General features: G+C 42.3%; 2 protein-coding genes across 12 annotated transcripts; one reads left to right on the top strand and one right to left on the bottom strand.

Annotated features, from left to right (window-relative positions):
• The first annotated feature begins 211,768 nt into the window (after positions 1-211,768).
• On the top strand, positions 211,769-710,029 carry hdac4 (histone deacetylase 4). Of its 11 annotated transcripts, none has more exons than XM_072261453.1 (27): positions 211,769-211,995; positions 250,400-250,621; positions 428,186-428,257; positions 503,930-504,168; positions 510,537-510,687; positions 522,919-523,039; positions 535,685-535,806; positions 553,399-553,530; positions 564,782-564,894; positions 575,566-575,682; positions 577,424-577,619; positions 586,720-586,958; positions 604,872-605,138; positions 628,998-629,184; positions 633,623-633,756; positions 664,568-664,688; positions 675,094-675,140; positions 680,478-680,585; positions 682,433-682,488; positions 682,745-682,832; positions 683,790-683,909; positions 684,503-684,600; positions 695,283-695,401; positions 696,057-696,190; positions 702,541-702,625; positions 708,151-708,301; positions 708,500-710,029. In XM_072261453.1, the coding sequence occupies exons 2-27, from the start codon at positions 250,597-250,599 to the stop codon at positions 708,537-708,539; spliced, it is 3,282 nt and encodes a 1,093-aa protein (XP_072117554.1). In that variant the 5' UTR covers positions 211,769-211,995; positions 250,400-250,596; the 3' UTR covers positions 708,540-710,029. The 11 variants fall into 11 exon arrangements, with proteins under 11 accessions (XP_072117554.1, XP_072117555.1, XP_072117560.1 ...); XM_072261454.1 differs by having other exon boundaries at positions 250,397-250,621; XM_072261457.1 differs by having other exon boundaries at positions 211,770-211,995; positions 586,735-586,958.
• A 151,578-nt stretch (positions 710,030-861,607) lies between these two features.
• LOC140199902 (twist-related protein 2-like) lies at positions 861,608-863,987 on the bottom strand. Its single transcript, XM_072262405.1, has 2 exons — positions 863,318-863,987; positions 861,608-862,206 (listed from the first exon to the last, which is right to left on the bottom strand). Exon 1 carries the CDS (start codon positions 863,827-863,829, stop codon positions 863,329-863,331), a length of 501 nt encoding a protein of 166 aa, XP_072118506.1. The 5' UTR covers positions 863,830-863,987; the 3' UTR covers positions 861,608-862,206; positions 863,318-863,328.
• Positions 863,988-1,153,433: the final 289,446 nt, after the last annotated feature.

Raw genomic sequence — 1,153,433 nt, 5'->3', positions numbered from 1 at the left:
GTCAAAGACCATGGTTGCCCACATCATATGGGCACAGCACATAATGAAGATGATGATGATGATGACTGCATCCCAGATGTTCCACTTGTTCCACTCATCACCCTATCCCCATCTCCTCTGCCACATTGACAGGCTTCCTTTTCTCTTTCTTAGGTCTAATGAAAGGTCCTTGACATGAAACATGATCAATTTCTCTTTCCACAGATGTCTAAGCTGCTGAAATTTTTTTTAGCATTTTCTGTTTTTTTTTAGTTTTAGGCTCCCATGGTTTTTGGCTTGGAAGACTGAAATGAATCCAGTTTAAATGGATCAGAAATGGTTTGAATTTATGCCAATGACAGCATTTCTGGAGATATGTTCATTAAATTAAGGAAAAGAGGAGCCACAAAAAGAGTCTTAAATCTACCTCCTACCATTCAAATCATGAAATGTTCTGCAGCTGAATAGATTTATTTAAAGTTTGCAAGTGTGTAGGTCAGTCAACCTTTAAGCAGGTTTAGTAATGATGGCATGAAGAAGAAACTGTTTTAATTTGATATATTGTATTCCAAGTTACCTTAAGGCCACCATTGGCAATAATAATACATTTATGGTTTCATTATCACTCACACAGTTATACTGAAAGCTTTCCCTCATTACTGTGATTGTAACATTTGTACAAAACCTGTCCACAGAGACTCATTTATTTATGATTTCTTTTAATCTAAAATGGACAGAAGCTGATACTATGTGGCCTGGTAATAATGTTCATTATTTTCTAGGATAATTTTATCCCCAGTAAAGGCACTGTGACCTCAAGAGTCACTCAATGCATCTTCCAAGCTGTTCTTTTCTTTTAAAAAATGGTCTGTGAAATTACATAAAAATCCAATCCTAGTAGTAAAGGACTCAAGATATGAAAGAAATCCCAGTTAGTGGACTGGAAAACAAAATATTTACTTAACTTTATCAACACGAGCAGGATGTCACTGTGCCTACGCTGCCCATTTATTGTCTTGCTGCTGGGACAGCTTACAGATGTCTGGAAAGCAGAAGGTCGCAGTGAAAAGGTAGATATGTCATTAGATAATTGGATTATTGCCACATGTACCAAAATAAGGTGAAAAACTTTGTTGCATGCCATACAGACAGCTCAATCCATGCATAAGTACATTGAGATTATACAAAAGGAAAAAAAACAACAGAATGTAGAATATAATGCAAAGAAAATGCAGTGCAGATCATCAAATTAGGTGCAAGGGCGATAAAACTGGGGAATTTGATTGATGATACAAACAAAGGCAATGTGTAATGAGTACAGGCTGCTGATAGGGCAAAATTGCAGTCAACAGAATGAGCTGAAATGTAAAATGAGGACAAAATCGGAAAGGGTGAATACAGGACTGAATGCGTGCAGTATACAGGATAAGGTAGATGAGCTTGTAGCACAGTTGCAGATTAGCAGGTATAATGTTGCTGGCATTACTAAATCATGGCTGAAAGAAGATTACAGCTGGGAGCTTAATGTCCAAGGATACACATTGTATCGAAAGGACAGGCAGTAAGGCAGAAAGGTGGTGTTGCTCAGCTGGTAAAAAAGTGAAATCAAATCATGAGAAAGATGTAGTATAGAGTTGTGGATAGAGCCAAGACTACAAGGGTAAAAAGACCCTGATGGGAGCTGTACACAGACCCACAAACAGTAGTATAGATGTGGTCTAAAAATTATAACGGGAGATATAAAATGCATGCCAAAAGAGCAATGTCACAATGGTCATGGGGGATTTCAATATGCAGCGACTATAGATTGGGAAAATCAGGTTGGTGCTAGAGTTCAGGAGGGGGAATTTCTAGAGTGCCGACAAAATGGCTTTTCAGAACAGCTTGTGGGTGAGCCCACTAGGGGATCAGTTATTCTGGATTGGGTGTTGTGCAATGAACCAGAATTGATTAGAGAGCTTAAGTTAAAGGAACCCTTAGGGGCCAGTGATCATAATATGATTGAATTCACCCTGAAATTTTTTTAGATTATGAGGACACTCAGTCCTCGTTTATTGTCATTTAGAAATGCATGCATGCATTAAGAAATGATACAATGTTCCTCCGGAGTGATATCACAAAAAAAACAGGACAAACCAAAGACTAATACTGACAAGACCACATAATTATAACATATAGTTACAGCAGTGCAAAACAATACCATAATTTGATAAAGAACAGACCATGGGAATGGTAAAAAGAGCCTCAAACTTCCAATCGACTCCTGATAGTCCCGATAGCAGGCAGCAGAAGGGAGAAACTCTCCCTGCCATAAATCTCCAGGCACCGACAACTGTCGATGCATTGGAAGCACCCGACCACAGTCGACTCTGAGTCCATCCATCCGAAAACTTCAAGCCTCCAACCAGCCCTTCGACACCAAGCACCGAGCACCATCTCTGCTGAGCGCTTCGACTCTGTCCCAGCCGCCGAGCAACAAGCAAAGCCGAGGATTCGGGGCCTTCTCCTCCGGAGATTCAGGATCACACAGTAGCAGCGGCAGCGAAGAAGGCATTTCAGTAGTTTCTCCAGATGTTTCTCTGTTCTCTCACATCTGTCTCCATCAAATCAGGATTGTGCACGGCACCCTACTTGACAGATTATAGATATCATTCACCAAAGTGGCCGCGCAAGCTGCGTTGCGTCGCCATCTTCTCCTCCTCCTTGAGAAGGAGAAGTTAAAGTCAGATGTATCAGTGTAACCCTCAGGCTTGCCGAGCTCGTGTTCATCTAGGGGAAAACAGCCTTTGGCCCCGCCAAACTGGGAAATAACATTTGTGTAGCTGCTGTGTAATATACTGCCCAGTTACAAACCCACAATGCAAAATATCAGACAGTACACCATATGCAATTAAATGATTGAACTTTATGAATCTTAATCTGAATATAGGGTTAGTAATGAAAATAAAAAAAAGACTCAGTTCAAGGAAAAGTCAAAAGTGTACATTGGAGCTCACTCAGTCGTCATCCACCATTGTCTCCTCCGAGCGTCGCTGACCTTTGGACCCTCAGATCCCAGCTCATTCCGTCCGGTGGTCAACCAGCTCTCTCCACACGCATCTTCCCACTTCATCTCTCCTCGACAAAAGACCGCGAGAAACCTCCTTCCAGATTCACAAAGCAGAGAAACAATCTCTGATTAGCTAACATGCATAACCACAGTCCTGTTATCTCCAGCCATAACCCAAACATTGCTGCTACAGAGAAACTATTACTTCAGCAGTGAACATTACAGAGATGCCATTACATTAGCCTTAACAGTGAAACATTACAAAGAAGCCATTACATTAGCAGTGAATCCTTACAGCGCATTACATCAGTATTACAGTGGAGTAAAGGGAACTACAGAGGCATGAGAGAGGAGTTGGCCAGAATTGATTGGAAAAGAACACTTGCAGGGATGATGGCAGAGCAGCAATAGCTGGAATTTCTGGAAGCAATTCAGAATGCATAGGATATATACATCCCAAAGAGATAGAAGTATTCTAAAGGAAAGATGACACAACCTTGGCTAACATGAGAAATCAAAGCCAACATAAAAGCCAAAGAGAGGGCATATAATAGAGCAAAGATTAGTGGGAAGTTAGAGTTTTGAAAAGCTTTTAAAAACATACAGAAGACAACTAAAAAGTCATTAGGAAAATAAAGATGGGGGCTGGCCGGTAGCACAATGACATCAGCGCCGGACCCGGGAGCAGAGGTTCCCGGGTTTGAAACTAGTCGGGTCCGCTCCCAAGTAAGCTTTCCATCTGTGCCGGGTTGAGTGTCGAGGTCGCAACTCGACCTGATAAAATAAAGGGAAAATACTGCGAAAATGTCTGTGTGAGGACTGGCGCACCACACAGTCTCTCTCTCTCGCTCCGCGCCTTGTAAAAGCCATGAAAAAGGCATCATCACGGATGCACGCACGGACATGCAGATGCACACGCACAGGCGCGCACGCATGCACATGTAGGCGTACACGCTTGGACTCACACGCACGCAGGCACACACCAAAGAAAGAAAGTAAAGATGGAATATGAAAGTAAGCTAGACAAAAATATTAATGAGAGAACCAAAAGTTTCTTCAGATACGTAAAGGGTATAAGAGTGGCCGGAGAGTATATCAGACTATTGGAAAACAATGCTGGAGAAGTAGTAACGGGTAACAAGGAAATGGCAGATGAAATGATTAAGTATTTTGCATCAGCCTTCACTGTGGGAGACACTAGCACTATGCTGGAAGTTCCAGGTGTCGGGGGGCAGAAGTATGTGAAGTTGCCATTACTTGGGAGAAGGTTCTTGGGAAACTGAAAGGTCTGAATGTAGATAAGTCACCCGGACCAGATGGTATACACCCCAGGGTTCTGAACGAGGTAGCTGAAGAGATTATGCAGGCATTAGTAATGATATTTCAAGAATTACGAAGTTCTGGAATGGTTCCGGAAGACTGGAAAATTGCAAATGTCACTGTACTCTTCAAGAAGGGAGAGTGGCAGCAGAAAGCAAACAATAGGCCAGATGATCTGACCTCAGTGGCTGGAGAGATGTTGGAGTCGATTATTAAAGATGAGGTCTCAGGGTATATAGAGGCACATGATAAAATAGTCCATAGTCAGCATGGTTTCCTCAAGGAAAATCTTGCCTCACAAATTTGTTGGAATTCTTTGAAGAAATAACAGGCATGATAGACAAAGGAGAATTAGCTGATGTTGTATATTTGGATTTTCAGAAGGCCTTTGACATGGTGCCACACATGAGGCTGCTTAATAAGCTATGAGCCCATTATATTATAGGAAAGATTCTAGCATGGATAAAGCTATGGCTGATTGTCAGAAGGCATGGAGTGGGAATAAAGGGAGCCTTTTCTGGTTGGCTGCCGGTAATTAGTAGTGACCCACTGAGGTCTGTGTTGGGACCGATTCTTTTTACGTTATATGTCCATGATTTGGATGATGGAATTGTTGGCTTTGTTGCAAAGTTTGCAGATGATATGAAGACAGGTGGAGGGGCAGATAGTTTTGAGGAAGTAGAGAGGGTACAGAAGGCCTGAGATGGATTAGGAAAATGGGCAAAGAAGTAACAGATGGAATGCAGTGTTGGGTAGAGTATATTCATGCACTTTGGAAGTAGAAATGAAAGGGTTGACTATTTTCTAAATGAAGAGAAATACAAAAAAGGCTGAGGCTCGAAGGGTTTGGGAGTCATTGTGCAGCATTCCCTAAGGGTTAATTTGCAGGTTGAGTCTGTGGTGAGCAAGGCAAATGCAATGTTAGCATTCATTTCTAGAGGACTAGTATATAAAAGCAAGGATGTAATGTTGAGCCTTTAAAAAGCGCTAATGACGCCTCACTTAGAGTATTGTGAACACTTTTGGGACTCTTACCTTAGAAAGGATATGCTCAAACTGGAGAGGGTTCATTGGAGGTTCACAAAAATGATTCCAGGATAGAATGGCTTGTCATATGAAGAGTGTTTGATGGCTCTGGGCATGTATTCACTAGAAGTAAGAAGAAAGAGGGGTGACCTTTTTGAAAGCTATCAAATGGTGAAAAGCCTTGATAGAGTAAATGTAGAGTGGATGTTTTCTATGGTGAGAGTTTAAGACCAGGGAACACAGCCTCAGAATAGAGAGGTGTCCTTTTTAGAATGGAGATGAGGAGGAATTTCTTTAGCCAGAGAGTAATGAATCTGTGGAATTCTTTGTCAGAGACAGCTGTGGAGACCAAATCTTTATGTATATTTAAGGCAGAAGTTGTTAGATTCTTGACTGGTCAGGGGACGAAGGGATACGGGGGGAAGGCAGGAGATTGGGACTGAGAGGAAAATTGGATCAGACAAATGTTCTAATTCTGCTCCTATATTTTATGCTCTTATGTTCTTGGTGGATTAGGTTTCAATGCAGAATTTCCTCTCAAATTAGTAAACTACTATATAGAATCTTTGGGTAGATTGCAATGGAGTTTGATGGATTCTTGTTCCCTTTTACCTTGCTTTTAGCATTCTGATATGACGGTGTCTGAAAAGCCACTTCTCCTTTCCTTTGTTTTCCAGAAACATCATGGTACATCGAAGCCAGTGCATTAGAGGACTGTATGCCTGCCTGAACCCAGCTCTTCCAAATTGGAAGCATTCTCATGTCATGTTCCTTCATGTTAAGACAGGAAATTACTTGCTGTATTGTGTTTAGAACTGTCACTGGAGAGCAGCACTTTGTCTGTGCACGTTGGCTTTGAAGAAGCAAGTCTCACCCACCGGCTGTTGATAAGTCACTGTCATCTCTAATCTCAGGGTGACGTGCAAACATGGCCTTGCATTTCCACCAGTAATCTTTGTCTCAAGACGGGAAGAATTGAATGTTATTCAAAATAACAGCATCCTTAACCTTGATGAAGATAATATTTTCCCCTTCCTCCATCATCATATGAAATGAAACACTGTTTCATTGCATTTAGAAGATTTTTTTCAATGGAAAGATTATTGCTGTTCTCTCTGTGTTGAGAATTTCCAAGATCCTGCTAAACAGTAATAGTTTTGAGCTACCTATTCACAATTCACTAGGAACCAGATTATTATTGTTCCAACTGATTCCACGTTTTCCAGCAAACCTTCAGCAGAGTCCTGAATGGTTTCAAATCCTGGTTTCAGGGACCAGATCCCCTATCCAATTCATTATTAAATCTGGACTCTGTCCACTGGAATTATTATTATTAACAGGTTCCCTTTCACTTTCATACACAGCATTTTCTATTTCTAACGCAGTTGGACTTGAAGTGGAAAATCATCTGGCTTAGATGGGATGCATTGGGGTTGAATAGTGGAGCCAAGAAGGAAACTCTGGCTGTAATCTTCCAAACATCTACGGATTCAAGAGTGGTGCTTGAAGACTCAGGCACTGCAAATGTTGCACTCTTGATCAAGAAAAGGGCATTGGGGTATATCTGGTGCTTACGGACCAGTCAGTCAGTTTAATCTCATGGTGGGAAACACTGCAAAAACAACAATTGGTGGAGAATTAGGGGTCACTTCACACAGTTGTTGACTGATGAGGAAAACCAGCATGGAAATTCCAAAAGCAAATTATGCCTGGCTAACTTTGTAGAGTTTTTGGATGAGGCAGGAAAGAGAGTCAATAAGAAAACGGGATTGATATAATACAGATGGACTTCTAAATATGTTTGAAAATATGTTATTCAATAGATTAGTCACTAGGACTGAAGGCCATGGAATAATAGGGACTTGAGCACTGTGGATAGAAAAATTGGCTAAGTTTCAAGAGTAGCAACAAAAGTTTGTCTCTTGAATTAGAGTGAAGCACATAGTGGAATTCCCCTGGAATTTCAATCTATTTGAAACTTGGTATGCAGATGAAAAAAATGCAGAGTACACAAAACTTGGAGACTGACTGAACTTCAAGGAGAAAGTGAGAGAGACAGGCAGGTGGGTGTCTGAAAGTTAGTGCTGAGAAAGGTGAAATGTTAGGGTTAGTGGAGGCAGGTTAGAGTCATAGAGCAATGGTGTCATACAAAACAGAAACAGGCCCTTTGGCCTACCATATCCATGCTGACCTCTGTGCTTATCTAAACAAGCCTGATCTACCTACATTCAGCTGCACATTCAAAAGCAAGCAGTATAAGCATTTAAGAGGAAAGAAAATTGCACAGCCAAAGAATGGGGGAGGGGTGGTAGTGAGACTGACTTGATTGTTCTTGCTTCTTTTGGTGCTATTATGTGACTATGCCTCTTTATTTGTTATTTACTCCATTATATTTCATTAACACTATTTTACAATCCAATTTGCAGTTAATTGATGACAGGAGCATGATATTCAGCCCTTCGGGCCTGCTCTGTATTCAGATCATAGTCAATCATATACCTCAACTTCACGTTCCCAAAGTTACTCCATTTCCTTAGTGTCTAGAATTCTATCATGCCAACCTTAACTCTGTGCAATGATGATTTTTTTTACTTTGGTAGAGAATTCCAAAGATTCATAATTCTCCATCCATGTCCATCTCTCTAGGCCTTTCAATATTCCGTAAGTTTGAATGAGATCCCCCCCTCATTCTTCTAAACTCGAGTGAGTACAGGCCCAGAAACTCTCCTCCTACATTACCATTTCATTCCCAGGATCAATCTCTTGAACCTCCTCTGGTCTGTCTCCAGTGCCAATACACCTTTTCTTAGATAAGGGATCCAAAACCTAGATACCTTCTTCGTCTAAGGTCTAAGATAAAGTATAAAGTATAAAACTGCTCACAATACTACAAGTGCAGTCTGACCAATGCCTTATAAAATCTCTGTATCACATCCTTGCTTTTATATTCTAGTCCTCATGAAATGAATGCTAACATTGCATTTGCCTTCCCTGCCACCAACTCAGCCTGCAAGTTATCTTTTAGGGAATCCTGCACAAGGACTACCAAGTCCCTTTGCACCACTGATTTCTGAATTTGCTCCCTGTTTAGAAAATAGTCTACGTCTATATTCTTGCTACCAAAGTGCCTGACCACACACTGCCCTACACTATATTCCATCTGTCACTTCTTTGTCCATTCTCCTAATCTGTCCAAGTCCTTCTGCAGACACCCTGCTTCCTCAACACCACCTACCCTTCCACCTGTCTTCATATCATCTGCAAACTTGGCCACCAAGCCATCAATCCATCATTCAAATCATTGACATATACCATAAAAGCAGCAGATCCAACACAGATACTTGAGGAACACTGACAGCCAATCTGAAAAGGTCCCCTTTATTCCCATGCTTTGCCTCCTGCCAGTCAGCTGATCATCTCACAAAAGGCTCGAGGAACTCAGCAGGCCAGGCAACATCTATGGGAAAAAGTACAGTCGACATTCAGGCTGAAACCCTTTGGCAGGACCCTGGGCCCGAAACGTTGACTGTACTTTTTTCCATAGATACTGCTTGGCCTGCTGAGTACCTCCAGCATTTTATGTGTGTTGCTCGGATTTCCAGCATCTGCTGTTTTTCTCTTGTTTGTCTGCCAATCATCAATCCATGCTAGTGTCTTTCCAGCAATACCATTGGCTCTTATCTTGCTTAGTAGCCTCATGTGTAGAATCTTGTCAAAGTCTTTCTGAAAATCCAAGTAAACAATATCTACTGACTCTCCTTTATCTATCCCGTATGTTAATTTCTCAAAGAATTCTAGAAGATTTGCTGGGCAAGGTTTCCTCATAAGGAAACCATGCTGACTTTGGCCTTTTTTAATATGTGCCTCCAAGTACCCCAACATCATATCCTTAATAATGACCTCCACCATCTTCCCAACTGCTGAAGTCAGGCTAACTAGCTAATAAGTTTCTGTTTTTTGTCTCCCACCCTTCTTAAAGAGTGAAGTAACACTTACAATTTTCCAGTCGCCTGGAACCATTCCAGAATCTAGGGATTCTTGAAAGATCAGTACTAATACCTTGACAATCTCTTCAGCCACCTCTTTCAGAACCCTGGGTATAGTCCTTCTGATCCAAGTGATTTATCTACCTTCAGACCTTTCAGCTTCCCAAGTACCTTATTCTTAGAAATAGCAGCCACACACCTGACATTCTTGAATTTTGGGCATACTTCTGGTGTCTTCCACAGTAAAGACTGATGCGAAATACTTACTGAGTTCGTCCCCCAGCATTATTTTCCAGTGGTTCAATATCTACTCTCGCCTCTCTTTTACTCTTTACATATCTGAAAAACTTTTGGTATCCTCTTTCATATTTCATCTTTTCTCTCCTTGTTGCTTTTGCAGTTGCCTTCCATTGGCTTTTAAAAACTTCCTAATCTTCTTGATTTTGATATATTTGTGCCTTCCTTTAGAATACTTCCTTTTCTTTGGGATGTATCTATCCTTCCACCTTCTGAATTGCTCCCAGAATCTCCAGCCATTGCTGTTCTGCCGTTATCCCTGCTGGTGTCCCCTTTATTTTTCAGAGGGTAGATTAAAGTGGCTTGATGCCTTACAGATTGAAAATCACGCAGATTTTTGTATTGTAAACTGACTGTTTATTTACTGACTGTAAAAGCTTTTATAGATATGTAAAAAGGAAAAGACTGGTAAAGACAAATGTAGGTCCCCTACAGACAGAAACAGGTGAATTGATTATGGAGAGCAATGACATGGCAGACCAATTGAATAATTACTTTGGTTCTGTCTTCACTAAGGAGGACATAAATAATCTTCCAGAAATAGTAGGGGACAGAGGGTCCAGTGAGATGGAGGAACTGAGCAAAATACATGTTAGTAGGGAAGTGGTGTTAGGTAAATTGAAGGGATTAAAGGCAGATAAATCCCCAGGGCCAGATGGTCTGCATCCCAGAGTGCTTAAGGAAGTAGCCCAAGAAATAGTGGATGCATTAGTGATAATTTTTCAAAACTCGTTAGATTCTGGACTAGTTCCTGAGGATTGGAGGGTGGTTAATGTAACCCCACTTTTTAAAAAAGGAGGGAGAGAGAAACCGGGGAATTATAGACCGGTTAGCCTAATGTCGGTGGTGGGGAAACTGCTAGAGTCAGTTATCAAAGATGTGATAACAGCACATTTGGAAAGCAGTGAAATGATCGGACAAAGTCAGCATGGATTTGTGAAAGGAAAATCATGTCTGACGAATCTCATAGAATTTTTTGAGGATGTAACTAGTAGAGTGGATAGGGGAGAACCAGTGGATGTGGTATATTTGGATTTTCAGAAGGCTTTTGACAAGGTCCCACACAGGAGATTAGTGTGCAAACTTAAAGCACACGGTATTGGGGGTAAGGTATTGATGTGGATAGAGAACTGGTTAGCAGACAGGAAGCAAAGAGTGGGAATAAACAGGACCTTTTCAGAATGGCAGGCAGTGACTAGTGGGGTACCGCAAGGCTCAGTACTGGGACCCCAGTTGTTTACAATATATATTAATGACTTGGATGAGGGAATTAAATGCAGCATCTCCAAGTTTGCGGATGATACGAAGCTGGGCGGCAGTGTTAGCTGTGAGGAGGATGCTAAGAGGATGCAGGGTGACTTGGATAGGTTGGGTGAGTGGGCAAATTCATGGCAGATGCAATTTAATGTGGATAAATGTGAAGTTATCCACTTTGGTGGCAAGAATAGGAAAACAGATTATTATCTGAATGGTGGCCGATTAGGAAAAGGGGAGGTGCAACGAGACCTGGGTGTCATTATACACCAGTCATTGAAAGTGGGCATGCAGGTACAGCAGGCGGTGAAAAAGGCGAATGGTATGCTGGCATTTATAGCAAGAGGATTCGAGTACAGGAGCAGGGAGGTACTACTGCAGTTGTACAAGGCCTTAGTGAGACCACACCTGGAGTATTGTGTGCAGTTTTGGTCCCCTAATCTGAGGAAAGACATCCTTGCCATAGAGGGAGTACAGAGAAGGTTCACCAGATTGATTCCTGGGATGGCAGGACTTTCATACGAAGAAAGACTGGATGAACTAGGCTTGTACTCGTTGGAATTTAGAAGATTGAGGGGGGATCTGATTGAAACGTATAAAATCCAAAAGAGATTGGACAGGCTAGATGCAGGAAGATTGTTCCCGATGTTGGGGAAGTCCAGAACAAGGGGTCACGGTTTGAGGATAAAGGCAAAGCCTTTTAGGACTGAGATTAGGAAAAACTTCCTCACACAGAGAGTGGTGAATCTGTGGAATTCTCTGCCACCAGGAAACAGTTGAGGCCAGTTCATTGGCTATATTTAAGAGGGAGTTAGATATGGCCCTTGTGGCTAGGGGGATCAGAGGGTATGGAGGGAAGGCTGGTGCAGGGTTCTGAGTTGGATGATCAGCCATGATCATAATAAATGGCGATGCAGGCTCGAAGGGCCGAATGGCCTACTCCTGCACCTATTTTCTATATTTTCTATGTTTTCTATGTTAATATAAAACCTTAGACGAAGAAGGTATCTAGAAAGGAAATTATACTGGGAAAGTGGAGGTAACATTACAAATAATAACTTTAGTACTTGCTTATACCGTACGTATCCTGAATAACATGCAACATTATTAAAATAATCTCTGACAGCACATTTTGTACTGCTGAACTTTTAATCACACATCTTACAGATAGTTAAGCTCTATGAAACCACTGAGTTGCATATTGTACAAGGAGAACTGTATCTGTATTTAATTGAAACTTTAAGGTTTATTGCTGTAAGTCAATCATTTAAATTCAGTCAATTAATAAGGAGAACTCCCCTTGGCCAGGTACAATAACATTGTCATAATAAGATGGGAATTGCAATGCAATGAACCTGTGTTGATGCAGGCAGCTGTTGTTTCTGTTCTGTTTAATTTTAACTTACATCTCAGAGCCCATAGATTTTATCTCCCATTTTCAGAATTAACGTTCCATGTGTAGAAGCCAATGCTGTCAATATCGAGCAGATCTGAGGCAAGTGATGTTCAGATGAGCTAAACCAAGATTTCAGCTTCAGACATCTCTTACTCTGCTGTCAAAGTTTTCTGCAAAAACTGCTCCAAAAACATTAAAGAACAAAGTCTGAAAGGTGTGCAAACAACTTATGAAACATAACAATTGGGGGGATGCAATGAGCTAGGAGAACCTTGACCTCCCAACATAAACAGTGTCCTGCCTCCTTCTCCACTCCTCAAACCCTGCCAATGGCACTTGCCATGTCAGGGCCAGCTACGATTTTTGAAGGAACTTTGACGATATCCAGACAGCAGAAACAAAGTGGAAATAAATACCTCATTTATTATTCAGAAATGTGCTAATTTTGTTAAGCTTGAGTCACATTTAAGCTGGCGACATTGAGCCAGGACACCAGCTGCTTCAAAATCAGAATCAAGCTTATTACCAGGAGATTGGGGTTGAGAGGCATAATGAATCAGCCGTGATGGAATGGTGGAGAAGATTCAATGGGCCAGATGGCCTAGTTCTGCTCCTATGTCTTATGGTCTTCTTATTACTGATATATGTCATGAAATTTGTTGTTTTGTGGCAGCAGGACAGTGAAATCTATAAAAAAAAAACACACAATAAATAAATAAATATTGCCAAAAGAGAGACAAATATTGAGGTAGTGGGTCAAGAAAGGGAAAGGTATTTCCCTTTCCTGAGCCACAACCAAGCTGGAACAGTCCCATCAAATCAAAACCGGCCAACTCATGGCTTTGCTTGCTCCATCCATATGCAGCCTGGTTTGTCCCGATACGCATGTGATTCCTGTGCTGTGTGTCTGCATGGTGCTATGATTCAGACACTTCCAAACAGAAGTTTAGTCTGAGGTGACACTGCAACCTTAAACTGAGGTCATATGTTAAATTCTCAAGCGAATGTAAAAGATCCCAGGGCACTATTCTGAAGATAACTGGAAGGATTATCTGGCCTGTATTTGCCTCAACTACCATTACTAAAATGGAACATTATTAACCCAGTTATGTAGAAAGCTAGCTGTCTGTGAATTGGCTCCTCATTTGTAACAGTAACTGAACTTCAAAAGTGCTTTGGGACTCAGTAGGGATCTGAAAGATGCAAGTCTTTCCTTATGAAAAAATAGAAAACAGTAGAATGATGCTCCCGTGGAAGGATAGCACAGACAAGGGAGAGCCACTTTCAATAATGAACTATACGCTCAGTGGCTACTTTATGACGTACCTCCTGTGCCTAACAAAATGGCCACTGAGTGTATGGTCGTAGTCCTCTGCTTCTGTAGGCTCATTGTGTTGTACATTCAGAGATGTTCTTCTGCACACCAATGTTGTAATGTACGGGTGTTTGAATTACTGTTGCCTTCCTGTCAGCTTGAACCAGTCTAACTTCTCTCATTAACAAGGTATTTTCACCCACACAACTGCCATTCACTGGATATTTTTTTGTTTCTCAAATCACTCTCTGTAAACTCCAGAGACTGTTGTGCATGAAAATCCCAGGAGATCAGTAGTTTCTGAGATACTCAAACCACCCCATCTGACTTCAACAATCATTCCACAGTCAAAGCCACTTCGATCACATTTCTACCTCACTATGATGTTTGGTCTGAACAACAACTGAACCTTTTGACCACGTTTGCATCCTTCTATGCTTTGAGCTGCTGCCATGTGACTGGATGATTAGATATTTCCATTAACAAGCAGGTGTACAGGTGGCCACTGAGTGTTTATACCAAGCAAGCATTTACACCTAGAGACCTGTGTCCAAGCTCTTCTCAGCATGGGCTTTAATACCCCCTTCTAGAGTGCATTTGATATAAGAGCTCTCTATACTCCCCACCGGCACCTTACACATTGTTTAACAAACCTCAAGACAAATTTCAAGAACAATAATTGTTCTTTCACATGGACTCTCTCCAGCTCTTTGCTTTGTAAGTTAACTTCAACACTTAAATCCATTTATTTCATTAGTTATATATTTTTCACCTGTTTTTTTTAAATTGGGGCATAGAGAGCTAGTTGTTCCACCCACCTGCACTCATTTGGTCCAGGTACCATAGAGGGTAGGATTGGAGATCAAGATGGTTTGCCTCACCTTCAAGTCAACTGATAAGCACCTCCCTGGTGGCAGAGCAGATGCCCCTCTCTTAAACGTCAATAAGAGGCTTTAAAAAAAAAGGCAAGGTAACAGTGGAGCATTGGCTTCTATGAAAGCTATAGGCACTTTAGGGTTTTCAAATGCTAAAACCATGTAAATAATATTTACAAATTTCAAACTTCAAAAGAAAGTCATTAAATTCTCTAGAAGTTAAAATGATAAGAAATATTTACAAGATTGAGTAGCAGAAAAACAATGTGCATGAAATTACTCTTTGCTTCATAACTTGCAAGCTGAATTTTCAAAATCTAAACGCCGAAAGTCTGAAATAAAAACCATAAGATGCTGAGAACTCATAGCAGGTCAGCCAGCATCTGTGAGAAGAGAAGTAGTCAACCTTTCGGGTTGAAGAGGCTTTGTCAAAAGTTCCTAATCTGAAACTCTTTTTGCCTGCCATGACCTTAAGCCACCATCTTGGTAAAGGAATTGAAACCAGGGATTTAAACAAACAGCTTAGAGATGGTTAAACTGCCAATTGCTGTTTTAAGCACCTCAATTTCATCTCATGGAGTTCACCATGAGAAGGATGCAGTGTGGTTGTAGGTGTCCTGCCTGAATAGCCCTGGGTGTGGATCATGGATGGAAGGATGAAGCAAGACTAATGGCTACCCTGGCTTCACGAGAGCAGTCCAGGAGTCAGGGGAAGGTGGATTTGAATTCCTACACCCACACTGACTCTTGTGTTTGCAGGGTATCCGCCCTGCTCTGCATCATTTTCACTAGTGACATTCCCAGCACATTTGAAGATAGTTCTGGTCCTGTGTGATATAGAATGCCAGGCAAGAACTTCCACAATATCTGTGCAAGGAGGTCACGCATGAAAATTTCTGGCAATCAGTGCTACATCTGCAAGCATCTGTTTATATCTCCAGGCGAATTCAAATCATGGTAATCAGCTCACAGAAAAGAAATTGGCTTGGAAATTGGAGCATGCAGCTCTGCTTCATTTGGGGATACGGGTGCTGATTTAATCAGAACTTTGATTGTGAAATGCAATGGCAAAGCTGTAGCCTGTTTTGTGCATGCTGGGAGTTTGTGGAGTCGGCAGTTGCTGATGGCAATTCCTGTACAAAGCTGATTGTGCTTAATCAATTGAGATAGGATGCATCCATGTGGCTAATGTGCCGTGTGAGGGATCGCAGAACAAAGTGGAAGTTTTCTACTCAGTGAGCCAGGAATCCAACTCCCGGTACTGTACAGGAATCCATCTCAGGGTACAGTTTAGGAAGAGGCCCTTCAGCCTACAATGTCTGTGCTGAACACAATGCCAAATTCAATCTCTCCCTCTGGCATGTGATCCCTATCCCTCCATATTCACATGTCTTAAAACACTATCATATCTGCCCTTACCACTACCCTGGCAGCCCACTCCAGGCATCTACCTCTTCCTGTGTAAAAAAAACTTGTCCTGCACATCATCCTTCAATTTTCCTTCCTCGTCTTAAATGTATGCCCTTTGGACTTCAACTTTTCTACATGGATTTACCTTATCTATGCCTCTCAAAGTTTTATAAACTTCGATCAGGTCTTCCCTCAGCCATCACCACGCCAGAAAAACAAAATCCAAGTTTGTCAACCTCTAAATGTAAAAGTAGTTCATACTCTCTAAACCACGCAACATCTTGGAAGGCATTTTGCATATCCTTTCCAAAGCTTGCATATCCTTCATGTAATGGGGAGACCTGAATGGCACAAAATACTCCATGACTTCCTTACTCTTATACTTAGTGCCCCGTCCAATGAAGGCAAGTGTGCCAAGTGCCTTCTTTACCACTTTATCTACCTGCATAACCATTATCAGGGAGCTATAGACTTATATATAGCCTATAGCTATATATAGATTCAAGATCCCTCTGTACAGCAATCCCTTTGAGGGTCCTGCCATTAACTGTACACTTTCTCAATACGTTTGACCTCCCAAAGCGCAACACCTCACACTTGCCTGGATTAAACTGCATCTGCCATTTCTCCTCCCAGCTCTGTATATTTTGCTGTACCTTTGACAAACCTTTTTCACAATCCTCAACTCCCCAATCTTTGTGTCTTCAGCAAACCTACAAACCCACCCAGCTGCATAGTCAGTCAGAGCACAAGCAGAACATTGGTTGGATGTGAAGAGATAGCCTCAGCAGAACAGGACAGATCTTGAGTATGCCTGACAGGATTGACACAGAAAGGCCATTTCAGGCCATTTCCCCGGGTAGTGTCAGGTGGGGGAGGGGGATCAGACATGTTAGCTGGAAATGAGGAGGAATCTCTTCTCTTGGATGGTTGGGAACCTTTGGAAAGCTCCAACATTTGGAAAAGTGTTGGTAGTGGGTTATTGGGGCCATGGTGTTCTCAGCACTGAAGCAGACACATATTTTTGAACTAAAGGAGATCCTAAGGTAACTGGGCTGGGAAAGAGAGTTGATAAAAGTTCATGATTCTGGCACCTGCAGTCTCTTGTGAGAAAATAATGGCAGAACAGGTGTGAAGGGCTGAAAGGCACTCACCTGGTCCAACGTCTTCATTTTTTATTAGTGGTTTCTAATAGCAACTGGAGCACTCATTCAGAAGGTGCAAGCATTGCCATAGGTAGCATCAGTTGGTTTTGTCTGGTATCAGGCATGCCTGCAATTTGCCAGGGCATAAACACTAATGCAAATAGCTACATAAGAGGTGCTGAATGGATGTGACAGTTGTGAAGCAGGAGCATGAATTTCGTGTGTTCCCTGCACCTGGTACACCTGCCACAGATAAATCATCCATTGCAGCTCCAGTACATAATCTAGCATCAAGTGCGTCTTCAAAAGACAATGCCTTAAAAAGGCGGCATCCATCACTAAGGAGCCCCATCACCCAGGACATGCTGTCTTCTCGTTACTAGCATCACAGAGGAGGTACAGGAGCCTGAAGGCACACACTCAATGTTTTGAGGAACAGCTTCTTCCCCTCTGCAATCAGATTTCTGAACGGACAATGAACCAACCGATGGAAACTAGCTCACTATTTTTGCTCTCTCTTTCTCTCGTTTTTGATTTGTAATTTACAGTATTTTTATGTATTGCACTGTGCTGCTGCCACAAGATGACAAATCTCAAGCCACACAGTATGTCATTGATAATAAACCTCATTCTCATTCTGACCTCCACCTCACTTCCTCAAGATGGTGTTGACCCCAGCAAACAGTCCACTTCTCAGCAAGCGTCCACTAATTTGACCAGCATGAGAAGCCAAAGTGGCAAAATATCAACTGGTTTCAAATGCTTATTTGCTACAGTCTGATGCTCTTGGTAGTCAGAGCTGGAGGGGTGTAGAGCAGAGGGAAATGAGGAAAGAAAGGAAAAATTACTGTAGAATTTTAGACCACTTATCTAATTATCTGCCCAATAAATGCATTTAAATATGGCATATTTAAATGCATGAAATTAACTTTAATGTTATACCATCTAAAAGGTATACCTTCTGTGGTCGGAGCAATGATGGCACTTGCCAGCGACTTCTTTGAGCTCATTTGTGGAAATAGCTTAATTTCTACGTCTAACGTCTCTTATTTTCCTTTTCAAGGTGGATGGGGTTCTGTCAAAGATCCTGACCTCGAGCTGCACTCAAACGTTGGTTCTTTACAATGTTGATTCCCACCCTTGGGGCTAACCAACCTGCTGTTTTTCGGCATCCCAAGAACGCTGTCTAAAAGAGGAGCACAGCTTCGGGGTTCTAAGTCTCTGTACGTCTGGGGACAAGTTGATTCGATGTGGGTTCTGCCGACTGAAGCCTCACAGGAGAAAACGGTATATCGGTTAAAGTGGGTCATCTACTGGGCTCTGTACTCGATCGTGCTCTCGTTTTCTCTTGTTGGTAGGGGAGAACTAGTTGCCGATTTTCGAGTCAGAGAACTCAGGAAAAAGGCGACACAGCAGACTTTATCATGGCAAATCAGCAAGTTGTTTTGTTATGTCTCCCCTCTCGCTGGGTGATGCCTTTCTGCCCCTTTGTTAGGGAGAGGAAGAACCTGTGGGACGTCGAAATGTCAGGGTGAGTGATTAGTTTTTGTTGTACAGCAGATCACAATCATGGAGGCTTTGCTATTGCTTGCTTGGTGGGTGGAAGGGTGCTGATGCTTTTTGGTGAAGTATGGTGGAGGAGGGTCGGGTAGGTGCCTTGCTGCTGTTTGTGCATGGAGGGGAGTAGGGGTGACTTTGGGGTTCGACCATACAGTGGCACGCAAATGTTTAGGCACCCCAGTCAAAATTTGTTCATTGCAGCCAAAAAGTTCTATTTTAACTTCATCAGTCCACAGGACTTGTTTCCAAAATGCATCAGGCTTGTTTAGATGTTCCTTTGAACCTTTTGAATAGAACCTTTTGGCTGCAATGAGCAAAGGTATGTTTGGAGAAAAAAGGGTGCAGAATTTCATGAAAAGAACCCCTCTCCAACTGTTAAACACAGGGGTGGATCGATCATGCTTTGGGCTTGTGTTGCAGCCAGTAGCAGGGGGAACATTTACTGGTAGAGGGAAGAATGAATTCAATTAAATACCAGCAAATTCTGGAAGCAAACATTACACCGTCTGTAAAAAAGCCGAAGATGAAAAGAGGATGGCTTCTACAACAGGATAAGGAACCTAAACACACCTCAAAATCCACAATGGACTACCTCAAGAGGCGCAAGCTGAAGGTTTTGCCATGGCCCTCACAGTCCCCTGACCTAAACATCATCGAGAATCTGTGGATAGACCTCAAAAGAGCAGTGCATGCAAGACGGCCCAAGAATCTCACAGAGCTAGAAGCCTTTTGCAAGGAAGAATGGGCGAAAATCCCCCAAACAAGAATTGAAAGACCCATAGCTGGCTACAGAAAGCATTTACAAGCTGTGATACTTGCCAAACGGGGTGTTACTAAGTACTGCCATGCAGGGTGCCCAAACTTTTGCTTCGGGCCCTTTTCCTTTTTTGTTATTTTGAAACTGTAAAAGATGGAAATAAAGAAGTTTTCTTGCTTAAAATATTAAAGAAATGTGTCATCTTTAACTTTATGACTTTTGGACATCAATTCATCTTTTACTCGCTTAGCTATTCACAGCAACAGAAATTTTGACCAGGGGTGCCCAAACTTTTGCATGCCACTGTATTTACTGTCACTCATTCTTTGAGGCACTCTTCTGCTTTTGTGGACGTCTGCAAAGAACAAGAATTTCAGGTTGTATATTGCATACTTCTCTGGTATTAAATAGAACTATTGAACTATTAAACTATTAAAAGTCTTCTTGCAGGAAGTCAAGTAAATGCTTCAAAAAGCAAGATCCAGAGCTGTATACTTGGGCAAATGAGTCAGTTTTGGATCAGTTTAATGGCTTTTTGATCACAAAATAATGGTGTTGACCTTGGTCTGTATTTGACGGGCTGAGGCATAGCCTAAGTTTGGATAAAAACTTACTTTTGGTTTCCACAGATAACAACAGGTGGAAACTGTTTGTGTTGACATTTAGGCAAAGAATTATTAGCTGGATAAATGATTGTGGCACAAAAAATGCACACAGACTTTGAACAATATAAGGGGTCCTATTTGTCAATTTTCAGGACAGGAATCGGAATTTTGCAAGAACTAACTGTACTTAATAATGCTGGTTCAGGCTCAATTCAAGGAACATACAGCTATCCACAGAAATTTATCTTGTTATTGCACAGTATCAGTACTTTCAGTTTGCACTGATTGTTTATTTTTATTTCATGAGTGGCACTGAATGATTCTTCTTTCCAGTTTCCTCTTCCTCCACCCACCTCCTCTTCAACCCACTGATGTCACCTCTATCGCTATAGGATATAAACATGTGCCTCTAGCTCCTGGTACCTTTGCCAACGAACCAAACCTGATAATAGGACAAAGTGATCCAATCTCAGCTTACTTTTTTACTTTTAATATTTTTCAGTTCAATGTTAATCTAATTCATTCTTACAATTGATTTGGCTTCAATGGTAATGCAACCCAAATGTTTAAAACGTTTTGACTGAGAAGTTGCACATCCCCCTCTTTCTGATTTCAGTATTAAATTTAACTGCATATCCATGTGCTGTCAGTTCACCAGCAAGGAGAAACAACCTCTCATTATTCTTTTCAATGCTTTTACTAGATTTTCTTTAACCTCCTCTGCTTTCAAAAACATAATGGCTGTTTCCTTCATCACAAACCGCAAACTTTCATTGCAGTAAAAATAATTTTTTTGCCTCTAATGTGGCCACAATATTCTATCCGCAATACAGCTTGCAAACCTGTGCCCACTGCTACAATGTAGAATCCCAACTCACATTTTCTGCCCTACCTTAAAAGGCAAGCACACTCTGTGTCTTTTTCATGACTCCATCTACCTGTGTTGCCATTTGCAGGGAACTATGGACATACTCCAAGGTCTCTGATCATCACCATTTCTTTGGGTCTATATATTTATTTATTTATATCCTATTGTTATTTTACTTCCCAAACTGCATCATATCTTATTTGTTGAGATTAAATTCCATCTGCCAATGCTCTGACCATCTCTCTATCCAATAAACATCTTGCTGCAGAATTAGACAGTCTTCTTAGCTAACCATAGCAACACCAGCTTTCGTATTACCCACAAACTTATTGACCACACCTCCTACAATCACATCCAAGTGGTTGATATTTTTCATAAACAACAACATTCCCAGTACTGATCCCTGCAGTACATTGGTCACAGACTTCCAATGAAAACCATTCCTCTAATGGAAGGCCTCAAGTCCTTGGCCTTGGCAGTCAGAGCTAAGACACTTGCCAATATTCAAATTAATAAATGTTTAAGCTAATAAAAATAAAACACCCTCACGTGCTGTATTTTCATAAAAATGAAACATTTGAAAACACTTGAAAACTCTTTAAAATAATTAAATAAAGGAAAGGTGTCAATGAAGATTTAAATTACCATTCTCCCTCAAAGCCTTTCTTCCCCATTAAGTGAACATGGTTGCTGGGCAGGTCTAAGCCAGTACAGGTTCAGTACGGATTGCAGCTGGGGATCACCAACAACCAGTTCAGTGCCCCAGAATCTCAACTGACTTCACACAGCTGGAGGCAGCATAAAAATGGGTGTTCTGAATAAATGGATTACACTTGACATTAATATCAAATACAAAAAGTCTTTCACTAACATGATCAATAGATAATACCACGAGGTTTTTTCGACAGACTGCATCTTTTACAATATTGTATTGAGAGCATTCCCTTCACCAGCAAATCAAATCGTGTGCTCAGTTTCAGTTATTTCCTGCTAGAAAATGGGCTTACAACGCCCTGTGGAATGTTGCTGACCCAGATGCCTGGCACATTTTACCTTTGGCTTTTCTGTACACTTTTCTTCGAAGCAGTGCCAGCTGTGGCTCAGAGGGTAACAGCCTCAGCTCTAAGGTGAAAGATTGTGAAGTTTAAATTTCACTTCAGGGTTCACAGACATCCCCTTCTAAAGGAGTGCAGGATGAATAGAAGAGCCATCTTTCAGATAAGACTCTGAGCTGAGGCCGTACCCACTCATTCAGGTGGCTGTGAATGACCCCTTGGACCATCTTTAAGGCAGAGCAAGGGAGTGACTCTTGGTGGGTCCAAACTTTGCCCTGCGGTCACCATTGATAAAATTCATGTTTGTGCAGTATCACACTCCCAATTGTGGAACCTTGCTGTGCACAAAGCTGCTGTGTTTCCAACATTAAGATAGAGACCAAAATCGTGAAATACATTGCATTCTCTCTACTGTGAGTAGAAAAAAACCCTGGTTGAAATATAGCAAGTGCAACTGCTGGTGGTTGCTCTTAAGCACAATTAACATAATTTGATATTTACTGTTCAGTAACAGCCTTGCAATGGCAACAATGGGATTAACAGACTGCTGCATAATTGAACTCTGTATTAAAATGGTTCTCATTGTGATCTGTTCATGTAAACAGACATCAAATCATTTCAGGTAAAGCAAAATATAATTAACACATAGATTTCATTGGTTAAGGAGAATTCTCTTTGGGAAATTCAATTAGTTCAAAGATAGCTATTAATCTTTTCCCCAGCTGCATGTACAAACAGAGCATTTAGGAAACCCTGCTCAGTGAAGGATGCTATATAAAGTCTTTCCTTTTGAAAAACTTCAAGGTTAAGAACTGAGAATTGGGTATTAAAGCTGAGGCAGGTCTGCCAGGAAGGCATTGACATCTGGACTGTCACCAGAAACTGCCTGAATAACCCTGTCAATATCACTATTGATATTCAGATCAAGGCTCCAGATTTTTCAAAGATGTTCCTTTCATTTCAGCTGCATACAAATCAGCTTGCTCTGGTTTCAGACTATCTGATCATTGCTACTTCTGACAAGAGAGGCCTGAGCTTTCTCAACATTGGCCCATTTGCTTTGATTATAGTGGGCTACTGCCTTCTTATTTTTATGCTCTTTTTCCTGCCAAGATCTTTGACAACGGGACCTATCTTGCATTAAAAATAAGAGTCTATAACTTAATGCACGTGGTTAAAATGCTGCCCTAAAGTTGGATCCAAAATTGGCTCAGTAGTAGGAAAGAAAGGGTAATGCTGTTGGTTCATTTTACATCTGGGTAGTTGTCTGTCATGAGGAACCATAGGGATAACTGGCAGGTCCCTTGCTTCTCGTGATGCACCTCAATAATTTAGGGTTGACTACCGAAACCCTGATTAAGAAGCTTCCAGAGCATACAAAATTAGAAAGAAACATATGGATTGCGTAGTAGTGAGGAGGTTGGATTACAGAAAAAAAATGACACTAGAAGCTTAAACTGACACAGAAAGAGGCTGTTCAGTTCTTTGAATCTATGCTGACCCCAGTCAATTCCATGTGGTCCTGCCACGTATTCTTCCGAACACAGGCCCATCAACAGCCCATTGATTATTTTTTGGCATTAACTGACACTAAGGGATGATTTACTTTAATCAATTAAACTGCCAACATGTCTTTGGGATGTGAGAGGTGAGGGGGAGGGGAAGAAACCAGAGCACCTGAAGAAAACCCAGGTGGTCATTGAGAGAAAATGCAAACTCGTCACAGACAGCACTCAAGGTCAAGAACAAACTCGATGTCACTAGAGCCGAGGGGTAACTCCACTAACTGCCATGCCATTGTGCAGACTTCCTAACAAGTGTGAGTCAAAAAAGGCAGGCAAGATAAGAAAATACATGTAAGTGGTAGGAAAGTGTCTAACGTCAAGGACAAGAGGCTCCTTGGAGTGCATTTACACAGAACCATGGAGATAGTAGGACTGGAAAGTTGCTGTGAAATACAACAAGAAGAATTGTCAATTTGGACTATATCAGGAAGGAGGTTTTCATTAAATTATATAGCATTGGCAGTTATGTGCAGCCAGAGTATGGTGAACATTTCTGCTCATTACAGTACAGGAAGGATGTGATAACACTAGACAGCATACAGATGTTTGAGGATGTTGCCAGAGCTGGAAACTTGTAAATGAGAGAAAACATTGGCTATGAGGAATAGAGGATAGATGAGGATTTTAACAATGCCCATATCCTGAATTAATATTCCACTGAAAGGTCAAAGCTTGGACAATACTTGCCTGATCAAACTACTAATTCCACATGGAAACAAATGTAAAATTACATTTCATGAATCTTAGGTCCAGGCATGAACTCAACACACCCCTATACCAATAAAGGCACTTGATAAATCGACATTTTCATTGTTGAAGTAGTTGAAGCCCGTCACCTGAAGGGTCTCAGGGCCAACTAAATAACAAAGAGGCAAAACGAGCCTCTGGGCCAAATTAAAGGTTGAAACTATTCCTGCCATGACCAACCTGGTCTCACCTATCAGCATGTACTACTCCCCCTCACCCCAACTTCTTATTCTGACTTCTGCCCCCTTCCTTTCCGATCCTGATGAAGGGCCTTAGCCCGAAACATCAACTGTTTATTCCTGTCCATGAATGCTGCCTGAGCTGCTGAGTTCCTCCAGCATTTTGTATGTGTTACTCCTGCCAAATGTGCAGGACCTGAACTTCAATATTTTTTCTCAGAGTAGTTAACTGAATTCTTGCCACACCGTGTCAATATGGCACTGGACAAATTTCTCAAAGGAAATGTACAGTTCTTTCCTCCCACCACATTGAGAGATAATTAAGCTGCTTTGTTTCCAGATGAAATGGTAAACTCATATGTTCAGAACGATAGGGCCACTGAGCACCTTTGTAATGTCAAAGGGTCACCAAAGCTCTCTATATGTTTACACTTTCCAGGTACATTTACTCATTACATGTACTGTACAGTGAAGTGCATCATTTGCGTTAGCAACTTAAGGATGTGCTGGGGGCAAACCACAAGTGTCGTCATACATCCCAGCATTAATATAGCATGCCTACAATGTTCAGCACAACAACACAAAACACAAACAACAAAAGCACAATAACAGCAAAACACAGAACTTTACCTCCCTCCCAACCACACACACACACACACACACACACACACACACAGACAAGTCCTCTAACCACAGGGCAGGCCATCTCTGGGCCTCTAGCCTCCAGTGGACTTGGATTCACAGACAATGGACCTTTGATTTCCCCAGCGGATTCGCAGGGGTTTGCACACTCAGCTGTTTATTATGCACAGATAATGGTGAAATATCGCACGTACTGCCTCAGGATCGGGTGGTAGTGGGGGCAGGTAAGTCTCCTTCTTCTCACTGATTTTTAATGCTGCTCCCAAGAATGGGAAGACCTCCATCTTTACTTTCGAATTGGCTGTGTTGGGGATGTGTGGCTGACAGCACCTCTTTCCTTTTAGAGTAGGTACTTTTCATCCGATTTCAGAAATGATTTCAGTGTTAACTGAGCTGAAGCACCAAGGCTTAAAGTTCCCTCACATGTTGCACACTCTCGCTTCGAAAACGTTGCTGCTGCTCATCATGTTGAACTTAATCAGACAGGGCACCGATCCTCATACAGCTTTCTCAGCCTTGTCTGAATGCAGCTTTACAACACATGTCATTGAGAACAGGTTCTGTCTCGTTTTTGAAGAGGGTGTCCTTTCTTGGGGTTAGGGGACTGCGTATGGGTGTTGGTGAGAGGGACGAATAGGGCTTGTTTTGCTGCTTGTTGTTTTATGTGTTGTTCTGAGCATTGTGGACATGCTATGTGGCCACTGGAATGTGTGACGACACTTGCAGGCTACCCACAGCACACTCTTGGGTGTGTTGGTTGTTAACTGCAAATGGCACTGTATGTTTCGTTGTACATGTGACAAATAAACTTGAATCTTGAATCTTATACTGAGCTGGAGCTAAGCTTTCTATCCAACACGAGGAATTCTGCAGATGCTGGAAATTTAAGCAATACACATCAAAGTTGCTGGTGAATGCAGCAGGCCAGGCAGCATCTCTAGGAAGAGGTACAGTCGATGTTTTGGGCCGAGACCCTTCGTCAGTCCTGATGAAGGATCTCGGCCCAAAAAGTCAACTGTACCTCTTCCTAGAGATCTTTGCCATCTAAGCCTGCTTCATTGTGAGTGTCTCATAGTATTTGTGGGCTTCAGTTGTTCTAGTTGTACCCTATCTCTCTCCCTCTTCTTTCTCTCCCCCTTCCCTTCTCAAGCTCAATAGCTGCGTCCCCGTAAAGCTAGTGACAGGAGCTGGGCTCTCATGGTGCTGTGCTGATGCAGAGAGTGGTTCTCCACAAATGGTGGCTCTGCTGACTATTGTAGGGCTCTTCCAAAGCAGATTAGGCAGCAGGACCACGTCCTGTCAATCATATTTTATGTGGTAGCAAGGCTCGTGTTGTGTCATGCTGCCTAGTGCATTGGTTCCGCCTTGGACCCATGAACTGTCTGCAGTTGGCCTCTACCCAGCAGACGCCATCTTTCGTATTGCCAGTGTGAACCAAGTTCAGATGGAAAACCCGGATCACACTGGCAAAGTGAAGGAATCCCGACTGTCGGCATCCACCTTCACTATTGCTCACAGGCCAGCTAAACAATGGGGATGAACGTGCTGTCAGTTGTGGTACATCTAAGAGTTCATATTTGATGTCATCGTCTGAGAGCCTGTAATTCTTAGAAAGGTTCAAGCTTTCTTATTTGCCGCTCTGTCAAAGGAGAATGGAGTGCATTCATGTCCTATTGAAAAGAGGCTGTCAGTCACTCATGCAATGATGGAGAGAGTGGAGGGTGTGCGGAACGTACTGCCGGGGTGCTGGTAGAAGCAGATACATTAGGGACATTTAAGAAATCCTTAGATAGAAAAACAAGGGCTATGCAGAGGGGAAGGGTGAAGTTAAAAGGTTGGCACAACATTGAAGGCCAAAAGGCCTGTACTGTGCTGTTATGTGCTATATTCTTAGGGACCTTGTAGCAAGCAGCTGGTTAAAAAGCATTCAACTGTTAACCTGGCAGCAGTGGGATTATCTCTTTAATTATTTTTCATGGGGTGTGGGATGGCCATTTTACTGCTGAGATTAGGTGGTTAGTTATACGATGGGAAGATAGTGTACTTGTTTAGAGGATGGATGTGAGGGTGGCATGATTGTCTCAGTAATGGATATTGATTGATGCCAACAGTTTGCTTTCTCCTTGCTAGGCAATGCCCCAACACGTGCTGACTCCCTCAGTAATATGACTAGACATGTACCAAAAATGTATACATGAGGATCAGGTATCATCTTAGCTTAAATTCAGCACCTATATCATGCATAGGTCACATTTGCACCAGCCTGGATAACTTCACTCACTTCAACACTGAATTAATTTTTCAACCTATGAACTCACTTTCAAGGACTCTACAACTCATGTACTCAATATCATTTATTATTCTTGTTATTATTATTTGTTTTATGTATGCACAGTTTGCATTCTTTTGCACGATGGTTGCTTGTCAGTCTCTGTGCATAGTTTTCCATTGATTCTATTGTACACAGGAACATAGAAACATAGAAAACCTATAGCACAAAACAGGCCCTTCAGCCCACAAAGCTGTGCTGAACATGTCCTTACCTTAGAACTACCTAGGTTTACCCATAGCCCTCTATTTTTCTAAGCTCCATGTATCCATCCAGGAGTCTCTTGAAAGACCCTATCGTTTCCGCCTAAACCACTGCCGCCGGCCCATTCCATGCACTCACCACTCTCTGCATAAAAAACTTACCCCTGACATCTCCTCTGTACCTTCTTCCAAGCACCTTAAAACTATGCACTCTCATGTTAGCCATTTCAGCCCTGTGAAAAAGCCTCTGACTATCCATACGATCAATTCCTCTCATTATCTTGTACACCTCTATCAAGTTACCTCTCATCCTCCTTTGCTCCAAGGAGAAAAGGCTGAGTTCACTCAACCTATTCTCATAAGACATGCTCCCCAATCCAGGCAACATCCTTGTAAATCTCCTCTGCACCCTTTCTATAGTTTCCACATCCTTCCTGTAGTGAAGCGACCAGAATTGAGCACAGTACTCCAAGTGGGGTCTGACCAGGGCCCTATATAGCTGTAACATTACCTCTCGGCTCTTAAACTCAATCCCACGATTGATGAAGGCCAATGCACCGTATGCCTTCTTAACCACAGAGTCAACCTGTGTAGCAGCTTTGAGTGTCCAATGGACTTGGACCCCAAGATCCCTCTGATCCTCCACCCTGCCAAGAGTCTTGCCATTATTGCTATATTCTGCTATCATATTTGACTTACCAAAATGAACCACCCCACACTTATCTGGGTTGAACTCCATCTGCCACTTCTCAGCCCAGTTTTGCATCCTATCAATGTCCTGCTGTAACCTCTGATAGCCCTCCACACTATCCACAACACCCCCAACTTCCCCAACTTTTGCGTCATCAGCAAATTTACTAACCCATCCCTCTACTTCCTCATCCAGATCATTTATAAAAATCACAAGAGTAGGGGTCCCAGAACAGATCCCTAAGGCAAAACCACTGGTCACTGGGCTCCATGCAGAATATGACCCGTCTACAACCACTCTTTGCCTTCTGTGGGCAAGCCAGTTCTGGATCCACAAAGCAATGTCCCCTTGGATCCCATGCCTCCTTACTTTCTCAATAAGCCTTGCATGGGGTACCTTATCAAATACTTTGCTGAAATCCATAAACACTACATCTACAGCTCTACCTTCATCAATGTGTCACATATTCATTATAGCTACTGGGAATGCCTGCAAAAAATGAATTTCAGGGTAGTATATAGTTACATGTACAGTACTGTGCAAAAGTCTTAAGTACATATATATAGCTAGGGTGCCTAAGACCTTTGCACAGTACTGTAGTAATTTTATGTATTGCACTCTACTAATGCTGCAGAAAAAACAAATCTCATGACATATGTGAGTGATGATAAATCTGATTCTGATACGGGTCTCTATTGTGGACTGTGAGTTTAAAGGGGGCAGGGAGAGGGGAATCATGGTTGGGTAAAGGGGAAGGGAGAAGGAAGGGAGGAGGGAGGGAGCAGGAAGCACCAGGGGGAGATTCTATAATGATCAATAATCCAAATGTTTGGAACCAAATGACCTTGCCTGGCGATTCAGGGTTGGGTATGTTGCATCTGCGCCACCCTCCGCCCCTGGCACTCCTTCTCTGCCACCTGTCCCACACCCCTCCCACAGCACTCTACCCTTGCCATTCCCAACATCCTTTGCTCTCACCAGATTTACAAACTTGCTCTCTGCTCCACATTGACAAATACAGTACAGTGCAAAAGTCTTAGCTATACATGTGTGGGTGGGTGTGTGTGTGTGTGTGTGTGTGTGTATCTAAGCTTTTTACACAGTACTGTACAGTAATGTACTTTGATAGTAAATTTACTTAGAACTTTGAACTCCAAACATTTTGCAAGCTGATTTTTAAAATTAATTTTGTGTTTTGAGTTATTTAAGGCTTTAGAGACACTAAACCATCAGCAAGCCAAGATTCATGGTCCCGTGTGTATTCTAATAACCTAGCTCTATTCTATCCTTTCTTTTGATTTGGATGTGGGGAACACTAATGGTAATGTTTATTTTACAATAGTAGTCTTCTTCTGAGGAGCCTCGGGCCCTTCCACCGCACAGCTTGATCCAAGTAGCAATCCAGAAGTTATAGGAAAAACAGTTGCGTAGTAAGGTGTTTCATTTTCAAGTACATATCTTATTAGGAGTTCTTGGCAATGGTGTGACAGCATGCCATGTGGGATAATAATTCCTTTTACCATAACTACTTAATAATCACTCTTTATTTTCATATTACAAGCTCCTGAAAGGTAATGAATGGCTGTCAATGAAACACATAGCTGATGAGAAGAGCTGTCAAAGCAGCTGATAATGAGGGCTAGCTAATGTAGAAGCAATTCCACTTAGAACCTGACTAACCAAACCAACAAAATGTTCTAACCAAAAGCAATACTACTCGAGCCTCGCATTTCAAGAACCCAAAACTGTTCATGAAAATTTATGCAGAGTATGTGTTTCAAGCACTTTTTACCAATCTTCTAGGTGTGAATTATTTCATTACTGAGTCATTTGAAATGACTAAATTATATAATAATCACAATGTTGTAACAAACACTTAATTTTGTGTTTCCTGTGCATAATGAAAGTGTGAATTGTGTTGAATTTCCTTTTTTTCCAAATGTGTTTTATTTCCTTTGAAGTATGTTCCCACATCATCAGGGTCTCATCAGAGCACTCTGCAAGGGCAATGCAAAGCCTGAAGCCATATTATTTGTCTTTCAATTCTGGCTCTCAATCCATGGGACCTGTGGCTTCATGCATTCCTGACACCGCTATCTACTCTTCTCCCTCGATACACACGTCATCCAGTCCCACAAAATTTCTGATGACTTCAGTCCATATTTTTGGAACATATTCATTGGACCACATGATATTGATTCAAGAAGGTCATACGGGCCTGTGACACACAGTGAGTGGTCCTATGCTTGTCTTTAGCTGGTCTAATTCCAAAGGTGTTACCTTGATGGTCCAGAGAGTCCTAGGCTCCAGCAGAAACCTGAGCTGTTGCAGTGTTTCAAACAGTGCACCGCAAAAAACCCAGCCTCCACTAACCACATCACCATTGAAAATTTTGAGAGGAGGTAAAGCGTCACCCTCAGGATTGCTGGCTATGTAAACCATGAGGAATCAATGCTCTTAAAGGTCTTTAACATTCGGATACATTAAAGATTAAGTTAATAATGTAAACATTTTTAACATTCATTATTAAACAAAAACTTTACTCCAAACCTAAATAGTTGAATAAACAAACTAGGAACTTACAGCTGTTTGTGTGGAGTTCGCATGCTCTCCCTGTGATTGCACAGGTTTCTTCTGGGGGGTCCAAGTTCTGGCCACATCCTAAAGAGGTGGGTTATTGAGCATGTAAATTGCAAATGGTGTATCGATGAGTGGCAGTATCTAGAGAGAGCAGAAGAGAACAAGGGGAGAATAAAAAATGGTGTTAATGGTTGGTTAATGGTCAGTGCAGACAGTGGGCTGAAGGGCTTGTTTCGGTATTGTATCTGCCTACAGCTCTTTGCTTACCATCCACAGCCCTACATAGAGATGAAATTAATGGAACTCCATTTGGATTCCAATGACTGAGCCAGAGAGGTTCAACAAACTATTTATGATCAGAGTGTTATCCAAAGTGAGGGGAATATTTCTTTTGATACATTGACGTGCAATGCTTCTAGCAATGGAAACAAATCCTGTGTGTTGTGTATTTAATATTTCAATAGAAGTTGAGTCATCTTGTATATATACTGTTAGATCAAATGTTCTTTTTTATTTAAAGAATTAATTACAGATTACATGTAAAGATATATTAATTGCCTAACATCATCACGTTACCACATGATACGAGCACACCTTGCTTAAGGTAAAGATGAAGTTACACCCACATTGCAAACCCTGTGTCTTCTTTTGAATTAGTTTAATGTTTTGAGGTTACAAAACAAAACATTGGCGACAAGGAATTTTATAATGAACCCGAGACAGCTACCGACATGTTAAACACAGCGAGACATTTGAAATAAAATAAAACGCAGCAGGAGCATCAGTGAGCAAAAAAGGCACCTGAGCACGAGAGAGATGGTTGAGTTTAACATAGAAGCAGCCAATACATGTTCTTTGGAAGAAAAGACATGATCAAGTTTTTTTTTAAGTCAGTAAATGGAAGAGTTCAGGGTTCATAAACTGTGAGTACCGGGTGATACCAATCATTTTTAAAAAGTCAGAAACAGCTGGATACATTGGAAAGATTGACATCAAAGATTGACAAGTTTGATTACACAATAGGTAATTGACTCATGTATACTGAGCTATTGGAACAGTATTTTGAAGCAAATGAAATAGCCAGTGAGAAGTAAGTGCCATTTTTTATGAGAACATTAGGTTTAAAGTCATACAGCTTGCTTCATAGTTTGACTGCCCCAACCAAGCCATCAGAAATGAGCTTTGCTACAATTGTAAAAGTGATGCAGGAACACTTAGAACCAAAGCCATATTTGATGCAGAACACTTTAGGTTTCATAAGTGGAATCAAAAGGAAAGGGAGTCCATTTCAGCGTATGTGTCTGATTTGAAGAGATTATCTATGCATTGTCAGTTTGGTAGTGGACTTAATGATACACTAAGAGATTGTTTAGTTTGTGGAATCCTAAAAAATAAGCATCCAAAAACGGCTCCTAACTGAACCACAGCTTACATTGAAATGAGCAGTTGAAGTCGCTGTTTCAATGGAAACTGCAGACAAAGATGCAATTGAGTTCCAGTCGGGAATAAAAATCAGCATGAACAAAATTACATCGTCTAAGCAGAATCCCACCTGGCTGAAAGAATTATGTTACCATTGTGGCAGGGGCTCACATACACCAAACAACCACAAATTTAAAGGTGAAACTTGCAACAAACTAAGACACGTACAAATGGCTTGTCGGGAAGGCAAGTAAATGGGCTCCACGGAGAAGAGAAAATGCTAAAAACTCAGGTTGCAGTTTGAAAAAGAGCACTAATCTGAATGCTGTTGATGAAAAATCTGATAATGATGAAAGTGACACAGAACTGAATAGCCTTGAGATTTACAGTGTGAAAGTTAACAATAGACAAACAATATGGCTTACAACAGAAGTGAACGGCAAATTAATTAAGGTGGAATTAGACACTGGTTCAGCTGTTTCAGTCATTCCACAAAATGAGTTTGAATGGCATTTCAAAGATATGAAAATGAAGCCTGCAGATAATCCAACTAAGAACTTTTACTGGAGAAAAGTTAATTCCTGTGAAAAGGACATTCATGACAGTGAAACACAACAACCAACAAGCCACATTGGGCTTGTATATGGTAAAAACGGAAGGACTAGCATTGTGGAGGCATGATTGGCTGAGACAACTACCACTGGATTGGAGATCCATCGACCATTTGCATGCTACATCCCCTGCAATGAAACCAATTGAAGGCGAATTAAGAAAGATACTTGGATGATGCCACAATTGTACCTCTGGTTGGAAAGTATATGAGGCCATGGAATGCTCTGAGCATTCTGTATGCTCAGAGGAAGCATCAAAGTGATGAAAGCACTGGTCCAACAACAACAGGTTTTGTAGGCAATATGAATGAGAAAGCTTTTGATATGTTAATCAGGCAGTTACTTGCAAAATGTGGCTATGTTTTAAGCTTCAGGAAAGTTGCAAACATTCAGCTTTTGTGAGTATAAGGAATCAGAATCTACTCCACATGCAATAAGGTTATTACATGAGCTTCAGGTGAGAGACAAAAAACTGCTTATAAAAGTAAATGCAAAGACAAAAGTCCAGCTAGAGGAGTGGAAGGCCAAAAAGAAAGGAGTCAATGGAAATACGAAAACAGTGGATTTGTCAGATGATGTTGTAGGTGAGGAAACCAAGAGAAGAGATCAGATCAGATCATAAAGGGAGCAATGAAAGGATTAATAGGATAACACTCCAGTGAAATGAATGGACCCTCCCAAGATCAAGATGTACAAGTGAGAAGAAAAAAGAAGGAAAAGATGGAAAGAAAAAAACATGAACAAGAAGGAAAGAAGGAACATGAGAATGGAAAACAAAGGGATTGAAGTAGATCCAGAGAGAGAAAAGAAGAAAGGGTCCAGAGCCTTCAGACCCACTTCCTGCAGTCTCAGAGTCAACTCCTACAACCACCATGGAGGAGGCCCCAGAACCTGAGATTGTTTTCACAGCCACATCTCACCTGCCAAGCAGAGTGACCTCCCTTGTCAGGAAAGACATTATTGTCAGGAAAAAGTAAGAAAGCCTCAATAGTGATTAAATCTTTAAGCCTGGCAGGGACAACTTAAAATTTACTATGCTGGGGATGTCAGTATTTAGTAGTTGTGTTTTAATATACTGTGTCTATATTTGAGATGTATTCTATATAGAGTTGAGGTTTTTAGCTAAACAGGGAGGAGTGTTGTGCATTTAACATTTCAATAATATTTGAGTAATCTTGTATATACTGTATATATTGTCTGATTAAGCATTCATGTTCATTTAAATAATTAACTATTGGTTATATGTAAAAGTACATTAATTGCCTGCATCACCATACTAGCAAGTGATAAGTGTGTGCTTAACTTAAATGTTACACCCATATGTTAACCCTGTCTTCCTTTGTATTAGTTTAATGTTTTAAAGTTGCAAAACATAACGCTGTATCAATAGTTTTGACCCATTAGTATAAATAACTGAAACTGTTAAACTGCATCTTAATATGAAAAGAGAGGAAGGTAAGTTTGGGGAGGAAATTCCAGAGTTTACCACTTTGGTTGCTGTGACAAAATTGCAAAAGGTGAAGCCACTGGTGAGGCAATTACCACTGAAGATGCATAAAAACACTGAAGTTGGAGGTACCATGGGGCACCACAGTAGCACTGTGGTTAGCGCAATGCTGTTACAACTCGGCGCGTTGGGGATCAGAGTTCAATCCCGGCATCCCCTGTAAGAGTTTGTACATCCTCCAAGTGGAACGCTCTGGTCTTCTCCGGGTGCTCTGGTTTCCTTCCACAGTCCAAAAATGTACCGGTTAGTCGAATGCTCCATTTGTGAGATGTGGGATTTCAGGACACCTAACGGTTTCCCCGGTGACTACATCTGCAGGAAATGCATCCAGATTGAGCTCCTGACTGACAAGGTCAAGGAACTAGAGCTGGAACTGTTTCTAAGGATTTGATTCCATTTTTTACCAACAAAGCCACGCCACCTCTTTTGTCTGCCTGCCTGTTCTTTTGATACAATGTGTATCCTTGAATGTTAAGCTCCCAACTATGATATTCTTTCAGCCACGACTCTGCCCACAAAATCATCCTTGTCAATCTCTAACTGTGTTACAAGATCATCTACATTATTCCAAGTATCGTGTGCATTCAAATATAACACCTTTGGTCCTGTATTCATCACCTTTTCAATTTTGTCTCCCTGTAGCACTGCAACTCATTCCACTGACTGCAATTTTGCCCTGTTATTTGCCTGTCCATCCTGACAGTCTCACTAGACCCTGCCTGTGCTTGTAGACCAACTGCCCCATCCTTAGCCCTATCACTCAGTTTCCCAACCCCCTGACGAATTAGTTTAGATCCTCTCCAACAATTCCAGCAAAACTGCCCGCGAAGGTATTGGTCCCCCTCTGGTTCAGGTGTAACCCACCCCTTTTTGCACAAGTCATACCTTCGCCAGAGAGCTTCAATGATCCATAACTCTGAAGCCCTGCTCCCTGCACCAATTCCTCAGCCATGCATTCATCTGCCAAATCATCCTATTCTTACCCTCACTGGCATGTGGGACAAGCAACAATCCGGAGATTACTACCCTGGGGTTCCTGCTTTTCAGCTTTCTACCTAGCTCCCTAAATTCTCTCTTCAGGACCTCCTTCCTTTTCCTACCTATGCCATTGGTGGCAATATGTAACAAGATTTCTGGCTGCCCACTCACTCCCTTAGACTGTTGCGGATCTGATCTGAGAGATAACTGACCTGGCACTTGGGAAGCAACATACCATCTGGGTGTCTCTATCACATTCGTGTCTACTCCTCTAACTACGGAATCCTCTATCGCTACTGCAGTCCCCTATCCCCTTTCCTTCCGAGCCACGGCAGCAGAGAACCAATTGCTGTGGCTGTCCCTGGTAGTGCCCCCCAACAGTACGCAAAGTGGTATACTTATTATTGAGGGGAATGGCCACAGGGGTACTCTGCACTAACTGCCACTTTTCTTTCCTTCTCCTGACACTCATCCAGGTGTCTGCCTCCTTCACCCTAGGGGTGAGCACCTCCCTGTAGCTCCTAGGTTTTCCACATGAGCTGCAGCTCCAGTTCCTTGACATGTTCTCTGAGGAGCTGCAGCTTGGTGCACCTGGTGTAGATGTGGTTATCCAGGAGGCTGGAGGTCTCCCAGAATTCCCACATCTCACATAAAGATCAAGTTGAGAGGTGACAACACAGGCGTGGATGAAGGTTAACTAGCACATAAAATGAGGAGGTGAAAAATTCATGACGTGATGGAATTAAAGTATTTCATCTATTTTCTTCTTCCAAGACATTGCACAGAAAGACAGCAAAAATATCTAAATGGTGATGGTTCAGCTTTTTATTAGGTTCTATTCATTGTACAAATCTTTGTTGTTCTTCTTACTCGTCCTCATCATCATTATGAGCCATGTCGGATGATGTAGGCGATCATGGTGTTTGACCATGATTGTTTGGCAATTTTTTCTACACAAGTGGTTTGCCATTGCTTTCTTCTGGGCAGTGTCTTTACAAGACAGGAGATCCCAGCCATTATCAATACTCTTCAGAGATTGTCTACCTGGCGTCAGTGGTCATGTAAACAGGACATGTGATATGCACCAGCTGCTCATATCCACCACCTTTTCCCATGGCTTCATGTGACCCAGTCTGTGGGAGGAGGCTAAGCAGGTCTACACCTTGCCCAAGGGCGACCTGCAAGCTAACGGAGGGAAGGAGCGCCTTACTCCTCCTTTGGTACATAGAACATAGAAAAGTTCAGCACAGTACAGGCCCTTCGGCCCACATTGTGCTGACCCTCAAACCCTGCCTCCCATATAAGTCCCCACCTTAAATTCCTGCATATACCTGTCTAGTAGTCTCTTAAACTTCACTAGTGTATCTGCCTCCACCACTGACTCAGGCAGTGCATTCCACGCACCAACAACTCTCTGAGTAAAAAACCTTCCTCTAATATCCCCCTTGAACTTCCCACCCCTTACCTTAAAGCCATGTCCTCTTGTATTGAGCAGTGGTGCCCTGGGGAAGAGGCACTGGCTATCCACTCTATCTATTCCTCTTATTATCTTGTACACCTCTATCATGTCTCCTCTCATCCTCCTTCTCTCCAAAGAGTAAAGCACTAGCTCCCTTAATCTCTGATATCTCCATATCTCCACCCCACCACCCTCCTTATTACCTTTTCCAATTCATGAATATTTTTTGGAAGAGATCTGACCATTTCTCAGATGTCTTCAAGGTTTATTCCAGTATTTGAAAAGTTTCTTTGCTTAATCGCTATCGATCGCAGTTCATTGATTTGTCCATAATCAATAATCACTTTCATGTTCTTTCCCTTTGACGTTGAATATTCCTTCATGTATAATCTTATGCCTTTCTATTTTAACTAATCCCGGATTTTAATCTGCCCGTGAGTTCCAAGTCTGAGGGGGGCAATACCTATTAACCTCTGCTCAACATAAACCAAACTAATTCATACACTGCAATAGGCACCTTTAGCCTGCTTGTTATTTTCTGATAGTCTACAAAATAGGATGGAGTGAATTTGATTATAGCTGTATATTCAGTAGTAATCCATGAAACATCTGTTTTCCTTTAACCATCTATTAATGAGTATATATCCTTTTTTATCAGACTGTCTATGTAATTTGATTTTCCCTCTGGTTCGCAGAAAATAATTTTTCATGTAGACGAGGACCCCACTGGTTCCTGAGCCCTCTTGGTGATTCAGATAGTCATTAGGAAGCGTCTCATTTCTAGATTATTTTCCCCCTTCCACAAAGGAAGTGCACAGCTCTTTTTGACCTTTTCCCTCTGATGGTCAACCAAGATTGAGAACTGGGCCTTTGGGGAAATCACAAATATGAATCCATGTCCAAATAATCCCTCATGCAAAGCATCACTTCAGGCTTGAGAATGAGCTCTCCTGTAGAGTTCAAGGGAATAGCTGCTACCTTTGAAAAGCTAAGCTGGCTTGATTTCTTTGTGTCAAATCTTAACTGCCCTTTTTAAAATTCTTTCATTTCCCTTCTTCTCCATTCATCAATTAACCCGCCTGTTTCAAAATGTACAAAATGTCTGATCCTTCCCTGTTTAATCATAAAAATCTCTACCGAGCCTATTAGAAAATTTGCAAAACACAGAATAACCCGAGTAATGCTAAGTGTATTGTGCTTTTAAAATCCACCTGAAATATCCATCAACAATGGAATTTCTATTGTTTCATACAGAACACTAAGAAGATCGATAAACTCATGGTAAAATCATATCTATGTTTCATTCATCCAGTTAGAGCTCACTTACTTTCATTACTATATACGCAAGCAGCACATTTATCTCTTATTCCTTTTGAATTGAAACAGATTCTAGCTGAGAGTGGTTTTGCTGCTGCCTTTTACTGAGATTCTGATAGCATGAGACACCTTGCTATATTTGAATGAGTCTGCAGTTGTTGATAATATCACACTACTGATGGCATGCTCACTTTATTGTGATCCAAGGAAAAATGTTCAGAATCACAAAGTTCTGGCAGATACTGAATGGAGTTTCAACTATAGAGACTTGGCTGTCGTTAGAATGCTATGAAGATGGTACAAAAATGTGTGGTTATCGAGTCATAGAGCACCACAGCATAGAAACTGGTCCTTCCACCCGTCCAGTCTATGCTGAACTATTATTGTGTCCAGTTCCATCAACCTGCACCTAGACTGTAGCTCTCCAAGCCCCTCCTATCTAGGTGCTTATCCAAGTTTCACTTAAATTTGAAATCAACCCCGCATCAGCATTTATGGTGGCAGCTCGTTCCACAATCTCACCATCCTCTGAGCGAAAAGCTTCCCCCTTAAATATTTCACCTTACACCTTTAATCTATGACTGGTTATGTTATAATTTCACCCAACTTTGTTGGGAAAACACTGCAAGCATTTACTCTATCTATACTCCCCTCATTCTCCTATGCTCCAAGGAGTAAGGTCTTAACCTATTCAACCTTTCCCTGTTACTCAGATCTTCAAGTCCCAACAACATCCTTGAAAATTTTCTCTGTAAAATGTACAAATTAGATCAGAAAATGGAGTCTGACTGTATTATTTCAGTCAGTATTGACAACATGTGATATTTAGTTATTCATAATGTTAATCAACTAATATCACGACCTATTCTTCTCATAGATCTAATTGGATCAGAATTGGTGACTTATGACGAAACTGGCTCACCACATACTTCAGTAGCAACGGCTCAGACACTTGAACTGTATCTTCCTTTGGTTAGAGCTCGTTCTATCCTTCTTAGCATCAGTCTTGTCCAAACTGGAAGCACTAGATTTGCCTTGATTGGAGAAAAGTGCATTTGGGCATCTTGGGATCTCAGCAGTAGAAGTGACGTTGGAAAAGTACACCAGTTAAAGCAAGTTGCTGTAGAGTTTAGTTTTTTTTTGTTTCTGGATGATTTTCACTTATAGAAATTCCTTTGTCATTCCTACTGTCAGTGCTAAGTGGCTGGTGTGTTGCATCTTGTATTTGACCTTTCTTCCAAAGGAAGACAGCTCTAGAATGAAAAATACATGCCTTGGTCAGCCAATCCCTGATCTCCTCACTCCACTCAAAGACCACTTATTATTCAGACAGCCACTAAGGAGAAGTGGTAGCAATTTTACTATAAGTCAGCTGGAGGTTCTTCCCTCCCATCTGAGAGGAGAGAAGTGAGAGAAATATTGATTTCTCTAACTTCTGGTAATTTCTCCCTCCTCCCCTTTCTCTATTTTTCCATTCCCAATCCTGGATCCCCTTTTACCCCTTCTCTTCTCCTCAGCTGTCCATCATTTCCCTTTGGTGTCCCTCCTCTTTCCCTTTTTCCCACGGTCCACTGTCGTCTCCTGATAGATTCCCTCTTCTTCAGCCCTTCAGTTCTTCCAACTATCACCTCCCAGCTTTTTACCTCATTCCCGTCACCCACCCACCCACCTACCTTCCCCTTCAGCTGGTCTCACATATCATCTAGCAGCTTATACTCCTTCCTCTCCACCCACCTTCTTAATCTAGTTTATCAAAAATACAGGATTAATAGTGCCAGAGAAAGTAGGGAAATACAGAGGATTATGCCTGATCGCCCCACATTCTTGCTCCTTCTGTACCCATCTGGAGAATATGACTTGAGGCTGCCAAGAGCAAAGTTATTCTGATTCTGGAAATTTGAAGAAAAAGCACAAAATCCTGGAATCACTTAGCATTGTCAGTAAGCATGCAGAGAGAAAAACAGATTTAATAGTTTAGGGTCATGATCTTACATCAAAACTGGAAAACATTAGAAGTAAAATGAGGCTTAAGTTGCAGAGAAAGGAGGTGGTGAGGTAACAAGAATAAAAGGGAAGGTATGTGACAGGGTGGTGAGCTGAAATGACACAAGTGATCGTGGTGTCTGCCGAGAAGTAGCAAAAGAACTTGAGAAAGCATGGATTTTGGGCCAAATACGGAACAGACTGAGATAACATGAGAAGGGCAGCAGTTCCAGCTAAAAAATATATATATTTTGCACAGACTGAGACTCTTTCCTTTCCCCTTTGTTAGCTTGCATGCTGTTACCAGTATGACAAAGATTAAATTGTATCCATATTATTTGCCAAAATGGCCATCTGCCCAGTCTGTTCTAATAAAATCCAGCCCTGCAAGGAAACCACATCACACACATATATCTGCAGGATTAAAAGATCAATTTACTCTTTGTATTGCGGCTTCCTCCTCATTATTAAAAACGTATGGTGTAGTTATTGCTATTATGAAGACTGTTAAGTACAGAATAACGAGTGAAGGATTTAACTAAACTTTACGATCTAGTCCTAATGAGGGTGGCCTTGTTGGTTATATTACTCTTTATAAGCAACCTAAAGGCACTTGGAGATGACGAACTCAAGCAATGGAAAACAGCTTGACATAGAACTGGGTGTGGCATAAAACTTAACCCTGATTCAATGTGAACTTATTTTATGCCATTGGTGTTAGTCAATTCAACTAGGATTCAGTGGTCTAAATAATTAAATAAAACTCTCAAGTATTTAGCAAAACAGGAAGTCAAACTTGCTTAAAATGCTGGCCCTAAGATTGTATTTTGTTGCTAATCAGGTAGGAATGCCATAAATAGAACTCATAGCTGGTTTCCTAGCCTCTATTCTCACATTCCCTGGTGGTGTGACAAAGGGTCTGACCTAAGTACACACTCAGTGGCCACCTTATTGGGTATACCTGTACACCTGATCACTCATGCAAATATCTAAGCAGCCAATTATGTGGCAGCAACTCAATGCAGAAAAGCATACAGGCGTGGTCAAGAGGTTCAGTTGTTGTTCAGACCAAACATTAGAATGGGTATGATCTAAGGAACTTTGATTGTGGAATGATTACTGGTGCCAGATGGGGTGGTTTGAGTATCTCAGAAACTGCTGATCCCCAGAGGTTCTCACACACAGCAGTCTCTAGAGTTTTCAGAGAATGGTGTGAAAATCAAAAAACATCTCATGAGTAGCAGTCCTGTCGTTGAAAATTCCTCGTTACTGACAGAGGTAAGAGGAGATTGGCCAGACTGGTTTAAGCTGACAGGAAGGAGACAGTAATTCAAATAACCATGTGCTACAACAGTGGTGTGCAGAAGAGCATCTCTGAAACTTGAAGGGCATGGGCTACAGATGCAAAAGATCACACTGGGTTCCACTCCTGCACCTAACAAAGAGACCACTGAGTGTATGTCCCAAATTGGCAAAACTGTCTGAATGTTAGATATTTTTATTGAAACTAAATTCCTAAAATTTTACTATTTTTGTGCTATAAGTTTGTGGAGCTGTAGAAACAAAATCAGTTTTGGAAAAGCAGCAGACATTTCTGTAGGGGTTGGCCAGGATCCACTGACAGCTGTGTGGTTCAGTAAGACAGCAGATGTTTGTATCTGCTAGCATGGTATCTATCATGGAGAGCTTCACCCCTTCCACCAAGAGAGGACAGCCTGAGTGTCATAAATACGTGCCTTGGTCACCCAATTCATGATCTCCTCATTCCACTCAAAGGCCACCTATTACTCAAAACATGTCAATGCCACCAAACAGGAAATGGTAGCAATTTTAGTATAAAACAGATTCCTCCCTCCCATCTAATAGGAGAGGGCAGTGGACTGCCTGTTGATTTATTTAACATCTGATAATTCCCCCCTCCCTTTCGTTTTCCATTGTCCATTCTGGCTTGCCAATTATCCCTTCTCTTCACCTTATCTGCCCATCATCTCCCTCTCTTCCTTCCTTTCTCCAATGATCCACTCTCTTCTTTTATCAGGTTCTTTCTTCTTCTTCAGCTCTTTACCTCTTCTACCTGTCACCTCCCAGCATTTCACTTCATTCACCCTTCCCAACCCAGTCACCATCCCCCTCACTTGGTTTCACCTAACACGTGCCAGCTTGAATTACTTCCCTGATCCTACCTTCTTATTCTGGCCTCTTCCTCCTTCCTTTCCAGTCCTGATAAAGGGTTGTGACCGGAAACATCAACTGTTTATTCCTCTCCATAGACGCTCTCTGACCTGCTGAGCTCCTCCGGAGCTGGCTATTCATTTTTTTTTTTTATTTTTCAGTTTCTGTTTCATTTTCGCTTGTTCCTTTGCCATTCTTAGTGTTAAGTGATAGGTAGCTGGTGTGTTGCATCTTGGACACATTCCACCTTTCTTATGCACATCTGCCCCTTTTCCAAAACTTTCAATATCCTCTTCTGGATTCTTCTCATATTCTCAGATTATTCTCCAGATTCTTTAAGAGAACAAGCATATAATGTCTATTGATGAGGGAAAAATATTATTTCTCTTTGCTTTATATTAAGTTTTGTTACAACATTTCCAATGTCACATTCTGAAGTCATTCTAACTGATCTACAGTATTACACTAGTAAATCTGAGCACTGGCATTTTGCATTCGCTGCCTGTGACTTTATGATGTCCGTCTTAATTCACGGTTGCATAGTGGTTTGCACAATCACTTGGTGTCGCGGCAGGAACCCTGCACTTAACGTCAGTACGTCGAAAGAGCTGGTTGTGGACTTCAGGAAGGGTAAGATGAGGGAAAACACACCAATCCTTAGGGAGCATTCTGACAGGTTCTATCACTGTCTGCGGAAGGGGGGGTGTGGGTTGCTACAGCACAGGACCGAAAGGAGCTACAGGAAGTTGTAAAATTAGTCAGCTCCATCCTGGGTACTAGCCTCCATAGTATACAAGACATCCTCGAGGAGCGGTGTCTCAGAAAGGCAGCATTCATTATTAGGGACCCCCATCACCCAGGACATGCCCTCTTCTCATTGTTACCATCAGGAAAGAGATACAGAAGCCTCAAGGGATACATTCAGTGATTCAGGAGCAGCGTCTTCCCCTCTGTCATCCGATTTCTAAATGGACATTAAACCCATGAACACCAGCTCACTTTTTTTAACATTATCTCTGTTTTGCACTATTTTTAATTTGACTATTTAATATGCATATATACACTTACTGTAACTGATTTATTTATTTATTTTTCTTCCTGTATTATCATGTATCGCATTGAACTGCTGTTGCAAAGTTAAATTTAATGACATATGCTGGTGATAATAAACCTGAGTCTGATTCTGAATCACTTTACATTGCCAGTGATCACTGATTAGCGTTCGATTCCCACCACTATCTGTAAGGAGTTTGTACGTTCTCCCCGTGTTCAGAAGCCGAAGATCTCGGGGCTCTAGAGACGGGCGGATCGAGGGTCGGTGTCACAGCAGGAGACTCGTGTGTCATCGGGGAGGCTGGAAAATCTTTTGCTGTGGGCCTGAAGACCCGAGATCTTTGCAATCTTCGGACACAGAGCTCGATAAAAGTGACGAAACAGACTTTTAACATCATAAACCAGCGGATTGTTGTTACGTCTCCCGCTCGCTGTGAAAATGGGGGACACCTTCCTCTTCCTTGCCAGGGAGAGAGAGAACTTGTGGTTTGTCGAATATCAGATAAAATGTGAAGCCTTTGGGCTAACTTTGGTCTGTGTCTTTGCTACTGCTTAGCACACGCTTGAGCTCGGTGATGATACCAATGTGCTTATTTTTGCTGGTTGGAGGGGATCTTTGCTTGCTGCCACTTATGTGCGGGGGGGAAATGGGGGGACTTTGGGGTTCTCACGTTCAACTGTCATTCATTCTTTGGGGCACTTCTCTGATTTTGTGGATGTTTGTGAAGAAAAAGCATTTCAGGATGTACATTGTATACATTTCTCTGATATTAAATTCAACCTTTGAACCTTTGACTACATGAGGTTCCTCTGAGTGCTCTGATTTCCTCCTACATTCCAAAGATGGACAGTAAGGGTTAGTGAGTTGTGGGCATGCCATGTTGGCACTGGAAGCACGGTGACTCTTGTGGTCTGTCCAGTACAATCTTTGCTGAATTGTTTGACACTAACGATACAGTTCACTATATGCTTCAATGGACATGTGACAAATAAAGCTAATCTTTATCTTTAAGTTTATTTTCTTTTCCAATCTCAGCTCCATTTTTAAAAAAAATTATACCCTTAAAGATATTTTACTATTTTGCTCCTTGAGAACTTAATTTCATTGCTTTTTTTCAATTTCCCAGGTTTTTATCGTCCATTTTTTAAATCTCTTAAACTGCTCCTGTCATACTCTTTCCTGATGTGCATTTCGTGGACAGTCCAAACCTCTCACTGAGCAACTCAGTACCCGAGGTTGGAGCCTGCCTGCCTACGCCAGGTCTGAGCGCCTGAGCTCCCTCCAGGAAGCCCCCTTCCTCACTCCTTCCACCTAACTGATGAAGACATGCACCATGGAGTCCCTTCCAGTTGTAAATCCCCATGAAATGCTTTCTAAAAACAGTTAAGCCAGGCCCAAGGCTAAACTAGTTGAAAAGTTTGTTAATATTTCAAACAATCACAACCACTCAAAAACATTCAAAATCTAACAAAAGTAAAATATTCCATATTTAAAATGTAAAAAAACTGTTCAACTAATTATAATTCAACTTAACTTTCACTTAACTCTGGTTATTTCCCCCAGAGTGATTCTCCTTTTAAAAAAAAATGTTTTTGCTTTTTCTGCACCAAGTGTGGCGTGGCACAGAAACACTGGACAGATGTCCCAGCACAGGTGCTGGCATGGGCAGAAGTTCAGATTCCGCGACAGACACCAACGTCAGAACACAAGCTGGAATTCCCTGGGTGTCAGCTGAGTTGATTTTCAGGACCTCAGTATTTCTGAAAAATAAATATTAGCAGTGCTTAAAATTCCATGTGGAATTGCTGATGTTTTTGCAGAGGCTATATGCTGACACCTCAATTTTTCTTTCACGTTCTTATTCATCCATGAGATTTACGCTTCATTGGTGTAGACAATGTTCTTTTTTTCTTCAGAATCAGAATCAGAAACAGGATTATTATCACTAACAAATGTGAATTTTATTGTTTCACGGCAGTACAATGCAATACATAAAATATACTGTACAGTAAGTTACAATCAGAAACATACAGTATAAGAAAGAGTACGTAAGTAGTGCATTAACAGAGCAAAATACTGGGCTCATGGATCATTCAGAAACCTGACAGCAGAGAGGAAAAAGCTGTTCCTCAAACACTGAGTGTGTCTTCAGGCTCCTGTATCTCCTCCCTGATGGCAGCAATGAGGAGAGGTCACATCCAGGGCAGAGGGGATCTTTAACGATGCATGCCGCCTTTTTGTGATAATCACCTTTTGAACATTTCCTCAATATTGGAGAGGCTAGTGACCATGATGTAGCTGGTTGAGTTTACAACCCTCGGCAGCTTTTCCCAATCCTGTGCATTGGCACTTCCACACCAAACGTCAACGCAACCAGTGAGAAGGTCAGAATATTCTCAATGGTACTTCTGTAGAAATTTGCTTGAGTCTCTGGTGACGTACCAAATCTCCTCAAACTTCTCATGAAATATAGCCGCTGGAATGCCTCCTTTGTAATTACATCAATATGTTGCACCCAGGATTGATCTTGGTAGGAATGGTTTTTTTCAAACTGTATCGAATGCTGTAAATGTTTCTCGTTTCTGTTCCATGCTATTCTTTTTCAGTATTGTCATTCACCTTACTTATTCAAATTCAACACCACAAACCCAGATCTTCGTCTCTGTATTACCATAGCCTTCAGCTTACTTATATCCTTCTGAGTTACTTTCTTAAAGCTTATTGGTCCAGTTTTAAGGTTTTTGGACAAGATATACAGAGAGGATTTGAGGAAGCATTTTCCCATGCAGTCAACGGTAATGATCTGGAGATGATCAATGATCCTCAAAGGAAATTGGACAGATCTTTGAGGGACATTAACTTGCAGGGTTATGGAGTTACAGCAGGGCAATGGAGCTCTTTGGAGCTCTCTACAGGAAGCTGGCATGGACTCAGCGGTCTGATATAACCTTTCTGTTGCTGCAGTGATCCTTGAGCACAGATGCATACAGAGACCCCAGCATGGGCTCAGAGAATACAGCTCTGCCATGAGTCCTTGCTTGACCTCCTCTCTTGTGTAGACAAGGGAGTTTCATGAGAGGCAGTCCAAACTCGCTCCATCCAACAGTATGAAGGTAACATCCGATCATTGGGAAAATCATGTCCAGAGACTTAGCTGAAACTTCTATACTCTTAAATCTTTAGTATTCTATATTTTACCTACCTTCCTAAGTTGACTGCATACTTCTTCCTATATCAGCCTTCCATTGTAGATAGCACCTATTGGTGCAATTAATCCTTTACTTTTATATTTTATTTCATTTGTTTCTGTCACTGTTGCATCACATTTGGTTGCTGGACCATTATGTTCATTCTTTTTGCATATAAACAGACCAATGAGGAGATGTAAAAAGACGTGGGAAAGATGAGTTCTTTCCAGGTGTACAGGCTCTGGCATTGGAACAGCAGGTTCAACCTGAACCAGTGTGCTAGTGTAAAGGCTAAGTAAGGAAATGACAATGGTTTAAAACTTGAGTAACACACACAAAGTGCTGGAGAAACTCAGTAGGTGAGGCAGCATTTATGGAGAGGAATAAACAGTCAATGTTTCGCGCTGGGACCCTTCATCAGGTTAAAATTCGTAAGATAATAGAAAGGATCTACATGAATGAGCCTAAATGTGGATAAAATAGATAAGATACTAGAACAAAACTATGAATGGGATTAAATGATCAGAAAAGTAAAATAGTGATGGAAAAATGACTAATAATAAAATGAAAGGACAAGCCATTAAAATTAGAGAAACGGTCAATACAATGATGTAAATAGCATTCATTAGAAAACAAGATTCTGGGGCTATAATAGATTCTGAGGAAACAGTTGTTATCAGGATTACTGAGACAGAACTACAGAAAAAACAAGATTGAGATCTTTCAGGATACAGTATGTCTATTTATAAAAGAATGAAAAGGAAAAGGGAAGTGGTGCGAAGTGGAAGGTTGTGGTGTCACTGATAGGGTGACATTTTCAAACGTTCATCCCCAGTTGTCCTTGAGCTGATTGGGGCAAGCCTTCTTATTGAGCTGCTGCCATTCTGTGATTTAAGGATTCGTATGATGCTTTTGAGTGAGGATCTCCAGGGTTTTCAACGAGCAGTAATAAGATGAAGCCAGTTTGGTAACTTGGAATGGAACTTGAAGGCATAGTGATCCCAAACTCTTGTATGCGTTGAAGTAACAAGTGATGGACATGCAGAGTATGTTTCTAATTGCACAAATCACAGAGCACTAGACACATATCCTTTTGCAGCATAGCTCTCTGATCTCAGAAGAGCTTCTGGCACTAAAGTTGCTGACATCTAAATTACGTCTGGTCCAAGCAACAGAGAAACAAAGTGAAATTATTTATTACAATCACACGAGCAAGTCTGAGAACAGAACATTCTACACAGATTTACTTAACTTTGCAATATACTGTATCAGTAAGAAACTATTAGCAATCCTTAACATTCTCTTATGGGGAAATTTCACAATATACTTTATACTAACTGTGCCAATTCAGCCCACTGAATCTGAATTGAATTGACTTTATCTCTTACATCCTTCACATATATGAAGAGTAAAAATCTTTACGTTACGTCTCCATCTAAATGTGCAATTTATAGTAATTTGTAATAAATATTATGTATAGCAGGACAGTCAATAAAGCATAGAAATGCAATTGTATCAGTGTGAATTAATCAGTCTGGTGGCCTGGTGGAAGAAGCTGTCCCAGAGTCTGTTGGTCCTGACTTTTATGCTGAGGTACCGTTTCCCGGATGGTAGCAGCTGGAACAGTTTGTGGTTGGGGTGACTCAGGTCTCCAATGATCCTTCAGGCCCTTTTTACACACCTGTCTTTGTAAATGTCCTGAATACCCTGGGAAGTTCACATCTACAGATGCGCTGGGCTGTCCACACCACCCTCTGCAAGGTCCTGCGATTAAGGAAAGTACAGTCCCCATACCAGGCAGTGATGCAGCCAGTCACTTGTGCCCTTGTAGAAAGTCAATAGGATTTGGGGACTCGTGCCAAACTTCTTCAACCATCTGAGGTGAAAGAGGCGCTGTTGTGCTTTTTTCACCACATAGCTGGTATGTACAGACCACGTGAGATCCTCGGTGATGTTTATGCCGAGGAACTTAAAGCTGTTCACCCTGTCAACCCCAGATCCATTGATGTCAATAGGGGTTAGCCCGTCTCCATTCCTCCTGTAGCCCACAATCAGATCCTTTGTTTTTGTGATATTGAGCACCTGTGCATAGGTAAGTATTTAAGTCTGCTCAGTCCAGTATCTACATATCTATTTGGTACTTTTTGAATTCACTTTCAAGTACATGTGTACTTTCTCCTTAAAAGCTGCATTTGTGGATTTTGGTTCCAAGATCTTATTGCCTGTCTGTGAAAAGAATATACTCCTCGACCTTCACTCAGAAGCTTAAGATTTGCTCATGATGAAAACCCTCCACACTTTTTTGATCCACCAGTCAAATCTGTTGCAAACATAGCTCTCAGGATAAATTGGTTAATTGGAAGATTTTTTAAAAAGTAACTATAGGTTTCATGAATCTACTTATCATGCTGCAATGCACTATACTGGTGTCTTAGTTTCTGTTTTGGGGTTCATCAGTGATCTGGTTTCCAAAGTTCTATCACTTTGAAAACTTGGGTTGCTTTACCACCAATTAAAGACTACTGCTTCAGGTGTCCGTAGCCATAAGTATTAATACTTGTATTAAATAAAGGATATTGACTTGATGCTTTGATTCATTACATGTTCTTTGAGGTGACTAATGTCAGTAATAGAAGCAACACACACAAAATGCTGGAGGAACTCAGCAGGTCATGCAAAGTTCATGGTACTGAACAAGCAGTCGATTTTTCGGGCCAAAACTCTTCTTCAGGACTGAAAGGGAAGGGGGAAGATGCCAGAATAAAAAGGTGGGGAGAGGGGATGGAGGGTAGCTAGAAGGTGGTAGGTAAAGCCAGGTGAGTAGGAAAGGCAGAGGGCTGGAGAGGAGGGAGTCTGATTGGAGAGGAGAGTGGACTACAAGAGAAAGGGAAGCAGGAAGGAACCTAGCAGGAGGTAATAGGTAGGTGAGATGAATGGGTGAAAGGTCAGATTAGGAAATAGGAGGGGAGAGGGGGGAGGGAAAAAATTTTCAGTAATAGGAGTTGAAATGCTTTCCCTGTTTTAGCCACTTATGCCAGTGATTTCCTTTCGAATCACCTGTTGTTTACACCCAGTTCCATGATTCCTACTGAATCAGGAATCCTGTATAAAAATGCCGTACTGCTGTATTATAGCTCAGGCATTCCGTAGTTACAAATGAATTACTTAAGATCCATAGTGAATCAGACTCTCTCTGTGGGTGGAGATCGTACAATTTCAAAGGACCACATCCTACTGCACATAAAGCCGATATTGTCCATTTCTGACATGAGTCAATCTATGGCCTTTGTTGATAACTCGTAGAGGATAATTTTGTATGTGAACTGTTATGATCTGAGTATAAAGCAAACATAAACACATTTCATTTACAACGTCATCGGAAAACAAGTGGTCAACACCTTCATTCCATAACCCACTTGGGGCTAGAAGGTACAAGGTTAACCTTCTGGTTTTACCTTCAGATTTTTCCATCACAAGCACCATATGTTTGTGAGGTAGATTGGATGGCCCTTTTAGAGGGACTCTTGTTGGAATAGTGAGTTTGAGTCCTTTTTTTCAGGATTTGTCCCTTACCCAATATATCTAATTTACGTTGGAACCTCTTTCCATCCTCACAACTCATATTCCCCACTTTGGATGCGTGGACTTCCTCAAGGTACTCTGGTCTCTTTGCACAAAGGAACACATCAGAGAAGACATCCAATATTTGGGTCAAAGAACTTAATAAGAACATAGAAGGAGTTAAGTCAGGTACAGATGTAAAGTTCTGAAAGGAAATCCCAGAGCTTAGGGTCTTGAAAGCTAAAAGTATAAGCTATGATGCTTGGGCAAAAGGTGGCAATAAGCAATATTAGGGCAGGGATTAGATTAATTTGTTTTGGATGTATCCTGTGTAAATTACTACTGTGCATTAGTTTCATAAGATTACTTATGAGAGCAATAACCACTCGTCAGACCAACTTTATCATCAGTGGACAATAACTGGCTGCTCAATATTTGACGCAGTGCACCAGCTTTTTAGTTTTACTCAGAAGGGTTTCAGTTGTGTGATTGCAGCATATGGTAAAAAGCCCCACTTACATACTCAAGAGATGTGGACTGAATTCACACTGCTAACAAACTAACAAAGAAAAGTCTGTATCTCCTTGAAAAGGGAATATATGAGAAATCTTTCACTTTTGACTAAAGTGAATAGCTAACAATAATCATGGTACCATAAAAAAACATCATAAGTTATAAATAACAGTCAAAAAATCAAATGGGGGAAAGGTTTCAAAGCAATCAAGTTTCAGTAAATATAGAATTTCCAGAGTTTTTACCTGAGGTCTGCTTTTGATAAAAGAATCGAATGCTTTTACGATAATTAATTGTCATAAGTTATTGCTTCTGTTCACCCAAAGACTCAAAATAATCCATACGATGTGCAGAAAAGTTATATTTTATTGGGAACATAGGGTGCTGCTTGACTTGCTGAGTTCTTCCAGCAAATTGTTTGTTGCTTGGGGAAGACATTAGTAAACAACACTAAATTGAGGAGGGACACTCAAAAATAAGAGGAATGTAATAAATTACTCAACATAAATTAACAAGTAATTAGAAAGTAAATCTCAACAGTTTGGTAAGAGAAAAATCATAAGTATTAGACATTTAATCTAAATATATTACAAGGCAAAAGGATCTGGGATTGCACATGCACAAATCACTAAAGGCAACATTACAAGTTAAAAAGGCCATAAACTGTACATTCAAAGGCCATTTTGTTAGGTACCGGAGAAGAACCCAGAGTGCTTTTCTGCTGCAATAGACTATGCACTTTAAGGTTCGATGTGTTGAGCATTTAGAAATGCTCTTCTGCACACCACTGCTGTAATTATTTCAGAAACTGTCGCCTTCCTGTTGGCTTGAACCAGTGTGGCTATTCTCCTCTGAGCTGTCTCATTAACAAAGCGCTTTCATCCACAGAACTGACACTCACTGGATGTTTATTCTTTGTTTTTTTTCACACCATTTTCTGTTAACTCTAGAGACTGTTGTGTGTGAAAATCCCAGGAGATCAGCGGTTTCTGAGATACTCAAACCACCCATCTGGTACCAACAATCATTCCACAGTTAAAGTCACATAGATCACATTTCTTCCCTAATCTGATGTTTGGTCTGAACCACAACTGAACCTCTTGACCATGACTGCGTGCTTTTATGCACTGAGTTGCTTTTACATGTTTGGCTGATTTGGGCACCTCATGAGCAAGCACAGCAGCATTCTCATGTTCAGCAACTGGAAAAAGACAGAAGTGTCTCTCACATTCAACGGTATTCTAATGAAATACTTATGAAGTTTTGAAGACCATCCCACTCCGCAGATGTGTAAACATATGGAACACCTAACAAATCAGTTAAAATCTATCTCAGAAACAAGTTAGCAGCCTAAAACAAATAACAGTTCAAACTCCCACTGGATCAGAATCAAAAGCAGAATCAGGTTTAATATCACTGACATATGCCATGGGCCAGTAACATCATGAAGGACCCCACCCACCCTGCTCATGGACTGTTTGTCCCGCTCCTATCAGGAAGGAGGCTATGTAGCATCCATGCCAGGACCACCAGGCTCAAAAGCAGTTACTTTCACCAAAGAGTAAGGCTGACCAACATCTCCATTCCACTAACCTGCCCATTCACACCCCCCATCACCATTACTTTAGCACTTCCTGTCAGCCACTTTATGCATAGACGCTCCTGTGCCTACCATCACTTTATTGGCAGACAATCAATCTACGTTTATAAGCTATCTAGTTTATATTTATTGTGTTTTTAATACTGTGTTCTCTATCTGATTGTGTTGCTTTTTTGATGTATCAGTTCAGATCTGGAGTAACAATTATTCTGTTCTTCTTTACACCTAAGTACTGGAAATAACATTCCAGTACTTAATCTTGAAATCTTGAAATTTGTTGTTTTGCGGCAGCATTTCAATGCAATACATAAAATATACTATAAATTACAAAAGGAATATATACATGTAAGTATTCTTTAAAAATAAATTCTACTACTGTAGTGTAAAAAGAGAGCAAAAATAGTAAAGTAGTGTTCATGGGTTCATTGTCCGTTCTGAAATCTGATGGTGGAAGGGAAGAAGCTGTTCCTAAAACATTTGAGTGTGCGTCTTTAGGCTCTTGTACCTCCTCCCTGATGGTAGCACTGAAAACAGAGCATGTCCTGGGTGATGGGGTCTTTAATGACGGATGCCATGTATTTGAGGCCCCACCTTTTGAAAACGTCCTCAATGGTGGGGAGGCTTGTCCCCAAGGAGCTGGCTGAGCTTGCAACCCTCTGCACCTTTTTCCGATCCTGTACATCAGCCCACCATACCAGATGGGGATGCAACCAGTCCATTTAACATTTCAATATAGTCTATTGTTTCTTTGTTTGCCTTGTAGTATTATTCTACACTCTGTCACCAATTTTCCTCTTAGCCACCTGTTTAAAAGTGGTTCATCTATCACACTTTCCATTTCCACTGTCATATTAACAGATTAACAGTCACAGATCTTTCAAATTCTTTCATTTCAGATTTTGCACACTTGCAAATTTGTTTTGGCAAAAGATCATGATGATATTATTTAACTATCAGTATGCATGATAATAGCCAGCAAACGTAGGAGAAAAGGCCTACGAATAGAGGAACATATTGAATCGAACAGAAAGGTAAATTACATGACACCATGTCCCAAAATAGCATATACGGTATACAAAACCTTGCACAGTCTCTGAATATTCAACACACTTTACAGCCAACTGAATACTTTTGAAATGTTGTCACGATTGTAAAGTAGGTAACGCAGCAGCCACTTTGCAACTTCCCACAAGTGAAAACTTGATTATGAATATAAAACCTCAATTTATCGGCTGAGAGATAAATTTAGCTTGGATACTGGAACTAACCTTGCTGCTCTTTCTCAAAATTGTGCTGTGGGATCTTCTTATGCCCAATTGGCTCTAAAGCCTCATGAAAAGGAAGGCAGTTCTGACAGTGCAGTACTGCCTTAGCACTGAGCTGGAGTGACAACTTAGATTTTAGGTGCTTGAGATTTTGAAATAGTACTTGAACTCCACACCCTCTGACTCAGAGGCTAGAGTTGTGTCATTGAGCTAGTGCTGATCCAGTGACGTACAATACCTCATTCATAAAGGGTTGAATCAAAATGTGATGACTCCAGAATAGACACATTTAAAGAGATATGATGTAAATATGATTATGTAAGGTAATGATTCTGTCTCCAAAATTAACCCAGTCTTCACTAAATAATTTCATTCATAATGGCCCACAGCATTTGTACTATGGGCTAAAGGTCAACAAAATGTGCCAAGTGAGAGGGCTGTGTGTTAACTGCCTGACAGCTCATACTCAGAACTGCACCAAGACCAGAAACCTGGTGAAAACCTCAGGTCAAATGATCAGAAACACAAAAGATTGTTCAGGTACTGAAAGTCCAGAGCACAGGCACAAAATGCTGGAGGAACTCAACAGGTCATGCAGGACTATGGAGAGAAATAAACAGTCGTTGTTTCAGGCTGTTTCCTCAAAGGTCTCAGCCTGAAGCAATGACGTTTTATCCTCCTCCTTTTTATTCCAAGCCTGACTTGCTCAGTTCCTCCAGCATTTTGAGTGTGTTGGTCAATTGATCAGAATGTGCAGGAATTTTATGAAAATGAAATAATAGGGTTCTGATGGGGAAGACCAATAGGCAGCACCTCTCCCATTCACATATATGAGGAGAGATCCTTCAACAGGCAGTACTATGCACTTAATGTCAACTTAATTAGTGTGACAATTTAGACAAGCTGGTAATTTAGGAACTTTCTAAGGTCCTTTGGATGTAATGAAAAGGAAGACGTCAGCATAAAAATGAAGGGGAGAAAAGTAGCTTTTTTGCACATAACTCAGGGTTGTATTAACTGTACTCACGGAGCCTATAACTCCAAATCTTCATCACTAGTATAATTTTTACGGCCTGATGTAGTATATTTTATAAGTATTCTGAACTTCCGATCAAGATGACGCCAAGCTGCGGTCTCCATCAAAGTCACATCTCAGACTTGAACAGTTGTTTTCGGCTTGTATGGATGGTTTGGGGGACAGAGAGGAGAGTTATGGGTCAGGTAAGGGTTTAGGGACAGGGATGTGGTGGTGTTAGACCAGCAAGGTGGATACGTGACAAAGGATATCCATGGATGGATGTTGGGCTGATAGACCAGCAGAGGTGAGCGCTGGTACCCCCCCACCAGTGAGTCAGTGAGTCAATGGAAAGTTTTGGGATTTGGAGTTCTGCGTGGGCAGGACACAAGAGGGCCAATGTGATGCACTATCAATTACTCCAAAAGGCTGGAAGTAGAGTAAATACTGAAAGGCTTTTATTAGCAGTAAAATGTGACCTCGACCATGCTGAGTATCTGCCCTGGACTGAGAGGAGGAGCAATGGCACAATCGCCTTTATTCAGGGTTCTGTGGGAGGAGCCACAGGAGCCACTGCTCTGTGGGAGCAGTCAGCAGAGGGGTGTGTCCAGACATGTAACCCAGTTACAACATATGGTTTATCACACCATGACTCCTAGATACTTGGTTCAGTGAGACCAGAATCGAAGCATACAGCCTGAAACTTCATGAACCAAAAAACAGGGTGTGAACTCTAGTACTTTGTCAATAATATGAAATGGTGTGGCCTGGTGCTGACAGTAGTTAACTTCCTGAATAGATGTCCTGGAACCTGGACTTGCAATCCAAAGACTCAAGTTCAGGCTGCCTTTGCAGTAACTGTGGAATTTAATGTTCAACTAACAACTTGGAACAACTAGTGATAGTAATGATGACAGTCAAATATCTGCATTGCCCTAAAAACCCAGTTCTCTATTCTCCTTCAGGAAAAGCCCTAATGTTGTGGTGACTCTGAAATGGCGGAGCAGATAGTGCCCTTGCTGTTGCAGAGAAACCAGCTGATCATCACCTTCTCAAGGGTAATTAGAGATGGGTAATGAGTGCTAGCCTTGTAGTGAGACCAATTATTGAAAAAGAATAAATAAAATATAATTAAGTATGTTATGACAAGTCTAACTTGCTAGCTGATTTTCCCCAATCCAATCCTAGATATACAGTGAGTAATTAGTTATGTCATGATATTAAATGCAGAATCCACCATGGCCTCAGTTATGCTGAATCTCTTTTGATTTATAAGTGGTGAGCAAGGAGCAGAAGAATTAATACATATCTTTACCGGAATTGGTTATACCTAGTAGACAAGGTGAAGTAAGTAAGATAACTTCCCAACTAAAATTGGAGAGCGGAGAGAGAGTTTCAGTGCAGATACATGAGAGGAAAGAGAGAATAATTCCCATATTACGAATATTCAAAAAGGTAGTGCTTATATTGTGGAAAGATACAAAGGAACATAATAATCACAGAGCACACATAAAGCCCTTTGACCTAACTGGCCATTGCTGACCAAGTGTAGGGGAACACTTTGCATAAAGTGATCATAATGCCATTAGTTTCAAGATATTTATGGAGAAGGATAGGTCTGGTTTTCGGGTTGACATTCTTAATTGAAGAAAGGCCAATTTTGGTGGTATCAAAAAGGATCTGGCAAGAGCGGATTGGCACAAGTTGCTTTCTGGCAAAGGTGTGCTTGGTAAGTGGGAGAACTTTGTAAGTGAAATGAAGAGTTTGTTCCTTTCAGAATAAAAGGCAAGGATAGCAGGTTTAGAGAACCTTGGTTTTCAAGAGCTATTGAGGCCCCAGATAAGTAAACGAGGGAGATGCATAGCATGTATAGACAGGGAGGAGCAAATAAGGTACTTGAGGAGTATAAGAATGCAAGACAACACTTAAGGAGGAAATCAGGAGGGCTAAAAGAAGGCATGAGGTTGCTCCAGCAGACAGGGTGATGGAGAATCCCAAGGGCTTCTATAGAAATATTAGCAAAAGGATAGCAAGGGTCAAAGTTGGTCCTCTGCAAGATCAGAGTGCTGATCTATGCATGGAGCTGAAAGATGTCAGGTTTTAAATGAATTTACTGTGTCTGTATTTACTCAGGAGATGGATAGCAGTGAGACAGAAAGATTACTGAGGGGGAGACGTCTGCTGTCTTGAGGCAAGTTAGGATGGATAAATCCCCAGGGCTTGACAGGGTGTTCCCTCAGACCCTGTAGAAGGCTAGTGCAGAAATTGTAATGGCTCTAGCAGAGATATTTAAAGTATCCTTAGCCACAGATGAGGTGCTGGAGGATAGGAGGACAGCTAATGTTGTTAAAGCATTTATGTAAGTCCCTAAGAATAAGCCAGGAACAAGACAGGAAATTATAGACTACTGAGCCTGACATCAATAGTGGGTGAGTTATGGGAAACTATTCTAAAGGGCCAGATATATAAGTATTTGGATTAACAGTGACTGATTAGGGATCGATAACATGGCTTTGTATGTGGTAGGACATGTTTAACCACTTAGAGATCCCTGAGGAAATTACCAGGAAAGTTAATGAAGGCAAGGCGGAAGATGTTATCTACATGGACTTTAGCAAGGCTTTTGACAAGATCCTGCATGGGAGGTTGGTCAAGAAGGTTGGCGTTCAAGATGAGGTAGTAAATTGGATTAGACATTAGCTTCTCGGGAGAAGCCAGGCGAGTGGCCGCAGATGGTTGACTCTCTGACTGGAGGCCTGTGATTAGCGGTGTGCTGCAGCAGTTGGTGCTGGGTCCATTGTTAGTCATCATTTATATCAAAGATCTGGATGATAATGTGGTGAACTGGATATGCAAATTTGTGGATGACACCAAGACTGGGGTGTAGTGGATAGTGGAGAAGACTATCAAAGCTTGCAGCAGGATCTGGATCAACTGGGAAAATGGACTGAAAAGTGGCAGATGGAGTTTAATGCAGATGAGTGTGAGGCATTGGGCTTTGGGAGGACAAACCAGGGTAGGCCTTTCATGATGAGTGATAGATCAGAGAGATCTAGGAATACAGATCCAGACATCCTTGAAAGTGGTGTTATAGGCAGATAGGGTCATAAACAAAGCTTTTGGTACACTGGCTTTCATAAATCAATGCTTTGAGTACTGAAGTTGGGATATTATGCTGAAGTTGTATAATACACTGGTGAGCCTTAATTTTGAGTATTGTTTGCATTCTTGGTCACCTAACTATGGGAATGATATCAGTAAGATTGAAAGCATGCATAGAAAGTTTAGAAGGATTTTACCAGAACTTAAAGACCTGAGTTATAGTGGAAGGTTGACTAAATTAGGACTTTAATCCCTACAGCATAGGAGAATGAGGAGAGGTTCGATAGAAGTATGCAAAATTTTATAGATAGGGTAAATGTAAACAGACTTATTCCACTAAGGTTGGGTGAGACTAGAACTAGAAGTCATGGGTTAAGGGTGAAAGGTGAAATATTCAAGCGGAACATGAAAGAGAACTTCTTCGATCAGAGAGTGATGAGAGTGTGGGAAGAGCTGCCAGAGGAAGTAGAGGATGCGGGTTCCATTTGAATACTTAAGAGAAATTTCAATAGGTACATGGATGGGAGGACTATGGTCTGGGAAACTTGTCAATGGGACTAGGCAGATTAATGAACTAGATGGGCCAAAAGGCCTATTTCTGTACTGTAATGTTCTATGACTCTGTGACTGTCCAATTTGCTAGCATTTGGCCTATCACCCTCTAAACCTTTCCGATCCATGTATCTGTCCAACTGCCTTGTAGAAGTTGTTTTGGTACATCCTTCAACCACTTTCTCAGGCAGCTGACTCCATATACATATCATAACCTGCTTTAAAAAGTTGCCCCTCAAATTCCTCTTATGTCTTTCCCCACTGACCTTAAACCTATGCTCTTTAGTTCAAGATTCACCAACTCTGGGAAAAGGACTGAGTACTTTCACTCTATTTATGTCCCTTACGATCTTCTATAAGATCACTTCTCAGTCTCTTACGCCAAGGAGTAAACCTTTAGCCTGTCCAACCTCTCCTTAAAACTCCATCCCTCAAGTCCTGGCAGCATCTTTGTAAGTCTTCTCTGCATTTTTTCCAGTTTAGTAACATCTTTCCTATGGTAGGGTGACTAAACATGAACACAGTACTCCAAGTATGGCCTCATCAGCATCCTGTACAACTATACTTCCAAACCTCTATACTAAATAGCCTGACCTATAAAGGCCAGAGTGCTGAAAATCTTCATTACCATCCAGCCAACCTGTAACTCCATGGTGAAAAATACACTCCCAGGTCCCACTGTTCTAAAAAAACTCCCCAAGGCTCTGCCATTCACAGTGTAAGCCCTCCCTAGATTTGGCTTTCCAAAATGCATCTTCCTGTACATATCCAAATTAAACTCTATTTGCTATTCCTCGGTCCACTTACTCAGCTGATCAAGATCTCCCAATAATTTGATCACCTTCTTCGTTTTCTATACACCATCTATTTTAGTGTTATCTGCAAACTTACTGTCCGCGCCCTGTATATTCTTAACTGAATCACTGATATAGATGTTAAACAACAATGGGTCCAGCACTGATCCCTGATACACACCACTAGATGTGGGCCTCCAATCAAGGAAACAACTTTCCATCATCACCCTCTGCTTTCTACAACCGAGGCACTTACCAAAAAATCTTCCTAGATTCAGTGTGATCCAAACTTCCGGAGCAGCTCATCTTGTGGAACCTTATCAAAGGTCTTACTGAAATCCATATAAACCATATCTACCTCCCTGCTCTCATCAGCTTTGTTGGTCACCTCAATAAAGATCTCTATCAAGCTCATAAGGCATGATTTCCCATACACAAATTCGTGCTGACTACCTCTAATCAAACTCTGTCTTTCCAAACGTACATGTATCTTATCCCTTGGAACCCTCTCCAGTAACTTACCCACCATTATTGTTAGATTTATTGGTCTATTGTTCCCAGGTTTTACTTTGATGCCCTTCTTAAATAAATGCACGGTATTCGTTACCATTCAGGCTACCAACACATGATGCAAATATCTCAGCCAGGGCTCCCACAGTTTTTTCAAGCCTCCCATAGTATTCTTGTTATCTACTTGGCCAGATTTGTCTACCTTCATATCTTTTAAGAGATCCAGCATCTCCTTACTGTAATGAAGACTATCCCCAAGATTTCCCCATTTACTTTTTCTGGACCCAAACTCTTCGTCTTTCTCCACAGTAACAGAAGAAATATTAATTGAGAACTTTATCTATCTCCTGCAGCACGAACAAATATGCCTTCTATGGTCTTGAGGAGCCCTCCTCGCTCTCTGGTTACTCCTTTCCTCTGAATATACTTATAACATCTCACAACTAGTCTAGTTTCATATCAAAGATGCTGCTAATTGGGACTTTTATAGAGATTTCTTGACTGCCATCATTCTTTAATTATGCCACCAGCAAATGAAGGGTTAACAGATTTGAATGCAAGCCCTTAAAATGGGATTAAACTTTGGAAAAGGTTTCACTGAAATAAATTAAAGCAGTATAAATATTTGATTACACATAATGTAATCAAATATTTGGAGTTTCCGTCTATGGTTTAAGGCAAGCTTTCTGCTCATTTAATCAATAACTGATTTCAGATTTCATTATACTTAATTAATTTAAAGATGAACTATCAATTGGATGTTGCATATTCTTTCCTGACTGGGTTTATATATATTGAGCAATGAGTTCTTCTGTATCTACTGAGGACTTTTTAAAAGATTTATTACAGTACATGACTAGACTCAGCAAATGATTTAGAACGTTCACTTACAATCAATTAATACCTGAGATGTGATTGACTACATTATATAGTCCTCCATTTCATCGCATACAATGCCAAAAGATATGCATTTGTTGGATTTGTCAATGCAGTATAATAATTAATACCTTTTCAATATATTCTTTCGGGCATGAGTACAGCAGTAATCCAGTTTCATGTATCACATTCAGAGCTCATGATGTGGCATCTACAGTGGAGCAAATGAACACTGAGTAACCGCTTTGCAGAACAACTCTGTTCCATCTGCAAAGGCTTCCAGTCTGCTGTTACTTTCATTCTGTCCCACTTGCACTCTGACCTCTTCAACTTTCACCACTTACATTGTTCCAATAAAGCCCAATGTGACCTTGAGGCTCAGCACTTCATCTTCTATCTGGACCCTTTGCAGTCTTCAGTGAATTTAACCATTTCAGGTACTACCAACTTATCTTTCCACAGATACAGCTGAACCTTCTCAGTTTAGATATGTATTTTTCCCCTTTTCGGTACTTAACTGACCATGTCCTTGACTTTGACCTATCCCATATCACAGACATTCCTGCTGTTCTCTCTATGTCCCCTTTCCTCCTCTGGAACTTAAAACACATTTGCTTTCTCATTTTTCCAACTCTGATGAAGAGTCATTGACCTAAAATATTGACTCCTTTTCCCTGGATGCTGCTTGAACTTCCAGTATTTTGATTTTGTTTCTGATTTCTAGCATCTACAGGTTTATGTTCCAAGTAACAAACAGGACTAAATATCGCAGGTTCTGCATTACTCCGAATTATTTATTTTCTTTTCAGGGTTGCTGGGTCCTATTGGGATCTTTCATCAACAGCAGCCCCCCGAGACTGCGATTCTGCACAATAGCATTTTGCTGTTTTTGGAGCTCGCCAATTGGTCGTGTTTCAACATGTTCAGGTTCGGCCTGAAGTCAGGCACCTTCAGGGCCTGCACGGCCGTGTGGACACAGATTTTCATCGGAGTCACGAAATGAAGCGTAGGGGGATCTAGAACATTGAAGACCACGAGGTTGGCTCTACACTCGATAATTGATTTGTCAATTCTCGAGTCAGAGAAGTTGAAATTAAAATATAACGCTTCAGACTGACTGTAACATCGAAATAGCGACCGTTGTCTTCCCTGTCGCTGTAGAAGGAGCTATATGTGTCTCTCCCTTGTCAGTGAGGGAGAGAGAGTATGTGGGATGTTGAAATGTTGGAGGGAACAGTTTTTGATGGAATGTAGACCATGGTCTCTCTTTGGGGGATTTACCTTTGCTTGCATGGTGGGTGGTGGGGGGATGATGCTTTATGTTAGAATAAGTGGGGCAGGGGTTGATTCTACTTGCTGCTGCTTGAGCGTGGGAAGGGGCAGGGGTCTTTGGCGCGTCCTTATGTATTTTTCTGTCATTCATTCCTTGGGGGATTTTCTTCTGTTTCGAGCATGTCTGCAGAGAGTAAGAATTTTGGGTTGTATATTGTATACCTTCTCTGATATTAAATGGAACTATTGAACTAATAAGCTCTGGATGAGCTATTCTGAGCTAGAATTCAAGTTTCAATGATCAACATTATCATTTTAATGAAGGAAAGTTATTGGCTTAGAAATCTTCAAGCATGTAAAAATTTGGTCCTTGGAAAATGGCTTTTATTGTAATCTGATAGCATCCGCTGTCTAATATGTATCAATTATAAGACCATAAGACATAGGAGCAGAATTAGACCATTTGGCCCATTGAGTCTACTCCACCATTCAATCATGCCTGATCCTTTTTTACCCTCCTCAGCCCCACTCCTCAGCCATCTCCCTGTAACCAAACAAGAATCTGTCAAGCTCTGCCTTAAATCCACCCAACGACCTCTCCTCCACAACTGCCCGTTTTCTCAACACTATCTGCCCCTCCGCCAATCTTCTTAGCATCTGCAAACTTGGCAACAAAGTCATCTATTCCATTATCTAAATCATTGATATACAGCAACAAAAGAAGCAGTCCCAACACCGACCCCTGTGGAAACCACTAGTCACTGGCAGCCAACCAGAAAAGGATCCTTTTATTCCCACTCACTGACTCCTATCAATCAGCCAATGCTCTAACCACACCAGTAACTTTCCTGTAATACCATGGGCTCTTAACTTGGTAAGCAGCCTCACGTGTGGCACCTTGTCAAAGGCCTTCTGAAAGTCCAAATATACAACATCCACTACATGCTCTTTATCTATCCTTCTCATAATCTCCTCAAAGAATTCCAACAAGTTCGTCAGGTAAGATTTTTCCTCAAGGAAACCATGCTGACTTTGTACTATCTTGTCCTGTGTCACCAAATACTCCAGAACCTCATCCTTAACAATTGACTCCAACATCTTCGCAACCACTGAGGTCAGGCTAACTGGTCTATAATTTCCTTTCTGCTTCCTTCCTCCTTTCTTAAAGAGTGGAGTGACATTTGCAATTTTCCAGTCCTCTGGCACTATGCCACAGTCAAATGATTTTTTTGAAAGATTCATTACTAATGCCTCCACAATCTCCACCTCTACGTCTTTCAGAACCCTAGGGTGCAGTTCATCTGGTCCGGGTGACTTATGTACTTTAAGGTCTTGCAGCTTTTTGAGCACCTTCTCCCTTGTAATAGTAACTGCACCCACTTCTCTTACCTCACAACCTTCCACACCTGGCACACTGCTAGTGTCTTCCACAGTGAAGGCTGATGCAAAATATTCACCTAGTTCATATTCCATCTCCTTGTCTCCCATTATTATTTCTCTGGTCTCATTTTCTAGCGGCCCTATATCCACTTTCATCTCTCTTTTAATTTTTACATACCTGAAAAAGCTTTTACTATCCACTTTGATATTGTTTGCTAGCTTGATTTCATAGTTCATCTTTTCCCTCCTAATGATTCTTTTAGTTGCTCTCTGTAAGGTTTTAAAAGCTTCCCAATCCTCTGTCTTCCCACTAATTTTTATTTTGTTGCATGCCCTCTCTTTTGCTTTTACTTTAGCTTTGAGTTTCACAGCATCATACCTGGCAATCTGTAAAAGTGCAATAAGATCATCTGCCTTATTTTTTATACTCCGTGCATTGAGAAATAACATTTTGAGTACTGTATTTGTGACCCTTTTTGCTTTTGCATCACTAATGCACTGATACTAACCTTGTTGGATACAATTATGTTCTATCATCTGCCTGCCCTTCATGACAGTCTAACTACATGCTATCTAGGCTTTTTTACCATCCATCCTATCCTGAGTCCCTTCACTCCAGTTCCCACCCCCCACCCCCGCCAAATTAGTTTAAACCCTCCCCAACAGCTCTAACAAACCCACGAGAATATTGGTCCCCTTCGAGCAGGTGCAACTTGTCACTTTTGAACAGTTCATACCTAAAAGAGATCCCAGTGATCCAAGAACCTGAAGCCCTGCCTCCTCTACCAGCTTCGCACCTGTGTATTACTCTGCCAAATCATCCTGTTTCTACCCTCACTGGTGCGTGGTACAGGCAGCAATCCAGGAATCACTAAATTATGTCAGCGTCTACAGTGTTTCAATGTTTCCTTTACGATACAGGGGTCAGTTCCAAATTGAGTGCTGCACTAAATCGCTAACATTTCACCTTCCACCATTTCAAAATGAAAAGAACATGGAAAACAGCGCAATCCAAGGTAGGAGCAGATGAAACCCATACAGCTCCTCTAGTTTGCTCTGACATTCAATATATGTAACCTCAGCTCCACTTCTCTTCCCATATCCCCTCATTTGTTAAGGAATCAGAACTTGACTATCTTCAACAATAGCCCTCTGGAGTTGAGAAGCTATTAATTTGATAACATTCCTCATCATTGTCTTAATTCCACCCCCCCCCCACAATCCCCACATCTAATTCTATGCTTTCAAACAGCAAAAGAGGGGCTCCCAGTGACACTGGGAATCTCCTGGCCTGGGTTTTAGATTAGATTAGATTATGAGGACACGCAGTCCTCTTTTATTGTCATTTAGTAATGCAAGCATTAAGAAATGATACAATGTGTTCCTCCAGAATGATATCACAGAAACACAAGTCAAACCAAGACTAAAGAAAAACTGACAAAAACCACATAATTATAACATATAATTACAACAGTGCAAAACAATACCGTAATTTGATAGAAGAACAGACCATGGGCACAGTAAAAAAAATCTCAAAGTTTCTCTAAAGTCCCGTCATCTCACGCAGACAGTAGAAGGAAGAAAAACTCTCTTCCTGCCACGAGATTTCAGCGCTGCAAACTTGCCGATGCAGCATCCTGGAAGCACCTGACCACAGTCTGACTCTGAGTCCGTCCGAAAACTTTGAGCCTCTGACCAGCCCTCTGACACCGAGCACCAAGCACTATCTCTGCCGAGCGCTTCGACCCCGCCCCGGCAACAGGCAATAGGCAAAGATGAGAATTTGGGGCCTTCCCCTCCAGAGATCCTCGATTGCACAGTAGCAGCGGCAGCGAAGCAGGCGATTCAGAAGTTTCCCCAGATGTTCCTCTGTGCTTCTTACAGCCGTCTCCATCAAATCAGGATTGTGCACGGCATCCTTCTTCACAAATACGATATCATTCCGAGCGGCCGCGCGCACTGCGTCGCGCCACCATCTTCTCCTCCCTCCTCCACGATTTCCAGTATTAATGAGAGCACTATTTCCATCACTCCATGAAACTGTCAGCAACTTTGAGGTTTTCATGCACGTGAAACTTAATGCGAACATCCCAAGTCACTGACCAGAAGGGTCAACAACCCTCTTCAGGCACTGTTATTTCCATGACAGCCAAGGAAAATAACTTGATTTCAGGTGTTGGTGGATTTCTTCTTAGACAATCCCCTGGACTGAGCATGAGTTACTTCCATTCTGGTTTTGTTGGTTCTGAAGCGTTCTAATGTGGGATTTGCCATCTCTTCCATGGGTGGTGGGAGGTAGTGACCTTTGGGGTGGTGAGGTGGGTAGTTTAAGAGGTGGTTAGACAGGGTTTCTTTGTGGTCCTAATATGATACCATCCCAAATGACCTTCCCCAGTTTGACTGGTCATGGGCCAAAGATATCCCAGGGAGATAGGGATGGTGAATCTTTTCCTTTACCCACATGATAATCTCCTTCCATGATAGAGCTCAGAAAAGTATGTCTTGTTTTGAGATTCTGGTGTCAGGCTTTGAATAATGTGGACTGTCTAGTGTAGCTGACTGAGCATAAATAGAACCTCAATAGCAGTGATGTGGCCAAGAAGAAGGCAATTTCCTGCAGGCAGTGCGTGAGGTGTCCCTCTCTTTCGATGAATCTTGGTGATATCGTAGGATGGTTTCGTAGTTCTGCGTTTATGGACTGTGGACATTTTCAGACTTATGGTTTCTATATTCTGTGTTTTTATCACCCATTCCTTTTCTGTTTTGTTGTCCAAGGCGAGGGGGTTTGGGGTCTGGTGTTCTGTTAGATTATTTTGTGTGGGGGAGGGGTTGTTTTTAGGGGGTCATTTTTATTGGTCTGCTTTGTGTAAAGGGAGGGGTGGGGTTGGGATATGATGGTCATGTTACCATTCTTTCTTTTGTGGGGGGGGGGTGGTGTTGATGTTTCTCTCCAAACAACTTTCATGTTCTTTGTTTCATGACTATCTGGAGAAGACCAGTTTCAGAGTTGTATATGGATACATGCTTTGATAGTATATGAACCTTTATATTGTTCCAGTGCCTTGAGATATCTCCTGTATAAAGTCCAGGTTTCAGAAGCAAATGAGGCAGCAGGGGTTAATGTTGCCAAGTACAGTATCTGAGGTTTTGCTCAACAAATGCTCATTTCTTCAATTAACTAAAGGCTGCATGGAAAGTGGTGGTGAATTTTATCATCAATATCTATCTTTAGTGAGAGGTGGCTCCAGAGAGGTGGGAAGTGGTTCACATTTTCCAGTCTCTAGCCTAGAATTTTAATGTCAAGAGGACAGTGTGAATACGGATGTGTTTGGTAGAGAATCTTTGTCTTAGAAATTTTGAGTGTCAGGTCCATCCTCCGTGTAAACATTGACAAAGGCTTAGAACTTGGAGCTTGGCCTCTGAGCATACACAAAAGCAAGTGTTATGTACATAATACAGCTTCATGACTTATAGATTTGGGTACAAGTTAACCTCAATATAAAATCTACTGAATATCCATATTGCAAGCTAGATCTATAAATTTATGCATGCACATTGTAATTCTCTCACATGAATATTTTAAAATGGAATGGATTTTTACATTTTTAAAAAATATTAATTAATGATAATTTATGCCCTATTTTCATCACACTGCTGACCTATATTGAGCATGCTGCAGTATGTTCATGACATTAATTAGAAATTGTGCTTTTTGTTACTGGATGGCACATACACGAGAACTCTTTCATGTTATTCGTGCTGCGTGTGAACATCACAATTGTCAGATATTGGGGGCCAAACTATGGAAGTGGTGTGAGATAACACTGTAGCCTAACCAACCAGAAACACAATGGGAGAATAGATCTAAAGCTAATACAGACGTGGATGAGGATCATATCTGCAAATGAGCTGAAGCAGGAACAGAAACAGATGTTACTGAGATGGGAGAGACAGTACTGGTAACACAGATAATAAATTTGAAAGTTCAGTTCAATATCATAAAGGATACCAGCTTTGCAAGTAATCAGGTTTGGCAAGGAAAGGACACAAGATGGAAGCCAGGGACAGAGTTTGTGATAGGATTAAGATGAAGCCACTCAGTCATCCAGGCCATGCTCTCTTCTCACTGCTGTCATCAGGAAGAAGGTTATAGGAGCCATATGCACCCCACCACCAGATTCCAGAACAGTTATTACCCTTCAACCATCAGGGTCCAGAACCAGCATGGTCACTTCATTCACTTTAACACTGAACTATTCCACAAGCCTTGGAGTTCCTTTCAAGGATTCAACTCATGCTCTCATTATGTATTTGTTTGTTGTTGTTGTTATTATTATTATTATTGTTTGCTCTTTGTAATTGCGCAGTTTGTCTTCTGATGCACATTGGTTGATTGTCCATTTCTGATTAATTATGCTTCCTCATTGATTCTATAGTGTTTCTTTGTATCTACTGTGAAAATTAAATCTCAAGGTAGTATATGGTGACATATACATAGTTTGATAATAAATTCACTTTGAACTTTGAGCCACATGCTGGAAATTATAATATCACAATGGAATTGCGATTCTCCAAATGTTATTTTGTTATAAATCTGATTATAATAACTCCATCCACAGACAGGGCTTTTTAAGGAGTAGGTGAAGTTGGTAGATAATAATTTCTCTCAGTCCAGCTTATGCAGTAAGAATAGAAGTGCAAACATTTGAGCTAAATTCTAATTATGCTCATAGTCAGAGTTGTAGAACACCACAGCTCAGAAACAGCTCTTTGGCCCATCTAGTCCATGCTGAACTATTAATCTGCCTAATCCCATTGGCCTGCACCTAGCCCATAGCCCTCCAATCCCCTCCCATCCATGTGTCTATCCAAATTTTTCTTAAATGTTGAAATGAAACCCACGTCCACCACATCCAGTGAAAACACATTTCACACTCCCATCACCCTCTGAGTGAATGTTCCACTTCACGTACCCCTTAAACATTTCACCTTTCACCCTTCACTATGACTTCTAGTTCTTGTCTCATCCAACCTCAGTGAAAAAGGCCTTCTTGCATTTACCCTATCTATACCCTTCATAATTTTGTACACCTCTATCAAAATCTCCCCTCAGTCTTCTATGTTGTAGGGAATAAAGTCCTAATCTGTTCAATCTTTCCCTATAACTCAGTTCCTCAAGACCTGGCAACATCCTGGTAAATTTTCTCTGCACTCTTTCAATCTTATTGACATCTTTCCTGTAGGTAGGAGACCAAAACTGCATACAATACTCCAAATTAGGCCCCAATGTCTTATAAAACTTCAACATAACATCCCAACTTCTGTAAGCAATACTTTGATTTATGAAGGTCATTCTGTCAAAATTTTTCTTCACACCCCTGTCTACCTGTGATGCCACTTTCAAGGAATGATGGATTTGTATTCCTAGATACCCCTGATCTACAGCACTCCTCAGTGCCTTACCGCTCACTGTGTAATTCCTACCCTGGTCTCTCCACTTCAAACTTGTCTGCATTAAATTTCATCTGCCAATTTTCTGCCCATTTTTCTAGCTGGACCAAGTCCCACTACAAGCTATGGTAGTCTTCACTATCCACTACTTCCCCAGTCTTGGTGTTATCAAACCCAACACCAGTCCCCTCAGCACATCTCCAAACAGAGAAGCAGCCATCTTCTTCCCTCCATCTAAGTAGTTTACCTCTGCTATACCACCACACCATCTAACCACCCACCATCTCTCTCCATGTCCATCCTCTCCCCTTTGCAGCCATTTCCTAGGGACTCTTTCCTCTGCAACCCCCCCTTTGCAGTCTCTCCCCGCAATCTCATTCTGCTGCACATTCTCTTCCCAGATTATCTCCCTTCACTGTTACCTCTGCCTCCAATCTCTGAACCCTACAGTCTTAGCTCCACAAAATCTTCCAGGAAACTGAGTGCTCATACTTCTTTGATCTGCCCCCCTTAAACTGCCCCCATACTCATGTTTTCCTGACACACTATCCCTCAAACCACTTTCCCAGTAATGTTTGCAACCTTTCCCCGGAATTACGTCAAATAGGGGCCATGGACAATTCTGATTTGATGGAGATGGACATGAAAGCACAGAGGAACATCTGCAGAAATTTCTGAAACGCTGGATTGCTGCCGCTATTACTGCACAATCGAGAATCTTCTGGAGGGAAGGTCCCAAAATCCCCGGCTTTACCTGCTGCTGGCAACCGAAGCTGAGGTCGAATCGTTCGGACAGAGATGATGCTCAGTACTCGGTGCTGGGGGGCTGATCGGAAGCTTGAAGATTTTGGACAACTCAGAGTCGGACTGTGGTCAGGCATGGCAGGGAGAGTTTTCTTCCTTCTCCCGCCTGCGTGAGATGTGGGACATTCAAGAGACTTTGAACTTTTTTACTGTGCCATGGCCTGTTCTTCATCAAGTTATGGTATTGTTGCACTGCTGTAACTATATGTTATAATTATATGGTTTTTGTTAGTTTTTCAGTCTTGGTCTGTCCTGTGTTTTTGTGATATTACACCAGAGGAATATTGTATCATTTCTCAATGCATGCATTACTAAATGACAATAAAAGAGGACTGCGTGTCCTCATAATCTAATCTAATCTAGTAGCCACTTTTCCATGATTATTCACTCCTCTAAGCGTCTTTCTCAAAAACCCTTACGGTTCCTATCTGCCTCTTGCTAGCCCTGGTATTCTCAGTTGCTAGAAAGTATTGGCACCTGCTCTTTTGAACCACAGCTTTTCCCTCTAGCTGGCTCCTGCACAGCAAGTGGACTTAAAGCAAATCTAATGTCATTAATTTAGTATAATAACCAAGGTATGTTGTTCAAAATTTCAGATTTCACAGAAGTTGTTGAACAAAATGAAAGCAGAGAATGCTAGAAATCCTCAGCAAGCCAGGAAGCAAGTGTGGAGAGAGAAAAAGAGCTGACGTTTAAGATCAATAACCTTCAATCATAATCTATGTATTAGATTCATATTCATAGATTCTGAGCAAAGATCTTTGACCTGAAATACCAATGCTGTATCTTTTCCCACACTGCTGCACACTTCCAGCGTTTTCTGTTTTTACTTCAAATTTCTACCATCTGATGTCCCTTGCTCTGAGTCCATTTAATACTGCCTTATTTTCTCAGCCTTCTTACCAGAAATATTGTAACTGGTGTAACTGCCTTTCTTCCACCTCCTCGTTTAACCTATCACTGAATTCATACAACCTCAGGTTAATAAGATGGGTTCTTTTGGAGCATTGTCAATGTTTTGTAAAAGAGTTTTGGGTCTTTAACAGTTTAAACTATCAACAAGTCCATGAATCAGAAGTCACAAAGAAATCAGTTTGCTTTCCAACTTCCTGTGGAAAAAAATATCAATGTCCTGTCTAAAACACATTACATTTACCATTTATCTAAGAACAGGGATCTTCAAGTGGTTGACAGCAAGAACTAGGGAAATAACATGTGAAAATAAATGAATTATAACATCCTGGAATTAAAAGTAAAACTATCAGCTAAATACATTTTTTTGTTATTTAGTACAAACTTACCAAATGATAAATACCAGGAAAAGCCACACAACACGCTTTGAATAAATGCATTAATTCAAAGCTGCATTGGTTCAAGATTTTAATCACAAGTTCTCACTTAAAACCACAAGGCTAGTAAAAAACCATGAATCCAGAGGTCAGATTCCAAGATGAAATTTTACTGGCAAATCACATTAACTATAGGAATTGATGCAAAAATAATGTTATCATTTATACTTTAACTTTACTGAGAAGCAGAAATGGATGCATCAAGAGAGAGCAAAGAGCCTTCTCGTAGCTCTTGAACTTTTAAGTCCCTGCTGAATCTCCAATTATTTTGATACCACCAGGGTGTATTATTCTGCAGCTGTGTTGGATTACAGTCAAAATCTAAAAACTTTTTTTGTCCTAGATACTTCAGGAATGTGATCTAGTCTTGTGGTATTTATATGAGTTTTTTCATGTTGCCCCATTTTTAGCAATACTAGCTTAAAAATGTATTTTAAATTAATATCCCTCAATCTAAAATCAATTTCAGCTCACAATTATGCAGCACAATGGTCCAGAAATAACCTGGAGGAAAGTAATTAAAGTTCTTGTTAAAGAAATAATGTCTTTGAGGGTTTGCTACAAGATTTTATTTCAGTGAATTATTTAACAGACAGGCTCTTACTAAGTTCACAATGAGGTTCAGAGCAGAAAACAGCTGTAATTCTCTTGTGAGGCTACAAGCAACTGGTAATGTCCTTTGACCTCCTCAGGTGTCACTACAGGCAAATGCTTCCCAAACTGATTGATTCAACTTTGTTTAGGCACTTGGAAGCAGGAAATGGAACCAATCTGCATCCTGTCATTGGAATCTGTCTAATAACATTGCTGTTCAATTAAATTAGGTAACTTCATCCAGAATCTTTTGTTGGCAAGGATCAGTTTCATTCATCCTTTCAGTCTCTTGTGTTTGGGTATATCTGTTTACCCTGTGCACTGACCATGACCTGGCCACTAATCTGATTCTCTGTGTTCTCACTATTCATGCACGCAAGAGATCCTGCCTAGAGATAATGCTGCATTTGTTAATGGAATTATTTTTTCTACATACTTTGTTTTTAGCCTACATTGTATATTCTTCTCCAAAGTTTCTTGCACTTTTGTCTGTCATCTCTTAGAAATTATTAAACTGGGGGCACTTCCCTACTGAAGATGGATAGGTTTCATGAAAAAGATGATAGATTCCTTGCACTCCAATACGTTTCTAACATTCTCAGAAGGGACTACATTGCTTTCTTACTTACAAAGAGAAACAGTCTTGCACTGACATCAACTCTGTAAAAATACTGAAATTCGACTACATGTTTTGTGAGTTGATATATTTTGCTATGTACCTTGCTGAGGCAAGAACAGAAGAATTGTAAATTCCCCCCTGTCCTTAAATTCACTTGGTCCATTTCTGACAGCCCCCTCCCCTTTCTCGATTTCTCTGTCTCCATCGCTGGAGAGAGCTGTCTTTCGACATTTTTTATAAACCTACTGATTTCCACGCCTATCTCTTCCCACCACATCACCCGTAAAAGTACTGTTCACTTTTCTCAGTTCCTTTGTCTCCACTGTATCTGCTCCCAGGATAAAGCTTTCCTTTCCAGGACATCAGAGATGTCCTCTTTCTTCAAAGAACAGAGTTTCCATTCCTCCACCACTGCTGATGCCCTCAACTGCATCTCCTCCATTTCCCGAACATCCTTGCTCACCCCATCTTCCTACTGCCTTAACAGGGATAGAGTTCCCCTTGTCCTTACCTACCAACGTGATGAGCCTTCATATGCAACACATCATTCTCCACAATCTCCGCCATCTTCAGTGGGATCCTACCACCAACCACACCTTTACCTTCCTCCACTCCAACTCTTTGCTTTCTGCAGGGATCATTCTCTCCATAGTCCTTTCATCCCTCCCGACTAATCTCCCCTCCTGTGCAAGTGACCGAATGCGACTCCAGCCCATTTACCTTCTCCTTTACATCCAGGGCTCAAACAGTCCTTCCAGGTGAGGCAACACTTCACCTACAAATCTCCTGAGGTCATCTGCTGTATCTGGTACTCCTGATGTGTCCTCCTCTTCATTGGTGAAACCCAACGTAAACTGGGGGACTGTTTTGGTGAGCACATCCACTTCATACGCCAAAAGCAAAATTTCCCAGTGGCCAACCATTTTAACTCCTATCCCCATTCCCATTCCCATTCCATCATGCCTGTCCATAGCATCCTTTTTTGCCACAATTGTAGTTTGTCTCCATAGGTTCCCAGAACAGGAGAGGAGAAGATGGCAGTGTAACGCAGCACGCACAGCCGCTCCGAAATGATATCGGTATTTGTTAAGTAGGTACTGTGCACAATCCTGATTTGATGGAGACAGACGTGAGAAGCACAGAGGAACATCTGGAGAAACTTCTGAAATACCCGCTTCGCTGCCGCTGCTACTGTACGATCGAGAATCTCCGGAGGGGAAGGCCCCAAATCCTCGGCTTTGCATATTGCCTATTGCCGGGGCCGGGGTTGAAGCGCTCAGCGAAGATGGTGCTCGGTGCTCAGTGTCGGAGGGCTGGTCGGAGGCTCCAAGTTTTCGGACGGACTCAAGAGTCGGCTGTGGTCGGGTGCTTCCAGGATGCTGCACCAGCAAGTTTGCAGCGCTGGAGGTTCATGGCCGGGAGAGTTTTTCTTCCTTCTACCGTCTGCGTGAGATGATGGGATTTTCGAGAGACCTTGAGACTTTTTTTTACCATGCCCATGGTCTGTTCTTTATCAGATTACGGTATTGCTTTGCACTGTTGTAACTATATGTTATAATTATGTGGTTTTGTCAGTTTTTCAGTCTTGGTTTGTCTTGTGTTTCTGTGATATCATACTGGAGGAACATTGTATCATTTCTTAATGCATGCATTACTAAATGACAATAAAAGAGGACTGCGTGTCCTAATAATCTAATCTAATCTAACAGGTCTTCCTGTGTCCAGTTGACTTGGCACTGATTGCTACCAGATCTGGGTGGTAGTCCAATCTTGTAAATATACACAAGAGCATACAGCTTTTGGAATCAGCACACAAGTTTATTCCTCACCTTCATAACTCTCATTGAACATGTGCCCACCTCATTCCAAGTCAAAACAAAGGGCACATTATGCACAAGTTCCTCCAAACAGAGTGGGACAGGCTTAATGTATGAGATATTATTTCACCCAGTTGCATGTATGTCTATCATCTTTTAAGCAACACTAATAAATAAAGTTAACAAATCATTTTTTATTGCTGAAATAGACATTACATAAGCTGGAATTTTTCTGTTTCTATTTCTGTGCCTGCACTGAGGTGCATTCTTTGAAGTGCATTGAAAGCCAGGTAGGCATAATCTAAATGTAAATTCTTTTTGAATTTATCAATCTCAATGAGTATACGAGCAAAGAGGTCCTTCTGCAGCTGTACAGGGCCCTGGTGAGACCATACCTGGAGTACTGTGTGCAGTTTTGGTCTCCAAATTTGAGGAAGGACATTCTTGCTATTGAGGGAGTGCAGCGTAGGTTCACAAGGTTAATTCCCGGGATGGCGGGACTGTCATATGTCGAAAGATTGGAGCGACTGGGCTTGTATATTCTGGAATTTAGAAGGCTGCGAGGGGATCTTATTGAAACATATAAGATTCTTAAGGGATTGGACACGCTGGAGGCAGGAAGCATGTTCCCGCTGATGGGTGAGTTCAGAACCAGAGGCCACAGTTTAAGAATAAGGGGTAAGCCATTTAGAACAGAGTTGAGGAAAAACTTTTTCACCCAGAGAGTGGTGGATATATGGAATGCTCTGCCCCAGAAGGCTGTGGAGGCCTAATCTCTGGATGCGTTCAAGAAAGAGATGGATAGAGCTCTTAAAGATAGTGGAATCAAAGGTTATGGGGATAAAGCAGGAACTGGATACTGATTGTGGATGATCAGCCATGATCACAGTGAATGGCGGTGCTGGCTTGAAGGGCCGAATGACCTACTCCTGCACCTATTGTCTATTGTCTATAGCCAAAAAAAAGCCAAGGGGAAAATAAACAATTGAAAGCTGGCCTTATAAGCTTTGATTTAGATGGCACTCTGAGAATGGCTTGAGAGTTGAATGCTACCCAACTAGCCTCTCACTTGGGTAATAGAAGTCACTTGTGTGATATACAAAAGGCAAAATCAACAGAAGAAAGAGAATGAAAAAGCAAAAAAAAACATTTTAGACAACGGGTTTTGTTCCAAATATAATGGACAACATACAGGATTATGTATTAAGATGTCTTCTAGCACATGTTGTTAAATTGTGCTTGAGGTCAGCACACTCTGTTTCTAATCAGGAGAAGTTAACAGAAGATGATCTGAATTATTTCCCAGATAATGGGCTGCAATTCAAATCACACTGCACTGATTTCCACCTCTTGAGAACTTCATACTTGGACTCAAATCAGCGTTGGAATATTGCACTTTAACTCTCTGCATCCACCTCCATAATTTTCAAAATTTACTATATAATAGAATGTTTGAATAATCCATGCAAAATTTTACAATCTAATCCTAAGGAATACTCAGCAGCATTATCCAACAAGATATTCTGAACATACAGATGTGTTCATCACGGCCTTGCATAAATTTGGAACAAATGGACTCAAGTGGGTTTGGGTTTGGGTACTTGATCCTCCACAATATTCCGCGTGGGAATTTAAACTGGAGGTGGCAGTGTTTTTTTTTTAATGAGGTTGAGTTGCGAGCTCGACAGCAACCCGACACGGATGGAGAGCACGCTCGGGAGCAGTCTGTCACTGGATCGAACTCAGGACCCCTGTTCTCCAGCCCGGCACTGATCTCACTGCGCCACCAGTGAAAGCAAGAGGGATGAAAAGGTAAAAATTTGGAATAAAAGTGGTGAATAAAAACGGTAAATTAATGTGGATAAGTCACAAGGGCCTGATGGAAAATACCCCAGGTTATTGAGAGAGGCAAGTGAAGAGATTGCTGGGCCTTGGCCAATATCTTTCTGTTCTCTCTAGTTACAGGTGAGGTCACAGAGGATGGGCAAGCAGCTAATGCTCCATTGCTCAAGAAAGTAACCAGGGATAATCCTGAAAACTATAAACTGGCGAGTCTCACGTCAACGGTAGGGAAGTCACTGGAGAGAATTCTTAGGAATAGGATGTATGAGCATTTAGAAAACCATGACCTAATTAGAGAGAGGCAGTATGTGGGGCAAGTCATGTCTTACTAACTTGATGGAGTTTATTGACGAGGTGACGAGGGTGATTGATGAAAGTAGAGCTGTGGACGTTATCTGCATAGATTTTAGTAAGGTGTTTGACTAGGTCCCATATTGGAGGTTCATCTGGAAGAATAAGCTGCAATAGTGATTTGGCGGTTTGGATTTAGAATTGGCTTGCTCATAAAGGCAGAGGGTGATGGTGGAAGGGCCTTATTCTAGCTGGAGGAGGTTTGTGATTAGTGATGTTCCATAGGGATCTGTATTGGGACCTCTGCTATTTATAAATAACCTGGATGAAAATGTAGATGGGTGGGTTAGTGAGTTTGCAGATGATACGAAAATTGGTGGTGTGGCAGAAAGCTTGGTTAACTGGAAAAGAATGCAACAGGATTTAGATGAGTTGCAGATATGGGCAAAGAAATGGCAGATAGAGTTTAACCTGGCCAAATGTGAAGTGCTGCACCTTAGTAGGTCAAATGCAAAGAGACAGCATACTGCTAAGGGCAAGACACAACAGCATTGCTGAGCAGAGGGATCTCGGGGTCCAAGTTTATAGCTCCTTGAAAGTGGCTACATAGGTGGATAGGGTGGTTAAGAAGGTATGTAACATGCTTGGCTTTATTCATTGAGGCAGTGAGTTTAAGAGTTAGGAAGCTATATTACAGCTTTATAAAACTCTAGTTAGGCCACATCTAGAGTATTGCATACAGTCTGGTAACCCTATCATAGGAAGTATGTCGAGGCTTTGCAGAGGATGCAGAAGGGGTTTACTAGGATGCTGCCTGGATTAGAGGGCATCTGCCGAGAGGTTGGACAAACTTAGGTTGTTTTCTCTGGAGCGGTAGAGGCTGAGGGGAGACCTGATAGAGATTTATAAGATTATGAGAGACATAGATATAGTAGACAGACAGAAATATCTAAAACCAGAAGGTTGCATTTAGACCATAAGACCATAAGACAAAGGAGCAGAAGTCGGCCATTCGGTCCATCGTGTCTGCTCCGCCATTTTATCATGAGCTGATCCATTCTCCCATTTAGTTCCACTCCCCCGCCTTCTCACCATAACCTTTGATGCCCTGGCTACTCAGACACCTATCAATCTCTGCCTTAAATACACCCACTGATTTGGCCTCCACTGCTGCCCATAGCAACAAATTCCATAGATTCACCGCCCTCTGACTAAAAATATTTCTTCGCATTTCTGTTCTGAATAGGCGCCCTTCAATCCTTAAGTCATGCCCTCTCGTACTAGACTCCCCCATCATGGAAAACAACCTTGCCACATCCACTCTGTCCATGCCTTTCAACATTCGAAATGTTTCTATGAGGTCACCCCTCATTCTTCTAAACTTCAAGGAATACAGTCCAAGAGCGGACAAACGTTCCTCATATGTTAACCCTCTCATTCCCAGAATCATTCTAGTGAATCTTCTCTGTACCCTCTCCAACGTCAGCACATCCCTTCTTAAATAAGGAGACCAAAACTGCCCACAGTACTCCAAGTGAGGTCTCACCAGTGCCTTATAGAGCCTCAACATCACGTCCCTGCTCCAATACTTTATTCTTCCAGAAATGAATGCCAACATTGCATTCGTCTTCTTCACCACCGACTCAACCTGGAGGTTAACCTTAAGGGTATCCTGTACGAGGACTCCCAAGTCCCGTTGCATCTCAGAACTTTGAATTCTTTCCCCACTTAAATAATAGTCTGCCTGTTTATTTCTTCTGCCAAAGTGCATAACCACACACTTTCCAACACTGTATTTCATTTGCCACTTCTTTGCCCATTCTTCCAATCTATCCAAGTCTCTCTGCAGACTCTCCGTTTCCTCAGCACTACTGGACCCTCTACCTATCTTCATATAATCAGCAAACTTAGCCACAAAGCCATCCATTCCATAATCCAAATCCTTGATGTACAATGTAAAAAGAAGCGGCCCCAACACTGATCCCTGCGGAACACCACTGGTAACCGGCAGCCAACCAGAATAGGATCCCTTTATTCCCACTCTCTGTTTCCTGCCAATCAGCCAACACCCTATCCATGTATGTAACTTTCCCGTAATTCCATGGGCTCTTATCTTGTTAAGTAGCCTCATGTGTGGCACGTTGTCAAAGGCCTTCTGAAAATCCAAATATACAACATCCACTGCATCTCCCTTGTCCAGCCTATTGTAATTTCCTCATAAAATTGTAATAGGTTTGTCAGGCAGGATTTTCCTTTAAGGAATCCATGCTGAGTTCTGCCTATCTTGTCATATGCCTCCAGGTACTCTGTAACCTCATACTTGACAATCGACTCCAACAACTTCCCAACCACCGATGTCAAGCCAACAGGTCTATAATTTCTTTTTTGCTTCCTTGCCCCCTTCTTAAATAGCGGAGTGACATTTGCAATCTTCCAGTCCTCCGGAACCATGCCAGAATCTATCGACTTTTGGAAGATCATCGCTAATGCCTCCGCAATCTCCACAGCTACTTCCTTCAGAACACGAGGGTGCATTCCATCTGGTCCAGGAGATTTATCTACCTTTGGATTATTCAGCTTCCTGAGTACTTCCTCTGTTGTAATTGTGACTGCGCACACTTCTCTTCCCTGCCACCCTTGAGTGTCCGGTATACTGCTAATGTCTTCCTCAGTGAAGACTGATGCAAAATACTCGTTCAGTTCCTCCACCATCTCCTTATCTCCCATTACAATGTCTCCAGCATCGTTTTCTATTGGTCCTATGTCTACTCTCACCTGTCTTTTACTCTTTATATACTTGGAAAAAGTTTTAGTATCCTCTTTGTATTATTTGCTAGCTTCCTTTCATAGTTAATCTTTTCCCTCTTAATGACCTTCTTAGTTTCCTTTTGTAAGCTTTTAAAAACTTCCCAATCCTCTGTCTTCCCACTAATTTTTGCTTCCTTGTATGCCCTCTCCTTTGCTTTAACTTTGGCTTTGACTTCTCTTGTCAACCACGGTTGCATCCTTTTTCCATTTGAAAATTTCTTCTTTTTTGGAATATACCTGTCTTGCACCTTCCTCACTTCTCGCATAAACTCCAGCCACTGCTGCTCTGCCGTCTTTCCCGCCAGTGTCCCTTTCCAGTCAACTTTGGCCAGTTCCTCTCTCATGCCACCGTAATTTTCTTTACTCCACTGAAATACCGACACATCAGATTTCGGCTTCTCTTTTTCAAATTTCACAGTGAACTCAATCGTGTTATGATCACTGCCTCCTAAGGGTTCCTTCACCTCAATCTCTCTAATCACCTCCAGTTCAATACACAATACCCAATCCAGTACAGCCTATCCCCTAGTGGGCTCAACAACAAGCTGTTCTAAAAAGCCATCTCGCAGACATTCTACAGATTTTCTCTCTTGAGATCCAGTGCCGACCTGATTTTCCCAATCCACTCGCATGTTAAAATCCCCCACAATTATCATAATATTGCCCTTCTGACAAGCCTTTTCTATTTCCTGTTGTAATTTGTAGTCCACATCCCTGCAGCTGTTTGGAGGCCTATAAACAACTGCCATCAGGGTCCTTTTACCCCTGCGATTCCTTAGCTCAACCCATAAAGGTTCTGCACCTTCCGATCCTATATCACCTCTTTCTAATGATCTAATATCATTTCTTACCAATAAAGCCACGCCTCCCCCTCTGTCTACCTTCCTATCCTTCCGATACACCGTGTATCCTTGGACGTTCAGCTCCCAGAGACATGCATCCTTTAGCCAGGTCTCAGTGATGGCCACAATATCATACCTGCCAATCTGTAGCTGTACGATAAGATCATCCACCTTATTCCTTATGCTGCGTGCATTTAAGTATAACACCTTAAGACCAGTATTTGGTACTTTTTGCTTTGATTTCACTGCAACTTTATTGCACTACAACTCATCCCAATGGCTACAAATTTGCCCCATCACCTGCCTGTCTTTCCTGACATCTTTACTGCTCACTATCTTAGATTTATTCTTGTTTTCCCCTTTCTCCGCTCTATCACTCCGGTTCCCATCCCCCTGCCAAATTAGTTTAAACCCTCCACAACAGCTCTATTAAAACTTTCCACCAGGATATTGGTCCCCTTCGGGTTCAGGTGTAACCTGTCCATTTTGAATTGGTCATACTTCCCCCAGAAGAGATTCCAATTATCCAAGAATCTGAAGCCCTGCCCCCTGCACCAGTCTCTCAGCCACGCATTCATCTGCCTGATCCGACTATTCTTGCCCTGCTAGCACGTGGCACAGGTAACAATCCCAAGATTACTACCCTGGAGGTCCTGCTTCTCAGCTTCCTTCCTAACTCCCAGAAATCTCTCTTCAGGACCTCCTCCTTTGTCCTATCTATGTCATTGGTACCAACATGTACCAAGACAACTGGCTGCTCACCCTCTCCCTTCAGAATATTCTGGACCCAATCCGAGACATCCCGTACCCTGGTACCTGGGAGGCAACACACCATGCTGGTATCTCTATCAGGCTCACAGAATCTCCTATCTGTTCCCCTGACTATGGAATCCCCTATGACTACCGCATTCCTCTTCTCCCTCCTTCCCTCCTGCACAACAGCGCCAGGCTCAGTGCCAGAGACCCGGTTACCGTGGGCGTCCCCTGTCAGGTCATCCTCAACAGCATCCAGAACAAGATATTTGTTGCTGAGGGGGACAGCCACAGGTGTGCTCTCTACTATCCGGGCATTTCCCTTCCCTCTCTTGACAGTGACCCAGTTTTCTGACCCCTGTAGCCTAGGGATGACTACCTCCCTGTAGCTCCTGTCTATCACCTCTTCACTTTCCCTGATAAGCAGTAGGTCATCAAGCTGCAGCTCCAGATCCCTAACACGGTCTCTGAGGAGCTGCATCTCGGTGCATCTGGTGCAGACGTGGCCATCAGGGAGGCTGGAGGTCTCCCAGGATTCCCACATCTGACACCCTGAACAAAGCACTAACCCTGCAGGCATACTATCTAATTCTACAGGAATGAAACAGGAAAAATAAGTCTACTCACCCACTTACCTCGCCAAACAGATGAACTTTTTAAACAGTTAGCTCGTACCGTTAGCTATGAGAGCCCTGTTGTTCCTGTCTGTCTGGGCTGATTCACGAAAGGGGGGAGGGGGGGAGAATTTAAGGTGAGAGGGGATAATTTTAAAGGAGATGTGAGGGGTAAGTTTTGTACATAGAGAATGGTGGGTGACTGGAATGCGCTGCCTGGGGTGGTGATAGAGGCAGATACATAAGGGACTTCTAAGAGACTTTTAGATAGGCACATGAATGTGAGGGAAATGGAAGGATGTGTACCTTGTATAGACATAGGGATTAGTTTAGTTGGCTATTTGGTTACTAATTTATTTGATTCAGCACTACATTGTGGGACAAAGGGTCTGCCTGTGCTCTACTGTTCTATGTTCTAATGGATGAAGCAAGGAAGGGTTGTAAAGGACAAACGAGAGTTAGTGTGCAAAAAAAGCCCAGGTCATAGAATCATAGAATTAAGGAAAATTTGCAACAAAGAAAAAGGCTACTTGATCCAACATGTCTGCATGAGTTAAGAAATGAGGATTACAACCCAAACCAGTCTTCAAGCATTTGGGCCACAGCTGTTTGAGTATGCATCTAAGAACTTTTTATATGAGTGCTTCTCCTTCTGCCACCTTTTGATACAATGAGTTCCAGGCCGTCATCAAGCCTCTGGGTATAAAAGAAATCTCTGCTTTAATCCTTCCCATAATCAATGGGAAATAAGTCCTTTCTACTTCCAGAATCCTGTCACGGTCCTGATCGTTTATTCCCTAGTTTCCTCTAATTTCCTTTGATTGTGCCACGGTTCCGACCGTTAATTTCCCAATTGCTTCTAATTTTCTTTGCTGATGGCACACCTGGTTTCCATCAGGATCTGCAGTATAAGAACCCCAGCGTTAGAAACCCTAGATGCCAGATCATTGGTCCTTTTCCTGTGTGATAACTAATATTTCCCGACCACTTAGAACCATTTGTTCTAAGTTTAACTCCAGTTTCAAGGTTTATCTATAAGACTCCGTCTCTCCATGTCAAGGCTCTGTGTCAAGGCCCTGCATCAAGGCTCCATATCAGGGCTTCGTGTCAAGATCCCTCCTGTTTGCTGTTCGGCGTTTACACCCGTGTAAGCATCCTAACTCAATCTCTGTGCCTGTGTCCTGCACTTGGGTTCGCCTCATTCACCGCGTTCCATTGCAACAAATCCAGGTCCTTCACAATTTTACATACCATAATTCAGTCTCTCTTCATTGTTCCTTTGTTAACTTCTCAGAAAATTGAACTGTTGGTCCTCCAGCACCTTCTTTCTTCAGAAGAAAGAACTCAGGGCATTTTTATTTTCCTATTATTTGTCTAAATGTTATGCCATTTAGGCGCATTTATCATACAACTGAATTGAACCTATATAATTGGGTCACTTATTGAACTTATCACATTCCATAAAACATATCTGGAAACTTTCATCCAATGTTCAAGACTTTTCTCAACCTGGCTTGAGAGGACTGATTCATTACAAAAAGACCATTAAGTGGAAAAACAACAGTTTAAGCTAAATACTTTCACTTCACATGTTCCCCATATTGCTTAGAGACATTGATCGACAGGGGATCCAGATGTATGTATGTGCCAGTGGGTAATAGACTCAGCCAGCTCCATCAAAGGCACAACCCTCCCCACCATCAAGGACACCTTCAAGGGGCAGTTTTACAAGAAGACAGCGTCCATCAGTAAGGACTCTCACCATCTGAGTCTCATCTTCTTCTCAGTACTACCATCAGGAAGAAGACCCATATGCCTGGCATCAAATTTCAGAATGGTCCATGACCCCATGAACACTAGCCCATTATTCCTTTCTGTTTACACTTTATTTCTTTTTGTAAGTTTTAGTTTCATGCCTGCACTATATTGCTACTGCAAAACAACACCTTTCTCACCAGATGTCATTGATAATACATCTGATTTTGATTCTGAGTAAATGAACCAGTACCTGGTCCTATTACCAAAACTGCCTACAGACCCAGATACTGTCGGGGGCGATGACCCATCAGGGCACAGCAGCAGTGGCCAGGCTAATGGCACTGTAGCCGACTCTGAGTCTCAGCGGGGAAGGGTACAGCCAGACAGTATGGTAGTGCTAGGGGACTCAATATTTAAGTGGATGGCAGGAGGTTCCGTGGCCACAAAAGAGACACTAGGATGGGTGTTGCCTCCCAGGTGCAATGGTCCAGGATGTATCAAAGTGGCTGAAGAATATTGTCAGGGAGGGGGTGAAAAGCCAGGGGTCATGATGCATATTTGCACCAATGACATAGCTAAAAAAAGGGGAAGAGGTCATATGCAGTGAGCATATCATTAGGAAAGAGGCTGAAGAGAAGGCTCTCCATAGTAGTAATCTCCTGATTAGTCCCTATGCCATGAGCTAGTGCAGGTAGGAATGGGATGATTGCACGACTGAGGGGACAGTGCAGGAGGCAGGGTTTCAATTCTTGGGTCATTAGAACCTTTTCTGGGAAAGAAGTGACCTGTACAAAAGGGACAGGTTGCACCTGAACTGGAGGGGAACCAATATCCTGTCTGAAAGGTTTGCTAGTACTACTCAGGAGGGTTTAAACTAGTTTTGCAGAGGGCTGGGAACTGGAGCACAACGTCAGTTAGTGAAAGATTGTACAGGAAGGTAAAGTATTGAAAGGCAAAATCAAAATAACAGATATGATGGGTTGAAGAGTGTATACTTGTGTATATTTTAATGCTAGGAGCATTCTGGGTAAAGGCAATGAACTTAGAGTATAGATCATACATGATGCTGTGGCCATTACAGAAACTTAGCTGAGAGAGGGGCAGGAATAGGGGATTAATGTACCAGGTTTTTGAAGTTTTAGACAAGATAGAGAGGGAGGTAAAAGAGGTGGAGGAGTTGCACTACTAATCAGGGACAATATTGCAGCTGCACTCAGGGGAGACATAATGGAGGGTTCAGACACTGAGTCCTTTAGGGTAGAACTCAAGATTAGGAAGGGTGCAAACACACTGATGGGATTGTAATTCAGACACCCCAGTAGCCATCGGGACATTGAGGTGCAGATATGTAAACAGATTAAAGAAATGTGTGAAAATAATAGGGTTGTTGTCCTGGGGGATTTCAACTTCCCTAATATAAATTGGAACATTATCAGTGCAAGTGGTTTAGATGGGGTGGAATTTATTAAGTGTATGCAGGAGTGTTTCCTAAATCAATATGTAGCCAGTCCAATGAGAGGAGAAGCTGTACTGGAGGCCTGGTATTGAGCCTGGTCAGCTGACTGACTTTTCAGTGGGTGAGGAGTTAGGAAACAGTGACCACAACTTTCAGGACAGCAATAGATAAGGATAGGTATGGTCCTTGGGGAAGAGTCTTAGATCAGAGTTGGGCAAGTCACAAGGGCATTACACAAGGAACTAAGAATCGTTAATTGGGACCATTATTTTTCTGCCAGTCCGCATCAGATGTGGAGACTGTTTAAAGATCAATTGCACAGAGTACAGGAAATGTATGATCCGGTCAGAAGGAAGGACAAGGATGGAAAGATAAGAAAACCTTGGACGTTCAAAGAGGTGATGAATTTAGTCAAGAAGAAAAAGGAAAAGTATGTAGAGCTTTGGAAGGTAGGATCAAACAGATCCAATGAGGGCTATAAAGAAGCTAGAAAAGAACTAAAGAAGAGAATTAGGAAAGTCAGGAGGGGCTATGAAAGTCCTTGGCAAATAGGATTTGGTTGAATCCCAAGACATTCTATACATACATCAAGAGCAAGAGGATAGCTAGGGAGAGGGTAAGACCACTCAAGGAACAAGAGGGGACCACTTGCTTGGATGCAGAGAATGTGAGCGAGGAACTTAATGAGTACTTTGTGTCAGTATTTTCCAAGGAAAAGGACTTGGACCAGGGGATCAATGTTGAGCGGATAAATATGTTAGGGCACTTAGAGGTCAATGAGAAGGAATTGTTGGGTCTCCTAATGAGTATTAAGATGGAGGAGTCCCCATGGCCTGATACAATTTACCTTAGGTTATCGAGGGAGGCAAGAGATGACATTGCTGGGGCCTTGACCAGAATTTTCATGTCCTCTCTAGGCACAGGCAAGGTCCCAGAGGACTGGCAAGTGACTAATGTTGTACCTCTATTGAAGAAGGGAACAATGGAAACTATAGACCGGTGAGTCTCACGTCAGTTGTAGGGAAATATCTGGAGAACATTCTTAGGGATAGGATACATAAACATTTGGAAACCCATTAGGGACAGCCAGCATGGCTTTGTGCAGGACAGGTCAAGTCTTATCAACTTGATTAGTTTTTTGACAAGGTGATGAGAGAGATTAATGAAGGTAGAGTGGCGGATTTGTCTACATGAATTTTAGTAAGGTGTTTGACAAAGTCCCTCATGGGAAGCTAATCCAGAAGATTAGGATGCATGCCATCCACAGTGAATTGGATTCTGGATTTAGAACTGGCTTGCACATGAAGTCAGAGGGTAGCAGTTGACAGGACTTACTTAAGCTGATCTGTTTTTAGTGGTGTTCTGCAGGGATTTGTGCTGAGATCTCTTGTTTGTGATGTATATAAATAACCTGGATGAAAATGTAGATGGGTGAGTTATTAAGTTTGCAGATGACATCAAGAATGGTGGAGTTGTGGATAGTGTAGAAGACCGACAAAGAAAAAATGCAATATAGGTTAGTTGCAGATATGGGCAGAGAAATGGCAGATGATAGATAGATACTTTATTGATCCCAAAGGAAATTACCATGTCACAATAGGATTACAAGTGCAGAGATATACAACTATTAGAAGAGAAGTAAGAAAGAACAAAGATAACTTACCTTAAAAATAAGATGTACAAGATTTGTAAGATCACTTCCCCGGCTATAGGTTGACTCATTATAGAGCCTGATGGCCAAGGATAAGAATAAACCCATATCGTGCTCTTTGGAGCAGTGCAGTTGTCTTAGTCTATTACTGAAAGTGCAGCACTGTTCAGCCAAGGTGACTTACACGGGGTGAGAAACATTGTCTAGAATTTCCAGGATTTTCCAGAGGGACCTTTGTTTTACCACAGCCCCTAGTGTATCCAGTTTGCCTCTTATAACATAACCAGCCTTTCCAGTCAGTTTATTGAGTCCGTTGGCATCTCTCGTGTTGATGGCATTACCCCAGCACACCACCGCGTAGAATATTGTACTGGCAAAAACAGACTGGTAGAACATGTGAAAGAGAGGCCTGCATACCCCAAAGTACCGCAGTCTCCTCAGGAAGAAAAGGTGACTCCGGCCCTTCTTGTACACAGCCACTGTCTTGGTGCTCCACTCAAATCTGTCGTCCAGGTGTACCCCCAGGTACTTGTATGCCCTCACCACATCCATGTCCTCACCATCAATAGTAACAGGGAGCAGTGCAGGCTTAGTCTCCCTAAAGTCCATCATCATCTCCTTTGTCATACTGATGTTGAACTAAAAATGATTCAGCTTGCACCTTTCGACAAAGTGCTCCACCAGGGCTCTGTATTCACGTCCTCCCCTTATACACCCAACTATTGCTGAGTCATCAGAGAATTTTGCAGATGACATGGCTCAGTGTTGTATCTAAAGACCGAGGTATACAGGCTAAACAGGAAGGGAGCCAATACAGTCCCGTGTGGGACCCCAGTGTTGCTTATAGCCATGTCTGACACACAGCTCTGAAGCTACACAAACTGTGGTCTTAACCCAGATGGAGTTTAACCCAGATAAATGTGAGCTGTTGCACCTTGGTAGGGCAAATGCAAGGAGACAGTACACTGTTAAAGGCAAGACCCTTAACAATGTTGCTGAGCAGAGGGATCTTGGGGTCTAAGTTCATAGCTCATGAAAATGGCTACACAGGTGGATAGGGTGGTTATAAAGTCTTATGGAATGCTTGTTTTTATTAGTCGAGGCTGTTATGCTTTGTAACTTCAAAACATTAAAGTAATTTAAATAAAGATGGGAGTCCCAAAATACAAGTGTAACTTCATCTTTACTTTAAGTGAGGTGCGCATGTATCACATTGTATGGGTAACATATGCAATTTATGTATTTATGCATGTAACTTGTGATGAATTATTCAAATGAACAAGAATACTTAATCAATAAATATATATACAAGATTACTCAAATATAATTGAAATATTAAATACACAACACTCCTCCCCGTTTAGCTATTAACTCCAACTCAATACAGAATGCATTTCAACTATATACACAGTATATTATATAATACAACTACTGTATACAGACATCCACAGCATAGTAAATATAAATTTTTTCCCTTCTGGCCTAAAGATTTAACCACTGTGGAATAATGTCTTTCCTGACAAGGAGAATCCCTCTGCTTGGCCGGTGAGACTGTTGCTGTGAAACAGTCTCAGGTTCTGGAGCCTCCCCCTTGGTGGTAGTAGGAATTGACTCTGAAACTGCAGGAAGTGATTCTGACAGCAGTAGCCATCTTTCTTCTTCTAGTTTGTGCATTTAGTTGACTGGATTATTCTCATATTAATCATTCTCTTGCTCCCTTTTCAATCCAATCTCTCCTCTTGGTTTCATTATCCACAACATTATCTAATGTATCCTCTGTTTTTATACCTCCACTGATTTCTTTCTTTTTGACCTTCCATTCATTTGGCTGGGCTTTGGTCTTTGCATCTACTTTTACTTCTACAAGCAGCTTTATTGTCTCCCACTTGAAGTTCATACTATGACCTTAATGCATGCAGAGTAAATTCTGGTTCATAGTAGTCACAAAACCGAATGCTTGCAACTTTTCTGAAGCTCCTTGAACTCTCTTCCAGCTTAACGTCAAGCCACATTTCATAAGTAACTGCCTGATTAACCTACCAGAAGCTTTTTGTTGCTGACAAAACTATTGTAGTCCGACTACAGCTTCCATCTTTTTTACTATTCCTCTAAACAGCATGATTCTTCCTTGGTCCAATATGCTTTACAACCAGATGCCCAGAGGTTGGCACCAACATCTGTTTGTCCTCTTTTGGGCAAAAGTTCAAGGTGTTTGGTATGGAGACAATTGTGGCATCATCGAGTTAATCCTTCTCTAATTCACTTTTAGTTGACTTTATTGTCAGGGATATGGCATGGAAATTGTAGATGGATCTCAAACCAAGTTGCAGTTGTCTCAGTCAATCACACCCAATGATGCTGATCCTTCTGTTTTTACCACATACAAGCTCAATGTGGCTTGTCGGTTGCCTTATCTCACTGTTACAGATGTCATTCCAACAGGAATTATCTTCTCTCCAGTATAAGTTTTTAGTTGGATATCTGCAGGTTTCATTTTAGTATCTTTGAAATGCCATTCAAACTCATTTTGTGGAATAACTGAAACAGCTAAACCAATGTCCAATTCCATTTTGATTAATTTGCCGTTCACTTCTGGTGTAAGCCATATTGCTTATCTGTTATTAGTTTTCACTGTAATTCTTAGTGCTACACAATCTGATGTTGCTCTCATCATTATCAGATTTTTCATCAATAGCATGTAAATTAGTGCTCTCTTTGAAACTACAACTTGACTTTTTATCTTTTTTCTTCTCTGTCCAGACCACTTATTTTTGTCTGCCCAAAATACTTTTTGCATATGTCCTGCTTTGTTGCATTTTCTGCAATTTTCACTTTTAAATCTGCATTAATTTGGTGCATATGCATCCCTGCCACAACGGTAACAAAATTTCTTTGGCAAGGTTGGTTTCTGTTTCGATGCTGCAATTTTGTTCATGCTCGCTTTCATTCCCGACTGTAACTCTGTCTGCTGTTTCCATTGAGATGGTGGTTTCCACTGCTCTTTTGAATGCAAGTTGTGCTTCAGTTCAGAGTCATTTTTGAATGCTTTCTTTTAAGATTTCACAAACTAAACAATCACTTAGTGTATCATTAAGACCATTACCAAACTGACAACTTATAGGCAATCTCGTCAATTCAGCCAAATACACTGAAGTGGACTCCCTTTCTTTTTGATTCCGCTTATGATACCTAAAGCATTCTGCAATCAATAATAGCAACACACATCAAAGTTGCTGGTGAACGCAGCAGGCCAGGCAGCATCTCTAGGAAGAGGTACAGTCGACGTTTCAGGCCGAGACCCGCTGACGAAGGGTCTCGGCCTGAAACGTCGACTGTACCTCTTCCTAGAGATGCTGCCTGGCCTGCTGCGTTCACCAGCAACTTTGATGTGTGTTGCTTGAATTTCCAGCATCTGCAGAATTCCTGTTGTTTGTAATCAATAATAGTTTGGTTCTAAATGTTCCTGCATTACCTTGACAATATCACCAATGTCCATTTCTGCTGGGTTGGTTGGAGCAGTCAAACTTCAAAGCAAACTGTATGCCTTTAAACCTAAATTGGTAGCAAAATTGGCATTCGCTTCTCATTGGCTATTATATATTTGCTTCAAAATACTGTTCAATAGGTCAGAATACATGAGCCAATTACCTGTTGTGGAATCAAACTCATCAATCTTTCCAAAGTAGCCAGCCACTTCTGATTTTTTTAATGACTATTATCACCTGGTACTCACTGTTTATAAACCAGTGAATTCATCCATTTTAAAAATTTTTTACACTCATCAGTTTTTTTCCCTTCTGAAGAATATATGCTGCTTTGAACTCAGTCGTCTTACTGCATGTGCTGGGCTGCATCTTTTACTTGACAGTCCTCGGCATTTTTTTAGTTTGAACGTCTCACTACGTTTATCAGGTTGGTCGCTGTCTTTGGTTTGTTTTAAAAATACCTTGTTGCCAATATTATGCTTTGTAACTTCAAAACATTAAACTAATTCAACTGAAGACAGGAGCCCAAAAATATTGGAGTAACTTATCTTTACCCTAAGTGAGGCATGCACGTATTATGTGGTAGCGTGATGACGTATACAACTTACATATTTATGTATATAACCTGCAATGAATTATTTAAACAAACAGGAAAGCTTAATCAACAAATACATGTACAGATTACTCAAATATTATTGAAATATTAAATACACAACATAGGCATTGAGTTCACAAGTCAAGAAGCTATGTTGCAACCTTACAGAACTCTGGTTAGGCCACATCTGGAGTTTTGCACACAGTTCTGGTCACCCCACTGTAGGGAGGATGTTGAGGCGTTGAAGAGGGTGCAGAAGAGGTTTACCAGGAGGCTGCCTGGTTTAGAGGGCATGTGTTAGCATGAAAGGCTGGACAAATTTGAGTTGTTTTCTTTGGAGCGCCAGAGGCTGAGAGGAGATTTGATAGAAGTTTATAAGATAATGAGAGACATAGAAGGAGCAGACAGATAGAATCTATTTCCCTGGATAGAAATGGCTAATACCGGAGCGTATGCTTTGATGGGGAGATGGGTTAGGTTCAAAGGGGACGTGGGGGTAAGATTTTACTCAGAGGTGGATGCCTGGAATGGTGATTGAGGCAAATGCATAACAGGCGTTTAAGAGACGTTTAGACAGGCACGTGAATATGAGGAAGATGGAAAGATATCGAGACTGTGCAGGTAGGAAGGATTAGTTTTAGTTTTTTTTTAAATTTACTTTTTAGGTGTTTCGACACACTGTGGGCTGAAGGGTCTGTACCTGTTTTATGTATATTCTCTGAAATGACAAGCACAGTGAGTTTCCACAATTATGACTATTTGTGGCTCTTTTTCTTTGGCACACAGACACTCGTAAGCAAATTTTACAAGTTTTACACATTAAAATATTAAATTTAATTGGAAATTGAAGTCATGTATTGGGTCAGTATGATTCCTTCATTTGTTTTCAATGAAAAAAAGCCACAAGTTAATCACAGGTGGAGGATTAACCTTTGATGATAAACATACTTAGAGCTGTATTAATAAAATGCATAGGTTATCACTCTAAAATGCACTAATAAATAAGGACAATAATAAATTTAGCTGGCCTTTGAAAAATATGTTTTTAATTCTGTAGATGTATTTTAGTGGGATCTTGAACTATAATTGTACTAAAAACAGTTTAAGCACAATTTTCTTTCAACGTTCTGGCTGCACTCAAAGCTGAAATTCTATTCCATGGTATTCTGATCAAAAACCTTTGAAAATAAAAAAAAAAGGAAGGATTTCTGAAGAGTTCTGAAATGTTGCACATTAATAGTGAGGAAAAAGAGAATCCATCCAATTTTTCACATGGGAGAACCACATTTCCTATGAAGGGTTATAGGTCATTGCTAATTTAAACAGACTAACAATAGAAGATTTTGGTTGCTGTTTCTCTTTTTAATGCATAGTAACCATTTGTTTTGATTAGATTCATTTAAAGAGAATTTCCACCTTGATTTCTCAGGTTATTCTCTTTCATCAGTCCCATGCTGAGTTTAACTGTCTTCCTGGCACTTATAACCACTAGTAAGGTCTCATGCTGAATTGGCTATTAAAGCAGTATATATTAGCTAAGAAATTGAATGTTAAATCACGGTGGTGAAAAGAGGATGGGAAATGCCATTCAGCCTCTCACTCCTGCTCGACATCTTTTATCTCATTGCTTCATGCCTGCATTGACCCCAAATCTCCTGCTTCTCTTAATATTGCAGAATCACTCACTCTTCCTTGAATTAAGTCAGGTACTGAGCCGCAACACATCAAGATTTCCCATAATTCACTGCCATCTGTGTGAAGAAAGTTCTTCTCATCTCTGGTCTGAATGGTTGATCTCTTATTTTGATACTGTGATCGTTGGCTCAAGATATTCCAGCCAGAAGAAACATCAATCCTTCAGCTACTGTGTCAGGTCCCTTAAGAATTTGGTCTTATTCAATAATGTCACCTCTTGTTCATATAGAGAGTATAAGCCTAATAAGATGGAGGCATTTTTTTTAATGTGATTTAAGAATCAGGTAAATGATCATAGATTTTTTGTTTTGATGCCATTCTAAAATAGGTCAAAATCTGAAACAAAACCTCAGAAAAGTAGAATCATAGAGTCACACAGCACAGAAACAGGCCCTTCAGCCCATCTAGTCTATGCCAACCAGTTTTTATTTTTGCATTATCAGAGATACAGCAAGAGGCTTTTACAGTCAGAAGTACAGCACAGAAACAGGCCCATTGGCTCATCTAGTTCATGCCAAAACCATTTAAACTGCCTCCACCCATCGACCTGCACGAGGACCATAACCCTCCATACTTGTACCATCCATGTACATAGCCAAACTTCTCTTAAACGTTGACATCAAACTCACATACACCATTTGTGCTGGCAGCTCATTCCACACTCTCACAACCCTGAGTGAAGAAATTTCTCATGTTCCCCTTAATCGTTATAGTTCCACCCAACCTCAGTGGAAAAGCATGCTTGCATTTACCCTATCCATATCCCTCATAATTTTGTATACCTCCATCAAATCTCCTCTCAGTCTTCAATGTTCTAAGGAATACAGTCCTAACCTATTCAATCTTTCCTTATATTCAGGTCCTCCAGACCCAGCAACATTCTTGTAAATTTTTTTCTGTACTCTTACAACCTTGCTTAGATCCTTTCTGTTAGTAGGTGACCGAAACTGCACACGATACTCCAAGTTAAGCCTCACCAACATCTTATAGAACTTCAATACAACATTCCATCTCCTGTACTCCTGATTTATAAAGGCTAATGTGTCAAAAGCTCTCTTTACGACCCTATCTACATGTGACAATACTTTCAATGAGTTATGGACCTGTATTCCCAGATCCCTTTGTTCTACCACACTCCTCAGTGCCCTACCGTTCACCGTGCAAGACCTACCCTGAGTGGTCCCACCGAAATGCAAAACCTCACACTTACCAAATACACCTTTGCCAGAAAAACAGCCAGATTATTTCTGACAATATCAACATTTTTCCAGTTTAGAATCTCAACCCATGGACCAGACCTATCTTTTTGCATATTTACTTACAAACTATTGTGGTCACTAGATGCAAAGGGTTCCCCTATGCAAACTTCTGTCACCTGTCATGTCTTATTCCCTAATAGCAGATCCAGTATTGCATGCTCTCTCATTGGGACTTCTACATACTGATGAAGCAATCTTTCCTGAACACACTCTCATTGGGACTTCTACATACTGATGAAGCAATCTTTCCTGAACACATTTGACAAACTCTATCCCATCTAGTCCTTTAACAGTATGGGACTCCCAGTCAATATGTGGAAAGTTAAAAATCACCTGCTATAACATCCTTATGTTTCTTGCAACAATCTGAGATCACTTTACAAATGTGCTCCTCTAAATCTCTAGGACTGCTGGGTGGTCTATAATATAGCCCCAGTACTGTGGCCATACTTTTCTTATTTCTCAGTTCCACTATAGCACCTCATTAGATGAGTTCTCCAGTCTGTCCTGATAGGGGACTGCTGTAACATTTTCCCTGACTAGTAACACCACCCTTTCTCCTTTAATTCCTCGACTTTATCACATCTAAAACAACAGAACCCCGGAAGACTGAGCAGCCAGTCCTGCCCCTCCAAGTCTCACTGAAGGCTACAACATCATAATTCCAGATGTTGATCCATGTCCTGAGTTCATCTGCCTTTCCCACGATACTTCTTGCATTGAAATATACACAGCTCAGGACACTAGTCACACCATGCTTTAAACCCCACCATTCAGCATTAGCTTCCCTCGAGGATATTGATACCCCTCCAGTTCAGGTGAAACAACCCTTTCTGTATAGATCCCACCCCTCCCTGGAAGAGAACATATTGATTCAAAAACCTAAGCCCGCCTGTCAGGATACTGGAACAGGGATCCAATCGCAGACCCAGCACTGAGCACACAGTGATATTAATTGAGTAACAAACCAAGGTGCAAACAAAGTCGATGTCAAAGTTCAGGCAGAGATCAAAACATTCAGAGAAATCCAAAAACCAGAATCGGGAAACAGGTAGAGTCAATATTCAGACAGACAGAGTTCAGATGGAGAGGCTCAGGAAAACTCATTGGCACAATCTGGTGAAAACACAGGACTGAAATACACTGAGCAACATACAGAGAGGCAGATGATAGGTGGAACACAATGAGACAGAAGTGGCAGCAAAACAGGTAATAATGAGAAACAGGTGAGAGGCGGAGTACTCAATAATACAGGGGCCGGGGTAGAGCAGGACTGGGGACAGGAGCACATGGGGCATGAAAACAAACAAGAGCACAGGGCAGTACAAAACCACAGACTGACAGCTAGGGGGAAAACACACAAAAAGACAAAGTTCAACTGGAGGCACTGACACCTTCCTCTTACACCAACTCCTTAGCCATGTATTAAACTGTATAATCTTCCCAGTTCTGGCCTAACTAGCACGTGGCATGTGTAGCAGTCCTGAGGTCACAATCCTGGAAGCCTTGCCCTTTAACTTAGTACCTGCCTCCCTGAACTCCCTATGCAAAATCTCGTCACTCGTCCTGCTCACATCATTAGTACCTACATGGACCACGATCTCTGGCTGTTCCCCCTCCCACTTGAGAATTATGAGGACTCGATCCAAAATATCCCTGATCCTGGCGTCCAGGAGACAACGTACCATCTGGGAATCTTGTTCTCACCCACAGAACCTCCTTTCTGTTCCCCTACCTAAGGAATCCCCTTTCACCATGGCACGCCTCTTCTTTTCCCTTCTCTTCTGAGTCACAGAGCCTGACTCAGTGCTAGAGACCTGACCACTGTTGGGCCACCCCTACCCCCACCTCCTCTACTTCCAAAACAGCATCCAAAGTGATATACCTGTTGCTGAGGGGGGGGGGGTGGCCATAGGGGTACTCTGCACTGGCTCCTTAACCCCTTTCCCCTTCCTGACTGTCACCCAGTTTCCTGTGTCCTGCACCTTGGGTGTAATTCTCTCTCTATATGTCCTGTATATCACCCCTTCAGAAATATCTGGAGTTCATCCAGTTCCAGCTCCAAGCCCTTAATGCAGATCGTTAGAAGTTGCAGCTGGATGCACTTCTCACACTCCTGGTCATCAGGGACACTGGGGGTCTCCCTGCCTTCCCACATCCTGCAAGAGAAACATTCAACTATCCTGCCTGGCATTTCTACTGTCTTAAACTGAGCACATGTAAAGAAGGGAAGGAAAAGCTTTCCTATTTTGCTTTCTCTGACTCTGACTGAAGCCTTGAAGAGCTAAATCCTTGAAATCACCACTCTTAACTCTGTCCACATCTACTATGGCCACTACGCTTGCCCCTGGCTTCCTTTAATTTGTTCTTGCTAATCATTTCCCAATGCCAATTGGTCACTGGTTAGAGCTCTAAACGAACTGCCATGACTTCGTGCTCTTTTGTACTCGGTCAGCTGACCTAAGTGAAGTTCCCTCCCCTCAAGCCTCTTTTTTTTTGCGGTTTATTACAACTAACTGTAAAGGTGAAGGTCTTGCAAATTCAGTTGGTCTGCAATGAATCCCACAGCCTGATATATATATATACAAAAGCACAAAAGCTTTAGCAGACTCTGGAAATCCAGAGTAGTAACACACATATAATGCTGGGGGAACTCAGCAGTTTAGGCAGCATCTATGGAAAGGAATAAACAGTCAACATTTTGGGCTGAAACCCTTCATCAGGACTGGCAAGGAAGGAGGAAGAAACCAGATTAAGAATGTGAGGAAGAGGAAGGAGTACAAGCTCTCAAGTGATAGGTGAGACCAGGTGAGGGTAAGGATGGGTGGGTGTGAAAGGGAGAATGAAGTGAGAAGCTGGGATGCAGTAGGCTGAAAATGGAAAGGTCTGAAGTAAAATGAATCAGATAGGAGAGGAGAGTGGACTTGGTAGAAAGGGAAGGAAGAAGGGCAACAGAGAGAGGTGATAAGCAGGTGAGAAGAGATATGGTGAGAGGAGAATGAAAAAGGAGAGAAGGGGGAAGAGGTGAGAAATTACTGGCAGATAGAGAAATCAATTTTCATACCATCAGTTTGGAGACTACCCAGACAGAAAAGAAGGTGTTGCTACCCCAACCGGAGAGTGGTCTCATTATGGCAGTAGAGGTGGCCATGGACTGACATGTTGGAATGGGTGGTCAATGGGAAATCCCACCTGTTGTGACAAATGGAGTGGAAGTGCTTGATAATCTACGTTGGATCTCTTCAATGTAGAGAAGGCCACACCAGGAAAACTGGATATAGTCGATGACTCCAATAGACTTGCAGGTGAAGTGTTGGCTCATCTGGAAGGATTGTTGGAGCCCTGGATGATGGTGAAGGAGGAGGTGAAGGAGCAGATGCATACTTGTCCCACTTGCAGAAAGGACGTCAATGGGAAATCAGCTTTTCAAAGCAACCTGTACATATGGTCAAGCAACTGTCATCTTTAAAGGATTATGGAGCATTCAACTTTAATTTGTTCTAGCACTATCCTGATGTTGAAAATATTAATAAACACATCACTGGATATTTGCAAAAGAAAAAGAAAATGCTGTTCAGGGAGTATCTGTATAAAGATACTCTTTTTTGTGAACTAGGAAAGAGACTAAAATAAGCTAGTCATAAATTGCATCGAATGCAAGGTTGGATAGGACAAAGGGAATATATCTGATAGGGTGTGGCCAGATTATGGGTTAATGGGGTAGTCTGGTGGTGATTGTTTCTTTGTCTATGTAATACATTTGCTAGAAGCAGTACTGTGTGACTTCCAAGCAGATCTGATTTTCAATGGGGAGAGAAAAATAAAGGCAATATGTCACAGATAGATGACTTTGTTCTGATACAGTTAGAAAAAGCAATAGACATAGTTGGAGAATTAATCTTGAATTTGGAAGGCTGCAACATACCTAGATGAGAGTTTGTGTTGAGCCTTGCTGTATGTAGAATTGCTATGAACTGTGGAGAGGTTGGAGTGAACAGAAGAGCAGACCACAGTGTTGTAAAAGTAATGAAGGTAGTCCTCTAGGGAGAGATTTTGCATTTAGAAGAGGTGGCAGGGAAGATTTTGTTGTTAGTATTCTCTATATCTAAGTTGGGCTGCTAGAATAAAAGTTGACTGCATTTATGCTCCTGCTATATACTATAGATGAGGTCTGGCTCAGATTATCCAGTACTTCCAGCCCAGTCATGATGCTGGCAGCACAAACACCCTTCTCCAACATTACGAACTCTGGAGTAGATCACTCACAGCGAGTTTATTGATCTTTGTGGATTTAAAAGAACTGAGTCCAAGAAGGGAGGTAGAGTCAGTCTGGAATCCTCCAAATTAGTTTCAATATTCCAGAAGCAGGTAAGCAAGAGTACCGCAGAATTCTCGACAATGCCAAAAATGCCATCCCTAACCCTAACCTCTTGTGAAGGATCAATCAATTGATTTTTTTTTCCTTTTAATTTCATGCTTGTAAGTGATCATTTCAGGTTAGTCTGAGATTCTAAATTCTTCCATTCTCCTATAGCTGAAAATTCCTTTAAGTGTTTGGTGTTCTTATCACACTCTACTGAAATGAATTCTATTCTGTTTTATTCATTTCCAACAATAATATCATAAATTTACTTTCAATTTGAGATTGGTTTCTCACAGATTCCTCAAGTATACATGGAGAACAAATTACACATAACATAACAGGTACAGCATTTAATCAACACATGGTGACTTACACAGTTGTTTGTTCTTCTAGCTTTGCTGAGGAGGGACTGAGATGCACTGATTGAAATGCAGATATCTATTTAGGATTAACTACATAAATTGAAAGAAAAATAAGGAGTGGCAACAATGAAAATGATTGCATGTATTTGATCTTCCAGAGATGGACATTTCAGTTTGAACAGCAGGTGAAGAGCCATGATTAATTGCCTTTTATGCCTGGGTATTGAAATTTATATGGGTAAAAAACATTTAGAATAATTATGAGGAGTGTACACCATGCTCATACTGCATTCTATCATATTCCTTTTCTCAGTAAATAGAAAGATTAGGTAGCTTGTATCAGAGGTAAGCTCCTGGCACTTATCCATCCCTATAACTAGTATTGCAGTTGCAGTTCAATCCTGAAATCTATTTACTGTCGTGGTAAAGTTGCCCAAGATACTTAATAGCTTAAGTGGTGCCATTGTGGATTTCCAACCATGAACATTTCAGGAATAAATCATAAACTTGGCTAAAACTCAAACACACCAGCACTTGAGTACCCATTAGACAACTGATCATTGTTTCAGTTTTCCTACTTTTGCCAGCTCTGTATGCCTCCTGGCCACAACTGATAGCCCAATTTTCTACATGCTGTTGACTGACCTATGATGCAGTGTTGTTCTCTATTCCTTTGCCTGTTCTCCTGCAAAGGTAAGAAAGGGAAAGTATGTTGGAGCACCATTTCAGTAAGACAAGCAAAAGAGTTCCACTATGGATAAAACTTTAGAACTGCAAGTTAAGTCCATTCATTTCTTTTCTCCTGGCTATTCCATGGAAAACTCCTTACTTGTCATCAGCAAAAATGAAATCATGGAATCGTATCAGTGGGTATTTCTTTGCCCAGAAGCAATCCTAAGGGGCACTTCCAATCAGGAAATCAATTGGAATTCCTGAATGAGTCCATTTCAAAAAGTTAAGTGGTATCAATGATAAACTGAACCAAACTTATTTTCTAACCGCTGGTTAGAACCCTGCTTGACAATAATATGGGTGAAAATCATGTTTTCCTAGCATAAAGTAGAAATATAATGTGTTGTATTGAGTGGTGGAGCTCATTGCAGATGTATGAAAGATGAAACTGTAGAAAGGTTTTTACTCAACCGAAAGTGGATGACAAGACTATTTACTTAATGCCCATTATGCCTTTGGGGTTTAGAGCAGCAATGAAGGTCCTCCATTTCTGGTGATGTTTAGGGCTTCCTTCAACATACTGTATCAGTAATTCCCTCTCGGTTTTCACTACTGTTAGCCATGCAAGTCCTGGGTGGAGACTCAGGAATACCATTGCACTCAGATGTAGAAGGATTCTTCATTGCTGTTTCTGTAACAGTTTTGATTTACTGGTCAAGGTTGAGCTGAACCCCCAAACCTGAAGGACCAGTGGACCACTTTTAGTCTGGTCACTACCCTTTGACTTGTTTGGCATGGATGACCCTACCAAAAGCCAAAGCATGAAGCCCTGACTCTAGCCAACATAGCTCTCTGGGTCATTGAGGCATGCAAGCCCTCAAAACATGACAGGGCTGTGGTCCTCTTGGAGGAAGACTAGTTTGAAAATTGTAAAATTTCAAAGAATTAGATTGTTATGAAATAAATGCAAAAGACAAAATTAACATGAAATTAAACAAAATGTTTGTCAATTATCGTGGCCAATTTGGGAAATGAAACATGGTTGGATTATAAAGGCAGTGGGTAAGATACAACTGTACTAATTGTGGACAAATTATTATCACTGGGTGAAAAAGGCCTTGAAGGTAACATCTACTTCTTTTGCTAGCACAAATATAATTCTAAAAGCAGGCGCACCAAAAAAATAATTAATCTGTTGGAGGTGTTGAAAAGCAATTGTTGTTTGAATTTGGTGGGATGGACCCAACCTTGTAAAACAAACATAAGTAAGTCAACGCAATATTGTCAGGTCTTCCAGCAGGCTTATATTCATAATCAATCATGTTAAAGTTGCACACAAAGTCAAGATTTAATACAATGAAAGTGGCATCAAGGGCTTTGTGAACCTAGCCAGTCAGTCAACCAGAGGGTGCAGCCTCAGAACACAAGGATGTCACTTTAGAATTGAGGAGTGATTTCTTTAGCCAGAGAGTATTGAATCTACAGAATTCACTGTCAGAGTGGCTGTGGAGGCCAAGTCAATGAAAATGTTTAAAGATGAGGTTGTTAGGTTCTTGATTAGTAAGGGCATCAAAGGTTATGGGGGGAAGGCAGGACAATAGAGTTAAGAGAGATAATAAATCAGTCATGATATAATGACAGAACAGACTCAATGGGCCAAATGGCCTTTTCTGCTCCTATGTCTTATAGTCTTATGATTTCTGCTGATCTTATACTGCATGACTTTCCAGTCAGTACTGAGTTGTACCAGACTATTCAATAAGATTTGGAAATTCATGGTAAATTCCATGACAAACAGACAAAAACTGCAAATTTTACGAAGTGGAATTGTAAATAAGCAGATTTGCATGTACAGATACCTTGTAAATCATATCCAATAGTTCAGCTGATTATTCCATTTCTGTTTTAATCACTTCTGTGGAAGACTGAACTTTATCAATCATTCATATTTTCCTTGTGGATGTATTGGTGAGTTGGTTTTAAAAATCATACGGTTCTTGCAGTGCAAGTGCTTTCAAATTCCTGTTGGGTAGGGACTTCCAGGCTTAAGACCAGTGATTATAAGCAACTAGACATATATTTTCAACTGAGGATAATGTGGTTATGAACAGAGACACTGACATTCCATGTATCCACAGCCCACAGTTCCACAGTTTAAGTGGTAGAGGCTACAAATCTGTGCCATGTCATTAAAAAATCCTTGTAGCGCCTATCTAGATGATACATGCAATAATCACTGTGTGCTCATTATGCAGGGAATGTATGTTCAAGGTATTGGATTATTGAGCAATACAAATCATGAACTCTCAGGAGACATAAGAGATTGTAGATGCTGGAAGAACTCAACAAGTCAAGCAGCATCTGTGTGGAAAGGAATGTTTGTCACCAATGAACTTATAGGTTTGTTCTCCATTCTGTGCTGGCTTGCTAATTTTGATGAGTACAGCCAAGCAACTGAAAGTAGTGTGAGTATAATATGAAGCAGCAAATTGATTGGGATTGAATTTAGCCTGCCAATAGGAATAAGTATGATGGTTGACCAATAGATAATATTCCAAAAAGAAACAAATCCACCAAAGAGTGGGAATGAAAAGAATTAAAGTGATGAAAAATAAGGAAAAACATAATCATTTCCAAAATGCACTATAAATTTTTCATTCTCTTGTGACTGATTTACTGTAATGATTACTTGGATACAAAAATTACTTCACATAAAACAGAAAGACCTTAATCACATCAGAGTGCAGCAATACCAGTAGTTTATTGTCATGCAGCACTACGAAATTTATATTCTGTACATTTCAAATCCTAGAGGTTGCAAAGTAAAATGAGTGGGTGGGACACACAACACATCTAATGTCATTAAATATTAAGGTATAAATTTCTCCAAACATTTGCAATTTAGATTTAGTCCTGAATGATATTGCTGTCATGAAAAATTGATAATGTTTTATGAATGCAGTGTTTAAAAATATAGGGATGGGGAATACTTACTGGCTCAATAATGCCTGAAGAAGGGTGGTGAGACGAAATTTGAGCTCCCCATTCTTGTGGCCACTGATCAAGATTATGTTGTTCTGTGGAAATAGCGATTGGAGGCCAAGTGCTTTTCCACAAGAAATATGGGATAGGTTTGGGGATTGTTCCCTGCTGCCCTGCCTTCTTCCCTGCACAGGCTGAGCTTCTCATCTTGATGCCAAATGGTGTGTGATAATTGGAACACACAGGAGTTTTCTGAGAAGAATAATTTCCCCTACAAAATAACATTTAATTACTAGAATTCAATAGAGTTGTTTGATATATGGATGTGTGGCCAGCGTGTGAGTATATTAAAACTCCCAAAGGTGGGTAGATCTATGAGGAAGGGATGTTAAAATGTTATAAATATAAATCTTGCCTGTTAACATCCTCTTTCTAAAGAGTCAGAAAATACAGGAAGATAACTGGCAACTCGAACCTGATCTCCCTTTCACACTTCAAATGACCCTCCTTCCCATTGATTCTTCCTGTCTCCCTCCCCAGCTCCTACAACCTTCTGCTGAAAGGTCCAATCATTCTCATCTCTCCATTCCCTGGCCTGAAACCAGTCTAGCAGCTAACTCATAGCTTGGAAATAGAGTCAAAAGATGTTAATCAGGTCCAACCACTGAATTTAGTAGGACCTGAGAAAAACTGTTTTTTCTTTGTTTTCACTATCAAAGCTATCTCACTAATTCCACTGACAGGATTCCAACTCCACCACCCCACCCCATTTCTGCGACTCCCTTACATCACCAAATTAATTTCCAGTCCACAATATTATAGCAATGAGACGATTCCTTTTAAGGTACTCATCAAAGTTCTTTTTCACAGTCAAATCCTATTCTCACTTCACTTTCCTTTATTACCGGGTGAAAGATTTGCTTTGAATTAATGAATGCAATCACAGTCAAATAATAACGAAGTGCTGAGTAGGTGACACACTGTCAGAGGTAGGAGATGTCAAACCAAAGCCCTCTCCGCCCTCCAAGTGAGGTAGAAAGGATTCCAAACCATTACACTTGTCCCAATAGTAATCCCTCAATCAATATCATAAAGATTAGTTATATGCTTATTATCACACTGCTGACTGCAACATTTGCTGTGAACAAACTGGCTACAATTTTTCCTACAGTATATTACAGCAATGACTCATTTTCAAAGGCTCTCCATTGGCTGACAAGCATTTTGATATGCTCTAAAAGAAATATGTGAAGAGAGATGTATCTGTTGGTATGCAGTCTCTTTGGCGCCCTACCATCAGGCAGGAAGTATCATAGCATTTGGACAAGACTGTTAGGATATGAAACAGCTTCTTCCCCCAGACTGCGAAACTACTGAACTCCCTGCCACCACCGAAGTCCCATCACATATGAAGCACTGGTAGTGTTATATTGTTTACATTTTAACTTGTGTTGTGGAGGCACATTATTTGTTAATTTATTTGCAGTAATGTTACTTCATGTGTTGTGTCCGAGTTATATGTGCTGTGTGGTGCACCTTGGTCTGGAGGAACATTTCGTTTGGTGATATATATGTGTATGGTGAATGACAATAAACTTGAACTTGAGCTTGAAAATCAATCTTGTTTTGTTCTCTCTAGGTGCTCTACATTACTTGGCTGAGTTATTTCTTGAGGCACCCGCAACCACTAAATCTACAGGAGGCTAACTATATGAAAATAAATGAATTGTTGCAGTCAAAGCAGAAGTTACCAAACTAATAATGCAGAATCTCCTCCTGTCTTTGTTACTTCATCATTAGTGAGTAGCTTCAATAACCTACATCAACAGATCACCTTTCTGCAGCTCCAAGATCAATTATTTCCATAACAGTAATTGGCACTTGAAGGATATTGTCTTTTATAAATTATCAACCTGAAATGTTGATTCTGTTTTTTTAAAATTTATTTATTCTCCATGATTGGGTGTCGCCATGAGCTATTCTTTATTGCCTTTGAGAAGATGGTGGTTAGCATCAGACCGGAAGTCCCTACAAAGGAATGTGAGAAAGGCTGAGAGGATCGTAGGGGTCTCCCCACCATCCATTGGGAATATTTATCAGGAGTGCTGTGTACATAGGGCCCTTAGCATTTTAAAGGATTCCACCCATCCATCCAGCATCCTCTTTGACTTTCTACCATCAGACAGGAGAGTTTGATGCAAAAGAACGACAATGGTCAGGATTGGAAAAAGTTTCTTCTCTCAGGCTGGTAGGCTTCTGAACTCCCTGCTGCATTGCTTTTCAAGTGTCATTGGTTAACTTGTTCCATACCTTACAATATTTAATTTATACGCTTTAGTTTGTTATTTATTGGTGATTCATCTGTAGACATCGGATGCACAGCAACTCTGGCAGAGTTTGCAAGACATTACTTCCTACAAAACAAAACCCAATAGCATGAATGGCAGCGATGCTTCAGTACCAGATGAACTCAACACCTTCAATGCCCACTTTGAAAGGGAGAATACAACTACGGCTGTGAAGATCCCTGCTGCACCTGATGACCCTGTGATCTCTGTCTCAGAGGCCAGTGTTAAGCTGTCTTTAAAGAGAGTGAACCCTCACAAGGCGGAAGGTCCAGATGGGGTATCTCGTAAGGCTCTGTAAACCTGTGCCGACCAACTAGCAGAAGTACTCAAGGACATTTTCACCTCTCACTGCCAAGGGAGATAGTTCCCATGTGCTTCAAAAAGGCAACAATTATACCAATGCCTAAGAAGAGTAATGCGAGCTGCCTTAATGATTATTGCCCGGTAGCACTCACATCAACAGTGATGAAACGCTTTGAGAGGTTGGTCATGACTAGACTGAACTCCTGCCTCATTAAGGACCTGGACCCATTGCAATTTGCCTATCGCCACAATAGGTCAACAGCAGACGCAATCACAATGGTTCTCCACATGGCTCCACCTGAACAACACAAACACCTATGTCAAGATGCTGTTCATCGACTATAGCTCAGCATTTAATACCATCATTCCCACAATCAATATTGAGAAGTTGCAGAACCTGGGCCTCTGTACCCCCCTCTGCAATTGGATCCTTGACTTCCTAAATGGAAGACCATAATCTGTGTGGATTGGTGATAACATAGCCTCCTCGCTGACGATCAACACTGTTGCACCTCAGGGGTGTGTGCTTAGCCCACTGCTCTACGCTCTATATACACATGACAGTGTGGTTATGCATAGCCCAAATACCATAGATAAATTTGCTGACAATACAGCCATTGTTGGTAGAATCTCAGGTGGTGATGAGAGGGCATACAGGAGATATGCCAACTAGTGGAGTGGTGCCACAGCAATAACCTGGCAATCAACGTCAGTAAGATCAAAGAGCTGATTGTGGACTTCAGGAAGGATAAGATGAAGGAACACATATCAATCCTCATAGAAGGATCAGAAGTGGAGAGAGTGACCAGTTTCAAGTTCCTGGGTGTCAAGACCTCTAAGGATCTATCCTGGTCCCAACATATCGATGTAGTTATCAAGAAGGCAAGACAGCAGCTCTACTTCATTAGGAGTTTGAAGCAATTTGGCAACAAATACAGTCAAAAACTTCTATAGTTGTACCGTGGAGAGCATTCTGACGGGTTGCATCACTGTCTGGTATGGAGGGGCTACTGCACAGGACCGAAAGAAGCTGCAGAAGGTTGTAAATCTATCCAGCTCCATCTTGGGTACTAGCCTACAAAGTACCCAGGACATCTTCAGGGAGTGGTGTCTCAGAAAGGCAGCATCCATTATTAAAGGCCTCCAGCACCCAGGACATGCCCTTTTCTCACTGTTACCATCAGGTAGGAGGTACAGAAGCCTGAAGGCACACACTCAGTGATTCAGGAACAGCTTCTTCCCCTCTGCCATCTGATTCCTAAATGGACATTGAACCCTTGGACACTACCTCACTTTTTTTTAATATACAGTATTTCTGTTTTTTGCATTTTTTAAAATCTATTCAATATACGTATACTGTAATTGATTTATTTATTTATTTATTATTATTACTTTTAGATTAATTTTTTTTTCTTCTATATTATGTATTGCATTATACTGCTACTACTAAGTTAACAAATTTGACGTCACATGCCAGTGATAATAAACCTGATTCTGATTCTAATTCTGATTTTACTTCATAAGTTACTGTGTGCTATGTGTGTTATGTGTACTACTGTGCTTTACGAGAAACTTTGTCTTGTTTCTATATACATTATATGGTTATAAATGTTATATCCATGTATATAGGTAAATGACAATAAACTTGACTTGACGCTGACATAGCTGCGTTCTTGAACTGCTGCCCAGTTTTCTGGTGAAGATATTCCCTCAGTGCTGCAGGGTGGGAGCTCCAAGATTTAGATGTAGAGATGATGGAGTATCAGCAATATATTTTTAGATCAGTTTGTTTGTGACTAAGAAGGCCTGCAGCTGATGGTATTCCAAAATGCCTGTTGATTTATCTTTCTATGTGATGCAGGCTGCAAACATGGGAGGCTTTGGAGTTGCCTGGGAAAGTAATAGAGTGCACTTTATAAATGGACAGCAGTGAAAATATTGCAAACCAAGCAAGTTACTTTGTTTTAGATGGTGCAGAGGTTATTTAGAGTTTCTGGAGCTGCACACATCAGCCGAGCACAGAGCATCCCATTGCACTCCTGACTTTTGCCTTTCAGGTGGAGTATCGGGGGTGGTACCTCCCCCTGCCTCTCATCTGTTCTTATGACCATAGCATTCAGAGGAGTATCTGGTCAGTGAGAATCCCATGATGTTGACATTGGGAGACTTTGCAATGGTAAAGCATTGAATGCCAAAGGTAAATAGTTAGATCCTTCTTATGGAAATGTTCATTGAAAAACACATTCATTACATCAACATTATCTGCCACTTTGCAGTCTATAATGTGGTCTAGGTCTTGCCTCATACCTCACAGATTGCTCGATTGATTGACCTCCAACAACAACAAATATCCTTCTCTGTGCAATGTATAATTTCAACCACTGGGCTGTTTTGCTTTTGATACCCATTGACATCAGTGATACTAGGGCGCATTGATGCCTATTCACAAAGGGCCATCACTCTCATCTTGCCTCTGGAATTCAGTTCCTTGATCCAGGTTTAGACGAAGACTGGAAGGGAATCTGGAGCAGAGTAATAAGAATCTTAGTGAAACAGAAATTGATGAGGAAATGGCACTTGATAGTTTAGTTGATAGCTTCCATCACTTTGTTGATGATTAAGAAAATACTGACTGAGCAGCAATTAGCCAAATTGGATTTGAGCTGCTTTTTGTGAACAGGACACACTTGGCTAATTTTCCACATTGTCAGGTGTGTTGAAAAGACAAGATGTTCCCAATAACTGTGATGAAAAAAATCTGGCACATTGTTTGTGAGGTATGATGTTGCGAGTATGAGTAGGTCACACTCTTTCTTGATTTGTCTGTGGGACTGCTCTCCTAATTTACATTATAATTGCCAAATAAGGTGGATGTGTGTGATGATTTATCCCCTTTTCTGCTCTGCCTCCATGTTTCAATGGTTCCATGGTGGCTGTTGGAGCATGGATGTTACCATAGTTCTGCGATTTATGGATTGGGCTGAACTCTTTTTGGTTTTATGTCTATTATATTCTGTGTTTTCACCAGTTCTTTCTGAGTGATTTAATTTGGCATGATCTGCAAGTTTTTTTTGTCGGGGGGGGTGGTTGATATCTTAGCTAGGGGTTCGAAAGACATGAATATGTTGGATACCCACCCAGAAACATTCGGAGTATTCATGATTACAAAAACTATCAGATAAAAACACGCCTAGTTAACTGATGACCTTCAGATGAGCAAACCTTACCTCATCTTACCTCAGCTAGCCTACATGTAACTCCAGATACGTCCATGTGGTTGATTCTTAAATGCTCTCTGAAATTGCTGAACAAGTCACTTAGCTGAATTTTTGTAACCTGGTGGAGAGAGGGATCTACACTAATTGAAGCAATCCATGAACCTATTCCAATCCACTTCTCCTGGCCTAACACTTCTTGTAGATTGAGAAAGATATAATGTTTGCTCGGCTTATCCCAGTTGTACTCCAAAGTGTTCAGCTCTCATCAGTGGTGCACAGTTTCTGCTTGCTGCAACACTGTTTCAGATCCAAAATACTTCCTAGTTAACACTGTTTTGTGGACCCAGTTGCACTGCAAGGGATATGAACAAGAATGTACACATGCATGCCACTGTAAATGTGCAGATAGGCAGATCATTTGTTACTCTGTGTGCAATATTGATTTGATGCCGGCTTGGCCACTTTCAGACAATGTTTAAGCCTATTGGAGGGAGGAGAAGATGGCGGCGCAACGCAGCACACGCGGCCGTTTCGAATGACTATCGTATGTGTTAACTAAGTGTCATGGTCCAGATCAGGGTCCCTTTAAATTTAGCTTGTTCACGTTACGATCCGGACCGTTGATTCCCTGTTTTCCCGTGTCCCTCAACTTTGGAGATTAGAGGCAATTAACACTCGGCTGAACTGGTAGTTTATAGTCTCCGGCTTTCAGCCATTCGGTGCGGGAGCGTCTGCAAAGTCACGGCGTGCTACTATCATCTGGCCGGAGCAAGCCTAGTCTCTGCTGAAGCGAGTGCCGGTAATTCGCCCTTCCTCACTGGAGCAACCTTGTCAAGTTACCTTGCCAAAGCGAGCCTGCAAAGTTTCCTTAACGAGGTGGGTCCATCATTTAACTCGCCGGAGGGGATCAAGAACCGCTGTCTACTGTTCCCGGGCCGAGTCAAGAGCTCGCCACTACCCGGAGGCTCCAAGTCAAGTCCTGGCTCCAGGCGGCATTCAAGTACCATGTCAAGTCCTGTCCCTGGCAGCGTTCAAGTACCATGTCAAGTCCTGTCCCTGGCAGCGTTCAAGTACCATGTCAAGTCCTGGACCTGGCGGCATTCAAGTACCATGTCAAATCCTGGCCCTGGCGGCGTTCAAGTACCATGTCAAGTCCTTGCCCTGGTGGCTTCCCAGTTCTGAGTCAAGTCCTGGCCCTGGTGGTCTGTGATTCCTGTCGTACACCCTTGTCTGAATCCCTTCTCTGCCCCTCTCGTCTGCAGCCCCAGCCTGCACTTCGGTCTAGTTCCATCACCGGAGCTAGACAGGTACTGTCTGGTGTTCATTCATGTTGGTCTTGTCTTGTCTTGTCCTCGCCTCTGTGGAATAAGTCAGGCCGTCTTGCCATTGCCCCGTGGGGGGATCATGTCTTGTCTTGTCTGGTCCTCGCCTCCATGGGGGTAAGTCTGGCCATCTTGCCGTTGCCCCACGGGGAGTCATGTCTTGTCTTGTCTTGTCCTCGCCTCCGTGGGGTAAGTCAGGCCGTCTTGCCATTGACCCGCGGGGGGTCATGTCTTGTTGTGTCTTTTCCTCGCCTCTGTGGGGTAGGTCAGGCCGTCTTGCCATTGCCCCGCGGGGGGTCATGTTCTGTCTTGTCTTGTCCTCGCCTCCGTGGGGTAAGTCAGGCTGTCTTGCCGTTGCCCTGCGGAGGGTCATGAGTCCCGGCCCTATGTCCTGTTCCCAAGGAGGGGTCCCAGCTCTCTGTTCTGTGTGTGAGTCACAGCCCTATGTCCTGTACCCAAGGAGGGATCCCGACTCTGTGTTCTGTGTATGTGTCCATGGTTCCATGTACCTGCTCTCCCGAGACCGAGGCTCTGTGTTCCAATGTTCCTCCTCTCCCTAGACCATGTCATGTCCATGCCTGGTTCTGGGGTCCGAGCCCGAGGCAAGACCCAGGTACTGGGTCCTTGCCCATTCTCGGACTCGGAGTCCATACCCTAGCCTCTTCATGTCTCTTCTAGTTCTGGGAGCCAATTCCGAATCCAAGCCCAGACCCTTGGTCCCAGCCTAGTCGTAGTCCTGAGTCTTTGTCCAGTTCGCTATTTCCTGCTCCTGCCTTGCTCTCCTGGTATTGAACAATAAACTAAATCTAAGTAACCTCACAAGATGTGTCTTGCATTTGGGTCCACCCTTGCTCTCTATGCCCCCATCATTGTGACACCAGGGGGCCGTGCACAGTCCGGATTTGATGGAGACAGCCATGAGAAGCACGGAGGAGCACCTGGAGTAACTTCTGAAATGCCTGCTTCGCTGCCGCTGCTACTGTGCGATCGAGAATCTCCGGAGGGGAAGGCCCCAAATCCTTGGCTTTACCTATTGCCTGTTGCCGGGGCCAGGGTCGAAGCGCTCGGCAGAGATGACGCTTGGTGCTGGGTGTTGGAGAGCTGGTCGAAGGCTTGGAGTTTTCAGACGGACTCGGAGTCGGACTGTGGTCGGATGCTTCCAGTATGCCGCATCGGCAAGTTGGCGGCGCTGGAGGTTTACCGTCTGCGTGAGATGATGGGACTTTCGAGAGACTTTGAGACTTTTACCGTGCCATGGTCTATTCTTACCAAATTACGGTATTGCTTTGCACTGTTGTAACTATATGTTATAATTATGTGGTTTTTGTTAGTTTTTAAGTCAGTTTGTCATGTGTTTCTGTGATATCATTCTGGAAAAACATTGTATCATTTCTTAATGCATGCATTACTAAATGACAATAAAAGAGGACTACGTGTCCTCATAATCTAATCTAATCTAATCTATCCTAAATTAATTTTAACTGAATATATGATCCTTTCACTCCACCCCAACCCCCATGACCTCAGCTCTGGTAATTGCTCAGCTGTACTACTTAAAAGCTTCGTTAAAGGTTAAGTTTACAATGATCAAGTTTTCCATGTTGTTGCTACAATTCTACAATGCTTGATGTTTTTTTAAAAGATTTAGAGTTACCAAAGTCTATAGCAAGAGCTATGAAGGACTGAAAGGTTCTCTCCTACTCCAAACCTTCTCCACAATAAAAAAATCTCAAGAGATTCTGCAGATGTTAGAAACCCAGAGTAATGCACAAAAAGCTGCAGGAACTCCAAATCAGGCTGACTTCTGATGAAGGGTCTTGACTCGAAATGTTGGCTGTTTATTCCTCTCTAGTATTATGTATGTGTTACTCAACAATACAATTTTCCCAAGATATGGAAAGCAGTGTAGCTGGGAGAACGCACAGATGCACACAGAGAATGATCAGCTTTCAGAAAAGGAGTCTGACTTGACTGTCCTGGATACTGAGGAGGTAGTTCTCCATTCTAATCCCCAGCAAAAAAAAAGTTAGCAAGATGCCGGCGTACAGTGAAGGCATCCATGTTGAAATCTTTCCTTGAAGACCTTTCCTTAAAGAAAGAAAGCACTTTCCTTAAATAGTGTTAAGCAGTTAGCCCCTCATAAATTTGGGCCTCTTTGCTGAGGTATATAGACATTCAATAACACAGCTCATGCTAGTTATATGCGGCAATCCTGTTCAAGGGAAATTTGGCAGGAGAAATTGGTGCAGAATAATCCCATATAATGACCTTTGTGCCTGTTCATGGGTTCTATCAAATTTAGACCCAGCCCAATCCCCGCAGTATCTACAGGTAACTGGTGCTGTCATTATAATTGTTCAGTGCAGCATCAGTGACAGACCATCAGTTCAGACCTCATATAGACAGTCTCATCACTCATCACATCCGAGGCAATGAGGTGTTGTTATAAACTACAGTGAGCTAATATTGTGGGAATTCCAATATCCAGGGAGAATTCTCACTGAACTGTGCATGGGGACCTTTGGCCTTTGTGCGTGATCGTGTTGGAACTCATTTCCTTTATTTTGCTGTTTATAATTAAGAGAAAGACTACATGCAGCTTCAAATTATCGTGAGAAGATTTCAGTTTAATAAAATACAGCATGTGGCTTTGTAGAAGACAAAACTACCCTTTGTTGACAAAATAGTTTAATTCTCAGAAGGCACATATGTGAATATGCTTCCAACAAAAAAAAATAGCCTTTAAAGCTTATATAAAGCAGTAAGTCTTTGCAAGCGCTCTTTTTCATATCTAGGCCATCAACTGAAACAGGGGGTGTCTAACGTTTATTAAATTATACAACTTTTTAATATTCATTTAATTGCTTTGCTTAATCTGTCTTCTTGCAAGCACCATTGTTCAATGCATCTAAGAATATCTGTGTGGTGCACTGCAGATTATGTTTCAAAACTGGGGCAAAATGTTACCTAAACTTGATGCAGTAGCTGAGGCAGTTCAGATGTTTGCTTCTATTTTTATATTGGCATCAAATGTCATGGGAGACCCAGCAATGGTATCCCAGCTGTATCACTTTAGCCCATTTTACTAAGAACCAACAAAGCACTGATTACCAGGCATTTAATTTTTTTCATACACTAGGAGCTGGATGTTCAGTGCTTAATAATCCCTGTCTACTGTTACTTTCTTGGATGACTGAGGCACCCAATGATTCAGATGCTATAAATAAAATCAAAATAGGGTCCTCAATGCTTTCTAAAGTAGTATCTACCACTGAAACTCCAATTATTAAACCTGGTAAGTAATCCCTACAACCCAAACTGGGTGTAGACTTTTAGAAGTTATGTTATCGGATGTCATTTACCAAAAGTTCCCACTGTTGCTATTCCTCTCCCATTATAGGCACCACTGTAGTAAACGCAAGAGATTCTGCAGATGCTGGAAATCTAGAGTAAAATGCAAAATATGCAGGAGGAACTCAGCAGGTCAGGCAGGCTCTGTGGAGAGGAATAAACAGTACACATTTCAGGCCATTGCCCTTCATCATAGTAGGGTATTGTATCAGGGTGTGGTATCCTAGATGTCTTAGAAAACTAACAGGGCTTTAGTGACAGGAAAAGAGAGATTTTGAAGGGTTGTTTTGGTCACCAAATATTAGTATATTCTGTTGGAAAATGGCACAACAAACCACATTAAACAAAACTAGATCTTTTTGATTTTAAAAAATAGGAAACTACCTCTATTGTCATGGAGTCATAGGACACAGCACAGAAATGGGCTCTTTGGCCCATCTAGTCATGCCGGACCATCAACCTAGTCCAACCTAGTCTAATCTGCCTAGTCCCATCAACCTGCACCCGGACCACAGCCCTCCGTACCCCACCCATCCACGTACCTATCCAGATTTCTCTTCAATTTTCAAACCGAACCCACATCCACCACTTCCTCTGGCACTCATTCCACACTTTCATTACCCTCTGATTAAAGAAGATCCCCCTCATGATCTGCTTAAACATTTCACCTTTCATCCTTAACACAAGACTTCTAGCTCGAGCCTCAGCCAACCTCAGTGGAAAAAAGCCTGCTTACATTTATGCTATCCATACAATTTTGTATACCTCTATCAAATCTCTCCTCATTCTCCTATGCTCTAGGGAATAAAGTACTAATCTATTCAACCTTTTGCTGTAACCCACATCCTCAAGTCTTGGCAACATCCTTGTAAAGTTTCTCTTAAAAGTTGAGGTTGAACCCACAACCACCTCTTTCACAGGCAGCACATTCCACACTCTCACCACTCTAAGTGAAGAAGTACCCTTCTAAACAGTTCACCTTTCACAATTAAACTATGACCTCTAGTTCTAGTCTCACCCAACCGCAATCGAAAAAGCCTACTTGCATTTACCCTATCTAGGAGCTAGGGCTTTACTCTTTGGACAGAAGGAGGATGAGAGGAGACATGATAGAGGTGTACAAGATAATAAGAGGAATAGATAGAGTGGATAACCAGCGCCTCTTCCCCAGGGCACCACTGCTCAATACAGGAGGACATGGCTTTAAGGTAAGGGGTGGGAAGTTCAAGGGGGATATTAGAGGAAGGTTTTTTACTCAGAGAGTGGTTGGTGCGTGGAATGCACTGCCTGAGTCAGTGGTGGAGGCAGATACACTAGTGAAGTTTAAGAGACTACTGGACAGGTATATGGAGGAATTTAAGGTGGGGGCTTATATGGGAGGCAGGGTTTGAGGGTCGGCACAACATTGTGGGCCGAAGGGCCTGTACTGTGCTGTACTATTCTATGTGCTATGTTCTATACCCCTCATAATTTTATGTACCTCTATCAAATCACCCCTCATTCTTCTATGCTCAAGGAAATAAAGTACTAAATTATTCAATCTTTCCACATAACTCAGGTCCTCAAGTCCTGGCAACATGCCTGTATATTTTCCTGCACTCCTTTAATCTTATTGACGTCTTTCCTATATGTAGGTCATGGGTCCCCAACCTTTTTTGCACCGCGGACCAGTTTAATATTGACAATATTCTTGCGGACCGGCCAACCGGTGGGGGGGGGGGGGGGGGGCAGGTGTTCAAGTAGGGTTAAACTCACCTCAACATGTCTTTTACAATTAGGGTTCCCAACTTCCTCACTCCCAAATAAGGGACTAAAGTAGCAGTCAAATCCCGGGACATTTTACCCCGGGAAAGACTACCATGACCATGAAGCCCTGCATGGGCACCTGTGTGCGCATGCGTGACATGCGCATGAGATGTGCACATGCGTGTATGTGCCGATTTTTTCCCCACAAATCGGTTTTGCCTTCATCTTCCCGACTATACTGTACGTACATTATTTCTACTTTATATAGGCTGTGTATTTATCATATCATTCCTGCTTTTACTCGATGTTAGTGTTATTTATTTTCACTTTTATGTGTTATTTGTTATGATTTGTTAGGTTATTTTTTGGGTCTGGGAACGCTCAAAAATTTTTCCCATATAAATTAGTGGTAATTGCTTCTTTGCTTTACGCCATTTCAGCACGAAAGGTTTCATAGGAAAGCTCTACCTTAGCGGGGGAAATACAGGACAAACCAATTTAGCCCAATATACGGGATGTCCCAGCAAATACGGGACAGTTGGCAACCCGATGTTCAAGTTCAACAGAGCATGACAGGGAATGAGGAGGGGTGCAGCTGACTCATATCGTTTCCTCATGGCCCGGTAGCACATGCTTTGCGGCCCGGTACCGTTCTGTGGCCCGGTGGTTGGGGACCGCTGATGTAGGTGACTAGAACTAAACTGAATACCCCCATTTAAGTATCCCAATGTCTTATACACCTTCAATATAACATCCTAACTCCTGTATTCAATACCTTGATTTATGAGAGCCAATATTCCGAAAGCTCTCTTTACAACCATATCTACCTGTGAAGCTACTTTCAAGGAATTCCTAGATCCCTCTGTTCTACCACACTCCTCAGTGACGTACTGCTCAACGTGTCCTACCGTGGCTTGTCCTCCCAAAGTGCAAGACCTCACACTTGTCTGCATTAAATTCCATCTGCCCTTTTTCAGCCCATTTTTCCAGCTGGTCCAGATCCCTCTGCAAGCTTTGATTGCCTTCCTCGCTGTCCACTATGCCTTCAAACTTGGTGTCATCTGCAAATTTGCTGATCCAGTTTTAAATATTCTCATTCAGATTATTAGTATAGATGACAAAACAACAATGGACCCAGCTCACATCCTTGAGGCACACCACTAATCACAGAGAAACAATAATCTAATACCACTCTTTGGCTTCTCCTGCAAAGCCAATGCTTAATCCAATTTACTACCTCATCCTGAATGTCAAGTAACTGAATGTTCTTGATTAGCCTCCTATAGAAGACCTTGTCAAAGACCTTGCTAAAGTCCATGTAGACAACATCCACTGCCTTGCCTTCATCAACTTTCCTGGTAACTTCCCTGAAAAACAATGTAAGATTGGTTAGACACAACTTATCACGCACAGAGCCATGTTGACTGTCCCTAATCAGTTCCTGTCTATCCAAATACTTAGATATCTTGTCCTTTAGAATACCTTCCAATAACTTACCGACTAACTTTTGAATTTGAAAGGTTTTTTAATGCTGCTTCCATCATTAAGGACCCCCATCATCCAGGACATGTCCTCTTCTCATTTCTACCATCGAGGAAGAGGTACAGGAGCCTTAAAACATACATTCAACATTTCAGGAACAGCTTCTTCCCCTCTGCCACCAGATTTCTGAATGAACAATGAACCCATGAACACTATCCCACTATACTTTTTTCTATCATTTTGGTTCCTTTTTGCACCACTTAATTTAATATATATATATATATATATATATATATATATATATATATATTCTTATTGTAATTTATAGTTTTTTATTATTAAGTATTGCAATGTACTGCTGCTACAAAGCAACATATGCCAGTGATATTAAAACTGAGTCAGATTCTGAACAGAAAAACTCAAGCAGAAACTGATGAGGCCTCTTCTGTGTAACACCCTCTAATATCAAAAACTCCTCCATGCTTACCTGCATCTCTATCACATCTGTAGCATCTGTATCATGGAATATTCAGTTGCCAGATCTGTACTTCTCTCAACCATATTTCGGTTATGGGTATAACATTCCAGTCTTCAGAATCAATCCACACTCAGTGTTTGTCCATCTGACCTGTTAAACATTATGCATTTAAGGTAGTGCATTTTAACAGAATATTTCTCTTCCTGCCTTTACTGTGTCCCTGGCTATCCTGATTACTAAACTTGCTCTGACTAGCCACTGCTTTATACCATGATTTGCTCCTGCTCAGAGTCCTATCACCCTGCCAATCTAATTTAAACCTTCCCATGTGGCATCAGTAAATTTCTCAGCAAAGATCTTGGTCCCTTTCTCATTCAAGTGCAACTCATCACACATGCACGGGTTGCCTCTATCCCAGAAGAGATCCCAATGATACAAGAACCTGAATCCCCGGCTCCTGAACCAGCACTTTATCCTCATATTCACCTGACTTACCTTTCCGTTTCTGAACTCACTATCGTGTGGCACTGGGAGTATTCAGATCACTGCCCTCGAGGTCCTGCTTTTTAATTTCTTACCTAACACCCTACACTCATTCTGCAGCATCTTTTCCTTGTCCTACATATGTCATTCGTACTAACGTGTACATTACTGACGATCTCACTTGCTCCTTCAACACCACCTCTTTAGCCAAGAGAACACTGCAGAGCCTCCACTTCCTGAGGAGACTGAGCCTAGCAAAGCTCCACACCCCCAACCGATTCTCATCACATTCGACCAGAACACCATTGAGAGTGTTCTGACCAGCTGTGTCACCGTCTGGGATGGGAATTGCAATGCATCAGGTTGCAAGACCTGCAACGGATAGCAAGGACTGCTCAAGTTTCGAAGTTCAAAGTAAATTTAATAGCAATGTAAATATATGTCACTACGTACAATCCTGAGGTTCGTTTTCTTGAGGACATAGTCAATAAATTCAGTAAATATTACAGAATCATTGAAAGACTGCACCAACTGGGCGGACAACCAGTGCACAAAAGACAACAAACTGTGCAAATACAAAAAGAAAGCGAAAAAAATCATAATAATAATAGTAATAAATAAACAAACAATAAATATCGAGATCATGAGATGAAGAGCCCTTAAAAGTGAGTCCATAGGTTGTGGGAACATTTCAGTGTTGGGGCAAGCAAAGTTGAGTGAAGTTATCCCCACTGATGGTTGAGGGGTAATTACTGATCCTGAACCTGGTGGTGTGAGTCCTGAGGCTCCTGAGGCTCCTGTACCTTCTTCCTGAAGGAAGCAATGAGAAGAGAGCATGACCTGGGTGGTGGGGATCTCTGATGATGGATGCTGCTTTTCTGTGTCAATACTCCATGTGGATGTGCTCAGTGGTGGGAAGGGCTTTACCTATGATGAACTCAGCCAGATCCACTACTTGTTGTCGGATTTCTGTTCAAGGGCATTAGTGTTTCCATACCAGCCTGTGATGCAGCCAGTCAATACACTTTCCACCAAACATCTATAGACATTTGTCAAAGCTTTAGATGTCATGCCATCGTATCTTCGCAAATTTCTAAGGAAGCAGAGGCACTGCTGTGCTTTCTTTGGAATTGCACTTATGTTGTTGGGCCCAGGCTATGTCCTCTGAAATAACAACACTTCAGGCATCTAAGGTGCTGACCCTCTCCACCGCCGATCCCCAGTGAGGACTGGCTCATGGACCCCTGGAGTCAATAATCAGCTCCTTGGTCTTGCTGACATTGAGTGCAAGGTTGAGGTTGTTGTTTTTCAATCTCCCTTCTATATGCTGATTCGCCACCACCTTTAATTTGGCCACTGAGAGTGGTATTGTCAGCAAATGGCATTGGAGTTGTGCTTAGCCACAAGTGTAAAGCCAGTAGAGCAGGAGGTTAAGCACACACCCTTGATGATGGAGTTTGTGGAGATGCTATCGCCAATCCAAACTGACCGGAGTCTACAAGTGAGGAAATCGAAAATCCAATTGCATAAGGAGCTATTGAGGCCAAAGTCTTGAAGTTTATTTATTAGTTCTGAGGGAGTGGTAGCTGTAGTCAATAAGGAGCATCCTGATAAATGCACCTTTGCTGTCCAAATGTTCCAGGGTTGAGTGAAGAGCTAATTAAGAGTCAATGGTACCTACTGTGGACCTGGTGGTTCAGTAGGCAAACTGGAGCAGATCCAAGTCATTTCTCAGGCAGGAGTTGATATTTTATCACCAACCTATCAAAGCATCACTGTGGATGTAAGTGCTCACTGGCAATAGTCATTGAGGCAGTTTACCATAATATAATTGAAGCCTGCTTGAAGCAGGTGGGTAACTCTGACTGGCGAAGTGACAGGTTAAAGATCTCAATGAACACTCCAGCCATCTAATCAGCATAGTCCTTAGTACTCGGACAGGTAACCCATCTGGGCTGAATGCTTTTCATGGGTTCACCCCAGATGTTTTTATTCGGGGTCAGGGAGAGAAACCCCAGATGGAAACATCATGGGGTCTCTCTCCCCTTGCCCCCACTCAGGATACATATCAAAAGTCTGCATATGCAGCACCTCCAGCATTGTCAAAAAAGCTCCCATCCTTCCCACAACTGTCTGACCTCCTGCCCAATGGCAGGAGATACTATAGCATTAGAACCAGAACTGTCAGGCTGTGTAAAAGCTTCTTCCCCCAGCCTGTTAAGAGTTCTTAACATCTTGCTGCCACCCAGCACACATGTACATTCTGACCTGGCCATTAATCAACAGGTCACTGTTTCATCTTTTATTGCTGCTGCTTCACATATTTATACAGACTTTTGCTTGTTTTATTATATTATTATAATAGTGCCAGTAATATTATACTGTCTTACATAAACAGGCCCATTGCACTTTATGTCACCCTGTCAGACTTCAGGCCATGTCATGCAGGGACTTGTGCCAGTATTATTTAGTGGCTATATGTGCTACGTTATAACTCTACATGCTGTGTGCGACTATATGTAATGTGTTTCCCACCTTGACCCCGGAGGAATAATGTTTCATTAAGTTGTATACATGTGTATGGTTGAATAATAATAAATTTGAACTTGAATGACCTCTGGCTGTTTGTTTGTTCATTTATTTATTTTTATTTTTTGCATCCAAGTGAGTAAAAAACTTGATGTTGCTTCTCCGTCACAATGTACAAGCAATAAAGAGGGGAAATGTAGGAGGAAATTGCCCAAACACTGAAATTGTATACATAATTGTTTTGTATGCATAGATTTACAGTCAGATACACAATCAGATCAATGTACAATCCAATATGCAATCAGATGAATGTGTATTGATAAATCTGGTGGCCTGGTGAAAGAAGCTGTCCTGGAGCCTGATGGTCCTGGCCTTAATGCTGGGGTACCATTTGCCATACGGTAGCAGCTGAAACAGTTTGTGGTTGGGGTGGCTGGAGTCCCTGATGCTCCTTCAGGCCCTTTTTATGCTCTTCCTGCTGTAAATGTCCTGAACAGTGGGAAGTTCACATCTACAGATGTGTTGAGCTGTCCCCACCACTCTCTGCAATGCCCTGCGATTGAGGGAGGTATAGTTCCCGTACCAGCAATGACACAGCCAGTCAGGATGCTCTTGATGGTTCCTCTGTAGAAAGTTCTGAGGATTTGGGGACTCATGCCAAACCTCTTCAGCCACCTGAGATGAAAGAGGCACTGCTGTTTTTTTTCACCACACAGCCAGTATGTACAGTCCAGGTGGGATCCTCAGTGATGTGTATACCGAGGAACTTGAAACTACTCACCCTCTCAACTACAGTCCCATTGATATCAATAGGGGCTAGCCTGTCTCCATTCTTTCTGTAATTCACGATCAACTCCTTCGTTTTTTGACATTGAGGGAAGGGTTGTTTTCTTGGCACCACTGTGTCAGGGTGTTGACTTCTCTTCCGTAAGGTGTCTCATCATTGTTGGAAATAAGGCCTATCAACGTAGTGTCACCTGTAAATTTGATCAGCAGATTGGATGGCAAGACAGTTGTGAGTGTATAGGGAGTACAGGAGGGGCTCGGGACACAACACTGGGGAGCTATTGTGTTGAGGATCAGAGAGGCAGAGGTGAGGGAGCCCACCCTTACCACCAGCTGGCAATCCGACAGGAAGTCCAAGATCTAGCTGCACAAGATGGGGTGCAGGCCGAGGTCTCTGAGCTTCTTGTCAAGCCTGAGGGCAATATGGTGTTCAATGCTGAACTGTAGTCAAAGAAAAGTGTTCTCACATAAGCATCCCTCTTCTACAGGTGAGTGAGGATGGTATGTTGCGCTGTGTAGTTTTTCCTCTCCGAAAGAATTTTTCTTGACACTGGAGGCAACACACCATTCTGGCATCTCTTCTGTGGCCCCAGAATCTACCATCTATTTTCCTCACTAACAAGTCTCCCGTCACAATCACCCTGGCTGAGGCAATCCCTATGTGCCTCAGAGCTAGTCCCAGTGCCAGAGACCTGACTATCTGGTGTAAGAACATTCCCCTCTGTCATGATCCAGTCCGTGAAGTCCGCATTCCAGTTCATGGTCCGGTCCATTGTACTTTATTCCAGGTTTTCTGGTTTTCTCTTGTTCTGTTGGGTGCTCTAATTGAGGCATCTGATTCACATTTTGGGCTGGCTACATAAATAATTCCTTGGTTCAGCTTCATTTGCTGGACTGTTCCCTTCCCTTCACCTTCCTCCTGAAGCCTTGCCTGTATTGCTGTCAGGCTCTACTGCTGGAGCAAGACTGGAGCCTTGCTGTCTCTAGATAAGGAACTGTCTTTTGTTGTTTGGAACTGTCTCTGTGTCCATGCCCTTGTTAGGTAGGTCTGGCCGTTTGCTGCTACCTAGTGTTGGGAAATGTCTCTCTGTGTTCTGTGTATGAGTCCTGGCCCTATGTCCTACTCCCTAGGAGGAGTCCTAACTCTGTGTAGAGCCCCGGCTCCAAGTCCTGTTCGCAAGGAGGGGTCCTGGCTCTGAGTTCCAATTTCCTGTTCTCCTTCAACCTAGGCTCTGTGTTCCTGTCCCTCCCTCAACCTAGACTCGGCTTTGTCCTGTCCAAGTCAAGGCTTTGTGTTCTTATCCAGTCCATGTGCCTCGTCCTGTGCAGGAGTTCCATGTCCTGTTCTATAGCCACATCCTGTCCTTGCCAAGATCCTAGTCCTGAGTCCTAGCCTAGACCCAGGTTCCGGTTCTGAGTCCCAACAAAGACCCAGGTTCTGGGTCCTTGTCCAGGCTCTAGTTCCAGAGTTTAGTGTCACTAGTCCAGGCTCTCTGTTCCTAGTTCCTTGTCTGGGTTCCGTGTTTCTTGTCCATGTCCTAGCCAGGCCCTGCATCCTAGTCTTGTCCAGGGCCTATGTCAATGTCCAGTGTCCTTTCTTCCTCACTTCCCTTGCTTGCTTAACACTCCAAGTCTCATTTGCTTTCACCAACACCTTTCAGTTTCTACTCCTTCCTCTTATTGTCTTCCTTTCCACATCTGATGAAGGGTTTTGGTCAGAAACGTCAATTGTTAATTCCTCTTCTGAGATACTACCTGGCCTGCTGAATTCCTCCATTATTTTGTGTGTTACTTTTGATTTTGCTTTGGATTTCCAGCAATTATTTTTTTTTCCCTTCTTCTGTTCCTTAGTGGAAGCAAGATTCACAAAATTACTGAATAGGAGAAATTCAGAAGCGATATGGAAAAATTTCTCCAATAAGGAGAAATAACTATATAACATATAACAATTACAGCACAGAAACAGGCCATCTCGGCCTTTCTAGTCCGTGCCGAACTCTTACTCTCACCTAGTCCCACTGACCTGCACTCAGCGCATAACCCTCCATTCCTTTCCTGTCCATATAGCTATCCAATTTAACTTTAAATAACAACATCGAACCTGCCTCAACCACTTCTGCTGGAAGCTCATTCCACACAGCTACCACTCACTGAGTAAAGAAGTCCCCCCCTCATGTTACCCCTAAACGTTTGCGCTTTAACTCTCAACTCATGTCCTCTTGTTTGAATCTCCCCCACTCTCAATGGAAAAAGCCTATCCATGTCAGCTCTGTCTATCCCCCTCATAATTTTAAATACCTCTATTAAGTGTCTCCCCCCCCCCCAACCTTCTATGCTCCAAGGAATAAAGACCCAACTTGTTCAACCTTTCTCTGTAACTTAGGTGAATAAACCCAGGTAACATTCTAGTAAATCTTCCCTGTACTCTCTGTATTTTGTTGACACCTTTCCTATAATTTGGTGACCAGAAATGTACACAATACTCCAAATTTGGCCTTACCAATGCCTTGTAAAATTTCAACATTACATCCCAACTCCTATACTCAATGCTCTGATTTATAAAGGCCAGCATATAAAGGCTTTCTTCACCACCCTATCCACATGAGATTCCACCTTCAGGGAACTATGTGCCATTATTCCTAGATCCCTCTGTTCTACTGCATTCTTCAATGCCCCACCATTTACCATGTATGTCCTATTTTGATTAGTCCTACCAAAATGTAGCACCTCACATCTATCAGCATTAAACTCCACCTGCCATCTTTCAGCCCACTCTTCTAACTGGCCTAAATCTCTCTGCAAGCTTTGAAAACCTATTTCATTATCCACAACTCCACCTATTTTGGTATCATCTGCATACTTACTAATCCAATTTACCACCCCATCATCCAGATCATTAATGTATATGACAAGCATTGGACCCAGCAGAGATTCCTGAGGCACACCACTAGTCACCGGCCTCCAATCTGACAAACAGTTATCCACCACAACTCTCTGGCATCTCCCATCCAGCCACTGCTGAATCCATTTTACTACTTCAATATTACTACCTAACGGCAGAACCTTCCTAACTAACCTTCCGTATGAAACCTTGTCAAAGGCCTTACTGAAGTCCATATAGACAGCATCCACCGCTTTAGCCTCGTCAACTTCAAAAAATTCAATAAGATTTGTCAAACATGACTTTCCATGCATAAATCCATGTTGACTGTTCCTAATCAGACCCTGTCTACCCAGATAATTATATATACCATCTCTAAGAATACTTTCCATCAATTTACCCACCACTGACGTCAAACTCACAGGCCGATAATTGCTAGGTTTACTCTTAGAACCCTTTTTAAACAATGGAACAACATGAGCAATATGCCAATCCTCCAGCACCATCCCTGTTTCTAATGACATTTGAAATATTTCTGTCACAGCCCCTGCTATTTCCACACTAACTTCCCTCAAGGTCCTAGGGAATATCCTGTCAGGACCTGGAGATTTATCCACTTTTATATTCCTTAAAAGCGCCAGTACTTCCCCTTTAATCATCATAGTTTCCATAACTTCCCTACCTGTTTCCCTTATCTTACACAATTCAATATCCTTCTCCTTAGTGAATATTGCAGAAAATAAATTGTTCAGAATTTCTCGCATCTCTTTTGGCTCCATATATAGCTGTCCACTCTGATTCTCTAAGGGACCAATTTTATCCCTCACTATCCTTTTGCTATTAATATAACTGTAGAAACCCTTTGGATTTATTTTCACCTTACTTGCCAAAGCAACCTCATATCTTCTTTTAGCCTTTCTAATTTCTTTCTTAAGATTCTTTTTACATTCTTTATATTCCTCGAGCACCTCATTTACTCCATGCTGCCTATATTTATTGTAGATATCTCTCTTTTTCTGAACGAAGTTTCCAATATCCCTTGAAAACCACGGCTCTCTCAAACTTTTAACCTTTCCTTTTAACCTAACAGGAACATAAAGATTCTGTAGCCTCAAATTTTCACCTTTAAATGACCTCCATTTCCCTATTACATCCTTCCCATAAAACAAATTGTCCCAATCCACTCCTTCTAAATCCTTCCGCATCTCCTCAAAGTTAGCCTTTCTCCAATCAAAAATCTGGATCCAGTCCTATCCTTCTCCATAATTATATTGAAACTAATGGTATTGTGATCACTGGACCCAAAGTGCTCCCCAACACATACTTCTGTCACCTGACCGATCTCATTCCCTAATAGGAGATCCAATACTGCCCCTTCTCTAGTTGGTACCTCAATGTATTGCTGCAAAAAAAACTATCCTGCACACATTTTACAAACTCCAAACCATCCAGCCCTTTTACAGTATGGGCTTCCCAGTCTATGTGTGGAAAATTAACATCTCCCACAATCACAACGTTGTGCTTACTACAAGTATATCTGCTATCTCTTTACAAATGCCAATGCAAATACTCTAAACAGACTTGCAGTCTATCTTCAAAAGAAAATTTAAGAAATTGAGGGAGCTAGCCCTAGTATCTTGATCAATTTTATTCCTTTGTGGTGGCTCGCCCACGCGGCAAGCGAACTGGTTCCAGCAGTCCTGGGCGAGTCCACAGCCAGCAGCGACCAAGAGGGCTCTGAGTGTGGGGCAGACCTCGGCCTGGAAGCCGATGTCACTTCCACCCCACAAAGAGCGGGGGATGCTGGGAGCGGGCACTTAAGTGCGCACGAATTGAAACAGTAAACAGGTCAACCAGATCCTGCTCGACTCAGTGTGTTGCCTTCACTCGTTGCGTATCAGCGCGACCACATTGGTGACCCCGACGGTCCAACGGCATTTGGACCCAGCATGAACGACTGGGCTCTGCAGAATGCAGTTTCCCTTAAACTGCCAACCTTCTGGACTACCCAACCCCTGGTCTGGTTTGAGCAAGCAGAGGCTCAGTTCCAGGTCAGGCAAGTTGTCTCAGACGCCACCAGATATTACTACGTGGTGGGCACCCTCGACCAGGAGACAGCGGGCTGCGTTATTGACTTTCAGTATCAGCCCCTGGCAACAGACAGGTACGAGGCACTCAAGGCCCTGTTAATCCACACATTTGGCCTCTCCCGCCGTGAACGGGCTGGGTGGTTACTACATATGGACGGTCTGGGCGACCACGCACCATCAGCCCTGATGAGCGACATGCTAGCACTGGCAGACGGCCATAAGCCTTGCCTGCTTTTTGAACAGATCTTCTTGGAGCAAATGCCAGAAGACATCTGCCTCCTGCTAGCAGATGAAGACTTCAGAGACCCACGCAGGGTGGCTGCCCGCGCGGATGTGCTTTGGCGCGCCAAACAAAATGGCGGAACCACCATCGAGATTAGTGTTGCGGCATGGCCGAAAGTCCAGCCCTCCCACACCCCAGCAGCGGAGCACGCAACACCTCTCTGAGTCTTGTTTTTTTTTTATCATCAAAGGTGGGGTTCCGAGGCCTGCCGCTGCCAACCGCCATGCTCGTCCCAGGGAAACACCAGGGCCAGCCATCGCTGATGGCTATGGCGGCTGGTCACCATGATGGCCTCCCCTACGTTTGGGACAAGCACTCAGGGCGTAGATTCCTGGTAGACACGGGGGCGGAAATCAGTGTCCTACCCCCCCCCAAGCCACGATACCCGAACTAGAACAGGACCGGAACTTACAGCAGCCAACAGCAGCGCCATCTGCACCTACAGCACAAGAACCATCCCCTTGCAGTTCCGTTCCAGCCACTTTACATGGACATTTACGCTGGCTGCAGTATCACAGCCATTGCTGGGTGCCGACTTCCTCCGCGCGCACTGCCTGTTCGTGGATTTGAAGGGATGACAATTGGTCGATGCGAAGACGTTCCAGACTTTCTCCCTCAGTGAGGCCAGGTTACCGGCCCTGCACCTGGATTCAGTCACTTATTCCAACAACGAGTTTGCCAGAGTGTTATCGGAGTTCCCATCTATCATCACGCTGCAGTTTTCCTCAACAGATCCCAAGCACAGCGTGATGCACCACATCCCCACACAGGGCCCTCCCCTTCATGTCCCGGCCCGCAGGCTACCACCCAACAAGCTCCACCTCGCGAAGGAGGAATTCAAGAAGATGGAGGAGATGGGGATTGTGCGGCATTCTGACAGCCCGTGGGCCTCCCCACTCCATATGGTGCCCAAGTCCGCGGGAGGGTGGAGACCGTGCGGCGACTATAGGAGGCTGAATGACACCACCATGTCCGATCGCTCTCCGGTACCACATGTCCAGGACTTTATGGCCAACCTGCACTGGGCGCGCATCTTTTCAAAGATTGACCTGGTCCGAGGGTATCATCAGATCCCAGTCCACCCGGACGATGTACCCAAGACGGCCCTCATTACTGCCTTTGGCCTGTTCAAGTTCCTCAGGACGCCGTTTGGGTTCAAAAACGTGGCACAGACGTTCCAGCACCTGATGGAGCAGTAGGGCGAGATCTGGACTTTCTGTTCATCTATCTGGATGACATACTTATCGCCAGCTGCTCCCGCCAGGAATATCTAGCACATTTATGCCTGCTCTGCCGCCACCTAAGCGACTACGGTCTGGCTATCAACCCCGCCAAGTGCCAGTTCGGCCTACCTGCCATCAACTTCTTGGGACACCGAATTGACTGCCATGGAGCTGTGCCCCTGCCAGCAAAAGTTGAAGCCATCCGCCAATTCGCCAGACCCAGCACTGTTAAAGGCCTGCAGGATTTTGTTGGGATGGTTAACTTTTATCACCATTTCCTGCCCTCAGCGACCAGCTTATGCGGCCCGTTTTCGGCTTGATGTCCAGCTAAGGTCAAAGAGGTCACCTGGACAGAGGAGCCGACAGTGGCTTTTGAACAAGCCAAAAACATGCTAACAAACGCCACGCTCCTGGTCCACCCCCGGGTCGACGTCCTCACTGCCCTCACTGTGGATGCCTCCGACACGGCAGTTGGCGGCGTGCTCGAGCAGCTTATCGAAGGCCAGTGGAAGCCGCTCACTTTTTTTCAGCCGGCACCCACGAGCCCAGGAACTTAAGTACAGCGCTTTCAACAGGGAGCTGCTGGCCCTGTACCTTGCCATCTGGCACTTCAGGTATTTCCTGGAAGGGAGGGAGGTCACGGTCTTCACAGAACACAAGCCCCTCACTTTCGCGTTTGCCAAAGTGTTGGACCCATGGTTGGGCCGCCAGCAACACCACCTGTCATACATCTTGGAGTTTACCACCACGATCAAGCACATCTCTGAGAAGAACAACGTGGTAGCCGACGCGCTGTCACACACCTCCATCCAATCAGTGCACTCTCTGTCTCCAGGGGCAGATTATGCAGCGTTAGCTAAGGTGCAGCGACTGGACAGTGAGATGCCGGCGTACCGAACTGCAGTCTCAGGACTCTGCCTCGAAGACATACCCATTGGGTCCGAAGGTAATGAACTCCTTTGCGATGAGTCCACCAGGCAACCTTGGCCCATTGTCCCGACCGCTTGGAGGCATCGCGTTTTCGACGCCTTGCACGGTTTAGCCCACCCTTCCATCCGGGCGACCATCCGGCTGATCGCAGACAGGTTTGTGTGGCATGGCCTATGCAAGCAGGTCGGGCACTGGGCCAGGACATGCACGCACTGTCAAACCTCCAAGATCCAGAGGCACGTGAGGGCCCCACTGCAATCCTTCCAGCTGACACATAGGAGGTTTCAACAAGTCCACGTGGACATCGTCGGCCCACTGCCAGTTTTGAGAGGAGCGAGATACCTGTTTACCATGGTGGACAGGTTCACGAGGTGGTCGGAAGCTATCTCACTCACTGACACGGCCACGGAGACATGCGCCAGAGCCCTGATTACCACCTGGGTGGCACGGTTCGGACTCCCAGCCCACGTCACTTCAGACAGGGGTGCGCAGTTCACATCGGCTTTATGGTCTGCACTGGCACAACACCTCGGAACCCAGCTCCACCGAGCGACTGCTTACCACCCGCAGTCCAACGGCCTGGTGGAACGTTTCCACAGGCACTTGAAGTCAGCCTTGATGGCACGCCTCCGAGGGCCAGACTGGGTTGACAAACTCCCCTGGGTGCTGCTTGGCATCTGCACGGCACCCAAAGAGGACCTGGCCGCATCATCAGCCGAACTTGTTTACAGTGCCCCGCTCACAGTTCCCGGTGAGTTTGTGCCAGCACCCCGTGGCCAGGAGGACACACCTACGGCGGTCCTAACTAAATTCCGGGAGCGGCTTGGAACAGTTGCCCCAGTCCCGACGTCCCATCACGGAACAACACCCTCCTTCGTACCCAAGGACCTACAACAGAGCAAGTATGTTTTCATTCACCGAGGTGTGCACAGACCACCCCTGCAGCGACCATACGAAGGACCCTACAAGGTGGTGTGCCATATTGGACAACCTGCGTTCTCGACATCGGTGGTTGTGAAGAGACTTACCATAGACAGTCTCAAACTGGCGCATCTAGGCCTTGAACGCCCGGTTGCAGTGCCACCCCCACGACGACGAGGCCGGCTACCTAAAAGAACTGACAATGTGCAGGCTGTGGACTCTGCACCTTGTAGCACCAGTTCTGGGTGGGGGTGGGAGTCATGTGGCGGCTTGCCCATATGGCAAGCGAACCGGCTCCAGCAGTCGTGGGCGAGTCCGCAGCCAGCGGCAACCGAGAGGGCTCTGAGTGTGGGGCAGACCTTGGCCCGGAAGCCGCCGTCACTTCCACCCCGCAAAGAGCAGGGTATGCTGGGAGCGGGCACTTAAGTGCGCGCCGATTGAAACAGTAAACAGTTCAACCAGACCCTGCTCGACTCAGTGTGTTGTTTTCACTCGTTGCGTATCAGCGTGATCACACCTTATTCAATGTTACTAAATATCAGACTAAACATTGAGCATAGGAGAGTACAGCCCAAGAGCAGGCCTTTCAGCCCACATGTTGTGCCCAAATAATTCAGTTAATGATGTCTAATTTATCTAATTCCTTCTGCCTGCACATGGTCCGTATCCCACCACATATTTGTGTCTGTCTAAGAACCTCTTAAATGCCTTAACATATCTGCAACCACCACCACTCCTGGCTGTGCATTAATGGCATCCACTGTGATCTGTATAAAAACCAATTACCAATTTCTCTCGTAAGTTTATAAACTTTAATCTTCCATCTTGTCTCCCTTCAGTCTCTGTCTTTCCAGAGAAAATAACCTGAGTTTGTCTAACCCCGCTTTATAGCATGTCATCGGATCCAGGCAATGTCGTGATGAACAACGTCTGCACCCTCTTCAAAGCCTCCTCATCCTTCCTTTAATAGGGTGATCAGAACTAAATGCAATAACTCAGATACAGCCTAACCAGAGTGCAATAAAGATGCAATATAACTTCTTGATTCTTGAATACAATACCTTGGCCAATAAAGGTAAGCATGCCCTTGCCTTTATTACCAACTTATGAACTTGTGCAGCCACTTTCAGGGAGTTATGGCCTTGGATCTCAAGATTCTGCTGTATACTGATGCCGTTGAAGGGTACTGCTATTAACTTCATACTTTATGTTTAATCTTCCAAAATGCAACACCTCACACTTGACTGGTTTAAACTCATTTGCCATTTTTCCAACCACATCTGCAGCTGATCAATATCCTACTGCATCCTTTGCAATCTTCTATACTATCTACAAACTGATCATTTTTTTTCTTTGCTTTATTTTGTGGGAGCTTGCAGTTCTGATATTAACTGCCTTGTTTCCTAGTAATTGGCTGTAATGTGCTTCTAGATGGATGTTGATAATTAAATAAATTCGTAAGTTTTAGATATCAAAGTTATAAAGAAAGTTCCCACACGTGTATGTCTCAGATCATTCAGTGACATTAAGTGGAGTACCTGCACCTTCAATCAATGTTTCAAATTTCAGGTGATGTAGATACAAAATTATTATATTTTTCTGCATAGATATTTTTCTTTGTTTCAACTGTGGCACAACATTGACTTTCTTTATATGGCCCCACATAGTACAAGAGTGGGAATTTAAATCCCACATGGATATGGGTTGGATTTGAAACAATGTTGTACTGCTGTGTCATTCAATCTGCCAGCATAATTACTAGAATGTCAATGATGACTTTGCTAATTGGTCATTGTAATTTTTTGAGGAATGGAAACTTCATTTGCATGCTTAGCCAGGATTTCCATTGGTTACAATGGCTGCTCTGAGGGATGTCTGAATACAAGGGTTTATAAAGTCATCTGATGTCTTTGTAACCATTCTACTTTTCTTGTCAAAAAGTACTATTTTGACTCTTAACACAGTTTATGATTAGTGACTTTTAGTAAATGCGAACCATATAATCCAGCAATTTCCGTTGTGATTATCTGTTCCCTATAATGAAAACACAGATGGTAGTCCTCATTGTCTTGTGTAAATGATGCATAATTGGTAGTCTGTCATGAGGTTTATTTCTAGAGACAGGAGACACTGGGACAATTAATGCAATGTTGACTATAAATTGTATTACAATGAAGCAACCATATTTCTTTACCAATTTACACACTTAATAGGTCATCTTGATTTGACTGGGATGCACATTTTCAGAGTCATTATTAATCCATTATACATTATGTAGTGCTTTATTTGCTCAGTTTATTCAGAGAAAAGTTGTTGCTGATGCTCCCACTCACTTTGTTTCCTTTTTTTCCCTTCTGTACCACTTATGCAATATCTGTGGTCTAATATTTCGCAACTTCCTGCTCTCTTACATCATGTACAAGTCACTCTCCCTTCAAGCGCACATGAATCCAGTATTTCAACAACAGCAGGACAGTTTTCCTACAGATCCTGGCTAAAGTTAATCCCTCAACTAATCTCACAGATAATTATCTGGTTATCACATTGCTATTTGTGGAAGCTTGATGTCTGGAAACCAGCTGCCATGTTTACTACTTTCCAATAGAGAATGCATTTCATTGCTGTGAAATGTGGGACATCCAAAGATTACTATATAAATGCATGTCCTACTTTCTCAATCCCTTTCCCTTCTTTTGTTGTCCCTTTTTCATTTTTCCATTTCTAATTAGTGTGCTTTTAAATTCTAAGCCCAAATCTGAGCAATGACACCTTGCAAGATGAGAGAATGAGGAAATTAAGGTGAATCTCACAGGGGCCATTTGACCAACAAGGATAGCTGGATTGCTACCAAAATAAGTCCTTTGAAATTTCTGACCTGTTCTCAACCTGTCTTCAGTGAAACAAGTTCTAATTTTAACAGAGGCAGGTCAGAACAGGGGTGGGACAGTGAAATAAAAAGCTCCACCATGGGTAAAATGTCCACATTAACTGAATTTTTATTTATATCCCACGAGATGAAAGGGAGGAGGAGAGTTAGATCTGTAAGGTAAGTGCGTTTTCAGCACTGCAGCAGAGCAGTCCCTGATTTTTGACTCCTTCATCCCTGCCTATTTCTGATCCCTCCTTCCACCTCCTGTTTGAATCCTCCCTCCCCTGCCAGTAGCTGGCTTCCCCCTGCTGACAGAAAACCCCATGCCTGCAGCCTTCGCGCTCCTCATGATTTCTGGCTCTCCCCTGTGACTTTCCTCTCCTTCCTTCCGAGATCTATGCTTGTCTAGCATCTGCTCCCTGGCTTCTTTCCTGCTACAACTGACAGGCAGCCAGTCTATAAACCATTCTGGCTGTCGGGTAGGAAACCTGCTGAGAAAATATTAAATATGCCCTGCAGTTAATGTCTGCAGAATGACAATGAAATTGTACTTCTGGATTTCCCATCCGGAAATCCTTCATTCCACCCCCACCCTCACTCTCCACACCCCTGAGTAAATACTTGCAATTTAAAATGTAAAGTGTCAAATTGTAAATGTCAATTAAGATTCACTTATTTAGGATTTTGGTGATTTGTAATTGCAACTTTTATCATTATTGAACGAACCACTTCCTTCAAATTACAGCTGTTGAAGGCTAATTGACTTAATTGTTACCAACTGCTAGATGCAACTGTAATTGAACACCTGCTTGAGAGTCAGACATTTGAAACTATGCTCAATGATCACATGTATTTAATGTTATTGTACCACATTGTTGTATCTTAACACTATACAATGCAAAACATTTTTAAATGAAGGTAGACTGCTGGAAATAATTGTCATAATTACCATCACTGTACAAACTGACTCTACTAAACGAGCATTCTGCTGCAGAAATATAGAGCACGTTACAGCGCAGTACAGGCCTTTTGGCCCTGATGTTGTGCCAATCTTTTAACCTACTCCAACCTTTTCCTCCGACACAACATAACCTTCCATTTTTCTATCATTCGTGTGTCTGCCTAACAGTTTCTTAAATGCCCCAAATATATCTTCTTCAAGTATGTACCATGCACCCATCACTCTATATATAAAAAAAATTTAACTCTGACATCCGCTCTGTACTTTCTTCCTATCACCTTAAATTTATACTCCTTTATATTTGTTATTTTCATCTTGGAAAAAGTCTCTGGCTATCCCTTCTATCTATGCCTCTTATCACCTTGTACACCTCTACCTCACTTCCTCTTTCACTCCAAAGAGAAAGGCCCTAGCTTGACATTTGACACATGAAGTTGCACAGAACTATCATAGGCATGAGATGGTATCTGGTTACTCTGCCCTGCTTCTGAGACTCAGGCAGTAACAGAAATATTGGCACTGGACACCACCTCGCAATGCAAATAATGACATGACGCAGTTTTGCCATGGCAGCTTTAAATGCAACAGCAGGACAAACACCATCTGTGTTCTTTATGCCACATATTACTTTATACCGTAACACCTTACATAATTTTTGCTTTCCAGCGTCTTATAAATATTATTAGTTTTAACCCTCCCAATGAAGCATCATTTAATTTTTCTGCAGTCATAGAAAACTACAGGATAGAAACAGGCCCTTTGGCCCATATGGATTAAATGAACAACTCAAACTGCCTAGCCCCATCAACCTGCTCCCAGACCATCGCCCTCCAGACCCCTCCCATCCATGTACCTGTCCAAACTTCGCTGATGTTCAACTTGCACTGGCAGCTCATCCACATTCTCACCACCCTGTTAGTGAAGAGGTTGTATCATTTGCATGATGTTCCCCTTAAACATTGCACCTTCCACCCTTAACCCATGACCTCTAGCTGCAGTCTTACCCAACCTCAGTGGAAAAAGCCTGCTTGCAATTACCACACCTATACTCCTCATAATTTTGTATATCAAATCTCCCCTTGGTCTTCTACATTCCAAGGAATAAAGTCCTAACCTATTCAATCTTTCCTTGTAACTCAGGTCCTTCAGTCCTGGCAACATCCTTGTAAATTTTCTCTGGACTCTTTCAATCTTGTTTACATCTTTCCTATAGGTAAGTGACCAAAACTGCACACAATTCTCCAATTGAGATCTCACCAACATCTTCTACAATTTCAACATTAAACCAACCCCTGTATCCTGTGTACGACCCTATCTACCTGTGACACCACTTTCAATGAATTATGGACCTGTGTCCAGGTTCTGCACACCTTCCACAATGTCATTCCACTCTGCAAGAAGGCAGAGAGGCAGAAGGAAAGAAATTATAGGCTAATTAGTCTAAACTCAGTGGTTGGGACGACATTGGAATCGACTGTTAAGGATGTCATTTTGGGTACTTGGAGACACATGATAAAGTAGGCTGAAGTCAGCATGATTCGCTCAAGAGAAAATCTTGTCTGACAAATCTGTTGAAATGTTTTGAAGAAACAACAAGCAGAATAGACAAAGGTGCAGCTGTTGTGCTCTTGGATTCTCAGAAGGCCTTTGACAAGGTGCTACATGTGAGGATGCTTAATAAGGTACGAGTCCATGGTATTACAGGAAAAATACTAGCATGGATAAAGCAGTGGCTGATTTGCAGGAGGCAAAGAGTGAGAATAAAGGGAGTTTTTCTGATTGACTGTTGGTGACTAGTGGTGTTCTACAGGGGTCTGTGCCAGTACCACTTTTTTGTTGTATGACAATGATTTGGATGATGGAATTGATGGCTTTGTTGCAAAATTTGCAGACAATCAAAGATAGGTGGAGGGGCAGGTAGTTTTTGAGGAAGTAGAGAGGCTACAAAAGGACTTAGACAGATTAAGAGAATGGGCAAAGAAGTGGCAGATGGAATAGTGTTGGAAGTGTATGGTCATGCAACTTGGTAGAAGAAATAAAAGGGTACACTATTTTAAATGGAGAGAAAACTCAAAACTCTGAGGTACAAGGGGACTTGGAAATCCTCATGCAGGATTCATTGAAGGTTAATTTGCAGGTTGAGTCTTAGGTGAGGAAGGCAAATGTGATGTTAGTATTCATTTCAAGAGGACTAGAATATAAAAACAAGGATGTAATGTTCAGGCTTTATAAAGCACAGGTGATGCTTCATTTGGAGTATGTGAGCAGTTTTGAGCCCCTTATCTAAGAAAAAATGTGCTGACACTGGAGAAGGTTCATGAAGATGATTCCAGGATTGAAAGGCTTGTCATATGAAGAGCATTTGATGGCTCTGGGCCTGTACTCACTGGAATTCACAAGAATGGGTGGTGACCTGATTGAAACTTATTGAATGTTGAATGGCCTCGATAGAGTGGAGGTGGAGAGGATGTTTCTTGTGGTGGAAGAGTCTAAGGCCAGAGGACAGCCTCAGAATAGAGGGGTATCCTGTTAGAACAGAGATGAGGAGGAATTTCTTTTGCCAGAGAGTGATGAATCTGTAGAATGTGTTATCAACAGCGGTTGTGGAGGCAAGTAACTGGGTATATTCAATGCAGAGTTTAATAGATTCTTGATTGATCAGGGCATGAAGGGATATGGGGAGAAGGCACGAAACTGGGATTGAGAGTAAAATGGATCAGCCATGATGAAGTGGCAGAGCAGACTTGATGGGCCAAATGTCCTAATTCTGTTCCTATATCTTTGGATGTTATGGCCCACAGGGTCTGAGGGAACACCTTATCAGTGCCTGGGAATTTGGCCACCCTGATTCGCCTAAAGACAGCAAACACTTCCTCCTCTGTAATCTGTACGGGGCCCATGACCTTGCTGCTGCTTTGCCTCACTTCTATAGACTCTGTGTAGTTTGCCGAGTAAATACAAATGCAAAAGATCCCCCATCTTGTTGGCTCCATGCATAGATTATCATTCTAATTTTCTGGAGGAGCAATTTTGACCCTTGCAATCCTTTTGCTCTTAAAGTATCTTCTTTACCTTGTCTGCTAGGGCAACCTCATGTTGTCTTCTAGCCCTCCTAATTCTTTGTGTTCTCTTGCATTTTTTATCCTCAAGTACATCATTTGTTCCTACCTGTCTATACCTGCTATGCACCTCCGTTTTTTTCCTTAACCAAGGTTCCAATATCTCTTGAAAACCAAGGTTCCCTAAATCTGTTACTTATTGTTTATATTCCTTGCCATTTATTCTGACAGGTACATACAAGCTTTGTACTCTCAAAATTTGACTTTTGAATGCCTCCCACTTACCAAGTACACCTTTGCCAGAAAACAGTCTGTCCCAATCCACACTTGCCAGATCCTTTCTGATACCATCAAAATTGGCTTTTCTCCTATTTAGAATCTCAACCCGCGGACCAGACCAATTCTTTTCCATAATTACCTTGAAACTAATGCCATATGATCACTAAATACAAGTGGTCCCTACACAACTTCTGTCACCTGACCAGTCTCATTCACTTTTTTTAATGTTTGGCTATTACTCTTTTTTCCCTAATTTTTAAGCCCCAATTATTAAGGAATAACAATATAACATTATTAAAAATTTAATTTTTTAATGAAATTTAAATAAAGATGATGTTCTGGATATTAAAGATGCACACAGCATCCTTTGCCCCCAGTACTTGAGGAAGGCTTCATGTAAAGATGAGGTAGGCAATTGGACTGAATAATTCCCTTATGTTTATCATGGACTGGCGGATGGTTACTGTGGCCAGGCTAAAGAGTAGTCCAAACCAGAGGGCTCTGATCTTACTGCTGCCCTCTTGCAAATATTTTTACATAAAGATTACATTACAGTTTTAGAGATAAAAGAATGTACAGATTAGAGATAAAAATATTTTTCTGTCTGTCTTGATTGCCAATGGCATCTTTCCATAGTATAATGGATTTCAGGTTTTGTAAAAGATTATAATAATGTTATAAATTGAGCCCAAAAGTGTACCATCCCATAGATACTGGAAAAGGAAGAAATTTGTACTATAGCGTGATTTGACTATATGCAACTAAAGGTAATGAACTTGCCTCTAAAATGATTGATTGCATGAAATTTGATCCATTTAGAATGGTTTTGATGGATTCTCAATGAAAAATATCAAGTTTGAAAAGATATTCTGGAAGTATTCTCTGTTCTGCAACTAAATGCTGAGTGGTACTCTTTTAAAATTGTGGTTCATTCACTTTTTGCAGCTGAACAGATAGGTGTGGCCAAATATTTCTTAGGATGAATGAAACACTTCAAACTCGGCAATAACTTTGCTACTTTAAATGATAATTTTACAGGCATAAGCAATCCTACAATATCCCCCGCAATACATGTAATCCTCACTCCCAACTGTGCTGTGCTTATGCTTTTTTTAAATCATTGTTTAATGAAAGAGAGAGATTAAACCTCACAAAGAAAAGTAATCAATGCAGTTTTAAGAGTAACGTGTTAAAAATCCTCATAACTGCTCTCATTAACTGAAGCAACTTAATGGTGAATAAAATGCTTCCTCTATTTTCTTCTCTGGTAACAATAAGCCAGTCATTTTTTTCCCCTACCAGAACAGCAGGAATAATATTCACCAGGGCTTTGAACAGCTCCTACATGTTGAAACATAGGTGAGGACAGGATCTGAAGCAGCTGTCGTATTCTTCTAACATTCAACCCACAACCCCCCACGAGTCAATTGAGAACATGGAAGTAATTATGGGATCATGGTACATTATAGCACATTGGCCCACTGTGTCTGCAACAAGTCTTTTGAACAGTGATCCAGTTTAATCCCCCACTCCAGCTCCTTCCTTATATCTCCGCTGCCCTTTTCTCCTTCAAAGATTTGCGTAGTAGCTTTTGAGTGGTATGATTAAATTGCCTCCTGCCACCATGCAGGCAATGTACTTTAACTCTAACCACAGGATGGCTGTTAGGGTAGTGAAATGCTCCTCTTGCAAGATGTGGGCAGTTAGGGAAGCTCAGGGTTTCCCTGATGACTACATCCGTGGGAAGTGCACTGAGCAGCAGCTCCTGACAGATTAGGTCAAGGAACTGGAACTGGATCTGGACCATCGAGGAAGTTGAGGACTTCAAAGACGAGACTTTTACCCAGGGCATAGGCTTCAGATCGATGGGTGACCACCAGGACATTGTGTATAGTCAGTAAGGGTTCCTCTGTGGCCATTCGCCTCACTAGCAGGCATGCCTGATTGGCGGCTACTGAGGGGGATGTTCTTTCAGAGCCTAGTAAGGTCTCACTGTGACCAGCTCTGATGTTTGGAAGGGAAGGGTGCAGTCAGACAGGGCAACAGAGATGGTATGCTTGATAGTGATGGGAATAGATGGGAGATGACTGCAGGGGAGAAGCCAGGATGGTATGTTCCCTCTAAGGTGCCAGAGTTAAGGATGTCTCTGAGAAGCCAAAGAGAATGCTCAGGAATGGGACAAACATCCATAGGCGTTTGTATAGATTGGCACATATCACAAAGGTAGGACAAGGGATGAGGTCCTGTAGAATGACTATAGGGAGTTAAGTAAGAAGTTGAAATGTAGATCTCCTGATTACTCCTGGTGACACATAATAGTGAGTCCAGGAACAGAAAAATAGGCTAAATGAATGTGTGGCTAAAGAGCTGGTGCAGGGTGCAGGGATTCTGGTTCTGTTCAAAAGGGATGGGTAGCTCTTGAACTGAAAGGGGATAATATCTTAACAGATTTTCTTTTGCCTCTGAGGGGGGCTTAAACTAGAAAGGTAGTAGGGTGGGATTCAAAAAAGTGCAGTCAGTGAGAAGACATGGGTATGTGAAACAACCAAAGAGTATAAGGCTAGCAATCACAATATTTATGTATACATTAAATTAGATCAGACCATTGCTTTAAATTGCATTTATTTCAATGCACATAGCTTAAAGATAAAACCGACAAACTGAGGGTATAGATTGCATCTAAATTCTGAAATATTGTGCCACAAGAGAAATGTGGCTGAGAAAAGGGCAGGACCATCAGCTCAATGTTTCAGTGGATAACAATGCTTTAGGATAGAGAAACAGGAAAGAGTGGAAGAGGTGTTGCTTTTTGATATGGGAGAACATAACAGCAGTGCTTAGAGAAGATATTTGTGGGGGACCTAGCCATTTGGATAGAACTTAGAAATAAAAAAGGCAATAGTCACCTTGGTAAGGTAATATTATATAGAGTCAGCAGGAACTCGAGGAGCAGATGAGTCAAGAGATAGAATGGAATTTTGAGAATAGGGTAATGGTAGTAGTAGATTTCCATTTTCCTGGTATTGGTTGGGTCACCCAGAGTGCAAGGGGCCTGGATGGAGAGGAATTTTGTGGTGTGTCCAAGACAGTTTCCTCACACTACATAGAGGAAATTACTTGAGAAGGAGCAATATTAGACCTCCTCTTAGGGAATGGGGTGGGACAAGTAAATGAAGTGGCAGTTGGGGAGTACCTTGAGTCCAATGACCATAATTCTATTAATTTTAAACATGTTATAGAAAAGATAGAACAGGCCCAGAGGTAAAATTCCTGAACTGAAGCAGGGCCAAATTTGAGGGCATCAGGCAGTATCCAGTTGGAATTGACTGGGTGACTCTTTTTAAAGGCAAAGCAACAGTTGGCAAGTGGAAGGCTTTTAAAGGGTCATAACAATAGTGCAGGATTAGCACTGTTAGAGTGAAGGGTAGATGTATAAAGTTCAGTGAATCCTGGCTGATGCGAGAAGCTCTGATGAGGATAAAAAGAGGAAGCAGACATCACGTTTTGGCAACTGGGTACAAATGAATATATTTACGAATAAAAGAAGTTTGAGACCAGGCTTAATAGGAAAATGAGAAAGGAAAAGAAGAGGGTGTGAGATGGATTTGACAAGCAGGGTTAAAAATAATCCCAAGAGGTTCTTCATTTAACAGTAAAAGGCTGAATAGTGACCGATTAGATTTTCTGGAAAATGATCAGGGCCATCTATGTTGGGAGCTGCTGGAGAGGGCTGAGATTTTTAATGTCTATTTCTCCTCAGTGTTTACTAGGGAGATGCAAAAGAAATGAGGGTAATACATTGCCCTGTAAAAATATTCAGCCCCAACCCTTTGTTTGCATAAATGAGTATTACAACCAAGGATTTTCATCAATTTAAATGAGAATTTTTTATTTGTGAATCAAATGCTTATTCTTTTTCACAGTAGAGCCCCCAAAACAGGGAAAATTGTAAAGCATGAGAAACTAAAAATTCAAAAACTGAAATGTTAGCAATTCAAAAGTGTTCATCGCTCTTTGCTCGGTAATTAGTTGAAGGATGCCTTACAGCTATTACAGCCAGTAGTCCTTTTGGATAGGTCTCTGTTAGCTTTGCACAATGTGATGGAGCAACATTCACCCATTTCTCCTTGCAAGCTGTGCTAGCTTAGTTGGGGAGTGGTAGTGGACAGCAATCTTGAGGTCTTGCTAGAGATGTTCAATTGGATTAAGGTCAGGACCCTGAATGAGCCACTCAAGGACATCAATTTTCTTCATTTGAAGCCACTCCATAGTTGCTCTGGCAGTGTGCTTTGGGTCATTGTCCTGCTGAAAGACCAACTTCCTCCCCAGTTTAAGCTTTCTGGCAGACGGCAGCAGGTTTTTATCTGGGATCTTTCTGTATCTAGCATTATTCATCTTCCCTTCAATCCTCACTAGATTTCAAGTCCTTGCTGCTGAAAAGCACCCCCATAACATGATAGTACCTCCACCGTTACAGTAGGGATAGTGTTACCTGGCTGATGCGCAATATTAGATTTACACCACACATACCTTACAGAGACGGGATGTATTTATTCAGGTGGTCTTCCAATTTTCTACATCAACAACTTGGGTGAGTTGGTAAGGTAATATACAGTATTGCACCTGAGGAACGGTAATGTAGTAATTACAAAGGGGATGAATACTTTTCCAGCCTTAAAACTTTGTTTTTTCAATTTTTAGTAAACTGCTGACAGGTTTTGGAATTTTTCTTTTGATTTGACATGATGCACAATGTTCTGTAAATTAACTCAAAAGAATCCAACTTCAATGTATTTTAAATTTAGAAAATAAGACAATGTGAAAATAGTTGTGGGGCTGAATATTTTTTCAAGGCACGGTAAGCAGTGAGGTCTTGGAACATAGTAGGAAGGAGAAGGGGTTTTCAGCCTAAAATCACATTAAGATAGGCAAATCCCCATGCCCCAACCAACTGGAAGGTAATATTCCTGGGTACAGGGTACTTGGATAATATTGGAAGACAAATAAGGGAGGATGGGGATGGTAATATTGGTTGAAGAAACAATTACTTGTTTGAGAAGGGATGATATGTTAGAAAGATCATCAAATGAAGATGCATGAATCGAATGAAAGAATAACAAAAAGACAATCATAATCTTGAGAATGCACTGTAGATCTCCACAATCTGAGAGAGTTAAAAGAGCAAATTTGATCAGTACAAAAACACTACGGCAGTAATAGCTGAGGTGTCAAATATCCTAATAGTGGTTTAAGTGCAATCAGTTTAAAAGATACAGCGGTCACAGGAGGACTAATATGTAGCAAGCCCAACAAGATATACTATGGGTGGCGGGCCAAGAGGGAGGGGGTTATGGTTTGCATTTCTGGAATTCTGGATCTAGATTTGGGGAATGAAGCTGGCAAGTGAAAGAAGTATCAGTGGGAGAGCACTGTTGTGATGGTTATCATAATTTAGTTAGATTAAGCAATGTCATGAAAAAGAACAACAATAAAATAGGAGTACAGATTCTAAATTTGGGTAAGGATAATTTTTCTAGACTGAAAAGTGATATAGCAAATGTGGACTGGAAATCAGTACAAAAATAAATTAGTATCAAATTAAGTAAGAGGAGCTTAAGAAGCAGATTCAATGTTCAGGGTGAATGTTCCAAATCTAGAGTTCCCTGGATGACAAGTGCATAGAGGGAAGGATCAGGCAAGAAAGGGGAGCTAGGGTCAGACCCTAAGAACTTAACACAGCAGGAAGACTGGAAATGTGTGCCATATTTAGGAGAGGAAATTGAAAGGGAAAGTTATAAAACAGAGAAAAAAATATTGCAAAGAAAAGTCAAAGAAAATCCAAAGATGTTTCATAAAAAATTAAAAAAACAAAAGGATAACTGGGTGGGTAGGTGGGTGGGGGGGGGAAGCAGAAGGCTTCTCAAAGACTGAAAGGTAACCTATATTGAGAGTGTGCTGAGAGACCTGTACTTGCCAAGACAATGAAACAGGAAAAAAGATCACGTTCTAATTTTATAAGTAGGAGCATTTTATTGGATTTCCCTGCTCCTTCCCAGCCAACCATACTTGTCTGAGGATTCATCAGGGGGTAGTAGAAAATTTAGTGCACAAGGGACATCATTCAGCTCACTGTCTTTTCCAGTCCAAAAAAAAAAGTACCAAGTTAAATGTTATCTTCCTACACTGGATGATTTATCCATTTTCTGAGGCGCTATACCTCTTCATACATTCTGTCAGTATACTTAACCATCCAGTAGTTTCCATTTGTCTGTTCTAATTACCTTATTGGCATCATCTCTTATTCATTTGGAACTCTCCAAGTAGGTTACCTTTTTGGTCCTTGAGAGGTCCTTGGTTGTTATTCCTGGTTAGCATTTTGCTTTTTATGTCTTTCTGAAACATCTCTACATTTTCTTTGACTTAGCATTGAAAAAACATCCTGAAGCTTCAAAGAATTCTCATAATTTAGTTTCTGTCACTTTCCTGGGATATTGTTAGCTTCTTGTTATTTTAGAAGGGCAATGGAACATGCACACTAAATTTATAGATCACCTATTTAAAACTTTAAAGGCCTTCCAACGCTCATGGAATTATTTCAACTTATTACAGTTTGGAGAAGTTTGTGGTAGTAATCTAATTCAGCTATCCATATCAAGATCTGGCACTGGCATTTTAAGTATTTTTCAACAAGTAAAAGTCTGACAGAGATGGGTGTCCTGCAGTGAGGGTCTTGCCTCCTAACTTTCTATCAGAGGTGTCAGAAGCATAATAAGAGTACTTCCCAGCTTTATGAATGAGTAGAACTTCAATAGTTAAGCAGTTCAGAACTGTCCAGAGTAAAACAGATGACATCTTTCTGGCATCTTTTTTCTGCAGATAGTACACATGGTAGCAAGCAGCCTAAGTTTCATTGATAGCACCTTCCAAACTATCATCTTTCAACATCTGGAAATACCATCAGCTATGAGATTCCTTCCGTTATCCTCCTGACTCAGACATATATTTCTTATTTTTGCTGAGACTAAGTGCCAGAACTTCCTGTCAAACAGCACTGTCAGACACCTTGGCCAGAAGTAGGAAGATCACTGTTATATTCTTGACTATGGATGGACAGGAAGTGTTGGAATCGCCACATGACCACATGTTACAATCAATTAATAATGTGCCCACAAACACGAGAAAATCTGCAGATACTGGAAATCCAAAGTAACACACACAAAATGCTGGAGGAAAAGAGTAAACCATCGATGCTTCAGCCGAGAATCTTATCTAGGTCCCGCCGAAAGGTCGATTATACTCTTTTCCATAGATGCTGCCTGGTCTGCTGAGTTCCTCCAGCAGTTTGTTTGTAGCGCTTGGATTTTCAGCATCTGCAGATTTTCTCTTGTTTGCCTTCTTCCACCTTCTGCTCCCTCCCTTAGTTGAAATCCACCACTTATTCCTTTTCACTCTTTCTAACAACGCCTCGTCACTCAGTTATCCTGCCAGTAAATAGATTTGACAGCATCATGTCTCGGTCTGCTCGGATAAAATCCTTTTGCTTTCAAAAATCGCCATTATCACTTCCTCCTCAATCTATCTGTGTATTCGGCTACCAGAATACATCTTCTTACTTCCTGTCCCATTTCAGTTTAAACCACCCTGTTCACACCACAGCCTCAGATAAAGTTATAACTGGCATCTGTAGTGACTGCAACCACAGTAAATCTCACGTTCCACTTAATCATGTTGAGATATTTAATATGGTGATCATGCAGTCTTTTCCTTGCAACTTCAGTCTCCCATCCTCTAGCACCACCCTTGTTAGGTACTAGTCCTATCTGACCAAATACAGTCAGCATCTGCAACCTGCAGGTTAGTCTATGGCCATCACCTTTTCAAAAATGTGACCTGTAACCTGTATCACTTTCTTTCACAGCCATTACTATCCACTGAGATGAGCAAACAATCTTGCAAGAAATTTAACACCCAGATTTTTCTATGTAACTGCTGGATTTTGACACTCTTGTCACTGCTTGATGAATTCTACAAGACTAATTCTGCTCCTATATCTTATGGTCTTATAGCATAACTACAACAATAGAGAGGACCATTCAGGAAGTTTGAGACTTTGCTGTTCAGGTGAGTGGCCCTTAAAAATAGTTTGGATTGTTATTTTCACCCTCCTCACAAAAAATGGTTCTGCACCACAGATTCTGACTGGATTGCAATGAAGGGTGGTGAGTACTTTGGAGAGAAGCTCATGAGTGCTGGCATTCCCATTCACCAACTCTTCTTGTACATCTCACTGTGGCAGAATTAGGTAACCTAGAATGGGTGGCCCAATATATGTCACTGACAAAATGCAGTGCAGTTACTTGTGCTCTACTGTCACTGTCCATTTTGTAAATGATGCATACAGAAGTAAAGGCTTGAGGTGGTGGAGTAAATGGTTGATGCATGAGGCTGCAATGCCAGTTATGCACCTTGGATGCTATCAAACTTATTATGTGTTATAACACAGGACAGTACAGCACAGAAACAGGCCCTTTGGCTCACTATCTGTACTGATCATAATATCAAATTAAACTAATCCCTTTTGCCTGCATATCATCCATATTCTTCCATTACCTACAAATTATGTGGTTATCTACAAGCCTCTTGAATGCTGCTATTGTATCGACTTCCAACCGTCAGTGCATCCCAGGCACCTGCCACTCTCTGTCTAAAAACATGCCCCACATATTCCCTTCAAATTTTTCTCCTCTCACCTTAAAACTATGCCCTCCAGTATTATACATTTCTGGACTAGGATAAAAAGATCCTAACTGTCTATCTTACTTATGCCTCTCATAATTTTATAAAATTCTATCATGTCTCCCCTCAACCTCTGAAAGTCAACAGTAAACAACCCAAGTTTGGACAACCTCCCCTTATAGGTAAAACCCTTGAAACCAAACAGCATCTTGATAAACCTCTCCAGTTCCTCCACATCCTGTTATGGGGCAAACAGAACTGCACACCAAACTCCAAGTGCAGCCAGCTAACCAAAGCTATACACCTGCAACATGACTTCCTGACTCTTATACTCTATGCCTTCAGTGCTGTCTTCTTTACCACTCTTTCTACTTGTGTTGCCTCTTTCAGGGAGCTATGAACTTGGACCCAAGATACCTCTACACATGAATACTGTTAAGGAATCTTACATTAACTGTACATCCCCTTATAGTTGAGCTCCCATAGTGCAATAACTCACACTTGCCTGGATTAAGCTCCATCTGCCATTAACTACAGTACAGTTGATCAAGTCAAGTCACTTTTTATTGTCACTTTGACCATTAACTGCTGGTACAGTACACACTTAAAACAAGACAACGTTTTTCAGGACCATGGTGCTACATGAAACAATACAAAAACTACACTGAACTATGTGAAACAACACAAAAACCACACTAGCCTACAGACCTACCCAGGACTGCATATTAAGTGCACAAAACAGTGCAGGCATTACAATAAATAATACAAAAGACAATAGGCACAGTAGAGGGCAGTAGGTTGGTGTCAGTCCAGGCTCTGGGTATTAAGGAGTCTTCTCCGTGGATTGTCACCTTGTCGTGGTGGAGACACTTGTGTGGTCCCGTGATCCCGAGAGCAATGCTGTCTGGTAGGGTCACCCATGGTGGTAAGGTCGAGGGTGAGGTCCCTGACAAAGAACAATCCAACCAAGACGCTTGGGGGAAGAAACTGTTACATAGTCTGGTCGTGAGAGCCTGAATACTTCAGTGCCTCTTGCCAGATGGCAGGAGGGAGAAGAGTTTGTATGAGGGTGCTTGGGGTCCTTCATAATGCTGGTTGCTTTGTGGATGCAGCACGTGGTGTAAATGTCTGTAATGGTGGGAAGAGAGACCCCAATGATCGTCTCAGCTGACCTCACTATCCGCTGCAGGGTCTTGTGATCTGAGATGGTGCAATTTCCGAACCAGGCAGTGATGCAGCTGCTCAGGATGCTCTCAATACAACCTCTGTAGAATGTAGATCTATTTCCTGCTGGAGGAACTCAGCAAGTTAGGCAGCATCTAGGGAAGGGAATAAACAGTCAATATTTCAGGCCATAATCCTCCTCCTTCAGCCCTTTACATCTTTCACCTAGCAGCTTCATCTAGCAGCTTCATCACCCTTCCCCACCCACCCAACCTACCCCTCACCTGGTCTTATCTATCACCTGCCAGCTTGTATACCTTCCCTTCTCCCCACCTTCTTATCATGGCTTCTGCCCCTTTCCTTTCCAGTCAATGCATTTTAATCAACCCACCATGAGACCTTGCCAAATGCCTTAATAAACTCCATGCTAACATCATCTACTATCCTCCCCTCATCAATCAACTTGATGCTATTGGAACTGCACTAATCCCGGCAGGTGGATGGATGTTAACTATTATTCCCTCCGTATTGTCAAAATGTCTGACTGACATTTTTGTAAACGAGTTAAATATTTCTCTAAGTGAGCATCTTGAGAATTAAAACTATTATTTTTGGCCTTGCTTTGAATTCCAATCCATCGATACTGATTGCAAATTTCACCTTGGCCACTCTCTCAGATTCAATATGTTAATGGAAAACTTTGATACCCTATTTGATCTACATCAGAACTAAATTTCTATTTTCTATACATTGCTTGGGTATTTAAGCTCCACATTATCACTCACTATATATGCCCCTTACCAGCTCTTCCACTATTGCTAAAATCTTAGGTACCAATTTCCCCAAGTCCTCTTTTTAACTTAATTCCAAATATTAGAGATTTGCATATGAACATTCTGAGCTAAACTGAGCAATTGAGTTTTGCATAGCATATCATTATTTCTTCTTCTTCTTCTCTCTCTCTCTCTCCCTCCCTCCCTCTCGTATATTGGTTGTTTGCCAAATCTATAAATCCCTCACTCTTCTGCTTGGATCTCTTTGCAGTGTCACCCTGCACTAGCATTTGCAACTTTATTTCACTTTATGTCCCCTACAACACCCAACACTCCAATCACAACTGGCCCTTCACCTGGACTTTTCCATACTTATTCCCTTAGGCTTACTTTAGTAGTGTAGCATTTGACCACCTCAGCTCTGTCTCCAGAACTCTCATTTTAAAACTCTTCAACATTCTCTGCCTTTAAAGGTCCTCTCAGAACCCACCCCAAAGCCCACCTATATTACATCTTTGTCTGTTTTACTAACGTTTCTTTCTGAAAGCCTTTTGGTTGTTGAATGAAGTAAAAGGTGAAAATAGTGTTGCTTACACACTCAATGGCCATTTTATTAGGCAGACCTTTACGCCTGCTCATTAATACAAGTATCTATTCAGCCAACTATGTGGCAGCAACTCAATGCATAAAAGCAAGCAGACATGGTTAAGACACTCAGTTCTCATTCAGATCAAACATGAATGGGGAAGAAATGTGATCTAAGTGACTTTGACTGTGAAACGATTGTTGGTGGCAGATTGGGTGGTTTGAGTATCTCAGAATCTGCTGATCTCCTGGGATTTTCACATACAAGTCTCTAGCGTTTTCAGAGAATGGTGCGAGAAAACAAATACACATCCTGTGAGCAGCAGTTCTGTGGGTGAAAATGCCTTCTTAATAAGAGGGTTCAGAGGAGAATGGCCAGACTGGTTCAAGTTGACAGAAAAGCCACAGTAACTCAAATAATTATGTGTTATAACAATAGTGTACAGAAGAACATCTTTGAATGTGCAACATGTAGAACCTTCAAGTGAATGGGCTTCACCAGCAGAAGATCACAAACATACACTCAGTGGCCACTTCATTGGATATCAAATAAAGTGGTCACTGAGTGTATGTATAATGTGTTGATATAGAAATTCAGAACAGAAAGTGTCTTCTATATGCGAGAATGAAATAGAATATTATTTCTTTGCTGTGCACCATTATGCTTTTGTTGTAATGTTTAGTCAGGTTCTTATCTTGTAGCCACTAGCTTTGGCTGGTTTCACTTATTGCTGCTTGTAAACTGCCTGTTGGTTGCAGTAACAGCTGCTCTCCTTTAATGTGGGAAGTAATGATCCCAAAGCAGTTTTTTTTACACTGAGATACAAACTTGCAGGTGGGTCAAGAAGTACGCATTTCGCAGGAAGCTGTAAGGCAGCAGCTATTGCGAAGTGGTGCACATAGCCCACAGCACAGGCAGCTGTATCTTCAAGTAGTTTTATTCTCTGAAATCTTCTTCTGGTAAGCAGAATTTAGAGAAGGTATGTCAATGTAGTGTTTGTCTAACATCAAATCGGTGATAAAGCATATTTTTCCACAGATCGGTATTGATAATACCATCAAAATTCTCTTTAGCTGCTGCCAGAAATTCAGTTGTTCAGCCTTCGATTTCTTCCTGTTGAGATCCTCCAGAGATTCAGAGATTTTTGTGTTCCTCTAGATTCGAGCATCTACAACCTCTTGTGTCTTCAGTTTCATATGTTTATTATCAGTCAGCCAGCCTAATCTAATCACCAAAAATATAAGACCATAAGAAATAGGAACAAAGTTATGCCATTGGGCCCATTGAGTTGGCTCTGTTATTTGATTATGACTGATTTATTTTCCCTCTCAACCCCATTTTCCTGTCTTCTCCCTATAACCTTTTCGAGAACCTTTAAGTATACCCTGGAGTGACATTTGCAAGTTTCCAGTCTCCTGAAAACATTCCAGAATCTAGTGATTCTTAAAAGATCACTACTACTGCCTTTACAATCTATTCAGCTACATCTTTCAGAACTCTTAGGTGTGATACATCTGGTCCAGAAGACTTGTCTACCTTCAGATCTTTTAGCTTCCCAAGCACCTTCTCCTTAGTAATAGCGACTACACTCACTTCTGCCACCTGACTCCCGAATTTCTGGTGAGTTGCTGGTAGCTTTCACAGTAAAGACTGAAGTAAAATAGTTATTTAGTTCATTCACCTCTTCTTTGTTTCCTATTACCACCTCTCCAGTATCTTTTACCACTCTTGCTTCTCTTTTATTCTTTATCTACCTGAAAAAAACTTCTGGTATTCTGAATCAGAATCAGAATAAGAATCATATTTAATAACACTGTCATATCAAGTAATTTGTTGTTTTGTGGCAGGAACACATAAAAATATGATAGGTTACAATAAGAAATATATATTTAAAAATTAAATTAAATAGCACAAAAAGAGAGCAAAAATAGTGAGGTAGTATTCATGGGTTGCTCATTATCAATTCAGGTATCTAATGGCAGAGAGGGAGAAGCTGTTCCTAAAATGTTGAGTGTGTGTTTTCAGGCTTCTGTACCTCCTCTTTGATGATAGGAATAAAAACACAGCTTGTCTTAGGTGATGGGGGTCCTTAATGATGAATGCTGCCTTTTTGAGGCATTGCCTTTTGAAGATACTGGAGCAGCTAGTGCCCGATAATAAAGTCAGCTGAATTTGCAACCCTCCGCAGCTTTTTCTGATCCTGTGTAGTGGCTCCCATACCAGACAGTGAAGCAACCAGTTAGAATGCTCTCTAAGGTACATCTGTAGAAATGTGCAAGTCTTCAGTGATATACTGTACCTCTTTTTTTTATGATTAGCTAGCTTACCTAAATATTTCATCTTTTCTCTCCTTTCTTTTGTTGCCTTCTGTTGGTTTTTAAAAAGCTTCCTAATCCTCTAGCTTCCTACCTTTTTTTCTATATTGTATGCCTTTATTTTGCTCTTATGTTTTCTTTGACTTACCTTTTCATCCATGATTATCTCATCCTCCCTTAAAAATTCTGCTTCTTCTTTGGGACAAGCTGACCCTACAGCTTCAAATCTACTCCCAAAAACTCTAGCCATTACTTCCCTACCATCACCCTTGCTAGTGCCCCCTTCCAATCAACATTTGGTATAGAAATAAAATGTCATAAAAATGGAGAAAAGGAAAGCTATATTTTCTCCAGACAGATTGTCTCAGTCCCACCAGTAGATCTACTCACTTAATCAAAACAAAAATCTATAGTATTTTCTTTAAGTAAAGAGTGCATCTTATCTTTGCGTCACAAAAGTCGTTCACTATACAAATTCTGCATTCCATAGACAAATCACTCCATGGGCACTACACACTGTCCTTTAGCAGAACCCACATTTCAGTATTTTCATGTTTTGCAGAAACTTCTGTTAAACAGTTTCAATTTCTTACAGAAAATTACAAAACAAAATGTCCCCACAGAGGAGAGTTGATCAGCCAAAAGTGTTGGTATTGACAAACAGTCCAGTCTGTGCGCAAGAAATAAATTATCACTAATCTATGTATGGCCCGAATTGCAAAACCACTGGACTGAGAAAGTGCTAAAAGCGGAGAAACCAGTTGTTTGAAAAGAAGTGCCAGAAGGATAGAAATAATTTGGTCTGCATGAATACCAGGAACATTGCCATTATTGATCTGAGTAAGTGTCGGAAGCCTGGAGTCAGGATAGTGAGATGGCTGTGAAGGACAAATATACCGATTGGCCTGACTGAATACCAGGGGCTTGGACACTGTTTGGTTTGAGTGAGTATTGGAGATCAGAGACATGGACACCAACTGGTATGAGTTTTATCAGAATTCAGGACTATTCAGAAACAAACTTCTTGTATTCAATATGCTGTGAGATGCAGAACGTTACAAGCATTTCTAAATTCTTATCAATGTTTTACAGGCTACATTCTGCCACTTTATCTATTTTCCAATGATCCAAAAGTCAAGAGGATAATGACAATCCTATCCCACTTAACTTATACCGCCTTCAACCTCTGTTATCTATTGCCTCTGAGGCATTCCTATGCATGGCAGTCTAGATGGGCACAGCCGTCTGCTTATGAATAAACACATTGCCTTCAGTAATAATATTCCCTAATTATATACGAGTATTGCAATGTCAGAATATAAGTAAATCCACTATAAATCCAGTATAAACGGAGAGTGCTGCATGTATCTGATGTACAATCAATAGTGAATAAATCTTTCAGTCAAGGCTTTGTTTTTAAAAGAAAACCTCTGAAGTATGTGTTCCTATGATGTTTTCAATATCTGAGAGTAAACTGTGGGGCAATAACATGTTGAAGATATATGACTCTAGCATATTCCCCAAATGTTCTCTTGACTGAGGTTAGACTGAGAATCAAACCAGTAACTTGAACCTAATAATTTAACAGCATTTCACCCACTTTATAGATATAAAGCAGATGCCTACTGATCTAATACTGTGCAGAGACATACGGTACTGTATATGTCATTATCTACAAGAAGTGTAATGCCCATGATAACGGGAAGGCAATATTGCTGCAACCCACACCTGAAACATTCACACAATCCAATAACAGCTACAACATCAGTTTACAATCAAATCAAGGTACACAACTACTCTGAATCTCAGCTACCCACACAGTAAAATCAATGGAGCAGGAGAAGTATCTTTGTCAAAATACAACTTGTTCACAGTCAAGTTCATGAACTAAATTGACACACGTCATACAGTCTCCCAAAGGGGTTTTACCAAGACTTACCTAATATTGATATAAGGGTATTGATAATAGTAACTTGTCAAGAAGATGCACAAATGCATTTGAAAAAGTTCAACAAATGATGCAAGTTAAACATTTCCAGTCGAAGCCCAAGCATTGAGGAAAGGTCGAGGCTTTGAGCTTAAATAAACTTATTACTTTGAATAAAAGAAAGTTTACAAATATGAAAAAAAAAATTTTATCTCAAGATAGTTTTTTATTTAAAATCTTACTTGGGAGAGCTAGTTACTTAGGGAGTGAGGTTAATCAGAAAACTCAACTTGACTCAGAACAAAAGCTGTCTGGATGGCGTTTGTTTCTAAATAGTCCTGAATTCTGATAAAATTCATACCAGTTGGTGCCCATGTCTCTGATCTCCGATACTCGCTCAAACCAAAGAGTGTCCAAGCACCTGGTATTCACTCAGAATGCTTTGTCATTCTACTGATCCATTAAGATGGTAATTTTTTTTCTGTAAAAATGTTCCTTGGATTTATCAACAAACAGGCAGTGACACTAGAAACTCCCCCTTTTAAAAAGCAGTTTACATTGGAAGAGTTCCAGTTAAAATATTTATGTAGATAACATCTATGATAAATATTGATATAATAGTATGACCAAAAGTCAAAACCAATGAAGCAAGAGTTGTAGATAAGGTGATACTTCAGAAGAAACTGGTCGATCTTCCATTGTATTCCAAATGAAGAGTTAAGCTTTTAGTTTTGAGGTCAAATAGGGCTGCACAACAAGGATATTTGAAACAACGTGTGCAGACTCACTTCAATTACCACTTTATAATCAACCATTTTGCCATTATTATTGTACTGACTTTCAAAATTCCAATGCACAAATTTATAACAACCCTCTATATAATCACGGTCAGTGGCATGCTAAAGTGATTGAACCAGATGTGGGGACAGTGTTGTGTTTGAATCCTTGCAAAATAACATTGGCAGTCTTAATTGTATACAATGCTGTGTAAAAGTATTCAGCTCCTAACCCATTGTTTACATAAATGAACATTAAAACCAGGGATTTTGATCAATTTAACTGAGGATATTTATTTGTGGATCACATGCTAATTTTTTTCCCCACAATAGAGCCCCCAAAAAACAGGGGAAAGGTATGATAAGCTAAAAATAAAAAATCTGAAATGTTAGCATTTCAAAAGTATTCATTCCACTTTGCTCAGTACTTAGTTGAACCACCTCTCGGAGCTATTTGCAGCCAGTAGTCTTTTTGGATAAATCTCTATTAGCTTTGCATAAAGTGATGGAGCAAAATTTGCTCATTCCTCCTTGCAAAAATGCTCAAGCTGTGCCACGTTAGTTGGGGAACAGCAAAGGCCAACAATCTTGAGGTCTTGCCAGAGATGTTTGATAGAGTTAAGGTCAAGACTCTGACTGAGTCACTCAAGGACATAAACTTACTGCATCTGAAGCAATAGTGATCATAATTCTATCTCCTATACAATAGCTTTGGAGAGAGATAGGAACAGACAAGTTAGAAAAGCGTTTAATTGGAATAAGGGGAATTATGAGGCTATCAGGCAGGAAATTGGAAGCTTAAATTGGAAACAGATGTTCTCAGGGAAAAGTATGGAAGTAGCAAATGTTCAGGGGATATTTGTGTGGAGTTCTCCATAGGTACGTTCCAATGAGACAGGGAAGTTATGGTATGGTACAGGAACCGTGGTGTACAAAAGCTGTAATAAATCTAGTCAAGAAGAAAAGCTTACAAAAGGTTCCGAGAGCTAGGTAATGTTAGAGATCTAGAAGATTATAAGGTTAACAGGAAGGAGCTTAAGAAGGAAATTAGGAGAGCTAGAAGGGGCCACAAGAAGGCTTTGGTGGGCAGGATTAAGGAAAACCCCAAGGCATTCTACAAGTATGTGAAGAGCAAGAGGATGAGACGTGAAATAATAGGACCTATCAAGTGTGACAGTGGGAAAGTATGTATGGAACCGGAGGAAATAGCAGAGGTACTTAATGAATACTTTACTTCAGTATTCACTATGGAAAAGGATCTTGGTGATTGTAGTGATGACTTGCAACAGACTGAAAAGCTTGAGCATGTAGATATTAAGAAAGAGGATGTGCTGGAGCTTTTGGAAAGCATCAAGTTGGATAAGTCGCTGGGACCAGATGAAATGTACCCCAGGCTACTGTGGGAGGCGAGGGAGGAGATTGCTGAGCTTCTGTGATGAACTTTGCATCATCAATGGGGACGGGAGAGGTTCTGGAGGATTGGAGGGTTGTGGATGTTGTTCCTTTATTCAAGTAAGGAAGTAGAGATAGCCCAGGAAATTATAGACCAGTAAGTCTTACCTCAGTAGTTGGTAAGTTGATGGAGAAGATCCTGAGAGGCTGGGTTTATGAACATTTGGAGAGGTATAATATAATTAGGAATAGTCACCATGGCTTTGTCAAGGGCAGGTCAGGCCTTACGAGCCTGATTGAATTTTCTGAGAATGTGACTAAACACATTGATGAAGGAAGAGCAGTAGATGTAGTGTATATGGATTTCAGCAAGGCATTTGATAAGGTACCCCATGCAAGGCTTATTGATAAAGTAAGGAGGCATGGGATCCAAGGGGACATTGCTTTGTGGATCCAGAACTGGCTTTCCCACAGAAAGCAAAGAGTGGTTGTAGACGGGTCATATTCCGCATGGAGGTAGGTCACCAGTGGAGTGCCTCAGGGATCTGTTCTGGGACCCTTACTTTTTGTGATTTTTATAAGTGACCTGGATGAGGAAGTGGAGGGATGGGTTAGTAAGTTTCCTGATGACACAAAGGTTGGAGGTGTTGTGGATAGTGTGGAAGGCTGTCAGAAGTTAAAATGGGACACTGATAGGATGCAAAACTGGGCTGAGAAGTGGCAGATGGAGTTCAACCCAGATAAGTGTGGGGTGGTTCATTTTGGTAGGTCAAATATGATGTCAGAATATAGTATTAATGGTAAGACTCTCGGCAGTGTGGAGGATCAGAGGGATCTTGGGATCCAAGTCCATAGGATGCTCAAAGCAGTTGCGTAGCTTGACTCTATGGTTAAGAAGGCGTACGGTGTATCGGCCTTCATCAATCGAGGAACTGAATTTAGGAGCCAAGAGGTAATGTTGCAGCTATATAGGACCCTGGTTAGACCCCACTTGGAGTACTGTGCTCAGTTCTGGTCGCCTCACTACAGGAAAGATGTGGAAGCCATAGAAAGAGTGCAAAGGAGATTTACAAGGATGTTGCCTGGATTGGGGAGCACGCCTTATGAGAATAGGTTGAATGAACTTGGTCTTTTCTCCTTGGATCAATGGAGGATGAGAGGTGATGTGATAGAGGTGTACAAGATGATGAGAGGCATTGATCATGTGGATAGTCAGAGGCTTCTTACCAGGGCTGAAACGGTTGCTACAAGAAGACACTGGTTTAAGGTGCTGGGGAGTAGGTACAGAGGAAATGTCAGGGGTAAGTTTTTTGTGCAGAGAGTGGTGAGTGCTTGGAATGGGCTGCCAGCAACGTTGGTGGAGGTGGATACGATAGGGTCTTTTAAGAGACTTTTGGATGGGTACATGGAGCTTAAAAAATTAGAGGCTATAGGTAAGCCTAGTAATTTCTAAAGTAGGGACATGTTCGGCACAACTTTGTGGGCCGAAGGGCCTGTATTGTGCTGTAGGTTTTCTGTGTTTCTATGAAGCAACTCCAAGGTTAATCTGGCTGTGTGCTTTGGGTCGCTGTCTTGCTGAAAGATGAACTTTCTCCCGAATTTAAGCTTTCTGGCAGAGGCTAGCAGGTTTTTATCCAGAGTCTCTCTGTATTTAACAGCATTCACTTTCCCACCAACCTTGACCAAATTTCCACTGCCTGCTGCTCAAAACCATCCTATAACATGATGCTTCCTCCATCATTCTTTACAGTAGGGATGGTGTTACCTGGCTGATGCGCAGTATTAGATTTACACCACATGTACTGCTTAGTGTTGAGGCCAAAAAGTTCCACTTTATTGTCATCTGACCATAAGGCCTTCTTCCACATCTTTACAGTATCTTCTAAGTGAAGCTTTGCAAAGTCTTTATGAGGAAGGATAATTTTGTTGACTTCTCTTGAATGCTCTTTTGTCTTCATTTTGGTTTGGTCTGTTGAAAATTTACCATACTATTGAACCTTACAGGTAGGGGGTATTTATTCTTATGATTTTGTTGAAAATAATTAATCATCCAATTTTCTACATCAACAAATTGGGTGAGTTGATAAGGTAATAAATTGTCAGGAAAGTTAGCATAGTAATTACAAAGGGATGAATTTTTCAGCTTCACAATTTTGATTTTTAATTCTTAATATATTATTGACAGGTTTTGGAATTTCTCTTTTTATTTGTCATGATGCACAATGTTTTGTAGATTACCTCAAAATCCTACTTCAGTATATTGTAAGTATAGAAAATGAGACAGCAAAATGTGAAAATAGCTGTGGAGGCTGAAGACTTTTTCAAGGCACTGTACGTAGCAATATGAAATGGCAATAAAATGGTTGGCGGGAACTGGATGCACACATACATTTATATATACAGTATATGTAAATAAAGAGTTATGTAACAGAATTATATGTCACAATCTCATCAGGAATTATGTGTAATTCTTGTGAATTTTACTTTGAATAATTTAAAGAAGGTTGCATTGGAATTTATATTCCTCAGAAGGATTTTTCAGAATGATTATAGTAGCATACAGAAAATAATGTAGTACACTTTGACAGCTTTTTTCCATGTTTATTTTGCTCAGGTATGTTGCAAAACTATTCTATTGAAATGCCTTGATTTATTTCGGAAAATATCTTAATAGATCTGGTACTTTTATATAACCACTGAAACAGAAATGTCCTGCGAAACCATTAAAACAAGAACAATATGAAGAAAAATTTTGGAAGTAAGTTTTTAAAGTTCAAAGTGAATTTATTGTCAAAGTAGATATATGTCACCATATACATACAAATCTGAGATTCATTTTCTTGTGGGCATTCACAGTAAACACAAAGTAACACAATAGAATCAATGAAAAACCACACACAAGGTGGAGAAATAACCAATGTTCAAAAGACAACAACCTGCACAAATACAAAAAAAACCCGAAATAATAATAAATAAATAAGCAATAAATATCAAAAACATGCAATGAGGACTCCTTGAAAAGTGAGTCCATAGATTGTGGAAATAGTTCAGTTTTGGGTTGAGTGAAGTTATCCTCTCTTGTTCAAGAGCCAGATGGTTGAGGGGTAATAGCTGTTCTTGAACCTGGTGTTATGAGTCCTTAGGCTCCTGTATCTCCTTCCTGATGGCAACAGTGAGAAGAGAGCATGCCCTGGACGGTGGGCATCCTGATGATGGAAACTGCTTTCCTGTGATACCACTCCTTGAAGATGTGCTCAATGGTGGGGAGGGCTTTACCTGTGATGGGCTGGCTGTATCCGTTACCGTTTGTTAGCTTTTCTGTTCAAGGACCTTGTTGATGCTATATCGGGCTGTGATGCGATATATGAATACATATCAATACTGAACTGGCTTCCTAAAATTATTAAATCTGGTGTAAATTTCAAATGGTTTAATCGATTTGAGAACATCACTAGAATAGAAAAAGGAAATGCAACTAAAGTTCACAATCAGATTGCCTTACAATGAAGAAGGAATGGGTAGGCAAAATCTTCACTTGTTTGGCTGGTGTTCAAACAAACTACAGCGTGTATTAACTGTTGATAGTGACATCACTCACTGATTAATACTCACTTAAGTGCATTAACAAAGAGCATTAATTGTAAAAGGCAATAGTGCTTCAATCAATCTCTTCTTACAATCTAGTCTATTAAAGAATATAATGTTTCTTTTACTAAAGGAATTATTAATATTAGAGGCAGTGAAATCATTTACATCCATTCAGTCCTTCAACACATGTACAATGTACCCACATGACATGAAGAACATAATCTTGGGTGAATGGTCACACAAATATTGTTACACCATTGATGTTTGTGGTTAATTTGATGACTTGTGTTTTAAGCCATTGTTGAGAAAAGACTGAAAACACACCTGCTTGTTATTGATTATAACTGCGAAAGATGACATTTTTTGCAATGTTTGTCCTGCTCCTTCTCCCATGCTTCTAGCCTGTAATATCTTTGTAATTTTAATTATTCCTGTGGATCGCTGGCTTTGTGCCTGTCTTCGCTATTGAATGCTGAATTGCTGGCAGTTGCATAGTGCCTACTCTTTACTTTATCTTGACAGAAGCATGTGCCTACATTTACACAGACGTACATTTACAGGAGAAAGGAAATGACATAGCAGGGGAGCAATGGGCCGGGGTCCAAGAACAGGAATGGGGATTGCACCCGTTCATTGAGTGTTACATATAGAATTTGCAAAGCATGCTGTTCATCAGCAGGATTGGCAGTATTACAAATGTTGTTAAACGTTGCATTTGTTAATGGCAGTCGGCACCTCTTAAAGAGGTGGTGCCCTATGTGTTCACAATGCAATGGGAGTCATTTAATAAAATCAATCTCTATTCTTATGTTTTAGGCAAAGCCTAAAGATATAACAGAGAGATTGCTGAAACTTTCAGGTACTGCATTAGAGACCTAGGTGGAAGAAGAGGAAAAGAAGAGAGATGTGCTATATCCAGAGCTTGCAGAAAATCCTTCAGGATCAGGAAGTAGAGAAAAACAAAAATCATCTATGCCAAGAGTGTTGGTCCAAGAATTTGGATGCAGTGCAGGAAGAATCTTAACAATCCCATATCAGTGGTCAAAGCCAACAAGGATAGATTAACAAAGCAGATAATAAAAGGGATTTTGGGCATTACACTTAGAACCATGGGATGCAAAATCCAGGAAATGAAGTTAAACATATAAAACTATTTATGGTCTGCCTCAGCTAGAACACTGTGTTCAGAAAGATTCGCTATGATGGTTCTGGTTCATGGGTTATTACTACATGAATAAATTGGAAAAGTTGGGGTTGTCCTCATAGAAGAGAAAATTTGATAAAGATCACTAAAACTGTTCCCAGTGGCTGAAGGGTGAATAATCAGAAAATACAATTTTAATATGACTAGCAAAAGAACTAGAGGTGACATGAGAAAAAATATTCTCTGTAACAAAGTTAGGATTTGGGAATCATATCCAGTTAACTTGATAGGTAAAGAATCAATGATTCATTTATTTGGAAGAAGATAGGAAAATACTTGAATGAAAACATAATTACTTCAAAAAAAAACTTGCAGAGCAAATGGAATTAGCTGGGCAGTAAAGCAATTAGATTATCTTTTAGAAAGTGTCATTAGACAAAGTACCTTCTGTGCTGTATTCATCCATGATTCTGTATCATTTTTGACCAACTACATCATTACTTGAGTCCTAGCATTAATTCACTACACCTCCAACACCCATCTACTTCAAAATCAATCAGCCTCTGAATTCATATGCTTTACATCAGCCTCCATTTTTGATACTGTTCTAAGCCTTGTATTTACAGTGCACACAGTCTAGCAGCTTTTTGGTAATAGTGTCACAATACGTAATTATAATCAAACTCCATGCCCTTATTTTATGCCTTTATTATGAATTCTAAAGTGGAAATTAATAAAGGTGAGTGCTCTCAATATGATTGTCCCCTTTTACAAGTGGTGGCCTGTGGGGATTGAACTGGAAAATGGGACAAAGTTGTAATTACACCTGTATGCCTGCATTGGCAACCCTAAAGCTCATCCTTTCTCACTTGCTGAGGAAAGTGATGTATAACAGAGCCCTGCAAGAAAGAATGGGCAAGTGCTTGAGCACCTTTGCTTATTGTAGAAAACAATGCTGGTCATCAAGCGTTTGTAAGGCCATGGTCACTGAAAGAGTTAAAGCAAATGATGATGAGGGTATCAGCATACCAAGTTCTTCTCCTCTCATTCCTTTTTCACATCTGTCAGTCAATTCAGAATTAGAACCGGAGGAAGGCATAACCATATACTTCTTACTTTCTTCCCTCCCTTACCACATGACAATCCTTGTCCAGTTACATTTCAGATATCCAAGAACTAGAACCTTTCTGATCAGTGGAGGGGAAGAAAGAGAGGGCAAAGGAACATTATCTCATGGCCTTAAAACTACAGCTGCCACCTCAACTCCTGATATTGAATATATTTTAGAATGAAGAGAGTTTTTACAAATGAATTGACATTTGGCCGGGCACTGGGCAAAAATGTATTGGAGCCAAGTGGCAGGAAAGGATAGTGAAGGCACTGGAGACATTGGATACTAGTTTTCCTCAAAACACACACAAACAGCATACACAATACACACAAACTACACATAAAACACACACACACACACACACACACACACACACACACACACACTCACACACACTTTCTTGGAAAATGCTGTGTATTTTCCATAAAATAACTTCATTCTATGTATTCTATGATCCTGATGACGGAAGATTTCAATGGGCCAGACAAGCAAAGAAGACTCATAAACATACTGAAGTGGCTGGTGCACTGGAGATCTACCAAAAAGCTTAAGTCAAAGCCAAGAGCTGTGAAGTAGTCGAGTATCAGGATTGCAAAGGAGGATGAGCAGACCTCAGAGATCACCCTTTCCATCAGCATAACTGTGGAACACCAGCAAGGATGCAGCTTCTAGGGACAGAAGCAATATCTTCCATGACTGGATAGATACTTTCACCGCAATCTGAACGCTACAGGGAAGCCTCAGGTAGCTATTGCCATAGTTTTGACACAGATTGCTGCCATTACTGTTCAAAGGAACTGCAACAAAGTACATTAACCTGAACACCAGCAGAATACTGGGATTGCTGAAGTGCCCCCTGCAGACTTGCTCCAGGAAATACAAAATGGCTCCTTATCCTCAGGATGATAGTGTTCCTGTTCTCATTTTGTCATTCTGACAGAGCCATTGCCATTGCCTTACCTGCCAGCTAACATGGAGAGCTACAGTCCAGTCTAAAATGCTGAGGTCTGATGCAAGATCTTCTAAATGCAGTAATGCTCAAGGCTGCCTTCCAAGATCATACACATCCTTCTCAAATGGACGTTTTCCACCACTTCTGCTACACCCACTGGGAATGCAGATACCCGATAAATTGCACAGTAAAAGCACAAAAGGAATAGACAATTTGTTTCTGTTTTTCCACTGAATTTATACATTTAGATTGGCATGTGCATTTTCTGTTGGTTTTATTTCTGTGTTGCTAAAACAATGATGGTATGATGGTTAGTGAAAAGGAAAAGAAATGCTTGAGACAGGTATCAATGAATGAGTTTACAATTAATGAAAGACTTCACCACAGAGCACTTGGAATTTGCTTCTTCGTATTCTTCTCCTTTATAACTTTCGTTGTTATAACTTGCTGTCATTGCGGTTGTGTGTACGTTCTAGACTGTTTTCATAACCCGTGGATAAGCCTTATCACCCAGTGGCCACCCTATCATTAGGCACAGTGGATCAAAATTGCCTGGCCTAACTGACTTCTGCAGACTGAAGGAAGTGTAACCACTGCAAGGTTAATTATACTTACATGTATGATATACTACCTATAGTTCCATATCAACTGCAGTGTGGAAGAGAAATCCCTAAAAACTGAGGTGAGTGCAATCAATGGCATCCTGCACCATGGAAAAGCCTGTAACCCATGCAACCACTTATACTAGCCCATGAGCTTGTTTCAGGCAAGAAAGAATGCAATTACTTATAAGCATATTACAGATATAAAAACAATAAAGTTATAACAGTGATGGATTTCAACCTTCACAGTATTGGTTGGAATTACTTTAATGCAAGGGACTTAAGATAGGGTAGGATTTGTTAAGTGCATCCAAGATAATTTTTTGAGATGTTATGAAGATAGTTGTACTAACGAAGGGGCTGTACTTGACCTGACCTTAGGAAATGAAATGAGGCAAGTGGCGGCAACGTTGGTTGGGGAATATTTTGGAAATAGTTCTATAATTTGTAAGCTTCAAGGTAGTTATGGAAAGGGATAAGGCTGGTGGTCAAGGTAAAGACCGAAATTGGGGCAAGACTGATATCAACAGAGCAACAGAGGAGCTGGTGAAATTAGACTGAAAGCACCTGTGGGTAAAACATCTTCTGACAAATGAGTATCTTTTAAGAGAGGTAGAAATAATTCAGGGCCAGAATATCCATTAAAAGTAGAAAAAAAATCTATAAGCTTAAGGTACCTTGGTTGACAAAGGTTATTGAAGGTTTGATCTCATGCTATCCATTCAAAGTAGGCTGCCGTGGGTTTATTGCATTCACTCTCCAGAAGTGGCTGCGTGACCTTGGCTTCACTAGAAGGGAGATCAAGTCAACCAGCAGGGCTGTAGCTGAGGTAGCAGAGAAAGGATCAGCATGGGTGTGGACCAAGTATGTCCAGAGGGGCAGATAGTCAGACAGTGTATACATATCTTGCAAACCCTTCAGTAGTTGCATAGACACCTGAAGAGCAGACTATCTGTTGGGTGGAAGTGACTGATAGAGGCAAATGCCAAGTTTTTAAGCTCACCAGTGGGAGGTGGTGCTTCAGCACTGCTGGCCCACCACCTCGAGGGAGTCTTGATCAGAAGCGGGCCGAAACTCCTGAAGATCAACTGATGATCCCACTGGTGATAGCACAGGACAGCTAACATCTTAGTCCAAGTGTATTTTTAACTCAGAAAGTCATGGAAGCATATATCAGGTATAGGCAACTACAATGAAAAGAGTGCTGTGAGCTATAGAGGGTGTAGGGATGTACAAGAAATTTGGAGGGCAAAAAGAGGTAATGAAATATCCTTGGCAGGTAAGATTATTTATTTTTATTTTATTTAGCAATACAGTGTGCAGTAGGCCCTTCTATCACTTCAAGCCACACTGTCCCAGCAACTCCACAACCCTGATTAACCTTAACCTTAATCATGGGATAATTTACAATGACCAATTAACATCTTTGGACTGTGGGAGGAAATTGGAGCATCTGGGTCAAACCCATGCATTCCACGGGGAGGACATACAGAGACTCCCTACAGAATGGCACTGAAATTGAACTCTGAAACACCGTGAGCTGTTGTAGCGCCATGCTAACGGCTATATTACCGTGTGCCCAAATAAAAGATTAACAAGAGTCCTAACTCATTCTATATTACAACCAAGGAACAGCTAGGAATAGAGTGGACCATGTAAAGGATCAAAATATATGGAGCCAAGTGGTGTGGATGAGGTCATGAATATATTCTTTATACCTCTCATCTGTATTTACTGGAGAGAAGGATATGGAAGACAATGAGTAAAGGGAGAGATATGTTAATAATCCAGAGAATTTCAGTATTGAGAAGGTGTAACTATTAGATGCCTTGGAATGCAGAAGAGTGGATAACTTCCCAAGTCCAGGTGGTAATAAAGGATATTAATGAAGACAGGATAGTAGAGTTTGTCAATATAGACCTGAGTAAGTCAGTTGACGAGGTCCTTTATGATTGATTAGTTCAGATGGTTAAGACACAGGGAATCCAAAGCAAGCAGGCTAATTAGATCCAACATTAGTTTGGTGAAGGGAAAGTGGAGGAATGATCCTTTACCAGTTGGAGGTCTATGACTCATGGTGTACCTCAGTGTTCAAAGCTGGGAACCTTGTTGTTTGTGATAAATAATCAATGTGAATGTAGGAGGTATGATAAATAAATTTGCAGCTGATACAAAGATGGAAAGAGGATGAATATGCTGGGCTTGTTTTCCCTGATGCAAAGGAGGCTGAGAAGTAACCAAATATATCATATAGCAAGGAATTTCCAATCCTCTTCAAAAAAGGCCAACTTACCATGTCTCTCTGGAGACCAACTGTTTATCAACATATTTATAAACCTACTGATTCCCATGGCTATCTTGACTATACTTCTTCCCACTCTGTCTCCTGTAAAAAACCTATTCCCTTTACTCCTTTCCTTTGTCTTTGCCATATCTGTTTCCAGGATGAGGCTTTCTTGTCCAGGATATCAGAGATGGCCTCCTTCTTCAAAGAACATGGTTCCCCTTCTTCCACTATTGATGTTGTCCTCACCCACATTTCCTCCATTTCCTGGACATCTGCACTCACTGCACACATCATTCTCCGCAACTTCTGCCATCTTCAAAGCGATCCTATCACCAAATACATCTTTACCTCCACAACGCCCGCCCCCCACAACTCTCCACTTTCTGCCAGGATCACTCCCTCTGTGATTCTCTTGGTCTTTCGTCCCTCCCCAATAATTGCCCTCCTGGCATGTATCCCTACAAGCAACAGAAATGCTATACCTGCCCATTCACCTCTATTCAGAGCCCCAAACAGTCTTTCTCGGTGAGGCAATACTTCACCTCCGAATATGTTGGGATCATCTATTGTATCTGGTTCTTCTGATGCAGTCTCCTCTACACTAGTGAGAACCAATGTAAATTGGGGGAACACTTGTTGAACACCTCTGCTCCATCTGCCAAAAGCAGAATTTCCCAGTGGTCAACCAATTTAATTCCTATCCCCATTTCCATTCTGACATGCGGGACCATGGCCTCTGCTTCTGTCATGATGAGGACACTCTCAGGGTGGAGGAGCAACACCTCATGTTCCATCCACCTGATGGCAGGAACAATAATTTCTTCTGGTAATTGTTTTTTCTTTCTGTCTTTCCTTTTCCCTCCCCCCTTCCTTCTTCTTCTATTCCTTACTCTGGCCTCTTACTAATTATTTTCATCTGCCTATCACCTCACCCCCCTGCCCCTCCTTCTTCCCTTTCTCCCATGGTCCACTTCCCTCTCCTATCAGATTCCTTCTCTTCCAGCCCTTTACCTTTCTCTCCCACCTGGTTTCACCTGTCACATTCTAGCTTGTTCTCTGTCCCCTCCACTACCTCTTTATTCTGGCATCTTTCCCCCTCCTTTGTAATCCAGATGAAGGGTCTTGGGCCAAAACATTGACTTTTCATTGATTTCCATAGATGCTGTCTGACCTGCTGAGTTCCTCCAGCATTTGTGTGTGTTTCTCTGAATTTCCAGCATCTGCAGAATCTCTTATGTTTACAGCTTACCAAATCTTGATTGCTGTGCCTACTCTATTTAATGATTCACACACAAGGATACACAGATCCCTCTCAATAGCTTCTTCCCTATTGCAATCAGGTTCTTGAAATGACCTGAAAGACCTTAATTCTACCCTGGACTATATTTCACTGAACTTGTACTAATTCCTTTACTTTTGCTTATTATGTTGAAAAAGTCATTATAATTTATGTTCATTTAAGTTTATGGAATTTATGCTTGTCTTGTAATGCACTGTGCTGCTGCTGCAAAAAGCTAATTTTTATGGCACTTATACACGGGGTATAAGTGCCATGGAAATATATTGCCCATGACAATAAACTTGAACTTAAACAGCAAAACCTTTCAAACTCTCAAGATTTAAAAAGTACTCCACTTTACTATTTTTTTCTGTCAAAGTGGGTGACATTGATTTGCCTTTTACATCAGTGAGGTGATAGAGAGGAGCTGCAGGCAGGTGGTCACACTGGGGCCACGGGAGGCAGACAAGTGGGTCACGGTTAGGAGGGGGAAGGGGAAAGGTCAGGTAATAGGGAGTACCCTGGTGGCTGTGCCCCTTAACAACAGGTACTCCTGTTTGAGTACTGTTGGGGGGGACAGCTTTCCCGGGAGAAGCGACAGTGGCCGTGCCTCCGGCACAGAGTCTGGCCCTGTAGCTCAGAAGGGTAGGGCAAGGAAGAGGAGGGCAGTTGTGATAGGGGACTCGATAGTAAGGGGGTCAGATAGGCGATTCTGTGGACACAGTCCAGAGACCCGGATGGTAGTTTGCCTCCCTGGTGCCAGGGTCCGGGATATTTCTGATCGTGTCCAAGATATCCTGAAGTGGGAGGGTGAGGAGCCAGAGGTCGTGGTACATATAGGTACCAATGACATAGGTAGGAAAAGGGATGAGGTCCTGAAAGGAGAATATAGGGAGCTAGGAAGGGAGTTGAGAAAAAGGACCGCAAAGGTAGTAATCTCGGGATTACTGCCTGTGCCACGCGACAGTGAGGGTAGGAATGCGATGAGGTGGAGGATAAATGCGTGGCTGAGGGATTGGAGCAGGGGGCAGGGATTCAAGTTTTTGGATCATTGGGACCTCTTTTGGCGCAGGCGTGACCTGTACAAAAAGGACGGGTTGCACTTGAATCCTAGGGGGACCAATATCCTGGCAGGGAGATTAGCGGGGGCTACTGAGGTGACTTTAAACTAGAATGGTTGGGGGGTGGGAATCAAATTAAAGAGGCTAGGCGTGAGGAGGTTAGTTCACTACAGGGGGATGGGAACCAGTGCAGAGAGGCAGAGGGGTGTAAAGTGAGGGTAGAAACAAAAAGTACTATGGAGAAAAGTAAAAGTGGCAGGCCGACAAATCCAGGGCAAGCATTAAAAAGGGCCACTTTTCAGCATAATTGTATAAGGGCTAAGAGAGTTGTAAAAGAGCGCCTGAAGGCTTTGTGTGTCAATGCAAGGAGCATTCGTAATAAGGTGGATGAATTGAAAGTGCAGATTGTTATTAATGATTATGATATAGTTGGGATCACAGAGACATGGCTCCAGGGTGACCAGGGATGGGAGCTCAACGTTCAGGGATATTCAATATTCAGGAGGGATAGACATGAAGGAAGGGGAGGTGGGGTGGCGTTGCTGGTTAAAGAAGAGATTAACGCAATAGAAAATAAGGACATAAGCCGGGAAGATGTGGAATCGATATGGGTAGAGCTGCGTAACACTAAGGGGCAGAAGACGCTGGTGGGAGTTGTGTACAGGCCACCTAACAGTAGTAGTGAGGTTGGAGATGGTATTAAACAGGAAATTAGAAATGTGTGCAGTAAAGGAACAGCAGTTATAATGGGTGACTTCAATCTACATGTAGATTGGGTGAACCAAATTGGTAAAGGTGCTGAGGAAGAGGATTTCTTGGAATGTATGCGGGATGGTTTTTTGAACCAACATGTCAAAGAACCGACCAGAGAGCAGGCTATTCTGGACTGGGTTTTGAGCAATGAGGAAGGGTTAATTAGCGATCTTGTCGTGAGAGGCCCCTTGGGTAAGAGTGACCATAATATGGTGGAATTCTTCATTAAGATGGAGAGTGACATAGTTAATTCAGAAACAAAGGTTCTGAACTTAAAGAGGGGTAACTTTGAAGGTATGAGACGTGAATTAGCTTAGACTGGCAAATGACACTTAAAGGATTGACGGTGGATATGCAATGGCAAGCATTTAAAGGTTGCATGGATGAACTGCAACAAATGTTCATCCCAGTTTGGCAAAAGAATAAATCAAGGAAGGTAGTGCACCCGTGGCTGACAAGAGAAATTAGGGATGGTATCAATTCCAAAGAAGCAGTATACAAATTAGCCAGAGAAAGTGGCTCACCTGAGGATTGGGAGAAATTCAGAGTTCAGCAGAGGAGGACAAAGGGCTTAATTAGGAAGGGGAAAAAAGATTATGAGAGAAAACTGGCAGGCAACATAAAAACGGACTGTAAAAGCTTTTATAGGTATGTAAAAAGGAAAAGACTGGTAAAGACAAATGTAGGTCCCCTGCAGGCAGAAACAGGTGAGTTGATTATGGGGAGCAAGGACATGGCAGACCAATTGAATAATTACTTTGGTTCTGTCTTCACATAAATAATCTTCCAGAAATAGTAGGGGACAGAGGGTCTGGTGAGATGGAGGAACTGAGCGAAATACATGTTAGTAGGGAAGTGGTGTTAGGTAAATTGAAGGGATTGAAGGCAGATAAATCCCCAGGGCCAGATGGTCTGCATCCCAGGGTGCTTAAGGAAGTAGCCCAAGAAATAGTGGATGCATTAGTGATAATTTTTCAAAACTCGTTAGATTCTGGACTAGTTCCTGAGGATTGGAGGGTGGCTAATGTAACTCCCCTTTTTAAAAAAGGAGGGAGAGAGAAACCGGGGAATTATAGACCGGTTAGCCTAATGTCGGTGGTGGGGAAACTGCTGGAGTCAGTTATCAAGGATGTGATAACAGCACATTTGGAAAGTGGTGAAATGGTCGGACAAAGTCAGCATGGATTTGTGAAAGGAAAATCATGTCTGACGAATCTCATAGAATTTTTTGAGGATGTAACTAGTAGAGTGGATAGGGGAGAACCAGTGGATGTGGTATATTTGGATTTTCAGAAGGCTTTTGACAAGGTCCCACACAGGAGATTAGTGTGCAAGCTTAAAGCACATGGTATTGGGGGTAAGGTATTGGTGTGGGTGGAGAGTTGGTTAGCAGACAGGAAGCAAAGAGTGGGAATAAACGGGACCTTTTCAGAATGGCAGGCGGTGACTAGTGGGGTACCGCAAGGCTCAGTGCTGGGACCCCAGTTGTTTACAATATATATTAATGACTTGGATGAGGGAATTAAATGCAGCATCTCCAAGTTTGCGGATGACACGAAGCTGGGTGGCAGTGTTAGCTGTGAGGAGGATGCTAAGAGGATGCAGGGTGACTTGGATAGGTTGGGTGAGTGGGCAAATTCATGGCAGATGCAATTTAATGTGGATAAATGTGAAGTTATCCACTTTGGTGGCAAAAATAGGAAAACAGATTATTATCTGAATGGTGGCCGATTAGGAAAAGGGGAGGTGCAACGTGACCTGGGTGTCATTATACACCAGTCATTGAAAGTGGGCATGCAGGTACAGCAGGCGGTGAAAAAGGCGAATGGTATGCTGGCATTTATAGCGAGAGGATTTGAGTACAGGAGCAGGGAGGTACTACTGCAGTTGTACAAGGCCTTGGTGAGACCGCACCTGGAGTATTGTGTGCAGTTTTGGTCCCCTAATCTGAGGAAAGACATCCTTGCCATAGAGAGAGTACAGAGAAGGTTCACCAGATTGATTCCTGGGATGGCAGGACTTTCATATGAAGACAGAATGGGATGAACTGGGCTTGTATTCGTTGGAATTTAGAAGATTGAGGGGGGATCTGATTGAAACGTATAAGATCCTAAAGGGATTGGACAGGCTAGATGTAGGAAGATTGTTCCCGATGTTGGGAAAGTCCAGAACGAGGGGTCACAGTTTGAGGATAGAGGGGAAGCCTTTTAGGACCGAGATTAGGAAAAACTTCTTCACACAGAGAGTGGTGAATCTGTGGAATTCTCTGCCACAGGAAACAGTTGAGGCCAGTTCATTGGCTATATTTAAGAGGGAGTTAGATATGGCCCTTGTGGCTACGGGGGTCAGGGGGTATGGAGGGAAGGCTGGGGCGGTGTTCTGAGTTGGATGATCAGCCATGATCATAATAAATGGCGGTGCAGGCTCGAAGGGCCGAATGGCCTACTCCTGCACCTATTTTCTATGTTTCTATGTTTAATGCATGACTACATTTTTTTCTCATGCTGCCATGGCAGTCAATTTTCAAGAACAGAGCTTAAATGCATATCGACAATGCCCAATTTTATCACTATTTTTTAAGTGTCCTGTGACCACTTCTTGAATAATTTATTCATACACTTTCCTAACTAACCTATGATTTCATAGTTTTTTGTCTCTCTTCTTTCTTAAATACTGGAATTACATTTCAACCTTCTAAGCTGTGGGAACATTCCTAGAATCTATGAATCCTTGCCCGATGACAACTATTATCCCCAGCGCCACTGCTTTCAAGACCTTGCGATATAAGCCAACAGCTTTCAGGGATTTATTGGCTTTCTATCCAATTAATTTCTCCAATATTTTCTTTTATTGTTAATTTCTTTCAGCTATTTCCCTCGGAACCAGTTGTTCTTCCCTATCTGTAAGATTTTTTTTTGTCTTCTTCCATGAAGGCAGACACAAGTTTTGCTATATTTCTCTGGCACTTCTGTATTCCTGTTTATAATTTCAGCTACCCTAATCTGCAGAGCAAGAACCCACATTAGATTTTGTTAATCTGTTTCATACTTCTACAGAGGTTTTTTTTATCATACTACAAAGTTTCTTGCTAACTGCTCTCAAACTCTCCTTCCCTTAGTCCTTTGTTGCTGGATTCTGAAATGTTCTCAGTCCTCAGGTTTGTTGCTCTTTTGGTAACATTATAAGTCTTTCCTTTTAATCTACTACTACCTTTAACTTCTCTTCTTATGAATAGGTTTAAAATATGTATACTCTTGTTGGGAACTTGGAATTGTATACATGTAGTTACTTCTTACATGACAGCTGAAAAGTCTCACACCTGAAAACATTAACTGTTTCTCTTTCTATAGATGCTGCCTGACCTTCTAATCTTTTTTCCCTGACACTTTCTGTCTTTATTGTGGATTTTGAGTACCAGCAGGTTTTTTTTGATTCTCAGCCACACTGCTATTTCAGACCTCTTCTCTTGGCTACTGGTAGGAAGAGCTGCTATAGGATCTCCTTGACAACCTTCTCTGCCACTCCTAGGGTTAGCTGTACACAACAACCCCAAATCTCACTCACCCTTTTCTGAAGAACATATTGAGAATCAAACTTGTCACTTCCCCAAAGTGGAACAAAGAACTCTAGTGCAATAAGAAATGTGTTTTGAAAAAGAATAAAGTTAATAAAACAAAATCCAGAAAAATACTTTATTAGCAGAACTTAAATGTTTTAATAAGTATGAAAAGTGTCTGTGGATGTTAAATTGTTCTTCTCCAGAATGAAATACTGATTGAGTCTTGAAAATTACAGATAATTAAGGTAGGGAAGTATTTATATTTGAAATTTTGTCCATCTTGTCCATAACTTGTGTACTATATTTCAAAGTTCATCTTTCAATGTAGATAAACTTAACTAATTACGATTTAAATATAACTAGAAATAATAATTGAATGAAGAGTAATTTCATAAATAAGGCCAATTGAAGATGTGGCAGGTCTGACTAACATGTAACAGAAGTATGTAGGAGTTTGAAGATGAATACATATGTCCTAAGTACGATTTTGTTTAGAATCATTGAGATGGAATGTGACTTAAAGTTACTCTAACATATAAGGAAATGTAGAAGTTTATGGACAATTTTATCTGAAACACAGTTATATCCAGAACAAAGCATATGTTTAGGACAAGGATAAAATAATTATTTGGAAGATGGGTAGAGGGAACAACAAGAGGCTGAGAAGGAGGTCCACAGGAAATTATCCCCTCCAACACATAATATGTACTTAGTCTATGAAGTCAAGGAGAAAAACAGCAGTTGGACAACCACAACCCAGACCAAGGTATTGTGGGTCAGATGGCCATCCAAGAGGAGAAAAGTGGAACAGAAACGTAGTAGTGAAAGGAGACTCCAAAATTAGTGCAACAGGTAGTGTCCTTTCCAGCCCGCAATATGTCCAAACGATGTGTTGTTTACCCTCTGCCAAGTTAAGAGATATCACATGATGGAAAGAGAGAAACTTGGAATGAGGGAATAGATTTAGTTATCATGATCCATAGTGGAACAAATAAGGGACAATGACGAGATAGTCTTACTGAATGTATTGAGAGTCTAAAGTATAAAACAGGATCTAAATGGCAATAATTTGTGGATTATGGCCAATACACATGTACATTAGCATAAATGCAGACAATTAACACATAGCTTAAGGATCAGTGTGAGAAAGAGGGACTATTTTCTATGAGATACTGGCACCAATGCTGGGACAGGAAGGAGCTGTATTAGTACAACACATTTTACATTAATATGTCATAGCAAAAAGTGTAAATAGGGAAGAGGCAAAGGTTTAAACTAGAGAGAAGGTGAGAGGGATCAGCAAGAAATGTAAGCAGTTTAAATATGTAAAAAAGAGTGAAAATAGCAAAGAATAAAGTTAAGGACAACATTGATAGCAAGTAAATTAATTAGTTATAGAACAGAAACTTAAAAAAGACGGTTACCATAAAGTGAGAGGAAATCCAATTAAAACTGAGTTAATCTGTTTGTATGGCAGTGTGCACAGTGTCCGTAATAAAACAGAAGAGCTATAGGCAATAATACGTTGGCAAGAGCTAGGCTTAATAGGGATTACTGAGTATTAACTACAGAAATATCAGTAGTTAGAATTAAACAATGCAGTAAATGATATGCTTAGAAAGAAATATAACTGTATATGTTAAAATAAATGCAATAAAAAATGGAAGCAACTACAAAGCAAACAAATGTAGAATTCATATTAATAAGAACAAAAGATAACAAAGGATCAATCATGCTAATAAGCATAGTCTACCTACTATCCTAAATTTGAAAGAAGGTGCAGGGAGAAATATATAGTCAAATTAGGGAAGTGATTTAAAAAAAAGAATACTTCGGTGGATATCTACTATCCGATATTAATTGGACAAAGAATAAGGCAAAGGAGAAATAGGAATGGAATTCGAACAATAGACAACCCACTATGTAAAGAGCTCATAAGGCCCAGTTGGCAGTTTGATCTGGTAATGGAGAAAGAACCAAGCAGATAAGTCAAAATAAGGAAATGCTTAGTCAATATTGACCAAAACAAAATACATTTTATATTATGCAGGGAAGGTCATAATTATCATGAACATAAGATAAAAAGATTGGAGAAATGCTGATTCAGAGGGACCTAAAGTTGAACCTGGGAAGATAAAGATGGCATAGTATTTCCAGGTAGCAATGTAACAATGGGAAACATTTAAAATATTGTGCAGAAAGCAGGAAAAACCAACTATACATTCACATTACATGGTACTTAAAGATAGAAGGGTAAATTAATCATTAGGGATAAAACTATAACTATAAAACAGAAGAATGCATGATAACTAAAAAAAACAAGGAATAAGGAGAAAAGTAAAATTCATTCAGGAATACAAAGGCCACCTTTTAAATTATCAGGGAACACAAACCAAATTAATGAAATATTTATGGATTCAAGCATGGAAACATAGAAAACCTACAGCATAATACTGCCCTTCCGCCCACAATGCTGTGCCGAACACGTACTTACGTTACCTCGAGTTACCCAAAGCCTCTATTTTTCTAAGCTCCGTGTACCTATCCAGGAGTTTCTTAAAAGACCCTATTATATCTGCCTCCACTACTGGCACTGGCAGCCCATTCCACGCACTCACCACCCTCTGCGTAAAAAACTTACCCCGACATCTCCTCTGTACCTACTTCAAGCACTTAAAACTGTACCCTCTCATGTTAGCCATTTCAGCCCTGGGAAAATGCCTCTGACTATCCACACGATCAATGCCTCTCATCATCTTTACAGCTCTATCAGGTCATCTCTCATCTTCCATCGCAGGCCAAGGTCACTTAATCTATTATCATAAGGCATGCACCCCAATCCAGGCAACATCCTTTTAAATCTCCTCTGCATCCTTTCTATAGTTTCCACATCCTTCCTGCAGTGAGGTGACCAGAACTGAGCACAGTACTCCAAGTGGGGTTTGACCAGGGTCCTATATAGCTGCAACATTACCTCTCGGCTCTTGAACTCAGTCCCATGGTTGATGAAGGCCAATACACCGTATGCCTTCTTAACCACACAGTCAACCTATGCAGCAGTTTTGAGTGTCCTATGGACTCAGACCCGAAGATCCCTCTGATCCTCCACACTGCCAAGAGTCTTACCATTAATACTATATTCTGCCATCATATTTGACCTACCAAAATGAACCACCTCGCACTTATCTGGGTTGAACTCCACCCGCCAATTCTCAGCCCAGTTTTGCATCCTATCGATCTCCCGCTGTAACCTCTGACAGTCCTCCACACTATCCACAACACTCCCAACCTTTGTGTCAACAGCAAATTTACTAACTCATTCCTCCACTTCCTCATCCAGGTCATTTATGAAAATCACGAAGAGGAGGAGTCCCTGAACAGACCCCTAAGGAACACCACTGGTCACCAACTTCCATGCAGAATATGACCTGTCTACAACCACTCTTTGCCTTCTGTGTGCAAACCAGTTCTGGACCACAAAGCAAAGTCCCCTTGGATCCAATGCCTCTTACTCTCTCAATGAGCCTGGCACAGGGTACCTTATCAAATGCCTTGCTGAAATCCATATACACAACATCCACTTCTCCACCTTCATCAATGTACTTAGTCACATCCTCAAAAGATTCAATCAGGGTCATAAGGCACTTCCCTTTGATAAAGCCATGCTGATTATTGCTAATCATTGCTATTTATATTATGCCTCTCTAAATGTTCATAAATCCTGCCTCTCAGGATCTTCTTCATCAACTTACCAACCACTGAAGTAAGACTCAATGGTCTATAATTTCCTGGGCTATCTCTACTCCTTTTCTTGAAGAATCGGACAACCTCTGCAACCTTCCAATCCTCCGGAACCTCTCACATCCCCATTGATGATACAAAGATCATTTCTAGAGGCTCAGTAATCTCCTCCCTCACTTTCCACAGTAGCCTGGAGTACATCTCGTCTGGTCCCGGTGACTTATCCAACTTGATGCTTTCCAAAAGCTCCAGCACATCTTCTTTCTTAATATCTACATACTCAAGCTTTTCATTCTGCTGTAAGTCATCCCTACAATCGCTAAGATGTTTTTCCTTAGTGAATACTGAAGCAAAGTATTCATTAAGTACCTCTGTTACCTCCTCTGGTTCCATACACACTTTTCCACTGTCACACTTGATTGGTCCTATTCTCTCACATCTTATCTTCTTGCTCTTCACATACTTGTAGAATGCCTTGGGGTTTTCCTTAATCCTGCTCTCCAAGGTCTTCTCATGGCTCCTTCTGGCTCTCCTAATTTCATTCTTAAGCTCCTTCCTGCTTGCCTTATAATCTTCTAGATCTCTATCATTACCTAGTTTTTTGAAACTTTCATAAGCTTTTTTTTCTTCTTGACTAGATTTTCAACATCCTTTATACACCACGGTTCTTGTACCCTACCATCCTTTCCGTCTCATTGGAATGTACCTATGCAGAATGTCACGCAAATAACCCCTGAAAATTTGCCACATTCCTGCCATACATTTCCCTGAGAACATCTGTTCCCAATTTATGTTCCCAAGTTCCTGCCTGTTAGCTTCATATTTCCCCTTACTCCAACTAAAACTTTCCTAACTTGTCTGTTCCTCTCCCTCTTCAATGCTATGGTAAAGGAGAAAGAATTGTGATCACTATCTCCAAAATGCTCTCCCACTGACAGACCTGACACCTAACCAGGTGCATTTCCCAATACCAGATCAAGTGCAGGCTCGCCTCTTGTAGGCTTATCTACATATTGTGTCAGGAAACCTTCCTGAACACACCTAACAAACTCCACTCCATCTAAACCCCTTGCTCTAGGGCGATGCCAATCAATATTGGGGAAATTAAAATCTCCCATCACAACAATCCTATTATTACTGCACTGTTCCAGAACCTGTCTCCCTATCAGTTCCTCAATGTCCCTGTTACTATTGGGTGGTCTATAAAAAAACACCCCATAGAGTTACTGACCCCTTTCTGCTTCTAACTTTCAGCCACAGTGACTCAGTAGACAATCCCTCCATGACTTCCTCCTTTTCTGCAGCCGTGACACTATCTTTGATCAACCTGCCATGTCCCCACCTCTTTTGCCCCCCTCCCTGTCCTTTCTGAAACATCTAAAGCCTGGCACTATAAGCCGCCATTCCTGCCCTGAGCCATCCAAGTCTCCGTAATGGCTACAACATCATAACTTCAAGTACTGATCCATGCTCTAAGCTCATCTGCTTTGTTCACGATGCTCCTTGCATTAAAATAGACACATCTCAAACCACCATGATCTATCACCTGCCTATCCTCCCTCTTGCACTGCCTACAAGCTTTCTCTATTTGTGAGCCAACCACCTCTTCCTCCGTCCCTTTAGTTCGGTTCCCAACCCCCCCCAGCAATTTTAGTTTAAACTCTCCCCAATAGCCTTAGCAAACCTCCCTGCCAGGATATTGGTCCCTCTCATATTCAAGTACAACCTGTCCTTTTTTGTACAGGTCACACCTGCCCCAAGAGAGGTCCCAATGATCCAGAAATCTGAATCCCTGCCCCCTGCTCCAATCCCTCAGCCATGCATTTATCTTCCACCTCACTCTTCCTATACCCACTCTCGTGTGGCACAGGCAGTAATCCCAAGATTACTACCTTTGAGGTCCTGCTTCTGAGCTTCTTTCCTAACTCCCTGTAGTCTGTTTTCAGGACCTCCTCCCTTTTCCTACCTATATCATTGGTACCAATATGTACCACGGCCTCTGGCTGTTCACCTTCCCACTTCAGGATATCATGGACGCAAACAGAAACATCTCAGACCCTGGCACCTGGGAGACAAACTACCATCTGTGTTTCTTTCCTGCCTCCACAGAATCGGCTGTCTGCCCCCTTAACTATAGAGTCCCCTATCACTGCTGCCATCCTCTTCCTTTCCCTTCCGTTCTGAGCCACAGGGCCAGACTCTGTGCAAAAGGCACAGCCACTGTTGCTTCCCCCAGGTAGGTTGTCCCCCCTCACCAACTGTACTCAATCAGGAGTACTTATTGTTAAGGGGGAGAGCCACTGGGGTACTCTGTAGTAGCTGATTCTTGCCCTTCCCTCTCCTGACTGTTACCCACATCTGTCTCCCGAGGCCTCGGTGTGACTGCTTGCCTATAGCTCCTGTTTATCACCTCCTCACTTTCCCTGACCAAACGAAGGTCATCGAGCTGCATCTCCAGTTCCCTAACCCAGTCCCTAAGGAGCTGCAGCTCAATGCAGCTGGTGCAGATGTGACCGTCCGGGAGGCTGGGAGGCCCAGACATCGCACAACTGACACCAAGTTTAGAACATCAGCCTCAGAGACATATCTCCTATTCCTATTCTTCACAAGTAACTTACCTTGCCTCAACCTGTTATCGCCGAAGCCCCGATGAGCCAAAGCCCTCCTACTCTGACATCCGCTCTATAAAGCTGTCTTCTTTTTAAATTCTTCCCACCAGTCTAACTCAGGGATGTCCACGCGCCTGTGCAATTGTACCTCAATCAAACTGCTGAAGAGAAAACGCTATCCTTTTAAATTCTTCCCGCCGGCCTAACTCGCTGACGTCCATGTGAGGAAAAAAGGGAAAGTTAAGACTGGAATGGAGCCTATACGGCATAGGTAGGAAAACACCAGTAGAAATATGCAGAAGTGGTAGAAATTTTATATCATTATTTTGCTTCAGTATTTACCAAGGAAAGAAACATGACATTAGAAGACAGGATGCGACTCTAAAATATAAAAGGAGATTATATTAACTGAACAAATCAAACACTAAGTTGATAAAACAATATGTCCTGATGGATTCCTTTCATGTATTTTAAAAGAATCTGGGGAAGAGACAGATGTGTTAAAGTACTAAAAATGTAGTGTCAAAGGATTGCCAGACAACTAATATAATATCTATAGTTGAGAAGGGGGATTGAACATAGCCAGGGTATTACAGACTATAAGCTAGCATCAGTGGTAAGAAAGAGATGTTCCATGAAGATTACTGGTGGGTCCGCTGTGGTTTACAATTTTTATTAATAATGTCTTCAGTATCAAAGAGACATCTTCTAAATTTGTGCATGACTCCAAACTGGGGAAAGCAACTAAATGGAAAATGAAATTCAAAACAGATAAAATGAGGAGTACAGTTTGTTAGGAAGAAGAAGGTGGCCCCTTTTTCTTTAGAAAGTAGTTGTCTGGGGGATGGAAAGAGGTACAAAGGGAATTCAGAGCACATATACACCAATCACAAGCGATGTGCCATAAGTTAGCAAAACTGCAAAAGAAGGAAAACAAAGCATTAGGGTTTACTTCTAATTGCAAAATAGGGAAGATACGCTAAATCCATTTACCTTTACATGATACAGAATTCAGCATACTGCTTTGGTCACCATGTTATAAACAGGATATAGGGAAATGGAGGGGCGACAAAGAAGATTTACAGGGATAGTACAAGACATGTGAATACATACATAGCAGGAAAGGACGGGCAGGTAAAACTCTTTATTTCAAGTAAAGCTGAAGAAAGATCTAACACAGGTTTTTAAACTGATGATATTGATAGAATGGATAGAGCAAAGCATTTTCCATATAGGGAAGATCTTAACCACAGGCTGGCAATACAAGATGGTCACCAAGAAATTCAATAGATAAATTAGAAAAGCATTTGCTTACCTGAAGAATGGTGAGGATATGGAACTTGCTACCACAGGTAATGATTGAAGCAAAGATTAAGCAAAATCAAGAAAGGTAATGAGGGAGAAGGGATTCAAGGGTCATGCTGGATGATTTAAACAAGGAAAGATGGTAGATGGTTGGAGCACAGCATTAACCATGGATAGAATATTGTGCTGAATTGTCTATTTTTGTGCAATATATCCAGGCAAAAAGGAACTAGTCTAAGAAGAGAAATAATTATGGAAAAATATGAGAATTACTTGCACAAAGTACAATGTATTTCATTGGTTGTGAGATTCACTGATAATTCTTACATTTGTTACCTATTAACTCTCCCTATTCACTCCTAAATGTAGTTCTTGAATCTCAAATCTGGACAAATAGATCATCAGCAAAACACAGTCTTATCCTCTCTTAACATGTTTCAATAACGTAAACTTCCAGAGTCTTGAATTTAAGACCATAAGACATACCAATAGAATTAAGCCATTCCACTGATTGAGTCTACATCATCATTCAAATATCACTGATTATCCATCTTAATCCCATTCTCCTGCTTTCTCCCCATAACTTTTGATGCATTTACTAATCAAGAAACTATTATCCTCAGCTTTAAATATACCCATGGACTTGGCTTCTACAGATGTCCATGGCAATGAATTCATCAGAATCACCACCATCTAGCTCAAGAAATTTCTTCTCATGTATGATATTGTTCAATGAAACTTGAGGCTGGAGATTTTTGCCAGGGATAAGGCATTGGTTTGCTAATCATACTTGCAGATGTATTTTGCAGAGGCAGTACTGGTGATAGCTCTCCAGTGCTTCAAACCAACCTACTTTAGATTCATAGCACAGAAAGAAGCCCTTCACCCTCCATGTTCATGCTACCCTTGCCTAGCTACACTAGTCCCATTAGCCAGCATTATGTTCATATCTTTCTATGGCTTGCCTATGTAAATGCCTGCCTAACTGGCTCTTAAACATAGTGACTGGATCTAATTCCATCCCCTGCTCAGGCATTATGTTCTGGATATCAATCATGTTGTGCAAAAAACAAATGTACCCCCCACAGGTCCCCTTTAAACTCCTCCCTCTCACCTTAAAACTTTGCCCTTTTGTTTTAGGTACCCATATCAGGGAAAAAAAGATTCGGACTATCTACCTTATTTTTGGCTTTTATCATTTCAAATATCTCAATGCAGGAAGTCTGTAATGCAGGCAATGTGTATGATCGCTAATGTCAAAGAATCTGCCTTTGATATTACTTCACCCCAAGGAAAATAAACCCAACCTAACCAATTTCTTCCCAGAACTAAACTCCTCCAATCCAAACAAAATTCTGGTGAATCTCCTCTGCACTTTCTCCAGCACAACACACCTTTCCTATAGTATGATGACCAAAACTACATGCAATAGTTCAAGAGCAGCCTAAACATTTTTAGTAAAGTTGTAGCATTACATCTCAACCCTTATATTCCTTGTCCCATCAATGAAGGAAAGTATGTCACATGCCTTCTGCACCTCCCTATCTAATTCTAATGGCAATTTGAGGGAACTATGATCTTGAATACTAAGGTCCCTCATGTTCATCAGCATTCTGTAGTGCAGTACTATTTTACTGTATATGTACTACCCCTATTTGACCTCCCAAAATGCATCACTTGTCACTTGTCAAGATTATATTCCCTCTGCGAGCTTCTTATCTGACTTACTGTTTATCTGCTGCGGATTTAGGCAACCTTCCTCCTACCCACACCACCAGTAACTTCTCTGTCATCTGCAAACATATTGTTCAAACCTCCTACATTTGTATCCAAGTTGTAGACGTACATAACATACATAAACAGTCCCAGCATCGATTTCTGGAATCACAAACTTCCAAACAGAAAAGCATCCTTTCACCACTACCCACTGCCTCCTTTATCATTCCCCATAGAACAATCCACATCACAAGAATTGATACTGTGAATCTAATAATGTTATAATCGTGTCTGACCAATTTTCTGAATTTTTGAGCTAAATATTTCCCATAAACTGTGGTATGTTTACAACAACAAAATGCTTTTGACAATTTGCTATTAGAATGCAATATGGTACAAGATTTTAAAAACCTGGATATGGATAAAGAAAATGATTTGCATAGTTATTTACTTTTTGGGATAGGGTGGGTACAGGGCTGAATGATACATTCCATATTTTTCTATTCATTTTTAAATGCATTCATGATTTAGGTTCAAAAACACATCATAACCTGAAGGAAGATGAAGGAAACACAACAGGAATTCTGAATAGTTATTTTAAATCTATAAGGTATTACATGTTGGGAGATAAGCAAGGCAAATGTTATGAGTATGATGCAGAATTAGCTTAAGGTGAAGTGGAATAGGATTTGGGAAAGAAAGCCAATTGCTAATTTTGTAAAATATTGAGTAACGCAGGCACCAGAAAGCTTAATTATATCACTCTTTTAATTGAGTTAATTGGGTAGATATTACTCTAAAACTGCTTCACAAACTGTACAGGGCACATTGCAACACGAAGGAGCTGGTTGTGGACTACAGGAGGAATGAAGACAGGCTAACCCCTATTGACATCAATAGATCTGGGGTTGAGAGCATGAACAGCTTTATGTTCCTTGGCATACACATCACCAAGGATCTCACGTAGTCTGTACATACTGGCTGTGTGGCGAAAAAGGCACAACAGCGCCTCTTTCACCTCAGACAGTTGAATAAGTTTGGTATAGGCCCCCAAAGTCTAAGAACTTTGTACAGGGGCACAATTGAGAGCATCCTGACTTGCTGCATCACTGCTTGGTATAGGAACTATACCTCCCTTAATTGCAGGGTTCTGCAGAGAGTGGTGCGGACAGCCCAGCGCATCTGTAGATGTGAACTTAGAACCATAGAAACTACAGCACAGAAACAGGCCTTTTGGCCCTTCTTGGCTGTGCCGAACCATTTTCTGCCTAGTCCCACCGACCTGCACACGGACCATATCCCTCCCTACACCTCTTATCCATGTATCTGTCCAATTTATTCTTAAATGTTAAAAAAGAACCCGCATTTACCACCTCGTCTGGCAGCTCATTCCATACTCCCACCACTCTCTGTGTGAAGAAGCCCCCCCTAATGTTCCCTTTAAACTTTTCCCCCCTCACCCTTAACCCATGTCCTCTGGTTTTTTTCTCCCCTTGCCTCAGTGGAAAAAGCTTGCTTGCATTCACTCTATCTATACCCATCATAATTTTACATACCTCTATTAAATCTCCCCTCATTCTTCTACGCTCCAGGGAATAAAGTCCTAACCTATTCAACCTTTCTCTGTAACTGAGTTTCTCAAGTTCCGGCAACATCCTTGTAAACCTTCTCTGTACTCTTTCAACCTTATTTATACCCTTCCTGTAATTTGGTGACCAAAACTGAACACAATTCTCCAGATTCGACCTCACCAATGCCTTATACAACCTCATCATAACATTCCAGTTCTTATACTCAATACTTTGATTAATAAAGGCCAATGTACCAAAAGCTCTCTTTACGACCCTGTCTACCTGTGACGCTACTTTTAGGGAATTTTGTATCTGTATTCCCAGATCCCTCTGTTCCACTGCACTCCTCAGTGCCTTACCATTAACCCTGTATGTTCTACCTTGGTTTGTCCTTCCAATGTGCAATACCTCACACTTGTCTGTACTAAACTCCATCTGCCATCTTTCAGCCCATTTTTCCAGTTGGTCCAAGTCCCTCTGCAGGCTCTGAAAACCTTCCTCACTGTCTACTACACCTCCAATCTTTGTATCATCAGCAAATTTGCTGATCCAATTTACCACATTATCATCCAGATCATTGATATAGATGACAAATAACAATGGACCCAGCACTGATCCCTGTGGCACACCACTAGTCACAGGCCTCCACTCGGAGAAGCAATTCTCTGCTACCACTCTTTGGCTTCTTCCATTGAGCCAATGTCTAATCCAATTTACCACCTCTCCATGTGTACCTAGCGACTGAATTTTCCTAACTAACCTCCCAGGCGGGACCTTGTCAAAGGCCTTACTGAAGTCAATGTAGACAATATCCACTGCCTTCCCTTCATCCACTTTTCTGGTAACCTCGTCGAAAAACTCCAATAGATTGGTCAAACATGACCTACCACGCACAAAGCCATGTTGACTCTCCCTAATAAGTCCCTGTCTATCCAAATGCTTGTAGATTCTGTCTCTTAGTACTCCCTCCAATAAATTACCTACTACCGACGTTAAACTTACTGGCCTATAATTTCCCGGATTACTTTTCAATCCTTTTTTAAACAACGGAACAACATGAGCCACTCTCCAATCCTCCGGCACCTCACCTGTAGACAGCGACATTTTAAATATTTCAGCCAGGGCCCCTGCAATTTCAACACTAGTCTCCTTCAAGGTCCGAGGGAACACCCTGTCAGGTCCCGGGGATTTATCCACTTTAATTTTCCTCAAGACAGCAAGGACCTCCTCCTTTTCGATCTGTATAGTTTCCATGATCTCACTACTTGTTTCCCTTAATTCCATAGACTTCATACCAGTTTCCTTAGTAAATACAGATGCAAAAAATCTATTTAAGATCTCCCCCATTTCGTTTGGTTCCGCACATAGCCGACCACTCTGATCTTCAAGAGGACCAATTTTATCCCTTACAATCCTTTTGCTCTTAATTATACCTGTAAAAACTCTTTGGATTATCCTTCACTTTGACTGCCAAGGAAACCTCATGTCTTCTTTTAGCCCTCCTGATTTCTTTCTTAAGTATTTTCTTGCACTTCTTATACTCCTCAAGCACCTTATTTACTCCCTGCTTCCTATACATGTTATACAACTCCCTCTTCTTCTTTATCAGAGTTGCAATATCCCTTGAGAACCAAAGTTCCTTATTCCTATTCACTTTGCCTTTAATCCTGACAGGAACATACAAATTCTGCACTCTCAAAATTTCTCCTTTGAAGGCTTCCCACCTACCGATCACATCCTTGCCAGAGAACAACCTGTCCCAATCCACGCTTTTTAGATCCTTTCTCATTTCTTCAAATTTGGCCTTCTTCCAGTTAAGAACCTCAACCCTAGGACCAGATCTATCCTTGCCCATGATCAAGTTGAAACTAATGGTGTTATGATCACTGGAACCAAAGTGCTCCCCTACACAGACTTCTGTCACTTGTCCTAACTCGTTTCCTAACAGGAGATCCAGTATTGCATCCCCTCTAGTTGGTCCCTCTATATAATGATTTAGAAAACTTTCCTGAACACATTTTACAAACTCTAAACCATCTAGACCCCTAACAGTATGGGAGTCCCAATCAATATATGGAAAATTAAAATCCCCTACCACCATAACTTTATGTTTCCTGCAGTTGCCTGCTATCTCTCTGCAGATTTGCTCTTCCAATTCTCGTTGACTATTGGGTGGTCTGTAATACAATCCCACTAATGTGGCCATACCTTTCCTGTTTCTCAGCTCCACCCATAAGGACTCAGTAGACAAGCCCTCTAATCTGTCCTGCCTGAGCACTGCTGTAATATTTTCCCTAACAAGCAACGTTACTCCCCCACCTTTCATTCCTCTGCCTCGATCACATCTGAAACATCGGAACCCTGGAATATTAAGCTGCCAGTCCTGCCCCTCCTGTAGCCAAGTTTCACTAATTGCTATAAGGTCATAATTCCACGTGTCAATCCACGCCCTCAACTCATCCACCTTCCCCACAATACTCCTAGCATTGAAATATATACACCTCAGAAGATTTTTACCACCACTCACAACCTTTCTATTAGCGGATTTGCTTGAACTTTTAACATCATTAATTTTCACCACTTCCCACTATTCTGGATGTTTACAAAGACAGATGTGTAAAAAGGATCATTGCTAATAGTAAGAGTGTTTGAATTTCCTTCGGGATTATTGGGGACCCGAGTCTCTCCAACCACAAACTGTTTTAGCTGCTACCATCTGGGAAACAGTACCTCAGCATTACAGCCAGGAACAACAGGCTCCGGGACAGCTTCTTCCACCAGGCTATCAGACTGATTAATTCATGCTGATACAATTGTACTTCTATGTAATATTGACTGTCCTGTTGTACATACTATTTATTATAAATTACTATAAATTGCACATTGCACACTTAGACAGAGAAACTAACATAAAGATTTTTACTCCTCATGTATATGAAAGATGTAAGAAATAAAGTCAATTCAATTCAAAGCAATGCAGGAAGGATTGGCCTCCAAGAGATAGTCTGACAAATTTAGGATCTTGAAATGACGTTGCTGATTAGGACACATACAAAGTCTTGATCTCTGCAGACAAATAGAATCTAGAATACAAGCCAATATGACTTAAAGAAATGGCTTACAACAAACTAGTGAATGAATAATTCGGTACTGCTACTGGACTACTTTTCACATCACAGGAGTCACCTCTCAAGAAAGGCAGATATTGATAATGAAATTCACCACTGCATTCAAAGGTGAAGGTTTTAATCTTAGTAAAGAGCACATGGTTTACTGGGCAGCCATGGTTCCTTTCCCCTGTACATACAGAGAAGCAGACTATCTATTACAGGCAATTCAAAGCACTGAAGACATACTACCAATGTACTCTCAGCAATATTTTTCAAACCCACTGAAAGGATAAGCAAACAAAATATTGGTGGCCAATCCAAGGTTAATATGCCTCCTAATGAGACTATAATTACACTAAACCACTCTCCAAACTCAGGACAGAGGAAAGCACTTCAAGTATATTTATAAGGTTCCATTAGAAAATGTAATATTTTCATTGACTTACAGGAGCTCCCATTCTGTAACTGATTAAACGGGGGAAACAAAATCCAGAATGGCACGAAGAACATCAAATCCCTTCATTAGATGCATTTGAAAATGAGTGCACATTTCCCTTGCTACCTTCCTTCTTGATTGGTGAAGCACCTTCAGCTCCACATATGCTTCACCAATCAAGAGGGAAGGTAGTAAGGGAAATGTCAGTAGATCCCACATTGGCCTCATCTGCAACTTGGCAACTCAGAAAACTGGATTAGAACCAAGTCATCCTTGTGTCCAAGAGAATGTCCAAGAACAAGAACTGCTATTGAACCTACTTATCTCAAAACAGCCAACAGTTGGAAAAATCTTTTGGGTAGGAATTGAAAGAAAATGGAGATGGGGAAGGCCATAAGATGAATGCCTAGAAATTCAAACAGTTACTATTAGCAAATATTTGTTTTGCTCCATTATAAAAATTCAATCACATTGACATCACTCAAAATGATTAGACTGGCGTTTTATTTATAAGGACGAGTCAAGGACTTTTGGTTGAAGTTGGACAAACTTTTGAAGTTTCCAGAGAAATCAACAAGACAGTATTATTTTCATTCCCACAGCAGGGATGTTATTATCACTGTTGGTTATCTTATAATGCAGCAGAGACATGAGAAAAAGGAAACAGAAGCACAAAGAAGCTGCACTATTCGAAAGAAATTACACCAGGTGGCAAAGCTGCCATAACAGATGGAGTATCTTAAACTGGGGATGAGTGTGCATAGCACCGACTGTGGTAAAGCAAGAATCAGTAGTGTAACAGTTTATGGTTGAATTGTGATTTGAAAACATACTTCACCAAGTAATGATCTACATAAACTTTAAGAACACCAACAATGGCAAAGGAAGATGATACAGGAAATAGGGTCACAAGAAGGCTATACAGACCTTTGAATCTGATCTGCGCTTTTACCACAATGTTAACTTTCCCAGATGCATTAAGTTATGTAAGTAGTATTTGTACCGGTCTGAAACAATGAGATATAGTTATTCACCAACATACAAACTAAATGTTATCTTTGACAAAATAAATTGATAATCAAATAATCCTATAAATTGGTTTGAGCGGTACTACATTTTTTGTGCATAATTTAATTCAATTTCACTGAAAGATCATTTATAAATACTTACAATAAATTCCACAAGGTCTGTAATTTTATGTTTGGGTCCTCTGTGTGTTATCTACTAATCCACTAAGAAGCCTGAATGTGCATAGTAGCGTCCAATGACATACCATTTTCAAGATCTTCTATAATCCATAACTGCCAATGGGGTACTGCTTGTAAGACCTGTTGTAGCATTACTTAAGCAGGATAATATACCAAAATTCTCTAGGCTCTGGGCAGGCCCCGGTGGATTAGAAGACAATGAATGTCATGCCATGATTTTAAAAAGGATGTAGGCAAAAGACAGGAAAATATAGATCAGTTAACTTAGTATCTGTAGATGGGAAAATACTTGAAGCTTCATTAAGCAGGAAATAATGAAACATCTGGATAAAAGTGTTTCCATCAGATAGGCACAGCATGGATTCATGAATGGTAGATCCTGCTTGGTAACCTTACTGGACTTCTTTGAGGATGTAACATTGGATGGAAGGATAGAAGGAAGCAGGTGGATGTTCATAGTTGGATGTCCAGAAGGCCTTCAATAAGGTGCACAATGAAGACTTATCCATAATGTAAGGATGCATGGAGTTGGGGATAATGTATTAAAATGGATATTGGTTAACCAACAGAAGTCCAAGAGTTGGGACAAATGGGTATTTCTCTCATTGGCAATCAGTGGAGCGGAGTGCCACTGGGGTTGGTGCTGGTCCTACAACTGTTCACGATATACAGTACATTAATGATTTTGATGAGAGGACCAAGTGTAGCTTATCTAATTTTGCTGATAATACTAAATTGTGCAGTAGATGGGGAGAGTATACAGAGAGATATAGATAAGTTTAGTGAGATGCCAGAGTCTGGCACATGGAATACAATGCTGGTAAATGTGAGGTTATCCACATTGGAAAGCAAAACAGAAGATCAAATCATTAGTTAAATGGTGAAAAATGGTAATGTACTGTTGTACAAAGGGTTTTGGGGGTACTTCTATATGAATCACAGGAGTCTGGTTTGCAGGTGCAACAAATTATCAAAAAGGCAAATGAAATACCTTCCCATTCTGATATGTCTATCCATGGCCTCCTCTACTGTAAAGATGAAACCACTCCCAGGTTGGAGGAACAACATCTTATATTCCGTCTGGGTAGCTTCCAACCTGATGGCATGAACATTGACTTTTCAAACTTCCGCTAATGCCCCACCTCCCCCTTATATCCCATCCGTTATTTATTTATATACACACATTCTTTTTCTCCCTCTGGCCCTCTCACTATACCCCTTGCCCATCCTCTGGGCTTCACCCCCCCTCCCTTTTCTCTCTCCCTCGGCCTCCTGTCCCATGATCCTCTCATATCCCTTTTGCCAATCAACTGTCCAGCTCTTGGCTCTATCCCTCCCCCTCCTGTCTTCTCCTATCATTTCGGATCTCCCCCTCCCCCTCTCACTTTCAAATCTCTTACTAGCTCTTCTTTCAGTTAGTCCTGATGAAGGGTCTCGGCCCAAAATGTCGACTGTACCTCTTCCTAGGAATGCTGCCTGGCCTGCTGCGTTCACCAGCAACTTTTATGTGTGTTGCTTGAAATTCCAGCACCTGCAGATTTCTTTCTGTTTGCGTTTTTAAATGAAATGCTGGCCTTCACTGCTAAAAAGATTGAATTTAAGAGTTGTGTGGTTATCCTGCAACTGTACAAAGTATAGATGAGGATGCACCTGGAGTACTGTGTACTGTTCCTGTCTGAGAAAAGATATATCGGCTTTGGGGGCAGTGCAAGTTGATTTAAGAGATGATAGAGTTAGCCTATGAGGAAAGATTGATACACCTGGGACTATACTCACTGGAATTCAGAATGAGAGGTGATCTTATATAAGAATATAAAGTTGTGAAGTGAGTAGATAAGATAAAGGCAGGAAAGTTGTTTTCAGAGGTAGTTGAGACTAGAACTAGGAGTCATAGCCTCAAGTCTGAGGAGAGTAGATTTAGAACAAAGATGAGGAAGAACTACTTTTCCCATAGTGTATCTGTGGAATTCTCTTCCCATGGAATCAGTAGAGGCTACCCCATTAAACATATTTAAGACACATTTAAATAGGCTTTTGCACAGTAGGGGAATTAATGGTTATGTGGAAAAAGCAATTCAGTGGAACTGAGTCTAAGGCCAGATCAACCATGATCTTACTGAATAGCAGAGCAGGCTTTACAGGCTAGATGGCCTACAGCTGTTTCTGCTTCTTACGTGAGGTGTGCTTGTATGTCCAAGCCCATGAGGTTTAGTGCTTAGAACTTGTCTGTTACATTGTTTTTAAGCAGCCCTCTGCCCCAACTGCCAGGTCAGGGCCCCCACCATTCTATGACCCTTGTCTGAGCATAAATTTGCCATCTAACCCCATACCTTGCTCTCCCATAACCTACTCATTGGATCACTGCATCAATCCTTTAATAATCATCATTACATATCACCTATTTACTTCCAGATCCAAATTGCCCACCCAGACCTGACACTTGACCTTCAACCTGATGTCCCTATATATCTCCAATTGATTATTCCTTCTGGCCTCTTTGTCCAACCCTGTCACCTATCCCTGGCAAACTATTATTGTCCCTGCCAACCTCTCAACTTAATGCTGCACCAGCAATGTCCTTTAGATAATTATAGTCTTACCCCACCCTCTTAGACCTGATGCTACCCAACCTTCACCTTCTAACTTGACCTCAATCTCACCTCTCTTCTCTCCGACCTTCTCTCTGTCCTTGACTGGACTTGAAGTTTATTGCTTCATTCCATAGTGTACAAAGGAAACACTTCTCAAAAAATCCAATTTACCACATCTGCTGGTTCTCTCTTTTCTTTTCTACTGGTCACAGCCTCAAAGGACTCCAGCAGATTAATTAAAAAGGCACATGTTTATTTGTTCATAAATCTATGCTTACTCTACATAATGCCATTATTCTTTTCAAGGCGTCTATTATTGCATGCTACTTTATAGATTCCAGCATTTGTCCTCCTAACAGCGGTAGGTTAACAGGTCGTAGCTTTCCCTTTTCTTTTTTTCTCTTTTCTTAAATAGAATGAGAGGCAGGTCACATGCACTATACTTCAATCCACAGGAAAAATTCCAAAATCTATGGAATTTTGCAAGAAGAGTATCCATTATATCCATAGTCATTTCTTCCAAAATTCTGGGCTCCAGCTCTTCTGGCTGCCAGCATTTTTTTCACTGACTATTCCAGTACTGTTAACTAGTTAATACATATTTCTTTTATTTCTTCATTCTGCTTTTCTGTGAATACAGACACAAAGTAGATGTTTAATTCCTTGGCCATTTTCTTATTTCCTGTTATAAATTCTCCCATCTCTATCCATAAGGAATTTGCATTTACCTGTGTTAGTCTTTTCCTTTTCGTGTGCCCATAGAAGCTTTTAAAGTTGTGTTTACGTTTTTCACCAGTCTACTCTCATACTCAAATTTTCTTTATTTTAAATCAATATCAAAGTCCTCCTTTGCTAAGTTCTAAAATTCTCCCAATACTCTGGCCTACTGCTATTCCTGGCAATAGCAATAGTTTCTTCATTTGATTTAAATGCTATTTTTAGGTTCCTTTGTAGTCACAAAAGAGTTGCTTTTCCTTTTAGTACCTTAAAAGATTTTCTTGTCTATTGCAATTAAGGCATTATTTTTTTAAATGCTACACCTGCCTGTCAACTGTCAAATTTTTCTCTGCATTTCCCCAATAAAACAGCCAATACAGTTACCTTCAGTTTATCTGATTAGAATTAGATTTAGGATTGAACTGCATCACTTTCAAACTTAATGCAAGTTATTTCATATTATGGTCACCCTTCCAAAAATGATCTATTTTTTGCAATTAACCTACCTTATGGAAAGAAAAAGATATAAAAATAGCCTTCTCTCAAGTTGGTTCCTCAACATACTGGCCTTAAAATAACCATGTATAAATTCCATGAATTCCTACTTCATCTTTTATTGTTAATTAGACTTGTATAGACTACAAGTCTATAAGTTCCCTGTTATTACTGTACTCTGTTAATCACACGCACACACACATACACACACACAGAAAAAAATGTCTAACTTCATGATTTATGCCATGCCCAATATTCCAATGACTTTATCTTTATTTTTTATTTACTCCATGGTAGAACAATAATAATATTCATGTGGGCGGGGGGGGGGGGGGTGCAAAGACTTTCCATAAGACCACTGAAGCAGAATTAGGACATTTGGCCCATCAAGTCTGCTCCACCATTCCATCATAGCTGATATATTTTCCCTCTCAACCCCATTCTCCTGCCTTCTCCCTGTAGCCTTTGACGCCCTGTTTAATCAAGAACCTATCAACTACTGCCTTAAAAATACCCAATGACTTGGTCTGCACAGCCGTCCACAATGAATTCCCCAGATTCACCATCATCTGGCAAAAGAAATTTTTCCTCATCACTGTTGCAAATAGATGTCCCTCAGTTCTGAGGCTGTACCCTTTGGTCTTAGACTCCTTCACTATAGGAAACATCCTCTCCACATCCACTCTATCTAAGCCTTTGAATATTTGATGTTTCAATGAGATCCCCCTCATTCTTCTAAACTCCAGCAAGTACAGGCCCAGAGCTGTCAAATGCTCCTAATATGCTAACCCTTTCATTCCCAGAATCATTCTCGTGAACCTCCTCTTGATGTTCTTCAATGCCAGCATTTTTTTCTTAGATAAGGGACCCAGAACTGCTCATAATATTCCAAATGCAGTGACCAATGACTTATAAAGCCCCAGTAGTACAGCCTTGCTTTTGTATTCTAGTTATCTCAAAATGAATGCTAACATTGCATTTTTCTTCCTTACCACTGACTTAACCTGCAAATTAACCTTTAGGGAATCCTGGATGAGGACTCCCAAGACCCTTTGCACCTTTGATTTTTGAATTTTATCCCCATTTAGGAAATAGCCCACACCTTTATTCCTGCTGGCAAAGCACATGAATATGCATTTCCCTATATTCAATTTGCCACTTCTTTGCCCATTCCCCCAATCTGACACCTTCTGCAAACACCTTGCTTGTTCAATACTACCTGCCCCTCCACCTATTGTTGTATCATCTGCAAACTAGACCACAAAGCCATCAATTGCTTCATCCAAATCATTGACACTGACCACTGTGGCACACCACTAGTCACTGGCAGCCAACCAGAATAAGCTCCCTTTATTCTCACTCTTTGCCTCCTGCTAGTCAGCCATTCTTCTATCCATGCTGGCACATTTCTTATAATACCACGGGCTCTTATCTTGCTAAGCACCCTCATGTCAAAGGCCTATTGAAAATTGAAGTACACAACATTCACCAATTCTCCTTTGTCTATCCCGTTTGTTATTTCCTCAAAGAATTCCAACAGATTTGTCAGGAAAGATTCCCACTTTAGAAAACCATGCTGATGTAGGCCAATTTTGTCATGTACCCATGTATCCCGAATCATCATTATTAACAGTAGACTCCAACATCTTTTCAACCACTGAGGTCAAGCTAACTGGCCCATAATTTTCTTTCTTCTGCCTCCCTCCCTTCTTGATGTAACATTTGCGATTTTCCAGTCATTGCTAATACCTCCGCAATCTCTTCAGCTACCATTTTCAGAACCCTGGGGTGCAGTCCGTCTAATCCAGGTGATTTATCTTCCTCATACTTTTCATCTTCCCATGCACCTTCTCCTTAATAATAGCAATGACACTCATATCTGTCCCCTGACACACTCGCATTTCTGGTATTTTGTTAAGTGTCTTCTACAGTGAAGACTGATGCAAAATACTTACTAAGTTACTACCTTTCCAGTGTCCTTTCCCAGTGGTCCGATATCCACACTTGTCTGTCTTTTACTCTCTATACAGCTGAAAAAAAACTTTTTGTTATCTTCTTATATATTATTGACTAGCTTACCTTTATATTTCATCTTTTCTCTCTTTATGGTTTTAAAAGCTTCCCAATCCTCTAACTTTACACTAATTTTTGCTATATTCCATATCCTCTTTTGTTTTTATACTCTCTTTGACTACTCGTCAATCAGTTACCTCATCCTCTCTTCAGAATACTTCTTCATGTTGAGATGTATCTTTTCTGCCCCTTCTGAATTTCGCCCAGAAACACCAGCCATTGCTGTTCTGCTGTCAGCCCTGCTGATGTTCCCTTCCAATCAACTTTGACCAGCTCCTCTCTCATGCCACTGTAATTCCCTTGACTCCACTGTAGTACCGTTACATCTGAATTTAGCTTCTCCTTCTCAAATTACAGGGCGAATTCTATCATATTATAATCACTGCCTCCTAGTGGGTCCTTTACCTTAAACTCACTAATTAAATTTGGGTTATTACATAACACCCAATCAAGAGTTGCCATTCCCCTAGTGGGCTTAATCACAAGTGGCTCAAAAAAAGCCATCTCATTGGCATTCTACAAATCCCCTCTCTTAGGATCCAGCACCAACCTGATTTTCACTATCTACCTGCATATAGAAATCCCTCAAGATTATTGCAACATTCCCCTTTTTACATGCCTTTTCTATCACCCCATTGTAATTTGTAGCCCACATCTTGGCTATTGTTCAAAGGCCTCTATATAAACCCACCAGGGTCTTGTTACCATTGCATTTTCTTAGTTTCCCAGAGGGATTCTACATCTTCTAATCCTATGTTACCTCTTTTTGAGGATTTGACTTCATTTTTTTTTAACAACACAGCCACCCTACCCTCTCTGCTTACCTGCCTGTCCTTTTGATACAATGTGCTTCCTTGGATGTTAAGCTCCCAACTATGATCTTCGTTCAACCAGGACCCAGAGATGCCCACATCATAATACCTTCCAATCTCTAGGTGCACTACTAGATCACCTACCTTATCCATACAGTGCATGCATTCAAATATAACATCTTCAATCCTGTATTCATCACCCTTTTTGATTTTGGCCCCATTACACTTCAACTCATCCCACTGACGGCAATTCTGTCCAATCATCTCCCTGTCCTTCCTCACAGTATCACTACACACTGCATCTACTTGTATACCAACTGCCCATCCTCAGCCTTATCACTGGTTCCCAGACCCTGCCAAATTAGTTTAAACCCTCTCCAACAGCTCTAGCCAACCAACCTGCAAAGATGTTGGTCCCTGTTGGAATCAGGTGTAACTTGTCTTTTTTGTACAGGCCATACCTTCTCCAGAAGAGATCCAAATGATCTAGAAATCTGAAACTCTGCCCCTCACACCAATTATTCAGCCAAATCATCCTATTCTTACCGTAAGGCATGTGGCACAGGCAGCAATCCAGAGATTACTACTGCGGAGGTCCTGTTTTTCAACTTTCTGCCTAACTCCCTATATTCTCTCCTCCATTTTCCTGCCTATGTTGTTGGTACTAATATGTACCGTGACTTCCAGATATCCACCCTCCCCCTTTAGAATGCCGTGGACCCAATCCAAGATATCCCTGACCTGACACCTGGGAGGCAACATACCATCTGAGTGTCTCTTTCATATCCACAAGAATCTGCTTTCTGCTCCCTGAAAAGAGCCAAAAGCACCCAAGCTCTTTTTTAAAAATTGCACTGCATCACCAATGAACCAACTCTTGCACTGATTGCAGCCTGATGAAAACCATTGTTGCACTAAAGTATAGACACTCAGTGGGCCCCCTAATTAGGTACCCCCTTTACCTCATAAAGTGACTACTCAGTGTATGTCCGTCGTCTTCTACTGCTGTAGTTCAACCACTTCAAGGTTTGACGTTTTGTGCATTCAGAGAAGCTCTTCTGCACATCACTGTTTTTACACATGGTCAGCTGATTACTGTAGCCTTCCTGTCATCTTAAACTAGTCTGGCCATTCTCCTCTGATCTCTCACATTACAAGGTATTTTTGCCCACAGACTGCCACTCACCGGATGTTTTTCTTGTTTTGTGCACCATTCTCTGTAAACTCTAGAGACTGTTGTATGTGAAAATCCAGATCAGCAGCTTATGAAATTCTCAAGCCACCCTGAATGGCACCAACAGTCATTCCATGGTCAAAGTCGCTTAGATCACATATCTTCCCCATTCTGATTATTGGTCTGAACGACAACTGAACTGCTTGATCATGTCTGCATGCTTTTAGGCATTGAGTTGCTGTTGCATGATTGGCTGATTAGATATTTGAATTAAAATCAGATGCACAAGTGTACCTAATAAATTGGCTACTGAGTGTATACTGAAATATATGATATAAACTAGGTAGCAATACAGATATTAAAATAAGCCTGAATATACCTAGATTAAGGTAGCTATAAAGTAATTAATGGGTATGTATGGCCAATGCTAGTGAGTGTGTACATTTGGATGTTGAGTGAGGATAGGGTAAGATAATCTCTCACATGCTAATTTCATGGCTGCACATTTAAACATAATAGTGGAGGAATCTGATCTGTTCTGTCTATCATCAACTCAAAAGACAGATAAAGAAAACCAACTAAAGGGAGAAATATTAATTTATAGAAAGTTATTGTGGTTTTACTGAAGTCAAATGCCTTACAGTGCGGCTCTGAGGCAGAAGCCAATGCGCATTGCTATAGAACAGTAGGTAGAGCTTAAATTTGCAACTGTGTTTGAGGTGGGTATATTTGATATGAATGTTTGACATTTAGTAGTGATCATCTGGACCATATGCGGAATGAATTGAGCAAAGATATTGTTAGACAGTCAGGTTACCACACTTACCTTACTAAGTACAGCATCTCGCCACATGTTGCTATGTCACCATCACAGTCAAGACTTCTGTTGTTTACATATTAATCTGCTGAGCACCACAATTCACTCAAGTTCTCTAAATGTTAATATACTTCGATATGCACAAGGAATGCAATTGCATTTAATCAGCCAAGTATTTCTACTGAGTTAAATCAAATGATGGTATTAACCAAATGTAATATTTCCTAACTGAGATACTTCTGTTTGACGATTTTTATTAGATTAGATTTTAAAATAATTCATAGTAACTAAACCAAATTTAAAAATACCTAATTTTCACTTCAAGACCAAAATACTGTGTAGGTGTTCTTAGAAATGTTTTTGAGTGAACATCAGTGATTATTTGGGTTACCAATCTGAAGAGCTGTCTTTATATATGTAATAAAAACAGAAAATACTGGACACACTAGCAACTCAAGCAGCATATGTGGAAAGAGAAAAGGAGTTATTGGTTTATGACGAAGATCTTTCATTAGATGAGGGATCTTCTGGCAAATGGTTTTTAACCTGAAATGCTAACTATTTCCATGGAAGCTGTGTGAGCTTTTCAACGTTTCTTGCATTTTCCACATTTATTTTAGACTTTCAGCATCTGTAGTGCTAAAATATTTTTATAGGCATTAGAATTATTTTGTAGATATTAAAATTGCCTTGAATGTTTCTGGAATAAGGTGGTTAAAGAACTATTAATGGGCCCCTGAGGTTACCACAAGTGAATATGTAATATGTAAATGTTGTTAATCATTTACCTGTATTTAGTCTCCTTAATGAAAAAGGTTGTTTAATTGAGTCTTTAATTCAGTCCAGTGTGACATGTATATTTTGTTCTCCTTTTATGTTCGTCTCCTAGACGCATTTTCCATTCATGTATTTAGCTATCATGAAGGACTGGGAGACAGATGAGGTGTCATATGAAGTCATCACAAAGGAACACAGCCAATAAATTCAAGATCTAAATATCTTAATTCAGGAATCTAGAGCTCAACAAGAAATTAGCTTTGGCTCTGAGGTAACGCACTTAGCATGAGCCAGAAACTCTACCAGGCGTTAAGCATGCACAAAGAACCCAACACTTAACAGAAGGAAGAACCATTAACCCTCACCTGCCACTATGTTCAATATTTAGAGGTATCATTACATATTTGAGGCTTGTTGGTGATTAAAGTGAAATAAATAGCTGTGTACTAAACATATTTTAGACACAGTAATATATAGCTTGTTACTTGGGCAGAGTTGGGCTTGAAAGAGTACTGTGCGCAGAGTAACACAGAAGTTTTAGCTTAAACCTGTTATATACAGCTGGACATAGTGGCTTAAGCAAGCATTCTTTGGAAAAGCAGCAGTATTCACAGAACAGGGACAACCGTCAGAAGGAGTAGAAGAACTATGAGTAGGAGACTATTTAGCACTATTCCGACTTGAGTGCAAGATGTAAAGAAGCAAATGGTCACTAAGATCTGCTGGTACCAGTCACAGCCAGAGCTATACTGGCAGTAACAGTGGCTTAATGATGGAGATGAGACGTGATGGAGACGAGAGGGTGTACAAGATTGATACATATCAGTTGGTTGAGTGGTGTCGCAGCAACACCCTGCACTCAACATCAATAAGACCAAAGAGCAGATTGTGGACTTCAGAAAGAGCAAGACAAAGGAACAATTCCCAAAAAGGGATCAGAACTGGAGTGAATGAGCAATTTCAGGTTCCTGGATGTCAATATCTGTGAGGATCTAACCTGGTCCCAACATATCGATGCAGCTATAAAGAAGGCAAGACAGTGGCTATATTTCATTAGGAGATTGGGTTTGTCACGGAAGACACTTGAAAACTTCTACCGATGTACCATGGAGAGCATTCTGACAGGTTGCATCACTGTCTGGTATGGGGGGCAGAGGGCTACTGCACTCAGGATTGAAATAAGCTGTAAGAAAGTCATCTCCATCTCTGTAGTATTCAAGACTTCCTCAAAGAACAGTGCCTCAGAAGGCGACATTCGTTATTGAGGACCCCATCATCCACAACACGCCCTCTTCTCATTGTTATTGTCAGGAAAGAGGTACTCAAGGCACACACTCAGCAATTCAGGCACAGTTTCTTCTCTGCCATATGATTTCTAAATCGACATTGAACGCATGAACACTATTTCACTTTTTTATTATTTCTGTTATTGCACTATTTTTAAAGTTAACTATTTAATATATATTTACTATAATTGATTGATTTTTTTCTATATTTATTATGCATTGCATTCTACTGCTAAATTAACAAACTTCATGACATATGCGGGTGGTATTAAACCTGATTCTGATTAATATTTCTTTGGTTCCAATTTTTATTTTCCAGCTGATGTTGTGAACATCAGCAATCTATCACAAAAAGCATTACACCACTACACTTGATAGGTAATGGAAGCTCAATGATCAAAGAGAGTCAAAGCACTTTAAACTGTTGGGGCAGAGAGTAACAAGCATCAAAAGCCAATGGAATCTTAAGGCTTATGTATTCCTATTATGTAGAGGGCTCTTGACATTGCCTTGGGGTACTACATAAATAATTGGGGATGGAAAGGAATTTAAGGAATTTCACTCTACAAACTTTCAGCTGAAGAGTATGGTAGTTATGACTAAGATCTGGGAAACAGCCACAAATCATTTATTCTGTAACTAAGTTCTGCATCCTCTGTTTCTGAGCCATTGCACTGAATAAAAGGATATCTCTCTTAGGTCAAGAACTACCCTTCAAACACCTGGCACTTGATAGCAGCCACAGGGTCATTATACAAACCATCAAAACAAGGCTTCCAATGCCTGGAACATTTTGAGGATGTGTCTCAGTATAATAACAGAACTAATTTATTGTTGCCTGCTGTGTCTTTCACAACCTGGCAATAGAGCAGACTCAGTCCTTGCCAGCAGCTGGGAAGCAGAAACGATGAGGAGGAGGCAATGTTGGTAACACCTTTCTTGCCAAATTATTAGGGAATGACTAATAACATTACAATTTCAGTAAACACAATCCCAATTCCCCATTCCAATAGCTTCAGTTTTAGATTCCATCTGTCATTTAGTTTCCTTGAATTCATAATCATACCCGATCAATACTCTAAATCGGATTCATGCATCCAATCATGACAAAATAAAACAATTATAATTGTATCTCCCCTTTGTTGCCTCTTTTCTGCATGCCTTACATTCTTTCCTATTGTTCTTACTCTGTGCTCCTCCAGAGGTTGCAGTTGGTGAAAGATTATTGAACACAGTGCCTTGCAAAAGTATTCAGCACCCCCCCCCCCAACCATTTGTTCGCATAAATGAGTATTACAACCAGGGATTTTAATCAATTTAAATGAGAATTTTTATTTGTGAATCACATGCTTCTTTTCACAGTAGAGTAAAAAAATTCTCAGTTTAGTCTCATCCAACCACAAGACCTTCTTCCATATCTTTACAATATCTTCTAAGTGACGCTTTGCAAAGTTTTTACAGGGAAGGATATGGATGATGGAACTGTTGGCTATCTTTGTGAAGAGTGGTACCCAGATAGGATTGTGATGAGTGAGTTGTGTGGGTGCAGGTAGAAGGGGAGTGCTCACATTTTCTGCAGATTATGAATCAGAAGAATGTGGAATGAGGGAAATGTGATACGAGAAGATTAGATACAAGTAAACCACCATCTTCCAATTGTCTCTACTCTGCCATTGGTTACAGATTTTGTGATGGCTGCTCTAATAGTAGCCAGAACTTAGTCCTCTATGAGAGGTGCTAGAGCTGACTTGGTCTCTCAATTTGCTGCTGCTGACATCAATTATGCACTATCATCTTATGCAAAAGAGACATTAAGCCTTGTGAGTGTATAATGTCTACAACAGTTAAAAAGCTGTTACTGAGTGCAGTGGGGTGTTTGAGTGCCAAGGCCTCATCCTGATTGCTGAAGATAACTGGTAGGCATGTGATGGAGGAGTATGGAGTATGAGTGAGCCTGGAGGTATACTGATATAAAAATAAGTGTAAAAGATATTAATGAAGATCTTGACCTCTCTTGAACAACCATTAAGTTTGAAGCATTTTATTCATTTTTGTGGGGCTTTTATTAATTACCTATTGCTTTCATAGTACCACTTCTCCAGTGTGATTCAATTCTGCTTCATAATTTTTTATGGGGCATATGGACTAGATGCCAGATATTTTGGATGCCTAGGAAAGTGAGAGGAAATGTAAATGGACCTCAACTAAATATCTTTTGGAAGCTCTCTAAATACATGGTTGTTCACAAACTCTTGAGGACAGCAAATATTTGAATGAGACATGACTCAGGTATTCCAACATCAGCAGTGGACCAAGTATTCAAGCATTTTATAGAATAAAAGCAATTTTAATCAAGGAGATAGGACTCTGTTACAGTGTGAACTAAATTGCTTGATGAAAATAATCAAAGGATATGACATGAGAGTTTTAGAAACCATTTAATATTATATATAGATGACTTATAAATAAATTTGCTCTTATGAAAAGAGAAGCATTGCTTGATGCAACAGTGAAGTCTGGAATACTGTTGGTTATTTATAGATTCATAGATTATATGGAGCACAGAGTTTCTTAATCAAAAAGGGGAAAGACTAATGAACTCATTTTAATTCATCTATCTATTGCACCACCCAGATATTTCTTAAATAATTCCAAGGTTTTTCCTCTCCACTACCCAATAAGGAAGTTTTTTTCCAAATATTTGTCCATGTGAAGAATTTCCTGACAGGAAATCCAAAATTACCTTTAACTAGTATAAAACCTTTGCATATCTGACCATACCCTTTTCGTACTTCCACAATTTTGAGTAGTATTTTGAATATCTTTCAAATTCCCTTAAATATTTTATATAATCTTCAAGAGCATTTCTCAAAACATTTCTTTCTGGGTATCAAAAGTCCAAGGGAGTGAATTTGAAGGGTAAGGCAGTAAAATCCCCCTAAAATGGGCTATCATGTTCTAACAACACATCAAAGTTGCTGGTGAATGCAGCAAGCCAGGCAACATCTCTAGGAAGAGGTACAGTCGACATTTCGGGCCGAGACCCTTCATCAGGACTAACTGAAAGAAGAGCTAGTAAGAGATTTGAAAGTGGGAGGGGAAGGGGGAGATCCAAAATGATAGGAGAAGACAGGAGGGGGAGTGATGGAGCCAAGAGTTGGACAGGTGATTGGCAAAAGGGATATGAGAGGATCATGGGACAGGAGGCCCAGGGAGAAAGAAAAGGGGAAGGGGGGGGAAACCCAGAGGATGGGCAAGGGGTATAGTGTGAAAAAGGAGAGAGAGAGAGAGAGAAAGAATGTGTTTATAAATAAATAACGGATGGGGTACGAGGGGCAGGTGGAACATTAGCGATAGTTTGAGAAGTCAATGTTCATGCCATCAGGTTGGAGGCTACCCAGACGGAATATAAGGTGTTGTTCCTCCAACCTGAGAGTGGCTTCATCTTTACAGTAGAGGAGGCCGTGGATAGACATATCAGAATGGGAATGGGACGTGGAATTAAAATGTGTGGCCGCTGGGAGATCCTGCTTTCTCTGGCAGACAGAGCGTAGGTGTTCAGCAAAATGATCTCCCAGTCTGTGTCAGGTCTCGCCAATATACAGAAAGCCACATCGGGAGCACCGGACGCAGTATATCACCCCAGCCGACTAACAGGTGAAGTGTCACCTCACCTGGAAGGACTGTCTGGGGCCCTGAATGGTGGTAAGGGAGGAAGTGTAAGGGCATGTGTAGCACTTGTTCTGCTTACAAGGATAAGTGCCAGGAGGGAGATCAGTGGGGAGGGATGGGGGGGACAAATGGACAAGGGAGTCGCATAGGGAGCGATCCCTGTGGAAAGCAATGGGGGGGGGAGGGAAAGATGTGCTTAGTGGTGGGATCCCGCTGGAGGTGGCGAAGTTACGGAGAATAATATGTTGGACCCGGAGGCTGGTGGTGTGGTAGGTGAGGACAAGGGGAACCCTATTCCTAGTGGGGTGGTGGGAGGATGGAGTGAGAGCAGATGTGCGTGAAATGGGGGAGATGCGTTTGACAGCAGAGTTGATGGTGGAGGAAGGGAAGCCCCTTTCTTTAAAAAAGGAGGACATCTCCCTCGTCCTGGAATGAAAAGCCTCATCCTGAGAGCAGATGCGGCGGAGATGGAGGAATTGTGAGAAGGGGATGGCATTTTTGCAAGAGACAGGGTGAGAAGAGGAATAGTCCAGATAGCTGTGAGAGTCAGTAGGCTTATAGCAGATATTTTCACACAGAGGGTTGTGGTTCTGTGGAATGCTCTGCCTCAGAAGGCAGTGGAGGCCAATTCTCTGGATTCTTTCAAGAAAGAGTTAGACAGAGCTCTTAAAGATAGCGGAGTGAAGGGATATGGGGAGAAGGCAGGAAAAGGGTACTGATTGTGGATGATCAGTCATGATCACAGTGAATGGTGGTGCTGGCTCAAAGGGCTGAATGGCCTACTCCTGAACCTATTGTCTATTGTCTAATATACATCATTTATCCCCTGCAAAATTAACCCCTCAGAGCATGTGACCATGTAATAACTATCTGTATATAAAGAAATTCTATTCAAATGCTATTTGCCCTGGAAGCATAGCGGCAGTTGCAGGCTGCCCTCATTAATTCCTTGGACTCTTAGCCGTCGACACAAACGGTGTATTTCAGTGTATGTTTTGGTATTTTAATGTACATGTGGCAAATAAGTTTAATCTTTTTACATCTTATAAATGAATCAGGATTAAGTAACTGTTACTGATAATAAATGGTGTCAAGTGTACTATTATGGAGATTGAAATAGAAAACATAATATTGATACAATGCCTATAACCAAAGGCAGAAAATTAATCGCATTCCTTCAAATATGCAGTGATTAATGATAAAAGGAAATATATACTGATACACTCCAAGGATATCTGACTTTAAATGTTCTTCTAAATGCGTTCAATTCATTGATGAAATCTTATATGGCATATTGTACGCATGTTAATGTTTGCACATTCAAAATGTTGTAAAAAATACAAAGATGATCATGCTTGTTTTTAATCCGCTATGAGTTTAACAGTAAATGGTCCATATATTTAATTCCAGCTTTTTTTTAAAACCAACAAAAGCTTCCTCCTAAATGTCTAACACTAACAAAATGACCAGCAATTCCTTCCTGTTTAAATTAATCTATTCTACCTATTCCTTGTGGCAGTGCAGTTTTCCAGGTAAACAAATTTCCCCTATATTTCCTTAAATGACAACTTTCACAGATCTACTGTCAACATTTTTGTTCTCTTTCACAAGTGGAAACCCTTTTGAAATCTTTAAGAGCTTTAAGAAAGGCAGCACAGTGGCACAACTCATAGCGCTGCTGCCTGATTGTTTCAATGACAGATTTAGTCCTGATCTCCAATGCAGTCTGTTCTCCCGGTGATCCTCGATGTGCTGATGTGCTAGTTTCCTCCCATATTCCAAAGATATGCTAGTTGTTGGACTAATTACCAACTAAAAATTACCCCTAGTTTGTAGCTAAATGGCAGAGTCAGTGGGGAATTGGAGGATGAGTGCAGAATAGTGTGAGATCAGTGTAAATGGGGTAGCTGTTTCTGTGCCATACAATTCTGTCACTCTACAACTTGGAGCAATCTTTGTCCTTGTTGTCAATTTGCCCACTATCAGTCTTCCTTTTCAGAATCAGAATCAGGTTTATTAGCACTGAGTTATATGATGTGAAATTTGTTGTTTTACACAAGCATAAAATTACTATTAATTACAAAATAAATAAATAGTGCAAAAGTAAAGAATAATGAGATAATGTTCATGAGTCCACGGACTGCTCAGAATACTGATGACAGAAAGGAAGAGCTATTCCCAAGTCACTGTTCCTGGCTCTTCAAGCTCCTGTACCTTGAAATAAGAAGAGGGCTCTTTCCACCTGTTCACTTTGCTAGCTGGGTATAAGACATTGATTCTGTATCATCTAACAAATTATATTTTGCATATCGCTTTCAGAACTATGCACAAACTTTGGCATACTAAGGTCTGTGCAGATTAGCACAGCTTCTCTGCTTTTCTGTTTTATATATAAATAAATGAAGCAGGTTGCTTTATTTTTCTTATGGCTGTTTACTTTGCATGAGAACCTTATGTGATTTGTGTATCTGTCCTCTAGATTTCCAACTCCCTCTACCCTATTAAACTTTTATTTTTCCAGTAACACACGGCTTCTTTATGTTTCTCACCAAAATGTTCCAGCTTATATTTACCTACAATGAATGCTTAACAACAGATCCATTTGTTATTTCAGACTGAAAATTTCCAATTTTTATCATCCAAATATTTTGAAACAGCACCTCTGAATCCCTAGACTAAATAATTTCATGAGTATCACTTAACCCAGTCTTTGTCACTGATTAATTTTTAAATTCTCCTCTTGACCCAAGTAGCTACTTTGCTATGTACCCTGCCACTTGTCCTCAATTCCACATGCTCTAACTTTGACCATATCTCTACATTATCAAAGGCCTTCTGAAAATTCAGATAAGTTACATCTATGCTGTGCTGTGCTGTATGATGTGGGTGATCATGGCTTCTCCATGACCATGATTGTTTGCCATTGCCTTCTTCTGGGCACTGCCTTTACAAGACTGGTGATCCCAGCCATTATCAATACTCTTCAGAGATTGTCTGCCTGACATCAGTGGTCGCATAGCCAGGACTTGTGATACTCACCAGCTGCTCATACGACCATCCACCATCTGCTCCCCTGGCTTCACACGACGCTGATCAAGGGGGCTAAGCGGGTGCTATACTTTGCCCAAGAGTAACCTACAGGATAGTGCAAGGAGGGAATGCCTTACGCCTCCTTTGGTTGAGACACATCTCCACCCCACCACCCAAATCTATATTATTTGTGCTTAATTTTTCTTGTTATATTTTCAAAGAAATTAGTCAGGTTAGTCGTCATGACCTTTTCACTCAAAATTTGTACAGAGTTTTCAGATAATTGAATACAATGATGAGTACAGATTGCAACATTTTTCCTGAACTTGAAATTGAAATACTTCATCTCTGTATTTTATCCTTTCCTAACAGCTGGTATGAATGTCTTACAGTATCTCTGCTAATTCTTCCCTGATGTCCTTAAGAAGGCTGAATGCAATCTGTCTAAACCAAAATGTTTTATCTGCTAAATTTAAAAAAATCTGATATCATTCCCACCATATTTACCTCCCTACTAAATACTGATATAATCTTCCAACATTTCTGTCATTTCCTGCTGTTACCAGTAACTGTATCTTGTGCTTCTTCAATAACTCCATCTTAATCCTGTTTTATTCGCCTTATTTATGTGCTTGAAAAACATTTGTTTACCTTCTTTGCTGCTCTTTGCAGTCTGAACTTCTGTTTTCATCATTTTCCCTAACTTTCATATTCATTTTATCACCTCTTTTACTATTTATGAAATTGGTACCTATATTGTCTTTCATTTTAATTTACTCATACATTTCACTGTTTACTTAGACTTGGTATTTATTGGTTTCCTTGTTTTTTTTTCCAGCAGGATGTTTCTCCCAGATGAGAATGTGTAGCATTATTCGTAAGTTTGCAGATGACATTAAGATGGGCGGTATAGTAGACAATGACGAAGGTTACCTAAGATTACAAGATCTTGATTAATTGGGCCAAAGACCAAGAAATGGCATATGGAGTTTAATAAGATGGAGATAAACGCAAAGTGTTGCATTTTGGTAAGACAAAATAGAGCAGGATTTACATGGCAAATGGTAGGGCCCTGGGACTATTTGGAACAGAAATACCGAAGGATGCCGGCACATTGCACCTTAAAAGTGGCAACACTGGTAAAAGAAGGAGTCACGATTCCTTTCACTGGTCAGAATACCAAGTATCAGATTTAGGTTGCCAAGTTATAGCTGTACAGGTACATGACGTTGGTAAGGCCACAGCTAGAGGTCTGGTCATCTTATTGTAGGACGAATATCATTAAACCAGAGAAGGTGTATAAAAGATTTATGAAGATGTTATCAGAAAGTTACCTGGGTTATAAGAAGAGACTGGATAAGCTAGGATTGACCAAGAGACGGAGGGGCATAGATAAGCAAAAGTTTTTTTTCATGGGGTAAAGCAGTCCAAATCTGAGGGCATAGGTTTACAGTGAGAGGGGTTAAGATTTAAAAAGGACCTGAAGGACATCATTTTCACATTGAGGGTGGTGAGTATATGGAATGAACTTCCAGAGGAAGTGAAAGAGGCAGTCACAATTATTACCCTTAAAAGGCATTTTGACTGTTATATGGATAAGAAAGGTTTAGAGGTACAGGCCGAACACTGGCAAATGGGACTAGCCTAGTTAGGCATGAATGAATTGGGACTAAGGGCTTAGCTGTATAGCTTTATGAGTGTAGTTTAACTTTGCCCCACTTCTTTCTATTTCTAGTTTGCCTTCTCCACATTTATTCTCATTTGTTCACATAATTTTCTTCTTCAATTTATTACATTGGACTTCACCCAAGTAATGTTTACAAATTCCTCTGTGCTTAATTCTTCATATCTCCTCTGGATCATTCCACCATACTAGTTATGTGGTCATTAGTGATTCCGCTGGGAAAGGACGAATTCCTGAATACAGTAATATTGTCATTTTATTTGACTCTTTCTCTACCGTTTGCCAGTGTAATTGCAACTGGATGAAAATTTTCTTGATTAGGATTCTAGGTCTTTTAACTATTTCATATATTGACTTCCAAATTTATTCCTGCACTTCTCCTTCTGTGTGGTCATAACTTATCTTTATTTGATTAATCCTTTTATGCTTTATTTCTATCTTAATATTTACTTTGTTACCCCCACCCCAACAACCATTGTGTCTTTTTTCTAATTGCTTTAAAACCCACATTGCCTCTATTCCTATTGTTTCAAAGTACAGTATATCATATTGTTTTCTCAAACCTCAGACTTTATTTCAAGGAATTTCAAAGATGTAATATATCTGAAGAATCTGATTTGGCTGTAGCTGACAACTAGTAGATTGTATAGTCCGTCCATTTCTAGCTGAGAGAATGCCCAAAAAAACCTGCAAACAAACTTAAATTATGGTTTTGCCTGTTAAATTGTATCCACTTCCTGCTAACTTTTCAATTATTCACTACCATTTATGAGTAGATGGGCCAGAGCTAAACAGCTTTCTTCAAATCTGTTGACAGTGTGATTATACAACTTTTTTTCTAGCATATGTGTTATACATCCATTGCTTCAATTTTGCCAGAACAGGGCCTCATTTTGGGCAATGGTTGGTATAATCATCTTGAAAGTGCTGTATAAATGTAAGTTGTTGTAGCTGACATAAGACCATATGACATAGAAGAATTAGGCTATTCGACCCATAGAGTCTGTTCTGCCAATCCATCATGGTTGATTTATTATCTCTTCAACCCCATTCTACTACCATCTCCCTGCAATCTTTGATACTCTGGCTCATCAAGAATCTTTCCCTGCTTTAAATATACTCATTGACTTGGCCTCCACAGATATAGATAGCAATAAATTCCAGATTTATCACCTTCTAGCTAAAGAAATTCCCCCTCATCTCTGTTCTAAATCAGCGTCCCTCTATTCTGAGGTTGTGCTCTGTAAGCCTAGACTCACCCATTATAGAAAACACTCTGTCCACATCCACTCTATTTAGGCCTCTCAATGTTCAATGGGTTTCAATGTGATCCCCCTAATTCTTCTAAACTCCAGCAAATACAGACCCAGAGCCAGCAAATACTTCTCACGCATTAACCCTTTCATTCCCAGAATCATTCCTCCTTCTTCAATGGTAGCACATTTTATTTTGATAAGGGATCCAACATTTTTCACAATACTCCAATTGCGGGTCTGACCAATACCTTATAAAGCCTCAGCATCCTTGCTCTTGATATTCTAGTCCTCTCAATATGAATGCTAGCATTGCATTTGCCTTCCTTACCACCGACTCAACCTGCAAGTTAACCTTTAGGGAGCCTTGCACAAGGATACCCAAGTCACTTTGCACCTCTGATTTTTGAATTTCTTCCCCATTTAGAAAATACTTTATTCCTTCTACTAAAGTGCTTGACCATACACTTCCCTACACTTTATTCCATCTACCACTTTGCTCATTCTCTTAATCTAAGTCCTTCTGCAGACTCCCTGCTTCCTCAACACTACCTGCTCCTCCATCTATCTTCATATCATCCACAAATTTGGCTACAAAGCCATCAATTCCATCATCCAAATCATTGACAAATAATGTGAAAAGAAGTGGTCTCAATAACAACCCCTGCAGAACACCATTAGCTTCTGGCAGCCCACCAGAAAAAAGCACCCTTTATTCCAACTCTTTGCCTCCTGCCAATCAGCCAATGCTCTGCTGGTATTTTTCCTGCAATACATGGGTTTTTATCTTATTAAGAAGCCTCATGTTGCAGCACCTTGTTAAAGACCTTCTGAAAATCCAAGTAAACAACATCCAGTGACTCTCCTTTGTTGATCTTACCTGTTATTTCCTCAAAGACTTCCATCAGAGCTGTCAAGCAAGATTTCTCCTACTTTATTAATTGCTTCCAAGTACCCCAAAATGTCATCATTAATAATGGACTCCAACATCTTGCCAACCACTGAAATCAGGCTAACTGGCCTATAATTTCCTTTCACAAACAAGAGAAAATCTGCAAATGCTGGAAATCCAAGCAACACACACAAAATGCTGGAGGAACTGAGCAATCCAGGCAGCATCTATGAAAGAATAGTTAACATTTCGGGACGAGACCCTTCCGCAGGACTGGAGGTAAAAAAAGGAGTAGATTTAGTAGGTAGGGAATGGGAGACACACACACAAGGTGATAGGTGAAACTGGGAAGGGGAGGGATGAAATAAAGGGCTGGGAAGAGATACAGGGCTGGAGAATGGGGAGTCTGATAGGAGAGGGCAGAGGCCATTGAAAAAAGAAAAGGGGGGGGGAAGGAGCACCAGAGGGAGGCGATGGGCAGGCAAGAAGATAAAGTGAGAGAGGGAAAAGGGGATAGGAAATGGTGAAGGGGCATTACTGGAAGCTTAAGAAACTGATGTTCATGCCATCAGGTTGGAGGCTACCCAGACGGAATATAAGGTGTTGTTCCTCCAACCTGAGTGTGGCCTCATCGCAACAGCAGAGGAGGCCATGGATTGACTTAGCAGAATGGGAATGGGAAATGGAATTAAAATTTGTGGCCCCTGGGAGATCCCGCTTCTTCTGGCAGAAGTAGGTGCTCAGCGAAGCGGTCTCCCAATCTACGTCGGGTCTCATCAATATATAGGAGGCCACACTGGGAGTACTAGACATAGTATATGACCCGAACAGACTCACAGGTGAAGTGTTCCCTCGTCTGGAATACTGTTTGATCCCTGAGTGGTAGTGAGGGAGGAGGTGTAGGGGCAGGTGTAGCGCTTGTTCTGCTTGCAAGGATAAGTGCCAGGATGGAGATCAGTGGCGAGGGACGAATGGACAAGGGAGTCACGTCGGGAGTGATCCCTGTAGAAAGCAGAAAGTGGGGGTAAAGGAAAGATGTGTTTGGTGGTAGGATCCCATTGGGAGATGGTGAAAGTTCCGGAGAATTATGTACTGGATGCGGAGGCTGCTGGGGTGGTAGGTGAGGACAAGAGGAACCCTATCCCTGGTAGGGTGGCCGGAGGATGGGGTAAGTGCAGATGTGCATGAAATGGAAGAGATGCATTTGAGGGCAGTGTTGATGGTGGAGAAAGAGAAGCCCCTTTCTTTGAAAAAGGAGGACACCTCCTTCATTCTGGAATGTAAAGCTTCATCCAGAGAGCAGATGCGGTGGAGACAGAGGAATTGAGAGAAGTGGATGGTGATTTTACAAGTAACAGGATGGGAAGAGGTATAGTCCAAGTAGTTGAGACAGCCCGTGGGTTTATAATAGACATCAGTAGATAAGCAGTCTACAGAGATAGAGACAGTGAGATCAAGAAAGGGGAGGGAGGTGTTGAAAATGAACCACGTAAATTTGAGTGCAGGGTGAAAATTGGAGGCAAAGTTGATGAACTTCCCATGGGTGCAGGAAGCATCTCCTTATCTGCTTGCCTGCCCATCGTCTCAGTCTGGTGCTCCTCACCCCTTTTCTTTCTTCCATGGCCTTCTGTCCTCTCCTATCAACTTCTCCTTCTCCAGCCCTGTATCTCTCTCACCAATCAACTTCCTAGCTCTTTACTTCATCCCTCCCCCTCCTGGTTTCACCTATCACCTTGCGTTTCTCTGTCTCCTCCCCCACCTTTTAAATCTACTCATTTTTTTTCTCCAGTCCTGCTGAAGGGTCTGAAACATCAACTGTACTTTTTTCCATGGGTGCTGCCTGGCCTGCTCAGTTCCTCCAGCATTTTGTGTGTGTTGCTATAATTTCCTTTCTTCTGTCTCTCTGCTTTCTTAAAGAATGCAGTGACCTTTGTAATTTTCCCGTCCTCTGGAACCATTCCAGAACTAGTGATTCTTGCAAGATCATTACTAACGCTTCTCCAATCTCTTCAGCTACCTCTTTCAGGACCCTGGGGTATGGTCTTTGTGACTTGTGGTTTGTTAGAGCAATCCTTTACAGCTTCAGGTAGTTTCACATTCAAGACCATAATGAACATCCTTTTAGATTTGAGATGAGGAACAATTTATTTTGCCAGTGTAGTGAATCTGTGAAAAACAACTGTGGAAAATGCAGGAGAATGGTGTTGAGAGGGACAATAAATCAACTATGATGGAATGGTGGAGTAAACTTGATGGCTGAATGGTGTTATAATGGAGAGGGTCGATGATGAAGATGCAGCTGATGTGGACTGGACAGAGAAACAAAGTTTGAGAAGGTACCACATAACAACGTTGTTGTCAAGACTGAGGCCATGGAATGAAAGGGACTGGGATGCAGTAGCAAAGACAAAAGGGGCCGAATAACAGGAAGCAAAGTAGTAATGAAAGATTTATTATCAGACTAGAGGAACTCAAACACTAATTTTCTTTATATTAGTGAAATGGATGCGGGTGTATAATTTCCAAATCTGCAAATGGTACAGAACCTGATGAACTGTGTGGAGGACAGAAATCCACTTCAAGGAGATATAAATAGTGTGCATGAGATAGAAAACTTGAAGGTACAAAAGATGCACATGTAACTACCTTGTTCAAGGTGGCAGAGCAGACTCAGGAAGTGGTTGAGAAGCAAAAGGGCCCCTGACCTTATAAACAGAAATACAGAATACGAGAGCAAGAAGGTTAAGATGAAGTTTTATGAAGTACTGGTTTGGCTGGAACTGCAGCATTGGCGAATATTCTGGGTACTTTAGGAAAGATGAGAAATTGCAAACAAATGGATCAAAAGAGATTACCAAAATGACCGCAGGGAGACTAGGGAATCTGGGGACATTGTTCTTCAATAGTGGATGTTGTAACAGGATTTGATAGATACGGTACATATAAAATCGCATAAACAAGAGTAGAAAGAGTGAACTGTTGCTATTGGCAAAAGGCTCAGGAATCAGAAGGACTGAAATGGGAAAAAACACAAACAAAAGGTATAGATGCTGGAACTCTGCAATAGACACGAAGTATGGTAGAAATACTGAACAGGTCAGTGAGCACCAGCAGATAGAGAAACACAGAACATAGAACAATACAGGACTTTTGGCTCAAAATGTTGTGCTGACCTTTTATTCTACTCCAAGATCAGTCTCTCACGCATAACCTTCCATTTCTTTCATCAATGTGCCTATCTAAACATCTCTTAAATGTCCAAAATGTATTTGCCTCTATTACTACCCCTGCCAGCTTATTTCATGCATCCAATACTCTCTGTGTAAAAAAACCTACCTCTGATATTTCCTCTATACTTTCCTCCAATCACTTTAAAATTATGCCCTCTTGTATTAGCCATTTCTGTCCTGGGAAAAAGGCATTAGCTGTCCACTTTACTATATGTCTTATTACACCTTTATCAAGTCACCTCTTATACTCCGTTGCCCTATCAAGAAAAAACAGAGCTTGGTCAACTGTTGCTCATAAATATGTTCTCTAATACAAGCAGCATCCTGGTAAATCTCTAAAGCTTCCACATCCTTCCTCTTGTTAGGGACCAGAAATGAAACACAATACTCCAAGTGTGGTCTAACAGGAGTTTTATAGATCTGTAACATTACCTCACTGCTCTTGAACTCAATTCCTCTACTAATTCTTAGCAGTGTTCCTCAACACTGCTAAGAATCCAGACATTAACCTTGTACTCTGTCTTCAAGTTCAACCTTTCAAAGTGTCTCGCCGCACACTTTTCCAGACTGAACTCCATCTGCCATTTTTTTCAGCCCAGCTCTGCATTCTATCAATGTTTCACAACAACCTTCTTACACTATCCACAACACCAACCTTCCCGACATCTTCAAACTTATTAACCCACCCTCCTACTTCCTCAGCTCAGCCATTTATAAAAAGCACAAAGAGTAGGTATCCCAGAACAGATCCCTACGAAACACCACTGAACACAGACCTCCAGGCAGAATACCTACCTGCCATCTACTACCACCCTCTGCTTTCTGTGGGCAAGCCAATTCTGAATCTTTCAGGTTATTAAGCTTATCACAACCAGAAAAATTAGAAGTCAAACATATTTTATGGTGCAGAGGAAGAGGCCCGGTGGGGAAAACAAAGTGAAGTCTACCATAGAGTGAAGACCAAGAAATGACACATGCTTATTCACTATGGCTGATTTGTCTGAAGGAGATGAATGATTAGAAGAGCAAGAAAAAATGCTGGAACTGTGATACAAAACACTGCAGTTACTGGAAATCTGAAATAAAAGAGGATTTCAGAAATCACCAGCAGGTCAAAGTTGGATATAGGATGAACATGATTGTTCTACGCACTGTCTGGTTGGGATTTGAAATACATTACCATGTTTACTAGTAGAGGGCACAATCAAATGGAGCATTCAGATTTTATCTGGATAGTGTTTGATAGTTAAGTATTTGATGATGATGATTATGAAGACACGTTGTCCTCTTTTACTGTTATTTAGTAATGCATGCGTTAAGAAATGATACATTATTTCCTCCGGTGTGATATCACAAAACACAGGACAAACCAAAACTGTAGAGACAATGCAGAAAAATAGTCTCCCTCCATGCTGTAATGATTCTGTGATTCTATGATTAGTCAACAGTAAGTGGAACAATGCATTTACGTAGGCTTTTTATTCATCCAGTGCTGGTAATTAGTGCCTATACATCCTTATTCCTGAACAGAGAAGACTGTCAGGAATTAAACACATGCACATGTCTGGACTGATATGCTCTCTCTTTTCCTCATTTCTGATGAAGGACCTTCAATATAAAAAGTCAACAGTATCTCTTTGCACAGATGCTTTCAGACCTGCTGAGTTTTTCCAGCAATTTCCGTTTTTATTTCAGATTCCCAGCGTCTGTATTTGATTTGATTTTCATTCACATATATTCCAGACCGGTTAAGCACAATATATATCCATCCCGAAGTACATTTGGAAACCAGATGAATTTTACAACAATCTGGTACTTCGTGGCTATTGTTACAAATGTAATTACTTATATTTAAATTCCCTAGCTGCCTTGGCGAGAGTCCAACACCATTTTCCGAAACCATGGTGCAGAATCAGGACTGCCAGCCCAGCAACTACGTTCCCGTCCCTCGTCTCATAAACCAATGTATTCAGATATTCGACAAAATAGCTTGATATGTTTCATGTACTATTCTGATAAGTCTTAAGTTCTTAAATCGATGGTCGGATATGTACTACTTTCTCACAAGTTATTATGAATCGCAAAGCAACGACTTCCGCAGCCACATGAGGCAGTCGCCGAATAATCATAGGATGGGAGTGATGTATTAACTACAAGTAAACATAATTTATTTCATTATAGTTTAGTTAAGGGAATGCAAACGGAATTGGTAAAGGCCGAAAATTGTACAACACATACTTCGCAACTTCCCTGTAGCCCGTTTTGTATAATAGGCCAAGCAAATTCAACTCTGCATTATTTTAGCAATAATAGATACTGTCCAGCAAGCCCCGATCTTACAGTATTGCTTTGATTGTACAGTAACTATATGAAAAATAAATTTTTAAAATGCAAAAGGCCTTATTTAAGGCAAAGTAAGCTGCAGATAAAAGTCCGCGAGTGCGGGGGCAAACTGCAGGCGGAAAGTGAGTTAATAAATTGTATGCGAATTTAATACTGGATTAACCCAGTTATCCAGGGATAGTTTGCAACACCTCGTGATGAATGCACTTTTTCTAATATTTTCACATTGTTTTTCATAATTAAAAATACCAAACGATTACGATTTTTTCTTCTCGTGGGAGCGTGCAAGCCTTTATAAAGTAGCTTCGAGGTTACAGAAACGTAACAATCATTCGAGGTTGAAGAAGCGTAATATTAAAACTGAATATACGGCTTGGTGGCAAAATAACAGAAAGTCACAAACTGCAAAGCAAGTGGTATGGTAAACATCAGAAAAGATGACTCGATTTGATGTAACGTATGTGGATATCGGTACGATCTCTTGCCCCCGCCCTCCCTGCAGCCAGGGCGTCGCGCGCCCCGGGTGTGAGTCCGAGCACGCGCGACACCAGCAGCGATCGAGCTCGCGCTCCTTTCAAATCGATTCCATCCCCAGAGAGAGGAAAAAAAAGCCAGGAGCTAAAAATAGACAAGCCGTTTTGCCGACTAGCACCCGGATTGGCGGGCGGCGGTCACGTGCCCAACGGCCACCTCTCCCTCCCTCGGCTCCGTCTGTTTTAGCTTGTTTGTTCAGCGAGTGTCAGTGAAGCGAGCAAACATGGCGGAATCCCTCGGCAACCGACACTGATCGCCTCCGTGTTGCTGCGTGGCCAGACGCCTGCCGAGACCCGTGCCGATTTCAAGCCCGTTCTCTCACCTTCGCCGCCAACTGCAGTTTTTGGTAAGGCGCGCTTGTAATCTTTACCATTTAATGCTATTTCCCAGTACAATTGTCTCATTTCCTTCCCACCCTTCCTCCAAATGTACAGTGGCTGACTTCCATATGGCATTACAAGTTTAGCTTTTCAAAGCTTTCACTCATCGGTGGTTGGGTTTAAGTAGTTTTTCCTTTAACACCCCACCCTATCTCACTTACCGATTGAGGCATTTAGTGTTGACGCCAACTAAACTTTATAAACGGACATCCCCTGACGTCGGGAATTGATTGACGGCCTGCTGTCCAATTAGTGTTTCTGTCAACCGTTTGTTAGTGTATTGTTAATGGAAGTTACCCAATTGGCGCATGGCGGGGGAGGGACTTCCTGTATATTAAGTTAGGTTGAGGCGGAGCAGCTAGGCGAGCCCCTGGATCTTGTGTATACACATATTTTTTTCCCTCTCTGTTCTGTCATGTATGTGATTAAACTCTGTTGATAAATGCAATATGAATCAGCCCCTGAATCGTATTAAATAACACTTGGATCGCTATATGCATCCGAAAAAATTCTGTAATGAACCCGTCTCCCTGAGTCTTGGATGAAATTGACACGGGTTATGTTTACCCGTTGAGGAACAGCTTGCTCGAAGTGGTGAATCGGCTTTTTCAATTTGAAGTGGAACCAATAGACACAAATAAACAGTGGGAAGGAATTCCGTGTGTGAATGTTTCTGATTCCTTCGGATTTTTTCCCCTCAGAAATTAAACGTGTTTTGGGGGATGGCAGGTCGATTGCAACCTTTTGTGAGTATGGAATGTAGTTAAAGGGCTTCCGAGGTGTATTGAAGTAAAGGGAATGATGTGGGGTGGGATGAACTAGGGTAAAAGAAACACGTAAACATCGCTCAACAGAATACGGAATCATAATTCAAATTTTGAAATGTAAATTGTTCAATTAAATGAATTTAGTTTATCGCTTGCTCGTTGATCTGAAATTACCACAATTGACGTTGGTTGCCCGGTGGTGCCTTGTTCACTTGCACGTAGATGAACCTGGTTACCAAGTATGTTTTGATTTCTGAGCTGATCCTCTCTTCATTTGTATACATTCTCAAGTACATCTCTAAAAGGATTAGCTGCAAGTTTTCTTTGGGTAAACTGGCAATGGTAACACAAGATTTAGTGGTTTACTTACCAGTTCTCTGATACTTGTCTGGCTGGAGGAGATCGAATTCCCATTTGGTGCTGCACTTTGTTGTGTAGAGGTATCTCTTGGTTTGCTGAAGCAAATAAAAATGAAATGGAAAATTAAAAAAAAGGAAATGAGAAATATGAAGAGTGTCAATTTAAGATAATTGAGCCTTTAGTGTAAAGATGATGGGACAGATTTGTTATTTATATAGTATCTATCCTAACAGGCCTTGTAACAAACCCCAGCAAATTACTCTTTTGTATGTAATCGGTAGAACATCACAAAAACGGATCAGTAGAGCAATTCTTATTCCTTTTGTTACTTATAGAATCTTTAAATTGAGGGAAGGTTGAAATTATTAATGTAGATCAGTGGTTTGGTGGAGATTTTATTTTTAAACCTTGTGAAATGCAACTACTAGTGAGTTTTAATTGCTTCTGGCACTGTTGTTCATCTTAAGTGGAGTCTCGCAATCTTGGGTGGGAGAGAGACAAGAAAAGAACTCTACCATTTTGCATTAATATTTTTTTTAAGAAGTTTTGTATGAAGCTGAATGATAGTTCAAAATCATTAAATTAGTAGTATAATTAAGATGTAAACTTTGCTGTTTAAATTCCTTCTTCTTGGTATTAAATGCATTGCTATCGACCTGCTTTGAGAGCTGACGTAAACTCGATGTAGCTGCTAACCATTCTTAGCACCTTAGCATATAATTTTAATCATGGTATATGGAGAGTGAGTTTATATTTGGATTATTTTAATGAGTTTTTGCTGCAGCAATACATATTCAAGAATAAAACAGAATAAGAGTTAATTCACTTTATTGTAATGCTTTCAATCTCAATTGAAACAAATGTTGGTATGAAATATATGCAAAACTCAATAAAACCATAAGTGCACATTTGGGTGGGGTTTGTTTGAAAGCGTGAAAGGGCATTTTTCAGAAAAAGCCACTGCTGTTGGGCCGCAATATCTTTAGATTTCATGTTCTTCATGTTCCAACTCTTCATCCTTACCTTCTCCTCTTGTGCAAGGCTGAATTTAAAAAGGTTTATTGCTGTTGCAGTTTATAGGTATCAGAGGTATTATCCATCTTTGCATTTGCTCCATTCAATGAGCATTGCTAATCTTTTACCTATACTAACCTTGTATTTATTGATGTCCTTGATATTTAATCATTTATTGATCTGTCTTGAATATACTTAGCAACTGAACTTCCATAAACCACTTGGGTAGAGAAGTGCAAAGATTCATAGTCTTATGGTAGAAGAACGTCTTTACATCTCAGTCCTGATTGGCCAGCCCCTTATTTTGAAAATATGACCCATGAATCTAGACATCTCACCTAGGGGAAACATCATCCCCGCGTCAGTCCTGATAAGCTCCATGAGAATCATCCCTCATTCTTGATAGGTTTAGCCCCCATCTCCATAACCTTTACTCCATACCAGGAATTTAGTTAGTGAACTTTGTTGCACTTACTCTACTGTATTTGTAAGAGATGGACATCACAATTTTACTCCATATTCCAAGTGTAATGTCACAGTGGCTCAGATAATTTCAGTAAGATGTCTTTACTCTTACTCAAATTCTCTTGCAATAATGTCCAAAGCATCACTTGCTTAATTGCTTGCTGTTAGGCATGTTAACTTCAAGTGATTCAATTACAGAAATATTTCTCAACGTCTCACTCTCTAGGTGTAAAATAAAGTTGCTTTATGTTTTTCGAACAAAGTTGATGACTTCACACTTTTTCACAATATTATGTTTGTCACATTATCAGTCATTCTCTTGGTCTATTTCCCTTTGAATGCTGTCTACATCCATGTAATCCTCTCTGCCTTGCGGGTTTGTACTTTCGGTAGACCTGGATCCAGATCATCTAAAAGTTATCCATTTATGTTCTTTGTTTTCTTCTTCCTGTTAACCATACAAGCCAAACTATTGAAGTGCATCCCACAGCCCCTCATTTTGTTTAATCATTTCTTGTAAGGCATTTCTTGTAAATCTGACGGTTCTGTCCAAGCCTATTATTATTTTCAAAGGATCATGTTTCCATTTTCTTAATAACATATTCAAGATTTTCCTTACAGTCGGCCAACTTGTTTCTTAAACTGTGCTATCATTTTTGCCATCTTGCGTTCTGTAAAAAGTACTCACTGTACCCAAAGCCATCTATTCAAAACATTGCTGCGCAGCACATCAGTTCAGGGGATTTCTTGGCTTTTAGTCCATTTGAGTTCCTCATATTTAAAAAGAAATGCTAATTTCTTTTAGAAGCTCATTTACTGGACTTTTCCTCTTCATTGCTTTTTGGATGGTTTATTGTATCATCTTCCATGATGGCCTCTAAATACCTGTTTAATATATTTTCTATTTCTCTAATATAATTTCAATTGCATGAGTCTGTAAAGCACTTCATTAATATTTGCCAACCTTTTAGCATATCTGTAAAAGTTCTTTCAGTTTGCTTTCCTGTTTCTTGTAGATGGTTCATCAGTTTTGAGATGTTAGCTTTGTTTTAATCTCCACAGATGCTACCTGATTTTTCACTTGTTGCATTCTCTATTTCAGATTATGTTGATCTACAATTTCAAAACAGGAAAGCTTTACATATTAGATTTAAAGAAATGTGAGCAGTTGTTGATGTTATATTACACTGCTTGGCCTCATGCACAAGGGTATATTTACTTCTAAAGGAGAAAGGAAAATATAACAAATCACACAGGAACTTCACCAATTTTGCTTTCATCTTTGCACACATACATAAAGAAAGACAATTTGTCCCCACCTACCTGAACAGTAAATGGTTCTTGTTCTTTATCTAGTATAATCTGGAAATGTGAGCATTGTCTTTGGCCAGCAGAGCCTAAAAGAAAAATGCACCAATCCAAGCTGGATCTGAAAGAGGCATTACAGGCCAGTTTGAAAATGGGTCAGTTAGTATGATTAACATACTTAATAGTTTTTGTTATGCATGATTTGTTAGTTGTGGTGTTGTTTCAAATTGTAAATTAAAGCTGCTCTGTGCTTGGGGTAAACTGAACTGTTGAGTTTTTTAAAGTGAGAGGATAAGTTAAGGGATCTAATATCTTGAAGAATGGACAAGTCACCAAGTCCAGGCTTTTAAAAGACACAAGGGAGGAAATAACACAGGCTCCAAATATAGATTTTCATTGCTGTGTTTGATAATTGGTGTAGTGGGGCTCTGGAATATTAATAATATTGTACTGTTGTTTTAAAAAGAAGATGGGTATAGACAGAGTGACCAGAGAGACTGGTCAGTTTGATATTGATAATGAGGGCAAATTTATCGAAAGAATTAAGAGATGATGTGCGATATTTTGGTGAAGTGTTGGTTAATCAAGAATGATCAGTATGGACTTGCTTAGAGAAAGCTTTGAGGGTCGTATATTTGATGTAAGATGTAGGAGAGCCCTTGGGATTCAAGGGAAAGTGGTGCTTTTTAAAGCCCTGATGCAGGGCCTCAATGTGAGACTTTTGCCTCCACAGAAACTGCCTGGCTTGCTGATTTTTTCCCCAGCAGTTTTTTTACTTGAAAAAATTTAGTGGCAAAGAGTAACAGATAATGGTCAACAGAAAGTTTTACTGCATTGGGAATTGGGCCCCTTCCTTTTCATATTGTATGTATAAAGAGTTTAAATTTGAATGTAGAGACCACAATTAAGATGTGTGGTCATTTGGAAGATAGAAAGATATAATTGGAGGAGTGAGGTGGACACACAATTGGTATACAGATATTAATCAGGAAATATGAGAAAATGTTTTTAGGAAATGAAACAAAAGCAACTTATGATAAATGGTAAGGTGCCGTGAAGTATTAAGGATCTGAAGGATCTTGGAGTACATTTTCATAAATTGCCAAAACTAAAGGACAGGTAGATAGAGTAGTTAAGAAGATGTAGGAACAATGCAAATGTTAGTTAAGTCCCAGCTAGAGTACTATTTAGTTCTGGTCACCTCATTACAGAAAAGATGCGTTAGCATCAGAACATATGTATGTATGTATGTAGGTACACTATATATGATCAACACACATCAAAGTTGCTGGTGAACGCAGCAGGCCAGGCAGCATCTCTAGGAAGAGGTACAGTCGACTTTTCGGGCCGAGACCCTTCGTCAGGACTAACTTGAGGAAGAGCTAGTAAGAGATTTGAAAGGGGAGGGGGAGGGGGAGATCCAAAATGATAGGAGAAGACAGGAGGGGGAGGGATGGAGCCAAGAGCTGGACAGGTGATTGGCAAAAGGGATATGAGAGGATCATGGGACAGAAGGCCCAGGGAGAAGGGGGGGGGGAACCCAGAGGATGGGCAAGGGGTATAGTCAGAGGGAGAAAAAGGAGAGAGAAAGAATGTGTGTATATAAATAAATAACGGATGGGGTACGAGGGGGAGGTGGGGCATTAGCGGAAGTTAGAGAAGTCAATGTGCATGCCATCAGGGTGGAGGGTACCCAGACGGAATATAAGGTGTTGTTCCTCCAACCTGAGTGTGGCTTCATCTTTACAGAAGAGGAGGTAGTGGATAGACGTGTCAGAATGGGAATGGGATGTGGAATTAAAATGTGTGGCCACTGGGAGATCCTGCTTTCTCCGACGGACAGAGCATAGGTGTTCAGCAAAACGATCTCCCAGTCTGCGTCGGGTCTCGCCAATATATAGAAGGCCACATCAGGAGCACCGGACGCAGTATATCACCCCATTCAACTCACAGGTGAAGTGTCACCTCACCTGGAAGGACTGTCTGGGGCCCTGAATGGTGGTAAGAGAGGAAGTGTAAGGGCATGTATAGCACTTGTTCCACTTGAACATTGACTTCTCTAACTTCCACTAATGCCCTACCTCCCCCTCGTACCCCATACGTTATTTATTTATATACACACATTCTTTCTCTCTCTCTCTCTCTCTCTCTCTCTCTCTCCTTTTTCTCCCTCTGTCCCTCTGACTATACTCCTTGCCCATCCTCTGGGTTTCCCCCCTCCCCCTTTTCCTTCTCCCTGGGCCTCCTGTCCCATGATCCTCTCATATCCCTTTTGCCAATCACCTGTCCAGCTCTTGGCTCCATCCCTCCCCCTCCTGTCTTCTCCTATCATTTTGGATCTCCCCCTCCCCCTCTCAAATCTCTTACTAGCTGTTTCTTCAGTTAGTCCTGACGAAGGATCTCGGCCCGAAACGTCGACTGTACCTCTTCCTAGAGATGCTGCCTGGCCCTGCTCCGTTCACCAGCAACTTTGATGTGTGTTGCTTGAATTTCCAGCATCTGCAGAATTCCTGGTGTTTGTACTATATATGATGATGTAATACTGTAGTAAAATGAGAGAATAGATAGGGTAAAGTATAAGCATCTACATGCAAGAGGCCACTTCGTTAGGTACACCTGCTTGTTAATGCAAAAATCTAATCAGCCAATCATGTGGCAGCAATGCAATGCATAAAAGCATGCAGACATGGTTAAGAGATTCAGTTGTTGTTCAGACCAGACATCAGAATGGGAAAGAAATGCAATTTAAGTGACTTTGACCGCAGAGTGATTGTCGATGCCAGTTGGGGTGGTTTGAATATCTCAGAAACTGCTGGTGTCCAGGGATTTTCATGCACAACAGTCCCTAGAGTTTGCAGAGAATAGTGTGAAAAAAAATCATACGGGGAGCAGCAGATCTGTGGGTTAATGAGGGAACTCAGAGGAGAGTGGCCAGACTGGTTCAAGGCAGCAGGAAGGCAACAATAACTTGCATAGCTATGCGTTAAAGCAGTAGTGTGCAGATGAGGATCTCTGAATGCATAACATGTTGACCCTTGATGTTAATGGACTACAGCAGCAGAAGACTGTAATCATACACTCAGTGGCCACTTTATTAGGTACAGGAAGTACATAATAAAGTGGCCACTGAGTGTATTTAATCTATTTGATTGAGCAGCTATATATTTATTAAGGTTAGGAGGGAGTTGAGAAAAATCATTCAATGACTGGTGAGTGTCTAGAACTGATTTCTGGAAAGGCTGGTGGAGGCAAATACTGCTTGACAATTAAAAACAATTTGTGATGAGTTTTGGAAGAGCCATAATCTGCCATGACCAAGAGCTGGGAAGTGGGATTCACCTAAAATTCATTTTTTTTTTAGCATGATGCGAAGGCCTGAATGGTTTTCTTCTGGTAAATTTCTCCAAGTCTGTGATTGTTTTTTTATGAAAGAGCAAAACCTATTTCTTTGTGCATGATTAATACATTTGAAAGAGATATTGCTTGATTTCTGATACTAAGGAATCAGATGCTAGAAGGATAGAATGGGGAAAATGATAGAGGTAGGAGTTGAGGTGTTGTCTTTATAGATCTGCCTAGAAGTCTGCTAAGGCAACCTTTTTAGTGAGATACACCATTAAAGTTTGTTAGACAAACAATTTAAAATTCAGGGCTTTGTGTTTATATAGTATTTAGTACTTTATTCTTTTTTTGCATCTTCCCATGCCATGTGACATCTGGGTTGTATGACCTTTGTATTGTTCCTCCTCGTGCACTGCCCTCAACTTCTGCCAACTTTCCCTTTAATTTCTTTAGACTTGGAGATTGTGTGATGTTTCTCCAGTAATGTGGCTGATCAGAATCTAAACACTGAAGGCATTAAATTGTATAATTCATAATTCATTATGCATTGGAATATAACCCATTTGCTTCCCTTGTAGACTATTTAGTTAGAATAATTTTCCTTTTGGAATGAGTGGGTTACGTGGGATTGTTGTGAGTGTCACGAACATTAATAATAACAAGTAGTAATTAGATGTGAATAAATGACTGCTGCAATCAGGTTAACTGGTTCAGGTGACAGAATTAAAGCTTTCCTGTAATCTTGCAGCATTGCCATATATTTCCTAAACTAAGTAACTGCCTATTTATTCATAGTAATGGTAAAATGTTTTGAATTGTTGCTCAATTATATGATAGTATAGAGCTATTCAAGTGGAAAAAGATCTGTTTGTTAGTTTTATCGACTACACAAGAGCATTTGATAAAGTGAAGCACAATAAGTTATTTGAAATATTACAGAAAACTCCAGATCTAGATTTGGAAGACCTCTGCCTAATCAGAAATCTGTACTGGGAACAAACTGCCGCTGTAAGAATAGATGGAGAAGTGAGGCAGTTTACGAAAATCAAGAGAGGCGTTTGACAAGGCTGTGTTTTCTCCCCTGATTTATTTAATGTGTACAGTGAAACAATATTACAAAAAATAAGAGACATCTTGGGAATCAAAGTTGGCGGTGAAAACATCAATAATTTCAGATATGCAGATGACACTGTGTTAATTGCAAGTACGGAGGAAGAACTACAAAACTTAATTGATATAATTGTTGAAGAAAGTGCAAAAATGGGTCTATTTATCAATTGCAAAAAGACAATGTATGGTGATATCCACAAAGAAGGAGAATCCTATCTGCAGGCTGAGAATAAATGGGGAAGACATAAAACAAGTACAGAACTTTTGCTACTTAGGAAGCTGGGTGACATCAGATGGCAGGTATGGCAGGTGCGACTTGGACATCAAAAGAAGAAGAGGGATGGCAAAAGACACCTTTACAAGAATGAAAAGTATACTGACCAATACTGAACTAGGCATGACAACCTGCCTACTGAAATGTTATGTTTATCCAGTTATGTTATATGGCTCAGAATGTTGGACAATATCTAGTAACATGAGGAAACGAATTGTAGCAGCAGAGATGTGGTTTTCGAGGAGGATGCAAAGAATATCATGGACGAAATGAATACCTAATGAGGATGTCATGAACAGAGCAAACACAGAAAGAGAAATAATGTATGAGATCATGAAAAGGCAACGTAACTTCATTGGACATGTGATTAAGAAAGAGGAGTTAGAATGCACAGTAATTATGGGAAAGATTGAAGGGAAGAAAGCAAGAGGAAGACAAAGACAAATGGTGATGGAGACAGCAGCCAGAGAACTGGAAATGAATACCAATGAATTGATCCACTTGACCCGAAACAGGAGTGTGTGGGCCATGGCAGTCAAAGCTCAAACTGGGCATGGCACCTGATGATGATGAGAGCAGTGGTTCCCAACCTTTTTTATGCTATGGACTCCTACCATTAAACGAGAGGTCTGGACCCCAGGTTGAGAACCCCTGGTATGGAGTAAGTTGAAAGGGAAAACTAATATAGTGTGGGGTTGGATTAATTTTGAGTGGCATAAAGTTGCTTATTCTGTTTTGTAGGATGTCCAGATGACCTTGTTTGCATTTGAGCATTTGTGTGTGTGTTATTTTGCTGTGCACTGTAATTTCATCCCATGGTACAATTGTGACCATCATAGTTCTTGACCTGGATTTATTAGGAAAGATTATGAGTGACTGAATTGATTTTTGTTTTGCAAAAATAACATGGATGGTATTTGATGTAATCTGCAAGGATCTTGACAAGGTCTTACCTGTCAGGCTGGTCTAATAGGAAATAGCTGATGGGATCAAAAGGTAAATAGTAATTTTTCATTTTTAATTTACTTAGTAGCAGGCAGCAAGGAAAAATAGTTGAATAGTGTTTTTTTTGTGTGTCACTGCAAGGCTGTTACCAAAGGGACTCCAGAGAGTTTTGATATTGTAGTGACATGTAAAGATTTTTGCAGATAATACAAGCATTGGTCAAAATGATAATGGTGAGGAGAATAGCATTAGATAGCAATAAGATGTAGATGCAATTGGGAAGAAGAACAGCAAATAGAATTTAATTCAGTAAAGTGTGCGTTGTGAGGTGCAGTGATGTAAATCAAAACAATAAATTGAGAATACTGAGCGCCTTGGAGGGAGAAGGGATCTTGTAATGAATATAATGGAATCTTTAGTTGCCAAGAGAGGTTAAGGCAGTTCTTAAGCAAAAAAGCTGAGTTTTGGAATGGAGGAGCAGTGGGGTTATATATAAATTTGATGTAAGACTATTTGGGTGACAGTTTGAGCCCCAGCACCATATTACAAGAAAGAGCTGATTTCACTAGAGGGGATGTAAAGAAGATTTATAAAGATGTTGCCAAGACTGGAAAATTGTAACTATGAACAAAGATCCGTTCAGATAGAATTGTTTCCTTTAGATCAAAGGCGATAGGGAAGACTAGATCAAGATTTATAAAATTATGAGAGGCTGGGATAGATCCTTCCTGATTATTTTCTTTTGTTGGCAGGGTCAAATATTGTGGGGGAACTCATTTAAAGCAGTTAAGGATTAGACGGGACATGAGATATGTGGTGGTAGTTACCTGGAACTTAATGATGAAAATATGATTGAGGCAGAAATTATCATCACACTAAAAAAAGGGGCTCAAATAGTTGTGCTCACAGGACCACGGGTACTTTTGGTGGATTACTATGGTTCCTGTGTTACAATTTTTTGTATGACCTATGCAGAGCTGTAATTCATTGTAATGCCAATTGGTGCAATGACAGAATGCGAATGCCATATTTTTGATGCACCTTATCTAAGAAATTGGTCTTGTTTTGTTACCTACTTTCCTTTACAAAACATTCCTACCTAGCTTTTGACCAACTAGCTGGTCACTTTTGATGTCTTGCCTAGGTGCCCATTTTTGTCTAAGCTTCAAAAATAGATGTTGGTTATCCATTTTATATCTGATGGGGGAAGAGGATAAGGAAAAGTGATCACAATGTTAAATTCTCAGTATCAGTACATGGATTCTTCAGTAAAAAGTGCCCAAAAATGAGGGTTTTCCATTAGGCTTTCACACTCCCTGCTTGAGGTAGTAAAACCAATGACAGTACTTCTTTCTATGCCATATCTGAGACTTGTTAAATAAACATTGATTCTGGATTTTCTTGGGTAATTCATTTTCTCCAAAACCAGAAGAGTATTTATAATATTAAAATCCTAAACTTGTCAAGTCTGGTCCCAAGCAGAGTTTGGATAAGTTAACTTTTTGTGTCACAAAGGAAGGTATAGAAATGAAACTTTGGTTAGTTTGCTAAATGAGAGCTGTAGTATTGACTGCATTGTATTCTGTTCCATTGACGGTTGGGTAGTAGTTGAACAAAAGATGAATACCCTGGAGATTGTGAAATTAAGCAGTGAATGTATATTATGCATGAGAAGAGATTTGGGTCACATTCCCTTTCTATTTTTGCCATCTTCCCCAAAGGGAAGTGCTGGTTTCTGATGACCATTTCTTTCCTTGCAACATGGGTAGGTCACAAGGTTTGGCTGAAAAAGCATCACGCTTTGAGACAGTTTCACCCTTAATGATGAGATGGGAAGTAAATTGTTCAAAACCAAAGTATTTTTAATGTATGTTTTTGATACTTCTACTTTTTAAGCACTTTTTACTTTTAGATTTCATGCTACTATTCTTTTGTGTCATTACCATATTTTTATCTTAATAAGTTCATCACCTGTAAAAAATTTCATAATTGCTACTCTGTTACAACAGTACTTTGATTTATTGTATAGGTTTTGCATGTTGATTGACATTAAATAAACATTATCTCCAATCTTACAGACTCTTTGTTTAACAATAAGGTGAAGTAATATGTAGCTTCTCTTAATCGTACAATTGCACATCACTATCTTCAATGAGAAAAGCACTGTTGCAAGCTACTTCCAAGACAATTTGTAAAGCAAATATGGAAAAATTAACCAAGTACTTATTTGTACAGTACATCGGATGTGCTTTAAAATGTACTTTCATATATTTGGGTCTCTAGGAAACATGCTGTCTTCTTGTCTTCTCATAACTTGGGGTGAGAAAGCAATGTAAAATCACCATAAACTGGGAAATAGCAGAATCAATACCGGAGCCATTCTGGAAGGATCCTATGAAGTCATGACGGTGTGCTTGAGACTGCAGTCCTCTTCTATCTTACAGAGAAAGTTGATTTTAAAGGAGACTAATAATGTATAATTTTTTCACATGTTCTTGCACCATTCATTTCCTTGATCAGATGCACTGGTGGGAAGCCAGCGGTGAGGTCTCATTGACGTTCATGAAGTGTGTTTCAGGAAAATCATTGGTGTTAACATTTCATTTAATTTGTATGTTCTTGTGACTTACTGAATGGCCTTTAATAATGTTAGTTCTCGGAGTGATCCCATATTTCTCTGCAGCTTATTTTCTCGCACATGACCATCAATAACGCCCACCCTCCTCCCACCACCCACAGAAGCAGTTATTTAAGGTAGCTGATTAACCTAACAAACCAGCATATCGTCGGGATGTAGAGTAAACTGGAGTAACTGGAGGAAACCTGCACAGTCCCAGAAAAATGTGCAAACTCCACACAGAAGGCACCCCAGAGTAGGACTGAATTGGTTGCTGGAACTGTGAGGCAGCTGTATTACCTGAACTACCACTGTTTTTTGGAATAGCTGAAAATGTTCCATGCAGGGCTAAGGTTTGTGTGTGACAGTGCAGTGGGGGAATTATTAAATACCCTCCCATATTGTTTGTGTCAGTGAAGTAGAGTTGAAATTGCCTGTTGAATACTTTCAATTACTCTTTTAAAACTGCAAACATTTAGTGGCTTAGTTCAGGTATATAAAAAAACTTGTTTATTATCAGTTATTTGGGGTTAACATTTTGCCCGTAGTAAATTGCTAGTATTGTTTGTTTAATTGTATGGTCATTATTAATAATAGCTACTAAAAGCATTGTTCAATATTTATTGCTAGGTTACCATTAAAGATGGTAGTATCTGACATGATATGAAGTTTTTTTTCAAATAAAATCTGGATATAATTCTAAAGAATTATACAGTAGTCTACTTAGCATTTTAAACAAGATTAGTTTGGGTATAACCTTTTTCAGATTTAATTTTCAGCTTACTGACTTGACTGAATTATATTTTGGCAACAGCGACCTAGATGAAGTATGTACATATTAATATGTAGATATACCCATAATTTAAAATTTATTGTCCAAGTAATTAAAGCATTTACAAAATTGAAGCACTGATCGCAAAATATGTTGTGAAAAGTATTGTGGGTCTGAGCTTAAGGTCTGCTTTTTTAAATACTGTAGATGAAAACATCTGGCAAATGGATTTGCATCAAAGCAATGTGACTTCTTTCCTTTTGAAAAAGATTCCTCTGAAGAGAAACTCTGAAGCTGTGTTCGCCAAAGAAAGCAGGATCTCCCAGTGGCCACCCATTTTAATTCCACGTCCCATTCCCATTCTGATATGTCTATCCACGGCCTCCTCTACTGTCAAGATGAAGCCACACTCAGGTTGGAGGAACAACACCTTATACTCCATCTGGGTAGCCTCCAACCTGATGGCATGAACATTGACTTCTCTAACTTCCGTTAATGCCCCACCTCCCCTTCGTACCCCATCCGTTATTTATTTACTGTTATTATATATATATATATTTTTTTCTCTCTCTTTCTCCCTCTGTCCCTCTCACTATACTCCTTACCCATCTGCTGGGATTCTCCCCTCCCCCTTTCTTTCTCCCTAGCCCTCCCGTCCCATGATCCTCTCATATCCCTTTTGCCAATCAACCTTCCAGCTCTTAGCTTCATCCCTCCCCCTCCTGTCTTCTCCTATCATTTTGGATTCCCCCCCCCCCCCCACTTTCAAATCTCTTACTATCTCTTCTTTCGGTTAGTCCTGATGAAGGGTCTTGGCCCGATATGTCGACTGTACCTCTTCCTATAGATGCTGCCTGGCCTGCTGCGTTCACCAGCAATTTTTATGTGTGTTGCTTGAAATTCCAGCATCTGCAGATTTCCTCGTGTTTGCGTCCTCTGAAGAAGTCTTTTTTTAAAAAAAATGCTTCCTGATATATTGGCAACATGGCATCGTACCTTAACAAGGTATCTGCTGTTCACCTTCATGTCATTTAAATATAGGTTTGTCTACTGTACTGGAACTAACATGGTTAGAGGATCCATGCTATGTGGGAAATATTAGTGATTTAATATCAAATGTAACTCAATAGAACACTTGTCAGAGTTAACTTGTTTTAAATTTTACTGCAGAGATTTGAGCTCAGAATTTTAGATTGATGCTGAAGGTGTTCTACTTGGAGGTGCCATTTTCTATGAGCTGTTAAGTTAAGTTCACAGGTGTTTCTTCTATCCACATACTTTGAACTCAGGATGATCCCTGAGTTGTAGAGAATTTCCAGTTTTTTCCCCATGTTTCTGGTATTCACTGTACATGTACACCTGTTGAAAGGACAATAAATTTTTGAGAGATTGTCTGCAGCATATTAGGCAAATAGAAATTCTCCAAGCTTTTTCAATAATTTGTTTGGAAGCTCAAGCTAATATTGTGATTCCTTTGTGGTCAGACTTTCAACTGGTCAATAAGAAAATAATATAAATTAATGAGATGGTTTGGGGCGGTAGGGGTTGGTAGTGTGGGTGGCAAAGCATCCTCTTTTAGAACCTCAATGCAAATTCATCTTCTGTGATATTTTCACTAATTTGAAATGTAAATTGGTATTGATTACAATCCTTGTATTGCTGTGTAAGTTAAACATTTGTGTTAGTAAGCATTTTTTATTGATCTTAAAAATACTGTATGTTCTAATAATAAGCAATAAAAGTGATAAGTTTGTTTTTGCAAAAAAACTTCGGAAGTTTTATAGTTCCACCAGAACTTGGGATTGTCAGAATTATTTCTGCCAATTTATTATTGCAAATGTGTGGAACAGATTTCCTTGAAAGGAAGGTAATCCAATCTTGGATGTTAAACTGAATGATTATTTAATAAAATATAAACAAGGTAGTGGCTAAATACACTGTAGAAAGAAAGTGAAGAGAAAAATAAATGGAATGTTCTTATAAATGAAACACGCCAGCTTGATAGATGTACTTCAGAAGGAAGTGTTGAATTAATAAAACTAAATGTTTAAAAATCCAAGGTAAGAAATTACCTGGGTTATAGGAAAAGGTAGAATTGGTTAGGACTTTGTTCCCTGTAGTGTAAGAGAGTGAAGGGAGATTTGATAAGAGGTATACAAAATTGTGAAGGTTATAGATTGGGTAAATGTGAGTAGGCTTTTTCTGCTAAGGTTGGATGAGACTAGAATAATAGATGGTAGGTGAGGGGTGCAATACTTGAACTGAACATGAATTTCTTCACTCATAGGGTGGTGCGTGCATGGAATGAGCTGCTAGCAGAAGTGGTGGATTTGGGTTTGATAGCAACATTTAAGTGAAGCTTGGATAAATACCGGTGTCCCCTGCTTTTCGAACGCTCGCTTTACGAAACCTCACTGTTATGAAAGACCTACATTAGTACCCTGTTTTCACTTTCAGAAGGTGTTTTCACTGTTACGAAGAAAGGCAGCGCGCGATAAAAAAATCAGCGCGCGCCCCGAGCAGCCGCTCTCCCCCGGATTCAGAACGGTTTTGCTTTAACACGTGCTTGTGAGTAGCCATTTGCAAGATGAGTTCTAAGGTGTTGGAAAAGCCTGAAAGAGCTCGTAAGGGTGTTACATTTAGCGTAAAACTAGACATAATTAAGCGTTTCCATCGTAGTGAACGAAGCAAGGACAAAGTCAGTTTGGCTTGTGGAAGTTGACGAAGATGATGTTGAAGAGGTTTTGGCATCCCATGACCAAGAACTGATAAATGAAGAGCTGATGCAATTGGAAGAGGAAAGGATAACAATCGAAACCGAATGCAGTAGCGAAAGTGAAACAACTGCATGAGATTTTCGCTGCAATGATAAAGTACGACTTTAATTTTGAAAGGGTACGTAGGTTTAGGGGATATTTGCAGGATGGTTTGAGTGCTTACAAACAACTGTATGATAGAAAAATGCACGAGGCTCAGCAGTCAAGCAAGTCTTCCACATCAGCCACAGCAGACGACGAACCTCGACCTTCGACATCGAGGCAGGCCGTCATAGGAGAAGATGAGCTGCCTGCCCTGATCGACGATGAGATGACACCCCTGTGTCCCACCACCCCAACCCCCGGGCCCCGGACAGATACTGTACCGATTCGCAGAGAATGCAGCAGTAGCCGGGAGGCACACAGCACATCTTTAAGAAAAAAGCTGAAATAAACAAGCTAATTAATTAGGTGCCACCTGACACGTAATTGTCGGCCCAGATCAGTGCCGATTTCCAATTGCGTCGTCTCTGATCTGGGCCGACAATTACGTGCTAGGCGGCACCTAATTAATTAGCATGTTTATTTCGGCTTTTTTCTTAAAGATGTGCTGTGTGCCTCCCGGCTACCGTTGTATTCTCCGCGAATCGGTATCTGTCTGTGGCCTGGGGATTGGAGTGGTGGAACACTGGGGTGTCATCTCGTCGTCTGTTTCCACTAGAGCAGGCAGCTCATCTTCTTCTATCTCTGCCTGCCTCGATGTCGAAGGTCGAGGTTCGTCATCTGCTGTGGCTGATGTGGAAGGCTTGCTTGACTGCTGAGCCTCGCACATTTTTCTATCACACAGTTCTTTAATAAGGACTCAAACCATCCTGCAAATATCTCCTAAACCGATGTACCCTTTCAAAATTAAAGTCGTACTTTATCATTACTCATTCGGTTTTGATAGTTATCCTTTTTTCTTCCAATTGCATCAGCTCTTCATCTGTCAGTTCTTGGTGATGGGATGCCAAAACCTCTTCAACATCATGTTCGTCAGCTTCCGCAAGCCAAACTCACGTTGTCCTTACTTCGTTCACCATGATCAAAACGCTTAATTATGTCTAGTTTTTCTCTTTCAGGTTTTTCAGATACCTTAGAACTCATCTTGCAAACGGCTGCTCACAGGCATGTGTTAAAGCAAAGCAGTTCCGAATCTGGGGGAGAGCAGCTGCTTGGGGCGCGCGCTGATTTTTTATCGTGCGCTGCCTTTCTTCGTAACAGTGAAAACACCTTCTGAAAGCGAAAACGGTACTAATGTAGGTCTCTCGTAACAGTGAGGTTTCGTAAAGCAAACGTTCGAAAAGCGAGGGACGCCTGTACTTAAGATTTATTCAAAAGCTGTGAAGTGCTTTGTAATAGTATAGGTCTGTCAAAGTTGCAAAGTAAAGATTAATTTTAAAAAAGTTACAATTCTGACCAAGTATTCATTTTGTAATTGTTTGATTTCTTCTTTTGTCATTATATATATATTTTAAAAAAATTGGTGTTTTTTTTTTTGGGTCCAGCAGAGAACTTAATATACTGAACTTGTCGGAAATCTGTAAGGAAAATTGATATATGCTGGAAAAATTTACAGGCACCAGATCTGAATAAAAATGAAAATTTTAGATCTCACCCTTGATAGGAAATATTAAATTGTGCCACAAACTAGTCTTTGCAACTTTTTAAGTGCTCTACCACCCAAAGTCAAATAATATCAATACTCAAAATGCCTAAAATTGCAGAATTTTTACTTGTCTGTTTTCTCTTAATTCTGATGGTAGACCTGAGTGTTTCTAGTAATTGGCTTTCATCAGTGTCATGGTGATATGTACAAACAGGACTGGGAAATTCTGGACCTCAGACCTATTCCACCATGATTTAACGCAGCTTAACTTTGAAATTTTCTCCCTAAGTTCAATTTGGAACTAATACCCTTGCCTCAACTCTTATTAGTGGTATGAGTTGGGAATAGAATTCCATTTTTCCTAATAATTTTCACTTGAAGTGTATCATAATTTTGCCTTTTATTTCTTGGCTTCCTGGTCTTATCAACTGATGTACTTGCCTCCAATGCTCCACAATCTATCAATCTTGCTGCTCTGTGTGTTTTCTCTTTTAATCTGCCAACCAGATAGCTTTTCCAACAGCTTATCAACAGAACATTCCTGAATACACACTAATACACACTGATTTCCCCCCGGAAGGAGGGAGAAGATGGCGCGACGGCTACGCGCGTGGCCACTTCGGTGATGATATCTGTTATCTGTCAAGTAGGGTACTGTGCACAATTCTGATTTGATGGAGATAGACGTGAGAGCACGGAGGAACATCTGGAAAATTTCTGAAATGCTCACTTCTCTGCCGCTGCTACTGTGTGGTAACCGGAATCTCCGGAGCTGAAGGCCTCAAAATCCTCGGCTTTGCGTGTTTCAGCGGCCAGGGAGAGGTGGAAGGCACTCGGCAGAGGATGGCGCTCGGAAGGCTATATCGGAGAAGCTGGTCGGAAGCTTGGAGTTTTTCGGACAGATGGACTCAGTGTTGGCTGTGGTCGGCTGCTTCCATGGTATTGGCAAGTTGACGGTGCCTGGAGGTTTATGGCAGGGAGTTTCTCCCTTTTGCCGCCTACTATCGGGGACTCGGGAGTCGATTGACTTGGGACTTTGAGGCTTTTTTTTTACTGTGCCCATGGTCTGTTCTTCATTAAATTATGGTATTGTTTTGCACTGCTGTAACTATGTGTTATAATTATGTGGTTCTGTCAGTGTTAGTCTTTGGTTTGTCCTGTTTTCTGTGATATCACTCCGGAGAAACATTGCATCATTTCTTAATGCATGTATGCATTTCCAAATGACAATAAAAGAGGACTGAGTATTCTCATAATCTTAAAAAAACTAATGAAAATATAACATTATTTTATCCTTCCATCCTGATCTGTCTCTACCACTTGTTTTTCTCATTTCCCAGTTCTTATGAAGGAGCACTGATAGGAAACATTAATTCTTTCCTTAAATGCTGTATAATCTTGACGAATGTTTCCAGCATTTTCTCCTTTTTGTTTTTGGATCTTATAATAGAACATAGAATAGTACAGCACAGTACAGGCCCTCCGGCCCACAATGTTGTGCCGACCCTTAAACCCTACCTCCCATATAACCCCGCACCTTAAATTCCTCCATATACCTATCTAGCAGTCTCTTAAATTTCACTAGTGTATCTGCCTCCACCACTGACTCAGGCAGTGCATTCCACGCACCAACCACTCTCTGAGTAAAAAACTTTCCTCTAATATCCCCCTTGAACTTCCCACCCCTTACCTTAAAGCCGTGTCCTCTTGTACTGAGCGGTGGTGCCGTGGGGGAGAGGCGCTGGCTATCCACTCTATCTATTCCTCTTAATATCTTGTACACCTCTATCATGTCTCCTCTCATCCTCCTCCTCTCCAGAGAGTAAAGCCCTAGCTCCCTTAATCTCTGATCATAATGCATACACTTTAAACCAGGCAGCATCCTGATAAATCTGCTCTGTACCCTTTCCAGTGCTTCCACATCCTTCCTACAGTGAGGCGACCAGAAATGGACACAGTACTCAAAGTCTGGCCTACCAGAGTTTTATAGAGCTGCATCATTACCCCGCGATTCTTAAACTCTATCCCTCGACTTATGAAAGCTAATACCCCATGAGCTTTCTTAACCACCCTGTCTACCTGTGAGGCAACTTTCAGGGATCTATGGACATGTACCCCCAGATCCCTCTGCTCCTCCACACTACCAAGTATCCTGCCATTTACTTTGTACTCTGCCTTGGAGTTTGTCCTTCCAAAGTGTATCACCTCACACTTCTCCGGGTTGAACTCCATCTGCCACTTCTCAACCCACTTCTGCATCCTATCAATGTCTGTCTGCAATCTTCGACAATCCTCTACACTATCCACAACACCACCAACCTTTGTGTCGTTTGCAAACTTGCCAACCCACCCATCTAACCCCATATCCAGGTCGTTAATAAAAATCAGGAAAAACAGAGGTCCCAGAACTGACCTTTGTCGGACACCACTAGTCACATCCTTCCAATCCGACTGTACTCCCTCCACCACGACCCTCTGCTTTCTGCAGACGAGCCAATTCTGAATCCACCTGGCCAATCGTCCCTGGATCCCATGCCTTCTGACTTCCTGAATAAGCTGACCGTGTGGAATCTTGTCAAATACCTTACTAAAATCCATGTAGATCACATCCACTGCACTACCCTCATCTATATGCTTGGTCACCTCCTCAAAGAACTCTATCAGGCTTGTTAGACAGGATCTACCCTTCACAAAGCCATGCTGACTGTCCCTGATTGGACCATGATTCTCTAAATGCCCATAGATCCTATCTCTGAGAACCTTTTCCAACAGCTTTCCCACCACAAACGTAATGCTTCAACACCTCCTCTCCCTTAATATCAACATGCTCCAGAACATCAACCTCACTCATATTGTCCTCACCTTCATCAAGTTCCCTCTCATTGGTGAATACTGAAAAGAAGTATTCATTGAGGATCTCACTTACTTCCACAGCCTCCAGACACATCTTCCCACCTTTATTTCTAATAGGTCCTACCTTCACTTCTGTCATCATTTTATCCTTCACATAATTGAAGAATGCCTTGGGGTTTTCCTTTACCCTACTCGCCAGGGCCTTCTCATGCCCCCTTCTTGCTCTTCTCAGCCCCTTCTTAAGCTTCTTTCTTGCTACCCTATATTCCTTAATAGACCCATCTGATCCTTGCTTCCTAAACCTCATGTATGCTGCCTTCTTCCACCTGACTAGATTTTCCACCTCACTAGTCACCCATGGTTCCTTCAGCCTACCATTCTTTATCTTCCTCACAAGGATAAATTTATTCCTAACATCCAACAAGAGCTCCCTAAACATCGACCACATGTCCATAATACTTTCCCTGCAAAAACATCATCCCAATTCACATCCGCAAGTTCTAGCGTTATAGCCTCATAATTTGCCCTTCCCCAATTAAAAATTTTCCTGTCTTCTCTGATCCTATCCTTTTCCATGATAATGTTAAAGGCCAGGGAGCGGTGGTCACTGTCCCCCAGATGCTCACCCACTGAGAGGTCTGTGACCTGACCTGGTTTGTTACCTAATACTAGATCTAATATGGCATTCCCCCAGGCGGCCTGTCAGCATTTTGTGACAGGAATCCATCCTGGACACACTTAACAAACGCTGCCCTGTATAAACCATTGGAACTAATCAGGTGCCAATCAGTGTTAGGGAAGTTAAAGTCACCCATGATAACAACCCTGTTATTTTTGCACCCTTCCAAAAACTGCCTCCCAATCTGCTCCTTGGTATCTCTGCTACTACCAGGGGGCCTATAGAATACTCCCAGTAGTGTAACTGCTCCCTTCCTGTTCCTGAGTTCTACCCATACTGACTCAAAAGAGGATTCTGCTACATTACCCACCCTTTCTGTAGCTGTGATAGTATTCCTGACCAGTAATGCCACCCCTCCCCCTGCTTCCTATCCCTTTTAAAGCACTGAAATCCAGGAATATTGAGAATCCATTCCTGCCCTGGTGCCAGCCAAGTCTCTGTAATGGCCACTACATCATAATTCCATGTATGTATGTATCTCAGTTCATCGCCTTTGTTCCTGATGCTTCTTGCTTTGAAGTACAAGCACCTTAGCCCTTCTACCTTACTACCTTTACACCCTTTATTCTGCTTCTCTTTCCTCAAAGCCTCTTTATATGTTAGACCTGGCTTTACTCCATGCACTATACTTGCAGTTCTCGCATGACTTTTATCCTCTTCCACCTTACTATCTGCTCTAACACACTGGTTCCCCTCCCCCTACAAATCTAGTTTAAACCCTCCTGGAGCAGCACTAGTAAACCTACCCGCAAGGATGTTAGTCCCCCTCCAGTTCAGTTGCAACCTGTCCCGTCGGAAGAGGTCCCTCCTTCCCTGGAACAAGGCCTAATTGTCCAGAAACATGTAGCCCTCCCTCCTGCACCAACTCCTTAGCCATGTATTTAGCTGCATTATCTTCCTATTTCTAGCTTTACTAGCACATGACATGGGTAGCAATCCTGAGATTGCAACCCTGGAGGTCATGTCCTTCAACTTTGCACCTAACTCCCTAAACTCTCTTTGTAGGACCTCCTCCTTCCTATCCACATCATTGGTCCCTACATGGACCACGACATCTGGCTGCTCACCCTCCTTTCTGAGAATACTGAGAACTCGATCCGAGATACCGCGGACCCTGGCACCAGAGAGGCAACAGACCGTCCGGGATTCTCGATCTCTCCCACATAACCTCCTATCTGTCCCCCTAACTATCAAATCCCCTATCACTACTGCTGTCCTCTTTTCCCTCCTTCCCTTCTGAGTTGAGGGTCCAGTCTCGGTGCCAGAGACGCGACCACTGCAACTTGTCCCTGGTAGGTCATCCCCACCAACAGTATCCAAAATGGTATACTTATTGTTGATGGGAACGGCCACAGGGGTGCTCTGCTCTTTTTGTCTATTCTCCTTCCCTCTCCTGACAGTCACCCAGCTACCTGTCTTCTGACTTTTAAGAGTGGCTATCTCCCTATAACTCCTCTTTATTATTGCCTCTGCCTCACGAGTGAACCGAAGTTCATCCAGCTCGAGCTCCAGTTCCCTAACTGGGATTGTCAGGAGCTGCAGTTGGATACACCTTTTACAGGTTTAGTCATCAGGGACAATTGTGCTCGCCCTGACTTCCCACATACTGCAAACGGAGCACTCGACTGCCCTAACTGCTGCCTCCATTACCTACTCCTAAGTTCATTAGAGTTATTAAAGGAACTTACCCGGCCTTACCTCACTGGGAGTGAAGCTCGTCCTCAGCCTCTGCTCGCCGAAGCCTCTCGAGCCCAAGCCTTCCTACTCTGTCTCCCACTACTACGTCGTCTGCTCCGTTAATCTGCTTGCTTTTTAAGCTCCCCTGCTGTCTCACGGGCCGACTTTCCCGCGCTTGCGCAGTTGTGCCCCGTTCAAACTGTTGAAGAAATTACCCAATTTTCATTTTGTTTTATTTTTCCCTACTCTCTCAGGTCCTGGTATAGATGTATTTAAGCAGAGATTAAACAAGTGTGTAAGGATAAATTGGATGAAGAATATACCTGATAGATGTGGATTTATATTACACTTTTCACTATCTGTGGACATTTGAAAGCCTTTAATAGCTAATTGAGTGCTGTCAGGGTTGAAATGTAGACAACACGCATTTCAATGCACATGCTGTTAGATTCAAGTTGTAGTTTCAATAGAAGTGCTAGCAGTTTTGATGGGAGCCATTTATAATATCAGTCAGCAAACCTCTCTAGTAACACACAAAATACTAGGGGAACTCAGCAGGTCAGGCAGCATCTATGGGAAGGAATATACAGCCATTGTTTCGGGCTGACACCTTCATTAGGACCAAAAGTGAAGAGGGATGACACCACAATTAGACGTTAAGGGGAAGAGAAGAAGTATACTTGTAGGAATAACTACTAGGTGTGAGATTAGTGGGGAGGGGCGAATGGACAAGAGAATCACGGAGAGAGCAATTCCTGCGGAAAGTGGAGAGTGGGGCAGGGAATAAAGATGTATACAGTGGTAAGATGGTGAAAGTTTGGGAGAATGTGCTGGATGTGCAGGCTCATGGGGTGGTAGGTAAGGATAAGAGGTACTCTATCCCTTTTAAGGCAGTGGGAAAATGAAGTGAGGGTGGTTAACCAGGAAATGGATGAGACATGAGTGAGGGTAGCATCAAATGTGGACAAAAGAAAACCAGGTTCTCTGAAGGAGGAGGACTGCACTCAGCTCGGCTACATGCAAAAGTTCCATCTATTTGCCTTTTGTATTCGAATGTATTGTGAGAGCATGGTGTGATGAGGAGGCCAGTCTTCTGGCTTGCCATTATAGCCTTTCATCAGTCGTCAGAGAAAGGGCCTGAGGTTTTGAAAGCTATAATGCATTTTGAGGACATTTAAAATTTATTGTAATTTGGAATACAATTAACTTTTTAAAAGAAAATTAATTAAAAGCAAACATAAATAATTTAAAGCAAAGCAGTTTCAAAAAATATATAATTACCCTTGTTACCTAAACTGAAGCTGCATAATCCTTTTCCTCAGCAGTATCTTGGAGAACCCCAACAAATTTGGATTCCATCACTTAGAATCTAAGGGCAAAGTGAACTGACTAATTTGAAGCTTTGTGTTTAATAATGCCTGCAGAGAAATCTATGATGTGCTTCCATTCCAGCGGTAGCCGACTACAGTTGTCAGCAGAATTTGGCCCAGTATGAATAAACTCTTTTCCGGCTTCTAGCTGAGTAAAGGTATTGAATCTTAACTGACATTTCAATGACAGACACTGCCATCTTCATCAGGGATGATGCCTGGGCGTGCCTAGTTCGGTGGTATTTATATCCCCCATTGTCTGTCTGTCTGTCCTGGTTGGGTAGTCCTAATCCAATCAGGTTTCCGCTGTCCCACCTTGTTTGCAGTCGAATTCCAGTTCTTACTTAGAGTAAAGCTTTCGTCTTTGTTAAAATTCTTTTCCTCTAGTTTTATTTCAATGGCTTCCTTCACCAGGTGGATCCGGAACCCATTGGCGCGGTTTACTAGTTTTATGCATTCGAAGTCAATCCTACAGTTGTTGAAAATGTAGTGTTCTGCTACCTCCGATTACTCTGCGTAACCCAAACAGATACATCTCCTGGACTCCTTAATGCGGGTTTTTACTGTGAGTACTAGCTGGCTGATATATGCTGCTCCTGTAAACATCAGCTGTCCTGAGACACAGGTCATCTCCGAAAAGGCTGATGGAAAATCCAGGAAACCTAACAATGAGGAGGAACCCGTTGCTGCTGCCCGTCTTCCCTATATTTCCACGATTTCTGGAAGGATCACCATGAATCTAAATAAGCTAAGAGCCCATGGTATTACAGGAAAGACAGTAGAATGGATAGAAGTTTGGCTGATGGGCAGGAGGCAAAGAGTTGGAGTAAAGGTTACTTTTCTGGTTGGCTGTTGGTGACTAGTGGTGTTTCAACAGAGGTTGGTGTTCGGACCGCTTCTTTTCACATTATTTGGATGACGAAATTGATGGCTTTATGGTCAAGGATGATACAAAGATAGATGGAGGGGAAGATATTATTGAGGAAGCAGGGAGCCTGCAGAAGGATTTGGATAGATCAGCAGAATGGGCAAAGAAGTAGCAGATGGAATATAGTGTAGGGAGATACATGGTCATGCATTTTGGTAGAAGGAATAAAGGCATAGACTATTTTCTAAGCGGGGAGAAAATTCAGAAATCTGAGGTACAAGGGCAATTGGGAGTCATGCAGGACTCCCTAAGGTTAACTTGAAAGTTGAGTCGGTGGTAAGAAAGGCAAGTGCAACGTCAGTATTCATTTTGAGAGGACAAGAATATAAGACCCATGATGTGATACTGAGGCTTTATAAGGCATTAATCACACCACAGTTTTGGGCCCCTTAACTAAGAAAGGATGTGCTGGGATTGGAGAGGGTCCAGAAGAGGTTCACAAGATGATCCTAGGAATGAAAGAGTTAGAATATGAGGAGTGTTTGGCTGTGGACTTGTACTTGCTGGAGTTTAGAAGAATGGCGGGGGTGGGGAGTTTGCATTGAAATCTATTGAACTTTGAAAGCCCTGGATTGAGTGGGCGAGGAGACGATGTTTCCTATCGTGGGGAAGTCTTGGCTTGGAGGGCATAATCTTAGGACAGAAGAATATCCCTGTAGAATAGAGATGAGAAGGAATTTCTTTAGCCAAAAGATGGTGACTCCGTGGAATATATTGCCACAGACAGCTGTGGAGGCCAAGTCATTGGCTATATTTAAAACCAAGCTTGATAGGTTTTGATTACTAAGGGTGTCAAAGGTTATGGAGAGAAGATAGGAGAGTAGAGTTGAGAGAGATAATAAATCAGTTACGATGGAACAGTGGAGCAGACTCAATGGATGGAATGGCCCGATTCTGTTCCTTTGTCTTATGGTTTTTGCCCCTCATTATAAACCGTTGATTTATAAACTGTTGTAAGGTCACCTATGCTGCTTGTGATTTATAACCACTATAAATCACCCCTCAGTTTTGTATACTCCAGGGAAAAATGTCCTAGTCTACCCAGACTCTCCCTACGTCTCAAACCTTCTAGTCCAGTAACATCCTTTTTTTTGCACCCACTCCAGTTTAATGATCACCTTCCTCTAGCAGTGCATAGCTGCAATCTGATGTCCCAGCTCCTGATCTCAATGCTGAACACAGCCTTCACTACCTCTAAAACGTGTTGTCACTTTCAGGGAACTGTGTACCTGTACCATTAGGTATCTCTGTTCTACAATACTCCCCCAAAGCCGTCTATTTATTGTGTAAGCCCTGCTGTAGTTTGGCTTGCCAAAATATAACTCTTTGCATTTATCTGAATTAAACTGTCATTCCTTAGCCAATTCATTCAGCTGATGAAGATCCTTTTATAATCTTAGATAATACCTTCACTGTCCACTATACCATCAATTTTAGTGTATGCAAACTTACGAAGTTCTCATCCATATCATCACTATTAATTTCCCTGAGATCACTGGTATTGAATGTCTTTATACATAGTAAATACAGGCATGACTTACTTGTTCAGGATCTTATCCATCTTTTGTGGTTCTACACATAACTGATCTGAAATAGCCCTTTAGTCCATGGTATATGCCAAACTCAATGCCAAATTAAACTCTCTTCTGCCTGCACATGATCCCTATCCCACCATTCCCTGCATATTCTTGTGTCTATCTGAAAGCTTGTTAAAAATGCCATTATATATCTACTTTCACCATTTCCCTGGCATTCAGTGCCAGCCATCTACCACTTGCTGTGTTTAAAAATAATACTTGTCGCATATATTTTCTTCAAACTTTCTCTTCTCACGTTAAACACATCTTCTATCGAATTTGATATTTTTACCCTGTGATAAAGATTCTGACTGTCCCACCTATCCATACCTCTCATAATTAAAGAAAAAATTCTATTCAAATCAAATCAAAAAACTCTATTGTCATTCTAGCTGTACATCAGCTCTGCAGGGCAGAATGAGACAGCGTTTCTCAGGAGCAGTGCAATCATAACATAACAAATGCAACACTAAATAATAAACGTAACAATAAATAGTAAAACACAACAGCCACATGTCAGTTAAAATCAAGTTGTAAGTGTCCAGTGCAAGTTAAAAGTGTCCAAAGCAGAGTCAGGTAGAGCAGCTATTTAGCAGTCTGACTGCCTGTGGGAAAAAGCTGTTTAGTAGCCTTGTGGTTTTAGTTTTGATGCTCCTATAATGTTTGCCTGATGGCAGAAGAACAAACAGTTCATGGAGAGGGTGTGAGGGGTCTTTAATGATGTACCTTGTCTTCTGGATGCATCGATTCTGAAAGAGGTCTTGGACAGAAGGTAGGGAGACCCCAATAACCTTCTCTGCTCCCCTAACCACCCTCTGCAAGGCTTTTTTGTCGACAGCACTGCAGCTGGAGTACCAAGTTGTGATGCAAAAGGTCAGCACACTCTCAACCACGCCTCTGTAGAATGTAGTTAAGATGTTAGTGGGGAGTGATGCTTGTTTAAGCTTCCTCAGAAAGTGCAATCTCTGCTGGGCCTGTTTCACAATCCCAGTGGTGTTCCTGGACCAGGTGAGATTGTCCGAGATCTGCACCCCAAGGATCGATGTTTTCCACTCTCTCCGCTGTGGAGCCGCTGATGCTGAGGGGTGTGTGCTCAGGCTGAGACCATCTGAAATCGACGATCACCTCCTTGGTTTTGGTAACATTAAACATCAAGTTGTTATCCCTGCACCAGCTCTCTAGGTGTTTGACCTCCTCCCTGTACATTGTTTCATCATTTTTGCTGATGAGCCCCACCACTGTGGTATCATCTGCAAATTCAATGATCAGGTTCTCCTTGAATCTGGCTGCACAGTCATGTGTTAGCAATGTAAACAGCAATGGGCTAAGCACGCAGCCTTGTGGGGATCCAGTGCTCAGTGTGATGGAGTCAAAGATGTTCCTGCCAATACGGACTGACAGTGCTAAGGCCAAGCATCGACAGTTTCTCCACTAGTCTCTGCGGGATGATGGTATTGAACACTGAACTAAAATCAATGTGCAGGATTCTGGCATAAGTGTCTTTGTTGTGCAAGTGAGAGAGAACTGTGTGCAGTGTGGTGGATATTGCGTCCTCTGCAGGGCGATTTGGACGATAAGCAAACTGCAAACTGTAAAGGATCCAGTGATGAGGGGAGGCTGGCTGTGATATGAGGCTTGACAAGCCGTTCAAAGCGTTTCATCACTATGGGGGTCAGGGCAATGGGACGGTAATCATTCCAACAGGCTACAACTGATTTCTTTGCTACAGGGATGATTGTGGAGATTTTAAAGCATCTGGGGACAATAGCTTGACTAAGGGAGATGTTGAAAGTGTCTGTCAGGACATCTGCTAATACATCAGCACATTCCTTGAGCACTCGTCCAGGGATGTTGTCGGGACCTCCCGCTTTTCGTGGGTTGACCCTGGCAAGGGTCCTCCGTGTTTGCTCTGGATCAATGATTGGAGCCGGCTGGTCAGATGGTAAAAAGGGACTGGCTCTCCCCTTTGCTGTAGTGTTTGATGCTTCGAAGCGGGCAAAGAAGTGGGCACTTTTGGCCTTTGATGCAATGGAGAAAATAATTCAGGTTTGTTAAACCTCAGCTTGTACTTCTTTCAAGAAAAAGTGGCAAAACATCATCCATTTTCTCCCAACTGAAAGTACCCTGCCTTTCACGTTTTGTAGCTTTTCCAGGTCAGGGTGCTGTACTTTATTTCTAAGCCTATTATGGGAAGAGTTTTCTAGGAGCTCAGAAGAAGAGAATATACAACATCAATAACCTCAACAATAGAACAGAAACAGGCCCTTCGACCCATGATGTGCTGGGGCTAATGATTCTTAATTAATCCATTCGGCCTCCATGTGGTCCATAACCCTCTATTCTCTTCATATTCATATGCCTATCCATGATCTATTGTGTCTGCTTACACCACTACCCTGAAAGCATATTCTAGGCACCCAGCACTCTCGATGTGAGCTGTAAGGAGCCCTATTCTCTCCCTGGTTAGTCTTTGTTTTTTAACCCTTAATATACTTTTACAATCTCTGGATTCTCCTTTACTTTATCTGCTGAAACTGTTTGTTGTTCCCCTTTTGCCCTGCACTTTTGTTCTTGACTGCTATCCGACATCCTCTAAACTCCTCAAGGGATTCATTTGATCCGAGCTACTGATACCTGACACATGGCTCTTTTCTCCAGACCACAGCATCAATATCTCTTCTCATCCAGAATTCCCTACTTCTACAAGCCTTGTTCTTTGCTCTACCAGGAACTCTTGTTGTTTCACTTTTAAAAGCTTCTCACTTTTAAAAGCCACTCATCAGATGTCTCTTTACTACAAATAGCCTCCTCCAATCAACCTTTAAAAGCTTTTGAACAATACCATTAAAATTGGCCTTGCCAAAATTTGGGATTTTAACTACTGGGCCAGTTGTATCCTTTTCTATAACTACTTTAAAACTGAGAATTATCATCAATGCTCCCAAAAATGTTTCTCCATTAACAGTACCTTATTTCCCAAGAGACATCAGAGAGATTTCCTCCTCCTGTAGTAGAGCTGTCTGTGATTTTCCCTCGGACCCTGTGGGAGGCTAGTACAGAAATTGTGGGGGCCCTAGCAGTGATATTTAGCCTTGAGTGAGGTGCTGGAGGATTGGAGGACAGATAATGTTCAGGGGATATTTACGTGGAGTTCTACATAGTTCTCCAATGAGAAGGGGAAAGGATGGGAGGGTACAGGAATGGGAGGGTAAAGGCTGTTGTAAATCTAGTCAAGAAGAAAAAAGCTTATGAAAGGTTCAAAAAACTAGATAATGATAGAGATCTAGAAGGTTATAAGGCTAGCAGGAAGAAGCTTTAGAATGAAATTAGGAGAGCCAGAAGGGGCCATGAGACAGCCTTGGCGGACAGGATTAAGGAAAACCCCAAGGCATTCTACACGTACGTGAAGAGCAAGAGGATAAGACGTGAGAGAATAGGACCATTCAGTTGTGACAGTGGAAAAGTGTGTATGGAACTGGAGGAGATCGCAGAGGTACTTAATGAGTACTTTGCTTCAGTACTCACTACAGAAAAAGATCTTGGCGATTGTAGGGATGACTTACAGTGGACTGAAAAGCTTGACCATATAAATATTAAGAAAGAGGATCTGCTGCAGCTTTTGGAAAGCATCAAGTTGGATAAGTCACTGGGACCGGACGAGCTGTACCCCAGGCTACTGTGGAAGGCGAGGGAGGAAATTGCTGAGCCTCTGGTGATGGTCTTTGCATCATCAATTGGGGCAGGAGAGGTTCCAGAGGAATAGAGGGTTGCGGATGTTGTTCCCTTATTCAAGAAAGGGAGTAGAGATAGCCCAGGAAATTATAGACTAATGAGTCTTACTTCAGTGGTTGGTAAGTTACTGGAGAAGATCCTGAGAGGCAGGATTTATGAACATTTGGAGAGGCATAATATGATTAGCAATAGTTAGCATGGATTTGTCAAGGCAGGTTGTGCCTTACGATCCTGATTGAATTTTTTGAGGATGTGATTAAACGCAATGATGGAGGTAGAGCAGTAGATGTTGTGTATATGGATTTCAACAAGGCATTTGACAAGATACCCCATGCAAGGCTTATTGAGAAAGTAAGGAGGCATGGGATCCAAGGGGACATTGCTTTATCCACAGAATTGGCTTGCCCACAGAAGGCAAAGAGTGGTTGTAGACGGGTCGTATTCTGCATGGAGGATGGTGACCAGTGGTGTGCCTCAGGGACCAGTTTTGGGACCCTTACTCTTCGTGATTTTTATAAATGACCTAGATGAGGAAGTGGAGGGATGGGTTAGTAAATTTGCTGATGACACAAAGGTTGGGGGTGTTGTGGATAGTGTGGAGGGCTGTCAGGTGTTATAGCAGGACATTGATAGGAGGCAAAACTGGGCTGAGAAGTAGCAGATAGAGTTCAACCCAGATAAGTGTGGGGTGGTTCATTTTGGTAGGTCAAGTATGATGGTAGAATATAGTATTAATGTTGAGACTCTTGGCAATGTGGAGGATCAGAGGGATCCTGGGGTCTGAGCCCATTGGACACCCAAAGCTGCTACGCAGGTTGACTCTGGTTAAGAAGGCATAGGGTGCATTGGCCTTCATCTATCGTGGAATTGAGTTTAGGAGCCGAGAGGTAATGTTGCAGCCTGGTCAGACCCCACTTGGAGGACTGTGTTCAGTTCTGGTCTTCCTCTCTACAGGAAGGATGTGGAAACCACAGAAAGGGTGTGGTGGAGATTTACAAGGATGTTACCTGGATTGGGGGGCATGCTTTATGAGAATAGGTTGAGTGAACTCGGCCTTTTCTCCTTGGATCGATGGAGGATGAGAGGTGACCTGATAGAGGTGCATAAGATGATGAGAGGCATTGATTGTGTGGATAGTCAGAGGCTTTTTCCCAGGGCTGAAATGGCTAGCACGAGAGGGCACAGTTTTAAGGTGCTTGGAAGTAGGTACAGAAGAGATGTTAGGGGTAAGTTTTTTTTACTCAGAGAGTGGTGAGTACATGGAATGGGCTGCTGGCGACAGTGGAGGATGTGGATATGATAGGGTCTTTTAAGAGACTCCTGGATAGGTACGTGGAGCTTAGAAAAATAGAGGGCTATGGTAACCCTAGGTAATTTCTAAGGTAAGGGCATGTTCAGCACAGCTTTGTAGGCCGACGGGCCTGTATTGCTCTGTAGGTTTTCTATGTTTCTAATGTTGTTCTGTTGTTTAGGAAGGGCTCTAAGAATAAGCCAGGAAATTATTGCCCGATAAGCCTGATATCAGTAGAGGGTAAATTATTGGAAGGTACTCTAAGGGACCAGATATATAAGTATTTGGATAGACAGGGACAGATTTGGAATAATTATAGAGTTTTTCAGGGATGTGGAGGGAAGGCATTTGACAGGATCTTCCAAAGGAGGTTGATCAAGAAGGTTCAGTCACTTGACATTCAAAATGAGGTAGTAAATTGGGTTAGGCATTGGCTTCACAGTAGAAGCCAGAGAATTATAAATAAATGCTCCTCTGACAATTTAATGCTGACAAGTGTGGAGTTTTGCACTTTGGTGGGACAAACCAGGGTAGGACTTGCACAGTGAGTGGTAGGGCACTGAAGAGTGCAGAAGAAAGGGATCTGGGGATTCGTAATTCCTTGAAAGTGGCATCACTGCTACATATAGTCGTAAAGAAAGCTTTTGGAAGATTGGAGTTTGGAGATTATGTTGAAGTTGTACAAGACATTGGTGAGGCCTAATTTGGAGAATTGTCTGCAGCTTTGGTCGCCTACATACTGGAAAGGTATCAATAGGACTAAACGAGTGCATAGAAAATTTACAAGTATGTTGGCAGCACTTGAGAACTTCAGTTATAGGGAAAGGTTAGGACTTTATTCACTGGAGTGTAGGAGAATGAGGGGAGATGTGATAGAGATGTACAAAATTATGAGGGGTACATATAAAGTAAATGGGAGCAGGCTTTTTCCATTGAGTTTAAGTGAGATTAGAACTAGAGTTCATGGGTTAAGGGTGAAAGGTGAATTGTTGAAGGGGAAAATGCGGGGGGGTATTTCCTTACTCAAAGGGTGATGAGAGTATGGAATGAGCTGCCATCGGGAGTGGTGGATGTAGTTTTGATTTCATCATATGAGAGTAAATACATGGATAAGAGGGGTATTGATCTCTGTGGTCTGGGTGCAGATCAGTGGGACTGGGCAGATTAATAGCTTGGCATGACTAGATGGGCCAAAGGAGCTGTTTCTGTGCTCTAGGGTTTTATGATTCTATGACTCTTTTGGTTCTGGGAGCACTGATTTTCTTAATGTCAGTATCTGAGACACACTTCCAAATCTTCACATTTTAAATCATAGCAAACAATTAGGAGGGTAATGATACCGGTGCAGGTAACTGGTTAATTTTAGTATAGAATTGTGTGAATTGTTGTCTTTCCTCATAATTTTGATCAAATAAAGTGCAATATAAGGAATACAATTCTATAGGAGATGCAGGAAGAGAGAGACATGATGTGCATGGTGATATATGCGGACAGATTAAGAATATACTTTTAATAAGGGGAAAATATTTGTGTTCCTTGGCTTGGAAGTACTGGGTATAAAAGAAGGAGGTTCTGTTAAAACTATCTGAATTGGGATTATTTCCCTTTGAATGTTGATTTTGTTAAAAACCTGGAAACTGTAAATAAAGAGGAACTGCTTCCTTTGGTGGAAAGATTGCAATCCAGGGGATACTGTTTAAAGGTGTGTAAAAAAAAAAGGAGTGACATGAGGAAAGAAAGCCTTAATGCAGTGAGTAATCATGATCTGAAATTCAGTATCAATAAAGGGTGTTGATTGACATTCTGTCTTAGATTTCAAAAATATCAGACACTTAATGGGTTAGGGGTTCCCAACCTGTGGTCCATCGACCCTTTACTTGATGGCATTGGTCCATGGCATAAAAAAGGTTGGGAGCTGCCAGATTGAAGGAGATGTTTCAAAATTACAGGCATTTTTAGTATTTGAATTACTTTTGTTAAAGCTGATCATTTTGTCTATTCTCTGAAGTGTAGCTAGTCTCTGATCTAACAGGACAATCACTGTTAATTCAAATACATTTAAGGCATTAGAAATCGTGTTTATATTCAGGATATCTCCCCGCTTCTGTTCCCTTAAAATGAAAAGTAGGATTTGAGGCCATTTTGAGAAACATTCATGAAGAAACTCCTTTGTTTCTGATTATATTGAATGCACATTTGAGTTTGAGTATATCAGCCTTGAGCTTTAACATAGTAGGTATTGATTTGAATACAGTGAATCACACAGCCAACAGACATGAATAATGCATCTCTCTCTCTTTCTCTCTTTCTCTCTTTCTCTCTCTCTCTCTCTTTCTCTCTTTTTCTCTCTCTCTCTCTTTCTCTGAACAGCCTGAAAATCCAAATACTAATTCGACTTTCCATAGGAGCTGATGACAGTTGGCTACAATTGTCTTGTTATCTTTAGAAATAATTTTTACTAAATCGTAAATACGCTAACAGTTTGCTTTGCATGATTTGCTGGTGGAGAACAATATGAAGTTCTTTTGTCATTGCAATTTGTGTCTTTCCCTTTTGTTTAAAGATGGGATGGAATTGTATCATAATTACTTGTTAGTGTGCTTTGTATATGACAGGATTATTCCTTGTTTCATTTTAGATATCTCTTAAACTGCAATGTGCGCATTTGTTCAGTGACTTGTGGTTTTCTTGAGTTAATTTACCCAAGAACAGCAGTGAGACCTGGTGTACATGAGAATAAATCTCTGAATATGGCAGTATGGATTAAGAAAGTTCTCTGGCAGCGTATTGTCAATGAGAGGGAAGGTGAAATGCAGTTAGTTGCAAGTTTCTGAGGAAAATACAAGCTTCTGCAGAGAATTGTATAAATCTGTGTTGTTACAACCTCAGTATATCATGCAGCTCTTAACCAGTGTTGTTTCGAAAAGCAATCGCAGTTCTATATAGAAAATGCAATAGTTAATTTACACAGAGCAAGATCTGTGAAGTAACAGAAGATTCTTTGAAGTAACAGAAATTCCTCAATTTACAAAAGTTATGTTGCTGCGAAATTCTTAAATCAAAAAAAGGTTCTATTTGTCAGTTCAAATGTAAGAAAGCAGGTTGTGTTCTATAGTTCAAATTTTGGCCAAAATGACCAAAACACCAAAAAATCTCTTAAATAATAATTTCTTAATAAAATATTTAAATAAGTGCAAGAACCATCAATGTCCGGTGGTGTAGTGGCATCATGTGGACTTTGAGGTAAATGGCTGCAGGTTCAAATCTGGCTGGTTCCTTGCGCGCTTTCTATCTGTGTTGGGTTGAGCGTCAAGTTAGTACTTGGCCTTGTGGAAAAAAAAGACAAGTTCTAAAGAAATGGCAGGGTTGCTGCCAGATGCGCCACAATGTGTGGAAAGGAACAACAACAAAAGCATAAGTAATGAAGCCTCTTCAAATGAAACAGAAGGTCCTGAAGACTTCTTGACAAGGTAGATGTGTACAGGATGTTTGTCTCCCATGAGACAATCTAAAATTGGGAATCATGGTTTGAAACTAAGCGGTTTCCCCATTTAAAACAGATAAGCATTTTCTTTTCTCCTGAGGGTTGTGTCTGGAACTCTGGTTCCAGTGTGTTTTGACAGAGCCCTTAAATATTTTTTACTGTGCATTAGATACATTCTTGAAATGCAAGGGGTGAAAGGTTGGCCTAAGTAGATGGGAATGCAGAAGTATTGCAGTTAAATCGGCCATGATATTATGAAAGGCAGAGCAGGCAGGCCTACTCCTGACCGTGTAATATTTGTATATGAGTGATAGTTGTGGCTTTGTATGTTAAGTTGATGCTAAGGAAAGTGAAAGATGAGTTGTTACTGACATTCAGTGGATGGTAATGGTGAAACTGAGCTTGATGATGTGATGAAGGGCATATTTAATGCTATGCGCCATATTGAAATTGTTGTCTTTGAAGGTGACTATTGTTTTTGTTTTGGCATAAGGGAATGCTTCATGTTCTTTCTATGTGAACTGTTTTGTGCAATGGTGGTATTATATTGGTGGCTTTCTGCTCCTATGTACTCAGTCTCCAACATTTATTTGTAGGCTCTTCAGCATGAGTTTTTTCCACATCATCCTAATTTTCTTCAACATTAGCTTAATTCACTATCTTGAGGATAGTGCACACGAACACCAAAACCTCATCCCAACTGTGAAGCATGGTGGAAGGGGCATCAGGGTTTGGGGCTCCTTTGCTGCCTCAGGGCCTGGACAGCTTGCAGTTATAGAGGGAATAATGTCATTTAAAATATATCAAGACATTTTACAGGAGAATGTAAGGGTAGCAGTCTGTCACCTGAAGCTTAATAGAACCTGGATGATGCAACAAGGCAATGATCTGAAACACAAGAGTAAATCAACAATAGAATGGTTTAAGAAAAGAAGAAAATTTATATTTTGGAATGGCCAAGTCAGAGTCCAGACCTTAACCCAATTGAGATGTTGTGGCATGACCTGAAGGTGGCTGTTGAAACAGTTTTGTATGGAGGAATGGTCTAAAATTCCTCCTTGCTGTTGTGCAAGTCTGATAAGCTACAGGAAATGTTTGGTGGAAGTTATTTCTGCTAAAGCAGATTCTACCAGTTACTAAATACAAGGGTTAACATACTTTTTCCAGCCTGGACTGTGAATTGTTGAACAAGTTTCTGCAATTGTACAATTGTTTGTGCGTTATTAGTTTAGGCAGATTGTGTTTGTTTATTATTGTGACTTAGATGAAAATCAGACCGTATTTTACGAGTAATTAATGCAGAAAACCAGGTAATTCCAAAGGGTTCACAAACTTTTTCTTGCAACTGTATGTGTGGGGACTTCAAGATTCAGGGGAGTAGATTTAGGACGGAGATGAGGAGGAACTGCTTTTCCCAGAGAGTGGTGAAACTGTGAAATTCTCTGTCCAATGAAGCAGTAAATATATTTAAGACAATATTTGTATAGTAGGGGAATTGAGGGTTATGGGGAAAAGGCAGGTAGGTGGAAATGAGTCCATAGCCAGATCAGCCATGATCTTATTGAATGGCGGAGCAGGCTCGACAGGCCGAATGGTTTACTCCTGCTCCTATTTTTTATGTTTTTATGACTTTTTCAAATGAAGCTTCACCTCATCAATATTAAGCCGTTGTTTAGCAAAATAATTGCCACCTCTTTTGGTGATTTGTTTAAGCTTCTTGAGATTTTTTTTTACATATCCACACGGCACTTAAAGCTCAAACTGGTTAGAACTAGATTCATTATCCTCTTGACATTCTTTCAACTCTTGCTATAACAATCTTGCTTGCTTCTACTTCAAATCTTTTAACTAAATGCTCATCTTTTTTTACATACTTTCCTTTTATAACCACCTGCCACACAGTGCGCTTACAAGGGTAGCACTTCGGACACAATTTATTTTGTCCATGATGTTCAAGGTTGTTTGAACATTGACACTTCAAGATTTAATGAACAACTATTGTTTGCCAAGCATAGATTTTTAAAAACTTCTATTATTCAACTTAGTTTAAATGCCGTAGTTTCTTAGATAATGTGCAATCTTCAGAGTTGCCAGGAATATTTTGAAGAATGTGCAAAACAACTGGGGATAAATCATAATGACAAGTAGAGCATTCTGATTTTCACAAAGTCAAAATGGTGTCGGAGGAAGTGCGAAATGTGCATGGTGTCATTTTCGTCACAACAAAATATAGCCTCACAGATTGAAAATACATGCTCCAAAGAGACCGGGATTTTTAATGTAAATCCATAAATCTCTGAACTAGTACATGTTTTATGTTCATCTTTTTCAGCAAATGGGCATTGATTTAATATCTTATCTGAGAGGAAGCAGCATTCCAAAAGTGATGTAGCAAAAATTCTGCCAAGGAATTTGCACTTAAAAATCTAATCAGGACTAGGCAATTGAGCCTGTGGTTGGAAAACAAATTGGAATGCATTGGTGACAAGTGCCCGGGGATAGTGGGGAACTTAAGAGGTTTACACTAGATTATTGTTCTTCATTGCAGTACTTGTGGGACAGTGGTGTTTACCATCGACTCATAATGCTCCTTTGATGGGTGGCCAGTGTCTGAATGGAGGCTGGCCCAGAAGCAGTGGTGGGGATGTTGAAGAAAGTGACCATTTCTCTTATAGAGCGCAGCTAGGGGGCGGGGGGGGGGGGGCGGTGGGAGAACATAGCACCTCCGTATGTAGTATGTTCATTTTAATTGGGAGTGCGGCTGCCACGTTGACAGTTTGTTTACCAAAATGGACAAAATTTAAAAAATAGTTACGATACGTGCCCAGAAAACTATGGAACACATTGCAATAATCATATGAGGTAAATGTGGATGTGAGACTGCTATTGGAAGGATGGAGAGATTTGTAAAGTAGATATGAAAAGAGTGAGATTAGCTACTGATTTTGATAAAATGAGTTATTCAACCTGTACTTTTGAAGTTGTTTATTTTGTTATGTTTATTTTCCAAAGGGAATATTTTCACTTCTTACCATGAAACTTTGGAAATCTGGAGTATGTCCATAAGTCTGTGACATATAAGAGCAGAATTAGGCTGTTCTGCCCATTGAGCCTACTCCGCTATTTGATTGTGGTTGGTTTATTTTCTCTCTCCACCCCATTTTCCTGCTTTCTGTCCATAACCTTTGATGCCTTTACTAATCAGGAACCTATCAACCTCTGTTTTAAATATACCTAATGACTTGACCTCCACAGTGTTGAATAAAGGTTATTTGCTTTTGGGACTTGGAAGTGTTTGCTGTTCATAGTAATTGGTCTAAAATAGCCAAAATGTTTTGAACTTTCTTTTGTGGTAAGAATGCCTTGTCAAATTTAAATTAACCAAATATCTTTCTCAGCAGGTTCACAGTTGGAAGTGGAGTGAAGAAGATACCTAGTTTGGAAAGTAGTTCTTTGGCTGAAGAACAGGATGCATTACTGATCAAGAATTTAGTAATTTACCAAATTTGTATGTATTCCTGGAGCCCTTGGGGGCTGTCATTTTATTTGCTCGGAAAATTTGATCCATTGATATTTGCTGCATCTGTGGACTGTCTAAATGATGACCTCTCAAAGCCATTCAGGTAGGCCATGTTCAGTACTTTTTGTGTTGTATGCGTTGACAATATTGATTTTTTTTTTCCAAATCATGTTGTTTGCTATAGTGGTGAGGCTCTGCCAGAAAGTCCCAAGTTCATTTGAACCTTAAGCCATCTGAGCTTGTACAGAATTATTATCAATCACCACCTACTTGCTGTAGGATAACTTTATTGCTGTACTTAATGCTTACTGATACTTGATGGATGGATGTATAATGGAGAAAAAATGGGCTTGATACTTTCCATAGGTTCATAACCTGTTTATTAGCATTAATGTAAAGAATTGCCAATTGGGTAAGTTTTTGCATCCCTAACCACCTATGGTGCCGCAACTCAGCACAAATATGTTTCTGTAGAGGAGAGTGGTGGTAGAAGTTGCCAAATTAAATTCTGCATGATACAATGCCTATTCTAAATAAAACCTTTGTCTGTGGCAGAATGCAATCTCAGACAGTTTCAGTAACATTTTTTTTGGTTAAAATAGATAGATATACTTTATTAATCCCGAGGGAAATTTGGTTCCGTTAATAAAGTATATCTATCTGTCTATCTATTTTAACCAAAAAAAATGTTACTGAAACTGTCTGAAATTGCATTTTGCCACAGACATTCTTTGCCAAAGAATTGCCAGTTGGGTAAGTTTTTACATCTCTAACCACCTATGGTGCCACAACTCAGCACAAATATGTTTCTATAGAGGAGAGTGGTGGTAGAAGTTGCCAAATTAAATTCTGCATGGTACAATGCCTTTTCTAAATAAAGCCTTTGTCTGTGGCAAAATGCAATCTCAGACAGTTTCAGTAAAATTTTTTTTGGTTAAAATAGCTTTCTTCTTTTCCTAGCATGTTAGTATTCTACTTCCTAACTCTGAAACGAATACTTGGAATCCCACATGTATATTTGTTGTGGTTTATTGGATTATACCCTGCATAGAAATCTATACAAGAAATTTTACTGTGGTTGTGGCAGTGTTTTTTTTTCTGTATTGCCCGATGTTGAGGTTACCTACCTCTTAGATAACTATTTATATTTCATGTTCTGAAAATACTCTTACACTAAGGACAACACTATAAACTGAAGAATGAAATAATTTGAGCTACTTTTGAAGGGGAAAAAAGAACTTGCATTTTTGACAATATGGCTATCTATGTTTCCTTTGTCTAGCTTTATTTTAAATATATGCCTATAATTTGATGAGTTTTTAATTTCTACCATTTTCTGTTAACAAGAAAACTGTGTTAAATAAATAGCATGAAGCCAAAATATTGTTTGGGGGAAAGCAGAAAAGCAAGTTTGTTACATTTCCACACTTTGGAAGGAAAGTTTGTATTAAATATGAACCTTATTATTTGCAATGACATTTTATTTATGCCATGATTGTTCACAGGAAGCCTGGAATACTTGCATTTTGTAAATCTATACAATAAACTTTACCGTGATTCTGCCTTTTCCTTAATTTTGCCTTTTGTTATTCCTACAACACCTCACTTTAGATTATTTATTTTTCCCCTCTGATGACAGTGGTCATAATAATTAAACTGGAACTTGCTGTCAGAATAACTGTATTAATACCATATAATGTTATTAAAGAACAAATTATTCAACAAGTACAGGGGATCAAGATATGCTCAAACTGCAAATCTCCAGGACTTGAGTTACATTGCTTTGACACTTGTTTAATACAAGTGATATCTTGTTTTTATCCTTCCTGCTATTTTTGAAATATTGCTAAATTTGCACAATTGACTTGTAAACAGATTCTTAAGTGGGGAAAATACTGTACCTTTGAACAGAGTACATATTAATCTAATGCTAATTATCCTCTGTTTATAAAGGAATCATTTTAAGCTGTTCAGTTTCATTCTTGCATGCAGACAAGTGTTGCTAGATATTTTGTGAAAAGGATGTAGACTTAAATTTTTTTGCTTTTGCTTTTAATGCAGTGTTCTCTTTTTTTCACTTTAGTGTCATATTTGACTCTAAATTAGTGCTGTCAGCTCAGAGTTGGAAGCATTCCAGAAAATATCATTGCATGACATGTTATGTCTGATGTAATATGTCATATGATGAGATCATATTAATAACTGCCATCAATTCTGTAACGGAGCAGCCTGGACCAGGTGGTAAAGGCTCTCAACGTGGCCTTCAGATTAAATTAGGCATTGACTTCAAGTCATGATTTGGGAGTTAACTGGCAATAATGTGTAGTTCTTGTCCCCCATACCCGTGATGATCATCCTGGCCTAAATTGCTATTACAGTAGCTGCTATACTTCAACCTCAGGCCCAGTGCAGGGATAAGTTGCAGCTGCATTTCAGTGGCATACTCATTGAATAATAATGTGTGCCCCTCAAGTTTGTCAAGCAAATTTTTTCAGTTTTTGCGTATGAATACTGCAGGCTGCAATCTGAATATGCAGGTTCTCCTGCACAGTTACAGGTTTCTCTCCTGTGTTGCCTGGGTTGCCCTCAGTTGTTTCAAGGAAATTTCTAGACATTTTGGCATGGTTGTAACCCTTCATTAAATAAGAATATTCCCTTCTCTGTCCTTTGTTCCATTCTCATTTCTGAAATAGTATTTAATAAAGATTAAAAATCTTGTCTGACAATTCATAATTGTAATCCATTTATCAGTTAAAGCTTCCAGAAAGATTGGCTGCAAAACTATTTGAGATTAAGGATGCAGAAACAGTTCTAAATGATAGCATGCGCTGTGAGTTGTACTGCTTCAGGAAGTCTTGGTTGTTTGATATGACTGGGGAGCCATGGAAACTTAGTTAAGGAGAAGATAATAGATCTGCAGATAACAAGAATGAAATTGAACCTGGATTTCTGGTCTGAACACAGCGAACAAGTCTGAGCATTATATTTTGAATGAGTTGAACTAAATCTATAAACTGGTGAGCCTTAATTTTTTTTAAAAAATGAGCTGTTTCAAAAAACTTATAGAACAATATTGATTATAGTTTAAAATTCTTGAGCTTGTGCTCATATCCTGATTTTCTTTCTGTTTGGCATAATTATAAGTAATTATGGGCAAACACAATGGCTTCTTGTGGCTCTGTTATGTGTTCATGCATTCAGGTGCAGATGGAATAAATAGGTGGCTGAATAGCATGTATTCACCTTCAGACAGCAGTAAGGCTATTAATAATGATGGGAGGTTACATTATTGGTGGGCATTTGTAACTAGAGTTTGTTTGTATTGTCAGTGGTTTTAATTTGTAATCCAGGAGAGAAAATGACTTGATTGCCTATTGGTTTTTGTTGATCGAAAGGGTCGGACATACATTTGATTACTAGATTTTGTGGTGTATTTGTATGAAGGAATTGTTTATTATATCCCGATTACCTTGTACCATGTGCAAATACTCACCTTGGAAACAAAATTATTTTTTTCAGTTCATTCGGTGGTAGGGCTAGCATCTATTGCCCATATTGAATTGCTTGCTGAGCCTTCTATTAAGGAGACATCTATTCCATATAAGGAGTTTCCATATACCCAGACCTAATGGGAATGCAGATTTCCTTTCAGTTTGGGAAATTTGTGATGGTGACATGACTACAGCTATTCTTATTTTCCCAGATGTATTTGTGGAATCCAAACTCTTGTATCTAGCTTTAAAATGTATCTCTGGATTAATAGCCATAAACATTTTGCTAGCATATCTACATGATTTGATTGCACTAGCTATTTCAATAGAGAAATGTGTATCATGAGATCACATAATCAGCCCACAAATGCAGTTAAGGTATATTACTTTAACATAAGTTCAAACTGCGGAATAAAAGAAATTCGTGGTCCTCTCTTGTGAGCCAAGAGGGTCTGAGTTTGAATTTCATTTCCAGCATGACACATCTCCTTCCCTTTTCAGCACGTTTCTTGAAGTGGTATTGGTGGCATTTGTGGTTCTGTCCTAGATTTCCTGTTGGTTTCAATGTTTGACTGAAGGGGGCTGATAGTGCCATCTATAACATAAGGAGACAATGAAAGACAGAAATTCTAAAAATGAACGTTGAAAATGGAATGTTCTTGTGATGGCAACTTTAATTTTTTACAAACATTACCGTATCAATATGAAACTCATTTATAGCTCAAGATGAATTAATAAGTCAGTGAGTGGAAAACAGAATGAATGAGGCGATAACACGAGGAATTCTGCAGATGCTGGAAATTCAAACAACACACTCAAAGTTGCTGGTGAATGCAGCAGGCCAGGCAGCATCTCTAGGAAGAGGTACAGTTGACGTTTCAGGCCGAGACCCTTCGTCAGGACACATCAACTGTATCTCTTCCTAGAGATGCTGCCTGGCCTGCTGCGTTCACCAGCAGCTTTGATGTGTGTTGCTTGAATGAGGCGATGATTACTTGGTACTCAGCCTCTGAATTTGCTTAAACATGAATATCATTATGTACTGAAACTCAACCACTGAAGCAGGGCGATCCTGGTTACAAAGTGGAATCAGAAGTTTGAACATATTGCTGTACGTCCTGTGAATTACTTCCATACACATGGGGAGGTATCTTGGAGGTGAGGTGTAACACAGCTGCCGATAGGATTGACAAGGATGTTCAAAGTAAATTTCATTATCAATGTACCATATGCAACCCTGAAATTTCTTTTCCTGTGGGCATTCTCAGCAAATCTATAGAATAGTAACTATAACCAGATCAATGAAAGATCAATCAGAAGACAACAAACTACACAAATGGAAATATAAATAAATAGCAATAAGTAATGAGGTAACAATCTCAATGTTATCTTGATCTCCAATGAGATAACATGAAATAACAAGATAAAGAGTCCTTAAAGTGAGATCATTGGTTGTGAGAACATCTCAATGGATGGGAAATTGAGTGTATTTATCCCCTTTATTCAAGAGCCTGATGGTTGTGGGATAGTAACTGTTTTTGAACCTGGTGTGCAAGTCCTGAGGTTCTTGTACCTTCTACTCAATGGCAGCTGCAAGAAAATAGCATGGCCTAGGTGGGAGTATCTCTGATGATGGATGCTGCTTTCCTACGACAGTGTTTCATGTAGATATGCTGAGTGGTTGGGATGGCTTTACCTGTGATGTACTGGGCTGAATCCACCACCTTTTGTAGGATTTTCCATTCAAAGGCTTTGGTGTTTGCATACCAGGCCATGATGTAGCCAGTTGATGTACACTCCGGCATACGTCTATAGAAGTTTGTCAAAGCTTTAGATGTCATGCTGAATCTTTGTAGATTCCTAAGGAAGTAGAGGCGCTACCATGCTTTCTTTGCAATTGCACTTGTGTGCTGGGTCCAGGACAGGGCCTCTGAAATACAGGTATCCCCCACTTTACGAAAGTTCGCTTTACGCCACTTCGCTTTTACGAAAGACCTACATCAGTACCTGTTTTCGCTAACCAAAAGAAATCTGAAGAGGATTTTCACTTTTACGAAAAAAGGCGCCCACTTTAAACTTGTATTTACCCTGAGAAAGACTACCATGACAGTGAAGCCTTGCGCGGGCAGGTGTGTGCGCATGTGTGTACGTGCCGATTTTTTTTCTCTACAAATCGATCTTTGGCTAAATCTTCCTGATTCTGGTAAGTGAAACTACACTGTACATACATTATTTCTACTTTATATGGAAAAAAGATGCCCGCTTTAAACTTGTGCTTACCTCGAGAAAGACTGCCATGATCATGAAGTCTTGCGTGGGCAGGTGTGTGCGCATGCGTGTACATGCCGATTTTTTTTTAAGGTTTTATGTGCTATTTGGAATGATTTGGTAGGTTATTTTTTGGGTCTGGGAACGCTCAAAAATTTTTCCCATATAAGTTAATGGTAATTTCTTCCTCGCTTTACGCCATTTTGTCTTACGAAAGGTTTCATAGGAACGCTCTACTTTCAGATAGCGGGGGAAATCTGTAGTAACACCCAGGAATTTAAAGTTGCTAATCCTCTCCACCTCAAATCTTCTGATGAGGACTTGCTCTGGTTTCCCTCGCCCGAAGTCTATAATTAGTTCCTTGGTCTTGCTGACGTTAAGTGAATATTGTTATGACACTTTTCAGTCAAATTTTCAATCTCCCTCCTGTATACTGATTCATCACCACTTTTGATTCGGCCCACAATAATGGTGTCATTAGTGCACTTGAATACTGGGGCAAGAAGCACTCTTACTTGATACTGCTATGTATGATTAGGATCATGGTGTTCATGAAGTGAATAACATGGAGGTAATCTTTTGCAGGCAGCTGAGTTTGTGGACGATGCTCCGAAGTCTCTCCCAGTTTGTAAATTAATGGTTCGGTGGGTTTTTTTTAAAGCCGTGAATGGTTATTGCTGTTCACTTCATTTTCTTTGACACAGTTGCATGGTGAAGATCATGTCCACTATGATTTTCTCAGTGGATGGAATCATACTGTAGCATTTGTGGAGCAGATACTCAGTCAGGGGAAGATGTACTTGAGGAGAACTCTTGTAATAACTTCCCTGTGGTAGATAGCAGGAAGACTCTTGTATGATTGTTACAGAGGAATTTGGTTTCCTGCTTGAAGATGGTCATGGTAACAGATTTTCTGAAATCTCCTGGCATATCCTTCGCTTCCCAGATGTGGACAATGAAGTTGTGGGAAATCTTGGGGTCAAACAGGTAGCTCCTGAAGAGAGAAACATTTAAAATTTCTGGTGGATAATCTTCCATAAGAACACCATTTCAGGATTTGAGTGATAGAATTAAGTATGACTAGGGTTTTTTAAAATGAAAAGATGTTAAAAGATAAATAACAATGAGTAAGAGGTAAGGCAGTGAGATAAAGCCACCATTTGCCACTATTTACAGACAACTCATTCATAGTATCTATCCATTACAGCTCTGAATTAGTGTGCCCAATCTTTTGGGTTCAAGTACTCATTCTCAGATTGGCATAGAAAACTGTGAGCCAAATTGTTGCTGACGTTTCTGTGTGCATGAAGTGCTAATTCACATAAAAAAAACGCTGAACTGGTGGAGTAATGCCAAACAGTGTATAATTGTTGAAGTAAAAAAAACTCAATGTTGGAAATCCAAAACAAAAGTAAAAATACTGGTAGATAGCAATTATTTTAAGAGAAACCATCATGTTCCAGGTAAGCAATCCTTCTTTGGAAGTGGATGAGTGAGAAAGGAAACCTTATTTTTCTAGTTGCAGGAAGGAGGGTAAAGAGAACAGATGGTATGTCCATGATGGGGCAGAGACCTGAATTGTCAAGGTATCCGTTTCATAATACTCCTGTAGTTAGAGACAGAAAAGAAACAAGAATATTTTCAAACTGAAATGCTCACCAGTATCTCTGAATATGTCTTGGAAGGGTGGGGTTTACTTTTAACTGATTTTTAAAATTCAATATTGAGTCGTGGATCTGCAGCATGCGTAGATGAAAGATGAGATGCTGATTGATGAATTTATGTTATTATTAGAACTATATAGAAGATCAAAGGCAGGGGTTGGTATGAGAATAGAATAGACAATTAAAGTGATGTGCAAATAAAAGCTCAGGGTTGTCCTTGGAGGCAGAATGGATATGTTCAGCCAAATGATCAACTGATCTGCTTTGGGTTTCTTTAACGTAGAGGGGACCACACGAGTACCAAATGCAGTACACTGTTTTGCAGTTGTGCAATGGAACAGCTGCTTGCTAATTGCTTTTTTTATTGCCACATGTACTGGGGTACAGTGAAAAACTTAAGTTTTGCATGCCATCCATACAGATGTAGTGGAGAAGAGAATGTCCGGGGTGGGAGGGGTATTTGATTATGTGGACTGTTTGTCTGAGGCAATGAAAATGTAGACAGATTCTGTGGAAAGGACGATGGTTTTCATGATGTGCTGAGCTGCGTCTATAACTATTTTCATTTTCTTGTGGTCTAGAGCAGTGTAGTTGCCATAAAAAACCATGATACATCTGGATTGGATGCTTTCTAAGGTGCATGGATGAAAATTCGTGAGGGTCAATGAGCTCTTGCTAAGTTTTCTCAGACTACTTAAGAGGTAGAGGTACTGGTGTGCTTTCTTTGCCATGGCATCTATGTGGTTGGATCAGGACAAGTGAATGAATGGTGGTATTTGCATTGAACAACTTGAAACTCTCAGCTATCTCCACCTCAGTACTGTTGACGTAAACAAAAGCATATGCATTGCCATTTTCCTGAAGTTTATAACTAGCTATTTTGTTTTGCTGACATAGAGGGAAAGGTTGTCGTCTTGACACCATGAAATTAGGTTCTCTGTTTTCTTCCTGTACTCTGATTTGTCCTTACTTGAGATGTGGTTCACTGTAGGGGTGTCATCTGCAACCTTGTTATTGGAGTTGGGGCAGGATCTAGCCACAGGTTTGTGAGTGTATTACAAGTAAAGAGGGGGACTGAGGGCGCAGCTTTTTGGGGAACTAGTATTGAAATTAATTGTCAGAGTTATTGCTATTTATCCGTACTGATAGCGATCTGTTTGTCAGGGAGTCATGTTCCCATTGCAAAGGGAAATGTTGAGTTGGGTCTAGGAGCTTGGAAATGAGTTTGTTTCACTTGAAAAGACTGAGTCCCAAGAGAGGAAGGGATGAAAGTGCCAGTGTTGCATCTGTCAGTTACATTTGATAATGTGTGAATGGGAGTGGTTGGCATAGATGAAAGAGTGAAACAGAAAGTCAGGGAAGTATCAGTCTTTTGGAAATGTTAAAAAAGGAAGGGAAGATGTCTGGTGGTGGCATCCCATTGAAGATGATAGAAATAATGGCAGATAATTGGTTGAATGGGGGGGTTTGTAGGTTGAAGGATGGATTTATACGAGACCTTATCCTTGTTCTTGTTACACCACTCCATGGTACTATTCCAACAATGCATATTGTATGTTAAGAACAGTATTTCATCTTCCATCTGTAGCACTTTGGAGTAGATATTGAATTCAGTAATTTCAAATAATTTGTAGTTTTCTTCCTTTCCTTGGACGTGACTGCATACTTTCACTATAAATCCATTCTTTTTTTATTGACTCTTCTGTTTGTAATTGTAGGAATTTAAAGTAATAGTTGCCTTGACAACTTTGCTGTGCAGTCTGTCACAGACTTATTCTCTATTGTCTTCATTCCGCCCATTCTCTGCAACCTAAAAATAGCTTTCCTTGCTTTACCTGTTCTGAAGAAGAACCATTAACCTGACACATTGGCTTTTGTTTTCTTTCTTAGATGATGCCTGATCTGCCAATTTCTTAACAGTTTTTACAGTGTACAGTGCTTGTTTCTCATGTATGAAATTCTACTGCATGGGAGCTGAAGTACTTAACCAGAACTTCGACATAAGTTTAAAAATTATAGTATCCCATTCCAGGACAATGCGCCTCTCCTAAATGTGTTTACATTACTCCATGTTTAGCCTAGCTATGGTGTAGTATTTCCTTGCATTCTTGTCCTATAAATTTCAAAGTCAGCATACTATTGCATTATTGATTTTCTTTGTCTAGGATTTTCAAATGTGCAATGATACCATGAACCATATTGTACATCTAAACAAACAAACAAATAAATGAATAAATAAATATAAAACTAGCCATGCAACTGTGGCAATGTGGTTGCCTGAACTTCTCTTTTAACCACGCAAAATACTGGGTGAAAATTTGATAGCTTCCTTTTAACAAAGAAATTTAGTTATAGGCAAATGATCTTGGTCATGGGCATACATGATTTCTTCATGTTACTAGATATGTAATTCAGTGTGGCTAGATCCAGAATTGTTCTCTTTATTGTGGGTGTGGGGAAGGGAAATGATCACTCTTGCTGGCAGGATGTATTGGTGAGTGCGCATTGTTGTTATTTCATTCTTTTTGTGTCTTCAACACTAGCAAGTAGAATAGGGAAGACTGCATGGAATCTGCAGCTCTCCAGTGTGAATTATATAAACAAAAACAGATGTCCTCTCCACCATTCAACAACATCGTCTACCTCAACTCCATTTTCTTGCTCCATCCCTATATCCCTTGATTCCTCTAACATCTGTAAAATTTTATTTGTTTTGAATGCATTCAATGACCAGATCTCCCCAGCCTCTGGGGTAAGGAATTCTGATTCTTTGCCCCTCCATGAAGGAAGTTCTCATTTCAGTCCTGAAAGGCTACCCCTTATTTTGACACTGATCATTAGTTATACTCTTGATAATCAGTTAAAACAGCCTCCTCAGTTTTACCTCGAGTCCTCTACAAATTTTGTGTATTTCAATGAGGTCTTTCTTAATTCTTCTAAACTCCAGTGAATAAAGTCACTACCTATTTATTTTCTCTTTGTATGGCTGACTTGTCATTTCAAGAACCATACTATTAAATTTGCTGCACTCCTACATCTTCTTTGAGCTAAAAGAACCACAACTGTACATAGTACTACAGATGTGGTACAGATGTTGTAGGCAATCTTGTACTCAAATAGAGTCATAGAGCAGGACAGTACAGATTCATGTCCTTTGGCCCAATCTGTCCATGCCGTCCTCAGTGCTCACCCAAATAATCCCACTTTTTGTATTTTTACCACATACACTTACCTGCTTATCCAAGTGCTTCTAAGATGGTACTATCGTATCTACCTTAATCATTTCCTCTGGCAGCTCATTTCAATGCATTCACCACCCCATCTGAAAAGTTGCTGCTCAGGTCTCTTAAACTTTTCCCGTCTCACCCTACACCTACAACTTGTTTACACTACCCTATCCTGGGAAACATTGTTACTGTGCTCTTTATTTATACAGTAAAAAGAACTGCATGCATCAACTTAGATCATTTCATTACAATAGTACGTCAAAGTAATACAAGGGAAAACACCAGAATAAAATCTTGCAGTTACAGAGAGGGTGCAGTGCAAGCATACAATAAAATGCAACTCTTTTTATTTTCACTTTTTTTTTGTAGCTGAAGTATTTTGATCATACCCCAGTTACTAAATTGTACTCACTTATGACTTTCTGCATTGCTCTGAACATGTGCTGTAGATTGGCCCCAGAGGTCAAGCAAGTGATTAGGTCTTTGCATATTCATTAGTGCTACCATAGCCAGCTGGTGGAAGGTAGCAAAAACATCATAGTATAACTGGCAGTGAATGATGTGCAGCTTAGTCATCAGTGAATCATCGCTTCTTGCTACTGACATACTGAGGCAACGTCCACACAACGCCGGATAATTTTGAAAACGTTGGTTTTGATTAAAAACGACAGGCGTCCACACTAGGTGTTTTTCAAAATATCTCTGTCCACACTAAAACGGATATTTGGGCGAATCTCCTCCTACTGGCCAAGCGCAGCACACATCTACAGAAAACAACTGAAGAGGAGGCTATATTCTATTTCCGTTTCCGCTGCGGCGTTGTGCTTTTTCCGTTGGTTAAAAACTGGAGTATCTACAACAACACCAAAAGAAAGTTTTCAATAATGTCTGCAAGGGATACAAAGAAAACCTCCGCTGGAAAAAGCAGGCCAAACTTCTTCGTTTGGACGGACGGTGAAGTCGAGCTACTTCTGCGAGTTACAAACGACTTCAAAGTCAGCAAAGCAGTGGAGAACGTGGACTGGGAGTTGTGCCAAACCAAATACAACAACATCCTCAACTGCTATAAAGAACATTACCTCGCGGCAGAGCAGTCGGAATCTCTGGGTAAGGACTACCCGCACAAATTGGACGATATAAACAAGACAATTATTGTAACCAAACTTAAGGCGATTCGCCACAAATACCGGCAGGCAGTGGACGCAGGATGAGAAAGTGGACACAGTAGAGTAGTTCTACTGTACTTTGAGTTATGTGAACAGATCTGGGGGGGCTCACCAGCCACAATGGCAATTCAAGGCGGCATTGAAACCTGCAATTTGGAGGATAGGGTCGATGCACATCACAGCGACCGATGTACAGCCTCTTCACCCACTTCGAGTACGCCCGACTCCAACAGTTTGAACCAAGCAACAGGTGATGGCTGCGACATGTTTGGTGTCGAATCTCGCTGTGAAAGACTTGCTGTGCGCTTGTCTGGTTACAGATTGGAAAAAACTTAAAAAGAAATTGCCAAAAGACAGACAGCTGTTGGCTCTCGCGCAGGAGGACTTAAAACTAAAGAAGCAAATACTGGAGCAACTGACAGGGAGTTCACCGAATGACGAGGAACATTGGAAAACTGACTAACTGTGTTGTAGAGGCGTTTGCAACGACGAGGAATATGATGGTTCTCCCCTCCCCCCCCAGTACTTTTCACCACCACAATACCAGCCTCACAGCCACTACAATGGCTACACATGCGGGCACACAGACCCCCGGGTAGCCCCATCAACATCTTCCCCACTCCCACAGAGGGGTCACCCTGGAAACAGTTCCTACAGCCACAGTCTCTTCATGGATGAAAGGGACGAAAGCTACAATGAAATGCAATAAGGCTTGTTATTGTTCAAAAGTGAAATTTGCTGTTACTTCATTTGTTTGCCTTTACTTTTGTCATGTCTTTCTGTATTATTTTGCTCTACTTAACATGTGCAATGAAACTAGTTACTGGGCAAAAGTAATTTTATTTTTACCGGAGTAAAAGTGAAACTTACCATTTTCCTTTTGTGCCCTTAACATTTTCACGCCTATGCCAAACATAAGCTACTACTTAAATTGACATTTTGGAAGTAGCGACAATTGCAACTACTGAATGTTTGCACAAGCAATACAATAATAAAGCACCTTGTTAAATGTATAAAACATATCTGCATCAGTGTTATCTTGTATTTCCATACTATGTTACATAAGGCTGTTATACATCTATTGTCAGAGAACTACTTGCATAAATAGGTAAACCACCTTAATATAAGCAAGGACAGAAGAAGAAGTGAGTATACTTATTTATTCAGTAAGTTATGGGTCAAAGTATTTGGTGAGTACATTTCTAACTCTTCTGGCTTCAGTCTCGGTGCCGTCTGTTCTGAAATTGTTAGGTTGTGTGGGGGGCAGGTTTTGAAATTCTCTGTCATCCTGCAAAGCTGCAGTAACATTCTGCTCAGGAACAGTCTCTTTGTTTGTCTCACAGAAATTGTGCAGCACAAAGCATGCATAAATAAAAAAGGGAAGGTCCTCCATATTTATGTCCATTGCTCTGCGCAGAGCGCCAAATCTTGTTCAAACATCCAAAAGAGCATTCAATTACCATTCTTGACTTGCACAAGGACATGTCAAAGTGCTGTTCCTGTGGGGTCACACCACCGTTAGTGTACTCATGCATAATATAAGGCATCAGGTGGTATGCAGGGTCTCCCAGCAAAAAAACAGGAAGGCATCCTCACCCTCCACCACAACTCGTTTGTAAGAGGGGATCCTCTCGTTTTTCAAGTAGTCATTAATTTTTGAATTTGCAGATATACGAGCATCATGGACACTGCCTGGCCATTTCACAACAACATCCATAAAGCAGAATTTGTAATCACATGTAGCCTGTACGTTCAAAGAAAATCTGCCCTTACTGTTCAGGTAATCTGTGGAGTTTGTTGTAGGCTGTTTAACTTCGATATGTGTGCAATCAACTGCCCCCAAACACCGTAGCATGCCGTGAGTATGGTGGAAGTTGGTTACAAGGTGCTTCGCTTCAGACTCTGTGCGTGGGATCTTGATATATGCAGGGTCCAGATGTGCAGTTATAGCCTTGCATACTTCTCTAATTATCTTGGACACCACCTGCCTTGATAATCCAAACACGTTAGCCGTCTTCCTGAGCCTTCCTTCATCGCTTAGGTAGTACAAAGTGCGAGCGACCTTTTTAACCACATCCACCGGTGATCTCATTCGTGTTGTCTAGGGTTCGATGTGATGGCGTAATATTTCGCTTAGATGAAGCACAGAGCTCCTGGGCATTCTAAAGTTATCACACCATTCTTCAGGAACCACTACTTCATTTGCAAAATTGTCCCACCACACACTAGTTTGGCCAGGTCGTCTCCAAAACCGCCGGTCTTTGTACGGTTGATTACGGTGTTGACGTTGTGTAGATCCATTGCACAGTAACTGTGAGCACAAACGACGCCCTATTGTACGTAGATATGCTGTCTGTGCGTGGTAAATAGGTATGTTTAACTCCAAACAAGCTATTAACGTAGACAAGAAAGTAAACAACATACGCATGAAGCCGTCCGCCATTGTTGTTGTGGTGTTGGAAGTTGCGTTCAAGAAAACAATGAAATGCGGCACTGCCGTCACCATTTGTTCCAGCACGTCATGACAGCGGTTTTAAAAATAGCTGGCTACCCTGTACACACTACAATAGATATTAGGTGTTTTCAGATTTATTCACTCTGAAGAGCGTTTCTGAAAATCTCTGTTTTTGGGGGAGGAAAACGCTATTTTAGTGTGGACGGAGGGTCAAAACGAAGAGAAAAAGCTTGGTTTTCAAAATGATCCGGCGTAATGTGGATGTAGCCTGACTTGACATTTATTGCTCTGATTTTGTAAGCATGTTTGCAGAAGCTATCCATCACTCAGTAGTGAGCCCGTGTCCAATGACAAGGCCTTGCACAGGGCGCCATGGTAGCGTAGCGGTTAGTACGACACTATTACAGCTAGGGCAGTGGTCCCCAACCTCCAGGCCGTGGATCGATACTGGGCTGCGAAGCATGCAGGGGTGCAGTGGTAGCCGGAGCGCACCCAGCACATCTTTAAGAAAAAAGTCGAAATAAACAAGCTAATTAATTTGGTGCCACCCAGAAGCTGGTCTTCATTAGAGGAACTGAGGTGGAGAGGGTCAATAACTTTAAATTCTTCAGCATTAAGGATCGACGTTTCTCTCTCTGAAAAGCGTCAGAGGATCTGTCCTGGGACCAGTACGTAACTGTCATTACAAAGAAAGCACGGCAGAGCCTATACTTTATTAGAAGTTTGTGTAGATTCAACGTGTCACTTCGATCCTGACAGCCATGTCTTTTCAGCCTGTCTGGGCTGGCGTTTAAATTGACCAAATAATGGAACAGCTAAAGGCTCCAGCGCCCTGGAAAGAGGAGTGAACATCACATAGAGCAAGTGAAATTGGCAATCGCCCCTGATCTGGGCGGACATTTATGTGCCGGGCAGCACCTAATTAATTAGCTTATTTATTTCGGCTTTTTTCTTAAAGGTGTGCTGGGTGCATTCCGGCTACTGCTGCACCCCTGAATGCTTTGCGGCCGGGTATCGGTCCGTGGCCCGGAGGTTGGGGACCACTGAGCTAGGGGATTCAGAGTTTGGAGTTCAATTCCGGTGTGTTCTGTAAGCAAGTTTGTATGTTTCTTCCCATGTGTACATGGGTTTCCTCTGGGAACTCCAGTCTACAGTCCAAAGACCTCCAGTTGGTAGTTGTAAATTGTCTTGAGATTCTTGGGATTAAACTATGGTTAAATCAGTGGGAGAAAAAATCCTGTCCTTGAAATGCTGAAAGTAGCTGGTTGAGGCACACTCCTAGCTTAGTTAACCATCAAAAATATTAAGGATACTTGACTGCTTTTGAAGAATCCTAATATCAGTAAAATGAAACAATTAAATCTTGTTTTTCTCTTATTCCTTGGCTTCCCACCATGTTTTAGGATGCTTTTTATCAGGCCCAAGGGATTTATCACCTTTGTGTGCTTCAGGACTGCCAGCCTTCCTGCTTTTTGCAATATGGACGTGTTTTAAGGCATCGCCATTTTATTTCTTGAATTTCTTAGCTTAAATGACATTCTCAAATGATAAATACAAACAAGAAATATTTAATAAATATTCTTCTACATCTTCCTGGTCTGCTCTTCAGATCCATCTCACTGACTTATTCAACAATGACTTCTCCCAGATCTTTTAGCAAAATCCTTCACACCCTTTGCTATGATTTCTTCCAGCTTTCAAAGTGTATCCTAAGAGGCACTGAAGTAGTAATCTGATTCTATCTTGATATTGTACTTACTTCAAATTTCCTGAATGTTGAGCTTGTTCATTGCCACTTGATTCTTAAAGAATACTTTCATTCCATGTTGGAGGAACAATAACATTCTGGCGCATGGTTGCAACAATGAAGTGCTGGTGGCTTGTGGGGGGTGGGGTAATTGTCTTCTGCCAATTATATCATCTTTAGAGTTTTGTTTTTAGAATTTACTTTTTTTTTACCAAATACAGGCATCTGCAGTAAAGGTTGAAACTTTTTAGTCTGTCAACTGTGGAACCTGACTACTGCCAAATCATAGAAATTGCCTCCAGTTGTCTTCTGAACAGGATAAATGTTCTTTTTAAAGCACAGGATACTCCCTGGTTCACGTGAAGAATTCTGTTCTTGAGAACCCAAGGCTTCTGAATTGAATTTAATTGACTCTATTTCTTATATCCTTCACATACATGAGTAAAAATCTTTACGTTACATTTCCGTCTTAATGTACAATGTGCAATCTTAGTAATTTATAATAAATAGAACAGTCAATGTAACATAGAAATGCACTCAAATCAGCATAAGTAGTCTGATGGCCTGGTGGAAGAAGCTGTCCTGGAGCCTGTTGGTTCTGGCTTTTATGCTGCTGTACCGTTTCCCAGGTGGTAGCAGCTAGAATAGTTTGTGGTTGGGATGACTCGGGGTCCCCAATGATCCTTCGGGCCCTTTTTACACACCTGTCTTTGTAAATATCCTGAATCATGGGAAGCTCACAACTACAGATGCGCTGGGCTGTCCGCTCTCTGCAGAGTCCTGTGATTAAGGGAGGTATAGTTCCCATACCAGGCAGTGATGCGGCCAGTCAGGATGCTCTCAACTGTGCCCCTGTAGAAAGTTCTTAGGACTTGGGGTCCCATACCAAACTTCTTCAATCGTCTAAGGTGAAAGAGGTACTGTTGTGCCTTTTTCACCACATAACTGGTGTGTACGGACCACGTGAGGCCCTCGGTGATGTCGATGCTGAGGAACTTGAAGCTGTTTATGCTCTCAACCCCAGATCCATTGATGTTAATAGGGGTTAGCCCGTCTCCATTCCTCCTGTAATCCACAACTAGCTCCTTTGGTTTTGCAACATTGAGGGAGAGGTTGTTTTCTTGAACTACTGTGTCAGAGAGATGACTTCTTCCCTGTAGGCCACCTTGTTATTGTTTGAGATTAGGCCAGTCAATGTAGTGTCGTTGGCAAATTTAATTAGCAGATTAGAACTGTGGGTGGCGACACAGTCATGGGTATACAGGGAGAAAAGGAGGGGACTTAGTACACAGCCCTGAGGGGCTCCTGTGTTGAGAGTGAGAGGGGTGGAGGTGAGGGAGCCCACTCTTAACCGCCTGCTGGCAATCTGCCAGGAAGTCCAGGATCCAGCTGCACAAGGCAGGGTCAAGACTGAAGTCTTTGAGCTTCCTGTCAAGCCTGGAGGAAATTATGGTGTTGAATGCTGAACTGTATTTCAAGAACAGCATTCTCACATAAGCATCCTTCTTCTCCAGATGTGTAAGGATGGTATGTAGAGCAGTGGCTATTGCATCGCCTGTCAATCGGTTGTGTCGGTGGGCGAATTGTAGGGGGTCCAGTAGGTGGTAGCATGCTGCAGATGTAGCCCTTGATTGGCCTCTCAAAGCATTTGCTTATTATTGAGGTGAGTACGACAGGACACCAGTTGTTCAGACATGTTACTTTGGTCTTTTTTGGTACAGGGACAATTGTGGATGATTTGAAGCAGGAGGAAACTCTACGCTGGGAGAGGGAGTGATTAAAAATGTCTGTAATCATACCTGCATTTTGTGCTGCGCACATCCCGAGTACTCGCCTTTAGTTTAGTTTAGTTTAGTCATACTTTATTGATCCCGGGGGGAAATTGGTTTTCGTTACAGTTGCACCATAAATAATTAAATAGTAATAAAACCATCAATAGTTAAATAGTAATACGTAAATTATGCCAGGAAGTAAGTCCAGGACCAACCTATTGGCTCAGGGTGTTTGACCCTCCAAGGGAGGAGTTGTAAAGTTTGATGGCCACAGGCAGGAATGACTTCCTGTGACGCTCTGTGTTGCATCTCGGTGGAATGAGTCTGTGGCTGAATGTACTCCTGTGCCCAACCAGTACATTATGTAGTGGATGGGAGACATTGTTCAAGATGGCATGCAACTTGGACAGCATCCTCTTTTCAGCCACCACCGTCAGAGAGTCCGGTTCCATCCTCATAACATCACTGGCCTTACGAATAAGTTTGTTGATTCTGTTGGTGTCTGCTACCCTCAGCCTGCTGCCCCAGCACACAACAGCAAACATGATCGCACTGGCCACCACATCCCACCTTGGGATGCCGTCTGGTCCTGCAGCCTTGTGACTGTCCACGCATTGGAAACATCTGCGTACCTCAGCCTCAGAGATGACCAGGTTGCAGCTTGTAGTGGTGGCTTTCCTCAGAGGCTCAGAGTTAGCGACGTCAAACCAAGCCGTAAAAGCGATTGAGCTCATCTGGGAGGGAGGCCCCGATGTTGGCACCACTGTGTTTGGCTTTGAAGTCTGCGATGGTATGCAACCCTTGCCACAAGTCATGTGTGCTATTCATAGTGAATCTTGACTCAATCTTGTACTTTTATTGTTCTTTTGCAGCCTTGATAGCTTTGCACAGATCATAGCTGCATTTTTTGAGCTGATTGCCAGCAACGCAGTAAGTGCTGTTCACACGAAACTATTGATCCAGGGTTTCTGGTTCGGAAAGGCCCTGACCAACTTCTGGTGGTCATCATTGTCGATGCACTTCTGGATGAAGCACATGACTCCATCCGTGAACTCGGAAACATCCTCATCATGGGAGACATTCCAGTCGATGTCATCAAAGCAGCCCTGCAACATGGAGACCATTGGTCAGACCAGTAGTGGGCGGTTTTAACTACAGCCGCCTCTTGTTTCAGCTTCTGTCTCTACGTCGGCAAAAGCAGGATCGAAGAGTGATCTGATTTTCTAAAAGCTGGGCGAAGGAGTGCTTTGTAAGCGTTGCAGAAGGGAGTGTAGCAGTGGTTAAGTGTGCTGTCTCCACAAGTGCACGCCTGGATGTGCTGACAAAACTTCGGAGAGACTTTCATCAGCAACGCTCAATTAAAGTCATCGGCGATGATGAAGGCAGCCTCTGGGTGTGCAGTCTCCAGCATGTTGATGATCTTGTACAGCTCCTTGAGAGCTAGGTCAGTATCAGCCTGTGGCGGAATGTACACCGCTGTGATGATAACAGCTGTGAACTGCCTAGGCAGCCAGTAGGGTCTGCACAGCAGCACCGGGTATTCCCAGTCTGGGGAACCAAAGGATTTGAGGGCATGCACATTCCGGGGGTCGCACCAAGCATTGTTGACGATGAAGCATGCCCCTCCTCCTTTACTCTTCCCAGAGATGTTTTTTGACCTGTCCACCTGAAACCAGAGGGTTCGATAGCGTGGTCTGGTGTCTCCTCCGCCAGCCAGGTCTTCACGAAGCACAAAATGTTACATTCCTTTCTTTCCCGCTGGTAGGAGATTCTGGCTCTAAGTTCGCTTAGCTTGTTGTCTGAGGACTGAATGTTAGCCAGAAGTGTGATAGGGAGTGGCGGCTGATTAGCACTAAATAGTAACTAGAAAACTTTGTTGAGATTGCTGTCAGCATGGTGTAGAAGTTGCACTGGTACTTTAGCTACAGATCTTAAATAATTAAGATAGCAGTCAGATCTTACTTGATTAATAGAGATCTGTACTACAGATCAAAAACATACCTGATTCTAGGTGTTCCTGGACTATGAAATGCTAGATCAGAGAATTCCAATCTATACCATCTTTTCATAATCCTCAGAACTATAAGGCTGCTTTTTATTAAAGCTGTATGACTGTGCTGCTTTTGCACCTCGTTTGGTCATATTCTCCCAGCAGGAATTTGTTTTACTTTCCATTCTTTGCTCCTCACCTTGTTGAAGATGGCAGGCTGATATATTTTCTAGTATCTCATATACTATCCAGTAAGCACCTTATCCGAAAGTTCCTTGGGTATTAATTGTGAGAATATGCACAGCTAAATATACCATGGACGAAGAGGTTCTCTGATTACCACCAGATTGTTATGATCAGCAAGGAATTATAATAAAAACAGTTCTGAATATGTCCAGAAGGAAAGAACTACTTGCATGCCACTGGAAAAAACAAAATGTTATTTTGAAACTGCATATTTTTGTGAAGCTGTTTGGCTTTATAGATTTGGAAATTCATCCTGTAAATTCTTTGAAGATATTAATACACAAAAGTGTAACATTCCTTCTTCTGACTATCACCACTGCCATTAATCTGGGGAAGTATCTCTAGTACAACTTTAATTTTTAAAATGTTTCCTTTAATACATTTCCTTGTCTTTTGTAAGAATTTCAAATCTGAATTGCATTCACTTGCATTACCCGAGCAAATCCATTCTGTAATTAAACTGTTTATGTAATTTGAACCATGTGTAAGGTGTGCAAAAATGTTTCATTCATTCCTGTTTTGTTTGCAGGCCTTGGCTATTTTGAAGCAAATATACTTTTCCAGAATCAGAATCAGATTTAATATGACCCACGTATCAAGTGAAATTTGTTAACTTAATGGGAGCAGGACGATGAAATACATGATAGAGAAATATAGAGACAAAAAAGAGTTGCATTAAGTATATATATGTCTATTAAATAGTTAAATTCATAAATAGTGCGAAATGACAGATATTAAAAAAAGTAGTGAGGCAGGGTTCAGGGGTTCAATATCCATTTAGAAATCAGATGGCAGAGCAGAAAGCTGTTCCTGAATTCCTGAGTGTGTGCGTTCAGGTTTTTGTACCACCCTCCCAATGGTAATTGTGAAGAGGGCATGTCCTAGGTGGTGAGGATCCATAATGATGGACGCCACCATCCTAAGGCACCACTCCTTGAAGATGTCTTGGATACTACGGAGGCTAGTACCCATGATGGAGATGACTAATTTTACAAGTTTCTGCAACTTATTTTGATCTTGTGCAGTAGTCCCATACCAGATGGTGATGCAGCCAGTCAGAATGCTGTCCATGGCAAATTTGTAAAGTTTTCGAGTGTTTCAGTTGACAAACCAAATCTACTCAAACTTTTAATGGAATATAGCTGCTGTCTTGCCTTCTTTATAACTGCATCAATATGTTGCATCCAGGTTAGCTCCTCAGTGATATTGACACCCAGGAACTTGAAATTGCTTATTCTCTCCACTCCTAGTTCCTCTATGAGGATTGGTTTGTGTTCCCTCGTCTTGCCCTTCTTGAAGTATGTACCCTTCCATATTCAGTATATTTATTGACTTTACTATTGTGATCTTGTCCTGCATTCTCATATTTGAAACAAAGGTGCAAGTATCCTATGAAATTTTGTTGACTATCATTGGAGAAACAATTAAAAAAAAACACTTTTTAGGCCATTCTCATATTTTTTTGGCTGGAAATCTTTTGGTGAGGGATGGTACAGGTGGAGGCATGATCAGGTCCTGAAGACCATCGCTGAAGCTGTCAGCGCAGGAGTTGAGTGGGTGAAGTGGTCCCAACCCTCCAAGCAGACCATTGCCTTTGTCAGAGCTGGGGAGCAGCCGATACCTGCCAAAAGGACATCTGCAGGCATTCTGACCTCTGCAAGGGACTGGCAGCTGTTGGTGGACCTCGAAGGGTAGCTGAAGTTCCCCAACCATATCGCAACCACCACCCTGCGACCAGACATTGTCCTAGTGTCTGAGTCTACTAAGCAAGTGGTGCTGCTGGAGCTGACAGTCCCATGGGAAGATAGCTTGGAGGAGGCCTTTGAAAGGAAGCTCTCCAAGTACGCAGTACTGGTCAGCAACTGTCAGCAGGCTGGATGGAGAGCGAAGTGTCTCCCAGTGGAGGTTGGTTGTAGGGGATTCATAGCCCGTTCTTTAGTTACAGCCTTCAGCATTTTGGGCATCGAGGGAGAGAGGAAGAGGAAAGCCATCCGCAGTACCACTGATGCGGTAGAGAGGGCCTCAAGATGGCTGTGGCTCAAAAGAGGGGAGCCATGGAGTCATAAGTAGCTAGCCATCTGGACACAAGCTGGGGTCTGATCAGCCCCGGCTGGGTCACCTGGAGGAGGTTGTATGGTGTTGAAAGACCCGAAACACCCGATGATTCCAGGAACATCACTGAAGATGTGTCCAGAAGCCTCAATAGATGTATGTACACAGACATTGTTGAAAGTGATTTGTGCAAGCAGTCTATTGAGAAGTTGCTCTGTTAGAGTAATTAGGGACTTTTTTTGTATCTGATTTTAAGTCTGGTTTGGTAATGGTTTGAACCATGTGGTCAGTTTTTAAAGAACTCTAAAGGAAACCTTGCAAGTTGATCTTTACTTTGTGGTTCTTGACAAACCTGGCAGTATCATAAAATGCTGGAAATGCTCAACAGTTCAGGCAGAATCAGTGGAGCGAGTAACAGAATTGACACTTTAGGCCAATGAACTTTCATCAGAACATCAGTTTTTTTTATACAGTATACATGTAAAACTGGAAGATGAGCCTGTGACTTTCATCTTTAATGTTTTATTGAAGTATATTGTCCTTCAGTATGTTCAAAACTGTACATTGTACACCCCAGATATAGTCAGAATTTCCCTCAATAATTGTAAATAATTTTCCTAGCATTTAATGATAGCATTCTGCTTTCCTAATCATTTGAGTAGTTGCTCCCTAGCTCTTTGTGAATCATGTCTTTGGTGTTTCAGAACTCTGCAGCCCTTCACCATGTAGAACATGTTTTTTAATTCTTACAACTAAAACGGATAATTCCATATTTCCCACGTTGTTTCATGTGCCAAAACTTTGCTTAGTCCTCTTTATGCCCCTTTCATTTCTTACTCTGCTACCTAATTTGTATCATCAGGTTTTGCATCTATCCTATTTGGTGCCTTCATCAATCATTGTATAAATTGTAGAGTTAAGGCTGACCCCTTTGCATACCATTTGTGTCATGCCACTGGCCTGTTTATTACCTGTTCTAAAAGGTAGCCACAGCATTTTCATTCATGACTTCCCAACCCAAAAAATAATCCTTATTCTCTCTTAAAGGTTCAAAGTTCCAACTTAATGTCAGAGAAATGTATACAATGTACATCCTGAAATGCTTTTTCTTCACAACCACCCACGAAAGCAGAGGAGTGCCCCAAAGAATGAACGACAGTTAAATGTTAGAACCCCAAAGTCCCCCAGCTCCCCCCTCAGGTGCATAAGCGGCAGCGAGCAACAATGCCCTCTTTCCCCATCGGCAAAAAAAGCATCGGCATCGCCACAAGCACTTAAGCGTGAGCAAAGCAATAGCAAAGACACAGACTTACAGTTACCCCAAAAACTTCGCATTTCACCCAGTATTCGACATACCACAGGTTCTCTCTCTCCCTAATAAGGGAGAAAGAGGTGTCTCCATTTCCCAGCGAGTGGGGAGACATAACAAGCAACTCGCTGGTTTACAATGTTAAAAGTCCGCCACATCACTTTTTTCGAGCTCTGTACCCAAAAAAACTGGGCATGCAACTGCAGGTATTCTGACTCCCCGAATGACACCGGGTCTGCTGTAGTGACACCGACCCTCGATTTGCCCGTCTCCAGAGCCCGGAGATCCTAGGCTTCCAAATCCAAGCCGGACTCTTAAGCCGAGCCTTTGGCATGCCGAACAACAGCAGTTGGTTGTGAAACCCCGAGAGTGGGTCCCATTCCCGCAAAGAACCGTAGTCAGCATGTAACTCCAGGTCAGGGTCTTCAAAAGAACCCTGTAAGGGAAAAGTAAAGATATTAAAGATGGAAATAGAGCTGTTTCCGAAGATACAAGCAAAAGAGTCGCCGTTAGGTGCCATTAACCCTCCTAAGCTCCGCTTTTCTTCTGCATTTGCAGTTTTCTCTGTGATATCAAAGGGTGTAGGATCACAGCTTTTCTGTGTACCATTGATTATAATACTGCTGTATCTCTCCACAATTATTCAACAGAGCAACTGCATGTACACTGATAGACTGCTTGAGGGTCATCCATTTTGCACAATAATCCATTAATTTAAAGAAAAAGCCTCACCCTTGACCTATTATAAAGTTTCACTCCCTCTTCGCCATTTTTGAAAAAAAAACTTCAAAAGCTTTCTATTGATGGAAACATGTTGTCTTCTGGCACCTTGTTTATCTTAAGTGCATATTCAGATTCATTTATTTATCATGCATTCATTGAAACTTGTGATGAAATGTGTTGTTTATGTAGACCAACACAGTCCAAGGATATGCTGAGGGCACAAGTGTTGACAAACATTCTGGCAGCAACATAGTATGTACATAGTGTTCAGCAAAACAACTCAAGCAGCAGCAGCAGCAGCAGCAACAGCAACAACAACAACACCAGCAGCAAGACAAGTCCGCTTTCCCATCCTCACACTCACTCTGCCTCTCTCTCTACTCCTTCTCACTCCTTCCCCTCTCTCTCCTCCCCCTCCCACACCCCTCCTTCCTCCCACACCCCTCCTTCCTCCCACACCCCTCCTTCCTCCCACACCCCCCTTCTTCCTCCCACACCCCCCTTCTTCCTCTCACACCCCCACCCCACCTCTCTCCTCTCTCCAACGCCTGGATGGACTACCTCCAGGCCAATCCCAGTCCTTGGCCCTGGACTCTCAGACTCATCAGGCCTCTAACCTCCAGTCCCTAGCCCAGATTTGTATTCATCAGGCCTATGGCATCTGGACACGTTAACCCATGGGCTTCAATTTCTGGGCTTAAACTTCCGTACTTGTTGACTTTGGTCTTCAACCATTGGGATCCACCTCAGGACTCACCAATTATGGTATTTTGAACTCCAGGCCTCCACCTCCAGACTCACCTGGATCTCTGACCCCAGAACTCTCTGACCTTGTGTGTGTGGAGAAGGGTGGTGGTCACTATCCCTCATTTTTAGGGCCCATTGACCATAGGAATTGCTGGCCTTCAAACTCATAGCTCTCTAACTTGGACCTTCATGTCTAGCTCCTGTCCCTGACTCTTCATTCATTATCGCTGACCTTTAACTCATCTGTGTCCCTAAACTTGAACCTGATCCCCTAACTCCCTGCGCTGTCCCCAAGAGTCCTATAAAACTAAAAACAACTAGGTCTGAGCCACAATCTGGAGGACATCTCAGCTACGTGCCATCTTGACTGGAAGCTACTTTTGGTCCCATTTTGTATAGAAAATATTATTTAAAAGGAATTGTTACTATGAGATTTGAACAAGTACTTTGCCCTGATGAAACATCAATTTTAAAATTTGCTATGACTTTAGCAATAAATTGCAGATCTATTTGCAATAAATGTAGCCCAATTCATGAGTTTGAAAAAAAAGGTAGTTCTATATATCCATCACATAACATGCAATGAAATATAAGATAATAAACCAAAGTTGGAGGAGGCGTGTCAACCAATTTCTCACTTATCTTCCAAAGTTTTTAAAATCAGCAATGGAAACCCTTTAATATCAGAAAATAAGAATGAAAGTTACAATGAAACAATTACAGTGGAATGAATTTCATAGGAAGTATATCTAATCCAAAGCAGATAGGGGCATAAACTTATTTTCTAAAATAGTTTATTCTCATACATTTCACCTCTTCGATACTCTTCAGTTTTTGTCTGTGATCTCATTGGGTTTTATTTGCATAGAATAGATAGTGTTCAAATTTGTGTTTAAAATATTATGGGGAATAAGAGTATAATGTATGCCAATAATACTCAACTGTTGCAGGATTTTACAGAGACACGGAGTTTCTGTAGATGCTGTAAGTCTTGAGCAACGCACAAAATGCATTTTGTGTGTACTGCAAGTTTTTGCTGTATTATTAAGTTATGAGTGTTTAATAAATCTTAGTTAAATGCAATCTGATATTATTTCAGCATATCGCTAAATATTGTTGTCTGGTTTTCATCCCAGTAATAAATCGAGGATAATCAGACCAAAGAGCTGTGAAAAAAATTGAAATTTTAAAAATTATATTTCTGTAGTTCTCTGCTGTTAACAGATTTTGAGGTGGCGAACATCATAGGAAGGAACCAGGAGAAGTCAAAAGACTACAGGTCCTATCTGGTTATGAATGTCTGCCCTATTACTGTACAACCTGTACATATGAGCACATGATTGGTGGGATAGATTTGCTGCTTGCTGAGGGGATTCACTGCTATTTGGGAATTTGGTTTGCAGCAATATCTGAATGGCTGAGTTCACCAGCAAATGTGATGTGTGTTGGCTGAGTTGTTGCTTTGTTTTAACTACACATTGCCCTTGGTTGTTCAGTGATTTTATTGAAATATATTACTAGGCAGCCACATTTCTGACTTGTGAACTGTTTGGGTTATGAATGGTTGTCAGTAACTGAGAAGGAATTGTGCATTGGTGCACTTCTCATCTGTTTTATTTTAGTCTTCATGCCTGCAGTAATGCTGTTTCTGACTACTATAAAGACAGTTAAAAATATTTTAGGTTTTCATGAAGAACGTGCAGTGAATTCCAGTTAATTGGGACTCATTGGGACCAGTACATTTTGACCAATTAAGCTGCCCCAATTTGCTGAAGTTTCATGTAAATAGTTAAAAAGGTATAAAAAAAAGACAAATTACTGTTTAACTGAGTAACAAATATTTAAATTAAATGCTGAACAAATTAGAACACTGCTAATACTACTATAGTACTATAAAATGTGGTGCCTACATTTCTGTTGAGACAACCAACCATCTGTTGTTTTAAAATTTTTGTGAACCAGCTTCTTAGCTTGTTCCTCTGACTTGTTTTTTAACATTGGTCCACTGACTTGCGTACCTCATCTATTTACAATGGAAAACTATTGATTGAGGGCCTCTTCAACATCTGGATCCTTCATGTTTCATTTTTGGGATGTTCCCTGTTAACCCTTGCATAATGTCCATCTCGCAGTTTATTTTGCTGATGTATCAAGCATGCAGTTGATTTCAGTACTCCATTTATCTCTGCCAGCTGATATGATGAGTGTTGTTAGCTTTTTATTTGGTCCAGTAGGATCATTTTTTCAGCTAGTGTCAAATCTACTGATGCTATTTAAGAAGTGTTCATTCTAAGCATGGTGTAGTGTCTTAAGGACACAGAAGTGTGTGCAACTGATGCTAGTTAGAAACTGTTTGGCAACAGTCTCCTGTTCTAATTAAGCAGCATAGTGTTCTAAATAAAGAGAGAGAATCCCAGCTATTTTCTTGATTAGTTTTTGTTCTCTAAGAGTTGTCCCAAGTAAGTGGCTACCTCAATTAACCGATTGCCCAATGAATTGGAATCCACTTCATAGAAAACCTCTGTAGAAATAGTGGAGAAAGGTTCAGGAGCTCAAATTAGCATTAGTATAAATGAAATATTGGAGCAACTATTCAGGTCGGAAAGGCAGTAAATCTCCAGGACCTGATGAGCTGCATCATGTGGGTTGAAAGAGATGGTTGGGATTGCCATGTCCCAAAGTCCATGGATTCTGAAACTGTTCCAGTTCAACATTCAGCCAACATGAAGCTAGCAAATAATATCGAAGAGGATACTAAAAGCTTTTTCAAGTATATAAAGAGTAAAAGACAGGTGAGAGTAGATATAGGACCGATAGAAAATGATGCTGGAGAAATTGTAATGAGAGATAAGGAGATGGCAGAGGAACTGAATGAGTATTTTGCATCAGTCTTCACTGAGGAAAACATCAGCAGTATACCGGACACTCAAGGGTGGCAGGGAAGAGAAGTGTGCGCAGTCACAATTACGACTGAGAAAGTACTCTGGAAGCTAAGTAGTCTAAAGGTAGACAAATCTCCCGGACCAGATGGAATGCACCCGCGTGTTCTGAAGGAAGTAGCTGTGGAGATTGCGGAGGCATTAGCGATGATCTTTCAAAAGTCGATAGATTCTGGCATGGTTCCGGAGGACTGGAAGATTGCAAATGTCACTCCGCTATTTAAGAAGGGGGCAAGGAAGCACAAAGGAAATTATAGACCTGTTAGCTTGACATCGGTGGTTGGGAAGTTGTTGGAGTTGATTGTCAAGGATAAGGTTACAAGATAGGCAGAACTCAGCATAGATTCCTTAAAGGAAAATCCTGCCTGACAAACCTATTACAATTTTTTGAGTAAATTACCAGTAGGCTAGACAAGGGAGATGCAGTGGATGTTGTATATTTGAATTTTCAGAAGGCCTTTGACAAGGTGCCACACATGAGGCTACTTAACAAGATAAGAGCCCGTGGAATTACGGGAAAGTTACATATGTGGATAGAGCATTGACTGATTGGCAGGAAACAGAGAGTGGGAATAAAGGGATCCTATTCTGCTTGGCTGCCGGTTACCAGTGGTGTTCCGCAGGGATCAGTGTTGGGGCCGCTTCTTTTTACATTGTACATCAAGGATTTGGATTATGGAATGGATGGCTTTGTGGCTAAGTTTGCTGATGATACAAAGATAGGTGGAGGGGCCGGTAGTGCTGAGGAAACGGAGAGTCTGCAGAGAGACTTGTATAGATTGGAAGAATGGGCAGAGAAGTGGCAAATGAAGTACAATGTTGGTAAGTGTGTGGTTATGCACTTTGGCAGAAATAATAAACGGGCAGACTATTATTTAAATGGGGAAAGAATTCAAAGTTCGGAGATGCAACGGGACTTGGGAGTCCTCGTACAGGATACCCTTAAGGTTAACGTCCAGGTTGAGTCAGTAGTAAAGAAGGCGAATGCAATGTTGGCATTCATTTCTAGAGGAATAGAGTATAGGAGCAGGGATGTGATGTTGAGGCTCTTTAAGGCACTGGTGAGACCTCACTTGGAGTACGGTGGGCAGTTTTGGTCTCTTTATTTAAGAAAGGATGTGCTGACATTGGAGAGGGTACAGAGAAGATTCACTAGGATGGTTCCGGGAATGAGAGGTTTAACATATGAGGAATGTTTGTCCGCTCTTGGACTGTATTCCTTGGAGTTTAGAAGAATGAGGGGAGACCTCATAGAAACATTTCGAATGTTAAAAGGCATGGACAGAGTGGATGTGGCAAAGTTGTTTCCCATGATGGGGGAGTCTAGTACGAGAGGGCATGACTTAAGGATTGAAGAGCGCTCATTCAGAACAGAAATGCAAAGAAATTTTTTTAGTCAGAGGGTGGTGAATCTATGGAATTTGTTGCCACGGGCAGCAGTGGAGGCCAAGTCATTGGGTGTATTTAAGGCAGAGATTGATAGGTATCTGAGTAGCCAGGGCATCAAAGGTTATGGTGAGAAGGCGGGGGAGTGGGATTAAATGGGAGAATGGATCAGCTCATGATGGAATGGCGGAGCAGAGTCGATGGGCCGAATGGCCGACTTCTGCTCCTTTGTATTATGGTCTTATGGTCTAACATCTTGGATGATCTACCCTGGACCCAGCACATCGCTGCTATTACTGAGAAGGCACACCAGTGACTCTACTTCATTAGGAGTTCTTGGAGATTCAGTAAGTCACTAGAAACTCTTTACAAATGACTATGTAAGTGACATCTACACTCAGAAAAAGTCTACAGTGGATGTAATCCCACTGGCTCAGAACTTTGCTTTGAAGCATCTAGACAACCACAAGACATCACAGTTTGTCAAGCAACACACATAAAAGTTGCTGGTGAACGCAGCAGGCCAGGCAGCATCTCTAGGAAGAGGTGCAGTCGACGTTTCAGGCCGAGACCCTTCGTCAGGACTAACTGAAGGAAGAGTGATTTCTAATCCCTTACTCACTCTTCCTTCAGTTAGTCCTGACGAAGGGTCTCGGCCTGAAACGTCGACTGCACCTCTTCCTAGAGATGCTGCCTGGCCTGCTGCGTTCACCAGCAACTTTTATGTGTGTTGCTTGATTTTCCAGCATCTGCAGAATTCCTGTTGTTTACAGTTTGTCAAGCTACTGTTTAGCATTTACAGCTCAGTGTTCAACACCATGAAAGGGCCTGGATCCTGGCAAATGGCATAACCAGGGATATGGATAGGGCTTTAAACTAAATAGCAGGCGGGTGGGTTCAACGGATTGGAGAAGTATGGATAAAGTAAAAGAGAAAAGTGTGGATAAAGATAAAGTAAAGACAAAAGTTAAAAAAGAGAAATATAAGGGTGGAATGCAGAAAAGTCAAGTGCCTAAGAGGTAAAGCCTACTAGATTTTAAAGGCACAATGAGTGTAAGGGCAGTTTATCTGAAGGCCCGTAGTATTCGTAACAAGATCAGCGAACTTGTGGCACAAATCGCTATAAAAGGGATGATTTAGTGACCATTACAGAAACATGGTTGCGGGGGGAGAAGACTGGGAATTAAATATCCAAGGATATCGGGTAATACGGAAGGATAGGCAGAGGTAAAGGTGGTTGGGTAGTGCTCTTAATTAAGGATGAGATCAGGGTGATAGTGAGAGACGATATAAGATCTAAGGAGCAAAATGTTGAATCCACAGATTAGGAATAGTAAAGGGGGGAAAAAATCACTCGAGGGTATGGTCTATAGACCACCGAATAATAACATTACAATTAGCTTGTTCCTGGAGGCATTCTTGAGGAGGACAAGAGAATACATGTGTGATAGCTTTCTTGAACAGCATGTTACTGAATCTATAAGGGAACATGCTATCTTGGATCTGGTCCTGTGCAATGAGATAGGAAAAATAGCAATCTTGTAGTTAGGGATCCTCTTGGTAAGAGTGATCACAGTATGATTGAGTTTCTCATGCAAATGGAGAATGCAATAGTTCGATCTAAAGCCAGTGTATTATGCCCATACAAGGGAGACTACGACGGGATTAGCGAGGAGTTGAATAAGGTATACTGGGAACACGGGCTATGGTAGGATGGTTGAAGAACAGTGGAAGACGTGCAAGGAGATTTTTTATGATGTCAACAAAAGTATATTCCAGTTAAAAGCAAGTACAGCAAGGGTACGGAGAGCTGGCCATGGATAACTAAGGAAATAAAGGAAGGCATCAAACTGAAAGCTTGTGCGTACAAAGTCGCCAAGAGTAGTGGGAAACTGGAAGATTGGGAAAACTTTGAAAAGCACCAAAGAACCACTAAATGAACAATAAAGAAAGGGAAGATAAATTATGAAAATAAATAGCACAAAATATAAAAACAGATAGTGAAAGTTTTTATAAAGTGGAAAAAGGTGGCCAAAGTGAACTTGGGTCCCTTGGAGGACGAGAAGGGGGAATTGATATTGGGTAATGAGGAAATGGCCGAGGCTTTGAATTACTATTTACTGTCAGTTTTAACATTGGAGGACACTTCTAACATGCCGAAGAGAGATGATATGGATGCGATGGGAGGTGAGGACCTCAATATACTAGCTATCACTAAAGAGGTAGTGCTGAGCAAACCTGTGGGCCTAAAGAATGCATCCCAGGGTACTGAAAGAAATGGCAGAGGTTATAGTTAAGGTTGGTGATACTATACCAAAATTCTCTGGACTCTCGGCAGGTCCTGGCAGATTTGAAGAGGGTGGATGTCACGCCACTGTTTAAAAAAAGATGTAAACAAAAGGCAGGTATCTATAGGCCAGTTAGTTTAACATCTGTAGTTAGGAAAATGTTTGAAGCTATTATTAAAGGAGAAATAGCAAGGCATCTGGAAAGAAATGGATCCATCAGGCAGACACAGCATGGATTCAGCAAAGGCAGGTCCTGTTTGACAAACTTACTGGAGTTCTTTGAGGATATAACAAGCGCAGGGGATAGAGAGAAATATATGGACGTTGTTTACGTGGACTTCCAGAAGGTGTTAAGTGCCACATAAAAGACTTAATCATAAGATAAGGATGCATGGAGGTGGGGGTGAGATGTTTTCATGGATAGGGAATTGGTTAACCAAATAGAAAGCAGAGAGTTGGGATTTGTGGGTGTTTCTCTGGTGGGCAATCAGTGATGAGCAGTGTGCCGCAGGGGTTGGTGCTGGGCCTGCAACTGTTCACAATATACATTAGTGATCTGGAAGAGGGGGTTGAGTGTAGTGTATCTAAGTTAGCTGATGACACTAAATTGAGTGGAAAAATTGTGTAGAGGACACGGAGAATCTGCAGAAAGATATAGATAGGTTAAGTGAGTGGGCAAGGGTCTGCCATATGGAGTACAATGTTGGTAAATGCAAGGTCCTCCACTTTGGAAGGGAAAATGGAAGATCAGATTATTATTTAAATGGTAAAAGATAGCAGCATGTTGCTGTGCAGAAGGACTTGGGAGTGCTTGTGCATGAATAGCAAAAGGTTGGTTTGCAGGTACAGCAGGCTGTCAAGAAAGCAAATGGAATGTTGGCCTTCATTGTTAGAGGGATTGAATTTAAGAGCAGGGTGTTTATGTTGCAACTGTATAGGGTACTGGTGAAGCTGCATCTGGAGTACTACGTGCAGTTCTGGTCTCCTTACTTGAGGAAGGATATACTGGCTTGGAAGTGGCGCAGAGGAGGTTCACCAGGTTGATTCCAGAGGTGAGGGGGTTAGACTATGAGGAGAGATTGAGTCGCCTGAGACTGTACTCGATGGAATTTAGAAGGATGACAGGAGATCTTGTAAAAACATATAACATTGCGAAAGGGATAGATAGCTTAGAGGCAGGCAAGTTGTTTCCACTGGTTGGTGAGACTAAAACTAGGAGACATAGTCTCAAGATTCGGGGAGTAAATTTAGGACTGAGATGAGGAGGAACTGCTTTTCCCAAAGAGTGATGAATCTGTGAAATTCTCTGTCCAATGAAACAGTGGAGGCTACATCAGTAAATATATTTAAGACAATGTTGGATAGATTTTTGTATAGTAAGGGAATTAAGGGTTATGGGGAAAAGGCAGGTAGGTGGAAATGAGTCGTTGGTTAGATCAGCCATGATCTTATTGACTGATGGAGCAGGCTGGGCAGGCCAGATGGCCTACTCCTGCTGTTATTTCGTATATTCTTTATCTTCTTATAATTCCCTCAGTACTAATAATCAAGCTTCAAAATGTTGGTCTCTGTATTTCGCTCTGCTCCTTGATTTCCTTATTGGGAGATCCCAATGAGTGTGGATTGGTAATATCTCCTCATTGGCTATTAACATAGGCACACCTCACGTTCTACTCTCTCTACACTTATGACTGTGTGGTTAAGTACAACTCAGAATCCACCTATAAGTTCAATGCTGTTATTTGCAGAATAAAAAAAAGTCAGCTTTATTTGTCATATATACATCGAAACACAATGAAATATGCATTTTGCATCATTCAACAGCAGAGTCTGAGGGCTATGTTGGGGCAGCCCACAAGTCTCGCTACATTTCAGGCACCAACATAGCATGCCCACAACTCACTAAACTTAACCGTAGGTCTTTGGAATATGGAAGGAATCTGGAATACCTGGATGAAACCCACATGGTCGTGGGGAGAGTGTATAAACTCTTTACAGACAGTGGTAGGAATTGAACCTTAGTGATCGCTGGCGCTGTAAAGTGATCATGCTAACCGCTATGCTACTGTGTCATACATATCCTATCATATGGCAAAGAGGAGGCATACAGGAGTGAGATCAGTTGGTTGATTGGTGTCTTTAACAGCTTGCACTCAATGTCAGTAAGACCAAGGAACTGAATGTGGACTTCTGGAAGGGAAAGTTGGGAGAACTCACACCAGTTCACATTCATGAGAGGCCAGCAGTGGAAAGGTGAGTATGTCTGCCTATCAGAGGATCTATCTTGGGCTTACATTGATGCAGTCATGAATAAGGCATACCAGTTGTTTTATTTCATTAGGAGTTTGAGAAGATACGGTATGTCACCAAAGACTCTTGCAAATTTCTATAAATGTATGATGGAGATGATTCTGACTGGTTGCATCATATCCTGCTATGGAGCTTCCAATGCACAGGATTGCAAGAGACTGCAAAGGGTTATCGACGCAGCTAGCTCCATGGGCACTAACCTCATCACCATCAAGGACATGATCAGGAGAAGCTGTATAAAGAAGGTGGCATCCGTTATTAAGGACCCTCACCATTTAGGTCATGCCCTCTTCTTGTTATTACCATCAGGGAGGAGGTACAGGAGTCTGAAGACTCACACTTACTGATTTAGAAACAGCTTCTTCCCCTCTGCCATCAGATTTCTGAACTGGTCATGTCTTTCTTTTTCTGGTGCTATTTATTTGTTTTACAAGTTAGAGGTATGCATTTGCACTATACTGTGGCGAAACAACTTTCATGTCATATATCAGTGATAATAAATGTGATTTTTTTCATCTTATATTGTGATTGGTCCAAACCCTCAAAGTTGCTGTGAATAGGAATTTGATGTTCATGGAAATGTAGGCATAATTTGTATTATGTTACTTGCTGAATTTTGTACAATGCTATAACCACGTCTTTGAAGTTCTATTTGAACTATTTTGGATTCTTTTTGTTTCAGAAAATGATATAAAATGTTGCAGAAACTTGTCAGAATTCTGTTAATGAGGTGCAAAACTCTTTATTACCCCTTTAATATGAATTAGACAGTACGTGCATCAAATACCATTTCAGGTTTAAACTCTGCAGTGTTGCCTTGCTTTTGTTTAAATTCTTGGCAGCTTCTGTGTCCTTTCTTTAAACATTTCCATTACAGTATAAGCCTTTTCTTCTGTTACGTTGGCTCTTTTCGGGTTTACATAACCTTTCTTAACACATTATTGGTAGTTTTGTGGTTTGCAAGCTGAAATTCTCAGTCATGGATTAGCTCCTAGACAAGTTTCAAAAAAAAAATTCTGTGATTGATTGTTGGCATGCCACATGCAGTAGTGCTTGCGTCAATAAATCGTCATTTACAGTCAGCAATGCGTGTTTCAAGCTTAGTTGTCTGGTTTAAGTGTAAACAGTAGATTGAAGCTCATATTGAACCTGTGATAGATTTGTCCAGACATACTTTTAATTCTGCTTTCATCTCCATTTTCATTAATAGTTGGGCATTCTGCTACCAGCTTCCTATTTGTTTTGCTGCACTCTAACAGAAGTATTGTCTTTGTGGAACATGGAATACCCAATATATGCCTTTATCAAGTTTCATAATAAAAAGCATAACTTGCTTAGCTGTTAATGTCTTGCTACTTTTAGATGCTTTCAAAAATGATTCTAAGAAACACCATCTTGCAGGGATCTTTGCATTAAGTGAGGGTTTAGTATGTATTTTCCATGTTTCTCTTTTGGATTTATTTCATGCCAAAGTCTTTTGGTACCACTTACATTTGCCCTTAAAGGTTCTGAGGTTGCTGGTGCTGGTAATTGCCTTAATGGCTAGTTTATTTTTGTCACATGTACTGCAATACAGTGAAAAGCTTGTTCATACAGATCAGATCAATCCACATTGCATTGAGGCAGAACAAGGTAAAACAAAACAATGGAGAATAAAGTATAGCAGCTACAAAAAAAGTGAAGTGCTGGTAAACATTAAGGTACAAGATCATAGTGAGATAGATAGTGAGGTCAGAGTTCAAGGTATTGTGTTAGAATACTATTTGATAGTCTTATGACAGTGGGGTAGAATCTGTCCTTGAGCCTAGTGGTACATGCTTTCATGCTTTTGTAGCTCCACTTGGTGGAAGAGAAGAGAAGAGGGTGGTTGGATCTTTGTCAGTGCTTCTTACTGCATTAGTAAAGTAGCCAGCTTGATCAGGGTCCACAAAGGGGGTGGCTGGTTTCTGTGATGTGCTGAGCTATGTCTACAACTCTCTGCAGTTTCTTGTGATCATGTGCAGAGCGTATGCAATTATTAAATCTTGGAAATTCGGTTTATTGGAAGTCTTTTAAAGCATATTAAATAAATTTGAAACTACATTTCTCCAAATATCAAAAACTTCCTTGAATTGAAAGGAAACTATAGAGTTTTCTAAGTAGGATGCTGTAATAAAAAAAATCTGAGCTGGATTTGTTTGTGGCACATATGGAATGTTGTTTCTGAGAAGAGAGCTGAGAGAAAAATCTTGCAGGTGAATGGCATGGTACCATGCTTTGAATTAAGAATTACAAAATTTGTTTCAGCTATATATTTTACCCACACAAGTAGGGCAACTAATTTAGATTAACCTAGAAAGTCAGGATAAAAATTTCCAAAACAAATGATGCACACCAAGACCTGAATGTGAAGCAAAGGTGTGAAGACAATAAGGGTAATACTTTTTACTGGTGTGTAAATTATAATTGGCATTGACTGTACATATATTAATTGATGGAAATCGCTACCATAAATAGCATAAAACATTCCACACTTCTGAATTAGCAGCACCTACTGCAATATCTGCTCTTTATAAGCTGGATCTTGTAGAGATTGCAGTTGCTAGGAATAATATAAGTACTTGAGACAATGATTCTCCATAAATCTTGCCAGGCCCTCGTGGTAGGCTGGACTGGAAGGTTAGGGAAAACTAGCTAACTGGATTCATAATTAGATAAATGGTAAGAATCAGAGGGTGTTGGTGGAATGTTAATTCTTGTACTGGAAGCTCAAGACTAATGGTGTACTACAGGGATTGGCGCCTGGACATGTTGTTCGTTATTTAGATGAGAATGTTCCAGGCATCATTACTTAGTTTGAAGATGATCCTAAAGTCGGTGGCATTATAGACAGTGAAGAAGTAATCAAAAATTACAAGGGTCCTTGTTCAGTGAGATAATTTGATTGAGGATTAGTAAATTGCTTTCAATTCAGGCAAGTACAAGGTGTTGTTGCATTATTGGAAGAAAAAGTAAGAAAGGACATAGTAAAAATGTTAGGGCTCTAAGGAGTGTTGTGGAATGGAGGCACAAGTAATAGTTTTCTGAGAGTGGTTTGGCAAGCAGACAGAATGGTGAAGAAAGCATTTGGAATTTTTCTCTTCATCAGTCAGGATATATAGTGGGAGTTGGGACAAATGTTGCTGTTGTAAAAGAATCAGGCCACACATGCTGTTTGGTCACCCTGTTACAGGAAGAATGTCATTAGCTGGAAAATTGATTTACGAAAATGTTGCCAGAATTCGAGGGCTTGAGTTGTATTGGGCAAGATATTCCTTTGAGTTGAAAAGATTGAGGGGTAATCTTATAGTGGTGTATAAAATCATGAGGTGCATAGACTGGATGAATATACAGTCCTTTTCCTGAGAAAAGGGAACCAAAAACTATTGGGTATTGGTTTAATAGGAGAAGGGAAAGATTTAATAGGGATTTCAGGGACAACATCTCACAGAGGGATGCCTATATGGAATAAGGCGCCCAAGAAAGTAGTTGAGGCAAGTTCAATACCAATATTTAAATAAGTACATAATTAGGAAAGGTTTAGAGGGATATGGGCCTAATGCAGCAAATTAAGTTTTAGGTGGCACCTTGGTTTGCCTGGACAAATTGGGCTGAAGGGTCTGTCTTGTCTTGCTGTCTATGAATTATATTCCCTCATAAATCCAGTTCACGCTCTGTGTGGGGAAATAAACTACTGTCGAGATTTTTGGCATAGATTTAAAAAAAAATTTTATGGTATTAAACCAATGTGAGGTGTCACCCTATTTTGTAGAGAACCAAATAAAGATTCAGATTTTCATTCGAGAGTTTCACTAAACAGCATTGCCAAGTTTTCTTATGTAATACAGGTGGCCCCCGTTTTCCGAACATTCGCTTTATGAAACCTCGCTGTTACGAAAGACCTACATTAGTTACCTGTTTTCGATAACAGAAGGTGTTTTCACTGTTATGAAAAAAGACAGCGTGCACCCGAACAGCCAAGCTCCTCCCCCGGAACTGCATTCTAGCTGGCATTGCTTAAACACGTGCTTTATCTGGATTTATTTTGTGCATCTGTTAGCAAGATGAGTTCTAAAGTATTGGAAAAGCCTAAAAGAGCTCGTAAGGGTGTTACACTTACCATAAAACCAGACATAATTAAGCGTTTCTATCGTGGTGAATGAAGTAAGGACATTGTCCGCGCATTGAACTTGCCTGCGTCCACCATTCACACTATTTATACACAGAGAGAAAGAATTTTGAAAGCTGCCGATGTTACTGTTGGTTCTGCTCGTAGCAAAATGGTCACTCTTAGTTGGCATCCAATAATGGATAAAATGCAAAATCTGTTGCTTGAGTGGATTGATGGGTATACAGAGCGCGGTGTTCCGTTAAGTTTTCTTATACTTAAGAAGAAATCAGTCAGTCTTTTTAATAAGCTGAAACAGAGAGCACTGATGTTGATGAAAGTGGAATTTAAAGGTAGTCATGGGTAGTTTGATCAATTTCTGAGGCGAGGGCAACTTCATAGTTTAAACAGTAGTCCCCAACCTCAGGACCGCCGACCGATACATTACCGCGATGAATGCAGTGGTGCAGCGATAGTCGGCACGCACCCAGCACATCTTTAAGAAAAAAGCCGAAATAAACAAGCTAATTAATTAGGTGCCGCCCAGCACGTAAATGTCAGCCCAAATCAGAGGCGATTGCTGATTGCGTCAGGTGGTTATTCGTATAAGCAAGTGTTTAACTGTGACGAAACTGCAATTTATTGGAGCCTTCCTGATTCCGGTAAGTGAAATGACACTGTACATATATAGGCTGTGTATTTTTATGTGTTATTTGGTATAATTTGGCAGCTTCATAGCTTAAAGTTTACTGGAGAGAGTGTTTCTGCTGAGAGCATTTCCACAAGATTTTCACTGCACTAGGCAGTGCTGCAGAAAAGTATTTCTACTTTATATAGGCTGTGTGTTTATCATATCATTCCTGCTTTTACTATATGTTACTGTAATTTTAGGTTTTATGTGTTATTTGGCATGATGTTGTAGGTTATTTTTTGGGTCCGGGAACGCTCAAAATTTTTTCCCATATTAATAAATGGTAATTGGTTAATTCACTTTACGACATTCTGGCTTACGAACCGTTTCATAGGAATGCTCTACCTTCGGATGGCGGGGGAAACCTGTACTACCATTTATTGAGGACACTGTAGTGAATTTACTTAATCTATTTGAAGTGCTAAAATAGGCAGTGCTATTTTAGCATCAGAGGTTGATAGTGGATGGAGGCTGCAATGAGGGTGGAAGAGTATTTTCAGAAAGATGTCCTTTAGTGTAAGAAAGTCATGGAAGCCCTCAGGTGCTGCAGGCAGGAGTTTGCCAAGGAAGTCCTTTATAAGCAGTAGTTCTACATTAATATGTCTTACTGCCTTTTCTTTAGGAAAGTTTGCAGTGTAGTCAAGTTCCAATTCCTGCTTGCTTCCTTTTGGGCTCAAGAAAAAAGTTGATGAGGTTTTAGGCTTTTGTGTGACTTCTTTAATGCATTAGTGAGCAGCAAACTAGACGTGGCAGCAGTGAGTCACTGCCTGTAATGATCATGAGGAGGGAAAAAGATTGAGAATGATCATGATATTGTTACAGACAAGGTATGACGCCTCAACTTTTTCTGGCACTTCGTGCAAGAGGTCACGTATTAGGAAGGATGGAGAACACAGTTTGAATTTCAGCTCTTTTAAATTTCAGGCCATGTATTTATTTTGAACTTCTTCGCCCACTGTCCCATGTAAACCCAGATGAACTTCAGTGGTTGTCTAAGCTTTTTTCCAGCCTTGGGCACAGTTAAAGCACAGATGTTTTGCCTAACAGCATAACTTGAAGCAGCAAGCAGGAGATGGTCTTCTGTATTTGCTAGCTGATATTTCACCTCCTCACTGGAAGTGAGTTAAGATGAGGAACAGTATTTTCTGAACAAAAGAAGAATCAGGCAGGTAGAAAGACAACAAATTCTTCAGTGCAGGGAAACAATATTGCACACTGAAAGAAGAAGAAAAAATTAAGACATTTTTAAGATTTGCATTTAAGCACTGTAAGTCCAAAACATATGTATGGAAATTTTGTATGTGACATTTTGTTGAACTGCATTCAGATATGTTTTATTACTAATGTAAAAAAACAGTTCAGACATTCATAAATTTCATGGATGAGGTATATTGATGTAAGATAGAGGTTGTATGAAAGATTGTGGTGCAGCTGGTCTTGCTTGCTATGCTTCATTTCATCCCTTCTGATCTCCACTCTCCAATTCCAATTCACCAGCTTTAATAATAAAGATGAGAACAAGTTCATGTTTTCAGGCCTCTGGAACTAATTTAGCAATATTGGCTGTGCAAGCTCAACCCTGATGTGATATCTGCTTTTCTGTACCCAAGTAATTTTCATCAATATACAAATATCAGGGTCAAACTGAGGGTTCCCAGAAGTGGTTGGAAGAGGACATTGCAGTTGTTATGTGGTGAACTAAACAAAGCAATGCAAAATTTTGATTCTTGCCTTTCACACTGGAGTTCTCCAAATTTTTGAAACACATGTTTGAAATTGGACTTGGCATTTGTTGTCATACGTACAGAGATTTAGCTAAAAAAGCTACTTTTGCAAGCCGTCCATACAAATCATTTCAAAACATAAGTTCATCAAGGTAATTCAAGGGAAAAGCAATTGCAGAGTGCAGAATATAGTGCTATGGTTACAGAGAAACTGCAAGGCAGATAGACAGTAAGTCACGATGAGTTAGATTGTGAGATGAAGAGTTCATCTTTAACATACAAAAGGTCTGTTCAAGAGGCTTATTGTGATGGGATGAAAGTTGCCCTTAAACCTGATGGTGCTTGCTTTCAAGCTTTTATATCCTCTGTCTGATGGAAGTGGAGAGAAAAGAAAACGTCCAGAATGAAGAGACCTTTGATTTTGTTGTCTGTTTTTTGACATAGGAAGGTGAAGACAGAGCCCATGGAGAGGAGGCTAGTTTTTGTGATGGACTGAGCTGTGTCCACAACTGTCTTCAATTTCTTGCATTCTTGGGCAAAGCAGTTGCTCTTCTAAGCTGCGATGCATCCAGGAAAGATATTTTCAAAGGTGCATCTGTGAAAATTAGGTGAGAGTTGATAGGGACATGCCGAATGCCCTTGGCTTTCTGATGAATAGCACTACTGAGTTTTTTTGGCTATACTGTCTACATGGTTAAACCAGGAAAACGTGATGTTTTCACCTAGGTGTTGTAGCATGGATGAAATCACCAGAGAGACAGAGTCACTGGTAGGCACAAAGCAGCTTCTTTATTCGACACAACAAGGTACAGCAGGCATCATACGGATGGAGACGCTTTCGGTAGAAGGGTCTGCTAGCCCAATGTGGGCTCGATATTTACATGCTAAACACAAAGGGCAATCGCTGTTTAAAAAGTTATAGACAATGCTTCCTTTTGAAGCTACATACAAAACATCACACCTTCTGACTTCATCCTTTCCTTCCGATGCCAAAATGTCTGGGTTGGTATCCACAGCCTTTAGGAATGCAAGTTAAATCCACAATACATTTATTTGGCATTTTACCTGCTAACATAGAAGACAATTAATATTTATAAAGTATAGATAATAAAGTCTTCAAAACTACAGCGTCTGGTCAAACTACGGCGTCAGCAGCGTCTGGTATTCACAGCTTTTAGGAAAGCATTGTTGTGAACTCAAGCCACAGTACTTTGTCAGATAGAAGACTGGTGGCCAAAGTCATTTACGTGTAAATGAATCATCTACCCAAAAACTCACTCTAACATCGGAATGTGGAGTTCTCAAACATCTCCACTTTAGCTTCCCTGATAAATACAGAGGCATATGCACTGCCCTGAAACCAATCATCAGCTCGTTTATTTTGCTGATATTAAGGGAAATAGTGTTGTCCTGATATCATGACACTAGGTGCTTTATCACCTTCCTAGAAATATGCATCTCGTCTTGATTAAGATCTAGTCCATTATGGTGGTGCCATCTGTGAACTTGTAGATGGAGCTATAGAACGTTCAAGGACTCTTCATCTCATGTTCTTGATATTCACTCCCTATTTATTTATTTATTGATTGATTTATTATTACCTTTTTTCCTCTTTTGTATTTGTGCAGTTTGTTGCCTTTTGCAAATTGGTCATTTGTCTATTTTATTGAGAGCAATCTTTCATTGATTCTATTGTGTTTCTTGTATTTACATTGAATGCCCACAAGAAAATGAATCTCAAGGTTATGCCACATATGTATTTTGATAATACATTTACTGTGAACTTTTGAATCTGACCCCACAGTTGTGAGTATATTGGAGGTCTGAGGATACAGCTTTGACACAACTGTCCTTAATGTTGCTGCCTTGCGGATATATCCTTACAGATTGCATTCTGTTATTTAGGAAATCTAGGATCCAGTTGCAAATGGAGCTGCTGAGTCCCTGGTCTAGGAGTTTGGAGATAGGTCAGACGATTCAATGGAAGATTGTGTTTTGCAATTGAAACAAAAATAGATGCGACTTTGAGTAGTTCATTCCATGAAACTTTAAGATATAGGAGCAGAATTAGGCCATTTGCACCATTGAGTGTGCTCCACCATTTCGTCATAGCTGATCCATTTTTTCTCTTGGCCTCAGTCTCCTGCCTTCATGCCCTGACCAATGAAGAATCTATCAACCTCCTCATGAAATATACATAAACACTTGGCCTTACAGCTGCCTGTGGCAACAGATTCCTCAGATTCACGACTCTGTCTAAAGGAATTCCTCCTAGTCTCAGTTCTATAAGGATGCCTCTCTATTCTGAGGCTGTGTCTTCTGGTAGGAAACAAATCCACTTTGTCAAGGCCTTTCACCATTTGATAGGTTTCAATGAGGTCACACCTCATTCTTCTGAATTCCAGTGAATACAGGCCCAGAACTATCAAATGCTTTCATATGACAAGCCATTCAATCCTGGATCATTTTCAATTACGTCCTTTGAACCCTCTCCAGTTTCAGCACATGCTTTCTAAGATAAAGGGCTCAAAACTGTTCACAGTACACCAAGTGAGGCTTCACCAGTGCTTGATAAGGTCTCAACATTACATCCTCACTTTTATGTTTTAGTCCTCTTGAAATGAATGCTAACTTTGCATTTGCCTTCCACACCACAGACAACCTGCAAATTAACCTTTAGGGAATCCTGCACAAGGACTCTCAAGTCCCTTTGTGGCTCAGATTTTTGTATTTTCTCTCCATTTAGAAAATAGTCAACCCTCTCATTTCTTCTACCAAAGTGCATGGCCGTAAACTTCCCAACACTGCATTCTATCTGTCATTTCTTTGTCCATTCTCCTAATCTGTCCAAGTCCTTCTATAGCTTCTCTGCTTCCTCAAAACTACATGGCCCTCCACTTATCTTTGTATCATTTGCAGACTTTGCAGCAAAGCCATCAATTCCATCATCCAAATAATTGACAAATAACGTAAGCATCATTGATTCCAACACACAGCCCGGTGGAACATCACTAGTTGGCAGTCAACCAGAAGAGGCTCCCCTTATTCCCACTCTTTGCCTCGTATCAATCAGCTACTGCTCTATCCATGCTGGATTCTTTCCTGTAATACCATAATTAAGCAGTCTCATGTGTGGCACCTTGTCAAAAGCCTTCTGAAAATCCAAGTACAGATCATCAATTGATTTTCCTTTCTCTATCCTGCTTGTTATTTCTTTAAAAAATTCCAGTAGATTAGTCAGGCAATTCCCTTGAGGAAACCCTGTGACTACGGCCTATTTTATCATATGTCTCCAAGTCCCCTGAAACCACTTCCTTAAGAATTGAATCCAACACCTTCCTAACCACTGAGGTCAGACTAATTGGCCTATAATTTCCTTTCTTCTGATTTTCTCCCTTCTTGAAAGATCATTACTAATGCCTCCAGAATCTCTTCAGCCACCTGTTTCAGAATCCTTGAGTGTACACCATCTGGTCCAGGTGACTTATCTACCTTCAGACCTCTCAGTTTCCCAAGAACCTCCTCCTTAGTAATGGTAACTTCACATGCTTCATGACCCTTGAAACCTGGAACTTCCACCGTACTGCTTGTGTCTTCCACAGTGAAGACTGATGCAAAATACTTATTCAGTTCATCTGTCATTTCCTTGTCCCCCGTTACTACCTCTCCAGCATAATGTTCCAGTGGTCTGATAGCCACCCTTGTCTCTCTTTTACACTTTATGTACCTGAAGAAACTTTTGGTATCCTCTTTAATATTATTGGCTAACTTACTTTTGTATTCCATGTTTACCTTTTAATGACTTTCTTAGTTGCCTTCTGTTGGTTTTTAAAAGCTTCCCAATCCTCTAACTTCCCACTAATTTTTGCTCTATTATAAGCCCTCTCATTGGCTTTGACTTCTCTTGTCAGCCATGGTTGTGTCATCTTGTCTTTACAGTACTTCCTCCTTTTTGGGATGTATATATCCTGTGCCTTCCGAATTCCTTCCAAAAGTTCCAGCCATTGCTGCTCTGCTAGTGTTCTTTTCCAATCAATTCTAGCCGACTCCTCTCTCATACCTCTGTAATTTCCTTTGCTCCACTGTAGTTCTGATACATCTGACTTTAGGTTCTCTTTCTCAAATTTCAGGGTGAATTAGGGTGTGGAAACTATAGAAAGGGTGCAGGATGTGGAAACTATAGAAAGGGTGCACGAGAGGGCACAGTTTTAAGATGCTTGGAAGAAGGTACAGAGGAGATGTCAGGGAGTGACATTTTATGCAGAGAGTGGTGAGTGCCTGGAATGGGCTGCCTGCAACGGTGGTGGAGGCGGATACGATTGGGTCTTTTAAGCGACTCCTGGATAGGTACATGGAGCTTAGAAAAAGAGAGGGCTATGGGTAACTCTAGGTAATTTCTAAAGTAAGTACATGTTCGACACAGCATTGTGGGCCGAAGGACCTGTATGGTGCTGTAGACTTTCTGTGTTTCTAATTTGATCATATTATGATCACTGGCCCTTAAGGATTCTTTTATCTTAAGCTTCCGGTTCATTGCACAACACCACCTTCAGAATAGCTGATTCCCTAGTGGGCTCAACCATGGAGCTGCTCTAAAAAGCCATCTCATAGGTCTTCTAGAAACTACCCCTCTTGGAATCCAGCACCAACCTGATTTTCCCAATCTGCCTTCATATTGAAATCCCCGATGACCATTGTAACATTGTTCTTTTGGCATTCATTTTCTACCTCCTTTTAACTACTATTCAACTACTGTTTAATATTTCATTCAGCTCCTTCAGTGTGAACTAATTTTGAGTATTTCCAGTTCCTTTATATAATGCCATTACAGTGCATGTTACTATGTTCACAGTTTAAAGGGGTAAGAATTGAGTTGATCTAATTATCGGCTGATGTTTCAATGCACCCTATATCAAGCTTTCAAAATTGTTTCTTATACAGTACAGTACTTTAATAATGAAACTAAAGATCAGGTCAATTATTTAGCATGCATGAAGGCTTAAGGGACATTACAACACAATGGTTAAGAGCGTTGCAGAAATATGGTGGCAATTAAGTTAGCTTGGTAAACTAGATGACACATTAGGGTTTCCACAGTATTTCTTTTCAAAACTATAATGCATACCCCTTTGGTCCTTTGGTGGGAGAGAGAATTCACCTTTTTGTATTTTAAATACCCTGTAAAGGTAATGTTGACATAATGATTGTAATACTGTACTAGAGTGTTTTCTCAGGTCTAGAAACATTGAAATGGAACAATTTTTTCGACTGTTACAAGCGGGGGAAAAAAGGCGCAGTGGAAGACTAATTGTAATTATGTTTTTCTCATATATTGTTATTCCAAGGGAAGCAGATATCCTTTGTATATTTTAAGTTGTATGACCTTGTGTGTTCTGAAGACCATGCCAGTTAATATTTTGGCAGTTACAATATGTTATTTTCTCCAGTAATTGGTTGAACCTAGCACAGTTGTACAGGAATATACAGACTAGAGGGATCTCTGAGAAGAGTTCTCCTGTACAAATTTAGTTTGTGCTTCCCACTAATTTGCCATAGACTTGTTCTCCAGTTGTTTAACAGAAAGAGTTAATGCAGAATGTTGGGGAAAAATGTATACTATTGTCAGTTTTTAATGTGTTTTCACCAGAACAAGGAATTTTTTGAATATCTGCAAAAAATGTGAAGTGTGTGAGAAATTACTTTTACATACAGCATTGATAGAAACTGAAAATTGGCTTTAGAGCATAATTAAGAGAAGTAATTTGCAATTAATTTGTTTATAAGATTGCTATCTATGTAAACTCTTGATTCTTTTGATTTTGTCAGATATATTACAAGTCTGAGAGTTTCTTGTCTATTGAAGTAAATAATAAGCTGTTTTTATTGTAGAAATGCTTCTGTTAATAGTGGCTTAGTAATATTTGGTTCCCTTTTATGTCAAATCAAGCTCTTTAAAGTGCAGGGGAACCAGCAACAGTGCAGCAAAACTAGCATGTGTAATTGTTTCGGAGTCCCAAATATATCTACAAAACAACAGAGTATTTATGATGTCTGAGACCACTGTGTTAACCCATTGACTCAAACTTGAGGCTTTGTCAGACTACCAATGCTGTTTCTGTTTTTTTGTTTGGAGCGTCATTTACTTTTTGTCTGTTTACCGCATATCAACTTTCCCTTTGTTGCATATTTATTGGAAAGAATGAAAAAAGTTACAAATTTGATTATTTTTCTTTTTTTGATGTGCCCAGTGGCATTTTGAAACCTTGTCTATTATTGTGATGCACGTGACAATTTCTGAACTTGGTATTACTGGATGAATCATAAATGAGAATTTGGACTGAAATGGCAGTTGCTTTAAAGATGAATAATTATAGTATCTAACAACTTTATCAACTTTTTATCATTTTGATTTTCAAGTTTCCCATAGTTTTCAGACTTGAGTAAAATGCTTAATTAAGTATTTTTTTGGGTGAGGTTCAGGACCGAACCAACAATAGAATATGGAGGTCATAGTTTTGTGAATTTACTAAGCAATTCATTGTGCGAGTTGCTAGTATATTGAACTCTGTGTCAGATGGCAAATTCCTGGAAAAGAACATACTGTCATTCTCTCAACTCTGACAATTGTCCAGGCAACAATGAGCAATGCAGGCCAAGCTTGTTTATGGTGCCAGGATCTTTTCCCCGCCAAAGAGATTTCTGTACTTTTGTGGAGTGTGATAGCTATCCATATATAGAAATGAGAACATGCAACCAAATACATTGTTTAAGATACTGGATCTGTTTATCTTTTAAACTTGGTCAATAGATTGTCTCATCCCATTTATGCTCTTCAGTTTGTGTAGAATATATTTTTCTGTTAATGGATTTAGGGAGAGAGGAAAAAGTTCACTTAAGCATATTGAAATCAAGGCAAAATATCATAATATTTGTAGAAACTTATTCCTTGGCAGGTTAAATCCAGAGCTTGAATTAAATATAATGCAATTGATGCATTCATTCAGCATTTTGTGAATGTTGTATAAATTGGGCAGTTTTTTAAAATCTTTACAAGATTTTTTTTGAGAACATCCTGTTGAGGATTTTCCTGACCACTCAAAGATATTCCTGGTAGATTTGTGCATTTATTTTGATGGTAGTTTAATATCTTAATGAAATCTGTTACATAACTGTAAAACAATAAAAATGAAAACTTGTATTTGTATTTCTTTCTGTGTAGCAAAGCTAGCAAGGGCAATTTGTTGTGTACTTAATATATCAGTAATATTTGTGTAATATTGTAAATTTATTGTTTAATTAAGCATTCTTGTTTAAATAATCCATTATGGTTATATGTACAAAATATGTGAATGGCATATGTCATCATGCGACCGCATCATATGTGCTCGTCTCACCAAAGTAAAAATGAAGTACACACAGTTATCTCCTGGCTCCTTGTTTTGCTTTTAATTAATTTTAATGTTTTGAAGTTATAAAACATAATTGTGTTGCCAAGGAAGTTTTAAATGAACTTGAGACAGCTACATACCTGCTGAAGTGCAGCGAGGTGTTCAAGTTTTTAAAAAAAACAGCATAACACTTAAGGAACAGACAGAGACTGGCAAGTTTTTTTAAAAAGGGTAGTAAACAGAAGAATTCACAGGTTCATAAATAGTGAGTACTGGGTGATAATAATCATTAAAAAAAGAACAGAAATATCTGACTACAGCAGTAGAATTGACACTTTTGATTACACAAAAGATAACGGGCTGCCATATATGGAACAAATTGAGCAGTATCTTAAAGCAAATGAAATAGCCATTGAAAAACGAGTACCAGTTTTGCTGCGTGCATTGGATTTAAAGGCATACGGTTTGCTGAGAAGTTTAACTGCTACAACCAAACTACCTAAAATGATGTTTGCTGATATCCTGAAAGTAATGTAGAAACAATTGGAACAAAAAACATTGTTGATTTCAGAAGTGGAATTAAAAGGAAGGGAAGTCCATTTCAGTGTATGTGGTTGAATTGAAGAGATTGTCTCAGCATTTTCAATTCAGTGATGGGCTTAATGATGCACTGAGAGGCTTTAGTTTGCAGAATCTTTTAAGAAAGCATTCAGAAACTGCTTCTAACTGAAACACAACTTACAATTAAAAGAGCAGTTGAAATAGCTGTATCAATGGAAACAGCAGACAGAGATGCAATTGAGTTGCAGTCAGGAATGAAAGTGAGTGTGAACAAAATTGCAACATCTGGCCAAATCAGCTGGCCACACAAATTGTGTTACTGTTGTGCCAGGGATTCACATACCAGTGTAGATTTAAAGGTAAATCTTGAAGAAAATGCCTCAAAATAGGACAACTGGAGCATGTTGGACAGACAAAAATAAATGGCCTACACAAGTAAGAGAAAAAAATAAAAAGTCAAGTTGCAGTTTCAAAAAAAGTACTAATCTGCATGAAAAATCTGATAATGAAGAGAGCAATGCAGGACTGAGTAGCCCTGAAATTTATTATGTGAAAACTAATATGAGACAAGCAACATGGCTTACATCAGAAGTGAATGGCAAATGAATTTAAATGGAATTGGATACTGGCGTGGCAGTTTCATTGATTCCACAAATTGAATTCGAATGCCATTTCACCTGAAGCCTGCAGATATCCAACTAAGAATTTGTATTGAAGAAAAGATAACTCCTGAGGGAATGACATTTTTAATGGTGAAATACAACAATCAACAAGCCACATTGGGCTTGTATGTGGTAAAAATAGGAGGACCAGCATTGTGGGGGCGTGATTGGCTGAGATATCTATAATTGATTGACGATCCATCCACATCCCTTGTAATAGGATCAACTGAAAGCCAACTTAGAAAGGTACTGGATAATACCATAACTGTCTCCATACTGTACGCCATGAACCATTGCCCAACAAAGGGCAAACAACTGTTGGTATCATCTTCTGAGCCTTTGGTTGGAAAGCATATTAGACTAAAGAAGGACCATGCTGTTCAGAGGAATCGTGAAAGTGATGAAAGTAGTAGTCTGACTATAACAATTTTCGTAGACAATGTTTCAGAATCAGATTTAATATCACTAGGATATATCATGAAATGTCCTGAGTGATGGGTGTCCTTATTGATGGATACCACCTTTCTGAGGCATTGCTCCTTGAAGATTTCCTTGATGGTGTGGAGGCTAGTACCCAAGATGGAACTGACTGTGTTTGCAACTTTCTGCAGCTTATTCTGATCATGTGCAGTGGCCCTCACCATACCTGACCGTGATGCAGCCAGTGAGAATGCTGTCCATGGTACATTTGTAGAAATGGAGCAAATGATCGTGTCTTTGAATCTCCTCAAACTCCTAATGAAATATAGCCACTGTTGTGCCTTCTTTGTAACTACATTGATATGTTGGGTCCAGAATAGATCTTCAGAGATAATGATACCCAGGAACTTGAAATTACTCATTCTTTCCGCTTCTGATCCCTCTATGAGGACCGGTGTATGTTCCCTCACCTTATTCTTTCGGAATTCTACAATCAATTATTTGGTATTATTGACGTTGAGTGCAAGGTTGTTGCTATAGCACCACTCAACTTGCTGATCTATTCACTTATGTACACCTTCTGGTCAACATTTGAAGTTCTGGTAACAATAGTTGTGATGTCAGCAAATTTATAGATGGCATCTGATCTGTGCCTAGCCACGCAGTCATGGGTGTAGAGAGAGTAGAGCATTAGCTAAGCACTCATTCTTGAGATGTTTCAGTGTTGATTATCAGCGAGGTGGAGATGTTATTTCCAATCTGCACAGACTATGGTCTTCTGATGAGGAAGTCAAGGATCTAGTTGCAGAGGGAGGTACAGAGGCCCAGGTTTTGGAGCTTTTTGATCATATCTGTAGGAATATTGTATTATCTGAGAATGCATAATGTATGCATACATATCTCAGAAAGTTTCTGATATGTTAATCAGGCAGATACTTGCAAAATGCAGCTTGAGTTTAAGCTAGAAAACAATTCAAGGAGCTTCAGGGAAGTTCCAAGCATCCAACTTTTGTGAATATGAAGAACCAGTATCTACTCTGTGTGCATTAAGGTTATTGTATGAACTTCAAAGGGGGGATTAAAAGCTGCTTCTAAAAGTAGATGCAAAGACCAAAGCCCAGCTGGATGAATGGAAGGCCAAATAGAAAGGTGTCAGTGGAGATAGGAAAACAGAGGATTCATCAGATAATGTTGTGGATGAGGAAGCCAAGAGGAGAGATCGGACTGTAAAGGGAGCAATAGAAGGATTAGTAAGAGAATACTCCAGTGAGCAAAATGCACCTTCCCAAGATTAAGATGCACGTCCTAGAAAGAAGGAAAAGGAAGGTGAGACAAAGAGGAAGAATGTGAGAAAAAAGATCAGGACTGGGAGCATGACTGCAAAAGGAATGGAGAGCAGGATAAAGAGAGAAAGAACCAGGGACTGGAAGAGAAGCAGGAATCAAAGTAGATCCAGAAAGAAAAAGAGAAGAAGGTCCAGAGCTTTCAGGACCACTTCCTGCAGTCTCAGAGTCAACTGCTACATCCATCACAGAGGAGTCCCCAGAACCTGATATTGTTTTCAGAGCCACAAGTCTAAACTGCCAAGCAGAGTGACTTCTGTTGTCAGGAAAGATGTTACCTATAAGAGTAAGAAATCTTTAGGCTTGAGTGGGACAATTTAAAATTTACTATGCTGTGGATGTCTATATCAGCGGTCCCCAACTACCGGGCCGCAAAGCATGCACTACCGGGCCACGAGGAAGTGATATGATTTGGCGATATGAGTCAGCTGCACCTTTCCTCATTCCCTGTCACGGCCACTGTTGAGCCATTACGCATGCGAAGTCATTACCCGCGCGTCATCCATGTCAGCGCGGGAAGGAGATCAACTCCTCGAGCTTGCAGATGACGGCGGGCTGGAAAGTATGTTTGTCATAACATCTCTGCCGGCATTCTGGATCAAAGTCAAGGCTAAAAATCCTGAGATAGCCACGAAAGCACTGAAAACGTTGCTTCCATTTCCAATATATCTCTGCAATGAATGCAACGAAAACTAAATTGCGGAATAGACTGGACATAAGGAACCCCATTCGACTATCGCTGTCTCCCACCACCCTTCGATAGGACCGTGTTGTTGCAGGAAAACAAGCCCAGGGCTCCCACTGATTCAGCGATATTGGTGCATTGCAATGATTTTATATGTTCATACAGGGAAAATATGTGTTGCGTGTTTAATATCCAAACGTTACTTAAAATGTTATGTTATTGAATTATAAGTGACTTATATAACCATATAACAATTACAGCACGGAATAAGGCGATCTGCACCCTTCTAGTTCATGCCGAACGCTACTCTCACCTAGTCCCACCAACCTGCACTCAGCCCAGAACCCTACATTCCTTTCCTGTCCATATACCTATCCAATTTTTCTTTAAATGATAATATCGAACCTGCCTCTACCACTTGTACTGGAAGTTCGTTCAACACTTATTTCAAGCTCCCCTGTCCTCCCCGATAATTGACTTATCACTATATTCATGCGATGAAAATATGTGCTGTATGTTTAATATTAAATTCGTAGATAAACCCTTTTAGAAAGGAAATTGAGTGTATTAGCCACTTATCACCGATATTCCGGTCGTGATTAACACCCCCCACCCCCCCAAATAGAATCGCCAAAAACGATTTGTAGAAAAAAATCATACACGCATGCGCACTGGTGCCCGCGCAAGGCTTCATGGTCATTGTAGTCTTTCTCGGGGTAAATTCAGCGTATTTGACCGCTACTCTTGTCTGTTGGCAACTCCCCCCCCCCCCCCCCCTCCGGTCGGCCGATCTGCAAGAATATTGTCAATATGAAACCGGTTCGCAGTGTGAAAAAGGTTGGGGACCCCTGGTCTATATAGTAGCTGTAGTATATGGTATACTGTATATATAGTATATGTATGTAAGTTGAGATGCATTCTATATTGAAGTTTATAGCTAAGCAGGAAGGAGTGTTGTGTACCTAATGATTCTGTAATATTTGAGTAGTATTGTAAATACAGGTGTCCCCCGCTTTTCGAACGTTCGCTTTACGAAACCTCACTGTTACGAAAGACCTACATTAATACCCTGTTTTCACTTTCAGAAGGTGTTTTCACTGTTACGAAGAAAGGCAGCGCGCGATAAAAAATCAGTGCGTGAAAAAGGCAGCGCGCACCCCAAGCAGCCGCACTCCCCCGGATTCGGAACGGCATTGCTTAAACACGTGCCTGTGAGCAGCCATTAGCAAGATGAGTTCTGAGGTATTGGAAAAGCCTAAAAGAGCTCGTAAGGGTGTTACACTTAGCGTAAAACTAGACATAATTAAGCATTTCGATCATGGTGAACGAAACAAGGACAAAGTGAGTTTGGCTTGTAGAAGCTGACGAAGATGATGTTGAAGAGGTTTTGGCATCCCATGACCAAGAACTGATAGATGAAGAGCTGATGCAATTGGAAGAGGAAAGGATAACAATCAAAACCGAATGCAGCAGCGAACGGACCGAAAGTGACTGTGTGAGATTTTCGCTGCAATGATAAAGTACGACTTTAATTTTGAAAGGGTACGTTGGTTTAGGAGATATTTGCGGGATGGTTTGAGTCCTTACAAACAACTGTATGATAGAAAAATGCACGAGGCTCAGCAGTCAAGCAAGCCTTCCACATCAGCCACAACCTCAATCTTTGACATCGAGACGGGCAGTCATAGGAGAAGATGAGCTGCCTGCCCTGATTGATGATGAGATGACACCCCTGTGTCCCACCACCCCAACACCCGGGCCCTGGACAGATACTGTACCGATTTGCGGAGAATGCAGCAGTAGCCGGGAGGCACACAGCATATCTTTAAGAGAAAAGCTGAAATAAACAAACTAATTAATTAGGTGCCACCGACACGTAATTGTCGGCCCAGATCAGTACCGATTTCCAAGTGCATTGCCTCTGATCTGGGCCGACAATTACGTGTCGGCGGCACCTAATTGATTAGCATGCTTATTTCGGCTTTTTTCTTAAAGATGTGCTATGTGCCTCCCAGCTACTGCTGCGTTCTTCGCGGCAATGTATCGGGTCGGCAGCCCGGAGGGTGGGGGCCACTGCACCACCCAGCCTGCGATGACTCAGTCTAACACACCATCATCAGTTTGCTCGGCAAGCTGTCTTCCTGATTCCCGTAAGTGATACTACACTGTACATACATTATTTCTACTTTATATAGGCTGTGTATTTTTACGTGTTATTTGGTAGATTTGGCAGCCTCATAGCTTAAGGGTTACTGGAGAGCGCGTTTATGCCAACAGCGCTTGCGTGAGATTTTCGCTACGGAGATCTGTGCGGGCAATCATTGTAGAGAAGTATTTCTACTTTATATAGGCTGTGTATTTATCATATCATTCCTGCTTTTACTATATGTTACTGTTATTTTAGGTTTTATGTGTTATTTGGCATGATTTGGTAGGTTATTTTTGGGTCTGTGAATGCCTACAAAATTTTCCCATATAAATAAATGGTAATTGCTTCTTCGCTTTACGACATTTCGGCTTACGAACCATTTCATAGGAATGCTGTACCTTCGGATGGCGGGGGAAACCTGTATATTGCTTGATTAAACATTCTTTGTTGTTTAAATAATTCATTATGGTGAGATGTAGGAAGTATGTAAATGGCATACATCATACATATAAATCTTGCTAAAGTAAAAATGAAGTATACACGTTTATCTCCCAGCTCCTTGTTTTGCTTTCAATTAGCTTTAATGTTTTGAAGTTACAAAATGTAATTGGCATGAATGTTAGCAAATAGACTTAGGATCATTGTTCGAGAAAATAATCAAATTCTTTGACAGAGATTGGTCTTCAGGACTATACTAAATTAGAAAGAGCGATGGCCTGAAAGATGTAGAAAGAAAGTTATAGAGCTTTAGTCACCAACCACCGCCTCACCCCACCAACAATCAATACATCAAGGAAAGGGGTAAAACCTTGGAGGGAATTTAAAACAAGATAAGGATTCAAGGCATTAACTGGATGCTAAGGTAGGTCAAGGTGTAGTGTGAACAGAACTTGGAGTTCTGGTACTGACCGTTTATGATGATCCATAAACTATTTTCAACTATAGCCAATTTTGCATTAATATTTGTTCTTCTAAACTCAAATGGTAGTGGTTTTCCTTTCCAAAAAATGAGGGCTCATCCATGAAAAGACATCTTAAAACTCTGAAATGTAACAAATAATTTACAAGGCCACAAATGCAGTGAAGATTGCTGCCTGACAGCATTTTTGTGATTTCCAGCATGTGGAGTATTTATTTCATTTTTAAAGAATACTTCACCCTATTAGATTCCTAATGGAATATTCATCATGCCCTTTGGCTCTGGGAACCTCAGTTTGGAAGCCTACCAGTTTGCAATTCAGTTGAGAATTCCAGTCCCAAATTAAACTGAAGATAAACTAGTTTTATTTTCCAAAGATGTCAGCTGTTTTGTTTAAGTTGCTCAGTATTTAATTTTGGAACAGTTTACACATGAACATTGTTTGCTCAAGGAATTCCCCAGCTTAACTTTTAAGGAAACTCCGGAGGTTTAATATATATGTTTGGCTCTGGATGGATAGCTAGCTACAAGCTACTCTTTGCAAGATTTTTTCCCCCTCGGATGCCATTTCTTTTCCCAGGCTACTGACTGTTTGCTAGGGTGTGGTTCTATGAGAGCTGGCTTTTCTCTCTGGTCCTGCATCCATATCAGAGGTTTCCAAACTTAGCTGCCTTCCACACCCTTTCTCCATACTAATTAGAAACCTAGAAGAGCACCTGCTTGATTGTATGATAGTTTTAAAGGGGAAAGGGACAGGTTGTCACAGAGGAATGCATTCTGATTTAACTGCTGTCATAGTTTGAAAATCCATGTGAACGTTACTCACTGGTGATCCCTTTATATGAATAATCTTATAACATTCATCATTTGTCTTAATGGGTTATGTTAGAAAGCTATTCTTTAAAGAATATTTACTGCTAAACCCAATCTTGTGCTCATACAGAGATTGTGACTAAGAATGGGAATCCTGGCTGACACATCCATTCTTAATTTAGAAATGCTGTTGTCATTTTTATCGTGGAGATCAAACAGCCTAGAGTGGCAATCTCAGCAGCTGACTGGATCCCAGGGAAGCTAAAAGTGAAATGTATAAACAATTTCTCTTAACTTAAAAGAAGTCAGGATTTATGTGTATTGCTGGGAGCATATGCTGGTGGGTGAGAGATTTGAGTTGCTGAGTTTTTGTAATTGCTGTGAATAATTTTGAAACTTGGCTGAGTGTGTTGAGAATAGAAGGTAAAATGGATTAAGGTAAGAAAAAAACTTTCTTGGTTAATGGGAGGGTATATTCTGAGTGTTAGAACCTTTTAATGAGACATTTTCTCCCAACATTCTCAATTTAGTTACTTTTACTACATTGCACTGTTCACTGTTGGAAGATACGTGAAGACAAGTTCTGAATACTTTTTGAGATTCAGCAACCATAAATTTACTAGTGAACTACTTTGGCATTTATTCCATTCATCATCTCTGAACAAACCAAATTTTCAAAAGATTCTGGACTCTCTTGAGACCAATTATCAGTGCAATGTACCATTTACAGTCATTGTCACATCACATGGAAACAAATGCATCAACATTAAATACTGCCAATAAACAAGCACCCATTTGCTCAAATCCCATATTATTCTCCCTTGAATCTATTCAACTCTTCTCAGTTATGAACTCACCCACACCAAGAGCAATTTACTGTGCCTAATAACCTAGCAAGCTGCATGTTTTTGGAAAGAAACCGAACATCCAGAGGAAACCCGTACAGTCACTAAACGAATGTGCAAACCCCACTTAGGCAACCCGAGGTCAGGATTGAACCTGATTCTCTGGAGCTGAGACCACAGGCTCTGCTAGCTGTACCATTCATTAAGATTTTCAGCATTTAAAAGGCCAGTTTACTCCCCATTTAGGTATTCTTGTTATTTGAAAAGTTGCTGTCTTTTGTAGTAGATTGTTTTTGTCTTGGATGGTTTTTAAAGTAGGTATTCATAATGACCTGATTATTCATCTTGCACCATTCTATCCATTTCTCACCTCCTTCATTTCTTTCCCCTAGTCCAAATTTTCCTATGAAAAATTTTCAAATTTTGACTCAGAATGTTGGTCAATATCTAGTAACATGAGGGAATGAATTGAAGCAGCAGAGATGTGTTTTTTGAGGAGGATGCAAAGAATATCATGGATGAAAAAATATCTAACGAGGATGTCATGAGCAGAGCAAACACAAAAAGAGAAATAATGTATGAGATCATGCAAAGGCAATGTAACTTCATTGGGCATGATTAGGAAAGAGGAGTTAGAATGGATGGTAATTATGGGAAAGATTGAAGGGAAGAAAACAAGAAGAAGACAAAGACAAATGATGATGGAGACAGCAGCCAGAGAACTGGAAATGAATACCAATGAATTGATCCACTTGACCGGAAACAGGAGTGTGTGGGCCATGGCAGTCAAAGCTCAAACTGGGCACAGCACCTGATGATGATGATGATGATGTTTTTGTCTCAGGTTTTTGAATCGACAAAGCAAACCTTCACAGAAGTTCATTAGGAAAATGAATTTTCATTTAAAACTGGTGGATGGTCTTGTTCATAAAGATGAATGCCTATGGCCCATTAACTATAACTTTTTAGCATAAACTCTCCTTACTTTTGATTTCAATGCTGATTTTTTTTTGTGTGTGTTTAAGTTTACCACTGAAGAGAAAAGGATTTTATATCCGCAATAAGAGTGAGTCAGAAAAGCTACCAATTAAATATTAAGTTGTCAGGCATGTACTGGTTGAAATTAGCGAAGTTTATGGAGTGCAGAAAGAGGCAGATGAATTTTTTTTATGTTGAGTGCTATCATGACAGCATTTCCTTTTGGCTCTTAAGTCACAAGTTGCATATTTGACCCCAGAAACTTGAGTGTAAAAATTTGACCAATATATAAACAAAGTTCTGAGGAAATGTTAAACTGTGGGATACATTCCTTTTTGTGTGCTCTTATATGGATGTTGAAGATTCTTTGGCAATATTTGGAAAAAATAACAGATGAATTCATAACTGATATCTTTAATACTTTGCTAAGAATACCCTAAATTAAATGATCTGGTCACGGATAAGCTTGGAAGTAACAAGTAGGGTGCCATTAGTAGATGGAATAAAATGTGGAATACTGAGAGAGTATCGATTTTGGTACAAAAAAACAATGTAGATATCTTTTCAGTAGAGTGAGATTAAAATGCATTGCTGTTCCTAGGAAACAGGATGTCCCTTTGAACATGTTACTGAAAGTTAACATGAAAGTACAGTAAATGCTAGGAAGACAATGAACACTTTCCTCATTATTCCTCTTTGCACTATTTATTTAGCTTTGTACTTTATAGTAATTCTATATCCTTACACTGTATTGCTGCCACAAATTTCACAATGCATGTCGGTGATAATAAATCCAATTTTGATATAAATCTTCATAAAAAGTACAAAAGGCATCTTGCCTCAGTTATAGAGAGTTTCTGTGAGAGCACATGTGGAATATTGTGTAGAATGCTCAGACCCTCCCTGAGAAAAGCATTTATTGCAACTTGAGTGCAGAAAGGTTCACCAGATTGATTTCTAGGATCACAAACACGAGGAAATCTGCAGATGCCGGAATTTCAAGCAACACACATAAAAGTTGCTGGTGAATGCAGCAGGCTAGGCAGCATCTATTGGAAGAGGTACAGTCGACGTTTCGGGCCGAGACCCTACGTCAGGACTAACTGAAAGAAGAGCTAGTAAGAGATTTGAAAGTGGGAGGGGGAGGGGGAGATCCGAAATGATAGGAGAAGACAGGAGGGGGAGGATGGTGCCAATCAACTGTCCAGCTCTTGGCTCCATCCCTCCCCCTCCTGTCTCCTCCTATCATTTCAGATCTCCCCCTCCTCCTCCCACTTTCAAATCTCTTACTAGCTCTTCTTTCAGTTAGTCCTGACGAAGGGTCTGGGCCCAAAACGTCGACTGTACCTCTTCTAATAGATGCTGCCTGACCTGCTGCATTCACCAGCAACTTTTATGTGTGTTGCTTGATTTCTAGGATGGCAGGTTTGTTGTCTGAAGAGAGATGAAGAAGATTGGGCCTAATCACTGTGGCGTAGAAGAAAGATAGGTGATCTCATTAAGATGTTTTACATTTTTTCAGGGCTTGACAAGGTCCATGCAGAGTTGATGATTCCCTTGACTGGGGTGTCCAGAACCTTGGAATCTTAAAACATGGTGAGAAGCCTATCGGGACAGTTGAGAAGTTTCTTTACCCACATGATAATGAATCTTTGGAATTCTCTATCCAAGAAGGCTGTGGAGGATCAGTTGCTGAACCTATCAAGGACAAATATTTTTTTTTATATAAATTAATGGAACTGAGGGATGTGGAATTAGTGCAAAAAAATGGCACTAAGATGAAAGATCAGCTGTAATGTTATCGCATGGTGGAGCGGACCTGAAGGGCTGTATGCCTAATTTTGCTTGAATTTCTTAGGCTCCTAAAATTAAATGGCAATGAAGATGATCAACTATTTTGTGTAATTTTAATGGTTATATGGCAGTATCCCATGCAATATTGGGGAACGTCAGGCAGATATTTAAACCCGAGGAAGTGTACGACTACTAACAAACTATAATTAGATGCATTAATAGTACATTCTCCTAAAATAAAGAAATGAGATGTTATATGATGTTATGAGCAATTATGTATGCTTCACTATCTTGGAGCCTTTTTGCATGCAAAAATGAAAAATTAGAATTTTTTCTCCCCATTTGTACCTTGAGGTACTGTAAATTTTGATATTTTGTAACTTACTTGAAAATAAATTAAGACACAAACAATGGATATAATTTTGGTGAGAATGCGTAGTTGGTTTGGGTAGTTGAAGATTTGTTTTGGGGGAGGAGTAGTTTCTGACCAAGTGGAATCTGCTGAACAGTGCAGCAATTCTGTCTCCTTTTATCAGCACTGCATGTCAGACAGCTGCTGCCCATTAGCTGAGATATTTAAATATCTCTGCTTCTAAAAATTGTTTCTGTTTCCATCCCAAGAGTTTATTTTTAATGAACTTTTTGTAGTTGAAACCTTTTTGCCTGTGGAAGCATCTTATGCATAGGAAAAGTGCTGTGAACGATGGATATTTGAAATAAAATGAGGAAAGTTTAGAAGTCCCTTGTCAATCAAACAAATTGTAGGAATTAATGTCTAAAGTTCATGACCATCAGAATTCATAACCCTATGAAAGGCAATTGACCAAATATTAACTTAATCTCCACGGGTGTTTCTGATTTATTTCCAGAATTCCAGTTTTTATTAATTTTTGGGGGCAAAAATTAACTAAGATCTCTCTTCTATTTCAGAGAATAAGTTAGCCACCAGCATTCACTATGGATCCATAGACTCCCACAGCTATCTTGATCACGCTTCCTCCCATCTGGCCTCCAGTGAAGACTCAATTCCATTCTCATAGTCCTTCCAACTCTATTATATAGGCTTCAATGATGAGACATTCTGTACGGGTGCCTCTGAATTGTCTTCTTGAATGATTGCTTCTACTATATGATATTGGACAGAGCCCTTGACCATGTGTCATCTGTGTCCCGCATCTTTGTTTTCACGCCTTCTTCTGGACAGAGCTAGAACAGAGATCCACTAGTCATAAACTCTTCCACCAGTCTGCGCCCCAAAGCCAGATTTTGCATTCAACAAATCACCCATCAAAATTTCTATCAGCCCCAACAAGGTTCCACACCAAACTTACTCCCCTCCTCTCATCGGTGTTTTGAAGGCATCGCTACCTTTCTGACTCCCACTCTGCTCTTCTGTTCCCACCTGCCACTCTGTGTCTTACAATTTCCCATGCAACCACAGGAGGTATATTATCAGTCCTTCTGCCAGTGTTCATAATGTTGCCTCCTGTATTGGAGAAATCAAATACATGTTGGTGATAGTTATTCAGAGTACTTACAATTCAGTCTGCAGGACTGACCCTGAGTTGACGATTTTCCACCACTTTTATTTGCATCTCTCCCACTCCAATATCTGTCTGGGCGCATTGCAACTTGCAAGAGTCATTATGGAATTCTTTAGCTTTATGTAACCTACTGTTTCTGTTTGTATTGGACTGTCTGATCTGCCCGTCGTCAATATTTTGACTCTTTTCCATTTTTAAAATTTTCAGAGAAGCTTAATTTGACCTTTACACACTAACTTGCACATTAGGCTAACTATGTCAGATTCCCCTTCCCTCATCATCACCAAAACCCAAAACTAACTTTTTTGCTTTCCCAAATCTAAGGGAGGATCAGGGGGTTGAAACATTAATTGTTCCTCTTTCTACTGCTTGAGTTGCTGAGTATTTCCTGCATTTTCTTTTTGCTATTATATAAATGAGGTTAATGAGTCACTTCGATGCATTTTAGTCTGATTCCAAAGGGTGTAAATGCTTGTTGGTTGCTGAATATTCTTTAAGTTCCTCTGTCTTGATTACTATACTATTAAAGTTAAAATCACAAACTTGTAGTTGATCACTTTCTTATCTAGCTACCTTTTTAAAGTACAGGAATAATGCTTGCAAATCATCTGGTACCACCTCAAATGGATTTTTGCATACAGCAAATAGGAATTAGGGACAAGATTCTTTATTTTAAAATAGTTGATTCCCCATTGGCTGTATCTCCAATAGCATTCTTCCTGCCCTCTTATGATTTTGAAATCACATCATGTGGACCAATCTGTTATTCTGTAGAGCATAGAACATGGGTTGCTTCATTGATATAAGAAATAACGTTCCTATGTTGTTGGCTAGAAACCCTTGGTGTAGTATAGTTCATAGCTAAATTTCACGAGATTAACCTCCTGTGGACTTTTTGTCTAGAGTCCTTTTGCTTGAGCGCAATGATAGAAATTCATTAGTACCTGATATTCTAATTGGAAGTATTTCTGAATGTGATATTCTGTCAGTGTCACCTTGACAGAGTCCCTTCCCGACTTCTAGTAAGTTAGGACCAGGTCTTACTCTCCCTCTCCGCCCCCAACCGATTAATTAATTAACTCCCTCCTTTTATTCTAAATGTTGTTCCTTTTTAATTTCTTCTTGTTAGGTCCAGTATTTTCCTAGTTCCCTAGTTTTGCTGTCTTGCTGTCATTATCTGCGAACTACCTTGTGCATCCTAAAATAGCCTTACCTTTTTCTTCTTTATTATTAATCTCTATCGTATACATTATACTTGAAAAATTAAATTTCTTTAATTTAGTGCTTGCTTTCTTGTTTATTTGCTTCTTTTTCACTTCCCAGTTACCAATCTGTTTTGTATAAGCTTGCTGAAAGAGATCTCGCAAGACTGGCGAATTTGTGGATGAGTGGACAAGGGAGTCATGTAGAGAGTGAATCCTATGGAGTGGGGAGGGAAAGATGTGGTTAGTGGTAAGATCATGTTGTATGAAAGTCACAGTAGTGTAGTGGTTAGTGCGATGTCTTTGCAGCTTGGAGCCGCAAAATTTGGATTTTGATTCTGACGTCATCTGTAAGATGTCTATATGTCCTTCCTGTGAAATGTGTGGGTTTTCTCTGCGTCCTCTAGTTTCCTCCCATTCCTCCCACAGCCCAAAGAAGTATGGTTGTATATTGTTCTGTGATTAGGCTAGAGTTATTGGGTAAATCTTGAATCTAATTCATTACAAGGGTTTTCCTTGGGTTCGGTTTTAGGAACTTCACTTCCTTTTACTTCTTTTAAATTATATAAACAAATGAATAACCCAATAGTTAAGCATACTTTACGTATATGGTTTCAATTCCGAAGATTTTTTGGGTTTAATCAATTTATTCTAGCAAGTCCCATTATATCAAATTTTCTTTTTCAACCTTCCACGATGGATCAAGCTTACTTTGATTGGAAAACCAAAGGTATAATATCTTTTCGCGATTTATTTTTGGATAATTGTTTTATGTCTTTTGATCAACTCTCTAATAAATATAATTTACCCAGAGCTCACTTTTTTAGATATCTACAGATTAGAAACTTTTTAATTACTGTTTCCCCTAATTTTCCACACCCATATCCAATGGACATTTTGGAAAAAATCTTAGAGTTAAATCTCTCTCAGAAAAGTGTAGTAGCAATTATATATAATATAATTATGAATTTATGTCCTGATGCTTCTAATAAAATTAAAGCTGACTGGGAAAGAGAACTTGAGATTAATATACTGAGTGAAAAATGGGAAAAAATTCTTCAGTTGGTGAATTCATCCTCTGTATGTGCTAAGCATAGGTTGATACAGTTTAAAGTAGTGCACAAGGCTCATATGTCCAAAGATAAACTATCTCGTTATTACTCTTATATTAATCCAATATGTGACAGATGTCATTTCGAGATAGCTTCTTTAACCCACATGTTTTGGTCATGTCCCTTCTTGGAGAAATATTGGAAAGATATTTTTGATATTATTTCAACGGTCCTAAACTTAGACTTACAATCTCATCCAATTACTGCTATCGTTGGACTACCAATGATAGACTTAAATAATTTAACCTCTTCATCATGAAGGATGATTGCATTTCTTACTTTAATGGCTAGAAGGTCCATTTTGTTGAATTGGAAAGAGATTAACCCTCCTAAGGTATTTCATTGGTTTTCACAAACTATGTTGTGTTTGAATTTGGAGAAAATTAGAAGTGCAGTTTATGACCCCTCCATTAAGTTTGAAAAAACTTGGAGGCCATTCATTCAGCATTTTCACTTGATGTAATTTGATCATTTCATGGAGTCGTCAACTCTGAGGTTTTCTTCTTTTCCATTTTTAAGTTGTTAGTTTTGCCCAAGTCTTTTAGTTTAGTTGATTAATTCTGTTTTTCTTGGGGGATGGGGTTTTTTTTTTTGGTTTTGTTTTTTTCTCTTTTTCATGATTTTTTTTCCAGTTTTTTTTTGATTTGTATTATCTGTTGTCAGTTCTACATGATTGGGAGCTTTGTTAACTTACACTATTTGATTTTACAATTACTTTTCCTAAGTGTAACAATATTTCTCCTACTATTTGTATTATTGCTATGTTTTGTTTCTATACTTTGAAATTAATAAAAAGATTGAAAAAGAAAGAAAGATTAGGCTAGAGTTAAATCCGGGGTCCGGTTTGCTGGTCAGTGTGGCTTGAAGGGCTTAATCCATGCTGTATATTTAAATAAATTAATACGAGACAAGTATATGGTGAAGGTTACAGAGAATGAAGTGCTGGATACAGGGGCTGGTGAGATGGTAGGTAATAGGTAAGGACCGGGGGAACTCTAAACCTGTAATGGCAGCAGGAGGATGTTGTGATGGATAGATGTATGGGAAACAGAGCAGATAAGAATGAGGGCAGCATTGATGGAATTGAAAGGGAAATGTTGTTCTTTGAAGAGGGACATCTTAGATTTTCTAGAATGGAAAGTTTCTTTTCTGAGAACAGATGTGGCAAAGACAGAGGATTTGAGCAAAGTGAATAGCATTTTTTCAAGTGACGGTGAGGGGAGATGTAGTCAAGATAGCTATGAGTCAATATGTTTATAAAAAATATCAATAGATAGACTATCTCCAAATATGGAGACAGAGATTGAGAAAGGGGAGAGATGTGTCAGAGATGGACCAAGTAAATTTGAGGGCAGGTGGAAGTTGGAGACAAAGTTGATGAAATTGATGAGCTCAGCATAAGTGCAGGAAGTAGCACCAATGTGGTTATTAATGTAGCAGAGAAAGAGTTGGGGAGTTTTATTGGTGTAGCCTTGGAACATGTACTGTTCCATGTAGCCAACAAAAAGGCAGGCGTTGCTGGGACCCATGTGGGTGCCCATGACTACACCTTGGGTTTGGAGAAAGTGGGGGGAGCAAATGAGAAATTGCTGAGAGTGAGAACCAGTTCTGCCAAGGGAGGGAGAGTGGATGATGAGAGAAAGGAGAGAAGGGGAACCGGGGGAGATGCTAGGCCATTGAGGAGGAGAGAAAAAGTAAGAGTGGAACCAGATTGGGGAAAGGAAGAAGAGGGAAAGGGGAAAATTAGAGGAATCGATGTCCATCCCATCAGGTTGGAGGCTACTCAGACGTAATATGAAGTGTTGCTCCTCAAACCTGAGAATGACCCCATCATGACAGTCGAGGAGACCATGGCCAGACATGTGGAATGGGAATGGGGATTAGAATTAAAATGGTCGACCCCTTCTATCTCCCACTCCGGCTTCCCTTTACCTCTTTGTTTCTTCTCACCTTCCTATCACCTCCCTCTGATGTGCCCCGCCTCCTTCTCTATTTCCCATGGTCCACTCTCCTTTATCGGATTCCTCTACCTTCAGCCCTTTACCTTTTCCACTATCATCTCCCAGGTTCTCACTTCATCTCTGCCCACCCCTCCCTCACCCACCTGGCTTCACCTATCACCATAGTATTAAGGTTAGTTCAAGCAATTAAAAATTGATACTTCATCCTCAAGTCTAAAGAACTGCCTGAAATGAAGATTGTGGGCGAACTGATGGGTTTAGAGAGGAAAAGGACCATGAGTAGAAGGAAGTTTGATTTGAGAAAATCTGCTTTATTAGTTAACACTGGACAACAAATTTTTTCAAAAGTGTTGCTTCCTCAGAATTTTTTTCTTTATCATAGACTGCTTGAAGATGAGCACAAATATAATTTCAGACTACTTGCATCACGTAGGAATTTGGAGAAACAACAAATTAACTTTTATTGAATATAATGTGTTTAATTGCATAATGGTGTTGATGCTTTGCAATAGTTCAACTAAGTTAAAAATATTTTGTGAATGATTTTCATTTGTACTCAGTGTCTGAGGCTTCTCGCTTAAGTGTCCAACAATAACTCGCCAGCATTGATGGATTCCAGTTGCCCTGGTATCTTTTCTCCATGACCGCAATGTCCTGGTGAAACCTTTCACCATGCTCGTCACTAACAGCACCAAGGTTTGCAGAGAGGAAGTCTAAATGAGAATGCAGAAAATGAATCTTTAGTGACATGTTGCACTTCATGGTTTTATATGCTTGAAGCATGCTTTTAACGAGCTGCATGTAGTTTGGTACTCTGTAGATGTTGAGAAAAATTTCAACAACTTCCTTGAGTGCCTTCCATGTGATTTTCTCCGGTCCCACTAGAAATTCTTCAAATTGCCTGTCATTGATGACCTGTTTGATTTGTGGACCAACAAAAACGCTTTCCTTAATCTTGGCATCAGTGATTTTGGGAAGCATCTGTATCAAATATCAAAATGCTTCATAGCAATTTTTGTGCCTGGTGATAGCAAATTCCATCCTTACAGTCCTGAACCCAATAATTATTACTAAAACCTGTCCTGCCATGCAGCAGCCACGCCGCCCAAGCATGCCTGGACAAGATAGGAAACTTGCCAGCTTACATTGTAGGCAACATTTTAATTGACTTGAATTATGAATTGAAATAATAAACTTAAGTTTATTTAAAAAATGGCGTGTGATAGGGAAATTTCATGGTGATTTTCATGATCAGTAGCCCAAAATTCATAAGATACACCTAAAGGTATTCAGGAAGCTAAATCTTTGTTGTCCAGTGTAATTGGTACACAGTTTTCTTCAGGAATAACTCTGGGCTTTTCTCACTGATACTGAGCAACATGCATTTTAAAAACCTCCTTTTGTAACTTAAAGACAGGTTTGAAGTTGTCTATTCACTGAGTCTCTGAATGAATGCAAATGTATTCCAACATGTATTCATGCTGGAATCTGCCATCAGCTGATGCTGCTTTAAAAAAATTTGCTGTAGCAACTCTTGATAAAATGAAAGAGAGATGTTGAAATGACTGACATTTTTCATTTTCCCTTCTGCTAATAAACTAGAAAGGTGATCTGAAAATATTATTGCGAAAGGAAACCTTGTGTCATGTAAACATTAAACACTCATTGATAGGCAGTAATAGAACTTGGGGCAGGATTAAGTCCATTATGTAGTTTTGGCATTTTCAAAACATTTATTGATAATTGGCTTGGAAAATTATTATCGCAAGGAATATTGCAAGTATTGAAATTAATTTGAAGTTTCACTTTTATTCGATTTGTTGGACATTTCTATAGTCTTTTAATATAGTTTCCAGGTTTCTGGGTCAGTTCTGATTTCCATAGTTGTCGCAACATTTCTGCCTGAGAAAAAATGCAAGGCAGGAATTATGCACAATGCGCTTGATTTTATTGTAAAATGCCCATTGTAGTTGAATGATCCAATGTGTGTCAACAAGGCCTACACTGAAGCAGAAGATGTTGAGGGCCTTTTTACTTATGACTCCTCTTTGGTAAAGTTGAAGTCTGAAAAGTGCTAAAAGCCCTCCCATCTAAGGAATTTTACTCATTACTGAAGGAAGAGTGCACAGTAATTTTCTGTGAAACCTTATTTTGAATTCATATCTGGTCCTAAATGTATAAATCTACATCTGAGCGATAATGTGGTAGACTGGATCAGCAAATTTGTGGATGTCACCAAGATTGGTGTTTTAGTTGACAGCAAGGAAGACTACCAAAGATTGCAGCAGCATCTGGGTCAGCTGGGAAAATGGGCTGAAAAATGGCAGGTGAAATTTAATGTAAATAAAGGTGAGGCTTTGGGAGGACAAACTAGGTTAGGACTTGCAGGGCACTGAGGAGTGTGGTAGAACCGAACAATCTGGGAATATAGATACATAATTCCTTGGAACTGGCATAACAGGTAGATAGGGTTGTAAGGAGTGCTTTTGTCACGTTGCCTTTCATAAATCAAAGTTTTGAGTACTGAAGTTGGGATGCTGAAGATGTTCATGAGGCCTAATTTGGAGTATTGTGTGCCGTTTTGGTCACCTACGTACAGGAAAGATGTCAATAGACAGTAGATAATAGGTGCAGAAGTAGACCATTCGGCCCTTCGAGTCTGCACCGCTATTCTGAGATCATGGCTGATCATCTACTATCAATACCCGGTTCCTGCCTTTTCCCCATAACCCTTGATTCCTCTAGCCATAAGATACCTATCTAGCTCCTTCTTGAAAGCATCCAGAGAATTGGCCTCCACTGCCTTCTGAGGCAGCGCATTCCACACCTCCACAGCTCTCTGGGAGAAGAAGTTCCTCCTCAACTCTGTCCTAAATGACCCCTTATTCTTAAACCATGCCCTCTGGTACTGGACTCTTCCAGCATCCGGAACATATTTTCTGCCTCTATATTGTCCAATCCCTTAATAATCTTATATGTCTCAATCAGATCCCCCCTCAATCTCCTTAATTCCTGCGTGTACAAGCCCAGTCTCTCTAACCTCTCTGCGTAAGACAGTCCGGACATCCCAGGAATTAACCTAGTGAACCTACGCTGCACCTCCTCCACAGCCAGGATGTCCTTCCTTAACCCTGGAGACCAAAACTGCACACAATACTCCAGGTGTGGTCTCACCAGGGCCCTGTACAAATGCAAAAGGATTTCCTTGCTCTTGTACTCAATTCCCTTTATAATAAAGGTCAACATTCCATTAGCCTTCTTCACTGCCTGCTGCACTTGCTCTTTCACCTTCAGAGACTGATGAACAAGTACTCCTAGATCTCTTTGTATTTCACCCTTACCTAACTCCACACCGTTCAGATAATAATCTGCCTTCCTGTTCTTGCTCCCAGTGAATAACCTCACACTTATTCACATTAAACGCCATCTGCCAAGTTTCTGCCCACTCACCCAGCCTATCCAAGTCACCTTGAATTCTCCTAACATCCTCATCACATGTCACACTGCCACCCAGCTTAGTATCATCAGCAAACTTGCTGATGTTATTCACAATGCCTTCCTCTAAATCATTGACGTAACTCGTAAACAGCTGTGGTCCCAATACCGAGCCCTGTGGCACCCCACTAGTCACCACCTGCCATTCCGAGAAACACCCATTCACTGCTACCCTTTGCTTTCTATCTGCCAACCAGTTTTCTATCCATGTCAATACCCTCCCCCCAATGCCATGAGCTCTGATTTTACCCACCAATCTCCTATGTGGTACCTTATCAAATGCCTTCTGAAAGTCAAGGTATACCACATCCACTGGATCTCCCGCGTCTATCTTCCTGGTTACATCCTCGAAAAACTCCAATAGATTAGTCAAGCATGATTTGCCCTTGGTAAATCCATGCTGGCTCGGCCCAATCCTATCACTGCTATCAAGATATGCCGCTATTTCATCTTTAATAATGAACTCTAGCATCTTCCCTACTACTGATGTTAGGCTAACAGGGCGATAGTTCTCTGTTTTCTCCCTCCCTCCTTTCTTAAAATGTCAATAAGATTGAAACAGTGCAGAGAACATTTACAAGGATATTGCAGGTACTTGAGTACCTGAGTTATCGGGAAAAGTTGAATAGGGTGGGACTTTATTCCCTGGAGCGTAGGAAAATGAGGAGAGATTTAACAGAGGTATACAAAATTATGAGGGGTATAGATAAGGTAAATGTAAGCAGGCTTTTTCTCCTGGGGTTGGGTGGGACTAGAACTAGAGGTCATGGATTACATGTGAAAGGTGAAATGTTTAAGGGGAACATGGGGGGAACCTATTCACTCACAGGGTGGTGAGAGTGTGGAACAAACTGTCAGATGGTGGTGGATGCGGGTTTGAATTCAACACTTAAGAGAAATTTTGATAGGGATATGGAGGTCTTTGGTTTGGGTGCAGTTCAATGGGAGCAGGCAGATTAATTCAGCAAGGACTAGATGGGTCGAAGGGATTGTTGCTGTGCTGTGGTGTTCTATGACCCTAGGTGTTAGCTTTTCAGGGTTTTTTTGTTTCATCTTGAAATATAATTGAAGAATACTGAAATATTTATGAATAATAACATTTTTGTAACATTATTTGGCAAAATAGAATTTGTATGTTATCCCTCGTTTGGTTCCATGTCATTTTCAACTTGTACCTTGGAAATGGAAGACAAGAGTGCTCAATAGCTGCCTGTGAATTCAAAGATAACTTTGCTGAGTGTGATGAGTCCTGGAACTGGTTGTTGAAACACTTGATGTTAGAACCATACAATGTAACTGACACATGGGCAAACCTGAACACATTATAGAAGTGAAAATTCTCTGGCAAAGCTGTGCCTGCTTTCACAATTCTCAAGTTTCTTTTTCATTCTGCTGAATATTGTGGATATTCATAAACATTTAAAATTAAATCAACAAAAATATTTTATAATTATATAAAATTTACATTAAACACTTTAATTCCTTTAAAATACTTTACAGAAATATTAACTGCAAACATAAATTAAAAGGTAACACATTCTTCCTTTGCAATCAATGAATAGAATATGAGAATGAATTTGGCTGTCAAGTTTGAACTGCTGGCAAAACCCAGCGGAATCTGGGCCATTGTGTACATTTCAGATGGCAGGTACTGATTTTCAGCAAGTAGATTGCAGCTGAGGAAGTAAGTTACATGGTTGTCCTTCTCCATCGTCATGCTCTGTTTTAATTCCTGAAATTTTTAATTGAAATATTCAGTAATTGCAACAGCAAAACTGGATGTTTTAGGTTGGTGATCTTTCATCGGAATTCAGTTGCTCTTGAGTTATTTGCACATTGGGCCTACCCTTCAACAAAGGATACAAGCTATTACTTTCTGAGAGGAAAAAAGTACAAAAATACTTTGTACTGTTGTGGATACAGTCGGATGTCTGTATCCGCGAGTTCCGCATGCGCGAATTCAACCAACCACGAATCGAGAAAACCCGGAAGTGCTGTTTCAGCACTTGTTGCTCGAGCATGTACCGACTTTTTTTACTTGTCATTATTCCCTAAACAATGCAGTATAATAACTATTTTACTTAGCATTTACATTGTATTAGGTATTATAAGTAATCTAGAGAGGATTTAAAGTATATGGGAGGATGTGCGCAGGTTATCGTGGATCGGGATCGAAAAAAACCCGAAGTTCTCTTACTAAGTAAGTCGGAACAGGTACATCCGGTATTATTTAGCATCAGTTAGTCAAACGTTTGTCTTAGTATATAGTATATATTTTACCTTTATATGCATATAAAACACTTAAGAAACATTTGTTTCAGCACTGGGCTCGGGAACGGATGTTCCCAAGTTCGATCCGTGACAGACGCTCCCGAGTGCGCTCTCCATCCGTGCCGGGTTGACGTGAGGATCAAAAACTCAAAACCCCAAAACCCAATAATTAAACCACTGCGTTGCTTAGTAATAAATGTAGCTTTCATCGGGGCAAGGCCCTTTTCACTTTATTCTTTAAAATTGTTCCGATCGTTGACCGACTGTAGCCTAACACTTTTCCGATGACCGATGGCGTTTCACCCCTTTCTGATCGCTTTATTATTTTCAATCGTGACCGTGATTATTTTCGTGAACAGAAACACTGTGGATTCAGGGCTCCGCCACTGGGTCCTAATGTCCACCGCACTGAGACAAGTTAAATAAGGTCCGGGGTTCCGCTGGGTCTTAAGGTCCACTGCATAGGACAGGTTGAATAAGGGACTTCAGCATCTGCAAGGAGTTCCGGAACCAATCCCTCACAGATAAGGAGGGCCGACTATATTTTCCAAGGAACCAAATGATAATTCCTTATCACATACTGATATCAGAAACAATTCTGTGAACATCAAACAAAACTTAACAAAATAAAACTTTTGCTATCAATGATCATTATGAACCACCAAAAAAGTCTGAATTTTCCTCTTTTCATCTTTACTTGTAGATCCTGGTGGCTGCAGGAGCAGGCATCTTTTGAAACTTGGATAAATGTCTACTCGTATTTTTTGAACCCAGGCTATTCATAAGAACGCCCATTCCTGTTGTTAGCTGGTATTTCTGTCTGCACTCCTAACAGAGATCACCCAACTGCACCTGACCATTTAGAGGTTTAAAATACTGCTTTTTCTGAGATGAAGTATTTCAGAAAATTAATAACTGGGTATGAGGCCTCTGATTTCTGAGTGTTGAGATTATATTGAAGGGCCTTTTTCCACGTATACTAAAGTACTGATTTTTTTGATACTCCTATTTTACTTGTGAGTGTAATTTGGAGGGTGCATTTTAAAGGTAAATTTTCTCTTGTTAGAATAAAAGGCAAAGCTAACGGGTTTAAGGAATTTTGGTTTTTAAGGGATATTGAGGCCCTGGTTAAGAAAAAAGGAGGTGCACAGCAGGTATAGGCAGCAAGGAACAAATGAGCTCCTTTAGAACCATAAGAAATGTAAGAGAATGCTTAAGAGAGAAATCAGGAGGGCTAAAAGAAGGGATGAGGTTGCTCTAGCAGACAAGGTGAAGGAGTATCTCAAGGGCTTCCAGAGATATATTAAGACCAAAAAGATAGCAAACAACAAAATTGGTCCTTTTGAAGATCAGCATGGTTATATATGCATGCAGCCAGAAGAGATAGGAGAGATCTTAAATAGATTTTTTGAATCTGTTATTACTCGGGACCTGGACACAGAGTTTATAAAACAGAGGCAAAACAACAGTGAGGCCATGGACTGTATAAGGAACACAGAGGAGGAATTGCTTGCTGTCTTGAGACAAATTAAAGTGGAAAAATCCACAGGGCGTGACAAAGTGTCCCTTCGGACCTTGTGGGAGACTACTGCAGAAATTGCAGGATCCCTAGAAGAAGTATGTAAAGTGTCCTTAGCCACTGGTGAGGTGTCAGAGGATTGGAGGGTACCTAATGTTGTTCCATTGTTTAAGAAAGGCTTGAAGATTTAAGGTGGGAAATTATAGTCTACTGAGCTTGATGCCTGTATGGAGGCTGGTGACCAGTGGTGTGCCTCAGGGATGTGTTCTGAGACCCCTTCTCTTTGTGACTTTTATAAATGACTTGAATGAGGAAGTGGAGGGATGGGTTAGTAAATTTGCTGATGACACAAAGGTTGGGGGTGTTGTGGATAGTGTGGAGAGCTGTCAGAGGTTACAGCAGGACATCGATAGGATGTAAAGCTGGTCTGAGAAGAGGCAGATGGAGTTTAACCCAGATAAGTGTGAGGTGGTTCATTTTGGTAGGTCAAATATGATGGCAGAATATAGTATTAAAATCAAGACTCTTGGCAGTGTGGAGAATCAGAGGGATCTTGGGGTCCAAGTCCATAGGACACTCAAAGCTGCAACGCAGGTTGACTCTGTGGTTAAGAGGGCATACGGTGCATTGGCCTTCATCAACCGTGGGATTGAGTTCAAGAGCCGAGAGGTAATGTTGCAGCTATATAGGACTCTGGTCAGGCCCCAGTTGGAGTACTGTGCTCAGTTCTGGTCACCCCACTGCAGGAAGGATGTGGAAATTGTAGAGAGGGTGCAGAGGAGATTTACAAGGATGTTGCCAAGATTGCGGAGGATGCCTTATGAGAATAGGTTGAGTGAACTGGGCCTTTTCTCCTTGGAGCGGTGGAGGATGAGAGGTGACCTGATAGAGGTGTATAAGATGATGAGAGGCATTGATCGTGTGGATAGTCAGAGGCTTTTTCCCAGAGCTGAAATCCCTAACACGAGAGGGCACAGTTTTAAGGTGCCTGGAAGTAGGTACAGAGGAGATGTTAGGGGTAAGTTTTTTACGCAGAGAGTGGTGAGTGTGTGGAATGGGCTGCTGGCAACAGTGGTGGAGGCGGACACAATAGGCTCTTTTAAGAGACTTCTGGATAGGTACATGGAGCTTAGAAAAATAGAGGGCTATGGGTGACCCTAGGTAATTTCTAAAGTAAATTCATGTTCGGCACAGCATTGTGGGCTGAAGGCCCTGTATTGTGCTGTAGGGTTTCTATGTTTCTAATATTGGGTAAGTTATTGGAAGGCATCCAGGGGGACTGGATATATACGTATTTGGATAGATGGACAGATTAGGGATTGTCAACGCGGCTTTGTGTGTGGTAGGTCATGTCAAACCAATCTTAAACACTTTTTCGAGGAGCTTACCGAGGAAGTTAATGAAAGAAAGACTGGATGTTGTCTACATAGACTTTAGCGAAATCTTTGACAAAGTCTTGTGAGGTTGGTCAAGAAAGTTCAGTTGCTTGGCATTCAGGATGATGTAGTAAATTGGATTCGATATTGGCTTCGCAGGAGAAGCCACGGTGATGGTAGATTGTTGCTTTTCTGACCGGAGGCCTGTGACTATTGATGTGTCACAGGGATCAATCAATACTGGGTCCTTTGTTGTTTGTCATCTATTGTAACAATCTGGGTGATAATGTGGTAAGCTGGATCAGGAAATTTGCAAATAACACCAAGTCTGGGGGTGTAGTGGACAGCAAGGAAGGCTTTCAAAGCTTGCAGCGAGATCTGGACCAGCTGGAAAAAATGGCAGATAGAATTTTATGCAGCTGTGTGAGGTGCTGCACTTTGGGAGAACAAACCTGTATATTGAATGGTAGGGTAATGAGGAGTAGAACAGAGGGGTTTGGGAATATAGATCGACAGTTCTTTGAAAGTGGCATCACAAGTAGACTTGTAAAGGGAGCTTGTGGAACATTGGCCTTCATAAATCAAAGTATTGAGTACTGGAATTCAGAAGTTATGTTGAAATTGCATTAGATGTTGGTAAGACCTAATTTAGAGTATGAGTACCATTTTGGTCACCTACCAACTGGAAACATTGCAGCAAGATTGGAAGGATACAGAGAATATTTACAAGGATTTTATTGGTACTTCAGGACCTGAGTTATAGGGAAAGGTTGAATAGTTTAGGACTTTATTTCCTGGAGTGTGAAGAATGCGGAGAGATTTGATTGGAGTATACAAAATTAAGAGGGGTATAGATAGGCTAAATGCAAGCAGTTTTTCCAGTGAGGTTGGGTGAGACTAGAATTAGAGGTATAGTGTGAAAGGTGAAATGTTTAAAGGGGAATATGAGGGGGCCTTCTTTATTCAGAGGTGGTGAGAGTGTGGAATGAGATGCCAGTGAAAGTGGTGAATGTTTGATTTCAACATTTAAGATAAATTTGGATGTACATGAATGAGCGGGGGTATGGAGGAGTATGGTCCAGGTGCAGGTTGATGGAACTAGGCAGAATAATGATTTGGCACAGATTGGAATGGGTTGAAGAACCTGTTTTTATGCTGTAGTTCTCTTTAACTTATTTTTTCTGTATTTCCTGTTCTCAAAAACTTAATATCAGTGAGCTAATTTCTTTGAACTTCTGAGTTTTTCCAGACTTTTAATTCCATGTAGAGTGCTAAATCTACAGTTCTAATGTTTTAAAATAATTCTGAGTATATATATAACTGATTTAATAAAGATTTAGTGGCCAGGAGAAACCCAACTAATTGCTTGCTTTGTCAAAAATTGCTGCTTACATCCGTTACTAAACTCTGAGGTGATGATGTAAATTGTGATTAGGTTGTCTGATTAATGTGGCTTTCCTTTCACATTTTTGAGTATGTAGACCAGTATAAACTTGAATAAAATGGGGTTGGTTATCAGTTGGGTGGTTTAACAACTTGTTGATGTAATTGTGGGTTGGAGGTATGAATTTAGTGTTGTTCACAATGAACTACTATGCAGAAATATAAACCACAATGATTTATCAATTCCATTGTGATGTAAGTGCCCTCAATAACAAGTTGTCTGTCAACTTCATATCTTTCCAAACTTCTATATTTAAAAAAAATGTACCTTTAACTATTTTCAAAATAAATATACAATCTACATGAAAATAAAACGTTAATTTCATAAAATGTGACGCTTTGCTACAACTACCTCTTCATAAGATTGACAATACTGTTTATGAGGTTTATTTTGGCAAAGGATGAACTTGAACATATTGACATTTAGAATATTTCATGGAAAAGCTGAACTTCTCATTCTGCAAATATAAAAAAAACTGAAAAACCTATTTCCAGAGGTGAGGTGAGAATGATCACTGTTATCAACTAGGCAGCATTTGACTCTCCGTGACTTCAAGGAACTCTTGTAAAACTGACGTCAATGAACAGAAGTAGAAAACAATCTTTTTTTTTAGTGATTATTGTTGATGCGTCATAGGCAGTCACTTGAGGTCAAAGATGACTTGCTACCACTCCATTTCTAAGTATTGAAAGATGCCTGTGTATCTTTTTTTTCAGTGTGGGATCGCATTCCAGCCAGCACACAGATTTGATGGGCCATGAATTGATTCAAAGATGAGGGCTAAGGAGAGTGGGGTGTCCATGTGTTTGATAACAGCATGGGAGACTAGGCCGATTGACTTTTGGTGAAGGAATGAGAGATATGAAGTGATTGAACCTTATTATCATCAACAGAATTTTATTGTCAAATCCCCCAGAAATGAGAGTCTATTCCGCATGTAGTGAGACTAAGGCAACTCTTGGGCATGGGTTGACACCTGTCAAACAGGAATAACGGCACTCATGTCATTTAATGACCATCTCCAACAGGAGAGAATCTTCTCAACTACACTTGATACTCAGTGGCAAAAGTCCATTGTTGTTAACAATCTGAGGGTCCATCAGCCAAAAACTCAACTGGAACATAATTATGCTGGCTGAACAAAGCTTATCAAAAACTGGATATAGTGTAGGGAGTAAATCACTCTCCTGCTATCTCACCATCTGAAAGGCAAAAGTCAGGAAATGTGATAGAATAATGTACAGTTGTCTTGATGAATGCAACACCAACAACACTTCCTGGGCAAAGTAGTTTACCAGATAGGTGATTGCCATTCCATTGTAAATGAAGTGACCACAATACTTTTCATTGACCCTGCGCCGCATTTACTCTTCTTGACAGCAACTCGAAATCCGAAATATCCACTGCATGAGAACACCATCACCTGCAGTATTTCCTACAAATGACAAACTGTCCTTACTTAGAAATCAGTGGCTAGCCTTTCATTATTATGTGTCTGAGTCCTAGAACACCCTACCCAACAGCACTCTGGGAGTCTCATCAACAGTAGAACTGCAAACAATTCAAGAAGGTAACTCTTCAATATTTTTTCATGGACATTTAGCGAAGGGGAATATAACAGTGTGCTTTTCCATAAAATGTCAGCTTTGCTATTTCATCTTTGCCAACCACTCCCTTTCTTACTGCACTTTACTATGCAATTGCAAGAGTTGCAACACTTAACACAATTCAAGCAAAGTAGCAATTTAGTTGTATTTCTTCTAATTTAGTGTATGCAATCATTATTCATGATGTATTGGCTTTTATGTTGGAAATGGTATCCAGACTATCTTTGTTCAGTGTGCAAGAATGACCGAAGCTCACAGTTGGCTGAGATTTTAATTCCCTACCATTCTGACGTCTGCATTTTTGGACTAACATTAATTAAAGAAGGAAATGATTTAAGAACAGAAACAAATGTTGGTCAGCAATTTAGAGCTATATTTACATTTGTCTTGTACATAATTTTTAAAAATAGGAAAGCACCATAAAGTAATTTAAACTCAAAACGGTACCTTGTGTTTCGTCTGCCGCTTTGCAGTCCACAGGACTGAACACCTGAAACCAACAATTTCAGATAACCAGACATTTCTGTTTGTGTAGACTTAGTCAGTTCTGATGTAATGTCAGCCACTGAAAACATTAATTAACTGTTCCTCTTTCTAAGCCAATTTATGGGATACTCTTTTATTATAGATTCCTAGCAATTGCCGTGTTCTTCATCTCAGCTCCAGCGTTTTTCGTTGTCCTACCACTCTCATTTGTTTCCCTCTATTTACACAAATAAACAAGCAATCAACACCACCTCCAAGTCAACGCTAGTTATACTGTGTAAGTTTGGGTAAGTTTGTTCTTAAACTCTGAGAAACCTTATTTCAGTAGTACAGAAAGGTGTTTAAGCTTTGATCGTATGTTTCTTGACATGCAGTTTAATTATTTAATATATTTCTTCTGTGAATACACCCAAAGTGAGGTGCAAGGAGTTCTTCTGACATCAGATTACAGAAACAGTGCAATGCTTTGTTTGGTTTAATTATAGGGTGATTGTTTTTTAACACCATTATAATTGAAGTTTTGTAGACTAAGTTGTTATTGATTGCCATCCGGGGGATGATGACAATTATTTTTATGTACACAGCTTACACCTTCTCATGACTAAATATTTCTCTACGAATTTTCAACTCATTTGAATGAATAAAGAGCATTGGCTCCCAGCTGTTCTGGCACTTGGGCATCTGTCCCCAAGTACTAGTTTGAATCCTTTTTCCCTTTTTATAGGGCTGCCAACAAGTAAGAAATGCACTGTTGTTCCAAGAGCACAACTGATGGCATATATAGCTGAAGAAAAGCTTCACTTCACATTCACAAATATCACAGTGCTGACTAGTCACTTCTACCTTCTAATTGGTAGAAGAACAAGTATGTTGGGTGAGAACTACACTTTAAGTGCTAGAGTGAGCTGTGTTAATTGTTTTTGCACTAAAACCTTTTATTCTCTCCCCTGCCCAACCTCCTCTCACCCCTCCAAATAAAGAATTACCTCAACTCCAATTCCAGCATTTGGCTGAGGCCTAATCCCATTAGTTAAAGAAGAAAATACTTTAAGAGCAGAAACAAATGTTGGTCGGCATTTTAGGGCTCTACAGTGCTATGTAAAAGTATTCAGCCCCGGCCTTTTGTACATATAAGTGAGTATTACAATCAGGAATTTTGATCAATTTAACTGAGATTTGTTAATTATATGCTCCTTCTTTCACGAAAGAAGATTTGCCTATTCCTTCTTGCAAAATTGCTCAAGCTGTGCCAGGTTAGTTGGGGAGCAGTAGTGGACAACAATCTATAGGGCTTGCTAGAATGTTCGATTCAGCTGTCAGGGCTCTGACTGGACTACTCAAGGACATCAGTTTTCTTCATTTGAAGCCAGTTCATGGTTGTTTTAATAACTGTCCTGCTGGAAGATGAACTTCCTCCCCAGTTGAAGCTTTCTGGCAGAGGGTAGCAGGTTTTTATCCAGGATCTCTCTGTATTTAGCAACATTCATCTTCCCATCAATCTTGACCAGATTTTTGGTCCTTGCTGCTCAAAAACATCCCCATAGCAAGATGCTACCTCCACCATGCTTTATAGTAAGGATAGTGTTATCTGGCTGATGCGCAGTATTAAATTTATGCCACATGTGCTACTTAGTGTAGAGGTCAGAGAGTTCCACTTTAGTCTCATCCAGATGTTCGTCCACATCTTTAGAGTATCTTCTAAGTGAAGCTTTGCAAAGTCTTGACAGGCAAGCATAAAAGTTATTTTTTAAGCCAGGGCTTCTTCCTTGCCACTCTTCCATAAATGGCCTTCTTGTGCAAGGCCTTAGAGATTGTGGAGCCATGAACTTCATCTCCCTTTGCAGCCACTGACTTCTTTATTATCATTTCCCTGACTTGTCTTGAATGTCTTCATTTTGGTTTGGCCTGTTGAAAATCTGCTTTTCTGTTGGACCATACGGAGCGAGTGGGTATTTATTGTTATGAATTCATCGAAAAATAGTGATCCTCTAATTTTCTACATCAACAAATTGGGTGAGTTGGTAAGGTAATACCTTTATATTGCACCTGAGGAAAATTAGGATAGTAAATATAAAGGAGCTGACTACTTTTTCAGCCTCACAATTTTGGTTTATAATTTTTAGTAAGTTATTGACAAGTTTTGGAATATCTGCTTTGCTTTATTTTGTAGATAAGCTCAAAAAATCCTACTTCAGTATATTTTAAATTTAGAAAATGTGACAGTAAAATATGAACTAGTTGTGGGGGTGATTACTTTTACAAACCACTGTAATTATGTTTGTTGCATACATTATTTTTTAAAAAGAAGAGCAGAATAAAGAACTACTTTAGTGCTGCTGTGTGTTCAGATACTTTGCTGCACCAAATTGACTTTGATTTGTTTCCAGTAAATTGTCATAATGGTCATTACATATGTTTGCATAATTTTCAATTGTCTACCTGTCAGTTTTGTCACACTGAATGTAAATTGTGTTCTGGTATAGCATTTACCGTAATTTTTCCAAATTTATTTTGGGGCATACTTGGAATACATTTTAATCTGTTTTTGTTATGTTTGCTAACTGTTCTAATTTTATATGCTTTTCCACATAAATAATTTTATGTAGTCCTATTTCATTTACCATAATAACATTATACATTATTAAACCACCAATAGCACAAATGGAAACCTATTCTCCAATTACAGTATGGACATAAAGCATCAACTGTGAATGATTGCCTGTTTTCAGGCATCTGTATAAAACAACAATTGTTTTGTTGAATTGAATTGACTCTGTTACTTACTCATGTATATGAAGAATGTAAAAATCTTTATGTTATGTCTCCATCTAAATGTGCAATGTGCAATTCGTAGTAATTTATAATAAATAGTACGTACAATGGGATAGTTAATATAATATAGAAATACAGTTGTGTCAGCATGAGTTAAGCAATCTGATGGCCTGGTGGAAGATGATGTCCTGGAGCCCGTTGGTCCTGGCTTTTATGCTGCGGTACCGTTTCCTGGATGGTAGCAGCTGGAACAGTTTGTGGTTGGAGTGACTTGAGCCCTTTTTTCACACCTCTCTTTGTAAATGTCCTGAATTATGAGAAGTTCACAACTACGGATGTGCTGGGCAGTCTGCGCCACTCTTTGCAGAATCCTGCGATTAAGAGAGGTACAGTTCCTATACCAGGCAGTGATGCAGCCAGTCAGGTGCATCTCAATTGTGCCCTGATAGAAAATTCTTAGGAAAGAGGCACTGTGTATACATAGTTGGTATGTACAGACCACATGAGATCCCCGGTGATGTTTATGTTGAGGAACTTAAAGCTGTTCACCCTCTCAACCCCAGATCCATTGATGTCAACAGGGGCTAGCCTATTTTCATTCCTCCTGTAGTCCAGAACCAGCTCCTTTGTTTTTATGACGTTGAGGGAGAGGTTGTTTTCTTGACACCACTACGTCAGGGTGATGACTTCTTCTCTGTAGGCTGCCTTGTTATGATTTGAGATAAGGCCAATCAATGTAGTATTGTTAGCAAATTTAATTAGCAGATTGGAGCTCTGGGTGGCGATGCAGTCATGGGTATACGGAGAATAAATTAAGGAGGGGCCTTAGTACACAGACCTGTGGGTCACCTGTGTTGAGGGTCAGAGGGGCAGAGGTGAGAGAGCCCACTCTTACCACCTGCCGGCGACCTGACAGGGGGTCCAGATTCTAGCTACATAAGGCAGGGTGAAGGCTGAGGTCTCCGAGCTTCTTGTCGACCCTGGAGGGATTTATGATGTTGAATGCTGAACTGTAGTCCAAGAACGACATTCTCACATAAAGCATCCTTCTTCTTCAGATGTGTAAGGACGGTGTGTAGAGCTGTGGCTATTGCATCATCTGTCAATCGGTTGTGTTTTGGTAGGTGAATTGTAGGGGGTCCAGCGTGGGTGGTGGCATGCTGCAGATGTAGTCCTTGACTGGCCTCTCAAAGCATTTGGTTATTATTGAGGTGAGTGCAACAGGATGCCAGTCGCTCGGACATGTTACCTTGATCTTTTTAGGTTCCAGAACAATGCTGGATGTTTTGAAGCAGGAGGGCACTGGACAGTGGGAGAGGGAGAGATTGCAAATGTCTGCAAACACACCTGCCAGTTATGCCGTGTACATCCTGATTATCTGCCCTGGGATGCTGTCTGGTCCCGCAGCCTTACAACTGTTCACTCATAGGAAACGCCTGCATACTTTGGCCTCAGAGATGACCAAGCTACCGGTCACGTCATCTGCAGGTCTCCTCAGGGGCTCAGTATTGGCAACAACGAATTGAGCGTAAAAAAAAAAAGTTAGCTCGTCTGGGAGAGAGGCAGTGAAGTTGGAAACTCCACTGCATTTAGTTTTGAAGTCTGCGATGGTTTGCAGACCTTGCCATAAGCTGCCTGTGTTGTTGGTGGAAAGTTGTGTCTGAATCTTGCCTCTGTATTGTTGTTTCGCTGCCTTGATGACCTTGTGCAGATCATAGCTGCATTTCTTGAGCTCCTGCTGATTACCGGCAACGTGCTGCTCGCACAGAATTGTTGATCCAGGGTTTCTGGTTTGGGTAGACCCTGACCAATGTCTGGGGGACAACATCCTTGATGCACTTCCGGATGAAGTTTGTGACCCCATTTGTGAACTCGGAGACATCTTCATCATGGAAGATATTCCAGTCGACATCATCAAAGCAGTTCTGTAGCATGGAGGACCAACAGAGGACAGTTTTAACAATGGCAGCCTCTTGTTTCAGCTTCTGCCTGTTCTTTGGCAGCAACAAGTCGGAGGAATGATCTGATTTTCCAAATGAGGGGGATGAAGGAGCGATTTGTAAGCATTGCGGAAGGGCAAGTAGCAATACCAAAAATACTATTAGCTTGTATTCTGTTAAGTTGAAAATAAAAATATGCTGTGAATACAGTCCTTTCCAGTTCCATTAGTGTATTTGCTTTTTTATTGTATTGCAGTGAGACTTACAAGAATGTATTTATTGCATTTCTAATCCTGGATTTGGTAAAGATAAATTGGAATTGAGCAACCTCATTTGAGTTTCTTGATGAGGTAGCAAAGGGTGATGAATGTAATGCTGTTGATGTATGTGTGGATTTTCAAAAATTTTTTAACATAAACATGTAAGAACTAAATTAAACTACTTGGTTGCTTTTGTCTACTGTTCCATGTAGTAAGATCTGAGCCAATTTATTTTACTTGCTCCATATCCCTTGATTCCCAATATCAAAATCCCAACAATCTGTGTCTTGCATACATGCAGTTATTGAGCCTCCACAGCTTCCTTAGGTAACAAAATGATTCACTACCTTCTATGTTAAGATGTATTTTCTCATCTGAGTCCTGAATTGCAGATCTCTTTTGAGGAAGTTCCCATTCAAGGGAAACACTAACCCTGCTTCTATCCTTATAAATATTGTCATAATTGTTTGTTTCAATGAAAACACCTTTCAAATTCAAGTATAGGTTCTATCTGCTTAATCACCTTATCACCTTTCCTTTTCTGACAATTACTCCTCCTTCTCCCAAATCACAGAAATCAATTCAATGACCCTGAAATATGTTCCCTCTATGTGTACACTGAGTTCTAGTGCTCTGCTGAATTGCTATCCATGGATCTGGGTGTTTACAGGGTAGACTGTGTATTACTGGGAGTGTTGGTAAACATCATTCATTCCTCCTGCTTGCCATCATTTGGATTGTATTTGGTGTGTTGAGTTCACGAGTAGTGAAACTTCAGTAGGTACTGTGTATCTGGAGCTGGGATAAGTACTGATTTTCTTTCGGTCGTTAGCATGTTATTTTATATACACTCAGTGGCCACTTTATTAGGTATACCTGCTCGTTAATGCAAATATCTAATCAACCAGTTATTTTGTACAAACTCATGCATAAAAGCATGCAGGCATGGTCAAGAGGTTCAGTTGTTGTTCAGACTTAATATCAGAATGGGGAGCAGGTATGATCCAAGTGACTTTGACTATAGAATGATCGTTGGTTCCAGGCGGGGCGGTTTGAGTATCACAGAAACTGCTGATCTCCTGAGATTTTCATGCACAACAGTCTAGATTTTACAGAGAATGGTGCAAAAAATAAAAAAAATCTAGTAAGTGGCAGTTCTGTGAGCAAAAACAACTTGTTAATGAGAGATCAGAGGAAAATGGCCAGACTGGTTCAAGCTGCCAGGAAGGCAACACAAACTCAAATAACAAACAGCATCCCTGAACTCAGAACACATTGAACCTTGAAGTGGATGGGCTGCAAGTGCAGACCACGAACATACAACCACTTTATTAGATACAGGATGTACATAATGAAGTGACCACTGAGTGTTTTTGTTAATGAACATTTACATTGCTTGTTACTTCGATGCATGTGATTCTCTAGACCTGTAAGTTAAGCTGACAGTTATATTGATACATGACTAGTATGAACAAGATATGCAGCTTGAGCAAGCCTTCGACTCATGAATACCAAAGTCAGGGATGTGGGTGAGTAGATGTCTAGAATCAGAGTCAGGATCATGGGTAGTAGTGCTGATAGCTCTGCTGCTTCAGTGGTAGTCATAAGCTGCTAGCTACTGTGAATGGTAAATATTTGAAGTTTTCAGTCTTCTGTAAAACTGCAGTAAATTGAAATCAAATTGCACTTGCTTTCTCAAGCTAGAACTTGCAAACTGAAACTTGCCAAGAAATTTTGTATCAGTGAAGGGGTTGGCTACTATAAGCAATTGCAGTTTTAGTGCCAGTGCCGCAGGCCTTGGGAGACGTCCATGATTTTTTGTTATTCTCTGGAAGTCTGTTCTTTTCCCTAATGGATAAAGAAGACTTAATGTTTATCCAACATGGGTTACAAATATAAAACTTGTATACTATTCCAGGTGCATTTTCACTAGGGTTTTGTAAAATTGCATCAAATGCATTTACTGCTGTATTCAAATCCTCTTGAAGTAAATGTTCTTCTTAATTGATCGCCACAGTTCTTGCTTTCAGTTTCCTTCAAGCATTCATGTACAAGGACGTGCTCAGGTCTTCTGAACACCAAGTCTTCTTACTCTTTCTCCATTTATAAAATACTCCATATTTCTGCGTTTTCTACCAAATGGTATTCTTAAGTAAGCCATTTTACAGCATCTCATATAAAAGGCGAGTTATGACAATTAATGCTAATAGAATAAAAGAATCTGGAAGATAAAGTGACTTGGAGACAAAGCATGGATTGTTGTAAATGGTGCATTGTTAAAGCTAGAGGAAGACAGATAGCGATGTGTCCCAAGGGTTGGGGTCAAATTCATGGCTATTTTTGATATATTATTCATTTGGACAATAGAATGCAGAGGAAAATTTGCTGTTGTCACAGAGCTTGGAATTGTGTAAGTACTGAGGAGGATAGTATTAGATTTCAGGAGCATTAGAGATATACTTGACAGACAAGAAATTTGGAGTTTTTATGGAGAAAGAACTGCTAAGTAGTGCACTTCTGTCTGGAAGAATCCGAGGCAATGGTATTGATCAGTTCATATTTAGAAAAGGGTTGCAAGAATGACATTTTATGGCACATTGAGAATATAGTAATAGATGGGTTCATAAGAAGCTCCAAAAAGTATAAAGTGAGTTTTCTTTTGAATCTTTTAATGTACATTGTTAGGTCACAGCAAGATTCTTGTGTCCAAATCAAAAGGGCCCTAAAAGGATGCAGTAAAGAATTACTAGAAATTTGCTGGGATTGGAAAAGTTTATTAGATTATCACAAGTGTGAGGCATTTCACCTATGCAATTAGACTGGAGAATTTGGCTCATTCTTGGAACAGTTTAGAAGAATTTTGCTAGAGCAATAGACAATCATGAGAGGTTTAGCTGTGATAAATACATAGAGAACAGTACTAGATACTTCAAGGATAAGGATAATTTTGGAGTGATGATGCTTCAAGGATATGGATGGTTTTGGAATGATTGGCAAAACATTTGAGGACAAGCAAGAAAACACTTTTCCACAGTGAGTAATTATGATAATGAATGCACTGTCTGAAAATGTGGCGGCTACGAAATCAGTTATGGCTCTCAAAAGGGAATTGCATAAATAGTTGAAGATGGGGGAAATCATCAGTTTAATAATAATCAAGTTTATTATCGCTGACATATGTCATGAAATTTATTGTTTTACGTTGCAGTACAGTGCAAACAAAAACAACGATGCTAAATATTAAAAAATAATAAGTGAGCAAGGGTTTATGGTCCGTTCAGAAATCTGATGGCAGAGGAGAAGAAGCTGTTTTTAAAATGTTGAGTATGTGTCTACAGGCTCCTGATAGTAGTAATGAGAAGAGGGCATGTCCTGGATGGTTAGGTTCCTTAATGATGGATGCTGCTTTCTTGAGGTGTTGCGTATTGAAGATGTCCTCAATGGTAGAGAAGGTAGTGCCCATAATGCAGCTGACAAAGTTTACAACCCTGTGCAACCTCTTATAATCCTGTACATTGGAGGCTTTGTATCAGGCTGTGATGCAAGCCGTCAGAATCCTGTTCACCGCACATTTATAGAAATTTGCAAGAGTCTTTAGTGACATATCAAATCTCTTCAAACCCTTAATGAAATATAGCTGCTGGCGTGTCTTCTTCATAGTTAATCAATACATTGGGCCCAGGGTGGATCTTCACAAAGGGTGCTGACACAAAGTAATTTGAAGCTGCACACCTATTCTACTGTTGAGTTCGAGATCACCAATCTTAGACGTTACAGCTCTCGCCCTCAGCAGACTGTGAATCCTTGGGTTCATCCACGGCTTCTGGTTTAGACTCATCCACGCAGGTCTTGATGAAATTCGTGGCAACTGTGTTCTTGATGGATCCCTAAAGATGGTACAGTACACAGATTCAAAGCACTCCAGTAAGTGCTCTTCTGCCTCCCTTAGCCCATACCTTTGTAGTTCTATTTCTGGTGCTGTGGTCTTCAGTCTCTGCCTGTATGCTGGAAGTATGAGTACAGCCAGGTGATCAGATTTGCTAAAATGCAGGCTTATGATGGACTGAATTGCTGTACAAAATGCAGAAGTAATTTCTTTTGTTTTTAATTTTATTTTTATTTGGATTAGGTATTCATAAATATCATGTACTTTTTTCACACATATAACCTTTTCCATTTTTTTATATGTATAAAACTACAATTATTTATACATTCTTAAGTACACATTGAGATGATATAAAAGGAAAATAAACATTTAAATAGATAATTATGTACTGTGGTAAATCTAACCTATTAGGCTAAGTAATGGAATTAGTTGTTAAGAAAAATGGTAATAATAGTTTCCATATAACCCTTCTGGACCATTTCCACTGGTCCAAAATGTTGTATATAAGCCTATGTATCAACCATTGTAGGTGTTTATATCCTAACTTGTTCATGCTTGCTCCTGCCCGCAGACATAATTATCCAATCCCTATGTACTTATTTACTTAATTTTTTCATTTTTTTATCCCTTTCCCAAATCTTTCCCTTTACTTGTGTTAATTCTCTATTTTCCAAAAGAAAACAAAAAAAACAAACATTTAGACTAGGGGTGCTTACGTTAGCAATATTACGTGTTGATGAGAAGAGCAGTATAAATCATTAGGAGAGTCATCTAAAGTCTGCTCGCATTGGGGTTATATATTCAATCCATTTATTCCAGTTTTGATAAAATTTTTCTTTTTGAGTTCTCAGGGAGTAAGTCAACTTTTCCATTTTAAATATTTCCAAGATAATTTCATACCAATCTTCTAATGTAGGTGGTATTGGATTTAGCTGTTTTCTAGTGATTGATTTCTTACTCGCCGCTAAGAGGGCCTGCAGCAACTTTATATCTTCCTTCTGTTCAAGAAACAATACATGCCCCAAATACAGCGTCTCAAAGTTCAGAGGTATCTGGGACCTAAGTACCTTAACTAATGTTCTATGAATACCTTCCCAAAATAGACTTAATTTAGGGCAATCTCAAAAAATATGAAAATGATTTGCCTCCTTGGAGCTGCACCTTCTCCAACACATCACATTTGTATCTTTATATTTTTCCTGATATGGGGTCTTGAAGTATCTTATAATGTTTTTCCAACAATGTTCTCTCCAAGTCAAAGAATTAGTCGAGGACCATTGAAAGCTGCAGATTTCTCCCAAGCCTCCTCTGAAAGTACCAACCCCGCTTCTTTCTCCCACTTCTCTTTAATATACAGTGTATTTACATTTTTAGCATGGGAAAGTGCATTATATAATCGAGAAACTGATTTACTAGGTATTGAACTGCAAGCCGAATTCAGAATCTTGAAAAATTCTAATTCTACTATTGATAGGTCTGTATATCTACAACTCTGGTTAACATAGTTTCGTACTTGAAGGTACCTAAAAAAAGTCATTATGTTCTAGGCCATGTTTGTGCTGCAGGATTTGGAAACTTTGTAATACTCTTTTATCTATAACTGAGAGGTAGGTTGTAAGACCTTTCTTTATCCATAGCTCAAATCTTTTATCTCCTCTGTTGGGAAGGAATTCGGTATCATATGCACACCATCTAAAGAGTTTTAACATGTTATTAATTCCACATGAATTAACCACCTTCTGCCATACTTTTAATGTAAGATTTATCCAAGCGTTTTAAAATTTTTCCAACTGGGCCATCAATCCTTTGTCAGCTATTGAGGCCTGAAGAGGAAAACTGTCAACTAATCCAAATTCTATTTCCTTTCATCTAGCCTTATATTCCCTATTACACCAATATAACAGAGGGGTTATCTGTGAGGCATAAAAATAGTTTCTCAGGCAAGGAAGAACCATACCTCCTCCTTCCTTCCCTAACTGTAAGGTGTTATATCGAATTCTAGGTTTCTTTCCTTGCCAAATGAAGCGGGAAATCCATTTGTCCCATTCCCTGAATTGATTATCATCCACCTCCACCGGTAAAGTACGGAAAAGATACAATAACCGAGGAAGAATATTCATTTTTATAGTATTTATCCTTGAATTTAAACTTAAAAAGGGGATAAGATTCCATCTATGCATATCTGCTTTTATCTCTGAGATTAATGGCCCATAATTTACCTGTGACAGTGTTGAAAGATCCTTCGGCAGGGTTATTCCTAAATATTTTAATGATTTAGCTTCCCACTTAAGATCATATGTATCCTGCAATTTTTTGGATGGTGTATAATTTAGGGACATAACCTACGTTTTCTTTACATTTATTTTATAACCTGATATTTTCCCAAAGTCATCCAACAGTGTAAACAATCCTATAAATGATTTTTCTGGTTCACTCAGATAGACCAAAACATCATCTGCAAATAACGCCACTTTCTGTTCAATCCCTGCCACCTTGATACCTTTTACGATTTCGCTCTGTCTTATTAGTTGGGCAAGCGGTTCAATATATAGCGCAAAAAGGAGAGGAGAAATTGGGCATCCCTGTCTAGTGCCTCTCTCTAAGATGAAGGAGTCAGAGAGGTCCCCATTTATCTTAATTCGGGCTGTAGGGCTGTCATATAGAGTCTGAATTACTTTAATAAACTTTTCTTGAAAGCCGAATCTTCCTAACACTCTGTATAGGAATGCCCAACTAACCGAATCAAAAGCTTTCTCAGTGTCCAATCCTACTACCATTGTCTCTGTCTCGTTCTTATTAACCTGTTCTAATATGTGCAGAGTTCTCCTTATGTTGTCCTGTGTTTGTCTTTGTTGAATAAATCCAGTCTGGTCTAAATGGATTAGGCCAGGTAAAAGCTTTTCCAATCTGCGCGCTAATATAGATGTAAATAGTTTGTAATCTAAATTAAGAACACTAATTGGCTGATAATTGCCACATTCTAGTTTATCTTTACCCTCTTTAGGAATAACTGAGATAATCGCTTCTCTCCAGGAAGGTGGAGTTTCTCCTCTCTGCAAGATCCAATTAAAGGTGTTAAGTAGTAATGGGGCTAACTGTGTCTTCAGGGACTTGTACCACTCTGAGGTAAACCCATCAGAACCCGGGGACTTTCCAGTCTTTAACCTAGAGATGGCCACGTTCAGTTCTTTGACAGTTACTGGTTCTAATAAACTTTCATTTTGTAAATCTGTAAGTTTAGGTAGATCTAAAAAATTCAATACACTGTCTATATAGGGCTCATTGGGGGCCCAGGGTTGGGAGTACAGCTCTCGATAATATGTTTAAAAACTCTCTTGAATTTTCTCTATTGTACTCTCCACAAGCTTTGTCTTTGGATTCTTTATTTTATGAATTGTATTGTCTGCTTGTTGTTTTCGTAATTTATATGCTAATAATCTAGCTGATTTACCTTCTACTTCTTATTTTGAGTTTCCAACGTATAAATATCATCAATTTCACTTTGCAATTTCCTAATTTCCTGTTTTCGATTTGAATTACTTTTATTGCTATCTACAACTTGAAGTTGCTTTAATTTTCCTTGAAGGTCTGCTAATTTTTGTGCATTGATTTTTTTCATGTGAGTGGTAATGGAAATAATTTTCCCTCTCAGTACAGCTTTCAATGTATCCCATAAGATCACTGGTGATGTTTCTCCCGTGTCATTAAGGTCTAGATATTCTTTGATTTCTCCCCTTAATCTCTCCATTACTTTCGGGTTATTGAGTATATGTGAGTTTAGCCTCTATAGTGTTTTCCTCATTTTCCTTTCCAGAATTAGAGACATAGAGACTGGGCTATGATCCGACAGATCAATTGTTGCAATATTACAGTTTTTTATCCTGAGTCTATCTGTATTAAAGATAAAGAAATAGTCTACCCTTGAATAGGCTGAATGAGGAAAAGAGTAATATGTATAATCTTTACTAGTAGGGTGTAATTCCCTCCAGACATCTATAATTCCCAACTCCTCCATCAATGAATTCACTTTCCGAGTCAGAGGTTTATTCTGAGTAACTATTCTTGAAGAATCTAATATAGGATTTAATCTAATATTAAAATCCCCTCCACAAATTACTACCCCTTGAGAACTGACCATTAGGTCAAAAATGTGTCTATAAAATGACCATTCACAACCTGGAGGAGCATAAACATTCAGCAATGTTATTTCTGTACCTTCTATTCTTCCTGTGATTTTTACGAACTGTCCTTCTTTGTCTCTAGTCTCTGAAATATGTTCATAATTAAGAGTACTTGATATTAAAGTAGCTACCCCTCTTTTGTGACTCAATTTATATGATGAATAAAATACATGCTTAAAGCCCATTCTTTTTAATTTTCCATGTTCAGATTGGCTCATACGTGTTTCCTGGAGGAAAGCTATTTGTGCCCTCTCTTTTTTCAATTTAGACATAATCTTATTTCTTTTAATTGGATTCAAAACCCCATTAACATTATAGGAAATTATTTTTACCAATTCAGTTTGCATTTTTCTCTAGTAGAAAAAAAAACACTCTCCTTTTCTAACCAAACAGTAAGCAATCCCTTCTCAACAGTAAACCAAGACATATAACCACACCCTAGACATTTTTGAACGTGCAACATTTGAAAATTTTTCCTGACTTCCCACAGTGAGGCCTGAGCACCGACCCGCCTCAGTTCAGAGGGATAACTTCTATCTTCACCCTGTGTTAGAGGGCCCTCAGCAGTTTGAATAATCATAGAGAATTTTCTCCTATTTATGTCTCGACCATATTGCTATCATTCAAGTTATTCCGTCTAGTTTATTTTCAGTTACCAGTTTTCATTTTACCTTTGAGTCCGATTTACTCTTTTCAGTCATTTCTCTTAATTAATCTGTGTTCTCTGTACATTCGCGTCTGAATATTTGCAGCTTTTCCTTGTAGTTTGACACTCTGGTTCGTGTGGAGTGTCCTCGCCGCACTAACTGCCACGACTTCTGCCGAATCCTCTCCAGTAGCGACTCCGGTTGGGTGATAACTTTAATAGGTAGTCCCCGGTCTGCCAGGTCCAATGTTGCCTCCTCCACTGTAGCGTAAGTTTTTGTCCCTTCGTCGTAAAAGACTCTCAGCCGAGCTGGATACAGGGTCTGGAATCTGATGTTGTTTTCCTTCAGGACTCTCTGTGTTTCCGTATATTCCTTCCGTCTGGCAAGAATCCCCGGTGCGTAGTCATGGTCTAAACTGATTTTACAGTTGTTCCACATGAAACCTTTCTTTTGCCATGCCCTTTTAAGCACCTCTTCCTTCGTTCTGTAACTGAGAAATCTGACCAGAATCGATCTGGGCTGGGCACCTGCTGGGGGCTCTGGTGCCAACGCGCAGTGAGCTCTTTCTATCTGTAGGTCTTTTGCGGCCGGTATATCAAGGTTCTCTCTAAGTAGCTTCTCCATGAAGGGAATCATCAATCCAGGTTTACCTTCAGTTCCTTCGGGAACTCCGTAAATCCTCACATTTTCCCTTCTCAAGCGGCCTTCTTGATCTATTAGTTTCCACTGGAGCTGGTCTTGCAGCTTCAGCATTTCTGCTATCACCTCCTCTGCGTTTTGTAGCTTCTCTTCAATTCTAACAGTCCTCGCTTCGGCTTCATCTATCCTCGAGTTAGTTTTTACTATTTCTCCTTTAATATCTTCCAGCTGTTTGCTGTTATCTTGTCGGAACTCGCGAATCTCTCCGAGAATCAAGGACAGAGTCACCGATTCCCCCTCATTATCTCCGTCCTGGCTTGCCGTGGGGGAGCTAGGCCCGTCGCCTTGCTGCGTCTCTTTATGTTTATCAGCCTTCGGAGCGGACTTTTTAATCTTGTTCTTAGACATCATCCTTGCCCCTTTTATTAATATAGTTATGCAATATTAAGTATTTGTCTAAATTCGATTATGGGGCAGTTTACCTTCTTTTTTGTCAAGAGACCTTTTCCTTACGCCGCCATTCCCTTGATGACCGCAGAAGTAATTTCAAGAGCTGAATAGCAGCTTCCAATTCAGAAATAAAAGGAATTCCCATTACTTTTAATATATATGTACAATTCCACAGTCTTTCTTTTATTTTGTCTTATTATTTTGGCAGCATCTTCTGCTGAAGAAACAACTGATGCAACTTGACCTTTAAAGCTCAGGCATTCCTACACTTTCCAAAATCATTCAGCAATTTTAAATTCCTCTGTGTTATTTCAGAGGACCCAGTACATAAGAGCAGTTACGATAAAAGCACAGCAGCGCCTCTACTTTCTTAAGAGTTTGTGAAGATTCAGCACAGCATCTAAAACTTTGACAAACTTCTATGGGTATGTACTGGAGAATATGTTGACTGGCTGCATCAGAACCCTGGTATGGAACGCCAATGTCCTTGAACGGAAAATCCAACAGAAAGTAGTTGCTACAGCCCAGTCCATCACGGGTAAAGCCCTCCACCCCATTGAGTTTATCAATACAGAGTGTGTTGCAGGAAAGCAGCATCCATCATCAGGGACCCTCACCATTTATGTCATGCTTTCTTCTCACTGCTGCCATCATGAAGAAGGTACAGGAACGTCAGGACTCATACCACCAGGTTTAGGTACAATTATTACCCCTCAACCATCCGGCTCTTGAACCAGAGGGGATAACTTCACTTATCTTTACTTGCCCTATCAGTGAACTGTTCCCACAACCTATGGACTCACTTTCAAGGACTCTTCATCTCATGTTCTCAACATTTAATTGCTATTATCATTTTTATTTAATTTTTCTCAGCTCAAGTTGGTAAAACCTGAGGTATGGGCATAGCGAAGCACACTCATTTGTCAATTGCAGGAACTTTTGTACTATTGTATTGGTGTTTAATATTGTGGCTTACTGAAGATTTATATAGTTATTACTGTGTAGCCCTAGTTGTTTAATGCTATTATGCAGTGTCTTTAGGATGATACCAGTTATAGGTATTACTATCAGGACAATGTATACTGATCATAATGCCTGGCCTGCTGAGTTCCTCCAGCATTTTGTGTGTGTTGCAATGTATACCATGTTGATGTTCCAAACTCTTTTAATTTCCTCTTTCAATTCACCATATTTCTGGTGTTTTTCACTTAGCGATTTCTGTAAGTTGTGCGTGTTTGGAATGGCTATATCTATTCTTGCTTGCTTATCCTGTATTATTATATTCAGATCGTTATTATGGATTGTCTCTAAAACTGACTCTAAAACTGAATTAGGCTTATAAGGTGTGATTTCATTTATGAATTTCTATTTTAAGTGTGACTTTTGATGAATGATGTTTGCCACTTGATTGTGCCTGTGCAAGTAATCAGATTGTGTTAACTTATTATTATTATTATTTGTTCTTTGCTTTTGTATTTGCACAATTTGTGGTTGTCTGCCCCATAGGTGCAGTCTTTCATTGATTCTATGATGATTATTAGATTTATTGAGTATGCCTATAAAAAATTGAATCTCAGGGTTGTATATGGTGACATGTATGTGCTTTGATAATAAATTAACTTTGAACTTTGTAAATATGCTCCTCAGGTCTTTAGCTTCAATAACTTAATGGAAACAGCTGCTGATTCCATTAAGTACGTCAGCGACTTATGGGAAAAGTTTATAAGTAGACCTCAGTAACTTCAATGAGTTTTCGAAATATATTGGCCAGCATTCTTCCCACAATTAGTACCGGTAAAAGAAAATAGTTTGTTCTTTGTTGTTTATGGACACTTGCATCAAGCTGCTACCACATTAATGAGCAGAAGTGATTGCAGTAAAACGTAAGCCCTAATAAACACACAATGCTTTTAAAATATAGATTTGAACATTTTAAAATTGCTGTTCTTAAAGTATTTTCACCGGTGGAAGTAGGGTTATATCTAATTAGTAAATAAATGTAACCTCTAGCCTTCTCTGTAATATTAAATTCAAGTCATCCCCGAATTAGGTTTAGAGATTGCCAGCTCCTGTGATCCTCATTGATAAGATTCTTACACCTGTGCCAATGAAAGGCTCATTTTGTCATCCTTTGAACGTGACAGAATTTATACTCCAGCGGCTTTTAACATTTGCAATGTAGCTGTACTTTTGAATGAGTAACAGCAATGCCAACTTTTTCTATGTGGCCTGAATAAAATTATAGTTCCAATGTACTTCCATTGTTTTTAACTTGTCAATGGAAAAAGTAGTTTTTGCATGACCACTGTTGCAATGTGAATTAGTAGATTAGATTATTCAATGTGGATTAGGAGTAGTTAGATCAGATTGTTTGACTTCATTGTAGATTCTTAGCAATTGCAGACTTGAGCTGACTGGAAGTAATATCTTTAGGAAGTACGTTACGCTGCGAATTGCTAGCCACACAGTAGATGAAAGACTGCTGTGTACATACATCTATTGATGCTTCTGGACACATCTTCAGTGATGTTCCTGGAATCATCGGGTGTTTCGGGTCTTTCAACATTATACAACCTCCTTCAGGTGACCCAGCCGGGGCTGATCAGACCCCAGCTTGTGTCCAGATGGCTAGCTACTTATGACTCCATGGCTCCCCTCTTTTGAGCCACAGCCATCTTGAGGCCCTCTCTGCCGCATCGGTGGTACTGCAGATGGCTCTCCTCTTCCTCTCTCCCTCGATGCCCAAAATGCTGAAGGCTCTAACTAAGGAACGGGCTACGAATCCTCTACAACCACCCTCCACTGGGAGACACCTTGCTCTCCATCCAGCCTGCTGACAGTTGCTGACCAGTCCCGTACTTGGAGAGCTTCCTTTCAAAGGCCTCTTCCAAGCTATCTTCCCATGGGACTGTCAGCTCCAGCAGCACCACTTGCTTAGTAGACTCAGACCCTAGGACAAATCTGGTCGCAGGGTGGTGGCTGCGATATGGTTGGGGAACTTCAGCTGCCCTTCGAGGTCCACCAACAGCTGCCAGTCCCTTGCAGAAGTCAGAATGCCTGCAGATGTCCTTTTGGCAGGTATTGGCTGCTCCCCAGCTCTGACAAAGGCAATGGTCTGCTTGGAGGGTCGGGACCGCTTCGCCCACTCAACTCCTGCGCTGACGGCTTCAGCGATGGTCTTCAGGACCTGATCATGCCTCCACCTGTACTGTACCAAGTGCCCTTGTGCAGCCGCTGAGGATGTGCTCCAGGATTCCTCACTTGGAGCACAGTGGGCAGGCAGATGACTCTGCCTTGCACCATGTGCGCAGGTTTGATGGGCTTGGAAGCACATCGTACACTGCCTGGATGAGAAATTGGATGCGGTGTGGTTCAGCTTTCCAAAGATCAGCCCAGGTCACTTTCCTCTCAACCGCATTCTCCCATCTTGTCCAAGCTCCTTGTTGCAAAAAGAAAGTAATGTTGACCATTTAGTGCTCTGGACTTTGAAGTCACTGTAAAGATTGATTGATGCCTTGTTTACTTTTATTGAACCAATAAGTTCCAGAACAATTAGCTGTGTTTTGACAGCATACTCCAAATGGAGAGAATACTTAGTATACAGATTGATCAGAAAATGGCTTTGATTGAGTAGTTCCAAGGATTTGTCCAATATAAATTCAGTGATTCATTGATTCATCATATTTTTGGGTTGTATTTATTTGATGTTGAAGTTGCCACTAAATAAGTTAGATCTATCTTTTTTAAAAGTAATCTAATTAAATTCATAATTGTTAAAATGCTTTTAAGTAAAACTTTCCACATATTTGAGGTATTTGTTGGTTGTGTGTTATATAACTGAACTGCATTTGCTTGGAAAAAGTTGTCAGCACAGTCATTAAAATGAGTCATGGTCTTTTATTTATTTATTTATTTATCTATAATCTATCTATCGAGGTACGGCACAGAATAGGCCCTTCCGGCTCTTCGAGTTACACCAGCCAGCAACAATTTACAATGATCAATTAACCTATCAGCCAGTACATCTTTGGACTGTGGGAGGAATCTGGAGCACCAGGAGGAAACCCACATAGTCACGGGGAGAACATACAAACCCCTCGCGTACAGTGGCCGGAATTGAAACCAGGTCACCTGATCTGTAAAGCGTTGTGTTAAGCACTACATCCTCACGCTGTTCTTTAAGTTCTGGACATTGATCTCTGTTGTATTGCTGGATAGTTAATCAGAGGACAGTAGAAATGTGCAAAGGTCTTCAAGCTGTAAGCTGCAAAGAGAAATCCTTAAGTGTTCAGTGATCTTTACCCCAAGAGTGGTTACCTGATTCTTTTCTTAAACCTGATTATTATTTTCCAAAGGTGGGATACATCTCAGTAGTTGCTTTCAATAATTGATACTTGATTTGCAGTCTTTTCCCACTAGACTTCTGTCACATGAACTGCAGCAGTACTGTCATTTTACAGTACAGGCAGTCCCTGGATTATGAACGAGATCCGTTCCTAAGTCTATCTTTAGGTTAAATTTGTAGGTAAGTCAAAACAGGTACATACGGCTCTTATTTAGCGTCAGTCAGTTAATGTTCCAAATAGCAGGAAGAGATGCCTTAATGATACGGTGAAGTGCCCCTGGATTTAGGGAGCGATACACAAGCAAAGACTTGAGCTTGAAATCCCCGGATGCGTTACCCCTAAGCAATAACGTTAACCTATCTTTCGATGCCTTATGCCCTGGTGCACATTTTTCCTCTTTGGAAATGTGGGTCCTATCGGGCATTTTTTTTCCAAAATAAGCTAGTCTCGTCTACATTAAATACTTGGTCTGACAAATAACCTCCCTCAATAATTTTTTTCAACACTTCAGGAAAATCACTCGTAGCACTTACATCGGCACTCGCTGCTTCACCTTGCACTTTAATATTATGTAAATTTGCCCTCACTTTGAAACAATTGCACCAACCCCTACTCGCAACAAATTCTTTATCACAATCACCTTCACTTGCTGCACGTGCAGCTTTTAAATCATTGAAAAGACTTTGAGCCATTTCTTGCACAAGAGTAAAGCTAATAGGCATATTACGCTGATTTTGATCGTGCAACCAAATTATCAATAACCTTTCCATTTCAATAATTAAACCACTGCATTGCTAGTAATAATTGTAGCTTTCATTGGGGCAGGGCCTTTCACATGCTCCATTATTCTCACTTTATCCTTTAACATTCTTCCGATTGTTGACCAACTGTAGCCTCACGCTTTTCCAGTGACCAATGGCATTTCACCTCTTTCCGATCGCTTTATTATCTTCACTTTATTTTCAATCGTGATCGTTTTCTTTTTCTTTGATGCATCGGATTTAGGCTTTGGAGGCATGGTTACAAGGGTAATTAAGAGACACACACTCAACACAGTGTTAACGGCAACATAATCCGACTTAAAATGGCGGGTGGCGTTCTCCTTCCTCGAGCTGATGAACCGCTGAAGCCGCGCAGTGTTTTCAAATTTTTAATATAATAGGCTTTATGCCAGTCTGTTCATAAGTACGAGGTGTCTGTAAGTCGTATGTTCATAACCCGGGGACTGCCTGTAACTAGGAATGGGCGATAAAAGTTTCTGTTGTAATTGGCTCTAAACAGCAATGTCTGCATCCCAAGGTTGTGTTGATTGTCAGTGAGGTGGGGATGTTATTACCAATCTGCATTAACTAGTTGAGAATCCAGTTCCAGAGGGTGGTACAGAAGAAGCCCAAGTTTTGAAGCCTGTTTATTAGTAGTGAGCAGATAATAGTATTGAAAGCCAAGCTGTAATTGATGGGCAATAACCTGACATATGATTTGCTGTTGTCTAGGTGCTCCAAAGCCAATTGGAGAGCCAATGAGATTGTGTCTGTTGTAGACCAGTTGTGGTGGTCAGCAAATTGCACCAGATCCAGATCCTTGCTCAGGCACAAGTTAATTCTAGCCATGACCAACCTCTCAAAAAGTGCTTTGTCACAGTAGATATGAGTGCTACCAGAGAATATTTATTGAGGCAGTTCACCCTGCGCTTCTTGGGCTCTTGCATGATTGATGTCATTTCATGCTTGCATATGTTACAAGAATCCCTTGTAATAATGATCAATGAGGCACGGAGAATCTGTATTTACTGACAAGTAACTTTTGTTATCTCAACTAAAATGCACGTGGGTTCACAAACTAACTACCTGTGTGCACCCTACCAGATTCCCTGACTCTCCATAAATAGTCAATGAAGAGAAAGGGTATTACCCTGGAAAGGAGTCTATACTGACCAGGCATTCCCCGTGGTCCAAATCGCACGTGTCTCTGTGGTCCTCCTAATCGGCAATGGTTTGTCTCTGGTTGCTAAAGTGTTATCGCCTCTGCATATTTGGAGCCCCTGACTGCTATATTGAACGACTGGATCTCCGTCCCATTGGCTCAAGGTCACCTGACCTGCCTGGGTCCTCATTTTACTGGTCAATGTATAGGGCTACAACCAACACACATCAAAGTTGCTGGTGAACGCAGCAGGCCAGGCAGCATCTCTAGGAAGAGGTGCAGTCAACGTTTCAGGCCGAGACCCTTCGTCAGGACTAGTCTGACCTGGCCTGCTGCGTTCACCAGCAACTTTGATGTGTGTTGCTTGAATTTCCAGCATCTGCAGAATTCCTGTTGTTAGGGCTACAACCAACATTGTTTCATGGTTCTGCCTACCCCAGCCTGTGTATTTGTGTCTTTCAACACTGACTGATCCAACACATTTCCATAAGGCGACCCTGACAGAGTCTAACAAGATTACAGATTGCTTCCTTGGTAGGTCTGGCATTTTACATAGTAAGTAACTACTCATCTGAGAATGATCTCAATTTAGCAGGTCATTACCTGAAGTTCCTTCTGTCCACATTCAATTGCTCTGATTAGATTGTCCCAGAGCAAGATTCAGTTCAGAGTCCACAAAATGGTGGGGGGGGGGGGGGGGGGGGGGGGAGGAGGAAACAAAGACAAATGGTTTGTCTGCTTTCCCTGCCCTTGATTCATCAAATCCACTAATTGCATACTGTAGTTTCTTCTGGCCAACATCTCCCTCCTCTTGATCAAAAGATATTTACCTAAGGATCATTATCCTCCTCTTATTCAGTTGATTGCCTATAGGACTGCCATGGAATCCCAGTAGGTGTGCAGCATTTACATTCTGTAAATAACATTGACATTTGCTTACTAAATTCACCCACTTTATACTGACAATTGTCTCTGCTGTTTCATGAAAGCATTATCCTTGGATTTTTTTCCATTATTTCAGCCCTCCATCCTTTCAGTTGATGTGCATTGAGCAATACAATTATCAGGGTATCATTAGTATTACAATTACAATAGCATGATTTTGAACATTTGTCCCCTAATTCTAAAGCTTACTCCAAAAGCCTGGTTCACTCAATGTTTCATTTGCCTTACCAGTATGTGTTTTAATGACTTCAGTGTGTTTAGTCTATTGATAGATTATCTCCCTTGCCTCCTCCACAACACATGTCCATTCTGCAGTCGAGTGAGGAATTGGTGGCAATTCAGTAAGAACATAGTCCCACAGATATTCATCTGTACCAGTGTGTTGGATCTTGAAGTTTTCCTTCATTACTGTCTCCTGCTGGCAGAGACAAAGTTTGTCCTCCAGTGGCCAGATCTAAACTCACGTTCTCTATGGCAACATTGTGACTTTCCAAAGGGCATTTTTTCCATCCCATGGTATAATTTGTTGCCCCTGTTGCCATAAAATATGTCTGTCCCACCAATGCATATTGTAAGAATGACTGGTTATTCACAGGCAAAATAGACAGTGAACACTTTCCATAAGTACTGAAATCACAATTTGTAAGCTTCTGCTTTGTCATTTCTTCTGGACAAGGCCAGTAGTCTTCCCCCTTGACTGCATCTGGATAAATCTATCCCTTTCGCAGTACCATTCATAACAATGGCATGTGTTGGTGGGTTAGCTAAGGATATCCATGTATTCTCAAGATACTTACCAATATTGTGAACGCTCTTCAAAGGGTAGGTTGAATTATTTCCATGTCAGGGAATTTGGAATACTACTCTGACATAAAACCTTCCTTTACCATCATCGCAGGTACTCAGTACTCTGTTAGTTATTGCAAGGCTTCTAATGACACAATGACCCCCTTTCTTCGACCCATTCTTTTAGATGCTCATCTGAGACCCAATTTTGTACTTGATATGCAAATAAGTGCCAATCATGGTAAGCAACCAACTAGCATATCTCAGTTTTATGCATTTCCTCAGACATCAGGTCTATACGGACAATAATCAGATTTGTTATATGTTGAAGGGACTTCAGCAATTTAACTGCATCCTAAGTTACCTGGGATTCATCTCGACCAATTTGATTAGATTGTACCAGATCTTGATAATTTTCTCCGGTAATATCCCCTGTTTTCTGCTGAAGGGAGTGTATCTGGTCTTCTAGTTCTGCTAGATCTAGGGTGTTAACCATTGCTTCCCTGATGAATACTCAGCTCCGACTAATTCCAGTAGTCTTCTTTCACTTCTATTTTTGACTGGCTTAAACTGACTCCAGCATAGTTGTCTCCCAAGAGTTGAGTAAATAATTATTTCATTGTAGGTGAGCACCATTCATTCACTGTTATTTCAGTTAGATTAAAGATTACCTGCACCCTGGTACCTTGGTACCAAAGTGACAAATTCCCCTGTATCTTCTAACACTAATCTACCCCATTTGGGTCTCACTACATCTAGGCTCTTGTTTTTTTTGTCACTTGTGAGAATGGAGTTGTGATTTTTCTCATACTTTTGAAAACCTGGAAGTGGCCTGGGCCCTGACAAAAACTCTTCTCCATGTCCTTTAGTGCCTTCCCCATTCTACTCTCTCCATGTACTACATTCCCCTGTGGGCAGTTTTACAATGATGGAAGCAACCTTTGGGAAATGTTTGGGGTGACCACCCTAGTTGAAATACCTCGTATGTAGATCTACATAATATTTACATGAGTGTGATTCCACAGAACTGTAATCTTACCATGTTCATCATTGCCTGAAGACTGCTCGATAATTGGACCTACAGACTGGCTTATGATTATCCCCCCTGGGATACTGAGTAATGTCACCTCTGGAATTTTATTGCATAGGAATTGTACCTTTGTGCCTCCTGGAATACACAGTGTTTTGTCCATGCATGTCAAGCTATCTACCCCAGTATAATACAAATTAGAGTCCTTCATTTCTCCTTTGTTAAACTTTATTACCCGTGTCCGTTAAGAAGATTTCTTTATGTTCACTGAGTGTTTTCCAAGCAACAACATCACTGTTGACATGTGTGTGCACTGTACTTGCTCTGGATCAAGACTGACCATGGCCCCAGTCACGGTTAATTCCATTGCAACAAAACACATTATTCTTTTCATGTTGAATTAAACCTGTTACACACAATGGTAATATCTGCTCTTCCAGTTTAAATCTTAAATTATTTTAAGTTCATATTTTCTATTTGTTTTTCTAGAACATCCAATCCGGACTCCCTATTGTCTTTGGACTCAAGGCGTCCATTTTTCGTCGCCCAATTTTGTTTCGGTATAGGAGAGACAAGCACTGGCATATTTTCCTTTTCCTTTGACTTTTTTGACAAAACTTCCCTGGTTCTCAGGATGAGGGAACTGAAAATCACCCCCTTGATAGGACTTGTCCCCATCTTCTTGGAACAGTTGTTCCATCCTCAAGTCTCCCAAATCAGGGCTATTATGTACATCTATTGTTATGTGCTGATGGTGATAATATTCCTGTTTCTCCCCCACCAATTTCAGCTTGTTGATATGGTACCACCCACCTTTATCTGGAGAAGTCAGTACTTTTTACACTGAAGGACTTGTTTTGTCTATAATTTCATAGGGCCCTGCGAACCTTGGATTTAAAAATGAGGTAGGTTGATGTATTCTAATCATCACTCTTTGTCCTAGGCTTAATTCTATAAGACTGACTTTTGAGTCAAAGTAGGTTTTACTCTTCTTCCTGCTTCTTTCCTGTTTGGTGGGCTGCCACATAATTGGCCTTTTTCACTGTCTCTACCAATTGTTGTACCCACTTTTCTGACACAATCCCATTGATATTGGGTTCTGACAAATCTAATCCTAGCAACTCCTCCAATCCTCTCATGTCCCTTCTGGTCATGAGTTTATGAGCGGTGTAACCTGTAGAAGATGCCACTGTATTCCGTCAAGGCGTAAGGCAAAACTACCTGCAATGTTGTTCCATGTTGCTGCACCATATTTGCAGTCATTTTTTAGTATTCGATTTATCCTTTCTACAATTCCACTAGACTATAGGGTAAATGAAATCTCTGCTTAATCCCTAAAAGTGCCATGACATCTTGCATTATCTGAGCCGTGGAATGTGTGCCTTGATCTGATTCGATACTCCAGGGTAAAGCCCAGCAAGTGAATATCCTTAAGAATCAAATTTTTGCAGTGGCCTTTACTGTGTTTGTCTTAGCCAGGAAAGCTTCCACCCACTTCGTAATGGTATCTATTACTACCAGAATATATTTGTACCCTCCTGGGGTGGGGAAACAAAGACAACTAGTTTGTCTGCTTCCCCTGTCCTTGATTCGTCAGATCCACTAATTGCGTACTGTAGTTTCTTCTGGCCAACACATGCTTAGCTCACTGTTTACTCCTACACAACAGCTCAAGCATCATCTATAAATTTGCCAATGACAGGTTGCTGGTAGGAATTTCAATGGTGATGAAGCATTCAGGAGTGAGATAGGTTGGCTGGGTCAAGTGATGTTGCAGCAACAACCTTGAGCTCAATGTCAGCAAAAAAAGGAAATTGGGACGTCGGGAGAACACACTTGACTCCTCATTGAGGGGTCAGCAATGGAAAGGGTGCTCAGCTTCAAGTTCCTGGGCCTAAACATCTCAGAGAATAAAATTTACAAAGAAAGCATGCCACTGGCCTTGTGCAGTCTCAATTCCATAGATACATAGCCTTGTAATATCACCAGCCACAAGAACATTTTGTAACCTTAAAAAAGATTAGTCATTATTACCTGTTCATACTTCTTCCACTAATAATTTAGTGATGAGTCACCATAACTTTCCCCTAGATGTTATGATTTTTGATATAAATACTTAAATCATAAAAGTATATTAGGTCCCGGAGAACTTGACATTTAGGCTTTAAGTATGAATGAATGAGTTTATTTATCCTGTTTTAGAAAAAATGTTTTGTCTGTCATCATGTGCATCACTCTCTATGTTAGTCCATGTTTATGTTTTCATTTGTTTTCCCTCCAAGTACAGTGGATTCTGGTTAATTGGGACACATCGAGACCAGTACATTTTGGCCCATTTAGCCGAAGTTTCATGAAACTAGTTAAAAAGATACAAAAAAGACAAACTGCTGCTTAACTGAATAACAAATTATGTATGTAAATGAAATACAGTTTGTAATAGTTACCAATGGAGGAATTCGTCCAATTTGATTGACTGCAAATGAACAAAATCAGTGCAGACACCTAGTGCAAGAAATACATTCTTACAATGCTTTTGATTAGTGGTCGCCAACCTTTTTCAGTCCAAGATCCCCTACCTCAGCCTTGGTGAAAGGCAAGACCGACCTACTAAATCATTTAGACACACGCATGCGCACCGGGCAGAAGGGATGGGAAGTGGAGCCCCGCCGTCCCGGAACTAGTCTCTCTTTGCAGGCAGCTTTCTGTAGCGGGAGGGTTGCTATGTTACCATTATCTTAATTGGTATTACTTATTTTTATAATGCTCACATTATAACACCTTTAATTCTATGTTTCATTATTTAATTTTATTTCAACATGAAAAATAAATGAATAAAAATTGACTGTTGCACTCAGTGTGATGACTGGGGCTGAATACTTTCTGCTAGTTCCCTGAAATTTGGCTCATAACTACAGAGAGCCAGTGAGGTGTCTGTCTGTAAGACAGCTCCTGTGCTTAGATTTAATCATTTTCATTTGTTGCAACACAGCACCCTCGCAAACCCCCTGATAGACTGAATATTTGAATGGCCAGTTTCCTTTGTTAGGCTGAATGTTGAATCTGCCACGTTTTTCAGTGTTTTGCGTTGGTAAACTGTTACTGAGACGCTAGTATAAGTTTCAGAGGTACGCAAGCTAATGACGGCACTGTTTTTTGTTTCCCAGTTCTTTTACATTTGGGGAATGTTGAAATTTAAAAGGGGAGAAGTTGTAATATGAGCATTATAAAGATAGGTTGATGCCGATTAGGATAATGGTGATGTAGCGGTGCTCCCGCTGCAGAGGGCTGTTTGTGGGGAGAGGTTGTTTCTGGGGTTGCAGGGTTTTGCTTCCGGTCTTTTCTGCCCGGTGCGCATTTTTCAATTTTTTTTGGGATCTACTGGGAAAGTCTCAAAGATTGACCGGTTGACGACTACTACTTTTGATGATTGCATCCTCTAAATCTTCATTTTCATTGTAATATTCAAGATGATTGCCAATACCTTCAAATTCCTTGTAGTGCCTAACTTGTTGAATTGGTGAAATAGTTTCATTTTCACTCCTAGCTGTTTTAGGCATCTCCAAGCCTGAATGCTTGAAACCACAGTAAGCAAAACAGTTCTGAACTGACTTTCAGCTTATTTCTCAGTGACACAAGTCACTGCTATTTGAACATAAGCACATGCAGTGACGTTATTTAAAAACTGTTTGCTCTAAACACAGTGTAGTGTGTAATAGCCACACATAAGTGCACACGACAGACACTATTTAGAAAATGTTTGGCAACAGTTTCCTGTCCCAATTAAGTGCCATTGTGCCTCAAATAAGCTGTCCCAATTAACCAGAATCAACCTTTCCCAGAATCTACAATGGTATGTATGAGCCACCAGTGCATAATTTTTTTTTCATGTTTTGCAGTATTTGCAGGAAACATGAATAATAAGATTCTATTACTTTTAGGCATTATTTTTTTAAAGTTTATTTTTAGTATATGGGCATTATTAGCAAACTAGTATTTATTTGCCATTCTTTCGTACCCTTGAGTAGTTAGTAAATGATTAGCCATTTGCTTCCACTATTGCAGTCTTTCTGGTAAGCATGTTCCTACAATGCTGTTGGGTCAGAGATTAAATGAAGTAACAATGAAGGAATGTCAATATATTTTAAAATTAGGATGTTGTACAAATTGGAAGGGGGCATATTCAGTTAGTTACATTTCTATGCATTTACCATCATTGTCCTTGATAGTGGTGACAGGTATTGGAAATATTGTCAGAACATCTTTGACAGGTAATTGCAATATATTTTGTAAATGCTATGCATCGGCAGCCAAGTTGTTCTAATGGCGAAGGAAATGAGTGTTAACATAGTTCGGGGAGTAGGCTACTTTCTTCTGAAGGATATCATGCATCTTAAATGTTGTAGACTGTATAGTATTACAGTCTTGATTTTTCCCTGGTAGATGGTGGAAAGACCTTGGAGTGTCAGAAGGTGAATCATTTGCTGCAGTCTGTGATATCTTTGTTTAGTTTCAGTTTTTAGGTCCCTGATCAAGTTGAATTGCTAGACAGTGATATCCCCTAAAGGTTATCAATGTCAAAGATAGGTGGTTGCGGTGGTTGCACTCTCTTATTTCAACAGGTGCTAGATACTTACATGGCACATCTGTTACCTGCTACTTCTCAGCCTAGGTGTTGTTTAAATCATCTTGTGTGAAGGTACAGACTGTGATTTTTATTTTTGACAATCAGGATCAGCATTGAATGTCATTTTCTGACCTTGTGATAGAAGGAAGATCATGGACAAGTCCTCTGAAGATGGTTGCTGAGGATCTCTGGAAATGATATTCTGGGGCTGGAGTAATTGATTTCCAGTGAACACAACCATCTTCTTTTGTCTGGAATACAATTTTGAATGTGTGACGTGCTTTCCTTTCTTTATTCAATAGGCTTCAGTTTTACTTTGGCTATATGAAGCTCCTTTTGATGAATGCTGCCTTGATTTCTGCATCATCTTTGAATTTCAGCTCTTGGATCCCTGTGATATGGACCTGAGTAGTCCAGAAAAAATGCATTGATGAACAGGTGGTGCTGGATTCCAGTAGAGGTTATTTCTAGATTGCCAATGGGATGCCCTTTTAAAACAGCTCGTGGTTGAGCCCTCTATGGGATTGGCTATTCTGTATCAGGAGCTGTGCAATGAACTAGAATTGATTAGAAAGCTTAAGGTAAAAGAACCTTTAGGGGAAAGTGATCATAACATGATTGAATTCACCCTGAAATTTGATGAGGAATTAAAGTCAATGTTTCAGTATTTCAGTGGAGTAAAGGGAATTACAGAGGCATGAGAGAGGAGTTGGCCAGAATGGATTGGAAAAGAACACTGGCAAGGATAGCAGCAATGATTGGAATTTCTGGAAGAAGTTCAGAAGGTACAGAATATATGCATCCCAAAGCGGAGGAGGTATTCTAAAGGCAAAGTGACACAACCGTGGCTAACAAGAAAAATCAAAGCCAAGATAAAAGCGAAAGAGGGATATAAATGAGCAAAAATTAGTGGAAAGATAGAGAATTGAGAAGCTTTTAAAAACCAACGGAAGGCAACTAAAAAGCTATTAAGAAGGTAAAGATGGAATACAAAAGTAAGCTAGCCAATAATATTGAAGAGGATACCAACATTTTTTTTAGATAAATAAGTGTAAAAGAGAGGCAAGAGTGGATATTGGTCCCTTGGAAAATGATGCTGGAGAGTTAGTAATGGGGAACAAGGAAATGGTGGAAGAACTGGTTATGTATTTAGCATCACTGTGGGAGACACTAGCAGTATGGTGGAAGTTTCAGGTGTTACCATAACTAGAGAGGAAACCTTAGGAAAGAGGAACCTTAGGAAACTGAAAGGTCTGAAGGTAGATAAGTCACCTGGACTAGACGGTGTTTACCCCAAGGTTCTGAAAGAGGTGCTAAAGGGATTGTGGAGGCATTAGTAATGATCTTTCGTCAGGAATCACTAGATTCTGGAATGGTTCTGGGACACTGGAAAATTGCAAATCTTCAAGTAAGGAGAAAGGCAGAAGAAAGGAAATTATAGGCCAGTTAGTCTGATCTCAGTGGTTGGAAAGATGTTGCAGTTGATTTTTAAGGACCTGTTTTGGGGGTACTTAGAGGCACATGATAAAATAGTCCATAGTCAGCATGGTTTCCTCAAGGGAAAATCTTTCCCAACAAATCTGTTGGAATTCTTTGGAGAAATAACAAACAGGGTAGACAAAATAAAATTGGTTGATGTGGTGTAATTGGATTTTCAGAAGGCCTTTGACAAGGTGCTGCAAATGAATTTGCTTAACAAGCTATGCGCACAAGGTATTACAGGAAAGATTCAAGCATGGATAAAGCAGTGGCTGATCGGCAGGAGGCAAAGAGTGTGAATAAAGGGAGCCTTTTTCTGGCTGGCTGCTGGTGACTAATGATGTTCTACAAGGGTCTATGCAGGACCGATTCTTTTTATGCTATATGGCAATAATTTGGATGATGGAATTGATGGCTTTATTGCAAAGTTTGCAGACGATACGAAGATTGGTGGAGGGGCAGGTAGTTTTGAGGAAGTAGAGAGGCTACAGAAGGCCTTAGATAGATTAGGAAAGTGGGCAAAGAAGTGGCAGATGGAATACAGGCAAAAGAAAATCTACAGATACTGGAAAGCCAAGCAACACAAGAAGGAATACAGTGCTGGGGAGTGTATGGTCATGCACTTTGGTAGAAGAAATGAAAGGGTTGGCTATTTTCTAAATGGAGCAAAAATACAAAAATCTGAGCCGCAAAGGGACTGGGAGTCCTTTTTGTGGATTCCCTGAAGGTTAATTTGCAGGTTGAACCTGTGATGCGGAAGGTAAATGTGAAGTTAGCATTCATCTCAAGATTACTAGAATATAAAAGCAAGAATGTAATGTTGAGACTTTATAAAGCACTGGTGAGGGTTCACTTGGAATATTTTGAGCAGTTTTGAGCCCGTTATCTTAGAAAAAATGTGATGAAACTGGAAAGGGTTCAAATGAGGTCATTGAAAATGATTCCAGGATTGAATAGCTTGTTATATGAAGAGCGTTTGATGGCTGTGGGCCTGTATTCACTAGAATTCAGAAGAATGTGGGGTGACCTTATTGAAACCTATTGAATGCTGAAAGTCTTTGATAGAGTGGATGTGGAGAGGATGTTTCCTATGGTGTGAGAGTCTAAGTCTAGAGGACACAGCCTCAGAATAGAGGATAGTCCTTTTAGAATGGTGAGGAATTTCTATAGACAGAAAGTAGTGAATTTGTAGAATTTGTTGCCATAGGCAGCTATGGAGGCCAGGTCTTTATGTATATTTAAGGCAGATGTTGATAGATTCTTGAAGGGGGGAATGCAGGAGATTGGGCTAAGAGAGAAAATGGACAGCCATGATGAAATGGCAGAGCAGACTCGATGGGCCACATGGCCTTATTCTGCTCCTATATCTTATGGTTTTATAGTTATTCGTTAAAAAAAAAGCCACGTTATAGCATTGTTGATAACAATTTACAGATGATTGCAAAAGTTTGATTATGTTGTAATTAGTTGGACTTGATCGATCCTTTCAGTCAACTGGGCATATCATAGTGATCCTCCATGTTTATTTGGTATTTCTAGTGTTATAACTGTGCTAGAACAATGTGGTTAGAAATATCCTGATGAAGGGTCTCGGCCCATATGTTTACTGTTTATTCTCCTTCATAGAGTCTGCCTGACCTGCTTAGTTTCTCCGGCATTTTATGTGTGTTGGTTAGAAGTGTGGCCATTCTATAGCACATATCTTCAGTATTATAGTTGGGAAGTTGTTTGTTCCACAGCATTTACAGTATCCAATGATCTCAGTCTATTCTTATCATGAGGATGCAAATATTTCAGTTCTGTTGAACCCATCAAAAATGGGGAAAGCAATGTTCTTAGAGCCTCCTCCTTTTTCAGTGTTTATCTGTCTGCCACTCACAGCTAGAAGTACATAGAACATAGAACACAGAAATTTACAGCACATTACAGGCCCTTCGGCTCACAATATTGTGCCAACCGTGTAACCTACTCAAAGTAGTCAAATTGTGTGGAGCTTTGTTTTCATTTAATTATTGTAGGATTGTTTGGTCCTGTCATTTGGCATGTAGTAGAAGAATAAATGCCTGGAAATGCAACTGCTCAGTGGGTCAGCAGCCTTTATTGAGTACTGTCCTGGCACATGGAAGTTCACTGGTTACCATTTGATGGTTATAGGGCATTGCAGGTGTCTGAAAATATTCTGCCTTGTATTCTTCCCTTAAGGCTGGCGTGGGAGGTTGGCCTTGGACCTGATTAGGCTTGGTAGGGTGTGGAGGTAGTGACATTGATGGGCAGGCTTAGGATAAAGGACATTAGTAGGTTGGGATTTTGAGGGAGATACACTGACCAAGCAGCTTTGAAGGAAGTGGGATTGTCAAAATTGTCATCACAATGGTGGGCAGTGGCATTGTGGTTGGAATTGGGGAGTGGTGAGGAGAGAATGTGGTAAACATTGGCTTAGTGTGCCATTTAGATCTAGGAGAGACACCCAGTGATTTAAGAGTGCTTCTCATCTACCCTGGGGCTCAGTCTCACAGGGTTAACATAATGTCCAAGTGGAAGGCACCCAGGCGACATGGTTCAGGTTCCCTACAACACCCCAAAAGCAGCTTTGCATGAGAAATGATGTCATCGTGTATGTTATAGATTCTAACAAATCAGTAAGTGCCTGTTTGAATTCCATGATTGCCTTAATTTAAACCTGAAATGGCCACAAATATAATTTATTGTGGAGCAAATTAATTTTAATTGCAGATTACTGTAAAATTCAGTACTGATGACATTCCTTGGAAATATTTTTTGAGTTCACTGATTAGATTTTGAGTAAGACTTCTCTAGATCACCACTGCGTGCTCAAACCCAAACCACTTTATTTCAGCTTCTCAGGTTCAGTCATGCAATTGGGCAGTTTCATTATCCATGTAATGAGATGCTAATGACTTGCCCAAGACAGAAAAGTGTACCATTCTTAAGTAGGGATCTATCTCGTCCTGAACACAAAATCAATTCTTGTTTTCTTTTTAAACTCAGTATTCTAAACCTGCTGTGAGTCAAGATCCAGTCCAGACTGGTGAAATGAAAACCTCGGATGAATTGTTTACTTCAGCCTTAACTAATTTTAGATGGAGCGGTGCATAGCTTGCTTGAATTAGTATTCCACTGGCATTTCTATTTTTGAGTTGTTGAGCTGCAAGAATAAAAAATTGAAAGGCCAGAAATAGCAGAGAAATTTGTGCAATGTGACTTTGGGTGCTTGAAGTGAGAAAGTAGAATTTTTTTTAGTGCTACCATCCAGAGGTAATTAAGTAGAGAAGTATTGCATGCTGTTCTACCTTATTTAATACAGAGACTGTCAAACCTTGTATGCTGATATGAGGATTTTGGTTCTTGGGACAAATTGCATCAATATTTATCTTTAACTTAGTTTTGGATCCTAGTAATGCATGTGTTCATCTTTTGATTATTTGCTGTCAAACTTGGAAAAACTCAACATGGGAGGAAGACTGATTCCCAACTAATCAATCTAGACTTACCTACACTTCCCATTGCCTTGTAGTCAGAGATGATAAAGTCAACATCTTCTGTTCCCTTGATTTAGAAATAATTTCTCAGTCTTTTTTATTCAGCACACTTGAATCTCAGGGTTGTATATGGTGACCTATGGGAACTTCGATAATAAGTTTACTTCGGACTTTGAGTGGTTAAGAGCAAAAAAGCATTGCTCTGTACAGACAAAAGAAAATCTTTTACTGACTCCCATATAATTGACTAGAAAATGAATTCTTGGCATCTGCAGAATTGAAGGTCAAAAGTTTAAATGTTGCTTGTCAGTTAACAACAAAGACTTTTGATTTTATGCACCCAAATATAACATTTTATTCGTCAGAAACTTTGAATACTAATTGGGGGGAAAAATTCAGCCATTGGAGTTTTTGCGGCCAATTTAAACTTCTCCCTGCTTCAGTCTGAGGTTCCCACCTGATAAATAACTATCATCATGACTTGATGACTACTGCTTAGTAGCTGTAATATCCACCATGATGAAGTGCTTCAAGAGGTTGGCTATGGCACACATTAACTCTAGCCTCCCAGATAACCTCAACCCATTGCTCTTCTCACTACCTCAATAAAGCAACTAGCATATTCAAAGACCCCAACCATCCTGGACATTCTCTCATCTTCCCCCACCCCTTCCTCCAATTGGCAGAAGATACAAAAGCCTGAAAGCACATACCACCAGGCTCAAGGGCAGCCTCTATCTTACTGTTATAGGACTATTCCGTAATATAATAAGATGAGCTTTTGACATCACAGTCTACTTTGCACCTTTTTTATCCACCTGCATTGCACATTCTCTGTAACTGTTCACACTTTATACTGCAGTCTGTTAGTGTTTTACACTAAGTGCATTGTTGTAATAAATTGATTAATATGAACAGCATGCGAAACCAGTTTTTCAGTACATGTGACAATAGTAAGCCAATTTAATTTTACAAGATTTTCTTGGCATAATGACGCGATAAATAATATGGGAATAGGAAAATTATAACACGAGGAAATCTGCAGTTGCTGGAATTTCAAGCAACGCACATAAAAATTGCTGGTGAATGCTCTTACTATCTCTTCTTTCAGTTAGTTCTAATGAAGGGTCTCGGCCTGAAACGTCGACTATACCTCTTCCTATAGATGCTGTCTGGCCTGCTGCATTCACCAGCAATAGAAAAATGATGTCATTTTTAGATCACTGTCCCAAATCATGTGGCTGATTAACTAATTACTTTCCTTATTAAATGAACAAATTCAGTTAATTTTAGCACCTTGTGTTGTTACCTGACTTGAAATTGCAGTTCTGTTCTATGATATTACAAATGACCAATGTTAAGGTCATTATCCTATTCTGGTTGGCTGCCGGTTACCAGTGGTGTTCCACAGGGGTCCGTGTTGCGGCCGCTTCTTTTTACATTGTACAACAATGATTTGGATTATGGAATAGATGGCTTTGTGGCTAAGTTTGCTGACGATATGAAGATAGGTGGAGGGGCCAGTAGTGCTGAGGAAATGGAGAGTCTGCAGAGAGACTTGGATAGATTGGAAGAATGGGCAGAGAAGTGGCAAATGAAGTACAATGTTGGAAAGTGTGTGGTTATGCACTTCGGCAGAAATAATAAACGGGCAGACTATTATTTAAGTGGGGAAAGAATTCAAAGTTCGGAGATGCAACGGGACTTGGGAGTCCTCATACAGGATACCCTTAAGGTTAACCTCCAGGTTGAGTCAGTAGTGAAGAAGGCGAATGCAATGTTGGCATTCATTTCTAGAGGAATAGAGTATAGGAGCAGGGATGTGATGTTGAGGCTCTATAAGGCGCTGGTGAGACCTCACTTGGAATACTGTGGGCAGTTTTGGTCTCCTTGTTTAAGAAAGGATGTGCTGACATTGGAGAGAGTTCAGAGAAGATTCACTAGAATGATTCTGGGAATGAGAGGGTTAACATAGAGGAACGTTTGTCCGCTCTTGGACTGTATTCCTTGGAGTCTAGAAGAATGAGGGAAGACCTCATAGAAACATTTCGAATGTTGAAAGGCATGGACAGAGTGGATGTGGCAAAGTTGTTTCCCATGATGGGGGAGTCTAGTACGAGAGGGCATGACTTAAGGATTGAAGGACGCCCATTCAGAACAGAAATGCAAAGACATTTTTTTAGTCAGAGGGTGGTGAATCTATGGAATTTGTTGCCATGGGCAGCAGTGGAGGCCAAGTCATTGGCTGTATTTAAGGCAGAGATTGATAGGTATCTGAGTAGCCAGGGCATAAAAGATTATGGTGAGAAGGTGGAGGAGTGGGACTAAATGGGAGAATGGATCAGCTCATGATAAAATGGCGGAGCAGAGTCGATGGGCCGAATGGCCGACTTCTGCTCCTTTGTCTTATGGTATTTGTAGATTATACTGATCATATAGTGATGTACCACAGGTTTGTCTGTAAAATAGCAATTCACAATGTAAATTTCTAAAATTCATTAAATATTATTATGGCTTTTTTGGAAGAACTTAAACCACATTTTCTTTAGTCAGCATTCTTTGATGGCAGAACAGTTGAAATATCAGCCATATAAACTGAAAAGTGAAATATATGTTCATTACACGTACACATTCCTATCCATCTGTATTGGCTTGCTTTTCACAAGCAGCTTAGTAACAATAACACATTCAACAACTTGCCTTTCCTACAGTTAATCAGATGAAGAGCTAGAAGAGATAAAGATAGTTTGAGGAGGGATATCTTCTGAACAAAAAATCATGACTGTTGGGATGGGAGCAAAATGTGTTTAAAGCGATGAAAGCTTTGTGAGTACAACAAGGGTTCCCAAAGTAATAGAGAGAATGGAAGCACAAACAAGAGAAAATCTGCAGATGCTGGAAATCCGAGCAACACACACAAAATGCTGGAAGGACTCAGCAGGCCAGGCAGCATCTATGGAAAAAAAAGTACAGTCGATGTTCAGTCCTGCTGAAGGGTTTTGGCCTGAAATGTCGACTGTACTTTTTTCCCATAGATGCTGTCTGGCCTGCTGAGTTCCTCTAGCATTTTGTGTTTTGAGAGAATGGAAGACCCTTATCAAATTTGTTTAGTTTATCTTTATTCAAACCCCTTTTTTTGTTTTAATGTTCACCACCATTCCGGAGTTACTGAATGTTTAATAAAGCAACAACTCTCAAATCCCCTCTTCACACCAAGTCACTGGGAGTACTCATGTTTCTTAAATCAAAAGATTGACTACAAGTTGCATTTGTGTGAGTTCCTCTAGCATTTAGTGTGTGTTGCTCAAGATTTCCAGCATCTGCAGAATCCCTTGTGTCTCCATTAATTCTTAGTGTTTGTGAATCATTTTGCTGCTCCACTGTTCCTGGAGCTTGATGCTTTAAACAAGAGGGCAGATCTCACTTTCCAGAGTAAATTACATCACACTTTGATCCTCCATCTCTCACTGTTTTCCAAGCTTGCTTACTTACTATAAGCGAGATGGGTAATTTCCTGATTATACTGTATTAGAACAACTTGCTGTGTCTGTTCATTCGAAGTATCCTCTGTAGATGTAGATATACCATGATATCACTAAGTTTATGAACATTTGGAGAAAATCTGTGGCCTTAGCACAGATTTGTGGAGGTCTTCTCCTATTCCGGCATTCGCAATATTAATTTCATTTCAAGTCGGGATGTAAAAGCTAATAGTTAACAAATTCTTAAAAACTTGTGCTACAAGTAGCAAACTGATCAACCCAATAACCTAACAGAAGTGCAAGAAAAATTTGGGTGAGCAAGTTGGTCATCCATCTGCACTATAGTATATGTTCAAGAGGTATAGGAAGTTAGTGAAATAGGGCAGGTGACAGAAGTGTATGTAAGGGAATACTTTGTGATCATAGTTCCATTAGTTTCAAGGTAATTATGAAGAAGGATTGCATTGGCCTTTGGGTGAGATTCTAAATTGGAGAAAGATAAATTTTGATGACATCGGAAGGAATCCGGAAGGTGTCGATTGGTATATGTTTTTCAGCAAGGGGATGCTTGGTAAGTGAGAGGCTTTCAAAGGTGAAGTATTGAGAGTACAGAATGTGTATGTTCCTGTTATAATAAAAGGCATGGTGAGCAGGTTTAAGGAACCTTGGTTTTTGAGGGATATTTAGGCCCTGGTTAATAAGGAGGAGGTGCATATCAGGTATGTATAAGCATTTAGGATTAAATGAGGCACTTGATTATAAGTAATGCAAGAGAACACGTAAGAGAGAAATCAAGGGGGCTAAAAGAGGACAGGAGATTATTCTGACAGACTAGGTGAAAGAGAATCCCAAGGGCTTCTATATAAAGAGCAAAATGATAGCAAGAGACAAAATTGATCCTCTGTATATCAGAAAGAGATGGCAGAGATCTTCAATTAATTTTTTTGTATTTGCCTGAAAGACGGTCACAGAATCTATTGATTTGAAGCAAAAGAGTAGTGAGGTTATTGTATCCAGTTTACAGAAGAGGAGATACTTCTTATCTTGGGGAAAATCAGAGTGGATAAATCCCCTGGGACTGACAAGGTGTAACCCTCAGACTGTGTGGAAGGCTAGTATTGCATGGGATCCTGGCAGGGATATTTTAGAAGTTCTTAGCCATGAGTGAGGTGCTGGAGGACTGGAAGACAGCAAACGTTATTCCGTTGTGACCAGGTGAGAGAGAAATTTGGGTAGGTACGTAGATGTGAAGATATATGGAGGGCTTTTGTGTGGGTAGGTGGGATTAGGCAGGAAAGCAGGTCGGCATGGATTAGATTGAGCTGAAGGTCCTTATGCTGGGCTGTATGTAGTATTCTGATGCCCGCACCACACAACAAATCTCATCGAGACAGTTAAGTGTAGCAAACTTGACTAAAAGTTATTCTGTGTGTATTTTACTTGCCGCTACTAACTCCCAATAACTTTAATAATTCAACTGCTGTCTTCCAGCAGACGAATTTAATTGCAGCCTTCCTTGTACGCCATAGCCTGAAGATTCTGTGACATCTCACATTGCATTTCTTACCGAATCACTAGGAAAAGCTGAGGATAATGTGAAGTACTTTTTTATATTTCATCAGGATTTTGAGGAGATTTGGTTTGTCACCTAAAACATTCAAATTTCTACAGATGTACTATGGAGAGCATTCTGACTGGCTGCATCATCATCTGGTATGGGCGGGGGGGGCAGTGGTTACTGTACAGGATCGAAGTAAGCTGCAGAGATTTTTAAAATTACTCAGCTCCATCATGGGTAGCAGCCAAGACATTTTCCAGGAGTGGTGCCTCAGAAAAGTGGCTTCCATCATCAAGGACCCTCACCACCCAGGACATGTCTTCTTATTGTTATCATCAGGAAGGAGGTACAGAACTTTGAAGACACACAAAGTGATTCAGGAACAGCTTCTTCCCCTTTGCCATCCAATTTCTGAATGGTGATGGTGGTGGAGGCGGATACGATAGGGTTTTTTTAAGAGACTCCTGGACAGGTACATGGAGCTCAGACAATTAGAGGGCTATGGATAACCCTAGGTAATTTCTATGGTAAGGACATGTTTGGCATAGCTTTGTGGGCCGAAGGGCCTGTATTGTGCTGTAGGTTTTCTATGTTTCTATACGTATGTATTTACTGTAATTCAGGTGTTTTTCTATATTTATCATATATCGCATTGTACTGCTTCCACAAAGTCAACAAGTTTCGCGACATATGCCAGTGATACTAAACCTGATTCTGATTCTGATATGAGCGCTCTTTCACACTTGTCATTCAAATCTTCTCACTTGACTAGTTCTGGAGATATTTTTGTGTTTGCTTATGGTAAATAGTGGAAGTGATCTGTAAATGGTAAATTACCTGGAGCATAATATACTTGCCATGGTTCTCACAAATAACTGATATGTTAGTTCAAAAATAAAACTGATATGAATGCAGTGTTTCAAGGAGCAATAGCATATTTGTTATCAAATTTATTTGTGATATTTGTATAACAGAGAATAAACTAGTCTTTTCCAAAATGTGGTAAATAGTAATAATATAAACCTGGATGCTCAGACATTCAATTATTCAATGTGTGTGGTTTTGGAAAGAGTATGGTAATCACTTCTGAGTCGATAGGTATTACCAAAGTATTGTACTATTAGATTAGAACTGCAGTATTGTGGAGGTCTCAAGATTTAATGTAGGCAGACAAACGTTAGACACCCGTAGACAAACTAATTATTTTATTTAATTGTAATTAATGTTTTAATTGAATAAAGATCAGATTGTACAGAGTTCAGATTGTGAAATATTCAATGTATAGTTAAATATAAAATCAATGATGTTGCTAATTTCAGGAATGTCTTGATGTTAGGAAGGTAATGGAATATTAAATATGACATTATTGCTTCCAGTTGGTTGATTTTAATAAGCATGATGCATAGTATATCAATGATTGATACTTTGGAACAGTGGAATTGTTGATTTTGATTGGTGTTTTTAATTTGACTAGCTGTGTTGAGATTAATGAACTAAAGGATAAGAAACATAAGCAAAATGCTAAAGGACCTCAGCAAGTCGGATAGCATTTATCGAGAGGAATAAACAGTCGACGTTTCGGGCTGAGACCCTTCATCAGTCCTAATCAAGGATCTTAGCCTGAAACATTGACTATTCCCCTCCGTGGATGCTGCCTAACTTGCTGAGTTCCTCCAACATTTTGTCTGTGTTCCTCAAGATATCTAACATTTGCAGAATCTTTTGTATTAATGGATAACCTGGTTTTGGAGGGAAAATATAAAAAGATAGCACCAATAGTCAGTGGCCAGGTTTATTCTGCCCTAAAAATTTCAGAGTGTCTTATTTATTTGGCAGTAATAATTAATCAGCTTGTACTGACAGGGTATTGGGCAATTTAAAAAGCAATAAACCTCTTGTCTTGGAGTCAATGGTGCCTTTTTTTAAGCTCCCTTAACTAAACTGAATATTTTTTCCTCACAATGTGGCTGCATCTGTTCTTTCGTTCATTCTTTGTCCTAGAGAAATATTACTTGCTCTGGCAATTTTACTCATACTTATTGGGGGCTTTGATCATTCTACTGGTGTTACCTTTGGAAAGCTTGTTTCATCTCAGCACCTTGATTCTCTTTGCTCTACTCCAGTAGATATAGTCACCATCAGCTACCCGTTTACACTAAGCTTATGGTATCTTCTTGTATTTTCCTCCACGTTATCTCAACTCTTTCCCCTCCCCCCTCCACCCTACCCCCTGTGAGATTCTACTGCTCACTTACGCACTAATGCTCATTTAGTTCACCAACCTGGGTCCGCTTAAATGTTTATGTACACCAGAGGAAACTCACATGGTCATAGAAAAACTGATTGAACTTCACGCAAGTGGCATGCAAGGTTAGGGTTGAACCTGGGTCTCTGGTGTGAGGAGGTCCCATCATAAAAACAGAGTCCCCATCAACTTCCCTCTTTAGGCTCCTCATTCTAAGCACCTTCTTTGCAGCACTAGTTCAAATCGTGTTGCTATGTGAATGGGCCACATTATTCTGCAGCAGTCCTGTCAGCTGGAATCAGCAAAGGAAGTTCAGGCATACCAGCACAAAACTGGGTGGATACAGAGGACTTATCTTTCTGGCCCCCAGCACACTCAAATGGTGATGAGATCCTAATGGGTGACCCTAAGATTGTGTAGTGCAGTAATCCCCTCACCTCTAAAGCACTTTGACCAAAGGTGAAGCTAGTCAGCTGTGAAAGTTGCTATTGGAAGTTTGTAAATGTCTGACTTTTGGTGACAAAAATGCTTATCACTTTCTTTAAAATCTTAGGAAGCAAGTTTTTAAAATTCAGTATTAAGGGGCCCTATATTACTTGAAAATAATTATAAAACATTTAAAGAAAAGTAATTAATGTATGTATTTGACCCATTGATCCTTGGTCTTCAAACCTGAAATCCCTGTTGAAACCTAGGGATTTAAATTCTGTGCCAGGTCGTACCTCGTGACAGATCAAATATCAGTAGTGATGAAACCCTGAAATCCTGGATCCTAATATTGGATTCTTTATGAAGCCTGATGATGGAAAGTAGTGACATGTACAGTCTTTGAATCTCATTGTGTGTATATGTATGTGTATGTCCATAGTAAGAGCCAGCAGTTCCAAACAATTTGTAGGTACGAAAATAAAAGGCTGTTTTATTATATTTTGATTTAGATAATCACCTGAGGGGAAAATATGAATTCAATATTTATAATTGTAATGACTTGGATATGAAGTTAATAGATTCCTTAATTCATAAGCAGATTTTTACATGATTATTGTCACTGTATAAGCCAGCTTTTAGAAACAAAATCATTCCAACGTGACAGCAGTGTAAACTCCATCATATGTAATATCTGGTGCATATTATTGTTTTCCACATGAAGTAGATTATAGCTGCATCGTTAAGTCATCTCAGGTTTGCATTTGGTAGTGGATTGTTAAGATGTAACCTAAGAAGTTTATTTTTATATTGGAATTCAATCAATATAGCTGGACTTAAATTAATATACATTGACATAATGTATCATTGCGTATAAGTATTGTACAAACACATTCTTTAATCTGGAAACAAAAGCTCTTGGTTGTATAAATACAATTTTGATTGTGGTTAACAAATAATATAAATAAATCGATAGACACCAATGATATTCCCATTTTGTTTGCAAATTGTTTAAGTTGTCATCATAAAATCATTGAAACTCAATTAATATAACCGGAATATTTGGGACAGTTACATAATTTAGTGTGTCAGTAAGAAATTGCAGTAATAATTTGTAATTTTTTCCAGCCTTGGTGCTTAAACATAAGAGGAACTCTGTTCCAGCTAAAAGGTCATCAACATGAAACCTTGGTACCAAGTATTTCAAACATTTTTCTATTGCTATCTCCGATATCTGGCATATAGTTTTTGGCTTTTGTGATAGGAAAAGTCTGCATTAATTTGTAGAATTTCTCCACGTAGTCATTGAGTATTATTCAGATACTTTGCATTGATGCTTGATGGCATGAAATGCTATTGGTAATTGCAACATTGCACCAATATTCTGCCTTGGCAACTATATTTACTGTTAGCAGTGTTTGTTCCATACTCGGTAGATATTCCTGAATTAATTAAACTGCATTTAATTCATTTGCAGTTGGTATTGAAATCCCATTTCTTCATTATGAACTGGAGCACTACCAGACTGTAAAGGTTGAACTACTTTCATTCTCATAGTTTCATTCTGGACCTAATTTTGAATGACTATATATAAGTTGCAATGAGGTTTGTTACGTTATGCATTTATGTATAGAGAATAAATGTATGTACTATTTTGTATGTCACCTGCATAATTTGGAGAACACATCAAATTTGCTGGTGAACGCAGCAGGCCAGGCAGCATCTCTAGGAAGAGGTACAGTCGACGTTTTGGGCTGAGACCCTTCGTCAGGACTAACGGAAGGAAGAGATAGTAAGAGATTTGAAAGTGGGGGGGAGAGGGGAGATCGGAAATGATAGGAGAAGACAGGAGGGGGAGGGATGGAGCCAAGAGCTGGACCCCTTTTGCCTATCACCTGTCCAGCTCTTGGCTCCATCCCTCCCCCTCCTGTTTGCTGCGTTCACCAGCAAATTTGATGTGTGTTGCTTGAATTTCCAGCATCTGCAGAATTCCCCGCATAATTTGGAGAGTTAGTTTTGGGGTTTCATAGATTTGCCATATCTAAAGGCATTCTGTGGGAAAAATGAGGATATAATATTCAAATTTCATGCCATCCCATGTTGTGTCTGTGGATTCTCATGTCAATTTCAAGACAAATCCTTCCCAGACACAAAGTTCTCTGAGGAAAATTCTCATTACAGTACTTTTAGACAAAGCATTTCATGTTGAGTGAATGCTACAAGTGGAGTTGTCAACTCTTGGAACAAATGTAAAATTGAATTTAAATTATTCTAACAAATTTTAAAACTGAGTTATTTCAACTTAAAAAAAATAAATTGAAAGCAAAAACACATCCGAGCACTATTGTCTTACATTATTATTTTGTATCCATATAAACTACTTAAATCAAGTTCTGTACCTTTAATGACTCACTTTCTTGGTTTCGATCAGAACCAGCCACTTTTGTTGGATGTCATCCATCTGGGATATTGGCTCACTTTCTCCTGACCTACATTTTTTTTAAGTTCCTTAATTTGTGTTCTTTTAACTGGCCTCATTTCATAGCCTTTGCTCAGTTTGTCGCTCTTATACCTGCATCAACCTGTCAAGCAGGTGTACAACCGCCTATAACAGCCTCATCCCTGCCCCATCAAACACATGGAACTGTCCTATCCATCTTTCCCCTATACATTTCACAAATTAAACTAACTTTTCTCTATTTCTCATGACTAAATAGACATGTAAGGATTATTAATGAGTGATGTGGAAATATGCTTCTGGGGACTTAAGATTGCAATATTAAAGCAGTGTGTCAGAATCATGGTGAAATTTAGGGGAAAATGCTGGACTGAGGAGTGGGGTGTTATTCTATGTTACATATCACAATGTATTACAAGGAGGGGAAGATCAAGCAATTGTAAGTAAATGTTTGGAAAATAGTTGTGGGCTGGATGGTAAAGACAACAAAATGAAGTTATGAAATATTACCTAAAGGAAACAGTCACTTCAGTTAGTCTTTTTGATTCAAGTTAGATCTTGGAATGTTAATTGGAGAATAAATTTCATACATGGGTCCTTCACTGTTGTCATGAGCAATGCTGCAACAACAAGATAGGCTATTAACAGGATCGTAGTAACTTGTACTTAGACCATTATACCATAAGATAAGATAGGCTATTAACAAGCTATTAACAAGATGGACATAAACAATATCGTAACTGAAAATCCAAAAAACAAGGATGAGATTTTTAAATTTGGTCATGAAAGGTGTTAGAGGAGGAATCCCTCATCACATTTCATCTGTTCTTTGGATGTAAAGTTGATCTGATGGCTATAGGCTAGTGAGGGAAGATAGGATTAAGTTGGGTAGATAGTTTTCAAGCACTAGAGGCTAAACCTGTCCTCTGTGTTGTAAATTTTTTGTGGTTAACTGAATTGACTCTTACTCAGGCAGCATAAGAGTTATAAACAGAAGATTCAGCAGGTGCTGGAAATCCAGAGTAACACACACAAAATGCTGGGGGAACTCAGTAGGTCAGACAATAACTGTGGATATAGGAATAACAGTCAATGTTTTGGGCTGAGACCTTTCATCAGGACTCATGAAGAATCCCTGATGAAGGGTTTCTACCCGAAATGCCAATTGTTTATTCTTCTTCATTGATGCTGCCTTACCTGCTGAGTTCCTCCTTCCTAGTGAATAAGCTGCACATTGTCCAAGTTAATTCCATTTCCAGGATTAGTTGTAGTCTTGATTTTGATCTTGTCCTCCAAGAAATTGAGCCCATCTCTGCATTTGTGCTGCTGCTGTTAGTGGAACACTCTTCTAGTGGATTGAAAATGGGCACAGGTGGTGGATGATCACCTGTAAGCTCTCTCCCATGCAAGTACTGGTTGAAGCGTTTTACACCCCAAACTAGACTCAAGGCCTCTCTGTCAATCTGTGTATATTTTTTTTCTGCAGCAGTAAAGGAACATGATGCAAAGGCTATGGAGTGTTCATTTCCTTCACTCATAGCATGTGACAATACTGTATCTATACTATAACACGAGGCGTCACAGGCAAGCATCACTGCATAATGTAGGTCATAATGTGTGAGTAAAGTGTCTTGCACCACTATTTCCTTTACCTTCTGGAAAGTTACCCCACACTGCTTTGTCCATTACCATTTCTTCCCAATCTGTAGTAATGAGTTCAAGGGTTGGAGTACAGTAGCCAAGTTTGGCAGGACTGCAACTGTGACACGTCCTTTGGTCTTGGGGCATTCGCCACTACTTGAATTTTCTCAGTACACTTGTGCAGGTCTTGTGCATCAATGGTGTGACTGCAGTAAGTGATACTTGGTTTAAAGAATTCACACATGTGTCATCCTCTGAGCCCATAATCTTCTAATATTTTTAATATTGTCTTGAGTTTTTGGAGATGATCCTTGTCATCCTTACCAATAATACTGTGTGCCTGGACAGTCTTGCAGCACTTCATCTGTAGCTTTCTCCCAGAATGCAGGTTCAGATTCTACTCTAAAAAATAAGCTTATTATAGCGATAAAGCCTTTTCTGAGCGTTTATGGTGAGAAACACTTTGTATTCTTCTTCCATCTCCATCTGTAGGTAGGCCTCAGCTAAGTCCACTTTGCTGAGGTGTTTTCATCCAGAAAGGTTTGCAAAGATATCCTTTATCCTGGGAAAATTTCGAGCATTAACTTACTTTCAGTAGTGGGATGATGGTGACTGTAAAATCACTACAAATCCTGATAAAGCCATTCTTTTTGGTAACTGGGACAGTTGATGTTGCCCATGGGCTCCAATCAATCTTGGAAAGAATTCCTTCACCCTCCATGCGATCCAACTTTCTGGCTATTTATCATGAATGGTGCAAGGAACTGGATGGGCTTTGTATAGCTTGGGTGTGGCATTTTCATTTAACACTATTTTACCCTTGATATGTGTGAGTTTTCCGATGCAACTCTTAAGAACTAGTATCTCATCTATTATCTTTCTTAATTTGCTTTCAGTTGACTATTGCAAGAGATGTGGCATGCAAATGGTGGATAGATCTCCAATCAAGTTGTAGTTGTCTCAGCCACTCACAGCGTCACATTGCTGGCCTTCCTGTTTTTATCTTGTTGGTTGTTGGATTTCACTGTTCTGAATGTCATTCCCGCAAGAGTTTTTTTTTCCTCCAGTATGTTTTTAGTTGGCGCTACAGGCTTTATTTCAGAATCTTTAAACTGCCGTTCAAACTCATTTTGTGGATTGACTGAAACAGCTGAGCCCATGCCAATTCCATTTTAATTAATTTGCCATTCACTTCTAATGTAAGCCATATTGCTTGTCTCATTAGTTTTCATATTGTAAATCTTAAGGCTACCCAATCCTATGTCACACTCATTATTAGAATTTTCATCAACAGCATGCAGAGTTTTTAAAACTGAAGCTTGACTTCTTATCCTTTTCCTTGTGTAGTCCATTTATTTTTGTCTGCCCGGCATGCTCTTTGTATGTGTCTTACTTTGTGACATTTTCTGCAAATTTCGCCTTTAAATCTGTATTGGTGTTGTAAATGTGACCCCCTGCCACAACGATCAGGCCAGTTCCTGTTCAGATGTTGTAATTTTGTAAGGCTCACTTTCATTCCTGACTTCAACTCAATTGTGTCTCTGTCTGCTGTTTCTATTGATACAGCTATTTCAACTGCTCTTTTATTTGTAAGTTGTATTTCAGTTACAAGCTGTTTCTGAATGCTTTCTTAAAAGATTCCACAAGTTAAGTGATCTCTCAGAGCATCATTAAACCCATTACTGAACTGACAATGCTAAGACAATGTCTTCAGTTTAGCCACATACTCTAAAATGGACTTCCCTTCTTTTTGATTCTGCTTATGAAAACCAAAGTGTTCTGCAATCAACAAAGTTTGTGGTTCTAAATGTTCCTGCGTTACTTTCAAGACATCATTAAAGCTCATTTTGGATGGTTTGGTTGTAGCAGTTAAACATCTAAGCAAACTGTATGCCTTTAAACCCAATGCACTCAGCAAAATTGGCACTCGCGTTTCATTGCTACTTCATTGCTTCAAAATACTACTTAATATGCTCATTTTATGATATCCAGTTATCTCTTGTGTAATCAAACATATTTGTCTTTCTGACACCAGCAATTTCTGTTATGTTTTTTATTTATGATTATTATCACCCCACTCTAACTGTTTTATGAACCAAAGAGTTTATCCATTTGTCTGCCTTTTTTTTAAACTTGTCTGTCTCTGTCCCTTCCTGAAGAAGCACATGCTGTGCTGGTTTTTTTTAACTCATCCATTTCTTGCTGTGTTTTTTTTAAAAACTCAAACGACTTGCTGCACTTCAAGTAATTACTTGTCTTGGGTTTGTTTAAAATTTCCGTTGCCACTGTTACACTTTATTAATCCAAAACATAAAACAAATTGAAAGAATAACGTTGAGACATTCTCGTGGATGTCCTTGGTTTTGTTTTTACTTTCAGCGAAATGCACACTTATAACATAGTGACGTGATAACATATACCATTCTCGTACTTTTATGTATAACCCATAATGAATTATGTAAACAACAAAGAATGCTTAATCAAACAACGTATTTACAATATTACTCAGAATCAGAATCAGGTTCACTGGCATGTGCCATGAAATTTGTCAATTTAGCAGCAGCAGTTCAATGCAATACATAATACAGAAGAAAAAATATATAATAATAAAGTAAGATCAATTACAGTATACATATATTGAATAGATTAAAAATTGTGCAAAAACAGAAATTATATATATATATAAAAAAATGGGGTAGTGTCCAAGGGTTCAATGTCCATTTAGGAATCAGATGGCAGAGGGGAAGAAGCAGTTCCTGAATCGCTGAATGTGTGCCTTCAGGCTTCTGTACCTCCTACTTGATGGTAACACTGAGAAAAGGGCATGTCCTGGGTGCTGGAGGTCCTTAATAATGGACACTGCCCTTCTGAGACACTGCTCCTTGAAGATGTCCTGGATACTTTGCAGGCTAGTACCCAAGATGGAGCCAACTAAATTTACAACCCTCTGCAACTTCTTTCAGTCCAATGCAGTATCCTCCCCCCCCCCCCCCCCCATACCAGACAGTGATGTTCTTTGTCAGAATGCTCTCCACGGTACATCTGTAGAAGTTTTTGAGTGTATTTGTTGACACACCAAATCTCTTCAGATTCCTAAAGAAGTATAACTGCCGTCTTGCCTTCTTTTATTACTGCATCGATATGTTGGGACTAGGTTAGATCTTGACACCCAGGAACTTGAAACTGATCACTCCACTTCTGATCGCTCTATGAGGATTGGTATGTGTTCCTTCATCTTACCCTTCCTGAAGTCCGCAATCAGCTCTTTTGTCTTACTGACGTTCAGTGCAAGGTTGTTGCTGCGACGCCACTCCACTAATTGGCATATCTTGCTCCTGTACACCCTCTTGTCACTATCTGAGATTCTACTAACAGTGGTTGTATCATCAGCAAATTTATAGATGGCATTTGAGCTATGCCTAGCCATACAGTCATGCGTATAGAGAGAGTAGAGCAGTGGGCTAAGCACACACCCCTGAGGTGCACCAGTGTTGATTGTCAGCGAGGAGGAGATGATATCACTAATTCGCACAAATTATGATCTTCCGGTTAGGAAGTCGAGGATCCAGTTGCAGAGGGAGGTACAGAGGCCCAGGTTCTGCAACTTCTCAATCAGGATTGTGGGAATGATGGTATTGAATGCTGAGCTGTAGTCGATGAACTGCAACCTGACATAGGTGTTTGTGTTGTCCAGGTGGTCTAAAGCCATGTGAAGAGCCATTGAAATTGCATCTGCCGTTGATGTATTGTGACGATAGGCAAACTGCAATCGGCCCAGGTCCTTGCTGAAGCAGGAGTTCAATCTAGTCATGATCAACCTCTCAAAGCATTTTATCACTGTAGATGTGAGTGCTACCAGGCGATAGTCATTAAGGCAGCTCACATTATTGTTCTTAGGTACTGGTGTAATTGTTACCTTTTTGAAGCAAATGGGAACTTCCGCTTTTAGCAGTGAGAGGTTGAAAATGTCCTTGAATACTCCCGCCAGTTGGTTGGCACTGTTTTCCATCGGGACTTTCTGCCTTGCGAGGGTTCACTCTCTTTAAAGACAATCTATCATCGGCTTCTGAGTCAGAGATCACAGGGTCATCAGGTGCAACAGGGATCTTCACAGGTGTAATTATATTCTGGCTTTCAAAGTGGACATAGAAGGCATTGAGTTCACCTGGTGGTGAAGCATCGCTGTCATTCATGCTATTGGGTTTCACTTTGTAGGCAGTAATGTCTTGCAAACTCTGCCAGAGTTGTTGTACATCCGATGTCACCTCCAACCTCGTTCAAAATTGTCTCTTTGCCATTGAAATAGCCCTCCGCAAATCATACCTGGTTTTCTGGCACAGGCCTGGGTCGCCAACCTTGAATACCACAGGTCTAGCCTTTAGCCGACAACGTACGTCCTGGTATATCCACAGCTTTTGGTTTGGGAATGTACAGTAAGTCTTTGTGGGCACACACTCATCCATGCAGGTTTTAATGAAGTCGGTCACAACTGCTGCATACTCATCCAGGTTCGAAGATGAATCTCTGAATACAGTCCAGTCCATCAATTCAAAGCAGTCCTGTAGGCGCTGCTGTGCTTCCCTTGTCCATACCTTCTTGGTCCTCACTACTAGTGCTGCAGACTTCAGTCTGTGCCTATACTCATGGAGTAGAAGTACAGCCAGGTAATCAGACTTCTCGAAGTGAGGGCGTGGAATAGCACGCTAGGCATTCTTAATGATGGTGTAACAAAGGTCCAGTGTGTTTTTTCCTCTGTTATTGCAAGTGATCTGTTGATAGTAATTGTTTAGTGATTTTTTTTTAAGACTGGCCTGGTTAAAATCTTCCAAAATGATGGTGAAGGCGTTAGGGTGCACTGTTTCGTGCATGTTGATCCCATTACTCAGATCACCTAAATCCTGAATGACATGTCAAGCAAGCCTTCCACATCGGCCACAGCAGACGACGAACCTTGACCTTCGACATCGAGGCGGGTAGTCATAGGAGAAGATGAGCTGCCTGCCCTAATGAAAACAGACGATGATGAGATGACACCCCATTGTCCCACCACCCCAACCCCCAGGCCACGGACAGATACCGATTCGCGGAGAATGCAGTGGTAGCCGGGAGGCACACAGCACATCTTTAAGAAAAAAGGCGAAGTAAACATGCTAATTAATTAGGTGCTGCCTGGCACGTAAAAGTGCGGCCCAGATCAGAGGCAACTGCCGATTGCGTTGCCTTTGATCTGGGCCGACATTTACATACCAGGCGGCACCTAATTAATTAGCATGTTTATTTTGGCTTTTTTCTTAAAGATGTGCTGTGTGCCTCCCGGCTACCGCTGTACCCCTGCATGCTTCGCGGATCGGTATCAGTTCGCTGCCCGGAGGGTGGGGGCCACTGCACCACCCAAACTCTGACGACTCAGCCTAACACACCATCATCAGTGTGCTCGGCAAGCTATCTTCCCGATTCCCGTAAGTGATACTACACTGTACATACATTATTTCTACTTTATATAGGCTGTATATTTTTATGTGTTATTTGGTATGATTTGGCAGTTTCATAGCTTAAAGGTTACTGGAGAGAGTGTTTTTGCCGAGAGCGCTTGTGTGAGATCTTCGCTATGGAGAACAGTGCCAGCAATGATTATGGAAAAGTATTTCTACTTTATATAGGCTGTGTATTTATCATATCATTCCTGCTTTTACTATATGTTACTGTTATTTTAGGTTTTATGTGTTATTTGGCATGATTTGGTAGGTTATTTTTGGGTCTGCGAACTCTCACAAATTTTTCCCATATAAGTAAATGGTAATTGCTTCTTCGCTTTACGACATTCCGGCTTACGAATGGTTTCATAGGAACGCTCTACTTCCGGATGGCGGGGGAAACCTGTATTATTGAAATATTAAATACACAACACCTTTCACTCCTGATCCTTGATGAGGACTGGCGTGTGTTCCCTTGACTTGCCCTTCCTGAAGTCCACAGTCAATTTCTTGGTCTTACTGAAATTGAGTGCAAGGTTGTTGGTGTGACACCACTCAACCCACTGATTTATTTCACTCCAGTACGTCTCCTCGTCACCATCTGAAATTCTGCCAACAATAGTTGTGTCGTCGGCAAAATTATAGATGCTGTTTGAGCTGTGCCTAGCCACATGGTCATGGGTGTAGCCAGAGTAAAGTATTTAGCTAAGCACGCATCCTTGTGATGAGCCAGTGTTAATTGTCAGTGAGGAGGAGATGTTACTTCCGATCCACCAAGACTGTGATGTCCCGGTGAGAAAGTCAAGGATTCAGTTGCAGAGAGACCCAAAATTTGGAGCTTTTTTAATTAGAACTGAAGGTATGTTGTGTTGAACACTGAGCTGTAGTCAATATGCAGCCTGACATTAGTATCACTATTGTCCAGGCCTGCCTTTATATCTAGTCAATTCAAGTTCATGTTCATTCGTTGTCATTCAAACATTTACAACCTTCTGTTTTTTTCTGGATTTTTAAAATCAGTAGTTTAACACGTGTGAAATTATTACACCCCTCTGCACTGTTTGTGCACCAACACAAACCTTTTCAGTTTGATAAATTACCATTACCTTTTGTTTTTTTTGTGCACAAAAGTCAGTTGATGTTGTGAAATTCCTTATAAACATCAGCTATAATGAGCTTTCATCAAGACAAGGATTCAAGGCTTTAAAAAGGCAAGATGTTTGTCTTGCTGTATGTCCAGGCCTGAATTAATTTAAGAAACAATTCACCGGAAGTAATTTTAAATCATTACATTTGTTCTTGTTAACTGCACGGTTATTCTGCATATGCCCTTGTACTTTAATGGTTAAAACTGCTACATTTTCAGATTATGATTTAAAAGGATTTTTTAAACCACAGTTAAATTATTGTTAATCTATTTCTATAAAATTGTAAATCATGCTTACTGAAGGCAGTAATGTTTTAGCATATCGTTCATTTAGGAGAAACATTTGGCATGCTAGATTGTGTTTTAAAAGCAGTGGACAAGTTTACTGTACAAAATCTAGGTTTAAAAGGAAATGTGCACACTTTGCTGATATTAGCCATTTCCTTCTCATGTTTTCTAACTTCAAAGTATACATGCAAAGCATTCTAAAACACAGAACGGAACTGGTTTGCTTATCTCTTATTTTGTTATATCTGAGCTGCTTAGGGGCAAAAACAAGCTTGTCATTCTCTAATTTAATAAAATTGAATTAAATTGGCATTGAAAATACTTACATTGCATGATCATGTTGTATAGCTGTTGATCAAGTTGTTTGTAAATTGGTCTTTTAGTGTCACATGTACTGAGGTACAGTGAAAAACATCTTGCATATCATACATACAGATCAATTTGTTACAGGAATGTACTGAGGCAGTGCAAGGTAAAGCAATAAGAGGGCAGAATAAATTGTTTCAGTTACAAAGCAAGCGCAGTCCAAGTAGCTAATCAACTGCAATGCTAGTAGAAGGTAGATTGTGAGGTTAAGAGTCCATTTTACTGCCTGAGGGGATTGTTCAGTAGTCATAAATCAGCTGGATAGAAGCTGTCCTTGAGGCTGGTAGTATGTGCTTTCAGGCTTTTGTATCTTCTGCCTGATGGGAGGGAAAGAAGTGAGAATGTCTGGGGCGGGTGGGGGCTTTGATAGTGCTGGCTGAATTACCAAGGCAGCAAGAAGTGTAGAGAGAATGGATGGAGGAGAGTCTGGTTTTTGTGATGTGCAGAGCTTGTCCACAACTCTTATGCAGTTTTTTGCCATCACGCACAGAACAGTTGCTATACCTGACCACGATGACTCCGGATAGGATGGTTTCTATAGTTCATTGATAAAAACTGATGAGGGTCAAAATGGACATGCCATACTTCTTTAGTCTCCTGAGAAAGTAGAGGTAATGGTGAGCTTCCTTAGCCATGATGTCTTTGTGGTTGGACCGAGACAGGATATTCACTGCTAGGAACGTGAAGTTCTCAACCCTCTCAATCTTAACACCCCGTTGAAGTAAACAGGAGAGTGTACACTGCCCCCCTTCCTGAAGTAAATTAACAGCTCTTTTGCTGACATTGAGGGAAAGGTTGTTGTCATGGGGTTCTCAATCTCCTTCCGCTAGCTACTCTGACTTATTGTTATTTGAGAATGCAGCCTACTACAGTGGTTTCATCTGAAAACTGTGGATGGAATTACAGCAGAATGTGGCCACAAAGTTGAGTGTATAGGGTGTAAAGTAGGGGGCTAGGGATTCAACCTTGCCAAGCACCAGTGTTGAGAATAATCATGGCAAAGGTGTTGCTGGTTTTTCTTTTATTTTTGGTTGTAGTCTGTTCATCAGAAAGTCAAGGATTCCTTTGCAAAGGGAGGTGTTGAGTGCCTGGTCTTGATGTTTAGAGATGAATTTGCTTGGAATTATAATATTGCAGGCAGAGCTGTAGTCAATAAATAATGGTCTAACATTGGAGTCTGTACAGTCTATCTGCTCCAGAGGTGACATCCTCTGTGGATCTGTTTCACAGTCAACATTCTCTGGAAGGCTAGAGTCTCTTAAAACACTTGATGGTGGATGTCAGAGTCTCAGGCTACATCCACACTATGACGGATAATTTTGAAAACGCCGGTTCAAGTAAAAACGATAGGCTTCCACATTAAGCGTTTTTTGAAATATCTCTGTCCACATTAGGCGGATGTTTAGGTGAATCTCCTCCTACTGGGCACATGCAGGACACACAGAAAACAAGCGAAGAGGAAACGATATACTTGGTTCACGTTTGTCCAGTTACAGAGTAGAAAAACTTAAAAGGAATTGCTCTTGGCTCTTGCGCAGGAGGACTTAAAACTAAAGAAAAACAAATACTGGAGCGTATGGAGGCAACCGACAGGGAGTTCACGGACAGTATGACCCGGCTGACGACGAACATTGAAAAACTGACTAACTCTGTTGCATTAATAAAGCACCTTGTTAAATGTATAAAGCATGTCTGCATCAGTGTTGTCTTGTATTTCCATACAATGTTACATTAGGCTGTTACACATCTATTGTCAGAGAAGTACTTGCATAAATAATGTAAACCACCTTCATACAAGCATGGACAGAAAACAGGGCAAAGTGAGTATACTTATTTACTCAGTAAGCTATGGGTCAAAGTATTTGGTGAGTACATTTCTAACTCTTCTGGCTTCAGTCTCGTTGCCGTCTGTTCTGAAATTGTTAGGTTCTGCGAAGCGCAGAATCAAATATCGCTGTGGTGATTGTACGCTCTAGTATCAATTCTTTGGCGACAATAAAGTAGTAGTAGTAATAATAATAATAGGAAGAATAAGAATAATAAGAAGAAAACAAAGAAATGCCGTGCTGTCGCCATCTGTTCCAGCACATCATGACAGCGGTTTTAAAAAGCTTCGGTTACCCCGTACATACTGCAACAGATATTAGGCGTTTTCAGATTTATTCACTCTGGAGACCATTTCTGAAAATTTCTGTTTTCGGGGGCTGAAAACGCCATTTCAGTGTGGACAGAAGGTCAAAACGAAGAGAAAAAGCTTCGTTTTTAAAATTATCCGGCGTAGTGTGGACGTAGCCTCAGGCTATAGTCACTAAGGCATATTACCTTGCTTTTGTTGGGTACCGGTACCAGAACCCATGATAATCGTTATCTTGAACCTCCACTTCAAGCAGGGAGAAATTAAACATATCTGTTCAGAATCCAAGGACACAGTCAGGGACTCAATTTTGACTGGCATTGTCTCTTGGCATTCCTGACAGCTCTACAAGGGTTTTATTTGATATATTTCCTTTAATGTTCTGATGTGATGGTTGTAATAATGGGACAAGTTGCTTAAATAGTTAATTCTTCTAACATCGTCAATGCCTTTTCTAAAGAGTACTTGTAAACTGCACGTACTAAGTTTTATTTTGATTTGTACCTTGGCTGGGTCTCTGTTCTCGAGGATAACATTCTCCATGTAAAATAATCTTGTAGTTAGTGAAGTTATCTGATGATTATCATTGAACTTTTTACTAAACAAAACTTCCAATAGACAACTCTTCAGTCAGCAGTAATCATCCATTGCCAAGTTGTTCTTAACTTTGTTTTGGCACATGCACTTTCCTGGGCAGCAAAAACAGAATGAAGTTGCACTGTACAGGGGTAACATCATCCATCAAGAGATTTTCCTAAGAAATAAGGTCATGCAAACACATGGTTCAAGGTGCAGCATTTAATTGCAATATCTATTTGCATTCTGTGTTCCTTACTCTTCCACTGGGATGAATTCTTAGTGGAATTACCAGAGACAATATCCACTTAAGACTCATACTATTGATCTGATTTCCTTGTATGCCTATCCTGCAGTAATAAATTTCAATTTAAAGCTGGATTAGAGTTGTGAGGGAAAGGTTCTATTCAGAATCAGACCTCAGAAGGAGAAGAAACTATACATAGAAATATGTTGAATAATACGAGAGATGTTAATGCATTTATAAATTTCAGAGGGGCTTTTAGAACATTAGTATGTCTAGCTAGATATACCATTTCTGCTGTTCTTAGCCATTATGTTTGTAAGAGATCCACAAAATTCGGGAGACTACAGTAATAAATCTAACTAATCACAACTCTCCAAATTAAGTAGTTCATTGTCTCCCATCCACAAGAAGTTTCCAAATTATTCTTGAGGTTCTGTAGTCAGTAAGTGCAGAACTTCCTGGCAACGCATTCCAGAGGTGGTTGATTCAGCTTGGTAGAGATGAGGTAGGGGTAAACACAGTTTGGCATCTAACATGATGTTCTTAAAGAAAGTTTGTCATTGAAAGATTTTCCCAGAGCAGATTAATTCCCTTCATTGTATCAAAGACTGTAGTGTGTACTTTATGGGAGTCGTTATTCCTCCATTGATAGTTATATTTAGAGTTATAGAAAAGTACAGCACAGAAACAGACGCTTGGGCCCATCTAGTCCATCCAAACCATTTAAACTGCCTACTCCCGACAACCCGCACCAGGACCATAGCCTTCCATACCCCTACCATTTATGTACCTAACCAAACTTCTCTTAAACATTGAAATCAAGCTTGCATACACCATTTGCGCTAGCAACTCGTTCCACAGTGTAACAACCCTCTGAGTGAAGATGTTTCCCCTCGTTACCCTTAAACTTTTCACCTATCATCCTTAACCCATGAGCTCTAGTTGTAGTCCCACCCAACCTCAGTGGAAAAAGCCTGCTTGCATTTACCATATCAATACCCCTCATAATTTTGTATACCTCTATCAAATCTCCTCTCACTTGGAACATTGGATGCTGACTTGGGTTTCTACTTTTAATAATTTTCCTATTTTATTTCTCGTGGTCTGCAATAATCATTTATTTAGTAGATTTGACATTGAGCTAATACATGCATACCAAATATTGAAATGTAAAGTTAGGCTTCAGGGTGACAGAGTTTCTTCAGCATTTAAAGCGATGCATTACAGCTCAGGACATTACAGTGCCATCCTGTAAGGAGTCTTTATGTCCTTCCTGTGGAATGCATGGGTTTTCCTCAGGTGTTTCATCCCATGGTCCAGAGACGTATCGAGTAGGTTAATTGGGCATTGTAATTTGTCCTGTGATCAGGTTAGGTTTAATCAAGTTTCTCAGAGTATATTTTGTATCATTCACTGGCTGTTTGTTAACCTATGCATTATTTATTTATGGTCATTATTTTGTTTTCAGTTATTGTAGCCAGGGAGTTGGCAACAGCTAGCCAGATTTTAATTTCCTTTCTGAATTCCATCATGAATAGAAAATGAATGAGACCCTTTTGTGTAAAGAAGTACATTACTCCACTGGTTATTATCCCATCTCTCCTGGATCTGCCGACCATTTGATAGCTCTTGCTCCATCTCTTCCCTTCATATTTTTTATATTGGCTACCTGCCCTCTATTTCAGACCCTTTTCAGTTCAGATGAAGGGTTTTGACCCAAAACGTCGACTGTCCATTTCCCTCCACCAGTGTTACCTGATCCGCTGAGTTCCTCCAGCGTGTTGTTCATTGCAGCAGATTTTAGCATCAGGAGATTGTGCTTTGAGTTTACATTTGGTGTTTTGGATTCTGCATGGCTCAGTCAGGATTTTGGTTGATGAGCTCACTTTGTTGCTTTTTTTGTTCATACGGGTCCAATCCTCTGAAGAGAGGGCTGGGCTCTTGACTCCATTCTTTCTGACGTTTATATCTTCTGCCCGATAGTATTGGGGAGAAAAGAGGGTCTTTGATTATGCTGGGTGCTTCACCAATGTAGTGAGAAGTGTGCACTAAGTCCCTTAAGGGGAGTTTGGTTTCTGTGATGTGCTGAGAAACTTCTCAATATAAATTCAGGTGGCAACATAAGTGAATGAATCTCATATGTTATTTGGGAGTTGCAACAGGATTGATTTAAGTTATGGCAACGGATGAAGCAAATGTATCTGTATTGTATGCATTTAATTAAAACCGGTCATGATCTGATGATGAACTCCATCAATTCAGGAATAGATTTCAGTTCTAAAAGATCAGAGACAGTTTAGGGTCACTGCTTTTGCTGTGGAGCAATTGCAAATATTGAAAAGATTCTTGAACATGATTTCCTGTTCTTAAATTAGTCCTTTGTCTAACCACTGTAGCTTGCCTATTCAAGTTAAAGTTTTAACAACAATTCTGATCAACCAGTCTTGGAGAAATTTGTATAAGGGTAATTTATAAGTGTTTTCTAAATTGGATGCAAATTACCTAGTTAAAAGTTAACCTGCTTTTGCTCATGCCAATTCAATGATTTATCTCTGCAGCTTTTTAACCACATTTACAACTCTTTATAGTTGGCAACCTCTCCTGTGAAAGTATTGATGAACTTATATATTGTGAGTGCATACATTTTTTTAGCTCCATGGATGGCATAAAATCAGTGGGTGAATATAAAAAGGAAAGCTCTGTCGCATCTGGACTTACTCTGGTTAGCGGATGGTTTCCCTCCACGCCTCTGATGTAGTGGAGAATCGCGTACGAGGCAAGTTACAGCAGTGGTTTGCCATTGCCTTCTGCCGGGTGAGTTTCCAAAGAGATCACCAGCTTGTAGCCCAGCACGGATGGAAAGCGTGCCAGGGGAGCCGGCTGGATTTGAACTTGAGTCCTTTCATCCCAAAGTGCGGCACTGATGCCACTACACCACCAGCTGGGTCTAAATCCACAAAATAAAAAGTCTTGGAAACACTCAGCTGGACGGTGTGCTAGAAATACTGAACGTGTCAGGAAATGTTCTGTGCAAAAGCCTTTGTCACAATTGGACACAATTATGTTTTAAGTTACAAGCCAAAATATACACTAGAAAATTGAACCAGGAGTAGGCTGCCTGGCCCCTCAACCCATCCTTCTAGATGTTCATGGCCAATCTGCCCCAGTCCTTATCTTCTCTTCAGTGCCAGTTCCACAAAACTCTCAAATCTTTTTCAAAAGTTTACTTAGCTGGTCTTTAAATACCTCCAATGTTCCAGCCTCCACAACTCAATGGGATAAAGAATTTCAGAGATTCACCATCCTCTGAGAAGAAATTGCTATGCAGCTTAGTTTTAAATGATTGCCCCCTTGGACCTGTCCCCTTATTCAAGACTCCTCCAACTGGAAACATGTCAACATCTGCCTTGTCATGCCCCTTAGAATCTTAAATGTTCCATCAAGATCACCCACATTTCAGCTTCTATAAAATACCGGAATAATTTCATTAGGCTTTACTGAGAGGACAACCTTGTCATCCCTAGAAATGGCTCAGTAAATCTCCACTGGACTACCTTCAATGCTAGCAAATCTTTTCTTAAATAAAGTAGCCAGAACTACATACAGCACTGCTTTGTACATCCTGTGCAAAGCTAATACTCTTCTGTTTTTAAACTTTATCCCCATGTAATAACAGCAAATATATTATTCTGCCATCTTAATTACTTATTGCATCTACACTCAGTGGCCATTTTATTAAGTACCTCCTGTGCCTAATAAAATGGCCACTGAGTTATGATTGTTGTCTTCTGTTGCTGTATCCTATCCACTTCAAGGTTCGATGTTTTGTAACATGTGGTTATTTGAGTTACAATCGCCTTCCTGTTAGTTTGAATCAGCTTGTCTATTCTCCTCTGACCACTCTCATTAACAATACGTTTTCACCCAAAGGTCTGCTGCTCACTGGGTTTTTTTTTGTTTTTCACACCATGCTCTGAAAACTCTAGAGACTGGTTATCTGTAAAAATCCTAGAGAACAGTTTCTGAGATACTCAAACCACCCCATCTGGTACCAACAATTATTCCACAGTCAGAGTCACTTAGATCCCCTTTCTGATATTTGATCTGAATAGTAACTGAACTTCTTGACCATGTCGGCATGCTTTTATGCATTGAGTTGCTGGCATATGATTGGCTGATTAGATATTTACATTAAAAGCAAATGTACCTATTAAAGTGGCTACTGAATGTATTTGGTAATAACTCTTAATATGTCATGTGCAACAACACCTGTATCTCTCAATTCTCTACTTACTTGGGCTCTCTACTGATATAGTCTGCTTTTTGATTTCTTCTACTAAAGTGCATGACCTCACACTTTCCTTCATTAAACTGTATTTGCCAGGTATTTTGCTAGCTCCCTTAATATATCTATAATCCTATTCCAAAACCCAAATAATCTACTGTCATATCATCTATGGTCTCATTGAATAGTGGCTTGGGCCCAGGAGGTTGAATGATATGCACCCGCTCTAATGTTTCCCTGTCCTTGTTTTATGTGTCACTGGTAAATCGATTAGAGTTTGCCAATCATTAATCAACTTTAACAGTTCTCAGAGTAATAAGCAGTGCCCATTTTGACTAACTGATTAACGATGTATTACAAAGGAAAATGGAAGGAGGCAGAACCCAAACAGTTCATTGTAAAACTGTCATTTTAAGCCTTGTTTTATGCATAACAACATAAATAAATGGGAAATGGTCATTTATAAAATACTTGCATTATCTAAACCTATGACTACGTGCTTAGTAGGAGTAACCAAAGTCACTGCTGGAATCTGTTGCAACTGAAATAAGCTGAATGTGTGTGATACATTTAATTTCTTTTGCTGTACTTGGCCATGTGCTTGAAGCAAGTAGTTTCTGTAGTTATAATTTTTGGGGTTGTTGGCAGTGGAGAAATAGATTTGTTATTAGGTTGGGGATCTGCAAAAGCGTATAAAAGTTCATTTTGAGGAGGTCAGTTGCCATATAATGTAGCCCATAAGACATTGGTGCAGAGTTGGACAATTTAGCAAAACAATTTTAGTTTTGTAATATGAGGCTGTTCAGTCAGTTCAATCATGTTGGTTAATCTAACTTTCTTTACTGTATCAGGCCCCAACCATAGACTGAAACACATTTGATTAATTTAAATTCATAAATATGAACTTACCTTTGATTCTCAGCATTGAACCTCATTTTTAGTAATCTCTCCTGCTGGAAAACAAAAGCTCTGTCAAAATCCTTCCTGACCTCTAATGTGCCAACATTTACCAATGGCAGCAAGACCTTCAGTGATGTGGCCAATTAACTTGCTGATTCCACTGTGACACTGATCTCCATGAGTGCTCAGTGCCATGTGATGGGATCATTTGGGCAAACATTCAGGGAAGCCAGAAGGCAGGTAGTTAGCATTCAGCATACGTCTCCACTGAGATGCCAACTTCCCAATATGAAACACAGTGGTAATTGCCAGTTAAAGGAGGAATGGATATTTTGGCTAAGCTTGAGTGTGGAGCAAGATGACTATGTGTGCAGGAAATGTGTCCAGCTGCAGCTTCTGGCAGACCACATTGAGCGGCTGGAGCTGCGATTGGATTCATACTGGAACATCTGCAATGCTGAGAAAGTTGTGAGTAGCATGTTCGGTGAGTTGGCCACACCGCAGGTAAAGGCTACACAGGCAGGAAGGGAATGGATGGCCACTAAACAGCGTAGTAGTAGGCAGGTAGTGCAGGAGTCCCCTGAGGTCATCTCCCTCCTAAACAGATAGACTGCTTTGGATACTGTTGGGGGAGATGTCTCATCAGGGGGAGGCAGCAGCAGCCGAGTTCATGGCACCATGGGTGGCTCTGTGGCACAGGAGGGAAGGAAAAGGAGTGGGAGAGCTATAGTGATAGGGGATTCGATTGTAAGAGGAATAGAGAGGCATTTCTGCGGCCGCAAACGAGACTCCAAGAGGGAATGTTGCCTCCCTGGTGCAAGGGTCAAGAATGTCTCTGAGCGGCTGCAGGACATTCTGGAGTTGGAGGATGAACAACCAGTGGTTGTGGTGCACATAGGTACCAACGATATAGGTAAAAAATGGGATGAGGTCCTACAAGGTGAATTTAGGGAGTTAGGAGATAAATTAAAAAGCAGGACCACAAAGGTAATAATCTCTGGATTACTATCAGTGCCACGTGCTAGTCAGAGTAGAAATAGGAGGATATTTCAGATGAATACGTGGCTTGAAAAATGGTGCAAGGGGGAGGGATTCAAATTTCTGGGGCATTGAAACCAGTTCTGGAGGAGGTGGGACCAGTACAAACAGGACGGTCTTTACCTGGGCTGGACTGGAACCAATGTCCTAAGGGGAGCGTTTGCTACTGTTGTTCAGGAGGATTTAAACTAATGTGGCAGGGGGATGGGAACAAGTGCAGAGAGACAGAGGGGTGTAAAATGAGGGTAGAAGCAAAAAGTAGTCAGGTGAAAAGTAGAAGTGGCAAGCTGGCAAATCCAGGGCAAAAATCGAAAAGGGCCACTTTTCAACATAATTGTATAAGGGCTAAGAGTGTTGTAAAAGCAAGCCTGAAGGCTTTGTGTGTCAATGCAAGGAGCATTCGTAACAAGGTGGATGAATTGAATGTGCAGATAGTTATTAATGAATATGATATAGTTGGGATCACAGAGACATGGCTCCAGGGTGACCAAGGATGGGAGCTCAACGTTCAGGGATATTCAATATTCAGGAGGGATAGACATGAAAGAAAAGGAGGTGGGGTGGCATTGCTGGTTAGAGAGGAGATTAACGCAATAGAAAGGAAGGACATTAGCCAGGAGGATGTGGAATCGATATGGGTAGAGCTGCATAACACTAAGGGGCAGAAAACGCTGGTGGGAGTTATGTACAGGCCACCTAACAGTAGTAGTGAGGTTGGAGATGGCATTAAACAGGAAATTAGAAATGCGTGCAATAAAGGAACAGCAGTTATACATATAGATTGGGTGAACCAAATTGGTAAGGGTGCTGAGGAAGAGGATTTCTTGGAATGCATGCGGGATAGTTTTCTGAACCAACATGTTGAGAAACCAACTAGAGAGCAGGCCATTCTGGACTGGGTATTGAGCTATGAGGACGGGTCAGTTAGCAATCTTGTTGTGCGAGTCCCCTTGGGCAAGAGTGACCATAATACAGTGGAATTCTTCATTAAGATGGAGAGTGATATAGTTATTTCAGAAACAAAGGTTCTGAACTTAAAGAAGGGTAACCTTGAAGGTATGAGACGTGAATTAGCTAAGATAGACTGGCAAATGATACTTAAAGGGTTGACGGTGGATATGCAATGGCAAGCATTTAAAGATCGCATGGATGAACTGCAACAATTGTTCATCCCAGTTTGGCAAAAGAATAAACCAGGGAAGGTAGTGCACCCGTGGCTGACAAGGGAAATTAGGGATAGTATCAATTCCAAAGAAGAAACATACAAATTAGCCTGAAGAAATGGTACACCTGAGGACTGGGAGAAATTCAGAGTCCAGCAGAGGAGGACAAAGGGCTTAATTTGGAAAGGGAAAAAAGATTATGAGAGAAAGCTGGCAGGGAACATAAAAACTGACTGTAAAAGCTTTTATAGATATGTGAAAAGAAAAAGATTGGTTAAGACAAATGTAGGTCCTTTACAGTCAGAAACAGGTGAATTGATCATGGGGAACAAGGACATGGCAGACCAATTGAATAACTACTTTGGTTCTGTTTTCACTAAGGAGGACATAAATAATCTTCCGGAAATAGTAGGGGACCGAGGGTCTAGTGAGATGGAGGAACTGAGGGAAATACATGTTAGTAGGGAAGTGGTGTTAGATAAATTGAAGTGATTGAAGGCAGATGAATCCCCAGGGCCAGATGGTCTGCATCCCAGAGTGCTTAAGGAAGTAGCCCAAGTAATAGTGGATGCATTAGTGATAATTTTTCAAAACTCTTTAGATTCTGGATTAGTTCTTGAGGATTGGAGGGTTGCTAATGTAACGCCGCTTTTTGAAAAAGGAGGGAGAGAGAAACCGGGAAATTATAGACCGGTAAGCCTGACACCGGTGGTGGGGAAAATGCTAGAGTCATTTATCAAAGATGTGATAACAGCACATTTAGAAAGCGGTGAAATCATTGGACAAAGTCAGCATGGCTTTGTGAAAGGAAAATCATGTCTGACGAATCTCATAGAATTTTTTGAGGGTGTAACTAGTAGAGTGTATAGGGGAGAACCAGTGGATGTGATATATTTGGATTTTCAAAAGGCTTTTGACAAGGTCCCACACAGGAGATTAGTGTGCAAACTTAAAGCACATGGTATTGGAGGTAAGGTATTGATGTGGATAGAGAATTGGTTGGCAGACAGGAAGCAAAGAGTGGGAATAAACGGGACCTTTTCAGAATGGCAGGCAGTGACTAGTGGGGTACCGCAAGGTTCAGTGCTGGGACCCCAGTTGTTTACAATATATATTAATGACTTAGACGAGGGGATTAAATGCAGCATCTCCAAGTTTGTGGATGACACGAAGCTGGGTGGCAGTGTTAGCTGTGAGGAGGATGTTAAGAGGATGTAGGGTGACTTGGATAAGTTAGGTGAGTGGGCAAATTTATGGCAGATGCAATTTAATGTGGATAAATGTGAGGTTATCCTCTTTCGTGGCAAGAACAGGAAAACAGATTATTATCTGAATGGTGGCCGATTAGGAAAAGGGGAGGTGCAACGAGACCTGGGTGTCATTGTACACCAGTCATTGAAAGTGGGCATGCAGGTACAGCAGGCGGTGAAAAAGGCGAATGGTATGCTGGCATTTATAGCGAGAGGATTCGAGTACAGGAGCAGGGAGGTACTACTGCAGTTGTACAAGGCCTTGGTGAGACCACACCTGGAGTATTGTGTGCAGTTTTGGTCCCCTAATCTGAGGAAAGACACTCTTGCCATAGAGGGAGTACAAAGAAGGTTCACCAGATTGATTCCTGGGATGGCAGGACATTCATATGATGAAAGACTGGATCGACTAGGCTTATACTCTGGAATTTAGAAGATTGAGGGGGATCTTATTGAAACGTATAAAATTCTAAAGGGATTGGACAGGCTAGGTGCAGGAAGATTGTTCCCGATGTTGGGGAAGGCCAGAACGAGGGGTCACAGTTTGAGGATAAAGGGGAGGCCTTTTAGAACCGAGATGAGGAAAAACTACTTCACACAGAGAGTGGTGAATCTGTGGAATTCTTTGCCACAGGAAACAATTGAGGCCAGTTCATTGGCTATATTTAAGAGGGAGTTAGATAAGACCCTTGTGGCTAAAGGGATAAGGGGGTATGGAGAGAAGGCAGGTATAGGGTTCTGAGTTGGATGATTAGCCATGATCATACTGAATGGCGGTGCAGGCTCGAAGGGCCGACTGGCCTACTCCTGCACCTATTTTCTATGTTTCTAAGATGTTGCTTTTTCAACTGAGACCAGCTCTGTATTTTGCAGGAATATAGTTTTGAGGAAAGCATTCAATATTGTAATGCTATGTTTCAGTGTACTTAATAACAAGGGTTTTGTTTCTTTCTTTTTTACTTGACAATGCTTGTTACTTACAGACCTATTGTCATATGGGCACACAAAGGACAATGGTTATTCTCAGTGTTGGAGATTAGACATTTCAGTTCCAGAATACGTTGCAATAATTCATTTGAGTAGTGTCCTAGGTGCTTCATCAATAACCTTTCTATCCTAGGGTCAGAGGTGCTGATGTTTGCTGACAGTTATTCTGTAGACAGCTCCTCAGGAATGAAGCGGTTGGTGACAGCAAACAACAATTTGTGTGCAATTTTACTGAAAAGTAACATTCACGAGTTCTAGGCAATGATACATCTCCCAACAAGAAAGTCCAACTTGATGAAGGATTTTGATTTTAATTCTGATTGTGCAGATGCTACTTGAGTTGCTGAGTGTTTCCGGTATTTCCAAATTTTAAAAAAATTTCCAGTATCTGCATTTTTCTTTTGCATTTTCAAAAGAGTTATTCACCTATACTAGCCATTGTCTGGCATTGCCGGAAACTGCCATCACCATCCTAGATGAGGAGGTACCATTGTTGATTAATAGAAGCCACATTAATCTTATGGCTGCATTAGGGTGTGTATATCAACAATGAGGAATTTGCCTTCTAATTGCCCTTCTTTCCCCCATTAAGTCCTGATGAAGAGCCTAGGCCCAAGACGTAGGCTCTTTATTCCTCTCCGTATATGCTGCCTGACGTGCTGATTTCTCCAGCATTTTGTATGTGCTGTTTCTTTTCCACTTCTGTATTGTCTGTATATGTTTTTGTTGAGTGCCATCGAGTTATCGTCAACTTGTGCCATGGCATCCCAACAGATAGTGTGGTCCATTTGTGGCAAGATGCGGAAGATTCTTCCACACAGATTCTGCTGTTGTCCAAATTGGACCCAGCCTGATTCAAACTCAGGACCATCCACCTCGAAGTCCGGTACTGATGCCACCACACCACTGGCCAGTGTATACCATACTAAAAATGCATGAAAAGCCAAGGGAACATTCACAGCCACGCGGAACTGTTGAGTTTGTGGATTGGCTGAGATTATATCATATTATAAAAACAATGCTGAAAATGCTCAGTGCCTCAGATAGCATCTGTGGATGGAGAAATAGAATTACTACTTCATATTGCCTCCAGAACTGAGAAACCAACAGAGCAGATGTTCTTTAAGTTATAGTGAGTGGGAGGAGAGAACAAATGAAAAACAGTAGAACCTACAGATGCTGGAAATCTGAAACACAAATGGAAATGCTGGAAATGCTCAGCAGGAGTGACAGCAGCTGTGGAACACAGGTATTCTCATGATGCTGTTAAAAAGTGGATTTCAGTATTTCCACCCACTGATAATGATTTTATAGTTCCATGGTGGGATACCTGTATGGGAACCATGCATCTGCTGGCTTTGTTAGTAGAAGACTGTAATTTGGGAGGTGCTGTTGAATAGTCCTGGTGAGTAACTGCAGTGCATTTTGTGGCATATTGCACCAGTGACGGAGAAAATTGTACTGTCAAAGTTAATTTTTAAATTTAAAGCAAATAGTAAGACAATCAAAACATTTAACTCAATTAATTCAATAGGGAAAAAATAACTAAACATGCCCAGAAATAATTTCTCTGCACTGATAGAAATGGAGTCGTGGAACCTGCCACAGGCGTAACCTGGGGCAATATTTTTGTGTTGATTTTCATCATCCATCTGGAGAAGCTCCATGAGTACTCAGTCAGTCAGGATAATAGAAGCAAGGTCAGGTAGGGAAGTTTGTGACTTGTGCATTTGTGTCAGTTCTGCAGTCTGCGTAAAGTCTACATTTGTCTACATTCTGTGCTGTACTGGTGTACCAAGCAAATGAGGGTCTGAAGCAGTGAAAGTATAGAGGTATTCTGGATAATTTTTGAGAGGTGTGGGTATGATACAGAAGCCTACACAGGAAAGTGATGAGTTTACCAATTTTGAGATTAAACCGCAGAACAGCACCTGACTGAGTTACCTCATTTATTTTTTAAATTGGAACCTACTTGGCTTCAGTTTGTTTTATTTTACAACATTAAGCATGACTGTGTATACTTTAGTATGGCTTTTAGGATTTTGAAAGAAATATTAGGGTTAGAAAGTTTTGGAGGGAGGGTGTGCAGTGTGTTGCATGAGATTGGAAAGTAATGATCAGTAATTGTTCTTTACTGTCTCAGTAACAGACTTGGTTACTATTTTTCCAATGGTAGTAGCAAATAGTTTGTACCATTTCCTAACATAGGCAGCTGTTTGGTATTTGTGAGGGGTGATGTCAAAAATGGAGACGTGGCTATGCCACACAGCAGAAAAATGTATGCCCAACCTATTATGAGCAGCACTAACAATGGGCGAGGGTAAATAGCAGATGGAGAGTTGGGGTAAGTTTGTCATTTTAAATCATCAGCAGTAATTGCAGCTGAACACTAGCTGTTTTTATTTATTTACTCTGTTATATTTAGAAATACAGTGTGGAACAGGCCCTTCCAGCCCAATAAACAACCCATCTATTTAACCCTAGCCTAATCACAGGGCAATTTACAATGACCAATTAACCAATACATACCTCTTTGGACTGTGGGAGGAAGCCCACATGGTGGCCATGCCAGAGTATCTTCAGGAAGCTCACGTGTTCACAGGGAGAACGTACAAACTCCTTACAGATGGCACCAGAATCAAACTCTGAACTCCCAACACCTTGATCTGTAATAGTGTCATGCTCACTACTATGCTTGCCAAGAGTGGAGCAGCTGTCCCATTGTCAAATCCAACATTAGTAAAATAAACTAATTTTTGACTGAATAGTAGCAGTTATACAATGAACAAATATACATATATCGCTCTACTTGTATTGCATTCAGGGCATTTTCAAGTAAAATTTGTCATTGTATTCATGCCTACGTTGTCTGCAATTTTTGACGGAGAACACGGCATAAGGTGTTGTACAACAAAAGAATTCATAGTTTGCACAGTGTGGTTGAGCAGGTGTACATTTGGCTCCTACAAACAAGGACGCAAATGATCAGTTAATCAGAGTTGCAGGTTTTTGAAAAAAAATGTTGGGAAGACTCTGGAAAAAACCATTGCTACCTCTTTTGCTAGTATGAAAGATTTTTAAACAAATCTTCTGTTTAATAACGTGCTATAATGAGACACAGTTTCAAGACTGTGCTTTAATTCTAGATTAGTATTTGACAAATAGAGTTTCCTAACTTGTTTTTAGATTTTATCTAACCCAACGCAAAATATTTTTTTAAAAGTCTAAAGCATAGCATTTCTGTGAATGTAACCTTATAATCAATGGTATGCAGTCATTTATATTGTCTTAATTATGGTTCATCTAAATCTACCATTGTTCCTTAGTGTTTACTTAGTGACTATTGCCTTAAACAAGAATGAGGTCACTCCCTATAATATTCCCAAGGTTATTGGATCTAAAGAATTATTCCATTGCTGTTTCTGATCATGCGCTGTTGAAATTATCTATGAAGTCAGGGGATACATCTTCTAGTTCTAGACAATGGTGATTTAATACCACTTTGCTTCAAGATTTGGATTTTGTTAAGTTTATTGAGGAACAGATTAATTTTTTCTTCACAACGAATTCTACAGAGGCTATTTCCAGCAGAACACTATGGGATACTTTTAAAGCATACATTCGTGGGCAAATTATTTCATATACTGCTGGATTAAAAAAGCGAACTAATAATGAAATACTTAAACTGATTGACAAGATCAAAGAAATTGACAAGAAATATTGTATAGCCCCTAATCAGGAGCTTTACAAAGAGAGAGTTGAACTTCAGATGGAACATAATCTATTGCTATCATCTTCGATTGAAAGTCAATTAACCAAAACTAGGAGTCAATTGTATATACATGGTGATAAAACTAGAAAACTATTGGCTAATCAATTGAAATTGGCTTCGGTTAAGTGACAAATTGTTAAGATTCGTAAACATGATGGTACTTTGACAGTTGACCATGACGAGATAAATAAATCTTTTCAAGAATTTTATACCTCCCTATATCAATCAGAATCTCCTGATGACTCCACTATAATGCATGAATTCTTAAAGAAATTGAATATTCCAAAATTATCATCGAATGAATGTTTAAAACTGGATGTACCGATTACAGTAGAAGAAATAAAAAATGCTATTCTTTCGGTGAACTCAGGTAAAGCACCTGGCCCAGACGGATATACAGTAGAGTTTTTTAAAATTTTTCTCTACTGCACTGACTCCTTGGCTATGTAGAATTTTTAGGGGTGCAGTATCTATAGGTAAATTACCACAATCTTTTTATCGAGCTTCTATTTCCCTAATCCTTAAAAAAGATGAGGATCCTACTGAATGTGCATCTTATAGGCCTATATCTTTGTTGAATGTGGATTCTAAGATTTTTTTCTAAAATATTGGCAATGAGATTAGAGAATGTATTGCCTCAACTTATTTCTGCTGATCAGACTGGATTTATTAAAAATCGTTACTCCTTTTTTAATATTAGGAGATTAATGAATATTGTTTATACTCCTTCACCCAGAACTCCAGAATGTGTCGTTTCATTGGATGCTGAGAAAGCCTTTGACAGAGTCGAATGGACATATTTGTTTAATACCCTTGAGAAATTTAATTTTAGTCCGATATTTATATCTTGGATTAAATTGATATATCTTACTCCTTTGGCTTCGGTATTTACTAATAATCAAAGAGTCCCCTCTTTCATTTATTCCGTGGTATTAGGCAGGGTTGCCCTCTTGGTGGTGGTGGCATCTGTTAGTCTCGCGAGACCATGGATCTGCGCCTGCAAATTCTTGCTTCAGTCTGCGTTAGTGCAGCGTCTGTTGAGTCCCACATGGGAGTGACAGTCTCGGCTGCAGCGACTGCACTTGAAGGCACCGTCCTCCAGTGTTGTCTTGGTGCTGTTTTTCCAATAAGCGCGCTTTTCTTCAGCAGTAAGCCTCAGCTTCTCTTCTCCTCTTTTTAGACCTCTGCATAGTTCCAGCCTTCAGTGAGAGCGATCGCTTGCGATGTCCTGCCACCTCTCAACGTTCATTTTCAGTGACTTCATGTCTGTCTTGCAAACATCTTTGAAACGAAGATGGGGCGCCCTTGTGCTCTCTTGCCGGAGGCCAGTTCCCCCTACAGCAGGTCTTTCGGGATCCTCCCTTCTGACATGCGGTGTACATGGCCCAGCCAGCAGAGATGGCGTTGTTGGAGCAGGGTGAAGAGGCTGGGTATCTGGGCATGGGCCAGAACCTCTTTGTTGGTGACTCGGTCAGTCCATGTGACGTCCAGGATGCGTCTCAGGCTGCAAAGGTGGAAGGTGTTGAGACGCCACTCTTGTCTGTAGTAGAGGCTGCAGGTCTCACTGCCATAAAGCAGTGTGCTGAGGACGCAGGCCCTGTAGACTGCAACTTTGGTGTGCGTCATCAGCTTTCTGTTCTCCCAGACTCTCTTTGTCAGCCTGGCGAATGTTGAGGCTGCTCGTCCGATCCGTCTATTGATCTCGGGGTCTAGGGAGAGGCTGTCCGTGATGGTAGAGCCAAGGTGTGTAAACTTGTGAACTACCTCCGGCTCGTAGTTGTTGATGGTAATGGCAGGGGGGTGCTCAGCGCCTTGGCCCAACACGTTAGTTTCCTTCAGGCTGATGGTCAAGCTGAAGTCCCAGCAGGCTGTTGAGAAGCTGTCCATGAGGCATTGCAGTTGCTCTTCAGAGTGTGTTGCCAGTGCTGTATCGTCTGCAAACAACATGTCCCTTGATTGCCCTCTTAGTCCACTACTATTCGACATTGCCTTGGAACCACTAACTATTGCTATTTGTGACTCCCCTAATATATACCCGTGGAAATCAGACACATAAATTATCACTATATGCAGATGATTTAATATTATATATTCCTAACCCGGGGAAATCCATTCCGGCAGTAGTAACCCTGCTTGCTCAGTTTAGTAGTTTTTCTGGTTATAAATTGAATCTAGGTAAGAGTGAAATTTTTCCATTAAATATCCATTTATACATGTTCTCCATTCAGAGTGATTACTGACTATTTTACCTACTTGGGAGTTAAAATTACTAAGAGACATAAGGATTTATTCAAGTTCAACCTTTTACTGTTAATTAGTCAGGTTAAACAACTGATTACTAAGTGGTCCCCACTGTCTCTATCACTGATAGATAGATAGATAGATAGATAGATAGATAGATAGATAGACAGACATACTTTATTGATCTCGAGGGAAATTGAGTTTCATTACAGTTGCACCAATCAAGAATAGAGTATAAATATAGCAATATAAAACCATAAATAATTAAATAATACTATGTAAATTATGTCAGATGGAAATAAGTCCAGGACCGGCCTATTGGCTCAGGGTGTCTCACCCACCAGGGGAGGAGTTGTAAGGTTTGATAGCCACAGGCAGGAATGACTTCCTATGACACTCAGTGTTGCATCTCGGTGGAATGAGTCTCTGGCTGAATGTACTCCTGTGCCCAACCGGTACATTATGTAGTGGATGGGAGACATTGTCCAAGATGGTATGCAACTTGGACAGCATCCTCTTTCCAGACGCCACCGTGAGTGAGTCCAGTTCCATCCCCACAACATCACTGGCCTTACGAATGAGTTTGTTGATTCTGTTGGTGTCTGCTACCCTCAGCCTGCTGCCCCAGCACACAGCAGCAAACATGATAGCACTGACCACCACAGACTCGTAGAACATCCTCAGCATCGTCCGGCAGATGTTAAAGGACCTCAGTCTCCTCAGGAAATAGAGACGGCTCTGACCTTTCTTGTAGACAGCCTCAGTGTTCTTTGACCAGTCCAGTTTATTGTCATTTCGTATCCCCAGGTATTTGTAATCCTCCACCATGTCCATACTGACCCCCTGGATGGAAACATTGGCAGAATTACTGCTATTAAGATGATTATTTTACCTAAATTTTTATATCTATTTCAAGCGATACCAATTTTTATTCCTAAATCCTTTTTCGATACTGTCAATTCTAAAATTTCCTCTTGTATATGGCAGAACAAAAATCCCAAGTTAAGTAAAAAATATTTACAGAAGTCCAAGAAAGATGGTGGTCTAGCACTGCCTAATCTAAGGTTTTATTATTTGGCAATTAATATTCGATATTTAATATTTTGGGCACAAGATTGTAATATAATTCCGAGTCCAGATTGGGTAAACCTTGAAGGCTACTCTGTACAAGGGTTCTCTTTGGCTTCCATTTTAGGAACTTCACTTCCTTTTGTATTATCTAAATTGAAAAAACAAATGGTTAATCCAATAATTAAACATACATTACGAATATGGTTTTAATTTCGTAAATTTTTTGGTTTGAACAAATTTATATTATCAAGCCCTATTATATCTAATTTTTTTTTCAACCCTCGGTTATGGACCAAGCCTTTTTGATATGGAAAATGAAAGGTATAACATGTTTTCCTGACTTATTTCTGGACAACTGTTTCATGTCTTTTGAACAATTATCTAATAATATATTTGATTTGCCCAGATCCCATTTTTTATAGATATTTACAAATAAGAAACTTTTTAAATACCATGCTGCCTACCTTCCCAACTTCATACTCTACTGACATTATCGATAAAATTTTAGGTCTAAATCCCTTTCAGAAGAGATTAATAGCATCTATATATGATATAATTATGAAATTACAGCCAGGTATATCCAATAAAATCAGAAATGAATGGGAAAGGGAACTTCAACTTTGCCTACCTATAGAGAACTAGGATAACATTTTTCAATTAGTACTCCCTCTATATGTGCTAAACATGCATTAATATAATTTAAAGTAGTGTATGGGGCTCATATGTCTAAAGATAAATTAGCCCATTTTTATTCCCATATAAACCCTATTTGTGACAGATGTCACTCTGAGGTGGTTTCTTTAGCTCGTATGTTTTGGTCCTGTCCTCTTTTGGAAAAATTTTGGAAAGATATTTTTGATATTATCTCAACAGTTTTGCATCTTGATTTACAACCCCATCCTATTACGGCAATTTTTGGTTTGCCAATGGTAGAACATAGATTTTTATCCTCTTCAGCCTGTCGAATGATTGTATTTGTTACTTTAATGGCCAGAAGATCCATTTTATTGAACTGGAAGGAGACCAATCCTCCTACTACATTTCAGTGGCTTTTCCAAACTATATTATGTTTAAATTTAGAAAAAATCAGAAGTGATATTTTTGATCCTTCGGTTAAATTTGAAGAGACTTGGAAACCATTTATTCAACATTTTCATATGATGTAATTTGACCTTTCTGAATCCTTCTTATTAACTTAAAATATATGAATAGAGGAGCAGAGTTGACGACATTATTGAACGTGTTCGATGTAAGATAATGGTCTAGCCTTGTTTTATTTCATTTGCTTTTTTTGGGTTTAGTATTTAGTTTTTTTTTGTTTCTTTTTGGGGGTTTTCTTTGTATTTTTTTCTTTTTATTTTTTCTCTATGATTAATTATATTCAGAGTTTGGAAGTCTATTATACTTGTATTATTTGAAATTTTTTTGTCATAGTCATACTTTATTGATCCCGGGGAAATTGGTTTTCGTTACAGTTGCACCATAAATAATAAATAGTAATAGAACCATAAATAGTTAAATAGTAATATGTAAATTATGCCAATAAATTACCAGGACCAGCCTATTGGCTCAGGGTGTCTGACCCTCCAAGGGAGGAGTTGTAAAGTTTGATGGCCACAGGCAGGAATGACTTCCAATGACGCTCCGTGCTGCATCTTGGTGGAATGAGTCTCTGGCTGAATGTACTCCTGTGCCCACCCAATACATTATGTAGTGGATGAGAGACATTGACCAAGATGGCATGCCATTGAGATAGCATCTGCTGTACACCTTTTGCTTTGGTAGGCAAATTGGAGCCAATCCACGTTGCCACTCTGACAGGAGCTGATGTGCTTCAACACCAGCCTCTCAAAGCAGTTCATCACTGTGGATGTATAGCCACTGGCTGGTATATTTGTATCCAATGAAATTATCTAAAGCAATGGGACCTTTGCAGTGTGTTTTGTGTGACCTTGCAGCAGATGTAACATCTTTAATTTGCCTGAATAGCAATGTGCACTCAATTATTGAAGAAAGCATCACAATGACAGTGATAACTTGTACTATGCACCCAGTAGTAATATTAACCACAAAATATACACTGTGAAGGAGGGAACACAGAAGATGGTTTGTGAAATGAAACTGACACACCACTTAAGTGGAAATAAAGCATTTTTACGGAGTTATTTCAATGAAACTTGGGGATGGTAGGAGAGAGTGCGAGAGATGATGCACTACAAGAAGATGAAAAATTTGGTGAAAAATGAAAGGTGTAATAATGTGGCCACTGAAGCTGAAGCAATTACATCTTATAAAGGCAGACTTCTTTTCAAAATCACAAATTGGTAAAAATGCAGAAGGCCATTTGGCCCATGGACCTCTAGTCACCTCTGCATAAAATGAATCCATTTCCTATTGCTTTCTCTCCATGGTCTTGCAAGTATACTTCATTCGGATATTAAGCTGGTTCCCTTTTTGCCATATTTGAATCTGCTTCCATTACTCACCCAGTATTACATTCCAGATTACAACTGCTTTGTGTCACTTTTGATTCTTTGGACAGTGTCCTTTATTCTACATCATCTGGTTCTGATCCATTTGCCATTGAAATCTGTTTTATTTCATCAAATCTGTCTAGATCTTCCATTGCTTCAAATAAAAAAAAAATAAAACAACTGCAGGCAGAAAGCTAAAACAAAAAATGCTGAAAATACTCACAACACACATCAAAGTTGCTGGTGAACGCAGCAGGCCAGGCAGCATCTCTAGGAAGAGGTACAGTCGACGTTTCAGGCCGAGACCCTTCGAAGGGTCAGTCCTGACGAAGGGTCTCGGCCTGAAACGTCGACTGTACCTCTTCCTGGAGATGCTGCCTGGCGTGCTGCGTTCACCAGCAACTTTGATGTGTGTTGCTTGAATTTCCAGCATCTGCAGAATTCCTGTTGTTTGCGTGAAAATACTCAGCAGGTCAGGCTGCATCTGCTGGAAGAGAAACAGTTAAAGATTTATGGTGAAAAGACTTTGTCTGAACTGGCAAGGATACAAAAGCCCATTAAGCTGCAGGGAGGGTGGGAGATTTGTCCCTTATAGGGTGAAACTGGGGTGACCATGGGGATAAACTAGTCAAAGACTTAATGAGAACAGTTAGAGAGTGTGATCTTTGACAAAGAATGTAGGGATTTTAGATTTTAGCAATAAAGGAATTAAGAGAGCAGGAATAAATTTGTAGGGTATGTAAAAGCAGACCGTAAATGCTGCTATACATGTGTAAAGAAAATAGAATTGTGAAGCCGCACACATTCAGAAATGTAGACTTCATAATGGGAAGTAGGGAAATGGCAGAGAAACTACGTTTGTAAAATACCTTGGTTCTGTCTGTATAGAAGAGCATACAAGTAATTCTGCAGATAACTTGAACCAAGAGTCTTGTAAAGGCAATGATTATGGAAATTAATATTAGATACAAAATATTACTAGGGAAACTATTAGACTGAAAACTGATGACTAGCATCCGTGAGCACTAAAGGAGGTTGAAACAATGAACACATTAGTTATTACTTTGCAGAATTTGGCAGATTAAGGAATAATTCTCTCAGTTTGAAAATGAGAGGGTTACTTTATCTGGAGGGGCTATACAGTTGGGGCCTATATTCCTTTGAAGTTTAGAAGAAATGAGGGGTGACCTTGTTCAAATATATGAAATCCTAAGGAGACTTGCCAGGGTAGATGCTGATATATTCCATTTGTGAGAGAGTCATGGACAAGGGGATGATCATTTAAAACTGAGATGCAAATGGTGACTCTCAAGCATTCTCTGCCCCTGAGAGTGGTGGAGCCAGAGCACTAGTTATATTCAAGATATATATTTGAAACATTGAAGAATTGAAGGGTATGGGGCTCATGCACAGCCGAGTTAAAGAAAGCATAGACCTGTAATGATCATATTGAATGATGGGTCAGTCTCGAGGGGCCTAATGGTCTATGGCTCCTGCTTCCTTGTATTCTTGAGAGATGTTCTCAACCTAACTTTTGTATGTTTTACTTAAACAATCTGATTTTTTTTCTGTGGTTAAACATCTTTTTATGATCTGAGTTCGAGTTCTACGGCTAGATGAACACCACCTATCATGACGATTATGGTATAAAAGTGGCAAAATGATTGATTTGAACATTAAGAAATGTTTTAAACATTTTCAGAGTTTCACTTCAGGATATATTACAAACCCCATTTCCAGAAAAGTTGGGATATTTTCCAAAATGCGGTAAAAAAAATCTGTGATATGTTAATTCACGTGAACCTTTATTTAACTGACAAAGGTACAAAGAAAAGATTTTCAATAGTTTTACTGACCAACTTAATTGTATTTTGTAAATATACACAAATTTAGAATTTGATGGCTGCAACACACTCAACAAAAGTTAGGACAGAATCATTGTGTTACATCACCTTTCCTTTTAATAACACTTTTTAATCGTTTTGGAACTGAGGATACTAATTGTAGTAGATTTGCAATTGGAAATTTTGTCCATTCTTGCTTGATATAAGAATTCAGCTGCTCAACAGTCCGTGGTGTCCGTTGTCTGATTCTCCTCTTCATGATGGAGTTTCACATTTTCAATAGCAGATAGATCTGGACTGGCAGCAGGCCAGTCAAGCACACGCACTCTGTGTCTACAAAGCCACGCTGTTGTAGCCTGTGCAGAATGTGATCTGGCATTGTCCTGCTGAAATAAGCATGGACGTCCCGGGAAGAGACGCCGCCTTGATGGCAACATATGTCTCTCTAAAATCCTAATATACGCCTCAGAGTCAATGGTACCTTCACATACATGCAACTCACCCATGCCATGGGCACTGATGTACCCCCATACCATCACAGATGCTGGCTTTTGCACCTTTCGCTGATAACTATCTGGATGGTCGTTTTCATCTTTGGCACACAGAACTCGTCGCCCGTTTTTTCCGAAAACTAGCTGAAATGTAGACTCATCTGACCACAGCACATGGTTCCACAGTCTTTCGGTCCATCTGAGATGAGCTCGGGCCCAGGGAACTTGCCGGCGTTTCTGCATAGAGTTGATGTATGGCTTCCTCCTTGCGTAATACAGTCTCAAGTTGCTTTTCTGGATGCAGCGACAGACTGTGTTGAATGACAATGGTTTTCTGAAGTACTCCTGAGCCCAGGTGGCTATAATTGTCATGGTGGCATGACGGTTTCTTAGGCAGTGCCGCCTGAGGGCTCGAAGATCACGCGCATTCAACAGTGGTTTCCGACCTTGCCCTTCACGCACTGAGATGTCTCTGAATTCTCTGAATCTTTTCACAATATTATGTACTGTAGATGTTGAAAGACCTAAATTCTCTGCAATCTTGCATTGAGAAATGTTCCTTTTGAACTGACTAACAATTCTCTCACGAAATTTGGCACAAAGGGGTGAGCCACAACCCATCCTCGCGTGCAAAGACTGAGCCTTTGATGGACGCTACTTTTATACCCAGTGATGATACCTCACCTGAGACCAACTAGCCTGCATAATGTGGAGTCTTCCAAACCAGTGTTACTTTAATATTCTGTGCACTTTTCAATCTTATTTTAACTCTGTCCCTACTTTTGTTGAGTGTGTTGCAGCCATCACATTCTAAATGTGTGTATATTTACAAAATACAATTAAGTTGGTCAGTATAACTATTGAAAATCTTTACTTTGTACTGTTGTCAGTTAAATAAAGGTTTACGTGAATTAACATACCACAGATTTTTGTTTTATTGCATTTTGGAAAATATCCCAACTTTTCTGGAAATGGGGTTTGTATTTTAAAAATGAGGTATTAAATTTTCCATCAAGATTTGTGAATATTATATAATTCATTAATAAATGTAATGTAGATTCTAATCAGCTTAATTCTGTTACAAATTTTTGGTCAGTTTGTTTAAAAATCCTGTAGAAATAACAATTAATTGATTTATGGCAATAAGACTTGTATTAATTATAGATTTTTGCATTATATTAGCTGGTCTGAATGTTCTTAGTGATGCAGACATTTTAAAATCTGTATTTTCAATTGTTAAATGAACCACAGGGGGACCAATATCCTTTCAGGGAGGTTTGTTAGTGCTCTTGGGGAGGCTTTAAACTAAATTTGCAGGGGGATGGGAACCAGAGTGCCAGTGCTGACAGTGTGGCTGGGGTGAAAATAAATGATGTTGAAGGTTTAAGTAAATTCGCTGATAGAAAGGTTTGTGAGTGGTGGTAAAAATCTTCTGAGGTGTATGTATTTCAATGCTAGGAGTATTGCAGGGAAGGCGGATGAGTTGACGGCGTGGATTGACACGTGGAATTATGATGTTGTAGCAATTAGTGAAACTTGGCTACAGGAGGGGCAGGACTGGCAGCTTAATATTCCAGGGTTCTGATGTTTCAGATGTGATCGAGGCAGAGGAATGAAAGGTGGGGGGGTAGCATTGCTTGTTAGGGAAAATATTACAGCAGTGCTCAGGCAGGACAGATTAGAGGGCTTGTCTACTGAGTCCTTGTGGGTGGAGCTGAGAAACAGGGAAGGTATGGCCACATTAGTGGGATTGTATTACAGACCACCCAATAGTCAACGAGACTTGGAAGAGCAAATCTGCAGAGAGATAGCAGGCAACTGCAGGAAACATAAAGTTGTGGTGGTAGGGGATTTTAATTTTCCATACATTGATTGGGACTCCCATACTGTTAGGGGTATAGATGGTTTAGAGTTTGTAAAATGTGTTCAGGAAAGTTTTCTAAATCAATATATAGAGGGACCAACTAGAGGGGATGCAATATTGGATCTCCTGTTAGGTAACGAATTAGGGCAAGTGACGGAAGTCTGTGTAGGGGAGCACTTTGGTTCCAGTGATCATAACACCATTAGTTTCAATTTGATCATGGACAAGGATAGATCTGGTCCTAGGGTTGAGGTTCTGAACTGGAAGAAGGCCAAATTTGAAGAAATGAGAAAGGATCTAAAAAGCGTGGATTGGGACAGGTTGTTCTCTGGCAAAGATGTGATTGGTAGGTGGGAAGCCTTCAAAGGGGAAATTTTGAGAGTGCAGAGTTTGTATGTTCCTGTCAGGATTAAAGGCAAATTGAATAGGAATAAGGAACCTTGGTTCTCAAGGGATATTGCAACTCTGATAAAGAAGAAGAGGGAGTTGTATGAAATGTATAGGAAACAGGGGGTAAATCAGGTGCTTGAGGAGTATAAGAAGTGCAAGAAAATACTTAAGAAAGAAACCCGGAGGGCTAAAAGAAGACATGAGGTTGCCTTGGCAGTCAAAGTGAAGGATAATCCAAAGAGCTTTTACAAGTATATTAAGAGCAAAAGGATTGTAAGGGATAAAATTGGTCCTCTTGAAGATCAGAGTGGTCGGCTTTGTGCGGAACCAAAGGAAATGGGGGAGATCTTAAATAGGATTTTTGCGTCTGTATTTACTAAGGAAGCTGGCATGAAATCTGTGGAATTGAGGGAATCAAGTAGTGAGACATGGAGACTGTACAGATTAAAAAGGAGGAGGTGCTTGCTGTCTTGACGAAAATTAAAGTGGATAAATCCCCGGGACCTGACAGAGTGTTCCCTCGGACCTTGAAGGAGACTAGTGTTGAAATTGCGGGGGCCCTGGCAGAAATATTTAAAATGTCGCTGTTTACGGGTAAAGTGCCGGAGGATTGGAGAGTGGCTCATGTTGTTCCGTTGTTTAAAAAAGGATCCAAAAGTAATCCGGGAAATTATAGGCTGGTGAGTTTAACGTCAGTAGTAGGTAAGTTATTGGAGGGAGTACTAAGAGACAGAATCTACAAGCATTTGGATAGACAGGGGCTTATTAGGGAGAGTCAACATGGCTTTGTGCGTGGTAGATCATGTTTGACCAATCTGTTGGAGTTTTTCAAAGAGGTTACCAGGAAAGTGGATGAAGGGAAGGCAGTGGATATTGTCTACATGGACTTCAGTAAGGCCTTTGACAAGGTCCCGCATGGGAGGTTAGTTAGGAAAATTCAGTCGCTAGGTTTACATGGAGAGGTGGTAAATTGGATTAGACATTGGCTCGATGGAAGAAGCCAGAGAGTGGTGGTAGAGAATTGCTTCTCTGAGTGGAGGCCTGTGACTAGTGGTGTGCCACAGGGATCAGTGCTGGATTCATTGTTATTTGTCATCTATATCAATGATCTGGATGATAATGTGGTAAATTGGATCAGCAAATTTGCTGATGATACAAAGATTGGAGGTGTAGTAGACAGTGAGGAAGGTTTTCAGAGCCTGCAGAGGGACTTGGACCAGCTGGAAAAATGGGCTGAAAAATGGCAGATGGAGTTTAATACTGACAAGTGTGAGGTATTGCACGTTGGAAGGACAAACCAACATAGAACAAACAGGGTTAATGGTAAGGCACTGAGGAGTGCAGTGGAACAGAGGGATCTGGGAATACAGATACAAAATTCCCTAAAAGTGTCGTCACAGGTAGATAGGGTCGTAAAGAGAGCTTTTGGTACATTGGCCTTTATTAATGGAAGTATTGAGTATAAGAGCTGGAATGTTATGATGAGGTTGTATAAGGCATTGGTGAGGTCGAATCTGGAGAATTGTGTTCAGTTTTGGTCACCAAATTACAGGAAGGGTATAAATAAGGTTGAAAGAGTGCAGAGAAGGTTTACAAGGATGTTGCTGGGACTTGAGAAACTCAGTTACAGAGAAAGGTTGAATAGGTTAGCACTTTATTCCCTGGAGCGTAGAAGAATGAGGGGAGATTTGATAGAAGTATATAAAATTATGATGGGTATAGATAGAGTGAATGCAAGCAAGCTTTTTCCACTGAGGCAAGGGGAGAAAAAAACCAGAGGACATGGGTTAAGGGTGAGGGGGCAAAAGTTTAAAGGGAACATTAGGGGGGGCTTCTTCACACAGAGAGTGGTGGGAGTATGGAATGAGCTGCCAGACGAGGTGGTAAATGCGGGTTCTTTTGTAACATTTAAGAATAAATTGGACAGATACATGGATGGGAGGTGTATGGAGGGATATGGTCCGTGTGCAGGTCAGTGGGACTAGGCAGAAAATGGTTCGGCACAGCCAAGAAGGGCCAAAGGGCTTGTTTCTGTGCTGTAGTTTCTATGGTTTCTATGATGAAACATTTAATGTTAACTATCAGATACAGAGCAATATGTTAGAAATTAAACAATGCAGAATTTGTTGAAACGGTTTCATTCAGTATGGTTCTTTATACTTCCAGCACTCTTGATCTATTGCATAATGTATTGTATCTTTTCTATTTTCTTTAATGGAGATTAGTAACTAGAACATTGCAGTGGCATAAGTGTAAAAGCCATTTAACTTTCAATTAGTATTAAGATTTATTTGGAAAATTAATTGTACTTGTTATTTTTATAAACATGCCTTCCTGTATCATTCTGTATCGTCCCGGTGGAAAAAAAAGGCTTTAATGGATAACATCAGCAGAGCGTATATTTAAACTATTAAATTCTTTCGCTGTAGTGCCAGCTGGATTCAATGGCAGTATATGCAAATTGTCGCATTAATGTGGAAGTTTGATTATATTTGTGAACCGTCTATGACGAAACAAAACTTGGATTTGTTGAACTTAATAGAGCTTTAGTTGGCAAAATTTAGGAAAGCAATTAATTTTATAATAGTGCTCTTTTGTGAAAGTTTTTAAGGCACCGTTGAACAATAAATGTCTTAAAGTAATCGAATTTCTAGATAAATTTATGTATAAATTAACATCCTTGCTTATATTCAGCTCTTAAGTTTATATCAAGTAAATATTTCAATCCAAAGTATTACTTGAATTACATTTCACTTCCAAGTTTTTTGTTGGATTTTAATATAATGAGCTTTACTCAGCTTCATCCAGACAATCTTCAAAACATTTTCTTTCATCAACATAATTCTGTTTATTCAGAGAGGGCTACTAAATTTCATAGAACTAACCGTCCTGACAAAGGGTTTCGGCCCGAAACGTCGACTGTACCTCTTCCTATAGATGCTGCCTGGTCTGCTGTGCTCACCAGCAATTTTTATGTGTGTTACCTTTTATAAACTCATGCAGGCCTTTCTGAATTAAAACAAATCTTTCGGAATCATATTAAGTTTGTCTCTCTTAAATTGGGTAAAATTGAAACATTTTGCATTCAAGTCACTGGCTGCTTTGAAATAGGATATTAGATAAAAACATACTTAGCATAAACTTTCAATCATCCTTGGATACAGAAATTAGACTGCAAAAATGCAAGCACAGTACCTCAGTAGGGAAGCCCCAGTAGCTGAATTCCAATATTCTTGGATGGTGGGTAAATTTAAGAGAGACAAACTTAATATGATTCGGAAAGATTTTAATTCAGAATGGCCTGCATGAGTTTATAAAAGGTAACACACATAAAAATTTTCAAGATATCTGGATGAAGCTGAGTAAAACTCATTATATTAATAGAGTGTGAACATTAGCAAAAAAATTGGTTAAAAGCATAGATATAGTGTTTGTTCATGTTTTGGAATAGGTTTGTTAATGGTGTTGTTACGAGGAATATTGTTGTTGTTCCTTTTCATGCTTTGTGGCACATCAGGCGGCAATAGCACTTCTGTTTTTTTACGAGGCTGAGTTGTTAACTCAGTGCTCAACCCAGCATGGATGGTAAACATACAAGGGGTCGGCTGGATTAGAACCAGGGACCACTCGCCTTGAAGTCCAGTGTGGATGCCACTGCACCACCGGCCGACATTAGAAATATTACCCTTGATAAATTTTAATGATCAAAATACATCTAAAATAACTGTAAAAAATCTCCAAATAAAGTATAAATAACTGAGGACCACTCAGTGAAAATGAGCTGGTAAAGTAAGCAGGAAAATGTTGGCTGAAATTGAATGTACAGAAGTATAAGATGATATGCTTTGAGGGGAGGAATTGGACTTGAAGAATTCAGCTTAATCTTTTAAGACTTGGGATGAATTATTCATTCTTTGTTCACCTATCATTAAATTGAATCAGAATCAGGTGTATTGCCACGGAGATATGTTGTGAAACTTGTTGTTTTGCCTCAGCAGTACGAAACAATACATTTAAAAAAACTATATATTACTATAAAATTATATAAAACATAAATAAGTAGGGCAAAATGAGAGTAATATAGTGAGGTAGTGTCCACGGATTCAAGCACCATTCAGAAATATGGCGGAGTGGAAGAAGCTGTTCCTAAAATGATGAATGTCTGTCTTTAGACTTCTGTACTTCCTGATGATAGTGATGAGAGCAGGGCATGTCCTGGGAGGCAGGGGTCCTTAATGATGGATGCGGCCTTTTTAAGGCATCACCTTTTTTTAAAATTTCAAATATTTTTATTTTTTTAAATAAAGAGAACATAGTATAAAAGAAGTTTGTGCAGTTCATAACAAATGTATCAAATGTGCAATTCACATCTATAAAAGAGATGCACCCATAGTACAGTCATGCTTTGGTTGCCTCCCTGCCCTGACCCACCCCTCCCAATCCCCATCACCAAGCCATTATTGGATTAGCAAAAAGGGTTAAACAGAACCTTTGTCCCCACAGAGCTGCATTTGTATAGAGAAGGTGTATTATCCTAATACATAGGCTGTTGTATGTTTACAAGTCTGGGTCTGTAGAATTTTACTGGGAAATGCTGGAAGTCAGGGATTTATGTGCAGAGGAAAGGAAGAAAGGATGGACTTTTAGTTTGGCTGGGAATTCTGAAAATATTCAAGAAAGGGTCCCCACACCTTTTGGAACTTTATGTCTGAGTTGAGGATTGAATAATGGATCTTCTCAAGGTTTAGACTGGACATGATGTCCCTGAGCCACTGAGCGTGGGTGGGCGGGGCAGCATCCCTCCACCATAGCAAGACTGCATGCCTGGCCAAAAGAGAGGCAATAGACAGTGTGCGACATTTGGTCGGACTTAGGTGCGTGTCCCCTCTCTGAAGGTACTGAAAAGAGCAATCAAAGGGTTAAGTTCCAAATTATAATTAAGTATTTGGGATAGAGTTTGAACAACACCTGTCCAGTATTTTTCCAAGCTAGTGCATGTCCAGTAGATGTGAATAAGGGAAGCTTCGCCCCTTTTGCATTTGTCGCAGCAGGGATTATCATCTGGGTAAATGCGAAATAATTTAGTTTTAGACCTATGGGCCCTGTGTGTGACCTTGATCTGTAACAAACAGTGGTGGGCACATAAAGAGGTTGAGTTAACTAACTTAAGAACTGAATCCCACATATCGTCTGACAGTGAGAAATTTAAATCTTGCTCCCAGGCTGTTTTAATTTTGTCAAGGGGGTTTCACCTCAGGACAGCTAGCTTGTCGTAAATAGTAGATATTTAGACCTTTGTGCAATGGATTCATGCAGAGAGACAAATCAATGATGTTTGTGTCAGGTGCCTTAGGGAAGTTTGATATCAAAGCGCTGATAAAATGTATAATTTCAAAATATCTGAAGAAATTAGTGTTGGGTAGGTTAAACTTTGCCGACAGTTGTTCAAATGATGCAAAGCAGTTGTGTATAAAAAGATCTTTAAAGCGCCTGATTCTCTTTCTGCACCAGTCTTGAAATGTTGGATCATGTATATAGAAATCTGGAAGAGATGATTATATAGAATAGGACTTGAAAGAGAGAAGCCATGGAGACCACTCTGCTTTCTGAACTGAGCCCATATTCTCAGGGTGTGCCTGATAACAGGATTAACAATTGGTTTAGGAGTAAGAAAAGGGAGTGCGGATCCAAGAAGTGCGGAGATGGAGAAATTCTTAATAGAGTTCGGCTCCATTGCCACCCATATTGGGCAGTCAGATTGGTTGTAAAAATGAGACCAGAAGATGAGTCAGCATATGTTAGCTGCCCATTAATATAAGTGAAAATTGGGCAAAGCCATGCCCCCAACACTTTTAGATTTTTGAAGATGGAATTTATTCAGTCGGGGACGCTTGCCCTTCCATAAGTAGGACGATGTGACTGAGTCTAGTGAGTCAAAGAAGGTTTTAGGAGTGAAAGTTGGTATGGATTGAAAAAGGTATAAGAATTTAGGAAGGATGTTCATTTCGACAACATTAATACGGCCCATCAGGGACATGGACAGGCATGACCACTGTGCTAGGCTCTGTTTTGTATGATTTAACAAATTAATGAAATCTTCTCCAAAAAGACACTTATGTTTCCTTGTTACTGTGACTCCAAGGTAAGTAAATTGATTATTCACTACCTGAAGAGGGAGGTTATAGAATTCTGACACTTGTGCTTCTCCATTTATTGGAAAAAGTTCGCTCTTGCGTAAATTAAGTTTGTATATATCCTGAAAACTGGCTAAACTTGTGGGGGGTAAGGAGGTGATCGGGTTTGATATAAAAAGTAAAAGATCGTCAGCATAAAGGGAGACTTTGTGCTCAGCTCCCTCCCTCCAAATCCCCGTCAGATCTGCACAACTGTGGAACGCAATCGCCAGTGGCTCTATGGCCAGATCGAAAAGTAAAGAGCTTAAAGGGCACCCTTGGCGGGTTCCACATTTGAGGTTGAAAGGTTGGGATTGCTGAGAGTTGGTCAGAACAGAGGCAGTGGGACGCGAATATAACAGTTTAATCCACGTGATAAAACTTAGTCCAAAATCAAATTTTTCTAAAACAACAGAGGTAATTCCATTCTACACGGTCGAACGCTTTCTCTGCGTCTAAGGAGATGACGCATTCAGGGATCCCAACTGAAGGTGAATATAAAATATTTAATAGACAGCGTATGTTAAAAAAAGGGGAGGTGGTTTTTGACAAAACTGGTTTGGTCTTCAGAAATAATTGAGGGTAGGATGTTCTCCAGTCTGTGGGCTAAAACTTTAGCTAAGATTTTGACATCGACATTTAACAGAGAGATTGGCCTGTATGAGGAGCACTGTGTTGGATCTTTGCCTCTCTTCGCTAGAAGAATGATGCGTGCCTCATTAAATGATGCTGGCAGTTTACCTTGTTTAAATGAATCATATAGAACCAGGATTAGTTGAGGTAAGAGCAGTGATGAAAATGATTTAAAGAATTCTACAGGGAACCCATCAGGTCCTGGAGATTTACCAGTCTGCTGTATCGAGATGGCTGAGGATAGTTCCTCTAATGATATTGGTTCATTCAGTCTCATTTTGAGATCAGAAGAAAGTGTGCGGATATTTAAGCTGTTTAAAAAATTCTTGACCGAAATTTTATCACTTGGGGATTCAGAAGTGTAAAGTCAGGGGTAAAAATTCCTGAATGTGTCGTTGATTTCAGAATGATTCGAGGTGATGCTTCCATCTTCCATTCGAATTTTTGTGATGTGTTGTTTGGCTAAAAATTTACCAGATTTGTCACCATGGGTATAGAACCGGCTCTTGCTCTTCAAAAATAGGCGTTCAATTGGGTGAGTGGAAATAAGATCAAATTTAGTTCCACTAAATTCCACTCGTTTTTTGTACAGCTCTGGATCGAGCATATTGAGCATTTAGAGCAGGAGGAGAGAGAGCAGTGCACTGCGTGTGCACAGCCCTCCGGTGAAAAATGATATCATATCCGTTAAATAAGGGCCGTGGACAATTCTGATTTGATGGAGATAGACGTGAAAGCACAGAGAAACATCTGGAGAAATTTCTGATGTTGTTACTGCGTGGTCGGGAATCTTCCGGAGGGAAGGCCTCAAAATCCCCATCTTTGCCTGTTGTTGGCGACCAAGATTGAGGTCGAATCGTTTGGACAGAAATGGCGCTCAGTACTCGGTGTCGGAGAGCTGATCAGAGGCTCGAAGTTTTCAAATGACTCAGATTAGAACTGTGGTCGGGCATAGCAGAGAGAGTTTTTCTTCCTTCTCCCGTCTGCGTGAGATGTGGGACACTTGAGAGACTTTGAACTTTTTACTGTGCTCATGGACTTCTTCATCAAGTTATGGTATTGTTGCACTGTTGTAACTATATGTTATAATTATGTGGTTTTGTTAGTTTTTTCAGTCTTGGTCTGTCCTGTGTTTTGTGATATCACACTGGAGGAAATATTGTATCATTTCTTAATTCATGCATTACTAAATGACAATAAAAGAGGACTGCGTGTCTTCATAATCTAATCTAATCTAATCTATTTCTTTAATTTGATTGGCCAGATCTAGTCATTCTTTATGGGTTTTTCTTTTCTTGTTTGCAGTGTAGGAAATTATTTGACCCCTGAGGTATGCTTTCAAAGCGTCCCAAACAACCAGGCTTGAGATTTCAGGTGACGTATTGGTATTAAGGAAAAAGATTATCTGGTCCTCCATAAATTTTACAAAATCATTATCTGACAGTAAGGTCGAATTAAAACACCAATGCTTATTTATTTGAGGAAGGCCAGGAAGAATTATAGACAAGACAACTGGAGCGTGGTCTGATACCACTATACTCTGATAAACACAGAAGTGGACCGATGGAATCAGCTGGTTATCAATTAGAAAGTAGTCAATTCGAGAAAAGGTGTGATGGATATATGAGAAGAAAGAATATTCTCTCTTATTTAAGTGGAGAAAGCACCATACATCAGAGATGCCATAGTTGGAGAGGAAGGACTGAATTAATGAGGCAGATTTGCTTAGTACTCTGGGAATTGGAGATGATCGACCAGCACTGGAACTAACCAACAGTTGAAGTCTCCACCTAGTATGACAGAGTATGAACTCAGACCAGGCAGCGCAGGAAAAAATCGTTCAAAGAAGTCCACATCTTCCGAGTTAGGAGCATATATGTTAGTCAACACTACACCAATGTATTATATAATTTCCCCGAGACAGTAACAAAATGGCCGTTTGTATCTGATATTGTATTGTGGAGCTCAAAGGGAATGTTTTGATTTATGAGAATTGAGACCCCCCCCCCCCCCCCCCCGGCTTTAGCCTGAAAAGTGGAGTGAAAGTGCTGCTCCGCCCAGCGTGACATAAGACAGGAATTATCAGAACTGCAAATGTGTGTTTCTTATAGAAATGCAATTGCGGTATTAAACTGTTTTGAGATGTGAGAACAGCTTCCTTCTTTTAACAGGGTGATTCAGCCCCTTGACATTCCAGTTTACAAAATTTAACGGACTAACCATTCTTCTTTAAAAGAGATACAGGTTGGTAGGCATAAGCGATGTTAAGATTTCGGGTATCAGCTCTGAGGCAAAAATGTAAAACAAAAAGAAACAGGGCAGAAATAAATCCTGTATAACAAGGACTTCTAAGGGTTCTTAAAACAGTACCAGCATTGGAGTACCCTCCCCCCATCCCCCCCAACCCACAACAAGACAGCTGCCAGAGAGCATAGCAGCAAGCTCTTAAGAACCATACTCATCCAACAGTACAACTTCCTGTCACTTGTAGCGTCATCTTCAACTCCATTATTGATATTTAAAGGAAACAGTAAGCATTGTGCTTAGTGAGAGACAAAACAATTCCTCCGTAGTTTATTAAACATGGCTCTGAAAAATGAACCATAAAAAAGAAATATAAACTGATATTTGAAGAAAATATGATTTTCTTGGTGGTGGCTGATGGAGTAACAGCAATCTGCCGTTGCTCCAACTCTAATTATTTTACTATTTCTAACCTGTCTTGAGACTTCTTTATTAAGTGTGATATTCTTTCATTATGACTGGAAGGAGTGCCAGAGGTACTAAAAAGGATGATCTCCTTGCTTTTTCGGATTCTATTATGTATTTGCTGCAAAGTCATACACGAGAAACCTCTGAGAAGCTTCAACAATTTAGCTCTGAATTTAAACAAATGGATGGTAAATTGGATTCTATTCAACAAATTCTTAATGAACACGATAAATGTATAAAAAATAATGAAACAATTTTGTCGTCTCTGGAAACAGAAGTAGATGAATTGCAAAAGCTTTGTGAAAAGCAATCGAAGTCTAAGGAAAAGTTAAGAAGATGATCAACCTATAAAATAGAAGCAGAAGAAACAACCTATGGGTTCTGGGTCTCGAAGAATTAATGGAAAGTAATCATCCTATGGAATTTTTTGCAAACTTTTTGCAAGAATTATTTCTGGAAATTTTGACGTCTTTGCCTATGATTGATCGAGTTCACAGATCTCCTGTGTTTAGACCTCTTAAGGGAGGTAGACCAAGATCAATAATAATCTGTTTTCATGAATTTAAAACAAAGGAACTGTTAATTCGTGAATCTCGTCGAAGGTGCATGATTGACTATAATGGTCGTCAGATTAGAATTGTCGAAGATTACTCGCCTGAGGTCATGCAGGAACATGCTAAGTTCAAAAAATTATGTCTGTGTTTTTTAACAAGGGTTTCAAGCCTTCCCTTCACTACCCAGCTCGACTCAGAATCACACTTAAAGATGGATCTTTCAAATGGCTTCGTTTGACTGCTGAAGCACAAAGGTTTTTAAAATCCGAAGGCCAGCTGTTTAATTTGTCTTTACATGAAGAAACAAGATTAAATGAGAAACTTTTAATTCGCGGATCCTGTCGAAGGGGCATGATTAGTTATAAGTTGGAATATTAAGATTCTCGAAGATTATTTGTTAGAAGTTATGCAGGAACGTGCTAAGTTTAAACAAGCTTTGTTGGATTTTTTTTTAACAAGGGTTTCAAGCCGTCCCCTGGCTACCCAGTTTGACTGAGAATCTCATTAAGATGGATCCTTCGAATGGTTTCGTTTGAATGCTGAAGCACAAAGATTTTTTAAATTTGAAGGCTAACTGCTTAGTCTGCTTTTTCATGAAGATACAAGATTAATGTTTAATGTCTTCCTGTATGAATAATTGCATCCTTTACTTTTGGTAAACCTTTGTAACTAATTTCCTTTTGTATTTTTTAATACTGAATTTTTGATATACGAGAATTGAATTTCTTGTTTGGGTATTGTTTTGTCTAGGTTGGAATATAAATAACCTTGAAACTAATTGGAGCAATCACCAGGTTTTTTGGGGGGGTTGTCTGTAGTTGTAGATGCTGGCTTTCAATTGGTTGGCTTTCTTTCTTTGGGAGGTGGGCGGGGTCTGGTTTTTTTCCTCAGAAGCTGTTTCCGAATTTTTAGCCAACTTGTTGCTTGGTTACCATTACTCAAGGTTTATGGGTTGGTTTTAACTTACATTTTAACCCTTCCTTTAAATAATATTAAAAATAGACCAAACTATTAATTTACTCAGTTTTAATGTGAAAGGGTTAAATCACCCTGTTAAACGTAATAAGATTTTTGCTTATATTAGGAAATTTAAGGTCCCTATTATTTTCTGACAAGAAACTCACATACGCAAATGTGATAATTTACATTTTTTTAGCCATTGGAATGGACTTTGTCGCCAAATCTGGAGGAGTTTCGATTCTTATAGATTCTTTCCTTTGTCCAATGTAAAGTAGTGTCTGATACCAATAGATGTTTTGTTATAGTCTCGGGAAAACTAGATAATAAATTAATAGTATTTGCCAATGTGTATGCCCCAAATGTGGATTATTCAGGATTCTTTGAGCATTTTTTTTCGTTCTTACCAGATCTGAGTCCTTATTCTGTGGTGATGGAAGGAGATTTTAACTGTTGGCTAGACCCAATTTTAGATCGATCATCTTCTAAACCAGCGTCTCTTAATAAATCAGCTTTGTTTATTCAATCTTTTTTTATTGAAGTGTGGTATTGTTGATGTTTGGTGCTTTTTATATCCTTTAGATAGGGAGTACTCATTTTTTTCCCATGCCCATCATACGTATTCCAGGATTGATTTTTTTTATCGATAGTTGAATGATTTCATCAATTTGTTCCTGTGAATATAAAGAGATTGGTGTCTCGGATCATGCTTCTGTATTTCTATCTTTAAATCTCCCTGGTCTTCCTCAAACAAACAGATTTTGGCATTTTAATACAACTTTGTTATCTGATAAGGAGTTTTTAAAATTTCTAGAGAGGCATATTATTTTCTTTTTTGAAGAGAATAAAAAGGAAGAGACTTCCAATCTTATTGTATGGGATACTTTCAAGGCCTATATTAGAGGACAAACTTTTTCTTATACTGCGAGTGTTAAGAATAAAGCTAATAAAGAAAGAACTGAATTAGCCAATCAATTGAAACAATTAGATCAAAAATATGCTATAGCTCCAAATCTTGTTTTATATAAAAGACGTGTTGAAGTTAAAACTAAATATGATCTTCTGTTAACATATCCAATTGAAACTCAACTTCTTAAAGATAAAACTCAATTTTACATTCATGGAGATATAGCAGGCAAAGTATTGGCCAACCAATTAAAAACTTCTATAGTTGAACAACAAATTAAAGAAATTTGTAAAACTAATGGTGATAGGACAAATGATCACTCTGAATTAAATGATAAACTTTATAGTTCTGATTCTCCTAAAAATAGTACTGTAATGAATAATTTTCTAGATCAATTAAATATCCCTGCACTTTCTGCAGATAATTGCAAACAGATGGATCAACCCATTTCTTATGAGGAAATTGCCGAGGTTATACGTTCATTACACTCGGGGAAGGCTCCGGGTCTAGATGGATTTTCTGGAGAATTTTATAAGACTTTTTCCTCATTAATTATACCGCAGTTACACTTAGTGTTTTTGGATTCTTTCAAATTGGGTAGCTTGCCTCAGTCTTTCTATAAAGCTTCTATTTCGCTTATCCTAAAAAAGAACAAGAACCCAACTGAATGCTCTTCATATAGACCAATTTCATTACTCAATGTTGATACTAAAATCCTTTCTAAAGTTCTGGCTCATAGGATTGAAAATATTTTACCTTCTATTATTTCTGATGATCAGACTGGATTTATTAAAAACCGACATTCCCATTTTAATATATGCCGTGTATTAAGTGTTATTTACTCTCCTTCTCAGGAAATATCGGAAGGTGTGATATCCTTAGATGCTCAGAAGGCCTTTGATCGGGTTGAATGGAATTATTTATTTAAAACCTTACAAAAATTTAATTTTGGACCAGATTTTATTCAATGGATTAAATTACTTTATCTATCTCCTTCTGCTCAGGTTCTTACTAATTTTCAAAATTCCAAACCATTTAGACTTCACCGCAGACCTAGACAAGGTTGTCCGTTGAGTCCTTTGCTCTTTGATTTAGCTTTAGAACCCCTAGCTATTGCTTTTCGTGAATCTAATGCTATCTGTGGTAATTTAAGGATAGGTATTACTCACAAAATTTGGCTTTACACTGATCATATATTGCTTTTTATCTCTAATGTTGAGATCTCGTTACCTTGCGTACTTTCTTTACTCTCCCGTTTTAGCCAGTTTTCAGGATATAAATTGAACCTACATAAGAGTGCGTTATTTCCTTTAAATAATTTGGTATCAATTAATACTAATCTCCCTTTTAAAATCGTAAGGAATCAATTTACTTATTTGGGTGTAAAAGTCACTAAGAATTATACTTCATACTTTATTGTCACCAAACAATTGGTACTAGAACGTACAAACATCACAGCGATATTTGATTCTGCACTTCACACTCCCTGGATTACAAATATTAAATATTAAAGATATTAAAAATAGTTAAAATTAGTAAATATTAAAAATTTAAATTATAAATCATAAATAGAAAATAGAAAAATGGGATGTAAGGTAGTGCAAAAAAACCGAGAGACAAGTCCGGATATTTGGAGGGTACGGCCCAGATCTGGGTCAGGATCTGTTCAGCAATCTTATCACAGTTGGAAAGAAGCTGTTCCCAAATCAGGCCGTACGAGTCTTCAAGCTCCTGAACCTTCTCTCGGAGGGAAGAGGGACGAAAAGTGTGTTGGCTGGGTGGGTCGTGTCCTTGATTATCCTGGCAGCACTGCTCCAACAGCGTGCGGTGTAAAGTGAGTCCACGGACGGAAGATTGGTTTGTGTGATGTGCTGCGCCGTGTTCACGATTTTCAGCAGCTTCTTTTGGTCTTGGACAGGACAACTTCCATACCAGGTTGTGATGCACCCTCGAAGAATGCTTTCTACGGTGCATCTGTAAAAATCAGTGAGGGTTTTAGGGGATAGGCCAAATTTCTGTAGTTTTCTCAGGAAATAAAGGCGCTGGTGGGCCTTCTTGGTAGTGAACTCCACTTGGTTGGACCAAATCAGGTCATTTATGATATTGACCCCGAGGAACTTAAAGCTTTTGACCTGTTCCACTTGCACACCCCCGATGTAAGTTGGGTTGTGCGGTACACTACTCCTTTTGAAGTCAACAACCAATTCCTTTGTCTTGCTGACATTGAGGGATAGGTCATTGTCTTCGCACCATGCCACCAGGGTCTTAATTTCCTCTCTGTACTCAAACTCATCATTACATGTGATACGGCCTACAATTGTTGTGTCATCAGCAAACTTGTATATTGAGTTCGATGGAAACTTGGCTACACAATCATGGGTGTACAGTGAGTACAGCAGGGGTCTGAGTACACAGCCTTGTGGGGCACCAGTGCTCAGAGTGATTGTAGAGGAGAGCTTGTCCCCTATTTTAACAGCCTGGGTCCTGTCTGTGAGGAAGTTGAAGATCCAGCTGCAGATCTGAGTGCTAAGGCCCAGGTTCGGGAGCTTAGGAATCAGTTTATTTGGAACGATGGTATTAAAGGCAGAGCTGTAGTCAATGAAAAGGAGCCTTGCGTACACGTCTTTATTCTCCAGGTGTTCTCTGCCGTTGACCTGTTGCTCTGGTAGGCGAATTGCAAAGCGTCGAGGTTGACCGGTAGGCTGTGGTTGATGTGTGCCAAAACCAATCACTCGAAGTACTTCATAGCAATTGATGTCAGAGCCATAGGTCGATAGTCATTCAGGCATGCCACCTTGCTCTTCTTCGGCACTAGGATTATCGTTACCTTCTTAAAACACGAGGGGCTCTTAGACTGAAGCAAGGAGCAGTTGAAGATGTCAGCAAACACTCCAACTAGCTCACTTGCACAGGCCCAGAGAACCCATCCTGGGACGCTATCTGGGCCCATCGCCTTCCTTGGATTTATCTTCAGGAAGGCCTTTCTAACGTCCTCCTCGGTGACGATGAATCTCGTAGCCACCAGATCCGGTTCACCTGGAGGGAGTGGGACGCTCCTCTTCTGTTCGAATCTTGCGTAGAATATGTTAAGTTTGTCAGGAAGAGAAGCGCCACAGTTATTGATATTCCCAGCCTTTTCTTTGCGCCCAGTGATCTCATTTAGACCCTGCCATAGTCTATTGGCATCCCTTTGGTTAGCCTCGGCTTCCAACTTGGCTCAATATTGCCTCTTGGTGCCCTTAATGGTTTTCCGGAGTTCACGCCTGGATTCCGTGTAGCGACTGGTATCCCCGGACCTAAAAGCCGCAGCTCTAGCCTTTAAAAGGAACTTGACCTCAGAATTCATCCAAGGTTTCCGGTTAGGGAAGACCCGGATCGTCTTGCAAGACACACAGTCCTCCGTGCTTTTCCAAATAAAGTCCGTGACAGCTGAGGCATACTCATCAAGGTTAGCTACTGAGTCCTTGAATACTAACCAGTCCACCGATTCAAAGCAGTCATGGAAGACCTCATCCGTTTCCTCCGTCCAACGCTACACTACTTTTGACACCGTGACCTCCCGCTTTAGTTTCTGTTTGTAAGCCGGGAGGAGGAGTATGGCCTGATGGTCCGATTTTCTGAAGTGAAGTTGTGGGACAGAACGGTAGGCATCCTTGACAAGTATATTCGGGCCTCTAGTGGGGCAGCAGACATGTTGGTATAACTTTGGCAGCGCCTTTCTGAGGTTGGCCTGGTTAAAGTCCCTGGCTGTAATGAGCAAAGCCTCCGGATACCTGGTCTTAAGTTCACTGATGTTGGCATACGGTATGTTCAGAGCACACTCCACATCTGCCTAGTGGGGAATATAGACTGCTGTCAGTATGAACGAGGTGAATTCCTGTGGCAGATAGTAGAGACGACACTTCCCCGACTGGTGTTCCAGGTCCGGGCTGCAGGAGCTTGTCAGTGCAACTGTGTCTGAGCACCATCCAGTGTTGATCAGTAGGCAGACACCACCTTCCCTCGTCTTGCCCGAAGAACAAACATGTGTTTAAAGAAAACTTTCTTACTTTATTGAACCATGTAAAAAGGATATCATTAAATTGGTCACCCCTTTCAATATTGTTGATTGGATGAATTAATTCTATTAAAATGAATATTCTGCCTAAATATGTATATCTTTTTCAGGCTTTACCCGTTTTTATTCCTAAATCCTTTTTTGACTCTCTTGATTCTATTTTGTCCTCTTATTAATGGAAAAATAAACGTCCTCGATTAAATAAAGTTCATCTTCAAAAATTTTAAAATTCCGGAGGTTTAGCCTTACCTAATTTTAGGTTTTATTACTGAGCAGTTAATATATGATATCTTACGTTTTGGCTATATTAGATTAATCATGTAGACTGTCCGGTATGGGTTTCTTTAGAAGCTAACTCCGTAAATAAATTTTCTATTATTTCTCTTCTTGGATCCTCACTTCCTTTATTTGTAAGTAAACTAACTAATAATTTAAAAGTTAAACATACTCTGAGGATCTGGATACAATTTAGGAAACACTTTGGTTTATTGAGATTTTCCCTTTCAAGTCCCACTTATTCTAACTTTTTTTTTAAACCCTCCATGACTGATTTAGATTTTAAAGAATGGGACAGGTTGGGTATTAAATGTTTTTGGGATCTGTTTGTTGGGGGAAATCTTTTTTCATCTGAGCAATTGTCAGCTAAATATAGCTTACCCAAAACTCACTTTTGTAGATATTTATAAATCAGAGACTTTCTAAGATCTCAATTATGCACATTTCCTATAAGCTCAGATAAGAACTTACTAGACGTAATTTTCAATTTGACACCTTTTCATAATGTTCAATATCTAATATTTATGGCATGTTACTGGAGATGAGGAATGTTCGTTTGGACAAAATTAAGAATCTCTGGGAACAAGATTTACAGACATCAATATCTGAGGAAACTGGGAATAAAATTTTTAAACTGGTTAATACTTCATCGTTTTGTGCTTGCCATTCCCTCATACAACTTAAAGTGGTACATAGAGCTCATATGACTTAAGGATAAGCTATCTCGTTTTTATTTGGATATAACGCCCTACTGTGACAGATGTAATAATGGAGATGCTTCATCAATTCATATGTTTTGGACTTGTCCGAGTCTTGAAAAATATTGGAGGGACGTTTTTCAAACTTTTTCTTTACTTTTTAAAGTCAATTTTAAGCCTAATCCTTTGACGACCCTAATTGGTATTGTTGCAGGACAAGATATGAAGCTGAAGACATCTGATTTACATATTTTGGCCTTTAGCTCTCTTATAGCTAGGAGGGCACTTTTGTTTAAATGGAAGGATGTTTTTCCTCCTACCATCCTAACATTGGTTATGCGATGTTATGCTTAGATTTAGAAAAGATTCGTTGTTCAATTTCTGAATTTTGTCAAGACTTTCAAACATTGTGGGGACCTTTTCTGAATTATTTTCAAAACCTTCAATTTGTTGTTTAAATTCAGATGTTGGCTTTTATTATTTTTTATTATATGAGAAGATACTTACCTTTTTCTCCTTAATAAACAGCTTCGGTCTTGGTAGAGGTTAGATTCTTTTTTTTGTAATAAATTAGTGTATTTCAATATAACTATTGATTAACTTACATGAATACGTGGTAATGAGATTGTTGTTATGAATAGATGTAATGTAATTGGTAGTTTTAAAATCTTTTTTGACCTTTTATATATACTTTCTTGTACTCTGTATTCTTCTAAGTAGAAACTAATAAAAATATTGGAAAGAAGAAAATAAAAATAAACAGATTTTACCCAGTGCTCTTCCCATGAAAGGTTGTAGAGTTCACTGAATTGAAGGTAAAAGGAAATGCTCTCTCAAAAGAGCAGTCAGAGTGAATATTGTTCCACCTATCATGGTCGTCAGTACCTAACCCGGACAAGTCAGACCAGGCCTCACTATCCAAGCACTGCTAGCGTTACCTGGCAGAGGGTGTGGGAGAAATGTATTTTTTGAAGAATTCGATGTAGTGGGAAGGCTGTCGATGCACTTCCGTGTTTCGTCTTCCGAGCGTAGCCACTTCTTGTCACCGCTGGGAAGTGTGATATGGAGCCGTGCAGGCGAAAAATGACCGGGCGCGGTCTCTGTCCTGGGGCTGGTTTAGCTGCTAGTGAACGGTGGGCTCTATCAATCTCCGGCGGGGATGAGAGCGTCTCCTTCCCGAAGATCTCACAAAGCAGACTAGCAAAAAATGCAGTAGAATGCCGGCATTCAATAGATTCCGGCAGGCCCAGGATGCGTAGGTTCCGCCATCTGCTCTGGCCCTCTAGGTCAGTAACTTTAGCCATTAGCTTGATATTGTTTCCATGTAAACTGGAGCAGATGTTTTCCAGCTCACTGACGTGCTGGCTCAGGTCATCCGTAGCGAGCTTGAGAGAGGATTGGAGTTGGCTGTGGTCCTCCACTTTGCATTGGATTTGGTTGAGTTTCATTTCCAGCAGGCTGAAAGAAGATTTAAATTCAGCCACTAACGCCTCACGGTGTTGGTTTAGTAGCGTGGAGTTAGCTCTACTGTCAAGCCAGCCGCTGAATCGCCTTTTTCCCCGAATTTAGTACTCTTTGAGGTTACTGTGAAGTGAACATAGACATAGGCAGGGTGAAGAGCAAAATGTCCAACAGTTTGGTATGAGAAAAGGGGAAAGAAGGAGTGTGGAGATAAAAAGTAGGACAGAGCACCCACTGTCTGCGACTACTCCATGTGGCTGACAACCAGAAGTCTGGCATCACCTTTTAAAGATTTCCTCAATGGTGGGGAAGCTACTGGCTATAAAGGCTCTGGAAAGTGGCAACTCTTTGCATGTAGCTGTGAAGGAAATCATCAAATGTTACTGCTTAGGACTACTAAACAGATGAAAAGAATATGTTGCAGTCAGCCATGGTGTGACGGATAACTCACATTTGAACTTAAGTCTATAATTTTTGAGCTGTGAGCACTTCAGAAAATCATTTGACTAAGCTTTCAGTCATCCATCCTAACATCTATCCTCTTGCTTTTGTCTATTTGTGACCTTATATGGAAAAGAACTGTCATTTGTTAATGTACCTTTATAGTTCTGGCTGCTGATTCATGAATGGCAATATTAATCACTTCTCAGTTTTAATAATGTAATAGTATAATTAAAATACAGATGGTATGTTTTAAATGTTAATTTCTGTGTCATTTGAGCCATGGTCCCATTTTTGGAAAAATTGGATTTTAAACAGGGCAAAATACAAAACCATTTGCCACCAAGTTGCATTTACACTGACTCATCTCTTTGTACTTTATCCATCATATATGTACTTTATTACTATCTTTGGCATACAAATTAAAACTCTGTGTATGAGGAGTAAGTTAGTTTGTGAAATATTTCTTTAAACTTCAATTGTAAGGATGTCATAATGGCAATTTGGCAATGGAATTTTTGCCACCACTCCAACATTGATTTTAGTTAATTTCAGCAAGCCAAGTGTATTAAACGACTCCATATATAGGATCAGTCCTATTTTAATACTTTACCATAAAGGTGGTAATGACTGCTGACAATTTGGGTGTGATGTGAAAGTGTAAATTATTATCTGTTTGTTAATGGCACTATGGATGGCCATGCACAGCTATTTTTTGACACGAGGGAATTTATCTTAAACAGGGAGTTTGTAAGCCATTCTTTTCAGACCCTGTCAGTTCAAGCATATAAGTAGCATAACATTAATTTACTAAATGGTACATGCACACGTAAAAGGCTCTGGGAGAAACTGTGCTTCTCCTTGAACAAGGGAATTTCTGTGCCTATATGAAAAGTTGTTTATCATTTTTATTCCAAAAGTACACAAAATATGGGAATGGGTTTTCTCTTGTTTATGAAAAGTTAATTCTCCAGAGCACTTTTGGACCAGAAAAAGTTATTCAACCTAGACATTTTTTTTAAAGAATACATACACATTAATGCAGATTGCAGATAAAGTTTTATGTAAAAAATGTTGAGTGCTCTTCAAAAATCCAACATCACTACTAAACTGAATGAGTATTCAATTGTTTTCCTTCTCCGGCAGTATTTGAATGTAAATGATATGGCATCGGAGCTTGACTTTGCCAGAGCCAAACTGAGCATTGCTTCTCTGACTGTAGAATGTACAATGACTTTATTCAAAAGAATTGAATAAAATTGGGTCATTTCCTCACAGACTGCGTCATTAATGCATGAGAATTGAGGCGCTTTCTGAGGGGAGCAAAACACTGAATTAAGTACTGGAGTTGCATTTTTCTACCATGATCCCTAGAAAAGAGTTGTCAGAACAAGTGAGGCGAGCATGTGAAAGGAAATTTCAGTCAATTGAAAGATTCTGCAATTTTAAAGAAAATGTATTGCATCATTTACAGTTATTGAAGCCAAATTGCTGTAGATGTTGAGAATTTGGTGCAGTTGCAATGTATGGATACATTTGGATACATTCTCCTAGCTATCTGCTGAGTGTTTGCAGTGGACTGGAGTTACTGTAAGCGACTCCGTATGGAGATAGCAGTTGTGCAGCACTTCTCTATTCAGACCCTTTTTTAAATTTCAATTCCATTTCTACAACCCTATTGGGTGTTTAGTGTCAGCTTAAGTGATACCAAAAAGCTCCAATTACTGTGGATCCCAGCCACATATCAACAGCTAGAAGCTTTTGTTGTTTGTCAAGATAACTAAAGCCTTCCTCCCTCTCACCCAAACCCTCCCCCCTTTAATTCTCCATAGATTAAGTCTAACCGGACATCAGTAATTAGCAGCACAATTGTTTATGACTTTTCTATACTTCCTTTCAAAAAACGGCAAATCGAAAGAAGCACCGTTCCCCTTAAAAGAATGCAAAAGAGAATGTGAAACTGATCTTTCTGATCGATGGGAGGTAACTCTCAAAACAAGTAGGTGACAGTTTTGCCATTGGTCAATGTAACCAGTGTAGAGTCAGAAAAGTTTATACGAACAGATTTTTTAATTTGTAAATTTGAAACTTTGAATTCTCCCCAATAAGTAGGGAATGCAAAATGGAATATTATGCGGGTAGACATGGGAATTGTAGTGCACAACTCGTACATTAATAAAGTAACTTTCAAAACAAGATTTATTTTGGTGTATTTTGTTAGCAGACTGCTTTATTGAATGACATGGCCAGAACAGCAATGGAGCTGATTTGTACTGGTCTCAAGTCCTTGCATACTGGTGCACCTCTTGAGTTTCTGCATTTTAATCTCCTTCAGTGCTCCATTTATTTTTAGCTGCCACCTCCCAGACTATGTTTCTCTCAACAGCGGGTTCCATTGTCGATATATCATCTGAAAATTAATTTTGTGTAGCCCTTTTGTGTCCAGTAAAAGATTGACAAAGAATTTTCAGAGTTTGTCAAATAAAGGTGTTCATTGGGCATAGTTTTCAAACAAAATGTAATACTGTAAACACACTGAAATGAATACTGTATATTAACCGAATTTATGCATGTAAACTTCACTGCACCCTTGCTGGAAAAGGCCATCCTGGAACTGAGTTTATTTTTCTGCTACGGCAGATGCAGCAGACTATTTATGAGACTGAATTATTTTCACTTACAGATGGACTTTCCGGTCGAGACCAGTCAGTTGAGTTGTTGACTCCCTCAAGAGTGAATCACATGCCCAGCACTGGTAAGAGGCGATCAGATCTTTCAGAATAAGATAAAAATTTCAAATAAAATTAAATCACGAGCTGCCTTTTATGTGTTGCTAACAAAAAAAAATAAAGTAGTGCCATTTCTATTACCTAAAATTTAAAAATTCTTAAATATTACTAATGTCTTTCTTTAAATGGGCGATGCCTCTGTTTGCTGTCCTTTTAATGCAGTAATTCACAGATAATTGGTAATTTCTAGCAAGTTACTAATGTTATCATACACAGCGACAAAGGCAGCAACAAGTTTGGTGGATCTGCTCAGTTAGGAAGTTATCTTGTAACGCAAGTTATTTTTTGTGCAATTGAACTGATGGACTATCCTCAGACTAGCAAAAAGGCTTGAGTCATTTTTTAAAGCTTTGTTTCTCTTTATGCTGCATCTAGGATGTAGAGCTGCAGTTTTAAAAATAACTTTTTGGAGAGATTTTCATTGAAGTACCTCATAATTGCAACATGTTTTATGTTTCTTATTGTATGACAAAAGAATGTTGCAATTTACAAAAACAATTTAATTGTGAAAACCACAGAAAACTTAACAATTGTGTCAAAACAGAAATGTTTCTACAGTGCTGATGAAGTTTTGTGATTCTTGGAGCTTGAGGCTGAGTCAAGGCTGTGCAAAAGTTTATTTCACTATTCTCCCTCTTCCCCACCACTCCCCTCAATGTAAATCTTACATAAAATCATACTTTCAAAGTAATTTTAAATAAGTCAACTTTTTATAAAGTTTTTTTGTGTGAATGAGGCATTCAAATTTTAGTAGTCTTGGAGGATGTAACCAGTGATACAGTTAAATGGGAAATTAATAGCAGTAGAATATATAGTATATTTAAAATGTATGTCAATGACTAGGGGAGGAAAGGATAGCTTCTGTCTGTACATAACTATCTGAAGAAACTTGTGAGGAAGTCAGTAAAGATGTATGGACATATAGAATGGGAAAGATAAGCAGGGATTGGATTTTCCACAGTCTCTTTCAGAGTTGTGTAGTTTTCTGTATTGTAATTATGGCTCCATTGATAACATTCTTGGCTCCAAGTCAGAAGTTATGGATTGAAATCTCGCTGTAAGGCCATGTACACAAAAATTTAGGCCAACGCTTCAGGCTTGGGCTGAAGAATGACTATACCGCCTAAGGGTGTGTTTCTAGACAGGGATGTTAAACTTCTCAGGTTAACATAAAATATGCCATGGTGCTATTCTGCAGGCCTTTTATTACTGGAATCTTGGCCAGTGCTTATCCCTCAACTAATATGTCAAGAAGGTGGCAGTGGAGTATTGTGTGGGAAAATATGAGACTATTTCATTTAATATGAAGAGATGAAAAAATTGTTTTTTTTAGAAAAGAAGCTATCAGGTTCCCTTGCACCCCATCAGCTCTTAACCCTTCCTTTCCACACTTTCTCCCTGCCTTTCCTATTTCTCTTTGCTGCTGATGATTAAATAAAAGTATCTTGATTTCTTTTTTCAGAAGTTTCTAGAAAAAGTTAATTTCCAGGTGTATAATTAAGTAATTATTTTACTGAAAATTTACTGGCGCATAAGCATTAAATCTTAAAATTTGGCATGAAAAAGTTAATTTATTTGTTTGGCTTTAGAATTTGCTCTTCCTAATGTTTCTTTCATTGACAATCAGTTCACTTTTCTAACTGGTATCTTCATCTGCCACTAAAACAGGCCCCGCAATTTAAATCTAAAACATGCAAATATTGTGTCAGTGAACTGGAGCAATCAAAGCATGGAACATGAATAGTCTACTACTGCTTTATACTCAAATCATTTTTGTAAATTAAATAGTTTTATTCCAATATTCTAAGCTCTTTCTTGCATATGTTTGACTCTGCTGTGACTTGTTCTCCATAACATGCCTTTAAGTATTATTCTTGACAGTTAGTTGCCATAATGAGCTCTGCTGTAGAAATTATTTCCCATTTTATCAGACATTGGTGTAGCATGTTTGGGCACTCCACAGCTTAACCAGCATCTAGTTGAACGTGTTCTTTTTATCCTCAAGCTTTTGAATTCAACTTATGGTGCTGTGAAGCTTCATTTAAAAGCTCTGTTATGGAGAGGGGTTACATTCTTCCAGATCATGAAATATTTCAGTGTTAATATAATTCAGTAAGCAAGTGATTAAATTATATTTAAAACTGTATCTTAAACATTTAAAAATTTCTTTTAATTTAATGCTGTCAAATTCATAAATGGCTTTGTACCTTCTATTTACTGAACTGACCCAATAGGCTTGAGTTTGAATTTCATAATTTTCTTAAGAATGCTGACTTTTTACTATGGCAGTATTCTGTTCCATTAGTTACAGATCCTTTACAATCCAGTGACACACACAGTTACTGTCATGAAGGCAAATATGGTGGCCAATCTAGATAACAGTTAAATCCCATGAAAAGTACATGATTGGTTCTGTGGATAAATTGTTTTCCATACTGTTAAAGGGAGGAGACAAAACTTTTTCTTTCACAAATTGTTTTGAGGTAAACTTTGGACCATCTATGCAACTCATCAGTATGAATGTTCTCTTAACATTGCATGACCCAACAGTGCCGCAGTTCATTTGCTGACGCAACCATCTACTACTGGCCAAGTAAATGCACCAAGTTCTGTTTTCCCAGCATTCTTGTACTTCCCGATCTTGGTTAACAAGTGTCTGGCTTTTAAATTTATTAATCCTTTGTAACCCTTTATATTTTGTCACCTCCAGTTCAATCACCCTCAAATTTAATGACTGCATTATTGGTAATTATTTATTGCTGCTGAGGCTCTAGCTCTAAACTTCATTCTTTCCTCCATTTAGGATGCTCTTTAAATTTCCTATGCCTCAGTTTTGTGTTATAATACTCATATACAGCACCTTTTGTTGTTTTAAGGTTGCTTTTACAAATGCAAGTTGTTCTTGAATAAAGCACGGGAACTTTTGCATTAGCCTGAAGCAGAACATAGCAGCTTTAACATACCAGCACTCCTAGCTCAACCTGTGGTTGAAGAATGGTGGGATTAAAGTTTCTGATTTACATGTACAGATACTGCCAATTAAACAAAGGTAATGCTCAGTATATTTGGTTTTATTCTGTCTTTAGTTGGAAAGTAGTATCCTTTACTTCTAATTCTAGTATAATTTATGTAGGTCATGACAATGCTGCAGAGAGTGGACAGGCGATTGCTGGGAGCTGCTGGCGGCTGAACTGGGCAGGTTGTGGGGGCTGAACTATTGCAATTGCTGGGAGCTGCTGGCGGCTGAACTGGGCAGGTTGTGGTGGCTGAACTATTGAGCTTGGCTGGAGTGGCTGATTTTGGAGTGGGCGCATGCGTGAATGTGGTTTGGAACTTGTTGAGGGAAAGAGAGTGGGGAAGGAGCGGGAATTGCTGGGAGGAGGTCATGTGGGTCCGGTAATAGCGGACAAAGTTGGGGGAGGGGTGAGGGAAAGAGTGGAGAAGGAGCGGGATAGGGATTTCGGATCAGAGGTAGGTAGCTGGGGAGAGATGGATTATTGTGAAGGGAGAAATAAAGGGAATGAGGAGATAGTGAGGGGATGGATGAATGAAAACCGAGACAAAGAGAATAAAAGAATAAGAAATGACAGTGGAGAGAGCTCTGAAAGTAAGGAAGATCAACAAGTTCAGAGAGAAGGTGTTGTCATAATTAGGTTTAATGAGAAGACTCAGGGACACATGAAGGAAATTAACCCATTTGTGCTAACAACAACTGTGGCAAATAAGATAAGGGAAATAGTATTTGCAAAAGACCTTAATGATGGCAACCTATTGGTAAGATGTGCGAATGACGAACAACTTGAGAAAGTACTCATGCTAAAAGAGATAGAAAAATGCAAGGTGGAATACACAGAGAGGGTGGGAGCACGAAATGGTTGTAAAGGAGTGATCACAGGGGTACCAATGAGTATAAATTAGATTAGATTATGAGGACATGCAGTCCTCGTTTATTGTCATTTAGTAATGCATGCATTAAGAAATGATGCAATGTTCCTCCAGTATGATATCACAGAAATACAAGACAGACCAAGACTAGAAAACTGACAAAAAACACATAATTATAACGTATAGTTACAACAGTGCAAAGCAATACCATAATTTGATAAAAAACAGACCATGGGCACAGTAAAAAAAAAAAGTCTCAAAGTCTCGAAAGTCCCATCATCTCATGCAGACGATAGAAGGAAGAAAACTCTCCCTGCCATGAACCTCCAGCGCTGCAAACTTGCCAATACAGCACCCTGGAAACACCCGACCACAACCGACTCTTGAGTCCGTCCGAAAACTTCGAGCCTCCGACACCGAGCACCATCTCTGCCGAGCACTTTGACCCTGGCCCTGGCCGCCAAGCAACAGGCAAAGCCAAGGATTCAGGGCCTTCCCATCCGGAGATTCTCACTCGCACATTAGTAGCGGCCGCGAAGCGGGCATTTCAGAAGTTTCTCCAGATGTTCCTCTGTGCTTCTCACGTCTGTCTCCATCAAATCAGGATTGTGCACGGCATCCTATTTGACAAATACAGATATCATTCACTGGAGAGGCTGCGCACGCTGCGTCGTATCGCGTCTCCATCTTTTCCTCCCCCTCTATGGAGGAGTTAAAGAGGAATATCAAAGGAGGAAAAATAATGAATGTTCAGAAAACAATAAAGGAGGGAGTGAAAAAGGAATGTGAAACAGTATTGATTGAATTTGAAGAATAAAGAGTGCCAAGGAAGGTGTTCCTTGGTTTCATGAGTTACCCAGTAAGGGTGTATCTGCCAAAGCCATTGAGGTGCTATAATTGTCAAAGGTTTGGACACATAGCTAAAAACTGTAAAAGGCAGAGGAGATGTGCTAGATGTGGGGGTGATCGTGAATATGGAAAGTGCGGAACAGGAGTGCAGCCAAAATGCTGCAATTGTGGAGGAGCTCATAACGTGGCACATAGTGGGTGTGAGGTTATTAGACGGGAGAATAAAATTCAAGAAATAAGGGTGAAAAGAAAGATCACTTATGCAGAAGCTGTGAGAATGTCAAGAGAACAGAATAATGCTTCTAATGAACAGGGAGCAATAGAGATGCGATAGATGCAACAAAGAACAAATGACAGGATTTACGTAGACAAGAAGGCTCTAGTAACATTCATTGCAGGAGTGATTATTAGTACGGCTGAGGGTAAAGTCAAAAAGTGACAAAATTCAGCTGGTGGTCAAAGCAGCAGTAAACCATTTAGGGTTAGTAGGACTGACATGGGAAGAAGTGAGGAAGAACCTCACTAATCAGTCAAGCCAGGAAGTGTCATGCGTTGGTTAATACTAATTATGGTGATTCTTTTACAATGGAATGCAAGGAGCTTACTGGCCAATAGCCAGGAATTCAAGCACTTTATAAAATAAATGGTTGTAAAACCGGATGTAGTGTGTATTCAGGAAACTTGGCTGAAACCAACTTTAGACTTTGTGGTGCATGGGTATACAATGATAAGGAAAGATAGAAATCTAGGGGGAGGAGGGGGTTGTGATATGTTAATCAAGCAAGGTATACCATATAGGGTACTGGAAAAAGGAGATGATCAGGAATACATAGTGGTGGAAGTGTGGGAGAGAGTGGTTATAATTAACTACTACAACCCATGTAAAATGTTGGATTTGGACAGCCTATTAACGATACAAGGACAAAACAAACATAAAGTAGTGTGATGTGCAGATTTCAATGCTCACAGCACAATATGGGGAGATCCGATTACAGATTCAAATGGAAAGGTAATTGAAGATTTGATAGAAGAAAGTGATTTGGTGTGTATGAATGATGGTAGAGGAACAAGGATACACATAACAACAGGAACTGAGTCAGTGTTAGATATTACGTTAGTGTCTAATACCTTGGCTGACGTCAGTAACTGGGGAGTTTGGACTGCTTCAACAGTAGGCAGTGATCACTACCCAGTTTTATGTTCAGTGGGTGAAAGAGTTGAAGTAAGATCAGGTGGTGGAATCCCAAAGTGGAAGTTTGGAAAAGCAGATTGGGGTAAGTTCCAGAAGTTGAGTGAAGAGGCATTAACAAAGATTGACAATTCTGGAAATACAGATGAATTAAACAGTCAAGTGACTTCAGCAATTATTATGGCAGCAGAAGGATCTATACCCAGGAGTAAAAATAGGATGAATAGAAAATTGGTGACATGGTGGACAGAGGAATGTTGTCAGGCTATAAAAAACAGAAATAGAGCATTCAGGCTAGTTAAAAGAACCCATAATATGCAGCATTTGATTCAATATAAGAAGGCACAGGCAGTGGTGAGAAGAACTATACGTCAAGCTAAAAGGGCAAGTTGGAGGAGTTTTTGCAACAAAATAGGAAGATCAACACCTGTGGGAGAGGTATGGGGAATGATTAAGAGGATGGGGACAGATAGAAGGGAATGGGAATATCCAGTAATGATAGCTGAGGAGGAAACAGCAGTCTCCAGTAGGGATAAGGCTGAGATCATGGCCTGCTTAGCCCTCCGGTGAAAAATGATATATCTGTTAAATAGGGCCCGTGGACAATTCTGATTTGATGGAGAGGGACGTGAAAGAACAGAGGAACATCTGGAGAAATTTCTGAAACGCTCGTTCGCTGCTGTCGTTACTGTGCAGATCGGGAATCTTCCGGAGGGTAGGCCTCAAAATCCCCGGCTTTGCCTTTTGTTGGTGACCGAGATTGAGGTCGAATCATTCGGACAGAGATGGTGCTCAGTACTCGGTGTTGGAGAGCTGATTCGGAGGCTCGAAGTTTTCGGATGACTCAGAAACGGATTGTGGTCGGGTATGGCAGGGAGAGTTTTTCTTCCTTCTCCCGTCTGAGTGAGATGTGGGACATTTGGGAGACTTTGAACATTTTACTGGGCTCATGGACTTCTTCATCAAGTTATGGTATTGTTGCATTGTTGTAACTATATGTTATAATTATGTGGCTTTGTCAGTTTTTTCAGTCTTGGTCTGTCCTGTGTTTTGTGATATCACACCGGAGGAAATATTGTATCATTTCTTAATGCATGCATTACTAAATGACAATAAAAGAGGACTGTGTGTCTTCATAATCTAATCTAAGTCGTTTGTACAGATACACGTTCAGAAAATTTGTCTGAAGAAGGGAGAAGGAGAAGGGAAAGAACGAGTCAACACCCAGGTGTGTTAAACAGGAGGGAAGAAACGGATGATATAATTGATGATCCATTTACGTTGGGCAGAAATGGTGAGAGTAATAAAGAGATCGAGACCAACCTCCCCAGGGAAAGATCTGATATTTTTATATAATGCTAAAAAATCTAGGAGAAGGAGCGCTCTTGAAGTTGCTGCATTTTTATAACAGAGTGTGGGAGGAGGGAAGATTACCAAATGCATGGAAAGAAGCAGTAGTAATTCCAATAAGGAAACCTGGCAAGGATCCGTCAAAACCCACTAGCTACAGACCAATAGCATTAACATCAAATATATGTAAGATAATGGAAAGGATGATAACAGAAAAGTTATCATATGAGCTTGAGAAGAGGGGAATGCTGGCAAGTTATCAGAGTGGTTTTAGAAGGGGAAGGAATTCCATGGACTCAGTGATAAGGTTAGAGACTGAAATAAGAAAGGCCCAAGCAAATAAAGAATCAGTAGTTGCATTGTTTTTTGACATTGAAAAGCCTATAATATGATGTGGAAGGAAGGATTATTAATTAAACTGCACAAGATGGGGGTTGGTGGGAGAGTTTTTAATTGGATTAAAGATTTTTTGTTTGGTAGAAAAATTCAAGTTCGGATTGGATCAGAATTATCAAAACAGTACATAGTGGCAAATGGTACATCTCAAGGTAGTGTGATTAGCCCGTTACTTTTCATCATTATGATCAATGATGTTTTCACAAAGGTACCAGTGAATATAGGTAGGTCACTGTTTGTGCATGATGGGCCCTTGTGGAAAAGAGGCAGGAACATGGAGCATATAATCAGGAAACTACAAGGAGCAATTGATGAAGTGGTGGAGTGGGGTTATGGTTGGGCATGTAGATTTTCAGTAGAGAAAACTCAAACTGTATTTTTCACCAGGAAAGGAATTGAGGTAAGGAAGAAGTTAAGGATGTATGGGATTGAATTAGAAAAGGTTGGATCATTTAAATTTCTGGGAGTTATATTTGATTGACGATTAACATGGGCAGACCATATCAGGAAAGTTGAGGAGAAATGTAAAAAGGTAATAAATGTGTTGAGATTTTTGACTGGTAGGGAATGGGGAGCAAGTTGTTCAGTGTTGAAGAGAATGTATGTGGCTTTAGTGAGATCTGTGTTGCACTATGGAAATATAGCATATGGATCAGCAGCTAGGTCTCTTATAAGGAAACTGGATGTGATTCAGGCTCAGGCTTTGAGAGTGTGCAGTGGGGCTTTTAAAACATCACCAGTTTCAGACCTACGGGTAGAAATGGGAGTAATGCTTTTGGAACTAAGAAGGATGCAATTGATGGCAAACTACTGGGCTAATTTGCAGGGGCACAATGATTCTCACCCTGCTAAAGGAGTGTTGCAGGATTCCTGGGAAAATGAGAGTTTTCAGAGGGATAACTTTAGTCGGGTAGGGAATGATATTGCTAAAGAATGTGGAGTGTTTGATCTAAGGATAAGTCCTTCAGTAGTTTATCCGGTTGTAGCTCCATGGAAGCTTGTATGGCCTGACATAGACTGGCATTTGTGAGAGGTAACAGGAAAGGAAAATATAAAACTGGTTTGGTAAGTGCATTTAACTGTCATGTGATGGAAAAGTATAGTGATTATACTCAGATTTATACGGATGGTGCTAAGGAACCTGAAACAGGAGTGACAGGGTTTGGGGTGATTATACCAGCAAGAGAAATTGGAATCAGCAGAAGAACATCTAATAAGTTAGGGGTGTATACAGTGGAGATGCTGGCAGTGTTGGTTGTGTTGCAATGGGTGGAGAAAGCTAGACAAGTCAAAGCATTGATATGCTCAGATTCATCCTCAGTTCAAGCAAATTTAAGGTCTTTTCACTCAAATAGTCGGCAAGATGTAATTTATGAAGTCCTTGAGTTAGTCCCAAGAATTGCAAATCAGGGAGGTCAGGTAAAATTTCTGTGGGTTCCATCACATGTAGGGATGAAGGGGAATGAGAGGGTGGATGAGTTGGCAAAGAGGGTGTTAAAGAAAGAAAATATAGAAATGCACATTAGTATCAGAAAAGCAGAGGTTAAGTGCGTAATCTGGGAAAAAGTCAACCAAATGTGGCAAGAAAGATGGGACAGGGAGGGGAAAGGGAGGCATTTATATCAAATACAAAAAGGTGTTGCAGGTACTAGGGTAGGTAGTGGATACAGAAGAGGAAACTGTGTGGACTAGGTTAAGGCTGGGGCACTGTGCATTAAACAAAACATTGAAAATGATAGGGAAACACCAGGCAGGATTGTGTGAGGAATGTCAGGAAGAGGAGTCAGTAGAACATGTAGTTCTGAGTTGCAGGAAGTATGGGATACAGAGAGAGGTGATGAGAATTAAGCTAAGGGAAATGGGAGTGCAGGAATTCATATTAAAAGGGTTGCTGGGCATGGGTGAGAGAGCACAGGTTAGGTATTTTTAACTTTCTTAAGGGATAGGGTTTCTTATAGGATATGACAGATAAACAGGAATAGGGTACTAGGATGGCCAAAGGTAGGAGGATAAAGTGTAGGTTAGGGTATGTGTGGCTGTGTGATTGGGTGAAGGGATTTAGAATGTAAGTATATTGCACACTTCGGAGCAGAAGGTGGCGGTAATACACCATTAAGCTGGGTGCCAACCGCTGTAAAACAAGATGGAGAGAGAGAGAGAGAGAGACAATGCTTCAGTTGACCAATGAATATTCACTGCAGAAATAAGCTATTGTGAAACCACTATTTCTATTATTTGTGCTCTTATTGATGCACACAAATGCTCAAGGAGTAGTAGAAAACTTCAAGCCAAGCTCTCCAAAGAGCACCATGCATACCTGCATAGTTTCTGAAAGAGAAACTGAAAATGTTTCCAGGAGATTCAGGTGAAGACAATGGCTAACTGAACAAAAATGGGAGGGTATCTGAAATTCTCTTACTATGTAAGACACAAATAAAATTAATCTGTTACCATTTGCCAATCCCCAAACTTTATTTCCTGTTAGTCTTCTCTAGTTCTCAGACATTTTACCAGGTATTGATAGTTAAAGTGAGATTTTATCACTGTTATTACCCGTGTTCTTTTCTAATTAAATTGTGGATTAATCTATTTTACTAATCTTCAAGCTACTAAATGGTATGGTTATTTAACTCCTAAATAGTATAGTTATTTATGTGTGTTACTAGTTATTTAATCCACAGGTTTTTAAAGTTGCTTTTGTATTTTGGATCTCATTGTCAGGAGAGATTTATTGTTTATTTCAACATGCCAAGCTATAACATGGCTTTGATTTATGTTCATTTGCTGCATAAAGATTTGCACTAGCAGCTCCACCAGAGACTTTTATATTATGTAAGTCAGCGGTCCCCAACCACCGGGCCGCAACGCATTTGCTACCGGGCCGCGAGGAAACTATATGTTTTGGCGATAGGAGGCAGCTGCACCTTTTCTCATTCCCTGTCACCCCCACTGTTGAGCTTGAACGCATGTGCAGTCATTACGCACACGTCATCCATGTCAGCACGGGAAGGAGATCAACTCCTCGAGCTTGCAGATGAGGACGGGCAGAAAAGTATGTTTGACATAACATCTCTGTCAGCATTCTGGATCAAAGTCAAGGCTGAATATCCTGAGATAGTCACGGAAATACTGAAAACATTGCTATCTCTGCAATGAATGGAACGAAAACTAAATTGCGGAATAGACTGGGCATAAGGAACCCCGTTCGAGTATCGCTGTCTCCCGTCACCCCTCGATGGCACAGTCTTGTTGCAGGAAAACAAGCCCAGGGCTCCCACTGATTCAGTGATATTGGTGTGTTGCAATGATTTTATATGTTCACACGGGGAAAATATATGCTGTGTGTTTAATATCCAAATGTTACTTAAAATATTATGCTATTGACTTATATAACCATATAATAATTACAGCACAGAAATAGGCGATCTCGGCCCTTCTAGTTCGTACCGAACGCTACTATCACCTAGTTCCACCGACCTGTACTCAGCCCATAACCCTCCATTCCTTTCCTGTCCATATACCTATCCATTTTTTCTTTAAATGATAATATCAAACCTGCCTCTACCACTTCTATTGGAAGTTCGTGCCACACTTATTTCAAGCTCCCCTGATAATTGACTTATCTCTATATTCAAGCGAGGAAAATATGTGCTGTGTTTAATATTAAATTTGTTAGATAAACCTTTTTAGAAACGAAATTGAGTACATTAGCCACTTATCAGCTGTATTCCAGTCGTGATTAACATTCTCCCCCCCACCCCCCCGAACAGAATCGCTAAAATCAATTTGTAAGGGGGGGAATCGGCACGTACACGCATGCGCACACAGGTGCCCGCGCAAGGCTTCATGGTCATTGCAGTCTTACTCTGGGTAAACAACATACTTGACTGTTACTCTCGTCCGTTGGCAACTCTACCCCCCACCCCACCCCGCCCGGTTGGCCGGTCCACAAGAATATTGTCAATATTAAACCGGTCTGCAATGCAAAAAAGGTTGGGGACCCCTGATGTAAGTTACCATTGTTTAAATCTGGTTAATGACTTGTACTTGAACAGAAAACCTTAGCTTTCACTTCAGTCACCTGCTTGAACTTTTAAGTCATCAATAAACTACTTAGTTAGCCTTTTGCTATGTCAATATTAGACTAATCAGTGAACTTAAAAATATTTCATTAGCAATTAAAATAATACTAAAATATTTTTAAATTAGGATGGTGAACAAAAACTTACAAACGATGAAGTAAATCAAAAATCAGTGATTAATTCTTATAAAACTGATACAGGTGTCCAAGGTTGCCATTTAAGTGGAGCAGAGGACCAGAGCAGAAAGCTACACCTTCAATTTGTGTTCCAGGTGGCCTTAGCAGCTTTGAAGTTGAAAATCTAAATGGACTACTGAACTCTATTTATAGTTTCTGTATTGTTTTGTATACTTCTATCTGAGAGCAATGATGTAAAAATTATAGATAGTAGATACTATTAATTGGTGAGTAAATTCCTGATAAACGTCTTCACTATTCTTACATTTGGAATTTAGTATCAGCTGAATTAGTTATCACAGGATCTTAGTTTCTGGTTTTGTATTGACTATAGTACCATCAGCCCAACCCCCGCCCCTCCCAACTTTAGTTTTAATCCATGCATTGCAAATTAGTCCATTATTCTTTTTTGGATGTGTTAGGATAATATCTTTCAATCTTGTGGTTAGTTATGTTGCTAGACAGTTTTTCATTGGTGAACACTGTTTTACTTTGCTTCAAGCAATTCTAAAAATAATTGAGCTGAACAAGGAATGGAAACAGTTTTGAATAATGTCCTAAACAGAGACTCCCCTGCTTGTAGAGAAAGGAGTTGCTGGAATATTTTTTTCAATCTGTTGTGTCTAGTCATCAGTTCTATTTTCATAAATTCTTAGAACAACTCAGTTATTGTAAACTGAAGTATTCCTCTGGGAACAAAAGCTTATTTTTCCAGGTCAGAATTGATCTGTGTGCTTAAATGCAATAAGGTATTTGAGGCTCTTAAATTCTGTCAAAAATTGTGTTCTGTGTAGACGAATTTAATGTTTTGGAGTGTACATTGTAAGCGTACCTCACCAATATTAGCTATGTTTAGACATATATATTTAATAAAGGTGTGAGATGAAGTGTTCCATCTTTCTGAGGCAACTCATATTAACCCCTCCCATTAATCCAGTTGGGATCCATGTTGACAGTAGATCCCCTGAAGATCAAAAAAATGACGGTTCAAAGCAACTGAAATTAAAACATTTCGCAATGATAATATAACCTGGTCACTGTTGTTACCTGTAATACATTTTAGCCCATCCTCTGTCTGCGTAGACAGACTGGTGAGAAATTGCTGATTTGTAGTGGATGAGCAGCAGACATCAATGAAACTGGACGTATGTTGCATCAGAGCAAGATAACCTAAAATTGCTGTCTTTGCAGCAGTCTGGGATAACTAGGCATGGGGCATGTGAGGCAACTGCTAAAGTGTCATTGGTAAGAGGATAATAGATTCCTTCATTTTTATCTCCTAGGATTGCTCATCCAGTGGATTTATTCTAATAATTTCTGGTAAAATGGCAGTGCATTCAATCATAGCGGCTTTTATGGTGTCAACCAAGGTGTTATTGTCCTTTTTAAATATATTCTTTACAATTGAGAGATCCTGCTAGCCATTAAGGACTTAAAGTACTGTAGGTCTACCCATTCAGCAAGTTGCTTATTGGCAGAAAAGTTGAAGGAGCTGGACTTAGTGCAGATTGTGCTGCTGCCTGCGTCAGGGAGGTGTCAAAGAAGTCGGTACGCAAAGCTGGTGTGCAGTCTAACAATGAGTGATCATCCTAGTTGCTTTTCTTGTGATTGCATCCTGTTAGACATTGTTAATGTAGAAATGCAGTAATTCCGTTTCACTGATTTATTGGCAGATAGCAAGGGAGCTGCATGGCCTCGGTTGTAGCGAGGACTAGGCCTCAAGCTGCAGTGCTGTCTGGTTACAGCCACCCAGGAGAGAGGTGTTAGAGTCTGTTCTCTCCACCGAGGTGTTGTGGCGCAGTGTCCAAGCCGGAATCAGTGCTGTCCCCCTATTTGTTTGCTTGGCAGAAGACAAGCTGTATTGTGTTTGACTTCAGATTTCTGCAACATTCATGGACTCAGTGTCTTGAACCATTTTTTTTTGTGTGACCGTATTTTACTGATATCTTCTATGTGCCTTGTGCTGTGTTTGGTACTGTTGGTACTGTGCTTTGCACCTTGGCCCCAGAGTAACGCTGTTTCGTTTGGCTGTATTCATGGGTATTCATGCATGGTTAAACGACGATTGAATTTGTAAAGTGGCAAAAGTGAGATGATGCTGAGAAGAGCATACTGTTAAGGTATGCACTCAGCAGACATGTACATGGACAGAAGAGAACATAATGAGTGGAGGAAACATTTGAAAGGAAAATTTGTTAAATGTGTACCTTCACCCATTATAATCTTGAACGTTAGGCAGATTATGAGCTCAGTGGCATCAAGTCAATAACCTTGAGTACAAGGCCCTACAGTATTAGTGGATGAGACTGAATGGATCCTACTCCACTAAAATGAGCGACATTTTTGCCACTCTTACCCTGCAAGCCATTGGAAAAAGTGACTCTGCATTGGGCTGGTAACAGCACGGTAAAATAGGTATGTTGTGCATTTGTTTGAAAAAAATTGAGGTTCCTAGCAGTAATTTTGACAAAAATGCCATGCATTTTTTTTTCCCTGTACTGCTCCCAAGTTCTTGAAAGTTTGTTCCTAGTGCTGATCTCTTCAGCTCTTAATCCACTTGTATATACATGGCTTCCATCTTTCTACTTATTATCAAACAAGTTGAGGTCAAACTGTGCATCCCAGAACCTGCTTCCTTCCTAGCGACGGATCCATTCTTGTCAGCTCAATGTAGTGTCAAAAATATCGTTAGTCATTTCTTTTAAAGATCAATTGTGCTTTGGGAGCTGGAACCTAAATTTCATTTATGCCAGGTTAGTTGCACAACCACATGGTACTGTATTGTTATTTTTAAACAAGTGCTTAATGTAGATGAATGAAGAAAATAATGTGTTGCATGCTTAAAATGTATGCATGCTGTTGAATTTGCAGCACAGTAGAAAACTGGGTGTTAATGACATTGGGTGACATAGTGGATTAACTGCTAGTTTCTTTTACTTGAAGCATGGTCATAAGGGTGGTGATGAGACTGTTTGCCATAATAACTACAATTACTGTCTCTCCATAAAGTTGCTGTAAATAGTTAATACATTTGGCATTTCTTGTCTGCACTAAACAGTAAGTTAGCTAAGGAAAAAAATAATCTATGCTGCTTCTGCTTTTTTGCTATTTGTTCTAAAAATACAGAGGGAAATGGATCATGAAAAGGCCCAGCAAATCATATCTTTTCTCAAATCTTTTTTGAGGGGATCTGAAGGTTTTCACAGTTCATGCACTAAAAAGAGAAAAAGTACTGAAATTGTTTACTATCAGTAACTTTGTGATGACAATTTCTGTATCGACCCAAGAGACTAGAAAAAATGTGAAACAAGATAGCCGCTGTCTGCTTGTTTAAGGTCAGTTTGTCAAATTCTTTCATTTGACTTCAATGCTGACTTCTTCCCAAACCGCTGAATTTTGACCAATGCTGATAACATCTCTAACTGCAACCTGTGTCCTAGTGTTTCACCAGAGGAAATCAAGGAAACTTCTGGTTAGTATTGTTCTAGAATCATAGGAAATATGTTCCATGGTAGGAACTTCAATTTGAATGAATTTGGTTCATCACCATTTGTTTTCTTATGATTGGATGCTTTCTGGAAATGGCATGTCAACATGAATGAAGCTGATTTTACATGCTAAAACAGATATAGTATCACTTGTCTAGCAGCTTTTATTGTAAATCACATGTCCAAAATTTTGGAACATCTTCAGCTTAAACAAGGCAATGAAATTTTAATGGTGCAGTGCTACGAAATTTAACTGCTGAATGCAGTCTAGTGCTGAACAATGTAGCCTAGTTTCTGCTTGACTGTGCTTCTGGTATTTAGTTCCATTTTCTTGTGCCTTTCTCCTATTGATTTTGAAGTTGCTACTTTAAATGCCAAATTTCATTGGTAGTACAGGTTGAGTACACCTTATCTGAAATGTTTCAGATTGCAGATTTTTTTGGATTTTGGAATATATAATGAGATAGCTTGAAATCGCCATCATTTTCAACTCTGAATTTTTGTGCTACCAGTAAGCAATCTTTATCGAAAATTTCTTCATTACAGTAAAAGTTATTACATACCATTAATAAAATGAAAATATAATGTGTGCAGGGTAACAAAAGCAGCACAACAGCATCAGAATACCTGATCAAATTTTAGACAAAAAGCACTGGCAGATTTTCAGTCTCCACTTACGATACCATATTATAATTAAAAGATTTGTATTTTACTTTTTTTTAGACTTTATGTAAGGTATAAAAACAATCAGCATTGTAGACTTGTTCTGGTGTTAGATTTTCATAAGTGATGATCTTAGCAAACTCATCAATGAATTTCTTTGCTGCTTCGTGATCAGCAGACACTTTAAAATATAATAATAAAATATGAGAAAGTCTGCAGGTGCTCAAAATCCAAAGCAACACACACAAAATCCTGGAGAAACTGGGCAGGTCAGACAATATCTATGGAAATGAATAAACAGTCAATGTTTTGGACTGAGAAAGAACTGAAAAGGAAGGAGGAAGATGCCAGAATAAAAAGGTGTGGGTAGAGGAAAAAGGCTAGCTAGAAGGTGACAGGTGAAGACGAATGGGTGGGAATGGTAAAGGGCTGGAGAAGAAGGAATCTAAAAGAGGGAGGAGGGGACCCAGGGGGAAGTGATAGGTGGGTGAGAAGAGGTAAGAGACCAGAGTGGGGAATAGAAGAAAAGATAAAGGGGAGAGAATTTTTTTTATATAGTGGAAGAAGAAATTGATATTCATGCCATCAGGTTGGAAGCTATGCAGACAGAATATGAAGTGTTACTCCTCCACCCTGAGGGTGTCCTCATCATGGCATAAGAGACCATCGACCAACATGTCAGAATGAGAATAATGGGAAACAGAATTAAAATATTTGGCCACTAGGAACTTCTACTTTAGACAGATGGAATGGAGGTGATCAACAAAGCAGTCCCCCAATTTACAACAGGTCTCACATGTAGAGGAGGCTGCGTTGGGAGCACATGACATAATAGACAACCTCAGCAGATTTGCAGGTGAATTGTTGCCTCACCTGTTTGGGGCCCTGAATGGAGGTGTAGGAGGTGAATAGGTTGATGTAGCACTTAGCCCGCTTGCAGGGATAAGTGGCAGAAGGGAGAATAGTGGGGAAGGACGAATGGATAAGGGAATCGTAGAGTGAGTGATCCCTGCGGAAAGTAGGGAGTGGGGGTGGGGAAAAGGTAAGATACTTTTAGTGATGGGATTTCTTTAGAGATGGTAGAAGTTGCAGAGGATGATGTATTGGATGTGAAGGCTCATGGGTTGATAGGTAAGGACAAGAGGAACTCTATCACTGTTAAGGTGGCGGGAAGATGGGATGAGTGTGGATGTTTGGGAAATGGAATGTATTGTTTGCCTTTTCTTAAATTTCTGCAACCTGCCTGCTGAATATTCACAATTACCTTTAATTTTCAGTCATTGTGAGAGATCTTTGCTTGTTTCATGATCAGCATACCATTAAGCAGTATATGTTCAATCTGATGCTAATAAATCCACGCTTTCGATACATGATGGAGATCTTGTTTTGCTTTATGCCATGTTTTTATTTTTTTCATTAACTTCTGTTCACTATATATGTGAGGCCACTTGTCAAAACTATGTGGTGTGCAGAAATCTGTGCATCTCCTGGGAAACATGCAGTATCTTCTGGAATTTTCCATTTGTGACATCATGTCAGCACTCAAAAAAGTTTTGGATTTTGGAGGTTTTCGGATTTTGGATTTTCGTATGTCGTACTCAATTTGTAGCCGTTAAGTTGCTCTAAGGTTCTGCATTCTCAGAAGACGTAACCTTATTTTGCTCCCTTCTTAAAATCAACTTTCTCTTTCTAACTTTCATATGTAGCTTGTTGGGACACTGCAGAGCTATAAAATGAATTGCAACGGCTTCCACCCCTTCTTAAGCAAGTTGTATGCTGATTGTTGACTGTTAGGATTGGAATGCCCCATTCATCAAATTGTTCTCCAGGAACATATGAGATACCTTATTGAAATAAGTATATACTGTATGCAGCACATTTTAAGATCATTTCATTCATTGTTTCATGGGATAGTGTTATCAAGGAGGTAATGCCATTTATCAGCTCTAACTTGGATGTTGTCCAGATCTTGCTGCTATGGCAAGCTTCTGCTTTCCTATCAGAGGATGTACAAATGGAACTGCATTATCAACAAACAGCTCCAGTTCCAATATTGTTTGAGGTTATGCCAATAATTAGTCATGATTTTGTCAAGGGGGTGAATACTCTCCTTTTGTTCCTGTATTACTACATTTACACGAAGGCAGACCACAGCTGGTCTGGGACATTGCCCTGAAGAGCTGTTTCTCTGATAATCTGGTGTTTTGTATTTGGTCTCCAATAGTCACTGTCATCTTTGTGCTAGGTATAACTAGCTGGAGATCACCTGTAAAGGCATGTTATTACTGTTATAAAATTGTCTCTGAAGTTTCATATAAGTACTTAGTGCAAGAGAGTTAAATGGGGTAGAATTTGAAAGTTCCAAGAGAGTTAATGAAAACAGTAAGGATAGTCTTAACTAAAGGAGGGGCCATATTGAACGTATTGGGAAATGAGTCTAGCCAGGTAACTAAAATTTTAGTGGGGTAATTTTTAGGAAAAAATTATCACGTCTGCTTAAATTTTAAGATAGCTATGAATAAGTTGTTTAAACCTTGCTGAAAAGTATTAAATTGGGGTAGTGATTAGGCAGACACTAGGGAGAGCTAATTAGGAACATGATACTGCTTGGATTAGAAGGCATGCGCTATAAAGTGAGATTGGACAAATGATTTGTTTTCTCTAGAGTGGTAAAGATTGAGGGAAGACCTGATGGAACGATTAATTCATCACTGAAACTTAACCCTTTTGACCATTTCTAGGCCAAAGGTGGAGTGATTCTGGTGGAAGTCAAGCTGAGCATTAGTGATGACCAGGTTATTATGGTGAATGATATTGTTACCTGTGACTTCCATTGCTTTGCTGATGATTGAAATCAGACTGAGCGAATAAGCCTAGTGGTTGAATTGGACTTCGGGGCTTTTCGTGGAGAGGTAAAAGCTGAGAATTTTCCCACCTTATTCTAAAATCCAGGCCTTCAGGACTATAGCTAGACTCTTTCTGCGGGGCTTTTGACTCTGTAGAGAAATCTTAAGTGGATCATTCAGTCCTGGCTGGAGATGGTTGCAAAAGCTTTAGCTTTATCTTTGCACATACTTCAGTTTAGTATCATTGAGAATGGGGCATTTCAGAAAGCAATCTTCTCTCTTTTTCCTGTATACTTCCATCAGAATTTTCACCTGCATGTGGCTGGACAATGGACCTTTGTTGTGCATTATTAGTTGAGGAATTGCTTGGTTCTTAACATATCGTTTCTATAGCTTAATATGTATAGTCCATATGTTATAGCTTCAGCAAATTAATAGATAATTTTCAGGTGCAACCTTGAGTGCTCCAGTTTGCACTAACATGCTCATGAATATCATGGACGTTATTCTCAAGGAGAGGAAAGTGGTGCCTATAGAATCAAATAGTTTTCATTGATGTCTCTCAACAATAAATTGTAAATGATAGATCAGTAAGGACAAGATCAAGTAACATATTCCCCCATGCTGGTTCCCTCATAACAAGCCCAGGTTGCTGTGTCATTCAGAACATGTAAATAACGCAAGATTCCATCATAAAAGACATGGTAGAATTCTTGTAAAACCCCAAATAGTTTAATTAATCCAGGGTGTTTTTTTACAGAAAGTTACCAATGAATCCAACTGCTCGAACTGTATTTACTGTGATTTGAATTAATGTTCCTTAGTTTATTATTGGAACCTCTGGATCACTGTTCTAGTAACCAGTGGTGATAGATATCTAGAGTTCTTGTTGGCAAAATGTGCAGTGTATTTTGCAGTCTGATTTAGATAACTTGGCTCTGAAATTGCTCACTTCTATAAATTCTGTGCCTTTATTATGTCCTTCAAAATACTGTCCGCATTTGTCCCCTAATCCACTTCTAAAATATCTGAAAATATTAATTTGTCTTTATTTTTGAATTTGAATGGGTTATGTTACCTCTGTAGTTCAGTCTGCTTCCTGGTACGAGAAATTATATTATTGAAAATCTTTTTAAAAAAAAAATCATGTTTTATTTTCATAGGTAAGTAATCTTGTAAATTGCTTGGTTCATTTTTCTTTTAAATCTTTATTAACATTAGTGCACAAGTTGAAGTAGTGAGTCAACTTGATCATTTAAAGGAAATCAAATTTAGACTATTACTATGTTCTACATTAATTTTTCAATGAGCCCTGGATTAAAGTACACTTCTGGGAATAGTGTCTATTATTTTGATACAGAAGGTTTACTATTAATTTATTTTGTTCCAAATATGCAAAGCACTTTGCTGTAGCTTGATTCATTATTATCTTTAAATGATCTGTTTTTACTTTGCTACATTTAGAAGGAAAATGGAATTCTTGATCACATAATATTTGGTCATAATGTTTACATTTGTAATGCTTCTGTTGCTAAAAGAAAATATTGGGATCTATTGCATGCAATCATAATTACATTGTGATGCACACATCAGGATGCTCTTTATCAATTACAGCTCAGCATTTAGTACCTTCATCCCCTCAGAACTAATCAGTAAACTCCAAGACCTGGGCCTCAATACCCCCTTATGCAATTAGATTCTGGATTTCCTCACCTGTGGACCCCAGTCAATTCGGATTTGCAAAAACATCTCCTCCACAATGTCCTCCAGCGCAAGTGTACGATAGGGCTATATGCTTAGCCCCCTGTTCTACTCACTTTACGCCTATGGTTGTGTGACTAAATTGCCATATTCAGGTTCGCTGATGACACCACTATTGTGGGCTGTATCAAAGCTGGTGATGAATCAGCATACAGAAGGGAGATTGAAAACTTGGCTAGATGATGTGATGACAACAAACTTCCACTCAATGTCAACAAGACCAAGAAACTGATTGTAGGAGAGGGAAGCCAGAGGTCAATGAGTCAGACCTCATCGGAGGATCAGAGGTAGAGAGGGTCAGTAACTTTAAATTCCTGTGTGCAACAATCTCAGAGGACCTGCTCTGAACCCATCAAATAAATGTAATTGCAAAGAAAGCATAACAGCACCTCTACTTCCTTAGGAGTTTACGGAGATTAGGCGTGACATCAAAAACCTTGACAAACTTCTGAAGATGTATAGTGGAAAGTGTTGAGTGACTGCATTACAGCTGGGTATGGGAACACCAGTGCCTTTGAAAAAGGTACATAAGAACATAAGAAATAGGAGCAGGAGTCGACCATCTGGCCTGTCGAACCTGTTCTGCCATTCAATAAGATCATGGCTGATTTGGCCATGGACTCATCTCCACCTACCTGCCTTTTCCCCATAACCCTTAATTACCCTACTATGCAAAAATCTATCCAACCTTGTCTTAAATATATTTACTGAGGTAGATTCCACTGCTTCATTGGGCAGAGAATTCCACAGATTCACCACTCTCTGGGAAAAACAGTTCCTCTTCATCTCCATCCTAAATCTACTCTCCAGAATCTTGAGGCTATGTCCCCTAGCTCTAGTCACACCTACCAGTGGAAACAACTTTCCTGCCTCTATCTTATTGATCTCTTTCATAATTTTATGTTTCTATAAGATCCCCTTTCATTTTTCTGAATTCCAGCGATCTCAGTCCCAGGTGACTCAATTGCTCCTCATAGTTGAACCCCCCTCCTCTCTGGAATCAACCTGGTGAACCTCCTTTGCACTACCTTCAAAGCCAGTATATCCTTCCTGAAGTAAGGAGACCAGAACTGCATGCAGTACTTCATGTGTGGCCTCACCAGTACTATATACAGTTGCAGCGTAACCTCCCTGCTCTTAAATTCAATCCCTCTAGCAATGGACACCAACGTTCCATTTGCCTTCTTGATAGCCTGCTGCACCTGCAAACCAACCTTTTCTGATTCATGCACAATTACTCCCAAGCCCTCTACACAGCAGCATGCTGCAATTTTTTACCATTTAAATAATAATCTGCTCTTTTCCTGCTAAAGTGGATGACCTCGCATTTACCAACATTGTACTCCATCTGCCAGACCCTTGCCCACTCACTTAACTTATCTATATCTCTCTGCATACTCTTTGTATCTTCTGCCCAATTTGCTTTTCCACTCAATTTAATATCATCAGCAAACTTCGATACACTATACTCGGTCCCCTTTTCCAGATCTTTAATGTATACCATGAACAGTTGTGGGCCCAGCGCTGACCCCTGCAGCACACTACGGATTGCCAACCAGAGTAACACCCATCTATCCCAACTCTCTGCTTTCTATTTGTTAACCAATCCTTTGTCTATGCTAATACATTATCCTCAACTCTATGCATCCTTATCTAATGGGTAAGTCTTTTATGCGGCACCTTATTGAAAGCCTTCTGGAAATCCAAGTAAGTAACGTCCATCTGTTCCCCTCTATCCACTGCTCGATAGATCCTCAGGTAGTGGATTTGGCCCAGTACATTATGGATAAAGCCCTCCTAACCATTGAGTACATCTACATGAAGCACTGTCATAGGAAAGCAGTATCTATCATCAAAGATCTTACCACCATGCTCTTTTCTCGTACCTTCTTCCTGATGGCAGCAACAAGTCACTCAAAACTTACACCACCAGGTTCAAGAACAGTTAATATTTTAGTTATTCACAGAATTTATGGTCCAAACATTTTTTGAAACCACTTTTGTAATATGCTTACCCTCCATTAATAAAATGTTATGCTTTGAAATTGCTCTCCAATTGTTTTCTATCAGCAATAAGAATGTACATTTCTTTTAAATTAAGTTCACCTCGGTTCAGAATAATACATTTAAAATTCATGAACCTGTGGCCCATCAAGGACTAAGGAAGAGGATATCTGATTAGTCTTGAATGCACAAAAGCCATATTTTTCCCAGCTGACATTCCTGGATTTTCAATTGAAAAGTTTGGGAGATGGCTGGCATTTTATTACAGCCAAAAAACTGACATCTTCTGGAACTTTAATAGCTAGACTCGCATTTGAAATTAAAAAAACACTTCTTAACATTCTTTATTAACTAAAATTTTCAGGGAAATGTTACTGCTCACTGGCATGGTCAGAATTATTTTTCTGGCTAGAAAGCTTAGTGAATAATTTCAGCATCAGCCAGATATCCAGGATTTGCCAAAAATTGTAAGGTTGGGTTAGGTTTGGACATTCAGAGCAGATAGGTTTTCACACATTAACTTTAACTTTTATCATGTTTCACTGCAGTGCTAAGCTTGGAGTGTAAAGAACAACTAAGTAATTGGAAATAATTGAAATAGTTGGTTTATTATTATCATATGTAACTAGATACAGCAAAAGGCTTTTGCCTGTATACCATCTGGATAGATCATTCCATACATAAGTACATTGAGGTAGTACAAAAAAGTGAAAAATAACAGTGCATGCAAACCATTTTCTGAAAGCAGAAGTGAATTTGGCTTTGGAATGTCACTATACATCAGATCTCCAAATGCAAAGCCAATTTGCCATGTTTTCTGTGTACATATGGTGATGCATCTGAGAGAATCTGCTGAAAATATGTTTGACTTTTAAAGTATGAATACTTTTCCAAGGCATCTTACTGTTATGCAAAGTTCATATTTGCAAGCACCTCAAAGACAATTGTCCAATATTTGAGTGATGTTTTCTCTTCACGAGCAGCTGGGTGATGCTCATCCCCTATTTCTTGATTAGTTTTACCTCCAACTGTGTTGCTTTTAGAGGTAGGTAAACTATGCCAAAATTTTCTCTGATTTTCTTTTCAGTAATAATCACTTTTTGAAAAGCCTTGAAGCAACAAATAAGTAGACTTTAGTTAATTAGGTCATCGGTTAATCAGGGCATCTGCCTGTCTGGTCTTAAGGAACAAAAAATAATTGAGAAAATTGCCCAGATTCACTTCATTTATTTGGAACACCATGCCACTTAAACAGGGCAGGAAACTATTGCAGAACACATTCTAGCTAGTGTCAGTTGCGCTCACTTGTCTGGCTGTTAGACACCACGCCGTGCTCGGAGTGAACAGTTTTTAAATAAGGTCAGTTGCGTGTGCTTGTGTTCAAAAAGCAGTGATTTTTGATAGTTTATCACTGATAGTTGGTGATAAATAAACAGCAAGACAAATCAGAACTGTTTTGATCACTGCGTTTTAAAGCATTGAGGCAGAAACAGCCGGGAATGAAAATGAAACTATTTCACTACGTCAACTAGTTGAGTACTATTTAAGAATTTGAACATATCGACAGTCATCTTGAAGGTCACAATGAAAATGAAGGTGTGAAGGATGCAATCATCAAAAGCATTGTATAAAGGCAGTCCATTATCTGCACCAGGTGGCTGCGCTGATTTTGTTCATTTACAATCAATCGAAAGAACATGGTGGCATACACTGGATTAATTCCTCTGATAACTATTAGGAGTTAATACACAGTTTTATAGTACTGTAGTAATTTTGGTGGTTCCAATTTGTTCTAGATTTCATTTAAATACGTAGTTTCCTTCTCATTTTGTCTTTTTATACCTTTTTAACTATTTCCATGAAACTTCGGTTAATTGGGGCAGATGCTTAATTGGGCCAAAATGTACTGATCTTGATGTGTTCCAATGAACCGGAATACACTGCACTAATAAACTTTGTGACTTGTGGACTATGAATGGTCAGATTGACCTATCTTAATTAAACAAAATATTTGGATCTCCCATCCTAACACTCTCGGTAGGCATGAAAAAAATAACTCTGGCTACATATTAATTACTTTGAATCAGTGCTTTGTTTATGTTTGAAATCAATCTATTTTCTATGATTTTGTTGTTAGTGCAGTAGTGTACAATATTATTCACTAGAAGAGAGGAGAAGGTTGAGGGAAGTCACCTTGAAGTGTTTTTTTGTGTAGTTTAATGTAACCTGTGATTAATGCATAAATCAGATGGCAGATTCTTTTGCATTGTCTCCAGTATATGTGATTTCCAAAAATAACTGGGTAATGTATATTCCTTCTAGTTATTCATTCCAGGGATTTGAAAAGATTGTTTTCATCAAACAAGTATGTTAAACTGTTCTTGCAACCCTGAGCAAATTTGGGTCACAGTGATCTTCCAGTTATGTATGGGTACTCAACATTCTTTGTAAAGTGTGTCACCAGTTGATAAACCACTTATTGTCAGGCTTTCATAATTTCATAAAGTTCCAATATTTTTATTCTTTCAGAACCCAAGTAAGCTTTGATAAAATTGTTCTATTTGTATAATAGTTACTTTTTGAATTCCTCAGTAATTTTGTTTTTAAAGAAAATGAAGCTCTGAAACAACTGATTAATCCAGATTGTTATCAACATATGTTACAGTTAATTGCAAGGAACTTTACAAGACAGAATAACTCTGTTAATGTTAAGTATCCTAACCTGGAGAATAAAGACACATATGTAAGGCTCCTTTTCATTGACTACAGCTCTGCCTTTAATACCATCATTCCAAATAAACTGATTCCTAAGCTCCAGAACCTGGGCCTTAACACTCAGATCTGCAGCTGGATCTTCAACTTCCTCACAGACAGAACCCAGGCTGTTAAAATAGGGGACAAGCTCTCCTCTACAATCACTCTGAACACCGGTACCCCACAAGGCTGTGTACTCAGCCCCCTGCTATACTCACTGTACACACATGATTGTGTAGCCAGGTTTCCATCGAACTCAATATATAAGTTTGCTGATGACACCACAATTGTAGGCTCGTATCTCGAGTAATGATGAGTTTGAGTACAGAGAGGAAATTAAGAACCTGGTGGCATGGTGCGAAGATAATAATCTATCCCTCAATGTCAGCAAGATGAAGGAATTGGTTGTTGACTTCAGAAGGAGTAGCGGACTTCACGACCCCATTTACATCGGTGGTGCACAAGTGGAACAAGTCAAAAGCATTAAGTTCCTCGGGGTCAATATCACAAATGAGCTGACTTGGTCCAACCAAGCAGAGTCCACTGCCAAGAAGGCCCACCAGCGCCTTTACTTCCTGAGGAAGCTAAGGAAATTTGGCCCGTCCCCGAAAACCCTCACTAATCAAGACTGGAAGAAGCTGCAGAAGATCGTGAACACGGCCCAGCACATCACACAAACCAATCTTCCATCCTTGGACTCATTTTACACCGCACACTGCCGGAGCAGTGCTGCCAGGATAATCAAGGACACGACCCACCCAGCCAACACACTTTTCATCCCTCTTCCCTCCGGAAGAAGGCTCAGGAGTTTGAAGACTCGTTCAGCCAGATTTGGGAACAGCTTCTTTCCAACTGTGATAAGACTGCTGAACGGATCCTGACCTGGATCTGGGCCGTACCCTCCAAATATCCGGACCTGCTTCTCGGTTTTTTTGCACTACCTTACTTTCCCTTTTCTATTTTCTATTTATGATTTATAATTTAAATTTTTAATATTTACTATCAATTTGTACTCCAGGGAGCACGAAGAGCAGGATCAAATATCGCTGTGATGATTGTACGCTCTAGTATCAATTGTTTGGCGACTATAAAGTATGCTGCAAGTTCCCCTATTCAATATAGGTTTCTGTTGTTTTTCATTGTTTTTCCTGTGTGAATGTTTCATGTGGGAGAATGAGGTTGATATATGTTGGCTGACTGCTGTCTATTGGTTTTGTCTTGATAGAAGAATGAGTGACATTAGGAAAATATGTGAAAGCTGATGAGCCTTTAATAAATGATCAGGTAGTTGTTCAATATTCATGTTCTGCAGCAGTGCAAATGTACTGTCTACTCTGAGGCTAGGGTCACTGTAGGTATTTACAGTGCTATTCCTAATCTGAATTTATCTTCCAGTTTTAAATCCAAGTCTTACAGCTGAATGAAAGAATCTAGGATTTGTTCTTTTGAGAGCTGTCTCAATATTTTTTAAAGTATTTGGCAACAATTATTGGATATACGTTTGTAGTTTAAGTTTGGATTGTAGATTAGAATGAGGAAGAGAATCAGAAGAGTAAAGAGTTTTCATATGTAATAAAGCTTCACTTGTTTGAAGAACTTTGGCTTTATTGAATTGGATATGGATTTGAAATCATTTTCTGCTGTAGAGTGCCCTCTAATGGTGTTGCTTCAAAAGGCTTATTCAAATTATAACTTATATAATATATATAGTGTGCATTTTGTTTTGCTGTGCCCCACTGAGGATCCTAATTTACTGGTACACAGATTCAATTCCAAGTTATTGCAACAACCCTTTTCAGTTTTCCTTGCAGCCTTGCAATCTTGCAACCTTTTCTCCAAAAACTCCTGACTGAACTGCAGATCATCTCTTCAACAAAGATGAAACTGCAACTTCCATCATCTCCAGACCAGAACAAGATCAGTTCACCCCCATTCATCACTTTACAGAAGTATGTAACACTTGCAAATCTGAAGCTAAACTCCAAATAACCATTGATTCCTTCACTGAAGTGTATAAGAGGAATGATTGAACAAACTGAGGACAAAGGTCCTCAACCAGACTCCCTCTGGACGCAATATTGGCTCTGTATTAGTGCATCTCCAATACAGACTTCAACTGAGAGAAGATTTTCAAGATAAATATCAGTACCTTGGATTTGCATCAGGATCAGTCTACTAAGCAGTGATAATCTCTCTGCTCATGTGTGGTTTAGAGATATGACAACGCAATGCAAGTATCTCAAAACACCGAGAAGTACCACTGGTGCTATCTTTGCAAAATACCTCTAACTCATTAATAGGATAGCTCCCTCCCTCAGATCAGCATCACCAGCATTGAGTCTCTAGTTACAATCAACCAACTCTATTGAGTCATTTTGTCCCAATGCCTGATACTGGATTACTGAAGTAAATGCCATAAGCCGCATGACAACAACAGACGGCCAGAGCAGAAAAGAGTAAATCAAGAGAGTTCTTAAAGTTTCCCTGGGAAAAAGAAAGCAAGTAATGGTATTTGGGGAAGGATTATCTGTGAATGTATCTTGAATATCTACAATCAAAATACCCACCTGCCCCATCTGTAGCAGAGGTTGCACAACTTGCAAAAAACCCTCTCTCAAGCATCCAGAATCCACAGAACAAGAGTGGAAGCAAGCCATTCCTAAACAAAGGGACTGCAGAAGACAAAGGCAATGCATAGTAGAGACACAAGAAACTGCAGATGTTGGTATCTGGACCAACACAGAAGTTGCTGGAAGAACTCAGTAGGTCAGGAAGCATCTATGCAGAGGCATGGATAGTTGATGTTTTGGGTCAAAACCATCGTCTGGGCTATTCAAGTGCTTAAAACAGTTTGTTTGGATTTATATTAAATACATATTGTAAGCTATAGTGCAAATGTATTGTGTTCAAATAATTTTTTGCTGTAAGAGTGCCCTCTAATGGAGTGGCTTCAAAAGGCTTATTCAGTTTTTTGTGTGCTCCCACCTAAGAACAGTTATTCCTCACTTACTGTTTAAGAAAGTTGCATTACTTGTTTATACCCAATGATCTTTACAATGTATATAGGTCCTTTCATAGTTTGAAGTTGCGGTTCCTTACAAATGAAAACTCAAAGGTGGTAACATATATAGTAATTACATTATTATTCCTTTAGGCTAGTTCTTTTGGAAGTATTTTAGTGTTGGATTTAGTTTTGGTTTATTCCACATCTGTTCTGTTTGTATACATGTTTATATGTGTAGTTACAGTATTTAATGAACATGCTGTAGCAATTGTTTGGGGTCTGTTTTTTGTTTTATAAGCAAAACAGTGTGCATTCATGATTGTACTTAATTATACAATATCATACAGTGCAGCTGCAACTAAAATGAAGTATATTGGTACTTTTTAAGAATTAGTGCAGATACTGTTTTTATTATTTATATTGGTTAACTTTATATAATTTGGAGTCATTCAACATAAAACAGACCCTTTGGCCTGTAGAATTGAAGCTGACTATCAGTGCTGGACAATTCATGACCTTCTATAGATGCGATGTAGAGAGCATCCTAACATGCATGCATACGAAAATTGCACTTTAGTTGACAGAAAGGCTCAACAATGGGTAGTTAAACTCCCAACTCATCAAGGCAGAAGCATATACAGAAAGGTGCCAGAAAAAGGCCAGTAATGTCTTGAAGGAGCCCACCCACTCTGCTCATGGACTGTTGATTGCATACCATCTGGGAGGAGCTATGTAGCATCCATGCCAGGACCACCAGGCTCAAAACAGTTACTTCCCCAAACAGTAAAATTAACCTCCACGCAGCCCCCCCCCACCCACCACAAGTACATTTTATTTCCTGCCAGAGTCACCTTATATACAGTCACTCCCGTGCCTAGCCTGAAATTCTGAACATAGAAACAGTGTATTATATAACCTATCTTATGTATTTCTGTTAATTATGTTTTTTATTGTGTGTTCTTTATCTTGCTGTGTTTTTTTTTGTGCTGCATCAAATCTGAAGCAACAATTAGTTCATTCTCCTTTCCACTTTGTAACTCTAAAACATAAAATTAATTAAAAGAAAAACACAGAGCCGGGGAATAACTTCTGTACGCTTCATTTTTACTTTAGTGGGGCGTGCACATATGACGTGATGGTGTAATGACATATGCCATTCACATACTTTTGCATATAATCCATAGTGAATTATGTAAATAGCAAAGAATGCTTAATCAAACAATATATTTATAATATTACTCAAATATTACTGATATATATGATACTCCTTACAGCTTAGCTATAAACTCCAACTCAATATAGAATGCATCTTAACTATAGTAAATTTTAAATTGTCCCATTCAGGCCTAAGATTTAATCACTGTGGAGAATTTCTTACTCTTGTGGGATATCATCTTTCCTGACCAGGGAGGTTACTCTCCCTGCCAGGTGACACTTGTGGCTGTAAAACAATCTCAGGTTCTGGGGCCTCCTCTGTGATGCTTGTAGGAGTTGACCCTGGGACTGCAGGAAGTTGGGTTCTGACAGCTCTGGATACCTTTTTTCTGGACAGTGTGTTGCAAGCTGCTCGATCTGCTGATATAGCGCAGGCTACCAAGCAAAGCTTCAAGCCATTATTTTCATCTTGACCAAGCCTAGATGACTGGCATGTAGCTCATCCAACACTTTAGCTCTCAGCTTGGATGGTACACAACTCTCAGTCCCCATCAAGGGTATGTTCATCCCAATAAAAATGGGAGAACTGGAATGTCTGTTGCATGTTCCAGCCACTTTGGGTTGGCACGTAGACCCGAGATAGTGTAGGATTTTTTCCTGGTTTCCCTTTGGATCATCTCTGCCCTGATAGAGAGACTTTCGATTTGCATTATGGAGAATATGTCAAGAGGAGTGTCCTCTTTTGTAAATTTTTCAAGTACTTCCTTTTTCAAGGGTAAACAGGGCAATCCATCAGTGTTTCCATGATTAGTTCTCTTCTTGAATTTGATCTTCTAATTGTGTCTTCCAAGAAACAGAGCCTATCTTTGCATCTTTGCATTTGTGGTGCTGCTGTTAGTGGAAGACCTTTCTGTGGATTGAAAATGGACACTAGTGGTTGATAAGCAGTAACGAGGGTAAACTCTTTCCTGCACAAGTATTGGTTGAAATGTTTTGCACCCCACATGAGACTCAAGGCCTCTATGTCAATCTGTGTGTAATATTTCTCTGCAGCTGTAAGGGAATGTGATGCAAAGTTTGTGGGGTGTTCACTTCCATCATTCATAGCATATAATATGACTATACCATAAGGTGAAGCATCACAAGCAAGCTTCAGTGGATGTAGATGATAATGTGTGAGTACAGTGTCTGATGTCACCATTTCCTTTACTTTTTTGAAAGCCACCTCACACTGTGTTGTTCAGCACTATTTCTTCCCTATCTATAGTAATGAGTTCAAGGGGTGGAGCACGGTAGCCAGGTTTGCAAAGAACCTGTTACATTAATTGACAAATCCTAAAAAGGATTGCAAGTGTGACACATTCTTTAGCCCTGGGATATCCATCACTGGTTGGTTTAAAGAATTCACATTGGTTGTGTCATGTTCTGAACCTATAATCTTCTAATCTTTTTAAAATTGTCTTGAGATTTTCGAAATGTTCCTTGTTATCTGCATCGGTAACAATTATACCATCCAGGTAACATCAAGTGCCTGGGCAGCCTTGCAGCACCTGGTCCATAACTTTCAGCCATAGCGCAGATGCAGATGCTACTTCAAAAATAAGCCTAGTATAGTGATAAAGCCCTTTGAGTGTTTAAAGTGAGAAACTCTTCTTCCATTTCCATCTCCATCTGTAGGTATGCCTCAGCTAATTTCACTTTGCTGAAGTGTTTTCCTCCAGAAACATTTGCAAAAATGTCCTCTATCCTGGGTAGACGGTATTGGTCTTTTTTCAGTTCTGGGTTGACGTGACCTTAAAATCACCACAGATCCTGACAGAGACCCATCCCTTTTGGCTACTGGGACCACTGGTGTTGCCCATAGACTCCACTCAACCTTGGAAAGAATTCCTTCAGCCTCTATGCCATCTAGCTCACTGGCTACTTTATCACAGGTAATATAAGGAACTAGATGGCCTTTGTAAAACTTGGGTGTGGCTTTTTCATTTAACTGTATTTTTCCCTTGATATGTTTTCCAATGCCATTCTTAACCACTACTGTAGCATCATCCAGTACTTTTCTTAATTTGCTTTCAGTTGACTCTATTGCAGGAGATGTGGCCTGCGAATGGTGGATGGATCTCTAGTCAAGTTGTGATTGTCAGTCACAACTACACAATGCTGGCCCTTCTGTTTCTACCAGATACAAACCCAATGTGGTTTGTTAGTTGTTGTATTTCACTGTTATGAATGTCATTCCCACAGGAGTTATCTTTTCTGCAGAATAAGTTATTTGTTAGACATTTGCAAGCTGTAATTCATTATCTTTGAAATGCCATCCAAACTGATTTCATGGAATGACTGAAACAACCAAGTCAGTGTGTCCAATTCCATTTTAATTAGTTTGCTCTTCACTTTTGGTGTCAGCCATTTTGCTTGCCAATTGGTAGTTTTCACATGTAAATCACCTCAGTCCTGTGTCACTCTCATCATTAGATGACTGACATGTTTCCATTGATACTGAGATTTAAGCTGCCCTTTTAAATGTGAGTTGTGCTTCAGTTAGGAGCTATTTTTGAATATTTTCTTGTAAGATCCACAAAGTAAACTGTCTGTCAGTGCATCATTAAACACATCAATGAACTGACAACGTTGAGACAATTCAGCTACATATGCTGAATTCCTTTTAATTCTGCTTAAGAAAACTAAAGCATTCTGCAATCAGCAATGTTTTTGGTTTTAAATGCTCCTCCGTTACTTCTACAATATCAGCAAAGCTCATTTCAGCTTGTTTGGTTGGAGAAGTCAAACTTCTAAGCAAACTCTATGCCTTTCCACCTGTTGAACTCAGCAAAATTAGCACTCGCTTTGCTTTCACGAACAAGAGAAAATCTGCAGATGCTGGAAATCTAAGCAATAAACACAAAATGCTGGAGGAACTCAGTGGGCCAGGCAGCATCTATGGAAAGGAGTACAGTTGATGTTTTGGGCCAAGAACCTTCCTCCAGAATGGAGGAAAAAAAGATGAGGAATCAGAGTTAGAAAGTGGGGGAGGGGAGGAAGAAACACAAGGTGATAAGTGAAATGGAGTGAGAGAGGTGAAGTAAAGAGCTGGGAAATTGATTAGTGAAAGAGATACAGAGCTGGATAAGGGGGAATCTAATAGGAGAGGGCAGGAGGCTATGGAAGAAAGAAAAGGGGGAGGAGCACCACAGAGAGCGGGCAAATAGATAAGGTGAGAGAGGGAAAAGGAGATTGAGAATGGTAAAGGGCAGGGTGTCCATTACCAGAAATTCGAGAAGTCAGTGTGCATGCCATCAGGTTGGAGGCTACCCAAACAGAATATAAAGTATTGATCCTGCAACCTGACAGCGGAATGGGAAGTGGAATTAAAATGAGTGGCCACTGGGAGATCCTACTTTTTCTGGCAGACAGAGTGTAGGTGCTTGGCAAAATGGTCTCCCAATCTACGCCAGGTCTCATCGATATACAGGAAGCCACACCAGGAACACCGGACACAGTATATGACCCCAACAGGCTCATAGGTGAAGTGTCACCTCACCTGGAAGGACTGTTTGGGGCCTTGAACGGTAGTGAGGGAGGAAGTGGAGGAGCAGATGTAGCATTTGCTCTACTTGCCAGGAGGCATATCAGTGGGGAGGTACGAATGGACAAGGGGGTTGTATAGGGAGCAATCCCTGCGGAAAACAGAAACTCAGGAGGGAGGGGAAGCTGTGCTTGGTGGTGAGATCCCATTGGAGATAGCAGAATATAGTGGAAGTTACAGAGAATTATGTGCTGGACACGGAGGCTGGTGGGATGGTAGGTGATGACAAGAGCAGCCCAATCCCTGGTGGGGTGGCAGGAGGATGCGGTGAGGGAAGATGTATGTGAATTGGAATAGCTTTTGTTATTTCATTTGCTTCAAAATGCTGCTCAATTTGCTGAGTATACAATATCCAGTTATGTCTTGTGCAATCGAACGTATCTATCTTTTGATGTAGCCAGCTATTTCTGTTTTTTTTCAAGTTTATGATTATTATCACCCAATACTCGCTGTTTATGAACCTGTGAATTTCGTCCGTTTTCTGCCTTTTTTTTTTAGCTCGAACCTCTCGCTATGCTTCCAAAGAAAAAAGTCGTGCTGCACATCAACAGGTAGGTGGTCATTTTAGGTTCATTATAAATCCTGCTCCTCACCTCTATTATGTTTAGTCAGTCCAAAGCTTAAAACTACTTGAAAGAAAAACACTGAGCCGGAAGATATGTCGTGTATGCTTCGTTTTTACTGTAGTGAGGCACGCACATATGCCGTGGTAGCATAATGACGTATGCCATTTATGTACTTTTGTATATAACCTAAAATGAATTATGTAAACAACTAAGAATGCTTAATCAAAGAATGTATTTACCGTATGACTCAAATATTAAATACACAACAGTCATAAACTCGTCCTCCTCCCAGATTCTAACTCACATATATGCAAGTACAATTTGCAGTGGCCAAATAAGCTACCAACCAATATATCTTTGTAATGTTGGAGTAAACTGAAGCATCCAGGGAAAACCCATGAGATCTCCAGAAAAGTAATAAAGTCCATGCAGCTCACTGTTCCTTCTAAGCTGCGTGGGTGTGTGGCCGCGCAGTAGCTGAAATGCTGCTGTGTACATAGCCTTTGTTGCCGCGCAGCTGGAATTTTCTTTTCTATAATGTTAATATAATTTTGATATTGTCTTAATATAATTTTGAAATTATCCTCATACTGTAAAATTTCAAAATCTTAATATAATTGTAAAATACCCTGTAATTAATTGTGTTAATGAATATAAGCTATTATTTTCTAAATAATAAATGTACCACAGCCTTTACTTTGAAACATTTTAGAGTTTCAGTGTATTCTGAATACCAAATAATGTTTCAATTCAGTTGAAGCACTGCAGCATTCAAAAGCAAAAATCAACAAGTTACAGTCACAGTATCTTGCCAATACTATTTTATTGGATTGAGAAAGTGAAAGATCTGCTTGCATCCATAAGATTTGATGTCAATACCATGCCTATTATTCAATCCATTTAACGTGTGTAATCACTTGCATGATAGATTTCCTGATAATGAGTTAAGAGAATGGCAAACTTTTGCCCCCTTGCTATTGCAAATGCAACCAATTTTGACTCTGAAGAAGAGGATATTGTACAACTGACAAAAGATGCTCATTTACCATTACAAACTATGATGAAAGCATTGCGTAAAGAATATTGCAGCAATAATGTGATTTCGAATTTGTCTCTGAGAAAATTAAGACTGGTTATATTAAGATGTTCACAGATATGTTGAACTACTTTCTTAGAAATGAAGAATTTGGAGAACAATCAATTCTTGTTAACATTATTGAAACAATTCAAGTTTCTAGTGCTGACTGCGAATGTGGATTCAACCTTATGAATTCAATCAAATGTAAATCTAGAAATGGACTAGAAGTGGAACACTTTGATGGTCTACTGAGGATTAAGATGTATCTTTCATCTGGATGCAAAATTATTCTGGACAGTGTTATAGATAATGGATTTGTAATAAAGACGGACAAGAAAAAATTTACAAAGTGTGAAAGATTTTCTTGTACTGTATTTCTTTATAACCTTGGCTTGCAGGTACAGCAGGTTATTAAGAAGTCAAACGGAATGTTGGCCTTCATTGCTAGAGGGATTGAATTCAAGAGCAGGGAGGTCATGCTGCAACTATACAGGGTACTGGTGAGGCCGCACCTGGAGTACTGTGTGCAGTTCTGGTCTCCATACTTGAGGAAGGATATACTGGCTTTGGAGACAGTGCAGAGGAGGTTCACCAGGTTGATTCCAGGGATGAAGGGGTTAACCTATGAGGAGAGAATGAGTCGCCTGGGACTGTACTCTCTGGCGGTCAGAAGAATGAGAGGGGATCTTATGGAAACATACAAAATTTTGGAAGGGATAGATAAGATAGAAGTAGGAAAGTTGTTTCCATTGGTAGGTGAGACAAGAACTAGGGGACATTGCTTCAAGATTCAGGGGAGAAGATTTAGGATGGAGATGAGGAGAAACTGTTTTTCCCAGAGAGTGGTGAATCTGTGGAGTTCTCCGCCCAGGGAAGCAGTTGAGGCTTCTTCACTAAATATATTTAAGAAACAGTTAGATAGGTCTTTACATAGTAAGGGAATTAAGGGTTATGGGGAAAAGGCAGGTAGATGGAGCTGAGTTTACAGACAGATCAGCCATGATCTTATTGAATGGCTGGATGGCCTACTCCTGCTCCTGTTTCTTATGTCCTTCAGAGAGTCATAGCGAAGTACAGCAAGGAAATAGGCCCTTTGGCCCATCCAGTCCATGGCAAAGCCATTGAAACTACATACTCCTTTCAATTAATAAATAAAATCAAAAGTATTTGATTTTTCAATTTTCATTCTAAATATTCACAGCATAGATATTCCAAAAAAGATTTGAAGTGCCACACAGCTGTTTTAAAAATAATTAGGGGTAACATTGATACAGACAGCACTGGAGGTTAGGAATAATCCAGAGTCACTGGAGCTGTGAGGCAGCAGTTCAACCAGCTGCACCACTGCGCCACAAGAATGTTTCTACCACCTGTTTAAAATACCTATATCTCCTCTATTGTTTTCCTTCATGCAATCTTCAGAATCTCTTGTGTTTAGCCATTTTTATTTGGTGGCTTTGAGTTAATTTGGCTATCAATTACTTCACAAATTTAATGCACTTGTCACACAACTTTAAAAATAATGTAATTCTATCAAATGAACCAGTCAAGATACTGTACATTCTAAAATTCAGCCTCCTTCATCCCAAATACATTTGATATCCATGTGTTATAATAAAGGTAGCTAATTGAAAGAGAGTAGAGTCTTATTGTCATCATGTTTCAACTCCAGAGTGGCAGAGTCCAGTTCAGTCTTCGGATAAAAAATGGTAGCGAGAGTTTAATTTTAACGTGGTTGCAAATGTTTGTTGATGTGCTCATACAGAACACACACGTAGTGTTCAGGCCCATTCAGTGTAGCTATCATTTAGTGAAATGCTAAGATCTACTTCCATTAATGGGTAGTGGTAGCTTCAAGAATATAAAAGCTTAGAACTCCTCAACATTGCATTTCTTCTCTTTTGAGCTTGGTATATTTAGTTAATTTTGTTCATTTTACTGAACTAGAGTTGAATGGCCTTTCTTTCTGCTAACTTTAGCTTAAGTGGCTTCGGAAATCAGGAAGACGCATTTGGATTTTGTTTTCCATTCTTAGGTCCCAGAGAAGTAGGTTAAGGTATATGCAAATAAATATTTTCATAAAAGCAGTCTTAATATCCATGGAACTGTATTTCTTGGCACAGCATAAAACAATCTTTTGGTTAGTAAGATCACTTCAGTATTGCAGTAGGTGATATAGACAATTACTTAAGAAGTCTTATTTAATTTTCCTAATACTGTGTCCCAAATTCTTTCTGGCACTTATTTGCTGACTGAGATTAAGCAGACCAGTATAATTGGATGTATGCAGGAATGAAACTAGTGACAAGGTAATAATACTTCAAATGAATGGTCAGAAACTATACCAAGTAATGTGGAAGTGGGGAAAAATCTACTTGTGTTGCTAACAGTATTTCAAGGAATCTTTATGTTTTATGCAGGCATATAATCAAATTTGAAAGGTGCTATTCTGCCTCATAAATCCCTTATGATGTAGATGATAATTTTTATAAATATTATGTAAGCAATTGATGCCAAATACTTTTTGAATACTACGAGGGTACTCAGTTGCAGTCCCAGTCTCTTCATGTAATGCATGTTTCCCTTTCAAATGAATGGTTCTTTACAGCATGAACGTTTAACCTATTGTTAGTTTGCAGATAATAGTAAATCTGATTGAAGCTTTATTTACCAGTTGTATGGCTTATTCAGCATTTTAAGAAGATTATGGTAGCTGGTACAATATATTTGTTTAGTTGTACAATTCTTTCAAAATCAGTCTTAATTGATAAAGGGTCCCTGCTTGTAACTTTGTGCAATTTGTTTCTCTGTAGTTACAGCTTTTATTGGTGTATAAATTTTCCACCATGGTTTTCAGTTACTATTTCTGAGCATTTTCTACTCCCCCTGTAATGGTGTGATTTTTGAAAGCGGTAAATAATGCAACTTACTTTGTCTTTAATTGAAGGCTCAAGTCCTGTTTTTATCTTAATCAAGTCAGGGAAAGCCCTGGCTTTCAGCTAGAGTGGAAATAGAGACAACACAGTTGTTGCAGTGCCCTGAAACCACACATTTCCCCACACTGGAAATGTTGTCACGGGCTGATGAAACTGAGAAAGAATGAAACTCAATTGCCTTAACCTTTATTGTTAAGCAGCAACTGCTCACCCTGAAAATACAAATAGGCACAGATTTTTGAGCAATAATTATGGTGAAATGACTGACTATGACAATTTAATGGTTTTCATGCTATGATGGCATAATTCCACAATGGCTATGGTGATTCATTTTGACCTAATACTGTGCTGTTTTGAACTAACTGCATCATCGTCAAACTAAGGTCAGTTGAACTCTTGCATGGGTAGGCCATTTAGGAAAGAGTCAGTCCAAAATTTTCCATTTGTTCTGTTCAAATGAATTGTTTGCTTGTGTTCTCTTGTGTTCTTAACAAGCTTTATGACATTAATTTTGTATATCTTTATCATTTCAAAGTGAGAATAATACAAAATATTAGTGTTTTGTGCTTTTAAATGTCAGCTCTACTTTAACCAATCTTTATTTAGCAATCTATTTTTTTAAGTTGGATTTTAAAAAAGGAATATTTCCCAATTGTAAGAAGTCTTCAATGTGTTAAGTACCCCGTAACTGGGTTGCCAAACCAGCAGAAATGGATCACTCAGTTGGAGTCTGGATTACTAGAACTAAGAAAGTTTTATTAAAGAAACAAGCAACACAGTAATCGAAAGGATAATAAATGCAACAGTTCAGCAATGATAAACACACATGTGCACAGAATTAAGATAACAGCATCAATCAAGCTCTATTGTTGTCTAGGGGTATATGACCAATTTCAAAGTGACACAAAGTTCAGTCCAATTTAGTTCAGTTCGCAGTAATCGTTGCCATGGCGATGGACAATGTGGGGGGAGGGAGAGAGAGAACGAGAACGACTGATCATTCAAAACGGCTTCCACTCACAGACCGGCGATATTGCTCACAAGCAGCTTTCGGGTGGGTCCTTTGTGATGTCACCTGAGGTCACCGACTGTGACCCCTCCTTCAGATGCGGTCGATCCTCTGCAGTGAACCCGGCACCCAAGCGAGGGTGGACACACACCGGGTCCCCGCTGATCATACCTTTCCATCCTGTGCGTTTATGGCACCGCTTCCAGGGTCTCGTTACCTCGGGTGTCGTGTGTGTCCTGCCTTAGCGAACCTGTCCCTTTTTATCCCCCTGCTGGGGTATCGCCTGTCCATCACTTCAAACAGTTCAGGGTTCAAAGGGGGAGCCGCTCTAGACAGCTCTCTCTCCCGTCCCTTCATTACACATCTCCAGATCGCCTGTCCATCACTTTAAACAGTTCAGGGTTCAAAGGGGGAGCCGCTCTTGACAATACCCAGACTGATGGCTCCTTCATTAACACCTCCAAATGCTGCTTCATTGTGTGCCTTATCTCTCCCTCCCCTGAGGACAGGTGGCAGACCAACTGCTGATGCCACTGGTGCTAGCCCAGGCCAGCAAACATCTTAATTTATGTGTATTCTCATCACAAATGTTAGCCAACTCAATGGCACATCAGAATTACTTGGCACAAGAGCATAAAAAATAGGAGTAAAAGGACAATTTATCAGGGCTTATTTACCCAGGCCACAATATCTCTTCTGTCCACATAGCCCTCAATCCCCTGACTTGCAACAGATTTTTTTATTGAGGTAGTTTCTACATTTCTCTGGGGTAGAAAATTCTGGGAAAAATATCTATGCATCTCAGTTTCAAATGACTGGCTAGTTTTTGGGTAGCTGGATCACCTTGTTCATGACTCAGCCATTACTGAAAAATCTCAAAATCCCCCCGTCATGCATACCCTGTTAATATCTTGAATGTTTGAATAAGATTACCCCCATTCTTCTAAACTGTGAAGAATGCAGATACGATCTGTTTGGCTTCCATTAATAGGTCAATCCTCTCATCCGGAAATAAACGTGGTGAATCTGTTTTGAATTGCCTCCTATGCTACTGTATCCTTTAAGTAAGGGAGCCAAACTCTGTGCAATACTCCAACTGTGATCTCACAAACACCCAGTACAATAATAGTAACAAAATTTTCCTAATCCTCGATTCCAATCCTTTTGCAATAAAGACCAGTATACCATTTGCTTTCTTAAGTTCCTACTGCACCTGCCTGCTATGTTTTTTGTGATTGTGATTCGTGCGCGTTCCTATTCACTCTTGATCAACAGCAGATGATTGTGGATTTGTCCTTGGCCAGAAAGTCAGGACCAATAATTATAATCATTTGGTAGGGTAATTTTAACTTGGGAGTGTTATTATTTCAGAAGGAAGGATGTGTATCTCGTATGCAAAATAGCAGTTTTAGATTACTAATTATCATAAAACACAAGGGAATGTACAGTTCTTCAAATAAATGTTACTTTAAGAAATGTGAGAAAAAGAATTAATTTCCTCTTTCATTACTGTTCAGTAGATGTTTGACTCCACATACCATTTTAAGTTTATTGAGTGTCTTGACAAATTTGATTGCATTTATTTGGAGAGTGGCAGACATGATTTCTAAGGGTAGAGCAGTGAATCTTTGCATAGGCTTTAGTAAAGCACTTGACAAGGTACCTCATGGTAGGCAGGTGCAGAAGGTGAAATCCACATAGAATCTGTGGTAAAATAGATTTAAAATTGCCTTGTTCATACACTCAGTGGCCACTTTAACGGGTACCCTGTACCTAATAAAATGGCTAATCAGTATATGCTCGTGCTCTTCTGTTCCTATACCCCATCAGCTTCAAGGTTCAACATGTACATTCAGACCATTTTTGCACACCATTTTTGTAGCACATGGTTATTTGAGTTATTGTTACCTTCCTATCAGCTTGACCTAGATTGGCCATTTTCCTCTGACCTCTCTCATTAACAAGGTATTTTCATCCCAGAAATGCCACTTTCTGATGTTCTTTGTTTTTCATACCATTCTCTGTAAATTCCAGAGACTGTTGTGCATGAAAATCTCAGGTGATCAATAGTTTCTGAGATCACCCCATCTAGACCCAATAATTATTCCACAGTTAAATTCACTTAGATCACATTTCTTCCCCATTCTGATGCTTGGTCTGAACAACAACTGAACCTCTTGACCACGTCTGCAGGCTTGTATGCACTGAGTTGCTGCCACAAGATTGTCTGATTAGATATTTGCATTTACAAGAAGGTGTACCAAATAAAGTGGCCTCTGTGTGTAGAACACAGGATAGTAGTGGAGTGGTGATTTTCTGATTGGAGGTCTATGACTACTGGTGTTCTGCAAGAATCAGAGAGGGGTCTGGTTAATTGAACACATTGGGACCAGTGCATTTTGGCTCAATTAAGTGCTGCCCCAATTAGCTGTGCATTGTATTAGCTATGCATAAATTCTGCATTAGATCCTAATAGTTATTGACAGAGGAACTAATCCACTGTACGTTGTCATGTTCTTTTGATTGCCTATAAATGAACAAAATCAGCATAGTCACCTAATGCAGATAATGGATTGTCTCCAGGCAATATTTTCAACGATTGCATCCTCCAAATTTTTACTTTCGTTGTAACATTCAAGATAATTGTTGATACCTTCAGATCCTTCGTAGCTGAAGTTGTGAAATGGTTTCATTTCCACTTCTGGCTGTTTCTGGCATCTCCAAGTCTGAATGCTTTAAAACACTGTGAGCAAAACAGACGAAGGGTCTCGGCCTGAAACGTCGACTGTACCTCTTCCTAGAGATGCTGCCTAGCCTGCTGCGTTCACCAGCAACTTTGATGTGTGTTGCTTGAATTTCCAGCATCTTCAGAATTCCTCGTGTTTGCGTGAGCGAAACAGTACTGAATTGTCTTTCTGTTATTTTTCACCAACTATCACTGATTCTTGAACACAAACACACACAAGTGATGCTGTTTAAAAACTGTTCAATCTAAGCACAGTGTAATATCGAACAGCCACAGAATGTGCGCATGACTGACACTAGATAGAAGCTGTTCAGCAGCAGTCTCCTGTCCCATTTAAGTAGTATAGTATCCCAAATAAGTAGCTGCCTCAGTAACATTCTTCTGTCCCAGTTAAGTGGCATAGTTTCCTAAATAATCAATGGAAATCCCAGTTGTTTTCTCAGTTTGTTTTTGTCCTTTTAAGAGTTGTCCCAAATATATGTGTGACCCCCCCCTCCCCCCCCGGGTTCGGTAGCCCGCGTAAATCTAGGGGAAGATCTTCACCGCCCCCTGCAAAATGATGAAATCTCGTTTGAGTGGATGCTGAGTGATGTGTTCCCCTGTTACAACTCAGTACCTCGAAAGAACAGAGGGTATACCATATGCAATTAAACATTTGAGCTTTATAATTCTTAAGTTGACTACAGGCTTAGTACAAAAAACAGAAAGGGAAAAGGCCCATTTTAATGAAACAGTCTATTGTGCACGTTGGAGCTCACGGTTTCCCATCCTTGAATTCCGCATTGATTTCCTCTGAGCGTCGTTGACTCCCAGACCCTCTCTGCAAGTCCACTCCACCCTGCGGTCTACCAGTTCTCTCACGTCTTCTCTCTTCATCTTTCGCTGACAAAAGACTGTGAATATCTTCTCTCAGACACACAAGAAAGAAACAACATGCCTCTCATTGGATGGCACATATTCCAAAGCCCCCGTTATCTCTAATCATAACCCAAACACTTTGCTACAGAGAAACCATTACATTAGCCGTGAAAAATTACAGGGCGTTACATACAGCTGCCCCGATTAAACGATGGACCAATTAACAATAATCATCTGTATATATTAATGATTTGGGTGAAAGTGTATGTGCCTGATCTGTAGATTCCCAAGCAGGTCCAGGTCAGAGGTCCCCACAGATGGGAATCATGAGGGCCAGTGACCCTGTCAGTCACCTGAGTTGGAGGTTCATACGAGACTGGAAATTGAGGCCTGAAAGTCAAATCCATGGTTGATACCCAGCGGTTGGCAAGTTCCGAAGGCCAAAGTCGAAGGTTGAAGTCCAAGGGTCGTCGATTCCAGAGGTGGAGTCCTCGGAGTTGGATGGTCCGGTTGTCTGAAGCCCATTGTTTTAGAATCTGGGCCAAGGACTGCAGATTGTAGGCCCGATGTCTGAGTGTCCAGAGTCAGGAACTTGAGGCCTAGAGGTTTATTTATTTAGAAATCAATGTTTTGCACCCTTTTCGATTGGGATTTATTTATCACATGTTCTGTTGAACATTGTGGGCATGCTGTGTTGGCCCTAGAATGTCTGGTGACACTTGCACTCGGCCCCCAGCACATCCTTAGTTTTGTATTGGTTGTTAACACAAATGATACATTTCACTGTATGCTTTGATATATATGTGATAAATAAATCTGAATCTGAAAGGATGGTTCACTAGGATATTGCTGGGATTGGAGAATATTAACTATAAGGAAATGTTTCCTCTAGGGTGTCAGAGGCTGAGGCAACCTGATAGAAGTATACAAAATTATGAGAAGCACAACTGGAGTAGACAGTAAGTCTTTTCCCAAATACTAGAGGCTATAGGTTTAAAGTGAAAGGAGGAAGGTTTAAAGGAGATTAGGAAGGCAAGAATTTTTTTTAACGGTGGTAGATGCCTCAAGCATGCTGCCGGGGAAGGTGGTGGAAGAAGAAATGACCACAACTCTTAAGGGGCATTAGGCACGTACGTAAACAGGGAATGGAGGACTATAGACCATGAATGTGCAGATATGATTAGTTTGTTGGTACAGATATTGATGGCTTGAGGGGCCGGGGTCTGTTCCTGTTCTGCAAAGTTCTGGTTATTGATTCATTACAGTGTACTTTTTAAGGATTGGGGGTCATCTGGTGTTAAATTGTTGAAAATACCTACTGTAAAAAAGGGTCTGGCCACAACAACAGGATATCTCCAATAAAGTAGATGAAATTGAACACTTGTTTTAGTCTGGTGGTGCTAAGGGATGATATGGGAAAGTACAACTTCATTGCATTAAGTCTTAATAAAGCAATATTATGTACTTTTGGCAGTCTAGCACATCAACAACTTTAGTTACAATTTTTTCATCCCTCTTGTAATACCTGCATGACATTTAAGTTTAGATACCTAGGAGAAACCTTCATGACTCATATTGCAGGTAACAGTAGAGCCATTTAATACCAATTCAAAGAAATCAAACTTGACCCATACTGTCTTGACAATTTTGGATAATTTGAGGCTTCTCTTGAAATGTCTAGGTGGACCATTAAGTCTGGATACTTTTCTCACCTAGTTTGACACCACATAAAGTTTATTTACTTTGCAGTATCTGATAAATTTTTTTGCCACTTCGCTGTGCTATCCAGTTATCCAACAATCTGAAAGTGTTTTACAGTTTTGGTGGCATTGTGAAACAAAACTGGTTTCAATTAATTTAAAATGTCAGCCAGAATAATTTCATGGTTTCAAAAAAAGCGCAAGTAATAAAAATCAGATGACTTGTTGATGTTGGCCATGGTATACATGCAAATTATGTTCTCTAGATCAAATGTCAGCAATGAAAGAAACACCAACAGTTTTTTTTTATTGTGATTAACTTATTCCTATGTGTACTTCCCTATAAACCAACCTTAATGTAATTTATGTGGGACTTGAAATTGGACTGAAATGTGAAAAGCATTTAAGTTAAGAAGTATTGACGTTGGAAATCTGCTGACTGTTTACTTTTATACCCTCAAGATAAATTACTTGACTATTTGTTAGTCAGGGTTTTTAAATCCAATTAGTGTAGAGATTGCAGTCAGCAGCTGCTCTCTGTGTTATTTAATAGAAGAGCATCGAAAGTATTAACTAGTGCAGTTTTGAATTTTTGCTGAAACTGGGTCATCTAGGTGTTTGAGACGTGGTCAGAATCAATCTGCCTTAAGACTGAACTGAGCCATTGAAATAAGATCTGTGGCTGTGATATTTATAGAAGCTCTGCCATTTGCATTTCCTGTTATATGTTACAATTTGCTTTGGCATGAAGTATCTATTTTCACCCACAGCTTCTCAAGCTGTGGGTGGCAATAGCTATTTGTGAAAAAATTATGCAGTAGTTTTTTTTTGACTGATTTCATTCATTGAACCAAAGTGAGTACAATACTGTTCCAAAACAGAATTAAGAAAAAAAAATCCTTGTGTTCAATGATTGGTCCAACCAGGTACTTCTCCCAGTTAAGCCTGGTTCTTGGCCCCAGTCTGCCAGAAGATGAAGAGTTTACTGTAGTTTTCCAACTGCTGTACCAAATACAAATGAAAGGGGTGTGGGGACGGGGGGGGGGGGGGGGGGGACTGGGAAGGAGGGAGGGAGAGAGGGAGACAGAAGAGAGTTGTAGAGCTGTGGAGCTAATGTTGATCTAATCTCTTATTTCTAATTGTATAATTCCCAGATGTCCAACATTTCAAGCACTCAGTGTTAGTCAATAGATGATTGCTCAAATGTCATTAAATTTGTTTCAGTACTTAACACCTCAATCAAAGAGTGTTTGACTCTGGGGCTTTTACCTTTAAAAGGACTGGAAAGATATGGTGATCCGTTCCAGTCCTTGTAATGATGCACCATGAATCACCAGATTTATGCAATTATTTATAGAAAGAGTAGCTGTTCTAATAAAGGTTCCTGGACCTGAAATATTATCTGTTTTGCCTTCCACAGATGCTTTTTGACCTACTGGGTGTTTCCAGCATTTTCTGATTTTACTCCAGATTTCCAGCATCTTTGGTGCTTTTATTTTTATTCATGTAATTATGTCTTGTTTAATGGCACTAAGTAAAATACCCAAGTAACCATTAATGACAGAATAGTTATTTTAATTATTTTATTAAAACATAAGTATTCTAATTAAATTGAATTGATGTAATTAATTCAAAACTCCATGAAGCTTTTCAATTTCCAGTGCTAATTATAATACCTAAAATTTTAGCTGCGTAGAAAAATGTTTTTTGTACATGAATTTTTCCAATAATTCGATGAATTAAGAAGGTTTGTGTATATACATCTGATATTACCTAGTTCTCCCTTAAACTATGTGTTAGTTACTCACTAAATATAAATTGTATTTTACTCTGCACTCAGTAGCCACTTTATTAGGTACTTCCTGTGCCTAATAAAGTGGCTAATAAGTGTATGGTCATGTTCTTCTGTTGCTGTATCCTATCCACTTGATGTGTTGTGCATTCAGAGATGTTAATCTGCACACCACTGTTGTTACACATGGTTATTTGAGTTACTGTCACCTTCCTGTCAGCTTGAACCAGTCTGGTGATTCTCCTCTGACTTCTAAACTGCCACTCACTGGGTGTTTCTTTTTGTTTTTTTTGCACCATTTTCTGTAAGCTCTAGAAACATTTGTGAATGAAAGCCCTAATAGATCAACAGTTTAGGAGGTATTCAAACCCCCCCCCCCCCCCGGCACCAGCAATCATTCCATGTTCAAAGTCCCGTAGGTCACATTTCTTCCTCATTCTTTGTTTGGTCTGAACCTCTTTAAAATGTCTGCATGTTTTTATGCATTGAGTATGCACATAATTGGTTGATTAGATACTTGCATTTATGAACGGGTGTACCTAATAAAGTGGCACAGAGTATACATTTTAAAATGAATTTTGTGGAGACGTTTAGAGAGTATTTTGGCACCAAGGAAAGGAAGATGAAAACACTAGGTGCACAGGCAGTTTAGCATCTGTGGAATTGCAGCTTTAACTTTAGTTCTGTGGAATTTAACAAAATAGGCCCTTTTATTGTCAGAGGTGATGTTGTGCACTGGTGGCAGGTTGGTAGAGGACAGTTGACGAGTGTAAAGACCTTCATTTGTTTCAGTGATTGAACTGGCATAAACTCTGAACTTGGCCTCCAAATGTGCACAAGCATGTGTTATTACTGTGCTGCTGAAGTTGTTAATTTTGTAGTGGAGGTGAGATTGGTTGAACCATTTTTGTGTTCCTGAGAGGTTGTTTGAAGGTAAGGAAGCAATAATGCATTGGGAAAGGTTGGAGAAACTGAGGCATTGAAGCCATTTTGCTTGGCACCCATCCGATCTGAGATTAGGATCAAGTAATAGAATCAGAATCAGGTTTAATGTCATTGGCATATGTCGTAAAATTAGTTGTTTTATGGCAACAGTGCAGTGCAATACACACGAAAAGCTATGAATTACAGTAAGAAATTTATATATATAATTTTTAATGAAGTAAGCAAATCAAAAAGAGAGCAAAAGAAAGTGAGGTAATGTTTATGGTAGGTTCATTGTCCATTCAGAAATCTGATTGCGGAGGGGAAGAAGCTGTTCCTAAAATGTTGAGAGGGTGTCTTCAGGTTCCTGGACCTCCTCCCTCATGGTAGCAATGAGAGGAGGGCATAATTTGAGTGATGGATGGCCTTCACAATGGATGCTACATTTTTTGAGGCATTGACTTTTGAAAATGTACTCAATGCTGAGGAGGCTAGTTCCCATGGTCGAACTGGCTGAGTTTGCAAGCTTCTGCAGTTTTTTCTGATCCTATTCAGTGGCCCCTCCATATCAGATGGTGATGCAGGAAAATGCAAGAAGAGGACAAATATTTGCAGTCAGCCAAATTTGAAGAGGGTTTTCTATTGTCCTTCCTGATTATAACTGTCCCTTCTTCATTGAGGTTGAGAAAGTCCATGTTTAGTGTTGTTTTACCCACTTGCATTCTTGGAGTTATCATTGGTCCCACTGTGACTCTAACTGCACAGAATCCATGCTACCATTTAAGGTACAACTCTGAAGGCACTTAAAGATTGTTGAGGAGAAGCCTGTTGATAACTCTTCCTTTATCAAACAGCAAGGAAACCTTTCTTTAGTTACCGAGGTATGATTAGTCACCCTTCTTGAAGATGGGTACCATTATCACTAATCTGAAGTTTGTCCATATCTGAGCAGCAGAGGGAATTGCAGCAATGAGGTAGTGGTCTAAGGACCAGTGTGCTACGGGTAGTTGATGAACTTGCTCAGTGTTTTCCAGTAGCTGCAGCAGGAGTGACAACATCTCTCTTGCACAAAATAGTTCTTTGCCCTCACAGCTTATAACAAACACATTTCTCACGCTGAATCAGGTCTTAACTGGAGTTTGTGATCATAAGACAAAGGAGCAGAATTAAGCCAGTTAACCCATCAAGTCTGCTCTGCTATTTGATCATAGCTGATGTATTTTCCCTCTAAACCCTGTTCTCCTGCCTTCTTCCTGTAACCTTTGACTGGTCATCTGTTGGGAGTCCAAGTGTACTCAACTCCTTGAAAGTGGGTTCTCCTTTTTTCTCTCTTCCCTCTCCATCTTCCTTTGTTCCACAGATTGATAATCCCAAGCTCTCAGACAACCATCTCATATATTTCCTCTTCAAATCCTTTATCTCTTCCTTATTGTACCCTTCTGTTTTCTGCAGCCAACTGATTTCCTCAACATAGCCCCATAGTGACAAGAAAATACAGTCGGTAAGACCATGGGCAGGCAAGGAAAATCTTGCTGCATCACCCAGAACCCAGGGACTTGACTAACAGCAGTCTGCACATCTTTACCATTAAGTTTAGGATATACATTTCTTCACAAAATTAAAAGTATTGTATTCCTCCTTTAGCTTTGTTAACTTTGTATATCAAAGATAAGTGAAGCTTTTCATAAATTCATTATCTTGCATCTATTCACAAAAACCTGTCGGAGGTTTAATGAGCATATAGTAAATGTCAGATAGTTCTGGTGTTCATAGTATTATTTTGTTCTTCACTAAAAGGTTAATAGAAATCTCTTCCATACACATATTCAGACATGTCTAAAGAAAAAGTGCGTAACTAGGTACAGGTAACTATTATCATGCATGGAAGCAAAGCACTACTAAAAGATGTATCCTCAATGAAATTAAATTTGCATTCCTCTAGCAAAGACATGGTGCAGGCACTAGGTTTAAATGCTACACTCCACTGTTGTAAAATTTTTCCTTATCGGTTGCAAATGGAATTTGGTTTCATTAAATGCCACTATACTCCTGTCATGCAGATTTAATCAGTGTTTCAAAATAATTATCAGTTTCAGGAAATTATCATATTTTCAACAAATATAAGCTATTTTTTTTCTAATGAAACATATTAATGTAAAAACTTGCTATCAAATGTTTGTTCTCATTAATTCAACTAAATGAATTTAAATTTGTGACAGAATGGTAGATGGCTTCAGCAACTGGAAATACATTCTGCTATCTCTGGATATTTTTTTTATCTCTGCCATGTGTAATAACACAAAAAACTTAAGAATCTGCACTCTTAGTTGTGTGGTATGTCATATTGTGCACCCAGTAACGTTACATGTGGTCAATCTAGTTTTGTAAGAAAATCATGTGCTGACCTAGCAAGAGACACTTTGAAGAGACTTTGTACTTTGCTACAGTTCAGGGGACTCTTGTTTTAAGATCTTGTTAATAATAATGGAACATCTTGATGTATTTATTTGGAAATTAAAAGTTATATGTATTTCCAATGTTTAAGAAATAAGGGAAGCATGAGCTGTCCAGAGCAACTCTGTCAAAAAAGAAACTGGGTGGTTTAGCACTTCTCTCTTGTACTGTCGAAGTAATATTTTACAAATTATTGCTAGAATTTTATTACTTCACCCTAAAATGCAGGGTGATGCTTTTGTTTATTGAGTATGTTGTGGACTAGTTGTATGCATGTTGTAAGATCATTTACTAGCTAGTGGGATTTGATTGGGTGTATTGTGGAAATATTAACTCGTGTGTGACTTCATTTAATGAGACTGGTTTAGCTGTACTGGGGGTACTGCTGGTCTGGGGCTAAATACATTCATTGAGTTTCCAGGAAATGGGTGACTGTGCAGTAAGTACTCAGTATGCTTGACAGAGTGTTCTGATGTCATCATCACTAAATAAGCAAATAGCTTAGGCAAACCTGCCTTGTTCTGACGGAAACTTAATTTCTTTCTCATCAACAATTGCTTCAAGTTTGCAACTGCAGTAAATGGGGAAGGTAACCATGGGTACTGTCTGCTTCATAATGTTGAATGAGTGATTTGTCTTGGCTTTCATCAGCTGGGAGAGGATTTTTAACAATTGTATCAAAGGAACGCTGAGGAAAGCGTTTGCAGCTAATAGCCATTGGATGTTAGTAGAGAATGTCCTGGATTACTAGCTTGTTTTCTGTTCTGTGCTGCAGTGGAATGTCGCTAAATGTGGCTTCCTGATATTAACCTCTTATGGCATGAAGTTGTGGCCATTGATATTAAATGGTAAGAAAGAGCTATTCTATTAATTTTCAGTAGTAACATACTATTTCCCAACCCCCTGGACCTTTTAAGGCAGCAGGAGAAAAATAGAAAAATCTACAGATGATTCTTTTTAACTTGGAATCTGCAATCTGCTTGGCAATAGGATTTGGAGTTTTTAAAAAATCAGCTTTTTAGAAAAATCTGCTTTTTTGACATTTATATTTGAGAATAAGCACACTGTATATTTTGTACTTTATACCTTTTGTTTCGAAAAGAAACAACTGTGCAATAAAAAATTCTCCCTGCTGTGAATGTTTTTTTTTGTAGATATTTGCTGTGGTGTTTTTTCCCTCAGTTTTACCTCTGATTATTGTCTCTGTTTTGTGTGGGTGTCGCAATCAGGTGCTGCAGAAGCTGTAAGAAGAACCTGTAGCTAAAAATAACCCTGATCTCATTCTGAAGCAGTGTTGACATTTGTTGCAAGGTAGACTATTTTAATACACACTTGCTGTTTAATTATATTTTCTGTTTGCCTTTGCATTGGCAGACAAGGCAGTAAAATTGCACAAAAATGTAAATGCACCATGGTGGGTGAGGTAGAAATGATCTTTCTTTGAATAGATTCGATGGTGAAGGAATGTTCATATTGGAAGTCAACAAACAAAATACTGTGAGTAAAGCTGTTAGTTACTCTCCTTCCTCTGATCCAGGGGTTATGGGTTCAAGTTTCACTCCAGTGATCTGTCCTTAGGCATCTGAATTGATACTATGATCCAGTATGTCTGTAAGGCACTAAACTATATTCAGACTCCATCTGCTCTCTTGGGTGTGCATAAAGGATACCATAGCAGCTTGGCTAATACTTACACCGTAAACCCAAAGCTTAGAAAATAGAGTCATTGTCAAAGGGCTCTTGAGACATGACTGCTGCATTTCAAGTTTCAATCCTTCGAGAACTTCATTGGGTATAAAATGCATTATGTTGTCTTGAACATGAATGTTTCAGAGCCATATTTTATTTGTAATTTATTTCACAGGAGAAATCTCTGGATGTTCCTTATTGCTTGTCGATTAGTTCATAAAATAGTTATAACCGTCATAACACAGTTAATGGTTGAGTTGGAAACCACTGCTTAATATATTAATATACACCTTTTTACAGAGTAATATGAAATTTGAATTGTGACTTCATACTGAAAATAATATGCTAATAAATCAATATATTCAAGTGGTTTAATGATTGCATTTGTTAAACAATATGTATTTCCTAGGTTTTGCTTTATGAATTCTTTGAAGCAAATTAACTGTTTGCAAAATGTGGATTCTTTTCTTTTTGACTGTTTTTGAATGGGCTTTAGCCATTATAATAAAATGACAAAGCATTATATTGGTAATACAAGTTGACCTTCACTAATCCGGCACCATTGGGACCTGAGGAGTGCCGGATTAGTGAAAATGCCGAATTACAGAAGGATCACATTTAGTGTTATCAGTGCCAGATTATTGAAGGAACTGGATTACAGGTAGTCGGATTAGTGAAGGTTGACTGTACCTTTTATGGTTTTCTGATAAGGCAACAATGGAAGGTTACTTGGTACTAGTGGATTTTCTTTTGCTAGTACTGTATTAGGGTTGTTAAATTTTTCATATATTTTCAATGCCTTTGTGATTGTAGGATATTTACAGGGGGTGGCAGAACTTCATCCATTCTTTCTTGGTGTGTTTGAAGGAGAAGTTACTGAATATTTATTCCAGAAGCATAAAACCTAGCCATTTTTGGTTCAACCACTGTGGCAGATTCATGTGAGGTTAGTTAACTGAGAAGGGGTGAGGGGTGATGTGGCTGTCTGACACATCATTGATAGCTAAAGGTTTAAAGGCAACATTTTTTATGATAACCCTATCTACTACTGTAGGTTTAATTGGTCTATTTTTCATAGCATTTAATGTTGTTATTTTTCCTAGGTACTTTTTGTCTAAAGATTTACCTTTTTCTCTATGACAGAAAACTACAGCTGACAATAAACAATCTGCTGGAGGAAATATGTGGGCCAAGTAACACCTGTTCAGGCAAAGGAAAGGTCAACATCTCAGGTCATGATCTTACATTGGGATCCTGATTCAGAATCTCAATCTGAAACATCAACTACCCCTTTGCCTCCACAAGCTTGGCCTGCACAGTCCCTCCAGCAGTTTGTTTTCTTTACTCCAGATTGTTGAATCTACAATATCGTGTCTCTATTTTACTATATAAAATTAAAAGCACTGAACTAGCTTTGCTCTGCTTCTTATTTCAGTGTAAGAAATTAGTGTGAGTTATTTATGGAACTGCATGTAATTGTCTATTTAATTGCTCTACATAGGATGCATCTTGTGCACCTCCGGCTGTACAGTATTTGTTGCTATTGAGTGAAAGTGATCAAATGACAGTACGGGGAAAGTGAGTGAGCTTCAGTTATGTCGGCTAATGATTTTTTAGCGTGCATTTTATTTTTGGAGTGGCCCAGGGAACAGTTACTTTTATGCAGTCTGGAAAATAACCAGAATGCAAATTTATAAGATCAGCGATCAAGCAGAATTTTCAAATATGTTAATTGGAATTACAGTGCCTTCAAAAAGTATTCAGTCCCACAACTATCTTCATATTATACTGTCTATTGAAGTAGGAATTTTTGAGCTAATGTATAAAACATTGTGCATCATGTCAAATCAAAAGAAAAATTCCAAAACCTGTCATAAGTTCACTAAAAATTAAAAACCAACACTGTGAGGCTGAAAAATTATTCATTGCCTTTGTAATTACTATGCTAACTTTCCTCAGGTCCAATATGCTGTTTTACCTTACCAACTCACCCAATTTGTTGATGTAGAAAACTGGAGGATCACCTGTTTTCAATGAATTCATAAGAATGTTGTAAATACCTCACTCTCTGTGAGGTCCAACAGTATGATTGATGTTCAATAGACCAAATGAAAATGAAGATATAAGCACACTTAAGGCAAGACAGGAAAATGATAATAGTGAAGTATAAATCTTGGGAAGGGTATAAGACTTTCTCAAAGGCGCTGAACATACCTTGGATCTCAGCTCAGTTCATTGTGGAAAAAGTGGAAAAAGTATGAAACCGCAGCCACATTGCCTAGGTCAAGAAGAATGGCACTTGTAAGCAAGGCCTCAGTGATGGCAACAGTCACTCTGAGTTGCTGAAGTCACTGGCTGCAACTGGAGATGATGTTCAGGGCTCCACAATCTCTAAGGCCTTTCATGAAAAGGGTATTTATGGAAGAGTGGAAAGGAAAAGGCCTTGCCCAACAAAAAAAGCATATCCTTGTCTGTAAAGTCTTTGCAAAATGTCACAGAAGATACCGTAAAGATATGGAAGAAGGTCTTGTGGAGTGGATCGTTTTGGCCTCAACTCTAAGTGTGTGTGTGTGTGTGGCATAAATCTAATACTGCACTTCAGCCAGATAACACCATCCCTCCTGTAAAGTATGGTAGAGACAGGATTATGCTATGGGGATGCTTTTCAGCAGCAGAGACTGGAAATCTGGTCAGGGTTGATGGGAAGATGAATCCTGCTAAATACTGAGAGATCCTGGATAAAAACCTGCTGGCCTCTGCCAGAAAGCTTAAACTGGCAAGGAAGTTCATCTTTCAGCAGGACAATGACCCAAAGCACACTGCCAGAGAAACCATGGAGTAGCTTCAAATTAAGAAAACTGATGTTTCAGTCAGAGTCCTGACTTTAACCCGATCGAGGTTCTCTGGCAAGACCTCCAGATTGTTGTCCAACTAACCTGACATAGCTTAAGCAATTTTGCAAGAAAGAATAGGGCTCCATTACATTGTGTAAAGCTGATAGAGACTTGTCCAAAAAGACTACTGGTTGTAATAGCTATGAGAAATAGTTCAACTAAGTACCAAGCAAAGGGGGATGAATATTTTTGAATGGCTGTCATTTCAGTTTTTGAATTTTTAGTTTATCATGCTTTACATTTTTCCCTGCTTTGGGGGCTCTAATGTGAAAAAAAGGAGTATGTGATTCACAAATAAAACTTCTCAGTTAAATTGAGCAAAATTCCTGTTTCTAATATTCATATATGTGAGCAAAGGGTTGAGGGCTGAATACTTTTAACAAGGTATTGTAATTATAAACTGAGATTAGCCCTCATTTACCTGAATGAACGAATTTTATTTAGTTGAAAGGAATGTCAGGAAATTTGCATTGACATTTGCATGTACATCAGGTATATATCTCCCATATAGAATTTGATGAGAATAAGGTGCTACTCCTGAAGAAAGAACATGTATTATTTTTGCAAGCGGTTAGAAATGATCCTGGTGTGGATTCATATATCTTGAGTACTGTGTAATACATTTTCAGACTGTTTTCCATTTGGAAAAGTATTTATCCAAAACAGTTAAATAGAGATTTGAATTAGATGGTTTAATTATCTAGTCAGTGCTTTGTAATGACTATTGTTGAGTGCTTAGTGCTGCTGCACAGTATGGGAGGAGCATCTAAGCACAAGGTAAAGCAAAATACAAAAGCAATGCTTAATTTTAGACAACAGTTCTGACTCCAGGACACTGAGCTTGATTATGCTGAACTTATGGCCTTATCATCTGCTGTGTTAAATCCTGCAGTGTTACCAATCTTCAGCAGTTTGAAGTTCAATGCTTATTCTGTCAGTAGCAGCAAGTTATTGAAAACACTACCATCTTATCAGTGGCAGAGAGAGACAACTATGCATGTGATAACGTATATCTTATTATTAGCTGGAATGCTGTTGAAAAGTATTATATACAGTGGTCTGTTTTAATCAGGTATGTCAGACTGTATTAAAAACAGAAATTGCTGGAAAAACTCAGCAGATGCAACAGCATCTGTAGAAAGAAAAATGAAATCAATGCTTCAAGTTGAAGACCACCTTGTCAGAAGCAAATAAAAATATAGATGTAGCTAATTCTGGAAAGTGGCTGATCCCAAAGTCAGTTTTATCCTCTGTTGTCAGTTATTCCTTGATATCTAAATGTATTTAATTGTCAACCATTAGCAAGCAAGCTCTTGAGTTCTATACTTAAACATCTGCACGTCCTTTCAAGCTGTCCCTTAAACCTACAAGCAAATAAATTGGAGAGGAATATGAAACCTGACACTGAGCCTAAACCACAAACAATAAGAGCCTTGCTAATATGTGTGCAATCTCAATTCCACCTTCTTGTCTTCCCTTTGTAACCTTTCACCTCCTGTATAAGAATATATCTGGATAGAATTTTTCTTGTCCTCACCTACCACCCCACTAGCCTCCGTATCCAGCATATCATGTCTGACGAATCTCATAGAATTTTTTGAGGATGTAACTAGTAGAGTGGATAGGGGAGAACCAGTGGATGTGGTATATTTGGATTTTCAGAAGGCTTTTGACAAGGTCCCACACAGGAGATTAGTGTGCAAACTTAAAGCACACGGTATTGCGGGTAAGGTATTGGTGTGGGTGGAGAGTTGGTTAGCAGACAGGAAGCAAAGGGTGGGAATAAACGGGACCTTTTCAGAATGGCAGGCGGTGACTAGTGGGGTACCGCAAGGCTCAGTGCTGGGACCTCAGTTGTTTACAATATATATTAATGACTTGGATGAGGGAATTAAATGCAGCATCTCCAAGTTTGCGGATGACACGAAGCTGGGTGGCAGTGTTAGCTGTGAGGAGGATGCTAAGAGGATGCAGGGTGACTTGGATAGGTTGGGTGAGTGGGCAAATTCATGGCAGATGCAATTTAATGTGGATAAATGTGAAGTTATCCACTTTGGTGGCAAAAGTAGGAAAACAGATTATTATCTGAATGGTGGCCGATTAGGAAAAGGGGAGGTGCAACGAGACCTGGGTGTCATTGTACACCAGTCATTGAAAGTGGGCATGCAGGTACAGCAGGCGGTGAAAAAGGCGAATGGTATGCTGGCATTTATAGCGAGAGGATTCGAGTACAGGAGCAGGGAGGTACTACTGCAGTTGTACAAGGCCTTGGTGAGACCACATCTGGAGTATTGTGTGCAGTTTTGGTCCCCTAATCTGAGGAAAGACATCCTTGCCATAGAGGAAGTACAAAGAAGGTTCACCAGATTGATTCCTGGGATGGCAGGACTTTCATATGAAGAAAGACTGGATGAACTGGGCTTGTACTCGTTGGAATTTAGAAGATTGAGGGGGGATCTGATTGAAACGTATAAGATCCTAAAGGGATTGGACAGGCTAGATGCAGGAAGATTGTTCCCGATGTTGGGGAAGTCCAGAACGAGAGGCCACAGTTTGAGGATAGAGGGGAAGCCTTTTAGGACCGAGATTAGGAAAAACTTCTTCACACAGAGAGTGGTGAATCTGTGGAATTCTCTGCCACAGGAAACAGTTGAGGCCAGTTCATTGGCTATATTTAAGAGGGAGTTAGATATGGCCCTTGTGGCTACGGGGGTCAGGGGGTATGGAGGGAAGGCTGGGGCGGTGTTCTGAGTTGGATGATCAGCCATGATCATAATAAATGACGGTGCAGGCTCGAAGGGCCGAATGGCCTACTCCTGCACCTATTTTCTATGTATGTTTCTATGTATATAATTCTCCGTGACTTCTGCTATCTCCAACAGGATCCCACCATCATGTGCATCTTGCCCTTATCCTCCCCCCACCCCCCTACTTTCTGCTTTCTGCAGGAATTGCTCCCTACGCGACTCCCTTGTCCATTCGTCCCACCCCACTAATTTCCCTCCTGGAAAGCGGAACAAGTGCTACACCTGTCCCTTCACCTCCTCCCTCACTACCATTCAGGGCCCCAAACAGTCCTTCCACGTGAGGCAACACTTCACCTGTGAGTCTGTTGGGATCATATACTGTGTCCGATGTTCCTGGTGTGACCTGATGTATCTGAGTGAGACCAGGAGACTGCTTCACTGAGCACCTATGCTTTGTCTACCAGAAGAAGCGGGATTTCCCAGTGGCCACCCATTTTAATTCCACTTCCCATTCCCATTCTGATATGGTAACCCATGGCCTCCTCTACTGTTGTGATGAGGCCACTCTCAGGTTGGAGGAACAACACTTTGTAGTCTGTCTCGGGAGCCTCCAACCTGATGACATAAACACCAATTTCTTGAACTTCTGGTAATGCCCACTCTTCACCCCTCCCCCCAATTCCCCATCACCTATCTCACCTTATCTCCTTGCCTGCCGATCTCCTCTCTCTGGTGTTCCTCCCCCTTTTCTTTCTTCCGTGGCATTTTGTCCTCTCCTGTTAGATTCCCCCTTCTCCAGCCCAGTGTCTCTTTCACCAATCAACTTCTCAGCTCTTTACTTCACCTCTCCCACTTACGGTTTCATCTATCATCTTGTGTTTGTCTCCTCCCCCCCCCTTTTAAATCTACTACTCATCTTTTTTTCTCCAGTCCTTCTGAAGGATCGCGGCCCAAAACGTCGACTGTACACTCTTCCATAGGTGTTGCCTGGCCTGCTGAGTTCCTGTGTTGCTTGGATTTCCAGCATCTGCAGATTCTCTGTTGCTTATCCATTGTATTGTATTTATTTTATTTCTTGCATCCAAGAGAGCAAAAATCTTTAGGTTGCAACTCTGTCACAATGTACACTCAATAAAGAGGGGAAATGTGGGAGGATATTGTCCAAGCACTAAGATCACCAATACTTTCACTGCCCTTTAAGGGAGTTCAAAGAATTATGACTGCAAAGGAGTAAAGAGCTCTTCATTTCCGTCTTAAGTGGACAAACCCGTATATCTACATAAGTGATGTCTAGTTGTAGAGTCCCCTATGAGTGGAAACATTCTTTCTCCATTTCCAGGGTTGGCTATATTTAAGACCTATTTCACACTCTTATACAACAGTATCGAAGTCTAATCCCCTCCAACCTTGGATGAGAGTAATCTGTCCATTTCCGGTGATAGTATAGTAAGCCTTCACTGAACTGCCTCCAGCACATTTTGTATATCCTTTGGCCAAGCTTCTGTCGTTTGTTTTAGCATGCTCTTGTGAAGTACACTGGATCATGCTGCTATTTTGAAGCCAGTCTAAAAGCAAGTCATTGTCAAGATCTGCAGGTCAATCAGAAAATGTTTAACGAAGGAATGTGAAAAGATAGAATATGTGAATCTTGAAGAAATAATAAAATCAAATTGAAAAAACAGTGAGGGGAATTATTTAAAATTTTCAGAAACCAGATTGAATTCTAGCTATGGAATCATGATCAAGCTACGTTCTTAATAAACTGACATTTCACATTAAGGATTAAAATTAAAATATGTATAGAAATGGTCAAAGAATGATGTTAACACTGTATAATTACTAATGTATGATTTCAGTGTATACAATCCTTTTGAAGATGTTGCTTTCGCAGCAGCGGAGCCTGGGTCCCAGTATGAGGTACAATGTGCTGTTTAGACAATTTAAATGCTAGCCCAGATCAGAGATGAGGGCCAATTTTGCTCGCTCTCCATGATCTTCACTCCTCTCTCCAAGGCGTGGACTTTTTCGCTGTTCCATTATTGGGCCAATTTAAACAGTAGCCCAGACAGACTGAAAAGACAGGGTGTCGGTCAGAATGAGAGCCAATTTCACTTGTTCTCCATGATGGTCATCTCCATGGTATTGAGGCTATGAAGACTGCCGCAGCTGCTGTGCTTCGTGCCCACTAATATGATGAACTGATAAATGAGGCTTTGGGCCTACTCAGGCTGCTCCAGGGTTCAGATCTGAGGACTCATTTTTGGTTTGGAATGCTGTTGTTTGCTTCAGTTGTTTGCATGATTCGTATATATGTTCTTCTCTTGCGCATCAAGTGTTGGTCTTTTATTTTTATTTTTGTTCTTTTTTTCTTTAAATTGGGTTGTTTCAGGTTTCTTGCTTTGTGGCTACCTGTGAATAAGCAAGTCTCAAGGTTGTGTAATTTATACATTCTTTGATAATAAATGTACTTGAATCTTGAATCTTTATCCCTTTCTGCTTAAAAGTTGAGGGAACCTGATGAAAGTTATTAATTTTTTTTGAGACATAGATGGAATAGGCAGGCAGGAAATGCTAAATACAAGAGAATTTAGATTCTAAGATGAGAGAGGAAAAGTATAAAGATGTGTAAGACAAGTTTGGTAGGTGCCTGGAATGCTGTGTTGGGGGAGGGGGAGTTAGGCTGGTTGGTGCAGCTTGGTATTGTTCAACAGCAGATAATTGTTAATTTGTCCTTGGCCAGATATTTGGGGCCAATAATTGTAATCATTTGGTGAGGACAGTTTGAACTTGTGGGAATATTATTATTTCAGAAAGAAGGCTATGTATCTCAGATGCAAAATGGCAGTTTTAAATTATTAGTTATAAAACACGAGTGGTTATTAATGATCATAAACACACTGAATGTTACTTTAATAAGTGTGAGGTGAAAAAAAAGTAATTTTCCCCTTTCATCACTGATCATCAGATCTTTGACTCTATGTACCATTTGAAGTTTATTATAAAGTGTCTTGACAAATTTGATTTGAGTTTTTTCAAGAAGTGACAGATGATTGAGGTTAGAGCAGTGAATGTTAATGCGAACAATGCATTTAGATCATAATGCCATAAGACACAGGAGCAGAATTAGGCCATTTGGCCCATCAAGTCTGCTCTGCCTTTCAATCATGGCTGATCCTTGTTTCCCTTCCTCAGCCCCACTCCCTAGCCTTCTCCCCATAACCATTGATGCTGTGTCCAATCAAGAACCGATCAAGCTCTGCCTTAAATGCACCCAACGATCTGTCCTCTACAGCTGCCTGTGGTAATAAATTACACAAATTTACCACCCTCTGGCTAAAGAAATTTCTTCACATCTCTGTTTTCAATGGACACCCTTCTATCCTGAGGCTGTACCCTCTTGTCCTAGGCTCCCCCACCATGGGAAACATCCTTTCCACATCTACTCTGTCTAGGCCTTTCAACATTTGAAAGGTTTCAATGAGATTCCCCCCCCCCCCATCCTTCTAAGTTCCAGCGAGTACAGATCCAGAGCCATCAAATGTTCCTCGTATGATAACCCTTTCATTCCCAGAGTCATCCTTGTGAACTTCCTCTGAACTCTCTCCAATGCCAGTACATCTTTTTTTGGATAAGGAGCGCTACAGAAGCCTGAAGGCACACACTCAGCGATTCAGGAACAGCTTCTTCCCCTCTGCTATCCGATTCCTAAATGGACATTGAACCCTTGGACACTATCTCACTTTTTTTTTAATATGCAGAATTTGTTTTTTTGCATGTTTTTTAATCTATTCAATATACGTATACTGTAATTTATTTATTTATTTGTTATTTTATTATTTTTATTTCTCTCTTCTATGTTATGTATTGCATTGAACTGTTGCTGCTAAATTAACAAATTTCACGCCCCATGCCAGTGTTAATAAACCTGATTCTGATTCTGAAACTGTTCACAATGAGGCCTCACCAGTGCCTTATAAAACCTCAACATCACATCCCTGCTCTTGTGTTCTAGACTTCTTGAAATGAATGCTAACATTGCATTTGCCTTCCTCACCACTGACTCTACCTGCAAGTTAACTTTTTAGGGTGTTGTGCACAAGGACTCCCAAGTCTCTTTGCATCTCAGATTTTTGGATTTTCTCCCCGTTTAGAAAATAGTCTGCACATTTATTTCTACTACCAAAGTGCATGACCATGCATTTTCCAGCATTATATTTCATTTGCCACTTGCTGGCCCATTCTCTGAAACTGTCCTTAGCTGCAGCTTACTTTTTCCCTCAACACCACCTGCCCCTACAGCAATCCTTGTATCATCTGCAAACTTGAAAACAAAACCATCTATTCCGTCATCATTGATATACAACATTAAAAGAAGCAGTTCCGACACTGACCCCTGCGGAACACCACTAGTCACTGGCAGCCAATCAGAAAAGCATCCTTTTATTCTCACTCGCTGCCTCCTACCAATTAGCCGATGCTTTAACCATGCCTGTAACTTTCCTGTAATACCATGGACTCTTAACTTGGTAAGCAGCCTCATGTGTGGTACCTTGTCAAAGGCCTTCTGAAAGTCCAAATGTACAACATCCTCTGCATCCCCTCTACTTATCCTACTTGTAATCTCCTCAAAGAATTCCAGCAACTTCGTCAGGCAAGGTTTTCCCTGAAGGAAACCATGTTGACTTTGTCCTATCTTGTCTTGTGTCACCAAGTTCTCCATAACCTCATCCCTAACAATTAACTCCAACATCTTCCCAACCACTGAGGTCAGGCTAACGGGTCTGTAATTTCCTTTCTGCTGTCTTCCTCCTTTCTTAAAGAGTGGAGTGACATTTGCAATTTTCCAGTGCTCTGGCACCATGCCAGAGTCCAATTTAGCTGTACTTTTCGATGTACCTGTAATAAGTAAACCTAAATCTGATGGAAGCCAGTACAATAGTGACATTCAAGTGACATTGAGCAGGCACGTGATTGTGCAGGAAATGGAGTGATATGGATCAGGTGCAGGAACATGGAATTAATTTAGTTTGGCATCATTCTCAGCACAGACATTATGGGCTGAAGAGCCTGTTCCTGTGCTGTTCAGTTCTACGTAATGTGAATTGTTTAAAAGAAAATTGAGCAGCCGCTGGCTATTACTTACTGCTGAAATTTAACAGCATGATGCTGTTTCCAAACTTGAATTTGAGCAGTACTTGCAATGGCTGGTCCATGTTGAGATCAGTTTGTTTGTTTGTTTATTTATTTGTTAGAGTTGTGGTGCAGAACAGGCCTGGCGGCCAACGAACAGCTCCACCCAGCAACCCACTTATTTAAACCTAACAGGACACTTTTAGATTGACCAATTAACCTACTAACTGGTACATCTTTGGACTGTAGGAGGAAACCGAAGCACCCGGAGGAAACCCATGTGCTCACAGTGAGAATGTTCAGGCAACACTAGAATTGAACTTCAGATTCAGATGCTTCAAGTTGTCTTAGTGTCATGCTAACCGTGGCACTTCCATGGCATGGAGTAAAGGGTCTTGGATGCAGTTATTCATACTGGTGGTGCCTTCTACTTCAACCTCTTCTGGAGTTTTAGTTCCTGTTGCATTAGTGAGCTTTTAGAAACTGTACCAGTATAGTTCGGTGTCAAAACATGCCATAGCTAACAGATAGTATTTTAATATGTGTTTAATTGTTGTTGGACATGTTGTATTTCATAGAGATTATGCAAATACTGTGTTAAACACATATAATTATGTACTGAAGTGTACATTTATATCTGTTCCTAGATTGCAGTTTTGTTTTAGTTGTTCAGTTGCTCCTTTTTCATATAGCAGTTGTCTGGAAGTCAGAATCTGAATATTCCCTTTGTGCTTTCATTAACATCTTGAATACTGGCAGTTTTCATAATTTCTTTAGACAAATTGAATGAAAGCAATTCTATTTTTCTGTAAAATATGCATGAATTGCAAGCCTTTTCTGTTATCGTGGGTTACATTAAGTAGAAAACTTTTTCCCTAGTTTCATGAGGGCAGAAGGAGGTCAATTATAATCAATGTTCTGTCAGGAACTTATGGCATTTGACTTGTTTCTGCACCATAGAAATGTGCAAGTCATGGCTGATATAGAGCATGACATTCAAATTAAAAGAAACATCTGAATTTTAAAGCCTGGAAGTTCATAATAAGCTAGCAGTTTTTATTTTCTAGAGAGTCATAAAAAAATCTATAGCCAAAAATTAGATATGCCTTATTCATTGAGTGGGTTATGTATAATTTATAATTCTTTACACAGTATTTTGTTAATAAAATTTATAAATATAAACATTGATGTATTTTAAAAGTTTACACAAATGATCAATGAAAAATTAACAATCCACCTTACAGTTGACAATATATGGTAGCTTGGGGAGTATGGACCGCAGAGAAGGGGAAGCATGAATGTAGGTAGGCTCGGTATTTATGCACATATAATTGGGCATGAACTTACTCTAAGTAACATAGATATTGAATATGCTATCACCTGCAGAAAACCATAGCAATAATAAAGATTTAACTCTGATAGGTACTGGCAACACATGCAAAGAAGTATTCTACAAGCTCTTTGTCTGGCATTTGCAGTGACAGAAGGGGACCTTGCTTCTGAACAAAACCCCATGTATTGTATTACAGTTAAGCCAAAACTGATGGAACATTCTAGATGGGTACAGATCCAGTAACTCACAAGAAATTTGACATCAGTATCATCTAGGATATTGTAACCCACTTAATTGGCAAACTTGTCTCCATCCTTCACTGGCACAGTAGATTGCCAATACTCATGTTGCCTACTTCAGCAACACTCCCAAGTCTGCTACCTCTACAAAGGCAGCAGGAACATAGGAATGCCACTTGCAGGTTCCCCTCCAAGCTGTTGTACCATCCTGATCTGCAAGTATGTTGCCAGTTTTCCTTTGGTTCAAGTCCTGGAACACACTGTTGGGAGTCCCTTCACCAGGTAAATGGCAGTAGCTCAAGAAGGTGGCACAGTGTTGCCATCTTGAGAGAGAAGTAGCGAAGGGCAATAAATGCTAGCCTTGGCAGCAGCATCTAGATCCCAAAAAGTGAATAAAGAAAAAATTGATTGCCAGTAAAGGAATTCTCCATCTCTCAAATTTACTACTCTCAAAGTTTACCACCATTAATATATTATGTGAATTGCAGGAGGAAGCAGCTGAAAGCAATGCTGACTTTTGTATATAACCAAGAAGAAGTGAAAACTGACCCAAGGTGGTGAATGGCTAGGTGAAACTCATGGTGTAGAACATTAAAAAAAGAAGCAAAACAGTTCTTTCTTCCCTTGAGCTTGCTCTGCCATTCAATATGATTGTGGTTGATCATTCGCATTCAGTCCCTTGTTCCAGGATTTCTCCTCATATCCAACTCCTTTCATGATTTGGTTTCAGCTGCTTTCTGAAGAACCAAACCCTACAGACTCACCATTTCATCTCAGTCTAAATAGGCTTGTGTCTTTATCCTTAGACTATAACTTGTTGAGAGCTCCTTGTCATCAGAATATCCTTTCTGCATCTAATTTGTCCAGTTCTGTTAGAAATGTGTACAAGATTCCCCCACCTCTTTTTTTCTAAACTCTAGTGAATTTTAGCCCAGTTGACCCAGGGTATATTTTAAATGCATATAATTTTCACTGAATTTTGGAAACGCAATGTTATTTGTGCTTTTGGGTATCTGTTATTATGCCTATAAAGGCATCAAAAGCCTCCTCTGCTGGAGGTTTTTTTAATTCTGAATTAAAGAGCTGACATTCAAACCTGCTGGTCTTCAGTCCTTCACAATTGATTTCAGAGTCAAGTGTAATATCACTGACATGTGTCATGAAATTTGTTGTTTTGTGGCAGCAGTGTAGCACAAGATATAAAAATTAATGTAAGTAAATAGTGCTAAAGAGGAACAGTGAGGTGGTATTTATGTGCTCAGGGACCGTTCAGAAATCTCGTGGTGCAGGAGCAGAAGCTGTTCCTAAAACATTGAAAGTGGGTTTTCAGGCTCTTGTATCTCCGCTCTGTCGGTAGTAATAAGAAGAGGGCATGTCCCAGATGGTGAGGATTCATAATGATGGATGCCATCTTCTTGAGACACTGCATCTTGAAGATGTCTTTGATGGCAGTGAGGGTTGTGCCTGTGATGGAGCTGATTGAGTCTACATCCTTTTACAGACTCTTTCGATCTTACACATTGGAGCCATTGTACCAGGCAGTCATGCTACCAGACAAAATGCTGTCCCATACAGCTGTATAAATTTGCAGAAGTTTTGGTGACATAACAAATTTCCTCAAACTGGCAATGAGGTACAGCTGCTAGCATGCCCTTTTCACGTCTTTATGTGTTTAGTGTAGAGTAGATCCTCTGAGATGTTGACACCCAGGAACTTGAAACTGTTCACCCTATCCAGCAGTGACTTCTCAATGCTGGCTTGCGTCTCTTCTCCTGACTTCTGCCTCCTGAAGTCCACAATCAATTCCTTGGTCTTGCTGACTTTGAGTAAAAGGTTGTTGTTGCACCACCACTCAACTAGCCAAAATACCCTCAACCCCTCCCCCCCCACCCCAATTTCCATTATTCCCTTGTCCATTTACCCCTTCCCACCAATCTCCCTCCTGGCAATTATCCCTACAAGCAGCCTAAGTGCTACACCTGCCTATTCAGCTCCTCCCTCACCTCCATTCAGGGCCCCAAGCAGGCCTTCCAGGTGAGGCAGTACTTTACCCACGAATCACCTGGGGTCATCTTTTGTATACCGTCCTCGGGATGCAGCCTCTATGTTGGTGGGACCCGTTTTAAATCGGGAGACCACTTCATTGAGTACCTCTGCTCCATCCACTAAAAACAGAACTTTATGGTGGCCAAATATTTCAATTCTAGTTACCATTCCTGCTCTGACATGTCGATCCATGGCCTCCTCTTGTGCCACAATCAGGCCACTCTCAAGACGGAGGAGCAACACCTTATTCCATCTGGGCAGCCTCCAACCTGGTGTTATGAGTATCATTTTCTCCTTGTAAAAAGAAATTTCCCTCCCCCTCCCCTCTTCTATTCCTTACTCTGGCTTCTTTCCTTTTCTCATCTGCCTATCACCTCCCCCTGGATGTCCTCCTCTTTCCCCTTTTTTCCTGAAGTCTACTCTGCTTTCCTGTCAAATTCTTTCCTCTCTAGAGCCCTTCACCTTTCCTAGCAACCTGGCTTATCCTATGACCTTCTAGCTATCCTCCCTCCCCTCCCCCACCTTTTTAAAATTATGCCATCTTCCTCCTTCCTTTCTAGTCCTAATGAAGGGCCTCAGCCTGAAACATCAACTGTTTGTTCATTTCCATCGATGCTGCCTCGCCTGCTGAATTCCTCCAACATTTTGTGTGTGAAATTATGTCACTCCTCTACACCTCGTTATTGCCTTCGGAGATTCTGCCGACAACAGTGGTGTCATTGCTGAATTTATAGGTGGTGTTTAAGCTGTGCCTTGCCGCATAGTCACGAGTGCAGAGACAGTAGAGCAGTGGGCTAAATGCATGTCCTTGAGATGTGTGTCTGTGTGTGTTTGTGTGTTTATTGTCAGCAAAGTGATGCTATTACCAATTCAGTCTTACTATGGTCCTCCAGTAAGGAAATTGAAGGTCTAGTTGCAGAGGGTGTTACAGAGCGCCAGGGTTTTGAAGCTTGTTGATTAGTAGTGAAGGGATGATGGTGTTGAATGCCAGGCTGAAACCAATAAACAGCAGCTTAATGTATGTATTGCTGTTGTCAGGTGCTTGAAAACTATGTGGAGAGCCAAAGAGATGGCCATTTATGCTGTTACCGTTTCACCTTACAGGAGGTAATGGCATACAAGCTCTGCCATGGCTGTCGTGCATCCAGTTGTGTCTCTAACTTCTTATGGAATTGTCTTTTACTCTCACAATGGCCTTCTGTAGATCATACCTGGACTGCTTCTAGTGTTCTGAATCACTGGTCTTGAACACCACTAATCTCGCCCTCAGCATGGTTCATCCAGGGCTTCTGGTTTGGGTATGTTCTTTAAGATGCACACTCATCCACGAAGGTCTCGATGAAGTCAATTATTTATTTATTCAATCAATCAATAAATAAATAAATAGTTATTTGTTTATTCAGGTACCATTAATATTTGTGCATTATTTATATGGAATTTTAAAAAATTTAACTCCAGTGATTTTTGAAAAACAAATATATAAGAAGTTGCAGTTCTAAAGTTAGTGTGTGGAGAAGTTTGATTGGATTTATAAATTGTAACTTGGACTTGTTAGATTCTCTGTGCCTTTCACATTGTTGATAGTGTAGAAGAGACCAGTTTCTGAAATATTTGAGGTGCACTTTATTAGGTGGACTAGGGAGATTTTACAAAGTGGTTCAAGGAAAATTTGTTAGTGTGAGTTGTGCTTTCCAATATGGTAAACGCCAAAGCTCAAGAAAGAAATGTAATGAAGATAATTAAAATATAACAGCTTGTTCTTGTGACGTGAAATATTGCCTTATTTTCATACCTCTGAGATTGCATCATATCATAAGGTTGTAAAATAATTGCCCTTTGACTCTGACCCTGGGCACGATACCTCTGAAGTTTGTACATTCAGTGACCACATGGTTTTCTCCTGTGCTCAGGTTTTGTTCCATATCCCAAAGATTAATTGGCTACTCTAATTTCCCCCTAATTTAGGTTAGGTGGCAGAAGAGGAGATGGAGAGAGTTGATACACATGTGAGAGTGAATAGGTTATGGAAGAATAAATAGGGGTGAGAGCGGGAATGCTCTGAGTGCTAGCATAGATTTGCAATGAAAATTTGACATAGTATTCAGACAGTATAATTGAATACAGGATGAAATTTTGCAGATTTTTTATTTCATGTTTATATTTTCTAATGTCATTGAAGGAGGGGTGGTCACTCAATCGAGTGTATACTAGCTCCCATCTCAAACTTAGTTGCCCTAACTTATTTTCTTTCACACCTGCATAAACGTTCCTGATTCTGCTGCCATCCTCTGCACTAGGACAATTTCCAGAGCGAGTTAATTTACCAGCATATGGGAAGAAATGGGAGAACCTTGGTGAAACCCATGAGGTCACAGGCAGCATGTGTAAACTGACAGCAACCAAGTTGCTAGAGCTGTGTGGTGGTTGTGGAACTGCTATGCCACTGTGCTGCTCCAATAAGGTGGCAAAGAATGGATACAATCATACAACGAATGATTAGCCTTGTCTTATTTGTGGTAAAAGTATTATCATTTAGACTGTGTTTGCCACTGTAATATTTGAGTTCTGGGAAGTAAATTTTATGTTGAATTCTATGGATACTTAATGGTGTACACCTGCAGCCAAATAATAACTGCATATTGTTCTTTATTTGCATTTTCTTCTTTCTCACATCCTGTTGTATAGCTGCCTTAAACAATGTATTAATAGCCTCTACAATATCTGAATTGAATTACTAATAGATACGAGAATAAAAATTCTGGTGCAGAATAAAATGTTACGGTTACAGAGTAAGTGTAGTGCAGGTAAGTGTAAAGTGCAAGGTCACAACAAGGTAGATCATGAGATCAAGTCCATCTCTAGTCGTATAGCAGTGTATAGAAACTGCCCTTGAGCCTGGTGGTATGTGTTTTCAGGCTTTCATATCTTCTGTCTGATGGTAAGGTGGTGGAGAGAAGAGAAGAGAAAGTGTCTGGTGTGGGTGTGATCTTTGATTATGCTGACTGCTTTACTGAGGCAGAGAGAAGTGTAGTCTAAGTCCATGTGGGGAATGTGCTGAGCTGTGCCCATAACTCTCAGTAGTTTCTTATGGTCATGGGCAGAGCAATTGTATCAAGCCTTGATGTATCCAAATAGGATGCCTTCTATCATTTACTGATTAAAAATTAGTGAGGGTCAAAGGGGGCATGCCAAACTCTTTTTAAGCCTCCTGAGGAAGTAGAAACACTGGTGAGCTTTCTTGGCTGTGGTGTCAATGTGTTTAGATGTTCGCTCCTAGGAACTTGACACTCTCAACCCGCTTGACCTCAACACCATTGATGTAAACAGAGGTATGTTCACTGCTTCTCTTGAAATGAATGATCACCTCTCTTACATTGGAGGAAAGGTTGTTTCATGACACCATGTCGCAAGGCACTCTTTTACCTTCCTGTGCTCCAACTCAACATTATTTGAAATCACTGTACTGAGCTTTGTGATGGAGTTCAAGCAGAATCTGGCTGTTAGGAAGTATTCTGAAGTTACGCTAATGTAGTGGATATCAATTCAAGCAAGAACCAGTCTTCAGTTTTTATGGGAAGTTGCAAGCAGTAAATTGAAGTTAAATGCACATCAGATGGTGACCATGAACATTTGCATAAGCATCAGCCAAAAGTTAAGACAATGGGGTTGTGCTAATTGGCCTACATCAATTCAAGGTTTGAAAAATGAGTTGAAGTAATTTGCAGCATTGTGACTTGAGTTAAAGAAAGCTTGTAGACCAGACAGATATTATCATGTCAATTTAGTTTGCCCCAACTGAGGCATTTGAACATTCAGAGGTGTCTCCCATTGTAGATATATAATACAAAGGAAACATTGTCAACCCAAGGTACTGAAGTAAATGGTATCATTGTAACTATTGAATGAATTGAATCTATTGATCTTAAGGGTATAAAAATGTGATGTACTTTTGAGTTTGTGAGATTCTACCACAAGTGTCTCCACAAGTATGCCTGTTTGTTGTGATGAATAAAGACTTCTATATCACCAGTTTCAATGTCTCTCCAATGACTTCGATCACAGTCACAGCACTGGCAGTGATGAGTGTATGGGGGAGTGGAGTAGGCAGCTGAGGATGCAACCTTCTGGGGCAGCAGTGTTAAGAATTGTGGCGAAGATATTGCTGCCTCTGTTTACTGAATACAGACTGTTGGTCAAAAAGTAAGCTAAGAGTAAACCAAAGGCAGATATTTTCAGAACCTTTAAAAACGTAAGTGAGAGCAACATCACTGATTCTAAATTTTCCTCCCAGCATCAATTGTCAATGTAAATGAAGAGAAACAAGTGCTGGTAACAATTTAACAAGCACTATCCACAATTGGATAAGGATTGATCGCAGATCAGCCTAATGAAATGTTGGAACAGACTTGATGTGCCAAATGGCCTAATTCTGCTCCTCTATTTTATATGTGGTATATCATAATGCAGGGAATCAAGATATATCTGGAGATAAAAGTTTCAATCCCACCACAGCAACTTCCACAACTGGGTGTCCTATGTCAGTTCAGCAAAACAAAACCATGGAACAACTCAACTAAACAATAAACAAGAATCTATATTGAGGAGTCTATCATCCTTCAACAGTGAATATATCAGCAGCCCTAGTTAAAATCAAACTTTAGAGACGCAAGACTGTGCAGATGCTGGAATCTGGAGCAACAGACTAGATGCTGGAAGAACTCAGCTGGTTGGGCAATGTGGCAATGTCAATGGAGGGAATGGATGGTCAAAATTTGGAGTGAAGATCCTTCATCTAGACTTTGTCTTTCAAGGAGTGAGCAATTATTCAATGCTCTGACCACTGTTTTCCAATCGTCTTTGGTTATATGTATGGTATGGTGCTGGAAGAGTTGTAATATGCTAAATTTGTTTAAAAAGGGGAAAAACAAAGATTGAACAGAACTCCATAATTTTATTAAAAAATTCTAAGGGGTGATGTAAATCAATATTGAGAAAGCACAAGTCAATAAGGGGTAATCAGCTAGCAATAGTTATGGAAAAGTCGAGTTAGATTGACACATTTTTTGAAAGTAAGTAGTAAGTGTTGAGGAGGTTAGAACATTGTTATAGCCTACATGGGTTCTTGCAAGACGTTAACAAAACCCCTTATTGCAGACAGATAGGAAAATAAATCCTAAGGTATCTATGGGAAAGTGGCAAGATCTAATAAAAATTGCCTCAGTTGGAGAAAGCAAAGGGTAATCATCTGTAGAAGTTTACTTTCTATGTGCAGAGAAGTTGTATGGTGTTCTTTAATTGTTTCTTTGTTTTGTGATACAGGTCAATGACTAAAATGTAAAAGTTATGAATAAGATGTTTACAGATTATTAAAGATTTAAAATTGTTAGATTGTTTGAATGTCAGGAAGAAATATGAAGGTTTTAAGATGGCACCAATGGACTGGACACATGTGTACAGAAGTGATATTTGAGAGACAGTCCAGGAAAGTGTGAGAAAGAACATGCAGAAAAGGCAGAAGGGGCAAGAGAATCTTCAATAACTTTTAAGATACAATAAAGGAGCAAGAATTTTGATGGATGTGGTGATGGACTTTAAAGATACCAGGACATGAGGAGGTTTCATAACCATATAGAAAATTTGCCCTTGTCAGCCAATACATAAAATATAAATACAATGAAATCATATTACAACTGTATAGATCAGCTAGGTAGTTAGTGCTAGCTTCCTGTGGAGCAAAATCCAGCAGATGCTGGAAATCTGTAATAAAGACAGAAAATGTTGGAAGTATATGGCAGGTCAAGCAGCAATCTGACAAAAAGTTTTTGATTGAAACATTGTCTTGGTTTCCTTCTCTCTATGCTGAATGTTCCCAGCATTTTCTGCTTTTGCCAGGGTACTGTGTCTGATTCTGGTCATCACACTTACAGAAGGGATTGATAGCACTAGATTTAGGGTGTTGCCTGGACAAGAGATTTGTACTTATGAGGAGAACATTACTAAGTTGATGCTGTCTTAGAAATATGAAATGTGTAAGCAACTTGGAGTGGTTGAACAGGATTCGCTGGTAGGAGAAACAGCAATGACACGAGGGATGGGAGGTGGGTACTCACAGATTTAAGGTATTTGGTGGAGGATGTAGTAGGGATATAGGATCTCCCCACCTCACCATCCCGCGAGGAAAAAAATATGTTGGGGTTTGAAAAGTCTATTAACTCCCAAACATTTTGTGCCTTAATTCACAGGATAATAGGTCAGAGTTGAGAAGTAGACCTAACTAAATAAATTGTTTAGTTTTTTGACAAGATCATAGTGGATCATGGCTGCCTACCTTTACTATACATTCAGCAATTCTATTATTTCTTCATTTATATATCCTAGAAATTTTGCTAGTCTCACAGATACAAAGGTGGAAGACTAAAGCCTATATTGATATTTATGTTGGCCAGCCTTGAGATCCTGTCAGTTCATGGGTTATGGCTGTGCAATACTAACGTGGACACTGATAAACTGATAGTAAAGTAGATGTGATACTGCACTTGGAAGTAGTGGTTATACTTTCATTTGGTCAATGCCACATTCATGGGAATATGCATCAATGATTTGTGCATGGACTCTGAGCAGGTCATTAATTCATTGCCACAAGTCAAGACAGCAGATCCTTAAGCTTCTGGGGCATCTGTCACTGCATTGATGAATCTTAATATTCATCTCAGGTTCAGTTATGATTGTGTAGGGTGTGCATAAAACTTTGGAATCATGTGGAGCTCCTTGCTCTCAGAGCATATGCATGCTTGCAGACAGACCAGGAGTGCTAGTGGTCATCAGCACAACAGTTTTATATGGCAGGCTGCAATAAACAGTTTCGTGCTGGATAAACTCGGCAAGCTGAGAGCAACATCTGTGGAGGGGAGGGGGAGGAATTGTCGATATTTTAGGTGAAAAGCCTGCATCAGGATTGAGTGCAGAGGGATAAAAAATAGAGTGAGCATTGTGAGATGGGGCTACTAGGTGATGAGTATAGTAGGCTTGACTCTTAAAGTTGGTATATGTGTCTTCAGCAACAGTTTGATTGTGATTTATCCTAACTCTTGGACAAACACCAGGTAATTTATCACAGGTAACTATTCTTTAACCTAGTCTTTCAACTAAATGAGTTGTTTTTCTAAATTAATTTGATGAAGTTAGAATTTGCCCCTCTCAACTACCCCTATAAATAGTTAAATGTGGACCACTCAAGTGCAAGTGGACTTTAAAACACTTGACGAAATGACATCCCGAATATTCATGTCCACCAGTAAAAGCACCACAGCTGCCTGGTCTGCAGCAACTTCTCATGCCATTTTATTTTATAGCTCTTTCCAAAGTTGTGATGACTTACTACCTAGAACAAGAGCAGCTTGTGCTACCAACTCCAATTTCTTCTTCCTGCTGTTTTTGTAATTTCATTTTTCATTATGCGGTTGATGAATAACGTGTAGAAGTACTTCCAACAGGTGGCCTACACCTTCTCAGAGATGGTCATTAAATTGAGGTCTAGGCAACTAGACCCTTATACCATAAGAAAATAAAAAATATTTGCCTTACCCACATTCTGAGGACAAATAAAGAAACTGGATTTGATGGTTGAAGATAGACGTATTGACTGCTATCCCTGATCAATTAAAACTTTAACAGTGGATTAAATGGTTCCTCTTGCTTGTGTAATCAGGATTTCTCAGTTACCCATCATGACATACAAACAGGGACAAAAGCACTAATTTTGGTGATACTAAAATTTAAATAAATTGCAATATACTAAGATTAGATGTTAATTAATAACCCCATCTTGAGCAAATGCAGATGATTTGTGGTGCACATTCCACAGTCCCATCAGTTCTAATGCCTGACTGTGCACATTAAAGCTTGCATGAGTCTGTCCTCAAATTAATCCAGTATTCCAATACTGTTGGGATATATGATTTTCCATTACAGAGCAGGATTACCTTAATATATCTATTACCCTAAATTAGTTCAAAGGAAAGAAAATCTATATTGGTTTATTATTGTTAAATGTACCAAGATACAGTGAAAAGCTTTACTTTGTGTGCTGTGCAGACAGTTCATCGCATACATCAATATATCAAAGTAGTACAAAGAAAAACAGAATACAGAATGTAGTCTTACAGAGAAAGTGTAGCGTAGAGAGATAAGTACAGGTATATCATTAAAAGCTATATATATTAGCATATTTAGTTAACCACTAAGTATATTTCAGGATATTACAGCATATAAAACTTGCTGTAGAGATAATAATTTTTCTTCACACCTCTCCCACCTATACTTGGGCATGCTTCAATTTTTACTTGATCTTCTTTGAGTTATATTCAGATCTTAAGAAGTCACTATTTTTTTCTGAAATTGGTAACTACACCAAATGAACTTAGAGATTTATCTTGACTTGGTGAAAATGCACAAACCATGGTGTTGTGTTTAACAACTTGAAATTGTTTGCTATCTTAATGAGCTGAGATCTTCCTCCTTGCATTCTCTTTCCATTAAATGACACACATTTCCCTTGTTTCTTCTTCTGCCCCATGAAGAATTTAATTGACTTTATATATGTTCCAATGCCTTTTGTTTTAAATAATCAATTATATGAAAACTATGATTCTGGACATTACGAATTATATTCTTGCCCAAGTGAGTGTATCTAATTCCAGTTTTTGATTATGTGATATTAATTTCAGGTTTTGTCAGCATATCAAGCTGTATTTTCTTGTGTTTTAAACTGTTCTTATAATTTTGGTAATTGGTAATTTTGCATTACCAAATACAGTGGATTTCGGTTAATTGGGCCATTGGTTAAAGTGGGACATCTGCTTATTTGGCCCAATTCCTAACAAACACAAACTAATTGAGAAAATTCCCTTCGTTTATTTGGGACACCATGCTACTTAATTGGGACAGGAGACTTGCTGAACAGTTTCTGACTAGTGGCATTCATGTGCATTTGTGTGGCTCTTAAACACTACACCATGCTTAGAGCACACAGTTTTAAAATAACATCAATTGCGTGTGTTCTCAAAAAGCAGTGATTTTTGTCACTGATAGTTGGTAAGAAACAAACAGTGAGACAATTCAGAACTGTTTTGCTCACTGCCATTTCAAGCACTGAGGCTTGGAGATGCCAGAAAAGGCTGGGAGTGAAAATGAAATGATTTCACTACTTTTACAAACTAAGAACTACAAAGAATTTGAAGGTATCAACAATCAACTTGAATGTTGCAACAAGAATGAAGATTTGGAGGATGCAATTGTCAAAAAGATTGAATGAAGTCAGCCCTGTATCTACACTAGGTGTCTGCATTGATGTTGTTCACTTAATAGGCAATCAGAAGGATAGAGTAGGGCACACTGGATTAATTCCTCTGTAGATAACTATTTGGAACTAAAACACTAGTTGTATTGATAGTGATCTCATTCGTTACTCAGTTAAATGGTAGTTAGTTTGTTTCATACCTTTTTAACCATTTCCACGAAACTTCGGCAAAAATAAGGCAGCTGCTTAATTGGGCCAAAATGCTCATGTCCCAATGTGTCCCAATTAACTGGAATGTACTATGTATATGATTTGATCTTTCCACAATAAACTAGAAAGTTTCTTTAAATTCTGGTACAGTAATATGTTTTTTTTCACTATTCTCAATAATAATATATTCTTTGTTGTTGTTGGTATTAATTTGTACATGGTGTGGCTGTGAGATTTTGATAAAGATTGCAATGAAAAATTTGGCCTGAGAAAATAGTTTCAGTGATGATACACCTTTAGTAAAGTGATTTGGAAAACTGAAGAAAATCTACACATTTGTTAGCAACATGGGCAAACAATCCAGTGAGGTGGACTAACACAGCATTTGTCTGAACTGAGTGTATTGCGAGATTACCTTCAATCATGCTGTTCTAATTCAGCCTTTTTGTCTGTGGTTTACCCCATTTTACTGCTCCTACATCCCAACACTCATCCACCTGAATTCAAATATTAATTCATTGACACTTAGTAAGAATCAAGGAAGTCAATTACATTTGGGTAGTTACATCAGAGTTTATGTGAATTAGATAAAACAGGAGCACGCTGATAAATCTGGTGTAAAAAGACTACACTCCCTTTTAGATCTTTGCAGACATTTAATTTGAAGCAGTACCTTCGTTTATATTATTGAGGGTTTTGAATCAGTTGCCTCGAGCATTTCATTATAACTTTAGACATCTTGGAAGTTCTGCATCAAAGGACTGATTTTAACTACATTTTGTGTTGCACTTTTATTTCTAGTTGATATAAGCACAGCACTGCCTCAAGTCCAGACCAGTACACCAATGGATCTTCGGCTTGATCATCAGTTTTCAGTGCCAGCAGCTGATCCCAGTGTGCGAGAGCAGCAGCTACAACAGGAACTGATTGCTCTGAAACAAAAACAACAGATCCAGCGGCAACTTCTTATTGCAGAATTTCAAAGGCAGCATGAGCAACTCTCACGACAACATGAAGCCCAACTACAAGAGCACATAAAGGTAGCTCAAGATGTTTAAAGTGATTGCCAATTCAAGCTAGATATTTCCTCCTTTTTATAATTCTAGCATATCCGTTATGTAAGGAATTGTAAAAATATATTTAGTTTGATACTGTCATTTTGGATACATTAGCTTCATTTATATACATTCTTGCATATCCTTTGGTAAATTTATACTTTGCTGCATTAATGTAGAAAAACTGTATAGATATGCAATATTTATTTGTGTTAACTTCACCAATATCTGTTTCCTGTTCAATTAGCTAATATAATTAATTAGGGAGGCAGTTATAACAGCACAGGAGTTCAATTTAATGTATTGCTACTGCAGTGTACATACAAGCCCTCAAATGTCACAGGGGGGGTTCAATTCCTCTGAACTGTTCACGACCTAAACAGTTTGCAAGTTGGAAATGTGGTTGCGAATAATGTTTCCACAGGGCAGAACATTTGTTTATATGTAAAGGCTACATATAAGGTAGGTGTTCTTAAACTGGGGAGACATGCAAAATAAAACTCCAGACTTGTGCTTTTTTCCCCCTTGGCGCAGAGCGTGCATAAACTTCACTAATATTAACTTGTATTGTTATTTCTTCACATTTTAATAATCACATTCCGTTTATCAATCTGTTCAAGGAATCTACTGAGCAGTTATAAAAAGTAAAACCAGGAAAGCAATTATTTAGGCATTTTTCTATCCATGAGATTATCTGTAAAGATTATAAAATACTGAAGACAAGTCACAGTAAGCTGGAAAAAATTCATTGAGGGATAATAGGCCGTGAGCTTATAAGGGAAGATTAGAACAGTAGTTAAGTACTAAAAAAAATTGTTTTTAGATGCAGATTGTTGAAAAAGGCGAATGAATGCAGAATTTGAAATTTTGAAATAAAAACAGAATTATGGAGGCACTCAACAGATCAATCAACAGCAGTGGAGAGAGGAATAGAATTAACTTTTTGAGTCAATGACCTTTCATCAGAACATTCTGATAAGCATACTAGAATTTATGCGTTGAATATTCCCTCGTTTATGCAATAAAAAATGAATTGATGGAGAATTACCTTTCTTTGGAATTCTGTTGTGTCATCTTCTCTTTGATGAACTCACCATTTAAGTGTCTTCTTTTATATAACCCTGCAATCTTTTTCCAATTCCTGAATTTCACCTCACATTGCTGACAGAAATACTTAAATTCCCCACTTCTGCTTCAAAGACCTTCTCTAAACCCCTTCTTCAATGAAGTGTTTAGTCACCTTGTCTGACTTTCCTGTGTGCTCTTTTGCAGTAATGTATAGTAATGCTAAAGGTATAGTGTAATATCCATTTACTTCAGAATTCACTTGGAAAAATCTTTAAAACAATTTGTGTTTTTGTTTTCTTTTATATTTGAAAGTACTGTTGAAGAATTTGGATTTGGAGGAAATTAACAAAAACAATGCCTTTAGAAAGTATTTTCTCCCTGCACAAATTTGATTGCAGTCCTCCAGAGCTATTGCTAATTGAAAGTTCTAATTTTTCTGAATAATCCTTTTCTATATTGAAATGCATCAACAAATGAAAGTCCTGTTTGCTTTGTTAAAATTCCATGTTTTCTTTACAAATGGACTTTTCACTGATAAGTCATTTACTAAGACATGGATAATTCCCTACAACCTATATAGCTCACTTCTGAGCCATCAAAGTCTTCAAGTCAAACTGTGGTGCTATATTCACCACTTAGCTTGGTACAAGAATACTTGAGGAAAATGCATCCATAATACAGCATCTGCCACTGAACTTTAAATCCAGCTTCCAAAACACAAGCTAACTTTAGCTACATTGTGTACAATCTGTGAAGTATAAGGCCACATTAGTAAGCCCCATAGTTCTAGAGCTGTACCATCTGAGGAGAATTGGAGCAACTAAATAATGGGCACAATCTTAATGCACATATCTGTCCAAGCTGTGCGTTGTCCAAACTTAAACATAACATTATTTCCTTCATTATCAGTGCATTTCATTCTTAGAAGTTTACACCATTTGGAAGCATACTCAATTTTCATTGGGAAGACATATCTCCACTTATTCAGGACTACTCCTATTTGTATGAATATCATCTTTCTGGAATTGCTTACATCCTGAGAAGGTAAACAAATTTACTTAAAATTATGTGGGTCATTAGATTGATCCCAGACCAATTGTGCCTGTTCGTACAGGTGTACATTCCTTTATCCAAAATTCTTAAATCCAAAAAACTCCGAAAACTGAAGTTTTTTTCGCCAACAACTGACGTCACTCAGAAGGCCACCAGACGTCAGTTGTGGCTCAGTGCTCATACTGGTTACACGTGCATTTGCTGTTCGTTGATATTTTGTGTTCATTGTTGATTTTGTGTTTAATTTCACTGTGAAAATGTCAAAAAGAGCTGCAGATACCCCAATGGATAACAATGAGAAAAAGAGAAGGAAGCATCTATCATTATCAATAACGCAGAAAGTGGAGTTATTGCAGAAGCTTGATCATAGTGTGTCTGTGCGGCGTCTTACTGAAGAAAATAGTGTCGGAACTACCACTGTATATGATTTAAATAAACAGAAAGACAAGTTACTGAAGTTTTATAGTGACAGTGACAGTGATGTTCTACAAACCCCATTTCCAGAAAAGTTGGGATATTTTCCAAAATGCAATAAAAACAAAAATCTGTGATATGTTAATTCACGTGAACCTTTATTTAACTGACAAAAGTACAAAGAAAAGATTTTCAATAGTTTTACTGACTGACTTAATTGTATTTTCTAAGTATACACAAATTTCGAATTTGATGGCTGCAACACACTCAACAAAAGTTAGGACAGAGTTAAGATAAGATTGAAAAGTGCACAGAGTATTCAAGTAACACCGGTTTGGAAGACTCCACATTACGCAGGCTAATTGGTAGCAGGTGAAGTATCATGACTGGGTATAAAAGTAGCGAGTATCAAAGGCTCAGTCTTTGCAAGCAAGGATGGGTCGTGGCTCACCCCTTTGTGCCAAAATTCGTGAGAGAATTGTTAGTCAGTTCAAAAGGAACATTTCTCAACGCAAGATTGCAGAGAATTTAGGTCTTTCAACATCTACAGTACAGTTGTGAAAAGATTCAGAGAATTCAGGGACATCTCAATGCGTAAAGGGCAAGGTCGGAAACCACAGTTAAATGTGCGTGATCTTCGAGCCCTCAGGCGGCACTGCCTAAGAAATCGTCATGCTACTGTGACAATTATAGCCACCTGGGCTCATGAGTACTTCGGAAAACCATTGTCACTCAACACAGTCCGTCACTGCATCCAGAAATGCAACTTGAAACTGTATTACGCAAGGAGGAAGCCATACATCAACTCTATACAGAAACGCCGGCGAGCTCTCTGGGCCCGAGCTCATCTCAGATGGACCGAAAGACTGTGCAACCATGTGCTGTGGTCAGATGAGTCCACATTTCAGCTAGTTTTCAGAAAAAATGGGCGTCGAGTTCTGTGTGCCAAAGATGAAAACGACCATTCAGATTGTTATCAGCGAAAGGTGCAAAAGCCAGCATCTGTGATGGTATGGGGGTGCACCAGTGCCCACAGCATGGGTGAGTTGCATGTATGTGAAGGTACTATTGACTCTGAGGCGTATATTAGGATTTTAGAGAGACATATGTTGCCATCAAGGCGACGTCTCTTCCCGGGTTGTCCATGCTTATCTCAGCAGGACAATGCCAGACCACATTCTGCACGGGCTACAACAGCGTGGCTTTGTATACACAGAGTATGTGTGCTTGACTGGCCTGCTGCCAGTCCAGATCTATCTCCTATTGAAAATGTATGGCGCATCATGAAGTGGAGAATCAGACAACGGGCACCACGGACCGTTGAGCAGCTGAAGTCTTATATCAAGCAGTAATGGACAAAATTTCCAATAGCAAATCTACTACAATTAGTATCCTCAGTTCCAAAACGATTAAAAAGTGTTATTAAAAGGAAAGGTGATGTAACAGAATGGTAAACATGCCTCTGTCCCAACTTTTGTTGAGTTTGTTGCAGCCATCAAATTCTAAATTTGTGTATGTTTACAAAATACAATTAAGTTGGTCAGTAAAACTATTGAAAAACTTTTCTTTGTACTTCTGTCAGTTAAATAAAGGTTCACATGAATTAACATATCACAGATTTTTGTTTTTATTGCATTTTGGAAAGTGTCCCAACTTTTCTGGAAATGGGGTTTGTACATTTATTCCAATAAGTCATTTACCATGTGTTTCATTTGCTTCGTTTGAAGCTGTATATTTTTATGTTCTATTGAATGTTTTTGTTGGAAAAAAAATTTCTTCTTGTCATTATTCCCTAAACAATACAGTATAACAATTATTTACATAACATTTACATTGTATTAGGTATTATAAGTAATCTAGAGATGATTTAAAGTATATGGGAGGATGTGCGTAGGCTTGGTGCGCCGCCAGGTACTAAAGTCCACCGCACTGAGAAAGGTTAAATAAGGGACTTGAGCCTATGTGCTTTTTGGTATCGGGGGGGTGCGGGGTGTCTGAAATCCAAAAAATTCTGAATTCCAAAATGCAACTGGCCCCAAGGATTTCGGATAAGGGATTGTGGACCTGTATTAGGCTTGAATCACATGGACCAGCCTGATGCCACAACCCCATAATATGGCAGAATGACTGCATGTCAGGAGCAGGGGGGGGGGGGGGGGGATTATAACAGATGGATCTTATCTCCTATTTTTCATTATCAATAGTGAAAGTGCTCCAGCTTCACTATTAGGAAAGTAAGGAGGCACTTATTGAGGAAGTAAGGAGGCATGGGACCCAAGGGGACATTGCTTTGTGGATCCAGAACCGGCTTGCCCACAGAAGGCAAAGAGTGGTTGTAGACGGGTCATATTCTTTATGGGGGTTGGTCACCTTTGGTGTGCCTCAGGGATCTGTCTGGGACCCCTACTCTTCGTGATTTTTATAAATGACCTAGGTGAAGAAGCGGAGGGATGGGTTAGTAAATTTGCTGATGACACAAAGGTTGGAGGTGTTCTAGATAGTGTGGAGGGCTGTCAGAGGTTATAGCGGGACATTGATAGGATGCAAAACTGGGCTGAGAAGAGGCAGATGGAGTTCAACCCAGATAAGTGTGAGGTGGTTCATTTTGGTAGGTCAAATATGATGACAGACTATAGTATTAATGGTAAGACTCTTGGCAGAGTGGGGGATCAGAGGGATCTTCGGGTCAGAGTCCACAGGACACTCAAAGCTTCTGCGCAGGTTGACTCTGTGGTTAAGAAAGCATATGGTGCATTGGCCTTCATCAATCGTGGAATTGAGTTTAGGAGCCGAGAGGTAATGTTGCAGCTACATAGGACCCTGGTCAGACCCCACTTGGAGTACTGTGCTCAGTTCTGGTCGCCTCACTATAGGAAGGATGTGGAAACCATAGAAAGGGTGCAGAGGAGATTTACAAGCATGTTACCTGGATTTGGGAGCATGCCTTAAGACATTAGGTTGAATGAATGCCATAAGACATTAGGTTGAGTGCCTTTTTTCCTTGGAGCAACAGAGGATGAGAGGTGACCTGATAGGTGTGTATAAGATGATGAGAGGCATTGATCATGTGGATAGTCAGAGGCTTTTTTCCAGGGCTGAAATGGCTAGCATGAGAGGGCACAGTTTTAAGGTGCTTGGACGTAGGTACTGAAGAGATTTCAGGGGTAAGTTTTTTTACACAGAGGGTGGTGAGTGCGTGGTCTTTTAAGAGACTCCTGGATAGGTACATGGAGCTCAGAAAAATAGAGAGCTACGGGTAACCCTAGATGATTTCTAAGGTAAGGGCATGTTCGGTACAGTTTTGTGGGTTGAAGGGCCTGTATTGTGCTGTAGGTCTTCTACGTTTCTGTGTTTCCAGTTATATTTTTTTACAGTTTCAATTAAGTGTATAATTGAGAAAATAATTGGCAAACACTTCAACCCAGGAGTCCCCAACCTGGGGTCCACGGACCCCTTGGTTAATGGTAGGGGTCCAAAGCATAAAGGTTGGGAACCTCTGCTTTCACCTATTGTTGCCTTCTGATGATTATTTTTACTCTCAAGATTAGCAAATGAAACAGCTAAACAGTGCTAGAGAAAATGTGAAAGGTTTTTGTAGTGCATCAAAAGATTTTGATTTGTATATTGTATGGAAAAATTCTTGCCTAAAACACAAAAGACCATCCATCTCAGTGTCCTATGGAAATATAAACTGTGATTTTTAAAAATTACAATGAACTTGGTGCAATAGTTTACATCGGAATGCGGTGAAGAATTTATTTACTACATTAGTAATATTTAGGCATCAGCTGCTGATCCCCTTTTCTCTTTATTTTAAGCATCAGCAGGATTTGCTTGCATTGAAACACCAACAGGAAATTTTGGAACAACAGCGTAAACTGGAGCAACATCGCCAGGAACAAGAGATCGAAAAACAACACAGAGAACAGAAACTACTTCTGTTGAAGAATAAGGAAAAAGGAAAAGAAAGTAAGAAATGATAGTGTCTTTATTGATCACTCTAGTAGTGATAACCTGGAGGATTAATATTAGGCCATAGCTCTGCACTTATTGTACTATGTATAGAATTATATGATAAATATAGTTTGATTAGTTAGAATGGCATGATTTTTTAAAAAGCTACTTATTTAGCATTTATGCATACAGTACAGATTTCCTGCTGCGTTCATTTCAGTAGTTCAGTGTTTGGCTTGCTAATTATCCGAACATATTGAGAAAGAACTTGTTTTTTTATGATTTCTGGTACTAATGGAGCACATCACAAATCCACAACTGTCATGGCATACACCCACAAACTTGGCTCAATACGTTGATGCTAATAACATTGATAGAATAGTAAGTTCATTGTTTTATTGGGGAACTTTTTATGAAATATGATATTATTTTGGAAAACAAAATAGTAAAAATATAATATTTTCTTACATTTCTTAAATGAATATTTATTAATAAGAATGTTTTCCAGAGGGATAGACACTTGACCAAATCCTGTGAGTTTTCAGTCTTCTTTCCAAATGTGTCAGGGTATGCAGATTTAATTTTTTTTTTTTGGACGAATGATTTATGCTGTAGGCCAGAAATAAGACAGTTTATTTTGGGTTTAATCAAATATTACCATTATTGAAGACTTGATCTGCAGTTTGCATTCCACTTTTAAAAGGGACGTTCCTCCAGAATAGACACTTTATAAATACATTGAAGTTAGGAGTATAAAGTGGCAGTAGAGAATAGATTGACTCCTGTGCTTGTAATTATAGCTTCCAGGAAGGAAATTTCAATTTAGTGACATGGGTAAAATAAATAAGAATACAGGCTGTCCCTGGGTAACTCATTCTTGCAAAAGTCCTTAAATCAATTTTATTCATTATTAGAAAGAACCCTACCTCCGCAGTACTGTAATGACTAGCATCAAAAACACGTAAGACTGATAAGAAAGTTTAGTTACAAAACGATGGGAGAGATGAAACTGGTTCTGCAGTTATGAATGTATGCCAGATATTTGAACTTAATAATATGGAAGCTTATTTGTATCTATAGCTACCCATGAGTTGGGCATTTGTAATAGAGGGACTGCCTGTAACTAAAAATTTAATTATGATATTGCTGTACCTTTTGTTAAATTCATTAATATCAGAACACACTGGGGACTCTTCTACATAGTCTGACTTGTTCATGTTCACTTTCACCAAGCTAGCTATTTGCTTTCCTTCCACTTCTACTTTTTTCTATGGCTTAGTAATAGGATGAGTGGTCCTAATAGGATGAAGAGGAGACTCGTTGTCATGTTTAGCATTAGCTTCTGTTATTACCTGAACCATTGGTGATGTTTCACTATTGCCAACAATGGCAACAAATGTAAAGAGCAGATAGAAATTAAGGACTTGCAGAACAGTTAGCCGAATGTGAAAACAGCAGAAAATGCTGCAAATAATCAGCAGGTCAGGGAGCATCTGTGGAAAGAGCGAATATAAAGGGTTGATATAAATGTCAGCAAGTGATGTTGTAATCCATTATCTGGGGTTTAGTAACACCATAATCAGCATCATAATATACTTGGGCCAAGGTGATAGGGTTTTTATTAAAGGAAAATTAAGTTTGATAAATGTAGTGAGTTTTTCTTCTGATTGCATAATTAAAAGGCGAATCAGTAGTGTGTAGTATATCTTCAGCATTGGGTTCAGAGGATAGTTATAAAATAATGTCTTGTATGGTTGTGAGAAATACAGTAACATGAATGCATGATATTGTTGCAGAATAGAACCAGAGAATAGGAATTAACATGTCATTTAAGATTGGCATCTTGGTGATGGTGCAACTCTACAACAAAAGCTCCTTGTTCTACAACTAGTTAAAATCTATTTTAATAAATTAGATTAAAGGACATAGGATATGTACAAGTTTGCTGGTGTTACATTGTTAGGTTGGAAATTGAGCTGTGTGATATCTTGAGTTAATAATTAAAGTCATATTGAAAATCATGAATTGAACAACCCCAAATGATTTTGTTGACCTTTAATTGAAGAACATCAGATCATGTGACTAAACAGCATTGAATAATACAAGGTTATATTTCGTGCATTTTTCATCTTGATTGGGTCTTAGAGCTGATTGCTGTAACTGCAGAATCCAGAACTGGGGTTGATAGCCTCTGAATAAGAGGTCAGCTTGGATTATTCAGTGTGATTTTGTTTTTCATACAATGAGTATTTCATGTAAATCACACTTTCAGACTTTCATTTCTAGCCCTTCAATAATGTAAGCATCTGAGCTTGCAACTGTGCTAGGAGACAAAATTGCTGAGAAAGCCAGAATAGAAACTCTCTCAGTATGGGATATTTCCCTTTTCACAAAACCATTTGAACAAAATGGTTCCCTAGATTTAAATATAGCAAATGACCATTGCCACTTGTGTAATGTAGTCACGGGGTCATTTTCAGTATAGCCTAAATTTAGAATAGACATTGTGAATCGGAAGTGATTGAAATGCTTGAAACTAGCTTATTACATCACTAGCATCAAAAGACAGCCTGGTCATTTCTACAGAAGAGATATTCTATATAGCTCAACCCCTTCACAATTTGTTTTTATTTCTGTTATGCTAAAGTTTGGAGAGGTCTAATTTATTGTGTAGAATGAATGGAGTCCATGCCAAAATGTACTGAATGCACATCAAGAAACTTGCTTTAGTTATCAAAACTGCTGCCAAAAGTTAGAATCTATACGTTCACATTTAATTGTCATTCAACCATACATGAATACCCATAAATACATCTAAATGAAACAGTGTTACTCCGGTGCCAGGGTGCAGAATATGGTGCCACAGTCTCACACAGCACATATCAGTAAAAATGCAGTCACACACAAAATAATATAGTTCAAGACCCTGAGTCCATGAATATTGCAGCAGTCTGCAGTCGAAACCAGTACAGCTTGTCTTCTGAGCAAACACTGGGAGGCAGCACTGACTCCAGCTTGGATGCCATGCCACGCTGTCTCTGGCGGACTAGAACTTGAGGCCGAGTCCTCACTACAAACGAGTCCACACACCTCCCTGGCCATCTGTCAATAAATCAATGAATCAGAATTGCAGCATTCTACATTTACAATGTTTAACAAGAAAACTGACTAAGACAATCACTGACTGTTAGACTACACACTGCCTTCACGCATCAATTCCTCTGACGTAGGCAGCAGCACGATCAGCAACAAGTCCAGCTTCTTCAGGTTCTCTACCAATGAGCAACTCACTGATGGGTTAAACCGGCAGTACTTACTATCCAGCAGGGTCTTGCGATTGTAAAAGTACATTTATAAAAAACATAATGTTATGCAGAATTGGCTTCTTTTTTGCAATAATTGAAGAAATATTTCACATTGTTAAGATTTTTGCTGTTTTTAGACTGCATCAATTGCTCCTATTTTAACACTGCTAAGACAGAAAACAAGGTTGCATGTCACTGAAGCTGTAAGAAAGCTTGTGGTTATTAGCAGCAGGATACTTCGACAGCCTGTTTGCAGTTGTAAGTCTGAAGCTCTTTGTTGAAAGGGACAGTAAGGCAAGGCCACCAAGGGTGTCTAAGGCACAGACCAATACACCTTCAGAAATGTTTTGTGTCCAATGTTCGAACCTTTGTGAGGACAGTTATATGAGGACGCACCCCTTAAGCAAAAATACAGTCTTTGAGCTTCTTATTAATTTACAAAATAACTGTGATACAAAGTATAATTCCTAGATAAGAGCTTAAAATTAATGGAACCCTTTTCAGAAATCTAAATTACAATCTGATATAAGGCATCTATTTTGTATATTTGTTTAGAATGAGTAATAAGATTTTTCACAATTGTGATTGCACCCTGCACATGACAAAATCCCCACTCACCCTTTGTGCACCATTTGCTGCCTTTCTCACCCTGTCAACCTAAAGAAAACAATCTTGGCTTCTCCAGTATCTCTATAGAGCTAAAACCTTGCCTCCTGAAAGTTATTCAAATACCTCTCCTTGCACCCATCCTATGTGCAGCAAAGGTCACATCTTATAAATTTGTTTGATATTTTTGAGGAGATAATAAATATGACTGACTGGCTGGTGGCATAGTGGCATCAGCGCTGGACTTCGGAGGGAAGGCTCCTGAGTTCGAATCTAGCCGACTCCTTTGCATGCTTTCCATCCATGCTGGGATGAGCGTCGAGCTAACAACTCGGCCTCGTAAAAATCAGAAAGCCTGCTAAAAAAAAAACTCGTCATGATGGCATCCCGATGACTCCACTCGGAGCTAAGGGCTTTCTTCTTTCTTCTTCATAAATATGACTGATAAGGGTACACTTTTTTATATATACAAAATGTGTACGATATCAAGCAAAATGTAGGTGAGCTTAATTAATATGATTGCAGATGAATCAAAAATTGAGGAAACACACACAAAATGCTGGAGGAACTCAGCAGGCCAGGCTGCATCTATGGAAAAAAGTACAGTTGACGTTTCAGGCCAAAACCCTTTGGCAGGACTGGAGGAAAAAGAAACTGAGTAGATTTGAAAGGTGGAGGAGGGAGAGAGAAACGCCAGGCAATAGGTGAAACTTGGAGGGGGAGGGATGAAATGAACAGCTGGGAGGTTGATTGGTGAAAGAGACAGAAGCCCATGGAAGAAAAAAGAAAGGGGGTGGGTGGGGAGGAGCACCAGAGGGAGGCGATGGGTGGGCAAGGAGATAACATGAGAGAGGGACAAAGGGATGGAAAATGGTGAGGGGGTGTGGGGTGGAGGCATTACTGGAAGTTTGAGAAATCGATGTTCATGCCATCAGGTTGGAGGCTACCGAAAATGGAATATAAGGTGTTTTTCCTCCAACCCAAGTGTGGCCTTATCCCGACAGTGGAGGAGGCCATGGATGGACGTATCGGAATGAGAATGAGAAGTGGAATTAAAATGGGTGGCCACTGGGAGATCCCACTTGTAGGTGCTCAGTGAAGCGGTCTCCCAATCTACATCGGATCTCATTGATAACTAATATACAAGACGCCACACCGGGAGACACTGAACGCAGTGTATGGCCTCAACAGGCTCACAGGTGAAATGTCCTGAATGGTAGTGAGGGAGGAGGTGTAGGGACAGGTGAAGCACTTGCTCCGCTTGCAAGGATAAGTGCTAGGAGGCAGATCAGTGGAGAGGGACAAATGGACAAGGGAATTGCGTAGGTAGCGATCCCTGTGGAAAGCAGAAAGTGTGGGGGAGGGAAAGATGTGTTTGGTGGTGGGATCCAGTTGGGGGTAGCTGAGGTTTCAGAGAATTATGTGCTGGACGCAGAGGCTGGTGGGGTAGTAGGTGAGGTCAAGAGGAACCCTATCCCCTGGTAGTGTGGCAGGAGGATATGCAGGAAATGGAAGAAATGTGGTTAATGGCAACACTGATGGTGGAGGAAGGGAAATCCCTTTCTTTGAAAAAGGAGGACATCTCCTTCATTCTAGAATGAAAAGCCTCATCCTGAGAGCAGATGCGGCGGAGATGGAAGAGTTGAGAGACAAGGATGGCATTTTTACAAGTAGCAGGGTGGGACGAGGTATAGTCCAGGTAACTGTGAGAGTCCGTCAGTTTATGATAGGCATTGGTGGATAAGCTGTCTCCGGAGATAGGGAAGGTAATTTCCGCCACCTCCAACTGGATCCCACCACCAAACACATCTTTCCCTCACCCTCCACCCCCACATTCTGCTTTCCACAGGGATCACTCCCTACATGTCTCCCTTGTCCATTTGGCCCTTTCCACTGATCTCCCCCCTGGCACTTACCCTTGCAAGCAGAACAAGTGCTTCACCTACCGCTACAACTCCAACCTCACTACCATTCAGGGCCCCAAATAGTCCTTCCTGTGAGTCTGTAGGGGTCGTATACTACGTTTGTATATTCGGTGTGGCTTCTTGTATATCGGTGAGACCCGAGGTAGATTGGGAGACTGATTCGCAGAGTATCTGTACTCCAACTGCTAGAACAAGTGGGATCTCCCAGTGGCCACCTATTTTAACTCCACTTCCCATTCCCATTCCGATATGTCTATCCATGGTCTCTTCCACTGTTGGGATAAGGCCACACTTAGGTTGGAGGAAAACACCTTGTATTCCATTTGGGTAGCCTCCAACCTGATGGCATAAATATCGATTTCTCAGACTTCCAATAAGGCCTCCACCCCTGCCCCCCTTCACCATTTCCCATCCCCCTTTCCCTCTTTCATATTATCTCCTTGCCCACCCATCGCCTCCCTCTGGTTCTGCTCCCCACCCTCCCCTTTCTTTCTTCCATGGCCTTCTATCTTTCACTAATCAACTTCAACTTCCAGCTCTTTGCTTCATCCCTCTCCCTCCAAGTTCCACCTATTGCCTCACGTCTCTCTCCCCTCCCCCTACCTTTCAAATCTACTCAGCTTTTTTTCTCCCTCCATTCCTGCTGAAGGATTTCGGCCCAAAACGTTGACTGTACTTTTTTCCATAGATGCTGCCTAGCCTGCTGAGTTCCTCCAGCATTTTGTGTGTGATGCTTGGATTTTCAGCATCTGCAGATTTTCTTTTGTTTGTGATTCAAAAATAGGGGAGGTTGTGGATAATGAGGAAAGTTGTCCAAGCATACAGCAGTATAGATCAGTTGGAAATAGTGCATTTTGAAATGTCAAATATAAGAAGAAAGTATAAATAAAAGTAAGGATCTTTAGAAACACTGATGTACATAGGGACCTTGGAGTGCAAGTTCATAGCTCGCTGAAATTAGCAAACAAGATATGATGATAAAGAAGACAGTAAGTGTGCTTGCCTTCATTGGTTGCGCCATGGAGCATAAACATTGGAAAGTCATGTTGCAGTTTGGGTTAGGCCATTGTTGGAGTATTGTGTGCAGTTCTGGTCACTGAATCACAAAAAGGACATGGAGATTCTGCGGATGGCGCAAAGGAAGTTCAAAGTTTAAAGTAAATTTATAATCCAAGTCTGAGGATTTTTTTTTTTGCAGGAATTTACAGTAGAACAGAGAAATACACTAGAATCAGTGATAAACTACACACAAAGACTGTCAAGCAACTAATAAGCAAAAGAAGATAAATCGTGTAAATAATAAATAACACTGAGAACATGATTTGTCAAGTCCTTGAAAGTGAATCCATAGATTGTGAAATCAGTTCAGACTTTTTATTTAGAATTACAGTGCCGAATAGACCCCTCCGGCCTTTGGAGCTGTGCCACCAGCATTCTACCCTTTTAACCCTAGACCAATCAGCAGGACAATTTACAATGACCAATTAATCTATTAACTGGAACATCTTAGGACTGTGGGAAGAAACCAGAGCGCCTGGAGGAAACCCACACATTCCATGGGGAGGACAGATAAATTTCTTACAGAGGACGCCAGATTGATCTCTGCACTCCAATGCTCCAAGCGGTTAAAACATGGCTCTAACTGCAGCACTACTATGGTTCTGGTAAAGGAAGTTTTCCTTGCTGCTTCAGGTGGCTGACAGGTAATAAATGTTCCTGAACCTGGTGGTGTGGGAACTAAGGCTCTTGTACCTCCTTCCCGATGGCAGCAGCAAGAAGAGAGCATGGCCTTGGATGGTAGGGGTCCTTGATGATGAATGTTGCTTTCTTGTGGCAGTGCTCCTTGTGCTGAAATGTGGGGAGGGCTTTGCTTGTGATGAGCTGGTTTGTGTCCACCATTTTTTGTAGGCTTTTGACTGGGATATCACATGGAATCGCTATAATGTGATGTTAGACAAACTTGGATTATTTTCTCTGGAGCATTGCACCCTAAGGGATGACCTGATAGTATGTAAAATTATTAGAAGTGTTGATAGCACAAAATACTAGAGGATTTCCAAACATCTGCAGAACCATCAACCATCAAGCTCTTGAACCAGAGGGGATAACTTTATTCGACTTCACTCACTCCACCACTGAACCAAAGGTAACCCATGGACACACATCTCATGTTCTCAATGTTTATAGCTTCCTTATTTATTACTAATTTATTTTTCTTATATTTACACAATTCGTTGTCTTTTGCACACTGGTAGTTTCTCCATCTTGATGTGTGCAGTCTGTCATTCTATTGTGTTCTTTGTATTTACTGGAATGCCTGCAAGAAAATTATCTCAGGGTTGTATATGGTGATATATATGTACTTTGATAATAAATTTACTTTGAACTTTGAATCTCTTGTATTCAGTAGTCTTTTTCCTAGGGTGAAAATATAGACATAGATTTAAGGTGAGAGATGGAAAATTTAAAGGTGATTTGCAAGGAAAGTTTTATTTTTTCAGAGAATTCTTTGTGCCCGGAATGCTCTGCCAGGGGAGGTGATGGAGATAGATGCAGCAAAATTGGATTGTTTAATTGGCGTTCTATTCAACACAGACTTTGTGGGCCAAATGTTCAGTTCTTATGCTGTACTGTTCTTCTTTCTGATGCCTATAAATGCATCTGAGCTATAATCAGTGTTTATAAATATTATAACATTCTTACTTTGTACATTATGGTCTATAAACTCTAAAGTTGTCCTCTCTGCTTTAGCAATGCAACAGACTGTAATGTGGATTCTGATTAATTGGGCCATTGGTTAATTGAGGCAGCTGCTTATTTGAACAACTCTTAAAGAACAAAAACAAATTGAGAAAATAGCCAGGATTCCCCTCATTTATTTGGGACACAATACTGCTTAATTGGTGCAAGAGACTTGCCGAATGTTTTCTAACTAGCTTCAGTTGCATGCACATTCTGTATTCATTAAACACTACGCCATGCTTAGAGCAAACAGTTTTTAAATACCATCAATTGCATCTTGTGTTCAAAAAGCAGTGGGTTTTTTTTGTTATTGATAGTTGTGGGAAATAAGCAGTAGGACAATTCAGAACTGTTTTGCTCACTGCATTTCCAAGCACTCAGGCTTGGAGATGTCAGAAACAGCCGAGATTGAAAGTGCAATGATTTCACTACTTCAACAAGTTAGGCACTATGGAGGATTTGAAGGGAATTCAACACTCATCTTGAATGTTACAACGAAAATGAAGACAAATGCGATCATCAAAAGCATTGCCTGAAGATAGTGAATTATCTACACTAGATGTCTATGCTGGTTTTCTTCATTTACAGGCAATCAAATCAACCCAGCGGCATACACTGGATTAATTCCTCTATCGAATACCATTAGAAACTAATACATAATCTTATAGTACTGTACTAGTATTTGTAGTGTTCTAATTTGTTCTGTATTTCATTGAAATACAAGATCTGTTACTCAGTTTGTTTTTTTTTTATATACCTGTTTAACTATTTCCATGAAACTTTGGCTAATTGAGGCAGTGGCTTAATTGGGCCAAAACATACTGGTCCTGGTGTGTCCAATTAACCAGAATGCAGTGTATTTGACATCACTAAGCGGCTTTGTTTCTTCACTTGCTGTAATATATTATCACATAGTAGTATATCATTATCTCTCATTTTTTCCCTCTAAAATGCACCACATTTATCTGCATTAAACTATATCATGAATTTCAGCACTGTGACCTCTATGAGAAAGATAATGGAATTGTTACACCTCTAATCAAAAATCTCCATTCTGAAGCGTTACCTGGTTCCTCTACAGATACTGCCTAACATTCCAAGTACTTTTTGTATTTGCTGTTATATGTTTTAGAATTTCAATAACTGCAGTAATTTTCTTTTCTGTCCTTCTAAAGTCTAATACCTAAAATCTGTTATAAATTACTGTATGTCACTCTACCCAGTTCATATTCACTACTGTACACTCAGTACCCATTTTATTAGGCACTTCCTATATCTGATAAAATGGCCACTAAGTATATATTCATGGTCTTCTGCTGCTGTAGCCCATCCACTTCAAAATTCAAAATGTGTGTTCAGAGATGCTCTTCTATTTTAACATGTGGGTATTTGAGTTACTTTCCCCTTCCTGTCAGCTTGAACCAGCCTGGTCATTCTCCTCTGATTTTTCTCATTAACAAGGCATTTTTGCCCACAGAACTGCCGCTCACTGGATGCTTTTGTTTTTCGCACCATTTTCTGTAAACGTTAAAGATGGTCAGGGTTCCTAAGATACTCAAAACACCCTTCCTGGCACCAGCAATGATTCCACATTCAAAATTACTTAGTCATATTTGTTCGGCATTTTGATGTTTGGTCTGAACAACAACTGAACCTCTTGACTATGTCTGTGTGTTTTCATGCATGGTTTTGTGCCACATGTGGCCATGAAGTCTAATCATGACTTAATATACATGCTTTAGGAACACCCACTGCCTTGACTTCCTGATTTGCAAGCATTTTAGCATTGATGGTTACACTACCCCTTTTCTCTTGTGTTCAATTTTGCTATAATGTACACACAAAATACTCTGCAGATGCTGGGGTCAAAGCAACACTCACAACACGCTAGAGGAGCTCAGCAGGTCAGGCAGCATTCGTGAAAATGATAAGTCGATGTTTTGGGCCAGAACCCTTCGTCAGGACTGTAGAGGGAAGGGGCAGAGGCTCTATAAAGAAGGTGGGGGCAGAGTGGGAAGGGGAAGGCTGGTAGGTTCCAGGTGAAAAACCAGTGAGGGTGAAGATAAAGGGGTGGGGGAGGGGAGGCAGGGAGATGATAGGCAGGAAGGGTGAAGAAGGAATAGGGGAAAACGCGATGGATAGAAGAAGGAGGCAGAACCATGAGGGAGGTGATAGGCAGCTGGGGGAGGGGGCAGAGTGAAATAGGAATAGAGGAAGGGAGGCGGAGGGAATTACCGGAAGTTGGAGAATTCTATGTTCATACCAAGGGGCTGGAGACTACCTAGACGGTATATGGGGTGTTGCTTCTCCAAACTGAGTTTAGCCTCATCATGGCAGTAGAGGAGGCCATGTATGGACATTTCTGAATAGGAGTGGGAAGCAGAGTTGAAGTGGGTGGCTACTGGGAGATCCTGTCTGTTGCGGCAGACGGAGCAGAGGTGCTCGACGAAGTGGCCCCCCAATCTGCGTCGGGTTTCACCGATGTAGAGGAGGCCGCACCGGATGCAATAGATGACCCCAACAGACTCACAAGTGAAGTGTTGCCTCACCTGCAAGGACTGCTTGGGGCCCTGAATGGTGGCAAGAGAGGAGGTGTAGGGACAGGTGTAGCACTTACACTTACAGGGATAAGTGCCGGGTGGGAGATCCGTGGGGAGGGACGTGTGGATCAGGGGGTCGTGGAGGGACCAATCCCTGCGGAAAGAGGAGAGGGGTGGAGAGGGAAAGAGAAAGGGAAAATCCTCACCGACCACCCCACCATCCTCCAGATCCAGCACATTATCCTCCACAACTTCCGCCACCTTCAACAGGACCCCACCACTAAGCACATCTTTCCCTCTCCTCCAACCCTTTATCTTTCCCCTTACTGGTCTTCCACCAGGAACCTACCAGCCTTCCCCGTCCCACCCTCCCCCAACCTTCTTTATAGGGCTTCTGCCCCTTCCCTCTACAGTCCTGACGAAGGGTTCCGGCCCGAAACGTATACTCATCGTTTCCACGGATGCTGCCCGATCTGCTGAGTTCCTCCAGCATGTTGTGAGTGTTGCTATAACGTACACTTCATTGACAGACACATAAATTCTTCATATATTCATGTGTTTTTATTATTTTTGTATGTAAATGCTGTTATATATAGGTTCTGAATGTCATTGAACTAATGCCCAGTGTAACTGAGTCATTATGTTTTGTTTCCTCTTCTCTGCTGCAATTGAACTTCATACACATTGGAAGGAGTATGATGTTAATCACTAAAGTTACCTAAAGATCTATCTGTGGTTTCACATGCCGCACAGCTCTTGGATGAGATGGATTTAATGCTTCAGTATGTGATCCAGAAAAAAAAGCCAGTCCCATTTTTGATTTTTGAAGGTTTCTTGTTCAAGTTTATTCAGTTATTTGCGAAAGATATTAGTTTTATTTTATGAAACTTAAGCCACCATTATGTATTCCCTTGTTTCCATAACATTGCTTGTTTATGATTATTGGTTAATAGTTGTCGCATAATGGAGAGATAGCTGATTGATAAAATTACTTTGAAATGCTTTAGGTGTTTTTCCACATGAGGTGATATTTATTTGTGTTGTTGTTTCAGGGATGGTTAGTTAAGAAATACAATGTGCTTGTATTCTTAGATTTTAGATGACCTTGTTTTTGTGTATGTTTCCTAGGTGCAGTAGCAAGCACAGAAGTGAAATTAAGACTTCAAGAGTTTGTCCTAAATAAAAAGAAAGCTGCGGCACATAGGGCAATAAACCATTCCATTCCAAATGACCCAAGATATTGGTACGGGTAAGTATGACTCCTGAGCTGCATTGTTGTAATAAAATTAACACTGACTTTTCTCAACAAACTTCTGAAAATCGTACTCTTCCTGCTTTTCTTCCAGTGATGGCAGATATTTTTCTATAGTGATGTGTGCTACATACCAAACTTAGAGTGCATGAAGTTTCACTGAAATACTATATTTAGTGCTTCTTTAGCTGGCTGTATCTGCTTGCACGATGTTTCTTTGTGGGGTTTTCTGGCCAGCCTTTCTGGCTCAACAGTCAACAAACAACATTATTTTTCTTGATTGATGAACCAGAAATACAGGCCTGAAATTATCATCTATGAGCAGAAATACTGCAGAACAACTTCAGAGTAGAAAATTTATATTAATCAAAGGTTGCTTTTTCTAGTGCCTGCCTTGCTTCCCTCCATCCATCCACACTACCAGAAAGAATGATAACGTATGCAGTACAGTGACTTTTGTTAGATAGCAAGAAATGTTCGGAACAGAAGTGATATGGAAAATGGCAGGAGTTCCTAAATATGTGAATCTGTAAATATGTCTCATCTTACTGACTATCAAAATAAGTAACCTGCTCCACATCTATGGGATGCTATCAGTTTGAGATATGAGACTTCAGCAGCATTTGCTTGCCCCCTAGTGAACAGCAAAAACAACTTGCATTAATGTAATGATTTAAATGTGGAGGTGTGTCCGAAGATTCAGTAGTATGATCAAACAAAACAGAGGGTGCTTTTCTACCCAACTCTGGCTAAAAGCCTCTAGAGCTTTTGTTCTAAAATCCAGTCTTTCTCAAAATGAATACCTTGTCAACATCCTAAAATGTCCCTTTCAACTTGGTATTCTGCACAGCAAACCCAATTCCATATATCATATTAAGTCACTGCTAGTACATTATAGAAGTGCAAGTGACAGATTTTTGAAAATCCAAAACTCAGCAGAAGGTAGCCTCTCCCCAGAGTGCATTAAATGTGATTCAGAAATTGCATTACTATTTATTCTTGGATTAGTTTATGATGTGTTTAAGTACTCTCACAAATCTTCTAGTAGCTGCTTAATTGCCCCAAAAACCCACTCTTTTATGTTTTATTGCTTTACTTCATGTATAAACTGGTTGATAATGTTGCATCTGGTTTGAAACACTCCAAGTGTCAGTGAGTAAGGATTTACAGTAACATAAATGAAGCTGCCGTGTCTTACAGATTGTCTGCAAATTTATATTGGTATTTAGCTATAATAAGTTATCAGAGGTGTGACTGTCAATAACTGTGCTTCTTATGGACTTTTTTTCCACTCAGATTGCTATATTTTTTTGTCGGTAGTGTAGTTCACAGCCATTAACAGCTCTCCAGTTGTAGACTAAGCATTTAGTCACAAAACTATTGGGTGTAGACTATAATGTAAGCTTAATTTTCTGATAATTATTTTTTATGAAGATTAGCATGTAATTAGCATTTTCTTCAGCTTGAAAAATATTTTATATCCATAAATAGATGTTTATGGACATAGTAAATTCATATCCATAAAGGATTCATCTTTCCGTGAAAGATAGAGGTGATTGAGAAAGGATGACCATTATTAACAAGTGAATGATGCAAATCCAGTTTGCAGTCTTGATGCCTCGTAGCCTTTCATGATCAGAATTCTGGAGCAATATTATAATTTTAAAAGACAAGAACTTTAATCTGAAGTAATTTTTAACCCTTCCACTGTCTTACAGTCTTCTGAAAACTGTCAGTGAGGAAGCTTTTTCCCATGAAGGAGAAAATCATGCTGGTTGGAATCAGTTCCAATCAAAATTGCTAGCTTTCAGCCACCCTACGTTCAGTAAATCATAATTTTTTTCACACACTGAAGGCAACAGTTTGAGAACTTACTGTGTTGATTTCTATTGTCACTTCCCTCAGCTGAAGAATTTTATTTTGTGTGGTATCAGGGAACCCAGGAACCTATTAAAATCAGTGGGGATTCCAGGCTTGTGAATTAAGAGGCAAAGGAATTTTGTGTTATGATTTTATGTTGATTTTACTCTGCTATTTGCAATTATTCTAGGGAGGGGTAGGTAGGTAATGGAATCTTTCCAATTGACTTAGTTTTTATTTATCTTAATCATGCACTTGATAGAGCATAGCACAGAACAGTCCCTTCAGCCCACAGTGTTGTGCTAACTTTTTAACTTACTCCTTGATCCGTCTAACCCTTCACTCCTACACAGCCCATAACCCTCCAAATTTCTTTAATCTATTTGCCTATCTCAAGAGTCTCTTAAGTGTCCATAAAGTATCAGCTTCTATTGCCCCACTTGGCAATGTGTTCCATGCACTTACCATTCTCTGTGTAAAAGAAAACCAACCTCTGACGCTCCCCTTAACTTCTCTCCACTCATCTTAAAAGAACGTCCTCTGGTATTGATTGTTGCCACCCTGGGAGAATAAGGCCTCTCCACCCTATCTGCATTTCTTATCATCTTATATTTGCCTATCAATTAGCCTCTCATCCTCCATGCCAAAGAGAAAAGCCCAAGACCAATCAAACTTGCCTCAAAAAACCATTCCTCAAAAGATATGTTTTCTAATCCAGGCAATGTCCTGGTCAATCTCCCCTGAATCCTTTCTAATGCTTCCATATTTTTCCTGTAACGAGGCAACCAGAAAAGAACACAGTACTCCAAATGTGGTCTCAGCAGAGTTTTATAGAGCTGCAACATTGCCACATGGCTGTTGAATTCAATCACCTGACTTAATGAAGGCCATACACCTTCGTAACCACACTATCAAATTGCACTGCAACTTTGAGGGATCTATGGAGTTGCATCCCAAGATCCCTCCATTCCTTCACACTACCATGAATTCTGCCTTTTAACCATATATTCTGCCTTCAAATGTATCCTTCCAAAGTGTATCACTTCACGCTTTTCCAGATTGAACTCTGCAACTTCTCAGCATAGCTCTGTATCCTGTCTATGTCCTGTTGTAGCCTATGACATTCTACACTATCAAGCTTCATATCATCTGTAAACTTACTAACCCACCCTTCCTCTTCCTTATCTAAATCATTTATGAAAATCACAAAGAGCTGGGGTCCCAGAACAGATCCCTGTGGAACACCACTAGTCACCAACGTCCATACAGATGATGAGTGAGGGCCTCCAATGGTCAGATTTGTCCATGGATATTGCATCCTAGCTGTCTAGATATGCAAGCCTGGGCAGTACAATATGCAGAGCAAACTGTTGCCCATATGTCTGATGAACCCAAAGGAACGGCAGACACCTATACAGTTAGATACTAGCAGCGTTGCAGGAGTTGCCAGTCAACATTGAACTCAATGTAGGACTGCCTTAGGGACTGCAGTTCCGGACTTTTCCTTTGGTGTTCACTCCCGAAGCCTTCCCCATGAGTGTGTATAGCCACAAGGCAACTGAGGTTTGAGATCAGAGTTTTCGTTCTCCTAGCTGAGCTGCCGGCCATGGCTTATGAGCCCCATCTGCCAGAAGCAACTGGTTTTAAGGCGCCAGTAACCCGCCTTTGCCCCTTCTCCTATCAGTAGAAATAGTTCCGCCGGGCTTAGTAGCTAAGCCACATGTGAAGGCCAGGAGCTGGACTTGGTTGCCAGCGGCTATTTGAGGCGCACACCATTGAGAGCATTTAATAGGTATTGGGAGCTTGTTCCAATTACTACCCTTGGCTATAATAACCTTAAGGTATCTACATAACCTCCATGCAGATATGCTCCATCTATACCACCCTCGGCCTTGTCTAGATTAGCCAATTCCAAATCCACATTACCAAGTTTCCACGGTCCCATGCCTTATGACTTTCTGCATGCGACTTCCATGGGAGAACCTGTCAAATTCTTTACTAAAATCTATGTACACCACATCCACGACTCTGCCTTCATCAATTTGTTCTGGTCACTTCCTCATAAAAGGTAATCAATCTCATGAGGCATGACCTGCCCTCACAAAACCATGTTGACCATCCCTAATAAAACTATGCCACACCAAATGCTCATACATCCCGTACTTGGCCACCTCCCTCCATTTGTTTCCTGCCACTTAGCCAGTTTCTTATCCAGGCGGATTAATTGGGTTTTGGTCCATTAATATTCAATTTTCACAACACTTCCTTATCAGATGCTTTGGTAAGTCCATATAAATGACATAAAAGGCTGTTGGTGTACTGCCTTAAAAAGTCTAGTTTGTCAGACATGTTAGATCTCGCTGATCAATTGAAAATTGTCATGATTTTTAGCCATGCCATCTTAATCATGGACATAAGAAATCTAGGTCCAACAGATGTGAAACCAACTGTTTGTAGTTTACTGCCTTCCGTCTCACCTTTCTTACGTACGTAACAAGGTAATATAAGCAATTATCCATTACAAAGGAATGTTTCATAAATTGAGAGGGTTTTGAAAGACGGCATAGGCAGTGCTCGTCCCCATTTCCTTTAAAACTGATGGAAACTATTATTAGTAAAAAAATGTGTATTCCTTAATAATACATTAGTTATTCTGCCTATTGTTAAGTTTCTGTACCTTAATCATTACAGGTTTCTCCCGTTATCCAAAGGTAGAGCGTTCCGATGAAACGGTTCGTAAGCCAGAATATCATAAAGTGAATAAGCAATTACCATTTATTAATATGGGAAAAATTTTTGAGCGTTCCCAGACCCAAAAAATAACCTACAAAATCATGTCAAATAACACATAAAACCTAAAATAATAGTAACATATAGTAAAAGCAGTAATGATATGATAAATACGCAGCCTATATAAAGTAGAAATAATGTATGTACAGTGTAGTTTCACTTACCGGAATCGGGAAGACTCCAATAAATTGCAGTTTCGTCACAGTTAAACACTTGCTTATACGAATAAGCACCTGACGCAATCGGCAATCGCCTCTGATCTGGGCCGACATTTACATGCCGGGTGGCACCTAATTAATTAGCTTGTTTATTTCGGCTCGGTATCGGTCCGCGGCCCAGAGGTTAGGGACCACTGCTTAAACTATGAAGCTGCCCTGGCCTCAGAAACCGATTAAACCACCCATGACTACCTTTAAATTCCACTTTCATCACCATCATCCAGTGCTTTCTGTTTCAGCTTATTAAAAAGACTGACTAATTTCTCCTTAAGTATAGAAAACTTAACGGAACATCACGCTTTGTACACCCATCAATTCACTCAAGCAATAAACTTTCCATTTTATCCATTATTGGATGCCAACTAAGAGAGACCCCTTTGCTACGAGCAGAACCAACAGTAACATCGGCAGCTTTCAAAATTCTTTCTCTCTGTGTATAAATAGTGTGAATGGTGGACGCAGGCAAGTTCAATGCGCGGACAATGTCCTTACTTCATTCACCACGATAGAAACGCTTAATTATGTCTAGTTTTACGCTAAGTGTAACACCCTTACGAGCTCTTTTGGGCTTTTCGGATACTCATCTTGCTAACGGATGCACAAAATAAATCGAGGTAAAACACATGTTTAAGCAATGCTGGCTAGAATACAGTTCCGGGGGAGGAGCTTGGCTGCTTGGGCGCGCGCTGCCTTTTTTCATAACATGAAAACACTTTCTGTTAGCGAAAACAGGTAACTAATGTAGGTCTTTTGTAACAGCAAGGTGTCGTAAAGTGAACGTTTGGAAAATGGGGGCCACCTGTATTAGTTTCCTCATAATAACTGAATGCTATAAATCTCTTGTCTGCAAATTTCTACTATATGTTGCCTGTGGAAATTGAAGGTACCTGGTAAGGAACAAATGTTTGGATAAGTAGACTAATAGATTATTAGCAATGGTAAAATTCTGACGATATATGACTAACTTTGCTACTTTTCCTTAAAAAGATCCATAGTTCAAAGTTGTGTTTCATAAATTTTTTTTAATCTATTAAATGAATTTTTTTCAGCTCAAACATAGATATGCTACCATGTATATCTTTACCTGAAATGTATTGACCACTGGTGAATAAATTAATTAAAATAGACATTACCAAATACCTGAGTCAAACATGAACGGCTTTTTTATTTGGTGTGTAAGGACCTCTAAAATTGTTTAGTTTTTGAAAATGACTTCATTGCTGAATTACACCAAGTCATTATTTTTTTCAGTGTGTAATGTTTATTTGCTCTTTAAAAATGAATTTTATTATTTTCTTTTCCTGAAAAATTCTTTATAAAAAAGAAGGGCAAGCTGCTTCTTGAAAGAGGTGATTCACTCATGTTTTTGACTAAAAGCAAAAATGTACAATCTTGGAAGCTATAGTATTCAGTACAATTGTGTAAGTTGGGATGTTATATTGAAGTTGTTGAAGAAGTTCATGAGGTGTAATTTGGAGGATTGTGTGCTGTTCTGGTTACCTAGCCACAGGAAGAATATCAATAAGATTGAAAGAGTGCAGAAAAAATTTAGAAAGATGTTGCCAGAACTTGAGGACATGAGTTATAGGGAAAGGTAGAAAGATTTGGACTTTATTCCCTGGAACATAGAAGAATGAGGAGAGATTTCATAGAGGTATACAAAATTTTGAGGAATATAGATAGGGTAAGATCAAGCAGGCTTCTTCCACTAAAGTTGGATGAGACAAGAACAAGAGGTCATAGGTTAAGAGGGAAGCTGAGGGGGATCTTCACCCTGAGGGTGGTGAGAGGTTGGAATGAGCTGCCAACAGAAGTGGTAGATGCAGGTTGGATATCAACATTTAAGAGATATTTAGATGGGTACATGGATGGGAGGGGTGTGGAGGTCTACGTTCCAGGTGCAGGTCAATGGGACTAGATAGACTGAAGGGCCTGTTTCTGTGTTGTAGTACTCTATGACTCTAAAACTATAAAACTATATTAAAGGTTGCACACTGGCACAGAAGTTGGTGCTGCTGCTTCATCATTCTGGTGACCTGTCTTTGTTCCTGATCTCTAGGTGGTCTATATGAAGTTTGCATGTTCTCTCTATGACTGGGGATGGCTTTTCCCCAGGCGTTCCAATTTCCTCCCACTGCTGGCTACATTAATTACATCTGGTGTAGATGGTTGGTGGGAGAATTAGAGTTGTTGTGATTGGAAAAAGACAATATAATGACGTCATTGTTCTGAAACATTAACTAACCCCAAAAGCAGCTTGAATGTAACTTCTTTAGCACAGCAAGATCTTTCACAGGTACCTTATTGAGCAAATACGATTCCAACCCACAATGTTTGTTCAAAATGCTCCATTCTAGAGTGTTTTAAAGGAGGAATGAGTTTTTGGGATAGAATTTCTGAAGCTGGGGTCTTGGCATCTGAAAAAACAGCTACCACAGATGGAATGATAAAATTTGTGATGAATTCAGAATTAGAGGAGCTCTTGTATTCCAGGGGTAAAACAGAAAATGCTGGAATCTTTCACCAGGTCAGGGAACATCTGTGGGAAGAGGAACTTTTTCACATTTTGGGTGTGGGACCCTTTATCAGCACTGAGAAAGAGAGAAATTAGTTAATTATACCTAATCTTCCCAACAAAGGGAATATCTCTAAGAGAATGAGACCAAACAAGTTAATATAATTGCAAACACGAGGAAATCTGCAGATGCTGGAAATTCAAGCAACACACACAAAAAATGCTGGTGAACGCAGCAGGCCAGGCAGGATCACAGGATCAGGAAGAGGCATAGTGGACGTTTCGGGCCGAGACCCTTCATCAGGACTAACTGAAAGAAGAGATAATAAGAGATTTGAAAGTGGGAGGGGGAGATCCGAAATGATAGGAGAAGACAGGAGGGGGAGGGATGGAGTTAAGAGCTGGAAAGTTGACTGGCAAAAGGGATACAAGGCTGAAGAAGGGAGAGGATCATGGGACGGGAAGCCTAGGGAGAAAGAAAGGGGGAGGGGAGCCTAGAGGATGGAGAGCAGGCAAGAAGTTATAGTGAGGCTTCCTATAGATGCTGCCTGGCCTGCTCCGTTCACCAGCATTTTTTATGTGTGTTGCATAAGTTAATATAATACTTATAAGCAGACTTATTTTTCTTTATGTGTACAATATGTTAACCGCAAGGCCATGGAACATACTACCGGGGACTCGATACTAGTAGGAAAAGGAAAAAAACTGAGACAAAATGACAGGCAGAAATGGCCAGTTCAAATGCTAACAATGAAAAAGGCTGAGTTACCAAGACGGAGAATTCAGTATAGAGTCCAGAAAGCCCCTAAGTGCCCTGATAGAAGATGAAGTGTTGTTCCTCAAGCTTGCAATAAGCTTCAGTGCAACAGTGCAGGAAGCCACAAATAGGTCGGAGTGGGAGAATTGGGAAAGAGAAAATAGAATATGATTGTCTCACCAGGACATCTTGAGTGATATTTGAAATATTCAAAATTTCAATGGACTGAGTAAGTATTGTAGTTTTAATGTGAATAAGGAATGAAATTACTTATCCAGAATAATTTCAGTTTCCTCTTGAAGTTTAAGTGTCAGTAAAACTCAGATGACAATGTTGACCTTAACTGTACAATGAGTAAATAGCTACATATATATTTTGCAGTCCTTTGAATGATTGCAGTGCTGGTTCCATGCATTCTGTGTCAGTGAAACCTCTTGAAAGGAATAAGCTATGAAAAGGAATAGCTTTCCTGGTCCTTGTACAATAAAGTCCTTTGTTAGATGCAAAGCAATTTGTGATGTCCTGTGACTTTTGAAGGAAATGCAATAATTTTAAATGATAAAGTTTTAATAAAGTGGGCATTTATGGTTAAGCTAGTATTTATTAGCCAATACTAATTAGTTCTTCAAGTAATTGCTTTGCTGGGTCATTTCAAAAGACAGCCAAGCACTTGCTCAAATTCCCTGCAGTGATAACACAACCACTGATGCATCTGCTTTTCATATAGCAAGTTTTGAGTAATGACTTGGGACATTTAAGGTGCTTCTTTTAAATTTAGTTATCCATCTCTGAAGAATTTATTTGTATTTGTTATCACTACTTTAATCTCAGAGTGCAGAGCACAATTCTGAATCGTTGTTATACTAGATATTTTATCACAGACATCCCACCCTGCAAAAACTCATTTCAAGGGGGTAGCTCCATCAATTTACGGGAGACTCCTGGAACTTCCGGGAGAGGTGGGATGTCTGCAATAGAGTAGCTCCTTAGCAGCTAGCCAGCTAGTTTAAATAACGTTAGCTATACTAATGAACGAATGACACCTGTTAAACTCACCTCAACATGTCTTTTACAGCCTTAACCCACCATGGGCAATAGAAAAGTCACTGTTGCCAACAGCGCAGCGAGCAACACTGTCATTATTTTTGACCCCTATTAGGCAGGGGTACACTTTAGGGTAGTCTGGGGTGACATACTTTTTATATTTTCTTTTTTTTGGAACACTCTGCCATGGCACGCGCGCGCGTTCTCTCTCTCGCTCGCTCGTGGTCGTGCTCACGCTCTCTCTTGCTTTCTCTCTCTTGCTCTCAAAAAATTGATTTCCATGATATTGTTTATAATTTGCGGGCATCAGGGAGCCACTATTAATATGTGGGAGACTCCCGGAACTTCTGGGAGAGGTGGGATGTCTGTTACCAAGTAACGATAGTCCAACTTGAGCTACTATGGCAAGTAGGTCCAAAGCTAGAATAAAATGATGTTTTTCCCATTTTCTTTTGCCTGACTGAGGTATAATTACACACCAAGCCACCTCATTGAAAAAAGCCATAACTCATGTAAACCTCCAGAATGCAAATATCTACAAGCATTTCAGTGGAGCATAATTGCTGAGTCTGTTCCCAGATGACATTATAGATATGTGCTTCTATCAACACTTTCTGGAAAGAACTTTGGAGCAGAAACTACATGAGCTTTTGATTGTTTGATTCTTAACTATTAAGAGATTAGTGTAGGAAGGTGTTTTTGAAATAACTGATCAGCCTTGATTTTATTGAATGGCAGAAGGAAGCACACGGGGCCAAAAGGCCTTTACCTTGTCTTTTTCCTATGTTATGTGTTTATTCCTACTTTTTTGTGGACTGGTTAGCAATCAGAGGACCACAATTAACCTGGGCTTCACTATCTAAAATAAATTCTTCTGTAATTTTCATTTTCATTTTTAAAATCTTTTTATTGAAATATCTTGTAACAGCTATAAAATACAGAAGTTCAACAAATTAGTATACATATAATAACTAAAGCTGAAAAAAAACATATATGCTAATGAAAAAAAAATTTATATAAGAAAAAGAAGGAAAAAGAGAACCCCAACTAACTGAAAAAACCTCCACTAACTACAAAACAAAAAAAGGGGGAAAAAGAAACACCATTAGGAACCAACTCCCAGAGCAATATGTCTTACTGTCATTTATATATATATATAAAAGAAGAAAAAGAAAACAACAACCGCCAAATCACATTTATATAACATAAAATTGGAAGGAAACCATATAAATTAATTCAAATTAAATGATAATATTTGGCAAAAGAGTCCCACCTTCTCTCAAAATCGAATCGGGGATCAAAAGTTCTACTTCTAATTTTTTCCAAACTAAGACATAACATTACTTGGGAAAACCACTGAATTAGTGTAGGAGCAGAGGTATCTTTCCACTTCAGTAAAATAGCCCTTCTTGCTAACAATGTAACAAATGCAATTACATGTTGGTTTGAAAATGAAATACCCTGAATATGATGCGGAACTATTCCAAATAGTACAGTCAATGTATTAGGTTGAAAATTAATTTTCAAAGCTTTAGAAATTGTAGAATAAAGATTTCAATGAGGGACATGACCAGAACATATGTGACAAAGTAGCTACTTCATTTTTGCACCTATCACAATAATTATCTACAAACGTTTGTATATTAGGAAATATTTTGGATAAATAATGGTGAATAATTTTGAATTGAATTAAACAATGATTAGCACATATCAAAGAAGAATTAACCATTTTCAGAACTCGCAACCAATCTTCTTTAACAAAAGTCATATTAAGTTCTCTCTCCCAATCTTGTTTAATCTTTAGTGAGAGGTTATCTTTTTGTAGTAAAAATAAATTATAAATTCTACCAAAAGAACCTCTCACTAAAGGATTCATATTCAAAGTAGTATCCAACATATCAGATTCTTGCATATATGGAAATGTAGAAACATATTTCTACTGTAATTTTCAAAAGGAAGTGGATAACTCAAAAGCAAACACTTGGCTATGATAAAAGAACAGGGTGATGGGAGGTGAGATAGGTTTGATAGGCTGAGTGGCCTGAATTAGGCTGCTCAGCTCTTTAATATTAATATTGGCTTTAGTATTTTGTTAAAATTATCTTTTAAAGTTAATTAAAATAGCAATGTTTGGGAATTAAATGGCAAACCATCTGCTCTGGTGCTCTGGAAGAAGCTGCAATACATCTGGAAGAGTTGTTAGGAACTATGAATTTTCTGATATTTGTCATGTTTGTCAAAAAATTGCAATTTTTGTGCATTTTCAAATTAAAATTATATCTGCTGTGGCACATTTGTTAGTTTTAATAACTTCTAAGTGACATGTTAAATCCAAGAAAGGTAATAAGGGTAACCCTGGGAATTATAGCCAGTGAGTCTTACATCAGCAGTGGGCAAACTGTTGGAGAGGATTCTTAGAGACAGAATTTGCAAGCATTTGGAGAAGCATAGTCTGATTAGTGATAGTCAGTATGGCTTTGTGAGGGGCAGGTTGCGCAGATGTCTGATTGACCTTTTCAAGGAGCTGACAAAACAAGTTGATGAAGGTAGAGTGATGCATGTGGTGTATACGGAGTTTTAATAAGGCATTCAACAAGGTATCCATGGGAGACTCATTCATTTTGTCAGGAGACGTGGGTTTTGTCGATACTTGGCTGCATGGATTCAGAATTGGCTTATCTACTAAGGGTAGAGGTGGTAGTAGATAGAGCTTATTCTGCCTAGAAGTCAGTGACTAGTGGTTTTCCATGAGGATTTGTTCTGGGACCCCTGCTGTTTGCAGCTCCATAAAGCTCTGTTGGATCATACTTGGAGTATTGTGTTTAGTTCTGGTCACCTCATTATAGGAAGGATGTGAACCTCAGAGAGGGTGCAGAGGAGATTTGCCAGGATGCTCCCTGGGTTAGAGATCATGTTTTATGAGAATAGGTTGAACAAGCTAGGGCTTTTCACTTTGGAGTGAAGGAGGATGAGAGGTGACTTAATAGCTGTGTAAGATGAATAGAGGCATAGATAGAGTGGACAGCCGGAGCTTTTTTCCCAGGGTGGCATTGGCTAATATAGGAGGGCAAAATTTTGGAGTGATTGGAGGAAAGTATGGGGGGGAAAGTCAGGTAGGGTTTTTTTAAACACAAGAGAGTGCTAATTGCATGGAACACATTGATGTGAGTAGTGATAATAGCAGATGCATTAGGGACATTTGACAGTCTTAGATAGGCACATGGATCGAAGAGAAATGGAGGGCTATTTGGGAGGGAAAGGTTAGATTGATCTTGGAGTAGGTTAAAAGATTGACATGGCAATGTTGTCCAACGGACCTTTACTGCACTATAGAGTTCTGTTCTAAGCCAGTTAGTATTTTCCTATTAGTATAATTCATATGTAATTCAACCAGTGGTTCCAACTTATTTTACATGAATTTTAATCTGGTTCTTTCCCATGGTTTCTTTTCATTGCAGAAAAACCCAGCATGGTTCATTAGACCAGAGTTCTCCACCTCAAAGCAGCATGTCTGCCTCATACAATCAAACAGTCCTAGGGATGTATGATCCCAAAGATGACTTCCCACTCAGAAAAACAGGTAATGTTGCATTGAAGTACAAAGTTTTATATAACAAGTCAAATTTACTCATGTTATCATGTTTTATTTTTTGGAAACAGTTTTCTTCCCGCAGCAGGGATATTTTTGTATTTTGCTTTCGTTGAAATGCTTTAGTTTAGCTAGAGACCCTATTAGGGAAGTGCTTTCAAGTGCTTCATTGCTTCTGTGATTGACCTATACAGGTCTTACTTTAAAAAAAGACAATTTTTGGTTGCACTTGCATATACTATTTAATTACTAACCTTGATTTACAGGAATAATAATTCTTAGCAAAAGCAAATGGTCTTCATAAAAATGGCCACCTTGTTAACTGTTTACTTCAGATGATCTTGACTGTTTGGTTTAGTTTTTAAATGTTTAATCTGAGGTATATGCCTTTGCTCCTCCTGTTTATAATGTGTAAAAGTGCTTTCCTGTAGCATATGGATTCCAAGATTGGACTAGTAAACTGAAAGCTTGGATTAATCATACAGAAAATGGGAATTAAAGTCCAATAAGAATTTTCAAGATTTTGAATCATACTTAAAGTCAAGAGAAAAGATGGCACCTTGAGCTATTTTTATGATTTTTTTCCCTAAGTCATAAAAACACAACTTCACTAGTTTACTTATAAGTTTTAGTTCCTACTACTCTTGTTCTACAGCAGCCAACAAGCCACCTTGTTATTTTATCAACTTTTCAGAGCAACTGGGCAATAATGCAATACATAAATTTAACAAATCTTTCTAGGATTCAAGATTGTTTAATGTCATTTCCTGAACACAAGTGTAAAGGAAACAAAGAAACACAGAAATCTACAGCACATTACAGGCTCTTCAGCCCACAATGTTGTGCCAACCATGTAACCTACTCTAGAAACTGCCTAGAGTTTCCTTACCTCATAGCCCTTTATTTTTCTAAGCTCCATGTACTTATCCAGGAGTCTCTTAAAAGACCCTCTCGTATCTGCCTCTGCCGCCCCATTCCACGCACTCATCACCCCCTGCATAAAAAAAACTTACCCCTGACCTCTGTACTTACCTCTGTACCTACTTCCAAGCACCTTAAAACTGTGCCCTCTCATGTTAGCCATTTCAGCCCTGGGAAAAAGACTCTGGCTATCCACACAATCAATGCCTCTCATCATCTCATACATTTCTGTCAGGTCACCTCTCATCCTCCATCATTCCAAGGAGAGAAGGCCAGGATCACTCAATCTATTCTCATAAAGCATACTCTCCAATCCAGGTAACATCCTTGTAAATCTCCTCTGCACCCTCTCTTATAGTATCCACATCCTTCCTGTAATGAGGTGACCAGAACTGAGCACTGTACTCCAAGTGGGGTCTAACTAAGGCCTTATATAGCTGTAACATTATCTCACGGCTCTTGAACTCAATCTCACAGTTGATGAAGGCCAACACACCATATGCCTTTTTAACAACACTGTCAACCTGTTGTTCAACCTGAAGAAAGTATTGCTAAGGACACAATAAAAGTTTAAAAACACAATAAGTATCAATACGTAAGATAGTTTATATACATAGATAGATTGTATGTCCATAAAGTGATGCTAGGTGGTACATAATAAATCAGTGATAGTTAGGGGGCATGGGAGGTTGGGTTAGTGGGTGGAGGCATTGATCAGCCTTACTGCTTGGGGAAAGTAACTGATTTTGAGTCTGGTGGTCCTGGCATGGATGCTATGTAGCCTCCTCCCTGATAGGAGTGGGACAAACAGTACATGAGCAGGGTGGACAAGATCCTTAATGATGTTACTAGCCCTTTTCCAACATCTTTCTTGATGTTATCTTCCTTGATAACAGGTAGACTGGTGCCAGTGTAGCGCTGGACAGTTTTGACTACCTTTTGCAGAGCCTTCCTGTCTGCCACAGTTTCCATACCAAGAAGCAGTGCAGCTTTGTTAGGGTGTTAGGCTTGTTACTACATATGTGTAGAATGATACTGCTTGGTTTCCACTGCTGTGCCGCCAATGTAAAAGGGGGTGTGAGTTCTTTTGAAGCTGATAATCATCTCCTTTGTTTTGCTGACATTAAGGAAGAGGTGATTTGCCTGACCCCAGGCCTCAAGCTCTTCCTCTCAGTGGACCGTCTCATCATTGTTGGTGATGAGCCCCTCCACTATCGTGCCATTGGTGAACTTGACGATGTGATTGCTTGGGTCTCTGACCATGCAGTCATGTGTGAACAGAGTGCATTACATCATTTCCCATCATAATTTGTGTATAGTTACCAGTTAAAGTGGGTCATTCTTCTGACAACCTCTGCAATATGCACCACAAGATCTTAAACATATTATTGATTTTGTCCTATTTCAGCATTTGACCTTTTGATGACCATAATTAAATGCCAGAATAGCATGGGTCCTTGATCTTTTGGTGAAAAAATTTGAAAAACGAATGATTTCAATAGCTCAATAGCTCCATTTAATATCAGAGAAAGGTATACAATATACATCCTGAAGTTCTTTTTCTTTGCAGACATCCATGAAAACAGAAGAGTGCCCCAAAAAATGAATGGCATTTAAAATGTTAGAACCCCAAAGACCCCCCCCACTCCCATGCAAAAGCAGCAGCAAAGCAATGACCTTCCCCTGCCCCCACCCCCACCCACTTCCGTAAAAAAGCATCAGCACCCTCCACCCACCAAGCATACAATAGCAAGGTTCCCAATAAATACCATGATCTGCAGTACAACGTAAACTAATTGTTACCCGACAATTTGACATGCCACAGGCTCTCTCTCTCTCTCTCTCTCGCTTCCTAATAAAGCGAAAAAGGATGTTCTTTTTACAGCGAGAGGGGAGACATAACAAAACAACTCGCTGATTTATGGTGTTAAAAGTCTGTCATGTCGCTTTTTTCTCTGAGTTCTGTGACTTGAGAATTGGGAACAATCTGTCACTCACCAACGAGAGAGAGCGTGACTCGCTGAGTACAGAGCCTCCTACAGCTGATCTGCTGTCCCTGATCTTTTGTTCTTTCTGGCAACACCTCAGTTGGCCGCACTGGCTTAGAATCAGCCCGCCCCCAGTGCCGCAAAACTTCTGAACACCAAAGGTGTACTCGTCTTCTAGGCTGCATCCTAGGGATATCGAAAAGCAGCCGATCATGAGCCCCTGAGAGCGGATCCCACCACCACAAAGAACCAAAGTCTGAATGTAACTCCAGGTCAGGGTGGTCAGCAGAACCACATGCACCCTGAAGGGGAACAGGAGAGACATCAAAGGTAGAAATTAAGCTGTTTTCATAGATGAACATGAAGGAGTTACAATTTAGTGCCATTATGACTCTGCCTCTGCCTATGTCACTTGAATAATATTAATGTTTATTCGTGTTATTGTGACTTGAAGCATGGACAAATTATCCTTGCTCTGAATTGTAATGTAAATCATCTAGACTGCAACAGGACAGCTCCACAGTCTTGTTTATTCCTACCTTATTAGCCTGCACTCAATTATTAGCAAAGTGATGTCAATTTTCTCAGCAATCAGCGATTAATCATCTCCTTATCAGCGCTCAATTTAGCTTCCACCTGGACCCTTTACCTCCAGTCCTCTGTTTAGTCTCAGTATAAATACGGGAGGAAGAGCTAAATTCCAGGTGTGAGATGATTCTAACTATGCTTGAAATCACTGAGGTATTTGACAGTGTTACACCAGAAAATCTGTTAAATCTGAAGTCAGGGAAATTGAGGAGAAAATTCTCCACTTTCTAAGGATCTAGCAGGATCCTTAGCTAGCACAAAGCAAAATGATACAAAAACAGAATGCATCTTTCCATTCCAGGACATCGGAGGTGCCCTCCTTTAAAGAATGGGGTTTCCCTCCTAATACTGATGCTGCCTTCATCCACATCTCCTCCATTTCCCTTACATCTGTGCTCACCCCATCATCCCGCCATTGAAATAGTGATAGAGTTCCTCTTGTCCTTACCTCCCACCCCATCAGCCTCCTCATCCAACACATTATCCTCCACAATCTCCTACCACTAAACATGTCTTTACCTCCTTCCCCCTCCCTTCCCCCTCGCTTTCCATAGGAATCGCTCCCTCTGTGATTCCCTTGTCCATTCATTCCTCCTCACTAATCTCCCTCCTTTCACTTAACCCTGCAACCAGCCAAAGTGCTACATCTGGCTGTACACCTACTCCCTCATCTCCATTCAAAGCCCCAAACAATCCTTGCAGGTGAGACAACACTCCACCTGCAAATCTGCTGGGATCGTCTGTTGTGTCCAGTGGTCCCAATGCGGCCTCCTCTACATACTTCATTAATATTCTTGATTGCCACTGTGTTGAAATTCAAGTGTCCTAATTGGGCTAATATTATGCTGTGGATTTTTCACTTAAGCCAATCAAAAGGAAGCCACTTGTTCCAAAGGTCAGAATTTGGTTGCCCGAACTCAGATTAACAGAATCGTTGTGCTCAATCACTGCACAATCTGGACTACCTTAATGGACTTGAAAACAATTTGCATTTGTAGTGTACTAGACAACGGGGTGACCTGTTGGGGCACCATTTGGGAGAAGGGTAGTGCAGTCTGACGTGGCCAGAATGAACATTAAATTTTCCTGAATGCTATTGGTATCGCTTTGCTTTGTAAACTGAAGTAGAAAACCTCAGTTTATTAAAGAAGAACGACGCATAGCAAAGCAAATATAGCTCCTCCTCGTTTAACAAAGGACACTTTTGATGGCATCATTTCTAGTGTAGCTGCCACCTTTGTTCCTGTTGTCATTCTGGAGACATGCAGTCCTTTCATCCCCCGTCTCTTCATCTCTTCTGCTGTTTGTTCTTTGTCTCTGATCCTGGAGACGTACATTTCTCAGCCACTTTGTCTCTTCCTCTCTCCTCCTTCTGTGCCTGTTTTTGTCATTCTGGAGATGTGTAGCCCTTTCATCCCCCGCCTCTTCATCTCTTCTGCTGTTTGTTGTTTCTCTCTGATCCTGGAGACGCGCATGCCTCTCCTCCTCTGTCTCTTCCTCTTTCATCTTTTTTTGTCCTGACTCTTTGATCCTGGAGTCATGCAGCCCTGGCCTCATCCGATTCTTGTTCTCTCCCTCTCCTTGCCGCTTCCCGACAACATTTGGCGTCATCTCTTGACCATAATGTCCCCCATCACTTTCCACGCGGCATAATTAGGCTGACCATTTTTTTTACCCTAATGCTGGATAGAAGATACGAAGCAGTAACACCAAAGGATGCTGATTATTCTTGATGATGTAGTTGGCGCTCTCCTAAATGGACGTGATATAGTCACCGCTGTCCTTTGACTGCAGCAAAGGGTTTTATGGGTGTCTTGAAGTAGGTCATTACAATAAGATTTAATTATCTCTTATTGATGGGTGGCAGTTAGATCTGTCCCAATCCTGCACATGCTGATAGTGATTTGCAGAATGGGACCCCTCGAAATAGAGCTGCCCTGCTGTTTTGCTCCCATAGGTGTCGCTGCTGAGGCTGGTTGCGTCCCGATTTCCGTGATGGCGGATTGGCTCTCAGGTTAAAAGGGAGCCTGTAGATTTTGGCGAATGAGCAATTTTATACGAATATATAACCCTGAACTTTGCCTGCATTCTGTAAGTTAGCGCATTTTAATTCGATTCAGCCACAGAAAGTGCCGCTGTAATGTACCGTTTGCGCTAATTGGAGGTCACAAACAGACAGACAGAGCATGAGAGTTTTAGTAGTATATAGATTGAAAGCATCATTGGATTGCAAACATTGGAAATTATACAGTATATTGTGGGCAGATGTGTTTTAATTATATCTCATCGTTCCCTCTAACATATTTGACTGTTAAATTGGTAACAGAGATTACATACACAGAAACTGGACATGTTCATCTGAATTGTGTCTATTTCTGTTCAAGTCTATACCAGAGATTCCTGCTTCGAAATATCTTCTAACATAACTGTGCATTAAACAGGAAGTGCTGCGTGGTTGACAACGCACTTTTTGGACTGAGGCACTAAACCACATGCTCTTTCGTTACTTCAGTTGGACATAAAGATGCCATGGCAATATTTTGAAATTATCCCTCATTAATGCTTGCAGCTTAATCAACATCAGTGAAACACATTGACATGTCATTACATTGCAGTTTAGGAGATAATCCTGTGTGCAAATAGGATACCTACTTTCCTGCATTGGAATAATCACTGCTTCAAAAAGTGTTTCATTGTTTGTAAAATGGTATGGAACTTCCTGAAGTACTACATGCATGCTCGTGTCAAGTCACTCGTCTAAGTGCTACAGGTACTACGTAACCCAGTACTACCTGTCGCATGGTGGGGTGGTCGGCGACTAAACCAGCTTCCTCACCAGGCTTGCCTGGTGAGGAGGGTGGCTAGACACCCTGCAGGACAAAAAACAAGACCTGTCAAAGGGTGGATGAACCCGCTCATAGGGTCAACGGCCATTTAGCAAACACGTGCCATGAAGCATGGAAAGGGCATCCCTTGCATCGAAGCTTGGTCTGGCCATTCATTGCAACAGAACTTACCCCAGCTGTCTTGGACCCCACCATGACTCTGGATCCGGGAGGGGATGTCGAGAGGGTGGGTCTGGACCTATGGAACCCACTACTCACCTAAAATCCATTCATGCACACACTGTTCCTTTCTGCACTGAAAAGAACCATCATCATCCTATGGGATGGATAGCCAAAGAGAGACATGCATGGTACATATATGTTGCTCTGCCTTTTGATTATATCACTTATTGTTTAATTACTTTTCACATTTGGCTTATATTTCACAATATCATTAGTGAAGAGCAAAGGATAATTATAAAAATCAAAATATCTGCAGACACCCAAATAAAGTCAGAATTGACAGGAAACATTCAGCGGGTCAAACAGGATTTGTAAAACAAGTAACAAAGTTAACATTTAATGTCAAAGGCCCTTTGTCAGAACTGGGAAAGAGAAATAAACAATTTAACTTTAAGTTGCAGTAAAGGTGGGAGAGAGCTGGACAAAGCAAAAGGAATATGTCAGGACGAAACTGAGGAGAAACTGCTTTTTCCAGAGAGTAGTGGAATTCTCTGCTCAGGGAAGCAATAGAGCCTACCTTATTAAACACATTCAAGACACATACATTTTGCATGCAGAGGAAATAAGGCAGTTAGATGGAACTGAGTTCACAGCCAAATCAGCCATGATCTTGTTGAATGGTATTGCAGGCTTGACAGGCCAAGTAGCCACTCCTGCTCCTATTTTTGTTTTTAATGTAATATCTCTAATAGAGCAAGGTTAGGATTTCCAGTAGTATATTGTTGATGTATTCTGGTTGAAAAATTAATGAGGGCAGTTAGAGCAAAGTAACATAAATAAAGGCATTTTAAAACTGAAATAAGAAAATACGAAAGATGAGAAATGCAAGTAATGAATTTCAAGTCAATCAGGCCATGTTACTGAGGAGAGGAAAGATGAACTAATGTCACAGATGGGTGATCTACACCAGAGCTTGTTAGTTCTGATACAGATTGAAAAAGTGAGTTACGTAAAGCTGTTCAATCCAATATAGAACCTGGAGAGCTGCAGCGTGGCCAGACAGAAGATGAGTGCTTATGCTAGGGCTGGAGGCAATTAGCAGGCAGGTCAAAATAGTTCAGCAAATTAAAATGACAGGCAAGAGGGAAACAGGGTCAGTCCCGCCAGTGGAATTAGTGTTTTTCCATTCCCCATTCTAGTTCTTTTCTTTCCCCTTTTCCTCACCTGCCTTTCACCTCCCTCTCATGCCCCTTCTCCTTCCTTTTCTCACATGTTCACTCTTCTCATCTATCAGATTCCTCCTTCAACATTTTACCTTTTCCTCCCCATCACCTCCCAACTTCTAACTTCATTCCACCAACTTACCTTCCCCCTCAACTGGCTTCACCTGTCAGCTTCTGGCTTGTACTCCTTCCTCTCCCCCCACCTTCTTATTCTGGCTTCTTACCCCTTCCTTTCCATAGATGTTAACTGCCTGCTGAATTCCAGCATTAGGAAAAATTCACTTCATTACATAAAAGTACTTTTAAAAATAGTATTTTCCCCTTTGTATGCTTGGCTGTTATGATTAGATGGTAACATAATCTCACTTGTAAAACTTCTATTTTAATGCAGACCTTAATCTGAAAGTGACATTCATTGGTGAAAAGAACCCTTATCCTGACCTGGATCAGTCTGGTCTTTATTTTTTAAAGGGGTTGGCATGCCAGGATTAATGCTTCTCATTAGCTAATCAGTTTTGAAGTTGGAATTAGAAGACTAAATGAGTTTTCTGTTAGTGTTCTTTATTCAGATAATAGCTGGCAGTAGTGTGTGTGTGTGTGTGTGTGTGTGTGTGTGTGTATATATTAACTGAGTGCATCAAAGCAAAAGATTGTTAAGTGGAAAAGTAATATCTATATTATTTCAATAGCCTGCTTAAGTTAATGTTACTACAATGAAATAGGCGTGATAAAAATAAACTAATAACAGCATGAATGATGAAATACTGCAGATTCCGGTTATTTTTATTCCTTCGAGTTGAAATTGCATAACGGGAAACCAGAATAGATGCCAAAAAAAGTTGTTTGACTATGACTGTAATCTGGTGGAAGAGTCAACACAAAGTCTTATTGTATAAATAATAAATATAGTTGGAAATCTACTAGTTAAAATCATAGAGTAATAGAATAATACAGACAGACATAGGCCTTTCAGCCTGCTGGCAGGTGCATGCCAACTACAGTACCCTCCCTGCTAATCCCAGTTGCCCACATGTGGCCTAAAACCCTCTAAGCATGTCCTGTCCATATACCACATATACCTACTCGTGTGTTTTATATGTTGCAATTGTACCTACCTTCACCACTTCCTCTGGCAGCTGATTCCAGGTACTCACTACTCACTGGGTTTTTAAAAAAAGTTACCCTTCAAGTCTCTTTTAAATTTCTCGCCTCTTAGCTTGTATCTGTGCCCTCCAGCTTTGGATTCCCGAACCCTGGGAGTAAAACTATGAGCATAAACCTTAACCATACCCCTCATTATTTTATAAACTTCTATGAGGTCACCTCTCATTCTCCTATGTTTAAAGGAATAAAGATATAGCGAGGCCAATCTCTTTCTATAACACAGGCCTTCTAGCACAGGCAACATCCTTGTAAATCTCTTCTGCATCCTCTCCAGCTTGACAGTGTCTTTTCTATAACAGGGTGGCCAAAACTGCACACAATACTCTCAAGTGCAGTCTCACCAACAACTTAACAGAAACATAATGTCTCTGCTCCTAAACTCAGTGTCTTAACTGATGAAAGCCAGCATGCTTGATGCCTTTTTCACCACCCTGTCTATTTGTGCTGCAGCTTTCAGTGAACTGTGAACCTGTACTCCCAGATCCCTTTGTTCCACCACACTTGTCAGTACCCTCTTATTCACAGTATAGATCCTTTCCTGGTTTGAATGACTCAAATGTGTCACCCTTTCACTGTTAAGATAACTGCAGAATCTCTTAAACCCTGTATGTCAAACCATCTCATGCTCCCTTTTTTGCTCTCCTGATTTTCCTCTTAAACCTGCCCTTAAACATTTTTATTCATTGAGGAATTAATTTGTACTCAGCTTGTCCCCATGATGTGGCTAACATCTACAATGCTCTGCATCCTCTTTTGACCCTGAGCATTGGAGCCTTCATACTAAATGGTGATGCAACCAGTGCAAATGCTCTCCACTGCATAACTGTATAAATTTGCTAGATACATTGGTGGTAGACCAAATCTCTTCAAGCTCCTAATGATGTACAGCCATTGGCATGCCTTCAACAACAATATAAATATGACAAAATACATTTATTTATTGTAGAAGACTTTGTGTGTCTCTCCTGTCAAGCAACTTAATTGGCACCAATTCTGCTTTTGCTATATGCAATTTCAACTCAAAGGAGTTAAAATAAATGGAATCTGCATCATTTCACATTGATGCTGTTATAAGACCATAAGAAATAGGAGCAGAATTAGGCCATTCAACCAATGACTCTGCTCCACCATTCATCATGGCTCTTTTATCATCCCTCTCAAACCTGTTAACCCAATGACTTGGCTTTCATAGCCATCTTTGGCAATGAATTCCACAGGTTCACCACCCTCTCTCTATCTAAAGAAATTCCTCCTTACCTCTGTTCTAAGGGGACTTCTTTGTATTCTGAGGCTGTCTCCTCTGGCCCTAGATACCCCCATAATAGGAAACATCCACTCCATCTAGGCCTTTCAATATTCGATAAGTTTCAGTGAGGTCCTTCCTTATTCTTCTAAACTCCAGCAGATACAGGCATAGTGCCCCTCCATCTATCTTTGTATCATCTGTAAATCAGTTTATTGTTCTACATGAACCTTCTTTCTACTTTTTGGAACTGAAATCCAGCAATGTTATGCTCCTTTTTGTCAGGCCTGAAATATTTTTAAAGCATGATATGTTCTTGTCTCTTTCCATAATTGCCCTGTTCAGTAAAATATGCAACTCCATTCTGATTTTATCAGAGCTCTTCACCAGTGCATGGAACATGTGCTTGCACCTCCTAAAAATAAAGTATTTTAATCACATTATGAAGAGAGGCACATTTGAGGAGGAGTGAGAGATCTCATCCTAGACAATACAGACACTGATTTTTCATCCACCATATCCTTTCTTATTTGTGTCCTCTAAAGTGCCTTTCTATCCTGCTATCAACTCACAATGGCATGCAGTTTAGCAAAATCAACAGACATTGATCCCCTCATCTAATTCTTTGTCGTAGTTTGTGCAGGTGCAGCACCAACACCAATCCATCTGGCACCTTCCTACTCGCAGCCTCCCAAATAAAAAATGACATTATCTTTCTAGCAAGTTTTCTTTCGGTCTAGGCTTCATACTGAGTTGCTAGAATTCCCACTTAAGTGCCAGAAAGTTGTAAGTTCAAGTCCCACTCCTGGAACTGAAACAAAGTTTTGTCCAAAAAAAATCAGGGCAGAATTGAAGAATGCTTTACTGTTGAAGGTTGTGTCTTTCAGGTGAGATGCCAAATTAGGGCTTTGTTTCACCTACAGATGGATATGAATGTTCCCTACATTGAAACAGTGGTGATGTTTCAAAGATAATTCATTGTCAGCAAAGCCATTTTATTTTTCTATGTTATGTTTTCTTAACTTGAATTCTATTTGAGTTTAAGTTATGGAGTATGTGGGTGCCTATTTTTGCTCTTGACATTTCAAAAGGTAAAGAATATGTTTGCCCCAGTTCTCAACAGCATCCTCAGTTTATTTGCAAATAGAAATAATTGGGAGAACCAAAACCTGTGAAACATGGTATTTGTTTAAGACAACATAAAACTGTTTAAAACTGATAATTTAGCCTCTTTGCAATTTATTTGTTCAGATCATTAGCAACATTCTTATTCTATAGTGAGTAGCGTACATGTGCTTTCGACTCATGAAATACATTTACAATACAGCTTAAAGCCTACTACCCAGCCCTGGAACATGCATTTCTTTGTTAGGATTTTCATTGAGCAAAAAGCTGTTAGTGGTTAGCATTTTTTTTATTAAGTGCAATCGTGAACAATAGCCAGATCAGAAATGCTGATCAAGTCAACTAGTTCCCAAAGAGAACTCTGACAGGCCAATCAGATGGTTCACTGCTGCTCAGTGATAGAACACAAAAATATCATATGCCAAGTACATAGAGCAGGCACAAGGGTTGCTAGCCCCTGTACCCCAGAAAAACACCTGAGCAGTGCGGTGGAGGTATGTGCTATGCATGACCCGATCCGAAAGCATCATGTTGACTTATAACAGATCGGGTTCATGGTGGAATAGCTTAGTCAAGGATGGGGTGATCAGCACAGATGGACAAATTATACCCCCACTATCCTGCATCTTGTGGTAAAAAATGGAATAGTAGCTGTATCACTTTGCATTTCAAGGGACTCTTAATATTTCTACTACACTAAGATAATATTTAGAAATATGAAATAACAAAAGTGCATTATTTTAATAAGTTTACATCTGTCAGCAGTTTCTACTGATTTCATAGAAAATAACATAGCCTACTTCTCTGGTTCAGTCTTCAAAGAAGCAACTTCAATATTAAGTCCTGTTGAAACTATTTTTAAGTGTTCTAGTTTACCAAGAATTCTATTGTAGACAAAGTTCTATAATTCCACCCCCACCCCAATCCATTTACCTATTTACTTGCAATTTTGGATCTGCTGGCAGCTGTACCATTGCTTTGAAGTAAACCAACTGATCATAATTTTTTGGTGGTGCATTGTTCCACCAGAAGAGTTAAAATAGCCATATTTAGCTAAGGTTTGAGCACTTGTATTTACTGTATGTTGGCTGATGAAGCGGTCAGCATGAAAAGGCCCTCTTTTCCCCTTCCACTTTCATTTCCCACCCATATGAAACCCCAGTATGTTAGTTTACTAAATTATATGGTAGCAATGTAAATAGAGAAGTAGTTTTTGTAGCAATCAGCTGGAATTGCATGTCAGTTTCCTCTAGTTATTCTGCATTGAGAATTTACTAAGTTTTCTAACCCATCACTCATCACTTTCATGTGTTGGATCCAGCCTAAAGAAAGGAAATTATGTTGACCCAGTGACAGTGGAGATTTTGGTTTGGCTAATGTTACTAGTGAGTTAAAAGGATAATACTGTTTCTGATTTCATGTTGCATTTTGAGTGATTAGCAGTAATATGTTGGCATAGTCTACGCTACATATTAAGTGAATCTGGAAATGGAAATAGTCTGGAATAGTGAAATTTTGTGATAACAAAATAATTCAGTGTTAATGTTGCCACACCTACTGATCTTGTATTGTCAGCTTTAGAGTTCCCAATCTGGGATCCACAGATCCAATACTATTGCTTAATAGTATTGGTTCATGGCATAAAAAAGGTTGAGAACCCCTGCTGTAGTCCAGACCTTTCATCATCCTTTCATTGCTACTTTGGGAAGCATGAAAGAATAGACAGTTTAGGTCTGGCATTGCTATGTATGAAACCTGAATAGTATTTTGTCTTAATGTGGCATTTTTCTTAGTATGTAGACAGTATGTTTTAAATTATATGATAGCTGTTCAAATTGTGTTTAGTGCATAGTGTTTAGTAGGTAATACCAATTAGATAGATCAACAAAAATGAATGAAAGTATCCCAGTTGTAAGTCGACAAATTAGAAGTTTTTTGTATAGGTCACCACTGTTTAAGAACAACAGAGCTTCTACCATTGAAAGTAACTGAAATTCAAAGGAAGCTGAAACTGTTTGAGTGGGCTGGCACTAAGAAGCCCGTAATTTGTGTGGATGCTTTGTTGAGCTTACCATTAAATGTTCTGATTCTCAAGATGAAGAGGTGATCTTTGTCATCTGCCCACACACACTTCCTGTTGAACAGCAGACCAATCACTCCAGCTCTGACTGCGCATTCATAGTCTAGCACCCACGCACAATCAGATGGAATATTCTTACAACTTGCCATTAAAACCTGAATTCATAGTGAATCAAAGGATCATGTAACTGATTAGTAATTCACTATGGGAAATGAGTGGTTTCCCAAGCAAGCACTTGAGAGAAAAATATACACAATATCTTAAGAGTTTTATTGTGGTATTCAGATAATGATGTAAAGGGGTAATAATCGTACAAAATACATTTTAATCATGCTTGCTTTTACAGAAATGATTGGTCAGAACTAGAGTTATTGTTTGTTTCAGTTTTTTTCTAACAACAGGTCTTGTATAGAATTTAAACATCCATAAATTTAATTAGTTATGCCCAAACTGTAGTTTTCCATTCATTTCCAGTATATTGGTGTTTAAAGTCAAAATAGTACTGTTTAATTAGAAGTATAAGCTTTTGACTTGTTTGAAATGTGATGAAGTCACAGGATTCTTACCAAAGTTGCAAAATTTGATTTCATTTTGAATTTGTAGTTTGGTAATGAATTTGATGGTATTACCATGTGAACTTAAATTGGTATTCTGTTATTAGAGGAATGCCATTTAAATGGAACAAATCATTGATACCCTGCTTATTTTTCCAAGGCTGTTTCCTGTATGAATTAATTTCATTCCATTCTCTACTTAACGAAGAATATCATGGGTACATGAAAGTAATACTTATGAGGGTATTGGATATAAACAAATGAGGTTAGAGCATTAAAATGGAACACAGTAAAGCAGATATTTGTTTTGAAAGTTACATTTGATGTCAGCATTTCTGCAAAAATGAAACTTACTCCTTTTCTGAAGAGGGTACTAATACTCTTGGTGACCCAGCAGGTAGTGGCTTACAATGCAGTCATCACACCTAACACACTTCCATGTTTCCTTAATCATTTCTGTCAGACAGTGCAGAAGAAAAGTATAATTTTAAGTAAAGCATTTCTGTGATTTGCTTTTGTATTAATTAATGAACCATGATGAGAACACAACTGGATTTAGACTTTTAATTTAGAAAGAGAATAGACATTTTCAATTTTCTTACTGAGCAATTTTTTTTCAAAGAAGCTAAAAGCTTCTTAAAAGTGCTTCATTTAAAGTTGTTAATTTTTGGGTTTCAGCGATAGATTAATACATTTGAAAAATTGTTCCAGATTATGGAAATTAGCTGAGTTGTGTCAAACTAATTTAAGATTTTGGGACATGTATTGCAATTACTGACTATCTTGACTGTAAATTAAATTTATTTACCTTACTAGGAAGTGTGACGACTTTTTGATTTTAGAGTAAGCTGTCTACGATTGCAGATGGATTAACTTATCTTTTCTGAACTAATATATGGCCAAAAAAATGTCTATTTATTCATTTACTTTATCTACCCAGATTACATACACAGATCCGTAGTGGACATGACTGGAAAATTTAATTTGAAACACTTCGCACTGTTGGTGTTGGAAAGCTGATTTAACCAAGTCTCAGAGTAATTTGTATGACTCAAGTAATTATTGCATCTTCCACAGTATTCTTAGTAAGATCTTTCTATATATAACAGTGGGACATCATTCTAATCCACTTCCGCACCAAACTGCCTCTAATTCTGCTAAATTCTAGAGAGTTTAGACTTAGTCTACCTGCTCTTTCCTCATAAGGAACCTTCTTCCCAAGAATCAATCTAAGTGTCCTTCCCTACGCTGATGCCAATACGCAGACCAAAATGGCATGTGCACATGTTGTGGTCTCACCAATATCCTGGCCATTCCTGGTTTACCTACCCATTTTTGTAGTCCAACCCATATCACCTTTTAATTACCATCTGCACATGCAATTTAACTTGGTGTATCCTGTGTGTAACCTTGTGTTCCTTCATACTCGACCTATATTAGTTTGTTCACTCTTTCAAACTGTTTACAAAAACTCCGATAATCCAGCAGGTTGACAGATTTTCCTAAGTATTGAATGTTATTCCTACTAATGCCCCAACACACTTTCAGTTCACTTTCTTTAAACGTTACACAGTAATATTATAAATTTTCCAGTGAACCTAGAAACTATAACGGCAATGCTGGAAACTGGGTGCCTGTGAGTTTAATGAAGCATTGCAAGTTTTATCTCGTTCACCAGATGTTGAACTGTAAGAATTTCAGAATGATCAGGTGGTGGATTATCAAGCTTTTACTGTGTACTCTTTATACAATCTCTTTGTGTCTTTCTCCTACATCCCACATTCTCTTTTTTATATCATTTCAAATCTTGCTATTATGGGCCGGGCCCTTCATTTAATTCATTAATATAGATTGTAAACAGCGGAAGCTATCAACACCAGGCATCCCACTAGATTCAGTTTGCCAACCTGAAAATGATAAATTTATTACCCTATGAATCCTAACCTTATGACGATACCTTCTATGAGGCACCCTTTTCCAGTAACTTTTAGAAATACAATTCATTGATTTGCCATTGTTTATCTTTTTAATTATATCCTCAATAAAACTGAAATTTCTAAATGTCATATTACCTTTTTCTTAATTATGGTCTGGCTTTTAGTTCCCTGAATTTTTGCCTCTCTCCTGCCCTGAATAGTAGTGGTTTTCTTATCTGCATGGAGCTTTTCAGAATTTACGGAACTGTGAAGATCATTACTAATACATGCACTATATCTAACCTACTTTAAAACCCTAAAAGCCAAGCATTAGGTCCAGTGAACTGTTCAATTTCAGCCCCATTATTATGCTTAATTTTTTTTTAGTGATCATTCTTCCATTTTGTCCTCTAGTGTTCTATAACATTACAGAATATTTTTGCATTTGTGGTGGGAAAGGAGACCACATGTTCTTCTACTCAGTCCTCTCTTTTAACATAGAAAATGTACAGCACAATACAGGCCCTTCATCCCACAAAGCTGTGCTGAACATGTCCTTACCTGAGAAATTACCTAGGGTTACCCATTGCCCTCTATTTTTCTGGCATTATCATTTTGTACGTAAAGTTCTGAGGACTCTAGGTGTCTCGCCTGTGCCCCAGTGCCTTACTGAAGTAGCAGTAATTAATTCAGCATCTTGACCTGTTCTATAAATTCAGAACTATGAAGGAATAGTTTACTTTTGTTAAACAAGTACTGTATATTGTGAAAATAATACCTGGACCTGTGATTATAAACTCCTCAGAAGCAGCAGACTGCAGAAAGTTTGCTTTTTTTTTACATGATTAATCAATATTAACTAAATAATTGATACTGATGCATTAAAATTATGCACAGAAAAAGTCACAATATCTATTTCAAAGCCAAGGACAACAAAATAAGTTGAAATTGGGATTTCTTTGGTGAATTAACAATAGCAATTACTAGTTAACAATAGATGATGAATAACTAAACTTAATTTTTCAGAAAGAATATAATTTAATATTTCATTTCTAACTTTGCTTATAGTCTCTGCAAAATATGTATGACATTGGATACTATTCCAAGTATTACATGTAATTATTAATATTCACTAGAAAGGAAAAGTACCATGAGGAATTTGAAAAATGCCCTGATGAAGTTGTAAGGATGCAGCAAGGAATTGTGATCAATAGACTGGTTGCCTTTCCTTTCTTTGTTTTTTGCTAAGGCAATGCATTTTATATAGCTGATTATTTATACCATTAAATTCCCAAGGCTCATCTGACAGAAATGACATTAACATAGTAGTTGGAACTTACGTAATTGTTTTTAAATATTCATGTAGTACTGAGTTATACAGGCCAGGAGAGTACTAAGAAATGCTGAATTAAATGCTACATTAGGTCTTAAATGCCTTAGTTCATGCTTCCCATTCCTGATTGCTCTCCAATGGCAGGAAGTGAGCATTGGGTGAGAAGGAATCGGGTCTACAGATGTCTTGCCCCAATAAGAATTAGCCAATATTTCCACTCATTGTTGGTTTGTTTGAGTAAGACGAGGCAGTAGATTAGTAAAAGCAGAACCCAGCAAAAAGGAAAATTGAGACCCTTTCAAATATGATATTTCCTGATTTAAAAATTGAAAAGGTCCTTAAGAATTGTACTTTGCCCTGGCTCCACAGTGAATTATACTTTTTAAAAAAGGCTCAGGATTATATTCATAAAATGTAATTTTTGCTGTTTCATTTAACAGCATCTGAGCCAAACTTAAAGGTACGGTCCAGACTAAAACAGAAAGTGGCAGAGAGAAGAAGTAGTCCTTTACTACGGAGAAAAGATGGCAGCGCCATAACCACTCTTAAAAAAAGACCCATGGATGTTCCAGGTATGTTAACAATAAGTAAAAAGTGCTGTCAGTGAAGGGCATTCTTTAGTGCTTTTTTTGTCGACATATCAATGCCAGTTCCTGATTTTTTTTCTCCCTGTTGAATTAAAATAATAAGCCTTTGATTCTGTTTCAGAAAGCTTTAAATAATTCATGTAAAATGAATATTGTGGTTATCAGAATAAAATGCTTATAAGTGTCTGGCCGTAGTTAGCCTCCATTGTTTGGGTAATAGTAATCAGAATATTTTAGTAAATCATAATTTTAATGTTGAGATTTAATCCTAACCCATTGCACTGAATGCTTAAGATTTTAAGGCCTCTTAAAGCAATTTCAACTCAATTGAATATATCCTTCTAACCCCATGATCCACAGCTTGAGGGTCAGTTGTTTTAGAAGTCAGAAAGCTTTAGCTTAGTATAAAGTTCATTCTTCCTCTGTGCTGCTTCTTGACCAGAAGTTACCAAACAGATTAAAGCTGCAGACCACAAACTGAAATTATTGTCAGTACTTCTCTGCATGTGACTTGCCAGCACATGGACACGCATGATGATATCAAATGATATGAAATACTTGCAGGTCTTCACTTGTGCAAAATAATAACCACATACCATGCCCACAAGAATTCAGATCTTAGCTGGAGGCCTGCTTCACAGTTGGTTAGAGGGCTTTATTTTACCTGAGGCACTAGCAGAGGCCAAGAGATACTCATCTTCCAGTTGGTAGGCACCTTTGTTAAAATAAATTGTGATTGATTGCCTATTAACTAGGCACCCTCTCCCAATTCCATCCCAAAAATCTGACAGGTTTTCTAAATATGTTTTTCCCTGATCACCTGTTGCATCTTTCCCTGACCAACCTTTCACCAGCTCCCCCAATCCTCTCTCTAACAGCATGCACCTCTGATATTCTACCCAGTTCTCCTCTTTCAAGATTGCCACTGTGTGCAATGACAGGCCTGTTCTGCCATGTAGGAGCCATATGTGCAGTGGAGTTTTCCATGAAATCCATGAATGTCACTTGCCTTACTTTGCACATCTTGAGTTCGAAAGCCCTAAGGGGTTTCTTGTGTCAAAGTGACTTGAAGAGTATATTGTATTCTACATTAGTCTGATCAGACACTGAATCTGATCACTGTGAATTTTGGTTATGAGAAAGGAGGCTTTGAATGTTTGATTTATTTGTTTACACTTCTTGTTCAGAGGCTGTAATGCCTATTATCGAAAGTTAAGTTGCTTACAACCAAGATCTGGTATCAAAATACAACATGTTCATAATCCATATGCTAAGTTATGGAGTGGAAACAAATTTTGCAATTTACCTTTACTCTTACTAAATACATACATAATTAAATTACCTGTCTATTGGTGGAACACAGTACTTTAGTCATTGTCCTGTTCAAAGTGAGATTTGTCACATTATGAAGGAATAGCAGGGGACTGCTTTGAGATGAATAGTTCCTTTTATTTTTGTCCTCCTGTATTCTTGAAATCAGTGAGAGAAAGGACTTGCATTTATTTCACCATTCTTGACCTTGGGATCAACCAAAGTATTTTAAAACAGTGGAAGTACTTTTGAACCTGGTCAGTCTTGCTGTGGAGGAAGTATAAAGGTCTCACAAAGAGTAATTTGATAATGGTAGGAGAAGTTTTGGGTTTAGGGTAGTATTGGTTGGGAAATTGGTAGGGCAATGGAGAAATTCCTGCAATGCAGTGCTGTGGGATATTTTACATCCAACCAAGAGGGTGATTAATGCCCTATCCAAAAAGTAGCTCTTTTAACTGTGCAACATTCCCTTATTCGTGTACTAAATTGTCAGGACAGCCTCTTCCTTTAAGTCTTTGAAATGAACATAGAACCTTCTGACTGAAAGGCAAGAGTACTGCCATTGAGCCACAGTTCACATTGCCATTATAAGGCGTATGTCCGATTTTCACGTTTTCAGATGGAAATTTATATGATTGTTACAATGTTTGATTGTACAATAACTGACAAAGCAAAGCCCAGATTCAAAATATGTTACGAAAAGTTTCTTTAAACATAAAGTACTACATAAATGCAAGTCCTTACCCCCCCCCCCCAGTTACAAATTGAATGGTGTTCATTGTGCTGTACACCAACTGCAATCCAAATTCTGTGTTGGTAATGTAAGTACACTTCTTTTAATCCAAGACATAGTGTATTTTTTAATCATAGAAAGAAAGCTGTTATATTGCAAAAATGGTTGTTGGCATAAAACCAAAAATTTCACCATTAGTTTTTGCAGTGTTTAGCACCGAGAAAAAATAGAGCAAGCCTAAAAAAACAGAACCAACTTCTGGAATTAGTTGAAGAAAGTCTTATTGTATTCAAATAGAGTTGCCTTCCTGCATAATTCCCTTCTCTTTTTAACTGAAGATACTCTTTTTGGTGTAATCTTTAAAACAGTTGGAACAACTGGAAAGTAATCTTACTCTCCATTTTGATGTGGGGGGGCGGTTACATTTCATCTATTTGAATGCATTTGCAGTTAAAATGTTTAACACCTTTTTCCACTTAATATTCAATCTTCAAACAAGAATATCTTGTTATTAAATCTTACTGTAAGCGTTTAGTTTACTTTCTGTTTTGTCAGTATTACCTTTTGTCAATCATTTATTTTCTCTAGAGATTCAACGTTCAAAGTAAATTTTATTATCGAAGTACATATATGTCACCCATACAACTCTAAGATTCATTATCTTGTGGGCATACTCAGTAAATCTATAATATAATAACCATAACAGAATCAATGAAAGACCCATCTAGGGTGTTCACCCAGAGTGCAGAAGACAACAAACTGCAAATACAAAAAGAAGAAATAATATTATTAATAATAAATAAATAACAAATATTGAGAATATGAGATGAAGAGTCCTTGAAAGTGAGTCCATTGGTTGTGGGAACATTTCAATGATGGGGCAAGAGAAGATACCTCCTTTCGTTTAAGAGCCTGATGGTTGAGGGGTAATAACTGTTCCTGTAACTGGTGTGAGTCCTGCTCTTGATGCGGCAGTGAGAAGGAAGCATGTCCTGGATGGTGGGGGTCCCTGATGCTGGATGCTACTTTCCTGCCACAACACTTCATGTAGATGTGCTCAGTGGTTGGGAGGGTTTTACTTGTGATGGACTGGGCTGTATCCACTACTTTTGGTAAGATTTTTTGTTCAAGGGCATTGGTGTTTCCAGATCAGGCTATGATGCAGCTAGTCAATATATGCTCTATATACACATCTATAAAAATGTATCAAAGTTTGAGATGTCATGCCGAATCACTGCAAACTCCTAAGGAAGTAGAGGTGCTGCCGTGCTTTCTTCGTAATTACTTGCATGCTGAGCCCAGGACAGGTCCTCCAAAATAATAATACCTAGAAACCTAAGGTGACTAACCTTCTCCACCTCTGATCCTTCAATGAAGACTGTTAAGTGTTGGCTAAGAGCCCTAGTGAAAATTCCCAAGTATCTCCAAGTACCATTACAACAAAATGTTTCTGCTGCAACTTGCAAATGTGACTATTTGATGGTTCTCTATCCATGTAGCTCTCTGTGTTAACAATAGCATTTGGTTGTATTGAGCTTTAGTGGTTAATGTTATCTATACAGAAATGTGCACTAGCATCCAGATATTAAATATGTTATTATTTTAATATGTACAATAAATTATTTAATCATTTTGTTGTAATTGTAAAGGAACATGAAATTGAAATGAAGCTGAAATGTCTCAGTGTTCTTTGTATTTGAATTTATTGACTCAACCATATTATACTGTGACTTAAACTATGATTAATTTCAAATGCAAATAAGCTCCCTAAGAAAAAATAGTGAATTTTGCTCGTGCAGTCATGATAGCTGAGATCAAGTTACTAAAAGTGAGATTACTTTCATATCAAAAATAACTAATGAAAAGTATAAAGCAAGGAAATTGAAAACTACTGCCAAAGTACATTTCATTAAACATTGTCTTAATATTTGCAATCTTTAAAAAAGAATATAAATGAAATCTGGAAATTAAGCTCTAATAATTGGCATTGATACGGTAACAAAAGGGCCTGTTTCTGTCCTGTGTGGCTCTATAATTACATTATTAAGCTGTCTTTTTGTATGTTTGTAAAAACTCATGCATAAAATTTTATCTGTCATCAGTAAGTATAATATAGATTTTTTTTTAATATCTCACTAGTGTTTTTTACACTCTGCAAGTTATCTTGTAATTTTAGTTACCTACGTAGAGAGAAGATGAGGGAAAATGGGAAGGGGAGCTTGTGGAAATGTGATGGCCATCTACACATCAAGAAATGAGTGTGTTCAGTTCAAAAAGTATAATGATATGGATGATAGAAGTTACAGACAGGAAAAAGTGTTACACAGCTAGGGAAGCTACAAATACACTGATAAGGAGGTAAATCTACTTCATTTTTTTGAATTTTTTAATGAAGTGTTGTACATTGAAGTGATGATGGATTGTATACTATTGTTCGATTTAACTCATGTGAGCAGGTTAGCAAGGGTCTAAAGAAAGTAAACCAAATATACTAGGCTTTGAAATTGAAAGGTAGAAGAAATGTGCCACCATGCACAACATGGAAGAGTATACATATCAGAAAAATTAACATAGTAAGTTTCTCTTAGGAATAAAATCAGACAGTGACTAAATGGGATCTTTAAAATCATAGCTTGTGATAGAGCAGATGCAGAGTGAATGAAAAATAGACATCAATGTAAGATGGTTACCAAGTACTCCTGTAGAGTATTCAGAAGAGACTTCTCTGTGAAAGAGTGGTGAGAATGTGGAAATCACAAGAAATGATTGAAAAAAAATAACAAAGAAGCGGTTAATAGAAGGCCAGACAAACGTATCGGGTTTAATGATATAGAACAGATTACCTGGATGGATTTTGATGAGGGAAAATGGAAGAGGCTAAAGTGAAGCAAAAATGTTGGAATGGACTGGTTAAGCTGAGTGATTTCATTCTATGCCACAAATCCTGTCCTTTATTAATATGGTTTGTATTGATTAGTGAATGCTGAGTTTTCCCTAGTGAAATGTTGAGACCTTGATCTGTTTTCATGTTGATTTGCACAGAAGGCAGAGGGGGTTACTGTTTAATGTTCTGTTTCTGGCAACAGTACATTTTATCATGGAGCCATAGAATTGTATGACATAGGAGATAATAAATGAGCCCATTGGATTTATGCCAGATCCTGGTGAACTACAGCCTGCAAACAAATTCCCTCTTGAAGAATTTGACTCTTCAGAAAAAATCCTACAAAGATAGTGGATGTTGCAGGAAAGGAGTAATCATCATCTAGGACCCCCACCACTCAGGCCATGCTCTCTTCTTGCTGCTACCATCAGGAAGAAGGTACATGAGTCTCAAGGCCCACACCAGCAGTTTCAGGAATAGTTATTACCCATCAACCATCAGACTCTTTAACCAGAGTGGTTAACTTCACTCACCCTATCATAGAACTGTTCCTGCAACTTCCGCACTCACTTTCAAGGCCTCTTCATTTCATGTTCTCCATATTTATTGCTTATTTATTTATTATTATTTTCATTTGTATTTGCACATTTTGTTGCTTTTTGCATAGTGGTCTGTTTTGTTGGGTGTAGTCTTTCATTGATTCCATTGTGTTTCGTGGAGTTACTGTGCATTTCCGCAAGAAAGCAAATCACAGGGTTGTACGTGGTGGCATATATGTACTTTGATAAAAAATTTACTTTGACTGTTGTCACAGCAGCAAAAGTGGCTGTGTTTTGAAAAGTGGCTAAAATTTATGACTACTCTGTAGTAGAAAAGTAGATCTAGCTGTAAGGTCTGTGATGATACGTAATTTTTAAAAGTGCACATTCTTTAGGCTTCTACATTATGCTTTTAGTTTCACATTTCTTGAACAATATTGACTCTCAGAGTGAGAAGTTTCTCCTGGGGGGCAATGGTATTTGTAACTTCAAACAAAGGCATTTGCTTCATAGAACAATATGTGTGAAATGTATAGCAGTCAAGCAGGAAAGAATTAGGTTTCAGTAAATAGAAATAATTGAAGTTCAGACATAATCAGATTGGATTTACTCTTGATTTGGAACTGTGGTTCACTTTAATCTCAAACTATGCAGATTTTACTCCTGTGCTGTACACATGCCACAGTTCAGACTGATTTAGCAAAATGTCTGTTACTTAGGAAATTCAACAGTTGCAGGCTTTTTTTAAAAATGTCTCCTACTTGGTTGTTTACTGATCCAAGATGTATAGTACTGTGCAAAAGTCATAGGCACATGTATATAGCTAGGATGCACAGCACTGTAGTAATTTTATGTATTGCACTTGTACTGAAAACAAGAACAATTCATGGCATAATTGAGTGATGATGGACCTGATTCTAATATAGGTCTCTTGTGTACTGAGAGTAGGAAGAGGGCAGGGTGAGGGAAATCATGGTCGGGGAAAGGGGAAGGGAGGGGGGAGTTAGCAGGAAACACCAGTGAGATATAAAGTAATGATCAATAAACCAATTTATTTTGAATGAAATGACCTTGCCTGGTGTCTCAGCGCTGGGTGTTTCTGCAACCACGCCCCCTCCCTTGGTAGTCCTTCTCTGCCACCTGTCTCACACCCCTCCCATGATGCTCCAACCTCACCATCCCCAACATCCTTTGCTCCTGCTAGATTTACAAATTTGCTATCTGCTCCACGTTGACAAATTCAGCACTGTGGAAAGGTTTTAGGCACCCTAGCTATATATATGTGCCTAAGACTTTTGCACAGTGCTGTGCCTTGTCTAGAATACCAGCTTTCTTACAAATCTCCAATAAAAGGTAATCTATATCTCTGTGAAAACTGAATGAAGCTCAAACTTTCCATTGACTATTTTCAGAAAGATTAAGCAGATTGTGAGTGCCAATGTTACATGCATCATGAGACCATTTTGGGTGAAATGACACCTTCATGCATAGCACAATGTTATCTTCCCTTGATTACATGAGTGTACTGTATTGCACCTAATTCTTGAGCACTTCACAAGAGGAGCTAGTGTCAATTTTGACCTAAGTAAGCTTTTGCCCAAGGGTTTTGTAAGAATAGAGGTGATCCACCTGGGAACACTAATTCCAATAGAGAGAAGACTGATGTTAGTAGTACTCTGATACAGTTGGGAAACATTGTTTATTCCCTTTAATACTGAATGCAGTTAATACTAGAAATTATCTTAATGGTATGCAATTCCACAGTAAGGGAGTATTATAGGTTTCAGTAGAAACAAATATATGAATACAGTCAGCAGCTAATACTCTTGAATACTAGCAACCAAAGGTAAATTACTCCCCTATATTTTTCCTAACAAATAACATAACTGCCATTTTAGAAATTCACATGTAAGTCATGTTAATTTTGATTATGCTTTCTTGCTATTTATAGGCTATTCAGTAATCACTAAAGTAGACAAATTTGTATACCTCATAATTGTAAAGCACTGCATGCCCATTATTGTGAAATTTACGTAGGAGCATGAGAAAGTCTGCAGATGCTAGAAATCCGAAGCTACTGACACAAAATACTGGAGGAACTCAGAAGATCAGGCAGCATCTATTGATGTTTCAGGCCAAGACCCTTCTTCAATATATATTGATTAATATACCTGTTTTATGCCTGACCCAATATAATTTTCCACTGGCTTCAAGGTAGATAAAATACAGTCTTTTTAAAATCACGGCATCCAATTCCATTGAACTGAGCAGATCAATAAAGTTAAAATCCCTCCTAGTATCTTACAGTTGTGAGTTTTTTTTCTGATTAAGGCTGGTTTTGCAAAATATCTTCTTTGACTACTTCTGTACTTCTGCTCATTGATCTAAATTTTTTTTCAATTGTTAAACACAGAGTAATTGATTGCATAATTACTCACCCCCTTCAAGCCAGTATTTAGTAGATGGCAGCAATTATAGCCTTGAATCTGTGTGGATAGGTCTCTATCAGCTTTGCACATCTGCACACTGCAAATTTCCCCAATTCTGCTTTACAAAACTTCTCAAGCTCTTTCAGGTTGCATGGGGATCATGAGGGAACAGCCCTTTTAAGTCCAGTCACAAATTCAGAGTTGGATTGAGATCTGGACTCTGATTTGGCCACTCCAGGACATTAACTTTATTGTTTTTAAGCCATTCCTGTATAGTTTTGGCTTTATGCTTGGGGTCATTGTCTTGCTGGAAAACAGATCTTCTCTCAAGTCGGAGTTCTCTTGCAGACTGCATCAGGTTTTTCTCCAGGATTTCCCTGTATTTTGCTGCATCCATTTTACCCTTTACCTTCCCAAACCTTCTAGTACCACTGCAGTGAAGCATCCCCACAGCACGATGCAGCCACCACCATGCTTCAAGGTAGGGATTATGTGTTTTTGATGACGCTTACACCAAACAGCATTTAGTCTGATGGCCAGAAAGTTCAATTTTGGTTTCATAAGAGCATAGAAAACTTCATTCAGCTGACATCAGAGTCTCCCACATGCCTCTGGCAAACTCTAGCCGAGATTTCATGTGTTTCTTTCAAAAGTGGTTTTCTCTTTGCCACTCACATAAAACTGCAGCTGGTGAAGCACCCGAGGAAAGTTATTGTATGCGCAGTCTCTCCCATTTCAGCCACTGAAGCTGCTAGCTCCTCTAGAGTTGTCATAGGTCTCTTGGTGGCCTTCCTCACGAGCCCCCTTCTTGCACGGTCACTCAGTTTTTGAGGACGACCTGCATTGCTAAGCAGATTTATATCTGTGCCATATTCTTTCCATTCCTTGATCATTGACTTAACTGTCCTCCAAAGGATATTCAGTGACTTGGAAACTTTCTTGTATCCATCTCCCAACTTATGCTTTTCAATAACCTTTTTGCAGAGTTGATTGGAGTGTTCTTTTGTCTTCCTGTGTAGCTTTTAGCCAGGATACTGACTCATCTGCAGTTGGACCTTCCAGATACAATCAATTGAAATACCTTGACTGCATACAGTGATCTCTATTTAACTAATTATGTGACTTCTAAAATCTGTCGGCTTCACAAATGATTAAAGGAGATGACTACTTATGCAATCAACTGTTTTGTGTTTTATATTTGCAATTAATTTAGATCAGCGGTCCCCAACCACCGGGCCGCAAAGCATGTGTTACCGGGCTGTGAGGAACAACATGAGTCTGCTGCACCTTCCCTCATTCCCTGTCACGCACTGTTGAACTTGAACATAGGGTTGCCAACTGTCCCATATTAGCCAGGACATCCCGTATATTGGGCTAAATTGGTTTGTCCCATATGGAACCGCCCTTGTCCCGTATTTCCCCCGCTAAGGTAGGGCGTTCCTATGAAACCTTTTGTGCCAAAATGGCGTAAAACAAAGAAGCAATTACCATTAATTTATATGGGAAAACATTTTGAGCGTTCCCAGACCCAAAAAATAACCTGCCAAATCATTCCAAATAACATAAAAAACCTAAAATAACACCAACATATAGTAAAAGCAGGAATGATATGATAAATACACAGCCTATATAAAGCAGAAATAACGTATGTACAGTGTAGTCGGGAATATTAAGTCAAAAACGATTTGTGGAAAAAATGGGCACGTACGCGCATGCGCATGTCACGCATGAGCACACAGGTGCCTGCGCAAGGCTTCATGGTCATGGTAGTCTTTCTCGGGGTAAACACTGTCCCGTATTTGACTGCTACTTTTGTCCCTTATTTGGGAGTGAGAAAGTTGGCAACCCTAACTGTAAAAGACATGCTGAGGTGAGTTTAACCCTACTTGAACACCTCCCCACCCCCCCGGGTCAGCCGGTCTGCAAGAATATTGTCAATATTAAACCGGTCCGCAGTGCAAAAAAGGTTGTGGACACCTGATTTAGATCACCTTGTAGAGATCTGTTTTCAATTTGACGCAAAAGCCTTTTTCTGTTGATCAGTGTCAAAAAAGCCAAATTAAATCTACTTTGATTCAGTGTTGTAATACAAAAAGCATGAAAACAAGAGGGGGCATTGAATACTTTTTAAAGGCACTGTAATTCATGTTTGATTATATTTATGTACAAACGTATGATAACTCAATGACTTGTATTGTTCAGTTTGCTACTACCAAGTCCATTATGCAGGAGAGATGAGAATATCCATTGTAGATTGAAAGGTGCTACATAGATATGATAGCATTAGGTCATAGGATTTCTTATCAAAAGGCATTAGTTTTGATTTCACAATTCCAACTGGAAAATTAAAATCGAGTATTTAAATCTGAAAGTTGAAGAAGTTCCCATTAGCAGTGGTGAATGTATAACTGCCTGACTTCTACAAATTCCAATCTAGTTTGCTAGTCTCTTCAGGAAAGGCAAGATGTCATTCCCACCTGGTTCATCCATAAATTACTCCATAGTTGACTCATAACCACCCTGTTGAGTTGCTCTACCATTTAAGGAAAACAGTAAGTTACTGCTGGCCTGGCCAGTTACATCCTTATCCTGAGAATGTTTAAGTTCCTGGTTATATTATCACAAAACAAAGAGCTGAACTGCTTGGGTAAAGCTGAAATTTTGTTTTGCAGAATAGAGTAAATAATATGCATGGAAAGAAATATAGCAACTGCAGTTCTCAAAGTGTTGTATTGTTAAAGGTTGATAAGTGTGGCATTGTCATGGTTGGGACTTATACTAACTAAAATTATTTATTGAAGCTTATGAAGCATAGCAAGAAGTCATCATTGTCATAATGACAATATTACCAGAGCAAAATTATAGTTTTATTCTATTGTGCTTTCCAGGTGGTGGTATTCCAGAAGTGTTATTTTTCGAGACGGCAACTCCTATGTTTTAGACAGAGCTCATGCAAAGAAATGAGAAGCATAATGTCTGTAGATACCCAAATTTCATGATGCATTTCTCAGTGGAAAGTATATCATTTGGTGATGAGGAATGAGCAACAAAACAAAGTTTGGAGTGCTTTGGTTTGGAACCTTTGTTTGTGGAGAAACATGTATTGTGATGTGTTAGGTGTTCACTGCATTGCAGTGATTCACAGAAGAGATTTACCAACATCTGAAGTGCATTTAGTGATGGGCGTTAATTACAGATGATCCCCACATCTCACAAAAGCATGCTTTAAAAATACCACACACTCAATAATTGCTCCAATGTTTTATGAACAAACAGAAGAGATTTTCATGTAGTATGCAAAGCCAGAGTTGTCTCAGTTTAATTGATTTTCTGTTTTCAGATTCAGCTTGTAATAGTGCTCCTGGATCTGGCCCAAGCTCGCCCAACAACAGTTCCAACAACATCACTACAGAAAATGGGATAGCTGGGCCAGCCACCAGCATCCCATCTGAGGTAACTTCAACACAGCTACTTTAGTGATAATCTTGCTAATCCTATCATTTTAGGTGTAGCACATTCTTCTATTTAAAAATGGTAAGAGATATGACTTTACAGTTTCTCTTACTGAATAAGTTCTACAGCATTAATTGCCTATTGTACTCCCTCAGGAAATTGGTATAAGTGACCAAGGTTAAGCTGGAAAGAAAGTATGACGATTGACAAGAGGATCAGGTATTACAGGGAATAGAGTTTGAAGGTGATTGTCAGAAGATGCAAATGGTCAGAATGAGCAGTGGAGGTAGATCAGTTGTAGTTTTCACTAGGGAGCTGAATAGCAATCTAAAAGAAAATAATTTCCAGGAATATTGTTAGAGGGCAGGGGAATGGGGCGAACTAGATTGCACATAAAGAACTGGTGCAGACTTGGTGGAGTTAGTGAACTCTATCTATCCTGTAAGAGTTCTTTTTAGTTCTTCCTGGTCCAGCAGCAGAATGCTAATTTGGAGAATCAACCTGGTAAAAACTTGCTCAACAGTGACTCCAAGGGGCATTTTATATCTTTAATTCATTGAGTCTGCTTAAATATTTTAATTTTTTTAGTGATTTAAATGTTTATCTAATTTTTTTTTACAATAGACTCAGGCAAGGGTGTTAGGTTATTTTAGCCATCTGTCAGCTATGTTTGGGTGTTTTGGCACTGGGCCTTTTTCTACTCCTCCCAAAACCTGATAGCATTTATGCTTGCGAGGCTCTGGCACTCTACAAAGCTCACTGTTGGGAATTGGGTGCACTTGGGAACACCCTGATGAAAGGGAATCCACTAAAGCCAAGTCCAGACTTAGTGAGCCACTTATGATGTAGGAAAACCAAGCTATTGTAAACTTCCTGACTTCTGCAAGATTATTTGGCTTCTGACCATGTTTTTTTCTATCGGCTTTGCTCAATGCTGTTGATAAGCTATAACAGAGTAAACAGATAAACATTAAGTGATGTGAAGTTGGTATTTAGCCAAAAGTTACAATTTTTTATTTCTGAATTTTTTTATATCTATTGGAAACGTACGATTTCTGAGATATAAGCTTTCCATCTTCAAAACATTCTCTGCATTCTGTTTATTCTGTATTCTGTTACTGTTCTATGATTTACGTAACATTTAGAACAACAGTAATTCATGCTTCACAAATTCCCCTGTTTTTTAGGCTCTATTGTGGAAAAAAAAGGAGTATATGATTCACAAATAAAAATTCTCAGTTAAATTAATCAAAATTCCTCTTTGTAATACTCGTTGATGTGTACAAAGGGTTGGGGGCTGAGTACATTTTCAAGGCACTGTAAGTTGTAACTGAGAAGTACAGTAGGGAACAGGTAGGGAATTAGACCAGCAGGACCAGATAAAGCAACACATATCAAAGTTGCTGGCGAACGCAGCAGGCCAGACAGCATCTCTAGGAAGAGGTACAGTCGACATTTCAGGCCGAGACCCTTCGTCAGGAAATATTGAGGCCCTGGTTAAGAAAAAAAAGGGGGTAGCATTACAGGTACAGGCAGGTAGGAACAAATGGGGTGCTTATGGAGTATAAGAAATACAAGAAAGAAAGAAATTGGGAGAGCTAAAAGAAAGCATGATATTGCCTTAACAGGCAAGCTGAATGAGAATTCTAAGGGACTCTTCAGATATATTAAGAGCAAAAGGATTGCAAGGGACAAAATTGGTCCTCTGGAAGATCAGAATGGTAATCCATGCGTGGAGGCAAAAGAGATGAGGGAAATCTTAAGTGCATTTTTTTTGCAGCTGTATTTTCTCAGGAGACGGACACAGAGTCTATAGAAGTAAGGCAAAACGGCATCAACTTCATGGACTCTATACAGATTACAGAGGAGGAGGTATTTGCCATCTTGAGGCACAATAGGGTGGATAAATCCCCAGGGCCTGACAAGGTGTTTCCTTAGACCCTTCAGGAGGCAAGTATAGAAATTGCCAAGACCCTAACAGAGATATTTAAATCATCCTCAGTGGCAGGTGAGGTGCAGGAGGATTGGAGGATAGCTAATGTTATTCTGCTGATTAAGAAAGTACCTAAAAATAAATCAGGAAATATAGGCTGGTGAGCTGGACATGAGTCGTAGGAAAGTTATTGGAAGGTATTCTAAGAGACTGGATATGTAATTATATGGATAGACATGGACTGATTAAGGATGGTCAGCATGGCTTCATGCATGGTAAGTCGTGTTTAACCAATCTTATGTTGCTTTTCGAGGAAGTTACCAGGAAAGTGATGAAAGCAAGGCGGGGATGTTGTCTACATGGGCTTTTGACAAGGTCCTGCATGGGAGGTTGGTCATGAAGGTTCATTCGTTCAGCATTCAAGATGAGGTAGTAAATTGGATTAGCCGTTACCTTTGTAGGGGAACCCAGAGAGTGGTAGTAAGTGATTGCCTCTCTGAATGGAGGCCTGTGACTAGCAGAATGTTGCAGGGATTGGTGCTTGGGTCCGTTATTGTTTGTCATACTTATCAATGATCTGGATGATAATATGGTTGACTGGATCAGCAAATTTGCTGCTGACACCAAGATTGGGTCTGAAAAATGGCAGCTGGAATTTAATACAGACAAGTGCAAGGTGTTACACTTCAGTAGGACCAACCAGGGTAGTAAATGGTAGGGAACTGGAGAGTATGGTAGAACAAAAGGATCTAGGAATACAGGTACATAATACATTGAAAGTGTCATCACAGGTTTATAGGGTCATAAAGAAAGCTTTTTGGCACATTGGCCTTCATAAATCAAAGTATAAGTACAGAAGATCGGATGTTATATTGAAGTTGTGTCAGACATTAGCATGACCTAAGTTGGAACTTGGCACAAACAAGAGGAGATCTGTAGATGCTGGAAAATAAGGAACACATTGTGTGCAATTTTGGTCACCCACCTACAGGAAGGAAAGAAATAAGGTTGAAAGAGTACAGAGGAGATTTACAAGGATGTTGCCAGGTCTGGAGGACCTGAGTTATATGGAAGATTGAACAGGTTAGAATTTTATTCCTTGAAAAAGTATAAGATTAGGATATTTGACAAAATTATAAAGGATATAGATAGGGTAAATGCAAGCAGGCGTTTTCCACTGAGGTTAGATAGGACTGCAACTAGATGTCATGTGTTAAGGGTGGAACGTGAAAAGTTTAAAGGGAACATGAGGGAAAATGTCATCACTCAGAGGGTTGTGACAATGTGGAACAAGCTGCCAGCATAAGTGCTTCATGCAAGCTCAATTTCAATGTTTAAAAGAAGTTTGGATAGATACATGGATGGTAGGGGAATGGCAGGCTATGGTCCTGGTGCAGGTCGATGGGAGTAGGTAGTTTAAATGGCTTCACATGGACTAGATGGACCTAAGGGCCTGTTTCTGTGCTGTACTTTCCTGTGACTCTTTTTAGCGACTGAGAGGCTGAGTGGAATAACTTGTTGGAATTGCTCTTGTAGCTAATAGGTGAGATGCTTTCAGATTATAGAATTTACACTACACACACAGGCAATTCAGTTCACACTACATGTAAGTGTTCACATCTTGATTACAGCCATTTCCACTTCATTCTAATATTGTGCTCTTTTTAAATAATGTTTAGTTTCAATTTAAAAGCTGTTTTATCGTCTGCCTCAATATTCATTTGTGCTAATGCATTCCATACTATTACTGTATAACCATTTCTAGGGATCAACATTGCTTTATTCATGCATAATTGTTTGTTCATGATAGAGAGACATCATTAGCTAGGCTAGTATTTGCTACCTATCCCTATTTGGGCAATGTCCGGGCATTCTAGGGCCAACCAGATTGTATTTGGTCTGGAATCATGTACAAGTCAAACCAAGAGAGGACAGCACATTTTTTCCCCTGAAATACACCACTGAACCAGATTGGATTTTACAGCAATCTAGTCATTTCACACTATTTAGCTTCTTAGCCCAGATACGTTCAATTGTTGTCAAGGAGAAATTTGAAAACATGCTTCTAAGTCATTTGTAAAGGTACCTAGATAGAGAAGCAATAACTTAACAGTGATACTATCATACCCTATGATGTTCATGATCTTGCATTATGCTTCCTATTTGTTTTTTGTAATACTTACCTTCACACTGCAAGGAAATAGGTATTCTGAACTTAAGTGTACAGTAGAAGGTAAAATTCTTAATGGAGGAGTGAAAATTTAAAAGTACAGACGTATAACTAAACATAATGATGTGAAAATCTGGGGTCATTAAAATATAAAAGGATGTTGGCTCCGTATGGAACATTGAAAATAAACACAAAGATTTGTTGGACATTTTTAGACATTCTTACTGCACGGTTTAGTCACTTTTACTGCAAAGTTGGGGTATTGTATATTGTTGCACTAAACTGAAGATTCATTACAAGCATACAGGAAAAGGTTTAAATTGAAAGTGTTGAAGTCACTGGAACAGAAATTTTCTTTCTTTCTTTTTAAATCTTTTTATTGAATAAGTATACAAAAAGGTAAGCCATATAAGCACTAATACACTGTTAGAATATAATAAAATTACAGGAGATATTAATACAAAAAAATGATACAAACAATGTAATTTAAACATAACCTACTAAGGTAACATAATAGTATACTAATTTATATATATATATATATATCAATAGAGAAAAAGAAAAAAAAACCAAAAAAAAACCACCGTGCAGCTAACTAAAAGCAAAGGAAAGCAATGGGCTAACTTGGAACCAAGCAGAGTTAAAAAAAACTTAAAATCACGTCCTCAATCCCGACCTCCATTAAAAATAGTAAAAAGAAACAAGAAGGGTATATAAATATGGAGCAAAAAAAGGAGGAGAAAAAAAAATTACATTAAATGAAAATATTGAATAAAAGATCTCCAGGTCTGTTCAAATTTAAGTGAGGAATCATAAAGATTACTTCTAATTTTCTCCAAGTTCAAGCATAATATCGTCTGAGAAAACCAAAAAAAGGTAGTTGGAGCATTAAGCTCTTTCCAATGTTGTAAGATGCATCTTTTCACCATTAAAGTGAGAAATGCAATCATTCTACGGGCTGAAGGAGAAAGATTACTGGAAATTTTAGGTAGTCCAAAGATAGCAGTAATAGGGTGAGGAGAGATATCTATATTCAATACCTTGGAAATAATATTAAAAATGTCTCTCCAAAAAGTTTCCAGAGTAGGTCAAGACCAAAACATATGAGTTAAAGAGGCTATCTGCCCCGGACATCTATCACAAAAAGGATTAATATGAGAATAAAAGCGAGCTAATTTATCTTTGGACATATGTGCTCTATGAACAACTTTAAATTGAATTAGGGAATGTTTAGCACGTATAGAGGAAGTATTGACTAATTGTAAAATCTGCCCCCAGTCATCCACGGAAATGATAGACCCCAATTCTTGTTCCCAATCTACCCTAATCTTATCAAATGGAGCTTTCCTAAGTTTCATAATAATATTATAAATCATAGCCGATGTACCTTTCTGACATGGATTAAGGTTAATTATAGTATCTAAAATATATGTAGGAGGAGGCATAGGAAAAGAAGAAAGTATAGTACTTAGGAAATTTCTAACTTGTAGATATCTAAAAAAGTGTATTCTTGATAAATTATATTTATTAGATAATTGTTCAAAAGACATAAGGGAACCATCTAAAGATAAATTCAAAAACCGTGAAATACCCTTAGTCTTCCAAATTTGAAAAGCACGATCCGTAAAAGAGGGAGGAAAAAATATATTACCTAAAATAGGAATCGCTAGCCCAAATTGGTTAAGATCAAAAAATTTTCTGAATTGAAACCAAATACGTAAGGTATATTTAACTATCGGGTTAGATACCTGTTTGAGGCGTTTCAAATCAAAAGGAAGAGAGGAACCTAAAATAGAGCCAAGTGTATAGCCCTGAACAGATTGTAATTCCAATGCTACCCATTTAGGAATGGATAGTATATCCTGGTCAAGTAACCAAAATTTCATATGTCGAATATTAATTGCCCAATAATAGAATCTAAAGTTAGGTAATGCTAAACCTCCATCTCTCTTAGCTTTCTGTAAATGTATTTTACCCAGCCTCGGGTTTTTATTTTGCCAAATAAATGAAGAAATTTTTGAGTCAACCTTATCAAAAAAAGATTTTGGGACAAAGATTGGTAATACCTGAAATATATATAGACATTTTGGCAAAAAAAACATCTTAACTGCATTAATACGACCAATCAAAGTTAAATATAAAGGAAACCATTTAGATGAAAGTTGAATAATATGGTCAATTAAGGGTAAAAAGTTAATCTTAAATAAATCTTTGTATTTACAAGTAAATTTAATCCCAAGATATGAAAAATAATTATTAATCAATTTAAATGGAAAGTTATGATATAAGGGAAGTTGTTTATTAATCGGGAAAAGTTCACTCTTACTAAGATTTAATTTATAACCAGAAAAGAGACTAAATTGTGCTAATAACTCTAAAACAGCAGGGATGGATTTTTGAGGATTAGAAATATATAAAAGTAAGTCATCAGCATAGAGTGATATTTTATGGGACTTTAAGCCCCGGAACAGAAATTTTAAGGGGATTGAATTCGTGTTTGTGAAAAGATTTTGGGAGGATACACATCACCACACATATTCCACAAATCTAGAAGATACTTGTTTTCCTTGCAATTTGCTTGCATATGTACAAACGTATTAAGGGCAAGGGAAGACCAGTCATCCCCTTGAGACGACTGGCCATTCATAAGATCATGAAAAATATTCAAATTTTTAGCTTCCACCGCTCTTGGAGGAAGAGTATCACTGCCACGTATTACTTAGCTGACTCTAGTTGTGCCTGGTTATATACCCAGCATACTATATCCCATATTTTTTAAATAATGTTATGTAATATTAATTCAAGGCTTCTTAGCAAACCATGTAATAATTTTCAAAACTTTCAATTAATTTTCTGCGATATGTTTATAAATCCATTCTGCTCCAATATAAACTTACCAAGTATTAATTTTCAATGTTTACAAACAGCTACCACACAAGCCACTAGAAAATAATATCATCAGTGTTTCCTTACGTACTCTTTCTTTTCCCTGAGATGGACTGTGGTATTTGCCACATTATGTTCACAGGGTGTCAGAGTTTGACACCATACATAAGGAGTCTTTTATACGTCTTCCCCATGGATTGCGTGGATTTTCTGTGGATCCTCTAGTTTCCTCCCACAGTCCAAAGGCATACCGGGTAGGTTAATTGGTCATTGTAAATTATCCAGAGATTAAGTTAGCGTAATTCAGGGCCTACTCCATGCTGTAACACAAATAAATAAAGTAATACTGAGTGTGTATTAATTATGATAGTGAGGGTAAGAATAGGATGATTTGGTAGAAGAACGTGTGGCTGAAGAATTGGTGCAGGCGGTAGAGTTTCAGATTTATGAGTCATTGAGATCTCTCCTGGGGAAGGTATGACCTGTACAAAAGGGACAGGTTACACCTGAACCCGAGGGGAACCCATAGCCTTACAGGCAGGTTTACTAGAACTGCTGGGAAGGGTTTAAACTAGTTCAGCAGGGGGAATGTGAACAAAAGTGATAGATCGAGGATGGGGCAGTTGCTGTAAAGATAGATGCAGCCTGATAGATAGAACAGCTTCTTCCCCTCTGCCATCCGATTCCAATATGGACGTTGAACCCTTGGACACTACCTTACTTTTTTAGTATATAACATTTCTGTTTTTTGCACAATTAAATATTTGTATACTTTAGTTGATTTAGTTATTATTATTGTGTTTTTTTCCTATATTATGTATTACATTGTACTGCTGCTGCTACGTTAACAAATTTCACATCACTAGCCAGTGATAATAAGCCTGAATCTGATTCTGAAGAGAGACTGTGAGGAAGAATAGACAGTGGAAAGGCATAGTTACAGTTAGCTGGATGGGTTGAAATGTGCTTATTTTAACGTGGTTACAATTGCAGGTTACAATGGAATATTGAGAGGATATGGAGCTGGGCTGAAATCTAGCAGATGGAGTTCAGTCTGGAAGAGTGTGAAGTGATTCACTGTGGAAGGTCGATTTGAAGGCAAAATATGGGGTTAATAGCACAGTTCTTAATAGTGTGGAGGAACAGATGACAATAAACTTGAACTTGGCTGCTTTAGAGAGGGTGAAGAGAAGATTTACTAGGATGATGCCTTGGATTGAGGATAGGGTGAGTGAGCCAGACATTTCTCTTTGGTGATGAGTATAATGAGAGGTGACTTGATAGGGCTGTACCAGATGATAGCAGGCATAGATCAAACAGAAGGAGAAATGGCTCCTACAAGAGTGCATAACTTTAAAGTGATGGAGGAGAGAGGTGTCTGAGGCAAGTATTTTTACACAGGAAATGATAGGTGCATGAAATGTGCTGCGGAGCTGGTGGTAGAGGCAGATAGATTAGGAACATTTAAGAGAATCTTAGATAGGCACATTGATGAAAGAAAAATAGAGAGCTATGTGGGAGGGAAGGGTTAGATTGATCGTGGAGTGTTGGTACAGCATCATAGACTGAAGGGTATGTACTGCGTTACGTTGTTCTATGTTCTAAATACATCAGCTGATTGTTCCTCCACATTTTCACTAGTTGGGCTGCATGCCACTTACAACTTGGGTCCTTTTTACTATTATATGTTACATTTGTTTTTATCAAAATTGATTAATTTTGAAAATTTATCTTTTGTAGCACCTTTTTAACATTGCCCTCCAGTTGCTTATCCAGTTCCACTTTCACATTGCTTCATCAAAACTCTGTCTGCCAGAGAAAGCAGGATCTCCCAGTGGCCACACATTTTAATTCCACATCCCATTCCCATTCTGGTATGTCTATCCACGGCCTCCTCTACTGTAAAAGTGAAGCCGCACTCAGATTGGAGGAACAACACCTTATATTCTGTCTGGGTAGCCTCCAACCAGATGGCATGAACATCGACTTCTCTAACTTCCGCTAAGGCCCCACCTCCCCCTCGTACCCCATCTGTTACTTATTTTTATGCACACATTCTTTCTTTCACTCTCCTTTTTCTTCCTCTGTCCCTCTGAATATACCTCTTGCCCATCCTCTGGGTCCCCCCACCTTGTCTTTCCTCCCAGACCTCCTGTCCCATGATCCTCTTGTATCCCCTCTTGCCTATCACCTGTCCAGCTCTTGGCTCTATCCCTCCCCCTCCTGTCTTCTCCTATCATTTTGGATCTCCCCCTCCCCCTCCAACTTTCAAATCCCTTACTCACTCTTCCTTCAGTTAGTCCTGACAAAGGGTCTCGGCCTGAAACGTCGACTGCACCTCTTCCTACAGATGCTGCCTGGCCTGCTGCGTTCACCAGCAACTTTGATGTGTGTTGCTTGAATTTCCAGCATCTGCAGTATTCCTGTTGTTTATTATTTAAATACATCCAGAGAGGCCCTAGTGCCCTAGAAATTCCTTTATACAGCTCCAGCAGAAATAGTCATGTGCAGTTGAAAATTAGTTTGGCCAGAGTAGTCACTATTACACACATGTTCGGGATCTCTTAGCACCCAGCAGAAAATTCAATCCTGAACTTTTCAATCAAACATTCATTTGTGTTGAGAACATAATGCAAACATGACTTTCTATGCCATATTTTTGGCATAGAAAGCCACTAAACAAAGTCCATAATGGGGCAACACCCAAAATTCATTGCCAGCTGTGATTTTCAACTTCACTGATCTGTCGAATGGCAGTTCTTGTTTACTTGTAATACAGCCAGCTTTTACTAAATCTGTTTCGCCTGAAGCCATGGGACAAACATTCACTTTTTTAGTTCTTACTGAGATCTATGACCTCGTGTGTATGCTTCACTTGTTGAACAGTTACTACCCTACAACCATCAGCATGGATAACTTCAATCACCACTACTCTAAACTGATTCTACAACCTACAAGCTCACTTTCTAGGACTGACTACAATTCTTCTCAGTATTATTTTTTTTATTTGCAGTTTGTCTTTTGCATATTGGTTATCAGTCTTTGCTTACGTTTAGTTTTACATGAAATTTGATTGTTTCTCTTATTTCCTGTAAATGCCTACAAGAAAATAAATGATACTTTACTTTGAACTTTTATATGAAAACTGTGGAGCAGCTCATATCTTCTACTTTTCAGCTGGTCATTATTGCTGCAGTAAGAGAAGTCTCCCAAACTTCATGCTCAAAGAGAAAAGACTACGTTTACTCTAGCCCACTAGAGTATTCACAGGGAATTTCCTGGTCAAATGCAATTTTAGGCCAATGATCCTAATGGCTTTCAATAATTCCACAATATTATAATCATATTTACCATTTTCTTATACTTTATTAGAACTCTTTGAGAGGCTATTGTTGGCGGAGTAGACCCATCATTTTTCACTTTCTAGCTTTTGGATTCTAGTTGTGCAAGCCATGTGACTAATGATGCCTCATTGTTTAGGATGGAGAAATTATCAACATTATTATAGAAGAAGACAACTTCATAAATAGGGTAATGATAATATAAATCTCTGGTTAACTTTTTGGATGCCCGATCCTCAAATTTTATGGAAGAGCTGTAGAAATAAAGTGGCTTTTTCTACATAGCAGCTTGTTTGAAATATTTCTATTATTGAAACTTGTTTGCTGTTTTATAATTCTAGCCTGCTTTAGCTCACAAAATTGTTGCTCGAGATGGCTCTGTGACGCAATTGCCGCTGTATACGTCACCATCCTTGCCCAACATAACTCTAGGTCTTCCAGCCACAGGTCCTGCCAGTGTAAGTACTGGACCCTCTGATTATACATTTGTACACTTACTGTGATATGTGTGATGAAGCTTTGGAGAAGTACTTATGGAGGGTCTGGGTGAAATATCACTTCACTTGCATTTTGCATTAATTACCTCATCAATTTTTTGCTGGAAAGTTCATTTTTAGGGAAGAGTAAACAGATTGTAACAATTATATAAGACAATTTTCCAGGTGTGGTTCTGTAAATGGGATAATAAGGGAAGGAGATGTTATCATTGCTTTTTTTTCACTAACTCACGTCCTAAGCTTGCATAGAAATGGTGAAATGACTGACAGCGTAGAGGTTAGGTTGGTGTTCTGGAAGTTTGATACAGGGTTTTGTGCTCCCTATCACTGAATGGTCCTGATCTTAGTTAAACAGTTAGATGCACCAAATTAATATCCTGCTTGAGTAGTTTATAACAAAATGTTATCAACATTGTTTTCTAATTCAGATCAACCTCCTCTTGTTTGTGTTTCCTCTTCCTCCTTCGCCCTGCAACCCACCCATTCAGATCCTCCTCCGATGCCTCCACTTCAGCCCCTCATCACCCATCTTCATCTCCTTCCCCCTTCTAGTTTTATCCACCCACCACATACACAATTCACCACAAGCTTCCTTCCCACCCTCAGCCCATAATCTGGTTCTGGTTCCATCTTCCTTTCACCTCTCCTCCATTTATTCCCATTATCACCTCTCTTATTCATCAGATCCCAGCTATATCCCAACTTCACCCCTCACCAATCAAGCTTGGTCTGCCCATCAGCTTTCAGCCCTTTCCAGTCCACCAATCAATCACCTCAGACGCCTGTCTCATCTCACCTCTCCACTCTTAGTTCTGATGTAGGGTTTCAGCATGAAACATTGAGTTGCTTCCACCTCTCCCCACCCTCCAGATGTCGCACAACCCACTGTGTTCCTCTAGCAGGTTGTTTGTTGCTCCAGATTCCAGCATCTACAGTTTTTAATTAAACTAATTCTTCCTGGTGTTGAAACCAAGTCTTTCAGGCACAGTCTCACAGCTCTGCAAAATAGTAACAAATGTCAGAACAGGAAGGCATACATGCAGTGCAGGAAATTAGGAGAATATAAATACAAAACATATGATGCTCCCCCCCCCCCCTGCCGCACTTCTCCTGCTTCCCCCCACTTCTCCCACTCTGCTGGTTTAGAACAACCAGTTGAAAGCAGAAGCAATTCTAGGTCCTTATCATCTTTTGTCATGAGAGAGATATGCCATGGTTTAAGATGAAGTACATCAATAGCTGATTATACTGAATGGAACCAAAAAGACACTTGAAACCTAGTTTCAAGTTTCTTTCTAATGAATTCTTTGTATTTCATTTTATAAACATTTAATAAGATTTGTTAAAACTGTTACTCTAAATCTTAATATATGAAATATATAGAAACAGCAAAATTACTTGTAAAGCTCAGTGCACAAAAATACATGTGTAATTTGTATGGTTTTAGTTATCCATCTGTGAGCTTTGACAATATGTTCGCTGTGAGACGGTTGAGTACTAACCTCCTTAATCTTTTGAGATTCCTCTGAATTTCTATTCTAGTTTTGTTAATTTGTCACAGAATATCTGGTTGGAAGTTTTTGTAAGTGCATTGATTCATTGTAGTAGAAATTATAATTGAGATAATTTTTGCTGAAGAAAAATATAGTGCAATTGTTCACATGAAGTATAAATTGCTGTTTTATTCTGCTTTTGCATTCAGGGAGCCTCTGGACAGCCAGAGGGTGATAGAGTGAGCATGCAAGGACTCCCATTGAACACTCCATTTATTGCTGGTGCTCATTTGCCGCACTACATTGCAACGGCATTGGATAAAGATGGCTCTGGTGGACATCAGCCTCTTTTGCAGCATATGGTCTTGTTAGACCAGTCTACACCACAGAGTCCCTTAGTAACTGGTAAGTAACTATAAATTATTATTAGGTTCGTGCAAGGAATGTTCGTCTTTCATGATGCACCAATGGAATGTCATTGTTTTCTTACATTATGAAGAGAGTGTAACAAACAAAATGGTGAAGGAGCTCAGAACGTCAGGCAGCACCTGGGAGGGAAATGTTTCAGGTCAAGACCCTTCATCTGTTCTGAAATAGCAAGTATGAAAAGATGAAGAAGGGGTGATGCAAGAGCTAGCAAGTAATAGGAAGATCCAGATTAGGAAGGATGATAGGCAGATGGAAAAGGGTAGAGTGGAAATAGCGATAGATGCAGGGAAGTGATAGGTTCAGGTGGCGAAGGAGTGCAGATGATGAAATCTCTCAGGAGAGGAAATTGGAGCATGAAATCAAATGACAGAGATGGAGAACAGCAGAAGGGAACAGTGGGGGAAGGGAGCTACTATGTGGGTGCTAGGCAGATGGTGTGGGTGGTGTAGGAGAAAAACGTGTTGAAGGGAGATGCAGTGAGTATAGGAAGAACGGAATAGATCAGGAGAGAGAAGGTGACCAAGGGAGAATAGTTTATGTGAAACAGGAGAATTCATTGTTCAGGCCAATGGGTTGTAGAATACCCTGGCAGAATATGAGGTATCATTCCTCTAGTTTGCATTTACCTTTTCCCTGACAATGCAGGAGGCTGACAACAAACATGTTAGTGTGGGAATGGAGAAGGAAATTAAAATGGCTAGCATCCAGGAGCTTCACATGGCCAATGTAAATGCAGCTCAGATACTCAGCAAGCTTTGCTTTTTATGTGCATGGTCTCAGCAATGTAGAGCCCTTCCTGGTGAGGCTGATATTCATATGCATCTTCTCTAGCTTAGCTTATTGTGTCCAGTGCTCCCAGTGTGGTCTCCTCTATATGGGTGAGACCAGGCACAGCAGAGGTGACCACTTTGCCAAGCACTGGTATTCTTGTCTGCCAAGGCTATCAGGTAAACTACTCCCTTCAGTCATTTTCTCTTTCCTCCTGATCTACCCAATTCCTCCTACAATCACCACAGTCCCCATCACTCTGTTACATACCCCTCCTCTACCCATTCCATCTTAGGCAACAAGATGTTGCCTAAGATCATTAAAAATACCTAAAGAGTAGAGAATAGCCAAAGTTGTTGCTCTCCTAAAACCCAATAAAGACCCCAACATTCCTAAAAATTACAGACCGATTTCCTTGCTCTGCACCCTCTGTAAACTCTATGAGACTCATACTGAAAAGAATATACCCCTTAGTCGAAGATCTTCTAACACCAGACCAAGCCGGGTTCAGGCCAGGCCGCTCTTGCTGCGGTCAAGTCCTGAACTTAACCCAGTATATTGAGGATGGCTTTGAAATACGATAAATTACAGGGGCAGTATTCGTTGACTTAAAACAGCAGCATACGACACTGTGAATCACAGAGGCCTTTTACTGAAATTATCTAAAGTGTTAAAGAACGAACCCACAGTCAAAGTAATAAGAAGCCTCCTAGAAAATCACAGACCTTATGTAGAAATAAGTGGAATTAAGAGTAGGTGGCATCCACAAAAGAACAGAGTACCACAGGGATCAGTCCTGGCACCTCTACTATTTAATGTTTACACAAACGACCAACCAACCTTTCCTAACACACGCAGGTTTATCTATGCAGACAACCTATGCATAGCAACACAAGCTAACTCCTTCCAAGAAGTTGAAGTACGACTTACAGCAGTTCTTGAAGCAATGGAGCAGTATTATGAAAAATAGTCTCTGAACCCAAATCCATCAAAAACTCAAGTGTGCATTCCAGCTGAGGAATCGAGAAGTAGCTCAGAAACTCAGATCTTCTGGTGTGGAAAGGAGGTTGAACACCATCCGACTCCATTTACCTGGGCGTGACACTGGATAGGACGCTCTCATTTGCCACCCACATCCAAAAACTCCAAAAGAAAGTTGGCTCTCGCAATTCTCTCTTGAAAAAATTAGCAGGCACAAATTGGGGAGCTAATGCTCACACACTTAGATCAACTGCCCTAGCACACTGCCTTGTACCTGCAGAATACTGTGCACCTGTGTGGGGCAGATCAGCCCATGCAAAGAAAATAGACCTGTTGCTTAACGAAGCCTGCCGAATAATCACAGGCACACTGTGCCCCACACCCACTAACATCATTTACAGACTTGCAGGCATTGCTCCCCCAGAGATCCAAAGACACACTACAACAAAAATTGAAAAAAGTAAACAGAACTCGGATCCGCGGCACCCACTACATTATTATATGCCAGTTTCCAACCGCCTAAAATCGAGGAAAAGCTTTGCTACAGTGGAGGAACTACCACATGGAACATCCCCCCAAACGTACAGGATTGACCTCTGGCAACAAACAGAAGCCAGAACCCCACCAAACAATACAGTGCAAGACCCCACAGAAATGTTGCCAGACGGGGCACTGCTTGACAGACAGAAGTGGTGCGCTCTCAATAGAGCGAGAGCCGGAGTTTGTTGGACGGGAGACAATATGGTGAAGTGGAGTTTAAAGACTAGCGAATCCTGTGAGTGTGGCGAAAGGGTGCAGAACATTGAACACGTTCTGTGCAACTGCCCACTCTCACCTGATTTAGCTGACACTGACCTGCTCAACATCAACCAAATAACACTAGAGTGGCTGGCTGTCTGGTGTGACAAGCTATGGTGATGACCCACTCCATCACCCATCACCCACACACCTCTTCCACTGGTTCCCCTCCCCCACTGTTCCCATCTGGCCACCCCACCTCCCTCACCTGCTTGTATGTTCTTTTTCCTCTCCAGTCAGATTCCACCCTTTGCAGCACTTCGTCCCCTTCACCTATTACCTCCCAGCTTCCATTCATATTTCTACACCCCCTCCTCCATCTACTATCGCCCCTCCTCACCTGGATTCACCTATCACTTGCACGATCTTGCTCACCCCTTCACTTGAACTTTTTATACTGCCTTTCTCCCCTCTGTCTTTCAGTGCAGATGAAAGATCTCAACCCAAAATGTTTGCTGTCTATTTTCCTCCACAGATGTTGCCTGACCTGCTGAGTTCTTCCAAGCATCTTGTTTGTTGCTCCAGATTCTAGCATCTGGATCTTTTGTGTTCTGCACTCACACAGCCCCCATCACCTGCTTCTTACCCCTCTTCCACCCACTCCATCTGTCCATCATCCCCACACCCTTTCCACTGGTTCCCCTCATCTACTGAGCAACCTATAGAAATTTTGTTCGACCTTGCTACAAAGTGAAATCAAGCGACATAGGTGACAACAGGACTTCGTTTCCAGTTTGCTCAATGGCTTCTATGCTCGCCTTGATTGTGATTTTAGTCTCCAAAGCTGAAGTGAGAGCATCCTTCGGAAAGGTGAACCCAAGATAGAATCCAGCCCAGATGGGGTAGATGGCCGAGTACTGATCAACTGGCTAGACTGTTAACTAACATCTTGAACCCCTCGTTTCGGCAGTTTGACGTATCCACCTGCTTTAAGCAGGCTTCAATTATATATCAGTGCTTAAGAAGAATGTCCAACCTGCCTCAATTACTATCATTCAGAAGCACTTACGTCCACAATAATGAAGTTTTTTGAAAGGTTGGTGATGAAATGCAACTCCTGCCTGAGAAGCAGTTTACCTACTGGCACAAGAAGTCCATAGCAGATGCCATTTCATTGACACTCAATCCTGGAACATCTGAACAGCAAAGCTACATACAGCAAGATGTTCTGTATTGACTACAGCTCAGCATTCAATACTATCATCCCCTCAAAGCTAATCAATAAGCTTCAAGACCTTGTGCAATTCAATCCTTGATTTCCTCACTTACAGACCCCAATTAGTTTGGATTGGCAATAACATCTCCTCCACAATCTCCATCAGTGCAAGTGCACCATAAGGCTATGTGCTTAGCTCCAATGCCATATTTAAGTTTACTGATGACACCACTGTCATATGCCAAAAATCAAAGGTGGTGACGATTGAAAATCTGCTTGACTCCTGCCACAGCATCACCCTCCAACTCAGTGTCAGCAAGGCCAAGAACCTGATTGTTGACTTCAGGAGGAGGGAACCGGAGGGTCCATGGGCCACTCTTCATCAGGGGTTCAAAGGTAGACAGGGTCAGCAACTTTAAATTCCTTGATGTTATCATTTCAGAGGACCTGTCCCAGGCCCAGCAAGTAAGTGCAATTATGAAGAAAGCATGACAGCTTCTCTACTTCCTTAGAAGGTTGCGAAGATTCAACATGACATCTAAAACTTGACAAACAATTATAGATAAGTGGTGGAGAGTCTATTGGCTGGCTGCATCGCAGCCTGGTATGGAAACACCAATGCCCTTAAATGGAAAGTCTGGCAAAAAGTAGTAGATATGGCTCAGTCCATCATGGGTAAAGCCTTCCCCACCATTGAGCACAACTACACACAGAATATTGTCACAGGAAAGCAGCATCCATTGTCAGGGACCCCCACCACCCAGACATGCTCTCTGCTTGTTGCTGCAATCAGGAAGAAGTTACAGGAGCCTCAGGATTCACACCACCAAGTTCAAAAACAGTTATTACCCCTTAACCATCAGGCTCTTGAACCACAAGGGATAACTTCACTCAACTTCACTTACGCCATCACTGAACTGTTCCCACTATCAAGGACTCTTTGTCTCATGTCCTTGATATTTATTGCTTTTTATATTTGTACAGTTTGTTGTCTTTTGCACACTGGTTATCTGCCCTGTTGGTGCAGTCTTTCATTGATTCTGTTATGGTTATTGGGTTTATTGAGCATGCCCACAAAAAAATGAATATCAGGGTTGTCTGTATACGGCAATATGGTTGTATATCTACTTAAATAATAAATATACTTTGAACTTTGAAAATTTATTAATATAAATGAATTAATATATTAATGCACCCAAAAAGTAACAAATCAGAGATTTCTTTGCCTAATAATCACTTGTGTGCTATTAATCACTATTTTACCTTGGATGCTAGTTTACCCATTTAAAATCTGAGGGTGAGCTAATCCTCCTCTGATGGCCTCCAGTTTCCAAAGAGCTGCAAACTGTTGTTGGCTAATTGTTCAAACAACATAGGGGACAAAAAGAAAGTTTAAAACAAAACCTTAAACATTTCATTAGTGGTAAAATTTATTTCAATGTAATATTCCTTTTTACTTGGTCTTACTATGCTATTTAACAAAATAAACAAATTTGAGCAACAGGGTAAACAATCAATGAAAGAACCAGCCCTTCTCATTCAAGATCTGATTTTGGATGAGTTGATTATGATGAACCTCCTTTGGCAGTTTTCAGTATTCCACTGGTGGGCTTCACAGCACAATGTTTTCACTGAAAATTCATAATTAATGTTATTAAGTTTCAAAAAGCTGGAGTATTAGCATGATGTATATGAATTTACTCCTAGAGGTTAATAGTCATTGGGAGTACAGATGATATAACAATAAGTCTGACAGAACTACTGGTTTTATTAGATCATATGCAATCCAACCTGTTAATCGAGATTCATTACACCAAACCCCAGCACAGCAAACATGATTCACTATTTCTAAATGTCTCCAATATACAGACTTCTAATTTGAAATTGATTTAAATATTTAAAAGAACTAAACTTGTTAATGATAATATATATATAAACTCTGATCTGTTAATTAAAAGCATAAATATGCAAGATAATTAATGTTGATGATTCCAAACTAATTAGGGGTCTGCAGTAGATACATTTGCTTTGGTTGACATAAAGCTGCAAGCCATAGGTGAAGTTCTTTTGGCTTAGGAAGTTATGAAACACCCTGGTCTCAGCAATAGTTCCAAGAACAGAGTATCTGACCTTCAGTGTGTTCACAATTCCAAACTGAGATATGCAATTGTGGGAGTCTGCAGTACATGCATTAGAGCCAGCTGGCCATTCTCAGTGGAACTGCTTGCTGGCAGTTAACATGATCCCTTTTTTAAAGAATAAGTTATTTTCTTTGTAGCTGATGAGTGTTCTTGGGCAACATTGCCTCCATCAACAACACAAACGTTGTTTATCTTGCAACAATTCAAAGGATCTTGAAGTTCTTGAAATGGTTTTCAGGTGTGCAGGCTGGACATGCAAAATTCCCTTATTTGTCTTTTTTGTGTGTGTGTATTGAGGTAAAAACACTATTGTCCCAAATTAATAAATACTACATTTTACAGCCTCCAGTATTAGTCATTCACCTAATAAACATCAAATTTGAAAGAAAATCTTTTTCTCATATTTATTTCTACTGATTTGGAAAACTTCCTCTTTCTGAAACTACTTTGTAGGTTACTGTAATAAATTGAACTTATTTTTCTTTATTGATCAGAACAAATGTGTGCTGAGAGTTCCCATTAATTTCCATTGTACTTATTGATCAGAGGCATTTGTTGCATCTTCGGTTTATTTTTGTAAATGTCCAGAAATTAAAGTATTAAGGGCATCTTAATGAACAATGAAGTATTTAGTATTTCAAATAAGGTCTACAGACAGTAAATGTAATGATGTACTGTTTTAAAACTATAGCACTTTTGTTAAATGTATCTGACGATTGGTCCTTTTAACAATAATGTGATCCTTTTCCTCACATTCTATGAAGAGGAAGTTCACAGTGTAAAAGTTAATCATGATTTGTGAGATTTCATGTACTGTAGTTGAAGGATAGTTCAGTGCAAATCTTTGTTGAAGGAATACGCAATGCCAAAAGTGTGCTTTTGTTTTTTGCTGTTCGTTTTTCACTTTTCTAATCGGTGTATTTTGCTGAGTGACTGTTCCATTCATACCAAGAATTGTAATTATATTTGAGAAACTAACTAATTGTTCATCTTTTCCAGAAAAAAATTTCAGTCCCCTGCATTTTCAAAAAACTGGCTTGGAAGTATTATTGAGATTGTTGGAGCCTCTGGGTGTGATAGCTAATTTTTCATTGAAAATATTGCACACCAAATTAATAGTTTTGCTGGTTATGCAAAATTTGGTTTCCATTTTACAATTACGTTCAAACTCCTCCAAAGTATTACCATCATTTATATTAGCAGCATCCATAACATTTTTGCTGCAAGCACAAATGAATGAAAGATTTAAAGTACTCAACTTGATTTTGATTTCAACGAATAACACAATATGGTTTGCTTCAAGAAGAAACTGATCTCTTGCTCACTAAAGTGCAGAAGAAGAACACACTTTGGGTTTGTCATATATAAGGTGCCTTAAAGCAAACTAAAAGCTCCTTGCATCCAGATAGAGCAGTGATCAAGTTTCAACTAAAATAAATCCAACTTGTACTGATTAAGTGAAATTTAGATTTCAGAATGTAACAACAGGAATTCTGCAGATGCTGGAAATTCAAGTAACACACGTCAAAGTTGCTGGTAAATGCAGCAGGCCAGGCAGCATCTATTGGAAGAGTTTCAGTCGATGTTTCAGGCCGAGACCCTTCGTCAGGACTAACTGAAGGAAGAGTTAGTAAGAGATTTGAAAGTGAGGGGGGAGGGGGAGATCCAAAATGATAGGAGAAGACAGGAGGGGGAGGGATGGAGCCAAGAGTTGGACAGGTGGACAGGTGATTGGCAAAAAGGATATGAGAGGATCATGGGACAGGAGATCCGGGGAGAAAGACGGGGTGGGGGGGAACAGAGGGTGGGCAAGGGCAAGGGCTTCTCTAACTTCCGCTAGTGCCCCACCTCCCCAGTACCTCATCCGTTATTTATTTTTATACATACATTCTTTCTCTCACTCTCCTTTTTCTCCCTCTGTCCCTCTGACTATACCCCTTGCCCATCCTCTGTTCCCTCCCCCTCCTGTCTTCTCCTATCATTTTGGGTCTCCCCCTCCCCCTCTCACTTTCAAATCTCTTACTAACTCTTGCTTCAGTTAGTCCTGACGAAGGGTCTTGGCCTGAAACGTTGACTGAAACTCTTCCAATAGATGCTGCCTGGCCTGCTGCGTTTACCAGCAACTTTGATGTGTGTTGTTTAGATTTCAGAATCGTCTTTATGAATTTCCCATAACAAAAAATATCTTATACTTTTAAAATCAAGCCAGTTTTAAAATTAAAATCAATTAACTTCATTATACATTTACATGGATAGCGAAGGAAGCACTGAAGTTTTATGAAACCTCACTGAGTTAGGGATAGCAGGGTCAATTGGCTTTCCTGATCTTATCTCATGATGTCAGCTTAACATTAAGAAGAAAAACCTCCTCTCTAAATCTGAAAGCTTATCAAAATTTATTGATATTCTCATAGTGAGTGGAAGAAAAAGTAGTAGAGCAGAATTGATGGGGAAATGAAAGGACTTTACTGTAGGTTTTCTCTGACATCTGCAAGTCAAATTCAAGTTATGAGGAACTGAATGCATTATAGATTTTTACGTCACGTGCTAGCATTTCAGTGATGACCTGTCTTGTTTCATTTCATGAACAGCTATTAAAAATGATGCAAAAGTGGTTTCATTCTCTGCTGTATAATTTAGTTCTAGTATTAGCTTTAAAATAGTGCACAGCTATGTCCAAACCTTGTCAGGAGCCATGACTGAGAATCACATTTTCATTAAATTTTACATAACCAGTCACAATTTTAGTTGTGTTTAAACACACAAATGGGATTATTCTCACTGTTACTTCACTACTTCATCTGTGCCCCATCACTCTGTTCGCTGCCAACTTGCCAGTGTCTCACCAGACCCCCTTCCCCCTCTATTCTCTGCCCCTCTCCATACTGCTAACAGCATCAGAAGAGCAGAGCAATCTGGAAAGGATCTCTAAGTGTCTGATTCCAGATCCATTTAGGGACTGACACAAGATACCAGGATCGTCACAGAATTAGTTATGCTAAAGATAATTTATCAGTTTGAATGCTCTTTTGGGGACCAATTTATCATTGAAAAATTTTATCATATTACTTTTGTTCTTTGTGGTGGTCTTCCCCTGAAATGAAAAAAAAACTCATTCAAAATGTGTGAATTAGAAAATGGCTGGCTATAATAGCCCCCTGTTGCCACAATTAATCAAAAGCCATTTTTCTTCTTTCCTTTTTCCTTCTGTTGTTTCTGCATTATATCTTAGACTGGTATCTTTCAGGATTAGGAGCGTTGCCTATTCATCCACAGTCGCTTGTTGGCCCAGACAGAGTTTCACCTTCTATACACAAGCTTAGACAGCACCGTCCTTTAGGGAGAACACAGTCTGCACCACTGCCACAGAATGCTCAAGCCCTGCAACAGTTGGTCATACAGCAGCAACATCAACAATTCCTGGAGAAACATAAGCAGCAGTTCCAGCAGCAACAGATTCATATTAACAAGGTCAGTACTGAGGCAGCAGCAACTATATAAAGTAAACATGGAGCTCTGCAATTTTTGACTCACATCCATTTTTAAGGTATGGAAATGCATTTTTCCTCATTGCAGCAGGTAAAATACAAGTTGTGAATTACAATGGTTCCAACCTGGAGAACAAAACCCTCAGCATCAATGATTATAGGGAGTTGATGAGGCTTTAATAATATTTGGGTAATTTAGTTAGAAAGTTCACCAGTGAAATATAGATAAATAAAAGTATGTTTGTCATTGCTAGTTATCCAATCCATTTAAATCCTAAACTTCCTGATGTTATCAGGCACCTTTGAGGTTAGGGTTGTAGGGTATAATTTACCATCTGGCCATTCAAGCATATTTTCTAGAAAGGTTGGGAACCTCTGAGTGAAAACTGACTTCTTTAATGTTAGTGTAACTTTTAGAAAAAGAGTCTTTAGCTCGAACTGTGTTTTTTGTATGATTGCGAAATTATGAATTGATACAATTCAGCATATACCCATGCTTTCCGTAGGTTGCAGTTGAAATCAGTAGAACTGGAGACAGAATCTTAGTCATTACCTCAGCAAAACTACTTCTTATACAAGAAAATTAGTTGCAGTTATATTTCTTGGCATTATACTATATTTCCCATATAGTAAAAAGGAACCTATGTAGATGAAATTGCAAAACTAATTGAATACTAAAGTAAGACCTGATCATATTAGTATGCATGATCAGGAATTAATGTGTTTCTTTTTCTGGTATTGGGTTTTTTGGAAAACATCCTTGAGCATCAAGTGATTTAAAGACAAACATTTGACCATGTTCCAGGAGAATTACAGTGATATTCAGCAGTTGTCCATGAGTTTTCTATTTCAGATTCTTGGGGGGGTGAGGGACTTAAGATAAATTAGGTTATTTTGTTTTAAGAAAAACATTATTTTAGTTGAGCAGTTAAAGCTCAAAGAAAGTGAGTAAGAGTATAGAGCCAAAGGTGAGAACTTAAAATGTTTTGGATGTATCATATCATCTGCCATTTGTTTGTTTCCTGTGACGTTAACCCTGATCTGCATTCTGAATTGACTTCTGAAAATGTGATTGCAAGCAGTAGGGTTCATAATGTGGCTGACCAATACTGACAATGTTGTCAAAATTTCCCCTCTTTCTAATTGCAGCTTCTTTCATGGTTTATCTGTGAAGGAAGGAAGAATGTAAAGTGACATTAAAAATATTCAAGTGGAGTGTATTCAGTAAATATCTGTTGTGGCCAATTGTCTTGTAGAGCCATTCTTTTAGATCATTGTAGTCATATGGGGAAGACACACACTACCATAGGGTATGAAGATCTTGAATTTTGGCCCTGTGTTCATGAAGAAATGATCCTATTGTTTTGAATCAAAGTAGTGTGTGAACTGAAGGTTACTATCAGTGTGGTTGCTTCCTGGATGCATGTTTCCCTCAAGTTTCTAAACAGTAAGTATTATGCTTTTTGTACACTGTATTATAGTGCCCTGGTAATAGAGCGGGCAGATGGTTAAGCTGGTGTATAGGTTATCATCAAATGATCTGCTCTGTCCTGGATTTTGTCGAGGTTTAAGAGCTGAGTTCTTGAAAGTATAAGCAAGTAGAAAATTATTTCTCACACTTGTCAAGAGCTATAGAAATGAGAGAACGGCTTTAGAAAGTTAAGAGCAAATCATATCACAAAATTCTATTTTTGATCACCTCTTACAACTGAGATACTTATGTGGCTAACCTATATTATGTTTCTGGTCAGTGGAGATTTGATGGTATGCTGGGTTTGCTTTTGAATGCCAATCGGTGTTCATCAAATTTATTTTGGTGGACATGTCTTAGGCATTTGAGTGATGCAACTATTACTGGTTACTTATTAACCCAAGCTGGATATTGTCCAAATCTTTCTGCATGTGGAGAAGAATTATCTCATTATCCAAGCAAATTGTGAACAGTCTTTTCTTGCCCGGCAATGAAAGCTTGAAGTAGTCAATCACAGACTTGAATTCGACAACTATTTAAGAACTTGCACCAATGGAAATGAAGTCAGAATTCATGCTACTGCTTTTAATTGAAGCCTTCCACATTGTGGTACAGAGATGGCTACTTCTAATTGCTTAAATCTCCAAGTGCTTTGACGATTCCTTTTTTATTTTAAATTTTTTTGCCAGATCTACTTTAAGAATATTTTGATTATAAATGTAACATGCCAGTGCATTCCTCCTTTTGCAAACAATTTTGTACCAATTTACATGACTGATTCTGCCTCGTGCACTTGTCCTGTCCAGAAATATTGAATTGATTACAGTGAATTCCGATTCATTAGAACACATTAGAACCACTACATTTTGGCCCAATTAAGAGGCTTTCCCCAATTAGCCGAAGTTAAAAAGGTATGAAAAAAGCAAACTACCCTTTAACTGAGTAACAAATTATATATTTAAATGAAATACAAAACAAATTAGAGCACTACCAATGCTTCTACAATACTATCAATTCTGTATTAATTGCTAATAGTTTTCAACGGTGTAATTCATCCAATGTACGCTGTCATGTATGGGATGTCCATCGAGGGATAGCGCCTCCGGTGAAGGGGCTTGTTGTGTCCATTCTGTGGCACAGACAACCAACACTCTGCCATGTTCTTTTGATTAACTGTAAATGAATGAAAACAACAACGCATACACTTGGTACAGATGATGGAGTGCCTTCATACAATGCTTTCAATGATTGCATCCTCCTAATCTTCGTTTTTATTGTAACATTCAAGATGAGTGTTGATACCTTCAAATTCTTCATAGTTCTTAACTTGTTGAAGTAGTAAAATTGGTTCATTGTCATTCTTGACTGATTCTGGCATCTCCAAGTCTGGATGCATCAAATCGCAGTGAGCAAAGTAGTTCTAAATTGTCTTACTGCTCATTTCTTACCAATTATCAGTGACAAAAATCACTGCTTTTTGAACATGAACACACGCAATTGACGCTAGAGTTGTCCCAAATAAGTGGCTGCACTGATTAACCAGAATCCACTCTATACCGTGCCTATAAAAAATATTCATCCCCCTTGTAAGTTTTCATGTTTTATTGTTTTACAACATTGAATCACAGTGGATTTAATTTGACTTTTTTGACATTGATCAACAGGAAAATACTCTTTTGCGACAAGCTGATCTAAATTAATTACAAATATAAAACACAATATAATTGATTGCATAAATAGTCACCCCCGTCAAGTCAGTATTTAGTAGATGCACCTTTGGCAGCAATTATAGCCTTAAGTCTGTTTGGATAGGTCTCTATCAGCTTTGCACTTCTGGATACTGCATTTTTTTCCCCATTCATCTTTACAAAACTGCTCAAGCTCTGTCAGATTGCATGGGGATCATGAGTAAACAGCCCTTTTCAAGTCCAGCCACAAATTCTCAATTGGATTGAGGTCTGGACTCTGACTTGGCCACTCTAGGACACTAACCTTGTTGTTTTTAAGCCATGCCTGTCTAGCTTTGGCTTTATGCTTGGAGTCATTGTCTTGCTGGAAAACAAATCTTCTCTCAAGTCACAGATCACTTGCACACTGCTCAAGTTTTCCTCCAGGAATTCCCTGTATTTTGCTGCATTCATTTTACCCTCTACCTTCACAAGCCTTCCATGGCCTACTGCAGTGAAGCATCATCACAGCATGATGCAGCCACCACCATGCTTCACGGTAGGTATGGTGTGTTTTTGATGATGTGCCGTGTTATGTCCCCCTAGGGTTCATATTTCCTGTGGACTGTCATCTTAAAACGTTGGGAGAATGAAACTGACTTTTGGACACTGTTTGAGCTGAGAGAGAGAGAGAGGTGGAGTTATTTGATGGACAATCGGTGTTATGATTTCTCTGCAGCTTGTTTACTTTTTACAAGGACATTTACAGACACAGAGAAACACATGCTCAGAGTCAAGATGGATTCAATCAATGAAAGACACCAGTGAGTGAGGTCCTGGTTTAAACTTTCAGTAGCCCAAAAAGGGTGAGTTGAGATTGATCCTGAGTATTGATAAATGACTGTCACAAGTTTTCTGCAAATTTGAAACGGAAGAAACCTAGTGACAAAGAGGTCACTGTTTGGACTCTGTCCTAAATAGCCCTTAAGGGTGAGTTTGAGTTCCATTCGACTACGAAAGTGTGATTGTCACTTAGTTAATCCACAGGAGTGGGTTCTCTGGTGAGGGGAGTACCTTTGTGAATACGACTTGTGTGTTTACCCTTGTTTGGGTGTGGTAGTGCACTGAAGAAAGGCACCCCTGTGGCAAATCACTATTGGAGTTTTTTCTTATGTCGTGGAACTGGATAAGTGGCTATCCCATTGTGTGTTTGGGGTAACCTTGTGGAATCTACCAGTGTGTTGACCCTTGCCTGGGTGGTGGTTCCTTTGAAGAAGGTCCTCTTTGTGATAAGGTACTGTTGGTGATAATCCATACGTGGATTCTGTTGGAGTATCCTGTGACCACCAGTTTGAGATGTCCCGTAGCTGAATTCGAGTGTGGTACCACTTGTGTTGAAAAGTTATTCGTTAAAGATCACTGTGGGTGATATTTTGTGTGTGGAGTGGAACAACTTTGGAGATAAAACCTGCTACTATTGTTATCCTGTATTGCTGTCATGGAATCCATGGAATATTGACGTAATTGCCTTCTCACAACATTCGCCTTTTAGATTACAAATATCTCTCATTAATTATCCTGAGCATTGAACTGAACTATCTTATATTCCATCGTAAGACTGTATCCCTTACCACCTAAGTTTGGGTTTTATATTTACACACCTGTATATACATAAGTTCTGCTAACCTGTTTGATTTATCTGGTTATATATTACTGTTTTGCGTAGTTACTAATAAAATAAAATTAGTTAACAGCAAAACTAGACTCCAGGGTGTTCCATTTCTGCTGGTTCTTTAAACCCATTACGGGGTACATAACAGCCGTGTTTGGCTTATGCCAAACATAGCGTTTAGTCTCATGGCCTCAAAGCTCAATTTTGGTTTCATGAGACCATAGAACCTTCTTCCAGCTGACTTCAGTCCCCCACATACCCTCTGGCAAACTCTAGCTGAGATTTCATGAGAGTCTTTTTTACCAAGAGATGCTTTCTCTTTGCCATTCTCCCATAAAGTTGCAACTAGTGAAGCACCCAGGCAAACTCATTGTATGCGCAGTCTCTCCCATCTCAGCCACTGAAGCTGGTAACTCCTCCAGAGTAGTCATAGGTCTTATAGTGGCCTCCCTCAGTAGCTCCCTTCTTGTGCGGTCACCCAGGTTTTGAGGATGACCTGCTCTAGGCAGATTTACAGCTGTGCCATATTCTTTCCACTTCTTGATGATTGACTTAACTGTACTCCAAGGGATAGTCAGTGACTTGGAAATTTTCTTGATACTAGAAACTTCGTGAACTCTGTAGAATTTTCTCTATTTCTGCGTAAGTATGACCCAAAATGTGATCAGATCTTTATGTAAATTCTAAAACTAGATAACGAGAACCAAATTAAATAAATAACACTAAAAACATTATACTTGTTCATTTATTTATTGAGAAAAATTATCCAATATTACATATATTTGTTGAGAAAAGTATATGAACCTGAAGGGATAATGCCTTCTACAAAAGCTATTTAGAGTCAGGTGTTCCAATCAATGAGATGGGATTGGAGGTGTGGGTTGTAGTGGTGTCCTGCCCTATAAAAAGGGCACACAAAGTCAGGTTGCTGACAGAGCCTGCTCTTCTCCAGAAAGATCTGTTTATGTGCACCATGCCTTGATCAAAACAATCTTCAGAGGACCTGAGAAGAAGAATTGTAGAGATGCATGGAGCTGGAAAAGGCTACAAAAGTACTTCTAGATCTGAGTCTTCATCAGTGTGTAGTAAGAGAAATTGTCTACAAACGGAGGAAACTCAGTACTGTTGCTACTCTTCCTAAAAGAGGGCATCCTACAAAGATCACAACAAGATCACAACATGCAGTGGTGAAGGAGGTGAAAAAGAATCCAAGGATCGCAGCAAAAGACCTGCAGAGATCTCTAGAACTTGCTAAAATCTCTGTTCATGTGTCCACTGTAGGAAAAACACTAAACAAGAATGGTGTTCATAGAAAGACACCATAGAGGAAATAACTGTTCTCCAAAAAATAACATTGCTGCATGTCTCAAGTTTGCAAAAGACCACCTGGATGTTCTACAATGCTTCTGGGACAATTACTGAATTGACTGTATTGACTTTTATTTCTTACATCTTTCACATACATAAGGAGTAAAAATCTTTATGTTATGTCTCCATCTAAATGTGCAATGTACAATTATAGTAATTTATAATAATTCATAATAGATAGAACAGTCAATGTAACATAGAAATACACTCAAATCAGCCTGAGTTAATCAGTCTGATGGCCTGGTGGAAGAAGCTGTCCCAGAGCCTGTTGGTCCTGGCTTTTATGCTGCGGTACCATTTTCCGGATGGTAGCAACTGGAAGAGATTGTGGTTAGGGTGACTCGGGTCCCCGATGATCCTTTAGGCCCTTTTTCACACCTTTCTTTGTAAATGTCCTGAATCATGGGAAGTTCACAACTATAGATGCGCTGGGCTGTCCACACCTCTCTGCAGAATCCTGCAATTAAGGGAGGTACAGTTTCTATACCAGGCAGTGATGCGGCCAGTCAGGATGCTCTCAATTGTGCTCCTGTAGAAAGTTCTTAGGATCTGGGGGCCCATACCAAACTTCCTTAACCGTCTAAGGTAAAAGAGGTGCTGTTGTGCCTTTTGCACCACACAGCTAATGTGTACAGACCATGTGAGGTCCTTTGTGATGTGGATGCCAAGGAACTTAAAGCTGTTTACCCTCTCAATCCCAGATCCATTGATGTCAATAGGGGTTAGCCCATCTCCATTCCTCCTGTAATCCACAACCAGCTCCTTTGTTTTAGCGACATTGAGGGAGAGCTTGTTATCTTGATACCACTCTGTCAGAGAGATGACTTCTTCCCTGTAGTAAGGCTAATACTTACTGCCCATCCTTAACTGCATTTGAGAAATAATAAACAGCTGTAATCTTTCTGGTGAAGGTACTCACAGTGCGGTTGGGTAGAAATTTCAGGATGTAGACCGAGCAACAGTAAGTTCTCAAGTCTGGACTGCATTTGAACTGGAAGGGAAGCTCCAGGCAGTGCCATTCCACTATGCGGTGTGACAGCGAAGTTTTGTAGCTACACACAAAATTGCATATTTTGGAATGTAGTGAAAGAGGACGAAATTCCCACAGCGTTTTGGATTGTTTCTGCAGGTAATCTGTTGGGAAATGTAATACAATTGAAAGTAAAGAAATTAAAAGTTAAACTATTGACCCTGTTTTTTTTTAAGATTAATACAGGTCCATTCATATTCTTCATCATTTCTTATATATAATTTATCCACTTAAGTTCCTAATGCTTCAAATATCTTCCTTTAATCACCCGTGGCTGAGCTTTCCAAGGTACTTCAATTTTCTGTGTGAAAGTATTTTCTTCTGCCATTTCCCCTAGATTCATTGACCCACATTTTATTGTTTTGCTGACAGCTGTATGTGTGTGTGTGTGTATATATATATATATATATATATATATATATATATATATATACGTGTGCGCCCTTCACTCCTGGTGGAGTCGTCGGGGCGCCGTCATGACAAGCTTTTTGGTATGCTCATCGTTCAGCGTGTCTTGGGCATCTGAAACCTGGCGGAGCCCATCCCTCTGCAGGTATCTGTATACAAGTCCAAATCATCAAAACGTCTTCCTGCACCAAGAATGAAGTTGAATGCAATGCATAATTAAAGTACATCAGTTCCAAGTTGAACAACTCTAATTAATCTATCATTTTTGTTTCCTGTGGAGTAACAATCAACTATTCCTGTTGCATCTGCTAATCCTATACCCCTGACATTTCACAACAAGCCTTTGCTTATCTTGTGTCTTGTGAAAATTGAGAATTGTTTCTAAATTCATTAAATGCCTCCTACACTAAACCATTCTTCTATCCAGTCTGTAAGCTGCAAATCAAAGCTGCAATGCAATTTCCAGAGGTAAAGTAATTGAAAAGTGTTTTAGTTGACTTTGGAATGTATTACTGTTTGGTTTGAGATGGCTTTTTGATATTGCTCTTTAGGGGGCAGTAGCATTTCAGGGCAGGACAAGACAGTAAAGATCAGATGAACAAAATGAGAAGAAATTTGAAGTACCATTTAAGGTGTCTCCATTAAATTTTCTGTGTTTATTTTAATAATTTAATCCAATTTATTCAGTTTGTCTATGAAGGTAACTGAGATTTTCTGTCTCACCCATTGCTCAGATTCCTAATCAAGCTAATCTTACTGCTCAATTCAGAATATCTGATAGGGGATTAGTGGCAAAGTTTGTGAGTTCTGGAATTCTTTGTGCTTCAAGCAGCTCAAATTTAATTGGGGGGCTTGATGCTTCATCTTAGTTGATGATGTGGGAGTCGGGGTAGAATTGTGGAATTAATTTGAGGGAAAGAGAGTTAAACATAATTGCATTGAAGGTCATGATTGAGGGGGCCAAAGATCCAGTTTCTAAGCTGTAGTGCTCTGTGACTCGACAAAACTGAGCATTTTTCAGTTTCATGTTCATTAACAATTAGAAGGTTCATCCCAAAGAAGAAACATTCTTAATGGAGGATGAGGCAACCATGGCTGACAGGGGAAGCCAAAGAGAGCATAAAAGCAAATCGGACAGCATGAAGTATAGCAAAATTTAGTGAGAAGCTAGAGGATTGGGAAGCTTTTCAAAACCAAAAGAGAGCAACTAAAAAAGCAAAGGAGAGAAAAGATGAAATATAAAGGTAGGCTACTTTTCTGGATGACATAATTGATGGCTTTTTGCCAAGTTTGCAGGTGATACAAAGATAGGTGGAGGGGCAGGTTGTGTTGAAGAAGCAGGGAGTGGACAGAAGGACTTGGACAGATTAAGAGAATCGGCAGAGAAGTGGCAGATGAAATACAGTGTAGGGACTTGTATGGTCATACACTTTGGGAGAAGGAATACAGATTTCTCTAGATAAGTTCTTTATGAGTAAGGGCATAAATGGTTGCAGTGAGAAAGGAGTAGAATGGGATTGAGAAGGAAAATAAATCAGCTGTGATCAAATAGTGGAGCAGACTCGGGCTAAACAGCCTAATTCTGCTCCTAAGTCTTATGTTCTTTTGGTTACTTCATTTAATGCTGACCTTTAGTGAAATAAATTTCAGTTATGTTTTCACATAAACATTATTGCATTAAAATAAGTAATTTTTGACTGCTATTTAGAAAATGTAGTTAATATCTTTTGAATTTTCTGTCATTTCTGTGGAAGCTTAATTTTTTCAATACAAAAATGTGATACAGGAAGAGTGGAAAAACAACTGTCAGGTGATACATATTGAGTGGACTTGCTGCCTGTGCTCAATCTCAAACTGTTATAAATTTGTGTTAGTGTGAAACAAGGTGAATGCTTTAAAGTCTGCCTGAGAAAACAGATAGTTACATTCAGTATGTTCACTGTTTCTAATTTATTTTCAAATTAATGGTACCTTTCTTTTTTCAAATGTTGCTCAGTTTGCATCTGAAATTATACTGCTTGGAAGTTTCTAAAAGTAATTGCTATGACTAAAGATGAAATATGTCACAATATTACTTTTGATATTTTAATACCTTGAATTTTAATTTATCACTTTACTGAAATGATCCTTTGTCAGTCTGATTGGTCAAGTGTGCATACTTGTATGTGTGCTTTTTACCCCCAATTATTTGGTTTTGGAAATATATTTTATTAACCTGTCTGGCTTAGTTGGAATATTATCAGTTTTTGGGACCAAATGCTTTTGAATGAAGTTTAATACAAAAAAAATCTTCCTTTACTTTTTCATGCTTGATTAAGCATTTAGAGCAGGGGTTCCCAACCTGAGGTCCAACAACCCCTTGGTTAATGGAAGGTTGTCCATGTCATAAAAAGGTTGGTAACCCGCGATCTAGAGAAAACTTATACTAATGGTGTGAACCAAGTGTAATACCAAGCACCTGTTTGCCATACCAGTAATAAAATACTGTCCAATTGTTCTTTAACTCTCCCGGTTCACTGGAAATAAGACCATAAGATACAGGAGCAGGATTAGGCTATTCAGCTGATTGACCGTGGCTGATTTATTATCCTCCTTAGTCCCATTCTTTTGCCTTCTCCCTATAACCTTTGACACCTTTACTCATCAAGAACCTATCAACTTTCACTTTACATATACCCAATAGGAAAGTTCTACCTGTGACATCTTGGCTCTGTGTATTTAAGTATGGGATTTGTTTTTTTTTGCATAGTATATTAAAATACTTATTAAAACTTGTTAATATTTTTTTCAGATCATAATTGAATGCCTTGAGTATATGTGATCTTTACAGTAACTATAGGAAGGCAGGAAAGCAGCTAAATAGAAAAGAAACAGTTGTTTTGAATTTTGTCATTTCATTCAGGCTTCATAATCAGAATCAGATTTAATATCACCTGCAAATATCGTGAAATTTGTTAATTTAGCAGCAGTAGTACAATGCAATAGTGATAATATATATATATATAGAAGTTAAGTAAATCTATTACAATAAGTATATGTATGTATATTAAAGAGTTAAATTAAAAATAGTGCAAAAACAGAAATAATAGATTAAAAAAATGAGGTAGTGTTCATCGGTTCAATGTCCATTTAGGAATCGGATGGCAGAGAGGAAGAAGCTGTTCCTGAATAGTTGAGTTGGGTGTCTTCAGGCTCCTGTACGTCTTTCCTGATGGTAACAATGAGTAGATGGCATGTCCTAGGTGATGGGGGTCCTTAATAATGGACGCTGCCTTTCTGAGGTACCACTCCTTAAAGATGTCTTCATAACGCTATTAATCTCAGATATAAGTGTCTATGCAAAGAGAAACAGTATTCAGTTTGAAGGGTCTTGGCCCGAAATGTCAGCTGTTCACGACTCTCCATAGGTGATGCTTGACTTGTTTAGTTCCTCCAGCATTTTGTGTATGTTGCATTCATTTTGAAACATGATACCTGTCTGATGTCCTAAGTATTTCAGTGTTAAATGTTTATAGTTTTAGATTTTTGACCCATGTTTTACAAACATTAGGCTAGCTTCATTGCATGACTATCCAGTGCCTGCTCATTGTTTGTAGATTAAAGCCAAGATTGCATAACTTTCTGACGTCAATGCTGTTCTTCTGGAGATCGGCCACAATGTTCTGCGTATGCCTGCTTTGACCACATCAGATGCGAGTATTCATGTGGTCTATTAGCATGGTTGCTAAGGCAACCGTTAGTCCTTACGTGCATTTACTGTCACACAGCAAATTTGCTATTTATTGCTGTGGCTAAAAAAAACAGTCGTTTTTAACCAGTATGAAGGTACAGCAATTGGATTCAAATATCACAAGTACTTTGAAGTTTGAAATTTAAAATACACATATGGCATGGCAATTACTGTTCTTTAAACATAATCAGATATGCTGGTGAATAAGGTGAAATCTTGCTGCATGAATCTCAGTATGTTCTTTTCTCATGATACTTTGTTTTCCTGGAGATTTAAGAAAAAAATTCACTTGCCTCAGATAAGGATCAGAATAAGATTTACTATCACTAACCTGTAATATGTGAAATTAGTGCTGGGACCTCTTGTTTGTGATCTATATAAATGATTTGGATGAAAATGTAGATAGCTTGATTAGGAAGTTTGCAGAAAAGATAAAAATTGGCAGAATTGTGGATAAGTGGGAAAGGTTATCAAAGGGTCAGTCAGTCAGTGGGTGCCGTCCTGAATCCGGGGTTGGCGGCTATGCACCTCCATCTTCTTCGATCTTGCGCTCTTTTTCTGGCCTCAGCATAACTCAACCTAGTCCATTGCTCCACATTATCGTACCAAGTGCCTTCCTCTTTCCCTCTTTCCTACTATCATCCCTTCCAGTAACAATTTCTGCAGTCCACCACCTCTTAACAAGTGCCCAGCATATTCCAGCTTCCTTTTCTGCACACTCTTCAGCAACTCCTTTTCTCTCCTCGCTCTCTTCAACACTTCCATATTACTGACTTTCATCACCCATCTAATTTTCTGCATTCTCCTTAAACACCACATTTCAAATGCCTCCAGTCGTCGTAGCGCTTTCTTGCATAAGGTCCACGATTCAACTCCATACAACAGACTGCTCCAGACGTAACATTTCCAAATTCTACAACACAACCCAAAGTCCAACCTCTATATCAAAGGGTACAGCAGGATTTAAATCAGTTGGAGATATGGGCAGAGAAATGGCTGGAGTTTAAATATACATAAGTGTAAGGTATGTTAGTTTGAAGGGTCAAATGTAATTGGAAAGCATACAGTACATGGCTGATCCTTAGGAGCATTGATGTGCAAGGGCTGTGGGATACAAGACCATAGTGTCTTGGAAGTGAAAACGCAGTAGATAGGATATTAAAGAAGGCGCACAGCATGATTGCCTCCACCAGTTGGGGCATTAAATATAAAAGGTGTAATGTCACACTGCAGTTCTAAAAAACTTTGATTAGACTCCTCTACTGTAAAGATGAAGCCACACTCAGGTTGGAGGAACAACACCTTATATTCCGTCTGGGTAGCCTCCAACCTGATGGCATGAACATCGACTTCTCTAACTTCCGCTAGGCCCCACCTCCCCCTCGTACCCCATCTGTTACTTACTTTTATGCACACATTCTTTCTCTCACTCTCGTTTTTCTCCCTCTGTCCCTCTGAATATACCTCTTGCCCATCCTCTGGGTCCCCCCCCCCCCCTTGTCTTTCTTCCCGGACCTCCTGTCCCATGATCCTCTCGTATCCCCTTTTGCCTATCACCTGTCCAGCTCTTGGCTCTATCCCTCCCCCTCCTGTCTTCTCCTATCATTTTGAATCTCCCCCTCCCCCTCCAACTTTCACCCTTACTCACTCTTCCTTCAGTTACCCTGACGAAGGGTCTCGGCCTGAAACGTCGACTGCACCTCTTCCTACAGATGCTGCCTGGCCTGCTGCGTTCACCAGCAACTTTGATGTGTGTTGCTTGAATTTCCAGCATCTGCAGAATTCCTGTTGTTTGCGTTTTTTTTGATTAGACTAATTTTTGAATATGTATGCATTCCTGGTCACTGCTTTGCAAGAAAGGTTTGGGGGATTTGAAGATGATGCAGAAAAGGTTTACCTGAATGTTACTTGGAATGGAGAATATTTAGCTGTGAGGAGAGGTTAGACTAATTTGGATTTTTTTTGGTGTTGAAGGCTGAGTGATAAATGTCAAATACTGGAGAGCATTGATTTAGAGTGAGAGGGGGAAAGTTTAAAGGAGATATGTGAAGTGAGTTTTACACAGAGAGTGGTGTATGAGCCTGGAATGCACTGCTGGTGAAGGTAATGAAAGTAGGTGGTCTTGTCCATAGAACAGATTTGTAATTGGAAGCTCGTCTATGTCAAATAGGAAGCCAGGACCTAAAATGTTTCGTTTAGCCAACACGGGGGAACAGTGATGACCAGGGAGCAGTATTTTATGGAAGAGGCTTGAAAATTACGGCTTTAGTCTTCATTTCCATTCCGTAATTGGAGGCATTTTAGCTCATCCAATGATGTCGGTTGGTCAGGAACTTTGACAATACATAGGAATTGGTGAGTCTGAGCAAAGGGATGAGGTGCAACTGTGTGTTATCAACATATGGAGTACTATCTATAATAGCCAGCTTAAGTTTCACTTAATAAACAAGTTGGGATACTCAGAACATATCTCTGTTGAAAATGCAATTTATGTTTGTTAAGATATTGATGCAAAGGAAATTTGTCAGAAATGGAAAGTTGAACTTTCTTGTGGAGCTGTGCCTTGTGGTTGAATATTAACAACAGATTGTGGAGGTGTAAGGGGATGCATTATGTCTGTGTGACTTATGTATTATCTCTTTTCTCATAAATAATTGTTTAATTTCCTGAATCTGAGTCTTCTCAGATACGGTCAGCCCATCAGAAAAGACCAGATTTAAATATTCATATGTCTTTATTCAAAATAGTAAGACTGGACAATACACAATGTATCATTAGAGGAAATGGGGTTGTCCTGAGTGCTCAGATAAGATACAGATCTTGGTCGGCGCGAAAGATCATAAAAGGAAAATGTATTTTATTTGGGCAGTGTGAATCACTGGCTAGGAACTTGAATTTCCTTCTGTTAAATGGTTGTTAGGATAACAGAAAACAGGTAGCATCCTGTCATTTATTTTATTTGTTTGAGTCAGTCAAAATTAAAATGCCTTTTGGTAATTAATGTCCTTACAAAATGTTATTAATGTGGCTTCTAAAGCTACTGCCTTCTTTAATTATTGGTTCGGTTTTCTATGATGCATAGATAATCATTCAGAAAGCTTCATCTTAAGCAGTGAAAGTTATTCTGTCTGGTGTTACTCATTGTGACGATGTTTAAAGTGTGTATGTGTTTTGGGGCTATGCATGCATGCAGTACCTAACAGAGTCATCCTCACTAGACACCTGTAAAGCACATCTTGAGCCTAAGGGGAAGGATTAGAGGTCACTTAAGTGATTCCCAAAGCTAGAACACTTGAATATCTTGTCAAGTTGGAGTAGTTTTGTTTTTAATCCTTACTGTGTTTCATGGTTAGTTGCATGAATGCTGTCAGTCATAAACACATACCTCCTCATGGAAATAATGTGCATTTTGCACTTTGTTGTGTCACTGCCATAAGCATTTTTTGTTGGTTCATTTTTACACAGATATAAGAAACATGATGTATTTGTTTCTTAAAATTAATAATTACTACCAGGATGCCAAAGAAGCAGGTTTCAAAATTATTAAAGGCAAAAAGAAATGAGGAGAGAGAGTAGGAGGATTAAAGCACATAGGAGTTGCAGAATTTAATTATTTTACCACATATTTAGGTTTACCTGTTACCTGTAGTTAAGATTGTACAAATAAAAATGCTACTGACATTTTAGCAGCTTTTTACAGTAATACTAATATCCTTTATCTCAGTGGTGCAAAACCATGCCAGTTATCCTTCAAGACTGTTCTGCTATCAAATATCACAGAAGTCTTCTATCTCAGATTTAAAATTTAACAGTTAGCTCTTGGCAAATATTATTTTCAAGTGGGTTGAAGTTGTCAGCCATCTTTTGCGTGCCAATCCTATTTAGCTTAAGTTTAATTTTTAAACCAAACCTCCTCAGCAAAGGAAATAGTTTTTCTCTTCCCTTTGGTTAATTTAATATCTTGAAAGCTCAAATTAAAATCCCCTTAATTTTCTAAAATGATTACAGCTGTGATGTGTGTATTCCCTTTCTCATACTCTTCTTTGCAACTCAGATATCATTCAGTGTCTCCATTGCCTCCCTGAGTATGGTGGCCAGAACTGTTATAGTGTTCATTAAATTGCATTCTATGTAAGGATGTGTATGACTTTCATAAAATATTTAGCCTCTGGTTTTTCAGTTATTTAGGTATAAAATCCAGCATTTCATTAAACCTGTTAACTCATTGTATCTGACTATAAAGATAAGGAGGTGTCATGGTAGCATAGCGCTTAGCATGACACCATTACAACTGGGGGTGTCGGAGTTTAATTCCAGTGTTCTCTGTAAAAAGTTGGTGCATCCTTCCGGTGAGAATGTTGGTTTCCTCCAGCTGCTCCAGTTTTTCCCACATTCCAAAGATGTGCCAGTTAGTAGGTTAATTGGTCATTGTAAATTGTCCTGTGATTAGCCTAGGGTTAAATTGGTGGATTGATGGATGGTACAGTTTGTTGGGGCAGAAGGGCCTGTTCCACACTATATTTCTTATTAAAATAAATATATTTAAACTCAGCTATTTACCATTTAAATAGCATCAAGTTCTGTCCTTTTTGCATTCAAAGTAGGTGATAATATTTGTCATAATCCATTTATTTAATCTAACATATTTTGTTCACCTATATACACTGCTTATAATGCTGCATGTCTTTTTGTTACTGGAAATATTGGCTATATTAATTAATTCATAACTTGTATAACTTTTTTCTAAGGAAAGTGAATAGTTACAGCCCCAACACCCATCCTTGTGAAATAAAATGTAAGCACAAAGTAGTGGTGGAAGTATTTGCCTGTTATCTTTACTCTGTCTTTGACCAGTTCAGTAGTTTTTCAATCAATTCATGGGATGGTGCATCACTGGAAGAACCAACATTTAACAAGTATACTTAATTGTTCTTGGAAAACAAGTTTTTTTTCCACACAACACAAACTTGAACTGTTCTGGACTATGTGGTACGTTGGGGATTTACAGCATTTTGATCCAGTTGCTATGAAAGAATGGCAGATATTTACAGGATATGTGACTTCATTGGGACATTCTTTGGTGGGAAGCTTTCTATCCTCATTCTTGTCTACAGGTGTCACTCCAAGTACCTATAAATATATAAATTTAGGGCTGGTACACGTTGTGTTTACAGTGGAGGAAATGAAAGTTTAAAATGATGCAAAATAAAGTCAAATGTGCTACATAATCCTAGATGAAGACAAAAAGGTAAATTACTTGTGTTGTTAGATTTGCAGTCAGTGCAGTTGGAGAGTATTCCATCACACTCAAGGCACGTGTCTCATAGGTGCCAAAAAGGCTTTGGGTAGCTAGAAGACAAGTCACCCACTGCAGGACGGCATTTTGACCATTATGGTGGACACTGTTTATTTAACTGGTCCAGTTATGTTTGGAGTCAGTGCTGAACCACAAAATAGTGTAGAAGTTAGCATACCTCTGTTACAGCACCAGCGACCTGGGTTCCATTCTGTTTCTGTCTTTAAGGAGTCTGTATGTTCTCCCCATGACTGCATGTGTTTTCTGCGCGTGCTCTGGTTTCCTCTCACATTCCAAAGATGCTCAAGTTAGTAGGTTAATTGGTCACATATTTGCAATTAAGCAGCATGGACTTGTTGGGATGGAAAGGCCTGTTACTGTGCATCTCTAAATAAAATTTTAGTGGAGGATTTGACAATGGTATAGCCATTGAATGGCAAGAATATATCATTAGTTGTTGTTGGATTTGGTCAATACCTAGAACTTCTTTGGAAATGTTATTTACTAATTATAAGCCATGCCTAAAAATTATCAGATCCTATTGCATGACAATTAGCCATAGCAGGTCAGTTCATCCCAATAGTTTTTTGGCAGTTATCATAAGTACATACAAATATTATATATTTGTTACGCTAAGTTGAATGTTATACAAATTTTAAAGTAATTCAGTTATTACTGATCCTTCCAATTAACAAGGTTGTTTGGAATAGAAACCAACAATAAAATGTTGGTGTATGTGGTTGCAACTCAACAACACAGTGAACGGTAATTAATTTCTGTACTTTTAAATTAAATCTCTCAAGACTTGTCTTTGAAGATTGTTTTAAGTGGAATACTAATTTCAGACTACAGCATTAGGATTCCCTTATTAAGCTATTGTAATGTTTATTGTAAGTAGTTAAGATTTATTAGTGTGCAGTGAGATAAAATATCGTCTTAGTCCTCAACTGGAGCATTGAGTTTATGATATACATTTGCATGTTTTATGTTCACATTGAGCTTGCATTGACTTGACAATATGCTCAGTTGATGGGTAATTTATAAAATTAAAGGATATATGATTATCAAAATATTATTCAGGTTTACACCAAAATAATTTTAAGAGGCTCATATGGGAAGGAATTTCTCAATCCTGAAAAATGCATTTTTGTTCAAATTGGAGATTTAATACTTAGAGACAGATGGTTTCTGTTATTAAAAAAATTGACTATGACGCTTAAAGAATTTAACATTTCCACTGTACGTGTTTGACAGCTGATTCCAAAACCTAGCGAGCAGCCCAGACAGCATGAAAGTCACCCTGAAGAAACAGAAGAGGAGCTCCGAGAGCACCAGGCCATGCCAGAAGAACAGTATTCCGAAAGGGGGATCGACCAGAGTGAGTCAGCTACTATGAGCAAAGTGGTGCAGGTCAAACAAGAACCAATAGAAAGTGATGATGATGATGACCAACGAGAGGAACTGGAGCTGGAGCAAAGAAAGAGACAGGCGGAACAACAACAGGAGCTACTTTTCAGACAGGTAGTTATATGTTTTAGCAAACATAAAGTTTATCGTGTAATTGTCAACTTTTTGTACAAGTTCAGCTACGTTATGTGGAAATGAAAGATAAGGGAAATTCAGATTTTTTTTCAGGTTAATATTTTATTGCTCAGTCATGTGTGAATGATCTTTACTAAAGATTGTCTTTGGGCTTTTTGTACTGCACTTTGCAGTAATTGGGTCAAAAAAGTGCAGGGAATCCGGTACTTCTGTCATCTGGGAACCAGTTAACTAGCTTAGCTTCCTGACCCAATCACGTAGTAGAATCCATTTTCTGAGGGGCAGAATTTTAAGAAAACAGGAAATGACCTTTGAAATATTTAATCGATGCAATATGCCTAGAGTGAAATAGAAATGGATTATGCAAGGGAACAGGAGAAGGAAAAAAAAGGAAGAAACACTTTTTTTATATCCTTAAGGTAACTCTGGGAATGAGTGGGGTCTTTATATACAAAGATAATTTACAATATTAGAGAAGTTTGCAGTAATATCTACACTCCAGAATTGCTGACTCCACCTCTGGCCTTCTTACAGTGGGAACCCAGCTCCCAGTGCAGCAGCATGGCAGATTAGAGCTGAGGGATTGTCTTTGTTCAAAGAGTGAGCTGCACGCAAATGGTCTAAGGATGCAGCCTTGTGTTCCTTCAAAATACAGAGATGTTATTAAAGTTTTTCTGAACTTTTATTTTAAAATAAATCATGCATAACTCTTATTATTTTTTTCTCACCTCTTATGGGTGGTGTGTATGTGTATTTTTCCCTCAATCTCAGGTCCCCTATCAGAGGCCTGTGAGTTTGAGGTTTTGGTGCAGTATCCTTGCTGTTCCTAGTAGTGCACTCTTCTGGACCGAGGTCTCAGATGTTGTTCCTGGGATTTGTTGGAGCCACTCTCCAGTCCAGGTGTCACAGCTGCAAATGCTCCTATCACCACTGGGATTACTCTGGCTTTAACTGTCCACATCCATTCTATCTGCTCTTTAAACCCCTGGTATTTCTCCAGTTTCTCAAATTCTTTTTTCCTGATGTTACTGTCATTTGAGACTGCCACATCTATTACTATTGCTTTCTTCTGGTCCTCGTCCAGTATTACTATGTCTGGTTGGTTGGCCAGTACCTGCATATCAGTCTGTATTTGGAAGTCCCATCGGATCCTAGCTCTGTCATTCTCCACTACCTTCTCGGTGTTTCTCATTTGGATTTAGGAGTGCCCAATCCATACTCAGTGCAGATGTTCCCGTACACAATTCCTGCAGCTTCGTTGTGGTGTTCATTGTATGCTGTCCCTGTCTGCATCTTGGACCCTGCTACAATGTGCTAGATGGTTTCAGTGGATTCCTTGCACAGTCTATTTCTTGGGTCTCTTCTGGTGTGATAGACCCCTGTTTGTGTTGCTCTTGTGCTCAGTGCCTGTTCTTCTGCACCTTTGTGCTGTCCCTCAGCCCTGCCATTTCTAGTTATTGGTAGGATTTTCTTGTATTAGCAACCTCTGATACCTGGTAATCGTACATTTCATGCATTGCTTTGTCCTGCCATGGCCTCTGGTCTTCTGGCTCTGCTTCACCCACTTCCATTTCCATATCCCCTACCTGCTGTCTGAGGTATTCTCCCAGCAGGTCGTCCTTGGGGTCATCTTCCGGACACACTCATGAATGTTTTACATTTCTTCCAGGACTGGGGGCTTGATACTTCCAAGTCCCCTTCCTCCTTTATTCCAGTGGGTGTATAGTCGCTGAATTTTGGGCTTTGGATGCAATCGTCCATGTATCGTTAGTAGTTTCTGGGTCTTGATGTCACCGGCTTCCAGTTCATTCGATGACCAGCACACTATTGCGACTGGGTTTCTGATGACCGGTAGGGTGAATGTATTAATGGCTCTGATCTTGTTCTTCCCATTCAGCTGATTTTTTAGGACCTGTCTCACTCTTTGGAGGTACTTGAATGTTGCAGCCTTCCTTGTGTCCTCATCATGGCTTCCATGCACTTGCAGAATCCCCAAATATTTGTAGCTGTCCTGTACCTCTGATATATGGCCTTCAGGTAACTCGAATCCATCAATCTTGATGAGTTTGCCTCTTTTCACTACCATCCAGCTGCACTTTTCCAGTCCAAGTGACATCCAGATGTCTCTGCTGAACACCCTTGTCAGGTGGATCAGTAAGTCAATGTCTTTCATTTCTGCATACAGCTTGCTGTCATCCATGTGCAGGAGGTGGCTGATGGTCACTTCACTCTTGAACCTGTCCCATATCCACTCTTTGAAATAGTCTGGCTAAGGGGGTTCACTGCAGATCAGCAGTGGGGATAGTGCATCACCCTCGTATCTTCCACATCCAATGGTCACTTGCGCTGTTGGGTTTGAGTTAACTTCTAGCATTGTCCTCCAATGGCCCATTGTTCTTGATGAAGGTCCTTAGTGTCTTGTTGACCTGGTGCAAAGACAGGCACTCCAGGATCCATGTGTGGGGCATTGAGTCGTATGCTTTCTGGCAGTCAATCCAGACTATGCTTAGGTTGGCTTGCCTGGTCTTGTAGTCTCACCTGATGCTTTGTTTACCAGTGATTGCTGCTTGGAGCCTCTGATTCCATTAACAATTCCCCTCTGAGCATGGCTCAGGATTTTACACATGTTTTCTTTCAGTTTGGTGGCTATGATTACTGATAGGAACTTCCATGTGTTGACAGGCAGGTTATAGGCCGGTAGTTTGATGGTGTTACTCCTTTGTGAGGATGCTTCATCATGAGTACTGTCCTTTCTTGAGTTAGCCAGTCAGGGTGGGAGCCTGCTTCAAGCAGCTGGTTCATTTGAGCTGCCAGCTGTATATGTAATGCTGTTAGTTTCTTCAGCCAATAGGCATGGATCATACCAGGCCCTGGTGATGTACAGTTCTTCATACCTGTTATCCGTTGCTGGACAACTACTACTGTGATGGTGACTGGTTCTTCCTCTAGGAGATTGCAGAAGCTTGCTTGTAGGTCTTTAAGCCATTGGGCACTGGTGTTTGTGATGCTTCTTTCTCCCATATACCCTTCCAGTACTCCTCACTTGCTGTTTGGGTTGGTTCAGGTACTGTCATGATGTTGCTCTGGAACTGTGCAAATACCTTTCCTGGTTATTTGGAAAAGAGTGCATTTTATTCGCTTGGCCTCTGCGTTATTGCGTTATTAGTGGATCTCTTTAGTCTGGTAGCCAGAGTTGTTAACCCTTGCTTGACAGTATCCAGGGCTTCAGCTATGGACATAAGTCTTTACTTCCTTGGTAGCCGAGGTGAGTCTTTGGTCCTCCCACCTTTCTGCAGCTCAGTTAGTCTACTGACCTCCAGCCTTGTGGTTTTCATCTGAGCTTCGAATCGTTGTCTCCATGAGAGGTTATAACAGTACTCTCCACTGTATTTCATTTGGTGGCCCAGAACCTCCAGGACTGCTGCTGCAGATGGAGATATCAGGTAATTAGTGTCAGTTATGTTGGAGGTTGCATTTGTGAGTAGTGCTTCATCGGCTGTTTCTAGCATGCTGCCTGATGAAATTTTATCACTAAGTCTGGGGAACCTAGTTTGTTGATCGACAGTTGCCAGTTTAGCTATGACCTCTTTGATTGCAGCAGCCAGCATTGATATGCCCTGTGGTGAGGTTCAAACTTGCATTTCTTGTGTACAAGGTGATGCAATTAATACTCACCAGTTTTAATACCTTTGGTCTTTTTTTATTTTTGTCCTTTTATATAATTATGCTAAATCTAACTGAATTATGATCACTATAACAAAAATCCTTCCTCCTTGTACCCAGTTTTATTGAATAAAATTAAGTGCAGGGAAGTAAATGCACTTTGCGAGGTTGAACTTGAAGGTAGTGTACAGAGTTAATGGCAGGATTATTAGTGTGGAAGAACAAAGGGATCTGGAGGTCCAGGTCTTTAGATCCATCAAAGTTACCACAGAAGTTGATAGGGTGGTTGAGAAGGGATATGGTATGTTGGCCTTCATCTGTTGGGAGACTGAGTTCAAGACCCACAAAGTAATGTTTCAGCTCTTTAAAACTCTAGTTGGAGCACACTTGGAGTATTGTGTTCAGTTCTGGTCCCCTCATTTTAGGAAAGGTGTGGAAGCTTTAGAGAGGGTGCAGAGGATATTTACCCAGATTAGAGAGCATGTCATATGGGGATAGGTGGACTGAGCTGGGCCTTTTCTCTTTGGAGTGAAGGAGAATGAGAGGTGACTTGATAAAGATGTATAAGATGATAAAAGGCATAGATAGTGGACAGCCGGAGACTTTTTCCCATGGTGGAAATAACTAATACAAGGGGGCGTGATTTTATGGTCATGGGAAGAAAGTATAGGGGGTGTGTTTTTTGTACAGTGAACGATTCATGTAACGTGCTGCCAGAGGTCAAGGCACATTCATGAGGAAAATTTAAGAGACTTAGATAGGTTATGGATGAAAGAAAAATGGAGGGCCCAATGGGAAGGAAGGTTAGATTGATCTCAGAGTAGGTTAAAAGTTTGGATTAACATCCTGGACCAAAGTGTCTGTACTGTGCTATAATGTTCTATGCTCTAGAACAGCACCCCCTCTTGTTGAGTTTAGTATATATGACTGAAAAAAAGAATTGAATGTAAATCAGAAATGTTGCGTGTGCCCTGTGCACCCTTAGGACTGACTAATTAATATGAAGGAAATTTAAATACATCACTTTTTATCGTCCTAGCGCTTTTACTTTCTCCAGAAGTGTTTCTATAAACTTGCTTGGATCTCCCTCAAACTGTTGTCTGTTGCACACTCCTAACCGTATAATTTCATCCTACTTTGTTCAGTCCATCTCACTTCATCTTATGATCTTCACAACATAATATTTTGTTTCACAATTTATTTAACCGAACTTGCCTCCAACCTGCCCTATTTTATCCTCTGCTCCACATCATTTGAAAACCCTGTAACCAGGAATGTTGAACTGCCAGTCTTGCCCTCATTAAATCATTTTTCAATAAAAGATAATTATACTTCCATCTGGCTGTTCATACCTTCAGCTTTTTTGCCCTGTTCATCCAAATTTCTTGGAGATTTCTATGTGTATCATTTGCCATAGCATGACTCCTTTTTGGCCTATTTTTCAATATTGCTATATTCTGCATTCTGTATCTAATTTTGTTTTACTTTGTTCTGAGTCTTTTCTCAGTTTTCCATTCCCCTGATAAAGCATCAGCAAATCCAGTCTGTAAAACTATTGACAGAACCACCTATCTAATCTGGATGTCTCACAGTACCCAGAACTGGACCTGGTGCCCCAAGATTCTAAACTCCTCCCATCTGTGCCACCTCTGCACTCGCACATATGCCTGCATGGCACTATTTCTGCGCTTATTGGCACATGGCACTAGGAGCAATCCAGACATTACAGTGCAGCCTCAATATAATGCACTTGATTATATTACTGTTTTGTTCATTCTGCAGCTATTATCATGTCTCCCAAGAAGAAAATAGGGTGAATGTTAATTTTACTTAAAACAGGGGGTGCATGTGACCTATATTATTTTGAAGTCTTTGAGGTACCATTTTTAACCACTTTCTTAGTACCTTAAAATCATCCTGCAAACCTTTTCCTCCATGAGGCATTGTATCTAATATGGAGTCTGTCTGTAGTTTTTCACCTTCCTGCGACAGACTGTTTTGCAGCTGTTCAGTGATAGCTTTTTGACACTCACCAAAGAGAATACAATATTGGAATCTTTCTGCAGCCTTAGAAACATTACTCCTCTGCCATAACTATCAAAGTTCTTATAATTGTTGTTCTTGTAACTTTTCTCCTCCTACGTATATAATTGAGCCACTTATGTTATTATGGTCTTGGCTCTTGACTATATTCCCTCAAGGAAAATCATAATAACAAAAGTTCTCCTCCATTAGTATTTGAAATTGAATACCTGCAAAAGATGATAATATATCAGTGATCTCCAGAATACCTGAATGGTCTTCTTTAAGGAGTCTCTCAGTCCCTTCAGTCAGTGCTTCCTTGAACTGTGGACTAATCATGTCATGGGATCTGCTAACTGAAACACTCAATCTCATGAATAGACTTCAATGCCATCAGTAATTATTCAGTTTTAAAGCATAGAGTTTAAACACCTCCACCTAATGAAATTCCCTGTACTTGGGTTTCCCAAGACATTGGAAAGGATGCAAGTGCTTTGTGCAAGATGTATCTTCTGTGAGTATGAGGTGTTCTGCTGGATAGTTGTATTTAATGGGACATATGCAGATACACAAAGTTACTGTTATTTGTTCAGCATGCTATTCATTGTTGAGGAATAAATGATGATGGTGAGTACACTGATCCTTGTCATCTCTTCACAGAACAGTCATTGCTTTTCATCCAAGCAGGTAGTTTCACACTATTCATTCTGCCAAGCCCATGACTCTTTCAGTTAGGGATGATGTACTTTCTCCTTTAGTGGCTCTGAGTAAAAGTTCACCCTTTAATTTTAGAGATTCATACTTTTAGCACAATTACATAAATGCAAAAGACAGATCCCACTTTATCAGCTGACTTGGTGGATTTCTGTTGCTGCTACCTGCTGCTTTTTTCTAATTGTAAATCTTGGAAATATGAGACTCCCCTGAGTACAATCAGCAGTGAAAGATGTTTTGCACTTGCGCACTCTGAACCATGAATGATGTGTGGTCTGTGACAAAGATAAACACTTCTTGGCTTCATGTGTTTATTCAGTTCAGCTGTTTTTTTTGGGCTGGCTTTGATCCATATAAGCAAACTCATGGCGATGGAAGTTTTGGGCCCAGGTTCCTGAATGTGTAACTGCGGTCTTTGACCAAAGATGTGTCCTCAAGTATCTGTGACAGACTGGTATCTAGTAATCTGGATCTCTAGAGAGCATGTTAGATTGTTGAGGTTATGAAGAAAATATGTGAGAAGATATGTACTCAGTCTAAATGGTGATTGTCTGTTCCTGTCATTTCTTGGACTATTCTTGCAATACGTAAAGTGTGAATGCAATTATTTGTTGTAAATAGCTTTATATAACAAATCTTACCATTTATATAGGTTTTCTATGTAAATAAATGCACGTTTTCTTGAGACTTTCCATATGAAATGATTTCTGTTTGTTTACTTGCAGCTCCTAACTCTGGAGCTACCACTGGAGTGGCACAGCAAGTAGTTCTGCTGCCTCTCAAATGCTGCAACCACAGTTTGATACTGACTTCTGGTAATGTTGTCATAGAATTTATATGCTTTTCCTATGGCCATGTGAGTTTATTTTGTGAGATCCAGTTTCCTCCTATGTTACAGGTGGTAGGTTAATTTGGTTCTGTGTACTTCCCCTTATTTAGGTAGGTGTCAGGAGATAGATATGTGAAGAGATTGTGTTGTAATGAGATTTCCCCAAGAGCTAGCATAGACAACGGACCAAATGGCTTCTTAAGCATTGAAAATATGAGATCTTCTGATATAATTTATCTCATGATCTGCATGCAGTAATAATTTGACTGCAATACTTTATTTTAAAATAATGACATCTGCAAAGTTATGTATCAAAGAGGAAAGCTTCTAGCCCAACTGCATAACCCTTCCTGAATAACCTACAAGCCCATTGTATAATGTCCATTGAATAAATAAGCAAAATATTGTCTTCAATCCAACCAATATCAGTTTTTGCAAAATTCAGGATTAGGATGTTAATATAGTGTCTGACTAACATACATCACCTGAAATTGTTCATCAAATGAACTGCATGGAGTTTTCTTCATTGTGATTTCTTGATCTTAGCTCTGTGTTGCTGTATCCCTTGGACCAATCCATAGCCTGTTCTGGATTCATAAATCCTTTTGTTAAGGTAATGTCTGATCTAATTTGGTGTAATTTTCCAGTTTTTTTAAATTTTATAGGCATCTATTAGTCTCATGAGACCATGGATTTGCGCCTTGGAACGTTTCCAGGGCGCAGGCCTGGACAAGGTTGTATGAAAGACCAGCAGTTGCTCATGCTGCAAGTCTCCCCTCTCCACGCCACCAATGTTGTACAAGGGAAGGACATTAGGACCCATACAGCTTGGCAGCGGTGTCGCCGCAGAGCAATGTGTGGTTAAGTGCCTTGCTCAAGGACACACATGCTGCCTCAGCCAAGGCTCAAACTAGCAACCTTCAAAATACTAGATGAACGCCTTAACCACTTGGCCACGTGCCAACACAATTTTCCAGTATTGTCCCTACAACCCTCATTTCCCTCAAGGCCCTGAAATCTCTCAGTCTCTGTTCTGAGTAAACACAACAACTCAGCTTCCAGAGCCCTCTGGGTACAGCATAAGACATAGAAGCAGAACTGGGCCATTGCCAACCTATCAACCTCCACCTTAAATGCACCCAATGACTTGGCCTGCATAGCCATCTGTGGAATGAATTCCATTGATTCACCTTCCTCTGGCCGAAGACACTTTTCCTTATCTCTGTTCTAAACGGATGTCCCTGTAATCTGAGGCTGTGCTCTCTGGTCCTGCTATAGGAAAGATCCTCTCGCACTCATTCTATTTAGGGCTTTCAAGCATTACATCCTTGTTTTTGTATTCTAATCCTCTCAAAATGAATGCTAGCATTACATTTGCCATCCTTACCGCCGACTTAACTTGTAAGTTGACCTTTAGGGAATCCTTTGGGAAGACTCCCAAGTCCCTTTGTACCTTGTTGATTTTTCTCCCCATTTAATAAATAGTCTATGCCTTTATCTCTTGTACCAAAGTGTATGACCATGTACTTCCCTACACTATATTCCATCTGCCACTTCTTTGTCCATTCTCCTAATCTATCTAAGTCCTTCAGCAGACACCCTGCTTCCTCAACACTACCTGCCCCCCCACCACTTATCTTCGTATTGCCCGCAAACTTGGCCACAAAGCTGTCAATTCCTTCATCCAAATCATTGACATATAATGTGAAAAGAAGCAGTCCCCATATCGACCCCTGCAGCACACCATTAGTCACCAGCAGCCAACCAAAGAAGACCCCCTTTATTCTGACTCTTTGCCTCCTACCAGTCAACTAATCTTCTATACATGCCAGTATCTTTCCTGTAATTCCATGGGCTCTTATCTTTTAAGCAGCCTCATGTGTGGCACTTTGTCAAAGGCCTTCCAAAAATCTAAGTAAACAACATTCACTGTCTCCTTTGTTTATCCTGCCTGTTATTTCCAACAGATTTGTCAGGCAAAGTTTGTCCTTAAGGAAACCATGCTGACTTTGGTCTATTTTGTCAGGTACCTTCAAGCACCCTGAAACCTCATCCTTAACAATAGACTTTGATGTATTTCCAACTACTAAAGACAGTCTAATTGGCCTACAAATTACTTTCTTCTGCCTCCCTCCCTTCTTTAAGATTGGAGTGACATTTGCGAATTTCCAGAATTTGGTGATTCTTGAAAGATCCGTTACTGATGCCTCCACAATCTCTTCAGCTACCTTTTAAGAACCTGTTGTGTAATCCTGTCTATTGAGGATACTTATCTACCATCAGACTTTTCAGTTTCTAAAGCATCATCTCCTTAGTAATTGCAACGACACTCACTTCTGCCCCGGACGCTCTCATATTTCTGGCATTCTGCCTGGTGCTTTCCACAGTGAAGACTAACACAAAGTACTTAATAAGTTTGTCTTCCATTTCTTTGTCCCCCGTTACCACATCTCCAGTGCCACTTTCTAGTGGTCCAATATCCACTCTCATCTCTGTTTCACTCTTTATATTTGAAAAAAATCTTTTTGAATCCACTTTTATATTATTGGGTAGCTTACTTCATATTTCATCTTTTCTCTTTTTATGGCTCTTTTAGTTGCCTTCCTTTGATTTTTAAAAGCGTCCGAATCCCCTACCTTCCCACTAATTTTTGCTACATTACAAGCCCTCTCTTTTGCTTTTATGCTGTCTTTGACTTACGTTGTCAGTCACTGTTGCCTTGCCCTCCCTTTAGAATATTTCATCTTTGAGATGCATCTTGCCCTGTGCCTTCCAAATTGCTTCAAGAAATTCCAGCCATTGTTGTTCTGTCATCATCCTTGCTAGTGTTCCCTTCCAATCAACTTTGGCCAGCTTCTCTCATGCCTCTGTAATTCCCTTTGCTCTATTCTAATACTAATACATCTGACTTTATCTTCTCCCTCTTAAACTGCAGGATGAGTTTTAAAAAACTTTCTTTTTGAAAGCAAAAATGTTGCCTCACTTCTATTTCAAATTGATGATACCCTTCCAGGTTGTTTTCTGTAGTTTTTTTTGTAATGATGAATGCAGAAACATTGTCAAATTTCTCGGCCATTTCTCCAATCTTGTTCTGTAAAGGATAACGATTAACTTTCGGCAATCTTTTCTTTTTCACCTATCTATAGTGACTTCTATGTTTTTTTGTTTCCTGCTAGATTTATTTTTATACATTCTGCTTTCTCTTTCCTAATCAATCTCTGCATTCTGCGCTGAATTCTGAAAATTTCCCATTCCTAATGGTAGGGGATGCTGTGGATAGTGTGGAAGGCTGTCAGAGGTTACAGCGGGACATCGATAGGATGTAAAACTGGGCTAAGAAGTGGCAGATGGAGTTCCACCTAGATAAGTGAGGTGGTTCATTTTGGTAGGTCAAATATAATGGCAGAATATAGTAAGACTCTTGGCAGTGAGGAGGATCAGCGGGATCTTGGGGTCTGAGTCCATTAGACACTCAAAGCTGCTGCGCAAGTTGGCTGTGTGGTTAAGAAGGCATATGGTGCATTGGCATTCATCAACTGTGGGATTGAGTGTAAGAGCTGAGGGGTAATGTTACAGCTTTATAGGACCCTGGTCAGACCCCACTTGGAGTACATTGCTCCATTCTGGTCTCCTCACTACAGGAACGATGTGGAATCTATAGAAAAGGTACAAAGGAAATTTACAAGGATGTTACCTGGATTAAGGAGCATGCCCTATGAGAATAGATTGAGTGAACTTGGCCTTTTCTCCTTGGAGCGACAGAGGATGAGAGGTGACCTGATAGAGGTGTATAAGATGATGAGAGGCATTGATTGTGTGGTTAGTCAGAGGCTTTTTCCCAGGGCTGAAATGGCTATCATGAGAGGGCACGGTTTTAAGGTGCTTGAAAGTAGGTACAGAGGAAACGTCAGGGGTAAGTTTTTTACGCAGAATGGGCTTGTGGAATGGGCTGCTGATGACGGTGGTGGAGTCAGATACAATAAGGTCTTTTAAGAGACTCCTGAATAGGTTCATGGAGCTTAGAAAAATAGAGGGCTATGGGTAACCCTAGGTAATTTCTAAAGTGATTACAGGTTCGGCACAGTATTGTAGGCCGAAGGACCTGAATTGTGCTGTAGGTTTTCTATGTTTTTAAGGCTCAGATTTTTGACAGTTATCATCGGATCTTTCTTTTGATCTAACACTATCTTTAACTTCTGTTGATAGCCTTGGTTAGGCAGTTTATGAGTCCAAAGGCATATCAAGTACTTAAACTACATTTTAATTTGCAATAGCTTTATTTTTCCTGTAGTTCCTTAATCCACCACATCCACCTCAAGCCTCGTGTGTTTCTGACTTGCCTTACTCAGATTTGGGATCTTATTCCCACACATTATTTTCATGGTTGATTGTATAACTTTAGTCCAACTAGCATTTGATCAATTATGCCAGGTTATGTATTTTATGATTTTTTTTATTGCTTGGGCTATGAGTCTTCGACATAAACTTTACATGATACATTGAGGCTGTTGTGCATTTCTGTTTACAGTAGATACTCTTAAGTGTTTGCAAACTATTCTAGGAAAATATTTTGCAGTTGGTTTCTGTGAGGATTTCCAATTGGGTTTATAATGTATTTATGTATTTCTTTTAATATTAGGTCCCTTGTGACATTTAACTTCTTTATATTCCACCCCTCCGCAAGATAGCTCAATGGTGACCCCTATCTGTAAGAATATTCTATTCCTGATGTTATATTGGCATTTAAAGTTGGTGTACTTCACTGGTTACACACACGGTATTGTCTTTAAAACCCTCTGAGAGGTAAATGTACTTAAAGTATGCAGGTTCCTGGAAGATCAACCGAATAAAAGCATTTAGGGCATAATAGAGGTTGAGTACCCCTTAGCTAAAATTCCAAACTCCAAAAACCTCCAAAATGCAGAATTTTTTGAGCACTGATATGGATGGCATCATAAATGGAAATTCCACAAGGAGCTAGGAATGTCCTAGGTGATGCGCAAGTCTCTTTACACCACAGACATTCTAAGAAGTAACCTCACATATGTAATGAACAGAAGTTAATGAAAAATAGAAAAACACTGCATAAAGTGGATAATGAAGATCTCACGCATGTATTGAAAGAATGGATTCATAAATGTCGGAGTGATCATATGCTGATCATGAAAGAAGCAAAGATTTATCACAGACTAAAACTTGAAGGTAATTGAATACTCAGTAGGCTGGTTGCAAAATTTTAAGAAAAGGCACTGCATTACATTTTTAAAGATGTAAAAAATTTTAAAGATAAAGTGTCTACTGATCACAAAGCAGTAGAGAACAATCATTGATAAGTTTGCAAAGATGATCACTGGTGAAAATCTAACACCAGAAAAGTCTACAATGCTGATTGGTTTTGTACCTTACATAAAGCCTAAAAAAAGTAAAATATATATACATTATACTGTAATCTTTTAATCAATACACGACATCGTTGGTGAAGCTGAAAGCCTACTGTTGTTTGTTGTTGTTCAACAGCTAATTCAGGTATTCTCCCGATGTTGCTGTGCTGCTTTTACAAGCTGCGCTCATTAATTTTTCATTATATTAATGGTATGTAATAATTTTACTGTTACATATGTGTAATGAACAAGACTGCTTACTGACAGCACAGAGACTCAGAGTCAGAAATGATGGCAATCTCAAGCTATCTTATTACATATTCCAAAACCCAAAAAAAAATCCTAACTCTGAAACACTTCTGGCCCTAAGCATTTCAGATAAGGGGTACTCAACCTGTAACTATATACACAATTGAGCTTCATACTTTACTGGAAGGACTTCAGATAACTGCATTGATACCTGTGTGGTCGCATACACCGATAAGTAGATTTGGTGTCTTCAAAACGTTTCTAGACAAATGTCTGTTTGACAATTGAAACATTTTAAATAGAGTCAAAGTAACTGTTTTATTAAAATTAGGCAGTGTTTATAGCCATTTGGAACTTCTCATTTAAACAGTATTGAGATGCGAATAACTCACAGCTGTTCTGAAGATGATGTCAGTGCCTTGCATAGAAACCAAACTATTTCTGGATAGAAATTTGTTTGGTCTGCCTAATCCTGATGTATGGAGCTAATTCTTCCTGGCCATGGCAAGCAAAATCATTGACCATGTTTAGCTATTCGGATGGAACTAAGTCCTGAACTTGCGTAAAGGCTCCAATCTGAGACCTGTTGAGTGTAAGAAACCTCTGTATCTGTCATTATGACAGAATTTGATTCCGCTGGAATTACCCAAAATTACATGGAAAATTACCTCTCCAATTCTGGTTGGAATTGGAAACCCTATCTGAGAATAGTAGAGATTTTTTGTCTGGCTTGATGTTTATAATTCTAATTATTTTAATGCTAGAAATGAAAACTAGTCATTTCTAAATACTTGAAACAATATCTTTTGACATGTAAAAACTTAAAAAGTTTGCCCCGAGCTGTCCTTTCTGTCAAACCTTGTTAAAGTTTTTCAAGGGGTTGAGCTTCAGCTATTTGCCACCTGGAACCTACTAATTGACTGGACTTTGCCTTTTAACACAAGGGTGCCAGCAAGATCATCTGTTCATAGCAGGGCTTTGTGAATGTAGGTAGGTAGGAATCATGGGACCAGGAAGATCCAGACCAGTATGGATTTTTTTTCAAACAAGCTTTCACCAAGAGGGAAAAGAACTTAAGAGGGCCAAAGATAGGAATACTTGTCTGAAATATAAAGGAGTTTGGTGTTTGAGGTCAAGGTTGTATTTAACACAAAGCAAAATATTTTGATTTTTCATTTTGAGTTATTTCATTTATCAGTATTGTAAACTGTACATTTACATACCTAACATAATGAAACAAACATTTGAAACATTTTAAGCTGCGTCTTCTGATGTTTGGTAACATTATTTAATGCTTGCAATCAACTATGACTCCAATTATCCAAATTTTTTGAAGTCTGTAACTGCATGTTTTCAGACAATATCCGGACACTATGTCCTGTCTAACAGTAATGAGCAAATTGATGCCTTGCTTTTTTACCTGTCTTCTGACACATCTTGCCACTCTAATCCACAGAGTGGGAATTACTCTAGATATCACAGTATGGTTCAGAGGGCTGAGTAAACAAGAAGTTATTAATGACAAAATAACTGTAGGGAATGAATATGCATGTTTTCCTTAAAAGTTTGAATTTCGATGTCCAGTAACATAGCCAATGTCCTTCACAGCAACTCCTGGTATTTCGGACTTCAAATGTAAAGAAATAGGACAAATTCACTACTGTAATTCTGTAGTCCTCTTTCTCCCAATTTTGTTTTTCTCTTTTTATAAACGGTCATGCTGTTTATTTTAAATCATATTTAAATCTAGTAAAGTATATATTCTAATTTTGGAAAGTAAGGATCTGTTTTATCTCTGATGAGCAGCACTGTTTAGCTTGATTACAAATTACTCTGTGTACAGTTCAAAGCATGCAGGAGTCAGCCATTAATCTACTTACTTCAAAGCCTCAGCAGGTGTTCTTGGTAGTTGCTCAGCTTGGATCAAGAGTGTAACCAGAGGCAATGTTCTAAATGTTTAGAGCAAAAACAAAATTTTAAATAAAGTACATTTACATTGTAGAGTGGGAAGAAGAAGCAAATTTGCACACAATCTATTTAACAGAATTGCAAAGGATGAATTGATCTTTTGTTTTAAAAAAGTTCAAAGTAAATTTATTATAAAAGTACATTTTTGTCACCATATAAAACCCTGAGATTCATTTTCTTGCAGACAATCACAGTAACTACAAGAAACACAATAGAATCAATGAAAGACCAAACTTAACAGGGTGGACAGCAAAAACAAACCTAACAAACTGTGCAAATACAAAAAGGAGAAAGAAAAGGAAATAAATAAATAGGTAGATTGATAAATAAGCAAACAAGCAATAAACAATGAGAACATGAGATGAAGAGTCGTTGAAAGTGAATCCAATCCAGTGAGTGAAGTTATCCCCTGTTGTTCAAGAGCCTGATGGTTGGGTAATAATTTTTCCTGAACCTGGTGGTGTAAGTCCTGAGGTTTCTTTACTTTCTTCGTGATGGCAGCAGTGAGAGAGAGTATGGCCTAGGTGGTGGGGGTCTTTGATGATAGATGCTGTTTTCCTGCAACAACACTTCCTGTAAGTAGTGATGAGGCCTTTAGCCGTGATGGACTGGGCTGTATGCATTACTTTTATAGGCTTTTCCATACAAGGACATTGGTGTTTCTATACCAGGCCTTGATGAAACCAGTCAGTATACTCTCCACCGTACATCAATAGAAGTTTGTCAGAGTTTTAGATGACGTGCCAAATCTTCACAAACTTCTAGGAAAGTGGAGGCTCTGCCATACCTTTGTGAAATAGCACTTACATGCTGGACCCAGGACAGCTCCCCTGAAATGATAACACTGAGGAACTTAAAGTTCCTGGCTCACTTCACTTCTGAATCCCCAATGAGGACTGGCTCTGATAAGATGGCAATGCGTTCTGATGCAGCAGCCTCTACAAGGACAACCAAAGGTGTTACTGTCTTTTTTAAACTTTTTTTTTGCTATGGCAAGACCACAACGGACAGTACAACTTAAAGTACTGCATGTAAACCCTATCACTGAGTTGTTCATCAGTGGAGAAACTGAAGGAACTAGACTTGGTGCAGACCATGTTGTTGGAGGGATGTCAGAGTAGGTGTGCAAAGGTGCTGTGCAGTATAACAGCGAATGATCATCTTAGTTGCTTTTCTTGTGATCATAGGACCCTGTTGGACATTGCTAATATGGAATGCTCTTAAGTCTGATTAACTGCTTTATTGGTAGATGGTGTGGAAGCTGCAAGGCTTCAGTCGTAACAAGATCTAGGCCTCAAGCCGCGGTCTTGCATGTTTGCAGCCGCCCAAAAGGAGGCGCCAGAATTGTCACTCCACCAGAGTGCTGGAGGTGGTGTGGTGCAGTGTCCGTGCTGGAATTGGTGATGTGTTTTGCACCTTGGCCCTGGAATAAAGCTGTTTTGTTTAGCTGTATTCATGGGTGTTCATGTATGGTTGAATGATAATTAAACTTGAGGTTGATCACAAGGACCTCCAGTTTCCTCCTTGTGATGTCAATAATTGTCACCTTGGTCCTGCTGACATTGAGTGAGAGGTTGTGATACAGCTCAGCCAGATTTTCAGTCTCCTTGCTATGTACTGATTCATCACCTATGTACTTGATTCGGCCAATGATAGTGGTGCCGTCGACAAACTGGCATATGGCATTGGAGCTGTGTTTAGCCTCACAGTCATAAGTATGAAGTAAGTAAAGCAGGGGGCTAAGTACATAGCCTTTTGATGCACCTGTGCTGATGGAGTTTGTGGAAGAGATGTTGCCAATCCGAATTGACTGGGGTCTGCAAATGAGGAGATCTAGGATCCAATTGCACAAGGAGTTATTGAGGCATAGGACTTGGAGGTTACTGATTAGTTTTGAGGAGATGGTAGTATTGAATGCTGAGCTATAATCAATAAAAAGCATCCTGTTGTGTGCACCTTCATTGTCCCGATGTTCCAGGGTTGAGTGAACAGCCAATGAAATGGCATCTGCTGTTGACCTTTTGCAATAATAGGCAAATTGGAGTGCATCCAAGTTGCTTCTGAGGCAGGAGTTGCTATGTTTCATCACCAACCTCTCAAAGCACTTCATCGCAGTAGATGTAAGTGCGACTGGATGATAGTCATTGAGTCAGGTAACCATATTCTTTTTAGGCACCAGTATAATTGAAATCTGCTTGAAGCAGATGGGTACCTCAGACTGCCAAAGCAAGAGGTTCAAGATATCAGTGAACGCTGCAGCCGATTGATCAGCACAGGTCTATAGTACTCAGCCAGGTACCCCGTCTGGGCCAGATGCTTTTCATAGGTTCACCCTCCTGAAAGATGTTGCACTTCGGCCTCAGAGTCTGAAATCACAGTCATATTGAGGAATCATATTTTTAAGTCATAATTATAAGTTTTTGCCTGTATTGCTAGTCAAATTTATTGTCATTTAACTATATACATGTATATAATGTATATAACCATATAATGTATATAAAAACGAAACAAAAGTTTCTCCAAACCAGGATGTAAAGCACAGTAGTACACATAACACACAATAACTTATGAAGGTAAGGATAAAATCTACAAATGAATCACACATAAATAACAAACTAAAGTGCGTTAATATTAAATATTGTAAGGTCACAGCTGACTCTTTGAATACAATGCAGCAGGGAGTTCAGAAACCTAATGGCCTGGAGGAAGGAACAGTTTTTCTTCCTGACTGTTCTTGTTTTTTTTGCATTGTAGTCTGCTGCCTGATGGTAGAAAGTCAAAGAGTATACGGAATGTTTAATAATACTAAGGGCTCTGCGTATGCAGCGCTCCTGATAAATGTCGGTGGTGGATGGCTGGGAGACTCCTATGATCCTCTCAGCTGCTCTCACAGACCCTTGTAGGGACTTCTACTCCAATGCTTACCTGCCCCCATACCAGATGGACTTGCAACTTGACAGGACACTCTCAATGGTGCTCCTGTAAAACGCAGTTAATATGAGGGGTGGGAGCCTTGCTTGCCTCAATCTTCTTAGGAAGTGGAGGCGTTGGTGTGCCGCCTTGTTCAGGGAGGTAATATTAAGGGTCATCTGTGGTGTGAACTCCCAGGAGCTTGGTGCACTTAACTCTCTGCAGAGGAGCCATGTATTCACAGAGGGGGATGGTTCGTGTGCTCTTTCCTGAACTCCACGATGATTTCCCTTGTCTTCTCCACGTTCAGGCTTAGGTTATTGTTCTTGCACCAATCCACTAGCCCCTTCATTTCCTCCCTATACTCCATCTCATCATTTTTCTTGATAAGTCCAACCACCTTGACACGATTTAAGCTGGATTCTGCGACACAGTCATGTGTCAGCAGTGTGCTCAGCATACAGCCTTGGAAAGTGCCTGTGTTCAGTGTAATGGTAGGTCACTGGAAGAAATATATTCAAAATGAAAATGCATTCTTTTTTAAAAATTTCCATAAGTATCAGTTTTTAAAGTACTCCAAAAATGGGCCCTGTCTGTTTCAAAGTTTCATTTAATTAATTAAATTAATATGAAGCAAACATGCAGCAGTTACTGAATAATCTATTTCTGTTCCTGTAACATACACCTTCAGATATAAATTTATTTGAATCTTTTGTCTTGCCTACTCTTTACTGTTAAACCTGTTCCCATAGATATGAGTTGCTTTGACTTTCCTGCAGACATAACTATATATGTTAGAAAATAAAATTATTAACATTACATTGTCTCAATGGTGCCCCCTACAGGAGAACTGAAATACAATGCTAGGGTATTTTCATCTTTACCTACAAATGTATTAGCAGCTAAAACAATTTGACGCAACATAGGCAAAAATTGTAATTCCATAATAAGGGTTAATTTGGCAAATTATTGAAGTAATTCTGCATTTGGAAATCAAGTAGTACCGTGGTTTAGATCTAGCAAAATAAATGCCAAAGGTACACTTGTCAGTTTCTTGCAGGACACCACTGTAAGCAGATGGTTGATACATGGGCCTTGTATTTATATTTTATTGCTATTTCCCAAGTGAGTATTGAATAACAGTTCCAATTTTATCCTCAGTCTTTTCTGTCACAAAGACATAACAACTCAACGTGTGTTGTATCTTACAGGGAGAAGTGAGACAAACTCAAGTGTATTACTTGTGCAGTGTAATATTGCATTGTTGAGGGTGGGGTAGGGTGGCAAGGAAATGAGAAAGGGGTGGGACTAATAGAATTTCTTTCCTGGGAGTTAGAATGTACTAGCTAGGCTGAATGGTTTCTTTTTGTGAGCTTATAATGGTAAGTACACATTTGGCACAGCATTATAGGCCGAAGGGCCTGTATTATGCTGTAGGATTTCTATATTTCTATTTTTCTTACAGAATAGGATAAGATGAGCCTTTTTCACAAAATATCATGAAAAACCTTGTACAGCTCCCACCCTGCTAGGCCAGCTGATAGACATTAAAGTAAAACACTGGTAATTTTGAATATCTTAAAGAATATCTTCAAAAATAAAGACAAGTTGAAAAGATACGTATATAATTTTAAATCACCCGGCTATACCTAGCCTTTAAATCCCATCTCTCCACTGAAACAAATGGAGAAGCTCTTCCTATAACAAGTTGTTTCTGATATACGTTATTTTTGAGGATTAAATAAAGGAATTTTTTTGCAATGTTATCTCTTGAGAGAAGTACATTTGCCAAAACAACTAATTGCAACTTTTTGTGGAACTCCATGGCTGGTAACTGCAGGAAAACATTATAAGTTGCCTGAGCTACTGAGCTAATGGCATGTGGGCCATTATTCCAGACATCCCACCTATCCCAGAAGTTCCGGGAGTCTCCCGCGTATCGATAGTGGCTCCCTGACGCCCGGAAATTATATACAATATCCCGGAAATCGATTTTTTTGAGAAAGAGAGGGAGAGCAAGCATCCTGATTGGTCTCTCTTCGTGCTAAGAGCGGTCCCCAACCACCAAGCTGCGAGGAAACAATATGATTTGGCGATATGAAACAGTATGAGTCAGCTGCACCTTTCCTCATTCCCTGTCACGCACGCTAAGGCATGATGCACGCGTCATCCATGTCAGCGCAGGAAGATCAACTCCTCAAGCTTGCAAATGACAACGGACTGAAAAGTATGTTTGATATAACATCTTTGCCAGCATTCTGGATCAAAGTCAAGGCTGAATATCCTGAGATAGCCACGGAAGCACTGAAAATGTTGCTTTCATTTCCAACATACCTCTGCAAAGTGGGGTTTTCTGCAATGAATGCAACGAAAACAAAATTGCGGAATAGACTGGACATAAGGAACCCCTTTCGAGTATCGCTGTCTCCCATCACTCCTCGATGACACCGTCTTGTTGCAGGAAAACAAGCCCAGAGCCCTCACTGATTCGGCAGTATTGGTGTGTTCCAATGATTTTCTATGCTCATACAAGGAAAATAGCGCTGTGTGTTTAATATCCAAACGTTACTTAAAATGTTATGATGCTATTGACTTATAATTGACTTATCACTATATTCATGTGAGGAAAATATGCACTGTGTGTTTAATATTAAATTTGTTAGATAAACCCTTTTAGAAACAAAATTGAGTGTATTAGCCACTTATAAGTGACTTATCACCTATATTCCAGTCGTGATTAACACTACACCACCACCCCCCCCCCCCCCCCGCCCCGGTTGGCCGGTTCACGAGAATATTGTCAATATTAAACCAGTCCGCGGTGCTAAAAAGGTTGGGGACCCCTGCTAAGTAGACCTATCAGTTTTCTCTGTGGGTGGGCTTTACAGTCAACCTCAAAGATAATGACAGTGTTGCTCACTGCACTGTTTGCAACAGTGACTTTTCTATTGCCCATGGTGGGTTAAAATGTAAAAGACATGTTGAGGTGAGTTTAACAGGTGTCATTCGTTCATTAGCATAGCTAACGTTATTTAAACTAGTTGGCTGGCTGCTAAGGAGCTATGCTATTGATGTCCTACGTGATGAGGCCAAACTCCCTGTGGACTTGCTTAAAATTTTTATAGAATAAACATGATAATACATAATGTAAGTACGTATTTTAATGTCACATTTTCTGCATATACCCATCTTGGTTTACAGATTAGACAAAATCACTGAACAAAGTATTACATACACCCCTGGAGGTTGACGGGGGTGGGGGGGGGGGGGGGGTCGGTGCTACCTCCCTGAAATGAGTTTTTGCAGGGTGGGATGTCTGTTATTCCATCAATACTAGCAATTTTTCTGGATCTTGTCTGAATGGATTTATGGACTTCCATTCTAGCAAACTATTCAATGTGTTTAGCAGCAGGAAAGTTCAAAAGAAAAAAAGTAAAATGAATCTGAATATTAACCTGTCCTCATCCAGTTTGCAAACACACATCTTTTTTAACTGAATTTATTGGAGAATGATCAGGAGTGGATCTTGGCATTTGTTTCCCAGCCATTTGACACTGGGACCAAATGCTATCCCAGCTAAACCATTAGCCAATAGGAGCAGAATTATGCCATTTGTCCAGTTGATTCTGTTCTGCCATTCAATAATGACTGATTTATTTTCTCCCTCAACCCCATTCTGCTGGCTTCTCCCTATAACTTTTGATGCTCTTATTAATTAAGAACCTGTCAACCTCTAACCAATGATTTGGCAACCACAGCTATCTGAGGCCATGAATTCCACACGTTTCGTCACATTCAGGCTAAAGAAATTCCTCTGCATCTCTATTCTAAAGGGATATCCTTATATTCTGAGGCTGTGCCCTCTGTTCAAGACTCTCCCACATCTTGACATCTACTCTATCTAGGCATTTCAAAGAAATCTCCACTATCCTATCCTTCTAAACTCCATTGAGTACAGGCCCAGAGCTTCAAATGCTCATCATGCATTAACCCTTTCATTCTCTTGATCGTTCTCCTAACCCCACCCCCCTCCAATACCAGCCATCCTTTCTTTGAAATGGGGCTAAATGTGGTGTGACCAATGCCTTATAAAGTCTCAGCATTTTTTTTAATGAATACTAGCATTGCGTTTGATTCCCTTACTATCAAATCAACCTGCACATTAACCTTTATGGAATCCTGCACTAGGACTCCCAAGTCCCTTTGTACCTCTGACTTCTGGATTTGTTTCTTGTTAATACACTGCACCTTTATTCCTACTGCATAAGTGCATGTCGGTATACTTCCCTACACTATATTCCATCTGCCACTTTGCCCATTCTCCTCAACTGCCCAAGTCCTTCTGCGGACTCCCTGCTTCCTCAACACTACCTGCCCACCCACCTACCTTTGTATTATCCACAAACTTGGTTAATATCAGTAAATTCAGAACAACCATTAGTTTGAATAAAATGTTCATTTCCTGTGCTTCAGTGCCATATAAGTCAAACCTTGTTAAAAATCATTGTAGTTTCACTTCTATTTTCAAATATTTCAAAAAATCTGAAATTGAATGTTCTTTAAAATACCATATTCCACTTACAATCTACATTTGTATCTCAAAAATGTGTATAATTCAAATAAATTATAAGGTTGAGGAAGACCTGCCAGCTCAAAGTACTTTGAGCAGCAAGTGATAATAAACTGAAATGGTCAAGCACCGTTACGCCAGGACTGTTTATGTTGAATATCCCACTATGTGCATGTGGGCACTAAACATATATGTATTTTTTATCTATCTGCTTTAGAATATTACAACACAATTTTATTTGTACTATTTAAATAATATACGTTCTGATGAGATTTGAGGATATTATCTGTATTTATGAAATGTTTCCTTGATTGCCACATTCTTGGTGTCAGTTTCAAAACTATTTTCATCAATGGTCCAGTGCTTACTTTTTAATAATCATTTGTAGTATATGTTCCCACAAGGATTGGGTTTATAAAACTGTTTATAATACTGTCTATATTTTGTGTATTAAAAATTACCTCCAAAGGAGTAGAATTTGTTAGGAAATTTAAAAATTAATTACTTTGCTGTGTTAATAAAAGATGATGCTACAACACAACAATTTTAAAAACGCAGATGTGAAAATCTCTGGGTATTCAAACTTTTTTTCTTGTGTATCAGTCTTAGCAGCTATGTCCACCATAGAACTGCTTGTCAATCAGATACCTACAAATTATATTTTCAAACATTAAATACAGTCAAATTTCATTCTCAATAGCAATTAGGTACCTGTAACAAAAGTCAATTAATTTTATTTACATTCTGATATGGGTCACTAGTCTCTCCACATTTAAGTTCAACAGATGGAACACTAACTGGCAAACAGAAATGCAGAAAGATTTACTGAGTAGAACAGAAGTTATCACAGTCAAATTCCAAGTCCCCATTCCAACAAAATAGTGCACAGATCACTGGGTGTCTATCTCCAAAGTTAGAGCTTTGATTGGGGAAGCAAGCCAAATAAATCAAACATGCTTACCTGTCTGTGACATTATGTGCATCGTTCATTGTGAGTGAAGTTCCTGTATTCCTAAGTGCCATGACTGCTGTTCCCAGAAGTTTTAAATTAATCAAAAGCTTTGAAATAGATACATGATTTTAAATGAAAGTGTTAGAACTGACCTTTAACCCCTGCTGCAATGGAAAGTTTTAAAATTTCACTATTTGTAAAAAAGATTAATTCACAAGAATAATTTGGTTTAGGAATTGCGTGCATTGATTTCTTGGAGTGACAGGGTAGTTTATGTTGTGCCCTAAATGTGTCTGGGTGAATATATCCAGCTACTCATTTAAATGAGAGATTAATCAAAATATGAAACAAGGTCTGATGTAAGCTTCTTTCCCTTTCTCAAAGATATATCATCCTAATTTTACTTATCATTTTAAGCTTACCAGGACTGTTGAAGATACTGCTGTAGTCAGAAGGAGATGTGACTCATGTAAGGGAGTAATCAGAAATAAAACTGCATCTAAAGTAGTAATGGTTGAATAGACATTCTGCTTAATTTGAGCTTTTCACTGTAACTTAATTATTTCTCCCAATGCAACAGCAAGCCTTGCTTCTGGAGCAGCAACGTATTCATCAGCTTCGCAATTACCAAGCATCTATGGAGGCAGCAGGGATCCCTGTGTCCTACAGCGGACATCGTCCCCTATCCCGGGCGCAATCATCGCCTGCTTCCGCCACTTTTCCTATCTCTGTTCAAGAACCACCCAGTAAACCTCAATTCACTACAGGTAAAGGGTTATTAAATCGATTGCTGGTGATACCTGCAAGCTCTTGTTTTTTTCTGGTCATTTTATTGCATGCTTTGTATTAAAAAGTGCTAAATTTCAGCTGAGAATTTATTATACAAAATATGTTTGATATATTTTTGTGAATGTAAAATATTTTACAATTTATTTCCACATTTTGGGTTCATAAATTATGATTCCAAGCATGACATCAGCTGACTAAACCTACTCTTTCCATGTTGTCAGATTGCTTATTATGCATAAATTCTGGAATTTCTTTTCCAGTTTCTCCAGTAAAACTAGGAGAGCTAAAGACTCTCTTTTCATCTCCTGGCAGAAACTTTATATCCCTCTTACAAAAGTAGAAAATGCTGGAATCATCCAGAGAGTCAGGAAGTATTAGAGCAAAGAAGAAACCGAATCTGAAATGTTAACTGTTTCTGCTTCCATAGATATGGCCTAATCTGATAAGTATTTGCAGCATGTCTGCTTTTCTTTCAGATTTTCTATATTTGCAGTATTTTGCTTTTGAGACTTTTTGTAATAATCCAGTATAATGGCTATTAGAATAGTGCCATATGTATAGCAACATGCACAAAAGCTGGAGGAAAATCAGCAGGTCAGGCAGCATCTATGGAAAAGAAAAAACTGTCAATGTTTCAGGCCAGGACCCTTAATGAAGCCAGCTGTTTATTCATTTCCGTAGATGCTGCCTGAACTGCTGAGTTCCTCCAGCTTTTTTTGTGTATTGCTCTGGATTTCCAGCATCTGCAGAATCTTTTGAGTTTAGAACCATATGTATTTTGGCTTTTGTTGTTGGATCTTTAATCTGGTTGATTAAATCACAACATCTATAGAAGGTATAGGCAGGTAGGAGGAACAAATGAGGTACTTACAGAGTTTAAGAAATGCAAGAGAACACTCAAGAAATCAGAAGGCTAAAAGAAGGCATGAGGTTGCCAAGCAGACAAGGTGGAGGAGAATCCTAAATGATTCTACAGATAGGTTAAGAGCAAAAGGATTTCAAAGAACCAAATTGGTCCCCTGGAAGATCAGAATGGTAATCTGTGTGTGGATGGGGATATCTTAAATTGACTTTTTGCATCTGTATTTGCTCAGGAGATGGACACAAGAATCTATAGAAGTGAGGCAAAGCAGCAGCGAAGTATTGGACCCTATAATCATTACAGAGAAGGAGGTGTTTGCTGTCTTAAGGCAAATTAGGGTGGATAAATCCCCAGGGCTTGACAAGCTGTTTCCTCAGACCTTGTGGAAGGCAAGTACAGGAAGGCAGATTGCGGGGGAGAGGTAACAGAAGGGTTAGAGGATAGCTAAAGTTCTGCTGTTTAATAAAGGCTCCAATAATAAACCAGGAAATTAGACTAGTGAGCCTGACATCAGTAGTGGGAAAGTTAGTATAGGTATTCTAATGGCCCCAGATATATGAGTATTTGGACAGATAGAGACTAATTAGGGATAGTAAGCATGGCTCTGTGCATGGTAGGTCGAGGAAGTTGGCAGGAAAGTTGATAAAGGCAAGGCAGCAGATGTTGTCCACATGGACATTAACAAGGCAGTTGACAAGGTCCCACGTGGGCAGTTGGTCAAGAAGGTTCAATTGCTTGGCATTCAAGTTGAGGTAGTAAATTGGATTAGACATTGGCTTTTCAGAGAAACCAATGAGTGGTAGTAAATGGTTGCTTCTCTGACTGAAGTCCTGTGACAAGTGGAGTGCCCGCAACGATCGGTGCTGGGTTCGTCTTTGTTTGTCATCTATATCAATGATCTGAATAATAATCTGGTAAAATGGCTTAGCAAATTTGTGGATAACACCAAGATTGGGTGTGTAGTGGACAGTGAGGAAGACTATCAAAGCTTGCGCCGAGATCTGGAACAGCTAGAAAAATAAGCTGGAAAATAGCAGGCAAATGTGAGATATTGTACTTAAGTAGGACCTGCCAGGGTAGGTCTTACACAGTGAACGGGAGGGGTGCAGTGAACTGAGGAGTGCAGTAGAACAAAGGGATCTGGGAATACAGGTCCGTAATTCACTGAAAGTGGCAGCACAGATAGGTAGGGTAATAAAAAGAGCTTTTGGCACATTGGCCTTCATAAATCAAAGTACTGAGTACAAAAGATGGAATGTTATGTTGTAGTTGTATAAGATGTTGGTCAGGCCTAATTTGGAGTATTGTGTGCAGTTTTGGTCACCCTACCTACAGGAAAGATGTCAATAAGGTTGAAAAAATACAGAGAAAATCTACAAGGATGCTTGCAAGACTGAAGGACTTAAGTATAAGGAAAGATTGAATAGGTTAGGACTTTATTCCTTGGAATGCAGAAGATTAAAGGGGAGATTTGATTTCGGTATACAACATTAAGAGGAGTATAGATAGTGTAATGCCAGCCGGCTTTTCCCACTGAGATAGGGTGAAACAACAGCTAGAGGTCATAGGTTAAGGGTGAAAGATGAAATGGTTAAGGGATATATGAGGGAAAACTTCTTCACTGCAAGGATAATGAGAGTGTGGATGAGCTGCCAGTGCAAGTGGTAGATGCAATTGAATTTCAACTTCAAAGAAGTTTGGATAGGTACATGCAAACACGAAGAAATCTGCAGGTGCTGGAAATTCAGGCAACACACTCAAAATGCTGGTGGAACGCAGCAGGCCAGACAGCATCCATAGGAAGAAGCACAGTTGATGTTTCGGGTCGAGACACTTCATCCTGATGAAGTGTGTTGCTTGGATAGGTACATGGATGGGAAGGGGACAGAGGGCTATGGTTAGGGTGCAGGTTGATGGGACTAGGCAGTTTAAGTGGTTTGGCATAGACTAGATGGGCTGAAGGGCCTGTTTCTGTTCTGTACTTTTCTATGGTTCTATGACTATTTATCTTGAACTCTACACCTTTTTAGAAAGTGTTAGAATTGCTCTTGAAATTTTGGGTGATTTTTTCAGATATATTTGCTTTTTCATTTTAGGAGATTCTCTACTGTCCACATCGCATACTGCTATGTACTCCCAATCTTTTCTGTTTCCTCTGAATCCTGTTGCAGGATCTTAACCCCAAATGTCAACTCACATCTTTTACCTTCAGAGATGCAGCTTGACCCTCTAAGTTCTTCGAATGTTCTGTTTTTGTTTGAGATTCCAGTACCTACAGTCTCTTGTTGTATAAGTTGCTTTTTTCGAAATCTTATTTGTAATACAATAGAGAATATAATGTCATGTGCCAAACAAATTTCCGAACCAATAACCTAACTGGAAGGTTGTCAGTTTGACCAGCTGTGAGAATTTGATGAATAAAGGAAATAAAATTAGGTATAATTGCTAATTAAAAATGGAAGTCTGTATTTTGAATCACTAACCTGAGGTCCTTATTTGTGGCCAAATAAATCCAGTGGACTTGATTGATGGCATGATCTTCAGGATCATGCCTTGAATGTGCAGCTTTTTAAATACCATTATCCAGTCATTTGAATTTTCAAGAACTTTGATACCAAACAGTTAATTGCCACTTAAAAATAAATCTAAAGTTGGTCTTATGCCTGAGAGAATATTACGGATTTTGCATCAGATTGGGTGATGGAGGTATATTTAATTATTAAGAGTCCACTGATTCCAGTATCAATTAAATAAATTGTCATACATTAATCAATGTCATGTTTATAAGAAGCTGCTCCAAATTACAAGAATATGCGTTGAACAGTAATTAGATTCTTTACATGCACCAAAAATTGTTGGTAATTACAAACCCAACTGAAGTTGATAACTATCTGACATATATTACATTTGCCCAGATGGGGATGGAGAGAAATTATTACAGAGATCTTATTTAAAGGCAGAGCAGCTTAAGTAGCCTATCCCCATTGCTAATTTGTATTTTGCTAAGTTTACTCGTATAAAAAGAAGTCACAAGATTCTGATTACTGTATTAAATGCTCTTCCATTTCCATTAGATCAAGGAGCAGAATTAAGCCATTGGCCCATTGAGTCTGCTCCACCATTCCATCATGGCTGATATATTATACCACTCAACCCCTTTCTCCTGCCTTCTCCCTGTTACCTTTGATATCCTTACTAATCAAGAACCTATCCCTCTCCACTTTAAATATATCTAATAACTTGGCTTCCACAGCCATCTGTGGCAATGAATTCCACAGCTTCAGTATTCTCCTGTGGTACATCAGTAAACTTGACCTCTTTTTAATTGACTCATTCCTAATAGCCAGTTTTGTAAGGGAAATTTTTTCTTAATAATTATGTTTTGTTAAAATTTTTGTGCAGAAGACAATAAATCAGATTCTTTAGTAACCATATGTTCATTTCTTATAGTAATTCTCAACTCTACAGAAGTATTCTTTACATTTTCATTGTTTATTTGCTCTTCCTTTAATGTATGGTGAATTGTTTTTTGGCTACTTTTATTCCTCTGACAGGTCTGGTGTATGATACCTTGATGCTGAAGCATCATTGCACATGTGGGAATACAAATATCCATCCTGAGCATGCCGGAAGAATTCAGAGTATCTGGTCTCGACTCCAAGAGACAGGCCTACGCAGCAAATGTGAGGTAATTTCCAAATGCTGACAAGAACCTCTTGATATAAGTCAAAATGGAAACAAACTGTTGCCACCAAGATTCGATGGTACAGAATGGTCTTTAGAAAAATTGAATATAGAAGTGAGGATAGCTTTAAAAGCAGAATTTAGATCTTCCTTTATTCAGTTACCATGATCAAGATGCCTGTGAACTGTGTTGAAGCCATTTGAAACCTGCATAGACAAGGCTTGTGTTAATTTATTAGCATTATAAATAATGGTCATTAAATTTGATGTTAGAATTTAATTTAATTAATTTGACTATAGTCCTGAATTCTTGGTTTTAATATACATGCTTAGCTTAAGCATGCAGTCTGCAGCAGTGCTTTTATAATTCATCTTGCAAAAAACATCCAAGGAGCTAGCTACTACCGGCCCATGGGCCGCATCCGAAAGGGTCCAATCCGGCCCACGGGATGATTTAGGGAAAAAAATATATATTCACGACCATTTATTAAGTATCTGTATGGCAGACGCTCTCTCTCCCACCGCTGTCTGTGTCGCATGCTGCATCGGCAGCTTGTTGTGTGTGCTTAGAAAACAATAGGCGGCAGTTAACTACCTGTTGTGCATAAGCACCTACCACCATGCACTGAAGACCACTAGGGCCCCACTTACGTCGTCAGACACAGTATAAGCACACAGTGTACTCAGGTAACTAACACCTGTAGCAAGGCTGAGACTGTTTGCTGCTGTGGTTCAAAATGCTTTCCAAGAAAAGAAAAGTTGACATCGAAGGTTGGATATTCAACGATAATTGGAAAGATCATTGTTTTTTCTTCTCTGAGGTCAATGGCAAACCTGTGTATCTGATATGCCCGCAACGTGTGGCTGTGGCAAAAGAGTACAGTATCAATCAACACTTTGAGATGTCACACGGAGAAAAATATGACAAGTATGCTGAACAACTCAGAACGCAAAAGGTAAACGAGGGTTGAAGCAGCTCTGAAGAAACAGCAATCAGTGTTCACCAAAAGTTGAGAGACTCATGATGGAGCTGTCGAGGCCAGCTATATTATTGGCAACAAAATAGCTGCTGCGTCGAAGCCATACTCAGGGGGGGAATTCATCAAAGCATGCGTGCTGACGGTGGCTGAGCTAGTGTGCCCTGAGAAGAGACAGGCTTTTGGTAATATCAACTTGTCAAGAAATACTGTGGCAGAGAGAATCGGGGACACTGCAGAAGATTTGAACAGTCAACTAAAAGACAAAGTGAAGTCATTTATTGCCTTCTCTATTGCAACTGTGAGAGCACCGACGTGACTGATGTAGCTCAACTGGGAATATTTATTCGTGGTGTTGATGCATCTTTGACCATCACCGAGGAGTTTGTGGAGATGGTGCCCATGACAAACACCACAATGGCGAACGACATTTTCTCCAGCCTCGTCGAGGCCTTGGACAGACTGGGGGTTGACTGGAGTCACGCTGTCAGCGTGGCAACAGATGGTGCACCGTCCGTGGTCAGGGAAAAAGGCAGGTGTTGTTGCGAAACTCAGAGAGAAAGTTCAGACAGAGAATCCACAGCAGGAATTCTGGAATTTTCATTGTATTATTCACCAAGAGGCGTGATGTAGCAGGAGCCTGAAAATGGACAATATTATGGATGCAGTAATCAAAATGGTTAATTTTATTAGAGCTAAGGGACTCAACCATTGGGAATTTGACACTCTTTTGTTCCAAAGTAATATTGGACATGGCCTACCCTACCACACTGAAGTCCGCTGATTGAGCAGAGGGGTTGTGCTCAAGCGTTTTTTTTTAATTTCGTGCGGAAATTGGACTATTCATGAACGAGAAAGGGAAGCCAGTGGCAGAGTTGGATGACCCAGACTGGCTTCATGATCTTGCATTTTTGGTGGATATAACAGAGCACTTAAATGTGCTTAATGTTAACATGCAAGGCCACAACAAACTTGTTATGAAATACCATGACAGCATTCGTGCCTTTCAAATTAAATTAGGCCTGAGAGAGATGCAACTATCCCAGAGCAACCCAGCTCATTTCCCCTCTTTGCAGTCTGTGCGTGTCACTCATGGGAATAATGACAACATGGACAGGTACAAGGACAAAATGTCACAGCCAAAAAGTGAGTTTCAGAATCGTTTCCAAGCCTTCACTCAGCTTGAGAAGGAATTCTCACTATTTTGCTCGCCATTTATCATCAACGCAGCATCAGATGTGCCGGAGGGACTCCAAATGGAACTAATTGAAATTCAGTGTAACTCGGCTTTGAAATATAAATTTGAGACTGTGAGTCTGGATTCATTCTATCAGTACCTGGGACCGATGTACCCCAAAATGACAGACTTTGCCTCAAAGATCCTTTGCATGTTTGGGACAACATACCTCTGTGAGCAGGCGTTCTCCATAATGAACATTAACAAATCCAAACTGCGCTCATAGCTGACACACAGACATCTAAATGACATTATGAAAATCACAACTGCCCAGAAACTGGTCCCTGATGTTGACAGGCTGGTTAAAGCCAAGAGATGTCAGGTGTCTGGAAGCAGCAAGTGAAAAATGAGTGACACTGTTCAATGCACTGCGACATGTAAGCAAAATGCATTATGAAATATTGAGTGTCATAATATTGTGATTCATTCATTTTCTGACCATTCTATTATTGTAAATGTGATCACTTCAATAAAAATTAGAGGCTAACTGTGTTCATTGTCTGAGTTTGATTGCTAGAAGCAGGCTAATAAAAATTAGGTGCAGTTGTGTAGCCTACATTTACAATTTGTTTTGTCTACATTTGTTAGGTCGACATTTGTGTCTGCTAATGTTCGATTTCATATGCTTTATTAATGGAAAGAGTGTGGCTCCCAAAACAATCTTAGCCAAAATAGCATCACTTTTTTTCTCGCTCTCATCACAACCTTCTTGTAGCCTACGACTGTTAAGTTGATACCAATCATAAAAATAATGCTTGCTAGGCAATCTTCTTCATAAGAAACGAAATTCATAAAGTGAAACACTTTGTAGTTTTAGCAGAGACTGAGACACATGAGAGCAAGTTGAAAAAACGAAGGCAACAAAAGCTGTGGGAGCACGCGCACATGCACAACTGATCCAGCCCGCATGAAGTCACATTTTGCCCAATTCGCCCGTGACCTAAAATGAGTTTGACACCCCTCTACTAAAGGAACAATAGTCTCACAACCACTGCCATCAAGTCTCTACCATAAAATGGCAGAAAAAATATAAACTAGAGTGGTGACAATCACAACAACTTCAAACATCTATCAATCTTAGATTGAAAAACCTATAGACTCTAATTGTAATGATCCTTTTTGGCATTGCACTTTGTTGTAAGACCTCATGTTGATATAATTTGTGGGTTGATTGTACATGTTTTCATATGTATGACTTCAGAAAACTTTGTGTGAGGCAAAAATAATTTTATTAATCTCATTAAATGTGTACTGCTTAAATGCACAATATTTAATTCAGAGGGAGGGTTCAATTGCTCTTCCTTTCATTTTCATTTTTAAAATCTTTTTTATTAATTATTACTGAAGAGCAACAAAAAATATAAAGGTAATCAAGTCAACATGTCAATATGTGCAATGAAGAATTAAATTACCAAATAACTGACTAACAAAGCTAAATAATATATCAATAATAATAAGTAAAAATAAAGTGTTAAGAATATTTTTAAGGGAAAAAAGAACCCCTACTAACTAAAACAAAAAAAACCCTGCTAACAAAAAAAAACTGAAAAAAAAACATTGGGAGCACAACCCCAGAGCTATATGCCATACAAGCTTCCATAAAAGAAAAACATCAATCCGCCAACTCAAATCCATTTAAACATGAATCAGAAGGAAGCTATCTTAATTAACTCAAATCAGATGATAGTAGCAGGCAAATGAATCCCACCTTTTCTCAAAGTCAGATCGAGGATCAAAAGTTCGACTTCTGATTTTCTCCAAACTAAGACATAGCATCACCTGAGAGAACCCTTGTATCAAAGTGGGAGCAGAGGCATATTGAGGGATTATACCAAATAAAACTGTCAATTTATTAGGTTGCAAATTAATTTTCAAAGCTTTAGAAATTGTAGAGAAAATAGATTTCCAAAAGTGTTTCAATACAGAACACGACCAAAACATACGTGTCAATGTAGCTGTCTCGGTTTTACATCTATCACACTGACTATCAACATTAGGAAACATTTTAGACAGTCTCTCCTTTGTCAAATAGTAACAATGTACAATTCTAAATTGAATTAAAGAGTGACTGGCACAGATCAAAGAAGAGTTAACCAACTTCAAAATTCGCAACCAATCCTCTGTTATCAAAGTCATGTTAAGCTCCCTTTCCCAATCTTGCTTAATCTTAGCAAGATTAATCTTAATTATACTGTTGTAACAGTAAATTATAAATTTTCCCAGTGAAACCTTTCACTAAAGGGTTCATTTTTAAAATAATATCTAACAGGCCAGAATCTAACAAGTACCTAACAGGTCAGTATATATGGAAAATTATTTAAATCTTCTTGTAAGAAATGTCTGACCTGAAGATATTGCAAGAAATGTGAGTATGAGAGAGAATATTTAGTTACTAATTTCTCAAAAGACATCAATCGACCTTTTTGGAACAGATCCATGAAGGAATAGACTCCTTTCTTCCTCCAAAGAAGAAAGGTAGGATCACTTAATGAAGGTTTAAATAAATAATTTTGATAAATTAAACTAAGGTTAAATTTTTGAGATTAAAAAAATTACGAAACTGGTACCAAATTCATAATGACTGCTTAATCATAGGATATAAATTTAGATTAGAAATTTTGCCCAGTTGTACAGGTAAAGAAGTTCCTAATAACGAGGTTAAGTAAAGCTGTTTCACAGCTTTCAATTCCAAATTAGCCCAAGGTGGTCATTCGTTTTTATCAGCATATATCCAAGAACACATATAACGTATATTAACAGCCCAATAGTACATTCTCAAATTAGGCAGGGCAAGACCTCCACCCTTTTTTAATTTTTGTAATGATATTTTCTAATTCTTGGTCTTTTATTATTCCAAACAAAAGATGAAATAATAGAATCAACCTGATCCTTCTAAAATGAATGCCCTTTTTACAAAAGATTGATTTTCCTAGAATTTCTGTTGAAGATCAACAAACTCTTGATACTCCTATTATTGAAAACGAAATTCAGAAAGCTATTCTTTCAATGCAATCTGGTAAAGCTCCTTGATTGGATGGTTATTCTGAAGGATTTTATAAAAAAATTGAAAAATTGCTTTCTCCATGTATGTTGGAAACGCTTAAAGATTCTTTTTTGATGGGAGAGTTACCTCCCACATTTTATGAAGCTTCTATTTCTTTAATTCTTAAGAAAGATAAAGACTCATCTGACTGTGCTTCATATAGACCTATTTCATTATTAAATGTGGATGCTAAAATTCTTTCAAAAATAATGGCTAATCGACTGGAGAATATTCTAGCTAAAATTATCACTCAGGGCCAAACAGATTTTGTAAAGGGCCGTTATTCCTTCTCTAATACTTGGAGACTGTTAAATGTTCACAGAAGACGAAAAAACTGGTACAAAATTAATTTGCAGAAATAGAGAAAATGCAGGCAATATTCTGGGAGATTTTATGTTTCATTTAATTCAGTTTTTTTTAATCCTGCACCTAGAGTCAGTTTCTGATTTGACACCTTCCTCTATGCTGCAATACAAATGTTGAATTCTGAACACCGCAGTTTGCAAATGTTCAGTGTCAGAGAGCAAATTTAAAACAAACATTTGTCTGAAATAGGTAAATGTTTCCCGGTAGACGATTGCTAATATCAGGGGCTGTTTAAATCTTTACAATCCCTTTACAATAGGGGAAATTAACAATGGTGTCACAGTATTTATCACCAGGAATAATTGACCTGTGTGGAGGGCATACTTACAGTCACCAATTTATACAGAGTGAGTGAGCTCTTCGACATGTCTGCAATGAATGTAATATTTCCCATATTTATTAAAACCAGTGAAGAAGGGGAAGTTCTTTAGTTACACCTCACAGTGCACATTCTACTTATTAATGTCTTTGGAAGAAGTAAAAGTATTTAAATTTTCTACTTACAAAGTAAGTATTTCTCAAGCTACTCATTTAAAAGACAGCATTTTAGTCATCTACACAAGCAAGAAATAAAACAAGATGTAGATAATTCAGGACCCTTGAAAGGCAGTGGTAAAAGTTTATTAATTTTTTAAAATCTTGCAAAAAATCACTGGTGGACTGAAATTACCTTTACATTTTTAAATAAAATTGAATTTAATTTTATCTAGATTTTACGAAGAAAGTGTTCTCTTCGATCTCTTATATTGTTATTATATAACCATACATCAGGGCTTTACCCAAAGCATCAATTTTTTTTTTCCTTCTCCATGTGATATCTAACCTGCTCAGTATTTCCAGATTCTTATATTTTATTTCAGATTTCTAGTATATGCAGTTTTTCACCTTTCTCATCATTCTCACCACCAGTTTCACCAGTTGTCAGTCATGCCTGAGAGTGAGCTTGAGTATTTAAATTTAATTTCTGTCTCTGTCTCTGGAGACAGCTTATCCACTGATGTCTACTATAAGCCTACTGACTCTCACAGCTATCTGGACTATTCCTCTTCTCACCCTGTCTCTTGCAAAAATACCATCCCCTTCTCGCAATTCCTCCATCTCCGCCGCATCTGCTCTCAGGATGAGGCTTTTCATTCTAGGACGAGGGAGATGTCTTCCTTTTTTAAAGAAAGGGGCTTCCCTTCCTCCACTATCAACTCTGCTCTTAAACGCATCTCCCCCATTTCACGTGCATCTGCTCTCACTCCATCCTCCCGCCACCCCACTAGGAATAGGGTTCCCCTGGTCCTCACCTACCACCCCACCAGCCTCCGGGTCCAACATATTATTCTCCGTAACTTCCGCCACCTCCAACGGGATCCCACCACTAAGCACATCTTTCCCTCCCCGCCTCTCTCTGCATTCCGCATGGATCGCTCCCTACACAACTCCCTTGTCCATTCGTCCCCCCCCATCCCTCCCCACTGATCTCCCTCCTGGCACTTATCCGTGTAAGCGGAACAAGTGGTACACTTGCCCTTACACTTCCTCCCTTACCACCATTCAGGGCCCCAAACAGTCCTTCCAGGTGAGGCAACACTTCACCTGTGAGTCGACTGGGGTGATATACTGCGTCCGGTGCTCCCGATGTGGCCTTTTATATATTGGCAAGACCCGACGCAGACTGGGAGACTGCTTTGCTGAACATATATGCTCTGTCCGCCAGAGAAAGCAGGATCTCCCAGTGGCCACACATTTTAATTCCACATCCCATTCCCATTCTGACATGTCTATCCACGGCCTCCTCTACTGTAAAGATGAAGCCACACTCAGGTTGGAGGAACAACACCTTATATTCCGTCTGGGTAGCCTCCAACCTGATGGCATGAACATCGACTTCTCTAACTTCCGCTAATGCCCCACCTCCCCCTCGTACCCCATCTGTTACTCATTTTTATGCACAAATTCTTTCTCTCACTCTCCTTTTTCTCCCTCTGTCCCTCTGAATATACCTCTTGCCCATCCTCTGGGTCCCCCCACCTTGTCTTTCCTCCCAGACCTCCTGTCCCATGATCCTCTTGTATCCCCTTTTGCCTATCACCTGTCCAGCTCTTGGCTCTATCCCTCCCCCTCCTGTCTTCTCCTATCATTTTGGATCTCTCCCTCCCCCTCCAACTTTCAAATCCCTTACTCACTCTTCCTTCAGTTAGTCCTGATGAAGGGTCTCAGCCTGAAACGTCGACTGTACCTCTTCCTATAGATGTTGCTTGGCCTGCTGCGTTCACCAGCAACTTTGATGTGTGTTGCTTGAGTATTTAATTCTCAGCCATTTCCAAGATGCTATAATATAACTTTGTTCGATGATGATACATTAGCTAAATCACTTGTTTTGAAGAAGTAGCTTTTAGTAAAGTTAGAAATTATTTTTTCCTCAGTTAGTGTTTTTTTGACAATTCAGAATTTATTTCCAAATCAAGTCCTTTCCACTTTTTCTATATTGTAAATCTATGCAAATTGAACTGCTGTGCATTTCATTAACACTTTTATAATATGAACTGTATTTTCCCTCTTTTTAACTAGCAAGTTCAAATTTATCTTTGTCTGTAGGAGGTGTAGTGTATGTATCATCCTATTGCTATATTGTTGCGGCATGAGTTTATTAATTTATATCAATGGTTCCAAACATTTTTGGGTTACGGCACCCTTGGCTCCCAGACCACATCCCGAACGCTCCCCTCTCCCTTTCCAGCCATTACATAAAAACTATGAAGAATTTTGATTTAAGATGCACGGTGAAAGAAAATAGGAACTGCAAATTCAAAGTAGTGACAAATAATTGCAAAAAAAATTCACATTTATTCAAAGGTACAAATAAAAATACCTTTTTATTCAATTACAGTAGAAATAATTTTAATCAACAATCTTAGAGTGTAAATTAGTAATCTAACTATTCACTGCATTGGTTGAGCCAACCAATCCCCCTCCCACCACCACCTTCCTCCATCTGGCTGAACTGGTCCTCACCCTTAACAAATTTTCCTTTGATCCCTCCCAGTTTCTATAAACCCAAGGGGTAGCAATGGGCATTCGCATGGGTCTAAGCTATGTCTGCCTCTCTGTTGACTATGTAGAACAGTCTGTGTCTGAAACCTTCCCCAGTCATAGTCTCCAACTCCTCTTCTGCTACATTGATGACTGCTTTGGTGCTGCTTCATTCCCCTTTCTTGATCTCTCTGTCTCCATCTCTGGAGACAAACTGTTGACTGACATCTTTTATAAACCTACTAATTCCCATAGTTATCTCAACTATACCTCTCCCACCCTATCTCCTGTAAAAATGTTATTCCCTTCTCTCAGTTTCTTTGCCTCCGCTGCACCTGGTAACAGGATGTGGCTTTCCATTCCAGGATATCTGAGATGCCCTCCTTTTTTAAAGAACAGGGTTTCCCTCCATCTATTATTGGTGCTGTCTTCACTTGCATCTGCATTTCCCATACATATGCGTTCACTCCATCTTCCCACCGCTGTAATAGTGATAGAGTACCTCTTGGCCTTACATACCACCCCATCAGCCTCCACATTCCAATACATTGGGAGAGTCTAAGACCAGAGGACACAGCCTCAAAATAAGGGGCATCCTTTTAGAACTAAGATGAAGAAAAATTTCTTTAGCCAGAGAGTGGTGAATCCATAGAATTCTTTGCCACAGGTAGCTGTGGAGGCCAAGTCTTTATGTATATTTAGGGCAGAGGTTGGTGAATTGTTGATTGGTCAGGGCATGTAGGGATACAGGGTGAAGGCAGGAGATTGGGACTGAGAAGAAAATTGGATCAGCCATGATGAAATGGCGGAGCAAACTTAATGGGCCAAAATGCCTAATTCTGCTCCTATGTCATATGGTCTTATTATTTTCTGCAACTTCTGCCATCTCCAAAGGAACCCTACCACTGAACATATCTTTAACTCCTCCTCCTCCACTTTCCGCAGGGATCACTCCCTCCACAATTTTCTTGTCCATTCATCCGTCCACACTAATCTCCCTCCTGGCACTTATCCATGCAAGCAGCCTTAGTGCTACTCCAGCCCATATACCTGCCCCCTCACCTTCATTCAGGGCCTCAAACAGTCCTTCAGGTGAGACAACACTTAATCTGAGAAACTACTGGAGTCATCTATCGTGTCCAGTGCTCCCAATACGGCCTCCTCTGCATTGGTGAGATCAGTCATTAATTAGGTGACCACTTCTTTGAGCACCTCTGTTCCATTCATTACAAGCAGGACTTCCCGGTGGCCAAACATTTTAATTTCCATTCCCATTCCCATTCCAGCATGTTAATATATGGCCTCCTCTTTTACCAAGATGAGTGCACTCACAGAGTAGAGGAGCAACAACTTATGGATATCCTCCAATCTGATGGCATGAATATCGATTTCTCCTGGTGAACAAATATTCCTCCACCCTCCTCTATTCTCCACTGATCTTTTACCTTTTCTTACCTGCCCATTACTTTCCCCTTGGTCCCCTCCCCCTTCACTTTCTCCTATTGTCCACTGTCCTCTTCTATCAGATTCTTTCCTCTCCAGCCCTTCACCTTTACCACCCACCTGGCTTCACCTATCACTTTCCAGCTAGCCTCTTTCCTTTTAATTCAAGCATCTTGCCCGTTCCCACTTAGTTCTAAAGAGGGATCCCAGCTAGAAATGTTGACTTTTCCATAGATACTGCCTGACCTGCTGAGTTCCTCCAGCATTTGCTGTGTGTTACTATTGACTACCGGTGTCCCCCACTTTTCGAACGTTTGCTTTACGAAACCTCACTGTTACGAAAAAGGCAGTGTGCGAAGAAAGCAGCGCGAGATAAAAATCAGTGCGCACCCCGAGCAGCCGCTCTCCCCCAGATTCGGAACTGCATTCTCGCTGGTAATTGCTTCTTCGCTTTACAACATTCCGGCTTACGAACCGTTTTATAGGAATGCTCTACCTTCGGATGGCTTGGGAAATCTGTACTTCATTGCTTTTTCATCATTCAGTGAGCTGGATGGGCTTGGTGCAGTTGGATAACTGCACTGAAACCGCAATTTCACCATTATACTTAATGGAATGCGGTTTCAGTGCAGTTATCCAACTTCTTTCAAAGTAATTAAACAGACTACAAATTACTGAATGTGGGGATCTGAGACTCCTTCTGAGTGATATTCTGCCTGATGTTGAGAAGCTGATATTACTGCACCAAGCCCATCCATCTCACACTCCAGGATAGTGTTCAGAGATTTCCTTCTGCAACCAAAGATATGATGTTTTTCATCCTCAGCTTCAGTTCAAAGTCATTTTGTAGCAAGATTAATTTTCCTCCATCCTTCCTGTTAATTTCTCATTACAAGTGCTCAGGAATGGATTTATTACCCAATCTGGAATTTGGATTGAGAGAAGATACTGAAATTTATCTGACATGCCTTTATGCCACTCACCCAGGTGGGCACAGTATCTTCATCTGGTATTCTTTCTTTCTCTTCCAACTCAGAGAGGCTCAGAAATAGGAAAAGATCACAGTGGCCAATGTTGCAATAGGGTTAACTTGGACAGAGAGGTGGGAACGACTAACTTGACTTTGATAAGATTCACATAATTTCCTTGCAATTGAAGATTGGTTTTATTTTATTGTGCAAATACTATAATTCTGATAGATGAGCAATGTCATGCCGAATATGCTTGAGTTGATAACTGCACGAAGCATTCAAGTCTTCAAAGAATTTTATTACAGTCTCAAAAAGCACATAAAAGTATCTCAGGTAGTTTCCTTTCGACAGCCACCTGACTTCTGTGTGTACAGCAACCATTCAAACTGTTCATTATCAAAACAAAGCTCCCAAAATAGTCAAGAATTGAGAATGTAGGACTTGCTTTTCTTTGCTCCAGTGATAACAGTATTTAATGATTTGTGCAGCCAAACACTAATTTTTTGAGACAATATGTTGTTTGTCAGTTTGTAGAGTGAATGGCAAATATGTTAGGTCCAGATTTTTTCAAAAAAAGTAATAATCCCACAGTGATGTCCAGTTTTTAATGCTGTCCCATCTATTGCACAAGGAAGGATGTTGGTAAATGCAATGTTCTTCTCTTTGAAAAATTGTTCAGCAACCTGAAATCTAGTCCCCTTGCAGATAACAACTCTTAAACCATGTTTTCATCTTTTATGAAGCAATCACAACCAAGAAGCAAAATTCATTGCCTAGTAAAGTTGACTCATTCAACTATAGAGCAAATTCTATTCTCCTAAGTATGTTGCGCAGTGTTGTTGCTGAGTGGCATTTTTTAAATTATTTGGTCTTTTGACTTGTGCAAAATCATATTCAGAACCTCCATTACAACTGGCAGAATCAGTTCTTCTCCAATTGTATGGGGCTTTCCAGATTTAGCAATAAGCAATGAAATGCTGTACAAAGCACACAAGCCATCACTGTTTTGTTCTGAAATGCTGGCAAACATGTTTTGAAGTGTTTTCCATTTCTGTTTTCACAAAGTGACTGAAAATAAGTTAAGTTCTAATTTGTTTTATCGGATTATGTTCTTAGCTGTGCCGTAGGCTAGAGAAATGCGTTCAAGACCATTCAAATGGACAGATTCTGAATTTTACCCCTTTGAACACCATACCCTAATTCACAGGAATTTGTATCACTGCTTGTTTAGAGTATAGGAATCGTACTAGCTAACCCTGTACTGCAATAGTGAATGGCAATAATGTGTGGGCCAGGCCTGGAATAACACGATTTCTTCAGTCCAGACTTATCATGACATACCAAATACAGAAGTGTCATATTGCTTTTCAACATCTATAACGCGCTTTGAGCAAAATCTAAGAGAACAGTGAGTTAGTAAGAGGTGTGGTAATTATGTGATCAGTGTAATCAATTATGAGGCACTGAGAATCAGATGCTTATAGGTAACTTTATAATAAGAATTAATTTCTTAAATTAAGCCTGTAATCCCTCAGCTGCCCCCCTTGCTACCTAGCGGACCCCACCTACCCCATTATCTTTATCATCCCTTTAGAAACTCCCACCACCTCCAGGAGGGTGATACTGCCCACTTTGGGAACCAGTTTTAAATTATAATTCAAAAGATATACAGCTCATCATATAAACTTTATATGATGACTTGTATATCTTTTTAAATATAACTTTATGTTGGTAATACAGTTCATACATTCCAAACAAAATAAAACCTATTAAAGTATTTCAGTTGATTATGTTTATAAAACAATAGTTTCCCAAACAGGGCTAAATTTATTACAACAGACGGTATTCATCAGTGAGACCATTCTTGGTTGGTTTAAAACTAAACCTCATATCACTAAGTGCAAACATATTTATGTTGGAATTTCAAAGACCTGCAGCTCGGCACGATAATGGCACCACTCCATCTGAACTTTTACCTACAAGAGAAGTATACTATATGATCTAGATAGTATGACATTAGGCAGAAGTAGAAATAGAAACAATGTTTGGTGAATTTGGAATATATTATTTGAATATACTACTGAATTTAAAAAAAATAGCTGTATGGTTAATTTCAAAGTTCAAAGTAAATTTATTATGAAAGTATATATACAGTATGTCGCCATATACAACCCTGAGATTCATTTTATTGCAGGCACTCACAGTAAATGCAAGCAATATAATAGAATCAGTAAAAGACCTCACCCACCACGATGGACAAACAGCCAATGTGCAAATACAAAAAGAAAGAAAAAAAAATAAATAATAAAGAAAGAAAGAAAAAAAGAATGAAATATAGTAAATATTGAGGACATGAGATGAAGAGTCCTTGAGAGTGAGTCTATAGGCTGTGGAAACAGTTCAGTGATGAGGCAGGTGAAGTTTAAGAAAAAAGATCTAGTGCTTTCCTGACATATATGATGAATAAACTCTTCTTGGGGTTCCAGCCGGGTACAGGTATCAATGGTTAACCCTCATTCAATCAGGTTTTTGCTCTCTCACCTTGTTTACAATCAAATTCTATTTCTTACTCAGAGCAAGACCTCTGTCTTGGTTAAAATTCTTTTCCTCTAGTTGTATTTCAGTGGCTTCCTTTACAAAAGCTATTGGCGCGGCACAGTAGTTTCAGGATTCCCTGTGAATGCGGAGCAGTGTATATTGACCAAAAGGGACACATGCATCCGGAAGGTGTATCCATTTGGGTTACCCGGAGAAATTGTGGTAACAGAACACTGCATTCACAATGGCTATAGGATTGACTTCAACAGCACAAAACCAATCGTGGGGACAGACTACAGAGGTATAAATACCACCAGACTAGACATGCCCAGGCATCATCGCTGAAGAAGAAGGCAGAGTTTGTCAGTTATAATTGATACCTGTACCCAGCCGGAAGCCTGAGAAGAGATTATCTCCTCTGGTTCAAGAGCCTGGTGGTTGAGGTGTAATAACTGTCCCTGGATTTGGTAGTATCAGTCCTGAGGCTCCTGTGCTACCTTCCTGATGGCAGCAGCAAGAAAACATGGCCTGGATGGTGGTGGTGCTTGATGTTTGATGTCGCTTTTCTGCAACACAGGGTGGGCTTTTCCCGTAATAGGCTGCTCCATATCCACTGTTTTTTGTAGGCCTTTTGATTCAAGGACACTGGTGTTTCCAGACCAAGTTGTAATGCAACCAGTGAAAATACTCTTCACTACACATCTATAGTAGTTTATCAAAGTTTTAGATGAATCTTTGCAAATATTTAAGAAAGTAGAAGCACTGCTGTGCTTTCTTTGTAATGTGACTTAGGTGCTGAACTCACGACAGACTCTCCCAAATCATAACACTAAGGAATTTAAAGTTGCTGACCTTCTCCACCTCTGATCCCCTGATGAGTACTAACTCATGCCCCCCCCCCACCACCCCGGTTTCCTACTCTTGAAGCCAATAATTAACTCCTTGGCCTTGCTGATATGGAGTGAGAGGTTGTTGTGGCACCACTCAGCCAGATTTTCATTCTCCCTCTATATGCCGATTTATCACCACCCTTGATTTGGTCAACAACATGGTGTCATCACAAACTTAAATATGGCCTTAGCCTCATAATTGTTAAGTATGAACTAAATAGAGCAGGAGTCTAAGCACAGCTCTGTGGTACATCTGTGCTGATGGAGATTATGCAGGAGATGTTGTTGCCAATATGAACTTGCTGGGGTCTGCAAGTGTGGAGACCAAAGATCCAGTTGGACAAGGAGATATTAAGGCCAAGGCCTTTAACGCTTATTGAGTGCTGAACTGTAGTCAATGCAGAGCATCCAGATGTATGCATCTTCGCTGTTCATGTCTTCCAGGGCATCTTCTGTTAACCTGTTGTGACTAGGCAAATTGGAGCAGGTCCAATTCACTTCTCAGGCACAAGTTAATATGTTTCACCACCATCCTCTTAAGAACTTCTTCACAGTGGATGTAAGTGCTACTGGATGATATTCGTTGAGGCAGGTTACCACATTCTTCTTAGACACTGGTATAATTGAAGTCTGCTTGAAGCAGGTGAGTATCTTAGACTGCCGAAGCGAGAGGTTAAAGATATTGGTGAACACACCAGCTATTCGATCAGTACAGTTCTTTAGTACTTGGCCAGGTACCCTGTCTGGCCTGGATGCTTTCTGTGGGCTCACTCTCTAGAAGGATGCTCTCAGGTTGGCCTGAGAGAATGAGATCACAGGGTCATCAGGGGCTGTGGGAGTTTGTGATGGTTCCTCCATTTTTGTCTGTCAAAGCAAGCATAAAAGGCATTGAGTTCATCTGGCAGCAAAGCTTTGTTGTCACCTATACTCAAACACGAGGAAATCTGCAGATGCTGGAAATTCAAGCAACACACACAAAATGCTGGTGAAACACAGCAGGCCAGACAGCATCCATGGGAAGAAACACAGGCAAAGTTTTGGGCTGAGACCCTTTGTCAGGACTAACTGAAAGAAGAGATAGTAAGAGATTTGAAAGTGGGAGGAGGAGGGGGAAATCTGAAATGATAGGAGAAGACAGGAGGGGGAAGGATAGAGCTAAGAGCTGGAAAGTTGATTGGCAAAAGGGATACAAGGCTGGAGAAGGGAGAGGATCATGGGATGGGAGGCCTAGGGAGAAAGAAAGGCAGAGAGGTGTGCCAGAGGAAGATGGAGAGCAGGCAAGGAGTTATTGTGAGGGGGACAGAGAGAGAAAAAAAGAATAAATAAATATGGGATGGAGTAAGAACGGGAGAAGGGGCATTAACGGAAGTTAGAGAAGTCAACGTTCATGCCATCAGGCTGGAGGCTACCCAGACGGAATATAAGGTGTTGTTCCTCCAACCTGAGTGTGGCTTCATCTTGACAGTAGAGGAGGCCATGGATAGACATATCAGAGTGGGAATGGGACATGGAATTAGAATGTGTGGCCACTGGGAGATCCTGATTTTCTGGCGGACGGAGCGTAGGTGTTCCTTATATTCCATCTGGGCAGCCTCCAACCTGGTGGCATGAACATTGACTTCTCTAACTTCCGTGTTGCCCCTCCTCCCGTTCTTACCCCATCCCATATTTATTTATTTATTCTTTTTTCTCTCTCTTTTTTTCTTTCTCCGTCCCTCTCACAATAACTCCTTGCCTGCTCTACATCTTCCTCTGGCGCTCCCCTCCCCCTTTCTTTCTGCTTAGGCCTCCCATCCCATGATCCTCTCCTTTCTCCAGCCTTGTATCCCCTTTGCCAATCAACTTTCCAGCACTTAGCTCTATCCCTCCCCCTCCTGTCTCCTTCTATCATTTTGGATCTCCCCCTCCCCCTCCCACTTCCAAATCTTTTACTATCTCTTCTTTCAGTTAGTCCTGACAAAGGGTCTCGGCCCGAAAAGTTGACTGTTCTTCTTCCTATGGATGCTGTCTGGCCTGCTGCGTTCCACCAGCATTTTGTGTGTGTTGCTTGTCACTTCTACTGTTTGGTTTCACTTTGTAGGAGGTGAGAGCATTCAAGCCCTGCCACAGCTGTTGAACACCCTTCAGTAATTCAACTTTGGTCCGGAATTGCCATTTCACACATGAGCATTCTGACTGGCTGCATCACTGCCTGGTATGGGAACTTTGCTTCCCTCAATTGCAAGACTCTGCAGAGAGTGGTGCGGACAGCGCAGCACAAGTGTAAACGTGAACTTCCTACTATTCAGGACGTTTACAAAGACAATTGTGTAAAAAGAGCCTGAAGGATCATTGGGGACCTGAGTCACCCCAAGCACAAACTGTTCCAGCTGCTACCATCCGGGAAACGGTACGACAGCATAAAAGCCCGGACCAACAGGCTCTGGGACAGCTTCTTCCACTAGGCCATCAGACTGATTAATTCATGCTGACACAATTGTATTTGTATGTTATACTGACTGTCCTGTTGTACATAACTGTATTATAAATTACTATAAATTGCACATTGCACATTTACATGGAAACATAATGTAAAGATTTTTACTCCTCATGTATATGAAAGATGTAAGTAATAAAGTCAGTTCAATTCAACGACTAGCCAGAGATTGTACTTGGATCTTTTTTACTTGGTCACCAGACTTGAGTGTTGCTGATCTCATGTTCATCTTGGCCTTCTGATTAGGGAAGACTCTGAATGATATTTTGAGGATACACTCATCTGCAATGATTTTATAAAGTCTGTGACAACCATGGTGTATTCATTCATATCTTCTGATGAGTTCTGTACACAGACTTGAAGCAATCCCGTAGCCATTCTTCCACCTGCCATGACCACCTCTTTGTTGTCCTTATCTCTGGAGTCTTGCTGTTTAGCCTCTGCCTGTAATCAAGTAGGAAGTTGATAGCCGAGTAATCAGTTTTCCCAAAGTGCAGTCAAGACATGGAATGGTAGGCGTTCCTAATCGTAGTATATAGGGATGTTAGAGTGTGTTGTGGCCCCTGGTGCTGCAAGCGATATGTTTGATGATAATTGGGTAGAGATTTCTTCAAAAATCCTAATTGAAGTCCCCAACAGTGATTTGAAAGGCATTGGGGTAGGCATTTCCTTGTTTGTGGATGGCAGCACTCAGCACCTTGAGTGCCTGGTTAACATTGGCCTTTGGTGGTATGTAAACTCTGGTCAAGATCACAGAGGAGAACTCTCTTGGTAAGTAGAATGGTCAGCACTTAATCTTTAGATGTTCCAAGTTGGGGGAACAAGAGTGTGACAAGACTGATGTATCCAAGCACCACCAAGAGTTTATCATAAAACAAAGACACCCAATTTTTGCCTTCTCTGAATCAGCAGTCTGGTCTGTTCAGTATATCAGGAAGCCTTGGGTTCTTATCAACTATCCAGCATGTCCGGAGTGAGCCATGTCTCCACGAAACATAGAATGCAGCAATTCCTCATTTCCCTCCAGTACAGCAATCTTGCCTTTAGGTCCTCAGTCTTGTTCTCTGGGTCACAATAGACAAGCACAACCTACTCGAAGATAACACAAAAACAAATGTACTTCTTCTCATCAATACTGAATACCCCATTTAAATAATCACAATCTCGGTTCAAAAAGGTATGTGAACCTCTGGGGTAATGCCTTCTACAAAAGCTATTTGGAGACAGGTATTCCAATCAATGAAATGAGATTGGAGGTGTGGGTTGTAGAGGTGCCCCCGCCCTATGAAAAACACACACAAAGTTGCGTTACTGACAGAACCTGTTTTTTTCAAGGAAGATTTGTTTATGTGCACCATTCCTTGATCAACACAACTTTAAGAGGATCTCAGAAGAACTGTAGTGATGCATGAAGCTAGAAAAAGCTACAAAAGCATTTCTAAAGATCTGAGTGTTCATCAGTCTACAGTAAGAGAAATTGTATACAAATCGAGGAAATTCAGTACTGTTGCTACTCTCTCTAGGAGAAGACATCCTGTTAAGGTCACACGAAGAGCACAATGTGCAATGCTGAAAGAGGTAAAAAAGAACTCAAGGGTAACAGCAAAAAACCTGCAGAAATCTCTAGAACTTGCTAAAGTCTCTGATTATGGGTCCACAATCAGAAAAACACTGAACAAGAATGGTGTTCCTGGAAGGACACCACGGAGGAAACCACTGCTCGCCAAAAAAAAAAAGATTGCTGCACATCTCAAGTTTGCAAAAGACCACCTGGATGATCCACAGCATTTTTGGGACAATGTCCTGTGGACAGATAAGGCAAAAGTTGAACTGTTTGGCAGAAGTGCACACTACTATGTTTGGAGGAAGAAGGGCACTGTATATCAACACCAAAACCTCATCCCAACTGTGAAGCATGATTGAAGAAGCATCATGGTTTGGGGCTGCTTTGCTGCCTCAGGCCCTGGACAGGTTGCAATCGTTGTGGGAACAATGAATTCAAAATTGTATCAAGACACTTTACAGGAGAATATCAGGTAGTGGTCGGTCACCTGAAGCTTAATAGAAGTTGAATGATGCAACTATGATCCAAAACACAGGAGTAAATCAACCACAGAATGGTTTAAAAAGAAAATTTCTTGATTTGGAATGGACAAGTTAACCCAATTGAGATGCTGTGGCGTGACTTGAAGAGGGTTGTTCATGCAAGCTATCCCAGAAATATTGAATTGGAACAGTTCTGTATAGAGGAACAGTCCCTGATCAGCAGCTACAGAAAACGTTTAGGGGAGGTTACTGCTGCTATTGGACATTCTACCAGTTATTAAATACAGGGGTTCACATACTTCTTCCAGCCTGGACTGTGATTGATCAAACAATGTGATCAATAAAGACATAAAAGTTACAATTGTTTGTGTGTTATTAGTTTAGGCAGATTGTGTTAGTCTATTATTGTGACTTGGATGAAGATCAAACCACATTTTATGAGTAAATAATGCAGAAAACCAGGTAGTTGCAAAGGGTTCACATACTTTTTCTTGCAGCTGTTCCTTCCTATGCTTTAAGGTGCCTTACCTGCATGCTTGAGAGTTAAGTCCATTGAGTCCTTCGGAAGATTGTGAAATTGCTAGTTTATTAAGAATGGTTCAAAAGTTTGATACTTAAAGGGAAATTACAGGGTGCAGATTGTGAAGCATGATTGAGGGAGTATGTTCAGAGAGTAGTTCAGAATAAGTCTACTTAGAAGTTTTGTAAGTTGCCTACAACACGTTGCCATGTTTCACCAGCGCCATTTTGCTTCTACCTGTTTCACGATGTGCTTTTATAGTCATACCCACTGCTACACATATCTTTTTATCTGTCAATTGTCAGTATTCAAATTTAAAATGCCTCTTTTTGGAGTTCTGAACTTTTGTAGGGATTTATTTATTTTTAGGTGTCTTTGCTTTTTGAACAGGTATTTCCTGACATGGGTAAAAAAAAAACTTACCAATATTTGAATGTTCCTTTTAATATTTTGTCATCTAGTGTCAGCAGTGACCTATCAAATCCATTATCAAGATTGACATCCACATGTTCAGCACAGCATTGTGGGCCAAAGGGCCTGTATTGTGCTGTAGGTTTTCTATGTTTCTATTTATTAGCTTTCCTGTAAACAGTTTGAAAAAATGCAATCTAAACAAAAAATATCTTGTATGGATGTTTTCTTTGTATAAGCTTCCAAATATGATGAGAAAAAAGATGTTAAAAAGCTAAAAGTTCAAACAGATTAACCATTAATATAGCCAGCCTGATATGATGAGCCATGCCATGTGCTCATCATAGCAGGAAAATAAGCATAGAGGTTGGATCACATATGTTAGATACCAACCTCGGAAATTTTGATTTTTACCCAAGCACAACATTCTTAGTGATTGTATCAAGAGGAAATTGAACCTGTTCACAAAATTGAACTGGACACTTGCTATTCATTAGGCCTGACATCAACTGTTGAGCATTTCTGCCTTTACCAGTGTAAATTGAAGCTCAAATCTTCATACACTGATTCATTAAATAGACTGTTTTGAGTTAAGACCAGATTGTACTCCTTTGTTGTTTTTCCTGCTACTTAAGACTCTGCTGATATTTAGAGCTTGGATTGAACAGCAGAATTGATTTCACACTGCTCAGACAACTTCAACTAATGGGAAGTGTTTCCACTTGAACTGGAATGTCATTCCAGCAGTCATGGAAACACTTCCTATCAGTGATAGAAAATAGGTTACAGGGAAAACAAGTGGGAAAATGGAACTGATATGATTGCTTTGAGAGTTGGTGTAGAATCAGTAGGCCAAATTACTGCCATCTGTGCCAACCTGCGCATTCTGCTTTGCAGGTCCAGCCACGTTGATTATAACACAAAAATAAATGAATCCTGATCCAGTGACTGAAATGACTTCCTATGACATCTGTTTCATGATGACTGGTACTTTACGTAAAGATTTCAGATCTCAGCCTAAAGTGCACTTACTTGTGAGGAACAACACACTGCTACAATAAACCATGCTCGCTCATCATATAAACCATCAGACTAAGGAAATGAAATTTCTTTCCACATTGTGTAAGGCTTTTTCGAAAAGACTACTGGAGCCACTTCATGCCAGACTGTTCTTATAGTGTTCCTTGTGGGTGTCTTCATCTCCTAGCACACATAACCCTGGCTCCCACGTTTTCTCTTTAGATTAATTTCTGGAGTTACAAAACATAACAGTGACAATGAGGAAGTTTTAAAACAAACCCAAGATGACTACCTACCTGTTGATCTGCAACCTGTTTTTTTCTTCACAAGAGGAAAAGAGAGACAGAGGAAAGGAGAGAGGGAGAGACATTCAAGTTTTAAAAAAAGGACAGTACATTTTTTTCTTCACCGGGGAGGAAGACAATTGTGTTTTTTTAAAAAAGGCAGAAAACGGACAAAATTCACATTCATAAACAGTGAGTAGCGAGTGATAATCATAAAACTAAAAGCAGAAATGGCTGGCTACATCAGAAAGATAAACACATTCAATTGCACAACATAACTGGCTGATATATACTGAAAGAACTGAGCAGCATTTTGAAGTAAATTAAGTAGCCATTGAGTGAATAGGTGGAAAGGCATTCAGTTTGCTTAGACGTTTAACTGTTCTAACCAAACCAGCGGAAATGAGGTTTGCTGGTTACATGGACAGAATGCAGGAACATTTAGTACCAAAACTATGGTTGATTGCAGAACACTTTAGGTTGATAAGCAAAATCAAAAGGAAGGGGAGTCCATTTCAGCATATGTGGCTGAATTGAAGAAATTGTCAGAACAGAGGGCACAGTTTTAAGGTACTTTGAAGTAGGTACAGGGGAGATGTTGGGTAAGTTTTTTACGCAGAGAGTGGTGAGTGCATGGAATGAGCTGCCGGCAATGGTGGTGGAGGCGGATACAATAGGGTCTTTTGAGAGACTCCTGGATAGGTACATGGAGCTTTGGAAAATAGAGGGATCTGGCTAACCCTAGATAATTTCTGAAGTAAGGACATGTGTGGCACAGCTTTGTGGGCCAAAGGGCTTATATTGTGCCATAGGCTTTCTGTGTTCTATTGTCAGTTCAGTAATGGGCTTAATGATGCACTGAGAAATGGTTTAGTTTGTGGAACCTTATGAGAAAACATTCAAGAACAGCTCCTAACTTAAGCACAATTCACATTTTAAAGAGCAGTTGAAACCACTGTATCACTGGAAACTGCAGCCAGAGATGCAACTGAGTTACAGTCAGGACTGAGAGTGAGCATTTCAGAGATACTGAACTGAAGCCTGCAGATGTCCAACTAAGAACATACTGGAGAAAAGGTAACTCCTGTGGGAATGACATTTATAACAGTGAAATACAACAACCAACAAACCACATTAGGCTGATATGTGATAAAAACTGGAGGGCCAGCATTGTGGGGCCTTGACTGGCTGAGAAATCTGCAACTTGATTGGAGATCCAGCCACCATTTGCGTGTCACATCCCCTGCAATAGTGTCGACTGAAAGTGAATTAAGAATGGTACTGGATGATGCCGCAGCAGCGTAGGAAGATGGCATTGGAAACCACAAATGCGTCAAGGGGAAAATAGTGCTAAATGAAAATGCCACACCCAAGTTTTAGAAAGTCCATCCAGTTCCTTACACAATCCGTGATAAAGTAGCCAGTGAGCTTGGTCATATAGAGGCTGAGGGAATTCTTTCCAAGGTTGAGTGGAGCGCATGGGCAATGCCAGTGGTCCCAGTATACAGAAAGAATAGGTCTGTCAGGGTTGTAGTGATTTTAAGGTTACCATCAACCCAGTACTGAAAGTAGATCAATCCCTCTGCCCAGGGTAGAGGACATCTTTGCAAACTTTTCTAGAAAGAAACACTTCAGCAAAGTGGGCTTAGCTGAGGCTACAACGGAAGAAGAGGCCAAAGTATTTCTCACCATAAGCACTCACAAACAATTTTATCAATCACAAATAGACTTATTTTTGGAGTAGCATCTGCACATCACTCTGGCAGAAAGTGATGGACCAGGTGCTGCAAGGCTGCCCAGGCACTCAGTGTTACCCAGATGACATAATTTTTACCAGTAAGGATGACGAGGACTATCTCTACAATCTCAAGAGGGTATTGAAAAGATTTAAAGAGTATTTGCTCAGAGCATGGTGCAACAAGTGGGATTTTTTTAAACCAAGCATCATTTACTGTGGTCACATCATTGATGCACAAGGATGACACAAGTGTGCCAAGAAAATTCAAGCAGTGGTGAATGCTCCAAGGCCGGAGGACATGTCACAGTTGTCATCCTTTTTAAGATTTGTCTGTTACCGTAAAAGGTTCCTGCCAATCGATGTTACTGTACTGTACCCCTTGAACTGATTGCTACAGATCGGGAAGAAATGGCAATGGACAAAACAGGGTGAGGTGGCTTTCCAAAAGACAAAGAGAGTGATGACGTCAGACATTGTACTCACACATTTTTAATCCTCATCGTCCAGAGAAGCTACCCTGTGACACCTCATCTTATGGCATAGGTGCAGTCATGTCACATGTTATGAGTAACTTAAGTGAACACCCCATAGCCTCTGCATCATGTTCCCTTACCGCTGCAGAGAAAATTACACACAGATTGACAGAGAGGCCTTCAGTCTGGCTCAGGGTGTAAAACATTTCAATCCATACTTGTATGGAAAAGAGTTTACCCTCATTATTGATCACCGACCACTAGTGTCCATTTTCGGTCCCAGAAGAGTGTTCCACTCACAGCGGCAGCACCAATGTGGAAATGTGCTCTCTTTCTAGGAGGACACCATTACAGGTTTGCATTCAATAGGATGACTAATCATGGGAATGCTGATGGATTGCTCTGTTTACCCTTGGAAAAAGAAATGCCTGAAAAATTTACAAAAGGGGCATTCTTTCTGATGAACTCTCCCTAATGCAAATCAGAAATCTTCCTATTACAGCAGAGATGATCCAAAGGGAAACTAGAAAATACCCCACTCTCTCTCAGGTCTACATCCAACCCCAAAAAGGCTGGACGTTCAACAGAAATTCCAGTTCCTCTGTTTTTACCAGTGTTGAGGTAAACTTGCCCTTGACGGGGGGTTGCCTTATGTGGGGATTGAGAGCTGTTGTACCATCCAAGCTGAGAGCTAAAGTGTTGAAGTAGCTACATGCCAGTCATCTAGGTGTGGTCAAACTGAAAGCATTGGCTTGAAGCTTTCTCTGGTGGCCTGGGATAGATCAGCAGATCCAGCAGCTTGCCATTCACTTTTCAGGATGCCAATGCATTCAGAATATGCCAAGAGCAGTGCCGGGCCACTCATGGGCATAAATTTCTTGGTAGTAGTGGATGCAGATACAAAGTGGCCAGAAGTGCTCCCAGTAGTCTCCACTGTAGTCTTGCACACTGTTGATGTGTTGAGAAGCCTCTTTTCAAGGACTGGTGTTCCAGAACACTTAATTAGTGACAATGGACCACAGGTTATTGCATAACAGTTTCAGTCATTCCTGAAAATGAATGAAATAAGACATGCTACGTGCTACATCTAAAGGACACACTGTGAGCAATGTCAGCAGAACACACTGTATTGGCACTGTATCAGAAGCTTGCCAGTTTCCTCCTTGCAAATTGTAATGTAGCACTCTCCACAGCCAACAACTCACCAGCGTGCCATTCCTAAGTTGTTCCTGGTGCTCACACTTGGATCTCCTCAAATCCACTCTCAGAAGGACTATGTAAGACCAACAGCTGAGACAATTTTTAGGCTTTTCAAACAAAGAAGGTTCAGTGTTTCACTACTGAACAAGCAGTCTGGTAAGGGATTACAGAGATGATCAAAAACTTAGAAAGAATAAGGACAGAACTGGCCCACTCTCCTGCACAGTGGAGGTTGGGTCTGGTGTCATCTGGAGATGACACATTGATCAGTTGAGAAGAGTAGAATCAATTGTTAAAGAATAAAGGTGCCTAGAGCTCACAGAAACATTTCCTAGAGTTCCAGGTTCAACTCCTACAGCCACCACAGAGGAGGCCCCAGAACCAGAGACTTTTTCACAGCCACAATTCACATTTCCCAAGTAGGGTGAGTCCCCTTGTCAGGAAAGATGTTATTTCACAAGAGTAAGAAATATTCACAGTGATTAGATTTTTAGGCCTGAATGAGATATGTTACATATTTGAGTTGAAACGCATTCTATATTGAGTCGGATTTATAGCTAAGCAGGGAGAAGTGTTGTACATTTAATATTTCAGTAATATTTGAATAATATTGTAAATATATTGCTTGATTAAGCATTCTTTGTTTACTTAATTCATTATAGGTTACATGGCGTATGTTATTTCGCCACCACGTCGTATGTGCACGCCTCACTAAAGTAATACAAAGTAAACTCGTACCCCGGCTTCCATGTCTTCTCTTTCAATTAGTTCCTGGAGTTATAAAACATAATAGTGGGGAGTTCTACAAAAGCATGGAAGAGAATTGTGGTGATCGTGTATGAAATCTCTCAAGAGACAGCAGTCCAAACTAAAGAATTAGTGGTTTGAGCCTGAACTGGAGGAAAAATAAAAATATCACAGGTTAAGGAAAATATTTGTATATTTTTCAAAAAATGATTACTGGCGTGGCAAATGAAACCAACTAACTGTAGATGGACAAGAGGCAGAGCTTGAAAGACTTTGAAAATTGCCTAAGTGGGAACTAAGGGCTAATCTGGTAACTAAATGAGAAAGAATTAGAGTAAAATTAAATTTTTAAATGGAACGATACACAAAAAAGTTTGCATTTACTTTACACCTTTCACATTCTTTCAGTATTTCCCTAAACAGTTTATTGCCAGTGGAGTACTTCTGTTACAAGTACAGTAATGTATTTTGCAGAAGATTTAATTTAGAGGTTTCAGTGATTTTTTTAAATGAACTCCAAAAGAAAAATTGAAGACTTTTATCATGGACTTTTACCCTGGAAGAGACTTTGCAATGTAGTAATCTAATCACAAGCACGAGAAAATCTGCAGATGCTGGAAATCCACAGACAAGAGAAGTTGTCTTTGGTTCCAGTTGTGGTCTCATGAAGATTTTCAAAGTTAATGGTTGTACTAAAAATGATTGTGCAATCAACTGCCATGTAAACCATGGAATCTCCTCATTAGGGGAAAACCTATCTCCCTTTGTCCTTCTCTCTCCTCTTTAGATTCTTCTTAGAATATCTGTTTTTTGGTTACCTGGTGTAATGTCATCTTGAAATGCATTGGGACTTTTTTTTTTGCTATCTTAAATGTGCTGTGGAAATCGTTGTTATGAGATTGTAGTTTGAAATGAATCATGAAACAGGAAATGTGGAATGTACAACTTCATTGCAATAATTTTGGTGTGTTGACCAGGTTGACCTCTGTAAATTAAATGGATTCCATTCCATCAAGTTTAATTTATGATGGAATTTAGCAGAATTGTAACAAAATTAGCTTTGGTTGGCTCTCTGTTTTTATTTGAGGTAATATTTATTTTCAATTCTGGAACCTGAGAAATATCTTACAATGTACTAGACATTGCTATGATAGAATATATCAAGGCTTAATTTTGATTAACTGTACTTAAATAAAGCACACAGTGAATCCAGCATTTTCAAGTCAATCCAATTAAAGAACCCTCTCAAATACAAGTGTTCTTTCTTGTATCACTACATAAATTCAATCACAATATTTTAGTACTTTAATCTAAAATTTAGTGACTGATACAGCTTGTTTCTATTTTCATTTTATAAGACCATCGGAATAAGAGTAAGCCACTTTGTTCCTCAAACCTGCACCACAATTTAACAGAATAGTGGCTGATCAGAGTTTCATCAAGTCCCCTTAACTCTCAACTTCCTTATTGATTGAAAACTTATCTAGCTGACTTTGAATATACTCAAAATTCAACCCCTATATATTTTTAGAGCAAAGAATTCCAAATCTGTCAACCATATGAGAGAAGAAATTCTTCCCCACTGTCTTAAATGGGTACCCAATATCCTAAGACTATGTCCTCAGGCCCTAAAGGAGAACATCCTCCCAGCATTTAATTTGTCGCGTCCCCAAATCTTCTCAAGTACAATGAGTATAGAGCCAACCTTTTCAACCTTTCTTCATAAGAAAATCACTTGTATTTCGAATCATTCTGGTGATTCTTCTGAATTACTTCCAATAATAATACATATACTATTTTAAATACTTGGTTTAAACCTGTACACATTATTCCAGATGAGGTGTTGCTGTCAGCTCGTATAGTTGTACTAAGACTTCCTTCCACTTACAGTACTGTGCAAAATCTTAGGCACTTATATATAGCAAGGGTGCCTAATATTGTAGTAATTTTATGTATTGCACTGCCAAATGAAAACAAATTTCATGACATATGTGAGTGATGATAAACCTGATTCTGATATGGGTCTCTATTGTGGATTAAGAGTGGAGAGGGGAGGAAGCAGGAAGTACGCAGAAACATTTTGTAATGATCAATAAACCAAATGTTACGAATCAGATGACCTTGCCTGGTGTCTCAGTGCTGCGTGTGTCTACACTCGTGCCACCCTGTACCCCTGCCACTCCTTCTCTGCCACCTGTTCCACACCCCTCCCATGGCGATCCACCCTTGCCATTCCCAACATCTTTTGCTCCCACCAGATTTACGAACTCGCTGTCCACTCCACATTGCCAAAGACAATACAGTGCAAAAGTCTTAGGCACCCTATTTATATACACATGCCTAAGTTATATATATTTTGCACAGTACTGTATACTCCAAGCTCTTGAAACAAAAACCAGCATTTCATTAGCCATCCTAACTACTTTCTGTACAAATCCCTTTGAGCAGTTTCTTACTGGCATTTTTTCCATTTAACTAAGTCTGTTTTATTATTCTTCCTACCATAGTGAACAACTTCACATTTTCCATATCATATTCTCTTTGCCAACTCCTTTCCATTCATTTAACTTATCAATATCTCTGTAAAGTCATTATAACTTCCCTTCCTTCCTCCCTCTTTACTACTACTACGGCAACTCAGGCCTAGGGGGCCTCTTTGATTTTTGTATAACCCACAAATTCACAACATATTGTCAACCTGAAAAAGACTCCCATTTCCCTTCTTGCTGCCTCCTGCTTATTTCTTCGCAGAGTAAAACCATCAACATTTTTTATTATTCCATGTCCTTCCTGATGATGGAGTTTCCAGCTTTGATCTCATTGTAACTATGTCTCTGTAATGACAATCAGATCATTTAATTTGTTTTAAGAATGAATGTATTGGCTATGGGATGAAAAGCTATCCACTTAAAGGTTCGACGTGTTGTGCATTCAGAGATGCTCCCCTGCACACCACAGTTGTAACACGTGGTTATTTGAGTTACAGACACCTTCCTCTCAGCTTCAACCAATCTGGCCATTCTCTTCTGACCTCTCTCATTAACAAGGCATTTTCGCCCACAGAATAGCCACTCACTGGATTTTTTTTTGTTTTTCACATCATTCTCTGTAAACACTAGAAACTGTGTGAAAATGCCAGAAAATCAGCAGTTTCTGAGATACTCAAATCACGCCACCTGGCATCAACATCATTCCACAGTCACAGTCACTGTCACTTAGATCACAGTTCTTCTCCATTCTGATGTTTGGTCTGAACAACAATTGAATCTCATGACCATGCTTTTATGCAGAGAGTTGCTGCCGCATGATTGGCTGATTATATATTTACACTGAGTGTACATAGATCAACAGAGTTGTAGAATTCATTGTCCAAGCATAATACTTTTTGGGTAATTAGATTTGATTAATTAGAATTAGACTGCTGCAGTAAAATTTGTGTCCTCTATAAACAGAAATGTCAACGTGATGCTTATTTAAAGCCAATATATTAAAATTACTGGAAAGCTTACATATAAATTTTGGCAATTGAGTATTAAAGTAGAATCCCAACTAAACAGATTCACTAAAAAGCCAATGTACAATATGCTTATGGAAAAATAACTGTTGCATATTGTGGATTAATTATTCAATGTAACTTTAAACACTTTTAACCAAGTATAAAGTCGCCAGAACTAAAAGTTGCTAGGCCAATCAGCACCACCACCCACTAACCCACCCCTCCACAACCCCAGCCACTACTACATTTCATTTTCTGTCAGTGTCATCTTCTGTGCCTAACACCACTTTATGCACATACAATCAATCTATGTAGCTATGTTATGTATTTAAATTTATTATTTTTATTATTGTGTTTTTTAAAATCTTCTTGTGTTTCTTTTTGTGCTGCATTGGATTCAGAGTAGCAATTATTTCAGTCTCCTTTACACTTGTGTACTGGAAATGATATTAAACAATCTGAAAACTTCAATATTGAATCTTTATTGGGCATGCATTAATATGGTATTTAAAGAAGCATGTAGTAAATTTATAGGGGTATTAGTACAACTTATTTGTGCATTTTTATGCAATTAAGATGAAAGCTCCATTTAAAGAGTTTTATGTTTGGGACATTTGGTATTTAAAGATAAATATTTATCACTTATTTAACCATTATGTACTAAATGGGTTCCCTTCTGTATTTTAAGCAGAATCACATAAGCAAGCCCCCTGCTGTTTGTACCTCAGGTAACAATGACATTTGTTTCACAACCAGCAGGGAATAATTGAAACAGCAGGGGGCAGCAGGATTATGAATGGCAAAATGGAGTTTCCACCAAAATTGGTTTGTTTCTTTTGTCCTTGTGCCTGTTATTTCTGCTGCTGAATTTCTATAGCGAGTCTGTATTTAAAAGGATGAAAGTTCTTTGCACTTGTGATTTTCATTTCTTTGGAAATCAGAAGTCTGGCATTTAAAAGTAAACATAGTTTATTAATGCCAAATGTATTTTTCTGAAGTAGTCCATTTATTTTGTCCTTGTGCCGAACTGCTTCTGTTATATCTTTTATAGTTGCTCCTGATTGGCCTGTTGCATATTTCTTAACTTGGAGCAGTATCTGGCACTTCAGTGAATATTGTTTGTAGAGTGGTATTCCATATATTTCAATCAGTCAAATATCCATTGCATCAGTACTTGAATTTTACCTTAATACTATTCAGCAATAATAACCAAGATGTAATCTGTTACCCGATAATGTGTTGCTGATTTTAAAGTTGATTAGATACATTTTAATACATTGCTTCAGCTCCTAAAGTATTGTTGTTTAAAACTTGAACTTATGAAAGTCGATGCAAAAAAATGTTTTTTCTTCTACAATCACTAAATATTTAATATACTTCCTAGTACGTTATTGTTTAATACAAAATCATAACAGTACAGTAACAGACCCTTCAGCCTAATGTGTTCATGCTAACCGTTTAAGGAAATTCTGCTTTGCAAGTGTTAGTTTGTTAACTAGTTAGCATTTCCGAGAAAGCGAACAAAAATTGTATGTATATTTCATTGTGTTGACAATGCAGCATTATTTACAATGGTTTACGAGCACTTTAATACCCCCGATGACATTCTTGGTTATGCACTTTTTATTGGAAACAATCATGACATGGTTCAGCTAATCAAATTAATGCTATATATTAAGACAATTCTCAAACCAGTTGATCAAATTATAACCTTTGCTACTCACTACTGTTGAGTATTCCTTTGATTCATATTCATATTCATCTTTGATATCATCAATGTATCTCTTATCTCTTCCACTCCAAAGTTAATATTGACTTGTACATTGTTTATAGGAAGAAAAATTACATTGTTGGAAGAATCAATGAAAATGTTCGTTTATAAGGAAAACCTATACTTACGTGTCTCTTTATTTTGCAGTGTATCAGAGGAAGAAAGGCTTCATTGGAAGAACTACAGACTGTTCATTCAGAGCAGCATGCATTACTGTATGGCACAAATCCATTGAACAGACAGAAGCTGGACAGTAAAAAACTGCTAGGTAGAGCATAATTCATTCATTCTTTACACTTTGATGCCGCATCCCAGAAATAACTGTTGTTTCTAGCCTTTGATTAGGCAATGATGTAACATCAGTGTGCACTGAAATAAGTGATGAAGAATAACTGCACAATGATTTCACAGTTTACAGATAATACTACTTTGTTTAAAAATAAACTTTGTATTCAAACTGTTTTGTTTTAAAGTAGGAGCTACGTGCATGCAGTGGTGTTCAGTTGATGCATGTGAAAAACATTTAGATTTTTAAACTCAAAATATAATTTTCCCATTTTTTGTACTTTTCATTATAATTTTCTAAGGGGGTCCTGTTTTCACCGTTTCAACTTGATTCTACTTTATTCTCGCTTTAAAATAAGCTCTTGCTTCATTTTACTGATAGACCAATTGAAAAATCCCTAAGAGATCAATTTCTCAGCTCATCTGAAAGCCATTGAGATATAAAGCGTGATCTGGTGGTGGGTTTGTCAGCAAATGAGTACAGTTATCTGTGATTCCTTGAATCTGGAATAACCCAAGCAAATAAATAGACTGACGATATAAGATCCTAACCAGCAATCATTTTCATAAATTCCACATTCTAAATTTATTAGCTTTGTCAACATTCGATTACTTTTGACCCGTATATGAGCTGTTTCTATAAATGAAAACTTCTTTACAGACCAGTATCAGTTCATTTTAGCAAACACTCTAAGGAGGATCAAAGGTTGGATATGTGTTAACATGTCTGCATGTTACCCGCATTCTTCAACTTTGCATTTATTCTTAAATGCGAGCAATGTACAGTTATGAAGATTCATACTGGTTGAGTTCGTGTCTGTGTCTCTGGCAGCACCTTTGAAATTGTTATTTAATCTAGACACAATTGCTAAAATTCTAACCTTTTAAACAGTTCTTAACTATAAAAAATATTTTAATTTTCCTTGCTTCTAACATTTACTTTACTTTAAAATTAAATGTTCTCCCAAAAAACAAGAAGCACTAAGTTGGGCAAAATATTTTAAAAGAAAATATTTAGGGTAAAAAAAAAATCAAATTTAAGTTTTTTTTTAACATTTAATGAGAGTAGAAAGAAAGGAATGATGGGAATAAAGATTGGTGTTTTAGAGCAACACACACACAATGCTGGAAGAACTCAGCAGGTCAGACAGCATCCGTGGAAATGAATAGGCAGTTGAGATTTTGGGCAGGGATCCTTCTTCAGGACTAAGAGGAAGAGGGAAGATTCCAGAATAAGAAGGTGGGGGGAAGGGAAGAAAGCTAGCTAGAAGGTGATAGGTGAAGCCAGGTGGGTAGAAAAGGTCAAGGGCTGGAGAAGAGGAAACCTGATAGGAAAGGAGTGGACCATAGCAGATGGAGAAAGAGGAAGATACCTAGGAGGAAGTAATAGGCAGGTGAGAAGAGATAAAAGGTCAGAATAGGGAACAGAAGAAGACAGAGATGGAATTTGTTTACTGTATTGTTTGTTAAATATTTAATTTCTGTTCTGTTTAGCTATTCTTAATTAAGTGCCTGTAAATAGTGTATCTGTTTCACATCAGGTAGCTGAATTTTCATTTTACCTCACAAATTTTAGCTCTCATGTTTTTGTTCTATTTTATTTGAAAAACAGCACTTTAAATGTGTGAAAAGATTTTGATGGCATGAAGAGAGTTACATTTTGTTTTCATTTATCATATTAAGCGGAATTTAGGCTTTATTATTAAAATTTACTTTAGCGAAATATAACGTAGGAATATGTGAGCATTTTCAGCATTTGCTACAAAAAAAGATTTTGTGCTTTTATTCTTGGCCAGATCCATTATCTAATTGTTTTTTGGAGTACCCTTGATCAAATTCTTCTTGTTCCTTATCGCATTTTTTCTTCTGTCTCAGTATCTTCATACTGTGAAAATTTGTGAAAATATTTTGTACATACAGGTTTTTTTTAGTTTGAAATCTGTTCTAAAACAGCTGCTCCTCACCTTCATTTCCTATATCTGGTTCCATCTATCTTCTGATCTCCATTTCCTCTGATTGTATCCCCTAACATTTGCTTCCAATAAGATACTATTTTTAGTGGGGAGAAATCACAAACATTTGTCTGACCTTAAAAAAATAATGTCTGCCAGTTTAAAAGAAAAGCTGCCTGCATTCACGTGAAGTTTTGTGGTGCCATCAGAAATTTGCATCAGGATATGTTTCTAAGCAAATAAATGGAATGGAAACCAAAAGATTGCTGCGTTCTCTGTTTCACGGAGACATGGTTCACTCCAGGCATACTGGATACATCGGTAAGACCCGAGGGGTTCTCGATACACAGGATGGACTAGACATAGAAGGCAAAATGTGGGGGTCTGTGTTTTATGGTAAACTCTTGTTGGTGTTCGGATACAGTGGTCTTGCTGTACTTCTGTTCTCCTGACCTGGAACATCTAACGATTAAGTGCCAGCTGTTCTACTTACTAAGAGAGTTTCCCTGTATGATCCTGGCCGCAGTTTACGTATCGCTAAAGGCCAACATTAAGCAAATACTCAAGCTACTGAGTTCCTCCATTAGTAAACAAGAAATCTCTGCCAAATTATCATCAACAAATCCCAATACACTCAACCACTATTATACTGTAATTAGGAATACCTACCATTCCATGCCTAGACTACTTGTTTGTCCACCTCTACCTGCATACAGGCAGAGATTAAGAAGAAAGGCTTTAGAGATAAGGACAACAAAGAGGTGGTCGTGGGATGCAGAGGAGCAACTATGTGATTGTTTCATGTTGGTGGACTGGGCCGTGTTCAAGGATTCATCAGAGGATCTGAACCAAATGCACCGCGGTTGTCACAGACTTTATAAAAATTGTCGTAGCTGAGTGTGTCCACACAATATCATTCAGTCTTCCCTAACCAGAAGCCGATCCACAATCTGCCAAGGACCAGATCAGCGACATTCAGGTCTGGTGACCAAGTAAAATACAAGAGGTCCAGCTACAATCTCTAGAAAGCCATCTCATGTGTGAAGTGGCAATTCCAGACCAAACTTGAATCACTGAAGAATGCTCAAAAGCTGTGGCAGGGCTTGAATACTATCACCTCCTACAAAGTGAAACTAAGCGATATCTGGCAAGTATGGATTGGGGCGGGCTGTTTTCTGGCAAAGGTGTACTTGGTGAGTGGAAAACCTCCAAAAGTGAAATTTTGATAGTACAAAACTTGTTTGTGCCTGTCAGAATAACAGGCAAAGATAACAGGTTTAGAGAACCTTGATTTTGAAGAGGCCCTGGTTAAGAAAAAAAATAAGGTACATAGCAGGCATAGGCAGTTAGGATCAAATGAGGTACCTATGAAGTATAAGAAATGCAAGAGAACACTTAAGAAAGAAATCAAGAGGGCTGAAAGAAGGTATGAGGTTGCTCTAGCAAACAGGGTGAAGGAGAATCCTAAGGGATTCTACAAATATGTTAAGAGCAAAATGATTTCAAAGGAAAATCTTCCTTTGGGTCCATCTTTGCTTGTCATCTATATTAATGGTTTGGATGGTAATGTAGTTAACACTCCCAACAAATTTGCGGATGACACCAAGATTGAAGGTGTAGCGGACAGCGAGGAAGTTAATCAAAACTTGCACCAGGATCTAGGACAGCTAGAAAAATAGACTGAAAAATGACTAGAACTTAATGCAGACAAATGCAAGGTATTGCATTGCAGTAGGACCAGCCAGTGTAGGTCCTACACAGTGAAAGGTAGGGCACTGAGAAGAGTGGTAGTAGTAGGCAGCCATTGATCCCAGGGGATCATGGGTTTGCACCTCTGGCGGACTGTAACCTCTCCAGGGCGCAAGCCCAGGCGGGAAAGTTTGAAGAACCTATTGTTGCCCATGCAGCGGATTCCTCCTCTCCATGTCACTGATGTAGTCCAAGGGAAGGGCAAGCACTGATACAGCTTGGCACCAGTGTCACCACAGAGGTTGCCAGAGTGAAGTTGTAAACAACATCAAGCTGCCTTAGGGACCCCGGCTCCGGAATTCTTCTTCGGGGTTTACTCCCGAAGCCTTTTCCATGGATGGGTATGGCCGCCAGACAGAAGAGGTTTAAAATCAGAGTCTTCCTTCTCCTAGACGGGCTACTGTCCAAGGCTGACGAGCCCCACCTGCCCGAAGCAACTGGTTTTGAGGTGCCAGCGGTCCACCTTGCTCCTTCTCTTGTCAGTAGGAACAGTTCCGCTGGGCCTAGTAGCTAAGCCACACGTGAAGGCCAAGAGTTGGACTTGGTTGTCAGAGGCTGTTAGAGTTGCACGCCATTTGGAACACTTTATAGGTAGTGGGAGCTTAGCCCCCACTACCTCCCCCAGCTATGATAACCTTAAGAACCAGGGAAGAGTGGTAGACAAAGCATTCTGGGAATAACAGGTCTATAATTCATTAAAAGTGGTGGCACTGGTAGTTAGAGTCATAAAGAAAGCTTTTGGCACATTGGCCTTCATAAATCAAAGTATTGAGTACAGGAGATGGGATGTTAAAATTGTTTCAGATGTTGGTGATGCTTAACTTAGAACATCGTGTGCAGTTTTGGCCATCTATGTACAGGAACGATGTAAATAAGGTTGAAAGAGTACAGAGGAAATTTACCAAGATTTTGCTGGGACTGGAGGACCTGAGTTATAAGAAATGGTTGAATAGGTTAGGACTTTATTCCTTGGAACGTAGAATATTGAAGGGAGAATAGGTAGAGGTATATAAAATTATGAGGTGTATAGATAGGATAAATGCAACCAGGCTGTTTCCACTGAGGTTGGGTGGGACTACAGCTAGAAGTCATGGGTTAAGGGTGAAAGGCGAAAAGTCTAGGGGAGCATAAGGGGAACTTCTTCACTCAGAGGGTCGTGAGAGCGTGGAATGAGCTGCCAGTGCAAGTGGTGCATAGGAGCTCGATTTCAACATTTAAGAAATGTTTGAATAGGTACGCGGATGGCAGGGGTATGGAGAACTATGGTCTGAGTGCAGGTTGATGGGACTAGGCAGTTTAAGTGATTTGGCATGGACTAGATTGGCCAATGGGCTGTTTCTGTGCTGTATTTTTTATGACTCTGACAAGGAAACAACAAGGCTTTGCTCCCAGATAAGCTCAATGCCTTTTATGCTCACTTTGACCATCAAAACATGGAGATACCTTCACAAACTCCCACAGACCCATGTAACACTGTGATTTCACTCTCTGAGGCCAACATGAGAGCATCTTTCTGGAGGGTGAACCCACAGAAAGAATCCAGCCCAGATTGGGTATTTGGCAGAGTACTAAAGACCTGTGCTGAGCAACTGGCTGAAGTGTTCACTGATATCTTTAGCCTCTCATTTTGGCAGTCTAAGGTACCCACCTGCTTCAAGCAGGCTTCAGTTATACCGCTGCATAAGAAGAATGTGGTAACCTGCTTCAATTACTGTCATCCAGTAGCACTTACATCCATTGTGATGAAAGGTTGGAGATGCAACATCAACTCCTGTCTGAGTTGCAGCTTGTGTTTGCTTCAGTTTCCTTACTGTCACAACAGGTCAGCAGCAGATGCCATTTTATTCCCTTTTCACTCAACCCTCGTACACCTGGACAGCGAAGTTGCACGCAGCAGGATGTTCTTCATTGACTACAGCTCAGCAGTCAAAACTATCATCTGCTCAAACCTCAAACAATCGAAAATCTGCAGATACTGTAATTTAAAATTGTCACTTAAAGTAAAATTGGATAGCTATGTGGACAGGAAAGGAATGGAGGGTTATGGGCTAAGTGCGGGTCGGTGGGACAAGGTGAGAGTAAGCGTTCGGCATGGACTAGAAGGGCCAAGATGGCCTGTTTCCATGCTGTAATTGTTATATGGTTATATTGGAAATGCGAGTAGAAAAAAGAAAAAGGGGGGAGGAGCACCAGAGGGAGGTGATGGGCAGGCAAGAAGATAAGGTGAGAGAGGGAAAAGGGCATGGGAAATGGTGGGGGTGGGTCATTCCATCCGCCAGAGCAAGCAGGATCTTCCAGTGGCCACCCATTTTAATTCCACTTTCCATCCCAATTCCGATATGTCCAACCATGGCCTCCTCCACTGTCGTGATGAGGCCACGCTTAGGATGGAGGAATAACACCTTATATTCCATTTGTGTAGTCTCCAACCTGATGGCATGAATATTGATTTCTCAAACTTCCCCATCCGTCTTTCCCTCTCTCACCTTATCTCCTTGCCTGCCCATCGCCTCCCTCTCATACTCCTCCCCACTTTTTCTTTCTTTCATGGGCTTCTGTCTCTTTCATCAATCAATTTCCCAGCTTTTTACTTCATCTCTCCCCCTCCAGGTGTCACCTATCACCTGGTGTTTCTCTCCCCTCCCCCCCCCACCTTCTAAATCTACTCCTCAGCTTTTTTTTCACCAGTCCTGCTGAAGGGTTTCTGCCTGAAACGTCGATTGTACTTTTTTCCCATCGATGCTGCCTGGCCTGCTGAGTTCCTCCAGCATTTTCTGTGTTATCTCCTCAAACCTAATAAATAACCTTCAAAACATTGGCCTCAATACCTCCTTGTGCAACTGGATCCTCGATTTCCTCACTTGTAGACCCCAGTCAGTTCAGAATGGCACAGCATCTCCCCCACAATCCCCATCAGTACAGGTGTATGACGAGGTTGTGTGCTTAGCCTTGTGCAGTACTCGCTTTATACTTATGACTGTGTGATAAAGCACAGCTCCAATGTTTGCTGGTGTCACCACTGCCATTGGCCGAATCAAAGCTGTGTGAAAAATCAGCATATAGGAGGGAGATTGAAAATCTGGTTGACTGGTGCCATAACAACCTCTCAGTTAATATTAGCAAGACAAAAAATTTGACTATTGGCTTAAGAAGGAGAAAACCAGAGGAGCATGAGCCAGTCCTCATCAGGGGATCAGAGTTGGAGAAGGTCAGTAATTTGAAATTCCTTGGTGTCATCATTTGACAGGATCTGTCCTGGGTCCAGCAGATAAGTGCCATTATGAACAAAGCACAGCAGCACCTCTACTTTTTTAAAAGTTTGTAAAGATTCAACATGTCATCTAAAACTTTGACAAACTTCTATAAATGTGTGGTGGAGTGTATATTGACTAAGTTGCTTTACAGCCTAGAATGGAAACATAGAAACACCATTGGTCATAAACGGAAAAGCCAACAAGAAGTAATAGATACGACACAATCCATGGCAAGTAAAGCCCTTCAGACCTTGAGCACATCAAGATAGATACTGTTACAGGAAAGCTATCAGGGAGCCCCACCATCCAGGCCATGCTCTCTTCTCACTGCTGCCATCAAGAAGAAGGCATTGAAGCCTCAGGACCCACACCATGAGGTTCAGGAACAGTTATTACTTTTCAACTATCATGTTCTTGAACCAAAGGAGATAATTTTGCTTAACTTCACTCACCCTATCACTGAACTGTTCCCACAAATTATGGAATCACGTTCAAGGAGTCTTCGTTTCATGTTCTCAATATTTATTGCTTATTATTATTATTATTATTTTTGTATTTGTACAGTTTGTCTTTCTGTACAACCGTTGTTTGTCCTGTTGGGTGTGGCCTTTTATTAATTGTTTTTTTGTATTTACTGTGAATGCCCACAAGAAAATGCAAATCCAGATTGTATATGGTGATATATATGTACGTTGATAGTAAATTTACTTTGAACTTTGAAGTGATTCCTGTTTTCATGAATTTGCCTATATTTCCCAGGGGTTAGATGAAGAAGGAGGTTAACCAAGTAGAGGCTTTAATATATTAAAATAGAAGCAGGCTTGGGATTATGAGGTTGTGGTGCACTTTCCAAATTCAGAAGTTTGTTTTACTTTTGTGGTTTTTGATCTCATCAGCTACCCAAAGTGTTTTCCTTAAACGTATGGCAATATTATTTTGTTCAGTCATTCCCACCCACCAAGGACTGAAATGGGTCAAAGCCAAGTTTCTTTCTGTTTGGATGTTTCTATAGTTAGAGGAGTTCAATTCAGTCACAAAGGTAGAAACCCAGTGTGATGCTCATTCTATTCTGTAGACTAAACAAATTTTATACTTTTTTTTGCTAACAATTGTATATTAGTGCATCATCCTTTGTTAATAGGGATGAGTTCTTATAAAGATAATTCATAGATATTTTAAACATTAAGTTGCTCACATCTCTCAAGCCATTTAAAGGGATGAAAGTTTCGAAGTGATAACAGAGTCATATTCCCAGAGTAACCATTGATTAGCACATATAGTGGGAATACCATTGACTTCTGATTATTCTATATAGAAGACCAGAATGCTGAGATGATTTATTGGTAAATGTTCAACTATGTTATGGTCTCACACAATAGACTATAAGTTCCTACAAGGCAGCTCACTGCCTGCACTCTTCAGTTAACACACTACAGTGTGTCCCCAGGTGCAAACTTCTGCAATGGAAAAGGATCTAGTGTTTTCCCAGTGTATATAACAAATAAATTCTTTTCAGGCTTCTAACCGGGTGCAGGTATCGATTTTAACCAATGTTTAGATGACGAACTAAGCCATCTTCATACCCCCATTGTCCGTCCCTCCTGATTGGCTAGTCATCATCCAAGCTGGTTTCCGCTGTCTCACCTTGTTTACAGTCAAATTCCAGTTCTTACTTTGAGCCACACCTTTGTCTTTGTTAAAATTCTTTTCCTCTAGCTTTATTTCAATGGCTTCCTTCACCAGGCAGTCCCAAAAGTCATTGGCATGGCACATTGTTTTTGTACCATCAAATTCAATCCTATGGCCATTGCAAATGCAATGTTCTGTGACAGCTAGTTTCTCTGGATAACCCAAATGGATACACCTCCCGTGCTCCTTGATATGGGTTTCTACTTTGCATCCTGTCTGGCCGATATACATTGCTCTGCATTCACAGGGAATGCTGTTGAAGTTTCCTGTTATTTTCCATTGGCCCTTTTAAGGGTGCAATAGATTTACTTCACCTTGTAACCATTCTGTAGGAACATCATACGTAATCATGTTATTTCCTCAGAGACTAACAACGAGAGGAACCCATCTGCTACCACCTGTCTTCCCTATATTTCCACAGCGGTTTCTGGAAGATCGCCAGCTTGTGCAGGTCAGAGATGACCTGGGACTCAGGACAGCTGGCGTTTACAGGATTCCCTGTGAATGCGGAGCAGCATATATCAGCCAGATGGGTGCTCGGTGGAAACCCACATCAAGAAGCACAGGAGGTGTATCCATTTGGGTTACCTGGAGAAATTGACAGTAACAGAACATTGCATTTGCAATGGCCATAGGGTTGAATTTGATAGCACAAATTCAGTGCGGTTAAAAATAGTTAAATTGATATATTTTAAAAGGCTTAAAAAGAAATGCATTTCTGCAGTTCTGTACATAGTTATTCTGACCATTGTAGTCAACAAGTGAAATGGGAGCACTAACAGCAAATTATTGCATCACATTTGAAGGCTTGTTCATTCTCATTTTTGTAAAAAGCTATGCAGACAATGCTTGTAGCTTGTAACAGTTGAAAAATGTACAATCTAAATTTTGCAAGTTGGATGTTTCTGTGGCATTTAGAACATAGTACTTTTTTATTAAATTCATTATATTTTTCTTGTTTCTTCCCTACTTCCATTGGAAAGCCTGCATCCTGAAATAAGACAATATAAATAATGTTTTATGATGATTGAATTAATTTCGAAGAGAAGTAGTTTGTTGTTTTCATTTTGGTTAAATTATATCTTTATGATCATTCTTCTGATGGTTATTTGTTGCACAGACAGAGCTTTTAAATATGCATATGGTCAAAACCATGGTTTTGCCATAATTGGAGTTTACAAGAGAGGCAGGGGGCCTTGAAGACCATACAGCTGCTGGCATAGCATTCCTATTTGCTTTCATTATGGGTGTAGATTATAGAAACATGCACTGTAGTTTTTCAATAAAATAGTTTGTCTCTGTTGTGGTGCATAGTCAAGAAAAAATACTTTGTTCCTTGTTCTTAAAGCCAGAATCTCCTGCAGTACATGAACATCTGTTAATTTGCACAGTTACTTCATTTTTTTCACATTACTTAAGTTTCTACCTTTGCACTTGGTGTGCTAACAATGAATAATTGGTTTCCAGTCATTAAAATCAAAACATTTTTGAACGAACAAAAATAGCTCAAAACATTTGAGTCCAGCTAATCAACTCTGAGGAACTGTTACTGCAATAAAAGCTTTCGCATGGGCCCTAGAGGCCAGTAAGGGGGTTAACACAGCATTAGCAGGAAATACACCTTGCAGATGCTCATTTGTATTTGTAATACTTGCTGTCAAATTGTGATTACAACATTGCTGCAAACATTATGATTTATCTTGATACTGCTAACCAAATGCTGTTTTTAAATATTGTTCCACAGGTTCCATCACCCCAATGTTTGTTATGCTTCCTTGTGGCGGACTTGGAGTAAGTCGTTTTTCCCCTTTTATAATGTGTAAATAATGTCTTGTTTGTTCTTTCCATCTCAGCAGCAACATAAATTGTTGCTTTGACTTCTACTCAGCAGATAATTGAGAACAGATGTCCCCATAAAGAGGAATTCAAGGTTTGCTGAACTAGGCATGTTGGCTAAACCACAATTGCAATATGTGCAATATTATTCAGGGAAATTGAATGATGTCCTTAAAAAAAAGTTCTATGATCTTACCTTCAAACAGGTAGTTGTAAGGCAATAGAGCAGGTGAACATGGATTTACTCTGTAAAAGTCCTGACTTTATCATAATTCCCTCTTTTGGCTTCCCTATGTAATAAAAAATGTCCAGTGAAATCTGTGTACCTTTCCAAGGGTATAGAGTGGGGGCGGGGAGGACTTTGCCCTTTTGAAACAGATCTTCACATGTTTTCTCTAGTCTGTGATGTTTAGCCATGGGAGAAAGTAATTTCATTACTTTCCTGCTAATTTCCTCACACTCATAAATTTCTAAAATATTGATCAAAATAAGGTACAGTTCACTACCATTCTTGATACTACGGTCCTTCACACGATTGGTAATTTTAAGTGTCATTTTGACTGTTGTGGGAAACTTGTTTAACCCAATCCTGAGACAACCAGCATCCATATAAATTGTTGATTTACGATCGGGAGTAGGAACACTGATTTCCTCTTTCAACCAGATCTGCAGAAGACAATTGTATATCATTGCCTCTGTGAGAAAGGCTAGCACAGATTTGGAAATCATATAATGAACCTTATGATGATACAGTTCAACTGCCTGAAGGATAAACATACTGAGACAATATGGAGTGCAATATAGTGTCTTAACATAAATAAGTCCTTCACCTTTTTATAAAATCTTTGTAGTAAACTAGCCATTTCTTTGCAAGTTGTTCTGCTTAGTAAAAATAAACTGTAGTTTCTATTGCCCTGGGAGATTTCACAAACCCTGGCTTGCTTTAATGTTCTGATTGTAAATGAAATGATGTTATTTCAAGCTAAATGTTTTAAAACTAAACTCTTAACAGGTTTTTGTACTCCCTGCTTTAATTCTATTTGTTGGATTTTTTAAACTGTAGCTTTGACTAAATCATACATATAAGTCTTGCACGTATCTCCCAGCAGCAGTCTGGAGTCTCATTGAATATGTTAAGAAAGCTGCCAACATGCAATAAAATTATTACTTTTTAAATACTTCTTATAAACCTTTTTGATTCCTGCCATTAATAAAAGTGAACAGCGTTGAGGATCAGCCATGATCCTATTAAATGGTGAAGTACGCTCAAGGGACTGATGGCATCCCTGCTCCGATTTCTTATGCAATCTTCATAAAAGCAGTGTTTATTTGACACATCTGGCAGCTTTGTAAGAGGAGCAACTTGGAAGTAAGGAAGGCAGTTCTTTCTTTCTGAATTGTGAGTTGTTTGCAAAAGGGCAGATTATATGGTGGCGGTAGAATGTCAACATGTCACTATATTGTGAGCATTCCAGAGCCAGTGTTCATTATTTTGTCAGTCTGTTCAATAAACAAGAGAAATAAGGGAGTCAAAAAGACAGCCTGAACAACACGCATCTTCATATGTTCGCGAATGGAAAGAGTCCAACATGTCATTTCATGTTGATTAGTTTACTCACATGCAGAGATATATTGTGGTTTCACTTAATCGTTAGTATCTACATTAAAAAAATTGATTTTCTTTTATATTGCAAACCATTGTTTTCATTATTTTTATTTTACAGCCAAGCAAAGGTAGTTCAATTTACTACAGTACAGCTATACTATGGATGAATATTTGATGGGCATACAGTAAGCAAATAGGACTTTATTCCCTGAAGCCTTGAAGAATGAGGGGAGATTTGATAGTGGTGTATAAAATTATGAGCAGTATTAATGGGTGCATGCAAGCAGGCTTTTTTCGCTGAGGTTTGGTGATCATAAGCTTAAAGGTACAATGTTTTAGGGGAATATGAGGAGGAGCTTCTTCACTCAGAGGGTGGTGAGAGTGCGGAATGAGCTACTAGTGGAAGCAGTGGATATAGGTTCTATTTCAACATATAAAAGAAGTTTGGATAAGTATATGGATAGGAGGGGTATGGAGGGCAGATGCAGAATAATAGTTTGGCGTGGACTAGATGAACCAATGCACACACAAAATGCTGGAGGAATCCAGCAGGCTAGGCAGTTTTAGGAAAAGAGTACAGTCAATGTTTCAGGCTACTTTTTCCTAGATGCTGCCTGGACTGCTGAGTTCCTCCAGCATTTTGTGTGTGTTGCTCAGATTTCCAGCATCTGCAGATTTTCTCTTGTTTTAGATGGGCCAAAATGTCTATTTCTGTGCTACAGTGCTTTATAACTCTTAAATACAAGAAATCAGGAGCAGAAGTAAGTCACTTTTCCCCTCAAGCCTGTCCCATCATTCAATATCATCATTATAAAAACAGAGGAGTGGAGGTTGTACAGGGTCAAGAAGAAAGAGTGGGAATATTGAAATGTAGCAAACTACATTTATGTGTAGACTTAGTTGGTTTATTTGATGGTATAACTGATTCTAAAAAAAAAAATTGGTTAACTGTTGGACCCCAGGTAAAATTTGAAATGGGTTAATTATATTTTCAGCTGCACAGCCAATGGTATTCTAGTTTCTCTGCTTGTTATAGAACTTCTCTCTCTCTCCCCCCCACCTCTGTCTGTCCCCACTTCCTTTGTTGTTCTGTTATCACTTTCTGATTTTCTGTTTCCTTTAACTCGCAATGATTCCTTGCTTTGATTTTTTCCTCTGATTTTGTATTTTCTGCATGCCTGTGTTTGTGTTAGTCTTGAAGCTACTGGAAGAAAGTAACCAGAGAGTTTAATGAAGTGATGAACCACCATTTATTCTATTGCCTTCCCTCACCCACCTAGGGAAGTTCCAAGTGCTATCCTTTATGTAATCTATTTAAATCACTGAATTTGGAAAAAGAAATAATGAAGCAAGATTCCACATTCAAACACAAATTGATCAGATGGAACAGGTTCCATGTGTATTGACCACATCTTTGGACTTAGCTGCTTTTGAATCAGTTACCCAAACAGTGTCCATCTGCAGACACTGCTGCCAATTCCACAATGTTGCTGCCAACCCAAAACACTTCTTATCCTAGCTTACACCATGTCCTCCCATCATTCTTATGACTCCTAGTCTGACATCACCTCATCATTAAGTGTTCATGCTTCACTTTAAATCATTCCCCCATTGTTTCATTCCTTCATATTTCAAACTTCCAAAGTCTCTTCTCTAGTTGTGGACTTTTGCAAATTCCATCTTTTGCAGAAACAATATTGATGACTCAGCTTCAGCTCCTCACCCCTGAAGTCTTAGAATTCCTTCCCTAAATCTTTTTGGCTCTATTACCCTCCTCCCTCCTCTTTGACACTCTTTAAAAAGTAATTAACCTTTTGTTGGCCCTCTTCCTTTAACAGCTTAGTGTCAAATCTGTTTAATAACTTGCCTGTGAAGCACCTTGTGATGTTTTGCAACATTAAAAGCATTCCATCTGCAAAAAGCAGAATTTACTGTGGCCAACCATTTTCATTCCTATCCTCATTCCCGTTCCCACATATCGGTCCATGGTCTTCTCTTCTGCCACGACGAGTTCACTCTCAGGTTGGAGGACCATCACCTCATATTCCATCTAGGTAGCTTCCACCCTGATGGCATGAATATCAATTTCTCCAACTTCCAGTATTTTTATCTGCTCCCCTTCCCTCTTTGTCAATTCCCTACTCTGGCCTTTTACCTTTTCTCCTCCCCTGCCTTATCACTTCCCCTGGTGCCCTTTCTCCTTCCCCTGGTGCCCTTCCACCTTCCCTTTCTCCCTCGGTCCATTCTCCTCTCCTATCAGATTCCTTCTTCTCCAGCTCTTTGCCTTTTCCACCTATCACCTCACAGCTTCTTCCTTTATCCACTCTTCCCCCATCTATCTGGTTTCACCTATCACCTTCCAGCTTGTCCTCCTTCCCCTCCTCCCACCACCTTATTCTGGTATCTACCCCCTTCCTTTCCAGTCCTGATGAAGAGTCTTGGCCCGAAATGTCAAGTGTTTATTTATTTCCATAGATGCTGCCTGACCTGCTGAGTTCTTACAACAATTTGTGTGTGTTGCCCTTGATTTCCAGCATCTACAGAATGGTGTGTTTATAAGTGCCTTATTTTGATACTGTAGAATTAACCTCCCTTAGATTAATTCATCCAAATTAAATTTTGCTTGCTGTTGTAACTTGGTAATCTTCTCAGATTGTGGGTTTATTAAATTTAAACTAGAACAAAATTGATTTGACATTGGAAATAAACCATATTACATCTGTTAGTTTGTTCCATAAAAGGCAGAACACAGAATGCATCATACATAAAGCACACACAAAATGAGCCTTGTGTATAAATTATACCAAACAGTTGCCGATGAAAGATTTTACTTTACTTGGGCTTGAACCAGGACGTGAATCAGGCAGTTTTAAAGAAACGGTACAAGTCGAAGCCTAGGTTGAAGAACAATGAGGTATTTTGGAAAATCGGGAGTTTTCAATAACAGTCCAGTGTTGTATTTCATTGAAATAATCTATACTATTGAAAACTGTACATGTTAGTTTAAATCAACAATCAACCCATTTTTGTGTAAGTATGTACTTCACAGGTGCCAAGTAGATTTGAACAAGTGCATGAGGAGCCATGGTCATTTAACCACCAGCTCCCTGCGGAATGAATGCTGTATTTGATTTGTGTGTGTGCTAAAGCAATTCCATATCCACAACTCTCAATTCTGTTTCAATATTGATTAAAGTTATATTTAGTTTCCAGCTTAAGACTTACTACTTTAGAATTATTGAATGGCTTTACCAACATTAGTAATTATTGTAAGGGGAGGTGAAACAAAATCAGGTGGTAAGCTAATCAAAGCTGTCTTAATTATGTTCTGCATTAATAAAAACAATCATGCTTTGGTGTTTCAAGCAAATGGCTACACTTTAAAATTAAATGCCATATTTATCCTGCTAAATTTACTATTCCATTAATTTCATCTTGCATAGGTCCACTCAAGAAAGTTGTTATTACAGTACCACTTGATTAAGTCTCGCAAAATTCCTTGAACAATATTTTATGCTATAGTGGTGCCTTGACATTTTAACTACAATAATCCATTGGTTTTATTGCCTGTATATGAAAGGCAGCATTGTACAAATACGTTCTTAAGGAAAATAACCAGTACTTTATGTATGCCTCTTTGTCATATAGTTATTGGAGGAGTATTTATTCTTATTTTTGATACTTAGGTGGACAGTGACACAATTTGGAATGAAATCCATTCATCCAGTGCTGCACGTTTAGCGGTGGGTTCTGTGATTGAGCTCGTTTTCAAAGTTGCAACTAAGGAATTAAAGGTGAGGTTTGCTAAAAATTCATTTTGTCATTACAAATGGGAAGTTGAACATAAAGAATTTACAAATTCTTTTTGTGGTCAAACATTTGGTTTCAGTTACTTTGTTTTGCAGTATGTTAGGAAGTTTACACCAGCTTGAATTGAGAGAGAGTACCATTCTCCTTCTATATCCACAAGGTACAATTTCAAACCTCAGCACCATAGAACTGTTCATGTAATCCAGGCTGACACTCCAGTACATTTAAGAATGCATGTAATTCACCATGAAGTACTTTAGGACATCCTCTGGTTGTAAAAGATGCAGTACTCTATATATTCAATCTGGAATTGTCACAATTCTGTTTCCATCTTGGCTCACAGAAATGCATGTATTAGCTTGCATTTACATGACACTTTCTTGTCTGTAGGACCTTCTAAATAAATTACAGTCTATTATATATCTTTGAAAGTGTCATTTCAGATGGAACATTTGAGAAACATACAGCAAATGAAGAGATTGTTAAGCCTTTGCTAACCCTTTGAATAGGCAAATGAATTGCAGCTTCCATCATTTTATTGTCCTATAAATTGGGGAAGTCCAGAACGAGGGGTCACAGTTTGAGAATAAGGGGGAGGCCTTTTAGGACTGAGATTAGGAAAAACTTCTTCACACAGAGAGTGGTGAATCTGTGGAATTCTCTGCCACAGGAAACAGTTGAGGCCAGTTCATTGGCTATATTTAAGAGGGAGTTAGATATGGCCCTTGTGGCTACGGGGATCAGGGGGTATGGAGGGAACGCCGGTGCAGGGTTCTGAGTTGGATGATCAGCCATGATCATAATAAATGGCGGTGCAGGCTCGAAGGGCCGAATGGCCTACTCCTGCACCTATTTTCTATGTTTCTAAATGAAAGATGACTTTTCTCATCTCGCTAGTTCCTTACTCACTAAAGACTTTAAATTTATGATATATGTTGTCTCATTTGCCAGAGAAAAAGTTGTCCAAGCTCTTTTCCAACCAGGAGGACTACCTAAGCATTGCAGGAAAAAAAATAATGTGCTCCCAAGAAATATTTATATTCACTTTCATTTAGACTAATTTTTAATTACATTCAAATTTTCAAATGGCTAAGATTTGGATTTGCACTCCAAGTACTGCAGATCTTTAGATTCGTACTCCAGATGGTAAACTACTGCAGAACTGCATCTGAGTGATTTTGAAATACCTTGCCTAGATTTTATACTGTAATATTTGTACAAATGGTTTTTCTGTCAACTTTTACCTCTAAATATAATCTCACAAACAAATTAATAAATTAAGTTCTCCTTTGAGACACAATGGTAGTTCAGACTTTCCTTTACATAAACTCATTGATACTTCTTAGATATGTGGACAGCAAAGTAAGTTATCTTTGAGAGTGTTTGATAAATAAGTTTTACTTTTTATCTTTTTCTATTATTTCTTGAATATTTTGACATTTTCAGGTAACTTGAATGTCAGGGACTCTCCATACGTTGCCCAAAAGTCTTATTTCTGTGTTGGCTGGCTGTTTGTACAGCATAAGGCATGCTAGCATGGACAGCCCAATCCAATGTTATCCATGCCTAATGTAAGCACTTGTCTGCTTTCAGCAGAAGTCACTGGATAACAGTTGGAAAAGGATATCTGACTGTTTCTATTCTTTAAGCTGTAAGTGCCAAGTCAAATTTACGGCTAAACTGCCCATTGCCTTAATTTCAGCATCTGTTCTAAAATAAATTAATTGATAAGCTGTGAAATTGTAATGGCAATTTGAGTGAAGTTATTGAAACTGTGCATCAATGTGAATTGCACCATATATGAAGTTATACAAATCATGGTGTTTTGCAGAATGGATTTGCGATTGTGAGGCCTCCTGGTCACCATGCCGAGGAGAGTACACCAATGTAAGTAATTATTTCCCTCTTCAAGTAAAACACAACTCTTAGTATTTATAAAACAGTCACCTGCCTTCCTAGAGGAGTTAGTGTGTAATTGGCAACATATGAGGTTCAGAACAAAAAACAGTGAAAATTTGTCCTTACTGTGCTTTTTCCTCTGATGATAAATTAGTGTAGGAATGCAGATGATCAGAATTAGGAACAGCACTATTAACTATTTCCCTCTTTTTTATCTCCTCTTTCCCAATTCTTGTACCTCTAGGGGATTCTGCTACTTCAATTCCGTGGCCATTGCTACTAAACTCCTACAACAGAGGTTGAACATCAGTAAGATTCTTATAGTGGACTGGGTGAGTGAAATACACCAAAATGAGGCTCGAATTAAGGGGCACGTTTTTAATATTCAGCTTCCCAGCCCTACTGTTGGACCATACACTTGTTTTTAGGATCTCACACGAGCAGTCTTGTTCAACTTTTCATCTCAGTGATGAACTACCTTTAGGATATTGATTTTATTATATAAATCACTATTCATTGTATAGCATATTAATTTTTGTTTGAGTTAGAATATGTTGTAGTTGATAATCTAATTAAGTGTGGGAAAATTCAAGCATAAATTGTAACCCGTGTCTGTGTCATTCAGTGTAACACTTCAGGGAAGCAAAACACTAAAGAAGGAAATAACAGAGGAGAATGAAAGTGTTTGAATGTTAGGGCCTAAATTCTTCTCTGTGCTTTTGTAGCCAATCAAATTACGGTGGTACTTGCCGCCTGGTTACAGAAGTTAGAGCAGTCACAGATAAGAGCAAGAGAGTGGAAAGATGCACAACTATCAAATGATATTTCTGTAAAAATGTATTTTGATTTATTTGATCTTACTGTTTAAAAGAAATGGGTTAATTATTGTGAGAAATAAAATTTGAATTTGATTAATTATACTTACAGTTGCAAACCGATGCTGTTTTAATTTGTCCACTTGTAGAATCTGCTCATTTTTACCCAGGCTGCCAATGAATGAACTTAAGACAGAGGGAAGAATGATTTGTTTGGAAAGCCATATTACACACATGGGGGAAAAAATCATCAGCACAAAACTACCAACAGTGTAAACAATTAGTGAAAATAAGAAATGTGGACTGTCTTTTAAAGTATCTTTTTATTTGTACTCCTTTTAAAACAATCAAAAACGAAGTTGAAACAGCATAAAACCATTCATAAGCTAAAATCTGATCTTGTGTTAAAGACCAGTCTAAACTTCTACTTCACCTTCTTAACCATTCAATCTGCTATGTGATATTTGGCAATAGGATGTACATCATGGTAATGGCACCCAGCAGGCTTTCTACAACGATCCCAATGTGTTGTACATTTCACTGCATCGCTATGATGATGGCAACTTCTTCCCAGGCAGTGGGGCCCCAGATGAGGCAAGTAAATTAGATAACAGCTTATGGTCAAAGAATGTCTCGTCTTGTATGTTAAATAGTGGACAGACAATATAATCTAGAAGTTACTTTCAAATCTCTTACTATCTCTTCTTTCAGTTAGTCCTGACGAAGGGTCTCAGCCCGAAATGTCGACTGTACCTCTTCCTGTAGATGCTGCCTGGCCTGCTGCGTTCACCAGCATTTTTTGTGTGTGTTGCTAGAAGTTACTCATGTTGGCTTATGGTTATCAGGAAATTAAAATGCTTCATAAAGAAATAACAGCAAAAATACATCATGTTACGATGTATTTTTAAATTATTCAAATTTATTTCCCCAAATACAGAACTGGTTTTATAAAAAGGCAATGTTTATTAAAGCAAAATATGTGTATTTGAGTCTTTTATTATATTATTATTATTATTTTTAAATCAAGTATATATGCTTTTTAGTGAACGAATTATTGCATCGGATTATGTAAACAAAAATATTAGTTATGAACTACATAGCATAAGAAAGTTTAATAATGTAATTTAAAATCAAGATTTTGTGTTTCAGATTAAGATGCTACTTGTCTTTTTCATTTTGCCCTTCAGATTGGAACTGGCGCAGGTGTGGGATTTAATCTTAATATGGCTTGGACTGGTGGTTTGGATCCACCAATGGGTGATGCTGAATATTTGGCTGCATTTAGGTAAGACCTAAAAATATTAACGTTAAACATTGTCAGTGTATTCTATTTAAAGGGTCACCTTTAGTTGATTCTGTTCCTTTTATTTCTTATTCTCAAATAAAAAGGGTTAAGAGCTCTATAGTTCACCACTTTAAGTGTGGATTTATAAAAGTTTCTTTTGGTTACAACAATACTAAAGTGATATAGACTTACTTAAATTTCCATCTCCAATTTTTGCATTCATGGTTCCTTTAGGGTTTAATCTTTGCTTTCCCGGATCAAAAACCGATATACCTTTACAGAGGATTCAGAGATGCCTACCAGTTTTATCTTTGCACTTTGTTGGTTGAAGAAAGTTGTATTCGAATTCTGAATTATTCACAGCAGTTGAATACCAGAAGCCAAGTTGGGCTGGATAAGCACCTGCAAAGACACTGGTTCCCTAGAGCCTCCTCATGATCAGCAAGGTCCTGTGAAACATAGGGCTTTCCCTCAGCAACTGGTAAACCCAGTCTCAAAACTGCTCGGACAGCGAGCTAAGTCATTCCCCCAGGCTTACAGAGAAATACAATTTAAAAAGACTGGTTCTGAAAGTCTCTTGTGCTCACAAACATTGAAAAGTATACAAAAACTATTTAAAGTTAATCTTATTATTTTATAAAAAATGTAATTGTTTTAAAACAATAAAAATTACTTTTATAAAATTATGAACCAATTATAAGCATTAGGGACTAAAATAATTTTAAACATATGCATTGACTCAGTTAGTACAAAAATGAAAAGTGTTTGAAACCAAACTATCATACTTGGACTGTTCCTGTCCATCAAGTAAATGATGCGGCTGAGTTATACAGGTTCAGTGGGTATATTTCTAAGAGCAACTGCTGAGAAACTGCAGTGAAGCTGGGATTTCACTGACTACAAAGCACAATCAGAATGTCAGTGGATTGAACCTCTTAGGACTTCAATCTTTAGAGTGACCATTCTAAGTGAACCAGAGTGTCAATTAGATCCTCCCTGTAAAAACAAACCTGTATTGTTGATATACCACTTTAACTCTGACCATAATGCTAAAGGTACCTCAGATAGCTTCAGTAAAATAATAATGGATATAACAACACAAAAATTTTATTGAGTTGCAAAGTACTCTTGCTCTTTCAAAGGAATACCCAAGGAATAGCTGTACATTTCTATTTGCCACTGCTGGATTTAAAAGAGAATAATTAATAAAATAAATTAGATATGTATTGTGGATCTAATGCTAGGTATAAACCCATACAAGTGTGAACTAAAAATACATCTATGTCACATGGTAATTGAAATGTTATAATTCAGTCAATTTGCAGGTCTTGAAATGTAATATTTAATTTTACTACTAAAGTGGGTATTGAGGTACAGAAACCTTGTGGCAAGTAAAAAAGGTATTACTGGTTTGGGGTACAGTTTGTTTAAAGGAGCATTTGTATGTTCTTAACATGCAAATGCAATTGTGTGGATGAATGTTCCAAGCTGAAAGTGAGGAGCTGCAGTCTTGAGCATTGGGATCATCCTCTACTAGTGTTTTGAGAAACAACATTTAATATGCACTTGAGTTTATTGGGAGTGTTTTGATATTTTAATTATCTTGCAATGAAAATTACAATGTGTTAAAGTTTGTAGATTTATAAGAAGATAAAAGTTTGAATGTTCTTGAAGACGGTGCTTTTCCTGTTCAGTCTTCTCTTGTGTTTAAAAATATTCATCTTTTCATTGTTTTCTTTTCTTTAAAGTGTTAGATATAGTTCCATAGACAACTTCCAATAACTAGCCCAAAAAGCCATGAATTATGTGAAAGAACCTTTCGCAATGAATGTTACGGCCTTTTCAAGTTGCAGGAAAAAAACCTCCAAGCCAAGCCCTCTCCTCATCAGTATTCAGATATACACCTAACAATGATAAGTGTCAGCTCCCACTGACCTTCACACATTTACCTGAAGTGCTGATGCCTTTTATGATGCCTTTTGTATCAGTCTTGTCAGTAGGTTTCAGGTTACTTTCCCTGCAATAAAACTGCATGATCATTTTAATATAAGTGGGTTAATGAGAACACAGATCACCTAGGTAAGTGTAACTGGAGATTGTTTACCTTACGTAGTGCACAATTTTAATTTTGTCTGATTAACTGAATTTTTTAGAAAATTCTCGTTTCTTCAGTCTATAAATTTTATTTGCAAACATCTGCTTTGAAATCCTATAGATAAGTTTGCAGAATGTGCAGATGTAAGAATAGAAAACTTTTCTAGCCTTTTACAACTCTATAGACTAAAAGGCATTCTGATAGGGTACTTAATCTGTTGCCAAGTTTCTAGGGTGACGCCATGTATTTTGAAGATTGGAAGTTAACATATTTTAGCTATTTTTTTCTCCTAGTTGTTTCGGCGATTCTAGTGAAATAAAGCTTTGAAGTGTAGAATTTATAGCATGCATGAGCTTAGGAAGAAATTGCAGCAGGTCATATATTCAGCATTATGCAGCTCCCCTGAGACAATAGATGCCTTCAAGGCAGCACCTTGTTATTTGGACCCATAGAATGCCACGTTGCATTTGCTGGGGATCAAGCCTAAGATGAAAAAAGATAAGATAATTGGACATAATGAAATCCAGAAGGCACTCTGTTTCACCATGAACTTGGAAGTAGAGTGTAGAATTGAACTTAATTCAAACCAGCTCTTGGAAATGCCAAATGCAGGGACTTTGAAGTTTGAGGAATCAGAAGTACTTTACGCTCGATGGTGGTTATAACATGGTTTAACCCTTGAATGGTACTGAGAGAAAGCATTTAGGTTATGAACAAATGAGTCAGGAAAAAAGAAAAATATAATCTGATATACACCAACAAATATATTTTTATTCAGTTTATACTCCTGAACCAAAACCTTGTAGAAGAAAAGCAAAAACTGATGAAATCCTAATTTATTAGTAAACAGCAACTAAAACAGAATATTTGTGGATAAATGTTGGAATTATATTAGCAATTAATAACATGCTAAAAAAATAAATGACATCAAGCCATTAAGTCTTCAGATTTTTCCGTTTTTACTGTTGTGGCTATGCTGTCATAAATAAGATGCATTCAGTTTAGAGGTATTAGAAAATAATTACCTTTTAAATTAGATGTCTAAATATTTTTATTTGTAAGTGTGTAGTGCACCACCATGTAAGGACAAAATTTAAGAGAAATTGAAAGAAATGTTGTTATAGTTTGATGTTAAATGTTAGCTGTTTGATCATTACAAAAAGAAAAAGTTGGGAGGTGATTGCAATACAACTTCTGTAAGGAGATCAATTAGGGAAATCTTAAATTGATTTGAAGAAAAATTTAATTAACCAAAAGGCAAGGCTAGGTGAAACTCAAAATGGAAAAACAGTGTTTAATAAGTGCTTGTGAAAGCTGGACTTGGCAACATAACAAAGTTTCCTTCATGTCTTTCATCTTTTTATATCTACCAAAGCAATTTTTTTATTTGTTTGGTACTGGAGTTAGCATTTGATTCAACCAGTATCATACTTACCATTTTATTTTATATAACCCAGCCAAATGCTTGTCCATCTTACTTAAGTCAGTGGCTTTGCTAATGTTAAAATACCCATTTCACTGTATCAAAAAGTAGTTTTCAATGCAATGATGTCTGGTGTATCATGTGGTAGGCGTTGTAAACTCACTTTTCAAGTTGATGTGCACTTAACTAGTGCAGTGGGAAAACCTTATACAAAAGTCCCATAATTTCTTTCATAGAAAAAGTACAAGAGATAAAATATCAAGGGGTTGAAAATTCTGAATGATGTCATAATTTCTGCTTGATGGGCAGCATTGTTAAAAATACTTTAATGCAATCAACAGATGGACCAATACATAACCGACTGCAACAATGACGACCTAACCAAATATTGTAAAGCAGTTCGTGGCAAAAGGACATATAAAGGGAGAATTTTTTAAAATTAACTTATGTACTGAACCTAAACTTATAAATAGTTAATCCATAATGTTTATTTGCCTCTTCTACAGACACATGCTTGTTAATTATTTTGATTATAGAAGATGTTACATTATTCAAGCGTATACATTGATTCCTTGTGTACTTTGGAGCAGAGTGTAAAATAGTAAAGTTATATATATTTTCACTTACGATGTGGGTGTTGCTGTCTTCCTAATTGTTCGAGAGAGTAGTGATGAACTGCCACCCTGAACCACTGCACTTCATCTGGTAAGGGTTCTTCCACTAGAGTTCTACGATTTAAATCCAGCAAAGATGAGAGAACAAGTCAAGCTGCTGTGTGACTTGGAAAGAGGGTTGAGGTTATTCTCATGGTCCTGCCATCTTTGACTACCCTAGTGGTAAGGTTGGCAAATTATACTCATTGTAGTTGTGGTAAGCCCCAGGATCTGGATGGTGGTCTATTGACATTGGTAATTAGACTTCCCGTATTGGAGATTCTAATTGCCTGTCACATGTGGGTAAATGTTACTAACCTCATATTTGCAATGCCTGGATGCTGTCTGTGTATTAATGTATACTGACTTCAACTGCTTCATTGTTTGAGAATTTAATGAGTAGATTTTCTTAACACTATTATGCCACATTCAAGTACCACTTTTTGATGTCAGCCACTTTCACCTCACTCCTGCAATTCTGCTCCATGGTCCACATTTGTATAGACTCAGAGCCATGTGGTGCAGGCAAAGCCCAAACTGAGCATTGATGAGCAGATCATTGGTAAGTGCTTCTTGGTTATACAGACAACAACAGCTCCCAGCACCTTGAGAGGAGAATGGGCGATCAATTTTCCACATTGTGGTATAGGTGGAAGTGTCATAATTCTACTGAAACAGAAATGTTAATGTTCAACTACGTTGCTGCCTAGTTCCACAACTTCAGCAATATCCAATACCCTCAGCCATTTCGTAATTCACGGAAATAATCAAATTGGATGAAGCTAGCTGTTATTATGCTGCAAAACCCAGGTGCAAGCCCAGATAGTTGCAAAGGCTTCATCTTCATTGCTGTATGCTGCACATGCGTGATTATCAAATAATATGTGGTTCAAAATCAGATAACACTGGCTAGAAAATCTAACTGTTCCTTTTATACCAGATTTTTTGATGCAGAGAACCATTTTTTTCCAGATTTCACACTGGAATACACTTGTGGAAAGTGCAAGATGTTGATATTGAATGCCTTAGGCTAATGAGTAACACTTAAACCAATTTTTACCAATACAATCATCTAGATATTTGTGCTGGTTTATCATCAATCTCCACCCTATCCCAGTACATGTTTGTTCTCAAGAAGTAATGATGAGACCTGCTACATATCTCTCCTTGTGCTGTGTCTAACTTGCTACTGGAAATGTAATGTCTCACTTTATGTTGTAACTATTTTCTCTTTTCACCAACACAATTTTATATAGTTAAATATCCATATGCCACCTAACCCCAGTAGATAATATATTTATGACCACAATTACTATCACAAAGTTGTATGTGACTCAGATAATGCCAAGAAAATGCTAGAGGAACTCAGCAGGTCAAGCAGCATCAATGGATGGAAATGAAGAGTCAACATTTTGGGCTGGGGCCCTTCATCAAGCCCCTTCATATAACGTAGATCCCTTTTCTGAACAAACTTCATTCTGAACTTCACCTTATCTGTGACAGCTGAAGTTACTGGTGTTGGACGACTGAACAAGCAATAATTACATTTCGTGATAAATTCAGTGTTAAATTGGAGGAGACTTTTTTCTCCACTATCTTTTTTTAAATTGATCATCATTATGGACTGCAACATTGAGATGATTTAATTAAGCCACAATGATACTGGCCTATTCAAATGTATCTTTCATCGGTGAGAATTGCTGATTTTACCACTGGAACTACTCATACCTTCAGTTTTGTTCTGAAACCCCAACCCAGCAGGAATAGAATTTGCAGCATGTGCTAGATTTACTTGACTGTTTTAAGGTAAGATTAATTGTACGTGTAAGTTTGTGAATCTCCTGAAATATTTTATTTATTTTTATATTTTTAACATAAAGAATCAAACCAGTTACCAATGTCATTCTAATACCCTTTAATTGCAACACATGGGCACCACAGTAGCATAGCAATTAGCATGATGCTCTTACAGCTTGTGGGGTTCTGGTGTTCAGAGTTCAATCCCTGTTACCTTCTGTAAGGAGTCGATGTACGTTCTCCCTGTGGAATACATGGCTTTGCTCCAGTTTCTTCCCACAGTCAAAGATATACTGGGTAGGTTAATTAGTCATTGCGAATTAGTCCGGTGATTAGGTTGTGGTTAATCAGGTTTGTCGGGGTTTGCTGGAGCTCGAAAGGCCAGAAGGGCCTATTCTGTGCCGTAAGAGTAAATAGATTATTAAATGAATTCCATTTGATCTTTGCTCACCTCAAATTGCCTGGCCTAAATTGGCTTAATCATTTTGTGTGGCTGCTTTATTATTCTTCTGGGTCATTTGAGGTAAATTTTTATCATCCTTGAATTCTCCCTTTGCCTATTGAATTACCTATATCCCTTTAATTTCTTCACGACAGATTTTTCCCAGTATCTACCTAAAGTTTCATCAAGAGGTGAATTTAACCAAGTAGCTTCCGACAAGCTGATGTGCTAAGAGTCATCTACTTAATGCGTTCACTGTTGTCTTCTCCCTATCTTCTGTTTATTCTTGTGTTTCAAAAGAACATAAGCAACCTTTCTCCTCTGTAAACTCACAGCAGAATTGTCCATGTCATTCAAATAAAACAACCACCTTCCATAAATGAAGCATGGTATTTGCTATTACTTTCTTACAACAATACAAACACAATGAGGACAGTATCTCTTCCAAAAAATCTTGTATTTAGTGAAAATATATTTGATAAGTATGGTTGCAAGAAAAAGTTTGTGAATCTTTTGTAATTAGCTGGTTTTCTGCGTTAATTACTCATAAAATGTGGTTAGATCATCATCTAAGTCACAATAAGAGACTAACACAATCTGCCTAAACAAATAATACACAAACAATTGTACTTTTCATGTCTTTATTGAATGCAATGTTTAGTCATTCAGTCTAAACTGGAAAAAAGTATGTGAACCCTTGTATTTAATAACTGGTAGAACCTCCTATAGCACCAATAACCTCCACCAAATATTTCCTGTAGTTGCTGATCAGACTTGCACAACGGTGAGTAGGAGTTTTAAACCATTCCTCCATATAAAACTGTTCCAGTTCATCAATATTCCTGGGATACTGTGCTTGAACAGCCCTCTTCAAGTTATGCCACAGTATCTCAATTGGGTTAAGATCTGGACTCTGACTTGGCCATTCCAAAACACAAATTTTCTTCTATTTTAAACCATTCTGTTGTTGATTTACTTCTGTGTTTCAGATCATTGTCTTGTTGCATTATCCAGCTTATATTAAGCCTCAGTTGACGGACCGCTGCCCTGACGTTCTCCTGCAAAATGCCTTGATACAATTCTGAATGCATTGTTCCCTCAACAATTGCAAGCTCTCCAGACCCTGAGGCAGCAAAGCAGCCCAAACCATGATGCTCCTTCCACCATGCTTCACAGTTAGAATGAGGTTCTGGTGTTGGTGTGCAGTGCCCTTTTTCCTCCAAACAAGCAGTGTGTATTTCTGCCATAAAGTTCAACTTTTGTCTCATTTGTCCACAGAACATTTTTCCCAGTAAGCGTGGTAGAACATCCAGGTGGTCTTTTGCAAATTTGAGACGTGCAGCAATGTTTTATTTTGGAGAGCAGTGGTTTTCTTTGTGGTGTCCTTCCACGAACACCATTCTTGTTCAGTGTTTTTCTGATAGTGGACTCATAAACAGAGACTTTATCAAGTTCTAGTGATTTCTACAGATCTTTTGACGTTGCCCTTGGGTTCTTTTTCACCTCTTTCATCATTGCATGTTGTGCTCTTGGTGTGATCTTTTACAGGATGCCCTTTCCTGGGAAGAATAGCAACATTTCTGAATTTCCTCCATTTGTAGACAATTTCTCTTACTGTGAACTGATGAACATTCAGTAGAAATGCGAGGTTCACATACTTTTTAGAACCTGAACTGTGATAAGTTAAATGGTGTATTCAATATTGACAAGAAGTACAATTGTTTATTAGTTCGGGCAGTTCGTATAGGTCAATTATTGTTTATTAGTTCGGGCAGATCGTGTAGGTCAATTATTGTGACTTAGATGAAGATCAGACCACATTTTATGAGTAATTAATGCAGAGAACTATGTAATTGCAAATGGTTCACAAATGTTTTCTTCCAACTGTATATTAAGAAGTACAAATGGGAGTTGCAGCAAAAATTTAAATTCTGTTCAAAAGTTGGATTAAATTGGCTTCGTGGTTGGAGCAGAAATGGCCAATTGAAGAGTTTTTCCTGTACTGTACTGTACCGTACTAATGGTATCACATGTAACATCATAAAAATAATGTAAGTGCATAATTTCTATTATATTATTACAAAATGTTGTTATGTTGCTGGATAAAATAAAATATCAGTATACTTCAGCAAAAACTTGCACACCTGTTCATGCACTAGCTGTTTAATTATTCAGGATTTTGTTTTAGCAATGCCCTGTTTTAATCTTGTTAAACAACCTTCAGGGAAATATACATCCTAGCCTATCCATCCTCTCCTTATAACTCAAGCCCTCCAATCCTAGTAACATCCATGTAAATCTTTGCTGCATTCTTTTTAGATAAATAACTTACTATGAATAGCTGGGCACTAGGACTGCACTCAGTGCTCCTGGTACAATCTTACTAATGTTTTAGTTCATTATAGACATTTTTTCCATTGTCCTCCCAATAGAAGACAATCTATTGAAAAAATGTTTTTAATATATACAGTAGAAATCTGGTATTTCAGTATTTAAAAGATAGAATCAGTTTGTGTTCAGTTCTGTTGCATTCTTCAATGAAGATTCATCCAGGTACCTCAGCAGTGCCCAAAAGTTTTTTTTAGTGTGGCACCCAATCTTTTTGCAGGAGTAAGCTCCTAACACTTGTACTCTATACTTTTGAAGATGGAAAATCTCTTCTCACTTATGTCCAGTTGCATCATTATGTTATCTGCTATGTATTTTAGGAAGAGATATACTTAGTCACATACCATTTATATGGTGAGAAGATCAATCTCGTGCTTGTGAACTTATTGAAGGAACTTAATTATATACTATTAACTAGATGCCCATTTGTTACATGCAAAACATGCTTTTACTAAAGCAAAATGTCATTTTGTTACAGTAGAATTATTTAGGTTTGTTTTATACCACTGGAAAATAAATCTGATGGAAGTCATAATTTCTTTGGAATCGTGTGTTTTGTGTTCCAGCAACCTTTCTTGACTAATGAAAAGTACATTGTTGCATAAGATTCATTGCCATGTGTTTTAAGTGATTTCATTTGAAATGAAAGTAGTTGTCATGCATGAAACTGTATAGATTTTCTTGCCCTAATTTAAAATGTCAATCTTTCAACATCATGGAAAATAGTCTCAATTATTTCCATTGTCCTTCAACATAACTGTTTTCCAATCATGTTATTATGTTTTGGGATGATGTCAAGATTTAATTTCTAGTTTTTAGTTTGCTTGCATTTAATTCAAAATACTGACGAATTGGAGAAGGAACATCAACTGATTAAACGTTTCAGTTCTGGTTATAGTATTGTATGTAGCTTATGTAACTTTGGCTTCATATTGTAGGCAAATGTTAACTGAATGTATTGAAAACAGAAGAGTTGGATTGAATTAGGTGTCATGTGGATTAATATAAAGTTGGTGTACTGAAAAGTCCAATTTGGCATACCAGTGCAGCATAATAATTACCAATGTGTGGCCTTCTGAAGATATTTACCTCTTATTTCTATGATATTTAATCTAGGATTCAAGTTTCATAATCAATAGAGAATGCAAGGAGGTATTTCAGCCCACTAAGTCACTCCTGTTTTATTCTTTCCAACTCCCACAAAATCCTAATGCTTATTCACCTGCCACTAGGGACAATTTACAATAGCGATATTACCTATCAATGCACATCTTTGAGATTTCAAAAGAAACCGTACCACCAGAGGAAGCTCGTGTTCACAGGGAGAGCATGCAAACTCCACACACACAGAGCAGTGGAATCTAGATTCACCCCCTGTTGCTGAAGCTGCATCAGTTGCACAACTATGATGGGTTTTCAGATTAAGGTGTTGTTTCTCATATCCCAGACAGTAAAGGTAATAAAACATATTTGTGCCATTTGCTACATCCCCTGCTTGGTCTTGTGCTGTAGATTCATCAGCTAACACACATTAAACCATTTTGCTTTGGTCCACAAACCTCTATCACAGCCAATCTTGATCCATTTTAGCTTGGGATCCTAGTAGAGTTAACTATTGAAGTACGTTCTCACATTCAAATCACAGAATTATTCCACATTTTCAGTTTAATGGGGAAGGGTAAAAGTTTACCTGTTGCATCTACATGGCATCTAAAAACATAAGTCTTATTTTCTAGAGGCCTATGAACAAAAATAAACCATTACCTATTACCTTCAGTACTGATCCAGTGTAACTTGAGGCAGCATTTCAAAAGCTTGAGTGTGTCATGAAAATACTTTTTTAATGAGAGTCTAAACCAGGATTCTGTTTGCCTTTCGTTACAGGACAGTGGTGATGCCCGTTGCTAATGAGTTCGCTCCTGACATGGTGCTTGTATCCTCTGGATTTGATGCAGTGGAGGGACATCCAGCCCCTCTTGGAGGCTACAAAGTCTCTGCTAAATGTAAGTTTGCTTGTTGATGAATGAAATTATCATTTTATTTAAAGTAGGTGGTTTAATTAGAGTAAAAAAACTTAAACGTTTGACAGCCAAATTAGTGAGAGTAAATGACCCACATTTTCCAGCTCTGAGGGGGAGGGAAGAAACATGAACACTAATCTTCAAAAGGGTCTTTAAATCCTTCAGAAAAGCCAGGGGCTTTACTGGTTGAGCTGTTAAATGTCTTTGTTCAAAAAAAATCGCAATCAATGGTACATTTTAGCATATGAGAGTTGAAATGGTAAGAACATGTTTTCTTCCTGAGTAAAAATCTTATGCATTTCTAAAATACTTATTTGTATTTTCCATTTGCCTGCAAGAAAATAAAAGTGGGCATTTTTTGGAGGCCCTTAGGAAGTCAATGGCGTGCCACTTTAGGAAATTTAAAACATTTATCACAAAATTGCATATATTAAACAGAAGATCAAAAAGAGCTGAACTGAAATAGTAAGTTGTATTTATTGAAATTAAACCTGGCTTATATTATACATTTAGTCCCAGTAATCCCTAGTGGCCATTTCAAATATGATGTAATACTTGGAAACTTTGATCGTTCGCCAAGAGTCAAAGTAGGCTTCTGACCTTTGACTTCTCTTGCATTTCCTTTTTCCTGACACAGGTTTTGGCTACCTTACCAAACAGCTGATGGGTCTGGCTGGAGGCCGTGTCGTGCTAGCCCTGGAAGGGGGCCACGATCTCACTGCCATTTGCGATGCCTCAGAAGCATGTGTTTCTGCTTTACTTGGAAATGAGGTAAAACATCAATGCACATTATAAGCTGACAAGTTCAAGAACTCACAGGTGCGCCTTTAGCTGCAGATTATGAATGAGATGAGGGCAGACTTCCAAAAGAAATATAATTCCGCAAGACCTGTTCATCAGTAACGCAGATTAAATAATTGCATGACCGATTGCAACAATGAACTAGGGAAAGACCTAAAGCAGTTGTGTGAATGTATCCTGTTTGAAGTGTTGCATTTGCTTTAGATAAACTGTTTTATTGCTCAAATGTTTTCCTTTTATCTTTGAAAGGCTGGGGCTCCCTTATGTAAAATGAATTTTTCCCCTATTTCTGGATATTTGGATGCAATTTACCTTCTAGAAATGCAAACCTGAAATTATGTACTTAGTGATTTGTTATTTTGGGGATTGCCTGTCCTCTACGCATTCTGCAGTATTCTAACTACAAATAAGTACATCACATATGGGCTCACACTTGTCAGTGATTACTCTGCAATACATTGTGTACAGGTATCAAACAAAATAAATATTTACCCATTTAAGATGTAAAGGTTTTATTCTTAAATTTTCCTTCTTCTAAAGTCAGTGTCGTCACACAGTAGAGGTTAGTCATGATAGTTTTGGTTTAAGGCAATCTTATCTTATTCCCATGTTCTAATCTTTTTTTTGTTTCTGTTTCACTTATTCTAGCTAATTCTCTATTTTTTGAGTTTTACTGAACTCATGGTCAGCATCTGGCGCTTAGTATTATAACTTCAGAGATACTAACATTAAAGTTTATTCATGTGTCATTAAAGTCACTGCTGAGCACTTCGTTAGTTGAATTAACCAAATGGGAACTTCATCAAGGTTGATGTAGAAGAATTCTGCAGCACTATCATTTCAGTAACATAATCCTAGAAATCTTGAAATAGTGTTTCTCATCTTCCTGCTGATTTTCCTTCTTTATCTCTTAACCCACCTTTGCTTTTCATTTGTAGAGAATATATCACATTTGTTCTAGCCTTGCTATTGCACAGCATTCAACAGCAAGTTTACACAGATGTACAACCAGATGTTCAACTACTTCTATGCCAGCTTTGAGAAGGATTGTATACAAACACTTCTGCTAAGCATTGATTATCATTTGGAGTTCATGTTTAATTTGAGTGTGTGTTTCTTTTAAGTTGCATTTAATATTATGGAAGAAATGTCTTTTCTCTTTAAACATTTCTTTGATTTTATTATTAATCGCTGGACTTCCAGCCATCCAAAAGCTGTTCAGTTTATGCATAGTTATGCTTGTGGATTGGTGTATACTCTAGTAGGGCAAATGAACAAATGGATGTTCACTGATGCACTTGGATGTAAAAATTAGTGAGTGCTGTACCAACTGTTTAAATTCTGTAAAATGTATTTCTAAATAAACAAAATACACTTGACTGCAGTCGTATGAGAAAATTACAAGTGATGATGCATCTTTCAATGTATGGAATATTCTGATCACCCATGATGCCCGCATAGCACATCTTTCTCAGATTTCATTTTCCATACCCAGGAGTCTAGCAGGAAGACAAACAGGCATCACTGATTGAGTGGGATCTCTGGCAGCACAATGGACCCTCACAGCATTTAATGGAATGCAAAGCTGGGTAAAAAATTAACTCCTGTCACAGTTTTAAATGCATGCCAAAAGACAGGGAAATAAGTTGCTAATAATGACCAAAAAATAAAGTTAACAGCATTAAAGATTTACAAATTAATAGAAATATTAAGTTTAAATAATAAAACAAAACGACTTCGTCATTCTTCAGAAATGAAATCCTTGTTCCTTTCCCAAGTCTCAAGCAGATTCTCAGTCTAAGTTTATGGAATCCTAACAACACCATGTAAAGTATAACAACAAAATGGACCTGTCCAAGTCTGGGACTTGCAGAAGAGGTGATGAATGCTAGCGGTATCTTTAGAATAAGATTAACTAGCCACAGCTAGCAGGATTCACTCATTACATTGCTAAAAGTCTCTTATCTTTCATCTTGAATGATAGATACATTCATTTTGTAACAACAAATGCAAATACAAACAAAGTGGTTTTTGAAATACATATTTTAAACAATTCCTTCCAGTCAGTTGAAATTGTATTGCAAAAAATAATTTTGCAAGGTAATAATTTACCCTTCACCTATTTTCACATGTAAGCACACTTGAACGTGACCATAGAAGGTTACAGATCCTATGGAAATGAGTACAGGTACCTCATTCTGGTAGCAGAATGACTCCAGTTTGATAGTTTGGATAACTCTATGAAGCAAGACCAGTGAGCTAGAAAACTGCACACTAACTGCATACAAAGCTTCAGAAGTTTTCCAATTAGAGTTCATCTTTGACAGCATCTGAGTGAGAGGTATGCAATAAATGTACAAATGTTGGCCTTGGCTTTCCCCACCTTCCAGTGAGCCAGTCTTTCTACTCCAGTTGGTAGCTGGAATTCCGGCCTTCAGCCTTCACCTTCAGAAGAAGGTCAAAGAATTCTGTAACAAAAATGTTAGAAATGTAATGAAATTTGTCTGATAAATCAGAATTATGAAGAGAGACAAATGAGAGGAAGCCTGTGAGGTTACACAGATGGCCAAAGCAACACACATAAAATGCAGGAGGATCTCAACAGCCCAGGCAGCATCCAAGGGTAAACAATCAGCTTTTAGGACTGTTTACTCTTTTCCATAGATGCTGCCTGGCCTGCTGAGTTCCTGCAGCATTTTGAGTGTGTTGCTTTGGATTTCCAGTATGTGCAGATTTTCTCTTGTTTGTGATACCACAGTTGGCGGAATATGTGTCCCATGTTTCTCCCAAATTCCATGAAATGTGTGATCTCCTTTTGCATTGATGGGGCCGTTCCGTGTCACTGTTTGGCCTGTGTAACAATGTGCTGAACTGGAATATAAAATATATAGGAGGTTTACCAAATACAAATGCAAGTTCAAAAGAAAAGAGTGGAGAAATGCAGCTCCTGTTTTTTAAGAAAGATACTAAACTATTCTTGTGTGTTAGCTGGAGAATTCCAAATTTGCAGAGGCCTGTATCACAAGTTGCTCCATTTGTGATCTGTACACTTAGTTGATATTCATTGCCAATTCCTAGAAACATTAACACTGCTTTGGCATTTTGTAAATTGTTGAAAGGACTTCACTGACTACTAAATACCCAGACTAAAGGAGAGGAGAGGGTGGAAGAAGGAAATCGGCCATTTGGCTTTGTCAGGCTGCCACAATTCAGTGGTGAAAGCAATGGAATTTCAAACATTAGTCCTGGTGCCTGCGTGTAAAATGGAAGAATGTTAGTGGAAGTCGGTACACATATATAGATATGTACTACAGCTGGGACCATAGAAACTTGATGAAATTGGCGTGTGGGAAAAGTGTGGAATATTAACTGGAGTTTCTTGACCCCAGTAGAAGCCAGGCCCTTCTGGAACTAAAATGCTCGGAAGACATTACTATTCTTATTATGACCCTGTGAATACTACTTGCTATTCCTGGCAGTGGCATGAAGAGTTTCAACAAGATCTTTATAGGCTACACCATACCTTTTGAACAAGGCAATGTTTGTATGCTTTTCAGTATTTGTTTACTTCCTTTTCAAACTCTCTCACCAAATAAACAACAGTGGAGAGGGTACTTATGGTTCAGTTTAACTCTTCAGTTTTATTTTTTGCAACCAAAAGGGAGATGATACAACTTTTAGCTTCTCAATCCTCTGCTAATAATTCTTCATAGTTAAAAGGAAACAAATTGTTTTTTGATGGATTATATTCAGTATTTCAAGAGGGATTACATTAAAACAACTAACGGGCAACTATTTGATCATGCCACTGTTAAATTACAAAGTATTTTGCTACAGATTGTAAAGTATACTGTATCTTTTTCATAGTTATTAATGCACATTATTTCCTCCTGGCACAGGAAGGCATATGCAGAACATTCTGGAACCAACAGCTTCTTGTTTAAATTTTGAATTCTTTTACAGTGAAATTTTGGCTTTGCAGGGACTTTCATGTGGGGAAAAAATGTAACCTGAAACGGAATGAAAATTAATCATAAAGGATTGTGTTTAACTCTTTTGATGTTCATTTTTCAGACACTTGAATTTCTTAATATTCCACCAGATTGGTTGCTGAACTGGGTTAATCTTGATTTTAATTTTGATTTTTTTTCTCTAGTTTTTTTAAATGAAGGGGGAAGAAAGGAAAAAGTACCCATTTCTATTTCCTTTGGATTAGTTCCAGAACCATTTTTGAGGTTGATTATGACATATAATTTAGTGGTTCAAATATCCATTAGAATTTAATGGCAGCATAATTTCAGCTAGAACTCAGCTCAGAACAGGAGCGCATTGCACAAACATATACACACATACCTACACACACTCATAGCTAAATTACCAGATGGCGTGTTTATTGTAGCCAGGAAAATAAATATATTTTATTGTAAATTTCATGACCCTCTCAGTGCGCTGTCAGTGCACGAACAGTTTGAGAGAGCTAATGCCTTTGCCTGAAATTACTCAATAATTAAAAAAGAGATATGAGAATGTTTTATAGATTTCTTTGAGATTTTAGAGATAATTTTGTATTTCAAATGAAACAGATGTCTTATTTGATTAACTCTTTTCCTTCCCTGCTTGTGAGATGAAACTAAGATGGAAAACTATCCTGAGATGAAACACATTTTATGACAAAATACAAATAATCTCAGTGGGATAGTGATGTTCTTTGATACTTTTAAGTTTTGCAAAATCAGTACATTCTCTTCCAAAAGATGTGGTTACATGCATGAGGTTAGCAGTTGTTTCCTATCAAATTATTAGGAGTAAAATTTCTACTTCCAAGTGTATTGTACACAAGAGCTTAATATGTAAGTTAGCAAGGGAGATTTAAATTTGCTTTATATATCTCAAATCTCATTTTTTTCTGAAAATTGCACATGGAAGAACCTTGTCAACTAGGTGAAAACATAATCCTCCAATATTCAGATAAAAACTTGCCTTTGGTTCAGGTTAGTTTACTTGACAAAAAGGAAGAAAAATCTGACCTGATCCCAGAACGAAAAGTTTTTTTCCATGCTTTGCCTTCCCTAGGATTTTACAACTTCTCTAGTGTGATAATTTCATGCCTTTTTTAAAGCTCAAAGTAGTTGATAGAAAGCTGAATCAGCTTCACCTGAATTGTATTCATCCAAGCTGCCCATTACTGTCTGAAATACTTTCTTAAGTTCAATGAGTGGTCAATTGTCCCAGAGCAAATCGAAATTTTAATATTTACATCAATGCTTTTGGAGGAACCCAAATAATTAACACAGATTGAATTACATCAGTGCATCCTGCAGCTTAAATTTTGTGTAGGTTATTGATTATTCACTCAGTTAAGTGCCCCTGGTTTTCTTCAGTTTATGATGGATTAATGGGAAGTCATATCTTCCAGTCTTTATTGCGTTACAATGAAAAGACTACAACTTTGAAAATACTAATCGTCTTTCAACATGGATAATTAACTTATTTCATTGGATAATAATGGCAGGCTAAGATTTATAAGTGTATGAATATTTTTCTATTTGCTGATATGGCTTCAGCACATTTTATAAAAGCAAAATAGTTTTGAAGTGGAGACACAAAATTTAAAATACTGAAATCTGGAGCAACAAACAGTCTGCTGGAGAAACTAAGTGTTTAGCATACTTTTGAAATTGCAATTTACTTTCCTAAAAGCATATGTAGAAGAAAAGAATACTATAAAGTGATATGCAGGGCAGTGTTGCCTGTTCCAAGATTGGTAATATCTAATAATCTGTTGCCTCATGTTATACATCCTTCCTTTGTCTCTTAAAGCCAGGTTTGTCACATTCTTTACAATACACAAATGTTATCATATACATACTGTAAAAAGACCCCCTTTATTATCCCAACATAAAACTTGACACATTGTCACTAATTTGTAATAGATGCCCCATATGCAATATAGCTTTATTGAATTAACTTTGTTCTATATTCCAAAGTGGATCTCATTTAATTCTTTAAAAGGTGATTGGGATGGAGCCTTGACCATCTCACCCCTGAACTTTTTAATAGGTTAAACTTGAAGCAGACAATTTTCAAAGTTAGATTGTCTTGACCCTGGATATATTTGTCATTTGCCCTGTTTTTGTCTCATAAACAAACATTTTGGATCCAGACACTATGGAATTTCTTGGGTGAATTTCATGCCTATCATTTATCTCTTAATTTTTTGCAACAGATTACCTAACATATTTGATAGCTTTATTAATGGAAAAGAACATTTTTCTTTCACTTTCCATTAAAGTTAATTGTTTGTTTTGACTTTTTTTCAGCTTGAACCATTTTCACAAGACATATTACAGCAAAGACCAAATCCCAATGCTGTTCAATCCATTGAGAATGTAATCGAAATACAGAGTGAGTCTATAAAGTTGCAAAATTACAATTTTCTAATGTTGTATCCATTGGTGTGATTGACTGTACTGAATTAACTAACTTTTATGATATTTGATTTAGTGGCTTAAATGTCCTACTGTCAAGCTTCAAAGTTTTCCTTTTATTCAGAAGGAAATAAAATCAGATTAAATATAATAATGTCATGCACTGTCACTAAATATTGGTGTACAGAAAGCATCTGGCAGCAGACTTTCTCTGCAAAGACAGGAAAGCTCAGTCTTTTAATGGCAAAGGAGATGGAGTCTGCTTTATGATTAACTCATCATGGTGCACAAACGCGGTGGTTCTGTCTCAATCCTGCTCATCTGACCCAGAACATCTAGCAGTCAAATATGGTCCACTTTTTTCTGCTGAGAGAACTTTCCACCATCGTCCTGGTGTACATTGTATCTCAGGCCAACGTCAGGCAGGCACTGGAGGAGCTGAGCAACATAATCAGCAGGCATGGAACTGCACACCCTGATGCCTTCCTTATCATTGCAGGAGATTTCAACCAGGCCAGCTTAAAGAAGTCTGTGAACCAGAGGAGCCGACACACTTGGCTACTGCTGTACCACCATCAAGAGCGCTTATTGTGCCATCCCACACCAACACTTTGGAAAGTCTGATCATCCAACTGCACTTTACTTCCAGCACATAAGTAGATGAGCGCTTACAGGACTGATTTCAGTGAGTGGACTGAGCAATAGTTCAGGATTCATCTTTGAGTTTGAATAAATATGTCACAGTTGTCATCGACTTCATCAAGACCTGTGTGGATGCATGTGCCTTTGAGAACATATCGGATATATCCACACCAAAAGCTGTGGATGAACCAGAAGATTCGTAGTCTTTTGAGGGCTGGATCTGTAACATTCAATACTGGTGATCTAGAACTATACAAGAAGTCCAGGTACAACCTACAGAAGTCTGTTTTAAGGGCGATAAAATAATTCTGATTCAGATTAGAGACAGAATCGGAAGCACATCAGCTGTAGCAGGGTTTGCAGGCCATTACTTCTATAAAGGAAAGCCTAACATCATTGAATGGCTGTGATGCTTCACTTGCAAATAAGCTCAATGTTGTTTATTCACACTTTGAAAGGGAGAGTAAAACTACACCTGTGCGAATCCTTGCAGCATCATGCGACCATGTGATCTCTATCTCGGAGGCCGATGTCATAACATCTTTCAAAAGGGTGAATCCTCACAAGGCATCAGGCCTAGATGGTGTACTTGGTAGTGCCAGCCAACTGGCAAGGGTGTTCAAGGATATCTTCAATCTCTCACCACTGTGCTTGGAGGTTCCCACCTGCTTCAAAAGGGCATCAATCATACCATTGCCCAAGAAGAGCAGGGTGAGCTTTTTCAACGACTATCTTCCAGAGGCACTCACATCTACTGTGATGAAGTGCTTTGAGAGGTTGGTCATGGCTAGAATCAACTCCTGCTTGAGCAAGGACCTGCAATTTGCCTATCACCACAATAAGTTTACAGCAGATGCAATCATACTGGCTCTCCACTCGGCCTTGAATCATGTGGACAATAATAATACGTATATCAGGCTACTGTTTATTGATTACAGTTCAGTTTTCAACACAATCATACCCTCAGTTCTAATCAATAAGCTTTAAAACCTAGGCCTCTGTACCTCCCTTGACTCCTTGACTTCCTCACTGGGAGATCACAGTCTCTGCAGATTGGAAATAACATCTCCTCCTCACTGATAATCAACACTGGTGCACCTCAAGGATGCGTACTTAGCCCACTGCTCAACTCTCTCTACACCCACAATTGTATGGCTAGGCCCAGCTCAAATGCCATCTATAGATTGGCCAACAGCAGAACTATTGTTGGCAGAATTTCAGATGGTGACAAGGAGGCGTACATGAGCAAGATAAATCAGCTGGTTAAGTGGTGTTGCGGCAATAACCTTGCACTCAACGTCAGTAGCACCAAGAATTGATTATGGACTTAAGGAAGGGGAAATTGAGGGAACACACGCCCATCCTCATTGAGGGATCAGCAGTGGAAAGGGTGAACAGTTTCAAGTTCCTGAATATCAGTATCTCTGAGGATCTATCCTGAGCCCAACATAACGATGCAATTACAAAGAAGGCATGACAATCTCTATATTTCATTAGGAGTTTGTGGAGAATTGGTATGCCATCAAATTTCTACAAACATACCATGGTTGCATCACTAACTGGTATGGAGGGGCCACTGTACAGGATCTGAAAAAGCTGCAGAAAGTTGTAAACTCAGCCAACTCCATCATGGGCACTAGCCTGTCAAATTTCGAGTATATCTTCAAAAGGTGATGCCTCAAAAAGGTGACATTAAGGTCCCTCATCACCCAAGACATGCAATCTTCTTATTGCTATCATTAAGAAGGGGGTACAAGAGTCTGAAGACACACACTCAATATTTCAGGAATAGCTATTTTCCCTCTGCCATCAGATTTCTGAATAGACAATAAACCCATGAACAACACTACCTCAGTATACTTTACTCTCTTTTTGCACTACTTATTTAACTTCTTTGTTTTCAATGTACTTTATATTGTGGTTTATAGTTATTATTATGTATTGAAATGTACTGTTGCCGAAAAAACTTAAATTTCATGACATATGTATGCCAGTGATACTCAACCTGTTTCTGATTCTGATTCTCAGTTAAATGGGAAGAATGAGCCCCAGCCTTTCCTTCTTTACCTTCGGTGTCCTGTTGAGAGTGTTCTCAACCCTTTGAGCCAAAATAGGATTTTTTGAGGAATTTCTTTATACAAGCATCCAAGAATGTCTTTGCTTATTGTCTGAGAATTTGAAGTTTGACAAACTCAATCTTTTATAAGAAGTGCATAAATGTCCCTGGACAATTGCATTTTTGTATCATGTTTATAAAGTAAAATATAAATAAGTGTACTGCCCATTCTCAAGTGCAGTCAATGTGACTATATATGAGTGATTTACTGCCATGAGCTTTCTGCAGATTCTGTGAACTTGGCTGCTAGCAGTTTAGTTAAACCTCTTGGCAAGACTCCTTTAGAGGAGATGAGGAAGAAAACTGATCAATTCATACTAATCTCGTCTTGTCTTATCATTTCTTAATTTCTATATAGTGTGACGTTAAGAGTGTGTTGTCCAATGTTGTAAGATACATCTTTTTGCCGTTAAAGTAAGAAATGCAATCATTCTATGGGCTGAAGGAGAAAGATTACTGGAAATTTTAGGTAGTCCAAAGGTAGCAGTAATAGGGTGAGGAGAGATATCTATATTCAATACCTTGGAGATAATATTAAAAATGTCTCTCCAAAAAGTTTCCAGAGTAGGACAAGACCAAAACATATGAGTTAAAGAGGCTATCTGCCCCGGACATCTATCACAAAAAGGATTAATATGAGAATATAAGCGAGCTAATTTATCTTTGGACATATGTGCTCTATGAACAACTTCAAATTGAATTAGGGAATGTTTAGCACAGATAGAGGAAGTATTGACTAATTGTAAAATCTGCCCCCAGTCATCCACGGAAATGATAGACCCCAATTCCTGTTCCCAATCTACCCTAATCTTATCAAATGGAGCTTTCCTAAGTTTCATAATAATATTATAAATCATAGCCGATGCACCTTTCTGACATGGATTAAGGTTAATTATAGTATCTAAAATGTATGTAGGAGGAAGCATTGGAAAAGAAGAAAGTATAGTACTTAGGAAATTTCTAACTTGTAGATATCTAAAAAAATGTATTCTTGATAAATTATATTTATTAGATAATTGTTCAAAAGACATAAGGGAACCATCTAAAAATAAATCCAAAAACCATGAAATACCCTTAGTCTTCCAAATTTGAAAAGCACGATCCGTAAAAGAGGGAGGAAAAAATATGTTACCTAAGATAGGAATCGCTAGCCCAAATTAGTTAAGATCAAAAAATTTTCTGAATTGAAACCAAATACATAAGGTATATTTAACTATCGGGTTAGATACCTGTTTGAGGCGTTTCAAATCAAAAGGAAGAGAGGAACCTAAAACAGAGCCAAGTGTATAGCCCTGAACAGATTGTAATTCCAATGCTACCCATTTAGGAATGGATAGTATATCCTGGTCAGGTAACCAAAATTTCATATGTCGAATATTAATTGCCCAATAATAGAATCTAAAGTTAGGTAATGCTAAGCCTCCATCTCTCTTAGCTTTCTGTAAATGTATTTTACCCAGTCTCGGGTTTTTATTCTGCCAAATAAAGAAATTTTTGAGTCAACTTTATCAAAAAAAGAAAACTGATCAATTCATACTAATCTCGTCTTGTCTTATCATTTCTTAATATCTATATAGTGTGACGTTAAGAGTGTGTTGTCAAATAAGAACAAAAGAAATAGGAGCAGGGGTAGGCCATCTGGCCCGTCAAGCCTGCTCTGCCATTTAATAAGATCATGGTGTTCTGATCAACTCCACCTACTTGCTTTTTCCACCAATCCTTAATTCCCCTATTATGTAGAAATCTAATACATTTCTTGTATTATAGACATCTATCTAGAATACAAGAAATTTTAAGAAGTCATTTATTCTGCCATTTTAGCTGTAGAAGGTATGACTGCCCTCTAGAGCTAAAATGGCAGAATAATTACTTTTTTAATAATTTCTTGTATTCTTTAAGTGTATTAATTAGTAAAGGTTTTAAAGAAAGAAATGATAAATGCCTTAAATTTGTGATACAAAAAAGATGGTTGAAAAGCTTAGTTTATTAACAAATCTCTATTTCTTTAAATAGTCATAGGTCTTGCTTTAGAAACAATCACAGGTTGCTGATACACAATTTAAGTATTTGAATGAAATACTCAACTATGTGTGTTAATGGTTAAATTTCTCTCATGAATATTCAGCTTTGACTTGTTTGATGCCACTATAACCTAGCAATCAAAATTAAAGCAAGTATTGGTGATTAAATTTGTACAGCAACCACAGTAACTTATTTCAGGGTAATCAATGAATGAAGTTTCAGCATCCTTAATTTAAGTAGACGGTAGTGAAATTTAATTAATTGTTCAAATACCTGCAGGCAGGACATCTAAGGTTGTTTTTCTTTTGTATGGGAAAATCTACTGTGGAGAAAGTAAATATTATATTCATGAAATGAAACCAAGCAAGTATTCACAAATGGTCGCAGAAGGACTTTAAATTTAGTCTGTTTTAATAAAATATTTACAAGGTAAATTTTCATCATTTCCACTAGAGGGTACTTTTTATGATCCTGGTCAAATGCAGTTTTAGGATTAAAGAGCCTACTCAAATATTTCTATAAAAATTTCTTTCCAGTTAAAACTCACATTTACTAAAATGCAGTTCTATGATTATAATTTATGGAATGAGCATTGTGTGTTTAAGTAATACTTTTATGTGCAACTTAAATAGTATTAGCATGTTTAAAGTAACAACACTTTCTTGATCCCTATGTCTTTGCTGGCAGCTTCTCTCTACTGATAGACAATTATTTATCCTTAGGTAAATACTGGAAGTCACTCCAGCGATTATCCTCCACAGTTGGCTACTCACTGATAGAAGCCCAGAAGTGCGACAAGGAAGAAGCTGACACAGTGACAGCTATGGCTTCATTGTCAATGGGAGTTAAACAAGGGCCTGATGCTGAGAAAAGGTGAGACAGGGAGGAATATCTGTCTTTTGACACTGTAAACAAAACGTTTCTGTGTTGCTAGCTGGGAGATGGGGTTAGCCTCCCTGAAAAATAGTACTTCTGACAAACATGTGAGTGTGTATGGGCCTGTTTAGAACCATGACTAAGAAGCCTTTGTCCTTTCTGTTTAAGTTATTTGTGTATTTTCTTTTCCTGCAGGCCAGATGATGAGCCCATGGAGGAAGAGCCACCAATGTAGTTGCCAGCTGGAGTTCTCTCTTTTGCACACAATATCTTTATTTCTCTAACTCTGCCAGACTTCATTCTATATCTCCTGTGTCCTGCTGTGGTGTTCTTCCAGAATACAAGGACAACTGGGCAAAATGCTGGCAATAAACAAAAAGTAAAAGATTTTTTTTACCTCTGTCCGTCCTGAAATAGGTTTGTGGGACAGCCAGCATTTACTTTGGCAGAGTCACGAAGGAGGTGTAATCTCAAAAGCTCTGCTCTGAGTTTACCTACTCAAAAGTTCTCCTGTCTCAGGCAGTCAACCACTGTTTCTATTGTTCTTGTCCTTTAACGAAGAAGTTCATGCCATCTATGAGTCCAGATGCATTGATTGTAATCTCAACAAAACCAAGTGGCATATAGTAATAATTCGAAGAACATTACAATGTGGTGAGAAAGACTATATTGGAATGGAAGAGACGCATGGGGTATTTTCTGAGAAGCCCTTTGAAGACATGAGTGTATGTGCCTTTTTAACAACAGATGGTTGCTGACTTTTGAATTGGGGAGCAATGCCTTAAAAGTGTGGAAATAATTCCTCCACTGTTGTGATGTGGAAAAGATGGTGGTGAAGCCTCTTTCCTGGCATGCGTGCAAAAAAGGTCCAGTCATTAGCTGGATTTTCATACCTAGTTGGAGTACCATTTTTGCTGTTTTTTCCAAACAAAACCTAGCCTATTTTAAGGTAGTTGCCAGTCCAGAGTGGCAGATTATACTGTTGAATATTGTCAGGTTATCATCAAAGCCTGCTTTACTTATTATGCTGGGTTTATATAACACTGAGTAGTATAGGGAATCAACCAATAACAAAGCATGTGTTAGGTTGACTTGCAAACATGTTTAAAGATTGGAATGTTAATCAAAAGCATGACACAGGACTTGTTTCCAACTTCCACTTCTGAGGTCCTCATTTCTAATAGAAGCTGAAAACATAAACCAATAATAATCTGTTATCCATTAGACAATAAGAGGGGTTTTTTTGTGAAAAAAGACCAGGTAATTTGTTAATGGTACAGGAGGTAATCATGTACAAATGTTTCCGTAACAGACCAAGTTTGATTTTATTATGTGGGCACTTATAAAGGAAATGATGGCTTTTACTGAAGATGAGAGAAGATGGATTGTGGACACTTAGAAGAGCACCTCACTATGAATGTTTGTGGTCAGACTTGGCAACTACCTTAACCATTGCATTTTTTATTTGTGTTTATTTTTACTCCTGGTAAACCATTTAACAAAATATTATCTACTTTTTATATAAAGAGATCCTTATGTTTTTAAATCATGTTTCATAAGACCTAATAACTTGCATTTTTTAATTACTTTTTGGTGAGAATTCCAGTTACTTTACCCACTGATATTTCGGTGAATTTTTTTTTAACCTTTCTTTTGTGATTACTCCTTGGTTCCAGTCTAATTTTAATCTTCTGTATTCTCCCCCACCCCCTACATGGAACATAGCTTTTTGATGGCTTAAAGAAGTGTACTGGACATTTTCAGGAGGGTGTACTTTGAGTGAGGGATCTTGTTCAAACTTTGTGTAACAATTCCAGTTGGTGTATATTACTATATGTTCTGTTATAAGTAGATTTATAAATGAAGTCTTGTAAGAATAGTATTGCAAGGTGATATCATACCCATTTAAATATGAGTAATACTACAGTGATACTATATTTGATATTTGTAACTGGTTGCACTGCAGAAGGCTGCCATTTGCTAAGGGGGAATTAGCATTAAGGTTTTTAGTTGTTCCACTCTGAAAACAAGAAGGAAGAGTGATCTTTATTTTGTTGGACTGGTTGTTTTTACATTGTGGTCCAGGAGCTGTGCTTACCAGCTATTGACAGGGGTGGAAAGAGCTTGGCCCTGAGCCCTTGGTTGATTCCATTCTGCAGGTGCTTGGGTTGGCCCCAGAATGTGACTAATGCTGGTTGAGGATTGGGCTGTAAAACAGCATTACCACTGGAGTGTGGGAGAAGGCACACTGTCCTGCCATCTGTTAATGTACACAAGCACGCTCACTCCAGAATTTATGGGACAACTGACATGGGGGTCATTAACTAGTAACTTTTTTCTCTGAGTAAATGGTTTTCATTCCTCCTTTTTGTAATGGTTGCTTGAAGCTTAATGAATTTAGCTCTGTGAGGAGTATGTGGAGCATGTGTGCGTGTGGGAGACGTTTGGCAACACTGAATAAGGGCACTACTGTATTTTTGTTTTAAAACAGATTTACACAACATAAAATATAACCAGCTGTAATCTTTAAGATGGTGTTCCACACTTTCTATAGGATTATGTATGTTTGATTGCAAAGCAATTAACACATCAATTCTGTGACTTTTAAGAAACTGTTTGCATCTACTCTTGATGTTAAACATTCCTTTAAATAAGTGGAGTTAAGTATTCATTCCTTCTTTTGATAAGATGAATTTAAACATTGTTTTTAATGGGCCCATTGTTTGTTTTATTTCAAGGGGCATTGATCTTTATTTTCATTTAGGGGAGTCAGTGAGCTTGCATGTGCCACAAACAGAAGATACCATTTGTTCTGTACAGGTATGCACGCAATTTGCATCAAGTTATTTCTGGGGCAGTTTACCAAGTTTTGCTTTTTTTTCCTTGGCATCTGCAGACGAGGATTGACAATTTTTTTTCTGATGAACATACCAGATAACCTCAGAAGGAGATGCATCTTTTATTAAAATATCTTCAAATATCACTCTTTAATACTGTTATTAATTGATACTTAAATTTGACAAAAAAAATATCTAGCACTTGTGTCATACAAATAGACTATTGCATAATCTGCATATAAAATTTTAAGAACACAGTAAAGAATACTTGTAAAACTGTTAACTGCCTGTGTTGTCTTGGGGCCAACCCTTTTGAGACAAGCAATTTTTTTCTGGACTAAGTATTTAAGATCATAAACAATTAACCTTTCAGCGCAGCTGTTCTTTATCTCTGCCACCATAAATTGTGTAGCGGTAATCCACTTAGCAGTTGTGTATTGTGATCGATGTGGATGAATATTTACAAAGAAAGGTTTTTTTGGGAGTGATATTGTTGTTACGATGCAGGAGTGATGGCTACCTGACAGCCTCACTTTCCTTTGTTTTGATATTGACTGCAAAGTATCACGTTACAGTGTATTACATTTTGTGCTCCATAGTGGAGGCGCCTTTCGTTTTCTTTTCCAATTTGAGGGGAGGAAAGAGTGACAGAAAAGTTTTAAAGTTAGTTCACCCAAAATCTTTTATTTCAGGTATGTAGTAATGAAAATTGTAACTATATTTTATCCTTCTTTGTACCTATCCACACACAAAATGATGCCACCTTTGTTATCAGTACCAGTAAACTGATTTTCTGTATTTTAGCCACAATCAATTATTGTATGAACCTACTTTATTGGTGATAGCCTTATTGTGGTAGCTTTTGATGGTCTTCATTTGCCTGTTGAAATGGGTCAGCCTTTCAGACTGACTAATGGTGTATCTCCTTGACAGTACAGACTTCATTTTTGACTTTATTAGGAGTCCAGTATTTTGTACCACATTATGACAACTTGCTATTGTGGTGTAAATAAAACTAATTACAACATCACATTTAAAGCTGTGCTTTCCTTATTTTAGAGTTCTGTCTTATTTAATTAAAACTTGGAAGATGTTGATCAAACTAGGTTAATCCGGAAGAAAATCATCTGTTTCCAATTATCGTTGATCATATTGTTTCTGTTTGACAGATTGTCATCGGAATTATATTCAAAGGATCCAAAAGTTTGAAATATAAATAGTGAAACATTATTATTGCAAGCTCTTGTCTTGAAGTGTGATCTCTTATCCTGACTCCAATTTCATTCCATTAGCAACTAAAGATTATAGCAACATCTTTATTCAGTGATGTGACTAGTTCATTTGTGTAGAAATAACCACCCCATCCAATTATCTATTTCATTTCTCTCTTTTTCATCATTTACGTGTTGTCTGTCATGGAATCAGGCAGACTCTTATCTATTGGTTCTATTGTCTAGAGAGCAGATCTCAATGACCTAAACTTCAACTATTAAAAATTGTCATTTTCAAAGCCACTTTTGTTTTCAGCTACATCTTAGAAACAAAAGCAAGTTATTTTCAATATCTTTCCATCTCTTCCCTGAAAATTTGGATTCTATTTTGCATTCACCACTGGGCTAAATTTCTTGTTCACTGCAATCAGTCCCCCTAGAGCATTCTACAGAGCAGGTGTTAGAGGGGATTGATATGCAAGTGGAGGATGCTTGTGACAGATATAGACATTCTGTAAAATGAATGAAGGCAAATGAGATTCCTACTGACTTCAGGAGAATTTGCACCACTCGCACCCTTCTTTACATCAGTGGCACAGCAGTGGAAACTGAGCAGTTTCAAACTCCTGGGAGTACACATCTTGCACAATCTCTCATGGTCCCAGAACACATCCTACATAATCAGGGAAGCTCACCAACATCTCTACTTTCTGAGAAGCCTGAATTGAGTATGACTATGCACATCTACAGTATACGTACATCCTTCCACAGATGCACTATTGAGCATCCTAATATGCTGCATCACTGCATGATATGGAACCTGCACTGTGGCAGACAGGAATGCTCTACAAACAGTAGTCAAAACTGCCCAAGGCATCACCGGCATCAAAGACATATACACAGAAAGGTGCCAGTAAAAGCCCAGTGACATCATACTCATTGACTGTTTGTCCCACTATTATCAGGAAAAAGGCTATGTAGCATCCATGCCCTACTCAAAAACAATTACTTTCCCCAAGCAGCAAGTATTATCAACACTTTCACCCACTAACCCAGCACTCCACACCTTAGGTAAAAGATTCTGATTACCTACCCTATCTATGCCTCTCACCATTTTATAAACTTCTAAACGATCTCCCCTCAGCCTCCAATGATCCAGAAAAAAGCCCAAGTTTGTCCAGCCTCTCCATATAACTCTCACCTTTTCCAAAGTCTTCATATCCTTCCTGTAATGGGATCATCAGAATTGCACACTGTTTCAGATGCAACCTAATCAGTTTTATATAGCTGCAACATGATTCCCTTACCCTTGCACTCAATACACTGACCAATAAAGAAAAGTATGTCATATGCCTTCTTTACCGTCCTATCTGCTTGTATAGTCTCCTTCGGTGAGCTTTGGGCTTGGACTCAAGAGCCCTCTGTACATTAATGCTGTTAAATGTCCTGCTATTAACTGTATACTTTCCATTTACTTTTGATCTCCCAAGGTGCAACACCTCACATTTGCCTGGATTAAACTCCCATCTGCCATTATTTCTGCTTTTATCTGTAACTAATCTATGTCCTGCTGTATCACTTGATACTCTTCTACACTGTCCGCAACTCCACCAATGTTTGGGTTGTCTACAATGTTCTAGTCAACCATTTACATTTTCATCCAGGTCATTTTTATAAATCACAAACAACAGAGGCCCCAGTACCAATCCCTGCAAAACACCACTGGTTACAGGACTCCAAACAGAATAACACCCTTCCACCACTGTCTTATATAGGTGTCAATTCTGAATCCAATGCAGTAACACTGATAAGTGACATTAAAGTGGTGGGCCAAAAGGCCTAATGAAATATCCCTCTGCGGTGTGGTGACTAGAAATGCATACAACGTTATGTATAGCTCCAACATGACATCTCAATATTATACTCGCTGCCTCAACATACGAAGGCAAACATGCTAAGTGCTTTCTTCACTTTCACAAGTCATTGGATATATTTAAAGCAAACATTGATAGATTCTTGATTGTAAAGGATGTCAAAGGTTATGGGGAAAAGGGGGTTGAGTGGAAAATAAATCAGCCATGATTAAATGGTGGAGCAGGCAGGCTTGATAGGCAAATGGCTTAATTCTGCTCCTATGTCTTACAATATTATCCTTTTCACTTGTAAGCTATGGACTTCTGCATTATCTGTATGCCCTAGAGAATTTGACTTACTGAAATGCATCACCTCATTTGTCTGGATTACATTTCTTTTACCACCACTCTACCCAACTTTCCAGCTGGACTGTCTACTTCAAGTACTCTGCAAAATGCTCACCCCTATATGTAAACACGAGGAAATCTGCAGATGCTGGAATTCCAAGCAACACACATAAAAGTTGCTGGTGAACGCAGCAGGCCAGGCAGCATCTATAGGAAGAGGTGCAGTCGACGTTTTGGGCTGAGACCCTTCTTCAGGACTAACTGAAAGAAGAGCTAGTAAGAGATTCTCTTACTTTCAGTTAGTCCTGACGAAGGGTCTTGGCCGGAAACGTCGACTGTACCTCTTCCTATAGATGCTGCCTGGCCTGCTGCATTTTATGTGTGTTGCACCCCTATATGTGTTTGTTTTCTTTGATGCTGAGGAAACTATATTATGAGCACCAATTGCAGAACACTCAGCTGGAAGAAATACCAGTGAATCACTGGGTTCTTGGATTGTGTGACGGGAAGAGATTAAAAGGTAGTGCATTTCCTTTCATCGTATTGGAAAGTGCTGACTGGCTGGTGAGATGAACAGCAGACCTGGAATTCCCCTCAAAATGTTGAAAGATGGTGGTAGAATCCCACTGGAGGTGACTGAAGTTACAGAGAACAATCTTTGAATGTGGAGTCTAGTGGGTAGGAGGACCGGGGAATGGATTCCTCATAGTAAATAATGTGGGAAGGGTAGTAAAATACCTGTTGGAGTCAGTGGGCTTACATGGCTATATATGCTTGATAGCCCATGCATTAAGATGCAAATGGAAGTCAAGAAAGGGGAAGGAAGAGACAGGCAGACTCTGAAAGCAAGACAGCAGCATAGAAAATAGCAGCAAAAGTTGTAGAGTTTGAGTTGTGACCAAGTGCAGGAAGTGGCACTAAAATATTCATCAATGTAACAGAGAAATGGTCGTAGGGAAGAGCCTGAGAAAAGAACATCAGAGCTTTGGACCAATGAGTGCTTCCATAGGTAGCCATCTGACATGGAGACTGCGTGGATTAAAGGAAAAGTTGTTGAATGGAAATACAAGTTTGTATAGGAAACTATATTGTAAGTACACTTCAACAGTGGCTTTCTCTTTGCCACTCTCCCATAAAGCTGTGACTGGTGAAGCACTGGATAATGGTTGTTGTATGTGCAGTCTCTTCCATCTCAGCCACTAAAGCTTGTAATTCCTCCAGAGTTCTCATAGGTATCTTGCTGGCCTCCCTCACTAATCCTCTTCTTGCATGGACACTCAGTTTTTGACAACGGCCTGCTCCAGGCAGACTTACAGCGTGCCATATTCTTTCCATTTGTTGATTGACTTAACTGTACTCCAAGGGATATTCAGTGACTTGGCAATGTTCTCATATCCATCTCCTGACTTGTGCTTTTCAATAACCTTGTGCAGAGTTGCTTGAGTGTTCTTTCCTCTTTGTGATGTTGTTTCTGTCAGGATACTGATTCACCAGCAGTTGGACCTTCCAGATACAGGTGTATTTTTACTACAATCAATTGAAGCACCTTGACTGCACACGGTGATCTCCATTTAACTAATTACCGGACTTCTAAAACCATTTGGCTGCACCAGTGATAATCTGATGTGTCATTTTAAAGGAGGTGAATACTAATGCAATCAATTATGTTGTGTTTTATATTTGTAATTAATTTAGATCACTTTGTAGAGATCTTTTTTCACTTTGACACAAGAGTCTTTTTCTGTTGGTCAATGTCAAAAAGAGTCAAATTAAATCCACTGTGATTCAATGTTGTAAAACAATAAAACTTGAAAACTTCCAGTGGGGGGGAGGTAAATACTTTTTGTAGCCACTGTAAATTAATCATTTATTCACAAACAGTAAAAATTCTACCAAATATTCATGTTCCCCAAGTTACTGAAACTACAATGCTGAATATTCAACTAACATACCTAGCTAAAAGCATGCGCAGAGCATAACTTCGCAATGGCTATATGCACCGCCTACCTTAAACAAAGGAAGAGAGAGAAAGCCCCTTCCACATGTTATTTCATACCTGGGACATTTGAAACTGGACACCAGGCTGGCTAACCAATGGGAAAAGCAGCTGCAGTTTCTAAACTAACCAATCACGACAAAGCAACTTTCGACAGGCTGAATAAACAATCACCCCTCGAAAGTTTGTGAATATGATGATCCAACCGTCAGACTAGTTTGACTCTCGCAACCCCCCCCCCCAGTTACATATAAAACACAAGTGGAATACCCAATACTGTATACCCAATTGTCACCCCCCCCCCCCAGTATACAACAGTAGTCCACTAGCCTCCCTGTGCCCCAGAAGGCCACCTGCCCAACTTGGAGTGTAATAGCTAATGAGCTAGTCCCCTATTTAATCTTATATACTGACTCTCAGATGTGATCAACACCAGGTGAACAATGTTACCCAACCCATTAGGAATGTAGGTGGCAGCGTCGTCTCTGATCTGGCTCGACATTTACGTGCCGGGCAGCACCTAATCAACTAGCTTGTTTATTTCGGCTTTTTTCGGCTGGGTTCGTTCTGGCCACCGCTGTACCCCTGCATTCTTCGCGGCTCGGAGGTTTGGGACCACTGTTATAATTGACTTATCACTAAATTCATGCGAGGAGAATATGCGCTGTGTGTTTAATATTAAATTCGTTAGATAAACCCCTTTAGAAACGAAATCGAGTGTATTAGCCACTTACAAGTGACATAGTTGACTTATCACCTATATTCCAGTCGCGTTTAACATCCCCCCCCCCACCCCCGGAAGAATATTGTCAATATTAAACTGGTTCGCGGTGCAGAACAGGTTGGGGACCCCTGATTTAAACTATCTGGCTAGCTGCCAAGGGGCTACGCTATTGATGTCCTATGTGATGAGGCCAAACTCCCTGTAGACTTGCTTAAAGTTATAATAGAATAAACATGATAATATATGTACATATTTTAACGTCACATTTGCTGTATATACCCAACGGTTTACAGATTAGACAAAATCATAAAGTATTACATACACCCTTGGAGATCGACCGGGGGGGGGGAATATGGGGTTGCGGGGGGCGGTGGTGCTACCTCCCTGAAATGAGTTTTTGCAGGGTGGGATGTCTGTTAATGTCCCGTCAGGAGTTGGCAATGAAAAGGTCCAGAGCAGGCAAAAGCCCAGGGCGGGGGTGTCCAGGAAGAGGAGGAGGGTTGAAGATGGGAGAACGGGTCATCGGTGCGGGGTGGAGAGTCCTTACCAAAGAAGTAGACTCGGAGACAGAGGGGGCGGAAGAAAAGCTCGGCGCCGTGGCGGGCGCGGAACTCACAATCAACACATCACAGATTAAGAGAACAAGAAACAAAGTAACAGGTTAAACCAAAACCAGAACAAAGTAACAAATTAGAACACAACGCAAAGTGACAGATTAGATATCCATTAGACACCCAAACTGTACTCCACTTCTTTAAAGCATCGTGTGGAACTGCAAAATCTTAAAACAGACAGTTCTCACAGAAAAAATAGCACGCTTATCAGAGAACAACTGAGAAGGGGCAAGAAACTGGACGGGGTCCAACAGATTCACAGAGTCTCTTAAAGGCAATGACCACACCCACGCACACTTTTTACAGGGAAGAGCAAAGTAGGTCAAATGACCTCACCTTGTATGAGGATGAGGCGCAAAATCACTAATCTGACTAACCTACACGCGGTCTGTAACCCTGCATTAGGTTCTCGAGGCTACCAAATCCTGCACTATTATCTGTCCACTAAGAGACTCGACTTCTCTCGTGTGGAGGATGTTCCCTTTTACTCGTCTGTCTAAACATACTCATCTTCCGTCCCAAACATTGGATCCTGCTAACTACACCAAATTAAATTTGGGAGAGCAAGTTCGAGGATCCAAAGAGCAAAACAGGACAGACAGATTTAAAAGTGAGTATGTGAGATATTTATTTAAGAAATGAACAGTGAAACATTAAATCGAGCGTCTAGCTAAACAAGTATTTGTCGAAGCTACCCTAAACCACTCCATGGTACATTCAGAGTTACCCTTTAAATGAATGCTAAACCTCCCTAATTTATAAAACCCAAGTAGTAAGCATGCTACGAATGGATACTTAACTGAACAAATTGCAGGGGGCAGGGAGGGGAGCATCTGTGTCTGCAATGGTCCTTCACGACTAATTGCAAATTCATCCTGAAGTCAGGCCCCGTGGGTGGCAATAAAGGAGAGCGAACCCTTTGCATATGCTTTCTTTTATACCCCCAGGGTACCTGGAACCAGAGACAGGATCCATTGTGCCCATAAGCCAGCCAATGGGAAAAGAGTATGGCAAACTTTAAACGAACCTATCGGCGTGATGGAACTGGCTTTCAAACATGATAAACCACGCCCTCAAGTTCTGCAAGTTTTCTAAAGCTTCCACATCTTTCCTGTAATTGGTGACTAGAACTGTACACAGTGCTCCAAGTGTGGCCCAACCAAAAAGTTCTATATATCTGCAACATGACTTCCTAACTCCTGTATTCAATGGCCTGACCAACGAAGGGAAGCATTCCATATGCTGCCTTTACCACCCTATCTAATGTGGTGTCATTGAATAGAATCAGTTATGAGAGAGTTTGCACTGGACTACTACTGACCTACTTTAAATGCTTCCATCCAAACTTGGAAAGATATGAGACCCTAGTGTACCAAACCACCTTGAACACCTTGATGACGGTCCTGATTTACTCCAAGATCCCTCTGTTCATCAATGCTATTAAGGGTCCTGCCATTAACAATATATTTCCCTTTTACAATACACATTCACTTGCTCAAATTGAACTATCTGCCATTTCTCCCCCCCCCATTTCTGTAACTCATACATACTTTGATGTTTCCCCTGACAGCCCCCAATGCCGTCCACATCTCCATCAATCTATCTGTCATCTACAAACTTACTAATCCATCCAAATGTCACAAGGGGGTGTTGGGAGAGGAACCAAATGCAAGACACAGATACTGAAGTACTAGGAACAGGACTAGGTTTATCGAGATGAGTAAGAAAGAAACAATGCTGGACAGGGACACGGGCCCTGGACGAGACTAGGATTCAGGGTTTGGGCAAGGACTTGGACTAGAAACACAGGACCCGGACGTGGAACTAGGACCGAGGAGCCTGGACCAGGAACACAGAACTCCAGAACCAGAGCCTGGACAAGGACCCAGAACCTGGGTTTTGGTTGGGACTCGGAACCTGGGTCTTGACTTGCAACCAGAACCCGGGTTTAGGCTGGGACTCGGGACTAGGAACTTGGCAAGGACAGGACGTGGCTACAGGAATCTCCAGCACCGGGCTGGGCAAGGAACCAGAACTAGATGAGGTCACGAAGCTCAGATTTGGACAGGGCTGGAACACAGCACCTGGATTTGGTCTTGTATCACCAGAACCCAGAGCCTTGGACATGGACTGGACACTCAGAGCCTTGGACGAGGTACTCCAGGGCAGGACATGGCTCTTGAACCAGATTTGGCTCAGCTCTTGGACTCAGCTTGGTTAAGCTCTTGGGTACGGAGCCAGGACTCCTCCTAGGACGCAAGGCTGGGACACTTTCTTGGGAACAGGATGTAGGGCCAGGACTCATCTTAGAGATGGACACTAAACACAGGGTTACAAAGCGACAGTCCCAAACTCAACAATAGATAGTTCCTTATTTTGGCATGGCAAGGCTCCAGTCTCACTCTGGCAGTTGAACTTGACAGGGATACTGCCAAGGTTTCAGGCAGAAGGGAAAGGGAAGGGAACAGTCCAGTAGGGAATCCTTGGTTTGAGAGGTATTTATGTGCCAGCTCAAAACGAGAATCAGGTACCTCAATTAAGGCACCACATGGAACAAGGGAAAACAGGAAAACCCGGAATAAGGAATCGACGGACCGGACTGTGAACCGGAATGCAGACTTCATGGACCAGACCATGACAGCAAGTCCATACAATATACAAACAGAATTAGGCCACTCGACCCATCGAGTCTTCTCCGCCATCCCAAGATGGCTGATTTATTATCCCCCTCAACCCCATTTTCCTGCCTTCTTCCCGTAACCTTTGACTCCCAGACTAACCAAGAACCTATCAACCTCCACTTTAAATATACTCAATGATTTGGCTTCCACAGCCATTTGTGGCAATGAATTCCACAGATTCATCACCCTCTGACTGAAGAATTCCCTTCTTTAGCCAGAAGGTGATGCATCAAAGTGCAAGACCAATGCCTTCTCAATGGACATCCCTCTATTCTGAGGCTGTGCCAACTGGTCCTAGACTCACCCACTAAAGGAAACTTCCTTGAAGCATCCTCTCCACATCCACTGTATTTTGGCCATTCAATATTTGATAGGTTTCAGTGAGATTCCCCCTCATTCTTCTAAAATCCACTGAATACAGGCCCAGTGCCGTCAATGAGTCCTCATGTGTTAACCCTTTCATTCCCAGGATCATTCTCATAAACCTGCTCTGGACTCTCTCCAATGCCAGCACATCCTTTCTCAGATAAGACACGCAAAACTGCTCACAATATTCTAAGTGTGATTTGACCAATGTCTTATAAAGCCTCAGCATGATATCCATGCTCTTATATTCTAGCCCTCTCAAATTGAATGCTAGCATTGTGTTTGACTTTCTTCCCACTGACTCAACCTGCAATTTAACCTTTACCGAATCCTGCACATAGACTCCCAAGTCCCTTTGCACCTCTGATTTTTGAACTTTCCCCCATTTAGAATGTAGTCCTCTTCTTTATTCCTTCTACGAAAATGCATGACTGCAAAGCGTGCACTTTTTGGAAAGCAGCAAGTTGGATAAGTCTCTGGGACCAGATGAGATGTACCTTTGGTTACTGTGGGAGGTGAGGGAGGAGACTGCTGAGCCTCTGGCGATGATCTTTGCATCATCAATGGGGACAGGAGAGGTTCCAGAGGATTGGACGACTGTAGGTGTTGTTCCCTTATTCAAGAAGGGAGTAGAGATAACCCAGGAAATTATAGACCAGTGAGTCTTACTTCAGTGGTTGGTAAATTGATGGAAAAGATCCTGAAAGGCAGGATATATGAACATTTGGAAAGGAATAATATGATTAGGAATAGTCAGCATGGCTTTGTCAAAGGCAGGTCATGCCTTACAAGCCTGATTGAATTTTTTGAGGATGTGACTAAACACATTGATGAAGGTAGACCAGTAGATGTAGTGTATATGGATCTCAGCAAGGCATTTGATAAGGTACCCATGCAAGGCTTATTGAGAAAGTAAGGAGGCATGGGATCCAAGGGAACCTTGCTTTGTGGATCTAGGATTGGCTTGCTCACAGAAGGCAAAGAGTGGCTGTAGATGGGTCATATTCTGCATGGAGGTTGGTGACCAGTGGAGTGCCTCAGGGATCAGTTCTGGGACCCCTACTCTTCATGATTTTTATAAATAACCTGGATGAGGAAGTGGAGGGATGGGTTAGTAAGTTTGCTGATAACACAAATGTTGGGGATGTTGTGGATAGTCTGGAGGGCTGTCAGAGATTACAGCGGGACATCAATAGGATGCAGAACTGGGCTGAGAAGTGGCAGATGGAGTTCAACCCAAATAAGTGTGAGGTGGCTCATTTTGGTAGGTCAAATATGATAGCAGAATATAGTATTAATGGTAAGACTCTTGGCAGTGTGGAGGATCAGACGGATCTTGGGGTCTGAATTCATAGGACACTCAAAGCTGCTGTGCAGCTTGACTGTGTAAAAGCATACGGTGCATTGGCCTTCATAGAAACATAGAAAACCTACAGCACAATACAGGCCCTTCGGCCCACAATACTGTGCCAAACATGTCCCTACCTTAGAAATTTCTAGACTTACCCATAGCCTTCTATTTTTCTAAGCTCCATGTACCTATCCAAAAGTCTCTTAAAAGACCCTATCGTATCTGCTTCCACCACCATCGCCGGCAGCCCATTCCATGCGCTCACCACTCTCTGAATAAAAAACTTTCCCCTGACATCTCCTCTGTACCTACTCCCCAGCACCTTAAACCTGTGTCCTCTTGGGGAAACCATTTCAGCCCTGGGAAAAAGCCTCTGACTATCCACATGATCAATGCCTCTCATCATCTTATACACCTCTATCAGGTCACCTCTCATCCTCCATTGCTCCAAGGAGAGGAGGCCGAGTTCACTCAACCTGTTTTCATAAGGCATGCTCCCCAATCCAGGCAACATCCTTGTAAATCTCCTCTGCACCCTTTCTATGGCTTCCACATCCTTCCTGTAGTGAGGTGACCAGAACTGAGCAAGTACTCCAAGTGGGGTCTGACCAGGGCCCTATATAGCTGCAACATTACCATGGGATTGAGTTTAAGAGCCGAGAGGTAATGTTGCAGCTATAAAGGACCCTGGTCAGACCCCACTTGGAGACCTGTGCTCAGTTCTGGTCACCTCACTACGGGAAGGATGTGAAAACTATAGAAAGGGTGCAGAGGAGATTTACAAGGATATTGCCTGGACTGGGGAGCATGCCTTATGAGAATAGGTTGAATGAACTCAGCCTTTTCTCATTGAAGCGGCGGAGGATGAGAGATGACCTGATGGAGGTGTATAAGATGATGAGAGGCATTGATCATGTGGATAATCAGAGGATTTTTCCCAGGGCTGAAATGGCTAACACGAGAGTACACAGTTTTAAGGTGCTTGGAAATAGGTACAGAGGAGATATCAGCAGTGGGTTTTTTTATGCAGAGATTGCTGAGCGTGTGGAATAGCCTGCCGGTGACGATGGTGGAGGCGGATATGATAGGGTCTTTTAAGAGGCTCTTGAATAGCTACATGGAGCTCAGAAAAATAAAGGGCTATGGGTAAGACTAAGTAATTTCTAAAGTAAGTACATGATCAGCACAGCATTATGGACCGAAGGGCCTCTATTGTGCTGTAGGTTTCTATGTAAAGCTCCCTATGTTATATTCCATCTGCCACTTCTTTGTCCATTCTCCCAGTCTGTCCAAGTCCTTCTGCAGACTCCCTGTTTCCACAATACTACTTACCCCTCCAGCTGCCTTTGTATCAGCCACAAAACCATCAAATCCATCATCCAAATCATTGTCATGTAACGTGAGAAGAAGCGGTTTCAATACCAACCCCTGTGGAACACCACTAGTCACTGGCAGCCAACCAGAATAGGCCACCCTTATTCCAACTCTTTGCCTCCTGCCAATCACCCAATGTATGCTCGCATCTTTCCTGTTATACCATGGCCTCTTCCTTTGTTGATCAGCCACGTTTGTTGCACCTTGTCCAAGGCCTTCTGAAAATCTTAGTAAACAATATAAACTGATTCTCTTTTGTCTGTCCTGCCCATTATTTCCTCAAAAAATTCCAACAATTTGTTTTAATATACATCACAAACAAAAGACACACCAGCACATGGTGTTCCTTTGAAACACCACTGGTCGTGGATCTCCACCCTTCCACCACTATCCTCTGTCTTCTATAGTCTAGCCAATTCCAAATCCAGACTAACAAATCACCATAGATCCTATTAATCTTAATCTTTTGGTGCACCCTACCACAAGGAGCCTTGTCAAATGCCCTACTGAAATCCATACAGGCAATATCCACTGCCCCACCCCAATCAATTACAATTGTTTACAAAAACCTCAATCCAGTTTGTAAAAGAAATGATCTAGCCCGCACAAAGCCATGTTGACTGTCCCTAATCAGACCACGTTTTTCCAAATGCATGTACATCCTATCTTTAAGAATCCTCCCCAATACCTTCCTTGATACTAATTTGAGTCTTGTCAGCCTATAATTTCCTGGACTGTTCCTATTTCCCTCCTTGAAAAGTAGAATATCACTGGCTACTTTCCAGTCCTCCAGGACTTGTTGCTAGCGAGGATACGAAATTCTCTTCTTGTCTCTTTCAATAATCTGGGACATATCCCAAAAGCCTTGGGGATTTATCTGCCTTGATGCTCTTCAAGACACTCAGCACCACCTCCTTCCTGACCTCAAGTGCCTTCGTCTTCAAGGAATATTAACATTCACCCTAGGAATGTTAACATTCCCCACACCATTCTCCCTATCTTTCATCCACTTCTCCTTGGTGAATACTGATGCAAAGAAGCCCACACCCTATGATTCCATGCATAAATTCCCTCTTTTATTTTAGAATGGTTTTACCTTCTCCCTAAAATGCCTGAGAATTCTCTTTAATCTGAGGTGTCAAGGATTTTTCATGGTGTCTTTAGGTTTTCCTAATTTCCTGCTTGAGCATTTCTCTTGCAGTATCTTTATATTCCTCACAGGAATACTGCCTGATTTTCTGCTTCCTGAAACTTACATATGCTTCCAATTTTTCTTTCTAGATCGAGAGATCACTTTCCTGAGCACCTATGCTTCGTCCACCAGAGAAAGCGAGATCTCCCAGTGGCCACCCATTTTAGTTCCACTTCCTATTCCCATTCTGGTATGTCAGTCCATGGCTTTCTCTACTGCTGTGTTGAGGCCACACTCAGGTTGGAGGAGCAACACCTTATATTCCGTCTGGGGAGCCTCCAACGTGATGGCATGAACATTGATTTCTTGAACTTCCAGTAATGCCCCCTCCCCCTCTCCTTCTCCATTCCCCATCCCCATTTGTCCTGTGCGGGTGTGCGTTATTCTGATCGTCGAAAGCTGCTTCTGTTGTTATTGGTTAATTTAGAAGGTGCAGCTGCATTTCCCTTTGGATAGATGTCTGGTGTCCAGTTTCAAATATCCTGAGTACATAAGACAGCACATGGAAGGGCATTGCTCTCTTCTTCCTTTGTTTAAGGCAAGACCATTGTGAAGGTATGCTCTGTGCGCCCTTTTAACTAAGTATGTTTGTTGAATATTCAGATTTGTTGTGTCTGTAACTTGGGGAACATGGATGTTTGGTCAAATTTTTACTGTTTGTAAATAATATACCTATTTGCAGGGAATGCTTTCTGTATCACTAGCCAGTCCCACAAACCTGACTGAACATTACACCTTTTCCCTCTCTCGCCATATCTCCTTACCTGCCCATCACCTCCCTCTGGTTCTCCTCCCCCTTTTCTTCCTTCCATGGCCTTCTGTCTTCTCCTATCAGATTCCCCCTTCTCTAGCCCTGTATCTCTTCCACCGCATCAACTTCCCAGCTCATTACCTCACCACTCCCCCCCTTCCCAGTTTCACATCACCTTGTGTTTCTTCCTCCCCTCCCCCACCTTCTTACTCTGACTCATCTTTTTCTCCAGTTCTGATGAAGGGTGTCGGCCAAAATGTCGACTGTTTACTCTTTTCCATAGATGCTGCCTGGCCTGCTGAGTTCCTCCAGCATTTTGTGATCCTCCCTCATCCTTCTAAATTCCAGCAAGTACAGGCCTAGAGCCATCAGAGTTCCTCATATGATAACTCTTTCGTTCCCAGAATCATCCTTGTGAACCTCTTCTGAATCCTCTCCAATGCCAGCTTATTTTTTCTCAGATTTTCATAGACGAGGAGCTCAAAACTATTTACAATACTCAAGGTGAGGCCTCACCAGTGCCTGATAAAACCTCAGCATCACATCCTTGCTCTTATATTTTAGACCTCTTGGAATGAATGCTAACATCGTATTTTCCTTCCTCACCACCGACTCAACTTGCAAGATAGCCATTAGGGTATTCAATGACTCCCAAGTCCCTTTACATCTTAGATTTTTGGATCTTCTCCCCAATTAGAAAATAGTCTGCACATTTATTTCTACTACCAAAGTGCAAAACGATGAATTTTCTAACATTGTATTTCATTTGCTCATTTTGCTAATCTGTCTAAGTTTTTCTGCAGCCTTCCTGTTTCCTCAACACTAACTGCCCCTCCACAAATCTTCGTATCATCTGGAAACTTGGCAACAAAGCCGATCCTTGTGGAATACCACAAGTTGCTGGCAGCCAACCAGAAAAGGATCCTTTTATTCCCACTCGCTACCTCCTACCAATTAGCAGTGCTCTAACCATGCCAGTAACTTTACTGAATTTCCTGTAATACCATGGGCTCTTAACTTGGTAAGTAGCTCCATGTGTGGCACCTTGTCAAAGGCCTTCTGAAAATCCAAATATACATCAGCCACTGCATCTCCTTTAACTTGTAATCTTCTCAAAGAATTCCAATAGGTTTGCCAGGCAGGATCTTCCCTTAAGGAAACTACGCTGGCTTGGTCCTATCTTGTCCTGTGTCACCAAGTACTCCAGAGCTTCATACTTAAAAATTGACTCCAACATCTTCCCAGCCAATGAGGTCAGGCTAACTGGTCTATCATTTCCTTTCTGCTGCCTCCCTACATTCTTAAAGAAGGGAATGATATTTGCAATTTTCTGATTTTCCGGAACCATGCCAGAGCCCAATGATTTTTGAAAGATCATTTCTAATGCCACCACAATCTCTAATGCTGCCTCTTTCAGAACCCTGGGGTGCAGTTCATCTGGTCTGGGTGACATATGTATCTTTAGGTCTTTTAGATTTTTGAGCACCTTCTCCCTTGTAATAGTAATGGCACTCACTTCTCTTCCCTCACACCCTTCAACATCGGGCACACTGCTCGTGTCTTCCACAGTGAAGACTGATGCAAAATACTCATTTAGTCCATCTGTCCTCTCCTTGTCCCCTATTATTATTCCTTCAGCCTGATTTTCTAGTGGTCCTATATCCACTCTCATCTCTCTTATTTTTATATACTTGGAAAAGCTTTTTCTATCCACCTTGAGATTGTTTGCTAGCTTGCTTTCATATTTCATCTTTCCCTCCTAATGAATTTTTAGTTGCTTTCTGTATGTTTTTAAAAGCTTCCCAACTCTCTATCTTCCCACTAATTTTTGCTTTGTTCTATCTTAAGCTCCCTAATTGCCTCCGGTTCATTAAATAACACCCAATCCAGTATAGCTGATCCCCTAGTAGGCTTAACGACAAACTGATCTAGAAAGCCATCTCATCCCCCCCTCTTTCTGGTTATCCATCCCATAGGATGATGATGGTTCCTTTCAGTCAGTTAGTGGGGTGGTACCCCACTCCTCAGAAAGGAACAGCGTGTGCGTGAGTGGATTTTAGGTGAGTTGGGGGTTGCACAGGTCCAGACCCCACCCTCTCGACATCCCCTCTCGGATCCAGCGGCACGGTGGGGTCCAAGACGGCTGGAGGAAGTTCTGTTGCAGTGAATGGCCAGACCAAGCTTCGATGCAAGGGATGCCCTTTCTGCGCTTCACAGCACGTGTTAGCTAGATGGCCGTTGACCCTACGAGAGGGTTCATCCGCCCTTTGACAGGTCTTGTTTATCATCCTGCAGGGTGTCTAGTTACCCTCCTCACCAGGCAAGCCTGGTGGGGGAGCCGGTTTAGTCGCCGACCACGCGACAGGTGGTACTGGGTTACATGGTACCAGTAGCACTCAGACGAGTGACCCGACATGAAGCCATCTCATAGGCATTCAACAAATTCACTATTGAGGTTCATTACCAACCAGGTTTTCCCAATCTACCTGCATGTTAAAATCTCTCATGACTATCATAACATTGACCTTTTGACATGCCTTTTCTGTTTCCCATTGCAATCTGTGGTCGACATCCCAGCTACCGTTTGAAGGCCTGTATATACTGTAACTGCCATCAATGTCCTCTTACCTTCACGGTTTTGTAGCTCAACCCACAAGGATTCAACGTCTTCCAGTCCTATGTCAGGTCTTTCTAACAATTTCATGCCATTCTTTACCAGTGAGGTAAGGCACCCCTTCAGCCTACCTTCCTATCCCTCCAATGCAATGTGCAACCTTGGACATTCAGCTCCCAACTACAACCATCCTTCAGCCATGATTCAGTGATGGCCACAACATCATACCTGACAATCAGTAAAAGTGCAACAAGGTCATGCACCTTATTTCTTATACTGCGTGCATTGAGATATAACACTTTGAGTATTGTACTTGCTTCCCTTTCTGATGTTGCATCTCTAATGCACTGAAACTCACCCTGCTAGCTGTAGTTTTCCCTATCATCTGCCTGCCCTTCCTGATTAGATTAGATTAGATTATGAGGGCACACGGTCCTCTTTTATTGTCATTTAGTAATGCATGCATTAAGAAATGATACAATGCTCCACCAGTATGATATCACAGAAACACAAGACAAACCAAGACTAAAAAAACCTGGCAAAAACCACATAATTATAACATATAGTTACAACAGTGCAAAGCAATACTGTAATTTGATAAAGAACAGACCATGGGCATGGTAAAAAAAAGTCTCAAGGTCTCTCGAAAGTCCCATCATCTCACGCAGACGGTAGAAGGAAGAAAAACTCTCCCAGCCATGAACCTCCAGCGCTGCAAACTTGCCGATACAGCATCCTGGAAGCACCCGACCACAGCCGACTCTTGAGTCCGTCCAAAAACTTCAAGCCTCCGACCAGCCCTCCGACACCGAGCACTGAGCACCATGTCTGCCGAGTGCTTCAACCCCGGCCCCGGCAACAGGCAATAGGCAAAACCGAGGATTTGGGGCCTTCCCTCAGGAGATTCTCGATCGCACAGTAGCAGCAGCAGCGAAGCAGGCATTTCAGAAGTTTCTCCAGATGTTCCTCCGTGCTCTCACATCTGTCTCCATCAAATCAGGATTGTGGACAGAACCTACTTAACAAATACTGATATAATTTCGGCGCGGCTGCGCGCGCTGTGTCACGCCGCCATCTTCTCCTCCCCTCCTGATAGTCTAACTGCATGATATCTTTGCTTTTTTACCATTTGTCCTATCCTGAATCCCTTCACTCCAGTTCCCATTCCCCTGCTAAATTAGTTTAAACCCTCCCAACAGCTCTAGCAAACTTTCTCATGAGAATATTGGTCCCCTTCAGGTTCAGGTGCAACCCATCCATTTTGTACAGGTCATACCTCCCCCAGAAGTGATCCCAATGATCCAAGAACCTGAAGCTCTGCCCCTGCACCAGCTTCTCAGCCACACATTTATCTGCTAAGTTTTCCTGTTTCTACCCTCACTGATGTGTGGCACAGGTAGCAATCCGGAATATTACTACACTAGGGGTCCTACTTCTCAGCTTTCTACCTGGCTCTCCAAATTCTCTCCTCAGGACCTCTTTGCTTTTCCTTCCTATGTCATTGGTACCAATATGTACCGAGACATCTGACTGCTCTCCCTCCCTCTCCAAAATGTTCTGGACGCAATCCGAGACGTCCCTGACTCTGGCACCTGGGAGGCAACATACCACCCGGGTGTCCCGTTCACGTCCACAGAATCTCCTGTCTGTTTCTCTGACAATTGAGTCCCCTTTCACCACCACTTCCCTCTTCTCAGTGTTTTCCTTCTGCACCACGGACCTATGCTCGGTGCCTGTAACCCGGTCTCCGTGGCAGTACCCTGGGAGGTCATCCCCCACAACAGTATCCAACCAGTATACTTATTATTGAGGGGAATGGCCGCAGGGGTGCTCTGCGCTAACTGCCTATTCACCTTCCCATTCCTCCTCCTGGCAGTCACCCAGCTACCCGCCTCCTGCAACTTTAGGGTGACTACTTCCCTGTAACATCGACCAATGGTCTCCTCACTCTCCCGGACAAGCCGAAGGCCATTCAGCTGCCTCTCCAGATCCCTAACACGGTCTTCAAGGAGCTGCAGCTGGATGCACTTCACGCAGATGTAATTCCCTGGGAGACTCTGGGTCACCCAAGACACCAACATCCAGCATGAAGAACACTCAACGATCATTTAAACTTAAATAAGTACCCCGACACTGTAAGAAAAGAAAGGAAAACTTAACAGAAACTTACTCGGACAACTTTCCCAGAGCCAACGCCTTTGTAACAGTAACAATACAGTACAACGATATTGTAATTATAATTTGTAACAGAACATTACAACAACCAAGAAGCCACATTGGCCTTATATGTATTAAGCAGTATTGAGTAGCCGTGATTGGCTGAAACAACCCCAACCTGAGTAGAGATCCATCCAGCATTTGTATGCTACATCCCCTGCAACAGAGTCCACTTGAAGCAAACTTTTAAAAGTACTGGATTATACCACAGCTCTACTTAAGGATGGCATTTGAAAACTCAAACATATCAAGGGTAAAATAGTGTTAAATGAAAATGCCACACTCAAGTTTTAAAAAGCCTGTCCAGTTCCTCCTACCATCTGTGACAAAGTATTGAGTGAGCGACACTGAATGGAGACTGAAGGAATTCCTTCCAAGGTGAAGTGGTGCACGTGGAAATGAAAGAAAGTGAGCAAAGTGTTTCTCACCATAAACATTCACAAAGGGCTTTATCACTATAACAGGCTTATTTTTGGAGCGACATGTGAACGTGCACTCTGGCAGAAAGCTGTAGATCGGGTGCTGCAGGTCTCCCCAGGCACTCAGTGATACCAGAATGACATAACTGATACTGGTGAGAGTGATCCTGAATATCTGCAAAATCTCAAGACAGTGTTAAAAAAGATTAGAAAATTATAGCCTCAGGGCGCGACATAACTCACATGAATTCTTAAAACCAAGCATCACTTACTGTGGTCACACCATTGATGCACAAGCATTGCACACGTGTACTGAGAAAATTGAAGCAGTGGTGGATGCCCCAAGGCCAAAGCGTGTGTCCCAGTTGTCATCCTTTTTAAGATTTGTCGATGACTATAACAGGTTCCTGTCAAACCTGGCTACTGTGCTTCACACCCTGAACTCATTACTACAGGTTGGGAAGACATGGCATAGACAAAACAGTGTGAGGTGACTTTCATGAAAGGTAAGGGAAATGGTGATGTCAGACACTGTACTCACACACTATGATCCATTCATCCAGTGAAGCTTGCCTGAGATGCCTCGCCTTATGGTATAGGTGCAGTCATACCCCATGCTGTGAGTGCTGGAAATGAACCTTGGCCTTTGATCATGTTTCCTTACTACTACAGAGAAAAAAATGCAGACAGGTTGACAGAGAGGCTTGGGGTGTAAAACATTTCAACCATGACTTGTATGGGAGGGAGTTTGCCCTCATTATGAAGGGTCTCAGCCCGAAATATTGACTGTTTATTCTTTGCCATAGACGCTGCCAGCATTTCGTGTGTGTCTGTAAAGCGTTTCAGTCTGTACGTGTATGGGAGAGAGTTGACCCTCATTACTGGTCATCAACCATTTGTGTCTATTCTCCACCCACAAAAAGGTGATCCACTAACAGCAAATGCAGGGGTGGGCCCTGTTTCTTGGAGGACTCAATGACAGGACTGAGTTCAAGAGAGCAACTAATCACGGAAATGTGGATGGATTGTCATATTTACCCTCTTGGCGTATTCTCCCTAATGAAAACCGTATATCTCCCTATCATGGCAGAGATGATCCAAAGGGAAGCCAGAAAAGATGCCTCAGGTCTACGTGGCCACCCAAAGTGGGTGGAATGTGCAGCAGAAATCGCAGTTCCCCTGTTTTACCAGTGCCGCGATGAGCTTGCCCTTGACGGGGGTTGCCTTATGGTGGATTGAGAGTTGTGTACCATCTGAGCTGAGAGCTAAAGTGTTGGAGGAGCTACATGCTGATCGTCTAGCCATGGTCAAAATGAAAGCGTTGGCTCAAAGCTTTGCCTGATGGCCCGGGAGAGATCAGCAGATCGAGCAGCTTGCCTTTCACTGTTCAGGATGCCAATATGTTCAGAAGAAAGGTGTCCATCACTGTCAGAACCACTTCCTGCAGTGCCAGAGTCAACTCCTACAACCACCATGAAAGAGGCCCAGGAACCTGAGATTGTTTCACAGCCACAAGTGTCACCTGCCAAGCAGAGTAATATTGGAGTAATATTGTAAATCGGTTGTTTGGTTAAGCATTCTTGCTTGTTTACATATTTCATTACGGATTATATACAAGAAGTACGTGAATGGCAGACTTCATTACGCCATCACATTATATGCGCACACCTTACTAAAGTGTAGCAAAGTGTACATGCATGTCCCAACTCCCAGGTTTTTGCTTTGATTAGTTTCTGGAGTTACAAAATATAACACTCGATGCAATGAAAACTGAAGTGTTTAAAGGTAAAGGAGAGGGTAAATTACATGGGACAACAAAGATTTTGCTTCCTGAATACTTTTGGGTGTATCTTAAAGATTCTAGGCTGCTGATCATGAAATTCACCATGAATTTTCACTACCACACACCATTTTTTTAAAACAGCCTATATTTGTTATTTCAATTCATTATTCAACTCAGAATAACCGATGCCAAGTTTAAGGAAGGCATTTTTTGTTGGTCCACAAATCAAACAGGTCATCAATGACAGGCAATTTGTAGAACTTCTAGTGGGACTGGAGAAATTTGCAAGGATGTTGTTGAAAAGTTTCTTGGCAACTACAGAGCACCAAAGTACGTGCAGCTGGATCAGCTGATCAGCCATGATCACAGTGAATGGTGGTCCTGGTTCGAAGGGCTGAATGGCCTACTCCTGCACCTATTGGCTATTGTCTGTTGGATGACAACATGCTTCAAGTATACAAGACCATGAAATGCAACAGGTCACTAAAGATTCATTTTCTGCATTCCCATTTTCACTTCTTCCCAGTAAAATCTTGGCGCTGTCAGTGACGAGCATGGTGAAAGGTTGCATTGTGGTCATGGAGAAATGGTAATCCATTAATACTGGCTGATTACTGTTGGACACTTAAGCGAGAAGCCTCAGACACTGAATACAAATGAAAGTCATCAACAAAATATTTTTAGCTTTGTTGAGCTATTGCAAAGTGTCAGCACTGTATTGCAATTAAACACATTATATTCAATAAAAGTTAATTTCTTGTTTCACCAAATCCTTACATGATACAAGAAGTCTGAAATGATATTTGTGTTCAGCTTCAAGCGGTCTATCATAAACAAAAAAAAAATTCTGAGGAAGCAATATTCTCGAAAAACTTGGTTGATACCGACCAGATAAATGGAAGATGTTTAGCAAATGTATCAGGGTGAGATACATGAGCAAATACAAGATGAGAATTGAGAATGCACCCTATGAAATCCCAGTCCACACTAACTGGAGTCTGTAAGTGAGGAAATTGAAGATCCAGTTTCACAGGGAGCTACCAAGGCCCAGGTATTGGAGCTTAGTGATGAGTTTTGAGGGAATAATAGAGTTGAATGCTGAGCTGTAGCCAATGAAGAGTACCCAGACATATGCATCTTCATTATCCGGGTGTTCCAGAGCTGAGTGAAAGGCCAATGAAATGGTATCTGCTGCTGATCTGTTGTGGCAGTGAGCAAATTGGAGTGGATCCAGATCACTCCTCAGGCAGGAGTTGATATGCTTCATGACCAACCTCTCGAAGCACTTCATCAGGGTGCTACTGGATGATAGTCATTAGGAGAGATTACCACGTTCTTCTTGGGCTCCAATATATTGAACGCCTGTTTGAAGCAGGTGGGTACCACAGACTGCTGAAGCAGGATGACTGTAAACAGCCTCGTGCTCTCCCTCTCTGATTCTACACAGCTCCATGTACATAGACAAACATCTTCAGGCACTTAACAGATGCACAGTCAACTCACACTGCCAGTCAGTTGTGGAATGAAATTCAGTGGTGGTGGTGGAGGGAGAGAGGTGCCCAGAAGAGGGGGATTTTAACTTGGGCCATAGGGGCAGAGACCATAGATGTTTTTGACTGGATTTCGAACAGATCCAGAAACAGTCAATACATATTGGACATTTGCTACGTACCTGAATTCTATCTGTGTTTCTCCATCTATAACCCAATGAAGTCACACATTCATACAGCACAGGAACAGCCCTTTGTCCCAATCCAACCAATAGCATTTCTTTAAGCCTATCTAAATGTCTTTGCAATGCTTTTATTACGTCTGCTTCTACCACCTCCTTGAGCAGTTCACTCCAACGTACTCATTACCCTCTGCGTGGGCAAGCTTGCCTCTCAGATCCCCTTTAAATCTTTCTCCTTTCACCTTTACCCAATGTACTATAGACTTAGTCTCCGTACCCTGGGAAGAAGACTACCTGCCCTGTCCATGCAGTCCCTGCCCCACCATAATTTCAGATACAACTTGGAGTCCTGCCGCCTGCAGAAGTTTCCGGACGATTCGGCAGTTGCGAGCTGCATCAACCGGGGTCAGGAGACTAAGTGCGGAAGAGTGGTGTGGGCTGAATCACCTGTAGCTCAACATCACTATGACGAAGGAGTTAGTGGTGGGCTTCAGGAAGGTAAGACCACCCTGCACTGCCATCTCCATCAAGGAAACAGATGCGGAAGTCATCTGGGACTACAAATACCTGGGAACTCACCTGGACAATAAACTGGACTGGACTGAAAATACAATAAGAGACAGAGCCGACTGTACTTCCTGAGGAGGCTCTGGTCATTCAACATCTGCAGTGCTATGCTGCAGATGTTCTACGACTCAGTGGTGGCCAGCATTCTAATCTGTGCTGTGCTCTGCTGGGGCAGCAGAGTGAGAGCAGCTGACGCCAAGAAGTTCATCAGGAAGGCTGGTTCTGTTCTGGGGTGGAACTGGATTCCCTGGTGGTTGCATCTGAGAGGAGGTCCCTGCAGAAGCTACAGAGCATCATGGTCAGTCACTCTCACCCCCTTGATGACATACCAGACAAACAGAGGAGCACCTTTGGTAACAGACTGATCCCTTCGAGGTGCACCACTGACCCCCACAGGAGATCCTTTCTCCCCGTGGCTGTACGACTCTACAGCTCCTCCTCCTTAAGTATACAAGTATATGGCTTCATTGCTCATCTGTATTTTGCACTGTTACTTTTTAATGCACATTTTGATTTCTTTTTCAAATCGCAATGCTTACATTTTTCTGACTGAGCAACTTTGCAACAATAATTTCCTTTGGGTTAAATAAAGTTCTATCTTATCTTATTTAATAAACCTTGGCTCCTTCTCTCCAAGGGAAACAGTCCCAGCCTATGCAATCTCCCCTGTCCAGGCAATATTCCTGTGAATCTTCTCTGCACCCTCTCTAGCTTAATCACATCTTTCTTGCAGCCTGTAACATGATGTCTCAACTCCTATATTCAATGTCACTAATGCCATCCATCTTCTTCACCATCTTGTCTCCCTGCATCACCTCTTTCAGGGAACTATGTACTTGCCCACCAGGAACACTGCCTGGGGCCCTGCCATTCATTGTATGCATCTTTCCACACTTAGAGTTAAATCCCATTAATCATTCCTCACCGACTTTTGCAGTTTATCCAAGTCAAGTAGTAACCTTCAAACAACCCTGTTCACTGCCCACTGTACCTTGTTGGGAATGGTAAGGTCTTTGCGCAGAGTGATCATTTGGACTAAACTTCCAGAAGTGAAAGCACAAACCTACAAATCACATCGACGGTTCCAGTGTTGAGTGTTTGGGCTTTGGAGCCAGGTCTTCCTTGTCGGCATCTGTTAGCAGGCCCAAGTATTTGTGGATGCGTGTTTTACTCCCAAAATGTATGTGAGTAGAATATTCCCTGGATCGCGTATTAGAAACCTACTAGACAGTAGCGTCTGCTTCATGTAGTATGTTAACACTGAATGTTGGAGCATTTTGGAGTGGCAGGGTCTGCGGAATAAATACCGAGGCTTCGGTTTGTGAAGCTTTGCCGAGAGAAGGTTGAGCAAAGGAGGGGAATGGGTGAGGTCTGGTAAGTCATTTTTAACTTCACTACTTGGAATGCGTGACTTGGATGTTACTTGAGACCGGGGCATGCTGCTGCTGCAGAAGGTCAGAGGGCGGGGAGACTTCTATTCTCACTGAGAACTACACCTGTGAGAAGCTACGGCCAGGTGCAGCTCCAAATGGACCACATCAGGGGACCAGAGCCGGACTTGGTCTTAGGATTGTCCAGGATGCTGAGAGCATCAGAGATAAAAGCTGCACACCCATACACAAAATGCTGCAGGAAGTCAGCACGCCATGGGAGAGGAATAAACAGTCAAGCCAAGACTCATCTTCAGGACTGGAAAAAAAGAGGAAGAAGCTAAAATAAAAAGGTGGGGTAGGGTGGGGTGGGAAGGGAAGGGGTACAAGTTGGCATGCAATGGGTGAGGGAAAAGGTGGGTTCGGGGGCAAGAAATGAAGTGAAAAGCTGGGAGGTGATAGATGGAAGAAATGAAAGGCAGAAGAAAAAGGAATCTGCCTGGACAGCGGACCATGGAAAAAAGGAGGGAGAAATGGCACCGGAGGGAGGTGATGGGCAGGTGAGGAGAAGAGAAATATAAAGAGAGTATAAATTACAAACAATAAATGTGCTGGGACCTTTGCTGGTTGTAATTTATACAAAAGATTTGAATGTGAATGTACACAGCGTGGTTAGTTAGCTTACTGATGATACTAAAATAAGTGCTGTAGATCGTGTAGAAAGTTATGAAAATTTGCAGAGGGATCAGAGGTACGTGGGCTAAGGACTGGCAAATGGCCTTCAATCCAGATAGAAGTGTGGAATTGCATTTTTGAGAGATTATACCAGGTGAGACGTACATTGGATGGGAGAGTCCAAGGTGTTTCTTAGAAGTGGAACTACAAAGTTTGCAGAAAGTGGTGTCGCATGTAGATAAGGTGGTGAAGTTGGACAATAGTCTTCATTAGTCAGGGAAATTAGTATATGAGTTGAGAATGTATGTTGCTGTTGGTGAACCCACAATTGAAGTATTAGACCACATGACATAGAAGCAGAAATGGGCTACTTGGCCAATCAAATTTGCTCACCTTTCAATCATGATGATTTATTTTCCCTCTCAACCCCATTCTCCTGCCTTCTCCCCATAAGCTTTGACTCCCCAACGAATCAATAATCTATCACACTCTGCTTTAAATATACCCACTGACTTGGCCTCCACAGCCATCTGTGGCAATAAATTCCACAGACTCACCACCCTCCGTCCAAAGTAGTTCCACCTCATCTCTACTCCAAGGGGAATTCTGAGGCTGTGCCCTCTGGTCCTAGATTCCCTCACTATTGGAAATATCTGAACCACATCCACTCTGTTGAAGCCTTCAATATGCAATGGTTCTCAATGAGATCCCACCTCATTCTTCTAAGCTACAGCAATTACAGGACCAGAGCCATCAAACGCTCATTATATGTTAACCCCTTCATTCCCCAGATCATTCTTATACGGTGCTGTGTATAGTTTTAGTTACACTGTTATAGGAAAGATATTATTAAACAAGAAAGAGTGCAGAATAGATTAACCAGGAAGTTTCCTTGTCATGAGCCCCTAACTTACAAGGAGAGATTGTGTAGATAAGGACTTCGGTCCCTGGAATATTGAAGATTGAAGGCTTGACTTGATAGAGATATACTAAATGATGAGGAGCATAGTCAAGGTGAAAGCACATATTCTTTTTCCCAGGAGGAGGTGCTAAAAATAAGAGGGCATAGGTTTAAGATTAGAGGTGAGAGATTTAAAAGGGACATCAGGTGCAGCTTTTGCATGCAAAGGGTGGAGCCTATTTAGAATGAGCTGCCAGAAATAGTGGTGACGTTTTCTGTAAGTTATCTGGATAAGTATGTGATAGCAAGGGTTTAAAGGACCATGGGCAAATGGCACCAGCTTGCTGGGCAACACAAATGGCATGGATGAGTTGGGCCCAATAATCTGTCTTTGTGCTGTCTGACTGTATAACCAAATGTTAAATAAGGGGACTCTGCTCTGGGCCTTCGGACCATGCTGACCTGTAAGATGATACTTCATTCCTAGCTCTGTAAGTAAAGATTTTGGTAATTGACCCAAAATCTTCTCTTTGCTTTTGTGTCTAATAACGGCTTTTCTTGTTTCCTTTATCCTGCAAAGCACCCAAGACTGTTTTATTATGTTAAAAAAAAACAAATACAATATAAATTCCATGAAGGGTCCTCGTCTGAAATGTTCACTGATTCTCCTTCCACAGATGCTACCTGACCTGCAGTGCACTTCCCGCACTTTCTGGTTTTATTATAGATGCAGACTGTTGTGAAAAAAGGATCTGGTGCTTTCCCAGCATCTGTGACGAATAAACCCTGCTTGGGCTTCCAGCGAGGTGCAGCTATTGATACGTACACCTAGCTGGAAGCCTGGCAAGAGTTTATTCGACACATTACTGTCTTTACGTCAAAGCCATGGAAATGCAACAGAATATACCAAGTTCTTCCAGATTATTTGAAATGTAAATACTGAGCTAGCCCAGGTTCCCAGCATAACCCTCTTTACACACTGTTAGAAAAAATACAGAAAAATAAATATACAGGCACCAAAAATTTGGGACTACATTCCTTGTAACGGTTTAGTTTTAAAGTGACGGCGAGGCTGCCCCTACTAAAGGAGGCTCATAGTGATACATTCCCCTTTAAAGCCTTCTTTGAAAAACTCATGCAGTAAAATTTCTGAGCACATGGGCTGAAAGCTACATTGACTTAACGCAAAATGAAGCATTCAAATAAAAAAGGAAATGCAGCCACACAATTATGGTCAGCAGTTCAGTTTTACTAGTCTATGCTTCAGATAATTTGTTGTTTTGATTATTTGGTTATTTTCCACTCTGTTTAAAATATTATCCACACTTTGAACCAAGAGGACCAGCTGGAACTGGTTATTTAATCACCTGCTGTTGGAGGTTCCCCGTGAAGAGCGTGGGTTTCTATACACATTCACTTCTTGTCCACAAGTGTTGAAAAAGACATGAGGGATCAGCCTGTGATTTGACAAAGATCTGTGCTGTGCTGCTCAACCACAAGCCACATGTATATCTGCCCAAACACACAGAGGGTAGAGGGCACTGAATGTGACTACTGCCAAAAAGACTTGGAATTCTTTATAATACTGGCAAAGTTCTGATCTGCACTTAATAGAATTATAGCTGTCACTTGTGGGCTTCTGTAAACACTCTCCTGGGTCTCTCTGCACAGAGTTTCTAATCCACTACCCTTCCTGCACTATGTAACCAGCTGTTTTGTGGGCTGCGAGTTTGCACAACTTTGGCTTGCCCATTGCCTGTATTTTAGACCATAGATTTTAGGCATAGGAGCAGAATTAGGCCATTTGTTCCATTGAGTCTGTTCCACCATTTTGTCATGGCTGATTCAATTCTTTCTCAACACCATTCTCCAGCCTTCTCCCCATAACGTTTGGCACCCTTACTAATCAAGAACCTATGAACCCCTACCTTTCCACTCTTTCCTCCAGCATGGAGACAGGTCAGAGTCATAAAGCATGGAAACATCCCGGGGTCTGGGATGGGGGAAGGGGTGACGTTGGGAAGAGGGACACAGTCAGGGAAAGGATCTCAGTAATATGTCAATGGGTAGACACCATAGGCTGGCTGCTCCTTCCTTACCCTTGGGATCCACACTGGGATACAGAGGGAGCACCCAGCATAGACCATCTGCCCCAATGATACATTAACTCACAAAACTAAGAAAATGAATTGAGATGAGGGATGCCACTGTTTTCCAGAAGAGAACACATGCATAATAAAATGCTAATCTCCTTTCTAACCTGTCCATATATTACATGAAATTTAACTAAGAATTGACCAATAGGAGGTTCTCAAATTTTGCCCCAGTAGGAGGTTATCAGATTTATGATAAGTCTGAGAGTTGCCATATTCAGAGCTGAACTACATTTTGGCCAGGATTGTATTGGAATCCATAACCTATCAAGGGAAGAATAAAACAGGGAGCCACAGTAATGTAGAGGTTAGCACAGTGGTATTACAACTCAGGGTGTCGGAGTTCAGAGTACAATTCCTGCTCCGTCTGTAAGGAGTTTGTACGTTCTCCCTGTGACCAGCTGTGTTTCCTCTGGACACTCTGGTTTCCTCCCACAGTCCAAAGACATACCGATTAGTTGGTTAATTGGTCTTTGTAAATTAGGCTAGGGCTAAATAGATGGGTTGCTGGCAGTGCAGCTTATTGGGCCTGTTCCAAACTCTGACTCTAAATAACTAAAGATCCACAGCAGCTACCCTTAGTTTTGGTTTGGCCCAAATTTGAGCTTCGGCCTTGCAAGTGAACAAGGAGTTGGGAATTTCTGGGAATGGGCCTTAGTCCACTCTTGTAACATCAGCTGATGTATAATATATCGGGCCCCATGGTAGCATGGTGGTTAGTGTAACGTTACTACAGCTTGAGGCTTTGGAGTTCAGAGTTCAATTCCGGCATCCTCTGTAAGGAGTCTCTGTACGTCCTCCTCCTGGAAGGTGAGGGCTTTTTCCACGTCCTCAGGCTTCCTCCCACTGTCCAAAGACTTTACGGATAAATCAAGGTTGTCAGGGATTTGCTAGGCAGTGTGACTCAAAGGGCCAGAATTGTCTATTTCACGCTGTATCTCTAAACAAATAAATAGACGTGGGTCCCCCCTCCCAATAAAAATTCAGACAGTACAAAGCAGCAACCTCTTTCACCATTTTCAATCTCTTAATTAAAAAGAAAAAAATCAGAGGTTTAAAATAAAACTTCAATGACCTTGTATCACAACTGATGATCAACCTTAAACATTAACAGGTTCTCTCCCTTCACACATGCTGCCTGACTTGCTGAATCTTCCCAGCATTTTCTGTGTTTATGGCCTATCTGTTCACCAGCTTCGGGTGAGGCTGTGTGAATAGGGCCAGTGCCCTGTTGTGGGAGGACAGGAGCTGGGTATGTGGCTGATGTCACCAAAGGTTTCTCACATTTCACCTGAGGAGCAGGTAGCCATCAGTCTGCCTTCAAGAGGAAGAGAGTTATCTCCAAGTCAAAGTCAAAGTAAATCTGGCTCTCTCTTTGGAAAGTTTAAAGCCTAATTTCATCGCCTGGGCTAAAGTTATAGAGTGTGTTCTAGTAGAGATTTCCGATGGACGCAAGGAGAGTTTGGAAAGGTCCTTTCTCTTTGTTGGCTTGAGGAAGCTCTCCTTGCATATGTTTAAATGTTCAGTATGGGTTTGTGCAGGCAACCACAAACTCCAGAGAGATGACTCTCCTGGCTTTTCCCAAAGTGAATCTCCGACACCTTAGGCCCCCAGGGTGATCACCCTCCATCACTGAGTGGACCAGGACTACTGAAGCAGGGCCATTGTTGCCTAGCTTCACTGAGAGCTGTGCTCTGTCCTTGTCTTTCCCCCCGCTGCTTGTGGATGCTGTTAGTTGGTCAGAATGTGGCTAAGAACAGGGAGGATGTATTTTGGTGTTGGGTAGTGGGTGCCTGGATGTGAGATTGCCCAGCTTTAGAGTCACAAGAGTGGGAGGTGGAAACAAGAAAGCAGGTAGTGTTTGGCCCGATCCTCCACTTATTGAAGCAGGTTTCCAGATAACCTCACACTCCTGAGAATGCTCCTCAATGTCCTCAAGTTCTTTAGATTTAGATTAGATTTATTTATCACATGTACATCGAAACACACAGTGAACAGTAGCATTTGCATTAATGACCACTACAACCTAAGGATGTGCTTGGGCAGCCATGACTGTCGCCACATATTCCGGCGCCAACAATGTTCCAGCACGCCCACAAAGTTACGCTAAACAACCCAGAACACAACAAAATAGAACGTACTAAACAACAAAGCAAGAACAGTGAAATGAGCCCTGTTCTTCCCTCCCTATGCACATACACAGTGCTCTAACCTCACGATTGGTCACCATGGACACCAGTGTCCAGCGTCCAGTGGATTCGCAGACACCGGGCCTCGACTTCCCCAGTAGACTCGCAAATCACAACCAAGTAATCAACACAGCAAAGAACTATACACACAAGATGCTGGAGAAGCTCAACAGGTCAGGGAGTGACCATGGAGAGGAATAAGCCGTTGGTGTTTCAGGCCGAGACCCTTCACCAGGAGTCACATTCCAGCACCATGCCTTGGTGGAAAGAAAGTCACAGGCCGAGAACCAGGAGCAGGGCTCATCGCTATGGAAGCCTATTACTAATCACCCCGTAAGACATTGGAGCAGAAATTTTCCATTCGGCCTAGTGAGTCTGCTCCACCATTCCACCATGTCTGACTTATCACCTCTCTTAACCCCACTCTCCTGCCTTCTCCACGTAACCTTAATAATCAACCTGAATGAGTGCCTGATGTATACAGAAATCGTGGTATCTGATCTATAGTGAAATGGTGTGACCAGAGTTAGAATTGTTCTAGGAATGTTCCTAATCTTTGTGTAACACAGACCTCTTCACAGGACCTTCATAGATTAATGAATCATGGTTGTCTTATCCTGCTGACCATTATGTGTTGTGACCAAACAGTGTGTTGTGTATTTAATATTTCAGAAATATTTGAGAAATATTGTAAAAATAATATTTGAGTAAACATTATTTGTTCATTTAAATAATTCATTATGTATTATTTGTAAAAGTACATGAATGACACATGTCACCACTCCACCATATCATATACCCATGTCTCGCTAAGGTAAAAGTGAAACTAAGATATACATTCCCGGTTCTGCTTTTCCTTTCAACTCATTTTGTCTTTTGGAGTTACAAAACATAACAGTGGCGATGAGGAAGTTTGAAACAAACCCGAAATGATGTCCTGCCTGTGGAAGTGCAGTGAGGCATACAAGTTTTTAAAAAATGCAGCATGTGTTCCTTCAGGAAGGGACAGAGTCGGTCAAGTTAAAAAGGCAAAAAATGGACAAATTCATGGGTTCATAACCTGTGATAATGATCAAAAGTTTAAAAAGGCAGAAAGGCCGGCTATATCAGAAAGATAGATGCGTTAGATTGCACAAGAGATGACTGGATGTTGTATACTGAGCAATAGTTTGAAACAAGTAGCCGTCGAAAACCGAGTGCCATTTTGCTGAGTGCATCGGATTTAAAGGCAGATTGTTCGATAAGAAGTTTAACAGTTCCAAGCAAACCAGCCAAAATGAACTTTGCTGACATCTTGAAAGTAACGCAGGAATACTAGGACCAAAGCCATTGTTGACAGCAGAACACTTTAGGTTTCATGAGCAGAATCAAAAGGAAGGGGAGTCCGTTTCAGCATTCATGGTTGAACCGAAAAGATTGTCTGCGCATTGTCAGTTCAGTGATCGGCTTAATGATGCGCTGACAAATTATTTAGTTTGTGAAATCTTACAAGGAAGCATTCAAAAATGCACGCAACTGAAGCACTACTCACATTTAAAAGAGCAGCTGAAATCACTGTATCAATGGAAACAGCAGCCAGAGACACAATAGAGATGCAGTCAGGAAAGAAGTTAATGTGAACAAAATTGCAACATCTAAACAGAGACCAGCCTAGCTGAACAAATTGTGTTATCATTGTGGCAGGGGTTTACATATACTAACGGTGGAGCAGGTTTAAAGGTGAAACTTGCTGGAAATTCCACAAAGTAAGACACGTACAAAGAGCATGAGAGGTAAACAAAAATAAATGGATTGCACAGGGAAGAGAAAAAGATAAAAGCTCAAGTTGCAGTTTCAAAATGAGCACTAAACTGCTTGGTGTTGCTGAAAAATCTGATAATGATGAGAGTGACGCAGGAATGGGTAGTCTTGAGATTTACAATGCGCAAACTAACAACGGACAAGAACAATGGCTTACACCAGTGGTCCCCAACCTCCGGGCCGCAGACCAATACTGGGCCGCGAAGCATGCAGGGGTGCAGCGGTAGCTGGGACGCACTCAGCACATCTTTAAGAAAAAAGCCAAAATAAACAAGCTAATTAATTAAGGGCCGCCTGGCACGTAAATGTCGGCCCAGATCAAAGGCGATTGTCGAATCGCCTCTGATCTGGGCAGACATTTACGTGCTGGGCAGCATCTAATTAATTAGCTTGTTTATTTCGGCTTTTTTCTTAAAGATGTGCTGGGTGTGTCCCAGCTACCGCTCCACCCCTGCATGCTTTACAGCCTGGTATCGGTCCGCGGCTCGGAGATTGGGGACCACTGGCTTACACTATAAGTGAGTGGCAAATAAATTAAAATTGAATTGGATACTGCATTGGTTGTTTCAGTCATTCCACAAAATGAGTTTGAATGGCATTTCAAAGATACTAAACTGAAGCCTGCAGCTATCACAACTAAGAACGTATACCGAATAAAATTTAACTCCTGTGAGAATGGCATTTGTAACAATGAAATACAACAACTAACAAATCACATTGAACTTGTTTGTGACAAAAACAGGAGGGCCAGCATTGTGGGCAAGTGAGTGGCTGAGACAACTACAACTTAGTTGGAGATCCATTCACAATTTGCATGCCATGTCCTCTGTAATGAAATCAAATGAAACCGAATTAAGAAAGGTACTGGATGCTGCCACGGCAGTGTTCAAGGATGGCATTGGAAAACTCAAACATATCAAGGGTAAAATAGTATTAAGTGAAAGTGCCACACTCAAGTTTTGCTAAGTCCATCCAGTTCTTTATACTATCCATGATAAAGTAGCCAGTAAGATAGATCACATGGGGCTGAAGGAATACTTTCCAAGGTTGAGTGGAGCCCATGGAAAATGCCAGTGGTCCCAGAGCTAAGAACAACGGTGCTATCAGGATCTGTGGTGATTTTAATGTTACCATTAACCCATTACTGAAAGTAGACCAATACCCTTTGTCCAGGTTAGCAGATATCTTTGCAAGCCTTTCTGGGAGGAAACAATTCAGCAAAGTGGACTTAGCTGAAGTCTACCTGCAGATGGAGTTTGAAGAAGATTCCAAAGTGTTTCTCACCATCAACATTCGCAAAGGGCTTTATCGCTGTAATAGGCTTATTTTCGGATTAGCATCTGTGCCTGCACTCTGCCAGAAAGCCATGGACCAGATATTGCAAGGCTGTCCAAGCACACAGTGTTACCTGGATGACATCATTGTTGCTGGTAAGAGTGACAAGGAATGTCTCCAAAATCTCAAGATGATATTAAAAAGGTTAAAAGATCATGGGCTCAGAGTATGATGCAACAAATGTGAATTCTTTAGACTTACTGTGGTCACACCATTGATGCACAAGGATTACACAAGTGTGCTGAGAAAATTCAAGCAGTGGTGGATGACCCAAGGCCAAGGACGGGTCACAGCTGCAGTCCTTTTTAAGTTTTGTCAATCACTACAACAGGTTCATGCCAAATTTGGCTACTGTGCTCCACCCCTTGAACTCATTACTACAAATCAGGATGAAATGGCAATGGACAAAGGACTGTGAGGTGGCTTTCAACAAGGTAAAGGAAATGTTGACGTCAAACACTGTACTCACTCATTATGATCCACATTGTCCAGTGAAGTTTGCCTGTGATGCCTCGTCTTATGGTATAGATGCAGTCATGTCACATTATGAGTGACGGAAGTGAATGCCATTTGCATCATGCCCTCTTACTGCTGCAGAGAAAAATTATGCACACATTGACAGAGAGGCCTTGTGTTTGGTTTGGAATGTATAACATTTCAACCCATACTTGTATGGGTGAGTATTTACCCTCATTACTGATCATCAACCACTTGTGTCCATTTTCAATCCACAGAAGGGTGGTCCAATAACAGTAGCAGGTGAAATGCAAAGATGGGCTCTGTTTCTTGGAGAACATAATTACAAGATCGAATTCAAGAGGAGAACTAATCATGGAAATGCTGATGGATTGTCCTGTTTATCTTTGGAAAAGGAAATACCTTAAAATTTTACAAAAGGGGATGCTCCTCTTGAAGTATTCTCCCTAACGCAAATCAAAAGTCCCCCTATTACAGCAGTAATGATCAAAAGGGAAAACGCAATAGACCCCACACTGTCTCAGGTCTACGTGTCCACCCAAAATGGCTGAAATGTACAGCAGAAGTTCTAGTTCCCCCATTTTTATCAGCACCGTGATGAACTTGTCCTTTACAGGGGTTGCCTTATGGTGAGATTGAGAGTTGTAAAATTGTGGAGGAGCTACATGCCGATCATCTAGCCATGGTCAAAATGAAACCGTTGGCCTGAATCTTTGTCTGGTGGCTTGTTGTAAATTAGCGGATCGAGCACTTTGCTGTTCACTGTTCGAGATGCCAACATGTCCAGAAGAAAAGTATTCAGACCTGTCAGAACCACTTCCTGCAGGCCCAGAGTCAACTCCTACAACCACCAAGGAAGAGGCCCCAGAACCTGAGATCATTTCACAGCCTCAAGTTTCACCTGACAAGCAGAGTGGCCTCCCCAACCCACTCCCATGATAAAAGATGCTATCCCACAAGAGTAGGGAATTCACCAAAGCAATTAGATCTTTAAACCTGAATAGGACAATTTAGAATTTACAATATTGTGGATGTCTATATGGTGTGTGCACATATATGTGTGTATGTGTGTATGTATAAACGTGTGTGTGTATATATATATATATATATATATATATATATAGAGACACACACATACATACATACAATGAGACTGACTTTCGGACACTGTTGGATTTCTACTGACTACAAACTTGCTTGGTTACTGTGGTGAAAGAGGTGGAGTTATTTGATGGACAATCGATTGTTTATACAAGTTCACGGCTTGTTTTGAATAAGCAAGGTCAGATGATTCTCTCACAGACACAGAGCCACACACAGTCAGAGTCGAGATGGGTTCGATCATGGAAAGACACCAATGGGTGGGGTTGCTGGTTTAAACTTTCAGTAGCCCAAAGGGGTGAGTTGAGATTGATCCAGAGTATTGATAAATGACTCTCACAAGTACTGCAACTAGAAGAAGTTTGCAGAGAGGAAGGGAGAGGAAGGTTTGAAACAGAAGAAACCTAGTGACAAAGAGACCACTGTTTGGACTCTCTCCAAGTAGTTTGTAAGGGTGAATTTGATTCCACTCAAATACGAAAGTGTGATTGTCACATAGTTAATCCACAAGAGTGGGTTCTCTGGTGAGGGGAAAACCTTTGTAAATACCACGTGTGTGTTTATCTTTGTCTGGGTGTGGTGGTTCACTGAAGAAGGCACCCCTGTGGCAAATCACTGTTGGGGTTATTTTGCATGTCGTGGAACTGGATCAGTGGCTATCACAGTGTGTGTAAGGATGACCCTGTGAGAACTACCGGTGTGTCTAACCCTCGCCTGGGCTGGTAGCTTTATCACTTGAAGGCAGTACCTTTAGTGTAGTCATATATGGCTAACTTAAAGGATTTGGAGGACAAAGGGAAGATTGACAACACCTGTTTATTTGGATTGCAAATACCTCTCTCTCACCTCAATTCTGTGGAGTGAACTGAACTTTCTTACATACCATTGTAAGACTGAGCTCTTGCCACCTGAGCTTGAATGAGTTTGGGAGCTTTTTTTTACACCTATATATGCCTAACACTGCTAACTCTTGGTTTACCTGGTTTAAGTTACTATATTTCGTAGTTACTAATAAAATAGTGATTGTTAACAGCAAAACCAGACTCCAGGTGTGTTCTATTGCTGCTGATACTTTTACAGGGTTGCATGTATGTAACATAACTGGGGGCTCATCTGGGATATGAGCATATTGTTTGGAGCCATTTTAAAATTGCCTGGAGGCTTAATTGATTGATTAATGATGGATCTGATTAGGGAAATCCCTTTTGATTTGTTTGAGTAGAAAATCAGCAGCAATGGAGGTTGAAAGATTTCTGGCAGAACCAACCCCTGAAGCATTGGATGACGCTAAGAGGGGTGTGCTGGTGGGAATTGCTCAAAAGTTAAGACTTAAGGTGAACACTAAAATGAGGAAGGCTGAGATACAGACGTTAGTAGCGGAGTATAATATATCCAAGGGAAAGCTTGAGAGAGATGTGTTGGAAATGTTTGCTGAAAGTAAACCTACTGAGGCTGAGGTTCAGCTTCAGTTAGAGAAAATTAAAGAGGGAGGATGAGAAAGAGTGAAGACAACATGAGTTGCAACTAAAGCAACTTGAGGCTGAAGAGGCAGAAAAACAGACAGAAGAAGCAGAAAAACAGAGGGACAAGGCGGAAAGACAGAGAGAGTTTGAGAGGGAGAGATGGCAGCAAAGAGGTCAAATGCCAGACCTTGGTGATAGGTTTAGTGTCAGTCGAGAAATTAAGTTGGTACCTTCATTTGATGAAGCAGAAGTTGATAAGTACTTCCTGCATTTTGAAAAAGTGGCCCAGAATCGGCAGTGGCTGAGGGACCAGTGGGCTATTTTGTTACAAAATGTAATTAAAAAGAAAGCCCAGCAAGCGTATTCTGCCCTGACACTTGCAGAGGCAGCTGATGATAACACAGTGAAAGATGCTGTGCTTAAGGTTTATGAGTTGGTTCCGGAGGTGTACAGACAAAAGTTTAGAGATTTGAGGAAGTCTGGGAACCAAATGTATGCAGAGTTTTGCCTATGAGAAACCTGTGTACTTCAATCGTTGCTGTACCTCAAAAGGGGTGAATGAGGATATTAACAACTTGAGAGAGTTGATTTTGATTGAAGAATTTAAAATTTGTGTCTCTGATGAAATAAAGATGTACCTAGATGAAAAGGATGCTGTCACTTTGCAGGAGTCTGCTAGACTAGCAGATGAGTATGTGTTAACCCATAAGGTTAAGTTTATCCTGAATGAGAGCTTCCAAGAGAGTAGCTGGGATGATCAGGGTGAATTAGAATTTGAAACTGGGACTAGTGATGAAAGCGAGGAAGTGGAAACAGTTCCAATTGCCTGTGTTCAAGTTGTCGGAGCATCTGTAAATCTGCAGGATGCTGAACATGGTGTGGAAACTCAGTTAAAGTGTGAGATGTCAGATTTGGTTGGAAAGGAATTCAGTCATTCTGTGAAGTCTGGATTGGTTTCAAGACCTTTGACCTTGTTGGAGGGACAGTGGTCAGGTGAGAAAGTGCCTGTTAGTCTGTTAAATTTTGTTTTGAAACTTACAAATAAACAGCTTGGTGATATTTTTCAAGATTGTGATTTGGAGACACAAGATTCAGAGACTTCTCAAAACAAAGGGAAGTCTCTCCTCTCGAAAATTTCAGGAATCACTTGGACTTATTACATTACCACCTTAGGACTGGGCTTAAGTAATATCTGTTAAGAACTGTCTTTATAGATGCATAACGCTGTTAACTTCTGTTTAAGTTAGTCGTTCATTTACTGTTCTATGTTTTTGGGTAGAAGTTAATAAATATCATTGTTTATTTTATAAAAACTCAACTCAAATTCATAGCTATTGCTGCTGGTGCATTACAAATTGATGCAATTATCTATAAATAATATATAATTACATATAAATAAATAATTGAATGGGTTTTAAAGGTAAAGAGTAATCACATGAAATACTGATTTGATTTAGTCTTTTACTGTTTACTGCTCTTATATAATATGGCTATAGATACATTCTATATTGAGTTGTAGTCTATAGCCAAGCAGCGAGGAGTGTTGTGTATTTAATATTTCAGTAATATTGTAAATATATTGCTTGATTAAGCATTCTTTGTTAAAATAATTAATTACGGGCTATATGTAAAAGTACATGAATGGCATATGTTATCACGCCAGTACGTCATAAGTATGCATCTTGATAAAGTAAAAATGAAATTAAGACATGCATTCCTGGCTCTATGTTTCCTTTCAATTAGTTTTATGTTTTAGAGTTACAAAACATAACACAGTGGCTCTTGGCAGTCCGATGTCGATGAGCCACTTACAGCATACTTAAAAACAGAGTCAGTAGGTTAACACAACTGGCCTATATCAGTCAGCTCTGCCTCAGACATAGGGCAGCACTTGCCGGCAGTGACACAATGCACATTCTTCATGATTGAATTTAATAAAAACTATTAGTGATATCATTTCCCCAAGCCACACACAAGGGTATAATCCATTGATCCCCGTATTGAGATGGAACATGCCTCATCCCTATCCCGCCCCACCCCCCCAAAAAAAACACTCTGATCCTCTCATTACAGTAAAACAATCTGAAAGAAAAATGTTCAGGCTGCAATCCCATCTTGCAATTTAGACAATGGTTTTAAACTATACAAGATTTAATTTGGATGTGACCCATAGACTTTAAGTCGGATTAGCTCATTGTAATCACTCTCTGACATTTAATGTTCCCCATCTATAGTGTAAAAGTTATTTTCCAATACATCAAACAGAACTTTTTATTGGTATAGTGGTGGCCACTAAACGGCACATGCCTTCATTGGTACAGGCATTTCTACATCATATGACATTGCATTTATCATATGGCATTCAAGGGAAGAGAATGAAAAATATTTGTCAGGGATGAGCAATATAAAGGAAGTCAAAACTTCCTGTCACTGAGGTGTGGATATTATTGTCTAATTCAGCTGCGCTGGTCATAGGTTAAGGGTGAAAGGTGAAATATTTAAGGGGAACTTGTTCACTCAGAGGGTGATGTGATAGTGGAACGTGTTGCCAGTAGAAGTGCTGGAATGGGGTTCAATTTCAACATTTAAGAGAAATTTGGAAATGTCCATAGATGAGCGGAGTATGGAGGGCTATGTTTCAGATGCAGGTTGATAGAATAATAGTTCAGGTGGACTATACAGGGCAATGGGCCTGTTTCAGTACAATAGTGTTCTATGATTATGACTCAAGGCATGACTGCAAACCTAGAAATATGAAAGCTGTCCCAATGCTTCCTCATTCCCCATCTCCTATTAAACAGAAGGAAGGTTCCGCAGACACATGTGGTCAGGTCCAAATTTGCCTGTATCCAGTGTCATCACCAAATGGCCAGAGTTGAGAGAAGAGTCATGAAGACTTGGACATTGTCATCATATAACAGGGAAACTGGCTCTTTGGGCCACTAAGTCCATGCCACCATCAAGTGCTCATCTACACAAGTCCTATTTCTTCTCCCTCACATCTCATCCCCATCAACCAGCCCATCTCCCATTTCTCCTACCATCCACCTGCATGAGAAGAATTTACAGCAGCCAATTAATCTATCAACCATGAGCATTTTGAGGTGACCAAAGCAGTGGAGGACTAGATGGAGTAGCCATTGGTAGGAATGTTGTCCAAAAACTCCTCCTCACACATAGGGGACCACTACGAGAAACCACTGAGGTTTCAGATTATTTGAATTTTCATGTTTAAGGCATGTTCAACAAAAGACTGTAGATGGATTTAAAGCAAGATCTAATTCATTGATCCATTCACAGCAGCTTGAACAGCTGAGTGATTCCCCCTATCCCTCCTTCCAACGTTGGCCTTGTCTCTAATCCCACATCTCTTCTAGTCTTTCCCAGGAGGATCAAGCAATATTCACTGAATACTATCATTTATTAAGTATTAATCATGAGCAAACACATTTTTAAGTGGAACTGCAGTGAAAGGTGTTGAAGTGCAATCTTGTTTTTAAATGATTTGAATTGCTTTTCTTTGTTCTCTGTAGCTTGTTTGAGATATTGAAGTTGTCAGGCACTTTCAGACCCACACACTACTGTGTGATTAGATGACAGAAAGGAACTCCTTTTCCTCTGCTTGCTTTCCACCTTCCCTTTCCTCTGTGCCTCCTTCTGCTTTGTAGTGCTGGCAACATCTGTAACTTACTATGCAGAAGAGGAGCAAAGGTCGAAGTTTTGGGTCATGTTACCAATTTGCACAGCTGGATCTAACTGTGCAATACTGCAGCGTATTACTTCACCAGTAAATTATACTGCTCAGGCTCTTTTATCTGGGGTTATGTTTACTCACCTACTCTCCAATGCACATATACACACAGCCAGACCCTTTCAACGACTCTCATTCACTCATGTTCTCCATCTCATTCTCTCTCTCTGTCTCCCTCTCTCTCCTCCTCTCATTGTACCCCTCACTCTCATTTACTCTCTTCTTCTTATTCCCTCTCATTCTCCCGCATACTTTAATACTTCCTTTCTCATGCTCTCTCTCATTCCCTCACTCTCTCATTCTTTCTAGTTCTCTCTCATACTTTCTCGCTCATTCTCTCTTGTACTCCTTTCTCACTCTCTCATACTCTTGCTCTCATTCTCTCTTTCATTCTCACTCATTTTCTCTCATACTCTACTCACATTCTCTCTCATTCTCTCATTCTATCTCCCTCTATCTCTCATACTCTCTCTCTCATTCCCTCTTACTCACTCACCCTCCATTTCATTTTCTTCTCAGCCCCACCACTCCTCTCATTGTTCTCCCCTTCTCTCAATGTCCATCTTGATATTGCTCATATACCCTTTCAGTTTGCCTTATTTTACACTTTATCTCTTAGGCAATTCGGAGAACTTCAGCTTTAATTGTGGTTGTTTTCTTGCTCACAGTGATGTCTCCACACTGCACCTGAACTATCTCTTCTGTTCCAATAGCTTACACTACCAGACAAAGTCCAGTTGCCCTCAGGCCAGACTTTTCTCATTGGAGTGAGATTGGCCCTCCTCCAATTGGTTGCTTTCACCTTTTATCCCAGCTGTTCTCAGTTGGGTACCGTAATTGCTTCCAACTAATTCTTCCTTTAATTGACGTGCTTCATTCTTCAACAAGATAAAAGAGAAAGGAGGAAAATGAAGGCTAAGATGAGACACCAGGGTAGGACAGGAGCCAAAGGAGATTGTATTAGATGCCCCTGGGAAAAAGAGTGAGAGTATGAACAAATAAGAAATACTATAAAGGACCGAGGAATGTAAAATCCCACGTAACAGGTAAAGAAAGGTATCAGGAGGTCATGAAAAAAGATTGTACCTTGAAGAAGACCCATTATTGGTGAAAATAATGAGTGTGCTAACACATTTTTATGGCGTCTTTAATGCATCAAAATATTTCATTGGAGCATTATCAATTCAAAATCGAAGTAATTTATTCTCAACGTAGACTATAGACTACGTTGAGATTCCATTTTCTTGCAGGTATTTACAGGAAAATGAAGAACTACAATAAAATATATGAAAACTATACATCAATAAAGACAGACGAACAATGTGTAAAGGTAGACCAACTGGGCAAATAATAATAAAAAGTAAATAAGTAATACTGAGAACATGAGTTGTAGAATCCTTGAAAGTGAGTCGATAGGTTACGGAATCAGTTCAGCGTTGAGGCAAGTGAAGCTACTGATGCTGGTTCAGAAGCCTGATGGTTGTAGGGTAATACCTGGTGGTGTGAGAGTAAGGCTTCTGTACTTCCAGTCTGATGTGAGAAGTGAGCATAGCGTAGAAAATGGCCCAAAAAAAATAGGAAACAAAAGACCATAAGACCATAAGATATTGAAGCAAAATTAGGTTATTTGGCACATCGAGTCTGCTCCACCATTTCATCGTGTCTGATCGAATTTTCTTCTCAGCCCCAATCTCCTGCCTTCTCCCCGTATCCCTTCATGCCCTGACCAATCAAGAATCTATCAACCTGTTTCTTAAATATACATAAAGAATTGACCTCCACAGTTGCCTCTTGCAAAGAATTTCACAGATTCACCACTCTCTGGCTAAAGAAATTCCTCCACATCACCATTCTAAAAGGACACTCCTCTGTGTCCTCTGGTCTTAGACTCTCCCACCATAGGAAACAACCTTTCCACATCCACTCTATCAAGGCCTTTCACCATTTGACAGGTTTCAATAAGGTCTCTCCTCATTCTTCTGAAATCTACTGAATACAGGCCCTGAGCTAACAGATGCTCTTCATATGACAAGCCCTGAATCATTTTCATGAATCTCCTTTGAACCCTCTCCAGTTTCAACACGTCATTTCTAAGATAAGAGGCTAAAACCTGCTCACAATAGTCCCAAGTGAGGTTTCATCAGTGCTTTATTAAGTTTCAACCTTACATCCTTGCTTTTATATTCTAGTCCTCTTGAAAGGAATGCTAACATTGCATTGGCCTTCCTCACCACAGACTCAACCTGCAAATTACCCTTTAGAGAATCCTGCACAAGGACTCCCAAGTCCCTTTGCATCTTAGTTCTTGTATTTTCTCTCCATTTAGAAAATAGTCAACCTTTTCATTTCTTCTACCAAAGTGCATGACCTTACACTTACCGACACTCTATTCCATCTGCCATTTCTTTGCCAATTCTCCTAATCTGTCTAAGTCCTTCTGCAGCCATTCTACTTCCTCAAAACTATCTGTCCCACCACTTATCTTCACGTCCTCTGAAAACTTTGCAACAAAGCCATCAATTCTATCATCCAAATCATTGACATATAACGTACAAAGAATCAGTCCCAACACAATGATGGAACACCAGTAGTGACAAGCAGACAGTCAGAAAGGTTCCTTTTATTCTCACTCTTTACCTCCTGCCAATCAGCCACTGCTTTGCTCATGCTAGAATCTTACCTGTAATATCATGGGCTCATAGCTTGTTAAGCAGCCTCATGTGTGGCACCTTTTCAAAAGCCTTCTGAAATTCCAAGTACACAACTTCAACTGATTCTTCTTTGTCTATCCTGCTTGTTATTTCTTCAAAAAATTCCAACAGCTTCGTCAGGCAAGATTTTCCCTTGAGGAAACCATGCTGACTAGGGCCTATTTTATCATGTGTCTCCAAGTACCCTGAGACCTCATTCGTAATAATCGACTCCGACATTTTCCCAACCACAGAGGTCACACTATCTGGCTGATAGTTTCCTTACTTCTGCTTCTCTCCCTTTTGAAGAGTGAAGTGAAAGCAAGGGAAAGAGGTAAAGAGAAAATGAGATTTTGTGAGGGAATTCTCAAGATTAGGTTATTGGCAATTGAAGACAGAGCATTTACTGATGGGATAAATAATCAAGAACGAGCATTAAGTGAAGCAGGTGGTGCTGATGCAACACAGCTCCAGCAGCACTGACCCCAAATGCTGTGGAGTCTCAAACAGGGAGTAAAGTAGGTACCTACCAGCTTAAGATGCCAATGAAGGGCTTTGGAGAAAAGAGAGGTAGGGAGTGAAGTAGTTGTCATGGTCTTCTGTTGTATGTGCATGAAAGCAAGTACCTCCAAGGGTAAGAAGATCAAAACTGCACATCTCAGAAATTTCAGACGTATTTCCTTACTCCACCTTGCTTTTAATAAAGGCCAACGTATCATTTCTCTTCTAGATACCTGTGATTTTGTTTATGCAAATCCTCCATTTTAATGTTTACATCCCCCACCTGTGCAGAAAATATCCTGCATTTCTTTTTGTTCTATCAAAGAGGGCAATTTCACATTTTCCTACATTATATGTGATCCAACCTTCTTTCCCAAACATTTTCTCAAAAATTGACATGTTAACAATATGCATACATGCATAAATTATGTGGGTGTTAAAACAGAGAGTGAGAGAAGATCGAATTCTTCCTTGTTCATTTATCCTTCTACACTTTGTGCTGACCCCTTGGCGACAGCCTCTCCATAAGTTTTATCCTTCACTAAGCCACAACACCAAGGCAGAATTTATTTATTCCTTAGACTGATGTCTGTTCTCTGTTGTTCAGTAACTGAGTCCTTCCTACTGCTGCCTTCCTCGAAAACTTTTCATCTTTAACAATTATGTTCCAACTTTGAAGCTGCTGCCAAGATTCCATTCAGGGAAAATAATACCTCCTGATGGAGTTGCCTTTGTCGTTTCTTCAAATGAATGGTGAGCTCAACTCTTTTATTGACAGATGAGGGATTTTCTGAGGATTGCAGGTGGGTTCCTCACTTTAAATTCATAAGCATCTGATTGTCGCTTACTTGCCCTTAGGGGAGACTAAGCATCATTTTAATTTATTATCTTTAAAAAAATCATGTCTAAAGGTCTGTAATTCTTAAAATTAAAATAGATGTAGTGATGATAACAATGTAACTTTTACCAGCTTGTAGTGAAAAAATCAGGTCAGTCTCAGTAACACAAGAAAGTATGTTGATGCTGGATATCTTGAATAATACATTCAAAATGCTGGAGGAACTTAACAGGTCAGACAGGATCCATGGAGAGGAATAAACAGTTAGCTTCCTGAGAATCTTCATCAGGACTGGCACAGAAGGGGTTAAGGAATCAGATTAAGATGATGAGGGGAAGGGACTTTGAGAGAAGAAACGAGGTGAGGGGGAAGGTGGGTGAGTGGGGGAGGTGGTGAAGTGAGAAGCTATGAGGTAATAGGTTTAAGAGGTAAAGGGCTAATGAAGGGATCTGACGGGATAGTGGACCATGGAAGAAAAGGAAGAAGGAAGTGCTCTAGATGGGAAATAATGGGAAGGTGAGCAGGAGAGAAGGGATGAAGGGGTAACCAGAATGGACCTGATTCAGTGATGCCCTTCAGAGACAGAAATGCACCATCGTTACGTAGCCACGACAACATGTCCAACCCCACAGTAATACTGATGCCATTAGCATGCCCTCTGAAATGGCTTAGCAAGACACAACTAAGGTGGACAATAAATGTCGACTTTGCTAGCAATGCCTACAGCTCAGAAACAATCTTGGCTAGTTGTTATTATACTGAAATACTGCATTGAGACATCCACTTGTGAAAGGGAGCAAGTTGTAACGGCTGGAATTTCCATTTCAGGATGACCCAATTGCTTCTCAGCTTGTTTTACAACAGAAGAGTTATAGTTCTTTCAAAGTGTATGTTCTGTTATGATGGAGGCTTATTTGCAGTCATGTTCCAACAGACAGTTTTTAATTACCAATTATCTTCTATAAACATTAATATTAAGGGAATGATGTGGACCCAGACATTTTCCCCTGCTTTTAAACACAACACCCTGGAATGTGAGATGGCAGACAGAGCCTTGGATTTTTATCAAAATTGGTACAGGGTTAATAAGATCAGAGAACCAAATGTGTGGTTCAAAGATTGGGGTGGGAGAAGTGAGTTTAAATGGGGTGGGAGTAGTGGGCCTCATTACTGGTAAAGGAGGGGAGCTGTCCTGATGGGATGTTTCCACTTGAAACATGCTGGTCATTGGAGAATCGCATAACTACGGCTACAGATAGGGTTTAAACTTATGAGCAATGGGGGGTGGCTTCAACAGTTCAAAAAGTATGGTTAAAGTAAAAGGAAAGGAGAATGCAGGAGCGGTTAATGAAGTTGCCAGAATAAAGAATAAAGCAATAAGTTTAGAAAGGGTTAAGAATTTAACTTCAGGCAACATGGAGACAAAATAGAAAAGGTGGCAGTGAAAACAGGACTGAAGTTGTTATATTTGAATGTATGCGGTTTACAAAAAGTAGATGATACTGTAGTCCAGTTAGAAATTGGGAGGAATGACATGAGCATCACAAAGTCATAGTTGAAAGAAGATCACGACTGGGAGCTTAACATCCAAGGATACACGTTGTATCAAAGGAATAGGCAGGTGGACAGAGAGAATGAGGTGGCTTTGTTGGTTAAAAAAAATTAAATCAAATCCTTAGAAAGAAGTGACATGGGATCAGAAGATGCGGAATCCTGTGAGTAGTGTTGGGAAACTCCAATGGTAAAAAGACCCTGATGGGATGGATATATATATAGGCACTGGATCCCAAGAGAAGGAATTCGTAGAATGCCTACAAGATGGTTTTTTTAGAGCAGCTTGTGGTCAGGCCCACTAGGGAATAAGCAATTCTGGATAGGGTGTTATGTAATGAACTCGATTTGATTCGAGAGCTTAATGAAATGAACCTTTAGGAGGTGGTGATCATTATATAATAGAATTCACCCTGCAGCTTGAGAGGGAGAGCTAAAGTCAGATGCAGTGGCATTACAGTGGAGCAAAGGTAACTACAGAGGCATGAGAGAGGAGCTAGTCGAAGTTGATTGAAAAGGTGCAATGTCAGGGATAACAGCAGAGCAGCAATGACCGTGGCTTCATGAAGTAAATCTGAAGATACAGGAAAAATACATCCAATGAAAAAGTATTCTAAAGGGAAGATGAGGCAACAATGGCTGACAAAGGAAATCAAAGACAACAGAAAAGCAAAAGAGTGTACAATATAGAAAAAAATTAGTGGAGACTAGAGAATAGGGAATCTTTTAAAAACCAACGGAAGGCAAATAAAAAACCATAATGAGAGAAAATAAGAAATATGAAGGTCAGCTAGCCAATAATATAAAAGAGGACACAAAGTTTTTTCAGGTATATAAAGAGTAAAAGAGTGAACATCGGACTATTGGACAATGATGCTGGAGAGGTAGTAATATTGAAAAAACAGACCAACTGAGTATTTTGCATCATTCTTCGTTATGGAAAACACCAGCAGAATGCCAGAAACTCAAGGGTGTCACAGGCTCAGAAGTAAGTATAGTCACTATTACTAAGGAGAAGGTGCTTGGGAAGCTGAGAGGTCTGAAGGTAAATAAAACACCTGGACCAGTTGGACTCCACCCCAGGGTTCTAAAAGAGATAGTTGAAGAGATTGTGGAGGAATTAGTAGTGATCTTTCAAGAATCCACAAAAATCTCAAATGTCACTCCATTCTTTAAGAAGAAAGGAAGGTAGAAGACTGGACATTATCGACCAGTTAGCCTAACTTCAGTGTCGACAAAATGTTAGAGTCTATTATTGAGAGCGAGGTTTCAGGCTACTTGGACGCACATGATAAATGAGGCCAAAGTCAGCAGGTTTCCTGAAGGGGAAATCTTACCTAACAAATCTGTTGGAATTCTTTGAAGAAATAACAGGAAGGATAGTCAAAGGAGAGTCAGTGGATGTTGTTTACTTGGAATTTCGGAAGGCCTTTGACGAGGTGCTGCACATGAGGCTGCCGAACTAGATAATGTCCCAGGGAGTTACAGGAGAGGTGTGAGCATGGCTGGAAGATTGGCTGACTGGCAGATGGCAAAGTGTGAGAATGTAAGGGGACCTTTTCTGATTGGCTGCTGCTGACTAGTGGAGTCCCACGGGGTCAGTGTTGGGTCTGCTACTTTGCACGTTGCAGTATATGTTAATGATCTGGATGATGGAATTGATGGCTTTGTGGCCAAGTTTGGGGATGATACAAAGATAGGTGTTGGAGCAGGTAGTGTTGAGGAAGAAAGAAGTCTGTAGAAAGACTTGGACAGTTTGAAAGAATGGGTAAAGAAGTGGCAGATGGAATCTAATGTTGGGAAGTATATAGTCAAGCACTTTGGTAAAAGGAATAAAGACATAGACTATTTTCTAAGTGGGGAGTGAATTCAGAAATCAAAGGTGCAAAGGGATGTGAGTGCCCATGCAGGATTCCCTAAGGGTTAATTTGCAGGTTGAGTCAATACGAAGGAAGGCAAATGCAATGTTAGCATTCATTTCGAGGGAACTGGAATATGAAAGCAAGGCTGTAATGCTGAAGTTTTATAAGGCATTGACCAGACCACATTTTGAGTATTGTGAGCAGTTTTGGGTCCCTTATAGAAGAAAAGATCTGTTGGCATTAGACAGAGTCCAGAGGAGATTATATCCCCCCTTGTTCAATCCCTTCCTACCTATGTTCGTGACACTTCTCATGCTCTTAAACTTTTCGATGATTTTAAGTTTCCTGGCCCCCACCGCTTTATTTTCACCATGGATGTCCAGTCCCTATATACTTCTATCCCCCATCAGGAAGGTCTCAAAGCTCTCCGCTTCTTTTTGGATTCCAGACCTAATCAGTTCCCCTCTACCACCACTCTGCTCCGTCTAGCGGAATTAATCCTTACTCTTAATAATTTCTCCTTTCGCTCCTCCCACTTCCTCCAAACTAAAGGTGTAGCTATGGGCACCCGTATGGGTCCTAGCTATGCCTGCCTTTTTGTTGGCTTTGTGGAACAATCTATGTTCCATGCCTATTCTGGTATCTGTCCCCCACTTTTCCTTCGCTACATCGACGACTGCATTAGCACTGCTTCCTGCACGCATTTGAGCTCGTTGACTTCATTAACTTTGCCTCCAACTTTCACCCTGCCCTCAAGTTTACCTGGTCCATTTCCGACACCTCCCTTCCCTTTCTAGATCTTTCTGTCTCTGGAGACAGCTTATCCACTGATGTCTACTATAAGCCTACTGACTCTCACAGCTATCTGGACTATTCCTCTTCTCACCCTGTCTCTTGCAAAAACGCCATCCCCTTCTCGCAATTCCTCCGTCTCCACTGCATCTGCTCTCAGGATGAGGCTTTCCATTCTAGGATGAGGGAGGTGTCCTCCTTTTTTAAAGAAAGGGGCTTCCCTTCCTCCACTATCCACTCTGCTCTCAAATGCATCTCCCCCATTTCACGTACATCTGCTCTCACTCCATCCTCCCGCCACCCCACTAGGAATAAGGTTCCCCTGGTTCTCACCTACCACCCCACCAGCCTCCGGGTCCAACATATTATCCTCCGTAACTTCCGCCACCTCCAACGGGATCCCACCACTAAGCACATCTTTCCCTCCCCCACCCCGCTTTCCGCAGGGATCGCTCCCTACGCAACTCCCTTGTCCATTCGTCCCCCCCATCCCTCCCCACTGATCTACCTCCTGGCACTTATCCTTGTAAGCGGAACAAGTGCTACACATGCCCTTACACTTCCTCCCTTACCACCATTCAGGGCCCCAAACAGTCCTTCCAGGTGAGGCAACACTTCACCTGTGAGTCGACTGGGGTGATATACTGCGTCCGGTGCTCCCGATGTGGCCTTCTATATATTGGCGAGACCCGACGCAGACTGGGAGACCGCTTTGCTGAACACCTACGCTCTGTCCGCCAGAGAAAGCAGGATCTCCCAGTGGCCACACATTTTAACTCCACATCCCATTCCCATTCTGACATGTTTATCCACGGCCTCCTCTACTGTCAAGATGAAGCCACACTCAGGTTGGAGGAACAACACCTTATATTCCGTCTGAGTAGCCTCCAACCTGATGGCATGAACATCGACTTCTCTAACTTCCGCTAATGCCCCACCTCCCCCTCGTACCCCATCTGTTATTTATTTTTATACACACATTCTTTCTCTCACTCTCCTTTTTCTCCCTTTGTCCGTCTGACTATACCCCTTGCCCATCCTCTGGGTCCCCCCCCCCTTGTCTTTCTTCCCGGACCTCCTGTCCCATGATCCTCTCGTATCCCCTTTGCCAATCACCTGTCCAGCTCTTGGCTCCATCCCTCCCCCTCCTGTCTTCTCCTATCATTTTGGATCTCCCCTCCCCCTCTCACTTTCAAATCTCTTACTAACTCTTCCTTCAATTAGTCCTGACGAAGGGTCTCGGCCTGAAACGTCGACTGTACCTCTTCCTAGAGATGCTGCTTGGCCTGCTGCGTTCACCAGCAACTTTGATGTGTGTTGCTTGAATTTCCAGCATCTGCAGTATTCCTGTTGTTTGAAGTTCATGAAATGGTTAATGTATGAGGAGTGTTTGATGTCTCTGTGCCTGTACTCACTGGTGTTCAGAAAAATAAGGGAGGATTACATTGAAGCATGCTGAATATTTAGATACCTAGACTGCGTGGACATGGAGAGGATGTTTCCTATAGTGGGACAGGGAGCACAGACTCAGAACAGAAGAACATCCCTTTAGAACTGAGATGAGGAAGAACTTCTTAGCCAAAGGGTATGAACCTGTGGAATTCATTGCCACAGATACCTGTGGAGGCTAATTCATTGGGTATATTTAAAGCGATGAGTAAGGGTATCGAAGGGTATGGGGATAAGGTAAGAGAATGGCAATGAGTGGGAAAATAAATCAGCCATGATCAAATGATAGATCAGACCCAATGGGCCGAATGGCATAATACCACTCCCATGTCTTTTGGTCCTATGTTTTGTATCCAATTCAAAAGGCCTTTGCCTGTGCTGTGCTCCCCCGGTACTGCACAGAGTGTGAGTGTCAGCCTAGATCTCTGTGTTTAAGTCTCTGAGATGCAACGCCTGACTCATTCAGGAGGCCCAGCAAATGAGACACGGGCAATATCTAAAGTAAAAGCTATAGCAAGCCAATTGCAATTTTGGAAGAAAGAATAAAGCTCAGTCCACCATCCATGTTCATTCTGGCAGTCATTATATCAGCAGAAAGCTTATTCTCTTGTGTACAGAAAGCTTTAGTAACATCTTTTATGACACAGAAGATTAAGGTGCACCCTAATGTGGCTGGAAGTGCTGCTGCCTCACAGCACCAAACATCTGGTCAGGAGAGGCAGAGTAGCACATACAGGGCTGCTTTGAATCAATGGATTGGAGCACATTCAGGCATTCAACTTTGGATCTGAATCAGCACATCGCAGTTGTCACTGACTTCATTAAGACATGTGTGAGCGACTGCATGCCTTCAGGAGCATACACAAACCAGGAGTCGTGGATGAGCCAGGAAATACACAGTTTGCTGAGGACTAGATCTGTAATGTTCAAGACCGGTGATCCAGACTATACAAAAAGTTCTGGTACAACTTATGGAAGGCTAATTTAAGAGTGTAAGAGAATTGAATTGAATTGACTTTATTTCTTACATCCTTCGCATAAATGAGGAGTAAAAATCTTTATGTTACATCTCCGTCTAAATGTGCAGTCATAGTAATTTATAATAATTTATAATAAACAGAAAGGTCAATGTAATATAGAACACACTCAAATCAGTGTGAGTTAATCAGTCTGATGGCCTGGTGGAAGCAGCTGTCCCGGAGCTTGTTGCTCCTGGCTTTAATGCTGTGGTACTGTTTCCTGGATGGTAGCAGTTGGAGTAGATTGCAGTTGGGGTGACTCGGGTCCCCAATGATCCTATGGGCCCTTTTTGCGCTGGGCTGTCCGCACCACTCTCTGCAGAGTCCTGTGATTGAGGGAGGTACAGTTCCCATACCAGACAGTGATGCAGCCAGTCAGGATGCTCTCAATTGTACCCCTATAGAAAGTTCTTAGAATTTGGGAGCCCATACCAAACTTCCTCAACCGTCTAAGGTGAAAGAGGAGCTGTTGTGCCTTTTTCACCACACAACTGGTGTGTACGGACCACATGATGTCCTCGGTGATGTGGATTCTAAGGAACTTAAAGTTGTTTACCCTCTCAATCCCAGGTCCACTGATGTCAATAAGGGTTAGCCCGTCTCCATTCCAGCTCCTTTGTTTTTGCAACATTGAGGGAGCGGTTGTTTTCTTGACACCACTGTGTCAGAGAGATGATTTCTTCCCTGTAGGCTACCTCGTTATTGTTTGAGATAAGGCCAGTCAATTTAGTGTCGTCGGCAAATTTAATTAGCAGATTAGAGCTATAGGTGGCGACACAGTCATGGGTATACAGGGAGTAAAGGAGGGGGCTTAGTACGCAGCCCTGAGGGGCTCCTGTGTTAGAGTCAGAGGGGTGGAGGTGAGGGAGCCCATTCTTACAGGCTGCTGGCGATTTGACAGGAAGTCCAGGATCCAGCTGCACAATCAGGGTTAAGGCCGTTGTCTCTCAGCTTCTTGTCGAGCCTGGATGGAACTATGGTGTTGAATGCTGAACTGTGGTCCAAGAACAGCATTCTCACATAAGCATCCTTCTTCTCCAGATGTGTAAGGATGGTGTGTAGACCTGTGGCTACTGCGTCATCTGTCGATCGGTTGTGTCGGTAGGTGAATTGTAGGGGGTCCAGTGTGGGTGGTAGCATGCTGCAGATGTAATCCTTGATCAGCCTCTCAAAGCATTTGCTTATTATTGAGGTGAGTGTGACAGGACACCAATCGTTCAGACATGTTACCTTGGTCTTTTTTGGTACAGGGACAATGGTGGATAATTTGAAGCAGGAGGACTCCACGACGCTTGGCTTTCAAGTCTGCGATGGTATACAGCCCTCGCCACAAGTCACATGTGCTATTCGTTGTGAATCTTGACTCAATCTTGTCCCTGTATTGTTGTTTCGCAGCCCTGCTAGCTTTGCGCAGATCGTAGCTGCTTTTCTTGAGCTCTTGCTGATCGGCGGCAATGTAAGCTTTTCCGATTAGAGTTAGGGACCGTGTCTCCAGCTTGAAGTTCTTGGACGTGAACATCGCAGGGGAGCTTCCTTGGACTGCCAACACCTCCTTAATAGTTGGGAAGGCTCAACAGTGCCTATACAATCTTAGGAGTTTAAAGAGAGCAAATCTGTCCCAAAAGCTGCTGGTAAGCATTTATCGATGTGTAGTTGAGAGAAGACTGACCTACTCCATGACTTTATGATACACATAGCTACAAAAAGGTTGACTAAAACACACTTCAATGAGTGATCAGGACTACACAGAACATCACTGGGACAAAACTACGAGATATGGAAACCATCTACAGCTCACAATGTCTGCAGCAGGCTCGCAAAATTGTGATGGACTCATCCCACCCCAGTAATTACCTGCTCAATCTCCTTACCATCTGGCAGGAGATACAAAACATCTCTGCACGGACATCATCTTCCCCAGGGCTGTTGTGCAACTGAACAACGCCCCATTTTAGAGTTGTTTGTTTTTAATTCAGTTGTAACTTACTGTAAATGTCCGTCAAAATAGCTCAGATGTAATTTTAAATTTAGCCATTGAGTTTTCATGCTGCTTTGGATGGAATAGAGCAACACTGCAATTTTATTGTCTTCAGCAATGACGATAAAGCTCTAACTAACTAAGTAACTCTGGCAGGATTTGCAGACCAGTACTTCCTACAAAGCAAAACCTAACATCGTGAATGGCTGTGATGTTTCACCGCCAGATGAGCTCAACGCCTTTTAGGCATGCCTTGAAAGGGAGAATAGAACTACACCTGTGCGAATCCCTTCAGCATTTGATGACCCTGTGATCTCAGAGGTTGACATCAAAACATCTTTCAAGAGGGTGAACCCCTGCAAGGCATCGGGCCTTGATGGTGTACCTGGTAGGACACTGAAAGCCAGCAGCAACATACTGGCCCCAGTGTTCAAGGACATCTTCAATCTTGCACTGCTGCTCCTGGAGGTCCCTACCCACTACAAAAGGATGACAATCATACCAGTGCCCAAGAAGAGCAGGGTGGGCTGGCTCAACGGCTATTGCTCACTTGCACTCACATCTACTGTGATGAAATGCTTTCACAGCCAGAGTCAACTCCTGCCTAAGCAAGGACCTGAACCCACTGCAATTTGCCTAAGGCCACAATAGGCCTAGAGCAGATTTAATCTCACTGGTTCTCCACTCGGCTTTGGACAATCTGGACAACAGCCATACCTCATCAGGGGAGGGGAGGGAACGTCGACTCAGACCATGAGAGGCCTGCGTCAGGCATTTTCATGCCTTACAAGGCGCAGACTGGAAGTTTGTGTGGGGCGCTACCCCTCGCACAGACTAGAGCAATGTGTGATTAAGTGCTTTGTTCAAGGGCACAAACACACTGCCACAGCTGAGGCTCGAACTAGCAACCTTGAGGTAACTAGATGAACACCTTAGCCACTTGGCTACGTGCCCAACATGAATATGTGCCCAATACCTCATCAGGCTGCTGTTTATTGATTACAGCTCAGCGTTCAACACTATCATACCCTCAATACTAATCAACAATCTTCAAAACGTGGGCCTCTGTACCTTCTTCTGAAGCCACATCTTTGACTTCCTCATCAGAAGCCCACAGTCAGTGCAGATCAGAAATGACATGTCCTCCTCACTGACAATCAGCACTGGTGCAACTCAATGATGTATTCTTTGCTTACTGCTCTGCCTCTCTCTACACCCATGTGTGCTAGGCACAGTTCAACCACCATCTCTAAATTTACCAACAGAACTTAGACCTGTACAGAGCAGCTCAAGAACAGTCCCCTCGGTCCACAATGGTGTGATGATCCAATTAATTTAGTAATCAAATGGGTAACTTCACTAATCCTTTCTGCCTACACTATGTCCATATACTTCCATTTTCCTCACACTCATCGGCCTATCTAAATGTCTCTTAAAAGTCCCACAATCTTGATTGAGGAGTTGCAGAGCCTGGGCCTCTGTACTTCCTTCTGCAATTGGATTCTCAGCTTCCTAACCGGAAGACCACAGTCTGTGTGGATTGTTGATAACGTATCCTCCTCGCTGACGATCAACACTGGCGCACCTTAGGGGTGTGTGCTTAGCCCACTGCTCTACCCTCTGTATACGCATGGCTGTGTGGCTCGGCATAGCTCAAACACCATCTATAAATTTGCTGACAATACAACCATCGTTAGTAGGATCTCAGGTGGTGATGAGAGGGCGTGCAGGAGTGAGATATGCCAACTGGTGGAATGGTGCCATAGCAACAACCTGGCACTCAATGTCAGTAAGCTGAAGGAGCTGATTGTGGACTTCAGGAAGGGTAAGATGAAGGAGCACGTACCAATCCTCATAGAGGGATCAGAAGTGGAGAGAGCGAGCAGTTTCAAGCTCCTGGGTGTCAAGATCTCTGAGGATCTAACCTGGTCCAAACATATCGATGTAGTTATAAAGAAAGCAAGACAGCAGCTATACTTTATTAGGAACTTGAAGAGATTTGGAAAGTCAACAAATACACTTAAAAACTTTTATAGTCGTACCGTGGAGAGCATTCTGACAGGCTGCATCACTGTCTGGTATGGAGGGGCTACTGCACAGGACCGAAAGAAGCTGCAGAAGGTTGTAGATCTAGTCAGCTCCATCTTGGGCACTAGCCTACAAAGTACCCAGGACATCTTTAGGGAGCGGTGTCTCAGAAAGGCAGCGTCCATTATTAAGGACCTCCAGCACCCAGGGCATGCCCTCTTTTCACTGTTACCATCAGGTAGGAGGTACAGAAGCCTGAAAGCACACACCCAGCGATTCAGAAACAGCTTCTTCACCTCTGCCATCTGATTCCTAAATGGACATTGAAGCTTTGGACTCTACCTCACTTTAAAAAAATATACAGTGTTTCTGTTTTTTGCGTGCTTTTTAATCTATTCAATATACGTTTACTGTAATTGATCAAATATGTCATCAAGAACCAACTAAGATGGAGCAGTAATGTTGTTCGGATGAAAGAAGAACGTCTGCCGAAACAAATCTTCTACTCCCAGCTTAAAGAAGGCAAACATAAAAGAGGCGGACAACAGAAGAGATTCAAAGACGTCTTAAAAGCCAACATGAAGAAATGTAACATTGACGTCAACAATTGGGAAACCAATGCCAAGGACAGAAAACACTGGCAAGCCATCATCTGAGAAGGAACAGCAACTTTCGAAGCCAACAGATGTGCAGAATTAGAAGAAAAAAGAAGAAAATGGAAAGAGAGGCAGCAACAACCAAAGCCCGACCTGCCATCTGGAACTACCTGTCCTGAATACAGAAGAACTTTCAAAGCCAAGATTGGACTCATAAGCCACTTGAGAGCCCATAGGTAGATCAACAGAACGAAGACCATCATCCTCGACCTTGAGGGATAGCCATTGTAATTTATCTATTTATCTATCTATCTATCTATCTATTTATTTATTTATTTATTTATTTATTTATTTATTTAATTTTGGTTTTTTCTCTTCTAGATTATGTATTGCATTGAACCGCTGCTGCTAAGTTAACAAATTCCGCGTTACATGCCGGTGATAATAAACCTGATTCTGATTCTAATATATTTGTCTATTTCACCACCCCAGGCAGCGCATTCTAGGCACCCACCACTCTCTATGTATAAAACTTGCTCCTCACATCTCCTTTGAAATGATCCCTTCTCACCATAAATGCATTCCCTCTGGTATTAAACATTTCAACCCTGTCTGTCCACTCTATCTACACCCCAATCTTATAAACCTCTATTAGATCTGCCTTCAGTGTCTTCTGCTCCAGAGAAAGCTACCCAAGTTTGTCCCAGCTCTCGTTATAGCACATGACCTATAATCCAGGCAGCATTCTCGTAAACATCTTCTGCACCCTCTCCAAAGCCTCGATGTCCTTCCTATAATGGACAACCAGAACTGCATGCAGTACTGCAGATGCAACCCAGAGTTTGATAGAGTTGTAACATAATTTCCTCACTTTTGAACTCAGTGCCTCGACGAATAAAGGCAAGCATGCCATCTGCCTTCTTAACCACCCTACCAACCAGCGCAGCTACTCATAGGGAGTTATGAACTTGAAGCCCAAGGTCCCTCTGCTCATCAACACTGTTAAGGGTCTTGCCCCTCACAGTGTGCTGTCTCTTTGCATTTGACCCACCAACGTGCAACACCTCACATTTCTCTGCCCATATCTGCAACTGATCTATATCCTACTGTATTCTTTGCCAGTCTTCTACGTTATCCACAACACCACCAATCTTCATATCATCTGCAAACTTACTAACCCAGCCATCTACACTTTCATCCAGGTCATTTATATACATCACAAACAGCAGAGGTCTCTGGACGGATCGCTGCGGAACACCACTAACCGCAGGACTCCAACTAGAACAAGTCTCCCTTTGACCACTACCCTCTGTCTTCTATGGGCAAGCCAGTCCTGAATCCAAACAGCCAATTCACCATGGATCCTATGCATCTTAATCCTCTGTCTGAGCCTCCCACGAGGGACCTTGTCAAACACCTTATTAAACTCCATGTAAGCAACATCCACAGCTCTATCTTCTTCAATCACTTTCGTCACCTCATCAAAAAGCTCAATCAAACCTTTAAGACGCGACCTGCTCACACAAAACCATGTTGAGTCTTCATAGTTAGCCCACAATTCTCCAAATGCTCATAACTCCAACCCTTAAGAATTCTTTCCAGTAACTGACGAGAGACTCAATGGTCTTTAGTTTCCAGGAATATCTCTGATTCCCTTCTTGAATAATGGAACAACATTAGCTACTCGACAGTCCTCCAGGATCTCACCTGTGGCCAGAGAGGCCCCAGCAATCTCTTCTCTTGCCTCTCTCAATAACCTGGGGTATATCTCATCAGGTGCTGGGGACTTATCCACCTTAATTCTCTTTAAGAGACCCAACACAATCTCCACTTTTACTTCAAAATGCCCCAGCATATTAATATCCTCAGAACTGATCTCCCTACCCTCTGTGTTCTACCCTTTGGTAAATGCTGATGTAAAGTGCTCATTAACAACTTCGCCCACATCCTCCACGTGAAGTCCCCTTTATGCTTGCGTGTTTCTACCCTCTCCCTAGTTATCCTCTTGCTCTTGATGAATGTATAGAATGTCTTAGGTTCTCTTTCATCCCACTTGCCAAGGGCTTTTCATGGCTCCTCCTGGCCTTCCTAATTCCCTTCTTGAGTTCTTTTCTACCTTCTTTATTAACCTCAAGGGCTCTTTTAGATTCTAATTTCCTAAGCTTTATGCACTTTCTTCTTGACTAGATTCATCACCACTCTCAACATCCAAAATTCTCTTACCTTGCTATTCTTGTCGTGGAACCTACCTGTCCCATACTCTGAGCAATTTGTCTTTAAAAACCCTCCACCTGCCAGGTGTGGGCTAGCCAAAAACTTAGCGCTCCCTAATCCCTGCCTAATGCTCTTGTAATTTGCACCCCCCCCCCCCAGTTTAATACTCTCCCACAAGGCCTATCCTTATCTATAGCTATCATAAGGAATTACGGTCACTGTTCCCAAACTGTTTGCTCACTGAAAGTTTAGTCACCTGGCCAGGCTCGGTATCTAACACCAGGTCCAGAAAAGAACCTCCTCTTATTGGACCATCTACAAGAAACCCTCCTGGATGCACCTAACAAATTCTGCCTCATCTAAATCTCTTGCACTAAAGTCCCAATTTATATTAAGGAAGTTAAAGTGCCCCATAACAACAATCCTATTGTTTTTACACTTTTCTTAATCTGCCTGCATATATGTTCCTTAATGTCCTGGTGGCTACTGGGGGGTCTGTAGTACAATCCCATCAGGGTGACTGCACCTTTCCTATTTTTGAGTTCTACCCATATAGACTCAGTGGATGAGCCTTCCATTACGTCCCCTCTGAGTGCAGGTGCAATATTGTATCTGAATAGCAGTGCAATGCACAACCCTTCTTTTACTTCCCTCTCTTTCTTCAGTAAAACATTGAAAACCTGGGACAGTGGGCCATCACGGAGCGTGGTGTCAGAATAGAACCATAGGCCACAGCCTCAGGATAGGGGATGTCCGTTTAGAACGGAGATCAGTAGGAAATTCTTTAGCCAGAGGGTAGTGAATCTGTGGCATTCATTGCCATGGATGGCTTTAAAAGTCGTCATTGAGTATATTTAAAGCAGATGTTGATAGGTTCTGATTAGTCAGAGTGTCAAAGGTTATGGGGAGAAGGCAGGAGAATGGGATTGAGAGGGATAATAGATCAGCTATGATAGAACGGCAGAGCAGAATCAATGGGCTGAATGTCCTAATTCTGCTCCTATGTCTTATTGTCTTAAGCACCCTTAAGATCATAAGAAATAGAATTAGGCCATTTGTCTCATTGAGTCTTCTCTGCCATTTCATCATGCTGATCCAATTTTCCTCTTAGCCCCAATCTCATGCTTTCTCCCCATATCCCTTCGTGTCCTGACCAGTCAAGAATCAATCAACCCCTGCCTTAAATATACATAAAGATTTGGCCTCTACAGTTGCCTCTGGCAAAGAATTCCACAGATTCACCATTCTCTGGCAAAAGAAATTCTTCCTCTTCTCAGTTCTAAAAGGAAGCCCTTCTATTCTGAGGCTGTGTCCTGCACAAGGACTCCCAACTCCCTTTGCACCTCAGTTGTTTGTAGTCAAATAGTCAACCCTTTCATTTCTTCTACTAACGTGCATGCCCACATACAAACGTACTTCCCAGCACTGTATTCCATCTGCTATTTCTTTACCCATTCTCCTAATCTGTGTAAGTCCTTCTGTAGCCTCTCTATTTCCTCAAAACTACCCAACTCTCCACCTATCTTCATATCATCTGCAAACTTTACAACAAAGCCATCAATTTCATCATTCAAATCATTGACATACTGTATGCAAGGGGTGATTGATAAGTTCATGGCCTAAGGTAGAAGGAGTCAATTTTAGAAAACCTTGCACATTTATTTTTCAACATAGTCCCCTCCTACATTTACACACTTAGTCCAGCGGTCGTGGAGCATATGGATCTTGGACCACCAGAAAGTGTCCACAGCAGGGGTGATTGATATGTTCATGGCCTAAGGTAGAAGGAGATGAGTTATACAGCTCTCGTTACATGCACATGCAGTTCAACTCTTTGAGTGATTATGCAGATAGTTTGAAGTTAATAACTCATCAGGGTGATTGATAAGTTCGTGGCCTAAGGTAGAAGGAGATGAGTTATTAACTTATCAATCATCCCTACTGTGGACACTTTCTGGTGGTCCAAGATCCGTATGCTCCACGACCGCTGGACTAAGTGTGTAAATGTAAGAGGGGACTATGTTGAAAAATAAATGTTCTCGGTTTTCTAAAATTGACTCTTTCTACCTTAGGCCATGAACTTATCAATCACCCCTCGTAACATAAAAGAGAGTGGTCCCAACAAAGACCACGTGGACCACCACTAGTCACCGACAGCCAACCTGAAAAAGCTCCCTTCATTCCCACTCTTTGCCTCCTGCCAATCAGCCACTGCTTTATCCATGCTAGAATCTTTCCTGTAATATCATGGACTCACAGCTTGTTAAGCAGCCTCATGTCTAACAACCTGACTCAACCAATTCTCTGTAATAGTCACAGCTGTTGTTGGCAGAATCACAGATGGTGATGAGGAGGCATACAGGAACCAGCGAGATCAGTTAGATGTGGAACCAGAACTGGACACAATATTCCAAATGTCAGTCCAGAACCGAACACAAGATTCTAAACGACGGACCAGAACTGAACACGATATTCCAAATGTCAGTCCAGAACCGGACACAATATTCCAAATGTCAGTCCAGAACTGGATGCAATATTCCAAATGTCAGTCCAGAACCAGACACAATATTCCAAATGTCAGTCCAGAACTGAACACAATATTCCAAATCTCAGTCCAGAACTGAACACAATATTCCAAATGTGGAACCAAACTGAACACAATATTCCAAATGTGGAACCAAAATTGAACACAATATTCCAAAAGACAGTCCAGAACTGAACACAATATTCCAAAAGACAGTCCAGAACTGAACACAATATTTCAAATGATGGACCAGAACTGAACACAATATTCCAATTGACAGACCAGAACTGAACACAATATTCCAAATGTGGAACCAGAACTGAACACAATATTCCAAATGTGGAACCAAACTGAACCCAATATTCCAAATAATGGACCAGAACTGTACACAATACTCCAAGTGTCAGTCCAGAATTGAACACAATATTCCAAATGTGGAACCAAACTGAACACAATATTCCAAATGTGAAACCAGAACTGAACACAATATTCCAAATGATGGACCAGAACTGAACACAATATTCCAAATGTCAGTCCAGAATTGAATACAATGTTCCAAATGTGGAACCAAACTGAATGCAATATTCCAAATGTGGAACCAAAACTGAACACAATATTCCAAATGTGGAACCAAACCTGAACACAATATTCCAAAAGTCAGTCCAGAACTGAACACAATATTCCAAAAGTCAGTCCAGAACTGAAAGCAATATTCCAAATGTCAGTCCAGAATTGAACACAATATTCCAAATGTCGAACCAAACTGAACACAATATTCCAAATGTGGAACCAGAAATGAACACAATATTCCAAATGACGGGCCAGAACTGAAAACAATATTCCAAATGTGGAACCAAAATGAACACAATATTCCAAATGTGGAACCAAAATGAACACAATATTCCAAATGATGGACCAGAACTGAACACAATATTCCAAATGAAAGACCAGAACTGAACAGAATATTCCAAATGAAAGACCAGAACTGAACAGAATATTCCAAATGTGGAACCAAACTGAACACAATATTCCAAATGATGGAGCAGAACTGAACACAATATTCCAAATGTCGGTCCAGAACTGAACACAATATTCCACATGTCGGTCCAGAACTGAACACAATATTCCACATGTGGAACCAAACATTTCCTAATAGACCTGATAAGAACATATTAGATGAAATTCTTAATATGAAACCATTCTATAATGGTTCAATATCCAATATTTATGATATGTTGTTGGGAATGAGAAATGATTCTTTAGACAAGATTATAAATCTTTGGGAACAAGACTTACAGACCTCAATTTCTGAAGAAACTTGGAATGGGATTTTAAAATTGGTTAATACTTCATCACTATGTACTCATCATTCCCTCCTACAATTTAAAGTGGTTCATAGGGCTTATATGACCAAGGATAAGTTATCTTGTTTTTATAGAGATCAATCTCCCTACTCTGATAGGTGTAACAATGGAGAAGCTTCACTTATTCATATATTTTGGACTTGCCCAAGTCTTGGAAAATATTGGAAGGAAATACTTCAAACTTTTTCTGTACTCCTTAAAGTAAATTTTAAGCCTAATCCTTTGACTGCCCTACACAATATTCCAAATGATGGAAGCAAAGATATCATCTTGAAGACATCTGATCTGCAAATTCTGGCTTTTATCTCTTATGGTTAGAAGAGCACTTTTGTTTAAATGGAAGGATGCTGTTCTGCCCAATCATGCTCAGTGGTTACGGGATGTTATGGCATGCTAAATTTAGAAAAGATTTGTTGTTCAATTTCTGAATCTAACCAAGATTTTCAAAATTTGTGGGGGTCATTTTTAAATTATTTTCATAATCTTTGATTTCCTGCTAAAGTACAGAAGGTGGTTAATAGCATATTTCATTATCTGATAAGTTTCTTTTTTCTTTTTTTTCCAAACAGCTGCAGCTTTGGCAGTGGGTGTAGATCATTTTTTCCTTAATAAAATAGTTTATATTCTAATATACGAACTAATCTAATCCATATGAATATAGAGTAAGGAGTTTGTTAATGTGATTCAATATACTGTATCTGGTATTATTAAGTGCTACACATGCCCTTACACTTCCTCCCTTACCACCATTCAGGACCCCAAACAGTCCTTCCAGGTGAGGCAACACTTCACCTGTGAGTCGACTGGGGTGATATACTGCGTCCGGTGCTCCCGATGTGGCCTTTTATATATTGGCGAGACCCGACGCAGACTGGGAGACCGCTTTGCTGAACATCTACGCTCTGTCCGCCAGAGAAAGCAGGATCTCCCAGTGGCCACACATTTTAATTCCACATCCCATTCCCAGTCTGACATGTCCATCCACGGCCTCCTCTACTGTAAAGATAAAGCCACACTCAGGTTGGAGGAACAACACCTTATATTCCTTCTGGGTAGCCTCCAACCTGATGGCATGAACCTCGACTTCTCTAACTTCCGCTAAGGCCCCACCTCCCCCTCGTACCCCATCTGTTACTCATTTTTATGCACACCTTCTTTCTCTCACTCTCCTTTTTCTCCCTCTGTCCCTCTGAATATACCTCTTGCCCATCCTCTGGGTCCCCCCCCCTTGTCTTTCTTCCCAGACCTCCTGTCCCATGATCCTCTCGTATCCCCCTTTGCCTATCACCTGTCCAGCTCTTGGCTCTATCCCTCCCCCTCCTGTCTTCTCCTATCATTTTGGATCTCCCCCTCCCCCTCCAACTTTCAAATCCCTTACTCACTCTTCCTTCAATTAGTCCTGACGATGGGTCTCGGCCTGAAATGTCGACTGTACCTCTTCCTAGAGATGCTGCCTGGCCTGCTGCGTTCACCAGCAACTTTGATGTGTGTTGCTTGAATTTCCAGCATCTGCAGAATTCCTGTTGTCTGGTATTATTATGTTTTGTTTTTTGTTTTATAATATGTATTCTCTTGAACTCTGCGTTTTTCTGTATATAGAAATCAAATCAATGAAAATATTGAAAAGAAAACGTGGAACGAAACTGAACACAATATTCCAAATGATGGACCAGAACTGAACACAATATTCCAAATGTCAGTCCAGAACTGGACACAATATTCCAAATGTGGAACCAGAACTGAACGAAATATTCCAAATGACGGACCAGACTGAACACAATATTCCAAATGTGGAACCAGAACTGAACACAATATTCCAAACGACGGACCAGAACTGAACACAATATTCCAAATGACGGACCAGAACGGAACACAATATTCCAAACGACGGACCAGAACTGAACACAATATTCCAAATGTGGAACCAGAACTGAACACAATATTCCAAATGATGGACCAGAACTGAACACAATATTCCAAATGTGGAACCAGAACTGAACACAATATTCCAAACGACGGACCAGAACTGGACACAATATTCCAAATGACGGACCAGAACGGAACACAATATTCCAAATGATGGACCAGAACTGAACACAATATTCCAAATGATGGACCAGAACTGAACACAATATTCCAAATGACGGACCAGAACTGAACAAGATATTCCAAATGTGGAACCAGAAATGAACACAATATTCCAAATGTGAGCACCATATCCCTGCATGATTCTTAGGTTTCATAAGCTATTTTGGGAGAATCTCAGAATTGATGCCATTCCCAAACCCTTGGTTGCTATTAAGTAATCCCCTTACAGAACTTTTATTCACCAGCTTCTGATAAAATGGTCCCAACTACTTTCCCTTTGCACTCTGATGTTTTGACTTGTCTTCGCATTCAAATCTACAATTCTCATTCAACTCTATTGTTTTTCAATCAAACTGGTTATTTCTTCCCTTTTTTCTGTTTGAATGTATTTTTTAAAACCTTTAACTTTTGGCGTGGCAAGGATAACTTGTAGGAATTTATTGTTCCTTAAAGTCACTGCATGTCATTTCAAGGTCCCAAAAATGCACAAAAAATTAGTTTCCCGTTTTGGTGAACGGCCCATTACACAGTGTTATTAAACTGTGCAAATATATTCACAGAGACCCAAAAGGGCCTTCCCAAACACTGTGGATTTTCATGGTTTCCAAGTTTCCATGATTACATGGTGATTTATTGGAATCATAAATCATTAGTGATTAATCATAGTTCTCCTAAACCCCCGGCAGCAGGTGTGTGGAATTATTTTCTTTAACTCCAGTTCCTGCATATTTCTAAAATATTTAAAAGTGGGCTAATGTTGTTCTTAAAATGTATAAACTAGCTCTGAAGGCAGCTGCACAACTTGAGAGGGCAGTGGCCAGAGCCCATCTAGCTAACTGCACTTTCTGCTCATAGTACAGCTGAGTAAAAGATATTGGTCTACAGCAGTGGTTCCCAGACAATTTTGGGTTACCTCCTCCTTGGCTCCAAGACCATATACCCAGCACCAGCTCCCTTCCATTTCCGGCCATTACATAAACACCATGAGGAATTTTGATTTACGATGCACTGTGAAAGAAAATTCAAAGCAGTGACAAATAATTGTAAACATTATTGAAATCTATTTAAAGCTACAGATTATCTTACTTCTGTAAACCATTTACATCAACAATTTTAGAGCGTTAGTTAGTAGTCCAACTTTTCACTACTTCATTGCTTTTTCACCTTTCAGTGAGATAGATGGGCTTGGTACAGTGATATCAGCTTCTCAACATCAGGCTGAATGTCACTCAGAAGGAGCCTCAGATCCCCACGTTCAGTAATTTGCAGTCTGTTTCATTGCTTTGAAAGATGTTAGGGACTGCATTGAAACCATGCTCCACTAAATGTGATGTTGGAAAGGCAATAAAGAATATCTTGACCTTTTTCCACAGTGCAGGATAGTGTTCAGAGATTTCTTTCTGCAGCCATATTTCTTGATATGATTTTTTAAACCTTAGCTTCAGCTTAAAGTCATTTTGTAACGAGATTGGTTCTTCCTGCATCCTTCCTGTTAATTCCTCATTACAAGTGTTCAGGAATGGATTTATTACCCAGTCTGGAATTTGGATCAAAAGATCCAAATGATTGAGATCATCAAATGGTACTCTTTCTTACTCTTCCAACTCAGAGAGGCTCAGAAATTGGAAAATGTCATGATGGCCAGTGATGACTTAAATAGGGTTAAGTTGGAAAGAAATGTAGGGATGACAAATTTGACTTTGACAAGATTCACATCATTTCATTGCAATTGAAGATTGATTCCATTAAAATTTTGCAAATAATTCTTGAATTGATTACTGAATGAAGCATTCAAATCTTTAAAGAATTTTATCACAACTTCAACATTTCTCAGGCAATTTCCTTTTGAGAGCCTTTGGCTTTTGTGTGCAACAGCAGTGTTCAAACTGTTCATCATTCTCAATACGACGATCTTGGAATAGTCGAGAACTGAGAACATTGGACCAGATTTTACTTACCACTGTGATAACACTATTTAATCATTTGTGCAGGCAATCACTTGGGGTTTTTTTGCGATAAGATGGTACCTGTGAATTATACAATAAATGGTAAATATGTTAGGCTCAGCTTTTTTCAAGAAAGTAGTAACCCCAAAGTGGTATCCTGTTTTTGATGGTGCCCCATCTGTTGCACAAGCAAGAATGTTGGTGAGTAGAACGCCTTTCTCTTTGAAAAAAATTGCTCAACATACCAAAATATTAACTACCCCTTTCTTTTCTGTTTCTAGTCTCCTTACACATACTGTAACAACTCTTGAATTATGTTTTCATCTTTTATGAAGCAAGCATAGCCAAGCAGCCAAAGTTGACTCATCCAACTACAGAGCAAATTCTGTTGCCCAAACTGTGCTGAACAACGTGTCTTCCACATTCTCAGAAATTTCATCTATTCATCTTTGAACAGAGCTGCAACTGAATGGAATTGTTTAAACACTGGGTCTGGTGACGTATGCAAATCTGTACTCAGAATCTCTCTTACTGCTGACAGAATCAGTTCTTGGCTGATTGTATTGTGCCTTCCAGATTTAGCAGTGAACAATGAAATATGATATGAAGGGCACACACCATCACTGTTTTGTTGTGAATTGCTGGCAAACATGTTTTGAAGAGTTTTCCGTTTCTGAAAGTTTTCACAAAATAACTGAATATAAGACAAGTTCTTGGACGCTTTATCAGAATGTATTCTCTTCAAATGTTCAAGGAGCTTGGATGGTTTTGTTGCCTCATTTGAAAAAAATCATTTTCATACAGCAGACACATTGGCTACTGTTGGTTACTTGGTGCTGGTATAAATCCATATTTCAGATACTCCACACTATACTGTCTACTCTTCTTTTTCATTTGGTCTGCTTCTGCCATTTTGTTAAGGATTAATGACCACGGTCAATCACCTATTGTTTAAGTCCAACCTGCAGGCACTGTGATCAATAAAGAGAAAAGTTATGATGTCATCAAAACTGAGGCAAAATCGGATTCTCTGCCTGAAGATACATAAAATGAGGCAGTGATATCTCGGTTGGGCTGTAAGCTGGAAAAATGTGGTCAAGACCATTTGAAAGGGCAGATTCTGAATATCCCAATGAAGGCCATACCCTAATTCACAGGATCTGTATCACTGTGTGATTAGAGTATGGGAATCGTACTAGCTAACACTGTAATACGGTAGTGAATTGCAATAATGTGGGGGCCAGGCTCAGAAATAATAAAATTTTTCCAGTCCAGATTTCTATTGATATGCCAAATACTGAAGTGTCATATTACTTTTCAATAACTATAATGCACTTTGAGCAAAGTCTAAGAGAACGGTGGGTTAGCAAGAGATGAGGTGATTGCATGGTCATTGTAATCAATTATCAATTACCGAAGATCAAAATGCTTATATTAAGTAATTCATTTCATAAATTAAACCTGTAATCCCTCAGCTACTCTCCCCTTGCTACAGAGCACGTTCACCCACCACCCCTTTATCATCATTGTCCCCTTAGAAACTCCCATCACCACCAGGGGATTTATCACCCACTTCGGCAACAAGGAGAATAGCACTGAGAAGCTCCTGGAGCTATGAGGACTGAGGAGATGGACTGATTATTTTGTTTTAATGTGAAATCAATATGAGGCCAATAGACTAACTCATAACAACAATCTCCATTTGTCATGTGCTTTTAAAATTGCAAAATATCCCAAATATTTTCCAGGAAATTATTCAAAGAACCGTTATATTAAGCCACACATTAGAGCAGATGACCATGGGCATAAAATATAGAACTTTACAACATAGTGCGGGCCCACAATGTTGTGCCAACCTTTTAACCAATGCGAAGATTAATCTAACCCTTCCCCCCCCCTCTATTTTTATATCAACCATGTGCCTATCTAAGAGTTTCTTAAATGTCCCTCATGTATTTACCTCCACTACCACCCTGCAGGATTCCCTAAAGGTTAATTTGCAGGTTGAGTCAGTGGTGAGGAAGGCAAATGTGATGTGAGCATTCATTTCAAGAGGACTAAAATATAAAAGCAAGGATGTAATGCTGAGACTTTATAAAGCACTGGAGGCCTCACTTGGAGTATTTGAGCAGTTTTGGGCTCCTTATCTTAGAAAGGATGTGCTGAAAGTGGAGAGAGTTCAAAGGAGGTTCACAAAAATAATTTTAGGATTAAATGACTTGTCATATGAAAACTATTTGATGTCTCTGGGCCTGTATTCACTGGAATTTAGAAGAATGAGGGTGGCCTCATTGTAATGTGTCAAATGGTGAAAGGCCTTGATGGATTGGATGTGGAGAGGATATTTCCTATGATGGGGGTATCTAAGACCAGAGGACGCAGTCTCAGAATAGAAGGAGATGAGGAGGAATTTCTTTAGCCAGGGAGTAATGAATCTGCGGAATTCTTTGCCAGAGGCAGTTGTGGAAGCCTAGGCTTTCTGTATATTTAAGACAAAGGTTGATAGATTCTTGATTGATCAGGGCATGAAGGTATATGAGAGGGGGCAGAGAATAAAAATGGATTGCCCATGATGAAATGGAGCAGCAGACTCGATAGGTCAAAGGGCCTAACTCTGCTCCTATATCATATGGTCTTATGGTCACCCCTAGCAGGATGTTCCATGCACCCATCACTATAGGGGTAGGTTTTAAAGAGTGTCTCAAAAGAGAAAAGATTTGGGTGGAGGTGACAGAATTGTGTCTTTGACGGAGCCAGAGTCATGGCTGCCAGTGATGGAGCAGTAGAAGCCTCAGAACATGAGACACAGTTGAGCTGTGGAAGCAGCCGAGACAGAAGTGATAGAACTCTGTCTTTGAGAAGAGATTTTATAGAGTCATACAAAATGCCACAGGTAAAGCAAAAGGTTAACCTGGAAGAATAAATTAAAATACAAGAATAGGATTAAACTGGGCAAGGGTAATTTAAGGATTCGTTTCAAAATTAATAATGTGGATTAAATTTTCAGACAAAGTAGTGAAGGCAATAACTCAAGAATAATTTCAGAGGTTTGGCTTGTTACCAAACGTTCCAACAGACTTCTAGAGATGTACTGTTGAAGGTAACCTGACTAGTTGCATCACGGTCTGGTACAGCAGTTCCAATGTGTAAGGATGTAGGAAGCTGCAGAGGGTAGTGGATTCATGAGCACACCTGCCCCACCATCAGTAATATCTACAGGAGGCTCAACACTACCTCAACAAGGCAGCATACACCATCAAAGATCCCCACCATCCAGCTCATGCCATACTCTCACAGCTAATATTCGTCTGTGATGCTGCTCCAATGAAGTTTTTCATTTCACCTCTGCATACTGTACTCAGACATATGACAATAAACTCGACTTTGACTTTGAGAAGTTCAGTTTGTCTGGCTGATAAATTTGGCAGGGCTAAAGGTCTTCTGCAGCTGGACTGAAGTTGTGGAGAAGCAGAGATTAGGGAGGTGATTGAAACTTCATATTTCAAATCCACACTGAGAACCTAGGTCAAAGACTGAGGAAGGGAAGAGGTGTGACACAGGAAATAGCGAAGTACATTTGTGTAAAACCCCTCACTGCCTTGAGATATCTCAAAGTGCCCTATAATTAAAGCGTTCCTGTCTGTTTGAATATGGCATTTTGTTTTATTTGCAAAGCTACAAAAGAACACATGAAAATTCCATCAGTTTTATGCTCTGCATGACAGAATTTTATCAAAAACTTAAATACTGAATGCCATTGGTTACCTTGAGTGTGTGTCACTGCGAACACATTGTGACATCAAATAGCACAAAACAATGGATTGAGGTCACTTGTGCATATTTCCACAATGCAAGCAGTGCAGGTCTTAAACATGGTTTTAACTGGGAAAATGGCTGTCCTCAACTGGACTAATACCTGGAATTCTGAACGTTCCATCTTTCTCACAGAAAAACAATATAAGTTGTGACAGTGAGGGTCTGGATGGGGAGTGGAACTCACACCATCCCATTTCAGGCCATGTAACCTACTTCCTCTCACTGGTTCCCCTCAGTAAATGTTTTCCCATTCCTCCCTGCATTCCTCTCCCTGTCCAGTCTCCGGTCAAAACCAATATCCGCTCTCTATCACTTCTAATGCAAACTCCACTCCCTGCAACAGCATTAAGAGAAAACCATTGTGCAAACTTTACTCTGTCGTGCATGAACCTTAGAGCCTCCTGTACTAGGGAGATGAACAAGAGATTTTGCATGGATTTTAATATGGCTTTTAGAATTACTTTCCTTGCACATCTTGGACTGTCCGTGGTGACAGTGGCGAACATCAGATCGGCCTTCCCGAGCGTGGACCTAAGGAAAGCGATTACTCCTGATGCAGTTCCCAGCGGTGACCTCAGACCCTGCATGGAATAGTTGGCTGAGTTGTTCGATGACATCTTTAACATCTCCCTACTCCAACCTGAAATTCCCATGTACTTTAAAAAGAATGCTATTAACCTGGCGCTATGGAAAAATAAAGCAGCATGCCTTAATGACTACAACCCAGTGGTTCTGACGTTCGCCATCATGAAGTGCTTTGAGAGGCAGGTCATGGCATGCATTGGCTCCAGCCTCCCAGATAATCTCGGACCCACTGCAGTTCACCTACTGATAAAAATGATCTACAGCAGATACCATCTCCCTGGCCTTACACTTATCTCTGGAGCATCTGGACATTAAAGGCACCTACATCTGACTTCTATTTATTGACTACAGACTTGACTTCAATACGATAATCCCAAACAAACTCATCACCAATTTCCCTGACCTGGAACTCAACACCTTCCTCTGCAAAAGCATCTTTGACTTCCTGACCAACAGAGCTCAATGACTGGGGTGAAGGTCCTGTCACATGAGCTGCAATGCGAGGAAATGAGGGTGAAAGGCAGGGTCTGGAGTTCAGAGGTAGCCAAGCATTGGGATGCAGGTGAGCAATTATACCTGTCCTCTTCTGCTCAAGTTATTGAACCACTTTTAGTGTTGAATCCACAACCGTGACTCCATTGTCCTTTGTTGACCCTACGGGCAGCCCCCTGCTGCGTCTCCTCAGTTCCACTGGAAGTGGGACACAGCTCCTCCCAGGTTCTTGCACTCACCAGCATCACACACAAGAGAGAAGTCATTAAGGCAAGGCGCAGCCTTTGAAATGGGCTGTATTCGGCCAGTTCCTTTGTGAGCTCCCAAACCCATCAAATGTCAGGTCTGGGATGTTCACTTAAATAATGGAGCTCATCACGTCTGCTCAGCCTAACTGGTTGGGAATTGTTTCCATCAGCTGCTCACAGATGTCTTGGACTTGGAGTAGTGCAGCTGATGAACAGGCCCTTCTGTGCACAATGTCCATGTTGAAGACAGAGCCAAGTTCAACTGACTCTCTTCTGTCTGCACGTGATCATGGATAGGCTACAAATGTTGGTGACGCTACTGACACCAACATCCTTAATACTGAATGAAGAAAATTGCCAGAAATTTATGGTTTGCAAGATGTGTGTTAAAACGTCCCTAATGGTTTTTCCATATGCTTGCCAGGACCTTGCTCTTCCCTCCGCAAATACAATGGGGAACACTAGCTCAGTTAAATCATAAAACTCACTCTGTAATCGAAAAGCCAGATCACAGACCCCTGACCCAGTAGTGGCAGGAATGGAGAGTAAAGCGCTGCCTTGCTGGAAGTGGTGCAACGTTTAGAGATGGCACAGCATCATGTTGAAAATCCAAAATGGTGGGCAAGAGAACTAGACAAGAGGTGGAACTGAAACTTGTCACGTTCCCTCTTCTGCTACTGAAAATTCACTCAATATTTTCAAAATAAACACCTCAATTTCTTTATGGAATAAAATGCTAAATAGTATAATTTGCATCTCTAACTTGTCCACTTTGGGCTCTTTTTCAGACAGAATCAATGCGACAATCTCTTTGAGAAAGAGCCTACTGGAAAGGCAGCCTTGATTTAATTGGGTCTTGGACTTTCATTATCAATGATACACAAGTAGGTCTGAAATGGGATCAACAGCAGTTTCCCATCAACAGCACAACTAATCCTTGAGCTGTACTCTACCTCCCGGCTCTTAGATCCACTGAACCTCTGTCACTTCAACAGCTTCGAGGAATTTATTCAAAGAAAAGGTTTCTATTCCAAAATCTGATAGGAAAACCCACCAGTGTCAAATTAACAAAACAATATCAAGGACACATTAATCAGTCAAACGAAATACATTAATTTGTTGCTGCAAAGCCCCTTTACCTTAAAATATCAGGTTTCTTTGGTGGGCCAGGGTGAAAAATGATGAAAGCAGTGTGGGAATCCCAACTCCTTATTGTTCCCTCTAGTCTGAAACAGGCTAATAGGGTTTTGTCAGCTCTGGGACACATTCAACATCACATAATTGGCCTTAAAAGGACTCACCTTTCACCAGTCCTTCCTCGGGCTGCTCTTCACCAGATTTCCAACATTGTCCCATGGTCTGAAGCCTGTGTCTAGTGATTCTTCCACTCTGGGGACGGCCCACATTCAAGAGCCAAGTGACCATTGCCCCTGCTGTCTCTTCCCCTCTCCGGACAGCATGTAACCATGGGCCGAGCGGTCAGCTACATCCCCAATTGTTGAGTACAGCTGCAGACCTTCACTAAAAAAGTAAATGGTTTATTTCTTTAATTCACATTAATGTTTTACAATAATTTGTTCCACAACACATGTTTTAGAAAATCCCTCAATGATTTATTTTTATGAATTGCTTTTGTTATTAATTACGTCTATTTGAACTGACTTTGATGGACTTTGTTCTTTTAATGGACGAGGGCTGCTGGAAGTCTTCAGGCCTGGGGAGCCAGGGTCCTAAGCTGCAGGGCATTAACGCATACTTGGGGAAGATCATGATGCAACTCAGCATGTTGCTGTTATTCATATTTTATTCTTTCAAAGGATGTGGGTGTCCCTGGCTAGACCAGAATTTACAATCTGGGGTAGGTGAGAGTCAGCCATATTTGCTATGAATGTGATGTTTCTCAGAGGAGAACAGGGTGCCTTCCCTGCAGTCCACTGGATTTTATGGAAAGGCTGCTCCTGGTCAACATTACCAATAGTAAATTTATCATTTAACTGATTTCAAATTTCCCTTTATTGTGGCGTGATTTGAAAGTGTCTTCAGATTAATACTCAGTCTTCTGGATATTAGGCTAGTAAATTAAACATTTTTATATCATACCCAGACAGAGTTCGTAGACCACCCATCACCTGTTCAGTCTGAGCTAACCACACTTGTATAAACATTAGCAATGCATGGTACCATGTATGATATTAATAGGTCATCACTTTGGGCACTTCCTGTCCAAAGAACTTTATTTCCTGCTGTCAGCCTTTCCCACTCCAAATTCTTATATCCACATTTAGAATGGGAACTGCCTGTGTAAACTCATCCACAAGTTACGTTATCTTATGTCTAAAACTACACACAGCTACCAATATAGAGAAACTTTGTTCATGCAATAAAAATACAATATTTGAATCCATCTTACATGTTTAATGTTCCCAGAGAACATGTCGAGAGAGGCAGTGCCTTATGTCAGTGCAAGGTTTGAAGGATGCTATGTGTTGTGTTAAGAGGTACAATTGTTTCAGCTGTTGGCCTGCAGGTGGGGGCAATATTCAATCACCACATGTAAAGAAAAGCAGGAGAAAAGTTATTTCACAATAAAAGACAAACAGCAACACGCACAAAATACTGGAGGAACTCAGCAGGTCAAGCAGTATCTGTGGAAATGAATAAACAATCAACGTTCCGAGCTGAGACCCTTCTTCAGGATAGGAAAGGAAGGAGGAAGATGACAAAATGAAAAGGTGGGGCAAAGGGAAGGTGGATAGCTAGAAGATGATAGGGGAAGCCAGGTAGGTAGGAAAGGTAAAGATGATCTTATTGAATGGCAGAGCAGGCTTGACAGGCCAGATGGCCTACTCCTCCTCTTATCTATATGTCTTATGTTCTTATGTAAAGGGCTGGAGTGGAAGGAATATGAGAGGAGAGGAGAATAGACCATAGGAGAAAGGGAAGGAGGAGGAGGAGGAGGGGAAGAAGGGGGGAGTGGGAGAAATTTTTTTATAGGAAGGAGAAATCGATATTCCTGCTATCAGATTGGAAGCTACCCAGATGGAATATAAGGTGTTGCTCCTCCTCCCTGAATGTGGCTTCATGGTGGCACGAGGAGGCCATGGACCGACATGTCAGAACGGGAATGAGAATGGGAATTAAAATGTTTGGCAACCAGAAAGTTCTGCTTTTGGTGGACGAAGCAGAGGTGCTTGATGAAGCGGTCCCCCAATTTACGACGGGTCTTACCAATGTAGAGACAGTTGCAACAGGAGTACCAAGCACAATGGACGACCCCAACAGATTGGTCTCGTTGGATGTATTGATATTCCTCATGCTGACCCCCTCCATAATCCATTGTCAGAACAATGACAGTGCTAACCTTGACTTCAGCAAGCTATCTATGATTTTTAGTAGCACCAACACGAGGACATTTGTAGATGCTGGAAATCCAAGCAACACACACAAAATGCTGGAGGAACTCAGCAGGCAAGGCAACATCTGTGGAAAGGAGTGAACAGTCAACGTTTTGGGCCAAGACCCTTCAGCAGAACTTTTAGTTCCTTTTATTTGCTCTTTCTAAAATTAGCCTGACTTCTCATCCAAAGCGGTTGTTACTTAAAAGTAGTAGATTTTAAAAGAATCCTGTGAGCCCCAATTTGTGCAATAAAGTGAGAAGGGAGAAGAGAAAGTGAGGTGACTGATGGGAACTCAGTGACAGAGGGGTAAGTGGTACAGGCAGAGATAATTGCACTCATTTTTTTTTCCTGAGTACCCATTGCTTAATTTCGAAAGAAGACTGAATGGTATTGAAATCAAAGAATAGCGATAAATGAATAGATTGTCCTTTTTAATGGGTGCTAATGCTCTTCAGCTGCCCTTTGCATTTTCTCAACACATGGTTCCATTTTATAACAATTGAAAGCTTGTTCATAAAGATAAATGTAAATGTATCATTGCACAAATGTTCAGTGGGTAAAAATAACAAAAGGACAGTAATAGCAGCACATGTTGGGGAATTAATTATTAAACTACAAACCTGGATGACATGTACTTTTGACAGATTCATTCATTATCTTAATAGAGACACATGTACCAAGAAAAATAGTGATACAAGAAACAGACACGGTCATACCTAAGGAAACTGTTGAAATGACACACACAGACAGTGCTACCATGTACAGAGGAAAGGCATTTAAGACCTTTTTTGAAGTAATGAAGCTATTTTGCTACTAAATTTGCATTTGAACTGCAAGAAAATATTTTCAGCATCACTATGCAAAATAACAATAGATTATGTTGGTAGTAATATAATTTCTCTTGCAATGCTAAATTTGATGTCAGTCCTAATAAATTGTGCTGTGACAATTCAGTTAACGGCACACATTAATTACATACGGGAAAACCCGATGCTCAGTTTCAGGAAGAGCCTGTTTCTCCACCACGTGTCTTATTGCAGCATCAGATTCTGGTTTGTTATCAGAGTCTTATATGATGTGATGTTTGTTCTGTGGCAGCAAAAGGTGAAAAGACATTAATTTATAAAATTTCTATAATTTAATATCATATAATATACACTATATAATTTGTTATTATATGTTATATGTCATAATAATATTGTATATTATTATATACAGTATAAATTATATACAGTGGATTCCGGTTAATTGGGCCATTGGTTAATTGAGACAGTTCCTTATTTGGGAACGCAAACAACAGGAATTCTGCAGATGCTGGAAATGCAAGCAACGCACCGAAGGGTCTCGGCCTGAAACGTCGACTGTACCTCTTCCTAGAGATGCTGCCTGGTCTTCTGCGTTCACCAGCAACTTTGATGTGTGTTCCTTATTTGGGACAACGCTTAAAGAACAAAAACTAAACGAGAAAACAGTTGGTATTCTCTTCATTTATTTGAGACACTACACTTCTTAATTGCGACAGGAGACTGTTGCCAAACAGTTTTTAACTAGCGTCAGTCAAGTGAGCTTGTGCGGCCATTAAACACGACACCACTACATCTGTGTCTGTTAGCTTAGAGCGAGCAGCTTCTGAATAGCATCAGGTGTGTGTGTTTGTGTTCAAAGAGCAGTGATTTTTCTCAAAGGTAGTTGGTGCAAAGTAAGCAGCAAGACAATTTTGAATTGTTTTCAAGCACTCTGGATGGGAAATGCCAGAAATGGCTGGGAGTGAAAATGAAACGATTCACTGCTTCAACAAGTTAGGAACTACAAAGAATTTGAAGGCATCGATAATCGTCTTAAGTGTTACAATGCAAATGAAAATTTGGAGGATGTAATTGTATGAAGGCAGTCGGTTATCTGTAATAGGTGTCTGCACTGATTTTGTTAATTTACAGTCAATCAAAAGAAAACGGCAATTTGTTGGTTACCAATTATATCTGACAATGACAGTGAAACCTGTGTAGGAGAGTTTTTAAAGAGGAAAATTCATTGCACTGGACAGTTCCACTTCCTCGACCTCGGAAGCCCTGGTCCAGTGGTACGAGCAGATATCACAAACTGGTTGCAGTGGATAACATTGACTTCTTCTGTGACTTAACATGGCCTTCACTCTGCATGAAGTGTTGCAGAACCACCTTCTTGTCATTAGAACTCACAGTTGATCTCATCCGCCCACTCCGCTGGATGTCAGGACAGGCATGTCCTTATTTCACTGGGGCGTGAAGCCCCCCTGCTCTAGCCCACCCGTTGAAGCGGTGGATGGTGGTGTGGCTGCTGTTGCATACAAACAACTACTTGGAGCCACAGGTGAGAGCTGAGAATCCAGCAGGGACCAAAAGTGAATGAGCTGCTCCAGAATGGACACAATAAGCCCCTTCACCAGAGGTGCTACCCCTCCCTGGACATCCCATACACACCGGTGTACAATGTATGAATTACTCTGTCGATGACTATTAGGAATTCACAGTTTTATAGTACTGTAGTAGCATTGGTAGTGTTCTAATTTGTTCAGTATTTCTTTTAAATATATAATTTGATACTCAGTTAAACGATGGTTTGTCTTTTTTTATTCTCTTTTAATATTTGCATGAGGAGAGAGAAGCAGCGCGCCGCACGTGCGCAGCGCTCTGATGAAAAATGATATCGTATCTGTTAAATAGGGGCCGTGGACAATTCTGATTTGATGAAGATGGACGTGAAAACACAAAGGAACATCTAGAAAAATTTCTGAAACGCTTGTTCGCTGTTGTCGTTACTGCACGGTTGGGAATCTTTCGGAGGGTAGGCCTCAAAACCCCGGCTTTGCCTGCTGTTGGCGACCGAGAAGGAAGTCGAATCATTCGGATAGTGATGGCTCTCAGTACTCAGTGTCGGAGAGCTGATCAGAGCTCGAAGTTTTCGGATGACTCAGAGTCGGACCATGGTCGGGTATGGCAGGGAGAGTTTTTCTTCCTTCTCTCTGTCTGCGTGAAATGTGGGATATTTAAGAGACTTTGAACTTTACTGTGCTCATGGACTTCTTCATCAAGTTATGGTATTGTTGCACTGTTGTAACTATATGTTATAATTACGTGATTTTGCCAGTTTTTTCAGTCTTGGTCTGTCCTGTGTTTTGTGATATCACACCGGAGGAAATATTGTATCATTTCTTAATTCATGCATTACTAAATGACAATAAAAGAGGACTGCGTGTCTTCATAATCTAATCTAAACTTCAGCTAATTGAGACAGCTGCCTAACTGGGCCAATTTGTGTGTACATGCGGAGAGGGAGAAACTGTTCCTTGATTGTTGAGTTTTGGTGTTCAGGCTCCTGTGCTTCCTCCCTGGAGGTGCAAATGTGAAGATGGCATTTTCTAGATGGAGAGGATCCTTCATTGACTGCTATATTTGATGACAGTTAAAGTAAAGGTTGGTCGGTTTGGGGGAACACAGAGTGTCTGGGAACCCTGCATGTTCCTTGCTCCATTCAAGCAGGGCTGCAGGTGTGTCTGTGATGTCTCACGACTCACAGCACCAGAGCAATGCAAGGAGCTTCAAATCTTTTCTGCTCAGAGGCAGTGGAATTTGTCTCAGTCCCCTTCTGTAGAGAACTTCGGAACTGTGGCTACAGGGCTTCACTGATAAGGTCACTTTCCTAATAGTGTCAAGGGTGATTTCATGGCGCTCGCGTGCCATTAAGGTTTCTCCTAATAACCAAAATTTTCACGGGAACAACATTACAATGTTCAGATTGTAATGTGACCATAAAAAATAATTCCAGTCCACACCAAATGCCTGGAGATCTTGAACAACCTGTTTAAAGTACAGCACACACAAAATGCTGGTGGAACACAGCAGGCCAGACAGCATCCATAGGGAGAAGCACAGTCGACGTTCAAGGCCGAGACCCTTCATCAGGACTAACTGAAAGAAGAGATAGTAAGAGATTTGAAAGTGGGAGGGGGAGGGGGAGATCCAAAATGATAGGAGAAGACAGGAGGGGAGGAGTGGAGCTAAGAACTGGAAAATTGATTGGCAAGAGGGGATACAAGGCTGGAGAAGGGAGAGGATCATGGGATGGGAGGCCCAGGGAGAAAGAAAGGGGGAGGGGAGTGCCAGAGGAAGATGGACAGCAGGCAAGGAGTTATTGTGAGAGGGACAGAGAGAGAAAGAAAAAGAGAGAAAAACAAGGAAAAAATAATAAATAAATAATGGAAGGGGTACGAGGGGGAGGTGGGGCATTAACGGAAGTTAGAGAAGTCGATATTCATGCCATCAGGTTGGAGGCTACCCAGACGGAATATAAGGTGTTGTTCCTCCAACCTGAGTGTGGCTTCATCTTGACAGTAGAGGAGGTCGTGGATAGACATATCAGAATGGGAATGGGACGTGGAATTAAAATGTTTGGCCACTGGGAGATCCTGCTTTCTCTGGCGGACAGAGCATAGGTATTCAGTGAAATGGTCTCCTAGTCTGTGTTGGGTCTCGCCAATATATAGAAGGTCGCACCAGGAGCACCGGACGCAGTATATCACCCCAGCCGACTCACAGGTGAAGTATGGCCTCACCTGGAAGGACTGTCTGGGGCCCTGAACGGTGATGAGGGAGGAAGTGTAAGGACATGTGTAGTACAGCCATTCTCATCAGATTCCCAGTGTGATACCAGCGCCGAAGATGACTGATAACAAGGAAGTGTTCTTCCTTACGTAGCAGGATTCTGACACAACTCAGGGAACTAACAATGCAGAGAGTGTTTAAAATGAGGAGCAAAAACTTCGAAATCAGCAAAGAAATCCTAAATGGGACAAGATAGTCATCAAAGCTATAATGAAGATACAAAAGACTGCGGATACTGGAACCTACTAGAGGAACTCAAGGGTCGAGCAGCATCTGTGGGGGTGGGGGGGGTTAGGAAACATCAATGATTTGAGTCGAAGCCCACCATCAGAATTGTGATCAGAAATATCAACCAGTCTTTCCCCTTCCCCCAACTCCCACAGATGCTACTCGTGAGTTCCTCCAGCAGATTATTTATTACTTCAGAAATACAATGAAGATCACTTTCAGAAAGAGCAAAGGTGTAAAATGCTCCGGCAACATGATTCAATTGGTTTGATCTTCAAGTGAGCAGCATCAATTACACCCGGGGAATGAAGCAACCCAAGCAATGAGGCATGCTCAACATTCACAGTTGTACCAATAACTACAATATTCACAGCGGCCTAGTGTCATACAATAACCACTTTCAACAGCCTGTGGCTCTGACTGCTGCCTCCACGACCTGCAGAACATTGCCCAGCTGGCAGTGCAGAACCAAGTTCTGGGGCACGCCACAGCCCCTCTGCACAATAGTATTTAGAGTCCTTATGGCAGTCCACATGGATTACCGTGCCAATGTGTCGCTAATGGCAGGGCAGTGGATGACATACAGCGGATAAGCTGTGTAACAGGAGACAGGAAAACTGGACTAATATCACAGAATGTAGACTGCAGTTGCAAAGTCCAGTTCTGATACAGACAGAGAAAGCAATTTACCTAAAGTTGGAGAATTCAAACTGGAATCCAGAATGGTGCAATGTGCCCAGGTGGAAGATGAGATGATGTTCCTCAATCTTTCGAATTCCTGATTATTGAATCTTGTTGTAACAGCACAGGAGATCACAGACAGAAATGTCAGAGTGTGAATACGATTCAACACATTGATTTAATTACAAAGAAGGCACACCAGTGCCTCTACTTCATTAGGAATTTGAGGAGAATTTTTTTATATCAAAAGAGACTTCAACAAATTGCTCCAGATGTATGGCGGAGGACATTCTAACCAGCTATCTCGCCGTCTGGTATGGAGCCTCCAATGCACAGGAGTGGAAGAGGCTGTAGAGAGTTAGAGACTCAATCAATTCAATCACGGGCACAACTCTCCCGCCATCAAGAACATCTTCAAAACGATGTGCCTCAAGAAGGGAGCATCCATCATTAGGGACCCTCACCATCCAGAACGTGCCCTCGTCTCATTACTACCATCCAGGACACGCCCTCATCTCATTACCACCATCCAGGACGTGCCCTCATCTCATTACCACCATCCAGGACGTGCCCTCATCTCATTACCACCATCCAGGACATGCCCTCATCTCATTACTACCATCCAGGACGTGCCCTCATCTCATTACTACCATCAGGGAGGAGTTACAGGAACTTGACGGAACACACTCAACATTTTAGGAACAGCCTCTTACCTTCCACTGTCAGACTTCTTAGCAGTCCATGAGTTCATGAGCACTACCTCATTTTTCTTCTTTAGTGCTTAAAAAAATTCAGTAACCTACAGCAATTTTTATGTCTTGCCAGAAACCAACAAATTTCATGACATATGTCAGGTAATAACCCTGATTCTAATTCTGATTCTAAGGATGTAGAATTAAACGGGCATTGATCTATCAGTCAGCCATCCACCTGTGAGATTGATTTGTTTTTGTCTTTCTGCTGAGCAAGCTCACAGCCCTGCTATTTGCAACACATGACACTCAGGGCTATATAACTACTCTTCTTAACCCCGCTGGGCTCAAAATACCACAGACATAATTCCTGTTCTATCCATCCCTCCTGACAACTACATTTAAGAAGTATCTCTTTTCCTGTTCTGATTGAGGGCTTCCCTGTTAACCCTGTTTCTCTTTCCATACTTGCTGCGCTCCTGAATGTTTCCATAATTTTCTGTCAGGTCAGGTCAGGTTATTGAACCTGCATAGAATCAATATCCACAGTGATCCACTCCTGATGTCAGGTTCCTCATCCCCTCCATCTGTACTGCCAAGAGCTCTGCAGTGTTCGAATATTGAAGTGTCCATTTCCATGATCGGTCATGATTCCAGCAGTCTCCCCAAACATTCAAAATGACCCATAGGTGCATCTGAAGGCTACAACCATATAACCATATAACAATTACAGTACGGAAACAGGCCATCTCCGCTCTTCTAGTCCGTGCCGAAGTATATAGCCATAAGCAGCTCTCTTTGAATAGGGCTGACATTGTCCTGGTCACCTCCAGCTCACTTACACTCGTCCCAAGTCACACATGGGTTGAAACCACATAGATGTGCTTAAAGGCAATTAACAGCATGATTTGTGCAGACTGGCCATAGTGAAAGTGAACTGGGAGGAACACGACAATTATGTAGGTTCTATACCATATCAAACGGGCAGGGTATTTTTCTTGCATTGCGATCCCAGGAGGTATTTTCTTGTGCTCTCGCATTATTCTCCACACTGTCAAAAATTCATGTGCAGGGTTCGACAGACAAAGATACAGTCCATGAAACAAGCACTAATACACATTTGGAAGGACGTCCAAGATTATACGAAGTGCATCTTTTTATTTAGGGCACCTTTGTTAATTGTGGTCATGCATTAAGTTATTTTACATTTTTGAAAGATTATTATTTCATTACTTTTTGAAATACTTCTATTCTTTCTCCTGTTTTGTCTCCTTTCCAAAGGTCAGAAAGGACATTACCCAGACAACTTCCTGATTTATTTACCTGCAGCGACATTTTTTTGTGCGTGGAGTGTGAATACACATTGACTGGTTATTTAGGGAATCTTGATGCAAGCTGAATAGCTGTTCAAAAAAAAAGGGAACGTGAGGAAAAGCAAAATGTTGATGATACATTGTGGTTCAGTGTCTGTCACATAATCAGCATTCAGAAATTTATTTACTGTGTGGTAAGCTGTGTATTGGCAGTGAGCTTATGTTGCAGTTAATGCCTGCAAGATGCTAGTTAACCTCTCAAGGCAGTGCTGAACTGTGGATCTGGAACATGGGGGTCATTGGCCTGGCCTTTGCCACTAAGGCCATAGATATAAATCTCTTATACACAGTTGTAATTGCTTGTAGGTTTCAGGAGGCTGGTTAGTCATCGGCTACAACCACAGCACATAGGCTTAAGATGAGGAGTATGAAATATATAGGGAATATAGGAAGTTTTTCTTTCACTCGAGGTTGTTTGGAGTTTGGAGCCGACTGCTTATGCAGAGATTCTCAAAACATTTAAGATGAGTACTTAAATCAGCAAGGCATGGAGGGCTATGCACCAAGTGTGTGTAAATGGGATTAGAATCAATTGGTACATAATGGTTGACTTGGAAGGTGTGAGCTGAAAGGCTGCTTTCTGTGCTGTGTGACTCTGTGAACTGATTTTTTTTCTGGAACTAACTACGGCAAACGTGTACATTCGATGTAGATGTTCATTACTTACATGAAGCACTGTCTCAAGAAAGAGGCAGCATCGGTCATCAGCGACCACCCCCACCCCTGCACTCCACTCAGCCCCCATCCAGGCCCCTTCTTCTTGCTGCTGCCATCAGGAAGGATGTGCTGTAGTCGTAGGTCCAACACCCCCAGGTTCAGGAACAGCCATTACCCCTCAACCATCAGGTTTCTGAACCTCACTCACCTCAACTCTGAACCGGTTCCACAATCTATGGACTCATTTTCAAGGACTTTCTCATTATTTATTTATTTAATTTATTTGCTTGCTTGTTTATTTTGTTTACTTGTTTTTTTGTTGTATTTGCACAGTTCACCTTTTTTTGCACACTGTCAGTTTTTGAGTGTTATTTTTCATTGATTGTATTGTATTTCTTTGTTCGACTGTGAACGTCTGCAGAAAATGAATCTCAGCATAGTACATGGTTACATGTACATGCAGTACGTTGATAATACATTTACTTATTATGTACTTTGATGCTTATTAGATTGGCACAATGTAAGGAGAATTATTAGGAATCTCTGCAATGTTATTTCTTTCTCCATGTTGATGCGATGGGGTGAGTTGTCAAAGCAGGACATTACATGGATGTCCATCTACCAACAGCAACATTAACTCAGATATCGTCATGCCCCTATCCCTCCCAATTGCAATCTAAGTGTAATGCTCGGTTAAGATTTCTATTGCTATGCTGGGAGATATTTTTATTTTAGCTGTTTTCTGCAAAAGCAATGTGTCCTGCTAGCAAGAGCTTTTTGGCTAAAGATAACAAGTCAAGTTGTCCAACTTAGGAATGTTATGTCGGCCAATCAAGACTGTCTTGGTATGTGTAGTAACTTTCTGCCCAGTGGGATGCGATGGAAGATTCAAGAGAGCTGGGCTGGATCAGATTTCTGAAGGACAGTCGGCTGGTTTGGGGTTCTTTTGGCAGAAGGTCGGAGAGAAGAATACCAGGGAAGATGCCTGGAGGATCCCAACTGCGGGGGAGACCAGATTGCAAGGAGTGCTTTGTGAGATGAAGGATTCCAAGAAAGAAAACTCTACCTGTGGATGGTGATAGGAATTCAGCACCATGAGTAAAGCGATACACCCAGCTACTACAAAAACGAGCTCCAATGCTTATGTGCACACTTAGACTGGTTTAATTGCAATGGGCCCTTTTACCTTTCTTTTATGTTCCTGTTAACTGTTTGATAAAGTTGAAAAGTTGGTAAATATGTTTTCTTTATTATTTTATGCCAGTGTATGATCTGTTATTTTTCTGGCAAATAATAACTTTTATTGGGGCAGTACAGTATTTACACAGCATTCCCTACATTCAATGCTCTTCCCCAGAACATCCCAACTTCCCGTTTGGTTGAACCCAAGTCATACTGACCCTAGCCATATATTGCTTCTGAAAGGTGGTTTTCTCACCAGTGAGTCACATAGCAGAGTTAGTTAAAGAGTCAAGCATGTATACAAGCCTGGTGAGACAGTTGCAGAAGATAGTCATAGTCATACTTTATTGATCCTGGGGGAAAATGGTTTTTGTTACAGTTGCACCATAAATAATTAAATAGTAATAAAACCATAAATAGTTAAATAGTAATATGTAAATTATGCCAGGAAATAAGTCCAGGACCAGCCTATTGGCTCAGGGTGTCTGACCCTCCAAGGGAGGAGTTGTAAAGTTTGATGGCCATAGGCAGGAATGACTTCCTATGACTCTCTGTGTTGTATCTCGGAGGAATGAGTCTCTGGCTGAATGTACTCCTGTGCCCACCTAGTACATTAGGTAGTGTATGGGAGACATTGTCCAACTTGGACAGCATCCTCTTTTCAGACACCACCGTCAGAGAGTCCAGTTCCATCCCCACAACATCACTGGCCTTACGAAAGATCAAGAACTATCTACTGTAACAAAAGAGAAGCAGCTTGTATAAGGTCCATCAGAGGATCAAACTCTAAGCTTGTGACCCATCTCAATCTTGGGAGCCTAACGGAGATGTGAGTCTATCAGCAGCAGTTTCCTGCCACAAGGAGAGATACAGACAAGGTAGTTATGTTTATTGCAAGATTCACATACACAGCATCCTGGTTGATAGGTGGTTTGGCACATAGGCAATTTCCTGTAGGATATATTCGAAGAAGAGTATGATTAAGGTGGCAAGTAATTAGGACAGGTGTAAAATCCTAGCCATTTACTGCTGGCACAGGGAATTGGTAAAAGAATGGAGATGTTATGGTTTCCTGCAGTTTTTGGAAGAAGACAGCCTCAATAAGAGTTCAGAAGACTGAGCAAAAGGAGAAGTAGTTGTTCTGTCAATGAGAGGAGAGATCTGCATTCTGGTGAGAGATGATCTTCATTCAGACTATCAAAGTGCAAAATCAATTTGTGTAGAAATGAATGTCAAGGCACATGGGAGTAACAAGCAAGAGGAGTCCATAGGCACTTAAATAATAACTTAATTGAAAAGCAGGAGATAAATCAGAAAATAATGGAGCTTAAGAAATGTACTTCTCTAACCATGAGACAAACATCAATCTTTATAGAGAATAGACACATCAAACTGGCCAAGGTGGTCTTGAAGACAAACTCATAGAATGCATTTGGAATTTTAAAACGCAAACAACAGGAATTCTGCAGATGACTTCTGCCACCTCCAACGGGCTCCATAACTTCCGCCACCTCCAACTGGATCCCACCACTAGGCACATCTTTCCCTCCCCCCTCTCTCTGCTTTCCGCAGGGATCGCTCCCTACGCGACTCCCTTGTCCATTCGTCCCCCCCATCCCTCCCCACTGATCTCCCTCCTGGCACTTACCCTTGTAAGCAGAACAAGTGCTACACATGCCCTTACACCTCCTCCCTTACCACCATTCAGGGTCCCAAACAGTCCTTCCAGGTGAGGCGACACTTCACTTGTGAGTCGGCTGGGGTGATATACTGCGTCCGGTGCTCCCGATGTGGCCTTCTATATATTGGCAAGACCCGACGCAGACTGGGAGACCGCTTTGCTGAACACCTACGCTCTGTCCACCAGAGAAAGCAGGATCTCCCAGTGGCCACACATTTTAATTCCACATCCCATTCCCATTCTGACATGTCTATCCACGGCCTCCTCTACTGTCAAGATGAAGCCACACTCAGGTTAGAGGAACAACACCTTATACTCCGTCTGGGTAGCCTCCAACCTGATGGCATGAACATTGACTTCTCTAACTTCTGCTAATGCCCCACCTCCCCCTCGTATCCCATCCATTATTTACTTTTATACACACATTCTTTCTCTCACTCTCCTCTTTCTCCCTCTGTCCCTCTGACTATACCCCTTGCCCATCCTCTGTGTTCCGCCCCCCATCTTGTCTTTCTCCCCGGGCCTCCTGTCCCATGATCCTCTCATATCCCTTTTGCCAATCACCTGTCCAGCTCTTGGCTCCATCCCTCCCCCTCCTGTCTTCTCCTATCATTTTGGATCTCCCCCTCCCCCTCCCACTTTCGAATCGCTTACTAGCTCTTCTTTCTGACGAAGGGTCTCGGCCTGAAACGTCGACTGTACCTCTTCCTAGAGATGCTGCCTGGCCTGCTGCGTTCACCAGCAACTTTGATGTGTGTTGAATGCATTTGGAGCAGCTTTTTAGACGACAAGTTGCAGAGATGAACAGAGAGCAGTCTTTTAAAATCTGGTCACATGTAAGGAAAAGGAATTAGTTAATGACCTCATAGTAAATGGACCTTTCTGGAAGAGGAGTCGTTATTTCAAATTCAGTTTGAGAGTGAAAAGTCCAGGTTTCAAACTGGTATCTCTTAATATGAAATCAAGACGTAGAAAAGAATGAAAGTGGAGCTGGCTAATGCGGATTTAGAAGATAAATTTTAAAATGAAACTGTTGGTGAGCATTAGTAGCATTTAAAGAGGTATTTTAAAGTACCGAATATGAATATATTCCATTCAGAAATAAAATATTTTACCAGAAAGATCCATGGATAACTTAGGAAGTTACAAACACGAGAAATTCTGCAGATGCTGGAAATCCAAAGCAATACACACAAAATGCTGGAGGAACTCAGCAGGCCAGGAAGCATCGATGGAAATGAATAAACAGTTGACATTTCAGGCCACGATCCTTCTTCAGGACTGGAAGGGAAGGAGGAAGATAACAGAATAAAATGATGGGGCAGAGGAAGGAGGATGCAAAGGTGGTAGATGAAGCCAGGTGGGTAGGAAAGGTAAAGGACTGGAGTCGATTGTCAAGGATGAGGTTACGGAGTACCTGGAGGCATATGACAAGATAGGCAGAACTCAGCATGGATTCCTTAAAAGAAAATCCTGTCTGACAAACCTATTACAATTTTTTGAGGAAATTACAAGTAGGCTAGACAAGGGAGATGCAGTGGATGTTGTATATTTGGATTTCAGAAGGCCTTTGACAAGGTGCCACACATGAGACTACTTAACAAGATAAGAGCCCATAGAATTACGGGAAAGTTACATATGTGGATAGAGCATTGGCTGATTGGCAGGAAACAGAGAGTGGGAATAAAGGGATCCTATTCTGGTTGGCTGCCGGTTACCAGTGATTTTCCACGGGGGTCCATGTTGGGGTCGCTTCTTTTTACATTGTACATCGACGATTTGGATTATGGAATAGATGGCTTAGTGGCTAAGTTTGCTGACAATACGAAGATAGGTGGAGGGGCCGGTAGTGCTGAGGAAACGGAGAGTCTGCAGAGAGACTTGGATAGATTGGAAGAATGGGCAGAGAAGTGGCAAATGAAGTATAATGTTGGAAAGTGTGTGGTTATGCACTTTGGCAGAAAAAATAAACGGGCAGACTATTATTTAAATGGGGAAAGAATTCAAAGTTCTGAGATGCAACGGGACTTGGGAGTCCTCGTACAGGATATCCTTAAAGTTAACCTCCAGGTTGAGTCAGTAGTGAAGAAGGCAAATACAATGTTGGCATTCATTTCTAGAGGAATAGAGTATAGGAGCAGGGATGTGATGTTGAGGCTCTATAAGGTGCTGGTAAGACCTCACTTGGAGTACTGTGGGCAGTTTTGGTCTCCTTATTTAAGAAAGGATGTACTGACGTTGGAGAGGGTACAGAGAAGATTCACTGGAATGATTCCGGGAATGAGAGGATTAACATATGAGGAACGTTTGTCCGCTCTTGGACTGTATTCCTTGGAGTTTATAAGAATGAGGGGAGACCTCATAGGAACATTTCAAATGTTGAAAGGCATGGACAGAGTGGATGTGGCAAAGTTATTTCCCATGATGGGGGAGTCTAGTACGAGAGGGCATGACTTAAGGATTGAAGGGCGCCCATTCAGAACAGAAATGAGAAGAAATTTTTTTAGTCAGAAGGTGGTGAATCTATGGAATTTGTTGCCACGGGCAGCAGTGGAGGCCAAGTCATTGGGTGTATTTAAGGCAGAGATTGATAGGTATCTGAGTAGCCAGGACACCAAAGGTTATGGTGAGAAGGCGGGGGAGTGGGACTAAATGGGAGAATGGATCAGCTCATGATAAAATGGCGGAGCAGACTCGATGGGCCGAATGGCCGACTTCTGCTCCTTTGTCTTATGGTCTTATGGTCTTATGGACTGGAGAGGGAGGAGAGGAGAGTGTGCCATCTGAGAAAGAGAAGGAGGAGGAGACGCAGTGGTAAGTGGCAGGCAGGTGAGAAAGGTAAGAGGCCAGAGTGGGGAATAGAAGAAGAGGGGAAGGAAAGGGAAACATTTTCTTTACTGTAAGGAGAAATTGATATTCATGCCATCAGGTTGGAGGCTACTGAATGGAATATAGGGCATTGTTTCTCCATCCTGAGGGTGACCTCATCTTGGCACAAGAGGAGGCCACAGACTGACATGAGAATGAGAATCAGAATTAAAATATTTGTCCACTGAGAAGTTCTGTTTTTGGCGATGGAGCAGAGGTGCTCAATGAAGCGATCCCCAATTTATGACAGCTCTCTCCATTCTAGAGGAGGCTGCGTCAGGAGCACCGGATACAATAGACCACCCCAGTAATTCATAGGTGAATTGTTGCCTCACCTTCAAGGACTGGTTAGGCCCTGAATTGGAAGTTTCAGAGAACAATGTGCTAGATGTGGTAGGTAAGGACAAGAGGAACTCTGTCACTGTTACGGTGGAGGGAAGATAGGGTGAACTTGTACATTCAGGAAATGACGGAGATTAAAGATAGTATCAGATTAATGCTATCTACTAAAGATAGTAAATGGCAGTAATGGGATAGAACTTTAGGAAAAAGCCAGAAACCAGGAAAGAATAGTTAAAGTGAAGAGAGGTAAAATAATTACGAAAGTAAACTAACAAGAAATATAAAAGCAGGCAATTAGAGATTCTGTTAGTTTGTAAGGAAGAGAGAAGCTCAAGAGAACCCTTAGAAAATTAGCTTGAGCAATTAATGATGGGAAATAAGGCAACGGCAGAGACTTTGAACAAATATTTTTAATCTGTCTTCATAATGGAAGACACTAATGTGTCAAAGAAACATGGGACAAAAAGGAGAAACATGGAAGAAACATGGAAGTCCTTTGGACCTGATGGCTTAAAGAAGTGGCTACACAGATGGTGAAGTATTGGTCGGGATCTCCCAAAATTCCTTAGCTTTTACTATGGTCCCTCCATATTGGAATACCATAAATGGACAACGCCCTTTGAGGAGAAGGTGAAAGGAAACATCTATAAGCCAGTTAGCCTCCTATATACAATTGGGGAAATGTCAGAAGTCCAATATGCAGGAGGACATTTAGAAGTAACGATACAGATAATCAATTAGCATTGTTTTATGAAAGATAAACAGTATTTGACATATTTATTAGAAATCTCTGAATAGATAGCTAGCTTGCGTGGATAAAGTGGAGCCAATAGATACAGTGTATTTGTTTTTTCAGAGGTAATTGAAAAGCTGCTACTTAAAAGTTGAATGCAAAAGATCAGAACTCATGGCCCTGGGAATAATATGTTATCATGGTTAGAGGATTGATTAACAGAGTCAGGATAAACCGGTCATTTTCACGCTGACTAGCTGAACATGTGGGGTGCCAAAGAGATTGTAAATTAATCATTTGAGTAACAAGGTTAAGTATATTACATACAATATTACTAAGATATCAAGATAGCAGGAACTGCACCATCAATTTGCAGGACACGTCACTCAGGGACTTGGGCTATGTACAGTAGATATATTTTTGTGTAACTCTATGTTTGCTTGCTATCTTGAATGTGTACTGTGCACATCTTGTACCTTCTTCCCAGAGAAACACTTTCGTTTGGCTGGTTGAATAATAATTAAAATTGAGTTTGAACTTGAACTTTGGTGGAACTGACAAACTGAATAGTGCTCCTAAGACATAGGAGCAGAATTAGGCTATTTGGTCTATTGAATCTGCTCTGGCATTCCATCATGGCTGATTTATTATCCCTCTCAATCCTATTCTCCTGCCTTCTCCCCATAACCGTTTACACCCTTACTAATCAAGAACCTAACCACCTAATAACCTTTAAATATACCCAATGACTTGACTTCTATAGCTGTCTTGGCAATAAATTCCACAGATTCACTACTCTTTCACTAAGTAAATTCCTTCTTATCTGTGTTCTAAAGGGTTGCCCTTGTATTCGGAGGCTGTGTTCTCTGCTCCAAGGCTCCCTCACCAGAGGAAATATCCTCTCTCTGTCCACTCTACCTAGGCCTTTCAAAATCCAATAGGTGTTGATAAGATACATGCTCATCCTTTTAAACTCCAATGACTACAAGCCCAAAGCCATCAAACGCTCCTCATGCATTAACCCTTCCTTTCCCAGGATCATTCTCGTGACCCTCCAAAGGCAGCAGATCCTTTCTTAGAAAAGGGGCCCAAAACTGCTCACAATACTCCATGTGATCTGACTAATGCATTATAAAGACTCCATAATGCTACATTGCAGAAGGAAACCTGGAGATCCTAATAAATGAAATGCAGAAAGTTAGTGTCCTAGTACAGCAAATGATTAGAAGTTTGGACATGAGACAAGATCCAGAATACAATAAACACTTTTGACCTCTGAATTTAAGTAGGGATATATTTGCCCTGTAGACAGTTCAGGTTTTAAACCTAATTGAAAGAATGAAATGGTTCTCTTCTGAAGAGAGTTTGAGAAGCTTATTGATTAATATTTAGAATAGGGATGACCATATTAAAATATGAAATATTTGGGGGGGCGGTCATAAATACTATAACTACAGAAGAAGAGATCAACCAGTTAAAGTGAAAATGTAGAGGAATTTCTTCTCTCACAAAGTCATGAAACTTTGGGATACTCAACCCAAACAGGCTCTGGAGACCAAATAGATTTTTGGACCCTAGGGTTGTCAAGGGGTTTAAGGTTACAACCTGAAAAATGGAATCAAGTCCAAGAATAGCCATGATGTTTATTGAATGTAGGAGAAGCCCGTGGAGCTATTCCTGCACCCATTTCTTGTGTCCTTAGCTACTTGTGTTCTGAAAGCTCATGCTTTACTCGGAGATACTGGAACATGCCCTCTAGTTAATTCCCAGATATTACGGAGCATAGAGTGTGAATCAAGCCATTTTTCCCTCGAATCATTCATTCGAATAAGGTCTGTTCATAGTTGTTTATTCTTATCACTGATTCCAGTGCTCTAGGGAGTGTTATTCTATATTTCTTGACTTGCTCAGGTCTTGGAAACATTGTTTCAGAAGGCTTATGGCATATTCATCAAAGCCTGGAACTTCAATCAACTGTACGTGGTCAGCGGTTGGCTTAAAGAGAGGTGATCACTTGGCATTAAACATCTGGAAATAATGCCAACACATTGAATAGTGTGAAACAAACTCCAACGAGCTGCCAAGGAGCACTGACCTCTGGTCTCATGTACAGATGGATATATGGAAGTAAATAAAAGGATCTTGCAGTTTGTGCAGGAGAAGATAGGAACAGTAGTGGACAAATTGTTTCCTCGCTGTTCCATCACTCAAATTTTAAAAAAACGTGGTTTTGCATAGTGCTTTATAATTTAATCAGTGTCAATTTAACCTACTACATGTTTTCTAAGTGTAGCTAGTGTTCTTGGGGCAGCCAACTTGCAAGCAACAATATGACAATGAGTAGATAACTTATTTTTAATGTTAACTGTGAAATAACTAATGGCTGCAACAGCAGGAATAATCCCCCTGCTCTTTCTCACAATAATACTGTGAGGTCTAATGAAGAGGCTGTCATCTCACACAGCAGCTAGCTACCCAGACTGCATAGCACACCATTAATAACTCACCGGTGTCAGCCCAGAATTCTCCGCTGGAGATTGATGATAGCTGATCTGCACCTTAACTTCATTTATTGAGCTTAGCTCCATGTACATATTAATCAAAGTCATATTTGTCTTCATGCTCTTTTATGCTTCATTTACCTACCTTGACATCCTACCCCCTTGAAACTCTTACCTAATTAAAACTGTGGAGATTTGTCTCGAAAACTTTGGTTCACCCAGCATCCACAGTCTTTTGGGGGAAGGCTGTTCCAGATTCCATGACTCACTGAAGGAGTAAAACACTGAGTCACAGTGCTGGCTCAGTAGATGACATATCTTACTCACTTTTATTATGATCTAGAGAATCCATTTCTCATGATCTGTTTTTACTACCGGTGTGTGCACTTCAGTCAGCTGCCAAATGTACTCAGCTTAGCTGAACTGCTTCCAGAATAAATATTTCTGGTAAATGTAAGCATATACTCAGTGTTGAAATCTCATCACAGTGTCTCGTGCTGTCTGTTGCATGATGTGACATCCCACATGCCAATCATATGCCAATACAAACATCTACAAAACAGGACATTCCTGAGGTCTTAATACATTTCCAGATGGGCAAAAAATTAAATGAAAAGCATCCCACGTGGAACTGATGTCCCTTTTAAGGAGTTGTCAATGGACGGTAAAATTCAGAAAAATTGGAAATTTCAGGCACTCTATTTCAAACCTCAATACAGTTTCATCCAGTTCCAGAAATCCCTGATGAAGAGTCTCGGCCCGAGAAGTCAGTGTTGCTTTCTCTCTATAGATGCTGCCTGACCTGCTGAGTTCCTCTTGCATTTGTGTGTTTTGCTCAGAATTTCCAACATCTGCAGAATCTCTTGTGTTTATAAGAAGGTTCCCATTTGTTATCCTCCCCTTGAATTCAAGTACATCTGAAACAGCTGTTTACACCCGAGCTATTTATGTGAAGAGATGTGATGCAAATAAATTGATACTTGGTGAACTGTAACTTCTTAGCAAACCAGACATTTTGTGTTTGAGGCATTGAGGTGGGATGGATAGGTCCTTACCTCTTTTGGCTGCCCAGCCCTGGCAGTAGGAAATAACTTGTTGTTTTTTATTATTATTATTGTCACAGGTACAATGAAGATCTTGTTTTGTGCGTTGTCCATACACATCAATTCATTATAGCAGAGACCTGAGGGAGTGCAGGGTAAAACAATATGAGCGCAGGATAAAGTGTTACAGTACAGAGCAGACAGACAGTAAGGTGCAAAATCATAACGAGATAGATTGTGAAGGCACCATTGTTGAGAATAATCGTGGCAGTGGTATTACAGCCCACACTAAATGATTGTAGTGGGGTGGTCAGGAAGTCAGGTCCCAGGGCTAGAAGTTTGGAGGTGAACTTGCTTGGAATTATAATATTGAAAATGGAGCTGTAACCAATAAATAATAGTGTGATGTAGGTGTCTTTACCAACAGATGCTCCAGAGATGGGCGTAAGGTCAGGGAGATGGCATCTGCCATAGACCCATTTTTGTGGTAGGTGCATTGTACTTGGTCAAGGTTTTCCGGGAGGCTGAAGTTAATCTACACCATAACCAGCCTCTCGAAGCACTTCATAATGGTGGACGTCAGAGCCACTGAGCGAATGTCATCGAGGCACCCATATGGCGTTATACATTAGTCACTGCTTTACAAAAAGACAACATAGCCAAAGGGCAATCCACAGAGGTTCTAATATCACACATGAGCTTCCATCTTGCCAGTTACTCCATGCATTTATTTAATACTAGCATCAAAGACAAATTTTTGCCCCACTAGGTTGTTAGAGTTAGTACAAAGTTCTGAATTCAAATGTTTTGCAAGACCCGACATCCAACTTGAGACTGGGTTTAATGAAGTTGTACATAAGCAATGTGTAGGTAATGTAATATGTAATGTAACAGCATATCATACATTATTATCAGGATATTGCAAGGTCCTATTCTACTAACTGTCCCATTTGACACCTAGTTCCATTAGACCCCTGTTCTCTGATGTTACCCTGCCTGAGTCAATCACATTAAAAAAAAGCGTCGTCATTCAATAATTGCACAACTCACTGCATCACAGATTTTCTCAAGGACCCCTTTATCTGAAACTTGAAGTTTAAGGTGGTAAGTTGTAGTTTTAAAGTCTGTAACGGACCTACAGAGTCATGGATAGACACTAATATTGTGTGAGAACAGCTAGGAAAATTAAACCTAGTGTCATACATTCTTTTGTTTGATGTCTGGAACTGCAGATTAATGCTGCACCTCAGTCCTTCCCTTAACCAATATCCCATCCATGCTCCTCGATTGCATTTATTGCTGTGGAAGGAATCTTCAATTTAACATCAAATCAGCGAGCTAAAAGCAGTTCAGTAAGGCAAGGGTTAATTAACTTGAAATGAAAGAAGCCATAACTTAATCACTCTTAAAAATTTAGGGCTGAAGTAACCCTTATATTGTTCGACAGTGGAATATTCTGGAATCCGAGCAGGGCTGATCCACAGGTTAGCAATCCAGTCAAATTATTCTGAAATGGCTATGTTGATAGCTTCAGTTTGCTGCATTCTGCAGAGCCTTTCATCGGCTTAATGAACATATGTCCCATGACACTCAGTCCCTTGTCTAAAGTTGCAGAATATAAATGGTTTGCTCTACTTCTGGGAAATGCAGGCAACGTCTGGGCCTGTACTCACTGGAAGTTGGAAAAATGAAGGAGGATCTCATTGAAAGCTAGCAAGTATTGAAAGGCCGAGATAGAGTGGACATGGAGAGGATGTTTCCAATAGTGAGAGAATCTAGGATAAGAGAGCACGGTCTCAGAACACAAGGATATCCCTTTTAGAACAGAGATGAGGAGGAATTTCTTTACCCAGGGGGTGGTGAATCTGTGAAATTTGTTGCTACAAATGCCTGTGGAGATCAAGTAATTGGGTATATTTAAAGCAGAGGTTGATAGATTCTTCACTAGTAAGGGCATCAAAGGATATGGGGAGAAGGTAGGAAAATGGAGTTGAGAAGGAAGATAAATCAGCTATGATCAAATGGCAGAGCAGACTCAATGGGTTGAATGACCTAGTTTGCTCCTATGTCTTATGGTCTTTGTTTAAAGTCTAGCTGAGAGGATTCAAATCCCTTAGTTTTAACTGCAGGTGATGTAAATGCCAAGGTACTCTTCAAGCATCAGTGGTGCCCTTAACATCAGCTATACAAAATCAGGGTTGTTTGGTGAGTATGCCTGGGCAACAATAATTGTAAACTCTCAGCATCTCAACTTATTTCAAGATTTTGAAGCATAAAAGTTCAAAGTAAATTTATTATCACAGTACATATATGTCACCATGTACAACCCTGAGATTCATTTTCATACAGGCAAACTCAATAAATCTATAATAGAATAATAACCAGAATAGAATCAATGACAGACTATTTGTCTTTTGTTCAATCAGTGTTCAAAAGACAACAAACTGTGCAAATACAAAAATAAATAAATAAATAATAAGCAAGAAATATTGAGAACATAAGATGAAGAGCCCTTGAAAGTGAGACCATAGGTTGTGGGACAATGATGGGACAAATGAAGTAGATTGAAGTTTCCCCCTTTGGTTCAAGAGCCTGATGGTTGACAGTTCATAACTGTTCCTGAACCTGGTGGTGTGAATCCTGAAGCTCCTGTACCTTCTCCCTGAAAGCAGTGAGAAGAGAGCATGCCCTGGGTGATGGGGGTCTCTGTTGATGGATGCTGCTTTCCTGTGATAACATTTCTTGTAGATGTGCTTAATCCATGGAAGGGTTTTACCCGTGATAAACTGGGCTGTATCACTACATTCTGTAGGATTTTCCATTAAAGGCTATTGGTGTTTCCATACCAAGCTGAGAAACAACCAGTCAATATACTCTCCGCTACATATCTATAGAAGTTTTAAATGTCATGCCAAAGTTTTGCAAACTCCTAAGGAAGCAGAGGTGTTGACGTGCTTTTGTCGTTATTGCAGTTATGTGCTGGGCCCAGGACAAGTCCCCTGAGGTAATAACACTGAGCAATATAAAGTTGCTGACACTTTTCACCTTTGATTCCCTCCCCCCCCCCCCCCCCCCCCCCGAGGACTGACTCTTGGACCACTGCTTTCCTTTAATAATCAATAATCAATAATCAGCTCCTTGGTCTTGCTGACATTGAGTAAGAGGTTGTTGTTGTGGCACCATGCAGACATATTTTCAATCTCCCCCCTATATGCTGATTCGTCACCACCTTGGATTCGGCCTACGGCAGAGGTGTCATCAGCAAACCTGAATGTGGCATTGAAACTGCGCATAGCCACTCAGTCATAGGGCAAATCAAGCAGAGCAGGGGGCTAAGCACACAGCCTTGTGGTGCACCAGTTCTGATGGAGATCGTGGAAGAGATGACATTGCCCATCTGAACTGACTAGGATCTGCAAATGAGGAAATCAAGGATCCAAGTGCACAAGGAGGTATTGGGGCCAAGGTCTAGAATTCCTAGAGGAACTCAGCAGATCTGATGCAGGATCTGGACTTAATCAATGGCTCTTCCATTCCACCCACCCACGCCCCTTTTACCTCTGCAGCTGCTGCTTGGTCTGGTGAGTTCCTCCAGCAGCTTGAATCTTGTTCCAGATCCCAGTATCTGCAAACTTCACTGTTTCTGTTTCAAGATTCAAATGGATAAACTATGCCCACTGTTTTATCCATTTAGGGGATGAGAGAACATCACCACCAGCGTTTATTGTTCAAAGACAAAGTCAAAGTAAGTACATTACCAAAGTGCATACACAGTATGTCACCATATATTACCCTGATATTCATTGTCTTGCAGGTATTCACAGTAAAAACAAAGGAATGCAATAGAATTTATGAAAATCTGTAGATAAAGAAAGACTGACAAAAAACCAACATGCAAGCAAAGACAAATTGTGCAAACAAAATAAAAATAAAACTGAGAACATGAATTGTAGAATCCTATCCTTGAAAGAGAGCCTATAGTTTGTGGAATCAGGTTGGAGTTGAGGGGAGTGAAGGTATCCACACTAGTTCAGGAGCCTGATGGTTGAAGGTTAATAACTGTTTCTGAACTTGGTGGCTACTTCCCTCATTTCCCTTCAGAAGGGTTCTTAAACCCCAGGAACCATTCAGTCCTCCAGGTGAAAGTTCTCCCTCGGGGGGCAGTGGGGCAAGGCAGTTACAAGATTCAAACTCACTAGCAATATATTCTCAAACTTGGAGTTGGTGATATTCCTCTGCCTTTGTTGCTCTTGACCTTCCTGCTGAAGGTGCTGGGTTTGACAGGTGATATCAGAGTAGCCTGACCAAATGTGCATTTTGTAGATGATACACACTCCAGTTATAATTCACCAGTGATGGGAAGACTGGATGTTCTTACTGTACGGAGTGTCAGTCAAGCAGGATTAATTTATACTAAATGGTATCAAGCTTAGTCAGAGAGGCATACAGTGCAAAGACAGACACTTTGGCTTAGCAAGTCCCTGCTAACCATTGACCATACATTGCTCCCATCTTTTATTTTCTGCATATTTCATTTTCTCCACCCAGATTCTGCCACTGATGTACACACAAGCTACAGTGACCAATTAACCGAGCGGCCTTCACGTCTGTAGACTATGGGAGCTAGATGTAGCACCTGGGAGAAACCCACATGGTCACAGGGAGAAAGTGCAAACTCCACACTGAGGTCAGGATTGAATCCAGGTCTCTGGCACTGTGAGAGAGTGCTGCCACTGAAGCTGCTCCAGCTTCCTGACCGTTTCTGGCAAACAGTATGTATTCTTTAAAGTTACTGCCTTCTGCTTTACAGATGTTGGAAAGGCTTGAAGAGACATCAGGTGATTTAAATGCTGTAGGATAGGCAGCCTCGGACCTCTCTGTCATGTTTTCTCTTTGTGCTGTAGTTGTACATTGGGATTCCCTTGGCACCCTTCCCTCCACCCCCCCCACACTTATCCATTCACCAGATGAAACAGAAATGTACTGAAAAAAATGGATGGACCATGAGGAAGATTGTACAACACATTATTCTATGCTTTCCTGCAAACTCAGCACTGGGGCTCAAAGGTTGTTTAAAATTCAGCAGTGCCAAAAACAGTTAATTTGAAGTGTTTTTAATTTGCAGCATGCTACTGTTAGGGATAACTTGCCATGTAAATGCCATGTGACCCTTTTACATTAGTTTCTGATCCTAATCCGTTCCTGGTGTGAGCTCTGTTGGAGAAATCTTTATATTGTTGTGCTGGTTTTTGTGTAATCTTCCTTCCTTGTGTTTAGTGCTTGCTGTGAAGCTCTTTTTGGGTTACAAACTAAATAACAATTTGTCAACCCTAGCTTCCATCACTCTGTTGATGGCTAATGCAGACAGGTAGAATGGTAATTTCCCAAACTAAATGTATCCTTTTTATAGCCATGATACACCTGTGTTTGGATTGATGCCTGCACTGGCTTTCTAGTAGCCTGTTAATTGCTGTTGGAGCCCATAATATTTGTCATCTTCGGACTACTCAGTTGGTTCCTGATACCACACTGGCAGAAGACTGGCTTCTCTGCTGGTGGGAATTTCTGGAGGGCAAGGCAGATTACCTACTTGACATTTCTCAGAATGAAAGTAACTGCAAATACTGCATCCATTATTTTTACCCTCTACTAACACTGGGTATGGAAACATCGAGTGAGAGCCCTCCTCATGTATTATGTTTAATTGCCCATGACCATTCACTCGTGGCGGGACAGCAAATCCATTGTTGGTAGAATTGCTGAGATCTGCCTTTGCTGTTGCTTCCATTCTTCAGCACACGTGTAGTCCTGTGTTGTAGCTTCACTGGAGCAGTAACCTAATTCTGAGACATGCCTCGTCCTGCTACTGGCACCTTCCAACACTCCTCACTGACCCAGGATTGTCCGCTTGGTTTGATAGTAATGATAGAATGAAGGACACGCCAGGCCGTAAACTTACTGACTTGTCTGTGCTGCTACTAATGTCCCAGAGAGCCTTGTGCATGCCCAGTCTTCAGCTGCTAGATGTGTTGGGAGCCCATCACATTCAAATTAATAACAGTACACAAAACTTGATAGAACCCTTGACGTTAAGGTGGTACACTTCCACAAAAAACAGTGTCCAATTATCATTCTTCCTTGTCAGGGAGAGGTGCACTGTTGACTAGTGTACTGTATAGTCAGAAGCATGCCATTCAGTGCCAAGCATTCATTGTTATACTAATCCTGCCCTAACCTTCATTGTTCTTAACCCCCACTCACCAAACCCTACCACTTATCTACACAATTTACTGCGGCCAGTTAACCAGCCAGACCAGATCATATTTGGGATGTGGAAGGAAACTTAGTGGAATTCCTGGAGGTAATCAGTGGGGGTTTTGCTAGCTAAGGAATGTTGAAAACTCCATTTGCCACATTCTTCCGGCTGCATTCCCTCTAGGACAGGGGTTCCCAGCCTTTTTAATGCCATGGACTAATACCAAAATGTACAATCCTACAAAAAGTAGTGGATATGGCCCAGTCCATCACGATTAGAGCCCTCTCCACCATTGAGCGCGCCTGTGTTGTTGCAAGAAAGCAGCATCCATCATCAGGGATCCCCACCACCCAGGCCATGTTCTCTTCACACTGCTGCCATCAGGAAGATGGTACAGGACCCTCAGGACCCACACTACCAGGTTCAGGAGCAGTTATCACCCCTCAGCCATCAGGCTCATGAACCAAAGGGGATAACTTCACTAAACTTCACTCACCCCATCACTGAGCTGTTCCCACAACCTATGGACTCACTTTCAAGGACTCTTCATCTCATGTTCTCAAAATTTATTATTTATTTATTTATTTATTATTATTACCATTTCTTTATTTTTGTATTTGCAGTTTGTTGTCTTTTGCATACTGGTTAAAAGCCCTGTCGATGCAGGACTTATTTTGGATATATTGAGTACGCCTGAAAGAAAATGAATCTCAGGGTATGGTGACATATATGTACTTTGATAATAAATTTACTTTGAACATTGAATTTCCTCGAAAAACTCTCTAAGATTGGTTAGCATGACCTACCATGCCTAAAGCCATGTAGATTATTCCTAACTAGTCCCTGACTATCCAAATACTTGTATATCCAGTCTCTTGGAATACCTTCCAATAACTTTCCAATTGCTGATGTCAAGCTCACCAGCCTACATTTTCCTGGCTTATTCTTAGAGCTTTTCTTAAATAATGGAGCAACATTAGCTGTCCTCCAATAATGTGCATAAGGATGTTTTACATATCTCTGCTAGAGCCCCTTCAGTTTCTGCACTAGCATTGCACAGGGTCTGAGAGGGCACCTTGTCAGGCCCTGAGGATTTAACAAACCTAATTTGCTTCGAGACAGCTAACACCTCCACTTCAGTAATTGGTATAGGGTCCATGACCTCGCTACTGCCTTGCCTCACTTCTACAGACTCCGTGTCTGTCTCCTAAGTACTTACAGATTCAAAAATTCCATTTATGATCTCCTCCATCTCTTCCAGCTCCGCACATACGTTACCACCCTGATCTTCCAGAGGACCCATTTTGTCTCTTGCTATCATTTTCTTCTCAGCACGTCTGTAGAAACCCTTAGGATTCCACTTCACCTTCCTTCTTTGGCAAAGAAAAATCTGAGACGAGAAAATACTCAGTGTTTCACTGTCGACATTTGAGACCTGATGAAGGGTCTCAGCCCAAAACACGACCCAGAATATGGAGATCTATTCCTCACCATATTTCTGCCAGACCTGCTGAGTTCCTCCAGCATTTTATGCGTGTTACAATGGGCACTATAGCTTTCATCTTTTGGTCACTGGGACCAATTAACCACAGAGGCAACAGCCAAAGTATGTGCCTTATGTGCTACAGTGTGTAAAGGGATGTTGTGTGTCATCCAATCTGAAGCCAATGCTGTCATTTTCATTAACCAGAGTAATCTTTATTCTTAATAAAGATATACCTACAATGCCTTTTCATTCTTACCTTCACAGACAATGCATTATGTAGTGTTGGATTACATTTCTTAAAACCAATAGCACTGTTGCCACACATGTGGCCCCCTGGGGTGGTACACCGCTGTAATAATTGAGGGGCTTCCTCACCCACCCTGGCCCCTTTTCGTCCAGTATTGGATTGCAGAGACCCTGTCACCTGTGAGGAGGTTTCTCGCAGGTCGGCGATGCTTCTTTAAAAAGAGAGCTTTGCGGCCGTTCGGCCACTGCAGAGGCCCTATCAGCAGTGGGAGCAGAACACTACAAGCTAAATAAAAGTATAGGAGGGACAAGCGAAGTGGCCATTGTCGGGAGTAGTGAGAGTAGAAGCGCCAGGCTTTGGCTCAAAGGAGGCTTCAGCTCAGAGGAGGCGTTGGCTCTGGGTAGGCTTCTGTTAAGGTTTTCTTTTAGTTTTTCTCTTACTCTACTTGGTATAGTACATGGCGATTGTGTGCTCTTCATGCCAGATATGGGAGTCCTGGGAGACCCAGAGTCTCCCGGGGAACTACATCTGTGTGAAGTGCATCAGCTGCAGCTCCTTAAAGACCGTGTTAGGGATCTGGAGCAGCAGATGGATGGCCTTTGGCTTGTACAGGAGAGTGAGGAGATAATTGATCAAAGTTACGGGGAATTAGTCATCTTGAAGTTGTAGGAGGCGAGTAGCTGGGTGACCGCCAGGAGGAATGGAAATGTGAATAGGCAGTTAGCGCAGAGCACCCCTGTGGCCATTCCCCTCAAAAACAAGTATACCACTTTGGATAGTTTTGTGGGGGATGACCTCCCAGGAACGCCACGGTAACCGGATTACAGGCACTGAGCATGGGTCTGTGGTGCAGGAGGGAAAGAGAGAGAAGGAGGGAGTGGTAGTGATAGGAGACTCAATAGAACCCTCTCCAATGTCAGTACATCCTCTCTGAAATAAGGAGCCCAAAACTGCACACGATACTCCAAGTGTGGTCTCACAAGTGCCTTATAGAGCCTCAACATCACATCCCTGCTCTTATATTCTATACCACTAGAAATGAGTGCCAACATTGCATTTGCCTTCTTCACCACCAACTCAGACTGGAGGTTAACTCCCAAGGACTCCTAAGTCCCTTTGCATCTCTGCATTTTGAATTCTCCCTCTACCTAAATAATAGTCTGCCCATTTAATTCTTCCACCAAAGTGCATGACCATACATTTCCTAACATTGTATTTCATTTGCCCCTTCTTTGCCCATTCCCCTAAACTATGTCAGTCTCTCTGCAGGCTCTCTGTTTCCTCAACACTACCCGCTCCTCCACCTATCTTTGTATCATCGGCAAATTAAGCCACAAATCCTTTAATCCCATAGTCCAAGTCATTGACATACATCGTAAAAACCAATGGTCACAACATCGACCCCTGTGGAACTCCACTGGTAACCAGCAGCCAGCCAGAACAGGATCCCTTTAGTCCCACTCTCTGTTTTCTGCCAATCAGCCAATGCTTCACCCATGCTAGTAACTCCCCTGTAATTCCATGGGCTCTTATCTTGCTAAGCAGTTTATGTGCAGCACCTTGTCAAACGCCTTCTGAAAGTCCAAGTACACCACATCTACTGAATCTCCTTTGCCTACCCTGCTTGTAATTTCCTCAAAAAATTGCAGTTGGTTAGTCAGGCAGGATTTTCCTTTCAGGAAACCATGCTGGCTTTGGCCTATCTTGTCATGTGCCACCGTAATCTCATCCCTAACAATCGATTCCAACGACTTCCCAACCACTGATGTCAGGCTAACAGGTCTATCGTTTCCTTTTTGTTGCCTCCCACCCTTCTTAAATAACAGAGTAACATTTGCAATTTTCCAGTCATCCGGTACAATGCCAGAATGTATAGATTCTTGAAAAATCATTGTTAATGCCTCTGCAGTCTCTCCAGCTACTTCCTTCAGAACCCGAGGGGGTGCATTCCATCAGACCCAGGAGATGTATCCACCCTCAGATCATTAAGCTTCCTGAGCACTTTCTTAGTCATAATTTTCACTGTACATACTTCAGTTCCTTGACACTCTTGAATGTCTGGTATACTGCAGATGTCTTCCACTGTGAAGACTGATGCAAAATACGCATTCAGTTCCTCTGCCATCTCTGCATCTCTCATTACAATATCTCCAGCATCATTTTCTATTGGTCCTATATCTACCCTTGACTCTCTTTTACCCTTCATATACTTAAAAAAGCTTTTAGTGTCTTCTTTGATATTAGTCACCAGCTTCATTTCATAATTCAAAGGTTCAAAGGTTCATTTAATGTCAGAGAAATGTATAGAATATACATCCTGAAATGCTTTTTCTTCGCAACTATCTACGAAAACAGAGGAGTGCCCCAAAGAATGAACGACAGTTAAGTGTTAGAACCCCAAAGTCCCCTCCCCAGCTCCCCTCCTTCCCGCATGTAAGTGGCAGCGAACAACAATCCCCCTCCCCTCTCCGGCAAAAATAAAGCGCACCCACTACCAGCACTTAAGCGTGAGCAAAGCAATAGCAAAGACACAGACTTGCAGTTACCCCAAAGGCTACATTGCTCACCCGATAATTCGACATGCTGCAGGCTCTCTCCCTCTCCTAATAAGGGAGAAAGAGGTGACTCCATTCCATTTTCCAGCAAGTGGGGAGACATAACAAACAACTAGCTGGTTACGATGTTAAAAGTCCGTTATGTTGATTTTTTCGAGTTCTGTGCCTGGAGATCGCAAGATCCCTGGTCCTCAGGCACACAGTAGATGTTCCAACTCCCCCAACGACACATGGATCTCCTGTGGCGACACCGATCTTTGATTCGCCCGTCTCCGGTTACTGGAGATCCCAGGCTTCTGAAATCTTAGGCCGAGACTTTGGCATGCCGAATAGCAGCCGATTGTGGAACCCCGAGAGCGGGTCCCATTCCCACAAAGAACCATAGTCAGTGTGTAACTCCAGGTCAGGGTCTTCAAAAGAACCCTGAAAGGGTAAAATAGAGATATTAAAGTTTGAAATAAGACTGTTTTTGAAGAAGCAAGCAAAGTAGTCGCCGTTGGGCACCATAACTACTTAGCTCCACCTCCTTTAATTCATCTTTTCTTTCCTTCCTAATGACCTTCTTAGTTTCCTTCTGTAAGTTTTTAAAAACTTCCCAATCCTCTATCTTCCCATTTGCTTTGGCTTCCTTGTATGCCCTCTCTTTTGCTTTTACTTTGGCTCTGACTTCACTTGTCAGCCATGGTAGTGTCCTGTTTCCATGAGAAAATTTCGTCCTATTTGGAATATATCTGTCCAGCCATCGCTGCTCTGCTGTCCTTCCTGCTAGTGTCCCTTCCCAGTCAACCTTAGCCAGTTCTCTTCTCATGCCATTGTAATTTCCTTTATTTCACTGAAATACTGATACATTGGAACTTAATTTCTCCTTCTCAAATTTCAAAGTGAACTCGATCATATTGTGATCACTGTTCGCTAAGGGTTCCTTAACCTTAAGCTCTCTTATCACCTCCGGACCATTGCAGAACACCCAATCCAGAACAGCCGATCCCCTAGTGGACTCAACATCAAGCTGTTCTAAAAAGCCATCCTTTAGACATTCTACAACTTCACTCTGTTGAGGTCCAGTGCTGGCCTGGTTTTCGCAATCCACTTTTATGTTAAAATCTCCAAAGATTATCATGACATTGCCCTGCTGACATGCCTTTTCTACCTCCTACTGTAATGTGTAATCCACATCCCAACTGCTGTTTGGAGGCCTGTAAACAGCTGCTATTAGGGTCCTTTTACCCTTGCTATTTCTTAACTCAACCCATAGAGACTCTACACCTTCCGATCCTATGTCATCCCTTTCAAATGATTTAATATTATTTCTTATACACAGGGTCACACCACCCCCTCTGTCTACTAACCTATCTTTCTGATACACCATATATCCTTGGATGTACAGCTCCCAGTGGCAGCTATCCTTTAGCCAAGTTTCAGAGATGGCCACAACGTCATACTTGCCAATCTGTAGCGAATTTCAAGATCGTCCATTTTATTTCTTATGCTGCGTGCATTCAAATTTAACACTTTCAGTCCAGTATTTATTGCTTTCTGTTTTAATTGTACCATTTCTCTGTTGCCCTGTAGCTCATCCCACTAGCTGTGAATATGCCTCATCTCCTGCCTGTCCTTTCTATCATCTCTGTTGCATGCTATCTCTGACTTATTTCTGTTTTCCCCTTCCTCAGCTTATCACTCTGGTTCCCAACCCCCCACCAAATTAGTTTAAACCCTCCCTAACAGCTCTATTAAACTACCTGCTAGGATATTGGACCCCTTTGGGTTCAGGTGTAACCTGTCCTTTTTGTACAGTCCGTACCTCCCCCAGAAGATGCCCCAGTGATCCGGGAACCCGACGCCCTGTCCCCTACACCAGTCTCCCAGCCATGCATTAATATGCCTGATCATGCTATTCTTACGTTTGTTAGCACGTGGCACAGGCAGCAATCCTGAGATTACTACTCTGGAGGTCCTGCTTTTCAGCTTCCTTCCCAACTCCCTGAATTCTCTCTTCAGGACCTCCTCCCTTTTTCTGCCTGTGTCATTGGTACCAACGTGTACTAAGACTTCTGGCTGTTCACCCTCTCCCTTCAGAATACTCTGCACCCAATCCGAGACATCCTGTACCCTGGCATAGGGAGAAAGTAAAGTCTGGTGTAGCAGTATTTCAGTGGAGTAAGGGAAATTACAGTGGTATGAGGGAGGAGTTGGCCAAAGTAAATTGGAAGGAGCTACTGGCAGGGATGTCAACAGAGCAGCAATGGCGTGAGTTTCAGGGAAAAATGAGGAAGGTACAGGACATGTGTATTCCATAAATGAAGAAATACTCAAATGGCAAAATACTACAACTGTGGCTGACAAGAGAAGTCAAAGCTAATGTTAAAACAAAAGACAGAGCATACAACAAAGCAAAAACTAGTGGGAAGACAGAGGATTGGGAAGTTTTAAAAAATCTACAGAGAGCAACTAAAAGAATCATTAGAAGAGAAAAGATAAAATATGAAAGCAAGCTAGCAAATAATATCAAAGTGGATAGTAAAAGTTTTTTCCAAGAATGGAAAAAACAAGAGATGAGAGTGGATATAGGACAGTTAGAAAATGAGGCAGGAGAAATAATAATGAGGAACAAGGAGATGGCGGATGAATTAAATGAGTATTTTGCATCAGTCTTCGCTGTGGAAGACACTAGCAGTGTACCAGATGTTGTAGTGTGTGAAGGAAGAGAAGTGGGTGCAGTTACTATTACAAGGGAGAAGGTGCTCAAAGAGCTGCAAGACCTAAAAGTACATAAGTCACCCGGACCAGATGAACTGCCACCCTAGGGTTCTGAAAGAGGTATTGTTAGAGATTGCGGTGGCATTAGAAATGATCTTTCAAAAATCATTGGACTCTGGCATGGTGCCAGAGGACTGGAAAATTGCAAATGTCACTTGACTCTTTGAGAAAAGAGGAAGGAAGCAGAAAGGAAATTATAGACCAGTTAGCCTGACCTCAGTGGTTGGGAGGATGTTAGAGTCAATTGTTAAGGATGAAGTGATGGAGTACTTGGTGACACAGGACAAATTAAGACAAAGTCAGCATGGTTTCCTTCAGGGAAAATCCTGCCTGATGAACCTGTTGGAATTCTTTGAGGAGATTGCAAGTAGGATAGATAAAGGGGATGCAGTAGATGTCGTATACTTGGACTTTCAGAAGACCTTTGACAAGCTGCCCATGGTATTACAGGAAAGTTACTAACATGGTTAGAACATTGGCTGATTGGAAGAAGGAAGCCAGTGGGAATAAAAAGATCCTTGTCTGGTTGGCTGCCGGTGACTGCTAGCGTTCTGCAGGGGTCAGTGTTGGGACCTCTTCTTTTTATGCTGTATATAAATTATTTAGATGATGGAATAGATGGCTTTGTTGCTATGTTCGCAGATGATTCGAAGATTGGTGGAGGGGCAGGTAGTTTTGAGGAAACAGGTAGGATACAGAAGGACTTAGACAGATTAGGAGAATGGGCAAGAAAGTGGCAAATGAAATATAATGTTGGAAAATGCATGGTCATGCACTTTGGTAGCAGAAATAAATGTGAGGACTATTTTCTAAACAGGGAGAAAATCCAAAAATCTGAGATGCAAAGGGACTTGGGGGTCCTCGTGCAGAACACCCTAAGAGGTAACTTGCAGGTTGAGTCGGTGGTGAGGAAGGCAAATGCAATGTGTGCATTTATTTCAAGATGTTTAGAATACAAAAGCAGGAATGTGATGCTGAGGCTTTATAAGGCACTGGTGAGGCCTCACTTTTAGTATTGTGAACAGTTTTGGGCCCCTCATCTTAAAAAAGGTGTGCTGGCATTGGAGAGGGTCCAGAGGAGGTTCACAAGGATAATTCCAGCTATGAAAGGGTTATCATACGAGGAACGTTTGATAGCTCTGGGTCTGTACTTGCTGGAATTTAGAAGGATGAGAGCGGATCTCATTGAAATCTTTCAAATGTTGAAAGGTCTAGACAGAGTAGATGTGGAAAGGATGTTTCCCATGGTGGGAGAGTCTAGGACAAGAGGGCACAGCTTCAGAATAGAGGGGCATCCATTCAAAACAGAGATGCGGAGAAATTTCTCTAGCCAGAGGGTGGTGAATTTGTTGAATTTGTTGCCACGTGCAGCTGTGGAGGCCAGGTCATTGGGTGTATTTAAGGCAGAGATTAATAGCTTTTGATCTGACATGGCATCAAAGGTTACAGGGAGAAGGTCAGGAAATGGGGTTGAGGAGGAGAAAAAAAAAGATCAGCCATGATTGAATGGCGGAGCAGACTCGATGGGCCAAGTGGCCTAATTCTGCTCCTATGTCTTATGGTCTTATAGATGAACTCCACCTTCAGCGACCCCTTGTGGTGGCTGCACCAAGTGTCCTTCAGCACGTGCTGTACTTCCGCAGCCTGGAATGGGCCAATCAGCAGCATTCAATGTGCTGGCAGACCAGCAAGTTTCAGGAAAACCAGTGGGCGACCATTTCTCTGTGGGTCCTTGGGAAACAACCCCGTAGAACTAACCAAAGACCCCCCTAGTCTTCAGCAGTTGCCAGTGACATGAGAAAAATCTGTCAATGATCACTAAGGAGATCATGAGCAGCTCATTTCCTGTGTATTTGAAGCATTATACCACCTTCATTAAATTGACAGTGATCTAGCAGAAGCCCTTTGGCTGGTGGTGAGATATCTTCCTGATGACTTTAAAAGCTATGCAAAGCCAACTACTTGGAGCTGAGCATGAGCAAGAGATTCAGCGGAGATCACATACCACATACAAAGTTGCAGGAAAGGGAACAGCATTTATTTATGAGTACCTTCTAGATCCTCCAAGAAGACCACAAACTTGTCGTTGGGTTTGGAGGCTTGTGTGCCTCAATGACCTGGAGAAGTATGTCGGCTGGAGTCAAGGGTTTGTGCTTTGGCTCTTGGATGGGTTATCTATGCCAAACAGATCAAAGGGTAGAAGCTAGACTAAGAGTGGTCCATTGGCCCTCCCAGCTTAGGGCTAACAACCCTGAATGGTAAAACAAAACTGTTATGGAAGCAACAATGAGGGACATATCTGAGGGCGACAATATTCCCAAGTTTCCACCTAGAACTTGTATGACTGACAGTCATGAAAACTGAGCTACTGACACGACGAAAGCAGTCCTGAATACCTCCAGGGGTGGAGGACCTTCATTGTTGTATGAAACACCAGCAGTGTAACAGGCAGTAGGTACGTAGGTACCTTTTAGATGGGCTGAATGGTAGATAAATCCCCAAAGCCCGATGAGATGTATCCCAGGCTGTGCAGGAGGTAAGGCAGAGGTTGCTAAGGGCTCCAGTAGAAACTTTCAAATCTTTATTAGCCACAGAAGTGCCAGGTGACTGGAGGGAGAGAAAAGATTGTGCCTTTATTTAAGAAGAGCAGCAGGAACAAGCTAGCTAATTAACCTCACATCAAGCAGCAACAGAGAGATTATTGGAAAGACTCCAGAGGATGGGATTAATTTGCACTTGTAGGGGCAGGCATTGCTCAGAGACAGGAAGCATACTTTAAGAGGAGATTCTCTCTGATTATGTTTTTCGATGAAGGTAGTGCAAATGATATACTTTAGTTGGACTTCTGGACCTACCTAAAACCTTCTACAAGGAGCCACATGGGAGACTGGTGCAAAAGATAAGGATCCATGGCCTCCAGGTTAATTTGGAAAATTGGACCAGAAATTGGCTGCAGGAGAGAGACAATGATGGTGCAAGGTTTATTGTGACCAGTGTTTTAATACTTCATCAAAATAAATACAGTGGATTCATTACATTAACTGGGCAGAGTGCAAGTGCACTCAAAATCAAAAACTGATAAGATTAAATTTTTAATTCATTAATTTGCAGATTTACCAAAGGTTGTTTTGTATGTAAGATTAGATGACACCCTTCTGAATATTTTATCCTGCTCATTTAATCCTTAAACTGTTGAGTGAGGGTTATTGAATTTCTCAGTGTTGTTTCCTTATATCCATCTTTGCCGTACATGTTTCGATAATTCATGACTTTTATGTCATAAAATTTATACTTTACCACAAATACTTTATCTCCCAAATTGAGATGGGAAAAGAGATTAATGAAGTAAGTCACTTCCAGTCAGATAACCAGGAGCTTGTTTACAATAGAATTACATATCCCAGTGTTTCCTCGGGGAAAGAATAGTTTAAACAGTTGAGAGATTCATTTTCCAAATTACAGAATTTATTATGGTCTGGAAATGATATTACTGCAACCCCATTAAAGATAGTACCAGTATTCATGCATTCATTGTCAATGTCCATATTCCTGTAATCATGTCACATTTTGTTACCGTAAGCATCACAATATCAATCCTTCCTGGATATGAATGCCTAACTATGGACATCCGATACATACAATCGTGATGGGATGGATTTGCCAGGTGGGGGGGAGGGCATTTCCATTCCCTCATTCCCCCCTCTCCCTCGAGCTACAATGATAGGGGGCTGGGTTGAGCTGAGCGGAACTGGGAGCACTGAGTGGACTTGCCTGCTCACTGAGTCAGTGTGGCCAGTTAGCAGCCAGGCTTCCCAAGCCCGCTCATTCTCTCATCACAGCTCTGACCCTCTACAACACACTGTTGTCCGTCTCTAACTTACAAACAGACTGTGCACTTTACTGCTACCCACACATAATTATTGTAATGCTCATCATTTATTGTTTAAAGCTATAATTCTTGTAAATATTAATGTTTTAATATATCAGTATTCTAAATAAATGAACTTATTTTAAAAATCTGAAGAAGTCCAGATTAAGTGATGCCTGTGTATGTTCTATATCTAAAGTGCAGACTGCGGGATTCTGTGCAGTCCAAGCCTAAGACTGTTCTGAATGAAAATACCCTCAGGAGAGGTCCCTGCCTTGGTTTTGTCCAAGAGCACTTATGTTCTTCAAATGAAGGTGGCGCCAGCGAACAATGCTGCCAAAGGCGACATCCTCAAAATGGTTCACAAAGCAATTCTTTTTACTTTGTACATGGTTAGAGCCTGATATCTATTTTCTGGCGGTGTGATTTCAGGCCGATTGGGCGATCTGGCACCCTGCTGTCCCCGAGAGTGTCCCATGAGGCTGCAACCAAACTGCGAGGCGCGGAGGCCAGGTGGCCAGGAGTTGGTGCGCGAGCCCGCCATCGACTCCATCCCTCGCCAATCTCGCCGATGAAAGTGCCGAGGAAGATAGAAATCATCAAGGTGAGTGGAGTAGGTGAGCAAGTCTACCAGCCTCTCGGTCGCTGCTGCCAGAGAGGGTGTCGACGCGTAGTGGTCTCTCACTCTCTCTCACTGCTCTCAAGGGAAGTTTCTTGTGTTCCGGTGATCCCTCCCATCCTCGACGCTGTGGGTGGACGGTGCCAATGCAAGGTTTAATCAACACAGATTTTAGATTTGGACTCTAAATTAGGTTAACGATGTGTTCTCGTTTCTAGTTCTAGCTCTGGTTGCTCTTTTTTGTTACTACTTTTTGATAAATATTGAATAAGGGTGGTCTGAGGATAATGAGCAATGATCTGAACTGTACTGAACTATGTCCTTACCTAACATCCATGAGCCTCACATCATTCTCCACAATGTCCGCCATCTCCAAAGAGATCCTACCAAACATCTTTACATTCCCCACGCCCCCCACTCTGGACTTTCCACGGGGATCATTCCCTGCGTGATTCTCTTGTCCATTCGTACTTCCCCACTAATCTCCCTCCCAGCACCTATCTCTGCAAGTGGCCCAAATGCTCCACCTGCCCATTCCTTCCACCTGCAAATCTGCTGGGGTCATCCATTGTATCTGGAGCTCCCAATGTGACCTCCTCTACATAGATGAACATAAGAACATAAGAAATAGGAGCAGGAGTCGGCCATCTGGCCCATCGAGCCTGGTCTGCCATTCAATAAGATCATTGCTGATCTGGCCATAGACTCAACTCCGCCTACCTGCCCTTTCCCCATAACTCTTAATCCCCCTACTATGTGAAAATCTATCCAACCTTGTCTTAAGTATATTTACTGAGGTAGCCTCCACTGCTTCAGAGAATTCCAGATTCACCACTCTCTGGGAAAAGTCCTCATCTCTGTCCTAAATCTACTCCCCTGAATCTTGAGGCTATGTCCCCTAGTTCTAGACTCACCTATCAGTGGAAACAACTTTCCTACCTCTACCTTATCTACCCCTTTCATAATTTTATCTGCTTCTATAAGACCTCTACGAGACCTATCATAAATTGGGGAACTGCTTTCTTGAGCATCTCTGCTCCATCCACCCGAGGCAGAACTTCCCAGTGGCCAAACGTTTTAATTCTGATTCTCATTCTAACATATGGTCTTGTGCCATGATGAAGCCACCCTCAGAGTGGAGGAGAAACACCTTGTATTCAGTCTGGGTAGTCTCCAACCTAATGGCATGAATATCGATTTCTCATTCTGGTCAAAGAAATTCCCTTCCCCTCCCCTCTTCCATTCCCTGCTCTGGCCCTCTTACTTCACCTCACCTGCCTATCACTTCCCCCAGTTCCCCTCCTCCTTCCTTTTCTCCTATGCTCAGCTCTCCTCTCCTATCAGATTCCTTCCTCTCCAGTCCTTTACCTTTCCTACCACTTCGCTTCACCTATCCCCTTCTAGCTATCCTCCTTCCCCTCTACCCACCTTTTTATTCTGGCATCTTCCCCTTCCTCTCTAGTCCTGAAGAAGGGTCTCAGCCTGAAACATCAACTGTTTATTCAGCTCCATGGAGGCTGCCTGACCTGCTGAGTTCATCCAGCACTTTGTGTGTGTGTTGTTTCTTTTCATTTTTTTCTTCCCAATTCACGTATATTCTGTTTTCTCTCTCGTTTTTATCTTAAGTTGTCCTTTGCCAGAGTCTGAAATTCTCCCAAGCCTCAGGCTTTCTATTGTTTGCAATTTTATAAGCCTTTTCTTTCAGTCTATTACCATCTTTAATTATCCACAGATGGATCAGTGTTCTCACAATCTTTACTTCTCCATAGAACGCGTATTTGTTGGGAATTATGAAGTATCTCTTCGAAGGTCAACTGCTGGCACACTTTTTAAACCAAGTTTCCAACCTATTGTAGTCAACACATCCATCATCCAATGTTCGTTCCTTCATCTAAATCTAAGACTAATTTCTGCCGTTCTTTTCACTGAAGTCAGACGTGGATTTACAAATTTTATCTTTTTTTACGAGAATTCATTAACACTGAGACAGATTACTTTTGTTTCATTACACATCACTGCATAGCTCACTGTCCAAGTTGGGAGCACAACATGTTGTTCTAGGAAGCTCTCAAGAGTTTTTCTGACTGCCTTTGCCAGCTTGCTTTGACAAATCTATGAATTGTCTCTTATGCATAATATTTTCTAAATTGCCATTAATTCTCATTTGATAGTCTTTCCAACAATATGTCTAGACCTTTAGAATACTCCCACCAGTGTATCCTGTTCTTTGCTATTCTTATCCCTACACAGACTGATTCTAATTTGTGATCCGATTCAAGATCCCTTTTCACGACCATCCCAATGCCATCCTTTATTATCAGTGTGATGAGCCACCTTGATTTTCCATTGTTTTCAAAATGCCTTAGCCTAGAACATTTTGTTCCATATCTTCCAACAGGTCCCTGTAGTGACTATTAGATTCAACCCATATGTCTAAGTTTTGTCATCACCTTGTTACCAATGCTCCTTGCATTCTGATAAAATTAGCAGGCTCTGTAACTGATTACGGATTAGCTGAACATCAGAAAGATCAGAGATCTCCGGGGGATATTTCGCTCATGATGGTATCTTCTGAATAAGTGACCAAAATACTGTTGGGATAAAGTTGTCTATGTTTGATTTTAAGTTTTTCTTTCCAAAACAAATTTGATGAATATCTTATAAGGGATTTAGCTCAGGCTTGAAGCCAATAGCTTGAAAGTGGAATGATAGCAGGAGACAGATGGTAGTGGAAGGGCCAGGTACCTGCTTGGCTAAGATAAAATGAGTGGAGTCCAGACGGAGATCAATGGTGGGGCCACAAATATTCACCACTGCACAGCTCATAGGATTGAAGGACACGTATCCAAGTTTGCTGATGTCACAACAATAGATGGCCTTGCAAGAAGGAAGAACTAAGTTACTAAGAAATATTAATATAAAGAGATGGCCGATTGGACTTTAGCGTGAGCCTGCATAGTTGCCTACTTTGGGCCCATATTCCACATCCCATGAGTTAGGTCATGAAGATTCCCAAACCCTTCCTCAGACATTATTGTTCTTCAGCTCTATACAGCTCCCCCTAACCCCACAGCCTCCAGCTCCCTCCTCACCAACATACCCCTCCTTACAGCTTCTTTACTCCTTATCACAGAACTTTCCTACAACCTTCGGCACCTCCTCACCTCTTTGGACCATCTTCAGGGCCTATAGGCACTTTCCTATAACTCACAAGCCTTTTCACAACCACTGACCTCGCAGTCTTCTATATTATCCCTGAGCCTAGCTCCCTTCTTAAGCCCCTGTCATTCATTGAATATCTTTATCGTGCAAATCCAAAGATCTTTGAAGGTGGCAGTGCAGGTAGACAATATGGATAAGGTGGAAAATGAGCAACTGGTCTTGATTAGTTACGTATTGTCTAAATACATGAGTAGGAAGATTATGCTTGGACTTACTTTATAGAGCATTAGTCAAACCTCAGCTAGAGTATTACATGCAGTTTTGGTCAAGATCCCACTGAAAAAAATATGATAGTGCTGGAGAGGATGCAGAGGAGACTCACAAGGAGGTTGCTGGGACGAGTGTTTCAGTCATGGAGAAAGGCTGAAGAGGCTTACGTGTAGCATTCACTGCCACTTCTCTTCCAGGAATGCCTAAACTGAGGAAGTTCTACTCTGATTTCTGATGGCATTTCAATCTCTCTCTCTCCATGATGCATCTTTCCCTCCCTATCTTTTTTAAGTGGTGATTGAAACCCACTTCCATAGTTCCACCTCTTTCTTTAACACATGTCTGTATCTCCAACTCATCGCACAAGTATTCCAACGGAAATTCCATCCTTCACAATTCAGATGCCCGTAGGATGACAGGTGTGTCACACCTGTCCAACACCTCTCGAGGCACCGTTTTCCTCAGGTTCACAATCAGTGCCGTGCCTCACCATCTGCTTGGTCATGACCTCTCCTTGTGAAACCACCAACTTGGTCTACCTCAAAGCTCACATGGTCCACAGTTCCACTTCATCCTTCACCACAGCTGGTACTGCAAGAGACAATTTTTCTCCTCCTTTTCAGACACCAAAGATCATAAACTCCAATAGCTCTTGCTTTCCAATAACCCTCCAAATCCTTCTCCCCAACTTTTCTCAGATCACATCTCCCTTAACGGTGCCATCTCCTGCCATTTCACTAACTCTTGTGATGTTTTGCTCTCTGATTCTGAGTGATCAATCCTCACCAAAGGTATTAGTTTCCTCCTCCTGTTTCAATGAATTCCAGGCTGACATGATATCGAACTCTTCTTCTGCTACCTTAAGCTTTGTGCTCACTTCTTTGCCGAGAGCCCTTGCAATTACCTTCAGCACTCCTGATCCATTTGGACACCTCTGTATGGCCAGTTATGCTGTCCAAATCTTGCTAACTGCTGATTACTTTGACTCTTGTACTCCCATCTTGTGCTGGATCCTACCCCATTCTGACCACACCAAGAGCCATTCCTGATATTAGCATCAAACTCACTGAAACGTGTGGTGCCTTTGGGGTCTGGGGAACTGACCTCTATCTCACAGAGACTAGACTTCAGCTCTCAGGTGCCTCCTCAGATCTCCCTTTGGATTGTGACCCCACCTTCAAACAGCAGGCCATGGCCACCCGGATAGTCATGGACTTCATTTCCTCAGGGGATCTTCGTTGCACACATCTCCCTGCCCTACCACCCACCCTCACATTTTCTGCCTCCTTCCTAAAATCCACAAACCAAAAGCAGGTCTGCTCCGGCAGACTCACTGTTTCAGACTATTCCTGCCCCACCAAACTAATTTCTAAATTCTCTGTCTCAATCTAAATCCAAACATTTTGTCTTTGGCTTCCAATGAAACTCAATTTGGGTTTGATGAACAGCAGATGCATTTCCAGACCAATGTTATGGTGAACCAGACAAAAACTAAATGAAAAACCACCAAAAAACTAATCACTCCTACCTACACAATGTTCATATTCCTCCATCTCCCTCAAATTCTTATGCCTATTTAAACATCTCTTAAAAGCCTCTAATGTATTTGACCCACCATAGCAGGCAGGGCATTCCAGGCATCCAGCATTCCGAGTAAAAATCTTACTCCTCACATCTCCCTTGAACCTACCCCCTTTCATCTTCAATGCATGCTCTCTGGTATTAGACATCACTACCCTGGGAAAAATATACTCCCTGTTTACTGTCTATGCCTCTCATAATCTTATAAATCCCTATCAGTCTCCGCTGCTCCAAAGAAAGCAACATAAGTTTGTCCAGCCTCTCATGATAACACATGCCCACTAAATCAGGCAGCATCCTGGTAAACCTCTTCTGCACCCTCTCCAAAGCCTCAACGTCCTTCCTATAGTGGGGCAACCAGAACTGTAAGCTATACTCCAGATGTGGCCTAACCAGATTTTTTTAAGTTGAACCATGACCTCTTGACTTTTGAACTCAATGCCATGATTAATAAAAGAAAGCATTCCGTAAGGCTCCTTAGCCACCCTATCAACCTGTGTAGCCACTTTCATGGAGCTATGAACTTGGACCCCAAAATCTCTCTGCTCAGCAACACTGTTAAGGGTCTAGCCCTTAAGTGTTGCTGTCTCCTTGCACTGTGTTGTGAATGTACACAACTACATATTGATTAAATAAAAGCCATATTGATACATATTGATTAAATGAAAGGGGGGTGAGGGAGAGGCAGAAGGAGAGAGAACAATGCGCATACGCAGACAACAGATCAATACATAGAGCTAAGGAGGGTGAGGGTCATTGTTCTAAAAGAAATAGATCCATACATTACACTTCCTCCCCCTTTAAATTAATGCACCATAAAATGGTATATGTGCAAAATATTCAATTTCCCTTTCATAAACCTATATTCCATGTTGTTGTCAGTAACATCACTGAGAGGTAAGTCTGGTGACTGTACTGTGTCCATCTTGTTGGATGTAGTTGACTCAGTTGTGTTCTCTAGTTGAGCATCCTCTATCTGGTCCACATGACATCTCCATGTCTGATCTCCAACATCCATTGTGTACATTAGTGCCCAGTTCTTGTAGCTATCCTGTCAGGTATCCACTTGTCTTCTTGGCAATCATGCGCTAGAATCTCAGGCTGCTGCTCATGAACAGCTTTGCAGGTGTTTGATTTGTTATCGCAAGAACAAAGTTCTGATACACAAAAAGTAAATTGCCCACTTTGTGTTGTAGAAAAATGTCCTCCTTGTTCATCACTCTAATGGACTTCTTGAAGGTTTGGATAAACCTTTTAGCTAACCCATTAATTGCTGGGTGGTGAGGAGCTGACTTGAAATGTCTGATGTCATATTTCTTCAGGAACAGTCAGAATTCTGCTGATGTATATTGTGGTTTGTTGTCACTCACAATTTGTTCTGGTAAGCGTTTCTGATGAAGATTGTCCTCAGAGTGGAGACAGTCTTTGCTGAGGTGGTTGACTTCATTGGTATAACCTCCAGCCACTTTGAGTGAGAATCTACACAATCAGGAACATGGAGTCAGTGAATGGTCCAGCAAAGTCAATATGTACTTTTGCCATGGGGACAACAGCCACTCCCATGGATGTAACAGTGCATTTTGAACTCTTTGGCTGCTGGAACAGCTTTTGGCCGAGTTTTCAATTTGTTTATCGATTCCTGGCCACCACATGTAGCTCCAGGCGAGACTCTTCATCTTGCCTGTATCCAAATGTCCTTCATGCAGATTTTCTAACACTCTGGTGTGTAATTTGGAGAGAACCACAACACGAGATCCACACATCAGCATTCTTTGACTTACCAGCAGTTGGTCTCATCTCACTGAGAATTTTTTCTTCTTCAGTTGCCAATAGGGGAAGATGTGATGAGCCATCAGCGTTGCTGTGTTGTTTGGTGCTCTTGAACTGTATGTCATGAGAGTGGGCTCCTAGGAACAGCACCCAACGTAGCAGTCATCACTGGAATTCCCTTCCTCGGATTGAAAATGGACACAAGGGGCTGGTGATCTGTCACTACTGTAAACTTTTGTCCGTAGAGGTAGTGGTGGAACTTATTTATTTCCCATACTAGACCAAGGGCCTCTCGGTCGATCAGCGTGTAGTTGCATTCCGTGATCGTCAGCGATCTTGAAGCAAACGCAATCAGGTATCCAGATTCATCTTTCATACTGTGTGACAAATGGGCTCCAGTGCCATAAAGGGATACGTCACACGCCAGCCTGAGAGGCATAATGGACGAGCAGTTCATCTGATGTTATTGGTCTCTTTGTTTCCTTGAATGCTTTTTCACCTCTTTCTGAACATTTCCACTCTGCTTCTGTCTGTAACAGTGTGTTCAATGGATGCAGCACTGTAGCAATGTTTGGGTGAAACCAGTGGTAGTAGTCTACAAGGTCCAAGCATGACCTGAGTTGTGACACATTTTCCAGCTTGGGTGCCTGTAGCACTGCTTCAGTCTTCTCCTGTGACTTATGTAAACCATGCTTGTCAATGACACGTCCACAATATGAGATTTCATTCTTGAAAACCTCCCATTTCTCTCTCTTTGCATGCGGACCATACCTACCCAGCCTGGTAAGCACTTTACCAAGGTTCCGGCGGTGTTCTTCATCATTCTTGCCAGTCATGATGATGTGATCAGGGTAACATTGAGCTTTTGGGATATCTTAGAGCACTTGGTGCATTGCTCTTTGCCAAATTGCTGGAGCTGACGCAACGCCAAAGACAAGATGATAGTACTGGAAGAGTCCCTTCTGAGTGTTAATTGTGAGAAGCTTCCTGCTTGACTCCTCAATCTCCATTTGCAGATAGGCTTGTGACAAGCTCTTCCCATCTGCCAAAGAAGCAAAGACGTCTTCTATTCATGGCAGGGGAGACTGCACAGTATGTAGCACCGGGTTGATGCTCACCTTGCAATCCCCACATATGTGAATGGCTCTGGCCTTCCCTTTCTTGATCACCAGGACAATGGGTGTGGCCCAATCGTTCCACTCAACCTTGGAGAGAATTCCAGACATTTCCAAGCTCTGAAGTTCGGCATCCACTTTAGGACGTAGGCACTGGACATGCTTTATGGAATCTTGGTGTTGCTGTTTCATCCAGTTCAATTCTGGCCTTCATGCCTTTGAGTTTACCAATGCCCTCCTCAAACACCTTCTCATTAGCATTAAGCAGCAGTGACAGCCTCTGGTTAGTGCCACTATCTGGGCTGCTGTTGCCTGTTGATGTCACACAGAGCTTTGACTGAGTGCCAGTCTAGTTGGATTTTTCTCAACCATTCACGTCCGAAAAGTGCAGGTGTTACCAGGTTTAGATATGGCCCAAGTACAGAGTGAGAGACACTGAAGCAGGTCAGTAGTTCACAGACTTTAATATGAACAGTGTTGAAGGGAAAATAAACAATAAGTGCTATCAGGCAAATACTATGAGGCTATCAGGCAAGAACTTGGAAGCTTAAATTGGGAACAGATGTTCTTCGGGAAATGTATGGAAGAATTGTGGCAAACGTTCAGGGGATATTTGCGTGGAGTTCTGCATAGGTACATTCCAATGAGACAGGGAAAGGATGGTAGGGTACAGGAACCGTGGTGTACAAAGGTTGCTGTAAATCCAGTCAAGAAGCAAAGAGCTTACGAAAGGTTCAAAAAACTAGGTAATGATAAAGATCTAAAAGATTATAAGGCTGGCAGTAAGGAGCTTAAGAAAGAAATTAGGAGAGCCAGAAGGGGCCATGAGAAGGCCTTGGCGGACAGGATTAAGGAAAACCCCAAGGCATTCTACATAAAGAGCAAGAGGATAAGATGTGAGAGAATAGGATCAATCAAGTGTGACAGTGGGAAAGTATGTATGGAACCGGAGGAGATAGCAGAGGTACTTAATGAGTACTTTGCTTCAGTATTCACTATGGAAAAGGTTCTAGGCATGACAGCTCACCTTTGTCAGACTCTGTGTTGCCTGATTCACATTTGGAAACTTCATGCATTTGGTTAGTTTTGTGTGTGAAACTCTTCACTCAGCAACACACACACAAAATGCTGGAGGATCTCAGCAGGCCAGGTTGCATCGAGGAAAAGAGTACAGCTGACGTTTTGGGCCGAAATCCTTCAGCGGGACTGGAGAGAAAAAGCTGAGGAGTGGATTTAAAAGGTGGAGGGAAACAGAAGGTGATAGGTGAAACCAGAAGGGGGAGGGGATGAAGTAAAGAGCTGGGAAGTAAATTGGTAAAAGAGACAGAAGGCCATGGAAGAAAGAAGAGGGTGGAGGTGTAGGGGCAGGCAAGGAGATAAGATGAGAGATGGAAAAGGGGATGGGAAATGGTGAAGGAGAGGGGGGTGTGGGAGGCATTAACTAGAAGTTTGAGGAATCGATGTTCATGCCATCAGGTTGGATGCTACCCAAACAGAATATAATATGTTTTCCCTCCAAACTAAGTGTGGCCTCATCATGACAGTGGAGGAGGCTATGGATAGACATATCGGAATTGGAATGGGAAGTGGAATTAAAATGAGTGGCCACAGGGAGATCCCACTTTTTCAGGCAGATGGAGCGCAGGCACTCAGCAAAGTGGTCTCCCAGTCTATGTCAGGTCTCACTGATACACAGGAGGCCACAATGGGAGCACTGAACACAGTAGGTGACCCCAACGGACTCACAGGTAAAGTGTCACCTCACCTGGAAGGACTGTTTGGGGCCCTGAATGATAGTGAGGGAGGAGGTGTAGGGGCAGGTGTAGCACTTGTTCTGCTTGCAAGGATAAGTGCCAGGAGTGAGATCAGTGGAGAGGGATGAATGGACAAGGGAGTCATGTAGGGAGCGATCCCTATGGAAAGCAGGAAGTGGGAGGGAGGGAAAGATGTTCTTGGTGGTGGGATCCTGTTGGAGATGGCGGAAGTTTCAGAGAATTATGTGCTGGACGCGGAGGCTGGTGGGGTGATTAGTGAGGAAAAGAGGCAACCTATCCCTGGTAAGGTGGTGGAAGGAAGGGGTAGGAGCAGATGTGTGTGAAATGGAAGAGATGTGCTTGAGGGCAGCGTTTATAGTGGGGGAAGGGAAGACCTTTTCTTTGAAAAAAGAGGTAATCTCCTTCGTTCGAGAATTAAAAGCCTCAGCCTGACAGCAGATGTGGCAGAAACGGGGGAATTGAGAGAAGGGAATGGTGGTTTTTCAAGTAGCAGGGTGGGACGAGGTATAGTCCAGGTAGCTGTGAGAGTCTGTGGGTTTATAATAGACATCAGTGGATAAGCTGTCTTTGGAGATGGAGACAGTGAGATCGAGAAAGGGGAGAGAAGTGTCGGAAATGGACCAGGTAAATTTGAGGGTAGGGTGGAAGTTGGAGGCAAAGTGGATGAAGTTGATGAGTTCAGCAGGAAGCAGCATCAATGCAGTCATCAATGTAGTGTAGGGAAAGTGCAGGACGGTCACCAGGGTAGGCTTGGAGCATAGACTGTTCCACTTAGCTGACAAACAGGCAGGCATTGCTGGAACCCATGCGAGTGCCCACGGCTATACCTTTTGTTTGAAGGAAGTGGGCAGAGCCAAAGGAGAAATTATTTGGAGCGAGGACAAATTCTGTGAAGCAGAGGAGCATGGTGGTGGAGGTAAACGGTTAGGTCTGGTATCCAGAAAAAAATGGAGAGCTTTGAGACCTTCCTGGTGGGGGATGGAGGTGTACAGGGACTGGACATCCATAGTTAACATAAGATGGGGGCCAGGGAACCTGAAATCCATAGGGACTAGACATCCATATTGAAAATAAGATGGGGGCCAGGGAACTTGAAATCATTGAAAAGATCCAGAGCATGTGTACAAAGTGGAGGTAGGGTATGCAGATACGAGTTCAGTGGGGCAGGAACAATGGTCTACCTGAACAAGCCGGCTTCTGGATCTTGCGTAGGGGGAAGAAATGGAAGATGTGGGGAGCAAGTTGGTGGCAGTGGATAGGAGATCCCCAGAGTCAATAAGGTTGGTGATGATGTGGAAGACAATGGCCTGGAGGTTCTTAGTGGAGTCCTGTTCGAGAGAAAAGTAAGAGGAGGTGTCTGACAACTGGCACTGGGCTTCAGCAAGGTGTGGTCAGTATGCCAGACTACTACAGCACCTCCCTTATCTACAGGTTTGAAGGTGAGGTTAGGATTGTGAGGAGAGAGTGGAGAGCTGAGTGTTCAGGAGGAGTGAGGTTAGAATAGGAGAGAGGAGCATTGAAGTCTAGACAGTTGATATCCCATCAGCAGTTGGCAATGAAGAGGTCCAGAGCAGGCAAAAGCCCAGTGCAGGGTGTCCAAGAAGAGAAGGAGGGTTGAAGACGGGAGAAGGGGTCATCGGTGTGGAGTGGCGAGTCCTTGCCAAAGAAATAGACTTTGAGATGGAGACAGAGGCAGTGGAAGAAAAACTCAGCGTCATGGCAGGTGCAGAACTCACTGAGGTGTGGGTGCAGGGGGACAAAGATGAGGCCCTTACTGAGGACAGAACATTCTGTCTCAGGGAGGGGAATGTTAGCAGGGATGGTGAACTCAGTGTGGTTTTTCACTTTGCTTGAGCATTTTGTCTGACTTGTACATTCTCTCTATGTGACCTTGTCTGTGACACTTTCTGCAGACTTTTTCTTTGAACCAGCAGTTATTTGCATCATGGGAGGATTTGCCACATCAATAACATTTTTGGTTTTTTGCACCATTCAGGAACATTTTGTGCATTTCTCATCCAAACCTCCTTTTCTGTAGTTCTGCTGCATCCTTTGCTGCAGTCCCTAACGATATTGCAATGGTCTATGCCCATTCTAAGGTTATGTCTCTTTCTGCCAGTAGCCTCATTTGAGTCCCTTGACTATGCATGCTGCATACAAGCCTGTCCCTTAATGCATCGGAAAGTCCATCTCTAAAATCACATTACTGGGAGGTTTGCACAGTTCTGCAATGTATTCAGAAATACTTTTATCTTTTGACTGGTTCCTTTTGTAAAATCTAAGTCACTCAGCTGTTGCCAGCAGTTTAGGGCTCCAGTGATTTTGAATAATTGTAACAATTTCATCAAACATCTTGCTTTCTGGCTTTGCAAGGGATACTAAGTTCTGTAAGAGACTGTACATTTTTTGGGCCCAGTAAGCTAAGAAGCACGTTGTTCACATTACAGTACAGTTCCACCCTCTCAATATACAACTCCCAGCCTTCATTAGCGCTATCAAATTCATCAACTTTCCTGACTGAAGCCATCACCATGTCATTTTCACTTTAAATTCTGCATGTCTTCCACTGTTATTCGTACGTTCCTTAGTGAGCGTTTGTGATAGCCTTAGTCATAGTCATAGTCATAGTCATATTTTATTGATCCCGGGGGAAATTGGTTTTCGTTACAGTTGCACCATAAATAATTAAATAGTAATAAAATCGTGCTGTTTAACTTTCACTGTTTTGTCCCATAACTGTCAGTGCAGATTGTGATATTTTCTGATTTTCAGGTCCATACTCGTCACCAATTTGTTGTGTCTGTGCACAACTACATATCAATTAAATAAAAGCACACACGTTGGAGATGGCTTTAACTGGTGTATTCAGATTGCAGTGAGAGAGAGAGAGAACAATGTGCATATGTAGGCAACAGTGCACGTGCAGACAACAGATCAATGCATAGTGCTAAGGGGGCAGCGGTCATTCCTCTAAAAGAAATACTGTAAATTCACACATTGCACACTTGCCCTACCAAGGTGCAACACCTCACACTTACCTGTCGTTTCTCTGCCCATATCTGCAACTGATCTATATCGCGCTGTATTCTTTGCCAGTCTTCTACACTATTCACGACTCCACCACTCTTGATATCATCTGGAAAGTTACCAGCTCACCCATCTACATTTTCATCCAGGTCATTTAGGTACATCACAAACAGCAGAGGTCCCAGCACAGAACCCTGTAGAACACCACTAGTTACAGACCTCCAGCTCGACTAAATCCCTTCAACCACTACCCTCTGTCTTCTATGCGCATATCAGTTCTGAACCCAAACAGCCAATTCATCATCAACCCCATGCAACTTAATCTTCTGGATTAGCCTCCAATTAGGGACTTCGTCAAATGCCTTACTAAAATCCACGTGGACAGCATCTACTGCCCTAACTTCAAACTCTCTCTTCACCATGCCAAAAAACTAATTCAAGTTGGTGAGACGTGATCTGCCCCGCACAAAGCCATGCTGGATCTCCCTAATTAGGCTGTGGGTTTCCAAATATTCATATATCCTATACTTAAGAACTTCTTCCAGCAATTTCCCTACAACATGAGACCTACTGGTCTATAGTTCTCAGGACTTTACCTTGTTCCTCTATTAAGAAGAGATACAACATTAACCACTTGGCATTCCTCCAGGACCTCACCTGTGCCTAGAGAAGACAGGAAGTTACTGGTCAAGGCCCCAGCAATCTCATCTCTTGCCTCCTTTAATAACCTAAGGTAAATACCATCAAGCCCTCTGGACTTAACCAACTTAATACTCATCAGGAGGCCCAACACTTCCTCCTCCTTGACCGCTAAATGTTCTTTCGTATTTATACACACAGCACTGATCTCCTGGTCCTCCAAGTCCTTTTCCTTCGTACCTCCCTCACACTCTCCGCATCCAAGCAAATTGTTCCCTCCTTTTCCTTGAGTGTTTCTACCCTTCCCTAGTTACCCTCTTGCTCTTGATGTCTGTATAGAATGCCTTGGTATTCACCTTAATCCCACTTGCCAAGGACTTTCCATGGCCCCTCTTGGCTTTCTGAATTCCTTTCTTTTGTTCTTTCCTGGCTTTTTAATAATCCTCATGTGCTCCATTTGATCTCAATTTCCGAAGCTTTACATACTTTTCCTCTTTCTTCTTAACTATATTCATAACCCCTTTGGACATCCAAGGTTCATTTGTCTTTCCATCTTTGGTCTTTGTTCTAGAAGGAAGATACCTTCCCTGTACTCTGTGCAATAGATCTTTAAACACCCTCCACATGTCCGATGTGGACTTGCCAGAAAAAAAGTGTTCCCAATTAACTCTTCTTAGTTCCTGCCTAATGCCCTCATAACTTGCCCCACTCCAATTTAAAACTGTCCCAAAATGTCCATACCTATCCTTATCTATAGGTATCCTGGAAAAGTGAAGGAGTCACTTTAATTGCTCACCCACTGAAAAGTCGATCTCCTAGCCTAGCTCATTCCCCAGTACTAGGTCCAGTACAGCCACTCCTCTTGTTGGATCGTCTACACATTGATGTAATAAATTCTCCTGGATACACTTAATGAATTCTGCCCCATCTAAACTCTTTGCACCAAGGAGGTCCCAGTTTATATTTTGCTCGATGAAGCAGTCCCCCAATCTACATCAGGTCAGATTCTCAGCATCTGGGAGAATCTCTTGTGTTACTAACTTGTTCCTCTTTCTCCACAACTCTGCCTGATCTGCTAGACTTTGTGATTTTCTGGTTCTATTGATGTTTCCTGTTTACCTTGTATATTATTTTGCTACTCCTTTGAATGACTGCATACCTAGAAAGAAAGTCTTTCAAGAACTTAGAAGTTTACTCTAGGATGGAGAATAGGAGTGACTCTAAAAAGACCACTTTGAAGTTTGGGGATATAAAATTCAGACACTACACCTGGAGCATAGGTGGGGTAGCAAGGGCTTGGATTTTAATGGCAATACAACTTGATTCTATGGGCATTTTCTGCAAAAAAAAACTTGTAAATAAAACTTCACTATTGGAAATAATGACAACAGAAAACAAGGTTCTTCAGACAAATATAAGCAGAAAATGCTGGAAATGCTCCCTGGATCTGCCACAGTCGGTTGGTGCCGGAAGCATGGCAGGACTTGTCACCAGCCCAGTCCTCATGCTGAGTTGGTCTCCGATGCAAATTGACGCATTTCACTGTATGTTTCGATGTACATGCGACAAATAAAGTTCAATCTTTATCTTTCAGCAGCTGTTGAGAGAACAAAGTTAACACTTTGCTACTGATGAAAGGCTTCATTGGTGTGAAATGTTAGCTGTTTTTCACAGGCCCTCCCAATATAATTCACAATGTTAGTTGCATGTTTGCACCATTCTCTAACTTTATTTCAGATTGTCAGCTTCATGCTTTTTCCTTCCCTGCAGAGAAAGTGCATAAAGATATTCTACAAAGCTGCATTATCATCGATATTACATTATAGTTTATTCAAGTGTGTTGAGATTTCAGCTTGGGTTAATCAAGAGTATGCGCTGAGGTCAGGAGACACTGCAAAAGGCCAAATGACAACTGACTTACGTCAGTCTGTGGAATGGATCCACGTATTGAAGCTGACAAAACACAGTTCATGCTCAACTACCATTCTCAGTCAAGCTCAAGGAGCAGGAAGGAACTCTGATTTAAATTTGGATTAGACATTGCATTGATGGTCATGCAGGCAAGGACATCAAAGAAACCTAATATCTCAGGGCTCAGAAGAAATTCTTAAATAAACATTATCTATGCAACAGATACTTTTCTGTTAACCTAATACTGACAGTTGTCTGGTTTTAAAATGAAAAGCTTATATTTTTGAATGTGAAAATTTCTTATTTTAAACATAGAAACGAGAAGGAAGGTCGAAATTTCCAGAAAGTGTTACCAAAAGAAATGTTCAAAATAGGCTAGTCACATGGGCAGAGAACCATAATAAAAAGAACACCCAGCGCTAATGTACTTTTTTCTTGGCACACAACTCTGAAGTGAAATTCTGTAGATTAACTCTTTCAAGTAGTGAATGAGGATCTTGGACATTTATTGACCACCTAAGAAAAATCTTCAGAGCCTTAATAAATTCTCCTTGAAGTCACAGGCAGGATAAAGTTGAGACAGGAGGGAACAAGATAGAGAATTGTTGCTCCTGCCTATTCTCTTGTAACCCTAAGAAAATTAAAGTCCTATTCTGTTTGAATCCAAACTTGACAATGAATCCAAACTTATCTCAACTTTGGTTTCACTTAATTCTCCCGCCAACCTCCTGGTATTTGCATTATGTTGTACCTGGCAAGAAAAAATAGATATCAATGACAAATCAAGTCTGTAGAGAGCAGCAGGGGAAGGAAAAGTAAAGACATAAAACAAATGCATTTTGTGTCATTTTGCATTTGTGATGATTTACAGGTACTCTTTATAAAGATGTATTTCAGTAGCACTAAAGAGAATGCACAATTCAACCCTCAAAGCACTGTCATGCCCGGTCCATCTTTTGCCCTTTGTCCAGAAATAGGTTCAGAAACACTTCTTGGTGAGAGTTCCCCATCCAGTTGGATCATTTTTTGGGGATGGGATCCTGGACTTGGAATTGCACACAGTAATGTCTCAGGCACATGACGGTAAGATTTCCTGTGTAATGTTAATGGTTTCAAATATTTTGCCAGACATGGAGGCGGCTGACTGGAACTACACTGCTGACTGTGCATTATGCAGTAGCATTAAAGTCAGTCATGTACCAACAGCGGCTGCTTTCCAGGGCGTAAGTACAGGCTATTTCATAATCACTCTAATATTGGCAATTAAAATAATAAAGTGATCATTAAGTATCAGTGATGAGTGCAGCTTAATTTCAGACTCCGGATTCAGACGATGAAGACATTCTCCACTCCTCAACACACCCCACTACATCCACATCAGCCACTTCACTCCACTGCCCCTCAGCAAAATGTATCCCCCCCCATGCACTGCGACTTTACACACCATACTTCATACCTACACCGACACCGTGCTTCTTAAAGCATCACTTTATGTGTATACTGTCTATCTACATACACTCATCTCATGTATATACAGCCACACTCAGTTACTGTCCATTGTGTTTTATAGGATTGCTTTTATATTTACACTCAGTGGCCACTTTATTAGGTACCCCTGCTCAGTAATATAAATACCTAATCAGCCAATCATGTGGCAGCAATTCAGTGCATAAAACCATGCAGTCCTGGTCAAGAGGTTCAGTTGCTATTCAGGCCAAACATCAGAATGGAGAAGAAATGTGATCTAAGTGACCTTCACTGTAGAATGATTGTTGACGTCAGACGGGGTGGTTTGAGTATCTCAGAAACTGCTGGTCTCCTGGAATTTTCTAGTTTACAGAGAGTGACACAAAAAACAAAGACATCCAGTGGTTGGCAGTTGGGTGGGTGAAAATGTCTTGAGATCAGAGGAGAATGGCTGGACTGGTTCAAGCTGGCAGGAAGGCGACAGTAACTCAAATAACCATGCTTTACAACAGAGGTGTGCAGAAGAGCATCTCTGAATGCACAATGTATCAAATGTTCAACTGGAAGGGCTACAGCAGCAGAAGATCACAAATGTACACTCAATGGCCACATTATTAGGTACAGGAGGTACCTAGTTCAGTGACCACTTTGTGTTTATTGTGTGTGCTTTTGTTACGCTGCGTTGGAGTAACAATCATTTTGTTCTCCACTGCACAAGTCTGCTGAATAATGACAATAAACAATCTTGAATCTGTTGTGTTAAACTTTATCTAAAGTCAGGCTGTTTTGAAACCATTTTGCTGCAGGAGATCCTTAATCTTCAGCTTTCATGCATTTGGAAATCAGTTTTCATTTTTGGAGCCACAGATTATATAGCCACCCAAAAACCAGCCCACTTCCACCAGAAACTGTAGCCTAATAAACCTTAATCAAATACTCAGTAACAAATCTCTTGTTGTATGGCTTCCAACAAGTCAGACGTTTTGTAAGAATAGCGGTTTTATGCCATTTCAAATTGGCAGGGAAACTAAACTGTCAGCACCGGATCAAGGCACACATTCCTATCAATCCCCACCTAAACTGGTAATCATATCCTATTTTTATAATAAGACCCTAATATCCACGTTAATAAAAAGGGGCCCATTGCCTGAACAAAGCAGACAGACAGAGGACACATGATCATGAGCTTTTTTTCCAAAATGAGCTGGCCACATGACTGTTGCCAGGAAGGTCACTGACTCCATTCTAAAGCTTATCCAGCCAGGTAATGCTAGATGAAAGGGGTGAGAAACGACAGCACTGAACCTATCCCACCAGCCACATTCTCAGACACTCCCGCAATACCATTTGGTGGTCCAATTTACTCCATACCACTTCTCTGGTCACTGGTCAGTCCCTAGGTCTACGATCCTCCTTGGATATCAATCTGATTGAAGTTTAAAGTGCAAAATCACAAGCTGGGGCCAAAATTACGCACATGGAGTGAGCCGGGAAACAAAATGAGAGAAGTGTCATGTTAGTCTGTTTGTTGGTGTACACATTCCTTTAGAACTAGCGGACTTCCTCAGTTCAAGCAAATGGCCTAAGTCTGGTCCTGTCTCTTATGGTCTTAAAGCAGATGTTTTGTGGACTAGATTACAATAACAGAGCAAATTAGATCAGATTAGTTATCAGCACTTGTCAGGGCCAGGGTTTTGTCCTCATTCTTGCACAGTGGATGATATCTTGTAACATATAGCACTACTTGAGCCAGGCGTGTTGCCATGAAATCATGCTCTGATGAAGCAGGGTGTTGGTAATGACAAGACTATGTTCCAATCATTGCATCACGAGAAGAACCCCATTGCAGTTGGTTTTCCTTGCCAATCATGCCTTGAGAGAGGATTGTATTCTTTTCCATCCTGGCACAGAATATACCCAGCTGGATCATTGTCTCCCTCTGGCACGTAGTCCAAGAACTTTTCAAGGTCAGATAGAAGGTCTCCTTTCTCTGCTGTGAAGCTTTCAGGGATGGGGTGTATGCACTGGTGATAATGGCTTGCTAGTTCTGTGTTAAAGTGAACAAAGGAGGTTATAAAGCACGGGGGCTCCCACTGAAGTTCTAAAGCTCAGCAGTGCAAAGCTTCAGTCACAAATCTGCAATGTCACCATCAACAACTGTAAAAGAGGATGATAAGAAGGGACTTCAGAGATGCCATAATCATGACTGTCCACTCGACAGGAGACAAGTCAGACTATGGTATTTACAGAGTCATCTCCTTGCCATCCGCCACAGGGAAAGTCATTACCTTGGCACTCAAGCTGTCTCCTCAGTGTCTGTAGAGCTGCTCCCTGAACCTCGGTGTAGATCCTAAGACAGAAATTCCCGAAATCTCTGACTGGACAATCAGAGGGAGAGTGGGCACGGTCTTTATTATGGGGTAACACCAAGAGAACTGGGCAGTCCTTGTGTTCATGGCCTTTTCTAACTGCACTGATACTCTTGCCTCTATTTAATGAAGAGGAAGTAGAACAGTCTCTTCAGCTTCAGTGGCCCACAAACATTTGGCTCCATTTCATATCTGCTTCATGATAGCATGGAAACGATGATCCTGACCCCTGGGTCTACAACAGAGCCAAACTCAGACACGGATGTATCATTTCCCTGACTTTCTCCCTCACCCCACCCCAGGCCTTATTCTCTACAATATTAAACCTTACCTCCAAGCGTCATTCTGAACAAGTAGAAATCACTTTCGTTGCTCCACAGCCGAGGTCACCTGAACCTCAAAGTGGAGGAGGAGTATTCAGGGAGGTCTTGCCAAACACAAAGTGACTCACAAAACTGCTGAAGGAACTCAGCAGGTCAGGCAGCATCTATGGAAGGGAACAAATAGTCGACGTTTCGGGCCGAGGCCCTTCTGCAGGATTGGTAAGGAAGGGAATAGAAGCCCGAATAATAAGGTGGGGCGGGGGGAAGGAGTACAAGTGGAAGGCAATATGTGAAACCAGGTAAGTGGGAAGGTAGGTCAGTGAGGGAGGGGGAATAGTTTTGAGAAATTTGAGTCCATCCATAACTACAGAAGATGGCTATCCTGTATGCACTAACAGTCTCACTGTTATTCTAATACAAATTTTGAGCCATTATGATGTTGGTTAAACTGAATGGATTGATGACTCTTGTTATTGCTTGCTCTTAATAGACATTTACTCACAGAAGCAACAAAAAAAATCTCGTAAAAGGACTCAAATGTTGGGTGTTTCATTTGGAAAGGGCGAATAGTTCAAAGTTCAAAGTAAATTTATTATCAACTTACATATGTCACCGTACACTACCCTGAGGTTCATTTTCCTGCAGGCATTCACAGTAGAACAAAGAAATACAACAGAGTCAGTGAAAAACTATACACAAAGCCTGACAAGCAACCAATGTGCAAAGGAGGACAATCGTGCAAACATAAAAAGAACAACCAATAAATAAATAAATAAAGTTGACAGCTTGAGTTGCAGAGTCCTTAAAAGTGAGCCTGTAGGTTGTGGAGTCAAATCAGGGTTGAGGTGAGTGAAGTTATCCACACTAGTTCAGGAGCCTGATGTTCCTAAACCTAATGGTGTGGGACCCTAGACTCCTGTACCTCCTTCCTGATGGTAGCAGTGAGAAGAGTGCATGGCTTGGATACAGAATAGTCAGCAAACTAACCACTGTAAATCAATTTATTCCATGACTCCATCTTCTTCCTCTCTCAAAGTGTTTGGGAAGAAGCAAAAACATGTTAAATTATCACAATACATGGTGCTCACAGTCATCTACATTTCAATGTCAAAGTATGTGAATAACAAAATGAAAAGTTCGTCGACTTGCATATTTCCAAATCCATGTTCTCTCCCAAGTGTCGTGAAAACTGACTAATGAAAGTTTAACTTTTGGAAATTTCAAGTGTTGAAATAGGTATTTTGTATTGACATAATAATATGCAAAATTGATGCATTACTGGAAATGATTTCTTTTAGTATGGTTAGTGACCATTCAGTGGCATTTATTTAAATAAAGCAGGAATAAGAATTGTGGCAAATGAATTTTTTGTTAAAATATCGTAGTGTCTTCATGGAGCAGTATGGTTGCTATGGAAGTGGCTTTTAAAAATGTTTTTTTTTAAACCTTTTAGCAATTCTAAAGGCCATGAATTTGACAGGCAGTGACTATGTAGGCATGTAGCTGGCAAAGAGATAAAGCAGATGTGACAAATGGTGACAAACTGTTTATCAGCCTGGAAGGAAATACTCACTGGAGTTTCCCGGGGGTCGATATTAGAACCACAGGTCAACTTGTATTGATCAATGACTCGGGCATTTGGTGTATTTGGCATAATCTCAATTTCGACAGATCCTGAGACTTGTGGGTCCACAGTGGTGGACAGAACCTGATTGTTGAAGCGAATGTATATACGGTACACTATACCAAGTTTTATGCTTAAAAAAAGCATAAAGTGGCATATTTTGGAAGGAAAATGAGAAGAAATATCCATTAAATGATACAATTTTTAAAAATGGTGTGGGAACTGAGAGATTGAATAGTTAATAAAGTCAGTTAATAAAGTTGATAATAAAAGCTCATTTTTATAAACAGAGAAAAAAGTACAAAAGTAGTGAACAATTTCTGAAGCTTTAGAGAAAGTCTCAGTCTTGAATATTGTACGGAATTCTGAACACCATATTTTAGACAGGAAAAGCTCTGGCTGGGTACAGAAGAGCAGAGGAGCTTATGTTTGAAGAGTAGAAGAGGCAAGATTTCCTTTCTCAGAATCAATAGGGTTAAGGGGCGATTTATTCAAGAGGATGTGAGTGGCTTTGATAATGGAGAAGCCAAGTTATCTGGAATTTGGTGTCTGGAAACATTGTGAAGTAAATTAAAGTAATTTTCAGAATGGAATAGGACAAATACTTGGAATGAAACAAAAACCTTACAAGGCTAAATAAAGAAAACAGAGGACTAAGCCCACTTGGATGGTAGAATCAGACCCAGAGTCCATGCAACAATCAGATCCCTATTTATAATATTTTGTTCTCTCGAAATCATCATCAATCTGCCAGATTTCACCACTCACCTACACATTAAGTGCATGAGAGAAAACAGGAGAACATAGGGGAGATCACATTGCCATAGAAAGAATGTACAAGGTGCACACAGATAGTATCCAGACACAGGACTGAGGCTAGGTCTCAGCAGCAACGCTGTCTTTACTGTCATCCTCCTTAAAAAAATACATTATCCAAGTTCTCCTGTGAACCTTCCATAGTAGACTGTTCTAAGGTTAGGCCACATGGGATGCAGGGTAAGCTAAGAAATTGGATACAAAATTGCTTGACAGTAGGACTCAGAGGGTGATAGTGGTGAGATGTTTTTTTCTAAGTGAGGCCTGTGGGCTGCGGTGTGCCACTGAGATCCATGCAGGGTCTCCTGGTGTCTGCCATTTACGTTAATGATTTGGATAAGACTAAGTTTGCAGGTGACATCCAAATTAATGGCTAAGTGGACAGAGAACATTGTCTAAGGTTACAACTGGATCTAGAACAACTGAGAAAATGAGCAAAGGAATAGCAGATTGCACTTAACTTGGTCACATCTGAAGTGAGGCACTGTAGGAAGTGAAATCAGGGCAGGGCATGCACAATGAATGACAGGGCCCTGGGGGAGTGTAGTAGAACAGAGATAAACAGTGATAAAAGTGCATAGCTCCTGAAAACTAGTGACACAGGTAGACAAAGTGGTGAAGAAGGCATTATGACATGCTTGCATACATTGGCTGGGGCAGTTGAGTGCAAGAGTTGTGAAGACGTGTTACAATTGTATAGAACAGTGCTGAGACTGCACCTGGAATACTGTATGCAGCTCTGGTCACCATGCTAGAAGAAAGATGTGATTAGGCTACAAAGATTCACGAGGACACCGCCTGGACCAGGGGACTTCAGCTATAAGGAGAAATTGGATAGGTTTGGAGTGAAGGAGGCTGAGGAGTCACTGTGTAGAGCAGCAGTTCCCAACCTGGGGTCCATAGACTCCTTGGTTAACAGTTGGGGTCCATGGCTTACAAGAGGTTGGGAAGCTCTGGTGTAGAGATTTGTAAAATCAAAAGGGACATAAGTGGGGTAGATAGCCACAGTCTGTCTCCCGTAAGACATAGGAGCAGAACTGGACCATTCAGCCCATCGAGTCTCCTATGCCATTCCATCATGTCTGAGTTATTATCCCTCTCAGCCCAATTCTTCTGCCTTCTCCCTGTAACCTTTGACACCCTGACTAATTGAGAACCTATCCATCTCTGCTTTAAATATACTCAATGACTTGGTCTCTATAGCCATCTATGGCAATGAATTCCACAGATTCACTATCCTCTGGCCAAAGAAATTCCTCCACATCTGTTCTAAATAGACATCCCTCTATTCTGAAATTGTAAGCTATGATTCTTGACCCTATGAATACAGGAAACATTCTCCTCACATCAACTCTGTCTAGGCTTTTCAATATTCAAGAAGTTTCAATGAGATCCTTATCTCATTCTTCTAAATTCCAGTAAGTACAGGCCCAGGGTCATCAAATGCTCCTCATATGTTCTCCCTTTCATTCCCAGAATTATTCTTGTGGACTTTTCCCAATGCCAGCACATCGTTTCATAGATAAAGGGCCCAAAACTGCTGACAATATTCCAAGTGTGGTCTGAATAATGCCTTATAAAACCTCAGCATTAGTCCTTGCTCTTATATTCTAGTCCTCCCAAAGTGAATGCTAATATTGTATTAGCCTTCCTAAAAAATGAATGCTAATACTGTATTTTCAGAGACAACAGAATTGATGCTTCAAGTAAGCAACTTTTCATAAGAGCTTAGAAATGCAATAGCCTGATAAGATTTAAGATGCAGCAAAAGGGGAAGAGTTATAGTTATACAGCATGGAAAGTGTCCCTTTGATTCAACTTGTCCATATCTACCTGAACTGGTCCCATTTGCCTGCATTTTTCCATAACCCTTTAAACCTTTCTTATCATGATCCTGATTTTAAAACATTGTAATTGTACCTTCCTCCACCACTTCATCTGGAAGCTCATTTCATATACCCACCACCTGTGTGGTGAAACCAAAGCGCTGATTATCAAGTACAGGAAGAATGGGAGGTCTACGAGCCAGTCCCTATTAGGGGATCAGAGGTGGAGCGGGTCAGTAACTTCAAATTCTTTTGCAATATCATATCAAAGGATCTGTCCTCAGACTAGCACGTAAGTGCCATCACAAAGACAGCACGCAGCAGCTCGACCTCCTTAGATGTTCGCATGGATCCAACATGTCACCAAACACTTTGACAAACTTCTATAGATGCATAGTGAAAAGTATCATGGCGTAGTATGGAAACACTAATGTCTGGCAATGCAAAAGTCTACAGAAAGTGTTGGATACAGCCCAATCCATCACAGGAAAAACCTGCCCCACCACTGAGCACACTTACATGGAACGCTGTTACAAGAAAGCAGCATCCATCATCAAGACCCCCACCATCCAGGCCATGCTCTCTTCTCACTATCTCCATCAGTCAGGAAGTACAGGAGCCTTAGGTCCTATATCACCAGGTTCAGGTACACAGTTAATACCCGACAACCAAGAGGCTCCTCAACCAGCATCGATAACTTCACTCACCACAACTCTGAACGATTCCACACCTACAGTTCCACTTTTAAGGACTCTACAACTCCTGCTCTCAGTATTATTTCAGTTTTTATTCACACAATATGACTTCTTTTGCACATTGGTTGTTTGCCAGTCTTTCTTTGTGTAGTTTTTCATGAATTCTATTGTATTTCTTTATTTCCCTGTAAGTGTCTGCAAGAAAATTAATCTCAATGTAATATAATTTAATAATCATTTTAACTTGACTTTGAATGGAAAAATTTGACCTTTGGATTTTCTTTAAATCTTTCCCATCTCACTTTAAACCTATGCTTCTAATTTTACAGTTGCCTCTTGCAGAGCACAGCAGCAGCAGCCAGGCTAGTGGAACAGTGGCCGGCTCCGAGACTCAGCAGGGAAGGGTAAAGTCAGGTAGAGCGCAAGTGATGGGAGACTCGATAGTGGGGCATGGACAGGAGATTCTGTGGCTGCAAAAGTGACGTCAAGGTGGTGTGTTGCCTCCCAGGTGCTAGTGTCAAGGATGTCTCAGAGTGGCTGTAGAATATTTGCAAGAGGGAGGGTGAGCAGCCAGAGGTTGTGGTGAACATTGGCACCAATAACGTAGGCAGAAAGGGGGTGGAGTGCAGTACATATAGGGAGATAGGGAAGATGCAGGAGAGCAGGATCTCCAAGGTGGTTATCTCTGGATTACTCCCAGTGCCACGTGCTAGTCAGGGCTGGAATAGGAAGATACTATAGATGAGTGAACCATTGAAGATCTGATGCAGGGGGCAGGGTTTTAGATTTCTGGATTATTGGAATATCTTCTGGAAGGAGGAAAGATGTAGAATCCTTGTGAGAAGAGTTAAGAAACTGCAAGGATAAAAATACCCTGAATGGAGTTATGTACAGGCTCTGAACAGTAACCTGGGATGTGGGATATAAATTACAATGAGAGATAGAAAAGGCTTGTAAAAAGGGCAATATTACAATAGTCATGGGACATTTCAATATGTAGGTAGATTGGGAAAATCAGGTTGGTGCTGGATCCCAGAAAGGGAATTTGTAGAAAGCCTACGAGATGTCTTTTTAAAGCAGCTTGTGGTTGAGCCTACTTGGGAAATTGCAATTCTGGATTGGGTGTTGTGTAATGAACCAGGTTTGAATTGGGAGCTTAAAGCAAAGGAAACCTTAAGAAGCAGTGATCATAATATGATAAAATTCATGCAGCAATTTGAGAGGCAGAAGTTAAACTCAGATGTTTAGATGTTCAGTGGAGTAAAGGGAATTAAAGATGCATGAGTGAGAATCTGGCCAAAGTTGATTGGAAGGGGACACTCGCAGGGATGATGGTGGAACAGCAATGGCTGGAATTTCTGGAGCAACTTTGAAGGCACAGGATAGATACATCCCAAAGGAGAAGCAGCATTATAAAGGGAAGATGAGACAACTGTGCCTGACAAGGGAAGTCAAAAGACAGCATAAAAGCATTGTGGAGGCATTGGTAATGATCTTTCAAGAATCATTGATGTCATAAGTGGGCATTGGTGGTGGACCCAAATGCAAGACACAGACACTGAAGTACTAGGAACAGGACAGACTAGAGACTAGAGTTAGGGACGTGACTGGATGCAGACTAGGAGCTGGGACAAGAACACAGACTTGAGCTAGGACATTGGCTAGGCAAGCAGGACCAGGACTGGGAACTGGGAACTAGGAGCCTGGGCTTGGACTCCGAGTCAGAGACTGGACAATGACCCAGAACCTGGGACTTGACTTGGGCTTGAACCCTGCTACTAGGCGAGGACATGACATGGCTACAGGACTGGACGTGGCTTGGGTTCCCCGAGGCGATGACACGACGAGGCTTGGGTTCCCCGAGGCGACGACACGACGAGGCTTGGGTTCCCCGAGGCGACGACACGACGAGGCTTGGGTTCCCCGAGGCGATGACATGATGAGGCTTGGGTTCCCCGAGGCGACGACACGACGAGGCTTGGGTTCGGATTCCAAGCCAGAGACTGGACAAGGACCCAGAACCTGGGTCTTGATTTGGGCTCAGACTCCAGAACTAGGCAAAGATATGTCGTGGTCTTGGGAGACAGGACTAGGTGAGACTACAGGACAGAACGAGAGATTGCTGGGCAAGGCGAGGGAACTCCAGTACAGAGCGAGGGAACTCCAGCACAGGGCGAAGGAACTCCGGCACAGGATGACGCACATGGACAGGACAAGAACACAAAGCCTTGACTTGGTGGAGGGAGACATGAATGCAGAGCCTTGGTCGAGGGAGAGACAGGAACATGGAACACAGAGCCAGGACTCCTCCTTGGAAACAGAACGTAGAGCCGGGACTCATACACAGAACACTGAGAGACGGATCGCCACTCAAGGTATCGGCAAATGGCCTGACATACCCAGTGGAGGCAAGGGCACAAAGAGATGGTTCTCAACACAAGGTAGCGGCAAACAGCTAGACCTATCTAGTGAAGCTGTGGACACAGAGACAGTTCAAAACAATGATAGGCACTTCCTTATCTTGCTCCGGCGGTTGAACTTGACAGCAGTGCAGGTGAGGGTTACAGGTCAGGCAAGGCGAGGTGAGGCTCCAGACACTGGTTGCAGGGCAAGCCTTCAGGAGGAAGGGGCAGAGAAGGGACTCAGACAGGGGGTTTGGATAAGAACAATCCAGCAACTGAAGCTGAGCCAAGGAGTGTCATAGTGGGGGCCTTGATGGCGGGGCTGGAGCGGACCCAAATGCAAGACACAGACACTGAAGTACTGTTTGTACTAGGAACTGGACTAGGACTAGAGTAAAGCAAGAGAAGTGGGGAAGAAAGGATGCTGGACATGACACAGGCCCTGGATGAGACAAGGATACAGGGTCTGTGCTAGGACTTGACTAGGATAGTGGAACCAGGACATGGAACTTGGAACAAGGAGCCTGGGCTTGGACTCCAAGCCAGAGACTGGACAAGGACCCGAAACCTGGGTCTTGACTCGGGCTTAGACCCCAGATCTAGGCGAAGACATGATGAGGCTTGGGTTCTTCAAGACTAGGGTACTTCAAGGCTTGGGTATGGACTCCGAGCCAGAGTCTGGGCAAGGACCCAGAACCTGGGACTAGACTTGGGCTCAGACTCCAGAACTAGGCGACGACAAGGCATGGCTACAAGACGAGGAGAGGCAACAGGACTGGATGTGAAACTCCTGGACAGGACGAGGGAACCCCAGCACAGGACGAGGGAACCCCAGCACTAGGCTGGGCAAGGTACTCCTGGGCTGGGCAAGACACATGGACAAGATGAGAACACAAAACCATGGCTTGGACAGGACAAGGTTCTTAGATTGTGGCTAGGACTGGAAGAGACCCCGAAGCCTTGACTTGGTCGAGGGAAAGACAGGAGCGCAGAGCCTTGGTTGAGGGAGGGACAGAAACATGGAACACAGAGCCGGGACCCCTCCTTGGGTACAGGACGTAGAGCTGGGACTCATTGCACAGAATGCAGAATACGATGAGACAGTTCTCAACACAAAGGAGTGGCAGACAGCCAGACCTACCTAGCGAAGGCGTGGACACAGATGGTTCCCAACACCAGGTAGCGGCAAACAGCCGGACCTACCTATCAAAGGCATGGATACAGACGGTTCCCAACACTAGGTAGTGGCAAATGGCCGGACCTACCTAGTGAAGGCGTGGACACAGAGACAGTTCAAAACAACAATAGACAGTTCCTTATCTTGCTCCAGCGATTGAACTTGACAGTGGTGCAGTTGAGGGTTACAGGTGAAGCAACGCTTCAGATGAGGCTAGGCGAGGCAAGGCTTCAGACAAGGCTAGGCCAGGCGAGGCAAGACTTCAGACGAGGCTAGGCGAGGCGAGGCAAGGCTTCAGACGAGGCGAGGCAAGGCTTCAGATGAGGCTAGGCGAGGCTAGGCGAGGCTAGGTGAGGAGAGGCAAGGCAAGGCAAGGCTTCAGACGAGGCTAGGCGAGGCAACAGAAGGCAGGGGGAAGGGAAAGGATTCAGGCAGGGGATATGGGCGGGAACGATCCCACAGCCAGAGACTGAATCCTGAAGCTATTTATGAAGCCAGCCCAAACGAGTATCAGCTGCCTCAACAGGGACTGGGGAAAACCAGAAAACCTAGAATAAGGAACATGGACTGGACGATAAACCGGACCATAAACCGGAATGTGGATTTCATGGACTGGACCATAACAAGGAGCTATATATGTAGCCAGCCCAAAATGTGAATTCTACCTCAATTAGAGCACCCAACAGAAAAAAAGGGAAAACCAGAAAACCTGGAATAAGAAATGATGGACCAGACCGTGAACCGGAATTCGGACTTCACGGACCGGACCATGACAATTGACGCCTGAAAACTGCACAACATTTTATAATAACATTATATAAAGGAAAATTCCAGGTGCAGGGCAATGAACGCTATGCGCATGAGAGCATTTCAGTTATTGCGCTGCCACAACTTAGAGGGAACAGTACTTCCTGACCAACAGATTGTAATCAGAAAGGATAGGCAGCAACACCTTTGCTACGATTATATTCAAATGTGGTGTCCACTCAGCCCCCTACTCTACCCCCTATACATTCAAAACTACATGAGCAGACTCTGCTCTAATTCCTTCTACAAGTTCACAGATGATACCACTGTAGTGGACCTTATCTCCAATAACGGTAAGGCAGAGTATAGAACAGTGATAGAAATCCTAGTGACATGGTTTCATGGCGACGACCTTTCCCCGACTGTCATCAAAGTTAGAGAACCAGTCAGGAAGTTGGGTAGTTCACAGACCGTTGTTTACTGAGGTCGAAGGATTTGGGAACTTCCTAGAAGTGATTTTCAATAACCTGCCCTGATCCAATCACGTTGACGGTACTAAAGCTTCGGGAGACTGACATGTCCCCTTTGACTCTCATTGGTTTTTATCAGTGCACCACAGAAAACATTCTATCTGGATGCATCACTCTTGGCATGGTAAATGCTCCACCCTTGACCACAAGAAAATGCAGAGCTGTGGAAACAGCTCTGCACATCAGGGAAACCAGCTTCCCATCCATTGACTCAGTGCACACTTAATGCTGTCTCCATAAAGTAGCCGGCATAATCAATAACATCACCCAACCTGGACACTCCCTCTTCTGCCCCGTCCCATCAGGGAAAAAGTAAAAAAGCCTGAAAGTACTTACCACAAGGCTCAAGAATAGCTTCTACTCTGCTGCGATAAGAGTTTTGAGCAGTTCCCCAGTACCATAAGATACACGTTTGACCTTTCAATCTACCTCAGTATGACCTTGTGTCTTCTGTCTACACGCACTGCAATTTCTCTGTAACCGTAACACTTTATTCTGCCCTCTGTTTTCGTTCTCCCTTGTACTACTGCAATGAATTGATCTGTATGAACGGTATGCAAGGTACATGCGACAACAATAATAAACTAAACTAATCATTATCAGGGCTTATCAAACATTATCAGGGATGCTTACTTACAGCATCTGCAGAATCTCTAGTGTTTACTATCAGACCCAGTGGGGTTGACAAGCAGAATTTATAGTATATAATAGCAGTATGTTCTATATAGGATTGAATTAAACCTCCACTTAACCACACACACAAAATGTTGGAGGAACTCAGCAGACCAGGCATCATCTATGGGAAAAAAGTACAGTCGACGTTTCCACTTACGACGTTTCCGGCGATACGGGAAGTGCTGTTATTTGTCCGAAGTGCTTCAGTTCACTGACTTCTGAAGATAACACTATCAAAACTTCAAATTAGCTCACCTGGAGTGGGAGAAGTGAATCGCCGGTAGCAAATTCAACACGTGAGTGTTGAACAACACCAGATGCTGGAGTTGGTTTCACGGTCGTAATTGCTGTCAATGCTGACTACTCCGGTCGGTCACCCGAAGAGGTGCTCAGCATTTTCTAAATGTTAAGTACTGTAGGGGATGCTGTTAATTTCCAATGTCTGGCAGTAATCTGATGGGCAGATGCGTTCAGTTGAAATCACTGTAATAAAAATCACAAGTGTGTTACGTGCAGAAAGGTGATTGCGCCTCACAAAATCACTGTGAGGCACTCCTGAAAGTCCTAGTGCAACGGTGTAAATCCTGTAATGGGCGTATATACTTTATTGGGCACAGGAGGTAAATAATAAAGCGGCCACTGGGTGTATTTCGGTATGCCCGTGGTCTTCAGCTGCTGTAGACAACGCACTTCAAGGTTCGATGCGTTGTGAGCCCGGAGATGCTCTTCTGCACACCACTGGTGTAACACATGGTTATAGCCTTCCTGTCAGCTCGGGCCAGTCTAGCCATTCTCCTCTGACCTCTCGTCCACAGAAATGCCGCTCAGTTATTTTTTTTTGCTTTTCGCGCCATTCTATCTAAACTCCAGAGACTGCTCTTGGTGAAAATCCCAGGTGACCAGCGGTTTCTGCGATCATCAAACTGGTCACTAACAATCATTCCATGGTCTATTCTTCCCCTTTCTAAACAAAGCTGAACCTCTTGACCATGTCTGCGTGTTTTATGAGTTGCTGCCACATGACTGGCTGGGGTTAGATATTTGCATTAAGCAGCAGGTGTACGGTGTACCTAATAAAGTGGCCACATTCTTAAAGGGGACACAAGATCGGGAAGAAGGGCCGGTATCATATCAGCCACACAATATACCGATCTTGGCTCCACAACTAGCAAAGATAAATTTACGTCTGATTTAAAGTTTCAATTAACATAAGGTCCTGTTTTTCGCGTCTTAAAGAGTTGTTTTCCCGACATTTGTCGAGTGTCTCCTGATCTATTTAGACTCCTTTTCTAGCAAAAGAAAGCCTCCGGTTTACTGAACATCTATTGAACTATCTAAACTAAAAGAAAACCAATCAAATATATCATCCCAGGAAATAAGTCTGCTTAATGTAATCCTTGGAGTTTTGCTGACATGTAAAAGAATCTGCACAGCGCACCTCCCAATGCCAATATATTACATGTCCTGTCAACGATTCCCACTACAGTATTGTATAGCTGTGATTAAATTCCCCATTCTTGAATGTTTTCTTTAACATTTGCTTTATTTTACAGTATTAAAATAAGCGGTGCCAGGAATGTTATAAGGAAAGGTATGAGTTAATTAACTTTGCAATTGCGGCGCATTGTACATATATATTTGAATATGCGGTATTTGTTGATTTTAAACTAGTCACCATTAGTGCTGCCAACGAAACACTCCACAGTGAAACGGTTAATCGTTTTGTTGGGCGTGTGTGCCCCGAAATCAAATTAATGCAAAGAAGAGAAATCTATTTCTTACCAACACGAATGGATTTGATCAATGGAATTCATGGATGATCCCCGTTGCTTAACGCCAACAACCGCGAGATCAGTTCAGCCTACGACTCTTCAGCGGCTCGGGGGCGCATTTATGAGTCAGTCTCATTAACCGGGAAATTTTCTTTTTACACATATTGTAGACAGGTGCAACGGACTCGACTCGTAAAGCGAGCAAAACTCTTTAGTGTTCCGTCTCACAGACGTTTAACCTCCCGAGGGGTCTTTCAAAACCTGCCGGCAGCGCTACCCGATTAAAAAGTCTGTCTGTTGCATCGATCCTTTTTTCAAAAATTGCGCCGTTAGGTTTGCAAGGAAAACCAATGCTAATGAAATCCGTTTGACTTGCAAAACTGTACCTGGTCGAAATGCAATTCAACATTAAAATATGAAGTAGAAACCCCAATTCACCACCCTTACCATTGTACATAGAAGCCCAGATTTTCAATTACTGGTTCACACTTTTCTTGAAGTTGAAATGTCTTTTATTGAGTCTAATGGAAACTGCTGCTGATAAACTCTGCGGATTCGCGTAGAATAGGGAAAATGCGACGCGGGAAGATAGGGCACAGTCTTACTTCCTTCGTACGGACAACCCGTATTGCAGTCGCGATTAAATTATACAATTTGCTTTCATATGGTTTGATCCTTCGTTCTGCCAATGTCGGGAAAACATGTACATCTGTATTCGTAATTCTAGTAATGTTTAATAAGTTTTCAATCAGTACATTTAATGTCAGAGGAACTTATACAATATACATCCTCAAATTCTTTTTCTGAAAATATTGCAGGACATGAGGGATGTGATGTGAAGCAAGAACAGGAATGTAAATTCTCCCTCTTTAGATGCTGCCTGTCCTCCTGGATCAACACGTTGACGTCGTGTGGTGCTTCGAGGACTCATCAGGTGATGCCGACTCAGGGCCACCCATGTTGGAGCGGCTGTGGACGAGAAGCCATTCGAAGATTGAGCCAACCCCGGCTCCCGAACGGACAGACTCGTGTCTGCCCCTCCCGGGCCTGTCATTTGAAACAACAGATGCTGCCTAACTTGCTAGGTATTTCAACATTTTCTTTCTCGTTAGATTTGCACTTCTATGGCACGTTTAAAACTATTTTTTCTTTCTACGTGTGAAAATACTCGTGTATGGAGCTTTTGTGGGGATGAAGGTAACGTCTCTCAACAACTATAATATGAACTACTGATTGGTTAAAGATTTTCATCGTCATAGCGTCGTGCCCGTCGTTTACAGACCTTCCGATGAGGTACTATTAAAATACTGTAATTGTTGGGTTGTTGGGTTACAGGATTTGCCGTCACCAATTGGCGCACAGCAAGATCCCATGAACAGTAATACGATAGTAACTAGATTATCTGTTTCGATCATTTTGATTAGGAGACGAACATTGATCAGATGGCCAGGGGAGACGTGGTTTCTTTGTAATAGTACTAAGGGTTACTTCATAAGTGCCGATAAACTAGACGACGGATCTCCGGCAGGGCAACATCCCCTCAGAACTTCTCTGAACTATCGGCTAGATGCTTGCATAAAGGTCTGTGAAGGGAGAAATAAGAGAGCTACCGAACCGCAGGTTACACTAACACATTATCTATTTTAGATTAGTCGTAGCAGGCGCTAGCGCTGATGCGGTTCCCTTCTAATGAATGGCTCCGGCAGAACGCACCCCTCTCTTGTGTATCCACCGTGCATTAGGGTGATCATGCTGTGATTGTCGTCAAAAATAGAACTTAACCCTAAACAGACAATGGAGTATTAACTTTGGAACTAGTTTTTTTTTTGGAACTGAGTGCGGGGGAGTGGGGAACAATGCAATGTAATAAATCTGGCAATGATTTGGCTCACATGGGAACGCAGCTGGACGTGCCGCAGAGAAGTGCGTGTTAAGAGCAAAATGCCGGCGCGTCGCGGAGACTCGCTCTCTGCAGCTGTGCGGGTGGATTTGGAATCAAACTCCCTCTTGCAGTGACGCTCGGCTCTGTAGTATCAGCTCGGCAGGAATACATCTGGCGCCGCTTCAACTACCTGCCACTATGTAGCTCATTTACACGCACCGGCACAGGGTAAAAATTGCGGCTCGGTTTAGTTCTAAATGTAAGGGAGTCGGCAAGGATAGATTACAAAAAATAATCTTTAAACCGACAGTCAAAATGCCCACAGATAGCTGCAGAGAGGAACTATAGAACTGTAAAATCATCTCAGTACCTGAAATATTTCTAATCGTAATATGTATCCTTTGTTTACAATGGTACCTTGTAGCAATTATTTTATGGTCCATCATATTAAAGATGAACGTATGCGTTTAAGATTCTTAATTTCTCGGATTTGCTTGACCATACGAACAGACATAAACAATTACAAAACAACCAGATGTGCGCTACATCGGCCGCGCCTGTACGTTTAGGTCTTGGATGCGGTAAATTGCCCTGAGGAATGAGCACTCTCGTCTCACTTTATGTAAAGAATAGGTGTTCACCAGTTCAGTGTAAATCAAGCACTGCAGAAGTGGTGATTAGATTCCCGGATCGACAGTTCAACCTAGCAGCCAGTTTAATTGGAATGTTATTGTTGCACGTAAATTGGGTTTGAGTTGGATAACCACAGTTGTTTAAAGCCATCAGCATAATCAAAACAGAATCGCTAACTAGTTGAAATGCGGAAATCGGAGTGCATAATTCATAAGTGGTCTTAAAATAATTGCAACTAATTTGCCTCTGTCATTACATTTTCTCCTAAAGAAGGTTATTTGATATTAATGATACTTCTTTAGAATAGAATATACGATAAATGTCGGTGGATGCCAACATACTGAAATCTCAGACCTGTAGAATATGTTTTCAAAGCGCACACACATCAACCTGCATAATGTCCCGTATTGCATATTACAGGTTATACATTTATTTTAACGATGAAATGGCTATTGGCTATTAGATTGTCAAGCTTTAGAAAATATCAATAAATGTGAATTCAAATGATAACAAGGTGTTGAAACTCTTATTTGGCAGAGCTGCCTAATCCAAGACCCACTGATCAGAAAACTGCCGTAATTTTTTAATCCCCTTTGTGTCAGGTCATCTGGGGGTTCGCGGGTTAAATGTACAGGATGTAGCGCTAAAGGAAAGCTCGGAAAGTCCTGGCCCATGAAGGACTGATAATAGCTCGAAGTTAAACACGCTCTTCATTTTACATATAACTAATTAGGGTTTGCCAACACGCCGCTATACCCTGGAATGGTTTCCCGCTCTCTCCTCTCTCTCTCTCCCTCTGTCTGTCTATCTGCCTGTCTGTCTGTCTCTCTCTGTCTGTCTGTCTCTGTCTGTCTGTCTCTCTCTCTTTCTCTTCTTTCTGTCTCTCTCTCTCTCTCTCTTTTCCCCCACCGTCCCCATCCCGCCCTTCCGTCCCCGTCCCTCTCTATTTCTTCCAAATTCCCACTTTCCATTCTTGTACTGATTTTTTTTATCCCCGCAGAAAATCTTAGCATGGTCTGAAATAGTTGTCCAAAGATATAGAGATATAAAACACAGAATATAGGAAAAAGAGAAACCTGCAGGAACACTCTCGCAAAAATACCATCGAAAATAGTGTTTCCTGATTCCCACAATATACTACGACCCTGTCTTAGTTTGCCCTGTCTTTTTGGGAAAAGTGCAAATGAAACTGTTCGTGTAACAGACTAACTAGTCAGCAACAGAGTTATTGGAAATTAGACATTCTGATCATGCACAGAAATGTATCAGTTGATTGTAGACGCGAAACTGTGTTGAGATGTTTAGGGAAGAAGGTTTGGAAAAGCTTTAGTATAGCAGCACTTCGGGTCCATTCCGTCGCTTAAAGTTTCCTCTTTCGATGTTATGGACAACATCCAGAAAAGATCAGCGAATCAATTAGAAAGGACTCACGTTTTTCTACTTTTCCTCAATTAATCTGTAACAAGTGAATGGATGTTTCTTCCGTCTCTGAGCCGAATGGAGAAGATGCATGCACCTCTTAAATGCGAAGATCATAACGAGTTAAATATCCCTCGATCAGAAATGTGCTTATATTTGTTTGGCAGCTGCCGTATGTTTCTATTCGACGAAATGTTTTTACAAGAATATGTGATGAAGCCTTCAAGTTGAGAATTTAAAGCACCCTGGTTCCCTTTTATACCTGCGTAATGACGAACGGAGTTCGGCGATTATATCCACAGTTTGCACTTTGGCTCACTCACAGTGGCAAAAGTAGGCATAAAACGGGAATTGAAGTGGACTACAGACATGAATTGACTCACATCAGAAAACTCAAGAGACATATCTGGTAGTGGGGCCATTTTATGACGATACAGAAAAGGGGAAGTAGAAATTTTATGGGATTTTTTTGGATACTTGATGTGACCCGTGAGTAAAGAGTTGAAAGTCAATTGATGCCAAATCTTCATTCCAGAATCTTAAGTTATTGAGAAGTGTCTGGTCGTATTCATGAAATGTTGAGACTCTTTCCGCGACAAGTCTCCTCACGAATACTGTTTCTGAAGCTAGGTACCTGGTATGAAATTAACAGAGGCTCCAAATCCTACCAGAGAAACATACAGTATTCCGTTTGCACAGAATGAAGTGGGTGGGGGCGGGGGAGTGGAACCTTCTTTCAAATCGAACGATAGTGTATTGAATTTAGATATCACTGTGGTGACCCACCAACTCTAAACCCAAACTAATCCCAAGGTATTTGCTGAAGAGACTGGAGACTGGAGAGGTAGAGCTGGAGATGAACGGATGGGGCCTCTTCAGGTGGTGCAAGCTCAGAGTAGGGACCCTATGGGTCTGGACACATTTGAGGAGAAGCAGGTATGTTCGTCCAGTAGTGTCCAGCCTAGGTCCAAAGCAACGAGGCAGATACGGGCCCTGGGCTGGGGACGTTTTGGTCATCAGTCAACATAAAGAGAGTGTTATATACTAGGCAAAACCTTGCAATGTTTGAAGACTGATAAATATATGTCCCCTCTAAAACTGAAAATAGATACTCAATCAAATCTCTCCGTACTACTCTCACAGATTAAACTATACACAATTAGATGTAGATTAGATCCCCTAAGGGTTTAACCTTGTCAAATAATTTGGTTTTGTAATTCTTTTCTAACAGATTACTTGGCAGTCGGAGCGCACAGGTGCTGTAGGCTATCACTATCCTCCCAAGTAAAAAAGCCGAATTTAAATTTCCTTCACACGATGGAAACTCGTGTTTTTCACTGGTGACTTTACGGATCTCTGCCTCGAGTAGCCTCCCCTCCTTCGCACTATCGGGAAGAGGGAACCGGGGATTACAGGTTCATTTAGGGCTCCTTTTCGCATTTCCGGCCGTCATTCCTAATGCCCTTCCCCACCCCCTCCCAACGCAGCTTAGCTTTTTCTGCAAATACATTTCCCCCATCCTCCCACCCCGTGCGCGCGCGTGCACACAGACGCACGCACGCACACACGCACACACACACACACACACACACACACACACACACACACACTCATTCTAAGACCAGCTCACTGTCACCGATACGTGTTGCACACTTTATTTTCCAAATCAAAACGTGTTCTTGGGTAGGAAATGCGAGCACTTGTGGGTGAAATTGGAGTGAGGATTGCTATCGGCTGGAATCTTCAAATCTATCTGTTCTCTCTCTCTCTATCAACTTCCCATATTACCACATAGTTTATTTATTTTGCCATCTCTTCCACAATGGTAAGAAGTAGGCCATTTCCACCAGCGTTTCATGGGAAGAATGGTCACTGGATGCTGAGGAGGAGGAGGTGAAGAAGGTATAAGGAGAGCATTGGGAATGCCGGCCAGAAACGCGAAAAGAGGGCAGAAGTGACTTCGTGATCCACAATGCGAAGGAAGGGAGGCTAATCGTGGCGTAGATCCTTAAAGTCGCCTCTTTAGATGTTATGAACAACATCCGAAAAAGATTACTCCAAGCTTCAATTGGTATTCAGGGGGAATAACGTTGAAGGGGCTGGTGTATGGGGAGAAGAAGTTGCCGGAATCACCGCTGTGTCCCCGCCGGGCATCACGTTCAGCAGATAGCAGCTGGGCATTAACATTCCAGAAATAAGGGTTGTGTTTTGTTAGGAGAGGTCATGGTGAAGGAAAATGGACGGGATGCAATATTACAACTCTGGGAGTTTCAAGGGTCCAAGCCTGGCCATTGTGTTTGAAAGAGTAAATGGGGCAGATGATGGGCAGTACATGGGCATGTTCACGGGAAGAACTTCTGACAAGAAAACTCAACAGGCATCGAAGATCACGTATGTATTTTCAATAAGCTCATCCCTGGGCCCCTAGAGTTTAACTACTCACTCGTCTGTCATGAAATAGTTAACTCGGACAATGGTTCCTGACAGCCCCAGGAAACTAATTGGCGACTTTTGTGTTGTCAACGGCCAACACTCATAGGATCCGTCCTCCCGTCTTTATCGACTGAGCCTGCGGCTTGTAGGATCCGAAATGACAACCTGTTCACTCCTCCCCACTCTCTCTCTCTCTCTTTCTAAATCTTTCTCTCTCTGTCTCCCGCTTGCTACAGTGTCAGGGATGTTCTGAAAGTCCATTTTCACAGCCGTCCCGTCTCCCGACGCTAACTTGTTTTCATAATATTTTACTGAACTTTTACTTTATATATAAATAAGCTCCCAGAGTCAGATTTGTTTCGTCCTATGTATTTCTCAAAACCTGGCGCAGAGATATCTACTAAAACTGTCTTCTTTTAAAAAAATCCAGGCTTTTATAAAGAATTAGCGACTTCTGGACTATGTGAAACTGACAGATCCTCAAACTTTGAAACCCGTTTTCCTTTATCTTTAGATACTTTCAGTTCACATTCATGACATCGGCAAACGCATATTGTTTTTTTTAAAGCAGCAGGCCTCCAAAGCTTGAATAGTCTGGGCTTCCTTTCCATACTGACTTGGTCCACCTATGCCCCAGATACAAGCGAGTGATTGGGCTAACTTCGATCTGGAGCTTGGTGCTAAGGTTCTATTTGGTGAGCTAGTTGCTTTAGTCGTTAGTTAGGATTGAATTCCCGCAGGCTCGGGTTGTTTGCTGATTATCATTACTGCAGATGTGCTCAGCACCCTCATATATACTGTACACACACAGGTGACATATTAGGGGATATCTGCTCTTTCTTGACGAGTATAATATCCAAACACAACATCTGAAATTTTCAAGAAAACAGTAAGGATAGTAAACGAGAACAATATTTTTTTTATCGTTTCTAAACTTTTGTCTAATTCTACCTTTCTGTTGTTTGTCACAATAGAATTTTTAAAAATCCGGAAATGAGAGTGTTTACAATTGACTGTATTGCTAAATTACTTTTAATATTCCAAGAGAAGATTGTTTTTAAACTTTTGCTTAAAACATGCAACCCCTTCCCACAGAAATGATTAATTCTGAATCTCCAGAACATTTTTTTTTACCATACAACTGCCTCGTACACTCAATAGGTGGTAAAACTTTAATAAATAAACTAGCAAGATTTACACGCGATAGAAAAACGGTAATAATGTGAAGCATGGCTAATTCCAGGTTTACTCAGGGCGAACATGCAGTACCACAGCTGCTGATATGTTACTTTTGCTTTTCTTGATCTGCTTTGGTCCCGTTGTATGCGCTTCTCTCTCTAAATTATCTCCATGATAAACCTCAGCGACCGACTATGTTTATTCTAAAGCGTAAAATGTACAGAAGGATCCCAGCGTGCCTAGTGTGAACGATGTCCTTCCTGAATCCGTTTGCCAGCACACCCTTCCCGTACTAAACGGCGACATTTTCACGTCTTTAAATATCACGGCTTGTTGGTATCACTTAGTTGGAGACTTTAGTTCATTGCTCATTCTGGAAGGACGCTTCTGAGAGTTCAAAGCGAGTATCTGTCGAGACGTGGCCGATATTTCAGCTTGGCCATCAGTGGGAAGTGAAATCCCACTCAACACCAGCTCCCTCCGTCGATTCCAACGACTTTTAGCAGCCTGTCAAACAGACACCAGAAAGACGACTTTAATCCCATGCACTAAACGGGCAAACCACAAAGAGAAAATACATAACACAAAGCAAAACTTGTCACGGCGATCTGATGCGAAGGAGCGAGCGGTGGCCGGGGAAGGCGGCTGGGAGAAATGAATAATAGGATCGGATAGCCATTGTTTACTTCATTACTCATTTAAATCTAAATTCACTGGTGTGTATGTACCGTGTATCCGGGCCTGCGGCTGCTTTGAAACAAAATGCACGTCCTGGTGTGCTGGCAAGTTTTATTTCCAAGTAATATTATATAATTATCTCATGTCTGCACTGTTCATATTCTTTATATTTGACGCTAGTAGTATTATGAGCATTAATTTGATTAAATATGCGAACACATTTCTAAACAGTCACTAATCGGCTTCATGTAGTTTGCTATCGGAAGCACTGTACAAAAGTGGAATGGTCCCAGTGTTGAACCGTTGTTATTATCCTGTTCTCAAACCTGATGGAGATTATTATCATCCTGGGATTCACGTCCATCTCTGGCACGCCGGTCTTCCCAAACCCAATATTTATTTAAAACAAACCCCTAAAGGATTGCGGTTCGTGGTAGTCTTTCACGATCAGCTAAAATAATATTAAACTCCAATTTATTAATTAGCATATAAATATTCTAAAATAAGATTTCGACCGCTCTAACTTTCACTCAATCTCATCATTTTAACTGTTTTTTTTGTATGAATGACGTTTGTAAACATAAACCCCGATCAGTCAGCACGGCATTTTTTAGCGTTTGAATTATTCCCTTCGGGAAAATATATTTTCTTAGCAATAGACAGTCCAGACTAAAATTTGTAAAGTGCAAGGACGCTGTAATGAGAAAATGACGGGGGTCTGGCTAGTGTTATTGCCTTCTAAAGGAATGAGTTAGCTATCCAAATCGAAAGATCTGGGAACTGAGTTTACTCCCTGAGACAGAGTGTATGTTTCCATAAGTGTTTCATAAACAGCACGGGTGTGCTCTAGTCTGCCAGCCCCACTGCCGCCTTCCCCTTTTATACAGATTTTCAGAGTCCAGATTGCAAGAGTAACATTTTTTAAAAAGGGTTCACATACCGGTTCGGGCGCTAGTGGGTGGCCGACATTGACCAGGCTCCTTCCATCCTCCACACCGAGAACGCGTAACTCAGTCTCTCGTGGGCCACATAGCTACAGCTGGACATTTTTTGGTCCATTTCGTCGCTCTGCAAGACCTGGTAGAGGAAGTCGATGTACCTGGCGGCCAGTTTGAGGGTCTGGATTTTGCTGAGCTTGTCGGACGGCAGGGTGGGGATGATTTTTCTGAGCGACGAGAACGCCTCGTTGAGAGACTGGGTCCTCTGACGCTCCCTCACGTTGGCCAGGATCCGCTGATTCTGCAGCTCCTCGTAAGACTGCGAGCTGGGGCTGGACTTTTTGTTTCTTTTACCAGGGTTCGGGCTCCCGTCTTCGCTGGATTTTTTGCTGTACCTCCTCTTGATGTCGTACCTCTTCTGCTGTCTGTCCGCCTCCTCCTCGCTGCTCGCTAGACTGTCCGCCGGAGAAACGGGGGCACTGCTCGGACTTTCTTGCATGATGTCTGACGGCATGCCACACCGCCCTGGGAGAGGGGGTTGCGGGGAGGAAAGTAGAAGCTGAATCAAATGAGCAAAAGAGACTAACCCCCCCGTGCAGAATTCAACCCTGGAAAGAATCGCCTAAATATGGAGACCGAGTTTAGTAGAGTCAGAAACTTCACCAAGTATTTCCCAACTTTTTTGGCTGATTATTGGGAATAAGAGTGGCTGGAAAGTTGTTACGAGTGCGGAGGTGGCAGGGGTTTCTGATTGGCTGCGACAGGAGTGTGGGCGGGACCAACTCTTTCAGGAGGCAGACGGTTACAGATAATAAGTTAGCCGGAGAAAAAGCCAGCCACGAAGAACGTCACTATACTGTATTACACTACTGCAACTTAAAGAGAGACAGTCACCGTGTTCCCAAGTTTACTCTCCTTCCCCTTCGGTGCCAAAGGCACCAGAATATTTATAGGTCAACTTCACCAAGTTGGGGAACAGCAATAAATGCCCAGGGAATTAGTTATCAGGAGGCGAAAAAAGCAAATTCCATTAAAAATAGCAATTAAGTTTACAATAGGGATGGATGTTAAATCTGAAAGCACCTCTGAACCCCCTCTCTCAGCCCAGCGCCGCTGCAGTCACACCACGTAGACTGTAATATTATTGGTAAACTTATACCCGAGGGCATAATATTCGAACGTGCTTGAGATATTCTCAGAACCGTTCAAGGGTGGAATTTACTTCCCTTAGGAATACGCAACTCTTCCTCTCTCTGTATTGCTCTTTCGCTCCCTATACACCAACACCACCCCCCAGCCCCAGCTCCCAACATTTTCGCACAAAGACAGCCCTCTCTGTCGGTTCATTTTCAGCAACATTTATGAGATAAGACATACCCTCCAGCCTGCCTCCCAGTTATTGATTGTGTACAGTCGGGTGCACAGGGAAAGCGTGCCATGTTCGAATAAAGAAGTGTAGTTAAGGTTGAGCTAGGATGAAACACTCCTTCACGGGCAGACAGGTAAAGCGGATAGTTTGATGCTAAATTTTACCACCTCATTGACGGCATTAACCACTTTGATTGCAGAGAATGAAATACAAGTAGGAAAATGTACAAGTGGCGTGTCTGTCGTGACTGAGGGGCACATAATACTTGTACGCCATGCCTGCAAAGCCATCCACCAAGAATTGCCGTAGGATGGAGTTGTCCTTGGAGCCACGACCCAATTCATAAACGCCAAACATCTTCAAGGACATTTGTGGCAAAGTAATATCTGTAGCCACAGTCATTAAATAATTGAACAATTCCATAGCAGGTTAGATGCTCGTGACCCGCCCTGAAGTTACCGACTCGGCTCACGAGCATGGAACGGACACAGAACCTGAGTAGTGATCAGCTGGCACTACCATGAACAAACAAGATCACTTGCCTGCCTTGTGAAAGCAACCAGTCCTCACTAATTCCCTCGAATGCCTCACGGAAGTTAATTATATTTGGGGAATGATTAGATATTATTCCCGCGACCCACAGTTACCTGATGTTAAAACTCAGGACACTGCCGCCGAGTTATGCAAGTTGTTTAGACTGTTCAGAAGTGCAGGGTACCGTTTTGTCTCCCCTTCCTCTTCAAACTTGTGATATTCTGTATCGAAAGACAAGCCTGCTCTAACAAAAATAAAACCTGGAAATGTCTGCAACTACTTGAATTCTATTACACAAATCCTTTGATATTAAGAAGCAGTAAGTTTAGGCTGTCAAACCGGCATCTAGTTACAGCGTCTGTCATTAAAGGATGAAAGAATTTGTTACTTAATCGCTCTCCTCGTAGATATTAGGTGGCCATTGCAAACAATAAAATGTAAATTAAAAGTAGTAATCAACACTCATAGCTAGTTTAATTTGTACAATTTTACTAGGGAATTAGGCTGTTTGAAAAAAAAGTTATTATTTTTATCTTGCTAACGATTGCTATTCGTCTATTTGATTCTCATGGTCCTGCGAGGAGAGCGGTTGGATTAGATTGTGAAGCCTCAGATTTTACGGCAAACTGTAAAAATGCCGAACGCGTGTGAAATCTTGTCAGCGCTGATCCATTTTCAATGGCAAGTGAATGTGTGTGTATTTGTGTTTGGACAATCGTCCCTTGAGTCCTCACGAAGAGACTCATTCACTTTTTGTCTCTCTCTCTCCCCGTTTTTCCCAAGTATTTCTGTCTGAGATTCCGATTCCCAATGGAACTGAAGGTTTCTTCAGTTATGCGTGCCGTTCCCACAGTAACCCACAATTTCACCTCTTAAAATCGTTACGTTTTATTAATAGCAACTGGCACAGTAATATCTGCTATATTTGTTGCGGCTTAGTGAATTTAACGATAAACATTTAACTTTACCCTAAGTTAACAAGTAAACAGTCAATTTATTCACAACGGTGACAACTGAAGAATTCCTTTGTCGGCGTATAGTCTTCAAACAAGTAAAATGTATTCTTGTGCTACCGGAGTCACGGCCATGGTAGGAATGAAAGTCATCATTTGACACTAAGAGAAGATTTGTCTTATCTCACTTTCATAAAAAGGCTCCACATTCTGTCGTTAGGAGTTTCAGTGGGCACATAAAGACCCGCAGCTCCTAGCTCCTTCCTTTAACTTAGATTTTACAGCCCCCTCCTCTCATCCTCCCTGCAAGACAGAGTTCCAAGCCTTCGGGCTGATTTAAGAAGTAAACCCCGTAACTCCCTAGCTCGCGTCAAAGACTTAGAGTTATATAATGCAATGAGTAGAAATTATTGTTTTGCAACAATGATCAGTCTGTGTGTGTGTTTGCGTGTACGTGTACGTGAAGAGAATTAGATGAAAAGGTACTTAAGCAGATATTCCACCCCACCCAATATACTGTTAGTATATAGCTATGCAACACGGAGGGAATCAATATAGAGCGAAATGAGTCGTGTTTAAATAGCACGTGATGTTCTCAGGTTTACGGTTTCTCTGTATTTCCGTGGCGACTCGATTCTGCGGGCGTTTTCATATCACGCAATCATTGAACGGCTTACTTGTTCTTCAGTGTGTTACTCACTCCCAACCTCAACCGAGCGATCACCAGCACCTTTCCCCCCCTTCCCTGGGGAGGGGGTGGGCGAGATGCGAAACATCTCTCTCTCTCTCTGTAAAATTTAAACGAATAGGGAAAGGTATCACCCTGTTAACATATAAAACGACTTTTGTTGAAAATTCGTGTGGGATGTTTTGAATCTGAGCATTTCCAAAAGGGAAATGTAACCGAATGTATTAAGGGAATCGAGATTTTGGGGGATATATTATTTTTAAACGTAATCCGGTAGTAATTGCACTTCAAGAAAAAAATAGGATAGACATTTCGATTCAAAACTGAATGCAAAGAATGAGCCCTCAAAATCTTCAAATGACAACAGTCACACTTCATGGTAGCACCGCCCAACTTTTCCAGAAAGACCTTTGGCAAAGTAAATCTCGGGGTTTGCACACACAGGCTTTTTGGCTGGTACACTTTCACCTTACGAATGGTCCCGAGCATCGAAAGACGACGCGACGGCGTAAAATGCAATCAGCATAATCAATGCTTTTGGTAAACGCATTTAAGCAAAATGAAGAGATGGACCACATATTAATTCCGAAATTAGTTAAAACAAAAATAATTTGTATTTAAATCGGATTGATCGTTGTCCTAGCTTTAATTCCTAACAGATTGGGATCCGTTCCTGATGGTCAAGCGATAGAATGAGCAGAAAATAGTTGTTTTTCCCCAAAGAAGATTTTTTTTCGGGGGAGAGGGGGTGGTTAGATACGAAGGGAGGCAGCAGTGGTTGAAACAGTGGCCACTAAGAAATTCTAACGATAACCTTCGTTAATAAAACTGTCTGTTTTCATGGAGATCTGATTTCTTTTCTTCCCGGTTTAGACACGGCTCCAACTCCCCGTTTTCTGTTCCAAACACACTTTCATTTAAAACATTCAATGTTTGCCACATCTATTAACTTATTGTGCCTTTAACTATTTATCGTAAATTTCTAGGAAATTGTTGTTCTGTGGACTGACAGTTATGCAGCGCTGTTATCTGTAAAAAAAAGGTTGTCAGATATTTTTGTAAATCTTTGTTGAACTATTAGAATTCTTTATAATTAATTTGCGTTAAATGTGCAAAGTAACGACATTAGCTTGGACAATCCTACAAGATCGTCCTCTGTAATCGTCTTGACAATGCTGCAATTTTCAAAGCAATCGGGAGGATTTTAAAGATACCATATGTAAAAGCCTGCATTTTAATAGCATTTTTATTGATAAACACAATTTGTATAATATTCGTTTAACTGGGGCACTTGCTCTGCTTTATTTTACAAATAAAACTCTAATAATTTGTGGGTAGACCACTTCGAAAGATTTTTCTGATTTCGCTTGTCCCCAGTGGCGTGCGACGAAGTCACTTTACAAAGTGGGTCGGGTCCGGAGCATCTGATTTGTTTCATTCCGTAACACTGACACTAGAGGGCGCTAATTTCACGTTTGGACCCTTCCTCAAACTTTAATGTGTAAAGGTAATAATGCACACAATGTGCATTATTCCACGTATTCATTTCGCATCTTTATGTTGAAAATTGCCAGATGGCAAAGGCAAGACAACAGTTTGTTTCTGAATGATCCTAAAAATAATTAGTGGCATTAACAAATGTAAAGAGGAACCGATAATTAATCACTTTCCATTATTGTTATCATATAATTTCGACGAGTCCGAGATGACGTCTTGATAAAGGCTCGAAGACTGGGTAATGTGTGGAAACCACCATGATCCAATAATATGGTCTCAGTGAGGTTCTTAGTCTGAAATCTGTCAGACAACTAAAACTAGTAATTTTATCTTATATTACGCTTGGATAGCACCTTCGTAGCTGATCAGATTTTCTCATTGGGAAACTTTGATCATGCATTTTCAGTATCCAGAACACAACGGTACTTGATATAATACTGATCCGACGGTTGTATTTATTGCGAACCAGGAAGAAGTATCCTTAAACTGTTGCAATATGAAAAGGAAGACTAGTTATTATATAAAATGAGGAAGACTTAATCTATTGCATGCCGTATTAATGTTCTTGACTTTTTAAGATATATTTTAAATGACGAAATATGTTGAAGTCCCACTTTGTTTCTGAAGTTTTCATTTCAGAAATACGAGGAGCTGGGTCGGATTATACATTCGCTGCCCGATGTCCCGGTAGGACAGGCAGGTTAGAACCCTTGATCATCCTCTTCATTGAAATATCGATATTCCAAGTATAGGGCTTACCTGTGTTGAGATTTGACATCATCCTGATCTTGGAAAACTTTAAAAGATGCTTAAAACCGCTGTAAACAGGTTATGTGAATTAATATTGCAAGCTAGCGACATTGATTTTGAGGTGTGAAAGACAAAATAACTAGAATATAAACCGTTACTCCTTTAATGGCGGGAATGGTATCGCTGTTAATCAATTAATTGCTCATTATCCGAAAGTTCTTCCCAAAATTACAGCGTCATAAATATTACGGGTAGGGCATAATGTAATGCAGAGGATGCTTAAAGAAAGGCAATAAGATTGCAGCATTGACATAATTTCTTTTGTCACTTTTATTGATGCAGGGTCACGACCTGTAGTGTCGACTATCTCCTTGTGTCAACAGTTACTGTTCGACCCGCTAAGTTTCTCCAGCAGTTTGCTTTTCCTCCAGATTTCAGCATCTCGTGTCGTCAATTTCTTTATCCTGATTAAATTCTTAACAAATGCACATTAATAAACAAACATTCGTAACATTGGTCAGATCCATAGTTCAGCAACGACACTAAATTAGTAATTCATTAAGCCGTTATGAACATAAATACTGTCAGCAGGTGTTCGACCGACGGGAGAGGAACCCATTTTCAAACACAGAATTGTTTCGATATCAGGTGTCAGGATTCAGGAAGATTGTAATGCGGAATTTCATCTGATCTCTGCAATCTCAAAGTAGAGCCTCCGTTCAGGAATACTGAGCTCAGTGGTTTGACAGAAAGAGGTTTGTTTAATGTCACATAATAGAAACAAATCCTGCAGTGGCGAACTAGTCAGTAACGCATGCGCTCTTAGTTTGTCTCAAGCGCATTTTTAAATCATGTTACCTTTCTTACGTGTGATCTTGAGTTTACAGGCATTCGCGAGGCAAACCTATAGGGGTAACCATTTACCTCTTTCCGACTAAGGTGTTTCCTCCTTCACTTCTAAGAACACTGAATGAATGCCAGTTGATATGAGGATTGAGGATTCCGAGTTCGATTTATTCTCCGACTTTTTCGTTTAAATTTTAGTCTGTAAAAGATCTGAAGAAAATTTGTTACACGGGATTTGGGGATTTGTGAATTAAAAAAACTATTTTAAATGTACCGAGACATTAAAAGAGGATAATTTGAACGCCTCTCAAGCGGAACAAACTTTAGAACAAAGGATGAGACGGCGGAGCAGACTCGATGGGCTGAATGGCCTAATTCTGCTCCTATGTCTTATGGGTTTATGGTCTAAATTGGACAAATCAAAACAGAAAATGCTGAGAATAGTCAGAAGGCCGAGCAGCATCCGTAGAGAGAGAAACAGAATTAACATTAGAGATTGGTGACGATTCATCAGAATGGTTTCCAGGGTCAGCACTATTTTTCTTTTGAATTACAAACTGTTATTTGTTTCGGAAACCACTGTCAACCAATAGAAATTTTCATTGATTCAATATTAGCTATATAAAACACATTGGAGTCAACATCACCAGCAGAAGATTAGGCATCTACGGACACCCACAGGCACATGCAGCTCCCCCAGCATTTTGGGTGTGTTTCGTACGGTAGATACAGCTCCAGCTTTAGGCTGAAGTCAGTACCGCTGCACCCGATCGCGACTGCCTTCGCTGCTGGGCGAGTGGTTTATTGAGCTGCGAAAATCGCCGCAGACACCGCAAAGTTCTGTATTATGAGGATCTGGTGGATTAATCGAGGAAGCACTGAAATTTTTCAACAATTGGAGGTTAACTGGTGGCAACAGGGCGACACACTGGGGCAAAGCCTCGCGGTCTCACACTTCATATACCGCTGGCGAAGGATGAGTAACCGCCTGCCTCCTCGCAGCAAGTCGTTCAGTGCTAGCAGCCTACTAGGAAAGGCCGTGCATGGCACTGTCTTCGACACTGCCCCTTTAACTCGATTAGGTTGACTAGCCCATGCCGAAGCATGACCCCAATACGTGGAGATAAACACCGTTGCTGCTCGCCGTCAAATGTTTGCCAGGTTCAGCTGGGAGCGGGTGGACAACGAGAAACTCATTGTGAACACAGAAATTCCGCAGAAACCGGAAACTGGAGGAATTCATCTCTGGAGAGGAATAAAGAGTCGACGTTTCCGGCCAAGACACTTCATTAGGACTATAACGGAAGGAGGAGGTGGCCAAATTCGAAAGTGGAGAAGGGGAGGGAGTGTGATAGGTGAAGCCAGATGAGGGAGAAGGTGTGTGCGGGGGAGGGGTGAAGTGAGAAGCTGGGAGGTGATGGTCGGTGGAAACGGTAAAGGGCGGGAGGAGCCTGAGGGGAGAGGAGAATGGAGAATGGGAGAGAGGGACGGAGGAGGGGTGACAGGCAGGTGAGAAGAAGATAAGGAGTAAGAAGGGTGCCAGAATGGGGAAATGGAAAAGGAGAGAAGGAGAGCGGGAGAAATTACCGGAAGTAATCGATGTCCATGCTGTCAGGTTGGAGGCTAACCAGACGGAATACCAAGGGTTACGCCTCCAGCCTAAGATTAGCCTCCTTTTGGCAGCAGAAGAGGCCCTGGGCCGACACGTAGGATTTGGAACGGGAAGCAGAATTAAAATGATTGGCCACCGGGAGACCTTATCAGTCGTGGAAGGAGCGAATTCCGTAATTCATTATCAACTGTCCCAGATGTCCCTGAAAAGGTGACGGCAAATCTCCTTCCCCAACTACTATAAACGGGGAGATACCTCGCCCCTCTCCCACGTTGCTGTTAGGAAATCGGATTAAGATCGTGCAATACCAGTACAGGGTTGAAGCCCCCCCCCCCACCCCCATTGCAGGATGCCCTTTCGGAGGTGTGGTCTTTCCGATCAAACGGGAAACCTGGGTCCCTGCCAGGCCTCTCTCTCTCCAGGCGCTATCTTAAGGCAGCACAGCGCCTGGATCCTTGTGTCTTGGCCAATGGGGACTTGTCTCACTTCACGAGCTCTCCTTATCGCCCTGGGCCTCGCGAATGCTGATGGAGGTGATGAAAGGTCAGGTAGTTTCGGAGAAACTTAAGAGTTTCTGCCCGCCAACATGCCACCGAAAACCCACACTGGGATGGAGAGTTTGAGGGCGGGCCGACTCCGTCAATTGTGGTCGTGTCCAAAGGTGTTTAATATACAGAGACCGTTAAGGAGCTTAAACTGTTGTTTTTAAAATCAATTTTTAATAAATAAAATTCATTCAGCACTAATGTGTTAATAAACTCGATGAAGCGCATTTAGTTGAACGAGAAACTAACTGCAATTCCAGTTCAATGTCAGATATGTCGGGGCTGGTTCCTCTAATAAGGCATATTCCTCGGCCTATTGCTAGACAATCTCAGTCGCAGGATCTGGCCCATGAGGTGCCAATTTACTCAGGATACGACAGCAACGCTTACGAGGCGCTTTGCAAGGAATAGAGGGAGGTGGATCATGTGCAGGTAGGTAGGATTAGTGTAGTTTGGCATCATGGCCGGCGCACACAAGTTAGCTCGTGGGGTCTGTCTCTCAGCTCTATTCAAGACCTTAATTAACGAAAAGGACAAAACGGGACCAGCGATTGAGAACACCCCCGAGGTCTTCTACGGATCCTCACGCAGCTTGTCCCTGACCTGCGGGATATTCTAACTTAGTACGGTTGAAAGCCATCGCTACCCCTGAGAACCGTCGGCGTGCTCCATTTGCGCGTTCTTCATACCGCGCTCAGTTAAGAGACTGTGTGATCATTGACTGCACTTCGTGGGAGCTTGCAGTGTGGAACTGGCCGCCCGTTGATTATATCACGATGGCGCTTGCAAACTAACATTGCCCATGATGGGGCATCCAGGAGAGGATCCTTTTGTTGAAGCCATTGATGGTGCTAAATTTGCGGAGGACCTCAGGGGTGTTGTCAGTAGCTGATCCCGTTGTCGTTTTAGTTAATGGAAGTGTTGGGTGGTGCTGAGGAACAGACCCTAGTACGGCTCATTCTGTCAGCGGCCAGTATGGTGCCGAACTAACCTAAATCCATCTACAAGCACGTGATCCGCACCGCTATATTCCTTGCACGTTTAACCGCCTCTTAAGCATTGCTGTCGTATTCTGAGTAAATTATCATAGCAAGGATACGATCGCGCTGGCATGTGCCGTGTAATCTGCCTCTGTGGTATAAGGGAGATGTGTGAGTAGTTATATCATACAAATAGTCTGTACTGCGATGTGTGTCAATGGCGGGAGGCACCAACACCGAAGGGCTCTTCGTCGTCCTTTGTTCCAACCTTCACGAGCATTGGAGCTTTCAGACCAATATTCCACCGTACCTCACCGGGGCTTTGCAAGCAGCACAGGGCGGCGTAAGTGAGACAATCACCGCAGTCCCTGCAGCATCCACCGCCACAGCTTTTATGTGTCTGGGCCCATTTTATAATATTGAAACCAGTTAACTTTTACTGGTGAGAGTTGCTGTTCAAGATGGTTCAATTTCCCACTGTTTGGGCTATTTCTGTTTCCCCTGTTGCATTTTGTTTCGATGACGTGATGCGCCAACGAAGAAACGAGCTGCCCATCAAATAGCAAAAGTGGTGGGATGGGGATGGAAATGCTGGAACCTACGAGCTAAGATGATGTCTCCCTGGTCGAGGCGTAGTTCTGATCCGTGTGGTGTCGACACAAATTGGAGCTCTCCTTTCATTTGTGCATTAGCCATGAAAGTTAGCATTAGAGTTCAGATACAATGGCCATCCGGATGGTCTGAAACATTCATTACACTACAGGGACATCAGACCCCGGAAGTAGTGGTGTCGCCGTTTGCAGTGGAATCATCCGCTAAACCGGAACCTGAGCACTTCTCACCATTGGCACACTAAGCGCGGGGAAACGCGAGTCAGGGGAGACACAAGAGTCAGTAGACGCTGGAATCTGGAGCAACAAATAAACTTCCGAAGAAACTCAGCGAGCCGAGCTATACTTGTGCGGGGGGAAACCAAATAAGAGCCACGAACAAAATGTTGACTAACCACATGCCTCCACACATGCCGCCCGAATCGCCCCGTTCCTCTAGCAGCCCATTATTTTCTAAGCAAGTCAATGCCCCAAGTTCCCTCCTGAAGTCGCCTGGAAGTGGAGGCGAAGAGAACGTAGGAAGTAGGAACTGACAGACAATTCTCAGCACTCCCCATTCTCCAACCGCAACCATCTCCCCCCCCCCCCCCCGCCCCCCAACACACAACGAACCGGCCCGGTTTCCTCCCGGCCCTAAGCCATTGCAAGATGCGGGATGATCAGGAGATGAGTGGTCACCACCGATAGCTCATAGAAATGCCGTATCTGAAGCTCTAGTAGCCTCTCTCCGACCGGCATCCACCTATCTCAGTTCTTTTCAGTTCCCCTCAATTCTGATGAAGTGTCCAACACCCAATTCCTCTCTGTATAGATGCTGCCTGGCCTGTTGAGTACTTCCGATATTTTTTGTTTTTATTTCGCCATTCAATATATTTTTTTAAGAAAAGTTGCGGTCAGCTCTAGGAGGACGCTGATTAGTCCTCCGCAATCTTGTCCTTAGGACTTTGAAGCTCGTTCTTTGTGGGTTAAGAAGCCCTTGAGTTCATTGACCTCCCCGACCATGCCTTGTGGCAAGGCTGGGGTCAATTTCCCGTTAGAAGAAAACAAGCTAGAAATGATGGCTAGCGCCGTCTAACGTTGCGCATTCAAACAAAGATGATTCTCGCATAGACTCCTGAATAGACAAGTCCAATTTCTGAGTAATGTTATTCAACCCCACCCTTGTCCAAAGAACCAAGATCAACAAATAACTCACCGGCGATAGTTACAGCCCTTTCCTTTCCACCTAATTACACACTAGAGACCAACAATAAACAATCCTCTACTTCAAGTTCAAGAACGGTCCTGTAAAATCTACGTACGCTGATTTGTATGCGCCGTGGAAAGGAAAATATACACACGACTCTGAAGTGCGAAAGCATGTATATTTTGAAAATTAATTAAAATATTTCAAAAGAAAATGTGGTAAATTAAACGCCAATTATATGTATATACACAGAGGGACGTTCGAACTAGAGAGGGGGTTCCCAACCCGGCGTCCATAGATCCTTGCTTACTGGTATCGGTCCATCACATGAAATAGGTTGGGAACCCCCGAACTAAAGGGCCTTTTGCTACTCGTAGTTTATTTCTCTTTCTAGGTGATTACCAAAGTACCAGAAGGTATCATATTTAAATCACAACTCGGGTGATTGAACACCTGTTTAACTCTTCCGCTGAAATCTTTCCTGTCAGTTTCAGGAAACGCATTCATCTGTTATAGACTAGCGTGCATTGCACTTTTCGGAGAGTACAAATAAATCCAATTTCAGTAACTTTTTTTTCTGTTAGCAAAATTGAAACGTTAGCTAATTTATTGCATAAACTTTCTTTTCCATCTGCTCTGTATTAAAGCGTTTGCTACTCAAATTCCTGTGAATATAAAAAGGTCATATGGGACACGCCTGCCCAACAATCTCGGCAGTGTTAACCGCAGACATTCATAGCCGCCTATATCGACAGACACGCACAGATGCACGGACATCTTCTGCCTAAAACATATACATATTTAGAGGCAAGTACACTGATGCGCACAAACAACCAATGTCTTTTGCACATTGGTAATTTGTCAGTCTTTGTGCGCAATTTTTCATTATATTATATCTCTTTGTTCCACTGTGAATGCCGGCAAGAATATGAATCTCAATGTAGTATACGGTGATATATACGAATTTTGATAATAAATTTACTGTGAACTGTGAGCTTCATTGCCAGTGACGGCGTTAGAGGCCAAGTCATTAGCTATATTGAAAGCGGAGGTTGATAGGTTCTTGATTAATAAAGCTGTCAAAGGTTACAGGAGACTGATCCTAAATCGGCCATGATGAAATGACAGAGTAGATACGGTGGGCCGAATGGCATTATTCTGTTCTTATGGTTTATAGCCTCACGAACGCTCGGCCATACGTACGCACGAGATGCTTATGCATACCCACAAAAGCATTCAAGTGCAGCAGTCTTTTTGGGCACAGACGCAAAGATGCAGCCAGATACAAATACGTTTCACCAGCAGACATGTCCAGGGCAAATTTACAGTCACAAGTGTTCAGACTTTGATACGTAGATATGCTCACTTCCAAAGATAAACAAAATGTACTCCAGCGCACACCTAGATGTTTGAGGTATATCAGACTAAACCTACGCTCACATGCGCAGGCATCTACTTAGCATCGTTTTAAAGCAAAAGCAAAAGTAAACTGGTATCCTCAAACTTTCAGACTCACACATGCGCACATGTGCATCTGCGACAAAGCGTACGAATGCAAAATCAAATATCAAAACAGAACATTGCTCGAGAAATTAATTTGTAGATTTAATTTATTTGTGCCAGGCGTTTGGTCATTTGCGTTATCTGCTCGATGATCTGACTGCAGCGTCCATGTCCTGCAGATGGCGATTAAAGGAGTGATTTTATTCTCTTTTTAATGTGTATTTAATTTAATTCTACAGCTAAATGTTCTTAACTTTGCAGTTTTAAATCGCAGTGACGTAAAGTGGTAACCAGGTACCAACCAAAGTCAGGTGACTGAAAAAGAATGTTAACTGGAAAAGAAAATCTGTGATCCAGCTACGAGCAAAGCATATGTATATATATGGGATTTTGGTGAGATCAACCGGATGGCGAATGAATAATTAAATTAAATATATTCAGACAGGCACGACAAGACAAATGATGTGCTGGAACGCGTGGATTCCAAGGTGAGCATATCAGCCGTGTCTGTCTGCATCTCGGGTGAACTTTGGCTCAGAGCTGATGAGCTGGAGTCCGAGATTCAGACAGCGAGATGCATCAGCCTGCTGCTGGACAACCTATTCTAAGAGACAGTTTTATCCCTTAGTTTATGAATAATTGAACCGGCCAGACAAGAGGGACTGGCAAGCCTGACTCCAATTTAGGCAAATCTAAGGACCCAAGGGGTGATACATCAGAATGCTTAGACTGTCAACTGATTTAAAATTTTTACAGCCTGAGTGAGTGGGAGGAGAGACTGAACCGCGGTGAGAAAACTGATCACCGCGTGTGTCATGCAAGTTGCGGAAGAGAAAAGGAATGCACTGCCGACACTGTCATCGCCATCATCATTATGTGCTGTGTCGTATGATGTGGGCGATCATAGTCTATTGGCTATGATTGTTCGTGGAAAATTTTTCTACAGAAGTGGTTTGCCATTGCCTTCTTTTGGGCAGTATGTTTACAAGGCGGGTAACCCCAGCCATTATCAATACTCTTCAGAGATAGTCTGCCTGGAGTCAGTGGTTCTATAACCAGGAATTGTGATATGCACCAGCTGCTCCTACCACCATCTACTACCTGCTCCCATGGCTTCACCGGACCCTGATCGGTGGGCTAAGCAGGTGCTACACCTTCCTCAAGGGCGACCTAGAGACTAGCAGAGGAATGAGCGCCTTACACCTTCTTTGGCATGTCCACTCCGCCAATTGAGATATACAGTAATTGGTGGAATAGCTGGAGTTACCGGCAGTCATGAATGTGAGTGCCTTTCCTGCCTGGTGCCAAGGTTCAAAGTATTTCCATCGGGCTGGAGAGGAACGGGAGGGGGAAGATCTAGTTGTCATGGTTCAACTAGGTACAAATACTGCAGATGGGATAGAGATTAGGGTTCTGCTGAAGGAATGTGACCAGCTATGCTGCAAGTTAAAAAGCGGAGCCTCATGGGCTTGCTACTTGAGCCGTGTGCAGATTACCATCTCATCCAATTCAAGTTTGGCTCAAAAGCTGGTGTGCGAGAAATAAGTTTCCATTCATCGGGCAGGTAGAAGAGAAGAATTCTGCTGGGGCCAGAGGCGCAGTGAATGGAATAATTAGGATGGCAGATGAGACTTGAAACTAAATAGTGGGAGGGGAAAGGCGTGTTCTAGTCAGCGGAAATTTGTGAAGTTAGAGAAAGGAAGAAAATATGATAGGTTATCAATGCGGGCAAAGGACTAGAAAGGAACTGTAAGAGTGTGCCCGCGGTTAGAATAAGAACAGGAGAAAGCAGTGAAGAGACAGGCTCTCTATCTGAAATGTGTGCAGCATTCATAACAAGATAGAGGACTTAATGTCACAAATAAAAGCAAACGTGTACAATCTAACAGCCCATTACCAGGACACGTTAACAAAGTGACCAAGGCTGGGAAATAACACACTGATGAATACTGAACTTTCAGAAGGGAAAACCAAACGAAAGGAGACAGGGAGCCCTGACATGAAGAGTAGGATAACGCCAGTGGGAAGGTAAGATCTTTCTCAGCGAGTCAAGTCGAATCAGTTTAGATGAAGCTACGAAATTTCAAGGGGCAGAAAACTATGGTGTGTGTGCCGGCTCCAGGCAGTAGCAGCAAGGTAGGATGAATTAGGGAATTAGCAGTGCGTGAGATTTTCTGGATCACTAGGTTAAGGAACCAGTGAAGGGAAGCACACTATAAAAATAAAAATTTTTATAGTGTGTTTCCACATAAAACATTCCATATAAAAGTTTCCATATAAAAATTTCCATAGAAGTAAACACCACAGATTCCGGAAATCTAAAGCAACAAAAAATGCTGCAAGAATTCAACAAGGCAGTCCACAATTGTGAGAAGAGAAACAGGGTCGGAGACCCAGGAACTGAAATGTTAGTTGATTGATAGCGATGTTTATCTCTGAGCCAGAAGGAGGCATTGCCCTATTGTGATTCTCTTGAAACTTTTATTGCAGTTTATCCCGAGGATAAATAAAATACCAGCCATAGAATGTCATGGAAAATGACAAAATATGGAATAGGATTTCTATTGAACCGCTGGGCACAGGGCGCTCGTTCAACAAATCTTCTCCACTGCCTTTCAGTTAGTTTTCACTGCTGTCTCGGGATTTTGCCGTTATGTGTCTTTGAAACGAAAGTCTCTGAAAGTGCGTGTTTTTTTCCTTCGCCGATTTAGAGACAGCATCGGTCCTTGAGTCGCAACTAATTTGACTGGAGCGGGCAAGCCTGCACTGGACGCTGGTTCACGTGCGACTGACTAATCGCTGCTGATCATAGAGGGAGCATTCTTAAAAATATATCATTAATTTACCAAATGCTCTTCAGTAAATCTTGACCACAGCAATTCGCAAGTTTCAATTATTTGTTTTGATTGAAATACTCCGTTCATTTTAACCATTTCGGAGGCAAACAATATTTCCTACCATCCCATACCCATTGATTTGTTTTGTGCTTTATCATAGATTTTTGTTTTAATTTGAACAAATATTTATCATTAGATTTAACATCGTCGACAGGTGGCAAAATACAATCTACACTTATAGGAGCAAAACAACAACAACAAAAGCCAAATTGCTGTTGGAGCATCTGCGGACGCAAAGGGATCGTTGACGTTTCGGCTTGAGACTGTGCACCAAGACCTTTGCTTCCATAGTGGCGGCTTGACCCGCGGAGTTCATCCAGCTGACTGTTTTCTTTTCGTCCAATTTCCAGCATCTGTAATCTCTTGTGTCCACAAATACTGAAGCCAAACCTAACCATAGCTACTGTAGCTGCAGCGTTGCATGTAATTAAAAGATTGGTCACGGGTTTTACACGATCATTCGGAGCAAGGCAGAATAAAGGACGAATTAAGTGCGAACGCCGATTAAATGAAAAATCAGTTTTGACTCTACGAATCTTGATTTTATTTTAGATATTTTGCAAAAATATATTCACAAAGTAACTAAGAACAGAATTAAAACAACAAGAATTCTGCAGATGCTGGAAATTCAAGCAACACACATAAAAGTTGCTGGTGAACGCAGCAGGCCAGGCAGCATCTCTAGGAAGAGGTGCAGTCGACGTTTCAGGCCGAGACCCTTCGTCAGGACTAACTGAAGGAAGAGTGAGTAAGGGATTTGAAAGTTGGAGGGGGAGGGGGAGACCGAAATGATAGGAGAAGACAGGAGGGGGAGGGATGGAGCCAAGAGCTGGACAGGTGATAGGCAAAAGGAATATGAGAGGATCATGGGACAGGAGCTCCCCCTCCCCCTCCAACTTTCAAATCTCTTACTCACTCTTCCTCTAAGAACAGAATTAGTTAGGTTTTTATTCAAACACAAGAGAATGGGCCAGTATGCTTTCTTGATTACGCTTTGGGTGTTACAATATGAAAGGACGTGGTGCCGCAGTTTGGTAAAGAGTCATTCTCATTGCTGAACATTTGTGGTTACATGAAGGCCAGAACAATAAGGAAGGCAAATCTCCTCCCCTAAGGAATATTTTGTGATCGAGACTAGCCGTTTAACTCCAAGTTTCATTTCTTGAACTCATACATCTGGACCGGAGCTCTGATGCATAAACATAACCTCCGCGCTATCATGACCCAAATAAATTTATGGGAGAATAATAGGAAAGATATCATCGGCATAAACATCCCTCACCAAAACCGTGAAGCAGGTAAAATACAGCGAGTCCATAGGGAAAGTAACCCCGAGAGTTTCGAAAAGTATATTTATTTAGCTTAGTATAAAATCAGTTCTTAGATGTCAGATGTAAAAGTTGGTCGCTCGGGGCGCGACCTTTCCCCCTCAGTATCAGTTTCAGTGATTTGCAAGTGTTAATGTCTTAAAGCGCAGGGAGCCCTTGGGAAGGAGACAGCTGGAACTCAGTTTAACTGTTATTTGCCCATTTACAACCTTCGACAAAATATTAATTAAATACTAATGCTGCAAACGAAAGACAACCCTTAAAGAAGTGGTGGTTACTTCTAGCGTCTACGGGGGACCGAGATAGTTAAGGCAGACGCGGATACCGGCAAATTGCACGACCTCGAATCGGGCCAGACCGCGCAGACGCAGTGACAACACAAATAAAAAAGGCGCTGAGAAGCGACAGCTGGTCCCCGGGCGTGACGTCACAGCAGGCCCCTGGCGCAAAACCAAATGACAAACAAGCACTAATCCCACTTTATCCAAGAAAGACGGGCTGTCAGATCTGGAAAGGAACAAAAACACGAAAGATAGATAGATGGCTTTAATTACATTTCAATTAGTATTTATTTTACAAGCCAAGTAATTAATCCCTCATTTGAAAAGAGCAACTTAATTCATTATATTTATCCAAAGTAACAATCAAATTGGTTAACTAAAGCTCAACATATCATTGTTGTCAGTGAAACCTTTTAATGGACTTCAGCGCTTCAGGAGTAAGGACTCGGGCAGCTGGGAAATAAAACAGAACGGGAACACAGTAACCCGCACTGAGTTGTCTGGCATCCTACATATTGACATCAAGTTTATATTGACCTGTTAACAAGTATGCATCAAGTAAAATAAATCCTATTTTGTTAGGAAGGCAGCCTGTTTCTCCAGGAGTCAAGTTATCCTGGATGGGGCCAGTTATTCGCTTCACTTTCCCTTATAGAACTGTCAAACTGTAAAGCTTCAATTAATGAGAAGAGCGTTTTAATTTACTTTTAACTATCAGCCCAGCACATAAAAATATTTGGATACGAAGCAATCGGGCTGAGTTGTGTCAAAAGGGCGGAAGGAGTTTCACATTATTTGGGCTGCTGTGTGAAGTTTTTATCTATTATTTTAAAACAGCGTAACCTAGGCAACCTATTGGACTTAGAATGGCTAATAATTCCGACGACGAGTCAATTGTGAAATGAGAGTCCGTAACTCTGGTTTCATACGGAGTGCCTGGCCGAAGAGCCACGTGGCCCGGGGATAATAGGATTTAATTTAATGATGCTTAGCTTTTCTGCAGGAGTATATACTGAAACCGCAGTCACTGTTTTCCATAGGATTAATTTCAAAGGCTAAAATATTGAAGGCAGCGTGCCTGTAATTTCCCGCTGTAAGTGTTCCCTTGCGGATGGACGCTCATACCAGAGTTCCACAAGAGGAAACCTACAAGAGTCTTTGGTTTGTGTGACCCGACTCACAAGTTGCAGGGAGAACGCCGGAGTGGACTTTACTCAAATTGGAGAGTTTCTCAGAAGAGTATACGATATCAATCTCAGGACAATACCTTGGCTCCAGAATGAATAGGTGTCCTCAAACCGACTGCGCACCAGGTTTCTTTCCGTAAACTTGGCAAAGAATCACTACAGCCCTAGACTCAACAATTAACTTATCATGTAAAAATACATCATTATAGCACCATTCTCGGAGTTGTGGGAGACAGCAAGATCGGACTTATTCTTCTCTTTGGAGGAGAGATGGAGGGGCAGAGGTAGATGGGGTGAAATTCTCTCCAGCAAGGGAGATATACCGAGATTATTTTTGACATTTAAAGTCATTATCGAAAATACTGCCTAACATGGTGATAAGAAATGGTTGCAATTGTTATTTTCAAAAGGAGATTGGATTCTTGCTCAAAGTAAAACCATCCAAGACCGCGTGGAAAGAGCAAGGAATTGCGACTGGCTGTGTTTTTGTTTCTGTAAGAGATTACACACACATGAAAGGGCAAATCTATTTTATGACGTGCACCCTGATGTACGGTACTCCTATGAAACGGATGCAGGTAGAAGCAGAATGCATTATATTGGCTGCAAAACAGAGTTCTGCCATATCCACCTCAGATTTAAATTTGACTTTTAATCATTCCTTTCCGGTTAAACTTCTTTGATTTTAGTTCATGGTAAGTAGAGAAAACTATGCTTACCCATCTCCATGCCCACCAGATCCCATCTGGCAATCTCCCCATGCACGCTTTTGTTATATCCTTAATACCTACTGCAGTGCCTTTGGGCACCCAATTTCCCTCACACTTTTCTTCAAATGTATGCAAACCAACACGGGATTGTCCCAAAAACATGTCCTGCTGACAGATGTCTCCCACGAAAGGAAATCCGTGATCTATACTTGTTTCGACTAAACGTGACTTCGCAGCCACCGATGTCGTTGATTTTAATCCCATTCGCGGTCTAAGGAGTGATTGAGGATGAACGCTAAATGGCGACATTGTCAGTTGTGTACTCCCTTTGAACTAATGAGTAAACAGAACCCCCTTAAACCGTTCGGTTAGTGCGGCAGTGGATGCGAAATGGAAGGGGCCGGAGATGGGATTGGGCACACAGGACATGTTTCGTCCATCTTTACAAAAGAAAAAAAGTGTATAGAAATACAAAAATTTCCCTCCAGAACTATGGTCGACTTTAAGAACTATGTACTATACATGAATGGCTACATTTTGCACTCTGGAAAACCCAGTACAATCGAACCCTGTTAGTATTTTAAGTGATAATGTAAAAATTATAGCCACATACTTCCCTTTGTTTAAATCCTTTCGTCACTTGGCTCTGTCTTCGTCTCAAGTTTCCATCAAAAGCTTTTGGGCTCAAACCCTACTCAGGTAATGAAGAGACAGAAAACTCTGGCTGACACTTCAGGGCAACTTTAGCGAATTGATATATTGAACTAAACATTGCCTTTCAGGCCGGACATTACTTGCAGCATACTTTTTCAATCAGTACAAAGGCATTATCCAGAGCTTCCTGGCAAATATTTATCTCTAAATCACAATCACTTGAATAACCCGATTCTTACTGCTGTTCAGAGGATGTATTGTTGCGTGTTTGCTTGCTGCGCCGGTGTCACTAATGTTATAGTAATGACCTCTCAACTCTATCTACTGTGAAGTGCTGGGACAGCCGCTCGTAAGTCAGACAGGTCCGGCCGATAACGAGAGCGTTGTGTCTATGGCTTTGGCTGCCGTGCCATCTGCGCGGAGTTCGCACGTTTCTCCCCGTGATCGCGGCGATTCTTCCTCGGCTGCTCCAGATCCACCCCCCCCCCCACCCCCGACATCCCAAAGGTGTGAAGATTAGTAAACAGCCATTAGTGTGCAGGAGAGTGGTAGAATCCAAGGTAATGGACGGGAATGTGAGGAACATTAAAATGGGAGTAGTAAAGGGTTAATAAACAGTAAATAGCTGGTGGATGGTCGGCAGGGACTCGGTGGGCCGAAGAGCCCATTTCCATCCTGTAAATCTCCTATTGCCTCAAAAAGACAAGCGGCACAGGACTGCTACATCTGGATGCCTCATGTTAATTGGGGACAGGGCTGCGAGGCTTATTAAATTTCGAATAACACCGAAGAAAGCCTGGCTGCCCCCGGTGAGCTGAATAGTCTGTGGAAACACCTTGCTTACCAACAGCTCTCGCTGCTGCAGTGTGGCACCTTTGAAAAGCTGAAGAGCAAAATAAAGTTTTGTGACCAATGCTCCGGGATTGTCTTATTAATTGAAAAGATGCGCTCTTATTTTTGGCCATTGATCATTTATTATGCAATCCTGTGCAAACAGGTCACGGAGGGCTTTTTTTGTGTCAACCGAGGTTTAAATCTAGACCGGGTAGACTGCTTCTTGCCATTTCAAACATTTGTAGTTCCAATTGCAAAATCTAATAATTGATTTATTAAAAGATTGGTCTCACCGCTGGTGTTCCACATTGCGTCGGTTTTGTTCTGGTAGCCGCTCTTCATACACTGCTCCACGTAAGCCTTGGGGTCGCAGCCAGACAGCAGGATTTCTCGAAGAAGGGCTATGTAGGCGATGGCGAGCCGCAGGGTGTCGATTTTGGACAGGCGTTTCTCGTACGGGAAGGTGGGGACGTGACAGCGGAGTTCGTCGAAGGCGGAGTTGATGCTGAGCATTCTCTTCCGTTCCCTGATGTTGGCCGCGTATCTCTGCACCCTGTACGGCTGCGAGGAGACCAGCCGGCGTTGCCTTCGCCGGGATTCTGAGGGCTCTTCCAGGCCGGAGCTGTCCCCTCCAGCACTAGCCTCAATTTGCAAGGCCTGAAGATCCAGATCGGACAGGGCAAACTGCGCATCGGGGAATGCGGTCTGGCAAACGTACGATGACCAAGGAGAGAGCTGCGGGCTGGCCGGAAGGCAGTCGAAACTCAGACCATCCAACTGGTTCAGGTTCTGATAACTTGAGTCAACCTGACCCCAAAAAGACAGATCTCCAGCATGGTCCTGATCAAAGTCAAAAAAGCACTCGTCCATTTCCAGCTAGCCTTGCCAGCTTCGATGTCTGGCACAATGATGGAGCTCTGGGTTAAATAGTTGGCAGTTGCATCGCGGGTACCTATTCTGTTCACCTTAATAAAGAGGCTGACGAGGACACGTGGGTGCTCTTTCATTGCCCGCCTGTGGCTTTGTGCAAGTTTGACATTCTGACAATACATTCACTGATTCCAGTTAATAAGGTACAGTACAACTAACTCATTTGTCACCGTCCCGACGCTCCGCCCTTCAGCAACCTTCTATGCAGGTCTAGCTGTTTACAAATGGCATAAACCCTTCTAATCTCTTTGGCCTGATTGTGTAATAATTGAAGATTTCAGTGTTTGGCCTTGTTGAAAAGTTCTGAGCTTTAATTAGACTGCAAGGACAAGCTGTCAAAAGCACATGGTTTCGGAACGGGCAGAATAACGAGGAGGAGGTAGTTGACTTCGCTGATACCCATCTTCTCCTACGTTGGGCTTATATATAGTTAACAATAAAACAGGGAAAACGCAGCCCTGACATCGCGAGAAAATAAATCATATGTCCCGATTAATCGGTTTATTAATTCGCCGCGCGTACGCATAAGAACGTAAATTTCAGACGCTCTGAACAACTTCGTGAAAGAACAGTGGAAGCAAAAGCGACGAAGTCTAAATCAGTGGCGTGCTCAGGAGACTCATCGTTATTATTCTGCGAAGTTTCAGAATCCGATATAAGTCCTTTAAAGCAGGTTACTAGAAAAGGGAACTGATTCCAGTGAAATGCTCCGCAATCTATTTGCCCCGTGCTGAGACAGTTGATTCACAGAGGCGACTTGTAGTGAGCTGCTAGCAAAGAGAGGCCGATGAAAGGTCAAAATTGCAGTCAATAAGATGAGTTGCAATGTAAAAGGCGGTCAAAATCGGAAAGGGTGAATACAGATCGGAAGATGTTAGATTTCAATGCACGCAGAATACGGAATAAGGTAGATGAATTTAGCAGTTACAGATTGGCATGTATGGCGTTGTGGACACCACTGAATCGTGGCTGAAAGAAGATTATAACTGGAAATGTAACGTCGAAGGATACACATTGAATCGATGGACGGGCAGGTAGACCGAAGAGGCGTGGCTCTACTGATAAAAAAATGAAATCAAATCATTTTTACTAAGAGGGGATATAGAGTCGGAAGGTACTGTATCGTTGTGGGTAGAACTAAGGAATTACAAGGGTAAAAAGACCCTGATAGGAGTTATATACAGACCCCTAAACAGTAGTAAAGATGTGGTTTACGAATTACAACGAGAGATAGAAAATGCATGCCAATAGAACAATGTTACAATAGTCATATGGGAATTCAATATGGAGGTAGAATGGGAAAATCAGGTTAGTGCTGGATCTCAAGTAGGGGAATTACTGGACTGCCTACAACGTGACCTTTTGGAGCAACTCCTGTTTGAGCCCACTAAGGATTTCACCATTTCTCCATTAGGTATTGTGCAATGAATCTGAATCGTTTAGAGTTTAAGGTAAAGGAACCCTTGGGGAGGTGATTGTAGTATAACGGAATTCACTCTGAACTTTGAGAAAGGGAAGCTAAAGTCAGATGTATCAGTATTACAGTAGAATAAAGAGAATTACAGAGGCATGCGAGAAGAGCTGGCCAAAACTGATTGGAAAAAAACACTGACGGGGATGACGGCAGAACGGCAATATTTGCAATTTCTGAAACAATTCGGAAAGAGGAAAAAGTTGTCTAGAGGCAAGATAACACAACTGTAGCTAACAAGAGAAGTCAAAGCCAACATAAAAGCCAAGGAGAAGCCAAATAGAGCAAATATTTGTGGGAAGTTAGAGGATTGGGAAGTTTTTAAAAACCAGCAGAAGACAACTGAAAAGGTATTAAGAAGGAACAGATGGAATACGAAGGTATGCTAGCTGGCAATATTAAAGTGGATACCAAACTTTTTCAGATACATAAAATGTAAAAGAGAGGTGAGAGTAGATATTGGACCGCAAGAAAATGATGCTGGGGAGGTGGAGAGGTAGTAATGGGAGACAAGGACATGGCAGGCGAATTGACTAAGTATTTTGCATCAGGATTCACTGTGGAAGACAGTGGCAGTATGCCGAAAGTTCGAGAGTGTCAAGGGCAGAAGTGTCTGAAGTTGCTGTCACTAAGGAGAAGGTTCTTGGAAAATGGAAAGATCCGAAGGTAGATAAATCACCTGGACCAGATGGTAAGCACCCCAGGTTCTGAAAGAGGTGGCTGGAAAGATTGTTGAGGCATTAGTAATGACCTTTCTGGAATCAATAGATTCTAACATGGTTCCAGAGGAATGACATATTGGAAATGCCACTCTACTCTTCAAGAAGGGAGAGATGCAGAAGAAAGCAAATTATTGGCCAGTTAGTCAGTGGTTGGGAAGATGTTGGAACCGAACACTAAGGATATAGTTTCTGGGTACTTGGAGGGCTGTAGTCAGCTTGGTTTCGTCAAGAGAAAATTTTGCCTGACAGATCTTTCGGAATTCTTTGAAGAAATAACAAGCGGATAGACAAAGTAGAATCGGTTGATGTATACTTGGATTTTCATAAGGTCTTTGACAAGGTTGCTTGAGGCTGCTTACCAAGCTCATGGTATTACAGGAAAGATTCTAGTATGGTTAAAGCAGTGGCTGATTGGCAGGAGACAAAGAGTGGGAATAAAGGGAACCTTTTCTGGGTGGCTGCCAGTGACCAGTGATGTTCCACAGAGGTCTGTGTTAGGACCGATTCTTTTTACATTATATATCAATGATTTAAATGATTGAATTGATGACCTTGTTGTGAAGTTTGCAGACGATAAGAAGTTAGATGGAGGGCCAGGTAGTTTTGAGGAAGTAGAGAGGCTATAGAAGGACTTAAGCACATTAGGCGAATGGGTAGATGGAGTACACTGCCTGGAAGTGTACGATCATGCACTTTGGTAGAAGAAATGAAAGGATAGACTACTTTCTAAATGTAGAGAAAATTCAAAAATCTCAGGTGCAAAGAGTCCTTGCGCAGGCTTCTCTAAAGGTTCGCACGTCGAGTCGGAGGTGAGGAAGGCAAATACGGTGTTAGCATTCAATTCAAAAGGACTAGAATATAAAAGCAAAGATGCAATGTTAAGACTTAATAAAGCACCGATGAGCCCTCATTTGGAGTACCGTGAGCAGTTTGGGCCCCTTATCTAAGAAACCATGTGCTGACATTGGAGAGGGTTCAAAGGAGGTTCACGAAAATGATTCTGGGATTGAAAGGCCTGTCATATGAAGAGCGTTTTATGGCTCTGGGCCAGTACTCACTAAAATTCGGAGGAATGAGAGGCGACCTCATAGAAACCTATGGAATGTTGAAAAGCCTCGACAGAGTCGATGTGAAGAGGATGTTTTCTATGGGGAGGGGGATTTTGAGATCAGAGGACACTGCCTTAAAATAGAGAGGTGTCCTTTTGGAACAGATAAGACGAGGAATTTCTTTAGTCAGAGAGTGGTGAATAGTTGCCAGAGGCCGCCGTGGAGGCCAAGTCGTTAGGTTTGTTAAAGACAGAGGTTAATAGGTTCTTGATTGGTCAGGACATGAAGGGGTACGGGGAGAAGGCAGGAGATTGGGCCACAGAGGAAAAATAGATCAGCGATGATGAAATGGCGGAGCAGACTCGATGGGCCAAATGGCCTCATTCTTCTCCTACATCTTATGATATCTGCCCTTTTATCTTGAGAGGTGGTGACTAAGAACTTAACTACAGACCGGGGAAGTATTGTGAATTTTAAAGATGCATCTTTGAAATAAATTTCCTTAGTTCCGACCCGGCAGAAGTAAAATTAATTTATAAATTTCTTCCGCAATTTGTACGACTTAAGAACAGGGAGACCCAGCAACAATTTCGATAGCCAAATTGCTTAGCTTCGATAAAGCTGTGTATTTAATGTCCAGATATTGACAACTTGGAAGTGATGATGAACTGTCCACTCAGTTTTTTTAGGGATTTAGGAGATTCGCTGCACAGTTGGTCACCAGGCAACAAGTGCCTGGCAAATATTTAAACGATGTGGTCTCCGTTGGCCGGTGTGGGCCATGAATGTTGCGCGCTGTCTGCTTTCCATTCGCATGCTAGTACGTTAGCTAGGGCAGTACGACACGGAGAACAAAGAGGTCGTTGCTCATGCCAAGACCCCTGTTCTCCACTCAGTTGATAAATCCAAAGGAAAGGCAGAGACCGGTACAGTTTGGCACCCGTGGCGTCGCAGGAGTTGACAGACAGTGTTAAACTCAAAGTAGGGGATTCCAGCTCCGGATATTTCCATGGGGTTTACTTGCGAAGCATCTCAGTGAGTGGGTATAGCCGTAAGGCAGCCTTCTCTCAGATGAGCTGCCAGCCCCGGCTGACGATACCCATCTGCCCGAAGTGACTCGCTTTAAGGCGCCAGTAGCCCGTCTTTGCCTCTTTTCCTGTCAGTAAAAACAGTTCTCTTGGGCTTAGTAGCTAAACCACACGTGAAGGCAACGTGAACATTTAAGAACGTTCATTCCACATCAACATTACGGAAACAAAACCAGAAACAAAGTTGGCCCAATCTGTTGATACTGTCCGCCGTTCATTGCAAGCACTGCTTAAGTTTTATAAACTTCAAACGTGCCCAATCATTTGGCCCAATCTGTTGATACTGTCCGCCGTTCATTGCAAGCACTGCTTAAGTTTTATAAACTTCAAACGTGCCCCCCCAAAAAAATATTCTTTCACAATGTTGATGTATCCAATGGTAACAACGGCCAATAAACCAAAGATTACAGTTCCAATTTTTATTGACTTTGAATATGCACAATATCCACGAATGCAATGACTGCTTATCCATCGAATAAACTGACTGGAAACCATTGAGGTTTCATCTCGAGCTCGAAACGCACGAGAATAGTCCGAGAAAAGAGCAAAAGAAAGTGCGGGGATGTCCGAGGGATCGGATGGGAGCCGCGGAGAACAAACAGCATTAAGCGTTCAGGTCGCTGAGTTTGCATCGGAATTCGGTCTAAACACCATGCACAGGAAGTAAATCACAATTATAAATATTTCGAAATTACCTATCCTCCCTTCGCTGGACAAGATAATTGAAATCCTACCGGTAATTATTCCTGTTATGTGTTATATACTTGACAAGTTTATTCCTTAGTTTGCCTTTATAGTCAATGCTCTACCCATAATCCATTTACAATCGATTACTCCATTTTGTTTTCAGGTAAAGCTAAAGACCCACAGTAGTATAACAATATTCTCTCTCCTTAACGTAACAACAATGCCCTCATACTGTAATCTATTTACCTATAATATAACGAACCTCTCATGCAATTGAACAACTATCACTAACTTTCCTCTAGCATAACTATTCCACAACACACACAAAAAAAACAGTTATAACCACGTTTTTCGGCTCTACGTACCTAGAAGGTCCGGCACATTGATTCCAGAGATGGAGAATTCGTCCTTTGAGGGCGGATTAAGGCGGCTGTTCTCTCTTGACTTTAGGAGAATGTGAGATGATCTCATTGAAAAAAGTAGCATTCTTAAGAGCCATAAAACCTAAGACCGTAAGTCAGAGGAGCAGAATTAGGCCGTTCGGCCCGTTGAGTCTGCTCCGGCCATTTCACCATGGCTGATCTATTCCCTCGCAACCTCATTCTCCTACCCTCTGCTCGTAAGCTTTTACAGTCTGACTAATCAAGAACTTATCAACCTCCGCCTTAAATACACCCAATGATCTGGCATCCACAGCCACCTGTGGCAACAAATTCTACCGATTCATCACCCTCTAGCTAAAGAAATTCCTCCTAATCTCCCTTCTTAATGGACAACCCTCTATTCTGAGGCTGTGCCCTCTGGTCCTTGACTTCCCCACTATTGGTAACATCCTCTCCACCTTCACTTGATCTAGGCATTTGGATAGGTTTCGATGAGATCCCACCTCAGTATTCTAAATTCCAGCGAGTAAAAGCCCAGAGTCATTAATCACTCCACACACGATAAGCCTTTCATTCTCGGAGTCATTCTCGTCGACATCCTCTGAAAGATCTCAGATGTCAGCACATCCTTTCTTAAATAATGGCATCAAAACCTCTTACAATACTTACAACTTAAGGAGGGGGTTATATGGAAGGCAGGGTTTGAGGGTCGGCACAACATTGTGGGCCGAAGGGCCTGTACTGTGCTGTACTATTCTATGTATATCTATGTAATACTCCAAGTGAGGCCTCACCAGTGCCTTATAAAACCTCAGCATTACATCTTTGCTTTTATATTCTTGTCCCCTCGAAATGAATGCTAATATTGCATTTCCCTTCCTCACCACCGACTCAATCTGCAAATTAACCTTTAGGAAATCCTGTACGAGGACACCCCCCACCCTCCCATCCCCACCCCCGCGTCCCATTGAGCCTCGGATTTTTGATTTTTCTTCTTGCTTAGAAAATAGTCCATGTTTCTAGTCATTCTAATAAAGTGATTCTGTACTTCCCGACACCGCATTCCATATGCCGCTTCCTTGCCCATTCTCCACGGACCCCTTGCTTTGTAGATATTGGTCCGTGGCACAAAAAGAGTTGAATTGAATTGACTTTATTTCTTACATCCTTCACTTACAAGAGGAGTAAAAATCTTTATGTTATGTCGCCATCTTAATGTGCAATGTGCAATCACAGTAATTTATAATAAATAGAACAGTCAATGTAATATAGAGTACACTCAAGTCAGCGTGAGTTCATCAGTAAAAGTTTGGAAACCCTGGCCTAAGTCGTTCTGCAGCTTCCCTGTTTCCTGAACACGACCTGCACCCCTCCCCCACCTACCTTTGTACCTTCCGAAAACCTGGCCAGAAGTCCATCAATTCGGTCATCCAAATCATTGACATGCAACGAGAAAAGAAGCGGTCTCAACCCCTACTCCTGCGGAACATCACTTGTCACTGGGCAGCCAATCAGAAACGACTCCCTTTATTTCTATTCATTGCCTCCAGCCAATCAGCCAATACTCTATCCGTGCCAGTATCTTTCCAAAATACTACGGCCTCTTATCTTGTTAAGTAGCCTCATCTGCGGAACCTTGTCAAAGGCCTTCTGAAAATCCACCGATTCTTTTTTTTGTCTATTCTGCTTGTTATTTCCTCAAAGAATTCCAATAGATTTGTAAGGCAAGATTTGCCCTTAAGGAAACCGTGTTTGCCTGTTATATTGGCCTATGATTTCAGTTCTTCTGCCTCCCTTCGTTCGTGAACAATGGAGTGATATTTGCAATTTTCCAGTCCTCCAGAACCATGGCAGAACCATGCCAGAATCTATTTATTCTTGAAAGATGTATCCGTAGTCTCTTCAGCCACCTCTTTCAGAACCATGGGTTGTAAGTCCATCTGAAATCATCTATCTTCAGACATTTCAGTTTCCCAAATACCTTCTCCCTGCCAATAATAACTGCACTCATTTCTGCGCTGCCCGACGCTCTCGAAATTCCGGCATACTGCTAGTGCCTTCCACGTTGATGCAATATACTAATTCAGTTCGTCTGCCATTTCCTTGTCCCCCATTACTACTTCTCCAACGTCAATTTCCAGCGGTCCAATATATACTTACTCCGTTACTCTTCGTATAGCTGTAAAAACCTTTGGCATCCTATTTGACATTATTGGCTAGCTTGCTTTCATATTTCATCTCCCCCCCCCCATAGCTTTTTTAGTTGCCAATTTAAATGTTCCCCAATCCTCTAACTTACCACGAATTGTTGCTCTATTGTATGTCTTCTCTTGCTTTCATGTTAGCTTGACTGTCCTTGTCAGCCGCGGTTACACGCTCCTACGTTTAGAATACTTCTCCTTCTTTTGGGTGTATCTATCCTGCGCTTCCCAAATGTTCCTCGAAACTCCAGGGTGAGCTTTATTCCATCTGAACATTTCGTTTACAAAATGTCTTCATCCACAGAGTGACGAATTTTCGAAATCTTTTGCTGATGTGGATCACGGAGAATGAATCGCAGTGTAATCTCAAAAGAGATTGATCGCTTTATTGTATACATTCATGGAAATAAGGGTAATCGGGTAGCACCGAACAGTTCGACCATGGCCTTTCCGAGTATCGGAGCAACTGCAGGCGGTCAAATTGCTTACTCCTGCTTCTGATTCCGATGTTTTTATAATGATAGTTTCCTTCCCCAGAATTATTCACTCTCTTCTCAATAACATAGCTATCACTCTCTTTCTGTACGGTACCATTAAATCTGCCCCTCTGAGGATATTGTGAATTAGTTGTGACGAAGTGATCTGACTCTAGGGTAGGATAACCTTCGACCCTGTCGTTACGCCAGCAGGAGGAAGTCACGGTCGTAACCCTATACAGTTACTATCCGCCGTTTCACTGGGTTTCCCATTCTAAACATCGGTTAAAGGTGAAAAGTTTAAGGGGAACATGAGGGGAAACTTCTTCATGCAGAGGGTCGTGAGAGTGTGGAACGAGCCGTCAATGCAAGTGGTGCATGCGATTTCGATTTGAATGTTTAAAACAAGTTTGGATGAATGCAAGGATGGGAGGGATATGGAGGGCTATGGTCCGGGTGCAGGTCAATGGGTATAGGAAGTTTAAATGGTTCAGCACGGACTAGATGGGCCGAAGAGTCTGTTTCTGGGTCGTAGTTTTCTATGACCTTATGACTGTATTCTTTGTAAGGTTTCAACCTGCGGTTCCTCTCCGCCTGACCAGTGCAGATCTAACAATAGAACTTGATAAACAACCTTTCATATAAATCAAGCAAAACACATGAAAATTGCTGGTGGAACGCAGCAGGCCAGGTAGCATCTCTAGGAAGAGGTACAGTTGACGTTTCCGGCCGAGACCCTTCGTCAGGACTAACTGAAAGAAGAGATAGTAACAGATGTGAAAGTGGGATGGGGAGGGGGAGATCCGAAATTATACCCCCTTGTTCAATCCCCATTTCGGATCTCCCCTCCCCCTCCCACTTTCAAATCTCTTACTAGCTCTTCTTTCAGTTGGTCCTGACGAATGGTCTCGGCCTGAAACGTCGACTGTACCTCTTCCTATAGGTGCTGCCTGGCCTGCTGCGTTCACCACCAATTTTTATGTGCGTTGCTTGAAATTCCAGCATCTGCAAATTTCCTCGTGTTTGCGTTTCATAGAAGTCACACGATTAATCCTCGGATCAGCCAATAAATATCTAAATCAAACCTGTATCATGCAATTACTATGTGTTTTAATGTTATTTTTGCCGTTATCCCATTAAAATCTCAGAACTCTATTGCGGAACTTCAACGCTGGACTTGACTTTATATATTTTCATTTATAATTGAGATCACGGAGTTTGCATTGACATTTTAGTTAATATACACCACACAGGACCGCCGTTTCATGCTCCGATATGAATCAAATATTATTATTTAAGGATATTATTTGCAACAATTGATGAAACATAGGATTTAATGGTAAAAAGTAATGGTAAAAAGTAAGAGATAAACTTGGCAAAAATTTAACACATAACAAGAACCAAGCTACAATATCAAACAACTGCACAAGCTCAGGGACTTCTATAGACTAAGAAATTAATTACTAAGCACAAAGCTGTAAAACATTCTCTCTTCCCCCTTCCACCTTATATGTGTAAGAACTTTGAAATACATATCTGCATCGATGAACACTGGACTATTCATACACGAGGCCTAGTCAATTCAAGATAAAGTATAATCAAAAGCAACTTTGTTACCAGCGGTGACATTTTGGGTTACCAAGCACTTCGGCGGGCCACTCACGCGAGTCGCTTTATTTTCGTTGTAATCGGGTGTTATAAAATATTTATAATTACATGTATTTTGAAGGCATGATACCCGAATTTATTAGCAACTTTGCTTTGCTCAGACTGCTGAAAAATAACAACAATCAAATAACATTTTCTTCTTTAAATTGTATCGAATTATGTCCTGTGGTTTTGGTTTTCTTGAAAACAATTTAGTCGTTAACAGTACCAAAGAATTTAATAGCCATATGTGTTGATAGCAGCAAAACATCCCTCATGGATTTTAAAATATTCACTGATCTTGGAATTAAATTAAACCTTAAGCATTGAAATAATATAGATTTTCACTCTCCCCGCTCTCCTCACATCAAACATGACTGATTTTCTCTTGTTGGCAACAACTCTCCTGAAGACCCCAGCTTCCTGCCTAGCCTCAGGCCTGAAGACCCCAGCCTCCTGCCTAGCCTCAGGCCTGAAGACCCCAGCCTCCTGCCTAGCCTCAGGCCTGAAGACCCCAGCCTCCTGCCTAGCCTCAGGCCTGAAGACCCCAGCCTCCTGCCTAGCCTCAGGCCTGAAGACTCCAGCCTCGTCCTGCCTGCCTACCAAGCCTCGTCCTTGCCTAGTTCTGGGATCCGAGCCAGAGGCAAGACCCAGGTACTGGGTTCCTTGTCCAGTCTCTGGATCGGGGTCCAAGCCCGGGCAGCTAGTTCTCTTGTCTAGTCCTGCTCCGGGTTCCCCGTTTTTGTGTCCATGTCCTTGCCCTCAGCCTGTATCCTAGTCCTGTCCCTAGTACTTCAGTGTCTGTGTCTTGCACTTGGGTCCGTTCCTAGCCACCTCCTTATGACAGGGTCTGGTTGAAGAAATGTCTTCATTCACAGAGTGATGAATCTTCGAAATTCTCTGCTCTGGTGGGTCACGGAAAGTGAGTCGCAGAGTAATCTCAAAAGAGGTTAATTGCTTTATTTTATATATTTAGGGGAACAAGGGAAATCGGATAGTGCCGAATACTTCGACCACGGCCTTTACCGAATAGAGGAGCAGCTGCAAGCGGTCAGGTTGCTTCCTCCTGCTCTTAATCCTTATGCTCTTATAACGATAGTTTTCTTCCCCAGAATTATTCGTAACATAGCAATAATTTCCTTTTCTGTGCAGTACCAACAAATTCCCCCCTCTGAAGAACATCACGATTTATTCGTGACGATGCGAACTGAATCCGGGGTAGGACGTCTTCCAATCCTGTCGTCACGTCGGCAAGAATAATTCAGGTTTGTAAACGCATAGGGTTACCACTTGCCTTTTCTCAAAATACTCTGAGACCGCTTGTAGTTCGTGATTATCGAAAGGCGGGACTGAAGGGGAGTCATCCGTCTTCATTTTTCAACCTGTAGTTCGCCTCATATTTACAGTTCCCCACTCATTCCACCCGTAAAACTCCACCAGTGGTGCAGATCCACAACATAACCTTCCTGTCTTGGGAAGTGGGCCACGATAGGTATTAATATTGAAGTAGTAAAATGGATTCAGCAGTGGCTGGATGGGAGACACCAGAGAGTAGTGGTGGCTAACTGTTTGTCAGATTGGAGGCCGGTGACTAGTGGTGAGCCTCAGGGATCTGTACTGGGTCCAATGTTGTGTGTCATATATATTAATGATCTGGATGATGGGGTGGTAAATTGGATTAGTAAGTATGCAGATGATACTAAGATAGGTGGTGTTGTGGATGATGATGTAGGTTTTCAAAACTTGCAGAGAGATTTAGGACGTTATAAGAGTGGGCTGAAAGAAGGCAGATGGAGTTTAATGCAGAAAAATACATTTTGGGAGAACTAATCAAAATAACATATACATGGTAAATGGTAGGGCATTAAAGAATGCTGTAGAACAGAGGGATCTAGGAATAATGGTGCATAGTTCTCTGAAGATGGCATCTCATGTGGATAGGGTGGTGAAGAAAGCTTTTGCGTTGCTGGCCTTTATTAATCAGAGTATTGAGGATAGGAGTTGGGATGTAATGTTGAATTTGTATAAGGCACTGGTAAGGCCAAATTTGGAGTATTGTGTACAGTTCTGGTCACCGAATTATAGGAAAGATGTCAATAAAATTGAGAGAGTACAGAGGAGGTTTACTAAAATGTTGCCAGGGTTACAGAGTTACAGAGAAAGGTTGAACAAGTTAGGTCTTTATTCTTTGGAGCATAGAAGGTTGAGGGGAGACTTGATAGAGTTGTTTAAAATTATGAGGGGGATTGATAGTTGACGTGTTTAGACTTTTTCCATTGAGAGTGGGGAAGATTCAAACAAGACGACATGAGTTGAGAGTTAGAGGACAAAAGTTTAGGGGTAACATGAGGGGAACTTCTTTACTCAGAGAGTGGTAGCTGTGTGGAATGAGCTTCCAGCAGAAGTGGTTGAAGCAGGTTCTATGTTGTCGTTTAAAGTTAAATTGGATAGATATATGGACAGGAAAGGAATGGAAGGTTATGGGCTGAGGGCAGGTCGGTGGGACTAGGATAGGGTAAGAGTTCGGCACGGACCAGAAGGGCCGAGATGGCCTGTTTCCGTGCTGTAATTGTATATGGTTATATGATTAAATCGGGCCCTGATACACCGAACATCTTCAAAACTAACATCGTCAAGAGACGAACAAACTCACATTTGAAAATCAAGACGTGTTTCTATTCTCACTTTCACTTTGATTCGCGTGAAGTACCTTCTTAAATGGCAAACGTACTGTATTATTCTGCCTCCAGTGTTTAATCTTTCGCGTTTAAATAAACAGGAAAAGCTCTAACGTGCAGGTGGGCTGCGCGACCCGTCGTAATTCAGCACCGAACGCTGTTCTCTGCCAGGACTCAAGAAAAGCAACTGTCTGCGTGTACGGCCAGCGGCTCGCTTATAATATTGATGTATTCCGTGGTGACAACAGCCAATAAACCAATGATTACAGTTCCAATTTTAATTGACTTTGAATAGGTATAATTTCTGTTTTACCCCAAATCATTTCCAAAACTTCCACAAGTTCTGCTCATCTGATATATTGTATACGTCATCTACTCTTTCCTTTTCACAATGCTGTTAGTTTTCACTTACAGGTTATGTACTAACCTATATGCAAATATGCTGAGGAAATACGCACACATGGGTCTGCTACTATCATCTGACAAATTCAAAGTCTCCTCACAGTGAACCTGCACCTCCAAAGGACAGGTTAGGGCATTTGTTATTCGTTAAGGTGCTGGGAGATTCCTAGGACCCCTTCTGAGATGCCCAAGGCATTTATAAACTGGAGTATTTTTACGACATATATGGGTAAATAGAAAATTCTCAAATTTCAATCACTTCAGTAGTATGTTTACAACTTCTTAACGATGATAATTTTGAGTTGGGTGGTCAACAAAAAAGTACACAGCGCCAACAGTATAGAATGCATTTTCGAACAAGCGAAGTATTCCGAACATCATAGCAAATTAGACTTCCTCAAAACGCTCTGAGACCCCATGTAGCTTTCAATGATTGAGATTATAGAAAGACAAGGCTGAAGGATAGTCTTCTTCCTTAAGCTTTCTACCTGTAGTTCTCCTCAACTTTACAGTTTTCCAGTCATTCGATCTGGAAGCTCAACCAGTTGTGCAGATCCACAACATAACTTTCCTGTCTTGGGAAGTAGGGCACGATTATAGTGGCCCCTAATAAACTGAATATCTTCAAAACTAACTTCGTCAAGAGACGAGCAAATTCACATTTGAAAATCAAACTGTTTACATTACTTTTACTTTGATTCGCGTGAAGTGACTTTTCAATGGTAGATGTAAGGAATGTATCCGCCTCCAGTTCTTAATCTTTCGCATTTAAATGGACATAAACGCCCTAACAAGCAGTCCAGCTGCGCGGGATTTCCGAGGCGGGCGCTCACAATGCAGCACCAAGCGCCATTCCCTCCCCGGACACTAGAACAGCGACGGCCTGGCTGTCCCGCCAGCGGCCCGCTTAAAATGTTCATTAGCCAATAAACCAGTGATTATAGTTCAAATTTTAATTGACTTTGAATCGGCGCGATTCCCAAGAACACGGTAAGTGTTTATCCAACAAATAAACCTTGGAAATCATTGAGGTTTCATCCCAAGCTGCACGGGCACAAGGATAGTCCGAGAAACGAGCAAAAGAAAGTGCAGGGGTGTCCGACGGATCAGATGGGATCTGCAGAGAACCGTACTTAACAAGAGCGTTGAGTATTCCTGTCGCTGACTTCGCGTCGGAATTTTGTCTCAACACTTGGCGCAGGAAGCAACTCACAGTTATAAATGCTTCTGAATTATTCATTCTCTTTTCGCCGGGCAACATAGATGAACTCCTATGGGTAATTTTTTTTCCCGTTATGTGTTATACATTTGACAAGTTTATTCCTTAATTTGTCTTTATAGTCTGTGCTCTAAAGTTTATGCATTTTGTTTTCAGATATAGCTACAAACCAACCCACTGCACTATAACGAGATCCACTGTCCTTAATGTAACAACAATCCCCTCTCTTCACAGCTGTAATGCATTCACCTGTAACAAAACCAACCTCTTATGAAATTGTATAGCTTCAACTAAATCTCCTCTGGTATAACGATTGTATCACATCAATAAACAATTATAACCTCCTTATACGGTATATCTATCGCTCAATATACTAACTCCATCTCCTGATATAGCAGGTCCAGCGAATTTGATTCCTGGGATGAGGAATTTGTATTGTGAGGGTGGATTAAGGCGGCTGTTCTCTCTAGAGTTTAGAAATATGTGAGATGACATTATTTTAAAAACCTGTATTGTTCAGAGAGACGTTTGCTCCCTTAACAATAGTTAAGCTGGACCACGGTATCATTGAACTAACGTCTTCATCCACGGAGTGATGAATTTTCGAAATATTTTGCCGAGGTTGGCCACGGATAACGAGCCGCAGTGTAATCTCAAAGGAAAGATTGATCGCTTTATTTTATTTATTCATGGAAACGAGGGAAATCGGGTAGCACCGAACAGTTCGACCATGGCCTTTTCCGAATATCGGAGCAACTGCAAGCGGTCAAATTGGTTACTCCTGCTTCTGATTTCTATGTTCTTATAATGATAGTTTCCTTCCCCAGAATTATTCACCTTCTTCTCAATAGCATAGCTATCACCCCCTTTCTGTACGGTACCATTAAACCTCCTCTTCTGGAGGACATTGCGAATTATTCGTGACAATGGCAACCTAGTCTAGGGTAGGATGCCCTGCAGGAGTAATTCACAGTTTTACACGTATACGGTTACCACTTGTCATTTCACTGTGCTTCGCGACTCTAAATGCCGGTTAATCTTTGTAAGGTTCCACCCGAATCCTGCAGTTCTATGAATAAAATGCAGTAAACAATATCTCAAACAAAATCAGAGGAGTAATCCACAGATCGATGCATTTCCAAGATATATCTAAACCAAATTTGCATCATGCAGTTACTGTGTACTTAATGTTATTTTTTTTACCATTATACCATTAAAATCCATGAATTCATGCTGCCTACTGCGGAACTTGAACTCTGGGCAGGACTTTATAACTGCGATCGCGGAGCTTGCACTGACATTTTCGCCAATATACAGCTACACGTTCACGCTCGGTTATGAATCAGACATCATTATTTAAGATTATTATTTGTAACAATCGGCGGAAAATAGAATTTAAAGACCAAGGGATAAACCCGTCACAACAGGGACAAAACTGCAATGTTAAGCAATTGCATCAACTCAGGGACTTCTATTGGCTAAGACTTTATTACTAAGCACATACAGAAAAACAAATCACCACCAATTCCGTCCTTCCGCCTTATATGTATGAGAACGCATACAGCCTTGAATCATATATCTGCATCGTTGAATGCTGATCTATTCACAGACAAGGACCAGGCAATTCAACGTATATTTAATAACAATTTGGTACCAGTCGTGACGTTTTTGGATTCCCCAAATTAAGTTTCCAAAACCTCAACAATTTCTGCTCTTCTGATGTATTGTATACATTATCTATAACTCTCCTTGAAACAATGCTGTTAGTATTTGCTTACATATTATATATTATCCTGAATGCCAATATGTCGAGGAAATAGTCACGCAGAGTGCTGGTCGTACCGTTTGAGAAATTCAAAATCATAAATCTGTCTCCAGAGAACCTGTACCTCCAAAGGATTGATTAGGACATTTGTTTTTCAGTAAGGCGCTAGAAGAATCCTAGGATTCCTCATGAGATACCCAAAACATTCGTAAACTGGAGTAGTTTATGACATACCGGGCAAAAAGAAATTCTTAGAGATCAATCATTTCATAAAAAAACAGAGTGCCAACTATATAGAATGGAATTTCCCAACATGTTCGGTACAGCATAACAAATTGGATCTTCACAAAATACTCTGTGACCCCGTGTAGTTTTCAAAGATTAGGATTATCGAAAGGCGGGGCTGAAGGAGAGTCTTTCTGTAGTTCTCCTCATGTTTGAAGTTTGCCAGTCATTCGATCTGTGAAATTCCAACCAATGGTATAGATCCACGACATAACTTTCTTGTCTTGGGAAGTGGGCCAGATTTAACCAAACGCTGACAAATTAAACATCTTCAAAACTAACTCCAAGAAGAGACTAGCAAAACCACACGTGAAAAAAAGCAAAACGTGTTCCCATCCTCATTTTCACTTTGCCTCGCGTGAAGTGACTTTTTCAACGCAGGATATAATGGCCTGACCAGCCTCCAGTGCTTACTTAATCTTTCGCATTTAAGCAGATTGATAGAGCTCTAACATTCAGACGGGCACCCCGTATTTCAGCACTAGGCGTGTCCTCTGCCGTGACTAAAGAACCGCGACTGCCTGGGGGTACGGCCGGTGGTCCGCTTGTAATGAAGGAGATTCTCTAAAATAATTTAAAAATAACTGGAAGTTAAACATAAAGAACTGGAATTATTATGCATACTAGGCAGCATCGTCTCAGTACTTCTAGCATTGTCTCTTCATGTTTTTTTTTGTTTTTCGCTTTCTATTGAAATATTCGACCGGTTTACTCAGAATTATTGCCTAGGGGTTTGGGGAGGTCCCCTAATTAACCGATTCAACCTACTTCACTGTTTTTGATTAAACAGAGAGACGCAGCAGTTGAGCTTTATGTTTTTGTACAAGATATTTATTACAAGGTGGTTACGGGCTTTTAAAGTATACAGTTTGATCGTAAGAAAAAAACATTGCTGGATAGCTTCCTTGGGGCAGTCTGAACGGTTGCGGGGTCGTGCAGCGGAGAATATTTCCACACCATTTTACCGGGAACCTTACCTTCCGTTTATCCAGTGTCTCTCCGTTCCCAGCACCTGCGAATGGCCTAATTATGCTCCTATGTCTCATGTTATTGTGGTCTTATATCGTCTTTCTCCGTCCCTCGGCGTTGACGCAACAAGATTATGTTTGCTGTCTTCAGTGCACAGGAATTATTTTAGAACTAAACCAGCGCTTTCGCTCTGTGTTATTAGCTATATAAAAACAAGCAGCTGAGTTGAAGACAGAAAGTGTTTTTCTCACCTGAATCCAGCCGACCGATGTCACTCAGACTGCGTAGTAGTAATCTGTCCAGTTTTGCTTCTGATTACAGTTCCATTATTTTGCACGGAATGGAAGCAGAATTAATAGGCCCTTATCTTACGGTGTTTAATGGGTCACCCTATTTGAACGTAACCAGTTTATTAGATAGATAGACAGATAGACAGATAGATAGATAGATAGATAGACAGATAGATAGATAATATTGAAAATACGATTTGTAAAGTCCACGAAAGTGAGTCCATAGGTTGTAGAATCAGTTCAGAGTTGGGGCTATTCATGCCATTTCAGGAGCCTGATGATTGAAGGGTCATAACTACTCCTGAACCTGATGATGTGGGATATAAGGCTCCTGCACCTCATTCCCAATGACAGCAGCACAAAGAGAGCATAGTGTGGATAGTGGGGGTCCTTATTGAGCGATACTACTTTAAGAAAACATTGACACGTGTAACTGTCCTAACTCAGACTTATCACAGCTTATTTTAAGCCAGCAACAGCGGTAATGGTACACGGAGCTTAGAAAAATAGAGGGCGATGAGCTAGGGAAATTCTAGGCAGTTTCTAGAGTAGGTTACATGGTCAGCACAGCATTGTGGGCCGAAGGGCCTATAATCTGCTGTAGATTTCTATGTTCTATGTTCTAGTGACCTGTGCTCATTGTCCACAACAGCAACCCAATTGACCTTCGTATTAATATTCTCAACTCTGTTTCCGAATCTACTCACAACCTGCTCCTTTTCATTTCAAACGCTTCGACTCTCTGTGCTACTCTTAATTATGGCCTATTTACTATCATTGTTTTTGATTACTCCATGATTTGCAACCATGCATCAAGGCACTCTCCTAGATCTCCCTCCCCAACCCTTTCTGACTTCGTATTTCATTTTCCTCTACTAAGATCATCTTGAAAATTTGTATCATTGATCATGTGTTGGTAATTTGTCTTAAAATCTCAATATTTGACTTAGTATTATAACTCAGTTTATACTTTTCTTGGAAATACTATAGGACATTTTACAAAGGATATAAAGTAAAGTGGTCTTGTTTGGGAAGGCATAGATAAGGCCAGAGAGAATTGTGACAACAAATATCACCGGGCAAGAATGGAGGAATGCCCAAAGAATTCAGGATGCTATGGCTGTATTAAGATAACTGATCTTGATTAATGGCCATTAGTAACACATTGACTCTAGGCAACCACCAAAGTTAGAAGCACATCCTAATTGCTAATTGTTTATTCATTCTTGTTTCAAAAAAAAAGTTCCCTTTTGTGATTTTTCTTTGGCCCAGTTTCTATGTCTTTATTTAAAGTTCAAAGTAAATTTATTATTAAAGTACTTATATGTTACCATATACAACCCTGAGTCTCATTTTCTTGTCAGCACACTCAATGAGTCCATAATAGAATAATAACCATAATAAAACCAATGAAAGACCATGCCAACTTGGGTGTTCAAACCAGTGTGCACAAGACAGCAAACTGTGCAAATACAAAAAGAAACAATAACAATAAATTAATAAGCAATAAATATCAAGAACCTAACATGAAGAGACCTTGAAAGTGAGTTCATAGATTGTGGGAATGTTTCAATGATGGGGCAAGTGAAGTTGAGTGAAATTATCCCTTCTGATTCAAGTGCCTGATGCTTGAGGGGCAATAACTGTTCCTAGACATGGTGGTGTGAGTCCTGAGGCTCTTGTACCACCTTCCTGATAGCAGTAGTGAGAAGGGAGCATGACCTGTGTCCTGGGGGCCCCTGAGGATGGATACTACTTTCCTGTGACAAGGCTCCATGTGCTCAGTGTCGTGGAGGGAGTTACCTGTGATGGACTAGGCCACATCCACTACTTCTTGCAGTATTTTCCATTTAATGGTGTTGGTATTTCCATACCAGATCACAATGCTACCAGTCAATATACTCTCCACCATACATCTATAGAAGCTTGTCAAAGTTTTAGATGACCTGCTGAGTCTTAAAAATATTCTAAGTAGAGGCACTGCTGTGCTTTCTTCATAATTATATTTATGTGCAGAGTCCAGGACACGTCCTCTGAAATGGTAACTCCAAGGAATTTAAAGTTGCTGACCCTCTCCTACTCTGGTCCCCCAATAAGGACTGGCTTATGGACTTCTGGTTTCCTCTTCCTCAAGTCGATCATCAGCTCCTTGGTCTTGCTGACATTGAGTGAGAGGTTGTTGTTCTGGCACCACTCAGCCAGATTTTCAATCTCCCTCCTGTATGCTCATTTGGCCTACATTGGTGGTGTCGTCAGCGAACTTAAATATGGCATTTGAGCTTTGCTTAGCCACACAGTCCTAAGTATAATGCAAGCAGAGCAGGGAGCTAAGCACACAGTCTTATGGTGCACCTGTGCTGATGGAGATTGTGGAGGAGATGATTTTGCCAATCCAAACTGACTGAGGTCTGCAATCCAACTGCACAAGGAGGTATTGAGGACAAAGTCTTGAAGCTTATTGATTAGTTTTGAAGTGATGATGGTATTGAATGCTGAGCTGTAGTTGACAAAGAGCATCCTGATGTATGCATCTTTGCTGTCCAGATGTTACAGGAATGGGTGAAGAGCCAATGAGATGGCGTCTGCTGTGATGTTGTTGCTTGGCAAATTGGAGTGGATCCAAGTTGCTTCTCAGGCAAGAGATGATATGTTTCATTGCCAACCTCTCAAAACACTTCATCACAGTGGATGTAAGTGTGACTGGATGATAGTCACTGAGGCAGGTTACCACCTTCTTCTTAGGCACCAGCATAAGTGACGCCTGCTTGAAGCGGGGGTACCTCAGACTGCCGAAGTGAGAGGTTAAAGATCTCAGTGAACACTCCAGCCAGTTGATCAGCACAGGACTTTAGTGCTTGGCCAGGTACCCCCCCCACCCCCCATCTGGTCAGATGCATTTTGTGGGTTCACCCTCCTAAACACAGCTCGCATGTCGGCCTCAGAGACAGAAATCACGGGATCACTGGGGCCTGTGGGAGTTTGTGACAGTTCTTCTATGTTTTGATGGTCAAAGTGAGCATAGAAGGCACTGAGCATTGGAAGCAAAGCCCTATTGTTTCTGATGTTGTTTGATTTTACTTTATAAGAGGTGATAGCATTGAAGCCCTGCCACAACTGTTGAGTATCTTTCATTGATTCAAGTTTAGCCCAGAATCACCACTTCGACCGTGAGACGGTTTTCTGGAGACTGTACCTGAACCTCTTGTAACTTTCTTGGTTACCAGACTTGAAGGCCTCTTGTCTGGTCCTCAGCAGACTGTGAATCTCATAGTTCATCCAGGGCTTTTGGTTGGGGAAGGCTCTGACTGCTTTTGGGAGGACACGCTCTTGTACAGCTGTTTTTATAAAGTTTGTGACAACCATGGTATATTGATTCAGATCCACAGATGAGAGCCTGAGCATGGCCCAGTCCACCAACTCGGAACAACCCTGTAGCCGCTCTTCTGCCTCCTGCGACCACCTCTTCATTGTCCTCATCTCTGGAGCCTTGCTCTTTACCCTCTGCCTGTGTGCAGGTAGGAGAGGGACAGCTACGTGCAGATTTCATGAAATCCATTCAAGCATGGAATGGTCATCATTCCTTATCTCAGTATAACAGTGGTCTAATGTGTTGGGACCTCTGGTGTTTCAGGTTATATGCTGATGGTAATTGAGCCGGGTTTTCTTCAAGCAAGCCTAGATGAAGTCCTGGACTATGATTTGAAATATGTCAGGATGGATTGCTTCTTGTTTGGAGACAGCATCATGCAGGGTCTGAAGCACTTGATTATAGTTGGCCACTGGTGGTATGTAAACTCCAGTGAGGATCAAGGATGCGAACTCCCTAGGTAAATAGAACGGACGGCATTAAATATTTCAGAGGAACCACTTTGTTTGTCAATATACTTCCGGTTTTGCTCATTCCCATTGTCACCCACTCAGAATTGGATTCCTTGCCCCCAGTCTACCTCTTCAATCTTTATCATATCTATGCTTTTTCATTTCATTCACCCCATCAGTTAAGTAAAACCAAAAACAGACCAATCTATCATGTTTTATTGATGACAAAATTATTATATTTCTACAAAAATGTTACTTGACCAAACATATTTCAGCAGTCATTCTTGAAAGTAATGAACTAAGAGGGCTATTACTGATTATTGCAAGATTAAAGTTTATATTGGTAATAGATTTTTCAGCCCTTTACCTCTTCCATCTATCACCTCCCAGGTTCTCACTTGATTCCCCCTTCCCTACACCCCTCCACCTTCCCCCTCACCTGATCATGCCTATCACTAGACAGCTTGTGTTCCTTTCCAGTCCTGATGAAGGGTCTCAGCCTAATATATCAACTGTTTATTCCTCTTCATTGATGCAGCATGATTTACTGAGTTCCTCCAGTATTTTGTGAATGTCTCTCTTGGTATGGGCTGTTTTGTTTTACATTACAGTTATGATACATGGAGATAATGGCTCAAAAGTTCAAATATGCCAAAAAATGTAAGTTGAAATCGCAATGGACAAAGAGACAACATTAGGATGGCCCACTGGAGGCCATGCCTGAAATCTGTGACTGTGCCTTTCACTTCATTCCACCAAGTAGACAGAAATGACCATGCTCTACAGTATATCATAATAACACATTTTCACTGTGCTGTCAGCAAACAACTAACCTTAACTGACTCCAGTTATGCCATGAGTACATCTCTTACAGAAGACTTTTGGGCAAATATTCTTTGTGCAAAGTCAGCCTTGCTTGATAGCTTGGATGAGATGTCAAGGAAAATGCTGGTACAAAGCTTGGATCCCACCTTTCCCAGCTCAGAAGGATTGGTTGTTCCACTTCATTATTTGCAAACCCATGAACAAGTGATGTCTGTGCTCTCAATATCCATGTGTCACCAAATAACCCAGTGTATTAGGGCAACTCTAAAATATCAAACCACTCTCAGACTGCTTCCAACATGGCTAGGGTTCGAAGGAGATTTGAAGACACATACTGTAGATAAGGCAGCATTTGAACCCTGTATCTAAGGAAGGATGTGCTGACATTGGAAAAGGTTCAAAGGATGTTCATGAATTTGATTGCAGGAATATATCATATGAGGAGAGTTTGATGTCTCTGGGCCCGTACTCACTGGAGTTTAGAAGAATGAGGGGGATCTCATTGAAACCCTATTGAATATTGAAAGGCCAAGATAGAGTGGATGGGGAGAGGATGTTTCCTATAGTGGGGAAATTAGGACCAGAGAGTACAACCTCACTATAGAGCGGTGTCCATTTAGAACGGAGATGAAAAAAAATTCTTTAGCTTAAGGGTGGTGAATCCGAAGAATTAATTGCTACTGACAGCTATGGAGGCAAGATCAACTGGTGTATTTAAGGCGGAGGTTTAAGTCAGGATATGAAAGGTTACATGGAGAAGGCAGAAGAATGGGGCTGAGAGGGAAATAGATCAACCATGATCAAATGGCGGAGCAGATTTGATGGGCCAAATGGCTTAATGCTGCCCTATGTCTTATGGTCAACCTGTCCACTGGCAGAAACTGGGGAGTAACTAGATGCTGGCTTGTGGGAGTGACAGCAACTCACAAGAGCATTCATCAATCACGCTCTCTCAGGTTCATCTCATTCGTGATCCATTGACTGCCAGTTCAGCAGTGATCTTGTGTTACCTGGCAACCAAATAGCCCAGACTGCAGTAGCTCATGGTGAAATAGGATACAGTAGTCTGTAGCCTGATACTTGAGGTCCAGAAATAAAAAAAAACAAAAAATACTGGAATATTAACGTGTTTGACCCAAAACATTAACTCTCTTTTTCCACAGATGCTGCATGCCTTTCCACTACTTTCTGTTTTGATTTGAGATTTCCAGCATTTGCAAATCTTTCTTTTCATTTTCACTCCAAGTCTTCAGCTTACAGAGCATAAGCATCTGAATCTACCATGGCCGTGACAAAGCAACCTTGGCTGGACTCTCTATCCTCCATGAAAACAGGAAGGGTGCTGAAAGGGAGCTTTTGACTGCACTGTATTTTTACTATTATGTGTGTGTCACAGGCTGCTCACAGGAATGCTTACAGGGCTTATGACGAGGATCCAGTGACAATTGAGTAATGGTGGCATCTGAGTGAATTGCTTCATATGTCCTTGACACGTTGTAGAAGATTCACAATGCAACTGCAGTGCATCAAATGTAAACGAATGTAGATACAGGGTGATTGATGGAAATGCCAGTTGGATGGATTGCTTTGTCTTCGGTTGTTTGTTGTGATTGGAAAGGCTGCAGTTCTCTCATTCAACTGGATAATGTACCTTTGAACATGTGGTGGTGGTGGCATCCGTTAGTCTCGCGAGACCATGGATCTGCACCTGGAAAGTCTTGCTTCAGCCTGTGTTAGTGCAGCGTCTGTTGTGGCTGTAGAGGCCCACTCGGGAGTGACAGTCTCGGCTGCAGCGACTGCACTTGAAGGCGCTGTCTTCCAGTGTTATCTCGGTGCTGCTTTTCCGACGAGTGTCCTTTTCTTCAGCAGCAAGCCTCAGCTTCTCTTCTCCTCTTTTTAGACCTCTGCGTAGCTCCAGCCTCCAGCGAGAACGATCGCTTGCGATGTCCTCCCACCTCTCAATGTTCATGTTCAGTGACTTTATGTCTCTCTTGCAGACATCTTTGAAATGAAGATAGGGCTGCCCTTGTGCTCTCTTGCCGGAGGCCAGTTCCCCGTACAGCAGATCTTTCGGGATCCTTCCATCTGACATGTGGTGTACGTGGCCCAGCCAGCGGAGATGGCGTTGTTGGAGCAGGGTGAATAGGCTGGGTATCTGGGTGCGGGCCAGGACCTCATTGTTGGTGACTCGGTCAGTCCATGTGATGTCCAGGATGTGTCTCAGGCTGCGAAGGTGGAAGGTGTTGAGACGCCGCCCTTGTCTGTAGTAGAGGCTCCAGGTCTCGCTGTCGTAAAGCAGTGTGCTGAGGACGCAGGCCCTGTAGACTGCAACTTTGGTGTGCGTCGTCAGCTTTCTGTTCTCCCAGACTCTCTTTGTCAGCCTGGCGAATGTTGAGGCTGCTCGTCCGATCCGTCTGTTGATCTCGGGGTCTAGGGAGAGGCTGTCCGTGATGGTGGAGCGAAGGTATGTAAACTCGTGAACTTCGTCCAGCTTGTAGTTGTTGATGGTAATGGCTTAACGCGTGGCCCAACACGTTGGTCTTCTTCAGGCTGATGGTCAAGCTGAAGTCCTGGCAGGCTCTTGAGAAGCTGTCCATGAGGCCTTGCAGTTGCTCTTCAGAGTGTGTTGCCAGTGCCGCGTCATCTGCAAACAACATGTCCCTGGTGAGTACTTCATGAACCTTGGTTTTCGCCCTCAGCCGGGACAGACTGAACAGCCTCCTGTCCGATCTGGTTTGGAGGTAGACATCATCAGTTGATGTTCCAAAGGCGTGCTTCAGTATGACTGCGAAGAAGATGCCAAACAGGGTGCCTAACATAGAACACAAAATATTACTACACAGCACAGGCCCTTCAGCCCACTATGTTGTGCTGACCTTTCAATCTACTCTAAGATGAATTTCACCCTTTCCTCTATTCTTCTAGTATCCATGTAACTGTCTAAGTTTCTTAAATATCCATAACATATTTGCCTCTATATCCACTTCTGGCAGTGTTGTTCCATGTGCCCCCACTCCCTGTGTAAAAAAATGTAAGTCTGACATCATCCCCCCCCCATTCCTTCCTCCAATCACCTTAAAATTATACCACGTTAGATTAGTCTTGAGTCAATGGTCATCCACTGAATGTTGAAAGTGGCAGATATGATAATGATAATATCATTGCAATTTAAAGTAAAAATGGTTAGGAATCGTCTTGTTGGTGATAATGGTTGTTTGATCCATGACATGTTTGAATATAGCATGCTGTTTATCAGCTTATGCTGAAGTATTGCTGAGGGACTGCTGAATCCGGGCAGAAATGACTTCTTCATCTGATCCACATCTGAAATCAGGAGTTGGTTTCTCTTCATCATCTCCTGCCCTAGGCTTTGTCCTGTTATTTTTCATTTCCTCTTCATCCTTTGGCTCCTCCTTCCCTTCTCTCATCCTCTATCTCCTTCAGTGGAGCCATGAGGGTACCATGCCCTGTCACTGTCTTTTGAACCTTGACTAACACTGCTACATAATAGCTAGGCAAGGCAGGGTACAGGAGGAAGTGACACGGCATGGTCCCCTCGCTCTCAAACATACTGCTTTGGGCTTTCAGACCAGGCCAGTCATGTGAACCTTTGCCTCAGGACCTTCATGTTTGTCTTCAAAAGGTTCCACGTTGCGTGACAGTTCCAGTTCCATGTGCACAGGACGGGTTGTGAGGATGCAGTGAGTTGCCTACATCTCCCAAGCCAACAGTCAGACCTGTGTTGTGGCTGATGTATACTTCAGAATGAGTGGGCCTTGCAGAGCAAAATGTCTTCAAGGTGAGAGTAGTTTGGAGCCCATAACACCATATACTTTCATCTGTTATTTCCTGATCTACCAGCTTTCACCTGCTGTTCACCCCAGATATTATATGTATGGTTAATGCAGTGCATTAGACGCATAAACTCTGTTAATATGGCTGAATAAGAATCAGAGTTACAACAAGATTGACATCAGTATCTGGCTCTTCTCTTTGAGGATGCATAAGACGTGTGTAACTGTGCAATGTAATTGAACCAATGGTGTAAGGTAGTGCAGTATGCTGTGAGGATAGTACACGGTTGGTACTTTGACCAGACCAGCATGTGTCACATGGGGAGAAACATCACCATGTGCCCGTTTTCCTGGGTCAATTTAGTTTGGGATAGTTTAACAAATTAAACAGATGTAAAATTAATCTCAATCACACTTCAATTATTAACAGATCAAATCCTCTTCTGGAGTGAAGCAGAGTGAAAACATTTCAGCACCTTCACACTCACAGGTCCATGAGTGCTAAACTACTGTATCACTTGTATTTGCCATGAAAAGGTGCATTTCCTGCAAAATTCACCTGCATCAGGGTCACTTGATGCTGTTGGAGAAGCGAGTCAAATTACATTGTTTCCGTTGGAAAGGATGAAGGCACATTTCCAAAGGATAAACAGAGGTTAGATTATGGTAGGTTTAATAGTCAAACGGGAAGAAAGTGGACCAGTCATTGTGTAGGGCTCTATCATTGAAATAGGAGCTACCCCAAAGAGTTACAGAGGTTTTATTTCACTTTTAACTCTGCAGCTAATAAACTGAAAGTTATCCCTTTGGAATCTAGTCATTGCAGGGCACTTTCACGTGCAGTAAGTGAACCATTTATGTTTGCTACAGTTAATGTTTGATCTGACCAAACCTCTGATCAAATCTTAATCTGCTTTCTGCTTTATCAAATGCAGATGTGCATTTAATTATTACAAGTGAGAAATGAAAGAAGATTTACCAGATAAGTTGCAGGGTATTAAGAGTTTAAATTATGGTGGCATGGATTTCAATGTTGGACCTCAGAACCTCAGAAAAACACTTTGTTGATTCCACATTTCAAAATACCAAGTTCCTTCAGTTGCCTCTCGAATCCTCTTCCACCCCTAGTTGAAGGCGAGCTTCCTGTAGATGTACTGCCTCATCTTGTGTCCTTGGCGAATTTTTTACTGGTGTACCGTGGAGAGCTTTCTAATTGGTTTACATCGACGTCTGGTATGGAGGGGCCACTGCACAAGATTGGAAGGATGCTGCAGAGGGTTACAAATTCAGCTGAATCATGGGCACTAGCATCCCAAACGTCGAAGACATCTTCAAAAGGAGGTGCCTCAAAAAAGACAGCATCCATCATTTAAGGACTGCAATCACTCAGGATGTGCTCTCTTCTTATAACTACCATCAGAGAGGAGGTACAGGAGCCTGAAGAAGCAAACTCAATGTTTTAGGAACAACTTCATCCCCTCTGCTGTCAGATTTCTGAGCGGACAATAAACCGACCCATGGGCGCCGTGGTCGTGTAGCGGTTAGCGTGGCCCTGTTACAGTGCAGGGCGCGTCGGTGTTCGGAGTTCAATTCTGACATCATCTGTAAGAAGTCTGTACATCCTCCCTGGGACTGCGTGGAATTCCTGCAGGTGCTCCAGTTCCCTCCCACAGTCCAAAGACATTCCGGTTGGTATCAGAATCCGGTTTATTATCACCGGCATGTGACGTGATATTTGTTAACTTAGCAGCAGCAGTTCAATGCAATCCATAATCTGGCAGAGAGAGAGAGAAAAAATAAAATAAAACATAATAATAAATAAACAAGTAAATCAATTACATATATTGAACAGATTAAAAAAAATGCAAAACCAGAAATACTGTATACTTAAAAAAAAGTGAGGTAGTGTCCAAAGCTTACAACTTTCTGCAGCTTCTTTTGGTCCTGTGCTGTAGCCACCCCCCATACCAGACAGTGATGCAGCCTGTCAGAATGCTCTCCACGGTGCAACTATAGAAGTTTTTGAGTGTATTTGTTGACATGCCAAATCTCTTCAAACTCCTAATAAAATATAGCTGCTGTCTTGCCTTCTTTATAACTACATCGATATGTTTGGACCTGGATGGGTCCTCAGAGATCTTGACATCTAGGAACTTGAAGCTGCTCACTGTCTCCACTTCTGATCCCTCTATGAGGATTGGTATGTGTTCCTTCGTCTTACCCTTCCTGAAATCCATAATCAGCTCTTATGTCTTACTGACGAGAGTGCCAGATTATTGCTGCGGCATCATTCCGCTAGTTGGCATATTTCACTCCTGTATGCCCTCTAACCACCACCTGAGATTCTACCAACAATGGTTGTATCGTCAGCAAATTTATAGATGGTATTTGAGTTATGTCTAGCCTCACAGTCATGTGTATATAGAGAATAGAGCAGTGGGCTAAGCAGATTGAAATTTACAAATTGGACATTTGTAAATTGTCCTATGATTAGGCTAGGGTTAAATTGGTGAGATGCTGGCAGCAGAAGGGCCTATATATACATATATTTAATATCATTGACATATGTCATGAAATTTGTTGTTTTGCAGTTATAAATTACATGAGAAATATGCTGTCAATACACTCAAAATAACAAACTTCAAGACATAAGTCAATTATTTTAAACCCGATTCTGATCCTTGGTAGTTCCTATTCAAGAATTCCACTACCTAATTCTTTCTTCTGCTTCTTCAAGGCAACCATAGATCAAATCCTCTATCTGCATTGTGCCTTTAGTTCACTGCGGTACAGTCAGGAGGACATTGAGTTCAAATCGCATTCCAAAGTGTGAAGGAAGTTTCTGGACGGACATACCAGCACTGCACTGGGAGTGCTGCACATTTGGAGGTGCTGTCTGTCAAATGCACATCAAGCCAAAGACTTGCCAGGCTTCCTGTGTTGATGCAGAAGATCCCATGGCATCATTCAAAGAGCAGCCAGTGTGCGGTCTTGCAACCATCCACAGAGTAATGTTAACAAAAGACAGGTTATGTGACGAAAATGGGTCTTGGCCTGAAACACTGACTGTTTTTTCCTCTACGTAGATGCTGCCTGACCTGCTGAGTTCCTCCATAAGAGCTTTTCAGTCTGCTCTGAGGTGGTAAATGGGAATCTGTGAATGCTCCTTTTTTTAATTCATTAGTTTTCCCGATGTTTATTTTGCTCTTTTCATCCTGAGGTTCTACCACTCACTCTTCCATTTCCATTTCCAATCTTCATTTGGTCTTTATTCATTAGGTAGCTAAGCTATGTTTTTGTACAACAAGGGACACTTTGGGTTGTTATAACCTTTGTTTCCTGCTACTCAACATCCATTTAGAACTTTATGTGCAGTGTTTGATGTGTTGGAATTTCTTTATCAAAACAAGCCATATTTAACACACTGTGTGCATTATTAATGTGCATTGAGCACATTTGGCTGAAATCTGCACCAACAGTGTTGAGGGAATAGTTTCTTTGGAGGTGAGAGCATGTGGTATTCTGGAACCTTACTGTTATCACTGATACAAAAATGTAGACGTCTGTTGGAAGTCCCATTAGCAAATTCATTTTATTGATTATTTATAGATTCAAAAGGAAACTCATTTTCTTCATCTGCTTAAACACAGAAACCAAATGATAATTCTGTCAGGAGTTCCAGACTAACTACCACAACATGATAACTTGCAATGTCCCAAGTTATAGTCTTGGATATGCCAGTAATAAATTAGCCTTTTAATTTTAAACAAGTGAATAAAAATAATTCAGCACACAGCACAAGGGTGACATATTAGACTTTGACCCATGCATTGCCATGTTGAAAATATAGTTTGTGTTAAGTGTGCACGCAGCTCTTCTCTACAGGATTTCAGGCTAAAAATCAGATACTATAGAACACGTTGATCAATTTGAATGCCTATATTGACCTATTGAAACAATTCCATCTCTGCAATAACTTCTTTATTAATGTCAAATGTTTCAACTTCCAATGCCAAGAGCAGAATGCTCACATTACCCCACCTTACAAACGAAAGTTTATAATGGCATGAGCTGAAAACTACAACGGACGGATTTCAAAACACAAATCTATTCCATAAGGATTTTAGGGGAAGAGGCCAAAAATCTAGTCTGGTGTGGGTTTTTTTTTGCCTTTGCACATAAGCCTGACTTCTGAACTTGATGCCTTGTTAAATTCCCACACCCAGTTTTTTTTTCATACAGCCTGCTGTTTGAAGTACAAGAAATTTGCATTTTCTCTTGAAGAGAATGGCCTGCTGATTTATTTACGTTCAGTTACCAAATCATGAGGATGTTTTTGCTCACTGGTTTTATGACAGTTCCTATAACTGATGAACTGCCACCTGTTAATCTCATTCTCCACTTTCCAGAAATAACATTGACATGGTTTGATTGAAATTTATTAGTTATTGGAATTTATATTCATAGTAATCTTAAAAAAGCAAAGGATAATCATAAGGCATATCAACTTTCTACAGGAAGAAACATCTCTTTAAATGTATTTAAAATCAAATCATTACCTACCAAAGATATTTTTGATAAATACCAAGCAGACTGTGATGTGTAATTTATAAATCCAGAGCTGGCAAGAAGGCAATAAAATCCCAGAGACAGTTAGTAAGAAGGAAGAATGCCAGGGGAGGAAGTGCCACTCTTCGTGAATGTGAAGCTTGTACTCTATTGACATATCATAGTTTGAAAAGGTTATTGGTTCAATGCCAAATCAGGGAATAAAACGTAATCTATAGTGACCTTTTTTTTAACAGAAATGAAGGAATTCCGTATTTTAGAAAGCGGGATTATCTGAAAGCAATGTTAAGATATGAGGAGCAACACACACAAAATGCTGGTGGAATGCAGCAGGCCAGGCAGCATCTATAGGACGAAGGGTCTCATCGACTGTACCTTTTCCAATAGATGCTGCCTGGCCTGCTGCATTCCACCAGCATTTTGTGTGTGTTGCTTGAACTTCCAGCATCTGCAGATTTCCTCGTGTTTGCGGTAAAATATGAGGCTCTGTGTCATAATTCAATGGCCAAATTATAGATTTTCCAAAAAAAAACAGCAGGTCTCACTGGTAACTTTCCATGTTAACTAATACTATTGGTACAGATTAATCACCTACTCATCCTATTGCCTCATTTCTGGAGTATCTTCATACGAAGAAATCAGCTGCTGCGCCACAAAATAACTTTAATCATGATGAAGTGTGGAGTCACAAAGACATGAACAGCATTAAATATATACACGTTATTTTTTTCAGCAGGGAAGGAATTGCAATGATTTTTATGATTTATATACAAAATGGTAATATATAAACTGTCTGAGCGTAACTAATATATTCACTGAAAAGGTCAATTGTCGTTCCACCTTTCCATGTTCCAGTTTCTTCAATTATACAAGCCTAAATATGACGAATGCTTATTAAGTTTTGGCAGCTGTATGATCGCTTGCTAGCCCAAGCAGAACTGCCAAACATATACTTTATACCATCAGACTTCGGAATTAAGCTGCACAATATTCACATATGGATACCGAATGCAAACTATGAAATATGTACTTGTTAATTTATAACATACGCAAGGTCTCCAGTAGCATTCTTAACATAAAGGCAATTAAAATGATTTTAAGCACTGTATAAATTATTTTTAAAATACCACTAAATGATTGAAGAGATTTTATCTCAACGATTTAAAAATTTGTTCCTTTATATAACAAAATTTTGGAGAAGATCCTGTTTGCTCACTGTTCTTTCCTTTAAGGGTCACCTACAGTTTTCCGACACCTGGGGCGGGTGTTAAAGACCCTCCTTTCTCTAGAGTCTAGCAGCAAGATCTGCATGGGCAGGTAGAACTTCGTGCGTGCTGCAATGTGTCTTTACCCTGAAATGTCCCTAATTACCTGTGAGAGCAGGAAAGGCTGAGGCTAGAGTTTTGCCATCTGTAAAACATAATATGGCATCACACATACAAAACACTGGAGTAATTCAGCAGATCAGGCAGCATCTATGGAAGGGAATAAACAGTGGACATTTCGTGCTGACACCCTTCATCAACACTCGGGACTCCAGGACTTCATCAGGGTCTCAGCCCAAATCACTGACTTTTCATTCTTCTCCATAGATGCTGCCTGACCTGCTGAGTTCCTCCAGCGATTTGCGTGTGTGTGTTGCTCCGTGTTTTCTGCATCTGCAGAATCTCCTCTGTTTAAAATGTTTTATTGATTTTAAAAGTCATTAAGTGTCTTTAACTTTGGAATTGGAATAATTAACAAAAAAAGATTAATATATTTAAAAGCCAAAGAAATAAAGTTAATTAAAATATATACAACTTTTATGAGTATGTAAAAACATCAATCTAAATAATTTAAACAGAATATTTCCCTTCATACTCCCATCTAGTCCTCTGTCCTACAATCCCCAGTGAGAGATCCTGAGGCAGGTCTAACTGAGTGCAGCATCTGAGTGGCTGTTCTCCACAGTAATGAACAAACGGGACTCCCAGCAAGATCTTGGTCAGCTGCCAGCTCCACGTTTCACCATGCAGGCATAAATAGCTGTGTCAACTTGTGATCATTGGCGATTTTGATTAAAACCCCTACTTAAAAAGGTCACACAATATTTATGAAAATCTCTTTGAAGGCAGGAACAGCCAGTTAACCAAACACTATCAATGGTTAAAAGATTGCAGATGCTGGAAATCTGAAATAAAAGGAGAAGCGCTAGGAACACTATCAAGGGACGAATTCAGTCAAGCACCTTAGTCAACATGGAGGAGTTAGTCCCTATGGCATGTTCTCCAAAGATCAGCCACATCTATGGAGAGAGAGCCAGAATCAGCATTAAACAATAAACAAAAGTAAAATTTAAAAGATTGCTAATTCTTTTTTCCACAGATGTGCCTGATGTGTGGAGTGTTTGCAGGATTTTCTGTTCTATTTCAATTATACAGATCCTTGTAATTTTTTTCTCTAAGATTAGTCCAAGAGTATCATGAACAGGACCTGTGGAATACCAATAAGAATGCAAACATATATTATCTAGAATCCCAGATATATTAAGGCTAAGATGTCTTAGTAACATGATACCTAGTCTTGTGAAGTTCTGCTCTTATTATGGAGCTTTGGTAAACACACAACACATGTAGCACATATGGGACCTCGCCCACTACTCACTGAATTATTTACAGGAATCAGGCTTGACAACCTAGTCTTTTGAAATACGGAAGAAAGAATGTCAAGGTTTTGCTCTTTGTTAGGAATTCAGCTGGTGCTTGCACATATGTTATATATTACGCAGCATGAATTTTGTGATTCACCGCATGTCATTGGATATGAGAGAGTGGTGGGATCTAGGACGGAATTGATGAAAATGCAAGGGGAATTTTTTTTAAAAAACAGGATTAATGTAAGATTCGTGTAAAATTGATTTGTTGATATTCAGAGAGACGCAAGACATAAGATGCTGGAATTTGAAACAGCATACAATCTGCTGGTGGAACACAGTGGGTCAACCTGAAACATCAGCAATTCCTTTCCCCATTCAGATGCTGCTTGACCTGCTGTGTTTCTCCAGCAGATTGCCTGCTGCTATTAGTTGGCATTCAGTATGATCTCAATGGGCCAAAGTGCCTGTTTCTATGCTGTATCTCTGAATGACTCTGAGACACTATATTTAACTTCGATAATACTGGTGCCTCAGTCAACATGGTGGTTTCTCGGTGCGGAGGCATTGGAGACTGAACCCTCCCTATACTGATTAAAGTCAAAATGTCAGGCATGGAAAATATTTCTTCTTTTTTTGGATAAAATGTCCTGGATCCTTCACCATGAGGTGGCAGTATTCATAGTTCTAATTCTTGGTCAAAGTTACAAATCTTTAGTTTATTCCTTGATCTAGGCTAGTGAGAAGATTAACAAAAAAAGATGCTGAATGAAGCTGTATGAAATACGAAAATGGATTTTGCATTCCAAACCTGTACCTTAATATCAGGAAAAAGTTAGAGTTCAAAGGAAGTTGTGTGCTGTGTTGATCTCAGGTTTGATGGAGCATAGGGCCTCAACCAGTAGCCAATGCATATTGGAATACAAATTGAACTGTCTACCTCCCCTGAAGGCCTTGCATCAGCCTGCAACTTATTGAGCACATCATGAAATTCAATCGCATTATTTATTTCACATTGTTTCCTCCTCAAATCTTACTTGCCAAAGGAATAATGGGACATTGACAGGATGCACAGTTGGGGCTGAGAAGTGGCAGATGGAGTTCAACCTGGAAAAATGTAAAATGATTCAATTTGGAAGGTAGAATTTGAAGGAAGAATACAGAATTAATGGCAGGATTCTTAGCAGTGTGGAGGAACAGAGGGATCTTGGGGCCCACATCCATCGATTCCTCAAAGATGCCACACCTGTTGATAGGGTTGTTAAGAAAGCACACCGTATGTGGCCTCACTATAGGAAGGATGTGGAAGCTTCAGAAAGGAGATTTATCAGGATGCTGCTTGGGCAAGAGAGCATGCCTTGTCAGCATAGGTTGAGCAAACTAGAGCTTTTCTCTTTGGAGCGAAGGAGGATGGATGCGACTGGGTAGAGGTGTTCAAGATGAGAAGAGGCATAGATATAATGGATAACCAGAGACTTTTTTGCAAGCTGCAAATGGCTAATTTATAAAGTGGGGGGGGGGTGTCATAGATAAGTTTTTTACACAGAGAATGCTAACAGAGAGTTCCTAAGTGCATGAAACGCACTGCCAAGGGTGGTGGTAGAGGCAGATACATTGGGGAACTTTGATAGAGAAATGGAGGGCTATGTAGGAGGAAAGGGTTAGACTGATCTAAGAGTAGGTTAAAAGATCAGCACAACATCGTGGGCTGTAGCCCCTGTGCTATTGCTGTAATGTTCTATGTTCTATGAAAGCAACTTTGAGAGATTTGCAAGATTTGTCAGTGCCCTATACTGAGTACATGTTAGCAAGTCTGGAAACAGGAAGTGACATTATTTCATTCACTGGGAGGATAAAAAAAAAGCTGAAGCCAAAAAGAGAGAAAAGGTTAAGTCATGAAATGCCAAAAAAAAGTCACTCTGCGAATCCAACATTAGAAATGCATTTGTTGTATTTTTAAATGTTGATGATAAACAATAAATTTCCACCGAGAGCCAAAACTTGGAAGTCTGTAAAGGTAAGTGTCAGAATTCATCCTGACCTGGTATTTATTTATTTAGAGCAGAAATATATTTTAAAAATTTAGTTAGAGATATTGTCCATATATTATTTCATTAAGCATTCTTTATTTGTTTGCATAATTCATTCCAGGTTATATGTAAGAAGTACGTGATGGCATATGTCATCACAACACGTCATATGTGTGCGCGCCTCGCTAAAGAAAAACCAAGTACACAAGCATCTCCGGAATCTGTGTTTTTCTTTCGATTAGTTTCTGGAGTTACGAGATGTAACAGTGGTGAGTAAGAAGTTTAAAAATAAACCCGAAAGATAAACCTGTTGAAACGCAGCACATTATTTTCTTTGCAAGTGGAGAGACGGTTTTGTTAAAAGGCAGAAAACAGATGAAATTCAAAGGGTTCATTAACAGTAAGTAATGGGCAATAATAATGATAAATACAAAAAAGTAGGCTATATCAAAAAGATACATGCATTTGATTGCAGAACAGATAACTACCTAATGTATGCTGAGTGAATTAAGCAATATTTTGCAGCAAATAGAATGGGTGATAAGAAATGAGCACCAGTGTTGCTGGGTGTAACTGATGGAAAAGCATACAGTTTTCTCCGAACAAACCAGCCAAAATGTGCTTTGTTGATATTGTGAAAGTGACGCATGAACATTTAGAATGGAAACCACTGTTGATTGCAGAATGCTTTAGGTTTCAGAAGAGGAATCAATAGGAAGGGGAGTCCATTTCAGCTTATGTGGCTGAATTGAAGAAATTGTCTGAGCATTGTCAGTTCAGTAATGGGCTTAATGATGAAATGAGAGATCGTAGTTGCTGGTGAATGCAACAGGCCAGGCAGCATCTCCAGGAAGACGTACAGTCGATGTTTTGGGCTGAGACCCTTCGTCAGGACTAACTGAAGGAAGAGTGAGTAAGAGATTCGAAAGTGGGAGGGGGAGGGGGAGATCCAAAATGATAGGAGAAGACAGGAGGGGGAGGGATGGAGCCAAGAGCTGGACAGGTGATTGGCAAAAGGGATATGAGAGGATCATGGGACAGGAGGCCCAGGGGGAAGGAAAAGGGGGAGGGGGGAAAACCCAGAGGATGAGCAAGGGGTATAGTCAGAGGGACAGAGGGAGAAAAAGGAGAGAGAGAGAGAGAGAGAGAATGTGTGTATATAAATAAATAACGGATGGGGTACGACGGGGAAGTGGGGCATTAGCGGAAGTTAGAGAAGTCAATGTTCATGCTATCAGGTTGGAGGCTACCCAGACGGAATATAAGGTGTTGTTCCTCCAACCTGAGTGTGGCTTCATCTTTACAGTAGAGGAGGCCGTGGATAGACATATCAGAACGGGAATGGGATGTGGAATTAAAATGTGTGGCCACTGGGAGATCCTGCTTTCTCTGGCGGACGGAGCGTAGGTGTTCAGCAAAACGATCTCCCAGTCTGCGTTGGGTCTCTCCAATATATAGAAGGCCACATCGGGAGCCCAGTCTGCGTTGGGTCTCGCCAATATATAGAAGGCCACATTGGGAGGCCAATATATAGAAGGCCACATCACTCTGTCTGCCAGAGAAAGCAGGATCTCCCAGTGGCCACACATTTTAAGTCCACATCCCATTCCCATTCTGATATGTCTACTCACTGCCTCCTCTACTGTAAAGATGAAGCCACACTCAGGTTGGAGGAACAACACCTTATATTCCGTCTGGGTAGCCTCCAACCTGATGGCATGAACATCGACTTCTCTAACTTCCGCTAATGCCCCACCTCCCCCTCGTACCCCATCCGTTATTTATTTATATACACACATTCTTTCTCTCTCTCTCTCCTTTTTCTCCCTCTGTCCCTCTGACTATACCCCTTGCCCATCCTCTGGGTTTTCCCCCCCTCCCCCTTTTCCTTCTCCCTGGGCCTCCTGTCCCATGATCCTTTCATATCCCTTTTGCCAATCAACTGTCCAGCTCTTGGCTCCAACCCTCCCCCTCCTGTCTTCTCCTATCATTTTGGATCTCCCCCTCCCCCTCTCAAATCTCTTACTAGCTTTTCCTTCAGTTAGTCCTGACGAAGGGTCTCGGCCCGCAACGTCGACTGTACCTCTTCCTAGAGATGCTGCCTGGCCTGCTGCGTTCACCAGCAACCTTGACGTGTGTTGCTTGAATTTCCAGCATCTGCAGAATTCCTCGTGTTTACGTTTTTAAATGAGAGATCGGTTAGTTTGAGGAATCTTACAAAAAAGCATTCAAAAAAAGGCTCCCGGCTGAAGCTCAAGTCAGATTTAAAAGAGCACTTGAAATTGCTGTATCAAGGAAACATCAGCTAGAGATGCAATTGAGTTGCAGTCATGAATGAAAGTGAGCGTGGACAAAATTGCAACATTTAAACAGAATCCAGCCCGTCCAAACAACTGTGTTATCATTGCGGCAGGGGTTCATATTCACCAGACCACTGTAGGTTTAAAGCTGAAACTTGCAAAAGATGCAACAAAGTAGGACACATAAAAACAGCATATTAGGCAGACAAAAATAAATAGACTACAGAAGGAAGAGAAAAGGATGAAAAGCCATGTTGCACTTTACAAAAGAGCACTAATCTACATGCTGTCGATGGAAATCTGACAATGATAAGAGTGGCATAGGATTGTGCAACTTTAAGATTTACAATATGAAAACTAACAGGACACAAGTAATATGGTTTACACCAGAAGTCTACGGCAATTTAATTAAAATGGATTTGGACACTGGCTCGGCTGTTTCAGCCATTCCACTAAATGAGTTTAAACAGCATTTCAAAGATATCGAACTGAAGCCTGCAGATATCCAACTAAGAACTTATACTGGAGAAAAGATAACTTTTACTTTCTTTGAAGTAAATTGTGATAAACTATCATTGCAAGCAATGAAGAGGAGAGCAAAAGCAAAGCAAGTTCAAGAGATGTGTCCTGCCGGTGCGCTGCTAAATCAACGCACTTGGAGTTGGAGCAGTACTGTCTGGAGTGAATGATTCAGAGAGGAGAAAGCGAGGCAGAGGAGTTCCGATACCTGTCCAACTAACCTGAGTGTGACGGTGGATGGCTCTAAGCCTTGAGCCGATTAGGAGAGGTCCAGCACGGCTTCTTCAGCAGCAAAATCTAGGCCCCTAGCGAATCGCTGGTGGCGTGTTCTAGGCCCAGAACAATTCACCATGGCAGGGCCAAGGTTCTAATGCGAGGTACAATCCACTGTTTGGACAATTTAAATACCAACCCTGATAGACTAGAAGGGCAGGCTGTCGAAAGTCCAGCGAGTCTGGATTGCTCTGGGCACCGAGCTGATTTGAAGAGGTCAAGAACGGCTTCTTCAGCAGCAAAATCTAGACCCCAAGTGAATCGCTGGCTGGCATGTTCTAGGCCTGGATCTTTTCGCCACAGCGGAGACCAGATCCTAATGCAAGGAATAATCCGCTGTTAGGGCAATTTAAATGCCGGCCCAGACAGTCTGGGGGCTCCTCTCTCTACAATGCTAAGGCTGCGAGACTGCCCCCCAGCTGCTGTGCTTTGTGTTTGTGAACTTTGCAGTGATTTGCTCTGGTAATATGATGAACTGGATATCGAGGCTTTGGGCTTACTCTGGGCTACTCCAGGGATTTGGATCTAAGGACTCCATTTGGTTCAGAATGCTGCTGTTGTTGCTCACTCTATTGCCTGCATCTCCGAGGATTGTCACCTTGTTGTGGTGGAGAAGCGTGTGTGGTCCTGTGATCCCGAAAGCAATGCCGTCTGGAGCTATACCCATGGTGGTAAGGTCGAGGGTGAGGTTCCTGACAAAGAACAATCCAACCAAGACCTCAACGGTGAAACAGGCGGACAAAGTTACTTCGAACTCAATAGCTGTGAAGGCGGATGAAGGCTGCAACGAATCCATCAGCTCCAATCGTCGTGGTTTCCATGCCATTGGAATCAGTTGGTTGATTTGTGAAGTATCGTGTGCTTCTTGGAGTGCAACATCAAGTACACGTTAAACAAATACACACACAGGCACCTTCACTCTGTGGGCCACTTGATCAACAGAACGAAGACCATCATCCTCGACCTCGAGGGATAGCCACGATGACGACGATTGCTTGCATGATTTGTGTCTTTTTTCTCTTTCAAAGGTTCAAAGGTTCAATTTAAAGGCAGAGAAACGTATACAATATACATCCTGAAATGTTTTATCTTCACAAAACAGACACAAAAACAGAAAAGTGCCCCAGAGAATGAACGACAGTTAAATGTGAGAACCCAAAGTCTCCCTCAGCTTCCCCCACCCCTGCACATAAGCGGCAGTGAGGCAACAATAAACCCTTCCCCCTGGCAAAAAAGTGCATCCGGTACCGAGCTAGGCAATAGCAAAGACACAGACCTTGTATTTACATCTTGGGGTAAGATTTTTACACAGAGAATGGTGAGTGCATGGAATGGGCTGCCGGTGACAGTGGTGGAGGTGGATACAATAGGGTCTTTTAAGAGACTCCTGGACAGGTACATGGAGCTCAGAAAAATAGAGAGCTAGTAACCCTAGGTAATTTCTAAGGTAAGAACATGTTCAACACAGCTCTGTGGGCCAAAGGGCCTGTATTGTGCTGTAGGTTTTCTATGTTTCTATGTTTCTATATTTACCCCAAAGACTATTGCATTTCATCCAGCATTCGACAAACCATAGGTTCTCTCTCTCCCTAATAAGCGAGAGGGAGGTGTCCCCATTTTCGGAGTGAGCGGGAGATATAGCAACAAACTGCTGGTTTACGATGTTAAAAAGTTGTTTTGTTGTTTTTTACGAGCTCTATGCCCGAAGGTCGCAAAGATCTCAGGTCTTTGGGCCCACGCGGAAGGCTTTCTGGCCTCCCCAACAACACGCGAGTCTCACTGACCCTTGATCCGCCCGCCTCCAGAGCTCAGAGATCTTAGGCTTCCAAACGCTAGGCCGATTCTTAGGCCAAACCCTTGGTGTGCCAAACCACAATGGCCAGTCCTGAAACTGCGTGAACGGGTTCCATTCCCGCAAAGAACTGAAGTCTGCGTGTAACTTCAGGTCAGGGTGTTCAAAAGAACCCTGAAAGGGAAAAATAAAGATTTTAAAGATGGAAATAGAGCTGTTTCCGAAGATACAAGCAAAGGAGTCGCCGTTCAGCGCCATCTTAACTCCGCCTCCAGCGTCACCAACTTCAACTTTCTCTGTGCATTGGGGGGTGGGCTTTTTTTTTAAAATTGGGTTCTTTTGGGTTTCTTGCTTTGCCACTGCCTATAAGCAGGCAAATCTCAAGGTTGTATAATTTGTACATTCTTTGATAATAACTGTACATTGAATCTTTGAATCTTTGCACTCCTTTGGGAATTACATTTGTGGCAGTGAAATTCAACAACCAACAAGCCACATTGGGCTTGTATGCGGTAAAAACAGGAGGGCCAGCATTGTGGGGCTATGATTAGCCAAGACAACGACAAGTTGATTGGAGATCCAACCATCATCTGCATGTCACATCCCCAGCGATAGAGTCAACTGAAAGCCCATGCAGTTCCTTACATTATCCATGATAAAGTTGCCAGTGAACTAGATTGCATGGCGGCTGAAGGAATTCTTTCGGAGACTGAGTGGAGCTCATGGGCAACATCAGTCATCCCAGTAGCCAAGAAGAATGGGTCTGTCAGGAACTGTGATGATGTCAACCCAGAACTGAAAGTAGATCAATACCCTCTGCCCAGGATAGAGGATACCCTTGCAACCCTTTCTTGAGAGAAATGCTTAGGAAAATGGACTTAGCTGAGGCATACTTACAGTTGGAGATGGAAAAAAGAGTCCAAAATGTTTCTCACCATAATCACTCATAAAGAGCTTTATCACACTAATTAGCTTATATTTGGAATAGTACCTGTACCTTCACTCTGGCAGAAAGCTATGGACCAGGTGCTTAAGGCTGTCCAGGCACTCAGTGTTACCTAGATGACATCATTGTTATCGATGAGGATGACAAGGGACATCTCCAAAATCTCAAGACAGTGTTAAAAGGTTAAGGAAATTATGGGCTCAGACCATGATGCAACAAGTGTGAATTCTTTAAACCAAGCATCACTTACTGTGGTCACACCATTGACGCACAAGCATTGCACAAGTGTGCTGAGAAAATTCAAGCAGTGGTGGATGCGCCAAGGCCAAAGGATATGTCACAGTTGGAGTCCTTTTTAGGATTTGTCAATTACTATAACAGGTTCTGCCAAACCAGGCTACTGTGCTCCACCCTTGAATTCATTACTACAGATTGGGAAGAAGTAGCAATGGACAAAGCAGTGTGAGGTGGCTTTCCAAAATACAAAGGAAATGGTGATGTCAGACACCGTGTTCACATATGATGCACATCATCCAGTGAAGCTTCCTGTGATGACTCACTTTATGGTATAAGTGTAGTTATATTATATGTTACGGGTGTTGGAAGTGAACACCCCAGAGCCTTTGCATCACATTTCCTTACCGCTGCTGAGAAAAACCATGCACAGATTGACAGAGAAGCTTTGAGTCTGGTTTGGGATGTAAAATATTTCATCCAGTACCTGTATGAGAGACAGCTTACCCTCATTACTGATCATCAATCACTTGGGTCCATTTTCACCCACAGAGGGTGTTCCATTAAGAGCAACAGCATGAATACCAAAATGTCTTCCTGTTGCTGCTGTTCCTCTGTTTCTTGGAGAACACTCCTCTTGACGTATCTCCCTATTGCAAATTGAAAGTCTCCCTATTAAAGCAGAGATGATCCAAAGGGAAAACAGACCCCACACTGTCTCAGGTCTACATGGCCACCCAAAAATGTCTGGAATGGGAAATTTCAGTTCCCCATTTTTACTAGCGGCAGAATGAGCTTCCCCTTGATAGGGTTTGCATTACGTGGGGATTGAGAGTTGTTGTACCATCCAAGCTGAGAGCTAAAGTGTTGGAGGAAGTAAGTGCTGGTCACCTAGACATCATCCAAATGAAAGGGTTGGCTCAAAGCTTTGTCTGGTGGCCTGGGAGAGAGCAGATTGAGCAGCTTCCCATGCACTGTTCAGGATGCCAACAAGTCCAGAAGAAAGGTGTCCAGAGCTTTCTGCAGACCCAGAATCAACTCTACAAGCTTCACAGAGGAGGCCCTGGAACCTGAGTTTGTTTCACAGCCACAAGTCTCACTTGCCAGGAAAGACGTTACCCCAGAATAGTTGACTGTCCTGCAAAGCACATGAAATGCACTTCCAAATTCCTGCCTAATAACATCATGACTGGCTCTCCCCCAATTAAATACAGTAGGTTCTGGTTAATTGGTCCATTAGTTAGTTGGGACAGCCATTTGTTTAGGATGACTCTTAAAGAACAATAGCTAAATTGAAAAAAATAGCTGGAATTCCTTTTGTTTACTTGGGACACTTATGTTGCTTAATTGGGGCAGGAAACCGTTGCTGAACAGTTTCTAACTCATGCCAGTTGTGTGCACTTGTGTGGCAGTGAGACACTACACGGTGCTTAGAGTGATTCGTTTTTAAATAGCATCAGCTGCATGTGCTTGTGTTTAAAATGTAGTGAATTTTGTCACCGATAGTTGGTGAGGAATAAGCATGAAGACAATTCAGTACTGTTTTCCTCACAGCGGGTTCCAGTGTTCAGGCTTGGAGATGCCAAAAATGGCCGGGAGTGAAAATGAAATGATTTCACTACTTCAACAAGTGAGGAACTACGAAGGTATGAACAATCATCTTGAATGTTGCAATGAAAATGAAGATGTGGAGGATGCAATCATCGAAAGCATTCTATGAAGGCAGTCCACTATCAGCGCTAGTTATCTGTGCTGATTTTGCTCATTTAGAGTACAGCACAGGAAGAAGACATTGAAAATGTGCTGAACCAGCTAAAAAGCACATCAAAAAACACTCAAACACTAATCCCTCCTACCTACACTATGTTCATATTTCTCCATGTTCCTTACATCTATGTGCCTATCCAAACGTGTCTTAAAAACCTCTAATGTATTTTCCTCTACCACCATACCAGGCAGAGCATTCCAGGCATCCACAACTCTCTGAGTAAAAAACTTACCCCTCAAATCCCCCTTGAACCTGTCCACTTTCACCTTCAATGCATGCCCTGTGGTACTAGACATTCCCACCTTGGGAAAAAGATACTCTCTGTCCATTCTGTCTATGCCTCTCATAATCTTGTAACCCTCTATCAGACCTTCCTTCAGTCTCTGGTGCTTCAGAGAAAAAAAACCCAACTTTATCCAGCCTGTTGTGATAGCATACACCCTTTAAACCATGCAGCACCCTTGTAAACCTCTTCCGCACCCTCTCTAAAGCATCAACATCCTTCCTACAGTGGGGCAACCAGAACTGTTTGTAATTCTCCAGATGTGGCCTAACCAGAGTTTTATTAAGTTGCAACATAATCACTTGACTTTTAAGCTTAATGTCTCGACTAATAAAAATAAGCATTCCATAAGCCTTCTTAATCACTTTCAAGGAGCTACAAACTTGGATCTCTAGATCTCTCTGTTCAACTACACTGTTAAGGATCTTGCCCTTAACAGTGTACTGTCTCCTTGCATTAGCCCTACCAAGATGCCACACCTCATATTTATCTGGGTTAAACCCCATCTACCATTTCTCAGCCCATATCTGCATCTGATCTATATTGTGCTGTATTCTTTGCCAGTCTTCTGCACTATCCATAATTCCACTAATCTTGGTATTATCCTTGGTGTAATCTTGGTATAATAGAACATAGAATAGTACAGCACAGTACAGGCCCTTCAGTCCACAATGTTGTGCCAACCCTCAAACCCTGCCTCCCATATAAGCTCCCACCTTAGATTCCTCCATATACCTGTCTAGTAGTCTTTTAAACTTCACTAGTGTATCTGCCTCCACCACTGACTCAGGCAGTGCATTCCACTCACCAACCACTCTCTGAGTAAAAAACCTTCCTCTAATATCCCCCTTGAACTTCCCACCCCTTACCTTAAAGCCATGTCCTCTTGTATTGAGCAGTGGTGCCCTGGGGAAGAGGTGCTGGCTATCCACTCTATCTATTCCTCTTATTATCTTGTACACCTCTATCATGTCTCCTCTCATCCTCCTCCTCTCCAAAGAGTAAAGCCCTAGCTCCCTTAATCTCTGATCATAATGCATACTTTCTAAACCAGGCAGCATCCTGGTAAATCTCCTCTGTACCCTTTCCAATGCTTCCACATCCTTCCTATAGTGAGGTGACCAGAACTGGACACAGTACTCCAAGTGTGGCCTAACCAGAGTTTTAGAGAGCTGTATCATTACATCGCGACTCTTAAACTCTATCCCTCGACTTATGAAAGCTAACACCCCATAAGCTTTCTTAACTACCCTATCCACCTGTGAGGCAACTTTCAGGGATCTGTGGACATGTACCCCGAGATCCCTCTGCTCCTCCACACTACCAAGTATCCTGCCATTTACTTTGTACTCTGCCTTGGAGTTTGTCCTTCCAAAGTGTACCACCTCACACTTCTCCGGGTTGAACTCCACCTGCCACTTCTCAGCCCACTTCTGCATCCTATCAATGTCTCTCTGCAATCTTTGATAATCCTCTACACTACCTACAACACCACCAACATTTGTGTCATCTGCAAACTTGCCAACCCACCCTTTTATCCCCACATTCAGGTGAATAAAAATCACGAAAAGTAGAGGTCCCAGAACAGATCCTTGTAGGACACCACTAGTCACAATCCTCCAATCTGAATGTACTCCCTCCACCACCACCCTCTGCCTTCTGCAGGCAAGCCAAATCCGAATCCACCTGGCCAAACTTCCCTGGATCCCATGCCTTCTAACTTTCTGAATAAGCCTACCGTGTGGAACCTTGTCAAATGCCTTACTAAAATCCATATAGATCACATCCACTGCACTACCCTCATCTATATGCCTGGTCACCTCCTCGAAGAACTCTATCAGGCTTGTTAGACACGATCTGCCCTTCACAAAGCCATGCTGACTGTCCCTGATCAGACCATGATTCTCTAAATGCCTATAGATCCTATCTCTAAGAATCTTTTCCAACAGCTTTCCCACCACAGACGTAAGGCTCACTGGTCTATAATTACCCGGACTATCCCTACTACCTTTTTTGAACAAGGGGACAACATTCGCCTCCCTCCAATCCTCCGGTACCATTCCCGTGGACAACGAGGATATAAAGATCCTAGCCAGAGGCTCAGCAATCTCTTCTCTCGCCTCGTGGAGCAGCCTGGGGAATATTCCGTCAGGCCCAGGGACTTATCTGTCCTAATATATTTTAATAATTCCAACACCTCCTCTCCCTTAATATCAGCATGCTCCAGAACATCAACCTCACTCATATTGTCCTCACCACCATCAAGTTCCCTCTCATTGGTGAATATCGAAGAGAAGTATTCATTGAGGACCTCGCTCACTTCCACAGCCTCCAGGCACATCTTCCCACCTTTATCTCTAATTGGTCCTACCTTCACTCCTGTCATCCTTTTTTTCTTCACATAATTGAAGAATGCCTTGGAGTTTTCCTTTACTCTACTCGCCAAGGCCTTCTCATGCCCCCCTTCTTGATCTTCTCAGCCCCTTCTTAAGCTCCTTTCTTGCTTCCCTATATTCCTCAATAGACCCATCTGATCCTTGCTTCCTAAACCTCATGTATGCTGCCTTCTTCCTCCTGACTAGATTTTCCACCTCACTTGTCACCCATGGTTCCTTCACCCTACCATTCTTTATCTTCCTCACCGGGACAAATTTATCTCTTACATCCCGCAAGAGATCTCTAAACATCGACCACATGTCCATAGTACATTTCCCTGCAAAAACATCATCCCAATTCACACCCGCAAGTTCTAGCCTTATAGCCTCATAATTTGCCTTTCCCCAATTAAAAGGCTCTTTGATTCTGTCCTTTTCCATGACAATTATAAAGGCCAGGGAGCGGTGGTCACTGTCCTCCGGATGCTCACCCACTGAGAGATCTGTGACCTGACCTGGTTCATTACCTAGTACTAGATCTAGTATGGCATTCCCCCTGGTCGGCCTGTCCACATACTGTGACAGGAATCCATCCAGGATGCACTTAACAAATTCTGACCCATCTAAACCTTGAATAATCTTGAAGAGAGCTTTTGGTACGCTGGCCTTTATAAATGGTGAAGAAAGCTTTTGGTATGCTGGCCTTTATAATTGGTGAAGAAAGCTTTTAGTATGCTGTCCTTTATAAATCAGAGCATTGAGTATAGGAGTTGGGGTATAATGTTGAAATTGTACAAGACATTGGTGAGGCCAAATTTGGAGTATTGTGTACAGTTTTGGTCAGCGAATTATAGGAAAGATGTCAACAAAATAGAGAGAGTACAAAGAAGGTTTACTAGAATGTTACCTGGGTTTCATCACCTAAGTTACAGAGAAAGGTTGAACAAGTTGGGTCTTTATTTTTTGGAACGTAGAAGGTTGAGGGGGTACTTGATAGAGGTATTTAAAATTATGAGGGGGATAGATAGAGTTGCCGTGGATAGGCTTTTTCCATTGAGAGTGGGGGAGATTCAAACAAGAGGACATGAGTTGAGAGTTAAAGGGCAAAAGTTTAGGGGTAACATGAGGGGGAACTTCTTTACTCAGAGAGGGGTAGCTGTGTGGAACGAGCTTCCTGCAGAAGTGCTTGAGGCAGGTTCGATGTTGTCGTTTAAAGTTAAGTTGGACAGCTATATGGACAGGAAAGGAATGGAAGGTTATGGGCTGAGTGCAGGTTGGTGGGACTAGGTGAGAGTAAGAGTTCGGCACGGACTAGAGAGGCTGAGATGGCCTGTTTCCGTGCTGGAATTGTTATATGGTTATATGGTTATATCCTTAAATATACTAACCCTCCCATCCACATTTTCACAATGAAGAGAAAATCTGCAGATGCTGGAAATTTAAGCAAGACAATAAAATGCTGGAGGAACTCAGCAGGCCAGGCAGCATCTATGGAAAAGAGTTAACAGTCGACGATTCAGGCCGAGGCTCTTCATCAGAACTGGAAAAAACGATGAAAGGTCAGAGGAAGTCATCAGGCTGTGGAGCACAGATGGAAGATAAAGTGTTTCTCCTCCAGCCTGAGTGTGGTAACAGTTTGGGAGACTGCTTCACTGAGCACCTACAGCCAGAAAAAGTGGGATCTCCAAGTGGCCACCTATTTTAATTTTACCTCCCATTCCAATTCTGGCATGTCAGTCCATGTTGCGATGAAGCCACACTCAGGCTGGAGGAGCAACACCTTATATTCTGTCTGGGTGGCCTCCAACCTGATGCATGAACACTGATTTCTCGAATTTCTGGTAATGGTTTCCCCCTCCCCTTCACCATTCCCCATTCCCATTTCTCTCTCTCACCTTACGGTACACCTTACCTGCCCATCATCTCCTCTGGTGTTCCTCCCCCTTCCCTTCCTTCCATGGCCTTCTGTTCTCTCCTATCAGAGTCCCCCTTTCTCCAATCCTTTATCTCTTTCACCAATCGGCTTCCCAGCTCTTTACTTCACCCCTCTCTATCATCTATCCCCCACCTTCTTACTCTGACTTCGCGTCTTTTTTCTCCAGTACTGATGAAGAGTCTCAGCCCAAAGCATTGACTGTTAACTCTTTTCCATAGATGCTACCTGGCCTGCTGAGTTCCTCCAGCATGTTGTGTGTGTTGCATCTACATTTTCATCCTGGTCATTTATAAACACCACAAACAGGAGAGGTTGCATGCAGATCCCTGCAGAACTCCACTAATTCCAGACCTCCAGCTCAAATAAGTTCCTTCACCCACTACCCTCTGTCTTCTATATGCAAGCCAGTTCTGAATCCAAACAGCCAATTCACTGCAGAACCCGTCTGTCACAACCATAGATTCAGCAGCGCAGTAGATACGGCAATTGCGCTTGTGAATTTGCAGGTGTCAGGTAATTATTATTTAATCGTGATAGTACTTAACTCCACTCTTGTTGTCGTAGTGCTTGTCGAGACTTGGACAGAGCATAGCAACACTTCGCTGCTGTTTTGCATTCGGCCTTCCCCAAGCCATTGGACTTTCTAGTGGTATTTGTTTAATGTTTGGCTGTTCTTTTCGTTTCCCTCTTGAGAGTTTTCATTAACGGCCCTGTTTGGCCTAACATTTATTGTTTTATTTTCCCTCCTTTGAATTAAAGCCTGTGGACTATCGACCTGCTTCAGTTTCTCTCACTCTGTACTTGGGCCATATCCGAACCGTGGTGACACCATCCATCTTAAACTTCTGAATTAGCCTCCCAAACTCCTTACTAAAATCCATGTACACAACATCCACTGCCCTACCCTCATGAATCTCTCCCATCACCTTGTCAAAAAACTCATTCAAGTAGGTAAGGCACAATCTGCCACACGCAAACCATGTTGACTCTCCCTTATTAGGCAATGCGTTTCCAAATGCACATATATTCTATCCCTTAGAATTTTTCTCCAGCAATTTCCCTACAATTGACGTGAGATTCAACAGTCTATAGCTCCTAGGATTTTCCCTTGTTCCCTTCTTAAATAGAGGTACAACATTAGCCACTCACCAGTCCTTTGGGACCTCACCTATGGCTAGTGAGGACACAAGGATATTGGTTAAGGTCCCAGCAATCTTGCCTCTTGCCTCGTTAAATAACCTGGGGTAAATCCCATCAGATCCTGGGGATTTAACCACCTTAATACCCATCAGGAGGCTCAACACTCCCTTCTTGATCTCCAAATGCCTTAATGTATTTATACACTCAACACTGATCTCCCGGTCCTCCATATATTTTACTGAAGCAAAGCACTCACAAAGTATCTCACTCACATCTCTGCATCCAAGCAAAAGCTCTCCCCTTTATCCTTGAGTGGTCCCACCCTCTCCCCAGTGATCCTCTTGCTCATGTTGTATATATAGAATGCCTTGGGATTCACCTTATTCCTATTTGCCAAGGACTTTTCACGGGCCCTTCTGACTTCCCTAATTCCCTTCTTTAGTTCTTTTCTAGCTTCTTTATAACCCTCATTGGATCTGTTTGATCCTACCTTCTGCAGCTTTACATACTCCCCTTTTTTCTTCTTGACTAAATTCATCACCTCTTTGAACATCCAAGGTTCTCTTATCTTTCCATCCTTGTCCTTCCTTCTAACAGGAACATCCCTTTACTGAACTCTGTGCAATTGACCTTTAAAGACTCTCCACACGTCTGATGTGGACTTGCCAGAAAAGAGGTGTTCCCAATTAACACTTCTTAGTTCCTGCCTAAAGTCCTCGTACTTTGCCCCAATCTAACTAAAAACTCTCCCACTAGGACCATACCTATCCTTATCTATAAGGAGTTGTGGTCACTGTTCCCAAACTGTTCACTCACTGGAAGGTCAGTCACATGGCCAGACTCACTACCCAACACCAGTTTCTGTACTGCCGCTCCTCTCATTGGACCGTCCACATATTAATTTTAGAAACCTTCCTGGATACACTTAACAAGTTCTGCTGCATCTAGATCCTTTACAATAAGACGGTCCCAGTTTATATTAGAGAAGTTGAAATTCCCCTTGACAAAATCCCTATTATTTTTTTTTTACACATTTCCTTCATCTGATTACATATCTGTTCCTCCATGTCCCAGTGGCTATTTGGAGGTCTGTAGTACAATCCCATTAGTGTGATTGCACTCTTCCTATTCCTGAGTTCTACCCAAGTGGACTTAGTGTCTGGCCCCTCCATATCTCCCCTGAGTGCAGCTGTGATATTTTCCCTGAATAGTACTGCAACTCTTCCACTCCCCCCCCCTTTTACCTCCTCCTCTATCTTTTCTAAAATTTTGAAAACCTTATACATTAATCACCCATTTCTGACCCCCTCTGAACCAAGTTTCAATAATGGCCACAACATCATAATTTCATGTACTGATCCGTGCTCTGAGTTCATCACCCTTACCCATAATACTCCTAGCATTAAAATATAAACACTTCAAACTATCTGACCCATCATACCTGTTATTCTGATTTTGCCTTTCAATATTTTCTCTGACATCTAACTTTTGGTCCAATCCTTCCCTTACTGACCTGGGGCTCCAGTTCTGCAAAACTAGTTTAAACTCTCTGGTGTAGCATCAGCAACCCTCCCAGCTAGGATATTGGTTCCCCTCAAGTCCAGGTGCAAGCCACTCCTCTTGTGCAGGTCACTCCTTCCCAAGAAAAGGTTCCAATGATCCAAGAAGTTGTAACCCTGTCTCCTGCACCATCTCGTCAGCCACTCATTCATCTTCTATACTATTGCCCTATTCCTACCTGCACTAACCCATGGCACAGGGAGATTATAACCTTGGAGGGCCTTCTCTTCAGCCTCTTTCCTAACTCTATATACTCACCGCGTACAGTCAATGAAAAGAACACAGCTGTGAATCCTGGATGATTTCTTCCATCAATAACTATTAGGAACTATTACATAATTTGATAGTACTGTAGTAATATTGATGGTATTCTAATTTGTTCTGTATTTTATCTAATACATAAATTGTTACTCAGTTAAATGGCACTTCTTTTTTATCCCTTTTAACTATTTCCATGAAACCGGTTAATTGAGACAGCTGCTTAATTGGGCCAAAACGTGCTGGTCCTGATGTGTCCCAATTAATTGGAATCCACTGTACTTCCAAATGCAGTTTACTTCGACCACTGGATCTCTTGTATAAAAAATATCAAAGATGCATGAAGTTCCACAGCTCCCTCCCCACTTGGAAGACCAGATCACAACCTGGTTCACCTCATGCCCTTGTATAAGTCCAAAGTACAGCAACAGCTAGTTTCCACCAAGATAGTAAAGAAATGGTCTCCAGAGGCCATTGAGGCCTTGAAGGGCTGCTGTAAGGTTACTGACTTTGCGACCCATGTGAGGAGGACATTAATGGACTTACTGATTGCGTCACTGGCTACATCAGCTTCTATGTGGACACTGTACTGCCATCTAGGACTGTTTGTTGCTTCCCGGACAACAAACCATGGGTCATCAGTGATCTAAAGGCTTTTCTCAACCACAAAAAAAGAGCCTTTTGGTCTGGAGACCGGGAGGAATTGAAACATGCGCAGAGGGACGTAAAGGAGAAGATCGAGGTGGAAAGAGCTGGAACACAAGCTTGGGTAGAGTAGCACATGGGAGGTGTGGAGAGGCATGAGAAACATCAGTGGCTTCAATCAGCCTAGCTGTAGAGCCTCAGATTGCAACTGTGAATGGGCTAATGAGTTAAACCAATTCTTCTATAGGTTTGACAATTACCCTCCTGTTCACAACCCCCTCAGCACACCAGCCCAAGTGCCGAAGTGCCTAATGCTCCCTCAACACCAATGCCTCCCCTCCTCCCTCCTCCCCCTCCAGTTCAACACGTGGATGACCAACACAGGCTACCACTGTCTACATCCCCTCCTTGCCCTGCACCTACCATCCACACCTCCACAAGCCAACTGCTATTGTCCTGATCTTCACCTCCCCCAGCCCCACCTTCCACCCGTTCCCCAGTCATCGTGGACTCACCTTCACTACAAGCAGGTGAGAAGGGCTCTGGGCAAACTCAGACACGGCAAAGCATTGGGACCGGATGGTGTGACCCCCAAAGTCCTGAAGGAGTGTGCTGAGCAGCTGTGTGGAGTTCTTCAGTGCATTTTCCATCTGAGTCTCACCTGGAGGAGGGCCCTCCTTGCCAGCACATCATTCCGTGCATCAAACTGCACGTTGGAGAAACAGAATGGTTGGCAAGCTAGTCACTGGTTGGCAACTGGGCACTTTGGCTGAAGCTGGGAGATATTTTTGGACTCCAGAAAAAAATTTTGGGAATAGTCTGAGCAGATTTTGGCAGCTTGAGCCTAAAGTTCTATGAAATTACGAGAAGCCAAGAGAGATCTGAGCAGCACTGTCATATTTCTCCTAACAGGGAGAACAAGATAAGGAGCGAAGATTGGTGGAAGGAACAAGAAAGGGGTGTTTGGAAACTACTGTCTGCAAGTGAGATGGAGGCAGATACCTTCACCACATTTAGTACCTGGATAATTATGGACGGTCATACTCACACGACTATGGACAAAGAATTGGAATGAGGGATTAGTTTGTACAATTTTTTGGCCAGCTTAGACAAATTATGTCCTTCCACATCAGATCTGGCTGTGAAGGGCTAAACCTAGTTTTCTGGCAAATCCTATCAATCTCTGTAACTTTTGGATCCAAGGATGTGAAGGTGCCAGTGTGTGAGAGAGTGATGGTTTTGATGGGGACAGAAATATTCCTATTATTTGTATTTTATTCAAAGAAACTGAGTTCACTGAAGGCGATTGCTGGAAATAGTGTTTGCCGTCGCCAGTAAATCTTCTTCTTTGCCATTTCCTTGGGACTGGGGATGACTTGTTGTCACTCTATTCCCATGAAGTCAATGTGGGAACTGCACAACCTCCCACCGATGGTGGCTGATGGAGTGATAGGTGGCTATTCAGTCAATGACACATTGCTTCGGCCTCTTACACAGGTGTCTCTGTGAGTTCCTGATGCACGGACTCACGATTTTTCCGTGTTCCTTCCCCACACTGAGTGGTCATGGGCCTGGGTTTCTGGGAGTCAGTGGGGTAGGAATGTTGCAATTCTTCAGGAAGCTTTGAGCATGCCCTTAAATCTTTTCCTGGTAATCCCTTCTTGTGATCTATTCAGGAGATTCAGATTACAGATTCAAATTCAGATTTATTTATCACATGTACAGTGAAATGTGTCATTTGTGTTAACAACCAACGCACCCAGGGATGTGCTGGGGGCAGCTCACATGTGTCGTCATACAATCCGGAGCCAACGTAGCACCCCCACAATGCTTGGCAGAACAACACGGAACACAACAAGGCAGAATATAAGAAGCAACAAAACAACAATAGCAAAACAAGCCCTTTTCCTACACGCATGGAGTGTCCTCCAATCTCCATTCTCCAGGCTTTGGCCATCGGACTTGGACTTCCAGACTCCAATTGACCGTCAGGCTTCAGTCTGCAATACTGATCCCCAAACTAGTCGATGACTGGACCCAAATATATTGTACATGTGAGCAACAACTGAAATTGAAACAGCTGAAACATTTATAAGACATTTTTTGGACTTCTATATGGACAGCAAAGGGTTAGAGGGAATATGTGCTAATCACAGGTGACTGAGACTAGGTCAGGAGGCAAACTTGTTGGATTGGACGAATTGTGCTGAAGACTGTTTCCATGCTGTATAACTCTATCACCTACTCAATGGAAGAAACTGACTCTAACTAGGCCCTAGATGCTGGGGATATAAGTATGGCAGAGGATACTATTTCCAGTAAATTTGGAGGATCTTACTACTACTACATTGACTCAGGCCTAGGGGGCCAGCGTCGGGCACGATGATGGACTCTCCACTTCTCCCTCTCCCTCATCAGTGGGTTCAGTTCATCTACATTAGCTGCGCCGCTGTCTTCTAGGAGCGTGTTGACCATAGTCTTGGGAGGGCGCCCAGGGTTCATCCTCCCGTGCATGGGCTCTCATATGATGACTAGGCTGGCAGGTAGCTCGAGGTGGCATAGACAGTGCCCCGCTAGTTGCAGTCTTCTCGCCTCGATTTTAGTGGTGAGCATCGGTAGGTCGTTACAGAGCTCGACATTCGTCATGTGCTGTTGCCAACACACGTCAAGAGCCACCCGAGCATTCGTGTATAGCAACCATCTAGAGACTTTCGCATAGTCTTGGTGAGTGTCCACGTCTCACATCCGTACGTGAGAATGGATTCTATTACTGCTATGAAAATCCTCTTTTTAAGCCCTCTGGTCAGGTTCGACTTCCAGATTTCCTTTGTCTTAAGGATCTTAAGGAGACAGTGTTAGGACTGATTTCCAGTGCCTTGAGGTGTCTGCTGTATTCAGGTCAGAAACATAAAAGGCAAGGATCAGTTCTACCCACTCTAAATATTACCTATTCCACAGCTGGAGAAAGATTTAGTTAATTTTTACCTAATGCTGTATTATTACCTGTGGGAACAATTCATAATGGAGATAACAATGTTTCCAAAAAAGCTATCAAATATCACTTTCAAAACTTATGAAACAAAACTCCTATTGCCCAACTTGGTTCTAGGCGTTTGCTGGGATTACTGTACATCTCTGAGCAATAAAGTCACCTCTGTCTTCAGGGTCTTTTGGCCAGAAAGAAAGAAAATCAGGCCAAATTCTCAACTCCAGTTGCTATCAAACAATCCTGATTAGGCATTAGTATGAGTGATATTAAAGACAGCCAGAGCTGAACTCCAAAATTCCGAATTGGAGTTATTAGTAAATATCTTAGTGTATCTGGTTCTTATTTAAGGTCTTGTTCAGAAATATAAACATCTCTATGAATATTAAGTTCAAGTAATCCTAGAAGCTTTTATCAGGTTGTGTTTGATCTTCGAACTATCAGTGCAAAAATGCTCTACCTATCTTATCTTTCATAACAGACATAATTTCTTATTTCTTTCACCATTCTAGAAAATCCTTTGTTCTGTTCTAGAGTCTCAATGTCCTTATTATACCATGGAGGACGGAACTGAGCACAGTACTCCAGCTGAATGTTTAATAGCTGTCATTTGTAAAACTGAGAATTCCAGAATCTAGCCATGTGCTGATTTACTTAATGGAATCACCAACAAAATTTGAAATAGTAATTCGATTCAGAAAGATACAGGACAACCACTGGCCATTCAGCACACTAATCCTACATTAATCTTACTTATTAAATATAATTTATTTTCTTAAAAATGAATAATTATTTTAACTAATTGGCAACAACATTAGTGTTACAATGTGAGGATCGGCAACCAATTCTAGAAGTACTTTTCTGAGCCATCAATATGAGCTAAAAGTTCCAGTGTTCTTTTTTTTTAAAGTGCACGTACACAGTTCAGCCATCATGCGAATGGAAGGCAGTAAACAGATTCAGTCTCCTGTGCCTTACTGCCATTGAGAGGAGGTACAGAAGCCTGAAGATAGACACATCACATTTTAGGAACAGCTTCTTCCCATCCAGTGTCAGATTTCTGAATGGACAATGAATCCATTGGATGTCACCTTGCTGTTGTTGCTCTCCTTTTGGACTACATTTTAAATGTTTATACACATTTCTTATTGAAATATGTGTTTATACACATTTCTTATTCAAGTGTATGTTATACTTTATGTATTGCACTGTACTGCTGCCACAAAACTACACATTTCACAACATAAGTGAGTGATAATGAACCTGATTCTGATTCTAATAGTGCAACATTATATTAAGGCCCCATTCTTGACTGGACAACATACATTCTGGTGTCCCAAGTGTTTTATTCACTAAAGGATCTTGGTAGAATACCAAGGATTATGATGAAATCGTTATTAATTAGCAACAGAACCTTTTTTTTTATTCATTCAGAGGAGGTGGGAGTTACCGGCAAGGCCAGCAGTTAATGGACATCTTTAACTGATCTTCAGTTAAGCCGCCTTCTCGACCACGGCAGTCTTTATGCTGAAAACACTTGCAGAGTGCAACTAGATGGAGAGCTCTAGCCCTCTGAACCAGATGTCATGAAGGAGGTGCAATATTTCCAATCGAGATGTTAAAATAACTTGTTAGAAAGCTAGCAGCTAATGATGTTCCAATGCACTTTCTGCCCTGGTTCTTCTCGGTAGCAGAGTTTGCAGAATTACAAAGGTGTTCAGGTGTTGTATCTAGAAGGAATGGTTGATGGGCTACAAGCTTTCACCAATATTTCAGGTTATTTCATTATTTATCAAATGGAATGTAGAAAAATTATGGACAGTGCAGGATCTTCAGCCCACGATGTAACGCCAACCTTTTAACCTACCCTATGATCAATCTGAACCTTCCCTCCCACATAGTCTATCTCTCTATCATCTATGTGCCTACCTAAGAGCCTCTTAAATACCTCTAATGACTCTTCCTTGACCACCACCCCGGCAGCAAGTTCCATGCACTCACCACCCTCTGTGTAAAAAAAACTTACCTCTGGCATCCCGTTATACTTCTTATATTTTCATCCAGTCACAATTTTGCCCCCTTGTATTATCCCCATCTGCCCTGGGAAAAAGTCTCCACCTGTTCATTCGATCTACAATATATCTCTTATCATCTTGTACACCTCCATGAAGTCACCTCTTATTTTTCTTCACTGAGAGAGAAAAGTTCCGATTCATTCTATCTATCTTCATAAGATATATTCTCCAGTTCAGGCAACGTCCTGGTAAATCTCCTCTGTATTTACCTTTCAGGTATCCATATTACTGAAGAGCTCTTCTGAATATAGATAAAATAAAGGAATCTGAGACCAAGCAATCCAAGGACTCATCTCACTTATATATGGAATAATTAATTGGTCAGAGCAGGTCAGTGGCTGGAGGCTGTTCAATAGGTTGAGATATGTCAGACAGAAATAAAAGCAACAGTGGCTGAAAACACTCAGCAGGTCAGGGGAAATCAATGGAAAGAGAAATTGAGTTACCAATGTGACATGAACTGTTGTCTCTGCTTCTCTCTGCATAGGTGCTGCCTGACCCACGGAGTATTTCCATCTGCCTCTGCTTTTATTTCAGATTTCCAGCATCTGCTACTTTTTATTACGTACAGTACTGAGGAAAAGTCTTGGGCAATCTAGATTTTTATGTGGTTCCAATGGTATGGACTCCACAGAATCCTGATCTCAACATCAGTGAGGCTGACTGGGATTACCTGGAGAGACGGAAGCAAGCGAGACAGTCAAAGTCTGCAGGACTGTGGCAAGTGCTCCAAACTGCTTGGAACATCATACCAGCCTATTTTCTTAGACAACTGCACGGCAGTGTACCCAAGAGAATTGATGTACTTTTAAAGGCAAAGGGTAGTCACACCAAATATTGATTTGATTTAGTTTTTTTACTATTTACTGCTCTTCAGAGTATTTTTTTTTTGATATTTAGAAACTTGTCATTATTCTTCTCTTACAGAATTTTTCTTTACATATGCCTAAGACTTTAGCACAGTATTGTATAGTTGGTACTGGGAAACAGGTGAGAATCTAACAGTTGACTTCAGATATATTAAAAAACATAAAATGTTGGAAATACTCAGTGTTAGTCAGTATCTGTGGAGAGAAAAACAGAGTTAATATGACCCTCAACACAATTCTAGTGGAGACCATACAGATACACAATAATATGGACAACTTAGAAAAATTTTCAGGAAGTTGCCAAAGCATGATTCAAATAGTCATTGTATCAGAGAGGGACACATTACAGAAACAAGCTGTTTGACTCATTGAGTCCATTCCAACCATTTACAATAATCTTGATAATTTCATGTTTTATTTTCCCCACACACTTAACAACTCCATCCAGTTTCTATCACTCATCTACACACCACGGGCAATCTACAGTGGCCAATTAACCAATCATCCTGCAAGTCTTTGGGCTGTGGGGAATCCAGGTGAAACCTACGCTTTCACAGGGAGAAATATTCAAGCTCCAGTCAGCACGAGGTCAGAACTGAAGCTGGGTCACTTGTTCTAATGAGGCTTAAGGTTTTGTTTTACATCTGATTGAAATGGAGCCTGTATTCTCCATGAGTTCAAATGTTTTGTTGGCCTCCCTAAAACCTGGCAAAGGCTTGTTCATACAGTCTGATTGGTTTAGAAAAGTCATGGGTTGAAGTGCTTCCTACTTACTGTTTTGTTGTGAAAAGTTGTATCTTGATTCAGATTTGATGGCTCTGGGCCTGTACTCGCCAGAGTTTAGAAGAATGAGGAGGGATGTCATTGAAACCTACTGAATATTGAAAGGCGGATACGGAGAGGATGCTTCCTTCAGTGAGATCTAGAACCAGGGGGCACAGCCTCAGAATAGAAGGATATCCCTTTAGAAAAGAGCTGAGAAAAAATTTCTTCAGCCAAAGCGTGGTGAATCTGTGGAATTTATTGCCACAGATGGCCATGGAGGCCAAGTCACTAGGTTTATTTAAGACGGGAGGAGAAGATGGCAGCACGACGCAGCTCGCAGCGGCCACTCCAGTAGTGATGTCTGTTATTTGTCAAGTAGGGTGCCGTGCACAATCCTGATTTGATGGAGATGGACATGAGAGCACAGGGGAACATCTGGTGAAACTTCTGAAATGTCTGCTTCGCTGCTGCTGCTACTGTGTGGCCCAGAATCTCCGGAGGAGAAGGCCCCAAGTCCTCGGTTTTGCTTGTTGCTTGGCGGCCGGGGCAGGGTTGAAGCGCTCGGCAGAGGATGGTGCTCGGAGAGGCTGTGTCAGAGGGGCTGGTTGGAGGCTCGAAGTTTTTGGACGGACTCAGAGTCCGCTGCGGTCGGGTGCTTCCAATGGTGCTGCATCGGCAAGTTTGCGGCGCTTGGAGGTTCATGGCAGGGAGAGTTTCTCCCTTCTACCGCCTGTGTGAGATGATGAGGCTATCGGGACTTTGAGACTTTTTTTTACCGTGCCCATGGTCTGCTCTTTATCGAATTATGGTATTGCTTTGCACTGTTGTAACTATATGTTATAATTATGTGGTTTTGTCAGTTTTAGTCTTGGTTTGTCCTGTGTTTTCTTGTGATATCATTCTGGAGGAACATTGTATCATTTTTAATGCATGCATTTCTAAATGACAATAAACGAGGACTGAGTGTCCTCATAATCTAATCTAATTATTGGGTTTATTTAAAGCAGAAGTTGATATGTTCTTGATTAGTGAGGGCATCTAGGTTACGGGAAGAAGGCAGGAGAATAGGGATGAGGGGGTAATAAATCAGCAATGATAGAATCGCAGAGCAGATTTGACGGGCCAAGTGGCCTAATTCTGTTCCTATATTGTATGGTCTTATGGTTATTGCCTGAGGCATCATGGTGTTGGAGCAGTACCATAGTTACCTTACATCTCCAGGGATGCAGGTTCAATCCTGACCTTCTGTGGAGTCGCCATGTTTTCCGTGTGCCTACATTTGCTTCCCTGGAAGTTCTGGGTACCTTCTACATCCCAAAAAAAGTGCTGGTAGGTGAACTGATTGCTGTAATCTCGCGTAGGCAGATACAGCAAAGACTCAAAGTGGAATTAATGGGCATGTGAGAAAGAATAAGCTGAAGAAGTATTGGGAGATAATGAGAGGCCGGAATAGACTGATGAGTTTGCTGGGCCTTGCATGGACCTGATGGGCTGAATTTCCTTTTCTGGTACTGTATAGTAATCAAGATGGGTCAGTAAGTCAACGCATTGAGAGGGCAGGGGTTATGGTAGGAGGCACCAAACTACCACTGTGCCCCAAAGATAGGGGAGGAAAATTTGGCAATTGTTGGGAGTATATCAACATGGATTTCTGAAGTAATTGCATTGCATTTGCTTGCAAGGTCATTGGCTTAGAGGTTGGTGGAAACTCTCAGCTCAGGCACATGAGGAGTGGGGATTCTGGCACTAGGGTGCTTCCTACCCCTTTATTGTTGGATACAAACTATATAATAAATATTGGGTCTGGAGAAATCTGAAACAGTAACTGTTACTTCTCATTCCAGGTTCCCCAACAAAAACACACACACACGTTGCTCCCATGGCTGATGAATTTGTTGATGTGACCAACACTCCCATTTATATTGCTTGTTAGGAAATATTATGCAATTTGTATTCTTGTTTTTAAGAGAGTGATCTATCTTAAAGTCCAAGATTCTTTCCGGGTTCAACCATTTTCATCCAATTGATTATTCAGTATGGTGAAAAGGATCAGTGGATCTTCAGAATGACATCAGGAATAAATATTCAATATAAATACAGATTTATAAATTAAAGATCAATAAAAAGGTCATTGAAGTGAATAGCATGAATGGAGATAAGAACTATTATCTGTTTGTTTCTCAGAAGGGATGTGCCTGATGATTTGCGAAGTTCAGAATGGATTAACCCAAAAAACACAAACTTGCTCAACCTGACCCTGACCCTGATGTGAAAACATAACAATGAGAGCTGTATCACCCGTATGTGGAAACTCTTTCACATACACTCAGAGGCCACTTCATCAGGTACAGGAGTAGAAGCCGGTAAGGTCTTATGCTACTCAGCCACATCAAGGTTAGACATGTTCTGCATTCAGATTTGCTCTTCTGCACACCACTGTCATAATGCATGGTTATCTAAGTTACTGTCACCTTCCTGTCAGCTTGAACCAGTCTGGCCATTTGCCTCTGACCTCTCTCATTAATAAGGTGGTTTCACCCACAGAACTACCACTCAGTTGATGTTTTTTTGTTTTTCTCATCATTCTCTCTAAACTCTGGAGACTGTTGTGTGTGACAATACCAGGAGATCAGCAGTTTCTGAAATACTCAAACCACCCTGTCTAGCACAAACAATCATTCTACGGTCAAAGTCACTCAAAGCACATTTCTTCCCCATTCTGATATTTGGTCTGAACAACAACTGAACCTTTTGACCATGTCTGCATGCTTTTATGCTTTGAGTTGCTGCCACATGATTAGCTGATTAGATATTTGCACTAATGAGCGGGTGTACAGGTGTACCTAATGAGTTGGCCACTGAGTGTATCTGCACATGTAACAGTTAAAGAAAGTACATTGGCATTTACTTTGGGGAAAAAAACTGAAGGGAGGGAAATATTCACTAGATTGTGGGTACAAACTTGAAAGAGGCCAATGTTTAAAGCAAGCAAACAGATCATGGTGTACTGGTGATCTAATCAGTTATGCAAAACTCTGTCCAGCTCCATGATTAGGTAAAAGTCTCACCATGAAGGCTATCTCTAAAATAATTCTCTTTTTTTAAATTTTAATTTTAATTTGTTAATATAATTGGCAATAGATCTAAGGATTCAGCTATATATTGTTCTGATTCCAAACAAAGCTTACATTGGAATGTATAGTGATCAGATATTTTGTTCATCCATCAGAAATTTCTCTCAAAGCCCAGGATTTTGAGAGAAGAAGTGAATTCTGCCTCTCGAAGAGGAAAGACTCCCAAGTGAGGAAAGAAATAGCTGTCGCTCACAGTCAGCACATCCAATACCTGTCTCCAAGTGGGCTGTTGTTAACTGAATGCTCTCAGCAAAACCCGACCACAGGCTGCCAGAGGAAGTGGTTGAGGCAAGTATAATAGCATCATTCAATAAGCACTTGGATTGGTACAAGGAGGGGTAGGGTTTAGAGGGATCTGGGCTGAACTGAGGAAATTGGGACTAGCTGGGTCGGCACCATAATCGGCATGGACTTGTTGAACTGAAGGGCATATGTGCTTGTTGTGTTGCTCAATGACTCTAAATGAGTGAACAATCCAGAGTTATTTTGGCTGTCTAGGTTATGGCTGGGTTTCAGGTGGGTATTAAGCAACTATAATTTCTATAATCACCATGGGAATGGCCAAGGCAAAGTTACGGGCTTCATGGTAAAAAGGTGGCATTAGACTGAGGGGCAGACAAGCTTATTGATGGATCACAGAGTAAACAACTGAGTGCCAGTTGTTTTTATTATCAGTACTGTTACTCACTGGCTCTAAGATTCACTAAACAAGTTCCTGGGATGGCAAGTTTGCAATGTGAGCTGAGATTGAGTTGACTGGAACTAGGTTTAGCAGAATGGCAGAAGATCTCATTAAAGTTTACAGAATTCATAAAGAGCTTGGCGGGCTAAATGAAGGGAAGATGTTTCCCCTGACTGAGAAGTCTAGCAGCAGGGGGCAAAGTTCAAGAAGAAAGGGTTTGCTCTTTAGGACTGAGATGAGGTGAACTTCCTTGTGGCGAACCTTCAGAATTCTGTACCCCAAATGTCTGCGGGCAGTCAGTCATTGTCGTCACTAAAGCAGAGATGGAGATTGTTTTTCCTCTGGACCTCAAGGGAATGAAGGGAAGTTGGGATAAGTGCTAGGAAATTGTGTCAGCTCCAAGATTAGCTCATCATCATTCATCCATCTGCTGTGTGCTGACCGAGGTTGAAAGGGCACGCTTCAAAGTCAACAACCACTCATTCATTGAAATATGTGAGAGGACGGGCCAGACTCTTCACATCTGCAAAAGACAAAAGTCCTGTACCAACTTGCCCCTACGATCCAACTCTGTCCCCTTGCAATGTCTTCCTGATTATTCCTTCTCTTTTTACATTATTCGAGGTCTTCCAAATTGCCCCACTATGGTGGCTTTGAGAATACTTTAGAATCTTTTCCTCTGTCCACTCAGTAATCTCTGAATAGGTAAACTGCTCCTGTATCTCAGCGAAGGCAGAAAATAATAATGGAATATATTACTCCTTCAGGACACCAAAACAGCCTTCTGGCTCCATTAAAAAAATGCGAGATCTCAAACGTAACACAAAGCTCATAGACTACCGGGCAGCAACGATCCCTGGCTTTTAATGTGTCTCTGACACCTAGACTATCAACAGAAGGCACCTCAAACACTGGAGAGGTAAGACCAATACAGTATTCACAAATTCATTCTAATCCTCTGGCAAACCAATGTCCAGAATTTCCTCTGAGTCAATATCCCCAGCATGGAAACCTTAGCAGTCAACTCCAATGAAGTCACATCATTACCATCATTCCAAAACATATACTCTTCAGAAGATCACAAAATAGGAGCATGAGTAGTTCACTCAACCCTTCAAGCCTGCCCACTATTGAACATGACCATGGCTGATCTACAACAGGACCCAACTCCTTTTCTAGTCCACTTCCTCATGGCCCTCAATTCCCCAGTCTTTCAAAAGTTTATCAACCTTAAGTACTTCTGTTGATCCAGCATCCACAAAACACTGCAGTAGAGAATTCCAGAGATGCACTACCCTCTGCAAAAAAATATTTAGAACATGGAACATAGAGCGTTACAGCACAGTACAGGCCCTTCCTTAACCTATCTTCATAAGATAGCATGCCCTCTAGTTCAGGCAGCATCCCAGGAAATCTCCTCTGCATTTTTTAATGTATTTTAGTTTTAAATGACTGATCTCTTATCTTGTAACTACATCCCTTCATTCAAGACTCTGGCACAAGTCAGGACATTGGTCTGCCTCCTCAGAATCTTATATGAATCAATAGAATCACTCTTAATCTTCTAAATTCCAACAAATGCAGGCCTAACCTGTCCAGCCTCTCTTGATAAGCTAACCTCTACTCCGAGGTTACTGAGTGGACAGAGGTAAAGATTCACAGGTGCTTTCAATGCCACCAAATCATGGCAATCCCTAAACCTGAAATACTACAAAAAGAGATGGAATATTCCAGATGACATTGATAGCATGCATCAGCAGCACACAGAAACTCTGTGTAAATATCAAAAAAAAAGTGTCACCCCCAAGTCTACCCAACTGTCTACCTCATCAATTGTCTCTTGCCCCATCTCTAGGTCTCATCAGCCCCTTCAGAACCCAGAGAAACAGAGTTGAAGAAAGTCATTAAAAGAGTTGAAGAAAGGACATTAAGGACATCCTGAACGCTAAAAAGAGGGCGTTTAGAGATGGAAATAGAGAGGAGCTGCGGGCAGTACAGAGGGACCTGAACGCCAGGATCAGAGAGACTAAAGACAGGTACAGGAGGAAGCTTGAGTGGAAACTCCAGCAGAACGACATGAGAGAGGTCTGGAGGGGGATGAGGACCATCACTGGGTTCTGACAAACTAGCAACAGAGGAGCTGAAGGCAGTGTGGACAGGGCCAATGAACTTCTGTTCTTTAACAGATTTGAAATTGTGGCCCCTGCCCATCCCCCACATGAGCCATCTGTTGTCGGCCCCCAACCAACATAAATTCCACTCTCCCCTCCTATCCCTCCTCACAGTCCCCCACCCTGCTCTCATGACTATACCCCTTCCCCACACGAAACCACCATAGTGGGCTTCACAGCTGAACAGGTGAGAAGACAGCTGAAACATCTCAACCCAAGCAAGGCTGCAGGACCGGATGGTGTCAGTACCAGGGTGCTCAAAGCCTGTGCCCCTCAGCTATGTGGAGTACTTCGCCATGTATTCAACCTGAGCCTGAGGCTCTGGAGGATTCCTGTACTGTGGAAGACGTCCTGCCTCATCCCTGTGCCGAAGACACCGCGCCCCAGCGGCCTCAATGACTACAGACCGGTGGCATTGACCTCTCACATCATGAAGACCCTGGAGAGAATTGTTCTGGAGCTGCTCCGGCCTATGGTCAGGCCACACTTAGATCCCCTCCAGTTCGCCTACCAGCCCTGACTTGGAGTTGAGGATGCCATTGTCTACCTGCTGAAGCGGGTCTACGCCCACCTGGACAAACCAGCGAGCACTGTGAGGGTCATGTTTTTTGACTTCTCCAGTGTGTTCAACACCATCCGCCCTGCTCTGCTGGGGGAGAAGCTGACAGCGATGCAGGTGGATGCTTCCTTGGTATCATGGATTCTTGATTACCTGACTGGCAGACCACAGTACGTGTGCTTGCAACACTGTGTGTCTGACAGAGTGATCAGCAGCACTGGGACTCCACAGGGGACTGTCTTGTCTCCCTTTTTCTTCACCATTTACACCTCGGACTTCAAGTACTGCACAGATTCTTGTCATCTTCGGAAGTTTTCGGATGACTCTGCCATAGTTGGATGCATCAGCAAGGGAGATGAGGCTGAGTACAGGGCTACAGTAGGAAACTTTGTCACATGGTGTGAGTAGAATTATCTGCAGCTTAATGTGAAAAAAGACTAAGGAGCTGGTGGTAGACCTGAGGAGAGCTAAGGTACCAGTGACCCCTGTTTCCATCCAGGGGTTCAGTGTGGACATGGTGGAGGATTACAAATACCTGGGGATATGAATTGACAATAAACTGGACTGGTCAAAGAACACTGAGGCTGTCTACAAGAAGGGTCAGAGCTGTCTCTATTTCCTAAGGAGACTGAGGTCCTTTAACATCTGCCGGATGATGCTGAGGATGTTCTACGAGTCTGTGGTGGCCAGTGCTATCATGTCTGCTGTTGTGTGCTGGGGCAGCAGGCTGAGGATAGCAAACACCAACAGAATCAACAAACTCATTTGTAAGGCCAGTGATGTTGTGGGGATGGAACTGGACTCTCTCATGGTGGTGTCTGAAAAGAGGATGCTGTCTAAATTGCATGCCATCTTGGTCAATGTCTCCCATCCACTACATAATGTACTGGGTGGGCACAGGAGTACATTCAGCCAGAGACTCATTCCACCGAGATGCAGCACAGAGCGTCAGAGGAAGTCATTCCTGCCTGTGGCCATCAAACTTTACAACTCGTCCCTTGGAGGTTCAGGCACTCTGAGCCAATAGGCTGGTCCTGGACTTATTTCGTAATTTACTGGCATAATTTACATACTACTATTTAACTATTTATGGTTCTATTACTATTTATTATTTATGGTGCAACTGTAACGAAAACCAATTTCCCCCGGGATCAATAAAGTATGACTATGACTATGACTCATTCTCGATCCTAGAAGAAGAGGAGGAGTTGAAGAAAGACCTTATGGTGTAGAGGAGGAGAAATAAGAAAATTATGATCAAAATATTAGGCTCCATGGTCCTTTCATAAAGGCACAAAGTATAAATAAAATGCTGATAATCTGGCACCTTGGGATTTTGGTAGTGCTGGGCCAGCTTTTGAGACTATTGGATATTACACCTATCCATATCTAAACTCACTTTTTTTTACATTTTACATTGTAATTTAATAAATTCTCTATTGAACCTGATGAGTTTAAAGGGGGCAGGAAATACACAAGCACTCCGGGCCCCAGGTTTGGCCATAAAGCTCTCCATGACCCTGATCTCTGCTTTCCAAACCCAAAGCACACTCATAGAATCATAAAGTCACAGAACCCTTGATCCTTTCAGCCCATCGAGTCCTGACTGAACCATTAATCTGCCGAGTCCTATTGACCTGCACTCATTCATAGTCTGGACCCCAGTCCTGTCCACACTCCAGAGTCCTGACTCTGGCCACACACTCCACTTGCACTCTGACCTCCCTGCTGACATTCCAGTTCAGTGAGTTTTCCATCACGATTTCTGAACAATCAGATGCTGGATCATCAGGAACAAACTGCGTGCCTTCGCAGAGCAATTTCAGATGGCACAGTAGCCTTTAATGAAGTACAGCTGTCAGGACTGGGAACAAAATAGCCAAAATGTAAAATTTGCAAGAAAACAGGGAAAGTGTTTGAACAAGAGTTGATTCAGGATGAAATAACATAATTCAATGGCCACTTAATTAGGTACTCATGTACACCTGCTTATTAATGCTAATATATAATCAGCCAATCATGTGGCAGCAACTCAATGCATAAAAGCACACAGACATGGTCAAGAGGTTCAGTTGTTGTTCAGACCAAACATCAGAATGGGACAGAAATGTGATCTATGTGACTTTCACTGTGGAATTGCTGGTACCAGACGGGGTGGTTTGAGGATTTCAGAAACTGCTGATCTTCTGGGATTCTCAAACACAACAATGTCTAGAGTTTACAGAGAATGGTGCAAGAAACAAAAAATATCCAGTGAGGGGTAGTTCTGTTGTCGAAATGTCTTATTAATAAGAGAGGTCAGAGGAGAAAGGTTGGACTGGTTCAAGCTGACAGGAAGCTGACAGTAACTCGAGTAACCACATGTTATGTAGTGGTGTGCAGAAGAGCATCTCTGAATGCACAACACATGAAGTGGATTGGCTACAGCAGCAGAAGACCAGAAATATAAAAATGGAGATGAGAAGGCATACAGGGGCGAGTTGAGTGGTGTCACAGCAACAACTTGGCACTCAACGTCAGTAAGATGAAAGAGTTGATTGTCGACTTCAGGAAGGGTAGGATGAGGGAACATGAACTAATCCTCATAGAGGGATCAGAAGTAGAGAGAGTGAGAAATTTCAAGTTCCTGGATGTCAAGATCTTTGAGGATGTAACCTGGTCCCAACACACCGATGCCCCTACACAGAAGGCAAGACAGTAGCTATAATTCATTAGGAGTTTGAAGAGATTTTGATTGTCACCTAAAACACTCGAAAACTTCTATAGATGTACCATGGAGAACATTCTGATGGGCTGCATCACTGTCTGGTATGGGGGGGGGGGGGGCTACAGCACAGGACAAAAAGAAACTACAAAAAATTGTAAAATTAGTCAGCTCCATCTTGGATACTAGCCTCCATAAAATCCAAGACATCTTCAAGAAGCGGTGTCTCAGAAAGGTGACGTCCATTATTAAGGATCTCCAGCACCCAGGGCATGCCCTTTTCTCACTGTTACCATCAGGTAGGAGGTACAGAAGCCTGAAGGCACACACTCAGTGATTCAGGAACAGCTTCTTCCCCTCTGCCATCCGATTCCTAAATGGACTTGAATCCATAAACACCACCTCACTTTTTAAAATACATATTATTTGTGTTTTGCACTAATTTTAATTTAATATGCATATATATACTTACTGTAATTGATTTACTTATTTTTTTCTTTCTATATTATCATGTATTGCATTGAACTGCTGCTGCTAAGTTAGCAGATTTCACGACACATGCTGATGATAATAAACCTGATTCTGATTTTGTTTCCCATGGGATTGGTCTGTCACAGTTTAACACTGGGGTACTGGTGATGGGAATGAGTGGAGGACAGCATTGGGGAGAACCCTGTCATTGTATAACACCAGGGACGGTCATTGTCTAACCTGGAGTATGGTACTGGTGGAGATGGGTCTGTCCCTGTATTTCACTGAGGTGCAGTCTGGTGTGGATGACATTGTCACTGTACAACACTAGGGTATAACGCTGGTGGAGCCAGGTTTTGACCAACAGAAACTGCAGACTCAGAAAGTGTTGTTTTGAAGACCTATAACAGGTTCAACTGGCTGTACAATTCTTTGGTTCCCAATCCTGCCAGCTGCCCTCCCATGGGTGAATCTTATTAGATGTGCATATCTAGTAAAGCTGATGGTGGGAGGGGTAGTGGTTAATGTGGCATTGAGAGATCACACCTTCAGTCTTCTGACCCGGAGCAGAGGAAGATGATGTTCCACGTGAGGAAAAGTGTGAATAGTTGGTTTTAAATGGGGTGATTACTGGAAAGTATTCGGGTAGGGAGGGAGTGGTGAGCAGGGCAGTGAGTGGGATAGTGAGTCAGACAGTGAATGGGATAGTGAGCAGGATAGTGAGTGTGATAGTGAGTGGGATAGTGAGTGGAACAGTGAATGGAATAGTGAGTAGGATAGTGAGCAGGATAGTGAATGGGATAATGAGTTTGATAGTGAGTGTAATAGTGAGTGTGATAGTGAGTGTGATAGTGAGTGGGGTAGTGAGTAGGATAGTGAGCGGGATAGTGAGTGGGATAGTGAGTGGGATAGTGAGTGGGATAGTGAGCAAGATAGTGAATGGGATAATGGGTTTGATAGTGAGTGTGATAGTGAATGGGATAGTGAGTGGGATTGTAAGTGTGACAGTGAGTGGAATGGTGAGTGTGATAGTTGGTGGGACAGTGAGTGTGATTATAAATGTGATGGTGAGTGGGACAGTGAATGGTATAGTGAGTGGGATTGTAAGTATGATAGTGGGATAGTGAGTGGGACAATGAGTGGGATAATGAGCAAGATAGTGAGCAGGATAGTGAGTGGGATTGTAAGTGTGATAGTGGGATAGTGAATGGGATAGTGAGTGGGATAATGAGCAGGATAATGAGCAGGATAGTGAGTGGGATTGTAAGTGTGATAGTGAGTCAGACAGTGAGTGGGATAGTGAGTAGAACAGTGAGTGTGATAGTGAGTGGGAAAGTGAGTGTGCTGGTGAGTGGGGTACTGAGTAGGATGGTGAGTGGGGTGGTGAGTGTGATACTAGGTGGGATAGTGACTGGGACAGTGAGTGATAGTGAGTGTGATACTGAGTGGGATAGTGAGTGATACTGAGTGGGATACTGAGTGGGACAGTGAGTGGGACAGTGAGTGGGATAGTGAGTGGGATAGTGAGTGGGACACTGAGTGGGACAGTGAATGGTATAGTGAGTGGGATTGTAAGTATGATAGAGGGATAGTGAGTGGGACAATGAGTGGGATAATGAACAAGATAGTGAGCAGGATAATGAGCAGGATAGTGAGCAGGATTGTAAGTGTGATAGTGAGTCAGACAGTGATTGGGTCAGTAAGTGGGACAGTGAGTGGGATAGTGAGTAGAACAGTGAGTGTGATAGTGAGTGGGAAAGTGAGTGTGCTGGTGAGTGGGGTACTGAGTAGGATGGTGAGTGGGGTGGTGAGTGTGATACTAGGTGGGATAGTGAGTGGGATAGTGAGTGGGATAGTGAGCGGGATAGTGAGCGGGATAGTGAGCGGGATAGTGAGCAGGTCAGTCAGTGGGTCAGTTATTGGGATAGTGAGCGGAACAGTGAGCGGAACAGTCAGTTAATGAGATAGTGAACAGGATTGTGAGTGGGATAGTGAGTGAGATGTTGATGATGGAGTGGGAGGGGCGTTCAGCAGAAATTAGCATTTTCTCTTTAGTCATAATCAAATTGATCAGTGCCTAATGTATTTACATTCGGATGATTGACGCACAGAATTAGTTTGGATTTTCAGTCTGATTTTCCACACAAAATGTTTAAACAAATTGATTAAACAAATGTAGATTACTGAGCATTACTTATTGGTGCAATCAATGGTCATTTGCACTGCAACCGTAAATATAACTTGTTTTGATCAAAAAGAGTTTCTTGCTATTTGTGTTACAGACCCTGGGATAAGCAGCCAAGTTCAGGAACTGGTAATGAATTTCTGTGTTCAGCACCATTGCCTGCAACATGTTGCTTTGAGACTAACAAGAGCACAAGACTTATTAGACTTAACATTACACAATGAGCCCAGAATGTATGAACATTTATCTGAAAATGATATTAGAATTGTGTTCAATGGATTCTTTAAGTGGAACTCGACACAGCCACTAAGATCTCAGATTTGCATCCAATACAATGAAGACCATGCTCAATAATCTGGGCAGGTTTTCTAATGGAAAATCACAACAGTGGGAGCTGTTGGAAGGATCATTTAATATGACACTGAAACAGTTTAGAGCACAAAGGGAAAAGTGTGCCCATTGCCTAAATGAACTCCCAACATCATCATCAGGCGCCATGCCCAGTTTGAGCTTTGACTGCCATGGCCCACACACTCCTGTTTCGGGTCAAGTGGATCAATTCATTGGTATTCATTTCCAATTCTCTGGCTGCTGTCTCCATCATCATTTGTCTTTGTCTTCCTCTTGCTTTCTTCCCTTCAATCTTTCCCATAATTACCGTGCATTCTAACTCCTCTTTCCTAATCACATATCCAATGAAGTTACGTTGCCTTTTCATGATCTCATACATTATTTCTCTTTTTGTGTTTGCTCTGTTCATGACATCCTTGTTAGATATTCATTTTGTCCATGATATTCTTCGCATCCTCCTCAAAAACCACATCTCTGCTGCTACAATTTGTTTCCTCATGTTACTAGATATTGTCCAACATTCTGAGCCATATAACATTACTGGATAAACGTAACATTTCAGGACTCTGAGGCGGGTTGTCATGCCTAGTTTAGTATTGGTCAGTATACTCTTCATTCTCGTAAAGGTGTCTTTTGCCATCCCTATTCTTCTTTTAATGTCCAAGTCGCACCTGCCATCTGATGTCACCCAGCTTCCTAAGTAGCGAAAGTTCTGTACTTGTTTTATGTCTTCTCCATTTATTCTCAGCCTGCAGATAGGATTCTCCTTCTTTTTGGATATCACCATACATTGTCTTTTTGCAATTGATAGATAGACTCATTTTTGCACTTTCTTCAACAATTATATCAATTAAGTTTTGTAGTTCTTCCTCCGTACCTGCAATTAACACAGTGTCATCAGCATATCTGAAATTAGTGATGTTTTCACCACCATCTTTGATTCCCAAGATGTCTCTTATTTTTTTGTAATATTGTTTCACTGTACACATTAAATAAATCAGGGGAGAAAACACACCCTTGTCTAACACCTCTCTTGATTTTCGTAAACTGACTCACTTCTCCATCTATTCCTACAGTGGCAGTCTGTTCCCAGTACAGATTTCTGATTAGGCGGAGATCTTTTGAATCTAGATCTAGCGTTTTCTGTAATATTTCAAATAACTTATTATGCTTCACTTTATCAAATGCTTTTGTGTAGTCGATAAAACAAACAAACAAATCATTTTGTACTTGAATAGCTCATTCTGATAGTGTCCTTAACATCAATATTGCGTTTCTTGTACCTTTGTCCTTCACAAAATCACATTGTTCTTTGCCTATTTCAGCTTGTATCTTACTTTTAGCTCTTGTCATCAAAATTCTTAGAGGTATGTTGGTGATATGACTCATTAAACTATGTAATGCACATTCTATTGCTCCAGGTTTCTTAGGAAGAGTGATAAATACTGATTTTTTTCATCTCTTCTGGTATTAATCCAGTCTCATAAATGTCATTGATTAAATCAGTAAGTTTTTCAATTCCATAATCTTCAAGGGTGATAATTTGTTCTATTACTGATTCATCAGGACCTGCTGCCTTTCCTTTCTTCATCTTATTTATTGCATTACAAACTTCAGATTTTAAAATACTTGGACCTTCAATGCCAAATGAACTCTACATGCCAAATATTAGGCCAAATAAGATGAGGAACAAGAGAGACAATACAAAAATATAAAGTTAAAAGGAAAAGCTTACTTAAGGGCAAAAATTGGTGTATAAATTTACAACTATGATAAATAAACAGCAGGAATCGTAAAAGTCAACCGTCATTTACAGAACAGTGCATCCCTGTAAAAACAGGATCACTAGAATCCAGTATGATGCTCACCGAGGGGGTTGTCCATTGGTGGGTCTTCAAGTGGCTCTCGAGGCCATTCTGGGATCCACATATTCTGGTGCGGTTTTGGTCAAAAGTAAGTGGTAGCTGTGGTTAGTGGTTGGTTTATTTGTTGTTCAGTCTTTCCTTTCACAACTGCTGTTTGTTCTCTGCCGCACGGCAGAGGTCGTTCTCATGTAGCACAGCTCCGCCTTTAACAGATTTCCTCCCAGTCTACCTACTTAGTGCAAAGCCTTCACAGGCTCTAGATGTCACGTTGAATTTCTGCAGGCTGATTTTGATGTTATCTTTGAAGCATTTCCTTTGCCCACTAGGAGCTCGTTGACCTTCCTTCAACTAGGAGCAAAAGTATACAAGGAAAAAGTATAGTTGATATCTCAGCCCGAAACATTGACTGCACTTTTTTCCATAGAAGCTGCCTGGCCTGCTGAGTTCCTCCAGTATTTTGTGTGTGTTGCTCAGATTTCCAGCATCTGCAGATTTTCTCTTGTTTCTTGAAGGGAAATTACTACTTATAAAGGAAAAAGCAAACAGATCACAAGACAAAAGTAGTGCACGCATATATAAGAACATAAGATATAGGAGCAGGAGTAGGCTATCCGGCCCATCGCGCCTGCCCTGCCATTCAATAAGATCATGGCTGATCTGTCCGTAAACTCAGCTCCATCTACCTGCCTTTTCCCCACAACCCTTAATTCCCCTACTATGTAAAAATCTATCTAGCTGTATCTTAAAGATAGATAGTGGATGGTGAAAATAAAAAGGAGTTCTCTGAGTTCAATGGACTGTGTTACAGTTCTTGTTGAGTGTTTGGGAATTTTAATTGGAAGGGATGAGTATTCTGCCAAAGGATTAGTAGGAGGACATTGCCAGGAAGAGCACAGAGATGTAGTCAGAATCAGAATCAGATCAGGTTTAATATCATGGCATATATTGTGAAAGTTGTTGTCTTTGTGGCAACAGTACAATGCAATATATAGTAATAGAAAAAACTGTAAGTAATACTGTATATACAGTAAGTATACATATATTACATATACATATATTGCAAAGTCAGAAATAAAAAAGCACTGAGGTAGTGTTCATGGGTTCCATGTCCATTCAGAAATCTGGGGGCAGAGGGGAAGAAGCTGTTCCTGAATCATTGAATGTGTGCTTCAGGCTTCTGTACTTCCTACCTTTCTGAGACATCACTCCTTGAAGATGTCCTGGATACTACAGAGGCTAGTGCCCATGATGGTGCTGACTAAGTTTATAACTCTCTGCAGTTTATTTCAATCTTGTACAGTAGTCCTCCACCACCCCCACTTCCCCATACCAGATGGTCTATAAAATATGCTATCAGAAGCAACTGTGTGTGACGCTTTTTAAAATGAATCTTTGTGGCCTTCTTGGGTACTAGACTCTGTAGTATCCAAGACATCTTCAAGGAGCAGTGCCTCAGAAAGGCGGCATCCATTATTAAGGACACCCCATCACCCAGGACATGCTCCTTTCTCACTGTTACCATCAGGTAGGAGGGACAGAAGCCTGAAGGCATACATTCAGTGATTCAGGAACAGCTTCTTCCCCTCTGCCATCCGATTCCTAAATGGAACCCAAGAACACTACCTCAATTTTTTTCCGTTTTGCACCATTTTGATCTAACTATTTAATATACATATATTCTTACATATAATATTTACTTACATTTTTCTATATTATCATGTACTGAATTGTATCTTTGCCACTAAGCTAACAAATTTCATGACATATGCCGGTGATATTAAACCTGATTCTGATCTTCAATATTCTATTCCTTGGCTTCGTGACTGTTGCCCTGTTAGTCTGATTGCTGTGTACAAGTGGATAGAATGTTCTCCTGTACTTGGCTTCGTTGACATTGAAACAAAGTTCATGTTTTAGGCCAATGACTCTGAAAGAAACTAGAATAGCTGGTTATGTGACAGGAGATCAGCCAGCTCTGAAGGCATTGTTACACTAGGTTTCTTTCTGTGTTGTTATTTCTCTGACCTGCTAGGTATTTCTGCATTTTTAGTGACACGGTTAACCATCAGCAAGATGCTTTGATGGAGAAACATTTAAGTTTTAAGCTGTCTCATTCTCTTTAATGATTATATCGGCAAAGCGGCCCCTTCCCAATCTATGTCAGATCTCACCAACGTAGGAGTAGCTGCACCTGGAGCATCGGATACAGTAGGCGACTCCCAAACAATTCGCATGTGAAGTGGTGCCTTACCTGGAAGGACTATTTGGGGTCCTGAATGAAGGTGGTGGAGGAGGTGAATGGGCAGGTGTAGCACCTCTGCCACTTGCAAGGAAAAATGCCAGAAGAGGAATTAATGGGGAGGGTCGAATGAACAAGAGAATGACAGAGAAAGTTCTTTCTGAGAAAGCGGAGAGTGGGGTGCGGTAAAGATGTCTTTGGTGGTAGGGTCCCATTGAAGATGGTGGAAGTTGTGGAGAATGAGGTGCTGGATGTGGAGACTCAAGGGGTGGTAGGTGAGGACAAGAGGAGCTCTATCCCTGTGAAGAAGGCAGGAAGATGAGGTGAGCACAGATGTGTTGGAAGTGGAGAAGATGCGAGTGAGGGCAGAATCAATGGTGGAAGAAGGGAAACCCTATTTTTTGAAGGAGAACACTTCTGATATCCTGGAAAGGAAAGCCTCATCCTGGGAACAGAAGCAGCGGAGACGAAGGAAATGAGGGAATGGCATAATTAGAGGAGACAGGATGGGAAGAGGTATATTCAAGATAGCCATGGGAATCAGTCAGTTTATAAAAGATATCAGTAGACAGTTTGTCTCCAGAGGTGGAGACGGAGAGATCGAGAAAGGGGAGGGGGGTATCAGAAATGTACTAAGTGAATTTAAGGGCAGGGTGGAAGCTAGAGTCATAGTGGATGAAATTGACGAGCTCAGCATGGGTGAGTGAATCAGCGCCAATGTAGAAATTAGCATAGCACAGAAAGAATCGAGGAGCAATACCAGGGAAGACTTGGAACATGGAATGTTCAATATCCCAGGGAAGGCTTAGAACACGGACTGCTCCATATGATCCACATTTGAAAATGTCTTTTGCAAAGCATAATTAATGCTCGGTCCACTGCTAATTTTAAATCAATGCTATTTCAACTTCTGTTATCCAGAATATTATGATTTATGAAAAAAGGGATGGTTTATGTAATTATGCCACAGGATGGCCATGATCTCTCTGAATGGTGGAGCTGATTTGAGGGGCTGAATATCCATCCCACTCCTGTTCCTACATTCCCATATTCCTGGGAGTAGTTATGTGGCTGGAGGAGATATGGAGCGTATGCCATCTGTCGGTTCAGAGACATTGGCAGAGCTAAGATCAGATAGTGATGATCAGAACTGAGAGTGGCGGGCTTCCATGTGGAAACTGATGCTGTGGTTGCAGAGGAGATAAATAGTGGGAGGTGAGGACAGACCAGATGTAAAAGTGTTCAACCACTGGAATTCTGAACAATTCCATGCAATGCTACGTCCAATGCCCTTAACTTCTCTTTAGGCAGCCCCCAAGATCAATGGTGAGGGTTCTGTGGTCTCTTAGGAGGTTGCTGGGTTGATGAGGCTGATGTAAGATCCAGGGAATCTGTTACAGGCAGGCCAGGAGATGCTTGGCAATCGGGGTGAGGGGGTGGATTGATTACACTCCATCCATAATGTGTAGATTCAGATTCAGATTTATTTGTTTATCACATGTTGTACATCAAAATATACAGTGAGATGTATTGTTTATGTTAAAAATCAACACGCCTAAGGATGTGCTGGGGGCAGCCCACAAGTGTCGCCACACATTCTGGCATCAACATAGTGTGCCCACAATGCCCGGCAGAACAACACAGAACACATCAAGTAACCAAACAACACATGCCAAATGTTGGAGGAATTCAGCATCTCAAGCAGCATCCATGGAAGGGAACAAAAAGTCACCCTTGGCCCAAATTGCTGGCCTTTCACTCCCCTCCATCGATGCCGCCTGACCTGCCAAGTTCCTCCAGCATTCTGCATGTGTTGCTCTTGATTTCCAGCATCTGCATATATAAATAAATAAAGGCATCCATTAGTCTTGCAAGACCATGGATCTGTGCCTGGAAAGTCTTCACTCTCCAGGGCGTAGGCCTGGGCAAGGTTGTATGGAAGACCAGCAGTTGCCCATGCTGCAAGTCTCCCCTCTCCATGACACCAATGTTGTCCAAGGGAAGGGCATTAGGACCCATACAGCTTGGCACCAGTGTCATCGCAGAGCAATGGGTGATTAAGTGCCTTGCTCAAGGACACAACACGTTCCCTTGGCTGGGGCTCGAACTCACAACCTTCAGATAGCTAGTCCAATCCCTTAACTACTTGGCCACATGCCCACACACTGGATAGATAAGAAATATGTAATCTGCATATATAAGAAATAAGAAACAGATGCAGAAGAGCAACCAGCCCCTTGAATCCACCATGCCACTCAATACCATTGCATCTGATAAAGTCTTGCCCTCAAAATCCCCTTTCCACTTCTCTCTTCATATCAGTTGACTTCCTTATGGTTTCAATGCCTGCCTTTAATTATTCAATGGTACCACTCCAAAGCTCTCTGGACTAAAGAATCCTAGAGTCTCAAAAGAGGAAAGATCTCCACATCTCCATGTCAAATGGATGTCTCCTTTTGCCCCTTGTACCGAAACTATGTCCCCTTGTTCCAGAAGGGGAAACATTCATCCTGCCAGCATGGCTGAGAAATTCTATATGTTTAAATAAGATCACCCCTCATTGCACCACACACCAGTGATCATGGGCACAAGTTACTTATGCTATCCAAATATCAACCCCTTTATCCCAGGAATCCAATCTGGCAAACCATCTCCGCAGTACCTCAAATGCGTTACACACAGGGCCCAAAGCCATTCTGCAGGCTCTGTCTCGCTATAAAATCTCATCAAAGCTTTCCTTATTCATTTTCTATACCCCTTACAATAAAGCCTAACTTCCTATTTAGATGTTGAAAATTCATGCGAACTTTTTATACTTCATGTCATTGGACAACCACTTCACTCTCTATCACATTATGTATTCTCATTCTATTTGAATAATAATTTTCTTTCTCATTCTCCATTCCAAGATTAACAGGCACACAATTTACCACAGTACTTTGCCAGCTTCTTAAGCTAACCGTATTCCTTTATATCTTCTTTATGTCTGTCTCACAACTTGCTAACTCAACTATTCTGGCATCATCAGCAAATCTGGCTATGGTGCAAAAGTTCCTCATCCAAGTCACCTCTAGCAGCTACTTCATATACAGACCACCCATTTTGTGAAACAGTTGCCCCTCCAGTCCTTTTAAATCTTTCCCTCTTACTTTAAACCTTTGCCCTCAAGTTTTGGACTCCCCTGCCCTGGGGAAAAGCCTGATTGTTCACATTAGCTATGCCTTTTCTGATTTTGTAAGAATTCATTAGGTCTCTCTTCAGTTTTGTGTACTCTTAGTCTAACCAGAGTCTCCTAATAATTCAAACCTTGCAGTCCCAATAATATTCTGGTCAATCTTTTTTGTACCCTTTCCAGTTTAATGACCTTTCTATAACAGGGTGACCAGAATTGTAGACAGAGCTTCAAATGTGGTTTTTACCAATGCCTTGTACAGCTGCAGCATGATATCTCAACTCCTGTACTCAGTACCTTGACCAACAAAGGCAAACTTTCCAAACATTTTCAGCACCACTCTGCATCACCACTTTCAAAGAATTAGGTCAGAGTCATAGATGACAACAACACAGAAAGAGGCCTTTTGGCCCATCTAGTCCATGCTGAAATATTACTCTGCCTAGTCCCATACCTGCACCTGGACTATACCCCTCCCAACCAAATACTTCTCCAATCTTCTCCTAAATGTTGAAATCAAACCCATATCCACCAATTCCACGAGCAGCTTGTTCCACAATCTCACCACCCTCTGAATGAAGAAGTTTCCCTTCAAGTTCCCTTTAAATATTTTACCTTACACACACAACCTAGTCTCACCCAACTTTTGTGGGAAAAGCCTGCTTGCATTTACCCTATCTATACCCCTCATAATTCTGTATACCTTCATCAGATTTCCCCTCATTCTCCTACACTCCAGGAAATTAAGTCCTGAACTATTCAACCTTTCCTTATAACTCATGTCCTCAAGTCCGGCAACATTTTTGTATGAATTTTTCTGTGTTCTTTCATTCTTATTGATATCTTTCCTCTAGCGGTACCTGCACCCTTAGGTCTCTGTGTTCTACAAAACTCCCCAAAGCCCCACTTTTGCTGTGTAAGTGCTACTCTGGTTTGTTTGAGCAAACTGCAACATCTTATGTTTATTTAGATTAAACTCCACCTGCCATTTCTTCCTGTAATCTTAGATAACTTCCTTCACTGTCCACTAACCCATCAGCTTTCGTGCTATTTGCAAACTTATTAAACATGCCAGCTACATTGTTGTCCAAATCATTAATATAAATGACAAACAACAGTGACCCAGTGCCAAACCCTGTGACACACTATCATTTACAGGGTTCTGGTCTGAAAAGCGATCTTTTACTACCACACTCTGTCTCCTCTCATCAGGTCAATGTTGTATCCAATTGGCTAGATCAACCGCATCCCATGTGATATAAACTTCCCTACCTACCTAGCATTCCCTGCAGTGTTGGAGAATGAGGGGAGATTTGATAGAGGTATACAAAATTATGAGGAGTATAGATAGGGTAAATGCAAGCAAGTTTATTTCACTGAGGTTGGGTGAATCTCGAACTGGAGGTCATAAATTAAGGATCAAATATTTAAGGGGAATATCAGGGGGAGCTTTTTCACTCAGAGGGTGGTCAGTGCATGGAACAAGCTGACAGTGAAGAGGTGGGTGTGGGTTTGATTTCAGCATTTAAGTGGTTTGGTTAAGTACATGGATGGGAGGTGTATGAAGGGCTATCGTCCGGGTACAGGCATTCAACTGCATGAGGAAGCACCTGGTTAACTACCTCAGCTCATCTCTGCTGAGCAATTGGATATGAAGAAGATTCAGAGAAGGTTCACAAGAATGATCCCGGGGATGAAAGGGTTAGCATATGAGGCGTGTTTGATTGCTCTGGGTCTGTACTCACTGGAGTTTAGAAGAATGAGGAGGGAATCTCATTGAAACTTACTATATATTGAAACATCTGAAGAGAGTGGCCTTGAAGAAGGTGTTCCCTATAGTGCATGAGTCTAGGACCAGAGGGCATGGCCTCAGAATAGAAGGACATCCCTTTAGAATAGAGATGAGGAGGAACTTCTTTAGCTAGAGGGTGGTGAATATGTGGAATTCATTGCCACGAGTGGCCAAGTCATTGGGTATACTTAAAGCAGAGGTTGATAGGTTCTTGATTAGTAAGGGTTACAGTGAGAAGGTATAGTACTGTGCAAAGGTCTTAGGCATATACAGTATCTATCTAGGCTGCCTTGTACTCTTGCACAGTACTGTAGTTATTTTATGTATTGCACTGTACTGCTGCCACAAAAAAAAACAAATTTCATGACATGTGTCAGTGATGATGCCTGATTCTGATATGGGTCTCTATTGTGGACTGAGAGTGGGAAGGGGGACAAGAGAGGGGAATCATGTTTGGGAAAAGGGCAAGGGAGAGAGAGGAGGGAGTGGGAAGCAACAGAGAGACATTCTATAATGATCAATAAACCAATTGTTTGGAATCAAATGACCTTGCCTGGTGCCTCAAGGCTGAGTGTGTCCACACCCACACTATGCCACCCACACCCCCCGCCCTGGCACTCTTTATCTGCCACCTGTAGCAGTCTCCTTCTACAGCTCTCCACCCTTGCCATTCCCAGCATCGGTTGTTCGCACAAGATTTACAAACTTGCTCTCTGCTCCATGTTGACAAATACAGTACCGTGCAAAACCCTTAGACACCTGAGCTATATACTATAAATGGGCCTAAGCTTTTGCACTGAACTGCAGGAGTATGAGGTTGAGGGGGATAATAAATCAGCCATGATATAATGGTGGCGCAAACTCAGTAGGCTGAACGGATATATGGTATATAAAAATAAATAACAGATGGGGTACGAGGGGGAGGTGGGGCATTGCCTGGCCTGCTGCGTTCACCAGCAACTTTGATGTGTGTTGGCTGAATAGCCTAATTCTGCTTCCTGGTCTTATGAGTACAGGTAAAAGTGAGATCTGGCAGCTCTATCAGAAGTTACAATTCCAGGGAGACCTGCTCCAGATTAGCCCCCGAACATTCCTTTCTTGTTGACTAAACCTTTTTAAAAGTACTGTACTTGACTTCATTTTGCCGTTTATCACCCCTCCCCCAACTTTCAGTATAGATTTGGCAAACTCAGTATCTCTACTGCAGATATTTAACTTGCACTCATGCCAATAAATTCTTAAAAGCATTCCAATTCCGCACGGCGTTTAGCACGACTGACAGAAATCATTACTTGCAACATAAATATTTAAATCACAGAATTCCTCCAAAGCTATGGTGACACTTGGGTAAAGTTGTACCAGTGTGAGGGTTATTAACTTTGGAAAGAGCATGAAGAGAAATTGTTGAAATCATAATCCATCTGTCTGAAAAAAACTCCTTAAATGATGTGAAGCAAACTCTTGGCAAGAGGGGACTAAAACAACTTTTTAATTCTCTTGGTGGAGTCCATGTGGTGAGGCTTATGAGAAAAGAAAACATCAACTAAGTCACAAGACTGGATTAGTGCATATGCGTGCAATGCTGTGTGCTGGGAATATACCCAGTTTCCTGAGCTCAGCCGTCCCACAGGCCTAATCAACACCATCACAAATTTCAGTCGACCTGGGAATTTTAGCTGGGATAGCTGGGCATTATGTCACAGGATCAGCAGGAAGACATTTTCAGATATAGTTTGCAGAAAATGCTGTCAAAGGAAATTGATTTGCTTTCAGTTGGATCTGTGACAGCATCAGTTGTTTGTGCCTTGTCTCTGAATTTCCACACTGGCCCTTCACTATTGCTCTGTACAAGTAGAAACCTAACACCTGATCAGGCAGCATCTGCAGAGACAGAAGCAAAGCTCAGGGGACAGATTGCCCTACCCTGCTTTGTGCCCGCTGACCCACAAGTTGAATTGTAAATTCAGTAGACGTTACAGTAGTCAAGTCTACAAAAAATTTTGACAGATGTACTGTGAGGATCATTTTAACTGATCGCATCACTGTCTGGTACGGAGGGGCCGCTGCACAGGATTGGAAAAGCCCGCAGAGGGTTACGGACGGCGCCAGCTTCATTATGGGCACCTGCCTTCACAGCATCAAGGACGCCTTCAAAAGGTGATGCCTCAGAAAGGTGGCATCCCTCTTTAAGGACACCCATCACCCAGGACTTGGTCCCTTCTCATTCCTGCCATCAGAGAGGAGGTACAGGGGCCTGAAGACACACACTCAATGCTTTAGGAACAGCTTCTTTCCCTCAGCCATCAGATTTTATGTATGGACGTTGAACTAACCCATGAACACTATCTCGTTACTTTGGCTCTCTTTTTGTGCTACTTATTGGATGGACGTTCTGATTTCCTGCACTGTGTGGAATTTGCATGTTCCCTCGGTAACCACGTGAGTTTCCTCCAGGAGCTGTGGCTTCCTCCCACTTCCCAAGGATTCAAGATTCACGATTCCATATGACACAGAGCATAACAGTATGAAGGTGAAAGGCCATGATAGAATGGATGAGGATGTTTCCTATGGTGGGAGAGTCTAAGACCAGAGGACACAGCCTCAGAAAAGAGGGATGTCCTTTTAGAACGGAAATAAGGTGGAATTTCTTTAGCCATAGAGTGGCGAATCTGTGGAACTCGTTGCCACGGGCAGCTGTGGAGACCAAGTCTTTATGTATATTTAAAGCAGAGGTTGATAGATTGTTGTTTGGTCAGGGCATGAAGGGATACAGAGAGAAGGCAGAAGACTGGGGCTGAAAGGAAAATTGAATCATCCATGATGAAATGGTGAAGCAGACCCGATGGCCCAAATGGCCTAATTCTGCTCCTGTATCTTTTAATCTTATGGTCTTATGATTTTAGTGAATGGAACTGTCTAAAATGGGTTGATGGCCTTCTCCTTCTCCTGTTCCTTATGTTCTTAAAGTAAAATTCATGGTGGCAACACACTTTATTTAGGGTTCTTTGACAGGGAAGTTTGCAGCCTAGGATTCTCTTATTCACCCTGGCTTGGTCAACTCAGAAAAATGTGTGTGTGGGGGCGGGGGGGAGAGAGTTATTTTTTGAGAGGAATTTGTCTATTTCTGGAACACCATTTTCAAGTCAAAACAACTGCTGCTCCTATACTGAGTGACAAATATCGGTTGAGATATTTTCTCTGCAGGGTTCTCCTCCCTAACTCATAATATTTTGGCTGAGACTTTTGATTACCTTCATACTGTCATGGATTTTTTGAGCATATTCATCTTCTTGTAGCATATTTTACAATGGTAATTACTCACATTACTGGCTCAGCACAATACAACACTCCCCTTCTAAGTTTGTGCCCAGACAGCTTAGTAAATCATGTGCCATAAGCAACAGAAATGTAATGATTGGCTTAATTTGATTCACGGCAGCCCCTGTCTATTCAGTTGAACCTGCCCAGCTCCCCTTGAGGTGCTCACAGTATCTCACCCCTCATTGGTCCTAATCTGCATCATAAGAGTGTGGTATTTGAGAATCACAAGCATAATTTTTTATACTTTCAGATTTAAAATGCAGTGAAATAGTTAATTTAGTGTGATTTGCTTTATTAAATTGGTGCAAGAACACATCTAGGAACTCATGTTGGCATCCTGTCTGAAGGTTCTTGTGCCGAGAGTTCACGTTGAATGAACATTAGCGACACATTTTCACTGAATTTGGTGACGATCCTAGTATCAAAATCCATGACAATGTGTCAGCATATTGCACAATATTTAGCTGCTTCTGAAGAACATAAAAAAAACAAGAGAACATCAAGATTAAAGGCTTGTTCTACTTGGGAAAAAAAACATAAACTGCACAGATGTCCTTTTCCGGTAATAACTCTGAGAAAACATGTTGGTCAAAACAGTATTTGTCATCTGTTTTGTTTTAATCTTTAGTTGCCATGGCCCCAATCAATATAAATGATTTAGAACATAGAACATAGAATAGTACAGCACAGTACAGGCCCTTCGGCCCACAATGTGCCGACCCTCAAACCCTGCCTCCCATATAAGCCCCCACCTTAGATTCCTCCATATACCTGTCTAGTAGTCTCTTAAACTTCACTAGTGTATCTGCCTCCACCACTGACTCAGGCAGTGCATTCCACGCACCAACCACTCTCTGAGTAAAAAACCTTCCTCTAATATCCCCCTTGAACTTCCCACCCCTTACCCTAAAGCCATGTCCTCTTGTATTGAGCAGTGGTGCCTTGGGGAAGAGGCGCTGGCTACCGCTCTATCTATTCCTCTTATTATCCTGTACACCGCTATCATGTCTCCTCTCATCCTCCTCCTCTCCAAAGAGTAAAGCCCTAGCTCCCTTAATCTCTGATCATAATGCATACTTTCTAAACCAGACAGCATCCTGGTAAATCTCCTCTGTACCCTTTCCAATGCTTCCACATCCTTCCTATAGTGAGGTGACCAGAACTGGACACAGTACTCCAAGTGTGGCCTAACCAGAGTTTTATAGAGCTGCATCATTACATCGCGACTCTTAAACTCTATCCCTCGACTTATGAAAGCTAACACCCCATAAGTTTCTTAACTACCCTATCCACCTGTGAGGCAACTTTTCAGGAATCTGTGGACATGTACCCCGAGATCCCTCTGCTGCTCCACACTACCAAGTATCCTGCCTTGTACTCTGTACTTTTACTTTGTACTCTTGGAGTTTGTCCTTCCAAAGTGTACCGCCTCACACTTCTCTGGGTTGAACTCCATCTGCCACTTCTCAGCCCACTTCTGCATCCTGTCAATGTCTCTCTGCAATCTTTGACAATCCTCTACACTGTCTACAACACCACCAACCTTTGTGTCATCTGCAAACTTGCCAACCCACCCTTCTACCCCCATATCCAGGTCGTTAATAAAAATCACAAAAAGTAGAGGTCCTAGAACATATCCTTGTGTGACACCACTAGTCACAATCCTCCAATCTGAATGTACTCCCTCCACCAACACCCTCTGCCTTCTGCAGGCAAGCCAATTCTGAATCCACCTGGCCAAACTTCCCTGGATCCCATGCCTTCTAACTTTCTGAATAAGCCTACCATGTGGAACCTTGTCAAATGCCTTACTAAAATCCATATAGATCACATCCACTGCACTACCCTCATCTATATGCCTGGTCACCTCGTCAAAGAACTCTATCAAGCTTGTTAGACATGATCTGCCCTTCACAAAGCCATGCTGACTGTCCCTGATCAGACCATGATTCTCAGTAACTCTATTCCTATGCATCTTTTAAAATGGAATTTAGGTGTTGGCCTTGCCTGGGAAGTTGCTGGCATGATTTTTGAGGGACTGTAGTTTTCATACTGTCACCAGAGTGTGTGAAAGTGATTACATGTCCTCTCCCATGGACTGGTGGCTCGTGAGTACATTAGTCCATAAGACCATAAGATACAGGAGCAGAATTAGGCCATTTGGCCCATCGAGTCTGCTCAGCCATTTCATCATGGCTGATTCAATTTTCCTCTCAGCCCCAATCTCCTGCCTCCTTCCCATATCCCTCCATGCCCTGACCAATCAAGAATCTATCAACCTCCTCCTTAAATATACATAAAGACTTGGATTCCACAACAGCTTGTAGCAAAGTAGCAGATTCACCACTCTCTGGCTAAAAAAATTACTCCTCATCTTCTTTCTAAAAGGCTGCCCTCCATACTAAGGCTTTGCCCACTGGTCTTAGATGCTCCCATCATAGGAAACATCCTCTCCACATCCACTCTATCAAGGCCTTTCACCATTCGTTAGGTTTCAATGAGTTCACTCTTCATTCTTCTGAATTCCGGTGAATTCCAGAACCATTAAATGCTCTTCACATAACAAGCCATTCAATTCTGGAATCACTTTCGTGAACTTCCTTTGAACCTTCTCCAGTTTCAGCAAGAGTCGTGCAAGGTTTGGCCACAGATCAGCTGCCATCCTCACTCGGTAGTTCATTACGACCTGCCAATGAATGGAGCACAGGCGGTCACTGCCTTGGACTTGCTGTACCAATATTTCATCACAATGACCTAACTTCAGAATTGATGAGAAACCAGGGGTCTAACTCTGTTTCTCCCTGATACCATCTACATCCCTGCAGATTTTCATTCTGTTTTTGTTTCAGTTTGTGCTGTCTTGCATAACCACTGTGCTAAAAGGAAGAGACCCAGATGGAAATCTGGGCACTGATGAGGTGCTGGGGCAGCAGCAGTAATGAACATCACCATCATCCATTAAGTTCATGGCTGCAAATATCCTTGTTCCCTTCAAACCAGGGGAGTTGCCCTGGTTCAGTAAACAGGGGCTGGGTAAAAGCTGTAATTAACACCAAATTGTGGTGAGGTTGCAGTTCAAGGCCACACATGTACCAACCAGCAGAGAGAGTATGCAATGTACTGAGCCAAGCTATCCCACAACCAACCGATCATGATAAAACTGTGCCAATTCATTTGTGAAAGTTGGAGGATAAATAAACAGAAACAAGAGAAAATCTGCAGATGCTGGAAATCTGAGCAACACACGCAGAATACTGGAGGAACTCAGCAGGCCAGGCAGCATCTATGGAGAAAGGTACAGTCAGTGTTTCGGGCCAAAACCCTTCGACAGCCCTGGAGAAAAAAAGCTGAGTAGAGCTAAAAGGTGGGGGGGGGGGGAAGAGAGCGGAGAGAGAATCACAAGGTGACAGGTGAAACCTGGAGGGAGAGGGATGAGGTAAAGAGCTGGGAAGTTGATTGGTGAAAGAGATAGGCCAAGGAAGAAAGACCTCCGATAATACCCCCCAACACCCCTTCCTCCTTCTCCATTTCCCATCCCCTATTCCCTCTCTCACCTTATCTCCTTGACCGCCCATTGCCTTCCTCTGGTGCTCCTCTCCCCTTTTTCTTTCTTCTCCAGTCCTGACGAAGGGTTTCAGCTCAAAACGTTGACTCTACTTTTTTCCCATAGATGCTGCCTGGAAACATGGATGCTGCTAAATTCCTCCGGCATCTTGGATAAGTAAACAGTTTGTGGTCAAAGGAGTGTCCCAGAACTTCCCTCCCCTCTCCAGTGCTGGGATTCAGCAAGCTAGTGCTGAAGACACAGATGAACCCTTTCTAACTATCTCCAGCCAAAAGTGCCGAGAGGCCAATTCATCTTGACATCCTTTTGAGATCCCTATTATCCCAAAATCCAGCCTGCAGCCAAGTTAATTCACTCAATGACTGACAATAGGTCTGTTTTGCATCTGGATAGATGCTCTGTTTATTCTTTAATTTTGTTACATGTGTCTATATTCCAAAAAGATTTGATAATTTTTATTGGCTTGACCTTTCAATAGAATTTTACTTTGAATTTCTCTTGCTAACACACATTCTGTCTGCTTCCATCCCTCACAGTGCTTCCCACCGTTTGTCATCAATGCACTGTTGGCAATGTACTTTTGAATAGATCATATACTGTAGATATTTTGTATTACAAGTTTTACTGTGCGTTCTTGAATGGTACAAACAGTTAAATTCCTGATTTTCATCTTCAAATGGAAATATGAGCAAGCCTTACAGTTTGTTAAGTCCTGTGGGAACTGGAGATTTAGTGCATTTTTGTCCATTATCAATAATACATTCACTATAAAACAGCACCTACAGTATATAGCTTGCTGAATTCCAACTGAAATTTGGAAAAAGCAAAGGAAATTTCCAGTTTCACATTAACTGAAAAGAAGCTTCTCAACTTCACATCCAAACAGCCATTTTAAAACTGGCCTTAGCTAAACAACTGGTTAGCTTTTTATGGACCTTGTTTGCCTTCCATTCCCTTTGATCACTGACTGTAGCCTTTAGAGTTCTATTATCTCCCACAGCTGATGTCTTCATCCTGCTCTCTATCCAAACTCTTTCTCTCTCACTCTCTCCCCTCATGCTCCTTTACAGCGTATTAAGCACATTTTTTCATGCATAGACCTACATCAAACCTACATGAGGAGGAGGAGGAAATGGCCTCTCCGGTGATGAATATCTGTTATCTGTCAAGTAGGGTGCCGTGCACAATTCTGATTTGATGGACGCAGACGTGAGAGCACGGCAGAACATCTGGTGAAACTTCTGAAATGCCTGCTTCGCTGCCGCTGCTACTGTGTGATCCGAAATCTCCGGAGGGGAAGGCCCCGAGTCCTCGGCTTTGCTTGTTGCTTGGCAGCCGGGGCGGAGTTGAAGTGCTCGGCAGAGATGGTGCTCGGTGCTCGGTGTCAGAGGGCTGGTCGGAGGCTCGAAGTTTTCGGACAGACTCAGAGTCGGACTGTGGTCGGGTGCTTCCAGGATGCTCCATCAGCACGTTTGCGGTGCTGGAAGCTCATGGCAGGGAGAGTTTCTCCCTTCTACCGTCTGCATGAGATGTTGGGGCTATCGGGACTTTGAGACTTTTTTTTTTACCGTGCCCATGGTCTGCTCTTATCAAATTACGATATTGCTTTACACTGTTGTAACTATACGTTATAATTATGTGGTTTTTGTCAGTTTTAGTCTTGGTCTGTCTTGTGTTTCTGTCATATCATACCGGAGGAACATTGTATCATTTTTTAATGCATACATTTCTAAATGACAATAAACGAGGACTGAGTGTCCCCATAATCTAAAAAAAATCAACATACTATACAAATCCATTTAATTAATTCTTAGGGCAATCACATAGCGTTCACTGAATTCACTTCAGGAAGGTGCCCCATTTACTGGATGTCTCTGGAACTGTGGATCGTTAGCTCCTCGCTTACAGCCACTGTGGTGAGAAACCCACCTTTCTCAGGCTTTGTATGTCTAGGGTGTATACAACTTTGGTCCCACCAAATCCGTAGGGTTGGGAAGTCTCACCTACCCAAACACCGATTTGTGTGAATGCTGTGTGATTTACTGCACCCACCAATTGCCCATGGGCAAGAAATAACAGATTGTACACTGCATACAAATAAGTATATTAAAGAGCATTAACTTAAGCAAACAGTTATTAAATAAAAAAAAGAAAATACAGAAAGGGCCTATTACACTTCAACTGTCACACATACATGGTGGAGCTCAAACTTCGAACTTGTCTGTACCTCACGCGCTGGACCCTTGGTCTGTGTGAAGGCTCACACCACCTTTCAAATGGCACTCGGAATCCAGCTTCAACAAACGGGCTCTCCCATGGGAGTATTGGTCCTTCCTCCTCAAAGCACCTTGTGCCACATGGATGGCATCCTCCACCATGTTCCCTCCTGTCCTCTCCCAGCTCCCACCAAAAAAGACCTTTCTCCCCCCCCCAGCATTCTCTAGAACTTTCTCCCAATTCTACCATCCTGATTGGTTGGCACCACATTCCTAAGGTGAACATCAAAATCTCTTATTTCAGTTTATACCTAAATAAGCTGAAAGTGGAACCAACTGCTCTTACAGAACTGCTAAAATGAAATACCTACAGCATAGCAGTAGGAAACCTTAACCAGGACATTACACGAACATGACTAGGAATAAATGTATAAGGCCGTCAGACATAGGATCAGAATTAGGCCATTCTGCACATCAAGTCTGTTCCACCATTTCATCATGGCTGATCCCAGATCCCATTCAACACCAAACGCCATATCCCTCACCATATTCCTTGATGCCCCAACCAATCAGGGAATCTATCAACTTCCACTTTGAATATACCCACGGACTTGTGGCAGAGCATTCCACAGATTAACCGCTCTTTGGCTAAAAAATTCCTCCTTACATCTGTTCTAAAAGGACACCTCTCAGTTTTGAGGCTGTGCCCTCTACTTCTGGATACCCCCACCAAAGGAAACATCCTCTCCACACCCACCTTATCTTCTTATAGGCATCCGTTAGTCTCATGAGACCATGGATTTCGCCTTGGGCAAGGTTGTATGGGAGACCAGCTGTTGCCTATGCTGTAAGTCTCCCCTCTCCATGCCACTGATTTTGTCCAAGGGAAGGACATTAGGACCCATACAGCTTGGCACAGGTGTTGTCACAGAGCAATGTGTCGTTAAGTGCCTTGCTCAAGGACACACATGCTGCCTCAGCCAAGGCTCAAGCTAGCGACCTTCAAATCACTAGACGAACATCTTAACCACTTGGCCACGCGCCAACACACTACCTTATCTAGTCCTTTAAAAATTTGGTAGGTTTCAATGAGATCCCCACAAATTCTTCTAAATTCCAGTGAGTACAGGCCCAAAGCTGACAAACGCTCCTCATATGTTAACCTCTTCATTCCCACAATTATCCTCGTTTACCTTCTCTGGACTCGCTCCAATGACAATACATCCTTTCTGGAATCAGGGGCCCAAAACCTCTGACAATACTCCAAGTACAACCTGACTAGTGTCTTATAAAGCCTCAGCATTATCTCCTTGTTTTATATTCTATTCCCCTTGAAATGAATACCAATATTGCATTTGTCTTCTTTACCACAGTCTCAACCTGTGAATTAACCTTCTGGGAGTCTTGCACGAGGACTCCTAAGTCCCTTTGCATCTCTGATGTTTGGACCTTCTCCCCATTTAGATAGTAGTCTGCACTATTGTTCCTTTTACCAAATGCATTATCATACATTTCCCAACACTGTTTTCCATCTGCCATTTTTTTGCCCATTCTTCCAATTTGTCCAAGTCCCGCTGCAATCACATTGCTTCCTCAGCACTATCTACTTGTCCACCTATCTTCGTATCAACTGCAAACTTTGTCACAAAGCCATTAATTCTATTATCTAAATCACTGACAAACAATGTGAAAAGCAGCGGTCCCAATATTGACCCCTGAGAAACACTAGTCACTGGGAGTCAACCAGAAAAGGCCTCTTTTATTCCCACTTCCTGCCTGTCAGCTATTCTTGTATGCATGCCACTATATTTCCTGTAACACCATAGGATCTTATCTTGTTAAGCAGCTTCATGTGAGTCACCTTATCAAATGCCTTCTGAAAATCCAAGTAAATGACATCTACTGCTTCTCCTTTGTCCACTCTGCTTGTTATTTCCTCAAAGAATTCTAACAGTTTAGTCAGGCAAGATTTCCCTTTACAGAAACCATGCTGACTTTGAATTATTTTGTCATTAGTCTTCAAGTACCCTGAAACTTCAGCCTTAATAATGGACTCCAACACTTTCCCAACCACTGAGGTTAGGCTAATTGGCCTATAATTTCCTCTCTTTTGTCTTCCTCCCTTCTTAGAGAGTACATTGACATTTGCAATTTTCCAGTCCTCTGGGACCATGCCAGAATCAAGTGGTTCTTGAAAGATCATGACCAATGCATCTGTTATCTCTTCAGCAACCCCTTTCAGGACGCTAGGATGTAGTCCATCTGGTCCTCGTGACTTATCCACCTTAAATCCTTTCAATTTTGCAAGCACCATTTCCTTTCTAACAGCAACGGCACTCACTCCTGCTCCCTGAAAATCACAGACCTCTGGAATACAACTAGTCACTTCCACAGTAAAGACTGAAGCAAAGTACTTATTAAGTTCATCTGCCATTTCTTTGTTCCCTATTACTACCTCACCAGCATCATTTTTGAGTGGTCTAATACAAATTCTCACTTCCCTTTTGTTCTTTATATAACTGAAAAAAACTTGCAGTATCCTGTTTTATATTATCAGCTCGTTTGCCCTCATATTTCATCTTTCCCTTCTTATAGCTTTTATTTAGCACTTGATGTATTAAAAGATCCCTTAAAGTCAGGATATGGATCAAAGACAGGTGAATTCACTCAAAGTCCAGTTCAGTTGGGATCTAACAGACTTCGAAGTGGGTGAGACATGATGATGGGAGAAAAACGAATAGAACAGAAATTTTAATAATCATGACCTTAATTTTCTTTGCAGGATTTGATTGTTCAATCTTTGTATTCGCTTCACTGCGTGTTAATTTTACCTTATATACTTAAGCCCTTTAGTACTATTATTAAAACTGCTGATCAGTATCTACACTTTGTAAAGAGGAAATTTTTCACTTCAAGAACTTCTAGCATAATATATTCGTAAAGGAGGAATTTTTATAAAGATTACAATATGCAAGTGATCATTATATCGAGTCCCTATATTGTATCAGTAGCTGGAGAAACTAATGAGGTAAAAATTGTACAGTACTGTTAACACTGATTAACCTTAATTAAGTGCTTGGTTAATGAACTAACCTCTGCACATAGGAAATAAAGATATCTACTCAAGAATCACTAATAGAATATCAATTATTTCTCAGCAACTGCCTTAAAGTTAACTTCAAGGGTGTCACTGAAATAAATGGTTAATTGAGTATGGGGAAACCACATTCTGTCTACTGTAGAAGGGACAGTAAATGTCATTGCACAATTCTGCTTGAAGGCAAGATTCTTTGGTAGTGAAAATCCAGCCAGTCCCCCAGGGCCAGTTGAGTAGGGTTCGGGTTAGACTAGTGGAATGATTAGCATAGAACATTAATCATTCTGTGATGATGACAGGTCAGAACTGCTCAGTTGCATGATTGGAAAAATCGAGGTGGCGCTGCAGCAGCTCTTGATGAATGGGGTTGGGTTAGGGTTGACAGCTGTTTATGTCTAAGAGGACTGTTGAACAAATTAAGTTACTTTTTCTCAATTGCATTTTTGTTGGCGATGTGGCTGATTGCTTCTCGAATAGGAAGAGCGCAGACCAATAGTGCGCAGGTGCTTGTTGCATGACGCAAGGGAACATACAAGATTCCACAGGCTGTCTCTCAATAAAGATTCCCCACAGGTGGAACACACGTTCTGGGATTTCATGCAGTTGGAAAAGGCCATGAACCTTGACACATTCTGAACAGCCAGAGCAGTCAGTCATCCTCTGGAGTTTCAATATGGTCAAAAATGGCAGGAGATCCATATAAACTCCATGCAGTCAGACAAGTAGTTGCCTTATACAAATTCCACCACTTACAGACACATTTGAGAATTTTGACATACCTTAAATCTAAGTCTTTTTGTTATTTTTTACGTTGAATTGAAACACTTCTTTTCTTATGGCCTAACTTAATCTAATCGCCGAAGGATTAAATAGGTTTTTGTGGCTTAGCATCACTGCCGTTTAAGGACACTGCACAGTATTCATACTGGGTGTCGGATACACTGTGCGTTTTATGTCTGGTGGCAGTTTGGAAGTCAGTCGTAAACAGTTATTACCCTTCAGCCACAAGGCACCTCAGCTAGCATGGATAACTGCACTTACTACAGCTCGGAACTGATTCCACAACATGTGGGATCGCTTTCAAGAACTCTACAGCTCATTCTCAGTGTTATTCATTTACATACAGTATTTATTTTTATATTTGCACAATTTGTCTTCTTTTGCACATTGGTTGTCAGTCTTTGTAGTTTTCTCTTCATTGATTATATCATTTTTCCATTGTGAATGCCTGCAAGAAAATGAATTTCAAGATAGTATATGGGGACATACTTTGACGATAAATTTCTTTGAACTTTGACCTTTCAATAGTTTGGAACAAAGGCTGAAGTTGAATCCTCTAAGGTAATGATGAAGCCTCACACTTCCGGCTTCTGTGATTTCCATTAGTCCTGAAATCTTTCCAAGATATCTAGCTTCCTCCATATCCATCCATGTGAGCATCTCTGATGTCAGCACTCCAGTCTTGTCAGCTGGGCCTCCAGAAGGCAACATCTTAATTCTCCTCAATAAGTCTCCACATCCTTCCCTCAGAAACATTCCTTTAATGCTCCTTCTGACCAACACCTGCCCATTCTCTTCATGTTGTTCGTGCCATGTTTTGCTGATAACACCAGTGAAATTTGGATATTTAATATGAATTCAAACATAAAATTGTTATACCTTATGAAATATTGTTGAACAAGGCTTTAGAGGTTCGGAAAATTCAACATTACAAATGTCCAACTAACAGCGATCGACAAAAGCCAACAAGATGTTAAAACAGCCCAGCTGAAACAGTAGAATGTAGGTCAGATGTAGAAAACAATAGAGCTTTATAGTTATGCAGTTAGATTACACTTCCAATGCAGTTACCAATTAGCATTGCCAAGAATAAGAAAGATGGTTATGCTTTAGAAACTTTGCAGAGAAAAGGCACAGGATTAATCATCAATTTCAGGAGTATAAGTAATGAAGAAAGATTTGAGAAGTTCTGGGGTGTTCCATGTTGGAAAGGAGAAATTCGAGGAACAAAGGAAGGGTGGAAAATTGATAAAGATGCTGGAAAAAAAATAGCATGGGGGTTTAACTATGCTAGAGGAATTAATGGAAAATGGCAGTGAACTAAAGAAGTGTATTTTTAGGGTAGATATCAGGGAATTCTTCACACAGGGAGATGGTCACATGGACTGAGTGGAGGGGAAAGTTATTTTGAAAACAATTAGAGTTTTGAGAGAAAAGATATCATTTGGATCTCCTTGTAAGGATATATGAATCAATAATTAACGTTTGACAAATCTGACTATCGCACTTGTATAAGGATAGTGCAAGTAAATTAGAATTTGGCATTTGTTTTGAGCCTCTCACTGTGAATAGATCCATTATAAACTCTTGTGGACAAGAGTTACCTTTCTAAATCACTGGCAGTCACAAGAGCCCCCAAAGGCTGACAGCACGTTCTGACAGACACACAATGCGGGAAGCACTAGGCAATTCTACCGACAACAGCAACTGTCATAAACAGACCCATGACTATTCATTTCCCAGTTCTTAGCAGTACTAATTAAATGCTGAAGGTTTATTTTTCATTTTCAATGTAATTTGGATTTTTTTCAAGCAAATCACAAGAAGTTATCAAAGGTGGGTTGGATGGGTTTGAATTTGGTTTGCTTGCAATTCTCTCCCACTTTTATTTTCCAGGGTACTGAACTCTGTATATCAATGTAGGCAGATTTCTACATCCAGACCCCTTGCTGGTGCTTCACATTGGCCTTGTCAGACTACACAGGGCCAAGTTCCAGCAAGACGTTCCACCACATGCTTCATGGGTGTCTATACTTTCTGAGGTATTAGATAGGGCCTTTGATTATTGGAGGGTAGATTAAATAAGAAACATGCAAGATGTTGAGGGGCCTTCGGGGCAAATGCTGAAAGCACATTTCTCTTTAAGACCATAAGACTATAAGATATAGGAGCTGAATTAGGCCATTTGGCCCATCATGTCTGCTCTGCCATTCGATCAGAGCTGATCTATTTTCTCTCTCAATCCTATTTTTCTGCCTCCTCCATTACATTTGATGACCTTACCCACAGAACTATCAACCTCTGCATTAAAAATACCCAATGATCTGGCTTCCACAGCCATCTGTGGCAATGAATTCCACAGATTCACCACCCCCTGGCCAAAGAAATTCTTCCTCATCTTTGTTCTTCAGTGCTCTATGATTCTAAACAGAATCTCTGTTCTAAAGGGACATCCTCTTTGTGGGTGAATCCTCACCTAGGGAGCTTGCTCTGAAAGTTAAGGAGTGAGGAGAAAATTCTTCTCTCAAACAGAGCTGACCATACAGAATTTTTTACCTTAAAGAGATTGAGAGACAGTGTTATTCAAGGACAAGGTAGATCAAGATTTTGTGCTCAGGGGCACTAGGAGTTATGGGGATCAGGTAGGAAGCTGAAGCTAAGGTCAGATTCTGCATGGTCTTACTGAATGTTTGCGAGGGTCTGAGGGGCTGTAATTTTGCTCATTTCTGATATTTTTTTGAGCCACTGAAACAAGCATTCTTAGTTAAGATCTCCATATTGCCTGTATTTGATGGAACTTCTGCCTTATGTCTGGGTTAAACTATTGTAAGATGTGAAAAGTAGTGGCTTTTTGGGGAGCCGATATTTGATATTTCCTCTCTAAAGCAATCGTAAGAAGCTGTCATTTCCAGTTTCTGCCACTCCTCAAAATATTCCCTTTTCTGTGCTGAAGATGCTTTTTGTAGACTTCATTATTGCTTGGCTTTTCAATAGAATAGAAGGTGCTAGAGGTACACAGCAGATCAGCCAGCATCGAGAGAGAGGGATATTGAATCTACAATTCAATTTGATGGCCTTCCATCAGAACTGGGAAACACAGAGGCAAAAAGATAAGGGGAGGTTCAGAGGGAAATAAAGAAAGGTTTATGATTTGGAAAAATAAAGAAAACAAAGGGGACAATAGATCCAGTTGACAAGGGATAGGAAATACATTGGTGAATAATAAAAAGCTGGAGAACATATAGATTGGAGAAGAGGAATATCTGAAATTACTAGAAGAACAATGAAAGGTCATCAAGTTAAATGTTTCTTTCTCTGCAAATGCTTTCTGTCCTGATGAGTATTTCCAAAATATTGTGCTTTATATCCACTTTCCAGCTTCCACAGTGCTTTCTTCCAGAGTAGCCTACCTTTGATGGAGGACTGAGCTGAAGACAACATCAAACCTGTGTCCAGCTGCTCAGTGACAATGAGCTACAATTGTGGCTCACAATAACAAACCACTCCCAAGCCTATGAGTGAAGCTGATGAGAACAGACCAGGTGTAGTTTCATTCAGGAATTTTTAAGATCTTTGTAATCAGTCCACAGCAGCTGTAATTTATATACCACTTTGTTTAAAGACAGTTGGGAATTTTAAACAGGCAAATTCAAGCAAGGATAATCTTTACTCACCATATACATTTACATATATTAGGAACTTGCTGTGGAGAGCTGGCACAACATGCAAAAAATAACAACATCCAACAATTTTAAAGAATAAGATTAATATAAAGTTAGAAGTATGGATATGGAATAAAATGTGCATAAATACAATGTAAACAAGCATTATAAAAATTGTTTACAGTGCAGTGATTGAGGTAATAGATAGAGGGGGAAGGGATACCAACTAAAATGGTTGCTCAGATTAACTGCCTGGGGTAAGAAATTTTTAAGGTGGAATGATTTTTTTTTTAAATAGTCCTTTAGCACTTTCTAGAAGGGAGTTTTTGGAAACAGGAGTTTGCTGGGTGGCTAGTATCCTCAATGACTTTTTCCTGCCTGCTTTTTTATCCAGGCCACAGACAAGTCCAGCAGTGACGGTTAACTGCAGCCAATGTCCTTTCCCGCTGGAAAATTAGAATGATAGGGGTTGTGTGGGAATTTGGAATTTGATTGCAGGGTTTGGATGGTTTATGTGGAACAGAAAAGCTAGGTGGACTTCCCTTGGTGCAGTCTAATGGGTAAGATGTAAATGTTAGCAATTATAATTCTGAGTAAATTTACTGAACATTTTCCATGACCTGGAAGCTGGTAGTGCTGTAGAGAGGAAGGTTGTCTAAGCCCACATATAGTAGGATATAAATCAGATGGAAAATTGGGTGAAGCATAGGAAGATAGAATTTAATCCCAACAGGACAATAAATTTTGGGAAGTAAAATAGGAGCAGGGATCCAATTGCAGACCCAGGAACTGTGCACACAATAATATTAATTGAATAACAAATCCCAGGGTGCAAACAAAGTCAGCGTCAAATTTCAGGCAGAGATCAAAACATCCAGAGAAATCCAAATACCAGAATTAGGAAACAGGCAGAGTCAATATTCAGACAGACAGAATTCAGATGGAGAGGCTCAGGAAAACTCATTGGCACAATCTGGTGAAAACACAGGACTAAAATACACTGAGCAACAAACAGAGAGGCAGATGATAGGTGGAGCACAATGAGACAGAAGTGGCAGCAAAACAGGTAATAATGAGAAACAGGTGAGAGGCAGAGTACTCAGTAATACAGGGGCTGGAGTAGAGCAGGAGCAGGGACAGGAGCACATGGGGCATGAAAACAAACAAGAGCGCATGGTATTATGAAAACACAGAATGATGGCTGGGGGAAAACATGCAAAAAGACAGAGTTCAACTGGAGGTACTGACAGTTGTATACAGTAAATGGTAGGGTGCTGAGGAAGGTTCATACTTCCCTGAAAGTGGTAGATAGAGAGGCAAAGAAGGTATATGACATGTTTACCTTCATGGGTTGCAGGATAGAATGTAAGATTTGCGATGTAATGTTCCAATTTTATAAGACATTGGATTGGAGTACAGCACTTGGAGTCCTGTGCGCAGTTCTGGTCACCATACTATAGGCTGTTCTGAGTGCAGAGAAGATTCATCAGGATGTTGCCTGGATTGAAGGACTATGTTTATGACTACAGATTTGATAGGTTGGGTTGTTTTCCCTGCGGGGAAGGAAGCTGAGGGTGAGCTGAGAGCAGTATATAAAATTATAGGAGGCCAGGATAGTAAGAACATTTTGGATGGGATTAGTGTAGATGTGCAAATAGGTCATCACAGATGTCGTGGGCCAAAGGGCCTTTTGCTGGGTTGTACAACAATATGACTCTATGACTGTGTGTTAATGGGATGAATTCTAAATCTGGAAAACACATTTTGTATTTATGTATTTGAATTCATTGTCAGGAGTCTCCAGCTTTGGCTTCTGACCTCTTATACTTCGCCTGCATTAGCATGTGGTGATTACTGCCTTTGCCAGGTGATAATATTGACATTAATTGGGCAGGTATTGCCATAGGAATTCTGCTGTTTGTTGATTCATCTACACAAAGTGCACATTTTACATGGTGGCACATGAGCTGATGAACAGCAACTGAGAGCATCCTAAAAACATAGATACATTTCTTAGCATCTGCTTGGTTTTGCAGCATTTCATCCAGCTGTCTGGATTGGGGAGCATGCCATATGAGAATAGGTTGAGTGAACTCGGCCTTTTCTCCTTGGAGCGACGGAGGATGAGAGGTGACCTGATAGAGGCGTACAAGATAATGAGAGGCATAGATTGTGTGGATAGTCAAGGGCTTTTCTCCAGGGCTGAAATGACTAGCACGAGAGGGCGTAGTTTTAAGGTGCTCGGAAGTAGGTACAGAGGAGATATCAGGGGTAAGCTTTTTACGCAGAGAGTGGTGAGTATATGGAATGGGCTGCTGGTGATGGTGGTGGAGGTGGAAACGATAAGGTCTTTTAAGAGACTCCTGGATAGGTACATAGAGCTTAGAAAAATAGAGGGCTATGGGTAAAGCCTAGGTAGTTCTAAGGTAAGGACATGTTCGACCTAGCTTTGTGGGCCGAAGGGCCTGTATTGTGCTGTAGGGTTTCTATGTTTCATATTTGTGCTGCGGCTTCTTATAATGTCCCTTTACAACTTCGTAAAGAAACTATATAAATGTAAACAGACTTCAGCCCGTGGGATTCAAAGTGGCAGAGCAGGTAGCAAGCTGGGTTAGAGATGGAGAGCAGGGAGAAGTGGTGAACAGTGGTGTCCCAGGATGACTAACAGTGGTGATATAAGTAACAACCTTGACTTAGTATTCAGAATACAATTACAATGTTTGTATTGATACAAAACTTGGAAACATATGAAGCAATTAAGAGCACAGTAAAAACTTACTTTGGGTATGCAGAGTGGATCTGATAGAATGGATAGGCATGCAGTAAGTGAGATTTAACACAACAAAATTAAGTCCAGTTTATTGTCATATGCACAAGTACGGTGAGGTACAGGCACAATGAAAAACTGGCTTGTAGCAGCATCATGGGCAAGCGATATATGTTAGTAGTAAGGATAGAAGAGAACCAAGATTAACAGAATATCACAATCCTATGGGGATGAATGAGTAAATCGTATTATTCTAAGTAGCAGTAATCTCAATTTAATTGATTAATTAATTAATTGGTTTCTTTTGTACTTGAACAATTGGACCTTTTGCACATTGAAATTTGTGCGTAGTTTTTCATTGATTCCATTGTATTTCTTTGTTCTGCTGTGAATGCCTGCAAGTAAATGAATCTCACAATAGTATATGATGACATATACTTACATAATTTGATAATAAATTTACCTTGAACTTTGATTGTTTGAAATAGACGAGGTAGGCAGATAACGTATGCAAATCACTGGTGACAAAACAACTAGAAATGGTTTCCACAAGAGCCCAAGGTTGCAAGATGGCCACGTTCACTTAACCACCACACACACACATACACACACACACACACACACACACACACACACTTAGATTCATCAATAGAATTGGCAGCAAGGGGAAGAGCATTAACAAAGAAAGATTGAAGGGCTGGGGTTGTTCCCCGAAGAGGAGGCTGTGAGAAAATTTGATAACAGCATTCATTGCCAGAGTAAGTAAAAAGAAACTGTTCCAATAGGAGAAAGGTTGGGAACCAGAAATATGGATTTAAAAAACTGGCAAAAGAAACAGAGGGAACATGAAGATAACATAGTAAACTGTTATGAGTTGGTTTTTTCTTCAATTAACTATCTGTCTGATTAAACTGGATCAAGGAGAAAGAAATTTACCATGGTGTTGAGAAAGCTGACAGGAGTGGAACTAATTGGATAGCCTGAAGAACTGGTACAGACACCATCCTTTAACGTCTGTAATTCATTATTCTTCAGTTTTACATGTTCCACCACTTACATACTTTAACTGTTCACTATCCATTTTTCCCCAATTTCGACCCATTCTTCAGTGAGTTCATTTTGCAACCTTCAGGTGAAATTTCATATTTAACCTCTAACTGAACACACTAGCAACATGCATTCAGTCACATGCCTCAACATCCGTCTAAATGAACAGCAGCAAATCCACTCACTCTCTGAATATTCTGCTATAATAACCCGTGAAGGAATTCCCAAAATAGTTTGCACCATTGCTATGCACTCCATCAGAACTTGTGAATGAATGCTGCTCCTTTCAGCTTCATGTGTCATTTCCTGGATGATGTATCTGTGGTCAATAGACCAGTGCTCAGGTTCTTTTGAGAAGTTATTTTGAACCCCAAAGCTGCTTACAGCCAAGAGGTGGGGGAACCGTGATGGTGTTTGGGGTTATGTGGCAGGGAGTGGTGTGAGAATTCTTAGGGTGTTGGGGTGGAGTGGAGGAAACGTAGGCACAAATTCATAAATAACAGATGAATGATAGATTGATAAATAGGTAGATACTTTATTGATCCCAAAAGAAATTACAGTGTCACAGTAGCATTACAAGAGCACAGATATGCAAATATTAGAAGAGAAGTAGGAAATAATAAAAATAAATTTCCCTAAAAATAAGGAAGTACAAGATTTACAAGTCAAAGGTTACAATATCACTTCCCCGGCTCTAGACTGACTCAATATAGAGCCTAACGGTCATGGGTAAGAATGACCTCATATAGCACTCTTTGGGGCAGCGCAGTTGATTTATTCTATCACTGAAAGTGCTCCTCTGTAGCGGCAAGGTGGCAGGCAGAGGGTGAGAAACATTGTCCAGAACTGCCAAGATTTTCCAGAGGGTCCTTTGTTCTGCCACAGCCACCAGTGTGTCTAGTTTGACTCCTATAGCAGAGCCACCTTTCTAATCAGAATGCTTGGAGTCTGCAGATTATGGCATGGTTTTAATGTGCCTGTATAGAAACCCAATGTACTGAGTTATCCTTCCTGCCCACTAACATGTAAAAGACAAGTTCACAAGAAGATATAAACAGGAATAACACCATCTTCCCCCTCAAAAGAAGAGAAATTGGCAATATTCTATTCTAAAATAATGTATAAGGTCAAAAATGTTTGCTATTCCAGCCCAGTCCATTTCATTTAAAAATAATCCACAAGGACCTTTCTTAATGAGCAAAGTGGATATATTCAAATTTTAGCTTGAACCACTACAATATTCCAGCAAGCAGTTTCCAAAATGCTCCCAGGGAGAGCGTTCAAATTTTCTTCAGGATCTTTTTCTTCTGAACTTAAAGCCAAACCTAATGAGTAATTTTTTCCAAAGTCAGGAGGAGACTTGAAAGCATAGAAGTTGATACAGAGCCTAATTAGGTTGGCAAAATAGTAGATCGCTCAAGCTGGAAAAACAATTGGAAACAAAAAAAACCTCTGAGGCTCCTTCTTGGTGACAAGTGTTCAAATGGTTAGCTGATCCGGGACTGATTCAGTGTGGAAGCATTTAAGAAACACTGCAAATTAGTAACGATGCTTTTAATGAAAAATGGTTACAGGCAATAAAGTAAGAAAGAATCTTTATTACCCTATTTAGTGCAGTAAGCCTCTCACCATATATAATGGGATTATACAGTGCCTATAAAAAGTATTTACCGACCCTCCCCCCCACCCCGCCCACCTCCGCTTGGAAGCTTTCATGTTTTATTGTTTTACAACATTGAACCACAGTGGATTTAGTTTAGTTTTTTGGACACTGATCGACTGAAAAAGATTCTTTCGTCTCACAGCGAAAACAGATCTCTGCAAAGTGATCTAAATTAGTTACAAATATAAAACATAAAATAATTGATTGCATAAATATTCACCCCCCCCTTAATATGACACACCAAATCATCACTGATGCAGCCAATTAGTTTTAGAAGTCACATAATTAGTTAAATGGAGATTACTGTGAGCAGTTAAATGAAGATCTGGAGATCACCGTGAGTGTTTCAATTGATTGTAGTGAAAATACATCTTTATCTGGAAAGACCAACTGCTGGTGAGTCAGTATCCTGGCAAAATCTACACCACAGAGATGAAAGAACACTCAAAGCAACTCTGCAAAAAGATTATTGAAAAGCACAAGTCAGGAGATGGATACAAGAAAATTGCCAAGTCACTGAATATCCCTTGGAGTACAGTTAAGTCAATCATCAAGAAATGGAAAGAATATGGCAGAGCTGTAAATCTGCCTAGAGCGGGCCATCCTCAAAAACTGAGTGACGGTGCAAGGAGGGGACTAGTGAGGGAGGCCTCCACTCTGGAGGAGTTGCAAGCTTCAGTGGCTGAGATGGGCGAGATTGTGCATACAACTGTTGACCTGATGCTTCACCAGTCCCAGCTTTATGGGAGAGAGGCAGAAAGAAAGCCACTGTTGAAAAAAACTCACATGAAATCCCGGCTAAGGTTTGCCAGAAGGCACCTTAAGTCAGCTGGAAGAAAGTTCTGATGAAACCAAAACTGAGCTTTTCGGCCATCAGACTAAACGATATGAATGGTGTAAGCCAAGCACCACACATCATCAAAAACACACCATCCCTATCGTGAAGCCTGGTGGTGGCTGCATCATGCTGTGGGGATGCTTCACTGCAGCAGGCCCTGAAAGGCTTGTGAAGGTAGAGGGTAAAATGAATGCAGCAAAATACAGGGGAATCCTGGAGGAAAACCTGATGCAGTCTGCAAGAGAACTGCAACTTGGGAGATTTGTTTTCCAGCAAGACAATGACCCCAAGCATAAAGTCAAAGCTATACAGGAATATCTTAAAACAACAAAGTCTGGGTAGTGGGAGAGTGAAATGAGATTAGTGTAGGATTAGTGTAAATGGTGCTTGATTGTTGGCATGGATTTGGTGAGCCGAAGGGCCTGGTTCCATATTCTATTGGTCCAAAAGCTGAACATCCTGCCATCTAATACATCCATAAATATCTGATGCTTAAATAAGACTTACAGTGGTTATCATTAGATTACGAGGACACGCAGTCCTCTTTTATCGTCATTTAGTAATGCATGCATTAAGAAATGATACAATGTTCCTCCAGTATGATATCACAGAAATACAAGACAAAACAAGACTGCAAAACTGACAAAAACCACATAATTATAACATAGTTACAACAGTGCAAAGCAATACCGTAACTTGATAAAGAACAGACCATGGGCACAGTAAAGAAGTCTCAAAGTCTCTCAAGAGTCCCATCATCTCACGCAGACGGAAGAAGGAAGAAAAACTCTCTCTGCCATGAACCTCCAGCACCGCAAACTTGCCGATGCAGTACCCTGTAAGCACCCGACCACAGCCGACTTTTGAGTCCGTCCGAAAACGTCGAGCCTCTGACCAGCCCTCCGACACCAGGCACCGTGCACCATCTCTGCCGAGCGCTTCAACCCCCTCCCGGCCACCAAGCAATAGGCAAAGCCAAGGATTCGGGGCCTTCCCCTCTGGAGATTCTCGATCGCACAGTAGCAGCAGCAGCGAAACAGGCATTTCAGAAGTTTCTCCAGATGTTCCTCCATGCTTCTCACGTCTGTCTCCATCAAATCAGGATTGTGTATGGTACCTACTTAACAAATACCAATATCATTCCAGAGCGGCCACGCACGCTGCGTCACGCCACCATCTTCTCCTCCCCCTATCATGGACAATATCACTAGTTTCTGTAACATAATGGAAGGTTGAACACCTGTTTCAGAGGGTGTTTTCTACTGGAAAGGATCAATAAATGTGTTAATAATCAATACAAGTGTGGAAAGAATCAATAAGTATGTTAATAAATGCTACATAAATAAATATATGGGGATGGAATGAATAAGGAAATTTCATTCCTGTGGCAGAATATACAGCAATAAAAGGATGCAGAACCATGCTACCGAAAAAGCGGTGGAAAAAGATTCATTAGAAACATTCATAAAGAAATTGAATAAATGTTGGATGGGGAATATTTTGCAGGGCTTTAGCGGAAAGTTCAAAGTTTAAAGTAAAATTGTTATCTAGGTACATACAATGATCTGTAGGTCACCGTAAGCAATCCTGAGATTCATTTTCTTGTGGGCATACTCAATAAATTCATTAACCATAATAGAATCAATGAAAGACTACACCAACCAGTGTGCAAAAGACGACAAAGTGTGCAAATACAAAAAGAGAAAAAAATAGAAATAATAACAATAAATGAATAAACAATAAATAGAGTCCTAGTCATTGGAAAGTACAGCACAGACCAGGCCCTTCGACCAATCTAGTCTGTGCCGAACCACTTAAACTGCCTACTCCCATTGACCTGCATGGGGCAACAGTTCAGTGAAGGGGCAAGTGACGTTATCGTCTCTGGTTCAAGAGTCTGATGGTTGAAGGGTAATAACTGTTCCTGAGCCTGGTGGTGTAAGTCCTGAGGATCCTATACCTTCTTCCTGATTGCAGCAGCGAGAAGAGAACATGACTTGCGTGGTGGGAGTCCATGACGATAGATGCTGCTTTCCTGCAACAATGATTTGTGTAGATGTGCTCAATGGTGGGGAGCTCTTTACCGGTGAAGGACTGGGCCATATCCACTACTTTTTCTAGCATTTTCTGTTCAAGGACATTGGTATTTCCATACCATGCAAAGATGCAGCCAGTCAATAGACTCTCCACAACACATCTACAGAAGTTTGTCAAAGTTTTACATGTCACAAACTTCTAAGGAAATAGCAACACTGCCATACTTTCATGGTAATTGCACTTACGTACTGGGCCCAGGACAGGTCCTCTGAAATGATAACACCAAGGTCCTCTGATCCCCTGATGAGGACTGGCTCATAAATCTTCTGTTTCCTCCTCCTGAAGTCAATAATCAGCTCCTTCATCTTGCTGACTTTAATTCATCAAATTCATCTCCACCTTTGATTTAGCCTTCGACAGTGGTGTCATCAGCAAACTTAGTCGCATAGTCATAAGTATAGAGCAAATAGAGCTACGCACACAACCTCGTGGTGCCCCTGCGCTCATGGAGATTGTGGAGGGGATGTCGCTGCCACTCTAAACTGACCTGAGTCTGCAAGTGAGGAAATCAAGGATCCAATTGCACAAGGAGGTTTTGAGCTCAAGGTCTCGAAGCTTATTGATTAGCTTTGAGAGGACGATGGTACTGAATGCTGAGCTGCTGTCAACAAAGAGCATCCTAATGTTTGCACCTTTGCTGTCCAGATGTTCCAGGGATGAGTGAAGAGCCAATGAAATCACATCTGCTGTTGACCTGTCATGCTAGTAGGCAAACTGGAGCAGATCCAAGAGGCTACTCAGGCAGGAGTTGAGATGTTTCATCACCAGCCTCTCAAAGCACTTCATCACAGTGGATGTAAGTGCTACTGGATGATATTTATTGAGGCAGCTTACCACATTCTTCTTAGACACTGGAATAATTGAAGCCTGCTTGAAGCAATTGGGTACCTCAGGCAGCTGAAGCGAAAGATCCCAGTGAACACTCTAGCCAGCTGATCAGCACAAGTCCTTAGCACTCAGCCAGGTACCCCTTCTGGGCCAGGTGCTTTCCGTCAGTTCATCCTCCTGAAAACTGTTCTCATGTTGGCCTCAGAGACTGACATCACAGGGTCATCAGGGACTGTGAGAGTTTATGATTGTTCCTTCATGGTTTGACAGTCAAAGCGAGCATAGAAGGCATTGAGCTCATCTGGAAGCAAAGCCCTGTGTCACTTGATTTCACTTTGTAAGAGGTGATTGGATTGAGGTCCTGCCACAGCTGTTGAGCATTTCCTATCGATTCAAGTTTAGTCCAGAATTGCTATTTCACCCATGAGATGGCTTTCCAGAGACCGTACCTGGCCCTCTTGTAACTTCCTTGGTTGCCAGTCTTGAATGCCTCTGATCCGAGCCTCAGCGGATTGCGGATCTCGTGGTTCATCCAGGGATTCTTGTGGGGAAGACTCTGAATGATTTTGTGGGGCACACACATCTATGAAGTCTGTGACAATCATGGTGTATTCATTCAGATCTACAGATGAATCCTTGAACATGGCCCAATTCACCAACTCAAAGCAATCCTATAGCTACTTCTCTGCCTCCCACCACCACCTCTTTGTTGTCCTAACCCCTGGAACCTTGCTCTTCAGCCTCTGCCTATATGCAGGTAGGAGAGGGACAGCCAAGTGATCCGATTTCCTGAAATGCAGTTTGGGCATGGAACGGTAGGCATTCCTTATCTTAATATGACAATGGTCTAGTGTGATGGGACCTCTGGTACTACAAGTAATATGCTGATGGTAATTGGGCAGGGATTTCTTCAAGCAAGCCTGATAGAAATCCCTGACTATGATATGAAATGCGTTGAGGTGGAGTGCTTCTTGTTTGGTGATGGCATCAAAGTGCTTGATTATAGTCAGCTGCAGGTGTAATGTAAGCTGTGATTAGGTTCATGGAGAAGAACTCTCTTGGTAAATAGAATGGTCAGCATTTGATCATTAAGTTTTCAAGGGTAGGGGAACACAAGTATGACAAACCTGCCACATTGGAGTACCACAGAAAGTTTATCATCAATCAAACACCTCTACCTTTTGCCTTTTCCAAATCAGCAGTTCGGTCCATCCTGTGTATCGAGAAGCCTTCAGAACTGATCACCGTATCTGGCATACTCTGAGTAAGCCATGTCTCAGTAAAACGCAGAACACAACAATAATTCCTCATTTCCCTGTGATACAGAACCCTTGTCCTTAGGTAGAGAAATGAAACCAAATGGACAATTCTTTTAAAGAAGCAGCAGAGTTGTCATGGAGCAAAAGCCTCTGCTGTTCTACTTTGTTTCCTTGCTTGAAAGAAGACACTGAATATTAACATTTTGGAAAAAAGGTGCATCCTTGCTGTTTCTGTGGTCGGGCCTAATATCTCTCGTGAAGCTCTTCAAAGTCAAAGTACATTTATTATCAAGGTACATACAGTATATGTCACCATATACTCCCTCGAGATTCATCTTCTTTCAGGTATTTATAGGATAACAAAAAATCAGGAAAATTTATGAAAAAATATAAATAAACAAAGACCGGCAAACAACCGATGTGCAATATTCTTAGGATGGTGCTGATGAAGGACTAGAGTTTGTTTTATTTTTGTCACCTGCACTGAGGTACAGAGATAACCTTTTGTTCTTTGTGCCATCCTGATGGATCATGACATACATTATTACATCAAGGGTAATAAAAATAAAAAAAAGAACAGAAGTGTAGAATGTGTTGCTGCAGTTGCAAAGACAGTGCAAGAAGACAACTAAAGTGCAAGAGCTATGACGAGATAGATTGAGAGACCAAGAACTTCAAAGGTTTTGGTAGGGATGCTGCCTGATGCATCTATGTGTTCACCCCTCTCTGTTCCTGTTTCACGAAACTTAGAATATAGAACATAAAACACTAGGTACTGTACAGGCCTTTCAGTCTTTTGACCAGAAAGTATTACCATGTGTAAATTAGTAAATAGGAATGAGGCAAGTGTGGCAGATAGAGACAAAACAGATGTCTTTGTTCTTGCCATGTGGTTGCTGGAATAAAGGCAGCCGTTGTGTGAGGCTGTTCCTGCAGCCACCATTTTGTGGACTGTATGGTGGACTGATTCTTGCTCTGGGATAACTTAAACAGAACAGTTGAATATGGACACAAGGAGTTTCAGCTAACAATCTGCTAAACCTGAGACCATTCTCAGACAAGGAGCTGTTTATTACGTAAAGTGGCGGGTTTGTAAAAGGAACAGCCTGTGATCTGGTCATCTGGGCCCAGTGTTTGGCTGACCTGGTTTGACTGGTTTAAACCAGTCTGAGTTTTCCTAGGTCACAAGGCTGAAGGGAGAGCCGTAAAGTAATACTGCTTGTAGCCTTGGGTCACCTCCAGTGAGAATCTGAGACAGGTCAGTCAGATGACCTTGAGCCAATGAAATTGAAACATTGTAGATTGATCTGATAAGGAAATAATAAAAATGGAGGATTTTGTGAGCACAGATCAGGGAAACCTAGTGAGTGCACACAGGTGTAATGTTGAGTAAATTCACATGTATGTGAACTGAGTCAATAAAACTACTTGTCAGTAAATACAAATTCTCTCTGTGCCTAACTAGTCATAAGTATTGAGGTGTAATGCTTGTAACAGAATTGGTATCCTTGGCTGGGCTCGAGGATAAATCTCTCCATTGAGTCAGTGGGAGACTCGAGTCAAACCATATTTCTGATGTTCAGAAAAACCTGGGTTGGGTAGTTAGCTGTTACTAACCCAGAATAGAGAAATCAAGGAGCTCTGCAAGTCCAGAGAACTTGGATTGTTTTGACTGGAGGGCATTCCTCCAAAAGTACGTATTGGAGAAGTGGCCACAATTTGAAGAGTATGCTAGTCATGCTGGCGCTGAAAGGAAAACTGCTGGGAAGCCCTTTGGAAGATTGCTCAAAGTAAATTGCCAGACAAGGAATTTAAACAATTACAGAAGTCAGTAAAAGTTGGCTGTTTAAACAAGGATTGAACAGAATATTGGCAAGAAATTAAAATAGAGCAAGGTAAATCTGAAAAGAAAAACTTAGAATACCGGCAGGAAGTTAAAATAGAGTGAGAAAGACCAAAAGAGAAAAATAGAGAATATTGGCAGAAAGCTCTAGTAGAGCAGGAGAGATTAGAAGAGGGAAACAAAAGCTCCACAAGGAGGTGGAAAGCCTTAAAGAGAAGCTTGCTGATTTCCAGGGGCAGAGAAATCCATACAGTATGTAGCAGTTTCAGTTAGTGAAAAGCTGGTTAAAGAAAAGAGTAAAGAAGAAGAAACCCAAGTATCTAAGAACGAAGTGGAAGGGTTGAGAAAAGAGTGCACTGATTTAAAGGTGGCTATAAATATGATACAGAAGTCAGTGCATGAACAGAAAAATATCACTGGAGATCATACAAAATTTTTAAAACTGATACAATGCTATGCAGAGAGGAATAATATGAGATTCTGGATCAGAAAGAGGAGAGGAAGGTAAATATGGAGATATGGATTGGAGCAATTTAGCAGATAAGGTGACCAGATATGGTTATGATGAGGATCCTCCTCTCAAGGATCCCTAGCCTATGTACAACCAAAAGGAGCTGGTGCTACCATCTGCATAATTGGCCTATCTAGTCACGATCAGAGAGGGAGGAGCCAGGGCAGGAAATCAAAACTAAATATAACATGCAGTACGCTACGCCGTTCAGGGTATAGCAGCCAAGGGACATTGCTAAGGATATCGGGATATATACAGTATGCTCAGGGATGATCCTCTGGAGTTGTTCTAGACAGTTAGGTACCAGAGAGAAATACACAGTCTAAATGATGCCAAGGAAAGGGTTTTGATTATAACATACTTACATCCAAACATACACTCTGCTTTGCCAGAAGCACAGTGACATACTGGGGGAACAGATAAGGAGTTAGTGAACACAATACTGGCTTTTATGGGTAATAACAGAGAGGACCCAATAGATGAGTTAAGCAAATGTTACCAGAGGAAAGGATTTGCATCCCATCTATGGATGGTGTTTCAAGGGGTATATGGATTAACATTTGATCAAGATCATTTAGAACCTTAACCCACAAGTAGATGGTTAAGAACATTAGTGGCTCCTAGCACCCACAGAATTAGAAAGATGTGGGAACTGTTTGATCCCAGTGATCCTACACATACTGAGGCATGGGTACTTAGGAAAATAGTTAGAACATGAGAGAAGGAAGTGCAGGAATTGGAATTTAACTTTAGGAATACCTAAGAGGCAGCTAAAATGTTTCCTCTTCAAGAAAATACACTGGGTGTCATGCAGAGAAGTGCAGGTCAGGACAAAACCCAGCAGAGAGATTGTAGAAGAGAAGTAACACAGCGGTGTAGTGCACGTTCACCCAGTCAGGGAAACTCGTATGGGGCAAATATTGGTCAGATCTACTGTTTCAGCTGTGGTAATGTGGATCATTATGCTTGGAACTTTCAGTTCATGTAATCTGAATCCTAACAGTAGATCAGAGATTGGAGTTAGAAAAAGGTCAGAATATTTTTGGAATTTTGGTTCATGTGGGGATGCTATGCTTTAAACTTGTTGAATGTTTACTTGTGCATTATGAATAACTTCCAATATTTCTTTGTTTTAAAAACTTAAAGTAACATATTTTCTCATTTTTGTCTAATTGTAAGTTAATATTTTGGGGCAAGAGATTTTCTGATTTAGTTTATGAATGGTTTGTATGTTTCAAATGCTGTGAGAAGAGTGGCCACATGTGAGTGAGAGAGTGAGAGAGTGAGAGAGAGAGTGAGAGGAGCGAGGGAGAGAGAGAGAAGAAAAAAGGCTATTGTGTTCATTCAGTCAATATTGAGAGGAAGATTAAATTAATCCTATGCTTCAGAGAAGTGGTGAACGATTGAAATATTTTGTAACTTTAAAGTGAACTTGCAGGAACTCTTGTCTTTTAAGAGGTTGTGTGAATGCATCAGAGGCCCCCACCCAGCAGATTTTTCTTCCTTTGTTCTTTGAAAAATGTGTGAAAGTTTTTCACGATAGGAATTAATTACTGATTTTAAAGTTTTGCAGTTACTCGTGAAGGTTCTGATGGAAGCAAAGTATAAGCATAGATTTTTTAAAATGTTTAGTCTTATCTGTGTTTTTGATTTATGTTTCTTTATTTGTTTTCCATGCAATTGGTTTTACAGAGAGATCCTGATTGTACCCTGGCCATGTGGAATCCAGACTAACGTGGTGGAAATCTGTGCATGTCTGTTCTGAATATGAGATGCCCACATTTCAGAGGGAAATGGGCATTTCTGGAAATCGCTCATTGGTGGACAGTTAATTGGAAATTTGAAATTAACATTTTGGAAGATTGAAATACTTGGGGAGAAATCCTAAAAGTTTTATACTATTAAGACTGCTTTCTTTTTACAGAACATAAAATATGTTGTTCAAGACTTCTGACATATTGATTTTGTGTTTGAGTTTCCTTGAAAAATAGTGTTTGTCATGTAAATGACAAATGAAAGTTCAATTTAAATGTTCATCTGATCTTAAAAGCAGTTCAGTTTTAATTCCCTCACTGTCTTAAAAAAACACGTTTATCCAGCAGCTGCTGGATGTTTGAATTTGACTGACTTGATGAGTCAGCATTGATTCTGCAGGACTGGGATGCTGTTGTAAAGGGTATTAAAGTTTCTTGCAGATAATCCTCATTGTACTGGAGAACTGCATGAGTGTCAGGATATGAGATTAAATGATCTCAAGGGACCATTTGTCAGAGCAAAAAATGGTGGGGAGGTACCAGGAAATCAAATAAAGAAATACCCAAGAACAAAGACACAAACAAAGGAAAACTGTGCCTAATTTTTTGTTCATAGATGGTTCCTCGCCTGTTCAGGATGGTGAGAGTAGAACCAACTATGGGATATATGCGAATGTAAAAGATAAAAGCTCACTCAAAGTTATCCAGAGGGGGAATAAGGCTAATGAGTTTGCAAAACAAGACATTGCAATCGGATATGGCAGTTGCAGATTGGATAAATGGGAAGGCAGAATGAACTATAGGTTAAGGTTGTGGATTTAAGAGAAGAAAATTAAAAGCACAATTACAATAATTGATAGGAGCATAGTCAGAAATAATGGGAATAATGTATTTTGTTGCAATGGAATCAAAATATAGATTATCTCTGTGCCTAACCCATCATTAGTATTGAGGTATAACAGGCCCATGATTCCGTGCTAATCAATTTAACCCTTCTCTCACACATAGCACTCCATTTTTCTTTCATCCATGTGCCTATCTAAGAGCTTCCTAAATGTCCATAATGTATCTGGCTCTTCCAGCACCCCTGGCAGCGTGTTGCATGCACCCACCACTTTCTGTGCAAAAAACTTACCTCTGACCTCCCCCATATACTTTCCTCCAATCACCTTCAAGTTATGTCCCCTCAGGTTAGCCATTTCCACCTGTACCTCTGATCATCTTGTACACCTCAGTCAAGTCAGTTGACAGACTGGCAAAGTATGAGTTTAAAATCTTTGTGTTCAGTCCAAGTACTGACATGGGAAAAACTGAGAAGCTCAAGTACTATTTTGCTTTCCGTTCACTTGATCCATGTCCCATGCATCGGGTATTCCCTTCTCCCAAGCTGGGAGTGACTATATGGGATAGTTTGACAGACAACACCTTGGTTCACTTTTATAAACCCCCATGTTTTACACTTCCCTTTGCAATTTAGTCACCATTTCGACCACTGCCTGTTCCCTCATTTTCTTCATTACTGCCCAGTTAACAATGCCATCTATTACCACCTTCTCAAGGGCCACTAGAGATAAACCTTAAGTACTGGTCTTCTCAGTGACATCCCAAAGAAATGAATAAGGAAAACATACTTAAATTCTGCTGCTTCCTTTGGGGGATCTAGCTGTGCCTTAGCTGGATGGTTCCTATATTACAGCAATGACTCCACTTCAAAAAATACTTCAGTGACTGCAAAGTACTTTGAGATGTCCTGAGGTCACTATAAATGCTATATGAATACAAGTCTTTCTTTCTTTGTATGGGTTTTATGGGACGGGAGATAATTGGATCAGCATGTGCCAGAGTAATTCAATCTCCTCTTTGAAGTAATATTTTTCTGTCCATGTTTTCAGGTCTTAATTTGATAAAACTCGAGGCTATTTGGAAAACTAGCTCTGCTGAATGATTTGCCATATAGTTTTCATGCACCCATGTGCCTCAGAGACAGGAAATGCAGATCAGAATTGCTGTGGTTCCTCCACTGGTTGGAGGATTTAACTGCAACTGATGTTTTCAGGAACAGTCGAAAATAAACTTGCTTTTATGTAAAGTATGGCTTCTCAATGATCATTTGTCAGCATGTTAAAACAATCACTCACTATCTTCTAAGAGTCATTGTAAGATTGCCAGTGACAGGGTTCCTTAGGGTAACCTCGAACCTGATGGTTTGAACATTAATTTCTCTAACTTCTAGTATTTGTCTCCTTTACTCCTTCTCTTTTTCCAACCGCCATTCTGACTTCCCTCTTACCTATTATTTTCTCTTCACCTGCCCATCATCTCCCTCTGGTGCCCCTCCTCCCTCCCTTTCTCTCGTGGTCCTCTGTCCTCTCTTATCAGATTCCTCCTTTTTCAGCCTTTTACCTCTTCCACCTATTGCCTCACAGCTTCTTAACTCATTCCCCCTCCCCTACCCACCCGCCTTCCCCCTCACCTGGATTCGCCTCTCACCTGCCTGTACTTACAGTCCTCCCTCCATCTTCTTATTCTGGTTACTTCCCCCTTCCTTTCCTGTACTGACCAGTACATCACGGGTAAAACCCTCCCAACCATTGAGCACATCTACATGAAATGTTGCTGCAGTAAAGCAGCATCCATCATCAAAGATCCTCGCCACCCAGGCCATGCTCTCTTCTCACTGCTGCCATCAGGTAGGAGGTACAAGTACCTCAGAACCTGCGCCACCAGGTTCAAAACACAGTTACTACCCCTCAACCACCAAACTCAAGTAAAAGGGGATGAATACACTCAGTTAAGGACTCTTGTTATTTATTGCCATTTATTTATATTTGCATTTGCATAGTTTGTTGTTCATTGATCCTGTTTACAGTTACTGTTCTATAGATTTCCAGAGTATGCCCGCAGTAAAAGAAGCTCAGGGTTGTATGTGGTGACATGAATATACTCTGATAATACATTTTACTTTGACTTTTTCTTTGACGAAGGGTCCTGAAATGTCAACAGGTTATTCCTCTCCATAAATGTTGCCTGAGCTGGTGAGTTCCTCCAGCATTTTGAGGGTGTTGCTCTGGATTTCCAGCATCTGCAGAATCTCTTGTGTTTATAGGTTTCCCAAGTTCTGGTGACCAATTATATCAGCTGGAGATAGTTCAAAGTTTGAAAACATTAACTGCCATTAATAACCTGATCAACTATTCGAAGTTTTAGTTACTTTCATCACTTTAATAGTTGGAGATAAATCCATTTAAGGTTCAATTTAGCTTGTGTGGATGGAATCGTGCAGATCTTCTGGGACACCAGGGACAGGGCTAGGAAACACCAGACTGTAAAAATAAAAATGTGGTATAAGCAACATTTTTATTCTGACAAAAATGTTGTACTCAAAGCAATGGTGCAGATACTGAATCTATAAACACAGATGCATTCTTAACCCCAGACACACACACACACACATAAACATGCACTCACTCATCAATTCCACCACAACATATGAACATTTACACTGCACACACATGCATACACACCATAGATACATGTGCACTGCAGACACATACAGACCTGCACACAGAAGCTCACACATAGGTACACGCCTATCAACTCTCTTTCCATACCATCTTCCTCGGCCCTTTCCCCAGCAAACCCCAACCCCCCCCCCAACTTTGCCTGATGTGCAGGTCCAGATCTGACACCCCTCTCTCTCCACAGATGCTGCTTGCCCCACTGAGTTCCTCCAGCAGTTTGCTTTATGCTCTGGATTTCAGCATCTATAGTCACTGGTGTCTCTCTCTTTCATAGTTTGCCTTTCTCCTTCAATCTCTAGTGCTTGCACAGCTTCTGCCCTGAAGCTTGGCTACCTGAGCGCTGAGAGATAAAACTGTGCTGTACTCTTGTGCTACTGTCTTTCAGAATGTTTCTGTCTGGGTTTGGTTATGCCAGGCCATCCTGGTCTCCCTCAGTTCCTAATCCAGACCAGGATGCCTCACTCAGTCTTACCTCATGTGTCTTCTGATCTTTAACAATCAGTATGTATGTGCAGCATAGCAAACCTTCCTTTCTGTTCTTCTGCAAAAAGCTCCTGGCCTGGTTGGTTGATTGTAGAAAAAACAATGGAAATTCTGGAAAGTTTTGTAATGTCAGGAAATGTTGAGCAGGCTTGACCCAAATACAGAGCAGCAGAGACAATTTAGCAGTAAAAGATATTTTACTAATAAACTGCGAAATAACAAGCCCCGAGGGGTCACAAAGCAAGAGAGAAAAGATACTCTCCTCTTTCCAGTTGACCAGGTACTGCACACCACATCCACAACGATGTGAATCCATCAATCGGTAAACTGTGTACACTGGACCACCTTCCACCACTCTTGGTTCCTGAGGTGCAGGCTCAGGCGAGCTGAGTAGTCAATGGACAATGGGCTTCAGGCAGGACCCATGGAATTCGGTCTGATCCTGAGGGATGGTGGCAGCTTGAGTCTGGAAAGGACTGAGCTGATGTGATGGGTGATCTTAACAGGACCAGCGAACCCGGGCAAGAGCTTCCAGGGCTCGGTGTGCAGGGACAGATCTCAGGTGGACAGTCAGATTCGCCTTAGTGTTCTTGGAACGGGGTTGGTAGGAGACGAAGTTGAAGCGTTCGAAGAAACAAGCCTGATGAGGGTTAAATTAATGGATCATTTTTATGGACCTGAGGTTTTAGTGATCAGCCCAGGTTAGGAAGGGCTCAGTTTTTCCCAACAGCCAATGTCTCCATTCCTCCAAGGCCCATTCAATGGGGAGTAGCTCCCTGTCTCTACTCCATAACGGTGCTGGGTGGAGTTGATCTTGCATAAAAAGAAGCACAAAGCTATGTCTTCCTGTCTAGTCTTCGCTGGGAGAAGATGACCCTGGCACCCACATCAGATGCATCGACCTCTACTACTAAAGGTCCGGAGGGCTTCCAATAGTGGAGAATGGGAGCAGTAACAGAGCCTATAGAAGTGAGGCAAAGTGGCATCAACTTCATGAACCCTGTACAGAATAAAAGGAGGAGATTTTTGCTGCCCTGAGACAAATCATGGCGGATAAATCCCCAGGGCCTGACAAGGTGATCCCTCGGACCCTACAGGAGGCAAGTGCAGAAATTACTAGAGCCCTAGCAGAGATATTTAAAACATCCTTAGTGACAGGAGAGGTACAGAGGGTTGGAGGATAGCCAATTCTCATAAACGGGCACTAGTGGCGGACCCTAATGCAAGGCACAGACACTGAAATACTAGGAATAGGACTAGGACTAGAGTTAAGCAAGCAAGGGAAGTGGGGAAGAAAGGGCACTGGACATTGACACTGGCTCTTGAACAGACTAAGATGCAGGGCCTGGGCTAAGACATGGACAAGAAACACGGAACCCAGACAAGGAACTAGGAACAAGGAGCCTGGACTAGTGACATGGAACTCCGGAACCAGAGCCTGGACAAGGACCCAGAACCTGGGTCTTGGTTGGGACTCAGAACCGGAGCCCGAGTCTAGGCTAGGACTTGGGACTAGGATCTTGGCTAGGACAGGACGTTGCTACAGAACAGGACATGGAACTCCTGCACAGGACGAGGCACATGGACAGGACGAGAACACAAAACCGTGGCTTGGACAGGACGAGGTTCTTGGACGTGGCTTGGACAGGATTAGGTTCTTGAACGTGGCTTGGACAGAATGAAAGACTCCTGGACAGGACGAGGGAATTCCAGTACCGGGCTGGACGAGGTACTCCTGGGCTGGGCGAGACACATGGACAGGACGAGAACACAAAACCTTGACTTGGTCGAGGGAGACAGGAACGCAGAGCCTTGGTCGAGGGAGAACAGGAACATGGAACACAGAGCCAGGACCCCTCCTAGGGAGCAGGACATAGGGCTGGGGCTCATACACAGAACACTGAGAGACAGATCTCCACACATGGTAGCAGCAAACCCAGTGGAGGCGAGGGCACAAAGAGATGGTTCCCAACACAAGGTAGCAGCAAACAGCCGGACTTACCTAGCAAAGGCGTGGACACAGAGACAGTTCCCAACACAGGGTAGTAGCAAACACCCAGACCTACCTAGCGAAGGCATGGACACAGAGACAGTTCTCAACTCAAGGTAGTGGCAAATAGCCAGACCTACCTAGCAAAGGTGTGGACACAGACACAGTTCCAAACAACGAAACACAGTTCCTTATCTAGACACAGCAAGGCTCCAGTCTTGCTCTGGCTGTAGAACTTGACAGTGATACAGGTGAGGACACAGGCAAGGGTGCAGGCAAGTCTTCAGGTCAAGGCTTCAGGCAGAGGTGGCAGGCAAGGCTTCAGGAGGAATGTGAAGAGAGCAGTCCAGCAACTGAAGCTGAACACAGGAGTTGTTTATGTAGCCAGCCCAAAATGGGAATCATGTGCTTCAATTAAGGCACACAACAGGACAAGGGAAAACTGGAAAACCAGGAATAAGGAACGATGGACCGGACCGTGAACCGAAATGTGGACTTCACGGACCGGACCATGACACCAATGTTGCTTCACTGTTTAAAAAAGGCTCTAAGCATAGACCAGGAAATTATAGGCCAGTGAGTCTGACATCAGTTGTGAGAAAGTTATTGGAAGGTATTCTAAGGGACCAGATACATAAGTATTTGGATAGACATGGATTGATTAAGGATTGTAAGTATGGCTTTGTGCATGGTAGATCATGTCTAACCAAGCTTATAGAGTTTTTTTTTTCAGGAAGTTACCAGAAAGTAGATGAAGGCAAGACAGTGGATGCTGTCTACATGCACTTTAGTAAAGCATTTGACAAGGTCCCACATGGGAGGCTGGTCAAGAAGGTTCAGTTGCTCATCATTCAGGGTGAATTAGTAAATTGAATTCGATGTTGGCTTTGTGGGAGAAGCCAGAAAGTGGTAGTAGATGGTTGCCTCTCTGAGTGAAGTACAGCAGGGACTGGTGCTGGGTCCTTTCCTGTTTGTCAGCCATATCAATGATCTGGATATAAATGTGGTCAACTGGATCAGCAGATTTGTGGATGACACGAAGATTGGGGATATAATGGACAGCAAGGAAGGCTAGCATGGCTTGCAGAGGGATCTGAACCAGCTGGAAATTGAGATGAAAAATGACAGATGACATTTAATGCAGACAAGTGCAAGGCTTTGCATCTTGGTAGGACCAACCAGGGTAGGTCTTACACAGTGAACAGTCGGGTACTGAGAAGTATGGTGGAACAAAGGGATCTGGGAATACAAGTCCATAATTCATTGAAAGTGGCATCACAGGTAGACAGGGTTGTAAAGAAAGCTTTTGGCTCATTGGCCTTCTTAAATTAATGCCATGTGTACAGGAGATGAGATGTTATTTTGAAGTTGTATAAGACATTGGTGAGGCTTAATTTGGAGTATTGTGTGAAGTTTTGGTCACTTACCTACAGGAAAGATGTAAACAAAGTTGAAAGAGCACAGAGAAAATTTACAAGGATGTTGAACCTCTGTTATAAGGAAATATTGAATAGGTTAGGACTTTATTCTCTAGAACGTAGACGATTGAGAGATTTCATAGAGGTGTACAGAATTATGAGAGATATAGATAAGGTAAATGCAAGCAGGCTTTTTCCACTGAGGTGTGTGAAATGACGACCAGAGGTCATGGGTTAAGGGTAAAAGGGGAAACTTCTTCACTCAGAGGGTCATAAGTGTGTGGAACGAGCTCCCAGCAAAAGTGGTGCATGTAAGCTCCTTTTCATTGCTTAAGAGAAGTTTGGATAGGTACTTGGATGGTAGGGGTATAAGGGGTATGGTCACGATGCAGGTAGATGGGAGTAGGCAGCTTAAATGTTTTGAAATATACTAGATGCATTTTTCTAACATGCTGGTTTTTGAGAGGACATTGAAGGGCTGAGTGGATGTGACAGATATGGTCTTGAAGATCCTTGGAGAAGGTGAGAATGTCATCAAGGTAGATGAACACATAGCTGTGCAGCATGTCTCAGAGGGTTTCATTGATGAAGGCTTAGAAAACAGCTGGACTGTTGAAAAGTCCAAAAGACATCATTATGTTTTTGGCGTGGCCAGTAGGTGTTATGAATGTTGTCTTCCACTCATCCCCCTGACGAATGTGGATCAGGTTGTATGTGCTAAATTGATCCAGTATGGTGACGATCTGAGCCCCGTGGGCTGTTTGGAATGCGTTATCCGTCATGGGGATAGGGCAGCGGTTCCTAATAGTGATTCTGTTGAGTCTACGGTCCACGGTCCACAGACTGCAAGGACAACAATCCCGCCCCCCCCCCCCCCACCATCTTTCGTTTTGACCCAGAGTCCTGCCCCGGCTGAGGACTGGGTTGGTCGAATGAAGGCGTGGCTGTAGCGCTTCGGCGATGCAGTCGTTCATGGTTTGGATCTCAGGAGGAGAGAGGGAGAACAGATGACCTCGGGGAGGGATGGTGCTTGAGAGGAGGTCAATCAGACACTCATGTGGTCCATGAGGCAGTCAGATGCTGTCTTCCCTTTTACTGAAAGCAATGACTAAGTGATGGTATTCCTGCGGGAATTTGGTGAGGTCAGGAGTTTCTTCCATCTCCACAGATTTATGGGGGGAAGTCAACTGAGATTACAGGCAGGTGGGTCCCAAACTCAGCAGTGAAGCAGATGACCAGGCAAAGTGAATGTCACAAATAGAGAGCCAAGGGGAACCCAAGATGACAGGAGTCAATAAGGCGAAATTGGATGGACCCATGGTGCTCTCTGATGCTTACGTACACAGGCTGTGTGAGCCTCTGACCACTCTGTACTCCAAGGGCCATCCATCAATAACCGTAATGCAGAAGGGGTGACAAATAGGCTCAGTGGAGAGTCCGGACTAGAAAGTTGCCTGCTGCACTGGAATCCACTACTGCCTTCTGCATGCGTAGAGCCATTGGGGTGTGAAGGACAGAGAGAGTGAGTCAGGCTATGGTTCTGGAATGACAGACTGGGGGGCAGGGGGGAAGTTTGCCAGATAGAAGGCCCCTTGTCTCTACCTGGGAGTGCGTGTTTACGGACACAGTGGGCATTTGATTGGCAGTTCCACAGAAAGTGCGCAAGTTTTTTCTCCAGTGACGCTTACCCTCTTTGGGGTGGACAAGGGACTTCTCCATACCTGCATGGGATCTTGAGGCATTGCTGATGAGGGTCCTGCAGCCTGAAATGGTCCTGGGGATGGAACTGGGGTTCTGGCTGATGATCCGGAGGGTTGTTCCATGAGAAATGATATTAAATCATTAGAAAGAGGTGATATAGGATCGGAAGGTGCAGAATCTTTATGGGTTGAGCTGAGAAACCGCAGGGGTAAAAGGACCCTGATGGCAGTTATTTATAGGCCTCCAATCAGCTGCAGGGATGTGGACTACAAATTACAACAGGAAATAGAAAAGGCTTGTCAGGAGGGCAGTGTTATGATCATTGTGGGGGATTTTAACATGCGAGTGGATTGGGAAAATCAGGTTGGCACTGGATCTCAAGAGAGAGAATTTGTAGAATGTCTGCGAGATGGCTTTTTAGAACAGCTTGTTGTTGAGCCCACTAGGGGATCGGCTGTACTGGATTGGGTATTGTGTAATGAACCGGGGGTGATTAGAGAGATTGAGGTGAAGGAATCCTTAGGAGGCTGTGATCATAACATGATTGAGTTCACTGTGAAATTTGGAAAAGAGAAGCCGAAATCTGATGTGTCGGTATTTCAGTGGAGTAAAGGAAATTACAGTGGCATGAGAGAGGAACTGGCCAAAGTTGACTGGAAAGGGACACTGGCGGGAAAGACGGCAGAGCAGCAGTGGCTGGAGTTTATGCAAGAAGTGAGGAAGGTGCAAGGCAGGTATATTCTAAAGAAGAAGAAATTTTCAAATGGAAAAAGGATGCAACCGTGGTTGACAAGAGAAGTCAAAGCCAAAGTTAAAGCAAAGGAGAGGGCATACAAGGAAGCAAAAATTAGTGGGAAGACAGCATTGGGAAGTTTTTAAAACCTTACAAAAGGAAACTAAGAAGGTCATTAAGAGAGAAAGGATTAACTATAAAAGGAAGCTAGCAAATAATATCAAAGAGGATACTAAAAGCTTTTTCAAGTATATAAAGAGTAAAAGACAGGTGAGAGTAGATATAGGACTGATAGAAAATGATGCTGGAGAAATTGTAATGGGAGATAAGGAGATGGCGGAGGAACTGAAAGAGTATTTTGCATCAGTCTTCACTGAGGAAGACATCAGCAGTATACCGGATACTCAAGGGTGGCAGGGAAGAGAAGTGTGCACAGTAATAATTACGACAGAGAAAGTACTCAGGAAGCTGAATAGTCTAAAGGTAGATAAATCTCCCGGACCAGATGGAATGCACCCGCGTGTTCTGAAGGAAGTAGGTGTGGAGATTGCGGAGGCATTAGCGATGATCTTTCAAAAGTCGATAGATTCTGGCATGGTTCTGGAGGACTGGAAGATTGAAAATGTCACTCCGCTATTTAAGAAGGGGGCAAGGAAGCAAGAAGGAGATTATAGACCTGTTAGCTTGACATAGGTGGTTGGGAAGTTGTTGGAGTCGATTGTCAAGGATGAGGTTACAGAGTACCTGGAGGTATATGACAAGATAGGCAGAACTCAGCATGGATTCCTTAAAGGAAAATCCTGCCTGACAAACCTATTACAATTTTTTGAGGAGATTACCAGTAGGCTAGACAAGGGAGATGCAGTGGATGTTGTATATTTGGATTTTCGGAAGGCCTTTGACAAGGTGCCACACATGAGGCTACTTAACAAGATAAGAGCCCATGGAATTACGGGAAAGTTACATACGTCGATAGAGCATTGGCTGATTGGCAGGAAACAGAGAGTGGGAATAGAGGGATCCTATTCTGGTTGGCTGCCGGTTACCAGTGGTGTTCCGCAGGGATCAGTGTTGGGGCCGCTTCTTTTTACATTGTACATCAAGGACTTGGATTATGGAATAGATGGCTTTGTGGCTAAGTTTGCTGATGATACGAAGATAGGTAGAGGGTCCAGTAGTGCTGAGGAAACGGAGAGTCTGCAGAGAGACTTGGATAGATTGGAAGAATGGGCAGAGAAGTGGCAAATGAAGTATAATGTTGGAAAGTGTATGGTTATGCACTTTGGCAGAAGAAATAAACAGGCAGACTATTATTTAAATGGGGAAAGAATTCAAAGTTCTGAGATGCAATGGAACTTGGGAGTCCTTGTGCAGGATACCCTTAAGGTTAACCTCCAGGTTGAGTCGGTAGTGAAGAAGGCGAGTGCAATGTTGGCATTCATTTCTAGGGGAATAGAGTATAGGAGCAGGGATGTGATGTTGTGGCTCTATAAGGCGCTGGTGAGACCTCACTTGGAGTACTGTGGGCAGTTTTGGTCTCCTTATTTAAGGAAGGATGTGCTGACGTTGGAGAGGGTACAGGGAAGATTCACTAGAATGATTCCGGGAATGAGAAGGTTAACATATGAGGAACGTTTGTCTGCTCTTGGACTGTATTCCTTGGAGTTTAGAAGAATGAGGGGAGACCTCATAGAAACATTTCGAATGTTGAAAGGCATGGACAGAGTGGATGTGGCAAAGTTGTTTCCCATGATGGGGGAGTCTAGTACGAGAGGGCATGACTTAAGGATTGAAGGGCGCCCATTCAGAACAGAAATGCGAAGAAATTTTTTTAGTCAGAGGGTGGTGAATCTATGGAATTTATTGCCACGGGCAGCAGTGGAGGCCAAGTCATTGGGTGTATTTAAGGCAGAGATTGACGGGTATCTGAGTAGCCAGGGCATCAAAGGTTATGGTGAGAAGGTGGGGGAGTGGGACTAAATGGGAGAATGGATCAGCTCATGATAAAATGGTGGAGCAGACTCGATGGGCCGAATGGCCGACTTCTGCTCCTTTGTCTTATGGTCTTTTGGTCTTATGGAGATGCTTGTTAATTCAGAGGGTGAGAATGATGAAGCTTTCAAAGTCAGTGGGCATATGCCAGGTGGACAGTTCATTGTTCAAACCATCCGAGAAGTCAAGGTAGTAATGGGCCAGTGGCACTTCTGCATTCCAGCTGCACTCCACCACAAGATTCCTGAATTCCATGGCATAATCCAGCACCAACCGTGAACCTTGACACAGGTAAAGTATCAGATCTGATTCCCCTTCCACTTCCCAGATGGTTGAAAACCCATTGCACCTCAGTGGTGAAATCTTAATATGTATTGCAAATGGTGGTTTTATTGTCCCAGTTAGCGGTGGCCCAGGTCAGAGCTCACCCGGTCAGGAGAGAGAGATAATGGAGGCAATTTTGGTTCGGTCTGAAGGATATTGAGCTGGCTAGAGCTTAAAGTGTAAGATGCACTGGAGCAAGATGTTGAGTGATCGGGTTGGGGATCCATCAAAGTGTTCGGGTACTGGAATCCGGGGCTCCAAGGGAGGGGGTTGACTGGCGTGCAGTTGCTGAAACGAGACAGAAAGTTGGTTGAGGGTGGTGAGCAGATAGTCAATGGTTTCCTGCTGCTTCAGGATCATGTGCTCCTGTGGACAGACAACTTCCTTTAGGTGGTCATTGTGCCAAAAGTTGGTTCACCCACCCTGTCAGGAAATGTAGAGGAGGCTTGACCCAAAAGCAGAGAAGTGCAGGCGATTTAGTAGTAAACAATATTTAACAAATAAACTTCAAAATAACAAGCCACGAGGTGTCAGAAAACAAGAGAGAACAGATATGTAACATGGCAAACAACAAGGTAACTGAAGGCTAGGAGCAACTGGTTGAGGCCGGCTGGGTGAACAAAGGACTGTGGATGGGAGCTGGGTTTAAATAGGCTGCAGGAGATGAGTTGGAAATGAGTGGCAGGTGACTCCTGTTAGCTTGGTGGAGACTGGGAGATGTCCGTCTCTGCAGGCCTGATACATAGTGCATTAAGTGTAAGTGTAATTTTAATACCATAAACGCCAAAGAGAGGGCATATAGTAGAGCAAGAATTGTGGGAAGTTAGAGGATTGGGAAGCTTTGAAAAAAACAACAGAGTTTTCACTGTGGAAGACACTAGCACTATGGTGGAGGTTCCAGATGTCAGGAGTCATGAAGTGTGTGAAGTTACCATAACTAGAGAGAAGGTTCTTGGGAAACTGAAAGGTCTGAAGGTAGATAAGTCACCTGAACCAGATGGACTACACCCCAAGTTCTGAAAGAGGTGCCTGAAGAGATCATGGAGGCATTAGCAATGATCTTTCAAGAATTACTAGATTCTGGAATGGTTCCAGAAGACTGGAAAATTGCAAATATCACTCCACTGTTCAAAAAGGGAGAGAGGCAGAAGAAAGGAAACTAAAGGGCAGTTAGTTTGATCTCAGTGGTTGGGAAGATGTTAGAGTCAATTATTGAGGATGAGTTCTCAGGGTACTTGGAGGCTCATGGTAAAATAGGGCGTAGTCAGCATAGTTTACTCTGGGGAAAATCTTTCCTGACAATTCTGTTGAAATGAAGAGAAAATACAAAAAAATTGAGTTGCAAAGGGATTTGGAAATCCTTATGCAGGATTCCCTAAAGGTTAATTTTTAGGTTGAGTCTGTGGTGAGGAAGGCAAATGCAATGTTAGCATTCATTTCAAGAGGTCTGGAATATAAAAGCAAGGATATAATGTTGAGACTTTATAAAGCACTGGTGAGGCCTCACTTGGAGTACTGTGAGCAGTTTTGGGCTCCTTATCCTAGAAAGGATGTGCTGAAAATGGAGAAGGTTCAAAGGAATTTCATGATAATGATTCCAGAATTGAATGTCTTGTCATATGAAGAGCGTTTGATAGCTCTGGTCCTGTATTTGCTGGAATTCAAAAGAATGAGTGGTGACCTCATTGAAACCTACCAAATAGTGCAAGGGCTTGATGAAGTGAATGTGGAGAGGATGTTTCCTATGGTGGGAGAGTCTAAGACCAGTGAGCACAGCCTCAGTATGGAGAGGAGGCCTTTAAGAAAGAAGATGAGGAGTAATTTCTTTAGCCAGAGGGTGATGAATTTGTGGAATTCTTTGCCACAGGCAGCTGTGGAGGCCAAGTCTGTATGTATATTTAAGGCAGTGGTCAGGGCATGAAGGGATACGAGGAGAAGGCAGGAGATTCGAGCTGAGAGGAAAATTGGATCAGCCTTGATGAAATGGTGGAGCAGACTCAATGGGCCAAATGGCCTAACTCTGCTCCTATATCTTATGGTTTTGTAACCGAGTATTTCAGCTAGTATGATGTCTGATATTGCAGCACCAAGCACTGCCATCAGCTGAACGTTGAAAGTTGCTGCCTTCACTACAGGATGTACTCTGTGCTCAAACTCCACAGTTTTACCTTCATAAGGAGCAACACAAAAGGATCTGCCAACTCTACCATATTAGGGTTTGTCCGGGTTGGTCAGGCCGGAGTGGTTATATGCAGTGGAGTTTTCATTTTATGCTCAAGCATTTATGTACTCAGTTCCCTCTCTGCACTTTCTTCACCCTTTACAAATTTCTTCTCTCTCCCATGATCTCCTCCACTCCCTCACTCCCATACGTGACTCTCTTCTTTCACTAACTCCCCCTCCCCCCTACACAACCAGCATTCATGCTGTGTTCTCTGCTCTCCCGCTTCTGTACTGTCAATCCTCCTCTACTGTTTCCTCCCACTCTCAGTCCTACCTCTGTTCTCTCACAGCCCCCTATTCTCTCCCAGTAACACTCCATTTTGTGGATTTGTGGGAATATTAAAAATTCCCCAAGACCTTGACTTGGATTTTGCATTAATAGCATTATTAAGGATAAATTAATAAATTTAACCAATTAATAACAAATTAATTAAAGGGCATTATTACAAGGCAAATGTAACAACAATCCCAGTTACATTTACACTAAAGACAAATTTGCTATCACATTTAGCCTGCTCCTCCATTCAATCCTTGTCCATGACCATGGCACTGAAATTGTATCTGTGACATCACCTGCAGTATGTTCCCATTCAATACCCACTAACGCCAACTGAAACAGGGCTGGGGCATACGTAGCGTCAGGTGCCGCGGAAGCATAGAAACCTGTGCGACGGTATTATCATTCACGTGTCCTGGAATTCAGAGTTCAATCCTGGCGCCTTTCTGTAAGGAGTCTCTGTGTGTCCTCCCTGTGGAGTATGTGGGTTTTCTCCAGGTCCTCTGGTTTCCTCCCACAGTCCAAAGATGTACTGGGTAGATTAATTGGTCACTGTAAATTGTCCCGTGATTAGGTTAGGGATAATTGGGTCTGTCGGGGGTTGCTGGCGTGACTCGAAGGGCTGGAAGGACTACACCGCTCTGCACTGCTAAATTTAAAATTAAAAAATAAACATACATAGATACACAAACAACAGGAATTCTGCAGATGCTGGAAATTCAAGCAAATTTAGTCCTGACGAAGGGTCTCGGCCTGAAACGTCGACTGTACCTCTTCCTAGAGATGCTGCCTGTCTTGCTGTGTTCACCAGCAACTTTGATGTGTGTTGGTTGATACATAGATACAATCTGCATTCCAGCATCAGCAGATTTTCTCTTGCTTGTGATTTGAGTACAACAGTACATATTCTTTTAATGGCTAATTATTGTAATCACTGTTGAAAATTTAATTTTAGAAATGATGATTATTATTACCTTAAATAAATCATTGTACGGTTTTCTAAAGTATAAAAGTTTTTGTCTGTCTATTTTATTTCCAGTAATTGATTTATTTTTTAATTTCTCAACCTTTATTTTCCTTTCTGTACATGATTTAAGAGTAGTTACTGTTTCCAGTGTTCTGTTCCCAGTTTGGTCTTTATGGAGTGGACGTTTGTTGCTGGGCACGTTGGTTCAAGCTGCTGGCTTTAGTGGGAGCAAGTATGAAGGGCAACATAGTGAGGGGAAATCACAAGAAGATTGGCGATCAATGCCAAATCTATTCCTTTGTGCACCTGGCTGAGCATACTTCATTGATGGCCTCACTGTTGTTTCCCCTTCCGCTAATGGCAATCAAAGTGCAGTGGTGAAACAGGTACTAGGCTAATATAGACTCAGAGTTATACAGCACAAAGACAAGCTCTTCAGACCAACTTGTCCGTAGTGAACAAAACGCCTACCAAATCTATTAGCCTGCATTTCGCCCATATCCCTCTGAAACTTTCACGTCTATGAAAGATCCTATTTCTTACTTAAAGATATCTATTTTAATACCTTTTAAACATCTCTGCATATTCTTCTGGAAGCTCATTCCATTTACCCACCATCATCTTTGTGAAAATGTACTTCTCAGGTTCCTGTTTAAACCTATGCCATCTAGTTTGAGACGTCCCTCACCCAGGCAAAAAACCACTGTGAATATCTACCCTACCTCTGCCCCCTCAGGAGTTTTAGAAACTTCTATAAGGTCATTCCCTCAGTACCTTTCATTCCAGGAAAAGCAGTCCCAGCCTATCCAGGCCTGACAAAGATCTATTTCTGTGTGTCCTTTTAGTTGTGACATGGATCTGGAGTGAAATAAATATGTTATCTCCACCTAGTGGTAAATCCTCAGCCATTTATTTTAAAACACATTAATCATCCGCCTGCCCGTCATGAAAAGAGGCGTTCACACTGAAGTGCTTTCATTATCACCTCCTCTCTCACCAGCAGCAACCTGGGAGCTCAATGTGATTCTAGGAGAAAATGATGTGACATGCTCAGAATAGCCTTGGAGCCATAATCTTGCCAGAAGAATGCAAAACGAAAAGCGCAGAACAATCTTCTGATGGCATTCCCGTTGAAATTATGTGAGCGGGGGTGGGGGGGAATCCCACTGCTGATGACAGGCTGAGAACCAAGGCCACACAAATCAAGATGAAAGCATAAGAAAGGAGAAGATCACATAAAAGCCATGTGACAATGGTGAAAGTTACCTTCATCAAACCTTGTGCTGGAAGGTAGGTCTACGCTGACCATCTGGTATGTCCATCTGGGCCCAGCTTTTTTCATTTTGAAGCTGACCATAAAATCTCCCATGGACGAGTTTATGCAATCTGATGTAAATGAGAGAGTCCAGAGGAGGTTCACGAGAATGATCTTGGGAATGAAGGTGTTAATGGATGGGGAGCATTTGATGGCTCTGGGCCTGTACTCATTGGAGTTTATAAGATTGGGGGGGGTTCTTGTTGAAACCTATTGGGTATTGAAAGTCATGGAGAGGGTTTTTCCCGTAGTGCGGAAGTCTAGGACCAGAGGACACAACCTCAGACTACAGGTATGTCCCTTTAGAGCAGAGATGAGGAGGAATTTCTTTACCAGAGGGTGGTGAATCTGTGGAATTCATTGCCTCAGACAGCTGTGAAGACCAGATCATTAGGTATTTTTAAAGTGGAGATTGATTAGTAAGGGTGTTGAGGACATTAGAGGAGAAGGCAGGAGGAGGAGAAGGAGAAAGTGTTGAGAGGGAAAATAAATCAGCCATGATTGAAAGGCAGAGCAGACACAATGGGTCAGTTGGCCTGATTCTGCTCCTATGACCTATAGTCTTTTGACTGACAATTACTAAAAAGAGTGAAATGCATTTCTTTACATCGTGGAGATCATGTGCCCAATTATAATAATCCTCTTGGTCTTACTGCTGAATTGACTTTTAGTGACTTCTTGTTGCTGTGGGCACTGGTGTTGGACTAATCAGGCCACAGGGGACTGTCTACCCAAGATTATGGACACACCGTGGCGTCCCGACCCTTAATCCACACCCTCCCCCCATCCCACTCCTACGATCACTACACTGACCCAAGAAGACATGACCGTTGTTGTGGGCAAGGACTGCTTCTGCATGTGCAAAACATCATGGACACTTCAGGAAATGTGGCCTGAGGTACTACTCACACTGAAAGTTGTTCAGCATCATTTTGCAATCTTTAGTGGTATCTCGTCCAAATCTGATTAGGTTAAAATTATATCTGTGTAGTTGTCAAGTGCAAAATTCAAATTCTCATGGACGTACATATGTATTTTTATTGCTGGTCACCTCACATACATATGCATGAGCACACAATGTATTTCCATATGTAATCCATGTAGACCATATGATAATCCATGGTTTTTGTGTTTCTTTTTGCATTGTATGTTACTGATGGGAAACTGTCCTCGTTACAAAATGCAGGTACAATAAAATCATTGTGATATTTTGCAAAATGACAATAAAGATTCACAGGCCTCCTTGTCTCACAGGAACGAGATCCACAATGGCCCTGTGGAAGAAGCTGCTGGTTAGAAGGTAAACGGGCTACAGGTTCATTGTGTGTGCACATCTCCTGCTTGTTCTGCTTTGCAAACTCCCTAAAGAATCAATTTGAATAAACATCTGCTAAACTACTCGTGAACTATTATGTGTGGGTTACTCACACATTTTTCTTTCTCTATCCTTAAAACTATCACCAGGTCACTTAATGCTTTTCTTGCTCTCCTTTCTTCACAGGTCAGTTTTCCAATGCTTGCTGTACATAGCCTGACTCAAGTCTTCTGCCTCCAGTCACATCATTACAGTAATCCAGATCTTTAAAAAACACTTAAACATTCAACGTGCTTTGGTCCATGTTGAGAGACCTGTTGGGGTGATCTCAACCTTCATGTGGCACGGATGTTGGAAATCCTAGTCAGTATAAAGTAGCTGTTAGATGCTTTATATTTTCTTTTGCTCGATGACTTTAACTCAGAGCAACGATGCAACAGTAAAGTGCATGCAAAGCTTAGAAACAGCACAAAATAAAACACCTTATAAGATAAGCTGTTTGCAATAGCTCAGGGGTGCATATTGCTGTTAGAAGAGAGGAGGTTAAATCACTGTTAGAAACTATCCTTTTGACAGCGTTTGCCACTGAACTGTTGGTGCTGTGCACTAGATTGGGGTCCTGAAGCAATCAAGAGGAACTGTCCTGTTGCACATTATATCTATTAGCTTTTTATCCCTGCTCAACTAAAAGATTTTATTCATTCATAGAGTCATACAGCATGAGAACATGCCATTAGGCCCATCATGTACTTGCTGACCAGTGGACACTCTAATCCCATTTCCCACCATTTGGCTTATTGCCTTCTATTCTGGAGTGATTCAAGTGCTTGTTTGGACATTTCTTAAATCCTCTCAGTATCTACTTGCACAATGCTGTTCGGTGGATTTGTGGTGTAGAGGTAACTATTGTAGAGCAGTGGCTTGAACTAAAACACCCTTATGGTTTCAACATTTGCGTATCTATCAGTGGCTGTTTCCATTCACTGTGCCCTTGTTTAACACTAAATGGTGACAAGTTAGGGCATAACCTGTGTAGTATGGGTTTAAGAAAGGCCTAAGATGACAGGTCAAAAATCACATCCTCCTACCACAGTGCTGTCTCGAAAGTTGATATTAAAATCCAAAGTGTAGAAATGCCCCAAGCTCTCTAGGAGGTCCAAATGTGATGCACCAGGCTTAGTCTTTACCCACGTATCTTCCATAAGTTGCATACTGAGTGTAATTTTACCTGCAATTCAAGCTGGGACTACGAGTATCAGAGTATCGTTTCAGACAGGAAATCTCCAGGCTGACAGGATGTCAGGATATTGGCAATGCTGCTGTAATGAAGCTTTGGTCAGAATATAATGCATGTGACATTACACCTAAATGCCAGATATTTCTCCTCAATAACTTGAATAAGTACAGTACATTTAAAATTAATTAAAGCAAACAAAAACACTGGAAAGCATCTAAAGGTATCTAAATTTATTTAATTAACTCAGTTAAGCAAGAAAACCATAAGTTATATGACCTCCTCTGTTTCATAGCCATTCCATCACTATTGACTCTCACCATGCCTTCTTCTCACTACTACCATTAGGGCGGAAGTATAGGACCCCAAGACACACAATGATTGAGGAACAGCTTCTGCCGCCCCACCATCAGAGTTATGAGCGGTCCATGAAGTCATACACACTGCCTCACTATTGCACTTTTGCACTTTTTTTTTACTTAAAGTCATTTTTATATCTTGCACCTTACTGCTGCCACAAAACGACAAATTTCACAGTACATGTCAGTGATGATAAACCTGATTCTGATTCTGAATTGAATGCAGTCCCTAGAGCAGCACCAGAACTAACCCTGGCATAGGCCCAGTAGGCAGAGTCAGTCCCCAGAGTTACTACTGGGAATCCATAGAAAGTTTTTTCTCTCCCGCTGAAACCTCTGCTAAGCTCTTCTCAGGCCCCAATCAGAACCATAGTCAACTGTGAGGATTCACTGACGCTTGCATGGGAGTGTGGCAGTGTGGAGCTGAGCACCAAGGGTTTCACAGGGAACTCCTGGCATAAGAAGGAAGTTTCAGGCAGTGTGTGTTTTCCCATTTGATTATAAAGCAGTCTGTGCACTTGACATACCGTGCGCCATCCCTCCTAACATTAACTAGCAGATGTGTTCACTCCCACCATGGTGACGCTTGCGGGCTGCCCCCTGCACACCCTCGTGTGTGTTGGTTGTTCATGCAAATGATGCAATTCTCTTTGTGTTTCAGTGTACCTGTGATAAATAAACTAGAAACTTGAATAAATATGAAATATTTGATAAGACTGAAATGATCACATCAATGTCCTTTCCACGTTTCTTCATTTCCTTCTTTTGACATGCTTCTTTAAGCTATGATTCAAAATAGAGACCTTGGCCCAGAATCTCTCCCTGTCTGGCAAAGGACACTGTCTCCACTGTCCCCGCCTACCTGCCTCTGAAAAGCTCCGCAGTGATTTCCCACCCGGACTCCTGTGTCAATCTTGGGTTGACTGTGCAGCAGAGCTTCGCAACTTCCCATCCTGGGAGACATTCCAGCAGGTAGGAAGACGGGAATTTAAACATGCCAAGTTTCAGTAGAACAAGTGTTATCATGCACATCAAGGATCAAAGGATCAATTTATTTGCCATATATATTTAACTGTATTGGGAATTTGCAGTGGTGTGTTGGTCAGGAAATGATGTGCAACAAGATTCAACAAATACGACAAAAGGTAATTATATAACAAGGTTAAAGTGTTGATATGACATTAAATGTGCATAAATACATAAATATTGGCATGTGCCTACAATGTAAACAGCATTATAAAAAGTGGTTTAAAATGTTTACAGTGCAGTGAAGTGGCTGAGGTAATAGATAGAGGAGGGTGGGGACTAACTAAAATGGTTGATCAGATTAACTGCCTGGGGGAAGAAACTTTTAAGATGGCGTGTTTGGAGCCCCATTTCTTTTAGACTGGTTACGGGATGGGCTATGCACCTCTTTCTCCTACACCCAATACCTGTGCGCACCTTCCAAGGACTTTTCATGCTTCCTGCTGTTTCATCCAAAATAATCCCCCATTCTTAAGATGAAGTGAAACCATAAATTTATAAATGTTCAAACCTGATCAATTTCCCTTTGTCCCCTATTCCATTTTCATACGGCTTGTACTACCTGCCCTCAGACCATTAACAAGTCAAAGGACCTGAACATTGAGGCCACTCATCCACACTTCACAAAGCATCATATCTTGTTGCTGGGCCTGGGGTCCCACTAGAACGTAAAGCAAACCGGGAGAATATGCCAGATGTCACCCATGGGGAGATACCACTTTAAAGGAGGCCTAAGCTGTTTGCTGATCTCCCATGGACAATGCACTTTCCTTCTTTGTACGAGCTGCAGGCCCCATCAGAGAGTTTTTGGTTAGCACATGGGTTTTATATGGTGCAGGAAGTTAGCAGTGCTGTTTGCATTCCACATGATAGACTCCACAGATGACTTCAGTGCACATTTCAAACTGGTGAAAACCTGGGGAAGTAATTAACACCAGGCATCTCAGAATACCAATCCTTTATTAAAATCTAATTCGACATTGCCAGCATTCCCAGAGCCCTGGGGTAATTTAAAAATCTTTTCATGTGGTTTTTGCCAGAGGCATCTGTTGTGTCAGCAGATTTTCTTTTGATGATGCATTTACCGTATGATATTGGAGCAGTTCAGAAAAAGAAGAAAAGAAAGAGAATGGACTCAGGTACGCCAAAACACTAAAAGAACTCAATTTCTACCAGGAATTTTTTTTTTGGTAAATTGGAGCTTAAAGCAGCAGCAAATTGCGGTCGTTCCTCGCAGTACGCACTGCTGTTGAGACGTCAGGATGATTAAATCTGTCTGGATTGTGCAATAACTGCAGAGAAGTTGACACAATTCTCTGCTGACCTCACGAAGCAGGAGAGAATTAGCGGTTCCCCGAGACAATACTGAGTAAACCGGTAGCGCCAGGCCAAATAGTTAGGAATATGACTCCACTTTAGACAGCAATAAATCTCCAATCTCTGTAAAACTTCAGAAGCCCAATTCCAACCAGCTGACCGTTTCCCCTTTAAGCTGTGCTGAAGGTAATCTACAGTTTCACAAGTGGCCTACAATTTTCAATTGGGACAGGCAACCCCTATCTCCAACTGGCGCAACAGGACTTGCTCCCCAGTGTGCTATTGTACTGCAGCTGCCCTTCAGGTCAGAACTCTTAGCCCTTTCTGTAAACTTTGCAGATTCCACACACTGACGTTTGAAGGAAGGTGCAGGGTTGCATTTTGCTTCAGAGCCTTCCCAGAGCTCAAATGCACCTGACAAACAGGGAACCAGGTAAAGAGGTCACCATTCTGAGGCCAGACTCCATTTCATTCCTGTAATAGAGTGACAGAACTCAAGGAGTCATAGAAAGAAACAGCAAGAAAACAGGCCCCTCAACCCAGCATGTTCATTCGTAAGACCAGTGATGTTGTGGGGATGGAACTGGACTCTCTGACAGTGGTATCTGAAAAGAGGATGCTGTCCAAGTTGCATGCCATCTTGGACAATGTCTCCCATCCACTACATAATGTACTGGTTGGGCACAGGAATACATTCAGCCAGAGACTCATTCCACTGAGATGCAACAGAGTGTCATAGGAAGTCATTCCTGCCTGTGGCCATCAAACTTTACAACTCCTCCCTTGGAGGGTCAGACACCCTGAGCCAATAGGCTGGTCCTGGACTTATTTCATAATTTACTGGCATAATTTACATATTACTATTTAACTATTTATGGTTTTATTACTATTTATTATTTATGGTGCAACTGTAACGAAAACCAATTTCCTCCGGGATCAATAAAGTATGACTATAGTATACTATACTATGTTCATGTTGACCATCAGGCACCTATCTTATCCTCACACATTTTATTCTGCGCACATAACCATCACCCCTCCCCAATGTCCAACCATTCAGCTACACATGAGGGACAATTTCACATTAACCGATTAACCCACCTTCCTATGTGTCTTTAGGAAGGAGGTACAGGAGCCTTAGGTTCCACACCACAAGGTTCAGGAACAGTTATTACCCTTCAACCATCAAGCTCTTGAACCAGCATGAATAAATTAACTGAATCCACAACCCATGAACTCACTTTCAAGGACTCTACAACTCATGTTCTCCGTATTATTTAATTACATTATAAAAAATTTTCATGTTTGTCTCTTTCTTGCAAATGAGTGGTGTGCAGAAGGATCTTGGCATTCTTGTATCAAAAAGTTGCCAAGCTGACACAGTAAGTAGCTTGCAAGGTATATGGCCTCTGTCGGAAGGACTTTGGTGTTTAGCAAAATTGTTACAATTGTAAAGTGTGGTCGTGAGGCTGCACACATAGCATTAAGTATTATTGTGGTCAACTTTTTTAAGAAATGAGATGCTAGTATTGGAGAACAGTTCAGAAGAGGTCAACTAGCCTATTGCTGGGTTGAGACAGTTGTCCTATGTTGAATGGAAAATAATGTTGATCTGTATTCTTTGTAGTTTAGAAGAATGAGGATGATTCTATTGAAATATGCAAGTTCCTGAAGGGAGATGACATGATGCAGATGCTCTTGCTAATGGAGGAATTCTAAATGAGGGTTATACTTGCTAGAAAAGGAGGAAATGATTTAAAACTGAGGTGCACAGATATTTTTTTCTCACAGATGCTGATCAATCTCTGGAATTCCCTAGCCCAGAAGGGTGTGGAGGCTAGATCACCAGGGGCATTCAATGAGGATCTAGATACATTTTGGAAGGATTAGTAAATTGAGGGCTTAGGAGAACTGATACCTTGGAGGAAGTAAAGTCTAGGGTTGATCTGCCATGATTGCATCAAATGTTGGGGCAGGTTTGAGGGATTGGGTGGCTTACTCCTGTTCCTATTTCCTTCTGATCTTGTGCTCATTGTCAGGAGATATTTTAAGAGCAATGCAATTAACTGCAACCCAGCATGATGTGAGCTTTACTGTAAAAACTGTCTTTGCTTACAGAATTGTGAATGTGTTAATATTGGTGTTAATTAGCTGGGTTTAACTCAGTGATATTTGTTCATCATCATAAGCAAGGGTTCAATGGAACCATGTTCGGGAGCAGTTTGCATTCCTTTGCTTCCTCTCTCCCACCATTAATTAACATGCCCAACTATAATGAATTGACATGGGGCTGAATTTTCAAACTACATTTGTACTGTTATTTCCCTCATTTGACTTCCCTTTAATTGAGTGTCCAAAATCTTTGGTGATGACTAGAACATATTATACTAAGACCATATGATCATAGGACACAGCAGCAGAATTAGAAAATTGAGCCAATTGAGCATGCAGCACCATTCAATCATGGCTGATTAATTTTCCCTCTCAACCCCATTCTTCTGCCTTCTCCAGGTAACCATTGATGGCCTTACTAATCAAGAATTTATCAACCTCCACTTTAAATATACCCAACGACATGGCCTCTTGTTGCAATGAATTACACAGATTCATCACCCTCTGGCTAAAAAAAATCCTCCTCAGCTCTTTTCTAAAGGGACATCCTTGAATTTTGAGGCTATGCCCTCTGGTCCTAGACTCCTCCACTATTGTAAACATCCTTTCCATGTCCACTCTATGTAGGCCTTTCAATATTTGGAAGATTTCAACAAGATTCAAATTCCTTCTTCTAACCTCCAGTGAGAACAGGCCCAGAGCCATAAAATGTTACTCATACGTTAACCTTTTCATTCCTGCAATCACTCTGGTAAATCTTCTCTGTCCAATCTCCAATTCCTGCACTTCCTTTCTTAGATTATCATCATCATCATATATCATGTCACAGGATGTGGGCAATCACGGTCTTCTTTCTGTCTTTAATCTAAGAAGTTCTAACAAGTTCTTCAAAACTTTTGCTTGTCCATCCCTTGATGTAACTCATGAATGCCATGCACTGCTGGCCGTAACTTTTTCTTCCTTCAATTTTTCCCATCACTGCAAGATGTTCAAGCTTCTCTTTCCTCTGAACATGTCCCAAAAATTCCATCTGCTGTTTTCTAATTTCAGCCCTCTCCTTATTCCAGCTTTTTGCAACACTTCCTTCCACAATATTTTCATCATTATTCTCAAAAACCACATTTCTACAGCTTTGAGCCTTCCCTCATTTTGCTTTGATATTGTCCAACAGTTGCTTCTATATGCTAGAGTGGAATGAAGGTAGCACTGCGACACTCTGAGTTTCATACCCATAGAATTTATGTTAGTTTTTACTATCTTGCTCAAATGTGCTTTTAGCAATCCTAATCTTTCTTCTAATTTCAGCATCAGTCGTACCATCAGATGTTACTGTGCTCCCGAAGTAATTGAACCTCTATGTTTATCTAACTGTTTTGTTGCCCACTTGCAGTTCACATCTCTGTGCTTCTTTCTTCTTGGTAACAACTATACATTTGGTCTTCTTGTAATTGATGGTCAATCCTCTGTTTGCACTTTCTTCAACAGCGTTATCTAGTATTTCTTGGAGCTTCTCTTTAGAAGTAGCTATCAGCACTGTGTTGTCTGTGTATTGTAGGTTGTTTAAATTATACCCACCAATTATCATGCCTGGAACACTACAATTTCTCTCAGAATCTTCTCGGTATAAAGATTGAATAGCTTGGACAAGGGAACACAACCCTGTCTGACTCCCCTCTTAATCTGGACAAAACCACTTGCCTCATTTTCAACTCTCATTCCTGCTCTTTGTTCCCCAATATAAATTTCTGATGATTCTGATATCTTTCCCATCAATGTCCAAGTGCTGAGGGATCTTTATAAGCTCTTCATGCATCACTTTATCAAAAGCTTTGATAAAATCGATGAAATGTGTGTGTAGGACTTCGATGGGATGCTCACAAATCATTCTAAGGATGAAGAATGCATCTTGCACTCCACTATCTTCAGTGAGGCCATGCTGCTCTTGTGTGATCTCTGGTTTCATGCTTTTCCTGGCTGTCATCATGATGATTCATCACAGAAATTTAGTAACATGACTCATCAAACCAATTGCGAGGTGTAACTCGCCTTCAATTGCTCTAGGTTTTTTGGCAGTGCAATAAATACTGACTTGCTTATTTCCTCAGGTATTTCCCCACTATCATATATTTTGTTCAGTAAATTTCTTAGATAAGGGGCCCAAAACGGCACACAATACCCCAAATGCAGTCTGACTAATGTCTTATAAAGCCTCAGCATTACATCTGTGTTTTTATATTTTTATCCTCTCAAATGCTTTCATTGCATTTGCCTTCATTACTACCAACTCACCGTCTGCTATTTCTTTGTTCCCCGTTGCTACCTCTCCAGTGTCTTTTACCAATATCCAGTCTTGTCTCTTTTTCACTCTTTATATATTGAAAAAAACTCTTGGTGTCCTCTTTACATTATTGGCTAGATGACTTTCATAATTCATCTTTTCTCTTCTTATTGCTTTTTAATTGCCTTCTGTTGGCTTTTAAAAAATTTCCCAGTCCTCTAGCTTCCTACTAATACTTGTAATATTGCATGCCCTCTCATTTGCTTTTATGTTGACTTTGACTTCTCTTGTTAGCCATAGTTCTCTCATCCTCCCTCTAGAATGCTTCTTCTTTGGGTTAAACAGATCTTGCATCATCTGAATTGCTCTCAGGAATTCCAGCCATTGCTGCTCTACCTTCATCCCTGTTCATGTCCCCTTCCAATCAGCTTCGGCCAGCTACTCTCTTATGTCTCTGTAGTTCCCTTTCCTCTACAGTATTGCAGGTACATCCTATTTTAGCTGCTCCCTCTCAAACTGCAGGGTGAACTCTACGCACTACTGTAGCATAGCAGTCAGGGTGATGTGATTACAGCTCAGGACATTCTGGAGTTTGGAGATCAATTACAGTCCGTTCTGTAAGGAGTCTCTATACGTTCTCTCCATGGAATGTGTAAGGTTTCTGGTTCATTACACAACATCCAAACCAGAAATGCCTTTTCCCTAGTGTGCTTGACCACAAGCTACTCTAAAAAGCCATCTCAAAAGCATTCTTCAAATTCCATCTCTTGGGATCCGACAACAACCTGATTTTCTCAGTCTACCTGCATTTTGAAATCCTCAATGACCATTGTAACCCCACCGGCCTGTCTTTTCGATACAACCCATGGATGCTAAGCTCCCAACTGTGATCTTCTTTCAATCATGACTCAGTGATGCCCACAATGTCATGCCTGCCAATTTCTAACCGGACTACAAGATCATCCAGCTTATAGTATATACTGTATGCAATCAAATATAACACCTCAAGTCCTGGATTCACCACCCTTCTGTTCAATTTGGTCTCCATATTATCTGAAGTTAAATTCTTATACTTTTCTGAACCTTTTTGTTTTGTTCTTTATTCTGTAGACTTCCATAACCTATCTTGCACTCTCCTTTCCTATTACTTTATCCATACTTTTTCACGCTGCTGAGCCCACCCCCCACTAATTATTTTAAAGCCCTATTATACACAGTCCTAGTTAAGTGATTTGCCAGGACCCTGGTCCCAAAGGTGTAAGGTAGAGCCCATCCCATTGGAATATCTCCCTCCTCCAATTCATGCCATTGTCCCCCGAATTCAAACCCACTTCTCCCTCACCAATGTTTGAGCTACATATTTAACTCTTCGATCTCATTAACCCTGTGCCAGTTTGCATATAGTTCAGGCTACAATCCAGAGATAATTAACTTTTTGGTTCTGTGTTTTAATTTAGTTCTTAGCTGATCAAATTTTCTCAGCAGAAACTCTTTCCTTATTACTGCCCACATGGACCATGACAATGGATCTTCCCTCTCCCACTCTAAGTTTCTGTGCAGGTCAGATGAGATGTCACGAACCCAGGCACCAGGCAGACCACATACCCCTGAGACTCCTGATCCTTGTGACAGTTAACCTAGTGAGTGTCACAAGTGTGGACTCTGCCACGCAGTCCGCACACCCTCGCAGGCAGGCTGCGAAACAGGTTCTCCAGGGACGCTTGTGAGCAGGCACGTTCCAGGCAATTAGTGTTTCATTGTGATGGCATTTAAATCTGCACAGATGTCAACACTTGCGGCAACAGTTCCGCAACTAACCACAGACAGGCAGAATCAGATGTCAGCCATTACAGCTCTCACTGACACGGTTCCACAGCTCACTACTGACAGTCATTACCACTTTCGCTGTTATAGTTCAGCAGCAACAGTTCTTATCCAGGACAGTCCCCCTCCCAGCATCTCCTACCCCTTCCTCTGTAACAGTCTGATCAGCCTCAAGAACCAATGCCCTGATTCCCTAAGCAGTTTCTGGATCAGAGCCAAGTATTCCTCCACCACCCAGATACTCCAGTGACCAACAACTGCAGGAACTTTGTTACCCAGTGGGAGCTGAATTTCCAAGCCCAGCCAAGTTGGCTTGGTGATGATGCATGTGAACTGGCTTACATGGTGGATCTCGTAGACGGGTCCCCATTCAGCCTGTTCAACGCTCAATGAGAACAAGGTTCTCGCGCAGCCCAGTCCTTCTAACGATTCATTGTTGAGTACAAGAAAGTGTTTGGTCACCCAGTACGAGGTCAGGAGGCAGCCCACCAACACCTGGATCTGTGCCAAGGGAGAGGGATGGTGAGGGACTATGAAGTAAAGTTCCACATGATGCAGTTGAGATAGGGCTGAACGAGAGGCCCCTCATCACTGCTTTCCAGCATGAGCCGAGTGCAGGGGTTCAGCATAAGATTGCAGTGCGTGATGGGCAGGACAATCTGGATAACTCGATAATCCGGCCATTTGAATCAACAATCGGGCAACAGAAAGGCACAGAGAAAGACTGCCCGAACTTTAGATCACTACTTGTATTCACCTTTTCCAACATCACCCAGTACCCACTCCACGGAGGAGGTATGCAGGTGGGGTGCATTCACCTATCTTTGGAGGAAAATGGGTTCCTGCCTCTACTGTGGTGATCCAGGGCACTTCTGGGCATCATGTCCCAGTAAGAGAGCATACCTGTCAACATGAAGGGGAATTCTGATGGGTTGATTCCCGCCCGCCAGCATCTTCCCCTAATTGCTTAATACTCCCAGCTTCCTTGTTGTGGGGATCCCAGACCAATAAACTTTAGGCATTTATTGACTCTGGGGCAGCCGGGAACCTCATGGATATCTCTCTAGCTCAAAGAAGGCGAGTGCTAACTCAACAATTGAGAGAGAATATTGATGTCAAGGCACTAGATGGTCAATCTCTGGGCACTGGCAAGATACACCCTTCCACAGAATCCCTCCAACTTGTGCTACAGTGCAAACACAGGGAACAGCTCTCCTTCTGTCTTGTTGATTCGCCTGAACTGCCACTGCTTAGCCTTCCTTGGCTATCTCAGAACAACCCGTCGAGCAATTGGTCCCTAAAGATGCTCCAAGAGAGGGGACCAGCGTGTCTGTCTATTGTCTGGATCCAGCTCAAGCCCTGTTAGCATATCCCTTTCTGAGCCAATTGCTAGTCTGGACCTGTCTGGTGTTCTGGATGAATATGTTGGCCTTGTTTAGGTCTTCAGTAAGAAGAAAGCCAGCTCCCAGCCTCCACGCCAGCCATATGACTGCACCATTGACTTCTTACCTGGTACTAGTCCTCCCTGAGGCCAGAAATGCTGGCCATGGAAGAGTATATCAAGAAGGCATTGGCTTTAGGATTTATCTGTCCATCAACCTCATCAGCAGGAGCAGGTTTCTTTTTTGTGAGCAAAAAAGATGGCAGGCTCTATCCCTGTGTTGATTATTGGCCGCTGAACAGCATCACAGTGAAGAACCTCTACCCTCTTTCCCTGCTTGCCTCTGCACTTGAACTTCTCCAAGGAGCAAACGTATTCTCCAAGACAGATTTGTGCAATGCCTACAACCTAGTTTGTATCTTGAGAAGGGGACGAGTGGAAGACAAAATTCCACACTTCCACCGACCATTACGAGTATGTTGTGGTTTGAAGACCATAAATACTCTGACTTATAAAGCCCCAGCGTTACATCCTTGCTCTTATATCCTAGTCCTTTTAAAATGAATGTTAATATTGTATTTGTCTTCCTTACTACAATCTCTTCCTACAAGCTAACCTTTGGGGAATCTTGCACTAGAGCTCCCAAGACCCTTTGCAACTCAGATTTCTGAGTTTGCTCTCTATTTAGAAAAAGCCTATGCCTTTATTTCATCTACCAAAGCGCATGAGCATACACTTCCCTGCTCTATATTCTGTCTGCCACTTCTTTGCACATCCTCCTAATCTGTCCAAATCCTTTTGCACAATACTTGCTTCCTCAATACTATCTGTCCCTTCAACTATCTTGGCATCGTCTGCGCACTTGGTCACAAAGCCATCCATTCCATCATCCAGATCATTAACATATACTGTGAAAGGTAGTGGACTCAAAACTGACTGCTGTGGAATTCCACTAGTCACTGGAAGCCAACTAGAAAAGGCTCTCTTTATTCCCATTCTTTGCCTTCTGTCAGTCAGTCAATCTTCTGTCCATACTAGTATCTCTACTGAGGGCTCTTACCATGTTTGGCAGCCTTATGTGCACTACCTTGTCAAAAGCATTTTGAAAATCCAAGTAAACAACGTCCACTGGCTCCCCTTTCCTGTTTGTTTTTTCTCTCCCAAAGAATTCCAACAGATCTGTCAGACAAGATTTCTCCTTAAGGAAACCATTATGGTTTTATGTGCCTTCAAGTACCCTGAAACTTCATTCTTAAAGTAATGAACTCTGACAACCTGTCAACCAATAAAGTTAGATTAACTGGCCTATAACATCCTGTCTTCTGCCTCCCTCTCTCTTTAAAGAATTGTGTGACATTTGTAATTTTATGTCCTCTGGAACCATTCCAGAATATATTGATTCTTGAAAGATCACTACTAATATCTCCACAATCTCTTCAACTACCTCTTTCAGAATCCCAGGGAATTGTACAGCCAGGTGTCTTAACCACTTTCAGACCTCTCAGCTTCCCAAACGCCTCCTCCTTTGTAAAAGCATCTGCCCTTATTTCTGCTCTCTGACTTTCTGACATTTCTGGCATACTACTGGTGCCTTCCACAGTGTAGACAGATGCAAAATACTTATTCAGTTTATCCAGTCATCCAAAGTCTGGGTCCTTGCCTCTCTTTTACCCTTTATATCTGAAAAACTTTTCATTTTGTCTTTTATATTATTGGCTAGCTTACCTTCATATTTCATTTGTCTCTCTTGATTGCTTTTTTAGTTGCATTCTGTTGGTTTTTAAAAGCTTCTCAAAACTCTAACATCCCACTATTATTTGCTATATTGTATGGCTAGATTAATGCTGTGATGCCCTTTGGTCTGGCCAACGTCCCGACTGTTTTTCAGGCCCTGGTCAATTATATGTGCCAGGACCTGTTGAATCAGTTTGTTTTTGTGTACTTGGAGTACATTCTTACTTGTTTCTGCTCCAACCAGGAACAGGTCCAGCAAGTCCAGAGGGTTCTCAGATTTCTCCTTGAGAATAACCTCTACTCCAAGTCAGGGAGGTGTGAGCTCCATATAGAACAGGTGTCGTTTTTGAGCTGTATCCTCACCCATTCTAGTGTTCAAATGGACCTGTGTAAAGTTCAGGCAGTGACAGAGTGGTTCAAACCATCTATGGTCATACAGGTGTATGGGTTTACAAGCTTTGATCGCTGCTTCATCAGAAACTTCAACTTCATTGCAGCCCCCATTAATGCCCTCACCAAGAAGACCTCTGCAGGATTCCTTTGGACAAGTGAAGCATTCTCAGAACTCAAGCAACGCTTCACCACTGTCCCAGTGCTTCAACACCCAGACCCATCGCCTCTGTTCATTGTCATATTGGATGCATCATATATGGGCATTGGACCTGTACTCTCCCAGCACTCTTTTGTAGATAAGTGGTTGTACCCTGTGCCTTCCTTTCCTGTTGCTTGACTCCTGCTGAACATTAGGAACCAAGAACTTCTAACTGTCAAGGAGGCACTGGAAGCATGGCGACTGACTGGAGGAGGCATGATGCTCCTTCTTGGGATCACAAGAACTTCTCCTACATTTGGGATGTTAAGACACTTGACTCCCATCAAGACCATTGGGCTCTCTTCTTCACCCAGTTAGTTTCACTCTCACCTACTCTCCTGACTGCGAGAGACCCAGGGCCGATACTCGCTCCTGGCAGTTCAATGGGTCTGAGGATAAAGCCAATCCAGAGCTCATCCTTCCTTAATCTTACATTACAGCTCCAATGACTTATAGAGGAATAGAGGTAGAGGTGAGGTCTGTCCAACAGGCGGATCCAGGCCCAGATGGAGGTCCTCCAAACTGGCTGTTAGTTCCCGCCTTGGTGCACTTTAGAGTGTTGGAATGGGTTCACTCCCCTTATCTGGTTAGACATCCAGAAATTCACGGATCTTACAATTTATCAAGAGATGATTTTGGTGGCCATCCACAACTCAGGGCACCATTTCTGCCTGTCCCAATGGTACTCAGAACAAGACATCATACTGGCACCCTGTGGGTCTGTTCTGTCTGTTGCCTGTGCATCATTGCCACTGGTCCCACCCTTTGGTGGCTTTCATTACTGGTCCCCGCTACTGCTGACTCAAAAACAACTAACCCGGCGGGCTGATCAGCTCCTCCAACGGGTGTGGCCCCTCTAGCCAGGGGAGGAAGCCTAGCTGACATCTAGAGATCTTCCCTTGAAAGTCAAGAGCAGCAAGTTGGTCCCACACTGTGTGGGACCATTTGTGGTGGCACAGGCTATCAACAAGGTCTCATATAGATTGTATCTGCCATCATCAATGAAGGTTTGCCCATCTCAAGCTGGTGTCTACCTCCTCCTTTGCTCCGGTTACCCCCCCCCACTCCCCCACCCCTCTGCTTGGTGGATGGTCCCTGGTATATTTCCTGCAGTGCCTCCTGGAATCTTGCAGGTCCAGTATCTCGTGGATTGCGGGGGTGGGGTATGGCCCTGAGGGTTGTGTTAGGGTTCCAGCCCATAACATCTCGGGCAAGTCTCTCATCAGGGACTTCCAACAGGTGCAGGCCTCTATTGCCTAACGATCTGCATCTAGGGAAAGGGGCCCTGTCACAACCATGAACTCTGCCACGGGGTCTGCAGGCCCTCGCAGACGGGCTACTGAATGGGTTCGCCAATCACGCTTGTGAGTGTGCACATTCCAGCCAATCAGTGTTTCAGTGTGGTGGTATTTAACTCCCTTCCTCTTGTTCCAGTCTTGAGACTTGATCAAAAGCACAGCAAAGTCTTTGCTCCCTGCTTACTTTTGTCCTTGTTCCCGGAAAGAAGACCACAATTTAGATTGGTGCTGTAAAGGAGCGGTATTCATTCAGTATTAAGTTACTGCTTCTTAGACACAGTGATGGCGTTACCTTTCAGTCTGAGGGGTTTGCTAACAGCTCTGTTGGCCCAGTGTTTATTGTTTTTTCATTTAATTCTGCCCAGTTTTTATTAAATATCAGCAAACTGTTCATCCGCTCCAGTGACTTTCCCTTTGCACTTGGGTCATAGCCTCACACTTGTGTCAAAGCTGTGATAACACTTCTTTGAATTTCTCTGCAGCATCAAAGGAGATCATTAGCCCATCAAATTTATTCAACTCTTGGAGAAATTCCATCAATCACTTTCCTCCACTGATCTTCCCTATAACACATTCTCTCCCACAAGTCCATCAACTCCATTTGCAGTCTCCCACCACTTCTGTACACACCAGGGGCAATTTACAGCAACTAATCAACCTATCAGCTCACATGTGTTTGTTTGGGATGTGTAGGGAAACTGGAGCACCCATGTGGACACAAGGAGAATGTGCAAACTCCACAAAGACAGCCTGTTTAGAATAAAAGTAAGAGATAAACAGCAGCTGGAAGTGATTAAGCCTCAAGGTTGACGATAAATTATCGGAGCATTAGTAAGTGTTTGATGAAGGCAGAGTCATAGAATACTAGAGCACTGAAATAGGCCCTTTGGCTAATCTAGTCTGTGCTGATTTACTCATCTGCCTAGTCCCATCGACCTATAGCCAAACCACAGCCCTCCAACCCCTTCTGATCTATGAACCTAACCAAATTTCTCTTAAATGTTGAAATCAAACCCCCATCCACCATTTCTGCTGGCAGTTTGTTCCACACTCTCACCACTCTCACGTTCCCCTTAAACATTTCACCTTTCACACTTAACCTATGACCTCTAGTTCTAGTCTCACCCAATATCAGTGGAAAAAGCCTCCTTGCATTTATCCTATCTAGACCCCTCACAATTTTGGATGCCCTCTATCAAATCTCCCCTTATTCTTTGTGCTCTAGGGAATAGATTTATTTACTTAGGGGACCAGCGCAGACCAAGGTTTTCCAGCCCAATGAGCTGCACTGTGCTGCAACCCACCCATTTAACCCCAGCCTTATCACAGGACGATTTACAATGAGAAATCAACCTACTAACCGAAATGTCTTTGGAACATGGGGGAAACACCCAGAGGAAACCCATGCACTCATAGGAAGGGAGTACAAACTTCTTACAGTTGCTGTCAGGATCTAGCTCTGAACTCCGAAGCCCTGAGCTGTAATAACACCGTGCTGACTGCTGCGTTACCATGGTGCCCTGCCACCTAAAGTCCTAACCTATTCAACCTTTCCCTATAACTCAAGTCTTCAAGCCCTGGCCACAGCCTTGTAAATGCCACCGTTCTCTCTTTAATCCCTGCTGCTCTATCATGTCGAAAGCAATAGCACCCTGAAATATTGGGCAACCAGTTCTGCCCTCCTGCAACTCAGCCTCACGAATGGCTACAATGTCATAATTCCATGTGCTGATCCATGCCCTAAGCTCACCCGCCTTTCCTACAATACTCCTTGCATTGAAATATACACAACTCAGAACATTGGTCCCACCATGCTTAATCTTTTGATTCATGAGTTTGTATGTAGGCTTTACACGATTTTCCCCACCACCATCCACTATCTGCTCTGGTGCCCTGCTTCTCATCCCCCTACAACCCTTGTTTAAAACCCACCCACCACCCCCTCCTCAACCCGTGCAGCACTAGCAAACTTTCCCATAAGGATATTAGTCCCGCTCTAGTTCAGATACAAACCATCCCTTCTGTACAGATCCCACCTTCCTTGGAAGAGCCCAATAATCCAAAAATCTAAAGCCCTCCCTCTTGCACCATCTGCTTAGCCATGTGTTAAACAATGTGATCTTCCTATTTCTGGCCTCACTTCGCACCCGGCACAGGTAGCTGTTCTGAGATCACAGCCCTGGAGGTCCTGTCCTTCAACTTACAGCACGGAACTCCCTGAACTTACTTTGCAGGTCCTCGTCACCCTTCCTATCCATTTCAGAATTCTATGTACTTGATCCGAGATGTCCCTGACCTTGGCACCTGGAGATCAACACACCATCTGGGAATCTTGTTCTCATCTTGTCTGTTCCTCTAACCAATGAATCCCCTACCATTACAACTCGCCTCTTCTCCCCCGCTCCCCTTCCCCAGCCACAGAGCCAGACAGTGCCAGAGACCTGACCACTGTGGCTTTCCTCTGCTAGGTCATCCACCACTACCCCCCCACCCGCAACAATACCCAAAGCGTATACCTCTGTTGAAGGCAACGGTCACAGGGGTACTCTGCACTGGCTACCTATCCTGTTCTCCCTCCTGACGGTCACCCAGTTACTTGTGTCCTGCACTTTGGGTGTAACTACCTCTCTGTCAAGTCAAGTCAAGGTAAGTTTATTGTCACTTAACCTCATACATGTATATAATGTGTATAACCATATTATGCATATAGAAACGAGATGGCTCTTCAAACCAGGGTGTCAAGCACAGCAGTATGCAGCGCTCCTGATACACCTCTCCAATGGAGACACCTATAATCCTCTCAGCTGTTCTCACAGTCCTCTGTAGGGACTTCTGGTCCAATGCTCCACTGCTCCCAAACCGGATGGAGATGCATCTTGGTCAGGACGCTCTCAATGGTTCTCCTGTAAAACACAGTCAAGGTGGGGCAGAAGGGGGAGCCTTATCTGCCTCAATCTTCTAAGGAAGACGAGGCACTTCTGTGGCTTCTTGTTCAGGGAGGTGATATTAAGGGACCAGGAGAGATCATCCATGATATGAATTCTCAGGAACGTGGTGCACTTAACTCTCTCTATGGAGCAGCCAAGTATTCACAGACGGGAATGGTTCATCTGCACCTTCCTGAAGTCCGCAATGATTTCCTTGCTCATCTCCACATTCAGTCTTAGGTTGTTCTTCTCACACTAACCCACGAGTTACTCCACTTTCTCCCTATACTCCATCTCGTCATCGTTCTTGATAAGGCCAACCACTGTTGTATGATCCACAAGCTTGATGTCAGGGTTTGAGCTGGATGCTGTGACACAGTCGTGTGTCAGAACTGTGAGCAGCAGCGGCCTGAGCACGCAGTCATGTGTCAGCAGCCTGAACAGAAGCGAGCCGAGCCCACAGTCATGAGTCGGCAGTGTGAGCAACAGCGAGCTGAACACACAGTCGTGTGTCTGCAGTGTGAACCGCAGTGGCCTGAGCACACAGTCATGTGTTAGCAGTGTGAACAGCAGCGAGCTGAGCACGCAGTCATGTGTCAGCAGTGTGAACAGCAGGGGCCTGAACACACAGTCGTGTGTCGGCAGTGTGAGCAGCAGCGGCCTGAGCACACAGTCGTGTGTCAGCAGTGTGAACCGCAGTGGCCGAAGCACAGAGTCGTGTGTCGGCAGTGTGAACAACAGCGAGCTGAGCACGTAGTCGTTTCTCTGCAGTGTGAACAACAGCGGCCTGAGCACACAATCATGTGTCAGCAGTCTGAACAGCAGTGAGCTGAGCACGTAGTCGTGTGTCTGCAGTGTGAACAGCAGCGAGATGAGCACACAGTCATGTGTCAGCAGAGTGAACAGCAGCGGGCTGAGCACACAGTCGTGTGTCAGCAGTGTGAACAGCAGCGGACTGAGCGCGTAGCTGTGTGTCAGCAGTGCGAACAGTAGCGGACTGAGCACACAGTCATGTGTCAGCAGTGTGAACAGCAGCGAGCTGAGCACAGAGTCGTGTGTCAGCAGTGTGAACAGCAGCGAGCTGAGCATGTAGCTGTGTGTCCGCAGTGTGAACAGCAGCGAGCTGAGCACATAGTCGTGTGTCAGCAGTGTGAACAGCAGCGGACTGAGCACACATTCGTGTGTCAGCAGTGTGAACAACAGCGAGCTGAGCACGTAGTCGTGTGTCAGCAGTGTGAACAGCAGTGGACTGAGCACACAGTCGTGTGTAAGCAGTGTGAACAGTAGCATGCTGAGAACACAGTCGTGTGTCAGCAGTGTGAACAGCAGCGGACTGAGCACATAGTCGTGTTTCAGCAGTGTGAACAGAAGCGAGCTGAGCACACAGTCGTGTGTCAGAAGTGTGAACAGCAGCGAGCTGAGCACACAGTCGTGTGTCAGCAGTGTGAACAGCAGCGAGCTGAGAACGTAGTCGTCTGTCAGCAGTGTGAACAGTAGCGAACTGAGCACACAGTCGTGTGTCAGCAGTGTGAACAGCAGCGAAATGAGCACGTAGTCGTGTTTCAACAGTGTCAAGACCAGCGAGCCGAGCACACAATCGTGTGTCACCAGTGTGAACAGCAGCGAGGAGAGCACATAGTCGTGTTTCAACAGTGTGAACAGCAGCGAGCCGAGCACACAATCGTGTGCCAAGAGTGTGAACAGCAGCGAGCAGAGCACGTAGTCGTGTGTCAGCAGTGTGAACAGCAGCGAGCTGAGCACGTAGAAGTGTGTCAGCAGTGTTAACATCAGCGAGCTGATCACACAGTCGTGTGTCTGCAGTGTGAACAGCAGCGGACTGAGCGCGTAGCTGTGTGTCAGCAGTGCAAACAGTAGCGGACTGAGCACACAGTCATGTGTCAGCAGTGTGAACAGCAGCGAGCTGAGCACAGAGTCGTGTGTCAGCAGTGTGAACAGCAGCGAGCTGAGCATGTAGCTGTGTGTCCGCAGTGTGAACAGCAGCGAGCTGAGCACATAGTCGTGTGTCAGCAGTGTGAACAGCAGCGGACTGAGCACACATTCGTGTGTCAGCAGTGTGAACAGCAGCGAGCTGAGCACGTAGTCGTGTGTCAGCAGTGTGAACAGCAGTGGACTGAGCACACAGTCGTGTGTAAGCAGTGTGAACAGTAGCATGCTGAGAACACAGTCGTGTGTCAGCAGTGTGAACAGCAGCGGACTGAGCACATAGTCGTGTGTCAGCAGTGTGAACAGAAGCGAGCTGAGTACACAGTCGTGTGTCAGAAGTGTGAACAGCAGCGAGCTGAGCACACAGTCGTGTGTCAGCAGTGTGAACAGCAGCGAGCTGAGAACGTAGTCGTCTGTCAGCAGTGTGAACAGTAGCGAACTGAGCACACAGTCGTGTGTCAGCAGTGTGAACAGCAGCGAAATGAGCACGTAGTCGTGTTTCAACAGTGTCAAGACCAGCGAGACGAGCACACAATCGTGTGTCACCAGTGTGAACAGCAGCGAGGAGAGCACATAGTCGTGTTTCAACAGTGTGAACAGCAGCGAGCCGAGCACACAATCGTGTGCCACCAGTGTGAACAGCAGCGAGCAGAGCACGTAGTCGTGTGTCAGCAGTGTGAACAGCAGCGAGCTGAGCACGTAGAAGTGTGTCAGCAGTGTTAACATCAGCGAGCTGAGCACACAGTCGGGTGTCTGCAGTGTGAACAGCAGCGAGCTGATCACGTAGTCGTGTGTCAGCAGTGTAAACAGCAGCGGACTGAGCACACAGTCGTGTGTCGGCAGTGTGAACAGCAGCGGGCTGAACACACAGTCAAGTGTCAGCAGTGTGAAAAGTAGCGAGCTGAGCACACAGTCATGTGTCAGCACTGTGAAACAACGAGCTGAGCACGCAGTCGTGTGTCAACAGTGTGAACAGCAGCGAGCCGAGCACACAATCGTGTACCACCAGTGTGAACAGCAGCGAGCTGAGCATGTAGCCGTGTGTCCGCAGTGTGAACAGCAGCAGAATGAGTACACAGTCGCGTGTCTGCAGTGTGAACAACAGCGCACGGAGCACACAGCCGTGTGTCAGCAGTGTGAACAGTAGCGAGCTGGGCACGTAGTCGTGTGTCAGCAGTGTGAACAGCAGCGGACTGAGCACACAGCCGTGTGTCAGCAGTGTGAACAGTAGCGAGCTGAGCACGTAGTCGTGTGTCAGTAGTGTGAACAGCAGGTGACTGAGCACACAGTCGTGTGTCAGCAGTGTGAACAGCAGAGAGCTGAGCACGTAGTCGTGTGTCAGCAGTGTGAACAGTAGCGAGCTGAGGACACAGTCGTGTGTCGGCAGTGTGAACAGCAGCGATCTGGGCACTTAGTCGTGTGTCAGCAGTGTGAACAGCAGCGGACTGAGCACACAGTCCTGTGTCAGCAGTGTGAACAGCAGCGGACTGAGCACGTAGTCGTGTGTCAGTAGTGTGAACAGCAGCAGACTGAGCATACAGTCGTGTGTCAGCTGTGTGAACAGCAGCGAGCTTAGCACGTAGTCGTGGGTCAACAGTGTAACAGCAGCGAGCTGAGCACACAATCGTGTGTCAGCAGTGTGAACAGCAGCGAGCTGAGCACGTAGTCATGTGTCAGCTGTGTGAACGGCAGCGAGCTGAGCACGTAGTCATGTGTCAGCTGTGTGAACAGCAGCGAGCTGAGCACGTAGTCGTGTGTCAGCAGTGTGAACAGCAGCAGACTGAGTACACAGTCGCGTGTCTGCAGTGTGAACAACAGCGCATGGAGCACACAGCCGTGTGTCAGCAGTGTGAACAGTAGCGAGCTGGGCACGTAGTCGTGTGTCAGCAGTGTGAACAGCAGCGGACTGAGCACACAGCCGTGTGTCAGCAGTGTGAACAGTAGCGAGCTGAGCACGTAGTCGTGTGTCAGTAGTGTGAACAGCAGGTGACTGAGCTCACAGTCGTGTGTCTGTAGTGTGAACAGCGGCGGACTGAGCACACAGTGGTGTGTCAGCAGTGTGAACAGCAGCGAGCTGAGCACACAGTCGTGTGTCAGCAGTGTGAACAGCAGAGAGTTGCTCACGTAGTCGTGTGTCAGCAGTGTGTACAGTAGCGAGCTGAGGACACAGTCGTGTGTCAGCAGTGTGAACAGCATAGAGCTGAGCACGTAGTCGTGGGTCAACAGTGAAACAGCAGCGAGCTGAGGACACAATCGTGTATCAGCAGTGTGAACCGCAGCGAGCTGAGCACACAGTCGTGTGTCTGCAGTGTGAACAGCAGCGAGCTGAGCACACAGTCATGTGTCAGCAGTGTGAACAGCAGCATACAGAGCACATAGTCGTGTGTCAATAGTGTGAACAGCAGCAGACTGAGTACACAGTCGTGTGTCTGCAGTGTGAACAGTAGCGAGCTGGGCACGTAGTCGTGTGTCAGCAGTGTGAAATCAGTGGACTGAGCACACAGCCGTGTGTCAGCAGTGTGAACAGTAGCGAGCTGAGCACGTAGTCGTGTGTCAGCAGTGTGAACAGCAGCATACAGAGCACATAGTCGTGTGTCAGCAGTGTGAACAGCAGCGGACTGAGCACACATTCGTGTGTCAGCAGTGTGAACAGCAGCGAGCTGAGCACGTAGTCGTGTGTCAGCAGTGTGAACAGCAGTGGACTGAGCACACAGTCGTGTGTAAGCAGTGTGAACAGTAGCATGCTGAGAACACAGTCGTGTGTCAGCAGTGTGAACAGCAGCGGACTGAGCACACAGTCGTGTGTCAGCAGTGTGAACAGAAGCGAGCTGAGCACACAGTCGTGTGTCAGCAGTGTGAACAGCAGCGGTCTGAGCACACAGTCATGTGTCAGCAGTGCGAACAGCAGCGAGCTGAGCACACAGTCGTGTGTCAGCAGTGTGAACAGCAGCGAACTGAGAACGTAGTCGTCTGTCAGCAGTGTGAACAGCAGCGAACTGAGCACACAGTCGTGTGTCAGCAGTGTGAACAGCAGCGAACTGAGCACGTAGTCGTGTTTCAACAGTGTCAACAGCAGCGAGCCGAGCACACAATCGTGTGTCACCAGTGTGAACAGTAGCGTGCTGAGCACACAGTCGTTGGTCCGCAGTGTGAACAGCAGCCATCTGAGCACACAGTCGTGTGTCAGCAGTGTGAACAGCAGCGAGCTGAGCACGTAGTCATGTGTCAGCTGTGTGAACAGCAGCGAGCTGAGCACGTAGTCGTGTGTCAGCAGTGTGAACAGCAGCGAGATGATCACACTGTCGTGTGTCGGCAGTGTGAGCAGCAGCGAGCTGAGCACACAGTTATGTGTCAGCAGAGTGAACAGCAGCGGACTGAGGGCGTAGTTGTGCGTCAGCAGTGTGAACAGCAGCGGCCTGAACACGCAGTAGTGTGATGGCAGTGTGAACAGTAGCGCACAGAGCACACAGTCGTGTGTCAGCAGTGCGAACAGTAGCGTGCTGAGCACACAGTCATGTGTCGGCAGTGTGAACAGCAGCCAGCTGAGCACACAGTCGTGCGTCTGCAGTGTGAACAGCAGCGAGCTTGGCACGTAGTCGTGTGTCAATACTGTGAATAGCAGCAGACTGAGCACACAGTCGTGTGCCTTCAGTGTGAACAGCAGCGAGCTGAGGACAGTCGTGTGTCAGCAGGTGAACAGCAGCGGACTGAGCACACAGTCATGTGTCAGCAGTGTGAACAGCAGCGGACTGAGCACGTAGTCGTGTGTCAGTAGTGTGAACAGCAGCAGACTGAGCATACAGTCGTGTGTCAGCTGTGTGAACAGCAGCGAGCTGAGCACGTAGTCGTGGGTCAACAGTGTAACAGCAGCGAGCTGAGCACACAATCGTGTATCAGCAGTGTCAACAGCAGCGAGCTGAGCACGGAGTCATGTGTCAGCTGTGTGAACGGCAGCGAGCTGAGAACGTAGTCATGTGTCAGCTGTGTGAACAGCAGCGAGCTGAGCACGTAGTCGTGTGTCAGCAGTGTGAACAGCAGCGAGCTGAGCACACAGTCCTGTGTCGGCAGTGTGAGCAGCAGCGAGCTGAGCACACAGTTATGTGTCAGCAGAGTGAACAGCAGCGGACTGAGCGCGTAGTTGTGCGTCAGCAGTGTGAACAGCAGCGGCCTGAACACGCAGTAGTGTGCTGGCAGTGTGAACAGTAGCGCACAGAGCACACAGTCGTGTGTCAGCAGTGCGAACAGTAGCGTGCTGAGCACACAGTCGTGTGTCGGCAGTGTGAACAGCAGCCAGCTGAGCACACAGTCGTGCATCTGCAATGTGAACAGCAGCGAGCTTGGCACGTAGTCGTGTGTCAATACTGTGAATAGCAGCAGACTGAGCACACAGTCGTGTGCCTTCAGTGTGAACAGCAGCGGACTGAGGACGTAGTCGTGTGTCAGTAGTGTGAACAGCAGGTGACTGTGCGCACAGTCGTGTGTCAGCAGTGTGAACAGCGGCGGACTGAGCACAGAGTGGTGTGTCAGCAGTGTGAACAGCAGCAGACTGAGCACACAGTCGTGTGTCAGCAGTGTGAACAGCAGCGGACTGAGCACACAGTCAAGTGTCAGCAGTGTGAACAGAAGCGAGCTGAGCACACAGTCATATGTCAGCACTGTGAAACAGCGAGCTGAGCACGCAGTCGTGTATCAACAGTGTGAACAGCAGCCAGCTGAGCACACAATTGTGCGTCAGCAGTGTGAACAGCAGCGAGCTGAGCACACAGTCATGTGTCAGCAGTGTGAACAGCAGCGAGCTGAGCACACAGTCATGTGTCAGCAGTGTGAACAGCAGCGGCCTGAACACGCAGTCGTGTGCTGGCAGTGTGAACAGTAGCGGACTGAGCACACAGTCGTTGTTCCGCAGTGTGAACAGTAGCGTGCTGAGCACACAGTCGTTGGTCCGCAGTGTGAACAGCAGCCAGCTGAGCACACAGTCGTGCGTCTGCAGTGTGAACAGCAGCGAGCTTGGCACGTAGTCGTGTGTCAATACTGTGAACAGCAGCAGACTGAGCACACAGTCGTATCTTGTCAGCGTGAACAGCAGCGGACTGAGGACGTAGTCGTGTGTCAATAGTGTCAACAGCAGGTGACTGAGCACACAATCGTGTGTCTGCAGTGTGAACAACAGCGGACTGAGCACACAGTGGTGTGTCAGCAGTGTGAACAGCAGCAGACTGAGCACACAGTCGTGTGTCAGCTGTGTGAACAGCAGCGAGCTGAGCACGTAGTCGTGGGTCAACAGTGTAACAGCAGCGAGCTGAGCACACAATCGTGTGTCAGCAGTGTGAACAGCAGCGAGCTGGGCACGTAGTCGTGTGTCAGCAGTGTGAAATCAGTGGACTGAGCACTCAGCCGTGTGTCAGCAGTGTGAACAGTAGCGAGCTGAGCACGTAGTCGTGTGTTAGCAGTGTGAACAGCAGCATACAGAGCACATAGTCGTGTGTCAGCAGTGTGAACAGCAGCGGACTGAGCACACATTCGTGTGTCAGCAGTGTGAACAGCAGCGAGCTGAGCACGTAGTCGTGTGTCAGCAGTGTGAACAGCAGTGGACTGAGCACACAGTCGTGTGTAAGCAGTGTGAACAGTAGCATGCTGAGAACACAGTCGTGTGTCAGCAGTGTGAACAGCAGCGGACTGAGCACACAGTCGTGTGTCAGCAGTGTGAACAGAAGCGAGCTGAGCACACAGTCGTGTGTCAGCAGTGTGAACAGCAGCGGTCTGAGCACACAGTCATGTGTCAGCAGTGCGAACAGCAGCGAGCTGAGCACACAGTCGTGTGTCAGCAGTGTGAACAGCAGCGAACTGAGAACGTAGTCGTCTGTCAGCAGTGTGAACAGCAGCGAACTGAGCACACAGTCGTGTGTCAGCAGTGTGAACAGCAGCGAACTGAGCACGTAGTCGTGTTTCAACAGTGTCAACAGCAGCGAGCCGAGCACACAATCGTGTGTCACCAGTGTGAACAGTAGCGTGCTGAGCACACAGTCGTTGGTCCGCAGTGTGAACAGCAGCCATCTGAGCACACAGTCGTGTGTCAGCAGTGTGAACAGCAGCGAGCTGAGCACGTAGTCATGTGTCAGCTGTGTGAACAGCAGCGAGCTGAGCACGTAGTCGTGTGTCAGCAGTGTGAACAGCAGCGAGATGATCACACTGTCGTGTGTCGGCAGTGTGAGCAGCAGCGAGCTGAGCACACAGTTATGTGTCAGCAGAGTGAACAGCAGCGGACTGAGGGCGTAGTTGTGCGTCAGCAGTGTGAACAGCAGCGGCCTGAACACGCAGTAGTGTGATGGCAGTGTGAACAGTAGCGCACAGAGCACACAGTCGTGTGTCAGCAGTGCGAACAGTAGCGTGCTGAGCACACAGTCATGTGTCGGCAGTGTGAACAGCAGCCAGCTGAGCACACAGTCGTGCGTCTGCAGTGTGAACAGCAGCGAGCTTGGCACGTAGTCGTGTGTCAATACTGTGAATAGCAGCAGACTGAGCACACAGTCGTGTGCCTTCAGTGTGAACAGCAGCGAGCTGAGGACAGTCGTGTGTCAGCAGGTGAACAGCAGCGGACTGAGCACACAGTCATGTGTCAGCAGTGTGAACAGCAGCGGACTGAGCACGTAGTCGTGTGTCAGTAGTGTGAACAGCAGCAGACTGAGCATACAGTCGTGTGTCAGCTGTGTGAACAGCAGCGAGCTGAGCACGTAGTCGTGGGTCAACAGTGTAACAGCAGCGAGCTGAGCACACAATCGTGTATCAGCAGTGTCAACAGCAGCGAGCTGAGCACGGAGTCATGTGTCAGCTGTGTGAACGGCAGCGAGCTGAGAACGTAGTCATGTGTCAGCTGTGTGAACAGCAGCGAGCTGAGCACGTAGTCGTGTGTCAGCAGTGTGAACAGCAGCGAGCTGAGCACACAGTCCTGTGTCGGCAGTGTGAGCAGCAGCGAGCTGAGCACACAGTTATGTGTCAGCAGAGTGAACAGCAGCGGACTGAGCGCGTAGTTGTGCGTCAGCAGTGTGAACAGCAGCGGCCTGAACACGCAGTAGTGTGCTGGCAGTGTGAACAGTAGCGCACAGAGCACACAGTCGTGTGTCAGCAGTGCGAACAGTAGCGTGCTGAGCACACAGTCGTGTGTCGGCAGTGTGAACAGCAGCCAGCTGAGCACACAGTCGTGCATCTGCAATGTGAACAGCAGCGAGCTTGGCACGTAGTCGTGTGTCAATACTGTGAATAGCAGCAGACTGAGCACACAGTCGTGTGCCTTCAGTGTGAACAGCAGCGGACTGAGGACGTAGTCGTGTGTCAGTAGTGTGAACAGCAGGTGACTGTGCGCACAGTCGTGTGTCAGCAGTGTGAACAGCGGCGGACTGAGCACAGAGTGGTGTGTCAGCAGTGTGAACAGCAGCAGACTGAGCACACAGTCGTGTGTCAGCAGTGTGAACAGCAGCGGACTGAGCACACAGTCAAGTGTCAGCAGTGTGAACAGAAGCGAGCTGAGCACACAGTCATATGTCAGCACTGTGAAACAGCGAGCTGAGCACGCAGTCGTGTATCAACAGTGTGAACAGCAGCCAGCTGAGCACACAATTGTGCGTCAGCAGTGTGAACAGCAGCGAGCTGAGCACACAGTCATGTGTCAGCAGTGTGAACAGCAGCGAGCTGAGCACACAGTCATGTGTCAGCAGTGTGAACAGCAGCGGCCTGAACACGCAGTCGTGTGCTGGCAGTGTGAACAGTAGCGGACTGAGCACACAGTCGTTGTTCCGCAGTGTGAACAGTAGCGTGCTGAGCACACAGTCGTTGGTCCGCAGTGTGAACAGCAGCCAGCTGAGCACACAGTCGTGCGTCTGCAGTGTGAACAGCAGCGAGCTTGGCACGTAGTCGTGTGTCAATACTGTGAACAGCAGCAGACTGAGCACACAGTCGTATCTTGTCAGCGTGAACAGCAGCGGACTGAGGACGTAGTCGTGTGTCAATAGTGTCAACAGCAGGTGACTGAGCACACAATCGTGTGTCTGCAGTGTGAACAACAGCGGACTGAGCACACAGTGGTGTGTCAGCAGTGTGAACAGCAGCAGACTGAGCACACAGTCGTGTGTCAGCTGTGTGAACAGCAGCGAGCTGAGCACGTAGTCGTGGGTCAACAGTGTAACAGCAGCGAGCTGAGCACACAATCGTGTGTCAGCAGTGTGAACAGCAGCGAGCTGAGCACGTAGTCATGTGTCAGCTGTGTGAACGGCAGCGAGCTGAGCACGTAGTCATGTGTCAGCTGTGTGAACAGCAGCGAGCTGAGCACATAGTCGTGTGTCAGCAGTGTGAACAGCAGCGAGCTGAGCACACAGTCGTGTGCCTTCAGTGTGAACAGCAGCGGACTGAGGACGTAGTCGTGTGTCAGTAGTGTGAACAGAAGGTGACTGAGCGCACAGTCGTGTGTCAGCAGTGTGAACAGCGGCGGACTGAGCACACAGTGGTGTGTTAGCAGTGTGAACAGCAGCGGACTGAGCACGTAGTCGTGTGTCAGTAGTGTGAACAGCAGCAGACTGAGCATACAGTCGTGTGTCGGCAATGTGAACAGCAGCGGACTGAGCACACAGTCATGTGTCAGCAGTGTGAACAGCAGCGGACTGAGCACGTAGTTGTGTGTCAGTAGTGTGAACAGCAGCAGACTGAGCAGACAGTCTTGTGTCGGCAATGTGAACAGTAGCAAGCTGAGCACACAGTCGTGTGTCTGCAGTGTGAGCAGCAGCGAGCTGAGCACGTAGTCGTGTGTCAGCAGTGTGAACAGCAGCGGCTTGAACACACAGTCATGTGTCTGCAGTGTGAACAGCAGCGGTCTGAGCACACAGTCATGTGTCAGCAGTGTGAACACAAGCAGACTGAGCACACAGTCGTGTGTCGGCAGTGTGAACAGTAGCGAGCTGAGCACACAGTCATGTGTCAGCACTGTGAAACAGCGAGCGGAGCACGCAGTCGTGTGTCAACAGTGTGAACAGCAGCCAGCTGAGCACACAATTGTGCGTCAGCAGTGTGAACAGCAGCGGCCTGAACACGCAGTCGTGTGCTGGCAGTGTGAACAGTAGCGCACAGAGCACACAGTCGTGTGTCGGCAGTGTGAACAGCAGCCAGCTGAGCACACAATCGTGCGTCTGCAGTGTGAACAGCAGCGGACTGAGCACACAGTGGTGTGTCAGCAGTGTGAACAGCAGCAGACTGAGCACACAGTCGTGTGTCAGCAGTGTGAACAGCAGAGAGCTGAGCACGTAGTCGTGTGTCACAAGTGTGTACAGTAGCGAGCTGAGGACACAGTCGTTTGTCAGCAGTGTGAACAGCATAGAGCTGAGCACATAGTCGTGGGTCAACAGTGTAACAGCAGCGAGCTGAGGACACAATCGTGTATCAGCAGTGTGAACAGCAGCGAGCTGAGCACACAGTCGTGTGTCTGCAGTGTGAACAGCAGCGAGCTGAGCAGACAGTCGTGTGTCTGCAGTGTGAACAGCAGCGAGCTGAGCACACAGTCATGTGTCAGCAGTGTGAACAGCAGCGCACTGAGCACGTAGTCGTGTGTCAGTAGTGTGAACAGCAGCAGACTGAGCACACAGTCGTGTGTCAGCTGTGTGAACAGCAGCGGTCTGAGCACACAGTCATGTGTCAGCAGTGTGAACACAAGCAGACTGAGCACACAGTCGTGTGTCGGCAGTGTGAACAGCAGCGAGCTGAGCACACAGTCGTGTGTCTGCAGTGTGAACAGCAGCGAGCTGAGCACACAGCCGTGTGTCAGCAGTGTGAACAGCATAGAGCTGAGCACGTAGTCGTGGGTCAGCAGTGTGAACAGCAGCATACAGAGCACGTAGTCGTGTGTCAATAGTGTGAACAGCAGCAGACTGAGTACACAGTCGTGTGTCTGCAGTGTGAACAGCAGCGCACGGAGCACACAGCCGTGTGTCATCAGTGTGAACAGTAGCGAGCTGGGCACGTAGTCGTGTGTCAGCACTGTGAAACAGCGAGCTGAGCACGCAGTCGTGTGTCAACAGTGTGAACAGCAGCCAGCTGAGCACACAGTTGTGCGTCAGCAGTGTGAACAGCAGCGGCCTGAACACGCAGTCGTGTGCTGGCACTGTGAACAGTAGCGCAGAGAGCACACAGTCGTGTGTCAGCAGTGCGAACAGTAGCGTGCTGAGCACACAGTCGTGTATCCGCAGTGTGAACAGCAGCGAGCTGAGCACACAGTCGTGTGTCTGCAGTGTGAACAGCAGCAAGCTGAGCACACAGTCATGTTTCAGCAGTGTGAACAGCAGCATGCAGAGCACGTAGTCGTGTGTCAATAGTGTGAACAGCAGCAGACTGAGTACACAGTCGTGTGTCTGCTGTGTGAACAGCAGCGAGCTGAGCACACAGTCGTGTGTCTGCTGTGTGAACAGCAGCGAGCTGAGCACACAGTCGTGTGTCAGTAGTGTGAAGAGCAGCGTTCTGAGCACGTAGTCGTGTGTCAGCAGTATGGACAGCAGAGAGATGAGCACGTAGTCGTGTGTCAGCAGTGTGAACAGCAGCGAGCTGAGCACACAGTCATGTGTCAGCAGTGTGAACAGCAGCAGTCTGAGTACGTAGTCGTGTGTCAGCAGTGTGAGCAGTAGCGAGCTGAGGACGCAATCGTGTGTCAGCAGTGTGACCAGCATCGAGCTGAGCACGTAGTCGTGGGTCAACAGTGTAACAGCAGCGATCTGAGGACACAATCGTGTATCAGCAATGTGAACAGCAGCGAGCTGAGCACGTAGTCGTGTGTCAGCAGTGTGAACAGCAGCGGCTTGAGCACACAGTCATGTGTCTGCAGTGTGAACAGCAGCGGACTGAGCACACAGTCATGTGTCAGCAGTGTGAATAGCAGCGAGCTGAGCACGCAGTCGTGCGTCTGCAGTGTGAACAGCAGCGAGCTGAGCATAAAGTCGTGTGTCTGCAGTGTGAACAGCAGCGAGCTGAGCACACAGTCATGTGTCAGCAGTGTGAATAGCAGCGAGCTGAGCACGCAATCGTGCGTCTGCAGTGTGAACAGCAGCGAGCTGAGCATAAAGTCGTGTGTCTGCAGTGTGAACAGCAGCGAGCTGAGCACACAGTCATGTGTCAGCAGTGTGTACAGCAGCGGACTGAGCATGTAGTCGTGTGTTAGTAGTGTGAACAGCAGATGAATGAGCACACAGTCGTCTGTCAGCAGTGTGAGCAGCGGCGTAGTGAGCACACAGTGGTGTGTCAGCAGTGTGAACAGCAGCGAGCTGAGGAAACAGTCGTTTGTCAGCAGTGTGAACAGCAGAGAGCTGAGCACGTAGTCGTGGGTCAACAGTGTGAACAGCAGCGGACTGAGGACAGAGTCGTGTGTCAGTAGTGTCAACAGCAGGTGACTGAGCGCACAGTCGCCTGTCAGCAGTGTGAACAGCGGCGGAGTGAGCACACAGTGGTATGTCAGCAGTGTGAACAGCAGCGAGCTGAGCACACAGTCGTGTGTCAACCGTGTGAACAGCAGCCAGCTGAGCACACAGTCGTGTGTCCGCAGTGTGAATAGCAGCGAGCTGAGCACGCAGTCGTGCGTCTGCAGTCTGAACAGCAGCGAATTGAGCATGCAGTCGTGTGTCTGCAGTGTGAAGAGCAGCGACCTGAGCACACAGTCATGTGTCAGCAGTGTGAACAGCAGCGGACTGAGCACGTATTCGTGTGTTAGTAGTGTGAACAGCAGCGGACTGAGCACACAGTCGTGTTTCTGCAGTGTGAACAGCAGCGGACTGAGCACACAGTCGTGTGTCAGCAGTGTGAACAGCAGCGAGCTGAGCACGTAGTCGTGTGTCAGCAGTGTGAACAGCAGCGAGCTGAGCACACAGTCCTGTGTCGGCAGTGTGTACAGTAGCGAGCTGAGCACGCAGTCGTGTGTCCGCAGTGTGAATAGCAGCGAGCTGAGCATACAGTCGTGTGTCTGCAGTGTGAACATCAGCGAGCTGAGCACACAGTCGTGTGTCTGCAGTGTGAGCAGCGGCGAGCTGAGCACAGAGTTATGTGTCAGCAGAGTGAACAGCAGCGGACTGAGCGCGTAGTTGTGCGTGAGCAGTGTGAGCAGCAGCAGCCTGAACACGCGGTCGTGTGCTGGCAGCGTGAAGAGTAGCGCACAGAGCACACAGTCATCTGTCAGCAGTGCGAACAGTAGCGTGCTGCGCACACAGTCGTGTATCCGCAGTGTGAACAGCAGCGAGCTGAGCACACAGTCGTGTGTCTGCAGTGTGAACAGCAGCAGACTGAGCACACAGTCGTGTGTCAGCAGTGTGAACAGCAGAGAGCTGAGCACGTAGTCGTGGGTCAACAGTGAAACAGCAGCGAGCTGTGGACACAATCGTGTATCAGCAGTGTGAACCGCAGCGAGCTGAGCACACAGTCGTGTGTCTGCAGTGTGAACAGCAGCGAGCTGAGCACACAGTCATGTGTCAGCAGTGTGAACAGCAGCATACAGAGCACGTAGTCGTGTGTCAATAGTGTGAACAGCAGCAGACTGAGTACACAGTCGTGTGTCTGCACTGTGAACAGCAGCGCACGGAGCACACAGCCGTGTGTCAGCAGTGTGAACAGTAGCGAGCTGGGCACGTAGTCATGTGTCAGCAGTGTGAACAGCAGCGGACTGAGCACACAGTCAAGTGTCAGCAGCGTGAACAGAAGCGAGCTGAGCACACAGTCATGTGTCAGCACTGTGAAACAGCGAGCTGAGCACGCAGTCGAGTGTCAACAGTGTGAACAGCAGCCAGCTGAGCACACAATTGTGCGCCAGCAGTGTGATCAGCAGCCAGCTGAGCACACAATTGTGCGTCAGCAGTGTGAACAGCAGCGAGCTGAGCACACAGTCATGTGTCAGCAGTGTGAACAGCAGCGGCCTGAACACGCAGTCGTGTGCTGGCAGTGTGAACATTATCGGACTGAGCACACAGTCGTGTGTCAGCAGTGTGAACAGTAGCGTGCTGAACACAGAGTCGTTGGTCCGCAGTGTGAACAGTAGCGTGCTGAACACACAGTCGTTGGTCCGCAGTGTGAACAGCAGCCAGCTGAGCACACAGTCGTCTGTCTGCAGTGTGAATAGCAGCGAGCTGAGCACACAGTCATGTGTCAGCTGTGTGAACAGCAGCGGACTGAGGACGTAGTCGTGTGTCAGTAGTGTGAACAGCAGGTGACTGAGCGCACAGTCGTGTGTCAGCAGTGTGAACAGCGGCGGACTGAGCACACAGTGGTGTGTCAGCAGTGTGAGCAGTAGCGAGCTGAGGACGCAATCGTGTGTCAGCAGTGTGACCAGCATCGAGCTGAGCACGTAGTCGTGGGTCAACAGTGTAACAGCAGCGATCTGAGGACACAATCGTGTATCAGCAATGTGAACAGCAGCGAGCTGAGCACGTAGTCGTGTGTCAGCAGTGTGAACAGCAGCGGCTTGAGCACACAGTCATGTGTCTGCAGTGTGAACAGCAGCGGACTGAGCACACAGTCATGTGTCAGCAGTGTGAATAGCAGCGAGCTGAGCACGCAGTCGTGCGTCTGCAGTGTGAACAGCAGCGAGCTGAGCATAAAGTCGTGTGTCTGCAGTGTGAACAGCAGCGAGCTGAGCACACAGTCATGTGTCAGCAGTGTGAATAGCAGCGAGCTGAGCACGCAATCGTGCGTCTGCAGTGTGAACAGCAGCGAGCTGAGCATAAAGTCGTGTGTCTGCAGTGTGAACAGCAGCGAGCTGAGCACACAGTCATGTGTCAGCAGTGTGTACAGCAGCGGACTGAGCATGTAGTCGTGTGTTAGTAGTGTGAACAGCAGATGAATGAGCACACAGTCGTCTGTCAGCAGTGTGAGCAGCGGCGTAGTGAGCACACAGTGGTGTGTCAGCAGTGTGAACAGCAGCGAGCTGAGGAAACAGTCGTTTGTCAGCAGTGTGAACAGCAGAGAGCTGAGCACGTAGTCGTGGGTCAACAGTGTGAACAGCAGCGGACTGAGGACAGAGTCGTGTGTCAGTAGTGTCAACAGCAGGTGACTGAGCGCACAGTCGTCTGTCAGCAGTGTGAACAGCGGCGGAGTGAGCACACAGTGGTATGTCAGCAGTGTGAACAGCAGCGAGCTGAGCACACAGTCGTGTGTCAACCGTGTGAACAGCAGCCAGCTGAGCACACAGTCGTGTGTCCGCAGTGTGAATAGCAGCGAGCTGAGCACGCAGTCGTGCGTCTGCAGTCTGAACAGCAGCGAATTGAGCATGCAGTCGTGTGTCTGCAGTGTGAAGAGCAGCGACCTGAGCACACAGTCATGTGTCAGCAGTGTGAACAGCAGCGGACTGAGCACGTATTCGTGTGTTAGTAGTGTGAACAGCAGCGGACTGAGCACACAGTCGTGTTTCTGCAGTGTGAACAGCAGCGGACTGAGCACACAGTCGTGTGTCAGCAGTGTGAACAGCAGCGAGCTGAGCACGTAGTCGTGTGTCAGCAGTGTGAACAGCAGCGAGCTGAGCACACAGTCCTGTGTCGGCAGTGTGTACAGTAGCGAGCTGAGCACGCAGTCGTGTGTCCGCAGTGTGAATAGCAGCGAGCTGAGCATACAGTCGTGTGTCTGCAGTGTGAACATCAGCGAGCTGAGCACACAGTCGTGTGTCTGCAGTGTGAGCAGCGGCGAGCTGAGCACAGAGTTATGTGTCAGCAGAGTGAACAGCAGCGGACTGAGCGCGTAGTTGTGCGTGAGCAGTGTGAGCAGCAGCAGCCTGAACACGCGGTCGTGTGCTGGCAGCGTGAAGAGTAGCGCACAGAGCACACAGTCATCTGTCAGCAGTGCGAACAGTAGCGTGCTGCGCACACAGTCGTGTATCCGCAGTGTGAACAGCAGCGAGCTGAGCACACAGTCGTGTGTCAGCAGTGTGAACAGCAGAGAGCTGAGCACGTAGTCGTGGGTCAACAGTGAAACAGCAGCGAGCTGTGGACACAATCGTGTATCAGCAGTGTGAACCGCAGCGAGCTGAGCACACAGTCGTGTGTCTGCAGTGTGAACAGCAGCGAGCTGAGCACACAGTCATGTGTCAGCAGTGTGAACAGCAGCATACAGAGCACGTAGTCGTGTGTCAATAGTGTGAACAGCAGCAGACTGAGTACACAGTCGTGTGTCTGCACTGTGAACAGCAGCGCACGGAGCACACAGCCGTGTGTCAGCAGTGTGAACAGTAGCGAGCTGGGCACGTAGTCATGTGTCAGCAGTGTGAACAGCAGCGGACTGAGCACACAGTCAAGTGTCAGCAGCGTGAACAGAAGCGAGCTGAGCACACAGTCATGTGTCAGCACTGTGAAACAGCGAGCTGAGCACGCAGTCGAGTGTCAACAGTGTGAACAGCAGCCAGCTGAGCACACAATTGTGCGCCAGCAGTGTGATCAGCAGCCAGCTGAGCACACAATTGTGCGTCAGCAGTGTGAACAGCAGCGAGCTGAGCACACAGTCATGTGTCAGCAGTGTGAACAGCAGCGGCCTGAACACGCAGTCGTGTGCTGGCAGTGTGAACATTATCGGACTGAGCACACAGTCGTGTGTCAGCAGTGTGAACAGTAGCGTGCTGAACACAGAGTCGTTGGTCCGCAGTGTGAACAGTAGCGTGCTGAACACACAGTCGTTGGTCCGCAGTGTGAACAGCAGCCAGCTGAGCACACAGTCGTGTGTCTGCAGTGTGAATAGCAGCGAGCTGAGCACACAGTCATGTGTCAGCTGTGTGAACAGCAGCGGACTGAGGACGTAGTCGTGTGTCAGTAGTGTGAACAGCAGGTGACTGAGCGCACAGTCGTGTGTCAGCAGTGTGAACAGCGGCGGACTGAGCACACAGTGGTGTGTCAGCAGTGTGAACAGCAGCAGACTGAGCACACAGTCGTGTGTCGGAAGTGTGAGCAGCAGCGAGCTGAGCACACAGTTATGTGTCAGCAGAGTGAACAGCAGCGTTCTGAGCGCGTAGTTGTGCGTCAGCAGTGTGAACAGCAGCGGCCTGAGCACGCAGTAGTGTGCGGGCAGTGTGAACAGTAGCGCACAGAGCACACAGTCGTGTGTCAGCTGTGCGAACAGTAGCGTGCTGAGCACACAGTCGTGTGTCGGCAGTGTGAACAGCAGCCAGCTGAGCACACAGTCGTGCGTCTGCAGTGTGAACAGCAGCGAGCTTGGCACGTAGTCGTGTGTCAATACTGTGAATAGCAGCAGACTGAGCACACAGTCGTGTGCCTTCAGTGTGAACAGCAGCGGACTGAGGACGTAGTCGTGTGTCAGTAGTGTGAACAGCAGGTGACTGTGCGCACAGTCGTGTGTCAGCAGTGTGAACAGCGGCGGACTGAGCACAGAGTGGTGTGTCAGCAGTGTGAACAGCAGCAGACTGAGCACACAGTCGTGTGTCAGCAGTGTGAACGGCAGAGTGCTGAGCACACAGTCGTGTGTCAGCAGTGTGAACAGCAGAGAGCTGAGCACGTAGACGTGTGTCAGCAGTGTGAACAGTAGCGAGCTGAGGACACAGTCGTGTGTCAGCAGTGTGAACAGCGGCGAGCTGGGAACGTAGTAGTGTGTCAGCAGTGTGAACAGCAGCGGACTGAGCACACAGTCAAGTGTCAGCAGTGTGAACAGCAGCCAGCTGAGCACACAATTGTGCGCCAGCAGTGTGAACAGCAGCCAGCTGATCACACAATTGTGCGTCAGCAGTGTGAACAGCAGCGAGCTGAGCACACAGTCATGTGTCAGCAGTGTGAACAGCAGCCAGCTGAGCACGTAGTCGTGTGTCAGCAGTGTGAACAGCAGCGGCCTGAACACGCAGTCGTGTGCTGGCAGTGTGAACATTATCGGACTGAGCACACAGTCGTGTGTCAGCAGTGTGAACAGCAGCCAGCTGAGCACACAGTCGTGTGTCTGCAGTGTGAACAGCAGCGAGCTGAGCACACAGTCATGTGTCAGCAGTGTGAACAGCAGCGCACTGAGCACGTAGTCGTGTGTCAGTAGTGTGAACAGCAGCAGACTGAGCACGCAGTCGTGTGTCAGCTGTGTGAACAGCAGCGAGCTGAGCACGTAGTCGTGGGTCAACAGTGTAAAAGCAGCGAGCTGAGCACACAATTGTGCGTCAACAGTGTGAACAGCAGCGAGCTGAGCACACAGCCATGTGTCAGCAGTGTGAACAGCAGCGAGCTGAGCACGTAGTCGTGTGTCAGCAGTGTGAACAGCAGCGAGCTGAGCACACAGTCCTGTGTCGGCAGTGTGAGCAGCAGCGAGCTGAGCACACAGTTATGTGTCAGCAGAGTGAACAGCAGCGGACTGAGCGCGTAGTTGTGCGTCAGCAGTGTGAACAGCAGCGGCCTGAACACGCAGTAGTGTGCTGGCAGTGTGAACAGCAGCGACCTGAGCACACAGTCATGTGTCAGCAGTGCGAACAGTAGCGTGCTGAGCACACAGTCGTGTGTCGGCAGTGTGAACAGCAGCCAGCTGAGCACACAGTCGTGCGTCTGCAGTGTGAACAGCAGCGAGCTTGGCACGTAGTCGTGTATCAATACTGTGATTAGCAGCAGACTGAGCACACAGTCGTGTGCCTTCAGTGTGAACAGCAGCGGACTGAGGACGTAGTCGTGTGTCAGTAGTGTGAACAGCAGGTGACTGAGCGCACAATCTTCTGTCAGCAGTGTGAACAGCGGCGGACTGAGCACACAGTGGTGTGTCAGCAGTGTGAACAGCAGCAGACTAAGCACACAGTCGTGTATCAGCAGTTTGAACAGCAGCGAGCTGAGCACGTAGTCGTGTGTCAGCAGCGTGAACAGCAGCGAGCTGAGCACACAGTCGTGTGTCGGCAGTGTGAGCAGCAGCGAGCTGAGCACACAGTTATGTGCCAGCAGAGTGAACAGCAGCGGACTGAGCGCGTAGTTGTGCGTCAGCAGTGTGAGCAGCAGCGGCCTGAAGACGCAGTAGTGTGCTGGCAGTGTGAACAGTAGCGTGCTGAGCACACAGTCATGTGTCTGCAGTGTGAACAGTAGCGAGCTGAGCACACAGTCATGTGTCAGCACTGTGAAACAGCGAGCGGAGCACGCAGTCGTCTGTCAACAGTGTGAACAGCAGCCAGCTGAGCACACAATTGTGCGTCAGCAGTGTGAACAGCAGCGGCCTGAACACGCAGTCGTGTGCTGGCAGTGTGAACAGTAACGCACAGAGCACACAGTCGTGTGTCAGCAGTGCGAACAGTAGCGTACTGAGCACACAGTCGTGTGTCGGCAGTGTGAACAGCAGCCAGCTGAGCACACAGTCGTGCGTCTGCAGTGTGAACAGCAGCGGACTGAGCACACAGTCCTGTGTCAGCTGTGTGAACAGCAGCGAGCTTAGCACGTAGTCGTGGGTCAACAGTGTAACAGCAGCGAGCTGAGCACACAATCGTGTGTCAGCAGTGTCAACAGCAGCGAGCTGAGCACGTAGTCATGTTTCAGCTGTGTGAACGGCAGCGAGCTGAGCACGTAGTCATGTGTCAGCTGTGTGAACAGCAGCGAGCTGAGCACGTAGTCGTGTGTCAGCAGTGTGAACAGCAGCAGACTGAGTACACAGTCGCGTGTCTGCAGTGTGAACAACAGCGCACGGAGCACACAGCCGTGTGTCAGCAGTGTGAACAGTAGCGAGCTGGACACGTAGTCGTGTGTCAGCAGTGTGAACAGCAGCGGACTGAGCACACAGCCGTGTGTCAGCAGTGTGAACAGTAGCGAGCTGAGCACGTAGTCGTGTGTCAGTAGTGTGAACAGCAGGTGACTGAGCTCACAGTCGTGTGTCTGTAGTGTGAACAGCGGCGGTCTGAGCACACAGTGGTGTGTCAGCAGTGTGAACAGCAGCGAGCTGAGCACACAGTCGTGTGTCAGCAGTGTGAACAGCAGAGAGTTGCTCACGTAGTCGTGTGTCAGCAGTGTGTACAGTAGCGAGCTGAGGACACAGTCGTGTGTCAGCAGTGTGAACAGCATAGAGCTGAGCACGTAGTCGTGGGTCAACAGTGAAACAGCAGCGAGCTGAGGACACAATCGTGTATCAGCAGTGTGAACCGCAGCGAGCTGAGCACACAGTCGTCTGTCTGCAGTGTGAACAGCAGCGAGCTGAGCACACAGTCATGTGTCAGCAGTGTGAACAGCAGCATACAGAGCACATAGTCGTGTGTCAATAGTGTGAACAGCAGCAGACTGAGTACACAGTCGTGTGTCTGCAGTGTGAACAGTAGCGAGCTGGGCACGTAGTCGTGTGTCAGCAGTGTGAACAGCAGCATACAGAGCACATAGTCGTGTGTCAGCAGTGTGAACAGCAGCGAGCTGAGCACGTAGTCGTGTGTCAGCAGTGTGAACAGCAGCATACAGAGCACATAGTCGTGTGTCAGCAGTGTGAACAGCAGCGGACTGAGCACACATTCGTGTGTCAGCAGTGTGAACAGCAGCGAGCTGAGCACGTAGTCGTGTGTCAGCAGTGTGAACAGCAGTGGACTGAGCACACAGTCGTGTGTAAGCAGTGTGAACAGCAGCATGCTGAGAACTCAGTCGTGTGTCAGCAGTGTGAACAGCAGCGGACTGAGCACACAGTCGTGTGTCAGCAGTGTGAACAGAAGCGAGCTGAGCACACAGTCGTGTGTCAGCAGTGTGAACAGCAGCGGACTGAGCACACAGTCATGTGTCAGCAGTGCGAACAGCAGCGAGCTGATCACACAGTCGTGTGTCAGCAGTGTGAACAGCAGCGAGCTGAGAACGTAGTCGTCTGTCAGCAGTGTGAACAGCAGCGAACTGAGCACACAGTCGTGTGTCAGCAGTGTGAACAGCAGCGAACTGAGCACGTAGTCGTGTTTCAACAGTGTCAACAGCAGCGAGCCCAGCACACAATCGTGTGTCACCAGTGTGAACAGTAGCGTGCTGAGCACACAGTCGTTGGTCCGCAGTGTGAACAGCAGCCATTTGAGCACACAGTCGTGTGTCAGCAGTGTGAACAGCAGCGAGCTGAGCACGTAGTCATGTGTCAGCTGTGTGAACAGCAGCGAGCTGAGCACGTAGTCGTGTGTCAGCAGTGTGAACAGCAGCGAGATGATCACACTGTCGTGTGTCGGCAGTGTGAGCAGCAGCGACCTGAGCACACAGTTATGTGTCAGCAGAGTGAACAGCAACGGACTGAGGGCGTAGTTGTGCGTCAGCAGTGTGAACAGCAGCGGCCTGAACACGCAGTAGTGTGATGGCAGTGTGAACAGTAGCGCACAGAGCACACAGTCGTGTGTCAGCAGTGCGAACAGTAGCGTGCTGAGCACACAGTCATGTGTCGGCAGTGTGAACAGCAGCCAGCTGAGCACACAGTCGTGCGTCTGCAGTGTGAACAGCAGCGAGCTTGGCACGTAGTCGTGTGTCAATACTGTGAATAGCAGCAGACTGAGCACACAGTCGTGTGCCTTCAGTGTGAACAGCAGCGGACTGAATACGTAGTCGTGTGTCAGCAGTGTGAACAGCGGCGGACTGAGCACACAGTGGTGTGTCAGCAGTGTGAACAGCAGCAGACTGAGCACAGAGTCGTGTGTCAGCAGTGTGAACAGCAGCGAGCTGAGGACAGTCGTGTGTCAGCAGGTGAACAGCAGCGGACTGAGCACACAGTCATGTGTCAGCAGTGTGAACAGCAGCGGACTGAGCACGTAGTCGTGTGTCAGTAGTGTGAACAGCAGCAGACTGAGCATACAGTCGTGTGTCAGCTGTGTGAACAGCAGCGAGCTGAGCACGTAGTCGTGGGTCAACAGTGTAACAGCAGCGAGCTGAGCACACAATCGTGTATCAGCAGTGTCAACAGCAGCGAGCTGAGCACGTAGTCATGTGTCAGCTGTGTGAACGGCAGCGAGCTGATTACGTAGTCGTATGTCAGCAGTGTGAACAGCAGCGAGCTGAGCACACAGTCCTGTGTCGGCACTGTGAGCAGCAGCGAGCTGAGCACACAGTTATGTGTCAGCAGAGTGAACAGCAGCGGACTGAGCGCGTAGTTGTGCGTCAGCAGTGTGAACAGCAGCGGCCTGAACACGCAGTAGTGTGCGGGCAGTGTGAACAGTAGCGCACAGAGCACACAGTCGTGTGTCAGCAGTGCGAACAGTAGCGTGCTGAGCACACAGTCGTGTGTCGGCAGTGTGAACAGCAGCCAGCTGAGCACACAGTCGTGCGTCTGCAGTGTGAACAGCAGCGAGCTTGGCACGTAGTCGTGTGTCAATACTGTGAATAGCAGCAGACTGAGCACACAGTCGTGTGCCTTCAGTTTGAACAGCAGCGGACTGAGGACGTAGTCGTGTGTCAGTAGTGTGAACAGCAGGTGATTCAGCGCACAGTCGTGTGTCAGCAGTGTGAACAGCGGCGGACTGAGCACACAGTGGTGTGTCAGCAGTGTGAACAGCAGCAGACTGAACACACAGTCGTGTGTCAGCAGTGTGAACAGCAGCGAGCTGAGCACACAGTCGTGTGTCAGCAGTGTGAACAGCAGAGAGCTGAGCACGTAGTCGTGTGTCAGCAGTGTGAACAGTAGCGAGCTGAGGACACAGTCGTGTGTCAGCAGTGTGAACAGCAGCGAGCTGGGCACGTAGTCGTGTGTCAGCAGTGTCAACAGCAGCGGACTGAGCACACAGTCATGTGTCAGCAGTGTGAACAGCAGCGGACTGAGCACGTAGTCGTGTGTCAGTAGTGTGAACAGCAGCAGACTGAGCACACAGTCGTGTGTCAGCTGTGTGAACAGCACCGAGCTGAGCACGTAGTCGTGGGTCAACAGTGTAACAGCAGCGAGCTGAGCACACAATCGTGTGTCAGCAGTGTGAACAGCAGCGAGCTGAGCACGTAGTCATGTGTCAGCTGTGTGAACGGCAGCGAGCTGAGCACGTAGTCATGTGTCAGCTGTGTGAACGGCAGCGAGCTGAGCACGTAGTCGTGTGTCAGCAGTGTGAACAGCAGCGAGCTGAGCACACAGTCGTGTGTCGGCAGTGTGAGCAGCAGCGAGCTGAGCACACAGTTATGTGTCAGCAGAGTGAACAGCAGCGGACTGAGCGCGTAGTTGTGCGTCAGCAGTGTGAACAGCAGCGGCCTGAACACGCAGTAGTGTGCGGGCAGTGTGAACAGTAGCGCACAGAGCCCACAGTCGTGTGTCAGCAGTGCGAACAGTAGCGTACTGAGCACACAGTCGTGTGTCGGCAGTGTAAACAGCAGCCAGCTGAGCACACAGTCGTGCGTCTGCAGTGTGAACAGCAGCGAGCTTGGCACGTAGTCGTGTGTCAATACTGTGAATAGCAGCAGACTGAGCACACAGTCGTGTGCCTTCAGTGTGAACAGCAGCGGACTGAGGACGTAGTCGTGTGTCAGTAGTGTGAACAGCAGGTGACTGTGCGCACAGTCGTGTGTCAGCAGTGTGAACAGCGGCGGACTGAGTACAGAGTGGTGTGACAGCAGTGTGAACAGCAGCAGACTGAGCACACAGTCGTGTGTCAGCAGTGTGAACAGCAGCGGACTGAGCACACAGTCAAGTGTCAGCAGTGTGAACAGAAGCGAGCTGAGCACACAGTCGTATGTCAGCACTGTGAAACAGCGAGCTGAGCACGCAGTCGTGTATCAACAGTGTGAACAGCAGCCAGCTGAGCACACAATTGTGCGTCAGCAGTGTGAACAGCAGCGAGCTGAGCACACAGTCATGTGTCAGCAGTGTGAACAGCAGCGAGCTGAGCACACAGTCATGTGTCAGCAGTGTGAACAGCAGCGGCCTGAACACGCAGTCGTGTGCTGGCAGTGTGAACAGTAGCGGACTGAGCACACAGTCGTTGTTCCGCAGTGTGAACAGTAGCGTGCTGAGCACACAGTCGTTGGTCCGCAGTGTGAACAGCAGCCAGCTGAGCACACAGTCGTGCGTCTGCAGTGTGAACAGCAGCGAGCTTGGCACGTAGTCGTGTGTCAATACTGTGAACAGCAGCAGACTGAGCACACAGTCGTATCTCGTCAGCGTGAACAGCAGCGGACTGAGGACGTAGTCGTGTGTCAATAGTGTCAACAGCAGGTGACTGAGCACACAATCGTGTGTCTGCAGTGTGAACAGCAGCGGACTGAGCACACAGTGGTGTGTCAGCAGTGTGAACAGCAGCAGACTGAGCACACAGTCGTGTGTCAGCTGTGTGAACGGCAGCGAGCTGAGCACGTAGTCATGTGTCAGCTGTGTGAACAGCAGCGAGCTGAGCACATAGTCGTGTGTCAGCAGTGTGAACAGCAGCGAGCTGAGCACACAGTCGTGTGCCTTCAGTGTGAACAGCAGCGGACTGAGGACGTAGTCGTGTGTCAGTAGTGTGAACAGAAGGTGACTGAGCGCACAGTCGTGTGTCAGCAGTGTGAACAGCGGCGGACTGAGCACACAGTGGTGTGTTAGCAGTGTGAACAGCAGCAGACTGAGCACACAGTCGTGTGTCAGCAGTGTGAACAGCAGCGAGCTGAGGACACAGTCGTGGGTCAGCAGTGTGAACAGCAGCGGACTGAGCACACAGTCATGTGTCAGCAGTGTGAACAGCAGCGGACTGAGCACGTAGTCGTGTGTCAGTAGTGTGAACAGCAGCAGACTGAGCATACAGTCGTGTGTCGGCAATGTGAACAGCAGCGGACTGAGCACACAGTCATGTGTCAGCAGTGTGAACAGCAGCGGACTGAGCACGTAGTCGTGTGTCAGTAGTGTGAACAGCAGCAGACTGAGCACAGAGTCGTGTGTCAGCAGTGTGAACAGCAGCGAGCTGAGGACAGTCGTGTGTCAGCAGGTGAACAGCAGCGGACTGAGCACACAGTCATGTGTCAGCAGTGTGAACAGCAGCGAGCTGAGCACGTAGTCGTATGTCAGCAGTGTGAACAGCAGCGAGCTGAGCACACAGTCCTGTGTCGGCACTGTGAGCAGCAGCGAGCTGAGCACACAGTTATGTGTCAGCAGAGTGAACAGCAGCGGACTGAGCGCGTAGTTGTGCGTCAGCAGTGTGAACAGCAGCGGCCTGAACACGCAGTAGTGTGCGGGCAGTGTGAACAGTAGCGCACAGAGCACACAGTCGTGTGTCAGCAGTGCGAACAGTAGCGTGCTGAGCACACAGTCGTGTGTCGGCAGTGTGAACAGCAGGCAGCTGAGCACACAGTCGTGCGTCTGCAGTGTGAACAGCAGCGAGCTTGGCACGTAGTCGTGTGTCAATACTGTGAATAGCAGCAGACTGAGCACACAGTCGTGTGCCTTCAGTTTGAACAGCAGCGGACTGAGGACGTAGTCGTGTGTCAGTAGTGTGAACAGCAGGTGACTGAGCGCACAGTTGTGTGTCAGCAGTGTGAACAGCGGCGGACTGAGCACACAGTGGTGTGTCAGCAGTGTGAACAGCAGCAGACTGAACACACAGTCGTGTGTCAGCAGTGTGAACAGCAGCGAGCTGAGCACACAGTCGTGTGTCAGCAGTGTGAACAGCAGAGAGCTGAGCACGTAGTCGTGTGTCAGCAGTGTGAACAGTAGCGAGCTGAGGATACAGTCGTGTGTCAGCAGTGTGAACAGCAGCGAGCTGGGCACGTAGTCGTGTGTCAGCAGTGTCAACAGCAGCGGACTGAGCACACAGTCATGTGTCAGCAGTGTGAACAGCAGCGGACTGAGCACGTAGTCGTGTGTCAGTAGTGTGAACAGCAGCAGACTGAGCACACAGTCGTGTGTCAGCTGTGTGAACAGCACCGAGCTGAGCACGTAGTCGTGGGTCAACAGTGTAACAGCAGCGAGCTGAGCACGCAATCGTGTGTCAGCAGTGTGAACAGCAGCCAGCTGAGCACGTAGTCATGTGTCAGCTGTGTGAACGGCAGCGAGCTGAGCACGTAGTCATGTGTCAGCTGTGTGAACGGCAGCGAGCTGAGCACGTAGTCGTGTGTCAGCAGTGTGAACAGCAGCGAGCTGAGCACACAGTCGTGTGTCGGCAGTGTGAGCAGCAGCGAGCTGAGCACACAGTTATGTGTCAGCAGAGTGAACAGCAGCGGACTGAGCGCGTAGTTGTGCGTCAGCAGTGTGAACAGCAGCGGCCTGAACACGAAGTAGTGTGCGGGCAGTGTGAACAGTAGCGCACAGAGCCCACAGTCGTGTGTCAGCAGTGCGAACAGTAGCGTACTGAGCACACAGTCGTGTGTCGGCAGTGTAAACAGCAGCCAGCTGAGCACACAGTCGTGCGTCTGCAGTGTGAACAGCAGCGAGCTTGGCACGTAGTCGTGTGTCAATACTGTGAATAGCAGCAGACTGAGCACACAGTCGTGTGCCTTCAGTGTGAACAGCAGCGGACTGAGGACGTAGTCGTGTGTCAGTAGTGTGAACAGCAGGTGACTGTGCGCACAGTCGTGTGTCAGCAGTGTGAACAGCGGCGGACTGAGCACAGAGTGGTGTGACAGCAGTGTGAACAGCAGCAGACTGAGCACACAGTCGTGTGTCAGCAGTGTGAACAGCAGCGGACTGAGCACACAGTCAAGTGTCAGCAGTGTGAACAGAAGCGAGCTGAGCACACAGTCATATGTCAGCACTGTGAAACAGCGAGCTGAGCACGCAGTCGTGTATCAACAGTGTGAACAGCAGCCAGCTGAGCACACAATTGTGCGTCAGCAGTGTGAACAGCAGCGAGCTGAGCACACAGTCATGTGTCAGCAGTGTGAACAGCAGCGAGCTGAGCACACAGTCATGTATCAGCAGTGTGAACAGCAGCGGCCTGAACACGCAGTCGTGTGCTGGCAGTGTGAACAGTAGCGGACTGAGCACACAGTCGTTGTTCCGCAGTGTGAACAGTAGCGTGCTGAGCACACAGTCGTTGGTCCGCAGTGTGAACAGCAGCCAGCTGAGCACACAGTCGTGCGTCTGCAGTGTGAACAGCAGCGAGCTTGGCACGTAGTCGTGTGTCAATACTGTGAACACCAGCAGACTGAGCACACAGTCGTATCTCGTCAGCGTGAACAGCAGCGGACTGAGGACGTAGTCGTGTGTCAATAGTGTCAACAGCAGGTGACTGAGCACACAATCGTGTGTCTGCAGTGTGAACAGCAGCGGACTGAGCACACAGTGGTGTGTCAGCAGTGTGAACAGCAGCAGCCTGAGCACACAGTCGTGTGTCAGCTGTGTGAACGGCAGCGAGCTGAGCACGTAGTCATGTGTCAGCTGTGTGAACAGCAGCGAGCTGAGCACATAGTCGTGTGTCAGCAGTGTGAACAGCAGCGAGCTGAGCACACAGTCGTGTGCCTTCAGTGTGAACAGCAGCGGACTGAGGACGTAGTCGTGTGTCAGTAGTGTGAACAGAAGGTGACTGAGCGCACAGTCGTGTGTCAGCAGTGTGAACAGCGGCGGACTGAGCAGACAGTGGTGTGTTAGCAGTGTGAACAGCAGCAGACTGAGCACACAGTCGTGTGTCAGCAGTGTGAACAGCAGCGAGCTGAGGACACAGTCGTGGGTCAGCAGTGTGAACAGCAGCGGACTGAGCACACAGTCATGTGTCAGCAGTGTGAACAGCAGCGGACTGAGCACGTAGTCGTGTGTCAGTAGTGTGAACAGCAGCAGACTGAGCATACAGTCGTGTGTCGGCAATGTGAACAGCAGCGGACTGAGCACACAGTCATGTGTCAGCAGTGTGAACAGCAGCGGACTGAGCACGTAGTCGTGTGTCAGTAGTGTGAACAGCAGCAGACTGAGCAGACAGTCTTGTGTCGGCAATGTGAACAGTAGCGAGCTGAGCACACAGTCGTGTGTCTGCAGTTTGAACAGCAGCGGACTGAGGACGTAGTCGTGTGTCAGTAGTGTGAACAGCAGGTGACTGAGCGCACAGTCGTGTGTCAGCAGTGTGAACAGCGGCGGACTGAGCACACAGTGGTGTGTCAGCAGTGTGAACAGCAGCAGACTGAACACACAGTCGTGTGTCAGCAGTGTGAACAGCAGCGAGCTGAGCACACAGTCGTGTGTCAGCAGTGTGAACAGCAGAGAGCTGAGCACGTAGTCGTGTGTCAGCAGTGTGAACAGTAGCGAGCTGAGGATACAGTCGTGTGTCAGCAGTGTGAACAGCAGCGAGCTGGGCACGTAGTCGTGTGTCAGCAGTGTCAACAGCAGCGGACTGAGCACACAGTCATGTGTCAGCAGTGTGAACAGCAGCGGACTGAGCACGTAGTCGTGTGTCAGCAGTGTGAACAGCAGCGAGCTGAGCACACAGTCGTGTGTCGGCAGTGTGAGCAGCAGCGAGCTGAGCACACAGTTATGTGTCAGCAGAGTGAACAGCAGCGGACTGAGCGCGTAGTTGTGCGTCAGCAGTGTGAACAGCAGCGGCCTGAACACGCAGTAGTGTGCGGGCAGTGTGAACAGTAGCGCACAGTGCCCACAGTCGTGTGTCAGCAGTGCGAACAGTAGCGTACTGAGCACACAGTCGTGTGTCGGCAGTGTAAACAGCAGCCAGCTGAGCACACAGTCGTGCGTCTGCAGTGTGAACAGCAGCGAGCTTGGCACGTAGTCGTGTGTCAATACTGTGAATAGCAGCAGACTGAGCACACAGTCGTGTGCCTTCAGTGTGAACAGCAGCGGACTGAGGACGTAGTCGTGTGTCAGTAGTGTGAACAGCAGGTGACTGTGCGCACAGTCGTGTCTCAGCAGTGTGAACAGCGGCGGACTGAGCACAGAGTGGTGTGACAGCAGTGTGAACAGCAGCAGACTGAGCACACAGTCGTGTGTCAGCAGTGTGAACAGCAGCGGACTGAGCACACAGTCAAGTGTCAGCAGTGTGAACAGAAGCGAGCTGAGCACACAGTCATATGTCAGCACTGTGAAACAGCGAGCTGAGCACGCAGTCGTGTATCAACAGTGTGAACAGCAGCCAGCTGAGCACACAATTGTGCGTCAGCAGTGTGAACAGCAGCGAGCTGAGCACACAGTCATGTGTCAGCAGTGTGAACAGCAGCGAGCTGAGCACACAGTCATGTGTCAGCAGTGTGAACAGCAGCGGCCTGAACACGCAGTCGTGTGCTGGCAGTGTGAACAGTAGCGGACTGAGCACACAGTCGTTGTTCCGCAGTGTGAACAGTAGCGTGCTGAGCACACAGTCGTTGGTCCGCAGTGTGAACAGCAGCCAGCTGAGCACACAGTCGTGCGTCTGCAGTGTGAACAGCAGCGAGCTTGGCACGTAGTCGTGTGTCAATACTGTGAACAGCAGCAGACTGAGCACACAGTCGTATCTCGTCAGCGTGAACAGCAGCGGACTGAGGACGTAGTCGTGTGTCAATAGTGTCAATAGCAGGTGACTGAGCACACAATCGTGTGTCTGCAGTGTGAACAGCAGCGGACTGAGCACACAGTGGTGTGTCAGCAGTGTGAACAGCAGCAGACTGAGCACACAGTCGTGTGTCAGCTGTGTGAACGGCAGCGAGCTGAGCACGTAGTCATGTGTCAGCTGTGTGAACAGCAGCGAGCTGAGCACATAGTCGTGTGTCAGCAGTGTGAACAGCAGCGAGCTGAGCACACAGTCGTGTGCCTTCAGTGTGAACAGCAGCGGACTGAGGACGTAGTCGTGTGTCAGTAGTGTGAACAGAAGGTGACTGAGCGCACAGTCGTGTGTCAGCAGTGTGAACAGCGGCGGACTGAGCAGACAGTGGTGTGTTAGCAGTGTGAACAGCAGCAGACTGAGCACACAGTCGTGTGTCAGCAGTGTGAACAGCAGCGAGCTGAGGACACAGTCGTGGGTCAGCAGTGTGAACAGCAGCGGACTGAGCACACAGTCATGTGTCAGCAGTGTGAACAGCAGCGGACTGAGCACGTAGTCGTGTGTCAGTAGTGTGAACAGCAGCAGACTGAGCATACAGTCGTGTGTCGGCAATGTGAACAGCAGCGGACTGAGCACACAGTCATGTGTCAGCAGTGTGAACAGCAGCGGACTGAGCACGTAGTCGTGTGTCAGTAGTGTGAACAGCAGCAGACTGAGCAGACAGTCTTGTGTCGGCAATGTGAACAGTAGCGAGCTGAGCACACAGTCGTGTGTCTGCAGTGTGAGCAGCAGCGAGCTGAGCACGTAGTCGTGTGTCAGCAGTGTGAACAGCAGCGGCTTGAGCACACAGTCATGTGTCTGCAGTGTGAACAGCAGCGGTCTGAGCACACAGTCATGTGTCAGCTGTGTGAACAGCAGCGGTCTGAGCACACAGTCATGTGTCAGCAGTGTGAACACAAGCAGACTGAGCACACAGTCGTGTGTCGGCAGTGTGAACAGTAGCGAGCTGAACACACAGTCATGTGTCAGCACTGTGAAACAGCGAGCGGAGCACGCAGTCGTGTGTCAACAGTGTGAACAGCAGCCAGCTGAGCACACAATTGTGCGTCAGCAGTGTGAACAGCAGCGGCCTGAACACGCAGTCGTGTGCTGGCAGTGTAAACAGTAGCGCACAGAGCACACAGTCGTGTGTCGGCAGTGTGAACAGCAGCCAGCTGAGCACACAATCGTGCGTCTGCAGTGTGAACAGCAGCGGACTGAGCACACAGTCGTGTGTCAGCAGTGTGAACAGCAGAGAGCTGAGCACGTAGTCGTGTGTCACAAGTGTGTACAGTAGCGAGCTGAGGACACAGTCGTTTGTCAGCAGTGTGAACAGCATAGAGCTGAGCACATAGTCGTGGGTCAACAGTGTAACAGCAGCGAGCTGAGGACAGTCGTGTGTCAGCAGGTGAACAGCAGCGGACTGAGCACACAGTCATGTGTCAGCAGTGTGAACAGCAGCGGACTGAGCACGTAGTCGTGTGTCAGTAGTGTGAACAGCAGCGAGCTGAGCACGTAGTCGTGGGTCAACAGTGTAACAGCAGCGAGCTGAGCACACAATCGTGTATCAGCAGTGTCAACAGCAGCGAGCTGAGCACGTAGTCATGTGTCAGCTGTGTGAACGGCAGCGAGCTGAGAACGTAGTCATGTGTCAGCTGTGTGAACAGAAGCGAGCTGAGCACACAGTCATGTGTCAGAAGTGTGAACAGCAGCCAGCTGAGCACGTAGTCGTGTGTCAGCAGTGTGAACAGCAGCGGCCTGAACACGCAGTCGTGTGCTGGCAGTGTGAACATTATCGGACTGAGCACACAGTCGTGTGTCAGCAGTGTGAACAGTAGCGTGCTGAACACACAGTCTTTGGTCCGCAGTGTGAACAGCAGCCAGCTGAGCACACAGTCGTGTGTCTGCAGTGTGAACAGCAGCGAGCTGAGCACACAGTCATGTGTCAGCAGTGTGAACAGCAGCGGACTGAGCACGTAGTCGTGTGTCAGTAGTGTGAACAGCAGCAGACTGAGCATACAGTCGTGTGTCAGCTGTGTGAACAGCAGCGAGCTGAGCACGTAGTCGTGGGTCAACAGTGTAACAGCAGCGAGCTGAGCACACAATCGTGTATCAGCAGTGTCAACAGCAGCGAGCTGAGCACGGAGTCATGTGTCAGCTGTGTGAACGGCAGCGAGCTGAGAACGTAGTCATGTGTCAGCTGTGTGAACAGCAGCGAGCTGAGCACGTAGTCGTGTGTCAGCAGTGTGAACAGCAGCGAGCTGAGCACACAGTCCTGTGTCGGCAGTGTGAGCAGCAGCGAGCTGAGCACACAGTTATGTGTCAGCAGAGTGAACAGCAGCGGACTGAGCGCGTAGTTGTGCGTCAGCAGTGTGAACAGCAGCGGCCTGAACACGCAGTAGTGTGCTGGCAGTGTGAACAGTAGCGCACAGAGCACACAGTCGTGTGTCAGCAGTGCGAACAGTAGCGTGCTGAGCACACAGTCGTGTGTCGGCGGTGTGAACAGCAGCCAGCTGAGCACACAGTCGTGCGTCTGCAGTGTGAACAGCAGCGAGCTTGGCACGTAGTCGTGTATCAATACTGTGATTAGCAGCAGACTGAGCACACAGTCGTGTGCCTTCAGTGTGAACAGCAGCGGACTGAGGACGTAGTCGTGTGTCAGTAGTGTGAACAGCAGGTGACTGAGCGCACAATCTTCTGTCAGCAGTGTGAACAGCGGCGGACTGAGCACACAGTCATGTGTCAGCAGTGTGAACAGCAGCGGACTGAGCACGTAGTCGTGTGTCAGTAGTGTGAACAGCAGCAGACTGAGCATACAGTCGTGTGTCGGCAATGTGAACAGCAGCGGACTGAGCACACAGTCATGTGTCAGCAGTGTGAACAGCAGCGGACTGAGCACGTAGTCGTGTGTCAGTAGTGTGAACAGCAGCAGACTGAGCAGACAGTCTTGTGTCGGCAATGTGAACAGTAGCGAGCTGAGCACACAGTCGTGTGTCTGCAGTGTGAGCAGCAGCGAGCTGAGCACGTAGTCGTGTGTCAGCAGTGTGAACAGCAGCGGCTTGAACACACAGTCATGTGTCTGCAGTGTGAACAGCAGCGGTCTGAGCACACAGTCATGTGTCAGCAGTGTGAACACAAGCAGACTGAGCACACAGTCGTGTGTCGGCAGTGTGAACAGTAGCGAGCTGAGCACACAGTCATGTGTCAGCACTGTGAAACAGCGAGCGGAGCACGCAGTCGTCTGTCAACAGTGTGAACAGCAGCCAGCTGAGCACACAATTGTGCGTCAGCAGTGTGAACAGCAGCGGCCTGAACACGCAGTCGTGTGCTGGCAGTGTGAACAGTAGCGCACAGAGCACACAGTCGTGTGTCGGCAGTGTGAACAGCAGCCAGCTGAGCACACAATCGTGCGTCTGCAGTGTGAACAGCAGCAGACTGAGCACACAGTGGTGTGTCAGCAGTGTGAACAGCAGAGAGCTGAGCACGTAGTCGTGTGTCAGCAGTGTGTACAGTAGCGAGCTGAGGACACAGTCGTTTGTCAGCAGTGTGAACAGCATAGAGCTGAGCACATAGTCGTGGGACAACAGTGTAACAGCAGCGAGCTGAGGACACAATCGTGTATCAGCAGTGTGAACAGCAGCGAGCTGAGCACACAGTCGTGTGTCTGCAGTTTGAACAGCAGCGAGCTGAGCACACAGTCGTGTGTCAGCAGTGTGAACAGCATAGAGCTGAGCACGTAGTCGTGGGTCAGCAGTGTGAACAGCAGCATACAGAGCACGTAGTCGTGTGTCAATAGTGTGAACAGCAGCAGACTGAGTACACAGTCGTGTGTCTGCAGTGTGAACAGCAGCGCACGGAGCACACAGCCGTGTGTCATCAGTGTGAACAGTAGCGAGCTGGGCACGTAGTCGTGTGTCAGCACTGTGAAACAGCGAGCTGAGCACACAGTTGTGCGTCAGCAGTGTGAACAGCAGCGGCCTGAACACGCAGTCGTGTGCTGGCAGTGTGAACAGTAGCGCAGAGAGCACACAGTCATGTGTCAGCAGTGTGAACAGCAGCGGACTGAGCACGTAGTCGTGTGTCAGTAGTGTGAACAGCAGCAGACTGAGCATACAGTCGTGTGTCGGCAATGTGAACAGCAGCGGACTGAGCACACAGTCATGTGTCAGCAGTGTGAACAGCAGCGGACTGAGTACGTAGTCGTGTGTCAGTAGTGTGAACAGCAGCAGACTGAGCATACAGTCGTGTGTCGGCAATGTGAACAGCAGCGGGCTGAGCACACAGTCATGTGTCAGCAGTGTGAACAGCAGCGGACTGAGCACGTAGTCGTGTGTCAGTAGTGTGAACAGCAGCAGACTGAGCAGACAGTCTTGTGTCGGCAATGTGAACAGTAGCGAGCTGAGCACACAGTCGTGTGTCTGCAGTGTGAGCAGCAGCGAGCTGAGCACGTAGTCGTGTGTCAGCAGTGTGAACAGCAGCGGCTTGAACACACAGTCATGTGTCTGCAGTGTGAACAGCAGCGGTCTGAGCACACAGTCATGTGTCAGCAGTGTGAACACAAGCAGACTGAGCACACAGTCGTGTGTCGGCAGTGTGAACAGTAGCGAGCTGAGCACATAGTCATGTGTCAGCACTGTGAAACAGCGAGCTGAGCACACAGTCGTGTGTCTGCAGTGTGAGCAGCAGCGAGCTGAGCACGTAGTCGTGTGTCAGCAGTGTGAACAGCAGCGGCTTGAACACACAGTCATGTGTCTGCAGTGTGAACAGCAGCGGTCTGAGCACACAGTCATGTGTCAACAGTGTGAACAGCAGCCAGCTGAGCACACAATTGTGCGTCAGCAGTGTGAACAGCAGCAGCCTGAACACGCAGTCGTGTGCTGGCAGTGTGAACAGTAGCGCACAGAGCACACAGTCGTGTGTCGGCAGTGTGAACAGCAGCCAGCTGAGCACACAATCGTGCGTCTGCAGTGTGAACAGCAGCGGACTGAGCACACAGTGGTGTGTCAGCAGTATGAACAGCAGCAGACTGAGCACACAGTCGTGTGTCAGCAGTGTGAACAGCAGAGAGCTGAGCACGTAGTCGTGTGTCAGCAGTGTGTACAGTAGCGAGCTGAGGACACAGTCGTTTGTCAGCAGTGTGAACAGCATAGAGCTGAGCACATAGTCGTGGGTCAACAGTGTAACAGCAGCGAGCTGAGGACACCATCGTGTATCAGCAGTGTGAACAGCAGCGAGCTGAGCACACAGTCGTGTGTCTGCAGTGTGAACAGCAGCGAGCTGAGCAGACAGTCGTGTGTCTGCAGTGTGAACAGAAGCGAGCTGAGCACACAGTCATGTGTCAGCACTGTGAAACAGCGAGCTGAGCACGCAGTCGAGTGTCAACAGTGTGAACAGCAGCCAACTGAGCACACAATTGTGCGCCAGCAGTGTGAACAGCAGCCAGCTGAGCACACAATTGTGCTTCAGCAGTGTGAACAGAAGCGAGCTGAGCACACAGTCATGTGTCAGAAGTGTGAACAGCAGCCAGCTGAGCACGTAGTCGTGTGTCAGCAGTGTGAACAGCAGCGGCCTGAACACGCAGTCGTGTGCTGGCAGTGTGAACATTATCGGACTGAGCACACAGTCGTGTGTCAGCAGTGTGAACAGTAGCGTGCTGAACACACAGTCGTTGGTCCGCAGTGTGAACAGCAGCCAGCTGAGCACACAGTCGTGTGTCTGCAGTGTGAACAGCAGCGAGCTGAGCACACAGTCATGTGTCAGCAGTGTGAACAGCAGCGCACTGAGCACGTAGTCGTGTGTCAGTAGTGTGAACAGCAGCAGACTGAGCACACAGTCGTGTGTCAGCTGTGTGAACAGCAGCGAGCTGAGCACGTAGTCGTGGGTCAACAGTGTAAAAGCAGCGAGCTGAGCACACAAATGTGCGTCAACAGTGTGAACAGCAGCGAGCTGAGCACACAGCCATGTGTCAGCAGTGTGAACAGCAGCGAGCTGAGCACGTAGTCGTGTGTCAGCAGGGTGAACAGCAGCGAGCTGAGCACACAGTCCTGTGTCGGCAGTGTGAGCAGCAGCGAGCTGAGCACACAGTTATGTGTCAGCAGAGTGAACAGCAGCGGACTGAGCGCGTAGTTGTGCGTCAGCAGTGTGAACAGCAGCGGCCTGAACACGCAGTAGTGTGCTGGCAGTGTGAACAGTAGCGCACAGAGCACACAGTCGTGTGTCAGCAGTGCGAACAGTAGCGTGCTGAGCACACAGTCGTGTGTCGGCAGTGTGAACAGCAGCCAGCTGAGCACACAGTCGTGCATCTGCAGTGTGAACAGCAGCGAGCTTGGCACGTAGTCGTGTATCAATACTGTGATTAGCAGCAGACTGAGCACACAGTCGTGTGCCTTCAGTGTGAACAGCAGCGGACTGAGGACACAGCCATGTGTCAGCAGTGTGAACAGCAGCGAGCTGAGCACGTAGTCGTGTGTCAGCAGTGTGAACAGCAGCGAGCTGAGCACACAGTCCTGTGTCGGCAGTGTGAGCAGCAGCGAGCTGAGCACACAGTTATGTGTCAGCAGAGTGAACAGCAGCGGACTGAGCGCGTAGTTGTGCGTCAGCAGTGTGAACAGCAGCGGCCTGAACACGCAGTAGTGTGCTGGCAGTGTGAACAGTAGCGCACAGAGCACACAGTCGTGTGTCAGCAGTGCGAACAGTAGCGTGCTGAGCACACAGTCGTGTGTCGGCAGTGTGAACAGCAGCCAGCTGAGCACACAGTCGTGCATCTGCAATGTGAACAGCAGCGAGCTTGGCACGTAGTCGTGTATCAATACTGTGATTAGCAGCAGACTGAGCACACAGTCGTGTGTCTGCAGTTTGAACAGCAGCGAGCTGAGCACACAGTCGTGTGTCAGCAGTGTGAACAGCATAGAGCTGAGCACGTAGTCGTGGGTCAGCAGTGTGAACAGCAGCATACAGAGCACGTAGTCGTGTGTCAATAGTGTGAACAGCAGCAGACTGAGTACACAGTCGTGTGTCTGCAGTGTGAACAGCAGCGCACGGAGCACACAGCCGTGTGTCATCAGTGTGAACAGTAGCGAGCTGGGCACGTAGTCGTGTGTCAGCACTGTGAAACAGCGAGCTGAGCACGCAGTCGTGTGTCAACAGTGTGAACAGCAGCCAGCTGAGCACACAGTTGTGCGTCAGCAGTGTGAACAGCAGCGGCCTGAACACGCAGTCGTGTGCTGGCAGTGTGAACAGTAGCGCAGAGAGCACACAGTCATGTGTCAGCAGTGTGAACAGCAGCGGACTGAGCACGTAGTCGTGTGTCAGTAGTGTGAACAGCAGCAGACTGAGCATACAGTCGTGTGTCGGCAATGTGAACAGCAGCGGACTGAGCACACAGTCATGTGTCAGCAGTGTGAACAGCAGCGGACTGAGTACGTAGTCGTGTGTCAGTAGTGTGAACAGCAGCAGACTGAGCATACAGTCGTGTGTCGGCAATGTGAACAGCAGCGGGCTGAGCACACAGTCATGTGTCAGCAGTGTGAACAGCAGCGGACTGAGCACGTAGTCGTGTGTCAGTAGTGTGAACAGCAGCAGACTGAGCAGACAGTCTTGTGTCGGCAATGTGAACAGTAGCGAGCTGAGCACACAGTCGTGTGTCTGCAGTGTGAGCAGCAGCGAGCTGAGCACGTAGTCGTGTGTCAGCAGTGTGAACAGCAGCGGCTTGAACACACAGTCATGTGTCTGCAGTGTGAACAGCAGCGGTCTGAGCACACAGTCATGTGTCAGCAGTGTGAACACAAGCAGACTGAGCACACAGTCGTGTGTCGGCAGTGTGAACAGTAGCGAGCTGAGCACACAGTCATGTGTCAGCACTGTGAAACAGCGAGCTGAGCACACAGTCGTGTGTCTGCAGTGTGAGCAGCAGCGAGCTGAGCACGTAGTCGTGTGTCAACAGTGTGAACAGCAGCGGCTTGAACACACAGTCATGTGTCTGCAGTGTGAACAGCAGCGGTCTGAGCACACAGTCATGTGTCAACAGTGTGAACAGCAGCCCGCTGAGCACACAATTGTGCGTCAGCAGTGTGAACAGCAGCGGCCTGAACACGCAGTCGTGTGCTGGCAGTGTGAACAGTAGCGCACAGAGCACACAGTCGTGTGTCGGCAGTGTGAACAGCAGCCAGCTGAGCACACAATCGTGCGTCTGCAGTGTGAACAGCAGCGGACTGAGCACACAGTGGTGTGTCAGCAGTATGAACAGCAGCAGACTGAGCACACAGTCGTGTGTCAGCAGTGTGAACAGCAGAGAGCTGAGCACGTAGTCGTGTGTCAGCAGTGTGTACAGTAGCGAGCTGAGGACACAGTCGTTTGTCAGCAGTGTGAACAGCATAGAGCTGAGCACATAGTCGTGGGTCAACAGTGTAACAGCAGCGAGCTGAGGACACAATCGTGTATCAGCAGTGTGAACAGCAGCGAGCTGAGCACACAGTCGTGTGTCTGCAGTGTGAACAGCAGCGAGCTGAGCAGACAGTCGTGTGTCTGCAGTGTGAACAGAAGCGAGCTGAGCACACAGTCATGTGTCAGCACTGTGAAACAGCGAGCTGAGCACGCAGTCGAGTGTCAACAGTGTGAACAGCAGCCAACTGAGCACACAATTGTGCGCCAGCAGTGTGAACAGCAGCCAGCCGAGCACACAATTGTGCTTCAGCAGTGTGAACAGAAGCGAGCTGAGCACACAGTCATGTGTCAGAAGTGTGAACAGCAGCCAGCTGAGCACGTAGTCGTGTGTCAGCAGTGTGAACAGCAGCGGCCTGAACACGCAGTCGTGTGCTGGCAGTGTGAACATTATCGGACTGAGCACACAGTCGTGTGTCAGCAGTGTGAACAGTAGCGTGCTGAACACACAGTCGTTGGTCCGCAGTGTGAACAGCAGCCAGCTGAGCACACAGTCGTGTGTCTGCAGTGTGAACAGCAGCGAGCTGAGCACACAGTCATGTGTCAGCAGTGTGAACAGCAGCGCACTGAGCACGTAGTCGTGTGTCAGTAGTGTGAACAGCAGCAGACTGAGCACACAGTCGTGTGTCAGCTGTGTGAACAGCAGCGAGCTGAGCACGTAGTCGTGGGTCAACAGTGTAAAATCAGCGAGCTGAGCACACAATTGTGCGTCAACAGTGTGAACAGCAGCGAGCTGAGCACACAGCCATGTGTCAGCAGTGTGAACAGCAGCGAGCTGAGCACGTAGTCGTGTGTCAGCAGTGTGAACATCAGCGAGCTGAGCACACAGTCCTGTGTCGGCAGTGTGAGCAGCAGCGAGCTGAGCACACAGTTATGTGTCAGCAGAGTGAACAGCAGCGGACTGAGCGCGTAGTTGTGCGTCAGCAGTGTGAACAGCAGCGGCCTGAACACGCAGTAGTGTGCTGGCAGTGTGAACAGTAGCGCACAGAGCACACAGTCGTGTGTCAGCAGTGCGAACAGTAGCGTGCTGAGCACACAGTCGTGTGTCGGCAGTGTGAACAGCAGCGAGCTTGGCACGTAGTCGTGTATCAATACTGTGATTAGCAGCAGACTGAGCACACAGTCGTGTGCCTTCAGTGTGAACAGCAGCGGACTGAGGACGTAGTCGTGTGTCAGTAGTGTGAACAGCAGCTGACTGAGCGCACAATCTTCTGTCAGCAGTGTGAACAGCGGCGGACTGAGCACACAGTCATGTGTCAGCAGTGTGAACAGCAGCGGACTGAGCACGTAGTCGTGTGTCAGTAGTGTGAACAGCAGCAGACTGAGCATACAGTCGTGTGTCGGCAATGTGAACAGCAGCGGACTGAGCACACAGTCATGTGTCAGCAGTGTGAACAGCAGCGGACTGAGCACGTAGTCGTGTGTCAGTAGTGTGAACAGCAGCAGACTGAGCAGACAGTCTTGTGTCGGCAATGTGAACAGTAGCGAGCTGAGCACACAGTCGTGTGTCTGCAGTGTGAGCAGCAGCGAGCTGAGCACGTAGTCGTGTGTCAGCAGTGTGAACAGCAGCGGCTTGAACACACAGTCATGTGTCTGCAGTGTGAACAGCAGCGGTCTGAGCACACAGTCATGTGTCAGCAGTGTGAACACAAGCAGACTGAGCACACAGTCGTGTGTCGGCAGTGTGAACAGTAGCGAGCTGAGCACACAGTCATGTGTCAGCACTGTGAAACAGCGAGCGGAGCACGCAGTCGTCTGTCAACAGTGTGAACAGCAGCCAGCTGAGCACACAATTGTGCGTCAGCAGTGTGAACAGCAGCGGCCTGAACACGCAGTCGTGTGTCGGCAGTGTGAACAGCAGCCAGCTGAGCACACAATCGTGCGTCTGCAGTGTGAACAGCAGCGGACTGAGCACACAGTGGTGTGTCAGCAGTGTGAACAGCAGCAGACTGAGCACACAGTCGTGTGTCAGCAGTGTGAACAGCAGAGAGCTGAGCACGTAGTCGTGTGTCAGCAGTGTGTACAGTAGCGAGCTGAGGACACAGTCGTTTGTCAGCAGTGTGAACAGCATAGAGCTGAGCACATAGTCGTGGGACAACAGTGTAACAGCAGCGAGCTGAGGACACAATCGTGTATCAGCAGTGTGAACAGCAGCGAGCTGAGCACACAGTCGTGTGTCTGCAGTGTGAACAGCAGCGAGCTGAGCACACAGCCGTGTGTCAGCAGTGTGAACAGCATAGAGCTGAGCACGTAGTCGTGGGTCAGCAGTGTGAACAGCAGCATACAGAGCACGTAGTCGTGTGTCAATAGTGTGAACAGCAGCAGACTGAGTACACAGTCGTGTGACTGCAGTGTGAACAGCAGCGCACGGAGCACACAGCCGTGTTTCATCAGTGTGAACAGTAGCGAGCTGGGCACGTAGTCGTGTGTCAGCACTGTGAAACAGCGAGCTGAGCACGCAGTCGTGTGTCAACAGTGTGAACAGCAGCCAGCTGAGCACACAGTTGTGCGTCAGCAGTGTGAACAGCAGCGGCCTGAACACGCAGTCGTGTGCTGGCAGTGTGAACAGTAGCGCACAGAGCACACAGTCGTGTGTCGGCAGTGTGAACAGCAGCCAGCTGAGCACACAATCGTGCGTCTGCAGTGTGAACAGCAGCGAGCTTGGCACGTAGTCGTGTATCAATACTGTGATTAGCAGCAGACTGAGCACACAGTCGTGTGCCTTCAGTGTGAACAGCAGCGGACTGAGGACACAGCCATGTGTCAGCAGTGTGAACAGCAGCGAGCTGAGCACGTAGTCGTGTGTCAGCAGTGTGAACAGCAGCGAGCTGAGCACACAGTCCTGTGTCGGCACTGTGAGCAGCAGCGAGCTGAGCACACAGTTATGTGTCAGCAGAGTGAACAGCAGCGGACTGAGCGCGTAGTTGTGCGTCAGCAGTGTGAACAGCAGCGGCCTGAACACGCAGTAGTGTGCTGGCAGTGTGAACAGTAGCGCACAGAGCACACAGTCGTGTGTCAGCAGTGCGAACAGTAGCGTGCTGAGCACACAGTCGTGTGTCGGCAGTGTGAACAGCAGCGAGCTTGGCACGTAGTCGTGTATCAATACTGTGATTAGCAGCAGACTGAGCACACAGTCGTGTGCCTTCAGTGTGAACAGCAGCGGACTGAGGACACAGCCATGTGTCAGCAGTGTGAACAGCAGCGAGCTGAGCACGTAGTCGTGTGTCAGCAGTGTGAACAGCAGCGAGCTGAGCACACAGTCCTGTGTCGGCAGTGTGAGCAGCAGCGAGCTGAGCACACAGTTATGTGTCAGCAGAGTGAACAGCAGCGGACTGAGCGCGTAGTTGTGCGTCAGCAGTGTGAACAGCAGCGGCCTGAACACGCAGTAGTGTGCTGGCAGTGTGAACAGTAGCGCACAGAGCACACAGTCGTGTGTCAGCAGTGCGAACAGTAGCGTGCTGAGCACACAGTCGTGTGTCGGCAGTGTGAACAGCAGCCAGCTGAGCACACAGTCGTGCATCTGCAATGTGAACAGCAGCGAGCTTGGCACGTAGTCGTGTATCAATACTGTGATTAGCAGCAGACTGAGCACACAGTCGTGTGCCTTCAGTGTGAACAGCAGCGGACTGAGGACGTAGTCGTGTGTCAGTAGTGTGAACAGCAGGTGACTGAGCGCACAATCTTCTGTCAGCAGTGTGAACAGCGGCGGACTGAGCACACAGTCATGTGTCAGCAGTGTGAACAGCAGCGGACTGAGCACACAGTGGTGTGTCAGCAGTATGAACAGCAGCAGACTGAGCACACAGTCGTGTGTCAGCAGTGTGAACAGTAGCGAGCTGAGGACACAGTCGTGTGTCAGCAGTGTGAACAGCAGCGAGCTGGGCACGTAGTCGTGTGTCAGCAGTGTCAACAGCAGCGGACTGAGCACACAGTCATGTGTCAGCAGTGTGAACAGCAGCGGACTGAGCACACAGTCGTGTGTCAGCTGTGTGAACAGCACCGAGCTGAGCACGTAGTCGTGGGTCAACAGTGTAACAGCAGCGAGCTGAGCACACAATCGTGTGTCAGCAGTGTGAACAGCAGCGAGCTGAGCACGTAGTCATGTGTCAGCTGTGTGAACGGCAGCGAGCTGAGCACGTAGTCATGTGTCAGCTGTGTGAACGGCAGCGAGCTGAGCACGTAGTCGTGTGTCAGCAGTGTGAACAGCAGCGAGCTGAGCACACAGTCGTGTGTCGGCAGTGTGAGCAGCAGCGAGCTGAGCACACAGTTATGTGTCAGCAGAGTGAACAGCAGCGGACTGAGCGCGTAGTTGTGCGTCAGCAGTGTGAACAGCAGCGGCCTGAACACGCAGTAGTGTGCGGGCAGTGTGAACAGTAGCGCACAGAGCCCACAGTCGTGTGTCAGCAGTGCGAACAGTAGCGTACTGAGCACACAGTCGTGTGTCGGCAGTGTAAACAGCAGCCAGCTGAGCACACAGTCGTGCGTCTGCAGTGTGAACAGCAGCGAGCTTGGCACGTAGTCGTGTGTCAATACTGTGAATAGCAGCAGACTGAGCACACAGTCGTGTGCCTTCAGTGTGAACAGCAGCGGACTGAGGACGTAGTCGTGTGTCAGTAGTGTGAACAGCAGGTGACTGTGCGCACAGTCGTGTGTCAGCAGTGTGAACAGCGGCGGACTGAGCACAGAGTGGTGTGACAGCAGTGTGAACAGCAGCAGACTGAGCACACAGTCGTGTGTCAGCAGTGTGAACAGCAGCGGACTGAGCACACAGTCAAGTGTCAGCAGTGTGAACAGAAGCGAGCTGAGCACACAGTCATATGTCAGCACTGTGAAACAGCGAGCTGAGCACGCAGTCGTGTATCAACAGTGTGAACAGCAGCCAGCTGAGCACACAATTGTGCGTCAGCAGTGTGAACAGCAGCGAGCTGAGCACACAGTCATGTGTCAGCAGTGTGAACAGCAGCGAGCTGAGCACACAGTCATGTGTCAGCAGTGTGAACAGCAACGGCCTGAACACGCAGTCGTGTGCTGGCAGTGTGAACAGTAGCGGACTGAGCACACAGTCGTTGTTCCGCAGTGTGAACAGTAGCGTGCTGAGCACACAGTCGTTGGTCCGCAGTGTGAACAGCAGCCAGCTGAGCACACAGTCGTGTGTCTGCAGTGTGAACAGCAGCGGACTGAGCACACAGTGGTGTGTCAGCAGTGTGAACAGCAGCAGACTGAGCACACAGTCGTGTGTCAGCTGTGTGAACGGCAGCGAGCTGAGCACGTAGTCATGTGTCAGCTGTGTGAACAGCAGCGAGCTGAGCACATAGTCGTGTGTCAGCAGTGTGAACAGCAGCGAGCTGAGCACACAGTCGTGTGCCTTCAGTGTGAACAGCAGCGGACTGAGGACGTAGTCGTGTGTCAGTAGTGTGAACAGAAGGTGACTGAGCGCACAGTCGTGTGCCTTCAGTGTGAACAGCAGCGGACTGAGGACGTAGTCGTGTGTCAGTAGTGTGAACAGCAGGTGACTGTGCGCACAGTCGTGTGTCAGCAGTGTGAACAGCGGCGGACTGAGCACAGAGTGGTGTGACAGCAGTGTGAACAGCAGCAGACTGAGCACACAGTCGTGTGTCAGCAGTGTGAACAGCAGCGGACTGAGCACACAGTCAAGTGTCAGCAGTGTGAACAGAAGCGAGCTGAGCACACAGTCATATGTCAGCACTGTGAAACAGCGAGCTGAGCACGCAGTCGTGTATCAACAGTGTGAACAGCAGCCAGCTGAGCACACAATTGTGCGTCAGCAGTGTGAACAGCAGCGAGCTGAGCACACAGTCATGTGTCAGCAGTGTGAACAGCAGCGAGCTGAGCACACAGTCATGTGTCAGCAGTGTGAACAGCAGCGGCCTGAACACGCAGTCGTGTGCTGGCAGTGTGAACAGTAGCGGACTGAGCACACAGTCGTTGTTCCGCAGTGTGAACAGTAGCGTGCTGAGCACACAGTCGTTGGTCCGCAGTGTGAACAGCAGCCAGCTGAGCACACAGTCGTGTGTCTGCAGTGTGAACAGCAGCGGACTGAGCACACAGTGGTGTGTCAGCAGTGTGAACAGCAGCAGACTGAGCACACAGTCGTGTGTCAGCTGTGTGAACGGCAGCGAGCTGAGCACGTAGTCATGTGTCAGCTGTGTGAACAGCAGCGAGCTGAGCACATAGTCGTGTGTCAGCAGTGTGAACAGCAGCGAGCTGAGCACACAGTCGTGTGCCTTCAGTGTGAACAGCAGCGGACTGAGGACGTAGTCGTGTGTCAGTAGTGTGAACAGAAGGTGACTGAGCGCACAGTCGTGTGTCAGCAGTGTGAACAGCGGCGGACTGAGCAGACAGTGGTGTGTTAGCAGTGTGAACAGCAGCAGACTGAGCACACAGTCGTGTGTCAGCAGTGTGAACAGCAGCGAGCTGAGGACACAGTCGTGGGTCAGCAGTGTGAACAGCAGCGGACTGAGCACACAGTCATGTGTCAGCAGTGTGAACAGCAGCGGACTGAGCACGTAGTCGTGTGTCAGTAGTGTGAACAGCAGCAGACTGAGCATACAGTCGTGTGTCGGCAATGTGAACAGCAGCGGACTGAGCACACAGTCATGTGTCAGCAGTGTGAACAGCAGCGGACTGAGCACGTAGTCGTGTGTCAGTAGTGTGAACAGCAGCAGACTGAGCACAGAGTCGTGTGTCGGCAGTGTGAACAGCAGCGAGCTGAGGACAGTCGTGTGTCAGCAGGTGAACAGCAGCGGACTGAGCACACAGTCATGTGTCAGCAGTGTGAACAGCAGCGAGCTGAGCACGTAGTCGTATGTCAGCAGTGTGAACAGCAGCGAGCTGAGCACACAGTCCTGTGTCGGCACTGTGAGCAGCAGCGAGCTGAGCACACAGTTATGTGTCAGCAGAGTGAACAGTAGCGCACAGAGCACACAGTCGTGTGTCAGCAGTGCGAACAGTAGCGTGCTGAGCACACAGTCGTGTGTCGGCAGTGTGAACAGCAGCCAGCTGAGCACACAGTCGTGCGTCTGCAGTGTGAACAGCAGCGAGCTTGGCACGTAGTCGTGTGTCAATACTGTGAATAGCAGCAGACTGAGCACACAGTCGTGTGCCTTCAGTTTGAACAGCAGCGGACTGAGGACGTAGTCGTGTGTCAGTAGTGTGAACAGCAGGTGACTGAGCGCACAGTCGTGTGTCAGCAGTGTGAACAGCGGCGGACTGAGCACACAGTGGTGTGTCAGCAGTGTGAACAGCAGCAGACTGAACACACAGTCGTGTGTCAGCAGTGTGAACAGCAGCGAGCTGAGCACACAGTCGTGTGTCAGCAGTGTGAACAGCAGAGAGCTGAGCACGTAGTCGTGTGTCAGCAGTGTGAACAGTAGCGAGCTGAGGATACAGTCGTGTGTCAGCAGTGTGAACAGCAGCGAGCTGGGCACGTAGTCGTGTGTCAGCAGTGTCAACAGCAGCGGACTGAGCACACAGTCATGTGTCAGCAGTGTGAACAGCAGCGGACTGAGCACGTAGTCGTGTGTCAGTAGTGTGAACAGCAGCAGACTGAGCACACAGTCGTGTGTCAGCTGTGTGAACAGCACCGAGCTGAGCACGTAGTCGTGGGTCAACAGTGTAACCGCAGCGAGCTGAGCACGCAATCGTGTGTCAGCAGTGTGAACAGCAGCGAGCTGAGCACGTAGTCATGTGTCAGCTGTGTGAACGGCAGCGAGCTGAGCACGTAGTCATGTGTCAGCTGTGTGAACGGCAGCGAGCTGAGCACGTAGTCGTGTGTCAGCAGTGTGAACAGCAGCGAGCTGAGCACACAGTCCTGTGTCGGCAGTGTGAGCAGCAGCGAGCTGAGCACACAGTTATGTGTCAGCAGAGTGAACAGCAGCGGACTGAGCGCGTAGTTGTGCGTCAGCAGTGTGAACAGCAGCGGCCTGAACACGCAGTAGTGTGCGGGCAGTGTGAACAGTAGCGCACAGAGCCCACAGTCGTGTGTCAGCAGTGCGAACAGTAGCGTACTGAGCACACAGTCGTGTGTCGGCAGTGTAAACAGCAGCCAGCTGAGCACACAGTCGTGCGTCTGCAGTGTGAACAGCAGCGAGCTTGGCACGTAGTCGTGTGTCAATACTGTGAATAGCAGCAGACTGAGCACACAGTCGTGTGCCTTCAGTGTGAACAGCAGCGGACTGAGGACGTAGTCGTGTGTCAGTAGTGTGAACAGCAGGTGACTGTGCGCACAGTCGTGTGTCAGCAGTGTGAACAGCGGCGGACTGAGCACAGAGTGGTGTGACAGCAGTGTGAACAGCAGCAGACTGAGCACACAGTCGTGTGTCAGCAGTGTGAACAGCAGCGGACTGAGCACACAGTCAAGTGTCAGCAGTGTGAACAGAAGCGAGCTGAGCACACAGTCATATGTCAGCACTGTGAAACAGCGAGCTGAGCACGCAGTCGTGTATCAACAGTGTGAACAGCAGCCAGCTGAGCACACAATTGTGCGTCAGCAGTGTGAACAGCAGCGAGCTGAGCACACAGTCATGTGTCAGCAGTGTGAACAGCAGCGAGCTGAGCACACAGTCATGTGTCAGCAGTGTGAACAGCAGCGGCCTGAACACGCAGTCGTGTGCTGGCAGTGTGAACAGTAGCGGACTGAGCACACAGTCGTTGTTCCGCAGTGTGAACAGTAGCGTGCTGAGCACACAGTCGTTGGTCCGCAGTGTGAACAGCAGCCAGCTGAGCACACAGTCGTGCGTCTGCAGTGTGAACAGCAGCGAGCTTGGCACGTAGTCGTGTGTCAATACTGTGAACAGCAGCAGACTGAGCACACAGTCGTATCTCGTCAGCGTGAACAGCAGCGGACTGAGGACGTAGTCGTGTGTCAATAGTGTCAACAGCAGGTGACTGAGCACACAATCGTGTGTCTGCAGTGTGAACAGCAGCGGACTGAGCACACAGTGGTGTGTCAGCAGTGTGAACAGCAGCAGACTGAGCACACAGTCGTGTGTCAGCTGTGTGAACGGCAGCGAGCTGAGCACGTAGTCATGTGTCAGCTGTGTGAACAGCAGCGAGCTGAGCACATAGTCGTGTGTCAGCAGTGTGAACAGCAGCGAGCTGAGCACACAGTCGTGTGCCTTCAGTGTGAACAGCAGCGGACTGAGGACGTAGTCGTGTGTCAGTAGTGTGAACAGAAGGTGACTGAGCGCACAGTGGTGTGTTAGCAGTGTGAACAGCGGCGGACTGAGCAGACAGTGGTGTGTTAGCAGTGTGAACAGCAGCAGACTGAGCACACAGTCGTGTGTCAGCAGTGTGAACAGCAGCGAGCTGAGGACACAGTCGTGGGTCAGCAGTGTGAACAGCAGCGGACTGAGCACACAGTCATGTGTCAGCAGTGTGAACAGCAGCGGACTGAGCACGTAGTCGTGTGTCAGTAGTGTGAACAGCAGCAGACTGAGCATACAGTCGTGTGTCGGCAATGTGAACAGCAGCGGACTGAGCACACAGTCATGTGTCAGCAGTGTGAACAGCAGCGGACTGAGCACGTAGTTGTGTGTCAGTAGTGTGAACAGCAGCAGACTGAGCAGACAGTCTTGTGTCGGCAATGTGAACAGTAGCGAGCTGAGCACACAGTCGTGTGTCTGCAGTGTGAGCAGCAGCGAGCTGACCACGTAGTCGTGTGTCAGCAGTGTGAACAGCAGCGGCTTGAACACACAGTCATGTGTCTGCAGTGTGAACAGCAGCGGTCTGAGCACACAGTCATGTGTCAGCAGTGTGAACACAAGCAGACTGAGCACACAGTCGTGTGTCGGCAGTGTGAACAGTAGCGAGCTGAGCACACAGTCATGTGTCAGCACTGTGAAACAGCGAGCGGAGCACGCAGTCGTCTGTCAACAGTGTGAACAGCAGCCAGCTGAGCACACAATTGTGCGTCAGCAGTGTGAACAGCAGCGGCCTGAACACGCAGTCGTGTGCTGGCAGTGTAAACAGTAGCGCACAGAGCACACAGTCGTGTGTCGGCAGTGTGAACAGCAGCCAGCTGAGCACACAATCGTGCGTCTGCAGTGTGAACAGCAGCGGACTGAGCACACAGTCGTGTGTCAGCAGTGTGAACAGCAGAGAGCTGAGCACGTAGTCGTGTGTCACAAGTGTGTACAGTAGCGAGCTGAGGACACAGTCGTTTGTCAGCAGTGTGAACAGCATAGAGCTGAGCACATAGTCGTGGGTCAACAGTGTAACAGCAGCGAGCTGAGGACAGTCGTGTGTCAGCAGGTGAACAGCAGCGGACTGAGCACACAGTCATGTGTCAGCAGTGTGAACAGCAGCGGTCTGAGCACGTAGTCGTGTGTCAGTAGTGTGAACAGCAGCAGACTGAGCATACAGTCGTGTGTCAGCTGTGTGAACAGCAGCGAGCTGAGCACGTAGTCGTGGGTCAACAGTGTAACAGCAGCGAGCTGAGCACACAATCGTGTATCATCAGTGTCAACAGCAGCGAGCTGAGCACGTAGTCATGTGTCAGCTGTGTGAACGGCAGCGAGCTGAGAACGTAGTCATGTGTCAGCTGTGTGAACAGCAGCGAGCTGAGCACGTAGTCGTGTGTCAGCAGTGTGAACAGCAGCGAGCTGAGCACACAGTCCTGTGTCGGCAGTGTGAGCAGCAGCGAGCTGAGCAGACAGTCGTGTGTCTGCAGTGTGAACAGCAGCGAGCTGAGCACACAGTCGTGTGTCAGCACTGTGAAACAGCGAGCTGAGCACGCAGTCGAGTGTCAACAGTGTGAACAGCAGCCAACTGAGCACACAATTGTGCGCCAGCAGTGTGAACAGCAGCCAGCTGAGCACACAATTGTGCTTCAGCAGTGTGAACAGAAGCGAGCTGAGCACACAGTCATGTGTCAGAAGTGTGAACAGCAGCCAGCTGAGCACGTAGTCGTGTGTCAGCAGTGTGAACAGCAGCGGCCTGAACACGCAGTCGTGTGCTGGCAGTGTGAACATTATCGGACTGAGCACACAGTCGTGTGTCAGCAGTGTGAACAGTAGCGTGCTGAACACACAGTCTTTGGTCCGCAGTGTGAACAGCAGCCAGCTGAGCACACAGTCGTGTGTCGGCAATGTGAACAGCAGCGGACTGAGCACACAGTCATGTGTCAGCAGTGTGAACAGCAGCGGACTGAGCACGTAGTCGTGTGTCAGTAGTGTGAACAGCAGCAGACTGAGCAGACAGTCTTGTGTCGGCAATGTGAACAGTAGCGAGCTGAGCACACAGTCGTGTGTCTGCAGTGTGAGCAGCAGCGAGCTGAGCACGTAGTCGTGTGTCAGCAGTGTGAACAGCAGCGGCTTGAACACACAGTCATGTGTCTGCAGTGTGAACAGCAGCGGTCTGAGCACACAGTCATGTGTCAGCAGTGTGAACACAAGCAGACTGAGCACACAGTCGTGTGTCGGCAGTGTGAACAGTAGCGAGCTGAGCACACAGTCATGTGTCAGCACTGTGAAACAGCGAGCGGAGCACGCAGTCGTCTGTCAACAGTGTGAACAGCAGCCAGCTGAGCACACAATTGTGCGTCAGCAGTGTGAACAGCAGCGGCCTGAACACGCAGTCGTGTGCTGGCAGTGTGAACAGTAGCGCACAGAGCACACAGTCGTGTGTCGGCAGTGTGAACAGCAGCCAGCTGAGCACACAATCGTGCGTCTGCAGTGTGAACAGCAGCAGACTGAGCACACAGTGGTGTGTCAGCAGTGTGAACAGCAGAGAGCTGAGCACGTAGTCGTGTGTCAGCAGTGTGTACAGTAGCGAGCTGAGGACACAGTCGTTTGTCAGCAGTGTGAACAGCATAGAGCTGAGCACATAGTCGTGGGACAACAGTGTAACAGCAGCGAGCTGAGGACACAATCGTGTATCAGCAGTGTGAACAGCAGCGAGCTGAGCACACAGTCGTGTGTCTGCAGTTTGAACAGCAGCGAGCTGAGCACACAGCCGTGTGTCAGCAGTGTGAACAGCATAGAGCTGAGCACGTAGTCGTGGGTCAGCAGTGTGAACAGCAGCATACAGAGCACGTAGTCGTGTGTCAATAGTGTGAACAGCAGCAGACTGAGTACACAGTCGTGTGTCTGCAGTGTGAACAGCAGCGCACGGAGCACACAGCCGTGTGTCATCAGTGTGAACAGTAGCGAGCTGGGCACGTAGTCGTGTGTCAGCACTGTGAAACAGCGAGCTGAGCACGCAGTCGTGTGTCAACAGTGTGAACAGCAGCCAGCTGAGCACACAGTTGTGCGTCAGCAGTGTGAACAGCAGCGGCCTGAACACGCAGTCGTGTGCTGGCAGTGTGAACAGTAGCGCAGAGAGCACACAGTCATGTGTCAGCAGTGTGAACAGCAGCGGACTGAGCACGTAGTCGTGTGTCAGTAGTGTGAACAGCAGCAGACTGAGCATACAGTCGTGTGTCGGCAATGTGAACAGCAGCGGACTGAGCACACAGTCATGTGTCAGCAGTGTGAACAGCAGCGGACTGAGCACGTAGTCGTGTGTCAGTAGTGTGAACAGCAGCAGACTGAGCATACAGTCGTGTGTCGGCAATGTGAACAGCAGCGGGCTGAGCACACAGTCATGTGTCAGCAGTGTGAACAGCAGCGGACTGAGCACGTAGTCGTGTGTCAGTAGTGTGAACAGCAGCAGACTGAGCAGACAGTCTTGTGTCGGCAATGTGAACAGTAGCGAGCTGAGCACACAGTCGTGTGTCTGCAGTGTGAGCAGCAGCGAGCTGAGCACGTAGTCGTGTGTCAGCAGTGTGAGCAGCAGCGGCTTGAACACACAGTCATGTGTCTGCAGTGTGAACAGCAGCCAGCTGAGCACACAGTCGTGTGTCTGCAGTGTGAACAGCAGCGAGCTGAGCACACAGTCATGTGTCAGCAGTGTGAACAGCAGCGCACTGAGCACGTAGTCGTGTGTCAGTAGTGTGAACAGCAGCAGACTGAGCACACAGTCGTGTGTCAGCTGTGTGAACAGCAGCGAGCTGAGCACGTAGTCGTGGGTCAACAGTGTAAAAGCAGCGAGCTGAGCACACAATTGTGCGTCAACAGTGTGAACAGCAGCGAGCTGAGCACACAGCCATGTGTCAGCAGTGTGAACAGCAGCGAGCTGAGCACGTAGTCGTGTGTCAGCAGGGTGAACAGCAGCGAGCTGAGCACACAGTCCTGTGTCGGCAGTGTGAGCAGCAGCGAGCTGAGCACACAGTTATGTGTCAGCAGAGTGAACAGCAGCGGACTGAGCGCGTAGTTGTGCGTCAGCAGTGTGAACAGCAGCGGCCTGAACACGCAGTAGTGTGCTGGCAGTGTGAACAGTAGCGCACAGAGCACACAGTCGTGTGTCAGCAGTGCGAACAGTAGCGTGCTGAGCACACAGTCGTGTGTCGGCAGTGTGAACAGCAGCCAGCTGAGCACACAGTCGTGCATCTGCAGTGTGAACAGCAGCGAGCTTGGCACGTAGTCGTGTATCAATACTGTGATTAGCAGCAGACTGAGCACACAGTCGTGTGCCTTCAGTGTGAACAGCAGCGAGCTGAGCACACAGCCATGTGTCAGCAGTGTGAACAGCAGCGAGCTGAGCACGTAGTCGTGTGTCAGCAGGGTGAACAGCAGCGAGCTGAGCACACAGTCCTGTGTCGGCAGTGTGAGCAGCAGCGAGCTGAGCACACAGTCATGTGTCAGCACTGTGAAACAGCGAGCTGAGCACGCAGTCGAGTGTCAACAGTGTGAACAGCAGCCAACTGAGCACACAATTGTGCGCCAGCAGTGTGAACAGCAGCCAGCTGAGCACACAATTGTGCTTCAGCAGTGTGAACAGAAGCGAGCTGAGCACACAGTCATGTGTCAGAAGTGTGAACAGCAGCCAGCTGAGCACGTAGTCGTGTGTCAGCAGTGTGAACAGCAGCGGCCTGAAAACGCAGTCGTGTGCTGGCAGTGTGAACAGCAGCCAGCTGAGCACACAGTCGTGTGTCTGCAGTGTGAACAGCAGCGAGCTGAGCACACAGTCATGTGTCAGCAGTGTGAACAGCAGCGCACTGAGCACGTAGTCGTGTGTCAGTAGTGTGAACAGCAGCAGACTGAGCACACAGTCGTGTGTCAGCTGTGTGAACAGCAGCGAGCTGAGCACGTAGTCGTGGGTCAACAGTGTAAAAGCAGCGAGCTGAGCACACAATTGTGCGTCAACAGTGTGAACAGCAGCGAGCTGAGCACACAGCCATGTGTCAGCAGTGTGAACAGCAGCGAGCTGAGCACGTAGTCGTGTGTCAGCAGGGTGAACAGCAGCGAGCTGAGCACACAGTCCTGTGTCGGCAGTGTGAGCAGCAGCGAGCTGAGCACACAGTTATGTGTCAGCAGAGTGAACAGCAGCGGACTGAGCGCGTAGTTGTGCGTCAGCAGTGTGAACAGCAGCGGCCTGAACACGCAGTAGTGTGCTGGCAGTGTGAACAGTAGCGCACAGAGCACACAGTCGTGTGTCAGCAGTGCGAACAGTAGCGTGCTGAGCACACAGTCGTGTGTCGGCAGTGTGAACAGCAGCCAGCTGAGCACACAGTCGTGCATCTGCAGTGTGAACAGCAGCGAGCTTGGCACGTAGTCGTGTATCAATACTGTGATTAGCAGCAGACTGAGCACACAGTCGTGTGCCTTCAGTGTGAACAGCAGCGGACTGAGGACGTAGTCGTGTGTCAGTAGTGTGAACAGCAGCTGACTGAGCGCACAATCTTCTGTCAGCAGTGTGAACAGCGGCGGACTGAGCACACAGTCATGTGTCAGCAGTGTGAACAGCAGCGGACTGAGCACGTAGTCGTGTGTCAGTAGTGTGAACAGCAGCAGACTGAGCATACAGTCGTGTGCCTTCAGTGTGAACAGCAGCGGACTGAGGACGTAGTCGTGTGTCAGTAGTGTGAACAGCAGCTGACTGAGCGCACAATCTTCTGTCAGCAGTGTGAACAGCGGCGGACTGAGCACACAGTCATGTGTCAGCAGTGTGAACAGCAGCGGACTGAGCACGTAGTCGTGTGTCAGTAGTGTGAACAGCAGCAGACTGAGCATACAGTCGTGTGTCGGCAATGTGAACAGCAGCGGACTGAGCACACAGTCATGTGTCAGCAGTGTGAACAGCAGCGGACTGAGCACGTAGTCGTGTGTCAGTAGTGTGAACAGCAGCAGACTGAGCAGACAGTCTTGTGTCGGCAATGTGAACAGTAGCGAGCTGAGCACACAGTCGTGTGTCTCCAGTGTGAGCAGCAGCGAGCTGAGCACGTAGTCGTGTGTCAGCAGTGTGAACAGCAGCGGCTTGAACACACAGTCATGTGTCTGCAGTGTGAACAGCAGCGGTCTGAGCACACAGTCATGTGTCAGCAGTGTGAACACAAGCAGACTGAGCACACAGTCGTGTGTCGGCAGTGTGAACAGTAACGAGCTGAGCACACAGTCATGTGTCAGCACTGTGAAACAGCGAGCGGAGCACGCAGTCGTCTGTCAACAGTGTGAACAGCAGCCAGCTGAGCACACAATTGTGCGTCAGCAGTGTGAACAGCAGCGGCCTGAACACGCAGTCGTGTGCTGGCAGTGTGAACAGTAGCGCACAGAGCACACAGTCGTGTGTCGGCAGTGTGAACAGCAGCCAGCTGAGCACACAATCGTGCGTCTGCAGTGTGAACAGCAGCGGACTGAGCACACAGTGGTGTGTCAGCAGTGTGAACAGCAGCAGACTGAGCACACAGTCGTGTGTCAGCAGTGTGAACAGCAGCGAGCTGAGCAGACAGTCGTGTGTCTGCAGTGTGAACAGCAGCGAGCTGAGCACACAGTCATGTGTCAGCACTGTGAAACAGCGAGCTGAGCACGCAGTCGAGTGTCAACAGTGTGAACAGCAGCCAACTGAGCACACAATTGTGCGCCAGCAGTGTGAACAGCAGCCAGCTGAGCACACAATTGTGCTTCAGCAGTGTGAACAGAAGCGAGCTGAGCACACAGTCATGTGTCAGAAGTGTGAACAGCAGCCAGCTGAGCACGTAGTCGTGTGTCAGCAGTGTGAACAGCAGCGGCCTGAACACGCAGTCGTGTGCTGGCAGTGTGAACATTATCGGACTGAGCACACAGTCGTGTGTCAGCAGTGTGAACAGTAGCGTGCTGAACACACAGTCGTTGGTCCGCAGTGTGAACAGCAGCCAGCTGAGCACACAGTCGTGTGTCTGCAGTGTGAACAGCAGCGAGCTGAGCACACAGTCATGTGTCAGCAGTGTGAACAGCAGCGCACTGAGCACGTAGTCGTGTGTCAGCTGTGTGAACAGCAGATGACTGAGCACATAGCCATGTGTCAGCAGTGTGAACAGCAGCGAGCTGAGCACACGGTCGTTTGTCAGCAGTGTGAACAGCAGCGGACTGAGCACGTAGTTGTGTGTCATCAGTGTGAACAGCATCGGACTGAGAACACTGCCGTGTGTCAGCAGTGTGAACAGTAGCAAGCTGAGCACACAGTCGTGTGTCTGCAGTGGGAACAACAGCAAGCTGAGCACTTAGTCGTGTGTCAGCAGTGTGAACAGCAGCAAGCTGAGCTCGCAGTCCTATGTCAGCAGTGTGAACAGCAGCAGACTGAGCACACAGTCGTGTGTCAGCAGTGTGTACAGGAGCGGACTGAGCGCGTAGTCGTGTGTCATCAGTGTGAACAGTAGTGGCCTGAGCACACAGTCGTCCGTCAGCAGTGTGAACAGCAGCGAACTGAGCGCGTAGTCGTGTGTCAGCAGCGTAAGCAGCAGCGGACTGAGAACAGAGCCGTGTGTCAGCAGTGTGAACAGTAGAGAGCTGAGCACACAGTCGTGTGGCTGCAGTTTGAACAACAGCAAGTTGAGCACATAGTCATGTGTCAGCAGTGTGAACAGCAGCGAACTCAGCGCGTAGTCTTGTGTCAGCAGTGTGAACAGTAGAGAGCTGAGCACACAGTCTCGACTGTGTGTGAACAACAGCAAGTTGAGCACGTAGTCGTGTGTCAGCAGTGTGAACAGAAGCGGACTGAGCACATAGCCATGTGTCAGCAGTGTGAACAGCAGCGAGCTGAGCACACGGTCGTTTGTCAGCAGTGTGCACAACAGCGAGCTGAGCACACAGTTGTGTGTCAGCAGTGTGAACAGCAGCGTGCTGAGCTCGCAGTCGTGTGTCAGTAGTGTAAACAGCAGTGAGCTGAGCACACCGTCATGTGTCAGCAATGTGAACAGGAGCGGACTGAGCGCGTAGTCGTGTGTCAACAGTGTCAACAGCAGCGGACTGAGCGCGTTGTCGTGTGTCAGCAGTGTGAACAGTAGCAAGCTGAGCACACAGTCGTTTGTCAGCAGTGTGAACAGCCGCGGTCTGAGCACACAGTCGTGTGTCAGCAGTGTGAACAGCCGCGGTCTGAGCACACAGTTGTGTGTCAGCAGTGTGATCAGGAGCGAGCTGAGCACACAGTCGTGTGTCAGCAGTGAGCTGATCACGTAGTCGTGTATCAGCAGTGTGAACAGCAGTGAGCTGATCACGTAGTCGTGTGTCAGCAGTGTGAACAGCAGTGAGCTGATCACGTAGTCGTGTGTCAGCAGTGTGAACAGCACTGAGCTGATCACGTAGTCGTGTGTCAGCAGTGTGAACAGCAGCTAGTTGTTCACGTAGTCGTGTATCAGCAGTGTGAACAGCAGTGAGCTGAGCACACCGTCGTGTGTCAGCAGTGTGAACAGGAGCGGACTGATCGCGTAGTCGTGTGTCAGCAGTGTGAACAGCAGCGGACTAAGCACGTAGTTGTGTGTCAGCAGTGTGAACAGCAGCGGACTGAGAACACTGCCGTGTGTCAGCAGTGTGAACAGTAGCGAGCTGAGCACACAGTCGTGTGTCAGCAGTGTGAACAGTAGAGAGCTGAGCACACAGTCGTGTGGCTGCAGTGTGAACAACAGCAAGTTGAGCACGTAGTCGTTTGTCAGCAGTGTGAACCGCAGCGATCTGAGCACGTAGTCATGTGTCAGTAGTGTGAACAGAAGCGGACTGAGCACACAGTCATGTGTCAGCAGTGGGAACAGCAGCGGTCTGAGCACACAGTCGTGTGTCAGCAGTGTGATCAGCAGCGGGCTAAGCACACATTCGTGTGTCAGCAGTGTGAACAGCAGCGTGCTGAGCACGTAGTCGTGTGTCAGCAGTGTGAACTGTAGTGGCCTGAGCACACAGTCGTGTGTCAGCAGTGTGAACAGCAGCGGACTGAGAACACAGCCGTGTGTCAGCAGTGTGAACAGTAGCGAGCTGAGCACACAGTCGTCTGTCAGCAGTGTGATCAGCAGCGAGCTGAGCACCTTGTCGTGTGTGAGCAGTGTGAACTGTAGTGGCCTGAGCACACAGTCGTGTGTCAGCAGTGTGAACAGCAGTGGACTGAGCACGTAGTTGTATGTCAGCAGTGTGAACAGCAGCGAGCTGTTCACGTAGTCGTGTATCAGCAGTGTGAACAGCAGTGAGCTGAGCACACCGTCCTGTGTCAGCAGTGTGAACAGGAGCGGACTGATCGCGTAGTCGTGTGTCAGCAGTGTGAGCAGCAGCGGACTGAGCACGTAGTTGTGTGTCAGCAGTGTGAACAGCAGCGAGCTGATCACGTAGTCGTGTATCGGCAGTGTGAACAGCAGCGATCTGATCACACAGTCGTGGGTCAGCAGTGTGATCAGCAGCGAGCTGAGCCACAGTCGTGTGTCAGCAGTGTGTATAGCAGCCTGCTGAGCCCGTAGTCGTGTGTCAGTAGAGTGAACAGCAGTGGACTGAGCACATAGTTGTGTGTCAGCAGTGTGAACAGCAGCGAGCTGATCACGTAGTCGTGTGTCAGCAGTGTGAACAGCAGTGAGCTGAGCACACTGTCGTGTGTCAGCAGTGTGAACAGGAGCGGACTGATCGCGTAGTCGTGTGTCAGCAGTGTGAACAGCAGCGGACTGAGCACGTAGTTGTGTGTCATCAGTGTGAACAACATCGGACTGAGAACACTGCCGTGTGTCAGCAGTGTGAACAGTAGCAAGCTGAGCACACAGTCGTGTGTCTGCAGTGTGAACAGCTGCGGTGTGATCACACAGTCGTGTGTCAGCAGTGTGAACAGCAGCGAACTGAGCGCGTAGTCGTGTGTCAGCAGTGTGAACAGTAGAGAGCTGAGCACACAGTCTCTACTGTGTGTGAACAACAGCAAGTTGAGCACGTAGTCGTGTGTCAGCAGTGTGAACAGAAGCGGACTGAGCACATAGCCATGTGTCAGCAGTGTGAACAGCAGCGAGCTGAGCACACGGTCGTTTGTCAGCAGTGTGAACAGCAGCGGACTGAGCACGTAGTTGTGTGTCATCAGTGTGAACAGCATCGGACTGAGAACACTGCCGTGTGTCAGCAGTGTGAACAGTAGCAAGCTGAGCACACAGTCGTGTGTCTGCAGTGGGAACAACAGCAAGCTGAGCACTTAGTCGTGTGTCAGCAGTGTGAACAGCAGCAAGCTGAGCTCGCAGTCCTATGTCAGCAGTGTGAACAGCAGCAGACTGAGCACACAGTCGTGTGTCAGCAGTGTGTACAGGAGCGGACTGAGCGCGTAGTCGTGTGTCATCAGTGTGAACAGTAGTGGCCTGAGCACACAGTCGTGTGTCAGCAGTGTGAACAGCAGCGAACTGAGCGCGTAGTCGTGTGTCAGCAGCGTAAGCAGCAGCGGACTGAGAACAGAGCCGTGTGTCAGCAGTGTGAACAGTAGAGAGCTGAGCACACAGTCGTGTGGCTGCAGTTTGAACAACAGCAAGTTGAGCACATAGTCATGTGTCAGCAGTGTGAACAGCAGCGAACTCAGCGCGTAGTCTTGTGTCAGCAGTGTGAACAGTAGAGAGCTGAGCACACAGTCTCGACTGTGTGTGAACAACAGCAAGTTGAGCACGTAGTCGTGTGTCAGCAGTGTGAACAGAAGCGGACTGAGCACATAGCCATGTGTCAGCAGTGTTAACAGCAGCGAGCTGAGCACACGGTCGTTTGTCAGCAGTGTGCACAACAGCGAGCTGAGCACACAGTTGTGTGTCAGCAGTGTGAACAGCAGCGTGCTGAGCTCGCAGTCGTGTGTCAGTAGTGTAAACAGCAGTGAGCTGAGCACACCGTCATGTGTCAGCAATGTGAACAGGAGCGGACTGAGCGCGTAGTCGTGTGTCAACAGTGTCAACAGCAGCGGAGTGAGCGCGTTGTCGTGTGTCAGCAGTGTGAACAGTAGCAAGCTGAGCACACAGTCGTTTGTCAGCAGTGTGAACAGCCGCGGTCTGAGCACACAGTCGTGTGTCAGCAGTGTGAACAGCCGCGGTCTGAGCACACAGTTGTGTGTCAGCAGTGTGATCAGGAGCGAGCTGAGCACACAGTCGTGTGTCAGCAGTGTGATCAGCAGCGAGCTGATCACGTAGTCGTGTATCAGCAGTGTGAACAGCAGTGAGCTGATCACGTAGTCGTGTGTCAGCAGTGTGAACAGCAGTGAGCTGATCACGTAGTCGTGTGTCAGCAGTGTGAACAGCACTGAGCTGATCACGTAGTCGTGTGTCAGCAGTGTGAACAGCAGCTAGTTGTTCACGTAGTCGTGTATCAGCAGTGTGAACAGCAGTGAGCTGAGCACACCGTCGTGTGTCAGCAGTGTGAACAGGAGCGGACTGATCGCGTAGTCGTGTGTCAGCAGTGTGAACAGCAGCGGACTAAGCACGTAGTTGTGTGTCAGCAGTGTGAACAGCAGCGGACTGAGAACACTGCCGTGTGTCAGCAGTGTGAACAGTAGCGAGCTGAGCACACAGTCGTGTGTCAGCAGTGTGAACAGTAGAGAGCTGAGCACACAGTCGTGTGGATGCAGTGTGAACAACAGCAAGTTGAGCACGTAGTCGTGTGTCAGCAGTGTGAACCGCAGCGATCTGAGCACGTAGTCATGTGTCAGTAGTGTGAACAGAAGCGGACTGAGCACACAGTCATGTGTCAGCAGTGGGAACAGCAGCGGTCTGAGCACACAGTCGTGTGTCAGCACTGTGAACAGCAGCGAGCTGAGCACGAAGTCGTGGGTCAGCAGTGTGATCAGCAGCGGGCTAAGCACACATTCGTGTGTCAGCAGTGTGAACAGCAGCGTGCTGAGCACGTAGTCGTGTGTCAGCAGTGTGAACTGTAGTGGCCTGAGCACACAGTCGTGTGTCAGCAGTGTGAACAGCAGCGGACTGAGAACACAGCCGTGTGTCAGCAGTGTGAACAGTAGCGAGCTGAGCACACAGTCGTCTGTCAGCAGTGTGATCAGCAGCGAGCTGAGCACCTTGTCGTGTGTGAGCAGTGTGAACTGTAGTGGCCTGAGCACACAGTCGTGTGTCAGCAGTGTGAACAGCAGTGGACTGAGCACGTAGTTGTATGTCAGCAGTGTGAACAGCAGCGAGCTGTTCACGTAGTCGTGTATCAGCAGTGTGAACAGCAGTGAGCTGAGCACACCGTCCTGTGTCAGCAGTGTGAACAGGAGCGGACTGATCGCGTAGTCGTGTGTCAGCAGTGTGAACAGCTGCGGACTGAGCACGTAGTTGTGTGTCAGCAGTGTGAACAGCAGCGGACTGAGCACACAGTCGTGTGTCATCAGTGTGAGCAGCAGTGAGCCGCGCACCCAGTTGTGTGGCTGCAGTGTGAGCACACAGTCGTGTTTCAGCAGTGTGAACAGTAGAGAGCTGATCACACAGTCGTGTGGCTGCAGTGTGAACAACAGCAAGCTGAGCACTTAATCGTGTGTCAGCAGTGTGAACCGCAGCAGACTGAGCACATAGTCATGTGTCAGCAGTGTGAACAGCAGCGGTCTGAGCACACAGTCGTGTGTCAGCAGTGTGAACAGCAGCGATCTGAGCACGTAGTCGTGTGTCAGCAGAGAGAACAGCAGCGAGCTGAGCACATAGTCGTTTGTCAGCAGTGTGAACAGTAGCAAGCTGAGCACACAGTCGTGTGTCATCAGTGTGAGCAGCAGTGAGCCGAGCATACAGTCGTGTGGCTGCAGTGTGAACAGCTGCGGTGTGAGCACACAGTTGTGTGTCAGCAGTGTGAACAGTAGAGAGCTGAGCACACAGTCGTGTGGCTGCAGTGTGAACAACAGCAAGCTGAGCACTTAGTCGTGTGTCAGCAGTGTGAACAGCCGCGGTCTGAGCACACAGTCGTGTGTCAGCAGTGTGAACAGAAGCGGACTGAGCACATAGTCATGTGTCAGCAGTGTGAACAGCAGCGAACTGAGCGCGTAGTCGTGTGTCAGCAGTGTAAACAGCAGCGGACTGAGAACAGAGCCGTGTGTCAGCAGTGTGAACAGTAGAGAGCTGAGCACACAGTCGTGTGGCTGCAGTGTGAACAACAGCAAGTTGAGCACGTAGTCGTGTGTCAGCAGTGTGAACAGAAGCGGACTGAGCACATAGTCATGTGTCAGCAGTGTGAACAACAGCAAGCTGAGCACACAGTCGTGTGTCAGTAGTGTGAACAGAAGCGGACTGAGCACACAGTCATGTGTCAGCAGTGTGAAGAGCAGCGAGCTGATCACGTAGTCGTGTATCAGCAGTGTGAACAGCAGTGAGCTGATCGCGTAGTCGTGTGTCAGCAGTGTGAACAGCAGCGGACTAAGCACGTAGTTGTGTGTCAGCAGTGTGAACAGTAGCGGAGTGAGTACACTGCCGTCTGTCAGCAGTGTGAACAGTAGCGAGCTGAGCACACAGTCGTGTGTCAGCAGTGTGAACAGCAGCGGACTGAGCGCGTAGTTGTGTTTCTGCAGTGTGAACAACAGCAAGCTGAGCACACAGTCGTGTGTCTGCCGTGTGAACAGCAGTGAGCTGAGAACATAGTCGTGTGTCAGCAGTGTGAACAGCAGCGAACTGATCACACAGTCGTGTGTCATCAGTGTGAGCAGCAGTGAGCCGAGCACACAGTCGTGTGGCTGCAGTGTGAACAGCTGCGGTGTGAGCACACAGTCGGGTGTCAGCAGTGTGAACAGTAGAGAGCTGAGCACACAGTCGTGTGGCTGTAGTGTGAACAACAGCAAGCTGAGCACTTAGTCGTGTGTCAGCAGTGTGACCCGCAGCGGACTGAGCACATAGTCATGTGTCAGCAGTGTGAACAGCAGCGGTCTGAGCACACAGTCGTGTGTCAGCAGAGTGAACAGCAGCGATCTGAGTAAGTAGTCGTGTGTCAGCAGAGAGAACAGCAGCGAGCTGAGCACGTAGTCGTTTGTCAGCAGTGTGAACAGTAGCAAGCTGAGCACACTATCGTGTGTCAGCAGTGTGAACAGCCGCGGTCTGAGCACACAGTCGTGTGTCAGCAGTGTGATCAGCAGCGAGCTGAGCACACAGTCGTTTGTCAGCAGTGTGAACAGCAGCGATCTGAGCACGGAGTCGTGTGTCAGCAGAGAGAACAGCAGCGAGCTGAGCACACAGTCGTGTGTCAGCAGTGTGAACAGCAGCCTGCTGAGCACGTGGTCGTGAGTTAGCAGTGTGAACAGCAGTGGACTGAGCACTAGTCATGTGTCAGCAGTGTGAACAGCAGCGAACTGAGCGCGTAGTCGTGTGTCAGCAGTGTAAACAGCAGCGGACTGAGAACAGAGCCGTGTGTCAGCAGTGTGAACAGTAGAGAGCTGAGCACACAGTCGTGTGGCTGCAGTGTGAACAACAGCAAGTTGAGCACGTAGTCGTGTGTCAGTAGTGTGAACAGAAGCGGACTGAGCACACAGTCATGTGTCAGCAGTGTGAAGAGCAGCGAGCTGATCACGTAGCCGTGTATCAGCAGTGTGAACAGCAGTGAGCTGATCACGTAGTCGTCTGTCAGCAGTGTGAACAGCAGTGAGCTGATCACGTAGTCGTGTGTCAGCAGTGTGAACAGCACTGAGCTGATCACGTAGTCGTGTGTCAGCAGTGTGAACAGCAGCGAGTTGTTCACGTAGTCGTGTATCAGCAGTGTGAACAGCAGTGAGCTGAGCACACCGTCGTGTGTCAGCAGTGTGAACAGGAGCGGACTGATCGCGTAGTCGTGTGTCAGCAGTGTGAACAGCAGCGGACTAAGCACGTAGTTGTGTGTCAGCAGTGTGAACAGCAGCGGACTGAGAACACTGCCGTGTGTCAGCAGTGTGAACAGTAGCCAGCTGAGCACACAGTCGTATGTCAGCAGTGTGAACAGCAGCGGACTGAGCGCGTAGTTGTGTTTCTGCAGTGTGAACAACAGCAAGCTGAGCACACAGTCGTGTGTCTGCCGTGTGAACAGCAGTGAGCTGAGAACATAGTCGTGCGTCCGCAGTGTGAACAGCAGCGAGCTGAGCACGTAGTCGTGTGTCAGCAGTGTGAACAGCAGCGAACTGAGCACACAGTCGTGTGTCATCAGTGTGAGCAGCTGTGAGCCGAGCACACAGTCGTGTGGCTGCAGTGTGAACAGCTGCGGTGTGAGCTCACAGTTGTGTGTCAGCAGTGTGAACAGTAGAGAGCTGAGCACACAGTCGTGTGGCTGCAGTGTGAACAACAGCAAGCTGAGCACTTAGTCGTGTGTCAGCAGTGTGAACAGCCGCGGTCTGAGCACACAGTCGTGTGTTAGCAGTGTGATCAGCAGCGAGCTGAGCACACAGTCGTGTGTCAGCAGTGTGAACAGCAGCGGTCTGAGCGCGTAGTCGTGTGTCAGCAGTGTAAACAGCAGCGGACTGAGAACAGAGCCGTGTGTCAGCAGTGTGAACAGTAGAGAGCTGAGCACACAGTCGTGTGGCTGCAGTGTGAACAACAGCAAGTTGAGCACGTAGTCGTGTGTCAGCAGTGTGAACAGAAGCGGACTGAGCACATAGTCATGTGTCAGCAGTGTGAACAGCAGCGAGCTGAGCACGTAGTCGTGTGTCAGTAGTGTGAACAGAAGCGGACTGAGCACACAGTCATGTGTCAGCAGTGTGAAGAGCAGCGAGCTGATCACGTAGTCGTGTATCAGCAGTGTGAACAGCAGTGAGCTGATCACGGAGTCGTGTGTCAGCAGTGTGAACAGCAGCGAGCTGTTCACATAGTCGTGTATCAGCAGTGTGAACAGCAGTGAGCTGAGCACACCGTCGTGTATCAGCAGTGTGAACAGCAGTGAGCTGATCACGGAGTCGTGTGTCAGCAGTGTGAACAGCAGCGAGCTGTTCACATAGTCGTGTATCAGCAGTGTGAACAGCAGTGAGCTGAGCACACCGTCGTGTGTCAGCAGTGTGAACAGCAGCGGACTGAGCGCGTAGTCGTGTGTCAGCAGTGTGAACAGGAGCGGACTGAGCGCGTAGTCGTGTGTCAGCAGTGTGAACAGCAGTGGACTGAGCACGTAGTCGTGTGTCAGCAGAGAGAACAGCAGCGACATGAGCACACAGTCGTGTGTCTGTCGTGTGAACAGCAGTGAGCTGAGAACATAGTCGTGTGTCCGCACTGTGAACAGCAGCGAGCCGAGCACACAGTCGTGTGGCTGCAGTGTGAACAGCTGCGGTGTGAGCATACAGTCGTGTGTCAGCAGTGTGAACAGCAGCGGACTGAGCACACAGTCATGTGTCAGCAGTGTGAACAGCAGCAAGCTGAGCTCGCAGTCCTGTGTCAGCAGTGTGAACAGCAGCTGACTGAGCACACATTCGTGTGCCCGCAGTGTGATCAGCAGCGTGCTGATCACGTAGTCGTGTGTCAGCAGTGTTAAATGTAGTGGCCTGAGCACACAGTCGTCTGTAAGCAGTGTGAACAGCAGCGATCTGAGCACGTAGTCGTATATCAGCAGTGTGAACAGCAGTGAGCTGATCACGCAGTCGTGTGTCAGCAGTGTGAACAGCAGTGAGCTGAGCACGTAGTTGTGTGTCAGCAGTGTGAACAGCAGCGGACTGAGTACACAGTCGTGTGTCATCAGTGTGAGCAGCAGTGAGCCGCGCACCCAGTTGTGTGGCTGCAGTGTGAGCACACAGTCGTGTGTCAGCAGTGTGAACAGTAGAGAGCTGAGCACACAGTCGTGGGTCAGCAGTGTGATCAGCAGCGAGCTGAGCCACAGTCGTGTGTCAGCAGTGTGTATAGCAGCCTGCTGAGCCCGTAGTCGTGTGTCAGTAGAGTGAACAGCAGTGGACTGAGCACATAGTTGTGTGTCAGCAGTGTGAACAGCAGCGAGCTGATCACGTAGTCGTGTGTCAGCAGTGTGAACAGCAGTGAGCTGAGCACACTGTCGTGTGTCAGCAGTGTGAACAGGAGCGGACTGATCGCGTAGTCGTGTGTCAGCAGTGTGAACAGCTGCGGACTGAGCACGTAGTTGTGTGTCAGCAGTGTGAACAGCAGCGGACTGAGCACACAGTCGTGTGTCATCAGTGTGAGCAGCAGTGAGCCGCGCACCCAGTTGTGTGGCTGCAGTGTGAGCACACAGTCGTGTTTCAGCAGTGTGAACAGTAGAGAGCTGATCACACAGTCGTGTGGCTGCAGTGTGAACAACAGCAAGCTGAGCACTTAATCGTGTGTCAGCAGTGTGAACCGCAGCAGACTGAGCACATAGTCATGTGTCAGCAGTGTGAACAGCAGCGGTCTGAGCACACAGTCGTGTGTCAGCAGTGTGAACAGCAGCGATCTGAGCACGTAGTCGTGTGTCAGCAGAGAGAACAGCAGCGAGCTGAGCACATAGTCGTTTGTCAGCAGTGTGAACAGTAGCAAGCTGAGCACACAGTCGTGTGTCATCAGTGTGAGCAGCAGTGAGCCGAGCATACAGTCGTGTGGCTGCAGTGTGAACAGCTGCGGTGTGAGCACACAGTTGTGTGTCAGCAGTGTGAACAGTAGAGAGCTGAGCACACAGTCGTGTGGCTGCAGTGTGAACAACAGCAAGCTGAGCACTTAGTCGTGTGTCAGCAGTGTGAACAGCCGCGGTCTGAGCACACAGTCGTGTGTCAGCAGTGTGAACAGAAGCGGACTGAGCACATAGTCATGTGTCAGCAGTGTGAACAGCAGCGAACTGAGCGCGTAGTCGTGTGTCAGCAGTGTAAACAGCAGCGGACTGAGAACAGAGCCGTGTGTCAGCAGTGTGAACAGTAGAGAGCTGAGCACACAGTCGTGTGGCTGCAGTGTGAACAACAGCAAGTTGAGCACGTAGTCATGTGTCAGCAGTGTGAACAGAAGCGGACTGAGCACATAGTCATGTGTCAGCAGTGTGAACAACAGCAAGCTGAGCACACAGTCGTGTGTCAGTAGTGTGAACAGAAGCGGACTGAGCACACAGTCATGTGTCAGCAGTGTGAAGAGCAGCGAGCTGATCACGTAGTCGTGTATCAGCAGTGTGAACAGCAGTGAGCTGATCGCGTAGTTGTGTGTCAGCAGTGTGAACAGTAGCGGAGTGAGTACACTGCCGTCTGTCAGCAGTGTGAACAGTAGCGAGCTGAGAACGCAGTCGTGTGTCCGCACTGTGAACAGCAGCGAGCTGAGCACGTAGTCGTGCGTCAGCAGTGTGAACAGCAGCGGACTGAGCACACAGCCGTGTGTCAGCAGTGTGAACAGTAGAGAGCTGATAACATAGTCGTGTGTCCGCACTGTGAACAGCAGTGAGCTGATCACGTAGTCGTGTATCAGCAGTGTGAACAGCAGCGAGCGGATCACGTAGTCGTGTATCAGCAGTGTGAACAGCACTGAGCTGTTCACATAGTCGTGTATCAGCAGTGTGAACAGCAGTGAGCTGAGCACACCGTCGTGTGTCAGTAGTGTGAACAGGAGCAGACTGAGCGCGTAGTCGTGTGTCAGTAGTGTGAACAGCAGCTGACTAAGCACACATTCGTGTGCCCGCAGTGTGATCAGCAGCGTGCTGATCACGTAATCGTGTGTCAGCAGTGTTAAATGTAGTGGCCTGAGCACACAGTCGTCTGTAAGCAGTGTGAACAGCAGCGATCTGAGCACGTAGTCGTATATCAGCAGTGTGAACAGCAGTGAGCTGATCACGTAGTCGTGTGTCAGCAGTGTGAACATTAGAGAGCTGAGCACACAGTCGTGTGTCAGCAGTGTGAACAGTAGAGAGCTGAGCACACAGTCGTGTGGCTGCAGTGTGAACAACAGCAAGTTGAGCACGTAGTCGTGTGTCAGCAGTGTGAACAGAAGCGGACTGAGCACATAGTCATGTGTCAGCAGTGTGAACAGCAGCGATCTGAGCACGTAGTCGTGTGTCAGTAGTGTGAACAGAAGCGGACTGAGCACACAGTCATGTGTCAGCAGTGTGAAGAGCAGCGAGCTGATCACGTAGTCGTGTATCAGCAGTGTGAACAGCAGTGAGCTGATCACGGAGTCGTGTGTCAGCAGTGTGAACAGCAGCGGACTGAGCGCGTAGTCTTGTGTCAGCAGTGTGAACAGGAGCGGACTGAGCGCGTAGTCGTGTGTCAGCAGTGTGAACAGCAGTGGACTGAGCACGTAGTCGTGTGTCAGCAGAGAGAACAGCAGCGACATGAGCACACAGTCGTGTGTCTGCCGTGTGAACAGCAGTGAGCTGAGAACATAGTCGTGTGTCCGCACTGTGAACAGCAGCGAGCCGAGCACACAGTCGTGTGGCTGCAGTGTGAACAGCTGCGGTGTGAGCATACAGTCGTTTGTCAGCCGTGTGAACAGCAGCGGACTGAGCACACAGTCATGTGTCAGCAGTGTGAACAGCAGCAAGCTGAGCTCGCAGTCCTGTGTCAGCAGTGTGAACAGCAGCTGACTGAGCACACATTCGTGTGCCCGCAGTGTGATCAGCAGCGTGCTGATCACGTAGTCGTGTGTCAGCAGTGTTAAATGTAGTGGCCTGAGCACACAGTCGTCTGTAAGCAGTGTGAACAGCAGCGATCTGAGCACGTAGTCGTATATCAGCAGTGTGAACAGCAGTGAGCTGATCACGCAGTCGTGTGTCAGCAGTGTGAACAGCAGTGAGCTGAGCACGTAGTTGTGTGTCAGCAGTGTGAACAGCAGCGGACTGAGTACACAGTCGTGTGTCATCAGTGTGAGCAGCAGTGAGCCGCGCACCCAGTTGTGTGGCTGCAGTGTGAGCACACAGTCGTGTGTCAGCAGTGTGAACAGTAGAGAGCTGAGCACACAGTCGTGTGGCTGCAGTGTGAACAACAGCAAGCTGAGCACTTAGTCGTGTGTCAGCAGTGTGAACCGCAGCAGACTGAGCACATAGTCATGTGTCAGCAGTGTGAACAGCAGCGGTCTGAGCACACAGTCGTGTGTCAGCAGTGTGAACAGCAGCGAGCTGTTCACATAGTCGTGTATCAGCAGTGTGAACAGCAGCGGACTGAGCACGTAGTTGTGTGTCAGCAGTGTGAACAGCAGTGGACTGAGAACACAGCCGTGTGTCAGCAGTGTGGACAGTAGAGAGCTGAGAACGTAGTCGTGTGTCCGCACTGTGAACAGCAGCGAGCTGAGCACGTAGTCGTGTGTCAGCAGTGTGAACAGCAGCGGACTGAGCACACAGCCGTGTGTCAGCAGTGTGAACAGTAGAGAGCTGATAACATAGTCGTGTGTCCGCACTGTGAACAGCAGTGAGCTGATCACGTAGTCGTGTATCAGCAGTGTGAACAGCAGCGAGCTGATCACGTAGTCGTGTATCAGCAGTGTGAACAGCACTGAGCTGTTCACATAGTCGTGTATCAGCAGTGTGAACAGCAGTGAGCTGAGCACACCGTCGTGTGTCAGTAGTGTGAACAGGAGCAGACTGAGCGCGTAGTCGTGTGTCAGCAGTGTGAACAGCAGCTGACTGAGCACACATTCGTGTGCCCGCAGTGTGATCAGCAGCGTGCTGATCACGTAGTCGTGTGTCAGCAGTGTTAAATGTAGCGGCCTGAGCACACAGTCGTCTGTAAGCAGTGTGAACAGCAGCGATCTGAGCACGTAGTCGTATATCAGCAGTGTGAACAGCAGTGAGCTGATCACGTAGTCGTGTGTCAGCAGTGTGAACAGCAGTGAGCTGATCACGTAGTCGTGTGTCAGCAGTGTGAACAGCAGCGATCTGATCACACAGTCGTGGGTCAGCAGTGTGATCAGCAGCGAGCTGAGCCACAGTCGTGTGTCAGCAGTGTGTATAGCAGCCTGCTGAGCCCGTAGTCGTGTGTCAGTAGAGTGAACAGCAGTGGACTGAGCACATAGTTGTGTGTCAGCAGTGTGAACAGCAGCGAGCTGATCACGTAGTCGTGTGTCAGCAGTGTGAACAGCAGTGAGCTGAGCACACTGTCGTGTGTCAGCAGTGTGAACAGGAGCGGACTGATCGCGTAGTCGTGTGTCAGCAGTGTGAACAGCTGCGGACTGAGCACGTAGTTGTGTGTCAGCAGTGTGAACAGCAGCGGACTGAGCACACAGTCGTGTGTCATCAGTGTGAGCAGCAGTGAGCCGCGCACCCAGTTGTGTGGCTGCAGTGTGAGCACACAGTCGTGTTTCAGCAGTGTGAACAGTAGAGAGCTGATCACACAGTCGTGTGGCTGCAGTGTGAACAACAGCAAGCTGAGCACTTAATCGTGTGTCAGCAGTGTGAACCGCAGCAGACTGAGCACATAGTCATGTGTCAGCAGTGTGAACAGCAGCGGTCTGAGCACACAGTCGTGTGTCAGCAGTGTGAACAGCAGCGATCTGAGCACGTAGTCGTGTGTCAGCAGAGAGAACAGCAGCGAGCTGAGCACATAGTCGTTTGTCAGCAGTGTGAACAGTAGCAAGCTGAGCACACAGTCGTGTGTCATCAGTGTGAGCAGCAGTGAGCCGAGCATACAGTCGTGTGGCTGCAGTGTGAACAGCTGCGGTGTGAGCACACAGTTGTGTGTCAGCAGTGTGAACAGTAGAGAGCTGAGCACACAGTCGTGTGGCTGCAGTGTGAACAACAGCAAGCTGAGCACTTAGTCGTGTGTCAGCAGTGTGAACAGCCGCGGTCTGAGCACACAGTCGTGTGTCAGCAGTGTGAACAGAAGCGGACTGAGCACATAGTCATGTGTCAGCAGCGTGAACAGCAGCGAACTGAGCGCGTAGTCGTGTGTCAGCAGTGTAAACAGCAGCGGACTGAGAACAGAGCCGTGTGTCAGCAGTGTGAACAGTAGAGAGCTGAGCACACAGTCGTGTGGCTGCAGTGTGAACAACAGCAAGTTGAGCACGTAGTCGTGTGTCAGCAGTGTGAACAGAAGCGGACTGAGCACATAGTCATGTGTCAGCAGTGTGAACAACAGCAAGCTGAGCACACAGTCGTGTGTCAGTAGTGTGAACAGAAGTGGACTGAGCACACAGTCATGTGTCAGCAGTGTGAAGAGCAGCGAGCTGATCACGTAGTCGTGTATCAGCAGTGTGAACAGCAGTGAGCTGATCGCGTAGTCGTGTGTCAGCAGTGTGAACAGCAGCGGACTAAGCACGTAGTTGTGTGTCAGCAGTGTGAACAGTAGCGGAGTGAGTACACTGCCGTCTGTCAGCAGTGTGAACAGTAGCGAGCTGAGCACACAGTCGTGTGTCAGCAGTGTGAACAGCAGCGGACTGAGCGCGTAGTTGTGTTTCTGCAGTGTGAACAACAGCAAGCTGAGCACACAGTCGTGTGTCTGCCGTGTGAACAGCAGTGAGCTGAGAACATAGTCGTGTGTCAGCAGTGTGAACAGCAGCGAACTGAGCACACAGTCGTGTGTCATCAGTGTGAGCAGCAGTGAGCCGAGCACACAGTCGTGTGGCTGCAGTGTGAACAGCTGCGGTGTGAGCACACAGTCGGGTGTCAGCAGTGTGAACAGTAGAGAGCTGAGCACACAGTCGTGTGGCTGTAGTGTGAACAACAGCAAGCTGAGCACTTAGTCGTGTGTCAGCAGTGTGACCCGCAGCGGACTGAGCACATAGTCATGTGTCAGCAGTGTGAACAGCAGCGGTCTGAGCACACAGTCGTGTGTCAGCAGAGTGAACAGCAGCGATCTGAGTAAGTAGTCGTGTGTCAGCAGAGAGAACAGCAGCGAGCTGAGCACGTAGTCGTTTGTCAGCAGTGTGAACAGTAGCAAGCTGAGCACACTGTCGTGTGTCAGCAGTGTGAACAGCCGCGGTCTGAGCACACAGTCGTGTGTCAGCAGTGTGATCAGCAGCGAGCTGAGCACACAGTCGTTTGTCAGCAGTGTGAACAGCAGCGATCTGAGCACGGAGTCGTGTGTCAGCAGAGAGAACAGCAGCGAGCTGAGCACACAGTCGTGTGTCAGCAGTGTGAACAGCAGCCTGCTGAGCACGTGGTCGTGTGTTAGCAGTGTGAACAGCAGTGGACTGAGCACTAGTCATGTGTCAGCAGTGTGAACAGCAGCGAACTGAGCGCGTAGTCGTGTGTCAGCAGTGTAAACAGCAGCGGACTGAGAACAGAGCCGTGTGTCAGCAGTGTGAACAGTAGAGAGCTGAGCACACAGTCGTGTGGCTGCAGTGTGAACAACAGCAAGTTGAGCACGTAGTCGTGTGTCAGCAGTGTGAACAGAAGCAGACTGAGCACATAGTCATGTGTCAGCAGTGTGAACAGCAGCCAGCTGAGCACGTAGTCGTGTGTCAGTAGTGTGAACAGAAGCGGACTGAGCACACAGTCATGTGTCAGCAGTGTGAAGAGCAGCGAGCTGATCACGTAGCCGTGTATCAGCAGTGTGAACAGCAGTGAGCTGATCACGTAGTCGTCTGTCAGCAGTGTGAACAGCAGTGAGCTGATCACGTAGTCGTGTGTCAGCAGTGTGAACAGCACTGAGCTGATCACGTAGTCGTGTGTCAGCAGTGTGAACAGCAGCGAGTTGTTCACGTAGTCGTGTATCAGCAGTGTGAACAGCAGTGAGCTGAGCACACCGTCGTGTGTCAGCAGTGTGAACAGGAGCGGACTGATCGCGTAGTCGTGTGTCAGCAGTGTGAACAGCAGCGGACTAAGCACGTAGTTGTGTGTCAGCAGTCTGAACAGCAGCGGACTGAGAACACTGCCGTGTGTCAGCAGTGTGAACAGTAGCCAGCTGAGCACACAGTCGTATGTCAGCAGTGTGAACAGCAGCGGACTGAGCGCGTAGTTGTGTTTCTGCAGTGTGAACAACAGCAAGCTGAGCACACAGTCGTGTGTCTGCCGTGTGAACAGCAGTGAGCTGAGAACATAGTCGTGCGTCCGCAGTGTGAACAGCAGCGAGCTGAGCACGTAGTCGTGTGTCAGCAGTGTGAACAGCAGCGAACTGAGCACACAGTCGTGTGTCATCGGTGTGAGCAGCTGTGAGCCGAGCACACAGTCGTGTGGCTGCAGTGTGAACAGCTGCGGTGTGAGCACACAGTTGTGTGTCAGCAGTGTGAACAGTAGAGAGCTGAGCACACAGTCGTGTGGCTGCAGTGTGAACAACAGCAAGCTGAGCACTTAGTCGTGTGTCAGCAGTGTGAACAGCCGCGGTCTGAGCACACAGTCGTGTGTTAGCAGTGTGATCAGCAGCGAGCTGAGCACACAGTCGTGTGTCAGCAGTGTGAACAGCAGCGGTCTGAGCGCGTAGTCGTGTGTCAGCAGTGTAAACAGCAGCGGACTGAGAACAGAGCCGTGTGTCAGCAGTGTGAACAGTAGAGAGCTGAGCACACAGTCGTGTGGCTGCAGTGTGAACAACAGCAAGTTGAGCACGTAGTCGTGTGTCAGCAGTGTGAACAGAAGCGGACTGAGCACATAGTCATGTGTCAGCAGTGTGAACAGCAGCGAGCTGAGCACGTAGTCGTGTGTCAGTAGTGTGAACAGAAGCGGACTGAGCACACAGTCATGTGTCAGCAGTGTGAAGAGCAGCGAGCTGATCACGTAGTCGTGTATCAGCAGTGTGAACAGCAGTGAGCTGATCGCGTAGTCGTGTGTCAGCAGTGTGAACAGCAGCGGACTAAGCACGTAGTTGTGTGTCAGCAGTGTGAACAGTAGCGGAGTGAGAACACTGCCGTCTGTCAGCAGTGTGAACAGTAGCGAGCTGAGCACACAGTCGTGTGTCAGCAGTGTGAACTGCAGCGGACTGAGCGCGTAGTTGTGTTTCTGCAGTGTGAACAACAGCAAGCTGAGCACACAGTCGTGTGTCTGCCGTGTGAACAGCAGTGAGCTGAGAACATAGTCGTGTGTCAGCAGTGTGAACAGCAGCGAACTGAGCACACAGTCGTGTGTCATCAGTGTGAGCAGCAGTGAGTCGAGCACACAGTCGTGTGGCTGCAGTGTGAACAGCTGCGGTGTGAGCACACAGTCGGGTGTCAGCAGTGTGAACAGTAGAGAGCTGAGCACACAGTCGTGTGGCTGTAGTGTGAACAACAGCAAGCTGAGCACTTAGTCGTGTGTCAGCAGTGTGACCCGCAGCGGACTGAGCACATAGTCATGTGTCAGCAGTGTGAACAGCAGCGGTCTGAGCACACAGTCGTGTGTCAGCAGAGTGAACAGCAGCGATCTGAGTAAGTAGTCGTGTGTCAGCAGAGAGAACAGCAGCGAGCTGAGCACGTAGTCGTTTGTCAGCAGTGTGAACAGTAGCAAGCTGAGCACACTGTCGTGTGTCAGCAGTGTGAACAGCCGCGGTCTGAGCACACAGTCGTGTGTCAGCAGTGTGATCAGCAGCGAGCTGAGCACACAGTCGTTTGTCAGCAGTGTGAACAGCAGCGATCTGAGCACGGAGTCGTGTGTCAGCAGAGAGAACAGCAGCGAGCTGAGCACACAGTCGTGTGTCAGCAGTGTGAACAGCAGCCTGCTGAGCACGTGGTCGTGTTAGCAGTGTGAACAGCAGTGGACTGAGCACTAGTCATGTGTCAGCAGTGTGAACAGCAGCGAACTGAGCGCGTAGTCGTGTGTCGGCAGTGTAAACAGCAGCGGACTGAGAACAGAGCCGTGTGTCAGCAGTGTGAACAGTAGAGAGCTGAGCACACAGTCGTGTGGCTGCAGTGTGAACAACAGCAAGTTGAGCACGTAGTCGTGTGTCAGCAGTGTGAACAGAAGCAGACTGAGCACATAGTCATGTGTCAGCAGTGTGAACAGCAGCCAGCTGAGCACGTAGTCGTGTGTCAGTAGTGTGAACAGAAGCGGACTGAGCACACAGTCATGTGTCAGCAGTGTGAAGAGCAGCGAGCTGATCACGTAGCCGTGTATCAGCAGTGTGAACAGCAGTGAGCTGATCACGTAGTCGTCTGTCAGCAGTGTGAACAGCAGTGAGCTGATCACGTAGTCGTGTGTCAGCAGTGTGAACAGCACTGAGCTGATCACGTAGTCGTGTGTCAGCAGTGTGAACAGCAGCGAGTTGTTCACGTAGTCGTGTATCAGCAGTGTGAACAGCAGTGAGCTGAGCACACCGTCGTGTGTCAGCAGTGTGAACAGGAGCGGACTGATCGCGTAGTCGTGTGTCAGCAGTGTGAACAGCAGCGGACTAAGCACGTAGTTGTGTGTCAGCAGTGTGAACAGCAGCGGACTGAGAACACTGCCGTGTGTCAGGAGTGTGAACAGTAGCCAGCTGAGCACACAGTCGTGTGTCAGCAGTGTGAACAGCAGCGGACTGAGCGCGTAGTTGTGTTTCTGCAGTGTGAACAACAGCAAGCTGAGCACACAGTCGTGTGTCTGCCGTGTGAACAGCAGTGAGCTGAGAACATAGTCGTGCGTCCGCAGTGTGAACAGCAGCGAGCTGAGCACGTAGTCGTGTGTCAGCAGTGTGAACAGCAGCGAACTGAGCACACAGTCGTGTGTCATCAGTGTGAGCAGCTGTGAGCCGAGCACACAGTCGTGTGGCTGCAGTGTGAACAGCTGCGGTGTGAGCACACAGTTGTGTGTCAGCAGTGTGAACAGTAGAGAGCTGAGCACACAGTCGTGTGTCAGCAGTGTGAACAGCAGCGAGCTGAGCACGTAGTCGTTTGTCAGCAGTGTGAACAGTAGCAAGCTGAGCACACTGTCGTGTGTCAGCAGTGTGAACAGCCGCAGTCTGAGCACACAGTCGTGTGTCAGCAGTGTGATCAGCAGCGAGCTGAGCACACAGTCGTGTGTCAGCAGTGTGAACAGCAGCCTGCTGAGCACGTAGTCGTGTGTTAGCAGTGTGAACAGCAGTGGACTGAGCACATAGTTGTGTGTCCGCAGTGTGAACAGCAGTGAGCTGATCACGTAGTCGTGTATCAGCAGTGTGAACAGCAGTGAGCTGAGCACGGAGTCGTGTGTCAGCAGTGTGAACAGCAGCGAGCTGTTCACATAGTCGTGTATCAGCAGTGTGAACAGCAGTGAGCTGAGCACACCGTCGTGTGTCAGCAGTGTGAACAGCAGCGGACTGAGCGCGTATTCGTGTGTCAGCAGTGTGAACAGGAGCGGACTGAGCGCGTAGTCGTGTGTCAGCAGAGAGAACAGCAGCGAGCTGAGCACATAGTCGTTTGTCAGCAGTGTGAACAGTAGCAAGCTGAGCACACAGTCGTGTGTCATCAGTGTGAGCAGCAGTGAGCCGAGCATACAGTCGTGTGGCTGCAGTGTGAACAGCTGCGGTGTGAGCACACAGTTGTGTGTCAGCAGTGTGAACAGTAGAGAGCTGAGCACACAGTCGTGTGGCTGCAGTGTGAACAACAGCAAGCTGAGCACTTAGTCGTGTGTCAGCAGTGTGAACAGCCGCGGTCTGAGCACACAGTCGTGTGTCAGCAGTGTGAACAGAAGCGGACTGAGCACATAGTCATGTGTCAGCAGTGTGAACAGCAGCGAACTGAGCGCGTAGTCGTGTGTCAGCAGTGTAAACAGCAGCGGACTGAGAACAGAGCCGTGTGTCAGCAGTGTGAACAGTAGAGAGCTGAGCACACAGTCGTGTGGCTGCAGTGTGAACAACAGCAAGTTGAGCACGTAGTCGTGTGTCAGCAGTGTGAACAGAAGCGGACTGAGCACATAGTCATGTGTCAGCAGTGTGAACAGCAGCGAGCTGAGCACGTAGTCGTGTGTCAGTAGTGTGAACAGAAGCGGACTGAGCACACAGTCATGTGTCAGCAGTGTGAAGAGCAGCGAGCTGATCACGTAGTCGTGTATCAGCAGTGTGAAGAGCAGCGAGCTGATCGCGTAGTCGTGTGTCAGCAGTGTGAACAGTAGAGAGCTGAGCACACAGTCGTGTGGCTGTAGTGTGAACAACAGCAAGCTGAGCACTTAGTCGTGTGTCAGCAGTGTGACCCGCAGCGGACTGAGCACATAGTCATGTGTCAGCAGTGTGAACAGCAGCGGTCTGAGCACACAGTCGTGTGTCAGCAGAGTGAACAGCAGCGATCTGAGTAAGTAGTCGTGTGTCAGCAGAGAGAACAGCAGCGAGCTGAGCACGTAGTCGTTTGTCAGCAGTGTGAACAGTAGCAAGCTGAGCACACTGTCGTGTGTCAGCAGTGTGAACAGCCGCGGTCTGAGCACACAGTCGTGTGTCAGCAGTGTGATCAGCAGCGAGCTGAGCACACAGTCGTTTGTCAGCAGTGTGAACAGCAGCGATCTGAGCACGGAGTCGTGTGTCAGCAGAGAGAACAGCAGCGAGCTGAGCACACAGTCGTGTGTCAGCAGTGTGAACAGCAGCCTGCTGAGCACGTGGTCGTGTGTTAGCAGTGTGAACAGCAGTGGACTGAGCACTAGTCATGTGTCAGCAGTGTGAACAGCAGCGAACTGAGCGCGTAGTCGTGTGTCAGCAGTGTAAACAGCAGCGGACTGAGAACAGAGCCGTGTGTCAGCAGTGTGAACAGTAGAGAGCTGAGCACACAGTCGTGTGGCTGCAGTGTGAACAACAGCAAGTTGAGCACGTAGTCGTGTGTCAGCAGTGTGAACAGAAGCAGACTGAGCACATAGTCATGTGTCAGCAGTGTGAACAGCAGCCAGCTGAGCACGTAGTCGTGTGTCAGTAGTGTGAACAGAAGCGGACTGAGCACACAGTCATGTGTCAGCAGTGTGAAGAGCAGCGAGCTGATCACGTAGCCGTGTATCAGCAGTGTGAACAGCAGTGAGCTGATCACGTAGTCGTCTGTCAGCAGTGTGAACAGCAGTGAGCTGATCACGTAGTCGTGTGTCAGCAGTGTGAACAGCACTGAGCTGATCACGTAGTCGTGTGTCAGCAGTGTGAACAGCAGCGAGTTGTTCACGTAGTCGTGTATCAGCAGTGTGAACAGCAGTGAGCTGAGCACACCGTCGTGTGTCAGCAGTGTGAACAGGAGCGGACTGATCGCGTAGTCGTGTGTCAGCAGTGTGAACAGCAGCGGACTAAGCACGTAGTTGTGTGTCAGCAGTGTGAACAGCAGCGGACTGAGAACACTGCCGTGTGTCAGCAGTGTGAACAGTAGCCAGCTGAGCACACAGTCGTATGTCAGCAGTGTGAACAGCAGCGGACTGAGCGCGTAGTTGTGTTTCTGCAGTGTGAACAACAGCAAGCTGAGCACACAGTCGTGTGTCTGCCGTGTGAACAGCAGTGAGCTGAGAACATAGTCGTGCGTCCGCAGTGTGAACAGCAGCGAGCTGAGCACGTAGTCGTGTGTCAGCAGTGTGAACAGCAGCGAACTGAGCACACAGTCGTGTGTCATCGGTGTGAGCAGCTGTGAGCCGAGCACACAGTCGTGTGGCTGCAGTGTGAACAGCTGCGGTGTGAGCACACAGTTGTGTGTCAGCAGTGTGAACAGTAGAGAGCTGAGCACACAGTCGTGTGGCTGCAGTGTGAACAACAGCAAGCTGAGCACTTAGTCGTGTGTCAGCAGTGTGAACAGCCGCGGTCTGAGCACACAGTCGTGTGTTAGCAGTGTGATCAGCAGCGAGCTGAGCACACAGTCGTGTGTCAGCAGTGTGAACAGCAGCGGTCTGAGCGCGTAGTCGTGTGTCAGCAGTGTGAACAGTAGAGAGCTGAGCACACAGTCGTGTGGCTGCAGTGTGAACAACAGCAAGTTGAGCACGTAGTCGTGTGTCAGCAGTGTGAACAGAAGCGGACTGAGCACATAGTCATGTGTCAGCAGTGTGAACAGCAGCGAGCTGAGCACGTAGTCGTGTGTCAGTAGTGTGAACAGAAGCGGACTGAGCACACAGTCATGTGTCAGCAGTGTGAAGAGCAGCGAGCTGATCACGTAGTCGTGTATCAGCAGTGTGAACAGCAGTGAGCTGATCGCGTAGTCGTGTGTCAGCAGTGTGAACAGCAGCGGACTAAGCACGTAGTTGTGTGTCAGCAGTGTGAACAGTAGCGGAGTGAGAACACTGCCGTCTGTCAGCAGTGTGAACAGTAGCGAGCTGAGCACACAGTCGTGTGTCAGCAGTGTGAACTGCAGCGGACTGAGCGCGTAGTTGTGTTTCTGCAGTGTGAACAACAGCAAGCTGAGCACACAGTCGTGTGTCTGCCGTGTGAACAGCAGTGAGCTGAGAACATAGTCGTGTGTCAGCAGTGTGAACAGCAGCGAACTGAGCACACAGTCGTGTGTCATCAGTGTGAGCAGCAGTGAGCCGAGCACACAGTCGTGTGGCTGCAGTGTGAACAGCTGCGGTGTGAGCACACAGTCGGGTGTCAGCAGTGTGAACAGTAGAGAGCTGAGCACACAGTCGTGTGGCTGTAGTGTGAACAACAGCAAGCTGAGCACTTAGTCGTGTGTCAGCAGTGTGACCCGCAGCGGACTGAGCACATAGTCATGTGTCAGCAGTGTGAACAGCAGCGAGCTGAGCACGTAGTCGTGTGTCAGTAGTGTGAACAGAAGCGGACTGAGCACACAGTCATGTGTCAGCAGTGTGAAGAGCAGCGAGCTGATCACGTAGTCGTGTATCAGCAGTGTGAACAGCAGTGAGCTGATCGCGTAGTCGTGTGTCAGCAGTGTGAACAGCAGCGGACTAAGCACGTAGTTGTGTGTCAGCAGTGTGAACAGTAGCGGAGTGAGAACACTGCCGTCTGTCAGCAGTGTGAACAGTAGCGAGCTGAGCACACAGTCGTGTGTCAGCAGTGTGAACTGCAGCGGACTGAGCGCGTAGTTGTGTTTCTGCAGTGTGAACAACAGCAAGCTGAGCACACAGTCGTGTGTCTGCCGTGTGAACAGCAGTGAGCTGAGAACATAGTCGTGTGTCAGCAGTGTGAACAGCAGCGAACTAAGCACACAGTCGTGTGTCATCAGTGTGAGCAGCAGTGAGTCGAGCACACAGTCGTGTGGCTGCAGTGTGAACAGCTGCGGTGTGAGCACACAGTCGGGTGTCAGCAGTGTGAACAGTAGAGAGCTGAGCACACAGTCGTGTGGCTGTAGTGTGAACAACAGCAAGCTGAGCACTTAGTCGTGTGTCAGCAGTGTGACCCGCAGCGGACTGAGCACATAGTCATGTGTCAGCAGTGTGAACAGCAGCGGTCTGAGCACACAGTCGTGTGTCAGCAGAGTGAACAGCAGCGATCTGAGTAAGTAGTCGTGTGTCAGCAGAGAGAACAGCAGCGAGCTGAGCACGTAGTCGTTTGTCAGCAGTGTGAACAGTAGCAAGCTGAGCACACTGTCGTGTGTCAGCAGTGTGAACAGCCGCGGTCTGAGCACACAGTCGTGTGTCAGCAGTGTGATCAGCAGCGAGCTGAGCACACAGTCGTTTGTCAGCAGTGTGAACAGCAGCGATCTGAGCACGGAGTCGTGTGTCAGCAGAGAGAACAGCAGCGAGCTGAGCACACAGTCGTGTGTCAGCAGTGTGAACAGCAGCCTGCTGAGCACGTGGTCGTGTTAGCAGTGTGAACAGCAGTGGACTGAGCACTAGTCATGTGTCAGCAGTGTGAACAGCAGCGAACTGAGCGCGTAGTCGTGTGTCAGCAGTGTAAACAGCAGCGGACTGAGAACAGAGCCGTGTGTCAACAGTGTGAACAGTAGAGAGCTGAGCACACAGTCGTGTGGCTGCAGTGTGAACAACAGCAAGTTGAGCACGTAGTCGTGTGTCAGCAGTGTGAACAGAAGCAGACTGAGCACATAGTCATGTGTCAGCAGTGTGAACAGCAGCCAGCTGAGCACGTAGTCGTGTGTCAGTAGTGTGAACAGAAGCGGACTGAGCACACAGTCATGTGTCAGCAGTGTGAAGAGCAGCGAGCTGATCACGTAGCCGTGTATCAGCAGTGTGAACAGCAGTGAGCTGATCACGTAGTCGTCTGTCAGCAGTGTGAACAGCAGTGAGCTGATCACGTAGTCGTGTGTCAGCAGTCTGAACAGCACTGAGCTGATCACGTAGTCGTGTGTCAGCAGTGTGAACAGCAGCGAGTTGTTCACGTAGTCGTGTATCAGCAGTGTGAACAGCAGTGAGCTGAGCACACCGTCGTGTGTCAGCAGTGTGAACAGGAGCGGACTGATCGCGTAGTCGTGTGTCAGCAGTGTGAACAGCAGCGGACTAAGCACGTAGTTGTGTGTCAGCAGTGTGAACAGCAGCGGACTGAGAACACTGCCGTGTGTCAGGAGTGTGAACAGTAGCCAGCTGAGCACACAGTCGTGTGTCAGCAGTGTGAACAGCAGCGGACTGAGCGCGTAGTTGTGTTTCTGCAGTGTGAACAACAGCAAGCTGAGCACACAGTCGTGTGTCTGCCGTGTGAACAGCAGTGAGCTGAGAACATAGTCGTGCGTCCGCAGTGTGAACAGCAGCGAGCTGAGCACGTAGTCGTGTGTCAGCAGTGTGAACAGCAGCGAACTGAGCACACAGTCGTGTGTCATCAGTGTGAGCAGCTGTGAGCCGAGCACACAGTCGTGTGGCTGCAGTGTGAAAAGCTGCGGTGTGAGCACACAGTTGTGTGTCAGCAGTGTGAACAGTAGAGAGCTGAGCACACAGTCGTGTGTCAGCAGTGTGAACAGCAGCGAGCTGAGCACGTAGTCGTTTGTCAGCAGTGTGAACAGTAGCAAGCTGAGCACACTGTCGTGTGTCAGCAGTGTGAACAGCCGCAGTCTGAGCACACAGTCGTGTGTCAGCAGTGTGATCAGCAGCGAGCTGAGCACACAGTCGTGTGTCAGCAGTGTGAACAGCAGCGAACTGAGCACACAGTCGTGTGTCATCGGTGTGAGCAGCTGTGAGCCGAGCACACAGTCGTGTGGCTGCAGTGTGAACAGTAGAGAGCTGAGCACACAGTCGTGTGGCTGCAGTGTGAACAACAGCAAGCTGAGCACTTAGTCGTGTGTCAGCAGTGTGAACAGCCGCGGTCTGAGCACACAGTCGTGTGTTAGCAGTGTGATCAGCAGCGAGCTGAGCACACAGTCGTGTGTCAGCAGTGTGAACAGCAGCGGTCTGAGCGCGTAGTCGTGTGTCAGCAGTGTAAACAGCAGCGGACTGAGAACAGAGCCGTGTGTCAGCAGTGTGAACAGTAGAGAGCTGAGCACACCGTCGTGTGTCAGCAGTGTGAACAGCAGCGGACTGAGCGCGTATTCGTGTGTCAGCAGTGTGAACAGGAGCGGACTGAGCGCGTAGTCGTGTGTCAGCAGAGAGAACAGCAGCGAGCTGAGCACATAGTCGTTTGTCAGCAGTGTGAACAGTAGCAAGCTGAGCACACAGTCGTGTGTCATCAGTGTGAGCAGCAGTGAGCCGAGCATACAGTCGTGTGGCTGCAGTGTGAACAGCTGCGGTGTGAGCACACAGTTGTGTGTCAGCAGTGTGAACAGTAGAGAGCTGAGCACACAGTCGTGTGGCTGCAGTGTGAACAACAGCAAGCTGAGCACTTAGTCGTGTGTCAGCAGTCTGAACAGCCGCGGTCTGAGCACACAGTCGTGTGTCAGCAGTGTGAACAGAAGCGGACTGAGCACATAGTCATGTGTCAGCAGTGTGAACAGCAGCGAACTGAGCGCGTAGTCGTGTGTCAGCAGTGTAAACAGCAGCGGACTGAGAACAGAGCCGTGTGTCAGCAGTGTGAACAGTAGAGAGCTGAGCACACAGTCGTGTGGCTGCAGTGTGAACAACAGCAAGTTGAGCACGTAGTCGTGTGTCAGCAGTGTGAACAGAAGCGGACTGAGCACATAGTCATGTGTCAGCAGTGTGAACAACAGCAAGCTGAGCACACAGTCGTGTGTCAGTAGTGTGAACAGAAGCGGACTGAGCACACAGTCATGTGTCAGCAGTGTGAAGAGCAGCGAGCTGATCACGTAGTCGTGTATCAGCAGTGTGAACAGCAGTGAGCTGATCGCGTAGTCGTGTGTCAGCAGTGTGAACAGCAGCGGACTAAGCACGTAGTTGTGTGTCAGCAGTGTGAACAGTAGCGGAGTGAGAACACTGCCGTCTGTCAGCAGTGTGAACAGTAGCGAGCTGAGCACACAGTCGTGTGTCAGCAGTGTGAACTGCAGCGGACTGAGCGCGTAGTTGTGTTTCTGCAGTGTGAACAACAGCAAGCTGAGCACACAGTCGTGTGTCTGCCGTGTGAACAGCAGTGAGCTGAGAACATAGTCGTGTGTCAGCAGTGTGAACAGCAGCGAACTGAGCACACAGTCGTGTGTCATCAGTGTGAGCAGCAGTGAGCCGAGCACACAGTCGTGTGGCTGCAGTGTGAACAGCTGCGGTGTGAGCACACAGTCGGGTGTCAGCAGTGTGAACAGTAGAGAGCTGAGCACACAGTCGTGTGGCTGTAGTGTGAACAACAGCAAGCTGAGCACTTAGTCGTGTGTCAGCAGTGTGACCCGCAGCGGACTGAGCACATAGTCATGTGTCAGCAGTGTGAACAGCAGCGGTCTGAGCACACAGTCGTGTGTCAGCAGAGTGAACAGCAGCGATCTGAGTAAGTAGTCGTGTGTCAGCAGAGAGAACAGCAGCGAGCTGAGCACGTAGTCGTTTGTCAGCAGTGTGAACAGTAGCAAGCTGAGCACACTGTCGTGTGTCAGCAGTGTGAACAGCCGCGGTCTGAGCACACAGTCGTGTGTCAGCAGTGTGATCAGCAGCGAGCTGAGCACACAGTCGTTTGTCAGCAGTGTGAACAGCAGCGATCTGAGCACGGAGTCGTGTGTCAGCAGAGAGAACAGCAGCGAGCTGAGCACACAGTCGTGTGTCAGCAGTGTGAACAGCAGCCTGCTGAGCACGTGGTCGTGTGTTAGCAGTGTGAACAGCAGTGGACTGAGCACTAGTCATGTGTCAGCAGTGTGAACAGCAGCGAACTGAGCGCGTAGTCGTGTGTCAGCAGTGTAAACAGCAGCGGACTGAGAACAGAGCCGTGTGTCAGCAGTGTGAACAGTAGAGAGCTGAGCACACAGTCGTGTGGCTGCAGTGTGAACAACAGCAAGTTGAGCACGTAGTCGTGTGTCAGCAGTGTGAACAGAAGCAGACTGAGCACATAGTCATGTGTCAGCAGTGTGAACAGCAGCCAGCTGAGCACGTAGTCGTGTGTCAGTAGTGTGAACAGAAGCGGACTGAGCACACAGTCATGTGTCAGCAGTGTGAAGAGCAGCGAGCTGATCACGTAGCCGTGTATCAGCAGTGTGAACAGCAGTGAGCTGATCACGTAGTCGTCTGTCAGCAGTGTGAACAGCAGTGAGCTGATCACGTAGTCGTGTGTCAGCAGTGTGAACAGCACTGAGCTGATCACGTAGTCGTGTGTCAGCAGTGTGAACAGCAGCGAGTTGTTCACGTAGTCGTGTATCAGTAGTGTGAACAGCAGTGAGCTGAGCACACCGTCGTGTGTCAGCAGTGTGAACAGGAGCGGACTGATCGCGTAGTCGTGTGTCAGCAGTGTGAACAGCAGCGGACTAAGCACGTAGTTGTGTGTCAGCAGTGTGAACAGCAGCGGACTGAGAACACTGCCGTGTGTCAGCAGTGTGAACAGTAGCCAGCTGAGCACACAGTCGTATGTCAGCAGTGTGAACAGCAGCGGACTGAGCGCGTAGTTGTGTTTCTGCAGTGTGAACAACAGCAAGCTGAGCACACAGTCGTGTGTCTGCCGTGTGAACAGCAGTGAGCTGAGAACATAGTCGTGCGTCCGCAGTGTGAACAGCAGCGAGCTGAGCACGTAGTCGTGTGTCAGCAGTGTGAACAGCAGCGAACTGAGCACACAGTCGTGTGTCATCGGTGTGAGCAGCTGTGAGCCGAGCACACAGTCGTGTGGCTGCAGTGTGAACAGCTGCGGTGTGAGCACACAGTTGTGTGTCAGCAGTGTGAACAGTAGAGAGCTGAGCACACAGTCGTGTGGCTGCAGTGTGAACAACAGCAAGCTGAGCACTTAGTCGTGTGTCAGCAGTGTGAACAGCCGCGGTCTGAGCACACAGTCGTGTGTTAGCAGTGTGATCAGCAGCGAGCTGAGCACACAGTCGTGTGTCAGCAGTGTGAACAGCAGCGGTCTGAGCGCGTAGTCGTGTGTCAGCAGTGTGAACAGTAGAGAGCTGAGCACACAGTCGTGTGGCTGCAGTGTGAACAACAGCAAGTTGAGCACGTAGTCGTGTGTCAGCAGTGTGAACAGCAGCGAACTGAGCACACAGTCGTGTGTCATCGGTGTGAGCAGCTGTGAGCCGAGCACACAGTCGTGTGGCTGCAGTGTGAACAGCTGCGGTGTGAGCACACAGTTGTGTGTCAGCAGTGTGAACAGTAGAGAGCTGAGCACACAGTCGTGTGTCAGCAGTGTGAACAGCCGCGGTCTGAGCACACAGTCGTGTGTTAGCAGTGTGAACAGCAGCGAGCTGTTCACATAGTCGTGTATCAGCAGTGTGAACAGCAGTGAGCTGAGCACACCGTCGTGTGTCAGCAGAGAGAACAGCAGCGGACTGAGCGCGTATTCGTGTGTCAGCAGTGTGAACAGGAGCGAGCTGAGCACACAGTCGTGTGTCATCAGTGTGAGCAGCAGTGAGCCGAGCATACAGTCGTGTGGCTGCAGTGTGAACAGCTGCGGTGTGAGCACACAGTTGTGTGTCAGCAGTGTGAACAGTAGAGAGCTGAGCACACAGTCGTGTGGCTGCAGTGTGAACAACAGCAAGCTGAGCACTTAGTCGTGTGTCAGCAGTGTGAACAGCCGCGGTCTGAGCACACAGTCGTGTGTCAGCAGTGTGAACAGAAGCGGACTGAGCACATAGTCATGTGTCAGCAGTGTGAACAGCAGCGAACTGAGCGCGTAGTCGTGTGTCAGCAGTGTAAACAGCAGCGGACTGAGAACAGAGCCGTGTGTCAGCAGTGTGAACAGTAGAGAGCTGAGCACACAGTCGTGTGGCTGCAGTGTGAACAACAGCAAGTTGAGCACGTAGTCGTGTGTCAGCAGTGTGAACAGAAGCGGACTGAGCACATAGTCATGTGTCAGCAGTGTGAACAACAGCAAGCTGAGCACACAGTCGTGTGTCAGTAGTGTGAACAGAAGCGGACTGAGCACACAGTCATGTGTCAGCAGTGTGAAGAGCAGCGAGCTGATCACGTAGTCGTGTATCAGCAGTGTGAACAGCAGTGAGCTGATCGCGTAGTCGTGTGTCAGCAGTGTGAACAGCAGCGGACTAAGCACGTAGTTGTGTGTCAGCAGTGTGAACAGTAGCGGAGTGAGAACACTGCCGTCTGTCAGCAGTGTGAACAGTAGCGAGCTGAGCACACAGTCGTGTGTCAGCAGTGTGAACTGCAGCGGACTGAGCGCGTAGTTGTGTTTCTGCAGTGTGAACAACAGCAAGCTGAGCACACAGTCGTGTGTCTGCCGTGTGAACAGCAGTGAGCTGAGAACATAGTCGTGTGTCAGCAGTGTGAACAGCAGCGAACTGAGCACACAGTCGTGTGTCATCAGTGTGAGCAGCAGTGAGCCGAGCACACAGTCGTGTGGCTGCAGTGTGAACAGCTGCGGTGTGAGCACACAGTCGGGTGTCAGCAGTGTGAACAGTAGAGAGCTGAGCACACAGTCGTGTGGCTGTAGTGTGAACAACAGCAAGCTGAGCACTTAGTCGTGTGTCAGCAGTGTGACCCGCAGCGGACTGAGCACATAGTCATGTGTCAGCAGTGTGAACAGCAGCGGTCTGAGCACACAGTCGTGTGTCAGCAGAGTGAACAGCAGCGATCTGAGTAAGTAGTCGTGTGTCAGCAGAGAGAACAGCAGCGAGCTGAGCACGTAGTCGTTTGTCAGCAGTGTGAACAGTAGCAAGCTGAGCACACTGTCGTGTGTCAGCAGTGTGAACAGCCGCGGTCTGAGCACACAGTCGTGTGTCAGCAGTGTGATCAGCAGCGAGCTGAGCACACAGTCGTTTGTCAGCAGTGTGAACAGCAGCGATCTGAGCACGGAGTCGTGTGTCAGCAGAGAGAACAGCAGCGAGCTGAGCACACAGTCGTGTGTCAGCAGTGTGAACAGCAGCCTGCTGAGCACGTGGTCGTGTGTTAGCAGTGTGAACAGCAGTGGACTGAGCACTAGTCATGTGTCAGCAGTGTGAACAGCAGCGAACTGAGCGCGTAGTCGTGTGTCAGCAGTGTAAACAGCAGCGGACTGAGAACAGAGCCGTGTGTCAGCAGTGTGAACAGTAGAGAGCTGAGCACACAGTCGTGTGGCTGCAGTGTGAACAACAGCAAGTTGAGCACGTAGTCGTGTGTCAGCAGTGTGAACAGAAGCAGACTGAGCACATAGTCATGTGTCAGCAGTGTGAACAGCAGCCAGCTGAGCACGTAGTCGTGTGTCAGTAGTGTGAACAGAAGCGGACTGAGCACACAGTCATGTGTCAGCAGTGTGAAGAGCAGCGAGCTGATCACGTAGCCGTGTATCAGCAGTGTGAACAGCAGTGAGCTGATCACGTAGTCGTCTGTCAGCAGTGTGAACAGCAGTGAGCTGATCACGTAGTCGTGTGTCAGCAGTGTGAACAGCACTGAGCTGATCACGTAGTCGTGTGTCAGCAGTGTGAACAGCAGCGAGTTGTTCACGTAGTCGTGTATCAGCAGTGTGAACAGCAGTGAGCTGAGCACACCGTCGTGTGTCAGCAGTGTGAACAGGAGCGGACTGATCGCGTAGTCGTGTGTCAGCAGTGTGAACAGCAGCGGACTAAGCACGTAGTTGTGTGTCAGCAGTGTGAACAGCAGCGGACTGAGAACACTGCCGTGTGTCAGCAGTGTGAACAGTAGCCAGCTGAGCACACAGTCGTATGTCAGCAGTGTGAACAGCAGCGGACTGAGCGCGTAGTTGTGTTTCTGCAGTGTGAACAACAGCAAGCTGAGCACACAGTCGTGTGTCTGCCGTGTGAACAGCAGTGAGCTGAGAACATAGTCGTGCGTCCGCAGTGTGAACAGCAGCGAGCTGAGCACGTAGTCGTGTGTCAGCAGTGTGAACAGCAGCGAACTGAGCACACAGTCGTGTGTCATCGGTGTGAGCAGCTGTGAGCCGAGCACACAGTCGTGTGGCTGCAGTGTGAACAGCTGCGGTGTGAGCACACAGTTGTGTGTCAGCAGTGTGAACAGTAGAGAGCTGAGCACACAGTCGTGTGGCTGCAGTGTGAACAACAGCAAGCTGAGCACTTAGTCGTGTGTCAGCAGTGTGAACAGCCGCGGTCTGAGCACACAGTCGTGTGTTAGCAGTGTGATCAGCAGCGAGCTGAGCACACAGTCGTGTGTCAGCAGTGTGAACAGCAGCGGTCTGAGCGCGTAGTCGTGTGTCAGCAGTGTGAACAGTAGAGAGCTGAGCACACAGTCGTGTGGCTGCAGTGTGAACAACAGCAAGTTGAGCACGTAGTCGTGTGTCAGCAGTGTGAACAGAAGCGGACTGAGCACATAGTCATGTGTCAGCAGTGTGAACAGCAGCGAGCTGAGCACGTAGTCGTGTGTCAGTAGTGTGAACAGAAGCGGACTGAGCACACAGTCATGTGTCAGCAGTGTGAAGAGCAGCGAGCTGATCACGTAGTCGTGTATCAGCAGTGTGAACAGCAGTGAGCTGATCGCGTAGTCGTGTGTCAGCAGTGTGAACAGCAGCGGACTAAGCACGTAGTTGTGTGTCAGCAGTGTGAACAGTAGCGGAGTGAGAACACTGCCGTCTGTCAGCAGTGTGAACAGTAGCGAGCTGAGCACACAGTCGTGTGTCAGCAGTGTGAACTGCAGCGGACTGAGCGCGTAGTTGTGTTTCTGCAGTGTGAACAACAGCAAGCTGAGCACACAGTCGTGTGTCTGCCGTGTGAACAGCAGTGAGCTGAGAACATAGTCGTGTGTCAGCAGTGTGAACAGCAGCGAACTGAGCACACAGTCGTGTGTCATCAGTGTGAGCAGCAGTGAGCCGAGCACACAGTCGTGTGGCTGCAGTGTGAACAGCTGCGGTGTGAGCACACAGTCGGGTGTCAGCAGTGTGAACAGTAGAGAGCTGAGCACACAGTCGTGTGGCTGTAGTGTGAACAACAGCAAGCTGAGCACTTAGTCGTGTGTCAGCAGTGTGACCCGCAGCGGACTGAGCACATAGTCATGTGTCAGCAGTGTGAACAGCAGCGGTCTGAGCACACAGTCGTGTGTCAGCAGAGTGAACAGCAGCGATCTGAGTAAGTAGTCGTGTGTCAGCAGAGAGAACAGCAGCGAGCTGAGCACGTAGTCGTTTGTCAGCAGTGTGAACAGTAGCAAGCTGAGCACACTGTCGTGTGTCAGCAGTGTGAACAGCCGCGGTCTGAGCACACAGTCGTGTGTCAGCAGTGTGATCAGCAGCGAGCTGAGCACACAGTCGTTTGTCAGCAGTGTGAACAGCAGCGATCTGAGCACGGAGTCGTGTGTCAGCAGAGAGAACAGCAGCGAGCTGAGCACACAGTCGTGTGTCAGCAGTGTGAACAGCAGCCTGCTGAGCACGTGGTCGTGTGTTAGCAGTGTGAACAGCAGTGGACTGAGCACTAGTCATGTGTCAGCAGTGTGAACAGCAGCGAACTGAGCGCGTAGTCGTGTGTCGGCAGTGTAAACAGCAGCGGACTGAGAACAGAGCCGTGTGTCAGCAGTGTGAACAGTAGAGAGCTGAGCACACAGTCGTGTGGCTGCAGTGTGAACAACAGCAAGTTGAGCACGTAGTCGTGTGTCAGCAGTGTGAACAGAAGCAGACTGAGCACATAGTCATGTGTCAGCAGTGTGAACAGCAGCCAGCTGAGCACGTAGTCGTGTGTCAGTAGTGTGAACAGAAGCGGACTGAGCACACAGTCATGTGTCAGCAGTGTGAAGAGCAGCGAGCTGATCACGTAGCCGTGTATCAGCAGTGTGAACAGCAGTGAGCTGATCACGTAGTCGTCTGTCAGCAGTGTGAACAGCAGTGAGCTGATCACGTAGTCGTGTGTCAGCAGTGTGAACAGCACTGAGCTGATCACGTAGTCGTGTGTCAGCAGTGTGAACAGCAGCGAGTTGTTCACGTAGTCGTGTATCAGCAGTGTGAACAGCAGTGAGCTGAGCACACCGTCGTGTGTCAGCAGTGTGAACAGGAGCGGACTGATCGCGTAGTCGTGTGTCAGCAGTGTGAACAGCAGCGGACTAAGCACGTAGTTGTGTGTCAGCAGTGTGAACAGCAGCGGACTGAGAACACTGCCGTGTGTCAGGAGTGTGAACAGTAGCCAGCTGAGCACACAGTCGTGTGTCAGCAGTGTGAACAGCAGCGGACTGAGCGCGTAGTTGTGTTTCTGCAGTGTGAACAACAGCAAGCTGAGCACACAGTCGTGTGTCTGCCGTGTGAACAGCAGTGAGCTGAGAACATAGTCGTGCGTCCGCAGTGTGAACAGCAGCGAGCTGAGCACGTAGTCGTGTGTCAGCAGTGTGAACAGCAGCGAACTGAGCACACAGTCGTGTGTCATCAGTGTGAGCAGCTGTGAGCCGAGCACACAGTCGTGTGGCTGCAGTGTGAACAGCTGCGGTGTGAGCACACAGTTGTGTGTCAGCAGTGTGAACAGTAGAGAGCTGAGCACACAGTCGTGTGTCAGCAGTGTGAACAGCAGCGAGCTGAGCACGTAGTCGTGTGTCAGCAGTGTGAACAGTAGCAAGCTGAGCACACTGTCGTGTGTCAGCAGTGTGAACAGCCGCAGTCTGAGCACACACTCGTGTGTCAGCAGTGTGATCAGCAGCGAGCTGAGCACACAGTCGTGTGTCAGCAGTGTGAACAGCAGCCTGCTGAGCACGTAGTCGTGTGTTAGCAGTGTGAACAGCAGTGGACTGAGCACATAGTTGTGTGTCCGCAGTGTGAACAGCAGTGAGCTGATCACGTAGTCGTGTATCAGCAGTGTGAACAGCAGCGAGCTGATCACGTAGTCGTGTATCAGCAGTGTGAACAGCAGTGAGCTGAGCACGGAGTCGTGTGTCAGCAGTGTGAACAGCAGCGAACTGAGCACACAGTCGTGTGTCATCAGTGTGAGCAGCTGTGAGCCGAGCACACAGTCGTGTGGCTGCAGTGTGAACAGCTGCGGTGTGAGCACACAGTTGTGTGTCAGCAGTGTGAACAGTAGAGAGCTGAGCACACAGTCGTGTGTCAGCAGTGTGAACAGCAGCGAGCTGAGCACGTAGTTGTTTGTCAGCAGTGTGAACAGTAGCAAGCTGAGCACACTGTCGTGTGTCAGCAGTGTGAACAGCCGCAGTCTGAGCACACAGTCGTGTGTCAGCAGTGTGATCAGCAGCGAGCTGAGCACACAGTCGTGTGTCAGCAGTGTGAACAGCAGCCTGCTGAGCACGTAGTCGTGTGTTAGCAGTGTGAACAGCAGTGGACTGAGCACATAGTTGTGTGTCCGCAGTGTGAACAGCAGTGAGCTGATCACGTAGTCGTGTATCAGCAGTGTGAACAGCAGCGAGCTGATCACGTAGTCGTGTATCAGCAGTGTGAACAGCAGTGAGCTGAGCACGGAGTCGTGTGTCAGCAGTGTGAACAGCAGCGAGCTGTTCACATAGTCGTGTATCAGCAGTGTGAACAGCAGTGAGCTGAGCACACCGTCGTGTGTCAGCAGTGTGAACAGCAGCGGACTGAGCGCGTATTCGTGTGTCAGCAGTGTGAACAGGAGCGGACTGAGCGCGTAGTCGTGTGTCAGCAGTGTGAACAGCAGTGGACTGAGCACACAGTCGTGTGTCTGCCGTGTGAACAGCAGTGAGCTGAGAACATAGTCGTGTGTCCGCACTGTGAACAGCAGCGAGCCGAGCACACAGTCGTGTGGCTGCAGTGTGAACAGCTGCGGTGTGAGCATACAGTCGTGTGTCAGCAGTGTGAACAGCAGCGGACTGAGCACACAGTCATGTGTCAGCAGTGTGAACAGCAGCAAGCTGAGCTCGCAGTCCTGTGTCAGCAGTGTGAACAGCAGCTGACTGAGCACACATTCGTGTGCCCGCAGTGTGATCAGCAGCGTGCTGATCACGTAGTCGTGTGTCAGCAGTGTTAAATGTAGTGGCCTGAGCACACAGTCGTCTGTAAGCAGTGTGAACAGCAGCGATCTGAGCACGTAGTCGTATATCAGCAGTGTGAACAGCAGTGAGCTGATCACGTAGTCGTGTGTCAGAAGTGTGAACAGCAGTGAGCTGATCACGTAGTCGTGTGTCAGCAGTGTGAACAGCAGCGATCTGATCACACAGTCGTGGGTCAGCAGTGTGATCAGCAGCGAGCTGAGCCACAGTCGTGTGTCAGCAGTGTGTATAGCAGCCTGCTGAGCCCGTAGTCGTGTGTCAGTAGAGTGAACAGCAGTGGACTGAGCACATAGTTGTGTGTCAGCAGTGTGAACAGCAGCGAGCTGATCACGTAGTCGTGTGTCAGCAGTGTGAACAGCAGTGAGCTGATCACATAGTCGTGTGTCAGCAGTCTGAACAGCACTGAGCTGATCACGTAGTCGTGTGTCAGCAGTGTGAACAGCAGCGAGCTGTTCACATAGTCGTGTATCAGCAGTGTGAACAGCAGCGGACTGAGCACGTAGTTGTGTGTCAGCAGTGTGAACAGCAGTGGACTGAGAACACAGCCGTGTGTCAGCAGTGTGAACAGTAGAGAGCTGAGAACATAGTCGTGTGTCCGCACTGTGAACAGCAGCGAGCTGAGCACGTAGTCGTGTGTCAGCAGTGTGAACAGCAGCGGACTGAGCACACAGCCGTGTGTCAGCACTGTGAACAGTAGAGAGCTGATAACATAGTCGTGTGTCCGCACTGTGAACAGCAGCGAGCTGAGCACGTAGTCGTGTGTCAGCAATGTGAACAGCAGCGGACTTAGCACACAGTCATGTGTCAGCAGTGTGAACAGGAGCGGTCTTTTCACACAATCGTGTGTCAGCACTGTGAACAGCAGCGGACTGAGCACACAGTCGTGTGTCAGCAGTGTGAACAGCAGTGAGCTGATCACGTAGTCGTGTGTCAGCAGTGTGAACAGCAGTGAGCTGAGCACGTAGTTGTGTGTCAGCAGTGTGAACAGCAGCGGACTGAGTACACAGTCGTGTGTCATCAGTGTGAGCAGCAGTGAGCCGCGCACCCAGTTGTGTGGCTGCAGTGTGAGCACACAGTCGTGTGTCAGCAGTGTGAACAGTAGAGAGCTGAGCACACAGTCGTGTGGCTGCAGTGTGAACAACAGCAAGCTGAGCACTTAGTCGTGTGTCAGCAGTGTGAACCGCAGCAGACTGAGCACATAGTCATGTGTCAGCAGTGTGAACAGCAGCGGTCTGAGCACACAGTCGTGTGTCAGCAGTGTGAACAGCAGCGAGCTGTTCACATAGTCGTGTATCAGCAGTGTGAACAGCAGCGGACTGAGCACGTAGTTGTGTGTCAGCAGTGTGAACAGCAGTGGACTGAGAACACAGCCGTGTGTCAGCAGTGTGAACATTAGAGAGCTGAGAACGTAGTCGTGTGTCCGCACTGTGAACAGCAGCGAGCTGAGCACGTAGTCGTGTGTCAGCAGTGTGAACAGCAGCGGACTGAGCACACAGCCGTGTGTCAGCAGTGTGAACAGTAGAGAGCTGATAACATAGTCGTGTGTCCGCACTGTGAACAGCAGTGAGCTGATCACGTAGTCGTGTATCAGCAGTGTGAACAGCAGCGAGCTGATCACGTAGTCGTGTATCAGCAGTGTGAACAGCACTGAGCTGTTCACATAGTCGTGTATCAGCAGTGTGAACAGCAGTGAGCTGAGCACACCGTCGTGTGTCAGTAGTGTGAACAGGAGCAGACTGAGCGCGTAGTCGTGTGTCAGCAGTGTGAACAGCAGCTGACTAAGCACACATTCGTGTGCCCGCAGTGTGATCAGCAGCGTGCTGATCACGTAATCGTGTGTCAGCAGTGTTAAATGTAGTGGCCTGAGCACACAGTCGTCTGTAAGCAGTGTGAACAGCAGCGATCTGAGCACGTAGTCGTATATCAGCAGTGTGAACAGCAGTGAGCTGATCACGTAGTCGTGTGTCAGCAGTGTGAACAGCAGTGAGCTGATCACGTAGTCGTGTGTCAGCAGTGTGAACAGCAGCGATCTGATCACACAGTCGTGGGTCAGCAGTGTGATCAGCAGCGAGCTGAGCCACAGTCGTGTGTCAGCAGTGTGTATAGCAGCCTGCTGAGCCCGTAGTCGTGTGTCAGTAGAGTGAACAGCAGTGGACTGAGCACATAGTTGTGTGTCAGCAGTGTGAACAGCAGCGAGCTGATCACGTAGTCGTGTGTCAGCAGTGTGAACAGCAGTGAGCTGATCACATAGTCGTGTGTCAGCAGTCTGAACAGCACTGAGCTGATCACGTAGTCGTGTGTCAGCAGTGTGAACAGCAGCGAGCTGTTCACATAGTCGTGTATCAGCAGTGTGAACAGCAGCGGACTGAGCACGTAGTTGTGTGTCAGCAGTGTGAACAGCAGTGGACTGAGAACACAGCCGTGTGTCAGCAGTGTGAACAGTAGAGAGCTGAGAACATAGTCGTGTGTCCGCACTGTGAACAGCAGCGAGCTGAGCACGTAGTCGTGTGTCAGCAGTGTGAACAGCAGCGGACTGAGCACACAGCCGTGTGTCAGCAGTGTGAACAGTAGAGAGCTGATAACATAGTCGTGTGTCCGCACTGTGAACAGCAGCGAGCTGAGCACGTAGTCGTGTGTCAGCTGTGTGAACAGCAGCGGACTTAGCACACAGTCATGTGTCAGCAGTGTGAACAGGAGCGGTCTTTTCACACAATCGTGTGTCAGTACTGTGAACAGCAGCGGACTGAGCACACAGTCGTGTGTCAGCAGTGTGAACAGCAGTGAGCTGAGCACACTGTCGTGTGTCAGCAGTGTGAACAGGAGCGGACTGATCGCGTAGTCGTGTGTCAGCAGTGTGAACAGCAGCGGACTGAGCACGTAGTTGTGTGTCAGCAGTGTGAACAGCAGCGGACTGAGCACACAGTCGTGTGTCATCAGTGTGAGCAGCAGTGAGCCGCGCACACAGTTGTGTGGCTGCAGTGTGAGCACACAGTCGTGTGTCAGCAGTGTGAACAGTAGAGAGCTGATCACACAGTCGTGTGGCTGCAGTGTGAACAACAGCAAGCTGAGCACTTAGTCGTGTGTCAGCAGTGTGAACCGCAGCAGACTGAGCACATAGTCATGTGTCAACAGTGTGAACAGCAGCGGTCTGAGCACACAGTCGTGTGTCAGCAGTGTGAACAGCATCCTACTGAGCACGTAGTCGTGTGTTAGCAGTGTGAACAGCAGTGGACTGAGCACATAGTTGTGTGTCAGCAGTGTGAACAGCAGTGAGCTGATCACGTAGTCGTGTATCAGCAGTGTGAACAGCAGCGAGCTGATCACGTAGTCGTGTATCAGCAGTGTGAACAGCAGTGAGCTGATCACGTAGTCGTGTGTCAGCAGTGTGAACAGCACTGAGCTGATTACGTAGTCGTGTGTCAGCAGTGTGAACAGCAGTGAGCTGTTCACATAGTCGTGCATCAGCAGTGTGAACAGCAGTGAGCTGAGAACACCGTCGTGTGTCAGCAGTGTGAACAGGAGCGGACTGAGCGCGTAGTCGTGTGTCAGCAGTGTGAACAGCAGCGGACTGAGCACGTGGTTGTGTGTCAGCAGTGTGAACAGCAGCGGACTGAGAACACAGCCGTGTGTCAGCAGTGTGAACATTAGAGAGCTGAGCACACAGTCATGTGGCTGCAGTGTTAACAACAGCAAGCTGAGCACACAGTCGTGTGTCTGCCGTGTGAACAGCAGTGAGCTGAGAACATAGTCGTGTGTCCGCACTGTGAACAGCAGCGAGCTGAGCACGTAGTCGTGTGTCAGCAGTGTGAACAGCAGCGGACTGAGAACACAGCCGTGTGTCAGCAGTGTGAACAGTAGAGAGCTGAGCACACAGTCATGTGGCTGCAGTGTGAACAACAGCAAGCTGAGCACACAGTCGTGTGTCTGCCGTTTGAACAGCAGTGAGCTGAGAGCATAGTCGTGTGTCCGAACTGTGAACAGCAGCAGGCCGAGCACACAGTCGTGTGGCTGCAGTGTGAACAGCTGCGGTGTGAGCACACAGTCGTGTGTCAGCAGTGTGAACAGCAGCGGACTGAGCACACAGTCATGTGTCAACAGTGTGAACAGCAGCAAGCTGAGCTCGCAGTCCTGTGTCAGCAGTGTGAACAGCAGTGAGCTGAGCACACAGTTGTGTGTCATCAGTGTGAACAGGAGCGGACTGTGCGCGTAGTCGTGTGTCAGCAGTCTGAACAGTAGTGGCCTGAGCACACAGTCGTGTGTCAGCAGTGTGATCAGCAGCGAGCTGAGCACACAGTCGTGTGTCAGCAGTGTGAACAGCATCCTGCTGAGCACGTAGTCGTGTGTTAGCAGTGTGAACAGCAGTGGACTGAGCACATAGTCGTATGTCAGCAGTGTGAACAGCAGTGGACTGAGCACATAGTTGTGTGTCACAGTGTGAACAGCAGTGAGCTGATCACGTAGTCGTGTATCAGCAGTGTGAACAGCAGCGAGCTGATCACGTAGTCGTGTATCAGCAGTGTGAACAGCACTGAGCTGATCACGTAGTCGTGTGTCAGCAGTGTGAACAGCACTGAGCTGATCACGTAGTCGTGTGTCAGCAGTGTGAACAGCAGTGAGCTGTTCACATAGTCGTGTATCAGCAGTGTGAACAGCAGTGAGCTGAGAACACCGTCGTGTGTCAGCAGTGTGAACAGGAGCGGACTGAGCGCGTAGTCGTGTGTCAGCAGTGTGAACAGCAGCGGACTGAGCACGTGGTTGTGTGTCAGCAGTGTGAACAGCAGCGGACTGAGAACACAGCCGTGTGTCAGCAGTGTGAACATTAGAGAGCTGAGCACACAGTCATGTGGCTGCAGTGTTAACAACAGCAAGCTGAGCACACAGTCGTGTGTCTGCCGTGTGAACAGCAGTGAGCTGAGAACATAGTCGTGTGTCAGCAGTGTGAACAGCAGCGAGCTGTTCACATAGTCGTGTATCAGCAGTGTGAACAGCAGCGGACTGAGCACGTAGTTGTGTGTCAGCAGTGTGAACAGCAGTGGACTGAGAACACAGCCGTGTGTCAGCAGTGTGAACAGTAGAGAGCTGAGAACATAGTCGTGTGTCCGCACTGTGAACAGCAGCGAGCTGAGCACGTAGTCGTGTGTCAGCAGTGTGAACAGCAGCGGACTGAGCACACAGCCGTGTGTCAGCACTGTGAACAGTAGAGAGCTGATAACATAGTCGTGTGTCCGCACTGTGAACAGCAGCGAGCTGAGCACGTAGTCGTGTGTCAGCAGTGTGAACAGCAGCGGACTTAGCACACAGTCATGTGTCAGCAGTGTGAACAGGAGCGGTCTTTTCACACAATCGTGTGTCAGCACTGTGAACAGCAGCGGACTGAGCACACAGTCGTGTGTCAGCAGTGTGAACAGCAGTGAGCTGATCACGTAGTCGTGTGTCAGCAGTGTGAACAGCAGTGAGCTGAGCACGTAGTTGTGTGTCAGCAGTGTGAACAGCAGCGGACTGAGTACACAGTCGTGTGTCATCAGTGTGAGCAGCAGTGAGCCGCGCAACCAGTTGTGTGGCTGCAGTGTGAGCACACAGTCGTGTGTCAGCAGTGTGAACAGTAGAGAGCTGAGCACACAGTCGTGTGGCTGCAGTGTGAACAACAGCAAGCTGAGCACTTAGTCGTGTGTCAGCAGTGTGAACCGCAGCAGACTGAGCACATAGTCATGTGTCAGCAGTGTGAACAGCAGCGGTCTGAGCACACAGTCGTGTGTCAGCAGTGTGAACAGCAGCGAGCTGTTCACATAGTCGTGTATCAGCAGTGTGAACAGCAGCGGACTGAGCACGTAGTTGTGTGTCAGCAGTGTGAACAGCAGTGGACTGAGAACACAGCCGTGTGTCAGCAGTGTGAACATTAGAGAGCTGAGAACGTAGTCGTGTGTCCGCACTGTGAACAGCAGCGAGCTGAGCACGTAGTCGTGTGTCAGCAGTGTGAACAGCAGCGGACTGAGCACACAGCCGTGTGTCAGCAGTGTGAACAGTAGAGAGCTGATAACATAGTCGTGTGTCCGCACTGTGAACAGCAGTGAGCTGATCACGTAGTCGTGTATCAGCAGTGTGAACAGCAGTGAGCTGAGCACACCGTCGTGTGTCAGTAGTGTGAACAGGAGCAGACTGAGCGCGTAGTCGTGTGTCAGCAGTGTGAACAGCAGCTGACTAAGCACACATTCGTGTGCCCGCAGTGTGATCAGCAGCGTGCTGATCACGTAATCGTGTGTCAGCAGTGTTAAATGTAGTGGCCTGAGCACACAGTCGTCTGTAAGCAGTGTGAACAGCAGCGATCTGAGCACGTAGTCGTATATCAGCAGTGTGAACAGCAGTGAGCTGATCACGTAGTCGTGTGTCAGCAGTGTGAACAGCAGTGAGCTGATCACGTAGTCGTGTGTCAGCAGTGTGAACAGCAGCGATCTGATCACACAGTCGTGGGTCAGCAGTGTGATCAGCAGCGAGCTGAGCCACAGTCGTGTGTCAGCAGTGTGTATAGCAGCCTGCTGAGCCCGTAGTCGTGTGTCAGTAGAGTGAACAGCAGTGGACTGAGCACATAGTTGTGTGTCAGCAGTGTGAACAGCAGCGAGCTGATCACGTAGTCGTGTGTCAGCAGTGTGAACAGCAGTGAGCTGATCACATAGTCGTGTGTCAGCAGTCTGAACAGCACTGAGCTGATCACGTAGTCGTGTGTCAGCAGTGTGAACAGCAGCGAGCTGTTCACATAGTCGTGTATCAGCAGTGTGAACAGCAGCGGACTGAGCACGTAGTTGTGTGTCAGCAGTGTGAACAGCAATGGACTGAGAACACAGCCGTGTGTCAGCAGTGTGAACAGTAGAGAGCTGAGAACATAGTCGTGTGTCCGCACTGTGAACAGCAGCGAGCTGAGCACGTAGTCGTGTGTCAGTAGTGTGAACAGCAGCGGACTGAGCACACAGCCGTGTGTCAGCAGTGTGAACAGTAGAGAGCTGATAACATAGTCGTGTGTCCGCACTGTGAACAGCAGCGAGCTGAGCACGTAGTCGTGTGTCAGCTGTGTGAACAGCAGCGGACTTAGCACACAGTCATGTGTCAGCAGTGTGAACAGGAGCGGTCTTTTCACACAATCGTGTGTCAGTACTGTGAACAGCAGCGGACTGAGCACACAGTCGTGTGTCAGCAGTGTGAACAGCAGTGAGCTGATCACGTAGTCGTGTGTCAGCAGTGTGAACAGCAGTGAGCTGAGCACACTGTCGTGTGTCAGCAGTGTGAACAGGAGCGGACTGATCGCGTAGTCGTGTGTCAGCAGTGTGAACAGCAGCGGACTGAGCACGTAGTTGTGTGTCAGCAGTGTGAACAGCAGCGGACTGAGCACACAGTCGTGTGTCATCAGTGTGAGCAGCAGTGAGCCGCGCACACAGTTGTGTGGCTGCAGTGTGAGCACACAGTCGTGTGTCAGCAGTGTGAACAGTAGAGAGCTGATCACACAGTCGTGTGGCTGCAGTGTGAACAACAGCCAGCTGAGCACTTAGTCGTGTGTCAGCAGTGTGAACCGCAGCAGACTGAGCACATAGTCATGTGTCAGCAGTGTGAACAGCAGCGGTCTGAGCACACAGTCGTGTGTCAGCAGTGTGAACAGCAGCGATCTGAGCACGTAGTCGTGTGTCAGCAGAAACAGCAGCGAGCTGAGCACATAGTCGTTTGTCAGCAGTGTGAACAGTAGCAAGCTGAGCACACTGTTGTGTGTCAGCAGTGTGAACAGCCGCAGTCTGAGCACACAGTCGTGTGTCAGCAGTGTGATCAGCAGCGAGCTGAGCACACAGTCGTGTGTCAGCAGTGTGAACAGCAGTGAGCTGAGCACACAGTTGTGTGTCATCAGTGTGAACAGGAGCGGACTGTGCGCGTAGTCGTGTGTCAGCAGTCTGAACAGTAGTGGCCTGAGCACACAGTCGTGTGTCAGCAGTGTGATCAGCAGCGAGCTGAGCACACAGTCGTGTGTCAGCAGTGTGAACAGCATCCTGCTGAGCACGTAGTCGTGTGTTAGCAGTGTGAACAGCAGTGGACTGAGCACATAGTCGTATGTCAGCAGTGTGAACAGCAGTGGACTGAGCACATAGTTGTGTGTCAGCAGTGTGAACAGCAGTGAGCTGATCACGTAGTCGTGTATCAGCAGTGTGAACAGCAGCGAGCTGATCACGTAGTCGTGTATCAGCAGTGTGAACAGCACTGAGCTGATCACGTAGTCGTGTGTCAGCAGTGTGAACAGCACTGAGCTGATCACGTAGTCGTGTGTCAGCAGTGTGAACAGCAGTGAGCTGTTCACATCGTCGTGTATCAGCAGTGTGAACAGCAGTGAGCTGAGAACACCGTCGTGTGTCAGCAGTGTGAACAGGAGCGGACTGAGCGCGTAGTCGTGTGTCAGCAGTGTGAACAGCAGCGGACTGAGCACGTGGTTGTGTGTCAGCAGTGTGAACAGCAGCGGACTGAGAACACAGCCGTGTGTCAGCAGTGTGAACATTAGAGAGCTGAGCACACAGTCATGTGGCTGCAGTGTTAACAACAGCAAGCTGAGCACACAGTCGTGTGTCTGCCGTGTGAACAGCAGTGAGCTGAGAACATAGTCGTGTGTCCGCACTGTGAACAGCAGCGAGCTGAGCACGTAGTCGTGTGTCAGCAGTGTGAACAGCAGCGGACTGAGAACACAGCCGTGTGTCAGCAGTGTGAACAGTAGAGAGCTGAGCACACAGTCATGTGGCTGCAGTGTGAACAACAGCAAGCTGAGCACACAGTCGTGTGTCTGCCGTGTGAACAGCAGTGAGCTGAGAGCATAGTCGTGTGTCCGAACTGTGAACAGCAGCGAGCCGAGCACACAGTCGTGTGGCTGCAGTGTGAACAGCTGCGGTGTGAGCACACAGTCGTGTGTCAGCAGTGTGAACAGCAGCGGACTGAGCACACAGTCATGTGTCAGCAGTGTGAACAGCAGCAAGCTGAGCTCGCAGTCCTGTGTCAGCAGTGTGAACAGCAGTGAGCTGAGCACACAGTTGTGTGTCATCAGTGTGAACAGGAGCGGACTGTGCGCGTAGTCGTGTGTCAGCAGTCTGAACAGTAGTGGCCTGAGCACGTAGTCGTTTGTCAGCAGTGTGAACAGTAGCAAGCTGAGCACACTGTCGTGTGTCAGCAGTGTGAACAGCCGCGGTCTGAGCACAGAGTTGTGTGTCAGCAGTGTGATCAGCAGCGAGCTGAGCACACAATCGTGTGTCAGCAGTGTGAACAGCAGCCTGCTGAGCACATAGTCGTGTGTCAGCAGTGTGAACTGTAGTGGCCTGAGCACTCAGTCGTGTGTCAGCAGTGTGAACAGCAGTGGACTGAGCACATAGTTGTGTGTCAGCAGTGTGAACAGCAGTGAGCTGATCACGTAGTCGTGTATCAGCAGTGTGAACAGCAGCGAGCTGATCACGTAGTCGTGTATCAGCAGTGTGAACAGCACTGAGCTGATCACGTAGTCGTGTGTCAGCAGTGTGAACAGCAGCGAACTGTTCACATAGTCGTGTATCAGCAGTGTGAACAGCAGTGAGCTGGGCACACCGTCGTGTGTCAGCAGTGTGAACAGGAGCGGACTGAGCGCGTAGTCGTGTGTCAGCGGTGTGAACAGTAGCGGACTGAGCACACAGCCGTGTGTCAGCAGTGTGAACAGCAGCGAGCTGATCACGTAGTCGTGTATCAGCAGTGTGAACAGCACTGAGCTGATCACGTAGTCGTGTGTCAGCAGTGTGAACAGCAGCGAACTGTTCACATAGTCGTGTATCAGCAGTGTGAACAGCAGCGAGCTGAGCACGTAGTCGTGTGTCAGCAGTGTGAACAGCAGCGGACTGAGCACACAGCCGTGTGTCAGCAGTGTGAACAGTAGAGAGCTGATAACATAGTCGTGTGTCCGCACTGTGAACAGCAGCGAGCTGAGCACGTAGTCGTGTGTCAGCTGTGTGAACAGCAGCGGACTTAGCACACAGTCATGTGTCAGCAGTGTGAACAGGAGCGGTCTTTTCACACAATCGTGTGTCAGTACTGTGAACAGCAGCGGACTGAGCACACAGTCGTGTGTCAGCAGTGTGAACAGCAGTGAGCTGATCACGTAGTCGTGTGTCAGCAGTGTGAACAGCAGTGAGCTGAGCACACTGTCGTGTGTCAGCAGTGTGAACAGGAGCGGACTGATCGCGTAGTCGTGTGTCAGCAGTGTGAACAGCAGCGGACTGAGCACGTAGTTGTGTGTCAGCAGTGTGAACAGCAGCGGACTGAGCACACAGTCGTGTGTCATCAGTGTGAGCAGCAGTGAGCCGCGCACACAGTTGTGTGGCTGCAGTGTGAGCACACAGTCGTGTGTCAGCAGTGTGAACAGTAGAGAGCTGATCACACAGTCGTGTGGCTGCAGTGTGAACAACAGCAAGCTGAGCACTTAGTCGTGTGTCAGCAGTGTGAACCGCAGCAGACTGAGCACATAGTCATGTGTCAGCAGTGTGAACAGCAGCGGTCTGAGCACACAGTCGTGTGTCAGCAATGTGAACAGCAGCGATCTGAGCACGTAGTCGTGTGTCAGCAGAAACAGCAGCGAGCTGAGCACATAGTCGTTTGTCAGCAGTGTGAACAGTAGCAAGCTGAGCACACTGTTGTGTGTCAGCAGTGTGAACAGCCGCAGTCTGAGCACACAGTCGTGTGTCAGCAGTGTGATCAGCAGCGAGCTGAGCACACAGTCGTGTGTCAGCTGTGTGAACAGCATCCTACTGAGCACGTAGTCGTGTGTTAGCAGTGTGAACAGCAGTGGACTGAGCACATAGTTGTGTGTCAGCAGTGTGAACAGCAGTGAGCTGATCACGTAGTCGTGTATCAGCAGTGTGAACAGCAGCGAGCTGATCACGTAGTCGTGTATCAACAGTGTGAACAGCAGTGAGCTGATCACGTAGTCGTGTGTCAGCAGTGTGAACAGCACTGAGCTGATTACGTAGTCGTGTGTCAGCAGTGTGAACAGCAGTGAGCTGTTCACATAGTCGTGCATCAGCAGTGTGAACAGCAGTGAGCTGAGAACACCGTCGTGTGTCAGCAGTGTGAACAGGAGCGGACTGAGCGCGTAGTCGTGTGTCAGCAGTGTGAACTGCAGCGGACTGAGCACGTGGTTGTGTGTCAGCAGTGTGAACAGCAGCGGACTGAGAACACAGCCGTGTGTCAGCAGTGTGAACATTAGAGAGCTGAGCACACAGTCATGTGGCTGCAGTGTTAACAACAGCAAGCTGAGCACACAGTCGTGTGTCTGCCGTGTGAACAGCAGTGAGCTGAGAACATAGTCGTGTGTCCGCACTGTGAACAGCAGCGAGCTGAGCACGTAGTCGTGTGTCAGCAGTGTGAACAGCAGCGGACTGAGAACACAGCCGTGTGTCAGCAGTGTGAACAGTAGAGAGCTGAGCACACAGTCATGTGGCTGCAGTGTGAACAACAGCAAGCTGAGCACACAGTCGTGTGTCTGCCGTGTGAACAGCAGTGAGCTGAGAGCATAGTCGTGTGTCCGAACTGTGAACAGCAGCGAGCCGAGCACACAGTCGTGTGGCTGCAGTGTGAACAGCTGCGGTGTGAGCACACAGTCGTGTGTCAGCAGTGTGAACAGCAGCGGACTGAGCACACAGTCATGTGTCAACAGTGTGAACAGCAGCAAGCTGAGCTCGCAGTCCTGTGTCAGCAGTGTGAACAGCAGTGAGCTGAGCACACAGTTGTGTGTCATCAGTGTGAACAGGAGCGGACTGTGCGCGTAGTCGTGTGTCAGCAGTCTGAACAGTAGTGGCCTGAGCACACAGTCGTGTATCAGCAGTGTGAACAGCAGCAGACTGAGCATGTAGTTGTGTGTCAGCAGTGTGAGCAGCAGTGAGCCGAGCACACAGTCGTGTGGCTGCAGTGTGAACAGCTGCGGTGTGAGCACACAGTCGTGTGTCAGCAGTGTGAACAGTAGAGAGCTGAGCACACAGTCGTGTGGCTGCAGTGTGAACAACAGCAAGCTGAGCACGTAGTCGTGTGTCAGCAGAGAGAGCAGCAGCGAGCTGAGCACATAGTCGTTTGTCAGCAGTGTGAACAGTAGCAAGCTGAGCACACTGTCGTGTGTCAGCAGTGTGAACAGCCGCAGTCTGAGCACGTAGTCCTGTGTCAGCAGTGTGATCAGCAGCGAGCTGAGCACACAGTCGTGTGTCAGCAGTGTGAACAGCATCCTGCTGAGCACGTAGTCGTGTGTTAGCAGTGTGAACAGCAGTGGACTGAGCACATAGTCGTATGTCAGCACTGTGAACAGCAGTGGACTGAGCACATAGTTGTGTGTCAGCAGTGTGAACAGCAGTGAGCTGATCACGTAGTCGTGTATCAGCAGTGTGAACAGCAGCGAGCTGATCACGTAGTCGTGTATCAGCAGTGTGAACAGCACTGAGCTGATCACGTAGTCGTGTGTCAGCAGTGTGAACAGCACTGAGCTGATCACGTAGTCGTGTGTCAGCAGTGTGAACAGCAGTGAGCTGTTCACATCGTCGTGTATCAGCAGTGTGAACAGCAGTGAGCTGAGAACACCGTCGTGTGTCAGCAGTGTGAACAGGAGCGGACTGAGCGCGTAGTCGTGTGTCAGCAGTGTGAACAGCAGCGGACTGAGCACGTGGTTGTGTGTCAGCAGTGTGAACAGCAGCGGACTGAGAACACAGCCGTGTGTCAGCAGTGTGAACATTAGAGAGCTGAGCACACAGTCATGTGGCTGCAGTGTTAACAACAGCAAGCTGAGCACACAGTCGTGTGTCTGCCGTGTGAACAGCAGTGAGCTGAGAACATAGTCGTGTGTCCGCACTGTGAACAGCAGCGAGCTGAGCACGTAGTCGTGTGTCAGCAGTGTGAACAGCAGCGGACTGAGAACACAGCCGTGTGTCAGCAGTGTGAACAGTAGAGAGCTGAGCACACAGTCATGTGGCTGCAGTGTGAACAACAGCAAGCTGAGCACACAGTCGTGTGTCTGCCGTGTGAACAGCAGTGAGCTGAGAGCATAGTCGTGTGTCCGAACTGTGAACAGCAGCGAGCCGAGCACACAGTCGTGTGGCTGCAGTGTGAACAGCTGCGGTGTGAGCACACAGTCGTGTGTCAGCAGTGTGAACAGCAGCGGACTGAGCACACAGTCATGTGTCAGCAGTGTGAACAGCAGCAAGCTGAGCTCGCAGTCCTGTGTCAGCAGTGTGAACAGCAGTGAGCTGAGCACACAGTTGTGTGTCATCAGTGTGAACAGGAGCGGACTGTGCGCGTAGTCGTGTGTCAGCAGTCTGAACAGTAGTGGCCGGAGCACACAGTCGTGTGTCAGCAGTGTGAACAGCAGCGAACTGAGCATGTAGTTGTGTGTCAGCAGTGTGAGCAGCAGTGAGCCGAGCACACAGTCGTGTGGCTGCAGTGTGAACAGCTGCGGTGTGAGCACACAGTCGTGTGTCAGCAGTGTGAACAGTAGAGAGCTGAGCACACAGTCGTGTGGCTGCAGTGTGAACAACAGCAAGCTGAGCACTTAGTTGTGTGTCAGCAGTGTGAACCACAGCGGACTGAGCACATAGTCATGTGTCAGCAGTGTGAACAGCAGCGGTCTGAGCACACAGTCGTGTGTCAGCAGTGTGAACAGCAGCGAGCTGAGCACGTAGTCCTGTGTCAGCAGAGAGAACAGCAGCGAGCTGAGCACGTAGTCGTTTGTCAGCAGTGTGAACAGTAGCAAGCTGAGCACACTGTCGTGTGTCAGCAGTGTGAACAGCCGCGGTCTGAGCACAGAGTTGTGTGTCAGCAGTGTGATCAGCAGCGAGCTGAGCACACAATCGTGTGTCAGCAGTGTGAACAGCAGCCTGCTGAGCACATAGTCGTGTGTCAGCAGTGTGAACTGTAGTGGCCTGAGCACTCAGTCGTGTGTCAGCAGTGTGAACAGCAGTGGACTGAGCACATAGTTGTGTGTCAGCAGTGTGAACAGCAGTGAGCTGATCACGTAGTCGTGTATCAGCAGTGTGAACAGCAGCGAGCTGATCACGTAGTCGTGTATCAGCAGTGTGAACAGCACTGAGCTGATCACGTAGTCGTGTGTCAGCAGTGTGAACAGCAGCGAACTGTTCACATAGTCGTGTATCAGCAGTGTGAACAGCAGTGAGCTGAGCACACCGTCGTGTGTCAGCAGTGTGAACAGGAGCGGAATGAGCGCGTAGTCGTGTGTCAGCGGTGTGAACAGTAGCGGACTGAGCACACAGCCGTGTGTCAGCAGTGTGAACAGCAGCGAGCTGATCACGTAGTCGTGTATCAGCAGTGTGAACAGCACTGAGCTGATCACGTAGTCGTGTGTCAGCAGTGTGAACAGCAGCGAACTGTTCACATAGTCGTGTATCAGCAGTGTGAACAGCAGCCAGCTGAGCACGTAGTCGTGTGTCAGCAGTGTGAACAGCAGCGGACTGAGCACACAGCCGTGTGTCAGCAGTGTGAACAGCAGCGAGCTGATCACGTAGTCGTGTATCAGCAGTGTGAACACCACTGAGCTGATCACGTAGTCGTGTGTCAGCAGTGTGAACAGCAGCGAACTGTTCACATAGTCGTGTATCAGCAGTGTGAACAGCAGCGAGCTGAGCACGTAGTCGTGTGTCAGCAGTGTGAACAGCAGTGGACTGAGCACATAGTTGTGTGTCAGCAGTGTGAACAGCAGCGGACTTAGCACACAGTCATGTGTCAGCAGTGTGAACAGGAGCGGTCTTTTCACACAATCGTGTGTCAGTACTGTGAACAGCAGCGGACTGAGCACACAGTCGTGTGTCAGCAGTGTGAACAGCAGTGAGCTGATCACGTAGTCGTGTGTCAGCAGTGTGAACAGCAGTGAGCTGAGCACACTGTCGTGTGTCAGCAGTGTGAACAGGAGCGGACTGATCGCGTAGTCGTGTGTCAGCAGTGTGAACAGCAGCGGACTGAGCACGTAGTTGTGTGTCAGCAGTGTGAACAGCAGCGGACTGAGCACACTGTCGTGTGTCATCAGTGTGAGCAGCAGTGAGCCGCGCACCCAGTTGTGTGGCTGCAGTGTGAGCACACAGTCGTGTGTCAGCAGTGTGAACAGTAGAGAGCTGATCACACAGTCGTGTGGCTGCAGTGTGAACAACAGCAAGCTGAGCACTTAGTCGTGTGTCAGCAGTGTGAACCGCAGCAGACTGAGCACATAGTCATGTGTCAGCAGTGTGAACAGCAGCGGTCTGAGCACACAGTCGTGTGTCAGCTGTGTGAACAGCAGCGAGCTGTTCACATAGTCGTGTATCAGCAGTGTGAACAGCAGCGGACTGAGCACGTAGTTGTGTGTCAGCAGTGTGAACAGCAGTGGACTGAGAACACAGCCGTGTGTCAGCAGTGTGAACATTAGAGAGCTGAGAACGCAGTCGTGTGTCCGCACTGTGAACAGCAGCGAGCTGAGCACGTAGTCGTGTGTCAGCAGTGTGAACAGCAGCGGACTGAGCACACAGCCGTGTGTCAGCAGTGTGAACAGTAGAGAGCTGATAACATAGTCGTGTGTCCGCACTGTGAACAGCAGTGAGCTGATCACGTAGTCGTGTATCAGCAGTGTGAACAGCAGCGAGCGGATCACGTAGTCGTGTATCAGCAGTGTGAACAGCACTGAGCTGTTCACATAGTCGTGTATCAGCAGTGTGAACAGCAGTGAGCTGAGCACACCGTCGTGTGTCAGTAGTGTGAACAGGAGCAGACTGAGCGCGTAGTCGTGTGTCAGTAGTGTGAACAGCAGCTGACTAAGCACACATTCGTGTGCCCGCAGTGTGATCAGCAGCGTGCTGATCACGTAATCGTGTGTCAGCAGTGTTAAATGTAGTGGCCTGAGCACACAGTCGTCTGTAAGCAGTGTGAACAGCAGCGATCTGAGCACGTAGTCGTATATCAGCAGTGTGAACAGCAGTGAGCTGATCACGTAGTCATGTGTCAGCAGTGTGAACAGCAGTGAGCTGATCACGTAGTCGTGTGTCAGCAGTGTGAACAGCAGCGATCTGATCACACAGTCGTGGGTCAGCAGTGTGATCAGCAGCGAGCTGAGCCACAGTCGTGTGTCAGCAGTGTGTATAGCAGCCTGCTGAGCCCGTAGTCGTGTGTCAGTAGAGTGAACAGCAGTGGACTGAGCACATAGTTGTGTGTCAGCAGTGTGAACAGCAGCGAGCTGATCACGTAGTCGTGTGTCAGCAGTGTGAACAGCAGTGAGCTGATCACATAGTCGTGTGTCAGCAGTCTGAACAGCACTGAGCTGATCACGTAGTCGTGTGTCAGCAGTGTGAACAGCAGCGAGCTGTTCACATAGTCGTGTATCAGCAGTGTGAACAGCAGCGGACTGAGCACGTAGTTGTGTGTCAGCAGTGTGAACAGCAGTGGACTGAGAACACAGCCGTGTGTCAGCAGTGTGAACAGTAGAGAGCTGAGAACATAGTCGTGTGTCCGCACTGTGAACAGCAGCGAGCTGAGCACGTAGTCGTGTGTCAGCAGTGTGAACAGCAGCGGACTGAGCACACAGCCGTGTGTCAGCAGTGTGAACAGTAGAGAGCTGATAACATAGTCGTGTGTCCGCACTGTGAACAGCAGCGAGCTGAGCACGTAGTCGTGTGTCAGCTGTGTGAACAGCAGCGGACTTAGCACACAGTCATGTGTCAGCAGTGTGAACAGGAGCGGTCTTTTCACACAATCGTGTGTCAGTACTGTGAACAGCAGCGGACTGAGCACACAGTCGTGTGTCAGCAGTGTGAACAGCAGTGAGCTGATCACGTAGTCGTGTGTCAGCAGTGTGAACAGCAGTGAGCTGAGCACACTGTCGTGTGTCAGCAGTGTGAACAGGAGCGGACTGATCGCGTAGTCGTGTGTCAGCAGTGTGAACAGCAGCAGACTGAGCACGTAGTTGTGTGTCAGCAGTGTGAACAGCAGCGGACTGAGAACACAGCCGTGTGTCAGCAGTGTGAACATTAGAGAGCTGAGCACACAGTCGTGTGTCAGCAGTGTGATCAGCAGCGAGCTGAGCACACAGTCGTGTGTCAGCAGTGTGAACAGCAGCCTGCTGAGCACGTAGTCGTGTGTTAGCAGTGTGAACAGCAGTGGACTGAGCACATAGTTGCGTGTCAGCAGTGTGAACAGCAGTGAGCTGATCACGTAGTCGTGTATCAGCAGTGTGAACAGCAGCGAGCTGATCACGTAGTCGTGTATCAGCAGTGTGAACAGCAGTGAGCTGATCACGGAGTCGTGTGTCAGCAGTGTGAACAGCAGCGAGCTGTTCACATAGTCGTGTATCAGCAGTGTGAACAGCAGTGAGCTGAGCACACCGTCGTGTGTCAGCAGTGTGAACAGCAGCGGACTGAGCGCGTAGTCGTGTGTCAGCAGTGTGAACAGGAGCGGACTGAGCGCGTAGTCGTGTGTCAGCAGAGAGAACAGCAGCGACATGAGCACACAGTCGTGTGTCTGCCGTGTGAACAGCAGTGAGCTGAGAACATAGTCGTGTGTCCGCACTGTGAACAGCAGCGAGCCGAGCACACAGTCGTGTGGCTGCAGTGTGAACAGCTGCGGTGTGAGCATACAGTCGTGTGTCAGCAGTGTGAACAGCAGCGGACTGAGCACACAGTCATGTGTCAGCAGTGTGAACAGCAGCAAGCTGAGCTCGCAGTCCTGTGTCAGCAGTGTGAACAGCAGCTGACTGAGCACACATTCGTGTGCCCGCAGTGTGATCAGCAGCGTGCTGATCACGTAGTCGTGTGTCAGCAGTGTTAAATGTAGTGGCCTGAGCACACAGTCGTCTGTAAGCAGTGTGAACAGCAGCGATCTGAGCACGTAGTCGTATATCAGCAGTGTGAACAGCAGTGAGCTGATCACGCAGTCGTGTGTCAGCAGTGTGAACAGCAGTGAGCTGAGCACGTAGTTGTGTGTCAGCAGTGTGAACAGCAGCGGACTGAGTACACAGTCGTGTGTCATCAGTGTGAGCAGCAGTGAGCCGCGCACCCAGTTGTGTGGCTGCAGTGTGAGCACACAGTCGTGTGTCAGCAGTGTGAACAGTAGAGAGCTGAGCACACAGTCGTGTGGCTGCAGTGTGAACAACAGCAAGCTGAGCACTTAGTCGTGTGTCAGCAGTGTGAACCGCAGCAGACTGAGCACATAGTCATGTGTCAGCAGTGTGAACAGCAGCGGTCTGAGCACACAGTCGTGTGTCAGCTGTGTGAACAGCAGCGAGCTGTTCACATAGTCGTGTATCAGCAGTGTGAACAGCAGCGGACTGAGCACGTAGTTGTGTGTCAGCAGTGTGAACAGCAGTGGACTGAGAACACAGCCGTGTGTCAGCAGTGTGAACATTAGAGAGCTGAGAACGCAGTCGTGTGTCCGCACTGTGAACAGCAGCGAGCTGAGCACGTAGTCATGTGGCTGCAGTGTTAACAACAGCAAGCTGAGCACACAGTCGTGTGTCTGCCGTGTGAACAGCAGTGAGCTGAGAACATAGTCGTGTGTCCGCACTGTGAACAGCAGCGAGCTGAGCACGTAGTCGTGTGTCAGCAGTGTGAACAGCAGCGGACTGAGAACACAGCCGTGTGTCAGCAGTGTGAACAGTAGAGAGCTGAGCACACAGTCATGTGGCTGCAGTGTGAACAACAGCAAGCTGAGCACACAGTCGTGTGTCTGCCGTGTGAACAGCAGTAAGCTGAGAGCATAGTCGTGTGTCCGAACTGTGAACAGCAGCGAGCCGAGCACACAGTCGTGTGGCTGCAGTGTGAACAGCTGCGGTGTGAGCACACAGTCGTGTGTCAGCAGTGTGAACAGCAGCGGACTGAGCACACAGTCATGTGTCAGCAGTGTGAACAGCAGCAAGCTGAGCTCGCAGTCCTGTGTCAGCAGTGTGAACAGCAGTGAGCTGAGCACACAGTTGTGTGTCATCAGTGTGAACAGGAGCGGACTGTGCGCGTAGTCGTGTGTCAGCAGTCTGAACAGTAGTGGCCTGAGCACACAGTCGTGTGTCAGCAGTGTGAACAGCAGCAGACTGAGCATGTAGTTGTGTGTCAGCAGTGTGAGCAGCAGTGAGCCGAGCACACAGTCGTGTGGCTGCAGTGTGAACAGCTGCGGTGTGAGCACACAGTCGTGTGTCAGCAGTGTGAACAGTAGAGAGCTGAGCACACAGTCGTGTGGCTGCAGTGTGAACAACAGCAAGCTGAGCACTTAGTTGTGTGTCAGCAGTGTGAACCACAGCGGACTGAGCACATAGTCATGTGTCAGCAGTGTGAACAGCAGCGGTCTGAGCACACAGTCGTGTGTCAGCAGTGTGAACAGCAGCGAGCTGAGCACGTAGTCCTGTGTCAGCAGAGAGAACAGCAGCGAGCTGAGCACGTAGTCGTTTGTCAGCAGTGTGAACAGTAGCAAGCTGAGCACACTGTCGTGTGTCAGCAGTGTGAACAGCCGCGGTCTGAGCACAGAGTTGTGTGTCAGCAGTGTGATCAGCAGCGAGCTGAGCACACAATCGTGTGTCAGCAGTGTGAACAGCAGCCTGCTGAGCACATAGTCGTGTGTCAGCAGTGTGAACTGTAGTGGCCTGAGCACTCAGTCGTGTGTCAGCAGTGTGAACAGCAGTGGACTGAGCACATAGTTGTGTGTCAGCAGTGTGAACAGCAGTGAGCTGATCACGTAGTCGTGTATCAGCAGTGTGAACAGCAGCGAGCTGATCACGTAGTCGTGTATCAGCAGTGTGAACAGCACTGAGCTGATCACGTAGTCGTCTGTCAGCAGTGTGAACAGCAGCGAACTGTTCACATAGTCGTGTATCAGCAGTGTGAACAGCAGTGAGCTGAGCACACCGTCGTGTGTCAGCAGTGTGAACAGGAGCGGACTGAGCGCGTAGTCGTGTGTCAGCGGTGTGAACAGTAGCGGACTGAGCACACAGCCGTGTGTCAGCAGTGTGAACAGCAGCGAGCTGATCACGTAGTCGTGTATCAGCAGTGTGAACAGCACTGAGCTGATCACGTAGTCGTGTGTCAGCAGTGTGAACAGCAGCGAACTGTTCACATAGTCGTGTATCAGCAGTGTGAACAGCAGCGAGCTGAGCACGTAGTCGTGTGTCAGCAGTGTGAACAGCAGCGGACTGAGCACACAGCCGTGTGTCAGCAGTGTGAACAGTAGAGAGCTGATAACATAGTCGTGTGTCCGCACTGTGAACAGCAGCGAGCTGAGCACGTAGTCGTGTGTCAGCTGTGTGAACAGCAGCGGACTTAGCACACAGTCATGTGTCAGCAGTGTGAACAGGAGCGGTCTTTTCACACAATCGTGTGTCAGTACTGTGAACAGCAGCGGACTGAGCACACAGTCGTGTGTCAGCAGTGTGAACAGCAGTGAGCTGATCACGTAGTCGTGTGTCAGCAGTGTGAACAGCAGTGAGCTGAGCACACTGTCGTGTGTCAGCAGTGTGAACAGGAGCGGACTGATCGCGTAGTCGTGTGTCAGCAGTGTGAACAGCAGCGGACTGAGCACGTAGTTGTGTGTCAGCAGTGTGAACAGCAGCGGACTGAGCACACTGTCGTGTGTCATCAGTGTGAGCAGCAGTGAGCCGCGCACCCAGTTGTGTGGCTGCAGTGTGAGCACACAGTCGTGTGTCAGCAGTGTGAACAGTAGAGAGCTGATCACACAGTCGTGTGGCTGTAGTGTGAACAACAGCAAGCTGAGCACTTAGTCGTGTGTCAGCAGTGTGAACCGCAGCAGACTGAGCACATAGTCATGTGTCAGCAGTGTGAACAGCAGCGGTCTGAGCACACAGTCGTGTGTCAGCTGTGTGAACAGCAGCGAGCTGTTCACATAGTCGTGTATCAGCAGTGTGAACAGCAGCGGACTGAGCACGTAGTTGTGTGTCAGCAGTGTGAACAGCAGTGGACTGAGAACACAGCCGTGTGTCAGCAGTGTGAACATTAGAGAGCTGAGAACGCAGTCGTGTGTCCGCACTGTGAACAGCAGCGAGCTGAGCACGTAGTCGTGTGTCAGCAGTGTGAACAGCAGCGGACTGAGCACACAGCCGTGTGTCAGCAGTGTGAACAGTAGAGAGCTGAGAACGTAGTCGTGTGTCCGCACTGTGAACAGCAGCGAGCTGAGCACGTAGTCGTGTGTCAGCAGTGTGAACAGCAGCGGACTGAGCACACAGCCGTGTGTCAGCAGTGTGAACAGTAGAGAGCTGATAACATAGTCGTGTGTCCGCACTGTGAACAGCAGTGAGCTGATCACGTAGTCGTGTATCAGCAGTGTGAACAGCAGCGAGCTGATCACGTAGTCGTGTATCAGCAGTGTGAACAGCACTGAGCTGTTCACATAGTCGTGTATCAGCAGTGTGAACAGCAGTGAGCTGAGCACACCGTCGTGTGTCAGTAGTGTGAACAGGAGCAGACTGAGCGCGTAGTCGTGTGTCAGCAGTGTGAACAGCAGCTGACTAAGCACACATTCGTGTGCCCGCAGTGTGATCAGCAGCGTGCTGATCACGTAATCGTGTGTCAGCAGTGTTAAATGTAGTGGCCTGAGCACACAGTCGTCTGTAAGCAGTGTGAACAGCAGCGATCTGAGCACGTAGTCGTATATCAGCAGTGTGAACAGCAGTGAGCTGATCACGTAGTCGTGTGTCAGCAGTGTGAACAGCAGTGAGCTGATCACGTAGTCGTGTGTCAGCAGTGTGAACAGCAGCGATCTGATCACACAGTCGTGGGTCAGCAGTGTGATCAGCAGCGAGCTGAGCCACAGTCGTGTGTCAGCAGTGTGTATAGCAGCCTGCTGAGCCCGTAGTCGTGTGTCAGTAGAGTGAACAGCAGTGGACTGAGCACATAGTTGTGTGTCAGCAGTGTGAACAGCAGCGAGCTGATCACGTAGTCGTGTGTCAGCAGTGTGAACAGCAGTGAGCTGATCACATAGTCGTGTGTCAGCAGTCTGAACAGCACTGAGCTGATCACGTAGTCGTGTGTCAGCAGTGTGAACAGCAGCGAGCTGTTCACATAGTCGTGTATCAGCAGTGTGAACAGCAGCGGACTGAGCACGTAGTTGTGTGTCAGCAGTGTGAACAGCAGTGGACTGAGAACACAGCCGTGTGTCAGCAGTGTGAACAGTAGAGAGCTGAGAACATAGTCGTGTGTCCGCACTGTGAACAGCAGCGAGCTGAGCACGTAGTCGTGTGTCAGCAGTGTGAACAGCAGCGGACTGAGCACACAGCCGTGTGTCAGCAGTGTGAACAGTAGAGAGCTGATAACATAGTCGTGTGTCCGCACTGTGAACAGCAGCGAGCTGAGCACGTAGTCGTGTGTCAGCTGTGTGAACAGCAGCGGACTTAGCACACAGTCATGTGTCAGCAGTGTGAACAGGAGCGGTCTTTTCACACAATCGTGTGTCAGTACTGTGAACAGCAGCGGACTGAGCACACAGTCGTGTGTCAGCAGTGTGAACAGCAGTGAGCTGATCACGTAGTCGTGTGTCAGCAGTGTGAACAGCAGTGAGCTGAGCACACTGTCGTGTGTCAGCAGTGTGAACAGGAGCGGACTGATCGCGTAGTCGTGTGTCAGCAGTGTGAACAGCAGCGGACTGAGCACGTAGTTGTGTGTCAGCAGTGTGAACAGCAGCGGACTGAGCACACAGTCGTGTGTCATCAGTGTGAGCAGCAGTGAGCCGCGCACACAGTTGTGTGGCTGCAGTGTGAGCACACAGTCGTGTGTCAGCAGTGTGAACAGTAGAGAGCTGATCACACAGTCGTGTGGCTGCAGTGTGAACAACAGCAAGCTGAGCACTTAGTCGTGTGTCAGCAGTGTGAACCGCAGCAGACTGAGCACATAGTCATGTGTCAGCAGTGTGAACAGCAGCGGTCTGAGCACACAGTCGTGTGTCAGCAATGTGAACAGCAGCGATCTGAGCACGTAGTCGTGTGTCAGCAGAAACAGCAGCGAGCTGAGCACATAGTCGTTTGTCAGCAGTGTGAACAGTAGCAAGCTGAGCACACTGTTGTGTGTCAGCAGTGTGAACAGCCGCAGTCTGAGCACACAGTCGTGTGTCAGCAGTGTGATCAGCAGCGAGCTGAGCACACAGTCGTGTGTCAGCAGTGTGAACAGCATCCTACTGAGCACGTAGTCGTGAGTTAGCAGTGTGAACAGCAGTGGACTGAGCACATAGTTGTGTGTCAGCAGTGTGAACAGCAGTGAGCTGATCACGTAGTCGTGTATCAGCAGTGTGAACAGCAGCGAGCTGATCACGTAGTCGTGTATCAGCAGTGTGAACAGCAGTGAGCTGATCACGTAGTCGTGTGTCAGCAGTGTGAACAGCACTGAGCTGATTACGTAGTCGTGTGTCAGCAGTGTGAACAGCAGTGAGCTGTTCACATAGTCGTGCATCAGCAGTGTGAACAGCAGTGAGCTGAGAACACCGTCGTGTGTCAGCAGTGTGAACAGGAGCGGACTGAGCGCGTAGTCGTGTGTCAGCAGTGTGAACTGCAGCGGACTGAGCACGTGGTTGTGTGTCAGCAGTGTGAACAGCAGCGGACTGAGAACACAGCCGTGTGTCAGCAGTGTGAACATTAGAGAGCTGAGCACACAGTCATGTGGCTGCAGTGTTAACAACAGCAAGCTGAGCACACAGTCGTGTGTCTGCCGTGTGAACAGCAGTGAGCTGAGAACATAGTCGTGTGTCCGCACTGTGAACAGCAGCGAGCTGAGCACGTAGTCGTGTGTCAGCAGTGTGAACAGCAGCGGACTGAGAACACAGCCGTGTGTCAGCAGTGTGAACAGTAGAGAGCTGAGCACACAGTCATGTGGCTGCAGTGTGAACAACAGCAAGCTGAGCACACAGTCGTGTGTCTGCCGTGTGAACAGCAGTGAGCTGAGAGCATAGACGTGTGTCCGAACTGTGAACAGCAGCGAGCCGAGCACACAGTCGTGTGGCTGCAGTGTGAACAGCTGCGGTGTGAGCACACAGTCGTGTGTCAGCAGTGTGAACAGCAGCGGACTGAGCACACAGTCATGTGTCAACAGTGTGAACAGCAGCAAGCTGAGCTCGCAGTCCTGTGTCAGCAGTGTGAACAGCAGTGAGCTGAGCACACAGTTGTGTGTCATCAGTGTGAACAGGAGCGGACTGTGCGCGTAGTCGTGTGTCAGCAGTCTGAACAGTAGTGGCCTGAGCACACAGTCGTGTATCAGCAGTGTGAACAGCAGCAGACTGAGCATGTAGTTGTGTGTCAGCAGTGTGAGCAGCAGTGAGCCGAGCACACAGTCGTGTGGCTGCAGTGTGAACAGCTGCGGTGTGAGCACACAGTCGTGTGTCAGCAGTGTGAACAGTAGAGAGCTGAGCACACAGTCGTGTGGCTGCAGTGTGAACAACAGCAAGCTGAGCACGTAGTCGTGTGTCAGCAGAGAGAGCAGCAGCGAGCTGAGCACATAGTCGTTTGTCAGCAGTGTGAACAGTAGCAAGCTGAGCACACTGTCGTGTGTCAGCAGTGTGAACAGCCGCAGTCTGAGCACACAGTCGTGTGTCAGCAGTGTGATCAGCAGCGAGCTGAGCACACAGTCGTGTGTCAGCAGTGTGAACAGCATCCTGCTGAGCACGTAGTCGTGTGTTAGCAGTGTGAACAGCAGTGGACTGAGCACATAGTCGTATGTCAGCACTGTGAACAGCAGTGGACTGAGCACATAGTTGTGTGTCAGCAGTGTGAACAGCAGTGAGCTGATCACGTAGTCGTGTATCAGCAGTGTGAACAGCAGCGAGCTGATCACGTAGTCGTGTATCAGCAGTGTGAACAGCACTGAGCTGATCACGTAGTCGTGTGTCAGCAGTGTGAACAGCACTGAGCTGATCACGTAGTCGTGTGTCAGCAGTGTGAACAGCAGTGAGCTGTTCACATCGTCGTGTATCAGCAGTGTGAACAGCAGTGAGCTGAGAACACCGTCGTGTGTCAGCAGTGTGAACAGGAGCGGACTGAGCGCGTAGTCGTGTGTCAGCAGTGTGAACAGCAGCGGACTGAGCACGTGGTTGTGTGTCAGCAGTGTGAACAGCAGCGGACTGAGAACACAGCCGTGTGTCAGCAGTGTGAACATTAGAGAGCTGAGCACACAGTCATGTGGCTGCAGTGTTAACAACAGCAAGCTGAGCACACAGTCGTGTGTCTGCCGTGTGAACAGCAGTGAGCTGAGAACATAGTCGTGTGTCCGCACTGTGAACAGCAGCGAGCTGAGCACGTAGTCGTGTGTCAGCAGTGTGAACAGCAGCGGACTGAGAACACAGCCGTGTGTCAGCAGTGTGAACAGTAGAGAGCTGAGCACACAGTCATGTGGCTGCAGTGTGAACAACAGCAAGCTGAGCACACAGTCGTGTGTCTGCCGTGTGAACAGCAGTGAGCTGAGAGCATAGTCGTGTGTCCGAACTGTGAACAGCAGCGAGCCGAGCACACAGTCGTGTGGCTGCAGTGTGAACAGCTGCGGTGTGAGCACACAGTCGTGTGTCAGCAGTGTGAACAGCAGCGGACTGAGCACACAGTCATGTGTCAGCAGTGTGAACAGCAGCAAGCTGAGCTCGCAGTCCTGTGTCAGCAGTGTGAACAGCAGTGAGCTGAGCACACAGTTGTGTGTCATCAGTGTGAACAGGAGCGGACTGTGCGCGTAGTCGTGTGTCAGCAGTCTGAACAGTAGTGGCCTGAGCACACAGTCGTGTGTCAGCAGTGTGAACAGCAGCGAACTGAGCATGTAGTTGTGTGTCAGCAGTGTGAGCAGCAGTGAGCCGAGCACACAGTCGTGTGGCTGCAGTGTGAACAGCTGCGGTGTGAGCACACAGTCGTGTGTCAGCAGTGTGAACAGTAGAGAGCTGAGCACACAGTCGTGTGGCTGCAGTGTGAACAACAGCAAGCTGAGCACTTAGTTGTGTGTCAGCAGTGTGAACCACAGCGGACTGAGCACATAGTCATGTGTCAGCAGTGTGAACAGCAGCGGTCTGAGCACACAGTCGTGTGTCAGCAGTGTGAACAGCAGCGAGCTGAGCACGTAGTCCTGTGTCAGCAGAGAGAACAGCAGCGAGCTGAGCACGTAGTCGTTTGTCAGCAGTGTGAACAGTAGCAAGCTGAGCACACTGTCGTGTGTCAGCAGTGTGAACAGCCGCGGTCTGAGCACAGAGTTGTGTGTCAGCAGTGTGATCAGCAGCGAGCTGAGCACACAATCGTGTGTCAGCAGTGTGAACAGCAGCCTGCTGAGCACATAGTCGTGTGTCAGCAGTGTGAACTGTAGTGGCCTGAGCACTCAGTCGTGTGTCAGCAGTGTGAACAGCAGTGGACTGAGCACATAGTTGTGTGTCAGCAGTGTGAACAGCAGTGAGCTGATCACGTAGTCGTGTATCAGCAGTGTGAACAGCAGCGAGCTGATCACGTAGTCGTGTATCAGCAGTGTGAACAGCACTGAGCTGATCACGTAGTCGTGTGTCAGCAGTGTGAACAGCAGCGAACTGTTCACATAGTCGTGTATCAGCAGTGTGAACAGCAGTGAGCTGAGCACACCGTCGTGTGTCAGCAGTGTGAACAGGAGCGGAATGAGCGCGTAGTCGTGTGTCAGCGGTGTGAACAGTAGCGGACTGAGCACACAGCCGTGTGTCAGCAGTGTGAACAGCAGCGAGCTGATCACGTAGTCGTGTATCAGCAGTGTGAACAGCACTGAGCTGATCACGTAGTCGTGTGTCAGCAGTGTGAACAGCAGCGAACTGTTCACATAGTCGTGTATCAGCAGTGTGAACAGCAGCCAGCTGAGCACGTAGTCGTGTGTCAGCAGTGTGAACAGCAGCGGACTGAGCACACAGCCGTGTGTCAGCAGTGTGAACAGCAGCGAGCTGATCACGTAGTCGTGTATCAGCAGTGTGAACAGCACTGAGCTGATCACGTAGTCGTGTGTCAGCAGTGTGAACAGCAGCGAACTGTTCACATAGTCGTGTATCAGCAGTGTGAACAGCAGCGAGCTGAGCACGTAGTCGTGTGTCAGCAGTGTGAACAGCAGTGGACTGAGCACATAGTTGTGTGTCAGCAGTGTGAACAGCAGCGGACTTAGCACACAGTCATGTGTCAGCAGTGTGAACAGGAGCGGTCTTTTCACACAATCGTGTGTCAGTACTGTGAACAGCAGCGGACTGAGCACACAGTCGTGTGTCAGCAGTGTGAACAGCAGTGAGCTGATCACGTAGTCGTGTGTCAGCAGTGTGAACAGCAGTGAGCTGAGCACACTGTCGTGTGTCAGCAGTGTGAACAGGAGCGGACTGATCGCGTAGTCGTGTGTCAGCAGTGTGAACAGCAGCGGACTGAGCACGTAGTTGTGTGTCAGCAGTGTGAACAGCAGCGGACTGAGCACACTGTCGTGTGTCATCAGTGTGAGCAGCAGTGAGCCGCGCACCCAGTTGTGTGGCTGCAGTGTGAGCACACAGTCGTGTGTCAGCAGTGTGAACAGTAGAGAGCTGATCACACAGTCGTGTGGCTGCAGTGTGAACAACAGCAAGCTGAGCACTTAGTCGTGTGTCAGCAGTGTGAACCGCAGCAGACTGAGCACATAGTCATGTGTCAGCAGTGTGAACAGCAGCGGTCTGAGCACACAGTCGTGTGTCAGCTGTGTGAACAGCAGCGAGCTGTTCACATAGTCGTGTATCAGCAGTGTGAACAGCAGCGGACTGAGCACGTAGTTGTGTGTCAGCAGTGTGAACAGCAGTGGACTGAGAACACAGGCGTGTGTCAGCAGTGTGAACATTAGAGAGCTGAGAACGCAGTCGTGTGTCCGCACTGTGAACAGCAGCGAGCTGAGCACGTAGTCGTGTGTCAGCAGTGTGAACAGCAGCGGACTGAGCACACAGCCGTGTGTCAGCAGTGTGAACAGTAGAGAGCTGATAACATAGTCGTGTGTCCGCACTCTGAACAGCAGTGAGCTGATCACGTAGTCGTGTATCAGCAGTGTGAACAGCAGCGAGCGGATCACGTAGTCGTGTATCAGCAGTGTGAACAGCACTGAGCTGTTCACATAGTCGTGTATCAGCAGTGTGAACAGCAGTGAGCTGAGCACACCGTCGTGTGTCAGTAGTGTGAACAGGAGCAGACTGAGCGCGTAGTCGTGTGTCAGTAGTGTGAACAGCAGCTGACTAAGCACACATTCGTGTGCCCGCAGTGTGATCAGCAGCGTGCTGATCACGTAATCGTGTGTCAGCAGTGTTAAATGTAGTGGCCTGAGCACACAGTCGTCTGTAAGCAGTGTGAACAGCAGCGATCTGAGCACGTAGTCGTATATCAGCAGTGTGAACAGCAGTGAGCTGATCACGTAGTCGTGTGTCAGCAGTGTGAACAGCAGTGAGCTGATCACGTAGTCGTGTGTCAGCAGTGTGAACAGCAGCGATCTGATCACACAGTCGTGGGTCAGCAGTGTGATCAGCAGCGAGCTGAGCCACAGTCGTGTGTCAGCAGTGTGTATAGCAGCCTGCTGAGCCCGTAGTCGTGTGTCAGTAGAGTGAACAGCAGTGGACTGAGCACATAGTTGTGTGTCAGCAGTGTGAACAGCAGCGAGCTGATCACGTAGTCGTGTGTCAGCAGTGTGAACAGCAGTGAGCTGATCACATAGTCGTGTGTCAGCAGTCTGAACAGCACTGAGCTGATCACGTAGTCGTGTGTCAGCAGTGTGAACAGCAGCGAGCTGTTCACATAGTCGTGTATCAGCAGTGTGAACAGCAGCGGACTGAGCACGTAGTTGTGTGTCAGCAGTGTGAACAGCAGTGGACTGAGAACACAGCCGTGTGTCAGCAGTGTGAACAGTAGAGAGCTGAGAACATAGTCGTGTGTCCGCACTGTGAACAGCAGCGAGCTGAGCACGTAGTCGTGTGTCAGCAGTGTGAACAGCAGCGGACTGAGCACACAGCCGTGTGTCAGCAGTGTGAACAGTAGAGAGCTGATAACATAGTCGTGTGTCCGCACTGTGAACAGCAGCGAGCTGAGCACGTAGTCGTGTGTCAGCTGTGTGAACAGCAGCGGACTTAGCACACAGTCATGTGTCAGCAGTGTGAACAGGAGCGGTCTTTTCACACAATCGTGTGTCAGTACTGTGAACAGCAGCGGACTGAGCACACAGTCGTGTGTCAGCAGTGTGAACAGCAGTGAGCTGATCACGTAGTCGTGTGTCAGCAGTGTGAACAGCAGTGAGCTGAGCACACTGTCGTGTGTCAGCAGTGTGAACAGGAGCGGACTGATCGCGTAGTCGTGTGTCAGCAGTGTGAACAGCAGCAGACTGAGCACGTAGTTGTGTGTCAGCAGTGTGAACAGCAGCGGACTGAGAACACAGCCGTGTGTCAGCAGTGTGAACATTAGAGAGCTGAGCACACAGTCGTGTGTCAGCAGTGTGATCAGCAGCGAGCTGAGCACACAGTCGTGTGTCAGCAGTGTGAACAGCAGCCTGCTGAGCACGTAGTCGTGTGTTAGCAGTGTGAACAGCAGTGGACTGAGCACATAGTTGCGTGTCAGCAGTGTGAACAGCAGTGAGCTGATCACGTAGTCGTGTATCAGCAGTGTGAACAGCAGCGAGCTGATCACGTAGTCGTGTATCAGCAGTGTGAACAGCAGTGAGCTGATCACGGAGTCGTGTGTCAGCAGTGTGAACAGCAGCGAGCTGTTCACATAGTCGTGTATCAGCAGTGTGAACAGCAGTGAGCTGAGCACACCGTCGTGTGTCAGCAGTGTGAACAGCAGCGGACTGAGCGCGTAGTCGTGTGTCAGCAGTGTGAACAGGAGCGGACTGAGCGCGTAGTCGTGTGTCAGCAGAGAGAACAGCAGCGACATGAGCACACAGTCGTGTGTCTGCCGTGTGAACAGCAGTGAGCTGAGAACATAGTCGTGTGTCCGCACTGTGAACAGCAGCGAGCCGAGCACACAGTCGTGTGGCTGCAGTGTGAACAGCTGCGGTGTGAGCATACAGTCGTGTGTCAGCAGTGTGAACAGCAGCGGACTGAGCACACAGTCATGTGTCAGCAGTGTGAACAGCAGCAAGCTGAGCTCGCAGTCCTGTGTCAGCAGTGTGAACAGCAGCTGACTGAGCACACATTCGTGTGCCCGCAGTGTGATCAGCAGCGTGCTGATCACGTAGTCGTGTGTCAGCAGTGTTAAATGTAGTGGCCTGAGCACACAGTCGTCTGTAAGCAGTGTGAACAGCAGCGATCTGAGCACGTAGTCGTATATCAGCAGTGTGAACAGCAGTGAGCTGATCACGCAGTCGTGTGTCAGCAGTGTGAACAGCAGTGAGCTGAGCACGTAGTTGTGTGTCAGCAGTGTGAACAGCAGCGGACTGAGTACACAGTCGTGTGTCATCAGTGTGAGCAGCAGTGAGCCGCGCACCCAGTTGTGTGGCTGCAGTGTGAGCACACAGTCGTGTGTCAGCAGTGTGAACAGTAGAGAGCTGAGCACACAGTCGTGTGGCTGCAGTGTGAACAACAGCAAGCTGAGCACTTAGTCGTGTGTCAGCAGTGTGAACCGCAGCAGACTGAGCACATAGTCATGTGTCAGCAGTGTGAACATTAGAGAGCTGAGAACGCAGTCGTGTGTCCGCACTGTGAACAGCAGCGAGCTGAGCACGTAGTCGTGCGTCAGCAGTGTGAACAGCAGCGGACTGAGCACACAGCCGTGTGTCAGCAGTGTGAACAGTAGAGAGCTGATAACATAGTCGTGTGTCCGCACTGTGAACAGCA

The sequence above is a fragment of the Mobula birostris genome, chromosome 6, assembly GCF_030028105.1.
Source record: "Mobula birostris isolate sMobBir1 chromosome 6, sMobBir1.hap1, whole genome shotgun sequence".
In the NCBI taxonomy this organism is placed as follows: domain Eukaryota; kingdom Metazoa; phylum Chordata; class Chondrichthyes; order Myliobatiformes; family Myliobatidae; genus Mobula; species Mobula birostris.
Note: the sequence above shows the minus strand (reverse complement) of the source record. Positions and strands in the feature narration are given on the sequence as shown.

Coding starts and splice junctions, on each gene's coding strand:
- hdac4 (XM_072261453.1), top strand. CDS start 250,597: ATGATGACCTCTCAAAGCCATTCAG. Junction 683,910..684,502: donor GCAGTGGGGCCCCAGATGAG/GCAAGTAAATTA, acceptor TTTGCCCTTCAG/ATTGGAACTGGCGCAGGTGT. Junction 708,302..708,499: donor GGGCCTGATGCTGAGAAAAG/GTGAGACAGGGA, acceptor CTTTTCCTGCAG/GCCAGATGATGAGCCCATGG.
- LOC140199902 (XM_072262405.1), bottom strand. CDS start 863,829: ATGCCGTCAGACATCATGCAAGAAAGTCCGAGCAGTGCCCCCGTTTCT.